Source organism: Ranitomeya variabilis, chromosome 3 (assembly GCF_051348905.1).
Source record: "Ranitomeya variabilis isolate aRanVar5 chromosome 3, aRanVar5.hap1, whole genome shotgun sequence".
In the NCBI taxonomy this organism is placed as follows: Eukaryota; Metazoa; Chordata; class Amphibia; order Anura; family Dendrobatidae; genus Ranitomeya; species Ranitomeya variabilis.
In genome coordinates this window covers 481,334,552-482,487,984 of record NC_135234.1, presented here as the reverse complement: position 1 = coordinate 482,487,984, position 1,153,433 = coordinate 481,334,552, and the positions used below count along the sequence as shown (strand labels likewise).

At 43.0% G+C, this 1,153,433-nt stretch overlaps 4 protein-coding genes across 8 annotated transcripts; 1 reads left to right on the top strand and 3 right to left on the bottom strand.

Moving 5' to 3' along the window:
- Positions 1–11,235: 11,235 nt before the first annotated feature.
- Positions 11,236–106,352, bottom strand: PRPS2 (phosphoribosyl pyrophosphate synthetase 2). 2 transcript variants are annotated; one of them, XM_077296714.1, is made up of 7 exons: positions 105,558–106,352; positions 59,107–59,290; positions 17,386–17,484; positions 15,447–15,571; positions 14,366–14,539; positions 12,811–12,970; positions 11,236–11,583 (listed from the first exon to the last, which is right to left on the bottom strand). In XM_077296714.1, the coding sequence occupies exons 1-7, from the start codon at positions 105,677–105,679 to the stop codon at positions 11,491–11,493; spliced, it is 957 nt and encodes a 318-aa protein (XP_077152829.1). In that variant the 5' UTR covers positions 105,680–106,352; the 3' UTR covers positions 11,236–11,490. The 2 variants fall into 2 exon arrangements, with proteins under 2 accessions (XP_077152829.1, XP_077152830.1); XM_077296715.1 differs by having other exon boundaries at positions 106,103–106,231.
- LOC143817555 (uncharacterized) lies at positions 65,762–83,164 on the bottom strand. The gene is made up of 3 exons (XM_077299049.1): positions 82,943–83,164; positions 81,788–82,868; positions 65,762–65,847 (listed from the first exon to the last, which is right to left on the bottom strand). Exons 1-3 carry the CDS (start codon positions 83,162–83,164, stop codon positions 65,762–65,764), a joined length of 1,389 nt encoding a protein of 462 aa, XP_077155164.1.
- Positions 106,353–154,663: 48,311 nt separating the features above from the next.
- On the top strand, positions 154,664–159,296 carry LOC143817554 (uncharacterized). Its single transcript, XM_077299048.1, has 4 exons — positions 154,664–154,714; positions 158,036–158,171; positions 158,256–158,400; positions 158,481–159,296. The coding sequence occupies exons 1-4, from the start codon at positions 154,664–154,666 to the stop codon at positions 159,028–159,030; spliced, it is 882 nt and encodes a 293-aa protein (XP_077155163.1). The 3' UTR covers positions 159,031–159,296.
- A 122,289-nt stretch (positions 159,297–281,585) lies between these two features.
- Positions 281,586–1,020,678, bottom strand: FRMPD4 (FERM and PDZ domain containing 4). Of its 4 annotated transcripts, none has more exons than XM_077296709.1 (18): positions 1,020,279–1,020,678; positions 925,866–925,994; positions 686,222–686,338; positions 555,128–555,288; positions 437,903–438,005; positions 375,663–375,708; positions 372,923–373,027; positions 334,948–335,055; positions 323,788–323,919; positions 304,635–304,754; positions 304,022–304,158; positions 303,164–303,290; positions 294,380–294,469; positions 293,815–293,997; positions 291,228–291,363; positions 288,918–289,958; positions 287,383–288,633; positions 281,586–283,077 (listed from the first exon to the last, which is right to left on the bottom strand). In XM_077296709.1, the coding sequence occupies exons 1-18, from the start codon at positions 1,020,317–1,020,319 to the stop codon at positions 281,726–281,728; spliced, it is 5,379 nt and encodes a 1,792-aa protein (XP_077152824.1). In that variant the 5' UTR covers positions 1,020,320–1,020,678; the 3' UTR covers positions 281,586–281,725. The 4 variants fall into 4 exon arrangements, with proteins under 4 accessions (XP_077152824.1, XP_077152825.1, XP_077152826.1 ...); XM_077296712.1 differs by having other exon boundaries at positions 282,946–283,082; XM_077296710.1 differs by lacking the exon at positions 925,866–925,994 and having other exon boundaries at positions 1,020,279–1,020,628.
- Positions 1,020,679–1,153,433: the final 132,755 nt, after the last annotated feature.

Below are 1,153,433 nucleotides of genomic sequence, written 5' to 3'. Positions count from 1 at the left end.
ATTTTTAGCCCCCAAGTTTTTATTTTCACAAGGGTAACAGGAGAAATTGGACCCCAAAAGTTGTTGTCCAATTTATCCCGAGTACGCTGATGCCCCATATGTGGGGGTAAACCACTGTTTGGGCGCACGGCAGAGCTCAGAAGGGAAGGAGCACCATTTGACTTTTTTAGCGCAAAATTGTCTGTCGTGTTTGGAGACCCCCTGATGTACCTAAACAGTGGAAACCCCCCAATTCTAACTCCAACCCTAACTCCAACACACCCCTAACCCTAATCTCAACCCGATCCATAATCCTAATCACAACCCTAACGATAATCACAACCCTAACCCCAAAACAGCCCTAATCTCAACTCTAACCATAACCCTAATCAAAACCCTAAATCCAACACACCCCTAACCCTAATCTCAACCATAACCTCAAACCTAACCCTAATCCCAATACACCCCTAACCCTAACCCTAATCCCAACCCTAACCCTAATCCCAACCCTAATCCCAAACGTAACCCTAAACCCAACCGTAACCCTAATACCAACCCTAATCCAAACCCTAATCCCAACTCTATCCCTAACTTTAGCCCCAACCCTAACCCTTATTTTAGCCCCAACCTTAGCCCTAACCCTAACTTTAGCCCCAATCCTAACCCTAAATTTAAACCTAACCCTAGCCCTAACTTTAGCCCCAACCCTAACCCTAAGGCTACTTTCACACTAGAGTCGTACTCGGCCCATCGCAGTGTGTCGGGCCGACGTATCGACGCTAGCGTTGTAAGCGCCGCACAACGGGTGCAGCGGATGCTGTTTTTTCAACGCATCCGCTGCCCCATTGTGAGGTGCGGGGAGGCGGAGTTCCAAAAAAAGTTACATGAATCGTTTTTTTGTGCCGACGGTCCGCCAAAGCACGACTCATCAGTCGCACGACGGATGCGACGTGTGGCAATCCGTCGCAATGTGTCGCTAATGCAAGTCAATGGAGAAAAAAACCGCATCCTGCAAGCACTTTTGCAGGATGCGTTTTTTCTCCAACGACGCATTGCGACGGAAGCCAAAAAACGCTAGTGTGAAAGTAGCCTAACCCTAAATTTAGCCCCAACCCTAGCCCTAACCCTAAATTTAGCCCCAACCCTAGCCCTAACCCTAATTTTAGCCCCAACTCGTCTCTCCTGCCGGCCGGCAGATGGCGGGCGCACTGCGCATGCGCCCGCCATTTTCTTTGCAGAGGAAGAAGCCGGCCGGCAAGAGGAGACGCAGGAGGACCCGGGGACACCGGGTGAGTATGATAGGGTCCCCGAATCCCCCTATTTCTCTGTCCTCTGATGTGCGATCACATCAGAGGACAGAGAATTACAGATCGCTCTTTTTTTTTTTGCGGTCGCCGGTAAAGTTAATTACCGGCGATCGCAAAACAGGGGTCGGTAAAAACCGACCCCGATCATGTTCTTTGGGGTCTCGGCTACCATCGGCAACCGAGACACCAGAGAAAATCCGACTCTGGGGGGCACTATTCACTTTTTCCACAGCGCCGTTAATTAACGGCGCTGTGGTTTAAGTACCCTTAGCGGCCGCCGTTAAAAGGCGTATCGGCGGTCGTTAAGGGGTTAACATATTGGCTTTTTCCTCATCCTCATCCACCATTTCACCCAGACTATTTTTAAGGGGGCCAACACTATCATTTTTTAGTTTCTTACTATTTATGTAGTTAAAGAGTATTTTGGGATTATTTTTAATCTCTCTGGCAATGAGTCTGTCTTAATTTTTGCTGCCTTGATTTGCTTTTTACAGAATTTATTTAATTTTCTGTATTGAATGCTAAATGCTTTCTTTTTGCCACTTATTGCGCCCCTTACAGCTCTATTTAGCCATATTGGTTTCCTCCTATTTCTAGTATGTTTATTCCCATACGGTATATACTGTGCACAGGTCCTATCCAGGATGCTAATAAATGTCTCCCATTTTCTTTGTGTACTTTTATGTCTCAGGATATCGTCCCAGTTAATTGCACCAAGATCATCTCTCACCCGTTGGAAATTTGCCCTCCTGAAGTTTAGTGTCCTTGTAACCCCTCTACTACACATCTTATTAAAGGATACATGAAAACTTATTTTGTGATCACTATTCCCCAAGTGACCCCCAACCCTTATATTTGCTATGCGGTCTGGCCTGTTGGTTAATATTAGGTCTAGCACTGCCCCCCTTCTTGTTGGGTCCTGAACCAATTGTGAAAGGTAATCGTCTCTCATAGTTGTCAAAAACCGATTACCTTTACTGGAACTGCAGTTTTCTGTTCCCCAATCTATTTCAGGGTAGTTGAAGTCCCCCATAATAATGACTTCTCCTTGAGTCGCAGCTTCATCCATTTGTTTTACGATGATATTCTCCATTGCTTCCATTATTTTTAGAGATTTATAACAAACCCCTATCAGTAATTTATTATTTTTCCCCCTCCCCTTATCTCCACCCACAAGGACTCTACATTTTCAATAGATTCACCTATATTATCACACCGGATGGGTTTTAAGGACGATTTTACATACAGACACACCCCTCACCCTCGCTTATCTGTACGGTCATTTCTGAAAAGGCTATAGCCCTGCAAGTTAACAGCCCAGTCATGGCTCTCATCCAGCCATGTTTCAGATATCCCCAACATGTCATAATTATGCTCCAACAACATTAATTCTAATTCGTCCATTTTGTTGGCGAGGCTTCTGGCATTACTGTACATGCACTTGATGTTCCTCTCTGTACCTCTATTCTTTCTTAAATGATTAACTGTTCTAACCCCTCCCCCCATGCCACCGCCAGCTTCCTTATTTGTGCCCAGGTCTCTATCTGCACTATCTTTCCCTCCTATAAAATAAATACCCTCCCCCCAATCCCTAGTTTAAACACTCCTCCAACCTTCTAGCAATTTTATCCCGAAGCACAGCTGCACCTTCCCCATTGAGGTGCAACCCATCCCTAGCGTAGAGCCTGTAGCCCACTGAGAAGTCGGCCCAGTTCTGTAGGAACCCAAACCCCTCCTACACCAATTCTTCACCCACTTATTAACCTCCCTAATCTCCCGTTGCCTCTCTGGCGTGGCACGTGGTACAGGCAGTATTTTGGAAAATACCACGTTGGAGGTCCTTGCTTTCAGCTTGCAGCCTAATTCCCTGAAATCATCTTTAATCACCTACCTCTAACCTTGTCATTTGTGCCAATGTGCACCATGACCGCTGGGTCACCAGCCCCTCCCAGTAATCTGTCTACCAGATCAGCGATGTGTCGGACTCGGGCGCCAGGTAGGCAGCACACCGTTCGACGATCCCTGTCTTTGTGACAGATTGCCCTATCTGTTCCCCTAATAATTGAGTCCCCCACTACCAGCACCTGTCTGGCCTGCCCTGCTCTCCAATTTCCCTCCTTACTGGAGCAGTCACTCCTCCGGCTTTCAGAGAACATGCCTGGCTGCAGCAGTGCTACCCCTGTACTGGCACCCCTCATCTGCCAACTTAGCAAACTTATTGGGGTGTGCTAGATCAGGACTAGCTTCCCTGGCACACTTCCCTCTACCCGGCCTTCTAACTGTCATCCAGCTTGCTACTTCACTGTCCTGAAGCTCCGTCCTACCATCCCCCCCTCATCTATCCCACTGAGCATCTGCTCAGTGAGCAGAAAACTCCTCTCCATATTGTCTATGGATCTCAGTGTTGCCAGCGGCACATTTAGATCCAGAATCTGGGCTTCCAAATGCCCAACGTGCTCACATCTCGCACAGCAGTATGCACCCTCGACCGGCTAATCAAGGACTGCATACATGTGGCAAGATGTGCAATGGATGGCATTAACAATAGTGGAGCACATTTAATAATGGGGATTGCACCAGACAGAAGCGTTAAATAAAAATAAATACAAAGTATTAATAAAATACAGACAGCAATTCCTCCCTTGGAAACTCCCTGAATCCAAAGTCACTGAATCACAAGTCACACTTACCGCCTTTCACACTTACGCTCACGTCACACTCAGCTTGTTCACACTCGCTAAGCTGAAGATTTAAAGATTTTTTCTTTCCTCTTTTCCCTCAGCAGCAATCCACCTTGCTGTTCAATGCACTTCCAAAATGGATTTTCTATCCATTGGATCAGACAGAGAACCTGCGTCTTCTACAGGCAAAGAGGAGCGATGAGAAGTGGATACAACTGCTGCATCTACTTTAGGCACCTTAGCCCAGGTGGCCAAATCCTCATCGTCAAAGGGGTAACGCCTTTTACAAGCTACTGGTACAAACCCCTTCCGTCCCTGTTTATTCCATTCCCTTTTAACAAGGTCCTTAATGGTCTGAATTACCAGAAACACATGACCCTTTCCCTAGGAGAGACCTGCAAACATAACCTCTTGCGGCATTTGAGGTTCCTTGGATTCTGATAACCCCATTGTGTTTCTTACGGATTTTACCAAATTATTTATACCGTCAGTAGGAAAATACACATAGTCCTCCTCCTCTGAGGAACCCGAAGCCTGAGAGATGTCAGAATCAATTTCCCCACTTTCTGCAGACGTGTCTGCTCTAGGTGAGGGTGCTCTCTTGTTTCTCCTCTCAATATTTATAGAAGGGCCACCACTCAAGGACTGAAGCTCCTCATGGATCATAAGACGAATGTCATCCATCTTGACCGATCCCTCCTGTTGTAAGATGTTATTTATACAACTCTGACAATCTCTTTACATAGGAGTCAGGCAGGGGTTCGGTACATATCGCACACTGCCTATCTTTAGTTTTCCCAGTCTTTTTTGCCTATAAGAAGTAAAAGCAGAAGAAAGCACTAAGCTTCAATGAAGCGGTCTTTAAACTCACCCGGAGTTATAATCATATACCGGCTGTAAGGTTGTTTGGCTGGCCTGGGGTGTGGAAAGGGTTGATCCTCTTTTCTTTCCTGATTTCTCAGTGGAATCACTCACTTTCGAGTGTCCACTACCTTTCCTCCTGGCATCACCAATAGGTAATATTAACTCCTCCAGTGGGTGCTCAGCCATATCCTCCTGAGACGACATGATCGCGCACACTCCAGCCTGCCGACAAGCGTAATATAGTGTAAGCCACCTTCATCAAACACCCTTTCCTGTGTCTCTTTTTTTTTTTTTTTTTACCTCTCCATCAGGAAGAAGGCCTTGCCGCCAAAATGGACCAGATCACCGCAGAGAACGAAACATGGCTTCTCCACAGGAAATGGCACTCTAACCCCGCGACCCCGGAAGTTTATTCAACAACTACCGGGACGCCAACTACTGCGTGTGCATCTCTGCGGTCGGCCGAAGATACCGCTACTAATGTGTAAGCGCTGAACATGCAGCCACATTGCATCCACCGCACACATCCCGGCTCCTTCTCTTATGCGTGGCTGGAAGGTAATGTTACAGAGGGGGTAAGCCCTGCTGCAGCCATACTTGCGACTTCTCACATGCATACACTTACTGTTGCCACTCAGGGCCGGCTGAGGCAGGTACTGCTTTGTACACCTCCTTTAGTGGTGGACCTTGTAACAGTGTCCCAGCAGGGAGACTGTTGAAAACACCTTCCAGACATCGCTGTAGTGTAACCAGATGAGGGGGGAGCCAATAGGATTATTCCCCCGACTCTGTTACCCGCTCTGGAGCCCCTGCCGCTCAGAGTCGTAACAGGCGGCAGTCCAGGCAGATATTCCTCTTCATCCAGCTTCAGAGAATCTTCTCTGTGGGTTCCCATCTAGGAACAGGAAACCAACTGAGGAGCCGCCCTTTTATCTCTTTGTAGGTTTCCTGTTCCTAGGGGCAGATCCCCTCTCTCTAGTGGGTGAAGTCGTGGTGAATAGAAAATTAGATCCCCTTTGGTTTAGTGCCTAGGTCTGCAACTGCTATAGATATGCTTATGTACCCACGAGAAATCACGTGGTTGGGTACATGTCCAATAGGTGACTCAGATTCAAAAAAGTTTGGAGCCTCCATCGCTATTTCCAGAGGTTGGGCGCTCCGTACCATGTGCCACCTTATGGGAGCAGTGTGCATGAACGGAAGTAGGTCATGCGTTCCACACCGGTATGTTATTGCACATGAGCGGAAGAGAAATGGGACGATGCGTGTCAGCACTCATTGTGACATAACACTTGTGCGTTCCAGCTTAGAAAGAAGATTAGATCGTCTCAGTATGATGGACAAAATCAAAAGTAATTAGGATGTATCAAATATATAACAGTGTAGAGGGTTCATCCTTATTCTCATTTGAACATGAACATGAGAATCAATGGAATGAAAATTTAAGTGAGAAGATCTAGATTAAATATTAGAAAAATTATTTTTGAGGGTGAGGATGATCAATGAAAGGAATAGGCTGCCCCCGAGAGGTGGTGACTTCTTCAATGGAAGTCTTCAGAGGCTGGACAGTCATCTGTCTGAGATGCTTTAGTGAATCCTGTGCATCATTGAGCAGGGGGGGTGGACACGACCCTTCAGATCCCTTCCAACTCTAACATTCTATGATCCAGACTCTAGGGTGGCGAGACTGGTGGAGTGGGTGATGCTGGCAAGCATGCTGGAAGAATTATCTGCCATCCAACCAAAACCTGTTTGCACTGGTGTGGATTCATAAGTGATGTCTCATGCCTCCCTGCCAAAAAGGGACAAGAAACTGTGTAATGGATGGGCGTTTTGCTTGTGCTCCAGCAACAGGCGCAGTCATATCTGCCCCATGTCCCCATGTGCACCATCATCAGCACTTCCACTTCCTGGTCCCTCGCCCTACACATTTTCTAATTGCCAAATTAATTCTAATTCCCAAAATTGCAGTCACCTGTAGCAGGCCAAGAGGTTTTTTAAGTGTTCAAGCCACCGTAATTTCACAGACAGCATGTTAAGCTATATAAAAGACAATACAGTAAATTTTTTTCACACAAAAAAAAAAAAATAAAATATGTGGTCACCTGTAGCAGCTATATATTTAGCAACGGACTTTCTAGGCCCTGCTTAGAGGCTGTATTCAGTCACACTCTGCTCCAGCTGCCCGCTAGGTTAAAGGGAACCTGTCACCCCAAAATGGAAGGTGAGCCAAGCCCACTGGCATCAGGGGCTTATCTACAGCATTCTGGAATGCTGTAGATAAGCCCCCCGATGTACCCTGAAAGATGAGAAAGAGAGGTTAGATTATACTCACCCAGGGGTGGTCAAGCTGCAGTGGGCGTCACGGTCCGGGGCCTCCCATCTTCTTACGATCACGTCCTCCTCTTGTCTTCACGCGCAGCTCCGGCGCAAGCGTACTTTGTCTGCCCTGTTGAGGGCAGAGCAAAGTACTGCAGTGCGCAAGCGCCAGGAAAGGTCAGAGAGGCCCGGCGCCTGCACACTGCAGTACTTTGCTCTGCACTCAACAAGGCAGACAGAGTACTTCTGCGCCAGAGCCGCAGCGTGAAGACATCCTATGAAGATGGGAGGCCCAGAACCGCAACACCCATCGGACCGGACCGCAGCGGGACTGCCCCTGGGTGAGTATAATCTAATCTCTTTTTCTCATCTTTCAGGATACATCGGGGGCTTATCTACAGCATTCCAGAATGCCAGGATACATCGGGGGCTTATCTACAGCATTCCAGAATGCTGTAGATAAGCCCCTGATGCCGGTGGGCTTAGCTCACCTTCCATTTTGGGGGTGACAGGTTCCCTTTAAATGCAGAATGTATGACATAGAGCAAACCTTGTGCTTTGCTGTTTCGAAGGACTTTTAGTATGATGGTTCAGCAAAGTGTCACCACTAGAGGAGTCTGATTCCTAAAATTGTGCTCACTGGCATGGACAACTACACACTCCCAATAAGAACTGACCCTGAGCTATACAATGGCGTCAGTGTGCTGATTGTGGCAGGGGCGCCGGGTCCCTTTATAACCTCGGATGAGGTAATACGGTCAGCCAATCACAGTAATGCCACTACCAAGATTGCTACAGCCTTACAGTGACTCGCAGGCAATCCCCGCATGTTTATTGGTTGTGTAACAGGCGCCAAACATGCAGGGCGGAGCTTCAAGCATTCAAAATGTGCACCAGTCAATGCTTGACGAGTGCGGAGCACATCAGAGCACCCAGATACTCGAGTAACATCAGATTATCACCGAGCACGTTCGTTCATCACTATTGCTGACATGTATATATCAAAGTGTACCCAAACATACAACTTTTCTAAGCCTGCAATTAACACAGTACTCCCCCAAAAAAGGCATTCATCTGTGGATTCATGTGTATAGAAAATATGAGTACATTTTGCATGTGTGCACTTACATGTATGTAGTAAATGTGCGTGTGTACTTTGGGCACTGGTGACATTTGGCTATGCCAATGTATTATTCATACTTTGAGGCAGGGGCATACATTGCAATCATGAGGTCCCATAGCAGCAAATTAATTGGAGCTCCAAAATCAGCGCTGGTCGACCACTCTCCAAGTTTCCATAACCCCACATCCGTGGCATTACAGTCTCTGGCATGAACAACAGATTAAATCTCTTGCAAACTTTTGAACACTATATAAGCCATTAACCAAACCGAGATGGATGCAAAAGTAAAATCACAATGTAAAAAAAAAACAAAAAAAGAAAAAAACGCAACGATAAAATTGCTTGACATAAAACCTACAATTTATTGATGTTTAAGCAAAAATATTATTCTGAAATGAACTGAAAAGACTAGGATAATAAAAAAAAAAAAAGAAAAACAGGATTACAAACACAAGAAACGGAGGTAATGCATTGTGCAGCTCTGACTTGATACCGCTTTGGTACAATACATATTTTAATAAACTGAATGAGCAATGAAAGGATTACAGCTCATCTCCAGAAGAATACACGGAAATATCATCAAATTGTCACTTTAGAGGAAAAATGCATCTTAATTAAGGAAAATATTGCTGTTCAGAAATGAGCAAAATTCAGCAGCAGAAGACGCAATAAGGAAAACATTTTATTGTATGTCATTGTTTCAAAAACACATGGTAGCCAAGTGGTTGACAGCAGTTATATATACTGGAGCAAAGGCAGCACAGAACAATTATTTGTTGCCTGCCTGCAATATTACATACCAAACCTAAACCATGTCTAATTTTGTGCAGGCAGTTTAGAGATAATTATTTCTGCTTTTTTGTCATTGCGGTAATTTTCAGTGACCCTTGTGGGTAGTTGTGCTACCATTATCTAATAATTGGTTAGTGAACACAGGAATATATTGCATCTAAAAGCTGGACATTCCATCTTTAATAGTTCGGGAATGACTATCGACCATAAAAATCACAACGGCATGGAGAAAGTAAGATTGTTTAGTGGGTATGTACCGTATTTATCGGACTAGAATTATAATTTAGGAGGGGGGGATGGGGTTGGGTCTTATAGCCCAAATGTAGCCTACCGGGGGTGACAGCAGGAGTCAGACCATAATGAGGGACCTGGGCTGGGAGTGTTTGGAGGTGCGAGGCGGTGCAGGGGCTCCGCAGTCAACATTTTGCTAAGGCCCAGAGCCCCTACACATCCATGGTTTCAATGTGGTGGACTCTGGGGAAAATAGCCGCTTGGGGCAGCAATGCGCAGATTGAGATCTCGGCACAGAGCTCGAGGTCTGCGCATGTTCCGCCTCCGGCAGCCTATTTCCCGGAGTCCAGCACATTGAAATAATGAAAGTGCGAGGGTTCCTGGCTTTCACAAAATGTTGGCGGAGCACCTGAAGTAGCTAATGCAGCCGAACAGCCCCTTCTACCAGCCTGGGATGGGACCCCGCAGCATCGCACCTCCGAACACTTCCTGTGACCCAGGCTTCCCTGCCTATAAGCTACATTTGGAATGTACCATGTACCCACTCATTTGATGCATTAAATTCCCACCACCATAGTTTTCCTCCTTATCTGAAGGATACGGTATGTAGAAACCCACATGTCAGTTTTGACTTGAAGGCAAATAACAAAAAAATAAGAACAACAAAAGGGAAATATAAATTTGAGCGGGATTAAAAGGTTTACCACTTTCAGAGAAGTGAACCCCAACACTGTAGAACACCTTCAGAGGTAAAGTATCAACAGCGTGCAACGCCACTGTAGCTACTAATGAAGCTCAGCGGCTGTGCTGCCGTAGATGGAGCAATCCTCTGGAGCGTAGTGATTGTCTACAGTGGCGATGTGCATTGTTGCTCTAACGTCACTACTGAAGCAACGACATCAAGACCCAAGCGGCATCGGGCAGAGAGTTTTCCTTCATGTGGAAAACGCCTTTAACTTCTCACCTCAACCGCCACTCTGCTTTATTGCAATAGTTCTTTCTCGCTCTGTAAAATGTACTTTAGATGGATGACCGGAAACTTTTCTGTTCCTTCCCTTGTCGTGTAGGTTAAAGTGAAAGAACACCACAGTACTCAGATGAATGGAAGCACACAGGTCCACCAATTGGGATCTTCGGCTCAGATCCCCACAGACAACTTGTCAGGATATTTTTAATAAGCTGCCATTTGCTAAATAGGGAAGCTTTACATTAGTGGAACAAACCCATTTTTGGGTCCGAGTGCCAGCATTGTAAGATTATCCCAGGGTCAGAAGGGCCATCTCATCACTTTCTCTCTGCACTGTTAAACAGAGAGGGGTCATTAAATATGTGCCAAAGGGGGCTAGCGTCCACACAAGATGGCACCATGGGCCACAGGTTGGGTACACCGTTGTATGTCGTCAGATTAGGCTCCACTATAATTTTTGTGGTGATTTTTATTTCATTATGGTTAGATTTCCTGTGATGTTTTAAGGTTTACTCTTTTTATTTTTATTACAATTACTTTCTGCATAAGGAAACATTAAAATCTTTGCAGTGGATCCATGGGTTTAAAAGGCCTACCCAAACTGTCTTCCTATGGAAAGCAACATTTTGGGCATAAGTAATATGCTAAGAAATCGCTCCTATTTCCCTAACTTTTTTTTTTTTTTTTTTTTTTTTAAATTAGCATGAAATGGACTTAGCACTTAAAAGTTTTACATGAACACTATAAAAAGCCCCAGTCGTGTAGAGGCAATCTAGGAACTAGATATCTGCTAATATTAACAACGGAATAATGTACAAAATAGGATTTATTGCCCTATAATATTTTCCCTACTGTTTCCAAACAACCCCAAAGCTGTTCACTGGAAAAGTCAACATTCAAAGTGTCAAAACTAGTCGGCAATAATCACCGAAAATCCTGCAAGAGTACACTGCCATAAACGTATCCAAAACATCCACAAAAAGGTTTTATTAAATAGAAAACAAAAAAAGGGATAACCAGTTAGAACCCGGAGGGGCTGCTTTCAGCACACATGGAGAAAGCGGTCAAAATACTATATGTTTGCTAAGCTGCACGCTTCCCAGTATGGGGGGTGGGGGAGGGTACAGTTTCCTTAAAATGCCAAGAGGCATTTTATTATCTGGCTTTTGGTTAAATTTGCTTAAAAAAAATTTAGAGGAGGATTGTTGCATGCAAGGAACAAATCTTTTATAATGGGACATGGCTGAAGAGATATGACACAGATTCACCATTATGAGTCCTTCTAATCGCCTCTGCTAAAATCATGGCTATGTCGATGACCTAAGGATTGAAAGGAAAAAAATAAAGTTAGTAAACTTCCTTGTAACATCAAGACTTTTACTGGCATTTCGGTCGTGTCACTTGGGAAGTGGTCATTATGTCATATAATCCCTTTCCTTCTTAGTGTAGCTCTCCAACATCGGGCTGTTTAGACTACAGGACAGAAATGACTAGAAATTACATTGCCCACTTCTATGTAAATCTACTAAAAAAAAATGTTTAAAAAGTGACCGTCAGCAGGATTGTGCTGAGTAACCTACACCGAGTGTCAGGTCGGCGTCATTATAGTGATCAAAATGACACCTTGGTTGATGAAATCTGTCTAGTGGTTTCTTAATCTTTATTTTCAGTTTTGAGTGAATGATCTGCTCATGCTCCGGGGCGGCCTATGGGGGGAGTCTTCATGTTGTGCTCTGATTAGGTATTCATCAGAATGGATTCTGACAGGTCACTGATCCCTTATAATAATCACCTTCTGCAGGCAGGCGCCTGCGCTGCAGCATGATTGCTTCTATAATGTATTAAATTATTTTCTTTGACAGTATGCATACATTCATTAAAAAAAAAAAAAAGTTTGAAAATGGTGCCGCTACGCCTGCACATTAGAGGTGACACTATAGCGGCTACTGCAAAGGCGGTGTCATCTTGCTAGAGAAAAAAGAAAAAAAATATCCTTTAAGATGGCGCCGTTTTCAAACTTTTTTCTTTCTTTTTTTTTTTTTTTTAAGAATTTATGCATAGCATCAAAGAAAATAAATACACATTATAGAAGCGATCATGCGGCAGTGTAGGTGCCTGCCTGCAGAAGGTGATAAAAATAAATATATATAATATTCATTATGTAAACTAGGGGGCAGGTCAGTGAGGGATCAGTTACCTGTCAGAAGCCATACTGATGAATAGCTAATCAGAGCACCACATGAAGACCCCCACCCCCCCAACAGACCACCATGAGCATATCATTAACTCAAAATACAGATTAAACAACAACAACCACAAGACGGATTTCATCAACCAAGATATCATTTTAATCAGTATAATGGTGCCGACCTGGCACTGTCTGTATGTTACTATGTTACTGCGCACAACCCTGCTGACAGGCTCCACTTAACATATAAAAGGGTGTATATAGGGTGGTGTGACCCACTGTACCAGATGGTATAATGAAAAAAAAAAAAATGCCTCCGTTCAACCTTTTAAATTAAAGGATAAGGATGGTTTCATTACCTGGATCTTTGAGCAGTGCTTCATTTTATCTTCTTGTGGGATGGTGTTGGTTACGACAACAGCTTCAAACGCTGCGTTATTGATCCGAGAAATTGCAGGTCCAGAGAATATGCCATGTGTTAAAATCGCATAAACTTTTGTGGCACCAGCAGAAAGTAACCTTTGAAAAGGGAAAGAACACAGCTAAGTTACCAAATATATTACACATGTTCTCATGTAAAGAGAGGTGGCTGAAATATTCATTACGGCTTGGAAGCGGATAGGTTTTCAAAAAATATATTGTACAGTAAAATGTATAAAATTAAAAAAAACCCTTTAAGTTTAAAGTTTATTTAGTTTCTTGGTCAATTACATTTGAGGTGATAAACCGTTAAGTTTGAAGTTGTGGAATAAGAGGTAGCCAAGAATCACCGCCGATCTGGCACAACCCCAGTGTCCCTGCCATCAGTCACAACAGGGTACAGCACTTAAGTGCTACTGTATGTGAAATTCATTTACAAGGTTTTAAAAGGAGCTGTCTGGCCACAATATATCCATGACTTAACCGATATTGGACTGGAGGTGCTCTGACACCTGGCACATCCACTTATCAGCTGTTACAGGCCATATCACATGGATGTGACATTTATATTGGATTTATTCCGACTAGCAAAACTAGAGGCTCAAATTCCATAAGACTATATATAAAAACAGTTTAAATCGATCTGCAAAGCCTGGCTCCAATCACTATGTAATGCCCAGGTACTGCAGTCCAGCTTCCATTTGTTTCAATACTGGTTGCAGCAGCCCCTACACACTGGATGAAGCTGCGCTAAGGAGAATGACGTAGGAGGAAAAAATATTACGCATATAAATGGTTTGTTTTTTGGCCAGAAATGGATATCCCCTTTTAATGTACTTGCGTTAAAAGTTGTTTCCTACCTTTTTGATCAGAAATATAGGGTATTTCATAACAAATATTAACCATATGGTGGCAACATCCATTGCGTTAAGATGAAATAGTTTAATTTTTATTTTTTTAGTCAATTTCGTTCACTTCTTGAACGGTTCTTGATAAACTCCAGGTTAACCATACACTTGTTACATCTAAATGGCTGGCGCCAAGAGTAATATCAATCCCATAAGTTGGAAGCGCTTCTCTTACATTTTGAACATAAATATAGAGATATTGGCCTGCACTCTGTATTAGGTCGGGGTGCTGGTGTGACAGACCATGGGGTCCAATGTCAGTGCTATACTAGATCCACCGCACTCCCTAAGTGGAATATCTTGAGCAGAAATATGAATTTTGGAAAATGCCAATTTATTCAAGTGAAAAAAGAACAAACAATTGCGTCAGATCAAGTACAAGGCAATTATAACAAAGTGTATATGCGACCATTTTGAGTCGCATATACACTTTGTTATAATTGCCTTGTACTTGATCTGACGCACTTGTTTGTTCTTTTTTCACTTGAATAAATTGGCATTTTCCAAAATTCATATTTCTGCTCAAGATATTTCACTTACATTTTGGATTAAAAGCAATTTGCTTTATAAATGTACCAAGACTCACTTGTCAGCAGCATGGCATATCGTGCCACATGTGTCAGCCATATCATCCACTAGAATAGCAATCCGGTCTTTTACATCTCCAACCAACACCATCCTGTCTACCTCATTGGCTTTCTTCCGCTCTTTGTGGATTAGTGCAAATTCAACATTAAGTCGGTCAGCAATTGAAGTTACCCTGCACAGCAATAAAGACATAATCTGTGTAAAATCTTACGAAACCAAAGATCTTGCATTACGGTTACTAGATCTACTCCCTCACTGGACAGGAACAGAAGATAAAGCAGGAAAGACAGAAACTGGCGACCTCTGGTGGACAGAAAAAGGGGCTACAGCAGAAAGTGGTCACGAAATGGTAAATTGTTCTTTGGAGGTTTTCAAAGTACAGATTTGTCCATAATTGACATTTTTTACTTTTTATTGACTCCAATTTCTCATTAATTAAAAAAAAAAAAAAAAACAAGTGAATTTTTTATTTTTTTTATTTCTGAGTAGTAGCAATGATGAGTATGTATAATGTTTGTGGTAATCACTGGTGGATTTCTTCTGTCTATTTCAATGGCTCTCCAGCACCATGTGACTGCTTTCGTGGGGGATCACACAGTCTTTGCTGTGCTGAGCGGCAATTATTTTCTCAGTACAAATCTCTGAGACACAGAACGAGGCTCTATGGCCTCTGAATCGCTTACACGTGCATTGAGATAAGTAACCTCTGGTCTACGTAAGGCACTGATTCGGCAGGTCAAATGCGATCATGTGATGCCGGAAAACCGCTGAAAACAGCCACTAGTGAGCATGTATTCATTATACAGACACCTCTTACTACTGAAGGGCAGGAAAAAAACAACAACAAAAAAAACAATAAAGTGACAACATACAAGCAAAAGCCCTGACAGGTGGCACGTCACATTACACCCACTCAGTGGCCACTCCGTTAGAAAAAATGGCAATCTTGAAACACACTTGAGAGTACGTTGACCCCACAGAATAGGTAAGGAAGGCAAGATCTGTACTAGATTTAAGGTTCATCAACCTCGTCATGCGTTTTACCTTACACCATATTAGTAAATGCTTTATCACAGTACCTCTTGGCACCCCCAGCATCAGGAGACACGATGATACTATTCTTCCATTCAGGGATATTCTCTCTAACCCACTGCAGTACTGCAGGTTCAGCATACAGGTTATCTACAGGAATGTCAAAGAAACCCTAAAAAATAAATACCAAATTAGTAGAGCATATATTGGAAAGAAAACATTTCTTCACGACTCCTTCCAAGGCTATTATCACCATAGATCTCCATCTGGGCATTTCTTTTCAAATCTGATGAAACTGGATGACGTTACTACAATAGAGAAACTATTGAGTTTACACGCTGTCAGTAAAAAAAAAAAAAAAACAAGACAAAAAAAAGAACCCCCCCCCCCCCCACACACAATCCTCCATCAACAGACAGAAGAGAACCTGTTTTCAAATACATACCTAGAGTAAGAGCGAACACCTGACAGTTCATTATGATGCCCAATTCCACCTGCTTAGGAGGGAGGAGCGAGCCTCTATCTCCTGGCCCATTTGTGGCTGGACTGTATTACTCCATACCTCCAATGTGAGGGTAGCAGCATCTTAAAACACCAAGGCCCAGATTCATCAAAACAAATATGCCAGAAATCTGGGCTATAAAGCTTTGAAAAGTCACAATATTCCGCCAGGGCGCCTTTTAATGAATCAGGGGCTTCTAGCCTAAAGGCTGGTCTTGATGAATTGGGGTTGAAATGGCATAAAGTTATCAGTGTTTTTCATATTTTGCAAAAAAAAAAAAAAGGTTCTAAGGTTCTTTTGCTCCAATTAAAAAAAAAAATCATACAAAAACCTTGCAAATATAACCCCCTTGGAATTTTGTTCCTTTTGCAAACAATGTCCAGAGTCAGCATTGTAAAATTAATGATATATGACTTGCGTTTTCAGGTTCACGTGGGCCATTCTGACTTTGCCTACACTCATCTGCTCGGGTAAAGGACGCATGTTGTAAACCATGATGTGCTGGTCCCAAGTTACAGCATGACAAAAATACTCTACATCAGGGTTCGGGGCCAAGGCAGAAGAATGGACCTCACCATCTGTAGTGGGAGTCCAGACTAACATTAAACACAGCTCTTTAAGTGTCCTGACCTCTAGCAACATAACTGACTCATGTTGTACTTGCTGGGATGTTATAATCTATATATTACTATACCCAATGAGAAGACCATATGATCACTTCTATCAAAACTGGATTTAGGAACTAAATCTTCACAAATTCACGTGAAATCTGATGTATGAACATACCCTTTGCTAGGTTGGTATAAGGAGAGTTATGCAATGCTTTACACAGTAATGCAAGCTATTTTTTTCCTGTGGATAATATGGATGTCATCTTGTTCAAAGCAAAAGATCTAATAGACCTAAAACTCTGAAGAATTTTTCTCCACCTTAATGGAAATTGGAGAATTTTTTTTCACCAACTTATACTGGGAGATGTGAGCTGCAAAGCCAAGGAACTAGTGATGTCCAGGCAGCCTCCATTCATTATGAGGGAATTCTCATTTGTGAGTTTATTTCAATTGAAGACACAATGTAAAAGTTAGCTTTAGAATGAATGAAACGTGAAGGCTCTACATTTAGGCATTACTACATAGTGTGACATATGCAGGCATAAGGGGGCTAGAAAGAGGGCTGGTCTTACATAAGCGAGTATCCAACTATGACTGGTCACATGTCCCTGTCACTTCTGCTCGCTCTAATGGGCACCCGCAGGAAGTGTCTTCTTTCAGATACACATCACACCATCTGCTATCTCTGGGAGCCACACAAGGTGGGGACTGAAAAGGATTTCGGTTTCCAGTAGTTTCCCAACTGCTGTAATATATTCTTTTAGTTTCAAGTAATCAATGTAGCTGCAAGTCAAACTTTCAGGCACATATTATGTTCACGTAAACCTGCAGCAAGAAGAAGCGGAACTGCAACATTTATTCTATATTATATACCTGTATCTGAGAGGCATGGAGATCCATGGTGATGATGTGATCCGCTCCAGCAACAGAAAGCATGTTTGCCACCAGCTTGGCAGATATAGGGGCACGGCTCTGTTGGAATAAAGATACAGGTGATGAACAATGTGACAAAATAACTAAATACTTACATCAGGGTGACCATGCCATCGTGGCTTTAGATACCCATTCTAAACTACATAGATACAGTACTATGTCTGTACTAAAAAGGAGGTAAGAAAACCTTCATATGGTAAACTGACACAGTGCTACATACCGAAACAGACTCCTGACTTAATCAGGACCCATCACTTGCCATAAATGTGTCTGCTCTATTGAATATGAAGATTTATTTTTTGTTCATGCGCCACTCCATTCCAGAGATATGGCCACCACTTTTCTGTATGTAAAATTTACTCTTATCCAACTGTACATAACTTGTTCTCCACAAAAGTAATCTGAATGGTTATCGATGCCCACTTGGCTAAGAAGTCTATGTATATTCAGAGGAGAGGGGGACACGTTTTCATGAATAGAGTGTTTTCACGAAGAGACACGCATGAACTGAAGAAAAAAAAAGTTACACTACATAATTTATGGCATGTGTCAGGTTCTTTTCAATTGAGGGAAAACTACATTTACACAATCTTTTTCCTTTAAAAAAAAAAACTGTCAGAAATGAGCACATGACACCGCAAAAAGTAAATACTTACAAATCCCATTCACTACAGCCGTCTGCTGCTGTAAGTTAGAAATTACTAGTCTGCTGCGGTAAGAAGCAATTACTTACTGGTAATGGGATTTTCCAGAGCCCAGGACGGCACCACACGAGAAGTGAGCTGCCCATCAAGGACAGAAACCTACTGAACTAAAAGGGTGGAACATCTCTTCCCCCCTCCCCCATCAGTTGAGTTAGGGTATGTTTCCACGTTCAGTTTTGCTTCAGGCTTTGGTCAGGATTTTATGCAGGTAAAATCCTGACCAAAACTGCACCTGAGGTCACTGGCAGGTCACCTGCGGTGTGCCTGCGTGTTTTGCTCATAGTAGCTACATGCTGCGTTTCGAAAAAACGCACAACGCATGCGTTTTCGCGGCAAAAACGCATGCGTTTAACGCATAGTGGAGTCTGGATTTCATGAAATCCCCTCCACTATGCTGTAACATCTGGACGCTGCGTTTTTGACGCTGCGGAAAAACGCAGCGTTTCCTGAACGTGGAAACATACCCTTACAGAGCATGAGGAGGAGCTCCTCACACTTATATGCACGTACCTTCATCAGACCATAAGCAACACCCACCATCTGAACTGTACACCTAGAATCCGATTAGTGCATACCCATACCAGTGCTGGGGGGGGGGGGGGGGGGTGAATAGAATATAAGGGTGCAATTGATTTTTATCTTTTCCTGTTCCCCCATGACAGCACCACCCAAGAGATTTACAGAGAAAAATTCACCTATGGGAAGGACCACTGCTTACAGAACCCTTCTCCCAAAAGACAGAACAGCAGAAGAGGTCAGATCAGCCAGTAGTGTTTATAGAAAGTTGAAGGAGAGGACCATGTTGCCACCTTACATATCTGGTCGATCGCACACTTCCGCCTGCTCTGCCAAGGAAGTCGCGACAGCTAGAATAGAATGAGCTCTTAAAGTGCTCTAGGTCTGAACTACCACTAGAGGAGTAGGCCAACTTAAAGGGAAGGTGCCATCAAAAAAATTTTTTTTACAGAAATTGTAAAAATGTAAAGAATTAATGTTTACATTTTCTTAAAAATTATTATCATTTGTTTATAATTTAGTAAAATATGAAAAATAATTTGAAAAGTTTTGGAATTTCCACTTTTAAACACTAGGGGGAGCAGCTGCTGAAATTTCAGAAAAACCTCGTGTACAACAAGCTCACATTACAGCACTGCAGTAATTATGGGCGGAGTCTGCTGACGTGTGTGATGTCACTCCTCTCCTTCCCTTCTGGGTGTCTGCTAAGGGATAAGAGGATGATATTCAGGAACCCAGTGAGCAGCCATTTTGTTGGTGACTGCAGAGTAAGGCTGCCGTCACACTATCAGTATTTGGTCAGTATTTTACCTCAGTATTTGTAGCCAAAACCAGGAGTGGAACAATTAGAGGAGAAGTATAACAGACACATCTGCACCACTTCAGCATTTATCAGCCACTCCTGGTCTTGGCTTACAAATACTGAGGTAAAATACTGACCAAATACTGAATGTGTGACGGCAGCCTTAGGCTACTTGCACACTAGCGTTGTTGGCTGTACGTCGCAATGCGTCGTTCAGGAGATAAAACACATCCTGCAAAACACATCCTGCAAAGTTGTCTGCAGGATGTGTTTTTTCCCCATAGACTAACATTACCGACGCATTGCGACGTATTGCCACACGTCGCAACCACCGTGCGACGGTTGAGTCGTGTTTTGGCGGACCACCGCCACAAAAAAAATTACATGTAACGGTTTTTTTGTGCGTCGAGTCCGCCATTTTCGACCGTGCATGCGCAGCCGAAACTCCGCCCCCTCCTCCCCGGACCTTACAATGGGGCAGCGGAAGCGTCGTAAGACTGCATCCGCTACCACGTCGGGCATTTCTTTCATAGCATGCGTCGGTACGTCGGCCCGACACACTGCGACGGGCCCGTACTGACGCTAGTGTGAAAGCAGCCTTACACTGACAAGTAGACAGTCACCGAGGATGGCAGCCAGCAAGGATTCTGGGAGATATGTGGTGGAGGGAGCAGGGTGACCGCAGCGCAGAGTATTTCAGGAGAGCAGTGTGCTGGTCTATGGGGGCCCCCTGTTTGGTGCGCGGAGCAGCCAGGGATTGTACATAGAGCACTGTCTTTTATACACATGGATGGACCGTCTGCTCCACAGAAATCCAGGAAACATTTCTGCGGATTGATGGCCTGTTCTGATCCAGACTTTGCATGCTAAGACCCCATTCCCCTCCTCAGATCCTGTCTTCTCCATCCTGTCCTGGTGATGTGTGAAAGTGAGACGACAGGCGAAGTACGGGGTGACGCTGGGAAGGAAATTTAGCCATATAGTAACAATAAAAATGAGACCCCTCTCTTCAGCAGCCTGACCAGCCCTGACTGCACCTAACTGGAGGTCATGCTGCCCCCTCTATTACCCCAGACCCGCGAGCAGGTGCTCAGCCAGAACCACCATAGAATGGGTCCGCTTTCTGAAGATAATACTGCCATAGTGTTCTCACATAATACTGCCATATAGCTCACACATAATACCGCCATATAGATCACACACAATACCATCAAATAGATCACACACAATACTGTCATACAGTTCTCACATACCACCATATAGAGCACACATAATACAGCCATATGGATCACACACAATACCATCATACAGTTCTCACATACCACCATATAGATCACACATAATACTGCCAGTGTTCTCACATAATACCACCATATAGATCACACATAATACCGCCAGTATTCTCACATACCGCCATATAGATCACACATAATACTGCCAGTGTTCTCACATAATACCACCATATAGATCACACATAATACCGCCAGTGTTCTCACATACCGCCATATAGATCACACATAATACTGCCAGTGTTCTCACATAATACCACCATATAGATCACACATAATACCGCCAGTGTTCTCACATACCGCCATATAGATCACACATAATACTGCCAGTGTTCTCACATAATACCACCATATAGATCACACATAATACCGCCAGTGTTCTCACATACCGCCATATAGATCACACATAATACTGCCAGTGTTCTCACATAATACCACCATATAGATCACACATAATACCGCCAGTGTTCTCACATACCACCATATAGATCACACATAATACCGCCAGTGTTCTCACATACCACCATATAGATCACACATAATACCGCCAGTGTTCTCACATACCGCCATATAGATCACACATAATACTGCCAGTGTTCTCACATAATACCACCATATAGATCACACATAATACCGCCAGTGTTCTCACATACCGCCATATAGATCACACATAATACTGCCAGTGTTCTCACATAATACCACCATATAGATCACACACAATACCACCGTATAATTCTCACAATACTGATCAAGCATAATCACCACCATACAGATCACATAATACCGTCATATAGATCTCACATAATGCCATAATACAGCATGACCCCTGCAGCTCCTGTTATCGCATGCATTGAGTTGTGTGTGTAATGGGGAAAGATATGCAGGGGGGAGAGGAGTGCCTGAGAGGATGAGATACACGGTTCACCAGACAGTATCACACAGGATAGGATTAGATACACGGCTCAGCAGTCAGTATCACACAGGAGAGGATTAGATACGCGGCTCAGCAGTCAGTATCACACAGGAGAGGATTAGATACACGGCTCAGCAGTCAGTATCACACAGGAGAGGATTAGATACACGGCTCAGCAGTCAGTATCACACAGGAGAGGATTAGATACACGGCTCAGCAGACAGTATCACACAGGAGAGGATTAGATACACGGCTCAGCAGTCAGTATCACACAGGAGAGGATTAGATGCACGGCTCAGTAGTCAGTATCACACAGGAGAGGATTAGATACACGGCTCAGCAGTCAGTATCACACAGGATAGGATTAGATACACGGCTCAGCAGACAGTATCACAGGATAGGATTAGATACACGGCTCAGCAGTCAGTATCACACAGGATAAGATTAGATACACAGCTCAGCAGACAGTATCACAGGATAGGATTAGATACACGGCTCAGTAGTCAGTATCACACAGGATAAGATTAGATACACAGCTCAGAAGACAGTATCACACAGGAGAGGATTAGATACACGGCTCAGCAGTCAGTATCACACAGGAGAGGATTAGATACACGGCTCAGCAGTCAGTATCACACAGGATAGAATTAGATGCATGGCTCAGCATAGTATCACAGTATAGGATTAGATGCATGGCTCAGCAGACAGTATCACACAGTATAGGATTAGATACACGGCTCAGCATAGTATCACACAGGAGATTAGATACACGGCTCAGCAGTCAGTATCACACAGGATAGAATTAGATGCATGGCTCAGCATAGTATCACAGTATAAAATTAGATGCATGGCTCAGCAGACAGTATCACAGTATAGGATTAGATACATGGCTCAGCATAGTATCACAGTATAGGATTAGATGCATGGCTCAGCAGACAGTATCACACAGTATAGGATGAGATACACGGCTCAGCATAGTATCACACAGGAGAGGATTAGGTACAGGGCACAGCAGACAGTATCATACAGGAGAGGATTAGGTACATGGCACAGCAGACTATCATACAGGAGAGGATTAGATACATGGCTCAGCACAGTGTAGTGATAGATACACGGTCTGATGTCCTTGATCAGTGGCTGCAGTGAGAGGCAGGGTCGGGTCGGAGCAGCACAGAGATTCTCCCCCTCCCCCCCCCTGTTACCTCTCTGCAGCTCCTGATAGAGGACATCAGACCCCAGCACTTCACCCTCTCTAGCGATTCTAGAGATTGAGCCAGGGCACCAGGCAGCAGAGGACAGGGAACGGCCGACTGCTGACAGTGTGAAAGGAGAGGCAGCTGGAGCTGCCCCTCCAACAGCACAGCTCTCAGTCACAGTGGAGCTCACACACTGTGGGCTGAAGAAACATGGCGCCGACCTCCTGCCTCTGCTGTGATGTGGAGACAGCCCAGGGGGCGTGGCCAGATCAGAGCAGGAGATAACGCGGTCGGCTCCCGACTGCTGAGTCCTATGCACAGGGCTGCCGTAAATGCAGAGTGGAAATGTCGTGCTGGGACTCTTACACTCCTGCAAAGCAAAATGGCGGCGCCCAGTGGCTGCAAAAATTATTAATAATAAAAAAGATATTAAGGTTAAAAAAAATAATTTTGTATTAAAGATAATTGTTTATATAAACAATCATTTTTAATACAAAAACAAAATTGCGGCACCTTTCCTTTAATGGCTTCCCTAATCCATATAGCTAGGGAACCTCTAGAGACTTGTAGGCCTTTCCTAGGGCCCTGAAAGGAAACAAAACTCCTTCAGGTTCCTAGGAACAGTGCAAAAGAAGGGAAGAATAATCTCCTGACTCCTATGGAATGGCTACTTCTGGAAAGTAGGCTGGATCTGGTCTCCGAATAACTATCTTCCGAAATCTGTGTAAAGGGGGTACTAACTGATAAGACCTGGATATCACCAACTACGGGAGCTTAAGAAAGCGCTACCAAAATCTGTCTTCTACAGGGAAGCACATTCTACCCCCTGTACGACCAACAGAGGTTGAAGAAGAAGAATTAGATCCACATTCACAGTCTGAAATTAACTGATTAATGCTAATCAGATGATAACTGCCTGGTTTTTCTTTTTGCCAGTTTATCAACTTCTTGATGTGTCAGGGTTTTAAGGAATCTTTAACTTGTGCCCTAATGAACAAGTCCATGGCAAAATTTAGGGATTCCTCACTAGTCTTTTGGATACAACCTGAGCAGAGTGAGTTTCTTCTGCCATGAGCTGGGTAACATATACCTGCAAAGCACACACATTTTTAAAGCAGTTGTCCACTTCTAGGACCACTCCTCGATAAAATAAAATAAGCCTATACTCTCCAGCCATGCCAATGCCATGGCAACACAAGATCTATTACTTAAAATAAAAAAGCAACACAAATTTATTAGTGGAAGAAAAATGGCCGTGATGTTTATTTAGGGTTAAACCAATTCATACATAGCTTTAAATAATAAACTCCAATAAATAACCAGTTTCCAATATACCAAAACCAATCCGCCCATACAAATGGGCGATTTTCCAGCCAATAAAACATCACGACAAGGACTTAAAAAGAGGGAGGGAGGGTGGGATCTTCTCTTCTTCACAGCGCCAGCGGAATGACAGCTGTCAGTACAGGTGGGCTTTATATATATTATCCATAATTTGCCCAACAACCACAAATCACCAATGAAAAACAGTTAAAAAGGGGCACCGATGATACCAGATAAAACTGGTTTTACTAAAAATAGCTGACCAGAGGCATTTAAATTGACCTTTATTTGAACCCATCAAATATTCCATAGCTATGGAGAAGATGCTGGATCTCTAAAGATCTGTCTCGCCATGGGACCCCCCCTGTATTTCTTTTATTTGCGGGGGGGGGGCTAACATTCTAGTGGTGCAGTCACTCAAAACCCCATTTATATGAGGGACCTGCGAAACAGCTTCTCCCTCAACGTGGAAGCATCCTCCTGGCCACCTGAAAGTGAAGTTACTACTTCTGGGTCAGAAGTCACCAACACACTAGTCATCAGGGCTTTTTTCTTCAAGCATGCTCTGCACATCCACAGACCTGGGACAACGATGCGGCATGGCAGGCAGACACATAGAACGTCTCTGCCACTCGCTTCCGCACACAAGCTCAAGCCACCACTGGACCTGCAGCAGCGCCTCCAGGACCTGACAAAGCTGTTTTTCCAGGCGACCGGGCGAGTTATGGGTAAGCTTTTCTTCCATCTTCCACACTGAATCTTCATATATAGATTCCCCTTAAAGACAAAGCCAACCAATGCTGGAGAGAGGTTCTACCCTTTTAATTCTTGTGTGGTGATGGGAATGTTGGGGGGGGGGGTGTTAACTTAGCCTAAAGCCCAACGTTAAAGGACATTCTTGCTGGTTACACCGGGCCACATAGGACAAAAGCAGAGCTCACAACTATAGAGCACTGTAAAAGGAGTACAGGAAAAATTTGTGCGTGCAACATTATCTGTGCTTGAGAAACGATAGCATAAGTAGTGCAACAGGTCCTGTAACATGGCCATACATACACACACACACATACACACGCACGCATCATGGAGAAGGCTGGAATTAAGTTACGGTGAAAACTATTAAAGGATTTGTCTAAGCAAAAGAAAAATTGGACCAGTGGCGTGGTATATTGAAAAATAATTATCCAGTGCAAGCTGCTACATGGTCTGGGTTTACATCGGAAGGGAAAAAACACTGCTAAAGCAGCAGGACCACTGGCTTGTGATTGGCAGCCACTGTCCGGTTACTATATCAGCATGTCACACCAATCACAACCAATCGCAGGCTACAGCTGTCCTGCCATCATATGACACAGCTGCCTGTGCTAAAAACAGATAAGTGCAGATAGGGAAGTACCGTATCTTTTTTTTTTTTTTTTTTTTTTAAAGTATACCAAGCTAGTGGTAAAATTTTAATTTTGCCCTTGCTACACCTTTAAGTGTGTGAACTCTAAGGCTACTTTTACACTAGTCCGTCGGTACGGGCCGTCACAAACAGTCGGCCCGACGTACCGATGGACAGTGTGTTAAGTAGCACAATGGGGGCAGCGGATGCAGTTTTTCAACGCATCCGCTGCCCCATTGTAATGTCCGGGGAGGAGGGGGCGGAGATCCAGCCGTGCATGCACGGTCGGAAATGTCAGACACGACGCACAAAAAAACGTTACATGTAACTTTTTTTGTGCCGACGATCCACCAAAACACGAAGCATCCGTCGCGACGTGTGGCACTCCGGTGCTATGTATAAGAATATGGAGAAAAAACGCATCCTGCGGGCAACTTTGCAGGATGCGCTTTTTCTACATAACGACGCATTGCGACGTGCGTCGAAGAACGACGCTAGTGTGAAAGTAGCCTAACAATCATACATGAAATAAGCAGTTTTGTTGTCATACATTGCCATCTGCTGGGCAAACTGTGCACAATGTGGCAAGTAAATCCCAATATTGGCCATTTATTCTTCCTACAATAGGTGTACAGAAAATTCTGATGAAATGTTAAGTTCTTACATGTGCAAATGGAAAAATATAGGGAAGTGACATTTTTTGGGATACTGTGGCTTGGTTGAAAAATTAACTGTTTTAACAATTTATTGCTTTTAGCCCAAGACAGGAAATATACCTTTGAAAGAGAATGTCCATCCTTGAATACATTTAAAAAAACAAAACAAACTAAAAAGATATTTAGGTACTTAGAGCCTACAGAGCTTAGTTTTCCGGATACAGATCCTCAGAGGTTTGCACAACAAAATGCAATAACCACCTTGTGGCAGTCTGCAGCCACAGCCAGAGGGCACTTAGAGAATACAGCTATACATGTATTATAGTAGAATCGCCAGAATTCCCCTTCTTGAAGAAGCATCTACGTGAAACGCACGTCACGGGGACTCAGCAGGAGGTCCTACACTTTATGCCAGCTACTATGGGTGAGAGTTAAACAACCTCTGGGGGAAGTGTGATTTTGGGGGCTTCTTCTATGGGGCATAGTTTACGGTACTTACTAGTAGCCCCTTGGTTTTGTAACTACTATGGTCGTGATGGTTTCACATGCATCCACTTGATTGAGGTATTGTTTCTCCCACCTCTGGCGATTCTACGGCCCGTACTGTTTGGTCCGCCTGCTGTGCCAGCCTGTCTCTTGTACTCATTCCCCTCTTTTCTTTGATGCCTAAATTATTTCGCTAGCCTTATCTGTATGTATTTTTGACTCAATAAATGATTCTTTGGTTTTATTTTACCTTTTGGTGTTCTTTGCACTCTATGGTGCTCTGTGTTAAACCTAAGGAGTATCACACTAGCTGATGTATTTCTTTGCATCTATGCATTTATTTAGGGAGCAAGGCTCTAGCCTTCCTCGGCCTTGGTATTATTCTGTTCTTACTTTGACTTTAGTTTTAATCACAGAGAGCTGTGGAGTCTGTGTCCATTTTGATGGTCGGTATAAAATGGACAATACATAATAAATTGGGCACAGTAGTACAATACAAGATGCGTTGTACATTTTTCACAAAAATTTGGGAACGTTATGAAATGGATAGCCTGTTCTGTTCCTGATCTAAGGATCTCTGCTTTTAGTGGAGATGAATCTGTGCTGCACTTTATGCACATGCTCCGTAGTGAGGCGGTGTAGTGGGGTCAGAGCCCTGCAATCACATGGCAAACCATATTGTTAAAGCTTGATTCTCTTTAAAATGTGATATTTTTGTTAAAGCATCAACAGATTACCAAACACATTAGAAGCCACAATAATTACATGTCAATATTTAGATTTTTCGATCAAATTCAGCTTCTGAAAGCATTTCCCGAATGAGGTTTATCACATACAAACATTCTTGCCATTGGAGGAAGTCAATGACAATACACAACTAGTCTGTGACATGCATGGGAAAGTTTACACATTTAATCTTTATCACATTAAACGTAAACCAAAGTATTCTCTACAAACACCTGGGAAAATGGCCATGGTTTGAGGAGCATGCGAGTTTTCCGGAAATTATACAGCTGCAGACGGCTATAAAACAATCCCACAGCCTGAGAAGTGACCTGTAGACAGTTTTCTCGCTGCTTAGGGTTCTTTAAACATTTCTGGAATAAGAGTATAGAAACAATATTTACCTTTGTTAAAAAAAACAAAAAAAAACGCAGACCTTGAAAATGACTACCTGGCTTCTTTAACCAGCAGTAATAGACTTGGACAAATACTACTAATACTAGTAAACATCCCATAACCAAAAAATGCTGACATTAAAAAGATCTTAAAATATATATATATATATATATATATATATATATATATATATATATATATATATATATATATATATATGTTTGAGTAGTGTTTAGAATCAAAGTAGAGTCAAAATGTGGCATTCATGAGTAGCATGTACAGCATCATTTTTACCCATTCACGGCATGCATTGTGCATGTTCAGTACAAATCAGAAGCGGTTAGATGGAGCCAGGCCCGGACTGGCCCACCGGAGAACCGGAGGATTCTCCGGTGGGCCCAGGCACTGACACCTGCTGGCATACTGGCCAGCAGCTGCCTAGGGCCCCCCAGCCAGTGGCTATGGGGCCCCTGAGTCAAGGGGGCCCGCCCTGTGCCAGTAGGAGCAGCTGGAGACAGGATCCTGTCCCCGCTGCTAAAGCAAAATGAATATTCCCGCTTCCCCGCACCCCTATGGGCGTGGAGAGGCATGAATACCATTTCTCTTTAATAGCGGGCAGCGTTAGCCGCAGGCTGCAGCAAACACTGCCCGTATGTAAAGCCCCACCACAGCACCACACACACGAACAAAGCACCGCACGCATACACACACACACGCAGGCACAGACTCACAGAGCAGCTCACCTCCCGGCGTCCTGCTTCCTGTTGAGACAACCCAGCTGGATGACATCATCCAGCATGCCGTCTCAGACAGGAAGCTTCCAGCGAGGAAGAGGCTGCTGGGATGAGCTGCTGCGAGGTGGTGAGCTGTGCTGTGTGCGTGCGTGTGTGAGTGATAAGCTGCTGCTGCGGTGAGCTGTGGTGTGTGTGTGTGTGTGTGTGTGTGTGTGTGTGTGTGTGTGTGTGTGTGTGTGTGTGTGTGGTGTTGGCGAAGGACAATGATATTGGTGGGCAATGACGGTGGTGGGGGGAGGCAATGATGGAGGTGAGGGGAGACAATGATGGAAGTGATGGGCAATGATGGTGGGGGAGACAATGATGGAAGTGATGGGCAATGATGGTGAGGGAGGGAATGATGGAGGTGATGGGCAATGAGGGTGAGGGGAGGCAATGATGGTAGGGGAGACAATGATGGAGGTGATGGGCAATGAGGGTGAGGGGAGGCAATGATGTGATAGGAGGCAATGATGGAAGTGATGGGCAATGATGGTGGGGGAGGCAATGATGGAGGTGACGGACAATGATGGTGGTGATGGACAATGATGGTGGTGGGGGGAGGCAGTGATGGAGGTGATGGGCAATGATGGTGGTGGTGGAGGCAATGACAGAGGTGATGATGGAGGTGATGAAAGGGACAATGATGGTGGGGGAGGAGGCAATGATACAGGTGGTGGAATGGGCAGTGGGGGAGAAGGCAATGATGGAGTTGGGGATGAGGACAATGATGGGGGTGGAGAGGGACTGCATTATGCTTTATGAGGGGCTACATTATATTCTGTGGGGGGACTGCATTATATTTCTGTGGTGAGGCTGCATTCTCTCAGGGGATTACATTATATTCTGGGGGGCTACATCATACTATCTGAGGGGGACAGCATTATGCCCTGTGAGGGGGCTACAGTATACTCTATGGGGGGGCTGCATTATACCCTATGAGGGTTCTACATTATATTCTATGGTGGGGACTGTGTTATACCTGAGGGGGTTGCATTATATTTTGTGGGGTGCTGCATTATATTCTATGAGAGGGGACTGCATTATATTTTATGAGGGGGCTACCTCAACCCTTGCTACATAATTAAGATGTGAACTACCTTATATTATACCCTGATATTAGCGCTTTTTACCACACAATTGGTGGTCTTGTATCTATTTCTATGTAGCTACATAAAAAACACCTAGTTATATCCCTGTGGGGCCATAAAAAGAAAAATATCAAAACCAAAAAGAACAACCCTTCACATAAGGCCAAATTATGTTAAAAGGATGTTAACACAATTCAGCCTTATGTGAAGGGTTGTTCTTTTTGGTTTTGATTTATTTAGCTACATAGTGGGCCCCAAGAATGATTTTCTCTGGTGGGCCCAAGGTGCTCCAGTCCGACGCTGGATGGAGCGGCCTCACAGAGTGAGCCCAACTAATTACCAGCCGGTAATAGTTTCGTGTTACAGCCAGGAGCTGCCTCGCCTCCACTCCACTTACTCTCCTCTTCCTCTCGCTGTTGGGGTCCCTCCAGGCTCAGTCCTTGGCCCTCTTCTCTTCGCTCTCTACACGGCCCCAACTGGACAGACCATCAGCAAATTTGGATTTCAGTACCATCTTTATGCTGATGACAACTATACACATCATCCACTGCTGTAATACACCAGTGACTGTCCGCAGTTTCCAACATCATGTCTGCTCTCTATCTGACTATAAACATGAGTATGAATGACTTCGGGGAGATCAAAACATCCAACACAGCGGAGACACCATCACGTGTTTCTCAACGCAGTGATCCAGAACACTGCCCCCATCCCTTATGGGAAATATGCAAATGCATGTGGAAAAGCTGCGGAGACACCATCACGTGTTTCTCAACGCAAGCAATGAATAGCCAGGTCTTTCACCGGGAAGGAACAACCACGGGAAGGGCAGCATCCAATAAAGGAAAACCACCTATGCCAAAACATGGTATCCATCCACAGACAGCTGTTTTGGGGTATTTGCCCCTCATCAGTGTGGAGTAGGAAACTGGCTATTAGGAGCAGTGCCTAGTGAAAAGACGGGCGGCACGGTGGCACAGTGGGGGCGGCACAGTGGTTAGCACAGCAGCCTTGCAGCGCTGGAGTCCTGGGTTCAAACCCCACTAAGGACAACATCTGCAAAGAGTTTGTATGTTCTCTCCGTGTTTGCGTGGGTTTCCTCCGGGTACTCCGGTTTCCTCCCACATTCCAAAGACATACTGATAGGGAATTTAGATTGTGAGCCCCATCAGGGACAGTGATGATAACGTGTACAAAACTGTAAAGCGCTGTGGAATATGTTAGCGCTATATAAAAATAAAGATTATTATTATTATAAACATGAGGATAAATGACTTCGGGGAGATCAAAACATCCAACACCGCGGAGACACCATCACGTGTTTCTCAACGCAGTGATCCAGAACACTGCCCCCATCCCTTATGGGAAATATGCAAATGCATGTAGAAAAGCTGAGGAGACACCATCACGTGTTTCTCAACGCAAGCAAAGAATAGCCAGGTCTTTCAACGGGAAGGAACAACCACGGGAAGGGCAGCATCCAATAAAGGAAAACCACCTATGCCAAAACATGGTATCCATCCACAGACAGCTGTTTCGGGGTATTTGCCCCTCATCAGTGTGGAGTAGGAATCTGGCTATTAGGAGCAGTGCCTAGTTTCTCTATCTGAAACTCAACCTTTCCAAAATTTAACTACTTCTGCTCCCGCCGTCTACTGACCTCCCTAAATCGGACATCTCCCACTCCATCATAACGCCCAGGCAGCAAGCGCTCGTTCCCTTCCGCATGAGACTTTCGACTAACCTTTGCACTAATCCGTACCCTCCCAAGACTTCTCCCGAGTTGCGCCAATACTCTAGAATGTTCTACACCAAGAAATTAGGACTAACCACAACTTATAGTTAGGTTGTGTGCACACGTCGCTTTTTTTTTCGCTATAAAAATGCTATAAAACAGTGAAAAAAAACCGCTCACATTAAGCATCCTATTTAATAGAATGCAATCCGCATTTTTTGTGCACATGCTGCGTTGTTTTCCTGAGCAGAAACGCTTTCCAGAAAAAAACGCAACATGTTCATTAAATTTGCGGAATCGCGGGGATTCCGCACACCTAGGAATGCATTGATCCGCTTACTTCCCACATGGGGCTATGCCCACCATGCGGGAAGTAAGCAAATCATGTGCTGTTGGTACCCAGGGTGGAGGAGAGGAGACTTTCTTCCAAGGACTGGGCACCACATAATTGGTAAAAAAGAATTAAAATAAAAAATAGTGATATACTCACCTTCTGATGGCCCCCGGAGTCATCCCGCCGCTCAGCAGTGCACGCGGCCGCTTCCGTTCCCATGGATACTTTGTGTGAAGGACCTGCGATGACGTCACGGTCACGTGACTGTGACATCGCAGGTCCTGCACACAAAGCATCTATTGGAACGGAAGCCGCCACGTGCACCGCTGAGGAGATCGGGGGGCCATCAGAAGGTGAGTATAACCATTTTTTTAATTATTTTTAACATTATATCTTTTTACTATTGATGCTGCATAGGCAGCATCAATAGTAAAAAGTTGGTCACACTTGTCAAACACTGTTTGACAAGCGTGACCAACCTGTCAGTTTTCCAAGCGATGCTACAGATTGCTTGGAAAACGCTAGCATTCTGCAAGCTAGTTATGCTTGCAAAATGCTAGGAATATGCATGCCAATTCCGCATGCGATATACCCACGCCAGGAGTTGCAGAATTGCCGCAGAAATTTTCCGCGGCAATTCTGCGACGTGCGCACTTAGCCTTATAGGCGCTCAATAAAAAACACATCCGTTTAGAGCGGCCTATCACATTCCCTAATCGAACTCCTTTTATATATAGCCCATTCACTATTTATCTGAAAATAACCCCCCCATCAAAGACCACCGCACTCAAAAGTGCCACAAATATTGGCTGGTGACTACCTCATGCAGCCTTTAGGAATGTGCACACGTTGCGGATTTTCCTGCGGATCCGCAGCGGTTTTGACGCGGTGGATTCGCAGCTGCTTTCCATGAGTTTACAGTACCATGTAAACCTATGGAAAACAAAATCCGCAGTGCATATGCTGCCGGAAAAAAAGCGCGGAAACATAGCATTGTTTATCCGCAGCATGTCAATTCTTTGTGCATTTTACACCTGCTCCATAATAGGAATCCGCAGGTGTAAAACTGCAGGTGGAATCCGCACAAAACCACATAAAATCCGCAATAAGTCCACAGGTAAAAAGAAGTGCTTTTTACCTGTGGATTTCTCAAAACAGGTGCGGAAAAATCTGCAGAGGTTCCATCTACGTGTGCAAATACCCTTTATCTATCCCCCATTCCCTCAAGATGGCTGGACCATCATTGTAAATACACACCTGTACTTTGTATCTCCCCCACCTCATTGTAGACTGTAAGCTCTCACGAGCAGGGTCGTCCTATTTTGCTTTAATTATTGTATTATCTTTAATGTTGTTACATGTGACTTATATGAACTGTTGAATTGTAAAGCGCTGCAGAATAGGTTGGCGCTATATAAAGATTATTATCTTATGATCACAGGTGGCATGAAGCATCGTCAGAAGCTTTTAACCTGTTAAATGCCACTGTCAAACTGAACGCGCCACTGACAATGCACTGGCGCGGGGGCGAGTCTTTCCCTGCACCCATCGGTGTGCCAGTGACGTGATCGCGGGTCACTGATGGGTTGCTATGACAGATGGGGGTCTGTTGAAGACCTCAGTGCTTGCGCTTCATCTGCCATTTTGTTTATGATTGAAAAAGGTCTTGCTGGCTGAAACGTTGCTTTTATTATGCATTTTGGATGAATAGGATCAACTCTCAGGTTCCTTGGAATGGATTTAACTTGGTGTTTTTTTAATACAGAGCTCCTTTGAAACCGTAACTGTGGCCGTGCATCAAAAGAGACTGATTTTTACAAAATGCAGCAATATTATGACATTGCAGTATATAGCACAAGCGATCAGTCGTATGTTAATATATCTTTTTACTTTTATCAAAGCAAATGTTTAAATCACACTTCCTTTTACCACATTAAATAATAAATGTAAAAATAAAAATTGCCGCATTCAGAAAAGTCCGATCAAAACAAAAATAACTCAATCAGTAAACATTGTAAACAGAAAAATTCAAGAAAGCCAAAATTATGTTTATTTGGTCGCCGCAATCAGTGATCAAAATGTGAGATATCTATTATAAATAAAAAACAATATCTTGTCCTGCAAGAAGAAGCCCTCACACAGCTCCATTTACTGAAAAAGTTAAACGTTACGGGTCTTGAAAAATAGCAATATAAAAAAAAAAATAAAAAAAAAATTATTTGGGTTAACTTCTGATTTTTTTCCCCCCACCACTAAAATAAAAAAGTGGATGTGTTTGGTAGAGTCAATCATACTGATGAGCAAAATCACATTGTCAGGTCATTATTGCAAAAAAATGTACGTCGTAAAAACAATTCACATTAAATGTCAGAACTGCGTTTCTTTCACAAATTTCTCCTTACTTGGAATTTTTTTCCCCTTGTCCAGTAATCTGTGTCGTAATATGAATGGTGTCATTCAAAAGTACAACTCGTCCCGCAGAAAAACAAGCCCTCATGTCTAGACGTGGACAGAAAAAAAAACAAAAAAAGCTATGGCTTTGGGAAGATGAGGATTTAAAAAAAAAAAAAAAAAGAAATTGGCCATATTGTGATGGGGTTAAACAAAATATTGATTTAAAATGTGCTAGTCATAAGGATGACAAAAGGAAGGAGAAACTAAGGGTACCGTCACACAGTGCCATTTTGATCGCTACGACGGCACGATCCGTGACGTCGCAGCGATCGTATGATTATCGCTCCAGCGTCGTAGACTGCGGTCACACGTTGCAATCACGGTGCTGGAGCGATGCCGAAGTCCCCGGGTAACCATCGGGTTACTAAGCGCAGGGCCGCGCTTAGTAACCCGATGTTTACCCTGGTTACCAGCGTAAACGTAAAAAAAACAAACAGTACATACTTACATTCCGGTGTGTGTCCTCCGGCGTCTCAGCTTCTCTGCACTGTGTAAGCACAGCTGCCGGAACCGCTGTGCTCGCTTTCCGGCTGGCCGGCGCTCACAGTGCAGAGAAGCTGAGACGCCGGAGGACAGACACCGGAATGTAAGTATGTACTGTTTGTTTTTTTTACGTTTACGCTGGTAACCACGGTAAACATCGGGTTACTAAGCGCGGCCCTGCGCTTAGTTACCCGATGTTTACCCTGGTTACAAGCGAACACATCGCTGGATCGCTGTCACACACAACGATCCAGCGATGTCAGCGGGTGATCAAGCGACGAAAGAAAGTTCCATACGATCTGCTACGACGTACGATTCTCAGCAGGGTCCCTGATCGCTGCTGCGTGTCAGACACTGCGATATCGTAACGATATCGCTAGAACGTCACGAATCGTACCGTCGTAGCGATCAAAATGGCACTGTGTGACGGTACCCTTACATGTGTAGCTAATTGCCCCACATTTATCACTCTGCATACGCCACTATGGTGCATTTAGTGCACTTTTTTCCCATATTATGAAATCACAATTGCTAAAGTATATATATATATATATATATATATATATATATATATATATATATATATATATATATATATATATATATATATATATATATATATATATATATAAAGGCATAAGAAGACTAAAGATTTACTAGAGGGTAAATTTATAGTTTCCATTGTCATTTACTAAAATTCTGTGTTAAAGGGGAATCTACCACCAGAATTTTGCCACTTCATCAGATAGAGTAATAAAGTGGCATGTCTTGTTGATTAAACTGATTTTATCACTAAGGGACTAGCAACCCTGCTGCCATTTAATCCTCTGTATTTATGAACTCTGTATAACCCCACTCCCAACAACAATTAGCGGTTTTCTGCCTATGCAAAGTGTACACACAAGGCTGCCAATCAGTGGTGTGGGTAGGGCTATACAGAGCTCAGCATTCCGGAAACAGGTAGATCTGAAGCAGATAAAACAAGAATTTCATCATAACGCCAGCAAGAAGACCAGTAAATGATACATCACTGAGTATTATGCTGATCTCTGATGGGGTAGCAAAATCTTTCGACCTCAAAAAAAAAACAAAAAAAAAACCCTCAACAAAAACTGCAGCGTTGGTCCTAATGTCAACCCAGGAGATAACAGACTAGGCACACAAGTAGTAAATTTAGAAAATGTTCATACATCCCAGTGGAAATCAGTGTGAGGTATGGGAATAAGCAAACCTTAACGACAGGTAGTGTCATGGAAAGCTTGTCGAATCCATTTCTAAAGAGCTCGCTTCAAAGCACTCACTAATCTACTATATAATTGTCTAAGGGTCACTTCCGTCTGTCTGTCTGTCACGGATATTCATTGGTCGCGGCCTCTGTCTGTCATAGAAATCCAAGTCGCTGATTGGGCGTGGCAAAACGGCCAAGACCAATCAGTGACGGGCACAGTCCGGCGGCAAAATGGCCGCTCCTTGTTCCCCGCAGTCAATGCCCGCTCCATAATCCCTCCAGTCAGCGCTCACAAAGGGTTAATGGCAGCGGTAACGGACCGCGTTATGCCGTGGGTAACGCACTTCGTTACCGCTATTAACCCTGTGTGACCAACTTTTTACTATTGATGCTGCCTATGCGGCATCAATAGTTAAAAGATCTAATGTTAAAAATAATGAAAAAAAAAATAAAACATCGTTATATACTCACCGTCCGTCGGCCCCTCGGATCCAAGCCGGCCTTTCCCGCTCCTCGCGGCGCTCCGGTGACCGCTCCATGCATTGCGGTCTCGCGAGACCGCTACGTCATCATCTCGCGAGACCGCAATGCACTCTTGGGACCGGAGCGCGCGAGGAGCGTCGGTAACCGCTTCGCCTGGATCCGGGGCCAACGGAAGGAGAGTATATAACTTTTTTATTTACATTTTTTTTTTTTTTTTTTTTTTTTTAACAGGGATATGATGCCCACATTGCTATACACTCTGTGGGCTGCGCTATACACTCCGTGGGCTGCGCTATACACTCCGTGGGCTGCGCTATACACTCCGTATAGGACTGCCAGAAAAGCAGACCATGGATCTCAACAATTCGACAGATGCCTATCCTGTGGTTAGATAAGTTCTTTTACTGAAATACCCCTTTCACAGTGGCCTTTATATGACTGGTCTGTCACAATTCACTATATTCCCCTCTGCGGGTACCATATTTACTTAGAGTCTTTCCTGAGGTCAGTTCTAGAGAGGACGAAGACTGGCTGCTGTCATGTCTACAATACACATCACATAAGGATGGAATCCTGGAGTGGAGACCACTCAAGTGTCAGCCTCTATCTCATAGGAGAGCAAATAGTGTAAAATAGCTTCTTATCCAACAATTAAATTAAAAACAGGAAATGCTAATGCCTGATGTAGTTGAATACACAACATTTTATTGTTAGTCAGCTGCAGCAGATCCAAGGGTCACTAGAACAGTTAGCAATAACAAGGAAAAATGTGTGAATTGTTCCGCGCTGCTGAAGGACTGAAGAGAATATGGGACCAAGAAGCTTTTATCAACCTGTCCATATGTAACTGTTTCCTGAGGAAGACGTGTGTTCTACTTCGAAATGCGTCGAATAAAAACCGAATTAGTACACCTCTTGGTACCGGATTCTCTTCATTCCTTCAGTAGCGCAGAACAATTCACAAATTTTCCCTTCTTTTACATCTTATCTAGCTGCTCCCTTCTCAAACTACTTAGTCTGTGACATGAATGGTGACTAAAGTTTATAACCACTCCATCATACCTCAACAAAAACGGATTTCACTCTTGAATTTAAAATAAGTGATCATTGCAAGAGGATGTGGGGGGGGGGTGAAGGGGAGAGGATTTTTGCACCAAGGTTACTCACTGGTAGCCATTTTCTCCAGAACCCATGATAGCACACCTTAGAGAGGGATCTGTCAACTAATGACAGGAAACCTATTGAAATAAAAGGGTGGTACCTCTCACCTGCATCAGTTGCCTTACAGAGCATGAAAGGACCTACAAATAATTGTGCACAACCTGCACCAAATCATTATTTCACCCAACTCTAGTGAACACCAATACAGTTAAATATAAAAAGGGTGGGGTAAGAAAATACAGGTGCTGTCATGGGGGGTCTGGAAAATGCGGCTACCTGTAAGTAACCTTGGTGTTTTCCCTTAACCCATGACGGCACACCCAAGAGATTTACAGAGAAACAAGTCATCTTAGGGAGGGACCACCGCCTGCAGCACCCTTCTATCAAAGGTTAGGTCAGCAGTGGAAGATGGATCTAGTCTGTAGTGCTTAAAGAATGTAGGATGTGAGGACCATGTTGCGGCCTTACAAATGTGCTCAATAGATACCTCCGACTTTTCTTGCCAGGAGGATGCGATGACTGTTGGAATGCGCTTTGATGCCCCCTGGAACCGGCACCTACTAGCGGAGTAGGCTAAACTAATAGCCTCCCTGATCCACCTTGCTATGGTATTTTGTGATACCTTGCACCTTTTCCTGCTGCCCTGAAAGGCTACAAATGAGGATTGTGTGTTTCTTCACTGACTGGTTACAGAATGTATTCTATTAACCCCAGGAGCTTTTTTCGGCTTTGCGTTTTTGTTTTTTCCCCAGAGCCATAACCTTTTTATTTTTCCGTCAATATGGCCATGTGAGGGCTTAATTTTTGCAGGACAAGTTGTACTTTTGAACAGCACCATTGGTTTTACCATATCGTGTACAAGAAAACGGAAAAAAATTTCAAGTGCAGTGAAATTACAAAAAAAGTGCAATCCCACACTAGTTTTTTGTTTGGCTTTTTTGCTAGGTTCACTAAATGCTAAAACTGACTGGCTCTTATGATTCCCCAGGTCATTACGAGTTCATAGACACCAAACATGTCTAGGTTCTTTTTTATCTAAGTGGTGAAAAAAAATTCCAAACTTTGCTTAAAAAAAAAAAAATTGCACAATTTTCCGATACCCGTAGCGTCTCAATTTTTCGTGATCTGGGGTTGGGTGAGGGCTTATTTTTTGCGTGCCAAGCTGACGTTTTTAATGATACCATTTTGGTGCAGATACGATCTTTTAATCACCCGTTGCATTTTAATGCAATGTCGCGGCGACCAAAATATAAAAAAACAACACATAATTCTGGCGTTTTGACTTTTTATTTTTTTAAATCGCTATGCCATTTAGCGATCAGGTTAATCCTTTTTTTTTCATTGATAGATCAGGCGGTTCTGAACGCGGCGACAATAAATATGTAGGTTTGATTTTTTTATTTTGAATGGGGCGAAAGGGGGTGATTTGAACTTCTATTTTTTTATATTTTTAAAACCTTTTATTTATTACACTTTTGGCATGCTTCAATAGAAGCTGCCACAACTTGATCGGCTGTTACATAGAGGCGATGCTCAGATCGCCGCTATGTAGCAGAATTACAGCCTTGCTATGAGCGCCGACCACAGGGTGGCGCTCTTAGCAATCCAGCATTCACAACCATAGAGGTCTCAAGGAGACCTCTGGTTGTCATGCCGATGCACCGATGACCCCTGATCATGTGACAGAGGCCACCGATGCGCGAATTTCCAGCCGGATGCGCTTGTTAAATGCCTCTGTCAGAGTTTGACAGCGGCATTTAACTAGTTAATAGGCATGCCTAATGCGGGCACATGTCAGCTGTTCAAAACAGCTGACATGTCCCAAGCTTTGAGGTGGGATCACCGCCGGAGCCCACATCAAAGCAGGGGATACTGCCATCGGCGTAATATTATGTCCGATGGCAGTAAGGGGTTAACAATCTTTTGACAGAGACCATGACATTTTTCTTCTCCTGGGTTCTTAGGATTAGTACCAAAGGAAGGTAGGATGATCTGACTTCGATGGAACCTCATTGCTACCTTGGGGAGATAGAATTGTGTTGACTCCTGATACGGCCTATCATCGTACATCTGAGGATAAGGAGGGTGTACGGAAAGGGCTTGAACATCACTAACCCCCCCCTACATGTTAAGGGCGCTAAATTTAGGTCCCATGGGTGAACATTTGGAATTCAGACTGGTTTAGATCTGTCACAGGATTTTATAAATCTCGATATCCACCTGTTAGCTGCCAGACAAATCATAGAATGCTCCCAAGGCTGAAATTTGAACCTTAAGGCAATTAGTAGTAACTCTAAACCCCTTTGGAGACATTTTACAGTGGGTTTAATTGGAACCTTACCTCCTAATGTCTCACCTGAAAAATCCCAAAACTTTCCTCAAGTTCTTCCATAAATTGTTTGCTATCGGTTTCCAAACCCTTCAGTAAGGTGGAAAAAAAAAAACCTGGAGAAAACCTTTTTGACTCCGTAGTGCCCTCTCAAATTCCATGCTTTTAAGATGGAAGCCTTTTATTTGAGAGTGAAACTGGACCCCGAGTGAAAAGGTCTGGGATCTCCGGCAGGATCCATGGGATCGGACACAGAAATTAACCTCATGAAAGGAAAATCATGGTCTTGGTGGCCCGCAAAAAATAGTTTTAAAAAAAGTTTTAAACATTAAAGAAAAGGTGCCATCAAAAAAAATTTTCTTCAAAGATTACAAAAAAAGAAAACACTAATACTTTACACTTTTTCAAATTGTCATTTCTTTTTAATGAAGTAAAATATGAAACAATTTAAAAAGGTTTGGCATTTCCACTTTTTAACACTAAGGGGAGCAGCTGTGGAAATTTTCCTTGAAAATCTAGTGTACAACTGGCTCACATTATGCCTGCAGTAAATGTGGCCTTAAGGTGCTCACGTGTGTGATGTCACACCTCTTCTCCCCTTTTTGGGTGATTGCACTACTGCTCATATAGAAGTGGATGGAGCAGTATCACACATTACACCACTAGTCCCTTAGAAATGTGACCCTGCTCTGCCCACTTCTATGGGAGCTGTAGCAAAATACGACACCGCTCCATCCACTTCTAAGGGAGTAGTGGTGTAATGTGTGACCCTGCTCCGTCCATTTCTTTGGGAGCAGTAATGTAATGTGACCTAGCTCTGTCCCCTATATTACTACTCCCATAGAAGTGGACGGAGCCGGTTCACAGATTACACCGCTGCTCCCTTAGAAATGGTCTGCTCTGTCCACTTCTAAGGGAGCAGTGGTGTAATAGAAGTAACATCCTGTAGATATATAATTTAACAAGCCCCCTACATAATAAACTTGCAGTCTATAGTGCCTTTCCTGTGGCACTAAAGGGTGTTTAATAAATGAAAAAAAACACCTAATGTGTAGTCCCTCCTATTCTTGGTATCCAGTCAAGGTAAAGCTGACAGCTGGGGGCTAAATGTAATCAGGCTGGAATGGTCCCTGGTTATAGGGCTCCTCCTAGACTAAAATAGCAAGCCCGCAGCTGCCCCAAAATTGGCGCATCACATTAGATGCGCCAACTCTGGCCCTTTGGCCGGCTCTTCCTAATTGACCTGGTGCAGTGGGAATCGGGGTTACTAACCCACTAATGGGAGGGGGGACACTCGCTGAAACTTTTCTTGGTTCATCAATATATTTAAAAAAAAAAAAAACATGCAGGACCGCCATAGTAAAAAGAATCTGCCGCAGTCCACAAATTGAAACCTGAAAAACAAAGGGAAATAAAGACAAGACACTGTCCCTCGTCCTCCAATTTATTAGGAAAAAAAAAAGTTCCCATACAGGTGTGACGTAGTCCATGGCATTCCCATGACGATCCCCAAAACAGAAGTCCAAAGAACACGGAGCTTTGTTCAGAGAATGAAGCTCCATACGCTTGTACTCACCTTCTCTTTGCTCCCATGCAGCGCTGCATCCCATTTGTGTTCAGAGCACAGCTGGGAGATAATCACTGTTTTGCTCTGAACAGGTCGACAGTGTGCGCAGCCTGTACTGTAATACCGATGACAGGCTGCAATCACCACTCCCCGCCGCAGATAACCTCGGCAACTGCTGTCATCGCACTGATCAGTGTGCGCGATGACAGGCGGAAAGTGAAACCCAGAGCAAATGCTGCAAGCTTCAACAAAATGGCTGCAATCTCCTCCCACAGCAGTGACTTGGACAGCCCAGAGTGAGAGCCCAGGTCACAGCTAGAGGCAGGAGAAGCAGTCAGTTGGCGACCGCAGGCTCTTATGCCCAGGGGTTGCTGTATTTGAGGTAAGTGTTGTGCTCAGACACTTACACACCCCCAAATGCAAATGGCAGCCCCCAGTGGCTGAAGTAAAAGTTAATAAACAAAAAATTATTAAAGTAGTACATTTAATTTTATATTAAAAACAATTGATTTATACAATCAATATTTACTAATACAAAAATAAAGTAATTTTCTGATGGTATTCCCTTTAATTGATCCAGGAATTTATTTACTTTTATTCATTGTCCCCTCCATAGCAATACTGGTAAAAAAAAAATCTGTAGTTTTGCTTGGTCATCAATGCTACAGACTGAACAGCTGGGGTTAAAATAAAAGAAATGGATTATAATCATGCATTGACTTATGACCAAAACACTGTGTACCCAGACACAGCAGGGCATGCCAATTTATGCAGTGAAAGGCGGTTATAGCTCTTAATTTGAGCATTTACTGTCAAGGTCCCCTACACAAGCTCTCTTCATTTGGCAGGAAACAAAATTAATCGTTAACTCGCTGAAGCTTATTCGACAATCAGCTGTTCACTTCACGCATTTTTTAATGCAAAATTACAAAGTGAGAAAGATTACATAAACTGTGTCAGCATTGCATGAAGACCATATAGAATGATAAAAGACTTGACATTAAAACGAATAAGGATTAAGCTTGGGTTGTCTCACACTGCGATTTATTTCTCTTATTCGCTTATGTGGCTAAATTAATTTCCACAGCGCTTTATAGTCATCTTCATAACTGCCCCCCCATTGGGGCTCAGAATCTAAATTTTCCTATAAGTAGGTCTTTGGAGGGTTGGAGGAAACCCACGCAAACAAGGGAAAACATACAAACTCATTGCAGATGCTGTCCTTGATAGGAAATAACAGTAATAAATCATTTTATTTATATACAGCCAGTAAATGCCTCAGCACTTTACAATTTAGGGGCAACATGTACAGGCAAACATAACGCTACAGGAGGAATGAGGGCCCTGCTAGCAAGGTTTCAAGTGTCCATCATGTATGGTCCAGCCATCATTATAATAAATGGGGCATTTCCGCCAGTATCTGTCCATGTTCTCTTAAGTGTTATTGGGTGCATGGAGGATGTGGAAAAAGACGAGTAGGCAGGGCCAAAGAGTTTGAGGAAAATTTAGAAAAAGAAAATGGCAAAAAGTGTGATTAGTGAAATGAGATAAGCCTGTCTAGAGATGTGGGTTTTAAAGCATGCTTAAAAACGTGGGAGTTAGGCATTAGTCATATCGTCTGGGGCAATGCATTCCAGAAAACTGACAGCATGGGAGAAGTCTTGAGAGACAGAGCCTTCGATCAGTTGCAGAACAGAGAGCACGGGAAGAGTGATAAACAGAGAAGAGGTAGGAGATGGAAAGCAATGGAGAACTGTGGAGAGCTTTGCAGATGAGAGAAGTTTGTATTGTATTCTGTAGCGAATGTGAAACCAGTGCAATGACTGGCACAGGGTATAGCCTCCTGGTGTAGCATGCTAATCCAGCCTCTTCTCTACTGGGAATTTCTTTTAGGGGGCAAAACATGAGGAGAGCCTTAAATATGGAATATGGTTGTGGTGCTGGTAGTGGTGGTGGTGATGATGATGATGATGATGTAGCTAATGCAGGGAGAGGTCCAAGTGCAACATCTTCAGATACACGCAGGCGATAGGACGTACGTCATTTCATAACTCTGTATACCGCTTGCCGAAAGGGAAGGCGGTGTTAGGTTGCATGGCTGAGAGTGCCTCCAGTTCATTTGCATTGCCTTCCACCAAGTCCCCTGCAGAAAGCACAGAGTTGGTACCAGTTGACCATGGTCATCAGACTTCCACCTCACCCCTCTGTGCCGTTGAAGCCTGAAGCATGGCATAAATGCTCTGAAACGGAGCACCACCTGCATGACAAGTCATCTGAATTTCAAGCACAAGGTATAGTTGGAGTAGACGCCTTAAAAAGCATGATAAGAGTAAAAGCAGAGGACAGCGCCACATCAGGGAGTGTTAGGCAATAACACACTTTATTCTGCCTCCTGTGGCAACGTTTCGGTCCGAGGACCTTTATCAAGCTTGATAAAGGTCCTCGGACCGAAACGTTGCCACAGGAGGCAGAATAAAGTGTGTTATTGCCTAACACTCCCTGATGTGGCGCTGTCCTCTGCTTTTACTCTTATCGTGGACTTTGACCGGGAGGACCCCCTGGTGTGGACGTGCGCCCTGATGTCCATGGAGACAATGTTGGTATTGGGTGCGGTCTGACCTATTCCTTTGGTTGGATTTTTGCCTTAAAAAGCATGACAGATCCAAGCCTTCTAGTGCTTCCTCTTCTGCTGCAGTCTCTGCCTCTTCCTCGCCCTCACGATCAACAGGGCCATCTGCCTCCCTACAAAAAGAATGTGACAGCACCAACAGAAGTGTCATCAAGCATCTCCACACCGTCACACTGAAGTGTTCAGCTCTGCATCCCTCAAAAGAAAGCGGAAATACCTCCATATCCACCCACAAGCCATGGTCCTGAATTACATCATATCCAAATTCCTGGTCTTTGAAATGCTGCCATTCCAGCTAGTGGAGATGGACAGTTTTAAAAAACTCATCTTGGTGCCTGTCCCACAGTACGTTGTTAGTTTTCCAGGTTTGCCATCCCTGCCCTTCACACTCATTGAGGAACAAATCAGCACTGCACAACATCAAGGACAAAGTACAAATAACCATCAATACATGGACCAGTAAGCATGGCCGAGTATGATACATTTCCCCAACTGCCCATTGGGTTAATGTAGTGGCGGAAGGAACAAAGGCGGAAGGAGTTCTTGCCCATGTCCTACCACCCAGGATTACTAAACGTTTCTTTGTCCAGGTTGCCTCTTCTTCCGCCGCCTCCTTATCTGGTCACAGTAAGACCTGTACCAAAAACTTCAGCACAGACAGGAGGAAATGACAGCAGGCTGTTTTCAAAGTCCTCTGTTTGGTGGACAAATCCCACACCATGCTGGAGCTGTGGACATTGATCAAATAGACAAAATGAGTGGTTGGTGCCAGTGAACCTCAATCAGCAGCAGGCAATAGTGGGAGTTTCAGCTGTAGCATGTACGGGTGAGTCACTCTGGGGCACACCACTTAACCACCAATGAGTGTGCCTTCATGTGGGACTTGTGTGCAATGTTGGGCGGTTTCGAATACTCCACCAACATGGCCAGCACTGTTAACGCCATCATGAGTTAATATACCACTTCTATGCCTGCTGGAAAAAAAAAAGATTTCAAGTGCTTATGAATGAGGTGGTGGCAAAGGAGCAGGAGGAACAGGGACCGATCACACCGTCATCAGGCCTGTTGTCCACACATGGCTTGAAGGGTGGGTTATTTACCAACAGTGGCCAGATATACAACTGTGCAGTCAGAGGACAGTTTTGGAAGATTAGAAGGAGGAACCATGTTCACAGCACACAGGTGGCACTCAAAGAAGTTCACTGGCATCACTGGAGTGTGGCTGGGGGGGGGATACAGAGGACAGCTTGTTGTTGCCTCAGGGCAGCCTGGCACATGAGCCAATACATTCTGCTGTGCTTGCACAACGACTGGTGAATTGCCCGGATTGTTACCACTACTGATTACTGGGTGCCTACCCAGCTAGATCCCCGGCTACAAGGACAACGTACCATTACTACTACTGTCACTGGAGCGGGATCGCAAAATGCGTGAATACAAGCGCATACTGGTAGAGGCTCTACAGACTGTGTTCTCACGTGTCAGTGAAAGAACAAGGCAGAGAAGGAGGAAATAGCCAGCGCAGATGGGGCACCTCCTCCACCACCTCAGAAGGCAGGGTTAGCATGGCCGCAACGTGGCAAAACTTTCGCAGCATGCCACAGAAAAAAAAGTAACGACTCAGATGTACCCACCCTCTCCACCGGCGATTGTCCGCCACTGCTCCCGGTGTCAATGAGCTCAGTGGCTCTGAAAGTGGCATCCCGTTTAGACAAGTAAAGCCACTGAACTCAGTGATTAGCTGTCATTGTGATGGCAGCCAATTCCAGACACCGGGCAAAGTGGCAGAGACTTGTCGGTAGACCAACAGAATGCAAGCGCTGCATAGTTTAATTACTTTTAATAAAGTGCAGCAGCTGCAGAACATTGTCTGAAAGTGTAAGTCGAGAAGTAAGAAGTGTCACATTGTTGGTTACAGAAGTGAACAATCAACGTAGTCTACAGGGATATAGCATCTCTCTCTCAATAATCTGCAGAAAAAAATCACCAACAATTGGGGTTTGTTGCAGATTTTGGACTTTCCTTTTCAACATTAAGTGGAAAGGGCACAGTAATTTAGCCATAGATTAGCAGAAAATCACTAAGCGCAACTGCTCGTTAGTTGTTACTCGAGTTTGCCTACGATGCTTGGGTATGCACAGAGTATCGCAGGGGCTCCAGTGACATGTTTGCGTCCTCGCGCCCGCATGTTTTGCAGCTGTTAGACTAGGTTCACATTAGCGTTTGAGTCAGCAGCATATCATCTGCAAACGCATGTTTACGCAGCGTTTATCCGCATCAGCCTACGCATGACGGCAAAAAAAATGCTGCGTGTGCAGGCGTTTGTAAGAGCATTTTGCCTGCGTTTACGTTTTTTTATGCGCATGCGCTCGATATTTCCAGGAAGGCGTGTCTCAATGAGTATGTCTCAATCAGTTCCTGGACATGCGCAGTCTGAAGTACGCAAGCGAATCAAACGCATGCGTACACAAGGACATGCGTATGCATGCATTCCCATAGAAAGTAATGCGTTTTGTTTACTCATCCGCATGCCTGCGCATATTTGTCAGATTTTTGATGCTTCCAAAAATGCAACATGTTGCGTTTGCCAGACCCTTCCACACACCGAGAAACAACGCATGCACACAACATGTTAAAGATATGTACGCAGGACGCATGCAGATGAAACGCTGCGTACACAGATGCAAATGTGAAACCAGCCTTAGACAGTCAAAAAACATGAGGGGATTACCTGACATACACATATGTTGCCCGACATGCTACAAATTTAAACTGGCTGTCCCCTTTCAATAGGACTGTACCACTGCAACCAATTAACAGAGACCAGGATAACCGCGGAGATGTGGTACTGGTTCCAAGCGGGGAGAGCAAGACCAGAGAGAGAAAAAAATTATATATACACATACATATATGCACCTCACTCCTCATTTACCCCCTCACTCCTCATTTTCCGATCACTCCCCTATTTTGCACCTCTCATTCACCTCACACCTCTCATTCACCTCACACACACACCTCACACACGCCTCACACACGCCTCACACCTCTCATTCACCTCACACACACACCTCACACCTCATTCACCTCACACACACACACCTCATTTTCCCTTCAGTATATACATGTTTGATATATATAGATATATATATATATACACACACCTGTATGTGACATCTCCTGTATATATAGTATACCTGTATATCGTCTCCCCTGTATATAGTATATACCTGTATGTAATCTCCCCTGTAAATAGTCTATACCTGCTGTATGTCATCTCCTCCTGTATATTGTATATACCTATGTGTCGTCTCCTCTTGTATATAGTATATACCTGTATGTCATCTCTTCTGTAGGTCATCTCCTCCTATATATAGTATATGCCTGTATGTCATCTCCTGTATATAGTATATACCTGTATGTCATCTCCCCTGTATATAGTATATACCTGCTGTGTCATCTCCTCTATATACCTATGTGTCATCTCCTCTTTTATATAGTATATACCTGTATGTCATCTCCTCCTGTATATAGTATATACGCGCGTCATCTCCTCCTGTATATAGCATATACCTGTGTCATCTCCTCCTGTATATAGTATATACCTGTATGTCATCTAAATACTGTATAGAATATACCGTGTGTCATCTGCTCCTGCATATAGTATATACCACTGTGTCATCTCCCCTGTATATAGTATGTACCTGTATGTCATCTCCTCCTGTATCAGACCTCATTCACACGATATTTGCTCAGTATTTTTACCTCAGTATTTGTAAGCTAAATTGGCAGCCTGATAAATCCCCAGCCAACAGGAAGCCCTCCCCCCTGGCAGTATATATTAGCTCACACATACACATAATAGACAGGTCATGTGACTGACAGCTGCCGTATTTCCAATTATGGTACATTTGTTGCTCTTGTAGTTTGTCTGCTTATTAATCCGATTTTTTATTTTTGAAGGATAATACCAGACTTGTGTGTGTTTTAGGGCGAGTTTCATGTGTCAAGTTGTGTGTGTTGAGTTGCGTGTGGCGACATGCATGTAGCGACCTTTGTGAGACGAGTGTTGCCTCCAACACTTTTCCTTTCACTTTTTCCCCATTATGTAGATAGGGACAAAATTGTTTGCTGAATTGGAAAGCGCTGGGTTAAATTTTCGCCTCACAACATAGCCTTTGACGCTCTCGGGGTCCAGACGTGTGACTGTGCAATATTTTGTGGCTGTAGCTGCGACGGTGCAGATGCTAATCCAAGACATACACAGCTTTATATATTATTCCATAGGGCAGATATGGGATTTGAACCCCAGTCTCCCATTACATTATACCAGCTACTAATAAGTGTGTGTGTGATTATATATATATATATATATCTAATATATAAAGCTGAATGTGTGTGTGTGTGTATGTATGTATGTATGTATGTATGTCCGGGATTGGCATCTGAACCGTAGCAGCTACAGCCACAAAATTTTGCACAGTCACACGTCTGGACCCCGAGAGCGTCATAGGCTATGTTGTGAGGTGAAATTTTAACCCCGCGCTTTCCAATTCACCAAACAATTTTGCCCCTATCTACATAATGGGGAAAAAGTGAAAGGAAAAGTGTTGGAGGCGTCGCAGCTACAGGCACAAAATTTTGCACAGTCACACGTCTGGACCCTGAGAGCGTCAAAGCTATATTGTGAGGTGAAATTTTAACCCCGCGCTTTCCAAGTCACCAAACAATTTTGCCCCTATCTACATAATGGGGAAAAAATGAAAGGAAAAGTGTTGGAGGCAAATTAACAGCTGCCAGATGTGAACAAGGGGGACTTAAAGAATGACAGCGATGGCACCAAAGAGTATATACTGTACAGTTGCTAAGGTGGGGCCCCAACATGGGATAATCACACCACCACGGGGATATGAACACACACACAAAATGCGCCACACACTACCACGTGCTCGAACACATATACCACCCTCAGTGCACATTTCACCACACATACACCAACCTCGCCACATAAAAGTAGAAACACAAAAGTCGCCGCTCAAAACTCGCCACGCGCAAAACTCTCCACATGCAAAACTCGCCACACGTGCAAAACTCGCCACACGCAAAACTTGCACACGCAGAAAAATTGCCACACGCAGAAAAATTGCCACATGCACAAAAGTTGCAACACATGCAAAAGTTGCCTCACACAAAACTTGCACATACTCAAAAGGCACCACACATAAAACTCGCCACGCGCAAAACTCGCCATGCGCAAAACTTGCTGCACACAACTTGCTACACTAACCTGTCACATGCAACTCGACACACAAAAAGTTGCTACACGCATGTCGCCACACAAAACTCATCTCACAAAAGTCCCTACATGCATGTCGCCACACGCAACTCAACACACACAACTTGACACACGAAACTCGCCCTAAAACACACACAAGTCTGGTATCCTTCAAAAATAAAAATCTGATTAATAAGCAGACAAACTACAAGAGCAACAAATGTACCATATAGGAATCCGGCAGCTGTCAGTCACATGACCAGTCTATTATGTGTATGTGTGAGCTAATATATACTGCCAGGGGGTGGGCTTACTGTTGGCTGGGGATTTATCAGGCTGCCATTTTAGCTTACAAATACTGAGGTAAAAATACTGACCAAATAACGTGTGAACGAGGGCTAATACAGGAGGAGATGGCATACAGCTATATACTATATACAGGAGATGACACACAGGTATATACTATTTACAGGGGAGATGACACACAGGTATATACTATATACAGGAGGAGATGACACACAGATATATACTATATACAGGAGAGATGACACACAGGTATATACTATATAGAGGAGGAGATGACATACAGGTACATACTACATACAGGAGGAGATGACATACAGGTATATACTATATACAGGAGGAGATGACACACAGGTATATACTATATACAGGAGCAGATTACCTACAGGTATATAGTATATACAGGAGGAGATGACACAGGTATATGCTATGTATAGGAGGAGATGACATACAGGTATATACTATATACAGGAGATGACACACAGATATATACTATATATAGGTGAGATGACACACAGGTATATACTATATACAGGAGATTACATACAGGTATATCTAATATATAAAGCTGAATGTGTGTATGTATGTATGTGTGTATGTCCGGGATTGGCATCTGTACCGTCGCAGCTACAGCCACAAAATTTTGCACAGTCACACGTCTGGACCCCGAGAGCGTCATAGGCTATGTTGTGAGGTGAAATTTTAACCCCGCGCGTTCCAATTCACCAAACAATTTTGCTCCTATCTACATAATGGGGAAAAAGTGAAGGGAAAAGTGTTGGAGGAAAATTGACAGCTGCCAGATGTGAACAATGAGGACTTAAAGAATGAGAGCGATGGCGACAAAGAGTATATACCGTACAGTTGCTAAGGTGGGGCCCCGACATGGGATACTCACCACACACGGGGATATGAACACAAACACAAAATGCGCCACACACTACCACGTGCTTGAACACATATACCACCCTCAGCACACATTTCACCACACACACACACCAACCTCGCCACATAAAAGTCGAAACACAAAAGTCACCACTCAAAACTCGCTACATGCAAAACTCGCCATATGCAAAACTAGGCTCACGCAAAACTCGCCACACGTGCAAAACTCACCTCATGGAAAACTCACCTCATGCAAAACTTGCACACACAGAAAAATTGCCACATGTACAAAAGTTGCACCACATGCAAAAGTTGCCTCACACAAAACTTGCACATACTCAAAATGCACCACACATAAAACTCGCCACGCGCAAAACTCGCCATGCACAAATCTTGCTGCACACAACTTGCTACACTAACCTGTCACATGCAACTCAACACACAAAATGTTGCTACACGCATGTCGCCACACAAAACTCATCTCACAAAAGTCGCTACATGCATGTCGCCACACGCAACTCAACACACACAACTTGACACATAAAACTCGCCCTAAAACACACACAAGTCTGGTATTGTCCTTCAAAAATAAAAATCTGATTAATAAGCAAACTACAAGAGCAACAAATGTACCATATAGGAAATACGGCAGCTGTCAGTCACATGACCTGTCTATTATGTGTATGTGTGAGCTAATATATACTGCCAGGGGGGAGGGCTTCCTGTTGGCTGGGGATTTATCAGGCTGCCAATAGCAACCAATCACAGCTCAGCTTCTATTTTGCTACAGTTAATTAACCTGAGCTCTGATTGGTTAATATAGGCAACAAAGACATTCTCAGTATAACAAAGCTAATATATGTTGTGAAATGCTTCTATTTGCTTAGTTTTTGCCTTTTAATAATTACATTTCTATCTATTTGTTTTGTGGTTTTTGTGTGCAGAATAAATTTTTGTTAACACATTCTATTTTGCTAACAGCAGTCATTAACCCGGGCGAAGCCGGGTAGTACAGCTAGTATATATATATATATATATATATATATATATATATATATATATATATATATATATATATATATATATATATATATATATATACACACATACACATACACACACATACATACATACATATACACATACACATTTATTAGTAGCTGGTATAATGAGACTGGGGTTCAAATCCCATATCTGCCCTATGGAAAAAATAAAAAAAATAAATGCCAAGGCTACCAACACTATAATACCTACCTTTGGAGGCTGTTATAGCATAGTGGTTAAAATGCACAACCACCAACGTGGGAGACTGGAATTCAAATCACGGCTCTGCCCTGTTGGAAATAATATACCAGTAGTGGTCCTTGAGCAAGACTACTAACACTATAGTGCCTACCTCAATAAACATGACAGTGTCAAAAACAAAGTCATGCTGACTCGGATGTAGCCAGGATTAACAAGGTCCGCGTCAGATGTTGAGGAACCAGGACAATCTGATAAATGGGTTACTGGAACAAACCATACAAGGACAAGGCAAAAGAACCTGGATCTGATGAAATGCTACTATAACAGCAGACTAAAAAGAGGATGAGGAAACTCTGGATGGATACAAGACCTGCATGTCCACTGACTGAGAAACTGGTCACCCAACGTTTCAATGTGATAAAGAGAAAGCCATTATCACAACTTGAGATGGATCAACACTGCAGATGCACCCCACATGAAGACTTGGAAGAACATGTGCAACTCCCTGAAAATCCTGATCCAATCCTGCAACTACAGAGCACTGCAGCTGATCTGAAACAGAAGATCTTAGATGTTAGGCTAGTTTCACACTAGCGTTAACTGCATAACCTAAATATCATCAATACCAGAGAACGACTGCCAAGGCTCAGCAAAGAAATACCACCAGACCGTATACTAGAAGATGCCAATACAGCACTTGAATCAATACCTACCACCACCATAACTCCAACTAATAAACTGATCTATGCTACTACCTCAGCAATAGTGGAAATGCTTGGCTATACAACCAGCAAGAACAACAGAAGTACAGACCCCCTTGGAAAAGAAGACTGGAGACAAAGGTGACACGAAGGGAAGTCAGCCAACCAACAGAAATACAAAAGGGTATAAAGATCAAGAATAAGACCAAGCTGGACAAGTGCAAGTGCCTTACCCCAACTGAAGCCCTAGAGACCGCTAAACAAAGGCTAGCAGCACTCGCTGCAAGACTAGGGAGATACACTAGAGAAGCTGATGCCAAGAAGCTAAATGCTCTGTTCTCCAAAGAACCATCCAAGGTGTACTCCCAACTACAGAGTAACAGCACAAAGACAGCAACTCCACCAATAGCAAAGACTGAATACAGTACTGGAGGAACATATGTGATTAGTAAAAAACACACAACACCAGTGCAATGTGGCTGCAAAATCTGAGAAAGAATCACAGCAACCACCTAGAGAAAGAACAAGTCATCGAACATCGGGTCAAGAACATGGAGAAATTAAAGAAATTAACAGCGACACATGAACGCATGGCAAAACAGATGAACCAACTGCTAGAAGCAGGACACCACACAGCTTGGCTAACACAAGGAAGAACAGTGCTGATCATGAAGGATCCTCACAAAAAAACAGTTTAATCCACCTACCGCCCAATAACCTGCCTTACAACAACATGGAAACTTCTGTCAGGCATCATAGCCACCAAGCTACAGAAACATATGTACAAGTACATGAATCCAGCTCAGAAAGGCATTGGGACCAAGACCAGAGATTCTAAGCACCATCTCCTATTAGATCAAGATGTTGCTCAAGACTCAAGATCCAGGCAAACCAATCTCAGCACAGCCTGGATTGACTACAGGAAAGCCTATGACTCAATGCCACACACGTGAATCTCTGAATGCTTGGCTCTCTAAAATGTCAACAGGAAATTAAGACCCTTCCTCAGAAACTCAATGGGGCTATGGAAAACAATATTGGAAGTCAACTCAAGATAACTAGCACAAGTGACTATCAAATGTGGCGTACACAAAGGTGATGCACTGTCCCCATAGCTGTTCTGCTTAGCCAGCCTGTAATTATCGAACGGAGGGGATTCAAGCCTATGGAGACAAGTTCAAGAGTGGAAGCACCATCAGCCACCTCCTCTACATGGATGACATCCAGATGTTTGCTAAAAACAAACGAGACATCAATTCACTGATCAACCTGACAAGGATCTACAGCTTTTTACTTTGTTACAGAACGAGGGTCTTCAGCAGGATTAAGAGAATAATAAAATATTACAACAACCTGTGTCTTTATTTCATTAAAGGACTTTGTAATAATGTGTGTGTGTTTTATTAACCATTTCGTACTATTGGATTAATAATGGATAAGTGTCATAATTGACGCCTCTCCATTATTAATCTGGCTTAATGTCACCTTACAATAGCAAGGTGACATTAACCCTTCATTACCCCATATCCCACTGCTACACGGGAGTGGGAAGAGAGTGGCCAAGTGCCAGAATAGGCGCATCTTCCAGATGTGCCTTTTCTGGGGTGGCTGGGGGCAGATGTTTGTAGCCAGGGGGGGCCAATAACCATGGACCCTCTCTAGGCTATTAATATCTGCCCTCAGTCACTGGCTTTACCACTCTGGAGGAGAAAGTTGCGCGGGAGCCCACGCCAATTTTTTCTGCCATTTAACCCTTTATTTTAGCAGCTACAGCGCCAAAATTTTGCACATACACACTACTAACATTAGTAGTGTGGAATATGCAAAAAAATAAGGGATATGAGATGGTTTACTGTATGTAAACCATGTCTCATATCCTGTCGGGTTTGGGAAGGAGAAATGAAAAGCCGGCAATTGAATTACCGGCTTTTCTCTCTAACACAGGTGCGTATTTCTCGCAGGTCACACTGCTGGTCCGTGTGTAATCCGTATTTTTCTCGCCCCCATAGATTTTCATTGGCGATTTTTTTTGCGCAATAAGGTGACAAACACAGCATGCTGCGATTTTGTACGGCCGTACAAGACCGTATAATACGGATCAGTAAAATACGGCTGATAGGAGCTGGGACATAGAGAATCATTGGGCCGTGTGTTATGCGTATTTTACGGACGTCGTTTATGCGCTCATACGTCCGTAAAACTCGCTAGTGTGAGGCCGGCCTAACACCCAAAGATTGTATACCAACAGAAAGGAGGGTGGACGAGGCTTGATAAGCATCCAAGCCACCATCATGGATGAAACAAGGAGTATTAAAGATACATCAGAAAAATACCACCAAAAGATGAGATGCTAAGAGAAAGCCTAAGGCAGCAACAACAACAGATCTGGAAGGAAGAACAGGAACATGAAGCGCCATGGCAAGACAAGCCACTGCATGGGATGTACCATCAACAGATAATGGAGGTGGCTGACATGGAGAAATCCTATCAATGGCTGGAGAAAGCTGGACTCAGACAGCAGAGGCACTAATAGTGGCATAAGAGCAAGCACCAAGTACCAGATACATAGAAGCAGCAATCTACCACACAAGACTCAAGATGCAGACTATGCGAAGAAACCTCAGAAACAGTCCAACACACCGTGGCAGGATGCAAAATGCAAGCAGGAACAGCATATACCGAATGCCACAACCAAGTAGCGGGAATTGTATACAGAAACACCTGCACAGCATATGGGCTAAGTCCCTCTAAGTCCAGGTGGGAGACCCCAGAAAAAGTGGTGGAGAATGAAAGGGCTAAAATCCTGTGGGACTTCAAGATCCAGACAGATAAGCAGGTGTTGGCTAACCAACCAGACTTTGTGATAGTAGACAAGGATCAGAAGACAGCAATGTATAGATGTGGCAGTGACAAGTGACATCAACATCAGAAAGAAGGAATATGAGAAGCTAGAAAAATACCAGGGCCTCAAAGGAGAACTGGAGAAGATGTGGAAGGTGAAGGCAACAGATTCCAGTGGTGATAGGAGCACGGAGCAGTGACCCCTAAGTTGAGAAAATGGCTACTACAGATCCCAGGAGCAACATCTGAACTCTCCGTTTAGAAAAGCTCAATGCTGGGAACAACTAAGATCCTGCGCAGAACCCTCAGGCTATGTGTACACGTTCAGAATTTCTTGCAGAAATTTTCTGAGCAAAACAGGACATTTTCTGCAAGAAATCCGCATGCATTTTTCTCGTGTTTTTGATGCGTTTTGTTTTGCAGATTTTTCCTGAGGTTCCCAATGCAATAATATAGTGGGAAATCCGCAAAATTAATGAACATGCTGCGTTTTTTTACTACGATGCGTGTTTTTCCGCGGAAAAAAACGCATCATGTGCACAAAAATTGCAGAATGCATTCTAAATGATGGGATGAATAATGTATGCTTTTTTTCGCGTTTTTATAGCGAAAAAAACGCAAAAAATCTGCAACATGTGCACACAGCCTCAAACTCTCAGGCCTCTGGTGGAGGACCCGAGATTAAGTATAAAAAAAAAAAAAAAAAGACCACCCCCATTGGAAGATGAGTAAGAAGTTTTGTTCTTTGGTTTTTTTTAAGCAGTGTTGAGGTGGCTGAAAATTCTGGCATTTAGATTTTTTTCTTCATTATGCAGTTTACTGATCAGATTGATTAATTTTATAGATTGATAGAGAGAACGCTTATGGTTATAGTGATGCCACATGTGTATTTTTTATGGAAAAGGGGGGTGACATGAACTTTTATTTTTTTATATTTTGAAAAACCTCTTTTTCCACCTTTTCCCTGTATATATGTTAGTGCCCTTAGAGAATTGAACCTGCGATCATCAGAACATTTGTGCTGAACACAGGGCAGCACAGTGGCTCAGTAGTTAGCACTGTTGCTTTGCAGCCTGAGTTCTTGGTTCAAATCCCCACAAGGACATCTGCAAGGAGTTTGTATGCTCCTTCCACATTCCAAAGATTCACTGGATATGGGAATCTAGATGGAGAGCCCCATTGGAGACAGTGCCGACATCTGTAAAGCATTGTGGAATTATTAGTGCTAAGTGAGTAAAATACATAAAAAATATACAACAATAATAGTACTATAGCAAAAAAAAAAAAATACTCTTAAATGCCAGCCAGAAGCTGGCATTCAAAGAAGTACCATCATGACAGGTACAGAGGTTTTCATTGTAGGGGTGCCGATGGGTGCATCCCACGTGCAGGTGTCAGAAGCAGATGACTGCCGAATATCATAGCCATCAGCTGCCAGCAAATTCCTGATCCTGCATCAAAATTAAGGTGTCAGCATATGCCATCCAGTGTGTCATATGTTGGCAAGTGCTTGATGAGAATCTGTCAGTAGGATCAATCCTATGCCGTCTATATGGGCATACAGGAAGCTGAATAAAATGATGATACCTTGATATCTGCGATCCATTGTCTTATAAAAAAAAAAAAAAAAAAAAAGTGGTTTTCTCTGGAATATGCAAAAGAGCTGTTTAGGACTAACGGAGAGCCAGAATAAGTGGATTGACCGTGGTTTATTTGTCAACGTGTTTCAGAGTCAAATCGGGCTCATTCCTCAGGATAACCACATGTGAAAAGTCAGTGGTTGACCTGAGGAAGGATTCTAATTTAAGGGGAACCTGTCACCCTGTTTTTTGAAGATGAGCTAAAAATAGCGTTAAATAAGGGCAGAGCTGGGCATTACATTAGTTTCTTTGTGTGCCTTTATTACCCACCTATGCTGCCGAAATACCTTTGTAAAGTCGCCGTTTTCCGCTGTCACTCACGCTGGTCTGGTCCTATGGGCGTGGTGACAGCGCTGTTTCTCCCCCAGAATCCTGCTCTTTCCTGTGGCCGCGCGTGCGCAGATGGAGCGCTCTGCTGCCCGGGGCTTCAGGAAAATGGCCGCCGCGATCTCCATCTGCGCACGCGCGGAATCCCGCGGCTATTTTCCTGAAGCCCCGGGCAGCAGAGCGCTCCATCTGCGCACGCGCGGCCACAGGAAAGATGGCCGTGCCCACCGGTAAAAGGCTGAATAGCGCAGATCGCGCTGTTTTTCATCACCTGGGCAGTGGATTCCCCTTTTGGACATGCGCACACCACTACGCCACCAACGTAATGATGAGCAGGATTCTGGGGGAGAAACAGCGCTGTCACCACGCCCATAGGACCAGACTAGTGTGAGTGACAGCAGAAAACGGCGACTTTACAAAGGTATTTCGGCAGCATAGGTGGGTAATAAAGGCACACAAAAGACACTAATGTAACGCCCAGCTCTGCCCCTATTTAACGCTATTTTTAGCTCATCTTCAAAAAACGGGGTTACAGGTTCCCCTTAAATTAGAATCCTTCCTCAGGTCAACCACTGACTTTTCACATGTGGTTATCCTGAGGAATGAGCCCGATTTGACTCTGAAACACGTTGACAAATAAACCACCTTCAATCAAATTGTTTATGATTTGTTCCTGATTCAGCAGCGCAGTCGAAGTCCACTTATTCTGGCTCTCAATTATATACAAACCTGTGGACATTGCAGAGGCTGACAACTAGGCTATGATCGTGGTTGTGTAGCACACAACCCTAGGAGGTGAGCAGCTTTCAATTAAATATCTACCCATAAAACCCAGATAAGACACAGCTGAGGTTTTTATCCTTTTACAATGCAGGACTATGGGCCAGATGTAGCTCTCCCTGAAAATCTGTCTCCAGAGCTTATCGTAAGTGAAATGGAGCACTACCAGTGTGAGACATGTAACTAACACAGAACTGAACTTTGTCTTATTACAAACATGTTAACAGCTGCAGCTGAGCTGTATTGTATCACTGGCTGCCTGTGAGATGGAGGCTAACTCACCGAGAGGAACCTGTACATGTGTTAGATATAATCACAGACAGCTCTGCAGTGAGATTAGGCGTGCAGCCGTTACACATCACACCGGTAATTTCCCCTTTCATGTACAATACTCTCTGGAGGCAGATACTCAGAGAGATCCATGTCCGACCCATAGTCCCGAACAACTCATTTGCATATAAGAAAATGTGGATCTCTCTGGAATAAGACATCAGATCAAAAGATACAAGGCATTTTATTCAGCTTCCTAGGCTAGTTGATGCTTCTGACAGATTCCGTCTGAGGTCAACCCTGGGTTAGTGAAAACTGGTGATCTATCCATAAACTCGCAAACATACAGCACTCCTGGCATACTGATTAATAAGAAATACATAACGCTACACAATCCAATGTTTCAATGACTGATGGTTTAGTGTAGCATGTTGGACTGGACCACTAATAAGCAGTCATATAGAAGTTTTCTCTAAAAGATCGTAAAAGAATATGCAGGAGAAAAAGAAACAAACATCATAATCTTCCCTTTTTTCTGCAATGCATTTGCTGAGTAAGGTCCAACCTACCAGAGGGCCCCCACACATTCGATAACTCCGCTGGCAACTGCTTATCTTCAAAAGTACAAAAAGAGCCTTCTCTCCTGAGATATGTCGGGGGACAGTTGAGAGGCCTCCGCACACAGACTGACTTTAGTCTAATATGTATGGAGTAATGACTATGGGGAGAAAAAGTAAAATACCTTGTCTTTTTTGTCCTGTCGAGCATATGGAAAACATGGAATGACAGCTGTAACTCGCGATGAAGATGCAATCTTGCAGGCATTAATCATGATGAGCAGTTCCATAAGGTTGTCATTGATCTCACCGCAGCCACTCTGTATGATATAGACATCTTCTCCTCGCACGCTCTCGCCAATCTCTACACTACAAGAATAAAAAAACATTAGAAACACAGATTTACAGATGTTAAAGTGACAAATCTCCAAGCACAGTGGGGAATATAAGTATTGGCTACACTGCCAGATTTGCAAGTTTTCCCACCTACAAAGAATGGAGAGGTCAATTTTGCCCAGAAACCTGAGAGATCTTGAGAAGATCTTTATGGAGGAGTGGGACAAAATCCCTGCTGCAGTGTGCGCAAACTTTGTCAAAGAACTACAGGAAACGTCTGACCTCTAATTGCAAACAAAGATTTCTGTACCAAATATTAAGCTGTTTTTCTATTGTACAAAATACTTTTTTCATGCAATTAAATGTAAAATTAATTATGTGATTTTCAGTTTTTTTATTTTTATATTCTGTCTCAGTTGAAGCGTACCTGCAATAAAAATTACAGACCTCTCCACTCTGTGTAGGAGGGAAAACTTGCAAAATCGGCATTGCATCAAATACTTATTTTCCCCCACTGTATGTAAGCGACTAAATTCCTTTTCTCTCCCAAATGCTGCTAACAAAACGTAGATCTGAGCATAATTACATATGGTCAAACTGCACTAAGACTCAGGAAGGCAAGGTTTTTTTTTTCTTTAAAATATATATGTACACATACATACACACTTTTAATTTATACATGGATATTGAAGCAGATTATGCTTCAAAATCATCCTTCGAAAACACATTAAGAAGTATTTCAATTAGCTTTTTATTGGTTGTAAGGTAAAATGATAAAAATACTGAATTATCTGCACTAAAAGTGTGTTTTCATTGACAATTGAGCTCCTCCAGTCCCCTCTACCCAGTCCCTAAGAACCTAACATATATAACCTTTCTTTCCCTCCTCCCTCAAACAGGCTGTCATAAACCCATTCCTCCACCAGAACCTCACTGCCAACTACAGAGCCATCTCTAAACCTATAGAACTCTGATTTCTGCTCCACTATCTCTCGTTGACCCTTTACAATCCAGTTTCCGCTCCTTACAATGCATTGATGATCTAAGCTAAATCTGATGGTTACTACTCCCTGGCGATTCTCCTGGATCTCGCCAGCTCCTCCTCAGTATTCTGAACTTTAATTGACCTTAAGGTTTCCGAACTCGCGATTCTCCTCCTACATCTTTGACAGCTCCTTCACTGTATCATTTGTCGGCTCTTCTACCCCTGTGGGGGTTCTTTAGGATTCAGCCCCAGGACCCTTCAAAAACTCTCTATACACTACCCCTACTGGACAAACCATTGGTAGATTTGGTATTCAGTATGTCAATGCTGATGACCCTCAATTATACGCTTCTCCTGACATCACTCCCGCATTACTACAAAAAAAAAAAAAGTAATTGCTTGTCCACTGTCTCCAACATGTCCTTCCTCTATCAAAAAGAATCTGTCAAAGATGGTCACCTCCATGTGTGGTTCTACCATAACTCCCAAGAAGAATGCTTGGCGTCTTGGTGTTCTAACTCGTATTTGACTCCAGTCATTCCTGCACTCCCTACATCTGATTATTTGCTCCCTCATGTCACCTCACTCTCTAGAATTTCTTAGCTTTGACTCTGCAAAAACACATACCGTTGCTCAGATTCATTCTTGCCTGGACTACTGAAGCTCAGACTGCAGGCTTGGAACCAGGGCCATCACTCTCCCCTTGGCATATGCTAAATTATGTGTTACTCTGTTAGGTCTTTATTGTCTGCATATATCCCCGCTGAATTGTAAATTGCTGGGGAATATGTTCCCAATATAGAAATCAAAATTATAATAGGAAGCTTGGTCAAAGAATATTTGAACCGACTATGTGACTTTTTGAGAAAAATCTGTTTAACCCCTTAGCGACCAATACATCTTTTTACTGACCTGCGTTATAAGAGACTAGCATCCCCCGACAGGTGACAATCCTGTAGCTGTACAATATAGCCGACAACTTGCTGCATCTGCCATGATTTGTGCAGGTACCGACTATAGTTGTTTAACCCCTTTAAATGCTGCAACCAATAATGAATACAGCATCTAGATGGTTAACAGATTGTGGGGGCTTCCTCTTCAACCCCTTCAGCACCCTGAGATTTTGATCTTGTGGTCCTGATGCTTGCCATAGCAATTCATGGCCAAATAATGGCCTGAAAATCTGCCGGCTATTGTGGCATGTTCAGAGGTTAGCGACAATTATGAGATAAAAATCAATTTCTTCCTTCCTGTTATGTCACTTTGCATTAACCCCTTTCCTAACCCTCTACAATTATACATCTTAGTCATGATCAAGCTTATTATAGGTTAGACAAATGCCTCTACTTAAATGAGACAGCGGAAGATGTGCAGAAAACAAGCTGTTGTATACAGTAAATAATCTGGCCTCAATGATTAATTGTCCAATAACTGCACACATCCTACTGGAAATGTCTTACGCCAGCTGTCTAACATTTAGAGATGTATTGTTAAGAAAATATTGACGCGTGTGTGTACATGTGCGTGTGTGATGGATACAACTGAAATGTTTATTAGGATAGAAAATATATATTTTTTTTTTAATCCAAAATGTAAAATTGAATTGGCCTTATATTAAGTCAAGACTGTAGGAAACGCTAGGCGAGTACGGTTTGTTTTACCTGCAATATTTACATTTTTCTGTTTTGATGGGATGGACATCATTGCAGGTGTGAATCTATGGCTGTCACTAGCCACTGTATGGCACACACCTGATACATCCAGACCCAACAGGTTTAAAACATGAAAAACTGATTGCTCAATTATAAACTTCTGGTACATACTGGCTGGTTCCTTCATAAGACGATCTTCTACCATACATCTCCAAAATACTTGACAACTTGTGGAAGAGTAAATAAATAATGCAGTGCCTCATTTCAAATTCTTGGCATGTGATCTCCCATTCCCCCGCTGATTTTTTTTTTTCTGAAGCAACAATTTGGTGCATTAAACAGAATTTTTTTATATGTACTTTTTTTTCCTTTTTAGATCTCATCCCGTTAACGTAAAGAAACAACCCACGTATACTGGATGGGACAAAGCCTTACAATTCGCTCCAGTTTATTTTAGCTACTTTATTGTTAAGTGTATGGTGTATGGTATACCACAAAAGCAAAGTCACAAAACCCGAAATAGAAAATTACCAAATAACTGCAAGGTATAATATACACAGGCCATACAAAAGTACAAATGCAGGAGCAGGGAATACAAACAGCAGGTAGCATCTTTCGGATAGTAATAGATGGAAAGCAATGTTACGGGAAAGGAATGCATGGATTCTGCTGGTCAGAAATACTTCCCATTTACACTTGCATTACTTTCCAGTGGCATGCTTTGCCAGGCACACAGCCCATTCTGGGGTTGGCACAGCAAATGTTACTCATGTATGAGCCGCAGCCAGCATTCCATCAACCCATTCAGTGCATCCGTGATGTTCTAATTCCCTTTTCAAAAGGAAATGCTTATGTGCAAAAAAACATTCTAAAACTGTTCACTGGCCCAAGTGGATTAGTCTTTAGTTTATACTAGGGAAAGAGCCATGATCCAACGGGATTAAAGCACCAGTGTAATATACACAGTGGGTAACTCAACACTACCAATGCTCGCTGTCAGAACACGGACAACCGGAAAAATTAAGAGTAAATATTGGACTGCAATAGTGTTTGGTAATAATTATGATATATAATACCCCCAAATAAAGTACCGTATACTGCAACTTCTATACAAATATGTAAATATTACAAGTATTTACATTTATCACCTACCTAATGCCTTATTCAGAGGTCAGGGTTTTTTTCAGGGCTGTGGAGTCGGAGTCCATTTTGGTGGAGTCGGTGTCATGGAAATTGAGGAGTCGGAGGTTTGGCTTACCGACTCCACAGTCCGGGTTTTTTTTTTTTTTCGTTTTTTGTACATGAAAAAACAGACCAACTTCCATCAGTTTGGACAAAATTTCATCAATCAGAAAAAAGGAAAAAAAAGTTGCACCACTTTCTATCAGAGCAAAACAGACAGTACATGGATGGCATCAGATTGCGGCAATTTGAGTCCCTGAAAACAATTTTGATCCATCTCTAGGATGGAGATCAAAAAAGTCTCTGATTCTGCACCAACCACTCAGTTCAGACCCATAGACTGTTGTAGGTAGGAGTACTAAAATCAGATAGCACTCATACGTAGAAACAGATGATGAAAACTCATTTATCGGATACTGTATGTAGCAGTAAAGGATACTGCCGCACTATGCAAGCCAAGTAAAAGTTAAGGAATAGCTTAGCATAACATACGTGATTGCCGATCGACAAACTCTTGACCCCCTGGTACTAGTGATCATGGGTGAGAGGTACAGAAGAAAAGCCGCAGGTTACAGAGTATAGCCAAATGAGACTTGTTTGTATCCCCATCAATTCTTAAATATATTTCAAATTTTACATTGCTGGTGAGAAAAATACACAGCAAATGTTAATGTCCATGGCAACATGCATTTTCTGCAGGTCCAGGTAGTCAAAGTAATTTCATAGCTGAAGTTTTTTTTTTAATGGAACAAATTTAACTACACAAAAAAAAAAAAAAGCGCAATTAGAATTAATTAAAGAAAAAAAAAAAGAAAAAAAAAAAAAAAGAAATGTAAGTGTAAGGGTTTGTTTAGATTGTGTCTTTGCAAAAGTAAATGCAGCGTATGACCGTAGCAGCAAACTGAACGGGATTTCTGAAATCGCATGCATATGCTGCCTTTTTCTTCCTTATGGATTTGAACCAAAAGCTTTTTTATTCTTAAATCTGCAGCATGTTAATTTTTTTCAGAGTTTTTTCAGTGTCGTTCACCGATTCAAATGAATGGGATAAAAACGCATCAAACATGTAAAAACGAGCAAATTCTATGCGGCATTTTCCCGGCCAACTCTGGGCTTTTAGTGCAGAAAAATTTGCTGCAAATACTCAGCACGTATACGTATTCTAAAGTTATATTTTTGCTAACTGAAGGAAATATAACCGTTTTCCCTGCGAAAAAAAAAAAGTACAAGCAATCAATTGTGAAAGCCAATATAATAACCCGAATGAAAATGTTGCATTGCGGTCCTGCATGACGTCCTTGCGTGATCCCACGCACTCAGATCCACTTCATTTTCATCCTCGAATATGGAGAATACACAGGTAATATAACAAAGAACTATTATGAGAAATGTTAGGGATCTATTTTATTAGCTTGGGATTTTATTTCCCGTTTCATAAACAGTAGAATAACTGCAGATGTACTATTTTGTCAAAGAAAAACCTTCTGATACTATAGAATAGGCCCTGGCACAAAAGCTCTTAATTGCATCAGTACAGTATGTTCCAGGTCTGATCTTATGGACTCCCTATGTTACAGTAATATGCCTGAACAAATACGTGCAGAGAACATTGCAAGATAACAATAATTACCCTCATCCACGCAGTAATGCACTTTAACCATTACATCTTACTAATAGAGCATTACATACAGCCCATTGTAGATAAGCTGCTGTAAATATGGCCGAACAGGTTCTACAAAAAGACCCCAAAACCTGTTCACACACAGATCTAACCAAGTGGAGCAACAAAACAGGCAATACAAGTCAGAGGAGCACGGAGCCTACTTATAATGGCTACACGCAAATTTGACAGGACATACGGTACATACAGCGGGGAAAAGTAGAATTTCATAGTGTGACAATTTTGCAAGTTTTCCCACCTACAAAGAATGGAGAGGTCTGTAATTTTTATAGTAGGTACACTTCAACTGTTCAACTGTGAGGGACAGAATCCATAAAAAAAAAAAATAAATTGATTTTTAAATAAATTGCATTTTATTGCATAAAATAAGTACCGTATTTGATCACCTACCAACAAGCATGAATTCTGGCTCTCAGACCTGTTAGTTTACCTTTAAAGGGAACCAGACAGCATATTAACGATATTAACCTGCACATTAACCGCATATATTATTTCCTGTGACAGGTTCCCTTTAAGAAGCCCTCCTACTCTGCACTCATTACATGTATCAATTGCATCTGTTTGAAGTAGTGTATAATAATTCTATAAGTACTGTATAATCCAGCAAAATGGATTGTTAAAAAAATAGTATATATGGACAAGCCACACAAAATCTAATCCAACACCTAGTAAAAACCACAGAGTCGTTTCAGACACCATCTTTACACATTGCAAAATACAATTGTAGTCCCTTCAGTGTGGTGATTTCATAGGAAATACAAGTTTTCACTAAACAAACAATCATGTGAGAAGACAGCTCCTAACGAAAGCAGAACACTTAAAATACTACAAATGTAACGTTGCTTTTTGTATTTTTATATACAGTACATAATCAGCAAGTACACCGATCGGAGCAAGTAAACCATAAACGTGAAGATAACACATGAAATACAGTGTTTACAAAGCATAGGAAAGTCAAGCATACACTTTCCATGAAGTCTACATAACACAGTACTATTGTAAACTCACAACGCAATAAAGTCACAGGTCGCTTTGTTGTAAAACGAGTCTAGACTTTCTGCAGCAACGTTCCGGATGCAGTTGGTATGACCTTGATATACAGTCATCAGTTAAGAGCTTGCACATTGCACAAACATACCAGTTGTGATGAAGAAGCATTAAATCTTACCTAAAATACATGAGTAGAAGAGGTTGTCCACTATATCATTGATGAACTGTCCTTCGGGTAGGCCATCATTGTGTGATTTGTCAGGGTCAGACACCCAGCACCCCCACCGATCAGCTGTGTCGGCGGGCGCAAATACTTTAATGAGGAGCTGCTCCATATTATGATAGTGACCACGGTTCGGTACTGCACATCCGTCTCCTATTGATTTGAATAGGAGGCGGATGTGTAATACCCTGCCACGGCCACTATCAGAAGACGGAGCAACTTTGGAATTGAGCACTTCCAGCCGCCACCGGCACAGAACAGCTGATCATCAGGGGTGCCAGGAATCGGACCACTACTGATCAGACATTGATGGCCTATCCCAAGGAAGGGTCATCAAAAATCAAGTAGTGGGAAAGCTCTTTAAAGGGAATCTGTCTTAGGCCGGGATCACACATACGCGAGATACGGCCAAGTCTCGCAGGTGAAATCCCTCCTCTGGCGCCGCCACTTGGGAGCGGAGCGTGCAGCTGCATGCGTTGCTGTGCGGCTGCACGCTCCGCTCCGGAGTTGCGGCGCCAGAGGAGGGATTTCACCTGCGAGACTCGGCCGTATATCGCGTATGTGTGATCCCGGCCTTACAGCAAGGCAGAAAGTCTGATTTCAGAGTTGTGCCACTGTGTAGAGGTTAAATCAGCAGACTTAAAAATGTAAAAAAATGTACAAATGAGGTTTTCAGAGCATGCTCGGATGCTAACAGAGTGTCTTCGGTGCGCTCGAAATTTATTTGAGTCCCCACAGCAGCATGTCTTGCGGCTGTTAGACAGCAGCAACACATGCAGGGATTGCCTAACAAACAGAGGAGTTGAACACATGCTTCGAGCATGCCCAATACACTCGGATAGCACACAAGCATACTTGCATAACACCTTATCTGAGCACATACAATCATCATTAAAGGCCAGCATTTTTATATATCAGAAACACAGTCTGCATCAAGTGCCAAACATTCTTAGGGTAGATTGCAGCGGTACACGATCACCTTGATGAATACAATTTCACTTTCAAATTACGACAGCAAACACAAATAATGCCAAACTTAGCAATCCAACATTTGCATTCAGTTACTAAGGAAAGAACAGCTAGTAATCCAATACAAACATGAAAAAGATCACTTTCTAGCTGTATGGTAGACACCGTACTTACCTCATTCACTAAGCATTAGGGCGAAGGCAGACGGTGGTACAAATCCGACTACAATGCATGGACTGGCCGTGGGTTTCCTCACCCGAGGGCGTCAGCTTTATATATTTCTATGCAGCTGCCACGCTCAAGTGGGAATAGCCATCAGCCAGTCCATGCACTGCAGTCAGATTTAATCGGCCGTACCCTTGAAGATGCTGCAAGACAAAGCTTTTCAGAAAGATGCTCGAGTTCCATGGGTCAAGACCCCCACAACTCAACATTAAAAGTGGCAGTAGATCCGCTTTTCTTCCAGCATTGTGGAGTTATATTTCCACACTGACTCCTTCAGAAATGGCTAGTAATTAGTAATAACTAATGTTACTTACAGATATTTTCATCTAAGGAGCTTAGAGTAGATACCCAATATATAAGGGATTTCTGTCAATTGCTTTGTAATTAATGTTGCTATATAAGTGAATAAAGTAAATACATAAATACGGATTTTGTGTCACCATTCGATTATTTCCATATTTGTGTTCGTTTTGTTTTTTTTAAAACAATTAGGGACCCAGAATAAAAAAAGATAAGAAATGCATTCATATTTGAAGCTTTTTAAAATTCCTATGAACATTGTTAAATTATACAATATTACTCGTTGTATGACTAAGGAATTTCTCACTTTATGCCTCGCCTTCTTCCAAGGCACAGTTGTTGCTTTATTCTTCCATAAGCAAAGATGTTCGAGGGAATGTTTTTCTGTTGGACAAGTTGTACTTCTGAATCACACCATGGGGAAACAGATCAAAGTGCGTGAAAAAAAAATAAAAAAAAAATACAACTCTCCAATTGTTTGGGGTTTTGCTGTTAAGGCCTTCATTGTGCAGTAAAAGTTACCTGGAAACGGGATTCTCCAGGTGCGTACAAATGTGGCTATATCAAAAAGTATTTTTGCCATTTAAATGATTACAAAAAAATGGGATAAAAATATATTTTTTTGTTTTGTGTTGCCATTTTCAAAGACCCACAGCACTTGTATTATTCCATTTATGGAATGAAAGCTTGTGTTTTTTCATGGTAAACTAAAGTTTACCTTGACACCAGCCTGGAGTATATGCAATGTTTTTATTGCTTTTAATTGCATTTTATTTTAGAAGGGTGGGGGTGGGGGAAAAACTACTGTTCATTTTTTTCCCTTTTACAGCCACAGCCGGAGCGCATGTCAGGCAAAGGCTTATGAAGACAAATACTATCCATTTTTATTTTACTCGCTTATATAGCTACATTATTTCCACTGCATTTTACAGACATCATCATTGTCCCCATTGGAGCTTACACTCAAATTCCCCATCAGTCTGTCTTCGAAAAGAAAAAAAAAATAAGTGGAGGGGGGAACCAGAGTATCCAGAGAAAAAAAATAAAAATGGTGCAAACATGGGGAGACCATACAAACTCTTTGCAGATGTGAGATTTGTTGAGCTTTCTACCCATGTCCCTAGCGCTGCAAGGCTACATACCTGTATATAATGTCTTGGTCAGGAGTTTACATGTCCAAATACGAGAAGGTATAAGTAACATCATATATTACATAAATTCATTTTTTAAAGCTGGGGTGGGCATATTTCTTCCGACTCCACCAATCCCACAGCAGTTTAATGCTATAACCCCTTCACGTTTTTTTTTTACCTGCACTGTAGCATGGGGAACTACTGTGCAAAATAACCTTTAAGTAATGAAGCCCTTTTATTTGCAAGCTCAGTAGGGTACTACCTAGCAGCTGGACCCACAACAATCAGGGATTGCACATTCCTTCACTTTTTGTGATGCAAATCATTCTTTCGCATTTTCATTACCAATGCATTTAAATGTAAGCACTCATTTTGGTTTCTTTTACTTTGGAGGAGCAGGAGTGGACTTGCCCAGAACTGCAGTTTCTAACCGTTTTAGGACCTAAAAATAACAACCAGTGAAGGAGAAGAATGAAGATTTTAAACCCAAGTTAGCCAAAATCATTATTTGGAGAGTAGTTGTAGCCAAAATACGTAATAAGTGATCAGTGTGCCGACTCCAAACTGAAGAGGGGTGTACTTCAATTATTTTACAGGCTGAAATACTAGGAAAGTATTCAGCATCATCATCTATTGTAGACGAGCTGAGTGCATGACGCCGGTACTGAGGCACACGCTCCCCTGCAGCTCCTCACTACAGAGCTGTGGGCCTCCACATAGTGCTCAGTGGTGTTACTGTGGTGTTACAAGAATTGTCTCCTCACTCGGGACACCCCCACTTACCACACTTATCAGAATATACGTTCCATTAATACCCAGCAGCTTATGGACAATCTCCACACATCTTTAGCCCCCATCTCCTCCCTCTCCTGCCCAGACTTAGCATTGTCACACTTCAATAATACACTGAAGAATGCCCTAGATGAAGCAGCACCTTCTACACGCAGAAAGACCCGACAGAGACAAGGACAGCCCTGGCACACTAAGCAAACACGCTTTCTTCAGCGTTGTTCAAGGTGTGCAGAGCGGCAGTGGAGAAAGTCTCTCTTAGCAGAAGACTTCATCCACTATAAGTTCATGCTCAAAACCTATAACTCTGCCCTTTATGTGGCCAAACAATCCTACTTCACCACCCTCATCACCTCACTATCCAACAACCCAAAACGACTTTTTGAAACCTTAAACTCCCTCCTGAAACCTAAAGTACAGGCCCCCATCACCAATCTCAGTGGTGAGGATCTGGCCACTTACTTCCTAGAAAAAAATCAACCACATCCATCTGGATATCTCAGCACAATCTCCTCAGTGCCTGGATCCCCTTCCCTGCCGCACCTCAAGCTCACTAGACATCTTTGAGCCTGTCTCAGAAGAAGAAGTTTCCAAGCTCCTCGCTTCTGCTCGGCCTACAACCTGCAACAGTGACCCCATTCCTTCACCTCTCCTGCAGTCTCTCTCACCAGTTGTCACCACTCACCTGACTAAAATATTTAACCTCTCTCTTTCTTCAGGTATCTTTCCCTCCTCATTTAAACATGCCATCATAACCCCTTTACTTAAAAAGCCATCCCTGGACCAGAACTGCACTGCTAACTACAGACCTGTATCTAACCTTTCCTTCATCTCTAAACTCCTGGAACGCTTAGTCCACTCCCGTCTAATCCACTATCTCTCGGAAAACTCTCTTCTTGACCCCTTAATCTGGTTTCCGCTCTTTACATTCCACTGAAACTGCCCTCACTAAAGTCTCTAATGACCTACTAACAGTTAAATCCAAAGGTCATTGCTCTCTGCTGATTCTCCTGGATCTCTCTGCCGCATTTGACACTGTGGATCACCAGCACCTTCTCACTATGCTCCGCGCCATAGGCCTCAAGGACACAGCCCTCTCCTGGTTCTCCTCCTACCTCTCTGACCGCTCCTTCACTGTATCTTTCGCCAGCTCCTCTTCCTCTCCTCGTCCCCTTACTATCGGGGTTCCGCAGGGCTCAGTCCTAGGCCCCCTCCTCTTCTCTCTATACACGGCCCCTATTGGACAAACAATCAGTAGATTTGGGTTCCAGTATCATCTCTATACTGATGACACCCAATTATACACTTCTTCCCCTGTCATCACCCCTACCCTAATTCAAAATACCAAGGATTGTCTGTCTGCTGTCTCTAACATCATGTCCTCCCTCTATCTGAAACTAAATCTCTCCAAAACGGAACTTCATGTGTTTCTCCCTTCTACTAACCTCTCTCTACCCAACATCGAAATTACCCTGGAGGGTTCAACCATAACTCCCAAGCAGCATGCCCGCTGTCTTGGGGTCATATTCGACACTGAACTTTCCTTTACTCCCTATATCCGATCACTCGCTCTTGTCACCTGCATCTTAAAAACATCTCCAGAATCCGACCTTTTCTCACCTTTGAAACTGCTAAGACTCTTACTGTCGCTCTTATTCATTCTCGTCTGGACTACTGCAACTCTCTTCTGATCGGTCTCCCTCTTACCAAACTTTCTCCTCGCCAATCCATCTTGAATGCGGCAGCCAGGGTCATATTTCTGTCTAACCGCTTCACCGATGCCTCCATCTTGTGCCAGTCATTACACTGGCTACCCATTCGCTACAGGGTCCAGTATAAACTCATCTCGCTCACCCACAAAGCTCTCCACAGTTCTGCACCGCCTTATATCTCCTCTCTCATCTCTGTCTATCGCCGTACACGTGCCCTCCGTTCTACAAACGACCTAAGGCTAACATCCCCCGTAATCCGAACCTCGCACCTCCGTCTACAAGACTTCTCTCGTGCTGCGCCAGCTCTCTGGAATGCACTTCCCCAGACGATCAGACTGATACCTAGCCCCGACCTATTCAAGCGCGCTCTAAAAACCCATCTCTTCAAACAAGCCTACCACATCAACTACTCAGTAAACTAACTTTGCCCTGTTCCCTCCTTCCAAATATCATTCTGAATCTGCACCCTACTATTCATCTGTCTCCACACCCTCCATGCACACGATAACTGCACTTGATACTTGACTATTGCACTTAAACACACGGGCTGATGACCGGATCATGCAGCTTTGTATGAAAATCCCTATGTATTATAATTGCCAGACCTGAAATAACAAGCACTTTGCACCTATTGTGTCCCCCCATTTCCTTGTAGATTGTAAGCTTGCGAGCAGGGACCTCACTCCTAATGTCACTGTTTAAATTGTCTTAACTTGTATTGAATTTGTCTGTATAAGTCCCCGCTTAATTGTAAAGTGCTGCGGAATATGTTGGCACTATATAAATAAAGATTATTATTATTACTCTACAAAGGTGGAAAGTCAGGCGCCATCTTGCTAGAGAAAAAAAAAAAAAGTATCCACAAAGATCGTCGATAAATGCTACTGCACTGTCGCCTCCGGCGTCATTTTGAGAGAGATTTTGTTTTATTTTCCTGAATAAATGTAGATCAGCAAATAAAATAATTAAATGCATATTATATATGCAATAATACTGCAGCGCAGAATCCGCTGCCTGCTGAATGTGATTTTTTTTTTTTTTTTTAAATACATATTATATTCAGTATGTAAAATAGGAGGCGGGTCACTGGGGGATCAGTGACCTGTCAGTCTGCAATATGAATACCTAATCAGAGCACCACATGAAGACCCCCACAGGCCGCCCTGGGGCACGAGCATATCATTAACTGAAAACTACAAATACAGATTAAACAACAACCACAAGACGGATGATACCAAAATACCATTTTAATAAGTATAATGGCGCTGACCTGACACTGTTAGGTTACTGAGCGCAATCCTGCTGACAGGTTCCCTTTAAGGGTATGTGCCCACGATCGGTAAACGCTGCATACTTGTGCCCATCCAACTGTTGCAGCATAGTGGATGGGGTTTAAGAAATCACATGCCCACTATGCGTCCAGACGCCTGCAGATCACCCGTGGAGACGGACATGCGGCGTGGCACTCCAGACTGCAGTATGTCAGTTTCTCTTGAAGAGAAATGTCACCCATAGAATGTATTGGACACAGTGAATCTGCATGGGTCAGTGAACACATGTGGATTCATCTGAAATCAAATAGATGGCAGCGCTTTGGATGCAGTAAATATGTGCTGGGTCCAAAGCGCTGCCAATTCCAGATTGCCTGCACATATCCCAACATACGGTAATCAAAATATATCGGATTTGCTTCAGAGTATTTCTTGCATCATAATAAATTTTTTTTGGTAGAAGCTGCAGAGATGTATTTCCGCACAGTGTAACATGCATGTTACCATTAATTTGCTTCAAAGAAAGGCACTAATATAGCTTATCACTGTATTACTGCACGGCCCATTTTAGTATTTGGGTATGGGTGGCTTTGACAATCTTTAGGGTATGTGTCCACGTTCAGGATTGCATCAGGATTTGGTCAGGATTTTCCATCAGTATTTGTAAGCCAAAAACAGGAGTGGAACAATTAGAGGAAAAGTTTAAAAGAAACATATGCACCACTTCTGTATTTATCACCCACTCCTGGTTTTGGCTTACAAATACTGATGGAAAATCCTGACCAAATCCTGATGCAATCCTGAACGTGGACACATACCCTTAGGAAGCACATGAGCATGTATTATGTTATTACCATAGAGCTGACACTTTTAGAAAATGTGCATCATGTTCATTGGTTATGACAACAATACAAAGTGAAGATTGCAAACAGTATACTAGACAAGCAGAGTAAAGTTGGGTTCACTTTGGTTTCGAAGTCCATACCACAAAGCATGGACTGGCCCCGCTTCTCCCGACGCCAAACTCTACAGCCTCATAGGCATACACTCCTCAACATGGAGATTGCACAGAATGGAAAAACAATTGAATTATGGAAACCACAGGATGGACATGTTCGTGATATGCAAACTATAAAAAAAAAAATTAGAAAATGGCAACAAGGTTTTCAAAAGCTATCAATTCATTATCAAGTGTGAGCAACATTCACAGAAATAATTTGCATCTCATTACCATGTCTATTGATCCTGCGATGTCCATAATTCCATGACTTCTCGGCTTTGCGACCTCACCCTTGAGGAGGGTATGACACTGCTGAGTGCATATCAAGAGTCTTGCGGCCAATTTGAGCACTGCAGTCCAAGCGCACACTACCAACACAGATTTGTGAAACTAACTTAATACACAAACTGTGATGGTATGATGGAAAGCACAGGGGTTTTTAGTTTTCTGCTTTTGTTTTCATCTTCCCGCCTTCCAGGAACCATAACACAGCTGTTACAGCAATGAACGGCATGTCTCTGCTGTATCAGAGGGCCCTGATGACAGTTTAAAGGAAACATGCCAAGTAAAAGAACACTATTAACCTGCAGATATGCGGTCAATCTGCAAGCTAATAGCCCTAAGACACCGCTCTCATGATGAGCCGGATATCAGTCAGCGCCGGAGGTACGGTTATAGCCACCGCTGCTAAAAGTTTTCACTAGAAAACTAGTTTGTTTTGAAATCATCAGTTCATTAGAATAGATTGCATCAAAATCTTGCTGGGCGCTCCAGGGATTCGCTGGATTCTGACCTGGGACTGGAGGGTATGTATGAGTTATGCCTACTAAGGCCAGTGGGCACAGCCTTGCTTCCATACTCTTGCATGGAGGCCACATCCTGTCTAATGACGCAGCTCACCAGTGGACGTGACTGACTAGAGGGCACGGCCTCGCACCATATAAGTGTATCGGAGCGAGGCCGCGCCCACTTGCCACGAGTATGCATAACACATACATAACCTCCTGCAGGCTTATCGATTTGGACAGGACAACCCCTTAAATATTTGCTCTGTTTTACAATTACACAAGTCTATTGGAGACTGGTACCATTATACCAAATTTGTTAACTCCTATTATTAAAAGCTGGCATAATAACACTTACAGAGTCTTAAGTATACTCCTGGAAACTACATAATACAGTCTCATTACTTCATGCTCCATTGGATGTTTTATGTACAGAGCAAAGCTTCTTAAGGGGGTAGAGTGCTGTACATATGTCTGTTCCCCAGAGGCGGAGCTACTATTGGGGTGAGTGGAAGCCCCAGCAAGGTGTTGAGGTTTTCAATGTGGTTGATGAACAGAGGGACATAAAAGAGCAGTTACTGCTAGCAGAAGAGCCAACATAACTATCAGTTTAGAATAGTGCTGAGTACTCCGTTCGCCTCTGGGGCAATCCTGTGCAGAATTCTGCTTTGTCATGTCTACGGTCACTCTACTGGGGATCAATGTGCGGTGTAGCAGCAGATTGGGCTAAGCTTTGCAAGTTTATCAGCTTAAAGGGGTTCTCATCTGTTAAAAATGTCAGGTCGCGTGTGAGATATTATATATATATATATATATATATATATATATATATATATATATATATATATATATATATATATATATATATATATATATATATATATATATATATATATCTATCTATTCTCTATCATATTAAAATATATACCCTTTGAATTTATGACAGCATTCAGTCTTTTTGGGTAGCAGTAGGACATCTAAAAGATGCCTCATCTCCTGTGTATAGCCATCTTCAGGCCAACCCACAGAACTTCAATTACGGTAGATTAAAATCTGGCTGATTTCAAAACATTGATCTTGCGAAGCCATTGTTGTATGCTTAAAGTTGTTGTCATGCTAAAATTATTCTTACGCCTTTTAGCACACAGGCCCTGTTGCAAAAGTGGCTGATATTTGGAATGGATTATAAATTCCTTCCATCTTGACTAAAGCCACTGTTTCAGTGGCCAACTAGTAGCCCCAAAGCATAATGCTGTCTCCATCAAGCTTAACTGTGGGTATGGTGTTCTTTTCACAATATGCAGTGTTGGCTTTAACCAAACATACCTTTAGAGATTATGTCCAAAAATTTCAACCTTTAGTCTCAGCCCATAATACATTTTCTAACATGCTTTTATTTTAGCATGTAGCATGACATCCAGTAGGTAATGTCAATGTTGTACCAAATTTAAGCCACTTCCTGATGACCATCATCACAGGGTTCCCTGTTATAACTAATGACTTGGAATTTTTTTTGTCTGAGAACTTTCAAAAATTAGATCCCGTTGCTGTGTTGCAAGCCGTTTGTGGACCATGCTGTAAAAAGCAATTAAAAAGTCAGGAAAATCCACTTAGAATAGTTAAACATTATAGTGTTGGTCAAAATCACTTTAAATGATGGCATCTGTGTACTGACAACTATTTAACATAAGTTTAAATTGGCTAATTGTGAACAAAACCACACCAATTAGGCTGCCGTCACACTAGCAGTATTTGGTCAGCATTTTATATCAGTATTTGTAAGCCAAAACCAGGTGTGGGTGATAAATGCAGAAGTGGTGCATATGTTTCTATTATACTTTTCCTCTGATTGTTCCACTCCTGGTTTTGGCTTACACATACTGATGTAAAATACTGACCAAATACTGCTAGTGTGACGGCAGCCTTAACCCCTTAAGCCCGTATGACGTACTATCCCGTCGAGGTGGGGTGGGCCTTAATTCCCGGTGACGGGATAGTACGTCATACGCGATCGGCCGCGCTCACGGGGGGAGCGCGGCCGATCGCGGCCGGGTGTCGGCTGCATATCGCAGCTGACATCCAGCACTATGTGCCAGGAGCGGTCACGGACCGCCCCCGGCACATTAACCCCCGGCACACCGCGATCAAACATGATCGCGGTGTACCGGCGGTACAGGGAAGCATCGCGCAGGGAGGGGGCTCCCTGCGGGCTTCCCTGAGACGATCGGTACAAGGTGATGTACTCACCTCGTACCGAACGTCTTCTCCCTGCAGGCCCCGGATCCAAAATGGCCGAGGGGCTGTATCCGGGTCCTGCAGGGAGCACTTCCGGGTCGGAGCAGGCTGCAGATGAAAGCTGCAGCCTGCTCCGATGAAAGTATGATCGCGGATCTGATAGAGTGCTGTGCACACTATCAGATCTGCGATCTGTGATGTCCCCCCCTGGGACAAAGTAAAAAAGTAAAAAAAAAAATTTCCACATGTGTAAAAAAAAAAAAAAAAAAATTCCTAAATAAATAATAATAAAAAAAAAAATATTATTCCCATAAATACATTTCTTTATCTAAAAAAAACAAACAAAAACAATAAAAGTACACATTTAGTATCGCCGCGTCCGTAACGACCCAACCTATAAAACTGGCCCACTAGTTAACCCCTTCAGTAAACACCGTAAGAAAAAAAAAAAAAAAAACGAGGCAAAAAACAACGCTTTATTACCATACCGCCGAACAAAAAGTGGAATAACACGCGATCAAAAAGACGGATATAAATAACCATGGTACCACTGAAAACGTCATCTTGTCCCGCAAAAAACGAGCCGCCATACAGCATCATCAGCAAAAAAATTAAAAAGTTATAGTCCTCAGAATAAAGCGATGCCAAAATAATTATTTTTTCTATAAAATAGTTTTTATCGTATAAAAGCGTCAAAACATAAAAAAATGATATAAATGAGATATCGCTGTAATCGTACTGACCCGAAGAATAAAACTGCTTTATCAATTTTACCAAACGCGGAACGGTATAAACGCCTCCCCCAAAAGAAATTCATGAATAGCTGGTTTTTGGTCTTTCTGCCTCACAAAAATCGGAATAAAAAGCGATCAAAAACTGTCACGTGTCCGAAAATGTTACCAATAAAAACGTCAACTCGTCCCGCAAAAAACAAGACCTCACATGACTCTGTGGACCAAAATGTGGAAAAATTATAGGTCTCAAAATGTGGAGACGCAAAAACTTTTTTGCTATAAAAAGCGTCTTTTAGTCTGGTTTCACACTTGCGTTTTTATCTGCATGCGTTTTTTAAAAAAACCGCATGTGTGAAAAAATGCATGTAAACGCGGTAAAACGCATGCGTTTTTATAGAAAAACACAAGAAAACAAGAAAAAAACAAAAAACCCTAACCCTACCCCTAACCTGAAATACGTGGCACTGAAATACGTGGCACTGAAATATACGTTTATATACGTATATAAGTGCCACGATATTTCAGTGGCCACGTATATAAGTGCCACGTATTTCAGTGCCACGTATTTCAGTGCCACGTATTTCAGTGCCACGTATTTCAGTGCCACGTATTTCAGTGCCACGTATTTCCGTGCCACGTATTTCCGTGCCACGTATTTCCGTGCCACGTATTTCCGTGCCACGTATTTACGTGCCACGTATTTACGTGCCACGTATTTACGTGCCACGTATTTACGTGCCACGTATTTACGTGCCACGTATTTTTCAGTGCCTGAAATACGTGGCACTGAAATTCGTGGCACTGAAATTCGTGGCACTGAAATATCGTGGCACTGAAATATCGTGGCACTGAAGTATTTACGTGCCACGTATTTTTCAGTGCCTGAAATACGTGGCACTGAAATACGTGGCACTGAAATACGTGGCACTGAAATACGTGGCACTGAAATACGTGGCACTGAAATATCGTGGCACTGAAATACGTGGCACTGAAATACGTGGCACTGAAATACGTGGCACTGAAATACGTGGCTCTTAAATACGTGGCACTTATATACGTGGCACTTATGACTGTCAGAAAATGTTCAGTAAACGGTTAGGGGTGAGGTTAGGGGTAGGGTTTCAGGTAGAATTGGGGAGCTTCCACTGTTCAGGCACATCAGGGGCTCTCCAAACGCGACATGGCGTCCAATCTCAATTCCAGCCAATTCTGCGTTGAAAAAATCGTAGTTACTTACCGATAACGGTATTTCTCTGATCCCATGATGGCACCACGGAGAGAGGGGTCCGCCCCCAGGGACAGGAAACCTACAGGTGAAAAAGGGCGTACCTCTCTCCCACATCAGTTGGTTAACAGAGCCTTATACAGAACTTCAGCTGCAATTTGATATTTACACAAATTAAACTTAACAATTTTTTACTTAACAGAGGCACCGTGACTAAAGGTAACTAACTATACATTATAGTGTGCACACCTGTGTGTGAAAAGGGAGGGAATATACGGGTGCCATCATGGGATCAGAGAAATACCGTTATCGGTAAGTAACTACGATTTTCTCTATCCCCATGATGGCACCACGGAGAGATTTACATAGATTGTAATTTTTTAGGGAGGGACCACTGCCTCTAGAACCCTTCGACCAAAGGTGAGATCAGAGGAGGTCAAGTCTAAGCGGTAGTGTCTGAAAAATGTAGACTGGGAAGACCAAGTGGCCGCTCTACATATCTGTTGTATTGAAGCGCCCGCTCTTTCCGCCCAGGATGATGCCACTGCTCTGGTCGAGTGCGCTTTTATATTCTCCGGGATGGCCGTCCCGCTGGAAGAGTAGGATAGGGCGATGGCATCTCTTATCCACCTCGCTAGCGTAGCTTTTGACGCTTTCTGTCCCTTCCGTGGACCCTGGAAGCAGACAAACAGAGCCCTATCCTTCCTGCACTCTCTAGTGGCTGACAAGTATTGGAGTAGGCACCTCCTAACATCAAGGGTATGTAGTGTTTTTTCTCCCTCATTCTTGGGGTTGGGACAGAATGAGGGCAGGGAGACCTCTTGTGTCCTGTGAAATTGAGACGCGACTTTTGGGAGGTAAGCCGGGTCCGTTTTTAGAATGACTCTGTCCTCAAGAATTTGAGTGAAGGGAGGGCCCGCGGACAATGCTTGTATGTCACTAACGCGACGGGCTGAGGTTAGGGCCACTAAGAGTGTTGTTTTTAAAGATAGAATCTTTAGGGGTGCGTCTGCCAAGGGCTCAAAAGGAGATTTGGTTAGTGCATTTAGAACAAGGTTTAGATCCCATGGAGGGGCATTATGCAAAGGAACCGGTTTTAATCTACCCGAGGCTTTGATGAATCTCACGATCCATCGGTTTCTGGCTAGATCATAATTATATAGTGCTCCCAAGGCTGCTACCTGAACTTTTAGAGTACTCGTAGCTAGCCCTTTTTCCAAACCCTTTTGCAGGAATTCGAGAATCTTATCTATTGGGATTTCCCCCCCTGGGTCAACCCCTGATACAGACATGAATTTTTTCCACACTTTGCCGTATATTTTGGTGGTTACGGGTTTCCTACTCTGTAGTAATGTGGACACCAGGTTGGATGAAAACCCTTTGCTGCTTAATAGCTTCCTTTCAAAAGCCAGGCTGTCATATGTAGGCTTTTCACATTGGGGTGACACACTGGGCCCTGGGATAACAGATTTTGCGTGTCTGGTAGAACCCACGGACTGTCTAAGGACATCTTTCTCAGCCAAGAAAACCATATCCTGCGAGGCCAGAATGGAGCTATGATTATCACTGTTGCTCCCTCCTCCCGAATTTTCCTCAAGACTAGGGGAATGAGGGATATTGGAGGGAACGCGTAGGAGAGGCGATAGTTCCAGGGGACTGTGAGAGCGTCCAGAGCTACTGGCCCTCCCCGGGGGTCGATTGAGCAGAACTTCCTCACTTTCCGATTCTGAAAGTCCGCAAATAGGTCTATTTCTGGCTCTCCCCAACGTTTCACTATTTGGTTGAATACCGACTGTTTCAGCTCCCACTCCCCCTGTCTCAAGCGTGTTCTGCTGAGGAAGTCTGCGGTCTGGTTTTCTGAACCCTTTATGTAAAGGGCTGTTAGGGACTTCAGATTGTGTTCTGCAATGTAGAAGATAGACCGGGTTTCTTCCATCAGTGTTTGTGACCTGGTGCCCCCTTGGTGGTTTAGGTATGCTACCACTACCTGATTGTCCGAAAAGACTTTTACGTGGTGGGAGCGGATGATGTTTTGGAAGTGTATTAGGGCGAGTTTTACCGCTAGCAGTTCTTTCATATTTGATGAGGTTAGCTCCTGATTTTTGTTCCAGTTCCCTTGTGTCACCTGACCGTCTATATGAGCACCCCACCCCCAGGGGCTTGCATCGGTCGTTAGGATTTTCTCTGTTGGTAGTGACCAGGGGACCCCCTTGGTAAGATTTATCGGATCTGCCCACCACTGTAGGGAGTGTATCGTAGTTGGTGATATGCTTAACCGCCCGTCTAAATTTCCTCCCAGACACAGGCTTGAACTTAAAGTCTCCCATTGTAAGTCTCGGGAATGGCATTGTGCCCACTGCACTGCCGGGATACAGGATGTCATGGAGCCCAGCAGGGACATGGCTTTCCTGAGTGTGGTGACTGGGGATGATGACAACTGTACCGCTGCCTGTGTCATCTTTTGAATCTTCCCCTGAGGAAGATAACACGTTTGTGTGGTCGAGTCGAGGACTATCCCCAAGTACTCCTGTACCTGTGATGGGACTACTTTGGATTTGGTAAGGTTCAACAGCCAACCTAGGCTTGACAGAGAAGTCATAACCAAATCCAACTGCTGTTTGCAGTGATGGAATGATGTCCCTGCCACAAGGAGGTCGTCCAGGTATGGGACTATCAGGATATTCTGCTCTCGTATATGAGCCATCACTTCCGACATTAGTTTCGTGAATACCCGGGGTGCGATAGCTAACCCAAAAGGGAGGGCCCGAAACTGATAATGTTTCACCTCCCCCTGGATATTCACTGCCAGCCGGAGGTACTTTTGATGATCCTTGTGGATCGGTACATGATAGTATGCATCTCGTAGGTCTAGAACAGTCATGAAACACCTGGGAAAGAGTATTTTTACGCAAGATTTTATTGTCTCCATTTTGAAGTGTGGGATCTCGAGAAAACTGTTTAACTTTTTGAGATTTATTATTGTCCTGTATGATCCATCTGGCTTCTTTCGGAGGAAGAGGGGAGAGTAGAAGCCCATGCCTCTTTCCTGGTGAGGGACTTCCTGTAGGACTTCCTTCTGGACTAGGCCTAGAATCTCTTCCTGAAGAGCCGACTGTTCTTGAGACTGTCTCTGTGGTGTCACCATGAAGAGGTTGTTGGGGGGAATGCGGAACTTTAGCTTGAGCCCTTCTCGTACTATGCCTAGTATCCAGGGGCTGCTTGAAATTTTTTCCCAGGCTGGGAGGAACTCTGTTAGTCTCCCGCCAACCTGGGGGACACCTTCATTGAGTTTTCTTGTTGTCGGGAGTGGGTTTGTTGAATAGGAACCCTCTGGTTTTATTTCTTTTTTCCTCCCATGTTTCTTTGTTCCCTTTCGGAGGTTTTCTCCGCATAAATTTTTTATTCCGAAAGGAACGTCTGTATGATTGGTTGGGGAAACCAGGGAAAGACTTTTTCTTGTCCTCGGCTTTCTCGAGGATGTCATCTAGCGTTGTGCCGAACAAGAATTCCCCCTCACAGGGTATTGAACATAGTTTTGTCTTTGTCTGAAGGTCCCCTGGCCAACATTTTAGCCACAGGGCACGTCTTGCGGCGTTCGAAAAGGCGGCAGCCCTGGCTGCTAGTCTGGCTGAGTCTACAGATGCATCCGCCAAAAAGGCTGCTGCACCTTTCATTACGGACACTGATTTTTGAATCGTGTCTCTAGAGACTTTTCCTTTTAATTGGGAATCCAAGTGCTCAAGCCACACCATTAGCGCGCGAGCTGTGCAGGTGGCCGCGACCGCTGGTTTAAGTCCGCCTCCTGCCGCTTCCCAAGAGTTTTTTAGAAAAACCTCGGCTTTTTTGTCCATCGGATCTTTTAAGGTACCCATGTCCTCAAAAGGTAGGGCAAACTTTTTTGAGGCCTTTGCTATGGCCACATCTAATTTTGGTGCCTTACTCCAGGATGAGCAGGCTGGGTCATCAAACGGGTATTTTCTTTTGGGGGTGAGGAGAGCTTTTTTGTCTGGTTTTTTCCACTCTCTTTTAATTAGAGAGTGAATTTTCTCATTTACTGGAAATGCTCTTTTTCTTTTTTGTTCCAGACCGCTGAACATTATGTCCTGCGCTGTTTTTTTAGGTCGCTCCTCCACTAGACCCATTGTTGCTCTGACCGCTTTCACTAAAGCGTCTGTTTCCTCGATAGGGAAGCAACTGCGCCCCCCCTCAGAGGATACTGAAGAGGTGTCAGAATCTGACGAATTATTCGAGTCAGATAGTTCACTCTCTGACTCGTCCGCACTGGATACGGGGGACTCAGGTGTTTTCTTATGTTTTTTCTTTGTGGCTTTAATGCCTTTAATGGCACTTTCCACCTGGCTTTTTATTAGTGACTTTAATTCGGATGCAAATGATGGGGTTTCCTCCTGAATCGTCTTTTTTATACAGACGCTGCATAGTCTCTTCTCCCAGGAGGAAGGCAGCTCGTCTGAACATATGGCACATTCTCTGTGCTTAGTTTTGGCTGTACTTTTCCTCCCCTAGAACAGAAAGAGCCCTACATTAAAGTCAGCACTTTCACGTAGATCACTCACCCCCTGTGGATCAGAGATACCGTCTCAGGCCTGGTGACTGTATCCGCTGGAATCGTCGCCGGCCGTGTGGTTTTTGCAGACCCCCGACTGCGTTGAGACTCTGATCGTCCGCTGCTGCTGCGCTGTACAGAGGACGAGTTTCCTTTGCGCTGCTGCTGTGGGTGCAGACGCCGCTGCACTTGTGCCTGCTCAGGAGATCGCTGGACGGCTTCCTGCATAACCTGCTGCTCGCTTTCGCTCATGGTGGCCTCCGCACTGTAAGGTGCACTTGGAGTTTGAATTTGCCACCATTTTCCCTGTGCTGGCGTTGCTTTTATGCATTAGTGCCGGCGAAACCGGAAGTGACTGTTTGCGCATGCGCCCGCCCAACTTCCGGTTCTCTGCCAGCTTCACATGAGGGAATGAATGTACTGGGACGCCGGCGCGCGCGCAGTAGCGCTGCGTTTTCGCGATGATGGCGCCGGTGAGCGCACCAGCGCTCCATTACCGACGCCCACACCGATTTACCGGTAATTACGCCGGTGTCCTCTGGCCCGTCTTACTTGGCCTTTTATGGAAAGATAGCCGCCGCTACCTCCATATTATCATTAAGAGTCCTCCGGTGACCGCCGTCACCTGCTCCTTACCCCCCCTCTCTTTTTTTTTTTTTTTTTTTTTCATGGAAGGCAGACTGGATCCTTTCACTGCCTTCCTCCACTCACCCATGAGGCCCGCCGACCCCTGTGGTGGTGCTTCAGGAAAGGGAGAAAAAAGAGGAAAAAAACCGCTTGATCCAGCCGTAACAGGGCGCCCCCTGTTAGAAAGTCGACTGCATCAGCCCCTGGAACTCCACGAAGAATCCTTCAGGTACGTGCTGTAGGTTCCCCGTCAGGGACAGGAAACCAACTGATGTGGGAGAGAGGTACGCCCTTTTTCACCTGTAGGTTTCCTGTCCCTGGGGGCGGACCCCTCTCTCCGTGGTGCCATCATGGGGATAGAGAAAGTAAAACAGTGCTCCTTCCCTTCCGAGCTCTCCCGTGCGTCCAAAAAGGGGTTTACCCCAACATATGGGGTATCAGCGTACTAGGGACAAATTGAACAACAACTTCTGGGGTCCAAGTTCTCTTGTTATCCTTGGGAAAATAAAAATTTGGGGGGCTAAAAATCATTTTTGTGGGAAAAAACATATGTTTTATTTTCACGGCTCTGCGTTGTAAACTGTAGTGAAACACTTGGGGGTTCAAAGTTCTCACAACACATCTAGATAAGTTCCTTGGGAGGTCTACTTTCCAATATGGGGTCACTTGTGGGGGGTTTGTACTGTTTGGGTACATCAGGGGCTCTGCAAATGCAACGTGACGCCTGCAGACCAATCCATTTAAGTCTGCATTCCAAATGGCGCTCCTTCCCTTCCGAGCTCTGTCATGCGCCCAAACAGTGGTTCCCCCCCACATAGGGGGTATCAGCGTACTCAGGACAAATTGGACAACAACTTTTAGGGTCCAATTTATCCTGATACCCTTGTGAAAATACAAAACTGGGGGCTAAATTTCATTTTTGTGAAAAAAAAAAAATATTATTTTCACGGCTCTGCGTTATAAACTGTAGTGAAACACTTGGGGGTTCAAAGTTCTCACAACACATCTAGATAAGTTCCTTGGGGGGTCTAGTTTCCAATATGGGGTCACTTGTGGGGGGTTTGTACTGTTTGGGTACATCAGGGGCTCTGCAAATGCAACGTGACGCCTGCAGACCAATCCATTTAAGTCTGCATTCCAAATGGCGCTCCTTCACTTCCGAGCTCTGTCATGCGCCCAAACAGTGGTCCCCCCCCACAAATGGGGTATCAGCGTACTCCAGACAAATTGGACAACAACTTTTGGGGTCCAATTTATCCTGATACCCTTGTGAAAATACAAAACTTGGGGGCTAAAAAATCATTTTTGTGAAAAAAAAAAATATTTTTATTTTCACGGCTCTGCGTTATAAACTGTAGTGAAACACTTGGGGGTTCAAAGCTCTCAAAACACATCTAGATAAGTTCCTTAGGGGGTCTACTTTCCAAAATGGTGTCACTTGTGGGGGGGTTTAATGTTTAGGCACATCAGGGGCTCTCCAAACGCAACATGGCATCCCATCTTAATTCCAGTCAATTTTGCATTGAAAAGTCAAATGGCGCTCCTTCCCTTCTGAGCTCTGCCCTGCGCCCAAACAATGGTTTACACCCACATATGGGGTATCAGTGTACTCAGGACAAATTGCACAACAATTTTTGGGGTCCAATTTCTTCTCTTACCCTTGGGAAAATAAAAAATTGGGGGTGAAAAGATCATTTTTGTGAAAAAATATGATTTTTTATTTTTACGGCTCTGCATTATAAACTTCTGTAAAGCACTTGTTGGGTCAAAGTGCTCACCACACATCTAGATAAGTTCCTTAGGGGGTCTACTTTCCAAAATGGTGTCACTTGTTAGGGGTTTCAATGTTTAGGCACATCAAGGGCTCTCTAAATGCAACATGGCGTCCCATCTCAATTCCAGTCAATTTTGCATTGAAAAGTCAAATGGCGCTCCTTCCCTTCCGAGCTCTGCCCTGCGCCCAAACAATGGTTTACACCCACATATGGGGTATCAGCGTACTCAGGACAAATTGCACAACAATTTTTGGGGTCCAATTTCTTCTCTCACCCTTGGGAAAATAAAAAATTGGGGGTGAAAAGATCATTTTTGTGAAAAAATATGATTTTTTATTTTTACGGCTTTGCATTATAAACTTCTGTAAAGCACTTGTTGGGTCAAAGTGCTCACCACACATCTAGATAAGTTCCTTAGGGGGTCTACTTTCCAAAATGGTGTCACTTGTTAGGGGTTTCAATGTTTAGGCACATCAGGGGCTCTCCAAATGCAACATGGCGTCCCATCTCAATTCCAGTCAATTTTGCATTGAAAAGTCAAATGGCGCTCCTTTGCTTCCAAGCTCTGCCATGCGCCCAAACTGTGGTTTACCCCCACATATGGGGTATCAGCGTACTCAGGACAAATTGTACAACAACTTTTGGGGTCTATTTTCTCCTGTTACCCTTGGTAAAATAAAACAAATTGGAGCTGAAATAAATTTTGTGTGAAAAAAAGTTAAATGTTCATTTTTATTTAAACATTCCAAAAATTCCTGTGAAACACCTGAAGGGTTAATAAACTTCTTGAAAGTGGTTTTGAGTACCTTGAGGGGTGCAGTTTTTAGAATGGTGTCACACTTGGGTATTTTCTATCATATAGACCCGTCAAAATGACTTCAAATGAGATGTGGTCCCTAAAAAAAAATGGTGTTGTAAAAATGAGAAATTGCTGGTCAACTTTTAACCCTTATAACTCCGTCACAAAAAAAAATTTTGGTTCCAAAATTGTGCTGATGTAAAGTAGACATGTGGAAAATGTTATTTATTAAGTATTTTGTGTGACATATGTCTGTGATTTAAGGGCATAAAAATTCAAAGTTGGAAAATTGCGAAATTTTCCAAATTTTCGCCAAATATTCGTTTTTTTCACAAATAAACGCAAGTTATATCGAACAAATTTTACCACTAACATGAAGTACAATATGTCACGAGAAAACAATGTCAGAATCGCCAAGATCCGTTGAAGCGTTCCAGAGTTATAACCTCATAAAGGGACAGTGGTCAGAATTGTAAAAATTGGCCTGGTCATTAACGTGCAAACCACCCTCGGGGCTTAAGGGGTTAAAGTGATTGTAGTTGGTTTCTCAACTGAGTTGTACAGATTATGGTTAGCATTAAAAAAGGTAGAAAAAGTTCAGAATTTTTTTTTTTTTACAAGACAATACATTCAGCCCTAGTGCACAGGTGCAGAAGATGTGGTCAATTATAACTAGAAAATAACTGGAATAAAAAAAAGTTGTCTGATTTAAAACAAGTCACTGTGTGACTGCAGACTTTTGAGCCCCCCAGCGCACGCACTGAGGATTCGCCGATTTCTAAGCTGGCAATGGCGGGGATGTACAGTATGTGATATGAATCGTCTGGGGTTGAAGCTGTCTAGTGGGCGTGGCCTCGATCCATACATCACCGCTGTTCCCGAGGCAAAGAACGGTGAATCCTCACAGCGCCCAGTGCATGCGCTAGGAGGATTCACAAGTCTCCAGTCTAAGAGCGACTGCAGACTTTTCCTGTTAGACCATACAACTCCTGGAAGACTGAATCCCCAAACAAGCTACTTTTCAATCTTGGGTGAGAATACTTTAACCCCTTCATGACCTTGGGATTTTTCGTTTTTCCGTTTTCGTTTTTCACTCCCCTCCTTCCCAGAGCCATAACTTTATTTTTCCGTCAATTTGGCCATGTGAGGGCTTATTTTTTGCGGGACGAGTTGTACTTTTGAACGACATCATTGGTTTTAGCATGTCGTGTACTAGAAAACGGGAAAAAAATTCCAAGTGCGGTGAAATTGCAAAAAAAGTGCAATCCCACACTTGTTTTTTGCTTGGCTATTTTGCTAGGTTCACTAAATGCTAAAACTGACCTGCTATTATGATTCTCTATGTCAGTACGAGTTCATAGACACCTAACATGACTAGGTTTTTTTTTACCTATGTGGTGAAAAAAAATTCCAAACTTTGCTAAAAAAAAAAAAAAAAAAAAAAAAAATTGCGCCATTTTCCGATACTCGTAGCGTCTCCATTTTTCATGATCTGGGGTCGGTTGAGGGCTTATTTTTTGCGAGCCGAGCTGGCATTTTTAATGATACCATTTCAGTGCAGATACGTTCTTTTGATCGCCCGTTATTGCATTTTAATGCAATGTCGCGGCGACCAAAAAAACTTAATTCTGGCGTTTCGATTTTTTTTCTCGTTACGCCATTTAGCGATCAGGTTAATGTTTTTTTTTTTTTGATAGATCGGGCGATTCTGAACGCGGCGATACCAAATATGTGTAGGTTTGTTTTTTTTTTAATTGATTTATTTTGATTGGGGCGAAAGGGGGGTGATTTAAACTTTTATGTTTTTTTTATTTTTTTCACATTTTTTTTTATTTTTTTTTTCACTTTTGCCATGCTTCTATAGCCTCCATGGGAGGCTAGAAGCAGGCACAACGCGATCGGCTCTGCTATGCAGCAGCGATCATAAGATCGCTGCTACACAGCAGAATTGCAGGTGTGCTGTGAGCGCCGACCACAGGGTGGCGCTCACAGCCACCGGCGATTAGTAACCATAGAGGTCTCAAGGACCTCTATGGTTACCTTCCTGATGCATCGCCGACCCCCGATCATGTGACGGGGGTCGGCGATGACATCATATCCGGCCGGGCGGCCGGATGCGGTAGTTAAATGCCGCTGTCTGCGTTTGACAGCGGCATTTAACTAGTTAATAGGCGCGGGCAGATCGCGATTCTGCCCGCGCCTATTGCGGGCACATGTCAGCTGTTCAAAACAGCTGACATGTCCCGGCTTTGATGCGGGCTCACCGCGGAGCCCTGCATCAAAGCAGGGGAGCTGACCTCGGACGGTATAGTACGTCCGAGGTCAGTAAGGGGTTAATGTAGATTTTTTGGTGTTGTTGTTACATTGGGTATGCATATGCAGGATAAGCAGGAGTTAGGCTATGTGCACACGTAGGAAATGTGGTGCAGAATTTTCTGCACTAAATTTGCATCTCCTGGCAGAATCCGCAGGTGCGGTTTTGATGCGTTTCTTATGCGGTTTTAGTGCGTTTTTTGTGCGGAATTAATGTGGATTTTGTGCAGTTTTTACCACTGCGGAATTCTATTAATGGAGGGCTGCAGAAACGCTGCAGAAACGCACGAAAGAAAGTGACATGCACTTCTTTGAAATCTGCAGAGTTTCTGCGTGGATTTTTCTGCACCATGTGCACAGCTTTTCTTTATTCACATTGATTTACATTGTACTGTAAATCACAGTGCAGATCTGCAGCGTTTCTGCAGCAGAAAAATCCGCTGCAGATCTACACTAAATCTGCATCGTGTGCACACAGCCTTATACATAATCCTGATTGGCTAAAAACACAAAGATGCCAAGGGGAGTATTTTTACCCCACTGTAAAATATGTACTCTGACTTAAATGTCTTCTTGTTGATATAAAGAGCATACCCAAAGGTAAGTTTGCACAGCTTTCCAGATCTATTACATAGCACATTCTGTAGATTTGCAGGGACAAAACAGTTCCCAGATTCCTTTTTAAGCAGGAGTGCAGCTTTAAAAATTCTGTATGGTGTAATTAGGAATCCAGTATGGTTACAGAAAATATATCAGATCCTGCCTTCCCCACCAATAATAGACGGTCAGACTGCCTTCAAAAGAAACAAAATCTGTGGGTTCAGTCAACAAGATGAAATTGTTTTAATTAATGTATACAGCTTTGTGATGCGAGTACACCACTAAGGGCTGCCGTCACACTAGCAGTATTTGGTCAGTATTTTACCTCAGTATCTGTAAGCCAAAACCAGGAGTGGAACAATTAGAGGAAAAGTATAATAGAAACATATGCACCACTTCTGCATTTATCACCCACTCCTGGTTTTGGCTTACAAATACTGATGTAAAATCCTGACCAAATACTGATAGTGTGACAGCAGCCTAAAGGTCAGTAGTTCTGAAACCATGCTACTAAAGTAGATACCTGTATAACTCTCTGGAACAGCTGTGGTTTGCAATTTCAAAAGTGAATATATGACAGGGAAAAGTATTGCCGGAAAAATGATTAGAAACTAGCCCCATAATGGGACAACTGATGAGAAATAAGCACCACTCCTCCCATCAAAGTTTTTATCCTTCTAATATATTGCAATAATCATATTTCTAATGCTGTGTACTTACAATTGCTCATTTTGCCTCTCTACCCAGTTAATATTTCTCTTTTCCATTAGGAAGTCTCTTCCTTCAGAAGTCATTCCCCTGTTCAACTCCTGACCCAGCTGCCCCCTCCTCCCCCCTGCCAGGGACTTTTGCAGGGACTTATGACTCACTAGATGGTGGCCCGATTCTAACGCATCCGGTATTCTAGAATATGCATGTCCACGTAGTATATTGCCCAGCCACGCAGTATATTGCCCAGCCCATGTAGTATATAGCACAGCCCACGTAGTATATTGCCCAGCCCACGCAGTATATAGCAATGTGGGCATCATATCCCTGTTAACCCCTTCACCCCCAAGGGTGGTTTGCACGTTAATGACCGGGCCAATTTTTACAATTCTGACCACTGTCACTTTATGAGGTTATAACTCTGGAACGCTTCAACAGATCCTGGTGATTCTGACACTGTTTTCTCGTGACATATTGTACTATGATAGTGGTAAAATTTATTTGATATTACCTGCGTTTATTTGTGAAAAAAACGGAAGTTTGGAGAAAATTTTGAAAATTTCGCAATTTTCCAACTTTGAATTTTTATGCAATTAAATCACAGATATGTCACACAAAATACTTAATAAGTAACATTTCCCACATGTCTACTTTACATCAGCACAATTTTGGAACCAAAATTTTTTTTTGTAAAGGTACCTTCACACAAAGCGACGCTGCAGCGATAGCGACAACGATGCCGATCGCTGCAGCGTCGCTGTTTGATCGCTGGGGAGCTGTCACACAGACCGCTCTCCAGCGACCAACGATGCCGAGGTCCCCGGGTAACCAGGGTAAACATCGGGTTGCTAAGCGCAGGGCCGTGCTTAGTAACCCGATGTTTACCCTGGTTACCAGCGTAAAATGTAAAAAAACAAACAGTACATACTTACATTCGCGTCCCCCGGCGTCCGCTTCCTGCACTGACTGACTGACTGAGCGCCGGCAGTAGCAGGGCACAGCGGTGACATCACCGCTGTGCTGTGCTTTCACTTTCACTTTGCGGCAGTCAGTGTGGGAAGCAGACGGCGGGGGACGCGAATGTAAGTATGTACTGTTTGTTTTTTTTACATTTTACACTGGTAACCAGGGTAAACATCGGGTTACTAAGCGCGGCCCTGCGCTTAGTAACCCGATGTTTACCCTGGTTACCAGAGTAAAATATCGCTGGTATCGTTGCTTTTGCTGTCAAACACAACGATACACGACGATCGGACGACCAAATAGAGTGCTGAACTTTATTCAGCGACATCACAGCAGGATCCTGATCGCTGCTGCGTGTCAAACTAAACGATATCGCTAGCCAGGACGCTGCAACGTCACGGATCGCTAGCGATATCGTTACAAAGTCGTTTCGTGTGAAGGTTGTTTTTTTTACTTTTACGCTGGTAACCAGGGTAAACATCGGGTTACTAAGCGCGGCCCTGCGCTTGGTAACCCGATGTTTACCCAGGTTACCAGTGTAAAACATCGCTGGTATAGTTGCTTTTGCTTTCAAACACAACGATACACGGCGATCGGACGACCAAATAAAGTTCTGGACTTTATTCAGCGACCAGCGACACCACAGCAGGATCCTGATCGCTGCTGCGTGTCACACTAAACGATATCGCTAGCGAGGACGCTGCAACGTCACGGATCGCTAGCGATATCGTTACAAAGTCGTTTCGTGTGAAGGTACCTTTAGGGAGTTATAAGTGTTAAAAGTTGACCAGCAATTTCTCATTTATTCAACACAATTTTTTTTTAGGGACCACATCTCATTTGAAGTCATTTTGAGGGGTCTATATGATAGAAAATACCCAAGTGTGACACCATTCTAAAAACTGCACCCCTCAAGGTGCTCAAAACCACATTCAAGAAGTTTATTAACCCTTCAGGTGTTTCACAGGAATTTTTGGAATGTTTAAATAAAAATGAACATTTAACTTTTATTCACACAAAATTTACTTCAGCTACAATTTGTTTTATTTTACCAAGGGTAACAGGAGAAAATGGACCACAAAAGATGTTGTACAATTTGTCCTGAGTACGCCGATACCCCATATGTGGGGGTAAACCACTGTTTGGGCGCATGACAGAGCTCGGAAGCAAAGGAGCACCATTTGACTTTTCAATGCAAAATTGACTGGAATTGAGATGGGACGCCATGTTGCGTTTGGAGAGCCCCTGATGTGCCTAAACATTGAAACCCCCCCCAAGTGACACTATTTTGGAAAGCAGACCCCCTAAGGAACTTATCTAGAGGTGTGGTGAGCACTTTGACCCACCAAGTGCTTCACAGAAGTTTATAATCCAGAGCCGTAAAAATTAAAAATCATATTTTTTCACAAAAATTATCTTTTCACCCCCAATTTTTTATTTTCCCAAGGGTAAGAGAAGAAATTGGACCCCAAAAGTTGTTGTCCAATTTGTCCTGAGTACGCTGATACCCCATATGTGGGGGGGGACCACTGTTTGGGCGCATGGGAGGGCTCGGAAGGGATGGAGCGCCATTTGCAATGCAGACTTAGATGGAATGGTCTTCAGGCGTCACATTGCGTTTGCAGAGCCCCTAATGTACCTAAACAGTAAAAAAAAAACACAAGTGACACCATTTTGGAAAGTAGACCCCCTAAGGAACTCATCTAGATGTGTTGTGAGAGCTTTGAACCCCCAAGTGTTTCACTACAGTTTATAACGCAGAGCCGTGAAAATAAAAAATATTTTTTTTCCCACAAAAATTATTTTTTAGTCCCCAGTTTTGTATTTTCCCAAGGGTAACAGGAGAAATTGGACCCCAAAAGTTGTTCTCCAATGTGTTCCGAGTACTCTGACACCCCATATGTTGGGGTAAACCACTGTTTGGGTGCACGGGAGAGCTCGGAAGGGAAGGAGCACTGTTTTACTTTTTCAACGCAGAATTGGCTGGAATTGAGATCGGACGCCATGTCGCGTTTGGAGAGCCCCTGATGTGCCTAAACAGTGGAAACCCCCCAATTATAACTAAAACCCTAATCCAAACACACCCCTAACCCTAATCCCAACCCTATTCCCAACCGTAAATGTAATCAAAACCCTAACCCTAACTTTAGCCCCAACCCTAACTGTAGCCTTAACCCTAGCCCCAACCCTAAACCCAACCCTAACCCTAGCCCTAACCCCAACCCCAACCCTAGCCCTAACCCTAATGGGAAAATGGAAATAAATACATCTTTTAAATTGTTTAATTTTTCCCTAACTAAGCGAGTGATGAAGGGGGGTTTGATTTACTTTCATAGCGGGTTTTTTAGCGGATTTTTATGATTGGCAGCCGTCACACACTGAAAGACGCTTTTTATTGCAAAAAATATTTTTGCGTTACCACATTTTGAGAGCTATAATTTTTCCATATTTGAGTCCACAGAGTCATGTGAGGTCTTGTTTTTTGTGGGACGAGTTGACGTTTTTATTGGTAACATGTTCGGGCAAGGCAGATTTTTTGATCGCTTTTTATTCCGATTTTTGTGAGGCAGAATGACCAAAAACCAGCTATTCATGAATTTCTTTTGGGGAAAGCGTTTATACCGTTCCGCGTTTGGTAAAATTGATAAAGCAGTTTTATTCTTCGGGTCAGTACGATTACAGCGATACCTCATTTATATCATTTTTTTTATGTTTTGGCGCTTTTATACGATAAAAACTATTTTATAGAAAAAATAATTATTTTGGCATCGCTTTATTCTGAGGACTATAACTTTTTTATTTTTTCGCTGATCATGCTGTATGGTGGCTAGTTTTTTGCGGGACAAGATGACGTTTTCAGCGATACCATGGTTATTTATATCCGTCTTTTTGATCGCGTGTTATTCAACTTTTTGTTTGGCGGTATGAGAATAAAGCGTTGTTTTTTGCCTCGTTTTTTTTTTTTTTTTTTTACGGTGTTCACTGAAGGGGTTAACTAGTGATATAGTTTTATAGGTGGGGTCGTTACGGACGCGGCGATACTAACTATGTGTACTTTTATTGTTTGATTTTTTTTTTAGTTAGATAAAGAAATGTATTTATGGGAATAATATATATATATATATATTTTTTTTTTTTAACTTTTTTTTTTACTTTGTCCCGGGGGGGACATCACAGATCGCTGATCTGACAGTTTGCACAGCACTTTGTCAGATCACCGATCTGAGTTCCAGTGCTGCAGGCTCACCAGAGCCTGGTCTGCACCCGGAAGTAATCCTTGCAGGACCCGGATGCAGCCCCGCAGCCATTTTGGATCCGGGCCTGCTGCAGGGGTGAGAAGTAAGAGACCCTCGCAGCAACGCGATCACATCGCGTTGCCCCGGGGGTCTCAGGGAAGCCCGCAGGGAGCCCCCTCCCTGCGCGATGCTTCCCAGTACCGCCAGCACACCGCGATCATGTTTGATCGCGGTGTGCCAGGGGCGGTCCGTGACCGCTCCTGGCACATAGTGCCGGATGTCAGCTGCGTTAGTCAGCTGACACCCGGCCGCGATCGGCCGCGCTCCCCCCTGTGAGCGCTGCCGATCGCACTGGACGTACTATTCCATCCTTGGGAATTAGGGCCCACCCCACATGGACGGAATAGTACGTACAATGGCAGAAAGGGGGTTAAAAAAAAAAAAAAAAAATTAAAATAAAAAATCGTTATATACTCGCCGTCCGTTGGCGCCTCGGATCCACAACAGGCCTTTCCCGCTCGCGACGCTCCGGTAACCGGTCCATGCTGTGGTCTCGTGAGATGATGACGCTGCGGTCTCATCTCGCGAGTTCGCAGCATGGACCGGTTACCGAAGCAGGCCTTTCCCGCTCGCGACGCTCCGATAACCGGGCCATGCTGCGGTCTCGCGAGACCGCTACGTCATCATCTCGCGAGATTGCAGCATGGACTGGTTACCGGAGCGTCGCGAGCGGGAAAGGCCTGTTGTGGCTCCGAGGGGCCGACGGACGGTGAGTATGTAACAACTGTATTTTTTATTTTTTTAATTATTTTTAACATTAGATTTTTTACTATTCATGCTGCATAGGCAGCATGAATAGTAAAAAATTGGTCACACAGGGTTAATAGCAGCGTTAACCGAGTGTGTTACACCGCGGCTGCCATTAACCCTGTGTGAGCGCTGACCGGAGGGGAGTATGCGTGCGCAGGGCACTGACTGCCACGACCAATCAGCGACTTGGATTTCCATGACAGACAGAGGCCGCGACCAACGAATATCCATGACAGACAGAAAGAAGGACAGAAGGACAGACAGAAAGACGGAAGTGACCCTTAGACAATTAAATAGTAGATACAGGGAAAATTGACTTCCTATTTCTACACACAGAGCTTAGGTTTCAGCTACTCAGTTTTTAACCGTGTGATGACAGACCTAATGGAAGAGAGAAGCATTAGCTTGGTAGAAAGGTAAAATGAGCAACTGTAAGTACAGTGCTATATCATGATTACTATGTATTAGGATAAAAAGTTTTCTGGGAGTAGTGCTTCTATAACCTTACAGATAAATTGTATGAATGTGTTCTCAATGGGAAGAAGAGAATAAGCCACTGCCAGATACCCTTGGTAGAGGTCCATGTCCTTGTGAACAAAGGATTGAGTCTAGAGCTCCCCACACACAGGACGGTTGGTCTCATCATAATCAGCAGGTATGGCCAACACTTCAATATGTATGGGTTATTTACGTATTACGACCGTCACAGGTGCAAATGCAGTTGTAGGGTTCAAGCTACGATATTTCCTCCAGCATTATCACAGTGATAGCCTTATTTTTTTTTTTACAGTATAGACTAGTTATGTTGAGATTTGGTAAAGTTGTAGATGATGTGCAGATTTCACGACATGCAGTAGATTTTCAAATCCACGGTAAGGCTATGTGCACACGTTTAGTTTTTTTCGCATTTTTTTGCAATAAAAATGCATAAAAAACGCATACATACGCATCCTATCATTTAGAATGCATTCTGCATTTTTTGTGCACATGATGCGTTTTTTTCCACGAAAAAAATGCATTGCTGTAAAAAAAAAAAAGCAGCATGTTCATTAATTTTGCGGATTTTTCGCGTTTTTTCCCGCTATTTAATGCATTGGGAAAAAGCGCAAAAAAAACGCATGCGGATTTCTGGCAGAAATGTCCGGTTTTTGTCAGGAAATTTCTGCAAGAAATCCTGAACGTGTGCACATACCCTAAAAGCGTGATGAGACTCCGTCAGCTAGCGGATATCACTGTGAAATCAGGCTACAGACAGACATCTACTCACACATCTACCATTCATAGTTACTGTAGCTCATGAGAACCAATTAGGAAAGATTAGATCGCTCCAGTCACATGGCTTACTATGGCATTAGCAATGCTTGTGCTGCTGTGCTTAGATTCTGGACATCATGTACAAAACTGACCTCAGACATTCAGAGGGATAAAAATCCATTTCCTAGGAACAGACATACAGTGGTGTTTTGGGTGTGTTTTCATCCACTTCAACTGCAATAACCGCAGAGATTTGGGGCCTATGGCTATGGTTGAAAAAGGACAAACCCAAGGAAGTACTTATTGACTTGCTACTGGAAAAAAATATATAAAAGTAATCATCTCATTTAAAAGGCTATTCTGAGAAGAGGCGAACCCTGGCTGCTGCATCCAGGCGGAGAATATAAATGGGGTGGTACACGTGTTCCATTCCCAGGGACAGCTGAGCACTCTTCTTCAGCCCTCTCCCATTGAGGGTATGTGCACACATTGCGGTTTTGAGGCTGCGGATTCGCAGCTGTTTTCCATGAGTTTACAGTACTATGTAAACCTACGGAAAACTAAATCCGCAGTGCACATGCTGCGGAAAAAAACACGCGGAAACGCTGCGTTGCTCATTCCGCAGCATGTCAATTTTTTGTGCGGATTCCGCTGCGGGTTACACCTGCTCCATAATAGGAATCTGCAGGTGTAAAACCGCAGGTGGAATCCGCACAAAACCCGCGGTAAATCCACAGGTAATACGCAGTGCTTTTTACCTGCGGATTTCTCAAAACAGGTGCAGAAAAATCCACAGAGGTTCCATCTACGTGTGCACTTACCCTGATTCTTCTCCTGGATGCAAAAGCCACCCACCATCTCAATGCCCATGACAGAAGTCAGGAACTATGCACCCACATCTACCAGACACATTTATGGCGTATACTATGGGATGCCAAACGTCGAAAGATCAGAATAACTTTTAGAAGTGGATTGTCTCCTAAAGACAACAACCCTTATGGACACATGGAACTAAAGGTACCTTCACACGAAACGACTTTGTAACGATATCGCTAGCGATCCGTGACGTTGCAGCGTCCTGGATAGCGATATCGTTTAGTTTGACACGCAGCAGCGATCAGGATCCTGCTGTGATGTCGCTGAATAAAGTTCAGAACTCTATTTGGTCGTCCGATCGTCGTGTATCGTTGTGTTTGACAGCAAAAGCAACGATACCAGCGATATTTTACACTGGTAACCAGGGTAAACATCGGGTTACTAAGCGCAGGGCCGCGATTAGTAACCCGATGTTTACCCTGGTTACCAGTGTAAAATGTAAAAAAAACAAACAGTACATACTTACATTCGCGTCCCCCGCCGTCTGCTTCCCACACTGACTGAGCGCCGCAAAGTGAAAGTGAAAGCACAGCACAGCGGTGACGTCACCGCTGTGCCCTGCTACTGCCGGCGCTCAGTCAGTCAGTCAGTGCAGGAAGCGGACGCCGGGGGACGCGAATGTAAGTATGTACTGTTTGTTTTATTACATTTTACGCTGGTAACCAGGGTAAACATCGGGTTACTAAGCACGGCCCTGCGCTTAGCAACCCGATGTTTACCCTGGTTACCCGGGGACCTCGGCATCGTTGGTCGCTGGAGAGCGGTCTGTGTGACAGCTCTCCAGCGATCAAACAGCGACGCTGCAGCGATCGGCATCGTTGTCGCTATCGCTGCAGCGTCGTTTCGTGTGACGGTACCTTAAGTCAGGACCCCACAGACCAGAGCTGTTCTGTAAAACGAGACCATAATCGAGTAGCTTTGAGTCATCCATGTACATGGCAACAATCCGGTGAATTGGTAGAATAATATGTATCGCCTGCAAAATAATCTGTATGAAGAGTAATGTTCAATCACCGCACACTCTCAATAGATGCTTGTGAAGACATTATATAGATGTAGATGCAGCGATAACAATTCATGAATAAGGAATTGGTGCAGGGATAGAGAAAATGGGGAGGCGACAAGAGTATAACGTTTCGACCCTCATAGGGTCATTCATATAGTCACTGTTGGCAAAGTGCACTGAGCGGTGTAAGGTATGTGCACATGTTTCAGATTTCCTGCAGATCCACAGTGTTTTTTTCCGTGCAGAAATGCAAGCGATTTACAGTATAATGTAAATCAATGGCAAAAAAAAAATAAAAAAAAATGCTGTGCTAATGGTGCGGAAAATCCCAGATGGAATCCGCAGCGGATTAAAAGAAGGAGCATGACAATTCATTGTGCCGATCTGCAGCGTTTCTGCACCCATTCCATAATAGAAATCCGCAGGGGTAACAACGCATGAAATCTGCACCAAAAAACGCACAAAACCCGCAAAAAAAAAAAAAAAAAAAAAGATTTTAACCTGCGTTTTCTGCGAAGAGATGCAGAATCCACACGGAAAATTCCACAGCCAAATCTGCAACGTGTGCACATAGCCTAAAGGATATCCTGATTGCAAAAAGACATTGAAGCCTACAATCCAAGGCGCAGGTGTGCCGGACCTGCCCATTACCCAGGTGTCCTTGTGCAAGCAGGATATCCTTTACACCATTCAGTGAACTCTGCCAACAGCACCTCGGATCTCAGCAAGAGTGCTCGCCACACTACCCGTCTAATCTGTATGAAGGAGATTTTACCACTTTGTAGAGATCATCTGGAGCACTGCGCTCAATTCTGGAACCCTCCACTCCTCCAGTAAGATAGTACACATCTAGAGAAATTATAATGCTAGAAGCTGGTAAGCACAAAACTTAGTAGGAAAGCTAACCCCTTTATAATCAAAGTAAAGGACTTTAACAGCAACTGTTCTAGGGACTTCTTCCAATTGCTGCCTTTTTTACGATTGCACTTCAGAAAACTGTACTGTACAGTCGTAATGGGCATCTGTCACTGACTGATTAAAGCTTTGATGAATCAGCGCCAAAGATTAAGCCAGAAAACTGGCTTAAAAAACATGGAAAAGTTGTAAAATTTGGTTTTGCCAAAAATCAGTGGTATAGTGGCTGAGGGTAATGGGGGCTTGAAAACACAGCTCATCTATTATGTCCAGGAACAGTCAATTCTCATGCTTCAAAACATGGGATCCATTCTTTTTAAGTTGGATGGTCCCCAACTGCACTCTTTCAGCATTATAGGTGTTGGAACATCCCTTTTCTCATTCCCAGTATGCATGGCACCTACATCAAATTAAAGGTCCTCCTGTATGCGGTTTGATAGACTTAAAGGCAACCTGTCGGCAGGATTGTGCACAGTAACCTACAGACAGTGTCAGGTCAGCGCCGTTATACTGATTAAAATTATACCTTGGTTGATAAAATCCATCTTGTGGTTGTTTGATCTTTATTGGCAGTTAATCTTTATTCTTTATAGAGCGCTAACATTCCGCAGTTTTCAGATAATGAGATTCTCATGCTTCGGGGCGGCTTCATGTGGTGCTCTGCTTAGATATTAATCCTTATGGCAGATCAGTGATCCCTCAGTGACCTGCCCCCTATGTTACATACCGCTTTGAATATTTTTTAAAGGGAATCTGTCACCTCATTTTGGCCCTATAAACTGCGGCCACCGCCATCAGGGGCTTATCTACAGTATTCTGTAATGCTGTAGATAAGCCGCCACCATCCCCGATACACCCCCCCCCACCAATGTAACCTGAAAGATAAGAAAAACAAGTTAAGGTACCTTCACACGAAACGACTTTGTAACGATATTGCTAGCAATCCGTGACGTTGCAGCGTCCTCGCTAGCGATATCGTTTCGTTTGACACACAGCAGCGATCAGGATCCTGCTGTGATGTCGCTGAATAAAGTCCAGAACTTTATTTGGTCGTCCGATCGCCGTGTTTGAAAGCAAAAGCAACGATACCAGCGATAAATTACACTGGTAACCAGGGTAAACATCGGGTTACCAAGCGCAGGGCCGCGCTTAGTAACCCGATGTTTACCCTGGTTACCAGCGTAAAAGTAAAAAAAAAAACAAACAGTACATACTCACCTGCGCGTCCCCCAGCGTCTGCTTCCTGACACTTACTGAGCGCCGGCCCTAAAGTGAAAGTGAAAGCACAGCGGTGACGTCACCGCTCTGCTGTTAGGGCCGGAGCTCAGTCAGTGTCAGGAAGCAGACGCTGGGGGACGCGCAGGTGAGTATGTACTGTTTGTTTTTTTTACTTTTACGCTGGTAACCAGGGTAAACATCGGGTTACTAAGCGCGGCCCTGCGCTTGGTAACCCGATGTTTACCCTGGTTACCAGTGTAATTTATCGCTGGTATCGTTGCTTTTGCTTTCAAACACGGCGATCGGACGACCAAATAAAGTTCTGGACTTTATTCAGCGACATCACAGCAGGGTTACCCGGGGACCTCGGCATCGTTGGTCGCTGGAGAGCAGTCTGTGTGACAGCTCCCCAGCGATCAAACAGCAACGCTGCAGCGATCGGCATCGTTGTCGCTATCGCTGCAGCGTCGCTTCGTGTGAAGGTACCTTTAGATTATACTCACCCAGGGGCGGTCCCGCTGTGGTCCGGTCCGATAGGGGGCGTTGCGGTCCGGCGCCTCCTATCTTCATACGCTGTCGTCCTCTTTGCTTCTGTCACGGCTCCTGCGCAGGCGTACTTTATCTGCCCAGAGAGGCCCAGCACCTGCGCACTGCAGTACTTTGCGCTGCCCTCAACAGAGCAGACAAAGTACGCCTGCGAAGGAGCCATGACAGAATCAAAGAAGAGGACGTCATAGTATGAAGATAGGAGGCGCTGGACCGGTACGCCCATCGGACCGGACCACACTGGGACTGCCCCTGGGTGAGTGTAATCTAACTTGTTTCTCTTATCTTTCAGGATACATCGGGGCTTATCTACAGCATTATAGAATGATGAACATAAGCCCCTAATGGCGGTGGCCGCAGCTTACCGTATATACTCGAGTATAAGCCGAGATTTTCAGCCCATTTTTTGGGGCTGAAAGTCCCCCTCTCGGCTTATACTCGAGTCATACCAAGGGTCGGCAGGGGAGGGGGAGTGGGGGCTGTGTAATTATACTTACCTGCTCCCGGAGCGGTCCCTGCACATCCCTGCTTCCAACGCTGCATCTTCTTCCTGTACTGAGCGGTCACATGGTACTGCACATTACAGTAATGAATATGCGGCTCCACCTCCCATAGGGGTGGAGCTGCATGTTCATTACTGTAATGTGCGGTACCATATGACCGCTCAGTACAGGAAGAAGATGCAGCGCTGGAAGCAGGGACGTGCAGGGACCTCGCCGGAAGCAGGTAAGTATACGGGGAGGGGGAGCGCTGCGCGATAGTCACCTCTCCTCCGTTCCAGTGTGGCTCCGTCTTCGGCGTCCTCTGGCTGTGACGCTCAGGTCAGAGGGCACGATGACGTGATCAGTGCGCTCCGTCTGCCTGAACGTCAGTGCGGAGAACGCTGAAGACAGAGCCACACAGGAAAGAGCAGGTAAATATTAAAAGTGCGGGGGCCTGAGCGACGGAGAGGTGAGTACGTGATTTTTTTTTTTTTATCGCAGCCACAGCATATGGGGCAAGTGCCTGTATGGATCATCTATGGGGCCATAATGTTTGTGCAGCACTATATGGGGCAAGTGCCTGTATGGAGCATCTATGGAGCCATGTTTGTGCAGCACTATATGGGGCAAGTGCCTGCATGGAGCATCTATGGGGCCATAATGTTTGTGCAGCACTAGAAGGAGCAAGTGCCTGTATGGAGCATCTATGGGGCCATAATGTTTGTGCAGCACTACAAGGTGCAAGTGTCTGTATGGAGCATCTATGGGGCCATAATGTTTGTGCAGCACTACAAGGTGCAAGTGTCTGTATGGAGCATCTATGGGGCCATTATTAACCTTTATGCAGGATTATATGGGGCATATTTTAATATGGAACATCTAATCGGGCCCATCAAACTTTATGGAGCATTATATGGGGCTCCTGATTCAATATGGATATTCAAAAACATTTAACCTACTGATGTCTCAATTAATTTTACTTTTATTGGTATCTATTTTTACTTTTGAAATTTACCGGTAGCTGCTGCATTTTCCACCCTAGGCTTATACTCGAGTTAAGTTTTCCCAGTTGTTTATGGCAAAAATAGGGGGGGGGGGGGGGGGTCGGCTTATACTCGGGTCGGCTTATACTCGAGTATATACGAAAAATTAGGTGACAGATTCCCTTTTAAAAAAATAAAAAAACACATTCATCAGGCAGGCACCAGCATCTCCACCGTAGCATGACAATGTACAATATGCAAATATTCATTGTATATAGACATACAGTATATAGTTTTGTTGGAGATTTTTTTTCTTCATCTTAATTACAATGGTGATGGAAGCGGCGCCTGTGCAGTAGCATCCATCGCGTTCCAATAGATGCTATGTGCATCTTGATGGAGCCTAATTTTTTTTTTGCAAAGATGGCAATGGCGCCTGAGCAGTAGCATCTACTGGAATGTGATAGATGCTACTGCGCAGGCGAGATTTTGATTAAGATGGGGAAAAAGAAAAAAATAAATAAAATTACAACAAAACTATATGTCTAAAAAAAAAAAAAAAGAATACTTGCATACTATACATTGTATCATGCATGCACCTGCCTGATGAATGATTTTTTTTATTTAAACAAAGCAGTATGTAAAATTTTGGGCAGGACGATGAGGGATCAGTGACCTTTCAGAAGCCATACTGATGAATGTGTAATCAGAGCACCACATGAAGACCCCCCATAGGCCGCCCCGAAACACGAGCATATCATTAGCTGAAAACTACAAACAACCACAAGAGAGTTCGTCAACCATGTATCATTTTAATCAGTCTAAGGGCACCAACTTGACAGGGTAGGTGCACCCGATCAGAAAACTCTGCGGGTTGGACGCTGAGCAAGTACGCAGCGTCCAACTGTTACACCATAGGGGATGGGATTTCAAGAAGTCCCATGCCCACTTTGTGTGCACCAACGTCTGCGGCTCACCTGCGGAGATGGACATGAGGCGCGTCTTTTCAGATCCCAGCATGTCTATTTATCTTGTGGAGACCCGAGTCCCTGCAAGATAAATTTCACCCGTACGATGTATTGGGATGCCGTGATTCTGCACGGTTCAGTGAACACATGTGGAATCACCTAAGTTCAATAGACGGCAGCGAACATGTGCTGCATCCACAGCGCTGCAAATTCCTGACCGCGGAACATACCCACACTGTCTAATTTATGGAGCAAAATCCAGCTGGAAGGTTCCCTTTAAGTGAACCTGCCAGCTCTCTCACTATGCACTGATATAGGGATGGAGAGCTGCCAATCAGCAGCTGTAGAAAGAGGGAAGCCCATGGGTCAGGAATACACCTGTCTTCACTGCAGTCTCCAGTGATAGTCACACTCTGCAAATATTTAGGGCTTGCTAAAGACTCCTACTGAATCTGGGGGCCAGATGTAAGTGGTGTACAGAGCTGAACACCGCAGATCTGTACACTGTATATTGACTAGTCTCACAGAAGTGAATGGGCATTAAGTTGCAATACCCAGGAATGGACACTGAGCAAAGAACAACTGATCGGAGGGGGTACCACTGCTAGAAACACATTTTGATGAATTAACCACTGGATAGGTCACAAATGTTATTCTTGGACAACCCCCTTAAAACTAAAAAAAAAAAAAAAGTATTGTCTCAAACTACAGACTTTGAAAATCTCTAAAATCATGGTGTGCGTCACTACTCCATGCTGGGCTCAGACAGGACAACATAACCAAGATGACAAGTACAGTATATAGCCTGCCAGAGGGTTAGCAACATTGTGTAGCACTAGGGTCGCTATGTTTTAATCCAACTCAAGACTACATCAGCCGCGAGTCTGTATGTTCTCCTGTGTTTACACTGGTTTCTTTCATGGCCTCTAGTTACTATTATTCCCCCACCCCCTAAAAAAAAAAAAAGTAGGACAAGGCCGTGAAATATAATATTTTTATCAGGATGGTGCTTTCTTGAATGTAAAGGTGCTATGTACTTAGCATAGCTGAAGAATTCCTATTTTTTAATCACCTGAAGTGCAGCAGTGTTTTTTGGCATATCAGTAAAGGATATGGCATTGGTAACCTTAAGGCTTATATATATCTATATACACACACATGCTTTAAGACGCAGATACAGTTTAATATAGTGGTAGAACATTCGCTCTACTCCAATATTCACCTGTGCCGTCTGAGACTCCGCGCTGATGGGACTACATTGCACCTGCTGCAGCGGGTACAGGGCACCATGCCACCATCACACTATGTTCGCATCATACTGGATGGAGGCCAATAATGAATGAGAAATTACACTGAGAAAACACAGACGGCTTCACTATGGATGTGGGAGACAAATTATTTTACAGTGCAGGCGACAAGTGTCCCTCTTCATAGGTAAGTGTAAGGAATTTCGGCCCATCTATCTGTTGATTTACTCAGTTTTCAGTAGATTTATATACATTCAATATTTTTGATGGAACAGTTTTTGTTGATAAGAACTTTATGTAAATATTTTCACAATTGGACCTAGGTTTCTATTTAAACCTTCTGCTGATGCCATTTTCATTAGCCTATGACTAAGGGCGGATTAGTGGTTATTGCTAGTTTGTTTTGTATTTTAAATGGACCACTAAAAGTAAAAGATTCTTTATCAACAGGTGGATGTGCGAAATTCCTCCTACTTACCTACTTGTGCCGATTCTGCATACAGAACAGATTGTATTATCTCACAGCATTGGCTGGGTTTTTCCTTTTTACCCTTTTCCCATAATAGAAATATACACACACAGTATGTATGTGTGTGACTTGCGTTGCCCAGCAGTAACCCTATAATAGTGCAGCCGCTCTCCCTCTGTATCCCCTTGGGGGGAGGTGACCAGATTCCGACATTAGCCAGCTCTAATCAGGGGCCAAACATTGGACGCATGGTGTGATCAACACATGGTGCACCTCACCACCCTGGAGGCACCTCACCACCCTGGAGGCACCTCACCACCCTGGAGGCACCTCACCACCCTGGAGGCACCTCACCACCCTGGAGGCACCTCACCACCCTGGAGGCACCTCACCACCCTGGAGGCACCTCACCACCCTGGAGGCACCTCACCACCATGCAGGCACCTCACCACCCTGGAGGCACCTCACCACCCTGGAGGCACCTCACCACCCTGGAGGCACCTCACCACCATGCAGGCACCTCACCACCCTGGAGGCACCTCACCACCCTGGAGGCACCTCACCACCCTGGAGGCACCTCACCACCATGCAGGCACCTCACCACCCTGGAGGCACCTCACCACCCTGGAGGCACCTCACCACCCTGGAGGCACCTCACCATCAGCACTCAGATGGCCGATGCTAATGATTAGATCGGTGACCGATCGGCAGGTCTCCATGGAGGGCAGGAGAGTGTGGTGTGCAGCAGCACAGCAGTAATGAATGACCCTGGGCCGGACACTGGGACTCCGGGGTTCAGCACGCCCATGCTCACATCATCCATGCTATCACGGCTCCCGGTCCCGCTCACCTGGTCTCCTGGTTGCTGAACTTCTTGGTGACCACCTTGCCCAGCTCCAGCCCCAGCCGGTCTGCTACTTTCTGGGAGAGATCCTGGTGAGAGCTGCCGCTGAACAGCACGATGTTCGGCATGGTACTTGTGCGCAGAGACACTGCAAGATGAATGCCGAGCCCAGAGCAGAAGGGACGAGGCTGCGGCTGAACGCGGGGCTCGCACGGAGGTGTCCGCTCTTCCCCTCTGCTACCAGGGTGCAGGGCTCGGTGTCATGTGGCTACTGTGGAAGCAGGGGGAGGGGAGCCGGAGAGGAAGTGATGGCGGTGCGTCCTCCCGTGCAGGGCCGGCCTCCTCTCGCTCTTCTCCCGCCTATTCCCTTGCAGAGCCCTCCTTCTCCCGTCTGTTCCCTTGCAGAGCCCTCCTTCTCTCGCCTGTTCCCTTGCAGAGCCCTCCTTCTCCCGCCTGTTCCCTTGCAGGGCCGGCCTCCTCCTGCTCATCTCCCGCCTTCTCCAATGCAGGGCCGGCCTCCTCCTCTGGTAACTTCATCTCCCGCCTATTACCGTACAGGGTCGGCCTCCACGTGCTCTGTTCCTGCCTGCTCCGGTATAGTGCCGGTCTCCTCAGTGCTCAGTCCGGCTCTTTCTGGTTATCTGACTCACTCGGCTCCGCTTTTTTGGGCTTGTTTCCATTTGCGAGAAACACGTCCGTGTCTCGCATGCGGAAACCAAGCTCTGGTGCCGGCACTCCAGAGCGGAGCGTGCAGCTCCATGTGTTGCTGTGCGGCTGCACGCTCCGCTCCTAAGTGCCGGCACCAGAGCTTGGTTTCCGCATGCGAGACACGGACGTGTTTCTCGCAAATGGAAACAAGCCCTTTTCAAAAACGGCTCTTCCAGCACATAGTGCTACTTTTTCTACCTTTATCACCTCAGTCCCTTAGCTATAAAGCCTGCGCTTCATTTTACAGCTGTGCAGGAGTCTAGTGAAGGCTTTTTAGCATTGCCATGTTCTCAGCCTGTAGCTCCTGGGACCAGGACCTCACTCCTATTCTGTAGTGCTGACTTGTGTTATTTTCTAAAAATCCATATACTCGCCTGTTCTAATTGCCCCCCCCTGTAATGCTCTCGACCGCTCATGCAGCGGAGCCGGGGAGAATGCGCTCATGCAGCGCGGGGAGAATGATACCTGCAGCAGAGCCGGGGAGAATGCGCTCATGCAGCAGAGCTGGGTATTAGGGTTTGGCGGAACGCACCAAATATTTATAAAGTAATAGGTGTGTTCGCAACCCGGGGTCCACCATGCAGGAGTAAAACCCGCTGCTAGTAACTGATAGTACTATATGGCGGTATCAGTGAACTTTGTTACTTCACAGCGTCACTTAAGACGAGAACGCTGTACCCTGTTAACCTCACAGAGGAAAACAGCTACCAAATTGAGCGAACAGTGTTCATGCAGTCAGAATAGCACACGCAAAACTTCTCACCGGAGGTGCCGGTATTCTAGGGGCTTATTTCACCCGGGCCCTGAATCACTCACACAAAACTCCTCACCGGAAGTGCCGGTATTCTAGGGGCTTATTTCAGCCGGGCCCTGAATCACTCACACAAAACTACTCACTGGAGGTGCTGATATTCTAGGGGCTTATTTCAGCCGGGCCCTGAATCACACAAAATCCCTCACCGGAGGTGCCAGTATTCTAGGGGCTTATTTCGTCCGAACCCTGAAACCACATAAGACCACACTGGCACTGAACACACAACTTAGTTGATGCTAGCGCATGGCCATGCGAACGTTTATAGCTGCAGCAAGACCTTCCTAGAGGACCAATGGGAGCTGCTACAGTATCTGAGCAACTTCAGGACCTTCCTAGAGGACCAATAGGAGCTGCTGCAGTACCTGAGCATGTGACCCCCGACCTCCAATGAGAGGTCTTACCCTGGGCATGCTCAGAAGGGAAAAGCAGGACTTAGTCCCAGAGATGTCTGCTCGACGCTGACCAGTACTGGCTACAATGGCTGAGCCTGGAAAGGGAGCAGTAACCATCCGCACCGTGTCAGGCCAAGCCAGATGCTGGGACCGAAGTCTCCGCCGAGCAGGCTCCACTGCGGCTGGAGAAAAATGGGAGACCGCAGCGGAGATGGCTCGAGATTCCCCCTGCGCAGAGGCGGGAACTCGACCCCTAGCATTACCCCCTCCTAGGGCCCCACCCCCTTGGACCTCGCTACGCTCGAAGGCCACAATGAGCTGCGGAGCTCGAATGTGCTCAGCAGGCTCCCAAGACCTGTCCTCTAGGCCATAACCCTTCCAGTCCACCAAATAAAATTTCTTGTCACATACCACCTTGTACCCCAAAAAAGCATTCACCTCGTAATCGTCCGTAGACAAACCCGATGTCCCGGCAGATGACTCGGAAAACCGGGACATGTGTACGGGCTTCAAGAGAGACACATGAAAGGTGTCGGTGATACCTAGGCGTGGAGGAAGGGCGAGACAGTGGACCACAGGGTTAACCTGTTCGAGGACCTTGAAGGGACCCAAGTAGCGAGGTGCAAACTTAGTGGATTCAACAAGTAGCCTGATGTTACGGGTGGAGAGCCACACTAAGTCGCCAGGAGCAAAGGTTGGGGCGCCGATGAGCATCGGCGGAGGACCTCATTCTCTCCTTAGAGGCCCAAATGTCATCCTGAGTGCGGTCCCAAATGTCCCGTGCCTCCACAGCCCAGTCTGCCACCCTGGTGTTCGCAGACGGCATGGGCACAGGGACACGCGGATGCTGGCCGTAATTAAGGAGAAATGGAGTCTGGTGGAGTCGGCTACGGCGTTGTTAAGCGCAAACTCCGCCCACGGTAGCAAGGATGCCCAGTCATCCTGCCTGGCAGAAACAAAATGACGAAGATATGTGACCAGAGTCTGGTTGGCCTTCCCAACTGTTCTGTCCATTTTAATAGGACAGTGTAGCTCGTTTCATGCATTAAAGGTTCACTACTATTAGTGTTTTGGGTTTGCTGTGTTATAGCACCACCCCAGTGGTGGTTAAATTTATAACCTGTGTTTTTTAGTAATAGAGTGTTGCATTGTGGGTTGCACCAAGGTATCATGGGATGAAGAACCTCCATTTTCCCTCTGTGTTCTTCCTGGACACACGTGTTTGTCTGCTGTGCTGGAAATACCCTACTTAGTTGCCATCCTGGTAATTTTTATCCGGTAAGATCATTATTCCTGTTCTTGCAATGTAGTGTTGCACAGAGTGTGATTAACTGTATAGCAGCCAGTACACAGGAAATGTGATTACCAGGGACTTTATGTAGTTATGTACATAGGTTGCATTATACTGTATACTTTCTTTGTCAGTTGTAAAGTATCAGCTATGTTATTATTTGCCCAATACTTACCCATATCGTTTGTATTCTTATAGTTTTACCGCGCTCATGTTTACCAATAAACAAGTTAGACTACAGAGAACAGTCTGCTTATTTGGGAGACAGAAGTAGTTTATGCCGTATGTCGGATCACACACCGCATCAACGTGTATGAAGACAGAACAGTAAAACGGAAGCTAGACGCCAGCGATAGCAGTAAAACGGAGGCTAGACGCCAGCGAGAACAGTAAAACTGATGCTAGACGCCGGCGATGACAGTAAAAGGAGGCTAGACGCCAGCGATAGCAAATACCACTTAAGCAGCCGCTTGTACCACACCGCACTTCCCGTGGATACCGCAGCGGCCGCCATAGTCACAAGTACCGAGAGTGCAGCCCACCAAGCGCGACACGTCTCAGTCCACGCTGAAGTTCATTTCTACCCGCTCTGAGAAGTCCTACAGTCTGCATACAGACACGAAATGTCTGCAAGTCGAGCGTCTTCACTCGGGACAAGGTCCCAAACAAGCCGCTCTAGCAAGTCTTCTTCGAAAAGGTCTGTCACCCTCGCCCATGCAGCAGCTGATGCGGCGAAAGTAAGATCCTCCTTCGCTGCACAAGAGATGCAGTTAAAGCTAAGACAAGCAGATAGAGAAGCAGAAAGCCTGCCAAGAAGCAGAAAGAGCCCGCCTGCAGGCAGAGCAAGAAGCAGAAAGAGCCCGCCTGCAAGCGGATAGAGACACAGATACAGCACACCTGCAAGCGACCTTAGAAAGGCTTTCCGCTGAAAAAGAAGCAGCAGCCTCAATAGCCAAAGCTGAGTTCTTAGAAGCCGTGGAGTTTCCTGAATCTGAGCGAGACAGCGACGTACGTGGACCAGACCTTGATCGTCAGGACCCAGCTCAACGCGTCTGAGTATGTCCACCAACATCCTAAAATCGACGATAACTCTGATCCGTTACACCAACCAGCCTATACAGATTATCAGAGATCCTTCTTCCAAATGCCGTACTGGAAGCAGGAAGGTACACCGCAAAACGACGTTGACCACCACTACCGTCCTACAGAACAGAAGGTACGGCCTCCTCCCAGACTGACAGGGACACCCTTCGCCTCGGAACGGTTTTATACAGACTTTCCTAAACCAGAAGCCCGTACCAGGTATGAGGACGCACCATACACACCGCATGACAACAGCACACCAGCTCATGTCGGAACTGACTTAGCCACTATGAACTTTGCAAGGTTCTTTACCCGCCGGGAGCTGGTGACCAAGGGACTTGTAAAGTTCACTGATCGAGCTGAAAGCTATAGAGCATGGCGAGCCTCCTTCCAGAACATCATCAGAGACTTGGATCTTTCCAGTAGTGAAGAGTTAGATCTACTGGTAAAGTGGCTTAGGAACGAGTCAGCTGAACACGCCAAAAGAATCAGGAACATTAACATAAAGTACCCACACACAGGACTTCTTATGGTGTGGGAGAGACTCGAAGAATGTTATGGGTCAATAGAAGCTATAGAAAACGCTTTGTATAAAAGAATTGATGATTTCCCCAAGATAGCAAATAAGGGTTATCAAAAGCTCAGGGAACTGAGCGACTTGTTAATGGAGGTACATGCTGCTCAGGTAGAAGGTGACCTACCAGGGTTGGCATTCCTGGACACTGCCAGAGGTGTCAACCCGATTGTCCAAAAGCTCCCTTACAACTTACAAGAAAAGTGGGTCAGTCACGGGTCCCGTTACAAACAGGCTCATAAGGTACCATTTCCTCCCTTCAGGGTGTTTGTAGACTTTGTTGCTCAGCAGGCTAAAGTTAGAAATGACCCCAGTTTCGATTTCACTATGTCATGTACCAATACCTCTGGTGTATAACCCAGTAAAACACCAGTGGCAGTACACAAAACTAATGTTACCTCCACAGGGTTTTCTTACAGGGCAAGTAAGTCCTCTCCAGAAGAGGACAATCCTCAGTATCTCAGCAAACACTGCCCCCTACACAAGAAGCCTCATCCTCTACTAAAATGTAGAGCCTTCAGGGAGAAGTCTCTAGAAGACCGTAAGAGTTTCCTAAAGGAAAACAAGATATGCTTCAGATGCTGCTCGACGACCTCACACTTCGCCAAAAACTGTGAAACCAGCGTGAAATGCGCAGAATGTAGTAGTGTGGAGCATAACACGGCTTTACACCCTGGACCACCCTCGGGGGTATCGTCGCGAGTAGAAGAGTCTGCCGAAAAACAGATGGGCACTGACATAGACACCCAAGTGGTCACTTCTCAGTGTACAGAGATCTGCAAGGAACTCATAGCAGGAAGATCCTGCTCGAAGATCTGTCTTATCAGAGTATTCCCAGTGAGCCAATGGGATAAGGCAATCAAGGTATATGCAATCTTGGACGATCAAAGCTACAGGTCTCTAGCTAAGTCCTTTCTCTTTGACACCTTCAACATTGCTGGTCCCGGCTCTCCGTACTCCTTGACGAGGTGCAGGTACTGTCGAGACGGCGGAGAGAAAAGCGACCGGATTCAAAGTAGAGTCTATAGATGGTCAAACCTGCTTATCCTTGCCATCAATACTGGAGTGCAACCAGATTCCCGACAACAGGTCTGAGATACCTACACCAGAGGTAGCAGCTCACCCACTTGAAACGTATAGCTCACCTGATACTGGAGCTTGACCAAGGAGCTCCTATCGTCTTACTCCTCGGAAGAGACATACTAGGGTCCACAAGGCTAGAGGACAGATTAACGGCCCACAAAACGCCCCGTATGCTCAGAGACTTGACCTACGATGGGTCATCGTGGGAGACGTCTGTTTGGGTGGATCACACAGGCCAACATCAGTCAACAACATGCTCACCAATACTCTCGAAAATGGACATCCGTCTCTCTTCCAGCCATGCGAGAGCAGTTTCCTGATTAAAGAATTGCCACACAACGCCCCTCCACCTTGTCCTTTAGCTGATCCTTCCTGTGAAGACCATGCATGCGACGGAGAGGAAGATCATATAGGATGCACAGTTTTCCACAGGACAAGAGAAGGCAACCAGGTAGCAACGTCCATAGAGGACAGACTGTTCTTGGGCATCATGGAGCGAGAGATAGTAAGAGATGAATCAAAGAGTTGGGTCACACCTTTACCATTCAAACCACAGAGGCAACGCTTACCCAACAACAGAACTTGTCTACAGTCGATTTGCCTCCCTTACACACAAACTGCAGAAGGCATCAGAAACAAGAGAACACTTCTTTACCTTCATGGAGAGAATATTCCAGAGTGGCCACGCGGAAATTGCACCTGTACTTCAAGATTCCGAGGAATGTTGGTAGTTACCTATTTTCGGCATGTATCATCCAAAGAAACCAGGCCAGATAAGAGCGGTATTTGACTCAAGTGCCAGATACAAAGGTGTTTCTCTAAACGACGTCTTTCTGTCTTGTCCAGACCTCAACAACAGACTTCTGGGAGTACTTCTTCATTTCCGCAAAGATGCAGTAGCATTTATGGCCGACATACAACAGATGTTTCACTGCTTCCTTGTTAAAGAAGAACACAGAAACTACTTGAGGTTTTTCTGGTACCGCGATAATGACCCCTACAAGGACATCGTGGAATATCGTATGAAGGCACACATCTTGGGGAACAGCCCTTCCCCTGCTGTCGCTATCTATGGCCTTATATGTAAAACAAGAGGGGATTATAGGGAGAAAAATGGGAAGCGCAGACTTCTGAGTGTAGTAGTTAGTTTCCAAAGGTGTGTACTCAGTGTGAATCCACTCACCTTTTTAGTGTCTTGATATACTGTGTATAGATCCAATCCATGGATCACTCCATTCCTCTTTCCACTCAGTTTGCTGCAAAGATCTGGGAACTGATGAGCGCACTGAACAGTGCTTTCATAGGCGATAACTCTTTGTGAATGTTTTTCCCAGCAATATGCGCTCCTGAAGGATGATGATGGAACTCGATATTCTGATTCAAAGATGATTTTTATTTCAAACTAAAATACAACCGGTTTCGACTTCTTAGAGTCTTCCTCAGGTATGACATTATACCTGAGGAAGACTCTAAGAAGTCGAAACCGGTTGTATTTTAGTTTGAAATAAAAATCATCTTTGAATCAGAATATCGAGTTCCATCATCATCCTTCAGGAGCGCATATTGCTGGGAAAAACATTCACAAAGAGTCATCTATGGCCTTAGACATTCAGCCAGAGAGGGTGAAGCAAAGTATGGATCGGATGTAAGATTATTTGTGGAAAAGGATTTCTACGTAGATGACTGCCTGAAATCCACACCCACAGATGAGTCGGCAGTCAGTCTCCTGAAAAGAGCACAAGAAATGCTCGCTTCATCCAATTTGAGGTTGCACAAAATTGCTTCCAACAGCCAAAAACTAATGGCAGCCTTTCCCTCTCAAGATTACTCAACCGATTTAAAAGACTTGGATTTAAGCACGGACTCCCTTCCCATACAGTGTAGCCTGGGTTTTCTCTGGGATTTGAAAAAGGATGCATTCACCTTCCAGATCAGCGAAGAAGAGAAACACTTCACGCGTAGAGGCGTCCTGTCCGTTGTAAACAGCTTGTACGATCCTCTGGGATTTGTAACCCCTGTAACTATCCAAGGTAAAATGATGTTGAGAGACTTCACCCAAGAGACGTCCGATTGGGATGATCCACTTCCCAGCAAGAAAAGAGACTTGTGGGTAAGATGGAAGAACTCTTTAGAAGCCCTGTCAAGTCTCTACGTGGCATGACCATATGCTTCTGTTCCATCAACAGAAATCAAGATGCAAAGGCTTTGTATCTTCTGCAATGCCTCAACCAAAGCAATTGCAGCAGTGGCGTATTTGAAAACAACCGACATCAACGAACAATGCCACATAATGCTTGTTATGAGCCGGACAAAACTGGCCCCACTCCGTGAACACACAGTACCCAGACTGGAACTCTGCAGCTGTGCTAGCAGTAGAGTTGGCTGAACTTATCTCGACAGAAATGGACCTGGAAGTCAAAGAAGTCGAGTTCTACACGGACATCAAGGTAGTGCTGGGGTACATTTGCAATGAAACTCGTCGCTTTTATGTCTATGTCAGCAACCGGGTGCTAAGGATCAGGAGATCCACCGACCCTAAACAGTGGCACTATGTGTCCACGCACCACAATCCGGCGGACCACGCAACCAGATCCGTTGAAGCAAGACACCTTAAGGACACAACCTGGTTTACTGGTCCTACATTCTTATACCGTTCGACGCCATATATTGACGAGTCAAACACCTTTGAACTGGTGGATCCAGAGGCAGATGAGGAAATCTGCCCTCAGGTATCCGTTCTACGTACGGTGACTAAAAACAATCACCTCAAATCCCACCGTTTCACCAGGTTCTCAACTTGGAATTTGCTTGTTCGTGCCCTCATTCGTTTAATTTCTCAGACCAGTTGCGGAACTTGTCTTACTGTTTTCACCAAAAGAGCTGTGTGTGGCATCGGTTGATGCCAAGCGGGGAGTGTTCTGTCCATTGTAATAGGACAGTGTAGCTCGTTTCATGCATTAAAGGTTCACTACTATTAGTGTTTTGGGTTTGCTGTGTTATAGCACCACCCAGTGGTGGTTAAATTTATAACCTGTGTTTTTTTAGTAATTAGAGTGTTGCATTGTGGGTTGCACCAAGGTATCATGGGATGAAGAACCTCCATTTTCCCTCTGTGTTCTCCCTGGACACGTGTTCTTATGCTGTGCTGGAAATACCTTACTTAGTTGCCATCCTGGTAAAGTTTATCCAGTAAGATCATTATCCCTGTTCTTGCAATGTAGTGTTGTACAGTGTAACTGTATAGCAGCCAGTACACAGAAAATGTTATTACCAGGGACTTACTGTATGTAGTTATGTACATAGGTTGCATTATACTGTATACTTTCTTTGTCAGTTGTAAAGTATCAGCTATGTTATTATTTGCCCAATACTTACCATATCATTTGTATTCTTATAGTTTTACCGCGCTCATGTTTACCAATAAACAAGTTAGACTACAGAGAACAGTCTGCTTATTTGAGAGACAGAAGTGGTTTATGCCTTATGTCGGATCACACACCGTATCAACGTGTATGAAGACAGAACACCAACCAACCCATTTGTCTCGGGATGATATGCCGAGAGATTCAACTCAATGCTGAGTAGACGACAAAGCTCTCTCCAGAATCGAGACGCAAACAGGGGACCACGGTCACTGACAATTTTGTCTGGCATACCGTGTAGGCGAAAGATATGTTTGATAAACAACGCTGCCAGCGCCCATGCAGAAGGTAGCCGTAGAAGAGACACCAAGTGCACCATTTTGGAAAAATGGTCGGTGATCACCCAAATAATGGTGCAGCTACGACTCTTTGGTAAGCCCACCACAAAATCCATCCCGACCATCTCCCAGGGCATGTCCGCCACCGGCAGGGGGTAAAGTAACCCAGCTGGCCATTGACGAGGAGCCTTGTTCTTGGTGCAGGAGACACACGCCCGAACATAGTCTGCGACGTCACGGCCATTTGTGGCCACCAGTATGTCCTCTCCAGTAGCTCAGATGTCCTTTTGGACCCAAAATGTCCACCCACCCTGGACGAGTGAGCCCAAGAGAGAACCTCCGGACGTAGACTGGGTGGTACAAAAGTCTTGCCCGGAGGCACAGACTAGTGAAACCGGGGCCACAGTTCTCAGACTCTCGGTAGGGACAATACGCCGAGGCTCCTCTTCCTCCTCCTCAGATGATACAACAGAGCGAGAGAGAGCATCGGCACAAATGTTCTCCCCGGAAAGGAAATGGAGGGTGAAATAGAACCTGGAGAAGAACAAGGACCATCTGGCCTGGCGAGAATTTAACCGCTGGGCTGTCTGTAGGTAAACCAAATTCTTGTGGCCTGTGAATACTTGGAAAGAAAAGTGAGCCCTCTCCAAAAGATGTCTCCACTCACAGACGGCCAACTTCATTGCTAGCAACTCCCTGTCCCCGATAGAATAATTTCTCTCCGCTGGTGTGAAGGTCTTGGAAAACAAGAAGCAACGATGCTTCCGATCTAGAGCATCCTTTTGAAAGAGGAGTGCTCCAGCACCAACAGAAGAGGCATCCACCTCTATGATAAACGGCTTATCTACATCGGGAAGATGTAGGATGGGAGCGCTAGCAAAATGGGACTTAATAGAAGTGAAGGCCTTGGAGACCTCCTCAGACCACAATTTGGGATTTGCTCCCTTCTTGGCGAGGGCTACCAAGGGAGCTACCAGAGTTGAGAAATGAGGAATGAACTGGCGATAGATATCAGGGTCAGGGGATATTTATTCTTATAGGTGATGGCGTTAAGACCCCTGTAGTCTATACATGGACGTAGTTCCCCGTTCTTCTTCTGCACGAAGAAGAACCCGGCCCCTGCTGGTGACACTGACTTCCTAATGAATCCCCTTGCCAGATTTTCCTGGATATATTGTGACATTGCCTCCGTCTCCGGGAGAGATAACGGATAGACTCGACCCCGGGGAGGCTCAGCACCAGGCAAGAGGTCTATAGGACAGTCATAGGGGCGGTGAGGCGGAAGGGTCTCCGCAGCCCTTTTGGAGAACACGTCCACATAGGGCTAATATTGCTTGGGGAAAGAGGATAGATCTGCGGGTACCTCAGTAGTAGCAACCTGAATGCATTCCCTCTGACATCTACCCCCACAAGATTCACCCCATCCCAAAATTCTGCCTGTGGACCACTCAATATGAGGAGAGTGGTACCGTAGCCAAGGTTTCTCTAACAGGACCTCATCAATTCCCTCAGGAATGACGGACCAGAGATATAATCTGATCAGAGGGAGACATGGACAGAGTGAAAGGGATGGTCTGGTGTGTAATCTGTGAGGGCAGTGTCGATCCATTTACCACTCGTACGGTAACTGGTTGAGCTAGCATTACCAGGGGAATTGCGTGACGTTGGGCGAAGGCAGAAGACATAAAATTGCCCTCAGCCCCAGAATCTACGCAGAGCTTAACCAAGTGGGAGAATGAGCCTATGGTAATTGTCCCCTTAAAGACAATTTGGAGGCAAACGTCGCCGTGTCTAGTGTACCTCCACCTACTACCACTAGACGCTGACGTTTCCTCGACCGCTGGGGACATCTGGTGGCAAGATGTCTTGACTGCTGGCAAACATGACAGACCTTGAGTGTACGAGCGGTCCGGGACTTAGATCCCGCTCGTGACACTTCCATGGCCTCCTTTGACTCAGGGACCAGGACCGGAGATTCCAAAGGTTTGGCGAAGGTGGGAGCCAGCCGAATCCTCTGCCTACACTGGGCTTGTTCTAACCTCCGCTCGGGAAAACGGAGGTCAATACGAGTGGACACAGCTATTAACTCCTCCAGTGTGGCGGGAATCTCCCTAGTGGCCAGAGCGTCCTTCACGTGGTTAGCCAGTCCCCTCCAAAATATTGGGATAAGGGCTTTATACGACCACTCCAACTCAGATGCTAGGGTACGGAAGTGGACGGCAAAATGTCTGACCAAGGACGAGCCCTGAGTCAATGCCTGAGTCAGTTGGAGCGCCGTATCATGGGTGACTCGAGATCTTAAAAAGACCTGTTTCAGAGTGCTCAAGAACAGCGGAGCACTCTACACCACATGATCGCCATGCTCCCACAGCGGCGTAGCCCACTCCTACGTCCTGTCCGACAGGAGAGAGACTATGAATCCCACCTTTGCCCGATCTGTGGGGAAACGTGCAGCCAGAAGCTCGAGATGTATAGAGCACTGGCTCACGAACCCCCTACAAGATTTACTATCTCCAGAAAATCACTAGCCAGACCCTGGCACTAGTAATACGTTAGGGTTTGGCGGAATGCACCAAATATTTATTTCTAAAGTAATAGGTGCGTTCGCAACCCGGGGTCCACCGTGCAGGAGTAAAACCTGATGCTAGTAACTGACAGTACTATATAGCGGTATAAGTGAACTCTGTTACTTCACAGAGTCACTTAAGACAAGAGAAAGCTGTGCCCTGTTAACCTCACAAAGGAACACAGCTGCCAAATACTGTAGAGCAAACAGTGGTCATGCAGTCAGAATAGAACACACAAAGCTCCTCACCGGACGTTCCGGTATTCTGGGGGCTTATTTCAGCCGGGCCTTGAATCACTCACACAAAACTCACCGGAGGAGCCAGTGTTTTAGGGGCTTATTTCAGTCGAACCCTGAAACCACATACATAAGACCACACTGGCGCTGAACACACAACTTAGTTGATACTAGTGCATGGCCATGCGAACCTTTTATAGCTGCAGCAACTTCAGGACCTTCCTAGAGGACCAATGGGAGCTGCTACAGTATCTGAGCAACTTCAGGACCTTCCAAGAGGACCAATGAGAGCTGCTGTAGTACCTGAGCATGTGTCCCCCGACCTCCAATGAGAGGTCTTACCCTGGGCATGCTCAGAAGGGGAAAAGCAGGACTTAGTCCCAGAGACGTCTGCTCGCCGCTGACCAGTACTGGCTACAATGGCTGAGCCTGGAAAGGCAGCAGTAACCATCCGCACCGTATCAGGCTGAGCCAGACGCTGGGACCGAAGTCTCCGCAGAGCAGGCTCCACTGCGGCTGGAATGGGAGACCGCAGCGGAGATGGCTCGAGATTCCCCCTGTGAAGAGGCCGGAACACGACCCCTAACACTGGCGAGAATGCGCTCATGCAGTGGAGCCGGGGAGAATGTGCTCATGCTGCGGAACCGGGCAGAATGCGCTCATGCAGCAGGAGCCAGGGAGAATGCGCTCATGCAGTGGAGCTGGGGAGAATGTGCTCATGCAGCGGAGCCGGGGAGAATGCGCTCATGCAGCAGAGCTGGGGAGAATGCGCTCATGCAGCGGAGCCGGGGAGAATGCGCTCTTGCCGGGGAGAATGCGCTAATGCAGCGGAGCTGGGGAGATTGCGCTCATGCAGTGCGGGGAGAATGTTGCCTGTAGCAGAGCCGGGGAGAATGCACTCATGCAGCAGAGTCGGGGAGAATGCGCTCTTGCATCGGAGCCGGGGAGAATGCGTTCATGTAGCGGAACCGGGCAGAATGCGCTCATGCAGCAGGAGCCAGGGAGAATGCGCTCATGCAGTGGAGCTGGGGAGAATGTGCTCATGCAGCGGAGCCGGGGAGAATGCGCTCATGCAGCAGAGCTGGGGAGAATGCGCTCATGCAGCGGAGCTGGGGAGAATGCACTCTGGCAGCGCAGGGAGAATGATGCCTGCAGGAGATCCGGGGAGAATGCGCTCATGCAGCGGAGCCGGGGAGAATGCGCTCTTGCCGGGGAGAATGCGCTAATGCAGCGGAGCTGGGGAGATTGCGCTCATGCAGTGCGGGGAGAATGTTGCCTGTAGCAGAGCCGGGGAGAATGCGCTCATGCAGCAGAGTCGGGGAGAATGCGCTCTTGCATCGGAGCCGGGGAGAATGCGTTCATGTAGCGGAGCCGGGGAGAATGAGCTCATGCAGCGGAGCTGGGGAGAATGCGCTCATGCAGCGGAGCTGGGGAGAATGTGCTCATGCAGCGGAGCCGGGGAGAATGCGCTCATGCAGCGGAGCCGGGGAGAATGCGCTCATGCAGCGGAGCCAGGGAGAATGATGCCTGCAGCACAGCTGGGGAGAATGCGCTCATGCAGCAGAACTGGGGAGAATGCGCTCATGCAGTGGAGTGGGGAGAATGACACCTGTAGCAAAGCCGGGGAGAATGCGCTTATGCAGAGGAGCCAAGAAGAATGCGTTCATGCAGCGGAGCCAGGGAGAATGCGCTCATGCAGCAGAGCCGGAGAGAATGTGCTCATGCAGCGGAGCCGGGGAGAATGATGCCTGCAGCGAGCGGCCCTGGACCTCAGGGAGTGACAGGACACTGCTCTCCAAGCTCAGCAGAGGTTCGGGGCCCGCTTGCTGCAGGTGTCATTCTCCCCTGGTCCGCTGCATGATCGGTTGCATGGATTACAGTGGAGGGCATTTAAAACAGGCGAGTATAAGGATTTTTTGTATTTTATCCTTATTTTTACAGGTAGAGACAGTGGGAGCAGACTACTAGTCTCGTCATTATCCCCTGCTGGTGCTGGGAACCATGATGATTGCAGCGTTCAGCACTCGGTGCTTGGGAACAGAGCAAACTGTGAACTGATTCCCAGGCTCCGATACATGTTGCACAGATGGCATCCATGTTGGGTACGTGTCACATGGACTCATTGACTTGAATGGGTCCGTGTGATCCGTGCTGTCGTCCACGACACATGGTCTGTGGAAAGACAATGATGTGCGCAGACTCATTTATTTCATTGGGTCTGTGTGTGTGTGTCACTGTCTCCGGTATGGAAACTGTCACCAAATGTACCGGAGATACTGACCTGTTAACCCCTTTCTGCCAGCTGATGGAATAGTACGTCAGCTGGCAGATCCCCTGCTTTAAGGTGGGCTCCGGCAGTGAACCCACCTTAAAGCCGCGACATGTCAGCTGTTTTGTACAGCTGACATGTGCGCGCAATGAGCGCGAGCGGAATCGCGATCCGCCCGCGCCCATTAACTAGTTAAATGCCGCCGTCAAGCGCTGACAGCGGCATTTAACTAGCGCGCGCGGCCGGAAGTGCTCGCACTGCTGACCCCCGTCACATGATCGGGGGTCAGCGGTGCATTGCCATAACAACCAGAGGTCTCCTTGAGACCTCTATGGTTGTTGATGGCCGATTGCTTTGAGCGCCACCCTGTGGTCGGCGCTCAAAGTACACTTGCCTTTCTGCTACACAGAGGTGATCTGTATTTCACCTTTATGTAGCAGAGCCGATCGTGTAGTGCATGCTTCTAGCCTCCTATGGAAGCTATTGAAGCATGCCAAAATAAAAAAAAAAAGTTTAAAAATATAAAAAAAATTAAAAATATATAAAAGTTCAAATCACCCCCCTTTCGCCCCAATCAAAATAAAACAAAAAAAATTAAACATACACATATTTGGTATCGCCGCGTTCAGAATTGCCCGATCTATCAATAAAAACAAAGGATTAACCTGACCGCTAAATGGCGTAGCGAGAAAAAAAATCAAAACGCCAAAATTACGTTTTTTTTGTCGCCGCGACATTGCATTAAAATGCAATAACGGGCGATCAAAAGAATGTATCTACACCAAAATGGTATAATTAAAAACATCAGCTAGGCACGCAAAAAATAAGCTCTCACCCGACCCCAGATCATGAAAATTGGAGACGCTATGGGTATCGGAAAATCGCGCAATATATATATATATTTTTTTTTAGCAAACTTTGGAATTTTTTTTCACCACTTAGATAAAAAATAACCTAGACATGTTAGGTGTCTATGAACTCGTAATGACCTGGAGACTCATAATGGCAGGTTAGTTTTAGCATTTGGTGAACCTAGCAAAAAAGCCAAACAAAAAACAAGTGTGAGATTGCACTTTTTTTGCAATTTCATCACACTTGGAATTTTTTCCCTGTTTTCTGTTACACGGCATGGTAAAACCAATAGTATCGTTCAAAAGTACATCTCGTCCCGCAAAAAATAAGCCCTCACTTGGCCATATTGACGGAAAAATAAAAAAGTTATGGCTCTGGGAAGGAGGGGAGCAAAAAACGAAAACGAAAAAACGGAAAAAGCTTCGGGGGTGAAGGGGTTAAAGAGCCCTAATAAAGAAGTGCGTTTCTTTTTAATTATAAACATGTCCACAAAAGGACAATCTATTTAAATCTAAACTTAACATGATAAAAACTATAAAAGAAAAAAAATTGTGTTTAATGCCAGAATTTGGGGGTTTTGGTCACAATGTCACAAAAAAATGCATTAAGAAGCAATCAAAGCATCATATGCACCCCAACATTTCATATACAGAAGTCTCAGATGTTTTGGAAAATTGCAACTCAAGTATTTTTTTTGTTATGAATTTCTCAATTTTTTTACCCCAATAAAATAAAATAAAAAAATAACACACAAGCCTAAGAAACATTTTTTGTATTTTACCACTGACAATGTCAAATTTACAGCTCTTAGGCCTCTTTCACACATCAGTGTCTCCAGTTCGTGTGGTGACAGTTTTCACACTTACCGGAGACACTGACACATGTAGACACATTCAAGTGAATGGGTCTGTGCACATGTGTCCATGTTCCTCACACATAGACAAATCCATTTTTTCCCGTCAGCACGGACAGCAAAACGTCCCGCATACGTGCACACGGAGAACACACATGGATGTCATCCGTGTGACACTCATCGGCATCGGGGAAGAAGCGCTACAGTAAGTTGTATGGTAAATAAAGACACAGCCACAATAAAGTCCTTTATTAGAAATATAAACGTAAAACCGTGTTTTGTTTTATTTAAAAATAACAAACACAATTATACTCACCTAATGCCAAATTCCACCGAAAACTAAGTAAAAAGCCCCCTCCTGCTGTCATTGTTCTGACTTGAATATAAGGCCGGGGTCACACTCGCGAGTGCAATACGAGAAACTTGCACATCAAGTCCCTGCACTTCTGCTGGCACTCGGGACCCGGAGCATTCAGCTGCATAGAAATACATACAGCCACACACTGCGGTCTCGAGTGCCGGGTATTGAGTTTCTCCCATTGAAATTGCAAGTGTGATCCCGGCCTAACTCTCATCATTCTACCCTGCTCACACTGATCGCTGGCAGAGGAGAATGATGAGAGCCGTGTTCTGAACCTGGCACCGGGGAACAGTGCTTACTGTAACGCTTCTTCCCTGCTGGCCGTCTGTGTAGTACTGATGCGGCACATGGGCGGCACAGGGTTGCCACACGTGTCCCGCAAGTATTACACACATGGACACGGATATCTCTGGTACTGTTTTTCTGGTACCAAAAATAAGCGGATGTGTGAAACCGGCCTTAGAAGAAGATGAGGGAAAAATGAAAGAGCAGGGAAAAAAAACAGTAGCATTCCATGAATGCACACTTAGGCCGGTTTCACACTTGCGTTTCAGTCCGCAGCGTACATTTTTTCCTTACGATCCGCATGTGTCTTGTGTACCTATCTTTAACATTGTGTACGCAGGTGTACACAGGGACATGAATTGTGTTCGGATGTGTAACACCCTAGGGTCCTGGTTGTTACAGTGGCATTGCTTTCCTCACGGGGAGAGTGATGTCATGCTTGGAAGTGAGGAATGATCCCTTTAACAGGTATTCAGCACATACAACACCGTTCGCACTCCAGGAGAGCTGTTCTCTCTGGTCGGGAGGAGGAGTCAGTTACTAGGCAGTTACTAGGCAGTTAGAGTTAGACAGTTGGTTAGAGGAGAGTGAGGGTGAGGAAGGAAAGCTCGGGCCGTGCAGTTGAGGGATTCTGCAGCTCCTGGGAAGGAAAAAGAAAGCAGAGCAACTTGTAAAGAGACTGGAAGGAGCAAAGGAGAGTGAAGAGCTGGAGAGAGAAGCTGGGACAGAGCTTCCTCCACGCTGAGCGCATATACCGGCAGCTGGAAGACCGAGGTTGTGGGAGTAACTTCATGCCCCATGGCAGAAACCAGAGGACAGCTAGATTTCAAGTTACCTGTCCACCATTAACACCCGAGTACACAGTAACAGATAGAGCCTGGGCCGTGATAGAGATCCTGTAAAAAGGCTTGAGTTACCTGTTGCACGGGTTAGTGTCCTACCTAAAGGGGGACAGAGAGAGAACATGACGACCTTGTTTGAGGCCTAAGGCAGCAAGGGACTACAACACCACAGCACTAGAAGGAAGACTTCCAACCCCACCTGGTTAGAGGGATTCCTGAGACACTTCCAAGCCAGCTGGACCACACCAGCATCCGTGATCCGGTATCCTGGACTGTGGCTGCCTTGAACCAAGTAAAGAGGTAAAGAGACTGCATCCCTGTGTCCTCCGTTTATTTCTGGCACTACACCACCCTTGCCAAATACACTGGGACATCTGGGGACCCAGCTTCACCTGTGGGAAGTTATACCATCCCTGCTGCCATAACATCACCCCAGTGGACCCCTTTAAGCAGCGTCAGTCACCCCTGACCAAATACCACAGGTGGCGTCACAATCTTTTATTATTCAACTAACCCCTTTAAAGACGTCCCTTTAACATGGGCGCCCAGGGCCACGGACCAGGTTTCCACCACCATGACACTTCCCTATAAGTACATGACCCGGTACAAAGTACCGTATGGCCCTGGTGGGCGTTCCAGAAGCGTCCCGTGCTTTGGTTTTGACATGCCTGCCGAACGCATCAAAACGACGCATGGGGATGCATCCACCTACAGTGCATGTCCCTGTGTACACAATGTTAAACATACAGTACAGACCAAAAGTTTGGACACACCTTCTCATTTAAAGATTTTTCTGTATTTTCATGACTATGAAAATGGTACATTCACACTGAAGGCATCAAAACTATGAATTAACACATGTGGAATTATATACTTAACAAAAAAGTGTGAAACAGCTGAAATTGTGTATTACATTCTAGGTTCTTCAAAGTAGCCACCTTTTGCTTTGATGACTGCTTTGCACACTCTTGGCATTCTCTTAATGAGCTTCAAGAGGTAGTCACCAGGAATGGTCTTCCAACAATCTTGAAGGAATTCCCAGAGCTGCTTAGCACTTGTTGGCCCTTTTGCCTTTACTCTGCGGTCCAGCTCACCCCAAACCATCTCAATTGGGTTCAGGTCTGGTGACTGTGGAGGCCAGGTCATTTGGCGTAGCACCCCATCACTCTCCTTCTTGGTCAAATGGCCCTTACACAGCCTGGAGGTGTGTTTGGGGTCATTGTCCTGTTGAAAAATAAATGATGGTCCAACTAAACGCAAACCGGATGGAATAGCATGCCGCTGCAAGATGCTGTGGTAGCCATGCTGGTTTAGTATGCCTTCAATTTTGAATAAATCCCCAACAGTGTCACCAGCAAAGCACCCCACACCATCACAACTCCTCCTCCATGCTTCACGGTGGGAACCAGGCATGTAGAGTCCATCCGTTCACCTTTTCTGTGTCGCACAAAGACACGGTGGTTGGAACCAAAGATCTCAAATTTGAACTCATCAGACCAAAGCACAGCTTTCCACTGGTCTAATGTCCATTCCTTGTGTTCTTTAGCCCAAACAAGTCTCTTCTGCTTGTTGCCTGTCCTTAGCAGTGGTTTCCTAGCAGCTATTTTACCATGAAGGCCTGCTGCACAATGTCTCCTCTTAACAGTTGTTTTAGAGATGTGTATGCTGCTAGAACTCTGTGTGTCTAATCTGAGCTGCTGTTGTAACCTGCGATTTCTGAGGCTGGTGCCCTGGATAAACATCCTCAGAAGCAGAGGTGACTCTTGGTCTTCCTTTCCTGGGGCGATCCTCATGTGAGCCAGTTTCTTTGTAGCGCTTGATGGTTTTTGCCACTACACTTGGGGACACTTTCAAAGTTTTCCCAATTTTTCAGACTGACTGACCTTTATTTCTTAACCCCTTCATGACCCAGCCTATTTTGACCTTAATGACCTTACCGTTTTTTGCAATTCTGACCAGTGTCCCTTTAAGGGAGGTAATAACTCAGGAACCCTTCAACGAATCCTAGTTCTGAGATTGTTTTTTCGTGACATATTGGGATTCATGATAGTGGTAAATTTAGGTCGATAATTTTTGCATTTATTTGTGAAAAAAATGGAAATTTGGCAAAAATATTGAAAATTTTGCCATTTTTCAAATTTTGAATTTTTATTCTGTTAAACGAGAGAGTTATGTGACACAAAATAGTTAATAAATAACATTACCCACATATCTACTTTACATCAGCACAATTTTGGAAACAACATTTTTTTTGCTAGGAAGTTATAAGTGTTAAAATTTGACCAGCGATTTCTCATTTTTACAACGCAATTTACAAAACCATTTTTTTAGGCACCACCTCACATTTGAAGTCAGTTTGAGGGGTCTGTATGGCTGAAAATACCCAAAAATGACACCATTCTAAAAACTGCACCCCTCAAGGTGCTTAAAACCACATTCAAAAATGTATTAACCCTTCAGGTGCTTCACAGCAGCAGAAGCAACATGGAAGGAAAAAATGAACATTTAACTTTTTAGTCACAAAAATGATCTTTTAGCAACAATTTTTTTATTTTCCCAAAGGGTAAAAAGAGAAACTGGACCCCAAAAGTTATTGTACGATTTGTCCTGAGTTCGCCGATACCCCATATGTGGGGGGAACCACTGTTTGGGAGCACGACAGGTCTCGGAAGGGAAGGAGCGCCATTTGACTTTTTCAATGAAAAATTGGCTCCAATCTTTAGCGGACACCATGTCGTGTTTGGAGAGCCCCTGTGTGCCTAAACATTGAAGCTCCCCCACAAGTGACCCAATTTTGGAAACTAGACCCCCCAAGGAGCTTATCTAGATGCATAGTGAGCACTTTGAACCCCCAGGTGCTTCACATATTGATCTGTAAAAATGAAAAAGTACTTTTCTTCACAAAAAAATTTTTTTAGCCTCAATTTTTTCATTTTCACATGGGCAACAGGATAAAATGGATCCTAAAATGTGTTGGGCAATTTCTCCTGAGTACACCGATACCTCATATGTGGTCAAAAAACACTGTTTGTGCACATGGCAAGGCTCGGAAGGGAAGGAGCGCCATTTGACTTTTGAATGAAAAATTAGCTCCAATCCTTAGCGGACACCATGTCGTGTTTGGAGAGCCCCTGTGTACCTAAAGATTGGAGCTCCCCCACAAGTGACCCCATTTTAGAAACTAGACCCCCCAAGGAACTTATCTAGATGCATAGTGAGCACTTTATATCCCCAGGTGCTTCACAAAGTGATCCATAAAAATGAAAAAGTACTTTTTTTTCACAAAAAATTTCTTTTAGCCTCAATTTGTTGATTTCCACATGGGCAGCAGGATAAAATGGATCCTAAAATATATCGGGTAATTTCTCCTGAGTACACTGATGCCTCACATGTGGGGGTAAACCACTGTTTGGGCACACGGCAGGGCTCGGAAGGGAAGGAGTGCCATTTGACTTTTTGAATGAAAAATTAGCTCCAATCATTAGCGGACACCATGTCGCGTTTGGAGAGCCCCTGTGTGCCTAAACATTGGAGCTCCCCCACATGTGACCCCATTTTGGAAACTAGACCTCCCATGGAACTAATCTAGATGTGCGGTGACCACTTTAAACCCCCAAGTGCTTCACAGAAGTTTATAACGCAGAGCCGAGAAAATAAAAAATCATTTTTCTTTCCTCAAAAATTATTTTTTAGCCCGCAATTTTTTATTTTCACAAGAGTAACAGGAGAAATTGGACCCCAAAAATTGTTGTCCAGTTTGTCCTGAGTATGCCGATACCCCATATGTGGGGGGAACCACTGTTTAGGCACACGTCGGGGCTCGGAAGGGAAGTAGTGACGTTTTGGAATGCATACTTTGATGGAATGGTCTGCAGGCATCATGTTACGTTTCCGTTTGCAGAGCCCCTGATGTGCCTAAACAGTAGAAACCCCCCACAAGTGACCACATTTTGGAAACTAGACCCCCCAAGAAACTTATCTAGATGTGTGGTGAGCACTTTGAACCCCCAAGTGCTTCACAGAAGTTTATAACGCAGAGCCGTGAAAATAAAAAATCATTTTTCTTTCCTCAAAAATTGTTTTAGCAAGCAATTTTTTATTTTCGCAAGGGTAACAGGAGAAATTGGACCCCAATTGTTGTTGCCCAGTTTGTCCTGAGTATGCTGGTACCCCATATGTGGGGGTAAATTATTGTTTGAGCGCACATCAGGGCTCGGAAGGGAGGTAGCACCATTTTACTTTTTGAACTCAAGATTGGCTGGAATCAATGGTGGCGCCAGGTTGCATTTGGAGACCCCTGATGTGCCTAAACAGTGGAAACCCCTCAATTCTAACTCCAATACTAACCCCAACACACCCCTAATCCTAATCCCAACTCTAGCCATAACCCTAATCATAACCCTAACCCCAGCACACCCCTAACCACAACCCTAATCCCATCACACCCCTAACCACAACCCTAACCCCAACACACCCCCAACCCTAATACCAACCCTACCCTAATCCCAACCCTAACCACAACCTTCACCTCAACACACCCCTAACCCTAACCACAAGCCTAATCCTAACCCTATTAACAACCCTAGCCCTAATTCCATCCCTAACTCTAATTCTAATCCTAACCCTAAGGTTATGTGCCCACGTTGCGGATTCATGTGAGATTTTTCCGCACCATTTTTGAAAAATCTGCAGGTAAAAGGCACTGCATTTTACCTGCAGATTTACTGCAGATTTCCAGTGTTTTTTTGATCGGATTTCACCTGTGGATTCCTATTGAGGAACAGGTGTAAAACGCTGCGGAATCCGCACAAAGAATTGACATGCTGCGGAAAATACAACGCAGCGTTTCCGCGCAGTATTTTCCGCACCATGGGCACAGCGGATTTGGTTTTCCATAGGTTTACATGGTACTCCTGGATCTGTCCACATGTTTTGTCTGTATCAGATTTATGTTATTACTGCTCCAGTACAGGGCCGACCTCCTTATACTCTGCTCCGGTACAGTGCCGGCCTCCTCATACTCTGCTTTGGTGCAGGGCCGGCCTCCTTATACTTTGCTTTGGTGCAGGGCCGGCCACATACTCTGCTCCGGTGCAGGGCCGCCTCCTCATACTTTGCTTTGGTGCAGGGTCAACCTCCTCATACTCCTGCTCCGGTACAGGGCCGGCCTCTTCATGCTCTGCTCCGGTACAGGGCCAGCCTCTTCATGCTCTACTTTGGTGCAGGGCCGGCCTCCTCATACTCTGCTCTGGTACAGGGCCGGCCTCCTCATACTTTGCTTCGTTGCAGGACTGGCCTCATACTGGGCTTCGTTGCAGGGCCGGCCTCCTCATACTTTGCTTTGGTGCAGGGCCGGCCTCCTAATACTCTGCTCCTGTGCAGGGCCGGCTTCCTCATACTCTGCTCCGGTGCTGGGCCGTCCTCCTCATGCTCTGCTCCAGTGCAGGACCGGCCTCCTCATACTCTGCTCCAGTATAGGGCCAGCCTCCTCATACTCTGCTCCGGTACAGGGCCGGCCTCCTCATACTTTGCCTCGTTGCAGGGCCGGCTTCCTCATACTGTGCTTCGTTGCAGGGCCGGCCTCCTCATACTTTGCTTCGGTGCAGGGCCGGTCTCCTCAAACTCTGCTCCGGTACAGGGCCAGCCTCCTCATACTTTGCTTTGTTGCAGGGCCGGCTTCCTCATACTGTGCTTCATTGCAGGGCCGGCCTCCTCACACTTTGCTCCGGTGCAGGGCCGGCCTCCTCAAACTTTGCTTTGATTCAGGGCCGACCTCCTCATACTCTGCTCCTGTACAGGGCCGGCCTTCTCATACCTTGCTTCATTTCAGGGCCGGCATCCTCATACTGTGCTTCATTGCAGGGCCAGCCTCCACATACTTTGCTTCGGTGCAGGGCCGGCCTCCTCATACTCTGCTCCTGTGCAGGGCCGGCCTTCTCATACTCTGCTCCGGTGCAGGGCCGGCCTCCTCATACTCTGCTCCTGTGCAGGACCAGCCTCCTCATACTCTGCTCCAGTATAGGGCCAGCCTCCTCACACTCTGCTCCGGTACAGGGCTGGCCTCTTCATGCTCTGCTCCGATACAGGGCCGGCCTCCTCATACTTTGCTTCGGTGCAGGGCCGGCCTCATGCTCTGCTCCGGTGCAGGGCCGGCCTCCTCATACTCTGCTCTAGTGCAGGGCCGGCCTCCTCATTCTCTGCTCTGGTGCAGGGCTGGCCTCATACTCTGCTCCGATGCAGGGCCGGCCTCCTCATACTCTGCTCTGGTGCAGGGCCAGCCTCCTCATACTCTGCTCCAGTGCAGAGCTGGCCTCCTTATACTCTGCTCCGGTGCAGGGCCAGCCTCCTCATACTTTGCTTTGATCCATTTCCCGCTAAAGAATCAATGTCCAAGAGCCCAAAGCAGCAAAGGCTGATGAAGGCTACGTTCAGGACTGCCACCAGGAATTTCGGAGGCCCCAAACTGACAACATTTTCTTCCCCGTTTGAGGCTCCACTCCAGCTCTGCCTCCAACCCTTGAGCCTTCCTCAGTCCCACTGCCCACTCATAAAAAAAACTCCACATCTGCACCACGTCCTCACATTTCACACATTTTGAATGCAGGTGATTCCGCATGTGTTCATTGAACCGTGCGGAATCATTGAACCGTGCGGAATCACCGCACCCAATACATTATACGGGTGACATTTATCTTGACATGCTGCAGTCTGGAAAGATGCGCTGCACGTCCATCTCTGCATGGAAGCCGCAGGCGTCTCTGGATACATAGTTGACATGGGATTTCTTGCTATCCCATCCACTATGCTGTAACAACTGGATGCTGCGGATGTACTCAGCGTCCAACCTGCAGCGTTTACTGACCATGGGAACATACCCTAACAGTTCCTATCTAACACCAAATGACATACATAGCCAGCAGCTTTTGTTTTCGTTAAAATATTTTTTTAAGCCGCCACCATGACAAGGTAAACTCTTTTGGCCGTGCCGTACTCTACTGTAACCTATTAAATATTTTTTTAAATATCCAATACTCTTTAGGTATATTTTTATTTATGTTTCTTTAAGGGAATGTGTCATATACATTTTGTAAAATGAACAATAATCCCACATACAAGGGAGAAATACTGTCACACCATGACCAGACCACCAATTGCCACCACATAGCGACCTATAATACCACATACAAGAGACAAATAGCGCAACACTCTGACCAGACCACATACACCTCTGGCAAAAATTAAGAGACCTTGCACAGTTTTATAAAAATCAGCTTCTCTACATGTCTGACAGCCATTCCATTCCAGTGTCAGTTGAATTCCAACCAGAGTACACCTCATTCTACTTAATGTGCTTCTGATTAGGTGATCACCTGAACCAAATCTTATTTAACTAAGCAAAGTATAAAAAACAATGCTGTGGTGTTCACAATCCTCTCGCAATAGGACAAGCTGGATGGCAAAACAAGTGGTTGTAATATCCCAAAAGTAATAGAAATGAAAAAATAACTTTTAGCCATGCCAAATGAGTTGAAAAGAAAAGTCTTGAGTGAGCAAAAGAAGGGCTCAATTCTGGCTTTACTAGCAGATCGACACAGCGTCACGTTGCCTCCATTCTTAAAATTTCTAAGATGGCAGTCCATTACAACAAGGTCAAGCAGCAGACTTTGGGACAACAAAGCTACAAGACCGGTAGAGGGAGGAAACGACTCTCCACTGACCCGGATGACCATCATCTTATATGAATGTCACTCAGCAACAGCAGGATGACATCGAGTGACCTACAAAAGGAATGGCAAATGGCAGCTGGTGTGAAGTGCACGGCAAGAACAGTTCGTAACAGGCTCCTAGAGGCAGGGCTCAAGTCATGTAAAGCTAGAAAAAAGCCTTTCATCAACGAGAAGCAAAGAAGAGCCAGGCTGAAGTTTCCCAAAGACCATAAGGATTGGACCATAGAGGACTGGAGTGAGGCAATCTCTGATGAGTCTAATTTTCAGCTTTTCCCAACACCTGGTCATCTAATGTTTAGACGGAGACCTGGAGAGGCATACAAGCCACAGTGTCTTGCACCCACTGTGAAATTTGGTGGCGGATTGGTGATGATCTGGGGATGCTTCAGCAAGGCTGGAATTGTGCAGGTTAATCTTTGCGAAGGACGTATGAATCAAGCCACATACAAGGTTATCCTGGAAAAACAGTTGATTCCTTCTGCTCAGGCAATGTTCCCCAACTATGAAGACTGTTTTTTCCAGCTGGACAATGCGATATGCCACACAGCTAGGTCAATCAAGGTGTTTTTATGAAGGACCACCACATCAAATCCCTGTCATGGCCAGCCCAATTTCCAGACCTGAACCCCATTGAAAACCTCTGGAATGTAATCAAGAGGAAGATGGATAGTCACAAGCCATGAAACAAAGAAGAACTGCTTATATTTTTATACCAGGAGGGGCATAAGGTCACCCAAAAGCAGTGTAAAAGACTGGTGGAATGCATGCCAAGACGTATAAAAGCTGTGATTAAAAATCATGGTTATTCCACAAAATATTGATTTATGAACTTTCCCTGAGTTAAAACATTAGCATTGTTTTTTTTAAATGATTATGAACATGTTTGGGTTTTTTTTGCATTATTTGAGGTCTGCAAGCAATGCATTTTTTTTTTATTATTTTGACCATTTCTCATTTTCAGAAAATAAATACAAAATGTATTACTTGGAACTTCGGAGACACGTTAGTAGTTTATAGAATAAAAGAACAATTTACATTTTACTCAAAAATATACCAATTGTGATGCAGTGACCCCTGTTGCAGCTAGGGGGCGCTGTGTGTGCTCCTCGGGATATGCATGGAGGCGTAACTGTGGTTATAATGATGAGTGTGCTGCATGCTCTAACGTGATCAAGTCCGATAACGTGACCCACCCAAGGACTGGGAAATCTTATCCCATCTGAGGCTTCTATACCTGCGAAACAAATTTCGTAATATATGTCATCAAATGCCCGTGCGGCCTTCTCTACGTGGGTGAGACTACACAGCACGTAAGAGACAGGATCGCTAGCCATAAATCAACCATCAGATGTAACAAAACCTGGCTCCCTCTCCCTGATCATTTTTCTAAGGCTAGACACTCCGTGGCACAATTGAAGTTCCAGATTATTGAGCAGGTACCCCGACCTAGGCGAGGTGGTAACCATGTCAAACAGTTGAAGTCCAGGGAAACTTACTGGATTTATACATTAGACACCCTCTCCCCAAGAGGCCTCAATAGGGAAATCGATTGGCTACTCTAATAATAAATGTACTAATTTATCTACCCTTCCCTTGCAGATACGCTGACAGCATTGGTGAGTTCCCTTCTTTAGTTTACTAATATAACTCCCAACAGATCCTGTCCTAGTTCACATGGACACAGTCCCTTCCATAATTTTCATATATCCTAAATACTGTTGTCCCAAAGGTTTATGGCCTTTTTATTCATATAGGACCACACATTACGGCGCCTACATAACACATTATACCATCTTCTATGCGAGCGCACGACAGGCTTACTACTTATCCTGTTTCAGGCTTTTAACGGCTGCTCCCAGCAGCGCTTAACACTGTTGTCCCCTAAGGTATATGGCCCTAAGGTATATGGCCCTTTTATTCAATTAGGACCATACATTACGGCGCCATCATCTTGCCACATTACACCATCTCACATGCCAGCGCATGACAGGCTCCTGTTTCAGGCTCTTAACGGCTGCTTACTGCAGCGCCTGGGTTCCCTAGCAACTGGATACACACCAGTTCGCCGGCCACGCATGCGCAGTTGCATCTTTTCATTACGCTGGCGTCACTTCCGGTATCGCAGGTCCTACTTCCGGTTCTCACGAGCGCTCATTTAAGCCCCACTACCGCCGGTCACACTACATTCCAGCAGCAGGGCGCGGGAGCGCCGCTCACAGACCAGCAATTACAGGTACTTTAGCGGCGCTCTTACTGGGTCCGGACTTGGCCGCATATATAGCGCAGATATACTATATATATGTATTCCATATTCACCCATGTCCTTACTCACTTACAGACCCCAGGTCAGGGCACTTCATTAAGGCTAAGTAATCCACAGCAGGAATACGCTGAAAGGTACACTATATGCCATTCCTTCACAATTTCCATATCCTCTATGTACCTGCTTCTCCTCATGTATATTCACCATCTTTTTTACAGTGTATAACTCGAATCTCCAAGGATCTCTATCCTCTAGTCTTTAGCTTAATAAAGGTAATAAGAACCTTCTTTACTTTTCTTTATGTTATGGTCACATGGTTTAGCTACCTTCGCCTTCCACCCCTTTGACTTTGAAACTGCTTCCAGCCTTCTTTGCTGTTGTATGTGGTGTTTTCACATAATATGTACCATGGTCTCTCGCAGTTACTCTGTGTTACTCTCTTTTGTTTTCTTTTAATTTTTATTTATTTTTCTTTTTGCTCTATCCAACGATGGGAACTATATTATTTTTGCTTGCTTTGTTTAACATTTACTGACAGATTGAATATTGTATATACTGTTTATTTATGTATTTTGTTTCTGTTTTTTCCTAGCGATTATATGATTAAGGCTCTGGTAGAGCCGAAACGTTATTGCCTCTGGTCGCTTTCAATACACATGGTTGTTCATGCTACGTAAAAAAATTTTCACTGTTTGCATCATATACATTTAAAGAGTGCGGTGTACTGTATATCTCTCGTTATAATGATGGGGAATCAGTGAATGGCAGAGTTGTAATTGGCCAATATTTGTCACAGAGGGAGTCTGCGCAGTAAGCCTGAAGTAATGTTGTTGTTTTGGGACCTGTTGTCCCACAAGTGTTTGTATAGTTATGAAGGGAGGCTTACAGGGCTAGTTATGAGAGCTGGGTGGGTCGATCTAGCCACGCACACACACCTCCCATCTATGGGAGTGGTTACAACTACATAATGTGACCATGATGTGGTCACATGGTCTATAGTGGGCTCTGCAATGGAGTCTGTAGTGGTTCCTGTGTATGGATCTGAGTGGTCTTTGTAATGGAGACTGCGTAGATCCTCGATGGCTTGTGTGTTGGGAGGTCCTGAGTGTGGACTGGATCCCTAAATAGCCCACTGTGAGGCCGTGGATCTGAAGACCTGTGTGTTGGGAGATCCTGGGAGTAGGATCGGATACCTGTTAAAGGGACTCTGTCACCTGAATTTGGAGGGAACAAATTTCAGCCATAGGGGCGGGGTTTTCGGGTGTTTGATTCACCCTTTCCTTACCCGCTGGCTGCATGCTGGCTGCAGTATTGGATTGAAGTTCATTCTCTGTCCTCCGTAGTACATGCCTGCACAAGGCAATCTTGCCTTAAGCAGGCGTGTACTATGGAGGACAGAGAATGAACTTCAATCCAATATTGCAGCCAGCATGCAGCCAGCGGGTAAGGAAAGGGTGAATCAAACACCCGAAAACCCCGCCCCTATGGCTGAAAATTGTTCCCTCCAAATTCAGGTGACAGAGTCCCTTTAAGTGCACTGAGAGACTTGTGTGTTGGATGGTCCAAGATGTGGATGGATGTCCTGAATAGCGCAGTGAGTAACCTGTGTTGGAAGTCCTGAGAGTAGCATTCCTGAAGAGCAAATGGGAAGGAGTGGATGCAGAGTCTGCAACGGCACTGCACTTGGGGGAGCTACAGCCTGTCTGAGGATCTGGACTGTTAAGTGGCCTAGTGAGCAAGGCATTGTCTGGGATGGTGATCCCTGGTCGGCAGCTTTCCTGCGAGAGAGAGGACTGACAGGAGGTCAGTGTGTGGAACAGGAGCTCCTGAAAGGTAACACCCGGGAAGAGGGCTATCATAATGGCAGAGAAGTATCTGCCAGTAGAACAAACTGTTGGTGCTTGTTGTGTTCCATGGACACTGATGAACTTTTCGGCGTACAGTCACCCATGGTAACTGGACGAAGTGAGAGGTCCAGCATGTTTAGTGTCAGTGAGTTAAAAGCCATATATGAAATATCAAGTTAAAGCCGCAACTTAATGTCACCTGTTGGCCTATTGTGTTCCATGAAGTGTAATGGACTGGGCATTACCCGGTTTATGATGCCATAATAAACTGCATGGACTGTTTTGTGAGAAAAACGTGCCTGTGTGACTGAGTCCCGTTGCTAAGAGAGTGTTCCCTGTCATGGTTCTCAACACACAGAGAACATAGTTGAGCATACAAAAAGTACTAGCTCTTGGAAGATGGGAACTCGAGCTGACCGTGAGCTAAACCTATCACAACAACTGAAAGTGGCCGGGTAGCGTGCCTACGTTTTATCCCTAGACGCCCAGCGCCAGCCGGAGAACTGACTGACCCTAGCAGAGGAAAATACAGACCTGGCTCACCTCTAGAGAAATTTACCCCAAAGGGCGGACAGTAGCCCCCACAAATATTGTCGGTGATTTTAGAGGAAATTGACATACGAAGTATGAAAATAGGTTTAGCAAAATTGAGGTCCGCTTACTAGATAGAAGGAAGACAGAAAAGGGGACTTCACGGCCAGCTGAAAACCCTATTCAAAATTCCATCCTGAAATTACTTTAGAACTCTAATATCAACTCATGACACCAGAGTGGCAATTTCAGTTCACAAGAGCTTTCCAGTCTCAGAAATATTCAAACACAGAGAACTGGAACAAAAATGCAAACAAACTTAGGACAAAAATCCAACTTAGCTGAAAGTAGTCTAGGAGCAGGAACATGCAACAGAAATGCTTCTGGTAACATTGTTGGCCGGCATAGAAATGACTGAGGAGCAAAGCTAAATAGCAACTCCCACATCCTGATGGAAACAGGTGAACAGAGGAGATGACAAACCCACGTTCAGTACCACCAGTGACCACCGGGGGAGCCCAGAAACCAAATTCACAACAGTACCCCCCCCTCAAGGAGGGGGCACCGAACCCTCACCAGAACCACCAGGGCGATCAGGATGAGCCCTATGAAAGGCACGGACCAAATCGGAGGCATGAACATCAGAGGCTGTCACCCAAGAATTATCCTCCTGACCGTAGCCCTTCCACTTGACCAAATACTGAAGTCTCCGTCTGGAAACACGGGAGTCCAAGATCTTCTCCACAACGTACTCCAACTCACCCTCAACCAACACCGGAGCAGGAGGCTCAACGGAAGGCACAACAGGTACCTCATACCTGCGCAACAATGACCGATGGAAGACATTATGAATAGAAAAAGATGCAGGGAGGTCCAAACGAAAGGACACAGGGTTAAGAATCTCCAATATCTTGTACGGACCGATGAACCGAGGCTTAAACTTAGGAGAAGAAACCTTCATAGGGACAAACCGAGAAGATAACCACACCAAATCCCCAACACAAAGACGAGGACCAACATGACGACGGCGGTTGGCAAAATGCTGAGTCTTCTCCTGGGACAACTTCAAATTGTCCACCACCTGCCCCCAAATCTGATGCAACCTCTCCACCACAGCATCCACTCCAGGACAATCCGAAGGCTCCACCTGACCAGAAGAGAAACGAGGATGAAACCCCGAATTACAGAAGAAAGGAGAAACCAAAGTGGCAGAACTAGCCCGATTATTGAGGGCAAACTCCGCCAAGGGCAAGAAGGCAACCCAATCATCCTGATCCGCAGAGACAAAACACCTCAAATAAGTCTCCAAGGTCTGATTAGTTCGCTCGGTCTGGCCATTAGTCTGAGGATGGAAAGCAGACGAAAAAGACAAATCAATGCCCATCCTAGCGCAGAACGCTCGCCAAAATCTAGACACGAACTGGGTCCCCCTGTCAGAAACGATATTCTCCGGAATACCATGCAAGCGAACCACATTTTGAAAAAACAGAGGAACCAACTCGGATGAGGAAGGCAACTTAGGCAAGGGAACCAAATGGACCATCTTAGAGAAACGGTCACACACCACCCAGATGACAGACATCTTCTGAGAAACAGGGAGATCAGAAATAAAATCCATCGAGATGTGAGTCCACGGCCTCTTCGGAATAGGCAAGGGCAACAACAATCCACTAGCCCGAGAACAACAAGGCTTGGCCCGAGCACAAACATCACAAGACTGCACAAAACCTCGCACATCTCGTGACAGGGAAGGCCACCAGAAAGACCTAGCCACCAACTCCCTGGTACCAAAGATTCCAGGATGCCCTGCCAACGCAGAAGAATGGACCTCCGAGATGACTCTACTGGACCAATCATCAGGAACAAACATTCTACCAGGCGGGCAACGATCAGGTCTATCCGCCTGAAACTCCTGCAAGGCCCGTCGCAGGTCTGGGGAAACAGCAGATAAAATCACTCCCTCCTTAAGGATACCCGTAGGTTCAGAATTACCAGGAGAATCAGGCTCAAAACTCCTAGAAAGGGCATCCGCCTTCACATTTTTAGAACCTGGTAGGTATGAAACCACAAAATTAAACCGAGAGAAAAATAACGACCAGCGCGCCTGTCTAGGATTCAGGCGTCTGGCAGACTCAAGATAAATCAAATTCTTGTGGTCGGTCAATACCACCACCTGATGTCTAGCCCCCTCAAGCCAATGACGCCATTCCTCAAAAGCCCACTTCATAGCTAAGAGTTCACGATTACCAATATCATAATTTCGCTCCGCGGGCGAAAATTTACGAGAAAAGAACGCGCAAGGTCTCATCACGGAGCAGTCGGAACTTTTCTGCGACAAAACCGCCCCAGCTCCAATTTCTGAAGCGTCGACCTCAACCTGAAAAGGAAGAGTAACATCAGGCTGACGCAATACAGGGGCGGAAGAAAAACGGCGCTTAAGCTCCCGAAAGGCCTCCACAGCAGCAGGGGACCAATCAGCAACATCAGCACCCTTCTTAGTCAAATCAGTCAGTGGTTTAGCAACATCAGAAAACCCAGTTATAAATCGACGGTAGAAATTAGCAAAGCCCAAGAATTTCTGAAGGCTCTTAAGAGAAGAGGGTTGCGTCCAATCACAAATAGCCTGAACCTTGACAGGATCCATCTCAATGGAAGAGGGGGAAAAAATATACCCCAAAAAAGAAATCTTTTGAACCCCAAAAATGCACTTAGAACCCTTTACACACAAGGAATTAGAGCGCAAAACCTGAAAAACCTTCCTGACCTGCTGGACTTGAGAGTCCCAGTCATCCGAAAAAATCAAAATATCATCCAAATACACAATCATAAATTTATCCAAATATTCACGGAAAATGTCATGCATAAAGGACTGAAAGACTGAAGGGGCATTTGAAAGACCAAAAGGCATTACTAAGTACTCAAAATGACCCTCAGGCGTATTAAATGCGGTTTTCCACTCGTCCCCCTGCTTAATTCGCACTAAATTATACGCCCCACGAAGATCAATCTTAGAGAACCACTTGGCCCCCTTTATGCGAGCAAACAAATCAGTAAGCAATGGCAAAGGGTACTGATATTTATTCGTGATTTTATTCAAAAGCCGATAATCAATACACGGCCTCTAAGAGCCATCCTTTTTAGATACAAAGAAAAAGCCGGCTCCTAAAGGAGATGACGAAGGACGAATATGTCCCTTTTCCAGGGACTCCTTAATATATTCACGCATAGCAGCATGTTCAGGCACAGACAGATTAAATAAACGACCTTTTGGAAACTTACTGCCCGGAATCAGATCTATTGTACAATCGCAATCTCTGTGCGGAGGCAGTGAACCAAGTTTAGGTTCCTCAAAAACGTCACGATAATCAGATAAGAATTCCGGAATCTCAGAGGGAACAGATGACGAAATGGCAACCAAAGGTACGTCCCCATGAGTCCCCTGACATCCCCAGCTTAATACAGACATTGCTTTCCAGTCGAGGACTGGGTTATGAGATTGCAGCCATGGCAATCCAAGCACCAAAACATCATGTAGATTATACAATACAAGAAAGCGAATAATCTCCTGGTGATCCGGATTAATACGCATAGTCACTTGTGTCCAGTATTGTGGTTTATTACTAGCCAATGGCGTGGAGTCAATACCCTTCAGAGGTATAGGAACTTCCAAAGGCTCTAAATCATAACCACAGCATTTGGCAAAGGACCAATCCATAAGACTCAAAGCGGCGCCAGAGTCGACATAAGCGTCCGCGGTAATTGACGATAAAGAGCAAATCAGGGTCACAGATAGAATAAACTTAGACTGTAAAGTGCTGATTGAAACAGACTTATCAACCTTCTTTGTACGTTTAGAGCATGCTGATATAACATGAGTTGCATCACCACAATAGAAGCATAACCCATTTTTTCGCCTAAAGTTCTGCCGTTCGCTTCTAGACAGAATTCTATCACATTGCATATTCTCTGGCGCCTTCTCAGTAGACACCGCCAAATGGTGCACAGGTTTGCGCTCCCGCAAACGCCGATCAATCTGAATAGCCATTGTCATGGACTCATTCAGACCTGCAGGCACAGGGAACCCCACCATAACATCCTTAATGGCATCAGAGAGACCCTCTCTGAAAATCGCCGCCAGGGCGCACTCATTCCACTGAGTAAGCACAGACCACTTACGAAATTTTTGGCAGTATATTTCCGCCTCATCTGTACCCTGGGACAGGGCCATCAAGGCTTTTTCAGCCTGAGTCTCTAAATGGGGTTCCTCATAAAGCAACCCCAAAGCTAGAAAAAACGCAACCACATTGAGCAACGCAGGATCCCCTGGTGCCAAAGCAAATGCCCAATCCTGAGGGTCACCCCGGAGTAAGGAAATTACAATCCTGACCTGCTGTGCAGGATCTCCAGCGGAGCGAGATCTCAGAGACAAAAACAATTTACAATTATGTTTGAAATTCTGAAAGCGAGATCTATCCCCGGAGAAAAATTCAGGTAAAGGGATTCTAGGTTCAGATATTGGAGCATGAATAACAAAATCCTGTAAACTTTGAACTTTATTAGCGAGATTACTCAAACCAGTAGCTAAACTCTGAGGATCCATTTTAATCAGGTGAGATCAGAGCCATTCAAGGATTAGAAGGAGAGAGAGACGAAGGCTGCAGTATAAGCAGAAAAGCAAACTCAGAGAAAAAAAAAAAAAAAATTCTCTGCAGACTTCTAATTCTCTCCTTTCTTCAGCCAATTATTTTAACCCTCGGCCGGCCAAACTGTCATGGTTCTCAACACACAGAGAACATAGTTGAGCATACAAAAAGTACTAGCTCTTGGAAGATGGGAACTCGAGCTGACCGTGAGCTAAACCTATCACAACAACTGAAAGTGGCCGGGTAGCGTGCCTACGTTTTATCCCTAGACGCCCAGCGCCAGCCGGAGAACTGACTGACCCTAGCAGAGGAAAATACAGACCTGGCTCACCTCTAGAGAAATTTACCCCAAAGGGCGGACAGTAGCCCCCACAAATATTGTCGGTGATTTTAGAGGAAATTGACATACGAAGTATGAAAATAGGTTTAGCAAAATTGAGGTCCGCTTACTAGATAGAAGGAAGACAGAAAAGGGGACTTCACGGCCAGCTGAAAACCCTATTCAAAATTCCATCCTGAAATTACTTTAGAACTCTAATATCAACTCATGACACCAGAGTGGCAATTTCAGTTCACAAGAGCTTTCCAGTCTCAGAAATATTCAAACACAGAGAACTGGAACAAAAATGCAAACAAACTTAGGACAAAAATCCAACTTAGCTGAAAGTAGTCTAGGAGCAGGAACATGCAACAGAAATGCTTCTGGTAACATTGTTGGCCGGCATAGAAATGACTGAGGAGCAAAGCTAAATAGCAACTCCCACATCCTGATGGAAACAGGTGAACAGAGGAGATGACAAACCCACGTTCAGTACCACCAGTGACCACCGGGGGAGCCCAGAAACCAAATTCACAACAGTTCCCCAACACATGCAGTAAGCGCTATCTCACAAATTAAAGAGAAAAATCAAACTGAAAATTTTGCAGTGGTCTCTTAATTTTGGCAGAGCTGTATTACCACCGCATAGTGACCGAATAATACCACATGAAAGGGACAATTACCACCACACCGTGACTACTGGTGACATTATACACAGGAGCTCTGTATACAGTGTCTGTACAGGTAATATAGTGATCACCAGTGACATACATAGGAGCTCTGTATACAGTGTCACTGCACAGATAATTGTTATGATTCTTAGTGGCTGAGGATCACAGAATGGACTAGCTAAGTTACTGAACATAGAACAAGCTCTAGGGAGGTGGTAACTGGACTGACCGCAACCTGATCCTAACAAACACACTAAAGGTAGCCGGTGAACGTGCCTAAATTCCTGGACGTCTCGACACAGCCTGAGAAACTTGCTACCCCTATAGAGAAAATAAGACCTCACTTGCCTCAGAGAAATGACCCCAAAGATATAGGAAGCCCCCAACAAATAATAACGGTGAGGTAAGGGGAAAATACAAAACGTAGAAATGAAAACAGATTCAGCAAATAAGGCCCACTAATACTAGATAGCAGAAGACAGGCAGGGAACTGTGCGGTCAGTAAAAAACCCTATACAAAATATCCACGCTGAGAATTCAAGAACCCCCACACCAACTAACGGTATGAGGGGAGAAACTCAGCCCCCTAGAGCTACCAGCAAGCAAGGAAATCACATATTAGCAAGCTGGACAAGGACAAGTAAATAACCAAAAAACATATTGAACACTGATGAGCAAAAAATAACCAAACAGAAAACTTAGCTTCTCTTGGAGAGACTGATAGCAAAGGAATTCAGGAGAGATCAAAATAGCACTGAATACATCGACAGCAGGCAAACACTGAAAGTCCAGGTGAGCTAAATAGGAAACCAGCTAACAGATAACGAGACAGCTGATCCAGCCTCAGACCTGCAGAATGACACAAAGAGCCACCAGAGGGAGCCCAAAGACAGCACTCACACAGTACCACTTGTGACCACAAGAGGGAGCCCAAAAACAGAGTTCACAACAGTACCCCCCCCTTGAGGAGGGGTCACCGAACCCTCATCAAAACCCCCAGGGCGATCAGGATGAGCCACATGGAAGGCATGAACCAAATCGGCCGCATTAAAATCAGAGGCGACAACCCAGGAATTATCCTCCTGACCATAGCCCTTCCACTTAACCAAATACTGAAGCCTCCGTCTAGAAATACGAGAATCCAAGATCTTCTCCACCACGTACTCCAATTCGCCCTCAACCGGGGCAGGGGGCTCAACAGAAGGAACCACAGGCACCACATACCTCCGCAACAAAGACCTATGGAACACGTTATGAATGGCAAACGACGCTGGGAGGTCCAAACGAAATGACACCGGGTTAAGGATTTCCAAAATCTTATAAGGACCGATGAAGCGAGGCTTGAATTTAGGAGAGGAGACCTTCATAGAAACATACCGAGAAGACAGCCATACCAAATCCCCAACACGAAGTCGGGGACCCACACCGTGACGGCGGTTGGCAAAGCGCTGAGCCTTCTCCTGTGACAACTTCAAATTGTCCACCACATGGTTCCAAATCTGCTGCAACCTATCCACCACAGAATCCACCCCAGGACAGTCAGAAGGCTCAACCTGACCCGAGGAAAACCAGAATTGCAGAAAAACGGCGAAACCAAAGTAGCAGAACTAGCCCGATTATTAAGGGCAAACTCGGCCAATGGCAAAAAAGTCACCCAATCATCCTGATCAGCAGAAACAAAACATCTTAAATAAGTTTCCAAGGTCTGATTAGTTCGCTCGGTTTGGCCATTCGTCTGAGGATGGAAGGCCGACGAAAAAGACAAATCAATGCCCATCTTAGCACAAAAGATCCGCCAAAATCTGGACACAAACTGGGATCCTCTGTCAGACACAATATTTTCAGGGATGCCGTGCAAGCAAACCACATTCTGAAAAAATAGAGGAACCAAATCGGAGGAGGAAGGCAACTTAGGCAAGGGCACCAAATGGACCATTTTGGAAAAACGATCACACACCACCCAGATGACAGACATTCTCTGAGAGACTGGAAGATCCGAAATAAAATCCATGGTAATGTGCGTCCAAGGCCTCTTCGGGACAGGCAAAGGCAAAAGCAAACCGCTGGCACGAGAACAGCAAGGCTTAGCCCGAGCACAAATCCCACAGGACTGCACAAAGGAACGCACATCCCGCGACAAGGAAGGCCACCAGAAGGACCTAGCCACCAAATCTCTGGTACCAAAAATCCCAGGATGGCCTGCCAACACCGAAGAATGAACCTCGGAAATAACTCTGCTGGTCCATCTATCTGGGACAAACAGTCTCTCTGGTGGGCAACGGTCAGGTCTATCCGCCTGAAATTTCTGCAGCACTCGTCGCAAATCTGGGGAAATGGCAGACAAAATCACTCCCTTTCTGAGGATACCCGCCGGCTCTGACACTCCCGGAGAGTCAGGCACAAAACTCCTAGAAAGAGCATCAGCCTTCACGTTCTTCGAACCAGGCAGGTACGAGACCACGAAATCGAAACGGGAGAAAAACAACGACCAACGAGCCTGTCTAGGATTCAGCCGCTTGGCAGACTCGAGATAAATCAGATTTTTGTGATCAGTCAAGACCACCACACGATGCTTAGCTCCCTCGAGCCAATGTCGCCACTCCTCAAATGCCCACTTCATAGCCAACAACTCCCAATTACCAACATCATAATTCCGCTCGGCAGACGAGAACTTTCTTGAAAAGAAAGCACAAGGTTTCATCACAGAGCAATCAGAGCTTCTCTGCGACAAAACAGCCCCTGCTCCAATCTCAGAAGCATCAACCTCGACCTGAAAAGGAAGAGAGACATCAGGCTGACACAAAACTGGAGCCGAAGAAAACCGGCGCTTCAGCTCCCGAAAGGCTTCCACGGCCGCAGGAGACCAATTAGTCACATCAGAACCCTTCTTGGTCAAATCCGTCAAGGGTTTAACCTCGCCAGAAAAATTAGCAATGAAGCGACGGTAAAAATTAGCAAAACCCAAGAACTTCTGAAGACTCTTAACAGATGTAGGCTGAGTCCAGTCATGAATAGCCTGGACCTTGACTGGGTCCATCTCAATAGTAGAAGGAGAGAAAATAAAACCCAAAAAGGAAACCTTCTGTACTCTGAAGAGACATTTTGAGCCCTTCACAAATAAGGCATTAGCACGCAGGACCTGAAATACCATCCTGACCTGCTTTACATGGGACTCCCAGTCCTCAGAAAAGACCAAAATGTCATCCAGATACACAATCATAAATTTATCCAGATATTCTCGGAAGATGTCATGCATGAAGGACTGGAACACAGAAGGAGCATTAGAGAGTCCAAAAGGCATCACCAAGTACTCAAAATGGCCTTCGGGCGTATTAAATGCTGTTTTCCTTTCATCCCCCTGCTCAATACGCACAATGTTATACGCACCACGAAGATCTATCTTGGTGAACCAACTGGACCCCTTAATCCGAGAAAACAGATCAGTTAATAATGGCAAAGGATACTGAAATTTGACCGTGATTTTATTTAGAAGAAGATAATCTATACAAGGTCTCAGAGAACCATCCTTTTTGGCCACAAAAAAGAATCCTGCACCAAGAGGGGAGGAGGACGGGTGAATATGTCCCTTCTCTAAAGACTCCTTTATATAACTCCGCATCGCGGCATGTTCTGGTACAGACAAATTAAAAAGTCGTCCCTTAGGGAACTTACTACCAGGAATCAAATTTATAGCACAATCACAATCCCTGTGATGAGGCAGGGCACCGGATCTGGGCTCATCAAATACATCCTGGTAGTCCGACAAAAACTCAGGGACCTCAGAAGGAGTGGAAGAAGCAATTGACACCAAAGGAGCATCGCAATGAATCCCCTGGCAACCCCAACTTGAAACAGACATAGCTTTCCAATCCAGAACTGGATTATGGGCTTGCAGCCATGGCAGACCAAAACGACAACATCATGCAAATTATGCAGCACAAGAAAGCAAATCACCTCCTGATGTACAGGAGTCATGCACATGGTCACTTGAGTCCATCATGAGGCTTATTCTCAGCCAATGGTGTAGCATCAATTCCCCTCAGTGGAATAGGGAATTCCAAAGGCTCCAGAACAAAACCACAGCGCCTGGCAAACGACAAATCCATCAGGTTCAGGGCAGCACCTGAATCCACAAAAGCCATAACCGAGTAGGATGACAAAGAACAAATTAAAGTAACAGACAAAATGAATTTTGGCTGTATAGTACCAACGGTGACAGATTTAGCGATTTTTTTTACGCGCTTAGAGCATGCTGAGATAACATGAGTTGAATCACCACAGTAAAAGCACAACCCATTTTGACGTCTATGATTTTGCCGCTCAATTCTGGTCAGAATTCGGTCACATTGCATAGACTCAGGTCTCTGTTCAGAAAACACCGCCAGATGGTGCGCAGATTTGCGCTCCTGCAAATGCCGATCAATCTGAATGGCCAAAGCCATTGACTCATTCAGACTTGCAGGCGTGGGGAACCCCACCATAACATTCTTAATGGCTTCAGAAAGACCTTCTCTGAAATTTGCAGCCAGGGCACACTCATTCCATTGAGTAAGCACCAACCATTTCCGAAATTTTTGACAATACACCTCAGCTTCATCCTGGCCCTGAGAGAGAGCCAGCAAGGCCTTTTCTGCCTGGTTCTCAAGATTAGGTTCCTCATAAAGCAATCCAAGCACCAGAAAAAACGCATCCACATTCAGCAATGCAGGATCTCCTGGCGCCAGGGAGAAAGCCCAATCTTGAGGGTCGCCATGTAACAGGGAGATAACAATTCTAACTTGCTGAGTGGAATCACCAGAGGAACGAGGTCTCAAAGAAAGAAATAATTTACAATTATTCTTAAAATTCAGAAACCTAGATCTATCTCCAGAAAACAACTCAGGAATAGGTACTTTTGGCTCAGACATAGGACTGTGAACAACAAAATCCTGAATGCTTTGCACCCTTGCAGCAAGATGATCCACACTAGAAGTCAGACTCTGAATATCCATGTCTGCAGCTGAACTCAAAGCCACCCAGAGATTAAGGGGATGAGAGAAGCTGGACAGACTGCAGCAAAGGGAGAGGAAAAAAAAAAAAATTGTACTCAGGACTTCTCTTATCCCACTTCTGCGATGCATTAAACACTTTTTGGCCTGCAGTACTGTTATGATCCTTAGTGGCTGAGGATCACAGAATGGACTAGCTAAGTTACTGAACATAGAACAAGCTCTAGGGAGGCGGTAACTGGACTGACCGCAACCTGATCCTAACAAACACACTAAAGGTAGCCAGTGAACGTGCCTAAATTCCTGGACGTCTCGACACAGCCTGAGAAACTTGCTACCCCTATAGAGAAAATAAGACCTCACTTGCCTCAGAGAAATGACCCCAAAGATATAGGAAGCCCCCAACAAATAATAATGGTGAGGTAAGGGGAAAATACAAAACGTAGAAATGAAAACAGATTCAGCAAATGAGGCCCACTAATACTAGATAGCAGAAGACAGGCAGGGAACTGTGCGGTCAGTAAAAAACCCTATACAAAATATCCACGCTGAGAATTCAAGAACCCCCACACCAACTAACGGTGTGAGGGGAGAAACTCAGCCCCCTAGAGCTACCAGCAAGCAGGGAAATCACATATTAGCAAGCTGGACAAGGACAAGTAAATAACCAAAAAACATATTGAACACTGATGAGTAGTGTTGAGCGATACCGTCTGATACTTGAAAGTATCGGTATCGGAAAGTATCGGCCGATACCGGCAAAGTATCGGATCTAATCCGATACCGATACCCGATACCAATACAAGTCAATGGGACTCAAGTATCGGACGGTATTCCTGATGGTTCCCAGGGTCTGAAGGAGAGGAAACTCTCCTTCAGGCCCTGGGATCCATATTAATGTGTAAAATAAAGAATAAAAATAAAAAATATTGCTATACTCACCTCTCCGACGCAGCATGGACCTCACCGAGGGAACCGGGAGCGTTCTTTGCTTAAAATGCGCGCTTTTACTTCCTTCCGTGACTTCACGGCTTGTGATTGGTCACGTGCCGCCCATGTGGCCGCGACGCGACCAATCACAGCAAGCCGTGACGTAATTTTCAGGTCCTCAATGCCTAATTCTAGGCATTCAGGAATTTAAAATTACGTTCCGGCTTGTGATTGGTCGCGTCGCGGTCACATGGGCGACGCGACCAATCACAAGTCGTGACGTCATGGGAGGCAGGAGACGCGCGCATTTTTAAAATTACGTCACGGCTTGTGATTGGTTGCGTGCCGCCCATGTGACCGCGACGCGACCAATCACAGCAAGCCGTGACGTAATTTCAGGTCCTGATGCCTATTTCTGCATTGACACAATCACAAGCCGGAACGTAATTTTAAATTCCTGAATGCCTAGAATTAGGCATTGAGGACCTGAAAATTACGTCATGGCTTGCTGTGATTGGTCGCGTCGCGGCCACATGGGCGGCACGCGACCAATCACAAGCCGTGACGTCATGGAAGGAAGTAAAAGCGCGCATTTTAAGCAAAGAACGCTCCCGGTTCCCTCGGTGAGGTCCAGGCTGCGTCGGAGAGGTGAGTATAGCAATATTTTTTATTTTAATTCTTAATTTTACACATTAATGTTGTTTCGATACCGATACCCGATACCACAAAAGTATCGGATCTCGGTATCGGAATTCCGATACCTGCAAGTATCGGCCGATACCCGATACTTGCGGTATCGGAATGCTCAACACTACTGATGAGCAAAAAATAACCAAACAGAAAACGTAGCTTCTCTTGGAGAGACTGATAGCGAAGGAATTCAGGAGAGATCAAAATAGCACTGAATACATCGACAGCAGGCAAACACTGAAAGTCCAGGTGAGCTAAATAGGAAACCAGCTAACAGATAACGAGACAGCTGATCCTGCCTCAGACCTGCAGAATGACACAAAGAGCCACCAGAGGGAGCCCAAAGACAGCACTCACACAGTACCACTTGTGACCACAAGAGGGAGCCCAAAAACAGAGTTCACAACAGATAATACAGTGATCACCAGTGACATTATACACTGGAGCGCTGTATATATTGTCAGTGTACAGGTAATACGGTGATCTCCAGTGACATACACAAGAGCTCTGTATATAGTGTCAGTATACAGATAATACAGTGATCACTGGTGATCACAGGAGCTCTGTATATAGTGTCAGTGTACTGGTAACACACTGACTCGCCAGTGACGTCTCTAGTTGAAGTCCTTCATCTCCTCTTTTCTTCATTCAGTTCAAACCGCCATCACTTCTTCCAGCCAGTACTTGTCTCTACAGAAAATAACACAGTTATCTAGAGCACATTCCCCAATTTTTCCCCAACCTCTACACTATGCCAGATGAAGAAAAAAAGCGACCGTGTTGCCCTGCGCAATAACAGGACCTCTCCTCCCCTATACTGAAAACAGTATCCTCAAAAATAATATCATTTAATTAGCACCTACAGTAATAATATCCTACATTCTGAACCCCACATGTTCTTCCTTTCTGCCTCATGTCGCTCCATACTTCCCCCATGTCTCACCATATTGCCCCCATGGTCACTCATGAGTATAATGCATCCCATAGTCATATATAGTAGTATAATGCAGCCCCATAGTAGTATAATGCACCCCCATAGTGGTATAATACACTGTAGTATAATGCAGCCCCATAGTATAATGCACCTCATAGTATAATGCAGCCCCATAGTGGTATAATGCACTTCATAGTAGAAAAATGCAGCCCCATAGTAGTATAATGCACTCCATAGTAGTGTAATGCAGCCCCATAGTAGCATAATGCACCCTATAGTAGTGTAATGCAGCCCCATAGTGGTATAATGCACTCCATAGCAGTATAAGGCACCTCATAGTATAATGCACTCCCATAGTAGTATAATGCTCTCCCATAGTGATATAATGCACCTCATAGTATAATGCACCCCCATAGGAGTATAATGCACCCCCATAGTAGGATAATGCAGTCCCATACTGTGGTTTCACAAAAAAAAATTCTTCCCTGGCTGAGGTCCAGCGGTGACGTCATACACAGGCAACATGCCACTGACGTCAGCTGCTGGCCTGTGATTCACTTCTTCCAGCCAGGACTCATATCTGCAGAAAATAACAGTTACCTAGAACACATTCCCTAATTTTTCCCCAACCTCTACACTGCGCCAGATGAAGAAAAAAAAGACTGTGTTGCACTGCACAATAACAGTATACTCAAAAATAATATCCTTTAATTAGCACCTACAGTAATAAAATCCTACATTTTCAACTCCACGTGTTCTCCCATTCTGCCTCATGTCTCTCCATATTGCCCCCATTGTCACCCATAATAGTATAATGCATCCCATAGTCATATATAGTATTATAATGCAGCCTCATAGCAGTATAATGCAGCCCCATAGTAGTATAATGCACCCCCATAGTAGTATAATGCACCCCCATAGTGGTATAATGCACTCCAAAGTAGTATAATGCACCTCATAGTATAATGCAGCCCCATAGTGGTATAATGCACTCCATAGTATTATAATGCAGTCCCATAGTAGCATAATGTACTCTATAGTATAAGGCAGCCCCATAGTATAATGTGCCTCGTAGTATAATGCAGCCCCATAGTATAATGCACCCCCATAGTGGTATAATGCAGCCCCGTAGTATAATGCGCCGTGTACTATAATGAAGCCCCATAGGATAATGCTCCTCCATAGTGGTATAATGCACTCCATAGTAGTATAATGCAGCTCCATAACAGTATAAAGCAGCTCCATTTTGATATAATGCATCCCCATAGTGGTATAATGCATAGTATATCCTACAGAGACAACAGGGTTATAGTCCAAAATATATATATATATATATATATATATATATATATATATATATATATATATATATTTATTTATTTAAAAAAAAGTTTATTTAAGTAATTAGGCATAAAAAAGATAACAAAACAATAAATATACACATTACAAGTCAAACAGAAAAAGAGAAAAGAGGCTCAGGTGTGATTATACTATACTATACTATACTGTATAGTATAGTATAATACTATACTATACTATACTATACTGTCATTATGCTACGAGGCTCAGGTGTGAGGACCAAAACACATCACAGTAAATAAACAGGGCCAGGTAACACTTTTCTACGAAAATGACAGCATAAAGTGCTTGGTGCAAATGAAATCTAGCAGCCAAAATCAAGTATGTCAGTATAGGGTTAATTGACATGATCTAACCTTCGTAATCTATTGCACATATGCCCCTAGCAAACAAGTTTCATGCACAACCCTGCCACATGACATTACTGACCAAGTAAAGCACCAAGCAAAAATGTATGGAGAGTAATCTCATGGAAGGGCAGCTTACCCATAAGTGTGCCTGCGTGATGTGCGGTCCAATGCAGCCCTGATGCGCGTTTCGCGTGGGTTTCTTCGGGGGGCTGTCATAGTAGTATAATGCACCTCATAGTATAATGCAGCCCCGTAGTATAATGCACCTCATAGTATAATGCATCCCCATAGTAGCATAGTGCACCATATAGTAGTATAATGCAGCCTCAGAGTGGTGTAATGCTCTCCATAGTAGTATAACGCACCTCATAGTATAATGCACTCCCAAGGTAGTATAATGCACCCCCATAATAGTATAATGCACCTTATAGTATAATGTAACCTAATAGTATAATGCAGCCCCATGGTATAGTGCACTCCCATAGTGGTATAATGCGCTCCATAGTAGTATAATGCAGCCTCATAGTAGTATAATGCACCTCATAGTATAATGCACCTCATAGTATAATGCAGCCCCATAATGGCATAATGCACCCTGTAGCAGTATAATGCAGTAGAAGGCAGACCCATAGTGGTATAATGCATTTCATAGTAGAATAATGCACCTCATACTATAATGCACCTCATAGTATAATACACTCCGTAGTAGTATAATGCACCTCATAGTATAATGCAGCCCCATAGTATAGGGCACCTCATAATATAATGCAGCCCCATAGTAGCAGAATGCACCCTACAGTAGTATAATGCAGCCCGATAGTGGTATAATGCACTCCATAGTAGTATAATGCACCTCATAGTATAATGCACTCCCATAGTAGTATAATGCACCCCCATAGTAGTGTAATAGTATAATGCAGCCCAAAAGTATAATGCAGCCTCATATACAGTGGATTATAAAGTCCATTCCCATAGTAGTATAATGCACTCCCATAGTGGTATACCGCACTCCTTAGTAGTATAATATACCTCATAGCATAATCAGTTTTTCTTTTTTTAATACAGTTATATGAAAAAGTTTGGGCACCCCTATTAATCTTAAACTTAATGTTTTATAAAAAAAAAAATTTTTGCAACAGCTATTTCAGTTTTATATATCTAATAACTGTTGGACACAGTAATGTTTCTGCCTTGAAATGAGGTTTATTGTACTAACAGAAAATGTGCAATCTGCATTCAAACAAAATTTGACAGGTGCATAAGTATGGGCACCTCACCAGAAAAGTGACATTAATATTTAGTAGATCCTCCTTTTGCAAAAATAACAGCCTCTAGTCGCTTCCTGTAGCTTTTAATGAGTTCCTGGATCCTGGATGAAGGTATTTTTGACCATTCCTCTTTACAAAACAATTCTAGTTCAGTTAAGTTTGATGGTCGCCAAGCATGGACAGCCCTCTTCAAATGATCCCATAGATGTTCAATGATATTCAGGTCTGGGGACTGGGATGGCCATTCCAGAACAGTGTAATTGTTCCTCTGCATGAATGCCTGAGTAGATTTGGAGCAGTGTTTTGGATCATTGTCTTGCTGAAAGATCCATCCCCTGCCTAACTTCAACTTTGTCACTGATTCATGAACATTATTGTCAAGAATCTGATACTGAGAGGAATCCATGCGTCCCTCAACTTTAACAAGATTCCCAGTGCCGGCATTGGCCACACAGCCCCAAAGCATGATGGAACCTCCACCAAATTTTAATGTGGGTAGCAAGTGTTTTTCTTGGAATGCTGTGTTTTTTTGCCGCCATGCATAATGCCTTTTTGTATGACCAAACAACTCAATCTTAGTATCATCAGTCCACAGGACCTTCTTCCAAAAAGAAATTGGCTTCTCCAAATGTGCTTTTGCATACCTCAGCCAACTCTGTTTGTGGCGTGCTTGCAGAAACGGCTTGTTTCACATCACTCTCCCATACAGCTTCTCCTTGTGCAAAGTGCGTTGTATAGTTGACCGATGCACAGTGACACCATCTGCAGCAAGTTGATGCTGCAGCTCTCTGGAGGTGGTCTGAGGATTGTCCTTGACTGATCTCACCATTCTTTTTCTCTGCCTTTCTGATGTTTTTCTTGGCCTGCCACTTCTGGCCTTAACAAGAACTGTACCTGTGTTCTTCCATTTCCTTACTATGTTCCTCACAGTGGAAATTGACAGGTTAAATCTCTTAGACAGCTTTTTGTATCCTTCCCCTGAACAACTATGTTGAATAATCTTTGTTTTCAGATCATTTGGAAAAAAAAAAAAGCAAATGTTCCAGCTTCATACGAATAAAATCCAGACTTTAATGAAATTTTTTTTTTAAAAAAGTGCATACTCTGCGGATCTCACAATGTCCCCGGGAGGAGAGCGACGCGTTTCGACTGCAAACGCAGTCTTTATCCAAGCTTCCATGGATTCATTACCTCTCAAGACGTAGTTCCGTGCTTCTGAGAACCGGTGAGCAGGCTTTTTTTCTTTTCATATCATTTGACAGTTGTTTTGAGGAGCCCATGATGCCACTCTTCAGAGGAGATTCAAACAGGAGAACAACTTGCAAGTGGCCACTTTAGGCCGGTTTCACACGTCAGTGGCTCCGGTACGTGAGGTGACAGTTTCCTCATGTACCGGAGACACTGACACACGTAGACCCATTAAAATCAATGCATCTGTGCAGATGAGCACACGTATTAAAGTCAATGGGTCCGTGTAAAACACGGACCGCACACGGACGGTCTCCATTTGCAGTCCGTGTGCCGTGCAGGGGACAGCGCTACAGTAAGCGCTGTCCCCCCCCCACTGGTGCTGAATCTGCGATTCATATGTTCCCTGCAGCAGCGTTTGCTGCATAGAAGATATGAATAATAGTGTTTAAAATACAGATCTATGTGTCCGCCGCCCTCCCACCCCCTGTGCGCCCCCCCCCCGCTGTTCTGAAAATACTCACCCGCTCCCTCGTTGGCTGTCACTGCTTCCTGGTCTGGCCCCATCTTCTCCTGTATGCGGTCACGTGGGGCCACCGATTACAGTCATGAATAGGCGGCTCCACCTCCCATAGGGGTGGGGCCTCCTATTCATGACTGTAAATGAGCGGCCCCACGTGACCGCATACAGTAGAATGTGCGCGGCCAGGACAGGAAGCAGCAACAGCCAGCGAGGGAGCGGGTGAGTATTTTCAGAACAGCGGGGGGGGGGGGGGCGCACAGGGGGTGGGAGGGCGGCGGACACATAGATCTGTATTTTAAACACTATTATTCATATTTTCTCTGCAGCAAACGCTGCTGCAGGGAACATATGAATCGCGGCTTCAGCACCAGATGCTTGTACGTGTGGTACCCAGCACGGAGCGTGTGGTACCCAGTGGGCACACGGGCGGCACAAGTGTGCCGCCCGTGTGCCACACTGATGTTCACCAGAAACGCAGGGGCACACGGACACGGATAATTCCGGTACCGATTGTTTCCGGTACCGGAATTATCTGGACGTGTGAGACTGCCCTTAGGGTATGTGCACACGTCAGGTTTTTTTGCGTTTTTTTCGCGTTTTTTCCGCTATAAAACCACGATAAAAACGTGAAAAAAACGCTAACATATGGTTCCCAATCGTTTGTATGGATTACGCAAAAATTGTGCAAATGTAGCGTTTTTTTCCGTGAAAAAAATGAATCGCGGAAAAAGAAGCAACATGTTCATTATTTTTGCGTAATCGCTAATTTCCCGCATCCATAGACTTGCATTGAAACGCTAGAAATCCGCTAATCATATAAAAATTTGCGGATTTCTAGCGTTTTTTCCGGAAAAACTACAGGAAGTGACATCCCATAATGGCTATCCCATCATGCCATTCATGCGCATCCCATAATCCAGGAAGAGGAAACTCCCACACCATTCCCGTCTTCCTGTTTTATGGCTGCCGACATGGAGAGGTATTATCGGATGAGCCTGGATGTGCTGCAGATGATAAGTGTGGTAAATGTGTGTGTGTGTATGTATATACACTCACCGGCCACTTTATTAGGTACACCTGTCCAACTTCTTGTTAACACTTAATTTCTAATCAGCCAATCACATGGCGGCAACTCAGTGCATTTAGGCATGTAGACATGGTCAAGACAATCTCCTGCAGTTCAAACCGAGCATTAGTATGGGGAAGAAAGGTGATTTGAGTGCCTTTGAACGTGGCATGGTTGTTGGTGCCAGAAGGGCTGGTCTGAGTATTTCAGAAACTGCTGATCTACTGGGATTTTCACGCACAACCATCTCTAGGGTTTACAGAGAATGGTCCGAAAAAGAAAAAAAATCCAGTGAGCGGCAGTTCTGTGGGCGGAAATGCCTTGTTGATGCCAGAGGTCAGAGGAGAATGGGCAGACTGGTTCGAGCTGATAAAAAGGCAACAGTGACTCAAATCGCCACCCGTTACAACCAAGGTAGGCCTAAGAGCATCTCTGAACACACAGTGCGTCGAACTTTGAGACAGATGGGCTACAGCAGCAGAAGACCACACCGGGTACCACTCCTTTCAGCTAAGAACAGGAAACTGAGGCTACAATTTGTACAAGCTCATCGAAATTGGACAGTAGAAGATTGGAAAAACGTTGCTTGGTCTGATGAGTCTCGATTTCTGCTGCGACATTCGGATGGTAGGGCCAGAATTTGGCGTAAACAACATGAAAGCATGGATCCATCCTGCCTTGTATGGAGCATCTTTGGGATGTGCAGCCGACAAATCTGCGGCAACTGTGTGATGCCATCATGTCAATATGGACCAAAATCTCTGAGGAATGCTTCCAGCACCTTGTTGAATCTATGCCACAAAGAATTGAGGCAGTTCGAAGGCAAAAGGGGGTCCAACCCGTTACTAGCATGGTGTACCTAATAAAGTGGCCGGTGAGTGTATATGTGTATATATGTGTGTGTCTGTGTATATATGTGTGTGCATGTGTTCGGACATCGGCCGATGAGACTAGTCTCATCGGCCTATGTCTGTTCCCTCCAAGTCGTTGCAGCAGGCTCAGCTCGATGGGAGCAGTATTTCCCATCGAACTGTCCCTGCTGTTATGTACTTTATTTAATTTTATTGTAGCCCCCTCCCCCTAAATCAAATAAAATGTCCCAATAATTTCCCCCACCAAATGTCCCCTATAAAACGGTCATTGGTGACCAGTGGTTACGGGCCCATTCCCCCTAAACAATACAATTATTCACCCCTATTCACCCCTAAACTAAATTATCTTTGGTGGCCAGTGTATAATAATTAACATTGGTGGCCAGTGTTAATTTACTTAAATATATCCTATAGTCCCTTTTATTAATTTACATTGGTGGTCAGTGGAAATGATATATAAATTATTATTCATTTTCATTGGTGGCCAGTGGAAAAAAAAATAATAAAATGTACTACTTTTAATAATTTTTCCTTTTCATTGGTGGCCAGTGGTTACCTGTGTTTAAAAAAATTATAAATACCTGTCCCCGGCGATCGCCACCTAAAATAAGAAATAAAAAAACAAACCCATACTCACCCAAACGCCCAATTCCACGACTCCCTCGTCAGAAAAAAGTAAAAAAACAAACCACAACGTATATCTACCCTCCGCAGCATCCAATTAAACGATTGTCCCACGATGATCTTGAGTTTAGAGCAGCCACATAACATGCGGCTGCTCTAAACCGCGGCCGCCGATACAATGAACGGGATCGTAAAGCGATCCCGTTCACTGTATACCGAGTTCTCCCGAACGCAGCTCGCGCTGTTCGGGGGAGCTCATTCGGTAGTCACTGCAGCTGCGCGGACTCCCCGGCTGACCGGAGGTGAACTCTGGAGCGTGGGAAAATTTTCCCATGCTATCAGTTCATCTCCGTTCAGCCGGTGAGGCTGCGCAGAGATGATATATGTCATCTGCAGTAATGTTTACAATGGGACAGGTGCACTTGCATCAGTTCCATTGTAAGCCAATTTTTTTTTTTTATAACCCTTGTATTACCAGATCAATAAAATGTGGTCTAAAACTAGGTGTCTTTATTTCATTAATATAGTACGTGACTGGGCAATATACTACGTGGCTGGGCAATATACTACGTGGCTGGGGAATATACTACGTGGCTGGGCAATATATTACGTGGCTGGGCAATATACTACATGGCTGGGCAATATACTACGTGACTGGGCAATATACTACGTGGCTGGGGAATATACTACGTGGCTCGGCAATATATTACATGGCTGGGCAATATACTACGTGGCTGGGCAATATACTACGTGACTGGGCAATATACTACGTGGCTCGGCAATATATTACGTGGCTGGGCAATATACTACGTGACTGGGCAATATACTACGTGACTGGGCAATATACTATGTGGCTGGGGAATATACTACGTGGCTGGGCAATATATTACGTGGCTGGGCAATATACTACATGGCTGGGCAATATACTACGTGACTGGGCAATATACTACGTGGCTGGGCAATATATTACGTGACTGGGCAATATACTACGTGGCTGGGGAATATACTACGTGGCTGGGCAATATATTACGTGGCTGGGCAATATACTACGTGACTGGGCAATATACTACGTGGCTGGGGAATATACTACGTGGCTCGGCAATATATTACGTGGCTGGGCAATATACTACGTGGCTGGGCAATATATTACGTGACTGGGCAATATACTACGTGGCTGGGGAATATACTACGTGGCTGGGCAATATATTACGTGGCTGGGCAATATACTATGTGACTGGGCAATATACTACGTGGCTGGGGAATATACTACGTGGCTCGGCAATATATTACGTGGCTGGGCAATATACTACGTGACTGGGCAATATACTACGTGGCTGGGCAATATACTACGTGGCTGGGCAATATATTCCGTGACTGGGCAATATACTATGTGGCTGGGGAATATACTACGTGGCTGGGCAATATACTATGTGGCTGGGCAATATATTACGTGACTGGGCAATATACTATGTGGCTGGGGAATATACTACGTGGCTGGGCAATATACTACGTGACTGGGCAATATACTACATGGCTGGGCAATATATTACGTGGTTGGGGAATATACTACGTGGCTGGGCAATATACTACGTGGCTGGGCAATATACTACGTGACTGGGCAATATACTACGTGACTGGGCAATATATTACGTGGTTGGGGAATATACTATGTGGCTGGGGAATATACTACTGTATATACAATATGCTAATGTAGATAACCGTGTATTTATTTTAGCCCACAATTAATTGTAGTTTTTCCCTTGTTATCTGTTATTTTTTAGATTGACCAACACCCAGAGGTCTGGGACCGGTCAAGTGAAAAGTACAAGGGGGCAAAACGTGATGCCTGGCCCAAAATAGTAACCGCTCTCTTTCCAGAGTGGCCGAATCTCCCAACACAGCAGCAAACACAGATTTGTAAGTATCGATTTTTTTACATTTTTTTTAAAATGTAAGAAAAATGGATTTGGAATGTTTTATTTTAAAATTCTTAAATTTCAGTGGGCGATGTGAAGACGAGATGGCGGTCTGTCACAGACAGATTTCTGAAATCGCTCAAGAGTCCTAGTGGCAGCTTGCCGCCAAGGAAGAGGTTGCCATATGGAGACCAGCTGCAGTTCATATTGGGAAGCCGGGGTTTGAGGAGGTAGATAATATTTAAAAATTGTGTTGCTTGACATCATGATTTTTATTTTTGTAACCTTTGGTTTTTCTTTTGGTCTGCAGAACAGAAAGCAACATCTGTGCCCAAACACCTCCGGACCTTAACGAAGGTGACACCACGGCGGACAGTATTGGAGAGGAAGTACAAGACAGCATAATGGACAGCCAAGAATCTCCGGGGAACATGTCTTTGTCCGGAAGGTCACCAGAAATAACGGATTCCCTTGGAGAACGTGACATTGCAGCACATACAGGAGAATTGTTGAACTCTAATAACACTACTTCAACTTCCTCGGACGCTGATGCAAACTCTGGTGGTGGTGTGTCGAGGCACATGGGGATGGGGGCTGCTTCTGCCCATCCCGTGGCTTTGAAAAGGGCGGTAACAAAGAAGACCAAACAAGTTCAAATTATAGAACAGTTAACTAGCAAAACGCTCAATCTACTTGATAATTCATCAAAGCAAGATGAGCATGACAAATTTGGGTCACTTTTGGCAGACCGCGTTAGAACACTGCCACGGGACAAGCAGCAAATGTTTGTGACAGCTGTCAATTGTCTGTTTATGGCAGTTGATGACACATCCACTCTACCCCTGCTCCACAAGTTATGACCGGTATTTTCAACCTTTTCAGCAACCCCATTATGCCTCCACCACCACCACCACCACCAGCTGCTGCATCGCAGCGTTATGGACAGGCGGCAACATACAGGGCCGACCATGTAGATGCGTACAGTTATGGCCATACATCTGTACCTAGTGCAACTGGCCATCGTTCCAGTACGCCCAATAGCAGTGTCTAGTCCCAACCAGACTTATTTACGGATTTGGGCTATCAACCGGAATATCATCAATTTTGAGATTTGATTTCTCATCCTTTTTCAGTAGAGAATGTTAAACCGTTGAGTTCATGACAAAATCTTATAAAGTTATTTAAAGGGAACCTGTCACCCCGAAAATCGCGGGTGAGGTAAGCCCACCGGCATCAGGGGCTTATCTACAGCATTCTGTAATGCTGTAGATAAGCCCCCAATGTTACCTGAAAAAGGAGAAAAAGACGTTATATTATACTCACCCAGGGGCGGTCCCGCTGCTGGTCAGGTCAGATGGGCGTCTCCGGTCCGCTGCGGCGCCTCCTATCTTCTTTCCATGACGTCCTCTTCTGATCTTCAGCCACGGCTCCGGCGCAGGCGTACTTTGCTCTGCCCTCTTGAGGGAAGAGGATAGTACTGCAGTGCACAGGCGCCGGAAAGGTCAGAGGCCCGGCGCCTGCGCACTGCAGTACTTTGTCTGCCCTCACAGGGCAGAGCAAAGTACGCCTGCGCCGAAGCCGTGGCTGAAGATCAGAAGAGGACGTCATGGAAAGAAGATAGGAGGTGCCGCAGCGGACCGGAGACGCCCATCTGACCTGACCAGCAGCGGGACCGCCCCTGGGTGAGTATAATATAACGTCTTTTTCTCCTTTTTCATGTAACATCAGGGGCTTATCTACAGCATTACAGAATGCTGTAGATAAGCCCCTGATGCCGGTGGGCTTACCTCACCCACGATTTTCGGGGTGACAGGTTCCCTTTAAGTTTTGTTATAAAATGTCAGTTCATATATATTAAAAACAGTTTCTTTAATGTAATAAAATTTTATTTTACTTTATTAAAAAAAAATTATTTTAACTACTCAGATTTCTTATCATAAAAATATGAAGATCGGAAATGGGATCTGATTTAAGCAACATTAAACGATAACAACATGGAAACGATTATTGTTTAAATAATATTTTGTATTTATTAACAATTATTTTCTTACAATTTGATTATTTAAAAAGGGGCCTTGGTAGATAGGGATTTGGCGACGGTAGATAGGGATTACGCCTCGCATTTTCACATGTGTTAGCATCTGTGCCGTACAGACTGGTTCGTTAGTGGATAGGGTTCAGCCGTCATATGTTCTCTGCTGTTATATCTCACGTCTTGGGCCTTGATTCTTTTTAGGCATCCGATCTTCTCTGCAGTTCAGGCTGCTCAACACCGGCACAAGAGTATTGCCAGTGCACGGCACCTTCAGGACTCATGAAGTAGTCTGCGAAAGTTTCTCTCACACGCACACCCGTGTTACATTGCCTTCCTTGACCAAAGTTGTCCACTGCATCTAATTCTGACACCTGTGGCTCCTCAACTACCTCTGTGCTGTATTCCCGAGCATAGTTGTGGAGCACACAGCATGCCTTTATCACAGTGTCCACGGTCTCCGGATCTAACTGGATGGCAGTGTGAAAGATCCTCCACCGACTACACATGATCCCGAAGGTACATTCCACATATCTTCGTGCACGGCTCAGCCTATAATTAAAAATCCTACGCCGATCATCCAGTGCTCTTCGTGGGTATGGGCGCAGCAGGTGGGGCTTCAAGGGAAATGCCTCATCCGATACCATCACAAAGGGTACTGGATGTGTGGAACCCGGCAAAGGTCTTGGGGCTGGGAGCGTGCCGCCATCTCGAAGAATTTGAAGTCCAATCTGTGATGATTGCAGAACCCGAGAGTCCCCAGAACTGCCATAAGCACCGACGTCGATGGCAACAAACTTGTAATGTGCATCAGCCACCGCCATCAAGACCACCGAAAAATACTTCTTATAATTAAAGAAGCGTTATCCTGATCGTGGTGGCTTCAGCACTCTAACATATTTGCCATCAACAGCACCTACGCAGTTGGGGAAATTGGCCACAGTTTGAAAGCCTGCTGCAACCTGCAGCCAAGTCTCCTCGGTTGGGCAAGGCATCACGATGGGCTGCAACTTCTGCCAGATGACGTTACATGTGCACCGTACAATTTGCGAGATGGTGGATTTGCCAACCCTAAATTGGAGGTGCAGGGATGTGTAGCTCTCTCCTGTGGCTAAAAACCTGAAGAAAGGAAAAAAATAATTTAGAAAACCTCCGAACACAAATTGTGTTGCAAGATAAAACATACACATCATGGCCACTAGCGTTATGGGGACACAGGCAGCATTGCGGCAGCATTATGAGGGAAACAGGGTGCACTCGCAGCATTGGGGCAGCATTATGAGGGAAACAGGGTGCACTCGCAGCATTGTGGTAGCATTATTAGGGAAACGGTGCACTCGCAGCATTGCGGTAGCATTATGAGGGAAACGGTGCACTCGCAGCATTATGGCAGCATTATTAGGGAAACAGGGTGCACTCGCAGCATTGCGGTAGCATTATGAGGGAAACTGGCAGCATTATGGGGGCACTCGCAGCATAGCGGCAGCATTATGGGTTAAACTGGCAGCATTTGTGGCAGCATTTAGGGGGGCACTAGCAGCAAGGCCTTACCACAAGGTGATGAGCAGCCTTTCTTCTGCAGAGATCGCTCTTCGCATGACCGTATCTTCGTAAGCGAGGTGTGGACCAAGAAGAATTAGAAGATGATCAAATGCCTCAATGGAAAGACGGCAAAACTGAGAAAATTTATCTGGAAAGCTGAACATAAAAAGGAAAATAAAACTTTAAATAATTTTAAACACACACATAATGTATATTGTATATATAAAAAAAAATTACAAAGAAACACAGCTGTCAATATACCATTTCTCACTATATCTTACCTCCTTAATTCCCGATAAAGAACATGGAAGTGTCCCTTTTCCTCCCGTTCCTGAATAATGGGATGAACCCACATCCTTTTTTGGCGTCTGCTATCCCTTCTTCTCCGAGATTGCTCCTATGGGAGAATAAAGTATGGGTTATTACATGGAACTGTACAACACATGGAATACAGCTGGCAATCCGCAACGTCATAAACTCGGCATCTCCACAACCTAAGGCTGGGTTCACATTGCGTTCCCCCAGTCCGTTTTGACGGACTTCGCAACACCGCTGCATAACGCGGTGAAACGTAGTCCGCTAGCGCCGCCATTGACTCCTATGTCTGCTATCACTAGCCATGTGCCGTCATTTGAGTGACAGTCGGACCCCGAGACTCGGACTGCAGCGTTTCTGGGTCTGTCACTGCTAGCGCAGATAGAGCTAGCAGATGCTCCATCTGCGCAAGCGATGTGCCAAAGTCAGCACTTGCGTTACAGCAGACCGTGAACGTATGTGTTGAACGGGCTGCTGTACACATTGTGAACCCAGCCTAATACGCAAAGTGTTCACATCTAATGACATTTTCTTACCAGCTCGCTGTGGTGGTGCAGCAAAAGCAGTGCCGTATGCAGCAGTAGGCAGTTCTGTTGTGGAGTTAGACGATGGTGCATGTTATGATCCTCAGTGGCTTAGGATCACAAATCTAACCAGCAAGTAGAAGATAATAGGACGAGCTCTGGGGATGTGGTAACTGGACTGACCGCAAAACCTGATCCTAACCGCACACACTAAAGGTAGCCGTGGAACGTTTCCTGAAATCCTAGACGTCTCTTCACGGCCTGAGAAACTGACTACCCCTAAAGAGAAAGTAAAGACCTCACTTGCCTCAGAGAAATAACTCCAGAGATATAGAAGCCCCCCACAAATAATAACGGTGAGTTAAGAGGAAAAGACAAACGCAGAGATGAAACAGGTTAAGCAAATGAGGCCCGCTAACGCTAGATAGCAGAAAATAGCAAGGGATCTGTGCGGTCAGTAAAAAACCCTATGCAAAAATATCCACACAGAGAATGCGAGAACCCCCACACCAACTAACGATGTGGGGGGAGCAACTCAGCACCCCAGAGCACCAGCAAGCAGGGAAATCACATATTAGCAAGCTGGACAGAACCCATCATATACTAAGAAACATCTTGAACACAGATGAGCAAAAATAAGCAAACAAAACTTAGCTTCTCTTGGAGAGACTGATAACGGATGTAGACAGGAGCAATCAGAATAGCACTGAATACAACGACAACAGGCAAGGAATGAAGGACCAGGTGGATTAAATAGGAAACCTAACTAGCAGATGACGAGACAGCTTATCCCAGCCAGAACCTGCAAAATAACAAAAAGAGCCACCAGGGGGAGCCCAAAGAGAGAACTCACACAGTACCACTCACGACCACAGGAGGGAGCCCGGAAACAGAGTTCACAACAGTACCCCCCCCTTGAGGAGGGGTCACCGAACCCTCACCAGAACCCCCAGGTCGATCAGGGTGAGCCACATGGAAGGCACGAACCAAATCGGCCGCATGAACATCAGAGGCGACAACCCAGGAATTATCCTCCTGACCATAGCCCTTCCACTTAACCAAATACTGAAGCCTCCATCTTGAAATACGAGAATCCAAGATCTTCTCCACCACGTGTTCCAATTCTCCCTCAACCAGCACCGGAGCAGGAGGCTCAACAGAAGGAACCACAGGCACCACATACCTCCGCAACAAAGACCTATGGAACACATTATGGATGGTAAACGATGCCGGGAGGTCCAAACAAAATGACACAGGGCTGAGGATTTCCAAAATTTTATAAGGACCGATAAAACGAGGTTTAAACTTAGGAGAAGAAACCCTCATAGGAACATAACGAGAAGACAACCACACCAAATCCTACACACGAAGTCGGGGACCCACACAGCGACGATGGTTAGCAAAGCGCTGAGCCTTCTCTTGTGACAACGTCAAATTGTCCACCACATGGTTCCAAATCTGCTGCAACCTATCCACCATAGAATCCACCCCAGGACAGTCAGAAGACTCAACCTGACCCGAGGAAAAACGAGGATGAAAACCAGAATTACAAAAAAAAGGCGAAACCAAAGTAGCCGAACTAGCCCGATTATTAAGGGCAAACTCGGCCAATGGCAAAAAAGTCACCCAATCATCCTGGTCAGCAGAAACAAAACATCTCAAATAAGTTTCCAAGGTCTGGTTAGTTCGCTCGGTTTGGCCATTCGTCTGAGGATGGAAGGCCGACGAAAAAGACAAATCAATGCCCATCTTAGCACAAAAAGACCGCCAAAATCTGGACACAAACTGGGATCCTCTGTCAGACACAATGTTTTCAGGGATGTAGTGCAGACGAACCACATTCTGAAAAAATAACGGAACCAAATCGGAGGAAGAAGGCAACTTAGGCAAGGGCACCAAATGGACCATTTTAGAAAAACGATCACTAACCACCCAGATGACAGACATTCTCTGAGAGACCGGAAGATCCGAAATAAAATCCATGGAAATATGCGTCCAAGGCCTCTTAGGAACCGGCAAAGGCAAAAGCAAACCACTGGCACGAGAACAGCAAGGCTTAGCCCGAGCACAAATCCCACAGGACTGCACAAAGGAACGCACATCCCGCGACAAGGAAGGCCACCAGAAGGATCTAGCCACCAAATCTCTGGTACCAAAAATCCCAGGATGACCCGCCAACACTGAAGAATGGACCTCGGAAATAACTCTGCTGGTCCATCTATCTGGGACAAACAGTCTCTCTGATGGACAACGGTCAGGTCTATTCACCTGAAATTCCTGTAACACCCGTCGCAAATCTGGGGAAATGGCAGACAAAATTACCCCCTCTTTGAGGATACCAACCGGCTCAGAAACTCCAGGGGAGTCAGGCACAAAACTCCTAGAAAGAGCATCAGCCTTCACAATCTTTGAACCAGGAAGGTACGAGACCACGAAATCGAAACGGGAGAAAAACAACGACCAACGAGCCTGTCTAGGATTCAACCGCTTGGCCGACTCAAGGTAAATCAAATTTTTATGATCAGTCAAGACCACCACACGATGCTTAGCTCCCTCTAGCCAGTGTCGCCACTCCTCAAATGCCCACTTCATTGCCAACAACTCCCGATTACCAACATCATAATTTCGCTCAGCCGGCGAAAATTTTCTTGAAAAGAAGGCACATGGCTTCATCACAGAGCAATCAGAGCTTCTCTGTGACAAAACAGCCCCTGCTCCAATTTCAGAAGCATCAACCTCGACCTGGAAGGGAAGAGAGACATCTGGCTGACATAAAACTGAAGCCGAAGAAAACCGGCGCTTCAGCTCCTGAAAGGCCTCAACGGCCGCAGGAGACCAGTTAGTCACATCAGAACCCTTCTTGGTCAAATCCGTCAAAGGTTTAACCACACCAGAAAAATTGGCGATGAAGCGACGGTAAAAATTAGCAAAACCCAAGAACTTCTGAAGACTCTTAACAGATGTAGGCTGAGTACAGTCATGAATAGCCTTGACCTTATCTGGGTCCATCTCAATAGCAGAAGGAGAAAAAATGAAACCCAAAAAAGAAACCTTCTGGACTCCAAAAAGACATTTTGAGCCCTTCACAAATAAGGCATTAGCCCGCAGGACCTGAAATACCATCCTGACATGTTTCACATGGGACTCCCAATCATCAGAAAAAACCAAAATATCATCCAGATACACAATCATAAATTTATCCAGATATTCTCGGAAGATATCGTGCATGAAGGACTGAAACACAGAAGGGGCATTAGAAAGTCCAAAAGGCATCACCAAGTACTCAAAATGGCCTTCGGGCGTATTAAATGCTGTTTTCCATTCATCGCCCTGTTTTATACGCACAAGATTATACGCACCACGAAGATCTATATTGGTGAACCAACTAGACCCCGTAATCCGAGCAAACAGATCAGACAACAATGGTAAGGGATACTGGAATTTGACCGTGATTTTATTTAGAAGGCGATAATCTATACAGGGTCTCAATGAACCATCCTTCTTGGCCACAAAAAAGAATCCCGCACCAAGAGGGGACGAGGAGGGGCGAATATGTCCCTTCTCCAAAGACTGTTTTACATAGCTCCGCATAGCGGCATGCTCTGGTACAGACAAATTAAACAGTCGTCCCTTAGGGAACTTACTACCAGGAATCAAATTTATAGCACAATCACAATCCCTATGAGGAGGTAGGGCACTGGATTTGGGCTCATCAAATACATCCTGGTAGTCCGACAAAAACTCAGGGACTTCAGAAGGAGTAGAGGAAGCAATTGATACCAAGGGAGCATCGCCATGAATTCCCTGGCAACCCCAACTCAACACAGACATTGCTTTCCAATCCAGGACTGGATTATGAGCCTGCAACCATGGCAGACCCAACACGACAACGTCATGCAAATTATATAACACAAGAAAGCGAATCACCTCCTGATGTGCAGGAGTCATACACATGGTCACTTGAGTCCAGTATTGAGGTTTATTCTTGGCCAATGGTGTAGCATCAATTCCCTTCAATGGAATAGGGAACTGTAATGGCTCAAGGATAAAACCACAGCGCTTGGCAAATGACAAATCCATCAGATTCAGGGCGGCACCTGAATCTACAAAAGCCATAACTGAGTAGGATGACAGAGAGCAAATCAAAGTAACAGACAAAATGAATTTAGGCTGTACAGTACCAATGGTGGCAGATCTAGCGAAGTTTTTTGTGCGCTTAGAGCATGCTGAGATAACATGAGCAGAATCACCACAGTAAAAGCACAACCCATTCTGACGTCTATGATTTTGCCGTTCAATTCTGGTCAGAATCCTATCACATTGCATAGACTCAGGTTTCTGTTCAGAAAACACCGCCAGATGGTGTGCAGGTTTGCGCTCCCGCAAACGCCGATCAATCTGAATGGCCAAAGCCATTGACTCATTCAGACTCGCAGGCGTGGGGAACCCCACCATAACATTCTTAATGGCTTCAGAAAGACCTTCTCTGAAATTTGCAGCCAGGGCACACTCATTCCATTGAGTAAGCACCGACCATTTCCGAAATTTTTGACAATACACCTCAGCTTCATCCTGACCCTGAGAGAGAGCCAGCAAGGCCTTTTCTGCCTGGTTCTCAAGATTAGGTTCCTCATAAAGCAATCCAAGCGCCAGAAAAAACGCATCCACATTCAGCAATGCAGGATCTCCTGGCGCCAGGGAGAAAGCCCAATCTTGAGGGTCGCCACGTAACAGGGAGATAACAATTCTAACTTGCTGAGCGGAATCACCAGAGGAACGAGGTCTCAAAGAAAGAAATAATTTACAATTATTCTTAAAATTCAGAAACCTAGATCTATCTCCAGAAAAAAACTCAGGAATAGGTACTTTTGGCTCAGACATAGGACTGTGAACAGCAAAATCCTGAATGCTTTGCACCCTTGCAGCAAGATGATCCACACTAGAAGTCAGACTCTGAATATCCATGTCTGCAGCTGAACTCAAAGCCACCCAGAGATTAAGGGGAGGAGAGAAGCAGGACACACTGCAGAGCAGAAGAAAAAAAAAATTGAACTCGGGATTTCTCTTATCCCACTTTTGCGATGCATTTAACACTTTGGGCCTGTTGTACTGTTATGATCCTCAGTGGCTTAGGATCACAAATCTAACCAGCAAGTAGAAGATAATAGGACGAGCTCTGGGGATGTGGTAACTGGACTGACCGCAAAACCTGATCCTAACCGCACACACTAAAGGTAGCCGTGGAACGTTTCCTGAAATCCTAGACGTCTCTTCACGGCCTGAGAAACTGACTACCCCTAAAGAGAAAGTAAAGACCTCACTTGCCTCAGAGAAATAACCCCAGAGATATAGAAGCCCCCCACAAATAATAACGGTGAGTTAAGAGGAAAAGACAAACGCAGAGATGAAACAGGTTAAGCAAATGAGGCCCGCTAACGCTTGATAGCAGAAAATAGCAAGGGATCTGTGCGGCCAGTAAAAAACCCTATGCAAAAATATCCACGCAGAGAATGCGAGAACCCCCACACCAACTAACGATGTGGGGGGAGCAACTCAGCACCCCAGAGCACCAGCAAGCAGGGAAATCACATATTAGCAAGCTGGACAAAACCCATCATATACTAAGAAAAATCTTGAACACAGATGAGCAAAAATAAGCAAACAAAACTTAGCTTCTCTTGGAGAGACTGATAACGGATGTAGACAGGAGCAATCAGAATAGCACTGAATACAACGACAACAGGCAAGGAATGAAGGACCAGGTGGATTAAATAGGAAACCTAACTAGCAGATGACGAGACAGCTGATCCCAGCCAGAACCTGCAAAATAACAAAAAGAGCCACCAGGGGGAGCCAAAAGAGAGAACTCACACAGTACCACTCCCGACCACAGGAGGGAGCCCGGAAACAGAGTTCACAACAGGTGCAGCATCTTGAATTCAACAAGGAAGCAAAATGGTGAAGAGGGGTTGGACCAGGAAATGACCTCATGGGATGTTTTTTTTTTCAACCAACTTTATCTGTTGTAAAAAACGCCAAAAAAACGCAAAAAAAAACGCATGTAAAAAACGCATAAAAAACGCATAAAAAACGCATAAAAAACGCATAAAAACGCATAAAAAACGCATGCGGATTTCCTGGGAGTGGTGCCAGATTCTCCTCAGGAAAATCTCAGGAAAATTATGCACAAAATCCTGACGTGTGCACATACCCTAATAGAGGTGCCCAAACTTTTTCATATAACTGTAAATATGCAAAAATTTCTACATTTCTGTTGTTTTTTTCAGTCAGGATGGTTTGCAGAGTGTACAATAACAAGAAAAAAATTACCTTTTTTGAATTTACCAAATATCTGCAATTAAACAAAGAGTGAAAAATTTATAGGGGTCTGAATACTTTTCGTACCCACTGTAGCTCCCAAAAAATAATTGTTTTATATATGCTGTTACTACCTAATATTTATTTCCCTCTGCAAATAGCTGATTTGTATATCATGGTAGTGGATGAAACCCTCACTATTTCATGCTAATCCCACAGTCTGTTCCTAATAATAACTACTATACAACACAGTGGAAAATAGCAGAGTGCAGTGCATCCGTGTGCAGTAGGATGATTTCAACACATATACAGGTCCTTCTCAAAAAATTAGCATATAGTGTTAAATTTCATTATTTACCATAATGTAATGATTACAATTAAACTTTCATATATTATAGATTCATTATCCACCAACTGAAATTTGTCAGGTCTTTTATTGTTTTAATACTGATGATTTTGGCATACAACTCCTGAAAACCCAAAAAACCTGTCTCAATAAATTAGCATATTTCACCCGTCCAATCAAATAAAAGTGTTTTTTAATAACAAACAAAAAAACCATCAAATAATAATGTTCAGTTATGCACTCAATACTTGGTCGGGAATCCTTTGGCAGAAATGACTGCTTCAATGCGGCGTGGCATGGAGGCAATCAGCCTGTGACACTGCTGAGATGTTATGGAGGCCCAGGATGCTTCAATAGCGGCCTTAAGCTCATCCAGAGTGTTGGGTCTTGCGTCTCTCAACTTTCTCTTCACAATATCCCACAGATTCTCTATGGGGTTCAGGTCAGGAGAGTTGGCAGGCCAATTGAGCACAGTGATACCATGGTCAGTAAACAATTTACCAGTGGTTTTGGCACTGTGAGCAGGTGCCAGGTCGTGCTGAAAAATGAAATCTTCATCTCCATAAAGCATTTCAGCCGATGGAAGCATGAAGTGCTCCAAAATCTCCTGATAGCTAGCTGCATTGACCCTGCCCTTGATGAAACACAGTGGACCAACACCAGCAGCTGACATGGCACCCCACACCATCACTGACTGTGGGTACTTGACACTGGACTTCAGGCATTTTGGCATTTCCTTCTCCCCAGTCTTCCTCCAGACTCTGGCACCTTGATTTCCGAATGACATGCAAAATTTGCTTTCATCAGAAAAAAGTACTTGGGACCACTTAGCAACAGTCCAGTGCTGCTTCTCTGTAGCCCAGGTCAGGCGCTTCTGCCGCTGTTTATGGTTCAAAAGTGGCTTTACCTGGGGAATGCGGCACCTGTAGCCCATTTCCTGCACACGCCTGTGCACGGTGGCTCTGGATGTTTCCACACCAGACTCAGTCCACTGCTTCCTCAGGTTCCCCAAGGTCTGGAATCGGTCCTTCTCCACAATCTTCCTCAGGGTCCGGTCACCTCTTCTCGTTGTACAGCTTTTTCTGCCACATTGTTTCCTTCCAACAGACTTACCATTGAGGTGCCTTGATACAGCACTCTGGGAACAGCCTATTTGTTGAGAAATTTCTTTCTGGGTCTTACCCTCTTGCTTGAGGGTGTCAATGATGGCCTTCTTGACATCTGTCAGGTCGCTAGTCTTACCCATGATGGGGGTTTTGAGTAATGAACCAGGCAGGGAGTTTTTAAAAGCCTCAGGTATCTTTTGCATGTGTTTAGAGTTAATTAGTTGATTCAGAAGATTAGGGTAATAGGTCGTTTAGAGAACCTTTTCTTGATATGCTAATTTATTGAGACAGGTTTTTTGGGTTTTCAGGAGTTGTAGGCCAAAATCATCAGTATTAAAACAATAAAAGACCTGACAAATTTCAGTTGGTGGATAATGAATCTATAATTATGAAAGTTTAATTGTAATCATTACATTATGGTAAATAATGAAATTTAACACTATATGCTAATTTTTTGAGAAGGACCTGTACAGCTCTGGAAAAAATTAAGAGACCACCACATCAAAACCCTGACATGGGCAGCCCAATATCCAGACCTGAACCCCATTGAAAACCTCTGGAATGTAATCAAGAGGATGATGGATAGTCACAAGCCGTCAAACAAGGAAGAACTGCTTAATTTTTTTGCACCAGAAGCAGTGTGAAAGACTGGTGGAAAGCATGCCAAGATGCATGAAAGCTGTGATTAAAAATCATGGTTATTCCACAAAATATTGATTTCTGAACTCTTCCTGAATTAAAACATTAGTATTGTTGTTTTAAAATGATTATGAACTTGTTTTCTTTGCATTATTTGAAGTCTGAAAGCACTGGTTTTTTTTTGTTAATTTTGACAATTTCTCTTTTTCAGAAAAAAAATACAAATTTTATTGCTTGGAAATTCAGAGACATGTTGTCAGAAGTTTATAGAATAAATTAATAATTTACATTTTGCTCAAAAATATACCTATAAAGAGAAAAATCAGACACACTGAACATTTTGCAGTGGTCTCTAAATTTTTGCCAGAGCTGTAAGCTTGACTGAGTGTGTGCTATCTGATTTCAGAGTGAAATCACAGCACTGCAATATTTTTGACTGACAGATTCAGTCAGTGAGAAAATTGGTCAACAGCACTGCCCTATTAAATAACATTGGTCCAATTGCTATCTGATAAAAAAAATCAGATTTCCCCGAGGTATACGGCAGTGTGAGCGAGCCCTCACAGATCAGGGATCTTCAAGAATTAAAAAAAACTCCAAGATCTTACACTTTAATAAAAAAAATAGTTCAAGTATTTCTTAAAATTAAATAATGTTTTAGAATCAACAAACTAGATCGTTCCAACTTTTTTATTATATTTGATTATGTTGCAGCTCATGATGGATATGTGCAGGTTTCACGAATAATAGCATTTAGTTTATATTCTTGTGTGCTTCTGTTTCTATTATTTCGGTAAGTAAGAAAGCATGCGTTGTTTCATGTGCTTTTATTAATACTCCAAGCATTGTTATGTCCTTGGACTTGATTGTTCTCACACAAACGATGTAAATATTTAACTAACTTCTCGTCCTTGGTGGCGACTAGATGTAAACGGCAATGCTTTTATTATTGTGAGCGAGAGACAAGACAGATGATAGACGCTATACAACAAATGTTATCTACTCGGAGAATAATAATACTATCTCTGACTGATATTCTTGGGATGACATTCCCTTGGTGTAAAACAATGCATACTTTAAATAGTTTTCTGCTTTGTTTCTTGAATATGAACATTTCTCTGATTTTACCATGAGCTGTGCTTTGAAGATGATCAGTGTTTCAATCCCTGCTCTATTCAGCAAAGTGGAACCATGCCTTTGAAAATATGGCTAATGTTAGCGAACAATTGAGAGAAAATACTAAGCAGCAGACAGATCAATAAATAGTGTTCCATGCTTATTTTAGAAAGCTTTTTGAAGGGGTGCCAATTCCACATAATACAGTCTGGTGCAATAATAGGAGAGAAATACGAAGAAGTCAAACATGTGAAAATGAGGTAATGTGCCAGGTAGGGATAAGGTCACATACACAGTCAGGTTACTGAGCTGTCAATCCAGCTACGAACAGTTTAAACCAGAAGAGTACAAACACTATATCAAAATACACAGATGCTTATTTTTCTCAATATCTGACATGCAATCAGAACAAACCTTTCCCTTTTTAGGTCAATTAGGACTACTATAATTATTAATATTTGCCAAATGCCAGAATAATGAGAGAGAGAAAATATTTTAAGGCATTTTTATTGTTTGCTCTAAAGTCAAAAGTTTACATACCCTAAGATTACTATGCCTTTAAACAATTCTGGACTGCTCATATGATGATGTCATGTGTTTGGAAGCTTCTGAGTTACATCTTAGTTAATTAGCCGTACCTGTGGATGTATTTTAATGCACACCGAAAGCACATCATGGGAAAGTCTCAAGAAATCAGCCAAGATATCAGGAAGGGAATTGTGGACTTGCACAAGTCTGGCTCATCCTTGGGTACATTTTCAAGATACCTGAAGGTACCTCGTTCATCTGTACAAGCAATTATAGGCAAATACAAACAAGATGGGAATGTCCAGCCATCATACCGCTCAGGAAGGAGATGGGATCTGTGTCCCAGAGATGAACATACTTTGGTCCGACATGTGCATATCAACCCAAGGACAAAAGCAAAAGGCCTTGTGAAGATGATGGTGGAAGCTGGTAAGATTGTGTAAATATCCACAGTGAAACCAGTACTGTATCAACATGGGCTGAAATTCCACTCTCCAGGAAGAAGCCATTACTCCTAAAGAAACATAAAAAAGCCAGATAAATGTTTGCAAATGCAAACAGGAACAAATACCTTAATTTTTGGAGACTGTTGTGAATTTACTTTTTGCTCCCTCTAGTGGTTACTAGTTTTTTGACTCTGGTTTTTCTGTCATTCCTTTTATCCGCACCTGGGTCGTTAGTTAAGGGTGTTGCTATTTAAGCTCCCTGGACCTTCAGTTCTATGCCTGGCAACGTAGTTATCAGAGCTAGTCTGCTGTGCTCTTGTCTACTGATCCTGGTTCCAGTTATATCAGCTAAGTCCGCTTTTTGCTTTTTGCTATTTTGTTTTGGTTTTGTATTTTTGTCCAGCTTGTTCCAAATATATATCCTGACCTTTGCTGGAAGCTCTAGGGGGCTGGTGTTCTCCCCCCGGACCGTTAGACGGTTCGGGGGTTCTTGAATTTCCAGTGTGGATTTTGATAGGGTTTTTGTTGACCATATAAGTTACCTTTCTTTATTCTGCTATCAGTAAGCGGGCCTCTCTGTGCTAAACCTGGTTCATTTCTGTGTTTGTCATTTCCTCTTACCTCACCGTTATTATTTGTGGGGGGCTTCTATCCAGCTTTGGGGTCCCCTTCTCTGGAGGCAAGAAAGGTCTTTTGTTTTCCTCTACTAGGGGTAGCTAGATTCTCCGGCTGGAGCGTGTCATCTAGAATCAACGTAGGAATGATCCCGGCTACTTCTAGTGTTGGCGTTAGGAGTAGATATATGGTCAACCCAGCTACCACTGCCCTATGAGCTGGATTTTTGTATTCTGCAGACTTCCACGTTCCTCTGAGACCCTCGCCATTGGGGTCATAACAGTTTGCCAGGCCCGTATTAAATGTTTAATGCATTGCAGAAGAGGGATTATAAGAAAGAAGATTCTGAGTTTTTTTTTTTTTTTCTTCTTCCCCTTTACCTCAGAGTGGCTATGCTTGCTGCAGACATGAATGTCCAGACCTTGATTACAAGTGTGGACCAGCTGGCTACTCGTGTGCAGGGCATACAAGACTATGTTATCAGTAATCCTAGGTCAGAACCTAAAATACCGATTCCTGAACTGTTTTCCGGAGACAGGTTTAAGTTTAGGAATTTTGTGAATAATTGTAAATTGTTTTTGTCCCTGAGACCCTGTTCATCTGGAGACTCTGCTCAGCAAGTAAAAATTGTTATTTCGTTCTTACGGGGCGACCCTCAGGATTGGGCTTTTTCGCTGGCGCCAGGAGATCCGGCATTGGCTGATATTAATGCGTTTTTTCTGGCGCTCGGTTTACTCTATGAGGAACCCAATCTTGAGATTCAGGCAGAAAAGGCCTTGCTGGCTATGTCTCAGGGGCAGGACGAGGCTGAAGTGTACTGCCAAAAATTTCGGAAATGGTCCGTGCTGACACATTGGAACGAGTGTGCACTGGCCACTAATTTTAGAAATGGCCTTTCTGAAGCCATTAAGAATGTTATGGTGGGTTTTCCCATTCCCACAGGTCTGAATGATACTATGGCACTGGCTATTCAAATTGACCGGCGGTTGCGGGAGCGCAAAACCGCAAATTCCCTCATGGTGTTGTCTGAACAGACACCTAATTCGGTGCAATGTGATAGAAAAATCGCAAATTCCCTCATGGTGTTGTCTGAACAGACACCTGATTTAATGCAATGTGATAGAATCCTGACTAGAAATGAGCGGAAAATTCATAGACGCCGGAATGGCTTGTGCTACTACTGTGGTGATTCTACACATATTATCTCAGCATGCTCTAAACGTATAGCTAAGGTTGTTAGTCCTGTCACCGTTGGTAATTTGCAACCTAAATTTATTCTGTCTGTAACTTTGATTTGCTCACTGTCGTCTTTTCCTGTCATGGCGTTTGTAGATTCAGGTGCTGCCCTGAGTCTTATGGATCTGTCATTTGCTAAGCACTGTGGTTTTACTCTTGAACCATTAGAAAATCCTATTCCTCTTAGGGGTATTGATGCTACGCCATTGGCAGCAAATAAACCGCAGTATTGGACACAGGTTACCATGTGCATGACTCCTGAACACCGCGAGGTGATACGTTTCCTGGTTTTACATAAAATGCATGATTTGGTTGTTTTAGGGCTGCCATGGTTACAGACCCATAATCCAGTCCTGGACTGGAAGGCTATGTCAGTCTCAAGTTGGGGCTGTCGTGGTATTCATGGGGATTCCCTGCCTGTGTCTATTGCTTCTTCTACGCCTTCGGAAGTTCCGGAGTATTTGTCTGATTACACAGGCCAACAAAAAACAACTTTTTTTATGTTTCTTTGATGAAAATAGGCAAATATTACTAATTTTGGGTCGAGAAACTCAAATATACCCACCGAATTGTTTAATTAGCTCTCGTTTTTTAGATACACGCCATGGAAGTATGTGCTGTAGGTAGCGAGAAGAATTCATTACAAGAGTATAAATTGCACAGTACAGTACACATATTTAGTATCGCCGCGTCCGTAACGACCCAACCTATAAAACTGTCCCACTAGTTAACCCCTTCAGTAAACACCGTAAGAAAAAAAAAAAAAAAACGAGGCAAAAAACAACGCTTTATTACCATACCGCCGAACAAAAAGTGGAATAACACGCGATCAAAAAGATGGATATAAATAACCATGGTACCGCTGAAAACGTCATCTTGTCCCGCAAAAAACAAGCCACCATACAGCATCATCAGCAAAAAAATAAAAAAGTTATAGTCCTCAGAATAAAGCGATGCCAAAATAATTATTTTTTCTATAAAATAGTTTTTATCGTATAAAAGCGCCAAAACATTAAAAAATGATATAAATGAGGTATCGCTGTAATCGTACTGACCCGACGAATAAAACTGCTTTATCAATTTTACCAAACGCAGAACGGTATAAAGAAATTCATGAATAGCTGGTTTTTGGTTATTCTGCCTCACAAAAAACGGAATAAAAAGTGATAAAAAATGGTCACGTGTCCGAAAATGTTACCAATAAAAACGTCAACTCGTCCCGCAAAAAACAAGACCTCACATGACTCTGTGGACCAAAATGTGGAAAAATTATAGGTCTCAAAATGCCACGTATATAAGTGCCACGTATTTAAGTGCCACGTATAAGTGCCACGTATTTAAGTGCCACGTATAAGCAAAGTAATGATGGTAAGCAGTCTTCACAAGTGGAGTAATTGGTCTTCTTTGGTTGGCAAATGTCACATAACCACACACGTAACAAAAATTGTTAACAATATTTGCACATTTACGAGGCATTTTCAAAGTGTAAATTCTCTCCACAAAATTACTGCAACAAGAGAAAGAGACTTCAATTAGTACAAACTATGCAGACACAATTTATAAAATGGCTGACATTGGTTCAACAGGTCTGTAATCAGGTTTACCAATACACATTTGTTGAAAATTCAAAATTTCCCTATTTTCCTGCATAATAATCTTAAATGACCTGTATCTCAGCAACAAGAGCTAATAATGATTTTTAAGTAACATATTCGTTTTTAGGATGCTAAAATTATTACAAACCAGCTATTTTCATTTCAGAAACATTTTCACTGTTGGCCAGTGTTATCAGGATGTCTTCAGTGAGTCTGAGTCCAGTGCACTGCCTCCTCATAGGGACTGTGACTGTGCTATAGATTTGATCCCAGGCAGTAAATTTCCTAAGGGAAGACTGTTTAATCTGTCGGTACCTGAACATACCGCTATGCGTTCATATATCAAGGAGTCTCTAGAGAAAGGACATATTCGTCCGTCTTCTTCCCCTCTTGGTGCGGGATTCTTTTTTGTGGCAAAAAAGGACGGATCTTTGAGACCTTGTATTGATTATCGGCTTTTAAATAAGATCACTGTCAAATTTCAGTATCCTTTACCGCTGTTGTCTGACTTGTTTGCCCGGATTAAAGGTGCCAAGTGGTTCACCAAGATAGATCTTCGTGGTGCGTACAACCTTGTGCGCATTAAGCAAGGTGATGAATGGAAAACCGCATTCAATACGCCCGAAGGTCATTTTGAGTACTTGGTGATGCCTTTTGGGCTCTCCAATGCGCCTTCAGTTTTTCAGTCCTTTATGCATGACATTTTCCAGAAGTATCTGGATAAATTTTTGATTGTTTATCTGGATGATATTTTGGTTTTTTCTGATAATTGGGATTCGCATGTGGAGCAGGTCAGGTTGGTCTTTAAAATTTTGCGTGAAAATTCTTTGTTTGTCAAGGGCTCAAAGTGTCTCTTTGGTGTACAGAAGGTTCCCTTTTTGGGGTTCATTTTTTCCCCTTCTGCTGTGGAGATGGACCCAGTCAAGGTCCGAGCTATTCTTGATTGGACTCAGCCCTCGTCAGTTAAGAGTCTACAGAAGTTCTTGGGTTTCGCTAACTTCTACCGTCGTTTTATCGCTAATTTTTCTAGCATTGTGAAACCTTTGACGGATATGACCAAGAAGGGCTCCGATGTAGCTAACTGGGCTCCTGCTGCCGTGGAGGCTTTCCAGGAGTTGAAACGCCGGTTTACTTCGGCGCCTGTTTTGTGCCAGCCCGATGTCTCACTTCCCTTTCAGGTTGAGGTGGATGCTTCAGAGATTGGAGCAGGGGCCGTTTTGTCGCAGAGAGGCCCTGGTTGCTCTGTTATGAAACCTTGTGCCTTTTTCTCTAGGAAGTTTTCGCCTGCCGAGCGAAATTATGATGTGGGCAATCGGGAGTTGTTGGCCATGAAATGGGCATTTGAGGAGTGGCGTCATTGGCTCGAGGGTGCTAAGCATCGTGTGGTGGTCTTGACTGATCACAAAAATCTGATGTATCTCGAGTCTGCTAAACGCCTTAATCCGAGACAGGCCCGCTGGTCATTGTTTTTCTCCCGCTTTGATTTTGTTGTCTCGTATTTACCAGGTTCAAAGAATGTGAAGGCCGATGCTCTTTCTAGGAGCTTTGTGCCTGATGCTCCTGGAGTCGCTGATCCTGTTGGTATTCTTAAAGATGGAGTTATCTTGTCAGCTATTTCTCCGGATCTGCGACGTGTGTTGCAGAGATTTCAGGCTGATAGGCCTGAGTCTTGTCCACCTGACAGACTGTTTGTCCCGGATAAGTGGACCAGCAGAGTCATTTCCGAGGTTCATTCCTCGGTGTTGGCAGGTCACCCGGGAATTTTTGGCACCAGAGATCTGGTGGCCAGGTCCTTTTGGTGGCCTTCCTTGTCAAGGGATGTGCGGTCATTTGTGCAGTCCTGTGGGACTTGTGCTCGAGCTATGCCTTGCTGTTCTCGTGCCAGCGGTTTGCTCTTGCCCTTGCCTGTCCCGAAGAGACCTTGGACACATATCTCCATGGATTTCATTTCTGATCTTCCGCTATCCCAGGGCATGTCCGTTATCTGGGTGATATGTGATCGCTTCTCAAAGATGGTCCATTTGGTTCCTTTGCCTAAGCTGCCTTCCTCTTCCGATCTGGTTCCTGTGTTTTTCCAGAACGTGGTTCGTTTGCACGGCATCCCTGAGAATATTGTGTCAGACAGAGGATCCCAGTTCGTTTCCAGATTCTGGCGATCCTTTTGTAGTAGGATGGGCATTGATTTGTCGTTTTCGTCTGCTTTCCATCCTCAGACTAATGGACAGACGGAGCGAACCAATCAGACTTTGGAGGCTTATTTGAGGTGTTTTGTCTCTGCTGATCAGGACGATTGGGTGACATTCTTGCCGTTGGCTGAGTTTGCCCTTAATAATCGGGCTAGTTCCGCCACCTTGGTTTCGCCTTTTTTCTGCAACTCTGGTTTCCATCCTCGCTTTTCTTCGGGTCATGTGGAGCCTTCTGACTGTCCTGGGGTGGATTCTGTGGTGGATAGGTTGCAGCGGATCTGGAATCATGTGGTGGACAACTTGAAGTTGTCACAGGAGAGGGCTCAGCGCTTTGCCAACCGCCGCCGCGGTGTGGGTCCCCGACTACGCGTTGGGGATTTGGTATGGCTTTCTTCCCGCTTTGTTCCTATGAAGGTCTCCTCTCCCAAATTTAAACCTCGTTTTATTGGGCCTTACAAGATATTGGAAATCCTTAATCCTGTATCTTTTCGTCTGGATCTTCCTGTGTCGTTTGCTATTCACAATGTATTTCATAGGTCCTTGTTGCGGCGGTACATTGTGCCTATAGTTCCTTCTGCTGAGCCTCCTGCTCCGGTGTTGGTTGAGGGCGAGTTGGAGTACGTGGTGGAGAAGATCTTGGATTCTCGCCTCTCCAGGCGGAGGCTTCAGTACCTGGTCAAGTGGAAGGGCTATGGTCAGGAGGATAATTCCTGGGTGGTCGCCTCTGATGTTCATGCGGCCGATTTAGTTCGTGCCTTTCATGCCGCTCATCCTGATCGCCCTGGTGGTCGTGGTGAGGGTTCGGTGACCCCTCACTAAGGGGGGGGTACTGTTGTGAATTTACTTTTTGCTCCCTCTAGTGGTTACTAGTTTTTTGACTCTGGTTTTTCTGTCATTCCTTTTATCCGCACCTGGGTCGTTAGTTAAGGGTGTTGCTATTTAAGCTCCCTGGACCTTCAGTTCTATGCCTGGCAACGTAGTTATCAGAGCTAGTCTGCTGTGCTCTTGTCTACTGATCCTGGTTCCAGTTATATCAGCTAAGTCCGCTTTTTGCTTTTTGCTATTTTGTTTTGGTTTTGTATTTTTGTCCAGCTTGTTCCAAATATATATCCTGACCTTTGCTGGAAGCTCTAGGGGGCTGGTGTTCTCCCCCCGGACCGTTAGACGGTTCGGGGGTTCTTGAATTTCCAGTGTGGATTTTGATAGGGTTTTTGTTGACCATATAAGTTACCTTTCTTTATTCTGCTATCAGTAAGCAGGCCTCTCTGTGCTAAACCTGGTTCATTTCTGTGTTTGTCATTTCCTCTTACCTCACCGTTATTATTTGTGGGGGGCTTCTATCCAGCTTTGGGGTCCCCTTCTCTGGAGGCAAGAAAGGTCTTTTGTTTTCCTCTACTAGGGGTAGCTAGATTCTCCGGCTGGAGCGTGTCATCTAGAATCAACGTAGGAATGATCCCCGGCTACTTCTAGTGTTGGCGTTAGGAGTAGATATATGGTCAACCCAGCTACCACTGCCCTATGAGCTGGATTTTTGTATTCTGCAGACTTCCACGTTCCTCTGAGACCCTCGCCATTGGGGTCATAACAGGAGACATGTCCTGTGGTCTGATGAAACTAAAATTGAACTTTTTGGGCATAATGAACATCGTTACATTTGGATGAAAAAGGCAGAAACTTGGAAGGCTAAGAACACCATCCCAATTGTGAAATGGGGTGGCAGCATCATGCTGTGGGGTTGTTTTTGCTACTGATGCACTTCACAAAATAGATGGCATCATGAGAAAAGAAGATTATGTGGCAATGCTGAAGCAACATCTCAAGACATCATCCAAGAAGTTAAAGCTTGGGTGGAAATAGGTCTTCCAAATAGACAATGACTCAAAGCATACTGCCAAAATGGTAACAAAGTGGCTAAGGATAACAAAGTCAATGTTTTGGAGTGGCCATCACAAAGCCCTGATCTCAATCCTATTGAAAATTTATGGGCAAAGCTGAAAAGGCACGTGAGCGCAAGGCAACCTACAAACCTGGATCAGTTTTACCAGTTTTGTAGGGAGGAATGGGCCCAAATTCTGACCATCTATTGTGAGAAGCTTGTGGAAGGATATCCCAAATGTTTGACCCAAGTCATTCAGTTTATGGGGAATGGTACAAAATACTAATGAAATGTGTGTAGACTTTTGATTTTGCAGTAAGTAATAAAAATGCCTTAAAACATTCTCTCTCATTATTCTGGCATTTGGCAAATATTAATAATTCTGGTAATCCTAATTGACCTAAAACAGGAAAGGTTTATTCTTGTTTCATGTCAGATATTGAGAAAAACATGCACATGTGTCTTTTTATATAGTGTATGTAAACTTCTGGTTTCAACTGTATTACCTACATAGAGAGATATTAACCATCATGTTTGATGTGCAGATAAATATACATTTCCACAAGCTATTTTATGTTTGGGATAAGATGATTTAAGTGTTTATCAAACATAATGCCTCAAGTAAAATCAGTCCCTGTTCCTCAAATTCAGATGGGGAAGCATACAAACTCTGCTGATGTTGATCCCAGAACCCCGATGCTGCAAGGTAATAGTATTTTAGTAACCAATGAGCCACTCTACTACCACTATACAGGGAAAATAAAACTGCTTTTGATATGAGTCGACTGGCGAGAGACCTGGGACCAGGGGCATCTTTCCTGGCCCTAAAAATAGGGGCGCCCTAGCTCGCCCTGTTTCCCGTGATACTTCAGATGGCAAAGATGCTGGGGCCTCCGCTCTTGCCCTATCTCCTAGATTAGCCCTTCGTCTGTCTCCTTCCCCCACCCAGGGAAGAGGGGGCACTACTCTGCATGGCAGTACACCAACCCCACCGACAGGGTAACAAAGACAAGGTTAAACAGAAAACTCCATACACACAAAATATACAATCACAAATAACAGAGGTATTCACCAGGGTGTGTAGGGAGGGGGAAGAAAGCCAAACAGGGAAGGATAATGAATTACCAAGCGTACAAATGAGGCAACAGTCGCTAATAAATTCCTTCACCACTCCTATACAAAACCAACTCCTCCCACTCCTATGTCTTGCAGCAATTGCTACCTCAGACAAGGACTTGTTAATCATGCCCAGATTTTATAGGGGAAAGAAGTAGCTAACTGAGCACAGCTGAATGCAGGAATTTACAACATGGCCGATTAACCTCGGTTTTGCTGAAAGAAATAAACATGTTTAATACACTGGAGAAGAGCTTCTCAGAGGTGGAGTAGGAGCCACCAGATGTTGTGGTCTTCTGGCTCTCTTCTGACAGCTTTGTTTTAGATATTTCCTGCTATTTATCTTTAAGAAAATTTTCTTGATAACGTCCTGTGTTGTTTACATGGGTTTTTACTGTGTTTCTGTTGCAACTTTCAACATTTCAGATTTTCCTCATCTCATTCAAGTCTATGGGAAGAATAAGCAAATAAAACTAATATTTACCGTAAAAAATTTTTTGTGTTGGGCAAACTGCACCACAGGTCAATTTCCGCAGCATAAAAAGCACAGTGGCCATGAGATTTATGTAAATAAATCCCAAACACTTTCCTTGAATATAATATACTGTGTTTTTGCACATGAAAATATACAGATGAAAAAAATTATCAAACACTCATGGGAACTTAGCGTAAGGGCTCAGTCAGATGTCCAATTTTTTGGCGTGCTAGAAAATGTGAACAATTATTCTGCTCAGATTCTGATCAGAGTTTGACAGAGTGGGGTATGAGTGTCATCTGATTTTCTCATTCGTGGAGAGATTTAAAAATAATTCCACCTTCTCCACTATACAGTACATGAAAATCGGATTGCACTCAGATGTCGTCCAAATGCGGACCAATTTTTTTATGGACCCATTGACTTGTATTGCTGATGTTGTTCTGACTATTGGATCAAAATAGTTCAGATTTTCCGCTGACTGCTGAATAGGATATGTAAATTGCTCCATAGACTATTACAAGTGCGAGAACTTTCTGCAAAAAAACGGATAGCCCTCAAACGCGAAAATCCCACGTTTCGATGAGCCCTAAAGCATCGCAAAAGCGCATTCTTTCCTCATATACAGGGTGGTCCATAAGTAGGTGGACAGTATGTGTAATAGGGTCATGAAGGGGGAGATTTATCAAACATGGTGTAAAGTGAAACTGACTCAGTTGCCCTTACCAACCAATCAGATTCATCTTTTCATTCTTCACAGACTCTTTGGAAAATGAAAGGTGGAATCTGATTGGTTGCTAAGGGCAACTGAGTCCAGTTTTCACAACTAAATCTCCCCCAAATCTGTTTTCTTTTCAGATAATTCAGATAACCCTTAATGGCAAATAATTTAAATACAGATAAATGAAAATGGATTTTAAAAGAGTATTGGAAATCAAAATGCTGAAACAGTTAGAGCAAATTTGATTGAAACATTTGGTACTCAAGCACCAAAGAGACAAACCATTTACCGCATTCGAAACAAATTCAATGCCACTGGCTCAATCCTTAATGCTCCAAAAACTGGTTGACCCAAAACAGCCTGTAAAGAAAATAATAAACAACTTGTTACTGAAACATTTGCTCAGAGTCCAAAAAAGTCCACCAGAAGAGTATCTTTAGAATAGGGAATTTCACGAGCTTCCATCATGCGAATCCTGAAATCTATTGGGTGGAAAGCTTATCGTCCACGTCTAATTCATGGTTTATTGGAGGATGATCCAGACAGGCGGCTGCAATTTAGTGAGATTATGCTTAACGAAATTGAAGAAAATCCAGTAATTTTAGATAACATTACGTGGAGTGATGAAGCTTCTTTCAAATTATCTGGCCATATTAACAGACACAATTGTATTTACAGGTATAATGAGAACATGCATTTAGCATTAGAGCAACAACTAAATGAGCCTGGTGTCAATGTTTGAGTTGGTATTTCAAGTTTTGGTGTTTTTGGACCATTTTTTTATGGAACAGTCACAGGAGATAAGTATCTCGAAATTCTAATGAATCAAATTGTTCCCCAGTTACTGCAACAGCCTAATTCAAATGACCTTTATTTCCAACAAGATGGGGCCCCTCCACATTATTCAAGAGTAGTCTGCGAGTATCTTGATGAATCATTTCCTAATAAATGGATTGGCCAAAGAGGCCCACTTGATTGGCCGGCACGTTCACCTGACTTGACCCCATTGGATTTTTTCTTTTGGGGAGTACTCAAGAACAAAGTTTATAGTCGAAAACCAAAAAGTGTCAGAAAGAGTGATTTGAAAAATTACATGAGATATACATTTCAAGAAATTAATACCTAAAGAGACTTGTGCAAAAATGTTTGTCGAGGCGTAAGAGGCAGACTTCAAAGCTGTGCAAATTGTGATGAAAAACAGTTTGAGCACCTGCGATGATAAAATTTAAGGGCTTTTGTATTATTTTTCAGAATAAAATTTAATTGTCAATGCTATGCTTGTGTTAATAATATAATTTTATATATAAATCAAAATAAATGTTATTATTTTCTGTCCACCTACTTTTGGTTCACCCTGTATAATAGAGGACAAGGAGCTTCTGACAATGATTCTTCTTAGATTTGGGGGCTGCTTAAAACACAGTAGTGGGGGGTCTGGAAAAAAGGATTGTAAACGGGCATCTTTTTGTAGTAAAGGTTGTAATTTCCGTGCAGCTCCCCTTAGCACCTCCAGATTTGGATTGTAGGTGACTACTAGAGGCACCCGGTTATTTTCTTCTTTAGCTTTGTAATGTAGCAAGTGATTCCTTGATATTCTGGTGGCTCTTGTAATTTGGTTTTGAATTGTTCTTGGATGAGAACAAGGAAAAATTCTCACCGCCACACAATAAGGCCGGCGTCACACATGCGAGTTTTACGGACGTAAGAGCGCAGAATCTACGTCCGTAAAACTCGCATTACATACGGCACAATTATTCTCAATGGGGCTGCTCCTATTAGCCGTATATTACGGTTCAGTATTATACGGCTTTCTACGGCCGTACAAAATCGCAGCATGCTGCGTTTGTCAGCGTATTGCGCAAAAAAATCACTAATGAAAGTCTATGGGGGCGAGAAAAATACGGATTCCACATGGACCTGCAGTGTGACTTGCGAGAAATACGCAGCGGTGTTAGTGAAAAGTCGGTAATTCAATTGCCGGCTTTTCATTTCTCCTGCACAAACCCGACATGATATGAGACATGGTTTACATACAGTAAACCATCTCATATCCCCTTTTTTTTTGCATATTCCACACTACTAATGTTAGTAGTGTGTATGTGCAAAATTTCAGCGCTGTAGCTGCTAAAATAAAGGGTTAAATGGCGGAAAAAATTGGTGTGGGCTCCCGCGCAATTTTCTCCGCCAGAAGGGTAAAGCCAGTGACTGAGGGCAGATATTAATAGCCTAGAGAGGGTCCATGGTTATTGCCCCCCCCCGTGGCTAAAAACATCTGCCCCCCGCCACCCCAGAAAAGGCACATCCCACGATGTAATCCATCTGAAGGGGTTAACTAATATTACAGGCAGGAGCCCTGCTAAATGCAGCGGTGCTCGTGCTTGTAATTCCCCGGCGAATGAATGAAATGTAGGTCATTGATGCGCCCCCTGGCGGATGTCCTCATATGACCTGGAGCGTGGGAAAAAGTTCCCAGGCTGCAGTTCATGAGAACATCCAGCAGGGGCGCATCACCGCGACTCAATGTAAGTATAGATCACTGCTTTCCTTTCAGCACCCGGGGATTACAGGCACGAGCGAGTGGTTTATCGCAGCTCGTGCCTGTAATATTAGTTAACCCCTTCAGATGGATTACTTCGTGGGGCGTGATCTGACATCAGAAGGTATGTATCTTGTGCGTTTATTATTTTGCCAAGCGAGGGTGTTCCTGATGGATTGAGAGAACAATAAAAATTATTAAAACAACCGCTGTGTTTATTTCATTAAACTACTTTTAAATCATGTGTGTGTGTGTGTGTGTTTTTTAACCCTTTCCAACAATTGGATTAATAATGGATAGGTGACATAATTGACGCCTCTCCATTATTAATCTGGCTTAATGTCACCTTACAATAGCAAGGTGGCATTAACCCTTCATTACCCCATATCCCACCGCTACAGGGAGTGGGAAGAGAGTGGCCAAGTGCCAGAATAGGCGCATCTTACAGATGTGCCTTTTCTGGGGTGGCTGGGGGCAGATGTTTTTAGCCACGGGGGGGCCAATAACCATGGACCCTCTCCTGGCTATTAATATCTGCCCTCAGTCACTGGCTTTACCACTCTGGCGGAGAAAATTGCGCGGGAGCCCACGCCAATTTTTTCCGCCATTTAACCCTTTATTTCAGCAGCTACAGAGCTGAAATTTTGCACATACACACTACTAACATTAGTAGTGTGGAATATGCAAAAAAAAGGGGGATATGAGATGGTTTACTATATGTAAACCATGTCTCATATCCTGTCGGGTTTGTGCAGGAGAAATGAAAAGCCGGCAATTGAATTACCGACTTTTCACAGATATCGTGCTGAATGAAATCTAAATACAGAATATATATATATGTGTCTCAATGACATATATATATATATATATATATATATATATATATATATATATATATATATATACTGTATATATGTTTTCCCTAACATTTGAGCACATAAATCCATTAGATGTCGGTTTTGCAAGCCTGCGCGAAAATCTCGCAGTACGGATGCCATACGGATTACATACGGAGGATGCCATGCGCAAAATACGCTGACACACCCTGACTACGGATCAATATTTTGGGAACATTTCTCCGTATTACGGCCGTAGTACGGACGTATAATACGTGGCGTATTGTCTTACGCCAAGTGTGACCCCAGCCTAAGAGAAAAAAGAATGGATCTACCTGTGGCCAAACATTTTTGTATGCCTGATCATAGCACCATGGACCTGAAATTGCTTGTCTTGAAAGGTAACTTCAAATCTCAGAGAGACAGGAGAATTTGGAAGTATAAATTTATGACAACCTTTGACACACTTAGTGCAGGAATGAATGTGTTGCATGGATTTATGTCTTTTTACATCAATTAAGGAATTTGCACTTCAGACCATGTGGGGTCATCATAACAGAACCAGACCCCAATCAGAGGACAACAAAACATTCACTCCTAATCTTGGAACTGTTCCAATATTTATGGACACAACTGTTTATCACTTTTCACTCTCCCATAATGACAGTTCTGTGCTGTGTTGTGTATAAATATGTGATTTTTCAGATGTGGTATTATGCTACGCCTGATGAAGAGTAGTCTCGAAAGCTTGCAATTTGTTACCATCTTTCAGTTAGCCATTAAAAGGTATCAACCACTGAGGACTCTCAATTCTAAATATTTTTCTATCTACTGGCTAGCACGGTACCAAGATATATATATCTTTCCTGTATCGACATGTTCAGAAAACTGAAATCCAAAGTTTGCGACAAACAAAGGACACAGAGCTCTGCACACTGTGAAGACCAGAAGAAAATGGTACTGGAGAAAGGGCGGATCCTTCCTTTGAAGTTTTTTTTTATTGTTCCTTGACAATTTCCTGTTTTGTTTTTTTCAATTTTATTTACAATTTCCTTTTTTTCCGTACTTTTCAAAAGCTATTCCAAACCAGAAAAGCAGCGATCCGAGAAGATTTTTGCGGCCCACAATTGTTTTGTTTGTTTTTTCTAGCATGTTCAATAAATGCAAAAACTGACCTGCCATTATGATTCTCCATGTCATTCAGGGTATGTGCACACGTCGTGGATTTGCCTGCGGATCCGCAGTGGATTGGCCGCTGCAGATTTGCAGCAGTTTTCCATCAGGTTTAGGCCGGTGTCACACTCAGCGTATGAAAATACGGTTCGTTTTTTACGGCCGTAATACGCAAAAATGTTCCCAAAATAGTGGTCGTATGTCATCCGTAGGCAGGGTGTGGCAGCGTATTTTGCGCATGTCATCCTCCGTATGTAATCCATATGGCATCCGTACTGCGATATTTTCTCGCAGGCTTGCAAAACCGACATCTAATGGATTTATGTGCTCAAATGTTCGTTAAAACATATATACAGTATCTATATATATACTGTATATATGTCAGTGAGACACACATATATATATATATATATTTATATTTAATTCAGCGCTAGATATCAGAGAAACCGGTAATTCAATTGCCGGCTTTTTCTTTCTCCTTCACAAACCCGACATGATATGAGACATGGTTTACATACAGTAAACCATCTCATATCCTTTTTTTTTTGCATATTCCACACTACTAATGTTAGTAGTGTGTATGTGCAAAATTTGGGCGCTGTAGCTGCTAAAATAAAGGGTTAAATCGTGGAAAAAATTGGCGTGGGCTCCCGCCCAATTTTCTCCGCGAGAGTGGTAAAGCCCCCCCCTGGCTAAAAACATATGCCCCCCAGCCACCCCAGAAAAGGCACATCTGGAAGATGCGCCTATTCTGGCACTTGGCCACTCTCTTCCCACTCCCGTGTAGCGGTGGGATATGGGGTAATGAAGGGTTAATGTCACCTTACTATTGTAAGGTGACATTAAGCCAGATTAATAATGGAGAGGCGTCAATTATGACACCTATCCATTATTAATCCAATCGTACGAAATGGTTAATAAAACACACACATTATTTGAAAGTATTTTAATGAAATAAAGACACTGGGTGTTTTAATATTTTATTATACTGGAGTTGTGAATGAATGGAGTGCAGGGGGATGTCCTGTAGTTACCTTGAGTCACGGTGATGCGCCCTCTGCTGGATGTCCTCATATGAACTCGAGCCTGGGAAAAGTTCCCACGCTCGAGTTCATATGAGGACATCCAACAGGGGGCGCATCACCGTGACTCAAGGTAACTACAGGACATTCCCCTGCACTCCATTCATTCACAACATTTTACAGACAGGAGCGACTGCATTAGTAGAGCTCCTGGCTGTAAATTGATTTAACCCCTTCAGATGGATTTACATCGTGGGACTGACGGAACGGCGGAAGGTATGGGATATTGTTTTGTGTTTTTTTTTACTTTATTTCAGGTGACAAGGGTCTTCAGGTGGATTACCAGTATAATGTGCCTTTTCTGGGGTGGCTGGGGGGCATGTTTTTAGCCAGGGGGGCCAATAACCATGGACTCTCTCTAGGCTATTAACATCTGCCCTCAGTCACTGGCTTTACCACTCTGGCGGAGAAAATTGCGTGGGAGCCCACACCAATTTTTTCCATGATTTAACCCTTTATTTTAACAGCTACAGCGCCCAAATTTTGCACATACACACTACTAACATTAGTAGTGTGGAATATGCAAAAAAAAAGGGATATGAGATGGTTTACTGTATGTAAACCATGTCTCATATCCTGTCGGGTTTGTGAAGGAGATGGCAAAAGCCGGCAATTGAATTACCGGCTTTTATGATATCTAGCGCTGTATGAAATATAAATATATATATATATATATATGTGTCTTACTGACATATATATATATATATATATATATATATGTATATATATATATATATATATATATATATATATATATATATATATCCCTATTCTATGTGTAGACATTTATTCTACCTATTCTATTCTGTCAGTTTGATTTTACTGTACACCGCACTAAATTGCCGGCTTTTCTAGAGAACACCGCTGTGTATTTCTCACAAGTCCCACGCATGGTCCGTGTGCAATCCGTATTTTTCTCGCCCCCATAGACTTTCATTGGCGATTTTTTTGCGCAATACGGTGACAAACGCAGCATGCTGCGATTTTCTACAGCCGTACAAGACCGTATAATACGGATCAGTAAAATACGGCAGATAGGAACTGGGCCATAGAGAATCATTGTAACATATGCAATCCGTATTTTCTGCACCTCTAATACGTCCGTAAAACTCGCTAGTGTGACGCCGGCCTTACAGTACCATGTAAACCTATGGAAAGCCAAATCTGCAGTGCCCATGCTGTGGAAAATACCACGCAGAAACGCAGCATGTCAATTCTTTGCACGGATTCCACAGCGTTTTACACCTGCTCCTCAATAGGAATCCGCAGGTGTAAAATCGGAGATGAAATCCGCACAAAAAATGCTGCAAATCCGCGGTAAATCCATGGGTAATCCACAGGTAAAACGCAGTGCGTTTTACCTGCAGATTTTTCAAAAACTGAGATGAAAAATCCACACAGAAATCCGCAAAGTGGGCACATACCCTAAGAGTTCATAGACACCTAACATGTCTAGGTTCTTTTTTATTTAAGTGGTGAAAAAAAATTTCAGTTTGCTAAAAAAAAAAAGAATTGCGTTATTTTCCGATATCCATAGCGTCTCCATTTTTCGAGATCTCAGGTTGAGTGAGGGCTTATTTTTGGCATGCAGAGCTAATGTTTTAACCCCTTCATGACCGGAGGTATTTTCGCTTTTGGTTTTTGTTTTTTGCTCCCATTGTCTCAGAGCCATAACTTTTTTATTTTTCCTTGAATATGGCCATGTGAGGGCTTGTTTTTTGTGGAACGAGTTGTACTTTTGAATGACATCATTAGTTGTACCATATCATGTACTGGATAAGTGGAAAAAAAATGCCAAGTGCGGTAAAATTGCAAAAAAGTGCAATCCCACAATTTTTTTTTGTTTTGCTTTTTTACTTTGTTCACTAAATGCTAAAACTGACCGGCCATTATGATTCTCCAAGTCATTATGAGTTCATAGACACCAAATGTGTATAGGTTCTTTTTAACTAAGTGGTGAAAAAAAATCCAAACTTTGTTAAAAAAAAAAATTGTGCCATTTTCCGATACCTGTAGTGTCTCCATTTTTCATGATCTTGGGTTGGGTGAGGACTTATTTTTTGGGTGCCGAGCTAACATTTTTAATGATACGATTTTGGTGCAGATACAATCTTTTGATCGCCCGTTATTGCATTTTGATGCAATGTTGCGGCGACCAAAAAAACTTAATTCTGGTTGTTTTGACTTTTTCTATTGCTACACCGTTTAATGATCAGGTTAATCCTTTCTTTTATTGATAAATCGGGTGATTCTGAATGCGGTGGTACCAAATATGTGCATGTTTAATTTTTTTTATTGTTTTATTTTGAATGGAGCAAAATGGGGGTGGTTTGAACTTTTATATATTTTTTTTATATATATTTTTAAAACTTTTTTTAACTTTTGGCATGCTTCAATAGTCTCCATGCAAGACTAAAAGCTGCCATTACCCGATCGGCTCTGCAGCATACAGGTGATGATCAGATCATCTGTATGTAGCAGAATTACTCACTTGCTAGCAAACCGGCAGTAACAACCATAGAGTTCTGCAGGAGACCTCTGGTTGTCATTCCAACTCATCGGTAATCCGCGATCACATGACGGGGGTCACCGATGGATGGATTTCTAGCACGATTGCCTGAAGCGCATGTTAAATGCTGCTGGCAGCGTTTGACAGTGGCATTTAAGGCTTCTTTCACACATCAGTTTTTTTGCAGCATCAGGCACAATCTGGCAAATTTTCTAAAAAACGGATACGCTTTTTTCCACCGGATTCGTTTTTTTTCTCGTAGATTTGTATTAGCGCTGGATTGTGCCTGATGTCCCAAAGTTTCATCCATTTTTTGCCGGATCCAGCAAAATTTGCCAGTCCAGCGGCCAGAGAAAACATCCAGAGGAACGTTTTTTGTTGCGGCGTAAAACCTGATGGCGCTGGAATCAGCGCCGTCCGGCTTTTCTAACAATGGACGCCTACGGGAGCCAGATGTGCCACATGACGATATCCAGCGCCTGAGTCCGGTCTCCAATCTGTGCATGCCCTGTTCTCTCTCTCTCTTTTTACTATTGATGCTGCCTATTCAGCATCAATAGTAAAAAGATATACTGTATTTTCTGGCGTATAAGACTACTTTTTAACCCCTGAAAATCTTCTTAAAAGTCGGGGGTCGTCTTATACGCCGGGTGCCGTCTTGTACGCCGAGTGCAGACACCAATGTGTATATGGTGGGTGGGGGGGAGTGGTCCCGATGACGAAGAGGGGGCATCTCACAGGAAAGTGTGAGTGGAGTATCCCCCATTACCTCATTGTAGCTGCAGCATGGGGTCTCTGTGCTGGGGAGAGGCGGCAGCTGCTGCTCCTCTTTGTGCCGCATGGGTGCTGTGCTGTGGGGCGGTGGCCGCCGCCGCTCCCCAGCACCCCACACTGCAGCTACAATGAGGTAATGGGGGATACTCCACTCACACTTTCCTGTGAGATGCCCCCTCTTCGTCATCAGGACCACTCCCCCCCAAAAGGCACATTAGTCACCGGCCCTATAAGACGACATACGGCATATAAGAAGACCCCCGACTTTTAAGAAGATTTTATATTTTAACTGGAAAAGTTGGGGGTTCGTCTTATACGCCCAGTCGTCTTATATGCCGGAAAATACGGGTAATGTAAAAAATAAACAAAAATAAAAAATTGTGATATTCTCACCTTCCGGCGTACCCCGCAGCCTTCCCGCTCTTCACAATGCTCGCGATGCTCCCGATCACAGTAATGCATAGTGGCAATGACCCCAGATGACGTGCGGTCTTGCGACACCTTCTACGTCATCACAGGTCATTGCCGCGATGCATTACTGGGACCGGGAACATCGCGACCATCGCGAACAGCGGGAAGGCTGAGAATATCACGATTTTTTATTTTTGTTTATTATTATTTTACATTCTATCTTTACCCCGGATCCAGAAGAAAAGCTGATCCAGCGCAATCAGTTTTTACACTAATTGCGCCGGATCCAGCAATCCGTCCCGCCGCCGGATTATGCGTGACGACGTGGTACGGATGTGTGAAAGTAGCCTTATGGGTTCAAAACAGCTGACATGTGCCTGGAAAATTGTGGGCTCACTGCTGGAGCCCACATCAAAGAGAGGGTGTTTGACATTGATGTACTATTACGCCCGATATCAGAAAAGGGTTCATGATACCATTTTGGTGAGAATCTTTTGGTCTGACTGGCGTATGGGCCCAGTGGGCAGAGGGAGCCTGCATCGGGCCCCGTCTCATCTGCTCACCGGGCCCCTACCGGCGCTGCAGCAGTTAAACGCTATTGATGTGCGGGCGCACGCCCGCACGTTAATAGTTAACAGCCGCCAGCCAATCGGATGTCATTGTCAGTCGCCGGCAAGTGCGCGCTTCAGCTGCGAGGAGAGAGCTTCGCCGAAGGAGCGGGGACAGGTGAGCAGAACTCTTTTTTATTTTTTTTTATTGTGAACGGCAATCCAGGGAACCCGGACCAGAGTGCTGGACACTGGGAGCAGATTGCTGGACACACTGGGGGCAATATGCTGGACACACTGGGGGCAATATGCTGGACAAACTGGGGGCAATATGCTGGACACACTGGGGGCAGAATGCTGGACACACTGGGGGCAATATGCTGGAGACACTAAGGCAGAATGCAGGAAAACTGGGGGCAATATGCTGGACACACTGGGGACAATATGCTGAAGACACTGGGGCAGATTGCTGTACACACTGGGGGCAATATGCTGGAGACACTGGGGCAAAATGCTGGACAAACTGGGGTCAATATGCTGGACACACTGGGGGCAATATGCTGGACACACTGGGGGCAATATGCTGGACACACTGGGGGCAATATGCTGGACACACTGGGGGCAATATGCTGGACACACTGGAGGCAGAATGCTGGATATAATGGGGGCAATATGCTGGAGACACTGGTGCAGAATGCTGGACAAACTGTTAGCAATATGCTGGACACAATTGGGGCAATATGCTGGAGACACTGGGGCAGATTGCTGGACACACTGTGGGCAATATGCTGGAGACACTGGGGCAGATTGCTGGACACACTGGGGGCAATATGCTGGACACACTTGGGGCAATATACTGGACACACTAGGGGCAATATTCTAGACACACTGGGGGCAATATGCTGGACACACTGGGGGCAATATGCTGGACACACTGGCGCAGGATGCTGGACACAATGGGGGCAGGATGCTGGACACACTGGGGGCAGGATGCTGGACACACTGGGGGCAATATGCTGGACACACTGGCGCAGGATGCTGGACACAATGGGGGCAGGATGCTGGACACACTGGGGGCAGGATGCTGGACACATTGGGGGAAGGATGCTGGACACATTGCGGGCAGGATGCTGGACACATTGGGGGCAGAGATGCTGAACATTTGGGGCAGAGATGCTCTACACTGGGGGCAGAGATGCTGGACACTTGAGGCAGTGATGCTGGTCACACTGGGGGCAGGACTGGAGACAGATGGGGCAGGATTGGAGACATGGGCAGAATGTAGATACGGGGCATGATTGGAGACACGGGGCAGAATGAAAGACATGGAGCAGGATTGGAGACAGATCGTGCAGGATCATGGGGCAGGATGGATACTATGGGGAGATCATATGGGGCAGCATGGGGAGATCATATGGGGCAGAATGGATACTCATGAGGGCAGGATGGGAGAACATATGGCTGAAGCCAGGAATGAGATATACGGGGCCAGGATGGGGGATATTATAATTACCATACAATTAAGGGATATTATTACTGCAGTGATGTATTTATTTTATTTTTTGAGGACACTGTTTTAAATGGGGGCGGTCCTGTTACTGTGCATAGAGTGACACTATGTCACCTCTTTTTCTTCATGTGGTGTAATGCAGAAGTTGGGAAAAATTAAGTAATGTGTTCTGCAAGCGGAGCTCGAGATAACTGTTATTTCCTGCAGAGGCAAGTCCTGACTGGATGATGGCAGTCTGTGCTGGATGAAAGATGAAGGACTTCACCTAGAGACATCACTGGTGAGTCAGTGTGTTACCTATACACTGACACTATACACTGTATACTATATACAGAGGTCCTGTGTATAATGTCACCGGTGATCACTGTATTACCTCTACACAGACACTGCATACTAAGTACAGATCTCCTGTGAATACTGGCACTTATGGTGATAGTACTGTTTTTTTTTTCTTCCTAACTGAAGGGTAAATTGACTAGATCAATGGATGTTTGACAGGTTATAGTTTCACACAGCAACTATTTTTCTGGAATAATCTGGTTCAGGTATATGATGACCCCGTCTCGTGACCCCGCCACATGACCGGGGGTCCCACAGTGTCTGAGCAGCCCGGGGCCCTGGTTACCCTTAATCCACCCCTGGTGCCAACCACTGGGCAGTGATTATAGCAATCCAGCAGTGACAAACATAAAGGTCTGCAGGAGACCTCTGGTTGTCATGCCAACCCATCAGTGACCCACGATCACGTGATGGGTCACTGATGGGCAGGATTTCCTGGTGCATGACGCATACTATTGACATGGAAACAAGGTCAAATGACAACTAGCCATGAAAAATAGCATCAGGTGGTCTAGATTAATGTGTCAAATACATATTTGGCTGTAACAAAAGGCAGATTGTTTGCCAAAGGGCTGTAGAGTGGTACAATAAATAATGTCTGCAGGCAACAGTGAAACATGGTGGAAGTTGCTTTCAGCTAATAGAGTGGGGGATTTGGTCAAAGTCAGTGGTGTCCTTCATAGAAAACCTATGAAGAAGGGAAGTTATATGCTCAATTGAATTAATAGCAAATATTCTTTATTCGTACAAAACACATACATGATAAATCAAAGTAAATAATAGGGGAAAACATATACCTAAACTACTACAAATATCAGTACCATAACAAATGGGCATTCAGAGATAGGCTTGACCAGTGTTGGAAAAGTGCCTGTAATGCTAGTACAACTGTCTAGACAGAAACGAGGAAATAAGTCCTAACTACCTAAATTAGATCACACATACTGAACAATAATCACAGTGATCAAGCGTTAACAGGTACAATAGAAGGACATATGATGGATTAAGTCTTATATGCCATTCGACAGAAATCCTATTTTTACAAACCCCTCCTGTATGCAGAGTATATATAGAGGTAATAATTTTAAAGGTATTCAAAGTAAAACATAATGTGCTATAGTGCAAAAATCATTATGGGGTGCTGTGCAAAAGATATCACTGAAATAGTGTGCACAAGAAGCTCATTAAGGCAAAATACGTAGAAAATCCATTAAGAAAAAATTGTGTAGATACAGGACATGAGGATAATGTATAATAGATTAGCATAGGCTATTTGGTGCAACCTGAGTAGTAGTAGTAGCACTGGTCCCAACGTGCGTTTCGCATTTAGCTTCTTCCTTGGGAGATAGTGTCCTTTATAGAGATGGGCAAACCCGAACAGTAAGTACGTACTGAACACCTACTGTTTGGGCACGAGCATGGACTTCACCAAGAAGTCCGTGTTACTGTTCATGCGCGGCCCCCTGAGCAGCGAGTATTTGTTGCGCTGTCATGTGCATAACAGGGCGGCAAACACTGCTTTTGATTGGCAGTAAAAGCATCACCGCCGGTCAGACAGCCTGCAGCTGTGATTGGATGTATAAAGTTTATCTTCGGTCACTGGTGTCGGCTGACGGGATTACTGCTCCCATCAGCCAACACCTGCTGTCGCTAATGACAGCGAGAGCACGAGTGGCTGATGGGAGTGTTCATCAGCCATCGCCCGCGCTGTAAATAAATATTTAAAAAACAATGGCATGGGTTCACCTGCATTTTTGATAACCAGCCAGGCAAAACTCACATCTGGGGGCTGCAACCCTCAGCTATCAGCTTCAGCGAGGCTGGTTATCATGAATAGAGGGATCCCACTCTAACTTTTGTAATTATTTAAATAAATAACTAAAAAAAAACGACATGATGTCTCCCCATTTTTGATAACCAGCCAATCTAAATCAAGGAGCTGGGGGCTGGTATTCTCAGACTGGTAAGGGGCCATAGATATTTCCCCCCTCAGCCTAAAAATAGCAGCCAACCAGAAAAGGCGCATCTATTAGATGCGGCAATTCTGGCGCTTTGCCCACCACTTCCCACTTGCCCTGTAGTGGTGGCAGGTGGGGTTGATGTCACCTTTGTATTGTACGGTGACCTCAAGCCCACGGGTTAGTAATGAAGAGGCGTCTATTAGATGCCTAGGTATTGCTAATCCTGTAATTGTATGGTAAATAAAGACACAGCCAGAATAAAGTCCTTTAAGTGAAATAAAACAAAACTCAGTTTTTCATTTTTATTTAAAAATAACAAACACAGTTATACTCACCTAACACCCTTTCCACCAAAGCCCTCATGTTCTGTATTAAAACTAAAATAAAAACAGCCATATCCCTCACCTGTCTGTCGTTCTGTCCCATGCCGTAATCCATGACTGGGGGATAAATAATATTACAATGCCAAGATGTGACCCTCCTAGCTGAGAACCACTGGGGAATGAGTTGCTGCAAGCTCAGCCTCAGTGACCAGCGGTGACGTTATTGAGGTTACCACAGATCACTGAGGCTACATTCCCAGACATGCAAATAAACTGTGGTGACCTCGGTGAGATCCCCGCTAGCACAGTGATAAAAAGTCTCACGGTGGAGAGGCGAATTCACCGCAATTCAAATTTACTGCATTGAAATTCTCCCGGTGAACTTCAGTGAACTCATCTCTGCACCATGAGACTTTTTAACTGTGCTAGTGGTGATCTCACTGGAGAGAGGTCACTGCGGTTTATTGGCCCAGCTGGTAATGCAGCCTTAGTGAACAGCAGTAACCTTGATGACGTCACCGCTAGTCACTGAGGCTGAGCGGATGGCTGCGTGCTGTTATTTTAAGGCTCAGGGGTCCAATGTCCATGGCCCCTTACCAGCCTGAGACTATTAGCCATCTCCTGTCTGATTTAGCAAGGCTGGTTGTCAAAAATGGGGGGGGACCCCCATGCCGTTTTATTTAAGTATTTATTTAAATAATGAAAGAAAATAAAAGTGGGGACCCCTCAGTTCTTCACAACCAACCTTGCTGAAGCTGACAGCTGAAGTTTACAGTCCACAGCTGTGATTTTTGCCTGGCTGGTTATCAAAAATACAGTGGAACCCACACTGTTTTTCTTTTTTAATTTATTTACAGCGCGGGTGCCAGTTGATAAACACTCCCATCAGCCGTCGCCTGCTCTCACTGTTGTTAGTGGCAGTAGGAGTCAGTTACTGGGAGCAGTAGTTCTATCAGTGACAACAGTGACCAGAGGTAAACTATGTACCTCCTATCACAGCTGCGTGCTCAGGCGGTTTTTCGACAGTGTGGGAACTGCGGCTGTCTGACCGGCGGGGATGATTTTACCACCAATCAGAAGAAGTTTCTGCCGTGCTGTCATGCACATGACAGCGTGGCAAACACTGGATGTTCGTGCCCTCCATTCAAGAGAATGTGGTCCGGGTTCGGGACCGGTTACTGTTCTGGTACCCGAACCCAAACTTTTTTTAACTGTTCGGCCAAACCCGCTGGACCCGAACATCCAGGTGTCCGCCCATCTCTAGTCCTTAATGCTAAGAAATACAAGAAGATTTTTTGCATCATGCAATAATAACAGAAAGGTTTGTGATTGGCTCCAAATTTATTCTGCAACAAGACAACCACTATAAATATACAGCCAATATAATTTAAAACTATCTTCAGCGTAAAGAAGAGTAAGGGATTGTAGAAGTGATGATATGACCCCCCCACAGAACCTTGATTTCAACACTATTAAGTCTGTCTGGAACACATGAAGAGATAGCAGGATTTGCGCAAGCCTGTATCTGCAGATTTGTGGTTAGTTCTCCAAGAAGTTTGTAACAAGCAACCTGTCAAGTTCCTTTAAAAACTGTGCGCAACTGTCCTGAAGAATTGATGTTTTGACCCTCTTTTTTTTTTCATTCACTTTGCAATTTGTAAATTAATATTAACTTTTAACACCTCCATTTTCCAAAAGCATTCCTTGCAACGTTTTTTCCACTCCAGCCGGACACTTTTCTACAGTAGGGTATAATATACAGGCAAAGAGCACAGCCAGTCACACTAAACCACTTCGCTGTTACCTGTTTGTCACAAGCAGCCCTTTGCTGCCCCCTATCATCAGGACAGTTACACAATTGGCCGGCTAACAGTAAGTGTATGGTATATACACCTCCAATTCCGATGCATGGATGATGTACAGGTGCTTCTCATAAAATTAGAATATCATCAAAAAGTTAATTTATTTCAGTTCTTCAATACAAAAAGTGAAACTCATATATTATGAGGAGTCATTACAAACAGATTGATCCATTTCAAGTATTTATTTCTGTTAATGTTGATGATTATGGCTTAAAGCCAATGAAAACCCAAAAGTCATTATCTCAATAAATTAGAATAACTAACAAAAACACCTGCAAAGACTTTCTAAGTGTTTAAAAGGTCCCTTAGTCTGTTTCAGTAGGCTCCACAATCGTGGGGAAGACTGCTGACTTGACAGATGTCAGAAGGCAGTCATTGACACACAAGGAGGGTAAGGCTGCTTTCACACATCAGTTTTTTGCCATCAGGCTCAAACCGGCGAATTTTGAAAAAAAAATGGATACGGCGAATGATGCCGTCGGATCCGTTTTTTTCTCATAGACTTGTATTAAATTCTCCAAAGAAAAACAGATAGCACTCACCGGTCTTTTGTAGAAATTCCGCTCTTTATTAGTAGTAAAAAAGCATGTTGGCCGGGGGAGTGAGGACAGGAGTGGGCAGAAGCTTGACGACTGCTGTTTCGCACCTGATAGCGCTTCCACCTCTTCTGCCTCCCAAATCCTCCACTCCACCCCTCAAACCTTCCAAATTCCCATCCCTACTCTTGGTTTTATGTCCACCCGTTCTCTATCTTTCTCCACCCCTTCACCCTCTGTTTTACATTATGATCCGTCACCACCACAATCCTCTCTCCACACTCCCACTGTCGAAGTGGTCCAATCCGACAGCCCCTCCAGTATTATCTCCACCCCACACTACTTAAACTTATAATTTTTTATATAAAATTTGTAAATAAAAAAATAATTATTTGGTTTAAAAAAATGTGTCTTTCAATTATTTAATTATAAGGTTAAATGCTTTGGGTAAAACCCAACCAGGTACAATACTTTGGGTAAAACAGGTACAATACTTTGGGTAAAACTCAACCAGGTACAATACTTTAGGTAAAACCCAACCAGGTACAATACTTTGGGTAAAACAGGTACAATACTTTGGGTAAAACCCAACCAGGTACAATACTTTGGGTAAAACAGGTACAATACATTTGGATGTTAGAATCCCAAAAGCGCACTCCACCATTCTTCGGGCTCGTGTTAGGCGGTAATTAAAAACTCTTTTAGTTGATGTCAATCACTTCACTTCATCTCCAACACATACAAATGGCATTGGTGGTCCAGAGGTTTCAGGCAGCGGTCTGCGGCATGGAAATTGGAAGGTGTTTCCATAGAGATGATGCTCTATTGCAGACACTTTAAAAACTTGCAAATCATTTGAGCGGCCATAAGCCCCAATATCGACCGCTATAAACTTGTATCCTGCGTCTGCAATAGCCATGAGCACAATGGAGAAATATATCTTGTAGTTGAAATATTCTGAGCCAGATGCAACAGGTTTGACGATGCGGATGTGTTTCCCGTCCACTGCACCCAAGCAATTGGGAAACTGACAAATTTGTTGGAATTTTTCTGCAATATCCAGCCAACTCTCCATTGTGGGATGTGGGATAAATTCTTCATGCAAACAGTCCCACAATGCACGGCAGGTGTGCTTAACAATCCTCGATATGGTGGAAATTCTGAGTCTAAATTGAAAATGGAATGACAAAAGTGATTCTCCAGTTGCAAGGAATCTGTGAAAAAAGGCAAGGCAATAATTAGTGCAAAATTCCAGCAACAATATTACAATAATAAGTGTGCTTTAACAGTAGGAGATACAATAAAAATGCCTTACCAAAGAGTCACCATCAGACACTCTGCTAGTGAAATGGAGAAGCAGTAATATGTGTCACTTCGGATGAGGTGTCCAATCCGTTCCACCCAAAAAAAAATCGAAGTTCTCCGTTTGCATACGCACGTAGCTGAAAAACTTCTCACGGTTCCTCTTTACTCCATGTATAGTGTTGAATACACCCCACGTGTCATTCTCTGTGCTGTGATTGGGTGGATCCAAAAACATCGTCGGCACAGACGCTTGATGTGCTGTCTTTCTCAGTCCTTCTCCATAACAATCGCTTTCAAACGATTCGCCTCGAAAGTAAAATCCACATAAATCTTCAGAATGTTTGCCATCACGCCTTCCATCTTCGTCACTTGCTCTACAACCTGTCAAAGATGAGTGATATAAACAATGTATATATAGGTTTTCAGTTGCCAAAAACGTTTGGAGCCAACCATGGGCATTTTTAAAAAACGGATCCATCGTAATCCGTCATAAAACGGATAAAAACCGGAAGAAATGGATGAAAAACTGATGTGAGAGATCCGTTTTTTTGCCAGATCCGCTAGTCAGAACTAGCGGAAAAATGGATCCGTCGCATAAGTTTTTCACAATTCGAGCAAACGGATTGAGCCAGACGGCAAACAACTGATGTGTGAAAGCAGCCTAAGACACAAAAGGTTATTGGTAAAGAAGCTGGCTGTTTATCCAAGCATATTAAAGGAAAGTTGAGTGGAAGGAAAAATTGTGGTAGAAAAAGGTGCACAATCAACTGGGATAACCGCAGCCTTGAAAGGATGGTTAAGAAAAGGCCATTCAAAAATTTGGGGGAGATTCACAAGGAGTGGACTGCTGCTGGAGTCATTGCTTCAAGAGCCACCACACACAGACATATCCAGGACATGGACTACAAGTGTAGCATTCCTTGGGTCAAGCCACTCATGACCAATAGATAACGCCAGAGGCGTCTTACCTGGGCCAAGGAGAAAAAGAACTGGACTGTTGCTCAGTGGTCCAAGTGTTGTTTTCAGTTGAAAGTAAATTTTGCATTTCATTTGGAAATCAAGGTCCCAGAGTCTGGAGGAAGAGTGGAGAGGCACACAATCCAAGCCGCTTGATGTCTAGTGTGAAGTTTCCACAATCCGTGATGGTTTGGGGAGTCATGTCATCTGCTGGTGTAGGTCCACTGTGTTTTATCAAGACCATAGTCAGCACAGCCGTCTATCAGGATATTGTAGAGCACTTCATGCTTCCCTCTGCCGACAAGCTTTTTGGAGATTGAAATTTCATTCTCCAGCAGGACTTGGCACCTGTCCACAAAAGTACCAATACCTGTTTTAAAAACAACAGAGACACTGTGCTTGATTGGCCAGCAAACTCTCCTGACCTTAACCACAAAGAGAATCCATGGGGTATTGTCAAGAGGAAGATGAGACACCAAACCCAACAATGCAGACGAGCTGAAGGCTGATATCAAATCAACCTGGGCTTCCATAACACCTCAGCAGTGCCACAGGCTGATCACCGCCATGCTATGCTGTATTGATGCAGTAATTGATGCCAAAGGAGCCCGACCAAATATTGAGTGCATTTACTGAACATACATTGCAGTAGGCCAACATTTTGGATTTTAAAATAATTTTTCAAGCTGGTGTTATAAAGTATTCTAATTTACTGAGACAATGACTCTTGTCTCATGGCTATAAGCCATAATCATCAACATTAACAGAAATAAACATTTGAAATAGATCACTCTGCTTGTAATGACTGTATATAATATACAGTATGAGTTTCACTTTTTGTATTGAAGAACTGAAATAAATTAACTTTTTGAATTATGCTATTCTAGTTTAGCTCTTGTATCTATCCTGTTATTGCTAACACTTTGCTGCCACCTATTGGCAACAATAAAAAGTGCGACCACTGAAAAATAAAAATTGGATTTATTCCTTTTTTCTATTCAATCCATCATATTTCAATCATAAGATTTGTGCAACATGGCAACTTTGACTGTGACAGCTATCACATAACCAAAGTTTACTCTGTGCTGCTGCTACATTGCAGCAATACCAGTGAATGGGGTAGCAACAACAAAAAAAATTACTCTTGGATTTTTTGCAACTTACTTGTAAGGATGCTGTAATAATAATTTTATTTTTTATAGCACTAACATATTCCACAACGCTTTACAGTTTGCACATATTATCATCATCACTGTCCCCAATGGGGCTCACAATCTAAATTCCCTATCAGTATGTCTTTGGAATGTGGGAGGAAACCCACTATTATGTTACACGGAAGTGAGACAGAGGGAAGAAGAACCCGAAAGTGGACCCAGAGCCCCCAAGGGCGAGCAAACCTGATGGATGCACCCCCTATACAGGGAGTGTCAGGAGCAGGCCCAAGGAGGATGGAACTGCAACTGCTGGAGGAAAGGGACGACTGGGTCAAAGCGGGAGAAGGCGAAAGTGCAGGACTATAAGGCAGACACAGACTCCGAAGATGACCGAAGGCAGAGAGCTGAAAAAGAAACAAAACAATAAGTGGAGGCAATACTGAAGACAACGGGAACAGTGGAGGACAATAGGACAGGGAACGGAGGAGACAAGAGAAAGACGGATAGCAGACAATCCAAAATAGGACTGGTAACCGGCTAGCAGAGAAGGGAAAGACTCTGGACTAGCGAGTAGGCAGGCAGGAATGGGACCTGGGGACGACGAGGGACACCTAAGCAAAGTGGGTGTCACAACGATGACGATACACAGGCGCCTTACCTGGGAAAGCACCGAACAGAAATACCCGGTGGGCATCGCCATATTGGGACGGAGCTACCGGGTCACGATGTCCCAGAATCCCTGGTGGCGGAAGAGGCGCTATAGTGCATGCGCGAATGGCTGAAGCTCCGTGAGTCGGAGAAGCCGGGAAGAACGCAGCGAGGAGGGATGTCGGGAGCGTGCCGGCCGGACAGGTAAGTACCCACGGGCGTGACAGTACCCCCTCTCTTACTCCCCCTCTTTTTAAAGCTGGAGAGGAACCTCTTCAAAATATGGGGAGCATTGATGTTCTCTCGGCGTTCCCACGATCTTTCCTCAAGAACAAATCCCTTCCAGTCAATTAAAAATAAAGTTCGCCCCCTAACTGTCTTCTGGCAAGAATATCCTTAACCTCGAATATATCATCAGAAGTTGAGAATAAAGGGGAAAGAGATTGGGATGAATGAAAACGATTAAAGACTGCGGGTTTAAGAAGCGACACATGAAAAGCATTAGGAATTCACAATGAAGAAGGCAACTTGAACTTGTAAGCTACATCATTGATTCGACTAGAAACTACAAAGGGGCCAATGTAATGTGGACCTAGTTTCTGAGAGGGAATCTTAAGTCTAATGTAACGAGAGGAGAGCCAGACCTTATCTCCTGGTTGATATGGAGGAGCGTCTAAACGTCTTTTGTCTGCATACCTTTTCATTCGAATACCCGCCTTTATAAGAGCCTCTTTAGACTCTTGCCAAACTTTGGAGAATTCCAAGGACAGAGAATCCGCCGCCGGTACGCCTGAGGTGGAGGAAATGGGAAGAGGAATGCCGGGGTGTTGCCCAAAGACCACAAAAATAGGAGACTTGGAAGAAGATTCACTAGGGTGATTGTTGTAGGCGAATTCTGCCCATGGAAGCAGGGAAACCCAATCATTCTGATGAGCATTGGAGAAATGCTGAAGATAAGATGTGAGAACTTGGTTAACACGCTCAACCTGGCCATTAGACTGAGGATAATAGGTGGAGGAGAAATCCAGAGTCACTTTCATTAGACCGCACAGGTAAGGTAATGAAGTGGGCCATCTTGGAAAATTGATCCACAAGTAACAAGATAATGATGCAATTCGAGGAACAAGGAAGATCAGTAATAAAGTCCATAGCGATATGGCTCCATGGGACTGAAGGCACAGGAAGCAGATGCAAGAGTCCAGAAGGTAATTGCCAAGGAACTTTGTTCTTGGCACAAGAGGAGCAAGAAGTGATGAAATCCAGGACATCTTGGTGAAGAGACGGCCACCAATAATGGCGTGAAATAAGAGAGAGAGTCTTCTTGCTTCCTACGTGTCCGGCAAACTTGGAGAAGTGACCCCACTGCAAAACTCTCACCCTGTCACAACTTGCCATGAAGGTCTTCCCAGGAGGAGAAGAAAATACATCCAAAGGAGCCACAGAAATGATTCTAGCTGGATCAATAATATGAGCTGAACTCTCCACTTCATCCAGAGGCTGAAAGGATCTTGAAAGAGCATCAGCTCTGATGTTCTTATCACCAGGACAAAAGTGGAGTTCGAAGTCAAACCGTCCAAAAAACAATGACCATCTGGCTTGCCGAGGGTTTAACCTTTGAGCAGACTGAACATAAGCCAGATTCTTATGATCAGTAAAAATGATGAAGGGATGAATAGCCCTCTCGAGAAGATAACGCCACTCCTCTAAAGCCAACCTAATGGCTAGCAGCTCCTTGTCTCCAATGGAAAAATTACATTCGGAGGAGAAGAAAGACTTGGAGAAGAAGCCACAGGTGACTATTCGACCAGAGACAGATTTCTGTAGAAGGACTGCTCCAGCTCCTTCGGAAGATGCATCAACCTCAAGAATAAAAGGTTTATTGGCGTCCGGACGATGAAGCACTGGGGTAGCAGCAAATTCCTGTTTCAGAGTTAGAAAAGCATCTTCCACTTCTGAGGACCAGTGATTGGGATCGACTCCCTTGCGGATTAGAGCAGAGATGAGTCTGGTTAAAGAAGAGAAATAAGGAATAAATAGCCTATAATAATTAGGCAAAGCCAAAAAAAGTTGAATGGCTTTAACCCCAATAAGCTGTGGCCAGTCGAGAACAGCAGACATCTTTGCTGGATCCATCTTCAGACCAGAGTTAGAGACAATAAACCCAAGAAAGGGTACACTGGACTGTTCAATGACACACTTCTCAATCTTGGCGAAAAGATGATTCTCCCTTAGACGTTGTAGAACTAGACGAACGTCACGTCGATGAGTGGAGAGATCCGGAGAGAAGACGAGGATGTCGTCAAGGTAGACTACAACACTAGAATAGAGATGATCTCTGAAGACATTGTTTATGAACTCTTGAAATATGGCAGGAGCATTACAGAGGCCAAAAGGCATGACTAGATACTCGTAGTGACCGTCACGGGTGTTGAATGCAGTCTTCCACTCATCCCCTGCACGGATACGAACCAGGTTGTAGGCTCCTCGAAGATCAAGCTTAGTGAATATTCGTGCTCCTCTAAGACGATCAAAGAGCTCGGGGATTAGTAGCAATGGGTATTTGTTCTTCACTGTAATGTTGTTTAAGCCTCTATAATCAATGCACGGACGAAGGGAGCCATCCTTCTTCTTAACGAAAAAGAAACCAGCTCCGGCAGGAAAAGAGGAGTTCCGAATAAAGCCTCTAGCGAGATTTTCTTGAACATACTCCGACATGGCTTGAGTCTGTGGGAGAGAGGGTAGATTCTTCCTCTAGGAGGCATGGTGCCAGGGACGAGGTCAATAGGGCAGTCATAGGGTCGATGCAGAGGAAAATTCTCTCCTTCCTTTTTATCGAAGACGTCTGAGAATTAACTGTAAACTGAGGGCAAGCCAGGAGGAAAGGGAGAAGAACGGGAAACACCAACAGGACACACCGGCAGCAGAAGCCAAGCCCGACAGGAATCCCCCCAATGAAGAATATTGCCATTATGTCAATCCAATGCGGGCTCGTGGGTCCGCAACCAAGGCCAAGATGAACTGGATATGAAATATTGGCTAAAATATAAAACACAATTTTTTCATTATGCAGAACCCCAACCTGAAGCTCTACTATTTGCGTGACTTGAGTTATAGTCCCTGTAGGGGCTTGCCATCAACGGAGGTGAGGAAGAGGGGATTTTCTAAAGTCCTAACAGGGACAGAGAATTTAATAACCTCCTCTCACCTAATAAAATTCCCCGCAGCACACAAGTCAATATAGGCTAGTAAGGAGAAGCGTTTACCAGAAATGTTAAATAAGACTGAAAGAGTCAGAGGTAGAGAGGTATCACGTGCACCTAGGGAGGCTTCTCTTACCTGGCCTAGGTGGAGGAGTTTTCCGGGTGATCCGGACAAGCACGAAGGAGATGAGAGGCACTCCCGTAGTAGAAACAAAGACCTTGGGTGCATCTCTCTTGGCAACGTTGCTCAGACATTTTGAGCCAATCAACTTGCATCGGCTCCGGCGCTGGTACAGAGGAGGGTGCCCTGAGACGAGAACTAGGTGGTCTACGTGAAGACAGGGAATGCCGAGGAATCCTTCTCTCAAAGGCTCTCTCCTGAAAACGAAGGTCAATATGAGTAGCCAAAGAAATCAGATCCTCCAAAATGGTTGGAGTATCACAACCTGCTAACTCATCCTTAATACGCCCGGATAAGCCTCGCCAGAATGCTCCCACCCTAGCTTCATTATTCCAACCTAAATCGAAAGACAGAGTACAGAACTGAATAGCGTACTGTCCTACAGTTAGAGACCCCTGATGCAAATTAAATAAAGACTCAGTGGTAGAGGCCAGGTGACCTGGCTCATTGAATACTCGACGAAAAGTCTCAAGAAAAATAGCTAGTTGTGAAACCACAGGGTTGTCACGCTCCCAGAGAGGATTTACCCAGGCCAACGCATCTCCCTCCAGGTGAGAAATTATGAAGGCTACCTTGGCCCGATCTGTAGGGTATTGTAGAGGCAAAAGCTTAAAATGGAGGTGGCATTAATTTAAGAATCCCCAACATAATTTGGGATCACCATTATAGCGTGGTGGTTTAGCCAGACGGGGAGGAGGTTGAGGAGCCGAGACAGGAGCTGGAGCTGACGCGGCAGACTGCAGGGAGAGAAGCCGAGTGTCAAGAGAGGCCATGTAACTTAAGATATGGGCTTGGCTGTCTCACTGTTGAGCCAGTTCTTGTTGCAGACTGGCCAACTGAGAAGCATTTCCGGGATCAGCGGTCTGAAAAACAGAGAGACGAGAGTCCATGGACTTCATAAAAGACATCATACAAGACTGGTTATCACATAAAAAGACTAGCTCTTTCTGAGCGGCTGAGGCTCCAGCGGGATCCATGGCCTGTGTATACTATTATGTTACAGGGAAGTGAGACAGAGGGAAGAAGAACCCAAAAGTGAACCCTCTGGGTCGTGGCTCTAGAGCCCCCTAGGGCGAGCAAACCTGATGGATGCACTCCCTATACAGGGAATGTCAGGAGCAGGCCCAAGGAGGATGGAGCCGCAACTGCCGGAGCCAAAGGGATGACTGGGTCAAAGCGGGAATAGGCGAAAGTGCGGGATGATAAGGCAGACACAGGCTCTGAAGATGACTGAAGACAGAGAGCTGAAAAAGACACAAAACAATAATTGGAGGTAATACTGAAGACAACGGGAACAGTGGAGGACAATAGGACAGGGAACAGAGGAGACAAGAGAAAGACAGACAGCAGACAATCAAAAATAGGACTGGTAACCGGCTATTAGAGATTGGAAAGACTCTGGACTAGCGAGTAGGCATGCAGGATTGGGACCTGGGGATGACGAGGGACACCTAAGCAAAGCGGGCATCACAACAACGACGATATACAGGTGCCTTACCTGGTAAAGCGCTGAAGTACCCGGTGGGCGCCGCCATATTGGGGTGGAGCTGCCGGGTCACGACGTCCCAGAATCCCTGGCGGCGGAAGAGGCGCTACGGCGCAGGCGCGAACTGCCGAAGCGCCGTGAGCAAGAGAAGCCGGGAAGAACACAGCGAAGAGGGACGTCGGGAGCGTGCCGGCCAGACAAGTAAGTATCTACGGGCATGACAGTACCCCCTCTCTTACTCCCCCTCTTTTTAAAGCTGGAGAGGAACCTCTTCAAAATATGGGGAGCATTGATGTTCTCCCGGCGTTCCCACGATCTTTCCTCAAGACCAAATCCCTTCCAGTCGATTAAAAATAAAGTCCGCCCCCTAACTGTCTTCTGGCAAGAATATCCTTAACCTCGAATATATCATCAGAAGTAGAGAATAAAGGGGAAAGAGATTGGGATGAATGAAAACGATTACAGACTGCGGGTTTAAGAAGCGACACATGAAAAGCATTAGGAATTTGAAACGAAGCAGGCAATTTTAACTTGTAAGCTACATCATTGATTCAACTAGAAACTACAATGGGGCCAATGTAATGTGGACCTAGTTTCTGAGAGGGAATCTTAAGTCTAATGTAACGAGAGGAGAGCCAGACCTTATCTCCTGGTTGATATGGAGGAGCGTCTAAACGTCTTTTGTCTGCATACCTTTTCATTCGACTACCCGCCTTTATAAGAGCCTCTTTAGTCTCTTGCCAAACTTTGGAGAATTCCAAGGACAGAGAATCCACCACCGGTACGCCTGAGGTGGAGGAAATGGGAAGAGGAATGCCGGGGTGTTGCCCAAAGACCACAAAAAAGGAGACTTGGAAGAAGATTCACTAGGGTAATTGTTGTAGGCGAATTCTGCCCATGGAAGCAGGGAAACTCAATCATTCTGATGAGCATTGGAGAAATGTTGAAGATAAGACAGGAGAACTTGGTTAACACGCTCAACCTGGCCATTAGACTGAGGATGATAGGTGTTGTGAATTCTGCTCTTGGGCTCCCTCCGGTGGTTGTTGGTGGTAGTGCAGTTGTCTTGGGGTTGTAATCCGGGCAGGTGTTTCTGCTGATTGCAGCTCTATTAGGTATTTAGGTGTGCAGGATCCATGAGTCAGTGCCAGTTGTCCATTGTACTTGGAGGGATTGCATCTCTCTCTGGCTCCTCATGCCCTGCTGTCAATTCAGCTAAGATAAGTGTCTGTTTTTTTGTCTCTGTGCACACATGCAGTGTGCTTTGCAATTCAGTGCAATTTATTGTGTTTTTGTCCAGCTTAGACTTTGTTTGGATTTTTCAGTCATGCTGGATTCTCAGGAGATGCAGATATACTTTCTATGTCTTTAGTTAGATGTGGAATATTTGTATTATCTGCTGTGGATGTTTTTAGGATTTTAATACTGACCGCTTAGTATTCTGTCCTATCCTTTTCTATTTAGCTAGAAGTGCCTCTTTTGCTAAATCCTGTTTTTCTGCCTGCGTGTGTCTTTCCTCTTATACTCACAGTCAATGTTTGTGGGGGGCTGCCTATCCTTTGGGGTTCTGCTCTGAGGCAAGATAGAATTCCCATTTCCATCTATAGGGGTATTTAGTCCTCCGGCTGTGTCGAGATGTCTAGTGTTATGACCCCAATGGCAGAGGGTCTCAGGAATAATGCTAAGTCAGTAAATACAGAAAACCAGTTCATAGGGCAGTGGTAACTGGGCTGACCATATAACTAATCCTAGCACCACAAATACCAGCAGCCGGGGAACGTTCCTACGTTGATCCTAGACATCTCGCACCAGCCGGAGAGCTAACTACCCCTAGAAGGGAAAAGAAAGACCTTTCTTGCCTCCAGAGGAAATACCCCAAAAAGTTGGATAGAAGCCCCCCACAAATAATAACGGTGAGGTAAGAGGAAAAGACAAACATAAGAATGAGCTAGGAATTTAGCAAAGAGAGGCCCACTAGCTAATAGCAGAATATAGAAAGATAACTTATATGGTCAGCAAAAAATCCTATCAAAAATATCCACACTGGAAATTCAAGAACCCCCGAACCGTCTAACGGCCCGGGGGGAGAACACCAGCCTCCTAGAGCTACCAGCAAGGTCAAGAATCACATTTAGTACAGTCTGGACAAAAAAGATAGCAAACAAATAACCCAAAAAACAAAGAAGCAAGACTTAGCTTAATTTAGCACGAACCAGGACCAGCAAACAGGAGCAAACAGAATGTGTCTGATAACACCGATGCCAGGCACTGGACTAAGGTTCCAGGAGGTTTATATAGCAACACCCCTGAAGTAACGACCCAGCTGGGTGCAAACAGAGGGAAGGAAATCCCAGAGTCATATCACTAGTAACCACTAGAGGGAGCCAAAAAAGTCCAATTCACAACAGTACCCCCCCCTTAAGGAGGGGTCACCGAACTCTCACCAAGACCACCAGGGCGATCAGGATGAGCAGCGTGAAAGGCACAAACCAAATCGGCCGCATGCACATCAGAGGCAACCACCCAGGAATTATCCTCCTGACCATAACCCTTCCACTTGACCAAATACTGAAGCCTCCGCCTGGAGAGACGAGAATCCAAGATCTTCTCCACCACGTACTCCAACTCGCCCTCAACCAACACCGGAGCAGGAGGCTCAGCAGAAGGAACCACAGGCACAACGTAGCGTCGTAACAAAGACCTATGGAACACGTTGTGAATGGCAAACGAAACCGGAAGATCCAAGCGAAAGGACACAGGATTAAGGATTTCCAATATCTTGTAAGGACTGATGAAGCGAGGCTTAAATTTAGGAGAGGAGACCTTCATAGGAACAAATCAAGAAGACAGCCACACCAAATCCCCAACACGAAGTCGGGGACCCACACCGCGGCGGCGGTTGGCAAAACGCTGAGCCTTCTCCTGTGACAACTTCAAGTTGTCCACCACATGATTCCAGATCTGCTGCAACCTATCCACCACAGAATCTACTCCAGGACAGTCAGAAGGCTCCACATGTCCCGAGGAAAAACGAGGATGGAAACCAGAGTTGCAGAAAAATGGCGAAACCAAAGTAGCGGAACTAGCCCGATTATTTAGGGCAAACTCAGCCAACGGCAAGAAGGTCACCCAATCATCCTGATCTGCCGAAACAAAACACCTCAAGTAAGCTTCCAGAGTCTGATTAGTTCGCTCAGTTTGTCCATTAGTCTGAGGATGAAAGGCAGATGAGAACGATAAATCAATGCCCATCCTAGCACAAAAGGATCGCCAGAACCTGGAAACAAACTGGGATCCTCTGTCAGACACAATATTCTCAGGAATGCCGTGTAAACGAACCACATTCTGAAGGAACACAGGAACCAGATCGGAAGAGGAAGGCAGCTTAGGCAAAGGCACCAAATGGACCATTTTTGAAAAGCGATCACATACCACCCAGATGACAGACATACCCCGAGACACCGGGAGATCAGAAATGAAATCCATGGAAATATGTGTCCAAGGCCTCTTCGGGACAGGCAAGGGCAAGAGCAACCCGCTGGCACGGGAACAGCAAGGCTTAGCTCGAGCACAAGTCCCACAGGACTGCACAAATGACCGTACATCCCGTGACAAGGAAGGCCACCAAAATGACCTAGCCACCAGATCTCTGGTGCCAAAAATTCCCGGATGACCTGCCAACACCGAGGAATGAACCTCGGAAATGACTCTGCTGGTCCACTTATCAGGAACAAACAGTCTGTCAGGTGGACAAGAGTCAGGTCTACCAGCTTGAAATCTCTGCAACACATGTCGCAAATCAGGAGAAATGGCTGACAAAATAACTCCTTCTTTAAGAATACCAACAGGTTCTGTGACTCCAGGAGAGTCAGGCACAAAGCTCCTTGAAAGAGCATCAGCTTTCACATTCTTTGAACCTGGTAAATACGAGACCACAAAGTCAAAACGGGAGAAAAACAATGACCAGCGGGCCTGTCTAGGATTCAAGCGTTTAGCAGACTCGAGATACATCAAATTTTTGTGATCAGTCAAGACCACCACACGATGCTTAGCACCCTCGAGCCAATGACGCCACTCCTCAAATGCCCACTTCATGGCCAGTAATTCCCGATTGCCCACATCATAATTCCGCTCAGCAGGCGAAAACTTCCTAGAGAAGAAAGCACATGGTCTCATTACCGAGCAACCAGGGCCTCTCTGTGACAAAACGGCCCCTGCCTCAATCTCAGAAGCATCCACCTCGACCTGAAAGGGAAGTGAGACATCAGGCTGGCACAAAACAGGCGCCGAAGTAAACCGGCGCTTCAACTCCTGGAACGCCTCCACGGCTGCAGGAGCCCAGTTAGCAACATCAGAACCTTTCTTGGTCATATCCGTCAAAGGTTTAACAACGCTAGAAAAATTAGCGATAAAACGACGGTAGAAGTTAGCAAAACCCAAGAACTTCTGAAGACTCTTAACTGACGTGGGTTGAGTCCACTCATGAATAGCTCGGACCTTGACTGGGTCCATCTCCACAGCAGAAGGGGAAAAAATAAACCCCAAAAAGGGAACTTTCTGTACTCCAAAGAGACACTTTGAGCCTTTAACAAACAAGGCATTCTCACGCAAAACCTGAAACACCATCCTGACCTGCTCCACATGTGAGTCCCAATCTTCAGAGAAAACCAGAATATCGTCCAGATAAACAATCATAAATTTATCCAGATACTTCCGGAAAATATCATGCATAAAGGACTGAAATACTGAGGGAGCATTAGAAAGACCAAAAGGCATCACCAAGTACTCAAAATGACCTTCGGGCGTATTAAATGCAGTCTTCCATTCATCACCTTGCTTAATGCGCACAAGGTTGTATGCACCACGAAGATCTATCTTGGTGAACCACTTGGCACCCTTAATCCGGGCAAACAAGTCCGACAAGAGAGGCAAAGGATACTGAAATTTTACAGTGATTTTATTCAGTAGCCGATAGTCAATACAAGGTCTCAAAGATCCGTCCTTCTTAGCCACAAAAAAGAATCCCGCACCAAGAGGGGAAGAGGATGGATGGATATGCCCCTTCTCCAGAGACTCCTTGATATATGAACGCATTGCAGCATGCTCAGGTACTGACAGATTAAATAATCTTCCCTTAGGAAATTTACTACCTGGAATCAAATCTATGGCGCAGTCACAGTCCCTATGAGGAGGCAGAGCACTGGATCTGGACTCACTGAATACGTCCTGATAATCAGACAAATACTCAGGAACTTCCGAAGGAGTAGAGGAAGCAATAGACACCGGCGGGGAATCAGCATGAATTCCCTGACAGCCCCAACTTGACACAGACATTGCCTTCCAATCCAGGACTGGATTGTGGGTCTGTAACCATGGCAGACCCAAAACGACCAAATCATGCATTTTATGCAGAACAAGAAAACGAATCACCTCCCGATGTTCAGGAGTCATGCACATGGTCACCTGCGTCCAAAACTGCGGTTTATTTTCCGCCAATGGCGTAGCATCAATACCTCTAAGAGGAATAGGATTTACTAACGGTTCAAGAACAAAACCACAGCGCTTGGCAAATGACAGATCCATAAGACTCAGGGCAGCACCTGAATCCACAAACGCCATAACAGGGTAAGAAGACAAAGAGCAAATTAAAGTCACAGACAAAATAAATTTAGGTTGCAAATTACCAATGGCGACAGGACTAACAACCCTTGTTAGGCGTTTAGAGCATGCTGATATAACATGTGTAGAATCACCACAGTAAAAACACAACCCATTCTGACGTCTATGATTTTTCCGTTCATTTCTAGTCTGAATTCTATCACATTGCATTAAATCAGGTGTTTGTTCAGACAACACCACCAGGGGATTAGCGGTTTTGCGCTCCCGCAAACGCCGGTCAATTTGAATAGCAAGCGCCATAGAATCATTCAGACTTGTAGGAATGGGGAAACCCACCATCACATTCTTAATGGCTTCAGAAAGGCCATTTCTGAAATTTGCGGCCAGAGCACACTCATTCCACTGAGTAAGCACGGACCATTTCCGAAATTTTTGGCAATACACTTCAGCTTCATCCTGACCCTGAGAAATAGCCAGCAAGGCTTTTTCTGCCTGAATTTCAAGATTGGGTTCCTCGTAAAGCAATCCGAGCGCCAGAAAAAACGCATCAATATTCGCCAATGCCGGATCTCCTGGCGCTAGCGAGAAAGCCCAATCCTGAGGGTCGCCCCGCAAAAAAGAAATAACAATTTTAACTTGCTGAGCAGAATCTCCAGATGAACGGGGTCTCAGAGAAAGAAACAATTTACAATTATTCTTGAAATTCCTAAACCTAAATCGATCTCCAGAAAACAATTCCGGAATAGGTATTTTAGGTTCAGACATAGGACTACTGGTAACAAAATCTTGTATACCCTGCACACGAGCTGCCAGCTGGTCAACACTTGTAATCAAGGTCTGCACATTCATGTCTGCAGCAAGCACACGCCACTCAAAGGTAAAGGGGAGGAAGAGAAGGAAGGAAAAAAAAAAAAAAACTCAGAATTTCCTTTCTTATTATCCCACTTCTGCAATGCTTTAAACATTCAATATTGGCCTGGCATACTGATATGACCCCAATGGCAGAGGGTCTCAGGAATAATGCTAAGTCAGTAAATACAGAAAACCAGTTCATAGGGCAGTGGTAACTGGGCTGACCATATAACTAATCCTAGCACCACAAATACCAGCAGCCGGAGAACGTTCCTACGTTGATCCTAGATGTCTCGCGCCAGCCGGAGAGCTAACTACCCCTAGAAGGGAAAAGAAAGACCTTTCTTGCCTCCAGAGGAAATACCCCAAAAAGTTGGATAGAAGCCCCCCACAAATAATAACGGTGAGGTAAGAGGAAAAGACAAACATAAGAATGAGCTAGGAATTTAGCAAAGAGAGGCCCACTAGCTAATAGCAGAATATAGAAAGATAACTTATATGGTCAGCAAAAAATCCTATCAAAAATATCCACACTGGAAATTCAAGAACCCCCGAACCGTCTAACAGCCCGGGGGGAGAACACCAGCCTCCTAGAGCTTCCAGCAAGGTCAGGAATCACATTTAGTACAGGCTGGACAAAAAAGATAGCAAACAAATAACCCAAAAAACAAAGAAGCAAGACTTAGCTTAATTTAGCACGAACCAGGACCAGCAAACAGGAGCAAACAGAATGTGTCTGATAACACCGATGCCAGGCACTGGACTAAGGTTCCAGGAGGTTTATATAGCAACACCCCTGAAGTAACGACCCAGCTGGGTGCAAACAGAGGGAAGGAAATCCCAGAGTCATATCACTAGTAACCACTAGAGGGAGCCAAAAAAGTCCAATTCACAACAGTCTAGGACGTGTTAGGTACATCCCACGGCTACTTCTAGTTGCGGTGTTAGTTTAGGGTTTGCGGTCAGTACAGGTACCACCTACTCCTGAGAAAGTCTCTCATGCGGCTCCAAGGTCACCAGATCATAACAGTACAACTGGCCAACAATGAGTTATATGCATCTCAGAAGAAGGGAAGAAAGAGCCATTTTTTTTTTGTAGCCTGCTTTGTCTTTTCTTCCCTCTTTTCCTCTGGGTGACTGAGGAGTCTTGTGCTAGCATGGATGTTCAGGGATTAGTTTCTCGTGTAGACCAGCTTGCTGCTAGAGTACAGGGTAATTCTGATTATATTGCTCAGACTCCGCTTTTAGAGCCTAGGATTCCTACTCCTGATTTGTTTTTTGGGGACAGGTCCAAATTTTTGAGTTTTAAAAATAACTGTAAACTGTTTTTTGCTCTGAAGCCTCGTTCCTCTGGTGATCCCATTCAGCAGATTAAAATTGTCATCTCCCTGCTGCGTGGCGACCCTCAGGATTGGGCATTTTCCCTGGAATCTGGGAATCCGGCCTTGCTTAATGTAGATGCCTTTTTTCAGGCTATAGGATTATTATATGATGAACCAAATTCTGTGGATCAAGCTGAGAAGACCTTGTTGGCCCTGTCTCAGGGTCAAGAAGCGGCAGAATTGTATTATCAGAAATTTAGAAAATTGTCTGTGCTGACTAAATGGAATGAGGATGCTTTGGCGGCAATTTTCAGAAAGGGTCTTTCTGAATCTGTTAAAGATGTTATGGTGGGGTTTCCCACGCCTGTTGGTCTGAGTGATTCTATGTCTCTGGCCATTCAGATCGATCGGCGCTTGCGGGAGCGCAGGGCTGTGCGCGCTGTGGCGTTGTCCTCGGAGCAGATGCCTGAGCCTATGCAGTGTGATGGGATTCTGTCTAGAACGGAACAACAAGGATTCAGACGTCAGAATAGGTTGTGTTTTTATTGTGGTGATGCTTGTCATGTCATTTCAGTCTGCCCAAAGCGTACAAAGAGAATCGCTAGTTCAGTTACCATCGGAACTGTACAACCTAAATTTCTGTTATCTGTGACCTTTATCTGCTCATTGTCGTCATTTTCTGTCATGGCGTTTGTGGATTCAGGCGCCGCTTTGAACTTAATGGACTTTGAATTTGCCAGGCATTGTGGCTTCCCCTCGCAGTCTCTGCAGAACCCTATTCCTTTAATGCTACACCTTTGGCTAAAAATAAACCCCAGTTCTGGACACAGGTGACCATGTGCATGGTGCCAGCCCATCAGGAAGATTGTCGATTTCTGGTGTTGCATAATTTACATGATGCTATCGTGCTGGGTTTTCCGTGGTTGCAGGCACATAATCCTGTGTTGGATTGGAAGTCTATGTCTGTGAGTAGTTGGGGATGTCAGGGGGTTCATAATGATGTTCCTTTGATGTCAATGTCCTCTTCTTCCACTTCTGAAATTCCAGAGATTTTGTCTGATTTTCAGGATGTATTCGATGAGCCCAAGTCCAGTTCCCTTCCACCGCATAGGAACTGTGATTGTGCGGTTGACTTGATTCCAGGCTGTAAGTTTCCTAAGGGCCGAGTTTTTAACCTGTCTGTGCCTGAACATACCGCCATGTGGAGTTATGTTAAGGAGTCTTTGGAGAAAGGACATATTCGGCCATCTTCTTCACCGTTGGGAGCAGGTTTTTTTTTTGTTGCTAAGAAGGATGGCTCCTTGAGACCCTGTATTGATTATCGCCTCTTGAATAAGATCACAGTCAAGTTTCAATACCCGTTACTAGGGTTGAGCGAAACGGATCGTTCATTTTCATAAGTCGCCGACTTTTGGCAAAGTCGGCGTCTCATGAAACCGAGCCGATCCCTTTGTGGGGTCTGCCATGCGGTACGCGACTTTCGTGCCAAAGTCGCGTTTCAATGACGCTAAAAGCGCCATTTCTCAGCCAATGAAGGTGGACGCAGAGTGTGGGCAGCGTGATGACATAGATCTCAGTCCCCACCATCTTAGAGAAGGGCATTGCAGTGATTGGCTTGCTTTCTGCGGCGTCACAGGGGCTATAAAGGGGCGTTCCCGCCGACCGCCATCTTACTGCTGCTGATCTGAGCGTAGGGAGAGGTTGCTGCAGCTTCTTCGGAAGCAGGGATAGTGATAGGCAGGGTACATAAAGCAACAAACCGCTTGTGCTGTAGCGATTTCCACTGTCCAACACCACCTTTTGATTGCAGGGACAGTGGAAGCTACATTTTTTTTTCCTCAGCGCTGTAGCTCATTGGGCTGCACTAGAAGGCTCCCTGACCCTGATAGCTGCGTTGCTGTGCCTGTGTGTACGCCGCTGTGCAAACCAACTGCTTTTTTCAAAGCACAAATCCTGTTTTTCCTTCCTTTCTGCACAGCTATCTTGTGTGTTTGTCCACACTTTTGTGTGCAGCAGTCCTTTTTATAGCTGCCTGCCATACTTTTCTGAGATAACTGCAGGGAGATAAATATTGGCAAGTCTGCCTCCGTGCCATTGCTGTGTGTGACATCTGTTTCTCATTGTGTGGCACCGAAAACACTGTGTAATACTTGGCCATTTTTTTTTTTGGGGGGTACATTCTCCCTTTTCAAAAAAACAAATTAGTGGGAGATAAATATTGGCAAGTCTGCCTCCGTGCCATTGCTGTGTGTGGCATCTGTCTCTCATTGTGTGGCACCGAAAACACTGTGTAATACTTGGCCCTTTTTTTTTTTTGTTGGGGTACATTCTCCCTTTTCAAAAAAAAAAAAATTAGTGGGAGATAAATATTGGCAAGTCTGCCTCCGTGCCATTGCTGTGTGTGGTATCTGTCTCTCATTGTGTGGCACCGAAAACACTGTGTAATACTTGGCCATTTTTTTTTTTTAGGGTAAATTCTCCCAGAAAAAAAAAAAAAATTGTGGGAGATTAAGATTGGGATTTCTGCTTGAGTGCTGGTCCTGTGTGTGCCATCTGTCTCAAATTATTGGGGCACAGAAAACCTAGTGTGTAACATTGGGCCTGATTTTCCTTTCAGTGTCAGGCACCTATAAAGGTATATATAAATCCTACAGAAGTTTGAGTTCACCTTATAAGTTGTTTTACAGTAACAAATAGCGTTACTTTGGTTACGTTTTGCAAACAATGAGGAAGTCTAGTGGAAGAGGTCGTGGCCGTGGGCGGTCATTGTCAGCTGGTAATGATGGTAGTGGTGGTGGAGCATCAGGTGGTCATGGTAAAAGCAGTACAGCACCTAAGTCTCGAGTTGTTGAGCCAGGTTCGTTGTCTGGCTACACAAGGCCTCGAACGCTCTCTTTTCTGGGAGTAGGAAAACCACTTTTGAAGCCGGAGCAGGAGGAACAAGTATTGGCTTTCATTGCTGACTCTGCCTCTAACTCTTTCGCCTCCTCCTCGGAAAGTGCCAAATGTCAGAGCAGTGCATTGTCAGTGGATGCTCCCGGTCAGGAACAAGTCGCTTCCTTGTGTCCTTCACTAAAAACAACAGTGAAGGATGCGTCAGTCGACACAACAGGTTACTCCATGGAGCTCTTTACACATACCGTTCCTGGGTTACACAGTGAAACAGTTAACAGGCTATGCCCATTAGAAGTTGAATCGGACATGGAGTGCACAGATGCACAGCCACAGCCAGATTACTATGCTGTTCCTTTGACTCAGACCAGAACATTGCCCTCGCAGTGTACTGAGGCAGAATCAAAACCAGCGGAGACTATGGTGCTCCGTCAGGAACGCAATACTACCGGCTTACACGGTGACACAGACGAAGTTGCACACAACATAGAAGAGGAGGTCATAGATGACCCAGTTGTGGACCCCGATTGGCAGCCATTGGGGGAACAGGGTGCAGGCGGCAGTAGTTCTGAAGCGGAGGAGGAGGAGCCGCAGCAGGCATCAACATCACAACAGGTTCCATCTACCGGGCCCGTTTCTGGCCAAAAACGCGTGGCAAAACCAAAACCAGTTGGAGGACAGCGTGGCCATCCGGTTAAAGAAGCTCAGTCTGCAATGCCTGAAAAGGTATCCGATAGTAGAAAGAGTGCAGTCTGGCATTTTTTTAAACAACATCCAAATGATCAGCGCAAAGTCATCTGTCAAAAATGTTCAACTACCTTAAGCAGAGGTCAGAATCTTAAAAGTCTAAATACAAGTGGCATGCATAGACATTTATCCACCATGCATTTGCAAGCCTGGACTAACTACCAAACGTCCCTAAAGGTTGCAGCACCCTCGGCCAATGAAGCTAGTCAGCAATGCTACATCCCTTCCCTCCCTGTAAGCCCACCATTTCCCGCGCCACCTGCAGTATCTGTGCAGCTTTCGTCGCCAGGCCAAAGCAGTCAGGGAATCACCAGGTTAGTAGTAGGAAACACTGCATGTAGGGCACCGGCAAGAATACCATCTCCAACCCTCTCTCACTCACCCATGTCCAACGGCACCACCGCTAGTTCCACGATCTCCAGCTCTCCAGTCCAGCTCACCCTACATGAGACTCTTGTTAGGAAAAGGAAGTACTCATCCTCGCATCCGCGTACACAGGGTTTGAACGCCCACATTGCTAGACTAATCTCATTAGAGATGATGCCCTACCGGTTAGTTGAAAGCGAAGCTTTCAAAGCGCTGATGGACTACGCTGTACCACGCTACGAGCTACCCAGTCGGCACTTCTTTTCTAGAAAAGCCATCCCAGCCCTCCAACAGCATGTTAAAGACCGCATCGTCCATGCACTCAGGCAGTCTGTGACTACAAAGGTGCACCTGACAACAGATGCATGGACCAGTAGGCATGGCCAGGGACGTTACGTGTCCATCACGGCACACTGGGTGAATGTGGTAGATGCAGGGTCCACAGGGGACAGCAATATTGGGACAGTTCTGCCTAGCCCACGGTCAAGGAAAGAGTTGGCTGTAGGCGTTCACCCCCCTTCCTCCTCTTCCTCCTCCTTCTCCTGCAGAAGCGAGAGCTCGTCCACAGACCGCAGTCGCACATCCACTCCATCCGCAGCTGCCACTGTTGCACACCAGGTGTGCCATTATGGGACAGCTAGTGGCAAGCGTCAGCAGGCTGTATTGGCAATGAAGTGTTTGGGCGACAACAGACACACCGCGGAAGTTCTGTCCGAGTTCTTGCAGAAAGAAACTCAGTCATGGCTGGGCACTGTACATCTTGAGGCAGGCAAGGTAGTGAGTGATAATGGAAGGAATTTAATTGCTGCCATTGCCCTTTCCCAACTGAAACACATTCCTTGCCTGGCTCACACCTTAAACCTGGTGGTGCAGTGCTTCCTGAAAAGTTATCCGGGGTTACCCGACCTGCTCCTCAAAGTGCGCAGACTTTGCTCGCATATCCGCCGTTCGCCTGTACACTCCAGCCGTATGCAGAACTATCAGCGTTCTTTGAACCTTCCTCAGCATCGCCTAATCATCGACGTTGCAACAAGGTGGAACTCCACACTGCACATGCTTCAGAGAGTGTGCGAACAGAGGCGTGCTGTTATGTATTTGTGGGAGGATACACGGGCAGGCAGTTGGATGGCAGACATGGAGTTGTCAGGTGTGCAGTGGTCGAAGCTACAAGACCTGTGTCAAGTCCTTCAGTGTTTTGAGGAATGCACACGGCTGGTTAGTGCAGACAATGCAATAATAAGCATAAGCATCCCCCTAATGCGTCTGCTGATGCAAAGTTTGACGCACATAAAGGAGCAGGCGTCTGCAGCCGAGGAAGAGGAAAGCCTTGATGACAGTCAGCCATTGTCTGGTCAGGGCCGTGTAGAGGACGCGGTAGCGGGCGAAGAGGAGGAGGAGGACGAGGAGAATGATGGGGATGAGTACTTTTTTAATGAGGAAGCTTCTCCTTGGCCAACAGAAATTAGTGGCGTTGCAAGGCCGGGTTCTGTTTTTGTAAGGGAGACAAGTGACGTAGATTTGCCTGTAACTGCCCCTCAAACCAGCACAACCGCAGATTTGCCAACTAGAACTTTGGCCCACATGGCGGATTATGCCTTACGTATCCTCAAAAAGGACCCACGCATTATTAAAATGATGAGCGATGACGATTACTGGTTGGCCTGCATCCTTGACCCTCGCTATAAAGGCAAATTGCAAAATATTATGCCACATGAGAACCTCGAACAAATATTAGCAACCAAACAAGCTACTCTTGTAGACCGTTTGATTCAGGCATTCCCAGCACACAGCGCCGGTGATGGTTCTCACACGAGCTGCAGGGGGCTACAGGGCAGATGTGTTAGAGGTGCACAGATCAGAAGTGGCGTTGGACAGAGGGGTTTTCTGACCAGGTTGTGGAGTGATTTCGCAATGACCGCAGACAGGACAGGTACTGCAGCATCTATTCAAAGTGACAGGAGACAACATTTGTCCAGTATGGTTACTAACTATTTTTCAGCCCTTATTGATGTTCTCCCTCAACCGTCATTCCCATTTGATTACTGGGCATCCAAATTAGACACCTGGCCTGAATTGGCAGAATATGCGTTGCAGGAGCTTGCTTGCCCAGCAGCTAGTGTGCTATCAGAAAGAGTATTCAGTGCTGCTGGTTCAATATTAACCGAAAAAAGGACTCGTCTGGCTATTCAAAATGTGGATGATCTCACCTTCATTAAAATGAACCACTCCTGGATTTCAAATTATTTTGCCCCACCTTTCCCGGCTGACACCTAGCTTTCCTATAAAAAGGTCTTGCTTGTGGACTGGTCTTACTGAGTATTCAAATCTCTTAATTTGCAGCAGCTGTTTGACCAGCATACGACATGTTTACACATCCCCCAATGGGAAAACTCCCCCCACGGGGCCGTTGTCTCACTCTCGACACTTGGCGCAAGCACCCGTTAGTTACAGTGCTGTTTGTCAGAAGAGGTGGGTGTGCTCGCTTTTGGTCGACGGCACTGCCACTGGGTCCCTCATAGTACAATGTAGTGTCTCTGGCGGTGGTGGTGCGCACCCAACGTCAGACACACCGTTGTAACATGAGGGGCCCTGGGGCGGTACCGCCGGCCACAAGAGAGTTCCCCCCCCAGCTCAAACTGTGCTCTACCACGTGCCAAATTATCTCGCACAGCTCCACCAATGTTTAGTCTATGCGCTGACATCATTCAATGCCTGGCACTGACAATCAATACCAATTTGTTGACATCTATGATGATAGTTACAGTAGTCTGGGTCAGTGTCCTATATTGACACGAGTAAATACTAATTTACTGCCAAATTACTTTGTCATAAACTCTGCAGATGAGCCCACCCCTGTACCTAAGCATGCCACCCTTTTTTTTATTTATAGTTGTTTTGCGAGACATTAACATCTATTTATTTTTTGGGAGTACTAACTGTGTCAGACACTTCTTGCTCCTCCACTGACCACAATGCTGCCTGCCTGTGTATCCATGTAACCGATTTTAAACTGCCATGCCTGCCTATTGTTTGTTATTTTAGGCCTTTGATAGCCTGTCTGCGGCCCCTACCTGCAATACTCCTCCACTGACCACAATGCTGCCTGCCTGTGTATCCATGTAACCGATTTAAAACTGCCATGCCTGCCTATTGTTTGTTATTTTAGGCCTTTGATAGCCTGTCTGCGGCCCCTACTTGCAATACTCCTCCACTGACCACAATGCTGCCTGGAGTGCCTGCCTGTGTATCCATGTAACCGATTTAAAACTGCCATGCCTGCCTATTGTTTGTTATTTTAGGCCTTTGATAGCCTGTCTGCGGCCCCTACTTGCAATACTCCTCCACTGACCACAAGGCTGCCTGGAGTGCCTGCCTGTGTATCCATGTAACCGATTTAAAACTGCCATGCCTGCCTATTGTTTGTTATTTTAGGCCTTTGATAGCCTGTCTGCGGCCCCTACTTGCACTACTCCTCCACTGACCACAATGCTGCCTGCCTGTGTATCCATGTAACCGATTTTAAACTGCCATGCCTGCCTATTGTTTGTTATTTTAGGCCTTTGATAGCCTGTCTGCGGCCCCTACTTGCAATACTCCTCCACTGACCACAATGCTGCCTGGAGTGCCTGCCTGTGTATCCATGTAACCGATTTAAAACTGCCATGCCTGCCTATTGTTTGTTATTTTAGGCCTTTGATAGCCTGTCTGCGGCCCCTACTTGCAATACTCCTCCACTGACCACAAGGCTGCCTGGAGTGCCTGCCTGTGTATCCATGTAACCGATTTTAAACTGCCATGCCTGCCTATTGTTTGTTATTTTAGGCCTTTGATAGCCTGTCTGCGGCCCCTACTTGCAATACTCCTCCACTGACCACAATGCTGCCTGGAGTGCCTGCCTGTGTATCCATGTAACCGATTTAAAACTGCCATGCCTGCCTATTGTTTGTTATTTTAGGCCTTTGATAGCCTGTCTGCGGCCCCTACTTGCAATACTCCTCCACTGACCACAAGGCTGCCTGGAGTGCCTGCCTGTGTATCCATGTAACCGATTTTAAACTGCCATGCCTGCCTATTGTTTGTTATTTTAGGCCTTTGATAGCCTGTCTGCGGCCCCTACTTGCGATACTCCTCCACTGACCACAATGCTGCCTGGAGTGCCTGCCTGGGTATCCATGTAACCGATTTTAAACTGCCATGCCTGCCTATTGTTTGTTATTTTAGGCCTTTGATAGCCTGTCTGCGGCCCCTACTTGCAATACTCCTCCACTGACCACAATGCTGCCTGCCTGTGTATCCATGTAACCGATTTAAAACTGCCATGCCTGCCTATTGTTTGTTATTTTAGGCCTTTGATAGCCTGTCTGCGGCCCCTACTTGCAATACTCCTCCACTGACCACAATGCTGCCTGGAGTGCCTGCCTGTGTATCCATGTAACCGATTTAAAACTGCCATGCCTGCCTATTGTTTGTTATTTTAGGCCTTTGACAGCCTGTCTGCGGCCCCTACTTGCAATACTCCTCCACTGACCACAATGCTGCCTGCCTGTGTATCCATGTAACCGATTTAAAACTGCCATGCCTGCCTATTGTTTGTTATTTTAGGCCTTTGTTAGCCTGTCTGCGGCCCCTACTTGAAATACTCCTCCACTGACCACACCAATGCTGCCCGTGTACCCCTGGAACCTATTTAAAAGTTCATAGAGCCTAGTTATATATTTTATTTACTATTAATAAGGCCATGATGGACTACGCTGTACCACGCTACAAGCTAACCAGTCGACACTTCTTTTGCGAGAAAAGCCATCCCAACCCTCCACCAGCATGTAAAAGACCGCATTGTCCATGCATTCTGGCAATCTGTGAGTACAAAGGTGCACCTGACAACAGACGCATGGACCTGTAGGCATGGCCACGGAAGATTACGTGTCCATTAAGGCGCAATGGGTTAATGTGGTGGATGCATGGTCCACAGGGGACAGCCTACTAAGTCTGTCTGCAGTCCCTAATTCAAATTGTCCTCCACTGTCTAAATCGGAGCTTCCACCTTCTGGCTTTCGGCCTATAGTATCAGATATTAAACTGCATTTGGCCTTCAACTTTGGTTAGGACCTACTAACGGTGTCTGCCCCTCCCTGGTGTTTGTCCTCAACTGAATAAAGCTGAGCTTCAACCTTCTGGCTCTCATTAAGTGCTGTGTTTTTAAAAATTGGTGGTGGTTAGGGCCTACTAACGGTGTCTGCCCCTCCCTGGTGTTTGCCCTCAACTGAATAAAGCTGAGCTTCCACCTTCTGGCTTTCGGCCTATAGTATCAGATATTAAACTGCATTTGGCCTTCAACTTTGGTTACGGCCTACTAACGGTGTCTGCCCCTCCCTGGTGTTTGTCCTCAACTGAATAAAGCTGAGCTTCCACCTTCTGGCTTTCGGCCTATAGTATCAGATATTAAACTGCATTTGGCCTTCAACTTTGCTTACGGCCTACTAACGGTGTCTGCCCCTCCCTGGTGTTTTTCCTCAACTGAATAAAGCTGAGCTTCAACCTTCTGGCTCTCATTAAGTGCTGTGTTTTTAAAAATTGGTGGTGGTTAGGGCCTACTAACGGTGTCTGCCCCTCCCTGGTGTTTGCCCTCAAGTGAATAAAGCTGAGCTTCCACCTTCTGGCTTTCGGCCTATAGTATCAAATATTAAACTGCATTTGGCCTTCAACTTTGGTTACGGCCTACTAACGGTGTCTGCCCCTCCCTGGTGTTTGTCCTCAACTGAATAAAGCTGAGCTTCAACCTTCTGGCTCTCATTAAGTGCTGTGTTTTTAAAAATTGGTGGTGGCTAGGGCCTACTAACGGTGTCTGCCCCTCCCTGGTGTTTGTCCTCAACTGAATAAAGCTGAGCTTCAACCTTCTGGCTCTCATTAAGTGCTGTGTTTTTAAAAATTGGTGGTGGTTAGGGCCTACTAACGGTGTCTGCCCCTCCCTGGTGTTTGCCCTCAACTGAATAAAGCTGAGCTTCAGTCTTAGGCTTTTGGCCTAAAGTATCAGATATTAAACTGCATTTGGCCTATTAGTGTGTTTGGGCCCTTAAAACAGTGTCTGCTGCTCCTGGGTTTGCTACTCCACTGAACAAAGCAATGCCGCCTGTTTAGTCCTGTTACCAATTTTGAACTGCATTTAGCCTACTTTATTCTTTGGCCCTATATCTGTTTCCTCCTCATCCTGCCCATTGCCCAGCCACTGCTAGATGAGTCTGCTGGTACATTGACCTAGACCACTACATTCCCCTTGCACTCTACACAGCCAGAATCTGACCCTGCTGAAAGTAAGGTTCCCCTTCCCGCATGTTATACCACCTTACACAGGAACAAAGAGGAAGGTGCAGATGAAAGTGCAGGTTCCTTCATCAGGTGGGGGGGGGGCATACTCGTTGGCGACGTCACTGGCACAGGGCCCCTCAGAGTACGCAAAAGTGTCGCTGCTGGTGGGAGGCGCCCCCGCCGTGCAAACACACCGCTGTACTTTGAGGGGCCCTGTGCCAGTGCCAATGCGAACAAGTGTGCCCCCCTGCTTGCTCAGGATCACAACACTTGCAACGTTGAAATACTTACCTCTCCCTGCTCCACCGCCGTGACGTAGTCCACGATTCCTGGGCCCATTAAAACCTTGAACCAGCCCTACCCCCCACAACTTTTGCCAAATGACCCCCAAGTTCCATTGAACAACTATTATTATAAAGTTAATTAAGATTGACAAGCTTCAGAAACAAGAATGGATGTTTTTGGCATTAAAATGGGCACTGTAGGTGTTTTCCTGGCCTCCATTCACTGCCGACTATGCTTCCCCATTGACTTGCATTGGGTTTCGTGTTTCGGTCGATCCCCGACTTTTAGCGATAATCGGCCGACTGCACTCGACTCGACTCTGGACAAAGTCGGGTTTCACAAAACCTGACTCGATCTTTAAAAAATGAAAGTCGCTCAACCCTACCCGTTACCTCTGCTTTCCGATTTGTTTGCTAGGATTAAGGGGGCTAGTTGGTTTACTAAGATTGACCTTCGGGGGGAATATAATCTTGTTCGTATTAAGCAGGGTGATGAATGGAAAACTGCGTTTAATATGCCTGAAGGCCATTTTGAATACCCTGTGATGCCATTCGGGCTCTCTAATGCTCCGTCTGTTTTTCAGTCCTTCATGCACGACATCTTCCGGACTTATCTTGATAAATTCATGATTGTATATTTGGACGACATTTTAATTTTTTCCGATGATTGGGAGTCTCATGTGAAACAGGTCAGGATGGTATTTCAGATCCTTCGTGATAATGCTTTGTTTGTGAAGGGGTCTAAGTGTCTCTTTGGAGTGCAGAAGGTTTCTTTTTTGGGCTTTATTTTTTCTCCCTCATCTATAGAGATGGATCCGGTTAAGGTTCAGGCCATTCATGATTGGATTCAACCCACATCTGTGAAGAGCCTTCAGAAATTTTTGGGCTTTGCTAATTTTTATCGCCGTTTCATTGCTAACTTCTCCAGTGTGGTTAAACCCTTGACCGATTTGACGAAGAAAGGCGCTGATGTGACGAATTGGTCCTCTGCGGCTGTCTCTGCCTTTCAGGAGCTTAAACGCCGATTTACTTCTGCCCCGGTGTTGCGTCAACCAGATGTTTCTCTTCCGTTTCAGGTTGAGGTTGACGCTTCTGAGATTGGGACAGGGGCCGTTTTGTCTCAGAGGGATCCTGTTGGTTCCTTGATGAAACCGTGTGCCTTCTTTTCCCGTACGTTTTCGCCTGCTGAACGCAATTATGATGTCGGCAATCGTGAGTTGTTGGCTATGAAGTGGGCATTTGAGGAGTGGCGACATTGGCTCGAGGGAGCTAAGCATCGTATTGTGGTCTTGACCGATCATAAAAATCTGATTTACCTCGAGTCTGCCAAGCGGCTGAATCCTAGATAGGCTCGATGGTCCTTGTTTTTTTCCCGTTTTGATTTTGTGGTCTCGTATCTTCCGGGTTCTAAGAATATTAAGGCTGATGCCCTCTCTAGGAGTTTTTTGCCTGATTCTCCTGAGGCCCTTGAACCGGTCGGCATTCTGAAAGAAGGGGTGGTCCTTTCTGCCATTTCCCCTGATTTACGACGGGTTCTTCAGGAATTTCAGGCTGACAAACCTGACCGCTGTCCAGTGGGGAAACTGTTTGTTCCTGATAGATGGACTAGTAGAGTGATTTCTGAGGTTCATTGTTCTGTGTTGGCTGGCCATCCTGGTATTTTTGGTACCAGAGATTTGGTTGGTAGGTCCTTTTGGTGGCCTTCTTTGTCGCGTGATGTGCGTTCTTTTGTGCAATCCTGTGGGACTTGTGCGCGGGCCAAGCCTTGTTGTTCTCATGCTAGTGGGTTGCTTTTGCCTTTGCCGATCCCTGAGAGGCCTTGGATGCATATTTCTATGGATTTTATTTCTTATCTTCCGGTTTCCCAGAAGATGTCTGTCATCTGGGTTGTTTGTGACCGGTTCTCTAAGATGGTCCATTTGGTGCCTTTGCCTAAATTGCCTTCCTCTTCTGATTTGGTTCCGTTGTTTTTTCAGCATGTGGTTCGTTTGCATGGTATTCCAGAGAATATTGTGTCCCACAGAGGGTCCCAGTTTGTTTCTCGGTTTTGGCGGGCCTTTAGTGCTAAGCTGGGCATTGATTTGTCTTTTTCTACCGCATTTCATCCTCAGACAAATGGCCAGACCGAGCGAACTAATCAGACTTTAGAAACTTATCTGAGATGCTTTGTGTCTGCTGATCAGGATGATTGGGTGGCTTTCTTGCCATTGGGCGAGTTTGCCCTTAATAATCGGGCTAGTTCGGCTACCTTGTTTTCGCCCTTCTTTTGTAATTTTGGTTTTCATCTTTTTTTTTCTTCGGGGCAGGTTGAGCCTTCTGACTGTCCTGGTATGGATTCTGTGGTTGACAGGTTGCAGCAGATTTGGGCTCATGTGGTGGACAATTTGGTATTGTCTCAGGAGGAGGCTCAACGTTTTGCTAACCGTCTTCGGTGTGTTGGTTCCCGGCTTCGGGTTGGGGATCTGGTCTGGTTGTCTTCCCGTCATGTTCCTATGAAGGTTTCTTCCCCTAAGTTTATGCCTCGCTTTATTGGTCCTTATAGGATTTTTGAGATTATTAATCCGGTGTCTTTTCGATTGGCCCTTCCGGCTTCTTTTGCTATCCATAATGTCTTCCATAGATCTTTATTGCGGAAATATGTGGTTCCCTCTGTTGATCCTCCGGCCCCTGTGTTGGTTGATGGGGAGTTGGAGTATGTGGTTGAGAAGATTTTGGATTCTCACTTTTCGAGGCGGAGGCTTCAGTACCTTGTTAAATGGAAGGGTTATGGCCAGGAGGATAATTCTTGAGTTTTTGCCTCTGATGTCCATGCTGCTGATTTGGTCCGTGCCTTTCATCTGGCTCGTCCTGATCGGCCTGGGGGCTCTGGTGAGGGTTCGGTGACCCCTCTTCAAGGAGGGGTACTGTTGTGAATTCTGCTCTTGGGTACCCTCCGGTGGTTGTTGGTAGTAATGCAGTTGACCCTGGGTTGCAATCCTGGGCAGGTGTCCCTGCTCATTGCAGCTCTGACTGAGATATTTAGGTGTGCAGGATTCATTAGCCCTTGCCAGTTGTCCATTGTTCTTGGAGGTTTTGCATCTCTGTCTGGTTCCTCCTGCCCTGCTGCCAAATCAGGAAAGATAAGTGTCTGGTTTTGTTTCTACAGCACACATGCTGTGTGCTTTACAATTCAGTACTATTCAATGTTTTTTCTTGTCCAGTTTAGACTTTGTTTGGATTTTTCAGTCATGCTGGATTCTCAGGAGATGCAGATATACTTTCTATGTCTTTAGTTAGATGTGGAATATTTGTATTATCTGCTGTGGATGTTTTTAGGATTTTAATACTGACCGCTTAGTATTCTGTCCTATCCTTTTCTATTTAGCTAGAAGTGCCTCTTTTGCTAAATCCTGTTTTTCTGCCTGCGTGTGTCTTTCCTCTTATACTCACAGTCAATGTTTGTGGGGGGCTGCCTATCCTTTGGGGTTCTGCTCTGAGGCAAGATAGAATTCCCATTTCCATCTATAGGGGTATTTAGTCCTCCGGCTGTGTCGAGGTGTCTAGGATGTGTTAGGTACACCCCACGGCTACTTCTAGTTGCGGTTACAGTTTAGGGTTTGCGGTCAGTACAGGTTCCACCTACTCCTGAGGAAGTCTCATGCAGCTCCAAGGTCACCGGATCATAACAGTCAGGTTAAATGAACTTTCAAACTTCAACAATTATAACAGTAATTTTAAACTCTCAGCAGCAGTTATTTAACTCTTTGCTTTCTCTAAAGCTTGCCTGGCCAGGGATGGTTGCCTTACCTGCTTCTCCCCACATCTACAGTGCTCCTGCCAGGTTACCATGGGGATTTCCCCTTGCAGCGCAATCATGTCCTCCTCCTCAGGTCCCTCTACGAATATCATGGGTTCCGGGGAGCTAATCTGGGGCCCACAGTGTCATGATTCCCAATGGCAGGGACTTAGGCAAAAAACGGACAAGCTCTAGGAAGGATGGTATCTTAGGTAACCGCGATACTGAACCTAACACGCAACTAAAAGTAGCCAGGGGGTGTGCCTACGTTGTCTCTAGACACCTCGCGCCAGCCGGAGATCTAACTACCCCTAATAGAGGAATACACAGACCTGACTTGCCTTCAGGGAAACCCCAAAGGTTATAGTAGCCCCCACATGTAATAACGGTTAGGTAAGAGGAAAACACAAACGCAGTATGAATATAGATTCAGCAAAGCGAGGCCCTCTGACTAGATAGCGGAATATACAAAAGAGGACTTCGCGGTCACCTCAAAACCCTGAACAGCCATCCTGGAATTACCTTAACTCCGTTGTCAACTCATGACACTGGAGTAGCAATTCCAGATCACTAGAGCTTCCAGCCGCACGAGATATGTAAATGCATGCTGGACAAAACAAACACAAAAAGCCAAAGATTCAACTTAGCTGACTTGCAGACTTGGAGCAGGAAGCAAGCAACAAGGTGCTCTGATAACATTGATTGCCGGCACTACAATGACTGGGAAGCCAGACTAAATAGGAGACTCCCAATTTCCTAATGGAAACAGGTGCACTGGAAAAAACAAGACACCAGTCAACCAGTACCACCAGTAACCACCAGAGGGAGCCCAAAAACAGAATTCACAACAGTACCCCCCCCTTAAGGAGGGGGCACCGAACCCTCATGAGAACCACCAGGGCGATCTGGATGCGCCCTATGAAAGGCGCGAACCAAATCAGAAGCATGAACATCAGAGGCAGTCACCCAAGAATTATCCTCCTGACCGTATCCCTTCCATTTAACCAAATACTGAAGTCTCCGTCTGGAAATGCGAGAGTCCAAAATCTTCTCCACAACATACTCCAATTCACCCTCCACCAGCACAGGAGCAGGAGGCTCAACAGAAGGAACAACTGGTAACTCATACCTCCGCAACAACGACCGATGGAAGACATTATGAATGGTGAAAGATGCTGGTAGATCCAAACGAAAAGATACAGGATTAAGAATCTCCAAAATCTTATAAGGACCTATAAACCGAGGCTTAAACTTAGGAGAGGAGACCTTCATAGGGACAAAACGAGAAGACAACCACACCAAGTCCCCAACACGGAGATGATGACCCACACGACGATGACGATTAGCAAACTGCTGAGTCCTCTCCTGAGACAGCTTCAAATTGTCCACCACATGACTCCAAATCTGGTGCAGTCTATCCACCACAGTGTCCACTCCAGGACAATCCGAAGATTCCACCTGGCCAGATGAAAAACGAGGGTGAAACCCTGAATTGCAAAAGAAAGGAGAAACCAGAGTGGCAGAACTGGCCCGATTATTGAGGGCAAACACTGCCAATGGCAAAAAGGCGACCCAATCATCCTGATCAGCAGACACAAAACACCTCAAATAAGTCTCCAAGGTCTGATTAGTTCGCTCCGTCTGGCCATTAGTCTGGGGATGGAACGCAGACGAAAAAGACAAATCAATGCCCATCCTGGCACAGAACGCTCGCCAGAACCTGGACACAAATTGAGATCCCCTGTCAGAAACGATGTTTTCCGGGATACCATGTAAACGAACCACATTCTGAAAAAACAAAGGAACCAACTCCGATGAAGAAGGCAATTTGGGCAAGGGTACCAAATGAACCATCTTAGAAAAACGGTCACACACCACCCAAATAACAGACATTTTCTGAGAAACCGGGAGATCCGAGATAAAGTCCATAGAGATGTGCGTCCACGGCCTCTTCGGAATAGGCAAGGACAACAACAATCCACTAGCCCGAGAACAGCAAGGCTTGGCCCGAGCACAAACATCACAAGACTGCACAAAAGTACGCACATCCCGAGACAAGGAAGGCCACCAGAAGGATCTGGCCACCAAATCTCTGGTACCAAAAATTCCAGGGTGGCCTGCCAACACAGAAGAATGAACCTCTGAGATGACTCTACTGGTCCACTCATCTGGAACGAACAATCTCCCAGGCGGACAACGATCAGGCCTATCAGTCTGAAACTCCTGCAAAGCACGCCGCAAGTCTGGGGAGACAGCAGACAAAATCACTCCATCCTTAAGGATACCCGTAGGCTCAGAATCACCAGAGGAGTCAGGCTCAAAACTCCTAGAAAGAGCATCTGTCTTCACATTTTTCGAGCCCGGCAAGTATGAAACCACAAAATTAAACCGGGAGAAAAACAAAGACCAGCGCGCCTGTCTAGGATTCAGACGCCTGGCAGACTCAAGGTAAATCAGATTCTTGTGATCAGTCAAGACCACCACCTGATGTCTAGCACCCTCAAGCCAATGACGCCACTCCTCAAATGCCCACTTCATAGCCAAGAGCTCCCGATTACCGACATCATAATTTCGCTCGGCGGGCGAAAACTTTCGAGAGAAGAATGCACATGGTCTCATCACTGAGCAATCGGGACCTTTCTGCGACAAAACCGCCCCTGCTCCAATCTCGGAAGCATCAACCTCAACCTGAAAAGGGAGCGAAACATCAGGCTGACGCAACACAGGGGCAGAAGAAAAGCGGCGCTTAAGCTCCCGAAAGGCCTCCACAGCCGCAGAGGACCAATTGGCAACATCAGCACCCTTCTTAGTCAAATCAGTCAGAGGTCTAACCACACTTGAAAACCCAGTTATAAATCGACGATAGAAATTAGCAAAGCCCAAGAACTTCTGAAGACTCTTCAGGGAAGTAGGCTGCGTCCAATCACAAATAGCCCGAACCTTGACAGGATCCATCTCAACAGAAGAAGGGGAAAAAATATACCCCAAAAAGGAGATCTTCTGAACCCCAAAAATGCACTTTGAACCCTTTACAAAAAAAGAATTGGACCGCAAAACCTGAAAAACCTTCCTAACCTGTTGAACATGCGACTCCCAGTCATCCGAAAAAATCAAAATATCATCCAAATACACAATCATAAATTTATCCAGGTATTTACGGAAAATATCGTGCATAAAGGACTGAAAGACTGAAGGAGCATTAGAAAGACCAAAAGGCATTACCAAATACTCAAAATGGCCCTCGGGCGTATTAAATGCAGTTTTCCACTCATCTCCCTGCTTAATCCGCACCAAATTATACGCACCCCGAAGATCAACCTTAGAGAACCACTTTGCCCCTTTAATACAAGCAAATAAATCAGTCAATAGTGGCAAAGGATACTGATATTTGACTGTAATCTTATTCAACAAGCGATAATCAATACAGGGCCTCAGGGAGCCATCTTTTTTACCCACGAAAAAAACCCTGCTCCTAAAGGGGATGAGGATGGATGGATATGTCCCTTTTCCAAGGACTCCTTAATATACTCTCACATAGCAGCATGCTCAGGCACAGACAGATTGAACAAACGACCCTTGGGAAACTTGCTGCCAGGAATCAATTCTATAGCGCAATCACAATCCCGGTGAGGGGGAAGAGAACCAAGTTTAGGCTCCTCAAAAACATCACAAAAATCAGACAAAAATGCTGGAATTTCAGAGGGAGTAGATGAAGCAATGGAAACCAAAGGTACTTCCCCATGAGCCCCCCGACATCCCCAGCTTAACACAGACATTGTTTTCCAGTCGAGGACTGGATTATGAGTTTGCAACCATGGCAATCCAAGCACTAAGACATCATGCAAGTTATGCAACACAAGGAAGCGAATCACCTCCCGATGGTCAGGAGTCATACACATAGTCACTTGTGTCCAGAATTGTGGTTTATTCCTAGCCAAAGGGGTGGAGTCGATACCCTTCAGAGGGATAGGAACTTCCAAAGGCTCTAGGCTAAACCCACAGCGTCTGGCAAAGGACCAATCCATAAGACTCAAGGAAGCGCCAGAATCCACATATGCATCCACAGTGATAGATGACAATGAACAAATCAAAGTTACAGACAAAATAAACTTAGATTGTAAGGTGCCAATTGAAAAAGACTTATCAACCTTTTTTGTGCGTTTAGAGCATGCTGATATAACATGAGCAGAATCACCACAGTAGAAGCACAACCCATTTTTGCGCCTATAATTCTGCCGTTCACCTCTGGACAGAATTCTATCACATTGCATAATCTCTGGTGCCTGCTCAGAAGACACCGCCAAATGGTGCACAGGTTTGCGCTCCCGTAAACGCCGATCAATCTGAATAGCCATAGTCATGGATTCATTCAGACCTGTGGGCGTAGGAAACCCCACCATGACATCTTTAATGGCGTCAGAGAGACCTTCTCTGAAATTCGCCGCCAGGGCGCACTCATTCCACTGAGTAAGCACAGACCATTTTCGAAATTTTTGACAATATATTTCAGCTTCATCATGCCCTTGAGAGAGGGCTATCAAGGCCTTTTCAGCCTGAATCTCCAAATTAGGCTCCTCATAGAGCAACCCCAGTGCCAGAAAAAACGCATCCACACTGAGCAGCGCAGGATCCCCTGGTGCCAATGCAAATGCCCAATTCTGGGGGTCACCCCGCAACAAGGAAATAACAATTTTAACCTGCTGAGCGGAATCTCCAGCGGAGCGAGATCTCAGAGAAAGATACAATTTACAATTGTGCTTAAAATTCAAAAAACGAGATCTATCTCCAGAAAAGAACTCGGGTATAGGAATCTTGGGTTCAGACACAGGAGCATGCATAACATAGTCTTGGATATTTTGAACCTTAGAAGCGAGAGCATTTAGGTTTGAAGCTAAACTCTGGATATCCATTTTTCAACAGCAGAGATCTGAGCCATTCAGGGGTTAAGAGGAGAGAAAAAAAAAAAAAAACAGCAGACTGCAATTATGGCTAGACAGAACTTCTGAGTAAAAAAAAAAAAAAAAAAAAAAGTGTCAGAAACTTCTCTTTTTTTTTTCCCTCTTTCTTCAGCCAATACTCTCAATACATTAGGCCGGCAATACTGTCATGATTCCCAATGGCAGGGACTTAGGCAAAAAACGGACAAGCTCTAGGAAGGATGGTATCTTAGGTAACCGCGATACTGAACCTAACACGCAACTAAAAGTAGCCAGGGGGTGTGCCTACGTTGTCTCTAGACACCTCGCGCCAGCCGGAGATCTAACTACCCCTAATAGAGGAATACACAGACCTGACTTGCCTCCAGGGAAACCCCAAAGGTTATAGTAGCCCCCCACATGTAATAACAGTTAGGTAAGAGGAAAACACAAACGCAGTATGAATATAGATTCAGCAAAGCGAGGCCCTCTGACTAGATAGCGGAATATACAAAAGAGGACTTCGCGGTCACCTCAAAACCCTGAACAGCCATCCTGGAATTACCTTAACTCCGTTGTCAACTCATGACACTGGAGTAGCAATTCCAGATCACTAGAGCTTCCAGCCGCACGAGATATGTAAATGCATGCTGGACAAAACAAACACAAAAAGCCAAAGATTCAACTTAGCTGACTTGCAGACTTGGAGCAGGAAGCAAGCAACAAGGTGCTCTGATAACATTGATTGCCGGCACTACAATGACTGGGAAGCCAGACTAAATAGGAGACTCCCAATTTCCTAATGGAAACAGGTGCACTGGAAAAAACAAGACACCAGTCAACCAGTACCACCAGTAACCACCAGAGGGAGCCCAAAAACAGAATTCACAACACCACAGGTTGAGATAAGTGGGGCTGCCATCTCACCCAGGCTGCTGTCCTCCCGGTCCCAGTACAGTTGCCGGTCTGCTCCTCTGGGCCTCAGCGTCGGTGGGGTCGGTAAGGGGCCCAGCAGGGTGTCATCGAGCTCTGGGATTGCTGTGGGGCTGGCGGCCTAATCGGGGATGTACAGCTGTGGTGGTGATTCGGGCCTAGCTGTCGGGCCTTCCGCTCTCGGGGTTAGGGTCATGCCCCTTACCTTCTCTTCCAGAGCGTCAGATCTTTTTTCCCATTCTGGACCAGACGAGGCTGCCAACAGGTGTCCAGTAAGGCTCACGATGAAGGACTCCTTCCACCCAGTCACAGTGCTCAGCTGCGTCCACAGGAGTTGGTCGCTGAGCTCTTCCACCTCTGACTTCAGGAACTCCAGAACCTCTGGTGATGGCTTGCCGCGGCTTCTATCCTGGTAGCTGGGGGAGTACTCAGCTTCCACCCCATGCTCTGGGTCCCGGCAGCTCGCAATCATACTCTCAGTGTCTCGGTCTGGTTCCTGCTCTCTCCTTCGGGGGCGGAGCTTCTTCTTCCTCCTTTTCCCGCCATTCAGGATCAGGAGGCGGATCTTGCTGGCTGATGGACATGTCCTCAGGGTGCAAAAGTATTTGCAGTGGGTGGCCATTATTTTTGCGCCGCACAGCTAGTCCCCGCCCACGATGGCACACCCTTCTTCCCCGGTGCTCCTTGTGGCACTGTAATGGCAGCAGTTTTGGTGCAATTTACAGTCCAATAGTCACACAGCTAAGCACAGTCTCAAAGGCGCACATGACCACTTTACTGGGTCGGTCCATCCTGTTTGTGATGCCAAGCTGAGTTGCCCGCCAGGGCCGTGGGGTACCCGGTAATGGGTCCGGTGTTCACAGAGGGATGCCACGGTGGTGACCCGGTCCGTGCCCCTGGGCGCCCATGTAAAAGGGGTATTGATTACAGTTTGTGTTCGTGATGCCACCTGTGGTATTCGGTCAGAAGGGACCAACGCTGCTTTAAAGGGGTCCTCTGGGATGATATTATGGCAGCTAGATGGTATAAATTCCCACAGGTGAAGTATATCCCCAGAGCTCCTGGTGTGTAGATGGAAGATGTGAATAGTACAGTAAACAACGAGGACACAGGTTTGCAGTCTCTTTAGCTGGTTTACTGAAGACTTCAGGCAGCCACAGTCCAGGGCACCAGATCACAAGACAGGCAGGGTCTGGCCGGCTTGGAAGCGAATCTAAAGTCTCCTTTACCAGGTGGAGTTAAATCTTTCCTCATAGCGCGGTGGTATTATTGTCCTTTACTGCCTATGGCTTCTGATAAGGTCCTCACAGTTCTCTCTGTCCTCCATAAAGGTGGGACACAAACCCATATGGCAAGTGACTCAAGCCTTTTTACAGGGTCTCTATCATGACCCGGGCTCTATGTGTCACTGTGCCTCCTGGGTATTGGGACAGAGAGGTGATGCGTAATCCAGCTGTCCTGCCGGTTTCTGCTGTCAGTCTTAGAGTCCCTCATATCCTCGGTGTCCGGCTACTGGTAATCTGCACCAGCCAGGGAGGTAGCTAATTCACTGCTCTGCTCCACTGGTATCACTCTCCTGTGCTTCGCACTCCTGCACGCTTTCCACAAGCTGTCCTTTCCTTCTTAATTCTCTTTCTTTAGGAGCTGTAGCAACTCTGGCTACACGGCTCCTTCAGTCCTTCCGACACTCAATGTCTGACTGCTCTCTTCCCTGTCCTCTGACAGACTGACTAGTTCCTAACTCTCCCTTTCCCTCCTGACCATGATGTAATTATAGGGCAGTTCACCCTTAGTCAGGTTTAGAGCGCCCCCTTCTGGCCTGGAGTGTGAACATGTTGTGCAAATTGTGGTTACCTGATAAAAGAGATCCTTTATCACTTCCACGCGTGACATCACTCTCCCCGCGAGGAAAGCAATGCCACTGTGATGACCAGGAACCTGGGACGTCACATTTGCCTTTTTAGCTGGTGCATCACACTGTTTACTCATGTGCAGTCTATGATATATTAGTATACCCAGGTCTTTTTCACATGTTTGCTGTTGCTTAGTTCTATTGCTCCCATTCTGTAGATGTAATTTTCCTTTTTCTTGTCCTTTTTCTTGCCCAGATGTAGAATCTTGCATTTCACCCTGTTAAATACCATTCTATTAGTCGCTGCTCATTATTCAAGCTTATCTAGATCCTTCTGAATCCTTTCTCTGTCTTTTCTAGTGTTAGCTATCCTAGATTTGAACCATCTGCAAATTTGATTAGTTTACCTTTAGTTCCCTTATTGAGATCATTTATAAATCTTGAACAACACTGGGAAGGACAGAGCCTTGTAGTACCCCACTTGAAACCCTCTTCCAATTGGATATGCAACCATTTCAAATGAAATGTTCCTTTTTTTCTGATGTATTTCCATGCACCCTTTCTCACTCCAAAAATAGTGTATGGTGCATGGTTTATTATTTTTCTTGTCTTCCTTCTACATATTAACAGGGTTATCATGTAGCCCTCTCCAATTTTTTGAGGGCCATCAGGTGGCCCGCATCCCCAAATTTAATTTCAGGACTACACATTTTATTAAAAAAAACACCATTCAGTTTAAAGGTGGAAGCATGACAAACACGGTCATCCATATGACCTAGCTTCCTGTCCCACTTTGCAGGGAGGCACGGGACAACAATCTTGAAGCCAGAACAGTGCAAACAGGTGGTCGGTTAGATGGCAGATATTTCCAGTATGTTTCCCAGCACCACCCTGTCTTCCACATGGTTCAGTCTCACTAGCCAAGAGTCTGGACCACATAATCCTCAAGCTAATTCTCCTTCTTCCCACCAGGGTGAGCACAGAAGACAAGTGATCCCACACTCGGACATTCCGAGGAATGAGTTTTTACATTTCCGTTTATTGATTTCAGCCTCTTGCCCTGCATGTTTCAAGAGGGGCATGAGGAGATCATGTGTAGTGATGCACACATATTTGAGCAGCCACAGTCAGAAGAAGACTACGGTGTGCAATGGTATCTAGTGTCTCAAACGCTCGATGATGATGATTGGCGCTCTAAAAAGCACCATAATTAAAAGGAGGAGACCCGAGCTCCTGCCAAATAAGCCCAGAAATACTCAGTGCTCACTGAGTACACCGAGCATAATGATACTCGGGCGAGTACCGAGTAGTGGTGAACACGTTCGCTCATCACTAGTTATTATTACTAGTAGATTGAAGATGGTGAAATTCAAGATGTTTACTTTGCTATGTGTGGGAGTAAAGAATCTTTTAGGTGAGCACAACTGCACAAACGAGGGTTTGCTGCTGTGCCGACACAGGGTGGAGTAGAGTGAACATAACAAGCTGCTGGACTATAAGAGAGGTGCAGGTAGGGATGTTATGTTGGATTGAGAAAGATGGGATGTGCTTGGTATGTAAGATCAGTCAAAACAGCAGGCATGTCCAATTCTGTATCAGCTAACAGGCTCTGAATCACCCCAACTGTAGGGGGCAAACAAAATGGAGGTTCTTCGGCCTGTGTGACAACACTTGCCATGGTGAGGGAGGAGGAAGAATCAGAAGATGCGGTTGATGGGGTGGAGGGTGGTTGGTGAGACCCGTTAGTCTGCATTTTAGCACAATGACATTCCCAGATTAACGCATGTTGATCGAGCATGTGCCAGTTCATGCATGTAGTACTGAAATTATTTAACTTTTTTTACTCTACTAGGTCTTTTTTAAATTTTACATCTAATATCTTTTATTTTTGACGGTCTGAAAAAAAGACCCAAGATAGCCAACTGCAGAACCTCGAACGCTGCTGTCCAATGCCAGAGTTAGGCCTCAGGATGCATTGGTTGTCGTGGTTGAATAACTGAGTCTACGTAACCTCCTTGTCTTCCTCCTCTAGTGAGCTACTTAGCTGCATGCCTCTGGGTTTAAACCAAGTGTGACCTACTACCTCATCATCATCCTCTCTGTTCTCCCAATCCTCCCCCTGAGAGTCACCCTCCTCCTCTTCCTGCCTTGACAGCACAGTACAGTCTGCGGGCAACTCAAATATGTGAGTCTCATCACAAATGGATCACCTTCACCCAACGGGGTTAACATCTGTTGAAAAGGGTTTGGTTTATGCTCAGACAAAACTTCGTCTGGCCATGGATGAAAGTGAGGAAAAAATGAAGCCATCGGTGCAGATGATTTCCTCCTCTTGCATCTTTAGAGTACACTTCCTATGCCCATGGCATACAATGTATGGAGAGATCTGCAGACATCTTTGGTTCCCAACAGTCTGTTGGGCACTTGGAGAGTTGTGATGTGGGGAAAAAAAGGTTAATTGGGGTGCCAACACTGAGGACTGTATTGTGTGTGATGTTCAGGTGGAGGAAGAGGAGCAGAGGCCATTTGATGCAGCGCTTGCCATCTACTGGAGCACATGTTCTTTCTGGCCCTCATCTACAAAGTGTACCTTTGTACAGCTGCCAAAGAAAGGGAGCAGAGTTGCCCATCCAGTAACTGAAGTTGTAAAAACACTTTGCAAATTATGACTGCAGCAAAACAAATTGACTTCTCATCCCTCATATCATACCAGTATCACAACCCTAAACAGCTATTCAGTACTTTCAATTCTTTCCTGCGTCCACCAGTTCCCTCTCCCTCTCCTCTCATCTCAGCTGAATACCTTCCTCACCACCTGTGAACTTGACACAATAACATCCCACCTCATTCCAAACTTTACTACAGTCTTCATCAGAAGCATAACCCACCTCTTCAACCTGTCACTAACAACTGGTGTCTTCCATCCTGATTGAAACATACCTTGATCACACCCATCCTCAAAAATCCCACCCTTCACTCATCCTCTGTGTCTACCTACCGCCCCATATCATTTCTCCCTTATGCCACCAAACTACTGGAGCAACATGTTCATTTTGAACTGTCCTCCCACCTCTCCTCTTGCTCCCTCTTTGACCACGTACAATCTGACTTCTGACCACACCATTCCAGTGAAACTACCCTGACTAATGTCACCAATGACCTACTAACCGCCAAACGAAAATGATGTGAGTTTGTCTTCTTCCTTCTCCTGGACCTGGCATCTGTCTTTGACACAGTGGACCATTCCCTCTTACTACAGACTTTCTGGTCTGTTGACATTACAAACTTGGCCCTCTGTTGGATCTCCTCGTACCTAACAGACAGGACATTCAGTGTCTCCCACTCACACACCACCTCCTCATCTTGCCCCCTATGTGTCAGTGTCCACCAAGGTTCAGTTGTAGGACCGGGAAATATGCTTAGAGGGTGCACTTGCGCTCTCACTCCCTCTTAAATGGGCTGCCCGCATCAGCCTAAGGTATTCCCAACCTATAGCTGGGTGACACCTTCTATTTAAGATTTCTCCTCCAATATGGAGGTGCCTGAGCTACGTTGTTAGTTTGCATGCGTGCTGGTTGTCAGGTTCCCCAGGTCCGCCTGTCTGCTTGTCTACCCTGTACCTGTCTGCTCTTACCTGTCTGTGCCCATCTGCTTGTACCTGTCTGTACTCTGTCCATCAGCCGGTCCAAATTGCATCTGCCAGCGCCCATCTGTCTAACATCAGGTCCAACCCGCACCTGTCAGTGCTTTTCTGTTCTGCCGCTGGTCCCATCTGCACCTGTGGTTCCAGAGTCCCTACAGTGCCTGCCTGCATTTTTCAGCCCTTCTTTGGGCCATAGCAGCTTAGCCACTGTAGGGGGTCAGCTGCCACATTCTGTAGGTCAGCCATGGAGTAGCACCTGGTGCCACCTCTTTGTACCTCCTTGGGTCGCAGTTTTCGCCTGCTGCCACTTGTCTGAGTAGGGATTTTGGTAGGCCACCTTTCTACACCCCTTCCATGCTTTCAGAAGGATATGGAACAGTGATTCTACCACCTTGCCCATTACAGTCTCCATCTGCTGGGTTGGCTGTAGAGGAAGAGGTGTCGGTCCCTGCTATACTAATTCTACTTTATTGCAATTGATTCCACTTTGTTGGTGTCTGCCACTAATTTTTACAAATGTGTAGACTCCTGGTTGGGTCTCCTTCATGTGTGTTTCCTGTAGCAGTAGGCCTCCATGACCATCAGGCCTCCACTTCCTTGGACTCAACTACCCATGGTACTATTCTTAAATTTTTCTGAAAATGGTGGTCAACAAAAATGATATTTGTGCCACCTGAGTGTGGATCAGCATGAAAGCAGGTAAAAGTGTTGCATATGTGTTAGGATCTGGTGGCCTAGGAGCAGCATAGACAAGCTCTGGAGTAGGTGGCCTCTATACTGACCGCAGACCCTGAACTTAACACCGCAACTATAAGTAGCCGTGGGATGTTCCTGTCACTCCCTCGACACCTCGTCACAGCCGGAGGACTAATTACCCCTAATGAAAGAAACAGGAAAACTATCTTGCCTAAGAGAAAATCCCCAAAGGAAAAACAGCCCCCCACAAATATTGACTGTGAGAGGAGAGGGAAATTACAAACGCAGACTGAAAACAGAATTTAGCAAAGGAGGCCACGCTACCTAGAAAGAAAAGACAGGACAGAGTACTGTGCGGTCAGTATTAAAATACTACAAAAATCCACCACAGAGAATACAAAAATCTCCATGTCCAACGGCACCACCGCTAGTTCCACGATCTCCAGCTCTCCAGTCCAGCTCACCCTACATGAGACTCTTGTTAGGAAAAGGAAGTACTCATCCTCACATCCGCGTACACAGGGTTTGAACGCCCACATTGCTAGACTAATCTCATTAGAGATGATGCCCTACCGGTTAGTTGAAAGCGAAGCTTTCAAAGCGCTGATGGACTACGCTGTACCACGCTACGAGCTACCCAGTCGGCACTTCTTTTCTAGAAAAGCCATCCCAGCCCTCCAACAGCATGTTAAAGACCGCATCGTCCATGCACTCAGGCAGTCTGTGACTACAAAGGTGCACCTGACAACAGATGCATGGACCAGTAGGCATGGCCAGGGACGTTACGTGTCCATCACGGCACACTGGGTGAATGTGGTAGATGCAGGGTCCACAGGGGACAGCAATATTGGGACAGTTCTGCCTAGCCCACGGTCAAGGAAAGAGTTGGCTTTAGGCGTTCGCCCCCCTTCCTCCTCTTCCTCCTCCTTCTCCTGCAGAAGCGAGAGCTCGTCCACAGACCGCAGTCGCACATCCACTCCATCCGCAGCTGCCACTGTTGCACACCAGGTGTGCCATTATGGGACAGCTAGTGGCAAGCGTCAGCAGGCTGTATTGGCAATGAAGTGTTTGGGCGACAACAGACACACCGCGGAAGTTCTGTCCGAGCTCTTGCAGAAAGAAACTCAGTCATGGCTGGGCACTGTACATCTTGAGGCAGGCAAGGTAGTGAGTGATAACGGAAGGAATTTAATTGCTGCCATTGCCCTTTCCCAAATGAAACACATTCCTTGCCTGGCTCACACCTTAAACCTGGTGGTGCAGTGCTTCCTGAAAAGTTATCCGGGGTTACCCGACCTGCTCCTCAAAGTGCGCAGACTTTGCTCGCATATCCGCCGTTCGCCTGTACACTCCAGCCGTATGCAGAACTATCAGCGTTCTTTGAACCTTCCTCAGCATTGCCTAATCATCGACGTTGCAACAAGGTGGAACTCCACACTGCACATGCTTCAGAGAGTGTGCGAACAGAGGCGTGCTGTTATGTATTTGTGGGAGGATACACGGGCAGGCAGTTGGATGGCAGACATGGAGTTGTCAGGTGTGCAGTGGTCGAAGCTACAAGACCTGTGTCAAGTCCTTCAGTGTTTTGAGGAATGCACACGGCTGGTTAGTGCAGACAATGCAATAATAAGCATAAGCATCCCCCTAATGCGTCTGCTGATGCAAAGTTTGACGCACATAAAGGAGCAGGCGTCTGCAGCCGAGGAAGAGGAAAGCCTTGATGACAGTCAGCCATTGTCTGGTCAGGGCCGTGTAGAGGACGCGGTAGCGGGCGAAGAGGAGGAGGAGGACGAGGAGAATGATGGGGATGAGTACTTTTTTAATGAGGAAGCTTCTCCTGGGCCAACAGAAATTAGTGGCATTGCAAGGCCGGGTTCTGTTTTTGTAAGGGAGACAAGTGACGTAGATTTGCCTGTAACTGCCCCTCAAACCAGCACAACCGCAGATTTGCCAACTGGAACTTTGGCCCACATGGCGGATTATGCCTTACGTATCCTCAAAAAGGACCCACGCATTATTAAAATGATGAGCGATGACGATTACTGGTTGGCCTGCATCCTTGACCCTCGCTATAAAGGCAAATTGCAAAATATTATGCCACATGAGAACCTCGAACAAATATTAGCAACCAAACAAGCTACTCTTGTAGACCGTTTGATTCAGGCATTCCCAGCACACAGCGTCGGTGATGGTTCTCACACGAGCTGCAGGGGGCTACAGGGCAGATGTGTTAGAGGTGCACAGATCAGAAGTGGCGTTGGACAGAGGGGTTTTCTGACCAGGTTGTGGAGTGATTTCGCAATGACCGCAGACAGGACAGGTACTGCAGCATCTATTCAAAGTGACAGGAGACAACATTTGTCCAGTATGGTTACTAACTATTTTTCAGCCCTTATTGATGTTCTCCCTCAACCGTCATTCCCATTTGATCACTGAGCATCCAAATTAGACACCTGGCCTGAATTGGCAGAATATGCGTTGCAGGAGCTTGCTTGCCCAGCAGCTAGTGTGCTATCAGAAAGAGTATTCAGTGCTGCTGGTTCAATATTAACCGAAAAAAGGACTCGTCTGGCTATTCAAAATGTGGATGATCTCACCTTCATTAAAATGAACCACTCCTGGATTTCAAATTATTTTGCCCCACCTTTCCCGGCTGACACCTAGCTTTCCTATAAAAAGGTCTTGCTTGTGGACTGGTCTTACTGAGTATTTAAATCTCTTAATTTGCAGCAGCTGTTTGACCAGCATACGACATGTTTACACATCCCCCAATGGGAAAACTCCCCCCACGGGGCCGTTGTCTCACTCTCGACACTTGGCGCAAGCACCCGTTAGTTACAGTGCTGTTTGTCAGAAGAGGTGGGTGTGCTCGCTTTTGGTCGACGGCACTGCCACTGGGTCCCTCATAGTACAATGTAGTGTCTCTGGCGGTGGTGGTGCGCACCCAACGTCAGACACACCGTTGTAACATGAGGGGCCCTGGGGCGGTACCGCCGGCCACAAGAGAGTTCCCCCCCCAGCTCAAACTGTGCTCTACCACGTGCCAAATTATCTCGCACAGCTCCACCAATGTTTAGTCTATGCGCTGACATCATTCAATGCCTGGCACTGACAATCAATACCAATTTGTTGACATCTATGATGATAGTTACAGTAGTCTGGGTCAGTGTCCTATATTGACACCAGTAAATACTAATTTACTGCCAAATTACTTTGTCATAAACTCTGCAGATGAGCCCACCCCTGTACCTAAGCATGCCACCCTTTTTTTTATTTATAGTTGTTTTGCGAGACATTAACATCTATTTATTTTTTGGGAGCACTAACTGTGTCAGACACTTCTTGCTCCTCCACTGACCACAATGCTGCCTGTCATGAATCCCCAATGGCTAGGGATAGCACAGGACAAGCAAAGTACAAAGAGATAACAGACGAGCTCTAGGGTGATGGAACCTGGGCTGACCGCTGCCCTACGCCTGACAAACGCAACTAGAGATAGCCAGGGAGCGTGCCTACGTTGGTTCTAGACGCCACACACCAGCCTAAGAGCTAACTAGTACTGCAGAGAAAATAAAGACCTCACTTGCCTCCAGAGGAATGAACCCCAAAAGATATAGTTGCCCCCTCACATGTATTGACGGTGAAATGAGAGGAAGGCACACACATAGAGATGATATATATAGTTTTAGCAAATTGAGGCCCGCTGTAAACTAGAAAGCAGAACGATACAAAAGGGGACTGAGCGGTCAGCAAAAAACCCTAATCAAAAAAACCATCCTGAGATTACAAGAACCCATGTGCCAACTCATGGCACATGGGGAGAACCTCAGTCCACTAGAGCTACCAGCTAGCATAGAGACATAATAAGCAAGCTGGACAAAAAACCAAACAACTGAAAATCAGCACTTAGCTTATCCTGAAAGATCTGGGAGCAGGTAGGCAGGAACCAAACAGAGCACATCTGAATACATTGATAGCCGGCAAGGGAATGACAGAAAGGCCAGGTAAAATAGGAAACACCCAGCCTCTGATGGACAGGTGGAAACCAAAGGCCGCAACCCACCAAAGTCACCCAGTACCAGCAGTAACCACCAGAGGGAGCCCACAAACAGAATCCACAACAGTACCCCCCCCTTGAGGAGGGGTCACCGAACCCTCACGAGAACCCCCAGGGCGATCAGGGTGAGCTCTATGGAAGGCGCGGACCAAATCAGTCGCATGAACATCGGAGGCGACCACCCAGGAATTATCCTCCTGACCATAACCCTTCCACTTAACCAAATACTGGAGTTTGCGTCTGGATACACGAGAATCCAAGATCTTCTCAACAACATACTCCAACTCTCCCTCCACCAGCACCGGAGCAGGAGGCTCAACCGAAGGAACAACGGGCACCTCATACCTCCGCAACAATGACCGATGGAACACATTATGAATAGCAAACGATGCTGGGAGATCCAAACGAAAAGATACAGGGTTAAGAATCTCCGAGATCCTATAAGGACCGATGAACCGAGGCTTGAACTTAGGAGAAGAGACCTTCATAGGGACAAAACGAGAAGACAACCACACCAAATCCCCAACAAGAAGTCGGGGACCCACGCGGCGACGGCGATTAGCAAACCGCTGAGTCCTCTCCTGAGATAACTTCAAATTGTCCACCACCTGATTCCAAATCTGATGTAGCCTGTCCACCACCACGTCCACTCCAGGACAATCCGAAGACTCCACCTGACCAGAGGAAAAACGAGGATGAAACCCCGAATTACAAAAAAAAGGAGAGACCAACGTGGCAGAACTAGCCCGATTATTAAGAGCAAATTCGGCCAGTGGCAAAAAAGCAACCCAGTCATCTTGATCAGCAGAAACAAAACACCTCAAATAAGTTTCCAAGGTCTGATTAGTTCGCTCCGTCTGGCCATTCGTCTGAGGATGGAATGCAGACGAGAAAGACAAATCAATGCCCATCTTGGCACAAAACGTCCGCCAAAATCTAGACACAAACTGGGATCCCCTGTCAGAAACGATATTCTCCGGAATCCCATGCAAACGGACCACGTTCTGAAAAAACAAAGGGACCAACTCAGAGGAGGAGGGCAACTTAGGCAAAGGCACCAAATGAACCATCTTAGAAAAGCGGTCACACACAACCCAGATAACGGACATTTTCTGTGAAACCGGAAGATCAGAAATAAAATCCATGGAAATGTGCGTCCAAGGCCTCTTCGGGATGGGCAAGGATAACAACAACCCACTGGCCCGAGAACAGCAAGGCTTAGCTCGAGCACGCACTTCACAAGACTGCACAAAGGTACGCACATCCCTTGACAAGGAAGGCCACCAAAAAGACCTGGCCACCAAGTCTCTAGTACCAAATATTCCAGGATGACCAGCCAACACAGAAGAATGGACCTCGGAGATGACTCTACTGGTCCAATCATCCGGAACAAACAGTCTTTCTGGTGGACAACGATCCGGTTTATCCACCTGAAACTCCTGCAATGCACGTCGCAAGTCTGGGGATACGGCAGACAATATTACCCCATCCCTAAGGATACCAGTAGGCCCAGAGTCTCCAGGAGAGTCAGGCACAAAACTCCTGGAAAGAGCATCTGCCTTCACATTCTTTGAACCTGGCAGGTATGAAACCACGAAATTGAAACGAGAAAAAAACAACGACCAACGAGCCTGTCTAGGATTCAAACGCCTGGCAGACTCAAGGTAAATGAGATTCTTGTGATCAGTCAAGACCACCACACGATGTTTAGCACCCTCAAGCCAATGACGCCACTCCTCAAATGCCCACTTCATGGCCAAAAGCTCCCGATTACCCACATCATAATTGCGCTCGGCGGGCGAGAATTTTCTAGAGAAGAATGCACATGGCTTCATCACCGAGCCATTAGAACTTCTCTGTGACAAAACCGCCCCCGCTCCAATCTCGGAAGCATCAACCTCAACCTGAAAAGGAAGTGAAACATCTGGTTGACACAACACAGGAGCAGAAGAAAACCGGCGCTTAAGTTCCTGAAAGGCCTCCACGGCCGCAGGAGACCAATCAGCAACATCAGCACCCTTTTTAGTCAAATCAGTCAAAGGTTTGACAATACTGGAAAAATTAGCAATGAACCGACGATAAAAATTAGCAAACCCCAAGAACTTCTGAAGGCTCTTAACAGATGTAGGTTGTGTCCAGTCACAAATAGCCTGAACCTTGACGGGATCCATCTCAATAGTAGAAGGAGAAAAAATGTACCCCAAAAAAGAAATCTTCTGGACTCCGAAGAGACACTTTGAACCCTTCACAAACAAAGAATTGGCCCGCAGAACCTGAAACACCTTCCTGACCTGTAGAACATGAGACTCCCAGTCATCAGAAAACACCAAAATATCATCCAAATACACAATCATAAACTTATCCAGATATTCACGGAAAATATTGTGCATAAAGGACTGAAAAACTGACGGAGCATTGGAGAGTCCAAAAGGCATTACCAAATACTCAAAATGGCCCTCAGGCGTATTAAATGCGGTTTTCCACTCATCACCCTGTTTTATCCGTACCAGATTATACGCACCGCGAAGATCTATCTTAGTGAACCACCTAGCCCCCTTAATGCGAGCAAACAAATCAGTTAATAATGGCAATGGATACTGGTATTTGACTGTAATCTTATTCAGAAGGCGATAATCTATACAAGGCCTCAGGGAACCATCTTTTTTTGCCATGAAAAAGAAACCTGCTCCCAGAGGGGACGAAGATGGACGAATATGTCCCTTTTCCAAGGACTCCTTAATATAATTCCGCATAGCAGTATGCTCTGGCAGTGACAGATTAAATAAACGACTCTTAGGGAACTTACTGCCAGGAATCAATTCTATAGCACAGTCACACTCTCTATGAGGAGGGAGCGAATTGAGCTTAGGCTCCTCAAAAACATCCCTATAGTCAGACAAAAACGCAGGGATCTCAGAAGGAGTAGATGAAGCGATTGAAATCGAAGGTGCATCATCATGAACCCCCTGACATCCCCAGCTTAACACAGACATTGTTTTCCAGTCCAGGACAGGATTATGAGTTTGTAACCATGGCAGACCAAGCACTAGTACATCATGTAAATTATACAATACAAGGAAGCGAATCACCTCCTGATGAACGGGAGTCATGCGCATGGTCACTTGTGTCCAATACTGCGGTTTATTCATAGCCAATGGTGTAGAGTCAATTCCCTTCAGAGGAATAGGAACTTCCAGAGGCTCCAGACTAAAACCGCAGCGTTTAGCAAATGACCAATCCATAAGACTCAGGGCAGCGCCCGAATCCACATAGGCATCGACGGAAATGGAAGACAGTGAAAAAATCAGAGTCACAGACAAAATGAACTTAGGCTGCAGAGTACCAATGGCAAAAGATTTATCAACCCTTTTTGTGCGTTTAGAGCATGCTGATATAACATGAGCTGAATCCCCACAATAAAAACACAATCCATTTTTCCGCCTATAATTTTGCCGTTCACTTCTGGACTGAATTCTATCACATTGCATAGTCTCAGGTGCCTGTTCAGAAGACACCGCCAACTGGTGCACGGGTTTGCGCTCCCGTAAACGCCGATCAATCTGAATGGCCATAGCCATAGACTCATTCAGACCTGTAGGCATAGGGAACCCGACCATAATATCCTTAATGGCCTCAGAAAGACCATTTCTGAAGTTTGCAGCCAGGGCGCACTCATTCCACTGAGTAAGCACCGACCATTTCCGAAATTTTTGACAATATATTTCCGCTTCATCATGCCCCTGAGAGAGGGCTAATAAAGCCTTTTCAGCCTGAATCTCTAGGTTAGGTTCCTCATAGAGCAATCCCAATGCCAGAAAAAACGCATCCACACTGAGCAACGCAGGATCCCCTGGTGCCAATGCAAATGCCCAATTCTGAGGGTCGCCCCGCAGGAAAGATATTACAATCTTGACCTGTTGAGCAGGGTCTCCAGAGGAGCGAGATTTTAAAGAAAGAAACAATTTACAATTGTTCCTGAAATTCAGGAAGGTAGATCTATCTCCAGAAAAGAACTCTGGAATAGGAATTCTAGGTTCAGACATGGGAGTGTGAACAACAAAATCCTGTATGTTTTGAACTTTTGCCGCGAGATTACTCAGGCTGGAAGCCAAACTCTGGACATCCATGTTAAACAGCAAAGATCAGAGCCATTCAAGGGTTAAGAGGAGGTAAGAAGCAGCTAGACAGCAATTAAGGGCTAGGCAGCAAAACTCTGAAGGGAAAAAAAAAAAATTTCCCTTAAACACTTCTATTTCTCCTGCTTCAGCCCAAACAATTAACACTTTGTGGGCCGGCTATACTGTCATGAATCCCCAATGGCTAGGGATAGCACAGGACAAGCAAAGTACAAAGAGATAACGGACGAGCTCTAGGGTGATGGAACCTGGGCTGACCGCTGCCCTACGCCTGACAAACGCAACTAGAGATAGCCAGGGAGCGTGCCTACGTTGGTTCTAGACGCCACGCACCAGCCTAAGAGCTAACTAGTACTGCAGAGAAAATAAAGACCTCACTTGCCTCCAGAGGAATGAACCCCAAAAGATATAGTTGCCCCCTCACATGTATTGACGGTGAAATGAGAGGAAGGCACACACATAGAGATGATATATATAGTTTTAGCAAATTGAGGCCCGCTGTAAACTAGAAAGCAGAACGATACAAAAGGGGACTGAGCGGTCAGCAAAAAACCCTAATCAAAAAAACCATCCTGAGATTACAAGAACCCATGTGCCAACTCATGGCACATGGGGAGAACCTCAGTCCACTAGAGCTACCAGCTAGCATAGAGACATAATAAGCAAGCTGGACAAAAAACCAAACAACTGAAAATCAGCACTTAGCTTATCCTGAAAGATCTGGGAGCAGGTAGGCAGGAACCAAACAGAGCACATCTGAATACATTGATAGCCGGCAAGGGAATGACAGAAAGGCCAGGTAAAATAGGAAACACCCAGCCTCTGATGGACAGGTGGAAACCAAAGGCCGCAACCCACCAAAGTCACCCAGTACCAGCAGTAACCACCAGAGGGAGCCCACAAACAGAATCCACAACAGCTGCCTGCCTGTGTATCCATGTAACCGATTTTAAACTGCCATGCCTGCCTATTGTTTGTTATTTTAGGCCTTTGATAGCCTGTCTGCGGCCCCTACCTGCAATACTCCTCCACTGACCACAATGCTGCCTGCCTGTGTATCCATGTAACCGATTTAAAACTGCCATGCCTGCCTATTGTTTGTTATTTTAGGCCTTTGATAGCCTGTCTGCGGCCCCTACTTGCAATACTCCTCCACTGACCACAATGCTGCCTGGAGTGCCTGCCTGTGTATCCATGTAACCGATTTTAAACTGCCATGCCTGCCTATTGTTTGTTATTTTAGGCCTTTGATAGCCTGTCTGCGGCCCCTACTTGCAATACTCCTCCACTGACCACAATGCTGCCTGGAGTGCCTGCCTGTGTATCCATGTAACCGATTTAAAACTGCCATGCCTGCCTATTGTTTGTTATTTTAGGCCTTTGATAGCCTGTCTGCGGCCCCTACTTGCAATACTCCTCCACTGACCACAAGGCTGCCTGGAGTGCCTGCCTGTGTATCCATGTAACCGATTTTAAACTGCCATGCCTGCCTATTGTTTGTTATTTTAGGCCTTTGATAGCCTGTCTGCGGCCCCTACTTGCAATACTCCTCCACTGACCACAATGCTGCCTGGAGTGCCTGCCTGTGTATCCATGTAACCGATTTAAAACTGCCATGCCTGCCTATTGTTTGTTATTTTAGGCCTTTGATAGCCTGTCTGCGGCCCCTACTTGCAATACTCCTCCACTGACCACAAGGCTGCCTGGAGTGCCTGCCTGTGTATCCATGTAACCGATTTTAAACTGCCATGCCTGCCTATTGTTTGTTATTTTAGGCCTTTGATAGCCTGTCTGCGGCCCCTACTTGCGATACTCCTCCACTGACCACAATGCTGCCTGGAGTGCCTGCCTGGGTATCCATGTAACCGATTTAAAACTGCCATGCCTGCCTATTGTTTGTTATTTTAGGCCTTTGATAGCCTGTCTGTGGCCCCTACTTGCAATACTCCTCCACTGACCACAATGCTGCCTGGAGTGCCTGCCTGTGTATCCATGTAACCGATTTAAAACTGCCATGCCTGCCTATTGTTTGTTATTTTAGGCCTTTGACAGCCTGTCTGCGGCCCCTACTTGCAATACTCCTCCACTGACCACAATGCTGCCTGCCTGTGTATCCATGTAACCGATTTAAAACTGCCATGCCTGCCTATTGTTTGTTATTTTAGGCCTTTGTTAGCCTGTCTGCGGCCCCTACTTGCAATACTCCTCCACTGACCACACCAATGCTGCCCGTGTACCCCTGGAACCTATTTAAAAGTTCATAGAGCCTAGTTATATATTTTATTTACCTATTAATAAGGCCATGATGGACTACGCTGTACCACGCTACAAGCTAACCAGTCGACACTTCTTTTGCGAGAAAAGCCATCCCAACCCTCCACCAGCATGTAAAAGACCGCATTGTCCATGCATTCTGGCAATCTGTGAGTACAAAGGTGCACCTGACAACAGACGCATGGACCTGTAGGCATGGCCACGGAAGATTACGTGTCCATTAAGGCGCAATGGGTTAATGTGGTGGATGCATGGTCCACAGGGGACAGCCTACTAAGTCTGTCTGCAGTCCCTAATTCAAATTGTCCTCCACTGTCTAAATCGGAGCTTCCACCTTCTGGCTTTCGGCCTATAGTATCAGATATTAAACTGCATTTGGCCTTCAACATTGGTTACGGCCTACTAACGGTGTCTGCCCCTCCCTGGTGTTTGTCCTCAACTGAATAAAGCTGAGCTTCAACCTTCTGGCTCTCATTAAGTGCTGTGTTTTTAAAAAATTTTGGTGGTTAGGACCTACTAACGGTGTCTGCCCCTCCCTGGTGTTTGTCCTCAACTGAATAAAGCTGAGCTTCAACCTTCTGGCTCTCATTAAGTGCTGTGTTTTTAAAAATTGGTGGTGGTTAGGGCCTACTAACGGTGTCTGCCCCTCCCTGGTGTTTGCCCTCAACTGAATAAAGCTGAGCTTCCACCTTCTGGCTTTCGGCCTATAGTATCAGATATTAAACTGCATTTGGCCTTCAACTTTGGTTACGGCCTACTAACGGTGTCTGCCCCTCCCTGGTGTTTGTCCTCAACTGAATAAAGCTGAGCTTCCACCTTCTGGTTTTCGGCCTATAGTATCAGATATTAAACTGCATTTGGCCTTCAACTTTGCTTACGGCCTACTAATGGTGTCTGCCCCTCCCTGGTGTTTGTCCTCAACTGAATAAAGCTGAGCTTCAACCTTCTGGCTCTCATTAAGTGCTGTGTTTTTAAAAATTGGTGGTGGTTAGGGCCTACTAACGGTGTCTGCCCCTCCCTGGTGTTTGTCCTCAGCTGAATAAAGCTGAGCTTCAACCTTCTGGCTCTCATTAAGTGCTGTGTTTTTAAAAATTGGTGGTGGTTAGGGCCTACTAACGGTGTCTGCCCCTCCCTGGTGTTTGCCCTCAACTGAATAAAGCTGAGCTTCCACCTTCTGGCTTTCGGCCTAAAGTATCAAATATTAAACTGCATTTGGCCTTCAACTTTGGTTACGGCCTACTAACGGTGTCTGCCCCTCCCTGGTGTTTGTCCTCAACTGAATAAAGCTGAGCTTCAACCTTCTGGCTCTCATTAAGTGCTGTGTTTTTAAAAATTGGTGGTGGCTAGGGCCTACTAACGGTGTCTGCCCCTCACTGGTGTTTGTCCTCAACTGAATAAAGCTGAGCTTCAACCTTCTGGCTCTCATTAAGTGCTGTGTTTTTAAAAATTGGTGGTGGTTAGGGCCTACTAACGGTGTCTGCCCCTCCCTGGTGTTTGCCCTCAACTGAATAAAGCTGAGCTTCAGTCTTAGGCTTTTGGCCTAAAGTATCAGATATTAAACTGCATTTGGCCTATTAGTGTGTTTGGGCCCTTAAAACAGTGTCTGCTGCTCCTGGGTTTGCTACTCCACTGAACAAAGCAATGCCGCCTGTTTAGTCCTGTTACCAATTTTGAACTGCATTTAGCCTACTTTATTCTTTGGCCCTATATCTGTTTCCTCCTCATCCTGCCCATTGCCCAGCCACTGCTAGATGAGTCTGCTGGTACATTGACCTAGACCACTACATTCCCCTTGCACTCTACACAGCCAGAATCTGACCCTGCTGAAAGTAAGGTTCCCCTTCCCGCATGTTATACCACCTTACACAGGGACAAAGAGGAAGGTGCAGATGAAAGTGCAGGTTCCTTCATCAGGTGGGGGGGCATACTCGTTGGCGACGTCACTGGCACAGGGCCCCTCAGAGTACGCAAAAGTGTCGCTGCTGGTGGGAGGCGCCCCCGCCGTGCAAACACACCGCTGTACTTTGAGGGGCCCTGTGCCAGTGCCAATGCGAACAAGTGTGCCCCCCTGCTTGCTCAGGATCACAACACTTGCAACGTTGAAATACTTACCTCTCCCTGCTCCACCGCCGTGACGTAGTCCACGATTCCTGGGCCCATTAAAACCTTGAACCAGCCCTACCCCCCACAACTTTTGCCAAATGACCCCCAAGTTCCATTGAACAACTATTATTATAAAGTTAATTAAGATTGACAAGCTTCAGAAACAAGAATGGATGTTTTTGGCATTAAAATGGGCACTGTAGGTGTTTTCCTGGCCTCCATTCACTGCCGACTATGCTTCCCCATTGACTTGCATTGGGTTTCGTGTTTCGGTCGATCCCCGACTTTTAGCGATAATCGGCCGACTGCACTCGACTCGACTCTGGACAAAGTCGGGTTTCACAAAACCCGACTCGATCTTTAAAAAATGAAAGTCGCTCAACCCTACCCGTTACCTCTGCTTTCCGATTTGTTTGCTAGGATTAAGGGGGCTAGTTGGTTTACTAAGATTGACCTTCGGGGGGAATATAATCTTGTTCGTATTAAGCAGGGTCATGAATGGAAAACTGCGTTTAATATGCCCGAAGGCCATTTTGAATACCCTGTGATGCCATTCGGGCTCTCTAATGCTCCGTCTGTTTTTCAGTCCTTCATGCACGACATCTTCCGGACTTATCTTGATAAATTCATGATTGTATATTTGGACGACATTTTAATTTTTTCCGATGATTGGGAGTCTCATGTGAAACAGGTCAGGATGGTATTTCAGATCCTTCGTGATAATGCTTTGTTTGTGAAGGGGTCTAAGTGTCTCTTTGGAGTGCAGAAGGTTTCTTTTTTGGGCTTTATTTTTTCTCCCTCATCTATAGAGATGGATCCGGTTAAGGTTCAGGCCATTCATGATTGAATTCAACCCACATCTGTGAAGAGCCTTCAGAAATTTTTGGGCTTTGCTAATTTTTATCGCCGTTTCATTGCTAACTTCTCCAGTGTGGTTAAACCCTTGACCGATTTGACGAAGAAAGGCGCTGATGTGACGAATTGGTCCTCTGTGGCTGTCTCTGTCTTTCAGGAGCTTAAACGCCGATTTACTTCTGCCCCGGTGTTGCGTCAACCAGATGTTTCTCTTCCGTTTCAGGTTGAGGTTGACGCTTCTGAGATTGGGGCAGGGGCCGTTTTGTCTCAGAGGGATCCTGTTGGTTCCTTGATGAAACCGTGTGCCTTCTTTTCCCGTACGTTTTCGCCTGCTGAACGCAATTATGATGTCGGCAATCATGAGTTGTTGGCTATGAAGTGGGCATTTGAGGAGTGGCGACATTGGCTCGAGGGAGCTAAGCATCGTATTGTGGTCTTGACCGATCATAAAAATCTGATTTACCTCGAGTCTGCCAGGCGGCTGAATCCTAGACAGGCTCGATGGTCCTTGTTTTTTTCCCGTTTTGATTTTGTGGTCTCGTATCTTCCGGGTTCTAAGAATATTAAGGCTGATGCCCTCTCTAGGAGTTTTTTGCCTGATTCTCCTGAGGCCCTTGAACCTGTCGGCATTCTGAAAGAAGGGGTGGTCCTTTCTGCCATTTCCCCTGATTTACGACGGGTTCTTCAGGAATTTCAGGCTGACAACCCCGACCGCTGTCCAGTGGGGAAACTGTTTGTTCCTGATAGATGGACTAGTAGAGTGATTTCTGAGGTTCATTGTTCTGTGTTGGCTGGCCATCCTGGTATTTTTGGTACCAGAGATTTGGTTGGTAGGTCCTTTTGGTGGCCTTCTTTGTCGCGTGATGTGCGTTCTTTTGTGCAATCCTGTGGGACTTGTGCGTGGGCCAAGCCTTGTTGTTCTCATGCTAGTGGGTTGCTTTTGCCTTTGCCGATCCCTGAGAGGCCTTGGATGCATATTTCTATGGATTTTATTTCTTATCTTCCGGTTTCCCAGAAGATGTCTGTCATCTGGGTTGTTTGTGACCGGTTCTCTAAGATGGTCCATTTGGTGCCTTTGCCTAAATTGCCTTCCTCTTCTGATTTGGTTCCGTTGTTTTTTCAGCATGTGGTTTGTTTGCATGGTATTCCAGAGAATATTGTGTCCCACAGAGGGTCCCAGTTTGTTTCTCGGTTTTGGCGGGCCTTTAGTGCTAAGCTGGGCATTGATTTGTCTTTTTCTACCGCATTTCATCCTCAGACAAATGGCCAGACCGAGCGAACTAATCAGACTTTAGAAACTTATCTGAGATGCTTTGTGTCTGCTGATCAGGATGATTGGGTGGCTTTCTTGCCATTGGGCGAGTTTGCCCTTAATAATCGGGCTAGTTTGGCTACCTTGGTTTCGCCCTTCTTTTGTAATTTTGGTTTTCATCTTTTTTTTTCTTCGGGGCAGGTTGAGCCTTCTGACTGTCCTGGTATGGATTCTGTGGTTGACAGGTTGCAGCAGATTTGGGCTCATGTGGTGTTGGTTCCCGGCTTCGGGTTGGGGATCTGGTCTGGTTGTCTTCCCGTCATGTTCCTATGAAGGTTTCTTCCCCTAAGTTTATGCCTCGCTTTATTGGTCCTTATAGGATTTCTGAGATTATTAATCCGGTGTCTTTTCAATTGGCCCTTCCGGCTTCTTTTGCTATCCATAATGTCTTCCATAGATCTTTATTGCGGAAATATGTGGTTCCCTCTGTTGATCCTCCGGCCCCTGTGTTGGTTGATGGGGAGTTGGAGTATGTGGTTGAGAAGATTTTGGATTCTCGCTTTTCGAGGCGGAGGCTTCAGTACCTTGTTAAATGGAAGGGTTATGGCCAGGAGGATAATTCTTGAGTTTTTGCCTCTGATGTCCATGCTGCTGATTTGGTCCGTGCCAGTCATCTGGCTCGTCCTGATCGGCCTGGGGGCTCTGGTGAGGGTTCGGTGACCCCTCTTCAAGGAGGGGTACTGTTGTGAATTCTGCTCTTGGGTACCCTCCGGTGGTTGTTGGTAGTAATGCAGTTGACCCTGGGTTGCAATCCTGGGCAGGTGTCCCTGCTCATTGCAGCTCTGACTGGGATATTTAGGTGTGCAGGATTCATTAGCCCTTGCCAGTTGTCCATTGTTCTTGGAGGTTTTGCATCTCTGTCTGGTTCCTCCTGCCCTGCTGCCAAATCAGGAAAGATAAGTGTCTGGTTTTGTTTCTACAGCACACATGCTGTGTGCTTTACAATTCAGTACTATTCAATGTTTTTTCTTGTCCAGTTTAGACTTTGTTTGGATTTTTCAGTCATGCTGGATTCTCAGGAGATGCAGATATACTTTCTATGTCTTTAGTTAGATGTGGAATATTTGTATTATCTGCTGTGGATGTTTTTAGGATTTTAATACTGACCGCTTAGTATTCTGTCCTATCCTTTTCTATTTAGCTAGAAGTGCCTCTTTTGCTAAATCCTGTTTTTCTGCCTGCGTGTGTCTTTCCTCTTATACTCACAGTCAATGTTTGTGGGGGGCTGCCTATCCTTTGGGGTTCTGCTCTGAGGCAAGATAGAATTCCCATTTCCATCTATAGGGGTATTTAGTCCTCCGGCTGTGTCGAGGTGTCTAGGATGTGTTAGGTACACCCCACGGCTACTTCTAGTTGCGGTTACAGTTTAGGGTTTGCGGTCAGTACAGGTTCCACCTTCTCCTGAGGAAGTCTCATGCGGCTCCAAGGTCACCGGATCATAACAGTCAGGTTAAATGAACTTTCAAACTTCAACAATTATAACAGTAATTTTAAACTCTCAGCAGCAGTTATTTAACTCTTTGCTTTCTCTAAAGCTTGCCTGGCCAGGGATGGTTGCCTTACCTGCTCCTCCCCACATCTACAGTGCTCCTGCCAGGTTACCATGGGGATTTCCCCTTGCAGCGCAATCATGTCCTCCTCCTCAGGTCCCTCTACGAATATCATGGGTTCCGGGGAGCTAATCTGGGGCCCACAGGTTGAGATAAGTGGGGCTGCCATCTCACCCAGGCTGCTGTCCTCCCGGTCCCAGTACAGTTGCCGGTCTGCTCCTCTGGGCCTCAGCGTCGGTGGGGTCGGTAAGGGGCCCAGCAGGGTGTCATCGAGCTCTGGGATTGCTGCGGGGCTGGCTGCCTAATCGGGGATGTACAGCTGTGGTGGTGATTCGGGCCTAGCTGTCGGGCCTTCCGCTCTCGGGGTTAGGGTCATGCCCCTTACCTTCTCTTCCAGAGCGTCAGATCTTTTTTCCCATTCTGGACCAGACGAGGCTGCCAACAGGTGTCCAGTAAGGCTCACGATGAAGGACTCCTTCCACCCAGTCACAGTGCTCAGCTGCGTCCACAGGAGTTGGTCGCTGAGCTCTTCCACCTCTGACTTCAGGAACTCCAGAACCTCTGGTGATGGCTTGCCGCGGCTTCTATCCTGGTAGCTGGGGGAGTACTCAGCTTCCACCCCATGCTCTGGGTCCCGGCAGCTCGCAATCATACTCTCAGTGTCTCGGTCTGGTTCCTGCTCTCTCCTTCGGGGGAGGAGCTTCTTCTTCCTCCTTTTCCTGCCATTCAGGATCAGGAGGCGGATCTTGCTGGCTGATGGACATGTCCTCAGGGTGCAAAAGTATTTGCAGTGGGTGGCCATTATTTTTGCGCCGCACAGCTAGTCCCCGCCCACGATGGCACACCCTTCTTCCCCGGCGCTCCTTGTGGCACTGTAATGGCAGCAGTTTTGGTGCAATTTACAGTCCAATAGTCACACAGCTAAGCACAGTCTCAAAGGCGCACATGACCACTTTACTGGGTCGGTCCATCCTGTTTGTGATGCCAAGCTGAGTTGCCCGCCAGGGCCGTGGGGTACCAGGTAATGGGTCCGGTGTTCACAGAGGGATGCCACGGTGGTGACCCGGTCCGTGCCCCTGGGCGCCCATGTAAAAGGGGTATTGATTACAGTTTGTGTTCGTGATGCCACCTGTGGTATTCAGTCAGAAGGGACCAACGCTGCTTTAAAGGGGTCCTCTGGGATGATATTATGGCAGCTAGATGGTATAAATTCCCACAGGTGAAGTATATCCCCAGAGCTCCTGGTGTGTAGATGGAAGATGTGAATAGTACAGTAAACAACGAGGACACAGGTTTGCAGTCTCTTTAGCTGGTTTACTGAAGACTTCAGGCAGCCACAGTCCAGGGCACCAGGTCACAAGACAGGCAGGGTCTGGCCGGCTTGGAAGCGAATCTAAAGTCTCCTTTACCAGGTGGAGTTAAATCTTTCCTCATAGCGCGGTGGTATTATTGTCCTTTACTGCCTATGGCTTCTGATAAGGTCCTCACAGTTCTCTCTGTCCTCCATAAAGGTGGGACACAAACCCATATGGCAAGTGACTCAAGCCTTTTTACAGGGTCTCTATCATGACCCGGGCTCTATGTGTCACTGTGCCTCCTGGGTATTGGGACAGAGAGGTGATGCGTAATCCAGCTGTCCTGCCGGTTTCTGCTGTCAGTCTTAGAGTCCCTCATAACCTCGGTGTCCGGCTACCGGTAATCTGCACCAGCCAGGGAGGTAGCTAATTCACTGCTCTGCTCCACTGGTATCACTCTCCTGTGCTTCGCACTCCTGCACGCTTTCCACAAGCTGTCCTTTCCTTCTTAATTCTCTTTCTTTAGGAGCTGTAGCAACTCTGGCTACACGGCTCCTTCAGTCCTTCCGACACTCAATGTCTGACTGCTCTCTTCCCTGTCCTCTGACAGACTGACTAGTTCCTAACTCTCCCTTTCCCTCCTGACCAGGATGTAATTATAGGGCAGTTCACCCTTAGTCAGGTTTAGAGCGCCCCCTTCTGGCCTGGAGTGTGAACATGTTGTGCAAATTGTGGTTACCTGATAAAAGAGATCCTTTATCACTTCCACGCGTGACATCACTCTCCCCGCGAGGAAAGCAATGCCACTGTGATGACCAGGAACCTGGGACGTCGCATTTGCCTTTTTAGCTGGTGCATCACACTGTTTACTCATGTGCAGTCTATGATATATTAGTATACCCAGGTCTTTTTCACATGTTTGCTGTTGCTTAGTTCTATTGCTCCCATTCTGTAGATGTAATTTTCCTTTTTCTTGTCCTTTTTCTTGCCCAGATGTAGAATCTTGCATTTCACCCTGTTAAATACCATTCTATTAGTCGCTGCTCATTATTCAAGCTTATCTAGATCCTTCTGAATCCTTTCTCTGTCTTTTCTAGTGTTAGCTATCCTAGATTTGAACCATCTGCAAATTTGATTAGTTTACCTTTAGTTCCCTTATTGAGATCATTTATAAAAAATCTTGAACAACACTGGGAAGGACAGAGCCTTGTAGTACCCCACTTGAAACCCTCTTCCAATTGGATATGCAACCATTTCAAATGAAATGTTCCTTTTTTTCTGATGTATTTCCATGCACCCTTTCTCACTCCAAAAATAGTGTATGGTGCATGGTTTATTATTTTTCTTGTCTTCCTTCTACATATTAACAGGGTTATCATGTAGCCCTCTCCAATTTTTTGAGGGCCATCAGGTGGCCCGCATCCCCAAATTTAATTTCAGGACTACACATTTTATTAAAAAAAACACCATTCAGTTTAAAGGTGGAAGCATGACAAACACGGTCATCCATATGACCTAGCTTCCTGTCCCACTTTGCAGGGAGGCACGGGACAACAATCTTGAAGCCAGAACAGTGCAAACAGGTGGTCGGTTAGATGGCAGATATTTCCAGTATGTTTCCCAGCACCACCCTGTCTTCCACATGGTTCAGTCTCACTAGCCAAGAGTCTGGACCACATAATCCTCAAGCTAATTCTCCTTCTTCCCACCAGGGTGAGCACAGAAGACAAGTGATCCCACACTCGGACATTCCGAGGAATGAGTTTTTACATTTCCGTTTATTGATTTCAGCCTCTTGCCCTGCATGTTTCAAGAGGGGCATGAGGAGATCATGTGTAGTGATGCACACATATTTGAGCAGCCACAGTCAGAAGAAGACTACGGTGTGCAATGGTATCTAGTGTCTCAAACGCTCGATGATGATGATTGGCGCTCTAAAAAGCACCATAATTAAAAGGAGGAGACCCGAGCTCCTGCCAAATAAGCCCAGAAATACTCAGTGCTCACTGAGTACACCGAGCATAATGATACTCGGGCGAGTACCGAGTAGTGGTGAACACGTTCGCTCATCACTAGTTATTATTACTAGTAGATTGAAGATGGTGAAATTCAAGATGTTTACTTTGCTATGTGTGGGAGTAAAGAATCTTTTAGGTGAGCACAACTGCACAAACGAGGGTTTGCTGCTGTGCCGACACAGGGTGGAGTAGAGTGAACATAACAAGCTGCTGGACTATAAGAGAGGTGCAGGTAGGGATGTTATGTTGGATTGAGAAAGATGGGATGTGCTTGGTATGTAAGATCAGTCAAAACAGCAGGCATGTCCAATTCTGTATCAGCTAACAGGCTCTGAATCACCCCAACTGTAGGGGGCAAACAAAATGGAGGTTCTTCGGCCTGTGTGACAACACTTGCCATGGTGAGGGAGGAGGAAGAATCAGAAGATGCGGTTGATGGGGTGGAGGGTGGTTGGTGAGACCCGTTAGTCTGCATTTTAGCACAATGACATTCCCAGATTAACGCATGTTGATCGAGCATGTGCCAGTTCATGCATGTAGTACTGAAATTATTTAACTTTTTTTACTCTACTAGGTCTTTTTTAAATTTTACATCTAATATCTTTTATTTTTGACGGTCTGAAAAAAAGACCCAAGATAGCCAACTGCAGAACCTCGAACGCTGCTGTCCAATGCCAGAGTTAGGCCTCAGGATGCATTGGTTGTCGTGGTTGAATAACTGAGTCTACGTAACCTCCTTGTCTTCCTCCTCTAGTGAGCTACTTAGCTGCATGCCTCTGGGTTTAAACCAAGTGTGACCTACTACCTCATCATCATCCTCTCTGTTCTCCCAATCCTCCCCCTGAGAGTCACCCTCCTCCTCTTCCTGCCTTGACAGCACAGTACAGTCTGCGGGCAACTCAAATATGTGAGTCTCATCACAAATGGATCACCTTCACCCAACGGGGTTAACATCTGTTGAAAAGGGTTTGGTTTATGCTCAGACAAAACTTCGTCTGGCCATGGATGAAAGTGAGGAAAAAATGAAGCCATCGGTGCAGATGATTTCCTCCTCTTGCATCTTTAGAGTACACTTCCTATGCCCATGGCATACAATGTATGGAGAGATCTGCAGACATCTTTGGTTCCCAACAGTCTGTTGGGCACTTGGAGAGTTGTGATGTGGGGAAAAAAAGGTTAATTGGGGTGCCAACACTGAGGACTGTATTGTGTGTGATGTTCAGGTGGAGGAAGAGGAGCAGAGGCCATTTGATGCAGCGCTTGCCATCTACTGGAGCACATGTTCTTTCTGGCCCTCATCTACAAAGTGTACCTTTGTACAGCTGCCAAAGAAAGGGAGCAGAGTTGCCCATCCAGTAACTGAAGTTGTAAAAACACTTTGCAAATTATGACTGCAGCAAAACAAATTGACTTCTCATCCCTCATATCATACCAGTATCACAACCCTAAACAGCTATTCAGTACTTTCAATTCTTTCCTGCGTCCACCAGTTCCCTCTCCCTCTCCTCTCATCTCAGCTGAATACCTTCCTCACCACCTGTGAACTTGACACAATAACATCCCACCTCATTCCAAACTTTACTACAGTCTTCATCAGAAGCATAACCCACCTCTTCAACCTGTCACTAACAACTGGTGTCTTCCATCCTGATTGAAACATACCTTGATCACACCCATCCTCAAAAATCCCACCCTTCACTCATCCTCTGTGTCTACCTACCGCCCCATATCATTTCTCCCTTATGCCACCAAACTACTGGAGCAACATGTTCATTTTGAACTGTCCTCCCACCTCTCCTCTTGCTCCCTCTTTGACCACGTACAATCTGACTTCTGACCACACCATTCCAGTGAAACTACCCTGACTAATGTCACCAATGACCTACTAACCGCCAAACGAAAATGATGTGAGTTTGTCTTCTTCCTTCTCCTGGACCTGGCATCTGTCTTTGACACAGTGGACCATTCCCTCTTACTACAGACTTTCTGGTCTGTTGACATTACAAACTTGGCCCTCTGTTGGATCTCCTCGTACCTAACAGACAGGACATTCAGTGTCTCCCACTCACACACCACCTCCTCATCTTGCCCCCTATGTGTCAGTGTCCACCAAGGTTCAGTTGTAGGACCGGGAAATATGCTTAGAGGGTGCACTTGCGCTCTCCCTCCCTCTTAAATGGGCTGCCCGCATCAGCCTAAGGTATTCCCAACCTATAGCTGGGTGACACCTTCTATTTAAGATTTCTCCTCCAATATGGAGGTGCCTGAGCTACGTTGTTAGTTTGCATGCGTGCTGGTTGTCAGGTTCCCCAGGTCCGCCTGTCTGCTTGTCTACCCTGTACCTGTCTGCTCTTACCTGTCTGTGCCCATCTGCTTGTACCTGTCTGTACTCTGTCCATCAGCCGGTCCAAATTGCATCTGCCAGCGCCCATCTGTCTAACATCAGGTCCAACCCGCACCTGTCAGTGCTTTTCTGTTCTGCCGCTGGTCCCATCTGCACCTGTGGTTCCAGAGTCCCTACAGTGCCTGCCTGCATTTTTCAGCCCTTCTTTGGGCCATAGCAGCTTAGCCACTGTAGGGGGTCAGCTGCCACATTCTGTAGGTCAGCCATGGAGTAGCACCTGGTGCCACCTCTTTGTACCTCCTTGGGTCGCAGTTTTCGCCTGCTGCCACTTGTCTGAGTAGGGATTTTGGTAGGCCACCTTTCTACACCCCTTCCAGGCTTTCAGAAGGATATGGAACAGTGATTCTACCACCTTGCCCATTACAGTCTCCATCTGCTGGGTTGGCTGTAGAGGAAGAGGTGTCGGTCCCTGCTATACTAATTCTACTTTATTGCAATTGATTCCACTTTGTTGGTGTCTGCCACTAATTTTTACAAATGTGTAGACTCCTGGTTGGGTCTCCTTCATGTGTGTTTCCTGTAGCAGTAGGCCTCCATGACCATCAGGCCTCCACTTCCTTGGACTCAACTACCCATGGTACTATTCTTAAATTTTTCTGAAAATGGTGGTCAACAAAAATGATATTTGTGCCACCTGAGTGTGGATCAGCATGAAAGCAGGTAAAAGTGTTGCATATGTGTTAGGATCTGGTGGCCTAGGAGCAGCATGGACAAGCTCTGGAGTAGGTGGCCTCTATACTGACCGCAGACCCTGAACTTAACACCGCAACTATAAGTAGCCGTGGGATGTTCCTGTCACTCCCTCGACACCTCGTCACAGCCGGAGGACTAATTACCCCTAAAGAAAGAAACAGGAAAACTATCTTGCCTAAGAGAAAATCCCCAAAGGAAAAACAGCCCCCCACAAATATTGACTGTGAGAGGAGAGGGAAATTACAAACACAGACTGAAAACAGAATTTAGCAAAGGAGGCCACGCTACCTAGAAAGAAAAGACAGGACAGAGTACTGTGCGGTCAGTATTAAAATACTACAAAAATCCACCACAGAGAATACAAAAATCTCCACACCTAACTAAAGGCATGGAGGGTAACTCTGCGACTCCAGAGCTTACAGCTTGGCTGAATAAATCCTTACACAGACAAAGCTGGACAAGAAAAAAACATAGCAATTCACTGAACTATAAAGTCCACCGCATGTGGACTGCAAAAACAAAGCCAGGACTTATCTTTGATGATTTGGACAATCCAGTAGGAGAAACCAAGCAGAGATGAGTATCCTCCAGAAAACAATGGACAACTGGCACTCACTAAAGGGTGAAGCCAGACTAAATAGCCCCGTCCAAAGTGGAAGCACCTGATGACTGCTGTGAAGGACCAACGGCAGCACTACCACTTATAACCACCTGAGGGAGCCCAAGAGCAGAACCCACAACAGAATTCACAACAGTACCCCCCCCTTGAGGAGGGGTCACCGAACCCTCACCAGAGCCCCCAGGCCAATCCGGATGAGCCAAATGGAAGGCACAAACCAAATCGTCAGCATGAACATCAAAGGCAACAACCCAAGAATTATCCTCCTGGCCATAACCCTTCCACTTGACAAGACACTGAAGCCTCCGTCTTGAAAAACAAGAATCCAAGATCTTCTCAACAACATACTCCAACTCCCCATCAATCAACACCGGGGAAGGAGGATCAACAGAGGGAACCACGGGCACCACATATTTCCGCAACAAAGATCTATGAAAAACATTATGGATGGAAAAAGAGGCTGGAAGGGCCAAACGAAAAGATACCGGATTGATAATCTCAGAAATCCTATAAGGACCAATAAACCGAGGCTTGAACTTCGGGGAAGAAACCTTCATAGGAATATGACGAGAAGACAACCAGACCAAATCCCCAACCCGAAGCCGGGAACCCACATGCCGACGACGGTTGGCAAAACGCTGAGCCTCCTCCTGAGACAACACCAAATTGTCCACAACATGAGCCCAAATCTGCTGCAACCTGTCAACCACAGAGTCCACCCCAGGACAATCAGAAGACTCAACCTGCCCGGAAGAAAAACGAGGATGAAACCCAGAATTACAAAAGAATGGTGAAACCAAGGTAGCAGAACTAGCCCGATTATTAAGGGCAAACTCGGCCAATGGCAAGAAAGCCACCCAATCATCCTGATCGGCAGACACAAAGCATCTCAAATAAGTTTCCAAAGTCTGGTTAGTTCGCTCGGTTTGGCCGTTTGTCTGAGGATGAAATGCGGAAGAAAAAGACAAATCAATGCCCAGCTTAGCACAAAAGGACCGCCAAAACCTAGAAACAAACTGGGAACCTCTATCGGACACAATATTCTCCGGAATGCCATGCAAACGAACCACGTGCTGAAAAAACAACGGAACCAACTCAGAAGAGGAAGGCAATTTAGGCAAAGGTACCAAATGAACCATCTTAGAAAACCGGTCACAGACCACCCAGATAACAGACATCCTCTGGGAAACAGGAAGATCCGAAATAAAATCCATAGAAATATGCATCCAAGGCCTCTCAGGGATCGGCAAAGGCAAAAGCAACCCACTGGCGTGGGAGCAGCAAGGTTTGGCCCGCGCACAAGTCCCACAGGACTGCACAAAAGAACGCACATCCCGTGACAAAGAAGGCCACCAAAAGGACCCACTAACCAAATCTCTGGTACCAAAAATCCCAGGATGGCCAGCCAACACAGAACAGGGAACCTCAGAAATAACTTTACTAGTCCATCTGTCAGGAACAAACAGTTTCCCCGCTGGACAGCGATCAGGTTTATCAGCCTGAAACTCCTGAAGAACCCGTCGCAAATCAGGGGAGATGGCAGAAAGAATCACCACCTCCTTCAGAATACCAACCGGCTCAAGAATCCCAGGGGAATCAGGCAAAAAACTCCTAGAGAGGGCATCAGCCTTAACATTCTTAGAACCCGGAAGATACGAGACAACAAAATCAAAACGGGAGAAAAACAGGGACCATCGGGCCTGTCTAGGATTCAGCCGTTTGGCAGACTCGAGGTAAATCAGATTCTTATGAACGGTCAAGACCACAATACGTTGCTTGGCCCCCTCAAGCCAATATCGCCACTCCTCAAATGCCCACTTCATAGCCAACAACTCACGATTGCCGACATCATAATTGCGTTCCGCAGGCGAAAACTTTCGAGAAAAGAAGGCACACAGTTTCATCAAGGAACCATCAGAATTCCTCTGAGACAAAACGGCCCCTGCCCCAATCTCAGAAGCGTCAACCTCAACCTGAAAAGGAAGAGAAACATCCGGCTGACGCAACACAGGGGCAGAAGTAAATCGGCGCTTAAGCTCCTGAAAGGCAGAAACAGCCTCAGAGGACCAATTCGCTACATCAGCGCCCTTCCTCGTCAAATCGGTCAGGGGTTTAACCACACTGGAGAAGTTGGCAATGAAACGGCGATAAAAATTAGCAAAGCCCAAAAATTTCTGAAGGCTCTTCACGGATGTGGGCTGGATCCAATCATGAATGGCCTGAACCTTAACAGGATCCATTTCTATAGATGATGGAGAAAAAATGAAGCCCAAAAAAGAAACCTTCTGTACTCCAAAGAGGCACTTAGACCCCTTCACAAACAAGGCATTATCACGAAGGACCTGAAATACCATCCTGACTTGTTTCACATGAGACTCCCAATCATCTGAAAAAATCAAAATATCATCCAAATATACAATCATGAATTTATCAAGATAATTCCGAAAAATATCATGCATGAAGGACTGAAACACAGATGGGGCATTAGAGAGCCTGAATGGCATCACAAGATATTCAAAATGGCCCTCGGGCGTATTAAACGCAGTTTTCCATTCGTCACCCTGCTTAATATGAACAAGATTATATGCCCCTCGAAGGTCAATCTTAGTAAACCAACTAGCCCCCTTAATCCTGGCAAACAAATCAGAAAGCGAAGGCAAAGGGTATTGGAATTTGACCGTGATCTTATTCAAGAGGCGATAATCAATACAGGGTCTCAAGGAGCCATCCTTCTTGGCAACAAAAAAAAAACCTGCTCCCAATGGAGAAGAAGATGGCCGAATATGCCCCTTCTCCAAAGACTCCTTTACATAGCTCCGCATGGCGGCATGTTCAGGCACAGACAGGTTGAAAAGTCGGCCCTTAGGAAACTTACAGCCTGGAATCAAGTCAATAGCACAATCACAGTCCCTATGCAGTGGAAGGGAACTGGACTTGGGCTCATCGAAAACATCCTGGAAATCTGACAGAAACTCAGGAATTTCGGAAGAGGGGGAGGAGGAAATTGACATCAGAGGAACGTCATCATGAACCCCCTGACAACCGCAACTAGTCACAGACATAGATTTCCAATCCAACACCGGATTATGTACCTGTAACCATGGAAACCCCAGCACAATAGCATCATGCAAATTATGCAACACCAGGAAACGACAATCTTCCTGATGGGCTGGCGCCATGCACATGGTTAACTGTGTCCAAAACTGAGGTATATTTTTAGCCAATGGTGTAGCATCAATACCCCTCAAAGGGATAGGACTCCGCAAAGGCTGTAAGGGAAAACCACAACGTCTGGCAAATTCTAAGTCCATCAAATTTAAAGCGGCGCCTGAATCCACAAATGCCATGACAGAGAATGACGATAATGAGCAGATCAGGGTCACAGATAACAGAAATTTAGGTTGTACAGTACTGATGGTAACAGAATTAGCGATTCTCTTGGCACGCTTAGGGCAATCAGAAATAACATGAGCAGAATCGCCGCAGTAAAAGCACAACCTATTCTGACATCTGAATCCTTGGCGTTCAGCTCTAGACACAATCCTATCACACTGCATTGGCTCAGGACTCCGCTCGGAAGGCAATGCCATAGTGTGCACAACTCTGCGCTCACGCAAGCGCCGATCAATTTGAATGGCCAGAGACATAGAATCACTCAGACCTGCAGGCGTGGGGAAGCCACCATAACATCTTTAACAGATTCAGAAAGACCCTTTCTGAAAATTGCCGCCAAAGCATCCTCATTCCACTTAGTAAGCACAGACCATTTTCTAAATTTCTGGCAATATGATTCTGCCATTTCTTGACCCTGACACAGGGCCAACAAGGTTTGCTCAGCATGATCCACAGAATTAGGTTCATCATACAATAACCCAAGCGCCTGAAAAAAGGTGTCTACATTAAGCAAGGCCGGATTCCCAGATTCCAGGGAAAATGCCCAATCCTGCGGGTCGCCACGCAACAGAGAAATGACAATTTTTACCTGCTGGATGGAATCACCAGAGGAACGGGGCTTCAGAGCAAAAAACAGTTTACAGTTATTTTTAAAGCTCAAAAATTTGGACCTGTCCCCAAAAAACATATCGGGGGTAGGAATTCTAGGCTCTAAAACAGGAGTCTGCACGATATAATCAGAAATACCCTGTACTCTAGCAGCAAGTTGATCCACCCGAGAAGCAAGTCCCTGAACATCCATGTCAGCGCCTAACTCCTGAGCCACCCAGAGGTGAAGAGGGAAAAAAACCACAACAGAGTACAGAAAAAAAAATGGCTCAGCACTTTCTTTCCCTTCTTTTGAGGTGCGGTTAACTCATTGTTGGCCAGTTGTACTGTTAGGATCTGGTGGCCTAGGAGCAGCATGGACGAGCTCTGGAGTAGGTGGCCTCTATACTGACCGCAGACCCTGAACTTAACACCGCAACTATAAGTAGCCGTGGGATGTTCCTGTCACTCCCTCGACACCTCGTCACAGCCGGAGGACTAATTACCCCTAAAGAAAGAAACAGGAAAACTATCTTGCCTAAGAGAAAATCCCCAAAGGAAAGACAGCCCCCCACAAATATTGACTGTGAGAGGAGAGGGAAATTACAAACACAGACTGAAAACAGAATTTAGCAAAGGAGGCCACGCTACCTAGAAAGAAAAGACAGGACAGAGTACTGTGTGGTCAGTATTAAAATACTACAAAAATCCACCACAGAGAATACAAAAATCTCCACACCTAACTAAAGGCATGGAGGGTAACTCTGCGACTCCAGAGCTTACAGCTTGGCTGAATAAATCCTTACACAGACAAAGCTGGACAAGAAAAAAACATAGCAATTCACTGAACTATAAAGTCCACCGCATGTGGACTGCAAAAACAAAGCCAGGACTTATCTTTGATGATTTGGACAATCCAGTAGGAGAAACCAAGCAGAGATGAGTATCCTCCAGAAAACAATGGACAACTGGCACTCACTAAAGGGTGAAGCCAGACTAAATAGCCCCGTCCAAAGTGGAAGCACCTGATGACTGCAGTGAAGGACCAACGGCACCACTACCACTTATAACCACTGGAGGGAGCCCAAGATCAGAACCCACAACAGAATTCACAACACATATGGTATCAGGGCTCCCAGCACAGGAGGCCTACACCCATCCTTCACCTACCTCTTCTTACTGTGATGCTAAATTGAAAGCTGCAAATGTTGTCCCAGACCCCGATATCTCATGCCTGGCTGATTGCTGCAGTGCCATGCTAAAATTTGTACTGTAGGTGAATTGAGGTCACTTTCCTTGTGTCTCTGCCTAATTTGATATGTTTTGGCAGCATCAGCATTTGGGGCCGTTATAAGGTGCTGTGCATGCATTTGTTTTTGCCTCCCATTGACGTGAATGGCGTTTGGAAATGTTTGGTGAATAGTTGACTAATTAATTGGAGAATATTGCAAATTAGGCAAACGTAATCTGAACTGAACATTGAAATATTCTCTCATCTCTACTACTCATCATCATCCTCTATGTTATTACATTCCTCGCCCTTGGAGGCACCCTCCTCCTCTTCCTGCCCTGACAGCACAGTACAGTCCGTGTGAGCCTCAGATATCTGAGTCTCATCAGGCTCTTCTCCTCCAGGGGTTAATGTCAGGATGCTGCTCAGACCCTACTTCGTCTTACCCCGGATCCAAGCTAAAGAAAAATTTGGTCATCGGTGCAGATTTCCTCCTCGTGGACGTCGGGGGTAGCAAGGGGAATTTGGGTGCCACCTCTGTGGACTGTTGTGCTGGGTATGATGTTGAGGTGGAGGAAGAGGAGGAGAGGCCACTTGTAACTGCGCTTGCCATCCACTCGAGCACATGCTCTTTCTGGGCCTCATCAACGAGACATACCGCTGTGTGTCTGCCAAAGAAAGGTAGTGGAGTAGCCCATCCAGTAACAGAAGATGTCAGATGTCTTTGCATAAGACGTGACGTTGTGGGTTCACTAGTGCTTTCACTAATCTGTTCACCTACTCCATGTACACCTTGAACACCAAGCCTAATTACCCTTCCACTACAGCCTCGCTTTTTCCCAGGCATCTTGCTCAGATAGTGTGGTAGGAGCACAGTATTAGCAACAAAAAATTAGATTTTAAACTTTGCAGCACCTCTACAAACAGCTGAACTTCAGCGGCAGTAAATTCCAAGGTGAAATATGACATCCTGTATCGCGTTAGTCACAGAAGAAAGAATTGCTTGAGTGTGGATGAGGCCTGTATGAGAAAAAAAGATATGCTAAAAACAATTTGAAAGACAGATGTCCCCTACTGTATGACATTAGGAACACAAGAATTTTTTGTGGCCTCTGAATCAGGCCTCTATAGCACACTAGATGCTACAAGCTATTTGAATGTGAGATGTCCCCTACTGTATGACACTAGGAACAGAAGAATTTTTTTGTGGCCTCTGAATCAGGCCTCTAACACACTGGATGCTACAAACTATTTGAAAGTCAGGTCCCCTACTGTATGACACTAAGAACAAAATAATTTTTTTTGGTGTCCTCTGTATCAGGCCTCTAGAACACACTAGATGCTACAAACTATTTGAATGTGAGAGTCCCCTACTGTATAACACTAGGATCAGAAGAATTTTTTGGTGGCTCCTGGATCAGACCTCTTTAACACAATAGATGCTACAAACTATGTAAAAGTCAGGTCCCCTACTGTATGTCATTTAGCAACAGAAATCATTTTTGGTTATGTGTGTGAGATCTGTAGACCCAACCCAACAAAATGACAAAGTGTGATACGGTGGGCTGTCTAACTTTTTGCAACTGAAAAACTAGAATTTTTTTTTGTGCGCTAGGTCTCCAGACAGTTTCATATCACCACAGGTGAGGATATAGCAGGCTGTTTCACATTTAGCTAGTGAAAAAATATTATTTAGAATGCTATACTCGTGCATGTAGCACAATAGAAACAGTGCACAACACACTTGTAGGACATGTGACCTGCTGGATTTGTTTGTGGACAAAAAACCCCCCAACAATTCTGGAAGGTAAATTTAACCGCCACACCGGATACTAGCTAGTTACACTATCTGACTGATATACAACCGCCTAGCTAACTCTCTAAAATCTTGATGCTAACAGTGCCAGCATCAGCAGCAGCCTCTTTGTGCTGTCACAGTGTCAAAATGGCGCTAAAACAAGATGTCCGCTCTTTATATGGAAAGGGCAGGTGATTTCAGCAGCCAATGACACAAGCTGTTGTGTCAGGACACTGTGGATGTTTCCTGCTCCCTGATTGGCTAGCTGCAATGTGGACAAATACAGTTAGGAAAATAAAAAAATTAGTTTGGTAGAGGATCATTGATGATCTGGGGATGCTTCAGTAAGGTTGAAATTGGGCAGGTTTTTCTTTATGAAGAAAGTATGAATGAAGCCACATACAAGGTTATCCTGGAAAAAACGTTGATTCCTTCTGCTCATGCAATGTTCCCCCAACTCTGAGGACTGGTTTTTCCAGCAGAACAATGTGCCATGCCACACAGCGAGGTAAATCAAGGTGTGGATGAAGGACCACCACATCAAATCCCTATCATGGCCAGCCCAATTTCCAGACCTGAGCCTGTTATGATCTGGTGACCACGGAGCCGCTTGAAAACTTTCTCTGGAGTTGGTGGAACCTGTACTGACCGCAAATCCTGAACTAACACCGCAACTAGAAGTAGCCGTGGGGTGTGCCTAACAAACCCTAGACACCTCGACACAGCCGGAGGACTAAATACCCCTATAGATGGAAATAGGAATGCTATCTTGCCTCAGAACAGACCCCCAAAGGATAGGCAGCCCCCCACGAATAATGGCTGTGAGTAGGAGAAGAATAGACACACGCAGGTAGAAAACAGGATTTAGCAAAAGAGGCCACTCTAGCTAAATAGGAAAGGATAGGACAGATTACTAGGCGGTCAGTATTAAAACCCTTCCAAAAATATCCACAACAGATAATACAAAAAGTTCCACACTCTAACTAAAGACATGGAATGTATATCTGCCACTCCAGAGAATCCAACAAGACTGAGAAAATACTGACACAATCTAAGCTGGACAAGAAAACACAAAGAATAGCACTGAATTGTGAAGCACACAGCATGTGTGCCACAGGAAAAAAACAGACACTTATCTTTGCTGATTTGGCAGAAAGGCAGGAGGAACCAGGCAGAGGTCCTACACCTCCCAACAACAATTGACAACTGGCAAGGACTAATGAATCCTGCACACCTAAATACCCCAGTCAGAACTGCAATCAGCAGACACACCTGACCAGGACTGCAACCCAGGGACTACGCATTACCACCTACTACCACCGGAGGGAACCCAAAAGCAGAATTCACAACATGAACCCCATTGAAAACCTCTGGAATGTAATCAAGAGGAAGATGGATAGTCACAAGCCATCAAACAAAGAACAACTGCTTACATTTGTTTTCCAGGAGTGGCATAAGGTCACCCAAAAGCAGTGTGAAAGACTGGTAGAAAGCATGCCAAGACGCATGAAAGTTGTGATTACAAATCATGGTTATTCCACAAAATATTGATTTCTGAACTCTTCCTGAGTTAAAACATTAGTATTGTTGTTTCTAAATGATTATGAAATTGCTTTCTTTGCTTTATTTGAGGTCTGAAAGCACTGTTTTGCTTTTTACTTATTTTGACCATTTCTCCTTTTTGGAAAAAAATAAAAAATTTATTGCTTGGAAATTCGGAGACATGTTGTCAGAAGTTTATAGAATAAAAGAACAATTTACATTTTACTCAAAAATATACCTATGAAGAGAAAAATCAGACAAACTGAACATTTTGCAGTGGTCTTTTAATTTTTGCCATAGCTGTATGTCAACTGTTTTGTCTAAAATGGCAAAATTCACAAAATGTAGATACTTCTGAGTGTCACAAACATTTTGTGACTTATTAACCCCTTCTCGACCTATGACTTGTAAGTACATCATAGGTCGTTTTTCCCCATTTTATGCAGGCTCCGACACTGAGCCCACAGCTTTCCCAGCACATGACAGCTGATTTGATCAGCTGTCATGTGCACCTAACAGTGAAATCAATATCCACCCGTGGCTTTAACATGTTAAATGCTGCTGTCAATGTCTGACAGTGGCATTTAACATGATTACACTGGAAGTGCATCACAAACCCCCTCCCATCAGTGCCTTTGTCACGTGATTACGAAGCGCAGATGGATTGGCATGGCATCCGTGGATCTGTAGAAGAGCCCCGTACTTGTCATAGCACATGATCATTTTTGGTACACATAGCTGTGCTGAAGCTCTCTTATGTGTATCACAAGTCATCAGATGAGCACAGCTTCAAGTCTACTAAGGAGATTATTGAAGCAAGTAAAAAGTAGAAAAAAAAGTTTTTCAAAACATTTCTAAAATTTAGAAAAATATAAAAGTTCAAATCACTCTCCTTTTGCCCCAATTAAAATAAAACAAAGAAAAAAATACTCATATTTGGTATCGCTGCATCCAGAAACACCTGATCTATCAAAATATAAAAAGACTTAATCTGATTGGTAAATGGAGTAACGAGAACAAAGTTAAACACGCCAGAATATTTTTTTTGCAATAACAGGCAATCAAAACATTGTACAGTGTTAGGCGTCAAGTTCCTGCTGCTGTTCAGGGGAATCTTGAGCCATGTCCCCGGCAGTCTCCCATTCTTCTCCAGCCGCAGTGGAGCCTGCTCAGCGGAGACATCGGTCCCAGCACCTGGCCAGGACAGATACTGCATGTTTGGTTACTGCTGCTCTTCCAGGTTCAGCCATTATAACTAGTGCTGTTCGGCGGCAAGCAGGCACTCCGGAGACTAAGTCCTGCTTTTCCCCTCCTGAGAATGCCCAGGGGAAGACCTCTCACTGGAGGTCTGGGTCACATGCTCAGGTCCTGTAGCAGCTCCTATTGGTCCACTAGGAAGGTCCTGAACTGCTACAGCTATAAAAGGTTTGCATGGCCGCACGGCCATGCGCTAGTATCATTTGTGTTTGGCAGTTGCCAGTGGATACTCTGCCACACTGTATATAAGTGGTGTGAGTCTGTTTAGCCTTGGGGCTGTACACTCAGGCAGACAGCTAGCGTCAGTGGGGGCAAATAGTCACTTGGCATAGCATCTGGTTCCTTCATGTGTGCGGTTAGCACAGAAGAGTTCCAGAGCAAGTACAACTTTTAGTTAGGGTTTTAGTCCCTGTGTACAGCACGACTCTGTAAGGCAGCAGAGCTCACTTTCATTTCGCACGGGGTGAAGTTTAACACACGTGTGAGCTCAGTGTCCATCCACCATTACTTGCAGCAGGTATCTCTGCACAGTGGACCCCGGGTTGCGAACGCACCTCGTATCTATCACCCTATTACTTGGTGCGTTCCGCTAGCCCTAACATACAGTATCTACCCCAAAATGATATCAATAAAAATGTCAGCTCGGGGTGCAGAAAATAAGCCCTCACCCAGCCCCAAATCCATAAAAATGGAGATGCTGTAGGGAGATGGACCATTTGCAGTGTTCCCCCTAAAAACATCAATGCTACTGAGGTGTAGAATGTGAATAATGTTTTGTTCCTGATATGTTTCTTTGTCACAACAATTGTAATTTCCTTGTGGACTGCAGTGAATTGTCGAAAATACCCTTCTGTGCCATTCTGGCTAATGGCCTGTGGGAACTTCGAGATTGATGTCGGGGCCTTGGGCACATTCAGCCTGTAAAGCTATAGGGAAAGATGGACTCATGGGGGGAAAGTATTGCAGTCTGAATATAATGCTACAAGTAGAGAAGAATATCTTGTACTAGAAAAGATTGCAAGAAGGATACTGTATTCATACCGAGAACCAGGGCTAAAGTTGTGTCTGATATCTGTGGGAAAGATGACAACCTGTTGGGCTTTATACTCTATGCCTGTTTGTAAAGACTGTGATTTGTAAAGTAAAAGTTTGATTGTTTTTATGGAATCTGTGTCCCATGGCGTTATTACTGCTGAGGTTCCAGAATTGGAAAATCTGGTGCCAACGGAGGCCCATGGGCTGAAGTAAGTGTGATGTACTTAATACACAGCAGTACACCAGGACAGGAACACATGTTGTCTGTAGCATACCAGAGTGAGTTGGAACAGAAGCTCGTCCACGTCTACTTCGCTTGCGCATCTTACAACGCAATGGATCTTTTTTTATTTTTCAAAACTTTGGCTTTTTTACCACTATATGGTAAAATCAAAGGTGTCTTTCAAAAGTACAACTCGTCCTGCAAAAAACAACCCCTCACATGGCCATATTGATGGAAAAGTGAAAGTTATGACTCTGGCAAGAAGGGGAGCAAAAAACGAAAAAGCAAAAATGGAAAATCCCAAAGTTGTGAAGGGGTTAAGGTGTATGACACCAGAGGAAGAAAAAAAATAACCACTCTTTAATAAGAACCCAAATTCAGCACTGAATATGAAACTGAATAAAAAAAGCAAATAATGTTGCTCTAATGTAATTTGTGCCAAATTCATCACTAAGGAGCAACAATTTATAAATATGGAGTCATGGGGTTTCGAGCCTTTTTAACACCACTATGACCTGCTTAGAATTTTTTATGACTATATAGAAAAGCATTCATAAATATGTTGTACTTCACAACAAAAGATTAGTCATGCTCTGTTTTTTTGTCACTTCAAAACATTTATAAATTTGGTGTAGTTATTTACAAGAAGGATATATTTAAAATTGCTGAAAATTCCAGGTAAAAATGCAACATAAATAAACCTCAGTGACATGTAATTTATCGGACTTTTCACAACTTCATGTGTTATTTGCCGTGTCAAAGAAAAATTCATTGAGACATGTCCATTTTTTACCACAATCATAATAGAAAATAATTTATACAAGCAAGGCCATACTTTACATTACGGTGCCTAGGGTGGCGGGCTGCAGGGGGCGGCACTGGCTTGTTGTGAAAAAAATCTTAAAAATTCCCCCTCCTGTGCATTATACTACATAGAGTCTGCCTAGGGGGAATATGTTATACTATATAGAGTCTGCCTATGGGGCGTGCATTATACTATATAGAGACTGCTTATAGGGAGTGCATTATACTATATAAAGTCTTTTAATGGTGAGTGCATTATGCTGTATAGAGTTTGCCTATGGTGAATGCATTATACTATATAGAGTCTGCCTATGGAAAGTGCATTATACTATATAGTGTCTGCCTATGGGGAGTGCATTATACAATATAGAGTCTGCCTATGGGGAGTGCTTTATAGTACATAGAATCTGCTTATGGGGAGTACATTATGGTATATAAACTCTGCCTATGGGGAGTGCAATATAATATAGAGTTTGCCAATGGAGCGTGCATTATACTATATAGTCTGCTTATAGGGAGTGCATTATACTATATAGAGTCTGCCTATGGGGAGTGCATTTTAATACTATGGGGATTGCACTATACTATGCAGAGTATGCCTATGGTGAGTGCATTATACAATATAGAGTCTTCCTTTGGGGAGTGCATTATATTATATAGAGTCTGACTATGGGGAGTGCATCAAAGTTAAATGGTGAATTTATGAATGAAAAGTGCAAGAAGAGAATGCCTCACTTAAGAAGTAAATGTTACAATAAAGTAAAGTGTTACAATAAAGTAAGTTCACCATTTAACTTTGGTGCATTTTAGTGTTATTAACATCTATGTACAAGATGGCTTATTTTACATAGTCCAGGTCTTCGAGGGGTTGAAATAATATTTATTATTTGTTGGCCTCTATTGAAAATATATTTACCCTTAGATCTCCCGGTTTATTTATTTAATTACCTACTCATCAATTTGTATATAACCTATATTTACAAATTCCATCAATAGGTCAATAGATTTACCTTACTATCATTTTTTGCATTGATACTTGTCATTCTGTGTTTGCAGTTTTTTGCCTGTATCCCCCTTTTTAGTATGTGATGTACTTATTTTTTGTCTAATAAAAATTACATATTTATTTTTAATACTTTGGCATTTACTTCCATATGTTTGTAGGATGTAAGAACCTATACATGTTTGGTGTCTATGAACTCGTAAAGACCTGGAGAATCATAATGCCAGGTCAGTTTTAGCATTTAGTGAACCTAGTAGAAAAGCAAAACAAAAAACAATTTCACTGCACTTGGAATTTTTTTCACGTTTTCCAGTGCACGATAAGTTAAAACCAATGGTGTCGTTCAAAAGTAGAACTCGTCCCACAAAAAGCAAGCCTCACATGGCCATATTGACGGAAAAATAAAAACGATATGGCTGTGGGAAGAAGGGTAGCAAAAAATTAAAATGCAAAGCCGAAAATACCTTCCGTCATGAAGGGGTTAAAGGGGTTGATCCTACTGACAGATTCCTTTTAAGTCAGATGTTCGTAAGTTGGAGACTAAATCATGAAGGGGTTAAAGGGGTTGATCCTACTGACAGATTCCTTTTAATAATTATAATAATCTTTATTTATATAGCGCCAACGTATTCCGCAGCGCTTTACAGTTTAACAGTTTCAAACACAACATTCATAGGTAACAATGTTAACAATACAGTAATAAAGCAAAATAAGACAAAATAAGTCTTTTAAGTCAGATATTCATAAGTTGGGGACTAAATCATGCTGTTTGATAAATTTGGTGCATCTTTAAACAGCTTAGGCCTCATTCAGACTTCTGTGATTTTTCACTTATGCCAAAAATAGTATAAGTGACATCAGGGCTTTGGATCTGAGCTTCATCAGTGCTTTTTTCAATGTGTCAGTTTTTACCATCAGTAATTTTCATGTATGAATAAGTGAATTAAAAAGCTTGTCCTATCATTTGCATTGTTAATCACGGACTGCATTTGGACTGCACAATGAGTCACTGATGTGCAGAATTCCAGCGCGATTGCCGAAAGTGCATGTTAAATGCCGCTGTCAGCTGACATATGCCGGGAAAGATGTGGGCTCCCCGCCGGAGCCCACATCAAAGGGAGGGTGTCTGACATCAGCATACTATTATGCCCGATGTTGGAAAGAGGTTAAGCAGTCTATGTGTGAATGTAGGTCATAAGAAGCTAACTAATGTGATATGTTGATATCTTCAATATGATATCATATTCCAGTGAAATCCATGTTTTTCTTACATATAAATGAGCTCTTCAGGGCTATGGGTTGGACACTGATCTGCATGAGAGTTTGCCTCCAGAGTTATTTTTAATAAAAGAGAGAGTTACCAGTGTGAGACAAGTAAGTAACACAATCGAGTAAAACAGAACTTTCTTTTTCTTGCAAGCACAATTGCTGTAGCTTTCACACCTCTGTTGTATTGCAACAATATTGCAACTCTGTCTGCCTGTGAGATGGAAGTTGAAGCTAAAGCTCACAGGAACCTCAAGATGTGTCAGATATAATCACACACAACTATGCAGTGAGATCTGGACAACAGAGAGTGGCCATTACACATCATATGTGTAACTCGCCTTTTCTTTAAAATAATTGCTGAAGTCGGATTCTCATAAAGATCAGTGTTCCACCCATAAATCTTAACAGATCATATACATATAAGAAAAATATGGATTTCACTGAAATAAGATATTGGATTACAGACATTAATCTATCATTTTATTCACCTTTCTATGACATGCATGCCAATATTCATGGCTTAGGAGGGTTGATCCTACTCATAGATGCCCTTTAACTATGACCCATAGATAGAAATGTCCCATGTAAAAAAAAAGGAAAAAACTATTACCTCATCGCTCACTTCTTCGGCTCACCTGCTGCCCTTCACCTGCTGTCTTGTCTTTTTTTCCTGCCCTCTTACCAACAAGCCAGGACTTTTGACTGTGTCCAGGCCAAAGCTCACTGCGCATTAAGGTCCCAACGTCAGCTTATGATGCAATGTGACCTCTGAGGCCTGGATGCAGCCAGAAGCTATGGCATATTGTGAAAAGGCCAACGATGTGGGGTGCGGCAGTCGAAAGAAGACGATCAGATCTGGGGCAGCTGTAGATGTGAGTATTGATAAAAAAAACCCCTAATACCTGTCTGGCTGCCTCTCTGCTCAGCATCCATTCCCTTTCTTTCCACTGGCAGTGAGCAGTGACGCAGCTGGAAAGGTCAGCAGTGAAGTTAGTATTATTTTTCTTCCCCATCCCTCTTCCAACTTACAAATAAATTTGGGTTATGAGACTACTTAAACTATTTAGTTCGTAACCCGGGGGCTGAGTTTATTGAAAATTATAATGGTTGTCCAGGCTTACAAGGTTCTGCTTTTCTCTAGAAACAGGGTCAACGTTGTTCAGTGGCCATCTGCTTTTACAGTTGAGCTTTATTCACTTGACAATTCCAGACACAAGCAGAGAACAAGTGTGGAGTTTTTCTTAGAATAAAAAACCTGCCTATTTCACAGATTCTATACCATTTTAAAGCATTTATAAGTATTTTATTCATTTGTTTTAAGTTTAACGTAAATGATTGTACACAGACAGCATGAACTAAAAAAAAATCAATTTATTATATATATATATATTTATATTCTCTAGTAAATCATAATACCTTCATAGATGTGAAACATATTTCATCATTTTCAGAGCTTAAAAATTATAATTTAAAATATTAAATACTGTTTATTTACATTATGCTATCGCTAATGTGATTGAGCAGGAAGGAAAAGAGGAAGATGCAGCAAGGGTTAACTGCTAACGTAGTAAGCCTGCAGATAATGCAAGATAAGTAATTGAGGTTCATTAGGCTCTTAGATGCTAAATTTTTACAAGCGACTGCATCACATCAGCATTTTTGCTAATGAATAATGCCATTCTCTCATATGGTGTCTGGAGGAGGGACAGATGTGTTGCGTTGGATAGGAGATACAAGGGAGTAATGCAATTTACATTGGTCTATACATATATAAAGAAAAAAGGTTATGTATGGCTTTATTAAGGTAGTTTATGAAGTGACTATCTTAGCTTATTTGTTCAAAAGCATTTTAAGAGAACGGGTTAGTGTGCTTACAACGGCAGCCATAGTACTAGAGTGTCGAGCCATAAGTTTAACACTGGGATCACTGAACATCTTTGCAGATGTAGACTCTGCAGCCCTCAACAAACAAATGTAGTTCAATACCACCTCATCTATTTTTGCTACAATTTCTTGTTGTTGTGATTCAGAATTCACCGCTTTTACTAATCTCATGCATGCTTCTGTTAAACAACAGAGAATTTGAAAACTTGAGGTCATGGCTGATAACATTTCTTCTTGGCCCTTGTCTGCGGTGGCCATCTTCCTGCAGGCACTTCCTAGCTGTCTAGATTCAACAGACAGTTGTTGTTTATATTGAGATAGTTCCTGGTCATAGGTATCTAAGCTTACATCTCCCCCCTTTCCAGCGTGGTTTGATCTTATTAGGCTGAGTAACTCATTCGCATCTCTTTGAGCAGCATGAAACCCATCAGGTATTGCATAAACTTTTTCTTTTAGTGCATTAATTCTGGTAATCTTTTCATCAAAATCCATGTTTTCAACACTCAACTCAGTTTGCCCAGGAACATGTTCCTCCTCAGTATGTTTTGTAGCCATTACTATACTGGCTCTGGGAGATTCTATATCTCTGTTTCCACTTGGTGTGAATGAAGGCTCTACTTTTTGAGCTTCCACTGATAATTTTGGTAGATACACACATGATACGTCTTTATTTTCATTATTGTTACCATGGTTTACTTCTTCAAACTCATCTTCTTCATCTTCAGCATTCTTTCCCCTGTTTTGGAAGCAGTAACTAAAGGGGCCCCGACATCTCCAGTTGCTTGCATCTATTTTCAACAAAGGCAGTGACCTAGACTGTTTTTGTACCTTTTGCATAGATCCAGTTAAAGCTGACCTTTTATTATCTTTGCCGTCACTGAGTGAATTCACAGAACTATGGGAGCAACTTTTGGATATTTTTTTCCCTAAAGGAAGCTCAAGTCTCTTTTCAGACCTGGACGTTCCTGTGTCCACCCCATCCAAGCACAAGCTGATTGAGGAGATTTTCTTGTCTGTTACCTCCGTGCCTGAGGATCTCGTTATGACACTGCTGCTTCTTCTTAGTACCTTTCTATTATGTGGCATTTTCAAACTTCCTCCCAATATGTCATACTGGTATGAACTGATTTCTGCTGCACAGGCCTGGTTCCTTTGGTGAAGATGGAGAGAATCTTGGTTCTGAGTTGGCACATTTGATTCTGAGCAAATGCTGGAGGATGCAAAAGGGTCACCTTTTGGGTGTTTAATAGTAGCTGTAGGCATGCCATCTCTTCTTCCTTTTGCAGGCTCTGTCAAAGCTACACTAGGGGTAGTAGAAAAACAGAGATATTTGTTAAGCATTTCTGAAAAAAGACATACGATACAAGAACAATAAATACAGGATATAAAATATCTCTATCTATCTATCTATCTATCTATCTATCTATCTATCTATCTATCTATCTATCTATCTATCTATCTATACAGTGGGTACGGAAAGTATTCAGACCCCTTTAAATTTCTCACTCTTTATATCATTGCAGCCATTTGGTAAATTCAAAAAGTTCATTTTTTTATCATTAATGTACACTCTGTATCCCATCTTGACTGGAAGATGACAGGTATTTTTTTTCACAAAGTCTGATTGAAATTTTGTAAGTTGAAATGATACTGTGTGAAGTGTGCAACTTGCATATAATATGGAGTTCTACTTCTTCCTAGCCAGCGTCATTTGGAAAAATATGGTAACCATCAGCAGTAAATGACAAAACACAAGTCACTGTTTTCACTCTTAATATTGCTGAAACACAAATTGTAAGTACAGTATGTAAAGTTTCGAAATTTAAATAACTATAACCTTCTTATACATTATGCTTTCATTTAATATTTTTACAGATGGCTCAATAGTAGAAGAAAAGGGAAAGGGCAGTTTATGATGTTTAGATACATTTCTATAGAGGAATTTCAAAAAAGGACCTGACTGCTTGGATCTCCACCAGGAGTGGACATATCATTGGTGGAAACTGTGCAGCTGCACAAGAGCCCAATAGGTAAGGAGCCCACTTCTACCTCCAAAGCAGGTAGAATATGCCTTTGGGTGAGCTATTGGACAGCTAAGGTCTCATATACTGTACAGGGGTCCTCTTCTGTCTGTGTCCACCAGTGACCCCCCACAGTGGCCAGAGAGAAAACTTACTTAGTGCTATCTTTTTTCCAGCACAGCAATGTTACCAACTATTCAATGTGCTGGAAATTACAGCCCAGTTCCATTTCCTGGAAGGCAATTTCCTGTACAGCAAGTGGCCAGGAAAAATTCAGAATGGACCATGATCATTATGATTCCTACAACACTGTCTCATCACCTCATTATAATGATGTTATGGCATTTCCTAGATGTTATTGCATATGATAAGAGAGATTGGTGTTTATTTGGATAGAAGTGCTCTAATAAATGCATGATTTTGATTTTGGACATCCACCAATCAGTATACAGAGATTCCATCAAATAGCTTGAATTTAATTAAATAAGTGGTCTATGAAGGATCCATTCACGTCTTTTAAGGATCCAGTGTTTATTTAGGATCAGCAATGGCCTACAAAATCTCCTGTATTTCATGTAGCTATATTTTAAGATATTACTACCCATGTAGTTGTTGTTGCACTAAGTGAGATGTTACAATTTGCAAATGTCATCCAATGTCAATGCAAGCAGTCCTTTAGGGAAAAAAATGAATTTCTGACATTACTATGTAACACCAGGATCAATCAGATGTCAATAAACCAAAAAATTGTCCAGTAGTGGACAAATAAGGGTCCTTTTGTACGGAGAGATAAACTGCCCATAACAAGTGCAAAAACTGATCAGCACTTGTTTGCTTTTATTTTTATGTAATAATGGTCATGAATTGTTCACTCGATTGTTTACTAGCTTTCACTATTATCTCCAGCACATCCCCTGTGTATGCCAGGAAATGTGCTGCCAACCAATAATATTTGTCATGCCTATATAAAAGATTATGATCAACAGCGAATAAGTGTTTTGCTCAGGAGCATGTTGACACTGGGCTATAATGGGCATTGAAGGCTTGTACTGGGGATCATGCCCCATGTAAAATGTTTTTAATTTAAGCTAAAAGTAAGAATAGTCAACTTGTTAAAGAGGTTTAACCCCATGGAATACTTTAAAAATAGCTTGTGATGGTGCAAAATAACTAAAGGAGAGATACTCACCTTAGCAATCCAATGCCGCTGTTGTGACAGCACCTCCATGGTCCTTTGATGGTTCACCCATCTCTGATGATGGCTACAGCAGTGATCTCAGTGTCATAATGTCAACACTACAGCCACATCATCATTGAAACCAGGTAAGCGGAGTATGATAGAGGGCCAGGGCAAAATTCAGCTGGTGATGTCACACCATTGTGAGGGTTTTTTTAAAAACACATTATGGGGTTGGACATTTAGCTAACACAAATTAAAATGGATACTGGGTTTCATTACAATTCAGAAAAAAATAATGTAAAAAAGTAGCTTTTTTCAATAGTAACCACTGGTGTCTGCCTCTCATGACTTAACCCATGGTCTTTAATCTGAGCACAAAATGGAGATGCAGACACCATTTCAAGTAAAAAAAAACCCAGCCTTTTCTTTATTCACCTCACAATGATTTAACCTCCTTGAGCCTTCTGTGATCCTAGAGAAAAGTACAGGAGCTGAAACTTTGCAAAAGTGAATAAACAAAAATATATATTTTTTCACTTGAAGTGCCGTCTCTATCTACCGGATTTCAGAGCTAAATATTCCAACCAAAAAAATCAGGTTACCATATAATGGCAAATTCTCTATATAAGCATCATACAAGGTTCTGTCATATGATAAACATAACGCACCAGCCCATTTCCTTTAGACTGAGGATGGGCAACACTCCAAACTTGATTTTAACATACTGACTGTAAAGTTATTAAACCATACTTAGTCACGAAATGTTCATAAATTTAACATATAAACAATCCACACAATTAAAATCAGTGTCTCAGAACCAGACCAAGAATTCATAATAGAAATAAGCGAAGGAAACAGCAGATATCCAAACAAGATCAAACACTTTCACTGCTGCGCATATGTCCGTGGACATTCATGAAAATTCCTTTAGTCATTAGAAACAATTTTCTATTTTTTACAACATGTACCCCGAATTTTAAAGTGACAGTGCAGAATAATTGCTATTAGGCCATACTATATCAAGGTGCAAATACACAATATTTATAAATAATCATTACTTTAGTAATACAAGGATTCATTCTCAGAGAAAAAGTACATTTCTCCACCATATAGGGCAATTGCCCACCATTAAATATTCCACGTGGGACCGCCAGGAATTATACACCTATCTGCCTTATAAGTGCCCTGTGTATTAGTATGCTGACAACATCTCCAGAGCACAGGGCAAAGACACCACCATCAAATTGTAACCCGTGGGGTCACGCAGCCTCATAAACATCACATACAAAGAGTAACCCAAAGCTGCACACACTCTACTCGGTACATATTACCTGGATACACCTGCTGTTCAACTGCCTCGTGGCGCGCTAAACCTCAGCTACCCCTTCGCTTACCTCTATTATCAATTCTTGGTCTGGTTCTGAGACACTGATTTTAATTGTGTGGATTGTTTATGTGTTAATAAAGGTTTTGTCTTAAATTTATGAACACTTCATGACTAAGTATGGTTTAATAACTTTACAGTCAGTAAGGTTCTGTCATAGAGGGCTTCACAGTAACCAAATATTCTCAACGCAAAGATATTGTGTATGACAACATTAACTTTTTTTTTTATCCCTAAAAGTGTATATGTGTATTTGCTATGATGTGAATGTAGTAATATATTCAGCTACTTGCTTTCTGCAGAATCCAGCACCATTCTGCTCCTCTTCTAAATGACGTCACCACTCTTCAGACTATGCGGCTCACTCTGTTCTCTATGAGTGAGCTGAAAGCCTCTTTTACAATGTAAACCTATAGAGTCTCGTTCTGATGCTCCATAGACTTACATTGTAAAAGCCACATCCAAGTTACCCAGAACGTGTGATTCGGAGAGTCTGAAGAGCAGTAACATCACTCAAAAGAGGCCCGAAATGGTGCTGGATACCAAAGAAGACATTGATTGGTATTGTAACACATACACATTACAGTACATAAACATATGCACATGTTAAAGGGAAAACGTTTTAATGGGAGGGCTTTTTTAAATATGCTATTAGCTTTGATCTGTAGTTACTAATGCTTTCATCAATGCTTATTTTTTTTGTACCCTAATAGTTTTTATTGATAGCTGACCCCCTCCTTGAGCATGTTGATGCCATAGAGCTCTTACTGTGACTTTACACCAATACAGTAAAAGTCTAATACAATAGCTAAAGCTGTCTGAGTGTCGATGACCTCCAAATGATATGTTATCCCAGTTACCAATAGAAATGCGTAAAATATGTTATTATAAGGTGTTTGAGGTTATAGCAATTAAGTATGCAATTATTTAATCCTGGACACATGGCTACATAGAGTACAGCATATTGATTCCCATTAATATGTGGAATGTAACCAGTGGAAAACAAAAAGTGATGTACCTGTGGTTTCTTTAATTTTAGATATCCGATGACATCCCTCTCTTAAGGTTCCAAACAATGGGTCTGCATTCACTGTTGTATGTGCAACTGGCACATTCAGCCTGTGACAAGCGGCATCACCTTGTTGGTGCAGTTCAGGATATGTTGCACTATGATTTGGGAGTATTGATTGTCTTTCGTCAGGGGTCATGTAATTTCCACTCTTTACTGATGCATCACCGACAATATGTTTAGCATCTGAAGTACACAGAGGAGACTCTACAGGAGTTGCACATGAACTGCTACCAGTACTACAACCTGCATCCACAGAAGAACACTGGGAACCTTGGAGAGAAAAATGTCCCTCATTTTGAAATGAGGACATGTTCTTGGTGATGTGGTACTCACAGATCCGATTAATGTTCTGATCCGTATCTGCTATCTTAGAAATGTGCTCAGTAGACATACCATCAGCTTCAGAGTCGACAAGTTCTTTGGAAGAAGAAATAAAAGTTGCATTGGAAAGAAATATATCCTCTTGTTCTGAAAGAGAGGTTTCCACATTTGGGTCATCCTTAGTATCGGTTTCATTTTTTCCAACCCCAGAAAGCCTTGGCAATGTCTTTACATATGCTGAACCTGCTGGCAATTTCTCTATTGCTCCCTTCTCAGTGGTATTATACCATCGTTGATTGTCTTTCCGAAATGCAGTTCTTTCCAAGTTAAAATTACTCAAGAGCTGACATTCTTTAGAATGGAGCGTTTCAAACTTTTTTAGATCACCGTCATTTTCTGTTCTTTTACCTATTTGCTTTTTGACTGTAACATTTACATCAAAATGTGTTTTTAATTCCGCATCTGGTTTATTTTTTCTTTTACAAGCATACACCAAAGAACCCATTTGCATCTTGCTAAAGTATTCAGTAACAGATTTTGTCTCCATGGTTTCTGGCTCCATTTCTATGTTATCAGAATGAAGTATCTGCTTTGAAGGCACAGCTTTTGACTGGAGTTCCACAGCCTGCCGATTCGCTATGGAAGAAGTAGACTTCAGAGACATAGATCCAGATTGATTCTTTGCTACAGAAATATCCATCTGCTCTGGCATCAGAATTTGGTACCCATCGTTGTTCTGCAATATTGCACGTGCAGGATTTTCTATTTGCTTCAGTGCTGATGCTAATTCAGAACTCTCAGTCATTTCTGAGGAATTGGTTTCATTTCCAGAATCTGAAGATGATTCAGGACTATATGCTCTTAAAATTGTTACGCCTGAGAAACAGAGAAAAGAAAGTTAGTAAAAAAAATGAATGAACCAAATATTTTTGTTATCCGCTCTGTATCACACCATAACCATACCTTTATAAACTAACATGAGTGTTTCATATAAAATGTTTAAAAAAAGTAAAAAATAACAGCAGGTCCAATGGGTAAAAGGAAAAGATGGTTTGATTATGAGGAACTGTAATACAAATATAAAAATAATGTGATGGTTTAAGGGGATGATATGATGGATTTTGTACACTAATGAATGAATGTCACAATGGTGAAAGAACCTGAGGTGTCATCTGCTTGGCTGTCTTCTGACACAGCCAATTCTTGCATTGCTTGAAGATTTGAAACCATAGTTTCTTCTAGGATTGTCTCACATTTTTCATCTGCACTTGTTGGTACGGCATCAATAAGTGACACTGGGATGTCATCATTAGACGCACTAATAGCTGAAGCAGACTGATTCGGACAGTCTTCTTCATCAGAGCTGTCTCTAAATCCAGGAGGAGGAGCAGCAATTGCCATGTTTAAGGAATGCAACAAGAAGTCATCTTCATTGTCGTCTCCTTCGGGTGGGGGAAGTGAGGTCAAGTCTATGATGTCATCGCTGGAACCTGACATGCTAAGAATATTTGTTCTGGTGTCCTCTGGCACCATTATATCTTCTTCACAACTGGCCTCATCTTCATCTTCGACATCATCAGTGTTTTCAGAATAACATATATCATGTAAAAGCGGTTCTTCAATTCCTTCTGCAGCGCCGAACATTTTACTTTCAGATATATTTGCATAAACAGCATTAGCAGCGAAATGGATGCTTTCAACATCTGATGTCAAGTCTAGGTCTTTAATGTCATTGGCATTATTTAAGTAAATTACATTTTGTTTATCCAACATTTCAGGACTTTCATCCAACAATCTTTCATAGCCAAGTGTCTGTGGGTTTATGGTGTCAAGGTTATGATCACCAAATATGAAAGACACTTTTGCGCTCCTTGGAGAATCTTGTGCTGTATTAGAGTGTTCCAGTCCTGACAGAGACAGTAATGTCGTCTGGTTTACACTGAGGCTATTTTCTAAATCTATATGGTCACATTGTTTGGTTAGTTGCTGATCAAGTTCTCCTGAATTAAATGTAGTCTCTATATATAAACTCCGGTGGTCTTTTTGACACAGTTGACTTTCTGAAACGTCAATGTTTCGTTGTTTCAAGTCTGTGAATATTTGTTGAGCTTCCTGATTTTCTTCGTAAGTAATGATAGTTGATTTTGGTAAATAGTTCCAATCACAATCATGATAATTAATTTTACTGCGAATTTCATTTCCTAAAGAAAAAAAAAAGAAAAATTTTAATGATGATACTTTACTTAACAAAACACACATGAGTATTTAATATTAAGTTACCTGTCAGGTCCTGAAGCCTCAGAAATGGCCTCCAGTACAATTTAAAACAAATTCAGCTTTCCATTAATGTCTCTGACACATGAGACAGTAGTCGCGCAAGGCCTTTCTTCACTAACAGCAGTCTGGCTTTACAAGATATAGTCATGCAACAAACTTATGGCTTGCTGCATCTTCTCTTCTAAGCCTAAGAGGAAGGATATTGCATTTATGTGTGGGACTTCATGCACTGAAGACAAGATACAAAGAGCAGAGAATGTCTATCATGCCCACCTGGGTATGAGCACAGAATGTAGAGCAGGTCTGCTGTAAGTGAAGTTGTGCCACTGAGTCACTTCTCAAGAACAAACCGTAAGACGGGGAAGTCAAAGAGTTCGAAGTCAATTGACAGAAGAGTACGTCAAAGATAAAAGGGTTTAGTCAAAGGAATAGTCAAAGACAAAGTTCAGGGTCAGGCTACTAAGGTCAGAGTACGTCAAAGGAAAAAGGGTAATACAAGCGAGTGATCAAAAAGGCAAATCCGAGGTCTGGCAAATAAAGGTCAGAATATACACAGAGTACAGAGCAACACACCACTAAGCAAGGATACGACTGGCAATGGTCTGACCATTGCCAGCTAGCAGCTAACTACCTGAATACTTGAATACGTGACCCCAGGAGGAAACCCCATAGGCCCGGACAGATTGGCGAGTCCAGCATGCCCCTGATATAGGGCGGATGAGCTGTCATTCAAAGCATCATTTGGACACCATGAGTGGTGTAATTGTGACAGAAGTGATGGAATTCTGGATTGGTCACTTACATTTTCAAATGCTGAGGAGGGCATTCAAACTTTATTTTTCTGATGAAATATACTATTGTCTGAAAGACTGACTGAACTTTGAACATGTTTTTTTCACATTTGGCAAGCACTTTATTTACCTGCAGATCAGTGCAGTTCTGGGTCCTGAGACCCCATCATTCCATCACTTATTCAATAAACCTCTGAATAGTGCGGAGCTCAACAGATAAGAGCACAATTTTTCAGAAAACAAGATCAAAGTTTACTTACTTTTTAAGTATCAGATACATAATTGGGAAGCTATATGGTATAAGTGCTTCTAGGGGCGGTTTCTGAGGTTTCAGGGACCAGACAGTTTCCATTTAAAATAGCAAGTAATATACACTATGTGAATCCATATTCACTTTCTTACCTGATTCTCGATTGGCTGTGTTTTTATTTGCAACATTAAAAATTGATCGTCTTGAATCAACTAATAGTCTGTAATAACCTGCTGTTAAGCAGGCAAGATTCATGGCATCAGATGATTCCATAAGTAGTGTGATAGGCTGCAAAAATTAGAAATTTATTAAGACAAAGAAGATAGATAATGAAATAATAAACTACATTAATGCCTTAGATCTAATACTGTGAAAGCAAAACAATCTAAATGTATGTGGAATGTAGTCTAATATAGTCCAAATGTATTAACTCAGGCTCAGACTTTCCTCTAATAGCCTTTAGGTATGTGCACATGACATCTTTTAGATGTGTGCAAACCCACCATGTTTTTTGAGAGGAAGAGCTTAAAGACACAGCGGCGTTTTTTGTCGTGAGGCTCCTTTTTTTGGTGTCTGTTTGGTCATTTCATTGTGACATCTTTGGCATTTTTTTAAACTTAGGTATATTAAACAAACTAGTGAGCGGCTTCTAAGCAGAAGAAGCTCGAAGAATGGTTAGGTCACTTCTTGTAACCACTTTATGTTTTTGGAATCTTGAAGCAGTTAAAAGAAACTGAAAGGATAGAACATTTGCACACAAGTAATTTTTACATTGCAGTGCATGTTCATTATTTTTATCATCTAATGCTTTTCTATGTGGGTAATGAAACATATCCATGATATATCATATTTAAGTCCTTAATGCATCCATTATATACCGTAATAGATTTTACTGGTACCTTGTTCCTAATAACATTTTTTTCATCAAATTTATTTTCTTTTTTTTTTTTCTTTTTTGCATTTCGAAAAACTAACATATCAGTTTAAAGAAATAGCGCTTAGGCAAAGGGAACTTCTGTTTATAAAACGAAGATGCTGTGATACACCTACAAACCTTTACAATATATGGATAAAAGTATTAGCCCACCTACACCTTACACCCATTGGAGCTTTTCTGACATCACATTCTAGCTTCATAGGCATGAATTTAGAGTTGATGACTCAGTCATGTTTAAAAAGAAAAGGGGCTTCCCAAAAATGTTCCACAGAGTTTGAAACAGGATTGTCCAGAATATCTTGGTATACTGAAGCATGAAAGGGTTATCCGGGACTTTTTTTTCCAATGGATTTAAGCACTTGCTAACTACCTGCCTGTTCTTCTGTGCGACAATCTTTTCTAGCTCAGTCATAACTGAGTGGAAGAGAAGGAGTTTCTCTGTCAATAAGACATCACAGGAAGCAGGAGAATTGTCAGCAGGAGAGGTCTGTGACCACATTTAGCCAGGAGAGATCGTTACATGGTAGAATGGGCAGGTAGTTAACAGCTATCAGGTGATAAGTTGTTAGATCTATAGGAAAAGAAAATCCTGGATAACCCCTTTAAGATTTCTGCTTAGTGGAACAAAGGGGCCTGAAAAAATGACCCCATAGCTTTATGCCTCCTCCATCAATCTTTACATATGGCACAATGAGGTCAGGCAAGTACTGTTATTTCGGCATTTGACAAACCCAGAATAATCTTGGAAACCCTTGCCAGGGATCTCCTTATGCACAATTTTATGCTGATGTTAATTCCAAAGTAGATTTAGAACTCTGAAGTTATTGAGTGAGCGCAGCAAATTTTATAAATTATGCGCCTCAGCACTTGATGACCCCACTCTTTAATTTTACTTGACCTGACATGCTGTGATTCCTAAAAGCTTCCACTTTTCAAGTCCCAAATGGTAGAAGTAGGGATGACAACACTCACCACATTGAGAAAAACAATCTTCTTTATTATCTCACAGCAAACAATAATAATCAGGTGGGGCACGTACAGGCAAACAACAGCAGGCTACGGCAGTTTTGAGTCTACTGACATTCCCAAAGGCCTGTAACCACCCCACCTGATTTTTATTGCTTACTATGAGATAATAAAGATTTTTTTTTCTCAAAGTAGTGAGTCTTGTCATCGCCACTTCTACTATTTGGGACTCTCAGAGACTTTTGCATTATGACAAAGCACCATTGATTACAGCATAGCTACAGGTGCTTCTCACAAACATTAGCAGAAATAAACACTTGAAATAGGTCACTCTGTTTGTAATGACTCTACATAATATGTGAGTGTCACTTTTTGTATTGAAGTACTGAAATAAATTAACTTTTTGAAGGTATTCTAATTTTGTGAAAAGCACCTGTATGTGTATAGACTACATATGATTATATCAGTGTGCATTTATGGGAGGAAGATGGTAGTGCAAAGCAGTTTCCTTGGTGCTTGTTCAGTCTGCTTTCGCTTTCCAATAATACCATTCACCGTTATTCATGGAATATTTAAAAAGAAAGAAATTTCTCTTGTTACAATGGTGGCAACACAATACAGTACCTTTCAATGAGCACTTTAGATGACCCATTCTTTCACAAATGTTAGTACAGGCAAACTACATGGCTAGGGGCTGGATTTAATACAACTTTGGTAATAGGACTGAATGAAAAGCCTAAATTTGATGCTTGATTAAGGTTTGTCCTAATACTTTTGTCCATCTAGTATACAAGTTTTGCGTCAAAATAAAAAAAAATGAAATAAATTGCACTTACCTTCACATCAAGAACATGAAGCTCTACTCTAACGGTTACATCGTCCTCTGTATACATTTCAATCCTATTGACATGGCTGAAGTCTGCAAGCAGGGCAACTAGGTTTGTTTTTGTGTTGATTACATGACTGATGCCATATCGTGGGCCAACTAACAAGGTCACATCTGAATGTTTTTCTCCCTGCTGTAGGTACAAGGACATGAAAGAGTTATGTTTTTCTAGGTCTTCGCGGGCCAATCTTTCAAGGAAAAGCTAAAAATAAATGACATAATGTTGTAAGCATTATAAATGCATTTGTTGATTAAATGAATATGGATAGGAAAATGTATTTAAATTTAAAGCAAGGAGGCAACATCTATATTTGTGCAGCTGGCAAAATGAATTTCATAATTTGTTCTGAAAGATAAAGTAATATTGCCCTGGAAATATAGATGACCCTTTTACTAGCTTTTAAAATTATTTCATACTGAATGATGACATGAGACTTTTATTGAAGTCATAATTAATGACAGAAAATCCAGAAATCTGAATATATTTAGCTAATTGTTGCTTAAAAAGCACTTACAATCAATTTTGCTTTAAATACACGTCCACCATATAAGCGTAAATCACTAAGAAACTTCAGATAGTGCACTTTGGCTTGGAGAGCAGACAGCTGTGAAGAGAAGAGATAAAATACATTTCTGCTTAAATCCACATTATTTAAATAAAAAAGGTTGTTAAAATAGGAAAAAAAAGTACCCACCAGCATAAGTATTTAGGTTAGCCACTTTGGCTGTATTGTAAAAAATATGAAATTGGGTGACAACCTAAATGTCCTCTACAGTATTCTATATGATACAACCGTTGTTGAAGAGTTATTACAAAAAAAACAACAAGTTATTTTCTGTTCTATGGATCCCAAGAATAGCGCTCTGGAACCCTGAGAACAGGGCTCTGCAGCCATGTCTTGAATACAGTGGAAAAGCACATATACCTCCTCTAATTCATTCATAGTCTATGGGACTTACGGGACAAAGCAGAACATTGTACTTGGTTGTTTCATAGACAATTGATAGAGTGGAGGTTAAGTATGTGCACCGCCACTCCATTCAGGGCAGGATCTGCAACCCCATCCTTGAGGTTTAATAGCTCCTATCTCAGAACCCCAACCAACCAGCAGGATATATTTTTTGTTAACCCTTTAATGACTTTTTCTAATATCCACATATGCAGTGATACAAGAAAGAAGAAGGGAATGTATCACTAGATAATTAGGTTTAGTTTTCAACCCAATCAGTGTTAAGGATATGTATACTGATTGAAGATATCCAAACTGAACACTTGCAGACAAAATGGACACTTTGCTGATTATACAGTGTGTCTGTAAAGTCATGGTGCACTTTTGACCAGTCACTGAAAAGCAACATAAAACGATAGAAATGTGAAATCTGCTCCAAATAAAAGATACAGGAAAGAAATATATCTTGGTTTCCGTGTTAGCCAGTAGATAGAAAAATATTTAGAATTGAGAGTCCTCAGTGGTTGATACCTTTTAATGGCTAACTGAAAAGATGGTAACAAACTGCAAGCTTTCGAGACTACATACATACAGAGAAAAAAGAATGGATATACCTGTGGCAATACATTTCTGTCTCCCAAATCATAACATTATGGACATGAAATTACTTGTACTAAAAGGTAACTTCAAATCGCAGAAAGACAGGAGAGTCTGGGAATATAAACTGATGACGACCTTTGACACTCTAACTGCAGGAATGAATGTGTTACACGGATTTATGTCTTTTTACATCAACTAAGGAACTTGCCCATCAGACCATGTGGGGTCATCACAACAGAGACCCTAATCACAGGACAATAAAACAATCCTTATCTAAGAATTGGCCCAATATTTATGGACATAACTGTTTATCACCCATGGTAATTCTGCTTCATGTCACCTGGCTTATCCATGGTTTTTTTCCCCTTTTTTTTTTTTCTATACTATGTTGTGCATAAATATGTGATTCTTCAGAATTTGTTTTAAGGTACCGTCACATTAAGCGACGCTGCAGCGATAGCGACAACGATGCCGATCGCTGCAGCGTCGCTGTTTGATCGCTGGAGAGCTGTCACACAGACCGCTCTCCAGCGACCAACGATGCCGAGGTCCCCGGGTAACCAGGGTAAACATCGGGTTGCTAAGCGCAGGGCCGTGCTTAGTAACCCGATGTTTACCCTGGTTACCAGCGTAAAAGTAAAAAAAACAAACAGTACATACTCACCTTCGCGTCCCCCAGCATCTGCTTCCTGACACTGACTGAGCTCCGGCCCTAACAGCACAGCGGTGACGTCACCGCTGTGCTTTCACTTTCACTTTAGGGCCGGATCTCAGTCAGAGCAGGAAGCAGACGCTGGGGGACGCGCAGGTCAGTATGTACTGTTTGTTTTTTTTACTTTTACGCTGGTAACCAGGGTAAACATCGGGTTACTAAGCGCGGCCCTGCGCTTAGTAACCCGATGTTTACCCTGGTTACCAGAGTAAAACATCGCTGGTATCGTTGCTTTTGGTGTCAAACACAACGATACACGGCGATCGGACGACCAAATAAAGTTCTGGACTTTATTCAGCGACCAGCGACATCACAGCAGGATCCTGATCGCTGCTGCGTGTCAAACTAAACGATATCGCTAGCGAGGACGCTGCAACGTCACGGATCGCTAGCGATATCGTTTAGTGTGATGGTACCTTTAGTCTTTGCCTGATGAAGAGACGTATCCAGAAACTCACAAACAATGGTGGCGTAGTGTGATGGACCGCCGTCCTGTTGAAAGATGACACCTTCTGGAAATTGTGGCACTGCATACAATTCCAACATGTCAAGAAACGTGCTTGCCGTCACAGACCGCTCCGCGAAAAAAAAGTAGGCCTATCATTTTATCATGCATCAGGCCACACCACATGTTCACTTTAGGGGTGTTATGTTCATACTCAACATAGGCATGAGGATGTCCAGCAGCCCATATTCAGAAGTTATGGCGATGAACATGTCCACAGATATGGAAGGTTGCCTCATCGCTAAACACAATCTTCTGTAAAAATCTTGCATCATTGTCGATCTCATCAATTTGTACCCCGTAAAACAAAGATGTTTCTTTAGCACCTTATGAACTGTAGTCTTACTTAGGTGTAATTGACGAGCACACACACGCACAGATTTTTTAGGGCTCCTTAGGTAGCTATCCCATATAGCCTCTACAGACTCATCACTGACTGATGGCCTACCAGAACGGGGTTTCTCCACCAAACTGCCAGTTTCCTTCAACTGCTTATCCCTATGTGGTGGCGCTTTGTTATAAACGCGCCGATATTCACGTAGCACTTTGGTCACGGATCTGAATTTAGCGAGCCACAGAACACACTGAACTTTCCTCTGTATCATCCACATCTCGACTGGCATGGAAAACCACATAACTGTCATAAGCTTGTGGTTGCATGATGTCACAGACCTGGCAGTATATTAATCAGAGTTCAGTTTATCAGGGGCTAATCTGATTGGGTGCTCAGCAACAGCTGAAATTAGTTTTCGTTGTTTCATTGGTTCTTGTTATCTCTTCTCATGAACAGATCTGATATGACTGGGTCAGAGAAAGGGCGCCAAAATGTAAACTATAAATAGATCCTGTGACTGTTCAAAAGTGCACCATGACTTTAAGGACACACTGTATATAAGAATCACAGATACTGATTAATGTGTGTACGTGCTATAAGTCACACCTGTCAGCAGGTTTTAGAACACTTAGGTGGACTTTGGTATGACAACCTGTCCACTGAGATAATCAAGAATGAGATAATACTTAGGAGAAAAACAGAATCATAAAACTAATGAAAATTGATTAAAGTCCTGCTATTGGAGGAGAACTTATGGGTTTAATTACAGATTACATTGATAAGTGATAAGCTATAAAAGGATGTACCCTCTGATCGATGAAACAGATTTGCTACTAGTGACTGAGTGTGTTTAACCCCTTTATCCCTAAGGGTGGTTTGCATGTTAATGACCAGGCCAATTTTTACAATCTTGACCACTGTCACTTTATGAGGTTATAACTCTGGAACGCTTCAATGAATCCCGGTAATTCTGACAATGTTTTCTTGTGACATATTGTACTTCATGATAGTGGTAAAATTTATTTGATATGACTTTCGTTTATTTGTGAAAAAAATGGAAATTTGTCGAAAAGTTTGAAAATTTAGCAATTTTCCAACTTTGAATTTTCATGCCCTTAAATCACACAGATATGTCACACAAAATACTTAATTAGTAACATTTCTCACATGTCTACTTAAATCAGCATAATTTTTTGAACCCACATTTTTTTTGTTAGGAGTTATAAGGGTTAAAATTGACCAGCAATTTCTCATTTTTACAACACCATTTTTTTAAGGGACCACATCACATTTGAAGTCATTTTGAGGGGTCTATATGATAGAAAATGAACAAAAGTGACACCATTCTAAAAACTGCACCCCTCAAGGTGCGTAAGACCACATTCAAGAAGTTAACCCTTCTGGTGCTTCACAGGATTTTTTGGAATGTTTAAAAAAAAAATGAACATTTAACTTTTTTTCACAAAAAAATTACTTCAGATCCAATTTTTTTTATTTTCCCAAGGGTAGCAGGAGACATTGGACCCCAAAAGTTATTGTGCAATTTGTCCTGAGTACACTGATACCCCATATGTGGCAGTGGGCACATGGCAGAGCTTGGTAAGGAAGGAGTTCCGTTTGACTTTTTCAATGCAAAATTGTCTGGAATTCACATCGGACGCCATGTCGCATTTAGAGAGCCCCTGATGTGCCTAAACAGTAGAAACCCCCCACAAGTGACACCATTTTGGAAACTAGACCCCCCAAAGAACTTATCTAGATGTGTGGTGAGAGCTTTGAACACCCAAGTGTTTCACTACAGTTTATAACGAAGAGCCGTGAAAATAAAAATTATTTTTTTTCCACAAAAATTATATTTTAGCCCCCAGTTTTGTATTTTTCCAAGGGTAAAAGGAGAAATTGGACCCTAAAAGTTGTTGTCCAATTTGTTCTGAGTACGCCGATACCCCATATGTGGGGGTAAACCACTGTTTGGGCACATGTCAGTGCTCAGAAGGGAAGGAGCGCCAGATTTTACTGTTATGGTTTGCAGGTGCCATGACACACTGGGAGAACCCATGAGGTGCCAAAACAGCAGAAACCCCCAAAAGTGACCCCATTTTATGAATTACACCTCTCAGTGAATTCATCTAGGGTTGCAGTGATCATATTGACACCATGGGTGTGTCACAGAATTTTATACCATTGGGCAGCCATGTGGAGAGACTTGGGAGGAACGTAGCGCTATTTGCCTATTCAAGTGAATAGGTCTGTCCACGGACCATGAGTCCATGGGCCTAACACGCTGACATGTCCATTTTCTATGTCAGAACGGACCACAAAACATCCAGCACACATGCATACACATAACACACATTGATGTCATGCATGTGACACGCATTGGCGCTGGGGAAGAAGCGTTACAGTAAGCGCTGTTCCCAGGCATTGGGTGCTGAACACGGCTCTCATCATTCTCCCCTGCTCTGCCAGTGATCGGAACAAGCATGGGAGAATGGAATAAAATGCAAATAAATTATGTAAAAATCATACAATGGGATTTTTTTTTAGATTCAGACTCTCACAGTTGAAGTGTACCTATGATAAAAATTGCAGACCTCTCCATTCTTGTAGATGGTAAAAATTGCAAATTCGGCAGAGTATCAAATACTTATTTTCACCACTGTATATAAAAATTGACTGAACATTCATTGTGAAACTTTATTGGAAATTAGTTCTTGAATCTTTTCTTATCGTTTCCTCTTCAAAGCTGATCTTGATATCTTTTCTCTTATAGAAGGCCTGTGGATCTTCTCTCTGAAGCATCCAGCAGTAGTCCCCCCATCAGGTTCATGTTCCATCTACCGTGGTATCATCATTCCATCTCCTTAATATGCTGATGAAATCTTTCTCATTTCTCTACTCTAACAGCACCAAGATTTTTAGAAATAGTCCAAGTGGGAATGTAAAAAATGTAACTCCAAATTCATCAGACAACCCAAGGTTCCTTCAGTTTTGCTTCGGACAGTCCCTGAAGCTTGGTACACAAGTATTTTTTAAGTCTCTCATTCTTTCGGTAGAGCATTCACAAACTGCTTTAGTCCAAGATTATGTTCTTGAGTCCAGGTTGCAAAGATGTACTTGTTGGCCAATGTTTTTTGGCTCCAGTGATGAGTCCTGTCCTGGCTGTCCCATTTACACAAAAAGAATTGGTACTTCATGTATCCTACTTGCTGCACAAGGAGCAAAGAAAGAACTTTAAGGCTACTTTCACACTAGCGTTTTTTGCGATACGTCGCAATGCGTCATTTTGGCGAAAAAACGCATCCTGCAAAAGTGCTTGCAGGATGCGTTTTTTCACCATTGACTAACATTAGCGACGCATTTGCGACACATTGCGCGACGGTTGCGCCGTGTTGTGGCGGACCGACGGATGCAAAAAACATGTAACGTTTTTTGCTGCCGATGGACCGCCATTTCCGACCACGCATGCGCGGCCGGAACTCCGCCCCCACCTCCTCGCACCTCACAATGGGGCGGCGGATGCGCTGGAAAAATGCATCCGCTGCCCCCGTTGTGCGGCGTATACAACGCTAGCGTCGGTAACCTCGGCCTGACGCACTGCGACGGGCCGAGCCCGACGCTAGTGTGAAAGAAGCCTAAGATGACCACATATCGACCATCCTCAATCTTCGTAGTTAAGTTTCTTGAGAATAAAGTCTAAAGTGTCATAGTTTTCCTTCAAGTGCACAGAATGCCCTACAGGTACTGAAGCATACTTGCTGCCGTGTGCAGTAACACAGCTTTCAGGATTTCTTTGTATACCACCACACTCTCATGAACAATATCTAAAAAACAATGTCTTTACTGCCCATAACAACCAATCACAGCACAATGCAGCTTTCACTTCTTATACTGCTGAGGTAAAATGAAATATATTCTATGATTGGATGCTAAGGACATCACCACACCACACTCTTTGGAAGATGGGGTAAGAAAATCTCTGCCCACGGCAGCCAATCGCAGAACAGTGTCCATGAATTTCTAACCAATCTAATGACACCATAATCATTCACTAAAAGTCACACAAAGGGGTTAAAGTATGGTGCAAGAAAAAGTGGAGTCAGTGCTTGTGAAAAAACTGAATGTTATGGAATTTTTTCTATATTTTTACTGATTTCAGCTATCAAAAGCACATAAAAATCACCTCTTACTTTTCAAACAAATTTACCTTGCACATCTATGTTATTATAGTATTATGGACATTTCACAATATAGATTTAGTGGAGCTTTGGAGAATTTACATATTAATAGCATATCCTTAGGATATGCATCAAGATTCATACTGAGCATCCCAAATGATTGGTTTCAGTGCTACTGTGAGCCTGACAATCACATAGGTATAGCAGATCATCTGTATACATGATGCCCAATAGCCTTTTGTCTGCAAGATAATGTTTGTGATAGTTCCCTGGTGGTTACCAAAGACCTTTAGGCCATGTGCACACGTTAAGTATTTTTCGCGTTTTTTTCGCGTTTTTTCGCTATAAAAACGTGATAAAAACGCGAAAAAAATGCTTACATATGCCTCCCATTATTTTAAGTGTATTCCGCATTTTTTGTGCAAATGTAGCCTTTTTTTCCGCGAAAAAATCGCATCGCGGAAAAAAAAGCAACATGTTCATTAAAATGCGGAATTGCAGGGGATTCCGCACACCTAGGGGTCCATTGATCTGCTTACTTCCCGCACGGGGCTGTGCCCACGATGCGGGAAGTAAGCAGATTATGTGCGGTTGGTACCCAGGGTGGAGGAGAGGAGACTCTCCTCCACGCACTGGGCACCATATAAGTGGTCAAAAAATAAGAATTAAAATAAAAAATAGTCCTATACTCACCCTCGATGTCTTCCCGCCTCCACTGCACGCTGTCGCTTCGGTTCCTGTAGCTGATGTGCGGCGAAGGACCTTGCCGATGACGTCACTGTCCTGTGATTGGTCGTGAGCGGTCATGTGACCGCTCACGTGACCGTGACGTCACGGAAGGTCCTGTGCGCACAGACCAGCTATAGTAAGAGGAACGGACGCCGCTGAGGAGATGTCTGGGTGAGTATAAGCATTTTTTTTATTTTTTTAATTATTTTTAAACATTCTATCTTTTACTATAGATGCGGCATAAGCTGTATCTATAGTAAAAAGTTGGTCACACTTGTCAAACGCTATGTTTGACAAGTGTGACCAACTTGTCAGTCAGTTTTCCAAGCGATGCTACAGATCGCTTGGAAAACTTTAGCATTCTGCAAGCTAATTACGCTTGCAGAATGCTAAAAAAACGCGAAAAAAACGGAAAAAAAACGCAAAAAAAAATGCGGATTTCTTGCAGAAAATTTCCGGTTTTCTTCAGGAAATTTCTGCAAGAAATCCGCAACGTGTGCACATACCCTTAGTAGTGTTTCACTTGGAATCACTACAAAACAAATTTAACTGATAACCTTATGAAATGGCTATAATTGGGTGACACTGTGATTTCAGCTTTATCTCTGATGCCACATAGGTTTTATTTAACATATAGGGGCATTTGTGGGGCGACAGTGGGCTATTAGGGTTCTGGTTTCAGGTGCAGTAAGGGTAGAAGTGGAGATGTGGATTGGGTATGTGTATGTATTGTTTGTGAAAATATGTGTTTCTATGCATAATTAGTAAGTTTGTGTGCATTTATGTGTTTGTAATGTGTATACATGTGTGTGAATTGTGTGTGTGTTATACAGCAGATATGAGTTTGATATAGTGATACAGTTTGTGGTACAGTGATGTATGTTGTGTTACATTTTATGGACGGGGAGGATTTAATTGTGTATATGCCTGGCACCAGGTGACAAAATACCAAACTACAGCTCTACAAATAGTCAACATTCAGCAATCAAGAAAGTATTATCTCAATCAGGAGAAATGTAGTGTGTCATGGGAAATGTAGTTTAGCAATAGCTAAAATATCAGAGACGGTCTCTATCTATTTCTATCTATTTCTATCTATTTCCAGGCAAAGCAAGATGTTTCAATTGGTTTAATAATATAGACATGCCCAAAGCTAAAGCATAAAAAAATAATTAATCCCTTCACATATTTCTGGACTGAAAGAGAAAGGTGAATTGTCCACTTTGCAAATACTGTAATACACAGTTTTGCACACTCACAGGTTCATTTGCCTTATATGTAAATTCTTTACCTTTTTGCCTGGAGGGACAAGGTTTTGATTAGCTTTGACAAGGTGTGACAGAGCCTTCTTTATGTTCTTTTCCTTCATGCTTTGCAGAACGGCAGACGGAAGGAAAGTCTCAAGTCCCCATTCCTTTCTGGAGGGAAAAATACTTTATTTTTATTCTTATTAATTTATATCTAAATTAATGAAGCAAAGCTATTGTAATATAAGCTACACATTTTTAACCTTTACCCACAGGTGGTCCATAAAGTGACCACATATGGCCATTTAGTTGTGCTCTATCTTGAACGTGCTCGGATATGGTGTTATCTGAGCATGCTTGGGTGCTAACCGAGTGTATTTGGCGCGTTCGAAAAATATGTTTGAGTCCCCGCGGCTGCATGTCTCATGGCTGCTCAACAGCCACAACACATGCAGGGATTGTCTGACAAACAGGCAACCCCTGCTTGTGTTACGGCTGTCTAACTGCCACGAAAAAGGCAGGCACAGGCACTCGAACATATTTTTTGAGCATGCCGAATACACTCGGGTAGCACCTGAGTATGCTCAGGTAACACCTTATCAGAGCACATTCATTCATCACTACTCATCACTAGTTATCAACCTAACCTCCTATAAGATGCCCATATCTATTGATAGGGCACGTAGTAGAATTGTCAAAGTGAAGAAACCCATTTATTAAATATCAGTGTCAATAAATAATGTTTATCCATTAGAAAGGCAAAATCAATTAATATAGACAAGACTTCCTACCGCCTATACATACTGACATACAGATATGTTGAATATGTGGCTTCTTCCATAATATAAAGTACAATATAAAAATTACTTTGGACTCTCGAGTTAAATTTTAAGGATACTTACTCAATGTATTTCAATGAGATTTTCTGTGTTTGCTTCGTGGTAACAGTTGCAATATACATCTGCAATGCTGCCAATCTCAACGCAATGTCATATTTCAGCTCTGGTCCAAATCTTTCTTGAACAACATCATTGCAGCTCTGCAATTGACCAACAGATGGGGCATTAGGCTCAGAATTCCAGACAATATCATGCGGTATTTTAAAATGGACGTTTTTAAACTGAGATAAAATGCATAATAAGTATAATCACTGTCAAAAGTCTTAATAAAGTACACCATGGGCTTGAAGAGAAGTGTGATTGAAACATCAATGTCGTACAGCAGTGCCTATGATGGCTGAGCAATGGATAGGAACAATATCTACTAAGATCGCATCCAGTTTCTATGATAGCTTATTCATTTTTAATGATTTACATTAGAAACTTGACATTTCGAAAAGGTCCACTACTCTATTTTATGTTATGTAGAACATCCGAAAAGAAAATATTGCTGTTTTACCTAGTCGCTAGTAAATGGTAGTCAGCATCAACTATACAATATCGACACTTAGGTTCTTCTGACTAAATCCATACAGGATCTTGAACATGTGCTAGTGTGAAGAAGATGATCTCTTACCTGCACATATAAATATTCAAAGGCAACAGGATCCCTCCGAAGTAAGTCTATCGGATCCTTTGGAACAAAGCTAATTCTGAACAGGCATCTCATCATATGCGAGCTGGGTCTTTGAGTCACCTAGGTATATACACCAGTGTTAGTTGATTTGTGTGTAATTGAGGCCTAAAGGTGATGTACATAATTACAACCATTAATCTATTGCTCTAAATAATAGTAACAATATTTTTGATGTATTCAACTCTTATTCAGACCTTTGTGCACCAAGGATGCTTTTCTACGAGACGACGAAAAGCTATGTGCAATCCACATTCAATGCATATGAATGGCATTTCCGTTACTATTTACTTGTATATGCAACTGACATTTTCTGCACAGATTATTGCCTGAACAGCAGAAAAAGTCTGCACCGGAAATACGTCATACACTACTTATTTGATGCCGAATTACCCCCATTAAATGACAATGGGGCTGAATTCTGAGCAGAGCCTCTGCACGCGGCAGAACACCTCCAGCAAGTACCAGGAAATACACGTTCAATTTCAAGCTGTCTTGTGCTGTCTCTGTGGCAGGTTTTTGGGCCTGATGTAACTCATCAGATCACATATACTGGTAATTTCAAAACTTATGAAAACATTAATCAGTTGCCTTCTCATCTTCTCATTATCTCCCCAGAGGTGCTGATCGATGGTTGGATCATAAGATTACATGATTTGTTAGAATTTGGTCCTTGGGATCTGTGTGGTGCAACAATTGATGGACTGGACATCATGGTTCCTCCATCAATATCTATGCAGCATTTTAATTAAGTACCGGAGAAAAACTGCAACACGACTCCGGATATAGGTTCACTCACTTCCACATGTAGACATGTAAATGTGTTATTAGCTGACATCTTTTTTTGATAAGAAACAACAATAAATCTCATTTTGTGTCTTATTTTCATTATGTTAATGATTTTGTAATATATATACAGTGGGGAAAATACATATTTGATACACTGATGATTTTGCAAGTTTTTCCACCTACAAAGAATGGAGAAGTCTGTAATTATTATCATAGGTGGACTTCAACTATGAGACAGAATCTTCTTAAACAAAAACTAACAGTTCATGTGTGGTAATGTGGTGTGGGGATGGGATCGTGTGTGGTAATATGGTGGGCGGGATTATGTGTGGTAATGTGGTGGGGTGGGATTATGTGTGGTAATGTGGTGGGGTGAGATTAAGTGTGGTAATGTGGTGGGGCAGGATTATGTGTGGTAATGTGATGGGGGGCGGGATTATGTGTGGTAATGTGGTGGGGCGGGATTATGTGTGGTAATGTGGTGGGGGGATTATGTGTGGTAATGTGGTGGGGCGGGATTATGTGTGGTAATGTGATGGGGGCGGGATTATGTGTGGTAATGTGATGGGGGGCGGGATTATGTGTGGTAATGTGGTGAGGGGTGAGATTATGTGTGGTAATGTGGTGGGGGGATTATGTGGTAATGTGGTGGGAGGGCGGGATTATGTGTGGTGATGTAGTGGGGGGGCGGGATTATGTGTGGTGATGTGGTGGGGGTGGGATTATGTGTGGTGATGTGGTGGGGGGCGGGATTGTGTGTGGTAATGTGGTGGGGGGGCGGGATTGTGTGTGGTGATGTGTTGGGGTCGGAATTATGTGTGGTAATGTGGTGGGGGTGGGATTGTGTGGTAATGTTGTGGGGGGGCGGGATTATCTGTGGTGATGTGGTGGGGGGCAGGATTATGCATGGTGATGTGGTGGGGGAGCGGGATTATGCGTGGTGATGTGGTGGGGGGCGGGATTATGCGTGGTAATGTGGTGGGGAGGCGGAATTTTGTGGTAATGTGGTGGGGACGGGATTATGCATGGTGATGGGGTGGGGGTGGGATTGTGTGTGGTGATGTGTTGGGGGGCGGGATTATGTGGTGATGTGGTGGGGGTGGGATTATGTGTGGTGATGTGGTGGGGCGGAGCTACTGTGCAGGGGCGGTATTAGCGAGTGTGATGTGGGGGGCAGGATTAAGTGTGGTAATGTTGTGGAAGGGCGGGATTATGTGTGGTAATGTTGTGGGGGTGCGGGATTATGCATGGTAATGTGGTGGGGGGCGGGATTATGAGTGGGTGGTGATGGGGTGGGGGGTGGGATTATGGGTGGTGATGGGGTGGGGGGGCGGTATTATGGGTGGTGATGTTTTATGGGTGGTGATGGGGTGGGAGGGTGGGATTATGGGTGGTGATGGGGTGGGAGGGCGGGATTATGGGTGGTGATGGGGTGGGGGGCGGGATTATGGGTGGTGATGGGGTGGGGGGTGGGATTATGGGTGGTGATGGGGTGGGGGGGTGGGATTATGGGTGGTGATGGGGTGGGGGGGTGGGATTATGGGTGGTGATGGGGTGGAGGGCGGGATTATGGGTGGTGATGGGGTGGGGGGCAGGATTATGGGTGGTGATGGGGTTGGGGGGCGGGATTATGGGTGATGATGGGGTGGGGGGTGGGATTATGGGTGGTGATGGGGTAGGGGGCGGGATTATGGGTGATGATGGGGTGGGGGGGCAGGATTATGGGTGGTGATGGGGTTGGGGGGCGGGATTATGGGTGATGATGGGGTGGGGGGTGGGATTATGGGTGGTGATGGGGTCGGGGGGTGGGATTATGGGTGGTGATGGGTTGGGGGGGTGGGATTATGGGTGATGATGTTTATGGGTGGTGATGGGGTGGGGGGTGGGATTATGGGTGGTGATGGGGTGGGGGGTGGGATTATGGGTGGTGATGGGGTGGGATGTGTCTGCTGCTGGAACTCTGTGTGGCATTGACCTGGTCTCTAATCTGAGCTGCTGTTAACCTGTGATTTCTGTGGCTGGTGACTTGGATAAACTTATCCTCAGAAGCAGAGGTGACTCTTGGTCTTCTTTTCCTTGGGTGGTCCTCATGTGAGCCAGTTTCTTTGTAGCGCTTGATGGTTTTTGCAACTGCACTTGGGGACACTTTCAAAGTTTTCCCAATTTTTCTCAAAGTAATGATGGCCACTCATTTTTCTTTACTTAGCTGCTTTATTCTTGCCATAATGCAAATTCTAAGTCTATTCAGTAGGACTATGAGCTGTGTATCCACCAGACTTCTGCTCAACACAACTGATGGTCTCAACCCCATTTATAAGGCAATAAATCCCACGTATTAAACCTGACAGGGCACACCTGTGAAGTGAAAACCATTTTCGGTGACTACCTCTTGAAGCTCATCAAGAGAATGCCAAGAGTGTGCAAAGCAGTCATTAAAGCAAAAGGTGGCTACTTTGAAGAACCAAGAATATAAGACATATTTTCAGTTGTTTCACACTTTTTTGTTAAGTATATAATGCCACATGTGTTAATTCATAGTTTTGATGCCTTCAGTGTGAATTTACAATCTTCATAGTCATGAAAATACAGAAAAATCTTTAAATGAGAAGGTGTGTCCAAGCTTTTGGTCTGTACTGCATATATATATATATATATATATATATATATATATATGTACACTGTGTTCCAAATTATTATGCAAATTACATTTTTCTCTGATTTTCCTAAATGGTTGGTGCAAATGACAGTCAGTCTAATAAAAGTCATCACCCGTTAGAGTATACATCGAATTTTATTGAATAAACCTCCCAATGATAACAGTATAATCTCCAAAATGAATAAAAACTTAAAACGCACTGTTCCAAATTATTAGGCACAGTAGAATTTCTAAACATTTGATATGTTTTAAAGAACTGAAAATGCTCATTTGTGGAATTTGCAGCATTAGGAGGTTACATTCACTGAACAAAAAGCTATTTAATGCCAAAACATCCTAACAGGCCAAGTTACATGTTACCATAGGAACCCTTCTTTGATATCACCTTCACAATTCCTGCATCCATTGAGTTTCTGCTTGTATTTCTTTGCATGAAGTCAGAATAGCCTCCAAGAGCTGCTGTTTTGATGTGAACTGCCTCCCACCCTCATAGACCTTTTTCTTGATGATACTAAAAAGGTTCTCTATAGGGTTGAGGTCAGGGGAAGATGGTGGCCACACCATGAGTTTATCTCCTTTTATGCCCATAGCAGCCAATGACTCAGAGGTATTCTTTGCAGCATGAGATGGGGCATTGTCAGCATGAAGATGATTTTGCTCCTGAAGGCACATTTCTGCTTTTTATACCATGGAGGAAAGTTGTCAGTCAGAAACTCTATATACTTTGCAGAGGTCATTTTCACACCTTCAGGAACCTACCAGCTGTTTCTCCATGATTCCGGCCTAAAACATGACTCCTCCACCTCCTTGCTGTTGTTGCAGCCTTGTTGGGACATGGTGGCCATACACCAACCATCCATTACTCCAGTTGGACCATCCAGGGTTGCTCAACACTTATCAGTAAACAAGAAAGTTTGGAAATTAGTCTTCATGTATGTGTGAGCCCACTGCAACAATTTCTGCTTGTGAACACTGTTTAAGGGTGGCCGAATAGTAGGTTTATGCACCACAGCAAGCCTTTGAAGGAGCCTACACCTTGAGGTTCAAGGGACTCCAGAGGCACCAGCAGTTTCAAATATCTGTTTGCTGCTTTGTAATGGCTTTTTAGCAGCTGCTCTCTTAATCCAATGAACTTGTCTGGCAGAAATCTTCCTCATTATGCCTTTATCAGCATAAACACATCTGTGCTCAGATACAGCCACAAATCTCTTAACAGTACGATGATCATGCTTAAGTTCTCGGGAAATATCTAATGTTTTCATCCCTTCACCAAGGCATTGCACTATTTGATGCTTTTCAGCAGCAGAGAGATCCTTTTTCTTTCCCATGTTACTTGTAAACTGTGACCTGCTTAATAATGTGGAACATCATTTTTAAGTAGTTTTCCTTTAATTAGAATCACCTAGAAAACTAATTATCCCATGTGTTTAAGATGGATTTCAGTGATCCATTGAGCCCTGAGACACAATACCATCCACGAGTTTATTTGAAAAACAAAACAATTAAATCTTTATAACACTTAAATCCAATTTGCATAATAATTTGGAACACAGTGTATATATATATATATATATATGGTGGGCTATTTATATAGATGCACCTAAATAAAATGGGAATGGTTGGTGATATCAACTTTCTGTTTGTGGCACATTAGTATATGGGAGGGGGAAAACTTTTCAAGATGGGTGGTGACCGTGGTGGCCATTTTAAAGTCAGCCTTTTTGGATCCAGCTTTATTTTTTTCAATGGGAAGAGGATCATGTGACACATCAAACGTATTGAGAATTTCACAAGAAAACAATGGTGTGCTTGGTTTAAACGGAACTTTATTCTTTCACGAGTTATTTACTAGTTTATGACCACTTATAAAATGTGTTCAAAGTGCTGCCCAATGTGTTGTGTGATGTGTTGGGGGTGGGATTATGTGGTGATGTGGTGGGGGCGGAGCTACTGTGCAGGGGACAGGATTATGGGTGGTAATGGGGTGGGAGGGTGGGATTATGGGTGGTAAAGGGGTGGGGGGCGGGATTATGGGTGGTGAAGGGGTCGGGGGTGTGATTATGGGTGGTGATGGGGTGGGGGGGGCGGGATTATGGGTGGTGATTTTATGGGTGGTGATGGGGTGGGAGGGTGGGAATATGGGTGGTGATGGGGTGGGAGGGTGGGATTATGGGTGGTGATGGGGTGGGGGGGCGGGATTATGGGTGGTGATGTTTTATGGGTGGTGATGGGGTGGGAGGGTGGGATTATGGGTGGTGATGGGGTGGAGGGGCGGGATTATGGGTGGTGATGGGGTGGGGGGGCGGGATTATGGGTGGTGATGGGGTGGAGGGCGGGATTATGGGTGGTGATGGGGTGGGGGGCAGGATTATGGGTGGTGATGGGGTGGAGGGCGGGATTATGGGTGGGGTGGAGGGCGGGATTATGGGTGGGGTGGGGGGGCAGGATTATGGGTGGTGATGGGGTGGGGGGGCGGGATTATGGGTGATGATGGGGTGGGGGTGGGATTATGGGTGGTGATGGGGTGTGGGGCAGGATTATGGGTGGTGATGGGGTGGGGGGTGGGATTATGGGTGGTGATGGGGTGGGGGGTGCTATTATGGGTGGTGATGGGGTGGGGGGTGGGATTATGGGTGGTGATGGGGTGGGGGGGTGGGATTATGGGTGGTGATGGGGTGGGGGGGTGGGATTATGGGTGGTGATGGGGTGGGGAGGTGGGATTATCGGTGGTGATGGGGTGAGGGGTGGGATTATGGGTGGTGATGGGGTGGGGGGTGGGAATATGGGTGGTGATGGGGTGGGCGGTGGGATTATGGGTGGTGATGGGGTGGGGGGTGGGATTATGGGTGATGATGGGGTGGGGGGTGAGATTATGGGTTGTGATGGGGTGGGATTATGGGTGGTGATGGGGTGGGGGGGTGGGATTATGGGTGGTGATGGGGTGGGGGGGTGGGATTATGGGTAATGATGGGGTGGGGGGTGGGATTATGGGTGGTGATGGGGTGGGGGGTGGGATTATGGGTGGTGATCGGGTGGGGGGTGGGATGGGGGGGTGGTATTATGGGTGGTGATGGGGTGGGGGGGTGGGATTATGGGTGGTGATGGAGTGGGAGGGTGGGTTTATGGGTGCTGATGGGGTGGGGGGCGAGATTGCATGCGGTAATGTGTTGGGGGGCGGGATTGTGTGCGGTGATGGGGTGGGGGGCGGGATTGTGTGCGGTGATGGGTTGGAGGGCGTGATTGTGTGCGGTGATGGGTTGGGGGGCGAGATTGTGTGCGTTGATGTGTTGGGGGGCGGGATTGTGTGGTGATGTGGTGGGGAGTGGGATTTTGTGCGGTAATGAGGTGGGGGCGGGTGTTGTGAACTCTGTTTTCAGGCTCCCTCTTGTGGTCACTGGTGGTATGGTGTGACTTTTGCTTTTGGCTCCCCCTGGTGGCTTTGTTTGTTATCCTGCTGGTCTCTGGCTATCAGCTGGTTCGTTATCCTCTGGGAGGTTCCTATATAGCTCTGTTTTGCTTCCACTTGTTGCCGGCTGTCGATGTAATCAGTGCTACTCAGATTCCTTCTGACTACCTTGCTCCCAGTCCATCCAGGACAAGCTAAGTTTTCTTTGCTCATTTTTTGATCAGCAGTGTTTATCATGTTTTCTTGTCCAGCTTGCTAAAATGTGATTCCCTCGCTTGCTGGATGCTCTAGTGGACTGAGTTTCTCCCCACATACCAATAGTTGGTGCGTGGGTTCTTGAAATCTCAGGATGGATATTTTGTAAGGGTTTTTTATTGATCGCATAGACCCCTGCTCTATTTTCTGCTTTCTAGTACTAGTGGGCCTCTTTTGCTGAATCTGATTTCATCCCTACGTATGTGCCTTCTTCTTACTTCACCGTTAATATTTGTTGGGGGCTTCTATATCTTTGGGGATTATTTCTCTGGAGGCAAGCGAGGTCTTTCTTTCTCTTTAGGGGTAGCTAGTTCCTCAGGCTGGCTCGAGATGTCCAGGAATTTTTTAGGCACGTTCACCGGCTACCTCTAGTTGTGTTGGATAGGTTCAGATTTGCGATCAGTCCAGTTACCATCTCCCTAGAGCTTGTCCTTAGTTTATTCACTTGCTGGTCTATTCGTGATCCTCAGCCACTAAGGATCATAACAGTACAGCCGGCCATAAAGTGTTAATTGCATGGCAGAAGCAGGAGAAAAGAAGCCTTGAGAATTTTTTTTTTTTTTTTTTTGCCGTGTGTCTAGCTGCTGTGGCTAGCTTCTCTCCTCCTCTTAATCTTGGTGTGGCTCTGAGTTCAGCTGCTGACATGGATGTCCAGAGCTTGGCTTCCAGTCTGGATCATCTTGCTGCTAAGGTTCAAAGTATTCAGGATTTTGTTGTGCACAGTCCTATGTCAGAGCCTAGAATACCTATTCCGGAGTTGTTTTCTGGAGATAGATCTAGGTTCCTGAATTTTAGGAACAATTGCAAGTTGTTTCTTTCTTTGAAACCTCGTTCCTCTGGTGATGCCGTTCAGCAAGTTAAGATTATCATTTCCTTTTTGCGCAGTGACCCTCAAGATTGGGCCTTCGCATTGGCGCCAGGGGATCCTGCATTGCTTAGTGTAGATGCGTTTTTTCTAGCCCTTGGATTGCTCTATGAGGAACCTAATCTGGAGAACCAGGCTGAAAAAATGTTATTGGCCCTCTCGCAGGGGCAAGATGAAGCAGAGGTGTACTGCCAGAAATTTCGGAAATGGTCGGTGCTTACTCAGTGGAATGAGTGTGCCCTGGCTGCAAATTTCAGAGAAGGTCTTTCTGAAGTCATTAAGAATGTCATGGTGGGGTTCCCTACGCCTGCAGGTCTGAATGAGTCAATGACTCTGGCCATTCAGATTGATCGGCGTTTGCGGGAGCGCAAACCTGTGCACCATTTGGCGGTGTCTTCTGAACAGACACCTGAATCTATGCAATGTGACAGAATTCTGACCAGAAGTGAACGGCAAAATTATAGACGGCAAAATGGGTTGTGCTTTTACTGTGGTAACTCAGCTCATGTTATCTCAGCATGCTCTAAGCGCAAAAAAAAGGTTGATAAATCTGTCACCATTGGTACTTTACAGCCTAAGTTCATTTTGTCTGTTACCCTGATTTGTTCCCTGTCATCTTACCCGGTTAATGCTTTTGTAGATTCAGGAGCCGCCCTGAGTCTGATGGATTGGTCATTTGCCAGGCGCTGTGGTTTTGATTTGGAGCCTTTAAAATTCCCTATTCCACTAAGGGGAATTGATTCTACACCATTGGCTACGAATAGACCTCAGTATTGGACACAAGTGACCATGTGCATGACTCCTGTTCATCAGGAGGTGATTCGCTTTCTTGTACTGAATAATTTGCATGATGTCGTCGTGTTGGGTCTACCATGGTTGCAGACTCATAATCCAGTCCTGGATTGGAAAGCTATGTCGGTGTCAAGTTGGGGTTGTCAGGGAATTCATGGTGACGCTCCTGTGGTGTCAATTGCTTTGTCCACTCCTTCTGAAGTCCCTACGTTTTTGTCAGACTACCAGGATGTATTTGAGGAGCCCAAACTCAATTCTCTACCTCCTCATAGGGACTGTGATTGTGCTATAAATTTGATTCCTGGTAGTAAGTTTCCTAAGGGACGACTATTAAATTTATCTGTGCCGGAGCATGCTGCCATGCGGAGTTATATAAAGGAGTCTTTAGAGAAGGGACATATTCGCCCGTCCTCATCCCCTCTTGGTGCAGGATTCTTTTTTGTGGCTAAAAAGGATGGTTCCCTGAGACCCTGTATTGATTATCGCCTTTTGAATAAAATCACGGTCAAATTTCAGTATCCTTTGCCATTGTTAACTGATTTGTTTGCTCGCATTAGGGGGTCTAGTTGGTTCACCAAGATAGATCTTCGTGGTGCGTATAACCTTGTGCATATAAAACAGGGTGATGAATGGAAAACTGCATTTAATACGCCTGAAGGCCATTTTGAGTACTTGGTGATGCCTTTTGGACTTTCTAATGCTCCTTCAGTCTTTCAGTCCTTTATGCATGACATCTTCCGTGAATATCTGGATAAGTTTATGATTGTGTATCTGGATGATATTCTGTTTTTTTCGGATGATTGGGAGTCTCATGTTAAGCAGGTCAGGATGGTCTTTCAGGTCCTGCGTGACAATGCTTTATTTGTGAAGGGCTCAAAATGTCTTTTTGAAGTCCAGAAGATTTCTTTTTTGGGTTTCATTTTTTCTCCTTCTACTATTGAGATGGACCCAGTCAAGGTTCAGGCTATTCATGACTGGATGCAGCCTACATCTGTTAAGAGTCTTCAGAAGTTCTTGGGTTTTGCTAATTTTTACCGTCGCTTCATAGCTAATTTTTCTGGCGTTGTTAAGCCTTTGATGGATTTGACCAAGAAGGGTTCTGATGTGACTAATTGGTCTTCTGCGGCTGTGGAGGCCTTTCGGGAGCTGAAGCGTCGGTTTTCTTCGGCTCCGGTCTTATGTCAGCCAGATGTCTCACTTCCCTTCCAGGTGGAGGTTGATGCTTCCGAGATTGGAGCGGGGGCTGTTTTGTCGCAGAGAAGCCCCGATGGCTCTGTGATGAAGCCATGTGCTTTCTTTTCAAGAAAGTTTTCGCCTGCCGAGCGGAATTATGATGTCGGTAATCGGGAGCTGTTGGCTATGAAGTGGGCATTTGAGGAGTGGCGACATTGGCTCGAGGGAGCTAAACATCGTGTGGTGGTCTTGACTGATCACAAGAATTTGATTTATCTCGAGTCAGCCAAGCGGCTGAATCCCAGACAGGCTCGTTGGTCGTTGTTTTTCTCTCGTTTTGATTTCATGGTCTCGTACCTGCCGGGTTCGAAGAATGTGAAGGCTGATGCTCTTTCTAGGAGTTTTGTGCCTGACTCTCCTGGAGATTCAGAGCCGGCTGGTATCCTTAGAGAAGGGGTGATTTTGTCTGCCATCTCCCCAGATTTGCGACGTGTGCTGCAAGAGTTTCAGGCAGATAGACCTGACCGCTGTCCACCGGAGAGACTGTTTGTCCCGGATAGATGGACCCACAGAGTCATCTCCGAGGTTCATTCTTTGGTGTTGGCGGGCCATCCTGGAATATTTGGTACCAGAGACTTGGTGGCCAGGTCTTTTTGGTGGCCTTCCTTGTCGCGGGATGTGCGTTCCTTTGTGCAGTCTTGTGGAATTTGTGCTCAGGCGAAGCCTTGCTGTTCTCGTGCCAGTGGTTTGCTGTTACCTTTGCCTGTCCCGAAGAGGCCTTGGACGCACATTTCCATGGATTTTATTTCAGATCTCCCTGTCTCTCAGAGAATGTCTGTCATCTGGGTGGTGTGTGATCGTTTTTCTAAGATGGTCCATTTGGTGCCCTTGCCTAAGTTGCCTTCCTCCTCCGAGTTGGTTCCACTGTTTTTTCAAAATGTGGTTCGTTTGCACGGGATTCCTGAGAACATTGTTTCTGACAGAGGATCCCAGTTTGTGTCTAGATTTTGGCGGACCTTTTGTGCTAAGTTGGGCATTGAGTTGTCTTTTTCATCGGCCTTCCATCCTCAGACGAATGGCCAAACCGAGCGAACTAATCAGACCTTGGAGACTTATTTAAGATGTTTTGTTTCTGCTGACCAGGATGACTGGGTTACTTTTTTGCCGTTGGCCGAGTTTGCCCTTAATAATCGGGCTAGTTCTGCTACTTTGGTTTCTCCTTTTTTTTGTAATTCGGGGTTTCATCCTCGTTTTTCCTCGGGTCAGGTGGAGCCTTCTGACTGTCCTGGAGTGGATGTTGTGGTGGATAGGTTGCATCAGATTTGGAATCATGTGGTGGACAATTTGAAGTTGTCACAAGAGAAGGCTCAGCTCTTTGCCAACCGCCGTCGCTGTGTGGGTCCCCGACTTCGCGTTGGGGACTTGGTGTGGTTGTCTTCTCGCTTCGTTCCTATGAAGGTCTCCTCTCCTAAGTTCAAGCCTTGGTTTATCGGTCCTTATAAGATTCTGGAAGTCCTTGGCCCTGTGTCATTCCGTCTGGACCTCCCGGCATCATTTGCTATTCATAATGTGTTCCATCGCTCGTTGTTGTGGAGGTATGTGGTACCTGTGGTTCCTCCGGTTGAGCCTCCTGCCCCGGTGCTGGTTGAGGGAGAATTGGAATACGTGGTGGAGAAGATCTTGGATTCTCGTGTTTCTAGACGGAGGCTTCAGTATTTGGTTAAGTGGAAGGGCTATGGTCAGGAGGATAATTCTTGGGTTGTCGCCTCTGATGTTCATGCGGCCGATTTGGTTCGTGCCTTCCATGTGGCTCATCCTGATCGCCCTGGGGGTTTTCATGAGGGTTCGGTGACCCCTCCTTAAGGGGGGTACTGTTGTGAACTCTGTTTTCAGGCTCCCTCTTGTGGTCACTGGTGGTATGGTGTGACTTTTGCTTTTGGCTCCCCCTGGTGGCTTTGTTTGTTATCCTGCTGGTCTCTGGCTATCAGCTGGTTCGTTATTTTCTGGGAGGTTCCTATATAGCTCTGTTTTGCTTCCACTTGTTGCCGGCTGTCGATGTAATCAGTGCTACTCAGATTCCTTCTGACTACCTTGCTCCCAGTCCATCCAGGACAAGCTAAGTTTTCTTTGCTCATTTTTTGATCAGCAGTGTTTATCATGTTTTCTTGTCCAGCTTGCTAAAATGTGATTCCCTCGCTTGCTGGATGCTCTAGTGGACTGAGTTTCTCCCCACACACCATTAGTTGGTGCGTGGGTTCTTGAAATCTCAGGATGGATATTTTGTAAGGGTTTTTTATTGATCGCATAGACCCCTGCTCTATTTTCTGCTTTCTAGTACTAGTGGGCCTCTTTTGCTGAATCTGATTTCATCCCTACGTATGTGCCTTCTTCTTACTTCACCGTTAATATTTGTTGGGGGCTTCTATATCTTTGGGGATTATTTCTCTGGAGGCAAGCGAGGTCTTTCTTTCTCTTTAGGGGTAGCTAGTTCCTCAGGCTGGCTCGAGACGTCCAGGAATTTTTTAGGCACGTTCACCGGCTACCTCTAGTTGTGTTGGATAGGTTCAGATTTGCGATCAGTCCAGTTACCATCTCCCTAGAGCTTGTCCTTAGTTTATTCACTTGCTGGTCTATTCGTGATCCTCAGCCACTAAGGATCATAACAGGCGGGAAAGTGTGTGGTGATGTGGTGGGAGGCGGTGTTACTGTGCAGGGGGTGGGATTAGCGAGTAATCACGATGCCTCTTATATATATAGATACATATATGTATCTATATATATATATATACAGTACAGACCAAAAGTTTGGACACACCTCATTTAAAGATTTTTTTGTATTTTCATGACTATGAAAATTGTAAATTCACACTGAAGGCATCAAAACTATAAATTAACACATGTGGAATTATGTACTTAACAAAAAAGTGTGAAACAACTGAAATTATGTCTTATATTCTAGGTTCTTCAAAGTAGCCACCTTTTGCTTTGATGACTGCTTTGCACACTCTTGACATTCTCTTGATGAGCTTCAAGAGGTAGTCATCGTAAATGGTCTTCCAACAATCTTGAAGGAGTTCCCAGAGATGCTTAGCACTTGTTGGCCCTTTTGCCTTCACTCTGCGGTCCAGCTTACTTCAAACCATCTCGATTGGGTTCAGGTCTGGTGATCATCTGGCGTAGCACCCCATCACTCTCCTTCTTGGTCAAATAGCCCTTACACAGCCTGAAGATGTGTTTGGGGTCATTGTCCTGTTGAAAAATAAATGATGGTCCAACTAAACGCAAACCGGATGGTATAGCATGCCGCTGCAAGATGCTGTGGTAGCCATGCTGGTTCAGTATGCCTTCAATTTTTAATAAATCCCCAAGTGTTACCAGCAAAGCACCCCCACACCATCACACCTCCTCCTCCATGCTTCATAGTGGGAACCAGGCATGTAGAGTCCATCCGTTCACCTTTTCTGCGTTGCACAAAGACACGGTGGTTGGAGCCAAAGATCTCAAATTTGGACTCATCAGACCAAAGCATAGATTTCCACTGGTCTAATGTCCATTCCTTGTGTTCTTTAGCACAAACAAGTCTCTTCTGCTTGTTGCCTGTCCTTAGCAGTTGTTTCCTAGCAGCTATTTTACCATGAAGGCCTGCTGCACAAAGTCTCCTCTTAACAATTGTTGTAGAGATGTGTCTGCTGCTGGAACTCTGTGTGGCATTGACCTGGTCTCTAATCTGAGATGCTGTTAACCTGTGATTTCTGTGGCTGGTGACTTGGATAAACTTATCCTCAGAAGCAGAGGTGACTCTTGGTCTTCTTTTCCTTGGGTGGTCCTCATGTGAGCCAGTTTCTTTGTAGCGCTTGATGGTTTTTGCAACTGCACTTGGGGACACTTTCAAAGTTTTCCCAATTTTTCTTAAAGTAATGATGGCCACTCATTTTTCTTTACTTAGCTGCTTTATTCTTGCCATAATGCAAATTCTAAGTCTATTCAGTAGGACTATGAGCTGTGTATCCACCAGACTTCTGCTCAACACAACTGATGGTCTCAACCCCATTTATAAGGCAATAAATCCCATGTATTAAACCTGACAGGGCACACCTGTGAAGTGAAAACCATTTTCGGTGACTACCTCTTGAAGCTCATCAAGAGAATGCCAAGAGTGTGCAAAGCAGTCATTAAAGCAAAAGGTGGCTACTTTGAAGAACCTAGAATATAAGACATATTTTCAGTTGTTTCACACTTTTTTGTTAAGTATATAATGCCACATGTGTTAATTCATAGTTTTGATGCCTTCAGTGTGAATTTACAATCTTCATAGTCATGAAAGTACAGAAAAATCTTTAAATGAGAAGGTGTGTCCAAGCTTTTGGTCTGTACTGCATATATATATATATATATATATATATATATATATATATATATATATATAGTGGGCTATGTATATGTAGTATATGGGAGGGGGAAAACTTTTCAAGATGGGTGGTGACCGTGGCGGCCATTTTAAAGTCGGCCTTTTTGGATCCAGCTTTATTTTTTTCAATGGGAAGAGGATCATGTGAAGCATCAAATGTATTGAGAATTTCACAAGAAAACAATGGTGTGCTTGGTTTAAACGGAACTTTATTCTTTCACGAGTTATTTACTAGTTTATGACCACTTATAAAATGTGTTCAAAGTGCTGCCCAATGTGTTGGATTGTCAATGCAACCCTTTTCTCCCACTCTTGACACACTGATAGCAACAGCGCAGAAGAAATGCTAGCACAGGCTTCCAGTATCCGTTGTTTCAGATGCTGCACATCTCGTTTCTTCACAGCATCTACCATTACCTTCATATGACCCCAAAGATAAAAGTCTAAGGGGGTCAGATCGGGAGACCTTGGTGGCCATTCAACTGGCCCCCGATGACCTACCCACTTTCCAGGAAACTGTTCATGTAGGAATGCTCAGACCTGACACCCATAATGTGGAGGTGCACCATCTTGGGTGTCAGATCTGAGCATTCCTACATGAACAGTTTCCTGGAAAGTGGATTGGTCATCGTGGGCCAGTTGAATGGCCACCAATGTCACCCATCTTTCTCTTCCTTGTGAAATTCTCAATAAGTTTTACGTGTCACATGACCTTCCTCCCATTGAAAAAAATATAGTTGGATCCAAAATGGCCAACTTCAAAATGGCTGCCATGGTCACCTCCCATCTTGAAAAGCTTTCCACCTCCCATATACTAATGTGCCACAAACAGGAAGTTGATATCACCAACCATTCCCATTTTATTTAGGTGTATCCATATAAATGGCCCACCCTGTATATATACTATATATATATATATATATATATATATACACTCACCGGCCACTTTATTAGGTACACCTGTCCAACTTCTTGTTAACACTTAATTTCTAATCAGCCAATCACATGGCGGCAACTCAGTGCATTTAGGCATGTAGACATGGTCAAGACAATCTCCTGCAGTTCAAACCGAGCATCAGTATGGGGAAGAAAGGTGATTTGAGTGCCTTTGAACGTGGCATGGTTGTTGGTGCCAGAAGGGCTGGTCTGAGTATTTCAGAAACTGCTGATCTACTGGGATTTTCACGCACAACCATCTCTAGGGTTTACAGAGAATGGTCCGAAAAAGAAAAAAAATCCAGTGAGCGGCAGTTCTGTGGGCGGAAATGCCTTGTTGATGCCAGAGGTCAGAGGAGAATGGGCAGACTGGTTCGAGCTGATAGAAAGGCAACAGTGACTCAAATCGCCACCCGTTACAACCAAGGTAGGCCTAAGAGCATCTCTGAACGCACAGTGCGTCGAACTTTGAGGCAGATGGGCTACAGCAGCAGAAGACCACACCGGGTACCACTCCTTTCAGCTAAGAACAGGAAACTGAGGCTACAATTTGTACAAGCTCATCGAAATTGGACAGTAGAAGATTGGAAAAACGTTGCTTGGTCTGATGAGTCTCGATTTCTGCTGCGACATTCGGATGGTAGGGTCAGAATTTGGCGTAAACAACATGAAAGCATGGATCCATCCTGCCTTGTATGGAGCATCTTTGGGATGTGCAGCCGACAAATCTGCGGCAACTGTGTGATGCCATCATGTCAATATGGACCAAAATCTCTGAGGAATGCTTCCAGCACCTTGTTGAATCTATGCCACGAAGAATTGAGGCAGTTCTGAAGGCAAAAGGGGGTCCAACCCGTTACTAGCATGGTGTACCTAATAAAGTGGCCGGTGAGTGTATATATACTGTATATTAAAAATACTACCATAATCTCTGAAACCCTTTCCTTTGACCCCCATTCCGCTGCTCCCTTTTTCTTGAGCACTTTGAAAAACCGTCTTCAATAAGCTCCTCATCTTCCATGACCTCTTTTCCTTTTGTAAACTATCCTTCCTGGACCTCACCAAAACATGGCTGATGCCCTCCGACACGGCCTCACCTGGTGCACTATGTTACAGTGCCCATCAATTCAACTACACTCCTTAATCCTAACAGTAGACACGGTGGTGGTACTCTCCCTCATCCTGCCTTCTTTTGAACTGCATTCTGTCTGTATCTACTCTCCATGTAACTGGGCCTGGCCACTGCCTTTATTGGCCACTTTTCCACCTGACTTTTACTCTTTCTTATTGCTGATAATCTCACCATCATCATAAGTGACTTCAACATTCTCATTGACATCCACCAGTTATTCTTTGGTGTTACTCAGTGGTCCTCCACAGTCACCCACACAGACAGACATACATTAGACCTTAACTTCGCCGGCCTCTGCCCCCTATCTAATTTCACAACCTCACCTCTCGCCCTATCTGACCACTATCTACTCCTTTCTCATCCCCGTCCTCATCACCTGCCATCCAATCCAGCAACTAGCGCACCCCCACAGAAACCTTACACACCTAGACATTCACACACTCTTTGACTCTATCATACTGCTGTCCTCCATATTTTCACTCCATAAAACAGACAGTGCCAATGTTTTCTACAATGCCACACTCGCATGATCTATTGACTCTGTTGCCCCTCTCATGCATGGCAGAGTGCGATGAATCAATAGACAACCCTGACACAACAACCTCGCAAAAATGCTTTGGCAAGTGTTGAGAGTTGTGGAGCAGCACTGAAAGAAAACACACTCGCAAGAAGACTTCACCGAATTAAGAAAAGCATCTCTTACATTCAAGCTAGCCCTCACCTTTGCAAAACAGCTCTACTTCACAACCCTCATATCTTCTTTTTATCCAACAGCCCTAAACAGTTATTCAAAACTTTTAACTTCCTCCTCTGCCACCACTGCCCTCTTCGACCTTCCTCATCTCTGCAGAAGACTTTCACATATTTAAAAAATAAGATCAACCAAAGAAGACAAGCCTTTACTGCAAACTACCTCAACCCCTATGTATAACAAACCACTGCCCCTCACTATAACCTTCCTCCCCACCATTACTGAAGAAGAGATTTCTCATCTCCTCTCCAAATTCCACTTCACCACTTGTGCACTTGACCCCGTCCCTTTCCACCTCTTACCCAACCTCATCATCACGCTTATCCCGGCCTTAACCCACCCCTTTTGCTTTCAACTATGCCATAATCATACCTATGCTGAAGAGACCATCCCTCAACCCGACCTCTACATCCAGCTATCATCCCATATCACTGCTCTGCTTTGCCTCAAAACTAATCTAACAGCATGTCCATGCTGAGCCTTCCTCCCACCTCTCATCCATCTCACTCTTTGGCAACCTACATTCCGGCTTTCATCCCCAACACTCCACCAAGACTGCCATGACCAAAATTACTATTCTCTTCACTCTCCCTTCTAGATCTGTCCTCTGCCTTCCATACAACTGTTAACTTCGTCCTCCTACAAATAATCTTTTCCCTTGGCATCAAAGACCTCGCCCTCTCCTGGATCTCCACATACCATTCTAAACTGACATTTAGTGTCTCCCATTCCCACGCTACCTTCTCATCTCGACCTCCCTCTTCTGGTGTCCTTCAAAGCTCTGTTCCTACTGTTCTCAATCTATAACTTTGGCTTGGGACAACTCATAAAGTCTCATGACTTCCATTACCACCTAAACGCTGGTGACACTCAGATCTACCTCTCTGGCCAAGACGTCACCTCTCTGCTGTCCAGAATCCCAGAGTGTCTATCAGTCATATCCTCTTTCTTCTCCTCTCGCTTCCTAAAATGCAATGTGGACAAAAGTAAACTCATCATCTTTCCTCCATCTCACTTAACCCCTCTACTCAATCTATGAATCAAAATTAATTACATCACGCTCTCCGCAGTAGAGAAAGTCCACTGCCTCAGAGTGCCTCAGAGTTCCTCAGAGGACTCTGCCCTGTCCTTCAAACTGCACATTCAATCTCTTGCCACCTGTCACCTCCAACTCAAAAATATTTTCAGAATCTGTTATTTTTTTAACCCTAAAACTACGAAAATGTTGCATGTCCTCATCATCTCTTGCCTTGACTACTGCAATATCTTCCTCTGTGGCCTCCCTGTTAACACTCTCGCAACTCTCCAGTCCATCCTTAACTCTGCTGCTTGTCTAATCCACTTCTCCCCACACCACTCTTATGCTTTTCCCCTCTGTAAATCCCTTCATTGGCCCTCAGTTCCCCAATGTATCCAGTTCAAACTGCTAACACAGACTTACAAAGCTATCCATAACCTGTCTCCCTCACATATGTCCAAACTAATCTCCTGATATCTTCCAGCAGGCAACCTCCGGTCTTCCCAAGACTTCCTTCTGTCCTCCATACTCATATGTTCCTCATGCCTCCAAGACTTCTCCTGAGCATTCGTCATCCTCTGGACTTCTGTGCTGCACCTCATCGGATTATCTACCACACTTGGAACTTTCATACGGAACTTGAAAACCCATCTCTTCAGGAAAGCTTACTGCATGCAATGATCCCCTGCCACCTCAACACTACTAAAGCTGCCGCAATCCCCTACCCTACTGTTTACTTTCCCATTGCCCTGTAGAATATAAGTCTGCATGGGCAGGGCCCGCTCCTTTCTGTATCGGTCTGTCATTGTTAGTTTGGTCACTGTAATTTCTATTTGTGTTTTCCATCTAACCCCTTCTCGTGTACAGCACCATGTAATCAATACGGCTATAAAAATAAATCATAATAATATATACCTGAGTTAGTGTCTCCTGTTCATGTAACAAAAGGAGTTTAGTTCCAGCTCCCTCAGTAGTTTGCTCCAGCATCAAGGAAAAGTGTTCAATGCACTTTATTGAAAGCTTTTCTTGGAGTGTTAATATAACATCCTAAAAGAGAATCATTATATTTCAATGCAAAACCCTTCACATATTCAGACATCCAGCTAGCGCTTGTAGCTGGCTAAAATCTGTATTTGAATGGCAAGAAAATTGAGGCAAAAAAAATCATGTTCATCAGTTACATTTTTTCATAGTTTATACAGATGACTTTTGAGGTCAGAATATTAATTAATTAATTAATTAATTCATCCCAGTGTGAAAACATATACAGCTAATGACAGTTAAACCAAAAAACAAAAATAGCTCTAAATATACACTATAACACAGTATAACAAATAAAGCAGACTATTTAGATCACAATATTTTACCATAATTTACTAAGGCTACTTTCACACATCAGGTTTTTTGTTTCAGGCACAATCCGGCAATTTTTGAAAAAAACGGATCCAGTTTTTTTACACACCAGAGCCGTTTTTTTTCCCATAGAGTTGTATTAGCGCCGGATTGTGCCTGAAGGACATGCGTTTCATCCGTTTTGTGCCGGATCTGTCCCTTCAGGCTTTTTTGCCGGACACAAAAAACGTCCCCTGCAACGTTTTTTCTGTGCAGCGAAAAAGCCTGAAGGGACATTTGCGGCAATAAACGCATGGAACGGATGTGTGAATGAACAGTTCCGGCTACCGAATCCGTATTTTGTACACTGAGCATGCCCAGAAGCTAGCTCTTTCTCTTTCTCTCTCTCTTTCTCTTTCTCTTTCTCTCTCTCTCTCCCCCACCCCCCCCCCCGGAATCAGGAAGTCAAAATTACATGTGCAAAGCCGGATCCAGCTAAAAAACGGATCCGGTGCATCAGTTTTTCACGATTTCCGCCTTATCCGTTTTTTTTGCAAATTTGCCGGATTTAGCCTGAAACCAAAACCTGATGTGTGAAAATAGCCTAACATAACGATGATCATTTTTAGTAAAGATATACTATTCAAAACTATTTAATGACATTGACTAAGAAATCTACCAAAGCTGATAAATGGAGATATACAGTAGCATCTATATTTTGATAAATTCATATTTTTCCCATATTTCAGCATCAGTTGAATGGTGGGTTATGTTACTGGACAACAGACCATGCAGAACTTCATGTTTTATGGTTTAGTGAGAGCAGGCTGGGATCAAGGTCTGTGGAGGTTCCTGAGCCATGACTTTATTTATAGCTCATGCTGCCCTAGGCACTGACACCAAGTACATAATTTAGACAATAGAGGTAATTTATCAATCCAATTGCCTAAGCTTTTGCAAATACAAAAAAAAATTACATTTGTCACTTGAAGACACATAATTTTTGGAATCTTGAGATGTGTCACATGCAGACTTACTAAAAATTATCAATTTTTCACCTTAAAAGAAAAGCAATAAACAAGACCAGTTAAGCTCGGCTAAAGGTCTGTTTTCCTCCAAACTCATGTTGATGAATCTGTATCCATAAATGCTAAATAATTGTCTCATTATAAATATAAATTTGTATTTACTAGTGTAAGAGTATGTCAGGGACAATCATTCTGTTTTTCCTCTCTAATAAAAACGTGTGCGTTTTTGTGTATTCAAAATGTATCTCAAGTGAATAAAATATCATGGGCACTAATGTGAACAAATTTATGATGGTTTTGTGAGTGAATATGTAATATGAACAATTTTATAGAATGTTTTAAATACCAATGTTGTGGAACTCATAATGTGTTAATGTACTAAGAATTGGGAATGCATTAGGGTAAGAAATTAGGACAATGGTATAGGAATAGGACAAAGCTATATATATATACAGTGGGGCAAAAAAGTATTTAGTCAGTCAGCAATAGTGCAAGTTCCACCACTTAAAAAGATGAGAGGCGACTGTAATTTACATCATAGGTAGACCTCAACTATGGGAGACAAACTGAGAAATAAAAATCCAGAAAATCACATTGTCTGTTTTTTTATCATTTTATTTGCATATTATGGTGGAAAATAAGTATTTGGTCAGAAACAAACAATCAAGATTTCTGGCTCTCACAGACCTGTAACTTCTTCTTTAAGAGTCTCCTCTTTCCTCCACTCATTACCTGTAGTAATGGCACCTGTTTAAACTTGTTATCAGTATAAAAAGACACCTGTGCACACCCTGAAACAGTCTGACGCCAAACTCCACTATGGTGAAGACCAAAGAGCTGTCAAAGGACACCAGAAACAAAATTGTAGCCCTGCACCAGGCTGGGAAGACTGAATCTGCAATAGCCAACCAGCTTGGAGTGAAGAAATCAACAGTGGGAGCAATAATTAGAAAATGGAAGACATTCAAGACCACTGATAATCTTCCTCGATCTGGGGCTCCACGCAAAATCCCACCCCGTGGGGTCAGAATGATCACAAGAACGGTGAGCAAAAATCCCAGAACCGCGCGGGGGGACCTAGTGAATGAACTGCAGAGAGCTGGAACCAATGTAACAAGGCCTACCATAAGTAACACACTACGCCACCATGGACTCAGATCCTGCAGTGCCAGACGTGTCCCACTGCTTAAGCCAGTACATGTCCGGGCCCGTCTGAAGTTTGCTAGAGAGCATTTGGATGATCCAGAGGAGTTTTGGGAGAATGTCCTATGGTCTGATGAAACCAAACTGGAACTGTTTGGTAGAAACACAACTTGTCGAGTTTGGAGGAAAAAGAATACTGAGTTGCATCCATCAAACACCATACCTACTGTAAAGCATGGTGGTGGAAACATCATGCTTTGGGGCTGTTTCTCTGCAAAGGGGCCAGGACGACTGATCCGGGTACATGAAAGAATGAATGGGGCCATGTATCGTGAGATTTTGAGTGCAAACCTCCTTCCATCAGCAAGGGCATTGAATATGAAACGTGGCTGGGTCTTTCAACATGACAATGATCCAAAGCACACCGCCAGGGCAACGAAGGAGTGGCTTCGTAAGAAGCATTTCAAGGTCCTGGAGTGGCCTAGCCAGTCTCCAGATCTCAACCCTATAGAAAACCTTTGGAGGGAGCTGAAAGTCCGTGTTGCCAAGCGTAAAGCCAAAAACATCACTGCTCTAGAGGAGATCTGCATGGAGGAATGGGCCAACATACCAACAACAGTGTGTGGCAACCTTGTGAAGACTTACAGAAAACGTTTGACCTCTGTCATTGCCAACAAAGGATATATTACAAAGTATTGAGATGAAATTTTGTTTCTGACCAAATACTTATTTTCCACCATAATATGCAAATAAAATGATAAAAAAACAGACAATGTGATTTTCTGGATTTTTTTTTCTCAGTTTGTCTCCCATAGTTGAGGTCTACCTATGATGTAAATTACAGACGCCTCTCATCTTTTTAAGTGGTGGAACTTGCACTATTGCTGAATGACTAAATACTTTTTTGCCCCACTGTATATATATATATATATATATATATATATATATATATAGGGATTGGGAAAGTGCAGTGGAAGTAGATAGTTACAGTACAGGAACAGATAAAGTGTTTGAGAACAGCCCGATATAGGAGGGGCAGGGTTAGTTGAAAAAGGGAAACATTTCCTGCTTTAGATTAGATGATCAGATTAGATAGAAAGTGTAATAACTGTAGTTCAACTTCAAGACCTGATGGCTGAAAAAAAGAGAGTATGAACTTTGGCCAGCATTCAGACAGCCGCCACTAACTTTAGCAGACCTTCACAGGACATCTTGTGCCTACAGCCCGAATTAGGTACAGAGGAGCATGCTTTTATCACTTTCCAGAAGGGAAAGCCGGATGGGAAACTGTATCAGAAGGGCGAGTCAAAACCTATGAGAGCTGCAGAGCCGGAGAGAGTATCTCAGGGGCCAGGGGTGACAGTATCTGCAGTTACTAGAAGCTAATGTTAGATGGCATTCATAAGTGACAGCCATTGATTTTATTGAGTCCTTTCTGGCACATTGTTGAGAGCAATAGTGGATGCACCATTGTGTTTACAACTCACAGAAAGTTGATCCAAGGACCTAGGAATGGATTGTCTATAGAAAAGAATGTTTTTACACTTTTGGACACGAGTAAAAGATATCAAAAACTTTGAAAATCTTACCATCTATAGAATTTTATATCATCAAAAGATTCATAGCTTCTGGAAAAAAATAGATGGGTACATTTGGTGTATTATGATTACATTTTGTGTCAGATATGGCATGTTTCTAAACATTTTGGGGTAGATATAGCATTTTGATCACTTCTTATTACAGTAAATTTTTTGCACTATTTTGCATGATCAAAAAATACAATTTTGGTTTTCTAATAATTTTTTTCTATTTTCAGCATTAACTGATTACCGTAATTCATTTTATATTTTGATAGATCGGATTTTTATTTTTTTCTATATCTTTAAAAAAAATGTTTTAAATATTGACCTAACAGAACAGCTGATGTCAGTGTGCCTGTCACATGCTGCGCATGAAAGTGACCTCAATGGACACACAGACGTCAGCCACCGTCCTCAGTTAGGTCAGTGACCATTTTAACACGACCATGGCGGATCTGAAGGGAGAGGAAGCGTGCAGCGAAGGAAGTGCAGGCAGGTAAAAAGAATCTTGTTTTTTTCTTTTGTGTAAGCAGCATGATGCGAGGCCAGGCCCAAGGACATGGTACCATGGGCATGGGGCCAGGACCAGGGACATGGGACCAACACAATGGACATAGGGGCCAACACCAGGGACATAGGGGCCAGCACCAGGGACATAGGGGCCAGCACAATTAGACACAGGGGCCAGCACCAGGGACTTAGGGGCAAGCATCAGGTACATAGGGACCCAAGATGGGGGAACATAGCGGCCTAAGATGGGGACACTATTAATTAACAGGGCCAGGTTGAGGGACTTTATTACTGCATGGAGGCCAAAATGAGGAACCTTCTGTTAGAGGTCGAGTTCCCGTCTCTGCACAGGGGGAATCTCGGGCCATCTCCGCTGCGGTCTCCCATTCTTCTCCTGCCGCAGTGGAGCCTGCTCAGAGGAGACGTCGGTCCCAGCGTCTCGCTCAGTCTGACTCTGTACAGAGAGTTACTGCTACTTTTCCTGCTTCTGCCATTGAAGTCAGTGCTGGGCAGCGGCGAGCAGATACTTCTGGGACTAAGTCCTGCTTTTCTCATTCTGAGCATGCCCAGAGTAAGATCTCTCAGTGGAGATCAAGGGTCACATGATCAGACACTGCAGCTAAGGTCCTGTAGGTGCTCACGCTCTGTGGCAGCCTCTCATTGGTCCTTCCAGGAAGGTCCTGTATGTGCTGCAGCTATTTAAGGCTCGCATGGCTGCACGGCCATGCGCTAGTATTGCTCTTTATTTATGTACTTTGTGCCAGTGTGGTCTTTTATGAGTGTGTTCAGGGACCCGGCTGAAATAAGCCCCTAGAATGCTGGCACCTCCGGCGAGGAGTTTCGTGTGCATGCATGACCACTGACTGCTCTTGTTTAGGCAGTTAGCCTGTGCCTCTGTGGAGTCTAACAGGGCGCAGTGCTTTGAGTTCACGGCTGCTCTGTGAAGTAACAGAGTTAGCTAACACCGCCATTTAGTTCTGCTATTTGCTAGCACCAGGTTCTCCTGCACGGTGGACGCCGGGCTGCGAACGCATCTATCATAATAAAATCTATATATTCATTTGGTGCGTTCCGCTAGCCCTAACACCTTCATTATTAGTTTAAAGTGGCAAGTGGAAGGACATAATTACTGTAGGGGCCAATTAAGGAACAATACCGCTGTAATGAAATTTACTTTTTAGCATACTGTTTTCCATGGTGGTAACAAAATTGCGCTAATGTTCAGGGCGGCACTATGTCGCCTTTTTTTTTCATCTGGAGTAGAATATAAGTCATGGAATAAGGGGGACTGTGCTCTAGAAATGATCAGCTATTGATACCAGTGTGTTATTTTCTGGAGAGACGAATCCTGGCTGGAAGAAGTGATAGCGGTCTGACCTTGATGAAGAAGAAAAGCAAAGGACTTTAAATAGAGATGTCGATGTGTTACCTGTACACTTACACTATAAACTATATACAGAGCTCCTGTGTATAATGTATCTGGTGATTCCTGTATTACTGGTACACTTTGTACAGACTTCCTGTGTATATTGTAACTGGTGATCACTGTATTACCTGTACACTATATACAGAGCTATTCTACATATTATCATTGGTGAGTCACTGTATTACCTGTACACCTACAGAGCTCCTGTGTATAATGTAATTGGTGGTAATAACATGGTTATTAGCATTGTGGATTTTAGTAATGATCAGTATTGTAATATTCGGTCACTCTATCATAACATGTGGTCAGGTCATGGTGTGGCGGTATTTATTCCTGTATGTGGTATTATTTTACCCCTGTATGTGGAATTATTTGGTCGTTGTATGTTGATAATATGTGGTCTGGTCATGGTGTGGCTGTGTTACCCTTGTACAGTATATGGTATTATTCTGTCACTATATGGTGGTAATATATAGCCCAGTCAACATGTGCCGGTATTTCTCCTTTGTATGTGGAATTATTTGGTCACTACATGCTGGTAATATGTGGTCTGGTCACGGTGTGAAGGTAGTTCTCCTTTGTATGTGGAATTATTTGATCGCTTTATGCCAGCAATATGTGGTCTGGTCATGGTGTGGTAGTATTTCTTCCTTGTACATGATACTATTGGTCTTGGAATAGTGGATTGTGTTGTGTGCAGTGGTAAAATGTTCTCTCTGATATTAATTAGGAGAAGATTCTTTATTTCCATTAGTGATTAAGTACTTGGAACATGATGCACAGGGGTTCTCCGGTGAAAGCAAGTAGTCACCACAGGATATGTGATAACTTATTGATTGATGGGTGTCTGACTGATGTGACCAGCACCGATTCTCAGAATGTGGAACTTTTATCCCCATTAGACTCAAGCGTCATGTGCGCCTTGACCACTGATCCATTCTTTCCCTCAGTGGCTGTGAGTGCTATGCTTTTTTTTTCTGGAAGCCCCAAAGAGAATGAATGGAACTGTGGTCATAAATCCACCTGCTCTTCCATTTTAAAATGGGAATAAAAGTGTCTTGTAAGGGATAAAACTTCCCAATTGCGGTTTCCAATGGTCGGATCCAAACGATCAATAAGTTATCCCCTATCCTATCGAGTCCATGGATTGGTGTTTTTTTTACAGAAGAACCTCCTTCATACAAACCTCCATAACTGTTCATCCCAGTTATGGTGGCACACAGTAGATGTGCAGGAGCCGCCTGAGTTTTTGTCGATTCTCCACTATAAGGGGATACCGGTTAGCAGTATTTACATATAGCTGTAGGGTGGGCCCCAGACACCCCAGTTCGACGCTGGACATAATAATATGTCACATGTTGGGAATTGGTTAATGTATCATCCATAAATTTCTAAAAACACAAATACCTATGTAACTAAATTGCCAAGTTTTTAATCAGTTCTGCTGAGATTTGCTTCCACATGTTGCACAGACAGATGGCATGGATTGCTGAACAGGAAATGTTAAGTACAATGACAGAAGTGATGGGAAAGCAGATAGACATATTTTGGATTAGGTAGATTACGGCACCAATTAAACATTGCTGCTGCAATATCACAGCTTAGAGACTCATTGGTTTTCTTAATGAGACCAAGGGAAATGCAGAGGACTGAACGAATGTCAACAACAAATCCAAGTGATGAAATTTGATCAGAAATGTGATTCCCTCTGATAGGAGGATATTAACAAATAATCTACTTATAATGGCAATTCTAATTACTGCCTTACACAAAAGAGGCAAGAGTTGCTGCTGGTGAGCCTGGTGCATGTTTTGTTGTGTATTGTGCAGCCTGCCATTATGATTACATTCACATTACATAACTGCCACGCTATTCTGAGATTAAGCTGTGCTTCATCTTACAGAATAAGCACAAAAGTAAAAGTGGAAAAGAATTCACACATTTCACTGCAGGTAATATTGTTCTCGCTCAAACCAGCTATATAGCACTATTGTATAGCTATTGTTTTATATGAAAAGCCTGGAAATCTTTGTCTCCACCTACATACAATATATATTCACAAATCTAGAGGAAGTTGTTTTTAGTTTTTTTTCACATTCTAGAAATGATGGCCTGGCAGTATTATGTGTTTGCCCCTCGTCAGTGCAACATCCATGAACATGAAGAATAAAATATTTCAGCAATAATTGCTGTACCGACATTGAGATGGAGTTACCTTTTTCTTCTTCTCATCACCTCCAATAATTCCATCTTCAGTAATATTGCCTTGCGCAGGCGTGTACTCCAGAGGACAGAGAATGAACTTCAATCCAATATTGCAGCCAGCATGCAACCAGCGGGTAAGGAAAGGATGAATCAAACACCCGAAAACCCCGCCCATATGACCCAAAACTGGTCCCGCCAAATTCAGGTGACAGGTTCCCTTTAAGTGGATAAGTGCTATCCGCGGTTTTGATGGATAGCATTTGTATCCTAGTTATTCTATGGGGTTGTGCAACATGTCCAATTTTTTTCTTGGCATAAGTGGCCAGAGGAAAAACATTGCAGTGATTTGCCTCCGAGAATTAGATGGCAGTTACCCATTTATGTCTATGAGTCCATGAAAACAATCAGACCACACTCTGATGACATCCGAGTGCTGTCCAATTTTCATAATGGAAAAGGTGGAGAAACTTTTTTCTCTCTTTCCAGCAAGAAAATAGAATCCCGCTCTAATCAAACTCTATGATTAGCATAATCGGACCGATTTTCTTGGATGCAGAAAAACGGTTGCCTGCACCTGCCCTTACAATTTCCTGTGGACATGCTGTGTAATATTTAATGCCAGTAATTTGGATGAAAAGCCATTGGCGAACTGTGTAATAAAGGGAGGATCTTACATGGATGGCCCTGACAAAATTTAATAAGCTCTTTGTGGGGGGATATAATGTATGTATGTCATAAGGAAAGAGTTTGTATGAAAATATCCCTTTAATCAATTTATGTTCATTATTTATGCTGCTTGGAGAGTCTAACAATTTGAGATGTTGTGCTTTGATCTACATGCCCTGTTTTGGTGACACCTACATAATAAAGATTGTTTGCTAGTATATGAACTAATAGCATATGACTAGACTACAGTATATCATCAGTATGTCATCATATCCTAATTGTAAATTTCCAATTTTTTTGGGGACCACCACTTATAATCAACATGAAAGGGCGTACAGTGCCAGGTGTTGCATTTCTTGCAGATTTTCACTGCATAGTAGTTCTGTCAGCCATATCCATTCGCGGGAGCTACAAAAAACCACTATTACCTTGCAAAGAGCTGTGTTTCAACTCTCTACACCGTGGGTGTGCGAGAACCGAAAAAAGGAACATTTGACAAAATTTGTGCTTTATGGGATACTTACAGGTTGGACACATGACCAAGCGATATGCCATATGACATGGCAATTCTACATGGACACAGTCCTGTAAAGAATACCTCTCATCTGCTTTTTTACAGAATAATATATAAATATATGTGTGTATATGTAGGATGTTTTGGTCTCCCCGAGGTCAATCATCCGTGCCTTTACAGCCTTTTTACTAGGCACTGCTCCTAATAGCCAGTTTCCTACTCCACACTGATGAGGGGCAAAAACCCCAAAACAGCTGTCTGTGGATGGATACCATGCTTGGCATAGGTGGTTTTCCTTTATTGGATGTTTTCCTTTACTGGATGCTGCCCTTCCCGTGGTTGTTCCTTCCTGGGGAAAGGCCTGGCTGTTCACTGCTTGCATTGAGAAACACGTGATGGTGTCTCCGCAGCTCCTCTACATGTATTTGCATATTTCCCATAAGGGATGGGGCAGTGTTCTGGATCACTGCGTTGAGAAACACGTGATGGTGTCTCCGCGGTGTAGGATGTTTTGGTCTCCCCGAGGTCATTCATCCGTGCCTTTACAGCCTTTTTACTAGGCACTGCTCCTAATAGCCAGTTTCCTACTCCACACAGATGAGGGGCAAAAGCCCCGAAACAGCTGTCTGTGGATGGATACCATGCTTGGCATAGGTGGTTTTCCTTTATTGGATGTTTTCCTTTATTGGATGCTGCCCTTCCCGTGGTTGTTCCTTCCCGGGGAAAGGCCTTGCTATTCACTGCTTGCGTTAAGAAACACGTGATGGTGTCTCCGCAGCTCCTCAACATGAATTAATATATAAATAAGATATGAAGGAACATACTGTAACCGATGAGACATCTGGTGCAAGCAATTTGCAATTTCACTTTTTCTTTTAATGAATAGATCTCTCAGTATATGATTAGAGTAGCTCATTGTCAATTTGCGACATTTAGGTTAAGAAATGTTTCATATAAGAGAAAAACATATGGACAGACTCTCTTCATCATTAGTACAAGGTCAGGCTTTGGCAGGTTAAAAGCCATGTCTTTAGTGAAGAGCAGCTATAACCCCCTGTTATTACAATGCTTTATTGAAGCGTTGAAACCATTAAAACAATGAATGTAGTCGAGTACAAAAGGTTACCAAGTGGGTCAGAGAGAAAATTAGAGAGGCGCAGAAGTCTGCGTAAAAGCTGTTGTCTGGATATACTTGACTATGAAACTTCTGGAATAATTCTCTTCCACTAAAATAGTCACAGTACAAATGTTTACTTTAATATTATAGCAATCGCTTATTCCACTGCATGGACGTTAGATAATATATGCTAATTTATGTATGAACTGCTCAAGATATAAACAGACCTGAAGCAATTTTCAAGGGTATATCGTTCAACAGAGATGAAAAAATAAGAAATCATTGCACGTCAATCGAAAACTGTATTGTAAGTGGTTGCTCTCCTTCAGTTATGCAATGATATAGTTGCTGGTATTAGAATCTTTATAATAAATGGATTTTATTATTTGCTTATGGATTATAATTTCATGAACAAAACCTGACATAATTCCATATAAAACACACCAGAGGTGCATCCTTTCTCATGGTCCTCAGTAGAACATTTTTTTTAGTAAGAATCCTCTCTAGAGACAGTCATCTAAAAGGACATTCCTAATCGTGGTCTTTGAGCTTACCTTTATAGATGTACCACTGTCAAAGCGAAAGGATTTGGTTTGACCATTTTCTAAATAGACTTTTAGGACATTTGGCATGAATAGAAGTGAATTGTCTTTGACGGTTTCCTATGGAAATGTAAGGGAGAAGTAGGTCAATTTAACGTTTTTTCTTTTCTGTTCATTTTTAATGGTGTGGTGTCAACAAACAAAGTAATAATAACGAGATATAAGATGAGTAGAATTTTGAGGACAGTGAAGCATTATTGAACTAATAAATACGACATAAAGTAAAACCAATCAGAAAGGTAAAAAAATAAACATAGCCTCGAATAATAAAAAGTTGACTTATGAGATCGAGGCTATGCTCGCAATTAGTTAATCAGTTGAAATAATGGAATGACTGTAGGAACCTAGACTCTGCACATAAAATCTGTCAGTATAGCACAATGCATGTGATTTCTTAGGATCTGTGTATAAAGTGCGTTGTGTTTTTGTAGCTTTTTTTCTGAGCAGTTTAGTCACAAAACCAGAAGGATTTCATAGTCCCTGCAAAGTGTATGAGATTTCTGTAGCTTCATGCAAAGTTGCTTAATTTTTAACTTCAGATTTGCCGCAGATTTAAATCTGCGGCAGGTCAATTCTTTCAGCGTTTTGTTCTACAGATTTCACCTAATCTAATGAATGGGGGAAATCTGCAAGAAAATACATGTAAAAAAATGTGACAAAAACGTGCATATTTTACACTGCGTTTTTCCTGCCAAGAGATGCAGAAATGGTGCGGAAGTGTCTACACCAAATACTTAACGTAACCCCTTTCTCATGTACAGCACCATGGAATTAATGGTGCTATATAAATAAATAATAATAATAATAATAATAATAACGTGTGGACATATCCTTGATTGTAGAAATATATTTTCTGGATCTGAGGGGAAGCAGTGGTTTTTCAAATCCACTGTTAAACTCCTTTAAACACCCACTTGTATAACATATAGATTTAAGTACGGTACTTATAAAAAGTAATTTCTGCAGTTAAAATATTGAACAATAGAAAGATTTCTCATGTCAAGTAAATAGATTCAACTTCTATATAATTATAAAAGTATGTGTACAATTATAATCAAAGGTGACTATTATGCCAGTGATACAATGACCTGCATACTATTTTATACAGCCGTTTATGACCTGAATGGGAGCCATAGGGTTTGCAAAAGAGAGGGAGAAACATGTGGCTAATAGAGATATTCAACCAATTCGATACAAATCAAATTTATGCTGAATTGTATGAAATTTGCAGGTTCTATTGAACTAAAAAAAAATTATGATTTGATTTGTTCTAATTGTCAAAAAGTGTCCCCATCCATTTTACAAATTGCAGAAGATTGCTTCAGCAATAAAAGTCTCAAATGGCATTAGACATAGTTACATGGGCTTCCCTATAATGCCTTGCAACTATTACATCAAAAGGTAAAGCACGGCCAATAAGGAGGGACTATAAGGCTTCGTTCCCATGATAAGCTTTTGGTGTGTTTTTGATGTTGCAGAATTTCTGCACCAATTCTGAACCTATTTAAATTACGTGGAAGAAACAGAAGAAGTCAGCTCGCCAACAATGAAAACACCCGTGTTGAGAGGAGGAACAGCCCATGGAGGAGCCCAGGCCAGGGCTGCAGCAGCAAGTAGAAAAAAAAGTAGTAGATTCTCCAGAGAAACATCCTCAGGTAAGTAAAACTTGAAGCTTATTTCACAAAAACATTAAAATCAGGAATGATATCACATAGCAGACCAGAGTGACTGTAGAGAAATGAAGCTTAGACCATGATTAAGGCAGTATGCGGAAACTAGTCGGTCTTAGCTTCATTTCTCTGTAGTCTGGTCTGCTATGTGCTATCATTCCTGATTTTAATGTTTTTGTTAAATAAACTTCAAGTTTTTCTTACCTGGTGTAAGTAAATCTATTAACTATTTAAATTAGGTTACTTGCATTTTTTCATTGCGTTTTTTGACTCTGTTTGGTGTGTCATGCATTAAATAAAGCTGTCTTGTTTTTGACACTTCCTGTTTTTTTGCTTTCACAAAACTTTATTGACATACTTATGTGCAGATTACATGCATTTTTTATGTGTTTGCACTGCGGAAATGCACTAAAAATGAGTGTGCGTTTTTTACCTGGGAAAATTCAGCGCCTAATGCAAGTGTATAAGGAAATTCCACACAGAAAACTCAGTGTAGCACAAGAGAAACTGACATGCTGCGAAGTTGAAAAACGCTCCGCAGGTCAGTTTACGCAGCTTTAAAAAGAAGCACAGTGGGCTTGAGATTTCTATAAATCCTATCACCTTTGCTACAGCTGTAAGACGCTGCGTTTATGACAGAGCAAAAACACACAGCGCCAAAAATGCACCAAAAGGTCATCATGGTAATGTAGCCTAGGACACATATAAAAGGCTAGGTAGGGAATGCAGTGGCAATTTTAGAATGATTCATGATATAGAAAAAGGATGTCAGAGCTCACGGGTCAGCAATAGGGATAGAAGGAGAAAGCCATAAAATGATGATCAGACATTCAAGTCAGTTATGTGTTGTACAACTACAGCAATGAAGATGAGTGCAGCAGTCGTCTGCAAATATTACAGAGGTGCAGCTGATAAAGGAGAGAGATAGGAGAACTGTCACAAGCAGTGCCAGACTGAGTCTGATTAATTAGTGATATGGTAAAGCTGTCTTTTGTACTGTTGCATTTGAATTACAATTCCACATTTTTTCATTCTTAATATTATAAAGGAGTGTCTGCACATTATTTTTTAACAGAAAAAAATCTGAAATCAGTGTCATTCATAGATGTTGTGCTTGCTTGTCATAAGCGACTTTATTGAGAGTTTGTATTTCTTGTGCAATCCTGTTTCTGAAGGGAGAAGAAATTGATTTTTGAAAATACAAAAAGAATATCCCCCAATCAAATAAATGTGAATGTCTATCTTACATATGAGTGTTGAAACTATTCTGTTTTCACATCTGTGTTACTTTTCAAATTTTACACTCATACAGTACCTGCCACGTCAATACAATGGCTTCTTGCATTTTTGGGAAAGGTAGTTGAATTTGTCAACTGTACACATCACACCCATACTGTGGCCTTCTGCCCCATTTTGCTGTTTCTATGTGCACCTACCTATTACTTATAGATCTTTATATCTTATTTTTAGGAACGTGTAATTGAATTTTGTAAAGAAAAAGAAAAATAGAAAACAACCCAAGATATTTAACTGTGTATATCATTTTTTTAAATTCGTTTTTATTGAAAAAATATTATAATACATTAGCACAAAGGTGCAACACAGGTCAAAGTTACATAAATGATTAATTATACAGCCATTGCAGTGTAAACAAAGAGCTCCGACCTCAACCCTCTCCTCCCCAGTGCTCGCCCCAACCTTTATTTGACTGGTCAGCTGTGACTCACTGACTGTATGGCTTCCAAAGCCTGCCAATCCTTGGTGAACTTCTGTTAGGCCTCTTTCACACTAGCGTCGTGCACTGCACGTCGCTATGCGTCGTTTTGTAGAAAAAACGCATCCTGCAAAAGTGCTTGCAGGATGAGTTTTTTCTCCATAGACTTGCATTAGCGACGCAGTGCGACGCATTACCACACGTCGCAACCGTCGTGCGACGGTTGCGTCGTGTTGCGTTGGTCCGTCGCCACCAAAAAACGTTGCATGTAACGTTTTTTGGTGCGTCGTTACCGTCTTTTCCGACCGCGCATGATATAAGGACCCCACCTGATTACAGTTTAGCCAACAAAGGTGTGAGGTGTTGGGAAACATGGATTGAAGCTTCACGGAAGTAAAATACCAGCGGAGTGTCAGCTTCAAGTGTGATTCAAAGTGGGAGGCACAACCAAACATCCGCCCTGCCAATTTAATTGCTCTTAACCAGTCCTTGGCATTACCAAGGTCTTTTTTCGATCATAAAGGGGTCTCAAACCCATATCTAGGGATGAGTAAGATGAGAGGGTCTTAATAATATCACTATTAACCCTATATGGGAAGTTTAGAAATTTTTTAAAAATGTATTGTACCTGGAGATATGAGAAATGGTCTTTATAAGTCAAGCCAAACCAATTTTGCAATTGGGCAAAGAGTAAAAGAGTGCGATCTTCAACTATACAATTTAATACAGTGATCCCACCTATCTTCCAATGGTAGAGGTCAAGGTCCTCTGATAATACCGCCAGAAGTTCTAAAGGTGCTTTCAGAGGCAACGCAGGGATGTGTGTCTGGATGGAGGAGTGAACCTGAAGCCAATTTGACAGGGAGTGCCTAGTCAGTGGGAGGAGGGCCCCCAGGGTCCGTGGGTTAACTGTTATGATCCGGTGGTAGGATCTCAAAACTGACCTGATACATATAACCAGAATGTTAGGACAAGTTCTGGGGATGTGGAAGCTATACTGACCGCAATCCTGATCCTATCCAACACACTAAAGGCAGCCGTGGAGCGTTACCTAAAAACCTAGACGCCTCTTCACAGCCTGAGAAACTGACTGCCCCGAGAGAGAAAGTAAAGACCTCACTTGCCTCAGAGAAATAACCCCAAAGTTATAGACAGCCCCCCACAAATAATAACGGTGAGGGTGAGTTAAGGGGGAAATACAAACGTAGAAATGAAACAGGTTTAGCAAATGAGGCCCGCTAACACTAGATAGACAGAAAATAGATAGGAATCTGTGCGGTCAGTACAAAAACTATCAAAAATAAACCACGCAGAGAGTACAAGAACCCCCACACCGACTCACGATGTGAGGGGCGCACTCTGCACCCCAGAACTAACCAGCAAGCAAAAAATCACATAAAAGCAAGCTGGACTGAACTCATCATATACTGAGAAACGTTTTCAAGGAAATAATGAGCAAAATGAACAAGCAAACTTAGCTTCTCCAGCAGGAGACTGGTCACAAGGAATATTCAGGAGAGCTCAGAATCAGGACTGAATACACCGACAGCAGGCAACAAATGAAGGTCCAGGTGAGTTAAATAGGCCCAGCATAGAAGGAAATGAAGCAGCTGAGCCCAGCCATATCGCTAAAGGCCACCAGAGGGAGCCCAAGAACACACTCACACAGTACCACTCATGACCACAGGAGGGAGCCCGAAAACAGAATTCACAACAGTTAACCAGAGCTGCCCATAGCACCCCCCGAGATCGTCTGAGGGTGCAGAATGTGACTATTTGGGACCAACCACTTGGCAGGGTCACGATTCCACTAATTCTAAAACCAGCTGAGTTGAGTTGCTATATAGTAGTCATTCACATTAGGGAGTCCCACCCCCCACTTGCTTCACGCATTTCTACAAATGTCTCAACAATCGAGATCGCTTTCCCCCCAAATGAAGGCGTTTAGGAGCTTATGAGCATTGAAAAAACACCTTCGGAGGTGATATCGGCACCGTGCAAAATAAATATAACATTTTGGGCAGTAATAACATCTTAAACAGTGCAATACGACCCGCCCAGGAGACTTCAAATTTCTGGAGTCTGCACTTCTGATTCTTAATATCTGCTAATACGGGGAGGTAGTTGGCTTTGTACAAATTAGTGGAAGATGATGTTACCAACGTTCCCAGGTATGAAATTTGCTCCATCTGCCAGTCCATCTTCATAGTGGCCTTAAGGCGTTTCAACTGTGGTAATGGTATGTTAAGGGGTAAAATTTGAGATTTATTCTCACTAATTTTGTAGTAAGACAGGAGGCCAAATTTTTCAATAATCTCTGGAGCTGCTGGCAAAGACTCCAGGGGGCGTGCTAACGTCAATATCACATCATCAGCATACAATGTGATGCAATGAGATTGTTTCCCCACCTCTATGCCCCAGATATTTGGGCTTTGTCTGATTGCTTGGGCAAGTGGTTCTAAAGCTATAATGAGCACTAGGGGGAAAGAGGACATCCCTGCCTAGTGCCATTTGTGGGGAATGCCTCTGATATGGTATCATTCACTTAAATCCTGGACGACGGAGCAGAATACAGAGCTTTAATAGCAGTCAGCACCCAACCCCCAAACCCCATACGCTCCAGAACTGAGAAGACAAACAACCATCTCACTCAGTTGAATGCCTTCTAGGCATCCAAGGCCACTACCACCACCTGCATCCCTCTTCTATTTATTACATCTATCAAATCAATTACCTTCCTGGTGTTGTCAGCTGCAGTCCGCCCTTGCAGAAAACCAGCCTGGACTGGGTTAATAAGGGAAGGAATGATAGTTGCCAATCTCAGAGCAATACACTTAGCATAAATTTTGACATCAGTGTTTAACAATGAAATTGGGTGGAAGTTTTGGGGCACCTCCGGTGGCTTTCCCTGTTTTGGAAGTGTGATCACAAAGTGTCATCACAGTAGCTGTCAGCATTTCTTTTGGAATGCTCCCTTCATTTGCAGCTAGTAGTAAGGTTTTGCATAAGTGTGGGACTAAGGTTTTCTGGAAAGCTTTGTAATACAAATTTCTAAGACAGTCCGGGCCTGGGGCCATAGCCTCTGGGAGAGAGTTGATCACTTTGGTCAATTCAGTCTCCGTCAAAGATGCGTTTAAGATTTCTAACTGGTCTTGTGCACGAGTTGGGAGATTAATGCTTGAAAGAAACAGATTCTTATCAGGGGCTAACTGGCTGTGGAGGTCTGCTCTTGGATCTAAGCTATACAAGGAAGCATAGTAATCCTTAAATTTATTGGCGATTTCCCGAGGAGTGTATACCTTAGAATTGGGGCATAAGTTCCTCAAAAATGGGATCTTAGTTTTAGAAATTTTAATTTTCACTCTGGATGCTAGCAGTTTACCCGCTTTATTATTTTGGAAGTAATAATGGGCTCTGGTCATCATAAGATTTTTTTCATAGTTGTGTAAGAGTAATTCCCACAATTGAAGTCAAAGATCACGTAGTTTATACATTTGGGCAGAGGATGGGGCTCTTTTATTCATGCATTCCAGTGAACTGATCGACACTGTAAGGTCTGATAAGCGTTTTTCTCTTTGCTTTTTAAGGATATGGCCTATTTTAATAAAGTGGCCCCTGATCGACACTGTAAGGTCTGGTAAGCATTTTTCTCTTTGTTTTTAAGGATATGGCCTATTTTAATAAAGTGGCCCCTGATTAACGCTTTATGAGAATTCCATAGGTGGAAGTAATTAGTGATCGAGTCTGCATTGAGCTCAAAGTGGGGGGCGTGGTCCGACCAAGTTATTAAACCTATTTCTGATGAGTTGATGATATTAAGGAGAGACCTGCTAACCAAGAATAGGTCTATCAGAGAGTAGGAGTGATGTACCTGTTAAAAGTAAGCATTGTCCTTCTCATATGCATGAAGAACCCTCCATATGTCATATAGGTCCTCCCGAAAGGCTAAGGGGGGAGAACAGGTTGCCCCCTGGAGGTTGGGGCAGAAGGGTCCAGAGAATTATCAAAAACACAATTAAAATCCCCAAATAGGATTACGTGGTCCTGTTTAACCTTATTGATTCTAGTTAATCATTTTTTTATAAATCTAGTTTGCGCTAGGTTTGGAGCATAAATGACAGCTATAGTATATAAAACATTATTTATGATGCCCACTTGTATAAGGTAACGGCCTGCAGGGTCAAGTTCTAGATAAGCTGAGGAGAAAGTGACAGACCCCTTGATAGCTAACATTACCCCTCTCTTTTCTTTCAAGAAATTAGATTGGAACACATAGGGAAAGAGCCGATGAGATAGTCTGTGGGAGTCTTACTCCTATAAGTGCGTCTCCTGGGCGCAAAACACCTCACATTTAGCTGCAGCCGCCTCTTTCCACATATATGATCTTTTATGAGGGCTGTTTAGGCCTCTAACATTAAGTGAGCATATTGTAATAACCATATTATAAACATACTGATGCTTGTGTGACTAATGGGTTGCCCATTACACCTGTCATAATTCCCTGCAAAGCGGGAAAATGCCAGACCCGAATAATCCACAGGAATGCAAATAGATAGAAAAAAACAAAAACAATGCAAACTGATAGAATCAGAACTAAAGTCATGAAACAAACCAAGGACTGCACTTCAGTCCACAGAACGCGGGAGTAGAAAATCCACGGGGGGGTATATCACTGTCCATACCAAACAGTCAGGATGCCACCCTTGTGTAAAAGATAATAAAAAAATATATATAATGATTATAACTTCAGCGCCTGTTTCTTTTTGGGAGAGCTTTCTTCCATGTATCCTCTGCCCTTACAGGCGGCTCTCTTTGTTACTGAGGTTGTTCCTGCACTTGCATATCCCAGGTACAATGCAAATTTCTTCCCCGTTCATATGAAGAGACAATATGCCACGATCCTTTGTTGTTAATGAACAATTTCTTGGGGTACCCCCACCGTTACGCCACCTGAGATTCTCTCAGGGCCGCAGTGATGGGATTCATTAGTCTGCGGAAGCGCAGTGTCTCTGCGGAGAGATCAGCATAAATTTTGATTTGGTGGAAAGGTGAAGGTAAAGATCCTTTCTTTCTGGAATAAGACAGAAGTTCCTCTTTAATCAGATAGCAATTAATGCATGCAACAATATCCCTAGGACAGTGTCTAGCAAGTGGCTTGGGCGAGATATTCTGTGCGCTTGATCAATAATTAGCTCATATGGTGAGCAGGAGGGGACAACCTCTTGAATTAAATCTTGCACATAACCCCTCAGCTCAAAGGATGTGATGGTTTCTGGTACCCCCCTTAATTTCAGATTGTTCCTGCGATTACGATCCTCCAAGTCCACAAGTTTATTATGTATGGCTTCTATGTCTTCTGCTATGTCATTGTGGGAGTCAATAAGGTTGTTATGAGAAGATGCAAATTCTCCCATTTTGTCCTCCACATGGGACACTCTCTCCTCCACCTCCTGAATGTGAGATGTAACAGGTTTTAACCCTAAAGAAAAGTCCTTTAGCTTTGCGGTGCTAAAATCCATCAGCATATCTTTAATTCAAGTTCCTGAAGCAGGGAGATCTGTTGTAAGAAGTTGCTGTAATACTGCAAGTGCACTAGAGGACGCAAGAGATTTACAATTGTCCTCTCCAGAATCCCCTCTCTCTGCATCATCTCCCTCGTTATGCTGGGAGTGCAGGGGAGGTGTGCCTTGCTGCATATCCATCCGCCAGCTGGCTGGAACTACATTTCGTGTCCCTCCACAAGTGGGGAAAATCTAGATCCCGGTGATGGACTTGGACCCCGGAGATAAAGTGAGGTGGGTGCTGCCTCATCCCGCACCGCAGCGGTGGTCTTTGCTGGGCTCAGAGGCGATGGAGAGGGAGACTTTCCCAAGGAGCAGGAGACCCAGCTTACTGAGGGGCCATCTTGCCTGATATCCCTGTTGAAGAAAATCTCCAATTTGCCTTGGTTTTTGAGATTTCTCTTACCCGTCATCATCTTGCCAGTGATCAGTGAGGATTCGGGCAGCTGGATGGGTTGATTAGTATGCAGGAAAGGCACTGAAATTGGCGCTTTGCAAGATCTCAGGGAAGGAGCACTCAGCTCATGCAACTGGCATCCGGGGTATATCATGTATATCATTTTTTGAACACTTGTTTTACTAGTCCAATTTGACAACCATGCAAGCCACAGCTAATATACAACCTGCTGCCACATTTTGCTTTCTTTATATGTACCTACCAATTATTTCTGGCAACATCATTTTAGATAAGGGTGGTTAAATTTTGTAAAAGAAAAAAATATATACAGTACAGACCAAATGTTTGGGAACACCTTCTCATTTAAAGATTTTTCTGTATTTTCATGACTAAGAAAATTGCACATTCACACTGAAGGCATCAAAACTATGAATTAACACATGTGGAATTATATACTTAACAAAAAAGTGTGAAACAACTGAAGTTATGTCTTATATTCTAAGTTCTTCAAAGTAGCCACCTTTTGCTGTGATGACTGCTTTGCACACTCTTGGCATCCTCTTGATGACCTTCAAGAGGTAGTCACCGGGAATGGTTTTCACTTCACAGGTGTGCCCTGTCAGGTTTAATAAGTGGCATTTCTTGCCTTATAAATGGGGTTGGGACAATCAGTTGTGTTGTGCAGAAGTCGTCTGGTGGATACACAGCTGATAGTCCTACTGAATAGACTGTTAGAATTTGTATTATGGCAAGAAAAAAGCAGCTAAATAAAGAAAAACGAGTGGCAATCATTACTTTAAGAAATGAAGGTCAATATTGGGAAAACTTTGAAAGTGTCCCCAAGTGCAGTGGCAAAAACCATCAAGCGCTATAAAGAAACTGGCTCACATGAGGACCACCCCAGGAAAGGAAGACCAAGAGTCACCTCTGCTTCTGAGGATAAGTTTATCCGAGTCACCAGCCTCAGAAATCGCAGGTTAACAGCAGCTCAGATTAGAGACCAGGTCAATGCCACACAGAGTTCTAGCAGCAGTGACATCCCTACAACAACGGTTAAGAGGAGACTTTGTGCAGAAGGTCTTCATGGTAAAATAGCTGCTAGGAAACCACTGCTAAGGACAGGCAACAAGCAAAAGAGACTCTTTTGGGCTAATGAACACAAGGAATGGACATTAGACCAGAGGAAATCTGTGCTTTGGTCTCATTAGTCCAAATTTGAGCTCTTTGGTTCCAACCACCGTGTCTTTGTGCGAAAAGGTGAATGGATGGACTCTACATGCCTTGTTCCTACCGTGAAGCATGGAGGAGGAGGTGTGATGGTGTCGGGGTGCTTTGATGGTAACACTGTTGGGGATTTATTAAAAATTGAAGGCATACTGAACCAGCATGGCTACCACAGCATCTTGCAGCGGCATGCTATTCCATCTGGTTTGCGTTTAGTTGGACCATCATTTATTTTTCAACAGGACAATGACCCCAAACACACCTCCAGGCTGTGTAAGGGCTATCTTACCAAGAAGGAGAGTGATGGGGTGCTACGTCAGATGACCTGGCCTCCACAGTCACCAGACCTGAACCCAATCAAGATGGTTTGGGGTGAGCTGGACCGAAGAGTGAAGGCAAAAGGGCCAACAAGTGCTAAGCATCTCTGGGAACTCCTTCAAGATTGTTGGAAGACCATTCCTGGTGACTACCTCTTGAAGCTCATCAAGAGAATGCCAAGAGTGTGCAAAGCAGTCATCAAAGCAAAAGGTGGCTATTTTGAAGAACCTAGAATATAAGACATAATTTCAGTTGTTTCACACTTTTTTGTTAAGTATATAATTCCACATGTGTTAATTCATAGTTTTGATGCCTTCAGTGTGAATGTACAATTTTCATAGTCATGAAAATACAGAAACATCTTTAAATGAGGTGTGTCCAAACTTTTGGTCTGTACTGTATAAAAGACCCATGTCTGTTTTTGCACATCTGTTTTACTAGTCCAATTTGACAACTGTGCATGCTACATGTATACTGAGTCCTATTGACAGATAATGTTTTCTGTATGCGCAACTACCTAATATCTCATATATAGTCTTTTTTGGTGAGGTTTGAATAATTATGGTTAAAAATCTTGCCAAAGACACTTACAGTGTTGTTTAAGATATATTGTAATAGAAAATTGGCAATGGCAATGGATGAGGTAGTGTAACAGACAAAAAACCATACCATGACTAAGCTTGAGGGATCAGCCAGCAGCCTCAGCAACACTACCATCACTACTTGCACCAGCAGTCAGGGGAGCAGTACTACCAAGCGCAGGCCACAATTGGCCTTCTTTGCCTCCTGCCAAGCATATTAGTGGGGAGAAAGGGTGCTAAGGAATATATGGCATATTACTCACCTCAGTCAGAGCCTGATGATATTACCTTAGGCTAAGTTCACATTAGCGTTTGAGTCCGCAGTGTAGTGCTGCGGATTTCTTTCCTTAAGCTCCGCCTACTTCCGCATGCATCCTGCGTACCTATCTTTAAAATTGGGTACGCAGGGACATGCGTTGTATGCACATGTGTCTGCATGCATCGTTTTGATGTGCCCGCGGAATGTAAGAAAAGGCAACATGTTGCGTTCGGTAGGCACGTCAAAACGATGCACGCAGATGTATCCGCATACAATGCATTTCCCTGCGTACCCAATGTTAATAATAGGTATGCAGGACGCATGTGGAAGTAGGCGGAGCTAAGGAAAAAAGTACGCAACGCCATGACGTGGACTCAAACGCTACTGTGAAACCAGCCTTAGAGAGCAACCTCCTCCTCTGCCGTAACAGTTAATTTTCAAAATTCTATATGACTTTCAGTATATATGACACAAAACAAACGCTTTATCTGCCGATCGCTGTACCAATCAGACGCACTTTAGCAATGCCCTTCTGTAAGATCTTAGCCCCCCCCCAGCCAAAAAATAAGCAATGTTCTGGATAACCCTTTTAAATGTTTTTGCTTGTTTTGGACAGACTTTTGTTTTTTGCTTTACAATAAAGATTCATATTGCTAAAATGTAAGAAGTTCAAATGATCTTTTTTATGTGTCCTTTTTCTTTTTTTCTAGTTCCACTAACAGCTGCAATGGTTCTTTGTAAGTGGTTATCAGGCAGCACATCAATAGCAACCTGGACATCTCTAATTACTAGATAATATTGGGGAAGAACGTTTTCTAGTTTACCAGTTAATACGGCTAAATGTTCATCTAATTGCAAGCGCTATTTCAGTCCAATGCATTGCATGCTGGAGGGAGTCTGTGGGTGTCTTTTCTTATTTTAAAAATCAGTGTGATGAAGTTTATTAGCATTTCTTGGCTCCTTATCACAACATGGAGAATTGTATTAAAGTTGGTGATTCACTAATTAATAACAGATTTCATTGTGGCTGTGACTCAGATAAGCCAAGAAAAGCTTCTACCAGACAAGTTCCCGTTCTTGTTTTTTTTCCTTTTATTAAAGCACTAAAAAAGCTTTCTATTCTTGTCAACTGTCAACAAATCATCACAGGTGATTGTGCTAAAAAAGTTCCGAAAATATTTGTGCAAGCTGATGTAAGAGGAAAAAGAATCAAATCGTGTTCTTATTAAATGTCCTTTTCTCTTAGCTTCCACAACTCTTAATATTTGTTCTTTCAGTACGTTATTTCCCATCATACTACATAGAGGTAATTGACACTATAAACATTGCTGACCTTCAGAATGCACAATGAAGCCTTAATGGGTCATCTCTTTCCAAATATAGGATAGAATAGATAGGATTTTAGAAAATGGAATAATGCAGTTTGTAATGGAAGTGGCAGCTTTTCTACTCTCTTGATGACATTACGACTATGCCATTATTTTTTATTCCAGAAGAGCTAGCCAAAGACAAAGCAATAGATCAGACGAATGACACAAAGTATTAAAAATAATTTAAAATAAAAATAACATGTTGTCCTTATAGAAACGATCATTGGGTGTTAATTAAATGTTTGTTACATTTTGGACACCTTTTCTTGATGCTAATGATGATAATGATGTTGAAATAATGACAACTATATTTTATGTAATAATCATCACTTGTGAGATAAGTCTTTAATATTTTTATTAAGTGAAGCAAAATTTAATGGCAAACTTTTATTAAAGGTTGACTGTATGTAAAAGAAATGCAGATAAAAATATTATATGTGTTACCATAAGCAGCAGTTTGCGACATGAATTACGAGACACATATTTAAAAATTAGACAGGAAAATGGGGAAAAATTCCAGCACAACATTCAAGGAAAAAAAGTGAATTCTTTACTGAAGCGTGGTTAAAACGGTAAAAGGCGAGGGCTCGTAACTGACGCGTTTCAGTCATAGGCTTTGAGGCTTTGAGTTATGTAATGTAATAGTGTATGTTTACTATATATATATATATATATATATATATATATATATATATATATATATATATACATATACCGGTACATATATACACATATTTATATGTATAATCATAAAGCACCAATATATCCTATAGCTGTGAGTACAGAACTCTCCCTGGACACCTCAAGGGCATCCAATCAAATAGACAACTCCAGATGCATGAAACCAATAGAGAATGGAGTATAAATGTCCCAAACACCATAATTAAAAGATCAAATAAAAAGTTTATTTAACAAAACAATGAACAACTATATATGTATACCTGCTGTATGCAGTGTATACCAACAAGGAGGTATAGCAGAAGAAACATGACGATACCCCAGTTGAAAAAGCTATAGCGTGAAATGCGCGTCAGGGGCCGCCGGGTGAAGTGGGATCTACTCCCCTGTTTTCTAATATGGGTAAGCGTGCTTTATTGATCTGTCTTTAGCGGATTATGGGCTATTAAATATGGGGACACTGTGATCTATACAGTATATAGCCTTACAGCCCAGTTCTCTGCTAATTTGAACTCTCATATAGAGATTTATATATACCGTCTGTACCCTACAGAGGGTCCCTGTCAGGGGTGGGATCCTGACAGAGGCCAAGCGGGATAGAAAGCTACGGAGCTGCGCCTGCCCCATGTGCGGCAGCATCCTAAGAAAGGACACGAAGAGAACTGTATTGTAGAGAGTGAGAAACGAAGTCACAGCACAAGGAGATAACACCGGGAGGAGTTCTGCCCTGCAAAGGCTGCCTCCTTCTGAGGCGCGTAGCCAGTGGCCGGAACACCGAGGGAGTAATTGACTCTACGCATTACTTCAGAGACCGGCAGGACAGTCAATTCCAAGTTGGCTGCCCGACCTTAATACCTAAGAAGACACAGTGGCAAATTGTGGGGGTCGGGGCATCTCTAGGGGTCCTATAAACAAGCCTCAGGCCATCAGTCATACGGGTTTGCCCTATCCACACCATCTGGGGGACAGAGAGAAAGACATCTAGAACATCTATGAAAGTTGTGAGGACCTTACCGAGTTGCTCACCAGGGAGGGACTACAACACACAGGCGCTAGTAGGAAGGCTACTGATTTCCACCTGGATAAGGGGACTCTGGATTTGCCTTCAGACCGGCCGGACTCTACCTACCCTGTGGTCTGTACCCTGGACTGTGGATGCTGAAGCTTCCAGTAAAAGGTAAAGAGACTGCAACCTCGTGTCCTCGTTATTCACTGCGCCTTACACCTCCACCATCACCATCACCACTTCTAGGAAGCCCTGGGGATACACTTCACCTGTGGGAAGGTATACCATCTTGCTGCTATAACATCACCCAAGCGGACCCCTAAGCAGCGTCGGTCACGAACATTATACAAACTACACCTTTAATTGGACGCCCCTCAAAGGGCCACGGACCGGGTCAGGCCACCGTGACATCCCCCGAACCGAAGGACCTGGTACCGAGTACCTCATTGCCCTTACGCTTGGGGGCGATCCAACTTTGGCATCACGAACAGGATCTACTTAAGCCTGAAAATAGGGTCATGTGTGCCTAAGAATTGTGTCAGAACTGTATTTGAACTGTGATTTGCTTAAAGACTGTGTATTGCCATTTGCCGCCAAAATTCCTGCCAAAACCGCAGCCATTACAATGCTATGAGGAGTGCAGGAGAAGAAGAAGGGCGTGGAGTTGCGGGCGTGAATGAACTGAGAAGCGCGAAAAATAATGGCCGCCCAGTTGTGTCCGTCAGCAGCCGAAATCCGCCTTCGGATCCTTAATGGCGGGCGGAGACAACTAAAACGAAACCACCCACGAAGGAGAGAGCAGGAAAAAGACTAGGAAGAGGCAAGCCACGTGGAGAATGCCATGGCCAGCCGCCTGGGACCAGAGCATGGGGTCAGAGCAGAGGACTCCCCCAGCCACCTGGAGAGACACCGTGGCCAGGCATCACCCGTCGGCCCTGACTTCCTGCCGGCCGGCATGGAAGAGCTCAACGACCAACTCCTGTGGACACAGCTGAGCACTGAGGCCGAATGGAAGAAGACCTTCATCGGAAGCCTCACCAGGCATCTGTCGGCAGCCTCGTCTGGTCCGGAGCAAGAAAGAAGTTCCAGCGCTCCGAAGCCAAAAAGCAAGGCCCTGCCGGAAAGCGAGATGCTGCAAACAGAGATGACAACGCCGCAGCACAAGGCCCTGCAACCAGCGTTCCAGTCCCCAGCGGAGACAGAGCAGACCGGCACCGGAGGGACCGCATCTGAAGCAGGTATGAAGAACAACCCTGCCCTGATGACCGACCCAATCCAGCGACTGCTTGTGCCACCACTACTGACCCGTTCCAGTGACTGATCTTGCAGCAGCCGCTACCTTTGCTGCAGCAAATGCCCATACTCAAGCTACGCAGACCTCCATCGCTGCGCATGATATGACAATCCACGAAAGACAGTATACAAACTACACCTTTAATTGGACGCCCCTCAAAGGGCCACGGACCGGGTCAGGCCACCGTGAAATCCCCCGAACCGAAGGACCCGGTACCGAGTACCTCATTGCCCTTATGCGTGGGGGCGATCCATATATATATATATATATATATATATATATATATATATATATATATATATATATATATATATATATATACATACAGTGGGGAAAAAATTATTTAGTCAGCCACTAATTGTGCAAGTTCTCCCACTTAAAAAGATGAGAGAGGCCTGTAATTGACATCATAGGCGTTAGGGCTGGTGGAACGCACCGTGTACATTTAGATATTATTATTGGTGCATTCGCAGCCCGGGGTCCACCGTGCAGGGGACCAACCTGCTGCTAGCAAATGGTGGCACAATATGGCGGTAGAAGCGAACTCTGTTACTTCACAGAGTCGAACAGAAGGGAAAATGCTGTGCCTTGTTAGCGTCACAGCTGCCTAACAGAGCAAAAGCAATCAGTGGTCAGTAGTAGGAGGAGTAGCAAGCACACAAACACCTCCTCTTCGGTGGAGCCGGAATTCTAATGGCTTTACGCCAGCACTGAATTCACCATACAAACTCCTCACCGGAGGTGCCGGTATTCTAGTGGCTTATTTCAGCTGGACCCTGACCACAAGCAGACAAGACCACTGAATAGCAAAAGCTCATGACATAAGCTGATTCTAGCACATGGCCGTGCGGCCATGCAAACCTTTTATATCTGCAGCAACTTCAGGACTTTCCTAAAGGACCAATGGGAGCTGCTACAGTACCTAAGCAACTTCAGGACCTTCCTAGAGGACCAATGGGAGCTGCCACAGTACCTGAGCATGTGACCCCCGATCTCCAAAGAGAGGTCTTACCCCCAGCATGCTCAGAAGCGGAAAAGCAGGACTTAGACCCAGAGATGTCTGCTCGCCGCTGACCAGTACTGGCTACAATGGCTGAGCCTGGAAAGGCAGCAGTAACCATCCGCACAGTATCAGGCTGAGTCAGACGCTGGGATGGTTTGAGATTCCCCCTGTGCAGAGGAGGGAACTTGACACCTAACATTACCCTACTTCAAGAGGGACACATGAAAGGTGTTGGTGATACCTAGGCATGGAGGAAGGGCCAGATGGCAGAACACAGGGTTAAACTGTTCGAGGACCTTGAAGGGACCCAAGTAGTGAGGTGCAAAATCCTGAGTGCGGTCCCAAATATCCCATGCCTCCACAGCCCAGTCTACCACCCTGGAGTCGGCGGAAGACACGGGCATGGGCACAGGGACACGCGGATGCTGGACGTAATTTAGGAGGAATGGAGTCTGACCGGTGGAATCGGCTATGGCGTTGTTAAGTGCAAACTCCACCCACGGTAGCAAGGATGCCCAGTCATCCTGCCTGGCAGAAACAAAATGTTGTAAATATGTGACCAGGGTCTGGTTGGCCCTCTCAACCAACCCATTCGTCTCAGGATGATATGCCGAGGAGAGATTCAACTCAATACTGAGCAGACGACAAAGCTCTCTTCAGAATCGAGATGCAAACTGGGGACCCCGGTCACTGACAATTTTGTCCGGCATACCATGTAGGCGAAAAATATGCTTGATGAACAACGCTGCCAGAGCCCGTGCAGAAGGTAGCCTTGGAAGAAGCACCAAGTGTACCATTTTGGAAAAATGGTCGGTGATCACCCAGATAATGGTGCAGCTACGAGACTTGGGTAAGCCCACCACAAAATCCATCCCGACCATCTCCCAGGGCCTGTCCACCACCGGCAGCGGGTAAAGCAACCCAGCTGGCCGTTGCTGAGGAGACTTGTTCTTGGTGCAAGAGAAACACGCCCGAACATAGTCTGCGACGTCTCGAGCCATATGTGGCCACCAGTATGTCCTCGCCAGTAGCTCAGATGTCCTTTTGGACCCAAAATGTCCACCCACCCTGGACGAGTGAGCCCAAGAGAGAACCTCTGGACACAGACTGGATGGTACAAAAGTCTTACCCGGAGGCACAGACTCTAGCGAAACCAGGGCCACAGTTCTCATGCTCTCGGTGGGGACAATAAGCCGAGGCTCCTCTTCCTCCTCAGATGATAAAATGGAAAGAGAGAGAGCATTGGCACGAATGTTCTTCTCCCCAGAAAGAAAAAGGAGGGTGAAATGAAACCGGGAGAAGAGCAAGGACCATCTGGCCTGGCGAGAATTTAACTGCTGGGCTGTCTGCAAGTACACCAAATTCTTGTGGTCTGTGAAGACTTGGAAGGGAAAACGAGCCCCCTCCAAGAGATGTCTCCACTCTGAGAAGGCCAACTTCATGGCTAGCAACTCCCTGTCCCCAATGGAATAATTCCTCTCCGCTGGTGAGAAGGTCTTGGAAAAGAAGAAGCAAGGATACTTCCGACCTTGAACATCATTTTGGAAAATGAATGCTTCAGCACCAATGGATGAGGCATCCACCTCCATTATAAATGGCTTATCTACATCGGGGTGATAAAGGATGGGAGCGCTAGCGAAGTGTGACCTAATGGCGTGAAAGGCCTGGAGACCTCCTCAGATCACAATTTGGGATTTGCTCCCTTCTTGGTGAGGGCAACCAAGGGAGCTACCAAAGTTGAGAAGTGTGGAATGAACTGGTGATAGTATTTAATGAACCCCATAGAGCGCTGCACCGCTTTAAGAGAATGGGGTTCCTGCCAGTCCATCAGAGCCTGTAGTTTGGTAGGATCCATAGCCAATCCCTGGGCGGAGATGATATAGCTCAGGAAAGGTAAGGGCTCCTGCTCAAACACACATTTCTCCAACTTTGCATAGAGGGAATTTGCCCGTAAGAGGTTGAAGACTCCGCAAACATCTCTCCGGTGGGAGTCAATATCTGGAGAGTAGATGAGAATATCATCCAGATAGACTATGACCAAGGTAGAGAGCATATCCTGGAAGATGTCGTTCACAAAGTCTTGGAAAATGGCTGGGGCATTACAGAGCCCGAAGGGCATCACCAGATATTCATAGTGCCCATCCCTGGTGTTAAAAGCCATTTTCCATTCGTCCCCCTCACGGATGCAAATCAGGTTGTAAGCACCCCGCAGATCTAATTTTGTAAATATACTTGCTCCCCGAAGCCTATCAAAGAGCTCAGATATCAGGGGCAGAGGATACTTATTCTTAACGGTGATGGCGTTAAGACCCCTGTAATCTATGCATTGACGTAGTTCCCCGTTCTTGTTCTGCACGAAGAAGAACCCAGCCCCTGCAGGTGACACTGACTTCCTAATGAATCCTCTTGCCAGATTTTCCTGGATGTACTGTGACATTGCCTCCATCTCTGGGAGAGATAATGGATAGACTCGACCCCGGGGAGGCTCAGCACCAGGCAAGAGGTCAATAGGATAGTCATAGGGGCGGTGAGGCGGAAGGGTCTCCGCAGCTCTTTTGGAGAACACGTCCGCATAGGGCCAATATTGCTTGGGGAGAGAGGATAGATCTGCGGGTACCTCAGTAGTAGCAACCTGAACACATTCCCTCTGACATCTACCCCCACAAGATTCACCCCATCCCAAAATTCTGCCTGTGGACCACTCAATATGAGGAGAGTGGTACCGTAGCCAAGGTATCCCTAACAGGAATGATGAGCAGAGATATAATTTCCTGATGAGATGGCGACATGGACAGAGAAAATGGGATGGTCTGGTGTGTTATCTTTGAGGGCAGTGTTGACCCATTTACCACTCATACGCTTACTGGTTGAGCTAACATTACCAGGGGAATTGCATGACGTTGGGTGAAGACTAGGGTTGAGCGAAACGGATCGTTCATTTTCATAAGTCGCCGACTTTTGGTAAAGTCGGCGTCTCATGAAACCCGACCCGATCCCTGTGTGGGGTCGGCCATGCGGTACGCGATCTTGGCGCCAAAGTCGCGTTTCGTATGACGCGTTTAGCGCCATTTTTACAGGCAATGAAGGAGCGTGGGCAGAGTGATGACATAGGGGTTAGGGCGTGCACGCCTATCATCATTTTATCGCTTGTGCGCAGTAGCGATTTGGAATGTGTAAAACGAAATTTTCTGTGCTGGGACGGAGGGGGAGAGAGAGAGAGAGAGAGAGAGAAAAAAAAAAAATATTATCCCCATTGACGTGCATAGGGTTTCGTGTTCCGGCCGATCCTCGACTTTGCGCAGTAATCGGCCGATTTCGCCCGACTCGACTTTTCCAACAGTCGGATTTCGTGAAACATGACTCGACCCTAAAAAAGTCAAGGTCGCTCAACCCTAGTGAAGACAGAAGACATAAAATTGCCCTCCGCCCCAGAATCCACGCAGAGCTCTACCAAGTGGGTAAATGAGCCTATAGTAATTGTCCCCTTAAAGGACAATTTGGAGGCAAACGTCACCGTGTCTAGTGTACCTCCACCTACTACCACTAGACACTGACGTTTCCTCGACCGCTGGGGACATCTGGTGGCAAGATGTCCTGACTGCTGGCAAACATGACAAACCTGTAGTGCACGAGCGGTCTGGGACTTAGATCCCGCTCGTGACACTACCATGGCCTCATGTGACTGGACTGGAGATTCCAAAGGTTTGATGAAGGTGGGAGCCAGCTGAAACCTCTGCCTACACTGGGCTTGCTCTAACCTCCGCTCATGAAAACGGGGGTCAATACGAGTGGACACAGCTATTAACTCCTCCAGTGTGGCAGGAATCTCCCTAGTGGCCAGAGTGTCCTTCAAGTGGTCAGCCAGCCCCCTCCAAAATATTGGAATAAGGGCTTTATCCGACCACTCCAGCTCAGATGCTAGGGTGCGAAAGTGGTCGGCAAAATGGCTGACCAAGGACGAGCCCTGAGTCAATGCCAACAGTTGGAGCGTTATTTCATGGGCGACACGAGGTCCTAAAAAGAACTGATTCAGAGTGCTGAGGAACAACGGAGCACTCTGCACCACATGATTGCCATGCTCCCACAGCGGCAAAGCCGACTCCAATGCCCTGTCTGACAGGAGAGACACAATAAATCCTACCTTAGCCTACTCTGTGGGGAAACATGCGGCCAGAAGCTTGAGATGTATAGAGCACTGGCTCACGAAACCCCTACAAGATTTTCTACCACCAGAAACTTTTTCTGGCAGCAGGAGGCGAGATAGAGTCGGAACAGGGGTGGCAGTGGACAAGGTTGCTGCAGTCACGCTAGCAGCCTGAACAGCAACTGCGGTTACATCCACAGCTGAGGTTGTGCGCTCGAGAGCCGACAACCTACCCTCCAGCTGCTGGATGTTCCGCATGGATTGCTGTGTGTCCGCCATTGCTAGCCAGACCCTGGTGCTAGTATTATGTTAGGGCTGTGGAACGCACTGAGTATATTTAGATGTTATTATTGGTGTGTTCGCAGCCCGGGGTCCACCGTGCAGGAGACCAACCTGCTGCTAGCAAATGGTGGCACAATATGGAGGTAGAAGCGAACTCTGTTACTTCACAGAGTCGAACAGAAGGGAAAATGCTGTGCCCGGTTAGCGTCACAGGGGAACACAGCTGCCTAACAGAGCAAAAGCAATCAGTGGTCAGGGAGTAGCAAGCACACAAACACCTCCTCTCCAGTGGAGCCGGAATTCTAATGGCTTTACTCCAGCCCTGCATTCACCATACAAACTCCTCACCGGAGGTGCTGGTATTCTACTGGCTGATTTCAGCTGGACCCTGACCACAAGCAGACAAGACCACTGAGTAGCTATAGCTCATAACATAAGCTGATACTAGCGCATGCGGCCATGCAAATCTTTTATAGGTGCAGCAACTTCAGGACCTTCCTAGAGCACCAATGGGAGCTGCAACTGTACCTGAGCATGTGACCCCTGACCTCCAATGAGAGGTCTTACCCCGGGCATGCTCAGAAAAGCAGGACTTAGTCCCAGAGACGTCTGCTCGCTGCTCAGCAGTATTGGCTACAATGGCTGAGCCTGGAAAGACAAGCAGTAACTATCTTCACAGTATCAGGCTGAGCCAGATGCTGGGACCGACATCTCCACTGAGCAGACTCCACTGCGGCTGGAGAAGAATGGGAGACCGCAGCGGAGATGGTCCAAGATTCCCCCTGTTCGGAGGCGGGAACTCGACCCCTAACAATAGGTAGACCACAACTGTGAGAGTCAAAATGAGAAAACAAATCCAGCAAATCACCTTGTCTGATTTGGCAAGATTTATTTAGCAAATTATGGTGCAAAATAAGTATTTGGTCATTAACAAAAGTTCATCTCAATATTTTTATATATATCCTTTGTTGGCAATGACAGAGGTCAAACATTTTCTGTAAGTCTTCACAAGGTTGGCACACACTGTTGGTTGTATGTTGGCCCATTCCTCCATGCAGATCTCCTCTAGAGCAGTGATGTTTTGGGCCTGTTGCTGGGCAACACGGACTTTCAACTCCCTCCAAAGGTTTTCTATGGGGTTGAGATCTGGAGACTGGCTAGGCCACTCCAGGACCTTCATATGCTTCTTATGAAGTCACTCCTTTGTTGTCCTGGCGGTGTGCTGGGGATCATTATCATGCTGAAATACCCATCCACGTTTCATCTTCAATGCCCTTGCTGATGGAAGAAGGTTTGCACTCAAAATCTCATGATACATGGCCCCATTCATTCTTTCATGTACATGGATCAGTCATCCTGGTCCCTTTGCAGTGAAACAGCCCCAAAGCATGATGTTGATACCCCCATGCTTTACAGTAGGTATGGTGTTCTTTGGATGTAACTCAGCATTCTGTCTCCTCCAAACACAGCGAGTTTTGTTTCTAACAGTTCTGCTTTAGTTTCATCAGAACATATGACATTCTCCCAATACTCTTCTGGATAATCAAAAGGCTCTCTAGCAAACTTCAGACAGGCCTGGACATGTACTGGCTTAAGTAGGGGGCCATGTCTGGCACTACAGGGTCTGAGTCCCTGGTGGCATAGTGTGTTACTGATAGTAGCCTTTGTTACGGTGGTCCCAGATCTATACAGGTCATTCACTAGGGCCCCCCATGTGGTTTGGATTTTTGCTCACCGTTCTTGTGATCATTTTGACCCCAAGGGGTGAGATCTTGCGTGGAGCCCCAGATTGAGGGAGGTTATCAGTGGTCTTGTATATCTTCCATTTACTTGTTATTGCTCCCACAGTTGATTTCATCACACCAAGCTGCTTGCCTATTGCAGATTCAGGCTTCCTAGCCTGGTGCAGGGCTACAATTTTGTTTCTGGTGTCCTTCAACAGCTCTTTGGTCTTCACCATAATGGAGTTTGGAATGTGACTGTTTGAGGTTGTGGACAGGTGTCTTTTATACAGATAACAAGTTCAAACAGGTGCCATTACTACAGGTAATGAGTGAAGGACAGAGGAGTCTCTTAAAGAAGAAGTTACAGGTCTCTGAGAGCCAGAAATCTTGCATGTTTTTAGGTGACCAAATACTTATTTTCCACCATAATTTGCGAAATAAATCTTGCCAAATCAGACAAGGTCATTTGCTGGATTTGTTTTCTCATTTTGACTCTCATAGTTGTGGTCTACGTATGATGTCAACTACAGGCCTCTCTAATCTTTTTAAGTGGGAGAACGCGCACAATTGGTGGATGACTAAATACTTTTTTCCAGACTGTATATATATATATATATATATATATATATATATATATATATATATGTATATACAGTGTATATATATATATATATATATATATATATATATATATATATATATATATATATATATATACACAGTTGTGCTCAAAAGTTTACATACCCAGGCAGAATTTTTGCTTTCTTGGCCGTTTTTTTAAGAAAATTATAACACCAAAACTTTTTCTTTTATTGTCAAACTGCTGTGTTTTCTCTTTTTAAATCATAATGATAATCCAAAACATCCAAATACCCCCTCTAACATCAATGACAGCTTGAAGTCTTGTATGGTAGTTGTGGATGAGGTTCTTTATTTTCTCAGATAGTAAAACTGTCCACTCTTCTTGGCAAAAAAGATTCCAATTCCTGTAAATTCCTGGGCTGTCAAGCATGAACTGTGCGCTTGAGATCTCCCCAGAGTGGCTGGGTCAGGAGACTGAGATGGCCACTCCAGAACCTTCACTTTGTTCTGCTGTGGACAATGGCAGGTCGACTTGGCCTTGTGTTTTGGTTCGTTGTCATGTTGGAATGTCCAAGTATGTCCCATGCGCAGCTTACAGGCTGAAGATTGCAAATTTGCCTCCAGTGTTTGCTGATAACATGCTGCATTCATTTTTACTCCAAATTTGACCAAGTTTCCTGTGCCTTTGTAGCTCACACATCCCCAAAACATCAGTGATCCACCTCCGTGCTTTACAGTAAGAATGGTGTTCCCTTCATTATAGGCCTTGTTGACCTCTCTCCAAATGTAACGTTTATTGTTGCCGCCAAAAAGTTCAATTTTGGTCTCAGCAATCTAAAGTACCTTGTTCCAGAAGTTTTGAGGCTTGTTTCTGTGCTATTTTGCGTATTGCAGGTGAGATACTTTGTTGTATTTCTGCAGTAATGGCTTTACAGCCACACCGCAAGTTTTCAGGGAGTCATGTATTTCAGCTGATGTTATTTGTGGGTTTTTCTTAGCATCCTGAACAATTTTCATGGCAGTTGTGGACAAAATTTTTGTTGGTCTACCTGAGCGTGGTTATGTTTTTACAGAGCCCCCGATTTTCCATTTGTTAATCACAGTTGGATCGCTGCTGACTGGCATTATCAATTCCTTGGATATGTTTTTGTATCTCTTTCCTCCTTTATACAGTTCAGTTCGGCTACCTTTTCCCATAGCTCAGTTGACAATTCTTTTGCTTTCCCCATGACTCACAATCCAGAAACGTCAGTGGCTGGATGAAACATGCATGCGTCTGTCTGGATCCCAGAAACTCACTCAGCTTTTATACATAATCACTTATTACTAAAAACTGGTCACAAGTGAGGATTGTCATGATTCCCCAATGGCATGGGAACATCAGAAACACAAAAATTACAGACTAGCTCTCGGGTGATGGAAACTCAAGCTGACCGTGACCTAAATCTACCACACAACTAACAGTAGCCAGGGAGCATTCCTACGGCTGCCTAAATGCCACGCGCCAGCCGGAGAACTAACTACGCCTGGAAGAGGAAGGAACAGACCTGGCTTACCTCTAGTGAAATTCCCCAAAGATGATAGTAGCCCCCACATATATTAACGGTGAGTTCAGAGGAAAAGACATACACAGTATGAAGGTAGATTTAGCAAAGCGAGGTCCACTTACTAGATAGAGGAAGGATACAAAAGAGGACTTCACGGTCAGCTGAAAAACCATTTCAAAAACCCATCCTGAAATTACTTTAAAACTCCTGTGTCAACTCATCACACAGGAGTGGCAATTTCAGTCCACAAGAGCTTCCAGTAACAGGAAATGACAAAACTGTAAACTGGACAAAAATACAAAACAATAAGGACAAGAGTCCACTTAGCTGATCAGCAGACTAGTAGCAGGAACATGCAACTGAATGACTCAGGTTACAATGATGACCGGCAAGGAAGTGACTGGAGAGCAAGGCTAAATAGGGAACTCCCAAAACTGATGGAAGCAGGTGAGCGAGGCAGAAAAGAACACACAAGTCTCCAGTACCACCAGCCACCACTAGGGGAGCCCAAAAAGCGATCACAACAGTACCCCCCCCCTTAAGGAGGGGGCACCGAACCCTCACAAGAACCGCCAGGGCGACCTGGATGAGCCCTATGAAAGGCACGAACCAAATCCGAGGCATGAACATCAGAGGCAGTTACCCAAGAATTATCTTCCTGACCATAGGCCTTCCATTTAACCAGATACTGGAGTCTCCGCCTGGAAATACGGGAGTCCAAGATTTTCTCTATAACGTACTCCAATTCACCCTCAACCAGCACAGGAGCAGGAGGCTCAGCAGAAGGAACCACCGGCACCTCGTATCTCCGCAACAACGACCGATGGAACACATTATGGATAGCGAAAGATGCCGGGAGGTCCAAACGAAAGGAAACAGGGTTAATAATCTCCAAAATCCTATAGGGACCGATAAACCGAGGCTTAAATTTAGGAGAAGAAACCCTCATTGGGACAAAACGGGAAGACAACCACACCAAGTCCCCAACACGAAGGCGAGGACCAACCCGACGCTGGCGGTTAGCAAACCGCTGAGTCCTCTCCTGGGACAAATTCAAATTGTCCACCACTTGTTCCCAAATCCGATACAACCGATCCACCACAGCATCCACTCCAGGACAATCCGAAGACTCCACCTGACCAGAAGAAAAACGGGGATGAAACCCCGAATTGCAAAAGAAAGGGGAAACCAAAGTGGCCGAACTAGCCCGATTATTAAGAGCAAACTCCGCCAACGGCAAAAAGGCAACCCAATCATCCTGATCCGCAGACACAAAACACCTCAAATACGTCTCCAAAGTCTGATTAGTTCGCTCCGTCTGGCCATTAGTCTGAGGATGGAAGGCAGACGAAAAAGACAAATCAATGCCCAACCTGGCACAGAATGCCCGCCAAAATCTAGAAACGAACTGGGTACCCCTATCAGAAACGATATTTTCAGGAATACCATGCAAGCGAACCACATTTTGAAAAAACAAAGGAACCAACTCAGACGAGGAAGGCAACTTCGGCAATGGCACCAAATGAACCATCTTAGAAAAACGGTCACACACCACCCAGATAACAGACATCCTCTGAGAGACAGGAAGATCAGAAATAAAGTCCATCGAGATGTGCGTCCAAGGCCTCTTCGGAATAGGCAAGGGCAACAACAACCCGCTAGCCCTAGAACAACAAGGCTTGGCCCGAGCACACACATCACAAGACTGCACAAAAACACGCACATCTCGAGACAGAGATGGCCACCAGAAGGATCTAGCCACCAAATCCCTGGTACCAAAAATTCCAGGATGACCCGCCAGCGTAGAAGAATGAACCTCCGAGATGACTCTACTGGTCCAATCATCAGGAACAAACAGTCTACCAGGTGGACAGCGATCAGGTCTATCCGCCTGAAACTCTTGCAAAGCACGTCGCAGATCTGGGGAAATAGCGGATAATATCACCCCATCCTTAAGGATACCTGTAGGTTCCGAATCACCAGGGGAATCAGGCTCAAAACTCCTAGAAAGGGCATCCGCCTTCACATTCTTAGAACCTGGTAGATATGAGACCACAAAATTAAACCGAGAGAAAAACAACGACCAGCGCGCCTGTCTAGGATTCAGGCGCCTGGCAGACTCAAGATAAATCAGATTCTTGTGATCAGTCAAAACCACCACCTGATGTCTAGCACCCTCAAGCCAATGACGCCACTCCTCAAATGCCAACTTCATGGCCAAAAGCTCCCGATTACCGACATCATAATTTCTTTCGGTGGCAGAAAATTTTCGAGAAAAGAACGCACAAGGTCTCATCACTGAGCAATCGGAACTTTTCTGCGACAAAACCGCCCCCGCTCCGATCTCGGAAGCATCGACCTCAACCTGAAAGGGGAGAGAGACATCGGGCTGGCGCAACACAGGGGCAGACGAAAAGCGGCGCTTAAGTTCCCGAAAGGCCTCCACAGCGGCAGAGGACCAATTGGCCACATCAGCACCCTTCTTAGTCAAATCCGTAAGAGGCTTAGCAACACCAGAAAAACCAGTTATAAATCGACGATAAAAATTAGCAAAGCCCAAGAACTTCTGAAGACCCTTTAGAGAAGTAGGCTGCGTCCAGTCACAAATAGCCCGAACCTTGACAGGGTCCATCTCAACAGAAGAAGGGGAAAAAATGTACCCCAAAAAGGAAATCTTTTGAACCCCAAAAACACACTTAGAACCCTTTACACACAGAGAATTCTCCCGCAAGACCTGAAAAACCCTCCTGACCTGCTGAACATGAGACTCCCAGTCCTCAGAAAAAATCAAAATATCGTCCAAATACACAATCATAAATTTATCCAGATATTCACGGAAAATATCATGCATAAAGGACTGAAAAACTGAAGGTGCATTAGAAAGGCCGAAAGGCATTACCAAATACTCAAAGTGGCCCTCAGGCGTATTAAATGCGGTTTTCCACTCATCCCCTTGCTTAATTCGCACCAAATTATACGCCCCACGGAGATCAATCTTGGAGAACCACTTAGCCCCCCTTATGCGAGCAAACAAATCAGTAAGCAGCGGCAACAGATACTGATATTTGACAGTAATTTTATTCAGGAGTCGATAATCAATACAAGGCCTCAGCGAGCCATCCTTTTTAGAGACAAAGAAAAACCCAGCTCCTAAAGGTGATGAAGAAGGACGAATATGTCCCTTTTCCAGGGACTCCTTAACATACTCTCGCATGGCAGCATGCTCAGGTACAGATAGGTTAAACAAACGACCCTTTGGAAATTTACTGCCTGGAATCAGATCTATGGCGCAATCACACTCTCTGTGGGGAGGGAGAGAACCAATTTTAGGCTCTTCAAAAATATCCCCAAAATCCGACAAAAATGCCGGAATCTCAGAGGGAATAGATGACGAGATAGAACCCAAAGGTATGTCCCCATGAGCCCCCCGACATCCCCAGCTTAACACAGACATAGTTTTCCAGTCCAGTACTGGGTTATGAGATTGTAACCATGGTAATCCAAGCACTAACACATCATGTAAATTATGCAACACGAGGAAGCGAATCATCTCCTGATGGTCTGGAGTCATACGCATAGTCACTTGCGTCCAGAACTGTGGTCTATTACAAGCCAGAGGTGTAGAATCAATACCCTTCAGAGGTATAGGAACTTCCAGAGGCTCCAAATCAAACCCACAGCGCCTGGCGAAGGACCAATCCATGAGACTCAGAGCGGCGCCAGAGTCCACATAGGCATCCACGGTAATAACTGATAATGAACAAATCAGAGTTACAGACAGAAGAAATTTAGACTGTAAAGTGCCAATAGAAACAGACTTGTCAACCTTCCTAGTACGTTTAGAGCATGCTGATATAACATGCGCGGAATCACCACAGTAGAAGCACAAGCCATTTTTGCGCCTATAATTCTGCCGCTCGCTTCTTGACAGAATTCTGTCACATTGCATTTTCTCTGGCGTCCCTTCAGAAGATACCGCCAAATGGTGCACGGGTTTGCGCTCCCGCAAACGCCGATCAATCTGAATCGCCATTGTCATGGACTCATTCAGACCTGTGGGCGTAGGAAACCCCACCATGACATCCTTAACGGCATCAGAAAGGCCCTCTCTGAAAATTGCCACTAGGGCACACTCATTCCACTGAGTAAGCACAGACCATTTACGAAATTTTTGGCAGTATATCTCGGCTTCATCTTGCCCTTGAGACAGGGCTATTAAAGCTTTTTCAGCTTGAATCTCCAAATTAGGTTCCTCATACAGCAACCCTAAAGCCAGAAAAAACGCATCCACATTGAGCAACGCAGGATCCCCTGGTGTCAATGAAAATGCCCAATTTTGAGGGTCACCTTGCAGCAAAGAAATCACAATCTTAACCTGCTGAACAGGATCTCCAGAGGAGTGAGGTCTGAGAGAAAGGAATAATTTACAATTACATTTGAAATTCAGAAACCGAGATCTATCTCCGGAAAATACCTCTGGTGTAGGAATCTTAGGTTCAGAAATAGGAGTACGTATAACATAATCTTGTAAATTCTGAACCTTCGTAGAAAGATTACTTAAACCTGCAGCCAAACTCTGAGAGTCCATCCTTAAACCGGAGAGATCAGAGCCATTCAAGGATTAGAAGGAGAGAAAGGCAAGGCTGTAAATAGAGCAGAAATACAACTGAGCCAACTAAGTAGCAAACATGAGAGGGAAAAAAAAAAAAAAAAAAATCTACAGACTTCTTTTACTCTCCTTTCTTCTGCCAATTACTTTAACAGTGGCCGGTCATACTGTCATGATTCCCCAATGGCATGGGAACATCAGAAACACAAAAATTACAGACTAGCTCTCGGGTGATGGAAACTCAAGCTGACCGTGACCTAAATCTACCACACAACTAACAGTAGCCAGGGAGCATTCCTACGGCTGCCTAAATGCCACGCGCCAGCCGGAGAACTAACTACGCCTGGAAGAGGAAGGAACAGACCTGGCTTACCTCTAGTGAAATTCCCCAAAGATGATAGTAGCCCCCACATATATTAACGGTGAGTTCAGAGGAAAAGACATACACAGTATGAAGGTAGATTTAGCAAAGCGAGGTCCACTTACTAGATAGAGGAAGGATACAAAAGAGGACTTCACGGTCAGCTGAAAAACCCTTTCAAAAACCCATCCTGAAATTACTTTAAAACTCCTGTGTCAACTCATCACACAGGAGTGGCAATTTCAGTCCACAAGAGCTTCCAGTAACAGGAAATGACAAAACTGTAAACTGGACAAAAATACAAAACAATAAGGACAAGAGTCCACTTAGCTGATCAGCAGACTAGTAGCAGGAACATGCAACTGAATGACTCAGGTTACAATGATGACCGGCAAGGAAGTGACTGGAGAGCAAGGCTAAATAGGGAACTCCCAAAACTGATGGAAGCAGGTGAGCGAGGCAGAAAAGAACACACAAGTCTCCAGTACCACCAGCCACCACTAGGGGAGCCCAAAAAGTGATCACAACAGAGGATGTTACCTTAAGTAGCTATTCAAACCCATTTGTGCCAACTTCTGTGCATGTTATCAGGCCAAAATCACCAGGGTATGTGAACTTTTGATCATTTGGATGTTTTTGGTTGCCATTATGATTTAAAAAGAGAAAACACAGCAGTTCGACAATAAATGGCTTTCACCCAACCACTAACCGTGAGTGGAGAAAAAGTTTTGGTGTTATTATTATTATTCTCTCTGAAAAAGGGCCAAGAAAGCAAAAATTCTGCCTGGGTATGTAAACCATTGAGCACAACTATATATTTATTTATATATATATATATATATATATATATATATATATATATATATAATATACTAGCTGAAGAGCCCAGCGTTGCCCGAGCATAGTAACTAACTGTGGTTAGTTATGGCAAATTATAATGATTGTCCTCCATCCCATAGTCCCGTACCCATATACCCATCATGCACATCCTCCATCCCATAGTCCCATGCCGATATACACATCATACACATCCTCCATCCCATAGTCCCATGCCCATATACCCATCATACATATCCTCCATCCCATAGTCCTGTGTCCATATACCCATCACACATCCTCCATCCCATAGTCCCATGCCCATATACCAATCATACATATCCTCCATCCCATAGTACCGTGCCCATATACCCATCACACATTCTCCATCCCATAGTCCCGTGCCCATATACTCATTATGACATCATCTTCGCCATGGCAGCCATTCTGACATCATCGTCGCCATGGCAACTTATTATGCCATCATTGTCACCATGGCAACCATTATGACATAACGTCACCATTACAACCTAGTATGACATCATCATCACCATAGCAACCATTATGACATCACCGTCACCATTGCAACCTATTATGACATCATTGTCGCCATGGCAACTATTATGACATCATCTTTGCCATGGCAACCTTTATGATATAATCGTCACCATGGCAACCATTATGACATCATCGTTGATACACACACATACACACATACACTCGTTTTTATATATACAGTATATATATATATATATATATATAGAGAGAGAGAGAGAGAGAGATACTGTATATACATATTTAGAGTGAAGGAAATAATTATTCGATGCCTTGATGATTTTGTGAGTTTGCCCAGTGGCAAAGACATGAACAGTCTATAATTTTAAGGGTAGATTAATTTTAACATTTGATTCTGTCTTTCGCAGTTGAAGTGTACCTACAATAAAAATTATAGACCTCTACATTTTGTGTAGGTGGGAAAACTTGCAAAATTTGCAGTGTATCAAATACTTACATTCCCCACTGTGTATATGCATATAAACACAAACACACACACACACACGTATGGATCCTGAGAAATTCGCATTATATGTGACAATTAGTGTTGAGCGATACCTTCCGATATTTTAAAGTATCGGTATCGGATTGGATCGGCCGATATCCAAAAAATATCGGATATCACCGATACCGATACCCGATACCAATCCAAGTCAATGGGACACAAATATCGGAAGTGATCCTGGATGGTTCCCAGGGTCTGAAGGAGAGGAGACTCTCCTTCAGGCCCTGGGATCCATATTCATGTAAAAAATAAAGAATAAAAATAAAAAATATGGATATACTCACCCTCGGACGAGCCCTGGCTGTCACCGCTGCAACCGGCAGCCTCCGTTCCTAAGAATGCAGAGTGAAGGACCTTCGATGACGTCGTGGCTTGTGATTGGTCACGTGACCGCTCATGTGACTGCTCATGCGACCAATCACAAGCCGCGACGTCATCGCAGGTCCTACACTCACTGCATTCTTAGGAACGGAGGCTGCCCTTTGCACCGCTGAGGTCCAGGGTCTGACGGAGGGGTGAGTATATCCATATTTTTTATTTTTATTCTTTATTTTTTAGTCTCCTCTCCTCCAGACCCTAGGAACCATACGCACCGCACACGCCTTGGAACTTATAGGAACTTGCGATTCCGATTTCCGATATCACAAAAATATCGGAACTCGGTATCGGAATTCCGATACAGCGAATATCGGCCGATACCCGATATTTGCAGTATCGGAATGCTCAACACTAGTGACAACACTTATGGGGTCTTCATGCCTAAATGAAATTATCCTTATGAGCCATCTTAGCTCTGGTCATTATGCATCAACATATCTGAATCATTATTATTACTACATTATTTTGTATTGCTTTACTCACTTTCAGTGTCTTATGTTTTCATTCATTGAATATTGTATTTATTGGTTTATACATTTATCAGGTTTCTAATAATATTGGGCTCTATGGGCTAACATGCCATTTATGAGAATTTTGTCTCTTGGATCCACATTCTGGGTTCCAGGCCTGAATTCTGGTGCACTGTGCACATATTTTTAGTGTTTAAATTATTTGTCTAGGTTTTTGTGTGACTGCAGGAGTCTTTATTTTCTCATATAGTGGATTTGAAATGATTTTTGTGCCTGTGCCTTTTTAACTGTTTTTAGCCCTGTAACTATATAGGATCTTGAATGCTATACCACGTGTTACAAGAATATTAAAAAATGTCCCTGTCATAGAAAATATAAAAAATCTTTGAGGTCCCTTGTCACGGATTCACACCGTGACCGTCACCCCTACGTCATGGATCAGGGCGACTGTAGGCCAACAGACGGCTATCACATGTGCAGGGGGGCTTATCTTAGTTATCCCTCCACTGTAATGTGATGAAAACATACACAAGGTTATTGACCTATTAGCTTACAGCTAGGGCTTATTTTAGTTATCCCACTGCTCTTCTATATACTATACCACGAACTGCAGGGATTTATGTATATCCCGCTTTACAGTTCCACTTGAGAACGTGCAGCTCTCTGGTGCCCCCCTTACCCTCAGGTCAGACTAGGTAATGCACCTAGAGTAAATAGTCACCAGAAAGGCTGCCTGCTTTGTACTGGCTATTGGGCACGCTGCAGCAAGGCGATATAACTACTCCCACTCAGGCAGGAACAATAATTATCAACGCCGCCGTTGCTACAACGACTCCCAAAGGCACAGAACACGGTATGCTGCCACCAGCTTCGATTAAATGGGTCTGAAGCTAACCCAAAACAGTAGCGTAAATCCTTTCAGAAGACTTAGGGTACGTGTTAAAGCAGGAAGAACGAACTAGTAATTTATATATTTTACTCTGAAAGGTTAAGGCAGTGTTTATAAAAAGGCATATAAAGATGTTACAAAAGAGACAATTGAAAATATGTACAATGGTAATTATAAAAATAACAGGGATTAAATAAGAAAGGCAAAACTCACATGTTCTAAGTTCATGTCAGGCAAAACCATGCTGGCAGGCAGAGCCCAGATGTCCCAATGCATAGTACAGCTCCTCAGGTAAGACTCACTGCTGGGTGCCTCGCATGAGACTTATAGCTCAGCCTGGTGACATCACTAAAAGGGTTGGTTTACCCAGATCCTCCCCTCTCATCAGATTTACCAAATTTAACACAAAGTTTTATAATGCTCGTATCTCCGCTCCAGAATGTGCCAGAATCACAGCACACCCCTCATTCATCTTCTTTTACCATTGGCTTTCTATTGGTACTAAATTCGGGCTAGTTGAGACACACAGTTCCGGAGAAATCCGTACTTTTTTACCTGTTGGAATTAGAGGCTCACGCTTACAGTGGCTGATTGATCCGCCGATGGAGATTCGCAATATATACTTATTATTTTTCTAGCCCAAATCGGTGGCCCAGTATCTTACTATAACAGAACAAAGAACCGCATGTCTTGAGAGGGATATCAGACCAGTTTCAGCTGTAGGGAGATTTGTGCCGCTACAAGCGCAATAAACCTTCCTGGCTTGGGGCAGGGCAGAGAATTGAGAAGAATAGCTTCACACACACATAGAAGCAAAGAGAGAAGGGGGGGTTTTAGCCCACAGCAAAGCTACAAAATCATATTACATTTCATACAAGATTGGGACATCCCTCATACTCCCCCTTTCTTCTTTCATGTACAATTTGTTAAAAGGAGTCAGTAGCTTGCTCCATGCTGTCATTATGTAAAATGCAATGTACAGCTATGTGAAGCAGATTAATTAAAATGCAAGGATTCCTCTTTATGTCCTGGTGACTCAAGAGGATGTGTATTGTCCATAAAGAGAGAGAGAGACAGGAAAAGGTAATAAGGATCTAAGTGGATCAAAGAAGATCTGACACCCTTTCCAAATAGCCGTGGTCACTGCAGTTACAGTATGGATCTGGGAGAAAATATAGAATATTGGAATTTCTATCCATCCAATATAAATGAGACATACATTTTCAGAACCGGGATGACTAGGTAAAATACACATATTTTCTCTTAATTATAAATTTTGCCAAAGTGCCCCAAATCCATAAGGGCCATATAACCACCAGCCGTTAGGCCACATTTGGTCTCTAAGTGTAGATAAAATCCTGATACAAAAGATGACATCAATTTCAAACTTCTGCGGTCATCTTATGAGGAGTTATTGCATAAGTTGGGATTTCCTGAAATCAGCAAGAGCTGAATCCAAGCCACAACCGGGCCTTTGTTAGGTCATCACAGAGGGGTGTGTGGGTGGGACTAATGGTCTGATAAAAGATCGATCCCAATTATCATCAGCTAAATATCGTGTGTATGCAGTGGGCCCATTTATCGACCGCCAAATCGAAGCTCTCTCCTTTGGCTAAACTGAATCATCTCTTCAATCGTTGAAGTAAGCTCTCCTGTTAATACTTTTTATTTTCTGTACAATATCTATTTTTATAATCATAATTTGTCATAACTATTGTGGGTTTTAAGACCGTGTACCTCTTTTCCTCTCTTTTGATATTTTACAAGAATATCAGAAGTCATTGAAGAGTTCCATGATGATGTCAAAGGGCACATGCTTATTTGCCACCATTTAGACCTTTGACAGTTACTGTCTTTTCTAGTGTATGTATAGACATGTACTGCTGCCTATATGGATACTAATGTTCGTAAAGGCTATTGGATAGTTGTTCTCTTTAAATATGTAACGCTAATGAAACCAGATTGCGTTGTATTTATATTATACTAGAATTATAATATGCTCAAACCTCAGTTATTATAGCAACATATAAAAGTAGATTTCATATTAACCTTTAGAACACCTTCCCTTCATTCACTTCATGAGAGTTGTGTTTTTGTTACTCTGTAATGTCTATTGTCTGTACAAATCTCTATAATTTGTAAAGCGCTGCGGAATATGTTGGCGCTATATAATTAAAATTAGTATTATTATTATAGTTGACACAATTATCATTACATACTATCTTGTGAATGGGTGTAAATAGAAATTTTTGGGGGCCCATAGCAAACACAGAATATGAGGGGTCCCACACAGTATGAGAGCACTGACACAGTATGATGACCCTAATTGTCATCTTCAAGTAGTAAAAAAAATAAATAAAACAAATCACTTAGCCTAATTTTGCCAATGCACTAATCTGATCTGTGCAGCTTGAGGACTGAGGCTTCGTGCAGCAGGCATGATCTGGAGACATCATTGCTGCCATGCTGAAATTCGAACTGTGCGGTGGAACAGAGAGCAGACAGGTCTCTGTTCCATCATTGTGCTCATGGGATTGGTATCCTGAGGACTGTTGAAATTGTGACGTCAGACTGGAAGGGGTGGCCTGGTGACTGCATTGTTCCCCCTGACTTATGGGCCCTATAGTGGCCAGGTGGTCTGCTGCCATTAGCAATACATCACTGATCATGTTCTATATAATCTAAAGCTCCCCACTGTACTGAAGATCATGTGCCCTAATATATGACAACTATGTTATGTATTTTTCTCAGTATTGTAGTCTGCACTTACTTTCTGTAAAGCATGAAGAAGATGTAAAAGAACTACTTTAGATGCTGGTGGTGTGTATCAAACTGTCTTAGATTTTCTTTGAGCCTCAAATTCCCAATAATTTCATACTCACATAGCTGTAGCCAAAATTGTTTTTTCAGCTGTTACAGGTACACTAAGTGTTGGCATATCATTTGTTCATCAGTGGAAATTTGACTGCTTTAAACCTCTCGATCCTCAGAATAAATGGGCTATATATCGCTAACTTAGAATATTTGCAAGTTTCAAAAAATTTTTTGAAAATTGGTGCTCCCTTCAGAAAACAGCAGTGGAAGAAGTTGCCTTGAGTTCGACCATGTAATTGTCAAGATCAGTGACCATTCTAGAGCTTGAACCCCTGCAGATTATAATGTTTTATCATAACATAGTGGAATCTCATGAAATGATGCGATAAGAATTCCTCTTTACCAGATCAATACTAAACAGGACAATGGGTAAGAAGAACTATGGGGCAGTGGTGAGAGTATAATTTTTGCCATCAGCAGTATCTGTCATATATTGGACATGACATAAACTAGAGGTAGAAAGTATTACTTGATTTCATCTGACCACATGTTCTAGATTGATCTAATAATGTAAAGTGAGGCTATGGCAAAATCCAGCTTTATCCCTTAAAAAAATATGAAGCTGGTGTTATATATCATCAGGTATGCTATAAATATCATCTGGAATGAGAAAGAACATAACTGGATCAGGCTTATAATTAAAGATTGTGAATAGAAAAGTAAATGTGCATAGTTCTGGCATTCATAATATTAAATTAAGTAGTAAGGAAATTCATTACACCATTGTGTCTATATTATGTTATATTATAGGGTGTTAAGCCAACCGTCCATTACTCATTACACAGTATAAGGCTAAGCTGTTGTATGCGGGAGCTTTAAAGAGCTTATCTGTGTGCAGCTTTAATTCTGCACATCCATCCCCCCTCATAAAGGTTAGCTGTGTGAGTGGCGGCTACTCATCAGTGTTTTGCCCCTGTGCAATCTCTCTCTTATACTCTAGTAATGTGACATCCTGCTGTGATGAGAACAGCCCTTTAATTTCTACCATGTGCATGAGGCTAAACATAGGGAGAATAGATTGTAAAAGATACATTTTAATAACATAGTCAATAATGGTGCCAATAATTAATAGTTACCCTGAAACCCCATAATTAATATTAGCTTCACAACACTTACGGAAACCTGTCCATTGATGATCACTTCCTCAGAAAATCGAACTTTAACTGGATTGGACTTCAATCTTGCCTTTTTTGCTGCACTAATAAACGCTGATTTGGGTGACTTAAGCAAAAAAAAACACAACATAAAACATCAAATGTGTAATCAATTAAATAGTTAATAAAACAAATTAAAATAATTTGTAAATGATATATACAGAACAAATTGTAAAATAATAATTGTAATATAATATAAAGACATACAGTATATATATATATATATATATATATATATATATATATATATATAATCTCACAGAAAACACTTTTAACATCTTTGACAGCTGGCTTTGCCAGGAAGAAATCTAATTATATGCTCTTTTCATCTGTAGCTCTCCTACATGGAATATCTACAGTAATAATCAAATTAATGGCCATATGTGTGATATAAAGTATGGATGTACGGGATCTACCAAAGCAACAGCTGCTTCTTGTTAGCAACTCTTCAACTTTACAGAGCATGGGTGGGCAATTAAATTTCTAAAGGGGCATCATGTGCAGGGCAGAACCAAGCAGCTGAACTTAAAGAGGTGGTCTGAAGCCAAAGCAGAATTTCATACTAAATATATATCTATTTAACTTAATAATATATTTCTCTAATAAAATTAAAAATTCTCTGTTACCTCTCTTCAGACTTCCAGTCCACTTTTTTTTTAACTTCCAATGACATTTTGATTGAGATTCACAAGTACATGCTGGGATACTCAAATGGAATGTCTTTAGGGGGCAAAGAGCTGTGGTTACTGCCATAGCTGCTGTCCCCACCCTGAAACAAATTATCAGCTGTGACAGCCATTTCATCTGTTTCAGATGGCTTGGATAGTCCTTTCTCTAGAGAAAATCTGATACATGCTCAGTATGAGCTCCCTGCGCAATATTCCTTTGAATGCACAGTGACAGTGCACTCCCTTGCCAGCTCTAAAGAGAAGTGTTGAGACAGCAAGAGAGTGCACTGTCACTGCCAATTGTAAGGAGACAACGTGTCAAGCATCCACTGCCCTAGCCCCCTGATGATGTCCCATGTGAATATCCCAGAATGCACTGGGGATTCTCAAACAAAGCATCATCGGAAGAAAAAAAATGAAAAAAAAAGCAGACAGGAAGTTAGAGTAGAGAGGGAACAGTGCGGAATTTTTAATTGAAGTATGTTAGAAAAGTGACTAGATTATTGAATTAAATAGACATTTAGGGTTCGCTCACACGAGCATATAACACAGGCGAATTTTATGAAAGGTTTTATCTCATAGCATTCGGACCAGTGTTATTCAATGGGGTAGCTCAGATGTGAGATTTTTTTCTCATACATATTTGGAATGAGAGAACAATCTCAACATGATGTGAGTGCATCCAATATTTCGATTGCACTCACCCATTCAAGTCAGTGAGTGTGTGTTAAACATCGGATTGCATTCGGATATCATCTGAACTGGCAATGGAGAAGATGGAGAAATTAATTTCTCCATCTTGCCTGCAGTTGTGCTGCGATTCTCTCATGCAAGAGAATCACAGGGAATTGGATCACACTAGGATGACACTCGGTTCATCTAAGTATCATTAGCATAATTGGACCAATTCTCTCGCATGAGAGGACATATGCACGTGTGACCTCAGCCTTAGTATTAAATTCACCTTTGGTTTCTTTAATTCTGCACAATATTAATTTTATTGCTTTACAAAAAGCTGTTGATTACATGGTTTTGATTAGCTGTTACCGAGAAGGTCAAATTTACATAAGCGTGTAAAGCAATCATATGATTTTTAGTCAGAAAAGCTGACAATTTTTATCTGTATGGTCATTTGACAGTCCAGTCATTTTTATACATCAGAAGTGAATAAAATTTCAAGACCAAATGCAGTTTACGATCTTAGTAATGGAAACGTATCCATATAAATCGGATGCTATATGGATGATTACATTTTTTTTTCACACACCCATAGACTTCAGAAGTCGAGAATGGTACGTGTGATCTTTTTCACGCAGATATTTGGTCTGTAGTAAACTGTAATGTGAATAGCTCATAACATTGGCCCTAGTGCTGTCCGTGTGAGGTCAAATTTTTGTTTCCATGGACAGCACTTAGACCAAAAATACAGTTGAGTGAACGTAAACTGATTCAATAAGCTTTATTGTAACAATTATTAACAAATGATCAAGCAATAAATTAATTGGGAAAACAATTGTATGCCCAACCCTGTCCCTCATGCAAAGAACCACATCACAAATAGGAGGTGACAGACAAGGGGTGAGAAATCTTTATTGCAGTCGATGGAGTAGATGAGATAAGCCACAAATCATAGAAGGGAGCACCCTGAGGGCTCAACCCTTACCTCTCCTGCATAGGACATACAACACAGCACAAAAACACACAAGCTCAGTGCAAATGGGGTGGTAAGGAATAACCATCACGAACAAAGGTGAAAGGGCAGCTGAGGTGGGGGGGTGGTAAGTGGTATGACAGTAGAAGAGAACTGATGACCAGGGCTGCTATAGAGGAATACAGAATAGGGGATCCCCTTCTATGACATCCATATACCTTTAGAAGGACGTAGATCTGGGGATTTATTCTGACGGAATATAGGCTGAACTGGATGGACAAATATCTTTTTTCGGCCTGGCTAACTATGTTACTATGTTACATATTAGCAAATATTATTGCAAAGAACCTTAAAGGAAAAACATTATTTCTTCTTATACTTACAGGGTATGGTTGCACAACTGTAAGAAGTATTGATTCTTTGCAGCTTCTGTAAGAAAACAAGCAAGCACACAAAATGTTATATATCAATTGTGAATATAAAATACAATTTGAAAAGATTAAAAATGAAGCCTGTAAATACATTGTGTAATTTTGTACAGCAACAGTATTGAAAGATACAATATCCAATAACAATTTGTTGATACTAGACCTCAACAAGAGAGGGTGGGAATAATAAATGGACAGCATAATGGAAAAAGAAGGAACAGCCCTTAAAACAAATAAAGTTGAGGCAGGGAAGCATTCAGCGCTAGATAGCTCAGTATGGCCATCAGACTAATGTCTCAGGATTCTGAGCCGTAAGTCTGGTTGCCAGTCATTGGTAGCCTTTATGTGGGGTCCATATTTTCCATGCCGACAGTAAAGGATGAACAATATGAGAGCTCTTGCTGACACTGCTCAATGTTCCCAAAGCACCGAAAAGTATCCAAGTGATTGTTGTAATCCTTTTACTTAAAAGGGGACTTGATATGTCCAATAATACTATTAACTTGCAGATATAGTCATAATCTACAGGATAAATCTATTACATCCGACACCAAGGAGAAAACTAACTTTATTCGACCTGGGTGCTGCCCTTTCAGTCCTGCTACCAGGCACCTTCATATACACTTGACATCATGTAGATTTGACAAGTTCTCTTTAAACACTGTATAATAAATTTGGGCAATGGATAGGGACATTCATCAAATAAAAACAGGCAGAAACAGGTCTCAAATTAAACCATTTATATTTCAACAATCCCTTGAGAACTTGGCTACTTTTTAGATTTGGGAATATAGGGCAACGCCAACAAGAGTTGCCAATTTGTTGATATTTGCTAATATCTCTAGTAACAATATACAATGTAATTTTCTATCCTTTTTCCCCCAACTAAGCTTACTGTTTTTCAGTATAGCTTTGAATGTCTTTCGTTCTTTGAAAATTGCAAATCATAGGGTCATTTGAAATTGAGTAATATTGTGCAGGTATCTTTTATTTATTATTATTATTATTATTATTATTATTATTATTATTATTATTATTTATTTATATAGCACCATTAATGCCATGGTGCTGTACATATTTAAAGAATATTTTATCAGTCGATTCCTGTTGAATAGAATTAGCCAACAAGAAGCATAAACATCACATTATTGGGATTGCAGTATCTATAGGGCAAGATTAATATTTTGTCTGAGACCATGGGTTACTACATCTGCAAAATGGGGGCAATTTAGTCAAAAGATCGGCAAACATTTTTGCAAATTAGGCTTATTCACAATTTACTTTTCTTTGGGCTTAACTTTTTAACCTCTTTCTGACCTCGGATGGGATAGTACGTCTGAGGTCAGAACCCCCACTTTGATGCGGGCTCCGGCAGTGAGCCCGCATCAAAGCCGGGACATATCAGCTGTATTGAACAGCTGACATGTGCCTGCAATAGCGGCGGATGGAATCGTGATTCACCCGCCACTATTAACTAGTTAAATGCCGCTGTCAAACGCTGACAGCAGCATTTAACAAGCACTTCTTGCCATTCAGCTGGAAATGCGGGCATCGCTGACCCCCGTCATGTGATCGGGGGTTAGCAATGCATCAGCATAACAACCAGAGGTCTCCTTGAGACCTCTATGGATGTTGATACTGGATTGCTATGAGTGCCACCCTGCGCTTATAGCAAGTCTGTAATTCTACTACACAGGAGCGATCTGATCTTCGCTCCTATGTAGCAGAGCCGATCAGGCTATGCCAGCTTCTAGCCTCCCATGGAGGCTATTGAAGCATGGCAAAAGTAAATTTTTTTAAAAAAAATATGAAAAAATAAATAAATAAATAAAAGTTTAAATCACCCCCCTTTAGCCCCATTCCAAAAAAAAAGAATAAGAAAGAAATCAAACATACACATATTTGGTATCGCTGCATTCTGCTTCGCCCAATCCATCAATAAAAAAAGGATTAAACTGATCGCTAAACGGCGTAGCAAGAAAAAAATTCGAAAGCCATAATTAGGTTTTTTGGTCCCTGTGAAATTGCATTAAAATTCAATAATGGGCGATCAAAAGAACGTATCTGCACCAACATGGTATCATTAAAAACGTCAGCTCTGCATGCAAAAAATAAGCCCTCACCTGACCCCAGATCACGAAAAATGGAGACGCTACGGGTATCGAAAAATGGCGCAATTTTTTTTAATTTTTTAATTTTTTAGCAAAGTTTGGTATTTTTTTCACCGCTTAGATAAAAAATAACCTAGACATATTTGGTGTCTATGAACTCGTAATGACCTAGAGAATAATAATGTCAGGTCAGTTTTAGCATTTAGTGAACCTAGCAAAAATGCCAAGCAAAAAACCAGTGTGGGATTGCACTTTTTTTGCAATTTCACCGCACTTGGAATTTTTTTTCCTGTTTTTCCAGTACATGACATGCTAAAACCAATGATGTTGTTCAAAAGTACAACTCGTCCAGCAAAGAATAAGCCAAGCCCTCACATGGCCATATTGACGGAAAAATAAAAAAAGTTATGGCTTTGGGAAGAAGGGGAGCAAAAAACGAAAAAATAAAAATACCCCGGGTCATGAAGGGGTTAAAAACCTGTGTTTTCTGTTGAATCTGTAGAAAAGGGTCCAACTGCATGATCAATGGGTGTCTCAGGATCCAGACCCCCACCGATCTGCAGGAAATTCGTGTGTCTGCTAAATATTAAATATCAAGAATAAAAGGAAATTAGTGGTTACTCTCGTATAGTCTGGACAGCAAACAAGAAACCATTTTTTGTTAAGTAAGGTCATCTGTAACAATTGAATTTTGGAAAGGAAAAGTAAAAAAAAAACATACACTTGTTATTATAATTATCCTTTAACACATATTTTACATTTAGAGAAATCTTTCAGTTATATTGCTCCCCAATTTAGTGACATATTGTACGTGTCTTTTGAACCAAATAATCAGCAAGACACATTCATGAGTTACTTTAATTTTGAGAAAAGTATTAGATTTGAATATGCCATGGGCTTAAATTGTCTAAGCTAAGTAAATCTTCTTTCTTTCTTTAATGTCTTTCATTAATGTGAAAATTTTGGAACACAGGCATTTAAGCAATGAGTTGTGTTGCTAATGTAGCCTGAAATACAAAGGCAAAAGAATTCTGTTATAAAAGAACTTCTTGTGACGCACCTACAGACACATACTAAAAATATTAATGGCAATTGAATGTGTTTTAAAAAAGAGAATATATAGCGTAGAACTTAGAACTTCAAACTATATATATATATATATATATATATATATATATATATATATATATATATATATATACACAGTATATATATATATATATATATATATATATATATATATGTATATATATATACACTCACCGGCCACTTTATTAGGTACACCTGTCCAACTTCTTGTTAACACTTAATTTCTAATCAGCCAATCACATGGTGGCAACTCAGTGCATTTAGGCATGTAGACATGGTCAAGACAATCTCCTGCAGTTCAAACCGAGCATCAGTATGGGGAAGAAAGGTGATTTGAGTGCCTTTGAACGTGGCATGGTTGTTGGTGCCAGAAGGGCTGGTCTGAGTATTTCAGAAACTGCTGATCTACTGGGATTTTCACGCACAACCATCTCTAGGGTTTACAGAGAATGGTCCGAAAAAGAAAAAAAATCCAGTGAGCGGCAGTTCTGTGGGCGGAAATGCCTTGTTGATGCCAGAGGTCAGAGGAGAATGGGCAGACTGGTTCGAGCTGATAGAAAGGCAACAGTGACTCAAATCGCCACCCGTTACAACCAAGGTAGGCCTAAGAGCATCTCTGAACGCACAGTGCGTCGAACTTTGAGGCAGATGGGCTACAGCAGCAGAAGACCACACCGGGTACCACTCCTTTCAGCTAAGAACAGGAAACTGAGGCTACAATTTGTACAAGCTCATCGAAATTGGACAGTAGAAGATTGGAAAAACGTTGCTTGGTCTGATGAGTCTCGATTTCTGCTGCGACATTCGGATGGTAGGGTCAGAATTTGGCGTAAACAACATGAAAGCATGAATCCATCCTGCCTTGTATGGAGCATCTTTGGGATGTGCAGCCGACAAATCTGCGGCAACTGTGTGATGCCATCATGTCAATATGGACCAAAATCTCTGAGGAATGCTTCCAGCACCTTGTTGAATCTATGCCACGAAGAATTGAGGCAGTTCTGAAGGCAAAAGGGGGTCCAACCCGTTACTAGCATGGTGTACCTAATAAAGTGGCCGGTGAGTGTATATATACATAATAAATCTGGCATTACATTAACATTAGCAAAAAAACATACATTGGTTTATGTGTCCCCTGTGCTATACTAAAACTTTCATGTCCACAGGTTTCTAAAGATGTTGTTACCACATTGTTAGTATGCTATATTACTAGCAGGTTTGAAATTGGTCCATTAATACAATTTTTAAATACTATAAGAGGATTTTAGGCTATTGCCATATACTTATATAAACTGATTATCTACATTGTGGGCACAATTATTAGGCAAGTGAATGTTATCCACATTTCATTTTGATGCATATTTTCCAACTCTAAGCTGTGTAAACTTGAATGCTTATTGGTTTGAAGAATATCAGGTGATGTGGATTTGTGTAATGAGAAAGGATATGGCCTAAGAATATCAACACCACTTATCAAGATGTGCTGAAATATTAAGAACTTGTTTTCCTTAAGAAAAATTGGGCAAAGAAAGATATTTTACTGATTCTGAAACATCAGAAATTGTTACAAGTCCTACACAGGGATGCACAACTCTTGATGTGGCTAAGATTTTGGGGTGTGATGACAGAACCATCAAAAGTTTTGCTGCAATTAGTCAATGAGGTCATAAAAAACATGTTAACATGTTGAGAAAAAAGATGCATGTTAATTGCAAAAGATTTTATAAGAATCAAACGTGAAGCGACCAGGAACCCATTATCATTGAGTGCTGTCATATTCCAGAACTGCAACCTCCCTGGAGTGCCCAAATGTAGCGTGCTCAGTGCTCAGATCGATGGCCATGGTAAGGAAGGCTATATTTGATCAACACTAAACAATAGACATAAGTTGAAATGTAAAGACTGGGCCAAGAAATATCTGAAAACAGATTTTTCAAAGGTTTTATGGACCGATGAGAGTGACTCTTGATGGACCAGATGTATGTGACTGTGGCTGGGTCAGTAACAGGCAACAGATATCCACTTCGACTCAGACACCAGCTAGGTGAACGTGAGGTATGGCTATGTGCTAGTATTATTACAAATGACCTTTTCAGGTTGCAGATGGACTCAAAATCAACTCTCAAACCTACTGCCAGTTTTTAAAACACACTTTTTACAAGCAGTGGTACAGGAAAAAGTCTGCTTCTTTCAAGAAAACAATGATTTATTTAATAGGACAGTGCACCATTACAGTCATCAAAGTACTCCACAGTTTGGCTATTCAGTAAAGACCTTAAAGATGAAAGAATAATGATATGGCTCTGTGGGAAACCAGGATCCATTTTGTCTTCTCAGTCTCCATTTTATGCTCTAAAACTATCACGCAGCACTTTTAGACAGAAGCCCCCCCCCCCCCCCCCCCCCCACACACACACACACATTCCAAGTCCCTGGGATTCTGGATTAAACCAGCCATTTAGACACAAAAAGGCATGAAGTCCTTTTCTGTTCAGGGGATTAAATAAACCCCACCTGCATTATGTTAAAGTGGAATTGTATGCTGGACACTACATGTGTGCATGTACTGTATTGATTCCCTGAGCTAGTTCATCACATCACCTTTAATCTGGCCTTGCACATCAACTCTGAGCTCATTGCACGCACAGCTTTTTCCTCCCCTGACCTATACCCTATTGAGAACTTTTGGACCCTTCGTAAATGGGAGATTTACATTGAAAGAAAGCAGTACATCTCTCTGAACATTGAATAGGAGGCTAGGGTAGGGTTGGTGCTGCCCAAAATGATGATCATCACCACATTAAAAAAAACTGACATACTCCGTGGATGGAAGGCTGATGACTGTTTTGAAAACAAGGGTGGATATACTGATCACTGATATTGTTATTTTGAAATGGTAGACATGTATTTCTCTCTGATGGCACCACAGAGAGAGGGAATCCGCCCCGTCAGGACTGGAACCCTACAGATAAAAAGGCGGTACCTCTCTTCCGCATCAGTTGGTTTCCTGTCACGAGAGAGCTAAACAGCTCCAGTGTACCTCTGTCTCCACAGATTCCAGGGCCAGTCAGTTTGGTGCAGGCAGGGGGGTTCCCTGCCTCGACTGGTGTGGTTACCAAAGTGGTTGTTTCTTCCCGGTGAAAGACCTGGCTATTCATTGCTTGCGTTGAGAAACACGTGATGGTGTCTCTGCGGCTTTTCTACATGCGTGGTTCCCAAAGTGCCATCGCTGGGGTCAGTGGGCCCTTAAGGGTGTGCGGGGAGAGGTGGCAGAAGATGGAACAGAAGACCACCTCTCCCGGCGCGTGTGTGGCATCCTTCATGGCTGCGTGTTCCAGAGCTCCAGAACTAGAGGGCGCATGCGCGAGATGTCGGCCGCAATGCATTTCTGGGAATCCAGTACTGCGTATGTGCGGGATCCCGATGCTGTCAGGCGCACAATGCATTACTGGGAACGCTGTAATGGTAGGCAAGCAGCATTCCCTTAAAGCAACTGTTCAGGCTCTCAGCGTAGTAAGAGTCCTAGCACGGTTGTCAGCGGGAAAGAAAATCCATATAAAGAGCCATCGCATCCGGTACCCTTCCGTTCTCTGCTGGGTGGTAAATGGACTTCTTGAAAGTCACTTTATAATTAGGGCCTATTCCTCCTGTTTTTTTAGGGGAAGAAATGTGTCAGCAAGACTAAACACAGTATATGTGCACTATGCGCAGAGGATCTACCCACTACTTGGGTGAAGAGACTGTGTAAATCTTGTATCCAGCAAACAGTTTCAGAAGAAGTGCCAAACTTCGCTGAAAGTCTTAGGTCCCTAATTAAAAATCAGGTGGAGGATTCCCTTAAATCCTTAAAAAAGACGGGGAAAAAGCATTGCAAAACTAAGTATATTTCCCCTGTTTCTGAGTCCAGTAGTTCAGAGAGCAGGAGCGAGTCAGATTCTGATAATTCTCATTCTTCTGCTTCATCATCTTCTTCTGAGGATGGTTGGTGCTGTTTTCCAATAGCAGAAACAGTTAACTTAATTAAATTAGTTAGATCCACTATGGGCCTCGTAGATTCCCGACCAAATAAAACTAAAACTATTCAAGACATAGTGTTTAGTGGGCTTGAACAAAAATCCAGAAGATCTTTCCCATTGAACGATAAAGTTGAAGACTTAATTAAAAAAGAATGGAAAAAGCCAGAGAAAAAGGGCCTTCTCACCCCCAAAAGAAAATACCCCTTTGAGGATCCTATGTACTCCTTCTGGGGGAAAGCCCCAAAATTAGATGTGGCTATCGCTAAATCCTATAAAAAATTTGCACTCCCATTTGAAGACATGGGAAGGTTAAAAGACCTCATGGACAAAAAAGCAGACTTTAGTTTAAAAGGTGCCTGGGAAGCGGCAAGGGGTGGACTGAAGCCTGCAGTCACGGCCACTTGTACGGCTAGGGCTTTAATGATATGGCTGGATCAGCTGGAAACACAATTGAAGGAAAAGATCCCTAGAGACACAATTTTAAACACAATCCCTATAATGAGGGGGGCGGTGGCCTTTTTGGCAGACGCCTCCGCGGATTCAGTCAGACTGGCCACTAGGGCAGGTTCTTTTTCAAATACAGCCAGACGGGCCTTATGGCTTAAAACTTGGTTGGGGATCTCCAAACTAAATCAAAATTGTGTTATATCCCCTGTGAAGGCAAATTCCTGTTCGGGCCCACCCTGGATGACATATTAGATAAAGCAGGAGATAAAGATAAATTGTTTCCTAATTTATTCGGGTACTGCTACAAATGGAAATTTGGGAACAGGAAGCCTTCCAAAAAATGGGGGGAAAGTTCCCAGGAAGGATGGGGGGATAAAAGGAAGAAAACCAAGGGATTCATGTTTAATAAACCCAGCACCCCCAAAAGTCAATCCCAATCAGGGTGTTCCCCAGGTGGGGGGAAGGTTAGTTTTCTTTCTTCCAGCCTGGGAAAAGATATCCAACAGCACATGAATTATAAATATAATAAGATCTGGACTAAAACTAAAATTCCTTTACTATCCTCTACCATCTCTCATAGTGACCTGTTGTGAATTAGACTTTTTGGCTCCCTCTTGTGGTTACTAGTGATATTACTCTGGGAGTTTCTTCCCTCAGTTTGCACCCACCTGGGCCGTTAGTCCAGGGGTGTTGCTATATAAACTTCCTGGATCCTTAGTCCAGTGCCTGGCATCGTTGTAATCAGATCCTTTCTGTTTGCTCCTATCTGCTGGTCCCGGTTCGTTCTAAATTAAGCTAAGTCCTGCTTCTTTGTTTTTTGGGTTATTTGCTTGCTCTCATTTTTGTCCAGCTTGTACTAAATGTGATTCCTGACCTTGCTGGAAGCTCTAGGGGGCTGGTGTTCTCCCCCCGGGCCGTTAGACGGTTCGGGGGTTCTTGAATTTCCAGCGTGGATATTTTTGATAGGGTTTTTGCTGACCATATAAGTTATCTTACTATATTCTGCTATTAGCTAGTGGGCCTCTCTTTGCTAAATACCTAGCTCATTCTTACGTTTGTCTTTTCCTCTTACCTCACCGTTATTATTTGTTGGGGGCTTGTATCCAACTTTTGGGGTCTTTTCTCTGGAGGCAAGAAAGGTCTTTCTTTTCCCTTCTAGGGTTAGTTAGTTCTCCGGCTGGCGCGAGACGTCTAGAATCAACGTAGGCACGTTCCCCGGCTGCTGTTATTTGTGGTGCTAGGATTAGATATATGGTCAGCCCAGTTACCACTGCCCTATGAGCTGGTTTTTGTGTTTGCAGACTTAGTAAATATTTCTGAGACCCTCTGCCATTGGGGTCATAACAGTATGCCAGGCCAACATTGAATGTTTATGCATTGCAGAAGTGGGATAATAAGAAAGGAAATTCTGATTTTTATTTTTTTATTTTTTCCTCTCTTTCTCCCCTTTACCTTTGAGTGGCTTGTGGTTGCTGCAGACATGAATGTCCAGACCTTGATTACAAGTGTAGACCAGCTTGCTGCTCGTGTGCAGGGCATACAAGATTTTGTTACCAGTAGTCCTATGTCTGAACCTAAAATACCTATTCCTGAACTGTTTTCTGGAGACCGATTTAGGTTTAGGAATTTCAAGAATAATTGTAAATTGTTTCTTTCTCTGAGACCCCGTTCATCTGGAGATTCAGCTCAGCAAGTTAAAATTGTTATTTCTTTTTTACGGGGCGACCCTCAGGATTGGGCTTTCTCGCTAGCGCCAGGAGATCCGGCATTGGCAAATATTGATGCGTTTTTTCTGGCGCTCGGATTGCTTTACGAGGAACCCAATCTTGAAGATCAGGCAGAAAAAGCCTTGCTGGCTATTTCTCAGGGCCAGGATGAAGCTGTAGTGTATTGCCAAAAATTTCGGAAATGGTCCGTGCTTACTCAGTGGAATGAGTGTGCTCTGGCCGCAAATTTCAGAAATGGCCTTTCTGAAGCCATTAAGAATGTGATGGTGGGTTTCCCCATTCCTACAAGTCTGAATGATTCCATGGCGCTGGCTATTCAAATTGACCGGCGTTTGCGGGAGCGCAAAACCGCTAATCCTCTGGTGGTGTTGTCTGAACAAACACCTGATTTAATGCAATGTGATAGAATTCAGACTAGAAATGAGCGGAAAAATCATAGACGTCAGAATGGGTTGTGTTTTTACTGTGGTGATTCTACACATGTTATATCAGCATGCTCTAAACGCCTAACAAGGGTTGTTAGTCCTGTCGCCATTGGTAATTTGCAACCTAAATTTATTTTGTCTGTGACTTTAATTTGCTCATTGTCTTCTTACCCTGTTATGGCGTTTGTGGATTCAGGTGCTGCCCTGAGTCTTATGGATCTGTCATTTGCCAAGCGCTGTGGTTTTGTTCTTGAACCGTTGGTAAATCCTATTCCTCTTAGAGGTATTGATGCTACGCCATTGGCGGAAAATAAACCGCAGTTTTGGACGCAGGTAACCATGTGCATGACTCCTGAACATCGGGAGGTGATTCGTTTTCTTGTTCTGCATAAAATGCATGATTTGGTCGTTTTGGGGCTGCCATGGTTACAGACCCACAATCCAGTCTTGGATTGGAAGGCAATGTCTGTGTCAAGTTGGGGCTGTCAGGGAATTCATGCTGATTCCCCGCCGGTGTCTATTGCTTCCTCTACTCCTTCGGAAGTTCCTGAGTATTTGTCTGATTATCAGGATGTGTTCAGCGAGTCCAGATCCGGTGCTCTGCCTCCTCATAGGGACTGTGACTGCGCCATAGATTTGATTCCAGGTAGTAAATTTCCTAAGGGAAGATTATTTAATCTGTCTGTACCTGAGCATGCCGCAATGCGTTCGTATATCAAGGAGTCTCTGGAGAAGGGGCATATCCGTCCATCCTCTTCCCCTCTTGGTGCGGGATTCTTTTTTGTGGCCAAGAAGGACGGATCTTTGAGACCTTGTATTGACTATCGGCTTCTGAATAAAATCACTGTTAAATTTCAGTATCCTTTGCCTCTGTTGTCGGACTTGTTTGCCCGGATTAAAGGTGCCAAGTGGTTCACCAAGATAGATCTTCGTGGTGCGTACAACCTTGTGCGCATTAAGCAAGGAGATGAATGGAAGACTGCATTTAATACGCCCGCAGGTCATTTTGAGTACTTGGTGATGCCTTTTGGGATCTCTAATGCTCCCTCAGTGTTTCAGTCCTTTATGCATGATATTTTCCGGAAGTATCTGGATAAATTTATGATTGTTTATCTGGATGATATTCTGGTTTTCTCTGAAGATTGGGACACATGTGGAGCAGGTCAGGATGGTGTTTCAGGTTTTGCTTGAGAATGCTTTGTTTGTTAAGGGCTCAAAGTGTCTCTTTGGAGTACAGAAGGTTCCCTTTTTGGGGTTTATTTTTTCCCCTTCTGCTGTGGAGATGGACCCAGTCAAGGTCCGAGCTATTCATGAGTGGACTCAACCCACGTCAGTTAAGAGTCTTCAGAAGTTCTTGGGTTTTGCTAACTTCTACCGTCGTTTTATCGCTAATTTTTCTAGCGTTGTTAAACCTTTGACGGATATGACCAAGAAAGGTTCTGATGTTGCTAACTGGGCTCCTGCAGCCGTGGAGGCGTTCCAGGAGTTGAAACGCCGGTTTACTTCGGCGCCTGTTTTGTGCCAGCCTGATGTCTCACTTCCCTTTCAGGTCGAAGTGGATGCTTCTGAGATTGGGGCAGGGGCCGTTTTGTCACAGAGAGGCCCTGGTTGCTCGGTAATGAGACCATGTGCTTTCTTCTCTAGGAAGTTTTCGCCTGCTGAGCGGAATTATGATGTTGGCAATCGGGAGTTGCTGGCCATGAAGTGGGCATTTGAGGAGTGGCGTCATTGGCTCGAGGGTGCTAAGCATCGTGTGGTGGTCTTGACTGATCACAAAAATTTGATGTATCTCGAGTCTGCTAAACGCCTGAATCCTAGACAGGCCCGCTGGTCATTGTTTTTCTCCCGTTTTGACTTTGTGGTCTCGTATTTACCAGGTTCAAAGAATGTGAAGGCTGATGCTCTTTCAAGGAGCTTTGTGCCTGACTCTCCTGGAGTTGCAGAACCAGTTGGTATTCTTAAAGAGGGAGTTATTTTGTCAGCCATTTCTCCTGATTTGCGACGCGTGTTGCAGAGATTTCAGGCTGGTAGACCTGACTCTTGTCCACCTGACAGACTGTTTGTTCCTGATAAGTGGACCAGCAGAGCCATTTCCGAGGTTCATTCCTCGGTGTTGGCAGGTCATCCGGGAATTTCTAGGTCCTTTTGGTGGCCTTCCTTGTCACGGGATGTGCGGTCATTTGTGCAGTCCTGTGGGACTTGTGCTCGAGCTAAGCCTTGCTGTTCTCGTGCCAGCGGGTTGCTCTTGCCCTTGCCTGTCCCGAAGAGGCCTTGGACACACATTTCCATGGATTTCATTTCTGATCTCCCGGTGTCTCAGGGTATGTCTGTCATCTGGTTGGTATGTGACCGCTTTTCGAAAATGGTCCATTTGGTGCCTTTGCCTAAGCTGCCTTCCTCTTCCGATCTGGTTCCTGTGTTCTTTCAGAATGTGGTTCGCTTACACGGCATTCCTGAGAATATTGTGTCTGACAGAGGATCCCAGTTTGTTTCCAGGTTCTGGCGATCCTTTTGTGCTAGGATGGGCATTGATTTGTCGATCTCGTCTGCCTTTCATCCTCAGACTAATGGACAAACGGAGCGAACTAATCAGACTCTGGAGGCTTATTTGAGGTGTTTTGTTTCGGCAGATCAGGATGATTGGGTGACCTTCTTGCCGTTGGCTGAGTTTGCCCTTAATAATCGGGCTAGTTCCGCTACTTTGGTTTCGCCATTTTTCTGCAACTCTGGTTTCCATCCTCGTTTTTCCTCGGGACATGTGGAGCCTTCTGACTGTCCTGGGGTAGATTCTGTGGTGGATAGGTTGCAGCAGATCTGGAATCATGTGGTGGACAACTTAAAATTGTCACAGGAGAAGGCTCAGCGTTTTGCCAACCGCCGCCGCGGTGTGGGTCCCCGACTTCGTGTTGGGGATTTGGTGTGGCTGTCTTCTCGATTTGTTCCTATGAAGGTCTCCTCTCCTAAATTTAAGCCTCGCTTCATCGGTCCTTACAAGATATTGGAAATCCGTAATCCAATGTCCTTTCGCTTGGATCTTCCGGTGTCGTTTGCCATTCACAACGTGTTCCATAGGTCCTTGTTGCGACGCTACGTTGTGCCTGTGGTTCCTTCTGCTGAGCCTCCTGCTCCGGTGTTGGTTGAGGGCGAGTTGGAGTACGTGGTTGAGAAGATCTTGGATTCTCGTCTCTCCAGACGGAGACTTCAGTATCTGGTCAAGTGGAAGGGCTATGGTCAGGAGGATAATTCCTGGGTTGTTGCCTCTGACGTGCATGCGGCCGATTTAGTTCGTGCCTTTCACGCTGCTCATCCTGATCGCCCTGGTGGTCTTGGTGAGGGTTCGGTGACCCCTCCTTAAGGGGGGGGGTACTGTTGTGAATTAGACTTTTTGGCTCCCTCTTGTGGTTACTAGTGATATTACTCTGGGAGTTTCTTCCCTCAGTTTGCACCCACCTGGGCCGTTAGTCCAGGGGTGTTGCTATATAAACTTCCTGGATCCTTAGTCCAGTGCCTGGCATCGTTGTAATCAGATCCTTTCTGTTTGCTCCTATCTGCTGGTCCCGGTTCGTGCTAAATTAAGCTAAGTCCTGCTTCTTTGTTTTTTGGGTTATTTGCTTGCTCTCATTTTTGTCCAACTTGTACTAAATGTGATTCCTGACCTTGCTGGAAGCTCTAGGGGGCTGGTGTTCTCCCCCCGGGCCGTTAGACGGTTCGGGGGTTCTTGAATTTCCAGCGTGGATATTTTGCTGTTATTTGTGGTGCTAGGATTAGATATATGGTCAGCCCAGTTACCACTGCCCTATGAGCTGGTTTTTGTGTTTGCAGACTTAGTAAATATTTCTGAGACCCTCTGCCATTGGGGTCATAACAGTGACCCCCCAAAGACCCATAAGAGAAGAACAGCTGGCCCTTCAGCAGGAAATTCTAGGTCTAGTAGGAAAGAATGTTCTCCAGGAGGTTCTTCAGCAAGAAGAAGGCGAGGGATTTTACTCTCCGATTTTTCTAAGGAAAAAGCCAGACGGGACTTTCAGAACGATTAAAAACCTGAAAAAATTAAACAAATGTTTACATATAGAGTCCTTCAAGATGGAGACAATAAAATCTGCAGTAAAAATGCTGTTTCCCTCCAGTTGTATGACAGTATTAGACCTAAAGGATGCATATTATTATGTCCCCATCCACGAGGATTACAGAAAATTCCTCAGGGTAACAGTCATGATTCAGGGGGAGATAAGGCACTTTCAATTTGCGGCCTTTCCATTCGGGTTAGCTATCGCCCCAAGAGTCTGCACCAAAATAATGGCAGAGGTGATGGCTCACCTAAGGGAACAAAATATTTTGATAGTCCGGTACCTGGACGACTTTCTCATAATAGGCAATTCCCCCACGCCACTGCAAAGACCAACTAAATAAGGTTATGACGGGTCTGACAAGCGTAGGTTGGATGCTAAACTTGCCAAAATCCAAGACCATACCAAGCCAAGTACAGGAGTATTTGAGCATACTGCTGGACTCAAACAGTCAGGAATGCTGTCTCCTGGATCGCAAAGTCTGAAATATGGCGGAACTGGCATCTAGAGCGATAGCCTTTCCCTCCACTATCCTGCGGAAGGCTATGTCGCTCCTAGGTACTATGACTTCTTGTATCCCGGCTGTCAAGTGGGCTCAGGTCCCTTCCAGGAAACTACAGTGGAAAATATTGGCAGCAGAAGATTCCCTAAAAGGGAATTTAGAAGAGCGGTTAGACATTTCACCAGAAACAGCCCTCTCACTACAATGGTGGACAAATACAGACAATCTAATTCAGGGTGTTCCCTGGACTCTACCAATTTCCAAAATTTTAACGACAGATGCGAGTCCCAGAGGGTGGGGGGGCTCACCTATCCAGACAGTTAGTCCAAGGGGTTTGGGAAGGAGAAGTTGGCGTCCTCAAATATGATGGAGCTCCTAGCTGTAAAATTCGCCGATTTATTTCCTGAGTTCTCTCCAATCCCTCCATGTGAGAATATTCTTGGACAATCAAGCAGTGGTGGCCTATTTAAACCACCAGGGGGGCACCAGATCCCACTCTCTGATGGAGGTAACGGGTAAATTTTTCAAATTGCTGAAAACAGCTTGAGTTCCCTGTCAGCATTACACATAAAGGGGTAAATCAAACAGCAGATTACCTGAGTCAAACCCAGCTAAGACAGGGCGAATGGGAATTGAAACAGTCAGTGTTTGACCAAATCGTGAGGGCATGGGGTTATCAAGCCATAGACCTGTTCGCAAACAGCAAGAACTGGAAAGTCAACACCTTCTGCTCCATAGATCCCCAGGGGAACCCGGTTGCTCTAGACGCCCTCATAATACCTTAGGATTACCACCTAGCCAAGCCTTTCTGCCCATAGTCCTGATACCGGCAGTCCTGAGGAAGATTCGGGAGGAAAGGGTGAGGGTAATCTTAATAGCCCCCTTCTGGCTGGGGAGGCCATGGTTGTCATGGATAAGCATGCTGTCCATCTCAGACCCTTGGGTCCTTCCGGGTCTTCTAGACCTCCCTTCCCAAGGGCCTGTGATCCATCCGCAAGTAAAAAAAAATTACACTTGACAGCATGGAACTTGAAAGGTCACTTTTAAGCAATAAAGGATTTTCCCCAAATTTAATTGCCACCCTCCAAAAAAGCAGAAAACCGATAACTACCAAATCATATGGTAGAATCTGGAAAAAATTCTTCTCAGTGTCAGGTGCTTCCTGGGATGGGGAGGTTCCACTCATGCCTATATTAGAATTTTTACAGAAGGGCCTTAAAATTTCAGGTTGCAGCACTAGGTGCCCTATATAATTATAACTTGGCAGGGAACCAGTGGGCAGCTAGATTTATCAAAGCTGCAAGTAGATCCAAACCCATTTTATCTCGAGGGGTTCCCCCTGGGATCTAAATTTGGTCCTCTCAGCTTTAACGAAGCACCCTTTTGAACCCCTATCAGAAGCCTCGCTGAAACTATTGTCCCTTAAAACCTCCTTACTAGTGGCGTTAACTTCGTCCCACAGGGTCAGAGATATTCAGGCTCTAGCAGCATATCCACCATTCACCCAAGTTTTAGAGGATAGAGTGGTCCTTAAGATAGACCTAGCTTACATTCCAAAAGTGGCATCTCGTTTTCACAGGGCCCAGGAGATTACTCTCCCTGCTTTCTGTCCTAACCCCAAAAATAACAGGGAGGAATCTTTACACACCCTAGATGTGAGGAGATGCATAGTCCAGTATCTAGCAGCAACACAGGAGTGTAGGAAGGACAGTTCTCTTTTTGTCTGCTTTCAGGGACCACGGAAAGGGCGGAAAGCATCCAAGAGCACACTCTCAAGGTGGATAAAGGATGCTATTACACTGTCATGCTCTTCTTATGGAGCTGCCATTCCAGAGAAAATAAAGGCTCACTCAACAAGATCAGTGGCAACTTCCTGGGCGGAAAGAGCCGGAGCCTCGATAGAACAGAGCCGCTACTTGGTCCTCTCCCTCTACATTTTTCAATCACTCTCAGCTGGATCTAGCCTCCTCTTCAGATCTTACTTTTTAAAAAATGGTTCTGGAGGCAGTGGTTCCACCCTAGTCTGCAGGTCTCCGCAATTCTCTCCGTGGTGCCATCATGGGGAGAGAGAAAAATATAGTTACTTACCGATAACGGTATTTCTCTGACCCCATGATGACACCCTTCATTCCCTCCCTTCACGTGTGGGTGTGCACATCATACGTAATTGTTTAGTTAACCAGTTAGTAAAATTATCACGCGGTGCTTCCGTTCAGTAATAATTGGAGTATTTAATGTAATTGGTGATGTCTTTAACCTGATAGTTCCTTTAGTGCTCTGTAAACAACTGATGCGGAAGAGGGGTACCGCCTTTTTATTTGTAGGTTTCCTGTCCCAACGGGGCGGATCCCCTCTCTCCGTGGTGCCGTCATGGGGTCAGAGAAATACCGTTATCGGTAAGTAACTATTTTTTGTACCATATACCAACTGAGATCAAACTACCCAAATAGTTGATAATAAAAATACTTCATCTTTATTAGGTAAGTAAAAAAATAGACAATTAAAAAAGCAAAATTCCAGGGGAATATTTCAACAGAGACAAAAGCGGTAATCAATCATATACACCTAAGATGATAACATGCTTTCACAACTCATAATTAAAGAAATGAGGTGAAAAAGTGTAAATTACCCTTGTAACAATAAACAATTTAAAAAAAGTTCTGGCAAAAATCAGATGCTGCAGTTCCCTCTAGTGGTTATTAGTAATAATGTAATCACATAGTAATTTATATAGAAATTTCTAATTTGGTTCAATAACCATATGACCAGTAGTGGTGCACCATATTTACTGAAAAATAGATAATAAAGGGGTAAACTATAGATATTCTGTTTAATATCAGACCAGTATAATTAATGAATATTGTGCACCAGTCAGTCAATGACCTATATGATGAAGAGACAAAGAGCACACAAAAAATAATATAAATATAAGATATGAATAAATAAATGTGGGCCTTGCCTCCTTATATGATATTGTACCAATATATATTAGTCAGTGCAATACATTCATGAAATAATAAAACAATATATAATATATAATGTAAAGTGCAAGACAGTGCTATAAAAAATATTCCATGTGTATGGAGCAGATATAATTCAGATGGATGAACAGCCTAAAATGCAAACAAGTGCTTGCTCTGCAAGAACTAACTAATCATAGTTCACTTTATACCTAATATAACAGACTCTTTGACATGAGTAGATAAAGTGATAAATACAAGTAAAAATAAATGTAGGTGACTTTTTTTAAAGGGTTTTCCTACAAACAAAGTACATTTTTATCAATAGATCTTAGAATAATAAAAAGTTCCACAATTGGTTAAAAAATGTTCTTGCACTCAGATAATATTATAAATGTGCCCTGCTACATACTGTTAATTGATGTGTATGACCATGCAGAGCTGCTTCAGTTCATCATTGGCACATACCACAGGTCCTGGACAGGAGGAGGTGAGGGTTGGGAAGAAAAAGTCAATTATGAACAGTGACTATACAGACGAAGCAGCAGGGAATTACAGCTGACACTTTCTGAGGTAACACATTTCTCTGCCTGTAGTAACACATTTACCTGCCTGAGATAATACAGATGCATTTCTGTGATGTCTCAACCCTCTGAGCTCATCATAAATCAAGTCAGTCAAGTAGGAGCTCCAGAGGTCGCTGAGCTTAAAGTGAACCTGTCACCCCTCCTGGCGTTTTTAACTAACAGAGCCACTTTGTGCAGCACTAATGCTGCATTCTGTCAAGGTGGCTCTTTTATTTGGGGTCCCTTCCAACGCTGAAATATTTGTTTTTATAATTTGCCCGCCATACCTGTAGTCTGTCCAGGGGGCATGCCTTTTCCCTCCGGACACAAACGCCTCCCAGCCATCACTCATTTCCTCCGCGCGCCGCCTCCTGTGCCTTCATTATTGTCCTTGGCGCCTGCACTGTAAGTCCCCATGATGTGATGGGAGTCGAACGGCAGCGCAAACTGCGCATGCCCAGAAAAAAAACTTAAAGCGCAGGCGCCGGGGACATAAATGAATTCAGAGGAGGCAGCACCCGGAAAATGAGGAAATGAGTGATGGCTGGGAGGCGTTTGTGTCCGGGGGGAAAAGACATGCCCCCGGACAGACTACAGGTATGGCGAGCAAATTATAAAAATGAATATTTCAGCGTTGGAAGGGACCCCAAATAAAAGAGCCACCTTGACAGAATGCAGCATTACTGATGCACAAGGTGGCTCTTCCATTTATATGTGACAGGTTCACTTTAAATGTCACTGATTTGATTTTATGATGACCTCACTGGATTGGTGACGTGGCAGAAACACTTACTCTTGTGATAAATCAGAAACGGAATGTGTTAAAAAAGAAAACAGCAGCTATAAACCCCTACTGTTTTGTCTGTCATAAGTGACTTTTGCTTCCCATCCCTGGCCAGGAGCTGTAGTATGTCCCAACCATGAACTGGAGCAGCTATACATGGTCGGACACAGCTATTGCATAGCACATATGAAGACTACATTTATAAAATTTTCTCAACACAGGAACATTTTTAATACATCCAATTGTGGAACTTAGTATTATTATTATTATTATTAGAAGATCTATTAATTAAAACTTACTTTGCACATGACACAACCCTATTAACCCCTTAACGTCCGCCGATACGCCTTTTAACGGCGGCAGTTAAGGGTACTTAAACCACAGTGCCGTTAAAAAGTGTGGAAAAAGTGAATAGAGCCCCCCAGAGTCGGATTTTCTCTGGGGTCTCGGTTGCCGAGGGTAGCCGAGACCCCAGAGAACATGATTCGAGGGGGTTTTATCGACCCCCGAGTTGCGATCGCCAGTAATTAACCGTTTACCGGCGGTCGCAATGAAAAAAAAACGCGATTTGCCATTTAATTTCTCTGTCCTCCAATGTGATCGCACATCGGAGGACAGAGAAATGGGGTCCCCGATCGCCCCCGATAGCCCCCCAATACTCACCTATCTCCCCCGATGCTCCTCGTGGCTCCGGATGGGCGCTGCCATCTTTTTCCGGGGAAAAAATGGCGGGCGTATGCGCAGTGCGCCCGCCGCCCGGCACCCGGAAGATCTTTGGGGTCTCGGCTGCAGGGGGTAGCCTAGACCCCAAAGAACATGATCGGGGTCGGTTTTTACCGACCCCTGTTTTGCGATCGCCGGTAATTAACTGTTTACTGGTGACCGCAAAAAAAACAAAACAATGTCATTCTCTGTCCTCTGATGTGATCGCACATCAGAGGACAGAGAAATAGGGGGATTCGGGGACCCTCTTATACTTACCGGTGTCCCTGGGTCCTCCTGCTTCTTCTGCTGGCCGCCGGCTTCTTGCTCCGGTAAGAAAATGGCGGGCGCATGCGCAGTGCGCCCGCCATGATCTGCCGGCCGGCAGAGGAAGATTCTTCCACTTGTTTTATTTTGGTCACTGTGAGATCCTATCACAGTGATCAAAATGAAAAAATAGTAAATAACCCCCCCTTTATCACCCCCTTAGTAAGAAAAAAATAATAAAATTAAAAAAATGTATGAATTTCTATTTTCCAATTAGGGTTAGGGGTAGGGTTAGAGGTAGGGTTAGGGTTAGGGCTAGGGTTAGGGGTAGGGGTAGGGTTAGGGGTAGGGTTAGGATATGTGCACACGTAGAATGGTTCTCTGCGGATTTTTCCGCAGTGGATTTGATAAATCCGCAGGGCCAAAACACTGCGTTTTTCCTGCGGATTTATCGTGGATGTACCGCGGAATGTAAACCGCTGCGTTTTTGTGTGTTTTTTTCCGCAGCATGGGCACAGCGTTTTATGTTTCCCATAGGTTTACATTGTACTGTAAACTCATGGGAAACTGCTGCGGACCCGCAGCTGCGGAAACACTGCGGATCCGCAGCAAAATCCGCAACGTGTGCACATAGCCTTAGGGTTAGGGCTAGGGATAGGGCTTGGGTTAGGGCTAGGGTTAGGGTTAGAGCTAGGATTAGGATTAGAGCTAGGGTTAGGGCTAGGGTTAGGGTTGGGGCTAAAGTTAGGGTTAGGGTTGGGGCTAGGTTTAGGGCTAAAGTTAGGGTTTGGGCTAAAGTTAGGGTTAGGGCTAGGGTTGGGGCTAAAGTTAGGGTTAGAGTTGGGATTAGGGTTTGGATTAGGGTTGGAATTAGGATTACATTTGGGATTAGGGTTAGGTTTGGGATTAAGGTTAAGACTAGGGTTGGGATTAGGGATAGGGGTGTATTGGGATTAGGGTTAGGTTTTGAGGTTAGGGTTGAGATTAGGATTAGGGGTGTGTTGGGTTTAGGGTTTTGATTAGGGTTATGGTTAGCTTTGGGATTAGGGTTAGGGGTATTTTTGGGGTTAGGGTTGTGATTAGGATTATGGATCGGGTTGGGATTAGGGTTACGGGTGTGTTGGGGTTAGGGTTGGAGTTAGAATTGGGGGGTTTCCACTGTTTAGGTACATCAGTGGGTCTCTAAACGCCACAGCCAATTTTGCGCTCAAAAAGTCAAATGGTGCTCCCTCCCTTCTGAGCTCTGCCGTGCACCCAAACAGTGGTTTACCCCCACATATGGGGCATCAGCATACTCGGGAAAAATTGGACAACAACTTTTGGGGTCCAATTTCTCCTGTTACCCTTGTGAAAATAAAAACTTGGGGGCTAAAAAATCTTTTTTGTGGAAAAAAAAATATTTTTTATTTTCACGACTCTGAATTATAAACTTCTGTGAAGCACTTGGGCATTCAAAGTTCTCACCACCAATCTAGATAAGTTCCTTGGGGGGTCTAGTTTCCAAAATGGAGTCACTTGTGGGGGATTTCTACTGTCTAGGTACATCAGGGGCTCTGCAAATGCAACATAATGCCCGCAGACCATTCTATCAAAGTCTGCATTCCAAAACGGTGCTCCTTCCCTTCCGAGCTCAGCCATGCACCCAAACAGTGGTCCCCCCCACATATGGGGTATCAGTGTACTCAGGACAAATTGGAAAACAACTTTTTGAGTCCAATTTCTCTTGTTACCCTTGTGAAAATAAAAATTTGGGGGCTAAAAAAATCTTTGTTGTGGAAAAAATATATTTTTTTTATTTTCACGACTCTGCATTATAAACTTCTGTGAAGCACTTGGGCATTCAAAGTTCTCACAACACATCTAGATAAGTTCCTTGGGGGGTCTAGTTTCCAAAATGAGGTCACTTGTGGGGGGTTTCTACAGTTTAGGTACATCGGGGGCTCTGCAAACGCAACATAACGCCCGCAGACCATTCTATCAAAGTCTGCATTCAAAAACGGCGCTCCTTCCCTTCCGAGCTCTGCCATGCGCCCAAACAGTGGTTTATCCCCCACATATGGGGTATCAGCCTACTCAGCATAAACTGCACAATAAATTTTGGGGTCCAATTTCTCCTGTTACCCTTGTGAAAGTAAAAATTTGGGGGTGAAAAGATCATTTTTGTGGGAAAAATATGATTTTTTTTATTTTCATGGCTCTACATTATAAACTTTGTGAAGCAGTTGGGGGTTCATAGTGCTCACCACACATCTAGATAAGCTCTTTGGGGGGTCTAGTTTCCAAAATGGGGTTACTTGTGGGGGGTTTCTACTGTTTAGGTACATCAGGAGCTCTGCAAATGCAACATGACACCCGCAGACCATCCCATCAAAGTCTGCATTCCAAGGGGCGCTCCTTCCCTTCCGAGCCCTGATGGGTACCCAAACAGTGCCCCCCCACATATGGGGTATCAGCGTACTCAGGACAAACTGGTCAACAGATTTTGGGGTCCAATGTCTCCTGTTACCCTTGAGAAAATAAAAAATTGCAGGCTAAAAAATCATTTTTGAGGGAAAAATAGGATTTTTTATTTTCACGGCTCTACGTTATAAATTTCTGTGAAGCACTTGGGGGTTTAAAGTGCTCACCACACATCTAGATAAGTTCCTTAAGGGGTCTAGTTTCCAAAATGGTGTCATTTGTGGGGGGTTTCCACTGTTTAGGCACATCAGGGGCTCTCCAAACGCGACATGGCGTCCGATCTCAATTCCAGCCAATTCTACATTGAAAAAGTAAAACGGCACTCCTTCTCTTCCAAGCTCTGCAGTGCGCCCAAACAGTGGTTTACCCCCACATATGGGGTATCGACGTACTCAAGAAAAATTGCACAACAACTTTTGTGGTCTAATTTCTCCTGTTACCCTTGTGAAAATAAGAATTTGTGGGCGAAAATATCATTTTTGTGTAAACAAATGAGATTTTTTATTTTCACGGCTCTAGTTTATAAACTTCTGTGAAGCATTTGGGGGCTCAAAGTGCTCACCAGACATCTAGTTAAGTTCCTTAAGGGGGCCAGTTTCCAAAATGGTGTCACTTGTGGAGCTTTTCCACTGTTTAGGTACATCAGGGGCTCTCTAAACATGACATGGCATCCGATCTCAATTCCAGCCAATTCTGCATTGAAAAAGTCAAACGGCGCTCCTTCTCTTCCAAGCTCTGCAGTGCGCCCAAACAGTGGTTTACCCCCACATATGGGGTATTGGCGTATTCAGGAGAAATTGCACAACAAAATGAATGGTTAAATTTCTGTTTTTGCACTTGTGAAAATAAAAAAATATGGTTCTGAATTAAAATGTTTGCAAAAAAAGTTAAATGTTCATTTTTTCCTTCCACATTGTTTCAGTTCCTGTGAAGCACGTGAAGGGTTAATAAACTTCTTGAATGTGGTTTTGAGCACCTTGAGGGGTGCAGTTTTTAGAATGGTGTCACACTTGTTTTTTTTCTATCATATAGACCCCTCAAAATGACTTCAAATGTGATGTGGTCCCTAAAAAAAATGGTGTTGTAAAAATGAGAAATTGCTGGTCAACTTTTAACCCTTATAACTCCCTAACAAAAAAAATAGTTTCCAAAATTGTGCTTATATAAAGTAGACATGTGGGAAATGTTATTTATTAACTATTTTGTGTGACATATCTCTCTGATTTAAGGGCATAAAAATACAAAGTTTGAAAATTGCAAAATTTTAAAAATTTTCGCCATATTTCCATTTTTTTCATAAATAATCGCAAGTAAAATCGAAGAAATGTTACCACTAATATGAAATACAAGATGTCACGAAAAAACAGTCTCAGAATCAGCAGGATCCGTTAAAGCTTTCCAGAGTTTTAACCTCATAAAGTGACAGTGGTCAGAATTGTAAAAATTGGCTCGGTCATTAAGTACCAAATTGGCTCTGTCACTAAGGGGTTAAACAATAGGTAACATTTATAGTAGATGATATTTTCCATTCTCTATGTATATTAATTCCTTATATTTGAGAGTCATGTACAGCTAGTGAAGTCAATAATCCAAACCAGACCAAACCATGTATGAGATTTACAAGTAGCCTGTTCTGTCATATTTGTTGCAATATGATCAACTGCTGAGCCCCAAGACATTATTATAACTTGTGCACATTGTGTACTTTTTGTTAAATTAGCAAATAATCAATAAAACTGAATTCTTAAGCAAGGCCCTGGGAAATAAGCAAGAACTTTTGAAAGGCAAAACACAAGTGATATCTAAGACACAATGATTGATTTTTGCTGTAATGAGAAATACAGAATTTGTGAAGCAGGGGCAGAAGAAATGCATTGATAGCTGTAGAGAGCAAGCTTGTGCTTTGCATAGCTGAAAGGATGCCTAATGTTGCCCACTGTGCAATGTGAACAGATGGCAAATATTCCCCTCCTTCCTTTCAGCTTGTTTTAAACTGTGCATGGTACATAAATTGAGTGAATTCATTGAGATCATCATTGTTTTACCAGGCTTTTGCATAGGCAGGTTCTATGTTATGCATTTTACCATTACAATTATTACAAATAACAAAAATATTTGGTATAAAGTTATTGGGTTATTTGAGATCACTCAATGAATGGATCAGAGAAATAATTATAAATATATTTGGAAAAGTCACATTTCTCATGATGTTCAATGAAATGAACACAATGTTACAGTTCATTAGTAGGGTTGAGCGAAACGGATCGGACATTTTCAAAAATCGCCGACTTTCGGCAAAGTCGGGTTTTGTGAAACGAGACCCGATCCCAGCGTGGGATCAGCCATGCGGTCGGTGGATCTTCGTGCCAAAGTCGCGTTTCATATGACGCTTTAAGCGCCATTTCTCAGCCAATGAAGGTGGACGCAGAGTGTGGGCAGCGTGATGACATAGGTCTCGGTCCCCACCATCTTAGAGAAGGGCATGACAGTGATTGGCTTGCTTTCTGCGGCGTCACAGGGGCTATAAAGGGGCGTGCACGCCGACCGCCATCTTACTTCTGCCGATCTGAGCATAGGGAGAGGTTGCTGCAGCTTCGTCAGAAGCAGGGATATTGTTAGGGAGGAAATATTAACCCCCAAACTGCTTGTGCTGTAGAGATTTCCACTGTCCAACACCACCTTTTCTTTGCAGGGACAGTGGAGCCTAGATTTCTGTGCATCAGCTCTGTAGGTTATAAGGCTCCCTACAGCCTTATAACTGCTAATAGCTGCATTGCTGTTTGTACGCCGCTGTGCAAACCAACTGCTTTTTTAAAAGCAAAAGTCCTGTTGCTCCTTTCTGCACAGTTCTATTGTTTATTTGTCCACACTTTTGTGTGCAGTCCTTTTTATTGCTGGCTGCCATACTTGTCCTGAGATCATTGTAGGGAGATTGTTATTGTAGTACAGTCCCTTTTTTTAATATATATATTTCCAGCCACATTCTGCCACTTATACCGTGTAGTGTAATACAGTGGGCCTGGTTTTTGCAGCAGTCTCCCACATAATAAAGGGAGATTTATATTTTCACTAAGTGCATCTGCGTCCGTTCTGTTTGGCGTATATCTGCCAGCCACTTTCTGCCACTTATACTGTGTAGTGTAATAGAGTGGGCCTGGTTTTTTCCAGCAGTGTCCCACACATAAAAAGGGAGATTTATATTGCCACTAAGTGCATCTGCGTCAGTTCTGTTTGGCGTATATCTGCCAGCCACTTTCTGCCACTTATACCGTGTAGTGTAAGGGTATGTGCACACGTTGCGGATTTTGCTGAGGATTTTTCCGCAGCGGATTTTGAAAATCCGCAGTGCCAAACCACTGCGGTTTTCACTGCGTATTTTCACGTGTTTTCTTCTGCGGATTCCTCTGCGGGTTTTCAACTGCACTTTCCTATTGGTGCAGGTTGAAAACCGCTGCGGAATCCGCAGAAAGAAGTGACATGCTACTTCTTTTTTTCTGCAGCGTTTCCGTGCGGAATTTCCCGCAGCATGTGCACTGCGGTTTTTGTTTTCAATAGGTTAACATTGTACTGTACACCGCATGGAAAACTGCTGCGGATCCGCAGCGTCAAATCCGCTGCGGATCCGCAGCAAAAACCGCAACGTGTGCACATAGCCTTATACAGCGGGCCTGTTTTGTTTTCTGCTGCAGTGTCCCACACATAAAAAGGGAGATTTATATTGCCACTTAGTGGATCTACGTGAGTTCTGGTTGGCGTATATCTGCCAGCCACGTTCTGCCTTGTACATTGTGTGGTGTAATACACAGGGCTTGTTTTTCCCTGCAGTCTCCCCCCACAAAAAAAGGGAGCTTTAAATTGCCACTTAGTGGATCTACGTGAGTTCTGTTTGGCGTATATCTGCCAACCACGTTCTGCCTTGTAAATTGTGTGGTGTAATACACAGGGCCTGTTTTTCCCTGCAGTCTCCCCCCTTCAAAAAAAAGGGAGCTTTAAATTGCCGCTTAGTGGATCTACGTGAGTTCTGTTTGGCGTATATCTGCCTGCCACGTTCTGCCTTGTACCTTGTGTGGTGTACTACACAGGGCCTGTTTTCCCCTGCAGTCTCCCCCCACAAAAAAAAAGGGAGCTTTAAATTGCCACTTAGTGGATCTACATGAGTTCTGTTTGGCGTATATCTGCCAGCCACGTTCTGCCTTGTACATTGTGTGGTGTAATACACAGGGCCTGTTTTTTCCTGCAGTCTTCCCGCCAAAAAAAGGGAGATATAAATTCTCCAAAAGTTAATATACATATTCTACCTTGTTTAACAGTAGCATATAACAGTTTTTATATTGGTAACATTTCCGCAAAAATGAGGAAGTCTGGTGGAAGAGGCCGTGGGCGGTCGTTGCCAGCTGGTACTGATGGTGGTGGTGGTAGTGGAGCATCTGGTGGTACTGGGAAAAGCAAGATAGCATAGCTCCCAACCGTCCCTCATTGTGCGGGACTGTCCCGGTTTTGAGCCTTTGCCCCGCACTCCCGCACGGGACGCTCTGATCCCGAGACAGCAGGAGTGAGAAGCAGCCGATACGCCCCCTTGTGTTAAGCCATGCCCCGGGCCCTTACCCTTCCATATGGCTGCCTGCCTTCTGCGCACAGGACCTGTGATGAGGTCACAGGAGGGGAGGAGTCAGGGGTCACATGATCGGGACCTCCAAGGATTGCAGGACTCGGCTGTGCTGGTTGCCACATGGTGCTGCACGATGATGAGGACCGTAAGTAATGCCTTATGTGGGGTCAGGAGGTGTACAGTGTGGATGTAGCAGAGCCATGTGTGTGTGAGGTGTATGGAGCGGAGCCATGTGTGTACGAGGTGTATGAGCGGAGCCGTGTGTGTAGGAGGTGTATGGAGCGGAGCCATGTGTGTGCAAGGTGTATGGAGCGGAGCCGTGTGTGTACAAGGTGTATGGAGCAGAGCCGTGTGTGTGCGAGGTGTATGGAGTGGAGCCGTGTGTATATGAGGTGTATGGAGCAGAGCCGTGTGTGTATGAGGTGTATGGAGCGGAGCCGTGTGTGTATGAGGTGTATGGAGCAGACCCGTGTGTGTATGAGGTGTATGGAGCGGAGCCGTGTGTGTATGAGGTGTATGGAGCGGAGCAGTGTGTGTATGAGGTGTATGGAGTGGAGCCATGTGTATGAGGTGTATGGAGCGGAGCTGAATGTGTACGAGGTGTACGGAGCAGAGCCATGTGTGTACGAGATGTATGGAGCAGAGCTGAATGTGTACGAGGTGTATGGAGCGGAGCTGAATGTGTACGAGGTGTACGGAGCGGAGCCGCGTGTGTGCGACGTGTATGGAGCGGAGTGCATGTTTACGGAGCAGAGCCATGTGTGCAAAGTGTACGGAGAGCAGCCGCGTGTGTAGGAGTAGCTATGTGTGGCCATTATATGGTACAAAGTATTATGTGCGGCCATTATACAGTATGGAGCATCATGTGCAGCCAATATACAGTATGGAGCATCATGTGCAGTCATTATACAGCATGGAGCATCATGTGCGGTCATTATACAGTATGGAGCATCATGTGCAGCCAGTATACAGTATGCAGCATCATGTGCAGTCATTATACAGTATGGAGCATCATGTGCAGTCATTTTACAGTATGGAGCATCATGTGCGGTCATTATACAGTATGGAGCATCATGTGCGGTCATTATACAGTATTGAGTATCATGTGTGGCCATTATACAGTATGGAGCATCATGTGCAGCCAATATACAGTATGGAGCATCATGTGCAGTCATTATACAGTATGGAGCATCATGTGTGGCCATTATACAGTATGGAGCACTGTGTGGCCATATTTTTTTGTTTAGAAATATTGTATATGAAACAGTGTGATCAGCAGTGCTAAATGGGTGTGGTTGGGACGTGGATATGGGTGTGACTAATTATGAATGGGTGTGGTCAGAGGTGTGGCCTAAAATTTGCCGTGGCGCGCGTTGCGCGCTGCAAACTTTGTCCCTCTCTCCCATTTTCAACAGTTGGGAGGTATGAGATAGCACCAAAGGCTCGAGGTGTAGAGGCAGCATCATCGTCTGGCTACACAAGGCCTCGAAGGCTCCCTTATCTAGGAGTTGGAAAACAGCTTTTAAAACCGGAGCAGCAGGAACAAGTTTTGGCTTTCCTTGCTGACTCAGCCTCTAGCTCTTTCACCTCCTCTTCAGAAGCTTCAAAATTAGTGTTGAGCATTCCGATACCGCAAGTATCGGGTATCGGCCGATATTTGCTGTATCGGAATTCCGATACCGAGATCCGATACTTTTGTGATATCGGGAATCGGTATCGGGATCGATATTAATGTGTAAAATAAAGAATAAAAATAAAAAATATTGATATACTCACCTCTCCGACGCAGCCTGGACCTTACCGATGTAACCGGCAGCTTTCGTTCCTAAGAATGAGCGCTTGAAAGACCTTAGATGACGTCGCGGCCTGTGATTGGTCGCGTGAGCGGTCACGTGACCGCCACGCGACCAATCACAAGCCGCGACGTCATCTAAGGTCTTTCAAGCGCTTGAAAGACCTTAGATGACGTCGCGGCTTGTGATTGGTCGCGTGGCGGTCACGTGACCGCTCACGCGACCAATCACAGGCCGCGACGTCATCTAAGGTCTTTCAAGCGCTCATTCTTAGGAACGGAAGCTGCCGGTTACATCGGTAAGGTCCAGGCTGCGTTGGAGAGGTGAGTATGTCAATATTTTTTATTCTTATTCTTTATTTTACACATTAATATCGATCCCAGGGCCTGAAGGAGAGTTTCCTCTCCTTCAGACCCTGGGAACCATACAGGATACCTTCCGATACTTGGTGTCCCATTGACTTGTATTGGTATCGGGTATCGGTATCGGCGATATCCGATACTTTTCGGGTATCGGCCGATACTATCCGATACCGATACTTTCAAGTATCGGACGGTATCGCTCAACACTATTCAAAATCTAAAACCAGCGAGTCGTCAGTGGCTGCTCCAGGTCCGGAAAAAGTTGCTTCCTTGTGTCCTTCACCCAAAACAAAAGTGAAGGATGCGGCAGGCAACACTACACTTTACTCCATGGAGCTCTTTACACATACCGTGCCTGGGTTAGAGAGGGAAATTGTTAAAAGCCCATTACAGGATGAATCGGACATGGAGTGCACAGATGCACAGCCACAGCTTGATTATTATGCTGTTCCATTGACTCGGATCACTACTTTGCTCTCGCAGTGTACTGAGCCCGAATCTGACCCTGATGAGACTATGGTGCCCAGTCCCGAACGCTATAGCACCTTACACGTTGACACAGAGGACGGTGCACATGACATTGAAGAGGAGGTGGTAGATGACCCAGTTGTTGACCCTGATTGGCAGCCATTGGGGGAAGAGAATGCTGCTGCCTGTAGCTCAGAAGCGGAGGAGGATGATCTGCTGCATCCATCTACATCGCAAAAGCTGTCATCTGGCAGGCCCGCATCAGGCCCAAAATGTGTTTCAAAAAACACAACAGGTGTAGGGCAGCGTTGCAATCCGGTGACAGTAGCACGGCGTGCAAAGCCTGAAAAGGTATTCCATAGTAGGATGAGTGCAGTGTGGCAATTTTTTAACCAAGATCCGAATGATCAGTCCAAAGTTTTATGTAAGAAATGCTCCAAGACCTTTAGCAGAGGGAAGAATCTACAAAGTTTAAATACAACGTGCATGCGTAGACATCTAACCAGCAGGCACTTGGAAGCATGGACTAACTACCAAACTTCCCGTACCGTTGATGCACCTGCTCATATTGAAGTTAGTCAGCAACGCAACTTTGCTTCCCTCACTGGAAGCCCATCAGTTATGGCACCACCAGTAACAAATGTGGAGGTATTGTCGCAAGGCCAAAGCAGTCAGGGAATCACAAGGTTCTTGGTTGGAAACACTGTAGGTAGGCCCACATCAAGAATACCATCACCAAGCCTCTCTCAATCTGCCATGTCCACCACCACCCCTGCTAGTTCCACCATATGCAGCTCTCCAGTCCAGCTCAGCCTACAAGAGACTCTAGATAGGAAAAGAAAGTACTCATCCTCTCATCCGCGTACACAGGGTTTGAACGGCTACATTGCTCGACTAATCTCGTTAGAGATGATGCCCTACCGGTTGGTTGAAAGTGAAGCTTTCAAAGCCCTGATGGCCTACGCAGTACCATGCTATGACCTACCCAGTCAACACTTCTTTGCGAGAAAAGCCATCCCAGCACTCCACCAACATGTCAAAGAACACATTGTCCATGCACTGAGGCAATCGGTCAGTAGAAAGGCGCACCTAACAACTGATGAATGGACCAGTAGGCATGGCCAGGGACGTTACGTGTTCATCACGGCACACTGGGTTAATGTGGTGGATGCAGGGTCCACAGGGGACAGCCATAGTGGCACAGTTCTGCCTAGCCCACGGTCTAGGAAACAGTTGGCTGTAGGCGTTTGCACCTCCTCCTCCTCTTCCACAAGCGAAAGCTCGTCCACAGAGCTCAGTCGCACGAACACTCCATCCGCAGCTGCCAGTGTTGCACCCGTGGTGTCCCATTATGGAACAGCTAGTGGTAAGCGTCAGCAGGCTGTGCTGCAAATGAAGTGTTTGGGCGACAACAGACACACCGCAGAAGTACTGGCCGAGTACTTGCAGCAAGAAACTCAGTCATGGCTGGGCAGTGTACGTCTTGAGGCAGGCAAGGTAGTCAGTGATAATGGAAGGAATTTTATGGCTGCCATAGCCCTTTCCGAAATGAAACACATACCTTGCCTGGCTCACACCTTGAACCTTGTGGTGCAGTGCTTCCTCAAGAATTACCCTGATTTACCAGCCCTGCTCCTGAAGGTGCGCAGACTTTGCTCGCACATCCGCCGGTCGCCCGTACACTCCAGCCTTATGCTTAACCCCTTCACCCCCGGAGCTTTTTCCGTTTTTCCATTTTCGTTTTTCGCTACCCTCCTTCCCAGAGCCATAACTTTTTTATTTTTCCGTCAATTTGGCCATGTGAGGGCTTATTTTTTGCGGGACGAGTTGTACTTTTGAACAACATCATTGGTTTTAGCATGTCGTGTACTAGAAAACAGGAAAAAAATTCCAAGTGCAGTGAAATTGCAAAAAAAGTGCAATCCCACACTTGTTTTTTGCTTGCCTATTTTGCTAGGTTCACTAAATGCTAAAACTGACCTGCCATTATGATTCTCCAGGTCACTACGAGTTTATAGACACCTAACATGACTAGGTTATTTTTCACCTAAGTGGTGAAAAAAAATTCCAAACTTTGCAAAAAACAAAACAAAACAAAATTGCGCCATTTTCCGATACTCGTAGCGTCTCCATTTTTCGTGATCTGGGGTCAGGTGAGGGCTTATTTTTTGCGTGCCGAGCTGGCGTTTTTAATGATAGAATTTTGGTGTAGATACGTTCTTTTGATCGCCCGTTATTGCATTTTAATGCAATGTCGTGGCGACCAAAAAAACGTAAATCTGGCGTTTCGAATTTTTTTCTCATTACGCCATTTAGCGATCAGGTTAATGCTTTTTTTTTATTGATAGATCGGGCGATTCTGAACGCGGCGATACCAAATATGTGTAGGTTGGGTTTTTTTTTTATTGATTTATTTTGATTGGGGCGAAAGGGGGGTGATTTAAACTTTTATATTTTTTTTATTTTTTTCACATTTTTAAAAACTTTTTTTTTTTACTTTTGCCATGCTTCTATAGCCTCCATGGGAGGCTAGAAGCAGGCACAGCCCGATCGGCTCTGCTATGCAGCAGTGATCATAAGATCGCTGCTACACAGCAGATTTGCAGGTGTGCTGTGAGCGCCGACCACAGGGGGGCGCTCACAGCCACCGGCAATCAGTAACCATAGAGGTCTCAAGGACCTCTATGGTTACAATGGAGGAGCATCGCTGACCCCCGATCATGTGACGGGGGTCGGCGATGCGCTCATATCTGGCCGCACGGCCGGATGCGGTAGTTAAATGCCGCTGTCTGCGTTTGACAGCGGCATTTAACTAGTTAATAGCGGCGGGTGATCGCGATTTCACCCGCCGCTATTGCGCGCACATGTCAGCTGTAAAAAACAGCTGACATGTCGCGACTTTGATGTGCGCTCACCGCCGGAGCGCACATCAAAGCGGGGGTCCCGACATGTGACGTACTATACCGTCACATGTCGGGAAGGGGTTAACCATCAGCGATTGCTGAATCTTCCCCAGGACCGCCTAATAATAGACATTGCAACAAGGTGGAACTCTACACTGCACATGCTTCAGAGGCTGTGCGAACAGAGGCGTGCTGTCATGTATTTGTGGGAGGATACACATACACGGGCAGGCAGTTGGATGGCAGACATGGAGTTGTCTGGTGTGCAGTGGTCGAAGCTCCAAGACCTCTGTCAAGTCCTTCAGTGTTTTGAGGAATGCACACGGCTGGTCAGTGCGGATGACGCCATCATAAGCATGAGCATCCCACTAATGCGTCTGCTGATGCAAAGTTTGACGCACATCAAGGAGCAGGCATCTGAGGCTGAGGAGGAGGGAAGCCTTGATGACAGTTAGCCATTGTCTGGTCAGGGAAGTCTCCGGGACGAGGTGGTGGATGAAGAGGAGGAGGAGGATGATGGGGCTGAATATTTATGGGAGGAGGATGCTTCTCAGGGGGCAATAGAAACTGGTGGCATTGCAAGGTCAGGTACAGGGTTTTTGCGGGCCACAAGTGATTTAGATTTTCAAGAAAGTGCTCCTCAACCCAGTACAAGCAGTGAATTGACACCTGGAACTTTGGCCCACATGGCAGAGTATGCCTTGCGTATCCTAAAATGGGACCCCCGCATTATCAAAATGATGAACGATGACGATTACTGGTTGGCCTTCCTCCTGGGTCAATGATACAAAGGCAAATTACAAAATATCATGCCACATGAGAACCTTGAGCAAATATTGGCTACCAAACAAGCAACTCTTGTAGGCCATTTGGTTCAGGCATTCCCAGCACACAGCGGCGCTGATAGTTCTCACACGAGCTGTAGGGGGCAACATGGCAGAGGTGCTAGAGGTGCACAAAGCCGAAGTGGCATTGGACAGAGGGGATTTCTCACCAGGTTGTGGAGTGATTTTGCAATGACCGCAGACACGACAGGTACTGCTGCATCGATTCAAAGTGATAGGAGACAGCATTTGTCCAGTATGGTTACCAACTATTTTTCCGCCATTATCGATGTTCTCCCTCACGGGTCATTCCCCTTTGATTACTAGGCATCTAAACTAGACACCTGGCCCGAATTGGCAGAATATGCATTACAGGAGCTCGCTTGCCCAGCTGCTAGTGTGCTCTCAGAAAGAGTATTCAGTGCTGCTGGTTCAATACTGACCGAAAAAAGGACACGTCTGGCTCCCCGAAATGTTGATGATCTTACCTTCATTAAAATGAACCAGTTATGGATTTCGAATATTTTGCCCCACCTTCCCCTGCTGACACGTAGCTTGCCAGAAAATGTTCTTGTTTTTGGCCTCCTCTTACTGACTGCTCCAATTCTGCCATTTGCAGGTGCTGAATGTCCACCATAGGCCATTTGTATACCTCCCTAAATGGGCTGACTCCCCCCACAGGGCCGTGGTCACAACGTGGCGCAAGCACCCGTACGAGTGCCGTTTGCCTGGACAGGTGGGTGTGCCCATTCTTGGGCCACGGCACTGGCACAGGGTCCCTCATAGTACAATGAAGTGTCTCTGACGGTGGTGGTGCACAACCAACGTCAGACACACCGTCGTAATATGAGGGGCCCTGGGCCAGTACCGCCGCCCATGAGAGAGTGTTCCCCCCCAGCTCGAACTGTGCTCTACCACTTGCAAAACTTACCTCTCCCTGCCCCACCACTGTGTAGTCTGTGCTGTTAAATCCCTAAATGGCACTGCCATAACAAATTTGTTGCAATGATAGATGATAGTAAAAATATTCAGGGACCCTGGCCTCCATTTAGACCCCTTAATACTTTGCGCCAACTACCTCTGTCTGCAACTCTGCAGAGGAGCCCGCCCCTGTACCTCGCTAAGCCACCAGTTTATTTATGACCAATTCCTTGGCTGACATTTAGCCCACTTTAGTATTTTGGCCTACTAACTGTGTCAGCCACTTCTAACAGTTGACCTCCGCAGAACAAAGCTATGCCACCTCTGTACTCCTGTTACCAATTGTGAACTGCATGTAGCCTACTTACTTATTTGTGTCTAGTAACTGCGTCAGCCTCTCATAACAGTTGTCCTCCCACACTGAAACAAGCTAGGCTGCCTGGCTAGTCCTGCTAGCAGTTTAGAACTGCATGAAGCCACCGTTTTTTATTTTAGGCCTCTGTCTGTCTGTCTGTCTGTCTGTCGGCGCCACACATTACAACTGTCTCCCCCCTGAAACAAGCTAGGCCACCTGGTTAGTCCTGCTAGCAGTGTTGAACTGCATTTAGACACCTTTTTTATGCTAGGCCTCTGTCTGTCTGTCTGTCGGCGCCACACATTACAACTGTCCCCCCCCCCCGAAACAAGCTAGGCCACCTGGTTAGTCCTGCTAGCAGTTTTGAACTGCATTTAGCCACCTTTCTTTATTTTAGGCCTCTGTCTGTCTGTCTGTCGGCGCCACACATTACAACTGTCCCCCCCCCTGACCCCCTGAAACAAGCTAGGCCGGCTGGTTAGTCCTGCTAGCAGTTTTGAACTGCATTTAGACACCTTTTTTTAGGTTAGGCCTCTGTCTGTCTGTCTGTCTGCTCCACACATTACAACTGTCCCCCCAGAAACAAGCTAGGCCGCCTGGTTAGTCCTGCTAGCAGTTTAGAACTGCATGAAGCCACCGTTTTTTATTTTAGGCCTCTGTCTGTCTGTCTGTCTGTCTGTCGGCGCCACACATTACAACTGTCCCCCCCTGAAACAAGCTAGGCCGCCTGGTTAGTCCTGCTAGCAGTTTTGAACTGCATTTAGCCACCTTTTTTTATGTTAGGCCTCTGTCTGTCTGTCTGCTCCACACATTACAACTGTCCCCCCCGAAACAAGCTAGGCCACCTGGTTAGTCCTGCTAGCAGTTTAGAACTGCATGAAGCCACCGTTTTTTATTTTAGGCCTCTGTCTGTCTGTCTGTCAGCACCACACATTACAACTGTCCCCCCCTGAAACAAGCTAGGCCACCTGGTTAGTCCTGCTAGCAGTTTTGAACTGCATTTAGACACCTTTTTTTAGGTTAGGCCTCTGTCTGTCTGTCTGTGCCACACATTACAACTGTCCCCCCCCGAAACAAGCTAGGCCGCCTGGTTAGTCCTGCTAGCAGTTTTAAACTGCATTTAACCACCTTTTTTTATGTTAGGCCTCTGTCTGTCTGTCTGTCATTCCCCTTTGATTACTGGGCATCTAAACTAGACACCTGGCCCGAATTGGCAGAATATGCATTACAGGAGCTCGCTTGCCCAGCTGCTAGTGTGCTCTCAGAAAGAGTATTCAGTGCTGCTGGTTCAATACTGACTGAAAAAAGGACACGTCTGGCTCCCCGAAATGTTGATGATCTAACCTTCATTAAAATGAACCAGTTATGGATTTCGAATTATTTTGCCCCACCTTCCCCTGCTGACACGTAGCTTGCCAGAAAATGTTCTTGTTTTTGGCCACCTCTTACTGACTGCTCCAATTCTGCCATTTGCAGGTGCTGAATGTCCACCATAGGCCATTTGTATACCTCCCTAAATGGGCTGACTCCCCCCACAGGGCCGTGGTCACAACATGGCGCAAGCACCCGTACGAGTGCCGTTTGCCTGGACAGGTGGGTGTGCCCATTCTTGGGCAACGGCACTGGCACAGGGTCCCTCATAGTACAATGAAGTGTCTCTGACGGTGGTGGTGCACAACCAACATCAGACACACCGTCGTAATATGAGGGGCCCTGGGCCAGTACCGCCGCCCATGAGAGAGTGTTCCCCCCTAGCTCGAACTGTGCTCTACCACTTGCAAAACTTACCTCTCCCTGCCCCACCACTGTGTAGTCTGTGCTGTTAAATCCCTAAATGGCACTGCCATAACAAATTTGTTGCAATGATAGATGATAGTAAAAATATTCAGGGGCCCTGGCCTCCATTTAGACCCCTTAATACTTTGCGCCAACTACCCCTGTCTGCAACTCTGCAGAGGAGCCCACCCCTGTACCTCGCTAAGCCACCAGTTTATTTATGACCAATTCCTTGGCTGACATTTAGCCCACTTTAGTATTTTGGCCTACTAACTGTGACATTAAAATGGGCACTGTTGGTGTTTTCCTGTCCTCCACTCACTGCCGACTTTGATTCCCCATTGACTTACATTGGGTTTCGTGTTTCGGTCGATCCCCGACTTTTCGCGATAATCGGCCGATTTCACTCGACCCGACTTTTGACAAAGTCGGGTTTCGTGAAACCCGACTCGATCCTAAAAAAGTAAAAGTCGCTCAACCCTATTCATTAGTAGTTGCAGCCAAATAAAGAAAAGTTTATCCAAATTTTTCCAAAACCTAACACTGATATCTTGTCAAGTGATCATCATGTGATTGAGGCAGCTTTCTATTCCACAGAAATAAAGAAGGCTCTTATCTAGTTCAATAGTTTCCATCAATGATATTGATGTAGAAATTACATTGTAAAATTATACAATTTTTCATTGAACAATAAAAAAGCTGTGAGTGACAAAATTGTAAAATAGATTTCGTTCTCTGAATACTATTTTCTCTTTAAATGTTTAACTTTTTCATATCCTAACTTTAAAAAAATTCCCCCTTTTGGTTCCAGAGTTAATACAAATTTAAGTTTTAGATTTGGCTATCCCTTGGGTAATTAGTCCACCATGGGTAAGTACATAAATAGTGTTCATCGTTTAAATTGTACACCATAGCAATAAAAAAAAATATAACCACTAATCTTCTTCACAATTAACAGGTGTCATGAGTAGTGTTGAGCGATACCTTCCGATATTTGAAAGTATCGGTATCGGATTGGATCGGCCGATATCCAAAAAATATCGGATATCGCCAATACCGATACCCGATACCAATACTTGAAAGTATCGGTATCGGATAGTATCGGCCGATACCTGAAAAGTATCGGATATCGCCGATACCGATACCCGATACCAATACAAGTCAATGGGACACAAATATCGGAAGTGATCCTGGATGGTTCCCAGAGTCTGAAGGAGAGGAAACTCTCCTTCAGGCCCTGGGATCCATATTCATGTAAAAAATAAAGAATAAAAATAAAAAATATGGCTATACTCACCCTCGGACGAGCCCTGGCTGTCACCGCTGCAAGCGTCTGCCTCCGTTCCTAAGAATGCAGAGAGTGAAGGACCTTCGATGACGTCACGGTCACGTGAGCGGTCACATGAGCGGTCACGCGACCAATCACAAGACCGCGATGTCATCGCAGGTCTTACACTCACTGCATTCTTAGGAACGGAGGCTGCCGGTTGCACCGCTGCGAGCCAGGGGCCGTCGGTGGGTGAGTATATCCATATTTTTTATTTTTATTCTTTATTTTTTACATGAATATGGATCCCGATTCCCGATATCACAAAAATATCGGAACTCGGTATCGGAGTTCCGATACAACGAATATCGGCCGATACCCAATATTTGCAGTATCGGAATGCTCAACACTAGTCATGACTCATGAGTCATACAAACTGCAAAGCGTAACTGTAGGGAATTGTTGGCTTTGGTAGCCGTAGCCTATACACGAGCAATAAAGTTGGTTCCAAGTAGGTGAAGTTTATTGCTTTCACAGGACTCAAAGAAAAAAAAACAACCTTTTCTTGGTACAACGGTAAAAAAATTAAAACAGTTCATATGGCAGACACGTGCTCACCCACTCAGATACAAGTCCAACTCTTCACAGGTCTTACAGAGACAAACCAATCTCAAAGTTTTCCTCTCCTTCCACACACAGACCACTCTGAGTATGTTCAGTTGACTTAAATAGGCATTTCAAATCTGGAAGAGGAAATATGTTTATGGCCAGTCCCACCCAGCTCTTTTGGCCGTTCTTAAAACTCGGATCCAAAAATCTGATGCCACTGAAAACCTCTCAGCAACCTATTCTTGCTAGAATGATCACTTCAAGGACTTACATCACCGAGGCTAGCCACCTTGTGACCCATATCTCTCTTCCAGGACTTTACCAAACAGCTCCATACACAACTAAGATTTATTTACTTTTGTGACAATTCCAAAATGACAATTAACATTTATGCAGTTATTTTCCTATATGGGTTTCTTTTTTTAGCTTCAAATTACTTCTTCATGTCAGGACATAACATCACATCCATCCTTAGTATATTTGAGAGTCTACTCTCTTAACAGATCTATCTATATTGGTCACGTATGTGAAATAGGTGTCTGAGAGAGGTTGGGCACTTCACCCATGAAGTCAGAAGCAGTCTTGTTTAACTTTGAACTAGGATAAGGAGAAAAAGGTCATGAGATATTACATAGGTTTCTATAAGATTAGATAAGATTTTTTTTTGTAAAGTCAACCAGTCTTTAAAGGTTATGTTCACCTTCACGGACTGTTGTAAATTAGCTTAACTATCTATCTTTATTTTTTATTACTCATTTTTTATTTTTATTACAAACCTTCTACAGTCAGATTATGCAGTTTTATGCTTTTCTTTCTATTCCCAACTTTATGCTAATGGTTCTTTTATAAGAAGTGATAGACAGATGAAAGAGTTTATGATTGCTGATTGCAGACTGAAGGCTTTTTATGTTGTCTGTTGCCATTTTGACACACAGGTTTGCATTGGCGCCATATTAGCAAAGCAAAAGGAAATTTCTACTGCAACCTTTTATTATATTACTTAATTTTCCCTAAATGCAGTATTATGCAACAAAATTCGCTGAAAGTTTGACTTTGGCCCCGATTCATCAAAGTTGTGTAAAAAAAAGTGGTGTAAAAACTTTGAAAAGTTTGGAGCAACTTGGAGCCTAATTAATGATTAGAGAAGGGTCAAACCACAGTACACTGAAATTTCTCACAGTGAACTGCTGTGAACTCTCAGAGCTGCACCGTGAGACATTTTCACTGTGCTAGCGGTGATCTCATTGAGGTCACTGCAGTTCATTTGCCTGGCTGGAAATGCAGCATCAGTGACCGGCGGTAACCTCGTTGACATCACCGTTAGTCACTGATGATAAACTCTCAGTAGCACATTCCCCAGGGGTTGTCAGCCTGGACAGCCACATCTTGGCACCATCCAGGTTGAAAGCTGTTAATCCCCAGACATGGATTACGGCGTGGGGCAGAACGATGGACAGGTAAGTGATATTGTTTTGCATTTTTGTTTTATTACAGGAGACTAGGGATTCAATGGAATGGGTGTTAGGCAAGTATAACTGTGCTTGTTAATTTTAAGCAAAAGAAGCAGGGCAAAGAACCAGATTTGGCGCATCTAATAGACGCGCACTTTCTGGATGGCTGCAGGCTGCTATTTTTAGGTTGGCCCCTTACCAGCCTGAGAATACCAGCCACCAGCTGTCTGTTATAGCTTGTCTGGTTATCGAAAATGGGGGGGAAGAGCACACCATTTTTTTATTATTTAAATAATTTAAAAAAATCGTCAAAAATGGGCGGGGCCCCATGCAATTTTTTATTATTTATTTAACTAATTAAAAAAATTGGAATTGGGACTCCTCTATTCTTGATAACCAGCCTTGGTGGAGCTGACAGCTGAGAGTTGCAGCCCCAGCTGTGAGTTTTGCCTGGCTGGTTATCAAAAATACAGGGGAACCCACACCATTTTATTTTAAATTATTTAGATACAGCGCAGGTGTCACCTGATGAATACTCCCATCAGCCGCCGCCTGCTTTCGCTGTTATTAGCGGCAGTAGTCTCATCAGCCGATGCCAGTGACCAGAGGTAAGCTTTTTACATCCGATCACAGCTGCTGGCTGACGCTGTCATTTGACAGCTGTCTGACTGGTGGTAATGATTTTACAGCCAATCACAAGTGTATGGCAGCATGGCAAACATTGGATGTTCAGTCCCCCAATGAATGGGAACTGGGTTCAGATCCAGGTATTGTTCTGGTACCCGAACCCGAACTTTTTGTAACTGCTCTGCTGAACCTGCCGGACCTGAACATCCAGGGTCCACCCATCTCTATTCATGATCTGTATGCTAGAAAACACTCCAGTGCTCCCTTATTGGAGTAAGATTTCTGGCATAGCATACGGAGACGCACACGCCAGATGCTCCAAATCCATGAAGAGGCGTGCTCATCCCCGTGAATCAGGAACTTATGAGTCCTCCATGACCCCTCATCAAGACCGGAGAGAAAACCATTGTAAAAAATATAGTAGAGAAATTATATTGGAAATTCATTCATGCCTGTTAATAAAATTATTCCATTCCAATATTAGAGTTCGTACATAGGCCTTATTCAGACGTTCGTAATTTTTCACACACACGTCGTTATTCATCAAGTCAGTCATCATGTCAGTTTTTTATCATCAGTGTTTCATCAGCAATCGTCACTGATGAAAAATGAAATAAATGACAACGTTTCTCCCATCCATTGCAATGCTATTGATAGACAGCAACTGTGTGCTGTCCATAGTTTCACGGACCCATGGACTTGTATGGATAAATTTAATCCATGACACAGATTAAAGACATGTCTCCATGATTTTTTGGTGGTAACATGGACTGCAAAAATACACGGACATGTGTTCAACCCTATAGACTATAATGGGAATGTGTTGAATCCGTGAACTCAAGGACATCTAAATGAGGCCTTGTACGCATTTGTACATGTGCATTACTTATCAGATGCACTCACACTGTTGTTTAGATATCAGAATAAAACTTGCATATAGAAGTTTGAGAGCCATCAACGTTGTAGGTTTTTACGTGAAAGCATTAAAATGAACAAGAGAGTATAGCAAACCAAATAATACCGCTGCACAGCATGAGCTCTACTATAAGCACTTTTTGTGAAGAGATGTTCAGGTCACTGATTATTTTCCTTTGCAGATACACTAAATATACATCCTTTTCACTGTGTTCGCACACATCCATGACTAAGTATCCACTTAGATTTGAATATAATAATTTGTATGAGAGGGAGGCAAATCGAATCAATTGAAACAAACATGATTTATGAGCTGTAGGCTTTATAAGAATAATTTAGAGTATTTTTCAAGCTAGTTCTTTAGACTTTCTTTTCTGCAGTATTATGGCAAATCCCATAGAGGGAGTATTGTCCTTGGGTGACTTCATACACTAGACTCACACTTTTTTTCTTCAAAAGAAAACCTTAAGGATTCTCAATGTTTATAGCCACAGTTTGTTTTAAATCTGTATTTTCCTCTTGAATAAGAGTAACATAGTAACATAGTTATTAAGGTTGAAGGAAGACTTTAAGCCCATCTAGTTCAACCCATAGCCTAACCTAACATGCCCTAACATGTTGATCCAGAGGAAGGCTAAAAAAACCCATGTTGCAAAGAGTAAGCTCCACATTGGGAAAAAAAATATTTCCCGACTCCTCATACGGCAATCAGACTAGTTCCCTGGATCAACACCCTAACAAGGAATCTAATATATATAACCTGTAACATTATACTTTTCAAGAAAGGCATCCAGTCCCCTCTTAAATTTAAGTAATGAATCACTCATTACAACATCATACGCTCCTGTTTTCTTGCTATGTACAGTTGGGTAGCTGAATTATTATGACTTGGTTACCGAAACAAGAGTTTTATCACCATCCTTTCAGGTCAATATACAGTAGTTTGATTTGTTCTTTGTACTTGTTCTTGTTCCATTTTTATCATTTATTCAACTTGTCAATTGTTTATTGTTATTTTTTTATTTCTCCTAAAATTCTTCCACAAAAATCATGGTGTATAGTGAAATGATCTCCATGCTTGAGTGGTGTGAGAAAGATTGCAGCCCTTTTGCTTGTAGTATTTTGTTATTTCTGTCTCTGAAAATTGAGACAGTGATTAAAAAATGTTATGTACACAAAAATGGTACCAATAAAAGCTTTAACTCATCCTACAAAAAAGATATCCTTACATGACTATCAGCAGAAAAATTGAAAAATTTTAGCTCTCAAAATATGGCAATGCCAAAAAAAAATTGGGGGTAAAAAAGCATTTTACTGCGTAAAAGTAGCAAAACATAAAACAAATATAAAGCTCTGGCAAAAATTAAGAGACCACTACAAAATTTTCAGTTTGTCTGATTTTTATCTTTATAGTTATATTTTCAAGTAAAATGTAAATTGCTCTTTTAGTCCATAAACTTCTGACAACATGTCTCCGAATTTCCAAGCAATACATTTTGTTTGTTTTTTTCTGAAAAGGGGAAATGGTCCAAATAAAAAAAAATCCAGAGCTTTCAGACCTCAACTAATTCAAAGAAAACAAGTTCATAATCATTTAGAAACATCAATACTAATGCTTTAACTCAGGAAGAGTTCAGAAATCAATATTTTGTGGAATAACCATGATTTTTAATCACAGCTTTCATGCCTCTTGGCATGCTTTCCACCAGTCTTTCACTCTGCTTTTGGCGCGAAAATGTAAGCAGTTCTTCTTTGTTTGATGGCTTGTGACTATCCATCATCCTCTTGATTACATTCCAGAGGTTTTCAATGGGGTTCTGGTCTGGAGATTGGGCTGCCCATGACAGGGTTTTGATGTGGTGGCCTCTTAATTTTTGCCAGAGCTGTAAATAAAACTGGCATATCTGTAATCATACGGATTTGTAGAAGGCCATTTTAAAACTTATAGTGCATGAAGAATGATGTAAAAAAATAAAAAATAACACTAATTCTTAACATGCTGTTGATTTGTTCATTCTGCCTCTCAATGATCGCACTAAGGCTCTGCCCACATTTATCTTGTGTGCTATGGTGAGCTCTTATACCCGGGTCTCTCTGAAAAATGTGATTCGGAGAACCCCCTCAAAGGAACCTTCATTATATTGAGGCGGATTAAGTAAATTTTCACTCTGTCTGGCCTATAATCCAGCAGTGCACAATTATATAAAAATCTGTGAAAAACACTATATCATTGGTGTCAATATGCTCATTGACATCATCCCTGATTACTATAAAATTCCAGTGTTTGCATTTCCGCTGACTCTAACATTACGTCCTCCCTCTAAAACTGAGACTGTCAAAACTGAACTCCTTGAGATCTTGGCTCCTGACAGTTTGTGAAAGCCCAAGGCCCGCAACACAGCATTGCACTGCCAAGCAACCCCTCCTCACAACCTGGGGCCCGCAGCATTTTCCCACTCCTGCCATCGCCGCCAGCACAGTGCAGCAGCAACCTTGCTCTACCACAGCCACCCCTTGGTAAGCTACTGTAAAAGCAGAACATGAGATGCACCACCGTTTTATTAAAAAAAAATCTTATTTTCCTCCCTAAAATTGGAGTGTGTCTAATGGCGCAGTGTCTTATAGTCTGCAAACTATGGTAAATAGATATCTGCCTGCTGTTACTAAGAAATTGCAAATGAGTAGAACGTACAGGAAGACCTTTTTTCTCTGCATGAAAAATAGAATAAAATACTTGAACAATATGGTTTTACTTTAATTTTATAGATTATTTCCGCATCTAATAGTGTTCTAGTATAAGAATACAGGTTAACATTACAGTGACTAGAACATCTTATGCCTTATTTTAGATGTATTATTCTTTCACATGTTCCTGTTTTACACCAGTTTCAGATATTCTACATCAAAGGCTAGTTTCACATTTGCGTTTAAAAACGCAGCGTTTAAAACGCAAACGCAGGTGGTGAAAAAACGCATGTAAACGCATGCAAACGCTGCATTTTTTAGACGCATGCGTTTTCTCATGCGGTAAAAAAAACGCAGCGTTTTGCCGCGTTTACATGCATTTTTTCCTGCTTTTGCATTTTTGAAACGCATGCTGAGAAGTGTGTGACAGCTGCCAATCATCAAAATCATCTAGAAAACCCACTATAAATAGAAATAGCTAGGGTTGGGGTTAGGGTTAGGGGTAGGGTTAGGGTTAGGATCCCTTTATCACCTTGATGGTGGGGGGTGGCTTATCAGGGTTAGGGTTAGGGGTAGGGTTAGGGTTTGGGTCCCTTTATCACCTTGATGGTGGGGGGTGGCTTATCAGGGTTAGGGTTAGGGTTAGGGGTAGGGTTAGGGTTTGGATCCCTTTATCACCTTGATGATGGGGGGTGGCTTATCAGGGTTAGGGTTAGGGTTAGGGTTTGGATCCCTTTATCACCTTGATGGTGGGGGGTGGCTTATCAGTGTGTATTATTGTTTTTTTCTATTAAAATGCAACCAAACGCATGTGCTAAAAAACGCATGCGTTTACATAGACAGCAATACATTTTTTTGCCGCAAAAAAAGCATGCTTTTTTGCGGCAAAAAAACGCCTCTAGAAATTACTACATGTTGCATTTCTGCAACCAAATGCAAGCATAGAAAAGATGCATGCGTCGTCAAACGCGGCAAAACGCATACAAAAAAACGCATGCGTTTTTAATGTTATATATATAGAAAAAAAACGCATGCTTTTTTTGCGCTAAAACGCAGCGGCAAAAAACGCAAATGTGAAACCAGCCTAAGGCATATCTTTTCTACATTTTCTTCATAAATACAGTAAATGTCATTTGCAATTCACTGTAAACAGTCATTATAGGCTGGGAAATGGGAATATTGATGGGAATTCTGGAACAAATATCTGACCTTTGATCAACTACTTCAAACCACATATTAATTCCATAATGTGCTCTGTGTTATGTAATTTATAATGTATTAATATGAATATTTATTTACCGTTTCAGATCTGCTCTAAGACTGTTTAGAGACTTTTAATGCTGAACCTTTCTCATTTTTACTAAGAGAATGGCTCTTTATTACTTTTAGAGTCTATGTTAGGAGACAGATGATTAATTATCTGCATTATTATTATTAATAATATGAAGCACTGTCTATGTGGAAGCAGGATTCAGGAAGGGCAGGTTCTTGAACAGACACTTAAATAATAGATTGTGATTGTCTATTACAACATGAATAAAAGGAAAGTGTTTGCAGTCATAGGGAAGGAAATAATGTCATGAACACTTCTTGAAATGAATAGAGGATGACCTATGCAAAAAATTAATATAAATAGTAGTAGACATGAATGGGGTGGCAGCATTTAATTGCTTTGCTTTGTTTTTCTTGGACTATACCTTTAAGCTTAGCATTGGTCTTTGTAATTGGTTATTAAGTGGGAATAATGATACTAGCTTTAATGAGAACCTGTAAGGCTATGGTCAGATGGTCGAAGATTCTCTCATCCAAAAGAATCTTGTTGATTATGCTAATGACACACCAATCAAATTCTGATCAGAGTTTGATCAGAGTGTCAGCTTAATGTGACCTGGTTCTCTTGGATGAGAGAATCGTAGCACACTGTGAGAAGAAGATGGAGAAAGAAATGTCTCCATCTTCTCCATTCTGTGAATCAGCAGAAATAAGACTGCACTTTGATGTTAGTGCTAGCTGATAAAAAATCGGATAACACTCACCTGATGTATATGCTCGTGTCAGTAAGCCCTTAGGCAATTCATGCTGCCCAAATTGGAGTGAGCATGAATTGCAGCCTGGCTGCAAGATTGTATTCAGATAAATTATTTTCTGAAATGCTCCAGGAGCCATAGATGGAGACAAGACTGCCCTTGGCTGATCATGGCTAGATCTTCAAAGTATATTCTCTTTTAATCGTCCTGGTTCTGTTTATATCATGGTGCCAGGCTGCCATTCATGGTGCCCCCAGTTTAAATAAGGTTTTGATTCATCTGTGCAAAAACAGTTATTGACCAGACTTGTATTTATACTGACATTGAGAATTAATATTGAAGTCAAGGTATTCTATGTCAGGACAATTCAGCAGAAAATAACATCGACATTCTTGGCCAGCGTTATGGTGATAAACACTTGTACTATTATTTTTACTTGATCTTTTTTGTAATACACATACTGTACGTGCATATGGAATGTGACCACTACTGTGCCATTCCATTTAACATAACAGTTGCATTTACGCTCCAGTTTTCTAATCCCTAGGTAAGCTTATTTAGAAATTTACACAAGAGATTTCAAGCCCTGTAATTAGGTCTGCAAATTGGTCTCAGAGAGAGACCTTTGCCGCGTCATTTAGTAGACAAATAAAAAGAACATTCACAAACAAACAAAAATTAGGATCCAAAAATAGAAGAAAAAGATGCAACAAACAGCAAATATTTCATGCTGAGGGATTTTGCTGAAGTATAAATGCAAAACTGCAAAAGTGGAAATTGCCTATTTGTATACTTGTGATCTTTTCTTTCAGAAGCAGCAGTGTTAGCTATATTAAATATAATAGCATTTCCTGCTGATAATTTGTATTTCATTAAAAAAAAACAGCAATTTTCTTCTGAGTAAAATAACTATGATTTTTAGGAATAAAAAAATCTAGAAAACATTTAGACATTATTAAGTTGAAGGAGTGGTTTTCTTATAGTGTGCATGATAACATTGTCATTCTTTTGCTCTTCCTATATAAAACTACTCCACTAGAAACTAGGAAAACATTATTTTTAGTTTATAGGATTGCAGAGGAGGAAGATGACATAAAGTAGTTCTTTCTACTATTAGTGCTGAATATCTTCCAATTTTAGGACTCAATTGAAGTAATCATTTAACGTAAGAAAACTCAAGTCAGGGATTTGCTTTTGAGTGGTTAAAAAATAAAGAAAATATCCTTAACTAGGACAATGGCTGACCTAAAGACACTGTATGCTGCATTTCATAATGACATAATGATATTAAGTTATCTAAGTATTCTCACACTTTCCTCTTTCTATCAAAATTCACTATCATTACTATGCTTGGCTATATTGTGCTAACATGCATTGCTTTATACAGAAATTATTGGCAATGTCCCCATTGGAGCTCACAATCTAAATTCCCAATTACTACATCTTTGGAGTGTAAGAGGAAACTGAAGTACCCAGAGAAAACCCCACAGAAACACGGGAAGAACAGACAAACTTCTTGCAAATGTTATCCTATGTGGCAATTTTAACCCAGTATCTCACTGAGCCAGCACAGTATATACTGTAAATATAACACTATGCAAAAGATTTATGTAGGTGTGGAATAAATACTGCAAAGTAAGAATCTTTTGAAAAATGGAAGTGTTATTTTTCTCCAACAACAAAATCAAAAATGAATGTACAAAAGAATAATCTAAATCAAAACAATGTTTGATATAACCACCCTTTGCCTTCAATACAGCATCAAAGCAGGATGGTTCTGCGCAAGTGGATAAAAGGTCTCAATGTCATTACGTCATGACATGTGCCATGTCCTTGGACGAACATGTGTAGAACCGCATCATGCCTCATCAGAGCCAGAAGTTACTACTGATTGGTAGAGGAATGGACATGGTGAATCCGCACGGTTCAGTGAACATATGTGGATTCACCTGCATTCAATAGCCGGCAGTGCTTTGGACGCAGCAGACATGTGCCACGTCTAATGCACTGCATTATAGAATGCTGTATATCAGCCATAAAAGGCAGTGGCCTTATTTTATATCGGCCAAAACTGGTGACATGTTCACTTTAAACAACACAATGTAACTCTAAGTCAATCACACTTCTGTGAAATCAACCTGTCTAATTGGGAAGCAGCACTGATTGTGAATCAGTCTCTACTGCTGTAGTGCAAATGGAACAGACAACAGGAAGAAATAGTAGGCTATTAGCAAAACAACTCCTATAAAGGAGTGTTTCTGCAGGTGGTGACCACAGACCATTTCTCTGTTCTCATCCTTTTTGACTGTTGTCTTGGTCACTTTTGAACTTTGTCATTGCTCTCCCCCTAGAGGTACAGTAGCATGAGGTGGTGTCTACAACCTATAGAAGTTGCTCAGGTAGTGGAGCTTATCCAGGATGGCACATCAATGCGAGACGTGGAGGAGGCTGTATGAGGGCAACAACCTAGCAGCAGGACTGCTATCTCCTCCTTTATGCAAGGAGGAACAGGAGAAGCAGTGACAGCTGCCCTGCAAAATGATGTTCAGAATGCCACTAACAAACATGTGTCTGCTCAAACTGTCAGAAATATACTCCATGAGGGTGGAATGAGAGTCCAATGGCCATAAGTGGGTGTTTAGCTTACAGCCCAACTAGATCTGGAGGCTTTTTGTCAAGAAGCTTTTCCATCTGAGAAAATAAAGAATCTTATCCACAACTACCACAAAAGACTTCAAGCTGTAATTGATGTTAGAGGGGGCAATATACGGTATTAAGAAATGGGGTATGTGAACTTTAGAACAGGGTCATCTAGATGTTTTGGGTTGTCATTAAGATTTAAAAAGAGAAAACACAGCAGTTTGACAATAAATGGCTTCACCCAACCACTAACCATGAGTGGAGAAAAAGTTTTGGTGTTTTCATTCATATTCTCTGAAAAAAAGGCCTAGAAAGGAAAAATTCTGCTGGGGTATGTAAACTTTTGAGCACAACTGTATATTGTAAGATGGACACCAGGCAGGTCCTTGAGGGGATCATCATCGAGTTTGGTAGCATTGGTGATGTAAAGCCTGGAAAGCGGGCTCCAGCACCTATAGTACTGAGAGAGTTAATAGGGAGTATCAGGGCCTGGTTCATGAGCATTCAAAGACACAGGTGGGACTGGCTGCTCATAAATCCCCACCCCGGGGGTGTGGTATGGCAGATAAAAAGAAGAATAGTTGTCTCATTCAGTGTCTGTGTCTGGAAGTGTGTAGACCTCCTGTTTTGCTTGTGTTTACTAAAGGACTCAAGAGCTGGACACTAACCTGAGCGGGCGAACCTGCACTACTGTATGGACTATTTACATTCTGTTTTCACTCTTTGCTGAAAAGATCTACCTTTTTGTTTGGCTATGCTGAGCAGTTTATGAAGTTTTAATAAACCAGCCTGGACATTTTACTTAAACTGTTTCCTGTGCCTACCTCAACCGCAGCTGAGTGAGTAGAAACCCTACCCTACAATATATATATATATATATATATATATATATATATATATATATATATATACAGAATGCATTGTGTTAATTGGCTAGCGTGATTCTTGTAACCTCAGTTAAGAATATTTTTATACATGTATTTTAACAACTTATTGAGGAAAGTTTATCAACTTACTGGTTTTCGTGATGACAGCCAAATTTCTATGACATAGAGAAAAAGTGAGCAAGATTTCAAAGTAGCCATTAGCTCAAGTGTTTTTAACATTTTCTGCCACTTTTCTTTGACTTTTGTAATAGAAGAAAATACAAGCCAGTCCAAATAATTGTTGTTTTTAGCCTATGGCAGATTTTGTCTAGCCCTATGTGCCAGCATTGATAAATATAACCCCATTGTGCTGTCTTTTCTTATTTGAATTTGTATTTTAGAATGCTATATATCATACATAGATATTTTATATCATATATTTTTTTTATTTTACCAATATAGTTATTACGTCAAAATTGTTACATCTTAAATCCACAATAATATAGATGTTACAATGAGTAATTGAGACAGCTAATGTTTCTTAACCTCAGTCTAAGTATCCTCTTTACAGTGCTCTATTTTAAGAAAAAAAAGAAATGTTCTTTTCATGTTTGAACCTATTAAAAATGCATGGACAGGAGCAGCTCTAAGGGCTCAGTAAATCAGATTTTTTTTAATAATAGCCAGAACACCTTTTTTTATTCATTACAGAACACTGAACAGGAAAGGTCTACAAGCTACTCTGATTGTTTTCTGAGTTTTCCTGGGAAAACAACTTTCTGATATACTGGGTAACAAAACAGCAAAGGAAAAAGTCATTTCTTACATTTTTCACCCCAGGCCATTTGGCAGAAATAAACAAGAATGCCTTATTGTAATTCAATATTTCAAAGAAAGATCTGCATTTTTATAGAGATGCTTGCATACATATTTACTTCACTGTAGAATTATTTCTAAATAATATAATGTGGTTCTGTCATAGGATCTCAGGAAATAATGGTTTTATGTTGTATGCTCCATCAAGCATTACCTTTATATCTTTATGTACAGTAGTAACTCTATTTCATATGCACATTTCTATTTCAAGTTAAAACATATTCAACATAAGGTGAGTTCTCTGTCTATATTTTGTGATGCTTTAATTTAAATGCAACCTAGGGGTGTAGCTATAAGGAGTGCAAAGGTAATGGTTGTACCTGGCCTTTGCTACCCTTGGGGAGCTCAAAATTAGAATTGCCCATGGTAGATGGACCTGTTACAGAGTTTCATTGGGACATAAAGGCTTAAAGTTACAGCAACCAAAACATGAATCTTCCTAAATATATTACACAACAAAATGGCAATTATAATATAAATAAGAAACAAAACAACTACTAACACACTACCCGACCTCCGCCGTACTATTACAGTGGAGGTCGGTACCCCCGCTTTGATGCAGGCTCCGGTGGTGAGCCCACATCAAAGCCGGGACATGTCAGCTGTTTTGAACAGCTGACATGTGCCCGCAATAGTGGCGGGTGGAATCACGGTTCACCCGCCGCTATTAACTAGTTAAATGCCGCTGTCAAATGCTAACAGCTGCATTTAAGTTATGATCTGGTGACCTTGGAGCCGCATGAAAACTTTCTCTGGAGTCGGTGGAACCTGTACTGACTGCAAATCCTGAACTAACATCGCAACTAGAAGTAGCCGTGGGGTGTGCCTAACAAACCCTAGACACCTCGACACAGCCGGAGGACTAAATACCCCTATAGATGGAAATAGGAATGCTATCTTGCCTCAGAGCAGACCCCCAAAGGATAGGCAGCCCCCCATGAATAATGACTGTGAGTAGGAGAAGAATAGACACACGCAGGTAGAAAACAGGATTTAGCAAAAGAGGCCACTCTAGCTAAACAGGAAAGGATAGGACAGATTAATAGGCGGTCAGTATTAAACCCTTCCAAAAATATCCACAACAGATAATACAAAAAGTTCCACAATCTAACTAAAGACATGGAATGTATATCTGCCACTCCAGAGAATCCAACAAGACTGAGAAAATACTGACACAATCTAAGCTGGACAAGAAAACACAAAGAATAGCACTGAATTGTGAAGCACACAGCATGTGTGCCACAGGAAGAAAAAAACAGACACTTATCTTTGCTGATTTGGCAGAAAGGCAGGAGGAACCAGGCAGAGGTCCTACACCTCCCAACAACAATTGACAACTGGCAAGGACTAATGAATCCTGCACACCTAAATACCCCAGTCAGAACTGCAATCAGCAGACACACCTGACCAGGACTGCAACCCAGGGACAACTGCATTACCACCTACTACCACCGGAGGGAACCCAAAGGCAGAATTCACAACAGTACCCTCCCCTTGAGGAGGGGTCACCGAACCCTCACCAGCGCCCCAGGCCGATCAGGACTAGCCAGATGAAAGGCATGGACCAGATCAGCAGCATGGACATCAGAAGCAAAAACCCAAGAATTATCTTCCTGGCCATAACCCTTCCATTTGACAAGGTACTGAAGCCTCCGCCTCGAAAAACGAGAATCCAAAATCTTCTCAAACACATACTCCAACTCCTCATCAACCAAAACAGGGGCCGGAGGATCAACAGAGGGAACAACAGGCACCACATATTTCCGCAATAAAGATCTATGGAAGACATTATGGATAGCAAAAGAGGCCGGAAGCGCCAATCGAAAAGACACCGGAATAATAATCTCAGAAATCCTATAAGGACCAATAAACCGAGGCTTAAACTTAGGGGAAGAGACCTTCATAGGAACATGACGGGAAGACAACCAAACCATTCCCCAACCCGAAGCCGGGAACCAACACACCGACGACGGTTAGCAAAACGTTGAGCCTCCTCCTGAGACAACAACAAATTGTCCACCACATGAGCCCAAATCTGCTGCAACCTGTCAACCACAGAATCCACACCAGGACAGTCAGAAGGCTCAACCTGCCCAGAAGAAAAACGAGGATGAAAACCAAAATTACAAAAAAAAGGCGAAACCAAAGTAGCCGAACTAGCCCGATTATTAAGGGCAAACTCGGCCAATGGCAAAAAGGCCACCCAATCATCCTGATCGGCAGACACAAAGCATCTCAAATAAGTCTCCAAAGTCTGATTAGTTCGCTCGGTCTGGCCATTTGTCTGAGGATGAAATGCAGAAGAAAAAGACAAATCAATGCCCAGCCTAGCACAAAAGGCCCGCCAAAACCTAGAAACAAACTGGGAACCTCTGTCGGACACAATATTCTCCGGAATACCATGCAAACGAACCACATGCTGAAAAAACAACGGAACCAACTCTGAAGAGGAAGGCAATTTAGGCAAAGGCACCAAATGAACCATCTTAGAAAACCGGTCACAAACAACCCAGATAACCGACATCCTCTGGGAAACCGGAAGATCAGAAATAAAATCCATAGAAATATGCGTCCAGGGCCTCTCAGGGACCGGCAATGGCAAAAGTAACCCACTAGCAGGGGAACAACAAGGCTTGGCCCGCGCACAAGTCCCACAGGACTGCACAAAAGAACGCACATCACGTGACAACGAAGGCCACCAAAAGGACCTACCAACCAAATCTCTGGTACCAAAAATACCAGGATGACCAGCCAACACAGAACAGTGAACCTCAGAAATCACTCTACTAGTCATCTGTCAGGAACAAACAATTTCCCCACAGGACAGCGGTCAGGTCTATCAGCCTGAAATTCCTGAAGAACCCACCGTAAATCAGGGGAAATGGCAGAAAGGACCACCCCTTCTTTCAGAATGCCGCAAGGACCTCAGGAGAATCAGGCAAAAACCTCCTAGAAAGGGCATCAGCCTTAATATTCTTAGAACCCGGAAGATACGAAACCACGAAATCAAAACGGAAAAAAACAAGGACCATCGAGCCTGTCTAGGACTCAGCCATTTGGCAGACTCGAGGTAAATCAAATTCTTATGATCGGTCAGGACCACAATACGGTGCTTAGCTCCCTCAAGCCAATGTCGCCACTCCTCAAACACCCACTTCATAGCCAACAACTCCCGATTGCCGACATCATAATTGCGTTCAGCAGGCGAAAACTTGCAGGAGAAGAAGGCACACGGTTTCATCAAAGAACCAACAGAATCCCTCTGAGACAAAACGGCTGCTGCCCCAATCTCAGAAGCATCAATCTCAACCTGAAATGGAAGAGAAACATCTGGTTGTCGCAACACCGGAGCAGAAGTAAATCGGCGTTTAAGCTCCTGAAAGGCAGAGACAGCCGCAGAGGACCAATTCGCCACATCAGCGCCTTTTTTCCTCAAATCAGTCAAGGGTTTAACCACGCTGGAGAAGTTAGCAATGAACCGGCGATAAAAATTTGCAAAACCCAAAAATTTCTGAAGGCTCTTCACGGATGTGGGTTGAATCCAATCATGAATGGCCTGAACCTTAACCGGATCCATCTCCATAGATGAGGGAGAAAAAATAAAGCCCAAAAAAGAAACCTTCTGCACCCCAAAGAGACACTTAGACCCCTTCACAAACAAAGCATTGTCACGAAGGATCTGAAATACCATCCTGACCTGTTCCACATGAGACTTCCAATCATCGGAAAAAAATCAAAATATCGTCCAAATATACAATCAAAAATTTATCAATATAAGTCCGGAAGATATCATGCATGAAGGATTGAAAAACAGATGGAGCGTTAGTGAGCCCGAATGGCATCATCATTCCATTTAGTCAACACAGACCATTTTCTGAATTTCTGACAATACAATTCTGCCGCCTCTTGACCCTGAGATAGGGCCAACAAGGTTTTCTCCGCTTGATCCACAGAATTAGGTTCATCATATAATAATCCTAAAGCCTGAAAAAAGGAATCTACATTAAGCAAGGCCGGATTCCCAGATTCCAGGGAAAATGCCCAATCCTGTGGATCGCCACGCAGCAGGGAGATGACAATTTTAACCTGCTGAATGGAATCACCGGAGGATCGCGGTCTCAGAGCAAAAAACAGTTTACAATTGTTTTTAAAACCCAAAAATTTGGACCTATCACCAAAAAACAAATCAGGGGTAGGAATCTTCGGCTCTAAAGCAGGAGTCTGAACAATATAATCAGAAATACCTTGTACCCTAGCAGCAAGCTGGTCTACACGAGAAGCTAATTCATGAACATCCATGCTGGCACAAGACTCCTCAGCCACCCATAAATAAAGAGGGAAGAAAAGACAGAACAGACTGCAGGAAAAAAAATGTCTCAACACCTTTCTTCCCTTCTTCTGAGATGCATTTAACTCATTTTGGGCCAGTTGTACTGTTATGATCTGGTGACCTTGGAGCCGCATGAAAACTTTCTCTGGAGTCGGTGGAACCTGTACTGACCACAAATCCTGAACTAACACCGCAACTAGAAGTAGCCGTGGGGTATGCCTAACAAACCCTAGACACCCCGACACAGCCGGAGGACTAAATACCCCTATAGATGGAAATAGGAATGCTATCTTGCCTCAGAGCAGACCCCCAAAGGATAGGCAGCCCCCCACGAATAATGACTGTGAGTAGGAGAAGAATAGACACACGCAGGTAGAAAACAGGATTTAGCAAAAGAGGCCACTCTAGCTAAATAGGAAATGATAGGACAGATTACTAGGCGGTCAGTATTAAAACCCTTCCAAAAATATCCACAACAGATAATACAAAAAGTTCCACAATCTAACTAAAGACATGGAATGTATATCTGCCACTCCAGAGAATCCAACAAGACTGAGAAAATACTGACACAATCTAAGCTGGACAAGAAAACACAAAGAATAGCACTGAATTGTGAAGCACACAGCATGTGTGCCACAGGAAGAAAAAAACAGACACTTATCTTTGCTGATTTGGCAGAAAGGCAGGAGGAACCAGGCAGAGGTCCTACACCTCCCAACAACAATTGACAACTGGCAAGGACTAATGAATCCTGCACACCTAAATACCCCAGTCAGAACTGCAATCAGCAGACACACCTGACCAGAACTGCAACCCAGGGACAACTGCATTACCACCTACTACCACCGGAGGGAACCCAAAAGCAGAATTCACAACAATTTAACTAATGCTTCCGGCCATCGGCCCGCAAATGAGAGCATCGCCGACCCCGTCACATGATCGGGAGTCAGCGATGCGTCGGCATGACAACCTGAGGTCTCCTTGAGACTTCTATGGTTGTTGATGCCAGATTGCTATGAGCACCACCCTGTGGTTGGCTCTCATAGCAATGCAGTAAATCTACTACATAGGGGCGATCTGACGATCGCTCCTATGTAGCAGAGCCGATCAGTCTATGCCAGCTTCTAGCCTCCCATGGAGACTACTGAAGCATGGCAAATGTAAAAAAAAAAAGGTTTTAAAAAAATATGAAAAAAATAAAAAAAAATAAAATAAATTTAAATCACCTCCCTTTCGCCCCATTCAAAATAAAACAATAAAAAAACAAACCTACACATATTTGATATCACCGCGTTCAGAATTGCCTTATATATCAATAAAAAAAGGATTAACCTGATCGCTAAATGGCGTAGCAAGAAAGAAATTAGAAAAGCCAGAATTACGTTTTTTTGGTCGCCATGACATTGCATTAAAATGTAATAACGGGCGATCAAAAAACGTATCTGCACCAAAATGGTAGCATTAAAAACGTCCGCTCGGCACACAAAAAATAAGCCCTCACCTGACTCCAGATCACGAAAAATGGAGACACTACGGGTATTGGAAAATTGCGGAATTTTTTTTTTCTTTAGCAAAGTTTGGAATTTTTTTTTACCACTTAGACACCAAACATGTCTAGGTTACGTTTTATCTATGACCTGGAGAATCAAAATGGCAGGTCAGTTTTAGCATTTAGTGAACCTAGCAAAAAGCCAAACAAAAAAACAAGTGTGGGATTGCACTTTTTTTGCAATTTCACCGCACTTGGAATTTTTTTCCCATTTTCTAGTACATGACATGCTAAAACATACATATTTACCAATGATGTCGTTCAAAAGTGCAACTTGTCCCGCAAAAAACAAGCCCTCACATGGCCATATTGACTGAAAAATATAAAAGTTATGGCTCTGGGAAGGAAGGGAGCGAAAAACGAGAACGCAAAAATGGAAAAGGGCAAGGGCTTGAAGGGGTTAAAGCTTTAAAGAATAGGGAAAGTCTTCCATTTTTCCATGGTCACTGTTAGAATTTGTCAACAATCTAACAAATGAGACACCAACTGCATTGGAAAGCTGCATGGAACATTAAAAGCTTTTCTTGACTACTCTTTTTGCCGTCACTTCAATTGTGATAAACCATATTCTAAATGCATGTTGAAATAAGTGGAACTTGTGCATAGTTTTTGAAAGGGACATAAATAAATTATTTATTTGTTTACCCACTCTCCTTAAAAAAAAAAATTAAGCCTCACACATACCCATATACTTCACCGTATTTCTGTAATGATATGACATCTTATGAAAAGTTGTATGATTTGTTCTGTTGCATTTTGTATGGCTCCAATAGAAAAAAAAATATCCATCTGGATTCACATATTATAATTAGATTTGAGCGGATCGTTTAAAATTTGAATTCACCAGCTTCACCTAATTTTCTCCCAAAATTTGATTTGCAGCAAATAAATTCAATACATATCACAATACAAAAAAAAGCCTCTCTGACCAGAAAATATGAGTACAACATTCTGGATTGAATTGTGTATTGAACTAATTTTAAGCTCTATAGTTCAAGTACAGTCTTAATAATGTCCCAATGACCTCAATCTCTTTGCTAGTGGAAAACAGATGGTAACCAGTGGTATCAGGAATGGTATTTGGGTGACATTTATGGGTCTAATACTGGACAATTCCAGAAGGAAATGTGCAACGCGCACACTTTTCACAACAAGCACACTTTGTGAAGTAGACAGTTTTTTTCATTTCTAGAATGTGAAGATTTCTCTATTTCCTTAAAAAATAATGCATGGCAGGCAGGATTTTAATGCATGATGGCGTAGAGTGTTACTACCAGTAATGTTAGTGGTCCTAGCTCTCTTCAGGTCATTGACCAGGTCCTCCTGTGTAGATCTGGGCTGATTTCTTACCTTTCTCACAAATGCAGTAATCACATTTTCTGTTCTAAACAAGCCTTAATATCGGGATTTTGGTTTGCTATCAAAATTAGCACCAACGGGTTTAATATTGCCCTCACAGATTGGAGTGCATGAATGATGAATAAAAGATTGTTATTAAGGTACTCTTATTGAATATATCGCAGATCAATCAATTCCCAGTCACACTTTGTGACTACATAGCTACAGCACTTCCCTTTATTACTTGAATCTTTGCATTATTATTCACATACTTTAGACTCAGACTATCACTTCCATTTTCTATGTGATTCAGAACTGAAGTAGTACACCACAATCAGATTAACACTTTTTCTATCCCTATGTAGAACAAGTTGTTTGCGCTGACATCCTATCGCAAAGCTGAAAACGTCTAAAATGCTGCTGATTTGCCGGCCCTCATCTTTTATTCTGGCTGTAATAAACATTATTAAGGAAGCTCATGCGGCCATGCCTGATGTCATTAGCCTGCTCTCTGAGTCTTCAGCTGTGTTAAATGGCTTTTTTTATGGCGATGCTTGCAAACCAAAAAGAGTGTTTGATTTTGTGGAGATCTGCGAATCTTAGGAAATTCAGCTTGAAATTGATCTTCAACACTTCGATTTGCTCATCTCTCCAATTATAATATAATAATATAATAAACCTCTATACAACTATACGGTATGTCCACTTGCCTAAAGGCATTCATCCCTTATTTTTTTATATAGTGATGAAAGTGACCTATGCACATAGTTTTTTTTATAAGAATTCTTGATGTTTTTAGTTAACTTCCAGAATTAATATGCTTAAATAGTATGTGCACTTTAGCTATAGTTAGGTGTAGAAATATTTTGACAGTGACACAAGTTTTGACTTTTTAGCTGTTTACCAAACATATTCAAAATACAGTTATATAATCAATATGAGCTTAAAGTGAAGTTTCTCAGTTTTATTTGAGGGTATTCACATCCTATTTGGAGTAAGAGTTTAGAGATGATAGCTCTTTAATATGTAGCTGTCTCTTTTTAAAGGGACCAAAAGTAATTGGGCAAAAAAAGAAGACATCCATCAGAGAGATAGCAGAAATGTTACGAGTGGCCAAGTCAACAGTTTGGTACATTCTGTAAAAAAAGAACGCACTGATGGTGAGTCTGGGAACTCAAAAAGGTCTGGACGTCCACAAAAGAAAACAGTGGTGGATGATCGCGAAATCTTTTCCATGGTGAAGAAAAAACCCTTTCCAAGTGAAGAACACTCTCCAGGAAGAAGGTGTTTCAGTATCTAAGTCTAACATAAAGAGAAGACATCATGTGAGCAAATACAGAGGTTTCACCACAAGGTGCAAACCATTAATCAGCCTTAAAAAAAAGAATGACCAGTTTAGACTTTGCCAAAAAACATCTAAAGAAGCCAACCCAGTTCAGGAAAATCATTTAATGGAGAGATGAAAATAAGATCAACCTGTACCAGAGTGATTGGATTAAGAAAGTATAGAGAAGGCTTGAAACGGCTCATGATCCAGAGCACACCATATCCTCTTTAAAACATGGTGGAGGCAGTTTGTTGGCATGGGCATTCATGGCTTCCAATGGCACTGGGTCACTATGATGTGACTGAAGACAAAAGCAGGTGGATAAATTATGAAGTGTACAGGGCTATACTTTCTGCTCAGATTCAACTATATGCAGCATGGTTGATTGGATGGCACTTCATAGTACAGATCAGATGGACAGTAAGCCAAAACATATTGTGAAAGCAACTCAGGAGTTTTTTAAGGTAAAGAAATGGAATATAATGCAATGGCTAAGTCAATCACCAGATCTCAACCCCCTCAGGCATGGATTTTTTATTCTTAAGACAAAACTTAAGTCAAGAATGACCTACAAGCATGCAAAAACTGAAGGCAGTTGCAGTAAAGGCCTGGCAAAGCATCACAGAGGAGGAAACCCAGCGTTTGGTGATGTCAATGGCTTCCAGACTTCAGGCAGTCATTGTCTGCAAAGAATTCTCTACAAAGTATTACAAATTATCATTTTATATATGGTAAAGTTTATTTGTCCAATTACTAATAAGCCCCTGAAAGGAGGAGGCTTTGTGGAAAAGTGGTTTCAGTGCCTAGACATTTCACTCACAGGATATTTTTGTTCAACCCCTTCAATTAAACCTTAAACTCTGCACTTCAATTGCATCAAAGTTGTTTAATTTTAAATAAAAAATAGTGGCATGCAGGGCCCAAATCACAAAGATTGGTTCCAGTCTAAATATTTCTGGACCTAACTGTATATTTATCATTGAAACTCTTATCAGAGCTTACATAATAAATTAATCTATAGGAAAAAATTTGAATGACCCAGTTCTGTAATTAGATGTTTACAGTCTTCAGAGCTGAAACTCCATTTTCCTTGGTGGCTCAGTGTCTGCCACAGTAGGCTTAGATGATTTACCCAGAAATGTTGTTTATCTGATATAAAGTCTAGGATTGCAAGAAAAAATGCAGCAGGGTTAACCAAATACTCAAATCTGTTAAATATTTTGTTTTCTATTTGTCACCACCAGTGATAATTATGCTTTTTCTTCATTAAACTTGATACCGAGATCACAAAAACAAGCTTTGTTCTAAAGAACCTAGTGTTAGAATGATGATGGACCACATCATATTTAATATACAAGCTTTTATATATTTAACTAAAGAATGAGGTGGAAGTGTGCTAGCTCCTATTATATATTTTCATTTTTGAGAATTGAGGTAAACAGAAATTAGTCTATAATAGTTGGTTGACAGGTGTCAATTAGCAATTCATAGCTGTATGCAATTTAATTCATAAAATAAGTTGATATCAACAGCTAGAGTTCTTTAAATATTTTTTCATTGTTGCCTGTTTTAATTATTTTGGTTTAGTAGTTTTGCTAATAGGAACATTGCAAATACAAGAAATATTAAACTGGAAAAACTATACAGCAATATAGGAAAAGGCTACATTTTCATGATTAAGATTTGAAATCAAGAGTTAAGGCTCGAAGATGTCTACAACTCTCTATATTAAATTTGAGAACATACATGTAGGACATCTGCTACAGGTTGAGAGAATCAAACCATGGTTCTTTATTCATCTGGTTCACTCAATCCCATTTTATAGAGGCTTATAAAGGTGCAAGAGAAAATGAAACAGAATTTTTCACTGCAACGCTACCTATGTCTGATGTTTATGTTCCTAGCCTCTTTGAAAGGAATAAACCAAGTGGACAAAATGGTTTACTTTGTTGGGTGCCGAGACTTTGCACTCAAGGCAATTTTTATTTTATTGTAAATATTCTCTAGGGAGTGACAACAATGATCTTCCTGCCCAGACCTAAGATCTATCCTGACAAGAAGTTGTTACAATATAATTTTTGTTCAGATATCTTGCAGCTACATCACATTTAAAGTTGTTTACAAAAAAATCTTAATAAAATAAACACTTTTTTCCGAAGTCCTGTATTGTGGCAAGAAAATGAAAAGAAAAAAAATAGAATAAAATTAACATTTTCATATTAAATAAAAAGATAGAATTTTAAAATAGTTTTTTGCTCAACCCTCAATCTAAAAAAAAATCATAAAAATTAGTCAATAAATTGTATGTACAGTAGGAAAATAATGAAATCCCCCCCCCCCCCCCAAAAAAAAAACAACAGACTCTCAGAGTTGAGCAAAACAATTTGCAGGACCATGACAGTACTCCATAGCAGCTTGACAAAAGCATTGCAAATCACTGGCCCCGTGAAATCATGACGTAATGGTGCAAAACACTTCATGATGTAGTTATGATATCTGCGGAGTCTACAAATTAAGAGAAGAGCACAGGGAATAAGAAGTGCACGGTGCTTTGGTTTGACTGCCCTTCATCAAAATGGCCACTGTATCAGTTTGCTCAACTGTATTCTAAATAAGCTCTAATAAAGGCATATGAATAAAAAATGGCTTCACTATGTAAAAGCAGTAAAGCAAAAAATCTTCATAGATTTGTAATTGCAGCAACCCACAGGGCTAAAAAAAAATAGTTTCGATTTTATGGCGCTCAAATTAAATAGAATTTATGCTAGAATTTCTTTTTTTTTTCCTTTTAAATTCACACTCCCAACAAATTGACTACAAACAATTTAAAACATTTATGTACTCCAAAATGGTGCCCTTAAAAAAATTCATTATGCAAAAATATGCTTTAATATACATATAGCAAATAAAAAGTAACAAAGCTTTCACTTTCTAACTATAGTATACATTGTGACAATTCATTTTTAAAGGTAAAGAAGATAAAAAAGAAATAGGGGAAATGCTCATTTGAAAAATTATTTAAAAAAGAACTAAAAATAACATTGGATTTACCTGCTGTAAATAAATGTCATCAGTGTGAGGCTAGAATTTTATTCCATAGCATTATGATTCATGTTCACAGATTCTGAGATTGATAAATGACAGCTTGAAGTAGTTGTGTTTCAGAGATCACATCGCTATTGGCCTATATCTTGTCCCCCTTAATAACTAATAAATGGCAAATATTACAGATATCTGGAATCGTAGGCAGTATATTTTCTTACCAGTATGGAAAAATCACTGTTATACAAGCAAAGAATTCTATTGCTAGGAACCTTTTTAGCTTCTTAATCTACAACTTTTGACAGTTCCAGAAATGTTATATAATTGTTATATAAATGACTGAAAGCCTCATCTCTCCTGCATTCCAATTTGAATTCATGGCTGTTCAGTATTCCAAGAGGATATGCACGAAAAAATATTTCCTGTTGTGTATTAATGTTTTATTACTGATGGCAACGCACTCAAGGCTATTGCTGGGTATGGCAAATTAAAAGAGGAAACATATCACTTACCTGACAAGGTCGATCACTCGCTCCCTTGGGGCACTGCTGACTGGCTCCTCATTTATCATAATGATCTGGTCTCCTGGGACTAATTTCCCTTCAGAGGGTCCACCTGCACCAGAAACATGGGAAGACAAATTAAAAACATTTAAGAATTTAAACATTAGAATAATTCACCTCCTGCAAGAAAAAAGGATTTAATTAATTCATTAATTAGTTCATATTGACAGTGAATTATTTGCTGTTCATATTTCTAGAAGTAATGTCAAGATTGCATAGAAAAGGTCAAAAGTCACAATAATAATGCAAATAAATATTTTCATGTCATATTTTATTCAATTTTGGTTCATTATTCATAATTTGTAAAAATGACTGCTCCATTAACAATTAAGTTAACTTACGCAAAAGAGACGAACAAGAAAAATCTTTATTGTAGGAAAAAATATACACTTTATATATAAAGGGTAAAATTTACTGAAATTTGTTCTGCAACTTTATTGGAGATTCATTTTTGTGCCTTTTTCCTTTTCTCTTCAAAGCTTCTCTTGATACTTTTTCTCTTATAGAAGGCCTGCAGATCGTCTGTGTGAAGCATCCAGCAGTAATCCCCATCATGTTCATGTTCCATCTGCCTTAGTATCGTCATTCCATCTCCTTAAATCCTGATGAACTCTTTCTCCTTGTCTTCACTAACTGTACCAAGGTTTTCAGGAAAGTAGTCCAAATGGGAATGTAAAAAATGTAAATTCAAATTCATCAGACAACCCAAGGTTTTGAAATGTTTCAGGATGTTCTCCAAGATGGACTTTAATTTTGGATCTTTGTTGTTACCTAGAAATTTCTTTATGACTCATTTAAAAGAATCCCAAGCACTTTTCTTAGCTTTAATTTTTGTTTTGAACATGTCGTCCTTAATGAGTTTCCAAATATCTGGCCCCACAAAAATGCCATCTTTCAGTTTTGCTTAGGACAGTGCCTGAAACTTGGTACACAAGCACTTCTAAGTTTCTCCTTCTTTCGTTCTATTCCAGCTGTCCAGTTCACACAAAAAGCATGGGCACTTTGTGTATCCTCCTTGCTGCCCAGGGAGCAAAAGAGAAGTTTCATATCACCACATATTGACCATCTTTTATCCTCATAGTTAAGTTTCTTGAGAAACAAGTCTAAATAATTATTACTTTCCTTTAAGTGGACAGAATTCCCTACAGGCACTGAAGCATACTTGCTGCCATTGTGCAGTAGCACAATTTTCAACCTTTTTTGGATTAATCAATAGAGAATTTCCACTAGCTCACATTATACTCAATGTAAAATGTTTCCATCAGCCCAGGAACATCACTGCAATACACTAGAGCACTGTCTTGAGAAATGTATGGAAGGAATTCCTTATTTCTGCTTCTGTACCATGAAAAAAGGGTACCAGGAGCTAGCAGGTTCTTTCCCTTTAATTTAGAGTGTAAAAGTTCTGCAGACTGTTTAGGAGGGTCCAAGTCCATGACTAAATCATTTAATTTGAGTTGAAAAAAAAGCTGTGGCTCCTTCATTCATGTCCTGAATCAGGTGCATCTTCAAGTTTCTCCTGACGTGAAGAGACAGGTATTCCCGGACCGTGAGGCACAGGATGAATTGCTGATGAGATTTCCGGGTATATAATTTTCTTCTAATTTTTAAGGTTGGATCCCTATGATTTTATCCAGAGGCTCCAGTTCCAAATCCTAACTATGACATACAAAGTTATCCACAACCTGTCTCCTCCACACATCTGTGACATGGTCACCCGGTACTTAACTGCATGCAACCTTCGATCCTCTCAAGATCTCCTTCTCAACTCCCCTCTTCTCACAACCACACACAAAACTTCTCCCGTGCTTACCCCATACTCTGGAACTCTAGCCCAACACATCAGACTCTCACATACCACGGAAACCTTCAAAAAGAACATGAAGACCCACCTCTTCCGACAAGCCTACAACCTGCAGTGATCCTCAGTCTACTGAACCGCTGCATGATCAGCTCCACCCTCTCCTAGTGTATCCTCACCGAACCCTTATCGACTGTGAGCTGTGAGCCCTAATGGGCAGGGTCCTCTCTTCTTCTGTACTTGTGTGTGCCTTGTTTTTGCTCATTGTTTATTGTACTTGTCTATATTTGCCCCTTTTACATGTAAAGCGCCATGGAATAAATGGTGCTATAAAAAGGTATAATAATAATAATCACTCGCATTGTGCGCTGTGAGTATTCTCCAGAGCCATTTCCGGAAGCGTCAGGCACATGACTGCACATATGTGATATACATACAAGCAGTCACATGCCGACTAGATGGGTGCGGCCTCACTCAATGCAAGTGTATTGAGCAAGGCCGGACACAGTCTAGTCGGAATGTGGTCCGGAAGTATGCATATTGCATACCTGCAGTCACATGATTGCCCATTCCGGCGCAGGTACCCGACAATTTTCACAGTGCGCAGTACTCGTGATGTGAGGATTCACCAGTGTGCAGTCATTTTGTTATATAGAGTGACGGTAGACTTGTAGCCTAAGGCTGGACAACCACTTTAACAACAATGTGATGTTTTACGTAGAAAGGAAGACAACAAATTTTGGGATAGCAACCTAGCCTGCTCTATATGTAATTTGCAATCCACTGGGAGCTAGGGATGAAAACAAGTTGCAGTGATCCCTCCCATAGACAGCACAGCGAGGGGAATGTTTTGGTCAGTCTGTATATTGCAGGAGCATTCTATTAGAGAAGGTATAAAGAATAGACAGTGAGAAGGGGGCATAAGAAGTAGTTTGTTGAGGGATTAATGGGCATTTCTTTGTGAGAAAGGGAGTCATCGGGAGTAATCTTTAAGAGTGGGGAGCATGGAAAACAGGCTGTGTGAGGATGCCTGTATGTGTGAAAGAGGGAGGATAGTAAGCAGTTAACCCTCTAGGTTGCTCCTCATATTGGCATGTTTTACATGTTTTGTAATTGTAGCATCATTCTTAAAGGGAATCTGTCACCTCATATTTCGTATATAAACTGCGGCCACCGCCATCAGGGACTTATCTACAGCATTCTGTAATGCTGTAGATAAGCCCCCAAGGTAACCTGAAAGATTAGAAAAACAAGTTAGATTATACTCATCTAGGGGCGGTCCCGGTTTGGTCCGGTCTGATGGGCGTCCCGGTCCGGCGCCTCCCATCTTCATACGATGACATCCTCTTCTTTGCTTCCTGCCATAGCTCCTGTGCAAGTGTACTTTATCTGCCCTGTTGAGGGCAGAGCAAAGTCCTGCAGTTGTGGAGGTGCCGGGAAAGGTCAGAGAGGCCCGGCGCCTGCACACTGCAGTACTTTACGCTGCTCTCAACAGGGCAGATAATGGATGCCTGCGTAGGAGCCGTGGCAGGAAGCAAAGAAGAGGATGTCATCATATGAAGATGGGAGACGCCGAACCCGGACTGCGACCCCCATCAGACCAGACCGCACTAGGACTGCCCCTGGGTGAGTATAATCTAACTTGTTTTTCTTATCTTTCAGGTTACATCGGGGGCTTATCTACAGCAATACAGAATGCTGTAGATAAGCCCCTGATGGCGGTGGCCACAGTTTATATACGAAATATTAGGTGACAGATTCCCTTTAATAGACAAAAATTGAATCAATAGATATCTGCAAGGAATGCTCTCTTTCGAGTACGTACCAGCTTGAATGCATTCTTTTTACAGTTGCACATGCCATGGAAACACAGTCTACCCTCCACCTCCCTGCTTTCTTGAAGTCTGCTACATTGGTGTACCATTACTTTCGGTTGAGTCTCTAGCTTTAAAATGGTTGTCTCATGATCATTAATGGTTACAATTGCAAAGTGCTTGTAAAAAGAAACAATTTTTATTAAATTGCAATTTTTATTAAAGCAGCACTCCAGCATTCTTTTTTATTTCTGCCCTGAAGTGGTTCTACTAATCTAAGTTCCCTTGCCTTAGTCTTATATTTACCTGCCACTGTCTTCAGCTTTTCCTGGTGCTGCTCCTGTCCTGCACTGCCATCTTGTAACCACATCTTACGGTCAGACGTAATGGTCACACACTCTCAATGTAAGTCGATAATAGTCTTGTTTGGGCTCTCACAGACTTACATTGAGTAGTGTCTTCCAAACAGGAGTGATCTGGCAGGTCACACACTGCCAGAGACCAACAGAACAGATGAAGATGGCGGCTGGTAAGTATAAGGCCAATGGCAAGGAACTTACAGGAAACAGTGCTGCCATAAAAAAACACTGGAGTGGTGTTTTAAAAGTGCTTTCTGTTCTAAAAATCAAGAAATTTGTATTATAAAAGTTTATTATGCGTTACCTAATCTAATGGCTACCTAACAAGCACGTGATTGCAAGTGTCCCTGCACTCCTTCCAGGTTGCAGAGGCAAAGACACCTATGTGAGTGGCATGGTTGCAGCTCTTTTCTGAACTGTGGTTCTACAGGCGTGTTCTGCTTGCAACTATGAAGCTGGGTGGCAGGGAGTAGTGCACTCATGCCTCCAAAAGATTGCAGTAAGGCCTGGCTTACATTAATCCTGTGCTGTACGCTTACATGAGGTTTCCATGTAAATCTCTAAAATACGTGATTCAAACGAGCTCCCAATGGAATATTCCCAATAATGAAACACATGGGGAGACTTTGAACTATGTCTGACCTGTGATCCAGTTGTGCCAGTCTTTTAGGCGTGTATCAAAACACGGTCAACCAAAGTTTTGTGCACTTCTTTAAAGCCGGATGCCGCAAGACAGAAGCCATACGGAGACCAAAGTATCCTTGCTGACTCATTAGTGAATGGATCCATTGGGGTTTTCCTCCTAATCCCGTATTTTGTAGATTTAGATGGAAAATCCAATGTACCGTATATACTCGAGTATAAGCAGCCCCGAGTATAAGCCGAGGCACCTACTTTTGCCACAGAAAACTGGGTAAGCTTATTGACTCAAGTATAAGCTGGGTGGTATGCATTGTCCCCTCATCCCTGTTCTGCTATGCATGGCTCCCCCTTCCCTGTCCTGGTATGAATGCCTCCCCATTCCTGCCCCTGTCTGCATTCCTCCCCCTTCCTTCCCTGTGTGCATGCCTCCCCGGTTCAGTCCCTGTATGCATGGCTCCCCTTTCAGTCCCTGTATGCATGCCTGCCCCATTCAGTCCCTGTATGCATGCCTCCCCCATTTGGTCCCTGTATGCATGCCTCCTCCTTCCCTGTCTTGGTATGAATGCCTCCCCCGTTCTGTCCCTGTATGCATGCCTCCCAGTTCCGTCCCTGTATGCATGCCTCCCCCGTTCCTTCCCTGTGTGCATGAATCCTTATTCCCTATCGCTGTGTACATGTTTACTATTGAAAAAAGAAAATCATACTCACCTACCTGTGCGCCCTGAGTGCTGGCACTGCATCTCGTTCCGGCTGCCGGCGCCTGCCTGCAGCTCTTCCTGTGCTCAGCGGTCATGTTGTACCGCTCTTTAAGGTGATGAATATGCGCTCCACCCCTATGGGAGTGGAGATGTGTCCATATTCATCACTTTAATGAGCGGTACCACGTGACCGCTGAGAACAGGAAGAGCTGCAGGCAGGCGCGGGCGGCCGGAACGAGATGCAGTGCCAGCACCGAGGGCGCGCAGGTAGGTGAGTATGATGTGTTTGTCGGCTCCTGGCACCTGCTGCTCCGCCGCCCCCTCCACCATCGGCTTTCTGTACCGTGACTCGTGTATAAGCCGAGGGGGGCATTTTCAGCACAAAAAAATGTGCTGAAAAACTCGGCTTATACACGAGTATATACGGTAAGTGCTCAGTGTAGAACACAGGGTAAATGTAAACTGATGCAAAATGTTCTATACCCCAAAATGCCACCAATAATAGCATCTACTCATCAACACCAATGGAGTGAAAATCATCACTACTACTGTAGATGAATTCCCAGAGGGGTGTAATTTCAGGGTCAATTGATGGACATTTCGGTTTTCTGGCACTTAGGAGATCTGCAAGTGGAGTCTGCAAAATATTCTAAGAAAATCTGGGCTCCAGTCTCACTGAGTGGCCAAACAGTACAGCACAGCCACATATGGGATATTCTCATGATCACAAAAAATTGTGTAACAAATTATGTGGTAATTTTTACATATTTTCACTTATGAAAATATAAAATTTGGGGATAAAACAACACTTTAGTGTTAAAAATAATTATGTTTTCCTCTCTTCCCAATGGTAACAAATTTTGTGAAACACCTGGGGTGTCAATATGCTCACTGCCCTGTTAGATGATTTCATTAAGAGTAGTGTTGAGCATTCCGATACCGCAAGTATCGGGTATCGGCCGATATTTGCTGTATCGGAATTCCGATACCGAGATCCGATACTTTTGTGGTATCGGGAATCGGTATCGGGATCGATATTAATGTGTAAAATAAAGAATAAAAATAAAAAATATTGATATACTTACCCTCTGATGCACCCTGGTTGTAACCGCCAGCCTCCGTTCATAAGAATGAGCGCTTGAAAGTCCTTAGATGATGTCGCGGCCTGTGATTGGTCGTGGAGCGGTCACGTGACCGCAACGCGACCAATCACAGGCCGCGACGTCATCTAAGGACTTTCAAGCGCTCATTCTTATGAACGGAGGCTGGCGGTTACAACCAGGGTGCGCCAGAGGGTGAGTATATCAATATTTTTTATTTTTATTCTTTATTTTACACATTAATATGGATCCCAGGGCCTGAAGGGGAGTTTCCTCTCCTTCAGACCCTGGGAACCATCAGGATACCTTCCGATACTTGGTGTCCCATTGACTTGTATTGGTATCGGGTATCGGCGATATCCGATACTTTTCGGGTATCGACCGATACTATCCGATACCGATACTTTCAAGTATCGGACGGTATCACTTAACACTAATTAAGAGGTGTAGTTTATTAATGGGTTCACTTATGGTAGGGTACAGCTGTCCTGAAACCTCAGGGGCTGGCTCTGCCAATGTGACATGGCATCCGCAAACCATAGCAGCAAAATCTGCACTGTAATATGGCACCCCTTCCCTTCTGAGTTTTGCAATGTGCCTGAAAAGTAGTTTTTGACCACATATGGAGTACTGCTGCTATCAGGAGATGTTCTGTAGCAAATATTGTGGTCCATTTACTCTTATTAGGCCTTTAGAAAATTAAAAACCTGGAACTTAAACATTTTAGGCTACTTTCACACTAGCGTCGTGCACTGCACGTCGCTATGCGTCGTTTTGTAGAAAAAACGCATCCTGCAAAAGTGCTTGCAGGATGCGTTTTTTCTCCATAGACTTGCATTAGCGACGCAGTGCCACAAGTCGCAACCGTCGTGCAACGGTTGCGTCGTGTTGCGTCGGTCCGTCGCCACCAAAAAACGTTGCATGTAACGTTTTTTGGTGCGTCGAGACCGTCTTTTCCGACCGCGCATGCGTGGCCGGAACTCCACCCCAGCCTCCCCGCACATCACAATGGGGCAGCGGATGCGTTGAAAAGCAGCATCCGCTGCCCCCGTTGTGCGGCGCTATCACTGCTTGCGTCGGTACGTCGCAACGACGCAATTCGTCGTGCGTCGTACGACGCTAGTGTGAAAGTAGCCTTACTGGAAAAAAAATGTAATTTTTCACTTTCACAGTCCAATGTTATACTATTCTGTGAAATACCTCTGGGTTTAACCCTTTTAATCCCTGAGGGTGGTTTTGCACGTTAACGACTGGGCCAATTTTTACAATTCTGACCACTGTCCCATTATGAGATAATAACTCTGGAACGCTTTAACGGATCCTAATGATTTTGAGATTGTTTTTTCATGACATACTGGACTTCATGATAGTGGTCAAATTTATAACTTGCGTTTATTTGTGTAAAAAACGGAAATTTGGTGAAAATTTAGCAATTTTCAAACTTTAAATTTTTATACCCTTAAGTCAGAGAAATATGTCACACAAAATAGTTCATAAATAACATTTTCCACATGTCTGCTTTACATCAGCACAATTTTTTAAACTAAATTTTTTTTCAGTAGGAAGTTATAAGAGTTAAAAGTTGACCAGCGATTTCTCACTTTTACATACAGTTACCTTCTGCCGCAGAGCAGGGAAAATCGATCTCCCTGCTCTGCCACTATGGGGCCCCTGAGAAGGTGGGGGGGCCCGATGCCAGCAGTGGGCCCCCTGCCTGTCATCGTAGGGTCAGCTGTACCGGCTCAGTCAGGTACGGACTGGGGCTGAAATTCAGCCCTGGCATTTGAAATCACACAGGCCCATGGTGTCCCCGTCACCAAGCACCAGATGGGATATATTACTAAGATTACCGTGGATAGAGGGAAAACAAGATTTACTACAAGACCAATATGTCTCATGATACCCGTGGCCTGCTGGGGTAAGTAAAGGAGTCAGCGACTTTGTGCTCCGTCACTACTCTTAACAGTATGGGTGTCCTGATTACACAGATTTTGTTAACAATGCAGCAGCAAGGCAGCCCACAACCAGACAGGCCCTTCTGGCATTTGCCAGAATTTCCAAATGGCCAGTCCGGCCCTGGGCTCAGTATTGGGGTATCAGGGGCAGTAATAGGGACACATGTGGCAGCAGCGGCTCAGTATTGGGATATCAGATGCAGTAATAGGGACACATACGGCAGCAGCGGCTCAGTATTGAATATCAGGTGCAGTAATAGGGACACATACGTCAGAAGTGGCTCAGTATTGGGGTATCAGGGGCAGTAATAGGGACACATATGTCAGAAGTGGCTCAGTATTGGGGTATCAGGTGCAGTAATAGGGACACATACGGCAGCAGTGGCTCAGTATTGGGGTATCAGGTGCAGTAATAGGGACACATATGCCAGCAGTGGCTCAGTATTGGGGTATCAGGGGCAGTAATATGGACACATACGGCAGCAGCGGCTCAGTATTGGGGTATCAGGTGCAGTAATACTGTAGGGTCACATACGGCAGCAGCGGCTCACTATTGGGGTATCAGCAGGATGAGGAGGCTGTGCAGGTTGGGAATAGATGGTGATGGCTGGAATATGAGAAGTGAAATGTATCTTTGTTGTATTCTCTGCAGATGAGTTGTAGCTGGAAGAAGTTGTCATGTCCGTCTGGGCCAGATGGAAAGGACGGGAAAAGTGACAACTCCATCATAAAGAACGTCAGCGGTAAGACATTATCTCTAACTGTGCTGTGATCTCTTATATGTTCTGTAGGACTGGTATCTACCACTGACCATATCCGTAATATCCATGTTGGTCGCTATATAGAGATTATCTTCAGTAACATCGCGGTCATCTGCTGAGGTTCTCCTCCAATATTAGGGCGCATCACCGAGTTGTAATCAAGGTTACCTGGTTAGAGGCCCATTCAGAAGCTTCGCCCCCCCCTGAGCCAAAACCCTAGCTACGCCTCTGAGGGGTCTATATAGCATAAAATACCCAAAAGTGACACCAATCTAAAAACTGCACCCCTCAAGCTGATCAAAACCACATGCAAGAAGTTTATAAACCCTTCAGGTGCTTCACAGGAATTAATGGAATGTGAAAGGAAAAAATGAACATTTAACTTTTTTTCACTAAAATGTAACTTTAGACTATTTTTTTTATTTTCACAAGGGTAACAGGAAAAAACGAACCACAAAATTTGCAAAAAAATTTCTCCCGAACATGGTGATACCCAACATTTCAGATAAAACCACTGTTTAGGCGCATGGCAGAGCTCAGCAGAGAAGGAGTGCTGTTTTACTTTTTCAACGCAAAATTGACTGGAATTGAGATAGGACGCCATGTTGCGTTTGGAGAGCCCCTGATGTGCCTAAACAGTGGAAACCCCCATAAGTGACCCCGTTTTGGAAACTAGACCCCCCAAGGAACTTATCTAGATGTATGGTGAGCATGTTGAACCCCCAAGTGTTTCACTACAGTTTATAACGTAGAGCCGTGAAAATAAAAAATCATATTTTTTCCACAAAAAATTATCTTTTAGTCCCCAATTTTTTATTTTACCAAGGGTAACCGAGAAATTGGACCCCAAAAGTTGTTGTGCAATTTGTCCTGAGTATGCTGAGACCCTATATGTGGGGGGAACATTTTTTTATGTTTTAACACTTTTATACAATAAAAACTATTTTATATAAAAAATTATTATTTTTGCATCTCTTTATTCTGAGAGCTGTAACTTTTTTATTTTTCTGGTGATGGAGCTATAAGGTGGCTTGTTTTTTGCGGGACAAAATGACGTTTTCAGCGTTACCACGTTTATTTATATATGTCTTTTTGTTCGCGTGTTATTCCACTTTTTGTTCGGCGGTATGATGATAAAGCATTTTTTCTTGCCTTTTTTTTAATGGTGTTCACTAAAGGGGTTAACTAGTGGGACAGCTTTATAGGTTGGTTCGCTATGGACACGGCGATACTAATTATGTGTACTTTTATTGTTTAGATTTTTTAAATTCAAATATTTATTTATTGATGGAATAAATATTGATTTTTTTTATTATTATTTTTTTAAAATCTTTTTTTGTCCCACTATGGGACACTCATGTTGTGGAGGCTGATCGCTTATATGGCATGCACATCTGCATGCCATATAATCTGTCAGCACTGCACTCTGTGCACACTGACCTCAGAGACTTCCTGACATGACAGGAAGTCTCTCAGCTCTGTAACCTGGATGTCATCATAATGATATCGGGTTACCATGGGAGCGATCGGGACCCCGCTGTCAGCAATTCTGCCAGCTTCAGAATGCTGCGATCATGTTTGATTGCATTTTTTTCGGGGGTTAAAGTGCCGGGAGCGGTCCGTGATGATTATGGCGTCCGTCCTCTAAGACCTCACCCTTCTCAGGAATGAAGGGATAAAAGCAAGTTTGTCTTGCAGCATATCTCATACATATAAAATGTGCCAGGTAACATGTATGTAATATTAGTTCAGCAGAGTGATGATACTTCTCACTGTACAATACATGCATGTATAAGTAAGCTCATTGTTTGCATAGATAGTAACATAAATACACATTCTTAGACACAATAAGTTATTTTAGATACAAAAATCAATATAATATAGCATAGTGCCAATCACAGTATTTTTCAGTAGGAAATTCATTTTATTTTAACCTGTAAAGGAATTTCCATACGTAAGATATGTCAAGAGAGTTTCTATAAATATCTGGATGACTCAAGTCTAAGCACAAGAGCCTTTCCATATTAATGAAACATCAATCGTGCCTATACACAACTTTCAAATTCATTCTGAAAACACCAGGTTAGCCCATCACATCTAATCAGATTTGCCAAATCCTGTTTATATTTGGTTGTTTTGGTTGGTAAAACTCTTTTAGCAGAATTTTTTTATAGCTTCACTTTGTTTACTGTAGTAAATGCAAGAGACGGTTTTGGTCGCCACAGCCAACATAATTCTTCTTTTGATCTGCTATCTTTATGCATAATTCCAGTATATTCAATTTAGTGGTAAGAAACATTTCTAGTGCTGCCATCAAGTCGAAGTAAAATAATCTAATCGAAAATAAACAGTATGCCAAGATGGTGTGGAAAATTTTCCTTTGCTGCTAATTTCAACTCGCAATTCAGGGCTAATTCAACTGCATAGAAATCGAAGTCTTGTAGAAGGAATAAAGTTACTTTAATGATGGTTTAATGACCAGGAAACATCTCAAAAGAACTGTTGGGAAACAAAAACAAGGCTTGAAACTTGTGAATTATTAAAATGATTATCTGCCTGTTAATGAATCTTTTATTAGCTAAGCTCACTTTCCTTTAGTTCAATGTCACCCATTTATCGGCTACAGTATTTAACCACTTCTTCACAAAGAAGAAAAATGACAATCATGGATAAATATTTAAAGTGTATTGTTAAATGCAATGATTTCATCTGTTAGTTAACCCTGTAACGACCAGAGGCCTGATGACTGAGTAAGATGATATATTTGAGCATCCAGGCTGTCTGGGATTTTTACTGACTTGACATATAAGAGAATAGCATTTCCCGATGGGTGAAAATGCTGCAGCTGTCAGCTATACATTATAGCTGCATCAGCCATAATCGTTGTTGGCACCTACCATGGCCGTTTAACCCCGTAGATAAAGCTGTCAATAGTGACTACAGCATCTGGATGGTTAACACAGTTTGTGGGCTCCCTTTTTAATTCCATTGGCACCCTGAGATCATGATTGTGTGGTCCTGATGGTTACCATTACAATTCACGGCCAAATAATGACGGTAGACAAGTCTGCCGGCTATAGTGGCCTGGTCAGAAGTTAGCAACATTTAGGTGGTAAAAATAAAACGTTCATGCCTGTTATGCCACTTTGCATTAATTCATAAAAAGTATCTGAAGGGTTAACAAACTACCTGAGAGCAGTTTGAACATGTTGAAGGGTGCGGTTTTTAAAACGGTATCACTCGTTTTCCAGTATTAGGGTCCCCCAAATTCACTTAATAACTGATAAGGTCCCTAAGAAATAAGTTTGTAAATTTCCTTGAAGAAATGAAAAATTGCTGCTACATTTTTAAACTTTCTATCACCTTAACAAAATAAAATAATACTTTACAAATGGTGATGATACAAGGTAGACAAAAGGTAAATGTTATATATTAACATATTTTTGAGGTATGACTATATATATTAAAGGGATTATTCAAAGATTAAAAATTGCCATTTTTTTTAAATGTCAAATTTCTAATCTTTTTATAAATAAATACAAATCATATCAATCTAAATTTATTATTAATACAAAGTATAATGTGTTGTGAGAAAACTGTCTCAAAATCACTAGGGATATGTTGAAACATTCCAGATTTGCTGCCACATAAAGTGACACATTTCAGATTTGAAAAATTTTGCGCCTGGTCACTGAGGAGTAATTTCACAGATTAAGGGTACTGTCACACAGTACCATTTTGATCGCTACGACGGTACGATTCGTGACGTTCTAGCGATATCGTTACGATATCGCAGTGTCTGACACGCAGCAGCGATCAGGGATCCTGCTGAGAATCGTACGTCGTAGCAGATCGTGTGGAACTTTCTTTCGTCGCTTGATCACCCGCTGACATCGCTGGATCGTTGTGTGTGACAGCGATCCAGCGATGTGTTCGCTTGTAACCAGGGTAAACATCGGGTAACTAAGCGCAGGGCCGCGCTTAGTAACCCGATGTTTACCGTGGTTACCAGCGTAAACGTAAAAAAACAAACAGTACATACTTACATTCCGGTGTCTGTCCTCCAGCGTCTCAGCTTCTCTCCACTGTGTGAGCGTCTGCCAGCCGGAAAGCGAGCACAGCGGTGACGTCTGACGTCACCGCTGTGCTTGCCGGCTATGGCGCTTACACAGTGGAGAGAAGGAGAACGCCGGGGACAGACACCGGAATGTAAGTATGTACTGTTTGGTTTTTTTACGTTTACGCTGGTAACCACGGTAAACATCGGGTTACTAAGCGCGGCCCTGCGCTTAGTTACCCGATGTTTACCCTGGTTACCGGGGACTTCGGCATCGCTCCAGCGCCGTGATTGCAACGTGTGACCACAGTCTACGACGCTGGAGCGATAATCATACGATCGCTGCGACGTCACGGATCGTGCCGTCGTAGCGATCAAAATGGTACTGTGTGACAGTACCCTAAGCAATGATAGTGTTTGCACTCACCCCGAGTAATTGAAGGAGCAATCTACAGTAATACCTTATCAGTTTTCATGACTGCTGAAAATGGCCCAAATTCTACAATTGCTGACTATATCTTTGTACGATCAGAGCAGCATACAAAGGATATGAATCAGAGGCACATTACATCAAACTGCGATTTGGCATCGTGAAGATTTGTGAAGTTCATGAAATTTGTAACTATAAGCTATTCAAGGCTGCCATTGACACATCTACTGTATATGCATACCTGCCTATTAATGTAAGCAGCTGCAGGAGAAACAGTGGTGTCTTATGAAAGTGTTAAGAGCGTACGCTTCACTTTTTTGGTAGTGAGTTAACAGGAACCCAACAAGTAATGAAGAGCTTCATCTAGTTAGAAAAGGAGACTATTTACAATCAAGACAAACCTTATACATTCAGTAGTTTATTATACCGGTAATAAAGATCAATTTTTTTATGAGATAGTTCTGGCTAAGCTTGTGTATTTTGCATTTTATTGCCACCCCATTTCTTACCACCTTAAAGTAGTTATAACCAATCAACTTTTCCACATTTTTCCCGTTACACCCACACACTTAAATGGTTTTTTTTTTATTGAGATTTTGTGTGATATACCAACACAAAGTAGCAAGTATTTGTGAAGCGTAAAGGAAAGGATAAATGATTTTCTAATTATTTTAAAAATATTGATAGAAAATAGTGACGTACCATACACAAGAGAAAAAAAGAGAGCACAAAAAGTCCTCATAAAATCATAATCATAATTTATTTAAAGATCACATTGCAAGACAAAATAACCATAAAAAGTAAATACAGACAAAAGTAGAATAAATGATCTCACAGGTGTGACATCAAGGTCCCCCACACTGTTAGGGTATGTTTCCACGTTCAGGAAACGCTGCGTTTTTGACGCTGCGTTTTTCCGCAGCGTCAAAAACGCAGCGTCCAGATGTTACAGCATAGTGGAGGGGATTTCATGAAATCCCGACTCCACTATGCGTTAAAAAACGCATGCGTTTTTGCCGCGAAAACGCACATGCGGTGCGTTTTTTCAAAACGCAGCATGTTGCTACAATGAGCAAAACACGCAGGCACACCACAGGTGACCTGCCAGTGACCTCAGGTGCAGTTTTGGTCAGGATTTTACCTGCATAAAATCCTGAACAAAGCCTGAAGCAAGCCTGAACGTGGACACATACCCTTAAGTGGATGGAAAGGCACCAATGGACACATGAACAGCAGTGCAATTAAATGGAAAATGTCCCGTATACTGGCAGATAGGATCATATTGCTCATAAATATATATCCATTGCAGTAATAAAGTATAACATGCAATCCAAATTTGAAAAAAATGTAAAAAACCGCAATGAAAAAAGGAAAGGTATAAAGAAGAGAGCAGTATGACAATCTAACCAGGTAAAATCACGCAGATATAAATATTAGGTGTATATCGCTTTAAGAAGCGCTACCCATTGCTGACAGTGCCAACTAGAGCTCTTACCCATAATCTCCACTGTGGTGACCTCAACGTGCAGCCCCAATGCACGTTTCGCGTGGGCTTCCTCAGGGTACAGCCCCCCGAGGAAGCCCACGCGAAACGCGCATTGGGGCTGCACGTCAAGGTCACCACAGTGGAGATTATGGGTAAGAGCTCTAGTTGGCACTGTCAGCAATGGGTAGCGCTTCTTAAAGCGATATACATCTAATATTTATATCTGCGTGATTTTACCTGGTTAGATTGTCATACTGCTCTCTTCTTTATACCTTTTCTTTTTTCATTGCGGTTTTTTACATTTTTTTCAAATTTGGATTGCATGTTATACTTTATTACTGGAATGGATATATATTTGTGAGCAATATGATCCTATCTGCCAGTATACGGGACATTTTCCATTTAATTGCACTGCTGTTCATGTGTCCATTGGTGCCTTTCCATATACTTAACAGTGTGGGGGACCTTGATGTCACACCTGTGAGATCATTTAATCTACTTTTGTTTGTATTTGCTTTTCATGGTTATTTTGTTTTGCTTAATGTGATCTTTAAATAAATTATGATTATGATTTTATGAGGACTTTTTGTGCTCTCTTTTTTTCTCTTGTGTATGGAATTAGGGATGAGCGACTTTCATTTTTTTAAGATCGAGTCGGGTTTTGCGAAACCTGACTTTGTCCAAAGTCGAGTCGAGTGCAGTCGGCCGATTATCGCTAAAAGTTGGGGATCGGCCAAAACACGAAACCCAATGCAAGTCAATGGGGAAGCATAGTCGGCAGTGAGTGGAGGCCAGGAAAACACCTACAGTGCCCATTTTAATGCCAAAAACATCCATTCTTGTTTCTGAAGCTTGTCAATCTTAATTAAATTTATAATAATAGTTGGGCATTGGAAATTGGGGGTCATTTGGCAAAAGTTGTGGGGGGTAGGGCTGGTTCAAGGTTTTAGTGGGCCCAGGAAACATGGACTACGTCACGGTGGTGGAGCAGTGAGAGGTAAGTATGTCAAGTTTGCAAGTGCTGTGATCCTAAGCAAGCAGGGGGGGCCCACTCGTTGGCATTGGCACTGGCACAGGGCCCCTCAAAGTACAGCGGTGTGTTTGCACGGTGGGGGCGCCTCCCACCAGCAGCGACACTTTTGCGTACTCTGAGGGGCCCTGTGCCAGTGACGTCGCCAACGAGTATGCCCCCCCACCTGATGAAGGAACCTGCACTTTCACCTGCACCTTCCTCTTTGTCCCTGTGTAATGTGGTATAACATGCGGGAAGGGGAACCTGACTTTCAGCAGGGTCAGATTCTGGCTGTGTAGAGTGCAAGGGGAATGTAGTGGTCTAGGTCAATGTACCAGCAGACTCATCTAGCAGTGGCTGGGCAATGGGCAGGATGAGGAGGAAACACAGATATAGGGCCAAAGAATAAAGTAGGCTAAATGCAGTTCAAAATTGGTAACAGGACTAAACAGGCGGCATTGCTTTGTTCAGTGGAGTAGCAAACCCAGGAGCAGCAGACACTGTTTTAAGGGCCCAAACACACTAGTAGGCCAAATGCAGTTTAATATCTGCTACTATAGGCCAAAAGCCTAAAGACTGAAGCTCAGCTTTATACAGTGGAGGACAACACCATGGAGCAGCAGACACTGTTAGTAGGCCGTAACCACCAATTTTTTGTTAAAAAAGCACTTAATGAGAGCCAGAAGGTTGAAGCTCAGCTTTATACAGTTGAGGACAACACCAGGGAGCGGCAGACACCGTTAGTAGGCCGTAACCAAAGTTGAAGGCCAAATGCAGTTTAATATCTGATACTATAGGCCGAAAGCCTAAAGACTGAAGCTCAGCTTTATTCAATTGAGGACAACACCAGGGAGCGGCAAACAGAGGTATTAGGCCCCAACCACCAATTTTTGTTAAAAAAGCACTTAATGAGAGACAGAAGGTTGAAGCTCAGCTTTATTCAGTTGAGGACAACACCAGGGAGCAGCAAACAGAGGTATTAGGCCCCAACCACCAATTTTTTTTAAAAAAGCACTTAATGAGAGCCAGAAGGTTGAAGCTCAGATTTATTCAGTTGAGGACAACACCAGGGAGCCGCAAACAGAGGTATTAGGCCCCAACCACCAATTTTTTTTAAAAAAGCACTTAATGAGAGCCAGAAGGTTGAAGCTCAGATTTATTCAGTTGAGGACAACACCAGGGAGCGGCAAACAGAGGTATTAGGCCCCAACCACCAATTTTTTTAAAAAAAGCACTTAATGAGAGCCAGAAGGTTGAAGCTCAGATTTATTCAGTTGAGGACAACAGCAGGGAGCGGCAAACAGAGGTATTAGGCCCCAACCACCAATTTTTTTTAAAAAAGCACTTAATGAGAGCCTGAAGGTTGAAGCTCAGCTTTATACAGTTGAGGAAAACACCAGGGAGCGGCAAACAGAGGTATTAGGCCCCAACCACCATTTTTTTTTTAAAAAAGCACTTAATGAGAGCCAGAAGGTTGAAGCTCAGATTTATTCAGTTGAGGACAACAGCAGGGAGCGGCAAACAGAGGTATTAGGCCCCAACCACCAATTTTTTTTAAAAAAGCACTTAATGAGAGCCTGAAGGTTGAAGCTCAGCTTTATACAGTTGAGGACAACACCAGGGTGCGGCAGACACCGTTAGTAGGCCGTAACCAAAGTTGAAGGCGAAATGCAGTTTAATATCTGATACTATAGGCCGAAAGCCTAAAGACTGAAGGTCAGCTTTATTCAGTTGAGGACAACACCAGAGAGCGGCAAACAGAGGTATTAGGCCCCAACCACCAATATTTTTTAAAAAAGCACTTAATGAGAGCCAGAAGGTTGAAGCTCAGCTTTATTCAGTTGAGGACAACACCAGGGAGCGGCAAACAGAGGTATTAGGCCCCAACCACCAAATTTTAAAAAATAAACACTTAATGAGAGCCAGAAGGTTGAAGCTCAGATTTATTCAGTTGAGGACAACACCAGGAAGCGTCAAACAGAGGTATTAGGCCCCAACCACCAAATTGTAAAAAATAAACACTTAATGAGAGCCAGAAGGTTGAAGCTCAGCTTTATTCAGTTGAGGACAACACCAGGGAGCGGCAAACAGAGGTATTAGGCCCCAACCACCAATTTTTTTTAAAAAAGCACTTAATGAGAGCCAGAAGGTTGAAGCTCAGATTTATTCAGTTGAGGACAACACCAGGGAGCGGCAAACAGAGGTATTAGGCCCCAACCACCAAATTGTAAAAAATAAACACTTAATGAGAGCCAGAAGGTTGAAGCTCAGATTTATTCAGTTGAGGACAACACCAGGGAGCGTCAAACAGAGGTATTAGGCCCCAACCACCAAATTGTAAAAAATAAACACTTAATGAGAGCCAGAAGGTTGAAGCTCTGCTTTATTCAGTTGAGGACAACACCAGGGAGCGGCAAACAGAGGTATTAGGCCCCAACCACCAATTTTTTTTTAAAAAACACTTAATGAGAGCCAGAAGGTTGAAGCTCAGATTTATTCAGTTGAGGACAACACCAGGGAGTGGCAAACAGAGGTATTAGGCCCCAACCACCAAATTGTAAAAAATAAACACTTAATGAGAGCCAGAAGGTTGAAGCTCAGATTTATTCAGTTGAGGACAACACCAGGGAGCGTCAAACAGAGGTATTAGGCCCCAACCACCAAATTGTAAAAAATAAACACTTAATGAGAGCCAGAAGGTTGAAGCTCAGCTTTATACAGTTGAGTACAACACCAGGGAGCGGCAGACACCGTTAGTAGGCCGTAACCAAAGTTGAAGGCCAAATGCAGTTTAATATCTGATACTACAGGCCGAAAGCCTAAAGACTGAAGCTCAGCTTTATTCAGTTGAGGACAACACCAGGGAGCGGCAAACAGGTATTAGGCCCCAACCACGAATTTTTTAAAAACAAGCACTTAATGAGAGCCAGAAGGTTGAAGCTCAGCTTTATACAGTTGAGGACAACACTAGGGAGCAGCAGACACCGTTAGTAGGCCGTAACCAAAGTTGAAGGCCAAAAGCAGTTTAATTTCTGATACTATAGGCCGAAAGCCTAAAGACTGAAGCTCAGCTTTATTCAGTTGAGGACAACACCAGGGAGTGGGAAAAAGAGGTATCAGGCCCCAACCACCAATTTTTTTAAAAAAAAGCACTTAATGAGAGCCAGAAGGTTGAAGCTCAGCTTTAGTCAGTTGAGGACAACACCAGGGAGCGGCAAACAGAGGTATTAGGCCCCAACCACCAATTTTTTAAAAAAAGCACTTAATGAGAGCCAGAAGGTTGAAGCTCAGCTTTATTCAGTTGAGGACAACACCAGGGAGCGGCAAACAGAGGCATTAGGCCCCAACCACCAATTTTTTTTAAAAAAGCACTTAATGAGAGCCAGAAGGTTGAAGCTCAGTTTTATTCAGTTGAGGACAACACCAGGGAGCGGCAAACAGAGGTATTAGGCCCCAACCACCAAATTGTAAAAAATAAACACTTAATGAGAGCCAGAAGGTTGAAGCTCAGATTTATTCAGTTGAGGACAACACCAGGGAGCGTAAAACAGAGGTATTAGGCCCCAACCACCAAATTGTAAAAAATAAACACTTAATGTGAGCCAGATGGTTGAAGCTCAGCTTTATTCAGTTGAGGACAACACCAGGGAGCAGCAAACAGAGGTATTAGGCCCCAAATACCAATTTTTTTAAAAAAAGCACTTAATGAGAGCCAGAAGGTTGAAGCTCAGCTTTATACAGTTGAGGACAACACCAGGGAGCGGCAGACACCGTTAGTAGGCCGTAACCAAAGTTGAAGGCCAAATGCAGTTTAATATCTGATACTATAGGCCGAAAGCCTAAAGACTGAAGCTCAGATTTATTCAGTTGAGGACAACACCAGGGAGCGGCAAACAGAGGTATTAGGCCCCAACCACCAATTTTTTTTAAAAAAGCACTTAATGAGAGCCAGAAGGTTGAAGCTCAGCTTTATACAGTTGAGGACAACAACAGGGTGCGGCAGACACCGTTAGTAGGCCGTAACCAAAGTTGAAGGCGAAATGCAGTTTAATATCTGATACTATAGGCCGAAAGCCTAAAGACTGAAGCTCAGCTTTATTCAGTTGAGGACAACACCAGGAAGCGGCAAACAGAGGTATTAGGCCCCAACCACCAAATTGTAAAAAATAAACACTTAATGAGAGCCAGAAGGTTGAAGCTCAGCTTTATTCAGTTGAGGACAACACCAGGGAGCGGCAAACAGAGGTATTAGGCCCCAACCACCAATTTTTTTAAAAAAGCACTTAATGAGAGCCAGAAGGTTGAAGCTCAGATTTATTCAGTTGAGGACAACACCAGGGAGCGGCAAACAGAGGTATTAGGCCCCAACCACCAAATTGTAAAAAATAAACACTTAATGAGAGCCAGAAGGTTGAAGCTCAGATTTATTCAGTTGAGGACAACACCAGGGAGCGGCAAACAGAGGTATTAGGCCCCAACCACCAAATTGTAAAAAATAAACACTTAATGAGAGCCAGAAGGTTGAAGCTCAGCTTTATTCAGTTGAGGACAACACCAGGGAGCGTCAAACAGAGGTATTAGGCCCCAAATACCAATTTTTTTTTAAAAAAGCACTTAATGAGAGCCAGAAGGTTGAAGCTCAGATTTATTCAGTTGATGACAACACCAGGGAGCGGCAAACAGAGGTATTAGGCCCCAACCACCAAATTGTAAAAAATAAACACTTAATGAGAGCCAGAAGGTTGAAGCTCAGATTTATTCAGTTGAGGACAACACCAGGGAGCGTAAAACAGAGGTATTAGGCCCCAACCACCAAATTGTAAAAAATAAACACTTAATGAGAGCCAGATGGTTGAAGCTCAGCTTTATTCAGTTGAGGACAACACCAGGGAGCGGCAAACAGAGGTATTAGGCCCCAAATACCAATTTTTTTTAAAAAAGCACTTAATGAGAGCCAGAAGGTTGAAGCTCAGCTTTATACAGTTGAGTACAACACCAGGGAGCGGCAGACACCGTTAGTAGGCCGTAACCAAAGTTAAAGGCCAAATGCAGTTTAATATCTGATACTATAGGCCGAAAGCCTAAAGACTGATGCTCAGCTTTATTCAGTTGAGGACAACACCAGGGAGCGGCAAACAGAGGTATTAGGCCCCAACCACCAATTTTTTTTAAAAAAGCACTTAATGAGAGCCAGAAGGTTGAAGCTCAGATTTATTCAGTTGAGGACAACACCAGGGAGCGGCAAACAGAGGTATTAGGCCCCAACCACCAATTTTTTTAAAAAAAGCGCTTAATGAGAGCCAGAAGGTTGAAGCTCAGCTTTATACAGTTGAGGACAACACCAGGGAGCGGCAAACAGAGGTATTAGGCCCCAACCACCAATTTTTTTTAAAAAAGCGCTTAATGAGAGCCAGAAGGTTGAAGCTCAGCTTTATACAGTTGAGGACAACACCAGGGAGCAGCAGACAGTTATTAGGCCCCAACCACACAATTGTAAAAAATAAACACTTAATGAGAGCCAGAAGGTTGAAGCTCAGCTTTATTCAGTTGAGGACAACACCAGGGAGCGGCAGACAGAGGTATTAGGCCCCAACCACCAATTTTTTTTAAAAAAGCACTTAACGAGAGCCAGAAGGTTGAAGCTCAGCTTTATTCAGTTGAGGACAACACCAGGGAGCGGCAAACAGAGGTATTAGGCCCCAACCACCAATTTTTTTTAAAAAACCACTTAACGAGAGCCAGAAGGTTGAAGCTCAGCTTTATTCAGTTGAGGACAACACCAGGGAGCGGCAAACAGAGGTATTAGGCCCCAACCACCAATTTTTTTAAAAAAAGCGCTTAATGAGAGCCAGAAGGTTGAAGCTCAGCTTTATACAGTTGAGGACAACACCAGGGAGCGGCAGACACCGTTAGTAGGCCGTAACCAAAGTTGAAGGCGAAATGCAGTTTAATATCTGATACTATAGGCCGAAAGCCTAAAGACTGAAGCTCAGCTTTATTCAGTTGAGGACAACACCAGGAAGCGGCAAACAGAGGTATTAGGCCCCAACCACCAAATTGTAAAAAATAAACACTTAATGAGAGCCAGAAGGTTGAAGCTCAGCTTTATTCAGTTGAGGACAACACCAGGGAGCGGCAAACAAAGGTATTAGGCCCCAACCACCAATTTTTTTTAAAAAAAGCACTTAATGAGAGCCAGAAGTTTGAAGCTCAGATTTATTCAGTTGAGGACAACACCAGGGAGCGGCAAACAGAGGTATTAGGCCCCAACCACCAAATTGTAAAAAATAAACACTTAATGAGAGCCAGAAGGTTGAAGCTCAGATTTATTCAGCTGAGGACAACACCAGGGAGCGTCAAACAGAGGTATTAGGCCCCAACCACCAAATTGTAAAAAATAAACACTTAGTGAGAGCCAGAAGGTTGAAGCTCAGCTTTATTCAGTTGAGGACAACACCAGGGAGCGGCAAACAGAGGTATTAGGCCCCAAATACCAATTTTTTTAAAAAAAGCACTTAATGAGAGCCAGAAGGTTGAAGCTCAGATTTATTCAGTTGAGGACAACACCAGGGAGCGGCAAACAGAGGTATTAGGCCCCAACCACCAAATTGTAAAAAATAAACACTTAATGAGAGCCAGAAGGTTGAAGCTCAGCTTTATTCAGTTGAGGACAACACCAGGGAGTGGCAAACAGAGGTATCAGGCCCCAACCACCAATTTTTTTTTAAAAAAGCACTTAATGAGAGCCAGAAGGTTGAAGCTCAGCTTTATTCAGTTGAGGACAACACCAGGGAGCGGCAAACAGAGGTATTAGGCCCCAACCACGAATTTTTTTTAAAAAAAGCACTTAATGAGAGCCAGAAGGTTGAAGCTCAGATTTATTCAGTTGAGGACAACACCAGGGAGCGGCAAACAGAGGTATTAGGCCCCAACCACCAATTTTTTTTAAAAAAGCACTTAATGAGAGCCTGAAGGTTAAAGCTCAGCTTTATACAGTTGAGGAAAACACCAGGGAGCGGCAAACAGAGGTATTAGGCCCCAACCACCAATTTTTTTAAAAAAAGCACTTAATGAGAGCCAGAAGGTTGAAGCTCAGCTTTATACAGTTGAGGACAACACCAGGGAGCGGCAGACACCGTTAGTAGGCCGTAACCAAAGTTGAAGGCCAAATGCAGTTTAATATCTGATACTATAGGCCGAAAGCCTAAAGACTGAAGCTCAGCTTTATTCAGTTGAGGACAACACCAGGGAGTGGCAAACAGAGGTATCAGGCCCCAACCACCAATTTTATTTAAAAAATCACTTAATCAGAGCCAGAAGTTTGAAGCTCAGCTTTATACAGTTGAGTACAACACCAGGGAGCGGCAGACACCGTTAGTAGGCCATAACCAAAGTTGAAGGCCAAATGCAGTTTAATATCTGATACTATAGGCCGAAAGCCTAAAGACTGAAGCTCAGCTTTATTCAGTTGAGGACAACACCAGGGAGCGGCAAACAGAGGTATTAGGCCCCAACCTCCAATTTTTTTAAAAAAAGCACTTAATGAGAGCCAGAAGGTTGAAGCTTAGCTTTATTCAGTTGAGGACAACTCCAGGGAGCGGCAAACAGAGGTATTAGGCCCCAACCACCAAATTGTAAAAAATAAACACTTAATGAGAGCCAGAAGGTTGAAGCTCAGATTTATTTAGTTGAGGACAACACCAGGGAGCAGCAAACAGTTATTAGGCCCCAACCACACAATTGTAAAAAATAAACACTTAATGAGAGCCAGAAGGTTGAAGCTCAGCTTTATTCAGTTGAGGACAACACCAGGGAGCGGCAGACAGAGGTATTAGGCCCCAACCACCAATTTTTTTAAAAAAAGCACTTAATGAGAGCCAGAAGGTTGAAGCTCAGATTTATTCAGTTGAGGACAACACCAGGGAGCGGCAAACAGAGGTATTAGGCCCCAACCACCAATTTTTTTAAAAAAAGCGCTTAATGAGAGCCAGAAGGTTGAAGCTCAGCTTTATACAGTTGAGGACAACACCAGGGAGCGGCAGACACCGTTAGTAGGCGGTAACCAAAGTTGAAGGCCAAATGCAGTTTAATATCTGATACTATAGGCCGAAAGCCTAAAGACTGAAGCTCAGCTTTATTCAGTTGAGGACAACACCAGGGAGCGGCAAACAGAGGTATTAGGCCCCAACCACCAATTTTTTTTAAAAAAGCACTTAACGAGAGCCAGAAGGTTGAAGCTCAGCTTTATTCAGTTGAGGACAACACCAGGGAGCGGCAAACAGAGGTATTAGGCCCCAACCACCAATTTTTTTTAAAAAAGCACTTAACAAGAGCCAGAAGGTTGAAGCTCAGCTTTATTCAGTTGAGGACAACACCAGGGAGCGGCAAACAGAGGTATTAGGCCCCAACCACCAATTTTTTTAAAAAAAGCGCTTAATGAGAGCCAGAAGGTTGAAGCTCAGCTTTATACAGTTGAGGACAACACCAGGGAGCGGCAGACACCGTTAGTAGGCCGTAACCAAAGTTGAAGGCCAAATGCAGTTTAATATCTGATACTATAGGCCGAAAGCCTAAAGACTGAAGCTCAGCTTTATTCAGTTGAGGACAACACCAGGAAGCGGCAAACAGAGGTATTAGGCCCCAACCACCAAATTGTAAAAAATAAACACTTAATGAGAGCCAGAAGGTTGAAGCTCAGCTTTATTCAGTTGAGGACAACACCAGGGAGCGGCAAACAAAGGTATTAGGCCCCAACCACCAATTTTTTTAAAAAAAAGCACTTAATGAGAGCCAGAAGTTTGAAGCTCAGATTTATTCAGTTGAGGACAACACCAGGGAGCGGCAAACAGAGGTATTAGGCCCCAACCACCAAATTGTAAAAAATAAACACTTAATGAGAGCCAGAAGGTTGAAGCTCAGATTTATTCAGCTGAGGACAACACCAGGGAGCGTCAAACAGAGGTATTAGGCCCCAACCACCAAATTGTAAAAAATAAACACTTAATGAGAGCCAGAAGGTTGAAGCTCAGCTTTATTCAGTTGAGGACAACACCAGGGAGCGGCAAACAGAGGTATTAGGCCCCAAATACCAATTTTTTTTAAAAAAGCACTTAATGAGAGCCAGAAGGTTGAAGCTCAGATTTATTCAGTTGAGGACAACACCAGGGAGCGGCAAACAGAGGTATTAGGCCCCAACCACCAAATTGTAAAAAATAAACACTTAATGAGAGCCAGAAGGTTGAAGCTCTGCTTTATTCAGTTGAGGACAACACCAGGGAGTGGCAAACAGAGGTATCAGGCCCCAACCACCAATTTTTTTAAAAAAAAGCACTTAATGAGAGCCAGAAGGTTGAAGCTCAGCTTTATTCAGTTGAGGACAACACCAGGGAGCGGCAAACAGAGGTATTAGGCCCCAACCACGAATTTTTTTAAAAAAAGCACTTAATGAGAGCCAGAAGGTTGAAGCTCAGATTTATTCAGTTGAGGACAACACCAGGGAGCGGCAAACAGAGGTATTAGGCCCCAACCACCAATTTTTTTAAAAAAAGCACTTAATGAGAGCCTGAAGGTTGAAGCTCAGCTTTATACAGTTGAGGAAAACACCAGGGAGCGGCAAACAGAGGTATTAGGCCCCAACCACCAATTTTTTTTAAAAAAGCACTTAATGAGAGCCAGAAGGTTGAAGCTCAGCTTTATACAGTTGAGGACAACACCAGGGAGCGGCAGACACCGTTAGTAGGCCGTAACCAAAGTTGAAGGCCAAATGCAGTTTAATATCTGATACTATAGGCCGAAAGCCTAAAGACTGAAGCTCAGCTTTATTCAGTTGAGGACAACACCAGGGAGTGGCAAACAGAGGTATCAGGCCCCAACCACCAATTTTTTAAAAAAAAAGCACTTAATGAGAGCCAGAAGGTTGAAGCTCAGCTTTATTCAGTTGAGGACAACACCAGGGAGCGGCAAACAGAGGTATTAGGCCCCAAATACCAATTTTATTTAAAAAAGCACTTAATGAGAGCCAGAAGCTTGAAGCTCAGCTTTATACAGTTGAGTACAACACCAGGGAGCGGCAGACACCGTTAGTAGGCCGTAACCAAAGTTGAAAACCAAATGCAGTTTCATATCTGATACTATAGGCCGAAAGCCTAAAGACTGAAGCTCAGCTTTATTCAGTTGAGGACAACACCAGGGAGTGGCAAACAGAGGTATCAGGCCCCAACCACCAATATTTTTTAAAAAAGCACTTAATGAGAGCCAGAAGGTTGAAGCTCAGCTTTATTCAGTTGAGGACAACACCAGGGAGCGGCAAACAGAGGTATTAGGCCCCAACCACCAATTTTTTTTAAAAAAGCACTTAATGAGAGCCAGAAGGTTGAAGCTCAGATTTATTCAGTTGAGGACAACACCAGGGAGCGGCAAACAGAGGTATTAGGCCCCAACCACCAAATTGTAAAAAATAAACACTTAATGAGAGCCAGAAGGTTGAAGCTCAGCTTTATTCAGTTGAGGACAACACCAGGGAGCGGCAAACAGAGGTATTAGGCCCCAACCACCAATTTTTTTAAAAAAAGCACTTAATGAGAGCCAGAAAGTTGAAGCTCAGATTTATTCAGTTGAGGACAACACCAGGGAGCGGCAAACAGAGGTATTAGGCCTCAACCACCAAATTGTAAAAAATAAACACTTAATGAGAGCCAGAAGGTTGAAGCTCAGATTTATTCAGTTGAGGACAACACCAGGGAGCGTCAAACAGAGGTATTAGGCCCCAACCACCAAATTGTAAAAAATAAACACTTAATGAGAGCCAGAAGGTTGAAGCTCTGCTTTATTCAGTTGAGGACAACACCAGGGAGTGGCAAACAGAGGTATCAGGCCCCAACCACCAATTTTTTTAAAAAAAAGCACTTAATGAGAGCCAGAAGGTTGAAGCTCAGCTTTATTCAGTTGAGGACAACACCAGGGAGCGGCAAACAGAGGTATTAGGCCCCAACCACCAATTTTTTTTAAAAAAGCACTTAATGAGAGCCTGAAGGTTGAAGCTCAGCTTTATACAGTTGAGGAAAACACCAGGGAGCGGCAAACAGAGGTATTAGGCCCCAACCACCAATTTTTTTAAAAAAAGCACTTAATGAGAGCCAGAAGGTTGAAGCTCAGCTTTATACAGTTGAGGACAACACCAGGGAGCGGCAGACACCGTTAGTAGGCCGTAACCAAAGTTGAAGGCCAAATGCAGTTTAATATCTGATACTATAGGCCGAAAGCCTAAAGACTGAATCTCAGCTTTATTCAGTTGAGGACAACACCAGGGAGTGGCAAACAGAGGTATCAGGCCCCAACCACCAATTTTTTTTAAAAAAAGCACTTAATGAGAGCCAGAAGGTTGAAGCTCAGCTTTATTCAGTTGAGGACAACACCAGGGAGCGGCAAACAGAGGTATTAGGCCCCAAATACCAATTTTATTTAAAAAAGCACTTAATGAGAGCCAGAAGCTTGAAGCTCAGCTTTATACAGTTGAGTACAACACCAGGGAGCGGCAGACACCGTTAGTAGGCCGTAACCAAAGTTGAAGGCCAAATGCAGTTTAATATCTGATACTATAGGCCGAAAGCCTAAAGACTGAAGCTCAGCTTTATTCAGTTGAGGACAACACCAGGGAGTGGCAAACAGAGGTATCAGGCCCCAACTACCAATATTTTTTAAAAAAGCACTTAATGAGAGCCAGAAGGTTGAAGCTCAGCTTTATTCAGTTGAGGACAACACCAGGGAGCGGCAAACAGAGGTATTAGGCCCCAACCACCAATTTTTTTTAAAAAAGCACTTAATGAGAGCCAGAAGGTTGAAGCTCAGATTTATTCAGTTGAGGACAACACCAGGGAGCGGCAAACAGAGGTATTAGGCCGCAACCACCAAATTGTAAAAAATAAACACTTAATGAGAGCCAGAAGGTTGAAGCTCAGCTTTATTCAGTTGAGGACAACACCAGGGAGCGGCAAACAGAGGTATTAGGCCCCAACCACCAATTTTTTTAAAAAAAGCACTTAATGAGAGCCAGAAAGTTGAAGCTCAGATTTATTCAGTTGAGGACAACACCAGGGAGCGGCAAACAGAGGTATTAGGCCTCAACCACCAAATTGTAAAAAATAAACACTTAATGAGAGCCAGAAGGTTGAAGCTCAGATTTATTCAGTTGAGGACAACACCAGGGAGCGTCAAACAGAGGTATTAGGCCCCAACCACCAAATTGTAAAAAATAAACACTTAATGAGAGCCAGAAGGTTGAAGCTCAGCTTTATTCAGTTGAGGACAACACCAGGGAGCGGCAAACAGAGGTATTAGGCCCCAAATACCAATTTTTTTTAAAAAAGCACTTAATGAGAGCCAGAAGGTTGAAGCTCAGATTTATTCAGTTGAGGACAACACCAGGGAGCGGCTAACAGAGGTATTAGGCCCCAACCACCAAATTGTAAAAAATAAACACTTAATGAGAGCCAGAAGGTTGAAGCTCAGATTTATTCAGTTGAGGACAACACCAGGGAGCGTCAAACAGAGGTATTAGGCCCCAACCACCAAATTGTAAAAAATAAACACTTAATGAGAGCCAGAAGGTTGAAGCTCAGCTTTATTCAGTTGAGGACAACACCAGGGAGCGGCAAACAGAGGTATTAGGCCCCAAATACCAATTTTTTTTAAAAAAGCACTCAATGAGAGCCAGAAGGTTGAAGCTCAGCTTTATACAGTTGAGTACAACACCAGGGAGCGGCAGACACCGTTAGTAGGCCGTAACCAAAGTTGAAGGCCAAATGCAGTTTAATATCTGATACTATAGGCCGAAAGCCTAAAGACTGAAGCTCAGCTTTATTCAGTTGAGGACAACACCAGGGAGTGGCAAACAGAGGTATCAGGCCCCAACCACCAAATTGTAAAAAATAAACACTTAATGAGAGCCAGAAGGTTGAAGCTCAGATTTATTCAGTTGAGGACAACACCAGGGAGCGTCAAACAGAGGTATTAGGCCCCAACCACCAAATTGTAAAAAATAAACACTTAATGAGAGCCAGAAGGTTGAAGCTCAGCTTTATTAATTTGAGGACAACACCAGGGAGCGGCAAACAGAGGTATTAGGCCCCAAATACCAATTTTTTTAAAAAAAGCACTTAATGAGAGCCAGAAGGTTGAAGCTCAGATTTATTCAGTTGAGGACAACACCAGGGAGCGGCAAACAGAGGTATTAGGCCCCAACCACCAAATTGTAAAAAATAAACACTTAATGAGAGCCAGAAGGTTGAAGATCAGCTTTATTCAGTTGAGGACAACACCAGAGAGCGGCAAACAGAGGTATTAGGCCCCCACCACCAATTTTTTTTAAAAAAGCACTTAATGAGAGCCAGAAGGTTGAAGCTCAGATTTATTCAGTTGAGGACAACACCAGGGAGCGGCAAACAGAGGTATTAGGCCCCAACCACCAAATTGTAAAAAATAAACACTTAATGAGAGCCAGAAGGTTGAAGCTCAGATTTATTCAGTTGAGGACAACACCAGGGAGCGTCAAACAGAGGTATTAGGCCCCAACCACCAAATTGTAAAAAATAAACACTTAATGAGAGCCAGAAGGTTGAAGCTCAGCTTTATTCAGTTGAGGACAACACCAGGGAGCGGCAGACACCGTTAGTAGGCCGTAACCAAAGTTGAAGGCCAAATGCAGTTTAATATCTGATACTATAGGCCGAAAGCCTAAAGACTGAAGCTCAGCTTTATTCAGTTGAGGACAACACCAGGGAGCGGCAAACAGAGTTATTAGGCCCCAACCACCAATTTTTTTTAAAAAAGCACTTAATGAGAGCCAGAAGGTTGAAGCTCAGCTTTATTCAGTTGAGGACAACACCAGGGAGCGGCAAACAGAGGTATTATTCCCCAACCACCAATTTTTTTAAAAAAAGCACTTAATGAGAGCCAGAAGGTTGAAGCTCAGCTTTATTCAGTTGAGGACAACACCAGGGATCGGCAAACAGAGGTATTAGGCCCCAACCACCAAATTGTAAAAAATAAACACTTAATGAGAGCCAGAAGGTTGAAGCTCAGATTTATTCAGTTGAGGACAACACCAGGGAGTGTCAAACAGAGGTATTAGGCCCCAACCACCAAATTGTAAAAAATAAACACTTAATGAGAGCCAGAAGGTTGAAGCTCAGCTTTATTCAGTTGAGGACAACACCAGGGAGCGGCAAACAGAGGTATTAGGCCCCAAATACCAATTTTTTTTTAAAAAGCATTTAATGAGAGCCAGAAGGTTGAAGCTCAGCTTTATTCAGTTGAGGACAACACCAGGGAGCGGCAAACAGAGGTATTAGGCCCCAACCACCAATTTTTTTTAAAAAAGCACTTAACGAGAGCCAGAAGGTTGAAGCTCAGCTTTATTCAGTTGAGGACAACACCAGGGAGCGGCAAACAGAGGTATTAGGCCCCAACCACCAATTTTTTTTAAAAAAAGCACTTAATGAGAGACAGAAGGTTGAAGCTCAGATTTATTCAGTTGAGGACAACACCAGGGAGCGTCAAACAGAGGTATTAGGCCCCAACCACCAAATTGTAAAAAATAAACACTTAATGAGAGCCAGAAGGTTGAAGATCAGCTTTATTCAGTTGAGGACAACACCAGAGAGTGGCAAACAGAGGTATTAGGCCCCCACCACCAATTTTTTTAAAAAAAGCACTTAATGAGAGCCAGAAGGTTGAAGCTCAGATTTATTCAGTTGAGGACAACACCAGGGAGCGGCAAACAGAGGTATTAGGCCCCAACCACCAAATTGTAAAAAATAAACACTTAATGAGAGCCAGAAGGTTGAAGCTCAGATTTATTCAGTTGAGGACAACACCAGGGAGCGTCAAACAGAGGTATTAGGCCCCAACCACCAAATTGTAAAAATTAAACACTTAATGAGAGCCAGAAGGTTGAAGCTCAGATTTATTCAGTTGAGGACAACACCAGGGAGCGGCAAACAGAGGTATTAGGCCCCAACCACCAATTTCTAAAAAATAAACACTTAATGAGAGCCAGAAGGTTGAAGCTCAGCTTTATTCAGTTGAGGACAACACCAGGGAGCGGCAAACAGAGGTATTAGGCCCCAACCACCAATTTTTTTTAAAAAAGCACTTAATGAGAGCCAGAAGGTTGAAGCTCAGATTTATTCAGTTGAGGACAACACCAGGGAGCGTCAAACAGAGGTATTAGGCCCCAACCACCAAATTGTAAAAAATAAACACTTAATGAGAGCCAGAAGGTTGAAGATCAGCTTTATTCAGTTGAGGACAACACCAGAGAGTGGCAAACAGAGGTATTAGGCCCCCACCACCAATTTTTTTTAAAAAAGCACTTAATGAGAGCCAGAAGGTTGAAGCTCAGATTTATTCAGTTGAGGACAACACCAGGGAGCGGCAAACAGAGGTATTAGGCCCCAACCACCAAATTGTAAAAAATAAACACTTAATGAGAGCCAGAAGGTTGAAGCTCAGATTTATTCAGTTGAGGACAACACCAGGGAGCGTCAAACAGAGGTATTAGGCCCCAACCACCAAATTGTAAAAAATAAACACTTAATGAGAGCCAGAAGGTTGAAGCTCAGCTTTATTCAGTGGAGGACAACACCAGGGAGCGGCAAACAGAGGTATTAGGCCCCAACCACGAATTTTTTTAAAAAAAGCACTTAATGAGAGCCAGAAGGTTGAAGCTCAGCTTTATACAGTTGAGGACAACACCAGGGAGCGGCAGACACCGTTAGTAGGCCGTAACCAAAGTTGAAGGCCAAATGCAGTTTAATATCTGATACTATAGGCCGAAAGCCTAAAGACTGAAGCTCAGCTTTATTCAGTTGAGGACAACACCAGGGAGCGGCAAACAGAGTTATTAGGCCCCAACCACCAATTCTTTTTAAAAAAGCACTTAATGAGAGCCAGAAGGTTGAAGCTCAGCTTTATTCAGTTGAGGACAACACCAGGGAGCGGCAAACAGAGGTATTATTCCCCAACCACCAAATTGTAAAAAATAAACACTTAATGAGAGCCAGAAGGTTGAAGCTCAGATTTATTCAGTTGAGGACAACACCAGGGAGTGTCAAACAGAGGTATTAGGCCCCAACCACCAAATTGTAAAAAATAAACACTTAATGAGAGCCAGAGGGTTGAAGCTCAGCTTTATTCAGTTGAGGACAACACCAGGGAGCGGCAAACAGAGGTATTAGGCCCCAAATACCAATTTTTTTAAAAAAGCACTTAATGAGAGCCAGAAGGTTGAAGCTCAGCTTTATTCAGTTGAGGACAACACCAGAGAGCGGCAAACAGAGGTATTAGGCCCTAACCACCAATTTTTTTAAAAAAAGCACTTAATGAGAGCCAGAAGGTTGAAGCTCAGATTTATTCAGTTGAGGACAACACCAGGGAGCGGCAAACAGAGGTATTAGGCCCCAACCACCAAATTGTAAAAAATAAACACTTAATGAGAGCCAGAAGGTTGAAGCTCAGCTTCATACAGTTGAGGACAACATCAGGGAGCGGCAGACACCGTTAGTAGGCCGTAACCAAAGTTGAAGGCCAAATGCAGTTTAATATCTGATACTATAGGCCGAAAGCCTAAAGACTGAAGCTCAGCTTTATTCAGTTGAGGACAACACCAGGGAGCGGCAAACAGAGGTATTAGGCCCCAACCACCAATTTTTTTTAAAAAAGCACTTAATGAGAGCCAGAAGGTTGAAGCTCAGATTTATTCAGTTGAGGACAACACCAGGGAGCGGAAAACAGAGGTATTAGGCCCCAACCACCAATTTTTTTAAAAAAAAGCGCTTAATGAGAGCCAGAAGGTTGAAGCTTAGCTTTATTCAGTTGAGGACAACTCCAGGGAGCGGCAAACAGAGGTATTAGGCCCCAACCACCAAATTGTAAAAAATAAACACTTAATGAGAGCCAGAAGGTTGAAGCTCAGATTTATTCAGTTGAGGACAACACCAGGGAGCAGCAAACAGTTATTAGGCCCCAACCACACAATTGTAAAAAATAAACACTTAATGAGAGCCAGAAGGTTGAAGCTCAGCTTTATTAAGTTGAGGACAACACCAGGGAGCGGCAGACAGAGGTATTAGGCCCCAACCACCAATTTTTTTAAAAAAAGCACTTAATGAGAGCCAGAAGGTTGAAGCTCAGATTTATTCAGTTGAGGACAACACCAGGGAGCGGCAAACAGAGGTATTAGGCTCCAACCACCAATTTTTTTAAAAAAAGCGCTTAATGAGAGCCAGAAGGTTGAAGCTCAGCTTTATACAGTTGAGGACAACACCAGGGAGCGGCAGACACCGTTAGTAGGCCGTAACCAAAGTTGAAGGCCAAATGCAGTTTAATATCTGATACTATAGGCCGAAAGCCTAAAGACTGAAGCTCAGCTTTATTCAGTTGAGGACAACACCAGGGAGCGGCAAACAGAGGTATTAGGCCCCAACCACCAATTTTTTTAAAAAAAGCACTTAACGAGAGCCAGAAGGTTGAAGGTCAGCTTTATTCAGTTGAGGACAACACCAGGGAGCGGCAAACAGAGGTATTAGGCCCCAACCACCAAATTTAAAAAAAAAAGCACTTAATGAGAGCCAGAAGGTTGAAGCTCAGATTTAGACAGTGGAGGAAAATTTGAATTAGGGACTGCAGACAGACTTAGTAGACTGTCCCCTGTGGACCATGCATCCACCACATTAACCCATTGCGCCGTAATGGACACGTAACCTTCCGTGGCCATGCCTACAGGTCCATGCGTCTGTTGTCAGGTGCACCTTTGTACTCACAGATTGCCAGAGTGCATGGACAATGGAGGTGGTGGTGGTGGAGGGCTGGGATGGCTTTTCTTGCAAAAGAAGTGTCGACTGGGTAGCTCGTAGCGTGGGACAGCGTAGTCCATCATGGCTTTTTAATATTACATAAAATAAAGAAATAGGCTCTATGCACTTTAAAATAGGTTCCAGGGGTACACGGGCAGCATTGGTGTGGTCAGCGGAGGAGGAGGATTGCAAGGAGAGACCGCAGACAGGCGTAGTACGCCTACAATTTCAAAAAGCGGCTGTATGCACTTTAAAATAGGTTCCAGGGGTACACGGGCAGCATTGGTGTGGTCAGCGGAGGAGGAGGATTGCAAGGAGGGACCGCAGACAGGCTTACTAGGCCTAAAATAAATAAAAATAGTCTCAAGGCAGTTTTACATCGGTTACATGGATACACAGGCAGCATTGTGGTCAGGGGAGGAGGAGGATTGCAAGGAGGGACCGCAGACAGGCTTACTAGGCCTAAAATAAATAAAAATAGGCTCAAGGCAGTTTTACATCGGTTACATGGATACACAGGCAGCATTGTGGTCAGCGGAAGAGGAGGATTGCAAGGAGGGACCGCAGACAGGCTTAATAGGCCTAAAATAAATAAAAATAGGGTCAAGGCAGTTTTACATCGGTTACATGGATACACAGGCAGCATTGTGGTCAGCGGAGGAGGAGGATTGCAAGGAGGGACCACAGACAGGCTTACTAGGCCTAAAATAAATAAAAATAGGCTCAAGGCAGTTTTACATCGGTTACATGGATACACAGGCAGCATTGTGGTCAGCGGAGGAGGAGGATTGCAAGGAGGGACCGCAGACAGGCTTACTAGGCCTAAAATAAATAAAAATAGGCTCAAGGCACTTAGAGTTATCTCGCAGGGGCACACAGGCAGCATTGGTGTGGTCAGCGGAGGAGGAGGATTGCAAGGAGGGACCACAGACAGGCGTAGTACGCCTACAATTTCAAAAAGTGGCTCTATGCACTTTAAAATAGGTTCCAGAGGTACACGGGCAGCATTGGTGTGGTCAGCGGAGGAGGAGGATTGCAAGGAGGGACCGCAGACAGGCTTACTAGGCCTAAAATAAATAAAAATAGGCTCAAGGCAGTTTTACATCGGTTACATGGATACACAGGCAGCATTGTGGTCAGCAGAGGAGGAGGATTGCAAGGAGGGACCGCAGACAGGCTTACTAGGCCTAAAATAAATAAAAATAGGCTCAAGGCACTTAGAGTTATCTCGCAGGGGTACACAGGCAGCATTGGTGTGGTCAGCGGAGGACGATTGCAAGGAGTGTCTGACACAGTTAGTACTCACAAAAAATAAATAGATGTTAATGTCTCGCCAAAAAACAAATATACAAAAAAAAAAAGTGTGGCATACTTAGGTACAGGGGTGGGCTCATCTGCTGAGTTTCTGACATAGTAATTTGGCAGTAAGTATTTACTGGTGTCAATATAGGACACTGACCCAGACTACTTTAACTAGCATCATAGATGTCAACAAATTGGTATTGTCAGTGCCAGGCATTGAATGATGTCAGCGCATAGACTAAACATTGGTGGAGCTGTGAGAGATAAGTTTGCACGTGGTAGAGCACAGTTTGAGCTGGGGGGGTGAACTCTCTTGTGGCCGGCGGTACCGTTCCAGGGCCCCTCATGTTACAACGGTGTGTCTGACGTTGGGTGCGCGCCACCACCGCCAGAGACACTTTATTGTACAGTGGCAGTGCCGTCGACCAAAAGCAGGCACACCCACCTCTTCAGACAAACGGCACTCTAACGGGTGCTTGCGCCAAGTGGCGAGACCACGGCCCCGTGGGGGGAGTTTTCCCATTGAGGGAGGTGTAAACATGTCGTATGCTGGACAAACAGCTGCTGCAAATTAAGAGATTGGAACACTCAGTAAGACCAGTCCACAAGCAAGACCTTTTTATAGGAAAGCTAGTGTCAGCTGGGAAAGGTGGGGCAAAATAATTTGAAATCCAGGAGTGGTTCATTTTAATTAAGGTTAGATCATCCACATTTTGGGTAGCCAGACGAGTCCTTTTTTCGGTTAATATTGAACCAGCAGCACTGAATACTCTTTCTGATAGCACACTAGCTGCTGGGCAAGCAAGCTCCTGCAATGCATATTCTGCCAATTCAGGCCAGGTGTCTAATTTGGATGCCCAGTAATCAAATGGGAATGACGGTTGAGGGAGAACATCGATAAGGAATGAAAAATAGTAACCATACTGGACAAATGTTGTCTCCTGTCACTTTGAATAGATGCTGCAGTACCTGTCCTGTCTGCGGTCATTGCAAAATCGCTCCACAACCTGGTCAGAAAACCCCTCTGTCCAACGCCACTTCTGATTTGTGCACCTCTAACACATCTGCCCTGTACCCCCCTGCAGCTCGTGTGAGAACCATCACGGGTGCTGTGTGCTGGGAATGCCTGAATCAAACGGTCTACAAGAGTAGCTTGTTTGGTTGCTAATATTTGTTCGAGGTTCTCATGTGGCATAATATTTTGCAATTTGCCTTTATAGCGAGGGTCAAGGATGCAGGCCAACCAGTAATCATCATCGCTCATCATTTTAATAATGCGTGGGTCCCTTTTGAGGATACGTAAGGCATAATCCGCCATGTGGGCCAAAGTTCCAGTTGTCAAATCTGCGGTTGTGCTGGTTTGAGGGGCAGTTACAGGCAAATCTACGTCACTTATATCCCTTAAAAAAACAGAACCCGGCCTTGCAACGCCACTAATTTCTGTTGGCCCAGGAGAAGCTTCCTCATTAAAAAAGTACTCATCCCCATCATCCTCCTCGTCCTCCTCCTCCTCTTCGCCCGCTACCGCGTCCTCTACACGGCCCTGACCAGACAATGGCTGACTGTCATCAAGGCTTTCCTCTTCCTCGGCTGCAGATGCCTGCTCCTTTATGTGCGTCAAACTTTGCATCAGCAGACGCATTAGGGGGATGCTCATGCTTATTATGGCGTTGTCTGCACTAACCAGCCGTGTGCATTCCTCAAAACACTGAAGGACTTGACACAGGTCTTGTAGCTTCGACCACTGCACACCTGACAACTCCATGTCTGCCATCCAACTGCCTGCCCGTGTATGTGTATTCTCCCACAAAAACATAACAGCACGCCTCTGTTCGCACAGTCTCTGAAGCATGTGCAGTGTGGAGTTCCACCTTGTTGCAACGTCGATGATTAGGCGATGCTGGGGAAGGTTCAAAGACCGCTGATAGTTCTGCATATGGCTGGAGTGTACGGGCGAACGGCGGATATGCGAGCAAAGTCTGCGCACTTTGAGGAGCAGGTCGGGTAACCCCTGATAACTTTTCAGGAAGCACTGCACCACCAGGTTTAAGGTGTGAGCCAGGCAAGGAATGTTTTTCAGTTGGGAAAGGGCTATGGCAGCCATGAAATTCCTTCCGTTATCACTCACTACCTTGCCTGCCTCAACATGTACAGTGCCCAGCCATGACTGAGTTTCTTTCTGCAAGAACTCGGACAGAACTTCCGCGGTGTGTCTGTTGTCGCCCAAACACTTCATTGCCAATACAGCCTGCTGACGCTTGCCACTAGCTGTCCCATAATGGCACACCTGGTGTGCAACAGTGGCAGCTGCGGATGGAGTGGATGTGCGACTGTGGTCTGTGGACGAGCTCTTGCTTCTGCAGGAGGAGGAGGAAGAGGAGGAGGGGGGAGAACGCCTACAGCCAACTCTTTCCTTGACCGTGGGCTAGGCAGAACTGTCCCAATATTGCTGTCCCCTGTGGACCCTGCATCCACCACGTTCACCCAGTGTGCCGTGATGGACACGTAACGTCCCTGGCCATGTCTACTGGTCCATGCATCTGTTGTCAGGTGCACCTTTGTAGTCACAGACTGCCTGAGTGCATGGACGATGCGGTCTTTAACATGCTGTTGGAGGGCTGGGATGGCTTTTCTAGAAAAGAAGTATCGACTGGGTAGCTCGTAGCGTGGTACAGCGTAGTCCATCAGCGCTTTGAAAGCTTCGCTTTCAACTAACCGGTAGGGCATCATCTCTAATGAGATTAGTCTAGCAATGTGGGCATTCAAACCCTGTGTACGCGGATGCGAGGATGAGTACTTCCTTTTCCTAACAAGAGTCTCATGTAGGGTGAGCTGGACTGGAGAGCTGGAGATCGTGGAACTAGCGGTGGTGCCGGTGGACATGGGTGACTGAGAGAGGGTTGGAGATGGTATTCTTGCCGGTGCCCTACATGCAGTGTTTCCTACTGCGAACCTGGTGATTCCCTGACTGCTTTGGCCTGGCGACGAAAGCTGCACAGATACTGCAGTGTTGTGAATTTGGTTTTTGGGCTCCCCCGGTGGTCACTGGTGGTACTGGACTTGTGTGCTTCACTTTCTCTGTTCACCTGTTTCCATCAGGATATGGGAGTATCCTATTTAGCCTTGCTGCTCAGTTATTCTAGTGCCGGCCATCAATGTAACCAGAGCCTTTCTGTTGCATGTTCCTGCTTCTAGACTACTATCAGCTAAGTTGGACTCTTAGTCCTAAGTTTGTTTCGCATTTTTGTGCCAGTTCACAGTTATGTTATTTTTCTGTAGCTGGAAGCTCTTGTGGGCCGAAATTGCCACTCCGGTGTCATGAGTTGACACATGAGTCTTAAAGTAATTTCGGGATGGTATTTAAATAGGGTTTTCAGCTGACCGTGAAGTTCCCTATTGTATCTTCTTGCTATCTAGTAAGCGGACCTCGCTTTGCTGTACCTACCTTCATACTGCGTATGTCTTTTCCTCTGAACTCACCGTCAATATATGTGGGGGGCTTCTGTCTCCTTTTTGGGGGAATTTCCCTAGAGGTAAGCCAGGTCTGTCTTTTCCTCTATTAGGGTTAGTTAGTCCTCCGGCTGGCGCTAGGCGTCTAGGGATAAAACGTAGGTACGCCACCCGGCCACTGTTAGTTGTGTGGTAGTTTTAGCTCATGGTCAGCTCGAGATTCCATCACCCAAGAGTTGTTCTGTTATTTATGTTCTCTGACGTTCCCTTGCCATTGGGAACCATGACAGTATGGCCGGCCCAGTGTTAAAACCGTTGGCAGAAGAAAGGAGAGAAAAAGAAGTCTGCAGATTTTTTTTTTTTTTTTTCCTCTGAGCTTGCTCTATAGTTGACTCAGTTGCATTTCTGCTCTAATTGCAGCCTTTGTCTCTCTCTCTCCTTCTAATCCTTGAATGGCTCTGATCTCACCTGATTAAAATGGATCCTCAGAGTTTGGCTACAGGTTTGAATAATCTTGCTACGAAGGTTCAAAATTTACAGGATTTTGTTATTCATGCTCCTATATCTGAACCTAGAATTCCTATACCAGAATTTTTCTCCGGGGATAGATCTCGTTTCCTGAATTTCAAAAATAATTGTAAATTATTTCTTTCCCTGAGATCTCGCTCCGCTGGAGATCCCGCACAGCAGGTTAGGATAGTAATTTCCTTGCTGCGGGGTGACCCTCAAGACTGGGCATTTGCATTGGCACCCGGGGATCCTGCGTTGCTCAATGTGGATGCGTTTTTTCTGGCTTTGGGGTTGCTTTATGAGGAACCTAACTTAGAGATTCAGGCTGAAAAAGCCTTGATGGCCCTATCTCAAGGGCAAGATGACGCTGAAATATACTGCCAAAAATTTCGTAAATGGTCTGTGCTTACTCAGTGGAATGAGTGCGCCCTGGCGGCGAATTTCAGAGAGGGTCTCTCTGATGCCATTAAAGATGTTATGGTGGGGTTCCCTGCACCTACAGGTCTGAATGAGTCCATGACAATGGCTATTCAGATTGATCGGCGTTTGCGGGAGCGCAAACCTGTGCACCATTTGGCGGTGTCTTCTGAGAAGGCTCCAGAAAATATGCAATGTGATAGAATTCTGTCCAGAAGCGAACGGCAGAATTTTAGGCGAAAAAATGGGTTGTGCTTCTATTGTGGTGATTCAACTCATGTTATATCAGCATGCTCTAAACGTACTAAAAAGGTTGATAAGTCTATTTCAATTGGCACTTTACAGTCTAAGTTTATTCTGTCTGTGACCTTGATTTGTTCATTATCGTCAATTACCGCGGATGCCTATGTCGACTCTGGCGCCGCTTTGAGTCTAATGGATTGGTCCTTTGCCAGGCGCTGTGGGTTTGATCTAGAGCCTCTGGAAGTTCCTATACCTCTGAAGGGTATTGACTCTACACCATTGGCTAGTAATAAACCACAATACTGGACACAAGTGACTATGCGTATGAACCCAGACCATCAGGAGATGATTCGCTTCCTTGTGTTGTACAATCTACATGACGTTTTGGTGCTCGGATTACCATGGTTACAATCTCATAACCCAGTCCTTGACTGGAAAGCAATGTCTGTGTTAAGCTGGGGATGTCAGGGGGCTCATGGGGGCGTACCTTTGGTTTCCATTTCGTCATCTATTCCCTCTGAGATTCCGGAATTTTTATCTGATTATCGTGATGTTTTTGAGGAGCCTAAGCTTGGTTCACTACCTCCTCACAGAGATTGCGATTGTGCCATAGATCTGATTCCGGGCAGTAAATTTCCAAAGGGTCGTTTATTTAATCTATCTGTACCTGAACATGCTGCTATGCGAGAATATATTAAGGAGTCCCTGGAAAAGGGACATATTCGTCCTTCTTCATCTCCCTTAGGAGCCGTTTTTTTCTTTGTATCTAAAAAAGATGGCTCTTTGAGGCCGTGTATTGATTATCGACTCTTGAATAAAATTACAGTCAAATATCAGTATCCTCTGCCACTGCTTACTGATTTGTTTGCTCGAATAAAAGGGGCTAAGTGGTTCTCTAAGATTGATCTCCGTGGGGCGTATAATTTGGTGCAAATTAAGCAGGGGGATGAGTGGAAAACCGCATTTAATACGCCCGAGGGCCATTTTGAGTATTTAGTAATGCCTTTTGGTCTTTCAAATGCCCCTTCAGTCTTTCAGTCCTTTATGCATGACATTTTCCGTGAATATTTGGATAAATTTATGATCGTGTATCTGGATGATATTTTGATTTTTTCGGATGACTGGGATTCTCATGTCCAACAGGTCAGGAGGGTTTTTCAGGTTTTGCGGGCTAATTCCTTGTGTGTGAAGGGTTCTAAGTGTTTTTTTGGGGTTCAAAAGATTTCTTTTTTGGGGTACATTTTTTCCCCCTCTTCCATTGAGATGGATCCTGTCAAGGTTCGGGCTATTTGTGATTGGACGCAACCTTCTTCTCTTAAGAGCCTTCAGAAATTTTTGGGCTTTGCTAATTTTTATCGTCGATTTATAACTGGTTTTTCTGATGTTGCTAAACCTTTGACTGATTTGACCAAAAAGGGTGCTGATGTTGCTGATTGGTCCCCTGCTGCTGTGGAGGCCTTTCGGGAGCTTAAGCGCCGCTTTTCTTCCGCCCCTGTGTTGCGTCAGCCTGATGTTACTCTTCCTTTTCAGGTTGAGGTCGATGCTTCCGAGATCGGAGCTGGGGCGGTCTTGTCGCAGAAAAGTTCCGACTGCTCCGTGATGAGACCTTGTGCGTTCTTTTCTCGAAAATTTTCGCCCACCGAGCGAAATCATGATATTGGTAATCGGGAGCTTTTGGCTATGAAGTGGGCTTTTGAGGAGTGGCGTCATTGGCTTGAGGGGGCTAGACATCAGGTGGTGGTATTGACCGATCACAAGAATTTGATTTATCTTGAGTCTGCCAGGCGCCTGAATCCTAGACAGGCGCGCTGGTCGTTGTTTTTCTCTCGGTTTAATTTTGTGGTCTCATACTTACCAGGTTCTAAAAATGTGAAGGCGGATGCCCTTTCTAGGAGTTTTGAGCCTGATTCCCCTGGTGATTCTGAACCTACAGGTATCCTTAAGGATGGGGTGATATTATCTGCTGTTTCCCCAGACCTGCGACGGGCTTTGCAGGAGTTTCAGGCGGATAGACCTGATCGTTGCCCGCCTGGTAGACTGTTTGTTCCTGATGATTGGACCAGTAGAGTCATCTCGGAGGTTCATTCTTCTGTGTTGGCAGGTCATCCCGGGATCTTTGGTACCAGGGATTTGGTGGCTAGGTCCTTCTGGTGGCCTTCCCTGTCTCGAGATGTACGAGTTTTTGTGCAGTCTTGTGATGTTTGTGCTCGGGCCAAACCTTGTTGTTCTCGGGCTAGCGGATTGTTATCTTTGCCTATTCCAAAGAGGCCTTGGACTCACATCTCTATGGATTTTATTTCTGATCTCCCTGTTTCTCAGAAAATGTCTGTCATCTGGGTGGTGTGTGACCGTTTTTCAAAGATGGTTCATTTGGTGCCCTTGCCTAAGTTGCCTTCCTCATCCGAGTTGGTTCCTCTGTTTTTTCAAAATGTGGTTCGCTTGCATGGTATTCCGGAGAATATCATTTCTGACAGGGGGACCCAGTTCCTGTCTAGATTTTGGCGGGCGTTCTGTGCTAGGATGGGCATTGATTTGTCTTTTTCGTCTGCGTTCCATCCTCAGACTAATGGCCAGACTGAGCGAACTAATCAGACCTTGGAGACTTATTTGAGGTGTTTTGTGTCTGCAGATCAGGATGACTGGGTTGCCTTTTTGCCGTTGGCGGAGTTTGCCCTCAATAATCGGGCTAGTTCTGCCACTTTGGTTTCTCCTTTCTTTTGCAATTCGGGGTTTCATCCTCGTTTTTCTTCCGGTCAGGTGGAGTCTTCGGATTGTCCTGGAGTGGATACTGTGGTGGATAGGTTGCATCGGATTTGGGGACAGGTGGTGGACAATTTGGAGTTGTCCCAGGAAAAGACTCGGCATTTTGCTAACCGCCGTCGTCGTGTTGGTCCTCGTCTTCGTGTTGGGGACTTGGTGTGGTTGTCTTCTCGTTTTGTCCCTATGAGGGTTTCTTCTCCTAAGTTTAAGCCTTGGTTCATCGGCCCGTATAAGATTTTGGAGATTCTTAACCCCGTGTCCTTTCGATTGGACCTCCCAGCATCTTTTTCTATCCATAATGTCTTCCATCGGTCATTATTGCGCAGGTATGAGGTACCGGTTGTGCCTTCCGTTGAGCCTCCCGCTCCGCTGTTGGTTGAGGGTGAATTGGAGTACGTTGTGGAGAAGATCTTGGACTCCCGTGTTTCCAGACGGAAACTTCAGTATCTGGTCAAGTGGAAGGGCTACTGTCAGGAGGATAATTCTTGGGTGACAGCCTCTGATGTTCATGCCTCTGATTTGGTCCGTGCCTTTCATAGGGCTCATCCTGATCGCCCTGGTGGTTCTTGTGAGGGTTCGGTGCCCCCTCCTTGAGGGGGGGGTACTGTTGTGAATTTGGTTTTTGGGCTCCCCCGGTGGTCACTGGTGGTACTGGACTTGTGTGCTTCACTTTCTCTGTTCACCTGTTTCCATCAGGATATGGGAGTATCCTATTTAGCCTTGCTGCTCAGTTATTCTAGTGCCGGCCATCAATGTAACCAGAGCCTTTCTGTTGCATGTTCCTGCTTCTAGACTACTATCAGCTAAGTTGGACTCTTAGTCCTAAGTTTGTTTTGCATTTTTGTTCCAGTTCACAGTTATGTTATTTTTCTGTAGCTGGAAGCTCTTGTGGGCCGAAATTGCCACTCCGGTGTCATGAGTTGACACATGAGTCTTAAAGTAATTTCAGGATGGTATTTAAATAGGGTTTTCAGCTGACCGTGAAGTTCCCTATTGTATCTTCTTGCTATCTAGTAAGCGGACCTCGCTTTGCTGTACCTACCTTCATACTGCGTATGTCTTTTCCTCTGAACTCACCGTCAATATATGTGGGGGGCTTCTGTCTCCTTTTTGGGGGAATTTCCCTAGAGGTAAGCCAGGTCTGTCTTTTCCTCTATTAGGGTTAGTTAGTCCTCCGGCTGGCGCTAGGCGTCTAGGGATAAAACGTAGGTACGCCACCCGGCCACTGTTAGTTGTGTGGTAGTTTTAGCTCACGGTCAGCTCGAGATTCCATCACCCAAGAGTTGTTCTGTTATTTATGTTCTCTGACGTTCCCTTGCCATTGGGAACCATGACACTGCAGGTGGTGCGGGAAATGGTGAGTTTACAGTGAGGGAAGGGATGTAGCGTTGCTGACTAGCTTCATTGGCCGAGGGTGCTGCAACCTTTAGGGACGTTTGGTAGTTAGTCCAGGCTTGCAAATGCATGGTGGATAAATGTCTATGCATGCAACTTGTATTTAGACTTTTAAGATTCTGACCTCTGCTTAAGGTAGTTGAACATTTTTGACAGATGACTTTGCGCTGATCATTTGGATGTTGTTTAAAAAAATGCCAGACTGCACTCTTTCTACTATCGGATACCTTTTCAGGCATTGCAGACTGAGCTTCTTTAACCGGATGGCCACGCTGTCCTCCAACTGGTTTTGGTTTTGCCAAGCGTTTTTGTCCAGATACGAGCCCGGCAGATGGAACCTGTTGTGATGTTGATGCCTGCTGTGGCTCCTCCTCCTCCGCTTCAGAACTACTGCCACCTGCACCCTGTTCCCCCAATGGCTGCCAATCGGGGTCAACAACTGGGTCATCTATGACCTCCTCTTCTATGTCGTGTGCAACTTCGTCTGTGTCACCGTGTAAGCCGGTGGTATAGTGTTCGTGACGGGGCACCATAGTCTCCGCTGGGTTTGATTCTGCCTCACTACACTGCGAGGGCAATGTTCTGGTCTGAGTCAAAGGAACAGCATAGTAATCTGGCTGTGGCTGTGCATCTGTGCACTCCATGTCCGATTCAACTTCTAATGGGCATGGCCTGTTAACTGTTTCACAGGAACGGTATGTGTAAAGAGCTCCATGGAGTAACCTGTTGTGTCGACTGACGCATCCTTCACTGTTGTTCTGGGTGAAGGACACAAGGAAGCGACTTGTTCCTGACCGGGAGCATCCACTGACGATGCACTGCTCTGACATTTGGCACTTTCCGAGGAGGAGGCGAAAGAGCTAGAGGCAGAGTCAGCAATGAAAGCCAATACTTGTTCCTCCTGCTCCGGCTTCAAAAGTTGTTTTCCTACTCCCAGAAAAGAGAGCGTTCGAGGCCTTGTGTAGCCAAACAACGAACCTGGCTCAACAACTCAAGACTTAGGTGCTGTACTGCTTTTACCACGACCACCTGATGCTCCACCACCACTACCATCATTACCAGCTGACAATGACTGCTCACGGCCACGACCTCTTCCACTAGACTTCCTCATTGTTTGCAAAACGTAACCAAAGTAACGGTATTTGTTACTGTAAAACAACTTATAAGGTGAACTCAAACTTCTGTAGGATTTATATATACCTTTATAGGTGCCTGACACTGAAAGGAAAATCAGGCCCAATGTTACACACTAGGTTTTCTGTGCCCTAATAATTTGAGACAGATGGCACACACAGGACCGGCACTCAAGCAGAAATGCCAATCTTAATCTCCCACTATTTTTTTTTTTTCAGGGAGAATTTAAAAAAAAATAAAAATATGTGCCAATATTACACACTGGTTTTCGGTGGCACACAAGGAGAGACAGATGCCACACACAGGACTGGCACAGAGGCAGACTTGCCAATCTTTATCTCCCACTATTTTTTTTTTTTTTTCAGGGAGAATTAAAAAAAAAAAAAAAAAAAAAACAATATTACACACTAGGTTTTCTGTGGCACACAATGAGAGACAGATGCCACACACAGCACAGAGGCAGACTTGCCAATCTTTATCTCCCTGCAGTAATCTCAGAAAAGTATGGCAGGCAGCTATAAAAAGGACTGCTGCACACAAAAGTGTGGACAAACAAACAAGATAGCTGTGCAGAAAGGAAGGAACAACAGGATTTGTGCTTTGAAAAAAGCAGTTGGTTTGCACAGCGGCGTACACACACAGCAACGCAGCTATCAGGGAGCCTTCTAGGGCAGCCCAATGAGCTACAGCGCTGAGGAAAAGAAAATGTAGCTTCCACTGTCCTGCAAACAAAAGGTGGTGTTGGACAGTGGAAATCACTACAGCACAAGCGGTTTGGGGGTGAATGTACCCTGCCTAACGCTCTCCCTGCTTCTGACAAAGCGGCAGCAACCTCTCCCTACGCTCAGATCAGCAGCAGTAAGATGGCGGTCGGCGGGAACGCCCCTTTATAGCCCCTGTGACGCCGCAGAAAGCAAGCCAATCACTGCAATGCCCTTCTGTAAGATGGTGGGGACTGAGATCTATGTCATCACGCTGCCCACACTCTGCGTCCACCTTCATTGGCTGAGAAATGGCGATTTTAGCGTCATTGAAACGCAACTTTGGCGCGAAAGTTGCGTACCGCATGGCCGACCCCACACAGGGATCGGGTCGGGTTTCATGAGACGCCGACTTTGCCAAAAGTCGGCGACTTATGAAAATGAACGATCCGTTTCGCTCAACCCTATATGGAATGTCTTTTTGAGAGTGTTCTATGCTATGTTAGCACCTCTAATACTAAGGCTAAGAGGGATACTGAATATGGAGATGTGTATTGTTCTGAAGGTGTTGTTTCTGAAAATAGTGATGTACATTTGTATTCTGATCCCCCTTAGTTTGATGACCCTAAATAAAATCTTGAGTGACCAATTGCATATACAGCTCTGGCAAAAATTAAGAGACCACTGCAACATTGTCATTTTTCTCAGATTTTTCTCTTTATAGGTATAGTAAAATGTAAATTGTTCTTTTATTCTATAAACTTCTGACAACATGTCTCTGAATTTCCAAGCAATAAATTTGACATTTTTTTCTGAAAAGGAGAAATGGTCCAAATTTAAAAAAAATACCAGTGCTTTCAGAGTTTATATAATGCAAAGAAAACAAGTTCATAATCATATAGAAACAACAATACTAATGTTTTAACTCAAGAATAGTTCAGAAATCAATATTTTGTGGAATAACCATGATTGTTAATCACAGCTTTCATGCGTCTTGGCATGCTTTCCACCAGTCATTCACACAGCTTTAGCGCAAAAATGTAAGCCGTTCTTCTTTGTTTGATGGCTTGTGACTATCCATCACCGTTTTGATTACATTCCAGAGGTTTTCAATGAGGTTCACATCTGGAGATTGGGCTGTTCACAACAGGGTTTTGATGTGATGGTCTCTTAATTTTTGCCAGAGCTGTAGAAGTCACAATTAGTAAATTGAGTCCACTTGTCTGTAATTTATTCTCAGTATAATTGCAACCATTATGTGAAGGCTTCATTGTTTTTTTTTTAAGAACATTAGGGATCAAATAGCATTTTTAAAGCCAAGAAACACACCAGACAGATCAGGGATAAAGTTATGGAGAAAAGTAAAGCAAGGTTAGGTTATAAAAAATATCTCAAACTCTGAACATCTATCGGAGCTCTATCCATTATCCAAATATGGAAGAATTATGGCACAACTGCAAACTAACCAAGACATGGCCGTCCATCTAAACTACTATCCAAAGCAAGGAGAGCACTAATTAGGGAAGCATCCAAGATGCCTATGATCACATTGGAAGAGCTGTAGACATCTACAGCTCAGGTGGAAGAATTGTACACATGACAACTATAAGTCATGCACTTCACGAATTTGGCCTTTATGGAAGAATGTCAAGAAAAAAGTCTTTTTTGAAAGCAAGCCATAAGTCCAGTTTACAAAAAGTCATGTAGGGGACACAGCTTGCATGTGGAAGAAGGGGTTCTGGTCAGATAAGACCAAAGCAGAACTTTTGGGGCAAATGCAAAATGCTATGTGTGGCAGAAAGCAAACACTGCACATCACCCTGAAAACAGCATCCCCACCATCAAACATGCTGATGAAAGCATCATGCTGCGGTGATGCTTTTCTTCAGTAGGGACAAGGAAGTGGGTGAGTGTTAATGGGAAGTTGGATTGAGTAAAATACAGGGCAATCTTGGAGGAAAATCTGTTAGAGGTTGCAAAAGACTTGAGACTAAGATGTAGGTTTACCTTTGAGTAGGACAGTGACCCTAAACATACTGTAAGAGCTAAAATGGAATGGTTTAAATCAAAGCATATTCATTAAATATAAATGGCCCAGTCAGAGTCCAAACCTAAATTCCATTCAGTGGAAAGACTTGGAAACTACTGTTCACATCCAATCTATCTGAGATAGAGCTGGCTTCCAAAGAAGAATGGACAAAAATTTAAATCTCTAGATGTGCAAAGCAGGAAGAGACATACCCCAAAATACTTGCAGCAGTAATTGCAGCAAAAGGTGGTCCTACACCGTAGAAGCACAAGCACAGCGCAAAACGGCCGTCGTCTGTTCCTGCTCACAACAGATCAGTTCCTCACTCTTCCAGCCATGAATTTTTAATGAAGATGTAATAAAAAGTTGGGAATTTCAGATCGGTGAGTGCCTTCTTCCTTTTCTCATGAATAGAAGTGGATTAATATGTTTTTTCTTGAAGAGCACCCGTGATCATGAAGTACGGCTGACAATAATAAGACTATTAAAAAACACCGGTGATAATAATCTTGAAAATCTCAGCATTTCAGGCAGTGCCTTCTATTTTTGTCTCTTTGGGCATCTACAAAGTATTAACTCAGGGGGCTGAATACAAATAGTTTCATAATTTCATAGTTTTTAAGGTTGACCAGCCCATTGAGGTCAACCTACGGCCTAGTGTGTTGATCCAGAGGAAGGCAAAAACTCTATAGGACAGACATTAATAGCTCCATAATAGGGGAAAATGTATTCCCAAATCCACATATGACAATCAGACTATCTCATTGGATCAACGCCCAATCACAGAATCTAGTGCCCATCACCTGTAATATTATATTTGTCAAGTAAGGAATACAGACCTTTCTTGAATTTTAGTAGTGAATCAACCATTTCAACATCATGTGGTAGAATGTTTCATAGTCTCACTGCTCTTACAGTAAATAATCTGCATTTGTGATAATGATTAAACCTTATTTCCTCTAGACATAAAGCATACTACCTTATCCCTGTTGCAGGTCCAAGTGTAAAAAGATCATTAGAAAGATCTAATGATATTGTCCCCTCATATATTTGTACATTGTAATAAGATCACCCCTAAGCCTTTGTTTTTCCAAACTGAATTACTAAGTTTAATAGCCTGTCTTGTTATTGTAGTTCACCGATTCCGTTAATAACTTTTGTTGCTCTTGTCTGCACCTTCTTTCATTCCTCACTGTCGTATTACTGTTATAGGTCAGCATTGGGTTATCTACTATACACACAAATTGCCATAGGCAAATTAAAGATACCTTAGTAACGACCCTAATAAAACATAACTTTATTGTAATCATTAAATGGAAACCATATACTTTAACTCCTTAATGTCCAATGACGGATCTGTCCGTCATTGGGTGCCTCCCCTTGTTTAGTTCGGGCTTCAGCTATGAGCTTGCACCTTTTCCAGCACATGACAGCTGATTTGATCAGCTGTCATGTACCCCTAACAGCTGCGGGAGGATCGTGATTCCTCTGTTTTGATTGCCAACAAAGTTTAGTATCATCTGCAAATATTGTAATTCTAATCTGTATGCCCCTTACAAGGTCATTAAAGGGCTTGTCCAGTCCAAATTGATACGTCTGCAGTCACTCTGTGACTGCAAATGCATGTAGAAAAGCCGCGGAGACACCATCACGTGTTTCTCAACGCAAGCAATGAATAGCCAGGTCTTTCACCGGGAAGGAACAACCATGGGAAGGGCAGCATCCAATAAAGGAAAACCACCTATGCCAAAACATGGTATCCATCCACAGACAGCTGTTTCGGGGTATTTGCCCCTCATCAGTGTGGAGTAGGAAACTGGCTATTAGGAGCAGTGCCTAGTGAAAAGGCTATAAATGTAAGGATGAATGACCTCGTGGAGATCAAAACATCCAACACCGCGGAGACACCAGCACGTGTTTCTCAACGCAGTGATCCAGAACACTGCCCCCATCCCTTATGGGAAATATGCAAATGCATGTAGAAAAGCCGCGGAGACACCATCACGTGTTTCAGTTAGGAAACCCCAAGAATTTTACCCACAGTAGAGAGGAACTTACCAGCCTATTATTTCCAGGCTCAGATTGTGGCCCCTTTTTGAATATTGGCATCACATTTGCTATGTGCTAGTCTCGTGGCACAGACCCTGTTATTTGGAATCTGTGAATATTAAAATTAATGGTCTGTCCATCATGGTACTTAATTACTGCAGTACTTTGAGGTATATCCAGGGCCGTATTTAGAGTTTATGCTGCCCTAGGCACTTTTAGTGCTGCCTCCCGCATTGGTGAGTATGATCAATGCAGACACTGTCGGCAGTGACTTAGGCTACTTTCACATGAGTGATTTTTGCCATTTGTGGCAGATCTGGCAGTTTTTCTGTATCTGCATAAAAAAAACCTTGCTTAGGTGCCGCCCTCCCGCATCTTGGTGTACTAGGCACGTGCCCTCAAGTGCCTAGTGGCAAATACAACCCTGCTGCCAGGTTACACTCAGCAGGCCTGTGGAGCTTAGAGGGCCACAGACACCTGGTAGGCATGGGTTGCCTGACCATTGGGGCAGGGGCAAGTAACATTCGACCCTCAAGCCATTGCCAAACTACAGCTCCTCAGAAGCCCCAACATGCAACAGCTGGAGTGCTGCAGGTTGTTGATCCCTGCATTAGAGTATGTTCACACAGTGCGGATATTGGCGACAGCATATTATGGTGCCATCATGGATAGGACTTTCTTAAACTGAAGTGTGCTTTCTCACTGTGGAATTCACTATTTGCCATGCATAGAGTAAAATCTACAACAAATCTGAATGTAAATAACGCGGATTTTGCTGCAGATTCATTGTGGATTTTGAAGTTTAAGTACATCACAATCCATACTTGGTTTTATCTGCTGAAAGTTTGCCAAGCTGTCCACAGACACCGCACTATCAGTGATGGCCAAGCTCAACGGGATCTGCCAATGAAGAGAGGTGTCCTGAGGCTGCTTATTTCACACCACAGTGGCAGCAATCATATAGTCCAAGACCTGTCCACACAGATGTATGACACCGGTGACCCGCCCCCCATGTGTATGACATATGACTCTATTGATAAATTATTTGATGTCCCACAGATGAAACTAGGGATTTCCTGCCTTAGCAAGTAATGATTTGGAATCAGTGCTGATGACATGTAGCAGAGCTCACAGTGACAAGTGACTTCCTTCAATGGAAGTCTTCAAACAGAGCCTGGACAGACATCTGTCTGGAATGATTTAGTGACTCCTGCATTGAGCAGGGGATTGGACCAGATGACCCAGGAGGCCCCTTGCAACTCTACCATTCTATGATTCTAAGTGGGTACATGGAGCAGAGGAGCAATGGAATAGTGAGAAGAGCAGTAATAATATAATTTATTATACATCGCTTCAGCTATAGTGAGGATCCTGGGACAAGCGCACAGGGCACTGCAGTGCAGGAGGCACAGGGCACCACAATACATTGGGCACAGCAGTGCAAGAGGCACAGGGCACCACTATACACGGGGTACAGCAGTGCATGAGGCACAGGGCACCACACATGGGATACAGCAATGCAGGAGGGACAGGGCACCACAATGCATTGGGCACAGCAGTGCAGGAGGCACAGGGCACCACCACACATTGGGCACGACAGTGCAGGAGGCACAGGGCACCACAATACACAGGGCTCAGTAGTGCAGGAGGCACAGGGCACCACCACACATGGGCCACAGCAGTGCAGGAGGCACAGGGCACCATAATACACGGAGCACAGCAGTGCAGGAGGTAAAGGGCACCACAACACATGGGGCACAGCAGTGCAGGAGGCACAGAGCACCACAATACATGGGGCACAGCAATGCAGGAGGCACAGGTCACCACAATACACGGGGCACAGCAGTGCAGGAGGAAGTGTCAGGACTCTGAACATTTTTATTACCTTTTGTGCATTACTGCCCTTTTCCAAGATGGCGTCTTTGGTCTCATGTTGACTGTGTCTTCCTGCTATAAAACTCCACCCCAGCCTTCAGTCTGTGCTAGAGTATTCTGCCTTGTATCCAGCTCCTGACTCTGGTGACTCCCTGGCTATATACCTGCTCCTGTGAACCTGTGGGGTTATCCTGCTACTCTGCTCTGAGTTCCTGCTGCATACACCAGTTTCCAGTAATCCTCCTTCATCTGCTGCTCTTGTTTACTTCCATCTGCATTTGCTGGACATGTAAGCTGTTGCTGCTTAAACTTGAGATTATCACCCAGGCCTTCCTGGTTGAGATAAGACATTGCTTGAACTGCCTTATAATCATATCTATCTGTGTTTGGACTAAAACAAGGACTTATTCGTGTCAAGTATCCTCAAGAATAACTGTGCTTCATAGACTTTCTGCGTGATTGCATTTTCCTCTGAAGTTCCCTATAGACTGCCAAGCTGCGTTTAATATTTACACCAAGTGTTGTGGACTTGAGTTTCTTTCTGCACCTGTTTGAATCACCGTGTGATAATATAGGCTTTACCACTTATAAAACTGTGTTCTGTAGTTGTCTTGTTCCACGCAAAGAGTCTCCTGAGTTATCCCCTATAATTATTACAGGATACTCTAGCCTGAAAAGAGGAGACTGCTGGAACAATGACTGCAGAAAGCAGATTAAAGCAGGTGTTTTCCATAATTAGATCACTGCAGAAAGATGTGGAAGGTCTGCAAAAGAAGTTTGGAAGCTTTGAACACAATCAACAAGTGTTTGGACAAACTTTGCAGGACTTAAGCACCTGCATGGCAACCCAGGAAAACAAACTTGCTGGCATAGAGTCCAAGTGTGGACGGGCTTTTCAGGATATAAGAACGCAAATAGCTGCACAAGCGACTTTACCCTCTGGGCAACCGCCACCAGCTAGCCCACCTAAGTTGCCCCCATTCAGATTTAATGGTGATCGCGACAAATTTCGTGGCTGTCACGCCGTTACCAGCAATAAAGGGGCATGACGGCGTACTGGGACCCGCACCTATCCCTGCCACTAATATGGGGCCCTGGTTTTTCCTTATCTCAGGGGTACCTATGATGGTTAGGAGGCCTGAGCTGCCAGCGTATCCCTGTCTCCTGTGCAGGCCCTATCAGTGGCCCCCTTTCCCCCCAAGGGAGGTGGACTGCACCAGTGTATTAATACAACAGTTAACAGGGTATACAGAAAAGGTAAAGGAAAACCAAACTTAGCTTAATGCTGCAGGACACAGCACAACAGGAAGAAACACCAGATTCACTGGACACAGCAGTAGAACAACAGTTCCCAGCAAGCTCCTACTCCCAGCTTGGCTGATGAACCAGGTGACCTCTTAAAGGATGGAGGGAGTGGTCACCACAAACATCAGCTGACCCAGCAGCAATCCAATAACACCAGCGGCCACCAGAGGGGGAAAAACTATATTAACCCCAGATGACCAGAAAGGAAAACAGGTCTTAAACTGAGGCAAACCAGATCTGCCACAAATCCAAAATTGGATCGTGACAGTACCCCCCTTTCAATGAGGGGCCTCTGGACCCTCAACACTGGACCTCACCAGTAAACAACCTACAGTGAGAATGTCTCAATTCACCAGAGTTCACCTCCTCAGTCACCTGACCCTCAGGGTTATGGTGGACACAGCACGATGGAGATGACAACGTAGGTGGCACAAATCTCCAGAGCGCCGACCTGAGGAATGAGTTGTGTATGGGCATTACAGAGGATAACTCCAACTGGTAAGTCTTTGGACCGACAATGGCTGACACCCGATATGGCCCGATTACCCTCTGTAACAGAGAAACGGGGTCAGTGGGTGCTCTCGTCCGCTGGCCCGGCTGTCTTTAGCAAGACTGCATGGACCACGGCTCATACCACTGAACGCCCGCTCTGTCTCCCCGTGGGCAATACACTACACAGACAACACAGGGTTAAGGTAAAACAGTGTGGCAATACTTTATTGAACTACAACACACAATAGCAAACAGAACAATCCCACCATGGCTGGAATTGTTTGGTTACATGGGCGCATATAAAATATCACTGTGTCTCCACGTATTTCTAGTATGACACGATGTCAGAGCTCCCAGGGTCACATGGGCGCATATAAAATATCACTGTGTCTCCATGTATTTCCAGTATGACATGATGTCAGAGCTCCCAGGATCGCTACTTAATCTGTGGATGAACGCACAGAGAAGGGGTAACGACAAGCATAGAGAGATGACCAAGAACTGTCCATATAGTCCATACAAGGTCCAAAGCCAGTTGACATGATGTCAGAGCTCCCAGGGTCGCTACTCCATCTGTGGATGAACGCACAGAGAAGGGGTAACGACAAGCATAGGATGATGACCAAGAACTGTCAATAGAGTCCATACAAGTTCCAAAGCCAGTTGACACAAGAGTCACCACCTGGCTTATCTGACCATCTCCATGGAACCAGGCGACCAGCGGGTCCCAACCCTGGCTTTCTCCAAACATATCCATGGTGCAGAATTGGTCACTGGATCAGATCTGTGTGCTTCCAACCGGAGCCGAAAACCCCTAGGTTGTATCCTATAGAATCCTATATCAGTGTCCCTCGTGATGGGGCCATGATGAATTGGCTGCAGTCCTTTCTCTTGTCTGTTGGGTGGTTTGCAGAATGTCCGGCTGGTAGCTCTGTATTACCTCAGACTCCCAGGATGTGAACTCTGAGTCATTTTATACCCAAGGCATGTAAGCTATTTTTAGAATTACCCAGGGTCTTTCAGTCCAACATCAGATAAGGTAAACAATGGTGATGGGATTAAGTAGCACTATTAGCATATAAGCACACATCAATAAACAAAGCTTAACACACTCAATGTACAGTCACTATTAGAGACTTAAGGTACCGTCACATTAAGCGACGCTGCAGCGATATAGACAACGATGCCGATCGCTGCAGCGTCGCTGTTTCGTCGTTGTGTGGTCGCTGGAGAGCTGTCACACAGACAGCTCTCCAGCGACCAACGATGCCGAAGTCCCCGGGTAACCAGGGTAAACATCGGGTTACTAAGCGCAGGGCCGCACTTAGTAACCTGATGTTTACCCTGGTTACCAGCGTAAGTGTAAAAAAAAAAAACACTACATACTTACATTCCGGTGTCTGTCGGGTCCCCCGGCGTCCGCTTCCCTGCACTGTGTAAGCGCCGGCCCTAAAGCAGAGCGGTGACGTCACCGCTGTGCTTTGCTTTATGGCCGGTACTGACACATTCAGTGCAGGAAAGCTCTGAGCAGCAGCGCGGACGCCGGGAGACGTGACAGACATCAGAAGGTGAGTATGTAGTGTTTTTTTTTTTACTTTTACAATGGTAACCAGGGTAAATATCGGGTTACTAAGCGCGGCCCTGCGCTTAGTAACCCGATATTTACCCTGGTTACCATTGTAAAACATTGCTGGCATCGTTGCTTTTGCTGTCAAACACAACGATACACGCCGATCTGACGACCAAATAAAGTTCTGGACTTCTAGCTTTGACCAACGATATCACAGCAGGATCCTGATCGCTGCTGTGTGTCAAACACAACGATATCGCTATCCAGGACACTGCAACGTCACGGATCGCTATCGTTATCGTTGTTAAGTTGTTCAGTGTGAAGGTACCTTTACACAGTATGTTAGATAGTATATCAGTGGGCAAGTCTGTCTTCTTGACCCACCAGACATAAACACTTAAATTCACAAGCCAATATACAGATAAAAAGCCAGTTCTTTTGTTTTTGCAAAACATGGTTGTCTGTTGTGAATTCCGCTCTTGGGCTCCCTCCGGTGGTTGTAAGTAGCACTTTTGTGAATTCTGCTCTTGGGCTCCCTCCTGTGGTTTTGAGTGGTATAGCTGCTTCTTGGATTTAGCATCAGCAGCTGCTTCCACTGATCGTCTTTCTGCTCGGCTATTTTAGTCTGGCTTTATCCCTCAATCAATGCCAGTTGTCAATTGTTCCTGCTTGGAGGCACGGCTCTTTGGATTTCCCTGACACTCTGACCCGTTCAGCAAAGATAAGTCCTTGCTTGTCCTTTTGCAGTCCACTTGTTGTGGACTTATTGTTCAGCACATTTTATGTTTTGTTCATTTGTCCAGCTTATCAGTATGGATCTATTCAGCTAAGCTGGAAGCTCTGGGCTGCAGATTTTGCCCTCCACACCTTTAGTCAGGTGTGGAGATTTTTGCATATCTCTGCGGTGGACTTTTTCTAGTTTTTATTACTGACCGCACAGTGTTTCTTTCCTTACTGTCTATCTAGCTAGAATTGGCCTCCTTTGCTAAATCTTGTTTCATACTACGTATGTCATTTCCTTCTCCTCTCACAGCCAATATTTGTGGGGGGCTGTCCTATCCTTTGGGGATTTTCTCTGAGGCAAGATAGCTTTCCTGTTTCTACCTTTAGGGGTAGCTAGTTCTCCGGCTGTGACGAGATGTCCAGGGAGTGACAGGAACATTCCACGGCTACTGCTAGTGTTGTGTTAAGATCAGGAACTGCGGTCTGTATAGTTACCACCTGCCCAGAGATAGTCGCATGTCGCTCCTAAATTACCAGTCCATAACAGTTGTCTGGAAAATTAAGATACAATCTGGTTTCTTCACACCCTCGAACTCCACATTCCAGATCCACACTTCCACCTGATCTTTTTGGTGGACACCCATATGTAATCACTCACACACAGGTCTGGACCTGAACGTTTATTTTCATGCATGCGTCTGCCACAAGATGATGAACTCTTTACAGAAGTGACAACAGAGGCGTCCCCCTGTGTCTCCAAACTCACACCCCCACAATGCACCGAGGGAACCCCCACCCTCCTCTGACCCCTCCTCCTAAGAGGTCTCTGAAATATCGGGTTAGAATGTAGTGAGGGTAGAGTCCTGCCCCTACTCCCTTCAAGCACCTCTACTGCCCCCACTGGAGAAGAAGGGGTAGGTTGTAGAAGGACGGCAGAGATCGTAGCTCCCGGGCAGTAGTCCTTACATGACTGACCCCAGCTGACTACTTCTCTGGACCGCCAGTCTATGACCGGGTTGTGTTTTCTCAACCAAGGGAGACCTAAGACAATGGGAGTTGGTATGCTCTCCAAGACGTAGCATGACAGGGACTCTTCATGACAAGCCCCTATATGCAGATGTATATTGTCTACGACTTGGGTAATGCTCCCCTGGCTGAGCGGGACAGAGTCAATGGCCTGAACGCTTAGGGGTCTAGCTAGTGTCCTACTCATCAGGCCATGGGTCTGGACAAAATGAGCATCCACGAAATTGACTTCTGCTCCACTGTCCACAAGCACCGGAATATTCTCTGTTACCCCACCTACAACCACCTCAGCAGGTAAGGTACACTGAGACGAGAAAATGGAGGAAATATACACTCCCTGGTCGCTTCCTTCCACACAACCAGGGGGACGCGGCTTTTTAGATGGAACAGGTTTCTTGGCGGCAGACATTGATAAAATGACCAGTCTGCCCACAGTAAAAACATGCCCCCACACCATGGCGAACCCCAGACAACCCTGTTTGGGAAGCAACTCTCCCCACCTGCATGGGTTCGTCCACCTGGTCAGGTGTGTCCTCCTCCCTAGCAAGGACTACCGGGGGCACATTTGGTGTATGCCTCTCCCTCAAACGTCTATCCACCCGGATGCAAGGGACATGGCGTCCTCCAACGACTTGGGGGCGGCGTACTGTACCAGAGTATCTTGCAACCTAGGGGACAGACCCTGCACAAAATGACTCCTAAGGGCCGGGTCATTCCACTGTGTGTCAGTGGCCCACCTCCTGAACTCTGAACAGTAGTCCTCCGCCGGCCGACCCCCTGCTTGATCTTGCGGAGTTGGGATTCCACCAAGGAGATGCCATCCGGGTCACCATATACCAACGCCAGAACTGCAAAATACTCGTCCACTGACCATAGAGATGGAGAACCGGTCGGCAGGGAGAAGGCCCAGGATTGGGGATCACCCTTAAGAAGGGAAAATATGATGCCCACCCGTTGTTCCTCACTCCCTGATGATCGAGGGCGGATCCTGAAGTCTAACTTGCAGGCGTCCTTAAAAACCAAAAATGTATCTCTCCCTCCAGAGAACCTATCCGGGAGAGATATCTTGGGTTCTGGTTGAGCCTGTACCTGAGCCGAGGCCCAAAACCCCAACAATTGCTGCAGCTGCTGCACCACCTCACCATGCAGCACCTTACACTCATCGGTGAGAGTCTGCAGTAATTGGGCAAAGGCCTGCATTTGGGCCATGGCTCACCAGAAAAAATGTGCCGGTCGGTGTTAATGTCACGCCGTTACCGGCAATAAAGGGGCAGGACGGCATACTGGGACCCACACCTATCCCTGCCACTAATATGGGGCCCTGGCTTTCCCTTATCTCAGGGGTACCTATGATGGTTAGGAGGCCTGAGTCACCAGCGTATCCCTGTCTCCTGTGCAGGCCCTATCAGTGGCCCCTGTTACAGAACCCCCCAGCACCCAGAATATGTTATGCAGTTGTTTGTATATATAATAGGTTCCATGTGAGATATAAGTCCCTAATGTATCAGCCCACAGGCTGTGCCCCTGGGCAGAGGAGACAAGATATTCCCCTTCTGACGTCCCCCACCTTTGTAATTCCCACAGTAAATATCAGCAGGCTCCGGCCACCTGCGGCTATTGTAATGTATGTCTGGCTTGCCGCTTTTGAATGGGCCTGCCCTCTGTATCTGTTGTGATATATTCTGTGTTCTGTGAGTAAAGAGTGTCACACTGGAAATACGTGGAGAAGAAGTGATATTTTATATGCGCCCATGTAATAAAGGAATTCCAGTCAGAGTCCTTCATTCAGAATCCAGCCAAAGCAGAGTGGACCTTCTGAACCACGGGGTGGTACTGAAAGAGGTACCCCAGCACGGTAGACCCCGTTACACTGGTGGCAGACAGCGGAATGTGATACCCCATCTACAGGAGGAAAGGAATGAATGGAAAACAACTACCAGAAGTTAAAGTGGACTACATTAAAAGACCTGGTGGAAGCTCGAGGGTTAATCGCCAGCAACAAAACAAAAGCAGATTTGATAGCAGCCATCATGGAACACGACAGTGCAGCGTGTTGTGGATTCTGTTTGTGGGCTCCCTCTGGTGGTTACTGCTGGTACTGGGTGACTTTGGTGGGTTGCGGCCTTTGGTTTCCACCTGTCCATCAGAGGCTGGGTGTTTCCTATTTTACCTGGCCTTTCTGTCATTCCCTTGCCGGCTAGCAATGTATTCAGATGTGCTCTGTTTGGTTCCTGTCTACCTGCTCCCAGATCTTTCAGGATAAGCTAAGTGCTGATTTTCAGTTGTTGGTTTTTTTGTCCAGCTTGCTTATTATGTCTCTATGCTAGCTGGTAGTTCTAGTGGACTGAGGTTCTCCCCATGTGCCATGAGTTGGCACATGGGTTCTTGTAATCTCAGGATGGTTTTTTGATTAGGGTTTTTTGCTGACCGCTCAGACCCCTTTTGTATCGTTCTGCTTTCTAGTTTACAGCGGGCCTCAATTTGCTGAACCTATATATATCATCTCTATGTGTGTGCCTTCCTCTCATTTCACCGTCAATACATGTGGGGGGCAACTATACCTTTTGGGGTTCATTCCTCTGGAGGCAAGTGAGGTCTTTATTTTCTCTGCAGTACTAGTTAGCTCTTAGGCTGGTGCGTGGCGTCTAGAACCAACGTAGGCACGCTCCCTGGCTATCTCTAGTTGCGTTTGTCAGGCGTAGGGCAGCGGTCAGCCCAGGTTCCATCACCCTAGAGCTCGTCCGATATTTTGTATTACCTTGCTTGTCCCTTGCTATCCCTAGCCATTGGGATTCATGACAGTATAGCCGGCCCACAAAGTGTTAATTGTTTGGGCTGAAGCAGGAGAAAAAGAAGTGTTTAAGGGAAATTTTTTTTTTTTTTTTCCTTCAGAGTTTTGCTGCCTAGCCCTTAATTGCTGTCTAGCTGCTTCTTACCTCCTCTTAACCCTTGAATGGCTCTGATATTAGCTGTTTTACATGGATGTCCAGAGTTTGGCTTCCAGCCTGAGTAATCTCGCGGCAAAAGTTCAAAACATACAGGATTTTGTTGTTCACACTCCCATGTCTGAACCTAGAATTCCTATTCCAGAGTTCTTTTCTGGAGATAGATCTACCTTCCTGAATTTCAGGAACAATTGTAAATTGTTTCTTTCTTTAAAATCTCGCTCCTCTGGAGACCCTGCTCAACAGGTCAAGATTGTAATATCTTTCCTGCGAGGCGACCCTCAGAATTGGGCATTTGCATTGGCACCAGGGGATCCTGCATTGCTCAATGTGGATGCGTTTTTTCTGGCATTGGGATTGCTCTATGAGGAACCCAACCTGGAGATTCAGGCTGAAAAGGCTTTATTAGCCCTCTCTCAGGGGTATGATGAAGCGGAAATATATTGTCAAAAATTTCGGAAATGGTCGGTGCTTACTCAGTGGAATGAGTGCGCCCTGGCTGCAAACTTCAGAAATGGTCTTTCCGAGGCCATTAAGGATATTATGGTGGGGCTCCCTACGCCTACAGGTCTGAATGAGTCTGCCAGGCGTTTGAATCCTAGACAGGCTCGTTGGTCGTTGTTTTTTCTCGTTTCAATTTCGTGGTTTCATACCTGCCAGGTTCAAAGAATGTGAAGGCAGATGCTCTTTCCAGGAGTTTTGTGCCTGACTCTCCTGGAGACTCTGGGCCTACTGGTATCCTTAGGGATGGGGTAATATTGTCCGCCGTATCCCCAGACTTGCGACGTGCATTGCAGGAGTTTCAGGTGGATAAACCGGATCGTTGTCCACCAGAAAGACTGTTTGTTCCGGATGATTGGACCAGTAGAGTCATCTCCGAGGTCCATTCTTCTGTGTTGGCTGGTCATCCTGGAATATTTGGTACTAGAGACTTGGTGGCCAGGTCTTTTTGGTGGCCTTCCTTGTCTAGGGATGTGCGTACCTTTGTGCAGTCTTGTGAAGTGTGTGCTCGAGCTAAGCCTTGCTGTTCTCGGGCCAGTGGGTTGTTGTTATCCTTGCCCATCCCGAAGAGGCCTTGGACGCACATTTCCATGGATTTTATTTCTGATCTCCCGGTTTCACAGAAAATGTCAGTTATCTGGGTTGTGTGTGACCGCTTTTCTAAGATGGTTCATTTGGTGCCCTTGCCTAAGTTGCCTTCCTCCTCTGAGTTGGTCCCTTTATTTTTTCAGAACGTGGTTCGTTTGCATGGGATTCCGGAGAATATCGTTTCTGACAGGGGATCCCAGTTTGTGTCTAGATTTTGGCGGACGTTTTGTGCCAAGATGGGCATTGATTTGTCTTTCTCGTCTGCATTCCATCCTCAGACGAATGGCCAGATGGAGCGAACTAATCAGACCGTGGAAACTTATTTGAGGTGTTTTGTTTCTGCTGATCAAGATGACTGGGTTGCTTTTTTGCCACTGGCCGAATTTGCTCTTAATAATCGGGCTAGTTCTGCCACGTTGGTCTCTCCTTTTTTTTGTAATTCGGGGTTTCATCCTCGTTTTTCCTCTGGTCAGGTGGAGTCTTCGGATTGTCCTGGAGTGGACGTGGTGGTGGACAGGCTGCATCAGATTTGGAACCAGGTGGTGGACAATTTGAAGTTATCTCAGGAGAAAACTCAGCAGTTTGCTAATCGCCGTCGCCGCGTGGGTCCCCGACTTCTTGTTGGGGATTTGGTGTGGTTGTCTTCTCGTTTTGTCCCTATGAAGGTCTCTTCTCCTAAGTTCAAGCCTCGGTTCATCGGTCCTTATAGGATCTCGGAGATTCTTAACCCTGTATCTTTTCGTTTGGATCTCCCAGCATCGTTTGCTATTCATAATGTGTTCCATCGGTCGTTGTTGCGGAGGTATGAGGTGCCCGTTGTTCCTTCAGTTGAGCCTCCTGCTCCGGTGCTGGTGGAGGGAGAATTGGAGTATGTTGTTGAGAAGATCTTGGATTCTCGTGTTTCCAGATGCAAACTCCAGTATTTGGTTAAGTGGAAGGGTTATGGTCAGGAGGATAATTCCTGGGTGGTCGCCTCCGATGTTCATGCGACTGATTTGGTCCGCGCCTTCCATAGAGCTCACCCTGATCGCCCTGGGGGTTCTCGTGAGGGTTCGGTGACCCCTCCTCAAGGGGGGGTACTGTTGTGGATTCTGTTTGTGGGCTCCCTCTGGTGGTTACTGCTGGTACTGGGTGACTTTGGTGGGTTGCGGCCTTTGGTTTCCACCTGTCCATCAGAGGCTGGTTGTTTCCTATTTTACCTGGCCTTTCTGTCATTCCCTTGCCGGCTAGCAATGTATTCAGATGTGCTCTGTTTGGTTCCTGCCTACCTGCTCCCAGATCTTTCAGGATAAGCTAAGTGCTGATTTTCAGTTGTTGGTTTTTTTGTCCAGCTTGCTTATTATGTCTCTATGCTAGCTGGTAGTTCTAGTGGACTGAGGTTCTCCCCATGTGCCATGAGTTGGCACATGGGTTCTTGTAATCTCAGGATGGTTTTTTGATTAGGGTTTTTTGCTGACCGCTCAGACCCCTTTTGTATCGTTCTGCTTTCTAGTTTACAGCGGGCCTCAATTTGCTGAACCTATATATATCATCTCTATGTGTGTGCCTTCCTCTCATTTCACCGTCAATACATGTGGGGGGCAACTATACCTTTTGGGGTTCATTCCTCTGGAGGCAAGTGAGGTCTTTATTTTCTCTGCAGTACTAGTTAGCTCTTAGGCTGGTGCGTGGCGTCTAGAACCAACGTAGGCACGCTCCCTGGCTATCTCTAGTTGCGTTTGTCAGGCGTAGGGCAGCGGTCAGCCCAGGTTCCATCACCCTAGAGCTCGTCCGATAATTTGTATTACCTTGCTTGTCCCTTGCTATCCCTAGCCATTGGGATTCATGACAGTATAGCCGGCCCACAAAGTGTTAATTGTTTGGGCTGAAGCAGGAGAAAAAGAAGTGTTTAAGGGAAATTTTTTTTTTTTTTTCCTTCAGAGTTTTGCTGCCTAGCCCTTAATTGCTGTCTAGCTGCTTCTTACCTCCTCTTAACCCTTGAATGGCTCTGATATTAGCTGTTTTACATGGATGTCCAGAGTTTGGCTTCCAGCCTGAGTAATCTCGCGGCAAAAGTTCAAAACATACAGGATTTTGTTGTTCACACTCCCATGTCTGAACCTAGAATTCCTATTCCAGAGTTCTTTTCTGGAGATAGATCTACCTTCCTGAATTTCAGGAACAATTGTAAATTGTTTCTTTCTTTAAAATCTCGCTCCTCTGGAGACCCTGCTCAACAGGTCAAGATTGTAATATCTTTCCTGCGAGGCGACCCTCAGAATTGGGCATTTGCATTGGCACCAGGGGATCCTGCATTGCTCAATGTGGATGCGTTTTTTCTGGCATTGGGATTGCTCTATGAGGAACCCAACCTGGAGATTCAGGCTGAAAAGGCTTTATTAGCCCTCTCTCAGGGGTATGATGAAGCGGAAATATATTGTCAAAAATTTCGGAAATGGTCGGTGCTTACTCAGTGGAATGAGTGCGCCCTGGCTGCAAACTTCAGAAATGGTCTTTCCGAGGCCATTAAGGATATTATGGTGGGGCTCCCTACGCCTACAGGTCTGAATGAGTCTGCCAGGCGTTTGAATCCTAGACAGGCTCGTTGGTCGTTGTTTTTTCTCGTTTCAATTTCGTGGTTTCATACCTGCCAGGTTCAAAGAATGTGAAGGCAGATGCTCTTTCCAGGAGTTTTGTGCCTGACTCTCCTGGAGACTCTGGGCCTACTGGTATCCTTAGGGATGGGGTAATATTGTCCGCCGTATCCCCAGACTTGCGACGTGCATTGCAGGAGTTTCAGGTGGATAAACCGGATCGTTGTCCACCAGAAAGACTGTTTGTTCCGGATGATTGGACCAGTAGAGTCATCTCCGAGGTCCATTCTTCTGTGTTGGCTGGTCATCCTGGAATATTTGGTACTAGAGACTTGGTGGCCAGGTCTTTTTGGTGGCCTTCCTTGTCTAGGGATGTGCGTACCTTTGTGCAGTCTTGTGAAGTGTGTGCTCGAGCTAAGCCTTGCTGTTCTCGGGCCAGTGGGTTGTTGTTATCCTTGCCCATCCCGAAGAGGCCTTGGACGCACATTTCCATGGATTTTATTTCTGATCTCCCGGTTTCACAGAAAATGTCAGTTATCTGGGTTGTGTGTGACCGCTTTTCTAAGATGGTTCATTTGGTGCCCTTGCCTAAGTTGCCTTCCTCCTCTGAGTTGGTCCCTTTATTTTTTCAGAACGTGGTTCGTTTGCATGGGATTCCGGAGAATATCGTTTCTGACAGGGGATCCCAGTTTGTGTCTAGATTTTGGCGGACGTTTTGTGCCAAGATGGGCATTGATTTGTCTTTCTCATCTGCATTCCATCCTCAGACGAATGGCCAGATGGAGCGAACTAATCAGACCGTGGAAACTTATTTGAGGTGTTTTGTTTCTGCTGATCAAGATGACTGGGTTGCTTTTTTGCCACTGGCCGAATTTGCTCTTAATAATCGGGCTAGTTCTGCCACGTTGGTCTCTCCTTTTTTTTGTAATTCGGGGTTTCATCCTCGTTTTTCCTCTGGTCAGGTGGAGTCTTCGGATTGTCCTGGAGTGGACGTGGTGGTGGACAGGCTGCATCAGATTTGGAACCAGGTGGTGGACAATTTGAAGTTATCTCAGGAGAAAACTCAGCAGTTTGCTAATCACCGTCGCCGCGTGGGTCCCCGACTTCTTGTTGGGGATTTGGTGTGGTTGTCTTCTCGTTTTGTCCCTATGAAGGTCTCTTCTCCTAAGTTCAAGCCTCGGTTCATCGGTCCTTATAGGATCTCGGAGATTCTTAACCCTGTATCTTTTCGTTTGGATCTCCCAGCATCGTTTGCTATTCATAATGTGTTCCATTGGTCGTTGTTGCGGAGGTATGAGGTGCCCGTTGTTCCTTCGGTTGAGCCTCCTGCTCCGGTGCTGGTGGAGGGAGAATTGGAGTATGTTGTTGAGAAGATCTTGGATTCTCGTGTTTCCAGATGCAAACTCCAGTATTTGGTTAAGTGGAAGGGTTATGGTCAGGAGGATAATTCCTGGGTGGTCGCCTCCGATGTTCATGCGACTGATTTGGTCCGCGCCTTCCATAGAGCTCACCCTGATCGCCCTGGGGGTTCTCGTGAGGGTTCGGTGACCCCTCCTCAAGGGGGGGGTACTGTTGTGGATTCTGTTTGTGGGCTCCCTCTGGTGGTTACTGCTGGTACTGGGTGACTTTGGTGGGTTGCGGCCTTTGGTTTCCACCTGTCCATCAGAGGCTGGTTGTTTCCTATTTTACCTGGCCTTTCTGTCATTCCCTTGCCAGCTAGCAATGTATTCAGATGTGCTCTGTTTGGTTCCTGCCTACCTGCTCCCAGATCTTTCAGGATAAGCTAAGTGCTGATTTTCAGTTGTTGGTTTTTTTGTCCAGCTTGCTTATTATGTCTCTATGCTAGCTGGTAGTTCTAGTGGACTGAGGTTCTCCCCATGTGCCATGAGTTGGCACATGGGTTCTTGTAATCTCAGGATGGTTTTTTGATTAGGGTTTTTTGCTGACCGCTCAGACCCCTTTTGTATCGTTCTGCTTTCTAGTTTACAGCGGGCCTCAATTTGCTGAACCTATATATATCATCTCTATGTGTGTGCCTTCCTCTCATTTCACCGTCAATACATGTGGGGGGCAACTATACCTTTTGGGGTTCATTCCTCTGGAGGCAAGTGAGGTCTTTATTTTCTCTGCAGTACTAGTTAGCTCTTAGGCTGGTGCGTGGCGTCTAGAACCAACGTAGGCACGCTCCCTGGCTATCTCTAGTTGCGTTTGTCAGGCGTAGGGCAGCGGTCAGCCCAGGTTCCATCACCCTAGAGCTCGTCCGATATTTTGTATTACCTTGCTTGTCCCTTGCTATCCCTAGCCATTGGGATTCATGACAGCAGCGCCCCCAAATGTGAACGTGGAGGAGACTGAATTCCAGAGAGAGGTAAAGAACAGACTGGCGTTCTATGGCCCAAACCCTGCAGTAGAGATCATATGAGAGGTGATGGCTGATGTGCGTACTGATCTGAAGGAAAAGATGGCCGAGCGGACCAGGATAGAGCTAGCCAAGATGGAGATGGCAGAGCGGAGAGAGGAGAGTCAGTGAGCTGGGGGAGCTCTGGCCTCCGCCCAGGTACCTTCAACAGTAAGCCACAAAAAGATCCAGTATGATGCCTTCCAACAGTTGGGGGAGGCAGAGGAAGACATTGATGGCTTTCTGCAGGACTGTGAGCGGCAGTGTGCCCTTCATCAAGTGAAGCCGGAGGAACGGGTTCAGATTCTGGCCAGCAAGCTGACAGGCCGGGCAGCGGACACCTATCGCATGGTACCTGATGAGGACTGTATGGACTATGAGCAGATCAAAGAAGTGATCTTGGCCCGGTATGCGCTGACACCAGAGGCATACCGCCAAAAGTTCCACGGACTTATAAAACAGGTAACCGATACCCATGCTGAATGGGCCTGTAAATTACGGCGGTCACTGCTACAGTGGGTACAAGGGAGCCAAGCAACCACTAAGGAGGACATCCTCCAGCTCTTCTTTTTAGAGCGATTCTTTAATGGACTAACCCCCAAGACACAGGAATGACTTTGGGACAGACGACCAACGACTCTTGAGGAGGCCGCTCGTCTGGCCGATGAACACCATGATGCCAGGAGGTCTCAGTCGGCCGGATCAAAGATGGTCACTAGGGGTCCTCCCATGGGTCTGGAAGCCCCCAAACCACAGAAGATTGACGGGGGACCAGCTCATAACCCGACCTACCACAGTCCCCCTGGGGCACTGTTGTGAATTCCGTTCTTGAACTCCCTCCTGTGGTCATGAATGATACTTCGGCGAGTTCTGTCCGTGGACTTCCTCTGGTGGCTGTGAGTGGAACTGCTGGTTCTGAGGTTGCTTCCTCAGCTGCCCTCGTTTGCGGCTAGGCTGGCTTCTCTATTTAACTCCACTCAGATCATTACTGCATGCCAGCTGTCATCTTTCTGATGACCTGTCTACTCCAGCAGAAGCTAAGTCCCTGCTAGTTCATTTGTTGTTCATTGTGTACTGAATATATTTCTTAGTACTTGCTAAGTTCTAGTCCAGCTTCCTAACATGATATTGCCTTGCTAGCTGGAAGCTCTGGGTTGCAGAGTGGCACCTCCGCACCGTGAGTCGGTGCAGGGGTCTTTTTGCACACTCTGCGTGGCTTTTTGTAGTTTTTTGTGCTGACCGCATAGATCCCTTTCCTATCCTCAGTCTATCTAGTAAGTCTGGCCTCCTTTGCTGAAACCTGTTTCATCCCTGTGTTTGTGCCTTTCCTCTTAACTCACAGTTAATATATGTGGGGGGCTGCCTTTACCTTTGGGGAATTTCTCTGAGGCAAGGTAAGGCTTATTTTCCTATCTTTAGGGGTAGTTACCTCTTAGGCTGTGAAGAGGCGTCTAGGGAGAGTTAGGTACGCTCCACAGCTATTTCTACTGTGTGTGTTATAGGATTAGGATTTGCGGTCAGCAGAGTTCCCACTTCCCAGAACTTGTCCTGTCTTCTAGTTTAACCATCAGGTCATTCCAGGTGCACCTAACCACCAGGTCCATAACAGTACAGCTGGCCAACAAAGTGTTAATGCATCTCAATAGAGGGATAAGAGAAGTTCTGAGACCATTTTTTTTTCTCTGCAGTGTGTTTTGTCTTTCTTTTCCCCTTAACCTCTGGGTGGTTCAGGACTCAGGTGTAGATATGGACATTCAAGGTCTGTCCTCTTGTGTTGATCACCTCACTGCGAGGGTACAAAGCATTCAAGATTATGTAGTTCAGAATCCTATGTTAGAGCCTAGAATTCCAATTCCTGATTTGTTTTTTGGAGATAGATCTAAATTTCTGAATTTCAAAAATAATTGTAAACTGTTTCTTGCTTTGAAACCCCGCTCCTCTGGTGACCCCATTCAGCAAGTAAAAATCATTATTTCTTTGTTACGTGGCGACCCACAAGACTGGGCATTCTCACTTGCGCCAGGAGATCCTGCATTGCTCAATGTAGATGCGTTTTTTCTGGCGCTTGGATTGCTTTATGACGAACCTAACTCTGTGGATCAGGCAGAGAAAATCTTGCTAGTTTTGTGTCAAGGTCAGGATGAAGCGGAGGTATATTGCCAGAAGTTTAGAAAGTGGTCTGTGCTTACTCAATGGAATGAGTGTGCCCTTGCAGCAATTTTCAGAAAAGGTCTTTCTGAAGCCCTTAAGGATGTTATGGTGGGGTTTCCCACGCCTGCTGGTCTGAATGAATCAATGTCCTTGGCCATTCAGATCGATCGGCGCTTGCGTGAACGCAAGGTTGTGCGCCATTTGGCGGTGTCCTCTGAGCAGAGGCCTGAGCCTATACAATGTGATAGGACTTTGACCAGAGCTGAACGGCAAGAACACAGACGTCAGAATGGGCTGTGTTTTTACTGTGGTGACCCCACTCATGCTATCTCTGATTGTCCTAAGCGCACTAAGCGGTTCGCTTGGTCCGTCACCATTGGTACTGTACAGCCTAAATTTCTTTTGTCCGTTACTCTGATTTGCTCTTTGTCGTCCTACTCTGTTATGGCATTTGTGGACTCAGGCGCTGCCCTGAATTTGATGGACTTGGAGTTTGCCAGGCGCTGTGGTTTTTTCTTGGAGCCCTTGCAGTATCCTATTCCATTAAGGGGAATTGATGCTACGCCTTTGGCCAAGAATAAGCCTCAGTACTGGACTCAGTTGACCATGTGCATGGCTCCTGCACATCAGGAAGATGTTTGCTTTTTGGTGTTGCATAATTTGCATGATGTGGTCGTGTTGGGTTTGCCATGGCTACAGGTCCATAATCCAGTATTGGATTGGAAATCAATGTCTGTGTCCAGTTGGGGTTGTCAAGGGGTACATGGTGACGTTCCGTTGTTGTCAATTTCTCCTTCTACTCCTTCTGAAGTCCCTGAGTTTTTGTCGGATTACCGAGATGTATTCGATGAGCTTAAATCCAGTGCCCTACCTCCTCATAGGGATTGTGATTGTGCTATTAATTTGATTCCTGGTAGTAAATTTCCTAAGGGACGACTTTTCAATTTATCTGTGCCGGAACACGCCGCTATGCGGAGTTATATGAAGGAGTCCTTGGAGAAAGGGCATATTCGCCCGTCGTCGTCACCGTTGGGAGCAGGGTTCTTTTTTGTGGCCAAGAAGGATGGTTCTCTGAGACCTTGTATAGATTACCGCCTTCTCAATAAAATCACGGTCAAATTTCAGTACCCTTTGCCTCTACTGTCTGATTTGTTTGCTTGGATTAAGGGGGCTAGTTGGTTCACCAAGATAGATCTTCGAGGGGCGTATAATCTTATGCGTATTAAACAGGGTGATGAATGGAAAACAGCATTTAATACGCCCGAGGGCCATTTTGAGTACCTGGTGATGCCATTCGGGCTTTCTAATGCTCCATCTGTGTTTCAGTCCTTTATGCATGACATCTTCTGAAAGTATTTGGATAGATTCATTATTGTATATTTGGATGATATTTTGGTCTTTTCGGATGATTGGGAGTCTCATGTGAAGCAGGTCAGAATGGTGTTCCAGGTTCTTCGTGCTAATTCCTTGTTTGTGAAGGGGTCTAAATGTCTCTTCGGAGTTCAGAAGGTTTCCTTTTTGGGTTTCATTCTTTCCCCTTCTACTATCGAGATGGATCCTGTTAAAGTTCAGGCCATTTATGATTGGACTCAGCCTACATCTGTGAAGAGCCTTCAGAAATTCTTGGGCTTTGCTAATTTTTACCGTCGCTTCATCGCTAATTTTTCTAGTGTTGTTAAACCGTTGACTGATTTGACCAAGAAAGGTGCTGATGTGGTGAATTGGTCCTCTGCGGCCTTTGAGGCTTTTCGGGAGTTGAAATGTAATTTCTCTTCGGCCCCTGTGTTGTGTCAGCCAGATGTTTCACTCCCTTTTCAGGTCGAGGTTGATGCTTCTGAGATTGGAGCAGGGGCTGTTTTGTCTCAAAGATCTTCTGATGGCTCTGTGATGAAGCCATGTGCTTTCTTTTCTAGAAAGTTTTCGCCTGCTGAGCGTAATTATGATGTTGGCAATCGGGAGTTGTTGGCTATGAAGTGGGCATTCGAGGAGTGGCAACATTGGCTTGAGGGAGCCAAGCATCGCGTAGTGTGACCGATAGGATACCAAAGCTCTTCAGCTCCAAGGACGCCCACCCATTTCTGCTGATACATGTTGGCAACAATGACACGGCAAGGAAGGACCTACCGACAATCTGCAAGGACTTTGAAGAGTTGGGGAAGAAAGTAAAGGAACTGGATGCACAGGTAGTTTTTTCTTCTATCCTTCCAGTAGACGGGCATTGTCATGAATCCCAATGGCTAGGAATAGCACAGGACAAGCAAAGTACAAATATATTACGGACGAGCTCTAGGGTGATGGAACCTGGGCTGACCGCTGCCCTACGCCTGACAAACGCAACTAGAGATAGCCAGGGAGCGTGCCTACGTTGGTTCTAGACGCCACGCACCAGCCTAAGAGCTAACTAGCACTGCAGAGAAAATAAAGACCTCACTTGCCTCCAGAGGAATGAACCCCTAAAGATATAGTTGCCCCCCACATGTATTGATGGTGAAATGAGAGGAAGGCACACACATAGAGATGATATATATAGTTTTAGCAAATTGAGGCCCGCTGTAAACTAGAAAGCAGAACGATACAAAAGGGGACTGAGCGGTCAGCAAAAAACCCTAATCAAAAAAACCATCCTGAGATTACAAGAACCCATGTGCCAACTCATGGCACATGGGGAGAACCTCAGTCCACTAGAGCTACCAGCTAGCATAGAGACATAATAAGCAAGCTGGACAAAAAACCAAACAACTGAAAATCAGCACTTAGCTTATCCTGAAAGATCTGGGAGCAGGTAGGCAGGAACCAAACAGAGCACATCTGAATACATTGATAGCCGGCAAGGGAATGACAGAAAGGCCAGGTAAAATAGGAAACACCCAGCCACTGATGGACAGGTGGAAACCAAAGGCCGCAACCCACCAAAGTCACCCAGTACCAGCAGTAACCACCAGAGGGAGCCCACAAACAGAATCCACAACAGTACCCCCCCCTTGAGGAGGGGTCACCGAACCCTCACGAGAACCCCCAGGGCGATCAGGGTGAGCTCTATGGAAGGCGCGGACCAAATCAGTCGCATGAACATCGGAGGCGACCACCCAGGAATTATCCTCCTGACCATAACCCTTCCACTTAACCAAATACTGGAGTTTGCGTCTGGAAACACGAGAATCCAAGATCTTCTCAACAACATACTCCAATTCTCCCTCCACCAGCACCAGAGCAGGAGGCTCAACCGAAGGAACAACGGGCACCTCATACCTCCGCAACAACGACCGATGGAACACATTATGAATAGCAAACGATGCTGGGAGATCCAAACGAAAAGATACAGGGTTAAGAATCTCCAAGATCCTATAAGGACCGATGAACCGAGGCTTGAATTTAGGAGAAGAGACCTTCATAGGGACAAAACGAGAAGACAACCACACCAAATCCCCAACAAGAAGTCGGGGACCCACGCGGCGACGGCGATTAGCAAACTGCTGAGTCTTCTCCTGAGATAACTTCAAATTGTCCACCACCTGATTCCAAATCTGATGTAGCCTGTCCACCACCACGTCCACTCCAGGACAATCCGAAGGCTCCACCTGACCAGAGGAAAAACGAGGATGAAACCCCGAATTACAAAAAAAAGGAGAGACCAACGTGGCAGAACTAGCCCGATTATTAAGAGCAAATTCGGCCAGTGGCAAAAAAGCAACCCAGTCATCTTGATCAGCAGAAACAAAACACCTCAAATAAGTTTCCAAGGTCTGATTAGTTCGCTCCGTCTGGCCATTCGTCTGAGGATGGAATGCAGACGAGAAAGGCAAATCAATGCCCATCTTGGCACAAAACGTCCGCCAAAATCTAGACACAAACTGGGATCCCCTGTCAGAAACGATATTCTCCGGAATCCCATGCAAACGAACCACGTTCTGAAAAATAAAGGGACCAACTCAGAGGAGGAAGGCAACTTAGGCAAGGGCACCAAATGAACCATCTTAGAAAAGCGGTCACACACAACCCAGATAACTGACATTTTCTGTGAAACCGGGAGATCAGAAATAAAATCCATGGAAATGTGCGTCCAAGGCCTCTTCGGGATGGGCAAGGATAACAACAACCCACTGGCCCGAGAATAGCAAGGCTTAGCTCGAGCACACACTTCACAAGACTGCACAAAGGTACGCACATCCCTAGACAAGGAAGGCCACCAAAAAGACCTGGCCACCAAGTCTCTAGTACCAAATATTCCAGGATGACCAGCCAACACAGAAGAATGGACCTCGGAGATGACTCTACTGGTCCAATCATCCGGAACAAACAGTCTTTCTGGTGGACAACGATCTGGTTTATCCACCTGAAACTCCTGCAATGCACGTCGCAAGTCTGGGGATATGGCGGACAATATTACCCCATCCCTAAGGATACCAGTAGGCCCAGAGTCTCCAGGAGAGTCAGGCACAAAACTCCTGGAAAGAGCATCTGCCTTCACATTCTTTGAACCTGGCAGGTATGAAACCACGAAATTGAAACGAGAAAAAAACAACGACCAACGAGCCTGTCTAGGATTCAAATGCCTGGCAGACTCAAGGTAAATGAGATTCTTGTGATCAGTCAAGACCACCACACGATGTTTAGCACCCTCAAGCCAATGACGCCACTCCTCAAATGCCCACTTCATGGCCAAAAGCTCCCGATTACCCACATCATAATTGCGCTCGGCGGGCGAGAATTTTCTAGAGAAGAATGCACATGGCTTCATCACCGAGCCATTAGAACTTCTCTGTGACAAAACCGCCCCCGCTCCAATCTCGGAAGCATCAACCTCAACCTGAAAAGGAAGTGAAACATCTGGTTGACACAACACAGGAGCAGAAGAAAACCGGCGCTTACATTCCTGAAAGGCCTCCACGGCCGCAGGAGACCAATCAGCAACATCAGCACCCTTTTTAGTCAAATCAGTCAAAGGTTTAACAATACTGGAAAAATTAGCAATGAACCGACGATAAAAATTAGCAAACCCCAAGAACTTCTGAAGGCTCTTAACAGATATAGGTTGTGTCCAGTCACAAATCGCCTGAACCTTGACGGGATCCATCTCAATAGTAGAAGGAGAAAAAATGTACCCCAAAAAAGAAATCTTCTGGACTCCGAAGAGACACTTTGAGCCCTTCACAAACAGAGAATTGGTCCGCAGAACCTGAAACACCTTCCTGTCCTGTAGAACATGAGACTCCCAGTCATCAGAAAACACCAAAATATCATCCAAATACACAATCATAAACTTATCCAGATATTCACGGAAAATATTGTGCATAAAGGACTGAAAGACTGACGGAGCATTGGAGAGTCCAAAAGGCATTACCAAATACTCAAAATGGCCCTCAGGCGTATTAAATGCGGTTTTCCACTCATCACCCTGTTTTATCCGCACCAGATTATACGCACCGCGAAGATCTATCTTAGTGAACCACCTAGCCCCCTTAATGCGAGCAAACAAATCAGTCAATAATGGCAATGGATACTGATACTTGACTGTAATCTTATTCAGAAGGCGATAATCTATACAAGGCCTCAGGGAACCATCTTTTTTAGCCACAAAAAAAAAACCTGCTCCCAGAGGGGACGAAGATGGACGAATATGTCCCTTTTCCAAGGACTCCTTAATATAATTCCGCATAGCAGTATGCTCTGGCAGTGACAGATTAAATAAACGACCCTTAGGGAACTTACTGCCAGGAATCAATTCTATAGCACAGTCACAATCTCTATGCGGAGGGAGCGAATTGAGCTTAGGCTCCTCAAAAACATCCCTATAGTCAGACAAAAATGCAGGGACCTCAGAAGGAGTAGATGAAGCGATTGAAATCGGAGGTGCATCATCATGAACCCCCTGACATCCCCAGCTTAACACAGACATTGTTTTCCAGTCCAGGACAGGATTATGAGTTTGTAACCATGGCAGACCAAGCACTAGTACATCATGTAAATTATAAAGTACAAGGAAGCGAATCACCTCCTGATGAACGGGAGTCATGCGCATGGTCACTTGTGTCCAATACTGCGGTTTATTCATAGCCAATGGTGTAGAGTCAATTCCCTTCAGAGGAATAGGAACTTCCAGAGGTTCCAGACTAAAACCGCAGCGTTTAGCAAATGACCAATCCATAAGACTCAGGGCAGCGCCCGAATCCACATAGGCATCGACGGAAATGGAAGACAGTGAAAAAATCAGAGTCACAGACAAAATGAACTTAGGCTGCAGAGTACCAATGGCAAAAGATTTATCAACCCTTTTTGTGCGTTTAGAGCATGCTGATATAACATGAGCTGAATCACCACAATAGAAACACAATCCATTTTTCCGCCTATAATTTTGCCGTTCACTTCTGGACTGAATTCTATCACATTGCATAGTCTCAGGTGCCTGTTCAGAAGACACCGCCAACTGGTGCACGGGTTTGCGCTCCCGTAAACGCCGATCAATCTGAATGGCCATAGCCATAGACTCATTCAGACCTGTAGGCGTAGGGAACCCCACCATAATATCCTTAATGGCCTCAGAAAGACCATTTCTGAAGTTTGCAGCCAGGGCGCACTCATTCCACTGAGTAAGCACCGACCATTTCCGAAACTTCTGACAATATATTTCCGCTTCATCATGCCCCTGAGAGAGGGCTAATAAAGCCTTTTCAGCCTGAATCTCCAGGTTAGATTCCTCATAGAGCAATCCCAATGCCAGAAAAAACGCATCCACACTGAGCAATGCAGGATCCCCTGGTGCCAATGCAAATGCCCAATTCTGAGGGTCGCCCCGCAGGAAAGATATTACAATCTTGACCTGTTGAGCAGGGTCTCCAGAGGAGCGAGATTTTAAAGAAAGATACAATTTACAATTGTTCCTGAAATTCAGGAAGGTAGATCTATCTCCAGAAAAGAACTCTGGAATAGGAATTCTAGGTTCAGACATGGGAGTGTGAACAACAAAATCCTGTATGTTTTGAACTTTTGCCGCGAGATTACTCAGGCTGGAAGCCAAACTCTGGACATCCATGTTAAACAGCTAAGATCAGAGCCATTCAAGGGTTAAGAGGAGGTAAGAAGCAGCTAGACAGCAATTAAGGGCTAGGCAGCAAAACTCTGAAGGGAAAAAAAAAAAAAATTTCCCTTAAACACTTCTCTTTCTCCTGCTTCAGCCCAAACAATTAACACTTTGTGGGCCAGCTATACTGTCATGAATCCCAATGGCTAGGGATAGCACAGGACAAGCAAAGTACAAATATATTACGGACGAGCTCTAGGGTGATGGAACCTGGGCTGACCGCTGCCCTACGCCTGACAAACGCAACTAGAGATAGCCAGGGAGCGTGCCTACGTTGGTTCTAGACGCCACGCACCAGCCTAAGAGCTAACTAGCACTGCAGAGAAAATAAAGACCTCACTTGCCTCCAGAGGAATGAACCCCAAAAGATATAGTTGCCCCCCACATGTATTGACGGTGAAATGAGAGGAAGGCACACACATAGAGATGATATATATAGTTTTAGCAAATTGAGGCCCGCTGTAAACTAGAAAGCAGAACGATACAAAAGGGGACTGAGCGGTCAGCAAAAAACCCTAATCAAAAAAACCATCCTGAGATTACAAGAACCCATGTGCCAACTCATGGCACATGGGGAGAACCTCAGTCCACTAGAGCTACCAGCTAGCATAGAGACATAATAAGCAAGCTGGACAAAAAACCAAACAACTGAAAATCAGCACTTAGCTTATCCTGAAAGATCTGGGAGCAGGTAGGCAGGAACCAAACAGAGCACATCTGAATACATTGATAGCCGGCAAGGGAATGACAGAAAGGCCAGGTAAAATAGGAAACACCCAGCCACTGATGGACAGGTGGAAACCAAAGGCCGCAACCCACCAAAGTCACCCAGTACCAGCAGTAACCACCAGAGGGAGCCCACAAACAGAATCCACAACAGGGCATGGCACCAGGAGATGGAACAGGATCCTTGATGCGAACAACTGGCTAAGACGATGGTGCAGACAACAAGGATTCGGATTCCTGGACCACGGTGTAAATTACTTGTACGATGGACTCCTCGCCAGAGACGGACTACACCTCAACAAACCTGGGAAACACACATTCGCCAGAAGACTCGCTACACTCATCAGGAGGGCGTTAAACTAGAAGTAGAGGGGACGGGAAGAAAAACATTAGACTCGAACAAAGAAGACCCAGGAAAACATACTCAGAAGGGAGGTAAGAACATTTCTAAAACAATCCACAGTGAGGAGATTGGAACAAAACAAAATCCTCTAAACTGCATGCTCGCAAACGCCAGAAGCCTGACAAACAAGATGGAAGAACTAGAAGCAGAAATATCTACAGGTAACTTTGACATAGTGGGAATAACCGAGACATGGTTAGATGAAAGCTATGACTGGGCAGTTAACTTACAGGGTTACAGTCTGTTTAGAAAGGATCGTAAAAATCGGAGAGGAGGAGGGGTTTGTCTCTATGTAAAGTCTTGTCTAAAGTCCACTTTAAGGGAGGATATTAGCGAAGGGAATGAGGATGTCGAGTCCATATGGGTCGAAATTCATGGAGGGAAAAATGGTAACAAAATTCTCATTGGGGTCTGTTACAAACCCCCAAATATAACAGAAATCATGGAAAGTCTACTTCTAAAGCAGATAGATGAAGCTGCAACCCATAATGAGGTCCTGGTTATGGGGGACTTTAACTACCCGGATATTAACTGGGAAACAGAAACCTGTGAAACCCATAAAGGCAACAGGTTTCTGCTAATAACCAAGAAAAATTACCTTTCACAATTGGTGCAGAATCCAACCAGAGGAGCAGCACTTTTAGACCTAATACTATCTAATAGACCTGACAGAATAACAAATCTGCAGGTGGTCGGGCATCTAGGAAATAGCGACCACAATATTGTACAGTTTCACCTGTCTTGTCAGGGAGTCACAAAAACACTGAACTTTAGGAAGGCAAAGTTTGACCAGCTTAGAGATGCCCTTAATCTGGTAGACTGGGACAATATCCTCAGAAATAAGAATACAGATAAAAAATGGAAAATGTTTAAGAACATCCTAAATAGGCACTGTAAGCGGTTTATACCTTGTGGGAATAAAAGGACTAGAAATAGGAAAAACCCAATGTGGCTAAACAAAGAAGTAAGACAGGCAAATAACAGTAAAAATAAAGCATTTGCACTACTAAAGCAGGATGGCACCATTGAAGCTCTAAAAAACTATAGGGAGAAAAATACTTTATCTAAAAAACTAACTAAAACTGCCAAAAAGGAAACAGAGAAGCACATTGCTAAGGAGAGTAAAACTAATCCCAAACTGTTCTTCAACTATATCAATAGTAAAAGAATAAAAACTGAAAATGTAGGCCCCTTAAAAAATAGTGAGGAAAGAATGGTTGTAGATGACGAGGAAAAAGCTAACATATTAAACACCTTCTTCTCCACGGTATTCACGGTGGAAAATGAAATGCTAGGTGAAATCCCAAGAAACAATGAAAACCCTATATTAAGGGTCACCAATCTAACCCAAGAAGAGGTGCGAAACCGGCTAAATAAGATTAAAATAGATAAATCTCCGGGTCCGGATGGCATACACCCACGAGTACTAAGAGAACTAAGTAATGTAATAGATAAACCATTATTTCTTATTTTTAGGGACTCTATAGCGACGGGGTCTGTTCCGCAGGACTGGCTCATAGCAAATGTGGTGCCAATATTCAAAAAGGACTCTAAAAGTGAACCTGGAAATTATAGGCCAGTAAGTCTAACCTCTACTGTTGGTAAAATATTTGAAGGGTTTCTGAAGGATGTTATTCTGGATTATCTCAATGAGAATAACTGTTTAACTCCATATCAGCATGGGTTTATGAGAAATCGCTCCTGTCAAACCAATCTAATCAGTTTTTATGAAGAGGTAAGCTATAGGCTGGACCACGGTGAGTCATTGGACGTGGTATATCTCGATTTTTCCAAAGCATTTGATACCGTGCCACACAAGAGGTTGGTACACAAAATGAGAATGCTTGGTCTGGGGGAAAATGTGTGTAAATGGGTTAGTAACTGGCTTAGTGATAGAAAGCAGAGGGTGGTTATAAATGGTATAGTCTCTAACTGGGTCGCTGTGACCAGTGGGGTACCGCAGGGGTCGGTATTGGGACCTGTTCTCTTCAACATATTCATTAATGATCTGGTAGAAGGTTTACACAGTAAAATATTGATATTTGCAGATGATACAAAACTATGTAAAGCAGTTAATACAAGAGAAGATAGTATTCTGCTACAGATGGATCTGGATAAGTTGGAAACTTGGGCTGAAAGGTGGCAGATGAGGTTTAACAATGATAAATGTAAGGTTATACACATGGGAAGAAGGAATCAATGTCACCATTACACACTGAATGGGAAACCACTGGGTAAATCTGACATGGAGAAGGACTTGGGGATCCTAGTTAATGATAAACTTACCTGGAGCAGCCAGTGCCAGGCAGCAGCTGCCAAGGCAAACAGGATCATGGGGTGCATTAAAAGAGGTCTGGATACACATGATGAGAGCATTATACTGCCTCTGTACAAATCCCTAGTTAGACCGCACATGGAGTACTGTGTCCAGTTTTGGGCACCGGTGCTCAAGAAGGATATAATGGAACTAGAGAGAGTACAAAGGAGGGCAACAAAATTAATAAAGGGGATGGGAGAACTACAATACCCAGATAGATTAGCGAAATTAGGATTATTTAGTCTAGAAAAAAGACGACTGAGGGGCGATCTAATAACCATGTATAAGTATATAAGGAGACAATACAAATATCTCGCTGAGGATCTGTTTATACCAAGGAAGGTGACGGGCACAAGGGGGCATTCTTTGCGTCTGGAGGAGAGAAGGTTTTTCCACCAAAATAGAAGAGGATTCTTTACTGTTAGGGCAGTGAGAATCTGGAATTGCTTGCCTGAGGAGGTGGTGATGGCAAACTCAGTTGAGGGGTTCAAGAGAGGCCTGGATGTCTTCCTGGAGCAGAACAATATTATATCATACAATTATTAGGTTCTGTAGAAGGACGTAGATCTGGGGATTTATTATGATGGAATATAGGCTGAACTGGATGGACAAATGTCTTTTTTCGGCCTTACTAACTATGTAACTATGTAACTATGTGGTCTTAACGAATCACAAAAATCTGACTTATCTCGAGTCTGCTAAGCGGTTGAATCCTAGACAGGCTCGATGGTCGCTGTTTTTCTCCCGTTTCAATTTTGTGGTTTCATACCTTCCGGGTTCTAAGAATGTGAAGGCCGATGCCCTTTCAAGGAGTTTTGTGCCTGATTCCCCGGGAGTTCCTGAGCCGGCTGGTATTCTCAAAGAGGGGGTAATTCTGTCTGCCATCTCACCTGATTTGTGGCGGGCGCTGCAGGAGTTTCAGGCTGATAGACCTGACCATTGTCCAGCAGAAAAACTGTTTGTCCCTGATAGATGGACTAGTAGAGTTACCTCTGAGGTTCATTGTTCGGTGTTGGCTGGTCATCCTGGGATTTTTGGTACCAGAGATTTGGTGGCTAGGTCCTTTTGGTGGCCTTCCTTGTCACGGGATGTGCGTTCTTTTGTGCAGTCTTGTGGGACTTGTGCTCGGGCCAAGCCCTGCTGTTCTCGTGCCAGTGGGTTACTTTTGCCTTTGCCAGTCCCGAAAAGGCCTTGGATGCATGTTTCCATGGATTTTATTTCAGATCTCCCTGTCTCTCAAAGGATGTCGGTCATCTGGGTGGTTTGTGATCGCTTCTCTAAGATGGTCCATTTGGTACCCTTGCCTAAATTACCTTCCTCCTCTGATTTGGTTCCACTATTTTTCCAGCATGTGGTTCGTTTGCATGGCATTCCGGAGAACATCGTGTCGGACAGAGGTTCCCAGTTTGTTTCAAGGTTTTGGCGGTCCTTTTGTGCTAAGATGGGCATTGATTTGTCTTTCTCTTCGGCTTTCCATCCTCAGACAAATGGCCAAACTGAACGAACTAATCAGACTTTGGAGACCTATCTGAGATGCTTTGTTTCTGCTGATCAGGATGATTGGGTGACCTTCTTGCCATTGGCTGAGTTCGCCCTTAATAATCGGGCCAGTTCGGCTACTTTGGTTTCGCCTTTTTTTTGTAATTCTGGTTTTCATCCTCGTTTTTCTTCAGGGCAGGTTGAGCCTTCGGACTGTCCTGGTGTGGATTCTGTGGTGGACAGGTTGCAGCAAATTTGGACTCATGTAGTGGACAATTTGACATTGTCCCAGGAGAAGGCTCACCGTTTCGCCAACCGCCGTCGCTGTGTTGGTCCCCGACTTTGTATTGGGGATTTTGTTTGGTTGTCGTCTCGCCATGTCCCTATGAAGGTTTCTTCTCCTAAGTTTAAGCCTCGTTTCATTGGTCCTTATAAGATTTCTGAAATTCTCAATCCTGTGTTGTTTCGTTTGGCCCTTCCAGCTTCTTTTGCCATCCATAATGTCTTCCATAGGTCGTTGTTGCGGAGATATGTGGCGCCTATGGTTCCCTCCATTGACCCTCCTGCTCCGGTGTTGGTCGAGGGGGAGTTGGAGTATGTGGTGGAGAAGATTTTAGATTCTCGTATTTCGAGACGGAAACTTCAGTACCTGGTCAAATGGAAGGGCTATGGTCAGGAGGATAATTCCTGGGTGGTTGCCTCTGATGTTCATGCTGCCGATCTTGTTCGTGCCTTTCATTTGGCTCATCCGGATCGGCCTGGGGGCTCTGGTGAGGATTCGGTGACCCCTCCTCAAGGGGGGGGGTACTGTTGTGAATTCTGTTCTCGAGCTCCCTCCTGTGGTTATGAATGGTACTTCGGCGAGTTCTGTTCATGGACTCCCTCTGGTGGCTGTGAGTGGAGCTGCTGGTTCTGAGGTTCCTTCTCCAGCTGATCTCGTTTAGGCCTTGGCTGGCTGCTCTATTTAACTCCACTCAGATCGTTACTTGATGCCAGCTGTCAATGTCCTAGTACTGGTTCAGTTCTCTTGGATCTTTCAGATGACCTGTCTACTTTAGCAAAAGCTAAGTCCCTGCTAGCTTATTTGTTACCATTGTGTTTTTGTCCAGCTTACTATTATGCTTTTATCTTGTTAGCTGGAAGCTCTGGGATGCAGAGTGGCACCACCGCCCCGTGAGTCGGTGCGGTGGTTTCTTTTGCACACTCTGCGTGGTTTTTTGTTAGTTTTTTATGCTGACCGCAAAGATACCTTTTCTATCTTCAGTCTGTTTAGTTAAGTCTGGCCTCCTATGCTGAGACCTATTTCATTCCTGTGTTTGTGACTTCCATCTTAACTCACAGTCAATATATGTGGGGGCTGCCTATTTCTTTGGGGAATTTCTCTGAGGCAAGGTAGGCTGTATTTTCTATCTTTAGGGGTAGTTAGCTCTTAGGCTGTGAAGAGGCATCTAGGCAGAGTCAGGAACGCTCCACGGCTATTTCTAGATGTTGTGATAGGATTAGGGGTTGCGGTCAGCAGAGCTCCCACTTCCCAGAGCTCGTCCTGTATTGCTAGTTTGTTCATCTGGTCATTTCTAGTGCTCCTAACCACCAGCTCAACATAACAGCCACCTAATGGAAGTAGCAATCTTAAAAGTCAATACCCTTTAACAGTCCAATAAGATGCTTCATATATGATTGGCCCCATATACTGTTCCATATGTAATTGGCCCCATATACTGCTCCATATGTATTGGCTCCATATACTGCTCCATATTGAATTGGCCCCATAAGATGCTCCATATAGAATTGGCCCCATAAGATGCTCCATATAGAATTGGCCCCATAAGAAGTTCCATATAGAATTGTCCCCATTAAGAAGCTCCATATAGAATTGGCACCATAAGATGCTCCATATTAAATTGGCCCCATTAAGAAGCTCCATATAGAATTGGCCCCATTAAGAAGCTCCATATAGAATTGGCCCCATTAAGAAGCTCCATATAGAATTGGCCCCATTAAGTAGCTCCATATAGAATTGGCCCCATAAGATGCTCCATACAGAATTGGCCCCATTAAGAAGCTCCATATAGAATTGGCCCCATTATGAAGCTCCATATAGAATTGGCCCCATAACATGCTTCATATAGAATTGGTCCCATTAAGAAGCTCAATATAGAATAGGCCCCATAAGATGCTCCATATAGAATGGGCCCCATAAGATGCTCCATATAGAATTGGCCCCATTAAGAAGCTCCATATAGAATTGGCCCCATAAGATGCTCCATAATAAATTGGCCCCATAAGATGCTCCCTATAGAATTGGCCCCATATATTGCTCCATATATGGGCCCCTTATGATGGTCCCCATATATTGCTCCAAATATTTAAAAAAAAAATGAAATACTCACCTCTTGTTGCTTTTCGCTGCTCTGCTCTGGACTCCTCAGCATCTTCCTGCTCTCTGCTGTGACTGCTCAGGCAGAGGGCGCACACTGGTGACACCATCACGCCCTCTGACCTGAACGTTACAGTCAGAGGATGGAAGACGCTGTAGCGCTGGAACCGGGAGAGGTAAGTATCGCAAGTGCCGGGGCCCGGAGCAGGCTGGGGGTCCACTCGCAGGGGCTGGTGTTGTGATCTGCTTTTTGGGCTCCCCTGGTGGTGGCTGGTGGTACTGGAGACTTGTGTGTGCTTTTCTGCCTCAGCTCACCTGCTTCCATCAGTTTTGGGAGTTCCCTATTTAGCCTTGTTCTCCAGTCACTTCCTTGCCGGTCATCATTGTAACCTGAGTCATTCAGTTGCATGTTCCTGCTACTAGTCTCCTGATCAGCTAAGTGGACTCTTGTCCTTATTGTTTTGTATTTCTTGTCCAGTTTACAGTTTTGTCATTTCCTGTTACTGGAAGCTCTTGTGGACTGAAATTGCCACTCCTGTGTCATGAGTTGACACAGGAGTTTTAAAGTAATTTCAGGATGGGTTTTTGAAAGGGTTTTTCAGCTGACCGTGAAGTCCTCTTTTGTATCCTTCCTCTATCTAGTAAGTGGACCTCGCTTTGCTAAATCTACCTTCATGCTGTGTATGTCTTTTCCTCTGAACTCACCGTTAATATTTGTGGGGGCTACTATCATCTTTGGGGAATTTCTCTAGAGGTAAGCCAGGTCTGTTCCTTCCTCTTCCAGGCGTAGTTAGTTCTCCGGCTGGCGCGTGGCATTTAGGCAGCCGTAGGAATGCTCCCTGGCTACTGTTAGTTGTGTGGTAGATTTAGGTCACGGTCAGCTTGAGTTTCCATCACCCGAGAGCTAGTCTGTTATTTTTGTGTTTCTGATGTTCCCATGCCATTGGGGAATCATGACAGTATGACCGGCCGCTGTTAAAGTAATTGGCAGAAGAAAGGAGAGTAAAAGAAGTCTGTAGATTTTTTTTTTTTTTTTTCCCTTTCATGTTTGCCACTTAGTTGGCTCAGTTGTATTTCTGCTCTATTTACAGCCTTGCTTTTCTCTCCTTCTAATCCTTGAATGGCTCTGATCTCTCCGGTTTAAGGATGGACCCTCAGAGTTTGGCTGCAGGTTTAAATAATCTTGCTACGAAGGTTCAGAATTTACACGATTATGTTATACGTACTCCTATTTCTGAACCTAAGATTCCTACACCAGAGGTATTTTCCGGAGATAGATCTCGGTTTCTGAATTTCAAATGTAATTGTAAATTATTCCTTTCACTCAGACCTCACTCCTCTGGAGATCCTGTTCAGCAGGTTAAGATTGTGATTTCTTTGCTGCGAGGTGACCCTCAAAATTGGGCATTTTCATTGACACCAGGGGATCCTGCGTTGCTCAATGTGGATGCGTTTTTTCTGGCTTTAGGGTTGCTGTATGAGGAACCTAATTTGGAGATTCAAGCTGAAAAAGCTTTAATAGCCCTGTCTCAAGGGCAAGATGAAGCTGAGATATACTGCCAAAAATTTCGTAAATGGTCTGTGCTTACTCAGTGGAATGAGTGTGCCCTAGCGGCAAATTTCAGAGAGGGCCTTTCTGATGCCGTTAAGGATGTCATGGTGGGGTTTCCTACGCCCACAGGTCTGAATGAGTCCATGACAATGGCGATTCAGATTGATCGGCGTTTGCGGGAGCGCAAACCCGTGCACCATTTGGCGGTATCTTCTGAAGGGACGCCAGAGAAAATGCAATGTGACAGAATTCTGTCAAGAAGCGAGCGGCAGAATTTTAGGCGCAAAAATGGCTTGTGCTTCTACTGTGGTGATTCCGCGCATGTTATATCAGCATGCTCTAAACGTACTAGGAAGGTTGACAAGTCTGTTTCTATTGGCACTTTACAGTCTAAATTTCTTCTGTCTGTAACTCTGATTTGTTCATTATCAGTTATTACCGTGGATGCCTATGTGGACTCTGGCGCCGCTCTGAGTCTCATGGATTGGTCCTTCGCCAGGCGCTGTGGGTTTGATTTGGAGCCTCTGGAAGTTCCTATACCTCTGAAGGGTATTGATTCTACACCTCTGGCTTGTAATAGACCACAGTTCTGGACGCAAGTGACTATGCGTATGACTCCAGACCATCAGGAGATGATTCGCTTCCTCGTGCTGCATAATTTACATGATGTTTTAGTGCTTGGATTACCATGGTTACAATCTCATAACCCAGTACTGGACTGGAAAACTATGTCTGTGTTAAGCTGGGGATGTCGGGGGGCTCATGGGGACATACCTTTGGTTCCTATCTCGTCATCTATTCCCTCTGAGATTCCGGCATTTTTGTCGGATTTTGGGGATATTTTTGAAGAGCCTAAAATTGGTTCTCTCCCTCCCCACAGAGAGTGTGATTGCGCCATAGATCTGATTCCAGGCAGTAAATTTCCAAAGGGTCGTTTGTTTAACCTATCTGTACCTGAGCATGCTGCCATGCGAGAGTATGTTAAGGAGTCCCTGGAAAAGGGACATATTCGTCCTTCTTCATCACCTTTAGGAGCTGGGTTTTTCTTTGTCTCTAAAAAGGATGGCTCGCTGAGGCCTTGTATTGATTATCGACTCCTGAATAAAATTACTGTCAAATATCAGTATCCGTTGCCGCTGCTTACTGATTTGTTTGCTCGCATAAGGGGGGCTAAGTGGTTCTCCAAGATTGATCTCCGTGGGGCGTATAATTTGGTGCGAATTAAGCAAGGGGATGAGTGGAAAACCGCATTTAATACGCCTGAGGGCCACTTTGAGTATTTAGTAATGCCTTTCGGCCTTTCTAATGCTCCTTCAGTTTTTCAGTCCTTTATGCATGATATTTTCCGTGAATATCTGGATAAATTTATGATTGTGTATTTGGACGATATTTTGATTTTTTCTGAGGACTGGGAGTCTCATGTTCAGCAGGTCAGGAGGGTTTTTCAGGTCTTGCGGGAGAATTCTCTGTGTGTAAAGGGTTCTAAGTGTGTTTTTGGGGTTCAGAAAATTTCCTTTTTGGGGTACATTTTTTCCCCTTCTTCTGTTGAGATGGACCCTGTCAAGGTTCGGGCTATTTGTGACTGGACGCAGCCTACTTCTCTAAAGGGTCTTCAGAAGTTCTTGGGCTTTGCTAATTTTTATCGTCGATTTATAACTGGTTTTTCTGGTGTTGCTAAGCCTCTTACGGATTTGACTAAGAAGGGTGCTGATGTTGCCAATTGGTCCTCTGCCGCTGTGGAGGCCTTTCGGGAACTTAAGCGCCGCTTTTCGTCTGCCCCTGTGTTGCGCCAGCCCGATGTCTCTCTCCCCTTTCAGGTTGAGGTCGATGCTTCCGAGATCGGAGCGGGGGCAGTTTTGTCGCAGAAAAGTTCCGATTGCTCAGTGATGAGACCTTGTGCGTTCTTTTCTCGAAAATTTTCTGCCGCCGAAAGAAATTATGATGTCAGTAATCGGGAGCTTTTGGCCATGAAGTGGGCATTTGAGGAGTGGCGTCATTGGCTTGAGGGTGCTAGACATCAGGTGGTGGTTTTGACTGATCACAAGAATCTGATTTATCTTGAGTCTGCCAGGCGCCTGAATCCTAGACAGGCGCGCTGGTCGTTGTTTTTCTCTCGGTTTAATTTTGTGGTCTCATATCTACCAGGTTCTAAGAATGTGAAGGCGGATGCCCTTTCTAGGAGTTTTGAGCCTGATTCCCCTGGTGATTCAGAACCTACAGGTATCCTTAAGGATGGGGTGATATTATCCGCTATTTCCCCAGATCTGCGACGTGCTTTGCAAGAGTTTCAGGCGGATAGACCTGATCGCTGTCCACCTGGTAGACTGTTTGTTCCTGATGATTGGACCAGTAGAGTCATCTCGGAGGTTCATTCTTCTACACTGGCGGGTCATCCTGGAATTTTTGGTACCAGGGATTTGGTGGCTAGATCCTTCTGGTGGCCATCTCTGTCTCGAGATGTGCGTGTTTTTGTGCAGTCTTGTGATGTGTGTGCTCGGGCCAAGCCTTGTTGTTCTAGGGCTAGCGGGTTGTTGTTGCCCTTGCCTATTCCGAAGAGGCCTTGGACGCACATCTCGATGGACTTTATTTCTGATCTTCCTGTCTCTCAGAGGATGTCTGTTATCTGGGTGGTGTGTGACCGTTTTTCTAAGATGGTTCATTTGGTGCCATTGCCGAAGTTGCCTTCCTCGTCTGAGTTGGTTCCTTTGTTTTTTCAAAATGTGGTTCGCTTGCATGGTATTCCTGAAAATATCGTTTCTGATAGGGGTACCCAGTTCGTTTCTAGATTTTGGCGGGCATTCTGTGCCAGGTTGGGCATTGATTTGTCTTTTTCGTCTGCCTTCCATCCTCAGACTAATGGCCAGACGGAGCGAACTAATCAAACTTTGGAGACGTATTTGAGGTGTTTTGTGTCTGCGGATCAGGATGATTGGGTTGCCTTTTTGCCGTTGGCGGAGTTTGCTCTTAATAATCGGGCTAGTTCGGCCACTTTGGTTTCCCCTTTCTTTTGCAATTCGGGGTTTCATCCCCGTTTTTCTTCTGGTCAGGTGGAGTCTTCGGATTGTCCTGGAGTAGATGCTGTGGTGGATCGGTTGTATCGGATTTGGGAACAAGTGGTGGACAATTTGAATTTGTCCCAGGAGAGGACTCAGCGGTTTGCTAACCGCCAGCGTCGGGGTGGTCCTCGCCTTCGTGTTGGGGACTTGGTGTGGTTGTCTTCCCGTTTTGTCCCAATGAGGGTTTCTTCTCCTAAATTTAAGCCTCGGTTCATCAGTCCCTATAGGATTTTGGAGATTATTAACCCTGTTTCCTTTCGTTTGGACCTTCCGGCATCTTTCGCTATCCATAATGTGTTCCATCGGTCGTTGTTGCGGAGATACGAGGTGCCGGTGGTTCCTTCTGCTGAGCCTCCTGCTCCTGTGCTGGTTGAGGGTGAATTGGAGTACGTTATAGAGAAGATCTTGGACTCCCGTATTTCCAGGCGGAGACTCCAGTATCTGGTTAAATGGAAGGGCTATGGTCAGGAAGATAATTCTTGGGTAACTGCCTCTGATGTTCATGCCTCGGATTTGGTTCGTGCCTTTCATAGGGCTCATCCAGGTCGCCCTGGCGGTTCTTGTGAGGGTTCGGTGCCCCCTCCTTAAGGGGGGGGTACTGTTGTGATCCGCTTTTTGGGCTCCCCTGGTGGTGGCTGGTGGTACTGGAGACTTGTGTGTGCTTTTCTGCCTCAGCTCACCTGCTTCCATCAGTTTTGGGAGTTCCCTATTTAGCCTTGTTCTCCAGTCACTTCCTTGCCGGTCATCATTGTAACCTGAGTCATTCAGTTGCATGTTCCTGCTACTAGTCTCCTGATCAGCTAAGTGGACTCTTGTCCTTATTGTTTTGTATTTCTTGTCCAGTTTACAGTTTTGTCATTTCCTGTTACTGGAAGCTCTTGTGGACTGAAATTGCCACTCCTGTGTCATGAGTTGACACAGGAGTTTTAAAGTAATTTCAGGATGGGTTTTTGAAAGGGTTTTTCAGCTGACCGTGAAGTCCTCTTTTGTATCCTTCCTCTATCTAGTAAGTGGACCTCGCTTTGCTAAATCTACCTTCATGCTGTGTATGTCTTTTCCTCTGAACTCACCGTTAATATTTGTGGGGGCTACTATCATCTTTGGGGAATTTCTCTAGAGGTAAGCCAGGTCTGTTCCTTCCTCTTCCAGGCGTAGTTAGTTCTCCGGCTGGCGCGTGGCATTTAGGCAGCCGTAGGAATGCTCCCTGGCTACTGTTAGTTGTGTGGTAGATTTAGGTCACGGTCAGCTTGAGTTTCCATCACCCGAGAGCTAGTCTGTTATTTTTGTGTTTCTGATGTTCCCATGCCATTGGGGAATCATGACAGGCTGGCACCATAGCACGCCAGTGTCCCCGACGGTGAGTGGGCCCCCTGCCTGCTCAGGGCCCCGGCACTTACCCGGGTGCTAACGCTAGCCCAGGGCGGGTATTACAGGCAGCGGGGCGGCTCCCTGGGGACTTCTTTACTGTGACCATCGGCGAGCCACATGTCAGGAGCAGGTGAGCCACATGTGGCTCGAGAGCTACGGGTTGGGGACCCCTGCTCTAAACGCTTCTGTTTTATCATTTATTGTGCCTCTTACAGCTCTATTTAGCCATTGTGGTTTCCTCCTATTTTTAGCTTGTCTATTCCCATGGAGTATACGGTATATTGTGCACAGGTCCGATTCAGGATACTTATAAAAGTGTTCTATTTGCTTTGTTCAATTTTATTTCTCAGGACTTAGTCTCAGTTTACGGCAGTAAGATCATGCCTCAGGTGTTGGAAATTTGCCTTTTTAAAGCTTAGGACAGACCTGAGACTCTTGAGTTTGGGTCAGGAAATCCATAGCTGTTCTGGACATCATGATCCATACTCAAATTGTGTTAAAAAAAATTTCAGCATTTGGCATAGGCAGCCATCTTTTATTTTATACAAATGTTTAAAGTAAAGTACTTCATTACAGATAGTTATAAATAGAATACAACATATATTAATGTACTTTTTTCAAGGTTACAAGTTTTCCATTATGATTTATTCACTTTTACGATGCTGATGTAGTGCTAGTAATGAAGGGCTGACACCAGGTTGGAGCCTGTTTTGATTTTGGTGTGGTACTTGTTTGACTAAATACATTAATGATTAAAAACATTTCAACTCTATCATCTCAGGTCTAGAAATACACTTAAAAATGAATTTACTAGCAAAATCTCCGTAAATTGTAATTATACACTGTGTTCCAAATTATTATGCAAATAATATTTCCTCATATTTTCTCTAAATTACCTATCTGAATTGCAGTCATTGTTATTTTCCAGTCATCTACTATTCTAGTATAATTGCAATGTTTTGGAACAAACTGCCTATGAAAACAGTATCTTTTTAAAAAAAATAAACACTCAAAATGCATGTTCCAAATTATTATGCACAGCAGAGTTTTCAACCTTTTTTATTTTATTTGGAACAAAAAAATGGTCAATTGTGAAGTTATAAGCATTATCAGCTTATTACAAAATGAAATCAAACAGTTTTCTAGTGAAAACTTTAATCTAGGTGATGTTACATTAGCACATAGGACCCCTTGTTCGAAAGAAGCTTCTGAACTCTCTAGTCCATTGAATTTGTCAGTTTTTGGATGGTTTCTGCTTCAATTGTTTTGCATGTGGACAGAATATCCTCCCAGAGCTGTTGCTTAGATATGAACTGCCTCCCGCCATCATAGACACTCCTTTTGATGATGCTCCAGAGGTTCTCAATGGGGTTGAGGCCAGGGGAAGATGGTGGCCACACCATAAGTTTGTCCTCTTTTATGCCCATAGCAGCCAGAGATGCAGATGTGTTTTTTGCAGCATGAGATGGTGCATTATTATGCATGAAAATGATCTTGCTGCGGAAAGCACGGTTCTTCCTCTTGAACCATGGCAGGAAGTGTTTTTAGAAACTCCACATAGATTATGGAGTTCATCTTTACCCCTTCAGGGATCATAAAGGGGCTGACAATCTCTCTCCCCATGATTCAAGCCCAAAACATTACTCCACCTTCTTCTTGTTGGTGCCTTAGCCGTGTTTTCATGGGGTGTCCATCAACCAACCATCCTCCACTCCATCCATCTGGACCATCGAGCGTTGCATGGCACTAATTGGTGAACAAAACAGTTTGGAAGTCAGTCTTCATGTATCGTTTGGCCCACTGGAGCTGTTTCTGCTGTGTGCAGTGGATAGAGGTGGTCGACAGGATGGCTTACGCACCTCTGAAGGACCCTGCATCTTGTTGTTCTGGGGACGTTGGAGGCACCAGCAGTGTCAAAAACTTGTCTGCTGCTATGACCAGGCATTTTTGCAGCTGCTCTTTTAACCTTACGCAATTGCCTGTTGGAAAGGGTCCTCAATTTTTCCTTATCAGCACGCACACGTGTGTGCTGGGAATCAGCTACATACTTCTTGATTGTGCGATGATCACGATGAAGTGTCTTGGCAATGTTGATTGTAGTCATGCCTTGACCTAAATACTCCACAATTTGTTGCTTCTCAGCAGCCGACACATCCTTTTTCTTTCCCATTTTGGCCAAAAATGTAGGCTGCTTAATAATGTGGAACAGCCTTCTTAAGTAGTCTTGCCTTTATTTGGACACACCTGCCAAACTAATTTGCACAGGTATCTGCAATTGCTTTCAGTGATATAAAGAGCCCTGACACACATCACCATCAATGAGTTTAAATGACAAACAAAAAAATTCTAACCTTATCACTCCTAAACTCTTTGTGCGTAATAATTTGGAACACAGTGTAAAACTGCATGTGAAGCCCGCAGCTTAGAGGACACATTGAGCAGGCTTGATGCAATTACAGTACAGTTATCATCCGATTGTGTGTTTGTATCAAATGACTGCGACTGAAGGTTGCTGTGTAAGCAAGCAGAGGTCTTGAAGACTATGATGGATTGATACAAAAAGAATAGTGGACAAAGAATAACAATTATGCTTCTTTAAAATGCAGTGTTGGCTGTCAGTCCAAGTCCCTGGGTGTATTTACAGCCAATGTCCACATAGCGGTGACTGTACCTGTGCCGACACACCTTTATAACTGAAAGTCAGTGGCTACCAGGAGGAAAAAAGTTCATTTTCTCCCAGGAGCCGCGTTAGTATGGTATCTGGGCACTTTCTAATACTATTTACTTGCATATTAACCCTATATCTGCAGGTAAAATTATTTATCTGATTTTACAGGTTCCCTTTAAGTGACAGAGGAGGGATACTTTGAAAAATAAATCTTCTTTGTATGAAAATTCTAATCACCATTCAAACTTTGATGATGAAACAATATGGGTTCCAACACTGATTAGCATGACGCCTCTGTCATTAACTAAGTGATTATTAGGCACTGAGTTCATCATATCCCTGCTGTGCTAGTGTTCAAGATGTTCTTGCTGTTCTCCAGCAATCTTCCAAAGAGTTCAAATTTATGTTACAAAAGAAAATAATGTTGGAATGTATAAATCTAAAATCTAGACCAAAGTTTAGATTGCTCTAAACATGATACATGGTGCGTTAAATATTACAAATGGAAATCCTGTTCTTGTCATATAGATATATGACTGCTGCAGGCATTTGTGGCCCATCCGTCAGTGTTGTGGTTGCAGCACACATGTCATCCCCACCGGTAGAGGAAGCGAGGAGATGTGTGGGAAACTCAGCCATTGCTAGAGAGAAGCATCAGGGGATTAGTAGATGAGTATTGTAAATTTTATTCTTAATTTTTAGACCACGCTTAGCCGTAAAATTTAAAAAAGGAGGACAACCATTTGAAGGCCTCACTGAGATGTCTGAGTCACATACATGTTCTGTTGTGTTTTTCATAGATAGAACATGTACCCATTATTTTCCACAGGGCTGTTCAGTGGTCTATAAAAAACAAAAGTATCCATATATATACTGTATATACCGTATATATATATATATATATATATATATATATATATATATATATACAGTATGCATGTGTATACAGTTTACAAATAGAAAGATGGGGGCTCATCACACTAACAGAGGGGTACAGGAGCAAAAATTTGAAAGAAATCAGTAGAAGAGGAGTCATTTAGATCACGTGAAAAAGAAATTACATATTTATAGCAGGTGAGAGGTCCTCTTTAAAGAAAAATATAATTGGTAAATTGAAATCCATCCTATCAAATGCATAGACATAATTCCTGATTGAGTTTAATATTGGACACTATAAGGGCATTTGACTATTACCTTAAAACAATGATAAGCAATATTTACTGTATATGTATTGTAGAATAAGATGAGCTTTCACAGTCTGAGTTTTGCAATAGCCTTTCCTGTTTGTTGAGTTTCATATGAGAGTACAGCTTGGCTTTATTGGGGATACATCGGGCATATTCTGTAGATGAATGCCGGTAATCCTTATTGTAATTGCCACTCTATTAAAAAATAACATAGATTTAAAGTAAAAATACAAGCTATTGCTAAACCCAATGGGCACAGCTGACATTTATGTCACAGGACATGACGTCTCCATGGTCTCCAATAACCTTGTCCGTGCCTGGCTTTATAGATGGCCAGCTGCATAGCTTTACCACAGGTACCTTCTAAATGATTCTATTAGCTATAAAGCAGGATTATTATGTTCCCCATTATGGTTTTCTTACATCTCTGCTATATATATATACATGACCCTCTGGTAGAGTACGTGCTCGCTTATTTGTATTCTCTGATTGCAGTACTTTATGTCAGCTGTGTCCCAAAATGTGACGTCTATCCTCCTGGAACAGTCTGTAACAAGCTAGATGCTGCATACGAATGAGGCCGGCTTCAAGAATCAAGTAGAGTGAAATCAAACGTCTGATTGTATAGGTTCATTTATCAGCCGTTTCATTTCCATTAGTATTGAAGTATACCTGCTAGGACGTAAAGAAAACATTTCATTTAAATTTTGCTTGTTGTGAATTTTATTTCAAGAAATGTGTGTTTTAATAATGTTCGACAGCATTCCCTTCCCTTTCTAAGCAATGATTTAGATGCTCAGTGCCCCTCGACACTAGCAGGATGGTTGTTCTGTAAGGCGCCTTTCACACATCAGTTTTTTGCCGTCAGTCACAATCCGTTGGCTTGATGGATCGGTCGCAGATTGTGAAAAACTGATGCGATGGATTCGTTTTTTCAGCAGATCCTAAATAAATCTGAGCATGCTCAGTTAAAAAAAATGGAATCCATTGCCGGATTCCATCATTTTACTGATCCGGCGCCATAGGCTTCCATTCTAGCAAATGACTGATGTGACGGATCCGTCGCTGTCTGATTTTTCGACGTACACAAAAAACTTTACTTTGTCGTCTCCGGCTGCCGGACAAACAATTTTCGACGGATCCAGCAAATGACTGATGAAACGTGAGGCCATCCATCGCAATCAATCGCTAATACATGTCTATGAGAAAAAAACGGATCCGGCGGCATCAGTCCCCGGATTAGTTTTTTTCAAAATTCGATGGATTGCGACTGATAGCAAAAAACTGATGGGTGAAAGGGGCCTAAGCATGATAGATGCCACCTAAAGACAACTAATTACCGGTTACTGTTATGTGCTGGCGTCTGCTAAGTATTTGATTCAATTAATAATTGGCTGTAGTCCTTCCCCAATTTTAAGTCAAAGGATACATTTTCATCATGCCAAACATAATAAAAGGTGAGTTGTAGGAATACCCTGAAGGAAAAGGGCAATTATTATATAAAGATTATAGGTGAGGTTGTATCTGTGGAAACTGCTCAATGACTCCTTTAAACATGGCTTTATTCTCAAACTAAATGGGAATTTTTTTTATTCAAGATTTTCATGTTAAAAGGGGTTAACTGAAGTATAAAATCCTTTTTAAACAAACTGTTAAAGGAAATATGTTATTGGGTTTTGACACTTAATCTGAGAGCAACACGATGTACAGTAGGGGTAGAGACCCTGATTCTAAAAATGTGTCACTTACTGGACTGCTTGCTGTCGTTTTGTTAAAATCACACATTGATAAGTATTAAATTATCACTGGGGACTAGTAAACCTGCTGCCAGGTAGTCCTCCATATTCATGAGCTCTGTATAACTCCGTTCCCACCACTGATTAGGAGATTTATGCCTACGCACAGTGTACACTGAAAGCTGCCAATCAGTGGTGGGGGTTATACAGAGTTCAGCATTCAGAAGGCTGGTAGATCTGCAGCAGATAAAACAGTGATTTTATAAAAAAAAATACAAGAAGCCGCCCAGTAAGAGGCACATTGCTGTCCTTACATCATGCTGCTTTTAGATAACATATGCAAAAACATGGTGACAGGTTCCCTTTAAAAACTGTGATTCCAAATTATCACAGCTGACACTATGTGCCAGGAGCTATCACATACTGCTCCCGACACATTAACCCCTGGAACACTGCAATCAAACATGATCACAGCGTTCCGGCAGCACAGGGAAGCATTGTGCAGGGAGGGGGCTCCCTGAGTGCTTCCCTGATACCTTCGGAACAACGTGATGTGATCGCGTTGTTCCGAGCATCTCCTCCGTCCTCCTCCCTGCAGGCCCTGGATCCAAGACGGCCGCGGGGGGCCTTCCGGGTCCTGCAGGGAGGTGGCTTGCAAGCGCCTGCTGAGAGTAGGCGCCGGCAAGCCTGCAGTATTACCTGTCAGATCACTGATCTGACACAGTGCTGTGCAAAGTGTCAGATCAGTGATCTGACACTATAGCATGATGTCCCATCCTGGGACAAAGTGAAAAAGTAAAAAATAAATAAATAAATACAAAAAAATATTGCTCCAATAAATAAATATTTTATCTAATAAAAAAATAAAAAAAAGTACACATATTTAGTATCGCCGCGTCTGTAACGACCTGACCTATAAAATTGTCCCACTAGTTAACCCCTTCATTGAACACCGTAAAAATAAAAAATAAAAAACAAGGCAAAAAACAATACTTTATCATCATACCGCCGAACAAAAAGTGGAATAACACGCGATCAAAAAGAAGTATATAAATAAACATGGTACCGCCGAAAACGTCATCTTGTCCTGCAAAAAACGAGCCACCATACAGCGTCATCAGCAAAAAAAAAAGTTATAGCCCTCAGAATAAAGCGATGCAAAAATAACTATTTTTTCTATAAAATAGTTTTTATTGTATAAAAGCGCCAAAACATGAAAAAAGATATAAATGAGGTATCGCTGTAATCATACTGACCCGAACAATAAAACTGCTTTATCAATTTTACCAAACGCGGAATGGTATTAACGCCTCCCAAAAAAGAAATTAAAGAATTGCTGGTTTTTGTTAATTCTGCCTAACAAAAATCGGAATAAAAAGAGATAAAAAAATGTAATGAGCCCAAAAATAGTACCAATAAAAATGTCAACTAGTCCCGCAAAAAAACAAGACCTCACATGACTCTGTGAACCAAAATATGGAAAAATTATAGCTCTCAGAATGTGGTAACGCAAAAAATATTTTTTGCAATGAAAAGCGTCTTTTAGTGTGTGACAGCTGCCAAACATAACACCTGCTATAAAAAACCCGCTATAAATAGTATATCAAACCCACCTTTATCACCGCCTTAGTTAGGGAAAAATAATAAAATAAAAAAAAATATTTATTTCCATTTTCCCATTAGGGTTAGGGTTGGGGCTAAAGTAAGGGTTGGGGCTAAAGTTAGGGTTAGGGTTGGGGTTAAAGTTAGGGTTGGGGCTAAAGTTAGGGTTAGGGTTGGGGCTAAAGTTAGTGTTGGGGCTAAAGTTAGAGTTGAGGCTAGAGTTGGGGTTAGGGTTTGGATTACGTTTACGGTTGGGTTAGGGGTATGGTTAGGGTTGGGATTAGGGTTAGGGGTGTGTTGGGGTTAGGGGGGTGTTGGGGTTAGGATTAGGGTTAGGGGTGTGTTCGAGGTAGGGGTGTGGTTAGGGTTGGGATTAGGGTTAGGGGTGTGTTGAGGTTAGGGTTGGAGTTAGAATTGGGAGATTTCCAGTGTTTAGGCACACCAGGGACTCTGCAAACGCAACATGATGTCCGAACTCAATCCATACAATTCTGCGTTGGAAAAGTAAAACGGTTCTCCTTCCCTTCCGTGCTCTGCTGTGCGCCCAAACAGTGGTTTACCCCCACATACGGAGTATCAGCGTACTCAGGACAAATTGTACCACAACTTTTGGGTCCAATTTCTCCTGTTACCCTTGGAAAAATACAAAACTGGGGGTTAAAAAATCATTTTTGTGGAAAAAAAAGATTTTTTATTTTCACGGCTCTGTGTTATAAACTTTAGTGAAACACTTGGGGTTCAAAGTTCTCACAGCACATCTAGATAAGTTCCTTGGAAGATCTAGTTTCCAATATGCAGTCACTTGTGGGGGGTTTCTACTGTTTAGGTACATCAGGGGCTCTGCAAACGCAACGTGATGCCCGCAGACCATTCCATCAAAGTCTGCATTCCAAAATGCCAATTCTTCCCTTCTGAGCTCTGCCATGCCCCCAAACAGTGGTTTTCTCACACATATGGGGTATCAGCGTACTCAGGACAAATTGGACAACAACATTTGGGGTCCAATTTCTCCTGTTACCCTTGAGAAAATATAGAATTGGAGGCTAAAAGATCATGTTTGTGGAAAAAAAAAAGGATTTTTTAATTTTCACGGCTCTACATTATAAACTTCCGTGAAGCACTTGGGGGTTCAAAGTGCTCACCACACACCTAGATAAGTTCCTTAGGGGTCTACTTTCCAAAATGGTGTCACTTGTGGGAGGTTTCAATGTTTAGGCACATCAAGGGCTCTCCAAACGCGACATGCTGTCCTGTCTCAATTCCAGTCAATTTTTCATTCAAGTCATTCAAGTCAAACGGCGCTCCTTCCCTTCTGAGCTCTGCCATGCGCCCAAAACAGTGGTTTACTCCAACATATGGGGTATCAGCATACTCAGACAAATTGCACAACATCTTTTGAGGTCCACTTTCTCCTGTTACCCTTGGGAAAATAAAAAATTGGGGGCAAAAAAATCATTTTTGTGAAAAAAATATGATTTTTTATTTTTACGGCTCTACATTATAAACTTCTGTGAAGCACTTGGTGGGTCAAAGTGCTCACCACACATGTAGATAAGTTTCTAGGGGGTCTACTTTCCAAAATGGTGTCACTTTTGGGGAGTTTCCACTGTTTAGGCACATCAGGGGCTCTCCAAACGAGACATGGTGTCCTATCAATTCCAGCCAATTTGGCATGGAAAAGTTAAATGGCACTCCTTCCCTTCTGAAATGCCATGCACCAAAACAGTGGTGTACCCCCACATATGGGGTATCAGGGTACTCATGACAAATTGCACAACAACATTTGAGGTCCAATTTCTCCTGTTCCCTCGGGAAAAAAAAAATTGGGTGCAAAAATCATTTTTGTGAAAAAAATAATATTTTTTATTTTTACAGCTCTACATTATAAACTTCCGTGAAGCACTTGGGGGTTCAAAGTGCTCACACATCTAGATAAGTTCCTTAGAGGGTCTACTTTCCAAAATGGTTTCACTTGTGGAAGGTTTCAATGTTTAGGCACATCAGGGGCTCTCCAAACGCAACATGGTGTCCTGTCTCAATTCCAGCCAATTTTGCATTGAAAAGTCAAACGGCGCTCCTTTCCTTCTGAGCTCTGCCATGTGCCCAAACAGTGGTTTACCCCTACATATGTGGTATTAGCGTACTCAGGACAAATTGCACAACAACTTTCGGGTCCACATTCTCCTGTTACCCTTGGGAAAACAAAAAATTGGGGGCAAAAAGATCATTTTTGTGAAAAAAATATGATTTTTTATTTTTACGGCTCTACATTATACACTTCTGTGAACCACTTGATGGGTCAAAGTGCTCACCACACATCTAGATAAGTTCCTTAGGGGGTCTACTTTCCAAAATGGTGTCATTTTTTGGGGGGTTTCCACTGTTTAGGCACATCAGGGGCTCTCCAAACAAGATATGGCTTCCTATCAATTCCAGCCAATTTTGCATTGAAAAGTCAAATGGCGCACCTTCTCTTCTGAGCTCTGCCATGCACCCAAACAGTAGTTTTCTCCCACATATGGGGTATAAGCATACTCACGACTAATTGCACAACACCTTTTGCAGTCAAATTTCTCCAGATACCCTTGAGAAAATACAAAATTGGGAGCTAAAAGATCATGTTTGTGGAAAAAAATATATTTTTTAATTTTCATGGCTCTACATTATAAACTTCCGTGAGCACTTGGGGGTTCAAAGTGCTCACCACACATCTAGATAACTTCCTTAGGGGGTCTAATTTCCAAAATGTTGTCACTTTTTGGAGGTTTCCACTGTTTAGGCACATAAGGGGCTCTCCAAACGAGACATGGCATCCTATCTCAATTCCAGCCAATTTTGCATTTAAAAGTCAAATGGTGCTCCTTCCCTTCTAAGCTCTGCCATGCGCCCAAACAGTGGTTTACCCCCACATATGGGGTATCAGCGTACTCATAACAAATTGATCAACAACTTTTGAGGTCCAAATTCTCCTGGTACCCTTGGTAAAATAAAACAAATTGGAGCTCAATTAAATTTTTTGTGAAAAAAATTTAAATGTTCATTTATTTTTAAACATTCCAAAAATTTTTGTGAAACACCTGAAGGGTTAATAAACTTCCTGAATGTGGTTTTCAGCACCTTGAGGGGTGCAATTTTTAGAATGGTGTCACACTTGGGTATTTTCCATCATATAGACCCCTAAAAGTGACTTCAAATGTGATGTGGTCCCTAAAAAAATGATGTTGTAAAAATGAGAAATTGCTGGTCAAATTTTAACCCTTATAACTCCCTAACAAGAAAAAATTTGGATTCCAAATTTGTGCTGATGTATAGTAGACACGTGGAAAATGTTACTTATTAAGTATTTTTTTTACATATCTCTGTGATTTAAGGGCATAAAAATTCAAAGTTGGAAAATTGCTAAATTTTCAAAATTTTTGCCAAATTTCCATTTTTTCACAAATAAACGCAAGTAATATCAAAGAAATGTTACTGCTATCATGAAGTACAATATGTCTCGAGAAAACAATGTCAGAATCATCAGGATCCGTTCAAGCATTCCAGAGTTATAACCTCATAAAGGGACAGTGGTCAGAATTGTAAAAATTGGCCCGGTCATTAACATGCAAACCACCCTTGGGGGTAAAGGGGTTAAAAGTATGAAAAAAAAAAAAAAACACAAAAGTTCAAATCACCCACTGTTTGCCCCATTGAAAATAAAATAATTAAAAAACAAACATAAATTTGGTATCGCTGTGTTTAGAAATGTCTGATCATTCAAAATATAAAATAAATTAATCCAATCCGTAAACGGCGTAATGAAAAAACGTAAAAACAATTGCATTTTTTTGACTGCCACAACAGTGCAATAAGATGCGATCAAAACATCGTATCTACCCCGAAATGGTTTCAATAAAAACACAAAACAATAAGCCATCACACAGCCCCATATCCCAAAATATGCAAATTTTACGAGTCTCAGAAAATGGTGACAAAAGCAAAACATTTTTTTCCTTACACATTTCCGATTTTTTTTTCACCACTTAATAAAAAAAAACTTGTTTGCTATCTGCGCACTCGTACTGACCTTGAGAATAATAATGCCTGATCAGTTTTACCAAACAGTGAACATGGTAAATAAAATGTCCAAAATACAGTGTGGAATTGCACTTTTCATCCAATTTCACCACCCAGATTTTTTCCCCATTTTTCAGTACACTATGTGGTAGAATGAATGGTATTATTCAAAACTACAACTTGTCCTGCAAAAAAATCCAAGCCCTCATACGGCTATATTGATGGAAAAATAAAAAAGTTAGGGCTCTTGGGATAAGGGCAGGAAAAAACTGAAATTAAAAAATTGAAAATTACCTGAGGGTGAAGGGGTTAAATATAAATGCTTATGTCATTCTTTTTAACGTTTATTTAGTGATTTTCAGGCAGGTTATAGAATGTACCTGTCTGAAAAAGATTTTATATGCACAAACTATAGGTCTCTAACACTGTTTATTGGCAGAAATAATCCCAGCACCAATAATACCTTTTATCACTTGACATGCAGGAGGAACAGCGCTGTCATAAATCTCTTGGGGATTTTGATTATAAATAAAATAGTGAAATTGTACATGTAATAAATATTTAACACGTTAATCAATGTTATATTTTACCTCGATGACAACATTGCCTTTATCCAATTTCACCTTTTATTACCTTATCTTTAAATTTTGTTTCTATATTTTATCAACAAAAGTCAATAGAGACTAAAAATAAATAGCCAAATCTTTCATTTGCTAGCCACTAACAAACAATACTTACAGTGGCACTTTTAGCATGACAGTGAGTGTACCCACAAGTGTCTGCAAGTTCACCCACTTGTCAAGTCTCCCACAGAATATGTAATGCACATACTATCAAGAGTACATGCAGTCTGATTAAAAAGAAATGGCAATTATCTTCCCATGAGAAGAGAATGAAACAATGTTGAGTCTCATAAGTTTAGTGAAGAACAGAACAAGCATATCAACCAGTCTTAATACAGTCTAAGGGCACAGTCAGATGGCTGTATAAATCGTAACAAGATCGGAAAGCAGTGCACGGACTGGCTAGTGGCTCTCCGATCGGGGCATGATGGCTTCATGAAGCTGTCATGCTCGGGTCGGGAGAGCCGCCAGCCAGTCCGTTCACTGTCTTCTGATCTCATTCTGTTTTATACAGCTGTCTGACTGGACCCAAATAAAAACTCATTAGTAGTTTTCAATATAGTTTATAACTGTGCTCTATAAAAACTAATATTGAATTTTAACCTGAAGACCCAAAAATTTAACTGGTGTTTTGATATGTAATTTATATCATATTTGTTTCTTACCAAAAGGAAAGATTTTGGTAGTCTAGTTTTCTTTTTTGCTCACCTCAAAAGTTGAAACATATAATCACGAATGAGTGAATGCTATGGTAACTACTTATTCATTGAATAAGAAATTGCGCCAATAGTGCACATCAGTTTTTTCCATGCTTAATTAATGCATGTAAAAAATTATATGTACATTTTTGGAGAGTTTTCCGCTCATACACTCGTGGTCAAAATTGTTGGTACCCCTCGGTTAATGCAAAACCCACAATGGTCACAGAAATAACTTGAATCTGGCAAAAGTAATAATAAATAAAAGATTTATGAAAATTAACAAATGAAAGTCAGACATTGCTTTTCAACCATTCTTCCACAGAATTTAAAAAAAAATAAAACTGATGAAATAGGCCTGAACTGAAATGATGGTACCCCTGAAAATAATGTGACAAAAGGGACAAGTTAAATCAAGGTGATTCCACTAACTAGCATCACAGGTGTCTAGAATCTTGGAATCAGTGAGTGGGCTTGTATATAGGGCTACAGATACTCACTGTGCTGTTTGGTGACATGGTGTGTACCACACTCAACATGGACCAGAGGAATTGAAGGAAAGAGTTGTCTCAGGAGATTAGAAAGAAAAATATAGACAAACATGCTTAACATAAAAGTTATAAGACCATCTCCAAGCAGCTTGATGTTCCTGTAACTACAGTTGCACATATTATTCAGAAATTTAAGATCAATGGGACTATAGCAAACCTCCCTGGACGTGGCCGCAGGAGGAAAATTGATGACAAATCAAAGAGACGGATAAAACGAATGGTAACAAAAGAGCCCAGAAAAACAGTGTCAGATCGTACCATCCGTCGTTGTATGAGCCAGAGTGAACTTCATGGAAGACGACCAAGGAGGACACCATTGTTGAAAATAAATCATAAAAAAGCCAGACTGGATTTTGCCAAACTACATGTTGACAAGCCACAAAGATTCTGGGAGAATGTCCTATGGACAGATGAGACAAAAATGGAACTTTCTGGCAAGGCATATCAGCTCTATGTTCACAGACGGAAAAATGAAGAATATCAAGAAAATAGAATGGCTAAGAGGAAAACATTGTCTATTCTGAAGTGGCCTCCTATGAGCCCTGACCTAAATCCTATTGCGAATCTTTGGAAAGAGCGGAAACATGCCATCTGGAAAAGGCAATCTTCAAACACGAGACAACTGGAGGGGTTTGCTCTTGAGGAGTGGGCCAAAATACCTGTTGAGAGGTTCAGAAGTCTCATTGACAGTTACAGGAAGTTAAGGGTACCATCATTCCTGTCCAGGCCTATTTCATGCGTTTTATTTTTTAATTCTGTTGAAGCATCGTTGAAAAGCAATGTCTGACTTTCACTTGTTAATTTTCATAGATTTTTTTTATTTATTATTACTTTTGTCAGATTCAGGTTATTTATTTGACCATTGTGGGGTTTTTTTGTCATTAAACAAGAGGTACCAACAATTTTGACCACGTGTGTATATCATGACAAAATGCAAGATTTCAGGTCTCTTTTTATGTGGTTTTAGGAGATCTCCTTTGTTGTGAATTCCGTTCTCGGGCTCCCCCCTGTGGTCATGAGTGGTACTGTGTGAGTTTGGTCTTGGGCTCCCTCTGGTGGCCTTTTGCGATATGGCTGGTCTTGGCTGGGCTCAGCTGTTTCATCTCCTGCTAGGCTGGGCCTATTTAACTCACCTGGACCTTTACTTGTCGCCTGCTGTCGGTGTATTCAGTCCTGATCCTGTGCTCTCCTGAATATTCCTTGTGACCAGTCTCCTGCTATGAGAAGCTAAGTTTGCTTGTTCAGTTTCTCATTATTTCCTTGAAAACGTTTCTCATTATATTATGAGTTCAGCCCAGCTTGCTTTTATGTGATTTTTTGCTTGCTGGTTAGTTCTGGGGTGCAGAGTGCGCACCTCACATCGTGAGTCGGTGTGGGGGTTCTAGTATTCTCTGCGTGGTTTACTTTTGATAGTTTTTGTACTGACCGCACAGACACCTATCTATTTTCTGCCTATCTAGTATTAGCGGGCCTCATTTGCTAAATCTTTCATCTCTACGTTTGTGTTTTCCCCTTGACTCACCGTTATTATTTGTGGGGGGCTATCTAACACTTTGGGGTATATTTCTCTGAGGCAAGTGAGGTCTTTGCTTTCTTTCTAGGGGTAGTCAGTTTCTCAGGCTGTGACGAGACGTCTAGGTTTTCAGGTAACGTTCCACAGCTGCCTTTAGTGTGTTTGGATAGGATCAGGATTGCGGTCAGTATAGCTTCCACATCCCCAGAACTTGTCCTATATACTCAGGGTATATTTGTCAGGTCAGTTTGAGATCCTTCCACCAGGATCATAACAGTACAGCAGGCCCGAAAGTGTTAATGCAGCTAAAGAGGGAGAAGAGAAATCTTAAGGTCATTTTTTTTTTCCTCTGCACTGTGTTTTGCCTCTCTCCTCCCCTTAATCTCTGGGTGGTTCTGTATGCAGCTACTAATATGGACATTCAGAGTCTGTCTTCTAGTGTGGATCATCTCACTGCAAGGGTACAGGGCATTCAGGATTATGTAGTCCGCAGTCCTATGTCAGAGCCTAAAATACCTATTCCTGAGCTGTTCTCCGGAGATAGATCTAGGTTTTTGAACTTTAAGAATAATTGTAAGTTATTTCTTTCTCTGAGACCTCGCTCATCTGGCGACTCTGTTCAGCAAGTCAAAATTGTTATTTCTTTGTTGCGGGGTGACCCTCAAGATTGGGCATTCTCTTTGGCGCCAGGAGATCCGGCACTGCTAAATGTTGATGCGTTTTTTCTGGCGCTTGGAGTGCTTTATGAGGAACCAAATCTGGTAGACCAAGCAGAGAAGGTTTTGCTGGCTCTCTCTCAGGGTCGGGATGAAGCAGAGGTTTATTGTCAAAAGTTTAGGAAGTGGTCAGTGCTCACTGGAATGAGTGCGCCCTGGCGGCGATTTTCAGAAAGGGTCTTTCTGAAGCCCTTAATGATGTTATGGTGGGGTTCCCCACGCCGGCGGGTCTGAATGAGTCAATGTCTTTGGCCATTCAGATTGATCGGCGTTTGCAGGAGCGCAAACCTGTGCACCCTCTGGCGGTATTTTCTGAGCAGAAACCTGAGCCTATGCAATGTGACAGGATTCTGACCAGAGTTGAACGGCAAAACCACAGACGTCAGAATGGGTTGTGCTTTTACTGTGGTGATTCTGCTCATGTTATCTCAGCATGCTCTAAGCGCACAAAAAGGGTTGCCAAGTTTGTCACCATTGGTAGTGTACAACCTAAATTCATTTTGTCTGTTACTTTGATTTGCTCTCTGTCATCCTACCCAGTTATGGCATTTGTGGATTCAGGTGCTGCCCTGAATTTGATGGATTTGTCATTTGCCAGGCGCTGTGGTTTTATCTTGGAGCCTTTACAATTCCCTATTCCGCTAAAGGGAATTGATGCTACACCATTGGCCAAGAATAAACCTCAGTACTGGACTCAATTGACCATGTGCATGGCTCCTGTACATCAGGAGGTAATTCGCTTTCTGGTGCTACATAATTTGCATGATGTTGTCGTGTTGGGTCTGCCATGGCTGCAGGCTCATAATCCAGTCCTGGATTGGAAAGCAATGTCTGTGTCAAGTTGGGGGTGCCAGGGGATTCATGGCGATGCTCCTTTGGTGTCAATTGCTTCTTCTACTCCTTCTGAAGTCCCTGAATTTTTGTCAGACTACCAGGATGTATTTGATGAGCCCAAATCCAGTGCCCTACCTCCTCATAGGGATTGTGATTGTGCCATAAATCTGATTCCTGGTAGTAAGTTCCCTAAGGGACGACTTTTTAATTTGTCTGTACCAGAACATACCGCTATGCGGAGTTATATAAAGGAGTCCTTGGAGAAGGGACATATTCGCCCGTCCTCGTCCCCTTTGGGTGCGGGGTTCTTTTTTGTGGCCAAGAAGGATGGTTCTCTGAGACCCTGTATAGATTATCGCCTTCTAAATAACATCACGGTCAAATTTCAGTATCTCTTGCCACTGTTTTCCGATCTGTTTGCCCGGATTAGGGGGGCCAGTTGGTTCACCAAGATAGATCTTCGTGGAGCGTATAATCTTGTGCGCATAAAGCAGGGCGATGAATGGAAAACAGCATTTGATACGCCCGAAGGCCATTTTGAGTACTTGGTGATGCCTTTTGGGCTTTCTGTGTTTCAGTCCTTCATGCACGATATCTTCCGAGAGTACCTGGATAGATTTATGATTGTGTACCTGGATGATATTTTGGTCTTTTCTGATGATTGGGAGTCTCATGTGAAGCAGGTCAGGATGGTATTTCAGGTCCTGCGTGCCAATGCCTTGTTTGTGAAGGGCTCTAAATGTCTCTTCGGAGTCCAGAAGGTTTCCTTTTTGGGCTTTATTTTTTCTCCTTCTACTATCGAGATGGATCCAGTCAAGGTCCAGTCTATTCATGACTGGACTCAACCTACATCTGTGAAGAGTCTTCAGAAGTTCTTGGGTTTTGCTAATTTTTACCGTCGCTTCATCACTAATTTTTCTAGTGTGGTGAAGCCTTTGACGGATTTGACCAAGAAGGGTTCTGATGTGACGAATTGGTCTCCTGCGGCCGTGGAGGCCTTTCAGCAGTTGAAACGTCGGTTTTCTTCGGCTCCTGTCTTGCGCCAGCCCGATGTCTCTCTTCCCTTTCAGGTCAAGGTTGATGCTTCAGAGATTGGAGCAGGGGCTGTTTTGTCGCAGAGAAGCTCTGATGGCCCTGTGATGAGACCATGTGCTTTCTTTTCAAGAAAGTTTTCGCCTGCCGAGCGGAATTATGATGTTGGTAATCGAGAGTTGTTGGCAATGAAGTGGGCATTTGAGGAGTGGCGACATTGGCTTGAGGGAGCCAAGCATCGTGTGGTGATCTTGACGGATCACAAGAATTTGACTTATCTCGAGTCTGCCAAACGGTTGAATCCGAGACAGGCTCGATGGTCGCTGTTTTTCTCTCGTTTCAATTTCGTGGTTTCATATCTTCCGGGTTCGAAAAACGTGAAGGCTGATGCCCTTTCTAGGAGTTTTGTACCTGACTCCCCAGAAGTTTCTGAACCGACTGGTGTTCTCAAAGAGGGGGTGATTTTGTCTGCTATCTCTCCTGATCTGCGACGGGTGTTGCAGGAGTTTCAGGCCAATAGACCTGACCGTTGTCCACCGGAGAGACTGTTTGTCCCAGACAGATGGACCAGTAGAGTTATTTCCGAGGTTCATTCTTCGGTGTTGGCGGGTCATCCTGGGATTTTTGGTACCAGGGATTTGGTGGCGAGATCCTTTTGGTGGCCTTCTTTGTCGCGGGATGTGCGTTCCTTTGTGCAGTCCTGTGGGATTTGTGCTCGGGCCAAACCTTCATGTTCTCGTGCCAGTGGATTGCTTTTGCCTTTGCCTGTCCCGAAGAGGCCTTGGACGCATATTTCCATGGATTTTATTTCGGATCTTCCTGTCTCTCAGAAGATGTCTGTCATCTGGGTGGTTTGTGATCGTTTTTCCAAAATGGTCCATTTGGTACCCTTGCCTAAGTTGCCTTCCTCCTCTGATTTGGTGCCATTGTTTTTTCAGAATGTGGTTCGTTTACATGGTATTCCGGAGAACATTGTGTCCGACAGAGGATCCCAGTTTGTGTCCAGATTTTTGCGATCCTTTTGTGCTAAGATGGGCATTGAATTGTCTTTTTCGTCAGCCTTCCATCCTCAGACGAATGGTCAAACCGAACGAACTAATCAGACCTTGGAAACTTATTTGAGATGTTTTGTTTCTGCTAACCAGGATGATTGGGTGACCTTTTTGCCATTGGCTGAGTTCGCCCTCAATAATCGGGCTAGTTCTGCTACTTTGGTTTCACCTTTCTTTTGCAATTCTGGTTTTCATCCTCGTTTCTCCTCGGGTCAGGTTGAGTCATCTGACTGTCCTGGGGTGGATTCTGTGGTGGATAGGTTGCAGCAGATTTGGAACCATGTGGTGGACAATTTGACCTTGTCCCAAGAGAAGGCTCAGCGCTTTGCTAACCGCCGTCGCTGTGTGGGTCCCCGACTTCGTGTGGGGGATTTGGTATGGTTGTCTTCCCGTTATGTCCCGATGAAGGTTTCCTCTCCTAAGTTCAAGCCTCGTTTCATCGGTCCTTATAAGATTTTGGAAATCCTCAACCCTGTGTCTTTTCGTTTGGACCTCCCAACATCGTTTGCCATTCATAATGTGTTCCATAGGTCATTGTTGCGGAGATATGTGGTGCCTGTGGTCCCTTCTGTTGATCCTCCTGCTCCGGTCTTGGTCGAGGGGGAGTTGGAATATGTGGTGGAGAAGATCTTGGATTCTCATATTTCGAGACGGAGGCTTCAGTACTTAGTGAAATGGAAGGGTTATGGTCAGGAGGATAATTCCTGGGTTGTCGCCTCCGATGTCCATGCGGCCGATTTGGTTCGTGCCTTTCATTTGGCTCGTCCTGATCGGCCTGGGAGCTCTGTTGAGGGTTCGGTGACCCCTCCTCAAGGGGGGGGTACTGTTGTGAATTCCGTTCTCGGGCTCCCCCCTGTGGTCATGAGTGGTACTGTGTGAGTTTGGTCTTGGGCTCCCTCTGGTGGCCTTTTGCGATATGGCTGGTCTTGGCTGGGCTCAGCTGTTTCATCTCCTGCTAGGCTGGGCCTATTTAACTCACCTGGACCTTTACTTGTCGCCTGCTGTCGGTGTATTCAGTCCTGATCCTGTGCTCTCCTGAATATTCCTTGTGACCTGTCTCCTGCTATGAGAAGCTAAGTTTGCTTGTTCAGTTTCTCATTATTTCCTTGAAAACATTTCTCATTATATTATGAGTTCAGCCCAGCTTGCTTTTATGTGATTTTTTGCTTGATGGTTAGTTCTGGGGTGCAGAGTGCACCCCTCACATCGTGAGTCGGTGTGGGGGTTCTTGTATTCTCTGCGTGGTTTACTTTTGATAGTTTTTGTACTGACCGCACAGACACCTATCTATTTTCTGCCTATCTAGTATTAGCGGGCCTCATTTGCTAAATCTGTTTCATCTCTACGTTTGTGTTTTCCCCTTGACTCACCGTTATTATTTGTGGGGGGCTATCTAAAACTTTGGGGTATATTTCTCTGAGGCAAGTGAGGTCTTTGCTTTCTTTCTAGGGGTAGTCAGTTTCTCAGGCTGTGACGAGACGTCTAGGTTTTCAGGTAACGTTCCACAGCTGCCTTTAGTGTGTTTGGATAGGATCAGGATTGCGGTCAGTATAGCTTCCACATCCCCAGAACTTGTCCTATATACTCAGGGTATATTTGTCAGGTCAGTTTGAGATCCTTCCACCAGGATCATAACACTCCCTGCAGTGAAAATGTGCCAAAATCACACCCCATTTTAAAATTAAAAACTCATGAAAAACCACATGGTCAAAAGTCCAAACAAAAAACACATCAAGACAGCATAAACAAATTGTGTCTTTTGTTGTGAATTCTGCTCTTGGGCTCCCTCCGGTGGTTGTTAGTGGTAGTGCAGTGGTCTCTGGATTATAGGCCAGGGCAGGTGTTTCTGCTTATTGCAGCTCTATTAGGTATTTAGGTTTGTAGGATCCATCAATCCCTGCCAGTTGTCCATTGTATCTTGGAGGGATTGCATCTCTGTCTGGCTCCACTGCCCTGCTGTCATTTCAGCTAAGATAAGTGCCTTGTTTTGGTTCTCTGTAGCACGCATGCAGTGTGCTTTTATGTGCAGTGCAATCTATTGTGTTTTTGTCCAGCTTGACTTGTTTGGATTTTTCTGTCATGCTGGTTTCTCTGGAGATGCAGATATACATCCTATGTCTTTAGTTAGATGTAGTATATAGTATTTTCTGCTGTGGAATTTTCTAGTGTTTTAATACTGACCGCTTAGAACTCTGTCCTATCCTTTCTATCTAGCTAGAAGGGCCTCTTTTGCTAAACTCTGTTTTTTCTGCCTGTGTACGTATTTCCTCTTAAACTCACAGTCAATATTTGTGGGGGGCTGCCTATCCTTTGGGGCTCTGCTCTGAGGCAAGATAGGATTTCCCATTTCCATCTTTATGGGTATTTAGTCCTCCGGCTGTGTTGAGGTGTCTAGGCCTGGTTAGGTACATCCCACGGCTACTTCTAGTTGCGGTGTCAGTATTAGGATTGCGGTCAGTACAGGTACCACCTACTCCAGAGATAGTCTCATGCGGCTCCAGGGTCACCGGATCATAACAGTCTTTACAAAAGCCCTTGAAAATCCTCATGTTTTTCAGAAACGGCATGATCAAACATTTTTTTTTCTGACTGAATACATATCATAAAACACCATATGCACACACCCTTAAAGAGAATCACCTTTAAAGTGATATTTACCTGCAGATATGGAGTTAGTCTGCAGGTAAATTACATCACAATGCCACCCATCCACCATACTGAAAGTGCGGCTATTAGAAAATGAACTTACTTGTTCCTGATAGCCACCAACTTTCAGTTATTGGGGCATCTGTGCAGAGCAAGCTGTCAATCAAAGTGCTGGGATATGCCTATAGCCAACACTCACAGTAATATAAGTGGTGACCATATTCTCTCCATACACACCCCCATGACTGGCAGCTGCAGGCAAGAAATAAGTTAATTTTCTTATTATAGCTGCATTTTCTGCAATGTAGGCAAGAATTATTGTCATGCTATTTACCTGCATATAACCCTATAGCTGTAAGTAAGTAGCATTTTCTAAGTAATTGTCTATAAGACAACATCTTTAGTCATATTCCCTATAAAGGCATATCACACTCTGGAAGGGGGTGTAGGGTTAAAGTGCTGTCAGGTCTAAGTGGTTCTAGCTCTGATGCACTGGAACTATCTGTGTAATATGTTCACCACCTGGTAGGAAAATGTCTTGCTGCCGCGGCTTCCCTTTTTGTTAAATCACATGACTAGCAAGATGGAAGCAAAGCCTAATGTTTTTTTTTCATTCTGTGAATGTATTGTCAGCTAAAAAGATTACATAATTGTTCATACTGAACTGTTAGGCTGCATTAATACATTGTTGCTATGTTGTTGCAATTATGCAATATTTTTTGCCATCATTTTGCAACCTGCAACATATGAACACAGTCTTACAGCAATAATAATTAAAGTAAAACCTGTTACTTAATCCATGCTGCCCAAACCAAAGGCACCATAAATTAGAGCCTGGCTATGCGATTGCAGCTAGGTATGTTTTTCTCCCTGAAATGCTCAAGTTGACCTAGAGAAGCTGGGAGAAGTTGGCTGGGGAAAGTGCTGGACTAGTCATGTCTGCCTATGGTCCCTGTTATGGCTGGACCTAGTGGTCAGGAGCACCGGGAATGACCTGATAGTCAAAACTGCAAAATAGAGCGAGCTCTGGGAAGTGGGAGCTATGCTGACCGCAGCCCTAATCTATTATCACACACACTAGAATTAGCCGTGGATCGTACCTGACTCTGCCTAGACGACTCTTCACAGCCTGAGAGGTAACTACCCCTAAAGAGAAATATAGCCTCACCTTGCCTCAGAGAAATTCCCCAAAAGAAAAGAGCAGCCCCCCACATATATTGACAGTGAGTTAAGAGGAAGGCACAAACATAGGAATGAGACAGGTTTCAGCAAAGGAGGCCCGACTTACTAAATAGACAGAAGATAGATAAAGGGATCTTTGCGGTCAGCACAAAAAACTACAAAAAGCCACGCAGAGTGAGCAAGAAACCCCCCGCGCCGACTCACGGCGCGGTAGGTGCCACTCTGCAACCCAGAGCTTCCAGCTAGCGAGACAATATCATGATAGCCAGCTGGACAAAACTTAGCAGGTACTCAGAAATATATTCAGCACACAAATGAACAACAAATGAGCTTAACAGGGACTTAGCTTCTGCTGAAGTAGACAGGTCATCAGGAGATCCAAGTGAGATCTAAACCAGTACAGATACATTGACAACTGGCATCAGGTAACAATCTGAGCAGAGTTAAATAGAGGAACCAGCCCAGTCTTAAACGATGCAGCTGAGGAAGCCACCTCCAGACCAGCAGCTCCACTTTCAGCCACCAGAGGGAACCCACGGACAAAACTCACAGAAATACCATTCCTGACCACAGGAGGGAGTTCGAGAACAGAGTTCACAACAGTACCCCCCCCTTGAGGAGGGGTCACCGAACCCTCACCAGAACCCCCCGGCCGATTAGGACGAGCCAAATGAAAGGCACGAACCAAATCGGCAGCATGGACATCGGAGGCAAGAACCCAGGAATTATATTCCTGACCATACCCCTTCCATTTGACCAGATACTGAAGTTTCCGTCTCGAGATACGAGAATCTAAAATCTTCTCCACCACATACTCCAATTCTCCCTCGACCAACACCGGAGCAGGAGGGTCAACGGAAGGAACCATAGGCGCCACATATCTCTGCAACAACGAGCTATGGAACACATTATGGATGGCAAAAGAAGCTGGAAGGTCCAAACGAAATGACACAGGATTGAGGATTTCAGAAATCTTATAAGGCCCAATAAAACGAGGCTTAAACTTAGGAGAAGAAACCTTCATAGGAACATAACGAGATGACAGCCAAACCAGATCCCCAACACGAAGTCGAGGACCAACACGGCGACGGCGGTTAGCGAAACGTTGAGCCTTCTCCTGTGACAATGTCAAATTGTCTACTACATGAGTCCAAATTTGCTGCAACCTGTCCACCACAGAATCCACACCAGGACAGTCCGAAGGCTCAACCTGCCCTGAAGAGAAACGAGGATGGAAACCAGAATTACAATAAAAAGGTGAAACCAAAGTAGCCGAACTGGCCCGATTATTAAGGGCGAACTCAGCCAATGGCAAGAAGGTCACCCAATCATCCTGATCAGCAGAAACAAAGCATCTCAGATATGTCTCCAAAGTCTGATTGGTTCGCTCAGTTTGGCCATTTGTCTGAGGATGGAAAGCAGAAGAAAAAGACAAATCAATGCCCATCTTAGCACAAAAGGACCGCCAAAACCTCGAAACAAACTGGGAACCTCTGTCCGACACAATGTTCTCCGGAATGCCATGCAAACGAACCACATGCTGGAAAAACAACGGAACCAAATCAGAGGATGAAGGCAAATTAGGCAAGGGTACCAAATGGACCATCTTAGAGAAGCGATCACAAACCACCCAGATGACCGACATCCTTTGACAGGGAGATCTGAAATAAAATCCATGGAAACATGCGTCCAGGGCCTCTTCGGGACCGGCAAGGGCAAAAGTAACCCACTGGCACGAGAACAGCAGGGCTTCGCCCGAGCACAAGTCCCACAGGACTGCACAAAAGCACGCACATCCCGGGACAAGGAAGGCCACCAAAAGGACCTAGCCACCAAATCTCTGGTACCAAAAATTCCAGGATGACCAGCCAACGACGAACAATGAACCTCCGAGATAACCCTACTAGTCCATCTATCAGGGACAAACAGTCTCTCTGCAGGACAGCGGTCAGGTCTATCCGCCTGAAACTCCTGCAGAACCTGCCGCAAATCAGGGGAGATGGCAGACAAAATCACCCCCTCTTTGAGAATACCAGCCGGCTCAGAAACTCCCGGAGAATCAGGCACAAAACTCCTTGAAAGGGCATCAGCCTTCACATTCTTAGAACCCGGAAGGTATGAAACCACAAAATCGAAACGGGAGAAAAACAGTGACCATCGAGCCTGTCTAGGGTTCAACCGCTTGGCAGACTCAAGATAAGTCAAATTCTTGTGATCCGTCAAGACCACCACGCGATGCTTGGCGCCCTCAAGCCAATGTCGCCACTGCTCGAATGCCCACTTCATGGCCAACAACTCCCGATTGCCAACATCATAATTACGCTCAGCAGGTGAAAACTTTCTAGAAAAGAAAGCACATGGCTTCATCACAGAGCCATCAGAACTTCTCTGAGACAAAACAGCCCCTGCTCCAATCTCAGAAGCATCAACCTCGACCTGAAAAGGGAGCGAAACATCTGGCTGACACAACACAGGAGCCGAAGAAAAACAACGTTTCAGCTCCTGAAACGCCTCAACGGCCGCAGAGGACCAATTCACCACATCCGCACCTTTCTTGGTCAAATCAGTCAGTGGTTTGACAACACTAGAAAAATTAGCGATAAAGCGACGGTAAAAATTCGCAAAGCCCAGGAATTTCTGAAGGCTCTTTACAGATGTAGGCTGAGTCCAATCATAAATGGCCTGGACTTTAACTGGATCCATCTCGATAGTAGAAGGGGAAAAAATGAAGCCCAAAATGGAAACCTTCTGAACTCCGAAGAGACACTTAGACCCCTTCACAAACAAGGAATTAGCACGAAGGACTTGGAACACCATTCTGACCTGCTTCACATGAGACTCCTAATCATCCGAAAAGACCAAAATATCATCCAAATATACTATCATGAATCTATCCAGATACTTTCGGAAGATGTCATGCATAAAGGACTGGAATACCGATGGCGCATTAGAAAGCCCGAATGGCATCACCAGATACTCAAAATGGCCCTCGGGCGTATTAAATACGGTCTTCCATTCATCGCCCCGCTTAATACGCACAAGATTATACGCTCCACGAAGATCTATCTTGGTAAACCAACTAGCCCCCTTAATCCGAGCAAACAAATCAGACAATAGAGACAAAGGGTACTGAAATTTGACCGTGATTTTATTAAGAAGGCGGTAATCGATACAAGGTCTTAGAGAACCATCCTTCTTGGCTACAAAAAAGAACCCTGCTCCCAACGGTGACGACGGGCGAATATGCCCTTTCTCCAAGGACTCCTTTATATAGCTCCGCATAGCGGCGTGTTCTGGCACAGATAAATTGAAAAGTCGGCCTTTAGGAAACTTACTACCAGGAATCAAATTAATAGCACAATCACAATCCCTATGAGGAGGCAGAGCACTGGGCTTGGGCTCATCAAATACATCCTGGTAATCCGACAAAAACTCAGATACTTCAGAAGGAGTGGAAGAAGAAATTGACAACGCTGGAACATCACCATGGGCCCCTTGACAACCCCAACTGGACACAGACATAGATTTCCAGTCCAATACTGGATTATGGACCTGTAGCCATGGCAAACCCAACACGACCACATCATGCAAATTATGCAACACCAAAAAGCAAATATCTTCCCGATGTGCAGGAGCCATGCACATGGTCAACTGGGTCCAGTACTGAGGCTTATTCTTGGCCAAAGGCGTAGCATCAATTCCCCTTAATGGAATAGGATGCTGCAAGGGCTCCAAGAAAAACCCACAGCGCCTGGCATACTCTAAGTCCATCAAATTCAGGGCTGCGCCTGAATCCACAAACGCCATAACAGAGTAGGATGACAAAGAGCAAATCAAAGTAACGGACAAAAGAAATTTAGGCTGTATAGTACCAATGGTGACAGACCTAGCGGACCGCTTAGTGCGCTTAGGACAATCAGAGATAGCATGAGTGGAGTCACCACAGTAAAAACACAGCCCATTCTGACATCTGTGCTCTTGCCGTTCAGTTCTGGTTAAAGTCCTATCACATTGCATAGGCTCAGGACTCAGCTCAGAGGACACCGCCATATGGTGCACAACTTTCCACTCCCGCAAACGCCGATCGATCTGAATAGCCAAGGACATTGATTCATTCAGACCAGCAGGCGTGGGGAACCCCACCATAACATCCTTAAGGCCCTCAGAAAGACCCTTTCTGAAAATCGCTGCCAGAGCACACTCATTCCATTGAGTAAGCACAGACCACTTTCTAAACTTCTGACAATACATTTCAGCATCATCCTAACCCTGACATAGAGCCAGCAAGATTTTCTCTGCCTGATCCACAGAATTTGGTTCGTCATAGAGCAATCCAAGCGCCAGAAAAAACGCATCTACATTAAGCAATGCAGGATCTCCTGGCACAAGGGAGAATGACCAGTCTTGAGGGTCACCACGCAACAAGGAAATAATGATTTTTACTTGCTGACTAGGGTCACCAGAGGAGCGAGGTTTCAGGGCAAGAAACAGTTTACAATTATTCTTGAAATTCAGAAACTTTGATCTATCCCCAGAAAACAAATCAGGAATTGGGATTCTAGGCTCTAACATAGGATTCTGAACTATATAATCCTGAATGCCATGTACCCTTGCAGTGAGATTATCCACACAAGAGGACAGACCTTGAATGTCCATATCTACACCTGAGTCCTGAACCACCCAGAGGTTTAGGGGAAAAAAAAGACTAAACAGACTGCAGAGAAAAAAAATGGTCTCAGAACTTCTCTTATCCCTCTATTGAGATGCATTAACACTTTCTGGCCAGTTGTGCTGTTATGGCTGGACCTAGTGGTCAGGAGCACCGGGAATGACCTGATAGTCAAAACTGCAAAATAGAGCGAGCTCTGGGAAGTGGGAGCTCTGCTCACCGCAGCCCTAATCTATTATCACACACACTAGAATTAGCCGTGGATCGTACCGACTCTGCCTAGACGACTCTTCACAGCCTGAGAGGTAACTACCCCTAAAGAGAAATATAGCCTCACCTTGCCTCAGAGAAATTCCCCAAAGGAAAAGAGTAGCCCCCCACATATATTGACTGTGAGTTAAGAGGAAGGCACAAACATAGGAATGAGACAGGTTTCAGCAAAGGAGGCCCGACTTACTAAATAGACAGAAGATAGATAAAGGGATCTTTGCGGTCAGCACAAAAAACTACAAAAAGCCACGCAGAGTGAGCAAGAAACCCCCCGCGCCGACTCACGGCGCGGTAGGTGCCACTCTGCAACCCAGAGCTTCCAGCTAGCGAGACAATATCATGATAGCCAGCTGGACAAAACTTAGCAGGTACTCAGAAATATATTCAGCACACAAATGAACAACAAATGAGCTTAACAGGGACTTAGCTTCTGCTGAAGTAGACAGGTCATCAGGAGATCCAAGTGAGATCTGAACCAGTACAGATACATTGACAACTGGCATCAGGTAACGATCTGAGCAGAGTTAAATAGAGGAACCAGCCCAGTCTTAAACGATGCAGCTGAGGAAGACACCTCCAGACCAGCAGCTCCACTTTCAGCCACCAGAGGGAACCCACGGACAAAACTCACAGAAATACCATTCCTGACCACAGGAGGGAGTTCGAGAACAGAGTTCACAACAGGTCCCCGACCAGCTATTCAAACTACAGTGGAATGTAAAATTTTGGGCACCCCTGTTATTAGAATAAATTTCTGTTATTGTGAACAGTTAAAGGGAATCTGTCACCCCCAAAATCGAGGGTGAGGTAAGCCCACTGGCATCAGGGGCTTATCTACAGCATTCTGGAATGCTGTAGATAAGCTCCCGATGTATCCTGAAAGATGAGAAAAAGAGGTTAGATTATACTCACCCAGGGGCAGTCCCGCTGCTGGTCCGGTCCGGGGCCTCCCATCTTCTTATGATGACGTCCTCTTCTGGTCTTGATGCTGCGGCTCCGGCGCAGGTGTACTTTGTCTGCCCTGTTGAGGGTAGAGCAAAGTACTGCAGTGCGCAGGTGCCGGGAAAGGTCAGAGAGTCCCAGTGCCTGCGCACTGCAGTACTTTGCTCTGCCCTCAACAGAGAAGACAATGTATGCCTGCGCCAGAGCCGCAGCCGCAGCATGAGGACCAGAAGGGGACGTCATCTGATGAAGATAGGAGGCGCCGGACCGCAGCGGGAACGCCCCTGGGTGAGTATAATCTAACCTCTTTTTCTCATCTTTTAGGATACATCGGGGGCTTATCTACAGCATTACAGAATGCTGTAGATAAGCCCCTGATGCCGGTGGGCTTACCTCACCCTTGATTTTGGGGGTGACAGATTCCTTTTAAGCAATTTGAAGATGAAATTATCTCAAAAAGGCCTAAAATTAAAGAGGACACTTCTTCTGACTTATTTTTTTTATCATCCAGGTATCACCTGTGTTTGTTACCATAGAAAAGACCAAACTATGTACAACGCATGTCTCCGTCGCCAGTGAAATACCCAACTCCCTCTAAAGTGAGGGCTTATACCTTATGCCTACCTATTGCCTACTTATTTTAAGAAAGCTCTTTGGTATTATAATCTGAAAAATATTCTTATATGTTTATATAGAATTAATCGCATGTAGAATATATTTAAAATGCAGTAGCTCACCTGGTGTTACTGAACGAACGACAACTGGTTTTTCACTCCCTGCAACAAATCCAAAACCAAGAACTGGATCTCTCCTCATTTCCACATTTCTAGGTGTAGGAGGGTTGATTTGGCAACCTTCAATTCGGGGGTCTTCATATGTCGGTGTTTGTGTCAAGTGACTGTGGAGAAAATATAACATTCTGTTCAGCTCTTTTGTTTGTAGACTTATGGTACACAGATCACTCAGAGCTCTAAGGAACATTGTAAAGTACAGCTTTATTCTCATTATTCCCATTAGTAGCTCGCTCGTTAGTTGTGTTCTGCAATTACACATTTAGCACCAAGGACATAACAAAAAGTGTTAATTATCTGAATAAATCTAGCCCAGAGAAACTGTGTGTTATACTTAAGTTAAGAGATTCTGATGGTGTGGAAAATGTTATAGAATTAGCAATTAAGATTAGAAACTTCTATTATGTCTTTAAAATATGCAAAATGCAGGAATACAAATTCTCTACAGCTTATATACAGTAACTGGGTGTAATGCAATATGACAAAATGAGCAAACAACAGTCGTATCTATATTCATTTGTCTTCTATACGATGTTTAATGCCGCTATACAGATTGATGACATGGAAATAGAACTCACCTTATTTTTTATCATGAGGCTGTTTCTCATTAGAAAGAGCTGGAACTTGTTTTTCAACTGCTTCGTGACCGCCAACGGTAGATAAACGTTGGCGCTAGCAGGGCTTTGTGCAGCATCGACATTTGTCTATGGTCACCGGTTTTGTGCTGATCGTGACCCCCACGTACCTTATAACACGGGGATTCCAGCACACAATGCTGTCTATGACCCCTGAACTCATCGAGACATGATTAGTTCAGGTTCTGATGACATCAGCCTCACACCAGCCAATGAGACAAATCACTGGGAAAGTTTTTTGTAGCAACAAACTTTCCCAGGTGATCTGCCTCATAAAAATTCTGTTTCTCCTCTGATCTCCTGTCAGAGAGAGATTAGAGGAGAAACATTGTGACTAATGCTGCTGGCAACAGCTGTGCCAGTCAGCGATCTTGTTATAAAGTAAAAATAACAGATAAGGCAGGTTGGGGTTAGTTCTAAAGTTAGGGTTAGGCCGGGGTCAGACTAGCCTATGTGATATGCTAATGATCCTCGGCTACTGCTCTGCTGTGTGCGGGAGCCAAGTGTCATGCATCTGTGCTCTGAGCCTCTTGCACAGAGAGGATTGGAGCACAGCTGCAGAGGAGGCAGAGAAATGAATTTCTCCATCTCCTCCATTGCTGGGGTCAGCGTATATCGCACATCACTCGGATGATATCCGAGTGATGTGCATTGTCTCAGTGGATTTCACTTGCACGTTGAAAATGGCCGAGAAAAAAAACGCTGATGTGTGCTGCCCCATAGATGAATACTAGTCCGAGTGCTATGCGGTGTTTTATTGCATAGCACTCATCCGTATTCATCGCTAGTGTGACCCCGGCCTTAGTGTTAGGATAAAGTTAGGGTTAGGGTTTATTCTAAAGTTAGGATTAGGCTAAAGTTAGGGTTAAGCCAAAGTTAAAATAAGGCTTTTCTCAATTGTTTCACTAATTTCACGTCAGTCACGTCAGTCAGTCACATCAGTCAGTCAATCACGTCAGTCTGTCAGCCAGTCACGTCCATCACGTCAGTCACATCAGTCAGTTTGTTAATTATATAGTATATGTAATTGCACATAATTTGATAGGAAACTAGTTTGTAATAATATATAACAAATACTGTTGAGTTTTCTATTTACGAAAAAAAAAAAAAAAATAATAATTAGATGGCCCGTCAGTATTATAGTGCAGAGGATGCTTATACACTTTATGTTCTGACAGCGAAGAAAGTGCAGTGTCAGATGGCGATGTGGATTTCGAGGGCTTTAGTAGTGGCAACAGTGATAGCTCAGAAATGAGCAGTGATTGTGGTCCATCCTCACACACAAGGACCAGTACAGCAAGAAGGGCAAATAGCGCTTCTGGAGAACTGTCTCCAACTCAAGGAACAATGCCCAGTACTAACGCTGTCCCTAGTGCTCGTGAATTGGCTCACACCAATGTCCATGGGGCTCTGCCTCTTGATGTAGCATTTCCCAGATGGGAGGCTTCGGATTCAGCTTCTCCATTCATCCTTAATTTTAATGCAATTCCTGGTATAAATGTGCAGGTGGAAAATTTTGGACCAATTAATTTTTTTAATTTGTTTGTGACAGATAGCTTGCTAGAGCATATTGTCCTACAAACAAATTTATATGTGTCCCAATTCATTAGCCAGAATCCACGATCCTGGAGTGAAACATTTTTCAGGACTTACATTCGCTATGGGGCTTGTTAAAAAACGAATATTGGGTCCTATTGGTCCAACCGCCATGTTCAAGCCACGCCTATGTTTTCTGCCTTTCTTCCTGGGACCCATTATGAAATGCTCATGAGATTTTGGCATTTTAATGACAATAGTCAATGCCTGCCCAGAAAAGCCGCAGAACATGACAGACTATTCAAAATCAGACCCATCATCAAAGACTTGACAGAAAACTTGTTAAAGCTCTACACCCCAACAGAAAACATTTCCATTGATGAGTCCCTTGTAAAATTCAAAGGAAGACTGCACCTCAAGCAATTTATTCCTTCTATGAGGGCAAGGTTCGGAATAAAGCTGTATAAATGTGCGAGAGTTCAACCGGATACACATCAGCTTTCCCATTTATGAGGGGAAAATAGCCAAATAAACCCACCATGATGCCCTACTTATCTGGGGACATCTGGAAAAATCATTTGGGAGCTGATAACTCAATGTTTACAAAAAAGGCTACAATCTGTATGTTGACAACTACTACACCAGCATACCCCTATTTAAAAGTCTGGTTGAGCTTAACATAGGGGTTTGATTATCAGGAAAGGTCATTGAAAATCTTGTTTATGAAAATCCCTGTCCCTGCCCATCCTTCAGAATGTGAAGATGTCAGAAGACTCACTGAGCCACATTTAATTGCACTCATCCCAGTAACAGGAATAAAAAAGAACCCCCTGAGAAGATGCTGTGTATGTTCCAAGAGAGGAATGAGGCATGATACCCACTATTATTGCCCACAATGCTCATCATTGCCAGCCTTATGACTAATGACTGCTTTAAAATCTTCCACACAGAACCACGTTTTTAAACTGTATACATTTATGCCATTTTGACATTCAAGCATTTGGTTTATTTAGTGACAGACACATTTGAGTAGAGCTGACTTAACAATTTTCGGGGGTAGGTGGGGGATGTCTCCAGAGACACAATCTGGGCACAATATATTGGGCACTACAATGACATTTTTGCAATTTTTGCTCTAAAACGTCCACTAAGTGTATCTGAAAATCATCCATGTAGTGAAAATGGTCACTATATCCATAGATGAATTCTAAATTCCCAGAGGGGTGTCATTTTCAAAATGGGGTCACTTCAGGGGGGGATTTTTTTATTTTCTTTATCATGTTCACATAATGTATTAATTAACTTAATATTTTTATAGATTGCACTTGTAATACCAAACATACTCATTCCTTTATTTTTTATTTACTTATTCTTGAAATAAGAGGAGGGAGATATTTCAAAATTTTGTATATTTTTTATATATATTTTAGTAATATTTACTATATTTTTATTGGCTTTAGGGATCTAAGCCTGTAATCATTTGATTGTACTATATAATGTATAGCATTATATAGGTGAAAGAACAGTCTTTTTTGAAGCCCAGCTACAGGCTACTGTCAGATTGCCCCAGTTAAATGCTAGTATAAACAATTGATAGTCGTTTAATTGGCTAAACAGTAATTGGAGCTAGCTCTTTTTGCTGCTGTTAAAGGAATATCCTTGGCACCCACCACATATGGCGCAGGCTCAGCTACTATGTACTGCCCTTGTGCCCACATGATATATAATTATATTGTTGTATAATTGCGAAGGGGTTAACACATTGACTTTTTTATGAACAGATCTGGAAAACCATTTCTTAACTATCCAGTATTCCATTATACCTAAAAAGATGAATTATGCTACCATTCACCTTGTTTATGGGGCACGTTCTTACAATGTCTGACACTGTCCAATCAATGCAGTATCACAGTGTATAGTAATGCACGCTCCATGCAAAGAGAATTGCTACGTCCACTATCAATTTATTCATTCAATTCCAGGAGGAAGAAGAAGGGATTCTCACAATTCAGATTTCCCCAAAAATGTGTTCAAAAATTGTAATTTCATGATAAATACAATGCATACAAAAGCAGAAAACTGAAAGGATAAGTCCTTCTTAAATCCTTAACCCCTTCATGACCTTGGGATTTTCTGTTTTTGCGTGTTCGTTTTTCACTCCCCTCCTTCCCAAAGCCATAACTTTTTTATTTTTCCGTCAATTTGGCCATGTGAGAGCTTATTTTTTGCGGGATGAGTTGTACTTTTTAATGACATCATTGGTTTTAGCATGTCATGTACTAGAAAATGGGAAAAAAATTCCAAGTGCAGTGAAATTGCAAAAAAAGTGCAATCCCACACTTGTTTTTTGATTGGCTTTTTTGCTAGGTTCACTAAATGCTAAAACTGCCATTATGATTCTCCAGGTCACTACGAGTTCATAGACACCTAACATGACTAGGTTATTTTTTATCTAAGTGGTGAAAAAAAAATTGCGCCATTTCCCGATACCCGTAGCGTCTCCATTTTTCATGATCTGGGGTCGGTTGAGGGCTTATTTTTTGCGTGCCGAGCTGGCATTTTTAATGATACCATTTTGGTGCAGATACAGTAAGTTCTTTTGATCGCCCGTTATTGCATTTTAATGCAATGTCGCGGCGACCAAAAAAACGTAATTCTGGCATTTCGAATTTTTTTCTCGATACGCCGTTTAGCGATCAGGTTAATGCTTTTTTTATTGATAGACCGGGTGATTCTGAACGCGGCGATACCAAATATGTGTAGTTTTGATATTTTTTTATTTTTTTCACATTTTTCTTAACTTTTTTTTTACTTTTGCCATGCTTCTATAGCCTCCATGGGAGGCTAGAAGCAGGCACAGCACGATCGGCTCTGCTACATAGAAGCGATCTGATGTTCGCTGCTATGTAGCAGAATTGCAGGTGTGCTGTGAGCGCCGACCACAGGGTGGAGCTCACAGCTGCCAGGGATCAGTAACCATAGAGGTCTCAAGGACCTCTATGGCTACTATTCTGAAGCATCGCCAACCACCGATCATGTGACGGGGGTCGGCGATGCGATCATTTCCGGCCGCCCGGCCGGAAGCGGTAGTTAAATGCCGCTGTCTGCGTTTGACAGCGGCATTTAACTAGTTAATAGGCGTGGGCAGATCGCGATTCTGCCTGCGCCTATTACGGGCACATGTCAGCTGTTCAAAACAGCTGACATGTCCCGGCTTTGATGCAGCCTCACTGCATCAAAGAGGGGCTTTTGACCTCGGACATACTATCCCGTCCGAGGTCAGAAAGGGGTTAAAGATATAACCTGGCTCCACACACATCTGCATCTGGAGCTGAGCGGGGCCGGTGATAACACATCTACATATATCTACCCCGTGTGTGCGATACCAGCTGCTCACGCACAGAGGCCGGCAGATATCACTGTTTTACAAAAGCCGTCAATTTTTATTTCTTCTGTCATTCTAGCAATATGAAAGCTAGTAGTTTGCAGGATGAGTTTAATAAATTCAAATCAATCTACTTTTGCCCATATATTTCCTCTTAAAATACGCAAATGCTTTTTACTTGTTTGGCTTTATTTTCAGAATTTGCCTTTTTGTTAATTACTTAACAGTGGATGAATACATTCACATGCCATAGCTTTGATTAATCACTCTAAGATAAAAGGGGTAATTGATGTACAGTACAAAAGGTAAGGATTAGATTATGTGAGAATGGAAACGCTGATCTCACTACAGGGCGACATGAAGATTTAGATAAAATAAATCATTTGAATCTTCTTGAAGAAAGAACTGTAAATAATCTGAGTATTTTGATATTTTAGTACAATGAGTGCTGTTTCAGATAATGAGCAGAGATTGAAGAAAGCATCAGATATGTCCCCGTTTATCATTGTGGAAAGCAAACTGGATCAGATAGATATTTACAGTACAAAAGAATTTGGAGAAAGCACTTCAATTACAGAAAATGCTGTATTGTTCAGCTACAGCGACTTAATCATACATTATAAAATCCAAGTGAAGCATTAAAAATCAAAACACACTGTGTCTTTACTTTCAAAGTGAATAGCATTTTTGCCTTCTTATTTTTATTTACTCAGTCTTTCACCAGTAATTATTTAATTATTGTCACCAATTCAACAAAGTAAAGGAACATTTAAAAAAAATCTGAAAGAAAAACTAAAGTTCAAATCACTTTTTACACCATTGAAAATAACACAAAAGAAAATATGCTCCTTTTGTAAGAGTCCGAGCTATCCAACTCTAAAATGAATCCGATTGGTAAATGCTGTGATGATAAAAAAATTAAAACGCTAGAATTATAACCTGCAGTAACCACCGATCATCCAAACCGCTGCACGACCAGCTCTACCCTCACCTACTATATCCTCACCCATCCCTTGTAGAATGTGAGCCATCGCGGGCAGGGTCCTCTCTCCTACTGAACCAGTCGTGAGACTCGTGACTTGAATTGTTTAAGATTATTGTACTTGTTTTTATTATGTGTACCCCGCTATAATAATAAATAATAATAATAATTAAGCTTTTTTTGTCGCCATAACATTGCAATACAAAGTAGTAAAATACAATCTACTCTAAAATGTTATCAGAAAAAACATCTGCTCAGAGCACAAAAAAAGCCATCACACAGGCCCGTATCCTTTCATTTGAAAACGTCACAGTTCTCGGAAAATGGCAATAAAAGCAAATATATATACACGGTATATTTTTTAATTTACAATTTTTTTTCACCATCTAAATAAAATACAAGCTATGCATGTTAGGTATCTGCATAATCATACTGACCATATAGTGAACATGGTAATTAAAAAACAAAAACATTTGTGCAGTTGCTTTTTTTTTTGCAATTTTAACGCACTTGGAATTTTATCCCAATTCCCAGTGCATCACTTGATAAAATAAATGAAATCTTTCAGAAGTATAACTTGTCTCACAAAGCAAGCCTTCATACGACTACGTGGGCAGAAAAATAAATAAGTTATGGCTGGGGATGTAGCCTCATCAGGAAGGCAAGAACACTCAAAAAGATGTCTAGTCATCTTCCAAGAATCCTTTTAGACTTCATATTACTTAGACTGCAAAGTATTAGGAGTCTTCCAAGGGGAAAATGTCAGAAGATAGTACAAGTTGCTTCTTGGGCCCACATTCAACAAGACCAACAATTTTCTCGCTGCTCCTGATAAGGGGCCTGGAGGAATCAGATGCTCCTGATTGATAAAGAAGTGCATGCCTTTTCATCAATCTGGAGTACATGACAGGTGATGTGCCCTTCTTTGTGCCACACCAGATTTCTGGCATAAGTAATGCCAAAGCTCATCATGGACTAGATGAGGCATGATGGACTAGATGAGGCATGATGTCATGGCCCCAAATGCACGCCCCATCTTTGCCCAGTTTGGCATAGCTGGGATAAACTGGCATGATGTTAGGGGTTGAGTTCCTGCCTCTGCACAGGGGGAATCTCAAACCATGTCTGCTGTGGTCTCCCATTCTGCCTCAGCCGCAGTGGAGTCTAATTAGCAGAGACGTCGGTCTCAGTGTCTTGCTCAGCCTGATACTGTGCAAAGGGAAACTACTGCCTTTCCAGGCTCTGCTATTGTACCCTGCACTGGTCTGCGGTGAGCAGGCTTTACTGGGACTAAGTCCTGCTTTGCACACACTGAGCATGCCCACAGGAGGACCTCTCATTGGAGGTGGGGATCACACACTCAGTCCCTGTAGCAGCTCCCATTGGTTCTCCAGGAAGGTCCTGTAGAGCTGCAACTATAAAACCTTTGCATGGCAACTTTTGCGTGTCAATTTATGTGTGAACTCAGCACCAGTGTGGTCATGTTTGCATGCCATCAGGGTTTGGCTGAAATAAGCCCCTAGAATGCTGGCACCTCCGGAGAGGAGTTTTGTGAGTGTGGATTCAGGGCTGTCCTATAGCCATTAGAATTCCGGCTCCACCGGAGAGGAGCTGCGCATTTGCTATTGATTGCATGACCACTATGGGCTCTACTAAGTAGCTGCTTTCCTCTGTGAGCTTAACAGGGCACAGCGTTCTCTTTGCTAACGGACTCTGTGAAGTAACAGAGTTCGTTTATACTGCCATATTGTACCGCCTTTACTAGCAGCAGGTTGCTTCCTGCACGGTGGACCCCAGTTTGCGAACGTACCTACTACTTCTGATATATATATATATTTGTGCGTTCCGCCAACCCTAACACATGAAAACACCAAAAGTCACAACATTTTTGCGCAACTCGAAAATGTGTAAAAATGTTGCACTATTTCAAAAATCAATTTAAGCCAGAATTTTGGTGAAATTACTTTGATGGATTGGAGCCTTAGTGTCTTTGAAAACCTGAATTGTTTAAAATACGTTCAAAAGTCTAAACACATGACCAACAAATTGTTTTCCTATACAAGTTACTAGGACCTTTCTTTTGATTGTTAGAGCTTTTTTTGTCATTTTTTATGAGCACCCACTGAAAAAAGGGCAGAGAAAGGCACAGTGGGAACGTACCCTAACAGAGCATGACTGATTTTGCTCCTCTGTTTTGTTAGTCCAATCTGACAACCGTACACGCTTCACCTATATTGCATCCTACTTTTACATTTTCCTTTCTGTACATGTACCTACCAACTTAGCATTTCTTATTATGTCCTTTTTGGCATGGGATAAATAATTGAAATTTAAACAATTAATTAAAAGAAAACATGAAAAGTGCATTATTTTATTCACTTGACTGTTACAATGGCATTACTAGACGTTTTAATGGTGAGGTCACTTTGACATTCCTATGGCTGTGTTTGTGTTAAAAAGATTGAAAGTGTTTGGATGCAGTGCTTGGAGACCTCAGAGTGTTAAACATATTTTCAGAACAATTGCAGTTATTGAAATTGACATTTTTGAAAAAATCTGAGCTGCTTTTTTGGTGACACACTCTCTGGTTAAGAATCTCCTGGCTTTCTGTGTAGTAATGTCAGATTCTGGTTTCTATGAAGGCTGCCAGTTCTTCCTTGCATTTGCATGTATACAACAGGGTGTATTTATATGTAGACACACTTCTGTATACCCTGTGTGATGTATATACACCCTGCTGTATTTTCTTTATAATATGAATACATTCAGATATGTCCCCATCCTTCCATCCATTGATCCATCCCATCTATCCATCCCATCATTCATGGGGGAGGGGGATAATCTTTATTATAAGGGCTGGTGTAATAGTGCTATGTGCATTACTTCTTTCCTGCAGTGTCATGTACAGTAGGTTGTGCTGATGCTGTGTGTGTGACATGAGGAATGAGAAGGGTTCAGGCAGAGTTACAGGTCTGTTCCCACTGCAGGCTTGCCGCCGAGCACAAAGAATGATGGGAAAAGCAGTAAGAAGGGAGCAGAAGATTCTGAAGAGAAAGTGATTGCTATGACAGCGGAGCTGGTAATAGGACACAGGAAACAAAGCAGAAAGGCATAAAACACCATGAAAGTTAGCAGAAAAGTTATATGAGCAGGCCTGTCCCACAGGAAAACAGGAGAATCCTCTGGCGGGTGTCTGTGTAATGAGCCACCACCATCTTATATGAGCAGTTCTTGGCACTACATACTTGAATCACTATGTATAGGCAAGGGTCTAAGGGGTAGCGTTTCTCCTTATAGAGAGTGACATACCAGCTGGCTTGTCAAGGTAAGGAGGGTTATTCGCCGTACAATGCTCATCTGGGAAATTAAATATGCAAATTGCCTCTTCTGAGAAAAAGAGGACTTAACTCTATAGCCCCACCTGTTGGTAGTAGCGATCCTACAAGTCACAATCAACCCTTTAACGAGTCGTGCAATATGACTTAGGATAAAAGCCAAATCAGTATCTCAATTCGCAGACACGGTGTTTCGGGCTGTTGGCCCTCGTCAGTGCGAAGCATGAGAAATGATTTGGCTAGTCCAGAGCCTCTCACCTAGCCAAATCAGTTCTCATGCTTTGCACTGACGAGGGCCAACAGCCTGAAACACCGTGTCTGCGAATTGAGATATCGATTTGGCTTTTATCCTAAGTCATATTGCACGACTCGCTAAAGGGTTGATTGTGACTTGTAGGATCGCTACTTCCAACAGGTGGCGCTATAGAGTTAAGTCCTCTTTTTCTCAGAAGAGGCAATTTGCATATGTATAGGCAAAGGTGGCATTCTTATTCATTTAACAATCTACCCAGTTCATTGTCATATAAATTTGTGATTGAGGATAATGTTACACTTGCATGCAGCTGAAAAAGGGGGTCCTGGAGTTGGCTTCTGGTGGGCGATTAGCAATCCAGTCTAACACTGTATACGAGGGTTATTTAATGGTATTATCCTTAATCATGTCTGGCAATACCCACAGCTGAGTCAGGGTAGTGGACAACCTCTTTAAGAACAATATCTAAAAAAAATAAGAATATAAATATATTTTGCATTATCTTTTTTATATAAAACCAAGGTAGAGTTAAATCACTTTGTATTTCACCGTTATATTATAATTATTTCTAAACCACCATTATATTTTTTATAGTTCATTTAGTTAGGCAGCTAATAATAGTCATTTTTTCAGCATCCTGAGAGAATTTGGTTGACACCATATGGAAGAGCATATGTTAGACAAAAATGACTATTTGGTTTTGAAAAATACTTAGGAGTTCAAAGTAACATCAGTGTACGTATTTATACATGATTTACACCAATTCTAGATTTAAGACATTTTTTGGAATGACATTTCAGAAGTGAACATAGCTTAGTCTGTGTTCATTCTACTAATCGCCATGCTGAGCACAAACTCATTTTCTTTTAGCTTCATTTTTAATTATCTAATGTGAGAAGTAAGCCACATGGAACCAAAATATGCAAATATATCATTTTGCATAAAGGAGAAGGAAAACAGATGTACAGATAACAGATACCAGAAAATATGTATTTTTTCTCTACAGCAAACATCTTTTGTAAAGATTTTTCAGAACGGTTAATTTTACCCTCTTAGGGTTAGATACATTTACATTATATGAACCCTTATCCTTTACTAACAGATTTGCTTTTTACCATGAAGCATTTATAAGGCGACATTCCAAGCTATACTCCAGTGTACCCATTTTTCATGTTTTTTCAGGTAGTTTTACATCCTCGCTCATGATTGCCAGTGGTTTTATACCTCAGTCTTTTTCACTAGTGACCTACTCTCTCTACTTGGCTTCCTCAAGATTATTGTCTAATTCGGTCTCAGTTTCACCAATTTGTTCCTGATTTCTAGAGTCCTAGTCTAATCTCCTAAATTTCCCTTTATTTCTGTTTTCACCACCTTGCATTGAAATCATATTGGAGTACATCTTCTTTATTTTGCTTGTCATTGAGCCTAATGAAAGATCCATAATGCATCTTACATACAGTACATCAATGTTCTATTTTAATAGGCATTATAACATGCTATACATACAGGTCCTGCAATAATAATCTGTTCACAGATATAGTTATGTAGACTGAAAAATCTTTTATCAGAAAAATGTTTGAAAATTGTTTTTCCAGATTCCAAACTTAGCATGAGTAGCCCCTATATAAATGACAAGTGTCATTCAACTCTTCATTCTCAGTACTTTGTAATATTTACATCTATCTAAATTCAATTGTAAAATAGTGAGATTCTTTTTTTAATATAACATGTTATAATTTTATGAATCATGTATAATCTTTATTATTTTTACATTTCTAATGATAACCTTTAGCCTAATTATTCATTTCAAAAGAAAGTAAGAATTTGCAATACCTTCAGTTCTAATATGCGGTAAGTGCACTGGATATGCTAACTTATTTGTTAAGATAATCAATATACTGGAGTGGAGAAGCACTCAATGATTAATTACACTGTCTTCTTCTATATTTGCTGGAACTGTTAATTTTGAAGATTTTAAGATTGGAGCAATTCCGTAGATCTTTGTTAGGAAAACAAATCTATTGAGATATAGAGTAAAGACCAAGGTCATAAATACATTTCAACCACCATAATTTACATTCAGATAGTTTTGGATACTTATGAGATCTATTAGAAGTACCTATTTTGTACGCACCATGAGGAGGCAAATAATTTGGCATCTCATAACTCACCAACAGTATATTTCCACAGATTATAGTAAATAATTAATGTTTAGAATCAAATAGATAATGCCCATCTTTCACAAAGCATTTGTCTCATTTTAGAATTGATTAGCGATTTATTATTTCTCAGATATTAAGACCAGCTAGGGCTGCAAAGTGACTTTGGGTTGCCCACTGGATGATTACAGCCATTACAAAATATTAAGCTGTATTTACACAATGGTTACAAACTCAATCAAGATTTTTTTCTCACAGAAAGAGTTATCACTACCCTAATTGTGTTGTGATTTGTGTTTGTGCAGTCCTTGCCATAAGTTCCTATGACAAGTAAATGTCAGGTCATTTTTAGTGATGAGTGAATATACTCGTTACTCGAGATTTCCCGAGCACGCTCGGGTGACCTCCGAGTATTTTTTAGTGCTCGGAGATTTAGTTTTCTTCACCGCAGCTGGATGATTTACAGCTATTTGCCTGCTTAATTACATGTGGGGATTCCCTAGCAACCAGGCAACCCCCACATGTACTTAGCCTGGATAACAGATGTAAATCATTCAGATGCAGCGATGAAAACTAAATCTCCGAGCACTAAAAAATACTCGGAGGTCACCCGAGAGTTCTCGGGAAATCTCGAGTAACGAGTATATTCGCCCATCACTAGTCATTTTATTTGTATCCTACTAATAGTACCCTGAAGTAGGGCTTAGCCCTTTAAGGATATGTCACTTATTGATGTTTGTTACCCCGTTGTCTTGCTGTAAGCCCCAGAAAATGTAATAGTCACATGCTGGCTAGTCAATTGTACAACATGTTAATGTCAATTGAATATTCACCCAGTCCCCCACCCACCGCTGTGTGCCGGAGTCAGTGATTCAGTCAGACTGTTGTATGCCTAGGGATCGCATTGCAATACTCTGACTGGCTGTCTGCTCTCTTCACTTGTGAGTGACAGCTGTAAATCTAGCCAAATCAGAAAAGGTGATTGTTAGGTGTTGAGTTCCCGCCGCTGCACAGGGGGAATCTTGAACCATGTCTGCTGTGGTGTCCCATTCTTCTTCAGCCACAGTGGAACCTGCTCAGCGGAGATGTCGGTTCCAGAGTCTGGCTCAGCCTGATACTCTGCGAATGGTTACTGCTGCCTCTCCAGACTCTGCCTTTGTAGCCAGCACTGGTCAGCGGCGAGCAAGCTTTTCTGGGACTAAGTCCTGCTTTTCACGCACTGAGCATACCCACGGGAAGACCTCTCATTGGAGGTCAGGGGTCATACGTTAAGGTCCTGTAGCAGCTCATATTTTCCACCAGGAAGGTCCTGAAGAGCTGCAACTATAAATGGTTCACATGGCCACACGGCCATGCGCTAGTATCAAATGTGTTTGGCTTATGCCAGTGGATACTATACCACTCTATACATATGTGGTGTGAGGCTGTAGCTTTTGGACTGTACACTCAGGCAGGCAGCAAGCGTCAGTGGGGACAATTAGCCTTGGCTTAGCATCTGGTTCCTTCATGTGTGCGGTTAGCACAGAAGAGTTCCAGAGCAAGCACAACCCGAGTTAGGGTAATAGTTTTGTGTACAGTGCGGCTCTGTGAGTCAACAGAGATCGCTTCCAGTTCACACGGGGTGAAGCTTAACCCACGTGTGAGCTCAGAGGTTATCCGCCGTTACTTTGCAGCAGATATCTCTGCACGGTGGACCCCGGGCTGCGAACGCACCTTGTAGCTACCTATCTATACTCGGTGCGTTCGGCTAGCCCTAACAGTGATTTTCTGGATTTGTTTTCTCATTTTGACTCTCATAGTTGTGGTCTACCTATGATGTCAATTAAAGGCCTCTCTCATCTTTTTAAGTGGGAGAACTTGCACAATTGGTGGCTGACTAAATACCTTTTTTTTCCCACTGTATGCTACTAGCACCTTGCTTTGCAATTTCCCTACTCACTGGACACTGTATGATTTACAGCCCAATATGTTAGTCATGTCCCCTTGACATGAACTACTGTCATGATTCCCAATGGCAGGGACACGGGCAAAAAACGGACTAGCTCTAGGAAGATGGTATCTCAGGTAACCGCGATGCTGAACCTAACACGCAAATAAAAGTAGCCAGGGGGTGTGCCTGCGTTTTATCCCTAGACACCTCGCGCCAGCCGGAGATCTAACTACCCCTAGAAGAGGAATACACAGACCTGGCTTGCCTCCAGGGAAACCCCAAAAGTTATAGTAGCCCCCCACATGTAATAACGGTTAGGTAAGAGGAAAACACAAACGCAGTATGAATATAGATTCAGCAAAGAGAGGCCCTCTGACTAGATAGCTGAAAATACAAAAGAGGACTTCGCGGTTACCTCAAAACCCTAAGCAGCCATCCTGAAACTACCTTAACTCCGTTATCAACTCATGACACCGGAGTAGTAATTTCAGATCACTAGAGCTTCCAGCAGCACGAGGAATATAAATGCATGCTGGACAAAACAAACACAAAAAATGCCAAAGATTCAACTTAGCTGAATTGCAGACTTGGAGCAGGTAGCAAGCAACAAAGGTGCTCTGATAACATTGATTGCCGGCGCTAGAGTGACTGAGAAGCCAGACTAAATAGGAAACTCCCAATTTCCTGATGAAAACAGGTGCACTGAAAACACAAGACAAAAGTCAACAGTACCACCAGTAGCCACCAGAGGGAGCCCAAAAACAGAATTCACAACAGTACCCCCCCCTTAAGGAGGGGGCACCGAACCCTCATGAGAACCACCAGGGCGATCTGGATGCGCCCTATGAAAGGCGCGAACCAAATCAGAGGCATGAACATCAGAGGCAGTCACCCAAGAATTATCCTCCTGACCGTATCCCTTCCATTTAACCAGATATTGAAGTCTCCGTCTTGAAATGCGAGAGTCCAAAATCTTCTCCACAACATACTCCAAATCACCCTCCACCAGCACAGGAGCAGGAGGCTCAACAGAAGGAACAACCGGTACCTCGTACCTCCGCAACAACGACCTATGGAAGACATTATGAATGGTGAAAGATGCTGGAAGGTCCAAACGAAAAGATACAGGATTAAGAATCTCCAAAATCTTATAAGGACCTATGAACCGAGGTTTGAACTTAGGAGAAGAGACCTTCATAGGGACAAAACGAGAAGACAACCACACCAAATCTCCAACACGACGATGACGATTAGCAAACTGCTGAGTCTTCTCCTGAGACAACTTCAAATTGTCCACCACATGACTCCAAATCCAGTGCAGTCTATCCACCACAGAATCCACTCCAGGACAATCCGAAGATTCCACTTGCCAGATGAAAAACAAGGGTGAAACCCAGAATTGCAAAAGAAAGGAGAAACCAGAGTCGCAGAACTGGCCCGATTATTGAGGGCAAACTCTGCCAACGGCAAAAAGGCGACCCAATCATCCTGATCAGCAGACACAAAACACCTCAAATAAGTCTCCAAAGTCTGATTAGTTCGCTCCGTCTGGCCATTAGTCTGAGGATGGAACGCAGATGAAAAAGACAAATCAATGCCCATTCTGGCACAGAACGCTCGCCAGAACCTAGACACAAATTGAGATCCTCTGTCAGACACGATGTTTTCCGGGATACCATGTAAGCGAACCACATTCTGAAAAAACAAAGGAACCAACTCCGATGAAGAAGGCAATTTGGGCAAGGGTACCAAATGAACCATCTTAGAAAAACGGTCACACACCACCCAAATGACGGACATTTTCTGAGAAACCGGGAGATCCGAGATAAAGTCCATAGAAATGTGCGTCCACGGCCTCTTCGGAATAGGCAAGGACAACAACAATCCACTAGCCCGAGAACAGCAAGGCTTGGCCCGAGCGCAAACATCACAAGACTGTACAAAGGTACGCACATCCCGAGACAGGGAAGGCCACCAGAAGGACCTGGCCACCAAATCTCTGGTACCAAAAATTCCAGGGTGGCCCGCCAACACAGAAGAATGAACCTCTGAGATGACTCTACTGGTCCACTCATCTGGAACAAACAATCTCCCAGACGGACAACGATCAGGCCTATCAGTCTGAAACTCCTGCAAAGCACGTCGCAAATCTGGGGAGACAGCAGACAAAATCACTCCATCCTTAAGGATACCCGTAGGCTCAGAATCACCAGAGGAGTCAGGCTCAAAACTCCTAGAAAGAGCATCTGCCTTCACATTTTTCGAGCCCGGCAAGTATGAAACCACAAAATTAAACCGAGAGAAAAACAATGACCAGCGCGCCTGTCGAGGATTCAGACGCCTGGCAGACTCAAGGTAAATCAGATTCTTGTGATCAGTCAAGACCACCACCTGATGTCTAGCACCCTCAAGCCAATGACGCCACTCCTCAAATGCCCACTTCATAGCCAAGAGCTCCCGATTACCGACATCATAATTTCGCTCGGCGGGCGAAAACTTTCGAGAGAAGAATGCACATGGTCTCATCACTGAGCAATCGGGACTTTTCTGCGACAAAACCGCCCCCGCTCCAATCTCGGAAGCATCAACCTCAACCTGAAAAGGGAGCAAAACATCAGGCTGACGCAACACAGGGGCAGAATAAAAGCGGCGCTTAAGCTCCCGAAAGGCCTCCACAGCCGCAGAGGACCAATTGGCAACATCAGCACCCTTCTTAGTCAAATCAGTCAGAGGTTTAGCAACACTTGAAAACCCAGTTATAAATCAACGATAGAAATTAGCAAAGCCCAAGAACTTCTGAAGACTCTTCAGGGAAGTAGGCTGCGTCCAATCACAAATAGCCCGAACCTTAACAGGATCCATCTCAACAGAAGAAGGGGAAAAAATATACCCCAAAAAGAAGATCTTCTGAACCCCAAAGATACACTTTGAACCCTTTACAAACAGAGAATTGGACCGCAAAACCTGAAAAACCTTCCTAACCTGTTGAACATGCGACTCCCAGTCATCCGAAAAAAATCAAAATATCATCCAAATACACAATCATAAATTTATCCAGGTATTTACGGAAAATATCGTGCATAAAGGACTGAAAGACTGAAGGAGCATTAGAAAGACCAAAAGGCATTACCAAATACTCAAAATGGCCCTCGGGCGTATTAAATGCAGTTTTCCACTCATCTCCCTGCTTAATCCGCACCAAATTATACGCACCCCGAAGATCAACCTTAGAGAACCACTTTGCCCCTTTAATACGAGCAAATAAATCAGTCAATAGTGGCAAAGGATACTGGTATTTGACTGTAATCTTATTCAACAGGCGATAATCAATACAGGGCCTCAGGGAGCCATCTTTTTTACCCACGAAAAAAAAACCTGCTCCTAAAGGGGATGAGGATGGACGGATATGTCCCTTTTCCAAGGACTCCTTAATATACTCTCGCATAGCAGCATGCTCAGGCACAGATAGATTGAACAAACGACCCTTGGGAAACTTGCTGCCCGGAATCAAGTCTATAGCACAATTGCAATCCCTGTGAGGGGGAAGAGAACTAAGTTTAGGCTCCTCAAAAACATCACAATAATCAGACAAAAATGCCGGAATTTCAGAGGGAGTAGATGAAGCAATGGAAACCAAAGGTACTTCCCCATGAGCCCCCTGACATCCCCAACTTAACACAGACATTGTTTTCCAGTCAAGGACTGGATTATGAGTTTGCAACCATGGCAATCCAAGCACTAAGACATCATGCAAGTTATGCAACACAAGGAAGCGAATCACCTCCCGATGGTCAGGAGTCATACACATAGTCACTTGTGTCCAGAATTGTGGTTTATTCCTAGCCACAGGTGTGGAGTCGATACCCTTGAGAGGGATAGGAACTTCCAAAGGCTCTAGGCTAAACCCACAACGTCTGGCAAATGACCAAAGACTCAAGGAAGCGCCAGAATCCACATAGGCATCCACAGTAATAGTTGATAATGAACAGATCAAAGTTACAGACAAAATAAACTTAGACTGTAAGGTGCCAATTGCAAAAGACTTATCAACCTTTTTTGTGCGTTTAGAGCATGCTGATATAACATGAGCAGAATCACCACAGTAGAAGCACAACCCATTTTTACGCCTATAATTCTGCCGTTCACTTCTGGACAGAATTCTATCACATTGCATAATCTCCGGTGCCTGCTCAGAAGACACCGCCAAATGGTGCACAGGTTTGCGCTCCCGTAAACGCCGATCAATCTGAATAGCCATAGTCATGGATTCATTCAGACCTGTGGGCGTAGGAAACCCCACCATGACATCTTTAACGGCGTCAGAGAGACCTTCTCTGAAATTCGCCGCCAGGGCGCACTCATTCCACTGAGTAAGCACCGACCATTTTCGAAATTTTTGACAATATATTTCAGCTTCATCATGCCCTTGAGAGAGGGCTATCAAGGCCTTTTCAGCCTGAATCTCCAAATTAGGTTCCTCATAGAGCAACCCCAGTGCCAGAAAAAACGCATCCACATTGAGCAGCGCAGGATCCCCTGGTGCCAATGCAAATGCCCAATTCTGGGGGTCACCCCGCAACAAGGAAATAACAATTTTAACCTGCTGAGCGGGGTCTCCAGCGGAGCGAGATCTATCTCCAGAAAAGAACTCAGGTATAGGGATCTTGGGTTCAGACATAGGAGCATGTATAACATAGTCTTGGATATTTTGAACCTTAGAGGCAAGAGTATTAAGATTTGAAGCTAAACTCTGGATATCCATTTCTCAACAGCAGAGATCTGAGCCATTCAGGGGTTAAGAGGAGAGAAAAAAAAAAAAAAAAAACAGCAGATGGCAATTATGGCTAGACAGAACTTCTGAGTAAAAAAAAAAAAAAAAAAAGTGTCAGAAACTTCTTCTTTTCTCTCCTTCTTTAGCCAATACCTTTAATACATTATGGCCGGCAATACTGTCATGATTCCCAATGGCAGGGACACGGGCAAAAAACGGACTAGCTCTAGGAAGATGGTATCTCAGGTAACCGCGATGCTGAACCTAACACGCAAATAAAAGTAGCCAGGGGGTGTGTCTGCGTTTTATCCCTAGACACCTCGCGCCAGCCGGAGATCTAACTACCCCTAGAAGAGGAATACACAGACCTGGCTTGCCTCCAGGGAAACCCCAAAAGTTATAGTAGCCCCCCACATGTAATAACGGTTAGGTAAGAGGAAAACACAACTGACTAGATAGCTGAAAATACAAAAGAGGACTTCGCGGTTACCTCAAAACCCTAAGCAGCCATCCTGAAACTACCTTCACTCCGTTATCAACTCATGACACCGGAGTAGTAATTTCAGATCACTAGAGCTTCCAGCAGCACGAGGAATATAAATGCATGCTGGACAAAACAAACACAAAAAATGCCAAAGATTCAACTTAGCTGAATTGCAGACTTGGAGCAGGTAGCAAGCAACAGAGGTGCTCTGATAACATTGATTGCCGGCGCTAGAGTGACTGAGAAGCCAGACTAAATAGGAAACTCCCAATTTCCTGATGAAAACAGGTGCACTGAAAACACAAGACAAAAGTCAACAGTACCACCAGTAGCCACCAGAGGGAGCCCAAAAACAGAATTCACAACAAACTACACACTTTTCTTACTCCAGGGCTGGGGTCTATTCTTTTCTGCTATGGCCTTTGCCCTTTGCTGTCCTCCACGTTGGGTTTCACAAGTTACCTGGCAAACATCAATAACAAGAACACTCAAGGACTTTTAAAGAAGCACTCCTTCTATCATAGTTTTTATCTTCCTAATATATTGCAGTCATCATATTATATAGCGCTGTGTACTTACAATTGCTCATTTTGCCTTTCTACCCAGCTAATTCATCTGTTTGACATCACGTGACTAAAAACTGATTAGCTGATTCATTCTAATATCTATGTAGCAATAGGAGGTCATTTTTGTCTGTATGACTCAGTCATAATCTGAATAATGAACTAAACTTTTTATAGAATACAGGGAGTGCTGCCTTCTACATGGATCTACCTATGTTACTACAAAGGGCTTTTTGCCATGCACCAGACAGGTGATCTGATTGCCCCTTTTTGAACTATTATGTGTGTTTATGGTATTAATACTTACACTCTATCACACTTTTACTGATTTTTTCCCACAAAGCTAATAGCTCCCACAGCATAAAATGCTGAATGCAGACAAGTCAGTATGTTTTATGATCGTGGTTTGTTCTAATGAAGAAGTTATATACTCCGAAACACGTTGACAAATAAAACCACCTGAAATTGGATTTGCACCCTTTATTTTTCTCCATGGCAGTGCAGAATAACCCATTTGTTTCTCCAATTCAATGTATTAAGTCCTTTGTGCTGGCACCTAATTAGTTTACTAATTTCTTTCCCTTTGTCAATTTTTTAATTTCCATTTTCTACAAAGTAGAAAAAATATTAATACAAAATACTCTCCTAAAGATTAAATAAATCATATGCAATCAGTCCTGATAGCTTGCTATTTCCACTTATATAAAAATGTATGTGTTGACATTTTAAAAATCATTATTCCTGAAAGCACCGATGAAGTTTCTGGACAGTGCTAGCACCTACAGTGTAACACCTAGTTATTTCATGTAATGTTCAAAGATTTCATATTAAGAAATGTTAAGCCTATAGTTAAAGCTACAGGTAGACATTATGAAAACCTGTACTTTCACTCTAGACTAAAGGTGCATAATATAAAATGTATAAAATGTGCACACCTCCATCCTTTGGTTATTAGTTATCCTTGCTAAGGCATTAAAATGGTGAGACCTGTGATTGATAAAGCTGAAATGTAGAACATTTGTCTCTATTATTCTGTGATGGAAACATAGTCAGTAAATGGGTTAAACCATGGAAAGTGTCAGTCAAATGTCTCAGTAGTGCAACCTTCATTTAACTTCTAAATAAAACTGTGGTCCTAAAGTCAACTGTGATAATTACACTAGAAATGGCTACAATTAGCTTTTTCTAAAATGGAAACATACAATGTCACCATGCACCTAAATAAAGTCTTCTTACCTTATTACTTGCTACAGAAGACTTGTGCCAGGTTTCTAGCCTCTTTAGCAGTCATTCGCAGATCCTCTATCAACATTGTAATTTATATGTCCATAGAGATGTCCAAGATCGAACCAGGAAACAGACGCAATTCCCACTTCACTGCACCAGTTATATGGAAAATCGTGTGTTTCAAATGTCGTTCTTATTATTGTGTTTTAAGCAACTAACTCACTTTCTTTGAATTTCAATAGCACAAAACAGTCAGCTGTAGTTGTTGCTTACAGCAAAGACTTATGTGTTAGAGCCCATAGTATTAAGCAGCATCATGTGATATGAAGTGACGGGATCTCATAAGCATGAAAGGAGCACTATGGTTTTACTTGTCTAATAGCTTTGCCACGTATTATAGTTAACAAACTGAAATATGGATATCAAATTCTTTTACATTTATTACAAACTAATTATTCATAGAAAGAAGTAATATATATCCAATTCTGTAATACCATAAATAAAGTGCAGCAGATTTTATACAGTTAAAAAGTTTGTTCAGTGAAAAAAAGTTATTATCTGTCCAAGGTGATAACTTATTGATTTCTATGGATCCGACCACTGGAACGCACACTGGCAGAATGAGGAATATTTACGTCATATGTTTAGGTCCCCGTATTTGATGCGGGGTCCAACGCTGAGCCTGTATCTTTCTCCGCACATGTCAGCTGATTTTATCAGCTATCATGTGCTTTTAATGGCCGTGGGTGGATCAGAGCTCCACCCATAGCTGTTAACCAGTAAAATACCACCGTCAGTCTCTGACAGCAGGAAGTAACATTTTCCAGCTAGAAGCAAGTCATTGCGGCCTCCCATCAGGGCCCTGTGATGTGATCTGAGGGCATAAGGGGTTGTCATGACAGTCAGGAGTATGCAAAAGACCCCTTTCTTTATCATTAAGATATTTCAGTGAATGCCAGCTCTTGGCCAGCATTCATAGGAGATAGTGATTTCTGCTATCCATGCTGCTGCACTAATATGTATAGCACAGTCGATAGGATGATCGCAACTTCAAGTCTCCTAAAGGCACCATTGAAGTCAGTAAAAGGTTAAAAAAAAGTTTTAAAAATTATGAAAAAGATAAAAATACATAAAGGTTGAAATCACACCCTTTCGCCCCGTTAATCTGATAGATGCTACTGCGCAGGCACCGATGGCACCATCTTGGAGGAGGCATCTTTTTTCCCTCTAGCAAGATGACATGGCAGACAGCTGGTACTTCATAGGCACGGCAGGCACAATTTTCAAGCTGATTTTTTTTTTAATTTATGGATACCATCAAAGAAAAGAATTAAATACCCATCATAGATGTGATCATGCTGCACCACCAGCACCTGCCTGTAGAAGGGATTTTTTTTTCAATATATATAATATGCATTGTGTAAAATAGGAGGCAGATCAATGAGGGATCAGTGACCTGTCAGCAGTCTTCATTATGAATACCTAATCAGAGCACCACATGAAGACCCCCCCCACAGCCCTGCCCCAGGGCACAAGCATATAATTGACTCAAAATTGAAAATAAGGATTACACAACAACCACAATACGGATTTCATCAACCAGGGTATCATTTCAATCAGTATGACAAGCACAATCCTGCTGACAAGTTCCCTTTAACTGCAGGTCAGACTTCACGTAAGTTTGCTTGAAGTCTTCATTAAAAAGGTTGGCCATTACTTATGTTATTGATGGCCTATTGTTAAGCCACTATAGGCTGGAAGTTGTCGGATGCTGCTGGAACACAGCAGCTTTTTCAAAACTACAATGGCCATAGCTGGGTACTACAGACCCACCCACTATTCAATATGAATAGTGGGTGGGTCTGCAGTACCCTGCAATGGCCACTTTAGAAATGACAAAATGTTTGTGTTTTGGCAGCATTTGAGAATTTCTGGCCTCCACCAGTGCTGGTTGAGGTTGCCGATTATAGCACCGCCAATGATTAGATATCGATGGCTTATTCTAGGGAAAGGCCATCAATAAATAAAGTAATCTCCAACCCCTTTAAGACACTGCAGATCTGCATAAGAGGTGTAGACACAAAACCATCAGGCAAAATTCTTTTAGAGTAATTCAATAGTTGCTTTATTTGCCATTTTAGAAGCACTGGGGCAATGCCAGCAAAGTTATTGCAAAGTAGATGAACCATTTAACTGATTTGCTGGTATATTTTCAAAAATTCATAAAAGGTTCACAAACTCATACTATGATTAGTACGACTATTAGTACGAGTATGACTATGATTTTATTGAAGCGAAAGAGAGATTCAAAATATTGTATGAAATTAACCAAACAACCAAAACCATGGGATTTGCCAAGAAATTCCAGACAGGAAATAGAATAATAATTATTTTTATTGAATAATAATGGCAGAAAAATTACATAAACAAATTTGTTAAAAGGACAATGCTCATGTTCTGGACAAAAATATATATAAAAAAAGCCATATTGGAGAGGCAGACCCTACATAAAAAGCATATAATAGACCTCAAGTACAAAAGAAAATTGTGTAAAATTTGTAAAAAACAAAAAAAACAAATACGGTACATGCAATTGAACAGGATTTTACAAAAAAAATAAAAACACTGAAATAAATCATACAAAAAATGCATGTGCCATATGCACTGCTCAAAAAATAAAGGGAACACTTAAACAACAGAATATAACTTCAAGTAAATCAAAATTCTGTGAAATCAAACTGTCCACTTAGGAAACCACACTGTTTGACAATCAATTTCACATGCTGGTGTGCAAATGGAATAGACAACAGATGTAAATTATTGGCAATTATCAAGACACACTCAATAAAGGAGTGGTTCTGCAGGTGGGGGACCACAGATCACATCTCAGTACCAATGCGTTCTGGCTGATGTTTTGGTCACTTTTGAATGTTGGTTGTACTTTTACACTTGTGGTAGCATGAGACGACCTCTACAAACCCACACAAGTTGCTCAGGTAGTGCAACTCATACAGCATGGCACACCAATGCGAGCTGTGGCAAGAAGGTTTGCTGTGTCTGTCAGCATAGAGTCCAGAGGCTGGAGGCGCTACCAGGAGACAGGCCAGTACACTAGGAGATGTGAAGGGGGCCATAAGAGGGCAACAACCCAGCAGCAGGATCACTACCTCAGCCTTTGTGCAAGGAGGAGCAGGAGGAGCACTGCCAGAGCCCTGCAAAATTACCTCCAGCTGGCCACAAATGTGCATGTATCTGGACAAACGGTTAGAAACCGACTCCATGAGGATGGTCTGAGTGCCCGATGTCCACAGATGGGGGTTGTGCTCACAGCCCAACACCGTGCAGGATGCTTGGCATTAGCCACAGAACACCAGGATTGGCAAATTAGCCACTGGCGCCCTGTGCTCTTCACAGATGAAAGCAAGTTCACACTGAGCACATGTGACAGATGTGACAGAGTCTGGAGATGCCGTGGAGAGCGATCTGCTGCCTGCAACATCCTTTAGCATGACAGGTTTGGCAGTGGGTCAATAATGGTGTGGGGTGGCATGTCTTTGGAGGGCTGCACAGCCCTCTATGTACTCGCCAGAGGTAGCTTGACTGCTATTAGGCACCGAGATGAGATCCTCAGACCCCTTGTGAGACCGTATATGTTGTGAATTTGCTTTTTGCTCCCTCTAGTGGTTACTAGTTTTTTGACTCTGGTTTTTCTGTCATTCCTTTTATCCGCACCTGGGTCGTTAGTTAGGGGTGTTGCTATATAAGCTCCCTGGACCTTCAGTTCAATGCCTGGCAACGTAGTTATCAGAGCTAGTCTGCTGTGCTCTTGTCTACTGATCCTGGTTCCAGTTATATCAGCTAAGTCTGCCTTTTGCTTTTTGCTATTTGTTTTGGTTTTGTATTTTTGTCCAGCTTGTTCCAAATCTATATCCTGACATTTGCTGGAAGCTCTAGGGGGCTGGTGTTCTCCCCCCAGACCGTTAGACGGTTCGGGGGTTCTTGAATTTCCAGTGTGGATTTTGATAGGGTTTTTGTTGACCATATAAGTTACCTTTCTTTATTCTGCTATCAGTAAGCGGGCCTCTCTGTGCTAAACCTGGTTCATTTCTGTGTTTGTCATTTCCTCTAACCTCACCGTCATTATTTGTGGGGGGCTTCTATCCAGCTTTGGGGTCCCCTTCTCTGGAGGCAAGTAAGGTCTTTGTTTTCCTCTACTAGGGGTAGCTAGATTCTCCGGCTGGCGCGTGTCATCTAGAATCAACGTAGGAATGATCCCCGGCTACTTCTAGTGTTGGCGTTAGGAGTAGATATATGGTCAACCCAGTTACCACTGCCCTATGAGCTGGATTTTTGTATTCTGCAGACTTCCACGTTCCTCTGAGACCCTCGCCATTGGGGTCATAACAGTTTGCCAGGCCAGTATTAAATGTTTAATGCATTGCAGAAGAGGGATTATAAGAAAGAAGATTCTGAGTTTTTTTTTTTTTTTTCTCCTTCCCCTTTACCTCAGAGTGGCTATGCTTGCTGCAGACATGAATGTCCAGACCTTGATTACAAGTGTGGACCAGCTGGCTACTCGTGTGCAGGGCATACAAGACTATGTTATCAGAAATCCTAGGTCAGAACCTAAAATACCGATTCCTGAACTGTTTTCCGGAGACAGGTTTAAGTTTAGGAATTTCGTGAATAATTGTAAATTGTTTTTGTCCCTGAGACCCTGTTCATCAGGAGATTCTGCTCAGCAAGTAAAAATTGTTATTTCGTTCTTACGGGGCGACCCTCAGGATTGGGCTTTTTCGCTGGCGCCAGGAGATCCGGCATTGGCTGATCTTGATGCGTTTTTTCTGGCGCTCGGTTTACTTTATGAGGAACCCAATCTTGAGATTCAGGCAGAAAAGGCCTTGCTGTCTATGTCTCAGGGGCAGGACGAGGCTGAAGTGTATTGCCAAAAGTTTCGGAAATGGTCCGTGCTGACACATTGGAACGAGTGTGCACTGGCCGCTAATTTTAGAAATGGCCTTTCTGAAGCCATTAAGAATGTTATGGTGGGTTTTCCCATTCCCACAGGTCTGAATGATACTATGGCACTGGCTATTCAAATTGACCGGCGGTTGCGGGAGCGCAAAACCGCAAATTCCCTCATGGTGTTGTCTGAACAGACACCTAATTCGGTGCAATGTGATAGAAAAACCGCAAATTCCCTCATGGTGTTGTCTGAACAGACACCTGATTTAATGCAATGTGATAGAATCCTGACTAGAAATGAGCGGAAAATTCATAGACGCCGGAATGGCTTGTGCTACTACTGTGGTGATTCTACACATGTTATCTCAGCATGCTCTAAACGTATAGCTAAGGTTGTTAGTCCTGTCACCGTTGGTAATTTGCAACCTAAATTTATTCTGTCTGTAACTTTGATTTGCTCACTGTCATCTTATCCTGTCATGGCGTTTGTAGATTCAGGTGCTGCCCTGAGTCTCATGGATCTCTCATTTGCTAAGCGCTGTGGATTTACTCTTGAACCATTAGAAAATCCTATTCCTCTTAGGGGTATTGATGCTACACCATTGGCAGCAAATAAACCGCAGTATTGGACTCAGGTTACCATGTGCATGACTCCTGAACACCGCGAGGTGATACGTTTCCTGGTTTTACATAAAATGCATGATTTGGTCGTTTTAGGGCTGCCATGGTTACAGACCCATAATCCAGTCCTGGACTGGAAGGCTATGTCAGTCTCAAGTTGGGGCTGTCGTGGTATTCATGAGGATTCCCTGCCTGTGTCTATTGCTTCTTCTACGCCTTCGGAAGTTCCGGAGTATTTGTCTGATTATCAGGATGTCTTCAGTGAGTCTGAGTCCAGTGCACTGCCTCCTCATAGGGACTGTGACTGTGCTATAGATTTGATCCCAGGCAGTAAATTTCCTAAGGGAAGACTGTTTAATCTGTCGGTACCTGAACATACCGCTATGCGTTCATATATCAAGGAGTCTCTGGAAAAAGGACATATTCGTCCGTCTTCTTCTCCTCTTGGTGCGGGATTCTTTTTTGTGGCAAAAAAGGACGGATCTTTGAGACCTTGTATTGATTATCGGCTTTTAAATAAGATCACTGTCAAATTTCAGTATCCTTTACCGCTGTTGTCTGACTTGTTTGCCCGGATTAAGGGTGCCAAGTGGTTCACCAAGATAGACCTTCGTGGTGCGTACAACCTTGTGCGCATTAAGCAAGGTGATGAATGGAAAACCGCATTCAATACGCCCGAAGGTCATTTTGAGTACTTGGTGATGCCTTTTGGGCTCTCCAATGCGCCTTCAGTTTTTCAGTCCTTTATGCATGACATTTTCCGGAAGTATCTGGATAAATTTTTGATTGTTTATCTGGATGATATTTTGGTTTTTTCTGATAATTGGGATTCGCATGTGGAGCAGGTCAGGTTGGTCTTTAAAATTTTGCGTGAAAATTCTTTGTTTGTCAAGGGCTCAAAGTGTCTCTTTGGTGTACAGAAGGTTCCCTTTTTGGGGTTCATTTTTTCCCCTTCTGCTGTGGAGATGGACCCAGTCAAGGTCCGAGCTATTCTTGATTGGACTCAGCCCTCGTCAGTTAAGAGTCTTCAGAAGTTCTTGGGCTTCGCTAACTTCTACCGTCGTTTTATCGCTAATTTTTCTAGCATTGTGAAACCTTTGACGGATATGACCAAGAAGGGCTCCGATGTAGCTAACTGGGCTCCTGCTGCCGTGGAGGCTTTCCAGGAGTTGAAACGCCGGTTTACTTCGGCGCCTGTTTTGTGCCAGCCTGACGTCTCACTTCCCTTTCAGGTTGAGGTGGATGCTTCGGAGATTGGGGCAGGGGCCGTTTTGTCGCAGAGAGGCCCTGGTTGCTCTGTTATGAAACCTTGTGCCTTTTTCTCTAGGAAGTTTTCGCCTGCCGAGCGAAATTATGATGTGGGCAATCGGGAGTTGTTGGCCATGAAATGGGCATTTGAGGAGTGGCGTCATTGGCTCGAGGGTGCTAAGCATCGTGTGGTGGTCTTGACTGATCACAAAAATCTGATGTATCTCGAGTCTGCTAAACGCCTTAATCCGAGACAGGCCCGCTGGTCATTGTTTTTCTCCCGCTTTGATTTTGTTGTCTCGTATTTACCAGGTTCAAAGAATGTGAAGGCCGATGCTCTTTCTAGGAGCTTTGTGCCTGATGCTCCTGGAGTCGCTGATCCTGTTGGTATTCTTAAAGATGGAGTTATCTTGTCAGCTATTTCTCCGGATCTGCGACGTGTGTTGCAGAGATTTCAGGCTGATAGGCCTGAGTCTTGTCCACCTGACAGACTGTTTGTCCCGGATAAGTGGACCAGCAGAGTCATTTCCGAGGTTCATTCCTCGGTGTTGGCAGGTCACCCAGGAATTTTTGGCACCAGAGATCTGGTGGCCAGGTCCTTTTGGTGGCCTTCCTTGTCAAGGGATGTGCGGTCATTTGTGCAGTCCTGTGGGACTTGTGCTCGAGCTAAGCCTTGCTGTTCTCGTGCCAGCGGTTTGCTCTTGCCCTTGCCTGTCCCGAAGAGACCTTGGACACATATCTCCATGGATTTCATTTCTGATCTTCCGCTATCTCAGGGCATGTCCGTTATCTGGGTGATATGTGATCGCTTCTCCAAGATGGTCCATTTGGTTCCTTTGCCTAAGCTGCCTTCCTCTTCCGATCTGGTTCCTGTGTTTTTCCAGAACGTGGTTCGTTTGCACGGCATCCCTGAGAATATTGTGTCTGACAGAGGATCCCAGTTCGTTTCTAGGTTCTGGCGATCCTTTTGTAGTAGGATGGGCATTGATTTGTCGTTTTCGTCTGCTTTCCATCCTCAGACTAATGGACAGACGGAGCGAACCAATCAGACTTTGGAGGCTTATTTGAGGTGTTTTGTCTCTGCAGATCAGGATGATTGGGTGACATTCTTGCCGTTGGCTGAGTTTGCCCTTAATAATCGGGCTAGTTCCGCCACCTTGGTTTCGCCTTTTTTCTGCAACTCTGGTTTCCATCCTCGCTTTTCTTCGGGTCATGTGGAGCCTTCTGACTGTCCTGGGGTGGATTCTGTGGTGGATAGGTTGCAGCAGATCTGGAATCATGTGGTGGACAACTTGAAGTTGTCACAGGAGAAGGCTCAGCGCTTTGCCAACCGCCGCCGCGGTGTGGGTCCCCGACTACGCGTTGGGGATTTGGTGTGGCTTTCTTCCCGCTTTGTTCCTATGAAGGTCTCCTCTCCCAAATTTAAACCTCATTTTATTGGGCCTTACAAGATATTGGAAATCCTTAATCCTGTATCTTTTCGTCTGGATCTTCCTGTGTCGTTTGCTATTCACAATGTATTTCATAGGTCCTTGTTGCGGCGGTACATTGTGCCTGTAGTTCCTTCTGCTGAGCCTCCTGCTCCAGTGTTGGTTGAGGGCGAGTTGGAGTACGTGGTGGAGAAGATCTTGGATTCTCGCCTCTCCAGGCGGAGGCTTCAGTACCTGGTCAATGGAAGGGCTATGGTCAGGAGGATAATTCCTGGGTGGTCGCCTCTGATGTTCATGCGGCCGATTTAGTTCGTGCCTTTCATGCCGCTCATCCTGATCGCCCTGGTGGTCGTGGTGAGGGTTCGGTGACCCCTCACTAAGGGGGGGGTACTGTTGTGAATTTGCTTTTTGCTCCCTCTAGTGGTTACTAGTTTTTTGACTCTGGTTTTTCTGTCATTCCTTTTATCCGCACCTGGGTCGTTAATTAGGGGTGTTGCTATATAAGCTCCCTGGACCTTCAGTTCAATGCCTGGCAACGTAGTTATCAGAGCTAGTCTGCTGTGCTCTTGTCTACTGATCCTGGTTCCAGTTATATCAGCTAAGTCTGCCTTTTGCTTTTTGCTATTTGTTTTGGTTTTGTATTTTTGTCCAGCTTGTTCCAAATCTATATCCTGACATTTGCTGGAAGCTCTAGGGGGCTGGTGTTCTCCCCCCGGACCGTTAGACGGTTCGGGGGTTCTTGAATTTCCAGTGTGGATTTTGATAGGGTTTTTGTTGACCATATAAGTTACCTTTCTTTATTCTGCTATCAGTAAGCGGGCCTCTCTGTGCTAAACCTGGTTCATTTCTGTGTTTGTCATTTCCTCTAACCTCACCGTCATTATTTGTGGGGGGCTTCTATCCAGCTTTGGGGTCCCCTTCTCTGGAGGCAAGTAAGGTCTTTGTTTTCCTCTACTAGGGGTAGCTAGATTCTCCGGCTGGCGCGTGTCATCTAGAATCAACGTAGGAATGATCCCCGGCTACTTCTAGTGTTGGCGTTAGGAGTAGATATATGGTCAACCCAGTTACCACTGCCCTATGAGCTGGATTTTTGTATTCTGCAGACTTCCACGTTCCTCTGAGACCCTCGCCATTGGGGTCATAACACGTATACTGGTGCGGTTGGCCCTGGATTCCTCCTAATGCAGGGCAATGCCAGACCCCATGTGGCTGGAGTGTGTCAGCAGTTCCTGCAAGATGTAGGCATTGAAGCTATGGACTGGCCTGCCCATTCCCCAGATCTGACTCCGATTGAACACATCTAGGACATCATGTCTCACACCATCCACCAACGTCACGTTGCACCACAGACTGTCCAAGAGTTGGCAGAGTAGTTGGCGGATGCTTTAGTCCAGGTCTGGGAGGAGATCCCTCAGGAGACCATGCACCGCCTCATCAGGAGCATGCCCAGGTGTTGTAGGGAGGTCATACAGGCACGTGGAGGCCACACACACTACGGAGCATCATTTCCTTGTTTTGAGGCATTTCCACTGAAGTTGGATCAGCCTGTAACTTCATTTTTCACTTTGATTTTGAGCATCATTCCAACTCCAGACCTCCGTGGGATATTAGTTGTGATTTATGTTGATCATTTTTAGGTTTTATTGTTCTCAACACATTCCCATATGTCATGAATAAAGATTTACAATTGGAATATTTCATTCAGTGATATCTAGGATGTGGGATTTTAGTGTTCATTTATTTTTTTGAGCAGTGTATGTGCAAAAACCACCAAGTGTCCAAGATGAATAAGAAGGCTAAATCATGTAACCATGTATAAAGTGCCAAAGTGCAATAAGGAGTACTGAGAGGAACAATAAGGGTAATATATCTTTAAGAGTAGCGTGCCTTTAAGGTTTGCCAGGTCTTGTAGCCATGCACACCCCATATAAACAATGTAAACAGTAAAATTATATAGGGTCTTGTCTAATGCTCCAGTAATAGTGACTCAATTAAGTTATTGCTCCTTTGTGTAGTAGTTAATGAACACAAAAGCTAATTATTTACATGCAGCCACGGTGCTAACCTTTAGGTAATATCTCTTTTAGGCCGGCCTCACACTCAGCGTATAAAAATACGGTCCGTTTTGTATGGCCGTAATACGCAGAAAAGTCCCCAAAATAGTGGTCCGTATGTCCTCCGTAGGCAGGGTGTGTCAGCGTATTTTGCGCATGGCATCCTCCGTATGTAATCCGTATGGCATCCGTACTGCGAGATTTTCTCGCAGGCTTGCAAAACCGACATCTAATGGATTTATGTGCTCCAATGTTCGGTAAAACATATATACAGTATATATATATATATACAGTATGTCATTGAGACACATATATATATATTCTGTATGTATATTTAATTCAGCGCGATATCTGTGAAAAGCCGGTAATTCAATTGCCGGCTTTTCATTTCTCCTTCACAAACCCGACATGATATGAGACATGGTTTACATACAGTAAACCATCTCATATCCCCTTTTTTTTGCATATTCCACACTACTAATGTTAGTAGTGTGTATGTGCAAAATTTGGGCACTGTAGCTGCTAAAATAAAGGGTTAAATCGCGGAAAAAATTGGCGTGGGCTCCCGTGCAATTTTCTCCGCCAGAGTGGTAAAGCCAGTGACTGAGGGCAGATATTAATAGCCTAGAGAGGGTCCATGGTTATTGGCCCCCCTGGCTACAAACATCTGCTCCCAGCCACCCCAGAAAAGGCACATCTGGAAGATGCACCAATTCTGGCACTTGGCCTCTCTCTTCCCACTCCCGCGTAGCGGTGGGATATGGGGTAATGAAGGGTTAATGCCACCTTGCTATTGTGCCAAATTTTGCACATACACACTACTAACATTAGTAGTGTGGAATATGCAAAAAAAAGGGGGATATGAGATGGTTTACTGTATGTAAACCATGTCTCATATCATGTCGGGTTTGGGAAGGAGAAATGAAAAGCCGGCAATTGAATTACCGGCTTTACACTAACACCGCTGCGTATTTCTCGCAAGTCACACTGCTGGTCCGTGTGGAATCCGTATTTTTCTCGCCCCTATACTTTCATTGGCGATTTTTTTGCGCAATACGGTTTCAAACGCTGCATGCTGCGATTTTCTACGGCCGTACAAGACCGTATATTACGGATGCGTAATATACGGCTGATAGGAGCAGCCCCATAGAGAATAATTGTGCCGTTTGTTTGGCGAGTTTTACGGACGTATTTTCTGCGCTCATACGTCCGTAAAACTCGCTAGTGTGAGGCCGGCCTTAATATATGATCTGCAATTAAGATTTATTCCAATGCAATCCACAATTCATGACGTTTCGGTCATTAACTTAGACCTTCCTCAGACGGATTGCTGTGAAGGAAGGCAAATCAGCTGTGTGCAGCGCGTTGTGAAGGATAAGCTCCTGTTTAGTAATGGCGCCATTACTAAACAGGAGCTTATCCTTCACAACGCGCTGCACACAGCTGATTCGTCTTCCTTCACAGCAATCCGTCTGAGGAAGGTCTAAGTTATTGACTGAAACTTCATGAATTGTGGATTGCATTGGAATAAATCTTAATTGCAGATGAGAGTGCCGGATTTTTTTGATTTATACGTGAAAAGGGAGTGGTATCCCTCTCCGAGCACCATTTGGTTACAGAGTGACGTGCACTATATTGTAATATATGATCTAACTGGAAGCTTGGTTGCAGGAAGAAAATTAACTTATATTTTCCCTGCAGTTAATTGCTTCCAGACAAATGGAGTGTGCTGGGGGCTGTGAGCATTCAGCACTCTCTACAAATTGCGCACTCTAATCTCTCCCCTTCCTCCATAACTGACATCTTGTTGAACCCACACGCTGGGGATCAGGATGTCAGTCAATAATCAGTAAGTAATTACAGTGCACTCATTGTGTAAAGATCATAATGCTAATTTCCACAAGAGCTAAATTACTGACTTGAAATGAATGCAGGGAGAATATAACTTCATTTTATCCCAGTAGCTAAACTTCTATTTAGGTTGCTACATATATTTAAAATGGTATTTGCCTACTATTTCTGTAGGTAAATACCATTTATTTTTATGACAGTTTTTATAATATACTGTATTTTGCACTCAACAACCGATCAAACCTGTAAATATTGTTTTATATGTATGTAACGCCAGTCAGTGTGACTATAACAGCCAGACCTAGAACTCGCAAAATGTTGAAGACAAACCTCATCACAGTACCCTCATAAAAACTGCTCCAAAACAGTGACTGCCAAAGTGTCCTTACCATGTCTGCATGTGTAAGTTTCTCTATTATCTAATGTATATTTTCTTCCTTCTCTGTGATCTTATGCTATTCTTTCTTACATTTCTGTGCATGTCCATTCACAGGAACTTTTTCTTCTTAGGTCAACATGCATAAATATCTGATAGCACAGCACTAAAGGCTGGGGTGTGTCTGTTTGTAAAATCAATCTTAAAACCCATCCTGCGTGATAATATAGGTGAATCTAATGAAAATGTAGAGTCCCTGTGGGTGGAGATAAGGGGAGGGGGAAAAAAATAATAAATTACTGATAGGGGTTTGTTATAAATCTCCAAAAATAATGGAAGCAATGGAGAATATCCTTGTAAAGCAAATAGATGAAGCTGCGACTCAAGGAGAAGTCATTATTATGGGGGACTTCAACTACCCTTAAATAGATTGGGGAACAGAAACCTGCAGTTCCAGTAAAGGTAATCGTTTTTTGACAACTATGAGAGACAATTACCTTTCACAACTGGTTCAGGACCCAACAAGAAGGGGGGCACTGCTAGACCTAATATTAACCAACAGGCCAGACCGCATATCAAATATAAGGGTTGGGGGTCACTTGGGGAATAGTGATCACAAAATAATAAGTTTTCATGTCTCCTTTAATAAGATGTGTAGTAGAGGGGTGACAAGGACACTAAACTTCAGGAGGGCAAATTTCCAACGGATGAGAGAGGATCTTGGTGCAATTAACTGGGATGATATCCTGAGACATAAAAGTACACAAAGGAAATGGGAGACGTTTATTAGCATCCTGGATAGGACCTGTGCACAGTATGGGAATAAACATACTAGAAATAGGAGGAAACCAATATAGCTAAATAGAGCTGTAAGGGGCGCAATAAGTGACAAAAAGAAAGCATTTAGAGAATTAAAGGAAGTAGGTAGTGAGGAGGCATTAAATAAATACAAAAAATTAAATAAATTATGTAAAAAGCAAATCAAGGCAGCAAAGATTGAGACAGAGAGACTCATTGCTAGAGAGAGCAAAAATAACCCCAAATATTCTTTAACTACATAAATAGTAAGAAACTAAAAAATGATAGTGTTGGCCCCCTTAAAAATAGTCTGGGTGAAATGGTAGATGAGGATGAGGAAAAAGCCAATATGCTAAATGACTTTTTTTCATCAGTATTTACAAAAGAAAATCCCATGGCAGCCAATATGACTAGTGATAATAATTCCCAATTTAATGTTACCTGCTTAACCCAGCAGGAAGTACGGCGGCGTCTAAAAATCACAAAAATTGACAAATCTCCGGGCCCGGATGGGATACACCCCTGAGTACTGCAGGAATTAAGTACAGTCATTGATAGACCATTATTTTTAATCTTTAAAGAGTCCATAATAACAGGGTCTGTAGCACAGGACTGGCGTATAGCAAATGTGGTGCCAATATTCAAAAAGGGGACAAAAACTGAACTCGGAAATTATAGGCCAGTAAGTTTAACCTCTACTGTGGGTAAAATCCTGGAGGGCATTCTAAGGGATGCTATACTGGAGTATCTGAAGAGGAATAACCTCATGACCCAGTATCAGCACGGGTTTACTAGGGACCGATCATGTCAGACTAATTTGATCAGCTTCTATGAAGAGGTAAGTTCCGGTCTGGACCAAGGGAACCCAGTAGATGTAGTGTATATGGACTTTTCAAAAGCTTTTGATACGGTGCCACACAAAAGGTTGATACATAAAATGAGAATAATGGGGATAGGGGAAAATATGTGCAAGTGGGTTGAGAGTTGGCTCAGGGATAGGAAACAAAGGGTGGTTATTAATGGAGCACACTCGGACTGGGTCATGGTTAGTAGTGAGGTACCACAGGGGTCAGTATTGGGCCCTCTTCTTTTTAACATATTTATTAATGACCTTGTAGGGGGCATTCAGAGTAGAATTTCAATATTTGCAGATGACACTAAACTCTGCAGGGTAATCGATACAGGGGAGGACAATTTTATATTACAGGCTGATTTATGTAAACTAGAAGCTTGGGCTGATAAATGGCAAATGAGCTTTAATGGGGATAAATGTAAGGTCATGCACTTGGGTAGAAGTAATAAGATGTATAACTATGTGCTTAATTCTAAAACTCTGGGCAAAACCGTCAATGAAAAAGACCTGGGTGTATGGGTGGATGACAAACTCATATTCAGTGGCCAGTGTCAGGCAGCTGCTACAAAGGCAAATAAAATAATGGGATGCATTAAAAGAGGCATAGATGCTCATGAGGAGAACATAATTTTACCTCTATACAAGTCACTAGTGCGACCACACTTAGAATGCTGTGCACAGTTCTGGTCTCCGGTGTATAAGAAAGACATAGCTGAACTGGAGCGGGTGCAGAGAAGAGCAACCAAGGTTATTAGAGGACTGGGGGTCTGCCATACCAAGATAGGTTATTACACTTGGGGCTATTTAGTTTGGAAAAACGAAGACTAAGGGGTGATCTTATGTTAATGTATAAATATATGAGGGGACAGTACAAAGACCTTTCTGCTGATCTTTTTAATCATAGACCGGTGACAGGGACAAGGGGGCATCCTCTACGTCTGGAGGAAAAAAGGTTTAAGCATAATAACAGACGCGGATTCTTTACTGTAAGAGCAGTGAGACTATGGAACTCTCTGCCGTATGATGTTGTAATGAGTGACTCATTGCTTCAATTTAAGAGGGGACTGGATACCTTTCTGGAAAAGTATAATATTACAGGGTATATACACTCACTGGCCACTTTATTAGGTACACCTGTCCAACTTCTTGTTAACACTTAATTTCTAATCAGCCAATCACATGGCGGCAACTCAGTGCATTTAGGCATGTAGACATGGTCAAGACAATCTCCTGCAGTTCAAACCGAGCATCAGTATGGGGAAGAAAGGAGATTTGAGTGCCTTTGAACGTGGCATGGTTGTTGGTGCCAGAAGGGCTGGTCTGAGTATTTCAGAAACTGCTGATCTACTGGGATTTTCACGCACAACCATCTCTAGGGTTTACAGAGAATGGTCCGAAAAAGAAAAAAAATCCAGTGAGCGGCAGTTCTGTGGGCGGAAATGCCTTGTTGATGCCAGAGGTCAGAGGAGAATGGGCAGACTGGTTCGAGCTGATAGAAAGTCAACAGTGACTCAAATCGCCACCCGTTACAACCAAGGTAGGCCTAAGAGCATCTCTGAACGCACAGTGCGTCGAACTTTGAGGCAGATGGGCTACAGCAGCAGAAGACCACACCGGGTACCACTCCTTTCAGCTAAGAACAGGAAACTGAGGCTACAATTTGTACAAGCTCATCGAAATTGGACAGTAGAAGATTGGAAAAACGTTGCTTGGTCTGATGAGTCTCGATTTCTGCTGCGACATTCGGATGGTAGGGTCAGAATTTGGCGTAAACAACATGAAAGCATGGATCCATCCTGCCTTGTATGGAGCATCTTTGGGATGTGCAGCCGACAAATCTGCGGCAACTGTGTGATGCCATCATGTCAATATGGACCAAAATCTCTGAGGAATGCTTCCAGCACCTTGTTGAATCTATGCCACGAAGAATTGAGGCAGTTCTGAAGGCAAAAGGGGGTCCAACCCGTTACTAGCATGGTGTACCTAATAAAGTGGCCGGTGAGTGTATATTAGATTCCTTGATAATGGCGTTGATCCAGGGAACTAGTCTAATTGCCGTATGTGGGGTCGGGAAGGAATTTTTTTCCTCATCATGGAGCTTACTCTTACCACATGGTTTTTTTTTGCCTTCCCCTGGATCAACATGTTAGGGCATGCTAGGCTATGGGTTGAACTAGATGGACTTAAAGTATTCCTTCAACCTTAATAACTATGTAACTATGTAACTATGTAACACATAACGATATCGTTAATGATATCGTTGCAACGTCACGCTTTTGGTGACGTAGCAACGATCCCGCTAACGATCTCGTTATGTGTGACAGCGACCAACGATCAGGCCCCTGCTGGGAGATCATTGGTCGTTGGGGAATGATGAGGACCATTTTTTGGTCGCTGATCACCCGCTGTCATCGCTGGATCGGCGTGTGTGACGCCGATCCAGCGATGTGTTCACTTGTAACCAGGGTAAATATCGGGTTACTAAGCGCAGGGCAGCACTTAGTAACCTGATATTTACCCTGGTTACCATTGTAAAAGTAAAAAAAAAAACAGTACATACTCATATTCTGATGTCTGTCACATCCCCCGGCGTCCACAGGGTTAAAACTGCTTTCGGCAGGAGCGCTGCTAATGCACGCCCTCCGGACGAGAGCTTCCCTGCACTGACTGTGTCAGCGCCGGCCGTAAAGCAGAGCACAGCGGTGACGTCACCGCTGTTACTGCCGGCGCTGACACATTCAGTGCAGGGAAGCTCTCGGCAGCAGCGCGTGCATTAGCAGTTTTAACCCTGTGGATGCCGGCAGGGGACGTGATAGACATCAGAATGTGAGTATGTAGTGGTTTTTTTTTTACTTTTACAATGGTAACCAGGGTAAATATCGGGTTACTAAGCGCGGCCCTGCACTTAGTAACCCGATGTTTACCCTGGTTACCCGGGTGCTGCAGGGGGACTTCGGCATCGTTGAAGACAGTTGCAACGATGCCGAAGTCATTCCCCTGATCGTTGGTCGCTGGAGAGAGCTGTCTGTGTGACAGCTCCCCAGAGACCACACAACGACTTACCAACGATCACGGCAAGGATCGTTGGTAAGTCGTTTAGTGTGACTTAGGCTTAACTATCTGGGTAATATAGCTTTAACTTGGGGGGTGAAACTAAGGCCACGTGGAAGACACTATAGACTATAGGCATGTAAAGAGGAGACTCAGCATGTAAGTTTGTTCAACTGAAAGCAAAGATAATCCTCAAAGGGGTTTTAAACGCTCAGCCAATTCGACCCCAAATGCTGATAGCATTTAAAATAACAAGGCCATGTGGTACTCACCTGTTAAGTGTCAAGTTCCCACCGCTGCTCAGGGGGAATCTTGAGCCATGTCTGCTGAGGTCACCCATTCTCCTCCAGCCACAGTGGAACCTGCTCAGCGGAGAAGTCGGTCCCAGCGTCTGGCTCAGCCTGATACTGTGCGAATAGTTACTGCTGCCTTTCCAGGTTCTGCCAGTGTAGCCAGCACTGGTCAACGGCAAGCAGGCTTTTCTGGGACAAAATCCTGCTTTTCACGCACTGAGCATGACCACGGGAAGACCTCTCATTGGAGGTCGGGGGTCACACGCTCAGGTCCTGTAGCATCTCCTATTGGTCCACCAGGAAGAGCTGCAACTATAAAAGTTTCTATATATCAAATGTGTTTGGCTTATGCCAGTGTATACTATACCACTCTATACTTATGTGGTGTGAGGCTGTAGCATTGGGACTGTACACTCAGGCAGGCAGCTAAAGTCAGTGGGGGCAATTAGCCTTGGCTTAGCATCTGGTTCCTTCATGTGTGCGGTTAGCACAGAAGAGTTCCAGAGCAAGCACAACCCTTAGTTAGGGTAATAGTTTTGTGTACAGCGCGACTCTGTGAGTCAACAGAGATCGCTTCCAGTTCACACAGGATGAAGCTTAACCCACGTGTGAGCTCAGAGGTTATCCGCTGTTACTTTGCAGCAGATATCTCTGCACGGTGGACCCTGGGCTGTGAACGCACCTTGTAGTTACCTATCTATACTCGGTGTGTTCCGCTAGCCCTAACAGTATGCTAGCGCCAGGGTCTGGCTAAGTAATGGTGGACAAAGAGCGATTGCAGGGGTACATCCAACAGCTGGAGGGCAGGTGGGCGGCTCTCGAGTGTGCAACCTCAGGTGTGGATGTTACCGCAATAGCTGTTGAGGCTGCTAGCGTGGCTGCAGCAACTTTAACCACTGCCACCCCTGTTCCGACCTTATCCCACCTCCCGCTGCCAGAGAAATACTCTTGTGACAGTAAATCAGTAGGGGTTTCATGAGCCAGTGCGGTATACACCTCAAGCTCCTGGCTGCACATTTTCCCACAGAGCGGGCAAAGGTGGGATTCATTATTTCTCTTCTGTCGGACAGGGAGTTGGAGTGGGCTACGCCGCTGTGGGAGCGTGACGAACATGTGGTGCAGAGTGCTCCTCGGTTTTTGAGCACTCTGAAACAGGTCTTTTTAGGACCTCGAGTCAATCATGATACGGCGCTCCAACTGCTGGCATTGACTCAGGGTTCGTCCATGGTCAGCCATTTTGCCTTCCACTTTTGTAGCATCATCCCGGTATTTTGGAGAAGGCTGGCTGACCATGTGAAGGACGTTTTGTCCACTAGGGAGATTCATGCCACACTGGAGGAGCTCATAGCAGTATCAACTCGCATCCACCTTCATTTTAATGAGCGAAGGTTGGAGCGAGCCCAGTGTAGACAGAGGTTTCGGCTGGCTCCCACATTCGCCGAACCTCTGTAATCTCCGGTCCAGACATCCGAGTCACATGAGGCCATGGAGGTGTCATGAGTGGGATCTAAGTCCCGGGCCACTCGTACACTTAAGGTCTGTCATGTTTGCCAGCAGTCAGGACACCTTGCTTCCAGGTGTTCTCAGCGGTTGGGAAAACATCAGCATCTAGTGGTAGTCGGAGGAGGTACACTTGACATGGCGACTTTTTCCTCTAAATTGTCCTTTAAGGGGACAATTACCATAGGCCCATCCACTCTTATGGTAGAGCTTTGCGTGGACTCCTGGGCGGAGGGCAATTTTATGTCATCTGCTTTTGCCCAACGACACGCAATAACCCTGGTGATGCTCGCCAAACCTGTGACCGTTCAAGTGGTAAATGGTTCGACACTACCCTCACAGATTACACACCAAACCATTCCTTTCATTCTTTCCATGTCTCCATCTCATCAGGAGATTACTTCCTTACTAGTCATTCCCGAGGGTATTGATGAGATCCTGTTGGGGATACCATGGCTACGCTACCACTCTCCTCATATAGAGTGGTCCTCAGGGAGAATTCTGGGAAGGAGTAAATCCCTTGAGGGTAGATGTCAGAGGGAGTGCGTTCAGGTTGCTACAACTGAGGTACCCTCAGATTTTTCCTCTCTCCCCAAGCACTATTGGCCCTATGAGGATGTGTTCTCCAAAAGGGCTGCGGAGACCCTTCCGTCTCATCTCTCCTATGACTGTCCTATTGACCTCTTGACTGGTGCAGAGCCTCCCCGGGGTCGAGTCTATCCGTTATCTCTTCCGGTGATGGAGGCAATGTCCTAGTACATCCGAGAGAATCTGGCAAGAGGATTCATTAGGAAGTCAGTGTCACCTGCAGGGGCTGGGTTCTTCTTCATGCAGTAGAAGAGTGGAGAACTATGTCCATACATAGACTACAGGGGTCTTATCGCCATCATCGTTAAGAATAAGTACCCACTACCCCTGATTTCTGAGCTCTTTGAGAGGCTACGGGGAGCAAGGGTATTTACTAAATTAGATCGGCGGGGTGCTTACAAACTGATTCGCATCCGTTAAGGGGATGAATGGAAGACATCTTTTAACACCAGGGATGGGCACTATGAATATCTGGTGATGCCCTTCGGGCTTTGTAATGCCCCAGCTGTTTTCCAAGACTTTGTGAGCAACATCTTCCGGGATATGCTCACCACCTTGGTCATAGTCTATCTGGATGATATTGTCATCTACTCTCCAGATATTGACTCCCACCGGAGAGATATTTGCAAAGTCTTCAACTTCTTACGGGCAAACTCCCTCTACTCCAAGTTGGAGAAGTGTGTGTTTGAGCAGGAGTCCTTGCCTTTTCTTGGCTATATCATCTCTGCCCAGGGATTGGCTATGGATCCTGCCAAACTACAGGCTGTGATGGACTGGCAGGAACCCATTATCTTAAAGTGGTGCAGCGCTTTATGGGGTTCATTAATTACTATCGCCAGTTCATTCCACACTTCTCAACTTTGGTAGCTCCCTTGGTTGCCCTCACCAAGAAGGGAGCAAATCCCAAATTGTGGTTGGAGGAGGTCTCCAAGGCCTTTCTCGCTATTAAGTCACACTTTGCTAGCACTCTCATCCTACATCGCCCCGATATAGATAAGCCATTTATAATGGAGGTGGGTGCCTCATCCGTTGGTGCTGGAGCAGTCCTCTTCCAAAAAGATGCTCAAGGTCGGAAGCATCCTTGCTTCTTCTTCTCCAAGATCTTTTCACCAGCAGAGAGGAATTATTTCATCGGGGACAGAGAGTTGCTAGCCATGAAGTTGGCTTTCTCAGAGTGGAGAAACCTCCTGGAGGGGGTTTGCTTTCCCTTCCAAGTTTTTACAGACCACAAAAATTTGGTGTACTTACAGACAGCCCAGCGACTAAATTCTCACCAGGCCAGATGGTCCCTGTTCTTCTCCCAGTTCCATTTCACCCTCCATTTTCTCTCCAGGGAGAAGAACATTCGTGCCGACGCTCTCTCCCACTCCGTACTGTCATCAGAGGAGGAGGAGGAGCCTCGGCTTATTGTCCCTTCTGAGAGCCTGAGAACCATGGCTCCGGTTTCGCTAGAGTCTGTGCCCCTCGGGCAAGACTTTTGTACCATCAAATTTGTGACTGGAGGTTCTCTCTTGGGTTCATTCATCCAGGATGGGTGGACATTTTGGGACCAAGAGGACATTTGAGCTTCTGGCGAGAACATACTGGTGGCCGCATATGGCTCGTAACGTCGGGGATTACATTTGGGTGTGTGTCTCCTAAGCCAAGAATTGATCTCCTCAGCAATGGCCTGCTGGGCTACTTTGCCCCCTGCCGATGGCAGAAAGGCCCTGGGAAATGGTCGGGATGGACTTCATGGAGGGCTTACCTAAGTCTCATAGCTGCACCGTTATCTGGGTAGTCACCGTTCATTTTTCTAAAATGGTGCACTTGGTGCCACTTCCACGGTTACTTTCTGCACGGGCCTTGGCGGCGTTGTTCATAAAACATATTTTCAGTCTACATGGCATGCCTGATAAAATTGTCAGTGACTGGGGTCCCCAGTTCGTGTTACGGTTTTGGAGAGAGCTCTGTTGTTTACTCTGCATTGAGCTGAATCTCTCTTTTGCATACCATCCCGAGAAGACAAATGGGTTGGTAGAGAGGGCCAACCAGACTCTGGTGACATACCAGCGACATTTTGTCTCTGCTAGGCAAGATGACTGGGCATCTTTGCTACCTTGGGCGGAATTTGCTTTGAACAATGCCGTAGCCGACTCCACTGGGCAGACTCCATTTCTCCTTAATTACCGCCAGCATCCGCGTTTCCCTGTGCCCATGCCCATGTCATCCACTGATTCCAGGGTGGAAGACTGGGCAGTGGAGGCACGTGACATTTGGGACCACACACAGGATGCCATTCGGGCCTCCAAGGAGAGAATGAGGGTTTCTGCCAATGCACACTGGCGCCCTGCTCCGACCTTCACTCCTGGCGAGTTAGTGTGGCTCTCCGCCCGTAACATCAGGCTGCGAGTTGAGTCCACTAAGTTTGCTCCTCATTACATTGGTCCTTTTAAGGTTCTGGAACAGGTTAACCCTGTGATCTACCGTTTGGCTATTCCTCCGCAGCCTTGGTATCACCGACACCTTTCATGTTTCCCTCTTAAAGCCCGTCTATATGTCCCGGTTTTCCGAGTCATCTGCCGGGACATCGGGGCCATCCATGGATGAGTACAAGGTGAACTCTATCTTGGGGTGCAAGGTGGTACGTGGCAAGAAATACTATCTGGTGGACTGGAAGTGTCACGGCCCAGAGGACAGAACCTGGGAACCTGTGGAGCACATTCGGGCTCCACTGCTCATTGCAGCCTTTGAGCGTAGCAAGGATCAAGGAGGAGGGGGCCCTAGGAGGGGGGTAATGTTAGGTGTCGAGTTTCCGCCGCTGCACAGGGGGAATCTCGAGCCATGTCTGCTGAGGTCTCCCATTCTCCTCCAGCCGCAGTGGAACCTGCTCAGCGGAGACATCGGTCCCAGCATCTGGCTCAGCCTGATACTGTGCGAATGGTTACTGCTGCCTTTCCAGGCTCTGCCTTTGTAGCCAGCACTGGTCAGCGGCGAGCAGGCTTTTCTGGGACTAAGTCCTGCTTTTCACATACTGAGCATGCCCACGGGAAGACCTCTCATTGGAGGTCAGGGTCACATGCCCAGGACCTGTAGCAGCTCCTATTGGTCTACAAGAAAGGTCCTGAAGAGCTGCAACTTTAAAAGGTTTGAATGGCCACCCGGCCATGTTCTAGTATCAAATGTGTTTGGCTTATACCAGAGGATACTATACCACTCTATACTTATGTGGTATGAGGCTGTAGCTTTGGGACTGTACACTCAGGCAGGCAGCTAGCGTCAGTGGGGGCAATTAGCCTTGGCTTAGCATCTGGTTCCTTCATGTGTGCGGTTAGCACAGAAGAGTTCCAAAGCAAGCACAACCCTTAGTTAGGGTAATAGTTTTGTGTACAGCGCGACTCTGTGAGTCAACAGAGATTGCTTCCAGTTCACACGGGGTGAAGCTTAACCCACGTGTGAACTCAGAGGTTATCCGCCGTTACTTTGCAGCAGATATCTCTGCACGGCGGACCCCGGCCTGTGAATGCACCTTGTAGTTACCTATCTATACTTGGTGCATTCCGCTAGCCCCAACACTCACCTACCCCAGCTTCAGCATCAGATATCACATCGACAGTGTGTATCACGGCTGCAGCCAATCACTAAAATCAGCGTGTCATGCGATTGATATTAGCACATTCGCTAAGCTCAGTCACTGGCTACAGTAATCGAAGTGATGTTACTGTGGCAACCACAACACAAAGACCAGAGGAGCAGCATATACTCGGAGCAGGATATGGCAAAAGTGAATATCAGTTTGCTTAGTCTTTTGAAATATCTGTCAGAATTTGCCATCCACGTTGCTGAATGAGAACAGGAGTGCCACCCCACAAATGTGATGATTAAGGGAGCTTAGTCTCCAGAAACGCATTGAGATTCTTACCCATATTGCTTGTGCTGAAGTCTGTATCCTCTATGCTTAACCCCTTCACCCCCAAGGGTGGTTTGCACGTTAATGACCGGGCCAATTTTTACAATTCTGACCACTGTCCCTTTATGAGGCTATAACTCTGGAACGCTTTGACGGATCTTGGCGATTCTGACATTGTTTTCTCGTGACATATTGTACTTCATGTTAAAGGTAAAATTTATTCGATATAACTTGCGTTTATTTGTGAAAAAAATGGAAATTTGGCGAAAATTTTGAAAATTTTGCAATTTTCCAACTTTGAATTTTTGTGCCCTTAAATCACAGACATATGTCACGCAAAATACTTAATAAGTAACATTTCCCACATGTCTACTTTACATCAGTACAATTTTGGAACCAAAATTTTTTTTTGTGACGGAGTTATAAGGGTTAAAAGTTGACCAGCAATTTCTCATTTTTACAACACCATTTTTTTTTAGGGACCACATCTCATTTGAAGTCATTTTGAGGGGTCTATATGATAGAAAATACTCAAGTGTGACACCATTCTAAAAACTGCACCCCTCAAGGTGCTCAAAACCACATTCAAGAAGTTTATTAACCCTTCAGGTGTTTCACAGGAATTTTTGGAATGTTTAAATAAAAATGAACATTTAACTTTTTTTCACACAAAATTTATTTCAGCTCCAATTTGTTTTATTTTACCAAGGGTAACAGGAGAAAATGGACCCCCAAAGTTGTTGTACAATTTGTCCTGAGTACGATGATACCCCATATGTGGGTGTAAACCATTGTTTAGGCGCATGGCAGAGCTTGGAAGGGAAGGAGCGCCATTTGACTTTTCAATGCAAAATTGACTGGAATTGAGATGGGACGCCATGTTGCGTTTGGAGAGCCCCTGATGTGCCTAAACATTGAAACTCCCTACAAGTGACACCATTTTGGAAAGTAGACCCCCTAAGGAACTTATCTAGATGTGTGGTGAGCACTTTGACCCACCAAGTGCTTCACAGAAGTTTATAATGCAGAGCCGTAAAAATAAAAAATCATATTTTTTCACAAAAATGATCTTTTCGCCCCCAATTTTTTATTTTCCCAAGGGTAAGAGAAGAAATTGGACCCCAAAAAATGTTGTGCAATTTGTCCTGAGTACGCTGATACCCCATATGTGGGTGTAAACCATTGTTTGGGCGCATGGCAGAGCTTGGAAGGGAAGGAGCGCCATTTGACTTTTCAATGCAAAATTGACTGGAATTGAGATGGGACGCCATGTTGCGTTTGGAGAGCCCCTGATGTGCCTAAACATTGAAACTCCCTACAAGTGACACCATTTTGGAAAGTAGACCCCCTAAGGAACTTATCTAGATGTGTGGTGAGCACTTTGACCCACCAAGTGCTTCACAGAAGTTTATAATGCAGAGCCGTAAAAATAAAAAATCATATTTTTTCACAAAAATGATCTTTTCGCCCCCAATTTTTTATTTTCCCAAGGGTAAGAGAAGAAATTGGACCCCAAAAAATGTTGTGCAATTTGTCCTGAGTACGCTGATACCCCATATGTGGGTGTAAACCATTGTTTGGGCGCATGGCAGAGCTTGGAAGGGAAGGAGCGCCATTTGACTTTTCAATGCAAAATTGACTGGAATTGAGATGGGACGCCATGTTGCGTTTGGAGAGCCCCTGATGTGCCTAAACATTGAAACTCCCTACAAATGACACCATTTTGGAAAGTAGACCCCCCTAAGGAACTTATCTAGATGTGTGGTGAGCACTTTGACCCACCAAGTGCTTCACAGAAGTTTATAATGCAGAGCCGTAAAAATAAAAAATCATATTTTTTCACAAAAATGATCTTTTTGCCCCCAATTTTTTATTTTCCCAAGGGTAAGAGAAGAAATTGGACCCCAAAAAATGTTGTGCAATTTGTCCTGAGTACGCTGATACCCCATATGTGGGTGTAAACCATTGTTTGGGCGCATGGCAGAGCTTGGAAGGGAAGGAGCGCCATTTGACTTTTCAATGCAAAATTGACTGGAATTGAGATGGGACGCCATGTTGCGTTTGGAGAGCCCCTGATGTGCCTAAACATTGAAACTCCCTACAAGTGACACCATTTTGGAAAGTAGACCCCCTAAGGAACTTATCTAGATGTGTGGTGAGCACTTTGACCCACCAAGTGCTTCACAGAAGTTTATAATGCAGAGCCGTAAAAATAAAAAATCATATTTTTTCACAAAAATGATCTTTTCGCCCCCAATTTTTTATTTTCCCAAGGGTAAGAGAAGAAATTGGACCCCAAAAAATGTTGTGCAATTTGTCCTGAGTACGCTGATACCCCATATGTGGGTGTAAACCATTGTTTGGGCGCATGGCAGAGCTTGGAAGGGAAGGAGCGCCATTTGACTTTTCAATGCAAAATTGACTGGAATTGAGATGGGACGCCATGTTGCGTTTGGAGAGCCCCTGATGTGCCTAAACATTGAAACTCCCTACAAATGACACCATTTTGGAAAGTAGACCCCCCTAAGGAACTTATCTAGATGTGTGGTGAGCACTTTGACCCACCAAGTGCTTCACAGAAGTTTATAATGCAGAGCCGTAAAAATAAAAAATCATATTTTTTCACAAAAATGATCTTTTTGCCCCCAATTTTTTATTTTCCCAAGGGTAAGAGAAGAAATTGGACCCCAAAAAATGTTGTGCAATTTGTCCTGAGTACGCTGATACCCCATATGTGGGTGTAAACCATTGTTTGGGCGCATGGCAGAGCTTGGAAGGGAAGGAGCGCCATTTGACTTTTCAATGCAAAATTGACTGGAATTGAGATGGGACGCCATGTTGCGTTTGGAGAGCCCCTGATGTGCCTAAACATTGAAACTCCCTACAAGTGACACCATTTTGGAAAGTAGACCCCCTAAGGAACTTATCTAGATGTGTGGTGAGCACTTTGACCCACCAAGTGCTTCACAGAAGTTTATAATGCAGAGCCGTAAAAATAAAAAATCATATTTTTTCACAAAAATGATCTTTTCGCCCCCAATTTTTTATTTTCCCAAGGGTAAGAGAAGAAATTGGACCCCAAAAAATGTTGGCCAATTTGTCCTGAGTACGCTGATACCCCATATGTGGGTGTAAACCATTGTTTGGGCGCATGGCAGAGCTTGGAAGGGAAGGAGCGCCATTTGACTTTTCAATGCAAAATTGACTGGAATTGAGATGGGACGCCATGTTGCGTTTGGAGAGCCCCTGATGTGCCTAAACATTGAAACTCCCTACAAGTGACACCATTTTGGAAAGTAGACCCCCCTAAGGAACTTATCTAGATGTGTTTTGAGAGCTTTGAACCCCCAAGTGTTTCACTACAGATTATAACGCAGAGCCGTGAAAATATATATATTTTTTTTTCTCAAAAATGATTTTTTAGCCCCCAGCTTTGTATTTTTACAAGGGTAACAGAATAAATTGGACCCCAAAATTTGTTTTCCAATTTGTCCTGAGTACGCTGATACCCCATATGTGGGGGGGAACCACTGTTTGGGCGCATGACAGAGCTCGGAAGGGAAGGAGCGCCATTTGGAATGCAGACTTAAATGGATTGGTCAGCAGCCGTCACGTTGCATTTGCAGAGCCCCTGATGTACCCAAACAGTACAAACCCCCCACAAGTGACCCCATATTGGAAACTAGACCTCCCAAGGAACTTATCTAGATGTGTTTTGAGAACTTTGAACCCCCAAGTGTTTCACTAAAGTTTATAGCGCAAAGCTGTGAAAATAAAAATTCTTTTTTTTTTTTCACAAAAATGATTTTTTAGCCCCCAGTTTTGTATTTTCACAAGGGTAACAGGATAAATTAGACCCCAAAAGTTGTTGTCCAATTTGTCCTGAGTACGCTGATACCCCATATGTCGGGGGGAACCACTGTTTGGGCGCATGGCAGAGCTCGGAAGGGAAGGAGCGCCATTTGGAATGCAGACTTAAATGGATTGGTCAGCAGCCGTCACGTTGCATTTGCAGAGCCCCTGATGTACCCAAACAGTACAAACCCCCCACAAGTGACCCCATATTGGAAACTAGACCTCCCAAGGAACTTATCTAGATGTGTTGTGAGAACTTTGAACCCCCAAGTGTTTCACTACAGTTTATAATGCAGAGCCGTGAAAATAAAACATCTTTTTTTTCCCACAAAAATGATTTTTAGCCCCCCAAATTTTTATTTTCCTAAGCATAACAAGAGAACTTGGACCCCAGAAGTTGTTGTTCAATTTGTCCCGAGTACGCTGATAACACATATGTTGGGGTAAACCCCTTTTTGGGCGCACGGGAGAGCTCGGAAGGGAAGGAGCACTGTTTTACTTTTTCAACGCAGAATTGGCTGGAATTGAGATTGGACGCCATGTCGCGCTTGGAGAGCCCCTGATGTGCCTGGACAGTGGAAACCCCCCAATTCTACCTGAAACCCTAACCCAAACACACCCCTAACCCTAATCCCAACGGTAACCCTAACCACACCCCTAGCCCTGACACACCCATAATTCTAATCCCAACCCTAATCCAAACGTAAATGTAATCCAAACCCTAACCCTAACTTTAGCCCCAACCCTACCTTTAGCCCCAACCCTAACTTTACCTCCAACCCTAGCCCTAACCCTAACCCTACCCCTAACCCTAACCCTAAACGTGACTGAAATACGTGGCACTGAAATACGTGGCACTGAAATACGTGGCACTGAAATACGTGGCACTGAAATACGTGGCACTGAAATACGTGGCACTGAAATACGTGATACGTGGCACTTAAATACGTGGCACTGAAACACGTGGCACTGAAATACGTGGCACTGAAATACGTGGCACTGAAATACGTGGCACTGAAATAAGTGTCACTGAAATATGTGATATGTGGCACTTAAATACGTGGCACTGAAATACGTGGCACTGAAATACGTGGCACTGAAATACGTGATACGTGGCACTTAAATACGTGGCACTGAAACACGTGGCACTGAAATACGTGGCACTGAAATACGTGGCACTGAAATACGTGGCACTGAAATACGTGGCACTGAAATACGTGGCACTTAAATAAGTGGCACTGAAATATGTGATATGTGGCACTTAAATACGTGGCACTGAAATACGTGGCACTGAAATACGTGGCACTGAAATACGTGGCACTGAAATACGTGGCACTGAAATATGTGATACGTGGCACTTAAATACGTGGCACTGAAACACGTGGCACTGAAATACGTGATACGTGGCACTGAAATACGTGGCACTGAAATACGTGGCACTGAAATACGTGCAACTGAAATACGTGGTACTAAAATATGTGGCACTGAAATACGTGATACGTGGCACTGAAATACGTGGCACTGAAACAAGTGGCACTGAAATACGTGATACGTGGCACTGAAATACATGGCACTGAAATACGTGGCACTGAAATACGTGGCACTGAAATACGTGGCACTGAAATACGTGGCACTGAAATACGTGGCACTATGACTGTCAGAAAATGTTCATTAAACGGTTAGGGGTGAGGTTAGGGGTAGAGTTAGGGTTAGGGTTTGGATCCCTTTATCACCTTGATGGTGGTGGGTGGCTTTTCAGTGTGTTTTCTGTTTTTTTCGATAAAAATGCATGCGTTTTTAACGCAAACAAACGCATGTGCTTAAAAACGCAAGAAAATACTGCAGGTTGTATTTCTGAAAATGAACGCATGCAGAAAAAAAACGCATGCGTTTGAAAACGCGACCAAACGCGTACAAAAAAACCGCATGCGTTTTCAATGTTAAATATAGGGAAAAAACGCATGCGTTTTTTTGTGCAAAAAACGCTGCAGACAAAAACGCAACTGTGAAACCAGCGACGCTTTTTATAGCAAAAAAGTTTTTGCGTCTCCACATTTTGAGACCTATAATTTTTCCACATTTGCTCCACAGAGTCATGTGAGGTCTTGTTTTTTGCGGGACGAGTTGACGTTTTTATTGGTAACATTTTCGGACACGTGACCGTTTTTGATCGCTTTTTATTCCGATTTTTGTGAGGCAGAATGACCAAAAACCTGCTATTCATGAATTTCTTTTGGGAGAGGCGTTTATACCGTTCCGCGTTTGGTAAAATTGATAAAGCAGTTTTATTCGTCGGGTCAGTACGATTACAGCGATACCTCATTTATATCATTTTTTTATGTTTTGGCGCTTTTATACGATAAAAACTATTTTATAGAAAAAATAATTATTTTGGTATCGCTTTATTCTCAGGACTATAACTTTTTTATTTTTTTGCTGATGATGCTGTATGGCGGCTTGTTTTTTGCGGGACAAGATGACGTTTTCAGCGGTACCATGGATATTTATATCAGTCTTTTTGATCGCGTGTTATTCCACTTTTTGTTCGGCGGTATGGTAATAAAGCGTTGTTTTTTGCCTCGTTTTTTTTTTTTTTTTCTTACGGTGTTTACTGAAGGGGTTAACTAGTGTGGCAGTTTTATAGGTTGGGTCGTTACGGACGTGGCGATACTAAATATGTGTACTTTTATTGTTTTTTTTTTTTAATTTAGATAAAGAAATGTATTTATGGGAATAATATTTTTTTTTTTTTTCATTATTTTGGAATATTTTTTTTAATTTTTTTTTACACATTTGGAAATTTTTTTTTTTACTTTTTTACTTTGCCCCAGGGGGGGACAATACAGATCGGTGATCTGTCAGTTTGCATAGCACTCTGACAGATCACCGATCTGAGGAAAGTGCAGGCTGCTTCACAGTGCCTGCTCTGAGCAGGCGTCTGTGAAGCCACCTCCCTCCCTGCAGGACCCGGATCCGCGGCCATCTTGGATCCGGGTCTGGAGCAGGCAGGGAGGGAGGTAAGACCCTCGCAGCAACGCGATCACATCGCGTTGCTGCGGGGGGCTCAGGGAAGCCCGCAGGGAGCCCTCTCCCTGCGCGATGCTTCCCTGCACCGCCGGCACATCGCGATCATGTTTGATCGCGGTGTGCCGGGGGTTAATGTGCCGGGGGCGGTCCGTGACCGCTCCTGGCACATAGTGCCGGATGTCAGCTGCGATATGCAGCCGACACCCGGCCGCGATCGGCCGCGCTCCCCCCGTGAGCGCGGCCGATCGGCTATGACGTACTATCCCGTCGGCGGTCATACGGGCCCACCCCACCTCGACGGGATAGTACGTCAAATGTCGGGAAGGGGTTAAAGTTTGTGAATAAAGAAAACTTTTTTTTACGGATTCGGTGAAGCTGGACATTCTCTTCTTTTTTTGTTTCCACCCCAGAAATGACAAGGAGACTGGTGCCTGTGTAGGAGGAACTGTGAAATGGTAACTGTCAAGACTAATGTGTAAATTTGTGCAAAGTGCCAGACAAGCTACTGCAATATGTTGTTAAAACAGAGAGGTAGTCGTGAGAGTGGTTTTGACCAGAGCTATGAGAGTGTGTGATGCACAGTTGAGAGAGACTCAGAGACCGTTGTGGGGAGTCATAAATAAGCGCCAGTAGAGTGGCAAAATTTCTATCAGGTCAGTGAAGTTTTACGCGCAAATGTACCATCAATAGCGGAAAGTATTATATGTCACCCTCTGCTTCAGTCAACTTGTTGCCTCATTTAAGACTGTTAAAACTACCAAGCTAGTTGACTCATGCAAGACTAATTAGCACCAACCAATGTCTCCTTGTGAGAATAATTGTGCACATGCCATTTCTAAATCAGGAACTACCACTGCACACAACATGAAACAACTAATACCAAATCCCTTTTACAATGTACGAGTTATAACACTGAATCCCGAGAAAATACATCATCTTCCCCAAAGTTAAGCATTTATTATTTTGTGACGACGTTATGAACCCTCTGATTGCGTTTCTTATCTCAGTCTATTGAAATATTTTTCATAACACTGAATATAATTTCTTGTGTCAAGGATTTATGCTTTCTGTTCTTTCCTTCCTTATTCAGATGTATATGTATTTTTTATTACTATTTTCCCCCAAAATATGTGCAATTTCTATTTTAAAATACTATAATAGAAACTAGCAAATAGACACTAAAAATTAGTGATTACAAGTCTGTAGGCTATGTAACATTTGAGGGCAAACTACTATACCATAAGCAGAAAGTATGTCTATGGGCAATATTCTTAGTCAAACAATTCATATCCTTTAGGGTCTGGTATATTTTTAATCAGTAGATAAATAAAATAAAATGTAAAAGCAGTTTTTGCCCCAGGAGTGGAACCCGTTACATGCCAGAAAGAAAAACAATTAAATAACCAAAGCAAGAACATCCATGTAGTATGATTTACCCACTTCTGCTCTCATTGTGCGTAGTGTTCACTAGGTGGATATGGATGAATAACCAGTGCTCATTGATGCAAGATCAACCATTGACTGATACATTTATTATGTATGATGCAGTCTGTATTGTGCTAGGATGTCTTAGTAGAAAGCATAAAACATTAAACTTATAAAACACAAGTATTCTATGAGAGTCAAAATTCTTATCAATATTTTATATTTTACAGGTAGTATTTCTATATGAAAACATTTTTAACACCTGAAGGATTTTTCTTAAAATCTAATGAAGGGCAAATGAAATAATTGTAACTAGGTAATTCTGCAGCAAATTACCATTTATTATATGGTAAATAAAACTATTTGTATTATTTGCTGATAAACCATGCAGATAATAGAACTTTTGTGTTGAAATAAAAAATTTCTTCATGCACCTTTACATAAACAATCCACATCACCCATGTTCTAACAGTCAATCTGAATGAATTGAACTGGCTGTTACAGGATATGCAGGTACATCCTATCACTGCAGGTAGTGGTTTCTTTCATATGATTAGAGATCATTTTCACCTCAAATATCATGTCAAATGGTGAGAATAGAAAAAATTGATCTGCAAATGAAAAGATTCTGTTTTTATTATTTTGCACCTTCTACCGCTCAAAAGAAGAATGGACAAATAAGCTGACCATCCTATGAGCTGAGAAAAGCAGCTTAAACATAAAAGTTTCCGAAAAATGCTACAGAGATTGATAAATGCAGTAGTTTAAATATATTTGTTGATTACAACCCTAACTGAGCAGATAGATAAAATATTTTAATCTGACTTATTACAAGATGATATTCCCATAATTCAGAAATAATGTTTTATTTTAATTGTGTACAGCTCTGTATAAGACTTGACTAACACATTCATGTGACGTCGTCCTAGTGTTGTCCACTTGTTTTTCGAACTGATCTCTGACCTACAGTTTCAATGAGTCATACACACATCTGCTTTTAAGATGGGTCCTAGTCTTCCAGTCCTGGAGACTCAGATAATTTCTTATTCTCATCTGATTTGCTGATCAGACTCAATCATTAAAGCCTATGGGGATCCATGATACATGGACGAAACTAGAAAGACATACTTTGTACTTCAGAGTTCCATCTTAACAGATACATTGTTAAGTGTCAATGGATAAAAAGTTCTGAGTCTACCTGCTTACGTGAAAGCAGGGAAGCAGGTGATGAGCTGGGGAGCAGTGGAGATGAGAGGCATGTGGTGTGTAAGATCCTGGACTAAAGGAAGGGGAAGAGGGGGTAAAGGATATACCACAACCTTCTGTGGGATAGCTTCTCACTTGGGTGCGTCCTGAGGCAACACAGGAAGCATTTCCATTTAAATGTCCATGCTGATTTATTGATGCTTTATAAAACAGCCACAAGCAAAAGAAAAACAAAAGCGTTTTCAGTCCAGGCAAAAAAAAATAAACAGTTCTTGACAAAGTCTCTTTGGAGCCAGGCCTGGTCACACAGGCTGGATAGCAGCCAGTATACCTGCTCAGTCTGGAGATAACACATAGGAGGCCTTTTTCCTTCACAAACAGGCCATGTGTCAAACAACAGACTCCATTTTAACACCTGAACCAAACCCAGAGGTGGGGTATGAGGGCAACATGGCCCGCCCATCTCTGAGGCTACTCATAAAACCAAGCCCAGATGCACGAAACAAGCCTCTTAGTACTATGTGCACTAGGGAAATACTCCAAGTTTACATCACAGATGACAACCATCTCTAGGATACATGCCTCGCAACAGCTTTGTGTCCGGTAGCCACCTAACATTACCTTAAAGAGGTATTTCAGCAACAGTAAACTAATATATAGTTAATTCAGAGCTGTAAAAAAAAAACAACTTTCACAACAGAATTAATTTCTACAATTCACATGCATGCTTTTTTACAGTTACCATAATTAAAATAATAATATTACAACAGTTATAGCTTTAGTCCCTTCACTAACTGCTATGGTTAGGTTACAAGCACCAAATTCAACACTGAAATAAAATATTGCATTGCACTTGAAATCTGAAAAAAATATAAGTATAATAATATGTGCTTAATTACCAAAGCCAAAAAAAAGGCAAAAAAAGAAAGTGAGGTTTTAAGTGGGAACTTTATTTTGACAGCCCTGAACAGCTACATTCTGAACCCTTAAAAAATAATTCTTTGTAAGTATACATTTACATCAGTTTTACATGTTGTCAAGTCACCAGCTGTCCCTCACGTCACATCTTGCAGTAATTTTCCTTGGAAATATCCATGTTTTTAGCACAAAATTATCCCTTTTGGGGATGTATATATTCACTTGTGGCAGTAAAATTACAGAGATCCCTATCATATAATTTATCTAAATAGTATTATGCATGAGCTAAAAGACTGTTTTACAAGTTAAGCCTAAACAGCCTTGTTTTGACACTCCGTAGACTTACATTCTAAAAGCAACTTCCGGGTGGCAGTAGGTGGCAGTAGGTGAGTATATTGACATGCACTATGTTACATATACACAGATTAATAGAAAAAAATCTTCGTGAGAGAACTTCTTTAACCCCTTTACTCCTGATGGCCAATTTTTACAATTCTGATCACTGTCACGTTATGAGGTAATAACTCTGGAATGCTTAAATGGATCCTGGTGATTCTGAGACTCTTTTTTCATGACATATTGTACTTCGTGATAATGGTAAAATTTATTTGATATGACTTGCGTTTATTTGTGAAAAATAACAGAAATTTGGCAAAAATTTGGAAAATTTTGCAATTTTACAACTTTGTTTTTTCATGCCCTTAAATCACAGAGATATTTCACACAAAGAAGGCAATAAATAACATTTCTCACATGTCTACTTTACATCAGCACAATTTTGAAACCAAATTATTTTTTTGGTTAGGAAGTTATAAGGGTTAAAAGTTGACCAGAGATTTTTCATTTTTCCAGCAAAATTTACAAAACCTTTTTTTAGGGACCACATCACATTTGAAGTGACTTTGAGAGGTGTATATGATAGAATATAGTAAAAAATGACACCATTCTAAAAACTGCACCCCTCAAGGTGCTTAAAACCACATTGAAGAAGTTTATTAACCCTTTAGGTGCTTCACAGGGATTTTTTTTTCACAAAAAATTTACTTCAGATCCAAATATTTTTTTTGACAAGAGCATCAGGAAAAACTGGACCCCAAAATTTGTTGTGTAGTTTCTCCTGAGCATGCTGATACATCTTATGAGGGAGAAAACCACTGTTTGGGCGCATGGTAGAGCTCGGAAGGGAAGGAGCGCCATTTGACTTTAATTTGCTGGAATAATTGGAGGATGCCATGTCGCCTTTGTAGAGCCCTTGATGTGCCTAAACAGTGAAAATCCCTCACATGTGACCACATTTTGGAAACTAGAAGCCCCAAGGAACTTATCTAGATGTGTCGTGAGCACATTGAACCCACAGATGCTTCACAGAGGTTTATAACATTGAACCGTAGAAATAAAAAAAATAAAATTTTCCCCACATATATTTTAGCACAAAATATTGCATTTTCGTAACAGGAAAAATTGCACCATACAATTTGTTGTGAAATTTCTTCTGAGTATGCAGATTCCCAATATGAGGGAAAAAACTACTGTTTGGGTGCGCGGCAGGGCTCTAAAAGGATGAAGCGCCATTTGACTTTTTGAATGTAAAATTTCCTGGAATCATTAGCGGATGTCATATCCCATTTGAAGAGCCCCAGATGTGCGATCTTTGGGGGGCAGAATGAAAAAATCAACAGCAGGTGAAGGATTGGCATTTTTTATGCTGTTCTTCGTGTGGTATAAGTGATTAGGCGACTATATTGTTTGGGTCAGTGCGATTACAGCGATACCAGATTTATATCAGGTTTTTATGTTTGGCTGCTGTCACACACTAAAAGACGCTTTTTATTGCAAAAAATATTTTTTGCATCACCATATTTTGAGAGCTATAATATTTCCATATTTTGACCCACAGAGTCATGTTATGGCTTGTTTTTTGCAGGACGAGCTGATGTTTTATTAGTACCATTTTTGGGCAGATGACATTTGTTGACTGAACAAAAACTAGCAATTTAGGATTTTTTTGGGGGGTGGATTTATGCCGTTCCATGTGGTAAAATTAACAAGGAAGTTTTATTCTTTTGATCACATTACAGTGATACCCCACTTATATCTTTTTTTATGCTTTGACGCTTCTACACAATAAAAACTATTTTATAGGCAAAATATTTATTTTTGGATCTCTTTACTAAGAGAGCTATAACTTTTTTATTTTTCCGCTGATGTAGCTGTATCGTGGCTTACTTTTTTGTGGGACAAGATGACATTTTCAGTGTTGCCATGTTTATTTTTATCTGTCTTTTTGATCGCATTTTATTCCAATTTTTGTTTGGTGGTATGATGATAAAGGGTTATTTTTTGCCTTGCTTTTTATTTATTTTTTATGGTGTTCACTAAAGGAGTTAACTTGTGGGACAGTTCTATAGGTCAGGTCGTTGCGGACGCGGCTATACTAAATATGCGTACTTTTATTATTTTGCTTTTTTTCATTCAAAAATTTATTTATAGATACAGTATCTTTTGAATAATTTTTTTTAACCCCTTCATGACTGGAGGTATTTCCGTGTTTTCGTTTTTTTGCTCCCCATATTCCCAGAGCCATAACTTTTTATTTTTTTTCTGTCAATATGGACATGTGAGGGATTGTTTTTTTGCAGGACAAGTTGTACTTTTGACCAACACCACTGATTTTAACATATTATGTACTGGAAAATGGGAAAAAAAAAATTCAAAGTACAGTGAAATTGCAAAAAAGTGCAATACCACAGTTTTTTTTGTTTTGCTTTTCACTAGGTTCACTAATTGCTAAAACTGATCTGCAAATATGATCCTCCAGGTCATTACGAGTCATATACACCAAACATATCTAAGTTCTATAAATTATCTAAATGGTGAAAAAAAATTCCAAACTTGGTTAAAAAAAAAAAAATTGCACCATTTTCCAATACTCATAGAGTCTCCATTTCTTGTGATCTCTGGTTGGATGAGGGCTTATCTTTTGTGCGCTGAGCTGACATTTTTAATGATACCCTTTTGGTGCAGATATGATCTTTTGATCGCCTGTTATTGCATTTTAATGCAATGTCATGGTGACTGAAAAAACGTAATTCTGGCGTTTTGACTTTTTTCTCGCTATGCCGTTTAGCGATCAGGTTAATCCTTTTTTTATTCATAGGTCAGGCAATTTTGAACGCGGCATTACCAAATATGTGTATGTTTGATTTTTTTATTGTTTTATTTTGAATGGGGTGAAAGGGGGTGATTTGAACTTTTATATTTTTTTACATTTTTTAAATATTTTTTTAAAAAGAAATTTTGAACTTTTGGCATGCTTCAATAGTTTCCATGGGAGACAAGAAGCTGCCATAACCCGATCACCTCTGCTACATACAGGTGATGATCAGATCGCCTGTATGTAGCAGAATTACTCACTTGCACTCTTTACAATCAGGCAGTGACAAACATGGAGGTTTGCAAGAGACCTCTGGTTGTCATGCCAACCCATCAGTGACCCGCGATCACATGACGTGATTGCTGGAAGTGCGTGTTAAATGCAGCTGTCAGTGCTTGACAGCAGCTTTTAATGGGTTAACAGCCACGGTTGGATCGCGATTCCTCCCGTGGCTGTTAGCGGCATATGTCAGCTGTTCAAAACAGCTGACATGTGTTGGAAAAGATGTCGGTTCACCGCCGGAGCCCACATGAAAGGGAGGGTGTCCGATATCAGCGTATTATTACCCCCGATGTAGGAAAGGGGTTAAAAATATTTTTAAAATTATTTAAAATAAAATATACTTTGCAAGAGAATGCCAAGAGTGTGCAAAGCAGTCATCAAAGCAGAAGGTGGCTACTTTGAAGAACCTAGACTATAAGACATAATTTCAGTTGTTTCACACTTTTTTGTTAAGTATATAATTCCACATGTGTTAATTCATAGTTTTGATGCCTTCAGTGTGAATGTACAATTTTCATAGTCATGAAAATACAGAAAAATCTTTAAATGAGAAGGTGTGTCCAAACTTTTGGTCTGTACTGTACATCAATCTAAATTCTTTTTAAGCTAATTGGATTATATATTTGGTCATTCAGTAAGGTGTATTATGGCTGGTAATGGCTACCAAAGCAGGTTATAAACTGGACTACATAATGTCCATATACCCTATCATGGCAGGGAAGTGACTGGTCACAAAATATCAGTTGCAAAACACAAACTAAAACTGTTTCATGGTGGGCTTCATGCTTCATAGCAGTGGAGTTAACCGCCTTACTCTTCTCAATTTGTCTTATTTTTGTGCTATACTCACACTGCCTTCTACAATCCTGTTCATCAGCCTCTAATGCTGTGAACTCCAGTTTACATTCATGGACCGCAGTATTCTTATTTTTATTTCTGAATCTTGTTTGATGGGTATCGACCAATTTATGAATTTCATTATCTTTTGATGTTTTTTATTCTCTAGCAGGTTGGTGGAATATTATCCATAGCATTGTATATTAAAGTCACTTCATAGTGTACGTTGTGAAATAACTGCTTGTTATTTTTTCTTTTTCTTGGTTGAGATATAGAAGTTTGTTCAATAAAAATAGATTTGATAAAAAACATTTTATACTCAAGTTCAGTAACCATTTCATGATGTCTGTGTAGTGCAATATCACGCATCATAGGCTTCAATGCAGTAGCTCAGCAGCAAAATGTCCCTGGAAATTACTTACTTAAATTATTACAATACAAGCTATTTTTTTTAGCTTCTGTATCTATTCTACTTCATTTTTGCCATTACATACTTCTGCTATTTTGTAATAGACAACATTTTCTCTTTTTTCTCTTGTTATCTGTGTTCATGAAGAATTAGTAGCGAATTATATCCTAATGAACAATTTATCTCATCACTCCTTTGTGATTTTTCTTTGGTACTTTTTTTCTCAGTTTGTTACTTTTCTGAAGTTCAGAAATCTAATATTACAGATACATCTGATACAGCCAGCTAAACCATTGCAAATACAGGAGGTAAATCAGCCAGGTACCTCTCCAGAGTCAAATTGCTGCATGCCAGTCGGTAAGGTTCAGTCAGTAAGGTTCAGATTGTTATGTTTTAATATGTTGTTTAATATCTGAAGGCATTTTTTGCTATTGATTATAGTTTATACAGGTTTTATCTCTAACTTTTCAATATGGTTCCTCAGAAAAGTACAACATAAAAAAATGGCGGGTGTTCTCTTTAGGGCTCATTCACGAGTTAGTTTTTCACATTCGAATGCTATCCGTGTTTCTCATGGATAGCGCTCAAACCTGTGATAGTCTATGGCAGGGATGGGGAATCTTTTTTCTGCCAAGGGCCATTTGAATATTTATACCATGTTTTGGGGGCCGTACAAAACTCTGCCCACAAAGTACATCCTGACTCTGGCACTGGTTTCAGGATGCAATCTTTCATTGTATGCCCTTCAGTGGTCAGTAGTGAACACTGTGTGTGTGTGTGTGCTAACAGAGCATGAAGAAATCAATGAGCTTGTGGCAATCAAAATACAGCTCCCTGCCCAAGAATGCGGTCACTGAGAATCTGCCACGGGGCCTGATAAAAGGTAATTGAGGGGCTTAAATGGCCCTGGGGCCTGAGTTTCCCCACCCCTGGTCAATGGGGTGGTTCACATGTCTTTGATTTTTTGCGGATCAGATTTCCCATGCAAAATCATGGAGATATGTCCGATATTGATCCGAGTGCTAGATGAAACTTGGTAATGATAGCCTAGGAGTGTGAAAAAAACTAACAGCTTTGATGCACAACACAACACTTACATCTCCTTTTCTGTTAGGTTGCAGAACTAAAAATGATGGAGACTATACTCCACCTCTTCCGACAAGCCTACAACCTGCAATAACCACCGATCAACCAACCGCTGCATGATCAGCTCTATCCTCACCTACTGTATTCTCACCCATCCCTTGTAGATTGTGATCCTTCGCGGGCAGGGTCCTCACTCCTCCTGTACCAGTTATGACTTGTATTGTTTAAGATTATTGTACTTGTTTTTATTATGTATACCCCTCCTCACTTGTAAAGCGCCATGGAATAAATGGCGCTATAACAATAAATAATAATAATAATACTTAAGAGCCTTATGCACTCTATTTGGAGCTGCATAGTGTTTTGTACAGTTCTGTATAAGTGAGATGTTCTTCTCTACCTCTTTATTATGGGATCCAATGGAGCATGCTGCATTATTTTTGCAGAATACAATCTGATTCCCAAGTAAAAAACTTCTATTTGACTATGTATGAAATCTTAGGTATATTGAGGTACAACAAAGACCCAGAGATGCAGACAAATCTATAAGAATTGTATATGGCACCCTACAGCTTGGACTTGACATGGACCTATAATACCTATGTGTACATAAAGGTTAATTTCTAATACTTGATTACTAAGAAGTTAAAACAAGAATTCTGCCAATCAACATCACATAGATCATTTGGCAGTTAGCAAATTGTTGTAGCCTCTATGTATTTGCCATCAAGAGAATAGAACCTTCCAATAAGTGCTGTCTGTAGTTTGCTTGCAGTCAAAGTTTTGCTTTTTAAAGGGATTTGCTCTTAGTGGCATCCCATAGAGTGGTTAAATAGCTAAAATTTAGCTAAAGTTTCACTTAAATATTATTACAGGCTTTAAGAAGAAGCACTTTTCAGCTCAATATTTAATAACAGTATGAATAGATAATTATCATTGTTGGTAAGTATGAGAACTTTAGGCACAAAGATAACAAACTTTTAAACCTTTGATAAAAAAAAATACGACAAATGAAAAGAAAACATATTTTGTAAATTGACTGAAAGATAATATGATTTATAGAGCATCAATGTATTAAGTGTCACAGCCAGGTAAAAATTAAAGCATGATTTATTAACATATGTCCTGCATAAGATGAAACCTCATTCATTATTTTCCACAATAAAGGACAAATCATTTCTAGCATGCAAAGAATGAAAACAACATTCCCTCCACTTCTGGTGTTTACTATGAGTCATATAGATAAATTGGCTGAACGTAGCATGTGGAATGAACTTTATGATCTCATCTTGGTTATTCTAAAATACATGCTACGAAAGACTTCACAATAGTTAAGGTTTTAAATAAGCTGTCATATATGGTGAGTGGGTAGTAACTAATGGAAAAGAAGGCATCTGCATAGAATCCTAGTAAATTGCAATGAGCAGAATAATGCACTGGTAGAGATAAGTGGATATTTTGAAAATCAAATTCACTTACTTTGCCAAATCTTCCCCAAAAATTCGATATGTGATAAATAAGTTTGGGTTAATCTCAATAAAGGAAAGCTTGTAATTGCTCGGCAAAAACATATGTGGGAGAGGAGAGAAAGAAAACCTTGCAGACTATAAGAGCCTACACTCTGTAGAAGAGAGAGAGGGGGGAGCTCGCTGACCATAAGAGCTAGCAATCTACAGGAGAGAAGCTTATCCTGTGACTCTGGAGATGGAAAATGGACTCTACTGTACAAACTTTGTTCCACTGGGAACTGCTGATCTGTGATAGCCCAGGTACTGACCACCACTGTACAACGTATGATAGTCCGCTAGATGTCATAGCTGAAAGGAATTATGGAAAAGCCAAGCAAAATTACATTAGCCTGCTCTCTGATGCTTCACCAGTGTGTAAAACACAAATTTAATCTCAAAATGTTTGAAATTGCACAATCGCAAATTTCAGGAAATTCAACTCAAACATTATCCTATGCAGATCGATCCGCTAATCTCTATTCACTGGTAATATACACATTGATTTCATACAAACTGCATGTATGCATGCAAGACATGAATCAAAAGAAATATTCTCTTCTTTTTTCAAAAAGTAGTTTCTCAGCTCATTTGTCTGAAATTAATTTGCTCATCTTTCTTTCCGGACATTTAAAGAAGTGCTGTCTTTATATTTTTTTATTCTCTTTACCTGTGTAGTGTAGTGTAGTATAAGTGTGTTAGTATACTCACCAATCGCCATCTTCCCCAGTATACAGGGCCATTCATGTCCTAATCTGAGTCACATGATGGCGATTCAGACCCTCCACATCGTAGTGTGTTCAGTGTGACCAAGATATGGCTTTTACAGTTTAAGCCTGTGAATTGACTGAACAAGTCTCCATAGACTTACATTGCAAGATCAACTTTTAGCTCACACTCGGAATTGACATCATGTGACTCAGATGAGGATCGGATTGACACTGGATACCGGAGATGACAGTGATCAGTGAGTATATTAACACACTGACACATGTTTACACAGGTTCAGAGAATAAAAAAAGTAATGGGAGTGTTCTGTCATCACTAAATGAGGCAGGCTCATGTAGCTATACAGGCAGCTAAACCGTTATACCGGAGTCCAATAAGAAGACTGTGGTTGAGTCTGTGCTTGTATTGAACGTGATAGTATATGGCGCGGTGAAACTGGGAACAATTAGAAAACATACAATCAGTGCATGATACAGCAGAAACATATATTACACATGTTATACATTGTGCATGAACATGTGCAAGGCTAGTAACTGAACTAGGGGTACAACTGACTAAGCTAGGCTAATATTAGAGCAGAAATTACCTACAGAAACCATAAATACATACCGAAAATGCAATCGCAAGGGGGCAGCAATGGGTGAGCTCCTTCCTGGATATAGGAACATGGAGGGAGATGGAGGTTGAGCTACCATAATGCATTGCAAAAATGGGAGGAGATTCAGACATAAGAGATAGAAAACGGAAAATAGGACCACAAACATAACTGTGGCCGCTAGAGGGAGCCAAAACACTACAGACAAATAAAGATTGTGAATATATGCGAGTTTCTCTATACTCATACTAATGAATAACTGCAAAATTATGCAAACAGATAATCGGAGGTAACAAATTAGATATCGGAGACAGAACAGGGAGTGCTTCTGTAAGGGAACTGGCCAGGAAGAGTGATAATGGAGAAGAGATAACATTAATATAAGAAATTATCTTCTTTTACAGTACAAGTATTCTTGAATTTTGACTTTTATTTTTACCATACTAAATGCATACTCATGTTTTTCCAGATTAAAGAAACCTAACTCTCTTTTTCAGCCACATACAGTTGTGCTCAAAAGTTTACATACCCCGGCAGAATTATAACACCAAAACTTTTTCTCCACTCATGGTTAGTGGTTGGGTAAAGCCATTTATTGACAAACTACTGTGTTTTCTCTTTTTAAATCATAATGACAAACCAAAGTATCCAACTTAAAGTACCTTCACACTAAGCGACGCTGCAGCGATACAGACAACGATGCCGATCGCTGCAGCGTCGCTGTTTAGTCGTGTGGTTGCTGGAGAGCTGTCACACAGACGGCTCTCCAGCGACCAACGATGCCGAAGTCCCCTGGTAACCAGGGTAAACATCGGGTTACTAAGCGCAGGGCCGCGCTTAGTAACCCGATGTTTACCCTGGTTACCATTGTAAAAGTAAAAAAAAAAACACATACTCACATTCCGGTGCCCGGCGTCCGCTTCCCTGCACTCCTCCTGCATCCTGTGTCAGCGCCGAACATCTCCGGCATCTCCCACAGAGCAGAGCGGTGACATCACCGCTCTGCTTTACGGCCGGCACTTACACAGGATGCAGGAGGAGTGCAGGGAAGCAGACGCCGGGCACCGGAATGTGAGTATGTGTTTTTTTTTTTTACTTTTACAATGGTAACCAGGGTAAACATCGGGTTACTAAGCGCGGCCCTGCGCTTAGTAACCCGATGTTTACCCTGGTTACCAGTGAAGACATCGCTGGATCGGTGTCACACACACCGATTCAGCGATGTCAGCGGGAGATCCAGTGACGAAATAAAGTTCTGGACTTTCAGCAACGACCAGCGATCTCACAGCGGGATCCTGATCACTGCTGCGTGTCAAACACAACGATATCGCTATCCAGGATGCTGCAACGTCACGGATCGCTATCGTTATCGTTGTAAAGTCGCTTAGTGTGAAGGTACCTTTACCCTGATCAAAAGTTCACATACCCTGGTGATTTTGGCCTGATAACATGCACAGAAGTTAACACAAATGGATTTGAATGGCTACTAAAGATAGCATCCTCAGCTGTGACCTGTTTGCTTGTAATCAGTGTGTGTGTGTATAAAAGCTGAGTGAGTTTCTGGGATCCAGACAGACTCTTGCATTTTTCATCCTGCCACTGACATTTCTGTATTGTGAGTCATAGAGAATGCAAAGGAATTGTCAATGGACCTATGAGAAAAGGTAGTTGAACTGTATAAAACAGGAAAGGGATACAAAAAGATATCCAAGGAATTAATTATGCCAGTCAGCAGCGTTCAAACTGTGATTAACAAATGGAAAATCATGAGGTCTGTAAAAACAAAACCACGGTTAGGTAGACCAACAAAAATATCATCCATGACTGCCAGGAAAATTGTTTGGGATGCAAAGAAAAACCCACAAATAACATCAGCAGAAATACAGGAAATGCAGTGAAAAAAACTGGTAAAACTCTGACCAAACTCTGAAGACAATCTGATGAAAATCTAATGAAATGCTAATGAAAATCACTGATGAAACTCGGTCCGTTTTTCTTGTATGTCAAAAAACTGATGCCTGAATGACTCCCTAAACAGACTGAGGGCTCAATCAAATGTGAGTGATTTTTCTTGAAAGTGAAAAGAAACAGTCCAAGTGTCATTAGTGTTTCCATCAGAGTTTCCTGAAAACTGTGTTAGTTTTTACCGTGAGAGTTTATTCAGCGTTTCATCAGTTTTTTGGATGAAAAAATGAACTGATGGAAGTTTCTCTAACTTCTGCTATCAATCAATCCAATAAAAATGGACAGTAGACAGATGGCATCCTATTTCAGTCCAATTTTTCCACAGAGACATAGACTTACCATGGCAAGTTTGATCTGATACCTTGATGAAAATCATACATGTCTTAATGATTTGCACACCACTCGGTGTTCGAAAATACACGGACGAGTAAACTATCTCATAGCTCATAATAGGTAAGAATTCTTTTGGTGAAAATCACTGATAGCTAGTGTTGAGCAATACCGTCCGATACTTGAAAGTATCGGTATCGGAAAGTATCGGCCGATACCGGCAAAGTATCGGATCTAATCCGATACCGATACCCGATACCAATACAAGTCAATGGGACTCAAGTATCGGACGGTATCCCTGATGGTTCTCCTTCAGGCCCTGGGATCCATATCAATGTGTAAAAGAAAGAATTAAAATAAAAAATAGGGATATACTCCCCTCTCTGACGCGCCTTGGACTTTACCGCCGTAACCGGGAGCCGTTGTACCTAAGAATGCGCGCTTGAAGGGCCTTAGATGAGGTCACTGCGCTCTGATTGGTCCGTAGCGGTCGCGTGACCGCTACGCGACCAATCACAAAGCCGTGACGTCACCTAAGGTCTTTCAAGCACTTGAAATACCTTAGAAGACGTCCGCAGCTTCTGATTGGTCGCGTAGCGGTCGTGTGACCGCTACGCGACCAATCACAAAGCCGTGACGTCATCTTAAGGTCCTTCACGCGCTGATTCTTAGGAAGGAAGGCTGCCGGAAAGAAGCAGGGCGCGTCCGAGGGTGAGTATATTCCTATTAGGTATATACTCACCCTCGGCTTCTTTCCGGCAGCCTTCCTTCCTAAGAATCAGCGCGTAAAGGACCTTAAGATGACGTCACGACTTTGTGATTGGTCGCGATGGCCCATGTGACCGCTATGGACCAATCAGAGCGCAGTGACCTCATCTAAGGCCCTTCAAGCGCGCATTCTTAGGTACAACGGCTCCCGGTTACGGCAGTAAAGTCCAGGCTGCACCGGAGAGGTGAGTATATCCCTATTTTTTATTTTAATTCTTTCTTTTACACATTGATATTAATCCCGATACTGATTCCCGATACAACAAAAGTATCGGATCTCGGTATCGGAATTCCGATACCGGCAAGTATCGGCCGATACCCGATACTTACGGTATCGGAATGCTCAACACTACTGATAGCACTAATTTCAAAGAGCTCTTAATGTTGGTTTCAAAAACTGTATTTTTTTCCAGAACGCAAACCTGTTTGTTTTTGTTCTTAAAGAGAAATTGGAAAGTTGCACAATGTGCACTTTGAACATAAATGTGCTCAATGCACTGTCTTCTGGAAGCAGTGAATTGGAAGATCAAATCCTAGCCTGTCAGAAACTTCAACTCCCCTAAATCATTTACATGCCTGTAACCCTTCAGCAGTGAGAAATAATGTTTTGAAGTTCTGCATATACAGCTCTGGCAAAAATTAAGAGACCACCACATCAAAAACCTGTCATGGCCAGCCCAATCTCCAGACCTGAACCCCATTGAAAACCTCTGGAATGTAATCAAGAGGATGATGGATAGTCACAAGACATCAAACAAAGAAGAACTGCTTACATTTTTGTGCCAGGAGCAGTGTGAAAGACTGGTGGAAAGCATGGCAAGACGCATGAAAGCTATGATTAAAAATCATGGTTATTCCACAAAGCATTGATTTCTGAACTATTCCTGAGTTAAAACATTAGTATTGTTGTTTCTAAATGATTATGAACTTGTTTTCTTTGCATTATTTGAGGTCTGAAAGCACTTTTTTTTTATTTTGACCATTTTTCTTTTTCAGAAAAAAATACAAAATTTATTGCTTGGAAATTCAGAGATGTTGTTGTCAGAAGTTTATAGAATAAAAGAACAATTTACTTTTTACTCAAAAATATACCTATAAAGAGAAAAATCAAACAAACTAAACATTTTGCAGTGGTCTCTTAATTTTTGCCAGAGCTGTATGTGACAGGTAGTACATTGGGGTGTGACTATGCACTTAGAGCTCCTCAGCCTCGTGTTGTATTTCCTGCTTAGCGCTACTTACCTCTAATTGTTCGACAGGTCATTGGCTCTGATACATGGCAGGGAATATAGAATGAGGCTGAGGAGCTGTTTGTGCATCATCATGCCCAAATACACTTTCCAACACATAAACTGTATACAGAACTTTAAAACACAATTATTCATAGCTGGAGCATCTCTGTGGGGGTCATAAATGGATCCTCTTACTTATCTTCTTATCTTTTAAAGGGCTACACAGACATAGAAATTACTTGGGGGAGTAAATGTTTCTGAGTTTCTGACAAGTTCTAGATTGCTTTATTTATTCATTTTTAAAAAATCCCTGTACAATACCTGCAGTCCTAATGCAGTATGCAATACGGTATGTCAATTATTTGAAGTATCTCAATGAAATGTTCATTAACCAACAAGGATGGAGCTGTAATGGAGTAGAGATTTTTCAAGGACTCATTTGCCACATGTGAAGATGTCTATTGAATTAAAAGCACAAGATACTATATGTCTTTGTTAAATTCAGAATATTTAGCATCAGTCCAGTGTTCCATACAGATTGGGAAAAATCTAGTATTTGGAATGATACTTTAATCTGGTAGGCCAGAACACTTTAGAATAATGTATTAAAAACTTACTGTAAATTGGTAAATGCAGCATTACCAGAGGGCCACTAATCCATTTCCCACTAATGCATTGCTGACCTCTTGACCAGAATTAAATTTTTAGATGTCTCTGTGGAATTAACATAACCTTCTCTCTGCCACTATATATGCATATTTATATAGCTAAAGCTTTTAATGGACCAAGGTCTAGTCATGGTTATATGCTGTACCTATTAAAGAACAATTTATTTAGCTTTAATAAACTGCATTCAATAGTCTGCTAAATGGGACTCTGGAGCAGTAGGCTTTAATTCTGAGATCTGCCATGTCCTAGCTCAAACGGTAATTCCAAGATGATGTGAAGCAATAGTATTATGATTTTAATAAGTACCAGCTATAGATGTGGTAATTTAATGTTGTGCAGACAAAAGCATTGCATTTAACCTCCAATCTAATATTCTTAGTCTTGTTTCACAAAGCTTGAATATGTTCTGCAGCACTTTAACATTAAATAAAGTAACGGGCTTATGATTTAAAAAAAGGAAAAGAAGAAAGGACATTTCCCACAACCTTTAGGATACGTGCCCACAATCAGGAATTGCTACGGTTTCGACGCTGCGTAGATATGCAGCGTCAAAGCTGCAGCGGCCAGAAGTTACAGCATAGTGGATGGGATGTCTAGAAATCCCAAGTTCACTAAGCGTGCATAGTCGCCTGCGGATCACCCACGGAAACTGACATGCAGCGCATCTTTCAGGACAGTAGCATGTCAATTTCTCTTTTCATCAATAGAAATGTATTGAGTCAGGTAAATTTGCATGATTCAGTGAACACATGCAGTGTTTTGGATGCAGCAAAAATAAACTACTTCCAAAGCGCTGCTAGTTCTGGATCGTGGGAACGTAGCCTAATAGCTTGCAAAACTATCAGGTGTTAAGCCACATCATAACCACTGATTGGGCACATGACATGCATAGGGGAGGGGGAAGCAGAGAGTCATTGGGAGCAGGAACTCTGAAGGATTTGTAACACTCAGCTAGATAAAAACCAACTTAAGAGTCTGCAGCAGCAAAATGGTAAAACATTTTTAACCCCTTCGTGACAAGGTCATGTCCCTGCATTTGATGCGGGCTCCGCATCTTTCCCTGCTCATGACAGCTAATCTGATCAACTGTCAGCTAAAAGCAGGGTACGGAATCCACCCGCAGCAGTTAACATGTTAAATGCTGCTGTCAATCTCTGACGGCAGTATTTAACTCGCGTAACCAATATGCAAGTCATAAGATACGCCCATCTGCACCCCTGTCACGTGATCATGGGGCGCCGATGGGTTGCCATGACAGCTGAGGGTCTGCAGAAGACCCCCGTATCGGTCATTGTGCGCCTGCTATGTGTAGCACAGGCGATTGGATTATCACAAATACAAGTCTATTAAGTAGGCTATTGAAACAAGTAAAAAGTTTAAAAAATTTTTAAAAATATATAAAAGTTCAAATCATGCAACTTTTGCCTCATTCAAAATAAAACAATTAAAAATGAAAAAATACACATTTGGTATCTCTGCATTCAGAAAAGTCTAATCTATTAAAATATAAAGTAAATTAATCCGATTAATAAACGGCGTTAAGAGAAAAAATTCTAAATGCAAGAATTGCGTGCGCAGTAGGAACTAAACAAGTTCCGATGCCATATTAGTTAAAGGCAAACAAAGAAAAAGGAAATGTGCATTTGCGCATAATATTTGTTTGCGCACACGTGCTGACTATTGTAAAAAAGTAGTGCTGAATAAATCACAAAAATGTAAAAATGCGCTACTGTAAGAGACATATAACTTGAGATATGGGATAAACAATGTCCACAATGTGTTATACAATTTTGTTGTCCCACTTCACCAATGGGAACAATGGTAGAAGATTCCCCATTTTAATAGATGAGATAAAGGCTACGGGTATATCCCAAAAGGTCAAGAACACCACCCATTAGCTGGAGTTGGCTGTCTGGCAGCCGCAAATCATGCAGCTGCATCAACATAAACTAAATCACCGAGCATGCAGAAATACTCGGAGACCACCCGATCATGCTTGGAGAAACTCGAGTAACGAGCATACTCGCTCATCACTAGATGCTACGGATCTCGGAAAATGGCAGCATTTTTTTTTCTTACAAACAAGGTCATAAAGGGGTTAATGAAGACTGTTTAGAAAGATGCTTAATTTTGCAAATGAACCATAAAAATAAATATGTGTGAAGATATACATAGCCTTTAAGAGCTTAATAAGAGCTGAACAAGTCACCAATTTTCTATTGCTTTTGACATTAAAATCTCACCAGATGTCAATTATAACCCATCCAATCCACACAGGCAAAGCAATCAAACCATAGATGTCCATAAGTTAAGTTATGTGTAATTATGAGAAATGACACAGACAAAAAGTATTGAACACATGAAGAACGACAAGTGCAAAAAGCCAAGGAAAGACATGACACCATCTGTATTCAATCAGTAATTAGAAATCAATCCTGCCACTTATTGAAAAATAATATCTACTGGTTCAACTGATGGCCTATAAAAAGGTGTCTCATTACTAAGGTGCCAAGATACCACACAAGAAACATACAATGGGTAAAACCAGTGAGCTGTCTTAAGACCTTCTCAACCTTATTGTTGCAAAACATACTGAAGAGATTGGTTAGAGAAGAATTTCTAAACTAATGAAGGCTCCAGTGAGCACTGTTGCAGCCATAATCTGTAAGTGGAGAGAACAAGAATTCACCATAAACCAACCAGGAACTAGTCACACAATTTCAGACAGAGGAGTGAAAATAATTATCAGAAGCGTTGTCCAAGAGCAAAGGACCACCTGCGGAGAGTTATAGGAAGACCTGTAATCAACAGGAACAATTGTTTCAAAGAAAACTATAGTAATGCACTCAACCGCCATGGCCTGTATGCAACTCATCAGGTAAGAATCCATTGCTGGACAAAAAGCATGTTCAAGTGCATTTAAAGTTTGCTCAACAATATTTATAAAAACCTAAGAAATAGTGGGAGATTTTAATCAGGTCATATGAGACCAAAATTGAACTCTGGATACCATAATACACACCATGTTTGGAGGCCAAAAAGAACTGCATATTATTACCCCCAAAACACACCAACAGATAAGATTAGAGGTGGGAACATTATGGAATGGGGCTGTTTTTCAGCATACGGCATTGTCAAACTTCAAATAGTTAAAGGAAGTATGAATGGACAAATGTACCAGGACATTCTGATGAAGATGAAACGAGGATGGACAGTTCAGACAGAAAATCACACAGCCAAGGAAACTTCGTTTCAGGGAAAGAAAATAAATCTGTTTGAATTGCAAAGCCAATCAGCTGACCTGCATCCCATAGAAAGTTTATGGAAGGAACTAAAGATCATAGTTCATAGAAGGAGCCCACAGAACGTTCAGGATTTGAAGAATGTTTCTGTGGAAGAATGGGCCAAAATAACACCTGAGCAATACATGTGACTAGTTTCTTCATACAGGAAGTGAAAAACCAGGAGTGGGTGAAAAATACAGAAGTGGTGGTGACATGTTTCTATTATACTTTTCCTCTGATTGTTCCACTCTTGATTTTGGTTTACAGATACAACCGCTGATCAGTAAATTTTTACCAACTGGTTGTCGATAGACTACTTGTTTACACAGGCAAACCAAAGGAAATGATGGCCACTGAGCGATCTATCCTATATTGCTTATTGGACAGAGGCTGCTAGCAGTGTGAGTCCTGTTTACATTGGATGAGGCACCGCCAAGAACAATGATCTCCTGTGCTGCACAAAAGATCATTTCAGCCAATGAAGGTATGTTTCACTAGTCCATAAGGTGATTGGAAGCCTTTTATACAGTACTTCAAGATAATCGTGAAATGATCATTTTTAGCAATGCTCATTCATGAATATCTTGCACTGTACATGCCCCTTTAGAAAGGTGTCCTAAGAATTTGGAAAAAAAATAGGAAGGTTGTTAATATAATAACAGCTGGCAACACAGGCCAGATTAAGAGATATTAAAGGGGATATCTACCACTTTCAAAAAATAAGGCATGTAGTTGCTAACAGAGGCAACTACCTGCTGCAGTACTCGGCGCCGGTCATTGACTGCTCCTAACAGAGATTCAGCTACTCCCTGTCAACAAAATAGCAATTTCTCTTCTTGTTGACAGGGCGAGACTACTGGTGTCATGCTGATTGACAACTGGTTTCCACCAAATAGGCAGCTGGAATTGGCTGTCAATCAGCATGATACTAATAATCCCACCTTGTCAACAGGAAGAGAAACTGCTGCTCTGTTGACAGGGAGTAGCTGAATCTCTGGCAGGAGCAGTCAATGACTGTTACTGGTTACAATACACAGGTAGTTGCCTGGATATTCTCTTTAAGGACAAATTCAAAGTATTCCTAAAAGGGGAAGAAAATATTCCAAATGAAGGTGAAATGTTAAGATGCTCATATAATGGAAAAGGAAAACAAATTAGAAAGATGTTTGGATAGGTAGATGAGTAAAATTGTAAGCAAACAATGGCACGAACCACATGATGCTCCCAGGTATATTCTCTGAGATAAGACTAGTCTGTCAACTCTTCAATCGAATTTTGCCATTGCCATTCTAGGTAATTGACACATCTCTTTTTAAGGAAAAAACAGTCAATCACCTGCAGAAGTGCTGGGAAAAGCTGGTTGGGGAGATCGACCGGACTAGACTAGTCTTTACAGTTGGGTCTTTAAATTATATTTTCTCTGAAACGCTTGAGCTTTTCAGAGAGAATTATACCTGAATGTAATCATGCAGCTAGGTTCTGGTTCATACTGCTCACAATTTGGGCATAGGTTTACTTTGAGGCATAATTTGAAGTTTTCTGACATGTCTTTGTTGTGGTGTACTTTACTTATTCTTCCACATTTAGCTATGGTACAAAGTACTTCTCGTATATCATATCCAGCATGTCTTTGTAAGCCAATGGGTTAAAAATAATACATTTTTAAAAGTCTATAGCTTATCTGACAAATTCTTGGATGGATTAAGTGCAGAGGCTTCATTTGCTGAGTTAATTGCTGCTGGGATGAGAATCAATTTGTCTTTTGTGAACAAGCAAGCAAGAGCTAGGAACTATGGCAACATACGTATGGTAGAGAATAATATTTAATTACTGTTGTTTTAAATATAGTTTTCTTAGCACTTGTTAAAATGACCCTTATGGTCATCCAAGTTGTTTGTGCATATCCACGGAAACTATGAAGCATCTTGAATCATCACACAGTAAATATATTTTATCTACATTCAAACTCATTAGGTTAAAATAACATTTGCTCTCATCTGATATTAAAATGATCTGACAGAAGTTGTTTAAAAGTGAATTTGTTCTGTAAATGTATGTTCAATAGGCTTTTGCTATGGAAATCTCATATTAAGAGTAAGGCTTTTCAGATGTGAATATTATACAAATGTGTGCTGTCCAAGTAAAAATCGGACTGGACACTGACCAATTTAATTCCATATAGCTTTTCAGATGACAGCTTTTCCATATGGACCAAGCGTCCTTGTGAAAAATATCCCAGCATATTCGGATTAGACTTGCCCATTCAAGTCTAAAAAAAAATCAGATCACATAGATATCATTCTTAGATCCTCCATTTTACAGATACATTGCCATTATTAACCTTGGAAACTGTATTAGATCATGTACATTTTAAAATGTTGATGTATAGGAAAGGATGCCACAAGGATGTCACACACATGACACACAGTTGTAAAAAAAAGAGACACACGTATGGCTAACCAATGACAATATGAATGAAAATTGTCTGAATTTTCCGGATGAAAATTGGACAATGTTTCTTAAGCTTGTCTGACACTGACCTAAAGCAAACACAAAAGGCAATGTTTTAGGACCCTCCATCACATGTCAAAGGTATTTAAAGCTACAATTGCTCTGTGATGTAAATCCATTAGATTTCTAGAAGGTCTCTTCTCATCAAAGTTTTTATCCTCTTAATACATTGCAGTCATTATATTATACAGTATATCACTGTGTTCTTACAATTGCTCATTTTGCCTTTCTACCCAGTTAATTCTTCAGTTTTCTATTAGGTTTATAACATCACGTGATTAAATACTGATTTGCTGAATTTTTTAAGCTCTATGTAGAAACAGGAGGTTAATTCTGTTTGCATAAGTCATGAATCACTGCAAAAGGTTAAGGCAGGGGGGAAGAGCGGAGCAGTTGGTTCAGGAGTTGAAGAAGGGAATGATCATACAGAGACAAGAAATCTCCTGTTTCGAAATAGAGTAGAGAAAAGATAAGAATTAGATAAATAGAAAGGCAGATGAGCAATTGTAGGTACACAATGCTGTATAATATGATAATTGCAATATACTAAGAGGATAAAAACTTTGTTGGAAGTGCTTCTTTAAGTTTTCATTTTAGCTTACAGAGATAGAATTTTAGCAATGGTTAAGTAGTCTTTCCTTCTAAAGTAGACAAAGTGTTTGTCTACCGCCCTCCGAGGAAGCCAAGTAAGCGAAACACGTGTCGGGTCTTCTTTCCCCCCTTATTTTAATACTCGTCTTGTTTATTGCAATTGGGCTATATGCCTGTCTAATGTATGTGAGTTTTGACTAATAAAGATTTTTTGTACTTCACTTTAACTGATTGCCCCATCTCACTTTACATATTTCTTTTTGCTCAGAGAGCTATTGCTCCTTCGTTCTTTGCAGGATCACAAAGTGTTTGTAAAAGTATGAAGGGAGTTTAATTCCATATTTAAAAGTTAATTGTGAAGGATACCTGTAGTGTGGAGGGGGGCAGCAGCAGCGGGCGAAGCACTTTTCTCCTTATATGCCTTGACACTCTACAGAAAAGTGTGGGTCCTGGCTGGGTATGTGAACTTGTGGGTGCTGTCCTTGAAGGTTGCAGAAAGCTGGTGGTGTGGGCTGGCCAGGACCACAGTTTGCACGTTCATTAAAAGGATCTTGCTATTCCTAGCTTTAAGTCTCCTCTTCCTATGGATCACCCCTTTGGCAGCATTGCTCACTTATTACTCCAAACCTAAACTCACTAATTACAGGTAGCAGTCACTTGCCCTTACACTATGGTCTAGTTCTAAACATTAACCCTCTTACCCTAATGACACTACATAAACTACAGTCAACTATATATCCCTATACTACCCATCCTATACACTATGCCTTACACTACTAACATTACCTCTAGCACATTATACTATGGTTATCACACTCTATATCACAATATAAGCAAAAGATGCAAGACACTTTCACATTACATAATACACATGACGCGATTGGTGTCTTCAGGGGTAGGAACGCTGCAGCACAGTTCACCACCCTCACTTACCAGACACTGCTGCAGTCTATCCGCAGTTGCTGGTCTCCTAGGCAAGGCGTGCATCACATATAAACTCTTTGACATTAACTTTGTAAGCGCTGCTCTGTAGCCATCTGAATAGCTGGATTCAGTCAGTTATAGTACCCTATAGTCAGTTTGTATCATTGAAGGGTGCAAGTTTTAGGGTAGTTAAACATCCGAGCAACTGGTTCAACCTTGCAATAATTAACAGCATACCGTTCTCCTGACCCCGGCAAGCAAGTCATCTGACAGGTGACCAGTGTGCTCCTAGAGAGAGAACATGGGGAAAAAAAATCCATAATGTAAAAAATTAACCATCCAATTAATTCCATATCTGCATTTTGAAGCTGCCCAAAACATACACTGAGAGCCCTGTTGCCTGGTGGAAATTAACCTTAGTCCTCCTGGCAGCCTCTGGCTTTTAGTCATATGGGTGGACCGACGCAGCTTCAGTCACTGCACAGTGCATAGTGAGCAGGGACTGAAACCGCGCCCCTGGCTCTGGCTTACAGCCAGCTCAGAATTAGATGGGGCATTCAATGCGGTTGTCGGACAGCTTCAAAACGCTATTATCCTACAGATTAACCCAATATCTTCAGGTTAATAGCATTTGTTTACATGATGGGTTCCTGTTAATATATTATCTAAAACTAGAAATATATCTATAAGTAACTCTGTTTCATTGCATTTAAAAGAAATAAGCCATATAGCATATGAAACAAAATATAATTTCCTGCAAAATTCCTTTTAAAGCATTTTTTTCAAGACTGATGTAAGCTTCTAAAAGTAAAGGGTCAGGGAATCTACCCTGATAAAAGGAAGATAGTTATATGACTCTTAAGGACATTTAAGGGTAACATCACTATCTAATGTTAAAGTGTAGAAAACGGCTCAGAGAGTTTGATGGAGAAAGAATATTCAAGTATATTTTATCAATGCATCTTAGACTAAAAGAAGTACTGGATGGGCTGGATGCCAATTTTTTCCTTTAACAGAGATAAGATTTATGCAGAAATGTATGTCATAATCCATCAGCATAAAGATTAGCACAGGTCAGAGCCTAGCATATTCTTAGTAATTCTGGACAAATCCTACTTTTGACAAATGTATAATTTGTGGAAATGTTTGTGGTGAACTGTTATGCGTCACTCCATGGCAGTAATTTGCTTTATACTTGAATAAATCATTAATGAGATCTTCTAATTAGTCTTCAAACTAAACGTCATTGCTGTTCCTAATGTATTAATAATCCCAATATACAACATGACCAATAATGTTTTTGGATTGTTATCGGATATTTCAAAAGACAGGAATGACAGCTAAGACTTCTCATTTGCACCCTATTTTTTAGATAATTTTTGTCTTTATAGCATTAACATAGATAAGCCAATGCAGAGTAACACATAGCTCAACGCCTACGAAGAGGCATGAGGGCCCTGCTCACCTCACAAGCTTATGAGGTAACAGGGGTGACACATAAGGTAAAGCTAAAGTACTTGTCTTATATGGTCCAGTCATCAATGTAATAAACAAATGGGTGCATTCAAATAACACTGCATGAACCGGTCACCAAAGTGCTATTGAGAAGGGAGAATAGGGAATAGTTAGATTAGTGAAGTGAGACGATGAGGCAGACTAAAGAAATGAACTTGCAACAAGAAAGGGAAAAAATCCATCTTTTATTCGAAAATCATAAAAATATTGAACAAAAACATAATGTTGGGTGCTGGCGCACCAATCATGACTAAGACTTAGGTTGAAACGTGTCGATCTTTCCTATCAGTGTGCTAGTGCCCGATATTTTGTTTTGTTATTGTTCAATATTTTTATGATTTTCTATTAAAGGTTATTTTTTAGCTACCTCCGCACACAGCTGGATTTTTTTCCTTTCTTGTTGCAAGTTCATTGTGGCGGCTCACTACGATCTATGCTAGGCGTTGGTCGGCATAGGGGAGTTATAAACACACCGGTAAGCTGACTCTTTTTCTATCATTTTTAGGGTATGTATAAAACTGTGAATACTGGGAATTAAACAGATTTTCTAAGGTAGCGAATTCCAGGAAAGTGGTGTAGTACGAGAGAAGTACTGGATACAGGAGTGGGAAGTTCAGATCGGATTATAGAGGATGTAATCAGATCTTTAGGAAACATTTTGTTTGACTATAATAGAATTTCATAGTGGCAAGTTTTAGTAAAAACATAGAAATAAAGGTATTTTATTCAAAATTCTTGTGCAAACACAGGTAAGGCTACTTTCACACCAGCGTCGTGCACTGCACGTCGCTATGCGACATTGCGGCGCACCGACGCTAGCTGTGAATGTGCCGCACAACGGGGGCAGCGGATGCAGTTTTCCAACGCATCCGCTGCCCCATTGTGAGGTGCGGAGTTCCGGCCGCGCATGCGCGGTCGGAAATGCTGCAGACGACGCACCAAAAAACGTTACAAGCAAAGTTTTTTGGTGGCGACGGTCCGACGCAACACGACGCAACCGTCGCACGACGGTTGCGACGTGTGGCAATGTGTCGCACTGCGTCGCTAATAAAAGTCTATGGAGAAAAAACGCATCCTGCAAGCACTTTTGCAGGATGTGTTTTTTCTGCAAAACGACGCATAGCGATGTGCAGTGCACGACGCTAGTGTGAAAGTAGCCTTAGCAAGAATTTTGTACTGAGAAATGTTGAAGAGTTTCATGAGTAGAGGTTGGCTAGGATCATGGAGGAATCTGTGCTATTTGAATGTCAGAAATCTATCCTGTTTTTTAAATTGTGTGGAATCATGATCTACATGGTTGTCTTGAGTAAAGGTCCTTTTACAAAGACTGACTGGCAGCTCTAAGCAACGGCTTATTGGTAAACTTTTAGCAATCGGCACTTGTTTAATAGCCTGTTTGCACTGAGCAATCTGTAATAAATAATTCAATGTGCATTGGCTACCATTCATTCAGCAATTCGAGTCCTGCTTGCATAGGATGACGCTCTTCCAAGAATAAATATCTTTTGCCCTGCACAAAATATTGAATAAGCATTTTATCAGGTGATTATCAGTATGTTCACACTGAAATATTATTGGGAATGATAATTTTTCAGTGCAGGAAAGATATATATCTTTGTACCGTGTTAGCCAGTAGATAGAAAAATATTTAGATTTGAGAGTCCTCAGTGGTTGATACTTTTCAATGGCTATCTGAAAAGATGGTAACAAATTGCAAGCTTTTGAAACTACTCAGGTCCCTTCATCAGGCATAGACTAATACAACATCTGAAGAATCACATATTTATACACAACACAGCACAGAACTGTCATTATGGGAGCGTGATAAACAGATGTGTCCATAAATATTGGAACGGTTCCTAGATAAGGAGTGAATGTTTTGTTGTCCTCTGATTGGGGTCTGTTTCTGTGTTATGATGCCCCATAAGGTCTGAGGTCGCCTCAGAAAAGCCTTTTTGAATCAGGGCTACCATCCAAGAACAATTGAAAACCAGATCACAAGAGCCACCAGAATATCAAAGAATCACCTGCTATATTACAAAGCTAAAGAAGAAAATAACCGGGTACCTCTAGTAGTCACCTACAATCCAAATCTGGAGATTCTAAGGGGAGCTGCATGGAAATTATAACCTGTTTATCACTCTCACATAATGACAGTTCTGTGCTGTGTTGTGTATAAATATGTGATTCTTCAGATGTTGTATTAGTCTATGCCTGATGAAGAGGCCTGAGTAGTCTTGAAAGTTTGCAATTTGTTACCATCTTTTCAGTTAGCCATTAAAAGGTATCAACCACTGAGGACTCTGAATTCTAAAAAAATTTCAGTGTAAATTCATGTTAAGACTAACATTTTCCATGAGACACTGAGCTGAGCCTGAAAACTCAGCTTCAGTGCCCAGCACTGACGTCAAAATGTGACCGGAGTTCAGCGGCTATAAATTCCAGTCACCTTTTGACGTCAGCGCTTGGCACTGAAGCTGTGTAAACTGCAAAATTATAATTTCTCGTTAATCCTGGAGGCTAAGTAGGCTTAAGTTTACTCATCAAACAAGCCATATGCTCATTCATTGGGTGAAATGATCTTTTGGCTTGCACAACAGGACAGGACCTGCATTGCTGAGAACATTGGACTCTATACCTACTAAATGATCTATTACAGTTTGTTAGCTCCTGGATTCACGACTGAGCAATCACATCATGCCATTGCTTAGCCATGCAATCCTGATGTAGCAGAGTGGGAGCATGCCTTGCCAAATATGGATTATCATCAGACAGGTGAGAAATATAGTGTTTTATTATTTTTAAGTTTGCATTAATAAATAGATGAAAGAGGGTGTTTTTATTTCAATTAATGGACTTTAGTCTGTGTCTGTTTTTATTTCATTTGACTATGGGGTTAGTAATGGAGGAGTCATATAGAGGCCTCGTCATTACAAACCTGACAATAACCCAACAAATATTAGCCACTGCACAAAGGAAAGAGAGAAGAGCCAGGCAAAGCACCAGAATTGAGAATACCAGCCACCAGCTGTTGGGTTTAGCTTATCTAGTTAAAAATTGGGGGGACTCCATGCAGTCTTTTCTAAAAAGAAGTGGCACCCCTCTAGTTTTGATAACCAACCAAGATAAAGCTCTCAGCTTTACCTGCTCTGGTTATCAAGAATAGGGGAGATCCACACTTCTTTTTTTTCATTTATTTTTTTTTTTTTACATCCAAAGCTTACTGTATATATACAGTAGTGTGAAAAAGTGGACAGTAGAAGCTTGACTGCAGTTGTTGCTGCTAAGGGTGACCAAAACAGTTATTAGGTTTAGGGGGCAACCACTTTATCACACAGGGCCCTGTAGGTTTGAATGTCTTTTTCCCTTAATTGAAAAACTGCATTTAGTGTTTACTTGTGTTATCTCTTTATAATATTTAAATTTGTTTGGTGATCTGAAACATTTAAGTGTGACAAACATAAAAAAAAGGAAATCAGGAAGGGGCTAAATCTTTTTCATACCACTGTATTTATTGAATAAATAAATGAATAACTGAAAAAAAAATGGCTTTGGGTCCATTTTTATTTTTCCATCCAGCTCAGGGAAAGCCAAAAGTTGGGTGCTGGTGTTGTTATTCTGGGAAGGGGTCAATATCGATGAAGCTTCCAAGGCTATTAATATCATCTCGCAGCTGTCTGAGTAGCTTTTAAAGAATGACCCTTCCTCCAAAAAATGACATGAGCCCCCCAATATTACTAACCAGCAAAGGCTAAACAGACACTTGCAGGCTGATATTAATAGGCTGTGAATATGAATATTGGTCTCTCCCAGACTAAAAACACCAGTTCTCAGCCACCCCAGATATGACACATCCATTAGATGCATCAAATCTGGTGTTTACCCTTGGCTTTTCCCACTTACCCTGGTGCGGTGACAAGTGGGGTAATAGTTTTGGGGTTGATGTCAGCTGTTTATGTCCGCTGACATCAAGCTCAGGAGTTAGTAATGGAGAGGAGTCTATAAGATACACCTATTACTAACCCCGTTGTGAAAATTAAATAAAGACACGCACATGAAAAAGTCCTTTAATGGAACAAAATACCCATAAAAAAATCCTTTATTTGAACTAAACACTCCCCACCCTCTTTTAATAGGCTTAGATTTACTCATCAAGCAAGCTAAATGCTCGTTCATAGCGTGAAATGATCTTTTGGCTTGCACAACAGGACAGGATCTGCATTGCTGGGAACAATGGAAGCCTCTACCTACTAAGGCCATGTGCACACATTGCGGTTTTTACTGTGGATCCGCAGCATTTCTGACACTGCGGATCCGCAGCAGTTTTCCATGCGGTGTACAGTACCATGTTAACCCATGGAAAATAAAAACCGCTGTGCACATGCTGCAGAAAATACCGCATGGAGACGCAGTGGTTTATTTTCCGCAGCATGTCAATTCTTTGTGCGGATTCCACAGCGGTTTTACAGCTGCTCCATATTAGAAAACCGCAGGTGTAAAACCGCAGTAGAATCCGCACAAAAACTGCGGTAAATCCGCAGTAAATCCGCGATAAATCCGCAGAAAAAACGCAGTGTTTTTGCCCTGCAGATTTATCAAAATCAGTGCGGAAAAATCCGCACACCAGTCCGCAGCATGTGCACATACCCTCAATGTACCACTACAGATTGTTCAGTGCACATCTGCTTGTGTAAACAGGCTGTTAACCCCTTCCCGACATGCGCCGTACTAGTACTGCGCTGCCGGCACTGCATTACTGACAGCCGCAGTACTAGTACGGCGCCCCGATCACCGCGGTCTCACGCTGAGCGCCGCGGTGATCGGGTGCGGGTGTCAGCTGTATATGACAGCTGACACCCCGCAGCAATGCCCACGATCGGCGCTGTCGCCGATCGCGGGCATTTAACCCCTCTGATGCTGCTGTCAATAGTGACAGCGGCATAGAGGGGGATCGCGCAGGGACGGGGGCTCCCTGCGCTCTCCCACCGGAGCAGCGCGATGAGATCGCGCTGCTCCGGTGACCTGGAAGGAGTCCCCGGATCCAAGATGGCCGCGGGACTCCTTCCGGGTCATAAGATGACCCTGCTTGCCGGCGTCTGCTGAGAATCCTCATAGCAGGCGCCGGCAAGCCTGTGGAACGTGCCTGTCACATCGGTGATCAGACCGAGTGCTATGCACACGGTCTGATCACCGATCTGTGATGTCCCCCCCTGGGACAAAGTAAAAAAGTAAAAAAAAATTTTTTCCACATGTGCAAAAAAAAATAAAAAAAAAATTCCTAAATAAAGAAAAAAAAAAAATATATATTCCCATAAATACATTTCTTTATCTAAATAAAAAAAACACCACACAATAAAAGTACACATATTTAGTATCGCCGCGTCCGTAACAACCCCACCTATAAAACTATATCACTAGTTAACCCCTTCAGTGAACACCGTAAAAAAAAAAAAAAAACCGAGGCAAAAAACAACGCTTTATTCTCATACCGCCAAACAAAAAGTGGAATAACACGCGATCAAAAAGACAGATATAAATAACCATGGTACCGCTGAAAACGTCATCTTGTCCCGCAAAAAAAAAGCCGCCATACAGCATCATCAGCAGAAAAATAAAAAAGTTATAGCTCTCAGAATAAAGCGATGCAAAAACAATTATTTTTTATATAAAATAGTTTTTATTGTGTAAAAGCGCCAAAACATAAAAAAATTATATAAATGAGTTATCGCTGTAATCATACTGACCCAAAGAATAAAACTGCTTTATCCTTTTTACCAAACGCGGACCGGTATAAACGCATCCCCTAAAAGAATTTCAGGAATTGCTGGTTTTTGTTCATTCCACCTCCCAAAAATCGGAATAAAAAGCGATCAAAAAATGTCATGTACCCAAAAATGGTACCAGCAAAAACGTCAACTCGTCCCGCAAAAAACAACATCTCACATGACTCTGTGGACCAAAATATGGAAAAATTATAGCTCTCAAAATGTGGTGATGCAAAAACTATTGTTTGCAATAAAAAGCGTCTTTTAGTGTGTGACGGCTGCCAACCATAAAAATCCGCCCAAAAAACGCTATATAAGTAAATCAAATCCCCCTTCATCACCCCCTTAGTTAGGAAAAATAATAAAATTTTAAAAAATATATTTATTTCCATTTTCCCGTTAGGCTACTTTCACACTAGCGTCGGTACGGGGCCGTCGCGCTGCGTCGGCCCGACATACCGACGCATACTGTGCAAGCGCCGCACAACGGGGGCAGCGGATGCTGTTTTTCCACGCATCCGCTGCCCCATTGTGAGGTGCGGGGAGGTGGGGGCGGAGTTCCAGCCGCGCATGCGCGGTCGGAAATGGTGGACCGTCAGCACAAAAAAAGTTACATGTAACGTTTTTTGCTGCCGGCGGTCCGCCACAACACGACGCAACCGTCGCACGACGCTTGCGACGTGTGTCAATACGTCGCTAATGTTAGTCTATGGGGAAAAAACGCATCCTGCAGATGACTTTGCAGGATGCGTTTTTTCGCCAAAACGACGCATTGCGACGTATGCAAAAAAACGCTAGTGTGAAAGTAGCGCTAGGGTTAGGACTAGGGTTAGGGTTGGGGTTAGGGTTTCAGTTAGAATTGGGGAGTTTTCACTGTTTAGGCACATCAGGGGCTCTCCAAACGCGACATGGCGTCCGATCTCAACGCGTTTGTTTGCGTTAAAAACGCATGCGTTTTTATAGAAAAAAAACAGAACACACACTGAAAAGTCACCCACCACCATCAAGGTGATAAAGGGATCCAAACCCTAACCCTAACCCTACCCCTAAACTCATCCCTAACCGTTTAATGAACATTTTCTGACAGTCATAGTGCCACGTATTTCAGTGCCACGTATTTCAGTGCCACGTATTTCAGTGCCACGTATTTCAGTGCCACGATATTTCAGTGCCACGATATTTCAGTGCCACGTATTTAAGTGCCACGGTATTTCAGTGAAATACGTGGCACTGAAATATCATGGCATTTACGTGAAATACGTGGCACTTAAATACGTGGCACTTAAATACGTGGCACTTAAATACGTGGCACTTAAATACGTGGCACTTAAATATCGTGGCATGTACATGAAATACGTGGCACTTATATACGTGGCACTTATATACGTGGCACTTATATACGTGGCACTTATATACGTGGCCACTGAAATATCGTGGCACTTATATACGTATATACGTATATAAACGTATTTCAGTGCCACGTATTTCAGTGCCACGTATTTCAGGTTAGGGGTAGGGGTAGGGTTAAGGTTAGGGTTTTTTTGTTTTTTCTTGTTTTCTTGTGTTTTTCTATAAAAACGCATGCGTCTAAAAAAACGCATGCGTTTTACCGCGATTACATGCGTTTTTTCACACATGCATTTTTAAAAAACACGCAAGTGTGAAACCAGCCTTACCCTTGGGAAAATAAAAACATGGGGGCTAAAATATAATTTTCGTGGAAAAAAATATATTTTTTATTTTCGCGGCTCTGCGTTATAAACTGTAGTGAAGCACTTGGGGGTTCAAAGTTCTCACAACACATCTAGATAAGTTCCGTGGGGGGTCTAGTTTCCAATATGGGGTCACTTGTGGGGGGTTTCTACTGTTTAGGTACATCAGGGGCTCTGCAAATGCAACATGACACCTGCAGACCAATCCATCTAAGTCTGCATTTCAAACGGCGCTCCTTCCCTTCCGAGCTCTGCCGTGCGCCCAAACAGTGGTTTATCCCCATATATGAAGTATCAGCGTACTCAGGACAAATTGGACAACAACTTTTGTTGTCCAATTTCTCCTGTTACCCTTGGGAAAATAAAAATGTGGGGGCTAAAATATAATTTTCGTGGAAAAAAAAATATTTTTTATTTTCATGGCTCTGCGTGATAAACTGTAGTGAAACACTTGTTGGTTCAAAGTTCTCACAACACATCTAGATAAGTTCCGTGGGGGGTCTAGTTTCCAATATGGGGTCACTTGTGGGGGGTTTCTACTGTTTAGGTACATCAGGGGCTCTGCAAATGCAACATGACACCTGCAGACCAATCCATCTAAGTCTGCATTTCAAACGGCGCTCCTTCCCTTCCGAGCTCTGCCGTGCACCCAAACAGTGGTTCCCCCCCATATATGGGGTATCAGCGTACTCAGGACAAATTGCACAACAACTTTTGTTGTCCAATTTCTCCTGTTACCCTTGGGAAAATAAAAATGTGGGGGCTAAAATATAATTTTTGTGGAAAAAAAATATTTTTTATTTTCACGGCTCTGCGTGATAAACTGTAGTGAAACACTTGTTGGTTCAAAGTTCTCACAACACATCTAGATAAGTTCCGTGGGGGGTCTAGTTTCCAATATGGGGTCACTTGTGGGGGGTTTCTACTGTTTAGGTACATCAGGGGCTCTGCAAATGCAACATGACACCTGCAGACCAATCCATCTAAGTCTGCATTTCAAACGGTGCTCCTTCCTTTCCGAGCTCTGCCGTGCGCCCAAACAGTGGTTCCCCCCAATGTATGGGGTATCAGCGTACTCAGGACAAATTGGACAATAACTTTTGTGGTCCAATTTCTCCTGTTACCCTTGGGGGGAAAAAAATTGCGGGCTAAAACATCATTTTGTGGAAAGAAAAAATGATTTTTTGATTTTCACAGCGCTACATTCTAAACTTTAGTGAAACAACTGGGGGTTAAAAGTGCTCACCACACATCTAAATAAGTTCCTTAGGGGGTCTTCTTTCCAAAATGGTGTCACTTGTGGGGGTTTCCACTGTTTAGGCACGTCAGGGGCTCTCCAAACACGACATGGGTTCCAATCTCAATTCCAGCCAATTTTGCATTGAAAAGTCAAATGGCGCTCCTTCCCTTCCGAGCTCTGCCATGCGCCCAAACAGTGGTTTATCCCCATATATGAAGTATCAGCGTACTCAGGACAAATTGCACAACAACTTTTGGGGTCCAATTTATCCTGCTACCCTTGGGAAAATAAAAAATTTGGGGCAAAAAGATCATTTTTTGTGAAAATTAATATTAATTTTTTTTACGGCTCCACATTATAAACTTCTGTGAAGCACTTGGAGGTTCAAAGTGCTCACCACACATCTAGATTAGTACCTTAGAGGGTCTACTTTCCAAAATGGTGTCACTTGTGGGGGTTTCCACTGTTTAGGCACGTCAGGGGCTCTCCAAACACGACATGGGTTCCGATCTCAATTCCAGCCAATTTTGCATTGAAAAGTCAAATGGCGCTCCTTCCCTTCCGAGCTCTGCCATGCGCCCAAACAGTGGTTTATCCCCATATATGAAGTATCAGCGTACTCAGGACAAATTGCACAACAACTTTTGGGGTCCAATTTATCCTGCTACCCTTGGGAAAATAAAAAATTTGGGGCAAAAATATCATTTTTTGTGAAAATTATTATTAATTTTTTTTACGGCTCCACATTATAAACTTCTGTGAAGCACTTGGAGGTTCAAAGTGCTCACCACACATCTAGATTAGTTCCTTAGAGGGTCTACTTTCCAAAATGGTGTCACTTGTGGGGGTTTCCACTGTTTAGGCACGTCAGGGGCTCTCCAAACACGACATGGGTTCCGATCTCAATTCCAGCCAATTTTGCATTGAAAAGTCAAATGGCGCTCCTTCCCTTCCGAGCTCTGCCATGCGCCAAAACAGTGGTTTATCCCCATATATGAAGTATCAGCGTACTCAGGACAAATTGCACAACACCTTTTGGGGTCCAATTTATCCTGCTACCCTTGGGAAAATAAAAAATTTGGGGCAAAAAGATCATTTTTTGTGAAAATTAATATTAATTTTTTTTATGGCTCCACATTATAAACTTCTGTGAAGCACTTGGAGGTTCAAAGTGCTTACCACACATCTAGATTAGTTCCTTAGAGGGTCTACTTTCCAAAATGGTGTCACTTGTGGGGGTTTCCACTGTTTAGGCACGTCAGGGGCTCTCCAAACACGACATGGGTTCCGATCTCAATTCCAGCCAATTTTGCATTGAAAAGTCAAATGGCGCTCCTTCCCTTCCGAGCTCTGCCATGTGCCCAATCAATGGTTTACCCCAACATGTGGGGTATCGGCGTACTCAGGACAAATTGTACAACAACTTTTTTGGTCCAATTTCTCCTGTTACCCTTGGTAAAATAAAACAAATTGGATCTGAAGTAAAAATTTTGTGAAAAAAAAGTTAAATGTTCAATTTTTTTTAAACATTCCAAAAATTCCTGTGAAGCACCTGAAGGGTTAATAAACTTTTTGAATGTGGTTTAGAGTACCTTGAGGGGTGCAGTTTTTAGAATGGTGTCACTTTTGGACATTTTCTGTCATATAGACCCCTCAAAGTCACTTCAAGTGTGAGGTGGTCCGTAAAAAAAATGGTTTTGCAAATTTTGTTGCAAAAATGAGAAATCGCTGGTCAACTTTTAACCCTTATAACTCCCTAACAAAAAAAAAATATGTTTCCAAACTGTGCTGATGTAAAGCAGACATGTGGGAAATGTTGTTTATTAACTATATTATGTGATATAACTCTCTAATTTAAGGGCATAAAAACGAAAAATTTGAAAATTGCTAAATTTTCATAATTTTCAACAAATTTCTGTTTTTTTTACAAATAAATGCAAGTCATATCGAAGAAGTTTTACCACTATCATAAAGTACAATATGTCACGAGAAAACAATCTCAGAATCACCAGGATCCGTTGAAGCGTTTCAGAGTTATGACCTCATAAAGTGACAGTGGTCAGAATTGTAAAAATTGGCCGTGTCACTTAGGTGAAAACAGGCTTTGGGGTGAAGGGGTTAAGTGACTGCTGATGTGCTGATGTGTAGGCAAAATTGTCTAATGTTAATGAATCTTTAAAAACTTAATAGTTTTAGCTTTCCTAAAGCTGTTTAACTATGTACTTTATATGTAATTTAATGTTACTGACAATTGGGACTAAAAAATATTATATATCAGGTAATAATCTCACTGCTGGTAGTCAGGCAATGTTAAATTATCACATTTATTTTCAATAATTTGACTTTATATGCAAAGAAAATTGTGACAAAATGACAGAATGAAGATAGAATAATACAAAATCTGTCTTTGGTGTTGTTAGGGTTTATGTGTGGGTGGTAAAGTAATTTCTAACAAAACAACATATTGGGCTGGTGTAATGGCCCAGCCATTCTACCATGTGAAATTAGACTTCTTTGTGATAATATTTAAAATAACAGCAAAAACATTTCTTCTAAGTTTGAAGCATATTATACCTTTGTTAACTGTTTTCTTATGCTGTGCTAAAAATAGAAGCAGTAATAAAGGGCATATAAAAGAAGAAGGAAAAAACATTCACCATATATACTCGAGTATAAGCCGACTCGGGTATAAGCGGAGGCACCTAATTTTTTTTTTTTTTTTTTGGAGGCACCTAATTTTAACACGGAAAACTGGGTGAGCTTATTGACCGGAGTATAAGCCAGGTATGCATTGTCCCCTCATCCCTGTCCTGCTATGTGTGGCTCCCCCTGGTCTCCTAGTTGTATGCATGCCTCCCTGTCCTTCCCTTCTATGCATGGCTCAGCATCCTACCCCTTCTATGTATGGCTCAGCGTCCTCCCCGTCCTCCCCATTCCATGCATGGCTCAGTGTCCTCCCCCTTCTATGTATGGCTCAATGTCCTCCCCCTTCTATGCATGGCTCAGCATCCTCTCCGTACTCCCCCTTTTTTCCATGGCTCAGCATCCTCCATGTCCTCCCTCTTCCATGCATGGCTCAGTGTTCTCCCCGTCCTCCCCCTTCTATGCATGGCTCAGTGTCCTTCCCCTTCTATGCATGGCTCTGCATCCTCCCCATTCTCACCCATCATACTCACCCTCCCCACGCAGTCCTGCATGTACCTGCATCTCTGTTGTCCAGCGTCGGAAGCTCTCCTCTGCTCAGCGGTCACATGGTACCGCTCATTAAGGTAATGAATATGGGATCCACGCCTATGGGAGTGGAGACGCTTACATATTCATTACCTTAATGAGCGACGCCACGTGACCCCTGAACAGAGGAGAGGAGAACTGCTGGCGCTGGACAACGAAGATGCAGGAATGTACAGGACTGCGCTGAGGGTGAGTATGATGTCACAGCAGCCGCCTCCTGTCACTGCTCCCCCTCCCCTGCCGGCTTTCTGGGACAGTGACTCGTTTATAAGACGAGGGGGGCATTTTCAGCACAAAAAAATGTGCTGAAAATCTCGGCTTATACACTAGTATGTACAATATTTCTATAAATGTATAAGGCCACGTTCACACGCTGCGGGTTCCTCTGCGGGTTAATCCCGCAGCGGAATTGAAAATCTGCAGGGCAAAACCGCTGCGGTTATCCCTGCAGATTTATCACGGTTTGTTCCGCGGTTTCCGCTGCGGGATTACTGCTGTACTATTGATGCTGCATATGCAGCAATATGCAGCATCAATAGTAATGTAAAAAATAATAAAAATTGGCTATACTCACCCACTGACGTCGCAATCTCCCCGGCGCTGCAAGCGGCTGTGCCGACAAGGACCTTCGTGACGTCACGGTCATGTGACCGCGGCGTCATCACGGTCATGTGACCGCGACGTCACCACAGGTCCTGTTCGGCACAGCAACTGAGACCGGACGCCGCGGGCAGCGCTGAGAGGTGAGTATAGCATCATTTTTTATTTTAATTCTTTTTTTTACACCCAAATATGGTTCCCAGGGCCTGGAGGAGAGTCTCCTCTCCTCCACCCCGGGTACCACCCGCACATTATCCGCTTAACTTCCCGCAATGTGGGCACAGCCCCATGCGGGAAGTTAGCGGTTCAATGCATTTCTGTGGGTGCAGAATCGCTGCGATTCTGCACCAAGAAGTGACATGGTCCTTCTTTTTTTCTGCAGAAAATCCGCGCGGATTTTCCACAGAAAAAATGGATCGTCGGCACAGCGGGTTTTGTTTTCCATTAGGTTACATTGTACTGTAACCTACATGGAAAAAGGATGCGGACCCGCAGCTGCAAAACGATGCGGACCCGCAGCGTGTGAACATAGCCTTAAATATATTCAAATTTTAAGTCTACTAAATAAACATCTTATTTATAATTTAATATCTAAATCTTATCTATAAAAATGTTTTCCTTATTAAAACAGATGTCTGCTAAAACATATTCACTAGCAGCATGATAAAACATGATACATATATATAGATATATACAGTGGAGAAAATACCATATTTTTTGGATTAGTGGATGCACTTTTTCCCCCAAATTTGGGGAAAAATGAAGGATGCATATTATAATTCGAATTTACCATACTGGCTGTGGTTGAGTGGGGTTCCAGAGTCACTCCTGGAGGAGGCAGGAGTGGGGCAATTCTGTGGGCCTTTGGCTGGGAGGAGGGGGTATTCAGAAGTGCGATGCTGCAGGTATTCGGGTGTTCTATGGTGCTTTTTCTTAAAGCCTGGAGCCCCTACACTTTACATTACAGTGGACTCCATGAAAATGAGCGCCAGGGCAGAGCATGGAGATCTCGGCACTGAGATTTCAGGAGACAAGATCTCGGTGTCGAGATCTCTATCTGAGCATGTGCCGCCCACGGCAGCCATTTTCCCGGAGTCCACCACAAGGTAAACCATGGAAATGTGGGGGCTCCAGCCTTTAACAAAATGTCGACAGAGCTCCTGCACCACCGAACCCCTGTACGATTGCACCTCCGAATACTCCTTCATTCCAGCCTGGGGTCCTCAGCTTCGCCTCTCTCCAGCCTCCTGAGACCCTGCTCCACTGCTGCCACCACCCACGGTAAGCAATAAGACGCACAGATTATAAGAAGACCCACCCTTTTATTAAAGTTTTTTCATATTTTTCTCCCCAAAATTTGGGGCGCATCTTATAGGCTGCAAAATATGGTAAGTATTTGATACACTGCCGATTTTGCAAGTTTTCCCACCTACAAAGAATGAGAGATCTGTAATTTTTATCGTAGGGACACTTCAACTGTGAGACAGAAACTGGAAAAAAATCCAGAAAATCAGATTGTGATTTTTATATGATTAATTAGCCTTTTGCTGCATGAAATAAGTATTTGATACAATAAAATAACAGTTCTTAATATTTGGTACAGAAACCTCTCTGTGCAATTACAAAGGTCAGATGTTTCCTGTAGTTCTTGACCAAATTTTCACACACTGCAGCAGGCATTTTGGCCCACTCTTCCATACAGTTCTTCTCCAGATCTTTCAAGTTTTGGGGCTGTCGCTGGGTAACATTGAGTTTCAGTACACTCCAAAGATTTTTTATTGGGTTCAGGTCGGGAGACTGGCTAGGCCACTCCAGGACCTTGAAATGCTTCTTATGGAGCCACTCCTTAGTTGCCCTGGCTATGTGTTTCGAGTCATTGTCATGCTGGAAGACCCAACCACAACCCATCCTCAATGCTCTGACAGAGTGAATGAGTTTGTTTGCCAAAATCTCGTGATACATGACCCTATTCATTCTCCCTTCAATGCGGTGCAGTCATCCTGTCCCCTTTGCAGAAAAGCACCCCCAACGTATGATGTTTCCCCTACCATGCTTCATGGTTGGAACGGTGTTCTCATCCTTCATAATCCTTCTTCTTCCTTCAAACACAGCAAATAGAGTTGATACCAAAAAGTTCTATGCTGGTCTCATCTGACCACATAACCTTCCCCCATGCCTCCTCTGGATCATCCAGATGGTCACTGGTGAACTTCAAACATGTGCTGGAATGAAAAGGAGAACCTTGCGTGCCCTGCAGGATTTTAATTCATGATGGTGTAATGTGTTATTAACAGTAATGTTTGAGACTGTGGTCCCAGCTCTCTTTAGGTCATTGACCAGGTCCTCCCATATAGTTCTGGGCTTATTACTGACCTTTCTCAGAATCATCCTTACACCAGGAGATGAGATCTTGCATAAACCCCAGACCAAGGAAGATTGACAGTCATCTTGTGCTTCTTTTATTTTCTAATAATTATGCCAACAGTTGTTGCTTTCTCACCAAACTGCTTGCCTATTGTCCTTTAACCCATCCCAGCCTTGTGCAGGTCTACAATTTTGTACCTGGTGTCCAAAGACGGCTCTTTGGTCTTAGCCATGGTAGAGAGGTTGGAGAGTGATTGATTGAGTGTGTGGACAGATGTCTTTTATACAGGTAATGAGTTCAAACAGAAGGCAGAGCCCTGAAATGTGTGTTGAGGCAGGCACCACCACCCACAGGATGTAATACATTGTATCTGATGTGCTGTGTTACAGTATTTCTCTCTACCCTGAGTTTCACGTTTTTTGACTCAAGACATTGTCTCTAGCTAGAATATAGAATGGTTATGTACTAGGCTTGCAGCCTCTTTTTTAGTTACAATTATGGGTGTGGTGCCACCTTGTATTCTCCCACTTTTTATTAATCTTTTATGTATTTTTTTCAGTATAAATTAAATATATATACTGTATATACAGCTCTGGCAAAAATTAAGAGACCACCACATCAAAACCCTGTCATGGGCAGCCCAATCTCTAGACCTGAACACCATTGAAAGCCTCTGGAATGTAATCAATAGGATGATGGATAGTCACAAGCCATCAAACAAAGAACTGCTTTAATTTTTGCGCCAAAAGCAGTGTGAAAGACTGGTGGAAAACATGCCAAGACGCATGAAAGCTGTGATTAAAAATCATGGTTATTCCACAAAATATTGATTTCTGAACTCTTCCTGAGTTAAAACATTAGCATTCTTGATTCTAAATGATAATGAATTTGTTTTCTTTGCATTATTTGAGGTGTGAAAGCACTGTTTTATTATTTTTACCATTTTTATTTTTCTGAAAAAAATACAAAATGTATTGCTTGGAAATTCAGAGATGTTGTCAGAAGTTTATAGAATAAATGAACAATTTACATTTTACTCAAAAATATACCTACACAGTGAAAAATCAGACAAACTGAACATTTTGCAGTGGTCCCTTATATATATACTGTATATATATACAGTACAGACCAAAAGTTTGGACACACCTTCTCATTTAAAGATGTTTCTGTATTTTCATGACTATGAAAATTGTACATTCAAAACTATGAATTAACACATGTGGAATTATATACTTAACAAAAAAAGTGTGAAACAACTGAAATTATGTCTTATATTCTAAGTTCTTCAAAGTAGCCACCTTTTGCTTTGATGACTGCTTTGCACCTATAGTGCTGAGGGGATTGTTTTGGGCTTCTCCTGGGCTGGGTTTTATGAGTGGTCATAAGAGATGGGTGGGAATGACCCACCCCAGGGGTGTGTTTTGGTGAATAAATTGGAAGCCAATTATCTCATTCAGTGTCTGTGGCTGGAGGTGTGGAGTCCTCCATTGTGTGTTGTAAAAGACACTGACCTGTGAGGGCAGACCCGCTGTACTACAAGGACAAGGGGTCATAAGAGATGGGTGGGAATGACCCACCCCAGGGGCGTGTTTTGGTAAATAAATTGGAGGCCAATTGCCTCATTCAGTGTCTGTGGCTGGAGGTGTGGAGACCTCCATTGTGTGTGTTGTAAAATACACTGACCTGTGAGGGCGAACCCGTTGTACTACAAGGACTGTGCACCTTTTTTTCCTTTGTTGCTTTGTGCCAGAAAAGGCTATTCATTTGTTTTTTTCTAACCAGAGCAGTTTATGCCTTTTGAATAAACTTACTTGGACTTGTCAGTGATTCCGCTTCAAGTGCCTACCTCTACAACAGCTCTACAACAACAGAGTGAGTACAGATCCCTACAATATATACAGTGGGGCAAAAAAGTATTTAGTCACTCAGCAATAGTGCAAGTTCCACCACTTAAAAAGATGAGAGGCGTCTGTAATTTACATCATAGGTAGACCTCAACTATGGGAGACAAACTGAGAAAAAAAAATCCAGAAAATCACATTGTCTGTTTTTTTATCATTTTATTTGCATATTCTGGTGGAAAATAAGTATTTGGTCAGAAACAAAATTTCATCTAAGTACTTTGTAATATATCCTTTGTTGGCAATGACAGAGGTCAAACGTTTTCTGTAAGTCTTCACAAGGTTGCCACACACTGTTGTTGGTATGTTGGCCCATTCCTCCATGCAGATCTCCTCTAGAGCAGTGATGTTTTTGGCTTTTCGCTTGGCAACACGGACTTTCAACTCCCTCCAAAGGTTTTCTATAGGGTTGAGATCTGGAGACTGGCTAGGCCACTCCAGGACCTTTCAAATGCTTCTTACGAAGCCATTCCTTCGTTGCCCTGGCGGTGTGCTTTGGATCATTGTCATGTTGAAAGACCCAGCCACGTTTCATCTTCAATGCCCTTGCTGATGGAAGGAGGTTTGCACTCAAAATCTCACGATACATGGCCCCATTCATTCTTTCATGTACCCGGATCAGTCGTCCTGGCCCCTTTGCAGAGAAACAGCCCCAAGGCATGATGTTTCCACCACCATGCTTTACAGTAGGTATGGTGTTTGATGGATGCAACTCAGTATTCTTTTTCCTCCAACACGACAAGTTGTGTTTCTACCAAACAGTTCCAGTTTGGTTTCATCAGACCATAGGACATTCTCCCAAAACTCCTCTGGATCATCCAAATGCTCTCTAGCAAACTTCAGACGGGCCCGGACATGTACTGGCTTAAGCAGTGGGACACGTCTGGCACTGCAGGATCTGAGTCCATGGTGGCGTAGTGTGTTACTTATGGTAGGCCTTGTTACATTGGTCCCAGCTCTCTGCAGTTCATTCACTAGGTCCCCCCGCGTGGTTCTGGGATTTTTGCTCACCGTTCTTGTGATCATTCTGACCCCACGGGGTGGGATTTTGCGTGGAGCCCCAGATCGAGGGAGATTATCAGTGGTCTTGAATGTCTTCCATTTTCTAATTATTGCTCCCACTGTTGATTTCTTCACTCCAAGCTGGTTGGCTATTGCAGATTCAGTCTTCCCAGCCTGGTGCAGGGCTACAATTTTGTTTCTGGTGTCCTTTGACAGCTCTTTGGTCTTCACCATAGTGGAGTTTGGAGTCAGACTGTTTGAGGGTGTGCACAGGTGTCTTTTTATACTGATAACAAGTTTAAACAGGTGCCATTACTACAGGTAATGAGTGGAGGAAAGAGGAGACTCTTAAAGAAGAAGTTACACGTCTGTGAGAGCCAGAAATCTTGATTGTTTGTTTCTGACCAAATACTTATTTTCCACCAGAATATGCAAATAAAATGATAAAAAAACAGACAATGTGATTTTCTGGATTTTTTTTTCTCAGTTTGTCTCCCATAGTTGAGGTCTACCTATGATGTAAATTACAGACGCCTCTCATCTTTTTAAGTGGTGGAACTTGCACTATTGCTGACTGACTAAATACTTTTTTGCCCCACTGTATATATATATATATATATATATATATATATATATATATATATATACTGCTCAAAAAAATAAAGGGAACACTAAAATACCACATCCTAGATATCACTGAATGAAATATTCCAGTTGCAAATCTTTATTCATTATATAATGGTATGTGTTGAGAACAATAAAACATAAAAATAGTCAATGTAAATCAAAATTAATATCCCATGGAGGTCTGGATTTCGAATGATACTCAAAATCAAAGTGTAAAATCAAATTACTGGCAAATCCAACTTCAGGGGAAATGCCTCAAGAAAATGATGCTCAGTACTAGTAGTGTTTGTGGCCTTCATGTGACTGTATGACCTACAACACCTGGGCAAGCTCCTGATGAGGTGGCAGGTAATCTTTTGCTAGATCTCCTCCCAGACCTGGATTAAAACATCAATCTGGACAGTCTGTGATGCAATGCGGCATTGGTGGATGGAAAGATGTTGCAAGCAGCAGAACGTTCTCAACGGTGTCTCCAGACCCTGTCATGTCTGTCACATTCAGTGTGAACCTGCTTTTATCCGTGAAGAGCACAGGGCACCAATGTCAAATCTGCCAAGCTTAGTGTTCTCTGGCAAATGCCAATTGGCCTGCACGGTGTTGGGCTGTAAGCACAACACCCACTTGTGGACTTTGGGCCCTCAAAGGTCATTTTGAAGGTTTCTGGCATTGCTCCTCCTGTTCCTCCTTGAACAGAGGAGGAGCTAGCAGTCCTGCTGCAGGGTTGTTTCCCTCCTAAGGCAATCTCCAGGAATGGCCTGTTTCCTGGTATTTTCTCCATGCTAAGGACACTGTGCTGACAGACACATCTACCTTTCTTGCAACAGCTGATATGGCTTCCTGAATGAGCTGCACTACCTGAGCAACCTCTGTGGGTTGTAGACACTGCCTCATGTTACTGTACAGTATATGTAGGAGTGAGAAAAATGACAAAATGCCAAAGTGACCAAAACAACAGCCAAAAAGCTTGAGAACAGAGAAATGGTCTGTGGCCACCACCTGCAGAATCACTCCTTTATAGGGGTTGTCTTGCTAATTTCCTATAATTTCTACCTATTGTCTGTTCCATTTGCACAACAGCAGAAGAAATTGAAGCACAAGCGGTGCTGCTTCATAACTGGACAGCTTGATTTCACAGAAGTATGATTGATTTGGAGTTACATTGTGTTGTTTAAGTGTATTATCTTTATATACTGAAATGAACAGCACAAAACAAGTTGCACTGTGTCATTGCTAAACATAAACTAGGCTAAAGTGCAAAAGCAGTGTGTGAAAAATTAGGTACACCCCTAATGCCTGCATAGGAATTAAGAGGGGAAGTATTGCTTATCTGCTAATCAAATGCCCTTGATTACTTCTTCATGAGCAAGTGTGACGACCTTTGTAAAAGCAGACGTTTGCTTGTCTGTAGCATTAAGGCACAAGTTAACACAATGCCGAGAAGGAAAGATATCAGCAATCCTTATATATTATTTCTAAACATTCTTTTTGGTGATTACTTTGTATCTCCGTTCATACTGCACCCACATACAAATGATACACCATTTTAAAGGTAAACTTGCCCCTTTCAGCAAGAAAATAGCCAAACAAACCACACACCCATGATGTGATCAGAAAATACAGTTTAAACATTAATTTTCATAAACCTGCAGTAAGGAAAAATGACCTGTAGGTGGCATCACATTACCCCAAAGCACATTACCACAAAGCTGCTTACAGACATCACAAACAAATCCTAACATTTGCCTTGGGGGCTTTCCATCTTGCGGAACTCCTTGCCCAGCCGATTTCAGGCACATTGGAGGATTGCACACTTCACTGCAGGTGAGTCATATATGCAAACACATTTGTAAACATGCACCGCCTATTCAATTGCACATTTGCTCCATTTATACTCAACCGACAGACACAAATGATAGACCATTTCAAAGGTCAAATTACCTGCAGGTGGCATTTGCCTTGTGGTCTTTCCAGATTGCCGAAGTACTTGCCCAGCCTATTTCAGGCAAATTTGAGGATTGCACACATCACTGCAGGTGAGTGACAGATGCAAACACATTTGTAAACATCCACTGTTTTTTCGGTGATTACTTTGCCCCACATACACAAATAATACACCATTTGAAAGGTAAACTTGCCCCCTTCAGCAAGAAAAGACACAAACAAACCACACATTCACAATTTGATCAATAAATACAGTTTAAACATTCATTTTCAGAAACCTGCAGAAAAAAACAACCTGCAGGTGGCACCACAACCTCAAGACATATTTTTGGCCTCTACTTGTCAAACCAATTTATTGTATTACCAATCTACATATATTAATACCTCTCTGTGCTCATCATCTCATTAAATACATTAACACTTGACCAACTTGATTTTCCTGAAATTGCCTGCGCCCCCGACAACCAATGTGGAAAATTTTGCACGGGCCAACTAGTAATCCTAAAAAAGCAATTGATACTGTCCATCAATCTGGACAGGGTTATAAAGTAATTTAGAAACTATTTGGAGTCCTTTATTTTACAGTGACAAAAAAAGAAGCAGGGACGTTCCTATGTGTGAGACCACTCAGACTGACATAGCAGAGTCAAATGAGTCAAATGATGGACAGGCTCACCTGGATAATTTGCGTAATCACAGGCAAAACTCTGGTAAAAGCAGACTGCAGCACTCATCATCAATCCCAGCAGGGATAAAAAAAAACCCAAAAGAACAAGAAGGAAAAAAATTATAATCTGAAGGCACTTTCTCACTGAATATATAAAATTATGTTTTTATTAATAAAACAACGCATTTCTAGAGTGGACTGCGCTCTTCCTCAGACACAAATAAAAATAAAAACATTCATACAGAGTGAATTATATTCTCGTAAGCACATACGCCAGATGTAATTATTTGGATGTAATAATTATTTAACCTTTACCATGTAATTACATATCAATATAAACATATACCCTCAGATACTAAACAGAGCAATTAGCAATAACAAACAGATATCATTGTATCCCTATTCAGCCTATATGGTCTACACATTCATTCAATCTGTCAGAAACTAATGTGGACAATTTAAAAATCTAGAAACTTTCCCTAATCACCAATCTTTGATATCGACGGGTATTTGCGCTATTATAAGTTCTGGATTGGCGGGATTTTGTTCATGCACATGAAAAAAATGCCTTGACATACTATGGTTCATAATCCTATTTTTTATATTAGACCCGTTTTTATTCATCCTGACATGTATTAGCATAGTGATCCATTCCACATTTTGCACTGCAATACATAAATGACATACAAACTGTTGCAATTTATAACATGTTTTGCCAAAACACTTTTCCTTGTAGCAACAGATACAAATTGCTTTCTACCTCAATGTATCCATTTACAGCTCTTACATTTCTGATTACCACATTTGTAAGTTCCACTAGTTTCCAGAATAGTGCCTTCATGTTTATAACCCCCTGCTACATAATTGTTTTCTTGTTAATTTGACGGGGTGCCATCGTGTTTTTCAAATTTTTATTATGACCATATACTACAACATGATCATCAGTCAAATTTTTTTTTATAAACTTGGGTCTCCACTCAGAATAAAACAATAATTCTTCAGAATTTCTTTCACCTTTTTATATGATTTATTAAAAGTTGTTACAAAACTATACTGAAAATCTATTTCCCCCCGAATGGGCTGTCTTCTCAGATTTTGTATCAATCTTAGCTAAAGAATCTTTTTGTTTCAGCCATCTAGTTTTTTCCAAAGCATCTTTTGTAAGTTGTTTGGGGTATCCCTTTTCCAAAAAATCTCCTCCCCAGAGTCCTGGATTCATTATAAAAGTCAATATCAGACGTACGATTTTTTTTGAAACTGCCAGAACAGGCCATGTGGCATGTTTTTCATCCAACAAGTTAGTTGTCCTCTTGAAAAATCAAGATAGCTGTTGGCATCTACCTGTTTAAAATCTGAAATGAAAGAGCTGTAAATGGATACATTCAGATAGAAAGCAATTTGTATCAGTTGCTAAAGGGGAAAGTTTTTTGGTAAAATGACAGTCTTCATTTTAATACTTTAACATTTTAAAATGCACATTATCAAATACAATTTTCAATGTTAATAATGGCTACGTGTCTGTAAGAAGTAGATGTCATCTGAATATTCCTTATGGGATCCAATTTTTTTATGCACCCATTGACTTTAATGGGTGAGTCTCATCTAATATATAGAAGAGACAAGTGCAGGCTGTGATTTTTTTTTCACACGGACATCTGGTCCATATGAGGAAACAGTCATCTGAACAGCACTATTGAACATTGGTCAATGTGTTGTTTGATTTTTACTAGGACAACACATCGGTATAATGCGCTTATCTGAATAAGACCTTACACAGGAATAGTACCATTCTCGTTTGGGGATGCATTGCATTACCGAACACAGCCAATGGATAGTTTATGAAAAAAACAACCTTCTTTTTTTAAATTTTGAAAGGCCATTTATTAATTTCTATATTTTAAGGTACCATATGAGGTGATGGTGTACTATCTTTTAGACTTATTTTTGAAGTTCCATTTGGACCACATTTTTATTTGTACTTGGTAAATATCTATTATAATTTTGCTACGTTTACTATTTTAGTGGCATCATTTTTAAAGCATATTTACTTCTGGCATTGAAATCAGAACACCAATTGATTGAACAAATGCGAGATTTACTCATGTTTAATGTCACTATTAATATAACATTTTGACATTTGCTTATAACAGTTATTCATAAAAATGAAAAAGTGTCCTTGTACAATTTGGTAAGATCTGTTTTTGACATAAACACAAAGTAATTTATTCTAATAATTACACTTATACTTGAAGTTTATTATATAGCAGCTGTTGTCCTAATTTGGGTAAGTAATATTATCTCAAAACAGTAGTTCAAATAGTTTAAACTGGGGGGTGGACACAGGCAGATGAAGGGCCCCTGTTCTAGAACAATATATGGGCCCTTTGCAGTCTACCAACTCATCATTATGCACAATTCCATGTGCTTTGGAGGTGGTAGTGGCTCTGTTACTTCTTGGGACCTTGCGCATTGCACCAATGATATGTCTGCCCATTGTGTGTGTAAAATAAATAAAACATAAAACAAAAATTTATAGATAGTCTAGGAAGAAAGCATCATCTCCCAAACACTTTGGTTTTCAGACTTAATGATAAGTTCCAAAGTTACTTTGTAAAACCTCTTTGTGCAGAAATGTCCATTGAGTGTTCAATTTAACTTTGTATTTAATATTTCAAAGCAAAGTTGTGTTTTGATAAATAGTACTATAGATATTTCAAAGTACTTTGTGATAAAAGATATAAAGCAACTCAACAAACAAAAGTTTATCTATCACAACATGTTGTTTAATTCTATAATGATACAGAAAATGCCATGTAGCTACAGAAAATAAAGGTCTGCCTCACTAACCAATACCAGCAGTCTAAAGCTCTGTTCAGATTGGCACTGTATTCCATTCTACCGAGGTTCTGTTTTTATGGCAACAATAAGCTAGTCTGCCGTAACTTAAATAAATTACATCTTGATTTTTTTGCATATACACACATGGTCAAAATTGTTGGTGCCCCTAGTTTAATGACAGAAAAAAACACAATGGTCACAGAAATAACTTGAATCTGGCAAAAAGTGATAATAAATAAAAGATCTATGAAAATGAAGAAATGAAAATCAGACATTGCTTTTCGACCATGCTTCCACAGAATTAAAAAAACCTCATGACATAGGCCTGGACAGAAATGATGGTACCCCTGAAAATAATGTGACAAAAGGGACATGGTAAATCAAGGTGTGTCCACTAACTAGCATCACAGGTGTCTACAATCTTGGAATCAGTGAGTGGCCTGTATATAGGGCTACAGATACTCACTGTGCTGTTTGGTGACATGGTGTGTATCATACTCAACATGGACCAAAGGAAGAGAAGGAAGAGTTGTCTCCGGAGATTAGAAAGAAAATGATAGACAAACATGTTAAATGTAAAAGTTATAATACCATCTCCAAGCAGCTTGATGTTCCTGTGACTACAGATGCACATATTATTCAGAAATTTAAGATCCATAGGATTGTAGCCAACCTCCCTGGACTTGGCAGCAGGAGGAAAATTGATGACAAATCAAAGAGATGGATAATACGAATAGTAACAAAAGAGCCCAGAAAAACTTCTAAAAAGATTAAAGCTGAACTTCAAGCTCAAAGAACATCAGTGTCAGATCGCACCATTCATCATTGTATGAGCCAAAGTGGACTTCATGGGAGACGACTAAGGAGGACACCATTGTTGGAAAAAAAGCATAAAAAAGCCAGACTGGAATTTGCCAAACTACATGTTGACAAGCCACAAAGCATCTGGGAGAATGTCCTATGGACAGAAGGGACAAAATGGAACTTTATGGCAAGGCACATCAGCTTTATGTTAACAGACGGAAAAATGAAGCATATCAAGAAAAGAACACTGTCCCTACTGTGAAACATGGAGGAGGCTCTGTTATGTGCTGGGGCTGCTTTGCTGAAGACCATCAAGGGATTCTAGAGAGAAATGTGCTGCCCAGTGTCAGAAAGCTTGGTCTCAGTTGCAGGTCATGGGTCTTGCAACAGGATAATGACCCAAAACACCCAGCTGAAAACACCCAAGAATGGCTAAGAGGAAAACATCTGACTGTTCTGAAGTGGCCTTCTATGAGCCCTGACCTAAATCCTATTGAGCATCTTTGGAAAGAGCTGAAACATGCCATCTGGAAAAGGCAATCTTCAAATACGAGACAACTGGAGCACTATGCTCTTGAGGAGTAGGCCAAAACACCTGTCGAGATGTTCAGAAGCCTCATTGACAGTTACAGGAATCGATTGATTGCAATGATTGCCTCAAAAGGTTGTGCAACAAAATATTAAGTTAAAGGTATCATCATTTCTGTCCAGGCCTATTACATGAGTTTTATTTTTTTTTAAATTCTGGGCAAGCATGGTTGAAAAGCAATGTCTGACTTTCATTTGTTCATTTTCATAGATTTTTTATTCATTATTACTTCTGTCAAATTTAAGTTATTTCTGGGACCATTGTGAGTTTTTCTGTCATTAAACGAGGGGTACCAACAATTTTGACCACGTGTGTATATGTATGTCAAAACATTGGATCCAACTGGATCATTAAGACAAGTGTTCCCGCCAGTCTTTATGATAGGGTGTAGTGAAGCAAGAGGTGCCTTTTTCATTAAGTCACTTCTTAATGAATCAGGCGCATCTTAAAAGTGCAGTGAATGTAAATATTTATGAGAGAATCCTGACATAAATCTAGATACTGTTATCCTTCTGTGAATTGACTATTTGTGGCTGCTATTATTTACATAGATTGTGCTGCATAATATTTCCACTCCTTTTTGCTCCTTCAGTGGAGTAACACCGTTAAACACCCTTCCCTCAAATTTATGTGCAAACCTTGGTAGAAAATCCACCACTCCAGCACCAATTCCAACACTCTGAATTGTCTTCGCAGTCCTCAATCCCTGAAGGTGTACTATAGATAACCCCACCGAAGAGTCATCCAGTCAGGATGAATTTAAGAATTTGTAAAAACTGTAGTTAGCCAACTGTTTACCAATTTAGTGAAGACAACTGTCACGATGCAGCACTGCAGGTAAATGCAAACTCCACTAGATGGCAACAGAGTGGAGAAAGTGCTGAAATCCTGCTCAGAGCAGACCAGCAGAACTGCAGTGAGGCTACCACCAGGTGGCAGCAGAATAGTCAAACAAGCCTGGTCGAAACCAGAGAGTGGCGTACTACCAAGCGGGATTCCAAACATAGAGTCAGAGGAGCGCCAAAAGGTCAGTACCGGTCCATAACAGAAGTACCAGAAGGAAGAAACGGAATCCAGGTCAGAGCCAAAGCAGAGTCAACTACTGGGGAATTCAAACACACAGGGACACACAGAGTCAGAGCGGGAAGAGAGGAATGAGCAGACATGGGCAAAGACAGCTAAACGCAGCAGGAAAAATCAGGGTCTCACCAGAGCCAGCCACACACCATAGGAAAGAAATATAACTGGCACTGCCTGCAGGATGCAGCGCAGAAAAATATTTTTTTTTTCGTACAAACGTGGACGTAATCTTAAGGACAGGTTATTTCATTCTGATATAGGCCCCGGTAAGGTCTCTGTGCAAAGAACCCTGGGCCCTCCGAGACAGGGGAATTTCCCCTGTCTTGGATGTGCCTGTTGTAGCAACATGATAAAAGGGGACGTTTTTTATCACCCCCATACAGGAAAGAGAATAGCCATTAGAGACAGATATACATGTACGTCTAATTTTGTCATTTATATGATAGTGTGCCCTTGTGGGCTAATATATGTTGGTGAGACAACAATGGAGGTTAAGGCACGCATTGGCAAACACAAAAGTACGATTAGAAACAAAATGTTGGAGTTACCTGTTCCTAAACATTTTTGTGAGAATAAACATACCGTTAGTCAACTGAGGTTTAGGGTGATCGATGGGGTACCACCACTCCGGAGAGGTGGAGATCGAATTAAATTGTTGAAGCAAAAAGAACTGAGATGGATCTCCAGGTTAGGTTCTTTACAACCTGGGGGTCTTAATATTGAGTATAATCTTCAAATTTGTGTATCATGATTATTTTTGAGATTATTCTGTGGACTCTCTTAAGTATAAGAATGTTTTTAAATTGGTTTTAAACATAAATTTTGTTTTCTTTTTTTCTTCTTTTGTTTTTTTAGGTTTGTATACATAGATGGTCATGATGATATAAGAAGATGTAAAGTCCGGTGGTTTCTGTGGGTGTAATATTCTTGTTTATACACTGTATAGTATGTACATTATTTTCTTACCCCTCTTTGTTCTCATTATGAAACCTTATGTCAATATGTGATTGAGCATCCATATGAGTCCACCAGCTCCTTTAGGGTTGAGGGCCCAGTGTTATGAACACCTATACTAATATGGTCTTGTGAATCAATGATCGATAGCCTTTTTTATGGATTTGAGTATCAGGCCATCATTGCCAAATTAATATGGATGGATATGCCGACTTCTCTTATATATAATATGATTACTATGATGGATGAATGTGTTATCGTTCAGTGGATATCTCTGCACATAGGGGGATATTTATATATTGGGTTTTCTGCCGGGTTGATTAGGGGACGTTCCCCCTTAGAGGAGGTGTCACTTTATAGCGTCACATACGTGGTGTGGTGCTGGACATCTATGCGCTTGCGTGGTGAGAATATATGCTCCACGCTGTGTTCCCCTGGAGAGTGAGTCCATGACTCTGTGTTGGTAGAGTGACAAGAGGCCGGTGCGCATGCGTGGTGGTGCGGCTGTGGGTGTACATTGTTTCCCTCACTGGGTCGCGTCATCGGTGATGACGTTGCGGTGGGCAGAGCTTTGTGAGCCCGCATGCCTGCACACAAACATGGAGCATCGGACGCCGGACCATGAGGTAGTTGTATCGATCCAGCCCATTGGAGGCGGCATATATGTTGTTGACCAGTGCCCATGTGAACTAGCTCATCCATTGGTTTAGCGATCTATTTTGTAAACATTACTGAGTCATATGGAGTGATTGGTGGGTCTGAGACACGAGGCATTCTGAGTGCAGAGGGTGATTGGTGTGCGCATATGAGATGCGTATTGGTGGAATACATACATGTGGGGTAATGGGATACTAAACTTAATATGATTGGCAGGGCAATAGTGTGTTGGATGTAACATATCCAGCGATTGGTGCCTTGTTGCTATGGACACCTGGACATGATTGCAGGTAGTTTGCTTGGGGAACTATTTGCATTATAATTTCATTTGTGAAGGGATTTTTTTGATTTTGCCCTGATAGTTGATATGTATATAAAATGTATTATGTTTATATGTATTGATGTGTTGTTTTAAAAGATATTTACTATGTAGGTGGTTACTTTATGGGGATTGGTGGATGGCAATCCACTTCCTATAAAAATCCACCATTACCTATGTATTTTATGCTTGAAAAAGACCCTTGTGGGTTGAAACGTTGCACTTTTGGCAAATAAAGAAATCTTTTTTTTGAACCTTTCACCTGGATTGGATGCTGTCCTTCATTGTTTATTTGGTAAGACCCAACACCTGGTCTGGATCATGACAACAACGTTATTTTCACATTTTGTTTAAATAATAAAACACCTATTAATTTCAATGTTGACTTGTTTTTTTCAATGTTTGAAGCAAAACAATATGATGACTCTGGTGGCTTATGTTGCTCATAATGAACATAGAGTTTTCCGCTAGCATGCAGCATGTGATCCAATTAATTATATTAAATAGACCCTAACAATTAATGTGATCAATATAGGGAACACAGAAACGTGTTAACAAATATCACCAAATATCACAACAAACACACACACCAAAGGGGTGACATATATTAAGCAAACATTAATATTATTTGTGAAACCATACTTTATTAACAACGTAAAGCTCCAAAAAATAACATTACGTGGTAACCTGATTCTAATGAGGTTTTTGTTTTGTATGCCGCCAAACTCCGAAGCAACGTAACAGAATTCAAGCCAACCACAGCAATGACATATTTTGCCAACCAAAGGACCACTAACCACAGAAACTTAAGGCACAATTGGCTAGATCAGTGTTTTTAGCATGATTTTAAATGGTAGTTAATAAATTAGGGCACCTTTTTCACATCTAACCTTTTAGTTACAGGCCAAACCCTTTAATTCCTGCACAAAAAATATGCTTCGGGAAGTATCCACACAGAAATCATACGGATGACACACAAGGATACACACGGATACAAGGATGCCACAAAAGGACACATTGACGCACGGACAAGGATAGCAGTGGTAATGGTTTTCCAGTACCGGTAATACCAGGACATGTGAAAGAGGCCCTGGATCCGGTACATACGGACAAACATGTTAAACAGGTTTTTTTTTAGCCATATTTTAGTTGGTTTACTTAACTTCACCAATATATTGCAAAAAATAAAAAACCCCTGCTCTTCATTAATAATTTAAATGCATTAAGAATTTGACTGAATTGTGACATTTTTCTAGGTACTTTCAAAAACTGTCCAATAAGGTATAAAAGTGTCTAAAATTTGACAAATCTGTTGTATATCATACAAGTCTTTGTTGGCACACTTTGAACATTTATTATAGTACATTTACTCCACTGGGTATAAAAATAATATTCATGTTTTCATTGGCTGGCTCTATTTGTCTCTATCCAAACTAGGTGTCAACATAAAAATAAAAGTATTTCTATAAGTATATATAAAATAAAAGTATTTGTTATAGAAAAACGAGTTCAATCTAAGATGTACACTGCTCAAAAAAATAAAGGGAACACTAAAATCCCACATTCTAGATATCACTGAATGAAATATTGCAGTTGTAAATCTTTATTCATTACATAGTGGAATGTGTTGAGAACAATAAAGCCTAAAAATGATCAACGTAAATCACAACTAATATTCCACGGAGGTCTGGCGTTGGAATGATACTCAAAATCAAAGTGGAAAATGAAGTTACAGGCTGATCCAACTGCAGTGGAAATGCCTCAAAACAAGGAAATGATGCTCAATAGTGTGTGTGGACTCCATGTGCTTGTATGACCTCCCTAGAATGCCTGGGCATGCTCCTGATGAGGCGGCGGATGGTCTCCTGGGGGATCTCCTCCCAGACCTGAACTAAAGCATCTGCCAACTCTTGGACAGTCTGTGGTGCAACATGACATTGGTGGATGGTGTGAGACATGATGTCCCAGATGTGCTCAATCGGATTCAGGTCTGGGGAATAGGCGGGCAAGTCCATGGATTCAATGCCTTCATCTTTCAGGAACTGCTGACACACTCCAGCCACATGAGGTCTGGCATTGTCCTGCATTAGGAGGACCCCAAGGCCAATCGCACCAGCATATGGTCTCACAAGGGGTCTGAGGATCTCATCTCAGTACCTAATGGCAGTCAGGCTACCTCTGGCAAGCACATGGAGGGCTGTGCAGCCCTCCAAAGAAATGCCACCCCACACCATTACTGACCCACTGCCAAACTGGTCATGCTGAAGGATGTTGCAGGCAGATCACTCTCCACGGTGTCTCCAGTCTCTGTCATGTCTGTCACATGTGCTCAGTGTGAACCTGCTTTCATCTGTGAAGAGCACAGGGCACCAGTGGCGAATTTGCCAATCCTGGTGTTCTGTGGCAAATGCCAAGTGTCCTCCATGGTGTTGGGCTGTGAGCACAACCCTATCTGTGGATGTCGGGCACTCGGACCATCCTCATGGAGTCGGTTTCTAACCATTTGTGCAGACACATGCACATTTGTGGCCTGCTGGAGGTCATTTTGCAGGGCTCTGGCAGTGCTCCTCCTGTTCCTCCTTGCATAAAGGCTGAGGTAGCAGTCCTGCTGCTGGGTTGTTGACCTCCTACAGCCCCCTCTATGTCTCCTGGTGTGCTAACCTGTCTCCTGGTAGCTCCTCCAGCCTCTAGACACTGACAGACACAGCAAACCTTCTTGCCACAGCTTGCATTGATGTGCCATCCTGGATGAGCTGCACTACCTGAGCCACTTGTGTTTGTTATAGAGTCCGTCTCATGCTACCCTAAGTGTGAAAGCACAACCAACATTCAAAAGTGACCAAAACATCAGCCAGAAAGCATTGGTACTGAGATGTGGTCTGTGGTACCCACCTGCAGAACCACTCCTTTATTGAATGTGTCTTGATAATTGCCAATAATTTCCATCTGTTGTCTATTCCATTTGCACAACAGCATGTGAAATTGATTGTCAAACAGAGTTGCTTTCACAGAAGTTTGATTTACTTGGAGCTATATTCTGTTGTTTAAGTGTTCCCTTTATTTTTTTGAGCAGTGTATTTTGGTGGTCCTTTTTGGCAAAAAAATTTAATAAAAGCCTTAGCAAAAATAGTCATATAAAATTATGGCCCAGGTATCACAAAAAACAGGCAATCATTTTTTGAATGATAGAACGAGAATTTTTGGGGCAGTTCTTATATCTGCATATGCAAAAAAAAAAATAAATAGAAAAACGGTGGTTGGTCATAAATGGGGCAAAACAGGCCAATCTTGAACTGACTAAATTACAATTCCGTGTAGTGTGCCTATTGGTGTATTACATGCTGTTTTAGATATTTTAAATGTCCACCTTTAAAAAGCTTTATATAAAAAGATATCTATCTGTTTATATGTATGTATAAACATTTGTAGATCTTGTCTGTTTTAGAGCCTAGAGCTCCGTTTACTGACATACTGTCATCGGTCATATACCTAATAGTTTAGCTGAGCTCTGATAATGCACCATGACAGCTAGTTTTCCTATATTGGATTACTGTACAACGCCTGGTGTAAGTATGACACTTCCCAGAATTCAGATAATCAGAGAAAGCTTTATAGTGACATTGAGTCAGTAACAAATGCTAGAAGAGTTTGTCTCTGCAGCCAAATAAATTGTGGATGCAGCTCTGGACTGAAATAACAATTGTAAGTAATGTAATTATTTAAAAGTAACTTCATAAATGCTGCACATTAAAGGGGGTGTCCACTACTGGAAAATCACCACATAATCACTTCAGTGCCTAGTATAAAATATAAATAATCGACCCTCACCACCTGCAGCAGTGCTGTTCATTTGATGACCACACTGTTATTCTTGGCGGGTCACATGACTTTTCTTGTGTCACGTGACAACTGCGGACAATAGTGTGTGCAAACTGTAAAGAGCTGCAAAATATGTTAGCGCTATAAAAAAACAAAGATTATTATTATTATTAGCCGTTGTAATAATAATCATTTGTATTTCTATAGCGCCAATACATTCTGCAGCAGTTTACGTTTGTACAGACAATAAAGACATTACGGTACAACACATAACTCAGCATATACCAAAAGGAGTGAGGGCCCTGCTCGCAAGCTTACAATCTATGAGTCAAAAGGGTAGGCACGAAGGGTAAATAGTAAAATGTGCTTGTTTTGTGTATTGCTTATCAATATAATAAATAGAGTATTCACATAACACTGCATGAACTGGTCACAACCCAGTGTCTGTATAGTACAGATGCAGAGTGCTATAAAGTGCATGGACATTGTTTAAACAGAAGCTACGAGGGTTCTGCTTTGGAAAAAAAAATTGCAATGATTTGTAAGGTTTTGAACAGCTGACATGTGCCCGCAATAGGCAAAGGTGAAATCATGATCCACCTGAGCCTATTAACTAGTTAAATGCCGCTGTCAAACTCTGACAGCGGCATTTAACAAGCGCTTCCTGCCATCCGGCCAGAAATACGCAAATCGGTGACCCCATCACATGATTGGGGGTCATCGGTGCATTGGCATAACAACCAGAGGTCTCCTGCATACCTCTATGGTTGTTGATGCCGGATTGCTATGAGCGCCACCCTGTGGTTGGCACTCATAGCAATGCTGTAATTCTACAATATGGGAGCAATCTGAGCATCAATTCTATGTAGCAGAGGCAATCGAGTTATGGCAGCTTCCAGCCTTCCATGGAGGATATTGAAGCATGCCAAAGTAAAAAAAAAATAAAATTAAATCACCCCCTTTCACCCCATTCAAAATAAAAGAATAAAAAAAATCTAACCTGCACATATTTGGTATTGTCGCATTCAAATCTCCTGATCTATCAATTAAAAAAAGGATTAACCTGATCGCTAAATGGTGTAGCGAGAAAAAAATTAAAAACTCCAGAATTACGTTTTTTTGGTCGCAGCGACATTGCATTAAAATGCAATAACAAGCGATTAAAAGATACCAAAATGGTATTATTAAAAACCTCAGCTCAGCACACAAAAAATAAGCCCTCACCCAACCCCAGATCATGAAAAATGGAGACGCTATGGGTAACGGAAAATTGCGCTTTTTTTTTTTTTTTTTAGCAAAGTTTGAATTTTTTTTTCACCACTTAGATAAAAAAAAGAGCCTAGACATCTTTGGTGTCTATGAACTTGTAATGAAATGGAGAATTATAATGGCAGGTCAGTTGTAGCATTTAGTGAACCGAGCAAAATGCCAAATAAAAAACAAGTTTGGGATTGCACGCTTTTTTACAATTTCACCGCACTTGGAATTTTTTCCCATTTTCTAGTACACAACATGGTAAAACCAATGGTGTTGTTCAAAAATACATTTTTTTTGCACAAAAAATAAGCCCCAAATGGCCATATTGACAGAAAAATAAAAAAGTTATGGCTCTGAGAAGGAGGGGAGCCAAAAAACGAAAACGCAAAACCAGATGAGAGAGATTAAATATTTTAGCTAGGTGAGTGGTGACAGCCAAGGAAAAGGACAGAAAGAGATACGAGGGAATACAGTCACTGGAGCAGGCAGTAGGGAAAGACTATGCGAGGAACCTGGTAACTTCTTCGGTGACTGGTTCAAAAACATAAAGTGAGCTAAATGAAGAGCAGGAGGGAAGATAACTGATGATACTTGTAAATGGGGAGTAAATTTCCAGTTGGATTTGATCAATTTTTTCTTTGAAATAATTGGCTTGCTCATCGGCTCTGAGGTAGCGTCACAGGTGTGTCAGATGCAACTGACTGTCGCTCTGCATCTAACTGCAGAAGGTCTCTGCTTTTGGTATTACAGATCCCTCCTTAATCTTTCTGACTTTTGCACCCAGCAGTGACCTCCCTCTGGCTCTAGTTGACACACCTGGACCTGGGAGTTTAAATATCCCCAGTCTGCTGCAGAGTGTTGCTGGTGATATTCACATTTTTCCCTTGTAAAGGCTTGGAGCTAAAGCGGTCGGCTAACTTCCTCTCTGAAGCAGTTTGCGAACATTTGGTGTTACCTCTCTGATTCTGCTCAAGCTAAGTTCATTCCCCTTGTCTGTCAACCTATTTGTCTTTAGTTGGGGGATTGACCAGTGTTTATCCCCTCCCCCTCCCTATCTAGGGCCTAGCTCTAGGGAGATACAGGGCTTAGATTCCTGCTTGGCGATTGGTGAGGACCAATTTAGGGATGATACCGCATGTAGTGTGTTATCAGATCTGCCTAGGGGTCTCCACTTACCCTTTCCCTAGTGTCTGTGCTTCCTTCTCCTCATCCATTCGTGTTGCACTTAGTCTTCCCACACTGTGCATGACAGGCAGGTGGTGAGGACCTGAACTCTTGGACTGAGGAGGGAATGAAATGTTTCAAAGAGTTGTTTAGGATTTTTGGATTGCGAAATGGTGAGTGTGGTGAACTTAGTTTGCATAGACAGGTAAAGGGCAGAGTTGTATGATTTAAGCATAAACTTATAATAGATGAAATCTTCTAGATTGGATTTTTTGCACAGACATTCGGCACACCTGTAACACCGCTGCAGAAGATGTTTTTGCACCATGTGCCAGGGTTACTGTCAACTGTGCCGAGTTGTTCTATATGGAGAAGGAGGAATTTCAATAAGGGCACTGTGCAGTGTTTCATTATATTGTTTCAAAGCAGAAATTGGGTATTAATGGCACTTAAATTTCTATTCATGTGGTAAGTGGAGGTGTCCTGACAATTCTCGATGGAGAACGTGAGAAGGTTGTGGTCAGAGAGTTCGAAGAGGACAGTTAGTAAATTCATACACTGAACAGAGCCAAGAGAAGATCAGGTCCATCGTATTCTTGTCTTCATATGTAGGAGAGTTAGTAAGTTGTGAAAGGCCAAGAGAAGAAGTTAGAGATAAAATGTGACCAGGCTATGGGGAGAGGGGATCCCCAATGGGTATGCTAAAGTCCCCTATAACGATGAAAGTTGGGATGTCACAGGATAAAAAGTGTACAAGCCAGGCGCCAAATTAATCCAGAAACTTATGGGAGGGGCCGAAAGGGTGATACACAACCACTACTCACATACAGAAGGGCCGATAAAGTCTGATAGTGTGGCCTTCAAAGAACAAAAGAATGGATAACTAAAAGGATCATTTTATTGAAAGGTGCAGACCAACAGCTTCACTTGGTATGTTCTAAGGTCTGGGGTATGTGAAAAATCTAGGCCAGCAGAGGCAGTGGTGTCTGACTGCTGGATCCAGGTTTCAGTGAGAGCTAGAAGGTTAAGGAAGTTTAAAAGGAAAAAGTAATGAATGTAGGAGAGTTGGTTATACATTGGCCTAGGGTTCCAGAGGGCACAGATAAAAGAGACAGAAGGCATGCAAAGAGTATTAATGAAATTTTCAGGGTTTCTGAGTGTAGCAGGGAAGGAGTTAAACTTACAATTACAAAAAGGGCTAGGGTTAGGAAAGATATCTCCAGCCACAAAGAGAATGAGAATAGAGAGAGTGAGCAGATGGTTAAGAGATTTGTGAGAGCGTCTTTTGTGTTGTATGGTGGGAGTGACGGATCTTTGCGGTTTAAGAATGTGGAAAGAGCATGATTTTGTGAAAGGGGGGTAGATATGAGTGACTGCAGAAGAATACAAATTATACAAATACATAGGGCGAATACATTTTGCAGTACAAATGAACTGGGTACAAGATCGTTTGAATGTCTTACCTGTCTCCTGCCTTGTCCAACTGCCATGTATAACTGACCTGGCACTTTGAAAAATATGGCAGTTGGATAAAATCTGCACAAATACTCACCTGCACAGATGCCTTCCCCTTAGCGATGTGTAAATATATAGGAGGGATTGTTCTTAGAACTATTATACAGTCAGAGTAGAATTTAATATTAAACATGTCATCAGAAGAACCAAATGTTGAGATTCCCAAATGTTAACAGGACTTTTTTCATTATTGAGCCTAATGGTAAATGTCACACCCTCCAGAATAATTTTGTATTCTGTAGTAATACTAGTTTTATGCTTCACAATAATCATATGGAGTATTGTAGTATTGCAATATCATAGCATGTAAAATCATCCTGACATACAATATAATAGATAAATCCTCAAGATCAAATTTCAATTGTTTCGTTGGTAGATCTTTTGTTGGTTGATCTAATAGTATGGATGCCACTAAAATAGGCTGTGAATTGGCATAGTGCACTACACATAAATGTGTGACTAACACTAGAGCTTATCCTCTGCATATCGACAGACACAAAATTTCTGAAAGTAGTGGGTCCAAACAAATTTAAACAATTTGTGATTTGATTCATGAGGATTTAAAAGAAAAATGCCAGTGCCGTATCACATACTGCTGAACATTGCATTATTTAGACAATGGACTCATCATGCTAGGGGCAGCAGAGTGGGTTTCCGCATAATGGCCTAAATCTGATTGTGGTGTACTACTGCAGTGCTGAAAAGCAATGAACATTGGAATGGTAGTCTCAGTCTATGAATAATAGAAGAAAGATTCAATCAATAGGGAGGTGCTGGACCTGCAGAATCAGTGTGACTATGAATTGATTAATCTATACTAATGCAGTGCAGCACCTTAAACATTTTTTTCTTATTTTTAATGCACTGCAAACAAGGAGAATCTTAATTTTTTATTGGTGTCTTCTGTCTTAATTTTTTGTTAAAGAGCTTAAAAGGGGTCCAGTACACTATTAGGAGACCTGAGAGTGTTACACACAACTTTTCTGGGTAATTTGAGGCATTGCAGTATTCAGATTGAAAATAGGAAATTAATCTGTAACTCATCTTTAAGTCTTTACAGGTGAAAAACATTTTACGAATATGTTTCACCTGTGAAAATGATGTGTTACCAAGATCGGCATTGCAAAATTGTGGTGTTTAATGAGACTTAATTCCTTTTTCAGGGATTTGATAGATAAACAGATTAATTATATATGTGCACTAATGGCAAATTCCTTGGTTTCCTTGCACAGAATATATTTTGCAGAAAATCAGTTTCTGTGATCTCTGTACATATATTTATTTGTAATAATTGTTCAAGGTTCTAATGAGCCATCTGTATATTTACTGGCAAAACAGACAAGCAACAACGTAACATAAATACTTAACCTATGGGTGTCAACTATTGTTTAACCCATTTATTTTTTGGGAATTGGATGGACAGATATACAAAAAGTTAAGCGGATTTATTATTTTTAGGGGCTAATACATTCTTTGGATTCCTCCCACAGAATATATTTTGCAGTTAATTATCAGTTTCTGAGCTCTATGTATGTACATTTTTGTGTGCTAATTGTTCTAAATTATAATAAGCCATCTGTATACTTGCTGACAGAACAGGCAAGTGACAACATATTACAAATACTTAACCTACATCTGTCATTTATTATTTAACCCCTTCCTGACACGAGACATGTATTTACATCACATGCCGGGTGCAGTAGTAAGGAAGGGACTCATAAGCTGAGCCCACAGAATACCTGGCAAACACTATGTGTTACAAAGCCAGAATATGCCTATAAGAGTATCAATGCTTTTAGCCACTTAAATTCCACTGTTAATCTCTGATGACATTTAAATCCTTCTCACCACAGCCAATTTAATTTTTGTTTGTTTTTTTTACTTTTTACTCTCCTACAGATTTTTGATATGCTGTAATCGTACTGACCAGAAAGTTCATGTCGCTGGGTCATTTTTACAACAAAATAGAGAAATTGCAGGTATTTTTGTGATTTCACTGCACTTGTAATTTTTTTTTCCTTTTTTCCAGCTCATTGTGCAGTAAAATTAATGATGTCATTCAAAAATACAGCTCATATCAGAAAACAATCCCTCATATGGCTATTTCCATGGAGAAAATTGAAGCACAAACATTGGCAGTATAAGGTGCTAAGAAAACCGAGCCTCCAAGACATTTCTGGATCATCATATCTTAGAATTCTGTGTTGTGCCAATCCTATATTATTCCTCCTAAAAATAAGTAACAAACTGACAACTATTACCATTTGGGGGGTTTACCTACACAATGTAATTCTATCCAATCAGTGTCATCCTGCATAGGGACATAGCTCTTTGACAGTAAATAGTTGGAGTTGAGTTGTTAATTTTATAATACTCAGAAGGAATAACAGATTAACAGCACAAGGCAGAAATATGGTTAAAGTTGTTTCAGAAATGATATTTCATGTAGAGTACAAATACTTACTTAGGCCTCTGATGATCACGTACGTGTTCTGTCTGTGATTTTCACAGATAGAACACAAACCCATTATAGGCGATGGGGCTATTCACATGTCAGTGTTTTTTTGCGGGTCATGCGTTCATGCAAAAATCATTGAGACATGTCCATTTTTTTATTAGCACCATCAATGATAAGCACCAATACAAGTCTATGGGTCTGTAAAATTTACAGACAGCAAACAGATGACATCATCTGTTTAATTGTTTTCAGCACATTGGGGACAATGTTAAGGGTTTGTCCTGTAGTATGTAACACCTATTAATTGTCTAGGGGTCACTTCCGTCTGTCTATCTGTCTGTCTGTCATGGAAATCCAAGTCTCTGATTGGTCGTGGCAAAACACCGACCATTGCCACGACCAATCAGCGACGGGCACAGTCCGGTAGCAAAATGGCTGCTCTTTCCTCCCTGCAGTCAATGCCCACTCCATACTCCCCTCCAGTCAACCCTCACACAGGGTTAATGCCAGCGTTACCGGAACGCAGTAGAACGCACTCCGGTTACGCAGCTATTAACCCTGTGTGACCAACTTTTTACTATTGATGCTGCATATGCAGCATCAATAGTAAAAAGATCTAATGTTACAAATAAGAATAATAAAAAAAAAGGTTATTCTCACCCTCCGACGTCGCCCGCTGTCCTCGGCAGTGCAAGCGGCAGGTTCCGGTGCCAAGGATGCTATGCGAGAAGGACCTTCCATGACGTCACGGTCATGTGACCACAATGTCATCACAGGTCCTGCGCTCATACCAACCCTGGGACCGGAAGATGCCGCGTGCACCGCACACAGGTGCCAGGACTTCAAGGGGCCTTTGGAGGGTGAGTATATGTTTATTTTTTATTTTAAGTCTTTTTTAACCACGCATATAGTGCCCACATTGCTATATACTACGTGAGCTGTGTTACATACTGCGTGGGCTCTGTTATATACTACATCTCTGTGCTATATACTAACGTGGCTATGTTATATACTGCGTGGCTGCTATATACTGCATGGGCTGTGTTATATATTACGTGGCCAGTGTTATATACTGTGGGGGCTGTGTTATATACTGCGTGGCTGCTATGTACTGCGTGGGCTGTGTGTGGGCTGTGTTATATATTACATAGGCCAGTGTTATATACTGCGGGGGCTGTGCTATATACTGCGTGGCTGCTATGTACTGCGTGGGCTGTGTTATATATTACGTGGCCAGGGATATATACTGCGGGGGCTGTGCTATGTACTGTGTGGCTGCTATATACTGCGTGGGCTGTGCTATATATTGCGTGGCCAGTGTTATATACTACGTTGCCTGTGTTATATACTGCGTGGCTGCTATATACTGCGTGGACTGTGTTATATAGTATGTGGCCTGTGTTATATACTGCATGGCTACTGTTATATAATGCGTGGCCTGTATTAACGCAGCGGGTATTCTACAATATGTATGTATGTATGTATATAGCAGCCACATAGTATATAGCACAGGCCACGTAGTATTTGTCTGCTATATACTACATGGCTCCTATATACTACGTGGCCTGTGCTATATACTATGTGGCTGATATATACATACATACATATTCTAGAATACCCAATGCGTTAGAATCGGGCCACCATCTAGTTATAAATAAACAGTTATAGAATTTTGTTTCAAAGTCGCACCTTAATCAGAATTTATGTTGTAAGTGGTTGAAAACATCCCTGTTTACATCCAGAAGCCAAAGACATTCAAATCTAGGCTTGATCACAGCATAGACATGGATAAAATTATTTCCAAACTAGACAAACCTTAGTAGCATACTTTGCTACAATGTTTCCATTTGGAGTCTAGGCTATTTACCTTGCAGTTAGTAAATACAGAAATCCCAGTTGCATTCTAGATGCCAGGGTGGTGACACAAGTTGTGACCAACCCTACAAGGAAAAAACATGCCGCATGCGCGGTCAGAAAAGACGGTCTCGATGCTGCAAAAAACGTTACAATGTTTTTTGCTGGCGACGGACCGACGTGACACGATGCAACCATCGCACGACGGTTGCGACGTGTGGCAATGCGTCGCACTGCATCGCTAATGTAAGTCTATGGCAAAAAAACGCATCCTGCAAGCACTTTTGCAGGATGCGTTTTTTCTCCAAAACTACGCATTGCGACGGAGGAAAAAAAACGCTAGTGTGAAAGTACCCTTAATGCACCCTGGTCAGCCCTGTCTAAGTCCATAATAGGTGCATAGTGGACAATCAGTGTAATCATATAATGGCCATTAGGTATAGGAGAGGGGCAGAGCTTACCAAGGATGGATGACCAAGAGCTGGATGGCAGGACCCCAACACGCATTTCGCGTGTTCCAGACACCGCTTCCTCAAAGGGATGCCTTGCAGTTAGTGCAACCCCTTTATCAGGACCATATAAAGTCCATAGGAACGAGCCTATCCCTTCACCTGATTACCTATTTTTTGCATGTCTTGTCAGAAAAAAGACCAATATAAACTTCACACTAGTTCACTTCTATTTTACTTAATAAATAAATAATAATCTTTATTTTTGCACAGATTAACATCGCTGTCCCTAATGGGGCTCACAATCTAACCTATCAGCATCTCTTTGGAATGTGGGAGGAAACAGAGGAAACTCACACAAACACGGGGAGAACATACAAACTCTTGGTGGGGTTTGAACCCTGGACTCCAGCGCTGCAAGGCCGCAGTGCTAACCATTGAGCCACCTTGCTGCCCTTGTTGACAGCATGCTGCTTACGGTGTGCAGTGGTTCTTGGACAAGTCAAAGCAGCCTAAATCTCCTTTAGCGCGTTACCTTGCTTGGTGCGACCTCCCAGAAAAGCAGAGAGTCACAGGCAGTGGAGTACAGTGAAGTGATTCCCATATTAAAGTTAATGCTGTAGAAAAAGACATGAACCACACATCCAAAAACCATACATTGATCTAATGCCACCAGGCAAAAATTTACAAAACTGAACCTGAGGTTCTTACTTTAACATTCTGATCAGCCTGTATGAAGGCCACTACCATGTCACGGTGATCCTCTAAGTGGGTCTCTAACTTATTTAGCATTAATGATGCCTCACCATGTGTTAATCACCACCGTGGTGACAGTGCACCAGCAGGGCAGATTACCTGGTACCTCACAACACCCATGCTGCAAGTCTCCATGACTCCAGGCCACACTGCTCCATAGGCACAAAATCACAGCAACAATGGCCACCACACAGCACTAACACCAAGTTAAAGGAACTAGAAAACTCACTTTTGACAAGCTCTCAGACTTCATGTTCATTTTTGTAACTTATTGCCTCACAGCATTAGCTCAACATATAGTTTTTAGATGTGAGGTCCATGTCATTTTCTACAGCATTGTTATATTAAAGTTAGTGCAACTAATTTCAGACTGACTCCATCAATGCGCTGGAACCACTGCTTTGTATTTTAAAGACCCTAAATATCCTTTAAGATCACATAGCAACTGCATGGCCTGCTCCTCTAAGTACACATATAGTAATGCCATAGATAGTTTTAGCCTAAAATGAAACCTATCATCCACAAGCAGTTCTGTAAATAGCAAATTATCATTATAACTAGCTGTTTCCAGCCAGCTGACGCTCGGCATACTCATTGCTATCTAATTAACGCTGCTAGTGATTAAACTAAAGTAAATAATGACAACATTCAATAGCGCTTACGCAGGTGGTAAATTAACTTAAAATGAAGTTAATAACAATAATAATTAAAAATCAGAATAATACTAATACATTTTATTCACAGTGTAAAATCAAAAGCAAACTGGATTTGTGTGGTAATGTGTGAGGACGGAGCCTCGTATGGTAATGTGTGGGGACGCAGCCTCGTGTGGTAATGTGTGAAGACGGAGTCTCGTGTGGTAATGTGTGGGGATGGAGTCTCATGTGGTAATGTGTGGGGACGGAGCCTCGTGTGGTAATATGGTGGGGGGTGGGATTATGTGTGGTAATGTGGTGGGGGGCGGGATTATGTGTGGTAATGTGGCGGGGGTGGGATTATGTGTGGTAATGTGGTGGGGGCGGTACTATGTGTGATAATGTGGTGGGGGGCGGGATTATGTGTGGTAATGTGGTGGGGGGTGGGATTATGTGTGGTAATGTGGTTGGGGGGTGGGATTATGTGTGGAAAAAAGTGTTCAACCAAAATAGCAGAAAAAATGCGGCAGCACTCACCTGTCCTAGAGTGGTATGAATCCTTTATTCAAGCATAAAAAACATCATCTTCACGGCTTGTTTGGGATCTGGGGCGTGGGGTGGGAGGGGTTTGTTCGCACTTACCTATTTCTGCCAGCGTCACTTCCCAGCAACATTGACCCGTGGAAGAGCTACTGTCAGCGCGAAAAGGCCGTCGTCTTTCCCTGAACACCCTTGTTCTACCTACACACCCCCGAGCCGTGAAGATGATGTTTTTTATGCTTGAATAAAGGATTCATACCACTCTAGGACAGGTGAGTGCTGCCGCATTTTTTCTGCTATTTTGGTCGAACACTTTTTTCCATGCGAGCACCCCTGATCCGCTGTCAGGCTCTCCCTTGCACCGCAGATGGACTTTGGTCGGCTCTGTGCTTTGTAGCTGTGCTGCTCAAGCATTTTCTCTCTGATAGATTTCATGCACATGTTTTTTGAGCCAGGGTGCTTTAATTTGCGGTATATTGTATTGAATCTTTTTCCGCAATATGTATCCTGACGTTTCTTCAGTACGAGTGGGCTTACAAGCCGGCCGGGAGGATGTGGCTAATTATTTCAAGGAGTGTGAACAGGTGGACGAGGTACATACGTTGAGTACGAAGTCCTTGGAATACAAACTCATGAACCTGTCCGAAAGGGAAATCAGGTTATTTTGGACTAATAATTCTCTCCAATCTTATGTGGAGAATGGTCGGGTCCCTAAGGGACTATGAGTTTGGAAAGAGATATCCCATTTCATTAGTGACTTGACTTTTAAATCAGAATGGGAGAGTATCATGTTGATGTGTTCCCAAGATTTACTTGCGCTGGTGTTGAAGTCCAATATACAGAATTATGAAGCAGTTAATACGGAAATTTTGAAAACGCAGTCTGAACTTAAAAGTAGACTTACTGAGAATCAATGGATGATGCTGAATAAAAAAAATGGATAACAAATTAATCCCTATTCAGGCTGAAATCAAACAGAGAAAGCGGGACAAGTTCATGCGGGACAAAAATGATTATCATTTAGGACACATTTTTACATGGAATAAATCTAATAAAGACATTCACCCTCTGCATACTAGTGGGGGTAAACACAATAAGAAATGCAAGTTCAAGAGACGCAATCAATACTGCAGAAGAGACTATGTAACCACAGAGTCGGACTCCAGTCTTAGTGAGGGGGCGGTTACCAGCATGGATTCTATGGAGAGACTAACACCTGAGGCTCCAGCCACTGCCAGACTCCCTTTAGGAGGAGACCCCGAAGGGGAAGGCGGAGGCCACGCTCCAGACTGGAGACGCAAGAGAAAAAATGTCTCTTGGAGACATGGGCGGTAGAGGAATCGCGCCCTGAGGACTATATGATTAATTTGACAGACCGTACTCTAGATTTGGCACACTTAGCTATTTTGTCGAAAGGTTTGAATTACTGTATACCTGACAATTTTGACTTTTCTGAATTTCAGATAGATTTGTTTAAAGCTGTCAGGAAGATTCATCTTTATAAATCTTTCCTTTCCAGTCCCACGAATACCAGTACCTTGGAGGGGGAACGACCCTGCAGTATAGGGCCTTTGGGCTTTCTGGCAAGTACTGCTCGGGAGGTGTTAGCTGACATCCGGGAGGATGCTACCCTCCTGTTGAGTTTGAGTTTGAGTTTCTGCTAGCGATCTGGTTTCCAGTATTCCAGCTCCTTTCACTGGTGGAGTTCCTTCCACTTACATGCCCCCGGTCTCCCCTGGCAATATGGTTGACCTCTTTGAGACCTTGGTCCTGAAGGATATTGAGGCCTTGGTGTACAAACGGGCACCTCACAGTTTGACTGATTTGGAAAGGAGAGCATGGAAAGATATAGCCAGTTGGACAGACGTGATTGTACGTCCGGCAGACAAGGGGGGTAAGACAGTGCTTATACCTCGGGCTAGTTATCTGCTGGAGGCGGACCGACAATTATCTGATACGACCATCTATCATAGGTTACTTAAAGACCCCACACATAAATTTAAGATTGAATTACGTTCTTTCTTGAGGAGATCGGTGGAGCTTCAGGTGATCACACAGAAACGGGCAGAGAAGCTCTTGCCCAAATTTTCTACAAAAGCACATTGGTACTATCTCCCAAAGGTACACAAATCTGTCACACACCCCCCGGGCAGGCCTATTGTGTCTGGGATAGGGTCACTCACTGAGCCCCTATCCCAGTACATAGACTGGCTTCTGCGTCCTCTACTCCAGCATGTTCCATCGTATGTTAAAGACATAAATTTGTTCCTGGGTCACGTTCAAAACTTTACATGGCAGCCGGGGTTCTCCATGGCATCCATTGATGTGGTCAATCTGTACACTAGAATTCCCCAACAAATGGGTGTAGATGCCATTAGGCGTATTATGGAGACCACTGGCAGAGGTCATGTTTTCACTAACTTTGTCTGTGAGGGTCTTAAGTTCATACTCACCCATAATGCCTTCACCATCATGGACACCTGGTATGTACAGACCACCGGGACTGCCATGGGGACCCCAGCTGCATGCACATTCGCTAATCTCTATTTAGCAGTTTTTGAAGAGGATTATATCTATTCCACCAGGAACATCTTTCTTAAACATATCAAGCTTTTCCTCAGGTGCATGGATGATGTGTTCCTGATATGGGATGGTACTAAAGAAGAGTTTGTACTTTTTTTGGAATATTTGAATGGTTCTAACACTATGGGCATGTCTTTTACATCTGTCTTTGGGGGTCTTAGTTTGGAGTTCCTGGATGTATCAGTATCAGTCCAGGAGGGGGAAATTTGTACAGCTATTTACCGTGAGCTGACTGCTACTAATTAGTTTTTACACTTTAATAGTTTTCACCCCGCTCACACCAAGCGCTCCCTACCATACAGCCAATTGTTGAGAACACGGAGGGTGAATAATACACAGAGAGGTTTTGAGCAGCAATCTGGGGAATTGTACCAGAGACTTCGAAACAGGGGTTATCCGGATGCGTTATTACGGGCAGCGGTCGATCATGTTAATGAAAATCCCCAAGGTAATGTGGGTCAAGTAGGTGAAATAACGGGACAGTGGTTTGCATTCTGTTTCCAGTATAGCCCTATGGATCAGGAGATAAGAGCTTCTATTAGAAAACATTGGCACGTATTAGAGAGGGACAAGGACCTAGCGGGTAGGGTGGCCGGAGGGCCACTGATCTCCAATAGACGCAGCACATGGGTAAGGGACATTTTAGTCTGTAATTGTATTTCTAAGCCAAAAACGACTTGGTCAGAGCAAGCAACACCGAAGGGCAATTACCGTTGTGGGCACTGTCATTATTGTAAATATCATGTCCTCGGGCGGGCGTTGAATATAGGTCCTATTAAACACACTGCCCAACAGTTTATTTCCTGTAAAACTGATTATGTCGTGTATGTAGTCTTCTGCCCTTGCAGAAGGTTTTACATAGGTAAGACTATACGCCACCTGTACGTACGTTTTAGGGAACATTTTAAGTCCATTCAGTCAGGTAAGGGTGTGCCGAGACTCATTAGTCACATTAGGGACATGCATGAAGGGAATCCGGAGGTTCTAACATTCGCAGGAATAGAAAGGGTTGTCTTACCAGCGCAGAGGGGAGACCTGCATAAGCTGCTGTTGAGGCGGGAGGCCAGGTGGATCATGCGGACACAGGCCACAGGTCCGGCTGGTCTGAATGACAGAAATGATATGTCCGTTTTTTTATGACCCCCTAGCGCGGTCATGTTATGAGCATTTCTTACCCCCTAATCTACAGATAGGCACCTCTTCCTCCTTCTCTTTTATGACTGTTTGGCTTCTTTTTCCTTTTTTCCTCCCTTCTGATGTCTAAGTAAGTGTATGGTATATGTATTGGGAGCCATAGGGTTAATATCGCTTATACCCATATAGTCACTCATTTAGACGAATTTTGATGTTTAAATTGTCTGGGAATGAGAGGTACATTAGTACTCAACCCAGTTTATAATGCCGTTCTTGTTTTTAAAGTTTTTTAACAGATGCACATGTTGTACTTCGGCGTTGGTTGTTTGGGATCTGGGGCGTGGGGTGGGAGGGGTTTGTTCGCACTTACCTATTTCTGCCAGAGTCACTTCCCAGCAACATTGACCCATGGAAGCGCTACTGTCAGCGCGAAAAGGCCGTCGTCTATCCCTGCACACCCTTGTTCTACCTACACCCCCCCCCCCCCGAGCTGTGAAGATGATGTTCTTTATGCTTGAATAAAGGATTCATACCACTCTAGGACTGGTGAGTACTGCCGCATTTTTTCTGCTATTTTGGTCGAACACTTTTTTCCATGCGAGCACCCCTGATCCGCTGTCAGGCTCTCCCTTGCACCGCAGATGGACTTTGGTCGGCTCTGTGCTTTGTAGCTGTGCTGCTCAAGCATTTCCTCTCTGATTGATTATATATATATATATATATATATATATATATATATATATATATATAATTTCCAATGAGGTTCAAGCACATATTGGCATTGGATAGTTGCATTCACCATTATTACCATTATTGCTATTTTCTACCATAAGAGTAAACGCCTCAGTGTCAAGACTTTGGATTCTTGATTCATTGATAATTATGTTTTTTTCCATCTGTGCTGGGTCATGGTGTGAAGAGTTTTTGGCCTTGAAGTAATGAAGTAAAAGAAAAGTAGACATACTACTGCCCTTTCTGATATATTTAAAAGAAATACCGTCTAGAATTTCTACTGCTGATAATACATGCCTTATAGAAAACATATAATTGGTGTATTACGGCCATAATGTATTAAATCTTAATGGTTACTGTACGATTGATACTGGCATAAGTCATATCTCCTTACACAGAGCTTTCACAAACAAAGGCTTATAGTGTAGTAGTGCACACATATACTGTAAGTGTACAGACACACGCATGGTACTGTAGAAGAAATGGAATTTCATTCACTATAGTGAAGTGAAATGACAACATGGCTACTTTCTAACATAATTTCCAAATGCCTGTTTGCATGCATGGATTATTTCTAATACCTACTAATGGTCCTCATGGATGTAAAGGGATATTAAGTGTCAACGTTCACGACAAGGCCAGAGACAGGGAGTCTAGAGAAGGGGCAGACTTCAAGGTTACACAATGTCGCACAAGAAGCTGTCACAGTTGTGATGTCTACTCTCCTCCACAAACCTTCTACTTAAACCCCAGCATTAAAAGAACATTAAATCTCTTTTTATTTTGTCTTAAGATAATTATGTACTCCACTAGTCCACATATTGTATTGTGAATGGCACTGGCAGGTAGCACCTCCACTATTGAATAACATGAAAATCAAGAAATCACAATAATATTCACAAATGGAAACTCTCTACTGGTTGAATTTGAAGGATATATGTATTTTTTTCAATCATACTAACTATATAACTAAGGTGGACAGATTAAAAGTATTTTTGGTGAAACTAAAATTTGAACTGACAGCAAAAAAACCTCAAATTAAAATTGGCAATTTACTTCTTGGAAAAATTATATTTTTTTTAAATCAGTTTCTGCCCTATTAGCGAAATTAGTTTCTTTCTTCCTTCCCATGACACTTCCTTCCTTGTCATGACCCTGCTAACAGCAAAATAATATTAATGTGGGGTGTACTGACTGCCCATCTTGAAGAGTGACAGCTAGGAAGAATGGAAACTTATGGCATTTGGGACATATGTTTCTGTGACTTCTTGAAACAACTCTTGCTCCTGTGTTGAGACTGAATAGAGATCTTTTGGTCCTTAGCTACAGTAATTCAACATTTAATACAGGCAAGTTGCCAATAAATGTTTTTTATAAACAATTTTTAATTCTCTGAACACCCTCTTAAGTTAATATGCCCAGCATAGTAATATAATATGGCTTAGAAAAGTACATGTTCATCAAGTTCAACAAGGAGTTAGCTCCAAGTTGTATCTTCTGTTTCCAAAACACATGCAGCCTGTTGGCTATCAAATAGTAAAGCTATTAAAGAATGAAGATGTATTTCATGGAATTTGCCTTTAAGAAACAATAAATGTATCCTGAACGACAGTGAATTTAATTTTATCTATTTTAATTCAGATCACCTGACCAGTTTCTAATTCTGCCTCAATGGGTTGACAGCACATGTGGGTTGTGGACATAGAAGACATTACATAAAAGTCAGTGGGATACGAATGGTTATAGTATCTGGGAAAACTGCTTTTGGAAATTATATAAAAACATTTCTAGAGTCGAGAAATTGCTGCTTGAAGTCAAACATATCCAATGTGGCCTAAACACTATGTTATTCATTAGGGTTGATAGCTGGATGCAGCAATCATTACAGATGTAATCAGGGAGATGTTTCAGGCTGTGATGCTTGTCTACTTTCCATAGATTTTCAACATTATAAATTCCGAGCAAACCTCTTGCAGAAAATAAGGATCACTGTTGCAAAGTAGACAATTTAGAAGGTAATAAGTATTACTTTTTTATTATTTAAGGATGTTTCTAATAGGACAGTGACAGAAACAAGATTAGCCACACAACGGCAGAGTTGAGGCAAAGAAGATATCCTGACTAAAATGATTACAGACAGAGTAATTCTTACTACAGCAAAAGAGATCCTTTGGAAATCGGTATACACTATCAAACTCTTATACAAGTGGAATTGAATTTACTCAAATTTTACAAAAAATTGTATTTTCAAAAATATGGATTTCCTGCGTCTGCCATTTTGCTGGATTTTAGTGGGCCAGCATAAGTTTAAAAAACAACAATAAAAAACGCAATATCACTGTCCTCACAAACTGTGCTGCCTCTAATTTGTGCTGCCATCCGGTCCACCGGGCATTTTCCACTTGTGCTTTCACTTTTAAATAGGACTCCAAGATTAAAAAAGACCTTGGAGGTCACAACTGGAAGTCTTGTTCTAGAGTGAAGACAGCTGCATGTGTCTGTAGAAAGAAGAGGCCCTAAGGATAGCAGGCACTGGAGGCAGCAGGGTTAGCAGCACTGGTGAGAGGTGAGGAATTTTTTTTTTTTTTATTTACATGTTAGCTTCATGATGTTCTGTAAAATTTCCAAGAGATCTGGGGCACCAGAAATGATTAGTATATGAAATAACATTGCTTTTATTCCAGCCTTAAAAATCACATAGCAACAATAGAAAAGTGAGGTAGACAGAACAACGTTTTGGCCATAATTTTCCTTTATCAAGTCAGAAATACAATACTAAAAATACTGCTTAGTGGAGCAAGTGGGAAATCATACCAAGTTAGCACAGAGTTACCAATGATGCTTGAAAATTGTTCACTGGATCAAGTTTATTATGTTCTGTGGCTGAGTTAGACCTGAGAGCCTAACATGGAGCATTCATTTTACAGAGAACAACTTCAATGGAAATCGAATTTCCCATCAGAATCTACACGAATTGGCAAATTAAAATTTTGTCAGACCTACTCATCTCTATCTAGAGCTACCAAAGATCCATGTTACATCTATTCTATCTTTCTCATTGCTTTGACACCCAAAGGGATCAAATCAGACACATTCCTACTTGGAATGTGATCTGCAGATCCCCATGGTTCCTTCTCCCAACACTTCTGTAAACAGCTGAGAAATTTAGTATTAGATGGCAGTCACCCAGAGTATTGGCTGTCTATGTAATACAAGGATAACTTTAGTCCGCCAGAAAAGGATTTGTTCATGTAGAGCTGCTCTCCATTTTAAGTCAAATTGAAGAATCCCAAGTAGTCCTATTGAGGTTAATGGGTTATACATGTAATGTCTGGACATGCTGGATCCTACATAGCAAGAGTTGATGTTTATAAATGCTTTCTGCTCTACAATCCAGTGCTGCTCCCAATTTTTTTATTTCCATGTGCTTGGCCAGTGACCACTACAGTCAATTAGTGGCTAAAGATGTCACATGTCGTAGTACAGCCATTATCATCATTTTGCAGTGGAAGTTTTGGATTAGTTATGTGCATGCCACATGTAAAACACTGGGAAAACCAGCAGGATATTGATTTTTTTTTTATAACATTCACAGATGTTTCAATACAGTGTATAAGATGAATAAACCCTTAAAAGGTAAACACTATTAATATGCCATAATATATTGGGGAGATATAAAAAGCCAAAGCTCCAGAAATCTGGTGCAATTTGTACCATAAAACTATATTTTATGTCTTGCATCATAATTATTATTTATTGTAGACACCTTTTGTGTCTTATTCAGCAAAGGGGAAATTGCTATGGAGGAAAAGAAAGTGGTCTATCACAAAAGGGCATAGTCTTACTGCAACTTCATTCATCAAAAAAGTGCAAAAATTTGGGCACAAATTTCTAGAACAGTTAGACCATTGGCATTGTAAACTTAAACCTGACAGTCTAAAGATATGCCAGATTTGTCAAACAACATTAGCCACCATGATGGCGCATGTTAAGAATGTCTGATCTAACTCTATAGGTGTAAGAATAAAGCAGTGTTAGAGTATGATGACACACCATTTTTTTCAGGCAGATTCTGCCCGTAATCTGCTTAAAAAAATCAGCTAAAGTGCTTCATAAAATGACTATAATGCACATCAATGTCAATATGGCATTGCTGTGCACGTATTCCATCCATGTTTCTAAACCCTGAAGTGCTTAGAAAAAGTGACACATCCATTCTTTGGGTGGCTTATGCCACATTTGACAGTACGTAGCAAAAGACGCAGCAAGAATGGCAACAAAGTCGCTGCAGGAAAACAACCACCGGTGTTTTCCTGAAGTGGTTTTGCATGGGAAAACTCAGCAGCTGTAGAAAAACAGACCCTTATGAAATTACTTAGCACAGATATTTGGAAAGGTAGTGGTGCTCTTCCTCAACTAACAGGCCCATGTAAAGCTGCACTTCCAGTATGTAGTAAATATTCCCACATAACCTTACATCTCACATTACTGTGTTTTACAACTATGAGGGCTATATATCTCCATAAAAGTTATGGCACATCGGTGGTGCGTCGCTGGGACATGAACTCGCTGTGCTTGCTTCTTCAAGCTGTCTATCAAGGCAAAGGTTTTATCCTCATATAACACTGAATCTATAGGCTCTAGCTAGGAGTAAATTCATTACAGAGTGCACCCAGTGACAATAATGCTTTTTACTCAGAGGCCTGCTCTTCTGTAACAGATTGTTCCTTTTCCCTATGATTCACATTATTTACTCTATCTTCATAAGACCAGCAAATAGCAACACTGATAACTACATACAGATAATAAACAACACAGAGGTAAAATATTGAAATCCTGTCCAAGAAATGATGTTCCAGTAATACATGTGATATAACATTTACACCAATATCTCATTTACATACAAATATATAGGCTTAGATTAACATAGTTATATGTAAGACATTATTTGTGTATACCATGCTGCTTTCAGCCGTACATAATTCATCTTTTGGTTCCTATAATTGTGCCCAAATGATACATAAACTGTACGTTAAAATGTCATTAAAGGGGTTTACACATACACTGTGTCAGCATACTGCCATTAATGAATACATGAACTTTGATATTGTTATATGTGCAAATAACATTAGGTACTTGGTTAACATTTTTTGATCAAGAAATTAAAAAGCCATCCAACCACATCAAGGTGAACCTTAATTTTGGATGGCCCCTGACTCTAATAACTCTGCTCTCAATGTGCGGATCTTGTGTGCAGTGGGGAAGAGATGGGATCCAGGTTTAGATCTTAATTAAAAAGTTTCTGGGAAAGATAGATAGATAAGGATGCTGAGCCCATACCTCTCCCCCCAAAGCATACTACAAAAAATCTTCATTATTAAATACGCTGCGACCAATATACTACTATATACAAACACTGTGTGTCTGCACACTACAATTAATGAATACATGAACAACACTATTGCTATACATGTATAAAAAACTTTAAATCCTTAGTTAACAATTTTTTGATCAAGAAATAAAATTTGAAGAAATGGTTGGATGGCTTTTTCATTTCTTGGTCAAAACATGTTAATTGTTTATGTGTATAGCAATATGGAATTGATTTATTCATTAGATGCAGTATGCTGATGTACAATGTATGTATATGTTTGGATATTGTCCACCGAGACTTGTACACCTGTATATTAATTATATACTAAGACTGTGTGAACTCTTTTTTAATTTTTCTTTATTTTGAATGGGTTGTTAAACAAAGAAAATGTTCAGGCATAGATTCACTTAAAATGCAAAATGGAGGCCAACTCACCTACCTACAGCCCTGTGGACACAGCGCCGTTCACTCCGAAGGACTGTGCCACCTCTGGAAACAATGCTTTGGAATTCATTGAAAGATTATTTAGGTGACTAGAAAAGTATGTATTAAGAGAAACATCCGATGACATACTCTTCTAGTCAACTATATGCTGCAGCAGTCCTGTAACTTCTGGACGGAGCTGGCATTGTTTTCAGGGGGCGGCGTAGACATCTGGCACGGCTGTTCTGGATTCACTATTAGATGAGTTTGTCTCCCTTTTTATTTTATAACCATCTGCGCTTTTTTTCTTTTCTTTGTCAGACAACCTCATTAATGATTAGAGCTTTTCAAGCACTATATTATTATATAGAATACTCGTTATCTTCATTAAGAAAAATAGTGATGGAAAGAGCTACATAATACCTATACAGAAGTACAGATACAAGAACAAAGTTTTTTACCTGATGAAGAAGTCTCTCCCGTCTCTGTTTGTCGCCATCTCCCATCCATAAGGTGATCCCTGAGGCAAGTTCCAGGTCCCAGTAGGTGGAGGCCACCCTGAAGACTTTGTTCTGTGGCTGTAGAAAAAAACACATAATTTCAACTCTTCTAGTTATGTGCATTCACTGAAAAACAAAATACCCATCCCATTCTTGCTTATTTATAGGGGTTGTCTAGGATTTTCACATTGATGACCTGTCCTTAAGATCGGTAGGGGTGCGACACCTGGCACTCCGACCGATCAGCTTCTCCCAGTGTTGGTCATTATTGGAGCAGCTTTCTTACGGAGCTGCACAGTACAGCACTGTCAACGAAATAGTAGAGGCGGATGGTTACTGTACATCCACCCTCGATTGATTTTAATAAGGGCAAATGTGCAGTACCTGGCTGTTGCCACTATACAGTCAACATTGCTGTGCTTTGCACCTCCATATCTGAGTAGTTCTGACCGTCATTGACATCAGGAACAGTTGATGGGGGTGCCATATCTCCACCAATCAGACATTGATTATCCATCCTGAGGTCCTGGACAAGCCCTTTAATAAAAACTGTATACTGTTAGCCTGTATAATAACAGCTTTGTGACATTAGTAATGAAGTAAATTAAGCTGACAGTTGATTTTGGAAAACTATAAATGTAAAGATTGGTAAAATATCTGTTTCAATAAGATTATTTTACATTTTTAATATAATTTGTATAAGGTAAATAAAACACTGTAAAAATGAATATGACTGGATATAAAAGAAAAACTAAAAGCAAGACATATCTAATAAATGGCAAAAACATAAATCGTAATATGATACCCTCATGTGCATTGCCCTTAAATAAAGTACAATTAGCAGCTATCTCAGCATACACATAAGCCACATACAAAGCATTTATAGACAGGGACTTGAGTAGGTCACCATAAATGTATGTATCGGGGAGCTAGCTTTGGAAAAGAAGGTAAGTGCTATAGAGCTCTTTTCTTCTATATACACTCTTTCCGTAATTGGCCACAAAAGCATTTGGTTTAAGAGCCAATACACAGAATAAGTCAAATCGTTATCCTGCATTGACATAAGACTAGAATAGAGTTCTAGTTTATTACGCACGGATTTTTACTTGTCTGATTTACTATTACTACAATGCAATTTAAATATCTATTATTATGGATAGAAACATCTAGTTTCTTTGCAATTTTTATAGAACCAGTTTATTATGCATTTATAGGCTACATCCACCATTGCAATCAATATTTATTTATTCATCTAAAATAATTAAGCAACGTTTAAAATCTTCTGTAAAACTATTGTTCCTTTTGAGGTCTATACATCTTCACAGTAACAGACCTTTGAATATACCCTATTTGTTATAATAGCAATAAGTTGGGAACCAGATGAAACGGGGTATGTCTGTAAAATCAGACTATGTACTGTTTGTTTCTAGTTTGTTACCCTGAAGATGCATAGCTATGCATAGGAGCTCTGGACGCAAAACAATAGTAATTTTTTAAAACGATGACTTGTAAATGACTTACTATAAATGCATCGGGGAAATAAATATTGATTGCACAGCTGAACCTAACAGGTAATTCTAGCAAAAACAGAAATAATGAGAGATCAAAAAGTTGAAATTTGATGAAAGGTGATGTCTTTCTGGGAAAGGCTTTGACAAAAGTTGTCATGCTTTTTAGATGTTTATCATGGTCCATCCTTACAAAGTTTTATTACAACTATTAGGGTATGTGTACACATTGCAGATTTACCTGTGGATGCAGATTCTGCATCACTTAACGCAGGTAAAAATCCACACGGATTTTATGCGTTTTTGATGCGGATTTTCATGTGTTTTTTTTTCATGCAGATTTGTATGCGTTTTTGTAGGCTAAATAAAGATCTATTATTTACCAAAAAAAAAGAATTGTGATGTAATTTCTTGTCCAACCTCTTCATTTACATACTCCATTGAAGAATAATTTTACACACTGATAGATAGATAGATAATAGATAAATAGATGATAGATAGATAGATGATAGATCTATAGATAATAGATAGATCTATAGATCTATCTATGTATCGATATATCTATCGATATATCTATCTATCAATGTATCGATAGATAGATGGATAGATATATCAATAGATAGATAATACCAAGCCCGATGTTTAGTAATAAACATAATAAAATGGTACAAAGAGAGTTAAATAAAGACACATACACACACACACAAAATCTGCATTAGGCTGGGGTCACACTTGCGAGAAACTCGCACGAGTCTTGCACCTCAGTACCTGGCACTGCCGCCGGCACTTGGACCGTAGAGTTCAGCTACATAGAAATGCATGCAGCTGCACACTCCGGTCCTGAGTGCCAGCGGCAGTGACCGATATTGAGGTGCAAGACTCGAGCGAGTTTCTCGCAAGTGTGACCCCGGCCTTAAATGCAATATCTGTTTAATTGAAAAAAAAATTGAAAAAAAATGGCATGGGCTCCAGCGCAATTTTCTGTGTCAGAGATGGAAAGCCAGTGACTAAGGGCTGATGTTTATAGCCTAGTATGGGGTTAAGAGCCATGGATCTTCCCATGCTATGAATATCATCCCGCAGGTGTATATTTAGCCTTAACTGGCTATTAAAATAGGGGGACCCCCCTCAAAAAACGACGTGGGGTTCCCCTATAATTAATAGCCAGAAAAGGCTAACCAGACAGCTGCAGGCTGATATTCATAGCCTAGGAAGGGGCCATGGTTATTGCCCCCCAGCTACAAACACCAGCTCACAGCCACCCCAGAAATGGCACATTCCGGCACTTAGCCTCTCTCTTCCCACTGCCCTGTAGCTGTAGCATATGGGGTAATATTTGGGGAGTAGATGTCACCTTTGTATTGTAAGGTGACATTAAGGTGGCTTAGTAATGGAGAGGCATCAATACAATACCTATACATTTCTAATCCTATAGTTATTAAGGGGTTAAATAAAGACACATCCAGGATAAAGTATTTTAATGAAATAAAACACTAAACACAGTTTGCCATCTTTATTATTCTGCTAATCCATGTGATGCCCTCGATCACCTGTAAAAAAATAAAATAATAAACCAACAGCATACTACCTGTTCCAACGTAGTCCATTTAATAACAACTGTCCCATGACGATCTCCGCTATAGAGCAGTCACATCAGGAGATGTGACTGCTATACACGGCCTCCAGTGACGCACTGACAGGAGACAATGGCTCCTGCAGTGTTATCACTGAGGGTTCAGTGAGTTCATACTCTCACTTTATGGCACTGCTGGGTGAGAATTTTCCCACGCAGTGGTGCCTCAAGCGACAGCTTGAACTTAATTGACCTCTGACGGCGGAGTGATACCTTCCGTCACTGTATCACTGGAGCCCCTGGAGAGTGGTCACATCTGCTGATATGACAGCTCTCCACGGGAGATCGTCGTGGGACATTCATTATTAAATGGATTAGTTCGGAGCAGAGAGTATACTGTTGGTTTATTATTTTAGTTTTTTTTACAGGTGATCGAGGGCTTCAGGGACTAGGTAATTGGTGAGTATGTACTGTATATGTATGTATGTGATTTTTTTTCACTTGAACACAGTAGCTGGATGATGGAACTACTGTCCCATCATTGTCTAGCTGTCACTGTAGCAGGCATAGCCGGATGGGACTAGTAGTCCCATCGGACAATGCCTGCCTACATACAGACGCACACAGCCCCGTACACACCCGCAGACCCCTGCAGACACACACACAGATACACACAGACACCCGCACACAGACACACACATCTTCTTCGCCCACACACATAGTCTCCGCCCACACACTATTCCTCCTCGATTTGCAGCATCTCTCGCATGCAACTCCGCAGCAAAACCGCAGATCTTATTTAACCTGCGGCTTTGCTGCGGATTTGCCTGGCTCAATGTAAGTCAATGGGTGCAGAAATGCTGCAGATCCGCAAAAAGAATTGACATGCTGCAGAAAATAAAACGCTGCAAATCCGCGCATATTTTTCCAAAAATGAGCACACCAATTTTCAATTTCCCATTGAATAACATTGGTTGGGTACTACACTGCGGTTTTTATGCAATTCCGCCTGTCCAAAAACACTGCGGAAAAACATCAAAATCTGCAACATGTGTACATAGCATTCAAGTTAATTGATTTTGATTCAACATGACAACGTGATGCTCGATCCAGAAAATGTTGGGCATCTCTGTGTTAGATAATTTATCTTATAACATATATGCTTAAATACATTGACTTGATTATTTGCAGTACATATTAAGATACATGATATATTCTCATGCCATTTCAAATACTCTCCAAAAGGTCATTCTTTTCACATTTTAAGTAATGCAATCTATGTGGTAAAGTAGATTTAATAATAATAAAGCATAATTTGGTCATGCAAATTACTGCATGGGCTCAGGAATACGTCTAGAAATTATTGACTAAATAAAGTTCGCCATGCAACTCACAAATACAAGTTAAATCTCTTTCATTCAATGAAGAAACCATATGTCAACACAATCCAGAAATGCTGTTATCTTCTCAGGGCCAAAGCTCATTTAAAATGGACAGAGGCAAAATGGAAAACTCTTCTGTCAGGAATGCAAATTTTAAACTCTTTAAGGAAACCATTGAAGTCGTGTCCTGTGGACCTATGAGGAGAGAGGCTATCCAGCTTGTTATCAGCACACGGATCAAATGCCTTCATCTCTGATTGTATTGGGCTGCATTACTGCCTATGGCAGAAGCAGCTTACACATTTTGAAAGCCACTATTAATTGAGATAAAAATTTATCTCCATGAGGACGGGTGTATTTCAGGGAAGGCCTTGAATATTTCAGCAAGACAATGCTAAACCACATACTGAATCATTCACAACAGCATGGCTCAGCAGAAGAATAGTTTGGGTGATCAACTGGCTGCCTGCAGTGAATCCAGATCTTTCACCAATAAAAAAAATTGGCGCATTATAAAAAATTTGGAAAACAGGTATCGTGACTGTTGAGCAGCTAGAACCATACAGCAGACAAAAATGGGACATTATTCCTCCCCAAAGCTCCAGGAATTAGTCTCCCTACTTCTCAAATCTTTACAGATAGTTGTAAAAATAGAAGGTGCGTTACACAATTGTAGACATGGCTCTGTCCCAACATTTTTTAAATCTGTTGCTGCCATAACTAGTGTTGAGCGATACCGTCCGATACTTGAAAGTATCGGTATCGGAAAGTATCGGCCGATACCGGCAAAGTATCGGATCTAATCCGATACCGATACCCGATACCAATACAAGTCAATGGGACACCAAGTATCGGACGGTATCCTGTATGGTTCCCAGGGTCTGAAGGAGAGGAAACTCTCCTTCAGGCCCTGGGATCCATATCAATGTGTAAAAGAAAGAATTAAAATAAAAAATAGGGATATACTCACCTCTCCGGCTCAGCCTGGACTTTACCGCCGTAACCGGGAGCCGTTGTACCTAAGAATGCACGCTTGAAGGGCCTTAGATGAGGTCACTGCGCTCTGATTGGTCCGTAGCGGTCGCGCGACCGCTACGCGACCAATCAGAAGCTGCGGACGTCTTCTAAGGTATTTCAAAGACCTTAGGTGACGTCACGGCTTTGTGATTGGTCGCGTAGCGGTCACGCGACCGCTACGGACCAATCAGAGAGCAGTGACCTCATCTAAGGCCCTTCAAGCGCGCATTCTTAGGTACAACGGCTCCCGGTTACGGCGGTAAAGTCCAGGCTGCGCCGGAGAGGTGAGTATATCCCTATTTTTTATTTTAATTCTTTCTTTTACACATTGATATTAATCCCGATACCGATTCCCGATACAACAAAAGTATCGGATCTCGGTATCGGAATTCCGATACCGGCAAGTATCGGCCGATACCCGATACTTGCGGTATCGGAATGCTCAACACTAGCCATAACTAATTTCAATTTTTTTTTTTAAATGAAATGGAAACAAATCTAGTGTTCACCTTTTGATCGGTGTTCTATGTTCTATTGTGCATAACATATGGCTAAATTAGATTTCCAAATCATTGCATTATTGTTGGATTCATTCAATACAACATCCCAGGTTTTTGCAATTTGGGTTGTACCTGAAATACATGGTACACAAAAGAACTGATGCTTGCTTGTATATCTTACTACTTGAACACTATTGATGCTTTTTGCAGAAATTAGCGATGATCATCTCACTCATATATACTCTACCTAGATAAGTAAATACACTCTATTCAGAGCATAATATTACACTAAACAACATATCCCTAATGTTCCCTTGAGGTTTAAGAAGATTTGTGCTAACACATTATAAAGTGGCATGTAAAAGTTTGGGCACCCTTGGTTAAAATTAATGTTATTGTGAACAGTTAAGCAAATTGAAAATGAAATGAACTCTTAAAATGCCTAAATTTAAAGAAGACACATTTCCTTTGCTTTTTAGGCAAATATATATATATATATATATTGTCATTTAAAAAAAAATACAATTCCAAATATGAAAAAGGGCTGATGCATAAGTTTGGGCTCACTTGGAGATTTGTGTGGTCAGATAACTTTGACCAATTTTTCAGACCTTGATTAGCCTGTTAGGGTTATGGCTTGTTCACTATCGTTGTTAGGAAGGGACAGGTGATGCAAATTTCCCAGCTATATAAAAACCCAGCCTTCTTTAAGCTTATGCCAAAATACAGCAGCCATGAGTTTTTCTAAGCAGTTGCCTAGCACTTGGAAAATAAAAACTGTGGAGACTCACAAACCAGGAGAAGGCTATAAAACGATAGAAAAATGTTTTCAAGTTTTCCTTTCCACAGTTTGAAATGTAATTAAGAAATGGCAGTTAAGAGGAACAGTGGAGGTCAATAAAAGGTCTGGAAGACCAAGCAAAATTTAATTGAGAGCCGCTCCTAGGATGGCCAGAGAGGCAAATCAAAACCCCCTGCTTGACTGCAGAAGACCTTTATACAGATTTAGCAGACTCTGGGGTTGTGGTAAATTGATCTATTGATTGACTCTGGAATTGTGGTACAATAACCCTGGATGTGTATTTAGGATCATTGACAATTATCCTAAACATACCCGTATTTTTCGGACTATAAGATGCACCGGACTATAAGGCGCACCCAGGTTTTAGAGGTGGAAAATAGGGAAAAAAATATTTGAAGCAAAAAAATGTGGTAAAATATTTAATAACATACTATTATATGTGGTGCTATTATATATAATAGTATGTTATTATGTTGGAAGCTGCGGGACCAGTGTGGTGTGAAGTACTATATGAAGATACTGGAGGGTGAGTATAAGAATGGGGGCACAGGGCTTATATTGAAAGCACCACTCCAGCACTGCAAAATAACACTGGAGTGCTGCTTTAAAATCCCATGGGAGAACTGTAACTCCCAGCATGTCCTGCAGATCCTATGACATGCTGGGAGTTATAGTTCACTAAAGGAGTGGCAGAGTGTTTTATTGTGTTTTGGAAAGACTAACCTCTTAATTGTGGCAGCCAGCCACACTGTGGTGAGGTAAAAGTATCCCATGACTGCACACACCGAGCCCTCCCTCTTGTTGCCTTTCCACAGCACAGGTAATGGAAGCGAGCAGATTCTAGTGTTGGAGTCTGAAGGACCTGTGATGATGTCAAAAAGAGGGAGGGCTCTGTGCTGCCATGTGATGCTCCAGCCCGCCCACTTCTGACATCATCACAGGTCCTCCTTGTGGACACTGCACAGCACTCAGCTCCAGCCAAGGAAGGTAGGCAGCGATCTCCTCTCCCCCGGACCCTGCTGCTGCTGCAGCCTCCTCCCCCGGACACACGGATCTCCCCAGCTGCTCCAGGAATCCAGCGCTGGGGAATCCATGTGTGTCCCTGCTTAAGTGCAGTATTCATTTGCTGCTCCCGGCTCACCGCTCAGCTGATAGGTGGGCGGGGAGTAGCTAATGAATATTCACTGCACTTAATCATCGGGACCACATGGTTTCCCCAGCACTGATTCCCGGCAGTGGGGACATTTTTCTGCCTCCTGAAGAGGGATAACAGTGCCCACTCGCTGCTGCCCCCCTCCCCACATGCTACATCCCTACCATAAGACGCACCCACACTTTCCTCCCAAATTTGGAGGAAAAAAAGTGCGTCTTATGGTCAGAAAAATACGGTAAGTCAAAATCAACAATAGACTACCTCAAAAGGTGCAAGCTGAAGGTTTTTTCAATAGCCCTCACAGTCCTCTGATCTGAACATCATTGAAAATCTGTGGCTAGACCTCAAAATAGAAGTGCATGCAAGACGACCCAGGAATCTGACAGAACTGGAAGAATTTTCCAAGGAAGAATGTATGAAAATACCTCAAAGGACTGAACGGCTCTTGGGGGGCTACAAAATGTGTTTACAAGCTGTGATATTTTTAAAAGGGGGAGCTACTAGCAACTAACCATGCAGAGTGCCCAAAGTTTTGCACCGGCCCATTTTCCTTTTTTCATTTTTAAAATGTAAAAAAACTATTGAAACTAATGAAACTTTATATATTTAAATATATATATATATATATATTTTTTTGCTTAATATACAATGGAAATGTGTAATCTTTAACTTTAGGCCTTTTACAGATTATTTTATCTTCAAACTGTTCACAATAACTGTAATTTTGATTAGGAGTGCCCAAACTTTTACATGCCACTGTCCGACTGAATACTATAAAGCTGACCTGTGTAAATGAGGTTCCAGATAAATGTAAGTTTAACCCATTCAAGCTCACATACATTTTTGTATCTATTTGGTAAAAATAATGCTAGCAAAATGTTTTGCAATGAACCATGTATGCCTTCTTTAGGTTGACTATACAAAATCACAGAGAATATCTTATATGTTGCTATGGCGTACATTATCACATTATTCCAGTGTACAAATTCCTCTCACTTTCCAAGATGGGTCCTCTTCATTCTGTTATTATTGAAATATGTACAAATGGCTAGCAGTTAAGTGCATTAATACCTCAAGTGACTTCCTGGAATGGCAACATGAAGTGAACAATTTGCTAGTAGGGCTTATTGTCCAAAAGTGGGTCACCTCTTTATTTTTCTCCACTAGCAATTTATTATGTATTGATGTCTAGATGCAGCATATGGCATGTTATACTCCACCGGGTAGCAAATTCTTTCTTCTGGCTGGTGTTCAGTAAGAGTTTTATATCCACAGCTTATGATGTACTTTAAAGCCTTTGGCATATTGGCTGAAATGTCCACAGATTTTATGAAATAGGACCAAGAAGATTTGCACAGTGAACAATGATTATACTGTTCTCCCAGATGCCTTCTTTATTACTGCTGTTGGCAGCTATGTTAGTTAATTTATTGTACATATCAACCAATTAAGCAAGGTGATTACTATGTGCAACAGACAGAATAAGTTTACTGTGCTATGGATGCGAAATATGTGCAGTACGCGAAATTCGGAGCATTTGGATTTTCTCACTGCGCTAAAAGTTTCTTAATTACTTAAATTCAAGACCAGGAAAATGGGCAAAATGTGCTTGTTAAGCAAAATCTGTGCAGAAAAAAACAACTTCTGCGGGACTCGCTTTTTTGAATAGTATAGAATAAATTCCATAGCTTTTATACATGGTTTTAGAAATTTTAGGCCATGTGCACACATTGAGTATTTGGTCATTATTTTACCTCAGCATTTGTAAGGCAAAACCAGGAGTGGGCGATAAATGCAGAAGTGGTGCATATGTTTCTATTATACTTTTCCTCTGATTGTTCCTCTCCTGGTTTTGGCTACAGATACTGAGGTAAATAGCTCACCAAATACTGAGGTAAATAACTCACCAAATACTCATCATGCGCACATGGCCTTAAAGGGAACCTGACAGCTGATACATTCTACTTGATTTAATTGTAAAGTGCTGTGGAAAATGTTGGCGCTATTTTAAAATAAGATTATTATTGATTCACAGACAGCATGTACTGGGCACTGGCTGTATGAACACTGCTGCGTTTCAGAGAAAACATACTTTAAAAGTCACCAGGGACCAGGCTGCATGGGAGAGTAGTCAGATAGGCCAGTACCTGGCGGCTTCTCCCCGCAGGCTCCTTCGAGTGACAAGTCTCTGCCTATACATACAGTCAGGGAAAAACCTGTCAATCTAGGGCAGCGGGAGGTTAGAAGCTGCCGAAAACTCTCCTGTCTGACTAGACTCCCTGGCTAGGACACTGACAGCTTGTAAAGTATGTTATTCTCTGAAACATCGCAACATTTCAAAGACAAACGTACTTGGCTGAGATCATATGGCCAGTATCTGATCCATGCTGCTTGTTGTTCTGGCAGCATATGCCAGCTGTCACGTTCGTTTTAAAACTTCTAAAACTCATGTATAGAAGCTACATAACTCTACAAACTTTGATACTCTTTATTCCAGTGAAAAATAGTATCTCATGATATATATATATATATATATATATATATATATATATATATACAGTATATATACTGTGTGTGTATACATATATCATGCTAAATAAATATCGATGTGAATACTTTTCTGCCCGTTGATGACAAAAGTATTCCCGGAGTGATGCCTTTATTGGCTAACCAGAAAAATAATGTTTGCAAGATTTCAGAGCACAAAGGCTCCTACTTCAGGCAAGATTACAAATAGATAAATTGCCTGAAGAAGGAGCCTTTGTGCTCTGAAAGCTTGCAAACATTTTTTCTTCTGGTTAGTCAATAAAGGTATCACTCCGGGAATACTTTTGTCATCATTGGGCAGAAAAGTATTCACATCGATTTTTCTGGCTAACACGGTACCACAATACAATTTGTTATTGTACATCATGCTAAATAAATATGAATTTCTAATATATTTTCAATAGCATTTGAGTTAGATTTATGAACTCAGTCAAATAATCAAAGTTTAAATAAAAAATAAGTTTGGCTGGTAAATATGGACTAAATTCTGATTGCTTTCAAACATCTATAAAGTGGAAGTCAAGATTAAAAACCCAGACTTCTGTGCAATACATGACTGATTTCTTTAATAGGAGATGAGTTTTCAGGGGGGGGGGGAAGAAAAAGTGAAGGTATACTGCACATACAGCATGTTTATTGTAAACCTAAGATTGCACTGCTCCAAAAACATTGAGGGGATTGTCCAACATGTAAAATAGTTTGTAAAGGCAATTAATGCTTTAACATAGAGTTGGTGCAAATCTGTTAACAAGTCCCATTCCATTGGCAATAACAGTGGTCTGTGGCTTTTGCACTGTAGTGGGAGTAACGTTTTTCATCTGATGGCATCCGTGGCTCTTCTTCTGATTAGCAAGCCTGGCATCAGATCATCTTGCAGAATGATGCACATGTAATGTCAGACCAGGACAGCTAATTAAAATAAAAGTAGTGGTTGCTATCAAGTAAGAGGAGGTACTCGTGCTCCCATAACCCATGAATTACAGCTTGTTCAGCATTAGGGTTGGCTTTCAGTCAGTCCGGGTGGCAAGGTTACAGCTTCTGCTGTCCATGTACAGAGTGGTAACTGAAGCCGCGCAGTTGGCGCCCCCGTGACTAACAGCAAACGCAACTGGAAGGAGTAAAGTTCGTTTCCTCCCGCAGCAGGGCTTTATGTGCAGGCAGGTTTAGAATACTATTAACCTATGGATTCATCCAATATCTGAAGGTTAATAGCATTTTTTCACGTGGCAGGTTCCTGAGTATGAAAATATCACGGTAAGTGTGTTCTACTATCTGTTTACACGTGAAAGTAAAATAAAACATGCAGCACTCTTGATTAACCCCTTAGTGACGGAGCCAATTTTTTTTAAATCTGACCAGTGTCATTTTATGTGGTAATAACTCTGCAATGCTTCAACAAATCCCAGTGATTTTGAGAATGTTTTTTCGTGACACATTATACTTTATGATAACGGTAAATTTAGATCAATATGTTTTGTGTTTATTTATAAAAAATATAAAAAATGTGAGAACATTTTTTAAAAATTAGCAATTTTCTAAATTTGAATGATTATCCCTTTAATCCAGATGGTCATACCACCGCAAACCATTAATAATTAACATTTCCCTCATATTGGCTTTACATCAGCACCATTTTTAAAATGTTATTTTATTTTGTTATCATTTTAGGAGGTTTGAAAATGTAGCAGCAATTTTTCATTTTTTCAAGGAAATTTACAAAATTTATTTTTTTAGGGACCTATCCATGTTTGAAGTGACTTTAGGGGTCCCATATATTGGGAAACCCCCAAACGTGATACCATTTTAAAAACAGCACCCCTGACATATTGAAAACTGCTGTCAGGTAGTTTATTAACCCTTCAGATGCTTTACAGGAATTAATGCAAAGTGGTATGACACAAATGAAAATGTGTATTTTTACCACCTAAATGCCTCTAACTTCTGAACAGATTACTAGAGCTGTCAGACTGTAAGGCCGCTTTTTGGACGTGAATTGACATCGCAAACATCAGGACCACAAAATAATGATCTGAGGGCACAATTTTGGATAAAGAGGAAACCCCCACACTCTGTTAACCATTTATATGATGTAGTCAATATTGACAGCAGCATCTAAGGGGTTAAACAGATATGGACGGTGCAAACACTGATTGTGGCTGATGCAGCAAGTTGTCAGCTATAGTGTACAGCCGACAGCTGCTGGATTGTTACCTGTATGGGGAGACTATTCTCTTATATCTCAGGTCAGTTAAAAGACGTATTGGTGGTCATTAAGGGGTTAATACATAAATCATTTATCAAAATGCCCTATTAATAATTCAGTGAACGCACATTGTATGAAATGGAGCAGGTAATGTTAGCAAAATATAAAAAAAATAAGCATTTCAAATAAAAATTTTAATTCCTTTAAGAATTCTGAACCATTTTTTTCTTATTTTGTTTTTCTTAAATTCATTAATGCTATGAAAATAGAGATCCTAACACAAGGTTGACAAGTCAACCCCTTCAGTCCAAATCTGTTTCAGGTATTTTTTTAACATTAGCAAATTAAAATGCTTTGTTTAACACACATTTATTTTAGACTAGTCAGATAATTGCAATTGTGCTGTGCTATCATTTTAGTAACGTTACAATCAATATCTAGTTAAGATATTTAATTTCTTAGAAGGAGGCCAAGGAAATAACACTCTGAAACAAATTGTTACCTGGCTATTGATTTTTTTAATTTATTTTCTTCCCTTCTTATACATACTAGGGCCCCATGTGACTCTATATGTTCCTTTACAGAGTTATGTGTTGTTGTTTTTTTTAACCATAATCTGATGAAGTAATATTACCAAAACAGGTTAAGGGGCTACCACTGATGGTACAGTTGGTGGCAGGGATAGTACCACGGCTTGCCATAGGTTTTTAATTGACGGTCTGCTAAAAAATAATTTTTGTTCCTTAAGAGAATAACCCTTAAGATCTGGTTAGGATACTTGGATTTTCTGTTATTTTTAGGTCTTTTTTACACAATGTATACAGTATCATTTAACCTGTATTAAAAATAGAATTTTCACATTGGTTACTGGTGTTTTGCAATCTAATTCCCTGTTGTTTCAGGAAATCAACATATTCATTAGCCACATTGAACAGACTCTAATGCTATCTTTAAAATGAAAGCATCTAGTGGGCTGATGCAAGAATCATTGTGAAGGGAGGATGAGTATTGTGAGTAGTGATCGGTGGATCCTGTGTAATCAGCTATGTATGGCGATACTTCCTGACACTGTAAGCCAGCCTCTTATGATAACAAGTCTGCTAAATTCTCTTCTTGAAAGGACAGAATGTATGAGCATAAAAAAGCCAGTGTGAAAATTGCAAGTTTAATAATTATTTTTTTTAAACAACATCATGATCTAAAAACAAGGATTGGAATTTTTGTAAAAAATATATTTAACACAAAAACTTAGTTTAAAAAAATAGGTCATTTTCTGATGATAACTTCCCTTTAAGTCACGATGATTGTGAGGTCCTGGAGATCACGCAACCACTCATCACGGATAGATTATGTATCCAAGCTATGTGCCTTCAATTGTTATGGGAAAAAACTTCCAATTTTAAATAAAATAACAAAATATTTGAATACAGTAATACAATTGGCTTACTTGAAGAGGTCTTGTTAAGTTTGAAAGTTATCCATGGGATAGGGGATAATGCCTGATTGCTAGGAGTCCGACTTTTGTGTCACCAACCGATACTGAGAACATGAACTCTGAATGGAGCAGCGGTCGATCATACGCATTGCTCATTGATTCTAATGGGACTGCCAAAAATCAGCCAAGCACAGTGAACGACAATGTTCAACTCTCCCATTAACAAGGAATAAAGCACTAGCGCACATGTTTCAACCTCCACTCAATTCAGCTAGGGAGGAGCCCTGAATCTTAGGATCAGTGGTGGCTCTAGCAATCGGACCCCAGTGAACAAAAAGTTATCCCTTTTTCCATGGATAGGGAAAAACTTGCAAACTTGAGAATACCCCTTTAAGTCCAGGCACCATAATTCATAATTTGTTCAGTATGTATCAGATTTATTCTTGAAGACTACATACAGAAGCATGTTTTTCCATTGTATTGGCATTTTTGTTTTGTTCTTCAATTACAGTATGAATCATGTTCATCATAAAATCTGTCATATTTAACATAAAGAACATGCTGATTATTTTTAGAAGACTAATGAAACTGAAGAAATGTTTCCATTTCCTGTGAACATAACATTAGCTTGATACTCATTGTCAATAATTATTCATGTTATACTTTATAGCGCATTTGATAGGATCTCAGCTAGGTTTTTTCTGGAAGCATTACACTTTTCAACAAATTTTTCATTTAGGTTTGTGTGTGAATGTCAATATGAGGTAAGCCTCCCAATCTCCCAGCACCATTTTACTTAATTATACAAATTTCTTGGATAATTTATAGGTGTCAATGGAAAATCCATAATTTATTCTGTTATGTGATAAAATATGTAAATTGTCTATGCTACGCACTCAAATGTCCATGAAATTCTGAAATGGAGTCCTCCTGGTTCTTGCATATTTTCTTTGTTTTTATCTTTGTCTTTATGCAGGCAAGTTTTCATTTATTTCTTTTGTATATTTATGCTGACAGTTTACTTCGGAACATTTACTAAATCTCTTTTCTGTGAAATAGTCTGTTGTACAGAAAGTTGTTCAATGATGTGTCTTCATTCTTTAGACACAAGCCACGATAGACAACTGCCGCCCTAGGAGAAAGTCTATTCTGGAAATGTCCATATGTCAAACACTACGCAATCTGATTAGTAAAAAAGAGGCTTCCTTCTAACTGGCTTTTAGACAAAACTTTTGTTATCAAGCTAAATGATTTCTTTTTCTTCCATACCAATTTAAAGGAGCTCTATATTTATTTATACTTAGGCTCAATGAGATCATTAAGGAGACTAACCATTCCGACTACCGTTACAATGAATAAACACTTGAAATAAATTTCAGCATTTTCGTATGTCTGCATTTGGGAAATTCAGTCATTTATACATATTAAGAGATTCAAAACAATAATACTTCCTCATTTTAAAGCTTAGTTGCGGAAAATATAAATGCAAACCCCTGCAGGACCTTTACCAACAAGAATTTCTATGAGCAACATTTTGTCAGTTTGTCACTCTAGCCCCCAGGTTTAATATTCCTTGGAGACTTGTAACGTAGAAAATAAACACGCTAAGGCTAGGTTTACCTCATGTTCTGGCTTCAACAAATAAATATGCTGAATAAATGTATTTGACTCTATCTATATATAATGTACCTATTGTTGACTTGCACTGTAATTAACTGGATAATATGAGGTAAATTATTTCTTATGGTCACCAGTTATATTGAAGGGGTTGTCAGGCCTTGGGGTACAAGTTATTATTATTATTATTTATTATTATAGCGCCATTTATTCCATGGCGCTTTACATGTGAGGAGGGGTATACATAATAAAAACAAGTACAATAATCTTGAACAATACAAGTCACAACTGGTACAGGAGGAGAGAGGACCCTGACCGCGATGGCTCACAATCTACAAGGGATGGGTGAGGATACAGTAGGTGAGGGTAGAGCTGGTCGTGCAGTTTGCAGTCACTCTATTTGACGTCAGACTAGTGAATCCTTACATAGCTCACACGGAGCACTGCGAAAATTTTCTGGTACCAGCACCAAGTGTGGATGGTCATGTGACCACAAGTATGCAATTTTGTATACTTCCATCCACATTCCGACTAGTTGAACAGTTGCTTGCAAGGTTACAATCTGTAAGGAAATAGGGGGGCACCATAAGTGAAAAGTGCTTGTCATGTATGGTCCAGCCATCATTATAATAAATAGGGCATTTTAAATAAGCTGCATGATCAGGACACCAGCCAGAATCTGTCCAAGTACAGTTACCAATTGATATCTTGCTGCCACCTCAGTAGTACCTGGGCTGCTCCAACCCCTTAACCTGCTCTCTTTCTCCAATACAATAGGAAGTAATACAAATGGTCAGAAACCCACATAAACCCACATACTTTGGCCATGTGGTGTACTGAAAGTCTTGATCAATGTGTTGAATAATAATTTGTGATTTAGCTAAATAGCCAATTTGAAAAAAAAAAAACAGCTAAGGAATCAGTTAATGAGGGGAAGAGAAATTTCAAAATTAAATACTTAAGGTTTTTTTTATAAACTGTTAAATAGTAAAGGAAACAATCTTATATAATAATTATATAAATATTAATAAACACACGAGTAAAAAAAAAAAAAAAAAAATCATCTGTGTGGTATAACCTGTATAATGGTCGTTCATAACCCAAACACACACATTGAATATTTGGGTGATGAATAGTTTTGCATGGCGTTTTTATTTTGCTTCTCAATTTCAGCAAAAACAATGAAAATGGATGTCAGTTTAAGTGTATATTCCAATTTTACCTCTGTTTTAAAAAGTAGTGACATTTCCTATAGTAAACAGCACACATATGAATGGCTGTTTCAACTTCATAAGTGTTACTTTATGTAAACTGCAAGTCATTTCAATAACGTGCAGTGAAAAGACTTTTGTGTGATTTACAGTCATTGAAGTGGCATCAACACCTGCTAAGAACACTTATTTTATTTCTATTTTGATTACCAGTTTCTTTTTGATTTGTATTTTGTTAGTTTATCTTTAGACTTTGGGCAATTGGAAATACTTATTAGCGCACAATTCCAAACTCCATGGTAACAGCTTGAGGCTTCCGTTATTTGCTTGTTTAGAAATGTTCACTTCAATCAATGAAAAAGAAAACATTAATACTTAACATCAGGTGCTATTTCCCATAAACATTATGTGAATTGCTAGACTGTAATAAAATTAACTGTATACTGGCGGCTTCACTTTCACTTAAAATCACTATACTCAAATTGATTTTAGTTATTGATACAGACAATGGGAGGCCAGATTACTGGCATCTTGGAGTGATTAAAGAGGTATAAAGATTTAAAAGAGAGACATGTGCCCATACTAAATAAAGGGAACTGATTGAAGAGGATACTTGTATGGATACAAGTTATTTTTTATGAAACTTCAACGCATTTCAAGACTGTACCAGTCTCTTCTTCAAGAAGTTACAGATCTGAAAAACAGATTGGACAAAACATATGTGGCTTTAGATGTATGCTCAGCACAATACAAAACAATCAGGGGAGCAGAACTAAAATGGGGGGGACATTATCTACTACCGGTAGGAGTTCTGTGTAAAGGAAACCAGCACTAAGAAGAGCTTCATTACCCCTCTGCAGCCAATTTTTATTTTTCTATAGAACTCTACCCCCTCTTCCAAAAACCTGCATCAAAGAAGGGGAGGCGACCTATAACCTATCTATAAGTTACAGTCCGTAAAGAAGTTTAAATAAAGTTAAAAATACTTTAAAATATAAAAAAATAACTACCGTATTTTCCGGCGTATAAGACGACTTTTTAACCCCTCAAAATATTCTTAACAGTTAGGGGTCGTCTTATACGCTGGGTACAGATAAAATGTGCATATGGTGGGTGGGGGGGAGTGGTCCCGATGACTAAGACAGGGGGCGTCTCACAGTAAAGTGTGAGTGGAGTATATCCCCCTATTACCTCATTGCGGCAGCGTGGGGGTCTCTGTGCTGGGAGCGGCAGCTCCTCTTCGTGCCGTGGGTGCTCTGTGCTGTGGTGCGGCAGCGCATCTTCGCGCCGTGGGTGCTGTGGGGTGGCGGCGGCGACACATCTTCTTGCAGCGTCGGGGCTTCTCCGGCATCTCCTCCAGGCCCGGAGGCACCGCCAGCCCCATTGCTTTGATGCGGTGGCCTCCAGGAAAATGGCCGATGCTCAGATTCAGATCTCATCTCCCGAGGTCTCGGGAGACGAAATCTGAATCTGAGCATGCGCCGCCCCCAGCGGCCATTTTCCCGGAGGCCACCGCATCGCAGCGTCCGGGAAAATGGCCGCTGCTCAGATTCAGATCTCGTCTCCCGGGGCTGCCGGACTGCCTCCGAGCCTGGAGGAGATGCCGGAGAAGCCCCGACGCTGCAAGAAGATGCGCCACCGCCGCCCCACAGCACCCATGGCACAGAGCACCCACAGCACAGAGCACCCACGGCACAGAGCACCCACGGCACGAAGAGGAGCTGCCGCTCCCAGCACAGAGACCCCCACGCTGCCGCATTGAGGTAATAGGGGGATATACTCCACTCACACTTTACTGTGAGACGCCCCCTGTCTTAGTCATCGGGACCACTCCCCACGCCAAAAGGCACATATTCACCGGCCCTATAAGATAACATACGGTGTATAAGAAGACCCCCGACTTTTAAGAAGATTTTATATTTTAAATGGAAAAGTTGGGGGGTCGTCTTATACGCCCAGTCGTCTTATATGCCAGAAAATACGGTATTCGAATCATCCCTGTTTTACATCACTACAGATAAAAAATAAAAGAACCAACATATTGGTATCATGGTATCACCACATTTGCAAAAGTCCAGGCTATCAAAATATAAAATAAATTATTCTTTACAAAATTGCAACAAAAATGAAATCAAAAATATTATATGGACCCAAGATTGGTATTAATGAAATTGTCAACTTGCCATACAAAAAAAGAAGCCCACATACAGCTTATAGATGACTAATTAAAAAGTTACAGGTTGAAGAATATAGAAACATAAGCTAACCATTTTTTTTTACACAAACCTTGAATTCTTTTTACAATTTAAATAAAAAAAATATTTTCCATTTTTTTATCAATTCAGTGGGGGAAATAATTTGATCCCTTTCTGATTTTGTAAGTTTGCCCACTGACAAAGACATGAACAATCTATGCTTTTAAGAGTAAGTTAATTTTAACATTGAGAGATAGAATATCAAAAATAAAATCCAGAAAATCACATTGTATAAATTATATAAATTTATTTGCATTTTGCAGTGATCCCCTAAAAACCAATACGAGTTCTGGCTCCTACAGACCAGTTAGACGCTCCTAATCAACTTGTTACCTGCATTAAAGACAGCTGTCTTAGGCCGGTTTCACACGTCAGTGGCTCCGGTACGTGAGGTGACAGTTTCCTCACGTACCGGAGACACTGACACAAGTAGACCCATAAAAATCAATGCATCTGTTCAGATGTCATTGATTTTTTGCGGACCGTGTCTCCGTGTGCCAAACACGGAGACATGTCAGTGTTCGTGGGAGCGCACGTATTACATGGACCCAATAGAGTCAATGGGTCCGTGTAAAACACGGACCTCACATGGACGTTCTCCGTCTGGGGTCCGTGTGCGTGCAGGAGACAGTGCTACAGTAAGCGCTGTCCCCCCCACATGGTGCTGAAGCCGCGATTCATATGTTCCCTGCAGCAGCGTTTGCTGCAGAGAAAATATGAATAATAGTGTTTAAAATAAAGATCTATGTGTCCACCGCCCCCCCACCCCTTGTGCGCCCCCCTGCTGTCCTGAAAATACTCACCCACTCCCACGTTGGCTGTCACTCCTTCCTCTCTGCCCCGCGCCTCCTACTGTATGCGGTCACGTGGGGCCGCTCATTTACAATCATGAATAGTCGGCTCCGCCCCTATGGGAGGTGGAGCCACATATTCATGACTGTAAATGATCGGCCCCACGTGACCGCATACACTAGAAGCCGCGGCTAGACCAGGAAGCAGCGAGGGAGGTGGGTAAGTATTTTCAGAACAGCGGGGGGGCGCACAGGGGGTGGGAGGGCGGCGGACACATAGATCTTTATTTTAAACACTATTATTCATATTTTCTCTGCAGCAAATGCTGCTGCAGGGAACATATGAATCGCGGCTTCAGCACGATGCAGGGTACCACACGCTCCGTGTGGTACCCACTCGCCATACGGGCGGCACACGTGTGCCGCATGTATGGCCTACGTGAGTTCCCAGGCACACGGACACGGATAACTCCGGTACCGATTTATTCTGGTACGGGAATTATCTGGACGTGTGGGACAGCCCTTACATAGTCACCTTTATAAAAGACTCCTGTCCACAGACTCAATTAATCAGTCAGGCTCTAGACTGTTCATGTCTTTGTCAGTGTGCAAACTTACAAAATGAGCAAGGGATCAAACACCTATTTCCTCCACTGTATATTCATAATGACTTAATGAGTTTTTCAGCATTTTTTATGGTAAACTTAATGGTATAATTCAAAACAGCAACTCATTCTGTAATAAAATAAGCCATCATAAGACTTTGTTTATGAAGAAATAAAAAGTTATGGCTCTTGGAAAAAAGAGGAGGAAAAGGTGAAGCACAAAAATGAAATATTGGTCCTAAAGGGGTTAAAGAATAACGCAGATCAGCTTCCAGTAAACTGAACTGATATGTAGTGCTCACTCTGCTGGAGCTGGTAAAAGCTGATCAATGGTAATGTCTGGTGCTGACCCCCCACAGATCTTACATGCATGACCTGTTTCAAGTATAGGTCATCAATATTTTTTGCCAAGACAATCCTTTAAGTCTGTTTTCTATTTTTATTGAGTTTATCTCTTTTAATGTTGAAGGACAAAGAAAAGTCAACAGAAAGGTCAAATGTTGTCAAAATTTTCCTATTTTTTTCACATGATAAGTGATAGGTGTAAGATCAGTTGGAATCTGACATTTGTGATTCCTACTGATCACTGAAATGAGAGATCCTCATCTGTATATCTCAATGTACAGATGCTTACAGTGTCATGACATTTTTGGCCTCTAGAAAGTGCACCTTACAGCAAAGACTAAGGAAGAGACCAAGGCCATAACCTTACTGATTTAACATGTATTATCTACCCTAGGGAGTCTGAAAAATATTGATAGCTGTTTGATAAAATTCTGAATTCCTCCAGCTTCCACTTGGATGAATGTAGGAGCTTACTGCAGACAGATTTATACAGTGCCCATTGCCATTATACAAATTGGGCCATGTATAAAAACCTTGCTTCCTTTGGTTTGCACAGGACAATTCTTATCGGGCCTCATTTATCAACACGGTTTTACTGTAAAATTGACTACTTTGCCCATTGCAACCAATCATAGTTGAGCTTTCATTTAGTAGTATAATAAATAAATGAGGTCCATTGAATCCTTCCTAGTCTATCAATCAAGTTATACTTTTTGTGGAAGGCTATAGTGTTGTGTGTGTGTGTGTTCTGACATACCTTATTCAGTTCAACAAAGAGTAGTGGTACTGATGGCCTATATACACACAGACTCATTCAAAGAAACCCAGGATGCTGTGTTGATCAATTTATGATTCTTCAAGTTCAAGAAAAAAACAGAGTAGATAGTTTGGTGGCAACAAAAAAATAGACAATATGTTCTGACACCGGTTTTTTTTTTTTTTAGACATCCAGGAGAGGACTTTAACCCCTTCATGACTGTGGGATTTTCCGTTTTTCCGTTTTCGTTTTTCACTCCCCTCCTTCCCAGAGCCATAACTTTTTTATTTTTCCATCAATTTGGCCATGTGATGGCTTATTTTTTGCGGGACGAGTTGTACTTTTGAACGACATCATTGGTTTTACCATGTCGTGTACTGGAAAACGGGAAAAAAATTCCAAGTGCGGTGAAATTGCAAAAAAAGTGCAATCCCACGCTTGTTTTTTGCTTGGCTTTTTTGCTAGGTTCACTAAATGCTAAAACTGACCTGCCGATATGGTTCTCCATGTCAGTACGAGTTCATAGACACCAAACATGTCTAGGTTATTTTTTACCTAAGTGGTGAAAAAAATTCCAAACTTTGCTAAAAAAAAAAAAAATAAATAAAAATTGCGCCATTTTCCGATACTCGTAGCGTCTCCATTTTTCATGATCTGGGGTCGGTTGAGGGCTTATTTTTGGCGTGCCGAGCTGGCGTTTTTAATGATAGCATTTTGGTGCAGATACGTTCTTTTGATCGCCCGTTATTGCATTTTAATGCAATGTCGCGGCGACCAAAAAAACGTAATTCTGGTGTTTAGATTTTTTTTCTCGTTACGCCGTTTAGCGATCAGGTTAATGCTTTTATTTTATTGATAGATCAGGCGATTCTGAATGCGGCAATACCAAATATGTGTAGGTTTAATTTTTTTTTATTGATTTATTTTGATTGGGGCGAAAGGGGGGTGATTTAAACTTTTATGTTTTTTTTATTTTTTTCACATTTTTTTTAACTTTTTTTTTCACTTTTGCCATGCTTCAATAGCCTCCATGGGAGGCTAGAAGCAGGCACAGCGCGATCGGCTCTGCTATGTAGCAGCGATCATAAGATCGCTGCTACACAGCAGAAATGCCGGTGTGCTGTGAGCGCTGACCACAGGGTGGCGCTCACAGCTGCCGAGGATCAGTAACCATAGAGGTCTCAAGGACCTCTATGGTTACCATTCAGAAGCATTGCCGACCTCCGATCATGTGACGGGGGTCGGCGATGACGTCATATCCGGCCGCCCGGCCGGATGCGGTAGTTAAGTGCCGCTGTCCGCGTTTGACAGCGGCATTTAACTAGTTAATAGGCGCGGGCAGATTGCGATTCTGCCCCCGCCTATTGCGGGCACATGTCAGCTGTTCAAAACAAAACTTTGATGCGGGCTCACCGCGGAGCCCTGCATCAAAGCAGGGGACCTGACGTCGGACGTACTATCCCGTCCGACGTCAGGAAGGGGTTAAAGAACCTGAGGAAATCAGGAGGAAAATGATCCCAGCAGGTAAGCATTAGCAGAATATGTCCACTTTTACTAAACCTGCTTCACCTTTCATTGTACCCTGCACAGTAGGGACAGTGTTCTTTTCTTGATATGCTTCATTTTTCCATCTGTGAACATAAAGCTGATGTGCCTTGCCAAGAAGTTCCATTTTTGTCTCATCTGTCCATAGCATGTTCTCCCAGAAGCTTTGTGGCTTGTCAACATGTAGTTTGGCAAATTCCAGTCTGGCTTTTTTATGATTTTTTTTCAACAATCGTGTCCACCTTGGTCATCTCCCACGAAGTCCACTTTGGCTCGTAGAACAACAGATGGTACGATATGACACTGATGTTTCTTGAGCTTGAAGTTCACATTTAATCTGTTTAGAAGTTTTTCTGGGCTCTTTTGTTACTATTCATATTATCCATCTTATTGATTTGTCATCAATTTCCATCCTGCAGCCACATCCAGGGAGGTTGGTTACAGTCCCATGGATCTTAAATTTCTGAATAATATGTGCAACTGTAGTCACAGGAACATCAAGCTGATTGGAGATGGTCTTATAACTTGTACCTTTAACATGTTTGTCTATAATGTTATTTCTAATCTCCTGAGATAACTCTTTCCTTTGCTTCCTCTGGTCCATGTTGAGTGTGATACACACCATGTCACCAAACAGCACAGTGAGTATCTGTAGCCCTATATACAGGCCACTCACTGATTCCAAGATTGTAGACACCTGTGATGCTAGTTAGTGGACACTCCTTTATTTAACATGTCCCTTTTGTCATATTATTTTCAGCGGTACCATCATTTCTGTCCAGGCCTATTTCATGATTTTTTTTTTTTCATTTGGTTTTAGTTTCATTTGTTCATTTTCATAGATCTTTTATTTATCATTACTTTTGTCAAATTCCAGTTATTTCTGTGACCATTGTGGGTTTTTCTGTCATTAAATGAGGGGTATCAACAATTTTGATCACGTGTGTAGCTATTAGATATTATCATAGATGGCCATTTGGAACTCCATCATTTCCACCGAGTAAGTACAACATTCATCCATCATGCATTATCCAGTATAAACTACAGAAAGGAAACATTGTTTAGTTTTTTTCAGCCCACAGTGTATACATAAAATAGTACATATTTTTCGATATAGAACTGCAGTACTGTGCAAAAGATTTAGGTAGGTGAGACATAAATGCTGAAAAGTAAAAATGCTTATGAGTAATAATTGTTTATTTTTATTACTTAACAAAATGCAATGTGAATGAAGAAAATAGAAATTTAAATCAACTCAATATTTGGTGTGACCACCTTTTGCCTTTAAAACAGCATCAATTCTTCTCGATAAACTTACACAAAGTAACTTGACAGGAAGGCTGCTCCAAACACCATGGAGAACTAACCACAGATCTTCTGTGGATCTAGGCTAGTGCAAAGCTTTCTGCATCTTTATGTAGTCCCAAACAGACTGGATGATGCTGAGATCAGAGCTCTGTGAGGGGCCATATGATCACTTCCATTTCTCCTTGTTCTTCTTCACGCTGAACATAGATCTTAGGCAAATGGTGGTCAGGTCACAGCAAATATTGATTTGATTTAGATTTCTCTTTTGTTCATTCACTTGTCATTTGGTTAACTGATACAAATAAACTATTTACACTTCTATATATTAAAGCCTTCTTACCTTGCTACATTTTTTCTCACCTGCCTAAAACTTTTGACCAATATAGTATATCTTACATCATAATAACTGTAAGTGGAAAACTATTTTACCCACTAATAACTTCAAGAATACAAGAAATTAATGTAGAATACAACCAATACTTGAAATATATTTTCTAGTTCTTATTTTTGATACATAAAGAAACAATTGTTTCATTACGCATTGTTTATGAAGGAAACAATTTAAAAATATTAAAAGTGGGATAATTAAGAGATACAAGTAAGTTAGGTTTATTAACAGGGGCAATGAGGCAATTGCTCTGAAATTTATAATAAATATTATATTTTCATAGGACAATTCATGTAATTACCAAAATATCTGCATTTATTATTATCTGAGAATGGATATTTTCATGCAGGAAATAAGCTGCAGATAAAAGGTTCTCTTGAAGCCTAGGTCGACAGTTCTCTTATTTTTGATGCTAAGAATAGTGCAGCTTGCAGAGCTATTCTTGTTGTTAAAATGATTGAAACCTCCACAGAACCCCTGCGGACACATTATAAGTCACAAAGGTCCATTTGGTGCTGCTTGGATCCATTGGCTCTAATTATAAATAGAAACCATAATGAAGGTATAAACAATGCCATAAATATACTCCACATTTTAGCATACAAAATAAAGTAAGGCATAACAAAAAAAAATTATATGGCAAATTCTGTTTTTCTTTTTGGGATACTGCCATATACTGAAATCTTAGAGATGGAGTTTTGCTGCCCTGCTGCTGAGGATTGATGTGTTTGCCTTCATTGAAAGCACGCTGTGATTTCTTTAATGCATGCACAGCATATATAAAATGCTCAGTATAGTGCTGTTTTTTTCTATACAATACCCCAGCTGAAATCCAATACTATACTCAGACCAAAACTGCCCAAAAAATGTAACAATTTGTAGCTTATCTACAGAATAAAGGGGAATAGATAGTGGGAGTGTTTGTAAAATGAAACAGTCTCATGTGATCACATTTCATTATTCAACTAAAGCTCAAGGTCAGATGTAGAAATAGGATCCTCGAAGGTAGAAACTGGGATAAAAAGTTATAAGTATGGAACCACCGGTGTGAGTTCCTGTACAAACTAAAACAAAAAATGAGGGTGTCCCAAAAAAATGAATGGGAGATTAATTATCAGAGAAAGATAATTATATCTGCTCAAAGTTCATGTATATCTTCCTAGAGTAGTAAAACCAAGGTGCAGCATGAGAGAAGTCTTGACCTGTTCAAAGATATTTTATGTTTGTTTATTGGATCTCACAAAGTTAATTAGGGTTTGCTTTTAATCTATAATTACTAATGGACCCCAAGCTCAGGATTGCCTCTAAGTAGAATATGTAATGCTAATGAATTAGCATTATCTCCTTACCACATGCTTACAGTTCCATCTACTGATATGAAGCTGAAGCAATTAATCTCTCCCCTCCCAAAAAGCAGGGCAAAAAACATATATAAATGATACTCTGATCAATAATATTTTAAAAATATTAACTACAGTGTGTTAGGGTTGGCGGATTGCACCAAATAAAATATAAAATAAAGTGCAAACACAACCCAGGGTCCACTGTACAGAGATGCAACCTGCTGCAAGTGTGAACAGTGATGGGACCAAGCAGCTAGCGTCTTCCTTAAACATGCTGAGTTAATGACACACAGCGTGATAGGAATACTGAGTACCAACCTCTGTTAACACACAGAGAGGTACTGCAAGTATACAAGTACTTCAAACTGTTAATGTCACAGGGAAGTTAGCACATGAGTTGAGCTCACTCTGTGACTAAACTGTCCTAACTTGCACACACGAATGAAGCAGATGCACAGCAAAAGAAAGAACTCTTATGACGCTAGGTACCATACCCTGTTGCCTTAGAAGAGAAGTAAAACATAAGAGTTGAGCTTGCTCTGTAACTTAACTGTGCTAACCGCACACAGGAACAAAACAGATGCTAAGCCAAGCGGCTAGTTACCCCAGTCCTAAATGCAACTGAACTAGTGCCTCATTGGCACCTTAAGCATGTAGCAAACTAGAGACTCTGGCGATAAGCCACGGGAACGACACTGCAAGAGTGTGCAACCTGCCTGGCAGAGTGTACTGTCTCAGAGCATAAACAGACGCACGCAAACGTACTAGCAGAGTGGTAGCATATCCACACATACACACAAACATAAATGACACTAGCGTGCCCGCATGCACCGCTGAGAGCCTTTTAAATGCTAGGCTCCACCCCAAATACTCATGCCCAGTCGGTCGAGGTATCGCCCGCGGGCCAATCTGAGGCTGCCACATCACTAGAGCAGCTGGTATACCATGAGCCTGAGCAAGACGCTGGGACCAACGCCTAAGCTGAGCAGCCATCGCAGCTGCCAGACCTGAATGGGAGACCACAGCACCAGATAAGGTTTGGGATCTGTCTCGCACAGCGGGAGAATCCTGATGCTTAACACAGTGTATAGATCATTTTAAATAATTGTATAATTGGTGGAGAAAGATTGAACTTGATGTACCTAAGTCTTTTTTCATCATATGTAACTATGTAACAACTAAAAAGGTGGCAAGGGTATAGCAAAGCATACATTGTAAACTTAAATGGAACCAATATGTCATGTAAAGTAAGCCTATTACCTTCAGATATGGGGTTAATCTACATGTTAATAGCCTCCTGACACAGTGTGGCCACCGCACTTACTGCCCCTCGGCCAGGAGGAAATTAACTTTATTTCTACTGTAAGCATTGGTCCTTCAGTCACAGGGGTAGCGCTGGCACAGGTTCAGTCACTGCTCTGTGCATAGAGAACAGCATCTGTTATCGAGCCCCCGATGCTGATTGAAAGCCGGCCTTAATGCTGATCTTGCTGTCAGTCAGTGCTAGGGGGGCCTGTTACAGCTGCCGCTCTCTATGCACAAAGCAGTGACTGAATCCGTGTTGGTGCCATTCCTGTGACTGAAAGCTCCAGCATGCAGGGGAAGATTAAAGTTCAGGAAGGCTCTCAGTGCAATGTTCAGTATATTATTAACCTACAGATTAACCCCACATCTGCAGGTTAATACTGTTTTTTTTTTATAACAGGTTCCCCTTACATTTTTAGGTGCTCAATTATGCTCAAATTCACTAGAATATGCATGAGATACAGTACTGGAATACTGAACAGAAATGGCAGTCACATAACAGATTCTAATAAATGTACAAGCCATTGTAAATGACTGCATAATCTGGTCAAGCTGTAAAAACAAAGATTAATTAGATTATTATCATTAATTATATTCCCTAATTTTAATGTCTCGTTTTATAATTATTGAAGGTTTTTTCCTTTGAGACTTTGGCCTTTAATGAACTAATTACACATTAAGAACTAACCATTTTGTTCAAATGATCACTGAAATAATCAAAAATATAATTATCATGCAGGCAGGAAATAAAAGAGACCTTTTAACATACATCAGCACTTAGACTCATAAAGGATTACACTTTACTAGAAGCGATCTAGAATTCTCTGGGTACTCTGAGTGCTGCAAGTGAAATACCTAGAGACTGAAAGAATTAACTTTTTAATTGAAACTGTGAAATAAAGTGCTAAATATGACTAAACACTATTCATGATAAATATCACTGCATCCCTGTGTAAAAAATATAAATAACTATAGTGTTAAATCAAGGTGTAGTTATTTCCCTATGTCAGCCATGATAAGGAAGAAAACGGTAATGTTTACTTAACATTTGCATTGATTTATCTTTATCAATTATATATGTTTTATTATATGAACAGAAAAACTGATATATGCTGAAGACAATTTGTCTTAAAAAATGAACTATTGTTTAAATCAAGTTTTTAAGTTACTTTTTTAAATTGTGATTTTTATTTTTTTATTTTAGTATTAAATAATATTCCCAAATGTTGTAATTTTCAGACTGGATACTAATAATAACTGAGTGGTAATAATAACCAATATTAGGATGATACTTTTTGTTCTGTAGAGATTACTTTTCAATAATCATCTCATCATTACAGGCAGGATTACTTTAAAATGTAACACATCTACAGCTAACATAGGATCCACCATTCAAAATAGACATTGGACACAATTCAACTCCACTGGCAGACAAAGTCATAAGAGGGCCCCTGTTCAATAACAATATATGGGCTCTTTGCAGTACAAAAACTCATCATAATGCACAGTTCCACCTGCTTTGGAGGTAGAAGTGAGTCCCCTGAACTCTTGGGCTCCACTGCGGCTGCACAAATTGCACCAATGATATGTCCACCCCTGGTCACTTTCTCCTTCTCCATGCAGCGCCCTCCATGCACATCACAGAGTTTGCCTGGAAAACCTTAAAACTCTTTTATAATCAACATCAAACTCTGACTATTGCTGTCTATGCTTCATGTAGCTGCTGTGAAGCCAGATGCTGTCAACAATTGGTTGCTTTTCAAATTCTAAGACCAATACGTTTTACAATTTTCTCTCAATGTACCGAATTTTTTAGACTGCAATATGCACTTTTTTCCTCCACAATGTGGAGGAAAATGGGGGGTGCGTCTTATAGTCTGGATGTACTGCCTCTGGCTGTGGAGGGGAGGTGGGAGAGGGGAGCAGGAGAGCAGCGGGTCACAGGAGGCAGGAACTGGCGGCTGCAGCTAAAGCCTCTGCCCGCTGCTAAAGAGAAATTAATATTCACTGCATTCCGTGCCCATGGGTGTGAAGGGAAATGAATAGAGTTGAGCGACTTTTACTTTTTTCGGATCGAGCCGGGTTTCGCGAAACCCGACTTTGTCAAAAATCGGGTCGGGTGAAATCGGCCGATTATTGTGAAAAGTCGGGGTCCGACTGAAACACGAAACCCAATGCAAGTCAATGGGGAATCAAAGTCGGCAGTGAGTGGAGGACAGGAAAACACCTACAGTGCCCATTTTAATGCCAAAAACATCAATTCTTATTACTTAAGCTTGTCAATCTTAATTTACTTTATAGTAATAGTTAGGCATTGAAAACTGGGGGTCATTTGGCTAAAGTTGTGGCGGGGTAGGGCTGGCTCAAGATTTTTGTGGGCCCAGGAAACGCTGAATACGTCACGGCGGTGGAGCAGGGAGAGGTAAGCATTTCAACTTTGCAAGTGCTGTGATCCTGAGCAAGCAGGGGGGCCCACTCGTTGGCACTGGCACAGGGCCCCTCATAGTACGGCGATGTGTTTGACGGTGGGTGGCGCCTTCCACTGGCAAAGACACTTTTGCATACTATGAGGGGCCCTGTGCCAGTGATGTCACCAACCAGTATGCCCCCCCACCTGATGAAGGAACCTGCACTTTCATCTGCACCTTCCTCTTTGTCCCCATGTAAGGTGGTATAGCATGCGGGAAGTGGAACCTGACTTTCAGCAGGGTCAGATTCTGGCTGTGTAGAGTGCAAGGGGAATGTAGTGGTCTGGTTCAATGTACCAGCAGACTCATCTAGCAGTGGCTGGGCAATGGGCAGGATGAGGAGGAAGCACAGATATAGGCCCAAATAATAAAGTAGGCTAAATGCAGTTCAAAATTGGTAACAGGACTAAATAGGCGGCATTGCTTTGTTCAGAGGAGGAAAACTGTAATGAGTGGTTGACACAGTTAGTAGGCCCAAATAACAAAGTAGGCTAAATGCAGTTCAAATGTGGTAACAGGACTAAACAGGCGGCATTGCTTTGTTCAGTGGAGGAAAACTGTAATGAGTGGCAGACACAGTTAGTAGGCCCAAATAATAAAGTAGGCTAAATGCAGTTCAAAAGTGGTAACAGGACTAAACAGGCGGCATTGCTTTGTTCAGTGGAGAAAACCTGTAATGAGTGGCAGACACAGTTAGTAGGCCCAAATAACAAAGTAGGCTAAATGCAGTTCAAATGTGGTAACAGGACTAAACAGGCGGCATTGCTTTTTTCAGTGGAGGAAAACTGTAATGAGTGGCAGACTGTTATGATCCTAGTGGCTTAGGATCACAAATCTAACCAGCTAAGTAGAAGAAAATAGGACGAGCTCTGGGGATGTGGTAACTGGACTAACCGCAAACCTGATCCTAACCACACACACTATAGGCAGCCGTGGAACGTTTCCTGAAATCCTAGACGTCTCTTCACGGCCTGAGAAACTGACTACCCCTAAAGAGAAAGTAAAGACCTCACTTGCCTCAGAGAAATAACCCCAGAGATATAGAAGCCCTCCACAAATAATAACGGTGAGTTAAGAGGAAAAGACAAACGCAGAGATGAAACAGGTTAAGCAAATGAGGCCCGCTAACGCTAGATAGCAGAAAATAGCAAGGGATCTGTGCGGTCAGTAAAAAACCCTATGCAAAAATATCCACGCAGAGAATGCGAGAACCCCCACACCAACTAACGATGTGGGGGGAGCAACTCAGCATCCCAGAGCACCAGCAAGCAGGAAAATCACATATTAGCAAGCTGGACAAAACTCATCATATACTAGAAAACATCTTGAACACAGATGAGCAAAAATAAGCAAACCAAACTTAGCTTCTCTTGGAAAGACTGATAACGGATGTAGACAGGAGCAATCAGAATAGCACTGAATACAACGACAACAGGCAAGGAATGAAGGACCAGGTGGATTAAATAGGAAACCTAACTAGCAGATGACAGCTGATCCTGCCAGAAACCTGCAAAATAACAAAAAGAGCCACCAGGGGAGCCCAAAGAGAGAACTCACACAGTACCACTCACGACCACAGGAGGGAGCCCGGAAACAGAGTTCACAACAGTACCCCCCCCTTGAGGAGGGGTCACCGAACCCTCACCAGAACCCCCAGGGCGATCAGGGTGAGCCACATGGAAGGCACGAACCAAATCGGCCACATGAACATCAGAGGCGACAACCCAGGAATTATCCTCCTGACCATAGCCCTTCCACTTAACCAAATACTGAAGCCTCCGTCTTGAAATACGAGAATCCAAGATCTTCTCCACCACGTATTCCAATTCTCCCTCAACCAGCACCGGAGCAGGAGGCTCAACAGAAGGAACCACAGGCACCACATACCTCCGCAACAAAGACCTATGGAACACATTATGGATGGTAAACGATGCCGGGAGGTCCAAACGAAATGACACAGGGTTGAGGATTTCCAAAATGTTATAAGGACCGATAAAACGAGGTTTAAACTTAGGAGAAGAAACCTTCATAGGAACATAACGAGAAGACAACCACACCAAATCCCCCACACGAAGTCGGGGACCCACACAGCGACGACGGTTATCAAAGCGCTGAGCCTTCTCTTGTGACAACATCAAATTGTCCACCACATGGTTCCAAATCTGCTGCAACCTATCCACCACAGAATCCACCCCAGGACAGTCAGAAGACTCAACCTGACCCAAGGAAAAACGAGGATGAAAACCAGAATTACAAAAAAAAGGCGAAACCAAAGTAGCCGAACTAGCCCGATTATTAAGGGCAAACTCGGCCAATGGCAAAAAAGTCACCCAATCATCCTGGTCAGCAGAAACAAAACATCTCAAATAAGTTTCCAAGGTCTGGTTAGTTCGCTCGGTTTGGCCATTCGTCTGAGGATGGAAGGCCGACGAAAAAGACAAATCAATGCCCATCTTAGCACAAAAGGACCGCCAAAATCTGGACACAAACTGGGATCCTCTGTCAGACACAATGTTTTCAGGGATGCCGTGCAGACGAACCACATTCTGAAAAAATAACGGAACCAAATCAGAGGAAGAAGGCAACTTAGGCAAGGGCACCAAATGGACCATTTTAGAAAAACGATCACAAACCACCCAGATGACAGACATTCTCTGAGAGATCGGAAGATCCGAAATAAAATCCATGGAAATATGCGTCCAAGGCCTCTTAGGAACCGGCAAAGGCAAAAGCAAACCACTGGCACGAGAACAGCAAGGCTTAGCCCGAGCACAAATCCCACAGGACTGCACAAAGGAACGCACATCCCGCGACAAGGAAGGCCACCAGAAGGATCTAGCCACCAAATCTCTGGTACCAAAAATCCCAGGATGACCCGCCAACACTGAAGAATGGACCTCGGAAATAACTCTGCTGGTCCATCTATCTGGGACAAACAGTCTCTCTGATGGACAACGGTCAGGTCTATCCGCCTGAAATTCCTGTAACACCCGTCGCAAATCTGGTGAAATGGCAGACAAAATTACCCCCTCTTTGAGGATACCAACCGGCTCAGATACTCCAGGGGAGTCAGGCACAAAACTCCTAGAAAGAGCATCAGCCTTCACGTTCTTTGAACCAGGAAGGTACGAGACCACGAAATCGAAACGTGAGAAAAACAACGACCAACGAGCCTGTCTAGGATTCAACCGCTTGGCCGACTCAAGATAAATCAAATTTTTATGATCAGTCAAGACCACCACACGATGCTTAGCTCCCTCTAGCCAGTGTCGCCACTCCTCAAATGCCCACTTCATTGCCAACAACTCCCGATTACCAACATCATAATTTCGTTCAGCCGGCGAAAATTTTCTTGAAAAGAAGGCACATGGCTTCATCACAGAGCAATCAGAGCTTCTCTGTGACAAAACAGCCCCTGCTCCAATTTCAGAAGCATCAACCTCGACCTGGAAGGGAAGAGAGACATCTGGCTGACATAAAACTGGAGCCGAAGAAAACCGGCGCTTCAGCTCCTGAAAGGCCTCAACGGCCGCAGGAGACCAGTTAGTCACATCAGAACCCTTCTTGGTCAAATCCGTCAAAGGTTTAACCACACCAGAAAAATTAGCAATGAAGCGACGGTAAAAATTAGCAAAACCCAAGAACTTCTGAAGACTCTTAAGCGATGTAGGTTGAGTCCAATCATGAATAGCCTGGACCTTGAGTGGGTCCATCTCAATAGAAGAAGGAGAAAAAATAAAGCCCAAAAAGGAAACTTTCTGGACTCCGAAGAGACATTTGGAACCCTTCACAAACAAGGCATTGGCACGCAGGACCTGAAATACCATCCTGACCTGCTTCACATGGGATTCCCAATCATCTGAAAAGACCAAAATATCATCCAGATACACAATCATAAATTTATCCAGATATTCTCGGAAGATATCGTGCATGAAGGACTGAAACACAGAAGGGGCATTAGAAAGTCCAAAAGGCATCACCAAGTACTCAAAATGGCCTTCGGGCGTATTAAATGCTGTTTTCCATTCATCGCCCTGTTTTATACGCACAAGATTATACGCACCGCGAAGATCTATCTTGGTGAACCAACTAGACCCCCTAAGCCGAGCAAACAGATCAGACAACAATGGCAAGGGATACTGGAATTTGACCGTGATTTTATTTAGAAGGCGACAATCTATACAGGGTCTCAACGAACCATCCTTCTTGGCCACAAAAAAGAATCTCGCACCAAGAGGGAACGAGGAGGGGCGAATATGTCCCTTCTCCAAAGACTCCTTTACATAGCTCCGCATAGCGGCATGCTCTGGTACAGACAAATTAAACAGTCGTCCCTTAGGGAACTTACTACCAGGAATCAAATTTATAGCACAATCACAATCCCTATGAGGAGGTAGGGCACTGGATTTGGGCTCATCAAATACATCCTGGTAGTCCGACAAAAACTCAGGGACTTCAGAAGGAGTAGAGGAAGCAATTGATACCAAGGGAGCATCGCCATGAATTCCCTGGCAACCCCAACTCAACACAGACATAGCTTTCCAATCCAGGACTGGATTATGAGCCTGCAACCATGGCAGACCCAACACGACAACGTCATGCAAATTATATAACACAAGAAAGCGAATCACCTCCTGATGTGCAGGAGTCATACACATGGTCACTTGAGTCCAGTATTGAGGTTTATTCTTGGCCAATGGTGTAGCATCAATTCCCTTCAATGGAATAGGGAACTGTAATGGCTCAAGGATAAAACCACAGCGCTTGGCAAATGACAAATCCATCAGATTCAGGGCGGCACCTGAATCTACAAAAGCCATAACTGAGTAGGATGACAGAGAGCAAATCAAAGTAACAGACAAAATGAATTTAGGCTGTACAGTACCAATGGTGACAGATCTAGCAAAGTTTTTTGTGCGCTTAGAGCATGCTGAGATAACATGAGCTGAATCACCACAGTAAAAGCACAACCCATTCTGACGTCTATGATTTTGCCGTTCAATTCTGGTCAGAATCACATTGCATAGACTCAGGTTTCTGTTCAGAAAACACCGCCAGATGGTGCGCAGGTTTGCGCTCCCGCAAACGCCGATCAATCTGAATGGCCAAAGCCATTGACTCATTCAGACTCGCAGGCGTGGGGAACCCCACCATAACATTCTTAATGGCTTCAGAAAGACCTTCTCTGAAATTTGCAGCCAGGGCACACTCATTCCATTGAGTAAGCACCGACCATTTCCGAAATTTTTCACAATACACCTCAGCTTCATCCTGACCCTGAGAGAGAGCCAGCAAGGCCTTTTCTGCCTGGTTCTCCAGATTAGGTTCCTCATAAAGCAATCCAAGTGCCAGAAAAAATGCATCCACATTCAGCAATGCAGGATCTCCTGGCGCCAGGGAGAAAGCCCAATCTTGAGGGTCGCCACGTAACAGAGAGATAACAATTCTAACTTGCTGAGCGGAATCACCAGAGGAACGAGGTCTCAAAGAAAGAAATAATTTACAATTATTCTTAAAATTCAGAAACCTAGATCTATCTCCAGAAAAAAATTCAGGAATAGGTACTTTTGGCTCAGACATAGGACTGTAAACAACAAAATCCTGAATGCTTTGCACCCTTGCAGCAAGATGATCCACACTAGAAGCCAGACTCTGAATATCCATGTCTGCAGCTGAACTCAAAGCCACCCAGAGATTAAGGGGAGGAGAGAAGCAGGACACACTGCAGAGCAGAAAAAAAAAATTGAACTCAGGATTTCTCTTATCCCACTTTTGCGATGCATTTAACACTTTTGGCCTGTTGTACTGTTATGATCCTAGTGGCTTAGGATCACAAATCTAACCAGCTAAGTAGAAGAAAATAGGACGAGCTCTGGGGATGTGGTAACTGGACTAACCGCAAACCTGATCCTAACCGCACACACTATAGGCAGCCGTGGAACGTTTCCTGAAATCCTAGACGTCTCTTCACGGCCTGAGAAACTGACTACCCCTAAAGAGAAAGTAAAGACCTCACTTGCCTCAGAGAAATAACCCCAGAGATATAGAAGCCCTCCACAAATAATAACGGTGAGTTAAGAGGAAAAGACAAACGCAGAGATGAAACAGGTTAAGCAAATGAGGCCCGCTAACGCTAGATAGCAGAAAATAGCAAGGGATCTGTGCGGTCAGTAAAAAACCCTATGCAAAAATATCCACGCAGAGAATGCGAGAACCCCCACACCAACTAACGATGTGGGGGGAGCAACTCAGCATCTCAGAGCACCAGCAAGCAGGAAAATCACATATTAGCAAGCTGGACAAAACTCATCATATACTAGGAAACATATTGAACACAGATGAGCAAAAATAAGCAAACCAAACTTAGCTTCTCTTGGAAAGACTGATAACGGATGTAGACAGGAGCAATCAGAATAGCACTGAATACAACGACAACAGGCAAGGAATGAAGGACCAGGTGGATTAAATAGGAAACCTAACTAGCAGATGACGAGACAGCTGATCCTGCCAGAAACCTGCAAAATAACAAAAAGAGCCACCAGGGGAGCCCAAAGAGAGAACTCACACAGTACCACTCACGACCACAGGAGGGAGCCTGGAAACAGAGTTCACAACAGCAGACACAGTTAGTAGGCCCAAGTAATAAAGTAGGCTAAATGCAGTTCAAATGTGGTAACAGGACTACACAGGCGGCATTGCTTTCTTCAGTGGAGGAAAACTGTAATGAGTGGCAGACACAGTTAGTAGGCCCAAATAATGAAGTAGAGAAATGAGCCCAAAATGGAGGGTACATTCCTAAACTTCACCACCATGCTCTAATCCACCATGGGAGGAGCATGCAGAGGAAAAAATTAGGTAACAGTACGATATGTATTAGGACACTCCTAACAACTAGATGCATACAAAAACAATGGAGTACATGTCCATGGATAGTTAAATATAAATTTATTAAATCACCAAATCACAAAACAACAGTAAGTACATGTCAAATAGACATACAATACACATCATTCAGCTAGAGAGAGCCGGGTAGCACAGACCAAAAAACCATGTGGATCAGTCCAGATGTCTTTTTCTACCATAAAGTGCCTAGTGCAAAAATATATGGGTATATTACCCCAGGGTATAGTAAGAAAGCGTATAAGATACGTTTTTAGTGAGCCCTGTACACAGGCTCAGAAGCGTAATAACATCGTGAATCACCCCAGGTTCTTACCCAAATGCTGGCGTCAGGTAATGATCCACACCGTTGCCCCAACGCGCGTTTCGCGTCGGCTTCGTCAGGGGGCGGTGCTGCTGGATATCTGAGGGCTTTATTTATAGGTCCCGCTCTGATGGCTAGTGCTTCCACCTGTTGCGGCACATGTTGTCCACTCGCCTCGCCAGGTACTGCATCACAAACGGCGACCAAGATGGCGCTGCGGTCCACAGCTCCGTCGCGATGTCGTCACTGCACCGCACGCGTCATCACACGGCGCCGCCCATAATGCCCCGGGACACAGACGGCCGAGGACATGCGCACTGTGGAGCAGGAAGGTAAAAAGTGCCAAGTGCGTGAATAAGGGATGGGGAATGTCTTAACCCATTACTGGGAAAAGTACCGCAATCCGAAAAATATAATAAGAGATGCAGGGAAGGAAAGGTAAAAGGTGCCAAGTGCGTGAATAAAGGGTGGGGAATATATTAACCCAATACTGGGAATGATTCTACCATCCTGAACATATAATAAAAAACACAGGAAAGGAAAGGGAAGGAGAAAATCGGACGTGATACAAAGTGAAATTAGTGCAGCTGAAGACCACTATTTCTTTAAATATATCCTAACTAGTATCCTCCCCCAAAATATATGACATCAGATACTCAGTTTAAAATAGGGAGATTGAAAGACAATCAACGTGATAATAATGCATCATAATACATATACCAAGTGTCAAGAACGAATACACGGCATATCGTAATTACCATTACATGTAAATAGCATATACATTGCATATATTAATAAAAAATACATAGTCAATGTGAATGAATAAATGACACTTATTACACATCACAAAAGATGATGTTTCGAGCAGCTTCTTCCTCCACAGAGGTTGTAGTTACACCAGAAGCCCATGTCTGGAAGATGTTTAAGGCAAAAGGCGACCCGCAGTTCATCTATTTGGTAACAGTTCATACATGCCTTCTCCGATAGAGGGACCACATCAATAAAGCCATGAATGATACAAAGAAAACACTAAATACAAATAAATAAGAAAGTTATTATTAAAAACAGAAAAAAAGACACACAGCAACACAGAATAATAAAATTATCCGGAAACACCAGAATTGGTATTATAAAAAAGAACTGAAACTCAATTGTTCATTAAGGCCTGCAGGGGTCATGGTATTCAGTGTCGAAATCCAACAGCATTCTCTCTGTGCCAACCTCTTTTTAGCATCACCTCCCCTAATGCCTAACCGAATCCTGTCAATGCCCCAGGCCTTAAGATCTTTGGGATTACCTTTATGATATCGACGAAAATGTTTTGGAATGGGTTTAAGATCATTCTCATCCTCCACATCACGTGCTGCTATTATATCTCTAACGTGTTCGCGTATGCGAACACGCAGTTCTCTTGACGTCAGTCCAATATGCACTAGCTTACATGTACAGATGGCATAATATACAACATGAGTTGTATTACATGTAATGTGTTCTTTAATTTGGAATTCACGTTTCCCATCTGATGAAGCAAATGATACAGCTCTAACAAGATTTCTGCACGCGAGACAGTCACCACATGGGAAGAAACCATTTTTTTGTCTCCCAGCCTTAAATGGGTCTGGTATTCTAGCCACGTAGTGACTGTGTACGAGCATATCTCTCATATTACTGCTCCTACGTGCTGTCATTAGAGGTTGATCAGACAAGCATCTCCCGAGCAATGGATCAGTGGTTAGGACGGGCCAATGTTTTTTCAGGATTTGTCTCATTTCATCCCAATTATGATTAAATGTGGACACAAACCTAGGTTGGTTGTCCCACGAGTTTGAAATAGTCTTCTTCCTCTCGGCCAGGAGGTCATTCCTAGGTGTCCTTTTTGCCCTCATATAAACTTTTTTGACAGCACGACCACTGTAGCCGCGCTGTCTAAAGCGCTCCCCAAGGTCCACAGCCTGCCTCTCAAAAAGTGAATTAGAGGCACAGATCCTTCGAGCCCGAAGGAACTGTCCTATAGGGATGGCTCTTATCGTGGAGGGTGGATGGGATGAGGTTGAATGCAAAAGTGCGTTCACTGCGGTCTCCTTCCTATACATATCCGTGTAAATAAAGCCATTGTCTTGGACCCTCAACGTGATATCGAGGAAGGAGATCTCGCTAGGATGATACAAATATGTGAGTCTGATGTTGGAGCCATTGTCGTTCAACCCTACCATGAATTGTTGTAGCTCCAGGACAGGGCCCCGCCATATGAACAAAACATCATCAATATATCTATACCACCCAAGAACTTGGGGGGCAGCCTGTGCGCCACGCTGGAAAATCTCACATTCCCAAAAAACAGGTGGAAGCACTAGCCATCAGAGCGGGACCTATAAATAAAGCCCTCAGATATCCAGCAGCACCGCCCCCTGACGAAGCCGAAGCGAAACGCGCGTTGGGGCAACGGTGTGGATCATTAACTGACGCCAGCATTTGGGTAAGAACCTGGGGTGATTTACGATGTTATTACGCTTCTGAGCCTGTGTACAGGGCCCACTAAAAACGTATCTTATACGCTTTCTTACTATACCCTGGGGTAATATACCCGTATATTTTTGCACTAGGCACTTTATGGTAGAAAAAGACGTCTGGACTGATCCACATGGTTTTTTGGTCTGTGCTACCCGGCTCTCTCTAGCTGAATGATGTGTATTGTATGTCTATTTGACTTGTACTTACTGTTGTTTTGTGATTTGGTGATTTAATAAATTTATATTTAACTATATTTAATAAAGTAGGCTAAATGCAGTTCAAAAGTTGTAACAGGACTAAACAGGCGGCATTGCTTTGTTCAGTGGAGGAAACCTGTAATGAGTGGCAGACACAGTTAGTAGGCCCAAATAACAAAGTAGGCTAAATGCAGTTCAAATGTGGTAACAGGACTAAACAGGCGGCATTGCTTTGTTCAGTGGAGAAAAACTGTAATGAGTGGCAGACACAGTTAGTAGGCCCAAATAAAAAATTAGGATAAATGCAGTTCAGATATGGTAACAGGACTAAACAGGCGGCATTGCTTTGTTCAGTGGAGGAAAACTGTAATGAGTGGCAGACAGTTAGTAGGCCCAAATAAGAAAGTGGGCTAAATGCAGTTCAAAAGTGTTAACAGGACTAAACAGGTGGCATTGCTTTGTTCAGTGGAGGAAAACTGTAATGAGTGGCAGACACAGTTAGTAGGCCCAAATAAATAAAGTGGGCTAAATGCAGTACAAAAGTGGTAACAGGACTAAACAGGCAGCATTGCTTTGTTCAGTGGAGGAAAACTGTAATGAGTGGCAGACACAGTTAGTAGGCCCAAATAACAAAGTAGGCTAAATGCAGTTGAAATGTGGTAACGGGACTAAACAGGCAGCATTGCTTTGTTCAGTGGAGGAAAACTGTAATGAGTGGCAGACACACTTAGTAGGCCCAAATAATAAAGTAGGTTAAATGCAGTTCAAATGTGGTAATTGGACTACACAGACGGCATTGCTTTGTTCAGTGGAGGAAAACTGTAATGAGCGGCAGACACAGTTAGTAGGCCCAAATAACAAAGTAGGCTAAATTTCTGCCAAAAAATTGTTCATAAATAAACAGGTGACATTGCTTTGCTCAGTGTCGGAAAATTGTAATGAGTAGCAGACTAAGTTAGTAGGCCCAAATAATAAAGTGGGCTAAATGTCTGCCAAAAAATTGTTCATAAATATACAGGTGGCATAGCTAGGTACAGGGATGGGCTCCTCTGCTGAGTAGCAGACAGTGGTAGTAAGCGCAAAGTATTAACTGGTCTAAATGGAGGCCAGAGTCCCTGTATATACTCTCGTGGGCGGCGGTACTGGCACAGGGCCCCTCATATTACGACGGTGTGTCTGACGTTGGTTGTGCACCACCACCGTCATAGACACATCATTGTACTATGAGGGACCCTGTGCCAGTGCCGTCACCCAAGAGTGGGCCCACCTATCTGTCCAGGCAAATGGCACTCGCACGGGTGCTTGCGCCAAGTGGTGACCACGGCCCTGTGGGGGGAGTCAGCCCATTTAGGGAGGTATAAAATGGCCTATGGTGGACATTCAGCAGCTGCAAATGGAGGAATTGGAGAAGTCAGTAAGAGGAGGCCAAAAGCAAGACATTTTTCAGGCAAGCTATGTGTCAGCAGGGGAAGGTGGGGCAAAATAATTTGAAATCCATGATTGGTTCATTTTAATGAAGGTTAGATCATCTACATTTTGGGTAGCCAGACGTGTCCTTTTTTCGGTCAGTATTGAACCAGCAGCACTGAAGACTCTTTCTGATAGCACACTAGCAGCTGGGCAAGCAAGCTCCTGTAATGCATATTTTAGATGCCCAGTAATCAAAGGGTAATGACCTATGAGGGAGAACATCGATAAGGGAGGAAAAGTAGTTCGTAAACATACTGGACAAATGCTGTCTCCTGTCACTTTGAATCGATGCAGCAGTACCTGTCGTGTCAGCGGTCATTGCGAAATCACTCCACAACCTGGTCATAAAACCCCTCTGTCCAACGCCACTTCGGACTTGTGCATCTCTAACACCTCTGCCATGTTGCCCCCTACGGCTCGTGTGAGAACCATCACTGCTGCTGTGTGCTGAGAATGCCTGAACCAAACGGTCTAAAAGAGTTGCTTGTTTGGTAGCCAATATTTGCTCAAGGTTCTCATGTGGCATGATATTTTGTAATTTTCCTTTATATCGTGGATCCAGGAGGCAGGCCAACCAGTAATCGTCATCGGTCATCATTTTAATAATGCGGGGGTCCCTTTTTAGGATACGCAAGGCATTCTCAGCCATGTGGGCCAATATTCCAGGTGTCAATTCACTGCTTGTGCTGGGTTGAGGAGCACTTTCTTGCAAATCAACATCACTTGTGTCCCGCAAAAACCCTGTACCTGACCTTGCAACGCCACCAGTTTCTATTGCCCCTTGAGAAGCATCCTCGTCCCATAAATATTCATTCCCATGAGCCTCCTCCTCCTCTTCGTCCGCCACCTCATCCAGGAGAGTTCCCTGAGCAGACAATGGCTGACTGTCATCAAGGCTTCTCTCCTCCTTGGCTGCAGACGCCTGCTCCTTAATGTGGGTCAAACTTTGCATCAGCAGACACATTAGTGGGATGCTCATGCTTATGATGGTGTTGTCTGCACTTACCAGCCGTGTGTATTCCTCAAAACACTGAAGGACTTGACAGAGGTCTTGTAGCTTCGACCACTAGACACCAGACAACTCCATGTCTGCCATCCAAGTGCCTGCCCGTGTATGTGTATCCTCCCACAAATTAATTACAGCACGCCTCAGCTCGCACAGCCTCTGAACCATGTGCAGTGTGGAGTTCCACCTTGTTGCAACGTCGATTATTAGGCAGTGCTGGGGAAGATTCAGCGATCGCTGATGGTTCAGCATATGGCTGGAGTGTACGGGTGACCGGCGGATGTGCGAGCAAAGTCTTCTTACTTTCAGGAGCAGGGCTGGTAACTCCGGATATTTTTTGAAGAAGCACTGCACCACCAGGTTCAAGGTGTGAGCCAGGCAAGGTATGTTTTTCAGTTCTGAAAGGGCTATGGCAGCCACAAAATTCCTTCCGTTATCACTGACTACCTTGCCTGCCTCAAGATGTACACTGCCCAGCCATGACTGAGTTTGTTGCTGCAGGTACTCGGCCAGTACTTCCGCGGTGTGTCTGTTGTCGCCCAAACAATTCATTTGTAACACAGCCTGCTGACGCTTACCACTAGCTGTTCGATAATAGGACACCTCGTTTGCAACACTGGCAGCTGCGGATGGAGTGGTTGTGCGACTGCGCTCTGTGGATGAGCTTTTGCTTCTGGAGGAGGAAGAGGAGGAGGCGTGGCGAACGCCTACAGCCAACTGTTTCCTAGACCGTGGGCCAGGCAGAACTGTCCCACTATGGCTGTCCCCTGTGGACCCTGCATCCACCACATTAACCCAGTGCGCCGTGATGGACACGTAATGTCCCTGGCCATGCTTACTGGTCCATGCATCTGTTGTGAGGTGCACCTTTGCACTGACTGATTGCCTCAGTGCATGGACAATGCGGTCTTTGACATGCTGGTGGAGGGCTGGGATGGCTTTTCTCGCAAAGAAGTGCCGACTGGGTAGGTCATAGCGTGGTACTGCGCAGGCCATCAGGTCTTTGAAAGCTTCACTTTCAACCAACCGGTAGGGCATCATCTCTAACGAGATTAGTATAGCAATGTGGGCGTTCAAACCCTCTGTACGTGGATGAGAGGATGAGTACTTTCTTTTCCTAACGAGAGTCTCTTGTAGGGTGAGCTGGACTGGAGAGCTGCATATTGTGGCACTAGCGGTGGTGGTGGTAGTCATGGCGGATTGAGAGAGGGTTGGTGATGGTATTCTTGATGTTGGCCTTCATACAGTGTTTCTTACCAATAACCTTGTTATTCCCTGACTGCTTTGGCCTTGCGAAGATACCTCCACATTTGCTGCTGGTGGTGTCCTAACCGGTGGGCTTACAGTGAGGGAAGCAATGTAGCATTGCTGACTACCTTCATTCTGAGCAGGTGCACCAACGGTACGGGATGTTTGGTAGTTAGTCCAGGCTTGCAAGTACATGCTGGTTAAATGTCTAAGCATGCACGTTGTATTTAAATTTTGAATGTTCTTCCCTCTGCTAATGGTCTTTGAGCATTTCTTACAGATAACTTTTGACTGATCGTTCGGATCTTGGTTAAAAAATTGCCACACTGCACTCTTTCTACTATCGAATATCTTTTCAGGCATTGCACGCTGTGCTACTTTCACCGGTTGGCCACGCTGTCCTAAAACTGTTTTTGTTTTTGACAAAAGTTTTTGGTCTGATACGGGCCTGCCAGATGACAGCTGTTGTGATGTAGATGGCTGCTGCGGATCATCCTCCTCCGCTTCTGAGCTACTGGCAGTGGCACCCTCTTCCCCCAATGGCTGCCAATCTGGGTCAACAACTGGGTCATCTATCACCTCCTCTTCAATGTCATGTGCACCTTCCTCTGTGTCACCATGTAAGGTGCTATAGCGTTCGGGATGGGGGCACTATAGTCTCATTAGGGTCAGATTCAGGTTCAGTACACTGCGAGGGCAATGTAGTGATCTGAGTCAATGGAACAGCATAATAATCTAGCTGTGGCTGTGCATCAGTGCACTCCATGTCCGATTCATCTTGTAATGGGCAGTTAACAATTTCCCTTTCTAACCCGGTATGTGTAAAGAGCTCCATGGAGTAACCTGTAGTGTCGCCTGACGCATCCTTCACTTTTGGTTTGGGTGAAGGACACAAAGAAACGTCTTGTTCCTGACCAGGAGCATCCACTGACGACTCGCTGCTTTTATATTTGGAACTTTCTGAGGAGGCGAAAGAGCTAGAGGCTGAGTCAGCAAGGAAATCCAAAACTTTTTCCTGCTGCTCCGGCTTTAAAAGCTGTTTTCCTACTCCCAGATAAGGGAGCCTTCGAGGCCTTGTGTAGCCAGATGATGACGCTGGCTCAACACCTCCAGCCTTAGGTGCTATTTTGCTTTTGCCACTACCACCAGATGTACCACCACCACCATCAGTACCAGCTGGCAACCACCGCCCTTGGGCTCTTCCATCAGATTTCCTCATTTTTTGGAAAATCTAACCAAAATAACAACCGTTATATGGTACTGTAAAGCAAGGTAGAAGGTATATATAAACTTGTTGAGAATTTAAATCTCCTTTTTTGGGGGGAGACTGAACCAAAACTCAGGCCCAGTGTATAAAACAACACAATGTAAGTGGCAGAAAGTGGCTGGCTGATATACGACAAACTAACAGGACTGAAGTATATCCACTTTGAGAGAATTTGAATCTCACTTTTTTTAGGGGGAGACTGAACCAACACTCAGGCCCAGTGTATATAACAACGCAATCTAAGCGGAAGAAAGTGGCTGGCTGACATAAGACAAACTAACAGGACTGAAGTATATCCACTTTGTGAGAATTTGAATCTCACTTTTTTGGGGGGGAGACTAAACCAAACCACAGGCCCAGTGTATAAAACAACACAATGTAAGTGGCAGAAAGTGGCTGGCTGATATACGACAAACTAACAGGACTGAAGTATATCCATTTTGTGAGAATTTGAATCTCACTTTTTTTTGGGAGACTGAACCAAAACTCAGGCCCAGTGTATATGACAACGCAATGTAAGTGGCAGAAAGTGGCTGGAAGATATATGAAAAAATACAAGGACTGTAGTACAATTTCAATCTCCCTACAATGATCTCAGGACAAGTATGGCAGCAATAAAAACGACTGCTGCACACAAAAGTGTGGACAAATAAACAAAATAACTGTGCAGAAAGGAGCAACAGGATTTTTGCTTTTAAAAAAGCAGTTGGTTTGCACAGCAGCGTGCAAACAGCAATGCAGCTATCAGGGAGCCTTATAAGGCAGCCTAATAAGCTACAGAGCTGAAGCACAAAAATATAGCCTCCACTGTCCCAGCAAAAAAAGGTGGTGTTGGACAGTGAAAATCACTACAGCACAAGCAGTTTGGGGGTTAATCTTCCCTCCCTAACTATATCCCTTCTTCTGATGAAGCTGCAGCAACCTCTCCCTATGCTAAGACTGGCAAAATTAAGATGGCGGTCGGCGAGCACGCCCCTTTATAGCCCCTGTGACGCCGCCGAAAGCAAGCCAATCACTGTCATGCCCTTCTCTAAGATGGTGGGGACCGAGATATATGTCATCACGCTGCCCACACTCTGTGTCTTCCATTGGCTGAAAAATGGCGCCAAAAGTGTCATACGAAACGCGACTTTTGCGAGCAGATCGCCGACCGCATGGCCGATCCCACACTAGGATCGGGTCAGGTTTCATGAAACCCGACTTTGTCGAAAGTCGGCGATTTTTGAATTTGTCCAATCCATTTTGCTCAACCCTAGCAATGAATATTCATTTCTCTTTAATGCTTTAATGACATCCTGGCATGCATGTCCCTATCCTTATCCTGGTATGGATAGCCCTATTCTTATCCTGGGATGATCTGCCCCATCCCCATCCTTGTACGCATGACCCCATCAGAAAAACATTATACTTACGTTTCTGCGCTCCCACGCAGCTTGTTCCTGGGCCAGCAGCTGGTTTATGCTTGTAAGGCAGGAGCGTCATGAGCTGCCTACAAGCCTAAGGACAGCTGTTTGAATACTCAATGCTCTGCATGCCAGGACCAAGTGCATGGAGGGCAATGAGTATTCATTGCTCTGCAGAAGCAAGCACAGTGTCAGCCGTCGGCTGCCGGCTGTCACGTGTGTTCACTAATTGAGAGAACTGAATATTCACCTCTCTCCACTCTCATAGGCGTGGAATGCGTTAAATAGTAATTTCTCTTAAGTAGCGGGGACACGTGACAGCAGGAAGCTGGCAGCTGACACTGTGCATGCTACTAAAGATTGAACAATGAATCCTCACTTACCTCCATGCAAATAGTCCCTGCGTGGAGAGCAGTGAGTATTACGGCAGCTTTGCTCTGCTTGTAGGCAGTGCATGACATCCATGCCTTACAAGCATAAAGCAGCTGTTGGTACTGGAACAAGATGCTGCTAGGGAGTTCAGGAGGGAAGCATGTATGCCAGGATAGGGATGAGGGAGCCATGCATTCCAGGATGGGGATGAGAGGGGCCATACATTCCAGGATAAGGATGAAGGGGCCCATGCACACCAGGATGGGGATGAGGGGGCCATGTATACCAGGATGGGGATGAGGGGACCATATATACCAGGATAGGGGATATTAAGTACAGAATTGACTACATCTTTTGCTATAATTTTTTTTTCTATTTTCCTCCTTTAAAACCTAGAGGCATCTTATGGTCCGATGCATCTTATAGTCTGAAAAATATGGTAGCTTTTTTTTTTTATGACAAGATGTAGTTTCCAGTGGTGCAATTCTATTCTACATATAAGTTTTTGATTACTTTTTATTGCATTTTTTTTATGGTGGAACATATAAAAGAAGCAAACACTGTTCACTATTCAGTTTAAATTACAACTTTATTCTTTATTAGGTCGATACAATAATAACAATCCTCAATTTATACATAATACGCCACTTTTTTTAGCTACGTTTAGTTTTTTTACAGAAACAAACATTACTTTATTGGGAAAAATGAGATTTTAGGGAGTGTGTTTTTATTTTAACACTTTTTTATGTGTTTATTAGTCCTCCAAAGGAACTATAACATGTAATCTCATGACTGTATTATTACTGCACAGCACTCCATTAGCAGTATTACACTAAACCTTCAGTTCTTCACTGACAGTTGACCTGTCAAGCCTCGACCCAGGCTGGATCTGATTATGTGTGGTGTATAACAAACCCAGAGCCCTGTGTAAGGCATCTAGCTGCAAGATCAAACTATCAGCACCCACAAACGTGCTCTGGGGTGTAGATGGGCTGACAGGGATTGTTTTCCCTCTGTTAAACACCTAATATGCTGCTGTAACTCTTGACAGCAGTATATGAAGAATCAAACTGCTAGGATTGGGGAGACTGCTGATTCTAGCAGTTACAGCAGGAGACAAGCTTTATAAAAGGCTGTGTGCCCACAATGAGATTTTAGTGAGATTTTGATGCTGCGTATTTTTGTTGCATCAGAAATGCTGTCTTACATTTTCAGCCCATTTAAGGTTTGTAACGCAGTAGAGGCATGTTAGCCCATTCACACTGTAGGCTTAAAACCCAAGATTGGCATGTTTTAGATGATAAGACCCATCAGAGAAGTGTCACCTTGTCGCAGTTGATGGACTTACATGAACTGGCCAATTTATGCGCTAAGAACCTTCAGTTTTGTAAGTACTTTTTTAATTTATTTTATTTTTCAGTACAGTTTATTCTGAAAATTATGTTAGATTTTGTGTTTGAATATATATTGGTCTCTGTAGGCCTAAAGCCCAAGTGAGGCATGTTTTAGATGATAGGACCCATCAGAGAAGTGTCATCTCGTCACGGTTGATGGGCTCACATGAATTGGCCAATTTATGCACAAAGAACCATCATTTTTGTAAGTACTTTACTTAAAAAAAAATATATATATTTTGGTACAGTTTATTCAGCAATTATGTTAGATTTTGTGTTTGCATATATATTGGTCTCTACAGAGTGCTGTTGCATCCCTCTTTTTTGGCAGTCTTACATTTTCTGCAAAGTGCATGGGATTTATAGAAATCTTATACCCACTGTTCTTCTTTTTACTCATCTGCAGTGACCTGAAGTGGGTATTTCATATTGTCAGCATGTCAATTTTTCCTGCAGTACACTGAGTTTTATGTGTAGACTTTTCCCTTAGACTTGCATTAAATGCAGAAAACCTGCAGGTAAAAAAGCATGTGCGCTTTTAGTGCATTTCTGTGGTGGAAACACATCAAAAACTCATCTAAGCCATGTATGATTATATCTATAAGGTTTTGTCATATACTAATACCAGGAAGTATGAACATAAAAGCGCCTTTATATGGGGCATATTTGTATATGGAGCATCTTATTGGGCCATAATGAACTGCAAGGAGCATTAAATGGGCCATATTTGTATATGGAGCATCTATGGGGCCATGATGAACTGTATGGAGCATTATATGGGGCATATTTGTATATGGAACATCTTATGGGGCCATAATGAACTGCATGGAGCATTATATGTGGCACATTTGTATATGGAGCATCTTATGGGGCCATAATGAACTGCATGGAGCATTATGTGTGGCATATTTGTATATGGAGCATTATATGGGGCGTATTTTAATATGGAGCATCTTATGGGGCCCATCATGAACTGTATGGAGCATTATATGGGGCTCCTGATTCAATATGGATATTCAAAAACACTTAACCTACTGATGTCTCAATTAATTTTACTTTTATTGGTATCTATTTTTATTTTTGAAATTTACCAGTAGCTGCTCAATTTCCCACCCTAGGCTTATACTCGAGTCATTAAGTTTTCCCAGTTTTTTTGTGGCAAAATTAGGGGGTCGGCTTATACTCGGGTCAGCTTATACTCGAGTATATATGGTAAATCTCCTGGTCCAGACTAATTACATCCTAGGGTACTGAAATATGTAGCAGAGGAAACTGCAGAACCCCTATCAAGAATCTTTGAAAAATCCTGGAAAACAGGAGAAGTCCTAGAAGATTGGAGAAGGGTAAATGTCCCTGTCTTCAAAAAGGAAAGAAGACGGAGCCAGGAAATAACAGGCCAGTGAGTCATACTTCTGTACCAGGAAAGATCTCTGAAGAAATTATTAAACACCATGTATGTAAGTACTTAGATAAGGATTCAGTAATTAACCAGAGCCAGCATGAGTTTGTAGCAAACAAGTAATGCCAGACTAATCTAATTTCCTTCTATGATGGAATCACTGGCTGGCTGGATCAGGGAAATGCGGTAGATACAGTATATCTCAACTTCAACAAAGCATTTGATAAAGTAACTCATACTATCTTTATTGAAAAATTGACCAAGTATGGGATTGACAAGGCTACGGCTAGGTGGATTCATAACTGGCTCAGTGATCATACTCAAAGAGTGGTAATAAATGGTTATACATCCAATTGGAAAAGTATTTCAAGTGGGGTACCACAAGGCTCTGTCTTGACCCCAGTGTTGTTCAACATTTTTATAAATGATCTAGATAAGGGAAATAAAGGTAAACTAAGCAAATTTGCAGATGATGCAAGCTAGGAGGGATAGCTAAAACTAGAGAAGACAGAGAAAGGATACAGGAGTATCTAGATAAGCTTGAAAAAAGGGCAGCGACAAATAAAATGATATATAACTGGGAGAAATGTAAGATTATTCATCTGAGCAAGAAAAATGAAAATATCATCTATAGAATGGGTGGAATAGAACTAAGCAATAGCACATGTGAAAAAGACTTGGGTATGCTAATAGATCACAGACTTCAGATGAGTCAACAGTGTGATGCAGCAGCAAAAAAGGCAAACACAGTTCTAGGATGTATTAACCACTTCATGACCTTGGGATTTTCCGTTTTTACGTGTTCGTTTTTCACTCCCCTCCTTCCCAGAGCCATAACTTTTTTATTTTTCTGTCAATTTGGCCATGTGAGGGCTTATTTTTTGCAGGACGAGTTGAACTTTTGAACAACATCATTGGTTTTAGCATGTCATTTTCTAGAAAACGGGAAAAAAATTCCAAGTGCGGTGAAATAGCAAACAAAGTGCAGTCCCACACTTGTTTTTTGTTTGGATTTTATGCTAGGTTCACTAAATGCTAAAACTGACCTGCCGTTATGATTTTCCAGGTCATTACGAGTTCATAGACACCTAACATGTCTAGGTTTTTTTTATCTAAGTGGTGAAAAAAAATTCCAAACTTTGCTAAAAAAAAAATAAAAAAATGCGCCATTTTCCGATACTCGTAGCATCTCCATCTTTCATGATCTGGGGTCGATTGAGGGCTTATGCCTTATTGCATTTTAATGCAATGTTGCGGCAACCAAAAAAACGTAATTTTTTCGAAAAACGTTTTCAAATTTTTTTCTCGCTACGCCGTTTAGCGATCAGGTTAATGCTTTTTTTTATTGATAGATTGGGCGATTCTGAACGCGGCGATACTAAGTATGTGTAGGTTTGATTTTTTTTATTGATTTATTTTGAATGGGGCGAAAGGGGGGTGATTTAAACTTTTATATTTTTTTTATTTTTTTCAAATTTTTTAAAACTTTTTTTTTTTTTACTTTTGCCATGCTTCAATAGCCTCCATGGGAGGCTAGAAGCTGGCACAACACGATCGCCTCTGCTACATAGCAGCGATCTGCTGTTCGCTGCTATGTAGCAGAAAATCAGGTGTGCTGTGAGCGCCGACCACAGGGTGGCGCTCACAGCTGCCGAGGATAAGTAACCATAGAGGTCCCAAGGACCTCTATGGTTACTATTCTGCAGCATCACCGACCTCCAATCATGTGACGGGGGTCGCAGATGCCATCATATCCGGCGGCCCAGCCGGATGCGGTAGTTAAATGCCGCTGTCTGCGTTTGACAGCGGCATTTAACTAGTTAATAGGCGCGGGCAGATCGCGATTCTGCCCGCGCCTATTATGGGCACATGTCAGCTGTTCAAAACAGCTGACATGTCCCAGCTTTGATGCGGGCTCACCGCCAGAGCCCGCATCAAAGCGGGGCTTCTGACCTCGGAGGTACTATCCCGTCCAAGGTCAGAAAGGGGTTAAAACCCCTTTGCAACATGCACTGTACTAGTACAGCACATGTCACATCTCCCCCTTTGAAGTGGACTCCGGCGGTGAGCCCACCTAAAAGCCGGGACATGTCAGCTGTTTTGAACAGCTGACATGTGCCTGCAGTAGGTGCAAGCGGAATCGCGATCCGCTCGTGCCTATTAAGTAATTAAATGCCACTGTCAAACTCTGACAGCGGCATTTAACAAGTGCTCCCGCCTGCGTGGCCAGAAGTATACACACCGCTGACTCCCGTCACGTGATTGGTGGTCAGCAGTGCATCGGCATGACAACCAGAGGTCTTCTGAAGACCTCTATGGTTGTTGATGTCGGATTGCTATGAGCGCCACCCTGTGGTCGGCGGTCATAGCAATGCTGTAATTATGCTACATAGAGGTGATCTGAGCATCACCTCTATGTAGCAGAGGCGATCGAGTTATGGCAGCTTCTAGCCTCCCATGGAGGCTATTAAAGCATGCCAAAATAAAAGAAATGTTTTTAAAAAATGAAAAAAAAAAAAAAATTATAAAAGTTTAAATCACCCCCCTTTCGCCCAATTTAAAATAAAACAATAAAAAAATCAAACCTACATATATTTGGTATCGCTGCATTCAGAATCTATCAATAAAAAAAGGATTAAACTTATTGCTAAACGGCATAGCGAGAAAAAAGTAAAAATGCCAGAATTACATTATTTTTGGTTGCCGCGACATTGCATTAACCCCTTCACCCCCAAGGGTGGTTTGCACGTTAATGACCGGGCCAATTTTTACAATTCTGACCACTGTCCCTTTATGAGGCTATAACTCTGGAACGCTTTGACGGATCTTGGCGATTCTGACATTGTTTTCTCGTGACATATTGTACTTCATGTTAAAGGTAAAATTTATTCGATATAACTTGCGTTTATTTGTGAAAAAAATGGAAATTTGGCGAAAATTTTGAAAATTTTGCAATTTTCCAACTTTGAATTTTTGTGCCCTTAAATCACAGACATATGTCACGCAAAATACTTAATAAGTAACATTTCCCACATGTCTACTTTACATCAGTACAATTTTGGAACCAAAATTTTTTTTTGTGACGGAGTTATAAGGGTTAAAAGTTGACCAGCAATTTCTCATTTTTACAACACCATTTTTTTTTAGGGACCACATCTCATTTGAAGTCATTTTGAGGGGTCTATATGATAGAAAATACTCAAGTGTGACACCATTCTAAAAACTGCACCCCTCAAGGTGCTCAAAACCACATTCAAGAAGTTTATTAACCCTTCAGGTGTTTCACAGGAATTTTTGGAATGTTTAAATAAAAATGAACATTTAACTTTTTTTCACACAAAATTTATTTCAGCTCCAATTTGTTTTATTTTACCAAGGGTAACAGGAGAAAATGGACCCCCAAAGTTGTTGTACAATTTGTCCTGAGTACGATGATACCCCATATGTGGGTGTAAACCATTGTTTAGGCGCATGGCAGAGCTTGGAAGGGAAGGAGCGCCATTTGACTTTTCAATGCAAAATTGACTGGAATTGAGATGGGACGCCATGTTGCGTTTGGAGAGCCCCTGATGTGCCTAAACATTGAAACTCCCTACAAGTGACACCATTTTGGAAAGTAGACCCCCTAAGGAACTTATCTAGATGTGTGGTGAGCACTTTGACCCACCAAGTGCTTCACAGAAGTTTATAATGCAGAGCCGTAAAAATAAAAAATCATATTTTTTCACAAAAATGATCTTTTCGCCCCCAATTTTTTATTTTCCCAAGGGTAAGAGAAGAAATTGGACCCCAAAAAATGTTGTGCAATTTGTCCTGAGTACGCTGATACCCCATATGTGGGTGTAAACCATTGTTTGGGCGCATGGCAGAGCTTGGAAGGGAAGGAGCGCCATTTGACTTTTCAATGCAAAATTGACTGGAATTGAGATGGGACGCCATGTTGCGTTTAGAGAGCCCCTGATGTGCCTAAACATTGAAACTTCCTACAAGTGACACCATTTTGGAAAGTAGACCCCCTAAGGAACTTATCTAGATGTGTGGTGAGCACTTTGACCCACCAAGTGCTTCACAGAAGTTTATAATGCAGAGCCGTAAAAATAAAAAATCATATTTTTTCACAAAAATGATCTTTTCGCCCCCAATTTTTTATTTTCCCAAGGGTAAGAGAAGAAATTGGACCCCAAAAAATGTTGTGCAATTTGTCCTGAGTACGCTGATACCCCATATGTGGGTGTAAACCATTGTTTGGGCGCACGGCAGAGCTTGGAAGGGAAGGAGCGCCATTTGACTTTTCAATGCAAAATTGACTGGAATTGAGATGGGACGCCATGTTGCGTTTGGAGAGCCCCTGATGTGCCTAAACATTGAAACTCCCTACAAGTGACACCATTTTGGAAAGTAGACCCCCTAAGGAACTTATCTAGATGTGTGGTGAGCACTTTGACCCACCAAGTGCTTCACAGAAGTTTATAATGCAGAGCCGTAAAAATAAAAAATCATATTTTTTCACAAAAATGATCTTTTTGCCCCCAATTTTTTATTTTCCCAAGGGTAAGAGAAGAAATTGGACCCCAAAAAATGTTGTGCAATTTGTCCTGAGTACGCTGATACCCCATATGTGGGTGTAAACCATTGTTTGGGCGCATGGCAGAGCTTGGAAGGGAAGGAGCGCCATTTGACTTTTCAATGCAAAATTGACTGGAATTGAGATGGGACGCCATGTTGCGTTTGGAGAGCCCCTGATGTGCCTAAACATTGAAACTCCCTACAAGTGACACCATTTTGGAAAGTAGACCCCCTAAGGAACTTATCTAGATGTGTGGTGAGCACTTTGACCCACCAAGTGCTTCACAGAAGTTTATAATGCAGAGCCGTAAAAATAAAAAATCATATTTTTTCACAAAAATGATCTTTTTGCCCCCAATTTTTTATTTTCCCAAGGGTAAGAGAAGAAATTGGACCCCAAAAAATGTTGTGCAATTTGTCCTGAGTACGCTGATACCCCATATGTGGGTGTAAACCATTGTTTGGGCGCATGGCAGAGCTTGGAAGGGAAGGAGCGCCATTTGACTTTTCAATGCAAAATTGACTGGAATTGAGATGGGACGCCATGTTGCGTTTGGAGAGCCCCTGATGTGCCTAAACATTGAAACTCCCTACAAGTGACACCATTTTGGAAAGTAGACCCCCTAAGGAACTTATCTAGATGTGTGGTGAGCACTTTGACCCACCAAGTGCTTCACAGAAGTTTATAATGCAGAGCCGTAAAAATAAAAAATCATATTTTTTCACAAAAATGATCTTTTTGCCCCCAATTTTTTATTTTCCCAAGGGTAAGAGAAGAAATTGGACCCCAAAAAATGTTGTGCAATTTGTCCTGAGTACGCTGATACCCCATATGTGGGTGTAAACCATTGTTTGGGCGCATGGCAGAGCTTGGAAGGGAAGGAGCGCCATTTGACTTTTCAATGCAAAATTGACTGGAATTGAGATGGGACGCCATGTTGCGTTTGGAGAGCCCCTGATGTGCCTAAACATTGAAACTCCCTACAAGTGACACCATTTAGTAGAGGAAAGTAGACCCCCTAAGGAACTTACCTAGATGTGTTTTGAGAGCTTTGAACCCCCAAGTGTTTCACTACAGATTATAACGCAGAGCCGTGAAAATAATTTTTTTTTTTTTTCTCAAAAATGATTTTTTAGCCCCCAGCTTTGTATTTTTACAAGGGTAACAGAATAAATTGGACCCCAAAATTTGTTTTCCAATTTGTCCTGAGTACGCTGATACCCCATATGTGGGGGGGAACCACTGTTTGGGCGCATGACAGAGCTCGGAAGGGAAGGAGCGCCATTTGGAATGCAGACTTAAATGGATTGGTCAGCAGCCGTCACGTTGCATTTGCAGAGCCCCTGATGTACCCAAACAGTACAAACCCCCCACAAGTGACCCCATATTGGAAACTAGACCTCCCAAGGAACTTATCTAGATGTGTTTTGAGAACTTTGAACCCCCAAGTGTTTCACTAAAGTTTATAGCGCAAAGCCGTGAAAATAAAAATTCTTTTTTTTTTTTCACAAAAATGATTTTTAGCCCCCAGTTTTGTATTTTCACAAGGGTAACAGGATAAATTAGACCCCAAAAGTTGTTGTCCAATTTGTCCTGAGTACGCTGATACCCCATATGTCGGGGGGAACCACTGTTTGGGCGCATGACAGAGCTCGGAAGGGAAGGAGCGCCATTTGGAATGCAGCCTTAAATGGATTGGTCTGCAGGCGTCACGTTGCATTTGCAGAGCCCCTGATGTACCCAAACAGTACAAACCCCCCACAAGTGACCCCATATTGGAAACTAGACCTCCCAAGGAACTTATCTAGATGTGTTGTGAGAACTTTGAACCCCCAAGTGTTTCACTACAGTTTATAATGCAGAGCCGTGAAAATAAAACATCTTTTTTTTCCCACAAAAATGATTTTTAGCCCCCCAAATTTTTATTTTCCTAAGGATAACAAGAGAACTTGGACCCCAGAAGTTGTTGTTCAATTTGTCCCGAGTACACTGATAACACATATGTTGGGGTAAACCCCTTTTTGGGCGCACGGGAGAGCTCGGAAGGGAAGGAGCACTGTTTTACTTTTTCAACGCAGAATTGGCTGGAATTGAGATTGGACGCCATGTCGCGCTTGGAGAGCCCCTGATGTGCCTGGACAGTGGAAACCCCCCAATTCTACCTGAAACCCTAACCCAAACACACCCCTAACCCTAATCCCAACGGTAACCCTAACCACACCCCTAGCCCTGACACACCCATAATTCTAATCCCAACCCTAATCCAAACGTAAATGTAATCCAAACCCTAACCCTAACTTTAGCCCCAACCCTAACTTTAGCCCCAACCCTAACTTTACCTCCAACCCTAGCCCTAACCCTAACCCTACCCCTAACCCTAACCCTAAACGTGACTGAAATACGTGGCACTGAAATACGTGGCACTGAAATACGTGGCACTGAAATACGTGGCACTGAAATACGTGGCACTGAAATACGTGGCACTGAAATACGTGATACGTGGCACTTAAATACGTGGCACTGAAACACGTGGCACTGAAACACGTGGCACTGAAATACGTGGCACTGAAATACGTGGCACTGAAATACGTGGCACTGAAATACGTGGCACTTAAATAAGTGGCACTGAAATATGTGATATGTGGCACTTAAATACGTGGCACTGAAATACGTGGCACTGAAATACGTGGCACTGAAATACGTGGCACTGAAATACGTGGCACTGAAATACGTGATACGTGGCACTTAAATACGTGGCACTGAAACACGTGGCACTGAAACACGTGGCACTGAAATACGTGGCACTGAAACACGTGGCACTGAAATACGTGGCACTGAAATACGTGGCACTTAAATAAGTGGCACTGAAATATGTGATATGTGGCACTGAAATACGTGGCACTGAAATACGTGGCACTGAAATACGTGGCACTGAAATACGTGGCACTGAAATACGTGGCACTGAAATATGTGATACGTGGCACTGAAACACGTGGCACTGAAATACGTGATACGTGGCACTGAAATACGTGGCACTGAAATACGTGGCACTGAAATACGTGCAACTGAAATACGTGGTACTAAAATATGTGGCACTGAAATACGTGATACGTGGCACTGAAATACGTGGCACTGAAACACGTGGCACTGAAATACGTGATACGTGGCACTGAAATACATGGCACTGAAATACGTGGCACTGAAATACGTGGCACTGAAATACGTGGCACTATGACTGTCAGAAAATGTTCATTAAACGGTTAGGGGTGAGGTTAGGGGTAGAGTTAGGGTTAGGGTTTGGATCCCTTTATCACCTTGATGGTGGTGGGTGGCTTTTCAGTGTGTTTTCTGTTTTTTTCGATAAAAATGCATGCGTTTTTAACGCAAACAAACGCATGTGCTTAAAAACGCAAGAAAATACTGCAGGTTGTATTTCTGAAAATGAACGCATGCAGAAAAAAACCGCATGCGTTTGAAAACGCGACCAAACGTGTACAAAAAAACCGCATGCGTTTTCAATGTTAAATATAGGGAAAAAACGCATGCGTTTTTTTGTGCAAAAAACGCTGCAGACAAAAACGGAAGTGTGAAACCAGCGACGCTTTTTATAGCAAAAAAGTTTTTGCGTCTCCACATTTTGAGACCTATAATTTTTCCACATTTGCTCCACAGAGTCATGTGAGGTCTTTTTTTTTGCGGGACGAGTTGACGTTTTTATTGGTAACATTTTCGGACACGTGACCGTTTTTGATCGCTTTTTATTCCGATTTTTGTGAGGCAGAATGACCAAAAACCTGCTATTCATGAATTTCTTTTGGGAGAGGCGTTTATACCGTTCCGCGTTTGGTAAAATTGATAAAGCAGTTTTATTCGTCGGGTCAGTACGATTACAGCGATATCTCATTTATATCATTTTTTTTATGTTTTGGCGCTTTTATACGATAAAAACTATTTTATAGAAAAAATAATTATTTTGGTATCGCTTTATTCTCAGGACTATAACTTTTTTATTTTTTTGCTGATGATGCTGTATGGCGGCTTGTTTTTTGCGGGACAAGATGACGTTTTCAGCGGTACCATGGATATTTATATCAGTCTTTTTGATCGCGTGTTATTCCACTTTTTGTTCGGCGGTATGGTAATAAAGCGTTGTTTTTTGCCTCGTTTTTTTTTTTTTTTTCTTACGGTGTTTACTGAAGGGGTTAACTAGTGTGGCAGTTTTATAGGTTGGGTCGTTACGGACGCGGCGATACTAAATATGTGTACTTTTATTGTTTTTTTTTTTTTATTTAGATAAAGAAATGTATTTATGGGAATAATATTTTTTTTTTTTTTTCATTATTTTGGAATATTTTTTTTTATTTTTTTTTACACATTTGGAAATTTTTTTTTTTACTTTTTTACTTTGCCCCAGGGGGGGACAATACAGATCGGTGATCTGTCAGTTTGCATAGCACTCTGACAGATCACCGATCTGCGAGAAGTGCAGGCTGCTTCACAGTGCCTGCTCTGAGCAGGCGTCTGTGAAGCCACCTCCCTCCCTGCAGGACCCGGATCCGCGGCCATCTTGGATCCGGGTCTGGAGCAGGCAGGGAGGGAGGTAAGACCCTCGCAGCAACGCGATCACATCGCGTTGCTGCGGGGGGCTCAGGGAAGCCCGCAGGGAGCCCTCTCCCTGCGCGATGCTTCCCTGCATCGCCGGCACATCGCGATCATGTTTGATCGTGGTGTGCCGGGGGTTAATGTGCCGGGGGCGGTCCGTGACCGCTCCTGGCACATAGTGCCGGATGTCAGCTGCGATATGCAGCCGACACCCGGCCGCGATCGGCCGCGCTCCCCCCGTGAGCGCGGCCGATCGGCTATGACGTACTATCCCGTCGGCGGTCATACGGGCCCACCCCACCTCGACGGGATAGTACGTCAAATGTCGGGAAGGGGTTAAAATGAAATAACGGGTGACCAAAAGATAATTTCTGCACCAAAATTGTATCATTAAAAATGTCACCTTGCCACGCAAAAAACAAAAGCCTCACCCAACCCCAGATCATGAAAAATGGAGACACTATGGGTAACGGAAAATGGAGCAATTTTTTTTTTTTTTTAGCAAAGTTTGGAATTTTTTTTCACCACTTAGACAAAAATGAACCTAGACATGTTTGGTGTCTATGTACTCATAATGACCTGGAGAATCATAATGGCAGGTCAGTTTTAGCATTTAGTGAACCTAGCAAAAAAGCGAAACAAAAAACAAGTGTGGGATTGCACTTTTTTTGAAATTTCAACGCTCTTCGAATTTTTTTCCCGTTTTCTAGTACACAACATGGTAAAACCAATGGTTCAAAAGTACAAGTCGTCCTGTAAAAAACAAACCCTAACATGGCCATATAGACAGAAAAAAAGTTATGGCTCTGGGAAGAAGGGAAGCGAAAAACAGAAATACAAAAACGAACAAGGGCTCTGTCTCAAAGGGGTTAAGAGAAGCATGGAGTCTAGATTACGTGAAGTAATTATCCCCCTCTACTCCACCTTGGTCAGGCCTCATCTGAAATACTGTGTTCAGTTTTGGGCACCACATTTAAAAAAAAGACAAAAAACTGGAGCAAGTTGAGAGAAAAGCTACCAGGATGGTAATCGGACTGAAGAGTATGTCCTACGAGGAATGGTTAAAGGATCTGGGAATGTTTAGCTTGCAAAAAAAGAAGGCTAAAAGGAGACTTAATAGCTGCCTAAAAATATCTGAAGGCATCTCACAATGTAGAGAGATCATCATTATTTTCATTTGCACACGAGAAGCAATGCAATTAAACTGAAAGGGTGAAGATACAGATTAGATTTTAGAAAAAACTTTTTCACGGTGAGGGTAATCAATGAGTGGAACAGGCTGCCATGAGTGGTGGCGAGTTCTCCTTCAATAGAAGTCTTCAAACAGAGGCTGGACAGACATCTGTCTGAGGTGGTTTAGTGAATACTGCAGTAGACACAATGTCCCTTGTGGTCCCTTCCAACTAACCTTCTATGATTCTTTGATTCCATGATTCTATCATGTGAGCTATGTGACAAAATGAGAGCTTTGTGACATCATGTGAGCTATATGACATCATAAGAGCTATTCCACATAAGGCAAGTGTTTTTGATTGGATTTAAGATCTGAGAGTGAAATTGTTCTCAAAAAACTATGTAAAGGCCTGAATGATTCATCAACTTTAACTCAAAGTAAATACATGTCGGAAACATGTTTTTTAGGTCCTATTAATCAAATCTCCAAAATCTTAAATTCAAAAAGTCTTATGTACCTTATCAGAATAAAATCTTTTGTGCTATGGTATTTTACGATAACATTCAAATAAACATTTAAGAGACATTTGTGTAAAATAAAGTGCATTTCACAAATTGTGGTCACCAAATGACTCTTTCTGGACTATTTATATCCTGGGTATGCTATTCTGCATTAAAATTTTATGGTATGACTATGTAATGAATGACTGTATAGAATTTATTGCCAACCACATTCTTCAAACAGATGAATCTACACAAGAAAAGTATAAATTGACACAAATTAAGCTGACATCCGAGGCTGTAAAATATACCTGCTGTGCTGGCTTTCCATGTTTCATCAAATTACTACCTATAATCAACGTCAAAACTGGCACTAGGTGCCCTGTCAGCTGTTGAATGCTGCTGAGTATATCATTCATGGTAATCTCAATTGTTTCACATCATCTAACGGAATGTCGTAAATCTAAGCCATTACCAAAAAATGCTGTAACATAAACAGCATGTTCATATTTAAGCTTTATTTGACTGTCGGTGACAAGATTTTAATATTGTGCCAACTTTAGCAAATAATTCCTGTAATCTCAGTTACAGAAAGTTAAGACAAGGGGCAATCAAACTTTATAAGAGATTGGAATGGCTTTTTGGTTTAGTAAGTCTCTTTAACCCCTTCACTCCCCAGCCTGTTTTCACCTTCCTGACCAGACCAATATGTTCAATTCTGACCAGTCTCACTTTATGAGATTATAATTCTGGAACACTTCAACATATCCCAAAGATTCTGAGAATGTTTTTCAGTGACACATTGTACTTCATTCTAGTGGTAAATTGGTCAATATGATTTGTGTTTATTTATGAAAATATCTAAAATTTGACATAAAATTTGAAAATTTAGCAAGTTCTAAACTTTTAATTTTAATGCCCTTAAACCACAGTTATATCACACAAAATGGTTAATAAATAAAACTTAGCAAATGTCTACTTCGTATCAATATCTTTTTTTAAACATAACTTTTTTTGATAGGAGGTAAGAAGGGTTAACATTTAACAGCTGTCATGCTGGTGGGTGTGGACCCAGTGCGCCACGAGTCCTGCTTACCAAGGAGGGGTATGACTAATACCTAATTTTCGTGAGAGCCTCTGGTGGTGAGGTTAAGCTTGGGTGCAGATAGTTTATAGGCATCACTCCAGGGCAGTACCCGGGACTGCAGCAGATGACCTGAGGATCAGAGGCACAGGTTTGCAGAACAAGAGGGCAACAACAAAAGTGTGGAGAGATGGTGAAAGGTCAGACAAAGCAGGTAAACAAGCTCGATCAGTAACAGTAAACAGAAGTAAGTGGAACATATGAACAGGTGGTAAAAACAAAGGAATCAATATTCAGGCAGGAAGTGGAAGGTGGAGTTGCATAATAAAGGTCAGAGAACCTAATCCCTTCAGGACCAAGCAGGGTTAAATTCCTGCAGAGAATGGCCACACTCCCATGAGGCTAAGTAAATGCCACAAGTAATACAGCAGTGCTTGCATGAAACAGACCAGCTGACTCTTGAAGAAACCGAACGGTGAGTAGAGGGGTGCTGGGGAGGCATGAGAGTTACCGCCGTGACAGAAACTAGCCTACAGTTACACCATATTGTTTTAGCCCCAAATTTTGCATTTTCAAAAGGGTAATAGGAGGAATTTGTTGTGCAGTTTCCCATTAGTACATCAATACCCTATATGTCACGGAAAATTACTGTTTGGGTGCATGGCAGGGCTTTGAAGGAAAGGAAGCACCTTTTGACTTTTGGAGCACAAATTTGGCTAGACTGGAGAGTGGAAGGCATGTCAAGTTTGTAGAGCAAATTATGTGCCTAAACAGTGGAAATCCCCCAGATGTGACCCATTTTGGAAACTATAGCCCACAAGGCACTTATCTAGTGATATGGTGAGTACCTTGAGCCCACAGGTGCTTAACAGAATTTTAAAACGTTGACAGTGAAAATGAAAAAAAACACTTTTTTTCCCACAAAAATGTTGCTTCAGTGCCAAATTTTTCATTTCAACAATGTAAGCAGAAAAAATGGCTCCCAATATCGGTTGTATAATTTTTTCTTGAGTACGCTGATGCCCCATATGTGGTAGAAAATGACTGTTTTGGCCCACAGCAGAGCTCGGAAGGGAAGGAGTGCTAATTAAATTCTGGAGCACAATTTTGGCTGGAATAGATTGCAGATGTATTGTCACATTTGAACAGCCCTTGACATGCCAAATATCAGATACCCCCACAAATGACCACATTTTGGATAATACAATTCTTAAAATTTCATCTAGGGGTGCAGTGAGCATGTCTAACCCTCAGGACATTCACAGAATTATATAATATTGGGCTGAAACAATGGAAAATTACCATTTTTCCATTAACATGTTGCTTTGGCACACATTTTCAATTTTAAAAAGGGATAATTGGAGAAAATAGACTATATAATTTGTTACTCAACTAATCCCACACAATCAAAGTGGGAAGAACGAAGAGATCCCATAATTAAAACCACATGTTTATTGATATTTGTTTAAAATTAACAGAATAAAAAAGCATAAATACCATAGGGGACACCAAGAGACAAGGCAAATAATAAACAGACCATACTCATGAAAATAAGGATAACAACAGTGGCTGAACAAAACCCCAAATAGTTAGCTCAGTGGCTTAGTATATCCAATGTAAATAACGGTATCAAATAATTTCATCTACCTCCCAAAAGACAACCTCAATAATAATGCACACAGTGGTTACTGTTGTGAGTTTGGTTTTTGGGCTCCCCCGGTGGTCACTGGTGGTACTGGACTTGTGTGCTTCACTTTCTCTGTTCACCTGTTTCCATCAGGATATGGGAGTATCCTATTTAGCCTTGCTGCTCAGTTATTCTAGTGCCGGCCATCAATGTAACCAGAGCCTTTCTGTTGCATGTTCCTGCTTCTAGACTACTATCAGCTAAGTTGGACTCTTAGTCCTAAGTTTGTTTGCATTTTTGTTCCAGTTCACAGTTATGTTATGTTTCTGTAGCTGGAAGCTCTTGTGGGCCGAAATTACCACTCCGGTGTCATGAGTTGACACATGAGTCTTAAAGTAATTTCTGGATGGTATTTTAATAGGGTTTTCAGCTGACCGTGAAGTTCCCTATTGTATCTTCTTACTATCTAGTAAGCGGACCTCGCTTTGCTGAACCTACCTTCATACTGCGTATGTCTTTTCCTCTGAACTCACCGTCAATATATGTGGGGGGCTTCTGTCTCCTTTTTGGGGGAATTTCCCTAGAGGTAAGCCAGGTCTGTTTTTTCCTCTATTAGGGTTAGTTAGTTCTCCGGCTGGCGCTGGGCGTCTAGGGATAAAACGTAGGTACGTCACCCGGCCACTGTTAGTTGTGTGGTAGGTTTAGCTCACGGTCAGCTCGAGATTCCATCACCCAAGGGCTAGTCTGTTATTTAAGTTCTCTGACGTTCCCTTGCCATTGGGAACCATGACAGGTTACATTATCTGATACAAACATAAGATGCACATATGGGGGCAAACTAACAGACCGCTGAATCCATAAGATAGTAAAGAGATGGTGTTACCTCGTGCTGATGGCGTCCCCTCACCCCGACGCGCGTTTCGCCTCCTGCTTCTTCCGGGGGCATCCATTTTTCCATTAAAATGTTGCTTTGGCACACATTTTCAATTTTAAAAAGGGATAATAGGAGAAAATAGACTATATAATTTGTTACGCAATTTATCCTGAGCATGTCAAAAGCCCATTTGTGGTCAAAGACCATTTTTGAAGCACAATACTGGAAGTTCAGGTTTTTCTGGAATGGCTTGAGAGACCATGTCACATTCACAAGGCTCTTGAGGTGCCAGAACAGCAGAACTTCTCCATAAGTGACCCCATTTTACAAACTATATCACTTATTGAATTCACCTAAAGGGTACAGTGATCATATTGACAAGGTAGGTGTCTTACAGAATGCTACACCATTGGACAGTGAAGAAAAATAATTCTTTACATTTTTACCACAAAAAAAAATTGTTTTTGCATCACTATATTCAGAGAGTTAAAACTTTTTTATTTCTACACTGAAGGAGCTGTATGGCAGCTTATTTTTTGCAGGACAAGATGACATTTTCAGTTATACCATTTATATTTCCACTCGACTATTAGATTGCATTTTATTCTACCTTTTGTTCGGCAGAGTGATGAACAAGCATAGTTTTTTACCATGTTTCTTATCTATTTTTTTTTCCAGTGTTCACTGAAGGGAGTAACTAGTGTGACAGTTTTATAGCTCAGGTCCTTCCAGACATGGCGATACTAATTATGTGTACTTTTTTTTTCTTGCTTCTTTTTTTTTACATAAATAAACCTATTTATTGGCATAAAACTATTTTCTTGCTTGTTTTTTTGTGATTTTTTTTAATTACTTTTACAATTTTTTACCTTTTTTTTTCCTTAGTCCCTCTATGGAACTTTAACTTTTATTAGCATGATTTCTGATATAATGTATTGCAATGGACCAGCACTGCAATTCATTACACCTGTCAGTATTGCACTGACAGAAGCCCCTTAGATCATGCTCCTGGCATGGTTTAACAGACCTGCTATAGCTGGTTGACCTGGAATTCTTCATGATGACCTCGGGTTGCCATGACAACAATTGGGCCTTTGAGATTATATCATGGGGTGCCTATCAGATGAGAGAGAGTCCCCTCCCTCTCTTAGCCTTCCAAATGCTCCTGGCAGTGAAAGCCAGGTCTCGGCTGTCATGAAAGCTGAGCTCCCACCACGGGCACAACTCCTTTGCCATGCACGATCACAATGATAAACCCATACGTCAAAGGTCCAGAACCCCTATCCAATCATGACGTATGGGTATGTCACAGTTTGTGAATTGGTTAACACTTACCATCCCTGAATCTAGGAAAACTATGAAAAAAATAATGTTTGAGATTGTTTCTCATGTTTCTTTAACATATTTCTGACGACGAAAAAAAAAATGAAGGAGAGTTTCTTTAAATTCATCCTACTCAAGTGGATTATTCATCAAGGATGGCATCTAAACTTCCAGTCTTAATGAATTGGCCCCACAAATTTTTACTTCTCCCCATAGTGCTCCCTTAAGACCGGAGTCAGACTACCGTAGAATATGGCCAAGTGCTATGTGAGAAAACATAGCATAGCACTCAGCCCAGTGATTATCTATGGGACAGCTCTCATCACCGTTTTTTTTTCACAGGCATATTCGACGTGCGTGTAAAATCACAGCATTGTCACCGAGACTCGTCCAAGACTCGCCAATGCAAGCCTATTGGTACGAGAAAAAATAGCACAGTACTCGGCCTATGTGAGTGCTGTCCAATTTTTACACACCAATGTCCTTTGAAAAGCTGGCAATTCATGTGCCGAATACAGTAAAATCACAGCGTGGCAGGTTAGAATAGAATAGATTGAATAGATATATACACATAGAATAGATAGATATATAGATGTCAGTGACACACACATATACAGCTCTGGCAAAAATTAAGAGACCACCACATCAAAACCCTGTCATGGGCAGCCCAATCTCCAGACCTGAACCCCATTGAAAACCTCTGGAATATATTCAAGAGAAAGATGAATAGTCACAAGCCATCAAACAAAGAACTGCTTAAATTTTTGCGCCAGAAGCAGTGTGAAAGACATGAATGCTGTGATTAAAAATCATGGTTATTCCACAAAATATTGATTTCTGAACTCTTCGTGAGTAGTATTGTTGTTTCTAAATGATTATGAACTTGTTTTCTTTGCATTATTTGAGGACTGAAAGCACTGTTTTTTTTATTTTGACCATTTTTCCTTTACAGAAAAAAATTACAAAATTTATTGCTTGGAAATTCAAAGACATGTTGTCAGAAGTTTATAGAATAAATGAACAATTTACATTTTACTCAAAAGTATACCTATAAAGAGAAAAATCAGACAAACTGAACATTTTGCAGTGGTCTCTTAATTTTTGCCAGAGCTGTATATGTAATAGATAGATAATAGATACACAGATAGATAAAAAGCTGGCAATTCAGCAGCCGCATAGAGCAATATCACAGCAGGACCAGACAGGATAGAAGATATGGATTACATACAGTAAATACACATAGAATAGATAGATATACAGATGTTTGTGACATATATACAATTAGTAGTGTGTGCAGCTTACTGTACATGTATTTAGTTAATAAAAGATAATTCTCCTGAAAAAAATGGCGTGGGCTCCTGCATAATTTTCATAACCAGCAGAGGGAAATCCAATGCCTGGGGCTGATGTTCATAGCCTGGGAAGCGGGTAATACCCATGGAGCTTCAAATATAAGCTCAAAACTGTATACTTTACCTTTACTGGCTATTAAAATGGGGACACAAAAAATGATGCAGGGACCCCCTATAATTAACAACCAGCAAAGGCTATGGAGACAGCTGCGGGCTGATATTGATAGCCTAGGAAGAGGCCATGGATACTGGCCCCCCAGGCTAAAAACATCAGCTCTCAGCTGCCCCAGAAAATGCGCATCTCTAAGATAAGCCAATTCTTGCATGTAGCCTCGCTCCTCCCACTTGCCCTGTAGCAGTGGCTAGTGAGGTGATAGTTGGGGGGTTGATGTCACCTTTTTATTTTCAGGTGACATCAAGCCCCGAGGTTAGTAATGGAGAGGCATAAATAAGATGCCCCCATTACTAACCCCATAGTCACATTGTATGAAGACACAGACACCCATAAAAAGTCCTTTAATTGAAAGAATGACACAGACTCTTTTAATAAATCTCAATTAAACCATGCTTATGACCTCGCCCATTCCACCTACGCCATTGTCATCTGCAAAAGAGTTAGAAATAAAAAACAACAATATTCCTCACCTTTCTGCAGAGATGCTGCTAATCCATTTGTCCCAGGATGGTTCTAGCTCTGCTACATCGAGATGGCAAGCTGCATGGTTGCATGATGCGACCATACAGCCTGTCATCCAGCAGAAACACTGAGCAGCGTGTGCTCAGTGTCTCCCTGTGAAATGCTATTCCCTGTCTGAGGGCACTGCAAGCATGAAAGAGTTCTTCTGCTCGTGGTGCCATTAGACAGGTCCTGCGAGTTCACAGCCAGTGAACTCACTTGACCTTTCTGATGTCAATGCGAGAGTGGTGGGAAATTTTCCCAATGCGCTCGCATTGACATCAGAAAGGTAAAGTGAGTTCATTGGCTGTGAACTCGCTGGACCTGTCTAACAGCACCGCGAGCAGGAGAACTTTCTCATGCTTGTGGTGCCCTCAGTGTTTCTGCTGGATGACAGGCTGTATTGTCGCATCATGTCCCGTCATGGGACAAATGGATTAGCAGCATCTCTGCGGAAAGTTGAGGAATATTGTTGTGTTTTATTTTTAACTATTTTGCAGATGACAAGGGCGTCGGTTGGAATGAGCAAGGTCATAAGCATGGTTTAATTAAGATTTATTAAAGGAGTCTGTGTCATTTTTTCATTTAGAGGACTTTATTCTGGGTGTCTTTTCATACAATGTGACTATGAGGTTAGTAATGGGTGCTGTCATGATCTCCATGGCCAGAGAACTAGCATAAGCCTCTATAGGAACAAGCTCTTGGAAGATGTAACTGTACTGACCATGAACTAAACCTACCGCATCATCTAGAAGTAGCCAGGTAGCATGTCCTACTTTTTATCCCTATATGCCCAGCGCCGGCCGGAGAACTAAATAATGCTAGCAGAGGGAAATATAAGACCTGACTCACCTCTAGAGAAATGCCCAAAAGGAGACAGAAGCCCCCCACATATATTGGCGGTGATATGAGATGAAACAACAAACGCAGCAGGAAAATAGTTTTAGCAAATTTGAGGTCCGCTTTCTAGATAGCAGAAGACAGGAAGCATACTTTCATGGTCAGTAGAAAACCCTAACAAAACACATCCAGAAATTACTTTAGGACTCTGGCATTAACTCATAATACCAGAGTGGCAATTCCTGATCAACAAGAGCTTTCCAGACACAGTAACGAAACTGCAGCTGTGAACTGGAACCAAAATACAAAAACAAAACATGGACGAATGTCCAACTTATCTAGTAGATGTCTGGGAGCAGGAACAAGCACAGAGAGGCTTCTGATAACATTGTTGACCGGCAAGCATCTAACAGAGAAGCCAGGTTATATAGCGACACCCAGATCTAATCAGAACAGGTGAACAGGGAAGATGATGTCACAAGTTCAATTCCACCAGTAGCCACCGGGGGAGCCCAGAATCCAAATTCACAACAGTACCCCCCCCTCAAGGAGGGGGCACCGAACCCTCACCAGAACCACCAGGGCGATCAGGATGGGCCCTATGAAAGGCACGAACCAGATCAGAGGCATGAACATCAGATGCAGTGACCCAAGAATTATCCTCCTGGCCGTATCCCTTCCACTTGACCAGATACTGGAGTCTCCGTCTGGAAACACGGGAGTCTAGGATTTTTTCCACAACGTACTCCAACTCACCCTCAACCAACACCGGAGCAGGAGGCTCAACGGAAGGCACAACCGGTGCCTCATACCTGCGCAATAACGACCGATGAAAAACGTTATGAATAGAAAAGGATGCAGGGAGGTCCAAACGGAAGGAAACAGGGTTAAGAATCTCCAATATTTTATACGGACCGATGAACCGAGGCTTAAACTTAGGAGATGAGACCCTCATAGGGACAAAACGAGAAGACAACCACACCAAATCTCCAACACAAAGCCGAGGACCAACACGACGGTGACGGTTGGCAAAAAGCTGAGTCTTCTCCTGGGACAACTTTAAATTGTCCATCACCTGCCCCCAGATATGATGCAATCTCTCCACCACCGCATCCACTCCAGGACAATCCGAGGATTCCATCTGACCGGAGGAAAATCGAGGATGGAACCCCGAATTACAGAAAAACGGGGAAACCAAGGTGGCAGAGCTGGCCCGATTATTGAGGGCGAACTCCGCCAATGGCAAAAAAGCAACCCAATCATCCTGGTCAGCAGACGCAAAACACCTCAGATATGTCTCCAGGGTCTGATTAGTCCGCTCGGTCTGGCCATTAGTCTGAGGGTGAAAAGCAGACGAAAAAGACAAATCTATGCCCATCCTAGCACAAAATGCCCGCCAAAATCTAGACACAAATTGGGTTCCTCTGTCAGAAACGATATTCTCAGGAATACCATGCAAACGAACAACATTTTGAAAAAACAGGGGCACCAACTCGGAAGAAGAAGGCAATTTGGGCAGGGGAACCAAATGAACCATCTTAGAAAAACGGTCACACACCACCCAGATGACAGACATCTTCTGAGAAACAGGCAGATCTGAAATAAAATCCATCGAGATGTGTGTCCAAGGCCTCTTAGGAATAGGCAAGGGCAACAATAATCCACTAGCCCGAGAACAACAAGGCTTGGCCCGAGCACAAACGTCACAAGACTGCACAAAGCCTCGCACATCTCGTGACAGGGAAGGCCACCAGAAGGATCTTGCCACCAAATCCCTGGTACCAAAAATTCCAGGATGACCTGCCAACGCAGAAGAATGCACCTCAGAGATGACTTTACTGGTCCAATCATCAGGAACAAACAGCCTATCAGGCGGACAACGATCCGGTCTATCCGCCTGAAACTCCTGCAAGGCCCGCCGCAGGTCTGGAGAAACAGCTGACAAGATAACTCCCTCCTTAAGAATACCTGTGGGGTCAGAGTTGCCAGGTGAATCAGGCTCAAAACTCCTAGAAAGGGCATCCGCCTTAACATTCTTAGAACCTGGTAGGTACGATACCACAAAATTAAACCGAGAAAAAAATAATGACCAGCGCGCCTGTCTAGGATTCAGGCGCCTGGCGGTCTCAAGATAAATCAAATTTTTGTGGTCAGTCAATACCACCACCTGATGTCTGGCCCCCTCGAGCCAATGGCGCCACTCCTCAAACGCCCACTTCATGGCCAAAAGCTCCCGATTCCCAACATCATAATTCCGCTCAGCGGGCGAAAATTTACGGGAAAAGAAGGCACAAGGCCTCATCACGGCGCAGTCAGAACTTTTCTGCGACAACACTGCCCCAGCTCCGATCTCAGAAGCGTCGACCTCAACCTGAAAAGGAAGAGTCACATCAGGCTGACGCAACACAGGGGCAGAAGAAAAACGGCGCTTAAGCTCCTGAAAGGCCTCCACAGCATCAGGGGACCAATTAGCAACATCAGCACCCTGTCTAGTCAAATCGGTCAATGGCTTAACGACATCCGAAAAACCAGAAATAAATCGACGATAAAAGTTGGCAAAGCCCAAAAATTTCTGAAGACTTTTAAGAGAAGAGGGCTGCGTCCAATCACAAATAGCTTGAACCTTGACAGGATCCATCTCAATGGAAGAGGGAGAAAAAATATATCCCAAAAAGGAAATTCTCTGAACCCCAAAAACGCACTTAGAACCCTTGACACACAGAGAATTAGACCGCAAAACCTGAAAAACCCTCTTAACTTGCCGGACATGAGAGTCCCAGTCATCCGAAAAAATCAGAATATCATCCAGATACACTATCATAAATTTATCCAAAAAATCGCGGAAAATATCATGCATAAAGGACTGGAAGACTGAAGGGGCATTAGAAAGACCAAAAGGCATCACCAAATACTCAAAGTGGCCCTCGGGCGTATTAAATGCGGTTTTCCACTCATCCCCCTGCCTGATCCGCACCAAATTATACGCCCCACGGAGATCAATCTTAGAGAACCACTTGGCCCCCTTTATGCGAGCAAACAAATCAGTCAGCAACGGCAATGGGTATTGATATTTAACCGTGATTTTATTCAAAAGCCGATAATCAATACATGGTCTCAAAGAGCCGTCTTTTTTTGACACAAAGAAAAAACCGGCTCCTAAGGGAGATGACGATGGACGAATATGTCCCTTTTCCAAGGACTCCTTTATATATTCTCGCATAGCAGCATGTTCAGGCACAGACAGATTGGCAAGTGATCCAATTAAGAGCACAGAGGAAAAAAAAAAAAAAAAAAAAAAAAAAAACTCTCAGCAGACTTCTTATTTCTCTCCTTTCTCAGCCAAGGATTTTAACCCTTTAGTGGGCCGGTCAAACTGTCATGATCTCCATGGCCAGAGAACTAGCATAAGCCTCTATAGGAACAAGCTCTTGGAAGATGTAACTGTACTGACCATGAACTAAACCTACCGCATCATCTAGAAGTAGCCAGGTAGCATGTCCTACTTTTTATCCCTATATGCCCAGCGCCGGCCGGAGAACTAAATAATGCTAGCAGAGGGAAATATAAGACCTGACTCACCTCTAGAGAAATGCCCAAAAGGAGACAGAAGCCCCCCACATATATTGGCGGTGATATGAGATGAAACAACAAACGCAGCAGGAAAATAGTTTTAGCAAATTTGAGGTCCGCTTTCTAGATAGCAGAAGACAGGAAGCATACTTTCATGGTCAGTAGAAAACCCTAACAAAACACATCCAGAAATTACTTTAGGACTCTGGCATTAACTCATAATACCAGAGTGGCAATTCCTGATCAACAAGAGCTTTCCAGACACAGTAACGAAACTGCAGCTGTGAACTGGAACCAAAATACAAAAACAAAACATGGACGAATGTCCAACTTATCTAGTAGATGTCTGGGAGCAGGAACAAGCACAGAGAGGCTTCTGATAACATTGTTGACCGGCAAGCATCTAACAGAGAAGCCAGGTTATATAGCGACACCCAGATCTAATCAGAACAGGTGAACAGGGAAGATGATGTCACAAGTTCAATTCCACCAGTAGCCACCGGGGGAGCCCAGAATCCAAATTCACAACAGGGTGCATCTTATTGATGCCTCTCCATTACTAACCTCGGAGATTGATGTTACCTGACAATGCAAAGGTGACATCAACTCCCCCAACTATCTGTTAGGGCTAGCGGAACGCACCGAATAAATATAGACGTTATTATTGGTGCGTTCGCAGCCCGGGGTCCACTGTGCAGGAGGAACCTGCTGTTAGCAAATGACAGCACTATATGGCGGTCTAAGTGAACTCTGTTACTTCACAGAGTCACTCAGAAAGAAGACGCTGTGTCCTGTTAACATCACAGGGGAACACAGGTAACTGCTGAGCTGATGGCAGTCAGTGGTCATGCACTCAGAGAAGCACACAAAACACTCCTCTCCGGTGGAACCAGAATTCTAGAGGCTATGAGCCAGCCATGAATACATTCATACAAAACTCCTCACCGAGGTGCTGGTATTCTAGGGGCTTATTTCAGCCAAACCCTGTCCACATACAGCCATGACACAATAGCAAAGCTCATACACATGTTGATACTAGCGCATGGCCATGCGGCCATGCAAACCTTTTATACCTGCAGCAACTTCAGGACCTTCCTACAGGAGCAATGGGAGCTGCCACAGTACCTGAGCAACTTCAGGACCTTCCTAGAGGACCAATGGGAGCTGCTGCAGTACCTGAGCAAGTGACCCCTGACCTCCAATGAGAGGTCTTACCTTGGGCATGCTCAGAAGAAAAATGAAAAGCAGGACAGACCCAGAGACGTCTGCTCGCTGCTGACCAGTACTGGCTATAATGGCAGAACCTGGAAGAGTAGCAGTAACCAGGTGCAGAGTATCTGCCTGAGCAAGACGCTAGGACTGACATCTCCGCTGAGCAGGCTCCACTGCGGCTGGAGAAGGATGGGAGACAGCAGCGGAGATGGCTCCAGATTCCCCCTGTGCAGAGGCGGGAACTCGACACCTAACACTATCATTTCACTTTCCACCGCTACAGATCTTTAGGTGTACTTCACAGGCAGATCCTATTGATTTCTTGATTGAGAACAGGTGCAGTAATCAGGTCTGGGTGTGGCTAGGGAATTCAAATGTATCTTGCCAAAGATGTGACCACAGTTAATTGATGTTTTAAGAGAGAGGGCACTCACTTTTTCACACAGGGCCTTTAGGTGTCTTTTGTTTCTCCCAAAATAATAAATTTTTCCATTTAAAAACTGCATTTTGTTATCTTTGTCTAACATTTATATTTATTTGCTAATCTGAAACTTTTAAGAGTGAAAAACATTCAAAAGAATAGGAAATCAGGAAGAGGCAAACACTTCTTCACACAACTGTATATCTTTGGTAACTGTGGCCAATAAGTTCTATTTTAACCTTATCAGTCTATAGGACTTGTTTTGAAAATGCATTAAGCTTGTTTAGATGATCTTTTGCATCCTTCTGATCCTTAATTTTATGGTGAGGATGCAGGAGAGGTTTTTCTTCTGATGATCCTTCCTTGAAGCCCATATACAGCTCTGGCAAAAATTAAGAGACCACCACATGAAAACCCTGTCATGGGCAGCCCAATCTCCAAACCTGAACCACATTGGAAACCTCTCGAATGTAATCAAGAGGATGATGGATAGCCACAAGCCATCACACAAAGAAGAACTGCTTAAATTTTTGTGCCAGGAGCAGTGTGAAAGACTGGTAGAAAGCTTGCCAAGACGCATGAAAGCTGTCATTAAAAATCATGGTTATTCCACAAAATATTGATTTCTGAACTCTTCGTGAGTTAAAACAGTAGTATTGTTGTTTCTAAATGATTATGAAGTTGTTTTCTTTGCATTATTTGAGGTCTGAAAGCACTGGGGTTTTTTAATTTCGACCATTTCTAGTTTTCAGAAAAAAAATTACAAAATGTATTGCTTGGAAATTCGGAGACATGTTGTCAGAAGTTTATAAAATAAAAGAACAATTTACATTTTACTCAAAAATATACCTATAAAGAGAAAAATCAGACAAACTGAACATTTTGCAGTCATCTCTTAATTTTTGCCAGAGCTGTATGTGCAGGTGTCTTTGAACATGTGGAACAATGTACCACAATTCCAGAAGCTGCTAAATCTTTCTGAAAGGTCTTTTGCAGTCAAGCAGTGGTTTTAATTTGCCTCTCGAGCAATCTTATGAGCAGCTCTCCCTGAAATATTGCTTGATCTTCCAGACCTTATCTTTACCTCCACTGTTCTTGTTAACTGCCATTTTTTAATTACATTTGAACTGAGGAAAGGAAGACTTGAAAACGCTTTGCTATCTTTTTTTAGCCTTCTCCTGCTTTGTGGGCCTCCACCATTTTCATCTTTAGAGTGCTATGAAGCTGCTTAGAAGAGCCCATGGCTGCTGTTTTTTTGCTCAAACTTAGAAGAGGCTGGGTTTTTATGAAGCTGGGAAATTGGCATCACCTGGCCTTTCCTAACGATGATAGTGAACAAGCCATAACCCTAACAAAATAATTAGGCGTGAAACCTTGGTCAAAGCTATCTGAGCACAAAAATCTCTAAGGGTGACCAAACTTTGGAAATTTGATTTGGCCTATTCACCTTTTTCTCATTTTTAAAATGAAATGACAATCTATATATAGTGTATAGGATACCAAAATGTATATATAAATATATATTTGCCTAAAATACAAAAAATACAAATGAAATGTGCCATCTTTAACTTTAGCTTTTTTACAGATCATTTCCTCTTCAACTTGCTTAGCTGTTCACAATAATAGTAATTTTGATCAGGAGTGTCCAAACTTTTACATGCCAGTGTAAGTTTTTTTTATTTTTACTGTATATTACATATTGTAAAGATTGATTTTAGAAGACACTTTTTTGGAAATCCAATTGGTATAGTGCATGAGAAATGTGTTCAGAAACAAATAAATACATAAAAGAAATCCTTCTCAGTATTTCTCAATCAGAAGTGAGATGTCAGGCTTTGTACAGAAGTGTGGTAATCTGTGTCATTTAACGCTGGAAAAACAGCTTGTTAGGCAGCTGTCTGAAAGCCTCTCTAATGAATTATTACAATAGGAAACGAAATACTACTGAAGTTCAGGAGAGTATATTATTACATTAATGTGAATGTCATTTCACCTTGCAGAAAGGGTGAGTAACCACCCTGACACACTTTGGGGTAATTCATCATACAATACATCAACAGTTTTCTATTATATAAAAATAATTAATTTTTTGAACGATGCACATTACGCAAAAGCGTGTGAATTTTGGTGTTTCTATACTCTATACTATCTGTACAAAAAATGTGTAAGGTTTAGCAAGGAAGGGGCCAAGCCAAACACAGCCTTATAGATTTTCTTTATTTATGCCAGGAAGTTGACATAATCCAACTCCGAACACAGCAGCAAAATTAATTATGGGAAATGTACCTCTTAATGAATGTGGTGCGTCTTACTTCAAGAAGCTTTTCTTTTATGTTGGTGTAAGAAACACGAGTCTTAATGAATCGGCCCTTTAAACTGGATGGAAGTAAAGAATTCTGCATTCCCTGGTTGGACTAACCTTACATACTGCGTTGCGTGTTCAGCAAAAACAAATTTATTATCCTCCCACCTGCTGTTGTACGAATAATAAATATATAATGACCCCAGGGTTATCTGCAGTCAACTTTCTTATGTTTTTCTTATGTTCTGTGAAATATTTATTTTTTTAATTATCCTTGTCCCATAAAGTGACTCAATTTTTTGTCTCTCTTTTATAAGAATAATTATATATAAATATCTGTATAGTTTGCTGCATAAATATTTTTTGTACATTACATGTAATTGGGGAAAGTTATTGAAGCAGTATATATCACATCCATTTGTTTGATGTTCCGCACTTCAGAAAACAGCTTTTTTTAAGTCAAGAAATGAGTACATGGGTGCTGTCAGCATTTACATTTCTAAAGATCAAAGATTTCCACTGTCTCCTACTGTGCACCAATTTCACTACTAAAGTAATCATTGTAGATGGCAACTAGGCTTTTTAATTATTAAGTATCAATGAGCTGGAGGTCATAGTTCAAGGCAAGAGAATTTCTAACTAACATTCACTGAGTTATTCTTTCCTTATTTCCTTCAGGCAAGATAAACGATTATATAGCCCTTATAAAATCTGTTGCTTATTCAAGATGATAGTGGTGTCACATAGTATAAACCATACATATTCACAAATCATTGTAAAATACATATTTTATCATTTTTTATTATAATTTAGCTAATTAATTGAAGGTGTCTTCAAACTAAGCTAAAACACATTGGAAATGTTTTGGTATTGCCACAAAAAGCCTGGTATGAAACTTAATTAATATAAGTAATACTAAATTATAACATATTTATAATAAAGCATTGTGAATAGTTAACCCCACGTGAATGTGCTACTGAAAATAGTGATATCTCTATGAAAGTGTCAACTGCTAGAGAAGAAGACCTGGTTTACCGAAAGGTCAAACTAGAGTAGGAGCTGTTCATATGATAGAGAATGGCACCAGGGTTTTTGTAGGTTGTAGACTTGACTAAACAGTTTGGTTTTTAAAGTGAGGGAGAGTCTGACCATTTGGGATAGTGAATTCTAAAGAATGGTACATGCATCATGTGAGACATGAGGTCTCGGGAATGTTTGTATGAGAAGCAGATGAGAGGAGCAAAGATGAAAGACATGATGATTACGTGTGGGGAGGTATACTGAGAATAGATCAGAGATAAATGAATAGGATAGGTTATAGACATTCTAGTATATCATTGCTGCTACTATGAACTGAATTCACTTAGCAATGTGTATCCTGGAAGATGGTAGAGGAAGATAAACCGGAGAGTAGAGTTCAACTTGGATTGAAAGAGAGCAAAAGTGTTAGATGGTAGGCCACAGAGAAGGCTATCGTAGATTACAATGACTCTGTCAGCATAGAATTACTATTCAAACCAAGTACAGATGCCCTGTGCATCATGGTGTGGCCAAGCAATTAAGTGCATCTTTCCATCTTTTTGGTTTCCATCTATACATTTATGTCTGTCCTTCCCTGTTCCTATGAATCTACAGATGTTAATCAAAGAGGGAGTGTGGAGATAGAGGTAAAACAAGCAGGTGAGAAGGTTCACTTATATGTTTGGCCCCGCTTTAATGCATCAAGCACCTGTATTTGGTTTGAACAGTCAATCTGTGCTGACAGAAACCCTTTAATTTTTAGATGATGAAGGTATCCACTAGCATTTTGTTTACCTCAAGTTCAGGAAGAGGTTATTGGAAACCAGTTTTGCAGTAGAAGCAGCACGAGGTGGTTAGATTTGCAATTTGAACGATGGGTCAGAATCAAAAGTTGTCCAGAAGCAGTGGACATGTCAAACTAGGGAAAGTGTGGAGCCTTTGATAGCTTTCATGAGGAGGTTGACTGAGATTGGAGAAAGTGGAAGAAATAGAAGGCTTTAGAAGTTAAGTTGCATTTATGCTAGATAGGTAACATCTAACCAGAGAAATAAATTTGAACACATGAGCATAAAAAGTAAAAGAGGTACAGAAAGTCATGAGATTCCATAAACTGTCCCAGGCCAAAGGTAATGCTGAGGAAGAGTAGGGGTCTCAGAATAGTCTTTAGGGACAGCAACAGACAGAGGAGGAGGAATGAACCCAACTGAGTTGAATCAATATATTACAACAGTTGAATTCCTTACAGTTACTTAGAAAAAGTGCTTTCATTTATCACTTTCTAACATGAGAACGTGTTCAAAATTGTTTTTCTATTTGGCAACTTTGTACTGTACCTTTGGTTACTTTGATTTATTGAAGATGACAGGATTTAATGTTTTCTTAACATTGCGCGTCTAGAAACTGCTTACTGTAGGTTTTACCAACAATGTATCCCATCAATTATTTATACACTTTATAATCTTATACCCTTTGGAAACAAATGAGCGTACAAAATGAGCAAGCATGGCCTTAAACTGTGACTGCATGATCTGTAATTGTAAATCTAATAACCAGAAATCAAACGAAAAGGAATAGCGGAAAATGTAACTGAGATGATAAGATGTCAGAATCCTAATGTAAACACATTAATGCGTCGGGATAAATCAACAAGTTGTAAATGTAATTACACAGATCACATTTTACACATTTTATTTATATATTGTTGTAATTTCTTAAACTGATAATATGCAGGAGAACATCTGGCCAGCTTTCATTGATAACAGAATTTTTCTCTATCTTTAAACAACGCTATCGTTTTGTTAGAAGAAAAGGGAAATATCAGGGAGTTCGCTATTCTCGCCTTCTTCAGGTAGCTTATTTCATTTTGTTGTAATAGTTTGGTAGAATGTGTTACCAAAGTTCTGAAGTGAGAAGAAACGGTATTTGATTGGAATTTGTATTCATTTTTAATGTTAATTCAATTTATTGTATAATTGAAGAGTTGTTCTGATGTTTCAAATACAAGTTTTAATTATTTGCCTCCCTAGGGATTGGTGTAGGTTTCCTCCTGCTGCACATTAATTTTGCAAGATAATTTTATACTCAAACTCATTCTGACACTCCCCCATCATACCGCCTCCTGAAGCCAATCACTGACCTCAGCAGTTCCGCCGTTGTAGATGGCGTGAGGTTTTGAGCACAGAGATTGTCTGCAGCAGTCATGTAAGCTATAGTCATCATGCCACTGCTGCAGCTTGACAACAAGCATCAGGGCAGATAAATAGGGAAGATGATTAACACTTGAATTTTAAATTTTAGCATTGTGGAAGCCTGGGGAGGGAAAAGTAATTCCCAGAAATATCATATACAAAATCAGAATCAAAGACAATCCCATTATATATAAGCCTGGCTTCCTTAGACATTCCTCCCTTCAACTGTGTGACAGATTTCAAAGGTTTTACTGCATTTTTGCTCAGAGAATGAATAAAAACAATGTTTTGTGTGTCAAAAGTTGTGCTTTATTCCCAAGGAGCAGAAACTAGTGTTACTGTAAGGAGATGGGCATATTGCCCAAGTTCCCCCTTGATGATGTAGGTTGTTTGACAATAGGGAAAGTAAGAGTTAATGGTTGGGACTAGTCCAGAGTGGGAGGGGCTAAGCTGAAGAAACAGAGGTAGTTTTCCGTCAGAATGTTAGAGCCCTCACATGGCTATGTCAATGGAAAAATAAAAAAGTATGGTTCTTGGAATAAGGAGAGGAAAAAATGAAAGAGCAAAAATGAAAGAATTGCCCATTCCTTATGCTACTACACTGTCCATACATGCTAGATTAATGTTGACATATTCCATGGACAATGTGTGTGAGGGTCATCTGTCTATCCTCCAATCCAACTCCCCATTCTGTTCTTTAGGCATAACAAAACCTCTTGTCAGGAGGTAAGGCAGAAAAAGGAGAAGATTGGCTCAAACTCTGCTCTGCCGTGATATGGTGTCAGTGCTCTGTGCTCCGATCCTCTCGTATGAGAGAATAGTATCACAGCTGCGGAGGAGATGGTGACAGTAGTTTCTTCAGCTCCTCCATTGCCGGCGTCCAGGGGAATCGGACTGCAATCAGATGATCCGAGTGCCACCTGGTGTTTTGCACACCCCCATAGACTTGTATGGGTCCACGCCATCCGATTCGGCATGAGAAAATAAATGCTAGTCGACCCTTCTCCTTAGTATAATATTGGAGCAAGTGCTAGCTGATAAAACATCACTCGTACAGGTTATACGCTGGCTACCTACCAGTATGAGCGAGCCTTTAAACTGAGCAAACTTATGTATTTAAAGTGGCTTTCTGGTTTCAGAAAACCCCTCTCCCCTGGTTGCAGTTTTTTTTTTTAACGGTGCTTTAAGCACCCTCCACAGGTCCATAACTGAGTCTCTTCTGCTGCGCCCAGTTTCCGTTATTGTCTGCAGCCCAAACATCATTGTGATAACACTTCAGCCAAAAACTGAGCTCATCAACTCTGCCTGAGTACATGGCACAAGTTTTCTGAAATCAGAAAACCCCTTTTAGGTAATAAGCCAAAATGTAAAACTTCACAAGTCTCTGTTACTTAAAAAGATATGCAAATATCTTCTTCAGAAAGGAAGAGGACTGGAACATTAGCGCCACCTATTGGATGTGGCAATATGAAAATTAAAGCGACACTCACTTAATTTATATAACTTTCTTAGCAATGTAGCAACCTTTGACAGATCTGTTATTTTTTTTCTTTCAGGCAGTGCTCCTGTGTAACTAGTGAAAAGGCCAAGAAACACAGCCCTCATCCTGCAGATAGAGGAAATGAATAATTAATATAGAATGCTTTATTAGAAGTGTCATATTTTTAAATTCAGAGGTTAGAAATGGAACAACAATCTTTCACCGCTTGCCATCATATTTGCATTTGCTTTACAATACTTTTTGCATTATACATCTCCTCCTGCAAATATTGTCATGCACAAGGCATACTCCATATTACCAAACCAATTGGACAGCTTCTTCCTACAAAGTCAAAATAATTAATTCTGCTTGTAGCAGAAGGACAGATAATGAAATGCCTGATCTTAAGTCTTGCAGCTTAAAGCAGCTATCTTCTGCTGACCATGCAAGCGACAGCAGTTGAATGCTTTATGTGATTATTTGCAGTCACATCACCACACACAGTACCTACTTGCCATATAAATTCACAAGTGAAGAGGGGAGAGCACAGTCTGTGCCCCGAGGGAACCCATTTCTGAGTTATTACGATGTCTTTATATGTCACAAAGTGAAATTTTAAATGTAACGGAATAAAGTAAAAGACATAAATTGGGAAATAAATATGTAGGCAATATTACAGATTAATAGCTGTGGGACTGTTAACTAGGAAAAGGAAAGTTTCTAGGTAGTTAATAAGTTAGAAGCAATGAAAAAGCCAAATTAAAATGTTGCAGTAGTATTGACTAAACCGAAGACGTTTTGGAATATTGCATATCTGTCTTCTAAATCTGCCTAGGTGATTAAAAATCGGAACGTACAACTCTTGACATGTTTACTCAATGGTAGGAAAGAAGACAACATAAGAAAAACAAATCTTTGAAGAGGTTTTTAATATGTCCTTTTAACCCCTTCACGACATGCACCATACATGTACTGCGCATGTCATTTCTCCCCCTTTGATATGGGCTCCGGTGGTGAGACCACATCTTTCACGTCACAAGGCCCGGAACAGCCACGCATGTGCCCGGATAGCGGCATATAATGCGCGCGTTCGGTCATCGGGCCGGAAATCTGCCCATCGGTGACCCCCGTCATGTGATCGCAGGTCAAAGATGGGTTGGCATGACAACCAGAGGTCTCCTGGAAATCTCTATGGTTGTCACTGGCAGCTTGCTGTGAGCGCTGCCCGGTGGTCAGCGCTCATAGCAAGTGACATATTTGTACCAGAGTCGATTAGGTTATGGCAGCTTCTATTCTCCCATGAAAACTATTGAAGCATGCCAAAAGTTAAAAAAATGTTTTTAAAAAGAATAAAAAATATATAAAAGTTTAAATCAACCCCCTTTCGCCCCATTCAAAATAAAACAATAAAAAAATCAAACATACACATATTTGGTATTGCCACATTCAGAATCGCCCGATCTATCAATAAAAAAAATTAACCTGATTGCTAAATGGAGCAGCAGGAAAAAGGTCAAAATGCCAGAATTACGTTTTTTTGGTCGCCGCAACTTTGCATTAAAATGCAATAACAAGTGATCAAAAAAACGTCTCTGCACCAAAATGGTATCAATAAAAAGACAGCTCGGCACACAAAAAATAAGCCCTCACCTAATCCAAGATTATGAAAAATGGAGACTGTTGTGAAATTGGGTTTTGGGCTCCCCCGGTGGCCACTGGTGGGATTGGGCTTGTGTGCATCGTCCCCTCTGTTCACCTGTTCCCATCAGGATGTGGGAGTCGCTATTTAACCTTGCTCCTCTGTCACTTCCATGCCGGTCAACATTGTAATCAGAAGCCTTTCTGTGCATGTTCCTGCTACCAGACAACTTCCAGCTAAGTCGGACTTTTGTCCTTGTTTGTTTTTTGCATTTTGTTCCAGTTCACAGCTGCAGTTTCGTTTCTGTGTCTGGAAAGCTCTTGTGATCTGAAATTGCCACTCTGATGTTATGAGTTAATACTAGAGTCTTAAAGTAATTTCAGGATGGTGTATTGATAGGGTTTTCAGCTGACCATGAAAGTACCCTTTCTGTCTTCCTGCTATCTAGTAAGCGGACCTCGATTTTGCTAAACCTATTTTCATACTACGTTTGTCATTTTCATCTTAAATCACCGCCAATATATGTGGGGGCCTCTGTCTGCCTTTCGGGGAAATTTCTCTAGAGGTGAGCCAGGACTATATTTTCCTCTGCCAGGATTAGTTAGTCCTCCGGCCGGCGCTGGGCGTCTAGGGATAAAACGCAGGCTACGCTACCCGGCTACTGTTAGTTGTGCGGCAGGTTTAGTTCATGGTCAGTTTAAGTTTCCATCCTTCCAAGAGCTAGTTCCTATGTATGCTGGGCTATGTTCTCTTGCCATTGAGAACCATAACAGTTTGACCGGCCAACAAAGGGTTAAATTAATTGGCAGAGAAAGGAGAGAAAAAAGAAGTCTGCTGAAAATTTTTTTTTTTTTTTCCCTTCAGTTCTGAGTGTGCTTTCAATTGAATCACTTGCAAGTCTGCCTATATTGCAGCCTTCCTCTCTCTCTCTCCTTCTAATCCTGGAATGGCTCTGTGTTCACCTGTTTAAAATGGATATTCAGAGTTTAGCTGCAGGTTTGAATAATCTCACCACGAAAGTTCAAAATTTACAAGATTTTGTTGTTCATGTTCCTATATCTGAACCTAGAATTCCTTTGCCTGAATTTTTCTCGGGGAATAGATCTTGCTTTCAAAATTTCAAAAATAATTGCAAGTTGTTTTTGTCCCTGAAATCTCGCTCTGCTGGAGATCCTGCTCAGCAGGTCAGGATTGTGATTTCCTTGCTCCGGGGCGACCCTCAAGATTGGGCTTTTGCATTGGCTCCAGGGGATCCTGCGTTGCTCAATGTGGATGCGTTTTTTCTGGCCTTGGGGTTGCTTTATGAGGAACCTCATTTAGAGCTTCAGGCGGAAAAAGCCTTGATGTCCCTATCTCAGGGGCAAGATGAAGTTGAAATATACTGCCAAAAATTCCGTAAATGGTCTGTGCTTACTCAGTGGAATGAGTGCGCCCTGGCGGCAAATTTCAGAGAGGGTCTCTCTGATGCCGTTAAGGATGTTATGGTGGGGTTCCCTGTGCCTGCGGGTCTGAATGAGTCCATGACAATGGCTATCCAGATCGATAGACGTCTGCGGGAGCGCAAACCTGTGCACCATTTGGCGGTGTCTACTGAGAAGACGCCAGAGAATATGCAATGTGATAGAATTCTGTCCAGAAGCGAACGGCAGAATTTTAGACGAAAAAATGGGTTGTGCTTTTATTGTGGTGATTCAACTCATGTTATATCAGCATGCTCTAAGCGTACTAAGAAGCTTGATAAGTCAGTTTCAATTGGCACTTTTCAGTCTAAGTTTATTCTATCTGTGACCCTGATTTGTTCTTTATCATCTATTACCGCGGATGCCTATGTCGACTCTGGCGCCGCTTTGAGTCTTATGGATTGGTCCTTTGCCAAACGCTGTGGGTATGATTTAGAGCCTCTTGAAACTCCTATACCTCTGAAGGGGATTGACTCCACCCCATTGGCTAGTAATAAACCACAATACTGGACACAAGTAACTATGCGAATTAATCCGGATCATCAGGAGATTATTCGCTTTCTTGTGCTGTATAATCTACATGATGTGTTGGTGCTTGGATTGCCATGGCTGCCATCTCATAACCCAGTCCTCGACTGGAACGCTATGTCTGTGTTAAGCTGGGGATGTAAGGGGATGCATGGGGACGTACCTTTGGTTTCCATTTCGTCATCTATTCCCTCTGAGATTCCTGAATTCTTGTCTGACTATCGTGACGTTTTTGAAGAACCTAAGCTTGGTTCATTACCTCCGCACCGGGAGTGCGATTGTGCCATAGATTTGATTCCGGGTAGTAAATACCCTAAGGGTCGTTTATTTAATCTGTCTGTGCCTGAACATGCTGCTATGCGAGAATATATAAAGGAGTCCTTGGAAAAGGGACATATTCGTCCTTCGTCATCTCCCTTAGGAGCCGGTTTTTTCTTTGTGTCTAAGAAAGATGGCTCTTTGAGGCCGTGTATTGATTATCGGCTTTTGAATAAAATCACGGTTAAATATCAATATCCGTTGCCACTGCTGACTGATTTGTTTGCTCGCATAAAGGGGGCCAAGTGGTTCTCTAAGATAGATCTCCGTGGGGCGTATAATTTGGTGCGAATTAAGCAGGGGGATGAGTGGAAAACCGCATTTAATACGCCCGAGGGCCACTTTGAGTATTTGGTGATGCCTTTTGGCCTTTCAAATGCCCCTTCAGTCTTTCAGTCCTTTATGCATGACATTTTCCGTGATTATTTGGATAAATTTATGATCGTGTATCTGGATGATATTCTGATTTTTTCGGATGACTGGGACTCTCATGTCCAGCAGGTCAGGAGGGTTTTTCAGGTTTTGCGGTCTAATTCCTTGTGTGTGAAGGGTTCTAAGTGCGTTTTTGGGGTTCAAAAGATTTCCTTCTTGGGATACATTTTTTCCCCCTCTTCCATCGAGATGGATCCTGTCAAGGTTCGGGCTATTTGTGATTGGACGCAACCCTCTTCTCTTAAGAGTCTTCAGAAATTTTTGGGCTTTGCTAACTTTTATCGTCGATTTATTGCTGGTTTTTCTGATGTTGTTAAACCATTGACTGATTTGACTAAGAAGGGTGCTGATGTTGCTGATTGGTCCCTTGCTGCTGTGGAGGCCTTTCGGGAGCTTAAGCGCCGCTTTTCTTCCGCCCCTGTGTTGCGTCAGCCTGATGTTGCTCTTCCTTTTCAGGTTGAGGTCGACGCTTCTGAAATCGGAGCTGGGGCGGTTTTGTCGCAAAGAAGTTCCGACTGCTCCGTGATGAAACCTTGTGCTTTTTTTTCTCGTAAATTTTCGCCCGCCGAGCGGAATTATGATATTGGGAATCGGGAGCTTTTGGCCATGAAGTGGGCTTTTGAGGAGTGGCGTCATTGGCTTGAGGGGGCTAGACATCAGGTGGTGGTATTGACCGACCACAAAAATTTAATTTATCTTGAGTCCGCCAGACGCCTGAATCCTAGACAGGCGCGCTGGTCGTTGTTTTTCTCTCGGTTTAATTTTGTGGTGTCATACCTACCGGGTTCTAAGAATGTTAAGGCGGATGCCCTTTCTAGGAGTTTTGAGCCTGACTCCCCTGGTAATTCTGAACCTACAGGTATCCTTAAGGATGGAGTGATATTGTCTGCCGTTTCTCCAGACCTGCGGCGGGCCTTGCAGGATTTTCAGGCGGATAGACCTGATCGTTGCCCACCTGGTAGACTGTTTGTTCCTGATGATTGGACCAGTAAAGTCATTTCTGAGGTTCATTCTTCGGCGTTGGCAGGTCATCCTGGAATCTTTGGTACCAGGGATTTGGTGGCAAGGTCCTTCTGGTGGCCTTCCCTGTCACGAGATGTACGAGGCTTTGTGCAGTCTTGTGACGTTTGTGCTCGGGCCAAGCCTTGTTGTTCTCGGGCTAGTGGATTGTTGTTGCCCTTGCCTATCCCGAAGAGGCCTTGGACGCACATCTCGATGGATTTTATTTCGGATCTTCCTGTTTCTCAGAAGATGTCTGTCATCTGGGTGGTGTGTGACCGTTTCTCTAAGATGGTCCATTTGGTTCCCCTGCCTAAGTTGCCTTCTTCTTCCGAGTTGGTTCCTCTGTTTTTTCAAAATGTGGTTCGTTTGCATGGTATTCCGGAGAATATTGTTTCTGACAGAGGAACCCAATTCGTGTCTAGATTTTGGCGGGCATTCTGTGCTAGGATGGGCATAGATTTGTCTTTCTCGTCTGCTTTCCATCCTCAGACTAATGGCCAGACCGAGCGGACGAATCAGACTTTGGAGACATATTTGAGGTGTTTTGTGTCTGCAGATCAGGATGATTGGGTTGCTTTTTTGCCTTTAGCGGAGTTTGCCCTCAATAATCGGGCCAGCTCTGCCACCTTGGTGTCTCCTTTTTTCTGTAATTCGGGGTTTCATCCTCGATTTTCCTCCGGTCAGGTGGAATCTTCGGATTGTCCTGGAGTGGATGCTGTGGTGGAGAGGTTGCATCAGATTTGGGGGCAGGTGGTGGACAATTTGAAGTTGTCCCAGGAGAAGACTCAGCTTTTTGCCAACCGCCGGCGTCGGGTTGGTCCTCGGCTTTGTGTCGGGGACTTGGTGTGGTTGTCTTCTCGTTTTGTCCCTATGAGGGTTTCTTCTCCTAAGTTTAAGCCTCGGTTCATCGGCCCGTACAAGATATTGGAGATTCTTAACCCTGTGTCCTTCCGTTTGGACCTCCCTGCATCTTTTTCTATTCATAATGTTTTTCATCGGTCATTGTTGCACAGGTATGAGGTACCGGTTGTGCCTTCCGTTGAGCCTCCTGCTCCGGTGTTGGTTGAGGGCGAGTTGGAGTACGTTGTGGAAAAAATCTTGGACTCCCGTGTTTCCAGACGGAAACTCCAGTATCTGGTCAAATGGAAGGGATACGGTCAGGAGGATAATTCTTGGGTGACTGCCTCTGATGTTCATGCCTCCGATCTGGTCCGTGCCTTTCATAGGGCTCATCCTGATCGCCCTGGTGGTTCTGGTGAGGGTTCGGTGCCCCCTCCTTGAGGGGGGGGTACTGTTGTGAAATTGGGTTTTGGGCTCCCCCGGTGGCCACTGGTGGGATTGGGCTTGTGTGCATCGTCCCCTCTGTTCACCTGTTCCCATCAGGATGTGGGAGTCGCTATTTAACCTTGCTCCTCTGTCACTTCCATGCCGGTCAACATTGTAATCAGAAGCCTTTCTGTGCATGTTCCTGCTACCAGACAACTTCCAGCTAAGTCGGACTTTTGTCCTTGTTTGTTTTTTGCATTTTGTTCCAGTTCACAGCTGCAGTTTCGTTTCTGTGTCTGGAAAGCTCTTGTGATCTGAAATTGCCACTCTGATGTTATGAGTTAATACTAGAGTCTTAAAGTAATTTCAGGATGGTGTATTGATAGGGTTTTCAGCTGACCATGAAAGTACCCTTTCTGTCTTCCTGCTATCTAGTAAGCGGACCTCGATTTTGCTAAACCTATTTTCATACTACGTTTGTCATTTTCATCTTAAATCACCGCCAATATATGTGGGGGCCTCTGTCTGCCTTTCGGGGAAATTTCTCTAGAGGTGAGCCAGGACTATATTTTCCTCTGCCAGGATTAGTTAGTCCTCCGGCCGGCGCTGGGCGTCTAGGGATAAAACGCAGGCTACGCTACCCGGCTACTGTTAGTTGTGCGGCAGGTTTAGTTCATGGTCAGTTTAAGTTTCCATCCTTCCAAGAGCTAGTTCCTATGTATGCTGGGCTATGTTCTCTTGCCATTGAGAACCATAACAGGAGACGCTACGGATCTCGGAAAATGACGCAATTTTTTTTTAAACAAACTTTGAGGTTTTTTTTTTTCACAACATGGTAAAACCAATGGTGTTATTTAACCCCTTTCTGCCATTGGACGTATTATTCTGTCCATGTGGGGTGGGCCCTAATTCCCAAGGACGGAATAGTACGTCCAGCACGATCGGCCGTGCTCACGGGGGAAGAGCGGCCGATCGCGGCCGGGTATCAGCTGCCTATCGCAGCTGACATCCGGCACTATGTGCCAGGAGCGGTCACGGACTGACCCCGGCACATTAACCCCTAGCACACCGTGATCAAACATGATCGTGGTGTGCCGGCGGTATAGGGAAGCATCGCGCAGGGAGGGGCCTCCCTGCGTGCTTCCCTGAGACCCCCGGAGCAACGCGATGTGATCGCGTTGCTGCGAGGGTCTCTTACCTCCTATCCCTGCATCCCCCAGATCCAAAATGGCCGCGGGGCTGCATCCGGGTCCTGCAGGGATTACTTCCGGGTGCAGACCAGGCTCTGGTAAGCCTGCAGCACTGGAACTCAGATCGGTGATCTGACAGAGTGCTGTGCAAACTGTCAGATCACCGATATGTGATGTCCCCCCCTGGGACAAAGGAAAAAAGTTAAAAAAAAATTCCCACATGTGTAAAAAAAAAAAGAAACAAAAATCCTAAATAAAGAAAAAAAATATATATATTATTCCCATAAACACATTTCTATATCTAAATAAAAAAAAGCAAACAATAAAAGTACACATATTTAGTATCGCCGCATCCGTAATGACCCCACCTATAAAACTATATCACTAGTTAACCCTTTCAGTGAACACCGTAAAAAAAAAAAACGCAAAAAACAACGCTTTATTCTCATACCGCCAAACAAAAAGTGGAATAACACGCGATCAAAAAGACAGATATAAATAACCATGGTACCTCTGCAAACGTCAGCTTGTCCCGCAAAAAGCGAGCTGCCATACAGCATCATCAGTGAAAAAATAAAAAAGTTATAGTCCTCAGAATAAAGCGATGCCAAAATAATTATTTTTTCTATAAAATAGTTTTTATCGTATAAAAGCGCCAAAACATAAAAAAAGATATAAATGAGGTATCGCTGTAATCGTACTGACCCGACGAATAAAACTGCTTTATCAATTTTACCAAACGCGGTACGGTATAAACGCCTCCCCCAAAAGAAATTCATGAATAGCTGGTTTTTGGTCATTCTGCCTCACAAAAATCGGAATAAAAAGCGATCAAAAAATCTCCCGTGCCCGAACATGTTACGAAAAAAAACATCAACTCGTCCCGCAAAAAACAAGACCTCACATGACTCTGTGATCTCAAATATGGAAAAATTATAGCTCTCAAAATGTGGTAACGCAAAAAATATTTTTTGCAATAAAAAGCGTCTTTCAGTGTGTGACGGCTGCCAATCATAAAAATCCGCTAAAAAAACCGCTATAAAAGTAAATGAAACCCCCCTTCATCACCCGCTTAATTAGGGAAAAAATAAAAAATTTAAAAAATGTATTTATTTCCATTTTCCCACTAGGGTTAGGGCTAATGTTAGGGTTAGGGCTAGGGTTAGGGCTAGGGTTAGGGTTAGGGCTAGGGTTAGGGCTAGGGTTAGGGTTAGGGCTAGGGTTAGGGCTAGGGTTAGGATTAGGGCTAGGGCTAGGGTTAAGGCTAGGGTTAGGTTTAGAGCTAGGGTTAGGGCTAGGGTTAGGGTTGGGGCTAGGGTTAAGGCTACAGTTAGGGTTGGGGCTAAAGTTAGGGTTAGGGTTGGGGCTAAAATTAGGGTTATGGTTTGGATTACATTTACGGTTGGGAAAAGGGTTGGGATTAGGGTTAGGGGTGTGTCTGGGTTAGAGGTGTGGTTAGGGTTACCGTTGGGATTAGGGTTAGGGGTGTGTTTGGATTAGGGTTTCAGTTATAATTGGGGGGTTTCCACTGTTTAGGCACATCAGGGGCTCTCCAAACGCGACATGGCATCCGATCTCAATTTCAGCCAATTCTGCGTTGAAAAACTAAAACAGTGCTCCTTCCCTTCCGAGCTCTCCCGTGTGCCCAAACAGGGGTTTTCCCCAACATATGGGGTACCAGCGTACTCGGAAAACATTGGAGAACAACTTTTGCGGTCCAATTTCTCCTGTTACCCTTGTGAAAATACAAAACTGGGGGCTAAAAAATAATTTTTGTGGAAAAAAAATATTTTTTATTTGCACGGCTCTGCGTTATAAACTGTAGTGAAACACTTGGGGGTTCAAAGCTCTCACAACACATCTAGATGAGTTCCTTAGGGGGTCTACTTTCCAAAATGGTGTCACTTGTGTTTTTTTTTTACTGTTTAGGTACATTAGGGGCTCTGCAAACGCAATGTGACGCCTGCAGACCATCCCATCTAAGTCTGCATTCCAAATGGCGCTCCATCCCTTTCGAGCCCTCCCATGCGCCCAAACAGTGGTTCCCCCCACATATGGGGTATCAGCGTACTCAGGACAAATTGGACAACAACTTTTGGGGTCCAATTTCTTCTCTTACCCTTGGGAAAATAAAAAATTGGGGGTGAAAAGATAATTTTTGTGAAATAATATGATTTTTTATTTTTACGGTTCTGCATTATAAACTTCTGTGAAGCACTTGGTGGGTCAAAGTGCTCACCACACCTCTAGATAAGTTCCTTAGGGGGCCTACTTTCCAAAATGGTGTCACTTGTGGGGGGGTTTCAATGTTTAGGCACATCAGTGGCTCTCCAAACGAAACATGGCATCCCATCTCAATTCCTGTCAATTTTGCAGTGAAAAGTCAAACGGCGCTCCTTCCCTTCCAAGCTCTCCCATGCGCCCAAACAGTGGTTTACCCCCACACATGGGGTATCAGCGTACTCAGGACAAACTGTACAACAGCTTTTGGGGTCCAATTTCTTCTCTTACCCTTGGGAAAATAAAAAATTGGGGGCGAAAAGATAATTCTTGTGAAAAAATATGATTTTTTATTTTTACGGTTCTGCATTATAAACTTCTGTGAAGCACTTGGTGGCTCAAAGTGCTCACAACACCTCTAGATAAGTTCCTTAGGGGGTCTACTTTCCAAAATGGTGTCACTTGTGGGGGGTTTCAATGTTTAGGCAAATCAGGGGCTCTCCAAATGCAACATGGCGTCCCATCTCAATTCCAGTCAATTTTGCATTGAAAAGTCAAATGGCGCTTCTTCGCTTCCGAGCTCTGTCATGCGCCCAAACAGTGGTTTACCCCCACATATGGGGTATCGGCGTACTCAGGACAAATTGTAAAACATCTTTTGGGGTCCATTTTCTCCTGTTACCCTTGGTAAAATAAAACAAATTGGAGCTAAAGAAAATTTTGTGTGAAAAAAGTAAAATTTTTATTTAAACATTCCAAAAATTCCTGTGAAACACCTGAAGGGTTAATAAACTTCTTGAATGTGGTTTTGAGCACCTTGAGGGGTGCAGTTTTTAGAATGGTGTCACACTTGGGTATTTTCTATCATATAGACCCCTCAAAATGACTTCAAATGAGATGTGGTCCCTAAAAAAAATGGTGTTGTAAAAATGAGAAATTGCTGGTCAACTCTTAACCCTTATAACTCCCTAACAAAAAAAAATGTTGGTTCCAAAATTGTGCTGATGTAAAGTAGACATGTGGGAAATGTTACTAATTAAGTATTTTGTGTGACATATCACTGTGATTTAATTGCATAAAAATTCAAATTTGGAAAATTGCTAAATTTTCAAAATTTTCGCCAAAGTTCCGTTTTTTTCACAAATAAACGCAGGTAATATCAAAGAAATTTTACCACTATCATGAAGTACAATATGTCACGAGAAAACATTGTCAGAATCACCAGGATCCGTTGAAGCGTTCCAGGGTTATTATAACCTCATAAAGGGACAGTGGTCAGAATTGTAAAAATTGGCCTGGTCATTAACGTGCAAACCACCCTTGGGGGTGAAGGGGTTAATAGTACAACTTATCCCTCAATAAACAAGCCTTCACAGCCATATTGACAGAAAAATAAAAAAATATTGCTCTGGGAAGAAGGAGAGCGAAAAACAGAAGCGCAAAAATGAAAATGAGCTGCGGCACCACAGTACATGAGTTTCATAGAGTAGATAGGTGGACGGTTATAGAGTAAATAAGGTGTGGAACCCTAAACTGTGTCTTGAGAACCACATGTTGGTCGCTGGTCTATGTTGGTGCATTAGCAAAAGGTAGACAAAGTCTCTAGATGGTGACTTTTGTGAGCAACCCTGGACAGAAAAGCAGTTTTGGATTCATATATAATGGCAGGATGGGGGACTGTTTTAACAATATGGAGATAGGAAAGTACTATTGTTTAGAGGGGAGTTAAAGCACGATGCGATAGTGTGGTAAGAGTGCTTCATGCAAGAATTCTTCATGGGGTAAAGTGGAAGCAGCTGGGTGTAAGTATACTGCTTAAAAGGGAAAGCAGCCCAAGGTGCTTTCTGTTGGGAAGCTTGGGCTCTCATGACAGTAATGGGGAAGTGGCTATATATACATATATATTCCGTAAATCTGTATTAGACTATTTTTTCTTTATACTGTACATCTTAGTGCGCAGAAAATTTACTCTTAAAGGCTATGCATATCTTCACAGAGATATATTTTTATTGTTCATTAAAATTGTTCTACTATTTTGCTGCAGCAGACGTCTGTAAGATTTTTATTTAACGTAATAATACAAATCCTACAAAGTTCCTGCTTCCTATGACTCACAGCTTTCCCCTATCTTGTCTCGGTGTTAGAGATAGCAGGAGAGAGGGATGGGTGCGTGAACATTTCTGCAGTAGTTTATTATTATTTTATTTATCAGCCCTCGGCTAGTTCTTGAGACATGGTGACTTGATTGATGAACAATCTGTAGGATGATCAATCTTGTGCAAGCCTAGATAGGTTCACTGGGGTCTTCTCAACTGGTATCTTGACTGTATCAAGCCATTGAGTTGCTTGTTCCTTCAATTCTTCTGACCATGATATCCTTTTTCAGTGATTGCAGAAGCTTTTCACTAATTTATGCCATTTACATGTAGAAGAACCTTGTTTTTTACAGAAATGTTTGGAAGTTTTTCAGACTTAATACAATGATTAAGAAATGGTGTTACCTGTCCAGGCTCCAGCTCTGGGCTTTGCTCCCTCCTTGTCTGGTGGCTGGCAGCTTTTGTGCTAGTATATGTAAGTTACTCTGGTACCTCAGAGCACACCTCTGATGTCATCATCCAAATCCTTTTAAGGCCTGCTAGGTAGCTGCACACTTCCAGAGTAGTCAGATAGCAAGGGCACACTGCAAGCATAGGTTTTCCAGGAATTTAGCCTCACTTCTAATATTTCTCTGCTACAGTAAGATGCCTAATTGTCTACTCAGCTGCACCTGGGTGCTACCTGCACATCCAACTGTTCAACAGCAGGGTGCCTGATTTTCTACTCAGCTTTATAGTTTGTCAGTGCTATCCACACATCCAGTTCTTATACTACAAGGTGCCCGATTGCTTATTCCTCACTGCTGAATCAAGTTTCTGTACACCATTTTAACTCTGTTTCATCAAATCACCTGCTTGCCAACTCTTCTCTACTCAAACGTAGTGATGTCAGTGTACTTGGCTCTACTGCATCTAGAACTTTCTCAGGTCATCCGGCTTATAGAGCTCTACTTGGTCTAACTGTTGCAATGCCATTTAGCTGGTCCAGCTCTTCTGCATCAACACTTTCGATCTATGTTGCTCACCTTGATTAATGGTTTAATGAATCAACCGCACCAGGTGAATCCCTAACACATAATATTAAATAAAGCTATTGTTAAGAAATTTAGTCCCCAAGTGCTAAATTAAATAGAGAATTATGGGTTGAAGTAAAAGGTGACTTTCATCATTCATAGATTGGTATTATTCATATATTGACGTAACTTACCAATATTGATGAGATGCAAGAAACCAATCATTCAACTTACATCAACTGTGGTCACAAAGATCAGAACTTTGGAACCTTATTATATGAAATGCTAATAGAAATGATATTGGGAAATTAGAGAATGTGCTTATTCCACAGTGAACTATTCAAAGTTTTTCGCTGCAGGGGAATTAAATATAACTGATGCTGTTACAGCTCAAAATAAAATCATACAATAGTCCTAGAAGACTTTTAAAATCTTTGCTCTTCAAATATTTGAAATACACTGTAGGTCACTTCCCAAAGTTGTCTGCTTTTCAGAGCAGACCTTTTATGTGTTCTTTGCAAAAGCATGAAAGCTTAGATGTATAAGGAGGAATGTGTCTAATCTAGAAAGAAAGCTGTAACTACTACAGTTCACATTTTACCAGTAACCCAAAAAGAGTCTTACTTTCTTCTTGCTTGACCTCTATAACAGTCAAGACTTACTTCCTTAAATTTTGAATTATTAGTTATTATTTAAGTCGTAAAAATGTGTGTTTCCTTTGACTGGATGTGAAAAGATGAAATAGAATAAAGCTAATTTAAAGCTAATAAAAAAATGATAATGGAAAATCTCTGGTTTATCTTCTGGATTGCCAGAGATTCAAAACAGTGGTCAAATTCATATTGTTATTTGGAGTCATCCACAAATTTTTCTAAATCTCTTCTAGATTGACAGAGTCAGCTAAAATGGCAGAATATTTGTAATAGGATTGGCATGATGTAGAAAAAACGTCTGAGGTATAGTAGTAGGCTTGTAAGGCAGGAGAACATTAGTTTTGTGGATTATGGGAAGGCTTATGCACACTGCCACTCTGCTGTAGACTTTTATGGATTGTGTTGGACTATCTGAGATTCAGTATGCCTTGACTAAGTATTTTGCTTCTGTTCCTGTCCAATAAGATATTGACTGAGTCTAAAAATACTATATCACATTCTGAGAGCCGTCTATGACAGGAATGCATTTGATAACTTTATAACTGTACTATGTCTACTCTAACTTTGCTTCACTAAAAAACAAAGAACGACATAATATTCTGCCTTGCTCAGCTAAAAAAAGAGTAACATTTTTATTACTATTATTGTTAATGGTGTTATAGTTTTATTTATAAATTTATGTATAGTGTGCAGTGTATATGAACATTTACTTTATCACAAAGTACAAGGTTTAAAGGGATTGTCTCCAAAACACCTTTCCTTTTAAACAATATACACTCACTGGCCACTTTATTAGGTACACCTGTCCAACTTCTTGTTACCACTTAATTTCTAATCAGCCAATCACATGGCGGCAACTCAGTGCATTTAGGCATGTAGACATGGTCAAGACAATCTCCTGCAGTTCAAACCGAGCATCAGTATGGGGAAGAAAGGTGATTTGAGTGCCTTTGAACGTGCCATGGTTGTTGGTGCCAGAAGGGCTGGTCTGAGTAGTTCAGAAACTGCTGATCTACTGGGATTTTCACGCACAACCATCTCTAGGGTTTACAGAGAATGGTCCGAAAAAGAAAAAAAATCCAGTGAGCGGCAGTTCTGTGGGCGGAAATGCCTTGTTGATGCCAGAGGTCAGAGGAGAATGGGCAGACTGGTTCGAGCTGATAGAAAGGCAACAGTGACTCAAATCGCCACCCGTTACAACCAAGGTAGGCCTAAGAGCATCTCTGAACGCACAGTGCGTCGAACTTTGAGGCAGATGGGCTACAGCAGCAGAAGACCACACCGGGTACCACTCCTTTCAGCTAAGAACAGGAAACTGAGGCTACAATTTGTACAAGCTCATCGAAATTGGACAGTAGAAGATTGGAAAAACGTTGCTTGGTCTGATGAGTCTCGATTTCTGCTGCGACATTCGGATGGTAGGGTCAGAATTTGGCGTAAACAACATGAAAGCATGGATCCATCCTGCCTTGTATGGAGCATCTTTGGGATGTGCAGCCGACACATCTGCGGCAACTGTGTGATGCCATCATGTCAATATGGACCAAAATCTCTGAGGAATGCTTCCAGCACCTTGTTGAATCTATGCCACGAAGAATTGAGGCAGTTCTGAAGGCAAAAGGGGTCCAACCCGTTACTAGCATGGTGTACCTAATAAAGTGGCCGGTGAGTGTACATTGGAATAATAATACACTATTACATACATAATCAACTTTAATAATAAAGTGTTAAACAATTTTCCTATACATTTTGCTATATAAATTCCCCCTGATTCTCAAGGTCTCTGCTTGCTATGATTTAATAGGAACACATTATATACCTCTTCTCCTGTTATCACGCCGACCTTTTTAGAAAACACCAGTGATTGTCTTACCGCTGTCTCTAACATCATGTCCTCCCTCTATCTGAAACTGAACCTGTCAAAAACTGAACTCCTCGTGTTCTCTCCCTCTACAAACCTACCTTTGCCCGACATTGCCATCTCTGTGTGCGGTTCCACCATTACTCCAAAGCAACATGCCCGCTGCCTTGGAGTCATCCTTGATTCCGAGCTTTCATTCACCCCCCACATCCGATCACTGGCTCGCTCTTCTTATCTGCATCTCAAAAACATTTCCAGAATTCGCCCTTTTCTTACTTTCGACTCTGCAAAAACTCTTACTGTCTCACTTATTCATTCTCGTCTGGACTATTGTAACTCTCTACTAATTGGCCTACCTTTTACCAGACTCTCCCCGCTCCAATCTGTCCTGAATGCTGCTGCCAGGATCATATTCCTCGCCAACCGTTACACCGATGCCTCTACCTTGTGCCAGTCATTACACTGGCTACCCATCCAATCCAGAATCCAGTACAAAACTACTACCCTCATCCACAAAGCACTCCATGGCTCAGCACCACCCTACATCTCCTCTCTGGTCTCAGTCTACCAACCTACCCGTGCCCTCCGCTCTGCTAATGACCTCAGGTTAGCATCCTCAATAATCAGAACCTCCCACTCCCGTCTCCAAGACTTTACACGTGCGGCGCCGATTCTTTGGAATGCACTACCTAGGTTAATACAATTAATCCCCAATCCCCACAGTTTTAAGCGTGCACTAAAAACTCATTTGTTCAGATTGGCCTACCGCCTCAACGCATTAACCTAACTATCCCTGTGTGGCCTATTAATAAAAAACTACAACATAATCACGTTCCTCCATCATGTTCTCATACACTTTATGCAGTTAATAGCCTCTGTGTCTGTACTGTTACATACTTAGGCAGTTAACTGGTCCATGCAGCTTTACATGAACACCCGAGCCTTACACTATGGCTGGTCCAAATAACTAAAGCAATTGTTACCATCCACCTCTCGTGTCTCCCCTTTTCCTCATAGATTGTAAGCTTGCGAGCAGCAGGGCCCTCATTCCTCCTGGTATCTGTTTTGAACTGTGATTTCTGTTATGCTGTAATGTCTGTTGTCTGTATAAGTCCCCTCTATAAGTTGTAAAGCGCTGCGGAATATGTTGGCGCTATATAAATAAAATTATTATTATATTATTACTCCTTAGAAGTCACGGTTCTTTAGCACATCTGTAGTCAACCATGCACCTGTGTGCTGGTGACTTATCTACAGGTAAAAAGTAGGTCCATTGAATAGAAATAAGCAGAAATGCCATGAGACAGTATGAGCAGAAGATGTAATACAATTAAATAAGACATTCATGAGCTGGAAATCTCATAAAGAACAACATGGACTTAAGAATACTGGTACTCAGTAAACTGAGCAGCAGCACCCAATGTCATGAGGTAGCTGAAAAGCAAGAATTGAAACTGCAAAACTGCCCCCTCAACTTGACTATGGGATGTAGTATTGGGTTGCAAATTGTGAAATGATATAGCGCAGATGGGTTTGAGAATGTGAAATCAGAGTAAGGACTTGGCACACGAATCAGACAAGTGCTATCCATGGCTTTGCCTGATAGCACTCATACCCATGTTATTCGAAGGGGCTGTTTACATGTCCGATTTGTTTTCCACCAACCAAGTGGTCAGAAGAAAATGGCAGCATGTATGATTTGCCTCTGAGAATCAGATGGCAGTTGCCCATTCATGTCTATGTGTCCGATTTCCATGGAATGACGTGGTGCAGAACCTTTTTTTTTCTTTCCACCTCCAAGAAAATTGGATCTCACTCAGATCAAAGTCTGATCACAGTCTGATTAGCATAATTGGACCGATTTTCTCAGATGGAGAGAAAACAGTCCTCTGCACCTGCCTTAAAGAATAAGATAGATGATCTCTCACAATGAGTTGGAAATATTGAGCTTATGTAGCTTAAAAATCTTAACATGGATAAATATATAGAAGTACAAAGAACAAAGGGGTGGACATACCACTGGTGTAGCTGGACAGGGGCCCCGGAGGGGAGAGGGCCTGATCATCAGCTGGTACTTCATGATCTATCCTAGAGCAGGCAGCAGTATCAAAACGAAGTGGAGAGTAAGGGGCTGTATCTGAGTCACTTCCAACCAGAGAGGGGCGAGCTGCTCTGCTGAAAGACGCTGTATGGAGCCTCCTTCCTCTTCTATTTTTGATGCTGCTGCTGGATCTGTGATGCTGGAGATTCCCAGCAGGGATAGAGTCACATAGTGTATGGGACACTCTCTCTTCTCATCTGTCCGACTAAGAGGGGAAGGGGTGCTCTTGGTGCAATAGTGATGGGTCATTTGTGAAATAATCCGGTACAAAAAGATGGCTCCCTGCTGTGAGCGATGAGAGCCAGCATCCCAGTGAGAGCCACAAAATTCTCTGAATAGCTCACACTGGGCATAACAGTTTGTTGGACATAACTCTGTCAAACTAAACCAAACTCCACCCACTCATCAATTTAATTAATTAACAGCACGTAGGTGGAGTTTCTACCATGGGTTTGTGGCATTTTGGATGCATTAATGCCAGCTTAAGTATGTGTTCACCTATTGTGAACACATTTAGTATCCATTTAGGATCCAAAAGAGCCATCTCTTTTTGGTGAGGGGAGCCAGGAGAGCCAGATCAACAAAAAAAGCCGGACTGCCCATGAGTAGAGTGCAGCAGATGCCAGACGTCACAGCATGCAGACTCCTCTCATGTGGATCTCCACAAGGCGAGAGGGAAGAGGAAAGGGGTTGATTGGGAGGGAGAGATACTAGTGTTTGGTGGTTCAGTGTAATTACTACCCATAGCCACTACACGGATTCTGTAGAGGGCCCCTTATAGTTACAGGCATTGTACACAGTGACACAGGGGTCTCATTCTCTGTCAATCACACATTCTGCCAAATGAGCACTACATTAGTGGGGAGGAGGAAGAACAAGTGTCTTATGTGACCTGAAGTTACATCTCAGAACAGGAAGCTGCAGACCAAGACCACAGACTTCTGCTTTACAAAATAAAAATGTTTGTTAATAGACATGTTGCACTTGTCAGCAGTGGTTCCCTAACAGAAGATCAGCCATGTCAGCAAACCTCAGATGTGACTGGCTCGGTGTGAATAGTAAACGTGCACAACTGCTGCCTACTGCTCACATACACTAGCCTGCTCTATACACAGACCAGACTGGTACATGCTGCGATTGTTTTCACACATCGATCCGTATAACAAATGGTACACGTGCACTGGCTGACTCAGATGACTGAATATATGCACGGTCATTGTGCTGCCGTGGTCAAAGAACAACACACGGACCGAATATACAATAAAGTCATCTGAATGAGCCACAACTGTTAAAACTCTTCAAATAAATATAAGCCATTTGCATCCTAAGGCTATGTGCACACTTTCAGGATTTTTCGAATTTTTTTCGTGTTTTTAACTATAAAAACACGATAAAAATGCTTAAAAAATGCAGACATATGCATCCCATCATTTAGACGGCATTCCGCAATTTTTATGCATATGTTGCGTTTTTTCCGTGAAAAAAACGCAGCGCGGTAAAAAACACAGCATGTTCATTAATTTTGCAGATTTTTTGCGGATTTCCCACTATATTATTGCATTGGGAACCTCCAGAAAAAAACGTAAAAAATCCGCAAAAAAATGTGCAAAAAAAGCGAGAAAAACGCGAAAGAAACGCATGCGGATTTCTTGCAGAAAATGCTGGTTTTGTTCAGGAAATTTCTGCAAGAAATCCTGACCTGTGCACATAGCCTAAGACATAATAGTATGTGCTAGGAGCTGAACCCACATCATACCCAGCAGAAGCTGCCATCATTACACAGCCAGTACCTGCCCGAAACAGCAGCAACTGTACCTTGCCCTGTTACTGCTGTCTTATCATTTAAATATTGCTGTCAGTCACTGAGAGAAGCATTTCAAAGAGGTGATTGCCAATTCAAACAAGCACAAGCTTCCATTACCCTCTCCTGTCAGGTCCCCCATGCCCTCCAACCCAGCAGCATTCACATATGTATGATGAGACTCCCTGCCTAACCAGCCGCCTTGTACGAGTATAATGTAATTCAGTAGATAAATGTTTTAAAGAAGCATTTACAATGTCCCGGTTTCCTATGCTAATAAAGGCTTTGACTAGACGATGAGGCATTAGTTGCCCCAGACTAATCAGCCCTCTTTACATATTATCACGCCCACAGGCGTGTGATAACAAAATTTGAATGAGCGGTGTCATCGCCAGCTCATACAAATCTAGCGCATGCGTGCTGCTCATTTCGGCAGCATGAATGCATCTCTGAAGCAGGTGTACACTTCCTGGCTTCAGAGACGCACTGCGTATGACCGGAACTTCTGAAGATGGCTTCTGGTCATGTAGAATCAAGACGTTGGAGAGAGGTGAGTAATAGAAGTGGGGATAAAGTCCTGATGTGGTGGGACTGATCCCTCAATTCGGGACAGTCCCACTGAATCCAGGATGATTGGGAGCTATGGTTGTATGATTATTAATAATCAGAAAAAAAACTGTGACATTATTCTCCATAAAACTAAAGTTCTTGGCCCTTTACTCCTTACAAATATGAACTTAACTATTGCATACCAATGTGTGAGTTACTGAGGAACAGTCTATGATAAAAAGGTATCAATTTCATACCATGAATCAACGTTCTGAAAAGCTGACCCACCAAAACAGCATTGAAATATATACAAATACACATTTTGTGATGTTATTTCACAAGCAGCTAACAATTCTTGCAATATTTTCACAAGTCTGAGAGATGAAATAGTTAAATACTGTACACTGCCACAAGTCCCATCAACAATGAGGCTTATGATTCAGCACATTCTAGAGCCATTCACATCGGTACACAACTAACACGCTTGTAGTTTGAGCTTTAAAAAGCCAATAAAACCCATGATATTCAGTATAAACTGTTGATTACAGAGAAGGAGAGGGCTGTGACTCGTGGTAAGAGTTATGGACGTTCTCCATACACTACAGACACATTTTAGGTTGAGATACAACACCTATGCTACACACTAACAGTTCTAGAGACTTTTATCACACATACATTCTCAGAACACGTAGACCAAGCTGACAATGATATGAAGGATAGCACAACATTAGCCATTAGCGCTTTGCCAGAATTTTATCATGATGAACATTAGATTTCCGCTAAAATGCATTTCATAATGTCATGGGGAAGAAATAACTACTATTTTGATAAACTGCTCTCATCAACTTATATGTCAAGAAACTCATATTCTGCTAGTAAGGAAATGTTCAGCGCTGCATAAGCAGCCAGTAAAAAGCGATTGGAATAATTCATCACTGTATTCTGAGATCTATAACCCAGGACTATTTGTCTTGTGCCTGTTCTGCGCCTTTCATTTTCCAGAATAGAGGCTTAGACCATATACATTATAAAAGGGATATACTTAAAGTGAGAGCAGCAACACCCGGCTATTTAACTATGTTTTAGCACTCCATATTTCTGTATCATTATACAGTGGAGATAATCAAAAGACCACCCACTTATCTAGTCCAGATTTACTGCAACCCATGTCAGTCCCATCATACACAGTATATACTGCTCGTCTCCTTTGAGAAGACCACCTGCTTATCTAGTCCAGATTTACTGTATCCCATGTCCGACCCATCATATACAGTATACGCTGCTCACCTCCTTTGAGAAGACCACCTGCTTATCTAGTCCAGATTTACTGTATCCCATGTCCGACCCATCATATACAGTATACGCTGCTCACCTCCTTTGAGAAGACCACCTGCTTATCTAGTCCAGATTTACTGTATCCCATGTCAGACCCATCATACACAGTATATACTGCTCATCTCCTTTGAGAAGACCACCTGCTTATCTAGTCTAGATTTACTGTATCCCATGTCAGACCCATCATATACAGTATATGCTGCTCACCTCCTTTGAGAAAACCACCCACTTATCTAGTCCAGACTTACTGCAACCCATGTCAGTACCATCATACACAGTATATACTGCTCATCTCCATTGAGAAGACCACCTGCTTATCTAGTCCAGATTTACTGTAACCCATGCCAGTCCCATCATACACAGTATATACTGCTCGTCTCCTTTGAGAAGACCACCTGCTTATCTAGTCCAGATTTACTGCAACCCATGTCAGTACCATCACATACAGTATATATTGCTCATCTCCTTTGAGAAGACTGCCTGCTTATCTAGTCCAGATTTACTGTATCCCATGTCAGACCCATCATATACAGTATATGCCGCTCACCTCCTTTGAGAAAACAACCCACTTATGTAGTCCAGCTTTACTGAAATCATGGTAGATACCATAACAACCACTGTATGCTGCTCATCGCCTTTAAAAAGACCACCTGCTTATCTAGTCCAGATTTGCTGCAACCCATGTCAGTACCATCATACACAGTATATACTGCTCATCTCCATTGAGAAGACAACTCACTAATGTAGTCAAGATTTACTGTAACTCATATCAGTATCATCATAACGAATATATATTGCTCATCATCTTTGAGAAGACCTCCCACTTATCTTGTCCAGATTTTCTGTAACTCATTTCAGTACTATCAGACACAGGGTATACTACTCATATCCTTTGAGAAGACCACCCACTTATCTAGTCGAGATTTACTCTAACCCATATCAGTCTCATCATACACAGTATATATTGCTCATCTCCTTTGAGAAGACCATCATTCTACAAAAAACATTTTAGTACAATTTTGAGTGACTGTCTCAGAGCTTACACCGTATCTCTTTGAGATAAGATCATACAAAAGATTTATACCTGTAGAAAAGCACACAATATTTTACAGAGTGCCAACTATAACATTATGCCTATCTTCTGCATCTTACTAACTCACCATGACATATTGAAAACCAGCATGCAAACAAGCGGCACAGATATCTGATTGACGAAGAAGCGTAATACTTTTTAACGGTGCAAGGTTTCATCATGGAGACAATATTAACATTGTTTATTTACCTGTAGGAGCAAATGCCATTACTGTCACATTGACAAATTGCCTCTTCCTTCCCTTTTAAATGTGCACTGTCACACTCTCTGACTACAAAAAAATGAAAGCGCTGGAGAATAATTGTAAATCTTACCTTTCTCTTGCTTTTTGTAGCGTGTCCCCCCAGAGGATAATGGTAAAGTGATGCCTGCAGCTCACAGAGAGAGGGGTAGCTGTGTCTGAACTCGGCAGCTCTCTTTGAATACATTGTGGATAAACATGTCAAGTTCACATTCAAGGATCTTCTCTGGCTCCTCTCTCTGGTGCTGCTTCTGCTTCTGCTTCCCCTTCCCATTCATTCTAAATACAAAGGTTCATGGACTGTGACAAAGTCACAGCTTCAGTTTTCAGACTGATTTTGGAAATACAATGGTCCAAATTAAGAGCTACTGCTGAGCGATAGAAGGTGTCAAAGTCGAATTGTGAAAATATCAGCTAGCAACAAAAATAGTCTTCCCATCTTCAGTGCCTACACACAGGCAAGGCAGCAGACAACAGGTGGAGAAGATCCTAAATCCAGAGATGTAAGCTCCATCTCCGGGTGGTATCCTGTGCTGCTGCCTTCCATCAGGTAACTCATCGAATCCTGCAGTCAAGAAGTCGAGCAAAGGAAAAAAACTCTCCCGATATATTTAGATTACTTTCAATAAAGGAGAAAAGATCCAAAAGATCTTTTCTTGGAGCGGTTAAGACTGCTCCGTATGTGCTATATTTCCTTTCTTTCGCTATCATTCACTTTGAACGAGGAAGGCAAACGCACTGCCCATCCTCTCATGAGGACAGGATGCATTTATGTGAAACATGAGGAGAATGCCTAATGCCGAACCAGCCTAGGACTGCATTCCCAATGAGCTCTCATTACAGGCACGCTGTAGAGTTACACTGCCTGGTATAACCTTCCCCGATTATTCTGTCTCACATTCTTCACAATACACAAAGCTGCTTGATGATTAAAAAGCAGAGGCGAACATTAAGGTGTTGCATACTCTTTTCCAGTTCTTAACACTTTTCAGAAACATGGACATCGGAATATGCATCAATTAAATATTCCGAATATTGATTCTTATATTGATACCTTATACATATACATTTTCTTTTTAATTAACCACGAATCATTGTCTGCTGTTAGTAGGCAAAACAAGTTCTCACTTTAGAACTATTTTATAGAATATAATAGAGGATTTTAAAAATAGCAATCGTTTTTCTTCAGTCTCAAAACCTAATAATAAGAAACTCCATGGTATACAAATTCTCTGTGGCCTTTTTAATCAATCAACATCATACAGTTTATCTATATCCCATTGTCCAGAACCCATTGCTGGAAAATTGCTGGTCTAGATTCTGCTGAGTAAGCAAAGCACTGGCGGACGCTACAATATTCCATGCAACCCTGCATATTATTAACAGAATGCTCACCAAAGGGTGTATAATAAGGATATACTAAGCAATAAACTCTAATCCTAAAATATTAGACATAGGATGCTTAAAGAATGTATTCACTTTAAAGGGAAATAGTCATCAGATTCCTCCTGCACGGCAAAAAAACCTTTGAAAGGTTGTATTTTTTTGATCAAACATGAGGTTGGGGAAAAAAAAAAGACTTTTGGCATGTTCACACCAATCGTACCACAGCTCCAACAAAATAGGCGTAGCTGTTGCTGGAAGGAGGTGGGGCTAGGCGTGGCTAACCCCGCTTGTTAAATTCATGATGATCGTCGGTATTTGCTACTAGTGATGAGCGAGTGTACTCTTTGCTCGGGTATTTCCAAGCACGCTCAGGTGACCTCTGAGTAATTATGACTGCTCTGAGATTTAGTTTTCATCGCGGCAGCTGAATGATTTTCAGCTACCAGCCAGGCTGAGGACATGTGGGGGTTGCCTGATTGCTAGGGAATCCCCACTTGTAATCAAGCAGGCTAGTAGCTGTAAATCATTCAGCTGCCGGGATGAAAACTAAATCTCCAAGAAGTCATAAATATTCGGAGGTCACCCGAGAGTGCTCAGGAAAACCCAAGCAAAGAGTACACTCGCTCATCACTATTCGCTACACCACAAATCTTATTCCAACAGGCACTGGAGTAAGATTTGATTCAAGGCATACATAGAGGCCCATGCTACTATGGCTTGACCCCCCTAATGAATCAGGATAGTCAACTACAAAATGACTCCTCATCAAACCTGGCGAGAGGATTGCTGATCTTGATGAGTCACCCCCTATATGTTCTGGATGACTATTCTGAGACAGGTGCTCAGTCATATTCTAACCACATTAATCCCTTAGACTAACAAGTCTCTCGGTATGTACTCACGTAGAAAGAGACTTAATTAACAGCAGCATGGCACCAACCTACTATTCAAGACATGTTTAAATGCAGCAGTGTTTCAGAGTAAAACATTGCTGGCTGAAACCATACAGCCGGTGTATGTTTCATGATGATCGTGATTCAGGTCAGTGGAGAGAGAAATTAAAAGGGAAATCCGTCTTTTTTTGCTGTCCATTAATATCAGCGATCTCAACACTGGAGTCAGTAAAAACCAACCCGAATTATGTTCTCTGGGGTCTCGGCTGCCCCCGGTAGCTGAGACCCGGGAGAAATTCCAATGCTGCGGGGCGCTATACTTATTTCTAAGCATCGTTAAAATGTGGCGCTGAGGCATAAATACCCTTAACTGCCCCCGTTAAAAGGCGTATCGGCAGTCGATAAAGGGTTAAAACTAACCAGGCAATATGATTCTCTAGGTCAATACAAGTATACAGATACCAAACATGTATAGTTTTTTTTTAATCTAAGCGGTGAAACATTTTTTGGAAATTTGTAAGAAAAAAAACATTTTGCATATGTTCCATTTCCGAGATCAATAATGTTTTTATTTTTCAGGACATGGGGTTGTGTAAAGACTTATTTTTTGTGCCTTGATCTGATGTTTTTACTGATACCATCTTAAGAGTAGATACAATGTTTTGATTACCTCTTATTGCAATGTTGCTGTGACCAAAAAAGGTAATTCTCGGGTTTAGAATTTTTTTCTTGTTACACCACTTACCAATCAGATTAATTTATTATATATTTTGGTAGATCTGACTTTTACAAATGGAGTGATACTAAATATGTTTTTTTTGTATGTTTTTAATTATTTTATGTTTAATTGGGCAAAAGGGGGTGATTTGAACTTTTGTGTCTTTTTTTCATATTTTTGAAAACATTTTTTTTAGCCTACCTCAAAGGCAGGGACATGACCTTTCATGTAAATATAGGTCAAAGGTCGTTAATGGGTAAAATTTCTGCAAACAGAGAGCATTATTTAATGGGAATATCATCAGGAAATTCTACTGTTTAAATAATGGCTTTATGTTAATTTTATTTAATTTAGATTTCCATATCATATCAACAGCATAATAAAAGAAAAAAATCTTGCACTTTGCACATCGGCCACTAAGCCTAATACCAGGGACATAACTACAATAGGTGTAGGGGCTGCAATCGCATGTGGGCCCTGGAGCCTAAGAAGCCCAAAAGTCGTCTTTGGCTTTTATGAAAAGTTTAATACTAGTAAAGATTTTCAATAATTGGGGGCTCCATTGGAGGATTTGCATTGGGGCCAATGAGTTTCAAGTTATACCACTGCCTAATTCTATACTCATGTCCTGTACGGGTATCTTTTTGTCAGTCATCATACATACAGTAGGCTTACAATGAAAGATAACAAGGTCACCTCTATATACATTAAATAACACAAGATCAATCATTCACAATAGGTGATGGCTAAAGGTCCCATCCCTGCACAATCACTTTTGCCAAGACTAAGGTATAACTAGAAGAAGCCTCTCCTATAGTAGTCAATAAGCCGATCTGTTGCTGCCTATGTACAAATATCTACTAGTGATGAGCGAATGTGCTTGTGTGATGCCCCAGGGTCCTGGTTGTAACAGTGGCTTTGCTTTCCTCACGGGGAGAGTGATGTCATGCTTGTAAGCGATGGAAGATTCCTGTTAACAGGTAATTAGCACATACAACACCATTCTGACTTCAGGCCAGAAGGGGGAGCTCTACACCTGACTTCAGGGGAGCTGCTCTCTCTTTGGTCGGGAGGAGGAGTTAGTTGCTAGACAGTTGCTAGGCAGTTGGGAAGATTTAGTCAGTTGGTGCCAGACAGCAGACTGTCTGAGGCAGGACGGGTGAGGGGCCGTACAGCCTAAGGTACTGTACCTCCTAGATATTAAGGTACAGAAGGAAGAACAGCCTTTAGCTAATGTGCCGGAAAGCGAAGCACAGGAGAGTGACAACAAGGGAGAATAGCTGGGACTGGGCTACATTCCTGATAGAGCGCAGACACCGGTAGCCGGAAGACCGAGGCTTTTGTGGGACTCTAAGACACATGGCAGAAACTGGCAGAACAGCTGGATTATACATCACCTGTTCGCCCTAACACCCAGGAGCCACAGTGACACATAGAGCCTGGGTCGTGATAGAGACCCTGTAAAAAGGCTCGAGTCACCTGTCATACGGGTTTGTGTCCCACTTACACAAAGGACAGAGATAACTGAGAGGACCTTGCTACAAAGCTATAGTCAGTAAGGGACTATAACAACACAGCACTAGAAGGAAGGCTTTTAACTCCACTTGATAAAGCTGGACTCTGAACTCGCTTCAAGGCCGGCCGGACACGGCGTGTACCTGTGATCTGGTGCACTGGACTGTAACTACCTGCTACCATCAGTAAACCAGGTAGAAAGACTGCACAACTGTGTCCTTCGTTCTTTACTGCACCACTCACCATCCTCCATCTATTCACCGAGAGCCCTGGGGACCTACTTCACCTGTGGGAAGTTATACCATCTAACTGCCAGAACATCACCCCAGAGGACCCCCTTAAACAGCGTTGGTCATCCCTGACCGAATACCACAAGAGGGGTCATGAACTGTTAGGACTGGCGGAATGCACCAAATAATATTTAGAGAGGATATGAGGTGCATTCGCAGTCTGGGGTCCACCATGCAGAAAGGACACCTGCTGCTTGGTAATGGCGGACTAGATGGCGGTATAATGTGAATACACACATGGGTTAGCTTCACCCAATATGAAGAAAGCGAACCCTGTTGCGTAACAGGGCCGCGATACCGCACAGAGAGCGCAAGTAAAGGGTCACAGAACTCTGTCCCAAGACACGGGGAAAGAGTTCCTATAGACCTCTTATGCTTGACACCTTTACTATGGTGTCTGGGGTAGAATTGAACTAATAATAATAATAATTTATCACAGAAGAGTGCATACAACGCCGCTCTGGCGGATGCCACTAGCCACCCTAACCAGGGCCCAGAAAGCGCACTAAGTGTACGGCGCTGCACTGGCGGTCGCTGCTGAGAGACGCTGAATTGTGTGCTGGATGTGCAAAGTAGCACTGTCTGGCACTAGGTATCTTCCACCATTTGCGAGCAGGCAACAACACTAGGGATGGGAATGATTCGGAGCTTTCATCCATCAACAGGCATTCATCTACACATACACAAGTAAATCAGTTTACACTAGTGCATGGCTGAGCGGCCATGCGAACCTTTCATAGCAGTAGTGCTCCAGGACTCTCCTGATGGTCCAAAAGGAGCCACAACAGGACCTGAGCATGTGACTCCCGACCTCCAATGGGAGGTCGTCCCGAGGGAATGCTCAGTATGGGAAAAGCAGGACTTAGTCCCAGAAAGGCCTGCTTGCTGCTGATCAGTGCTGGCTACAAAGGCAGAGCCTGGAAAGGCAGCAGTAACCATTTGCACAGTATCAGCTTGAGCCAGATGCTGGGACCGACATCTCCGCTGAGCAGCTTCCATTGCTGGAGGACAATGGGAGACCGCAGCGGACATGGTTCGAGATTCCACCTGTGCAGTGGTGGGAACTCAACACCTAACATTACCCCCCTCCTCCTTGGGCCCCGCTACATTGAAAGGCTGCAATGAGCAGCGGAGCCCGAATGTGCTCCACAGGTTCCCAGGTTCTGTCCTCTGGGCCGTGACTCTTCCAGTCCACCGGATAATATTTTTTGCCATGTACCACCTTGCAGCCCAAGATAGAGTTCACCTCGTCCTTGTCCGTAGACAAACCCGATGTCATGGGCACAGGGACACGTGGATGCTGGCCATAATTAAGGAGGAATGGGGTCTGCCCGGTGGAGTCGGCTACGGCGTTGTTCAAAGCAAATTACGCCCATGATAGCAAAGATGCCTAGTCATCCTGCCTGGCGGAAACAAAATGTCACAAGTATATGACCAGAGTCTGGTTGGCCCTCTCTACCAACCCATTCATCTCGGGATAGTACGCAGAAGAGAGATTCAGCTCAGTGCTAAGTAAACAACAGAGCTCAAATGTCCTCATGGTCCCAAAATGTCCACCCACCCTGGATGAGTGAGCCCAAGAGAGAACCTCCGGTTGCAAATTAGATAGAACGAAAGTCTTGCCTGGGGGCACAGACTCTAGAGAAACCAAAGCCACAGTTCTCAGGCTCTCTGAAGGGACAATAAGCCGAGGCACCTCCTCCTCCTCTGATGACACTGAGGAACGGGAGAGAGTGTCGGCACGAGTATTCTTCTCCCCGGAGAGAAATGGGGGTAAAGTGAGACTGGGAAAAAAACAGGGACCATCTGGCCAGGCGAGAGTTTAGCCGCTGGGCGGTTTGCAAATACACCAAATTTTTGTGGTCGGTGAAAACTTGGAAGGGAAAGCGAGCCCCCTCCAGGGGGTGTCTCCACTCAGAAAAGGCCAACTTTATGGCTAACAACTCCCTATCCCCGATGGAATAATTCCTCTCTGCTGGTGTGAAGGTCTTGGAGAAGAAGCAAGGATGCTTCCGACCTTGAGCATCCTTCTGGAAGAGGACTGCTCCAGCACCAACGGAAGAGGCATCCACCTCCATGATAAATGGTTTATCAACATCGGGGCGATGTAAAATGGGAGCACCAGCAAAGTGTGACTTGATAGAGAGGAAGGCCTTGAAGACCTCCTCCGACCACAATTTGGAATTAGCTTCCTTCTTGGTGAGGGCAACCAGGGGAGCTACCAAAGTTGAGAACTGGAGAATGAACTGGCGATAATAGTTGATGAACCCCATAAAGTGCTGCACCGCTTTGAGAGAATGAGGTTCCTGCCAATCCATCACAGCCTGTAGCTTGGCGGGATCCATAGCCAATCCTTGGGCCAAGATGATATAGCCCAGGAAAGGCAAAGACTCCTTCTCAAACACACACTTCTCCAACTTGGCATAATAGGAGTTTGCCCCTAGGAGGCAAAGACTTTGCAAACATCTCTCTGGTGGGAGTCTATACCTGGAGAGTAGATGAGAATATCATCCAGTTAGACTACAACCGAGGTGGAGAGCATATCCCAGATGATATTGTTCACAAAGTCTTGGAAAACGGCTGGGGCATTACAGAGCCCGAAGGGCATCACCAGGTATTCATAGTGCCCATCCCTGGTGTTAAAAGAGGTCTTCAATTCATCCCCCTCAATGATGCGAATCAGGTTGTAAGCACCCCACAGATCTAGTTTAGTAAATACCCTTGCTCCCCGAAGCCTATTAAAGAGCTCAGATATCAGGGGCAGTGGGTACTTATTCTTAACGGTGATGGTGTTAAGATCCCTGTAGTCTATGTATGGACCTAGTTCTCCATTCTTCTGCACGAAGAAGAACCCAGCCCCTGCGGGTGACACTGACTTCCCAATGAATCCTCTTGCCAGATTCTCCTGGATGTACTGAGACATTGCCTCCATCTCCGGGAGAGATAACGGATAGATTCGACCCCAAGGAGGCTCAGCACCAGGCAAGAGGTTAATAGGACAGTCATAGGGGCAGTGAGGTGGAAGGGTCTCAGTATCCCTCTTGAAGAACACGCCCGCATAGGGCCAATAGTGCTTGGGGAGAGAGGAAAGATCTGCAGTTACCTTAGTAGTAGCAACCTGAGCGCACTCCCTCTGACATCTACCCTCACAAGATTCACTCCATCCCAAAATTCTGCCTCTTTATGAGGGGAGTGGTACCGTAGCCAAGGTATCCCTAACAGGACCTCATCAATTCCCTCAGGAATGACGAGTAAAGAGATAATCTGATGGGATGGTGACATAGAAAGAGTAAATGGGATAGTCTGGTGTGTTATCTGTGAGGGCAGTGTCGCCCCATTCACCACTTGTACGGTCACTGGTTTGGCGAGCATCACCAGAGGTATTGTGTGCTGTTGGGTGAAGGCAGAAGACATGAAGATACCCTATGCCCCGGAATCCACGCAAAGCTCTACCGTATGAGTGGATGGGCCTAAGGTAATTGACCCCATTGAAGGACAATTTGGAGGAAAACGTCGCCGTGTCTAGTGTACCTCCTCCTACTACCACTAGACGCTGACGTTTTCCCGACCGCTGGGGACATTTCCTGGCATAATGTCCCAACTGCTGGCAGACTGGACAGACCTTGAGTGCACGAGCAGTCCGAGACTTAGACCCCGTTCATGATACCTCCACGGCCTCGTATGGTTCAGATGCCTGGACCGGAGATCCCAGAGGTTTGGCGAATGTGGGAGCCAGCCAAAACCTCTGCCTACACTGGGATCGCTCCAACCTTCTCTCGATAAAACAAAGGTCAATGCGGGTAGATATAGTTATTAGCTCATCCAGTGTGGCAGGAATCTTCCTAGTGACCAAGGCGTCCTTCACATGGTCAGCCAGCCCCCTCCAAAATACAGGGATGAGGTCTTTATCCGTCCATTCCAGCTCAGATGCTAAAGTCTGGAAGTGGACGATAAAAATGACTGACCATGGATGAACCCTGTGTCAATGCCAGCAGTTGGAGCGCCGCATCATGTGTGACTTGGGGTTCCAAAAAGATCTGTTTCAGAGTGCTCAGAAACCTCAGAGCAATCTGCACCACATGATCGTCGTGCAGCGTAGCCCACTCCAATGCCCTGTCCGACAAAAGAGAAATAATGAATCCCACTCTAGCCCGCTCTGAGGGAAAACGTGCAGCCAGGAGCTCAAGGTGAATCGCACACTGGTTCACAAATCCCCTACAAGACTTCCTATCACCAGAGAATTTATCTGGCAGCAGGAGGAGGAATAAGGTTGTTACAGGGGTGGCAGCCACACTAGAAGCCTGAACAGCTACTGTGGTAACATCCACAGCTGAGGTTCTGCGCTCGAGAGCTGCCAACCTGCCCTCCAACTGCTGGATGTAATGGATGTACTGCTGCAGTCACTGTTCATCCGCCATTCCTAGCCAGACCCTGGCGCTAGTGTAATGTTAGGACTGGCGGAACGCACCAAATAATATTTAGAGTGGATATGAGGTGCGTTCGCAATCCGGGGTCCACCGTGCAGAAAGGACACCTGCTGCTCGGTAATGGTGGACTAGATGGCGGTATAATGTGAATACACACATGGGTTAGCTTCACCCAGTATGAAGGAAGCACGGAGAGCACAAGTAAAGGGTCACAGAACTCTGTCCCAAGACACGGGGAAAGAGTTCCTTTAGACCTCTTACGCTTGACACCGTTATTGTGGTGTCAGGGGTAGAACTGAACTAATAATAATAATTTAATAATAATAATTTATCGCACAAGAGTGCATATAACGCCGCTCTGGTGGATGCCACTAACCACCCTAACCAGGGCCCGGAAAGCGTACTAAGTGCACAGTGCCGCACTGGTGGTCGCTGCTGAGAGACGCTGAGCTGTGTGCTAGATGTGCAGAGTAGCACTGTCTGGCGCTAGGTAGCTTCAACCATTCATGAGCAGGCAACAACACTAGGGATGGGAATGATTCAAAGCTTTCATCCATCAACAGGCATTCATCTACACATACTCAAGTAAATCAGTTTTCACTAGCACATGGCCCAGCGGCCATGCGAACCCTTTATAGCAGTAGCACTCCAGGACCTTCCTGATTGTCCAATAGGAGCTGCAACAGGACCTGAGCATGTGACCCCCGACCTCCAATGGGAGGTCGTCCCATGGGAATGCTCAGTATGGGAAAATCAGGACTTAGTCCCAGAAAGGCCTGCTTGCTGCTGATCAGTGCTGGCTACAAAGGCAGAGCCTGGAAAGGCAGCAGTAACCATTCACACAGTATCAGCTTGAGCCAGATGCTGGGACCGACATCTCCGCTGAGCAGGTTCCACTGCAGCTGGAGGAGAATGGGAGACCACAGCGGACATGGTTCGAGATTCCCCCTGTGCAGCGGCAGGAACTCGACACCTAATATGAACTTTCCTATATTTCAAAAAACCCTTTTAAGACATTCCCTTTAACATGGGTGCCCAGAGCCACCACTGTGACACGTCCCTTTAAGCAATTAAAGTAATTAAGTAACAGACCTGTTACCGAGTACCCAACGGCCCATAGTGGTGACTCATTTGTTAATCGAGATTTCCGAGCATGCTCAAGTGTTCTCTGAGTATCTTGGGCGTGCTCGTTGATTATGTTTGTGTCACTGCAGCTGCATGATTTGCTGCTATTAGACAACCTGAACACATGCTGGGATTGTGGCCAAAGAGTTCTATTTTCTATTTTCATTAATGCAAAGGACTTGTTTCAAAAATGCATCAGGCCTGTTTAGATGTTCTTTTGCATACGTTTGAAACTTCTGAATTTTATGGTGAGGAAACAGGAACGTTTTTCTTCTGATGACTCTTCCATGAAGGCCACATTTGGGCTTGTGTCTCTGAACAGAAGAAAAATGTACCACAACTCCAGAAGCTGCTAAATCTTTCTGAGGGTCTTTGAAGGTCTGGTTTGCCTCTCTAGCAATCCTAGGAGCAGCTCTCACTGAAATTCTGCTTGGTTTTCCAGACCTTATCTTGACATCCACTGTTCCTGTTAACTGTCATTCCTTAATTACATTTCAAACTGAGGAAAGAGCAACTTGAAAATGCTTTGCTATCTACTTGTTGCCTTCTCCTGCTTTGTGGGTATCCACCATTTTAATTTTCAGAGTGCTAGGCAGCTTAGAAGAGCCCATGGCTGCTGTTTTTTGGCACAAGGTTAGAGGAGGATAGATTTTTATAAAGCTGGGAAATTTGCATCACCTGGCCTTTCCTAATGATGATAGTGAACAAGCCATAACCCAAACAGGCTAATTAAGGTCTGTAACCTTGGTCAAAGTTATCTGAGCACACAAAACTCCAAAGGGTACCCACATTTTTCATTGGCCCAATTTCCTTTTTGTAATTTTAAAAAGTGAAAAATTAAATTTTTTTTTGCCTAAAATACAAAGGAAATGTCATCTTTAACTTTAGCCCTGTTAGAAATTACTTTACCTTCAACTTGCATAACTGTTCACAATAAAAGTAATTTTAATCAGCGTTACCCAAACTTTTACATGCCACCATATCTATATCACCTACTTGCGGTCACATGACTACCCGCTCCGGGTGCTGCCACCATAGAATCTGGATAGCGCATGTTGTACAAATTCACTAGTCTGCAGTCACATACAGTGTGTACAGACTTTCGTGCCAAGCCTGAACAACCCCTACAGTATGAACAGCACTCCAAGCCTTGACTTGTAAAGAATTAATCAGGATGTACTCCTTGTGTTGAATAATCCCAGACAGACGACTATACAAGACCACAAATAATGTGAGAAGGAGGCAGCACTTCACGTTGTTGCAAAAAGGTGTAGTAGTTCCACATGAGAGAGAGAAGCTGATTTTGAAGCTGAAATAACAAATGTGGGGATGATACATCTTTCTGCAACAAACTTGGAACTTGGAGTGCGGCTTCCTTCTCCCAATATTTCTACTGCTATATAGTAGTGTGAGCTTGGTGAGTCATATTTAAGTTGAGTCATTCTTGAGGCTAGTCGTTTCTATTTCAAAGAGAAGTTAAAGTAATAGCAGTTCTTTCAGGAAAAATTATGTCCTTAAAATGTTGAGTCATCCTTATTATCAAGTATGTTTTGCTACAGTCTTATTCAAGATTGTTGAATGAGAAATTTGACAAAAACACATAATGAAATTCTATGAGATAGTGTATCTAGGTAGATTTTTTTTATTTAGGGCACTAAAAAAGTGTGGTGACTAGTGTTGAGCGATACCGTCCGATACTTGAAAGTATCGGTATCGGAAAGTATCGGCCGATACCGGCAAAGTATCGGATCTAATCCGATACCGATACCCGATACCAATACAAGTCAATGGGACTCATGTATCGGACGGTATTCCTGATGGTTCCCAGGGTCTGAAGGAGAGGAAACTCTCCTTCAGGCCCTGGGAACCATATTAATGTGTAAAATAAAGAATTAAAATAAAAAATATTGCTATACTCACCTCTCCGACGCAGCCTGTACCTCCGCGAGGGAACCGGCAGCGTTGTTTGCTTAAAATTCGCGCGTTTACTTCCTTACTTGAAGTCCCGGCTTGTGATTGGTCGCGTGCCGCCCATGTGGCCGCGACGCGACCAATCACAGCAAGCCGTGATGTAATTTTAGGTCCTTCAGGATTTTAAAATTACGTTCTGGCTTGTGATTGGTCGCGTCGCGGTCACATGGGCGACACGACCAATCACAAGCCGTGACGTCACGGGAGGCTGGACACGCGCGCATTTTAAAATGCGCGCTTGTCCTGCCTCCCGTGACGTCACGGCTTGTGATTGGTCGCATCGCGTCGCGACCAATCACAAGCCAGAACGTAATTTTAAAATCCTGAAGGACCTAAAATTACGTCACGGCTTGCTGTGATTGGTCGCGTCGCGGCCACATGGGCGACGCGACCAATCATAAGCCGGGACGTCACGGGAGGCAGGACAAGCGCGCATTTTAAAATGTGCGCGTGTCCAGCCTCCCGTGACGTCACGGAATGTGATTGGTCGCGTCGCCCATGTGACCGCGACGCGACCAATCACAAGCCAGAACGTAATTTTAAAATCCTGAAGGACCTAAAATTACGTCACGGCTTGCTGTGATTGGTCGCGTCGCGGCCACATGGGCGGCACGCGACCAATCACAAGCCGGGACTTCAAGTAAGGAAGTAAACGCGCAAATTTTAAGCAAACAACGCTGCCGGTTCCCTCGCGGAGGTCTAGGCTGCGTCGGAGAGGTGAGTATAGCAATATTTTTTATTTTAATTCTTAATTTTACACATTAATGTTGTTTCGATACCGATACCCGATACCACAAAAGTATCGGATCTCGGTATCGGAATTCCGATACCCGCAAGTATCGGCCGATACCCGATACTTGCGGTATCGGAATGCTCAACACTAGTGGTGACAACTGTTTCCAAATACAGTGGTGATTGAAAGTTTGTGAACTCTTCAGTTATTACATAATTCTGAATAAATGTGACCTGAACTACATCAGAGTTTCACATATGTCCCAAAAGTCGATAAAGAATACCAAATCAAATAAATGAGTAAATATACTAGACTTTGTCATTTTCTATTAAGTAAAATGACCCAATATCATTTGTTTGTGACTGTCAAAGTAGGTGAACCTTTAGAACTGGCAGATAATTTGAAAGTTAAAGGGGTACTCTAGGGAGCTAAAAGATTATTCTAATGGCCCAGCCTTTATAAACAGCTGATAGTCACTGCTCCCCCTCCCTTATGGGACATTATGTCACAGATCAGAAGGTGTGGCCTGCTCCTGGCTTCTAGCAGCAGCCAGTCCCCTGATAATGTTTTTTTATTTGAGTCCAAGGTGTGATTTACATACTTCAGGCCAAATTTGAATACGACTTGTCCAGCCTAAATCAATTCACTAGTAATGATTGAGGCCTCACTTGTCTAGTTGGCATGTGACTGCATATATGCAAATCACATATTTGCAGTCACGTGATCACTCATGCGCAGTGAAAGCATCAGAGAATCCTGACAGTGAATACTGAGCACACTGTGAAGATTCACAGGTTTGTAGTGATGATTTGGTCAAGCCCAGATCTAAATCCAAGAGAGAATTTGTTTCTGGGGTTGTGAAAATGTGTCATCCAAATGACCTATTGTTCAAATCAGTTTATTATCTTGAACATCTACTATATAATTGTCTAAGGGTCACTTCCTTCTGTCTGTCCTTCTGTCTGTCTGTCACGGATATTCATTGGTCACGGCCTCTGTCTGTCATGGAATCCAAGTTGCTGATTGGTCTCGCCAGCTGCCTGTCATGGCTGCTGCGACCAATCAGCGATGGCCACAGTCCGATTAGTCCCTCCCTACTCCCCTGCAGTCAGTGCCCGCTCCATACTCCCCGCAGTCAGCACTCACACAGGGTTAATGCCAGCAGTAACGGACCACGTTATGCCGCAGGTAACTCACTCTGTTGCTGCCGCTATTAAACCTGTGTGACCAAGTTTTTACTATTGATGCTCCCTATGCAGCGTCAATAGTAAAAAAATCTAATGTTAAAAATAATTTAAAAAATAAAAAATCATTATACACTCACCTTCCGCCGGCAGGTTTCGGTGGCAAGGATGGTTTGCGCGAAGGACCTGCCATAACGTCACGGTCATGTGACCGCGATGTCATCACAGGCCCTGCGCGAGAAGGACCTGCCATGACGTCACGTGACTGTCACGTCATGGCAGGTCAATCTCGCGCAGGCGCGAAGAAGCTGCGGTACCATGGGACAGGCAGGGACAGCGTCAGGAGCAGGTGAGTATTTCATATTCACCTGTCCGCGTTCCATTCCATGGGCGCCGCTCCGTCTTCCAATCTTCTTGCAGTGACTGTGCAGGTCAGAGGGCGCGATGATGTATTAGTGTGCGTGCCGCCCTCTGCCTGAACAGTCAGTGTGGAGAGACGGGACGCTGAGGAGCAGCGACGAGAGGTGAGTATGTGATTTTATTTTTATTGCAGCAGCAGCATTACATGTGGCACAATGCTGTATGGAGCGTCTATGGGGCCATAATGAACTGCACGGTGCATTATATGGGACATCTATGGGGCCATAACTGCATGGAGCATTATATGGAGCATCTATGGGGCCATAATGAACTGCATGGAGCATTATATGGGACATCTATGGGGCCATAACTGCATGGAGCATTATATGGAGCATCTATGGGGCCATAAGTGCATGGAGCATTATATGGGGCATCTATGGGGCCATAAAGAACTGCATGGAGCATTATATGGGGCATCTATGGGGCCATAAAGAACTGCATGGAGCATTATATGGGGCATCTATGGGGCCATAATGAACTGCATGGAGCATTATATGGGACATCTATGGGGCCATAACTGCATGGAGCATTATATGGAACATCTATGGGGCCATAAGTGCATAGAGCATTATATGGAGCATCTATGGGGCCATAATGAACTGCACGGTGCATTATATGGGACATCTATGGGGCCATAACTGCATGGAGCATTATATGGAGCATCTATGGGGCCATAAGTGCATGGAGCATTATATGGGGCATCTATGGGGCCATAACTGCATGGAGCATTATATGGGGTATCTATGGGGCCATAAAGAACTGCATGGAGCATTATATGGGGCATCTAAGTTCTGACTAAAGAACTGAGGCGAGCTTCCAGGGCTGCTGAGCGCAGATGGAAAAGATCCCACTCCAACGACCACTTAATCGCATTCAAACAGTCCCTCACTACTTTCAAGACCGCACTCGCCACAGCTAAACAAACCTACTTCTCATCTCTCATATCCTCCCTGTCTCACAACCCTAAACAGTTATTCAACACCTTCAATTCTCTCCTCCGTCCCCCAGCACCTCCTCCCTCCTCACTTATCTCTGCTGAAGACTTTGCCTCATTCTTCAAGCAGAAGATTGATAACATCAGAGACAGTTTTGGTCAACAAGCCCCAGAGCCCTTCCTCCCAGCTTCCCTACCCTCCACCTCCAAAACCAACTACTCCTCCATTACAGAAGATCAACTCGCCACTCTACTCTCAAGATCGCATCTCACCACCTGTGCACTTGACCCGCTCCCATCCCACCTCATCCCAAACCTCACCACAATCTTCATCCCAACCCTAACCCATCTCTTCAACCTATCACTAACAACTGGTGTTTTCCCCTCAAGCTTTAAACATGCCTCCATCACACCTATCCTCAAAAAGCCCTCTCTTGACCCATCCTCTGTATCTAGCTATCGCCCTATATCACTTCTCCCCTATGCCTCCAAACTACTGGAACAACACGTCTACCTTGAACTGTCCTCCCATCTCTCTTCTTGCTCCCTCTTTGACCGCTTACAATCTGGCTTCCGGTCACACCATTCCACTGAAACTGCGCTAACTAAGGTCACCAACGACCTCTTAACCGCCAAGAGCAAGCGACACTACTCTGTTCTCCTCCTCCTCGACCTGTCGGCTGCCTTTGACACAGTGGACCATTCCCTATTATTACAGACCCTCTCATCCCTTGGCATCACAGACTTGGCCCTATCCTGGATCTCCTCATACCTAACAGACCGGACATTCAGCGTCTCCCACTCACACACCACCTCCTCATCTCGCCCCCTCTCTGTCGGAGTCCCACAAAGTTCAGTCCTTGGGCCCCTGCTCTTCTCCATTTACACCTTTGGCCTGGGACAGCTCATAGAATCTCATGGCTTTCAGTATCACCTCTATGCTGATGACACACAGATCTACATCTCTGGACCAGATATCACCTCCCTACTAACCAGAATCCCTCAATGTCTGTCCACTATTTCATCCTTCTTCTCTGCTAAATTTCTGAAACTTAACATGGACAAAACAGAATTCATCATCTTTCCCCCATCTCACGTGACCCCCCCAACGAACCTATCCATTACAGTAAATGGCTGCCCACTCTCCCCAGTCCCACAAGCTCGCTGCCTCGGGGTTATCCTTGACGCTGATCTCTCCTTCAAACCACATATCCAAGCCCTTTCCACTTCCTGCCGACTTCAACTCAAAAATATTGCACAAATCCGTTCATTCCTCAACCAAGAATCTGCAAAAACCCTAGTCCATGCCCTCATCATCTCTCGCCTTGACTACTGCAACCTCCTGCTCTGTGGCCTCCCCTCAAACACTCTCGCACCCCTCCAATCTATTCTAAACTCTGCTGTCCGACTAATCCACCTGTCCCCCCGCTATTCTCCGGCCCCTCCCCTCTGTCAATCCCTTTACTGGCTCCCCATTGCCCAGAGACTCCAGTACAAAACCCTAACCATGACGTACAAAGCCATCCACAACCTGTCTCCTCCTTACATCTGTGACCTTATCTCCCGGTACTTTCCTACACGCAACTTCCAATCCTCACAAGATCTCCTTCTCTACTCCCCTCTTATCTCCTCTTCCCACAATCGTATACAAGATTTCTCTCGCGTATCACCCCTACTCTGGAACCCTCTACCACAACACATCAGACTCTCGCCCACCATCGAAACCTTCAAAAAGAATCTGAAGACCCACCTCTTCCGACAAGCCTACAACCTGCAGTAACCACCGATCGACCAAACCGCTGCATGACCAGCTCTACCCTCACCTACTGTATCCTCACCCATCCCTTGTAGATTGTGAGCCTTCGCGGGCAGGGTCCTCTCTCCTACTGTACCTATTATGACTTGTATTGTTCAAGATTATTGTACTTGTTTTTATTATGTATACCCCTCCTCACTTGTAAAGCGCCATGGAATAAATGGTGCTATAACAATAAATAATAATAATAATAATCTATGGGGCCATAAAGAACTGCATGGAGCATTATATGGGGCATCTATGGGGCCATAATGAACTGCATGGAGCATTATATGGGACATCTATGGGGCCATAACTGCATGGAGCATTATATGGAACATCTATGGGGCCATAAGTGCATAGAGCATTATATGGGGCATCTATAGGGCCATAACTGCATGGAGCATTATACTACGTGACTGGGCAAAATACTGCGTGGCTGGGCAATATACTACGTGACTGGGCAAAATACTGCGTGGCTGGGCAATATACTACGTGACTGGGCAAAATACTGCGTGGCTGGGCAATATACTACGTGACTGGGCAATATACTACGTGGACATGCATATTCTAGAATACCCGATACATTAGAATCGGGCCACCATCTAGTATTTTATAATTTTTTTGAGTATATATATTTTTTAGTTGGCCATAGCGCTATTTATGTAAAAAGAAATCCTGAAATATTGCAATTTTCACACTAGCCACAAAGTCTAATATTAGACTCAGACTTCCTTCTATTCATTATAGGTGAATACAAACACAAAATACTGAGCAGACAAGGAAGAAACATTAAAAAGACACACTCTAAAACTAATCTAACCAACCAATGTATGAAAAAGACTGCACACAAAGGTCTCATAACAGCTAACAACTTATTGAATATACTTAAAAAAGATTTTACTGAATACAAAAGACATACATGTACACAAACAGAATGTTCCTAGAAGTGGCACCAGTAACATGTACTAAGTAAGAAATGTAAAATTACATGAAAATACCAAATAGGTCAAAGGACCTCATGAACGTAATAAGCCAAGTCAACTAACAAGTGTAATGACTGGTACTAAATATTTTAGTGAAAAAATGTATAAGATCAGTGCTTAGAAAACAGTGAAAGGGGGTCTAGTACATGCGTCCTGGTCCACCTGCCCCAATGCACGTTTCACCCAAAGGCTTCGTCAGGGGCCCCTATTGTCCTATTTGGTATTTTCATGTAACCTTACGTTTCTTGCTTAGTACGTTTCTAGTGCCACTTCTAGGAACATTCTGTTTGTGTAAATGTATGTCCTTTGTATTCAGTTAAATCTTTTTTAAGTATATTGAATAAATTGTTAGCTTTTATGAGACCTTTGTGTGTATTCATAATAGGTGATGGTCACAATTCTTCTCCTGCACACTGTTTTTTGCCCAGATCAGACCATGCCCAAGAAACACCGTAGAGAAGTCATTGAGCCAGTCTTTTGCTGTATCATGCCCATGCGACTGCTGCAAATCATATCTCAAAATGCTATTAATGAAACTTTGGTAAGATTGCCATCCCCATAATTGTGTAAAGCAAAAAGGAATTTTAAAATTTCACAATCAAAAAATTATGACAAATTAGAATGAAAGAATTTCTATCATTATTTGGTTTTAAAACAGCCCAAATGTTATAGGTGATACATTCCCTAAAAATCTGTTTATTCATATTAAATGTAACCTGAAGAGACTGTTTTGAAAAATTTAAGAAAAAAAATGAAGTATCCACATGTGTCATCTGCACAGACTCAAGACTATTTTTGCTACTAGAAGATTAAATATTGACATTAAAGCCAATATTTAATTAATTCATGAATATGTGTAGTATAGTATGGATAAAGAAAAAACATGAAGATACCAAATGTAAATTTTTGGTGAAGAATCAACAACAAGTGGAGCACAATTGTGAAGTTGAACAAAATTTATTGGTTATTTTAAATTTTTGTGGAAATTCAAAAAACTGAAAAGTGGGGCGTGCAATATTATTCGGCCCCTTTACTTTCAGTGCAGCAAACTCACTCCAGAAGTTCATTGTGGATCTCTGAATGATCCAATGTTGTCCTAAATGCCTAATGATGATAAATATAATCCACCTGTGTGTAATCCAGTCTCCGTATAAATGCACCTGCTCTGTGATAGTCTCAGGGTTCTGTTTGAAGCACAGAGAGCATCATGAAGACCAAGGAACATAACAGGCAGGTCCGTGAAACTGTTGTGAAGAAGTTTAAAGCCAGATTTGGATACAAAATGATTTCCAAAACTTTAAACATCCCAAGGAGCACTGGGCAAGCGATCATATTGAAATGGAAGGAATATCATACCACTGCAAATCTACCAAGATCCGGCCGTCCCTCTAAACTTTCATCTCAAACAAGGAGAAGACTGATCAGAGATGCAGCCAAGAGGCCCATGATCACTCTGGATGAACTGCAGAGATCTACAGCCGAGGCGTGGCAGTCTGACCTTTATGAAAGAGCGGCAAGAAGAAAAGCCATTTCTCAAAGATATTAATGAAAAGTGTAATTTAAAGTTTGCAACAAGCCACCTGGGAGACACACCAAACATGTGGAAGGAGGTGCTCTGGTCAGATGAAACCAAAATCAAACTTTTTGGCAACAATGCCAAATGATATGCTTGGCGTAAGGGCTACACAGCTTATCACCCTGAACACAACATCCGCACTGTCAAACATTGTGGTGGCAGCATCATAGTTTGGGCCTGCTTTTCTTCAACAGGGACAGGGAAGATGGTTAAAATTGATGGGAAGATGGATGGAGCAAAATACAGGACCATTCTTGAAGAAAACCTGTTGGAGTCTGCAAAAGACCTGAGACTGGGACAGAGATTTGTCTTCCAACAAGACAATGATCCCAAACATAAAGCAAAATCTACAATGGAATGGTTCACAAATAAACGTATACAGGTGTTAGAATGGCCAAGTCAAAGTCCAGACCTCAATCCAATTGAGAATCTGTGGAAAGAGATGAAAACTGCTGTCCACAAATGATCTCCATCAAACCTCACTGAGCTCGAGCTGTTTGCCAAGGAAGAATGGGCAAGAATTTCAGTCTCTCGAAGTACAAAACTGATAGAGACATACCCCGAGCGACTTGCAGCTGTAATCGCAGCAAAAGGTGGCGTAACAAAGTATTAAGTTAAAGGGGCAGAATAATATTGCACGCCCCACTTTTCAGTTTTTGAATTTCCACAAAAATTTAAAATAAACAATAAATTTCATTCAACTTCACAATTGTGTTCCACTTGTTGTTGATTCTTCACCAAAAATGTACATTTGGTATCTTTATGTTTGAAGCATGATATGTGGGAAAAGGTTGAAAAGTTCCAGGGGGCCAAATACTTTTGCAAGGCACTGTATATGACAAATTTACAAATTATACTGTAGATTAATAAAAATGTCACTTACTAAACTTTCTTCCAACCTGCTATTGTATTCTTCTACAAAGTTACTTCAAAACAATAAGTCTAAAACTACAGTATGTTAATACTTCAGTGCTCAGCGTAAGGACACACATATTTTTAAACTTCAGCAGAAAATAGCTTTAGCACTCTGCTACAATATATCACTTTACAAAGTCTCCAATTTGTCACATGTCAAAAAGTCTTCTAAAATATGCACCACACCACTTTACATTTAACTGATTTATTATGAGAAACTCTGTCAAAAAGCAATCTTTTTCCATCATTCTACAACAACTTCACTTGCTAAGTAGTCTATCACTATTTAAAAGGTAAATGCAAACTTGAGACATTCCACCGATAAGGAACAAGCAATGGAAATTCTGCCAATGGCTTTCAAAATATGTAAGTTTAATTTAAATACTTAATCTCAGCTATATGGATTTAATTAGAAAAGTAGCCCTTACTTGACAATTTTTTCTCATAAAGCCTGTATTGCTAAATTACTAATATAGACTTTTGACCACTCATCACTAAATAAAGGAGTAAGATAAGATAAGATAAGATGTAGGGCAATTTATTTCATCTGCCAGGGTCAGATATGACTTTTGACCATTAAAAATCTCATGTTACTCTATCTAACTCCAAGGAACAAAAGGGGTTTTAAGCATCATGAAGCTTAATACGTGATTAATTATATATTTGTATATTTATTTTATTGTCACATGATATGGTTTTGATAATGTACAGTAATTCCTTTTGCTATTTATACAGCCCATCTTTTGCATTTGTATGTTATAGTACAGTAAAAAAACCTGCACATAGTCACATAGAGAAGCCCCAGCAGATGTGAACTCATACCTACCACCCACTTGCCACATGTCTCCTTCTATACACTCCCAATTCCAGCTGTAAAATGTATTATAGAAAGAAAAGTCAAGCTTCTGCCAGAAATTTTGATTATACACATAATGCAATATCTTTGTTAACTACATGACCCATGATGCTTTGCTCAGGTATCACATCAGTTGGGTTGACCATGCTAAAAATATCAAAAGGTAAAATTGGCTAGAACATGTGAAATTACGGAGGGTCACAGATGAAAGTTTAAAGAAGTTGCCCAAATGTTTTAAAACCCTGCATGAAAAATTAGCGTACTCCAGTGAAACCAGTGATTGGATGCCCATTGGGTTATATGGCTGTGATGACTGCAGCCATAATAAACAGGCCATAATAAACAGTACACAGGGAGCAATGGAGAGGCAGCACCGAAACAGAAGGTGAGTACAGTATGTATTAAACAATTGTCTTAAACGTGGAGCAGAATTTTTGCTGGGATCAATGGACCAGCTCCACCAACATCATTAGGTGCCCACTGAGCATGCACCACCCCTTCTGATTACACTATGCAATTACACTGCCAACACAGTAAGATAGGTCACTGAGAGAAGAGTGAACTGTCAATTAAAGACCAGAGGTGTGTGATGGGCAGAGAAATGGGAAAGAGCACAACAGAGCAGGAAGTGCAATGCCTGCCCTCCTTAACATGCAACTAAAAGTTCAAGAATGTATTTCTCAGGAATGCAACAGTCGAAATATTACAAACAAGATTTGCTAACTGGTCCTCTTCAAGAAATACATTTTTCGTGTGATCCTTTTTTTTATTTGCAGTAACAAAACAATTTTCAAGACAAGGTTTCAAGAAATGCGCCTATATCGATGGTTATCATTAGGAAATGCATTTGCTTATCTCTAGGATATTTATTAGAGGAATGCTGTTGGAGAGATCAGCACAAATAGCATCTTATCCAACGAAAAGTGAATTGATATAATCAAATTCTACTCACCAGATGGAGCTTTTGATAAAGCATATAAAGCTATCTGCTGCAGCAGATCCACGGGTCAGCAAGTGACCATGCTATAGATGAATGAACGGGTTAATGTGGATATATTCTGTGCTGCTGAATAGTTGTAGGTCCAGATGTATATCACATGAAGTATTCGTGTGGTATTTCCTGATGAAGAAGTCACTTAGACTTTGAAACGTGTTGAATAAATCACCATTCTTTATGTGATATACGTCTGGACCTACAATTATTCAGCAGCGCAGATTATATCCACATTAACCCATTCATTCATCTAGGATATTTATTAAACATTTTAAAGGAGTTGACAGTTGGAACTATTCATCATCACCTATATAAGTAAAGCTGGCAACTTCTAAATCAGTATGATCCAACCTTCGGTACTCACACTAATGAATGGAACACTTTTATCCCTGTTAGAAGGGAGAATCAGTACGCAGACTGGACTGCAGCTCTATTCAGTTTCTATGGGAGTGCTCATGTTCTGTATTTGGCTTTTTCTGGCACTGGCATAGGAGTGCCCAGTTCTGGAGATTAGAGGGGGTCCCTGCAGATAAGTGATTACTTCTTCCAACCAAACAACCCTTTAAAGTTCAGGAAATGTTTTGGGCAATCAATTTTGAAAGAGTATTTAAAGAAAGATCTTCTTGTGGGCACAACCATTTGTAAGTTGTGGACAAGAGATTTCTAAAAAATATAATTATTAGTATTGTCAGATTACAAAAAATTGTAAAGCTTATATCCTGTGTTTATAAGAAATTCATCAATTCATAGTCATTTATATGACAGTTTCATATCGTCTTCTGGAGAATATAGAAGAAGTCACTGTTAAAATTCTAGTACATTTGGCTGCTTAACAAATTAATAATATATTACTTTAGGCTGGTTTTCACACTTGCGTTTGGCTGGTCTGCATATGGCTTTGTACATCCTCCCTTAAGCTCCACCTGTGCTCCACCTACTTCCTCATGCATCCTGCGTACCTATCTTTAACATTGGGTTCGCAGGGACATGCGTTGTATGCGGATGCGTCCACATTAGGTGTTTTAACGTGCCCGCCGACCACATGGGAATGCAAAAAGTTACCAAAAGCAAGTGTGAAACCAGCCTTAAAGGGAACCTGTCATCCCCAAAAATCGTAGATGAGCTAAGCCCACCGGCATCAGGGGCTTATCTACTGTTAGGGCTGGCAGAACGCACCGAGTAAATAGAGATGTTATTTGGTGCGTTTGTAGCCCGGGGTCCACCGTGCAGGAGAGAACCCGCTGCTGGCAAATGGCGGCACTATATGGCGGTAGAAGCGAACTCTGTTGCTTCACAGAGTCGCTATAAAGAAAGGACTGTGTCCTGTTAAACTTCACAGGAATACACAGTAACTGCTGAGCAGATAGCAGCTTGTGGTCACACAACCAAGGAGGTAATCATACAATCTCCTCACCGGAGGTGCCGGTATTCTAAGTGGCTTATTTCAGCCGGGTCGCTGAATACACACAAGTGACCACATTGGCGCAAAACTCATGACATGAATTGATCCTAACTCATGGCCGTGCGGCCATGCGAACCTTTTATAGCTGCAGCAAGTACAGGGCCTTCCTAGAAGGACCAATGAGAGGCTGCCACAGAGCCTGAGCACCTTCAGGACCTTCCTGGAGAACCAATGGGCTTTGCTGCAGTATCCAAGCATGTGACCCTCGATCTCCAATGAGAGATCTTACCCTGGGCATGCTCAGCAGGACTTAGTCCCAAAAGCATCTGCTTGCCCCTGCCCAGCACTGGCTTCAATGGCAGAAGCTAGAAAAGCAGCAGTAATCCTCCTCACAGAGGCAGACTGAGCGAGACCCTGGGACCGATGTCTCTGCTGAGCAGGCTCCACTGCGGCAGGAGAAGAATGGGAGACCGCAGCGGAGATGGCCCGAGATTCCCCCTGTGCAGAGGCAGGAACTCAACCCCTAACATCTACAGCATTCTGTAATGCTGTAGATAAGCCCCCGATGTATCCTGAAAGATGAGAAAAAGAGGTTAGATTATACTCACGCAGGGGTGGTCCCGCTGCGGTGGGTGTCGCAGTCCGGTACGGGGGCCTCCCATCTTCTTACGATGACATCCTCTTCTTGTCTTCATGCCGCAGCTCGGCGCAGGCATACCTTGTCTGCCCTGTTGAGGGCAGAGAAAAGTACTGCAATGCGCAGGTGCCGGGCCTCTTTGACCTTTCCCGGCACCTGCGCACGGCAGTACTTTGCTCTGCCCTCAACAGGGTAGACAAAGTACGCCTGTGCTGGAGCCGCAGCATGAAGACAAGAAGAGGACGTCATCGTAAGAAGATGGGAGGCCCCGGACTGGACCGCAGCGGGACCACCCCTGGCTGAGTATACTCTAATCTCTTTTCTCATCTTTCAGGATACATCAGGGGCTTATGTACAGCATTCCCCTGATGCCAGTGGGCTTAGCTCATCTACAATTTTTGGGGTGGCAGGTTCCCTTTAAAGAGATGGATTAGGTGTGAAAAAATACAATTGGATTTATTCACTGTGCCACACCCAACCTCCCCCCCGTTTAAGTGGTTGATGAGATGGTAATATAAGTTGGTAGGTGGGTTCTAGACATCTGAAAATCAGCATCGGTGAATAGAGAAAATATGTTTGTTAATTTAAATTTCAAGACATTTTAATGTATTCTTACCACTATATTTATGCAGTTGTTATGAGAAACAAAGGCAATGGGCTCTTCGGTACTCTGCCATGTAGTACTTGTATTTGCATCGTAACTTGCTCTGTGTAAACAATATTGAAATGTTTCCACAACATTATGTATTATGTCTCCCATATCTCCTTGTTAAGAATGCGAGACATTTATATTGTATCTAAATATTAATGTGTTTTGGTGCTAATGGATATGGACTTATTCTCCAATAGTTTCTGATGACAGCTGTGCGCGCATCCATAGTAATCTATTAGAAATGAAAGCAGCTGTACAGTAACATTAAATCAATTAAAACTGTCTAAAAAATGTAATATAATTGTAAATAATACATATTTTAAGGCATATTTAATTAGTTTTTTTTGTTTTTAAGTTTTATAACTATATTTTCCGTTACGTCCCTTAGAGTAGCACAACAAATAGGGAAATTCTTGCCCTACTAGCCAAAGGAAAGATGAAAAGTTTAATTGACACATGATCACAATATGAGGTGCTCTAAACCTTTTCCCATCTCTGTTCATACACACAATAAATAAATATATATATATATATATATATATATATATATATATATATATATATACAGCTCTGGCAAAAATTAAGAGACCACCACATCAAAACCCTGTCATGGGCAGCCCAATCTTCAGACCTGAACCCGATTGAAAACCTCTGGAGTATATTCAAGAGAAAGATGAATAGTCACAAGCCATCAATCAAAGAACTGCTTCCATTTTTGCACCAGAAGCAGTGTGAAAGACGCATGAAAGTGTGAAAGCATGCCAAGACGCATGAAAGCTGCAATTAAAAATCATGGTTATTCCACAAAATATTGATTTCTGAACTCTTCCTGAGTTAAAACATTAGTATTGTTGTTTCTAAATTATTATGAACTTGTTTTCTTTGCATTATTTGAGGTCTGAAAGCACTGTTCTTTTTTAAATTTTGACCATTTTGACCATTTCTCCTTTTCAGAAAAAAATGCAAAATTTATTGCTTGGAAATTCGGAGACATGTTGTCAGAAGTTTATAGAATAAATGAACAGTTTACATTTTACTCAAATTATACCTATAAAGAGAAAAATCAGAAAAACTGAACATTTTGCAGTGGTCTCTTAATTTTTGCCAGAGCTATCTATCTATCTATCTATCTATCTATCTATCTATCTATCTATCTATCTATCTATAGATAGATATATAGAGATATATACCTATATCTATATATATATTGATATTTTCCTAAAATAAAAAGAAGGTGTGTCATCTTTAATGATAGACCTTTTAAAGATCATTTCATCTTCAACTTGCTTTACTGTTCTGTTCACAATAGCAGTCATTTTAACTAGGGGTGCCCAAACTTTTACATGTCACTGTATGTATACAGTGCACAGTATATACACATGCACACATATACTGAGAAAGAGACTTTTTTAAATTTTTCATATTATGGCTACATGCATGAGATGTTAATTTAGTGCCATGGATGCAATAGGATTTCATCCTGCAAAGGTTAGGGAAGACTTTTGCAAAGACAGTATTTGGAAAAGACCCTTCCCATTCTTCAGGACAGGATCCAGTCCTTTATTGACACTAAATTACAGAGCAAGAATAAAGCCATTTGCCTGTGCAGTAAAACCAATGGATCATCAGCAAGGGACATTCAATTTCATGTGCAATAGATGAGATATGCATTTAACCTACTTATTAATCGTTTCAGCTACCTGATTGTGCTTCATGGTTTTGTGTAGGAGCTGTGAATCACCATTTGACACTGCTGCCTAATGTTAATGAGCATTTTGCTTTCCATACAACAGAACAAGTGGGTGTGTTTAGTTCTTTGCTATTAACTCGAACACTTGTCAAAGTAGGATTTTTAATTGTGAGTAAATATTTCATGAAATACAAACAAAAATGTTTAAGCACTAGCAATATTATTCACAGAATTCAGAAATGCACATATTTCTTACTATTGAAGCCAACTATGATGTAAATATCAATGATAAACTATGCAGAAATAAGAAACGACAGAAATCAAAATGAGAAATAATTTATTAGAATTGAAGCCTTAGGCTTTGAGTTTGCTGCTTCTGCCAATCATATGTCAGCAGTAGTGTTGAGCGATACCTTCCGATACTTGAAAGTATCGGTATCGGATAGTATCAGCCGATACCCGAAAAATATCGGATATCGCCGATACCGATACCCGATACCAATACAAGTCAATGGGACTCAAGTATCGGAAGGTATCCTGGATGGTTCCCAGGGTCTGAAGGAGAGGAAACTCTCCTTCAGGTCCTGGGATCCATATTCATGTAAAAAATAAAGAATTAAAATAAAAAATATGGATATAATCACCCGTCCGGCGGCCCCTGGACCTTACCGCTCTTAACCGGCAGCCTCCGTTCCTAAGAATGAGGAGTTTAGGACCTTAGATGACGTCGCGGCTGACGTCGCGGCTTGTGATTGGTCGCGTGACCACTCATGTGACCGCTCACGCGACCAATCACAAGCCGCGACGTCATTGCAGGTCCTAAACTCCTCATTCTTAGGAACGGAGGCTGCCGGTTAACAGCGGTAAGGTCCAGGGGTCACCGGACGGGTGAGTATATCCATATTTTTTATTTTAATTCTTTATTTTTTACATGAATATGGATCCCAGGGCCTGAAGGAGAGTCTCCTCTCCTCCAGACCCTGGGAACCATACACTGGGAACTTCCGATTCCGATTTCTGATATCACAAAAATATCAGAACTCGGTATCGGAATTCCGATACTGCAAGTATTGGCCGATACCCGATACTTGCGGTATCGGAATGCTCAACACTAGTCAGCAGCAAAAAATATATAGAAAAGTGATCATTGTGCACTTAGGGACTTGTAGTTTACAAATATTTTTTTTCTAGGCCCTATTTACAGTGTTTTCATACTGTATGTAATCATACATAAGGGGAATGGTTTGCTACCTAGTTGCTTTTATGGCTGCATCCAGACTGCAGAAAAATATTAAGAACAGATATAAGGTTAATATGCAGATAAATACCATTTAAACCCTATGTAGACAGTTTACTAAAGCTGCGGCTGTAGAGAGAAAATGAAGTTGTTATGCACGTACTACCCTCACACATGGGTAAAAGGAGTAGGGAAGATTTACTATAGAAAGAAGCCGCACCTACACCCAACTGGTCTATGTACAAACTAGTCAACACCTAAAACACCACTTTGGGCTTGACTCCGTAAAAGGCCATTGAGGATTTTCTCATATGTCCTGAGGAACCAGAGGGTAGGCCACAATATGATGCCAACAAGGGGAGAGGAAGGTGTGCAGGTGGACACGAAGACCCAGGGTGAGAAACTTAAAGATCATTCATATTAAGAGACAGAGGGAATAGTAAGGAGAACCAAAAAATAAATTAAACTAGAATAACCTCCCCGAAACCTAAAATTCTTAAAAGGAAAAGGTTCTGAGAAGGCCTATATATTGCTGGCCATGCATATTTGAATTATAGCCCTTAAATGTTTTCTACAGCCAAAGATATGGTCTTCATACTTACCTAAGGCATTTTGAGCACCATATTTACATAAGGCACTCTTTTCACCTTATACGCTATCCCACCAAACATACATGTTATATTGAGGTGCTTCTTGCATCTTGCTCACCTAAGGCACTCTCTGCACATTATATTCTGTCTACTAAACATTTATGGATTTATTGCTATATTGACAACCTCAACCATGCTCTAGTTCCTTTGGATCTGGTGTTTGTCCTGCAGCAATATTTATTTTGTTTAACTCCTTCTTTGGATATTTTGCTATTTTTATTGTAACTTTGTGTGTGGGCTCTCTTTGCATTGCCACCATTTATCCATTTGTATTTATATAAAGGTATTTTTATTATATATATATGTTCAGAACACTCCTTCAGGTTTACTATATTGATTTGGTTTAGTTCCGATTGGTCTATCCGATTTATCCAAGCAGACATCATCCACTATTAGAAGGGTGATTCCACCAAGGAATTATTTGTATAGATACAGATGTATGTTGTCTGCTCATCCTTTACAACATTTGTTTACTGTATAGGATCTAGAAATATACAGGAGCCTGTACATCTGACCAATATGCTGATTCTGGTGCTGGCACAGGTCCATAGTTTGCACTGGGGGCACGTAGGACTCTAGTTACGCCACTGATAATAACCTACAAGAGTCAAAATTGTAGAAAAACTTCATAAAGCTTCACATTTGCTAAAAATAGTGTACATTTTTTTAAAGACATAAGCAAGCAATGTTTATTACATTTATCGATAATTGCACAAGACCTGTCAGCTAATGGGACTGCATACTGTACATTATATTAATGAGACCTTAGCATATAAGGTATATCTGATTCTTTGTAACTTTCAAACTGCAATAAGAATTTTAACCTTGTTACATTTTATACTGCTGGGAAGTTAATATTACCCTTATTTTTCCCTTGACAGCCCTCAAAGAGAGTTAACGGCCACTTCTGTTCCATCTGTGCAGTCTCACAGCAGATCTTAGTTTGTGAAAAGAAGCTGTACAAGGGCACTGAAAGTGGTTTAGACAATCAATGCATATAAAAGATGGCACTAATTTCAAATGTGCAAGCAGATCAACATACAGCCATGGGCTATAGGAGAACTTATAGGATACACTGTACATGAAGTATACCAATTCTATATACAGGATTGCAGTTTTGCTATTATTCTGTAAACAATGAAAGGCAATTTATACTGCAAAGTAGTAAAGCTGTCAAAATTGCTTATTTTGTAGGTAGAGGGGGCAACTGTCATTAGAGTAGTTCTGGTGGTACTGCCAATAGGGGCCCAAACAGAAATATATATAGCTCTGGCGAAAATTAAGAGACCAACACATCAAAACCCTGTCATGGGCAGCCCAATCTTCAGACCTGAACCCCATTGAAAACCTCTGGAATGTAATCAAGAGGATGATGAATAGTCACAAGCCATCAAACAAAGAACTGCTTAAATGTTTGTGCCAGGAGCAGTGTCAAAGACTGGTGGAAAGCATGTCAAGACGCACGAAAGCTATGATTAAAAATCATGGTTATTCCACAAAATATTGATTTCTGAACTCTTCCTGAGTTAAAACATTAGTATTGTTGTTTCTTAATGATTATGAACTTGTTTTCTTTGCATTATTTGAGTTCTGAAAGCACTGTTTTTTTTATTTTGACCATTTTTCTTTGTCAGGAAAAAATACAAAATTTATTGCTTGAAAATTCTTAGACATGTTGTCAGAAGTTTATAGAATAAATTCTATTGTTCATAGAATAAATGAACAATTTACATTTTACTTAAAAATATTCCTATAAAGAGAAAAATCAGACAAACTAAACATTTTGCAGTGGCCTCTCAATTTTTGTCAGAACTGTATATATAAAAAGGGGCCCAGCTGGCTTCTTGAATGTGCAGTTTAACAGCATTAGGGAGTAGGACTTAGTCTAAGAGTAGGTGAGATTTCAGTGCGCAGTGGTTCTGCCACCCCAGAATCTATGCAGGTAATTATGTGATTAAGTGTATTTATTATGTATTCAGCTGGTATGCAAAATATATCGTATACTGCGTGTGTCTGATATGTAAGCTGTATATCTATGCGTCCACCATGAGCGTTATACTGTATGTGTTGAATGCATCTAAGATAACTTGTTGTTTTGGGAGCTCTGTTTGTTTTATCTTAAGAGCAAATGGAATTGATGTTTAGTACGAATTAAATGCATAACTGAAGCAAACAAAGGCAGAATGAATACATTTTGGGGTCTGTCTGATTACTATTATGTGTCAGTTTTTAGAATGGAAAAAAGTACACCCTACTTTGCTCCAGAAGTTCCGGGAGTGAAACGGAATCTGCTTCTAAACCAGAGCAGTTTTCAGCCACTGACAACTCCTTTTCCTCCATGGAATGGATCCAACAGACTAATAGTAGTGAAGTCAGTCGTCACTGCTGAAGTGTCAGAGGCAGTGCCAGGTTCTGCAGACCCCTCTTCACTGCGTTATCCCAACAATTCCTTTTCCCAACAAATTCCCCCTTTTTAACTAATTTTACCCCCTTTGATTTTTTTCAAAAATTTTGTCAACCCAAAAGTCCTGCAATTGATTGCCAACTAAACAAATTTATATGCCTGTCAATACATTTCCCAAAAACCCACGGCCTTTCATTACTGTTCAAGAATCCCCACAATGTATCTGAAAAAAAAAATGTAGGTATTACCCTGAACATGGGTTTAGTATGAAAAAACCCACTCTGCTCTCCTTCTGGTCATTTTAATAACAATTCCCAAGCACCCCCACAAAATGACCCCAATTAAAATCACCTTGATTGAGACCATTAATTTCCTTCCTAAAAGATTTATTTTTAAATTCATATGCCCCAGAGCAAAATGTCGCAGTTGACAAGTTCTTGATGAGTCCTTGATTTTGCCAATTTATCCTCTCAAAGGACGCCAAATACAGCATCAAATTATACAAAATGTGTGAGAGCACATCAGGTTACATCTCCACCTTTCTAATTTATGATGGTAGGTGCCAGCAAATTAACCGCCAGGCCTTCAAACAAATGCACTATCAGGATGCAGTGGACCCATGTAGTTAAGATGGTGGCAACACAGGTGCAAAAATACCGATGAGACAACCACTCACAGCCTACCAATCATATGGAGGGGATGGTTGCTTGGTATGTTATTGCACAATAAAGAATTGTATGCGGCACTGTTCACACAATGGTAATGCACAGCATCCAGGTTAACAGCCTATTGACACCCACACTATTAGATCATGCGAGATGCCCAGTGCTATCTAAATGCAGTCCTAACACACCATAGGGACCCTTGATGAGAGTTGCGACATTGTGTATTTTGGCCAAAATATTAACTCCTTTACCCCCAAGGGTGGTGATTAATGACTTGGCCATTTGTTTTTCAATTCTGACCACTGTCCCTTTATGAGATTATAACTCTGGAACGCTTCAACGGATCCCAGTGATTCTGACAATGTTTTCTCATGACATATTGTACTTCATGACATTGGTAAAATTTATTTGATATTACTTGCATTTATTTGTGAAAAAAATGGAAATTTGGCAAAAATTTTGAAAATTTCGCAATTTTCCAAATTTGAATTTTCATGCCCTTAAATCACAGAGATATGTTACACAAAAAACTTAATAAGTAACATTTCCCACATGTCTACTTTACATCAGCACAATTTTGGACCCAATATTTTTTTGTTAGGGAGATAAAAGGGTTAAATTTGATCAGCTATTTCTCATTTTTACAACACCATTTTTTTTAGGAACCACATCACATTTGAAGTCATTTTGAGGGGTCTAGATGATAGAAAATACCCAAGTGTGACACCATTCTAAAAACTGCACCCCTCAAGGTGCTCAAAACCACATTTAAGAAGTTTATTAACCCTTCAGGTGCATCACAGGAATTTTTGGAATGTTTAAAAAAAAATGAACATTTAACTTTTTTTCACAAAAAAAAATAATTCAGATCCAACTTGTTTTATTTTACCAAGGGTAATAGGAGAAATTGGACCCCAAAAGTTGTTGTACAGTTTGTCCTGAGTACGCCGATACCCCATATGTGGGGGTAAACCACTGTGTGGATGCATGGCAGAGCTCGGAAGGGAAGGAGCACCATTTGACTTTTCAATGCAAAATTGGCTGGAATTGAGATAGGACGCCATGTCGCGTTTGGAGAGCCCCTGATGTGCCTAAGCAGTGGAAACCCCCCACGGTTGACCCAATTTTGGAAACTAGACCACGTAAGGAACTTATCTAGATGTGTGGTGAGCACTTTGAACCCCCGAGTGCTTCACAGAAGTTTATAATGAAGAGCCGTAAAAATTAAAAAATCATAATTTTTTCACAAAAATGATATTTTCGCCCCAAATTTTTTATTTTTCCAAGGGTAACAGGAAAATTGGACCTTAAAAATTGTTGTACAATTTGTCCTGAGTGCGCTGATACCCCATATGTGGGGGTAAACCACTGTTTGGGCACATGGCAGAGCTCGGAACGTAGAATTGGCTGGAATTGAGATCAGTCACCATGTTGTGTTTGGAGAGCCCCTGATGTGCCTAAACAGTGGTAACTCCCCACAAGTGACCCCATTTTGGAAACTAGACCACCTAAGGAACTTATGAACTTATCTAGATGTGTGGTGTGCACTTTGAGCAAAAATTGTTTCACTAAAGTTTATAATATAGAGCCATGAAAATTAAAACATCATTTTTTTCCCCACAAAAATGATGTTTTCACTTCCAATGTAATATTTTCCCAAGGGTATCCAGAGAAATTGGACCCCAAAAGTTGTTGTGCAATTTGTCCTGAGTACAATGATACCCCATATGTGGGGGGAACTGTTGTGAATTCTGCTCTTGGGCTCCCTCCGTTGGTTGTAAGTGGTAGCGCTGCTGTCTCTGAATTGCAGCATTTATCAGGTGTGTTCACTTTTTGCAATTTTGAATGGGCTATTTAGTCTTGCTTCACCCTTTAGTCAGTGCAAGTTGTCCATTGTTCCTGGAGGATTCACATCCCTGCCTGGTCTCTTCTGCTTTGCAGTTCATTTCAACAAAGATAAGTTCTGGCCTTGATTTTTGCTGTCCACATGCTGTGGCCTTATTGTTCAGTTCTTTTCCATGTTTTTGTCTTGTCCAGCTTGGTCCGTATAAGGATTTGTTTAGCCAAGCTGGTATCTCTGGAGATGCAGATATACTCTCCATATCTTTAGTTAGCTGTAGAGATTTTGTATTTTCTGTGGTGGATATTTTCTAGTGTTTTAATACTGACCGCATAGTACTCTGTCCTATCCTTTCTATTTAGCTAGAAGTGGCCTCCTTTGCTAAATTCTGATTTCAGTCTGTGTATGTTTTTTCCCTCTCCTCTCACAGTCAATATTTGTGGGGGGCTGTCTATCCTTTGGGGATTTTCTCTGAGGCAAGATAGTTTTCCCTTTTCTATCTCTAGGGGTAATTAGTCCTCCGGCTGTGTCGAGATGTCTAGGGAGCGCTAGGTACATTCCACGGCTACTTATAGTTGCGGTGTTAAGTTCAGGGTCTGCGGTCAGTACAGGTACCACCTTCTCCAGAGTACGTCTCATGCTGCTCTTAGGCCACCAGATCATAACAGTACAACTGGCCAACAATGAGTTAACCGCATCTCAGAAGAAGGGAAGGAAAGTGATGAGCCATTTTTTTTTCTGTAGTCTGTTGTGTTTTGTTTTTTTTTCTTCCCTCTTTACCTCTGGGTGGCTCAGGAGTTCGGCGCTGGTATGGATGTTCAGGGATTGGCTTCGCGTGTGGATCAACTTGCTGCTAGAGTACAGGGTATTTCCGATTATATCGTTCAGACTCCGGTTTTAGAGCCTAGAATTCCAACTCCTGATTTGTTTTTTGGGGATACGTCCAAATTTCTGAGCTTTAAAAATAACTGTAAACTGTTTTTTGCTCTGAAACCCCATTCCTCTGGTGATCCCATCCAGCAGGTTAAAATTGCTATATCTCTGCTGCGTGGTGACCCCCAGGATTGGGCATTTGCCCTGGAACCTGGGAATCCAGCGTTGCTTAATGTAGACACCTTTTTTCAGGCGCTTGGGTTATTGTATTACGAACCTAATTCAGTGGATCATGCTGAGAAGACCTTGTTGGCCCTGTCTCAGGGTCAAGAAGCGGCAGAATCATATTGCCAGAAGTTTAGAAAATGGTCTGTACTGACTAAATGAAATGAGGATGCCTTGGCGGCAATCTTCAGAAAGGGTCTTTCTGAATCCGTTAAAGATGTTATGGTGGGGTTCCCCATGCCTGCTGGTCTGAGTGATTCTATGTCTCTGGCCATTCAGATTGATCGGCGCTTGCGCGAGCGCAGAGTTGTGCACACTATGGCATTGTCTTCCGAGCGGAGTCCTGAGCCTATGCAGTGTGATAGGATTGTGTCTAGAGCTGAACGACAAGGATTCAGACGTCAGAATAGGTTGTGTTTTTACTGCGGCGATTCTGCTCATGTTATTTCTGATTGCCCTAAGCGTACCAAGAGAATCGCTAGTTCTGTTACCATCAGTACTGTACAACCTAAATTTCTGTTATCTGTGACCATGATCTGCTCATTATCGTCATTTTCTGTCATGGCATTTGTGGATTCAGTCGCCGCTCTAAACTTAATGGACTTAGAATTTGCCAGACGTTGTGGTTTCCCCTTGCAGCCTTTGCAGAGTCCTATTCCTTTGAAGGGCATTGATGCTACACCGTTGGCTAAAAATAAACCTCAGTTTTGGACACAGCTGACCATGTGCATGGCGCCAGCCCATCAGGAAGATTGTCGTTTTCTGGTGTTGCATAATTTGCATGATGCTATTGTGCTGGGTTTCCCATGTTTAAAGGTGCATAACCCGGTATTAGATTGAAAATCTATGTCTGTGACTAGTTGGGGTTGTCAGGGGGTTCATGGTGACGTTCCTTTGATGTCAATTGCCTCCTCCCCCTCTTCTGAAATTCCTGAGTTTTTGTCAGATTTTCAGGATGTATTCAATGAGCCCAAGTCCAGTTCCCTTCCACCGCATAGGGACTGTGATTGTGCTATTGACTTGATTCCAGGCTGTAAGTTCCCTAAGGGCCGACTTTTCAACCTGTCTGTGCCAGAACATACCGCCATGCGGAGCTATGTTAAGGAGTCCTTGGAGAAGGGGCATATTCGGCCATCTTCTTCACCATTGGGAGCAGGTTTTTTTTTTGTTGCCAAAAAAGATGGCTCCTTGAGACCCTGTATTGATTATCGCCTCTTGAATAAGATCACGGTCAAATTCCAATACCCTTTGCCTTTGCTTTCTGATCTGTTTGCTAGAATTAAGGGGGCTAGTTGGTTTACTAAGATTGACCTTCGAGGGGCATTTAATCTTGTTCGTATTAAGCAGGGTGATGAATGGAAAACTGCGTTTAATACGCCCGAAGGCCATTTTGAATACCTTGTAATGCCATTCGGACTCTCTAATGCTCCATCTGTGTTTCAGTCCTTCATGCACGATATATTTCGGAATTATCTTGATAAATTCATGATTGTATATTTGGATGATATTTTGATTTTTTCAGATGATTGGGAGTCTCATGTGAAACAAGTCAGGATGGTATTTCAGATCCTTCATGATAATGCCTTGTTTTGTGAAGGGGTCTAAGTGCCTCTTTGGAGTACAGAAGATTTCTTTTTTGGGCTTCATTTTTTCTCCCTCATCTATAGAAATGGATCCGGTTAAGGTTCAGGCCATTCATGATTGGATCCAGCCCACATCCGTGAAGAGCCTTCAGAAATGTTTGGGCTTTGCTAATTTTTATCGCCGTTTCATTGTCAACTTCTCCAGTGTGGTTAAACCCCTAACCGATTTGACGAAGAAAGGCGCTGATGTGACGAATTGGTCCTCTGCGGCTGTTTCTGCCTTTCAGGAGCTTAAACACCGATTTACTTCTGCCCCTGTGTTGTGTCAGCCGGATGTTTCTCTTACTTTTCAGGTTGAGGTTGACGCTTCTGAGATTGGGGCAGGGGCCGTTTTGTCTCAGAGGAATTCTGATGGTTCCTTGATGAAACTGTGTGCCTTCTTTTCTCGAACGTTTTCGCCTGCGGAACGCAATTATGATGTCGGCAATCATGAGTTGTTGGCTATGAAGTGGGCATTTGAGGAGTGGTGACATTGGCTTGAGGGGGCCAAGCACCGTATTGTGGTCTTGACCGATCATAAGAATCTGATTTATCTCGAGTCTGCCAAACGGCTGAATCCTAGACAGGCCCGATGGTCCCTGTTTTTCTCCCGTTTTGATTTTGTGGTCTCGTATTTTACGGGTTCTAAGAATGTTAAGGCTGATGCCCTCTCTAGGAGCTTTTTGCCTGATTCTCCTGGGGTCCTTGAGCCGGTCGGTATTCTGAAGGAAGGGGTGATTCTTTCTGCCATCTCCCCTGATTTACGACGGGTTCTTCAGGAATTTCAGGCTGATAAACCTGACCGCTGTCCAGTGGGGAAATTGTTTGTTCCTGACAGATGGACTAGTAAAGTGATTTCGGAGGTTCATTGTTCTGTGTTAGCTGGTCATCCTGGGATTTTTGGTACAAGAGATTTGGTTGGTAGGTCCTTTTGGTGGCCTTCTTTGTCACGGGATGTGCGTTCTTTTGTGCAGTCCTGTGGGACTTGTGCGTGGGCAAAGCCTTGCTGTTCCCGCGCTAGTGGGTTGCTTTTGCCTTTGCCGGTCCCTGAGAGGCCTTGGACGCATATTTCTATGGATTTTATTTCAGATCTTCCGTTTTCCCAGAGGATGTCTGTTATCTGGGTGGTTTGTGACCGGTTCTCTAAGATGGTTCATTTGGTACCTTTGCCTAAGTTGCCTTCCTCTTCTGATTTGGTTCCGTTGTTTTTTCAGCATGTGGTTCGTTTGCATGGTATTCTGGAGAATATTGTGTCTGACAGAGGCTCACAGTTTGTTTCTAGATTTTGGCGAGCCTTTTGTGCTAGGTTGGGCATTGATTTGTCTTTTTCCTCCGCATTTCATCCTCAGACAAATGGCCAGACCGAGCGAACTAATCAGACTTTGGAAACTTATTTGAGATGCTTTGTGTCTGCTGATCAGGATGATTGGCTGGCTTTCTTGCCATTGGCCGAGTTTGCCCTTAATAATCGGGCTAGTTCGGCTACCTTGGTTTCACCCTTCTTTTGTAATTTTGGTTTTCATCCTCATTTTTCTTTGGGGCAGGTTGAGCCTTCTGATTGTCCTGGGGTGGATTCTGTGGTTGACAGGTTGCAGCAGATTTCGGCTCATGTGGTGGACAATTTGGTGTTGTCTCAGGAGGAGGCTCAGCGTTTTGCTAACCGTCATCGGCGTGTTGGTTCCCGGCTTCGGGTTGGGGATTTGGTCTGGTTGTCTTCCCGTCATGTTCCTATGAAGGTTTCTTCCCCTAAGTTTAAGCCTCGGTTTATTGGTCCTTATAGGATTTCTGAGATTATCAATCCGGTCTCTTTTCGTTTGGCCCTTCCGGCCCCTTTTGCCATCCATAATGTTTTCTATAGATCTTTATTGCGGAAATATGTGGTGCCCGTTGTTATTCAAAATAGCCTTCGGGCGTATTAAATGCAGTTTTCTATTCATCCCCCTGCTTAATATGAACAAGATTATATGCCCCCCGAAGGTCAATCTTAGTAAACCAACTCGCCCCCTTAATCCTAGCAAACAAATCAGAAAGCAAAGGTAAAAGGTATTGAAATTTGACCGTGATCTTATTCAAGAGGCGATAATCAATACAGGGTCTTAAGGAGCCATCCTTCTTAGCAACAAAAAAGAATCCCGCTCCCAACGGTGAAGAAGATGGCCGAATATGCCCTTTCTCCAAACACTCCTTAACATAACTCCGCATGGCGGTATGTTCAGGCACAGACAGGTTGAAAAGTCGGCCCTTAGGAAACTTACAGCCTGGAATCAAGTCAATAGCACAATCACATTCCCTATGCGGTGGAAGGGAACTGGACTTGGGCTCATCGAATACATCCTGAAAATCAGACAAAAACTCAGGAATTTCAGAAGAGGAGGGAGAGGAGATTGACATCAAAGGAACATCATTATGAACCTCCTGACAATCCCAACTAGTCACAGACATAGACTTCCAATCCAACACAGGATTATGTACCTGCAACCATGGAAAACCCAGCACAATAGCATCATGCAAATTATGCAACACCAGAAAACGACAATCTTCCTGATGGGCTGGCGCCATACACATGGTCACCTGTGTCCAAAACTGGGGTTTATTTTTTGCCAAAAGTGTAGCATCAATGCCCCTTAAAGGAATAGGATTCTGCAAAGACTGCAAGGGGAAACCACAACGTCATGACAGAAAATGATGACAATGAGCAGATCAGGGACACATATAACAGAAATTTAGGTTGTACAGTACTGATGGTAACTGAACTGGCGATTCTCTTTCTACGCTTAGGACAGACTGAAATAACATGAGAAGCATCGCCACAATAAAAACACAACCTATTCTGACGTCTGAATCCTTGTTTTTCTGTTCTAGACAGAATCCTATCACACTGCATAGGCTCAGGCATCTGCTCTGAGGACAACGCCACAGCGTGCACAGCTCTTGAGGTTCGAGGAACTCCAGAGGCACCAGCAGCTTCAAATAACTGTTTGCTGGTTTGTAATGGCTTTTTACCAGCTGCTCTCTTAATCTGATGAACTTGCCTGGCAGAAACCTTCCTCATTCTGCCTTTATCAGCACGAACACGTCTGTGCTCAGAATCAGCCACAAATCTCTTAATATAATATTAGAACACAGAAGTACCACAGGTTATCAAAAAATGTATTATATATCTCTATAAATCAAAATTAAATTTTATACCATTTCGGGTACTCTGTGCAGTATGTATGATTATCATCACCACGTGGAGTAGGACAACCCAAGCACCCTGATCATGAACACACCAGAGATTAGTACCACACCAGGGAATAAGGTTAAAAATAAACTTTTATTCCATAATTATGATAGCAACAATTAATTCATAAAAACATGTATCATATAAAATATAATATATTAGTGTGCACCACAGGACATATAAAGGTAGATAAATTAAAACACACACAATATTTCATTAATAGATCCCACTACTACCATAGAAAATAATAAAACTGTGTATGTCACAAATATATAAACTACTTAATATAAAGTGCACTCACACATGCGTTTTCTCCTATACTGCGCTCTTGGGTGGAGCGCATGTGCGGTCTGCGATCCTGGGGTCTGTGGTCGTGTCCTAGTGTCCTTGGCAACGTCGGGTACTCGGCCCCGTACATCCGGTCACGTGGGGCGTGGCCGCGGGTTCCCGGATCCTCCTGACTACGCATGCGCCGGTAACACTGGGGACGCCAGTGATAGGAGAATGACGATATATAAACTCTTCTCGGACCTTCATTTAACACCCCCTGACGAAGGAAATTGTCCGAAACGCGCGTCGGGGTGCGCTACCACAGGACCCAGCCATTATAGGTATTGACCAATATATTATTTCTTTTAGGTCCCCTCTGTGCACGGTTGTCACACTATATTTTTTTTTTTCACGCTCATGTTTGTGTGAGTGTGTAAGCACTTTTTGGAGTGTATTTATTATTTGGCACATAGCACTTTTCTTCAGCTTGATTTATGATTGCTGGTCATCTTAATTATCTTCTTTAAGCTCATGGTTGTGCGAGCTTGCAAGCACCTTTGTAGCTTACATAAATTATTTGGCACAGCACTTTTTTCAGCTGGGCTACTGATTGCTGTTCATATGCATAGCATATGTGCAATCTCATAACAAAAAATTATTTCTTTTTCTTTTCCAACACGTTGCACTTTATATTAAGTAGTTTATATATTTGTGACATACACAGTTTTATTATTTTCTATGGTAGTAGTGGGATCTATTAATGAAATATTGGGTGTGTTTTAATTTATCTACCTTTATATGTCCTGTGGTGCGCACTAATATATTATATTTTATATGATACATGTTTTTATGAATTAATTGTTGCTATCATAATTATAGAATAAAAGTTTATTTTTAACCTTATTCCCTGGTGTGGTACTAATCTCTGGTGTGTTCATGATCAGGGTGCTTGGGTTGTCCAAATCTCTTAATAGTATGATGATCACACTTAAGTTTTCGGGAAATATCTAATATTTTCATCCGTTGACCAAGGCATTGCACTATTTGATGCTTTTTGGCAGCAGAGAGATCCTTTTTCTTTCCCATGTTACTTGAAACCTGTGGCCTGCTTAATAATGTGGAATATCATTTTTAAGTAGTTTTCCTTTAATTCGAATCACCTGGAAAATTATTTATCACATGTATTTAAGATTGATTTCAGTGATCCATTGAGCCCTGAGACACAATATCATCCATGAGTTTATTTGGAAAACAAAACAATTAAATCTTTATGACACTTAAATCCAATTTGCATAAAAATTTGGAACACGGTGTATGTGTCTTATATAAAAGCATCGTGTGTACTATATGTGTCTAATCCTTCCGCGGTATGTACCTATGTGTCTGATATAAAAGCGCCGCGTGTACTATATGTGTCTAATCATTCGGCGGTATGTACCTATGTGTAAGACCGAGCACTGATTGAGGGCATTACTGAAGGGCGTCAGCTATGCTGTATAGCAAACACCTGCTGATGATTGCACTGGCTCTGCTATAGTGTTGGCACAATCACCGTGCCATATTCCTTTGGCAGTTTGGGAGAATGCACTTTCCGCAGCATCGTACATGTGTGGTGCATGTCATCAAAGGATTAACATCTTGCTTTGCTCACCTTGCAGATTTCAACCTAAGTCAATTTCTGTCACGATTATTTGACAGCACAGGTAGAAAATGCAAGCTAAGGGTTGCCCTCTTAAAATCTGAAACACACAGACAGCACAAGGACCAATGTTATAAAATAAAAACACCCATCCTCAACTCCCTTGCCAGCGACGTTCCACTAGTGACGTCACTCTTGTTTCCAGGGATCATGTGTGGTTGTTCTGATACGTGAGCCCAGTGCCCAATCAGCCTTGGCGCCAATGTCTGCTCCTTAGAACTTCCCCATGATTACTAATACATCCGAAGGTGGGGACAGTGATGCCATCACTGATTGGGCCCCAGGCTCACATGTCATAGCAACCACACTAGAGACCTGGGAACGCGAGTGGTGCTACCGCTGGAACTGCGTCGGTACGGGAGGTGAATATAAGCTTTTTTATTTTATCGGGGCAAAATATGGGGAATGAGAAGGAGTTATCCTACTAGTGGATGACTTTTTTTTAACATAGGAAGCTCTACTTGGTCTTGTAAATTTTACTGATATAAAATGGATGCCATACAAATGTCATACAGATGTAAAATATGAACATATGGTTAACACAAGGATGGCTGAAGGATGCAATATAGATGACAATTATGGCTTAAATTCGACCTCTGTTTTTTCTGGATGCAAATTTGACAATTTGTCCTATGCTCATCTCAACCTGGTCTAAAGTATATTCGTTTAGTAGTCAAACCAATCCTTCATGTATGGAGGAGACTATTACTAAATGAAAACCTATTTACCACATCTATATAAAATTGAATGTTGTACATTAACCACTATATGGGTTTACTGTGTTTTTTCTAGGGTTAGGGTCCCTTTATGATAAAGGTTTCACACCTTGTATTTCTAAGTTTATGTTTTGCTATCCCCTTTCTCCAGTAAATGTATGCAGGACCTGCCATGTGGCCCAGACCTAAAACTATAATAAATACAGCGCTATTTGTTTTATACTAAGAGGTAAATATACTGCATATTCCATTGCATTTGACTTCTAAAAGTCATTTCATTATTAGATAATACATGGTAAGTAATACTTATAATAAATGGGATCTATAAATGTCTTTTTCATTACTTTTTTTAAAGAAGTACCTGCTCTGGACCAAGTGAATATCTAAATTCTCTTATACAGAGGGACGTTTGCTTGCCCATTTACCTGTCAAGGGTGTTTTATGTCAATGTGTTCAAATATTAGCAGTGAAAGGTTCATGGAATGACTAGAGGAGATTTATTCGCTTTAATCTGTAGGCTGACTGCTTTGCTTATTTCTATGTTACAAGACAAGAACACATTTTTAACACGTCCACATTTTGCAATCTGTTCCCAAAAAAAAATGTATGCAAGGCTTTCTTACAGTTACATAAGTTACATGAATTCTTTCAAATAAACAATATTCGCTGTGCATGTACCAACTGAAACCTATGAGCAGACCTGTAAACCTACCACACTGTATATAAAGAAAGATTTATTTTAACGGGAACTTGACAGCTGATACATGCTGCCGATCCACGAGGAGTATGTATCAGACACTGTCTGCATGATTTCTATCACATATGCTCGACTCTGAAATGCTGCGGTGTTTGAGAGAAATATACATTTTAATAGCTGCCAGTAGGGTTGAGCGACTTTGACTTTTTTAGGGTCGAGTCGGGTTTCGCGGAACTCGACTATCTCAAAAGTCGGGTCGAGTGAAATCGGCCGAATATCTCGTAAAGTCGGGATCGGCCGAAACACGAAACCCAATGCAAGTCAATGGGGCAGCATAGTCGGTAGTGAGTGGGGGCCAGGAAAACACCTAGAGTGCCCATTTTAATGGCAAAAACATCCATTCTTGTTAATGAAGCTTGTCAATCTTAATTTCCCTTATAATAATAGTTAGGCATTGGAAATTGGGGGTCATTTGGCTAAAGTTGTTGGGGGTAGGGCTGGTTCAAGTGTTTTGTGGGCCCAGGAAATCTGGACCACGTCACGGCAGTGGCGCAGGGAGAGGTAAGTATTTCAACTTTGCAAGTGCTGTGATCCTGAGCAAGCAGGGGGGCCCACTCTTTGGCATTGGCACTGGCACAGGGCCCCTCACAGTACGGCGGTGTGTTTGCACGGCGGGGGCACCTCCCACCGGCAGCGACACTTTTGCATACTATGAGGGGCCCTGTGCCAGTGTCGTCGCCAACGAGTATTCCCCCCCACCTGATGAAGGAACCAGCACTTTAATCTGCACCTTCCTCTTTGTCCCCGTGTAAGGTGGTATAGTATGCGGGAAGGGGAACCTGACTTTCAGCAGGGACACATTCTGGCTGTGTAGCATGCAAGGGGAATGTAGTGGTCTGGGACCTGGGTCAATGTACCAGCAGACTTATGTAGCACTGGCTGGGCAATGGGCATGATGAAGAGGAAACACAGATATAGGCCCAAACAATAAAGTTGGCTAAATGCAGTTCAAAAGTTTTAACAGGACTAACCAGGCGGCATTGCTTTGTTCAGTGGAGGACAACTGTAATGAGAGGCTGACACAGTGAGTAGGCCCAAATATGTAAGTAGGCTAAATGCAGTTCAAAATTGGTAACAGTAGTAAACAGGCGGCACTGCTATGTTCAGTGGAGGCGAACAGCAAGGAGCGGCAGACACCGTTAGTAGGCCCCAACCAAACTAGTAGGCCTAATGCAGTGTTATCTAAACAACTACTTAATGAGAGCCTGAAGGTTGAAGCTCAGACAAGGAAACCTGGAGGAGAACACCCAGGAGGAGGAGAACACCCAGGAGGAGGAGAACACCCAGGAGGAGGAGAACACCCAGGAGCGGCAGACACCGTTAGTAGGCCCCAACCAAGCTAGTAGGCCTAATGCAGTGTTATCTAAACAACTACTTAATGAGAGCCTGAAGGTTAAAGCTCAGACAAGGATACCTGGAGGAGAACACCCAGGAGGAGGAGAACACCAAGGAGGAGGAGAACACCCAGGAGGAGGAGAACACCCAGGAGCGGCAGACACCGTTAGTAGGCCCCAACCAAGCTAGTAGGCCTAATGCAGTGTTATCTAAACAACTACTTAATGAGAGCCTGAAGGTTGAAGCTCAGACAAGGAAACCTGGAGGAGAACACCCAGGAGGAGGAGAACACCCAGGAAGAGGAGAACACCCAGGAGCGGCAGACACCGTTAGTAGGCCCCAACCAAACTAGTAGGCCTTATGCAGTGTTATCTAAACAAATACTTAATGAGAGCCTGAAGGTTGAAGCTCAGACAAGGAAACCTGGAGGAGAACACCCAGGAGGAGGAGAACACCCAGGAGGAGGAGAACACCCAGGAGCGGCAGACACCGTTAGTAGGCCCCAACCAAACTAGTAGGCCTAATGCAGTGTTATCTAAACAACTACTTAATGAGAGCCTGAAGGTTGAAGCTCAGACAAGGAAACCTGGAGGAGAACACCCAGGAGGAGGAGAACACCCAGGAGGAGGAGAACACGCAGGAGCGGCAGACACCGTTAGTAGGCCCCAACCAAACTAGTAGCCCAAATGCAGTTTCCTATTTTTTTAAAAATCCCGAAAACCTGAATTGAGGACAATTTGAATTAGGGACTGCAGACAGACTTAGTAGGCTGTCCCCTGTGGACCATGCATCCAACACATTAACCCATTGCGCCTTAATGGACACGTAACCTTACGTGGCCATGCCTACAGGTCCATGCGTCTGTTGTCAGGTGCACCTTTGTACTCACAGATTGCCAGAGTGCATGGACAATGCGGTCTTTTACATGCTGGTGGAGGGCTGGGATGGCTTTTCTCGCAAAAGAAGTGTCGACTGGGTAGCTCGTAGCGTGGTACAGCGTAGTCCATCATGGCTTTATTAATATTAAATAAAATTTAAAAATAGGCTCTTTGAACTTTAAAATAGGTTCCAGGGGTACATGGGCAGCATTGGTGTGGTCAGTGGAGGACTATTGGAAGTAGGGACCGCAGACAGACTTAGTACGCCTACAATTAAAAAAAGTGGCTATATGCAGTTTTAAATAGGTTACATGGGTACACAGGCAGCATTGGTGTGGTCAGTGGAGGACTATTGGAAGGAGGGACTGCAGACAGACTTAGTACGCCTACAATTAAAAAAAGTGGCTATATGCACTTTAAAATAGGTTCAAGGGGTACACAGGCAGCACTGGTGTGGTCAGCGGAGGACGATTGCAAGGAGGGACCGCAGACAGACTTACTAGGCCTAAAATAAAAAAGCAGGCTCTATGCAGTTTTAAATAGGTTACATGGGTAAACAGGCAGCATTGGTGTGGTCAGGGGAGGTCGATTGCAAGGAGGGACCACAGACAGACTTACTAGACCTAAAATAAATAAAAATAGGCTCAAGGCATTTAGAGTTATCTCGCAGGGGTACACAGGCAGCATTGGTGTGGTCAGCGGAGGACGATTGCAAGGAGGGACCGCAGACAGACTTTCTAGGCCTAAAATAAAAAAGCAGGCTCTATGCAGTTTTAAATAGGTTACATGGGTACACAGGCAGCATTGGTGTGGTCAGCGGAGGACGATTGCAAGGAGGGACCGCAGACAGACTTACTAGGCCTAAAATAAATAAAAATAGGCTCAAGGCACTTAGAGTTATCTCGCAGGGGTACACAGGCAGCATTGGTGTGGTCAGCGGAGGACGATTGCAAGGAGTGTCTGACACAGTTAGTACTCCCAAAAAATAAATAGATGTTAATTAGTGTTGAGCGATACTGTCCGATGCTTGAAAGTATCGGTATCGGAAAGTATCGGCCGATACCGGCAAAGTATCGGATCTAATCCGATACCGATACCCGATACCAATACAAGTCAATGGGACACCAAGTATCGGACGGTATCCTGTATGGTTCCCAGGGTCTGAAGGAGAGGAAACTCTCCTTCAGGCCCTGGGATCCATATCAATGTGTAAAAGAAAGAATTAAAATAAAAAATAGGGATATACTCACCCTCTGACGCGCCCTGGACTTTACCGCCGTAACCGGGAGCCGTTGTACCTAAGAATGCGTGCTTGAAGGGCCTTAGATGACGTCACGGCGCTCTGATTGGTTCGTAGCGGTCCCGTGACCACTACGCGACCAATCACAAAGCCGTGACGTCACCTAAGGTCTTTCAAGCGCTTGAAATACCTTAGAAGACGTCCGCAGCTTCTGATTGGTCGCGTAGCGGTCACGTGACCGCTACGCGACCAATCACAAAGCAGTGACGTCACCTAAGGTCTTTCAAGCGCTTGAAAGACCTTAGGTGACGTCACTGCTTTGTGATTGGTCGCGTAGCGGTCATGCGACCGCTACGGACCAATCAGAGCGCCGTGACGTCATCTAAGGCCCTTCAAGCGCGCATTTTTAGGTACAATGGCTCCCGGTTACGGCGGTAAAGTCCAGGCTGCGTCGGAGAGGTGAGTATATCCCTATTTTTTATTTTAATTATTTCTTTTACACATTGATATTAATCCCGATACCGATTCCCGATACCACAAAAGTATCGGATCTCGGTATCGGAATTCCGATACCCGCAAGTATCGGCCGATACCCGATACTTGCGGTATCGGAATGCTCAACACTAATGTTAATGTCTCGCAAAACAACAAAACAAAAAACAAAAGTGTGGCATACTTAGGTACAGTGGTGGGCTCCTCTGCTGAGTTTCAGACATAGTAATTTGGCACTAAGTATTTACTGGTGTCAATATAGGACACTGACCCTGACTATTTTAACTAGCATCATACATGTCAACAAATTGGTATTGTCAGTGCCAGGCATTGAAGGATGTCAGCGCATAGACTAAAATATGTTGGAGCTGTGAGAGATAATTTTGCACGTGGTAGAGCACAGTTTGAGCTGGGGGGGAACTCTCTTGTGGCCGGTGGTACAGGCCCAGGGCCCCTTATGTTACAATGGTGTGTCTGACGTTGGGTGCGCACAACCACCGCCAGAGACACTTTATTGTACTATGAGGGACCCAGTGGCAGTGCCGTCGACCAAAAGCGGGCACACCCACCTCTTCAGACAAACGGCACTCCAACGGGTGCTTGCGCCAAGTGGCGAGACCACGGCCCCGTGGGGGGAGTTTTTCCATTAAGGGAGGTGTAAACATGTCGTATGCTGGACAAACAGCTGCTGCAAATTAAGAGATTGGAACACTCAGTAAGACCAGTCCACAAGGAAGACCTTTTTATAGGAAAGCTAGGTGTCAGCCGGGAAAGGTGGGGCAAAATAATTTGAAATCCAGGAGTGGTTCATTTTAATGAAGGTTAGATCATCAACATTTTGGGTAGCCAGATGAGTCCTTTTTTCGGTTAATATTGAACCAGCAGCACTGAATACTCTTTCTGATAGCACACTAGCTGCTGGGCAAGCAAGCTCCTGCAATGTATATTCTGCCAATTCAGACCAGGTGTCTAATTTGGATGCCCAGTAATCAAATGGGAATGACGGTTGAGGGAGAACATCGATAAGGGATGAAAAATAGTTAGTAACCATACTGGACAAATGTTGTCTCCTGTCACTTTGAATAGATGCTGCAGTACCTGTCCTGTCTGCGGTCATTGCGAAATCACTCCACAACCTGGTCAGAAAACCCCTCTGTCCAACGCCACTTCTGATTTGTGCACCTCTAACACCTCTGCCCTGTAGCCCCCTGCAGCTCGTGTGAGAACCATCACCGGCGCTGTGTGCTGGGAATGCCTGAATCAAACGGTCTACAAGAGTTGCTTGTTTGGTTGCTAATATTTGTTCGAGGTTCTCATGTGGCATAATATTTTGCAATTTGCCTTTATAGCGAGGCTCAAGGAGGCAGGCCAACCAGTAATCGTCATCGGTCATCATTTTAATAATGCGTGGGTCCCTTTTGAGGATACGTAAGGCATAATCCGCCATGTGGGCCAAAGTTCCAGTTGTCAAATCTGCGGTTGTGCTGGGTTGAGGGGCAGTTACAGGCAAATCTACGCCACTTGTCTCCCTCAAAAAACCTGAACCCGGCCTTGCCACGCCACCAATTTCCATTGGCCCCGGAGAAGCTTCCTCATTTAAAAAATACTCATCCCCATCATCCTCCTCATCCTCCTCCTCTTCGCTCGCTACCTCGTCCTGTAGACTGCCCTGACCAGACAATGGCTGACTGTCATCAAGGCTTTCCTCTTCCTCGGCTGCAGACGCCTGCTCCTTTATGTGCGTCAAACTTTGCATCAGCAGACGCATTAGGGGGATGCTCATGCTTATTATGGCGTTGTCTGCACTAACCAGCCGTGTGCATTCCTCAAAACACTGAAGGACTTGACACAGGTCTTCACCAAAAGAGAACGCCTCATATACCAATCTGAGAGGCAAAAGAAAAGGAGGGATATATATACCTCCACATAACCATATGCACCAATAGAAGAACACAATTGGAGGAGCAATATCCAATATAAACCATTTATTAGTTAAAATATCCACAATACAACATATATTAAATAGAAAGATTATAATACCAGAGAGTACAGCTAGATGGAACAGTCCATCTGTGGATGGGTATCAGCAGAAATAGAAAATAACGGGAACAAGACCTCAGGTCCAAGAGACCAACTTGAAAACATCCATAGGGCAATATGATAATCAGCCCTAAGTGATAGTGCAAAGAGCAGTCTGATAATATAATACACTCGATAGAAAAACAATCTGCAATGCCATGTGCTGCTGTCTCTTATATTGCACCAACCCTATAGCCTAAGATACCAGTTAGACCTAATCTAACCATTTACATGAAGGCATAAGGGAAAAAGAAAAAGGTATGTATAGTACCTGTGGTCATGTTGTGGCCTGAACGTCTGTCCAGCACTATTGTACCTCAAACAGACACAGGTCACAGGTCTTGTAGCTTCGACCACTGCACACCTGACAACTCCATGTCTGCCATCCAACTGCCTGCCCGTGTATGTGTATCCTCCCACAAAAACATAACAGCACGCCTCTGTTCGCACAGTCTCTGAAGCATGTGCAGTGTTGAGTTCCACCTTGTTGCAACATCGATGATTAAGCGATGCTGGGAAAGGTTCAAAGACCGCTGATAGTTCTGCATACGGCTGGAGTGTACGGGTGAATGGCGGATATGCGAGCAAAGTCTGCGCACTTTGAGGAGCAGGTCGGGTAACCCCGGATAACTCTTCAGGAAGCACTGCACCACCAGGTTTAAGGTGTGAGCCAGGCAAGGAATGTGTTTCAGTTGGGAAAGGGCTATGGCAGCCATGAAATTCCTTCCGTTATCACTCACTACCTTGCCTGCCTCAAGATGTACAGTGCCCAGCCATGACTGAGTATCTTTCTGCAAGAACTCGGACAGAATTTCCGCGGTGTGTCTGTTGTCGCCCAAACACTTCATTGCCAATACAGCCTGCTGACACTTGCCACTAGCTGTCCCATAATGGGACACCTGGTGTGCAACAGTGGCAGCTGCAGATGGAGTGGATGTGCGACTGCGGTCTGTGGACGAGCTCTCGCTTCTGCAGGAGGACGAGGAGGAGGAGGAGGGGGGGCGAACGCCTACAGCCAACTGTTTCCTAGACCGTGGGCTAGGCAGAACTGTCCCAATATTGCTGTCCCCTGTGGACCCTGCATCCACCACATTCACCCAGTGTGCCGTGATGGACACGTAACGTCCCTGGCCATGCCTACTGGTCCATGCATCTGTTGTCAGGTGCACCTTTGTAGTCACAGATTGCCTGAGTGCATGGACGATGCGCTCTTTAACATGGTGGTGGAGGGCTGGGATGGCTTTTCTCGAAAAGAAGTGTTGACTGGGTAGCTCATAGCGTGGTACAGCGTAGTCCATCAAGGCTTTGAAAGCTTCGCTTTCAACTAACCGGTAGGGCATCATCTCTAACGAGATTAGTCTAGCAATGTGGGCGTTCAAACCCTGTGTACGCGGATGCGAGGATGAGTACTTCCTTTTTCTAATGAGAGTCTCATGTAGGGTGAGCTGGACTGGAGAGCTGGAGATCGTGGAACTAGCGGGGGTGCCGGTGGACATGGCAGACTGAGAGAGGGTTGGAGACGGTATTCTTGCCAGTGCCCTACATGCAGTGTTTCCTACTACGAACCTGGTGATTCCCTGACTGCTTTGGCCTAGCGACGAAACCTGCACAGATACTGCAGGTGGTGCGGGAAATGGTGGGCTTACAGTGAGGGAAGGGATGTAGCGTTGCTGACTAGCTTCATTTGCCCAGGGTGCTACAACCTTAAGGGACGTTTGGTAGTTAGTCCAGGCTTGCAAATGCATGGTGGTTAAATGTCTATGCATGCAACTTGTATTTAGACTTTTTAGATTATGACTAGTGATGAGCGAACGTGTTCACTCGAACCTGGTGTTCGATCGGACATTAGGGCGTTCGAAGGTGTTCGGTATTCGGCCGAACATCTCGCGGTACTCGAGTGAAATCTCGTTTTTGTTTTTCTCATTTTTGGCGGTTTTTCAAGGAGCCAATCATGTTAGGTGAGCCTTCTAAGCTACTAGCATGACGTAGGGACATGTACAAGACGAGAGCAGTGAGTGGCTGGCCAGATCAGGTGACCTGACCAGCCAATAGACTGCTTTCATTATGTTCGGCGCTTTCAGCCATTTGCAGTGTGAAAGAGCATAGGGACAGACGTGCTGGGGGGACTGGGAATTGATAGGGACTAGAGCAGGGACAAAGACCAGAATTAATCAGGCAGGCAGGGTGCAGAAATCAACAGCCCTTGTCAGGGCTAATCTACGTTTACTACTACTAGTCCTCTCTTGTATTTGCTGGCTAGCTGTGTGGCAGCTGGGACCAGGAGTGCAGCGGCCGCCATCTTAGCTGCGCACTCACTGTCTCAGTGCCAAGTCTCAATCTCAGTCTCCAAGTCAATCTTTATAGGCATTAGGCATTAGGCAGGGATCGTGTGTGCATTAGGCTGGGCTTTATAGTGCGGCGTCCGCCATTTTGGGCGAACGCCGCACTATTAGAATATCGGCTGCTGGATGTTCCTCAGACTCCATTTAGCCTCCAGCACACGCTGTCTGTAACCTCATTTGTGCTGCTGTCAGGGACTTGTAGTGCCTCAGACTCCAGCACACGCTGTAACCTCATTTGTGCTGCTGTCTGGGACTTGTAGTGCCTCAGACTCCGTAGAGTGGTACAGCACACGCTGTCACCTCATTTAATAATAATAATATTAATTAATAACAATAATTAATAAATTAAAAAAGGAAATATTTGCGGCCTAAAAATAAAACCGCATAAGATATAAAAATGCATTTTTGAGTGATACAGATATACCACACCTGGCCCAAAAATATTTGTTTAGCGTACACATAAGCGCAGTGTACAGAATACGCAATTCTGCCACATATATAGTATATATATATATAGTATAGAATACCCTACATTCTAATCCAAGGTTTTGTGTGTCCAAAAAACCGCATTAGATAAAAATTGCATTTTTATAGCACGCCATATCTAATAGTTAAAGAAATAAAGGGTATTTTCTTGTGAAGAAATACCACAAATATAAACACAGTTTTATATCTGTTACTGGTACCCAAGTTTTGTGGTTCAAAAATACGCTCTGTATTTAGTGACTAGGCCTGTGGCCAGTTTTGTGCACGCCATATCTAATAGTTACATAAAGAAGGGGTATTTGATCTGAAGAAATACCACAAATATAAAACACAGTTTTATATCTGTTACTGATACACATCAGTTTGCTGTAAACCAAGGTTTGGTTGCATAAAATACGCTCTTTACCGAATAGTCCTTTTTGCAACACGCAATATATCCTCTGTTTGGACAAATAGAGTGTATTTCACCTTCATAACTAGCTTTTCTAGCATAACCTTTACAATGGTGAACCCCAGGGGTAAGGGACGAGGACGAGGACGTGGTCGTGGGCGTCAAAGTGAGGTTGCAGGCAGAGGCCGTAGTCCTGGGCAGGGTGACACAGTACCTGCTTCTGATGGAGCACTGGAACGCCGCAGAGTACCCTTTTCTAGCTTCCTGTCCCAATTTACAGTGTCACGTGGCACACCCCTATTGGATCCCCAGCAGTGCGAACAGGTGATCAACTGGATAGCGGATAATGCATCCAGTAGTTTATCCACCGCCCAGTCTTCCACGCAGTCCACCAACGCTAGCCAAGGGAGTGGACCTCAGGATCTTTCAGCTCAACCTCCTCCCGCCCAGCCTGGCCCCTCCTTGGAAATTAGTGATTCAAATCCTGCATACTCCCAGGAACTGTTTTCCCAACCCTTCCTAGATTCACAAAGCACTGCTGAGCAGCAACCTGACCAGTGGGTCTGTCCCGATGCCCAAAATAGAGAGCTTTCCCAGTCTGTGGGTGATGAAAGTGGGGATTTACAAATAGTCTGTGGAGAGGTGTCTGAGGATGAGACACGGGTGTCAGACAGTGAGGTGTTTGTCAGTGCAGTAATTCCCAGGGGGGAGCAGGCTGATGAATGGGAGGAGGAGGAGCCGGTGGATGATGAGGTGACTGACCCCAGCTGGGTTGTTAGGCCTAGTCAAGAGAGTGCTTCGGAGGGGGAGGCAAGTGTAACATCAGAAAACGTTGCAAGAGGTAGACGTGCGACCAGAGGGAGAGGCAGGGCCAGAGTAATTTCATCAGACAGAGGTTCAACAAGTGAACCAGTTTGGTCGAGGCCTCGGTGTTCTAAAGTCTGGAGCTTCTTTAAAGAAAGTGAGGAGGACCGACGGACTGTGTTGTGCAACCTGTGCCACACCAAGCTCAGTAGGGGAGCCACCACTAGCAACCTAAGCACTACCAGCATGCGCAGGCATATGAGTGCTAAACACCCAACTCATTGGAATCAAGGCCGTTCACCTCCTTCTGGTCGCACCGCTGCTCCTTCCCCTGTGTCACATGCTGGCTCTGCCAGTAACTCCCCAGCCCAGGAGCCCGGCACCAGCGACTCCCGCCATGCAACCACCCCTGCACCTTCACCATCCCCCCCACAATCCACCAATGTGTCCCAGCGCAGTGTTCAGCTGTCTTTGCATGAAACATTTGAGCGCAAGCGCAAATATGCCTCCACCCACCCACATGCACAGGCCTTAAATGTCCACGTCTCCAAACTCCTGAGTTTGGAGATGCTGCCCTACAGGCTGGTGGAGACGGAGGCATTCCGCAACCTGATGGCGGTGGCTGCCCCTCGCTACTCCGTCCCAAGCCGCCACTATTTTTCTCGATGTGCCGTCCCAGCACTACACCAGCACGTGTCTCAGAACATCAACCGTGCCCTGACCAACGCGGTTACAGAAAAGGTCCACTTAACCACGGACACGTGGACCAGTGCTGGGGGGCAGGGACACTATATCTCCCTGACGGCACATTGGATTAATTTGGTTGAGGCTGGGACAGAGTCTGAACCGGGGTCAGCTCATGTGTTGCCCACACCCAGGATTGCGGGGCCTACCTCGGTGACTGTTTCCCAGGATTACTATACTTCTCCCCCTCCTCCTCCTCCTCCTCCTCCTCCACAAACACCACTTGTAAATTTCCATCCGTGGACACGCCACCTTCAGTCGGCAGCTGCAGTCGCAGCAGGACCGCAGTGGGCAAGCGCCAGCAGGCGGTGCTAAAACTGCTGAGCTTAGGTGACAAGAGGCACACTGCCCAGGAGCTGTTACAGGGCATGACGGCTCAGACGGATCTTTGGCTGGCGCCGCTGAACCTGAAAGCAGGCATGGTCATGTGTGACAACGGGCGTAATCTGGTGGCGGCTCTGCAACTGGGCAGACTCACACACGTTCCATGCCTTGCCCACGTGTTCAATCTGGTGGTTCAGCGGTTCCTCAAGACCTACCCCAATCTGTCAGATTTGCTCACCAAGGTGAGACGCATCTGTGCCCATTTCCGCAAATCCACCACTGATGCTGCCACCCTGAGGGCAGTGCAACGGCGCTTACAACTGCCAGCTCACCGACTGTTGTGCGACGTGCCAACGAGATGGAATTCCACCCTACACATGTTAAACAGGGTTTACCAGCAGCGCAGAGCCATTGTAGACTGTCAGATGACCACTTCCACCAGAACCGGTAGTCAAGTTAGTCAGCTTCCTCAAATCTACAATGAGGAGTGGACGTGGATGTCTGATATATGTAAGGTGTTAAGCCACTTTGACGAGTCAACACTGATGGTCAGCGGGGATGACGCCATAATCAGCGTCACCATCCCGCTGCTTTGTCTGCTGAAAAAATCATTGCTCAGCATGAAGTCTGAGGCGCATCGATTGTCACAGGAGATGGGGGAAGAAGAGTTGACTGAGAGCCAGAACACCAGCCAGTCTGTTTCTCAGAGTGTAACTGAGGAGGGGGAGGAGGAAGATGAGGATGAAGAGGAGGAGACTGTGGGCGAGACTGAAGACGGTACCCATTCCCTCTTCTCAGTTCAGCGTGTTTGGGCTGAGGAGGAGGAGTTGGAGGAGGAGGAGGAGGAGGAAATGGAGAGTCGGCCTGTTGCGGAGGGGGAATTCTTACGTGTTGGGACTCTGGCGCACATGGCTGACTTCATGTTAGGCTGCCTTTCCCGTGACCCTCGCGTGAGAAAAATATTTTCCACCAGCGATTACTGGGTGTTCACCCTCTTGGACCCCCGGTACAAGCACAACTTTTCCACTCTAATTCCTATAGAGGAAAGGAGTATGAGACTGCATCAATACCAACTGGCCCTGGTGCACAAGCTGAAAATAGCCTTCCCATCTGACACCGCTAGCGGCAGAGGACGTGGTTCTGAGGGCCAACAAGCGAGGGAGAGGAGGGGAGCAGGCAGCTTGTCAAGCGCTGGCAGAGGATCAATCTCCAAGGCCTTTGCCAGTTTTATGTCACCCATGCAAGAGTATGCCACCAATCCACAGTCTAGACAGAGTAGAGGCGAGATTTACAGAAAGATGGTGAAGGACTACCTAGGTGACCATACCAACGTCCTGCATGATCACTCTGCTCCATACAACTACTGGGTTTCAAAGCTGGACACGTGGCCAGAACTGGCACTGTACGCCTTGGAGGTGCTGGCTTGCCCTGCCGCTAGCGTGTTGTCAGAGCGGGTCTTCAGTGCAGCTGGTGGCATCATCACCGATAAGCGTACACGCCTGTCAACTGACAGCGCTGACAGGCTGACGCTTATCAAGATGAATAAAGCATGGATTTCTACAGATTTCCACTCGCCACCGTGTTAAAGCAGCTCAAACTGAAGTCTGTCATGTCACCGTGCCACTCTCCGTGCTGACGCTGCTGACGCCTCCACATGCTGGGTCTTCGCTACCTCCAAACTATGTAATTGTGCCACTCTGTGGCCTCAATGTGTAAGGAATGATGCTGCTGCCGCCTCCTCAAGGGTCCGTCACCGTGCCACTCTCCGTGCTGACGCCTCCACATGCTGGGTCTTCGCTACCTCCAAACTATGTAAATGTGCCACTCTGTGGCCTCAATGTGAAAGGAATGATGCTGCTGCCGCCTCCTCAAGGGTCCGTCACCGTGCCACTCTCCGTGCTGACGCCTCCACATGCTGGGTCTTCGCTACCTCCAAACTATGTAATTGTGCCACTCTGTGGCCTCAATGTGTAAGGATTAAGGAATGATGCTGCTGCCGCCTCCTCAAGGGTCCGTCACCGTGCCACTCTCCGTGCTGACGCCTCCACATGCTGGGTCTTCGCTACCTCCAAACTATGTAATTGTGCCACTCTGTGGCCTCAATGTGTAAGGAATGATGCTGCTGCCGCCTCCTCAAGGGTCCGTCACTGTGCCGCTCTCCGGCCTGATGCTGCCTCCGCATGCCGTGCCCATAGCTGCCATGCTGTGTCAGGCTCAATTTCGGTGTGTTTCACCTGCTACCTCATCAAAGTGGGTCACTCTGTCACCACAAAGCTGTTGGCCATAATTTGGCGTAATGGTGCATTTGGGCAGCCTCAGAGGCAACTATGCATGCTGCCCCTGCTGTTTCCTGTCCATTCCAGTGTTGTTTCCATCATTTTCTGAGCTTCCCAGGTTTTTAGGCGACCTTCCCTGTGCAGAGCTTTGGTCCCGCTGAAAAATGTTCGAGTCTCCCATTGACTACAATGGGGTTCGTTATTCGAAACGAACACTCGAACATCGGGAGATGTTCGACTCGAACAACGAGCACCCGAACATTTTAGTGTTCGCTCATCACTAATTATGACCTCTGCTTAAGGTAGTTGAACATTTTTGACAGATTACTTTGCGCTGATCTTTTGGATGTTGTTTAAAAAAATGCCAGACTGCACTCTTTCTACTATGGGATACCTTTTCAGGCATTGCAGACTGAGCTTCTTTAACCGGATGGCCATGCTGTCCTACAACTGGTTTTGCCTTTGCCAGGCGTTTTTGGCCAGATACGGGCCCGGCAGATGGAACCTGTTGCGATGTTGATGCCTGCTGCGTCTCCTCCTCCTCCGCTTCAGAACTACTGCCGCCTGCACCCTGTTCCCCAATGGCTGCCAATCGGGGTCAACAACTGGGTCATCTATGACCTCCTCTTCTATCTCGTGTGCAACTTCGTCTGTGTCACCATGTAAGCCGGTAGTATACCTTCGTGACGGGGCACCATAGTCTCAGCTGGGTTTTATTCTGGCTCAGTACACTGCGAGGGCAATGTTCTGGTCTGAGTCAAAGGAACAGCATAGTAATCTGGCTGTGGCTGTGCATCTGTGCACTCCATGTCCGATTCAACTTCTAATGGGCATGGCCTGTTAACTGTTTCACTTTCTAACCCAGGAACGGTATGTGTAAAGAGCTCCATGGAGTAACCCGTTGTGTCGCCAGACGCATCCTTCTCTGTTGTTCTTGCTGAAGAAGACAAGGAAGCGACTTCTCCCTGACCGTGAACATCCACTAAGGACGCGCTGCTTTTACATTTACCAGTTCCAGAAGAGGAGGCAAAAGAGCTAGAGGCTGAGTCAGCAAGGAAAGCCAAAACTTTTTCTTACTGCTCCGGCTTTAAAAGCGGTTTTCCTACTCCCAGAAAAGGGAGCGTTCGAGGCCTTGTGTAGCCAGACGACGAACCTGGCTCAACAACTCGATACTTAGGTGCTGTATTGCTTTTACCACGACCACCTGATGCTCCACCACCACTACCATCATTACCAGACAATGACCGCCCACAGCCACGACCTCTTCCACCAGACTTCCTCATTGTTTGCAAAACGTAACCAAAGTAACGGTATTTGTTACTGTAAAACAACTTATAAGGTGAACTCAAACTTCTGTAGGATTTATATATACCTTTATAGGTGGCTGACACTGAAAGGAAAATCAGGCCCAATGTTACACACTAAGTTTTCTGTGCCCCAATAATTTGAGACAGATGGCACACACAGGACCGGCACTCAAGCAGAAATGCCAATCTTAATCTCCCACTATTTTTTTTTTCAGGGAGAATTTAAAAAAAATAAAAAATTCCCAGTATGACACACTAGGTTTTATGTGCCCCAATAATTTGAGTCAGATGGCACACACAGGACCGGCACTCAAGCTGAAATGCCAATCTTAATCTCCCACTATTTTTTTTGTTTTCAGGGAGAATTAAAAAAAAAAAAAAATTCCCAGTATGACACACTAGGTTTTATGTGCCCCAATAATTTGAGACAGATGGCACACACAGGACCGGCACTCAAGCTGAAATGCCAATCTTAATCTCCCACTATTTTTTTTGTTTTCAGGGAGAATTAAAAAAAAAAAATTCCCAGTATGACACACTAGGTTTTATGTGCCCCAATAATTTGAGACAGATGGCACACACAGGACCGGCACTCAAGCAGAAATGCCAATCTTAATCTCCCACAATTTTTTTTTTTTTTTCAGGGAGAATTAAAAAAAAAGGGACTGTCCTACAATTACTCCCTGCAGTAATCTCAGCAAGGTATGGCAGGCAGAAATAACAAGACGTGGACAGCTGCACAAAAAAAAACAAAAGTGTGGACAAACAAACAAGATAGCTGTGCAGAAAGGAAGGAACAACAGGATTTGTGCTTTGAAAAAAGCAGTTGGTTTGCACAGCGGCGTACAAAGAGCAATGCAGCTATCAGGGAGCCTTCTAGGGCAGCCCAATGAGCTACAGCGCTGAGGAAAAAAAAATGTAGCTTCCACTGTCCCTGCAAACAAAAGGTGGTGTTGGACAGTGGAAATCGCTACAGCACAAGCGGTTTGGGGTGAATGTACCCTGCCTAACGCTATCCCTGCTTCTGACGAAGTGGCAGCAACCTCTCCCTATGCTCAGATCAGCAGCAGTAAGATGGTGGTCGGCGGGAATGCCCCTTTATAGCCCCTGTGACGCCGCAGAAAGCAAGCCAATCACTGCAATGCCCTTCTCTAAGATGGTGGGGACTGAGATCTATGTCATCACGCTGCCCACACTCTGCGTCCACCTTCATTGGCTGAGAAATGGCGCTTTTAGCGTCATTGAAACGCGACTTTGGCGCGAAAGTCGCGTACCGCGTGGCCGACCCCACACAGGGATCGGGTCGGGTTTCATGAAACCCGACTTTTCAAAAAGTCGGCGACTTATGAAAATGACCGATCCGTTTCGCTCAACCCTAGCTGCCCGGAATCGAGCCACATAAGAGTCTAGTCAGGTAGGTGAGTCCCTGGCAAATATTCAGAATAAATCCATTTAGCGACAATCATCAGTAATCTAGTACATAACTTGTAATATTATGTAATTTAAGAAATGCTTTCAAACACAATAACTTCATTGACCATTGTAAACAGAGTTTCACCAGCCTTACAGAATCCCCTTCTATGTTGTTATTGAAACTTTCTTTACATTACATTAGAAATAGCAAATGCTCCCTTGATATATTTACTGTCCACGGTATAAAAATTTAATTACAGAGGTCTTTGTAACGGCCGTTAATATACAATATTTATACAGCCTTACCAAACAGAATAACCTACTTTTTATTTTTCTGGGAACTGTAGTCTACCTGTTCTATCACTTTTGTTATTACATGGAAGTAGCTGTTAAGCGTCATGATTCTCCCACTGCACGGGATAGATCCCAAGCATTATCTGCTACTGTGGTCTTCCATTCTGGCCCGGCCGCTGTGATTGCTGCTCAGCATAGATGTCAGTCCCAGCTTCTTGCTCAGGCTCGTGGTATACGTTTGGTTACTGCTGGCTCCTCAGCCAAGTCTATGGTAATCAGTGATATGCAAGTGCAGCCTTGTGCTCTGGAGTCTAAGTCCAGAGATCATCTTACTGAGCATGTCCATGATGTGGTGTCTTCTTATTGGCGGTTAGACGTTAGCTGCTCCGGTGATGTGGCAGCACTGGATTGGCCCACAGGCAATGTCTCGACCAACTGGGCATAATTGTTTGGGGTGAAGCCTAGCATAAAAAAGGCTCTCAGTGACGCTTGAGGGTGCGGTAGTGTCATTTATGTTTTGGTGTGAGTGAGTGGTTACACTACCACTCTGTCTGCATGTTTGTGTGGGTCTGTCTATGCTCAAAGACTGTGCACGTTGGCAGGCAGGTAGTACACTTATACTGTTTCGTATTTATGGCTCAATGACTGAATCTCTAGTCTGCTACATGCTTAAGGTGGCGGTCAGGCACAAGTTCAGTAGCGTCAGGACTGGGGTAACTAGTCTCTTGGATTAGCATCTGTTTCGTTCATGTGTGCGATTAGCACAGTTCATTTACAGAGCAAGCTCAATCCATATCCTTCCTCCCAGTGAAGGTGACAGGGTATTGTACCTAGCGTCATAAGAGTCCCTTCTCTTGGCACAGCATCTGCTTCATTTATATGTGCGTTTAGCACAGTTTAGTACAGAGCAAGTTCAATTCATGTACTAGCATCCCTGTGACATTAACAGGGTATAGTACTTAGCATTCTTTGTGCAGTACCTCTCTGTGAAGTAACTGAGCTTGGTACTCAGTGTTCCGTTCACACTGTGTGGCATTAACACAGTGTGTTTAGCCCCTTTCTGGCATTGGAAATACTATTCCATCCATGTGACCTGGGACTTAATTCCCATGGACGGAATAGTACGTCATAAGCGTTCACGGGGAAAGCACGGTTGATCGCGACCAGGTATTATATGATTCTCACAGTTGACACCCGACACTAAGTGCCAGGAGCGGTCATGGACCGCTCCCGACACTTTAACCCCTGGAACACTGTGATCAAACATGATCACAGCGTTCCAGAGTTGGCAGAGGGGCTGACAGCCCCTCGGCTTTTAGAACGGAGACCCCGTGGCATGACGCAGGGTCCCGATCGCTGCCATGGAGACCTGATGTCATTTTGATGAGATCCGAGTCTCCAGACCTGAGAGACTTCTTGTTGTGCGCAGTGATGACCAGAAAGTCTCTCAGGTCAGTGTAATAGAAACAGCAGATCTGCATACTATAGAAGCGATCAGCTTGCACAAAATGAGTGTCCCATAGTGGGACAAAGTGTAAAAGTAAGAATGAAATTAAAAAAAATGTAATAATTGTAAAAATATTTTAAAAAATAATAATACAAAATAAATATTTATTCCATCAATAATTAAATATTTGAATTTAAAAAATCTAAACAATGAAAGTAAACGTATTTAGTATCTCCACGTCCGTAACGACCCGACCTATAAAAATGTGACACTAGATAACCCCTTTAGTGAACACCACTAAAAAAAAAACAAGGCAAAAAAACACAGCTTTATCGTCATACAGCCGAACAAAAAGTGGAATAGCACACGATCAAAAAGATGGATATAAATAACGTGGTACTGCTGAAAATGTCATCTCGTCCCGCAAAAAACAACCCACCATATAGCTCCATCACCAGAAAAATAAAAAGTTATAACTCTCAGAATAAAGGGATGCAAAAATAATTATTTTTATACAAAATAATTTAAATTGTATAAAAGCGCCAAAGCATAAAAAAATATATAAATGAGGTATCGCTGTCATCGTACTGTCCCAAAGAATAAAACTGCTTTATCAATTTTACCACACGCGGAACGGTATAAACGCCCCCAAAAGAAATTCATGAATTTCTGTTTTTTGTTCATTCTGCCTCACAAAAATCGGAATAAAAAGCAATCAAAAAATATGTGCCCAAAAATGGTACCAATAAAAACGTCAACTCGTCCCGCAAAAAACAAAACTTTACTTGACTTAGTGGGCCAAAATATGGAAACATTATAACTCTCAAAATGTGGTGATGCAAAAATTATTTTTAGCAATAAATAGCGTCTTTTAGTGTGTGACAGCTGCCAAACATAAAAGCCCACTACAAATAGTAAATCAAACCCCCCTTTATCACCCTTTAGTTAGGGAAAAATAATAAAGGTTTAGGGCTGGGGATAAAGTTAGGATTACGGTTACGGTTGGGATTAGGGTTAAGGTTGGGATTATGGTTAGGGTTGGGCTAGGGTTAGGGGTGTGTTAGGGTTAGGTTTGTGGTTAAGGTTGTGGTTAGGGTTGGGAATAGGTTTAGCGGTGTGTTGAGGTTTGGGTTGGAGTTAGAATTGGGGGGTTTCCCTTGATTAGGCACATCAGGAGCTCTCCAAATGCGACGTGGCGTCTGATCTCAACTCCAACCAATTCTGCATTGAAAAAGTCAAACGGTGCTCCTTCCCTTCTGAGCTCTGCCATGCACCCCAAACAGTGGTTTACCCCCACATAAGGGGTATCAGCGTATTCAGGACAAATTGCACAACAACCTTTGGGGTCTAATTTCTTCTTTTACTCTTCACAAAATAAAAAAATTGGGGACTAAAAGATCATGTTTGTGGAAAAATATGATTTTTTTATTTTCACACCCGGGTGCTATAAACTTTAGTGAAACACCTGGGGGTTCAAAGATCTCACCACACATCAAGATAAGTTCCTTGGGGGGTATAGTTTCCAAAATGGGGTCACTTGTGGGGTTTCCACTGTTTAGGCACATCAGGGTCTCTCCAAATATGACATGACGCTTGCAGACCATTCCATCAAAGTCTGCATTCCAAAGTGTCACTATTTCCTTTCCGAGCCCCGACATGTGCCCATACAGTAGGTTTCTCCCACATATGGGGTATCAGCGTACTCGGAACAAATTGGACAACAACTTTTGGGGTCCAATTTCTCCTGTTACCCTTGGGAAAGTAAAAAATTGGGAACTAAAATATCATGCTTGTGGAAAAAATATGATTTTTTTATTTTCACGCCCAGGCGTTATAAACTTTAGTGAAACACCTTGGGATTCAAAGTTCTCAACACACATCACCATAAGTTCCTTGGGGGGTCTAGTTTCCAAAATGGCATCACGTGTGGGGGTTTCCACTGTTTAGGCACATCGGGGGCTCTCCAAATGTGACATGGCGTCCGATCTCAATTCCAAACATTTTGCATTGAATACGTCAAACGGCGCTGCTTTCCTTTTGAGCTCTGCCATGCACTCAAACAGTAGTTTACCCACATATATGGGGTATCAGCATACTCAGGACAAACTGCGCAATAACTTGGTCCTCTTTCCCTTGGGAAAATTAAAATTGGGGGTGAAAAGATAATTTTTTTGGAAAAATATGATTTTTTAATTTTACAGCTCTACGTTATAAACTTCTGTGAAACCCTTGGTGGTTCAAAGTTCTCACCACACATCTAGATAAGTTCCTTGGGGGGTCTATTTTCCATAACGGTGTCACTTTTCGGTGGTTTCCACTGTTTAGGCACATCAGGGGCTCTCCAAATGTGACATGGCATCCGATCTCAATTCCAGCCTATTTTGCACTGAAAAACTCAAACAGCGCTCCTTCCCTTACAAGCTCTGCCATGTGCCCAAACAGTGGTTGCCCCCTACATATGGGGTATGAGCGTGCTCAGGACAAATTGCACAATAACTTTTGGGGTCCAATTTTTCCTGTTACCCTTGGGAAAATAAAAAAAAATTGGATCTGAAAATTTTTTTGTGAAAAAAGTTAAATGTTCATTTTTATTAAACTTTCCAAAAATTTCTGTGAAGCAACAGAAAGGTTAACATCATGAATGTGGTTTTGCACACCTTGAGAGGTGCAGTTTTTAGAATTGGTATTTTTTTTTGGTATTTTCTATCATATAGACCCCTTAAAGTGACTTCAAATGTGATGTGGTTCCTAAAAAAAAAATGGTGTTGTAAAAATGAGAAATCGCTGGTCAATTTTTAACCCTTTTAACTCCCTAACGAAAAAAAATTGTTGGTTCCAAAATTGTGCTGATGTAAAGTAGACATGTGGGAAATGTTACTTATTAAGTATTTTGTGTGACATATCTGTGTGATTTAAGGGCATTAAAATTCAAAGTTGGAAAATTGCAAAATTTTCTACATTTTCGCCAAATTTTCGTTTTTTTCACAAATAAACGCAAGTCATATCAAAGAAATTTTACCACTATCATGAAGTATAATTTGTTATGAGAAAACTGTGCCAGAACCACTGGGATTTGTTAAAGCATTCCAGAGTCATAATTTCATAAACTGACAGTGGTTAGAATTGTAAAAAATGGCCTGGTCATTAACATGCAAACCACCCTTGGGGGTAAAGGGGTTAAGGTAATGCTCACTGTTTTGTTCCATCATTGTTCACACTAGCAGCAGGTTCAATTCTGGATGGTGGACCCCGGGTTGCGATTGCACTTTATTTTATAAAAAAGTCCTTGCTAAAAGTGAGCACTGGTGCCCATCAGATGATCAGTAGCTAAGTGGCTTTAGGATGCACACTTGAACGTGGTGCAAAGGGGGAGGGAGGAAATAGACAGGGAAAAAAATGTCATGGAAAAAAGGGAGCATGGGTGTTTATCAGGGATTTGTGTTACTAATCAGCGCTCTGCAGCTGCAGCATGCATGCATGGAGGTAGTGCAAAGGGGAGGAATAGACAAGGACAAAAAAGTACTGGAAAACACTAGCAAGGATGCTGATCAGTGATTTGTGTCACTGATCAATGCTCAGCGGCTACAGGATGCACAAGGAAAAAAATAGCTGCCAAAAATTGATTGATTAAGCACTGATCAGTGCTCAGATGCAGAAGGCTGCATGGGGAAGGGGTTCTCGAGAGGATGAAAATGGGGGCAGTGTGGAATTGAGGTGGATTTGGAAAGACAAGGGATCAGGAACATCTTTCTACTACAGCAGCAGCACCAGCAGAAGTGATGGTTAAAAAAGTCTGTGGCACCACAAGTCCCAGTACAGCATGACAGAACGACAGTATGACCAATCTGCACACGTCAGAAGGTATAATGAAAAAGTACAGGGCGGTCATTCTGAGGTCAGATCACCTTTGTTCATTCTGATTGGTGCAATCGGCATCATCGTCCGGTCTCACCAATCAGAGCTGGCCCCAGTAATGTAATGTAATGTAATGGCCCCTGTCATTGCTAGGCTCCAGTCTGTGGTTGGTGCTGTTACAGCACCGATCATAGGTTGTACGTCAGTGTTTCAAGCAATTGTATTGCTTAAAACACTGAAAATGCTGTGAATGACTGTTCAGAATTGAACAGCCAATCACAGTGATGATCATAGTTGCAGGGGGGCAGCACCAACCCCACCCCCGGGACAACGATTCCCAATGCCCTGCTGCAAAATTCAGCAGGCACCTAATGTGATCATCCAGACTGCGGTCGTGGTGCTGCATTAAAAGATATGACGTATCCATACGTCCAAGGTCCATAAGTACCTACCAACCTGGATGTATGGATGTGCCCAAGGTCGTGAAGAAGTTAAATGATTTTTATATTAGAAAATGCATATCGTGATTATCTGCTGTAAAAGGGACAGGAAAAAATGTAGCTGAAATCACCATAATGGTGTCGTTTTGTTGAGTTTTCAGAACAGTAACTGAGTAAAAATTCCATGTTTCTGAGGAGTTTTGAATTTTTTTAAGAGGATTTGTAGGGTTTCTACTCAGCTTCTGCTTCTCAAAAACTTAGTGTTCACACTTCGTTTTTTGAGGATCTTGAGCAGAAATTCTACAAATCTTCCTCAAAAGCTCAAAATCCCTCAAAAACTTTGAGTTTCTGTTTTTTTTGCTGGCCACTCATATGCCTTATAAATGCCGCCCTACTCTCTGTATGTTTCGCTCTGCTCCATCCAGTAGCCTTGTATCACTTTGTTTATGCAAACCTCTATATTCTGCATCCACAATTTGTTAGACAACTATCCTAGTGGTTTAAGTAGAAAATTTAATACATACAAGGATTTCAAGCTAGTTTTGTATCAAACGTTTTCCATTATATTATATGTGAATATATCCTTAAAGGGGTTATACCAAGTATGGAAATTGTCCCTTATCTTTATGTTTATGATTAACTTCCTTATCACTGTGGGGACCAACTAATGGTCTATTATGTGCACCCCTGCTCCATGCTTTCTCTATAGGATCACAGGAGATAATTGGGTTCAGCATTCGGCTAGACTATCACTCCTACAGTATTAAGAATGAATAGAGTGGAGGTGCATATGATCGACCACTGTTCCACTCATGCAAAGTTCGTCAGAGCCTTGGTTTTTGGGATCATAGGGGGTCCTAGCGGTTAGATGCCTGGCAATCAGAAAGTTATTCTCCCTATTCTGTGGTACTTGGTACAACCCCTTTAATGTGAAGTACCTTAAATAATATACTAAAATTTCAGCTTAGTAGCTCCATTTGAAACTTAATCATCATTTAGTAGAGATGAATGACTTGGGAGAGATTAGAATTCAATAGAATGCTCAAATATGGCAGGGAATCTTAGCATAAAAATTATTTGATGCAAACATAATGTTCCTTATTGTACTCTGGGATCTAAACATGTGGTGAAATAAATACATGAAAAAATGTTCATCTCACTGTCTGTTCCTCAGCTAAGGCCCACTGTCCAGAGCTCTGCTTCTTCTCTCACATATTTTTTCAGAATCTACACTCAGCACTGGTGCCATATGAAGATTGGATGAGAGGATTATTGGAACAGTGGACAACGGCAGCAGGAAAGGTAATTGTTAAGGTGAGCATTTTTTTCATCGTTTTGCCGCTAGATTTCAACAAAATGACAGGCACCATTTGCCTGGAGCGAATCATGTATACAATTTCCTTAAATTCAAAGCAAATTCAATTTGCTTGAAAAAGATTCACTTATCTCTACCATTTAGTATATCTATCTATACATTAACATTTACTGGAAAATTGCACTTTATTCTTATTTAACATATTGCAATTAGTACACAGCTAATGACATTTAATTTGCATCCCCCAAAGGCAGCAAAATTTCTATTGAACTATCTTGCATACTTCAATATGTTTTAAAAATCAGTACAAACATGATATATTATTGCATCAGCAAACTATATTTATAGCAGCTCTCATAACATAAGAATACTATAAATTAGATTACAATCCTACTGCCTCCATTAGTAAAATGATAGTGTCGTCTAAAAGGGACACTTCACAAAGGCTAACCACTAAAATGAGTATTCTGTCCCTACCTCAGTAGCCTGTCACCTACACTTTCAGGTGAAACAAACCATTATATACTCATGTGTTTCAATAAGTTCTTATACAGAACCTTAAGGCTTATGTGACCAAAGAGCTCAGAACAACTTCCGTAGAGATTAGAGGTGAACTCCACAGTCAAGGTACATCAGTATCAAATAGCACCATCTATTGCTGTCTTGGCCAAAGTGGACATCATGGAAAATAACCAAGGAGGAAACTACTGTTGATAGAAAATCATGAAAGCACAAGACTAGAATTTGACAGGCTACAAATCTTCTGGCAGATTGGCCTTTGGACAAAAAAGAACAATGTACCTGCTGTGAAACATGAAGGAGGTTCAGTTTTGTTTTGGTGCTGCTTTGCTGCATCTGGCATAGCATATCTTGAATCTGTGCAAGGTTCAATGAAATCTCAGGGTCCTCTAGCAGGATTATGACTCAAAACACAGCTAAAAACATCCAAGAATGGCTAAGAGCTAAGCATTGGACTATTCTGAAGTGGCCTTCTATGATCCTTGAACTATATCCTATTGAATATCTGTGGAAGGAACTGAAACATGTAATCTGGAGAAGGCACCCTTCAAACCTGAGACAGCTGGAACAGTTTATTCACGACTTCATACTTGAGGACAGGTTGACAGTTACAATTGTTTGTTTTCAGTGATTGCCTCAAAAGGTTGCGCAAAAAAATAGTAAGTCAAGGGTACTATCACTAAGTTTTATGGCTGCACCCAGCCTGATAAACCTGAGGGAGGCTGAACGCAGACCTAACACGTAGTGTTTTTCATAGAAAGTATTTCTACATAATACTCATACTTATTGGATTCATTTGCTTTTTTCATCTTGATGAGAACATCCTTTATCTGATCTATCAAAATATCAAGTAAATTAATCCTATCTGTAAACAGCACAATGAGAAAAAATTGAAACACCAGAATTAATTTTTTTTTGGCACCATAACATTGCAATAATAGATCAAAACATCTTATCTACCATAATATTGTATCAATAGAAATGTCAGCTCAGGGAGCAAAAAATAAATCCTCACACATCTCCAAATCCTGAAAATTCAAAGCTTTACGGGTTTTCGGAAAATGGTGATACAAGCAAAAACTTTTTTTTTCATCATTTAAATAAAAATAAAAAAACTATGTAGGTGTGCTATCTTTGCAATTGTACTGACCTGGATAATCATTTTAACAAGTCAGTTTTACCATATGGGGAACACAGTAAATTAAAACAAAAATCACGAAATTGCCCTTTTTTGGCAATTTCGTTGCACTGGGAATTTCTGTCCTGCTTTCCAGTACATTACATAATAAATGAAGGATGTCATTCAAAAGTAAAACTTGTCACAAAAAAAACAAGCCTGAATATGACTATATGGACAGAAAAATAAAAAAGTTATGGCTCTTGGAAGAAGGGGAGCAAAAAATGGAAAATCACCCAGGAGTAAAGGGATTAATGTGACAGGCCCTACCTGACAGACCAAAATTATGCCTTACCTACAGAAGTCCTTCTTACAAAGCTCTATATTTATTTTTTTTGTCTCCTGAACCCATTGTAACATTACAATATGGAGAAAATGAGTCAATGATGTTGCTAATGAAATATTGCTGCATCCAAAGAATTTACTGAGCAGCAAATGATGACTTCTAAGAAAACTGACTCCTCTGCAGCATCTCACTAACAATCAAGATCACATAAATACGTTGACCCAAGATCACATTGCTGCCATGGGCATGCCCTCTTCCCACAGGAAGGATATGCCACCAGGATGCGCTAAGTGACCACACACAACCAACTATTCACATGATGTGATTCCCTCTGCACTAGTTTGTGTCGGGTTAATTTAGTGATCAAGCAAGTAGCTCTGATTTCATCACCCAAAGCTTTTTAAGGATAGCTCAGGCAGAGGCCAGCTGAGCATTCAAAAAACATAGTTCTCCATTACCACAAATTTTTCAGGAATTAACTTCACCTTCCAATTGGTTCAGCTAGTCAAGATCCCCTTCTCTGGAACATCTCCTCCAGTCCATGGTGCTCACCCTGATCTATGGCTTAGAAAATCCACCTTATCAGGTGAACGCCTAACAAAATTACTTCTGGTGGCTTGTTTCAAAAGTCCTACTAATTGGCTGCAGTGGTTATATGCTCTAAGATCATGATGCACCCATGCACCATTTCAATAAAACTGAGAGCAGTGACATTGAGGTAGCGCTGGAGTAATTTTAATAACTACAGTATCTTTCAACAGCACAAGCCTAATGACAGAAAACCCCTTCAAATACATCTATTCCATAATGTATCTATCTAAAAAGGATAACAAAAATAGGGTCATGCTTAGAGAGTCCGTGCAAATCCCAGGACCCCTGAGGGTTCTTTCACATGGCAGGTACAAAATTATCAGCAGCACAATTTGAAAAAGTTGTATTCTTTATTCACCTTCATCAAATGAGTTTCACGTTATGGGTTAAGAAAGTAAAATAAAATCAAAGTGCATTGTATACAGGTGAAGAATAGACCCCACATTTTTCACACTGTAAATGCTGCCATTTTTTTTTGCACCAATTAGGTAATTACATTCTAATTTGGAGTACGGTGGAACTTGAACCCTCTCATTGCACAGGTTAAATAATTGTCTTGGTGAAAGCATGGACAGTGGACACTAATCTATCTCTCCCAGCATTTTTGTGTCACCTGCTGTGGTGCTATATATCAGCTCCGCAGACATGTTGCATATGCTCTCACAACACTTTGCAAGGCAAATTCTATATTTCAGTGACACTGTGTCAGATCTCTTCACTTGTTAAAATGGATGCCTGATAGAAAACCTTCTGGCTTTGGTTTCTTTTGTCGCTTTTGCTATGAACAAGCCACCATCAATAATTTGTTTCTATGGGGAAACTGGGAATCTAAAGTATTTCTAGTTTTAGCTACAATGAAAACATTGAAATAATAATTTCACAAATGACTGCACAGTGACAAATACTGTAGAAGATGGAGAGCTCTGACTCAGCAAACTGTGCATCGGAGGTGTAAGGTATTTTTGCTGCTGAAAATAAACTTTGCAGATTGTTACCAAACTCTGTTCAATAACTATAGGACAATACATGAACCATTAAAGGGCTTGTCCACTATTGGACTACCCCGTCTTAATAGCTAATGTCCCACGCATAAAATAAACCATACATATACTCATCTCCTAGACCGGATCCGTTCCATTGATACAGGCGGTGTGTCTGCCTGCGGCCATGGGACAAAGTTATATTATGTGACTTCTGCAGCCAATCAGCATGCACAAAAATTAGAAAAAGCATCTCATTTATTATCACCAAACAGTAATAATTCATGGAAGTACTGTATGGTATATTTAATGTAAGATAAATCAATGACAATATTATTAAAACATCTTCATATAATATTCCATGTTATGTTTGGAAAATATTACCGTAAGTTTCCTAAGAAAATAACTGAAGAGAGATCACAGTACAAAATAATGGGTTAAAAATGGGAAATTGATGTGTAATGGGTTGCTTGTTTTATGTGTATTAGTATGGTATATATCACAGTATAATCACTTAGTGATGAAAAATGTTTACTTTATGGATTTTTTATTTTTACTTTTTTGATTTTTTTATTTGTTTCATTTTTACTCAATTGTTTAGCAATAATTGTTGCTGTTTTTTACCAGAAGCATATATGTTGCTTTAGGTCATAAGTATTTCTCACAGATCCAATTCTTTTATAATGGGTCATCGTCTATCATATTTTTTTTTCTATAAATTCTATGAATTACACTACAGTGTCCTGTGTGAACATAGACTTATCCATTACAAAATGGACACATGAAACATTATTACACAGACAATTAGAAGTCTAGCTCAAGAAGGGAGAGGGAAATCTGTGTTAGGTGTCTGGAGAACTATGCAATGATATAGGGTACTAAGTAGAAGAATAATATAGCACTATGAAAAAAATAAACTTTGGTTCCAGATTGTAAAGAATTTTCTAAGTGTTGGAAAAACATGATGTAAAAATTATTTGCACAAATGTTGATTGTTAAGTGATACTGTAACTAACATAGCAAGTCAGTGTTCTCCAGACATTAGACAGAGATCTGTCTACGTTCTTTGGCACCCTGGGCAAAAATTCAGCATAAGCACTTATGCGTTTTGCACACTTTCATTTACGTGCCAACAAGCTGCTCTACCTAATTCTCTCAGTGTTCAGTTAACTGAGAGAAGTGGGAAGAAAAGCTTGCTGTCATGTGACCGTAAGTATGAAAATTGCATATGAGTGAAGTGGCCATGTGATGACTGCTGGAACCTGCAACAGAGCTGAATCCTGACAGTGAGTATATTGCATGCTGTTAGGATTGCTATGCTACTGGGCTTCATTTTATAATTAAAAGGAATGTCCAGGTTTGAGATAAAAGTCTGCAGTTATTCAAGGTGACTGTAGCCTTCTGAATTCTTACAGCGCATGCACTGCACACTTTAAGGGTATGTGCACACATTGCGGATTTGGCTGCGGATCCGCAGCGGATTGGCCGCTGCGGATTCGCAGCTGTTTTCCATGCAGTTTACAGCACCATGTAAACCTATGGAAAACCAAATCCGCTGTGCCCATGGTGTGGAAAATACCATGCGGAAATGCTGCGTTGTATTTTCCGCAGCATGTCAATTCTTTGTGCGGATTCCGCAGTGTTTTACACCTGCTCCTCAATAGGAATATTCCTCAGGTGTAAAACCGCAGGTGAAATCCGCACAAAAAAAGCAGGAAATCCGCGGTAAATCCGCAGGTAAAATGCAGTGCGTTTTACCTGCAGATTTTGCAAAAATGGTGCTGAAAAATCCGCACACGAATCCGCAACGTGTGCACATAGCCTTAGGATTCTCCGTTGCAGGTGACAAGAGTGACAGTCATGTGAGCGCAAGTATGCAATTTGTGTACTGCTGGTCACATTCCGACAAGAAGAGTCTGGCCTTTCTCAATTCATTTTAATTGAGTGAGGCTATGCTTGTCTAGTCGACACATGACCACATGTATGCAAATTGCTGGCACCAGAGAATCCTGAAATTGTGCAGTGCACACTGTGAGAATTCAGAAAGTCTGCAGTCACATAGAATGACTGACGACTCATCACAAAAAATAAAAATATGAGAATTAGTCAGTATCACAAATAAATTACATCCAGGTGCCTGATAGATGACATTGTCTCAGGAGTTGTTCTCTTCTTTTCTTCATCTTGTCCAGACTCCATGGTGACCTTTCACAGCCACAGCTCATCTCTGCAGACTTCCTTCTTCTCCAGTCTTTTGCAGTACATATCCACACAATGCCTTTAAAAATAGCAGTGTCATTATAATGCTCCTGAATAAAAATATCTGCCCTATGCTGTGTTTCTGAATAAATAATTGCCCCATATTATATTCCCTTCACAAAATATGACCCACACAATGTCCCTCTTATGGTACATGCCTTCCACATTGCTCTCTCTTTTCCATACTAGGACCCCTCTTCACACTGTCCTCTCACACTGTGCTCCCTTCTATAGTCCTCAGTCTTTATACTGTGCTCCCTGTTTACTCTTTCCCTCATTGGCATACTGTCTCCTCCTCACTGTGCCCTTACACTTTCCCCCCACCCTACTAAGTTTTATTCTGGGCCCACTCACACTTTTCTCGCTATACGGTCTTCTCACACTATTGCCCTCAATTGTCATGTCACACATTTCCTCCTCCCTCCTCATACTGTCTCCTCTCATATCTCCCCTGCTAACCATACTGTCTCCTCATATATTTACACCCTTGCTCTCCATACTGCCTTCTCACACATTACCAGACTCCCCAAACTATTTCTGTACCCATCCCATCACCCTTGCTGCCCATACTTTGTCCGCACCCATCCCCCACTCACCATACTGTGTCTGCAACCATGCCACCCCTCAAGTTTCTCTCGCTCCCCCGCCTCATATTGTGTCCGCATCCATCCCTTCCTTGTTCTCCAAACTGTGTCCTTAAATCCTATTTCTTCTGCCCTCCCAAACTGTGTCCTCAAATCCTATTTCATCTGCCCCCACCCCCCAAACTGTGTCCTTAAATCCTATTTCTTCTGCCTCAAAATTGTGTCCTTAAATCTTATTTCTTCTGCCCACAAACTGTTTTTAAATCCTATTTCTTCTGCCCCCAAACTGTGTCTTGACATCCTATTTCATCTACCCCACCCCAAAACTGTGTCCTTAAATAATATTTCTTTTTCCCCCAAAACTGTGTCTTCACATCCTATTTCATGTGCCTCCACCCCTCAATCTGGGTCCTCAAATCCTATTTCATCTGCATCCCCAAACTGTGTTCTTAAATCTTATTTCTTCTGCCAACCAACTACCAAACTGCATCCTAAAATACTATTTATTCTGCATCCCAAAAACAACAAGTCTTCTGTGTTTTCAGCTACACTGGAGCACTTACCACCATTCGCACCTCTGCAGCACCATAGAGTGATGTCAGCAGCATGATCACATGATCTAATCATGCTGCTCATGTCGCCCTGACCCAGCGGTCAGAGTTTCGATTGTACTCACAGCTGAAAGATACAAGTATAATTGAACACTGGGAGCCGGCGAGCTGCACCTTCTCAGAGCCAGCTGTCAGCTTGACAGCCAGCACAGAGAACGGCTGACTCCCAATTGTGAAGGCAACAAAATGTCGCAGCCAGGGAGACACCTCGGAACGCCATGTCAGATAGCCTGACAGCGACCCATTGCCGGCTGCACCTGGGGAAAATGCCTGGCCTGCCTTTCCCTGGATACAATGCCTCTGCAGAAGCGCATACGTTACATGTTTTATTTGGCAAACTGATGTTCACAATTAGTGTCATAATGAATCATTGGGAGCAGAACAGAATGTATCATCTTTCATTGACGTATAAAATGAATGTATTATTTAATTTCTCGTATATACTCATAAATTAAAATATAGCATTGTGTAACCCTTTTGTAGAAGGAAAAAATATTCAGACAAAAATATGGTTAGATCCATTTTAGATTATGTATAAAAGTATAAAAATTAGGTCATCAAGACAATCGATACAAAAATGTAAACAATGAATAAGGTTTGATTGAAGAGAATGTAAGGCCCATAGGAATGGTGGGTAAGGTCAGAAGGTAAAAATATAATGCTCAAAGGAATGGTGGATAAGGTCAGAAAGGAAAAATATAAGGCCCAAAGGAATAGCAGATAATGTTAGAAAGAAAGAATGTAAAGTCCAACGGAAAATGTAATGTACAATAAGATTAAGATGAATAACACATGCATAGGCACTCAGCTGTGGACACTGAACATGTATTGTCTGTAAGCACACGGTCATGTCATCAAGAGCTTTTCTAGTTTTCCCTTTTTTCCTTTTTTTTTAATAAAGATTCATCACAAAATGCACATTTAGTATGATTTAGGCTGCTTTCACACTAGCGTCGGTACGGGGCCGTCGCGCTGTGTCGGCCCGACGTACCGATGCATACTGTGAAAAAAATGCCCGACGTGGGCAGCGGAAGCAGTCTTAGGACGCTTCCGCTGCCCCATTGCAAAGTCCGGGGAGGAGGGGGAGGAGTTTCGGTAGCGCATGCGTGGTCGAAAATGGCGGTCTCGATGCACAAAAAAAGTTACATGTAATTTTTTTTGTGGCGGCGGTCCGCCAAAACACGATGCAACCATTGCACGACGGTTGCGACATGTGGCACTGTGTCGCAATGAGTCACTAATAAAAGTCTATGGAGAAAAAACGCATCCTGCGGACAACTTTGCAGAATGCGTTTTTTCTCCACAACGACGCATTGCGACGTGCAGTGCTCGACGCTAGTGTGAAAGTAGCCTAAGCCAAAATGCATAAATAGACAGAATTTAAAACCAGAACTGTCCGCATCCTATAAGCATAGCATGAACCTTATAAGGGATGTCAATTACTGGATAAATACTTCCTAACAGCTGAAGTGCCCCATATAAAATAAAAAACATATGGACTTTTTGCTGTACCTCCCATGTGGTCACTCCGGAGGATATCCATTCAGAAGTAATGGTGAAGGCTGCAGCTGATCAGTGGCCGCTGATTGGCTGCAATTCTCACATGACAAATGAAAGTCACATGACAAATGAAAATCACATGACCACTGGAAGAGACCCGCCGACATAGGAGGAACACAATCAGTCCGGGAAGTAATTGTTTTTCTATTTTATTTACATTTTGCCTTCCACCATTCCTTTGGGCCTTGCTTTCTCTTTATTCTGACCTTATCCACTATTTACATTTTTTGCATACATAGTCTTGGACACATCATTTTTTTTTACAATTATGCAGACTATAAACTGCATTTAAACTGGTATAATGTGAATGAACATATAGCTGAATAAGCCCAATATACACACATCTATGTATGAATACATTTTTAAAAGGGATACACAGATGCTGTATTTTAGTTTATGAGGACATATGAGAAATAAAATAATACTTTCATGTTATATCTCAATAAAAGATTCCCAATTCCCAATAAATCATTATGACACCAGTTGCGAAGGGTTTGCCAAGTAAAAGAAGTAATGTATGCTCTTAAGCCTGGCAAATACTGATTTGCTATATATGTTAAAGTAGCAAATTACAATCAACAGTGATGCTTATAACTTTGATACCATGCTCTTCCAGCCTCTAGAAAGTTTTATACAGCCAGGAACAAAGGTATCTTTTTCTTTTTTCACAATGTTTCACTACTCTTCCATTTAGGACCTTATATTATTGCATAGTCTCCTAGACATCTAACAAGGGATCCTATCCCTCCTCTTGAACTAGACATTGAAATGTGTGAAGCTCACAGTTTTATGGTGTAATCAATAAAAAGTTAAAAAGAAGGAAATAAATCTGATAGACCCATTATATAACAATAGGATCTGACATAATTGATTGCGAGCTTTTTACAAAATGCAAACAGTAGAGGAATGGTGTCAAACATTTGAATAAAAATGAAATAAGTAAACAGAATAAAATCTAAAAAGTAAAATTTTTTTCTCCAAAAAGTATCACAAAAAAATGAGTATACTTTGATGATCTGCCATGCTAAAAAACATGAAACCAGTAAACCATTAAACAGGCATTTCTCAAATTCAATCCATTATCCTGTGCCGTGTGATCTCTCTTTCATTTTTTCTTTGAAAACTGGACAGTTTCCAAACATAATTGAAGATGTTTTAATAATATTGTAATTGATTTATCTCAAAATAGATACACTTCCATGAATTATTACTGTGCCATGGTAATAAATGTGTTTTAATTACACCAGAGCGCACACATGCATTTTCGTATTTTCCTCACTGTTCAAGCTTTTGATTTAATAATTTATGAATCGAAACTAACTAAAAACATTATTTGGTAAAATGCAGCTGCTTTATAAAATTTTAAGCGGTGGCTAGCATGAAGTGAATTATTTAATGCTGATGTATGATGCAGATGTAAATAATCTTTCTACGGCCTAGTTGTAATTGTTATAAGCATTCTAACAGATGCATGTGAATAGGTATTGCAGAGAAAAAAAATCATAGGTAAAGGGAAAGCAGCATAAACTGCTACATTATAAATACTAATTAAATTAATTATAGTGTCATGTAACCATGGGCCACATGACAGTATGGGCCACATATCAGAAGACCTTAGTGCCTCCCTCCCACAAAAAAATAATATTTGGTGGGATTACAGAAGAGTATACCTCACAACTTTTCAGCCCTTACTAAGTAATTTTCCTCATATTGAAGCCCCTAAGTATTCCCATGCATAAAGATAAACCTTTCCTGGCCTCCATAAAGTATGATGCCAACAAAAGTGCCCCTCATCTGCAAAATATGATACTCCAACACAGTACGATGGCCCCGATACAGCCTTCCATACAGTATAATGGGCCCTACACAACCCTCCATACAGTATAATGGGCCCTACACAACCCTCCATATTGTGTAATGGCCCTCACATAGTATAATGGCCCCCCCTTGCCCACAAACAGTATAATGGATCTCACATAGCCTTCCAAACTGTATAATGGCTCCACATAGCCCTCCATACAGTATAATGGCCCCCACATAGCCCTTCCTACAGTATAATGGTCCCCATTGTTTAAAAAAATTCACCTCTCCTCATCCCCTATCTATGCAGCGCATGTTCTGAAGCTTTGCACAGAGCGGATGTGATGTAGTGACATCATCGTGCCCACTGTGGTGAGACATCAGAGCTCAGACGTGCAGGGAAAATGGTGAAAAAGGGAGCTGTTGGCTCCCTGATCCATCATTGCATCCATGATGCCGATACAACATAAGAAGACCCGTGGTTTGCCTCTACACTACATGTAACACTATAGGGGATAATTCTTTCACCACATATCTGCATGTCAGTGAAACAACATCCCCATCTCTGACATCATGATTGGCTGAGGTTTTCCCTCTCAGCCTTCCTGCTCCCTCCATCATTAACTCTGTGCATACATGCACATCTGTGCTGCGATTTAGCTGCTTCTTCCTGCATCCGAACCAGAAAACTGAGGAATTATTTCAATATGGGTTTACATTATATGAAAGTTTTTGCAAATGCTTTCAAATCTGTCACTGGATTTTGGTACACCATCAGACAGCAGCATGATGAAGATGCAGAGACCCTGATTCCAACAATGTGTCACTTACTGGGCTGCTTATTTTCCTTTTGATATAGTCACTATTTTATTTGATGAATGTCTACCAGTTATCTGCACTTTGAGCTCTGTATAGTCCCGCTAACAACACTGATTGACAGAGTTCCACAATATACAAAAAATCTTTGGTGGGGGAGGTGTTATAAAGAGCTCATTTTGTCCTCATACAGTATCATGTTGTCCCCATAAAGTAGCATGTTAACCCCACATAGTATTATGCTGTCAACATACAGTATCATGTTGTCCCCATACAGTATCATGTTGTCCACACATTATCATGTTGTCCACATACAGTATCACAATGTCCTTATGCAGCATCATGTTGTCCCCACACAGTATCATGTTGTCCACATACAGTAGGATGTTGTCACCACACAGTATCATGTTGTCCACATACAGTATCATATTGTCCTCATACAGTATCATGTTGTCCACATACAGTATCATGTTGTCCTCATACAGTATCATGTTGTTCTCATACAGTATCATGTTGTCCACATACAGTATCACGATGTCCTCATGCAGCATCATGTTGTCACCACACAGTATCATGTTGTCCACATACAGTATCATATTGTCCTCATACAGTATCATGTTGTCCACATACAGTATCATGTTGTCCTCATACAGTATCATGTTGTTCTCATACAGTATCATGTTGTCCACATACAGTATCACGATGTCCTCATACAGTATCATGTTGTCCCCATATAGTATCATGTTGTCCTCATACAGTATCATGTTACCCCCATACAGTATCATGTTGTCCCCATACAGTATCATGTTGTCCACATACAGTAGGATGTTGTCACCACACAGTATCATGTTGTCCACATACAGTATCATGTTGTCACCATACAGTATCATGTTGTCCACATACAGTAGCATGTTGTCACCATACAGTATCATGTTGTCCTCATACAGTAGCATGTTGTCACCATACAGTATCATGTTGTCCTCATACAGTAGCATGTTGTCACCATACAGTATCATGTTGTCCTCATACAGTAGCATGTTGTCACCATACAGTATCATGTTGTCCTCATACAGTAGCATGTTGTCACCATACAGTATCATGTTGTCCACATACAGTAGCATGTTGTCATCATACAGTATCATGTTGTCCTCATACAGTAGCATGTTGTCACCATACAGTATCATGTTGTCCTCAAACAGTATCATGTTGTCCACATACAGTAGCATGTTGTCACCATACAGTATCATGTTGTCCTCATACAGTAGCATGTTGTCACCATACAGTATCATGTTGTCCTCATACAGTAGCATGTTGTCACCATACAGTATCATGTTGTCCCCATACAGTAGCATGTTGTCACCATACAGTATCATGTTGTCCTCAAACAGTATCATGTTGTCACCATACAGTATCATGTTGTCCTCAAACAGTATCATGTTGTCCTCATACAGTAGCATGTTGTCACCATACAGTATCATGTTGTCCACATACAGTAGCATGTTGTCCCCATACAGTATCATGTTGTTCTCAAACAGTATCATGTTGTCCACATACAGTAGCATGTTGTCACCATACAGTATCATGTTGTCGGCAGAACATTCCCTGTTATCATTGGATAATCTGCTTGTAACCAAGATTTTTATGCCAGTATAAATAATTATATTTAATACTTTTTAAACATTTTTAGCTTCTAATATTTTAAAATTGATTTTCAAATTAAGTGATCCACCAAGTCTAAGAGATCTATTTAATAAAGTATACAGATAGCATTGTGGAATCTGAAGATAGCATATTCCCCTATCCTTAGAGCATATCTATCAGACTTAAAGGAATGGGAAATGTCAGGTAAAAAGAAGCAGAATGTGAAATAGCTATAAGAGATAAGTAACTAGTGACTGCACTGACTTAGTCAGAACTGTACAGTGTTAAAAAATCTAGAAAGACACATTAATTAATAGTACCTATGCTGGTAAGAAAACTCAACTAAAGACAGTGCTTAGGCTCTGATAGCTGACGTTTGTGCCAATGAAGTGAAACATTGCTTTGATATAAGATAACGGCTTTTTAATGGTTCTTAACAACCTACCAGAAGAAAACGTGAATTCAGTCCACCAACTGAAGGCCTTGTAAGCAATGTTTGACAGGTAGTTGACAAACTTTCTATTCAAACAGAAAAGCTGCTAGAGCTCCATACTGAGGTCAGCTCTAGTAATACAGATTACAGTGTATATCCATGTAAATGCACCAGATTAGCCTGAATTACTTTTTCTCATTAAGTACAAAAACACAAAAGACCTAAGCTTAAGGAATTTCAATTTATAGAAAAACTGCCTGCACAACTGAAACACTGTATTACGGCTAATGGAAGGTTTGAATGAACACTGCATGGCATGGAGAATCAAAGAGTTATTGTAATGATACCTACAGTGGGGAAAATAAGTATTTGATGCACTGCCAATTTTGCAAGTTTTCCCATCTACAAAGAATGGAGAGGTCTGTAATTTTAATCGTTGGTACACTACAACTGTGAGAGAGAGAACCTAAAAATCAAATACAGAAAATCACATCATATGATTTTTACGTAATTAAATTACATTTTATTGCATGAAATAAGTATTTGATCACCTACCAACCAGCAAGAATTCTGGCTCTCACAGACTTGTTAGTTTTCTTTAAGAAACCCTCCTAATCTGTACTCATTACCTGTATTAATTGAATCTGTTTGAACTCGTTAACTTTATAAAAGTCATCCTGTCCACACAATGAACCAGAGAGCTGTCTAAGGACACCAAGACAAAATTGTAGAGCTCCACACGGCTGGGATGGGCTACAAGATAATAGACAAGCAGTATGGTGAGAAGGCAACACAACTGTTGGTGCAATTATTAGAAAATTGGTGAAACACAGGATGACTGACAATCTTGTCCAGTCTGGGGCTCAATGCAATATCTCGCCTTGTGGGGTAAGTATGATTCTGAGAAAGGTCAGGAATCAGCTCAGAGCTAAACATGAGGATCTGGTCAATGACATTAAGAGATATGGGACCACAGTCACAAACATTACCATTAGTAACACACTATGCCTTCATAGATTAAAATCCTGCAGGGCACGCAAGGTCCCACTTATTCATGCCAACACATGCCCAGGCCAGTTTGAAGTTCACCAATGACCATCTGAATGATGCAGAGGAGGCATAAGAGAGGGTCATGTGGTCAGATGAGACCAAAATAGTACTTTTTGGTATCAACTTCACTTTGTTGAGTTTGGGGAAAAGTTATATGCGCACAGGTACGGACTGGGACTGAAATTCAGCCCTGGCATTTGAAATCTTACAGGCCCTTGCTGTCACTATCCCCAAGCACCAGATGGGAAATATCACTAATATTACCCTGGATGGAGGAAAGCAAGATTTACTACAAGACCAATATTTCTAATGATACCCGTGGCCTGCTGGGGTAAGTGATGGAGTCAGCGACTTTGTGCTTCGTCACAGCTCTTAACAGTATGGATGTCTTGAGAACACAGATTTTACACCGATTCTGTTAACAACATAGCAAACAAGGCGGCCCACGACCAGACAGGCCCTTCTGGCATTTGCCAGAATTGCCAGATGGCCCTGTACCCACCTTTCCTTTTGAGACTTATTTGGATCTTGTTCCCACTAACTCTGAACATAGTGGATATCGTTATTCTACTTATTGATATATATTTAAATGTATTCTGTCTATGGTAATCCATATTTAACATATGCAGTGTATATTGATTGGATGATTTGTAATATTAATCCTTAATTAATATTAATTTTAATTTATTTTTCATGTTAGGGATTATATGTGAACAAGGCTCGGGAATGGTCTAAAACATTATGAAATGATCACAGTTGGTATACCACAGTTAATTCACAGTTAATTATACATGACTCATTGGAGATTTAGAGTGGAATGTTCGTATAAATTCACTATCTGCATGGTGATATAAAAAAATGTGCTTTGAAATTTTTTTCTGTATTCTTTTTTCATCACATTTGACATTTTCTGGATATTTCTGGTATTCAATTAAAACATTATACGCATGAGAGTGCTGTATTTTTGAAATTTTATGATATTGCTTACAAGCATTTCCTATAATACCATGTGCCAACCCTCTTCATTCCATTTTTCAAACCCAGACTGGTTTCACACACTTTCTTTTGCAACTCATACATTCAAATGTGCCTCCTATTTCGAACCCTATACAAAAACATTCTTGCTATACTCCCGCAAGACTCAGTTACATGTTTCCATACAGATCTCACTTTTGTTGGTTAAATTGAGGCTCACTTTTTCACATCTTATGCGATTTGCATTTTTCAATTAATATCCATTAAAAAAATAAATCCTGCTCCTTCCCTACCATTAGATATACACACTATCCCTGCCACAGGCAGTGCGGTCACTGCACACATCCTGCTAGCCACAAAAATGGCAATCACTAGGTAATAGAAATCTACATGAAAATATGATTGCACATAAGAAAAATAGACTGAAAGGCTTCCTGAGTGACTGGCAAGTTTGACTTAAATACCTAAACAACACGGTTCACCTTTAACTCTATCTTGTTTAAATGATCAGAGATACTGTATTTGTTGCTTCTTTATTTTACATGAATTGCGGTTAGTCAATAAGTACATATTTTTGTATATGTTGTTTAGTGATTAATAGTCATTGTGTTGTAACTTAAAACAAAATGTAATAAAAAGTTATTGCTTTAAAAATAGGAGAGCTGCAGCTGCAGATGTGTTTGTAATGACACAAAGCTTAGCTCTGCTGCACTTCGCCTCCCCACACACTGACTGACATACTGTAAGATGAAAAGTGTTAGTAATCTCTGTTCTACACCTGCTACATATAATGAAGCATGACTCTGCAGTGACTCTTTTAAGCTATTGTGAGAATGTGTTCTTCCTTTGCCTGCATGACGTCTCCAGCACATCATTGATTAACATCATACAGGGGAAGAAGTACTCAACCCCAGTGAAAAATCTCTAATATTTCCACCTTTGACTTAACATACATCCTATCCTAAACTTTGCAAGCTAATATCTCCTCAATAGTGATGAGCGAACCTGCTCAGTTAACATCTTATTCGAGCATGCTCAGGTGTTATTTGAGCATCTGGGCGTGCGCGTATGTTATGTTCGAGTCCCCGTGGCTGCATGATTTGCGGCTGTTAGACAGCCTCAATACATGTGGGGATTGCATATTAGTTACACAATCCCCAAATGTATTGAGGCTGTCTAACAGCCGCAAATCATGCAGCTGCAAAGACTCGAACATAATATAAAAGCACTCCCAGAAGCTTGGCTAACACCCTAGCGTGCTCGGATAACACGTTATTCGAGCACGTTCACTCATCACCAATCCTCCACAGAGATGAGAAATCCAAAAATAAAAAATGTTCTACTCGGCTTTGTTACCACTATTCCAAGAAGTAGCCAATTTAACATGCTAGAAACTGATGAAAGGTCTTCATGAGGATCATTGCGGATGATTGCATAAAAAAAGCATTACTGTCTATAGGGAACACATTGGTACGCAAGGACATGCATACGCATGCGTTCGATGCGCAATGTGTACTTCACACTAATTATGTCCAGGAAATGATGTCAACACCTACAAAATCACTGATTTTTTCACTATAAAAGGGGGTCTGGAGACAGGTAGTCCATTACCCTCAAGACTCTGGATGGAAGCACAAGACTCAGGACAAGACTCTGGATGTATACAGGTCCTTCTCAAAAAATTAGCATATAGTGTTAAATTTCATTATTTACCATAATGTAATGATTACAATTAAACTTTCATATATTATAGATTCATTATCCACCAACTGAAATTTGTCAGGTCTTTTATTGTTTTAATACTGATGATTTTGGCCTACAACTCCTGATAACCCAAAAAACCTGTCTCAATAAATTAGCATATCAAGAAAAGGTTCTCTAAACGACCTATTACCCTAATCTTCTGAATCAACTAATTAACTCTAAACACATGCAAAAGATACCTGAGGCTTTTAAAAACTCCCTGCCTGGTTCATTACTCAAAACCCCCATCATGGGTAAGACTAGCGACCTGACAGATGTCAAGAAGGCCATCATTGACACCCTCAAGCAAGAGGGTAAGACCCAGAAAGAAATTTCTCAACAAATAGGCTGTTCCCAGAGTGCTGTATCAAGGCACCTCAATGGTAAGTCTGTTGGAAGGAAACAATGTGGCAGAAAACGCTGTACAACAAGAAGAGGTGACCGGACCCTGAGGAAGATTGTGGAGAAGGACCGATTCCAGACCTTGGGGAACCTGAGGAAGCAGTGGACTGAGTCTGGTGTGGAAACATCCAGAGCCACCGTGCACAGGCGTGTGCAGGAAATGGGCTACAGGTGCCGCATTCCCCAGGTAAAGCCACTTTTGAACCATAAACAGCGGCAGAAGCGCCTGACCTGGGCTACAGAGAAGCAGCACTGGACTGTTGCTAAGTGGTCCCAAGTACTTTTTTCTGATGAAAGCAAATTTTGCATGTCATTCGGAAATCAAGGTGCCAGAGTCTGGAGGAAGACTGGGGAGACGGAAATGCCAAAATGCCTGAAGTCCAGTGTCAAGTACCCACAGTCATTGATGGTGTGGGGTGCCATGTCAGCTGCTGGTGTTGGTCCACTGTGTTTCATCAAGGGCAGGGTCAATGCAGCTAGCTATCAGGAGATTTTGGAGCACTTCATGCTTCCATCGGCTGAAATGCTTTATGGAGATGAAGATTTCATTTTTCAGCATGACCTGGCACCTGCTCACAGTGCCAAAACCACTGGTAAATGTTTTACTGACCATGGTATTACTGTGCTCAATTGGCCTGCCAACTCTCCTGACCTGAACCCCATAGAGAATCTGTGGGATATTGTGAAGAGAAAGTTGAGAGACGCAAGACCCAACACTCTGGATGAGCTTAAGGCCGCTATTGAAGCATCCTGGGCCTCCATAACATCTCAGCAGTGTCACAGGCTGATTGCCTCCATGCCACGCCGCATTGAAGCAGTCATTTCTGCCAAAGGATTCCCGACCAAGTATTGAGTGCATAACTGAACATTATTATTTGATGGTTTTTTTGTTTGTTATTAAAAAACACTTTTATTTGATTGGACGGGTGAAATATGCTAATTTATTGAGACAGGTTTTTTGGGTTATCAGGAGTTGTAGGCCAAAATCATCAGTATTAAAACAATAAAAGACCTGACAAATTTCAGTTGGTGGATAATGAATCTATAATATATGAAAGTTTAATTGTAATCATTACATTATGGTAAATAATGAAATTTAACACTGTATGCAAATTTTTTGAGAAGGACCTGTATATAGAAGCTTTGAAAATGTCTGTTTGTCTCTGCAGTCTGTACTCTGTACTAATTTTTTTCTATTCCTTGTAAACTGTTTGCTGCTCCAGTCCTGTTGCTGTGTTCCTGTGTACTCTGTACTAATTTTTTTCTTTTCCTTGTAGACTGTTTGCTACTCCACTCCTGGTGCTGCTGCCGTCTTCCTGGTGCTGCTGCCTTCCTGTTCCTGCTGTCTTTCTGGTTCTGCCATCCTGGTGCTGCTGGATGTAAGTATAGAAGCTTTGAAAGTGTCTGTTTCTCTTTGCAGTCTGTACTCTGTACTAATTTTTTTCTGTTCCTTGTAGATTGTTTGCTGCTCCGGTCCTGCTACTGCCATCCTCTGTACTCTGTGCTAAGTTTTTTCTGTTCCTTGTAGACTGTTTGCTGCTGCTGTAACCAAAAAATATAGGAGCAAAGATAACCTATTATTAATATAATTAAATCAAATTCAAGTAGACAACAAAATCTTATACCAAAAAACCACTTGAACAACTAAAACCATAATAACCACATAATCAACCATATTGTCTTCATAATGTAAACAATTGTATTAAAGACACCAATCCAAATTTACACAAAAACATGATTAAAAAACATATATAACAAATCTAAAAACAAGGAGAGCAGATCACCATACATAATCCAATTTGATTTATAATAATCAATAAGGTACTATATAAATCCAGCTAGTCATGGTAAGTAGGGAAACACATATATCATGCTAACAATTTCATTATCTATCGAGACTGAATAGTCAATAAGGTGCTATACATATATATTAAATCTTGGTAGTACCAAGAAATAAACAAAGTGCATATATAATAAGGTACATATAACTCCAAAACATATCATAAAGTGCGGAGGTTCAAGTCATATACAATGATTTCTAGCAAAGGAGTTTCAGAGATATAATATATATGTCCATATACTACCCGGGATTCATTTCCCACGTGGTGCCACTGCTACCCCTCACTCCAACGCTTCGTCTTTTTTTAAACATGTGTGTATTGTTGAATGTATTGTTGAGTGAAGTATTTATCTCTTTATTTAAACATGTGTGCATTGTTGAGTGTATTGTTGAGTGACATATAAACGGGTGTTACAGTTAAGGTGCTATTAAAGTTACATTCAAGGTGTCAATATTACAGTCAGAAAAAAGTACAGATACATAACATTTCAGGTACCTTTGACTGAACCATTTCTTCTTGCCATGATGCACGTCCATTATCAGAGACAAAGTAGGCAGCCAATTTATCTCTCATTTGGGCAACTTCCACTATAGTCCTCAGAAGGTAAGCACGATAATCCGGCAATGTGGTATTAACAGGTTCCTCAAGTTCAAAGTGGGGTTGCTCTTTTGTCAGGATGTAATTATGCAGAACAACACACACTTTCACATCCTCATCAATTGTCTCTACTTTAAGATTGATTGGAGTTCCCAATATGCACCATTTAGCTGCCAGCAAACCAAAGGCACACTCCACAGTTCTTCGTGCCCTTGTCAGTCTGTAGTTGAAAATCCTTTTGGTGTGATTCAAGTCCTGACTTGAGTATGGTTTTATGAGGTTGGCACACATTTGAAATTCCTCATCCCCAACAACGACAAATGGCATTGGTGGTCCTTCAGTGTTCGGAAGAGGTTGTGGCAGTGGAAAATTAAAATTATTAGCAAACAAACGTCAGAGTTTTTGAAAGTGTGTGAGTCATTCCCTCATGCAAATGAGCCAACGTCAACGGTGACAAATCGACATTCAGCATCCCAATCGCCATGGGAACAATGGAAAAGTATTTTTTATAATTGAAGTACTCAGATCCACTTCCATCAGGTTTTAGAATCCAAATCTGTTTGCCGTCCACAGCCTCCACACAGTTTGGAAAATTACAAATTGCCTTGAATTTTTCAGCAATTTCAACCAGAGTTCAGTTGTGGGTTGGGGAGGAATTCTGCACACAGAACATCACACAATGCACGGCAGGTGTCTCCAACAATCCCAGAAAGGGTGAACACTCCTATCCGACATTGAAAATGTAAAGATCTTAAGGTCTCTCCTGTAGCCAGGAGTCTGTGGAAAAGAAAATGGGAAAAAAAATCAGTACATGGATTTTATAACAAGAATATTAATGGCAGGTGTTTCTTTTTCAAAATTACGTACCTTAGGGTCACCAACAGATGTTCCTCAGCAGGAATTGCTCTACGTAGCTGTGTGTCCTGCCTGGTGATGGATCCTTGGACACATAGCAGCAATTCTTCGAAGCTCTGTTCTGACATTCTTGTGTACTCAAAAAACTTTTGTGGTTTTTCACAAAGCTCGGTGTACAATGAGTGGTACGCTCCACGGCTCTCTCGGAGTTCAATAATAGGGTGTTGCTAATAGCGACGACGACATCTTCTCTGTCTTTCTCTTCTCCTTTCTTCCTCACAAGCCACAGCAAAAGCAAAAGCAAAAGCCAATTTCAACAATAAATCCAGAATCAGATTGAAGCTCTCCACGCTAAGATCCATCTTGCAGCAGGATACAGCATCAAAAAAAGAGGATTTCATCTGTGCAAGGTCTATATATAGAAATCCCATAAGCCACACCCATTGGGAAAGACTGTATGCATGCGCATAAACAACATAAACGCATGCAAAAACGCATACAAATGCTTGCACATGAAGCGTTTTTTGGCCGTCATGCATAAGATCATGCGAATAAGAACGTTGCGTTTGCATGCGTTTGCATGTGTTTTGACATGCGTTTGCGCATGCATTTGATACACTGTGCACAGAAACGCTAATGTGAACCTAGACTAAGTGATAAATCACTGAACTCAAAGCTCCCATGCCAGAATTTTAGCATAAAAGCTTTAACATGCCATGTCTTGACACAAGTTTCTCCTAGCTCCACTGAAATGGGCAGAACTGAGGAGCGATAAGGGTGTGGTGGGATCATGATGCTCATCTAATTCATGACAAGAAACTCATCAAAAATAAGCATTAATGAATCAATCCCAAAGTCTGTACCTTTACATCATGCTGCTCCCAGATGGGGTAGACAAAAAACCTTGTGAGTGACCGATTCCCAGATAAGCTAAACTTTAAAAAATTATTTTAAGATACATTTTGTTTTTTAAATTTAAATTAAGAAATTAAACTATTAACTAATTAATTAATTAAAATCTATGTATTTTAATCAAGGTCTTCAATTTTTTTTTAATGCTTACAGATTTTTCTATTTACCAAATAGGTAATTAACCGATGAGAGCACATCAATAGTAAAAACACATCAATATTCCAAATTGGTGTTTCTAAATAGGGAGCAATCAATACAGTAAATTCTTAATTAATTGTATGATGTCAGTACTTAAGCGAGTTTTTACTGGTGGCCTGTACTTCTCCTTTTATTATGCTGATTATACATAAGCAAGCAACAACACTCAAAGGAATGAAAACATAATCATCACAGCCTAGAGCAAGTTTTTTAGACCAGATTATGGCTGTATCAACACATCACACACTGTTAGGGCTAGTGGAATGCACCAAGTAATAGATTGATACGAGGTGCGTTCACAGCCCGGGGTCCACCGTGCAGAGATACCTGCTGCAAGTAATGGCGGATGGACATTGAGCTCACACGTGGGTTAAACTTCACCCCGTGTGAAATGAAAGCAAGCTCTGTTACCTCACAGAGTTGCGCTGTACACAGAGAATAATACCCTAACTAGGGTTGTGCTTGCTATGGAACTCTTCTATGCTTACCGCATACATGAAGGAACCAGATGCTAAGCTAAGGCTAATTGCCCACACTAACGCTAGCTGCCTGCCTGAGTGTACAGCCCCAAAGCTAAACAGACTCACACCACATATAAACTGAGTGGTAGAGTATCCACTGGCAACAGCCAAACACAAATGATACTGGCGCATGGCCGTACGGCCATGCAAACCTTTTATAGTTGTAGCTCTCCAGGACCTTCCTAGTGGACCAATAGGAGCTGCTACAGGACCTGAGCGTGTGACCCCCGACCTCCAATGAGAGGTCTTCCCTTGGGCATGCTCAGAAGGAGAAAAGCAGGACTTAGTCCCAGGAGCGCCAGCTCACCACCGAACAGTACTGGTTATAATGGCTGAACCTGGAAGGGCAGCAGTAACCAAACGTGCAGTATCTGCCTAAGCCAGACGCTGGGACCGACGTCTCCGCTGAGCAGGTTCCACTGCAGCTGGGGAAGAATGGGAGACTGCAGCAGACATGGTTCGAGATTCCCCCTGTGCAGTCCCAGGAACTCGACACCTAACACACACTCTAACTACATGAGTCAGTGTGGGGGGAGAAGCAATTTCACTGAGTTTAGCTGTGCCACATTACAAACCCTTCCATGAGCTCGCCTGACAACAGTCAGTAACTCACTTATCTCTGCTGTTCTCTTGCAACTTGTATTCACTCTAACTTGAGATCAGTGGTATAATTGCATATCACACAAGGGTAACCTGCCTATACTGGACTGTTCCTGAGTGAAATATGACACCTTGCTCTGCTTTTACTGCAGATCAATTACAGTTTTGGCACAACAGAGATAAGTATGATGTCAAGGGGCAGTACAGCAGAAGTACTGACATTTCAATTAAAGGAAGAGAAATGATTAAAGGGTTTGTAATTAGGGATTCAGGAACCCGAACGGTAAAGTTTGGGGTCCGTACCAAACACATAATGTCTGTGCACGGACCCTGAACATGGACTTCTCCAGGAAGTCTGTGCTACTGTTCAGGTTTGGCAGCCTGAACAAAGTTTGATGAAAAGCGACAGCACAGACAATCAATAAGCTTTAACAGTGTGGGCATTTTGGGCTCGATCTCAGCCATGACAAGTATTAGCATTGCTGTGACTGGCAGGGGCAAACTATGCAAAAACAAAAAAAAATTACATGTGGTCCCATCTTTTTTTGTTAACCTACAGCCGTCACCAGTCCGCTTTATATTGGCTGGTTAATAAAAAATAGAGGGGTCTCATGGCATTTTTTTTATTATTTAAATAAATAATTTAAAAAATGTGGTATCCCCCCTATTTTGACAACCAGCCAAGCTAAAGCAGACAACTGGGCACTGGTATTCTCAGACTAGGAAGGGGCCATGCATATTGCCCCTCCCCAATCTAAAAATAGCAGACTGCAGCCACCCCAGAAAAGGTGCATCCATTAGATGTGCCAATTCTGGTGCTTTGACCAGCTTTTCCCACTTGCTCTAGTGCAATGGCAAGTGTGTTAATATTTGTGGGGCTGATTTCAGCTTTGTAATGTCAGCTGACATCAAGCCCAGGAGTTAGTAATGGGATTTCTTTTTTAATAAATTTGCAAACATTTCTACATTTCTAGGGCTTTTTCCGGCAAGATGGGGTGCAGAGTGTACATTATAATGAGAAAAAAATGAACTTTTTTGAATTTACCAAATGGCTGCAATGAAACAAAGACTGAAAAATGTAAAGGGGTCTGAATACTTTCCACACCCACTGTATAAGACACCCCCAATACTAATGCTGTAGTGAAAATTAAATGAAGACACACACAGAAAAAAGACAGCTAATTGAAATAAACACACTATATCCATGGCCCCTTCCCAGTCTGAAAATACCAGCCCCCAGCTGTCCACATTAACTTGGCTGGTTGGCAAAAATTGAGGTTGACTCTCTGTTTTTGATAACCAGCCAAAATAAAGCTGACAGCTTTGGGCTGAAGTCCACAGGTGTTAGCTTTACTTGCGCTGGTTAGCAAATATATAGGGGATCGCAGCCCAGTTTTTAATTGTATTTATTTATTGCACAGGTGCTGTCTTGTGAATACTCTCATCATTGCATGTTTGCTCTCCCTGCTATCAGCGAGATCAGGAGTATGATGATAAGAGTAGTACTCTCATCAGCTGATGCCTGTAACCAGTGGTAACCTTTTTACCACCGGTCAGAGCTGCTGACTCCCAAGCTGTCATCTATGTGGCAGTGTGGGAACAGCTGTGCTCTGACTGGCAGTACCGCAAATCAAAGCTGGTGTTTCCCACACTGTCACACAGATGACAGCGTAGGAAACACTGGATGTTCGGGACCTTATTCATTGTAATGGGGTCCAGGTTTGGGATTGTGTTTGGGTACCATTCTGGTACATGAACCAAACTTTTTTTAAATGTTCGACTGACATCCATGGGTCCGCCCATCACTATTTATAATGTGACACAGCTACACTTAGTTTTTCTGCCCTTCCCCCAAAAGGTACCTTATTTTAACGGTGTTAGTCATCTGTACTTTCTAAATATGCAGGATATTAAGACTGTTTGTCATATATCTCATTCAGTGAGAAAATTGCTTTAAGGTATGATGGAGGCATGTTCTTTCCTTTGAATGTTGCTGCCTGCTTATGAAAGGGGAAGAAATTTACACACCAGTGAAAACTGTCTGATGTCACCTAATTTGACTTTAAAAAGTTAACTTATTAGATGGCAAATACTCCAATCTACTATATAATTGTCTAAGGGTCACTTCCGTCTGTCCTTCTGTCTGTCTGTCACGGATATTCATTGGTCGCAGCCTCTGTCATGGAAATCCAAGTCGCTGATTGGTCGCGGCAAAACAGCCATGACCAATCAGCGATGGGCACAGTCCGGTGGCAAAATGGCCGCTCCTTCCTCCCCACAGTCAGTGCTCGCTCCATACTCCCCTCCAGTCAGCGCTCACACAGGGTTAATGGCAGCATTAACGAACTGCGTTATGCCGCGGTGTAATGCACTCCGTTAATGCAGCTATTAACCCTGTGTGACCAACTTTTTACTATTGATGCTGCCTATGCAGCATCGATAGTAAAAAGATCTAATGTTACAAATAATAATAATAATATATTAAAAAGGTTATTCTCACCTTCCGACGTCATGTGCTGTCCTCGCCAGTGCAAGCGGTAGGTTCCGGTGCCAAGGATGCTATGCGAGAAGGACCTGCCATGACGTCACGGTCATGTGACCGCGACGTCATCACAGGTCCTGCGCTCATACCAACCCTGGGACCGGAAGCTGCCACGTGCACCATACACAGGCGCCAGGTCTTCAAGGGGCCTTCGGAAGGTGAGTATATGTTTATTTTTTATTTTAAGTCATTTTTAACCACGCATATAGTGCCCACATTGCTATATACTACGTGAGCTGTGTTACATACTGCGTGGGCTCTGTTATATACTACATCTCTGTGCTATATACTATGTAGCTGGGCAATATGCAACGTGACTGTACAATATGCTATGTGGCTGTGCCGGTTCTGTTATATATTACGTCGACTGTGCAATATACTGCGTATCTATGCAATATGCTACGTGCCTCTACAATATACTACGTAGCTATGTTATATACTACGTTGCTCTGCTATATACTACGTCGCTGACCAATATACTACATAGCTGTGCAATACACTACGTAGCTGTGCAATACACTATGTGACTGTGTTATATACTACGTGGCTGTGCAATATACTACATGCCTACGGGTGCAATATACTACGTGGCTCTACAATATACTACGTGGCTATGTTATATACTACGTGGCTCTTCTATATACTACGTGGCTGACCAATATACTACATACCTGTGCAATACACTACATGGCTGTGTTATATACTACGTAACTCTGCTATATACTACGTACGCTGTGTTACATACTACGTAGCTCTGTTATATACTATGTAGCTCTGTTATATACTATGTCAGTTGTGTTATATACTACATCACTGTGCAATATAGTACGTAGCCTGTGCTATATACTACCTACATATTCTAGAATACCCGATACGTTAGAATCGGGCCACCATCTAGTTTCTAATATATCCACAAAGAAGAAGCAAAATGAAAAAATATATCTCTAAAAGTTTATTCCACTCTGCAGCCACTATTAAATCGTATGTCCAATTCAACATGAAAGATTTGGTGAAGCATCCTCTTTAAAATCTTAACAAAAAGGATAAAATGCCCAAGATAATGTATGTTAGATCTGTTTGATGCATGTTATTTTTTTTATTTTGTGAAGACAATGAACATATCTGTTTAACATTTTATTTTGTATTTTTGTAACCTTTCAAATGACTTAAAAATGATTACAAACAGAATTTTAGATGTAAAGAAACTTTACTTCCATTAATTTACAGATTATAGCCAAAGTTCTTCCAAACGGTCCACCTGCACCCAATTCCTGGCAATTACAGGCAATGATATGGCAAGAGCATTAATTACTTGGAGCAATAATGTTAATCTTTCTCTGGCAACTAATATCGGAAATGTGTTCTGTATAATACATTTATCCCTGCTATTAGCATATATTTAGTTTTGGTATTCCTTCCCAAAATCAGCATTTTCCTGTTAATTATAGAAAATACCACAAATTCTTGAAAATATAAATTTATAGAAGTCAAATGTTCTACGGTGAAAACAAATCAGCCTTTGGGGTCTATTCATTTTTGTTCTTTTCTTTGTCTCATGGCAATACTTTTGCATTTTCAAACATTCTAAGGAAATCTATAGAGACTTGTCTTAGGTCATAGTTACATAATAGGTTTGAAATGAAACTGAATGAAAAAAACATTTATTTTAATTTTTTAACAACACAACTTGCAAAAATATAACTATTGTTTTTCCTCCTTAAAATTACTTTCAGAATTTACTAACCACAACTTCTGCTAAAGTTAGTGATCAGCAAAGTAAGATGCATCAGACAGTCCTATCCAGTTGTCCAGGCAAGTGGGCAATGGCCATAACTGGTCCTGTGGAGCTCTAAGCAAATGGACCTCTTGGTCTGATGCCTCACCTTAGGCTGGAGTCACACTACCATATAACACGACAGAGTTGTATGCGATAAAACATCTGATATGATTCAGCATGGTGTCATTCTATGGTGCAGCTCAGATCTGCTTTTTTTACCACAGTCTTTAGAAACTAGAGAACTAGGTTAAAAATTACTACTGGAAATACCAGCTCACATCGACAGTAAGAAGGCACAAGGAAGACTGGACAAAGTGTGGTGAGGAGCAAAAGGGTTGGAGAGGTTAGCAGTAAGGTAGCAGAACTATTTTTTGATCCTTTATGGGTCAGCAACTTTCTGACTAGCCAGGCACCATTTTGCTAAATCTGTGCTGAAGCGAATTACGAAAAAATCTGCATTTTGATGAAGCAGAATTAAATTCCACTCAAATAAATTCTCTCATCTCTAATCTCCAGTTACTAGACTCAGCTCCAGAAGATGAAAGTAGAGTCTTCACATCATCATTGGTGAATACATATCGAAGAATAAACTTGTTTACCTAGAAATCAACTATTGCAGATCTTCACTATGAGCATGGAAAGGTCTCTCTCTTTTTTCATTAATTTAAGATTTGTATATATTACTTTCATGTACAAGGTTAAAGTTCTTTAAAAATATTCCTCCATTATTTTTTTTGGCGTGAGTCAGTTTAGGGCTAGAATGCACTGGTACTATGGCCACTGTCAGGGCAATATTCTAGGGAGGCATGTGCACAACAGTAGCTACAGTAGAGATGGATGACCACTTGGCCAGGCATTTATGATCCACCTTAGAGGCCCCTTTGTAAAAAAAAATTCTTACACCTTTTATTTTTTTTTGCACTTGCCCGCCTTTAAAACAAGAAAAGAACAGTGAAAAATAAGTCATGTTAAAGTCATTTCTAATGCAAAAAGAGTGAAAGGAAAAACGAAAGAAAATTAAAATTTGGTATCAGTGCATTCATAACAACCCATATTAACCCATTACTGACATAAAATACTTACTACTTACTTTCAGTTATATGGTTTTATATACTTTGTTTTCAATAAAGCTTTATATTTTATTATTACTTGCTTCTTTTTGGTGCTTTTTCTTGTATGATTCCACAGAACAATAATATAGATTCATTTCAATTAAAAAAACATTATTCATATTAAAATCAATAAGAACATTATGCACATTGTTATTTATACAATATGCAGTACATGGAAACAATAGGAGAAAGAAGGAGCAAATTGATTATATGTAGTAAAATCAATCATTTCATTTTATTATTTATATAGTAGAAAAATATGTAAAATGTCACAGCAATACATAAAGTGCCACAAACAATGCAGATAGCTAAATCCCCTACTCCCACCTTTCCCCACACCACAAATGTATGTCAACCCCTTATATAACCATAAAGGTCCAGTGACTGTAAAAGGGATTCCTTTGAGAAAGCGGCCTCGTGTCGCCGCGAAACGCGTGTTGGGATTCTCTAGCCGACCCCTCTCGTCCCCACCTATTTGTTGGTAAGCATCGCATATTTTGTTACCTATTACCACACTTTAAATGAATATTCTATTGGGAGCTTTCTTTTCCCAGCTATCTGACTTATGTATGTTGATCTTTAGATGCCTATCTGGAATGTATTGTTTTCCCCCCTTTTACGGTCACTGGACCTTTAAGCCATGTGCACACGGTCAGTATTTTTCGCGTTTTTTTCGCGTTTTTTCGCTATAAAAATGTGATAAAAACGCAAAAAAAAACCCACTTACATATGCCTCCCATTATTTTCAGTGTATTCCGCATTTTTTGTGCAAATCTAGCCTTTTTTTCCGCGAAAAAATCGCATCGCGGAAAAAAAAGCAACATGTTCATTAAAATGCGGAATTGCAGGGGATTCCGCACACCTAGGAGTCCATTGATCTGCTTACTTCCCGCACGGGGCTGTGCCCACCATGCGGGAAGTAAGCAGATTATGTGCGGTTGGTACCCAGGGTGGAGGAGAGGAGATTCTCCTCCACGGACTGGGCACCATATAATTGGTCAAAAAAAAATAATTAAAATAAAAAATAGTCCTATACTCATCTTCGATGTCTTCCCGCCTCTCCGCTGCATGCTGCCGCTTCGGTTCCTGTAGCTGGTGTGCGGTGAAGGACCTGCCGATGACGTCGCCGTCTTGTGATTGGTCGAGACCGGTCATGTGACCGCTCACGTGACCGCGACGTCATGGAAGGTCCTGCGCGCACACACCATCTATACGGAACGGACGCCGGTGAGGAGATCAGCTGTCTGCGGGTGAGTATAAGCATTTTTTTAATTTTTTTTATTATTTTTAAACATTCTATCTTTTACTATAGATGCTGCAAAAGCAGCATCTATAGTAAAAAGTTGGTCACACTTGTCAAACGCTATGTTTGACAAGTGTGACCAACCTGTCAGTCAGTTTTCCAAGCGATGCTACAGATCGCTTGGAAAACTTTAGCATTCTGCAAGCTAATTACGCTTGCAGAATGCTAAAAAAAACGCAAAAAAAATGCAAAAAAAAAATGCGGATTTCTTGCAGAAAATTTCCGGTTTTCTTCAGGAAATTTCTGCAAGAAATCCGGACGTGTGCACATACCCTTATGGTTATATAAGGGGTTGACATACATTTGTACTTATACTTTGCTCCTTCTTTCTCCTATTGTTTCCTGATATTGATTGGAGCTGATATAATTTGATCGGGGGTTGTGGACAATTTGTGGACTCCGGTCTATAAGTATGCATATGGGGTTTCTGTTGTTATTAATATACAGTACATACAGTAATTTGCTATTGCAGAAAATAAAATATAGTTTTTCATTTTTCTCTTCTGTTTCTTCTAGTCTGTGCAATTATTATTTTCAGCAGGAAGACAATAATCACGTTTATTGTTAAAAATATGTGCGGTCAGAAATGCAACCAGAAATCAGATACAAATATGAAAGGTACAACAATGTCAACTGTATATTCTATTATGTGTACCGATAATTGTATGAGCTATAGGAAAAAGCCCGAGGAATCTCTTCAATATGGCCATTTCTTCTCTGAAAACACCAGATTGACTGAGATTCACTTTAAATCCTTTGAGAGACATATTGAGAAACAAATATTAGGAAACGTTCCTCTTGAAATTATTTTTAGCAACAAACAACAGATGTTTCACTTGCCCAGATGCAAACCAATTATCAGAATTTCAAAATTAGCAAAGTATTAACCTGCCAGGTCTACACTAATTAAAATAATATTGCAAAACTCCTCTTAATGATTTTTATTTTTTTCTCACTTATCTTAAATGTGAACAAACTTTACATAAATCAGTAGTAGAAAACATAGATTTGTCCTGCACTTAATTTCCAGATAAAATGTGAAATTTTTATTAGTCTATTAAAAAATAATCAGTAAAGAAGTAAATTAAAATCAGGACATCCTGAGAAAAAGTTCTTGGAATTATGAACTGTTCTAAAATCTTAAGAACTGTTCATATTTTAGGCTTGAAATGCATATGACCTTTTTCTTAAGTTGTTCTGATTTTAACTTATGTTTCACTTTACTGATTACTTTTTAATGGACTAATAAAATTTTCAAGTTTTCTCTGGATATTAAAGTGGTTGTTCACTACTTTAACATTAGTGACCTATCTTTAGGATAGATCATGAATGTCTGATTAATAGAGGTGGGACACCTGGCACCCCCACCGATCAGCTGTTCTAGGTGCCCGCGGTGGCTATAATTGCTTAATTATTGAGCTGGTGTCCATCTATTCATCGCAACCATGGCCCAATACTGCACATCTGCCCCCTGTTGATTTGAATAGAGGGTGGATGTGCAGTATCCAGCAGCAGCGACTACCACTAGATGGAGCAGCTCCGTAACTGAGCAGTTTCGGCCACCACCAGCATCTAGAACAGCTGATCGTCAGGGTACTGGGTGTCACACCCTCATAATCAGACATTAGACATCAGTGTTAAAGTAGTAGATAACCTCTTTAAGTGTTGAACAAATCAATATTTTTGTACATTTCATATTGTGATCCTTGCAAACCAGGATTCATTGTCCGTGCACATCGAGCGAGTTTGTCTTTTTTCCTTTCATGAAGTGAGATGAAGAATCTTTAGACAATCAAGAGGCAAACATAAAAAACGTTGTACTATATTGTATCAGAGGTAAAAAGAGATTTTTTTTTACTTAATAGCCACTTATCCCCCACCCTGCCGCCTGAACTCAGCATCCACTAGAGAAATATATTCGGTGGGTAGGCATTAAAAGGACAATTTGTGCTGGTCCAAACACTGGGTCCTCTTACATATTTACCATGTACCACAACCATCCACAAGACACCAACTAAAAGGAGTTTGAATAGAACAACAGTTCAGCATATGTCTTCCTACTTCACTGTGGGAAATAGAAGAGCCTTGTGAGGTTAGATCAGACAGTTCTCTAACCATGGTCCATGGGCTGACTACAAAACTCTATACAGAGATCCATTCTATGCACCAGGTTGTATCCAAGGGATAGCTGCTGAGTGACAGAGCAAGAGAGGGAAAATGCCAAACAAGACAGGTCAGAATGAAAGAGCCAGGAGAAAGGGCATCCAGAAGTTCATTAGAAGAATGGTAAGGAAGATAGCTGAGTCAAAATACAGAAATAACATAGTATCCAAAAGTACAAAATAGCTGGCACAGGCCAAGAGATAAAACAAAGAGCAGAGAGCACAATTAGACACGCAACCTATCCATTGAAGGGTCTGATCCACCCCTCTAGCCAGTCAATCAGATCACCTAATTGGCCAGTAGAATTTTCTTAAAAATTCTGGCTAGGAGGCTACCTGGCTTCTCTGCCTGGAATGGGATTTGAAGAATACTCCTAAAGCAAAATGACTTTCCTGATCTATTTTGTTACAAAGATAAATCTCATAGTAAATACTACATCATAGCATTAACAATTTTATAGCTAGATACACATTGTTAAAAGTAATGACTACATGTATAGCCAGCTTGGACAATCAAGAAGTACACAATACAATTTATTTCATTAGTAACAAGCAATCAAACATTATCGATTACTCCATTAGGAACCATTAGGAATTTTGTTAATATACTAAAATATTTCTCAAGCTGTCCAGCTCTCCATTCATTAATTAATACTGCTATCTTAAACAGCGACGTAATGGAAAATTACCAACCTTCCCATATAGTCTGGTTTCCAAAACCAATACAGTGTCAGTAATAAGTACAGTGCTGCAATATTGCATTTACTTGACAACCTGAGTTCTTTTTTTATTGTATCATCATATCTTGGTAGTTATAGATTCAAGTCAGATCTGATATATTTATATAACTATAGACCATCATTAAAGCACATAAAAGATGTAAGTGGAGAATGTTCTTATCGGCTACAGTACTATTATCTCAACATATCTTGACAGCTGATCTGACCCCTTTACCCCCAAGGAACTTGTCATTTTACAAATCCAGTTCAGTGACATCGCAAATTGTTAGCTGGAAATTCTTAACACTGTAAATATTTGCTGCATTATAAACCTGACGGGTGGGTGACAGAATTTAACCCCTTTACCCCCAAGGGTGGTTTGCACGTTATGGACCGGGCCAATTTTTACAATTCTGACCACTGTCCCTTTATGAGGTTATAACTCTGGAACGCTTCAACAGATCCTGGTGATTCTGACATTGTTTTCTCGTGACATATTGTACTTCATGATAGTGGTAAAATTTCTTTGATATTACCTGCGTTTATTTGTGAAAAAAATGGAAATTTGGTGAAAATTTTGAAAATTTCGCAATTTTCCAAATTTGAAATTTTATGCAATTAAATCACAGTGATATGTCACACAAAATACTTAATAAGTAACATTTCACACATGTCTACTTTACATCAGCATCATTTTGGAACCAAAATTTTTTTTTTTAGGGAGTTATAAGGGTTAAAAGTTGACCAGCAATTTCTCATTTTTACAACACCATTTTTTTTTAGGGACCACATCTCATTTGAAGTCATTTTGAGGGGTCTATATGATAGAAAATACCCAAGTGTGACACCATTCTAAAAACTGCACCCCTCAAGGTGCTCAAAACCACATTCAAAAAGTTTATTAACCCTTCAGGTGTTTCACAGGAATTTTTGGAATGTTTAAATAAAAATGAACATTTAACTTTTTTTCACACAAAATTTAATTCAGCTCCAATTTGTTTTATTTTACCAAGGGTAACAGGAGAAAATGGACCCCAAAAGATGTTATACAATTTGTCCTGAGTACGCCGATACCCCATATGTGGGGGTAAACCACTGTTTGGGGGCATGACAGAGCTCGGAAGTGAAGGAGCGCCATTTGACTTTTCAATGCAAAATTGACTGGAATTGAGATGGGACGCCATGTTGCGTTTGGAGAGCCACTGATGTGCCTAAACATTGAAACCCCCCACAAGTGACACCATTTTGGAAAGTAGACCCCCTAAGGAACTTATCTAGAGGTGTGGTGAGCACTTTGACCCAACAAGTGCTTCACAGAAGTTTATAATGCAGAACCGTAAAAATAAAACATCATATTTTTTCACAAAAATGATCTTTTCGCCCCCAATTTTTTATTTTCCCAAGGGTAAGAGAAGAAATTGGACCACAAAAGTTGTTGTGCAATTTGTCCCGAGTACGCTGATACTGCATATGTTGGGGTAAACCCCTGTTTGGGCGCACGGGAGAGCTTGGAAGGGAAGGAGCACTGTTTTACTTTTTCAACGCAGAATTGGCTGGAATTGAAATGGGACGCCATGTCACATTTGGAGAGCCCCTGATGTGCCTAAACAGTGGAAACCCCCCAATTATAACTGAAACCCTAATCCACACACACCCCTAACCCTAATCCCAACGGTAACCCTAACCACACCTCTAACCCAGACACACCCCTAACCCTAATCCCAACCCTATTCCCAACCGTAAATGTAATCCAAACCCTAACCCTAACTTTAGCCCCAACCCTAACCCTAACTTTAGCCCCAACCCTAAATGTAGCCCTAACCCTAGCCCTAACCCTAGTCCTAACCCTAACCCTAACCCTAGCCCTAACCCTAATGGGAAAATGGAAATAAATACATTTTTTAAATTTTTTTAATTTTTCCCTAACTAAGGCTACGTTCACATTAGCGTTCAGCGCCGCAGCGTTGGGCGCCGCAGCGTCGCCGCATGCATCATGCGCCCCTATATTTAACATGGGGGCGCATGGACATGCGTTGCACTTGCGTTTTGTGACGCATGCGTCACTGCGGCGCACGCGTCATGGCACAGAGGACGCAGCAAGTTGCATTTTTTGTGCGTACAAAATCAAGCAAAAAAAGGACGCATGCGTCGCAAAACGCAGCGTGCATTTTGAGAGGTATAATTTTTCCATATTTGAGTCCACAGAGTCATGTTAGGTCTTGTTTTTTGCGGGACGAGTTGACGTTTTTATTGGTAACATGTTAGGGCACGGGAGATTTTTTGATCGCTTTTTATTCCGATTTTTGTGAGGCAGAATGACCAAAAACCAGCTATTCATTAATTTCTTTTGGGGGAGGCGTTTATACCGTTCCGCGTTTGGTAAAATTGATAAAGCAGTTTTATTCTTCGGGTCAGTACGATTACAGCGATATCTCATTTATATCATTTTTTTATGTTTTGGCGCTTTTATACGATAAAAGCTATTTTATAGAAAAAATAATTATTTTGGCATCGCTTTATTCTGAGGACTATAACTTTTTTATTTTTTCGCTGATGATGGTGTATGGTGCCTCATTTTTTGTGGGACAAGATCATGTTTTCAGCGGTACCATGGTTATTTATATCCGTCTTTTTGATCGCGTGTTATTCCACTTTTTGATTGGCGGTATGAGAATAAAGCGTTGTTTTTTGCCTCGTTTTTTTTTTTTTTTTTTTTTTTTACGGTGTTCACTGAAGGGGTTAACTAGTTATGTAGTTTTATAGGTGGGGTCGTTATGGACGTGGCGATACTAAATATGTGTACTTTTATTGTTTGATTTTTTTTTATTTAGATAAAGAAATGTATTTATGGGAATATTTTTTTTTTATTATTTATTTATTTAGGAATTTTTTTTTAATTTTTTTTTTTACACATGTGGACATTTTATTTTAAGTTTTTTACTTTGTCCCAGGGGGGGACATCACAGATCGGTGATTTGACAGTGTGCACAGCACTCTGTCATATCACCGATCTCACTGACAGGGCTGCAGGCTTACCAGCGTCTGCACTGAGCAGACACTCGGTAAGCCACCTCCTTCCCTGCAGGACCCGGATGCCGCGGCCATCTTGGATCCGGGACCTGCAGGGAGGAAGGAGGTAGGAGACCCTCGGAGCAACGCGATCACATCGCGTTGCTCCGGGGGTCTCAGGGAAGCCTGCAGGGAGCCCCCTCCCTGCGCGATGCTTCCCTATACCGCCGGTACACCGCGATCATGTTTGATCGCGGTGTGCCGGGGGTTAATGTGCCGGGGGCGGTCTGTGACCGCTCCTGGCACATAGTGCCGGATGTCAGCTGCGATAGTCAGCTGACACCCGGCCGCGATCGGCCGCGCTCCCCCTGTGAGCGCGGCCGATCGTGCTGGACGTACTATTCCGTCCTTGGGAAGTAGGGCCCACCCAACATGGATGGAATAGTACGTCCAATGACAGAAAGGGGTTAAACAAGGAACAATCTAGGCAGAAAAACAGGTAGGTAGATGGACAGACGGACGGACTAATGACCAATGACTAATGACATTCACAAATATGTCTGACAATGGTGGATATTGATTTCTTTTGAGTCAACCAAACTGTTATATTTTGCTGCCCAAAATATAGATGGAAGGCTTTTTTTAAAAATTTTCTAAAGGACGTGTTCCCTTTCAGAAAACATTTACATATAAGCTTTATAAGTTATAAAAAAAATAGACTGAGTATTAATTATAATTACCCTGCCTGCCTGCCCCAGCCTCCCTTGTTTGTTTGAAACACCGAAATCACATCAACAGCACTGCAGCCAATCTGTGAGTTCAGCAGCTATGTGCCATCTACAAGGGCAGAGCCATTGAGTTCTGTGCTTAGGGCCTTTCACATAGCATTTTCTCCAATGTTCATTGGCCCCGTTGGGGCTGATTCTGAACACTCTGTAAAATGAATATATGCGCCGACAAGCCAATGACTATAATGGTGCAGACAGAGTCAAAGCGTGCTGTGTCATGCATCATATTTAGCCATATATGCCTAGTTGAGGAAGACAGTTGGCCGTAATCTACTGTGTCTTACTGTCCACCTCCAATAGGTAAAAAACCATCTATAGCCGACAATGATGTTCAATAGAGCACACGGTGACTCAGTCTGTACGGCTGCACTCCGTAACCCTCTCGGCAGATATGCCTGAATCCCATTTTGTGGGGTGTTTGGGCATAAGTCCTGACTGGGCCACTGAACATAGTAGAATGCATAGTGTGAAAAGACCCTTAGCTGCAGCACTGTTGGCGTGATGTCAGGGCTGCAGACAAACTGTAAAGAATAGAACAGCATAGAAGAGCCAGTGCATCTGGGGATGGCAAGTAATATTCAGTGTGTGGAATTTTTTTTCCAGCTACCGGAGCTTATACTCAAATATTTCTGAAAGGAGAAAGCCATTTAGCTATTACCTGGTTGTATGACGAATGGAGGAAGTGATGACTGCAAACAGGCATAACATTACTTTTCTTAGTCCCTAATGTAAATTCTGAAACAGCACCTCTGAACTATAATTGGTTACTTATAATACAGATCTTCATATGGGGCTTAGTCAAGTGTCAATGTCAGAGTCAAGCCACATTCACACATTCAGTATTTTGTCACTTTTTTACAGTAGTGCAACAATCAGAGGCATAGCATAAAGAAACACATGCACCACTTCTACATTGTTATGCACCTTATAATCTGTAATTGGGGAGGACTATCTGAGACTACATAGTAACATAGTAACATAGTTATTAAGGTTGAAGGAAGACTTTTAAGTCCATCTAGTTCAACCCATAGCCTAACCTAACATGCCCTAACATGTTGATCCAGAGGAAGGCAAAAAAACCCATGTGGAAAAGAGTAAGCTCCACATTGGGGAAGAAAATTCCTTCCTGACTCCACATACGGCAATCAGACTAGTTCCCTGGATCAACTCCCTATCAAGGAATCTAGTGTTTATACCCTGTAACATTATACTTTTCAAGAAAGGCATCCAGTCCCCTCTTAAATTTAAGTAATGAATCACTCATTACAACATCATATGGCAGAGAGTTCCATAGTCTCACTGCTCTTACAGTAAAGAATCCGCGTCTGTTATTATGCTTAAACCTTCTTTCCTCCAGACGTAGAGGATGCCCCCTTGCCTCTGTCTCAGGTCTATGATTAAAAAGATCATCAGAAAGGTCTTTGTACTGTCCCCTCATATATTTATACATTAAAATAAGATCAACCCTTAGTCTTCATTTTTCCAAACTAAATAGCCCCAAGTGTAATAACCTATCATGGTATTGCAGACCCCCCAGTCCTCTAATAACCTTGGTCGCTCTTCTCTGCACCCGTTCTAGTTCAGCTATGTCTTTCTTATACACCGGAAACCAGAACTGTGCACAGTATTCTAAGTGTGGTCGAACTAGTGACTTGTATAGAGGTAAAAATATGTTCTCCTCATGAGCATCTATGCCTCTTTTAATACATCCCATTATTTTATTTGCCTTTGTAGCAGCTGCCTGACACTGGCCACTGAATATGAGTTTGTCATCCACCCATACACCCAGGTCTTTTCATTGACGGTTTTGCCCAGAGTTTTAGAATTAAGCACATAGTTATACATCTTATTACTTCTACCCAAGTGCATGACCTTACATTTATCCCCATTAAAGCTCATTTGCCATTTATCAGCCCAAGCTTCTAGTTTACATAAATCATCCTGTAATATAAAATTGTCCTCCCCTGCAAATATTGAAATTCTACTCTGAATGCCCCCTACAAGGTCATTAATAAATATGTTACAAAGAAGAGGGCCCAATACTGAGCCCTGTGGTACCCCACTGCTAACCGCGACCCAGTCCGAGTGTGCTCCATTAATAACCACCCTTTGTTTCCTATCCCTGAGCCAGCTCTCAATCCACTTACACATATTTTCCCCTATCCCCATTATTCTCATTTTATGTAACAACCTTTTGTGTGGCACCGTATCAAAAGCTTTTGAAAAGTCCATATACACTATATCTACTGGGTTCCATTGGTCCAGTCCCGAACTTACCTCTTCATAGAAGCTGATCAAATTAGTCTGACATGAATGGTCCCTAGTAAACCCGTGCTGATACTGGGTCATGAGGTTATTCCTCTTCAGATATTCCAGTATAGCATCTCTTAGAAAACCCTCCAGGATTTTACCCACAGTAGAGGTTAAGCTTACTGGCCTATAATTTCTGAGTTCAGTTTTTGTCCCCTTTTTGAATATTGGCACCACATTTGCTATATGCCAGTCCTGTGGTACAGACCCTGTTATTATGGAGTCTTTAAAGATTAAAAATAATGGTCTATCAATGACTGTACTTAATTCCTGCAGTACTCGGGGGTGCATCCCATCCGGGCCCGGAGATTTGTCAATTTTAGTGATTTTCAGACGCCGCTTTACTTCCTGCTGGGTTAAGCAGGCGACACTTAATGGGGAATTTTTGTTATCACTGATCATATTGTCTGCCATGGAATTTTCTTGTGTAAATACTGATGAAAAAAAGTCATTTAGCATATTGGCTTTTTCCTCATCCTCATCCACCATTTCACCCAGACAATTTTTAAGGGGGCCAACACTATCATTTTTTAGTTTCTTACTATTTATGTAGTTAAAGGGACTCTGTCACCTGAATTTGGAGGGAACAATTTTCAGTCATATGGGCGGGGTTTTTGGGTGTTTGATTCACCCTTTCCTTACCCGCTGGCTGCATGCTGGCTGCAATATTGGATTGAAGCTCATTTTCTGGCAATTCTTACGCAGGCATGTACTATGGAGGACAGAGAATGAACTTCAATCCAATATTGCAGCCAGTATGCAGTCAGCGGGTAAGGAAAGGGTGAATCAAACACCCGAAAACCCCGTCCATATGACTGAAAATTGTTCCCTCCAAATTCAGGTGACAGAGTCCCTTTAAAGAATATTTTGGGATTATTTTTACTCTCTCTGGCAATGAGTCTCTCTGTATCAGTTTTTGCTGCCTTGACTTGCTTTTTACAGAATTTATTTAATTTTCGGTATTTATTTAATGCCTCCTCACTACCTACTTCCTTTAATTCTCTAAATGCTTTCTTTTTGTCCCTTATTGCGCCCCTTACAGCTCTATTTAGCCATATTGGTTTCCTCCTATTTCTAGTATGTTTATTCCCATACGGTATATACTGTGCACAGGTCATATCCAGGATGCTAATAAACGTCTCCCATTTTCTTTGTGTATTTTTATGTCTCAGGATATCGTCCCAGTTAATTGCACCAAGATCATCTCTCATCCATTGGAAATTTGCCCTCCTGAAGTTTAGTGTCCTTGTAACCCCCCTACTACCCATCTTATTAAAGGATACATGAAAACTTATTATTTTGTGATCACTATTCCCCAAGTGACCCCCAACCCTTATATTTGATATGCGGTCTGGCCTCATATCTTTTCATATAAATAATTTATCTTCTTCTTGGAAAATGGAGAATTAATTCTGGATTTGATGCAGACCATGACGTTACACAAAAGGTACACATGAGATATTTATTGTCTCAATAATGCCTCTTTACATCATGTTTTCATCTAGTTTTATACATGTTTGTGGAAAAACCGTGATTTGTTTATTAGCCTAGATGTGGATTCATTTTGCAACATATCAGCCTGCTTTATTGGTTTTTTAACTAATACATTATTTGTACAGCATTAAGCAACTGAATCAACCAGGAAGAGGACACACAAACTCAATGCTGATGTCACACAAGTAAGTTAAAGAGTAACTGTCATATAATTTTTTATTTCATAAATCAATAGTACACATGAAAATAAGCAACTTTGAAATATATCTCATCAGAGAAAACTGCTTTTTTTTGTCACATTTATTTTCATGTAAACTATTGTTTTATTAAATAAAAATGTAAATTATAGTTACTCTGTAAATAAGACTTTAACCCCTTGCACGTTAATGACCGGGCCAATTTTTACAATTTTGACGACTGTCCCTTTATGAGGTTATCACTCTGGAATGCTTCAACGGATCCTGGTGATTCTGACAAAGTTTTCTCGTGACATATTGTACTTCATAACAGTGGTAAAATTTCTTTGATATGACTTGCGTTTATTTATGAAAAAAACAAATTTTGCGAAAATTTTAGCAATTCTCGAACTTTGAATTTTTATGCCCTTAAATCACAGAGATATGTCACACAAAATACTTAACAAGTAATACTTCCCACATGTCTACTTTACATCAGCACAATTTTGGAGCCACAATTTTTTTTGTTAGGGAGTTATAAAGTTGACCAACAATTTCTCATTTTTACAACACCATTTTTTTTAGGGACCACATCACATTTGAAGTCATTTTGAGGGGTCTATATGATAGAAAATAACCAAGTATGACACCGTTCTAAAAACTGCACCCCTCAAGGTGCTCAAAACCACATTCAAGAAGTTTATTAACCCTTCAGGTGTTTCACAGGAATTTTTGGAATGTTTAAAAAAAATGAAAATTTAACTTTTTTTTCTGAAAAAACTTACTTCAGCTCCAATTTGTTTTATTTTACAAAGGGTAACAGGAGAAATTGTACACCAAAAGTTGTTGTACAGTTTGTCCTGAGTACGCCTATACCCCATATGTGGAGGTAAACCACTGTTTGGGCGCATGGCAGAGCTCGGAAGGGAAGGAGCAATTTTCAATGCAAAATTGACTGGAATTGAGATGGGACGCCATGTTGCATTTGGAGAGCCCCTGATGTTCCTAAACATTGAAACCCCCCACAAGTGACACCATATTTTAGAAAGTAGACCCCCTGAGGAACTTATCTAGATGTGTGGTGAGCACTTTGACCCACCAAGTGCTTCACAGAAGTTTATAATGCAGAGCGGTAAAATTAAAAAATCATATTTTTTCACAAAAATGATCTTTTCACCCACAATTTTTTATTTTCCCAAGGGTAAGAGAAGAAATTGGACCCCAAAAGTTGTTGTGCAATTTACCCGGAGTACGCCGATACCCCATATGTGGGAGTAAACCACTGTTTGAGTGCATGGCAGAGCTCGGAAGGGAAGGAGCGCCGTTTGACTTTTCAATGCAAAATTGACTGGACTTGAGATGGGACACCATGTTGCAATTGGAGAGCCCCTGATGTGCATAAACAGTGGAAACCCCCAATCTAACTGAAACGTTAACAAAAAAAACCCTAACCCTAATCCCAAACACAACCCTAACCCCAACCACACCCCTAACCCCAACACACCCCTAACCTTAATCCCAACCCTAACCACACCCCTAACCCTAATCCCAACCATAACCCTAACTACACCCCTAATATTGACACACCCCTAACCATAATCCCAACCGTAAATGTAATCCAAACCCTAACCCTAGCCCCAACCCTAACCCTAGCCCCAACCCTAAACCTAACCCCAGCCCTAGCCCTAACCCTAGCCCTAACCCTGGCCCTAACCCTAGCCCTAACCCTAATGGGAAAATGGAAATAAATACTTTTTTAAAATTTTTTAATTTTACCCTAACTAAGGGGGTGATGAAGGGGGGGTTTGATTTACTATTTACAGTGGGTTTTCTAGCGGATTTTTGTGATTGGTAGCTGTCACACACTGAAAGACGCTTTTTATTGCAAAAAATATTTTTTGCGTTACCACATTTTGAGAGCTATAATTTTTCCATATTTTGGTCCACAGATTCATATGAGGTCTTATTTTTTGCAGGACGAGTTGACGTTTTTATTGGTAACATTTTCAGGCAAGTGACACTTCTTGATCGCTTTTTATTCCGATTTTTGTGAAGCAGAATGACCAAAAACCAGCTATTAATGAATTTCTTTTGGGGGGGGCGTTTATACCATTACGTGTTTCTTTAAATGGATAAAGCAGTTTTATTCTTCGGGTCAGTACGATTACAGCGATACCTCATTTATATATTTTTTTATATTTTGGCGCTTTTATTAGATAAAAACTATTTTATAGAAAAAATAATTATTTTTGCATCGCTTTATACTGAGGACTATAACTTTCTTATTTTTTCGCTGATGATGCTGTATGGCAGCTCGTGTTTTTTGCGGGACAAGATGATGTTTCCAGCAGTACCGTGGTTATTTATATCCGTCTTTTTGATCACGTGTTATTCCACTTTTTGTTCGGCGGTATGATAATAAAGTGTTTTGTTTTTTTTACAGTGTTCACTGAAGGGGTTAACTAGTGGACAGTTTTATAGGTCGGGTCATTATGGACGCAGCGATACTAAATAATGTATTTTTATTGTTTTTTTTTATTTAGATAAAGAAATGTATTTATGGGAACAATATATATATATTTTTTTTTTTTTTAATTTAGGAATTTTTTTTATTTTTTTTACACATCTGAATATTTTTTTTTACACTATAACATTGCCCCAGGGGGACATCAAGTTATAGTGTAAGATCGCTGATCTGACACTTTGCTGTGCACTGTGTCAGATCAGCGATCTGACGTGCAGAGAGACTTCCCGGCTCCAGCTCTGAGCAGGTTCTGGTAAGCTACCTTCCTGCCGGACCCTGATGCAACGGCCATTTTGGATCTGTGGCCTGCAGGGAGGAGACGCTCAGTACAATGCAAGCACATCGTGTTGTACCGAGGGTCTCAGAGAAGCCCGCAGGGAGCCCCCTCCCTGCACGATGCTTCCCTATGCCCCCGGAACACTACGATTTTGTTTGATCGCAGTGTTTTGGGGGTTAATGTGCCGGAGGATATCAGCTGCGATAGTCAGCTGACACCCAGCTGCGATCGGCCGCGCTCCCCCCATGAGCGCGGCCGATCACTATGACGTACTATCCCATCAGTGGGCATACGGGCCCACCCCACCTTGACGGGATAGTACGTCTAATGTCAGAAAGGAGTTAAATAAACTGTATTATCCAGTGAGCCCATTAGTGAAAACTGTGCAGCCACATAGTGGCCGAAGAAGTAAGGGGGTTCACTTCCATCTTTAAAGCAGCAAGAAGATTTTGTTAAACACATAATCTAGTACATTATGATCACTTTTTGGACTGCAAAGTCCCATATAATGTTCTTATATGGGACCTCTTCTATATGTTCGTCCCTGAGTTAGCCACTATAGTTGTACATATTTTCACAATCACTTGATAAAAAGAACTAATGGATTAACACTTCTAATAATTGAACTATCGTGGCCAAATAGCGTCGTGAGAGAGTACGTACACCTGGAAGACCTAGCATTAGAAGGTCACATTGGGTAATGAATCGCAGTCTTCTTCAGAGATGGTGTGGTTCATGTCCTTTTTAAATGGATTTCCTTTCCATCAGTACTGAGAGGGTTAAGGACTCTTTCCATGCTGGCCGAGACAATACAGCCTGGTTGTTCTAAGCGGCAACTGCTTATCATTTGCTCCCTCTATATATACTGGCTCTGGGCATTTAGTCCTTGCTGGTGAAAGATTTGTCTTCCTGTGCTGAGTGCTAAAGCTGAGTAGTTGGAGGGGAGTTGTAGTAGTGGTGAGTTGTTGTTTGCTGTTGTACATGAAATCTCCTGGTCCCTATTTCTAATAGGTTATTCCTTCCTGTCCCTATCCTCCTCCCTAATGTTGGTGAGTGCTTTTGTGTGATAGTGGTTTTCTGTTATCCCTGTTTTGCCTCTGTGTCTTGTTTATCTTATATTTCTGTCCAATGTCTCATGGGGGTGGAGGAGGGGACAGATGAGGGTTTAACAGGAGCATGCTAAGTTCGGAGACCAAGGCCCATCTACCTTCAAGAACATCCCCAGGATAGAGATAGTTATGTTCCCAGTTCCCATTATTAAAGACATTCACAGCGTGACAAATAGTTAATGAGTATTCTAAATCCATGGTTGGCTTAATTGTTGTGAATTCTGCTTTTGGGCTCCCTCTGGTGGTTGTAGGTGGTAATGCAGTTGCCTCTGAGTTGCAGCCCTGGTCAGGTGTATCTGCTGATTGCAGTTCTGACTGGGGTATTTAGGCGTGCAGGATTCATTAGTCCTTGCCAGTTGTCAATTGTTCTTGGGAGGTGTAGGACCTCTGCCTGGTTCCTCCTGCCTTTCTGCCAAATCAGCAAAGATAAGTGTCTGGTTCTTTTTTCACTGTGGCACACATGTTGTGTGCTTCACAATTCAGTGCTATTCTTTGTGTTTTCTTGTCCAGCTTAGATTGTGTCAGTATTTTCTCAGTCTTGCTGGATTCTCTGGAGTGGCAGATATACATTCCATGTCTTTAGTTAGATTGTGGAACTTTTTGTATTATCTGCTGTTGATATTTTTGGAAGGGTTTTAATACTGACCGCCTAGTAATCTGTCCTATCCTTTCCTATTTAGCTAGAGTGGCCTCTTTTGCTAAATCCTGTTTTCTACCTGCGTGTGTCTATTCTTCTCCTACTCACAGTCATTATTCGTGGGGGGCTGCCTATCCTTTGGGGGTCTGCTCTGAGGCAAGGTAGCATTCCTATTTCCATCTATAGGGGTATTTAGTCCTCCGGCTGTGTCGAGGTGTCTAGGGTATGTTAGGCACACCCCACGGCTACTTCTAGTTGCGGTGTTAGTTCAGGATTTGCGGTCAGTACAGGTACCACCGACTCCAGAGAAAGTTTCATGCGGCTCCAAGGTCACCAGATCATAACACTTAATAGCATTTTAATAAAATGTGCAGGGTTGATTATTTCACTGTGGTGAGCAACATTTGTGTGTAAAATAAATGCTAGGTACCGTACAAGTTGGCTGGAGGGTATATCCAGCTATAAATGCCTGTCTATTCCCTGTCTAATTTTTATTGATTAGCCTTACATTCGCTATCAGCAACGGTCATTGATAACAAAAGAGCTAAAATTATTGTTTGCATTATTAGGAATGAACTGCATTTATAAATCTAGCCACGTAACATATAAAGGAAACCTGTAAGCCATTTCATGCTGTTCAAACCACGTGCAGCATGAAACACAGCCACTACAGAAAGCAATGTTTTACTCCGAATTCCTGCAGTATTTCAGAGAAAGCCTAGAACTGAACAGGGCACAGAGAAAAGTGTCTTCTCTCCCTAGTAAACCATGGCTTTATGTAATCACGAAGCCTGACTAGATTCCATACTACCAGGCAGCATGAAATAGCAGACAGTATTGCTTTAAGGAGGTCAATTGCTTAGGAAGAAAAAGTTTACTTTAGTACATTTGAGTCCCCTGAATAATGTCTAAAGGGAATTCGATATGTGAGGGACACTGCTATATGCACGGACAACATGTATCAGTCCGTGGCTATATGATTTCAACCAGGTATGTTTGACCAATAAACGCTGTGGCATTTAAGAGAGAAATATTCTTTAAAAGCCACCTGGAGACCAAGCAGCACAGGAGACTAGTAAAAAAGACCAGCTTCAAAGGTTTCTCCTTCCTGCTTTCAATGACTGACAGGTCTCTACCTATAAATGCACACAATGACAGACCCATAACTCAAAGGAAGCTGGAGGGGAGAAGCCACCAGGGACCTGGTTTTTCGACTAATGACCCATGTGGCTTAATTCCCAACTGACTTTTAAAGTGTCTATAGTAAGTGTTCTATAGCCATGTCACAATCTCCCTGTGTTTTTAGGACAACTTCCCTCCAAGTTCTCCCAATAGCATCAATGACCATTGGGAAGGAGGTTTTATAATTTATGAATATATCCTGATTGATGCCTTAATAGTGGGTGTGCTTCTTAACCTGAACTATTAGTTCAGAACAATATATGTGTGGGATATGATTGTGAATGCAATCACATGATCAAATTGCACTCCATATCACAGTTGCTCTCCTTACTTTACTGTAATATAAAATGTAAACTGTTTTTATATTTTTTTTAGCAATTTTAACATTATGTCTTTTTGATTGTGTACAGTCTTTATGACTATGTGGGAGGAACTAGTGGGAGGATTCAGAAGCTGTGGTCCAATGGTTCCATAATATAAATGGCTCTGTATCCTGCTTGTATGTTTATATTGTTATTTTGTTACTGTCTTGAGAAAGGCTATTTGCTGGCCTAAAGATTGCACTTTAGTTTGATGATGTACTTTGGATAGTAAATGAACAAAGCAACTATTCTGGTTCCTTGGAAATACTTCACTTTTGGTTATTAAACTATGTTTTTCGGCGTTTCAGAGTCAAACATAAATTGCTGAAATCATGAAGCCAGTGTCTAACACATGCTGCCCGTGGATAAGCTGTCAAGTTTCTTTTCAAAATTAATTGGTTTATTTTTTTCTAAAAAAAACATATCCATTAAAATTTAGACATGATGTCATAGATGTTGCAACCCCTTGGAAACCCCACTTTACCATCCAAAGAGCCACTAAAAATGAGTTGACAGACCTTATCCATCCTTATATTCCATGGACCAAAATGTAATTGAATGATGGAACAGGAATGATGGCAAGTGGCTGGCTGCAGTTTCAACAAGGAATATAGGCTGATCACTATTGGATTGTAAGACTGGATAGGTAGTGATCAACTGATCCATGTGTTGTGTTTAATAAAGTGCTTGTTCTGATGAGTCAATCTCTTTGAAAATATAGATATATTCTAATAGGTTAGAGATGGATCGCCCCCCAGAGTAGGGCAATGGGGTACTCGGTACCGGGTCCTGCGATTCGGGGGGTATCACGGTGGCTGACCCGGTCCGTGGCCCTCAGGGGCGTCCAGTAAAAGAGTTTATGTATGGGCAAGGTGCAGTAAAGAACGAGGAGACAGGTTTTCAGTCTTTTACCTTGTTTACTGAAGACTTCAGATGGTATCCTCAGCCCGGAGCGCCAGATGACAGGGCAGGCAGAGTCTGGTCGGTCTGAAGGCAATTCCAGAGTCCCCCTATCCAGGTGGAAATCAGTAGCCTTCCTACTAGCACCTGGGTGTTGTAGTACCTCCCTGCTGAGCTTCCCGGTAAGGTCCTCACAACTCTTGTAGATGTTCTTGGTGGTATGTCTTCCTCTCTCTGTCCTCCAGATGGTGTGGAAAGGACAAACCCATATGACTGATGGCCTGAGGCTTTTTGTAGGTACTCTAGAGATGCCCCGGCCCCCACAGTTGCCACTGAGTCTTCTTAGGTATTAAAGTCAGACAGCCAACTTGGAATTGACTGTCCTGCTGGTCTCTGGAGCAAGGCTTAGAGACAGTTGCTCCCTCGGTGTTCCTGGCTACCGGCTTCTGCACCTCAGAAAGGAGCAGCTTGTTCCTGGCTGATCTCCCTCTGATATTCCTCTCCTGTGCTCTGCTTTCCTGCACACTCTCCGCTGTATGTCCACCTTTTCGTGTCTTTTCCCAGGAGTTGCAGCACGCCCTGCCAACAGAGCTCCTCTCCTTCTCCCTGCCTGACAGGAACTGAACTCCTTTTCCTCCAGATCAGGATGTAAATAGGGGAGCTCACCCTAAACAGGCTTAGAGCTCTCCCTTCTGGTCTGGAGTGTGAACATGTTGCATGTGTGTGATACCTGAATGTGGTTGTCTTTCATTGCCTTCAGACATGACATCACTTCTCCCCTGAAAGGATAATGACATCACTGCAATGACCAGGACACTGGAGCGCCGCAGCGACATCTCAGCAAAATTACTGTAAAAATTGTGCAAAATTTCAGTTTGAATGAACCAGAAAACTGGCCTTGAAGACAAGAAATTTTCATTTGAGATTTTACTATACTTACAGTTAATATATTTTTATATATTTACTGTATTTCTATATCTAATACTTGACTTTCTATTTTATATTGTTACCTGGTACTTGACTTTATGTCATTATTCTTTTTGTATTTCATGTATATATTTGAACCTCTAATATAAGGTTCACATCTTGTGGCTTCTATTTAAAGTATAGTTGCATAAAAAGAATGATTGTTACTTACTTGTGCATGAAAATAAACCTCAGGCAAATGTCGACATAATTTAATGTTTTCTTATAGTGTATTTTTTTCTCTTAGAACTTCTGCTACGCATGTCCCCCTGGCAAGATCCATATTCTATCTCTTTCTCAATTTTCCTATTTCTTTTGCTTTTTTTTTGTATCACAACAATAGGGCACATGAACTAAGATATTTTGCAGAGATAGAAATACTATAAGAACATTTGTAAAGAAAAGGAAGGATTCCAAGGTTAACTGAACAGGAATTGTGATTCAGAAAAAAACAAGTACTGTAAAATCAGAATCATAGAGTTATAAACTGTATGTATGGTAGTTTTATTATAAAAGTATTTAATAGATTTATGCATTGGACAAAAGTGGGGAAGGTTGTTTCACATGTAGTCAGAACTGAAGACTTCCAGGTTGTTTGTAAGCTACAGGAACGGTTGTGTTTATAGCATGAAGGCCTGTCACTTTTGCTCTGTCCACTTTCCCTAGGAGAGATGTACAACTACCAACCCATAAATACTCCATTTGAGAATGTCACTGACTATAATAAACAGATCATGGATGTCACTGTGCTGGTGAATGTGACTACAGCTCCTTGTAGAAGTCAATGACCTTCTGAAGGTCTCTATCCAATTGATTTCCTTCGTTTGGTTATAAGAAAGAGCAAAAGAGTCAATTCTTGTCATACACTAAGCACAGACTTTCTAGTCCACAGCATTATAGGAAATAATAATAATAATAATAATAATAATAATAGTAAAATACTGTATTTACTTTATTGAACAATTACACATGGATGCACTATGCTTCAATTTAATTGCTTCATAGTAAAGGTATTGGAACCATTATTTGCATTCCAATAGTTCATCGATCATTAGAATGCTCAAAAACCACTTAAATAACAAATTCTGCTCTATCACAGCATGTCGTTTCTAACTAGCTGCCAATATTTCAATGATGTATAGCTACATGGAAGTATATATATATATATATATATATATATATATATATATATATACACTCACCGGCCACTTTATTAGGTACACCTGTCCAACTTCTTGTTAACACTTAATTTCTAATCAGCCAATCACATGGCGGCAACTCAGTGCATTTAGGCATGTAGACATGGTCAAGACAATCTCCTGCAGTTCAAACCGAGCATCAGTATGGGGAAGAAAGGTGATTTGAGTGCCTTTGAACGTGGCATGGTTGTTGGTGCCAGAAGGGCTGGTCTGAGTATTTCAGAAACTGCTGATCTACTGGGATTTTCATGCACAACCATCTCTAGGGTTTACAGAGAATGGTCCGAAAAAGAAAAAAAATCCAGTGAGCGGCAGTTCTGTGGGCGGAAATGCCTTGTTGATGCCAGAGGAGAATGGGCAGACTGGTTCGAGCTGATAGAAAGGCAACAGTGACTCAAATCGCCACCCGTTACCACCAAGGTAGGCCTAAGAGCATCTCTGAACGCACAGTCGAACTTTGAGGCAGATGGGCTACAGCAGCAGAAGACCACACCGGGTACCACTCCTTTCAGCTAAGAACAGGAAACTGAGGCTACAATTTGTACAAGCTCATCGAAATTGGACAGTAGAAGATTGGAAAAACGTTGCTTGGTCTGATGAGTCTCGATTTCTGCTGCGACATTCGGATGGTAGGGTCAGAATTTGGCGTAAACAACATGAAAGAATGGATCCATCCTGCCTTGTATGGAGCATCTTTGGGATGTGCAGCCGATAAATCTGCGGCAACTGTGTGATGCCATCATGTCAATATGGACCAAAATCTCTGAGGAATGCTTCCAGCACCTTGTTGAATCTATGCCACGAAGAATTGAGGCAGTTCTGAAGGCAAAAGGGGGTCCAACCCGTTACTAGCATGGTGTACCAAATAAAGTGGCCGGTGAGTGTATATATATATATATATATATATATATATATATATATATATATATTCAATAAGCCAAAGCTTTTTTATTTTTTTTTTACATGGAATTCACAATTTAAAAATTAAATATAATTTCAGTTATACTTTTTGGGAATCCCACTATCTCATTAGCCCCTTCACCTCGAAGTCTGTTTTCACCTTCCTGACCAGGCCATTTTTTTCAATTCTGGCCACTGTCAATTTATGAGGACATAACTCTGGAACGCTTCAAGGGATCTCATTGATTCTGAGAATGTTTTTTTCATGACATATTGTACTTCATGATAGTGGTAAAATTTATTTGATATGACATGTTTATTTGTGAAAAAATCAGAAATTGGCAAACATTTTTCAATTTTCAACCTTTAAATTTTTATGCACTTAAATCAGAAAGTCACAAAATAGTTAAAAAATAATACTTCACAGATGTCTACTTTACATCAGCACTATTTTTGAAACATAATTGATTTGTTATGAAGTAATAAGGGTTAAAAGTTGGCCAGCGATTTCTCATTTTTACAAAACCATTTTTTAGGGACCACCTCAAATTTGAGATGACTTTGAGGGGCCTATATGACAGAAAATACCCATAAGTAACAACATTCTAAAACCTGAACCCCTCAAGGTAGTCAAAACCACATTCAAGAAGTTTATTAACTCTTCAGGTGCTTCACAGGAATTAATGGAATGTAGAAGGAAAACATAAAGATTTAACTTTTTTCACAAAAAATTTTCTTTATATCCAAACTTTTTTTATTTTCATAAGGGTAACTGGAGAAATTGCTCATACAATTTAAAGTGCAATTTCTTCGGAGCACACAGATACCCCAAAACACTGTTTGGGTGCATGGCAGTGCTCAGAAGGAAAGGAGTGCCATTTGACATTTTGAGTGTAAAATTTGCTGGAATAATTAGCGGACGCTAACGTTTAGAGAGTTCCTGAAACAGTGGAAACACAATTTTGGAAACTATACCCCTCAGGGAACTTATCTAGATGTGAACTGAACACCTTGAACCCCAGGTGCTTCACAGAAGTTTATAACATTGAGCCGTGAAAATAAAATAATCAAATTTTTCCCACAAAACGATTTTTAGCCCAAAATGTTGCATTTTCACAAGTGTAAAAGGACAAAATGGACCCCAAAATTTGTTGTGCAATTACTCCTGAGTTCACCGACACCCCATATGTGGTTGAAAACTACTTTTGACGCATAGTGCAAAGCTCAGAAGGGATCCTGGATGGCAGATTTTCCTAGAATAGTTTGCGGACTCCATATACAGAGCCCATAAGTGCTAGAAAAGCAGAATCCCCCCAAGTGACTCCATTTTGGAAATTATACCCCATTGGGAATTTATCTACAGGTGTAGTAATGATTTTAACTCCATGTGTGTTTTCCAGAAACAAGTAGCAGTGGATGTTTCTGAGTGAAAATTGCAAACTGCCATTTTAGTGCCCATTATGTTGTATTGACCAGCTCATGCTTCTGGAGTCATGTGCGCCATGCAAACCAAAGGGTAATACCTTATACTGAAACAGCCCTTCAGGCGTTACAAAGGCCGTTTTTTCCTTAGCTGCCTTTGTTAGGGGCACCTGCCAATACCCTTTTGTAAGGTCAAGGGTTGAAAAATACCATACCTGCCCAAACCGCTCTATCAATTCATCCACCAGGGGCATGGGGTGAGCATCAAATTTTGAAACTTCATTAAGTTTTCTGAAGTCATTACAGAATCTTAGCGTCCCATCAGGCTTAGGTATCAGGACTATTGGACTGGCCCAGTCACTTTGCGGCTCTTGTATAACCCCTAATTGTAACATATGTTCCACCTCCCGTGATATGGCTTGTCGCCGGGCCTCAGGCACCTGATATGGCTTTAATCGGATTTTGGCCTGTGGCTCCGTAACAATGTCATGTTGGAGGTACATCCAGGGAGCTCGCATTCGAACACCAAAATGTAGGGATTGGCTCTGGTAGGCAGTGGCAGGGCCACAGTAATGAGGCAACACACAGGCTTCCAGTCCAAACTTCAGTGGTTTATTGACACTTTAAACAGTTCGTGACAGAAAGTAAGAGAAAAAACCCAAATATACTCCAGCTTGGAGAACCACTGGTCTCAGACTCACCGTTACACGGGACGGGCTTAACTAAGTGGCTGCCAGGTCAGCGGCATCTGCCAGGTGCCATTCCCAGGGTTGCTAACAGTCATGTCAACAACCTTTGCTCCAAACCCAGAATAACATGTGCCAAACAAAAGAAACTCCATTACATAGTCTAAAGCCACACCCACAGGTGAGGTACCCATCACATGGGCTGATCATGTGATCGTGACATCACTGCAGGTCCTCAACCTTAGGAAAATAACAGGCCAAAACTTATCCTGCTGGGAGAAATATATCTTCTGTCCAGCACTACACCTTTTACTGCACCACACTGGAGAAATAACAGTTAAACTGTCCCTATGCAAAAGGTCAAATGAATAATACATAGCACATGCACAGACCTGAAAATGCCGCAGTAATAGCCACAAGTGAGTCAGGGGAACCCTGGAAATGATGTAAAGATATGCCCAATCAGGCTGGAGCTGGAAAAACGCAAGGAGAGACAACGCCAGTAATGACAGGCACATGGATGCCAAAGCATTAAGGGGCCATGGAGCTAGTGGGGGAAGGGAGGCAGTACCCATCATTTCCAGGGTATCTCCATATCATGCTTGTGTGGGAAGTGTGTTTGTTTTAGTTATGTTTTAATCTTCATTGTTAATAATAAAGTCTTGCCTTTTATTTATACAATTGTGGTGTGCATTCTCTTTGGTGGTACTTTTCCTTGCTGCTATATGTAGTTTAGACACATTGGGGCTCACAAGGGAAGGGCGCATTTGAATTTGTGAATTTGCTGAATTTTTTTTCATGGCCAAGGAGCCATTTTGCTTTTTCAGAGCCTTTGTTCTATCAGTAACGTGGAAGCCCCCTATATTTCTGTTAATAGATGATGGACCTGAGTGGGGACTTGCTTTTTTGTGGATTGAATTGAAGCTTTTATTGGGTACATTTTACATAGTGTTTGGGATCACATGTATCCGGCAATCTACACTGAGCACTTACTTTGGGGTTTCCATCTAAATCTCTGAGTGACGTGATTCAGATAAAACCACTGAGGATCCAGTCACCATAATGAGGCAGCAGAATTACTCTGAATTTAGTCTAGCCCCTGTTCAGCGGTGTCCTTCTTTTCATAATTGCACAAAACTGTGGTTGACCGCAATTTTATGCTTGCTTAAAAAGACGGACACGCCAGATCACAGGTAAGACGGCGTCCACACTGCCTCCATTTGCTTTATTATAGGGAATCTTCTGCCAGAGGTTCCAACTGAATCATGTATTTCAGATATTTTCATGGAAACCCCAGTGTAAATGCTCAGTGCAGAGTGCAGAATAAATGTGCACCGAGCCTTAAAAACCCTAGAACGCATACCTGGGGCCTCGCAGGCCTGCCAGGTTACTTGTTTTCTATTTTCTGTAAAAGTACTTTAGTTAGAATTTTGAAAATCTAGGTAATCCTCAGGTATATAGTTGTTTTTAATAGTAGTTTTAATAGTAGTTATAATTTCCAGTTTTTCATATATTTTTATGTTACAGACATTTCGGTATAACAACCTTTTTTTGGGACTACCCCATATTCACGCACCTGGGGCCTTTTAGGCCTGTACTATGTTTACATGTGATACACAGATTAGCTTATCAAGGCAAATTACGAAGGCAATGATCTGATGTGGAATACGCTTTCTGGAACATCCAGAGCAAAGAGAAAAAAAAAGAAAGCGCTGCTATATTTGTCCAGCAAAGAAGGAAAGGAAATTGGAGCGTTTCTGTTCTACTTGTGGACAAAATGTATGCAAGGAACATTCAGCCGAAAAAATAATATGCGAGAATTGTTGGGGGAATATGTAAAGTTACAAATAAATATTCTTGCACCAAGTTTGCTACAACCAAAAAATTTTTTCATTAAAAAATTGCATATAGAATGCCTATATTTGGCGTGCCCGTTTACTTACTTTTTTGTTGTTTTATGCACATAATTATGTTTTGAAATATACACATCTTAGGCTGGTTTCACACTTGCGTTTTGATCTGCAGCGTTTTTACTGAAAAAAACGCATGCGTTTTTTTTCCTATGTTTAACATTAAAAACGCATGCGTTTTTTTGTACGCGTTTGGCCGCGTTTTACGACTTTTTTTGCTGCATGCGTTCTTTTGCAGACATGCAACATGTAGTAATTTTCAGAGGCGTTTTTTTGGCCGCAAAAAAACGCATGCGTTCATTTGAGTTTGATTTGCGTCAAAAAATACATTGATGTCTATGGAAACGCATGCGTTTTTGCGTACATGCATTTGCTTGCGTTTTAAACGCATGCGTTTTTATAGAAAAAAACAAGAATACACCCTGATAAGCCACCCCCCACCATCAGGGTGATAAAGGGATCCTAACCCTAACCCTAACCCTAGGGATCCAAACCCTAACCCTAACCTTAACCCTACCCCTAACCCTAACCCTACCCCTAACCCTACCCCTAACCCTAACCCTAACAATATGACAGTGAATACTCTCCGAGTTTATATTTTTAGTACTCAATAGCAATACCGTATATCTTGAGGTGTCCACATTGAACAAAGCTTTTTATTAGAAGAATGTCCTGGTCTCCAGGTCAACATAATAGCCAATCCCTATGGATCCCTAGGATCCCTTGGGTTAGGGTTAGGGTTAGGGTTTGGATCCCTAGGGTTAGGGTTAGGGGTAGGGTTAGGGGTAGGGTTAGGGGTAGGATTTGGATCCCTAGGGTTAGGGTTAGGGTTTGGATCCCTAGGGTTATGGTTAGGGTTAGGGGTAGGGGTAGGGTTAGGGTTTGGATCTCTTTATCACCTTGATGGTGGGGGGTGGCTTATCAGTGACCTGGTGGCCAGGACATTCTTCTAATAAAAAGGTACCCCTAACCCTAACCCTAACCCTAGGGATCCTAACCCTAACCCCAACCCTAACCCTAAGCCTAGCTAATTCTATTAATAGTGGGTTTTCTAGTTGATTTTGATGATTGGCAGCTGTCACACACTTCTCAGCATGCGTTTCAAAAACGCAAACGCAGGAAAAAACGCATGTAAACGCGTCAAAACGCCGCGTTTTTTTCTGCATGCAAAAACGCATGCGTCTAAAGAACGCAGCATTTGCACGCGTTTACATGCATTTTTTCACCACCTGCGTTTTTTTTACAAACGCTGCAGATCAAAACTCAAGTGTGAAACCAGCCTTAGGCTGTGTTCCCAGTAGCGCTGGGGTTCGCCAGAAGGGGATTCATAATGGATCTGACCTCCTGGTAACTCCAGGATTCTGCCAGCCTTAGCTGGGGTCACCAGGAGGTCAGATCCATTACGGATCCCCTCCTGGCGGACCCCAGCGCTAGTTGGAATGCATCCTTACCTTGCAATCGTAAAATAAATTTTGAAAAGTATTTTTATTTGAGTTATTCCATGATAATTGTAAACAGGCCTACAAGGCCCCAGGTGCGTGAATGTGTAGATTTCTATGGGTATGTGTTCTAGGGTTAATGCGATCATTGGGAGGCAGAATGGAAAAATCAACAGTAGGTGAAGAATTGATTTTATTTATTTTTATGCCATTCCTCGTGTGGTATAAATGATTAGGCGACTTTGTTGTTCTGGTCTGTGCGATTACAGCAATACCAGATTTAACCTGCCTTTTTAATGTTTGGCTGCTTTCACACAATAAAAGAAAAATTTTAATTTCATATTTTGAGAGCTATAATTTTTCTATATTTCGTCCGACAGAGTCATGTTATGGCTTTTTTGCAGGACAAGTTGACATTTTTATTGGTACCATTTTCAGTCAAATTACATTTTTTGATTGCTTTTTTTTCTGTTTTTTGTGAGGTAGAATGAACAAAAAGAAGCAATTCGGGAGGGCAGCGGCATCAGAGGGGTTAAATGCTCTCACATAGCGCTGACACCTGTACCTGATTGCCACGGTGCTCAGCGTGAGGCCACACCATATACATACTTCTCTTTGCGGGAACGCAGCTCTCACAGAGCAGTATATATGGCACATGTCAGGAAGGGGTTAAAATGAGATTTACTACAGCGGGAAGAAAGTCTATGCATCATTTTTCTAGTCTGCCATTACCTGCAATTAGGAATCACTTTAAGGGCTCGCTCATACAAGCGTATAACATGGCTGAGTGTTAGCTGATGTTTTATCGGATAGACTTGGCCCAATGTTATACTATGGGTCAGTGCAGATTTATGGAGTTTTTTCATACTAATTTGGCATGTGAAAGAAATCGAGTGGCTACAGAAATAAGACCATGCGCACCCAATTCAAGTCTATGGGTGCGTGAAAAACATCAGACTACACTCAGATGTCATGCAGTCCAATTTACGCGGACACAGAAAGGAAGAAATAACATGCTCCCTCTTCACCACATCTGTGATACGATTCTCTCAGCCAAGAGAATCGGATCACAGTAAAATGATACTCAGCTCATACTCTGATCAGAGTTTGAGTCAAGTGTCATTGCCATAATCAATCTGAGTTTTTACGAAGATGGAATCATTGCTTGTGTGAGTGAGCTCTAATGGAGAGTCTTGCTTTACAGTTATAGAAGCACTTCTGTAAGTCACACATTATAATACAGGGGTCTAAGGGGTAAGGTTTCTCCTTATGGAGAGTGACATACCAGCTTTGGCTTGTCAAGGTAAGGAGGCTTATTCGCCATGCAATGCTCCCCTGGAAAATTTAATATGCAAATTGCCTCTTCAGAGAAAAGAGGACTGAAACTCTATAGCGCCACCTGTTGGAAGTAGCGATCCTACAAGTCACAATCAACCCTTCAACGAGTCGTGCAATATGACTTAGGATAAAAGCCAAATCAGTATCTCAATTCGCTGACACGATGTCTGCGAATTGAGATACTGATTTGGCTTTTATCCAAAGTCACATTGCACGACTCATTAAAGGGTTGATTGTGACTTGTAGGATCGCTACTTCCAACAGGTGGCGCTATAGAGTTTAAGACCTGTTTTTCTCTGAAGAGGCAATTTGCATACATTATAATACATACATGACTTTCAGCAGTTCTTTTCTAACTGTAATGCAAGACTTCTTACAAATACACAGTACTCAATTACCACCATCTAAAGCGATTAGCAAACTACCCAAAACCTAGGAATTACCATGGCTTTGATTCTCTCTGTTTGAGGTGTTGCTTTGTTGAGTTCAAAACTTGTCACAATGGACATTAGTGAAGATTGAGGTCATTACTGTAGTTGTCAACAAGCTGGCAACAAGCTGTTTTTATGATTATGATGCCAGTAATTTTGCATATTTGACATATCCATCCCGCTTATTAAGTAAAGGGTAAATGTGTCCATGTCTTCTTTGGTGGACAGCAATGTTCCCTGCAATCTGATGAGGACACTAAAATCTATTACTGTATGTATGTTTGTAGTAATGTCAGTCACTGGCAATCTAAATGTTCTTGCACTTAGTGACAATAGCTATAGTCCAACCCTTCTAGTGTTCATGTTTATTTTTTAATATTTACACAGGTGAAATCTACTGCACTTCACACTTAATTATCATGCAGATCTTAAACAGAATCTATAAATATTAATCTTTGAATGTTCTTCAAATATGACATTTATCCGTTCCCACACTAGTGTTTGGTTTTGTCTAACCAACATATACATTTACCAGGAGATATGGAACAAGAATGAAACCTCCATTAGGCTAATTTTGTTTTAAAGCAACCCCCACTAAATAGCTTCATCATTTCTATTTACAGAACTGACACCAGTGTGGATAAGTTTCTACAATGAAAGAAGAGGGACATGATTAAAAATAAACCAAAACTGACAAAAGTGCAAGGGAGCCTATTCTGAGAGATGTAAGAAATATTTCTAAACCAAGAGATAGGGAAAGATTATCAATAACTAAAAAAATTTTTGTTTCTTAGGCCGGGGTCACACTTGCAAGTGCAATGCGAGAAACTTGCACAAGTCTCTCTCATCAATACCCGGCACTGCCGTCGGCACTTGGGACTGGAGTGTGTGGCTGCATGTATTTCTATGCAGCTGAACGCTCTGGCCACGAGTTTCTCGCATTGCACTCGCAAGTGTGACCCCGGCCTTAGAGAGTAGTTTGTACCCTTATCATGGACCAGTTAGGTCATGAAGGTGCCTATAATACATTGACTTATATTATACAAAAAACATTATTCAACTAAATATGTTCTTTAGCAAGAACAAAGGCCTGCATTATTTTTTGTACAGTTGTTACCTGTTTTAACCATAGATTTGACAAAAAAAATCAGTACCTTCCAACAAAAAAATATACTTTAAAAGATCTAGTCTGATGACATCTTTTCTCAGCGCTGCTCTAAGTGATTGACAGGTCTATGGGAGAACTTGCCAACGACCCGCAGCAGTATTTGGAGAAGCCGGCTAAGGATGGAGCTGGACTAGTCTCTTCTTCTGCTATGGTACCCTGCCAGATCTTTACATTACATTTTCTCTGAAATGCCAGAATGCTTCAGACAAAGTATACCTGCCAGCAGTAGTGTAACCAAGCTCTGATTCATGCTGCTTGTAGGTTAGGCAGCATGAAACAGGTGATAGTTTCATTGTAAAAAGATTCAAAATAAAATATTAGAAAAACAAAAGAGTAATACAAAAGAAAGAATATAACTGAGTACTAGCTGGATAGATCTCTTAGGCTGGGGTCACATTTATCAGTTACATCAGGCACAGTTTTTTGAGCCTGATGCTATTGAATGGATCACAACTGTTGGCAAAACTAACACAAAAATGTATCAGTTGTTGTCCAACTTTTTCATCATTTTCTCCCAGGTGGTGGTTCAGAACTGGCCCCTGGATCTGCTCTTACTCCTGTCCAACTGAGTAACTGGACAGATAAGAAAGGTCCCATTATAAACAATGGGATAAGCTATTCCATTAATTTCTATCTGACATTTTACTTAAACGCTAAATAAAAACAACGCAATGTCGAATGCATGTACAAACCTTTGGGTCAATTTATATGGACCAACCGGTGACCAGATTAACAGTCTATTTACATAGGCAGACTCATCTACAATAGAGCGTTAAGTGTGCATAGGCCGCCATTGTCCTCGGCAGTGTAGGTCCTGTTTTCTCAGTACAACGTGATGCCGAGAGCGATGATCTTTTGTGCTGCATAAAAGATCATTTCGCCAAATGAACAAACATTTTTCTCATTCATTGGCTGACTGGCAGGTTGTTTACACTGTAAGATTATTGTGCATCGAGAGCTCGTTCATGAAAATTTTTCAGTGTAAATGCAGCTTTAGTCTTCTTTTGCTATAAAGGTTCTATGTAAAGATAGGCCCATTATCCATAATTTTCCCTCTGATATTATATCCTACTTATCTTTAGGCAGGTAATAATCTTGAACTTTGAATTTTATTCTCTAATAAGCAACAAGCATTCAAAAGATAATAACACCTTCATTTATAACCCGATCTGTTTTACCCAATAATTGGGTCTTTGGGCACAGAAATCCCTGCCCTACAAGTGATATAGGACTTTTTGCTGATTTCATTTTCTAAGTGGCCTTAAAATAGGCAATACATGAAAAAGTAAATTGAAAATAACACTATCTAAAGACATGCTATCATTATTCACTTTGCAATTATCATCATTAGTGTTGAGCGATACCGTCCGATACTTGAAAGTATCGGTATCGGAAAGTATCGGCCGATACCGGCAAAATATCGGATCCAATCCGATACCGATACCCGATACCAATACAAGTCAATGGGACTCAGGTATCGGACGGTATTCCTGATGGTTCCCAGGGTCTGAAGGAGAGGAAACTCTCCTTCAGGCCCTGGGAACCATATAAATGTGTAAAAGAAAGAATTAAAATAAAAAAAATCGCTATACTCACCTGTCCGACGCAGCCGGGACCTCGGCGATTGTAAGCGGCAGCGTTGTTTCTTTAAAATTCGCGCTTTTACTTGCTTACGTGAATTCCCGGCTTCTGATTGGTCAGGGCGGCCATGTTGCCGGGACTCGGACCAATCACAGCAAGCCGTGACGAAATTACGTCACGGCTTGCTGTGATTGGTCCGCGTCCCGGCAATATGGCGCCGTGACCAATCACAAGCCGTGACGTCACGGGAGGCTGGACACGCGCGCTTTTCAAAATAAGCGCGTGTCCAGCCTCCCGTGACGTCACGGCTTGTGATTGGTTAATGGCGGCCATGTTCCTGGGACGCGGACCAATCACAGCAAGCCGTGACGTAATTTCGTCACGGCTTGCTGTGATTGGTCCGCATCCCGGCAATATGGCGCCGTGACCAATCACAAGCCGTGACGTCACGGGAGGCTGGACACGCGCGCTTTTCAAAATAAGCGCGTGTCCAGCCTCCCGTGACGTCACGGCTTGTGATTGGTTAATGGCGGCCATGTTGCCGGGACGCGGACCAATCACAGCAAGCCGTGACGTAATTTCGTCACGGCTTGCTGTGATTGGTCCGAGTCCCGGCAACATGGCCGCCCTGACCAATCAGAAGCCGGGAATTCACGTAAGCAAGTAAAAGCGCGAATTTTAAAGAAACAACGCTGCCGCTTACAATCGCCGAGGTCCCGGCTGCGTCGGACAGGTGAGTATAGCGATTTTTTTTATTTTAATTCTTTCTTTTACACCTTTTTACATTAATGTTGTTTCGATACCGATATCCGATATTACAAAAATATCGGATCTCGGTATCGGAAATTCCGATACAGCAAGTATCGGCCGATACCCGATACTTGCAGCATCGGAATGCTCAACACTAATCATCATATGAATGTGGTTTCTCTCTACACACATTTACATTGAATTCTATAATGCAGTAATATTTTCCATGGAAACTAGTTTGATGCTTTTTCTCTGCTTTTTTTGTGTTGCATTGCAGCACAGAACATCAATTGACTTCCTCACTAAAAGGCCTTATTGGCGGCTACAGTCAATAGAGGAACATATCATTGTCTTAATCAGCAAACTGTAGATTGACCTGTGTTGTAGTTCAAACTGTTCTACAGAGTAGAAATGAAAGCTAAACCTATATCATCAAACAACCATATTCCACCTTACTTTGCAGAGAGATGATGTGTTCTAAATAAAACACAAATATAGGCACAGTAGATTTTTTTTTTTAGCTGGTTAATTATCGTTTTTTTTCCGCAACAATTTGAAGGCAGCAAACTGTTCAATTTCAGTTTACCATTACATATAGCTTACCTTCCAGGGGTGGTAGCTGCTACAGCTTAATAATCTTAACAGTTTGCCACATTGATTTATGTTAATGTACCATATCATTTAATTATGGAAACTAGCCTATCATGCATTGGGCCTTTAGGGACTATTCATACTCGGGTTGACATTCCTTGTGAACTATGAGTGCAAAGTATGTATAATTTATTGCAACACACGGTGCATTGATGAAAAATATAATACATTTGATGATTTTTATCTTCCGGTTTTGTCATGTATGAAAAAATTATATTTAGTTTATTTATAGAATGTAGTTATGGTTCTACTGTATGTATGTTACTAGTAACATTTTGATGTTAAAGATATGTTCACACATCACATTTTTGCAATGAAATATGTAGTATTTTACTGTCCGAGCAAAGGCATTGAGATTTCTGAAATATCTATAAAATAGTACGGTATTTTTCGGACTATAAGACGCACCGGACTATAAGACGCACCCAGGTTTTAGAGGTGGAAAATAGGGAAAAATATATTTGAAGCAAAAAATGTGGTAAAATATTTAATCACATAAATAACATACTATTATATGTGGTGTTATTATATATAATAGTATGTTATTATGCTGGAAGCTACGGGTAGAAGATGGTGCTGCGGGACCAGTGTGGTGTCTGTAAAGTACTATATGAAGACGCTGGAGGGTGAGTATAAGAATGGGGGCACAGGGCTTATATTTAAAGCACCACTCCAGCACTGAAAAATAACACTGGTGTGATGCTTTAAGATCCCATGGGAGAACTATAACTCCCAGCACGTCCTGCAGATTCTATGGCATGCTGGGAGTAATAGTTCACCACAGAAGTGGCAAAGTGCTTTTTTATGTGCTGTAATTACTAACCTTTTAATTAATCCTTTCTTGTACAGGCTGTGCTCAGTGCCGGTCCTGCAGCCAGCCATGACCACACAGTGCCATCCCTTTAATTACCTCACCAGAGATCATGTAAGACGAAGTTGCACTGTTTGTAGTGAGGTGTCTGCAGGACCTGTGATGACATCATGAAGAGGCAGTGCTTTGTGTGGTCATGTGATGCTCCAGCCCGCTGTCTTCATGACCTCAGCACAAGTCCTCCACAGAGCATTCAGCATCGCATCAGCGCTGTCAGGTATGCGGCCTCCCTTTCTCCTGTGGCACCCTACTCCTGCCCCCTCCTCCGCTGGACACAGATCTCCCCAGCTGCTGCAGGATTACGGTGCTAAGGTAACCATGTGGGTCCGCTGTTTAAGTGAAGGAATATTCATTTGCTGCTCCCCGCTCACTGCTCAGCTATGAAAGGTAGGTGGGGAAGTGGCTAATGAATATTCACTTCACTTTAAGTATCAGGACCACATGGTTTCTCCAGTGCTGGATTCCTAAAGTGGAAATATTTTCCTGCCTCCTGTGATCCCACTCCACCGCTGCCCCCTCCTCACATGCTACATTCCGACCATAAGATGCACCCACACTTTCCTCCCAAATTTGGAGGAAAAATAGTGCGTCTTATGGTCCGAAAAATACTGTAGTTATTGTGTAAAAGTGCCAATACATAAAAAAATACATAAATGTGATATCGCTGTAATTATAAAGATGTCTTATCACTCTTACCACATGGTGAATGGCATAAACAAAACAAACAAAAAATATTCTTGAATTGCTGGTTTTTGTTCATTCTGCTTCCCAAAAATAAGAAAAGAAAGCAATCAAAGGAGGTTATGTGACTGAAAATGGTAACAATAAAAACGTCAACTTGTCCTGCAAAAAACATGCCCTCACATGACTCTGTTGGCAAAAATATTGAAAAATTACAGCTCCCAAAATATGGCGATGCAAAAACTTTGTTTTACACAAAAAAATGTCATTTACTGTGCAATAGCAGCCAAACATAAAAACAATATAAATCTAGTATGGCTGAAATTGCACTGACCCAAAGAATAAAGTCATCTAACCACATATATGTGCGAAGAACAACATAAAAAATAATTAAAACCAATTCTTCATCTGCTGTTGATTTCTTCACTGTGCCTCCAAAAGATCGCAGTAAGGATCGGCTCACATTTATCCTGTGATCTGTGCTGAGCACTTACACTGAGGTTTAAAGGTTTCCATGTTAATTTCTGAAATGTGTGATTCAGACTGAACCCCTGGTAGAAGATTCCCCATAATGTGGCAGATTGAGACACTGTGGATGCTGTATAGCCTTTGATCTCGTGGAATCAGTCTTTTAGGCATGAATAAAAGCGAGGTTGACCACAATTTTATGCACCTCTGAAAAGTAGGATACCGCTGAACAGAGGCCATGCAAAGTCCAGAGTAACTCTGCTGCCACATAATAATGAATGGACTTGTCGTGGTTTCATCTGAATCACGTCATTCAGAGATTTGGATGGAAAGCCCTATGCAAGTGCTCAGCATTGAGCACAGGATAAATGTGATCCAAAATGTTATGCAAAATGCTCCCAATAAAAGCTTCAACTCAATCCATAAAAAAGCAAGACCCCACTTAAGTCCGTCATCTGTCACTGGAGGCTTCCAATGTATGGCGCGGTGGGATCTGCGTTCCTGCAAACATTATGCCCCTATATAGTGCTGCAGAAAGGTTATGGCCCCATATAGTGCTGCAGAAACGTTATGGCCCCATATAGTGCTGCAGAAACATTATGGCCCCATATAGTGCTGCAGGAATGTTGTGGCCCCATATAGTGCTGCAGGAATGTTATGGCCCCATATAGTGCTGCACAAACATTATGCCCCTATATAGTGCTGCAGAAACGTTATGGCCCCATATAGTGCTGCAGAAACGTTATGGCCCCATATAGTGCTGCAGAAACGTTATGGCCCCATATAGTGCTGCAGGAATGTTATGGCCCCATATAGTGCTGCAGGAACGTTATGGCCCCATATAGTGCTGCAGGAATGTTATGGCCCCATATAGTGCTGCAGGAATGTTATGGCCCCATATAGTGCTGCAGGAATGTTATGGCCCCATATAGTGCTGCAGGAACGTTATGGCCCCGTATAGTGCTGCAGGAATGTTATGGCCCCATATAGTGCTGCAGGAATGTTATGGCCCCATATAGTGCTGCAGGAATATTATGGCCCCATATAGTGCTGCAGAAATGTTATGGCCCCATATAGTGCTGCAGAAACGTTATGGCCCCATATAGTGCTGCAGAAATGTTATGGCCCCATATAGTGCTGCAGAAACATTATGGCCCCATATAGTGCTGCAGGAATGTTATGGCCCCATATAGTGCTGCAGGAATGTTATGGCCCCATATAGTGCTGCAGGAATGTTATGGCCCCATATAGTGCCGCAGGAATGTTATGGCCCCCATATAGTGCCGCAGGAACGTTATGGCCCCCATATAGTGCTGCAGGAATGTTATGGCCCCATATAGTGCTGCAGGAATGTTATGGCCCCATATAGTGCTGCAGGAACGTTATGGCCCCGTATAGTGCTGCAGGAATGTTATGGCCCCATATAGTGCTGCAGGAACGTTATGGCCCCATATAGTGCTGCAGGAATATTATGGCCCCATATAGTGCTGCAGGAATGTTATGGCCCCATATAGTGCTGCAGGAACGTTATGGCCCCCATATAGTGCTGCAGGAATGTTATGGCCCCATATAGTGCTGCAGGAACGTTATGGCCCCATATAGTGCTGCAGGAATGTTATGGCCCCATATAGTGCTGCAGAAATGTTATGGCCCCATATAGTGCTGCAGAAACGTTATGGCCCCATATAGTGCTGCAGAAATGTTATGGCCCCATATAGTGCTGCAGAAACATTATGGCCCCATATAGTGCTGCAGGAATGTTATGGCCCCATATAGTGCTGCAGGAATGTTATGGCCCCATATAGTGCTGCAGGAATGTTATGGCCCCATATAGTGCCGCAGGAATGTTATGGCCCCCATATAGTGCCGCAGGAACGTTATGGCCCCCATATAGTGCTGCAGGAATGTTATGGCCCCATATAGTGCTGCAGGAATGTTATGGCCCCATATAGTGCTGCAGGAACGTTATGGCCCCGTATAGTGCTGCAGGAATGTTATGGCCCCATATAGTGCTGCAGGAACGTTATGGCCCCATATAGTGCTGCAGGAATATTATGGCTCCATATAGTGCTGCAGGAATGTTATGGCCCCATATAGTGCTGCAGGAACGTTATGGCCCCCATATAGTGCTGCAGGAATGTTATGGCCCCATATAGTGCTGCAGGAACGTTATGGCCCCCATATAGTGCTGCAGGAACGTTATGGCCCCATATAGTGCTGCAGGAACGTTATGGCCCCCATATAGTGCTGCAGGAATGTTATGGCCCCATATAGTGCTGCAGGAATGTTATGGCCCCATATAGTGCTGCAGGAACGTTATGGCCCCATATAGTGCTGCAGGAACGTTATGGCCCCATATAGTGCTGCAGGAATGTTATGGCCCCATATAGTACTGCAGGAATGTTATGGCCCCATATAGCGCTGCAGGAACGTTATGGCCCCATATAGTGCTCCAGGAACGTTATGGCCCCATATAGTGCTGCAGGAACGTTATGGCCCCATATAGTGCTGCAGGAATGTTATGGCCCCATATAGTGCTGCAGGAATGTTATGGCCCCATATAGTGCTGCAGGAATGTTATGGCCCCCATATAGTGCTGCAGGAATGTTATGGCCCCATATAGTGCTGCAGGAATGTTATGGCCCCATATAGTGCTGCAGGAATGTTATGGCCCCATATAGTGCTGCAGGAATGTTATGGCCCCATATAGTGCTCCAGGAATGTTATGGCCCCATATAGTGCTGCGGGAACGTTATGGCCCCATAGATGCTCCATACAGACACTTGCTTCATTTGCTGCGATAAAAAAAAAAAATCACATACTCACCTCTCCGTCGCTCAGGCCCCCGCACTTTCAATAGTCACCTCTCCTCGTTCCGGCGCCGATCTGTCTCCAGCACTGACGTTCAGCAGAGGGCGCGCACTGACCACGTCACCGCGCCCTCTGACCTCAGCGTCACTGCTGGAGACAGATCGGCGCCCGGAACGAGGAAAGGTGACTATCGCGCAGCGCTCCCCTCCCCGTATACTCACCTGGTCCTGGCACTGTGCAGTCCCTGCTTCCTCGACACCCCAGCGCTTCATCCTGTACTCAGCGGTCACATGGTACCGCTGATTACAGTAATGACTATGCGGCTCCACCCCTATGGGAGGTGGAGCCGATTATTCATTTACTGTAATCAGCGGGACCATGTGACCGCTGAGTACAGGAAGAAGCTGAAGTTGCTGCTGCCGGCGCCGAGGAAGACAGGGACCTACAGGGACGGCGCCTGGACTAGGTGAGTATTTTTAGACAGCCCCCGCTCCCCCCCCTGCCGACCCCGGGTATGACTCGAGTATAAGCCGAGAGGGGCAATTTCAGCCCAAAAAAGTGGGCTGAAAATCTCGGCTTATACTCGAGTATATACGGTATGTCTCCAGAAGCACGGGCTAAGCACTATATACGGGCACTGCAATTTACTGGGGACTACAATGCACAGGCACTACAATGACAGATTTTCAATTTTCACTAAACAGCATTCACTGCTGCTTGTTTCTTGAAAATACCCATGGGATCAAAACCTGTAGATAAATTCTCAGAGGAATGTCATTTCCAAAATGGGGTCTCTTGAGGGGATTCTTCTCTTCTTGCACTTAGGGGCTCTGTATATGGAGCCAGCAAACTATTCTAAGATAATTTGTTCTCTAAGAGTTAAATAACTCTCCTTAACACCCGTCTCTTACTGTGTGGCTAAGCAGTACAGTACACTCACATATGGAGTATTGCCACGTTTAGCAGAAATTGTGTGATAAATTTTGGAGCTATTTTTACCCATTTCCCATGTGACAATGTAAAATCTAGGACAAAAACAACAACATTTTTGTGGTAAAAATGTAATTATTTCTTCTTCACTGCCCAATTTTGTAAGGTTGTATGACACACCCGTGGTGTCAATATGATCACTGAATCCCTAGTTGAATTAATTGAGAGGTTTAGTTTGTAAAATTAGGTCCTTATAATATTCTGGCACCTCAGTGGATCTGCTAATATGACATGGCATCCTGAAATCATTCGAGCAAAATGCGCACTACAATATGGTGCTTCTTCCCTTCTGAGCTTCGCACTGTGCCACAAAAGTAGTTTTTGACCACATATGAGGTATTGTCATACTCAAGATAAATAATATATTTTTGGTAAATTTTCTACTATTATCATTTTGGAAAATTGATAAATTTAGGTCATAGTAACATTTTAGTGAAAAATGTTAATTTTCCATTGACAACCAATGTTATGCAATTCTGTGAATCGCTTGAGGGTTATAAATGCTTAATACACAGCTTAATGAATTCCTCAAGATGTGTAGTTTTCAAAATGGGGTCACTTGTGGGGTTTATGCTGTTTGGGCATGGCAGAAGAATTTGCAGTCTTTTCCAGTAAAAATTGCACTCCAGAATTTAAATGGCGCTCCTTCCTTCTGAGCCCTGCCATGAGCCCAAACAGTAGTTTTTCACCACATATGGGGTATCTTTGTACTCAGGACAAAGTGCACAACAAATTGCATAGTCCATTTTCTCCTGTTTACCTTGTGAAAATGAACAATTTGGGGCTAAAGCAACATTTTTGTGGGAAAAATGTATTTTTTTATTTTCACTGCTCAACAATATAAAATTCTGTGAAGCACCTGTAGGTTCAAGGTGCCCACCCCATATCTAGATAAGTTCCTTGAGGGCTGTTGTTTCCAAAATTGAGTTACTTGTGAGGGGTTTCTACTGTTTAGGCAAATCAGGGGCTCTGCAAATGCAATGTGGCATCTGTTAACGATTCCAGGCAATTTTTCATTTAAAAAGTCAACTGGCACTCCTTCCCTTCCAAGCCCTGATTTTGTAAATTTTGTTGGAAAAATTAGAAATTGTGGATCAACTTTTAACCCCTCTAACTTATTAACAGAAAAAATATGTATTAAAAATTGTGTTGATGTAAAGTAGACATGCGGGAAATGTTATTTATTAATCATGTTGTGTGACATAACTCTCCGATTTAAAGGCATAATAATAAAAAAAAATGAAAATTGTAAAGTTTTCAAAATTTTGGCCAAATTTCCGATATTTTCACAAATAAACGCAAGTTGTATCGAATAAGTTTTACCACTAATATGAAGTACAATATGCCACGATAAAATATCACTAGGATCCATTAAAGCATTCCGGAGTTTTTACCTCATAAAGTGACAATGGTCAGAATTGAAAAATTTCGCCTGGTCAGAAATGTGAAAACAGGCTTCTGGGTGAAGACAGATGTTAAAAAATCCATAAAATGCACTTTTTTATTATCCGTTTTTCCTTCCAAGAGACACATTTTTATGCAGAAATGTCTACAGAAAATACTTAACATCTGCACATACCCTAAGGGCTCAATCAGATGGCTGTATAAATTGGACCAAGATACAGTGCATGGACTGACCGCCGACTCTCTGGACCCGACCAAGATAGCCTTATATAATTGTATGCTGCTGTCTCACTTGGGTCAGCAGAGCCTCCGGACAGTCCGTGCACTGCGTTGCGATCTCGGTCTGATTTATACGGCCGTCCGACTGAGCTCTAAGGACGATGACAATTATTTCTATGCAAATAACACTATTATAACAACACCACATGATGTATTTATAAAACAGAAGTAAAAGAATGCATTCTTAGCTCAAGATAAAACTTGCTGAAAGATGTATTCATCAGTATTCCGGAAAGTTTGTTTCAGCTCATTTGTTTTTATTATACTTGACTGGTCAACAGACCGATTTGGACTGTTCATTGTACAAAAAAAAGCATGTAAAGCAATAAGAATCTAACACAAACACAACATTCCAGAGCTTAGAAGAAATGTAACACAGTCAGAACAAGTTTTACTGAATATCATGAGAAAAGCTGCCAGCAATAGTTGAACAAAACTTGGTACCTGGATCTTTGAAGTGTAGAGAGATCAAGGCTTTCTTCGTCACACTGTTGCCAGCCAGGGAAGTGAGAATGGAGATCACGCTGATATTTCTGCGTTTTGGTGATTGCAGCGTCTTGTACAACTCCTGAGCTGTGAAATATGCATTTCACTTTATTTACCTTATTATAAGTCATACACTTCTAGCAAAAAAACCCAGTTCAACATTCATATTTCATGATGAAAGTCATACTAGTAACTCGTAGTGTGTGTTAGCATTTTGTTATATACTCTGCATACATTACATGGCCATTATCCAGAGATCAGCAGTGCAACTTCTGTAAAATACGATCCACATTCTAAAAATTTCTTTGCTCTTGACTTGAAACCCTTCAAAACCCAGATCGATAACTAGCAGGGTAACAAAGGATACCCTTGGGTGCAGAAGCACTGACACAACAAATCCTAATAGTCCAGTAGAGAACAATTTAATTTTGGAGCTGATTTGAAGCCAATGATTTGCTATTTGTTATAGATTGAATTACACATGGCATGGCCTACTTGACCTTATTGATAATGAGACCTGTGTGCAATAATTAGAACAATATTTATGATGCAGTTAAAAGTTAATTTACACCCAGTTCTAGTAATCATTATTTTTATGTTATTATAAAGTTTGTATTTATTTTTAATTTGCATTCTTTTATAATAAAATGACAAAAGATTATTCATGTTTTTACCCTTTAGCAGTGTAAATCACAGTCTTTCATGAAGGTCATCCTGGCCTGAGCTTCACCAAAGTACCAAGATGGCAGACATAGGTGACTTCAACACTCCCACCATCTGACATGAAAACACAGTTCCTTGCAATCACTTTGAGGGGGGAAACTGGTGCACATGTGCACCAGCGACACCTTCATTTAAATGCCAATGTCTACATGTTAACAGTTGTGACCAGAGCTTAGGCTATTGCTGTTAGAGGCAGATACTAGCTATGTAACACTGGCAGTATTAGCCACATGTAGAGCAGGCTCAGGTGCTGAGCCCAATCCACACACCCTGATTGGCTCCATGATAGATATATCCATAATGAGACGTTAAGGGATTAAAGAGAGTTTGTCATAGACAAAATGTGTATTAAACTAGCTATACAATGATATGAGTCTTAGCCCCTTTAAAAACCATACTAGCAATGTAGATTATAGTGCAACAATGTCTCAAAAATAATTTTAATTCAAATACAAAAGAGGAGGTTTCGTGGAAACATTTTATGGCCAAGGGCTCTGTGCACTTTTACAACTCTGTAATTTGCAATTGGTGGACTTCTGCTTCTGTCAAACATATCTTGCTTCTTCAGAGCGAATAGTGCTTGAACTTAGCTCTCATGTCTATGTGTGTTTGCACTGAAACTGTGTGCATACCCGCACATACTCTTTGTGTTCATGGCCAGGCTCAGGCAGTGTGGGCGGGTGAGTTCACCTACCTAGTTCCACTCTGAAGCCTCTTGCTACACTTATGGGTAAAGCAGTGTAGTGAGCAGTGCCCACAGAAAGGAACATAGGAGGTAAAAAAACTCACAAAGTCACACACACAGTGTGCACACCTCCTGCACTGACACTGTGTGAGGGTGGCTGAACTCAGACAGTGTTAGTGCACATGTGCAGACATGCAGACTGAGTTAAGGCAGCACTGTCAATCATAAGCGGAGGAAGTCCACAAAATGCAAATTGAGGTGTACAACTCACTAGGGAAAATAGGTAACACACTAAATAGTGCAACTGACCCTTCCACTTCTTGAACAGACTAGAGATCCTGCCCTAACCACAGACTAGACAACGGCAACTCGAATCTATGCCGCCTGAAAGGCCGTCGAGTGCTTCACGTTCCTCCTAAAGAACCAGAGGGCAGAGCAGAGTACAAATTATGTACAGAAGGGAAAGTGTGCTGAAATAGAAGAGAACCCAGAGTGAGTAAAACAAACCACGAAATGCAAAATAAATGATTAAATACGTATTGTTAGAGCATATGCAGCCTACTTCTTTAAAGCAAACAGAAAATAGGTGCAGGGTAAAGAACATAAACAGCAGAGAGATCAACCCTAGCTGGTCTTTAACTGACTGGCTTAAAATACAGCAGCATGGCTGGACATCCAAATGAGACTATCATCAGCAGGAAATACCAGCAAGTAGAAGGTATATAAAGCAGAACCCAAAAGTTGTAGACAAAAGGGTAGACAAATGAGTAAATGAAAATACTTGTTACACTAAAAAGACTGAAGGAAAGATAGCAGAAACTAAACACCCGGAGAAAAACTGTATCTGCTGTGGCTCGGCAGACAGAGAAGTCAACCACAAAAAACAGGCTCTAGAGTGCGAACCTAGAAACATGACAAGAGGCTGTAAAACTGTGCACTGAGCCCTCTCAGGAAATCTACCACTAAAGTGTACAGTGCTAGTGTGATTTTTATAAGTGCTAAGTCCCCTATGTCACTGCACAGCTAGCTAACATGCATTTTGTGTATGGTAGGCTCCCTTTAATATCATAATAGACCGTGTAAAAATGTATAAGTTGTGTTCTATTGTAGTGATGCAACAGTTTCTGTTTTACCTTGATATATGGCACAAAAACTGTGACTTTACTTATAGGTTTTGTTAAGTTTTATTCTAAAATTTGGTGTTGAACGGAGAGTGTTTATACAACCCCTGGCAAAAATTATTGAATCACCGGCCTTGGAGGATGTTCATTGAGTTGTTTAATTTTGTAGAAAAAAAGCAGATCACAGACATCGCACAAAACTAAAGTTATTTCAAATGGCAACTTTCTGGCTTTAAGAAACACTAAACACATATTTTTTATCCTATGCTTGGTTAAAAAAAAGTAACCATTATTGACTACCTCATTTTTTGTTCTTGATTTCTTTTAGTGTTTCTTAAAGCCAGAAAGTTGCCATTTGAAATTACTTTAGTTTTGTTTCATGTCTATGATCTGCTTTTATTCTAATAAATTAAACAACTGAATGAACATCCTCCAAGGCCAGTGATTTTTGCCAGGGGTTGTACTTTCCTTGTTTTTATTTCTACATGATATCACCCTAGTGTGTGTTTGCACTTCATGGCTATGTTCTCTTGCAATGTAGTCACAACAATACAATAGTAATATTGTTGGAGATTCTTTAGAATCACTTCAATATACTTGTCCTGAGTTGACTCACAAATAACCTACTTAACCTAATTGATCATCTGCCCTCTGCTTGCAAAGATGACAAAGTTTATGACTGAATTAAATGTTGACATGTACAGTATATACTCTGTATAGGTGTTAGTTGGAAACTCTGAATAAGTTCCTCTTATGAGCCCAAGGAAGTTGTGTCCGACATTGCTTCTAGATTCTAGTTAAGATTATGTTCTATACGTCAGTTCTTCATAAGTTGTTAATAATTACAAAAGAACATTACACATAGAGCAGCACGTAAATCTCTAAGAGGGCTAAAGCTAGAGATGACAGATTTCCTTTGTATTTTAGGCAAAATATATACAGTATATATTTTCATCTTTCACATTTTAAAAATTACACAAAGGAAAATAGGCAATCTAATCAGTTTTTATGAAGAGGTAAGCTATAGGCTAGACCACGGTGAGTCATTGGACGTGGTATATCTCGATTTTTCCAAAGCGTTTGATACCATGCCGCACAAGAGGTTGGTACACAAAATGAGAATGCTTGGTCTGGGGGAAAATGTGTGTAAATGGGTTAGTAACTGGCTTAGTGATAGAAAGCAGAGGGTGGTTATAAATGGTATAGTCTCTAACTGGGTCACTGTGACCAGTGGGGTACCGCAGGGGTCGGTATTGGGACCTGTTCTCTTCAACATATTCATTAATGATCTGGTAGAAGGTTTACACAGTAAAATATTGATATTTGCAGATGATACAAAACTATGTAAAGCAGTTAATACAAGAGAAGATAGTATTCTGCTACAGATGGATCTGGATAAGTTGGAAACTTGGGCTGAAAGGTGGCAGATGAGGTTTAACAATAATAAATGTAAGGTTATACACATGGGAAGAAGGAATCAATATCACCATTACACACTGAACGGGAAACCACTGGGTAAATCTGACAGGGAGAAGGACTTGGGGATCCTAGTTAATGATAAACTTACCTGGAGCAGCCAGTGCCAGGCAGCAGCTGCCAAGGCAAACAGGATCATGGGGTGCATTAAAAGAGGTCTGGATACACATGATGAGAGCATTATACTGCCTCTGTACAAATCCCTAGTTAGACCGCACATGGAGTACTGTGTCCAGTTTTGGGCACCGGTGCTCAGGAAGGATATAATGGAACTAGAGAGAGTACAAAGGAGGGCAACAAAGTTAATAAAGGGGATGGGAGAACTACAATACCCAGATAGATTAGCGAAATTAGGATTATTTAGTCTAGAAAAAAGACGACTGAGGGGCGATCTAATAACCATGTATAAGTATATAAGGGGACAATACAAATATCTCGCTGAGGATCTGTTTATACCAAGGAAGGTGACGGGCACAAGGGGGCATTCTTTGCGTCTGGAGGAGAGAAGGTTTTTCCACCAACATAGAAGAGGATTCTTTACTGTTAGGGCAGTGAGAATCTGGAATTGCTTGCCTGAGGAGGTGGTGATGGCGAACTCAGTCGAGGGGTTCAAGAGAGGCCTGGATGTCTTCCTGGAGCAGAACAATATTGTATCATACAATTATTAGGTTCTGTAGAAGGATATAGATCTGGGGATTTATTATGATGGAATATAGGAATATAGGCTGAACTGGATGGACAAATGTCTTTTTTCGGCCTTACTAACTATGTTACTATGTTACTATGTTACAGATGTTTGTGTGCTCAGATAACTTTGACCAAGGTTTCAGACCTTAATTAGCCTGTTAGGGTTATGGGTTGCTCACAATCATTGTTAGGAAAGGCTAGGTGATGCAAATTTCCCAGCTTTATAAAAATCCAGCCTCCTCTAACCTTGTGCCAAAAAAGTGCAGCCATGGGTTCTTCTAAGCAGCTGCCTCACCCCCTGAAAATGGTGGAGGCCCACAAAGCAGGAGAAGGCTATTAGAAGATAGCAAAGTGTTTTCAAGTTGCCCTTTCCTCAGTTTGAAATGTAATTAAGAAATGGCAGTTAACAGGAACAGTGGACATCAAGATAAGTTATGTAAGACCAAACAAAATTTTAATGAGAGCTGCTTGTGAGATTGCTAGAGAGGCAAATCAGAACCCCTGCTAGACTGCAAAAGACCTTCAAAAAGATTTAGCAGACTCTGTAATTGTGGTACATGGTTCTACTGTCATGCTGCAGCAATGCAGGTATGTGCAGACTCCATGAAGGAGAGTGGGTGACAGAAAAAGAGGTCACACTTACCACTCCGCAGCCCAGTGCACGCTGCACTGCGCCACAAGGTGGCGACAGAGAGTGGTCAAAACAAGCCAAGTCCATAACAGTCGGTAAGCGTATAGTTTAAAGGGAAAAACAGAACTTGTGGTCAATTAACAAGCCGAGTGTCTGAACCAGCCAGGAGCAAAGGTACCAGAGACGTGAGACAGAGAACGGAGTCAGAGTAAGCCAAAAGGTCAAAAAGTCAGACAGACGTGTGGTAACAGAAACCGGAAGCAGGAGACAAAGTCAGAGTCTTAGCCGGGTCAAAAACGGAGGGGATACACACCAGAGTCAACCTAGGTCGGGAACAGGAGACAGGTCAGGTACAGGGAAGGGAGGTCAGAGGCAAAAGGAACACAGGGGTTTCACAGGTAGCAGTCTCAGCAAGCCAAAAACTATCACTGACACAAGCTGCCAGCAAGAGAACCAATAAATAGCCACTCCCAAATCAAAGAGAGGCAGGAATAGTTAACCCCACAATGACCAGGCCGGAGCAGGGGAAAAATAGCAAACTCCGACCCGGATCATGACATCTACACTTCAAAAACACCTGCACAAATATGGCTTTCATGGAAGAGCCATGAGAAGAAAACCTCTCCAGCGTCCTCACCATAAAAATTCAGAAGAGTCAGAAGTATCCTAAAACACATCTAAACAAGCCTGATGCATTTTAGAAACAAGTCTTGTGGACCAATGAGGTTACAATGACCCCAATGATCAAAGGTATGTGTAGAGAAAAGTGCAAAGAATTTCAGGAAAAGAACATTTTGCTAAACATTAAGCATAGTGGTGGATTAATCATGATTTGGGGTCGTGTTGCAACCAATGGCATGGGAAATATTACATGGGTAGAGAGAAGAATGGTTTCAATGAAATTTCAACAAATTCTTGATGCAAGCATAACACATCTATAAAAAAGCTAAAGTTGAAAAGGGGATGGCTTCTACAAATGGACATTGATCCTAAACATGTCAAAATCCACAATATACTACCTCAAAAGGTGCAAGATGAAGGTTTTACAATGGCCCTCACTGTCCCCTGATCTGAACATCATTGAAAATCTGTGGCTAGATCTCAAAAATGCAGTGCATGCAAGATGACCCAGGAATTGCACAGAACTGAAAGAATTTTCCAAGGAAGAATGGATAAAATCCCTCAAAAAATAATTGAAAGACTTGTCTGGCTACAAAAAGTGTTTACAACCTGTGATACTTGCAAAAGGAGGTTCTACTAGGTAATAACCATGCAGAAAGCCCAAATGTTTGTATCTGCCCATTTTCCTTTTTGTAATTTTTAAAATGTAAATGATGTATATATAATGTATGATGTATATATAATCTAAAATATAAAGCAAATGTGTTATCTTTAACTTTAGGCCTTTTAGAGATCATTTCATCTTCAACTTGCTTAACTGTTCACAATAAGAGTAATTTTGACCATGGGTGCCCAAACTTTTACTTGCCACTGTATATCACAAGACTTTTTCTTGATCTACCTCTGTTTTAATTTGTCAATATTAATTCCTTTAATAATTCCTTCTGACAAACAGCACTGTAACTAACGGGTGCTTGCGCCAAGTGGCGAGACCACGGCCCCGTGGGGGGAGTTTTCCCATTGGGGGAGGTGTAAACATGTCGTATGCTGGACAAACAGCTGCTGCAAATTTAGAGATTGGAACACTCAGTAAAACCAGTCCACAAGAAAGACCTTTTTATAGGAAAGCTAGGTGTCAGCTGGGAAAGGTGGGGCAAAATAATTTGAAATCCAGGAGTGGTTCATTTTAATGAAGGTGAGATCATCCACATTTTGGGTAGCCAGATGAGTCCTTTTTTTCGGTTAATATTGAACCAGCAGCACTGAATACTCTTTCTGATAGCACACTAGCTGCTGGGCAAGCAAGCTCCTGCAACGCATATTCTGCCAATTCAGGCCAGGTGTCTAATTTTGATGCCCAGTAATCAAATGGGAATGACGGTTGAGGGAGAACATCGATAAGGGATGAAAAATAGTTAGTAACCATACTGGACAAATGTTGTCTCCTATCACTTTGAATAGATGCTGCAGTACCTGTCCTGTCTGCGGTCATTGCAAAATCACTCCACAACCTGGTCAGAAAACCCCTCTGTCCAACGCCACTTCTGATCTGTGCACCTCTAACACCTCTGCCATGTAGCCCCCTGCAGCTTGTGTGAGAACCGTCACCGGCGCTGTGTGCTGGGAATGCCTGAATCAAACAGTCTACCAGAGTAGCTTGTTTGGTTGCTAAGATTTGTTCGAGGTTCTCATGTGGCATAATATTTTGCAATTTGCCTTTATAGCGAGGGTCAAGGATGCAGGCCAACCAGTAATCATCATCGCTCATCATTTTACTAATGCGTGTGTCCCTTTGGAGGATACGTAAGGCATAATCCGCCATGTGGGCCAAAGTTCCAGTTGTCAAATCTGTGTTTGTGCTGGTTGGAGGGGCAGTTACAGTCAAATCTACGTCACTTGTCTCCCTTAAAAAAACAGAACCCAGCCTTGCAACTCCACTAATTTCTGTTGGCCCAGGAGAAGCTTCCTCATTGAAAAAGTACTCATCCCCATCATCCTCCTCGTCCTCCTCCTCCTCTTCGCCCGCTACCGCGTCCTCTACACGGCCCTGACCAGACAATGGCTGACTGTCATCAAGGTTTTCCTCTTCCTCAGCTGCAGATGCCTGCTCCTTTATATGCGTCAAACTTTGCATCAGCAGACGCATTAGGGGGATGCTCATGCTTATTATGGCGTTGTCTGCACTAACCAGCCGTGTGCATTCCTCAAAACACTGAAGGACTTGACACAGGTCTTGTAGCTTCGACCACTGCACACCTTACAACTCCATGTCTGCCATCCAACTGCCTGCCCGTGTATGTGTATCCTCCCACAAAAACATAACAGCACGCCTCTGTTCGCACAGTCTCTGAAGCATGTGCAGCGTGGAGTTCCACCTTGTTGCAACGTCGATGATTAGGCGATGCTGGGGAAGGTTCAAAGACCGCTGATAGTTCTGCATACGGCTGGAGTGTACGGGCGAACGGCGGATATGCGAGCAAAGTCTGCGCACTTTGAGGAGCAGGTCGGGTAACCCCGGGTAACTTTTCAGGAAGCACTGCACCACCAGGTTTAAGGTGTGAGCCAGGCAAGGAATGTGTTTCAGTTGGGAAAGGGCTATGGCAGCCATGAAATTCCTTCCATTATCACTCACAACCTTGCCTGCCTCAAGATGTACAGTGCCCAGCCATGACTGAGTTTCATTCTGCAAGAACTCGGACAGCACTTCCGCGGTGTGTCTGTTGTCGCCCAAACACTTCATTGCCAATACAGCCTGCTGACGCTTGCCACTAGCTGTCCCATAATGGCACGCCTGGTGTGCAACAGTGGCAGCCGCAGATGGAGTGGATGTGCGACTGCGGTCTGTGGACGAGCTCTCGCTTCTGCATGAGGAGGAGGAAGAGGAGGAGGGGGGGCAAACGCCTACAGCCAACTCTTTCCTTGACCGTGGGCTAGGCAAAACTGTCCCAATATTGCTGTCCCCTGTGGACCCTGCATCCACCACATTCACCCAGTGTGCCGTGATGGACACGTAACGTCCCTGACCATGCCTACTGGTCCATGCATCTGTTGTCAGGTGCACCTTTGTAGTCACAGACTGCCTGAGTGCATGGACGATGCGGTCTTTAATATGCTGTTGGAGGGCTGGGATGGCATTTCTAGAAAAGAAGTGCCGACTGTGTAGCTCGTAGCGTGGTACAGTGTAGTCCATCAGCGCTTTGAAAGCTTCGCTTTCAACTAACCGGTAGGGCATCATCTCTAATGAGATTAGTCTTGCAATGTGGGCGTTCAAACCCTGTGTACGCGAATGCGAGGATGAGTACTTCCTTTTCCTAACAAGAGTCTCATGTAGGGTGAGCTGGACTGGAGAGCTGGAGATCGTGGAACTAGCGGTGGTGCCGGTGGACATGGGTGAGTGAGAGAGGGTTGGAGATGTTATTCTTGCCGGTGCCCTACATGCAGTGTTTTCTACTGCAAACCTGGTGATTCCCTGACTGCTTTGGCCTGGCGACGAAAGCTGCACAGATACTGCAGGTGGTGCGGGAAATGGGGGGTGGACAGTGAGAGAAGGGATGTAGCATTGCTGACTAGCTTCATTGGCCGAGGGTGCTGCAACCTTTAGGGACGTTTGGTAGTTAGTCCAGGCTTGCAAATGCATGGTGGATAAGTGTCTATGCATGCAACTTGTATTTAGACTTTTAAGATTCTGACCTCTGCTTAAGGTAGTTGAACATTTTTGACAGATGACTTTGCGCTGATCATTTGGATGTTGTTTAAAAAAATGCCAGACTGCACTCTTTCTACTATCGGATACCTTTTCAGGCATTGCAGACTGAGCTTCTTTAACCGGATGGCCACGCTGTCCTCCAACTGGTTTTGGTTTTGCCACGCGTTTGTGGCCAGATACGGACCCGGTAGATGGAACCTGTTGTGATGTTGATGCCTGCTGCGGCTCCTCCTCCTCTGCTTCAGAACTACTGCCGCCTGCACCCTGTTCCCCCAATGGCTGCCAATCGGGGTCAACAACTGGGTCATCTATGACCTCCTCTTCTATGTCATGTGCAACTTCGTCTGTGTCACCGTGTAAGCCGGTGGTATAGCGTTTGTGACGGGGCACCATAGTCTCCGCTGGGTTTGATTCTGGCTCAGTACACTGCGAGGGCAATGTTCTGGTCTTAGTCAAAGGAACAGCATAGTAATCTGGCTGTGGCTGTGCATCTGTGCACTCCATGTCCGATTCAACTTCTAATGGGCATGGCCTGTTAACTGTTTCACTGTCTAACCCAGGAACGGTATGTGTAAAGAGCTCCATGGAGTAACCTGTTGTGTCGACTGACGCATCCTTCACTGTTGTTCTGGGTGAAGGACACAAGGAAGCGACTTGTTCCTGACCGGGAGCATCCACTGACGATGCACTGCTCTGACATTTGGCACTTTCCGAGGAGGAGGCGAAAGAGCTAGAGGCAGAGTCAGCAATGAAAGCCAATACTTGTTCCTCCTGCTCCGGCTTCAAAAGTGGTTTTCCTACTCCCAGAAAAGAGAGCGTTCGAGGCCTTGTGTAGCCCGACAACGAACCTGGCTCAACAACTCGAGACTTAGGTGCTGTACTGCTTTTACCACGACAACCTGATGCTCCACCACCACCATCATTACCAGCTGACAATGACCGCCCACGGCCACGACCTCTTCCACTAGACTTCCTCATTGTTTGCAAAACGTAACCAAAGTAACGCTATTTGTTACTGTAAAACAACTTATAAGGTGAACTCAAACTTCTGTAGGAATTATATATACCTTTATAGGTGCCTGACACTGAAAGGAAAATCAGGCCCAATGTTACACACTAGGTTTTCTGTGCCCCAATAATTTGAGACAGATGGCACCCACAGGACTGGCACGGAGGCAGACTTGCCAATATTTATCTCCCACCAACTTTTTTTTTTGAAAAGGGAGAATTTAGCCAAAAAAAAAAAAAAAGGCCAAGTATCACACAGTGCTTTTCGGTGGCACACAATGAGAGACAGATGGCACACACAGGACTGGCACGGAGGCAAACTTGCCAATATTTATCTCCCACTAACTATTTTTTTTGAAAAGGGTGAATTTACCCGCACCAAAAAAAAGGCCCAGTATTACACAGTGCTTTTCGGTGGCACACAATGAGAGACAAATGGCACACACAGGACTGGCACGGAGGCAAACTTGCCAATATTTATCTCCCACTAACTATTTTTTTTTGAAAAGGGAGAATTTACCCCCCCCCCAAAAAAAAGGCCCAGTATTACACAGTGGTTTTCGGTGGCACACAATGAGAGAGAGATGCCACCCACAGCAATGGCACGGAGGCAGACTTGCCTATATTTATCTCCCACTAATTTTTATTTTTTTTAAAAGGGAGAATTTACCCAAAAAAAAAAAAGGCCCAGTATTACACAGTGCTTTTCGGTGGCACACAATGAGAGACAGATGGCACACACAGGACTGGCATGGAGGCAAACTTGCCAATATCTATCTCCCACTAACTATTTTTTTTGAAAAGGGAGAATATACCCAAAAAAAAAAAAAAAGGCCAAGTATCACACAGTGGTTTTTTTGGTGCCACACAATGAGAGAGATGCCACCCACAGCAATGGCACGGAGGCAGACTTGCCTATATTTATCTCCCACTAATTTTTATTTTTTTTGAAAAGGGAGAATTTAGCCAAAAAAAAAAAAGGCCAAGTATCACACAGTGGTTTATTTCGGTGCCACACAATGAGAGAGATGCCACCCACAGCAATGGCACGGAGGCAGACTTGCCTATATTTATCTCCCACTAATTTTTATTTTTTTTGAAAAGGGAGAATTTAGCCAAAAAAAAAAAGGCCAAGTATCACACAGTGGTTCTTTCGGTGGCACACAATGAGAGAGAGATGCCACCCACAGCAATGGCACGGAGGCAGATTTGCCTATATTTATCTCCCACTAATTTTTATTTTTTTTGAAAAGGGAGAATTTAGCCCAAAAAAAAAAGGCCAAGTATCACACAGTGGTTTTTTCGGTGGCACACAATGAGAGAGAGATGCCACCCACAGCAATGGCACGGAGGCAGACTTGCCTACATTTATCTCCCACTAATTTGTATTTTTTTTGAAAAGGGAGAATTTAGCCAAAAACAAAAAAAAGGCCAAGTATCACACAGTGGTTTTCGGTGGCACACGATGAGAGAGAGATGCCACCCACAGCAATGGCACGGAGGCAGACTTGCCTATATTTATCTCCCACTAATATTCTTTTTTTTTTAAAAGGGAGAATTTAGCCAAAAAAAAAAAAAAAGGCCAAGTATCACACAGTGGTTTTTTTGGTGCCACACAATGAGAGAGATGCCACCCACAGCAATGGCACGGAGGCAGACTTGCCTACGTTTATCTCCCACTAATTTGTATTTTTTTTGAAAAGGGAGAATTTAGCCAAAAACAAAAAAAGGCCAAGTATCACACAGTGGTTTTCGGTGGCACACAATGAGAGAGAGATGCCACCCACAGCAATGGCACGGAGGCAGACTTGCCTATATTTATCTCCCACTAATTTTTATTTTTTTTAAAAGGGAGAATTTAGCCAAAAAAAAAAAAAAAAGGCCAAGTATCACACAGTGGTTTTTTCGGTGGCACACAATGAGAGAGATGCCACCCACAGCAATGGCACGGAGGCAGACTTGCCTACATTTATCTCCCACTAATTGTTATTTTTTTAAAAAAGGGAGAATTTAGCCAAAAAAAAAAAAGGCCAAGTATCACACAGTGGTTTTTTCGGTGCCACACAATGAGAGAGATGCCACCCACAGCAATGGCACGGAGGCAGACTTGCCTATATTTATCTCCCACTAATTTGTATTTTTTTTGAAAAGGGAGAATTTAGCCAAAAACAAAAAAAAGGCCAAGTATCACACAGTGGTTTTCGGTGGCACACAATGAGAGAGAGATGCCACCCACAGCAATGGCATGGAGGCAGACTTGCCTATATTTATCTCCCACTAATTTCTATTTTTTTTTAAAGGGAGAATTTAGCCCAAAAAAAAAAAGGCCAAGTATCACACAGTGGTTTTTTCGGTGCCACACAATGAGAGAGATGCCACCCACAGCAATGGCACGGAGGCAGACTTGCCTACATTTATCTCCCACTAATTTTTTTTTTTTTTAAAGGGAGAATTTAGCCAAAAAAAAAAAAGGCCAAGTATCACAGTGGTTTTTTCGGTGGCACACAATGAGAGAGATGCCACCCACAGCAATGGCACGGAGGCAGACTTGCCTATATTTATCTCCCACTAATTTTTATTTTTTTTGAAAAGGGAGAATTTAGCCAAAAAAAAAGGCCAAGTATCACACAGTAGTTTTTTCGGTGCCACACAATGAGAGAGATGCCACCCACAGCAATGGCACGGAGGCAGACTTGCCTATATTTATCTCCCACTAATTTTTATTTTTTTTGAAAAGGGAGAATTTAGCCAAAAAAAAAAGGCCAAGTATTACACAATGGTTTTTTCGGTGGCACACAATGAGAGAGAGATGCCACCCACAGCAATGGCACGGAGGCAGACTTGCCTATATTTATCTCCCACTAATTTTTATTTTTTTTGAAAAGGGAGAATTTAGCCAAAAAAAAAGGCCAAGTATTACACAATGGTTTTTTCGGTGGCACACAATGAGAGAGAGATGCCACCCACAGCAATGGCACGGAGGCAGACTTGCCTATATTTATCTCCCACTAATTTTTATTTTTTTTTGAAAAGGGAGAATTTAGCCAAAAAAAAAAAGGCCAAGTATCACACAGTGGTTTTTTCGGTGGCACACAATGAGAGAGAGATGCCACCCACAGCAATGGCACGGAGGCAGACTTGCCTATATTTATCTCCCACTAATTTGTATTTTTTTTGAAAAGGGAGAATTTAGCCAAAAACAAAAAAAAGGCCAAGTATCACACAGTGGTTTTCGGTGGCACACAATGAGAGAGAGATGCCACCCACAGCAATGGCACGGAGGCAGACTTGCCTATATTTATCTCCCACTAATTTTTATTTTTTTTTTAAAGGGAGAATTTAGCCAAAAAAAAAAAAGGCCAAGTATCACACAGTGGTTTTTTCGGTGGCACACAATGAGAGAGATGCCACCCACAGCAATGGCACGGAGGCAGACTTGCCTATATTTATCTCCCACTAATTTTTATTTTTTTTGAAAAGGGAGAATTTAGCCAAAAAAAAAAAAAGGCCAAGTATCACACAGTGGTTTTTTCGGTGCCACACAATGAGAGAGATGCCACCCACAGCAATGGCACGGAGGCAGACTTGCCTATATTTATCTCCCACTAATTTTTTTTTTTTTTTTTTTAAAGGGAGAATTTAGCCAAAAAAAAAAAAAAGGCCAAGTATCACACAGTGGTTTATTTCGGTGCCACACAATGAGAGAGATGCCACCCACAGCAATGGCACGGAGGCAGACTTGCCAATATTTGTCTCCCTGCAGTTATCTCAGAAAAGTATGGCAGGCAGCTATAAAAAGGACTGCTGCACACAAAAGTGTGGACAAACACACAAGATAGCTGTGCAGAAAGGAAGGAAATACAGGATTTGCAGTTGGTTTGCACAGCGGCGTACACACAGGCACAGCAACGCAGCTATCAGGGTCAGGGAGCCTTCTAGTGCAGCCCAATGAGATACAGCGCTGAGGAAAAAAAATGTAGCTTCCTCTGTCCTGCAATCAAAATGTGGTGTTGGACAGTGGAAACTGCTACAGCACAAGCGGTTTGTGGCTTTATGTACCCTGCCTATCACTATCCCTGCTTCCGAAGAAGCTGCAGCAACCTCTCCCTACGCTCACATCAGCAGCAGTAAGATGGCGGTCGGCGGGAACGCCCCTTTATAGCCCCTGTGACGCGGCAGAAAGCAAGCCAATCACTGCAATGCCCTTCTCTAAGATGGTGGGGACTGAGATCTATGTCATCACGCTGCCCACACTCTGCGTCCACCTTAATTGGCTGAGAAATGGCGCTTTTAGCGTCATCGAAACGCGACTTTGGCGCGAAAGTCGCGTACCGCATGGCCGATGCAACGCTGGGATCGGCTCGGTTTCATGAGATGCCGACTTTGCCAAAAGTCGGCGACTTATGGAAATGAACGATCCGTTTCGCTCAACCATAGCCACAGGCTGATTGCCTATATGAGTTTCAATTTTTGTTTTGAAGAGCTGAAATAATTAAATTTTTTGATGATATTCTAATTTTGTGAGAAGCACCTGTAAATAATTGAAATAATCTTTTACTAAACAGCAAATTATTAGTTCATTTACACTGGGAAAAATAAATGGACTTTTCCAAGATATGTAAATAAATTGAAAGAATAAAGCACCACTGATTTGTGATGTTACCGCTCGGGTATGCAAAGTCCATCTATCTGTATAGCAATCCAAATAGCACAAGTCAGCACACTAACTAAATGAAGTCTCAATTTCTTTTATAGCAACAAGCAGCATTTTGGAGTTCATGCTGATTTGCTATCTGATCATGCAGACAACCTGGACTGCTGACGCACCAGAAGGAACGAGTGATGAGGTTTGGAACATCTCACGCTCATAAAATCAAATAAAGGCCATCAATGGATTTTTCATTATCGTCAGTGAAGTGCTATATGTTTAAGTTAAAACATTTACTTAGCTTTATTGCTTTTAATTCTTATTGATTGTTTTCACATCAAAATCTTCTATAAATTATTTTGTTTTTCTTTTATTACACAAGGTTGCCTATAAAAAGCACTCCGTTCTCATTGTTACATACAAATACAATTGTGCTTGAAAGCGTCTTAACTATTTAGAATTTTCCATATTTCTACTTTAATTGACCTAAAACTATATTAGAATTTCATAAAAGTCCTAAAAGTAGATAAAGAGATACAAATCAAGCAGACGAGTTAAAATATTAATATTAGACTGCTATTGATTCAATATCACATGCTTCTGAGTAGCAAAAGTATTTGAACCTTCAAGATTAGCAGATAATTTGAAGGAGACATTAGAGTTTTGTGTTTTCAACCAATGGAATAACAATAGGCAACCTGTTTTATTCAAAGTATAGGGATTTATCACGGCCTGATCTTCATAACATATGTTTGTAGACTTTTATCATAGCATGAGCAAAGGAGGTTTCTGAGGACCACAGAAGAGGAGTTGATGCTCATCAGCAGCATACGCACCAATTCCCAAAAGGGTTAATCCTGCTTACCCATCATCAAAGGCAGTGACCTCTGGTCTCCATGCTGGCCCCTTTTAGGAACTTGGTGTGTATTGCGCACTGATACTTTCTTGATTAGTCACTAGTTTCTATTTATTATGAATGTTACGAGTAGTATTTTCATTGATTTACACTCTTGATCCTGCTCACCACCGGGAATATGTGACCCAGTCTTCTCTGCTGTATCAGTATGTCTCCTTGATCACCTACCTTTCTGTAATACTATATTGATTGTCTTTTTATTTGTATTAATATTGGTAATAAAATTTTCTATTTTTTATTTTTTGGTGGTTTATTTGTACTCTGCTTTCTCTTGTGTTTATACTTTTTGGAGTAATCCACTAACTCACTATCCTTGATTATGGTGGATTTATTTAGAGAGCGAGGTGTTTTCCTCTCTTGGCCACAGTGTTACATATTGCTTATTTTTGCCTATTGTTCTAAACTGTAAGATGCTGTGGTTTTTTTGAAGCAGCAAAAATACACAGCGTCAAAAACTCACCGAAAACTCATGATGGACACACAGCCCAATTCTATAGGAATGTTGTCGAGAGACCTGAAATAAAGAATTCATGGGGGTAAACCAGCCAACAGTTCAAGCTATTCCATATGGAGAAATGGGCTAAAATTTCTCCTAGCCAATGTGCCGGACTAATCAACAATTAACGGAAATGTTTAGATGCAGTTATTGCCGCAAACAGCAGTCACAAATACTGAAAGCAGAGGTTCACATATTTTTATTTTTAACACTCAAGATGTGATATTGGATGATTCTCTATAATAAAAAAGTGACAAAGGGTAATAGTTTTATTTCATTTGTTTTATTCTTTTAGAACTCGTGTCAGAAACAGATGTAATTTTAGGTCACATTGATGCAGAACTATATAAAATTCTGAAAAGTTCAAAAACTTTCGAGCACCACAATTTAACACTATCTGCAAACGTTTAGTTGTGAGGAACATTAGATTAGTCCCTCTGCTAGATAAGTAAGGCTCGAATTATAACACTATCTACATCTATTTTTCTGTATTTGTCATGAGAACTGAGATGTTTTGTACAATCACCCAAGTCATTACACTCATCTAGATGAAACCTTATTTTGTGAGTATTGGTTATTATATTCTGAAATTTTGCAGCTCAAAGAAGATTGAATGTTAAACACATTATTGGCAGTGGTATTTAATTAATTGATCTATCCAGAGGCCATTAATTAAAAGCCCACTATACTATATGATACTCAGAAATGCCATCTGCTCATTATCTTGGCAGACTCTTCTCTGTAATGCTTTGGCAAACACTCTGAATACTTCATGATCTTATACAGCAGAGCACACATGAAAAGATAAGATACCATAATCACATGACTAAAATATTTGTAGCTTCTAATCTAATGGTACCGTCACACATTGAAATTTTCATCGCTGCGACGGCACGATCCGTGACGTCGCAGCGATCGTATGAATATCGCTCCAGCGTCGTAGACTGCGGTCACACGTTGCAATCACGGCGCTGGAGCGATGCCGAAGTCCCCGGGTAACCAGGGTAAACATCGGGTAACTAAGCGCAGGGCCGCGCTTAGTAACCCGATGTTTACCCTGGTTACCAGCGTAAACGTAAAAAAACAAACAGTACATACTCACCCGTCGGTGTCCTTCAGGTCCCTTGCCGTCTGCTTCCTGCTCTGAGTGCAGCCGTACAGTGAGAGCAGATCGCAGCACCGCTGCGCTCTGCTCTCACTTTCCGGCCGGCACTCAGAGCAGGAGGCAGACGGCAAGGGACCTGAAGGACACCGACGGGTGAGCATGTACGGTTTGTTTTTTTACGTTTACGCTTGTAACCAGGGTAAACATCGGGTTACTAAGCGCGGCCCTGCGCTTAGTTACCCGATGTTTACCCTGGTTACAAGCGAAGACATCGCTGGATCGCTGTCACACACAACGATCCAGCGATGTCAGCGGGTGATCAAGCGACGAAAGAAAGTTCCATACGATCTGCTACGACGTACGATTCTCAGCAGGATCCCTGATCGCTGCTGCGTGTCAGACACTGCGATATCGTAACGATATCGCTAGAACGTCACGGATCGTAACGTCGTAGAGATGGAAATTTCAATGTGTGACGGTACCCTAAGATTCAAGCGTTGGCCACAGCAAGATTAAATGATTTGTCTAATGCACAGGACGTTGACACTTGGATTTAAATTGTGACCTCTATGACAATCTCATAGCATTCGAGGACTTTATCTATTAGTACTCTAGGTACATTTATTAGAACATGAACCTAGATCATGAGGTCCTCGTTTCCCTACAACGTCACCCTTTTGTTTTTGAGGATATCGTAATGGGGCAACATGTACCAATTCTGGTGGACCTGCCCTAATGTCTGTTGACTATGGATCCAAGACTATAACCCTAATCTATATAGTTACAGGTTACAATTTAGCTACAAATCCTGGAGAAGCATTGCTTGCTTTAAGAATTAAGCCTCCTTCAGATGTTTGTGTTTCACATATGTTTTCTATTCATCTATTTCATAGATATAACATGTACCTATTATAATCTATGGGACTGTTTGCAAAGAGAGTGTCCACTAGAAAAACCAGGACATTTGTTTTTCACCTAATAAAGACACCAGTATGGCAATGAAATACGTTGTATATTAAAAAAAAAACTTATTCTCATCATCATTTCTTAAGAATTGATTTACTCCAGCAGCGAAGCCCACCTACGTGTTCCTCCAACTAGATCCACTAAAACACCCAGACATGTTTTAGATCCAACTCACGAATCAAACTTGCCCATTCAAATGGATGAATCAATGGATAACACAAGAGTACCATCCATGTGTTATCAAAGTTCTGTCCATTTTTAATGGTTTATTGGAAAGGAAAAAATATTTTGTATGCAAGAAAAAAAGCTGCCACACAGATGGTAAAAAGGGACACAGACTAAAAAGGGATGCAAGTCAGATGCAGCACACTAATGAAAATCATTTCTTTATCTTACAAGCAAAAACATCAAAAACTCAACACCTGAGTGAGGTTTTTGGGGAGTTCACTAGGCAAAGGGAAAACTTTTTTTCTATTTAGGAAAAAATTAATATCATTACCAAGAATTAAGTCTTGTTTGCCAGAGAGATCAAATACTTATTTCTCACTGCAAAATGCTAATAAATTTATATAATTTATACAATGTGATTTTCTGGATTTTATTTTTGATATTCTATCTCTCAGTGTTAAAATTAACCTACCCTTAAAACTATAGACTGTTCATGTCTTTGTCAGTGGACAAACGAACACAAATCAGCAAGGGATCAAATACTTATTTTCCCCACTGTATATAGGTAAGGATAAAAAAGCAATATAGTATAATTTTATTGTTTTTCTGAAAAGGAGAAATGGTCGAAATAAAAAAACCCAGTGCTTTCAGACCTCAGATAATGCAAAGAAAACAAGTTCATAATCATTTAGAAACAACAATACTAATGTTTTAAAGGGAACCTGTCACCCCGTTTTTTCAGTATGAGATAAAAATACCGTTAAATAGGGCCTATGCTGCCGAAATACCTTACCAAAGTCGCCGTTTTAGCCTGTCAATCCAGGTGGTCTGGTCAAATGGGCGTGGTGACATCGCTGTTTCTTCCCCCAGATCTTGCTTATTTTTCCGTTGGTGGCGTAGTGGTTTGCGCATGCCCAACTGCCGAATCCACAGCACAGGTGAAGAAAAAGAGCGCGATCTGCGCTATTCCCCTGGTGATCGGTGGGGCGGCCATCTTCCTGACGCCGCGCGTGCGCAGATGGAGCGCTCTGCTGCCCGGGGCTTCAGGAAAATGGCCGTGGGATGCCGCACGTGCGCAGATGGAGATCACGGCGGCCATTTTCCTGAAGCCGAGATGTCACCTGGAGCACCGCTGGGAAAAGTCAGAGCGTTTTGGAGAAAAATCTACTTGGTTGCAATCATGTGGTCAGGTCTCATTTATGCTACCAAGGGTTTAGGCAACATCAATCAGGTAACAGTTTCCCTTTAAATCTATTTATTTGCGAGGGATTTAGAGCTCTGTATCACAAAAAAATGAATTTTGACTACTATAACGATTCATTAAGAGATTAATCGTTACAGAATGTTGACAAACTAAATGGTATTCATGGGTAGACAGTCACTTTAAGGTGACTTATGCAGCTGGCTGCCCAGACATAATCATTAGTGAAGGGCTGAATCGTTGCCCTATATTTCCTTATTAATGCATTAATGAATGCAGTCAGTGAGTAGGGCTTTGTGGATCTTTATAGACAGGCTTAATATTTCATTATAACAACATAACAATATAATACATTGGTAACTTAAATCAGCAATAATAAACACTTTCAAGTCACATGTCAATATCCTATAGATCATGGAAATATGCCCTTTCCCTAATACTTTTATCCTATATATCCTGGCTAAATATGACATTATTCACTCATGCTTAATGCATTTGATTTTTTTGTGGCCTTCTAAATACTATTCATAGGAAACTAGGTAATGATTAAACCAAGCCAGAGTAGTTTTATTGCCTAAGGCACCTTAATACTTTACTCTACAGAGTCAGTGGAAGCATCCATTTCCTGAAGTAATTAAAAGCATATACACAATGCAGGAGAACAGAGACGAATGCTGCTAAATGTGATTTAGCAGATCAAATGTTGATACAAATGGATGAGTTATTTTGGTGAATATGCCATTAGCTGACAGTATTCATTTCGTTTGTTATTGTTCAATAGTATTTAAAAGCACTTTAGCCGTGCAAAGCTTATGTAACTATCAAATGTAAACCGCTCACCTTGTTATTAAATGAAAAATGGTTAATTTACTTCAAAATAATTGTCAACTTTAGTATATGCATATCAATAACCCTACCACAGTCTGGTCTGATCCTGTAATAAGATTTATCTCATATCTATCTATCTATTTATCTCTCTATCTATCTATCTATCTATCTATCTATCTATCTATCTATCTATCTATCTACCTATTATCTATGTATAATCTATCTATTATCTATCTATCTCACATCTATCTATCTATCTATCTATCTATCTATCTATTCTATCTATTTTATATCTATCTACCTCACATCTATCTATCTATCTATTGAAGACAAAAAAATGAAATAAATGGACTTAATTGAGCCGAAATGGCCATGCTTCGAATCATAAAGGAAGGATCTATGAACTGAAACATTGCCTTTTGGGCTCAATAAAGTCTATTAAAAAAAAAAATGTCTTGCTTGGAGTGCTGCCTTCAATTGGACGATTACTATGTAACATATTGGATGTTTGCTTGGAGGCCTGGCACCCATTTGTAAGTAATTATTAAAGAGAACCTGTCAGCAGGATTGTGCACAGTAACCTACAGACAGTGTCAGGTCGGCGCCGTTATGCTGCTTAAAATGGTACCTTGGTTGATGAAATCCGTCTTGTGGCTGTTTTTTAATCTTTATTTTCGGTTTTGAGTTCATGAGATTTTCGTGCTTGAGTATAACGGTGCCGACCTGACACTGTGTGTAGGTTACTGTGCGCAATCCTGCTGACAGGTTCCCTTTAAATGGTGCTGTTCCTAATCCCCTTTTTTTTCTTTATTTACAGTGGGCACAGAAAGTATTCAGACCCATTTAAAATTTTCACTCTTTGTTTCATTGCAGCCATTTGGTAAATTCAAAAAAGTTCATTTTTTTCACATTAATGTACATTCTACTCCCCATCTTGACTGAAAGAAAAACAGAAATGTAGACATTTTTGCAAATTTAATAAAAAAGAAAAACTGAAATATCACATGATCATAAGTATTCAGACCCTTTGCTCAGACACTCAAATTTAAGTCACATGCTGTCCATTTCCTTGTGATCCTCCTTGAGATTTTTCTACTCCTTCAATGGAGTCCAGCTGTGTTTAATTAAACTGATAGGGCTTGCTTTGGAAAGGCACACATCTGTCTATGTAAGACCTCACAGCTCACAGTGCTTGTCAGACCAAATGAGAATCATGAGGTCAAAGGAACTGGCCAAGAAGCTCAGAGACAGAATGGTGGCAAGGTACAGATCTGGCCAAGGTTGAAACAGAATTTATGCAGTACGCAAGGTTCCTAAGAGCACAGTGGCCTCCATAATCCTTAAATGGAAAAAGTTTGGGACCACCAGAAGTCTTCCTAGACCTGGTCGTCCAGCCAAGCTGAGCAATCATGGGAGAAGAGCCTTGGTGAGAGAGGTAAAGAAGAACCCCAAGATCACTGTGGCTGAGCTCCACAAATGCACTAGGGAGATGGGAGAACGTTCCACAAAGTCAACTATCATTGCAGCCCTCCACCAGTCGGGCCTTCATGGCAGAGTGGCCTGATGGAAGCCTTTCCTCAGTGCAAGACATATGAAGCTCCACATAGAGGTTGCTAAAAAACACATGGAGGACTCCAAGACTATGAGAAATAAGATTCTCTGGTCTGATGAGATGAAAATAGACCTTTTTGGTGATAATTCTAAATGGCATATGTGGAGAAAACCAGGCACTGCTCATCACCTGCCCAATACAATCCCAACAGTGAAGCATAGTGGTGGCAGCATCATGCTATGGGGGAGTTTTTCTAGTCTCCAGGTTTCAACTCCATAGAAAACCTTTGGAGGGAGTTGAAAGTCCGTGTTGCACAGCGACAGGCCCAAAACATCACTGCTCTAGAGGAGATCTGCATGGAAAAATGGGCCAAATGTCACCTGCTTAACCCAGCAGGAAGTACGGCGGCATCTAAAAATCACTAAAATTGACAAATCTCCGGGCTCGGTTGGGATACTCCCCCGAGTACTGCAGGAATTAAGTACAGTCATTGATAGACCATTATTTTTAATCTTTAAAGAGTCCATAATAACAGGGTCTGTACCACAGGACTGGCGTATAGCAAATGTGGTGCCAATATTCAAAAAGGGGACAAAAACTGAACTCGGAAATCATAGGCCAGTAAGCTGAACCTCTACTGTGGGTAAAATCCTGGAGGGCATTCTAAGGGATGCTGTACTGGAGTATCTGAAGAGGAATAACCTCATGACCCAATATCAGCACGGGTTTACTAGGGACCGTTCATGTCAGACTAATTTGATCAGCTTCTATGAAGAGGTAAGTTCCGGACTGGACCAAGGGAACCCAGTAGATGTAGTGTATATGGACTTTTCAAAAGCTTTTGATACAGTGCCACACAAAAGGTTGATATATAAAATGAGAACAATGGGGATAGGGGAAAATATGTGTAAGTGGGTTGAGAGCTGGCTCAGGGATAGGAAACAAAGGGTGATCATTAATGGAGCACACTCGGACTGGGTCGTGGTTAGCAGTGGGGTACCACCGGGGTCAGTATTGGGCCCTCTTCTTTTTAACATATTTATTAATGACCTTATAGGGGGTGTTCAGAGTAGAATTTCAATATTTGCAGATGAAACTAAACTCTGCAGGGTAATCAATACAGAGGAGGACAATTTTATATTACAGGATGATTTATGTAAACTAGAAGCTTGGGCTGATAAATGGAAAATGAGCTTTAATGGGGATAAATGTAAGGTCATGCACTTGGGTAGAAGTAATAAGATGTATAACTATGTGCTTAATTCTAGAACTCTGGGCAAAACCATCAATGAAAAAGACCTGGGTGTATGGGTGGATGACAAACTCATATTCAGTGGCAAGTGTCAGGCAGCTGCTACTAAGGCAAATAAAATAATGGGATGCATTAAAAGAGGCATAGATGCTCATGAGAACATAATTTTACCTCTATACAAGTCACTAGTTCGACCACACTTAGAATACTGTGCACAGTTCTGGTCTCCAGTGTATAAGAAAGACATAGCTGAACTAGAGCGGGAGCAGAGAAGAGCGACCAAGGTTATTAGAGGACTGGGGGGTCTGCAATACCAATATAGGTTATTACACTTGGGGCTGTTTAGTTTGGAAAAATGAAGACTAAGGGGTGATCTTATTTTAATGTATAAATATATGAGGGGACAGTACAAAGACCTTTCTGATGATCTTTTTAATCATAGACCTGAGACAGGGACAAGGGGGCATCCTCTACGTCTGGAGGAAAGAAGGTTTAAGCATAATAACAGACGCGGATTCTTTACTGTAAGAGCAGTGAGACTATGGAACTCTCTGCCGTATGATGTTGTAATGAGTGATTCATTACTTAAATTTAAGAGGGGACTGGATGCCTTTCTTGAAAAGTATAGTGTTACAGGGTATATACACTAGATTCCTTGATAGAGCGTTGATCCAGGGAACTAGTCTGACTGCCGTATGTGGAGTCAGGAAGGAATTTTTTTCCCCAATTTGGAGCTTACTCTTTGCCACATGGGTTTTTTTTGCCTTCCTCTGGATCAACATGTTAGGGCATGTTAGGTTAGGCTATGGTTTGAACTAGATGGACTTAAAGTCTTCCTTCAACCTTAATAACTTTGTAACTATGTAACATACCACCAACAGTGTGTGCCAACCTTGTGAAGACTTAAGGTACTGTCACACTCAGCAACTTTGAAAAGAGAACGACAACAATCCGTGACGTTGCAGCGTCCTTGATATCGATCTCGTTGTGTTTGACACGCAGCAGCGATCTGGATCCCGCTGTGCCATCGCTGGTCAGAGTTAGAAGTCCAGGACTTTATTTTGTCGCCAGGTTGGCGTGTATCGTCATGTTTGACATCAAAAGCAACGACGCCAGCAATGCCAGACATGGAGCTATCAACCAGCGAGAACGAGAAGTGAGTCGCTGTTACATCACTGGATCGCTCCTACATCATTCTGGAGTTGCTGTGTTTCATGTCTCTGCAGCAACCTAAACAGCGACGCTCCAGCGATCTAGTTTAGGTCGGTTCGTTGTCTATATCGCTGCAGCGTCGCTGAGTGTGACGGTACCTTTACAGAAAATGTTTGACCTCTGTCATTGCCAACAAAGGATATATAATAAAATATTGCGATGAACTTTTGTTAATTACCAAATGCGTCCGTACAAAACTTGAAATTTACTCTACTACATTAGGTCAACCATTTAATTAAAGGGAACCTGTCACCAGAAATAGCGCTGTTAACTTGCAGGTATGCGGTTAATCTGCAGGTTCACAGTGTTATTATGCTGCCGAGCTCCGACACGAAGCTGAATGCAGCAGGGAGAAAACAATCTCTATTCTCCTCGCCAGTATTCGGTATTCAGTCCTAGGGCCGGGGGCGGCGCCGGTTTAGTCACACTTTGAGTATACAGATTGCCTGCCGCTGGCCATGACTGACACCCAGGCCTAACGCAGAGCCAGTGTCAGTCAGAGCTGGGGGCACAGTTAAAGCCACCTTTCAGAGTGGTGACTGAATTGGCACCGCCCCGCCTCATGACTGAATACCAAATGCTGGTGGAGAGAATAATGATCATTTTCTCCCGCTGCATTCGGCTGCGAGCAGGCTCTGGACAGCAGCATAATGCTGTTAACCTGCACATTAACAGCATATTTTCAGGTTAACAGTGTTACTCCTGGTGATGGGTTCCCTTTATCTCCACCCCTAATGTGATGCTATAACTGCTTCTCTTTGGTTAGGATGTGATGGTAGGTGGTATTGATGATGTTGCTACTCGTAACTACTTTTCCAGATTTACATTGGTCTGGAGACCAGTTGACTCTTTGTGATGATACGTTTTGTAAAGAACTCACAGCAGTAAGTCACACAGATGTATATTACACTACATGTCTCCTCATAATGGGAAATTCATCACTGCTCACATTTATAGAACTCAAGCAGTGAGAGTTATGCTGTACATATATCATATAGGAGACATTGAGACTGCTGTTACATCATATAAGAGACATCGAGACTGCAATAAACATAATAAACATTACGTAGTAGACACTGAGACTGACATATAGATGACATAGAAGACACCTGCTGTATATACAGTATATCACAGGAGACATGGAGATGCAGTATATACATCACAGGAGACATGGGGCTAGGGCATATACATCACAGGAGATATGGGGCTGTGGTACAGACATCACAGGAGATATGGGGCTGTGTTATATACATCAAAGTAGACATGGGGCTGTGGCATACACATCACAGGAAACATGGGGATGTGGCTGTGGTATAGATATTTACAGGAGACATGGTGCTGCGGCATAGATATCACAGGAGATATTGAGGCTGCAGAATAAACATCACAAGAGACATGGGGATGCAGTATTGACAACACAGGGGATTCTGTGTCTACAGTCTAGACAACACAGGAGATATGAGGCTGCAATATAGTAATAAAAGGAGACATGGGGTTGTGGTATAGTCATCACAGGATATATGGGGCTGTGGTATATACATCACAGGAGACATAGGGCTGCGACATAGATATTCACAGATGACAGTGCTGTGGCATAGACATCACAGGAGATGTGAGGCTGTGGTATATATCAGGTGGAAAGGTCAAGAAAGCAGTATTCCAACACTTTTTTCAGACTTTTTTTTATCTATTTTATTTTTGTAAAGGAACTGACTGAAAACAACCTACAATTTACAAAACAAAACTAGCTATCTTCAACAGGAGGCATAAGTCCAAGTGGAGGAAGAGGGTGACATGTCAGTAGGGGTGGAAGAGGTAAGGGAGAAGTAATACACTTTTAAAAAAATGTATGTTTCTTTAGTTTTTTTTAATGTAACTCACTTAAAACAACCTAGAATTTACAAAATTTCAACTAGCTATCTAGAACTGTAGGTCCAAGTCGAGGAAGACGTGGATGTGGTAGTATGGGTAATCCAACACTGTTTTGTGTTTTTAGGTAACTGACTTCAAAGAATATAGAATGAACCCAAAATAAATTATGAATCTACAACCAATAGCAGAGGTCCAACTGGAGGAGGAGGTAGAGATGATGGATGTGGCGTGTAGGTGGAAGGGGTGGAGGAGTTGGCCAATACAGTCTATTAGGCTTTTATTTGGGGAGGAGGCACCCAAATGAACCAAATAACAAATAGAGTTACAGACTGGCTGGATGCAGATGTTCTAGTTGTCTTAGTCATCTAAAGGTATGGACAAGTCCTTACCTTTGGCATGACCCATCAGTTAATAAGTGAAGACTTGTGGACTGTATCAGATTGTAGTGCCCAATGTTGCGGCATGCACATAACGTTTTGACACATTTTGGCCATGCTAACCCTGCTTTCTGAGGTTCTGGCGGTGATCCAGTTGCGTTGGTGACTTCCTCCTCTGTGTCTGCCTTGTTGTTCCGCTGAGCCCCCGCTGTCAGGTGGGAAAGCCATTAGAAGTTTTTTTTTACCATCATCTTCTATTCACACATTTTGCAATCTCTCCTCAGTGATGGAAGTAATGATGGTATGTTGTCCTTATAACAGGGATCCAGCAGGCTGGCCACCCAGTAATCTGCACTGGTAACAATACGGGCAACTCGGCGGTCATTGCGCAGGCACTGCAGCATGTATTGACTCATGTGTTTAAGGCTGCCCAGAGACAATGACAAGCTGTCATTGGTGGGAGATAAATTGGTTGCGTACTCTGTATCCCACCAGCCACGCTCCAGTGATGCCGATGAGCTGATCTGAGTTCCATGTTTGGACGACAGGCCTGATAACGGTGTGTATTAGCTCTGCTTCTCAACCTGCTCCTCTTTGTCCTGTGCCGCCACCTCAACTGAATTGTTTTTTCCAGCAGGCATATAAGTGGTATAGCATCATCAGCGTTGGCATATTTGTGGAATATTCAAAGCAGCACAACATGGTGCACACCTTCTTCATGTAGGCCCAGCCATTGGTGGTGAAGTGGTATTTTTCTCAGTGATTCAGCTGAAACTCCACTAATGCCTGCTGCTGCTGCTGCTCGCACCGTCTCTCCAGCATATGCAAGGTGGAGTTCCACCTTGTTGGTACGTCGCATATCAATTGGTGAATGGGAAGTCAGAAGTGATGCTGCAGTGCAGACAGGCAAGCAGCAGCAGGGTGAGAACAACGAAAGTGCGCACATACTGCCTGCACTTTCAGCAGCTACAACATGTGTGGGTAATTTTTCAGGGAGCTCTGCACGACCATGTTTAGCACATACGCCAGACAAGGGATGTGCATCAAACCTGCTAGGCCCAGAGCTGCTGCAAGATTTCTCCCATTATCGCACACCACCAGGCTCTCGGCTGTTTGATCCCAGCCCACAGCTCCTGCTCAATGTGGGATTTGTCCTCCAAATAGAGGAGTTTAAGAACAGCCTGCTGTTATTACCCCCTGGCTGTGGTCAAGTTGGTGGTGCTGGTTTTCCTGTGACCAAATGAGGAGGCGGTCGAGGAAGTAGAGCTGAAGGAGGAGACATCCTGGACAGATAAACGTCCAGCAATACTAGGTGGTGGTAGAACATAAGCTAGAACACTTTCCGCCTCTGTTCCAGCCACCACTACATTTACCCAGTGGGCAGTTAAGGAGATGTAATGTCCCTGGCAGTGCTTACGAGCCCATATATCAGTGGTTATGTGGACCTTGCCTAATGGCGTTGAACAGTGAGCACCTGATTTGGTCCGTAGCATGTTTGTGCAGGGCAGGGATGGCCCGCCTTGAAAAGTAGTGGCAGCTAAGAACAACATACTGCAGGACAACCCCTGCCATCAGTTTTTTAAACTGTCCATCTCCACCAGCCGGAATGGCAGTATTTCAGAAGAACAGTAATTTGGAAATGTTGTCATTCAGCACCAAGGCTCGTGGATGGCTACGAGGTATCTCCTATTTCTCTTGAAGATTCGGAGGATGGAAAGCTGAACTCTTCCATGGAATAGTGTGCGGATGCTTGATGACACTGGTGATGGTGATGTTGTCACATCCTCTCTTTGCAGGGAGGCAGGTGGCCATATTGATCGTGAGTAGTGTTGAGCATTCCGATACCGCAAGTATCGGGTATCGGCCGATACTTGCGGTATCGGAATTCTGATACCGAGTTCCGATACTTTTGTGATATCGGGAATCGGTATTGGAACCATATTCATGTGTAAAATAAAGAATTAAAATAAAAAATATGGATATACTCACCTCTCCGGCGGCCCCTGGATCTTACCGCTGTAACCGGCAGCCTCCGTTCCTAAGAATGAGCACGTGAAGGGCCTTCGATGATGTCGCGGCTTCTGATTGGTCACGTGAGTGCTCATGTGACCGCTCACGCGACCAATCAGAAGCCGCGACGTCATCGCAGGTCCTTCACGCGCTCATTCTTAGGAACGGAGGCTCCCAGTTACGGCGGTAAGGTCCAGGGGCCGCCGGAGAGGTGAGTATATGGATATATATATATATATATATATATATATATGGATATACTCACCTCTCCGGCGGCCCCTGGACCTTACCGCTGTAACCGGGAGCCTCCGTTCCTAAGAATGAGCGCGTGAAGGACCTGCGATGACGTCGCGGCTTGTGATTGGTCGCATGAGTGGTCACATGAGCGCTCACGCGACCAATCAGAAGCCGCGACGTCATCGAAGGCAATTCACGCGCTCATTCTTAGGAACGGAGGCTCCCGGTTACATCGGTAAAGTCCAGGGGCCGCCGGAGAGGTGAGTATATCCATATTTTTTATTTTAATTCTTTATTTTACACATGAATATGGATCCCAGGGCCTGAAGGAGAGTTTCCGATACTTTGCGTCCCATTGAAATGCATTGGTATCGGGTATCGGTATCGGCGAGATCCGATATTTTGCCGGTATTGGCCGATACTATCCGATACCGATACCAATGCATATCGGAAGGTATCGCTCAACACTAATCGTGAGTGGAAGGAAGAAACTGAAACCGGAGCAGAAGAGGGAGCAGGATGAGGCTCTGATCCGTCATGCTTTTTAATGTGTGTACCCCACTGCACCTCGTGCTTTGAATTCAAATGCCTTGTCATAGAGGTGGTACTCAGATTCAGAATATTTATGATTCACTTCACGGTCTGACGGCTAGGTATGGACTGAGACTGAAATTGAGCCCTGGCATTTGAATTCACACAGGCCCATGCTGTCCCTGTCCCCAAGCCTCAGATGGGGATATATTCCTAATATTACCCTGGATGGAAGAAATGAAGGTTTACTGCAAGGCCAATGTTTCTAATGATGCCACCTATTACTTGTAGACATCACATTCCCTAAAGAAATGTCACTCCAGGGAGCTCACTTTGATGCACTTATTTCAGTGTCTCGGTGGCAGTAGCAACCGATGTACTGGCTACAGGTTACCTGCTGTGCCTTTGCACCTTACTCCCTCTTTGCTGTGCTGCTGTAGCAGTGTGGCCACCTCCTTATCTTCTGAACTGCGCATGCCACTGGGATGCCCTTTGCTCTATGTGGGGTGTAGGATCTCATCATCCCCCGCATCATCTTCCTCTGACTCCTCAACCCTGCCCTCCTTGCCATTTTGTAGACTGCAGAAAGACACTGCAGTTGGCAACTGAGTTTTGACATCTGACATGTCCTGTGGTGGTCCACTTACCGTGTGCACTAGCCCTCTCATGTACTCATACTCCAACCTAACAAGTGGTTGGGTAACAGTGCGCCAAGTGGAAGGAATGCAACGGAACTGGAGCCACTTCCAGCCATCCAATCTAACACCTTTTCAACATCTTTTGGCCTCAGCATCCATGCAGCAGTATTCGCGTCTAAAAAAGGATGCATAGCATCCTGTCACCTGCGTGCACCAGAGGAAGGTGTTGTATTTGTGCACATAGCAGGTACAGAATGACCACGTCCTCACCCTGCATCAACTACACCACCACTACCATCAGCAGCTACATCAGCACCACCACATCCATGTCCCTTATTTGATGTTTTCCTCATTTTTGGAACTGGTTTTTATGAACACTCTTCACAAAGAGATAGCGGAAGAGTAGATTTATTTATTTTCAACAATTCTATAAAACACACAGCAGTCCAGAAAAAATAATTTTAGGCCTATAGATGGCAACTAGATGGCTGATGCCAATTATTTATTTCACAGACTACTAAAAACACACACTTGCCTATAAAAATTTGTTTTTGCGCCATGATGAGTCTGAGAAAGGTCAGGAATCAGTCCAGAACTACATGGAAGGACCTGGTCAAGGACCGGAAGAGAGCTGTGACCACAGTCTCAAAGATTACTGTTTGTAACACACTACAACTTCATGGATTAAAATCCTGCAGGGCACGCAAGGTCCCCCTGCTCATACCAGCACATGTCCAGACCCTTTTGATGTTCGCCAATGACCATCTGGATGATCCAGAGGAATTATGGGAGAAGGTCATGTGGTCAGATGAAACCAAAATAGTACTTTTTTGTATCAACTCCACTCTCCATGCTTGGAGGAAGAAGAAGGATAAGTACAACACAAAGAACACTTTCCCAACTGTGAAGCATGGTAGGGGAAACTTCATACTTTGAGAGTGCTTTTCTGCAAAGGTGACATGATCACTGCACTGTATTGAAGGGGGGATGGATGGGGTCATGTATCGTGAGATTTTGGAAAACAACTTATTTCCCTCAATAAGAGCATTGAAGATTGTGGCTGGGTCTTCCAACATGATAATGACTCAAAACACATAGCCAGGGCAACTAAGGAGTGGCTACATAACAAACCTTTCAAAGTCCTTGAGTGACATAGCCAGTCTCCAGACCTAAAGCCAATGGAAAATCTTTGGAGGGATCTGAAACTTGTTGCAAAGCAACAGCACCGATACCTGAAATATCTGGAGAAGATATGTATAGAGGAGTGGGCCAAAATCCCTGCTGCTGTGTATGCAAACTTGGTCAAGAACTACAGGAAACATCTGACCTCTGTAATTGCAAACAATGGTTTCTGTACCAAATATTAATTTGTGTTTTTCTATTGTATCAAATACTTATTTCATGCAATAAAATGAATAAATTAATTATGTAAAAATCATACAATGTGATTTTCTTGATTTTTTTTCCGATTCTGTTTCTCACAATACCTACAATAAAAATGGCAGACCTCTCCATTCTTTGTAGATGGAAAAGCTTGCAAAATTGGCAGTCAATCAAATATTTCCCCCACCCCACTGTATCACATGCCTGTCTATCTTATCTATTTATCTATCATCTATCTACCTCATTCATAAATATCCATCTATGTTATATATATGTATCTAATATATAAAGCTGAATGTGTGTGTATGTATGTGTGTATGTCCGGGATTGGCATCTGCACTGTTGCAGCTACAGCCACAAAATTTTGCACAGTCACACGTCTGGACCCCGAGAGTGTCATAGGCTATGTTGTGAGGCAAAATTTTTACCCCGCGCTTTCCAATTCACCAAACAATTTTGCCCCTATCTAAATAATGGGGAAAAAGTGAAAGGAAAAGTGTTGGAGGCAAATTGACAGCTGCCAGATGTGAACAAGGGGGGCTTAAAGAATGAGAGCGTTGGCACCAAAGAGTAGATATCATACAGTTGCTAAGGTGGGGCCCCGACATGGGATACTCACCACACATGGGGATATGAACACACACACACCAAATGCGCCACACACTACCACGTGCTTGAACACATATACCACCCTCAACACACATTTCACCACACATACACCAACCTCGCCACATAATAGTCGAAACACAAAAGTCGCCACTGAAAACTCGCCACGCGCAAAATTCGCCACATGCAAAACTCGCCACATGCAAAACTAGGCTCACGCAAAACTAGCCACACGTGCAAAACTCACCTCATGAAAAACTCGCCACACGCAAAACTTGCACGAAAACTTGCGGAAAAATTGCCACATGCACAAAAGTTGCAACACATGCAAAAGTTGCCACACAGAAAACTTGCACATACTCAAAACGCACCACACATAAACTCACCATGCGCAAAACTTGCTGCACACAACTTGCTACACTAACCTGTCGCATGCAACTAGACACACAAAAAGTTGCTACATGCATGTCGCCACACAAAACTCATCTCACAAACGTCGCTACATGCATGTCGCCACACGCAACTCAACACACACAACTTGACACATGAAACTCGCCCTAAAACACACCCAAGTCTGGTATTATCCTTCAAAAAAAAAAAATTTGATTAATATGCAGACAAACTACAAGAGCAACAAATGTACCATATAGGAAATACGGCAGCTGTCAGTCATGTGACCTGTCTATTATGTGTATGTGTGAGCTAATATATATTGCCAGGGGGGAGGGCTTCTTGTTGGCTGGGGATTTATCAGGTTGCCAATTTAGCTTACAAATACTGAGGTAAAAATACTGACAAAATAACATGTGAACGAGGTCTAATACAGGAGGAGATGACATACAGGTACATACTATACACAGGAGAGATGACACACAGGTATATACTATATACAGGAGCAGATGACACACAGATATATACTATATACAGGAGGAGATGACTTACAGGTATATACTATATACAGGAGGAGATGACATGCAGGTATATACTATATATAGGAGGAGATGACATACAGGTATATACTATATACAGGAGGAGATGACACACGTATATACTATATACAGGAGAAGATGACATACAGGTATATACTATATAAAAGAGTAGATGACACATAGGTATAAAGAGGAGGAGATGACATACAGCAGGTATATACTATATACAGGGGAGATGACATACAGGTATATACTATATACAGGAGATGACATACAGGTGTATACTATATATAAGGGAGATGACAAACATGTATATACTGAGGGGAAATGAGAGGTGTGAGGTGAAAATGAGAGGTGTGAGGTGAAAATGAAAAGGTGTGAGTGCAAAATGAGAGTAGTGAGGGAAAATAGTGGAGTGATGGAAAAATGACAGATGTGAGGTCGAAATGACAAGTATTAGGGGGGAATGAGAGGAGTGAGGGGGGAATGAGAGGAGTGAGGGGGAAAATAATAGGAGTGAGGGGGAAAATGAGAGGTGTGAGGGAGAAAATGAGAGATTTGAGGGAGAAAATGAAAGATGTGAGAGGGGAAAATGAGAGGCTTGATGGGAAAATAAGAGAAGTGAGGTGCTATTACTAACCAAAGATATTTACTATGCCCAGGCAACAATGCCAGGCTCTTCCGCTAGTATATATATATATATATATATATATATATATATATATATATATATACACAGTACAGACCAAAAGTTTGGACACACCTCATTTAAAGATTTTTCTGTATTTTCGTGACTATGAAAATTGTACATTCACACTGAAGGCATCAAAACTATAAATTAACACATGTGGAATTATATACTTAAAGGGAACCTGTCACCCCCCCTTCCCAGGCGTTTGAAACTAAAAGAGCCACCTTGTGCAGCAGTAATGCTGCATTCTGACAAGGTGGCTCTTTTAGTTCTGGGTGCTGTAACTGCAGAAATAATCCGTTTTGGAATTTGTCAGAAAATACCTTTCTTCAGTCCTGGAGGCAGGCCTTTCCCCCCTGCTGCAGATGCCACACAGCTGTCACTCAAGTCTTCTTGGCGCCGGGCACTGCCTCTTCAGTGCTGTTTTGAAATGAGCCGGCGCCTGTGCTCTTTTCTCCTGCCTTGGGCAGGCGCAGTGAGTGCTGCCCGTCTGTCCTCATATGCAGTCTAGCTGACTGCACCTGTGCGGCCGCCCTGCCTGTGAATCCCAGCCCCACAATGTGAATAAATCAGAAGACCCTGCTGGGCTGGGATTCACAGGCAGGGTGGCCGCACAGGCGTAGTCAGCTAGACTGCATATGAGGACAGAGGATGGGCAGCGCTCACTGCACTTGCCCAAGGCAGGAGAAAAGAGCACAGGCGCCGGCTCATTTCAAAACAGCGACCGGCACCAAGAAGACTTGAGTGACGGCCATGTGGCGTCTGCAGCAGGGGGGGAAAGGCCTGCCTCCAGGACTGAAGAAAGGTATTTTCTGACAAGTTACAAAATGGATTATTTCTGCAGTTACAGCACCCAGAACTAAAAGAGCCACCATGTCAGAATGCAGCATCACTGCTGCACAAGGTGGCTCTTTTAGTTTCAAACTCCTGGGGGGGTGACAGGTTCCCTTTAACAAACAAGTGTGAAAAAACTGGCATTGTGTCTTAAATTCTAGGTTCTTCAAAGTATCCACCTTTTGCTTTGATGACTGCTTTGCACACTCTTGGCATTCTCTTGATGAGCTTCAAGAGGTAGTCACCGGGAATGGTCTTCCAAAAATCTTGAAGGAGTTCCCAGAGATGCTTAGCACTTGTTGGCCCTTTTGCCTTCACTCTGTGGTCCAGCGAACCCAAAACCATCTCGATTGGGTTCAGGTCTGGTGACTGTGGAGGCCAGTTCATTTGGTGTAGCACCCCATCACTCTCCTTCTTGGTCAAATAGCCCTTACATAGCCTGAAGGTGTGTTTGGGGTCATTGTCCTGTTGAAAAATAAATGATGGTCCAACTAAACGCAAACCGGATGGAATAGCATGCCGCTGCAAGATGCTGCGGTAGCCATGCTGGTTCAGTATGCCTTCAATTTTGAATAAATCCCCAACAGTGTCACCAGCAAAGCACCCCCACACCATCACACCTCCTCCTCCATGCTTCACGGTGGGAACCAGGCATGTAGAGTCCATCCGTTCACCTTTTCTGCATCACACAAAGACACGGTGGTTGGAACCAAAGATCTCAAATTTGGACTCATCAGACCAAAGCACAGATTTCCACTAGTCTAATGTCCATTCCTTGTGTTCTTTAGCCCAAACAAGTCTCTTCTGCCTCCTTAGCAGTGGTTTCCTAGCAGCTATTTTACCATGAAGGTCTGCTGCACAAAGTGTCGTCTTAATAATTGTTGTAGCGATGTGTCTGCTTCTAGAACTCTGTGTGGCATTGACCTGGTCTCTAATCTGAGCTGCTGCTAACCTGCGATTTCTGAGGCTGGTGACTCGGATAAACTTATCCTCAGAAGCATAGGTGACTCTTGGTCTTCCTTTCCTGGGGCGGTCCTTATGTGAGCCAGTTTCTTTGTAGCGCTTGATGGTTTTTGCCACTGCATTTGGGGACACTTATTATTATTATTTATTGTTATAGCACCATTTATTCCATGGCGCTTTACATGTAAGGAGGGGTATACATAATAAAAACAAGTACAATAATCTTAAACAATACAAGTCATAACTGGAACAGGAGGAGAGAGGACCCTGCCCGCGAAGGATCACAATAACTTACAAAGTTTTCCCAATTTTTCGGACTGACTGACCTTTATTTCTTAAAGTAATGATGGCCACTTGTTTTTCTTTACTTAGCTGCTTTTTTCTTGATAATACAAATTCTAACAGGCTATTCAGTAGGACTATCAGCTGTGTATCCACCAGACTACTGCACAACACAACTGATGGTCCCAACCCCATTTATTAGGCAAGAAATCCCATTTATTAAACCTGACAGGGCACACCTGTGAAGTGAAAAAGATTCCCAGTGACTACCTTTGGAAGCTCATCAAGAGAATGCCAAATCAGTCATCAAAGCAAAAGGTGGCTACTTTGAAGAACCTAGAATATAAGACATAATTTCAGTTGTTTCACCCTTTTTTTAAGTATATAATTCCACATGTGTTAATTCATAGTTTTGATGCCTTCAGTGTGAATTTACAATTTTCATAGTCATGAAAATACAGAAAAATCTTTAAATGAGAAGGTGTGTCCAAACTGTTATACTGTACTGTATACATAAATATATATATACTAGATGGTGGCCCGATTCTAATGCATCGGGTATTCTAGAATATGTATGCGTAGAGTATAGCACAGCCCACGTAGTATATTGCACAGCCATGCAGTACATTGCGCAGCCCTCGCAGTACATTGTGCAGCCCACGCAGTACATTGCGCAGCCCACGCAGTACATTGTGCAGCCCATGCAGTACATTTCGCAGCCAACGCTGTCATGATCTCTGCAGGCAGAGATCATAGCAAGCCTATAGAGGGACAAGCTCTCGGAAGATGGAACTATACTGACCATGAACTAAGCCTGCCGCGCAACTAGAAATAGCCAGGTAGCATTTCCTATTTATCGCTAGATGCCCAGCTCTGGCCTAAGACCTAAATAGCTAGCAGAGGGAAATATAAGACCTGGCTCACCTCTAGAGAAATATTCCAAAGAAGACAGTAGCCCCCCACATATAATGACGGTGAGTTCAGATGAAACAACAAACGCAGCAGGAAAATAGTCTTAGCAAATTTGAGGTCCGCTTACTAGATAGCAGAAGACAGATAGTGTACTTTCATGGTCAGCAGAAAAACACTAACAAAACACCATCCAGAGATTACCTTAAACTCTGGCATTAACTCATAACGCCAGAGTAGCAATCCCTGATCAACGAGAGCTTTCCAGACACAGTAACAAAACTTCAGCTGTGAACTGGAACAAATAGGCAAAACAAAACATGGACAAAAGTCCAACTTATCTAGTAGTAGTCTAGAAGCAGGAACAAGCACTGAGAGGCATCAGATAACATTGTTGACCGGCAAGAAACCACCAGAGAAATGAGCTTAAATAGCGACACCCACTACTGATGGAACCAGGTGAAACAGGAAAGAGGATGACAAGTCCAATTCCACAAGCGGCCACCGGGGGAGCCCAGAATCCAAATTCACAACACAACGCAGTACATTGTGCAGCCCATGCAGTACATTGCGCAGCCCACATAGTACATTGCGCAGCCTACGTAGTATATTGCGCAGCCTACGTAGTATATTGCGCAGCCCACATTGTATATTGCGCAGCCCACATAGTACATTGCGCAGCCTATGTAGTATATTGTGCAGCCCACGTAGTATATTGCGCAGCCCATGTTGTATATTGCGCAGCCCACGTTGTATATTGCGCAGTCCACGTAGTATATTGCACAGCCCACGTTGTATATTGCGCAGCCCACGTAGTATATTGCGCAGTCCACGTAGTATATTGCACAGCCCAAGTTGTATATTGCGCAGCCCACATTGTATATTGCGCAGCCCACATAGTACATTGCGCAGCCTATGTAGTATATTGTGCAGCCCACGTAGTATATTGCGCAGCCCATGTTGTATATTGCGCAGCCCACGTTGTATATTGCGCAGTCCACGTAGTATATTGCACAGCCCACGTTGTATATTGCGCAGCCCACGTAGTATATTGCGCAGTCCACGTAGTATATTGCACAGCCCAAGTTGTATATTGCGCAGCCCACATTGTATATTGCGCAGTCCACGTAGTATATTGCGCAGCCCATGTTGTATATTGCGCAGCCCACGTTGTATATTGCGCAGCCCACATTGTATATTGCGCAGCCTACGTAGTATATTGCGCAGCCCACGTTGTATATTGTGCAACCCACGCAGTATATTGCGCAACCCACGTAGTATATTGCGCAGCCCATGTAGTATATTGCGCAGCCCATGTGGTATATTGTGCAGCCCATGTAGTACATTTCACAGCCCACATAGTATATTGCACAGCCCATGTTGTATAATGCGCAGCCCACGTTGTATATTGCGCAGCCCGCATTGTATATTGTGCAGCCCACGTAGGATATTGCACAGCCCATGTTGTACATTGCGCAGCCCACATTGTATATTGCGCAGCCCATGTAGTATATTGCGCAGCCCATGTAGTATATTGCGCAGCCCATGTGGTATATTGCTCAGCCCATGTAGTATATTTCACAGGCCACGTAGTATATTGCGCAACCCACGTTGTATAATGCCCAGCCCACGTTGTATATTGCGCAGCCCACATTGTATATTGCGCAGCCCACGTATATAGCAATGTGGGCATGATATCCCTGTTAAAAAAAGAATTAAAATAAAAAATAGTTATATACTCACCTTCCATTGGCGCCTGGATCCAGGAAGCGGTTACCGACGCTTGGGATCCAGCGAGCTCCGCCAAGCCGCTCGCGCCAGCCGCCATCTTCCATTCCCAGGATGCATTGCGAAATTACCCAGAAGACTTAGCGGTCTCGCGAGACCGTGTGAGAAATCTCTGGAAAAATAGGTGGACCCTCTGAGACCATGACGACGATCCCCTCACGGACGAGCTGACCAGGTAGACCACCCCCTATACAGGGAGTGTAAGGGGCAGGAGCATGAGGGACTATCGCCACGGAAGCTGGAGGACCAAGGAGGAAGAGAGAAATGGAAAATGAGAAAAAAGACAGGGAGACGGGGAACTAGAAGGAACACGATACCGCTAGAGACACAAGAAGAGCTGGAAACACAGGAACAGCGACGAGACTGGAACTTTAGGAGCCGAGGCCAAGGACTGACCCAGGAACTGCGGGAAAAAACAAATAACAGAGCACAAGATCAGAGCACAAAAAGATGCACAGAGAGTACGTGCGACCAGGAGCACTTGCAAAGCACAAGTGATCATCAGGCACGGAGGCAAGGAGCAGACAGGAAGAAATAGTAGCACTTGAGCTTACTTCTGGGTGGAGAGGGTCCTCCAAGATCATAGAGTGGACAGGGCAGACAGCGTTAGAAAGAGGCTAGAGGTGCGCACGCGCAGAACGGAAGTCGGCGTGCACGCGCACCCGACGATCAGCTGACGCCGGGAGCGAGCGCTAGAGGAGGGACGCCGCAGCAGCAGAGCCGCGCCGGGACGCTGAAGACAGGTAAGTATAGCAGGAGGAAGCGGGTGGCAGCGTCGGTGTAACAGACCGCTAAGTCTTCTGGTTAATTTCGCAATGAATTGCCGGGAACGGAAGATGGCTGCCGGCGCGAGCGGCTTGGCAGACTACGGAGTGTGAGTATAGCAGGTTTTTTATTTTTTAATTATTTTTAACATTACATTTTTTTACTATTGATGCCGCATAGGCAGCCTCAATAGTAAAAAATTGGGGACACACAGGGTTAATAGCAGCGGTTACAGAGTGCGCTACCCGCGGCATAATGCAGTCCATTACCGCCAGCATTAACCCTGTGTGAGCGGTGACCGGAGGGGAGTATGCGGGCGCCGAGCAGTGAGTGCGGGGAGTAAGGAAGTGACCCTTAGACAATTATATAGTAGATACAGTATATATATATACTGTATATATGTATATATATATATATATATATATATATATATATATATACATACACAGTAGGTGAAATGAGTCGTGAAGACACCACCAATTTATGTATATCCCTCTGTATCTATATATCCCTCTGCCATTTCCTGTGTCTTGTTAACAGCAAACTAGGTTTGAACTTATGCCACATTCATGTACATTGGATAACATTTAGGGCATTTAAAAAAAATAATATGTGCATGACTGCATTACAACCTAATGGAAGAGTTATGATATTTCTAGTCATTATTTTCACTATTTTCCAGTTTTGTTCTCATTCCTAGTCTTACCTATTAACATTGCTATTTTTTTCGTGTTACCTGTTAATATCATTATATAGGTATGGCAGTGATAGCAATTTTGATACGTAATTCTTATCATTGGAGTAACTGTCCTCGCGATCCCCTTATTGTACCTTCAACATATTTAGGGAGAAGTAAGATCTATGGCCGGAAGAGTAAGTAAAGTCGGGATAGAATCGTCAATAATTTAATAGGTTTACCATGTACGACAACATTATGTTTCTCCATATTGTTCTAAACTTCCTACCGCTAATTGTGTAACAAATAGAATCTGCTTGGATGAATGGAGTTAATCTAGCAGAATCTTGGAGACCACTATATTCCAGTGATGGTCTTACGTATTCTGATTGAGTCCAAATTGACAGACTTATTTAACATTCTGTTTGGCAGATTTAGAGTTCATTATCTGGACTGATTTTCCGCTGACAGGATAAGCAGTGTTGATGCTTTTTTTCCCTTTCAAATGACATTGCTTATGAGTAGAAATGAAAGAATGCTCTTAATACACCACCCACATAACTCACTCTATAGAATAATAGTCCAATGATTTCTGACTAAATAACTTCCTTTTACCCCAACCCTAATTACTGTCAAATTCTAAATAAAACTCAAAAATCACATCTGGGCTCTAATAGCAAATGAAACATTATTCTCTAAAATTGGAATATAATTTTGTGAACCAAACTTTGCTGACCTATCTGAAAAATACCATAACATAAAATAATTACAATCTTTCAACAGAAGCGATTACCCAACAGATGGCATCTTTCCATGGCACTTCTTTCAAGTACGACATCAAAACAAATCTGGAAAAAAAAGGCTCTTGCATTCTGCAAACTTTAATTAAAAATTTTAACTTGTTTATTTGGAGTATACTGTAACCCTTCAATATCAAGGATGTATGAAATACATCTTCTCGGTCCCTTTGCATTGACAAGAATGGAAAGGGAAATTGTAATATATTGGAGATTGGAAAGGAAAAAATAGTGAAATTGCGATTTATACTAAAGCCCATAAATGATAAGGTTATATGTGGTAGGTGAAATATTTAGGGACCCACTTTTTGAAGGCAAAGAGCAACACAAAAAAGTTTTATTTCCTGGCTTTATCCTTACATAAAGGAGAAATGGAAGGCAGAGCTGATTGGTATAATACACCAACTTTTCTTCTTGTTAGCACACCTATAACTAATCAGAGTTTGTATGAGCTCTATGATATCATGTTTTGGAGGGGACTTGAAGAATGTTTTTTTTCACTATACCCTCCTAATTATGTATGTGATGTATTGCAAGGGTAATACAATACTTACCGAACGTCAATGCCCCTGGTTTCTAACGCTGTCCTCTTTTAGCCAGAGTCACCTAAAAACAGATTAGCCCACTTATAAAGGGGTTTATCTGTGAAGTTCCTTTTTAAGGCCGGGGTCAGCTGAGTATAGATTCTCTCATGCACGAGAATAGGGCCGATTATGTAAATGATACTCGGATTCAACTATCACCAGAGTTTGATCTGAGTGTTAGTGTAGTGTGATTTGATTCTCTCACATGAGAAAATCGAAGCACAGGTGAGGAGAAGATGGAGAAGAAAATATTTCCATCAGTCTGCGGAAATTGGACTGCACTCAGATGTTTTCCATGCACACATAGACTTGAATGGGTGACTGAGATCCAATTTGTGCAGCAACTCGCAGCATGCTGCAATCTTTTTCTCATGCCGAATTGGCAGTTTCAAAGTAAATACACCAGTATGGTCAAGTCTATGAAAAATGACTGATAATATATGCAGTTTGTATTGTGAAATTTGGTGACAGATCCTCTTTAATACTCGACTTGCATCTAGCAGAAAAGGGCAACAATAGAGTTCTGAACAATGTGTTTTTCTTTCTAAAACCAGGCATGAATATAAAAATAACTAGATTTTGGCCTGATTCTAATGCATCAGGTATTCTAGAATATGTATGTAGTTTATCTATGAAGATTTCAGAATAATGCACGTAGTATATAGCACAGCGACGTAGTATATTGCACAGCCAAGTAGTATAAAGCACAGCCCACATAGTATATTGCACAGTCACGTAGTATATAGCACAGCCCACCCAGTATATTGCACAGCCATGTAGTATATAGCACAGCCCACGTAGTATATAGCACAGCGATGTAGTATATAACACAGCCCACGCAGTATATAACATAGGCCACGCAGTATATAACACAGCCCACATAGTATATAACCCAGCCACGTAATATATAGCACAGCCACGTAGTATATTACACAGCCCACATAGTATATTGCACAGCCACATAGTATATAGCACAGCCCACATAGTTTATAGCACAGTGACATAGTATATAACACAGCACACGCAGTATATAACACAGCCCACGCAGTATATAACACAGCCCACGTAATATATAACACAGCCCACGTAGTATACAGCAATGTGAGCACCATCTCCCTGTTAAAAAAAGAAGTAAAATAAAAAATAGTTATATACTCACCTTCCGGCGGCCCCCGGATCCAGCCCAGGCCTTTAGCGATGCTCCTCATGATGCTCTGTTCCCAGTAATGCCTTGCGGCAATAACCCATGATGATGTAGCAGTCATTGCCACAATGCATTCTTGGGACCGGAGCGTCGCGAGGAGCGGGAAAGGCTGACGTGGACGCCGGAAGGTGAGAATATAATGATTTTTTTTCTATTATTTTTAACATTATATGTTTTTACTATTGATGCTGCATAGGCAGCGTCAATAGTAAAAAGTTGGTCACACTTACAGGGTTAATGGCAGCGTTAATGGACTGCGTTACACCGCGTTATGCCACGGTGTAATGCAGTCCGTTTAGACTCGCTAAAACACTATGTGGGTGCTCACTAGAGGGGAGTATGTAGGGGGCGCTGACTGGAGGGGAGTATGGAGGGGGCACTGACTGGAGGGGAGTAGGGAGGGGCCCATTCACGGCCGGACTGTAGCGCCCAGCCGTCCGCGACCAATCAGCGACGGGGGATTTCTGTGAGAGAAAGACAAACAGATGGAAGTGGACCTCAGACAATTATATATATATATATATATATATATATATATATATAGATGTTTTGATCTTACTCTAATATGAACATGTATTGATATTGAACAATATTTCATAACAATTTTTCCCATATAAGATGAGTAAGGGGACAATTGTCTTTAATTTTATTTCTTTTAAATATCCATTCTTGTAGCTCCTGCACACATTAAATGAAAATAGGCTGAACCTATTACTATTTTAGGAGGACCATCCATCCATCGGAGAAACAAAAACTGCTTGTATTCCCATTTTTAAAGATCCACAACTTCTCTATTTTTCTGTTGTAGCTGTGTAAGGTTTTATTTTTTTCTACCTAGATGTTTTTATTGATTCAATTTTGGAGAACATATGGATTTTAATTGCTTTTTATTGCTTTTTCTGAGGGGATGGGGGAGGTTGATGACCCTAAAAATTGTTATTATAGCTTTACGATTGTTTTTTTCTTTTCTGCGTTTAATGTACTGTTTTACAATGCATGGTCAATAGTTGGCTCAAAAATGTATTCAGTTGGTGGTTGGACTAAACTGGCCGTTAACTATGTAGTGATCCATTATTTTTGTCTCTATCTGAGCAACAGAATAGTGAAAAATAGAAATCCCTGAAAATTATCAAGACTTTATATAGTCTTCATCATTAATATCGATCTATCAGTAAACAAGAATTCAGTCTAACAACTACTTGTAGCAATGAGTGATGTAGTTGATTTTTTTTTTACTTTTTTTAAGATATATTTTTCGTAGTACCTGTATTACTTAAATTAAAGAACGTCTCAGCAAAGCTTGAGTAATATATGTTGTAGTGACGATCCATAATTCAACATATTATTTTATTTTTCAAAACACTGTGAATATCTGTTTATTAACTTCTTATGTCTACAGTATTTAGAGCTATAGTGCCCATTCCATCAAAGCTTTAGTCAGAATTTTGGTGTAAAAAGCTTTGAAATTTCACAAACTTTTGTCGCAATGGGAGACTAGTATTTTGCAACTTATGGCATGGACGGGGTATGCCTACCCCAGCTCATTAAATTAATGATAAGTGCCAGCAATCCTTATGCCACAAATCTTACGCCAAGAGTTGTATAGAGGTGCACTCCACTTGTTCGGTGGCCCTGATTCATTAACAGGTACAAGCCTCTTAATGAATCGGGAGTGTTGGAGTCATCAAGACCAGGTTGAACAACACCGGTCTTAGAACTGAGGAAAAGTTGATGCCGTATGAAAGTTGGGAAATAAAATGCGTGGCAATATTTTTATTTGGTTCATTTTTCTCTGCACTTTATCAAAATTGACATGAAATAATAATTAGGAGAAATAGAGAACATCTATCTTGTCTTTTCTCACTGGTCTCTTTGAGAAGCAGCATATTTTATACTTTGAGACACTGATAATTCATTAACTGGACATTTACTACGGCCACCTCTAGTGTGTCTAAACAGCTGGCATTGGCCAAAAAATAAATTAAAACATTGGAATAATATTCTAATAACCTCTATTCCCCTATAATTTTTCTTCCCGCCAACTGCTTCAGAATAGAATGGGCAGGTGAGTGACATCACCAGCTGCGCCAACCTCTTACATTCCGTCAGAGTCTGCTGACAAACTAGCTCTCCACTCATATTGGCAGCAGTATTCTTGAAAGCTACAGCAACAACCTTCACACTACGACAACAGGGATCATAGAAAATTAGAATCATTGCTTTAAGCAATCTAAAATCAAATTAAAGAGCATACAAATGTTTCACATTCTTTTAATATAACCACCATCTGCTATTCTTGCTTCTAGTTGAACTTGATGGACATGTGTATTTCAATGTACTAGTCATGTAGCTATGCTTATTGTTCCGCTTTACATTTATAGAATGATCATTTATAGAAATAAGACAAAAATAAAAGTGAAATGAAATGCAAATGTTATAATGTTGAAGCATATTACAATAGTGCAACACACATAAAAATGTATTTTGTTTCGTAGGCATGCAATTTACAAAATAGGTAAGTAAGTAAAAAAGTAGAATCTACATAGAAATATAATATAGTATATTAATCCAATAAAAGGTCATCATTTTACTAATTTTTCATGATTAAAGAGGTTGTCTACTTTCAGGAAAGTGGACCCCATATGCTGAAAATTGCCAAAAATGACAAACACAGTAAGTACTCACCCTCCCAAGGTCCAGCGCTTGCTCTCCGACACTGCTCCTGTGTCAGTGGTTGGGTCAGGGCAGTGACATCATATTGACAGTGCATCATCTCTAAGCTTAGTGGCTGTGCCAAGGTAGACAGCATGAGCTGTTGAGATCAACCATTTACTATAGCAGTGATGCGTGCTGTCCAAGTGGCATCAAAACTGCAGCCAATGAATCCAGAGCAGTTGGGAGGGTGAGTGCCTGCTGTGTTTCTTATATTCAGTATTTTACAGCATTTGTAACATTTCAGAAAGTGGACAACCCCTTAAAATAAGTAGATGCTGCACAATTTAACATGCAAGGTGTGAGAACACAATTACGTTCCTCTGCAACCATAAAACTGATTGATAAGCAAACTATAAAACATAACCTTAATCTCAAAACATTACTCCTCGCAGAATGATACAGTATAAATTTGTTAATATATTCATGTTCTAAGCCAAGCATTACACCTTTTTTAATACGCATCGAAGACATAAAATTTGATTTAATTAAGCAATAAATCAGTTTGCAGCAATAGCTTACTTTATGGAAAAGTCCTTTACTTTCTCAACCCAAAAAGCACCTTGTGACAAAGAGCAAAGAAATTCATATTAGTGCTGTAAATTATTTTATTACCTTTTGCTCTCAACAAGAAAACCTGTGAAGTAGAACTTGAAAATGTCTTTCAGCTTAGGATAACAAAAAAAGGATCAGTGTAAGGCTAGGGTCACACGACAGTATAAAAAAAAATCGGTCCGAAATTCATCCAGAAAAGTAGGAAGATTTTTTTCTCACTTGTTATTCGAGTGCAGCATCTATTAATCATTTACAAGAACCATTTACAGTTTCCTATGTTATAGAATTGCAACGTATCAGTAAAAATTGGATGCTGTACTCTGGCATCCAATTTTTTTCTCGCACCCGTAGACTTGAATGGGAGAGTCTCATCCAATTTCAGAGTCAAATCATAGCATGCCGCGATTTTTTCACATACAGATTCTGTCAGTAAAAAAAAAAATCTCTTATCGACACTACCCCATTGAAAAAAACAGATCAGTGTGCTATTCAATAAAAAATAGGATACCACTCGTCCAATTTATACGCCCATGTGCACGAGCCCTAATGCCTAGAAAATGGTTCCCATCTATACCTTTTTAAGCAATAAAATATGATGACACAAAGACCATGTTCACATGTTCAATATTTGACCAGTATTTTGCATCAGTATTTATAAGAAAAAACCAGGAATGGAACAGTCAAAAGCAATGTATAATAGAAACACGTCACAACTTGTGTATTTTTAGTTTTGGCTAACAGATACTGATGTAAAATACTGACCAAATACTGATAGTGTGAACATGGCCAAAAATGAATTATAGGGGACATATTGAAATATAAGCATCTGATTTTTTAGGTTAAAGTTTTGCAAAAAAAAATCACATTTATTTTTTTTCTTAATTACTCATCTAGAAACTGCCTACTTTTCATTCTCCCCTTTTCCTCATAGGTTGTAAGCTTGCGAGCAGGGCCCTCATTCCTACTGGTATCTGTTTTGAACTGTGATTTCTGTTATGCTGTAATGTCTATTGTCTGTACAAGTCCCCTCTATAAGTTGTAAAGCGCTGCGGAATATGTTGGCGCTATATAAATAAAAATTATTATTATTATTATTATTATTATTCTGAAATCTGAACAAAACATGACTATAGCATGCATATTCACATTTTTTTACCTGTTTTATTTCCTTCCCATATGGCCTCATGTAGTTAAGGCACCTTGACATTCTATTAGTGCGTATGCAAACACTGGTGATACTTGTACAGCAACTGATATAATCCAAACCCCATAATTGTCAGAATCAGGTCTAATTGCTAATTTCTGCAAGAAAGCGCTGGGTAGGTGGGATTGGTAGCTGTTATTCCATAATGCAGTAAGTGCATATGCATATTTTTATTCACAATTTATTGGGAAACATACTTTAGTTAAGTATAAGTATAAAAATCCCTTTATGGGAACAAAAAATAATACAAAATTACACAAAATATAGCAGTAACATATCCCTCACATATTTGAAATTCCTATAAATATTACAACTAAGGATGGATACTGACAGTCAAGGGCCCCTGGGCAGAACGCGTGTCTGGGTCCACCCATTATGCCTTTCATGCTTACACACACGCATATATAAAATACTGTATATACTTGAGTATAAGCCGACCCAAGTATAAGTCGAGACCCCTAATTTTGCCACAAAAAAGTGGGAAAACTTACTGACTCAAGTATAAGCCTAGGGTGGAAAATGCAGCAGCTACTGGTAAATTTCAAAAATAAAAATATATACCAATAAAAGTAAAATTAATTGAGACATCAGTAGGTTGTGTTTTTGAATATCCATATTGAATCATGAGCCCCATACAATGCTCCATAGAAAATGTGCCCCATAAGATGCTCCATACAAAATATGTCCCATATAGTGCTCCATAAAGTTCATGATGGGCCCCATAAGATGCTCCATACAAAATTTTTTCCCCAATATAATGCTGCACAAAGGTTAATAATGGCCCCATAAAGTGCTCCATATTAAAATATGCCCCATATAATGCTGCATAAAAGGTTAATAACGGCCCCATAAGATGCTCCATATTAAAATATACCCCATATAATGCTGCATAAAAGGTTAATGATGGCCCCATAAGATGCTCCATATTAAAATCTGCCCCATATAATGCTGCATAAAAGGTTAATGATGGCCCCATAAGATGCTCCATAGAATAATATGCCCCATATAATGCTCCATATAAGTTAATGGCCCCATATGATGCTCCATAGAATAATATGCCTCATATGCTCTTATCTCCTCTTCCCACAATCGTATACAAGATTTCTCGCGCATCACCCCTACTCTGGAACCCTCTACCACAACACATCAGACTCTTGCCTACCATCGAAACCTTCAAAAAGAGCCTGAAGACTCACCTCTTCTGACAAGCCTACAACCTGCAGTAACCACCGATCGACCAAACCGCTGCATGACCAGCTCTATCCTCACCTACTGTATTCTCACCCATCCCTTTTAGATTGTGAGCCTTCACAGGCAGGGTCCTCTCTCCTCCTGTACCAGTTATGACTTGTATTGTTTAAGATTATTGTACTTGTTTTTATTATACCCCTCCTTACATGTAAAGTGCCATGGAATAAATGGTGCTATAACAATAAATAATAATAATAATAATATGCTGCTCTATAAAGGTTGATGGCCCCATAAGATGCTCCATAGAATAATATGCCCCATATGCTGCTCCATAAAGGTTAATGGCCCCATAAGATGCTCCATAGAATAATATGCCCCATATGCTGCTGCTGCGATTAAAAAAATAAATAAAAAAATGACATACTCACTTATCATTGCTGGGGGCCATGTTGTGAATTTGGATTCTGGGCTCCCCCGGTGGCTACTGGTGGAATTGAACTTGTGACATCATCTTCCCTGTTCACCTGTTCTGATTAGATCTGGGTGTCGCTATATAACCTGGCTTCTCTGTTAGATGCTTGCCGGTCAACAATGTTATCAGAAGCCTCTCTGTGCTTGTTCCTGCTCCCAGACATCTACTAGATAAGTTGGACATTCGTCCATGTTTTGTTTTTGTATTTTGGTTCCAGTTCACAGCTGCAGTTTCGTTACTGTGTCTGGAAAGCTCTTGTTGATCAGGAATTGCCACTCTGGTATTATGAGTTAATGCCAGAGTCCTAAAGTAATTTCTGGATGTGTTTTGTTAGGGTTTTCTACTGACCATGAAAGTATGCTTTCTGTCTTCTGCTATCTAGAAAGCGGACCTCAAATTTGCTAAAACTATTTTCCTGCTGCGTTTGTTGTTTCATCTCATATCACCGCCAATATATGTGGGGGGCCTCTGTCTCCTTTTGGGCATTTCTCTAGAGGTGAGTCAGGTCTTATATTTCCCTCTGCTAGCATTATTTAGTTCTCCGGCCGGCGCTGGGCATATAGGGATAAAAGTAGGACATGCTACCTGGCTACTTCTAGATGATGCGGTAGGTTTAGTTCATGGTCAGTACAGTTACATCTTCCAAGAGCTTGTTCCTATAGAGGCTTATGCTAGTTCTCTGGCCATGGAGATCATGACAGTTTGACCGGCCAACTAAAGGGTTAAAATCCTTGGCTGAGAAAGGAGAGAAATAAGAAGTCTGCTGAGAGTTTTTTTTTTTTTTTTTTTTTTTTTTTTCCTCTGTGCTCTTAATTGGATCACTTGCCAGTCTGTCTATGCTGCAGTCTTTCTTTTTTTTCTCTCTCCTTATAATCTTTGAATGGCTTTGTGTTCACCTGTTAATAATGGATCTTCAGAGTGTAACTGCAGGTTTGAATAATCTCACCACGAAAGTACAAAATTTGCAAGATTTTATTATTCATGCTCCGGTATCTGAGCCGAGAATTCCTTTGCCGGAATTCTTCTCAGGGAATAGATCTAGCTTTCAGAATTTTAGAAATAATTGTAAGCTATTTTTGTCCCTGAAATCTCGTTCTGCTGGAGACTCTGCACAGCAGGTTGGGATTGTGATTTCCTTGCTCCGCGGCGACCCTCAAGACTGGGCTTTTGCATTGGCACCAGGGGATCCTGCGTTGCGCAATGTGGATGCGTTTTTTTTGGCCTTGGGCTTGCTGTATGAGGAACCTCATTTGGAACTTCAGGCAGAAAAAACTTTGATGTCCCTATCGCAGGGGCAAGATGAAGCTGAAATTTACTGCCAAAGATTCCGTAAATGGTCTGTGCTTACTCAGTGGAATGAGTGTGCCTTGGCGGCTACTTTCAGAGAGGGTCTCTCTGATGCCATTAAGGATGTTATGGTGGGGTTCCCTGTGCCTGCGGGTCTGAATGAGTCCATGACAATGGCCATTCAGATCGATAGGCGTCTGCGGGAGCGCAAACCTGTGCACCATCTGGCGGTGTCCACTGAGAAGACGCCAGAAAGCATGCAGTGTGATAGAATTCTGTCCAGAAGCGAGCGGCAGAATTTTAGACGGAAAAATGGGTTGTGTTTCTATTGTGGGGATTCTACTCATGTTATATCAGCATGCTCTAAGCGCACTAAAAAGCTTGATAAATCCGTTTCCATTGGCACTTTACAGTCTAAATTTATTTTGTCTGTGACCCTGATTTGCTCTTTGTCATCTATTACTACTGACGCCTATATCGACTCTGGCGCCGCTTTGAGTCTTATGGATTGGTCCTTTGCCAATCGTTGTGGGTATGATTTAGAGCCTTTGGAAACTCTTATTCCTCTGAAGGGGATTGACTCCACCCCATTGGCTAATAATAAACCACAATACTGGACACAAGTGACTATGTGTATTAATCCGGATCACCAGGAGACTATTCGTTTTCTAGTGCTGTATAATCTACATGAGGATTTGGTGCTGGGATTGCCATGGCTGCAGTCTCACAACCCAGTCCTTGACTGGAGAGCTATGTCTGTGTTGAGCTGGGGATGTAAGGGGACTCATGGGGACGTACCTTTGGTGTCCATTTCATCATCTATTCCTTCTGAAATCCCTGAGTTCCTGTCTGATTATCGTGACGTCTTTGAAGAACCCAAGCTGGGTTCACTACCTCCGCACCGTGAGTGCGATTGTGCTATAGATTTAATTCCGGGTAGTAAATACCCAAAGGGTCGTTTATTTAATCTGTCTGTGCCTGAACATACTGCTATGCGAGAATATATAAAGGAGTCCTTGGAAAAGGGACATATTCGTCCATCGTCATCTCCCTTAGGAGCCGGTTTTTTCTTTGTGTCAAAAAAAGACGGCTCTTTGAGACCATGTATTGATTATCGGCTTTTGAATAAAATCACGGTTAAATATCAATACCCATTGCCGTTGCTGACTGATTTGTTTGCTCGCATAAAGGGGGCCAAGTGGTTCTCTAAGATTGATCTCCGTGGGGCGTATAATTTGGTGCGGATCAGGCAGGGGGATGAGTGGAAAACCGCATTTAATACGCCCGAGGGCCACTTTGAGTATTTGGTGATGCCTTTTGGTCTTTCTAATGCCCCTTCAGTCTTCCAGTCCTTTATGCATGATATTTTCCGCGATTTTTTGGATAAATTTATGATAGTGTATCTGGATGATATTCTGATTTTTTCGGATGACTGGGACTCTCATGTCCGGCAAGTTAAGAGGGTTTTTCAGGTTTTGCGGTCTAATTCTCTGTGTGTCAAGGGTTCTAAGTGCGTTTTTGGGGTTCAGAGAATTTCCTTTTTGGGATATATTTTTTCTCCCTCTTCCATTGAGATGGATCCTGTCAAGGTTCAAGCTATTTGTGATTGGACGCAGCCCTCTTCTCTTAAAAGTCTTCAGAAATTTTTGGGCTTTGCCAACTTTTATCGTCGATTTATTTCTGGTTTTTCGGATGTCGTTAAGCCATTGACCGATTTGACTAGACAGGGTGCTGATGTTGCTAATTGGTCCCCTGATGCTGTGGAGGCCTTTCAGGAGCTTAAGCGCCGTTTTTCTTCTGCCCCTGTGTTGCGTCAGCCTGATGTGACTCTTCCTTTTCAGGTTGAGGTCGACGCTTCTGAGATCGGAGCTGGGGCAGTGTTGTCGCAGAAAAGTTCTGACTGCGCCGTGATGAGGCCTTGTGCCTTCTTTTCCCGTAAATTTTCGCCCGCTGAGCGGAATTATGATGTTGGGAATCGGGAGCTTTTGGCCATGAAGTGGGCGTTTGAGGAGTGGCGCCATTGGCTCGAGGGGGCCAGACATCAGGTGGTGGTATTGACTGACCACAAAAATTTGATTTATCTTGAGACCGCCAGGCGCCTGAATCCTAGACAGGCGCGCTGGTCATTATTTTTTTCTCGGTTTAATTTTGTGGTATCGTACCTACCAGGTTCTAAGAATGTTAAGGCGGATGCCCTTTCTAGGAGTTTTGAGCCTGATTCACCTGGCAACTCTGACCCCACAGGTATTCTTAAGGAGGGAGTTATCTTGTCAGCTGTTTCTCCAGACCTGCGGCGGGCCTTGCAGGAGTTTCAGGCGGATAGACCGGATCGTTGTCCGCCTGATAGGCTGTTTGTTCCTGATGATTGGACCAGTAAAGTCATCTCTGAGGTGCATTCTTCTGCGTTGGCAGGTCATCCTGGAATTTTTGGTACCAGGGATTTGGTGGCAAGATCCTTCTGGTGGCCTTCCCTGTCACGAGATGTGCGAGGCTTTGTGCAGTCTTGTGACGTTTGTGCTCGGGCCAAGCCTTGTTGTTCTCGGGCTAGTGGATTATTGTTGCCCTTGCCTATTCCTAAGAGGCCTTGGACACACATCTCGATGGATTTTATTTCAGATCTGCCTGTTTCTCAGAAGATGTCTGTCATCTGGGTGGTGTGTGACCGTTTTTCTAAGATGGTTCATTTGGTTCCCCTGCCCAAATTGCCTTCTTCTTCCGAGTTGGTGCCCCTGTTTTTTCAAAATGTTGTTCGTTTGCATGGTATTCCTGAGAATATCGTTTCTGACAGAGGAACCCAATTTGTGTCTAGATTTTGGCGGGCATTTTGTGCTAGGATGGGCATAGATTTGTCTTTTTCGTCTGCTTTTCACCCTCAGACTAATGGCCAGACCGAGCGGACTAATCAGACCCTGGAGACATATCTGAGGTGTTTTGTGTCTGCTGACCAGGATGATTGGGTTGCTTTTTTGCCATTGGCGGAGTTCGCCCTCAATAATCGGGCCAGCTCTGCCACCTTGGTTTCCCCGTTTTTCTGTAATTCGGGGTTCCATCCTCGATTTTCCTCCGGTCAGATGGAATCCTCGGATTGTCCTGGAGTGGATGCGGTGGTGGAGAGATTGCATCATATCTGGGGGCAGGTGATGGACAATTTAAAGTTGTCCCAGGAGAAGACTCAGCTTTTTGCCAACCGTCACCGTCGTGTTGGTCCTCGGCTTTGTGTTGGAGATTTGGTGTGGTTGTCTTCTCGTTTTGTCCCTATGAGGGTCTCATCTCCTAAGTTTAAGCCTCGGTTCATCGGTCCGTATAAAATATTGGAGATTCTTAACCCTGTTTCCTTCCGTTTGGACCTCCCTGCATCCTTTTCTATTCATAACGTTTTTCATCGGTCGTTATTGCGCAGGTATGAGGCACCGGTTGTGCCTTCCGTTGAGCCTCCTGCTCCGGTGTTGGTTGAGGGTGAGTTGGAGTACGTTGTGGAAAAAATCCTAGACTCCCGTGTTTCCAGACGGAGACTCCAGTATCTGGTCAAGTGGAAGGGATACGGCCAGGAGGATAATTCTTGGGTCACTGCATCTGATGTTCATGCCTCTGATCTGGTTCGTGCCTTTCATAGGGCCCATCCTGATCGCCCTGGTGGTTCTGGTGAGGGTTCGGTGCCCCCTCCTTGAGGGGGGGGTACTGTTGTGAATTTGGATTCTGGGCTCCCCCGGTGGCTACTGGTGGAATTGAACTTGTGACATCATCTTCCCTGTTCACCTGTTCTGATTAGATCTGGGTGTCGCTATATAACCTGGCTTCTCTGTTAGATGCTTGCCGGTCAACAATGTTATCAGAAGCCTCTCTGTGCTTGTTCCTGCTCCCAGACATCTACTAGATAAGTTGGACATTCGTCCATGTTTTGTTTTTGTATTTTGGTTCCAGTTCACAGCTGCAGTTTCGTTACTGTGTCTGGAAAGCTCTTGTTGATCAGGAATTGCCACTCTGGTATTATGAGTTAATGCCAGAGTCCTAAAGTAATTTCTGGATGTGTTTTGTTAGGGTTTTCTACTGACCATGAAAGTATGCTTTCTGTCTTCTGCTATCTAGAAAGCGGACCTCAAATTTGCTAAAACTATTTTCCTGCTGCGTTTGTTGTTTCATCTCATATCACCGCCAATATATGTGGGGGGCCTCTGTCTCCTTTTGGGCATTTCTCTAGAGGTGAGTCAGGTCTTATATTTCCCTCTGCTAGCATTATTTAGTTCTCCGGCCGGCGCTGGGCATATAGGGATAAAAGTAGGACATGCTACCTGGCTACTTCTAGATGATGCGGTAGGTTTAGTTCATGGTCAGTACAGTTACATCTTCCAAGAGCTTGTTCCTATAGAGGCTTATGCTAGTTCTCTGGCCATGGAGATCATGACAGGGCCAGGTGCCTGTGTCCTGAGCAGGTTGGGACACCAGCGTGCTATGGGGGCCAGGTGCCGGTGTCGCCACTGGCTCAGGCCCCTGGCACTTGCGATATTCACCGGTTCCCATAACACCGGCAAGTGCTGCTGTGTCTTCTGGGTCCTCTGACTATGACTGTTCAGGCAGAGGGTGCGCACTAACCACATCATCACGCCCTCTGACCTGAACATCACAGCGAGAGGACACGGAAGACAGAGCCTGGCAGTGGAACGGGGACAGGTGAATATCACATGACTCACCCTCCCCGTCATACTCACCCCCTCCTGGTGCTGGCAGCTTGTTCCTGTGTTCAGCGGTCACATGGCACTGCTCATTAAAGTAATGAATATGCACTCCATGCCTATGGGAGTGGAGTTGTGTGCATATTCATTACTTTAGTGAGCGGCACCACGTGACCGCTGAACACAGGAAGAGCTGCCGGCGTCGGAGACCATCTGAGAAGCAGGGACATGCAGAGACCGTGCCAGGTGGGGTGAGTATGATGTGACAGCCGCCACTCCTGCCGCTCCACCTCCCCCGCCGACCTCCTGGGACAATGACTCGAGTATAAGCCGAGAGGGGCACTTTCAGCCTAAAAAATGGGCTGAAAATCTCAGCTTATACTCGAGTATATACAGTATATACAAATATACACTAAATGTATTATTTACAAAAAACAAAAAGTCAACTCTGAAAATAACTTAAAATGGAGAAAGGCAGCTGTATTCTGCGAAGTTTGAAATTTAACCCGTCCACTGATAGTAAGTTAGGTGATTGGCCTGTTTATAAAGCCTGTAGAATTCTCCTATTCAGAGCCATAAAAGTTTTTTTTGTTTTTCTGTAAGCATCGAAATGTGAGGCCTAATGTTTTGTGAGACGACATGAATTTTTGTAGGCATTATTTTGCCATACACATACAGTATGTAAGTGCTACATTAATGTTCACTTTTACTATGGGTTGAATGCATAAAAAAATTGCACAATTTAACCCATTTTCTGATATAATTTAGTGAACACTTATTTAAAAACATTTATTAAAAAATGCACCATTGCTGCACCTTTTTTGCATTCTTATATGGATCACTATATTTTTCTCATGAATGTGCTGCACCCTGCAGGGACCTTTGGTGCATCTGGGATTAGAAGATCACAGCGGTTAGCTGATCACAGGTCTTCTTTGATATCTGCATCGTCATTCATGAATTTAAAAGATTTATGGTTTCTTGTGGTATGGAAGGGGTTAAGAATTCCTTGTTTAAACTCTGCTGAGTTTTCCATTGGCTCCTGTGTCACATGCAGCTTATTAGGGCTACTCCTTTTTCATTATTTAAACCGTCTCCTACCTTCCTCCCATGCCAGCTATAGAGTTTATATCCTGTGTCTTACTTCTCTGGAGAAGGTGTTTCTGGAGAAGCTGTTGTATTCCTTTTGATACCTGTGGAATTCCATTTGTTTGTGTGTTTTCACCTGTCTGTCTCATTCCCTGTGTTGTCTTATCGTAGTAGTAAGACTAGTGTCTTGCTGTCCTTCACACTATCCAGAGTTAGGCTCAGCGTCAGCCAGGACTAAAGCACATGGCGGGACATGGGGGGAATGATCCGTTTAGGGTGATATGCAGTGTTCAGCATGAGTATTTAGGGGTCACCATTTTCTCCCCATCCCTATCATCATGGCTCTCATTTACCTATTTCCGCACCTATCCCTTTGCGTCGCACACCAGGCATCTCTCTTCCTTGGTGTGACAATTTTAAGAGCTTTATGAGCAAAAAAAAATCAAATTTTCATCTATTTTACCTATAATGTACTGGGCTCTTTTGACATATTTGTATATTAACCCTGCAAAAAGGATGCTATTGATATCTTTATATAGAGAAAATTCTCTCATAAAAAGCAGTGAAGACTGTGGCTTAGCAGAGAATTATTAAAATATACGAGAGCATCCACTGCGCTAACTACTGGGAGGATCTACTTGGAAAATGAGAATATACAGCATTTTGTATAATAAACTACACAAGGCAGTGATTAAGCAAAGAACAGCCCTGCCAGTAAACGCTATTCATATTATCATGATGCTTTTGGACTGGCAACGTGTGCCGCTAATCCGACACCAGGGACTGCAACCAGTCACGGTTTCCCATCTCTTAAAACTGTTTATTTTTGGCCACTTAGGGATCTGCAAGCAAAAAAGTTGGCCATGTTGAGTGATGATGTGATATTGGTGATCTATCCTAAGAATACAGATTATGAAGCTCTAAGTTTTTCACAATCACTTTACGGGCTGCACCCAACTGTGGTGTCACAAGAATATCATAATTATGATCAGGGAGCATCATAAATAATAAAAGGGATTGGAGTTTGTGATCTATTGTGATACCACAACAGAATGCACAATATATAAAAAAAACACATAAAGCAATTATGAATTTGGAGGCGGCTCAGTGCTGCACTGTATAGTGACGTCACAATATTAGGGAATAGAACTTGAGGCAGTGTGTAACGTCTGTGAACTGCCACTGCCAGATCTCACTGCCGCTCACTGCCAGATCTCACTGAAATGTTATCAGACAGGATAGTCACAAGTCTATTACATGATAATCTTCTTTGGCTTTACTTATAGTAATTTTACTTTACAATCATTCTGTCCTTGCTGTAATAGCTCTACAAGCACTGACTTCCTGATCAACTTGTAAAAGACTTGTGTTTATACAGTGCATCCAATCAGAGGAGGCAGAACTGCAAGGAGAGGGAAGGAGCAGCAGCCTGGACCAATGAATAGCCACTACCAGGAGGTGTATTTTAGTCTCCCTCGTGTGCCTGTGCATCTGAAAAGTTGTCACAGATCATAGCTCTGCCCAGATGGAGCTGAACTAATAATCTAGCCAAGCATCCAGATCTGCCGGAAAAAAAAATATTTAGTACTACCCATAGGATCAGCCAATAATCTAATAACAAAAAATATCAATAATTAAAACTATGTATTTTTATAGAAAACCAGAGAAAAATATAAATAACATACAGATCCCTAACTCAGACAAAAGACATGAGAGGGGTAATAAATTATATAGCCTATATATAACAAGGTCAAAGCCAACTATTTCACATGATTATATCAGGTGCCAGCACCGAGTCTGCAACTATTCATTAACCAATGCTAATTCATTATGTTAGTAATAAATATAGTAAGCAATCATTATATAAGATATTAGGTTTTATTCTGAACAAATGCTTCTTAAAAATATAGATGAAATTTCAACCAAGGATGAGTTGCCAGATAATGACCCTGCTGGCGTCTCTCCACTAGAATGGCAGCTTCCTGCCTATGTGTGACTAGGGAGAGACCTGTCAGTCTTGCTGAGTGGGAGGGGAGAAGCCATGAGAGACATGCCTCTTGGACTTTTCGTCTCATCCCCGGCCAAATCTTCAATTGCGTTTTTCAATGATAGGCTGCAGCGTGGTTTAGGCAGCATGAATCTGCAGACGGGTTCCTTTTAAGCTGTTCTGACACCATCAATCTTTTTCATTTTCCTTTGGTTAATTGTGACAATTTAATAGCATAATAAAATATAATGATGTCTTGTATAGATCTATCCATCAAAAATTAAATAATTGTAGCAGACAGCTAAACAAAAGTGATTTTACCACGGACACTCTGGAGTCTTGTGCTGCCCAGAATTATGGAAGGACCTTTCATTTTATCTATTGAAAATGGACTTTCTTAAATGACAGAGATGGTTTTACACAGCATATAAATATGTATATTTTCTGCAATATAATGAAACAATTTTATAGCTAATTCTGTGGGCCAGCATTATTCAAGACAATCAGTTTCTGCTGAATCAAATGAAAAAGGAGGTGAGACTGCACTCCATGAATAGTCCCACTACCCAAACCCTCTATTAGGCTACTTTCACACTAGCATCGTTTGACGCACGTCGCAATGCGCCATTTTGGAGAAAAAACGCATCCTGCAAAGTTGCCCGCAGGATGCGTTTTTTCTCCATACACTTGCATTAGCGACGCATTGCGACGGATTGCCACACATCGCATCCGTCATGCGACGGATGCGTTGTGTTTTGGCGGACCATCGGCACAAAAAAAGTTCCATGTAACGTTTTTTTGTGCGTCGTGTCTGCCGTTCTCGACTGAAACTCCGCCCCCTCCTCCCCGGAACTCACAATGGGGCAGCGGATGCGTTGTAAAACTGCATCCGCTGCCCCCATTGTGCTACACTAACACACTGTCCGTCGGTACGTCGGGCCGACGGTTTGTGATGGCCCGTACCGACGGACTAGTGTGAAAGTAGCCTTAGCTGCCTCATCACTTATTGCCCAACTTTGTCCTTATGTGGCACTTACAATTTTTTTTATTCCCCATGCAGTACGTATATGCTGATTATGAACCTTATTAAGAAAAACCTTCCTTATTATAGGCAAGCTTTCCTTAGCATCTTTAAAGACCTGTCCCTAGGCAAAAAGTGAACAGTTTTTGCTCTTATTTTATTTCCACTGCTCTACTGAGTATTACAGGTAATTTTTTTCTTATAAATCCACCAAATAGTTCCAGAGAAATGGACCCTTTATTTAGTGGTAATTTTTATTTTCTTTACCAGCGACATGTTGTTCACAGTGTAATAATGTAGAGCAGCCTATGACATGCTCCTAGAGAATATTGCAACCAACCCCCTTAGTAAATATAAAAATTAGCACTAAATAAAAAGGCCCATATTTTTTGGAACTGTATGATAGTTTTCAGAATAGCAAAAAAAATGCAATAATCAGGGGAGCAATTGCAAACTAGAGCAAAAACTGGTTACTTTTTACCTGTTGACAAGTCTTTTTTAAAGAGATTGTCCACCTTTAATGATATTTTTTTACTTGTAAATGCATGTATTTTGGGCCCTTTATCATTTTTATAATTGAGTGTCATTATAAATATAGCACTATTTTTGTTCTGTAGCCTTTGTATTGTATTGTCTATTGCTTGCTGCAGAATGGGTAAAATTGAGTATCTGTAAGTGAGCTCATTATCATAGTCCAATGAGAAAGTTACTAACTCTTTCATCTATCTTTTTTACCTCATATTAGCTAATATATTATGCAGACAAGCATCTAGCAGAATCTTGGATACGAGGTGCTGACAAGGTTAATAGGACCAATGTATCGGTTCAGGTTTGTTACAAATGCTTAGATAAGATGGCAGAACTAACCCTTCCCACCCTCCAATCCAGGAGGTGCAGCTGGTTTGAAAAGTCAGCTGAGCTGTTCATTCCTGGTCTAGGAGTAAAGGTGCAAACACCTCTGGTAGTTGGTCCTGTGTATATAAGGTGGAGGACCTGTGTATGTTGCTTAGACTCTGCAATAGGACGAGTATTGGACTTTGAATATTGAGCTGAACCGCCCTGTTTCTCATACTCCTTGACAGACTCTTTGGTTATTACTTTCTGCCGGAATTATATAGAGTTACTAAACCTTTCCGTTTGGACAAGAAACTGTGTGCCTGTGTGAACTCTGCCAACTACCAATGAGCTAAAACCCTACAATGACCACAAACCACATCAAATGTTGAATATGCAGGAATACATCTTGTAAAAGCAAAAGTAAAATGGTAAAAAAAAAATGTTAATGAAACCAGAAAGAAAAAAAAAACAGCCCCAAACACAAAGGCGGACAATTACACATCAGGATCAGGATCCTTTGGAAAGTGAAAATCAGGATAGTCAAACAAAACCATTTTTTTGCATTACTTAACACTTAAAATTATATTGATACAATATAATAATGCTCTAGTATTTGGACTATAAATCTTCCAGTTTATTTTTATATCTGTTTCATGGCTTCCGTTTTTGCAAAAACCATAATGGATAAGGTGTTTTTTAGATTTAAATTTTTTACTTTTGGCAGTTGCTAACATATTAAATCCACAGGTACTCGGCAGTGAAGGAATTTTCTATTTAGAGACTATCCACAACAGCAGATTGCTAAGGATTACTATAACAAGTGGTTCGGCAATGCGGAGCTTATGTACAGTGACATCCATCACAATGGTGAAGGCACATTCACCATTTCGACATCCATCACTGAACCGAGATTTCTTAACCACTGTCCTGGTAATCCTCAGCTATTTGAATCAAGAATGGTTAAAATAACTGATTGAAACATGAAATATGATTTTGTTGACTGTAAACAATAAATTCACATCACAAATTGTTAGAATGCCAAGTGTTTCTCTTTTTTTTTTAAGTTCGAAGAGTGATATATCTGTACATAAGGATTTAACAATGTGTATTGTCACCATGTATAAATTTCTTAAAGCGAACTTGTCAGCAGGATTTTTCTAAGTAAACTACAAACATTGTCTGGTTCACAGCATTAAACTAACTTAAATGATACCTGGGGTGAAGAAATCTGCCTTGTGGTTCTTGTGTAATCAGTGTTAGAAGTTTTCAGTCAATGATATGCCCGTCACAGCCCAGTATCCAGCTCGCGTTTTCCCTCTTCCCTCTGCTTTTCATTGGCCACAAGCACGTGAAACTCTGCAAGTAGCCCAGTCACTCAGGGGGGAAGGTGTCACTAGGTAACGCCTCTGTATTCCCGGAATTTAATGTGACATCAGTGGATGTCAGTGATGGCTGCAGCCGGGGTCACATTATGCCCAGTGAGCGGTCAGCGATAGCGCCATTCACAAGCAAGAATGGCAACAAGAAGTATTTACAAAAATACTTCCTGCCACTGTTTAAATCAATGTGGGCATTATTTATTGCAATGGACAATCTCTTTAACCAGTTCAATGCTAGGCCATTTACTCCAGGTCCAGATCAGCCCATTTTCAGGCTTTTTCGCACATATCATTTAGAGAAATGTATATTCTTTTCTTGTTTGGATTTAATATTCAAATATTTGTGCCACTTTTTCATGATATATAGGGCAAAATGTTTATGTCACTGTCACATTCTGGTTTTTTTTATCTGAATTGGTCAAAATCTTGGCATGAGAAAATAAGGAAAATAAGTGTCTGTTTTTCCCATTTTTTTCATGACCCCCTAGGACAGATAAAATATATTTCAAAATGTGGTCCCCATTCTGTCATAATCATTTTTATATATTGTTGTGTTTGTTTTTTTTACGGGGAGTGGCGCTAGTAATAGCAATTTGGATTGACAATGATATTTTTATAAATTTTGTAATTGATTTATTGAATTATTTGTTTTTTATTTTACACATTGCCCCGCGTAAGGTCATAAAAAACGTTTGGGTGGTTGATATTAAAAAAAATTAACTACATACAGTTGAAACCAGAAGGTCACATACACTTTATAAAAAGACACATTGTTAGGTGTTGAGTTCCCACCGCTGCACAGGGGGAATCTCGAACCATGTCCGTTGCGGTCTCTCATTTTTCTCCAGCTGCAGTGGAACCTGCTTAGTGGAGACGTCAGTCCCAGCGCCTGGCTCAAGCTAATACTGTGCTAATAGTTACTGCTGCCTTTCCAGGCTCTGACTTTGTAGCCAGCACTGATCAGCAGCAAGCAGACCTTTCTGGGACTAAGTCCTGCTTTTCCCATTCTGAGCATGCCCACGGGACGACCTCCCATTGGAGGTCGGGGGTCACATGCTCAGGTCCTGTTGCGGCTCCTTTTGGACCATCAGGATGGTCCCGGAGCGCTACTGCTATAAAAGGTTTGCATGGCCGCTTGGCCATGCGCTAGTGTAAACTTATTTACTTGTGTGTGTATAGATCAATGCCTGTCGATGGATGAAAGCTCCAAATCATTCCCATCCCTAGTGTTGTTGCCTGCTCGCGAATGGCAGAAGCTACCTAGCGCCAGACAGTGCTACTCTGCACATCCAGCACACGATAGCGTCTCTCAGCAGCAACCGCCAGTGCGGCGCCGTGCGCTTAGTGCGTATTCCTGGCCCTGGTTAGGGTGGTTAGTGGCACTTGCCAGGGTGGCATTGTACTCACTCTTGTGCGATAAATTATTATTATTAGTTCAGTTCTATCCCTGACACCACAGTAATGGTGTCGAGCGTAAGAAGTCTAGAGGAACTCTTTCCCCGTGTCTTGGGACAGAGTTCTGTGACACTTTACTTGCGCTCTCTGTGCGGTATCGCGGCCCTGTGACGCAACAGTGTTCGCTTCCTTCATACCGGGTGAAGCGAACCAGTGTGTGTATTCACATTATACTGCCATCTAGTCCGCCATTACCAAGCAGCAGGTGTCCATTCTGCACGGTGGACCCCGGACTGCGGATGCACCTCATATCCTCTCTAATTATTATTTGGTGCGTTCAGCCAGTCCTAACACACATATGCATGTTTTTCTCAATATCTGACATGAAATAAGAAAAAAACTTTCCTGTTTTAGATCAATTAGGATTACCATAATTATTAATATTTGCCAAATGCCATAAAAATGAGAGAGGTATTGTCATTTTTTATCACTTACTGCAAAGTCAAAAGTTTACATGCATTTCATTAGTATTTGGTTGCATTGCCCTTAAACTGAATGACTTGAGTCAAACATTTGGGATATGCTTCCACAAGCTTCTCACAATAGTTGATTGGAATTTGGGACCATTCCTCCTGACAAAACTGGTGTAACTGATCCAGATTTGTATGTCACCTTGCTCGAAATTGCCTTTTTAGCTTTGACCATACATTTCCAATAGGATTAAGATCAGGGCTTTGTGATGGCCACTCCAAAACATTGACTTTGCTATCCTTAAGCCACTTTGTTACCATTTTGACAGTATGCTTCGGATCATTGTCCATTTGGAAGACCCATTTCCTCTCAAACTTTAATTTTCTTGATGATGTCTTGAGATGTTGCTTTAGTATTGCCACATAATCTTGTTTTTTCATGATGCCATCTATTTTGTGAAGTGCACCAGTCTCTTCTGCAGCAAAACAACCCTACAACATGATGCTGCCACCCCCGTGTTTCACAGTTAGGCTTCCAAGCTTCTCCCTTTTTCCTTCTAACGTAACTATAGTCAGTATGCCCAAAAAGTTACATTTTAGTTTCATCAGACCACAGAATATGTTTCCAAAAATTAAGGTCTTTGTTCCTCTGTGCATTTTCAAACATTAATCTGGCTTTTTTATGTTTCTTCTGGAGTAATGAATTGTTCCTGGCAGTGTGGCCTTTCAGACCATGTTGATGCAGTACTCGTTTCACTGTAGATACAGATACAATTTTACCAGCTTCCACCATCATCTTTGCTAGGTCCTTTGCTTTTTGTCCTTGGGTTGGTATGCCCAAGTCACATGAAAGCATGTTCATCTCTGGGACACAGAACCCGTCTCCTTCCTGAGTGGTATGATGACTGGACATTCACATTTTGTTTGTACTTGCATATAATTGTTTGTACAGATGAACAAGACACCTTCAGGTATCTTGAAATTGCACCGAAGGACAAGCCATACTTGTGCAAGTGACAATTCTCTTCCTGATATCTTGGCTGATTTCTTGAGACTTTCCCGTGAAGCTACACAAAGAAGCAGTGTGTTTCAGGTGTGCATTAAAATACATGTTTCTAATACTCAGATGAAACTCAGAAGCTTCAAAACACACGGCATCACCTTATGGGCAGTCCAGAATTTTTTAAATGTATAGTAATCTTAGTGTATGTAAACTTTTGATTTTTCAGGAACTAATAAAAATGCCTTAAAACATTCTCTCTCTCTTATTATTGTTATGACATTTGGAAAATATTAATAATTATGGTAATCCTAATTGACTTAAAATGGGAAAGGTTTATTCTGATTTCATCATATCAGATATTGTGAAAAACATGCATGTGTGTCTTTTTATATAGTAAATGCAAACTTCTGGTTTCAACTGTAGACATACAAAAGATAATTAATTTTGGATATATATGGGGTTAATGTTTTTAATTTGATTGTGACTAAAGTATAAATATCTTAATATATAAGTGTTTTTCCTATAACCACTTTGATAACACCCTATTAATTGATAGTCTGTAACCCACAACCCCCACTATTTTAAGAAGGCTTTGCAGATATCCATCTGAGTGCAGCAGAGGTGAATATGTGCAGCTCTGCTCCATTTATTCTCTACGGAAATGCCAGTGATAGCCTCTACTATATTCATATGGTTTCATCAGAGCTACGTTCTTGGGGTTGTGGGGATCCAAGAGGTCAAAATCCCCAGTGATCAGTAAGTTATCACCTATTCTATGGATATGGCATAAGCTACTTGGTACACTCTTTAACCCCTTTCTGACATCTGACGTACTATCCCGTCGAGGTGGGGTGGGCCCGTATGACCACCGACGGGATAGTACGTCATATGCAATCGGCCGCGCTCACGGGGGGAGCGCGGCCGATAGCGGCCGGGTGTCAGCTGCCTATCGCAGCTGACATCCGGCACTATGTGCCAGGAGCAGTCACGGACCGCCCCCAGCACATTAACCCCGGCACACCGTGATCAAACATGATCGCGGTGTACCGGCGGTACAGGGAAGCATCACGCAGGGAGGGGGCTCCCTGCGTGCTTCCCTGAGACGATCGGTACAAGGTGATGTACTCACCTTGTACCGAGCGTCTTCTCCCTGCAGGCCCCGGATCCAAAATGGCCGCGGGGCTGCATCCGGGTCCTGCAGGGAGTACTTCCGGGTCAGGGTCCGGAGCCGGCTGCAGAGCAGCCAGCTCAGATGAAAGTAAGATCGCCCATCTGACAGAGTGCTGTGCAAACTGTCAGATGGGCGATCTGTGATGTCCCCCCGGGACAAAGTAAAAAAGTTAAAAAAAAAAATTCCACAAGTGTAAAAAAAAAAAAAAAAAATTCCTAAATAAAGAAAAAAAAATAACTATATTATTCCCATAAATACATTTCTTTATCTAAAAAAACAAAAAAAAACAATAAAAGTACACATATTTAGTATCGCCGCGTCCGTAATGACCCAACCTATAAAACTGTCCCACTAGTTAACCCCTTCAGTGAAAACCGTAAGAAAAAAAAAAAAAAACGAGCCAAAAAACAACGCTTTATTATCATACCGCCGAACAAAAAGTGGAATAACACGCGATCAAAAAGACGGATATGAATAACCATGGTACCGCTGAAAACGTCATCTTGTCCCGCAAAAAACGAGCTGCCAAACAGCATCATAAGCAAAAAAAAAAAAAGTTATAGTCCTCAGAATAAAGCGATGCCAAAATAATTATTTTTTCTATAAAATAGCTTTTATCGTATAAAAGCGCCAAAACATAAAAAAATGATATAAATGAGATATCGCTGTAATCGTACTGACCCGAAGAATTAAACTGCTTTATTAATTTTACCAAATGTGGAACGGTATAAACGCCTCCCCCAAAAGAAATTCAAGAATAGCTGGTTTTTGGTCATTCTGCCTCACAAAAAATCAAAACAAAAAGTGATCAAAAACTGTCACGTGTCCGAAAATGTTACCAATAAAAACGTTAACTCGTCCCGCAAAAAACAAGACCTCACATTACTCTGTGGACCAAAATATGGAAAAATTATAGGTCTCAAAATGTGGTAACGCAAAAAATATTTTTTGCAATAAAAAGCGTCTTTCAGTGTGTGACGGCTGCCAATCATAAAAATCCGCTAAAAAACTCACTATAAAAGTAAATCAAACCCCCCTTCATCACCCCCTTAGTTAGCGAAAAATAAAAAAATTTAAAAAATGTATTTATTTCCATTTTCCCATTAGGGCTAGGGTTAGGGCTAGGGTTAGGGTTAGGGCTAGGGTTAGGGTTAGGGCTAGGGTTAGGGTTAGAGCTAGGGTTAGGGTTAGGGTTAGAGCTAGGGTTAGGGTTAGGGCTAGGGTTAGGGTTAGGGCTAGGGTTGGGGCTAGGGTTGGGGCTAAAGTTAGGGTTAGGGTTGTGGCTAAAGTTAGGGTTAGGGTTGGGGCTAAAGTTAGGGTTAGGGTTTGGATTACATTTACGGTTGGGATTCGGGTTGGGATTAGAGTTAGGGGTGTGTCAGGGTTAGGGGTGTGATTAGGGTTACCGTTGTGATTAGGGTTAGGGGTGTCTTTGGATTAGGGTTTCAGGTAGAATTGGGGGGTTTCCACTGTTTAGGCACATCAGGGGCTCTCCAAACGCGACATGGCGTCCGATCTCAATTCCAGCCAATTCTGCGTTGAAAAAGTAAAACAGTGCTCCTTCCCTTCCGAGCTCTCCCGTGCGCCCAAACAGGGGTTTACCCCAACATATGGGGTATCAGAGTACTCGAGACAAATTGCACAACAACTTTTGGGGTCGAAGTTCTCTTGTTATCCTTGGGAAAATAAAAATTTGGGGGGCTAAAAATCATTTTTGTGGGAAAAAAAAGATTTTTTATTTTCACGGCTCTGCGTTGTAAACTGTAGTGAAACACTTGGGGGTTCAAAGTTCTCACACCACATCTAGATAAGTTCCTTCGGAGGTCTAGTTTACAATATGGGGTCACTTGTGGGGGGTTTCTACTGTTTGGGTACATCAGGGGCTCTGCAAATGCAAAGTGACGCCTGCAGACCAATCCATCTAAGTCTGCATTCCAAATGGCGCTCCTTCCCTTCCGAGCTCTGCCAGGTGCCCAAACAGTGGTTCCCCCCCACATATGGGGTATCAGCGTACTCAGGACAAATTGGACAACAACTTTTAGGGTCCAATTTATCCTGTTACCCTTGGGAAAATACAAAACTGGGGGCTAAAAAATAATTTTAGTGAAAAAAAAAAGAATTTTTATTTTCACGGCTCTGCGTTATAAACTGTAGTGAAACACTTGGGGGTTCAAAGCTCTCAAAACACATCTAGATAAATTCCTTAGGGGGTCTACTTTCCAAAATGGTGTCACTTGTGGGGAGTTTCAATGTTTAGGCACATCAGGGGCTCTCCAAACGCAACATGGCGTCCCATCTTAATTCCAGTCAATTTTGCATTGAAAAGTAAAATGGCGCTCCTTCCCTTCCGAGCTCTGCTATGCGCCCAAACAGTGGTTTACCCCCACATATGGGATATCGTCGTACTCAGGACAAATTGCACAACAACTTTTGTGGTCTAATTTCTTCTCTTACCTTTGGGAAAATAAAAAATTGGGGGCAAAAAGATCACTTTTGTGAAAAAATATGATTTTTTATTTTTACGGCTCTGCATTATAAACTTCTGTGAAGCACTTGTTGGGTCAAAGTACTCACCAAACATCTAGATAAGTTCCTTAAGGGGTCTACTTTCCAAAATGGTGTCACTTGTGGGGGGTTTCAATGTTTAGGCACATCAGGGGCTCTCCAAACGCAACATGGCGTCCCATCTCAATTCCAGTCAATTTTGCATTGAAAAGTAAAATGGCGCTCCTTTCCTTCCGAGCTCTGCCATGCGCCCAAACAGTGGTTTACCCCCACATATTGGGTATCAGCATACTCAGGACAAATTGTACAACAACTTTTGGGGTCCATTTTATCCTGTTACCCTTGGTAAAATAAAACAAATTGGAGCAGAAATAAATTTTGTGTGAAAAAAAGTTAAATGTTCATTTTTATTTAAACATTTCAAAAATTCCTGTGAAACACCTGAAGGGTTAATAAACTTATTGAATGTGGTTTTGAGCACCTTGAGGGGTGCAGTTTTTAGAATGGTGTCACAGTTGGGTATTTTCTATCATATAGACCCCTCAAAATGACTTAAAATGAGATGTGGTCCCTAAAAAAAAATGGTGTTGTAAAAATGAGAAATTTCTGGTCAACTTTTAACCCTTATAACTCCCTAACAAAAAAAATGTTGGTTCCAAAATTGTGCTGATGTAAAGTAGACATGTGGGGAATGTTCCTTATTAAGTATTTTGCGTGACATATCTCTGTGATTTAAGGGCATAAAAATTCAAAGTTGGAAAATTGCTAAATTTTCTAAATTTTCGCCAAATTTCCATTTTTTTCACAAATAAACGCAAGTTATATCGAATAAATTTTACCACTAACATGAAGTACAATATGTCTCGAGAAAACAATGTCTGAATCGCCAAGATCTGTTGAAGAGTTCCAGAGTTATAACCTCATAAAGGGATAGTGGTCAGAATTGTAAAAATTGGCCTGGTCATTAACCTGCAAACCACCCTTGGGGGTGAAGGTGTTAATATATTCCTTGCACATGTTATATCTGTATATTTCACAAAGTACTCAACACATCTATAATGTTCTGGTGTTTAGTATTTTATTTTCCATTTATATGTTCTTTTGGTTTCCTAACTTTATTTTTTTCCGCACTAGAATATTTTGCAAGTGTCATGCATGCTATAAACCTCCACACTTAATGGAAATCTGCCAGTAAAATCAACCACCTGAAGCTGCATATTTGGGAATGCAAGTACTTGAAAGCTAAACCCTTCAACATATTTATATCTACTCTTGTTACTACGTCCCTGAGAAATCAGCATTTTAATTCATATGCATTTGAGGTGTTAAGTGCTCTTGGCAATGCGATAGCACTTCCCGTCACTGAGCCTTCTGAGCTCCCTGTCTAGCACCAGCCACTTTAGCTTAATTGATAGTTTACTGTTTAAATTCCCTGTCTGGTGCCTGACATAACACAGATAGTAAGCTATCAATAAACCTAAAGAGGCTATGCTGGAAAACATCTTCGGGAGGCAAAGGCTCAGGAAGTGCTCTGCCTCACCCAGAGCACTTATCATCTTATTTGTATGCAAATTTGAACACTATTTTCTCAGGAATGCAGCAACACATTCATTTCAACTTGCAATTATTGCGCTGGGTATTATAGAAATATCTATACTTTATCAAATTATATGAGAGAGCAGACTGATGGTCTTGTATACAAAACTACATATTCTACTTAGAAAGTTTTTTTGAAACAATGTGAAAACTTTTGATTTTTTAATATTTGCTTTATTTTTTTTATCATTTCTCAAATTATTCATACTTGATAACATGCATATAGCAACTATTTATGAATTACGTAAAAATTAGCATCTCAACCTGTAATTAAATACTTGGCTATTGTGTGCCTAGAAGGCCAAAGTAAATAGAAATTGATATGATGATACAGTGAAGTTAATTGAAATTTAGTCAATCTGAAGTGGAAATGGTCCATGTAAACTTCAATAATAATTTTCATAGAATTAAACATATTTGATGAAATGGATGTGAGTGTTCAGTACCAGAGGGAGTCTCTTTATCAAGGGTATTGTAGAATAAACCGATTTTCATCTGTGTACTTATAGATCAAAGCTTTGTAACTTGTAGTCTGTAGTGTTTTACTATAATTGCAGACTAGTACTGTATTATAATTGCTCTTTTAGATTTATGTTCCTAGCCTGTGTATATGACCATTTCAGGCATGATGACCATGCAGCACTTGCGGTGGTCCTGAAAACTACTGCAAGAAAATACTGTAATTTAAGATCAGATTTAAAAGTGGAAACGTTGAAGTACTATTAAGTTGCATGACAATTAGTGCTTTGCTCACACTACAAATGTCTGTGAATTACTATAGTAAGTACAAAATACAGGAAATTTAAAAGCAGCATGGAATGTCTAACAATCATGTCGATTTCATGAAGCTGTACATTAGCTGATATAAAATGTCCAGCACAAATATCTTTTACACTGCCAGTTTTTCAAGGTGGGGTAGTATGAGAGGCCCATCATCCAGAAACTATTTCATTTTAAGTGCAATGCACAAAGACGCACAAGGACTGCCTGACATTATCCAAGGAACATGAAGCCTTAATCGCTGCCATTTGCTTTTTGTTAATATTCTGAATTCATACTTGTTGGGCAGGCAGCCTTATTCTAGAAGTCATTAGGTTTATTCATTAGTTTTTTTTTCCAGTAGATTGATCATTATAGATGAAAAACATGATACACAATCACATCAGTAGAATCCTACCTGCCGGATTCCTGGTGTCTCATATGGTTTACAGGCCTGAAGTGACATCATCATTGTGGTGTGACGTATAGAGGAAGAAGAGCATGGCCTTGCAAAATGGAAAGAAATTCCGGCACTCACATGTAGAATAATTACTTTTGCACAAAAAAATAAAAAACATTGATAAAAGCCTGGAATGGGCTGAAAAATCTGATTGGTTGGATTTCATTGGATTAAATAAGCAATTTTTTTCTACAAGTGAGGGCCGGAATTTCTTTCCGATTTGCTGTTTCTTTCCACGTGCATCAAGATCACAGGGAGTTCAGACCAGCTTCTTGTTATACTAATCAGAGAAGTCATTGAGAATGCCGGCAGGTAGGAGACAGTTCACAGGGTTCCTGTCCGGCGGCTGTAGAAAGCTGACATGGCCATTGAATCAACATCCTGAAAATTGATTCAATCATCTCTAATGACAGTTCTAAACCTTAACTTTTAGTAATACTAAATACAATCTTTTGGCTAATTCTCTAAAAGTTCATCTCTCCAAAATGAGGATATCAATTAGGTTTTTATTATGTATTTATGACTTTTATGATATTTTTGTTTAAGAATACAAACCAATAGCCGTAAAAACTTTGCCTAAAATTTTACATAATGAGAATGTACAGATCATATATTACTACAGTAGCCAGTTTTTCATTTCCACTGTGGCAGTCTCTGATAAGTTCTTGAACTAGTAGCTTAACCCCTTCATGACCTTGGGATTTTCCGTTTTTCTGAGTTCGTTTTTCGCTCCCCTCATTCCCAGAGCCATAGCTTTTTTGTTTTTCCGTCAATATGGACATTTGAGGGCTTATTTTTTGAGGAACGAGTTTTACTTTTGAGCGACATAATTGGTTTTACCATGTTGTGTACTATAAAGTGGAAACAAAATTCCAAGTGCGGTGAAATTGCAAAAAAAGTGCAATCCCACACATGGTTTTTGTTTGGCTTTTTGCTAGGTTCATTTTGATTCTCCAGGTCATTACGAGGTCATAGACACCAAACATGTCTAGGTTCTTTTTTTAACTAAAAAAAAATCCAAAACTTTGCTAAAAAAAAAAAAGAAATTGTGCCATTTTCCAATACCCGTAGTGTCTCCATTTTTCATGATCTGGGGTAGGGTGAGGGCTTATTTTTTGGCATGGGGAGCTGACATTTTTAATTATACCATTTTGGTGCAGATACATTCTTTTGATCGCCCATTATTGCATTTAATGCAATGTCGAAAAAAAAGTAATTCGGAATTTTCGAATTTTATTGCAGACAGAAGGAGGTTTACACTCAAAATCTCACGATACATGGCCCCATTCATTCTTTCATGTACACAGATCAGTTGTCGTGGTCCCTTTGCAGAGAAACAGCCCCAAAGCATGATGTTGCCACTCCCATGCTTCACAGTAGGTATTGTGTTCTTTGGATGCAACTCAGCATTCTGTCTCCTCCAAACACGACCAGTTTTGTTTCTACCAAACAGTTCTACTTTGGTTTCATCAGATCATATGACATTCTCCCAATACTCTTCTGGATAATCCAAATGCTCTATAGCAAACTTCAGACGGGTCCAGACCTGTACTGGCTTAATCAGGGGGACACGTCTGGCACTGCAGGATCTGAGTCCCTGGTGTGTAGTGTGTTACTGATGGTAGTCTTTGTTATGGTGGTCCCAGCTCTATGCAGGTCATACACTAGGTCCCCCGTGTGGTTCTGGGATTTTTGCTCACTGTTCTTGTGCTCATTTTGACCCCACAGGTGAGATATTGCATGGAGCCCCAGATCGAGGGAGATTATCAGTGGTCTTGTATGTCTTCCATTTTCTTATTATTGCTCTCACAGTTGATTTCATCATACCAAGCTGCTTGCCTATTGCAGATTCAGTCTTCCAAGCCTGGTGCAGGGCTACAATTTTGCTTTTGGTGTCCTTCGACAGCTCTTTGGTCTTCACCATAGTGGAGTTTGGAGTGTGACTGTTTGAGGTTGTGGAAAAAGAAGAAGGCTAGCACTCAACTTCTGTGGAGGTGACGGTGCTAGTGAACGGAGCCAGTAGTCCCATCGATAATAAAATATATAATCACTGCACTCGTATAGGAGAAAGTTTGCTTCAAGTGGATAATTTATTGGTGACAAGTGAGGCGACAGGAAAAAATTTAACGTTTCGGCCAATCAGTGGCCTTGTTCACAATGTCGCCTTTCGTAAGTTCTTTTCTAGAATTTGAACATGTAGTATTGTTAAGGTAGATAAATACGAGGGTGTACACATACAATTATTGGTATTTGGTTTTGAAAAAAGGACACGTCCTTGTTTAAATGGAGTTACTGTGCTGGTCGACGTTAGTGATTGTTAAGTGTCGAGTTCCCGCCTCTGCACAGGGGAATCTCGAATCATCTCCTCTGCAGTCTCCCATTCCACTCCAGCTGCAGTGGAGCCTGCTCAGTGGAGATGTCAGTCCCAGCATCTGACTCAGGCTGATACTGGGCGACTGGTTACTACAGATCTTCCAGGCACTGCCTTTGTAACGAAGTAAGGAAGGCGTTCCAGCTCCATAAAATTCAAATGCTTTATTTCTCCATTAAAAATAGGTGTAGTACAAACAGTCCTTGCCTTAGCGCAAAAGTCCAAGTACAGAGTACATGCGACGCGTTTCTATCGTACCCGATCTTAGTCAATGCATGATTTTCTGAGATTTGCAATGATTGTTATCTAGTGTTCATGGACCAATCCAGTGATCAATGCTGGTCACATGATTATTACCACAGGTCCTGAACACATGAACTTCGCCGCAGCTGCGGAAATTGCACACAAGTGTGGTTAAAATACTGAATGACATATCATAAATATACATACAAAACAATCAACAGTGCAAAGATTAATACAAAGATAAATTCACTGCCTTTGTAGCTAGCGCTGATCAGCAGCGAACAGATCTTTCTGGGACTAAAGGCCCCGTCTCACATAGCGAGATCGCTAGCGAGATCGCTGCTGAGTCACAAGTTTTGTGACGCAACAGCGACCTCAGTAGCGATCTCGCTATGTGTGACACGTACCAGCGACCAGGCCCCTGCTGTGAGATCGCTGGTCGTGTCGGAATGGCCTGGACCTTTTTTTGGTCGTTGAGGTCCCGCTGACATCGCTGAATTGGTGTGTGTGACACCGATCCAGCGATGTCTTCACTGGTAACCAGGGTAAACATCGGGTTACTAAGCGCAGGGCCGCGCTTAGTAACCCGATGTTTACCCTGGTTACCAAAAAAAACAAACAGTACATACTCGCCTTTCGGTGTCCAGGTCCCTCGCCGTCTGCTTCCTGCTCTGACTGAGTGCGGCCGTACAGTGAGAGCAGAGCACAGCACCGCTGACGTCACCGCTGCGCTCTGCTCTCACTGTACGGCGGCACTCAGTCAGAGCAGGAAGCAGACGGCAAGGGACCTGACGGACATCAGATGGTGAGTATGTACTGTTTGTTTTTTTTGGTAACCAGGGTAAACATCGGGTTACTAAGCGCGGCCCTGCGCTTAGTAACCCGATGTTTACCCTGGTTACCCGGGTGCTGCAGGGGGACTTCGGCATCGTTGAAGACAGTTTCAACGATGCCGAAGTCGTTCCCCTGATCGTTGGTCACTGGGGAGAGCGGTCTGTGTGACAGCTCCCCAGCGACCACACAACGACTTACCAACGATCACGGCCAGGTCGTATCGCTGGTCGTGATCGTTGGTAAATCGCTATGTGAGACGGGGCCATTAGTCCTGCTTTTCCCATACTGGGCATGCCCCCGGGACGACCTCCCATTGGAGGTTGGGGTCACATGCGCAGGTCCTGAAGCGGTTCCTGTTGGATCACTAGGAAGGTCCTTGAGTGCTAAAACTATAAAAGGTTCGCATGGCTATGCGCTAGTATCAAACCTATGTTATGAGCTCAGCACCAGTGTGGTCATGGTTGTATGTGGTCAGGGTTTGGCTGAAAAAAGCCCCTAGAATACCGGCACCTCCGGTGAGGGGGTTTTGTGTATGTGAATTCAGGGCTGGCGTATAGCCATTAGAATTCCGGCTCCACCGGAGAGGAGTTGCTTGTGTGCTATTCTGACTGCATGACCACTGTTGGCTCTATTAGACAGCTCTGATCTCCTGTGAGGATAACAGGGCACGGTGTTCTCTCTTCTTTGTGAATCTGTGAAGTAACAGAGCTCGCTTCTACCGTCATATAGTATTGCCTGTTACTAGCAGCAGGTTTCTCTCCTGCACGGTGGACCCCGGGTTGCGAACCCACCTACTGTCTTATATGTATATATTCGGTGCGTTCTGCCAACCCTAACAGTGATACAGTGGAAATGCTGATATATATATATATATATATATATATATATATATATATATATATCCAGGCAAGGAGGATTTATAGCTAAAAGAGGGTTTGGAAAAAAGTCCCATGGTGGCACAGCTGTGCCTGCAGATCAGGCAGTTTCCCTGGAGTTGCTTTCTTTGAGCCAGCCTTGGTGGCTAAATGGGAGATGCTGACACAGATGTGTCTGAGCAGAGGGAGCAGCTGCCATGCAATCCCACAGTTATTTGTTTTTTTACCATGTTCACTAAATGCTAAAACTGAAATTCCATTATGATTCTCTAGGTCATTACGAGTTCATAGACACCAAACATCTATCATTTCTTCCAAAGTTTGTTAAAAAAGGTGCATTTTCCCGATACTCGCAGCATCTCCATTTTTCGTGATCTCACTTTGGGTGAGGGCTTATATTTTGCGTGCCGATCAGATGTTTTTAATGCTACCATTTTGATGCGGATACAATCTCTTGACCGCCCATTATTGCATTTTAACGCAATGTAACGGTGACCAAAAAAACTTAATTCTAGCCTTTTGACTTTTTTCCCATTACACCATTTAGCGATCTGGTTAATTCTTTTTTTTATCTTGATAGATCGGGTGATTTTGAATGCGGCATTACCAAATATTGGCGTGTTTGTTTTTATTGTGTTATTTTGAATGAGGCGAAAGGGGGGGTAATTTGAACTTTTATTTTTTTAATATATTTTGAAAAACTTTTTTTTTACTTTTGGCATGCTTTAAAGGTCTCCATGGGAGACTAGAAGCTGTCATAATCCGATCGGCCCTGCTACATACAGGCGATGATCAGATCACTTGTATGTAGATGTTGCTCACTTGCTATGAGCACCGACCACCAGATGGCGCTCATAGCAATCCGGCAGTGACAACCAAAAAGGTCTGATGGAGACCTCTGGTTGTCATGTCAACCCATCGGTGACCTGCGATCAAGTGACAGGGTCATCGATGGACGAGATTTTCATTAGCTGGAAGCGAGTGTTAAATGCCGCTGTCAGAGATTGACAGCAGAATTGAAATAGTTAACAGCCATGGGTGGATCACAATTCCACCCGCACCAGTTAGATCATGTGACGGGGTCACCGATGGGTGGGATTTCCAGCATGCTTGACAGAAGCACGTGTTAAATGCCGCTGTCAGAGATTGACAGCGGTATTGAACTAATTAATAGCAGCAAGTGCTAGAGGCACATGTCAGCTGTTCAAAACAGCTGAAATGTGCCGGAAAAGATGTGGGCTCATAGCTGGAGCCCACATCAAAGGGAGGGAGTCCGACATCAGTGTACTATTACGCCCGATGTCGGAAAGAGGTTAAATGGTATATCCAGGACTTTATAAGAAACAAAAATGTGCCTAAGCACTAACAGTTAGGCAATGAGGATCCAGCTGTCAATCAGAATGACGTCGGATGTCCCACCAGGTTGACAGGGCAGTGCGAAAATAATGCCTCTGCTCTGTAGACAAGACATCAGCAGAGGCTTCTGAATCCCCAGCAGGAGCGGTCTGTGACCGCTTTGTGTTGTAAAATAATGACGCCAGACACAACAAGCAGGTAAGTTGCAATTATCTGCCTGTTAGTGCTTAAGTACATTTTTTGTTTTTTATAAAGTCCCGGATATTCCCTTTAACTAAAGAATACTTATGATATATACCTTAGTTTTAGTAATGGTAGGCTTAGTCTTTTCATATACTTATGGATAGATTACAATTTATATCTGTTCCACGTTTTAACTGCCTGGAAATTAGGCTTAGCTATTCCCAAAAGAGCAACAATAATAAAAAAGGAAGCTTCTTCACATGCTCTGAATTTTCCGGTTAATTTACCACAAATAACAATATTATTTTTTTTTAAAGAGTTCTCTCAATTAGAATAAAAAAACAAACAAACAAACAAGCAAAAATAAACCCTTAACTGAACACATGGTAGATACCCATAAAAGTGGCAGCCAAGAGGGATATACAGCTATCCCAAGTTTAATAAATCCCTGAAGGCAGCATCTGTCATCATAACCTAGTTTACCATGTATCACAGACAATTGGAAAAGAAGAGTCTTTTTTGTCAATTGCAACTGAACTGCATATTTATTATACAATCTTTATGTGGAGGTGAAAAAAAATCTCACATCTCCAATTAGAAAATGAAGAATCAGTAGGATCCACATGGCAAAGATTACTTTATTAAAATAGAATTCTCCCATGAATTTGTATTATTAGCAATAGTAGATAGAAGGATATTACATGTAAACTCAGCAGAGGGAAGCTTGAGGCAATGTTTCCCTTGTGAATAATAGTATGGATAATATTTTAGTTTGTAAGCAGCTACCTCTATTGTCGTAGTGGTTTTCTACATACTTCATTAGATGTAGGTGCTCAAAATCGGTGTTGTGTGCATATTTCTAGTGAAGGACAAAAATTTATGGTTGTTCTGCAGAGATTGAATATACATAGTTAATTTGCTTGTTGTCAACCCAGTGGTACTGGCAACACGTCAAGAACATCTTTCACTGTAAACATATATCTTCATATACATATATCTTAGAAGTGTTAGAATAAACAGATTTTACCCCTCCTCCAAACAATTTGAGGACAAAATTGTTGGTACCATTCTGTTAAGAAAAACATGTAATGGTTACTGAAAACATTTGAAAATGACAAACAGTAATTTTCTACTTAAATTTACTGAACATAAATGAAAATTGGACATTGCTTTTGAATTGTGGTTCAACAGAAAAAAAATCTAAATAATGAAAATGACTTGGACAAAAATTATAGTACCCTTAGAAAATATTGAAAATAATTTGACCATAGGGACATATTAAACTAAGGTGTGTCCTGTGATTAGCATCACATATGTCTACAAACTTGTAATCAGTCTGCCAATTTGAAGAGGGAAAAGTAGGTACTGTGCTGTTTGGTATCATGGTGTGTACCCCACTAAGTATGGACCAAAATATATATGGAGAGAGTTGTCTTAGAATATTAGAAAGAAAATTATAAACAAACATGTTAAAGTTAAAGGTTTTAAGACCAATTCTAAACAGGTTGATGTTCTTGTTACTACACTTGGACATATTATTAAGATATTTAAGGTTTATGGGGTGTAACCAAACTCCCTGGATGTGACCACAAGAAGAAAATTGGTGACAAATTGAAGAGACGAATAATACAAATAGTAACCAAAAATCCCAGAACAACTTCCAAAGAGATTAGGGGTGAACTCCAAGATCAAGGGATACCAGTGTCAGATAGCACCATCCATCACTGTCTTGACCAAATGGATTTCATGGGAGATAACAAAGGAGGAAACCACCATTAAAAGCAAATATTAAAAAGCAAGGCTTCAATTTGACAACATGCATAATGACAAGCCATAAAACTTTTGAAAGAATGTCCTTTGGAAGGATGAGACAAAACTGGAGATTTTTGGCAAGTCATATCAGCTCTATGTCCATAGACAAAAAAAATGAAGCACGCAAAGAAAATAACATTGTCCCTACGGTTAAAGAAGGAGGTGACTAGGTTATGTTTTGGGCTGCTTTGCTGCACCTTGCACAGAGTTTCTTGAATATGTGCTGGGTAAGACGAAATCTCAAAACTACCAAAAACAATTCTAGAGCAAAATGTGTTGCACAGTGTCAGAAAGCTTGGTTTGATCATCTGTAGAAGGACCTGAAACATGTATTTCAGAAAAGTCAACCTTCAAACCTGAGACAGAGGGAGCAGTTTGCTCATGAGGAGTGATTCAAAATAACTGTTGGCAGGTGCAGAAGTCTTATTGAGAGTTAAAGAAATCATTTGTTTAAAGTGATTTCCTCAAAAGAATGTGCAACAAATAATAAGTTGAAGATACCAACATTTGTTTCCACATTTGTATATGTGCATGTAACTTTCAAATACAAGTCCGTTTCACCATTACAGATAAATAAGCACTTGAATTAATATGCAACTGAGGCCTGAAGATCCAAAGCCTCTGTCACTCTAGCTCTATTCCACACCCAACGTCACCTCCGCCTACTTGACTGACGTCTCCTTTGCCAGCAGTCACAAAGAATAGAGGCTGTCAGTAAAGCAGGAGGAAGTGGTGTTGAGTGGAGAATAGAGATTGAGTGACAGAGTCTTAATATCTACAAGCTCATTAGCATATAGCTACAAATGCTGATTTCTCGGGAATAGAGAAACAAACTGGCCATGTAAAGGTATTGCTGGATGTGTCTTTGAAAGCGCTACATGAGCATATAAAAAGTGAGGGGGTGAAATTCTGCTGATTGATTCCCTGTAAATCAACATTCAGTATTGAGTAATTTCTTATAGCATATGTAGTATGGTTTGAGCACTATTTTTCCAAATCCCTTGAATGATAAATTCTAAAAACCTGCCTGAAGCCACTACTGGAATTTAGTGGTTTACTACAAACTGGGGCAAATTTACTAAGCTGCTTAAAATGCGTAAACCTAGATACAACAGTCTGAAGAGGTTCTAAATTTATTCCAGGGGCACACACTGTCCAATAAAAGTTAGTTCTCTTTCTTACACCCGCTGAAGGTTGTCTGTTTGCACAAACAATTTGTGCCTGAAGATTGGCCAAATGTAAATCTGGAGTAATTTACAAATTTGAAGACTGAAAGAAGGATCCATGATGTTCTAGGCAAGTATTCATAAAAATGATCATACATGTTTAAAGCACATAAAAAACAAGAAACATTTTTGAAGCTTCCATGCATTTAGTACAGTGGTAAAGTATTTTTTTTTATCATTTGTAGAACCTTCTAGTAGTACAGATCTCTAAAACTAAATGTGTGTTTGAGACTACTCATCTGTTATTAATAGAACAAGTATAGGGAACTATATAAATCCAGCAGTTGACAAAATAAATATTTGCAAATATTGTTCACAAAGTACAGTTTTAAAATTCTTCTACTACAAGACCATCATAGTATTATTAATGAAGGCTAAGGCTGTGTGCACACTTTGCTGATTTTTCGCGTTTTTTTTGCGTTTTTTCACAATAAAAATGCTATAAAATCGCAAAAAAGCATACAATATGCATCCCATCATTGAGAATTAATTCTGCAATTTTTGTGCACATGATGCGTTTTTTTCCGCAAAAAAAATGCATTGCGGTAGAAAACGCAGCATATTCATTAATTTTGCAGGTTTTTTTGTGGATTTCCCACTATAAAATGCATTGGGAAAAAAACGCACCAAAAACGCGGCAAAAATGCATGCAGATTTCTTGCAGAAAATTTCAGGTTTTTCTCAGGAATTTTCTGCAAGAAATCCTGAACGTGTGCACATAGCCTAAGAGTTAAACAACATGGTGCTAGTAGTTCCCAACATCAAGGTAATCCACATAGTTTTCCCAACTTATATGCCACTCACTGGACTGCACAGTTCAAGTTAGAGGAACATGCTCTGTCTTCTTGGCACCTTCAAAGTCACTACACCACTATCTTTAAAGGACCTCAACTTTTCCATTGCCAAAAATGTACAACATACCTAATGTCTGTTTACAGTAGCCAAGACGGTGTCAGGTCCAGTGGGGGCAAATATAGTCATAATCCAAGTACACATAGATTACTCTCACTCATCTGACTTGCAATGCAGTTGCAGTTCATTTAACAGGGATTCATAGAAATTGGAAGTTCAATGTTGCAACACCAATCCTTTCACATAATCTGGTCTTGAACTCTGAGGAAAAGTAATTTTCCTAGACCTAGTGTTAGGGCTAGCGGAACGCACCGAGTAAAAATAGATGTTTATTATAAATGGTGCGTTCACAGCCCGGGGTCCACCGAGAGGAAACTCTCCTTCAGACCCTGGGATCCATATTCATGTAAAAAATAAAGAATTAAAATAAAGAATATGGATATACTCACCCGTCCGGCGGCCCCTGGACCTTACCGATGTAACCGGCAGCCTCCGTTCCTAAGAATGAGGAGTTTAGGACCTGCGATGACGTCGCGGCTTGTGATTGGTCATGTGGCCGGACGGGTGAGCATATCCATATTTTTTATTTTAATTCTTTATTTTTTACATGAATATGGATCCCAGGGCCTGAAGGAGAGTCTCCTCTCCTCCAGACCCTGGGAACCATACACTGGGAACTTCCGATTCCGATTTCCGATATCACAAAAATATCGGAACTCGGCATCGGAATTCCGATACCGCAAATATCGGCCGATACCCGATACTTGCGGTATCGGAATACTCAACACTACTGAGCACCTTCAAGACCTTCCAGGAGAACCAATGGCCTTTGCTGCAGTATCTAAGCATGTGACCCTCGATCTCCAATGAGAGATCTTACCCTGGGCATGCTCAGAAGGAGAAAAACGGGACTTAGTCCCAAAAGCGTCTGCTCGCCGCTGCCCAGCACTGGCTTTAATGGCAGAAGCTGGAAAAGCAGCAGTAACCCTTTGCACAGAGTCAGACTGAGCGAGATGCTGGGACGGACGTCTCCGCTGAGCAGACTCCACTGCGGCAGGAGAAGAATGGGAGACCACAGTGGAGATGGACCGAGATTCCCCCTGTGCAGAGGCGGGAACTCGACCCCTAACATTACCCCCCCTCCTAGGGCCCCCCCCCCCTGGACCTCGCTACGCTCGAAGGCAGCAATAAGCTGCGGAGCCCAAATGTGCTCAGCAGGCTCCCAGGACCTGTCCTCAGGACCATAACCCTTCCAGTCCACCAAATAAAATTTTTTGCCACGTACCACCTTGTAGCCCAAAATAGCGTTCACCTCGTAATCGTCCGTAGATGAACCCGATGTGCCGGCAGATGACTCAGAAAACCGAGACATGTATACGGGTTTCAAGAGGGACACATGAAAGGTGTCGGTGATACCCAAGCATGGTGGAAGGGCTAAACGGTAGACCACAGGGTTAACCTGTTCGAGGACCTTGAAGTGGCCCAAGTAGCGAGGTGCAAACTTAGTGGACTCAACTCGTAGCCTGATGTTATGGGCGGAGAGCCACACCAAGTCGCCAGGAGCAAAGGTCGGAGCGGGGCGCCGATGTGCATCGGCGGAGGACCTCATTCTCTCCTTGGAGGCTCGAATGGCATCCTGAGTGTGGTCCCAAATATCCCTTGCCTCCACAGCCCAGTCTGCCACCCTGGAGTCAGCGGAAGACACGGGCATAGGCACAGGTACCCGCGGATGCTGACCGTAGTTAAGGAGGAATGGGGTTTGTCCAGTGGAATCGGCTACGGCATTGTTCAGTGCAAACTCCGCCCACAGTAGCAAGGATGCCCAGTCATCCTGCCTGGCTGAGAAAATGTCGCAGATATGTGACCAAGGTCTGGTTGGCCCTCTCTACCAACCCATTCTTCTCGGGATGATATGCTGAAGAGAGATTCAACTCAATGCTGAGAAGACGACAGAGCTCTCTCCAGAACCGAAACGCAAACTGGGGACCCCGGTCACTGACAATTTTGTCCGGCATACCGTGTAGGCAGAAAATGTGTTTAATAAACAATGCTGCCAAGGCCCGTGCAGAAGGTAGCCGTGGAAGAGGCACCAAATGCACCATCTTAGAAAAATGATTGGTGATAACCCAAATGATGGTACAGCCACGAGACTTGGGCAAACCCACCACAAAGTCCATCCCGACTGTTATGACCCCAATGGCAGAGGGTCTCAGAATTTATAACCAAGTCTGCAAACACAAAAAACCAGCTCATAGGGCAGTGGTAACTAGGCTGACCGTATACCTGAACCTAGCACCACAAATAGCAGCAGCCGGGGAACGTACCTACGTTGGTTCTAGACGTCTCGCGCCAGCCGGAGAACTAACTAACCCTAGAAGGGAAAAGATAGACCTTTCTTGCCTCCAGAGAAAAGACCCCAAAAGTTGGATACAAGCCCCCAACAAATAATAACGGTGAGGTAAGAAGAAAAGACAAACGCAAGGATGAACTAGGTTTTTTAGCAAAGAGAGGCCCACTGACTAATAGCAGAATATAGGAAGATGACTTATACGGTCATCAAAAACCCTATCAAAATTCCACGCTGAATATTCAAGAACCCCCGAACCGTCTAACGGCACGGGGGGAGAATATCAGCCCCCTAGAGCTTCCAGCTATAACAGGAATCACATTTGGTACAAGCTGGACAGAAATAAGAGCAAATGCAAATAACCAAAAAATAAGGAAGCAGGACTTAGCTTATTTTGCGAGAACCAGGACCAGCAGACAGGAGCAAACAGAAAGGAACTGATTACAACGATGCCAGGCACCAGACTGAAAATCCAAGAAGCTTAAATAGCAACACCCCTGGACTAACGAGCCAGGTGGGTACCAAGCTAGAAAAAGAAGCTCAAAGTGTCATGTCGCTAGTGACCACAAGCGGGAGCCAAAAAGTCCAATTCACAACACCCGACCATCTCCCAGGGCCTGTCTGCCACCGGCAAGGGATAGAGTAACCCAGCTGACCGTTGTCGAGGAGACTTATTTTTGGCGCAGGAGACACATGCGCGAACATAATCTCCAACGTCACGGACCATATGTGGCCACCAGTACGTCCTAGCCAGCAGTTCAGATGTCCTCTTTGTCCCAAAGTGTCTACCCACTCTGGACAAATGATCCCAAGAGAGAACCTCCGGTCGCAAATTGATGGGAACAAAAGTCTTGCCCGGAGGCACAGACTCTAGCGAAACCGGAGCTACGGTTCTCAGACTCTCTGAAGAAACAATAAGCCGAGGCTCCTCTTCCTCCTCCTCAGTTGACACAACGGAGCGAGAGAGAGCGTCAGCACGAATGTTCTTCTCCCCGGCGAGATAATTGAGAGTGAAGTGGAACCGGGAGAAGAACAAGGACCATCTGGCCTGACGAGAATTCAGCCGCTGAGCTGTACGCAAATAAACCAAATTTTTGTGGTCCGTGAAGACTTGGAAGGGAAACTGAGCTCCCTCCAAGAGATGTCTCCACTCTGAAAAGGCCAACTTCATTGCTAGCAAATCCCTATCCCCGATGGAGTAATTTCTCTCCGCTGGTGTGAAGGTCTTTGAGAAGAAGAAGCATGGATGCTTCCAACCTTGAGCATCCTTTTGATAGAGGACTGCTCCGGCACCAACGGATGAGGCATCCACCTCCATTAAGAATGGCTTATCCACTTATCCACTCTTATTAAGAGTTTGAAGACTCTGCCAACATCTCTCCGGTGGGAGTCAATATCTGGAGAGAAGACGAGAATATCATCCAGATAGACTACGACCGAGGTGGAAAGCATATCCCGGAAGATATGGTTGACAAAGTCCTGAAAAACAGCCGGGGCATTACAGAGCCCGAAGGGCATCACCAGATATTCATAGTTCCCATCCCTGGTATTAAAAGCCATTTTCCATTCGTCCCCCTCACGGATGCGAATCAGGTTGTAGGCACCCAGCAGATCTAGTTTGGTGAATACCCTTGCTCCCCGTAACCTGACAAAGAGCTCAGAAATCAGGGGCAACCGGTACTTATTTTTAATGGTGATGGCATTAAGACCCCTGTAATCGATGCAAGGACGTAATTCCCCATTCTTCTTCTGTACGAAGAAGAATCCCGCCCCTGCAGGAGACACTGACTTCCTAATGAACCCTCTTGCCAAATTCTCCTGGATGTATTGAGATATAGCCTCCATCTCAGGGAGAAAGAGGGGATATACCCTTCCCCGAGGAGGTTCAGCTCCAGGCAAGAGATCAATAGGACAGTCATAGGGGCAATGAGGTGGAAACCTGAACGCACTCTTTCACACATCTGCCCTTACATTATTCACTCCAACCCAATATCCTCCCAGAGGTCCACTCAATATGTGGGGAGTGGAAACGGAGCCAGGGTATTCCCAGCGGAATTTCGTCCATTCCCTCGGGAAGGACAAGAAGGGAAATAACCTCCTGGTGGGAAGGGGACATGGATAACGTGAAAGGGACAGTCTGGTGTGTGATTTGTGTGGGAAGTGTTGACCCATTCACTACTCTAACAGTCACCGGTTTGGCGAGCATCACCTGAGGTATTGCATGGCGCAGAGCAAAAGCAGAGGACATGAAATTCCCCTCCGCTCCAGAGTCCACACAAAGCTCAACTGTTAGAGAAGATGAGCCTAATGTGATTGTCCCTTTAAAGGACAACTTGGAGGAAAATGCTGCTGTATCTAGTGAACCTCCTCCAATGGTTACTAGACGCGATCGTTCTCCTGACCGCCGTGGACATTTATTGGCATAATGTCCTATTTGTTGGCAATTTTTACAAACCACGGGTACCCGAGCGGCCCGGGACTTAGGTCCCGCTCGAGAAACCTCCATGGCCTCATGGGAGTCGGACACCTGAACGGAAGTTTCTAGAGGTCTGGCGAAGGTGGGAGCCAGCCGAAACCTCTGCCTACACTGGGTCCGCTCTAACCTCCGCTCGTTAAAACGGAGATCGATGCGGGTCGATATAGTAATGAGCTCCTCCAGTGTGGCGGGAATCTCCCTGGTGGCCAAGGTGTCCATCACATGGTCTGCCAGTCCTTTCCAAAATACTGGAATAAGGACTTCATCCGGCCACTCTAGCTCTAAGACCAGAGTCCGGAATTGGACGGCGAACTGACTGACCATGGACGCACCCTGTGTTATTGCCAACAATTGGAGCGTGGTATCGTGGGTGACACGAGGTCCCAAAAAGACCTATTTCAGAGCATCCAGGAAGAGAGGAGCACTCTGCATCACACGATCATTACGCTCCCATAGCGGCATTGCCCACTCCAACTCCCTGCCCGACAAAAGGGATAAAATAAATCCCACTTTCGCCCGTTCCATAGGAAAGCGTGCAGCCAGAAGCTCAAGATGTATGGAGCACTGACTCACGAATCCCCGACATAGTTTACTGTCACCAGCAAACTTGTCTGGAAGTGGGAGACGGGATAAAGTAGGAGCAGGGGTGGCCGAGGACAAACTGGCTGCAGCTACACTTGCAGCCTGAGCAGCGACTGCGGTAACATCCACAGCTGAGGTTGTGCGCTCAAGAGCCACCAACCTACCCTCCAGCTGCTGGATGTACCACTGTAAACGCTGATCATCCGCCATTTACTAGCCAGACCCTGGCGCTAGTATTATGCTAGGGCTAGCAGAACGCACCGAGTAAAAATAGATGTTTATTATAAATGGTGCGTTCGCAGCCCGGGGTCCACCGTGCAGGAGAACCTACTGCTAGTGAATGGTGGCACTGTTTGGCGGTATAGACTAGCTCTGAAACCTCACAGAGCAGCCGTGAGAGGAAAGCACTGTGCCCTGTTAGCCTCACAGGAGCGCAAGCTTGCTGCCGAACTGATAGCAGTCAGTGGTTATGCACACACACAATCTCCTCACCGGAGAAGCCAGTATTCTAGGGGCTTATTTCAGCCGGGTCCCTGAATACAAACACACAATCTCCTCACCGGAGAAGCCGGTATTCTAGGGGCTTATTTCAGCTGGGTCCCTGAACACATTCATGCATAACCATACTGGCGCTAAGCACATATTTGAATTGATACTAGCGCATGGCCGTGCGGCCATGCGAGCCTTTTATAGCTGAAGCAAGAACAAAACCTTCCTAGAAGGACCAATGAGAAGCTGCCACAAAGCCTGAGCACCTTCAGGACCTTCCAGGAGAACCAATGGCCTTTGCTGCAGTATCTAAGCATGTGACCCTCGATCTCCAATGAGAGATCTTACCCTGGGCATGCTCAGAAGGAGAAAAGTGGGACTTAGTCCCAAAAGCGTCTGCTCGCCGCTGCCCAGCACTGGCTTCAATGGCAGAAGCTGGAAAAGCAGCAGTAGCCCTTTGCACAGAGTCAGACTGAGCGAGACGCTGGGACCGACGTCTCCACTGAGCAGACTCCACTGCAGCAGGAGAAGAATGGGAGACCGCAGCGGAGATGGACCGAGATTCCCCCTGTGCAGAGGCGGGAACTCGGCCCCTAACACCTAGACACTCTAAGTGGTCACAAAAGAAGTGCAACCTTCTGTCTTATTCCAGGGCCTCTTTGTCCCATCTAGCAAAGTGCTGGGGACTTTTCTCAGCCACTGTCCTCACATCCGGTGCATTTTGCAGGGCTGAATGGGGCCTGATAGCACTTCAGCACTTGTAACAGATCCTTCTGCGCATGAGATCTAAGCCACATTGTTCATCCCTTTTCCCTGACACCAATTTCTTATAACCCCCTCATCCCAGTTCCTCCTCATGGCCGTGATTCACTGTACAATGATGCTGATCCTTTATTAGCATCAGATTCTTTCTTCGGCTATGCTGTTGTTGGTTTCCTCCTCCTACTGACTAGAAGCCAGGAAATTCCATTTTCTGACCAAGGATTTTGTAGTGTTGGTCATGATCGCCATAGCTCACTGAACATACATCAGAACAGAAATATTAACAAACACAAAAGTGGAAGGGGCAATATTAACAGTCATACAACAGTAAAGTTAAGAAGAGTTAGCCCTTACAAGCTAAAAATAAGATTTATAAGGAGTAGAGAAAATTGCTATCTGCTTTCTGGAAACCAGCAGCGCCTAATGGACCCAGCTGACTATAACATGGCTTTTCAGTATCACTTTATCAGAAAAAAATAAGACAATCTGCCATCTGTTGTCCTGCATTTTGGACGGAGACTCCAACACACATATGAACAAAGCCTAACTGAAAGATAACTTTGTTTTAGAACTCATGCTTTCCTTCATACAGCCATAGAAAAAGCAATATATCTCTGGCTGGCTGCAGCCACCGCTAGGTGGAGCTTTTAAACTTACACATTAGTTATAAAATAATCCTGAAAAATTTACTTTAGAATGTACCTGTTTGGCCTGGTGGAGGATTCAGGTGAATTGGTGTTTTGAAACAATTTCATCAGTAGCCATTATTAGAAGAGGCTAATTAATCATCTAATTTCTTTTGTAATAATTATGTTATTTACAAACAAAATGGATAAATGTGCCTAGTGTTTAATGGAGAGTAGATGTAGCTAAAACATCCATGGCAAACTATCTGACCCATTGTTAATTTTATTTTAAAATTGAAAATAGAAGTTAATTTCTGCACAATGGCTCAATATTTCTTACTATGCTCATCATTTAGAAAAAAACATGAATGTGCTGAGAATGAAAAGACACACTTAGCATAAGCATCATATTTGGAAGAGAAAGTCCATGACTATATATATATATATATATATATATATATATATATATATATATATATATATATACTGTATATACTGTATATATATATATATATTTATTTTTTTTTATTATTTTTTTTTACTACGTGTTCTATAAAAAGTAAGAAGATAGCTTTTGAAAAATTTTCTGGTTTAATTCATAGATATTTTTTCATACTACATTTTAACCCTGCACCTCATCCATATACAGTGTATCATCATTTTGAGATTGATCTATCTATCTCGTAGAGCACAGGAGAGATACCTGATAGAAGTACTTGTTGCATGCTGATGGTCTGCCTGGATCCAAGTGACCAGCTGGTATATACAAATAGTTAAAGATCTTTGCATTTTTCAAATTTCATTTTTTCATCTTGCATTCATAAAATTTAGATTTATATATAGGAATTGGACTACTTGCTATTTAATATATTTTATACTAGCACTCAGTAATATAGTTTTCTTTACGGCCAAGGTCCGTTAGACTTTGTTCATAAAATTCCCACGTTATTAGTGTTGACAAATAGAGAAACACTCTTGATGGACTCCACACCTTTCTATCCTTGCTATACAGTATCTTCCAAAAATGCAAAATGTATACAGGAATTTGAGATCAAATCAAGCAGAGTTGATGTGGAGAGAATCTTGACTAATATAAACAAGATAGCAAAATATTATGTCAATCTAAATATAATTAGGGACCAATTCTTCACTTACTCGGGATTGAGCAATACAGTTTATATTGTACTCAGATAGAATAATAAAGGAATACAATTATTTATCTGGCTGTTTTGCTTTGTAGTGCTTAGATGCAGTCAGAGTTCCACTGGTTGTCATTCAAAACAGTCAACAAGTTTGAAATCTTTCCCATCCCTAACAGGTAAGATAAGCTTCCAAAATACATTGCCCTGCCAGAAATGTAAACCATTACATTTACACTTAACAAGCAGAGAATACCGGAAATTTCCAGCCGAGTTGTGAATGCAACTCTAAACTATAATTCATGTTGTAATGTTGGATCTATAAAAGAAACGTAATGCAACATATTTATAAAATTACTCAACTTTTTATGTATTTGCTTTAAACCTTAATCATGTGGTTTTTGATCATTAAATTATAGAATTACTTATAAAATAAATACATTGGGGCTTAAAAAGGCATTGAAATAAGGCTCTTACTGTCTTACTGTAAATCCCATTGTTTAGTTATATACCTGTCAAAATTTCATTAGTACACAGTTCTTAGCGGTGTCTTTGACCCAAAACCATTCATGAATCTCATCTTTTGACAAAGAAAAGTTGTTTTTTATACATTATACAAAGCTCTATTATTCTATATGTTTAGGTCAATATATTGGAAATGTAGATAACCTTGGATGAGGATCCTCAGGTTGTTTCAGTGCTTAGCATCACTTAAAAAAGTTTCAATTAATATCAGAAATAATCAGTCTATATTCATTTTTAAACAGATTTGATGAGCACTGATGTTGTTCTAGTGTCTAAGTCCTCATGAAATCTGTGAATATTCCGCATCTAGGGATGTGAATGGGATATTTGTAGCCCCCTTTACATGTTAATGGTAGCAAAAAAGGGAACTTAAAACATAACATTTATTAATAATTTTAAAATGTAGACACAACAAACATAGAACTAAGGACTCTACAGTAGCATCAAAACATAAAAAACTGCACAATTAGGGGTCCAAATGTCTATACTAAACTACCAATACCAGCACTACTGGCAATGTAGTGACACAGACATAATGGGGCATCCAAGGCATAACAACATGTCAGTACCACTGACCCATAGACACTTGTGCCCTAAACAAATAAATAGAGATCCAAATAATAAGAATTGGAACAATCTCACCCAAGTCTGGTAGATGATGGGACCTCAGGCATCTGTTGAAAAATCTCATATGGAGCTATGTACACTGAACTTTTGAATCAACGCATCCATATCAGGGATAAAAAACATGCCATTCCAAATAGGGACCACCTCCCAGTGCATATAATCCTTCCAGGACTCATCAGGGGATATGGCAGTCAAGATGAGGAAACTTCACCATGACAGATATAACTAAACAGCCTCCCATAGGGAAGTTTGCCTAACTATGTCCATTTATATACACAATTGCCAGTCAATTAATTTGCCAAATACTGATCACCTTTAGTGTGACAAACAGAACTCCCCCACAACCAATCACCAAAGGTATCACAGTGTGGCTACTAGTTCACATGACCTTGGGAACTCACCACATTGATTGCTTAGATGGAACGCAAATGTGGTGGCACGTATGCCAAAGATCAAATATGAGGACTCGTTCTATGTACTATAATGCTCCCAGAGGTCGAGCGCCTGCGTGAACCAAATGCGTGGTCAAATTCATGCTCTCCTTCTGGTGCACTCAATGATGAGTGCATGTGTATATCGCAAAGTGGTGGAACGCATATACAACATTGGGAATTATATGAAGAACTTCCAGTGCACTCACAGCAAGGTACACGCATGAACCACACAGCTGTGGACTGCATTTAGTGAGCAATATCTAGAAAGTAAAAGCGCAATGCGTGACACACTTAACAAATGAAATGCCCACAAAATTATCGGAAGTTTAAACACTCTAGGCAACACTTTATAATAGCTTCCACAATTGGCCATAGCTTATATTACAAAGGTGGGGACAGGTCATAATAACACATTGAATATCTGGAAATTTGCCCAAACAACACCTAATAGTTATCATGGTAATGAATGGTAGAGGATAGACAAAATTGTGTCAATATTATCCCATTCACATCTTGACCAATTTTATACGATGGGGCAGGTGTAGCTCTGCAATTCTTTTCTACAGATGGCCTGTGGAAAAAATTACAGCATGCTGCGAGTGGCTTCAGAATTCACATAATGTGCAGCCATACAAGTTTAAGGTGTATGTGAAACATTGGACTTCACTTGGATAGCATCCGATTGCAGTCCAATTACCATTAACACAGAATTTAGAAATTAAGTTCTCCATTTTATCCACACCTGTGCTCTGATTTTCGCATGCAAGAGAATTGGATCACACCAAGATGACACTTGAACTCTAACAGAGTTTGAGCACAGTGTCATTAGCATAATCAAGGCAATTGTCTTGCATGAGAGAATCATCACCCGTGTTATCCTGGCCTTAGGTTGGCCATACACAATAGATGGCTGTTGACCAAACCATGCTTCAGCCAATTATTCAGCCAACAGCCATCTCAGTCGACACTCTCATGCACCGGAGCTCTCATTTGGCTGACTGCTAGTGTTCTCTATGAGAAAGTTTGATGTGTTAGCCGTAGTGATGAGCGAGTATACTCGTTACTCAGGTTTCCCTGAGCATGCTCGGTTGGTCTCCGAGTATTTTGGCATGCTCAGAGATTTAGATTTTATTGCTGCAGCTGCATGATTTGAAACTGCTAGGCAGCCTGAATACATGTGGGAATTCCCTAACAAACAGGCAACCCCCACATGTATTCAGGCTGTCAAGCAGTCGCAAATAATGCAGCTGCAGTGATGAAAACTAAACCTCCAAGCACGCCAAAATACTCGGACCCCACCTGAGCATGCTCGGGGAAATCCAAGTAACAAGTATACTCACTCATCATGTCAGATAGAACAATGTAATCGGCAGTCCAAAATCAGACATGCATGATCGACATTTCTCCTGACTGACCATCGGTCAGCCAGCGACCTCAGACACTTTAGATTATCAGCCAAATCTGTCTAAACTGGTGGCTTCAGAAGACATTAGTCTAGTGTGTATAGGTGACTTTATTACTGTTAGCAGGACTGCTATGGAAAGTCTGAAAGTAAAATTATTTTACTTTGAAAATATGAAATATGTTTTCGGATCTTGGCTTTTTCAACAGTTAATCATAGATTGGACAAAATGCTAAGATTTAACACACGTGCCACTGGTATATGCTACAAAATTTGGTTCATGTAATTTCCACAAAAAAATGATGATTTTTATTCTAGAAAAACATAAGGACAATTACAATGTTAGCATTGTAAATATGAATTTCACAAAGAAAAATCCTGCTGAAATGATTATTCCAACATTCTGTCTGAAATAAATAATTTCCTTGGCCTAACTTCTAAAAGTTATGGAGACGCATTCTGCAAAGACTTGTTTGGCAAATCTTTGGTCATGGACAACATTTGTCAATGTACAGAGTGTTTGCTGATGATCAGATGTGGAGGACTGAAGGCAAGCACTATCTGCACCACTGGAATTGGAAGCCCTTCTTCATAAATGTTGTGATCAGAGCTAAATCCTTTAGGAAGATTATCCATGTAGAAATCAGGAAATCCTGCAACTAAAGCACTTTCATTCCCCACATGTCAGAACAACATCAACATAAAGGCAGTTTTCTTGACAGCAAATCTTAAGTTTTATTCTGGAGTTGTACATAGCCTCAGATGATGACTTTAATTAGTGTCCTTTTAATAACTGCAACACTGTCAAAATCATATCTGGCTAGACACTGAAGAGTGAACTACACAGACCTACAATCTTTGCATACAAGTAATTAAATGCATTTCCCATGGAGAGTGATTATGTTCTTATTTTATCCTGTAAGGTTCTTTATAAGACTGTCATGCTGTTGACTAAATGTGGCCAAGGGGATTGAAAAATAATATAATCTTGGCTTTTAATACAACATATTTTCTAGTTCAATAACTATTGCAAATTGCCAAAATTGTAGTAAAGGAAACAATTTAATCGAATTACAACTAACAGATCTAAAATTCCGAGTACATAAAATAACTAAAAGTTCATATCATGTGACTCGTATCGTGTATCATTGCTTTATTAGCATATCCAAACAAAATATTTTTACAAAATATTTCAATATTTTCAAAATTTCCACTAAATAACTCTACATTGTGCCAATATTACAGTTATAAGATACTTAGTAGCATTATGCTAAATGAACACAGACCCTACTGATACAATGGTATCCTAAAAGGTTCATTGTCAATAGCACTAAAGTTGATGGTGTGTTGAGTTAATATTACCTGGGTGCCATTATGAATAATGGGCAGTTTTGGAAAAGTGTGGGCAATATATAAAAACTACTCTAATTTATTATTCAATGACGAAAACCTCAATGATTCCAGCAAGATTTCCCAATATTAATGAGAGCCATGAGCAAAAGTTATGTTAGAGCATTAGTTACAAGTACCGTGGTCATAAAGAAGGAAGTTTATAACTGTATGCTAGCACACGTAATACCACTATAAAAAACAAGTAGGCCGGTAAGGTTTATTCTTGAATTGCCTTGTAGCAACTGTTGCAAAAGAAGACTTTAAGAAATGGAGGCAGAGAAACAAACAAGAAGAATTCTCTGCTAGATTAATCCTAAGAAATTGATATGAAGACTGTGCTTTTCCAATGAGCTAATCTTAACTACACAGACATTTGCCATATTGATCAAGGCCTGAACAAGTATCGAGTAAAGTAATTTCTCTACATTACATCAGCTGGAATGTATCAATCTAGCTGTATATTGTACGTCTATTTTCTATCTGATTATCAATATATTACGTATCAATCATATCAATCATCTATCACAGTATTTCAGAATATTCTATAGGTTATATGTAATTACGTAACATATTTTATATTCATAGCAGTTAGCAACCAGTGGTGTTGCACAGCTTGATCTCTGGACATGTCCATTGTTAAAGCATTGTAAAGAAATACCCCCGCACCCCCACCACCCAGAGAGAAGATGTTAGACATAATGTGGCTGGCTTCCATATAATCTCATATAGTGATTGTTTTCACAGTAACGCGGGTCACAGAAAAGCAACCATTAAATGCACAGGAAATAGGTTACGTAAATGAGATGACAACTTTGATCTGTTGTAAATCTAAGAGCTGGATGGCTCCAATGGTAGTCCTGTGACTGCAGATTGCATGCCTTAGCTTGCACCCCCTCCCCCTCTCGCTCTTTAAGGAGGTACAGTAGCACTGGTCACACATGCTCCCCATCCATACAATGTGACAGAGGTAAACTTACCTGGATAGCTTAGCAATCTTTGCAAAGCCAAACACATCCATGCATGCAGCTGTGCTCTTTTCTCCCCTTCCTTCAGGCAAGCAACATCCTGCTGTTATCACAGATTTGACAAATACTGGATGTCTTCTACATCAGAATGCAGCGCAGTATCATCCTAGGTCTGCAGTTTGGGAATGAATCACTCAGAAAGAGCATTGATTCTATTTTTGCATCCAGCCAATATGACTGTTCAGAAATGTCAGTATGACAGTATCTGGTCTTCAGGCTCCTGGCTGCATGGCTAATGGACAGAGTGCTATTCTACATGGCTCAGCCTGGGTCCATGTAGCTCTTTTAAGCATCTTTGCTGTGCTTTCTTCACTGAAGACTGCTGATCCCAGGCAGTGTAAGAGAAACAAAAGGGGAGGAGGTAGGAGCAGCCAGTGTGCATGCAGTGAAGCTGCACAGAGAGGAAGGAGAGCTTCAGAGATGCAGTAAATCACCCCTGCCTCTGCACAATGCTCACACTATTACCTTCTGCTCTACAAGCCCCCTGACATCACTCAGCAGCCTTACCCTTCGCTGGTACCAAACCTTCCCCTACTTGTAGAAGGCCAGTGTGTGGTTCACCCAATGCACTGTAAATCAGAACAGTCTTCCTTAAAAGTCAGCAATGCCAGATACATGGACTTGTCTAGAAATAAAAAGGTCAAAAGTAAAAGGCAACAATACAGTATCAAGCATGGTGTCAAGAGAGTAGATAGAACATGAAGAAGGCTTTTGCAGGTCCTAGAAACCCACAATGAAAAAGTGTACTTAGATTTGTACAAATAAGTGAGTGGAGGACTACCTGTCTGCAGCAAATCTACTTTACAAAATATATTTGCGATTCTGGAATTAGTCAGGTCTGAATGTGAGTACGGCTGATTCACAGATTGGAGAAGAGATGTGTGAGCTTTCTGCTCCTATTTTAGCAAAACATCATTCAGACATCTAAAGATGAGGAAGCCTAAACCTGTATGATAACATGGACAGATATAACCATTAAAAGTCTTAGAGAGGCGATCTCATGATTTAGCTTCAGGAGCACACTGCACTCGGATCCTGAATTCCTTCTTTGGCCAGCAGAGGTCCAGAATATGGACAGTGCAAACCACTGGCATGGTCACACCACTGATCTGAGCTATGCTCTCTCCCAAGTTAGTGGCACCAACAGATTTGCCGATGTACCATGGGAGTAGCACAGAGGGACATAACGTATTTATGGAAGTCACGTTGACAATATTAAGACTATGTTTGTGTTAAAGAGCTTGAAATCTGTTTAATATTATCCTAGGACATCTCAGAGTATTACACACATGTTTTCAGAAGATAGATGAAGGGGTTAATGTGGATATGGTCAGTGCTGCAGATATATAGTAAATCCAAAAGATATTTCATATAAAGAAGGGTGGTTTATTCCATGCGACTTTGAAATGCGTTGAATAAACCATCATTCTTTATATGAAATATCTTTTGGATTTACTATGTATCTGCAGCATGAACCATATCCACATTAGCCCCTTCATTTATCTTCAGTATGGTCAATAGCTGACCCGTGGATCTGCTGCAGCGGATATTTGTATACGCTACAACAATAGCTTCATCTGGTGAGTATAATCCATTTGTTATCTCACTGTACATCAGATAAGACCCTATTTGCGCTGATCTCTCCAAACACATTTTTTCAGGGCAGTTGGATGCTTAGCTGATTTTACCAATGGATTCATGCTAATCAAATTTCTTGGGAAAAATTTGACAAAATTGGAAAATTTGAATTATAATTATTTGCTCATTTTTATCAAATAGCCTCCGTTCCACCCTTGCCCCACCTCAGCTCAGGTCATTTTGATGAAACCAGAGTTAATATGCCAAAATTTGCAAATATTTGCGCAACTGCACATTGCGCATTAATTTAGCAAATTTACGCCAAAAATCTGGTGTAATTGCTTTGATGAATCAGGACCAAATTCTATATTAGACACCAAGAACTCTCAAAGAGATAAGTACAATTAAACTCCGAAGTACATATCACACCAATACCCCAATTTTCTAAAAACAAAATGAGGTGAGGAGTTTTTTTAACCAAAATCCCAAATTTTATTACATATACCAAAGAATTATTTGGAGGCCTCCTGAAGAAGATCGGCGAAACGCGCATAGGGGCGGCAGGCTGGTGTCCAAGTTTCCACCTTAATGTAAGTTAAAATCCAACACGTGTTACCCAAGTCATTTGATTATATTCTCTTTGTCTAAAAATTGCACATAGCACTAATTGCACTTTGTGGCTTGGATTGCATTTTATAGCAAGGTTACATACCTCTGCATTTTTGCAGATTATACCTGGATTGCTCTACTTAGAGTTCAGGTGAGTTGCTTTTAGCACACGTGTTGTTCTTTTACATTTCCTTTTACAACTATCTGACACGTTGGTTTATCATACACAGCACTATTATATGTTATAATAATATAATTTTATCTAACCATCTGTGGCTTTTTATAACGGTCTAAAAATAATATAAAATGAAATTTTTACAATACTGATAATACTTAATGATGTAGACCATTTAATTATGTAGACTGTTATTGATTTATACCTGGTTCTTACCCCACTTATTCCTGCTTAGTTTGTACTCCATTATTTTTGTAAATAATTCTTTGGTATATGTAATAAAATTTTGGATTTTGGTTAAAAAAAACTCCTCACATCATTTTGTTTTTAGAAAATTGGGGATTTGGTGTGCCAAATTCTATATTGTAGCCTTGAAAGAAGATTTAAACTACATTAGCTAGAGGTAAATTAGTGGTTGTTCGCACCTAGGTGGCATCTGGAAAGGTGAAGATGTCCTTTGGGTGTTCAGGGAGCAAGCAGGGCATGTGGCACTGCTCTTTTACAATAATACTTTAGTGCACTACTCAAAGTCTTCGCACAGTGTGTTTTCCAACCATAAAGACATCTACGCAGCTGGTAAATGACAGCTCTGTGATTAATTCAGTACATTAAAAAAAGTAGAAGATGTTCTGGCTGAGAGATGACATTGGGATAGCCTAAAGAATTGGACACAAGCATCCCCACCCTCATCATGGGAGACTTTAACATCCCCATCAATGATCCCCTCTCCCAATCTGCCTCTCATCTTCTTTCTCTAACTTCTTCATTCGGCCTCTCACAGTTTACTAATTCTCCTACGCATGAGGACGGGAATACTCTGGACCTGGTTTTCTCCCATCCTGGCTCACTGCACGACTTTACTAACTCCCCTCTCCCCCTTTCAGACCACAACCTTCTTTCCTTCTCTGTCAAGAATTGTCTCCTCACCCGGGACACCCCCACTTACCACACTTATCGGAATACACATACCATTAATACCCAGAAGCTTATGGACAATCTCCACACATCTTTAGCCCCCATCTCCTCCCTCTCCTGTCCAGACTTAGCACTGTCACACCTCAATAATACACTGAAGAATGCCCTAGATGAAGCAGCACCTTCTACACGCAGAAAGACCCGACATAGACAACGGCAGCCCTGGCACACAATGTAAACACACTTTCTTCAGTGCTGCTCAAGGTGATGCAGAGCAGCAGTGGAGAAAATCTCTCTTAGCAGAAGACTTCATCCACTATAAGTTCATGCTCAAAACCTTTAACTCTGCCCTTCATCTGGCCAAACAGTCGTACTTCACCACCCTCATCACCTCACTATCCAACAACCCAAAACGACTTTTTGAAACCTTAAACTCCCTCCTGAAACCTAAAGTACAGGCCCCCATCACCAACCTTAGCGGTGAGGATCTGGCCACTAATTTCCTAGAAAAAATCAACCACATCCATCAGGATATCTCAGCCCAATCTCCACAGTGCCTGGATCCCCTTCCCTGCCGCACCTCAAGCTCATTAGACATCTTTGAGCCTGTTTAAGAAGAAGAAGTCTCCAAGCTCCTCGCTTCTGCTCAGCCTACAACCTGCAAAAGTGACCCATTCCTTCACATCCCCTGCAGTCTCTCTCACCAGTGGTCACCGCTCACCTGACTAAAATATTTAACCTCTTTCTTCAGGTATCTTTCCCTCCTCATGTAAACATGCCATCATAACCCCTTTACTTAAAAAGCCATCTCTGGACCAGAACTGCACTGCTAACTACAGACCTGTCTCTAACCTTTCCTTCATCTCTAAACTCCTGGAACGCTTGGTCGACTCCCGTCTAATCTGCTATCTCTCAGATAACTCTCTTCTCGACCTCTTACAATCTGGTTTCCGCTCTTTACACTCCACTGAAACTGCCCTCACTAAAGTCTCTAATGATCTAATAACAGCTAAATCCAAAGGTCATTGGTCCCTGCTGATTCTCCTGGATCTCTCTGCCACATTTGACACTGTGGATCACCAGCTCCTCCTCACTATGCTCCGCTCTGTAGGCCTCAAGGACACAGTCCTCTCCTGGTTCTCCTCCTACCTCTCTGACCACTCCTTCACTGTATCTTTTGCCGGCTCCTCTTCCTCGCCTCTTCCCCATACTATCGGGGTTCCGCAGGGCTCAGTCCTAGGCTCCCTCCTCTTCTCTCTATACACTGCTCCTATTGGACAAACAATCAGCAGATTTGGGTTCCAGTATCATCTCTATGCTGATGACACCCAATTATACACTTCTTCCCCTGACATCACCCCTACCCTAATTCAAAATACCAAGGATTGTCTGTCTGCTGTCTCTAACATCATGTCCTCCCTCTATCTGAAACTAAATCTCTCCAAAACTGAACTTCTTGTGTTTCTCCCCTCCACTAACCTCACTCTACCTAACATCGAAATAACCCTGGAGGGTTCAACCATAACTCCCAAGCAGCATGCCCGCTGTCTTGGGGTCATATTCAACATCAAACTTTTCTTTACTCCCTATATCCGATCACTCACTCACTCTTGTCACCTGCATCTTAAAAACATCTCCAGAATCCGACCTTTTCTCACCTTTGAAACTGTTAAGACTCTTACTGTCGCTCTTATTCATTCTCGTCTGGACTACTACAACTCTCTTCTGATCAGTCTCCCTCTTACCAAACTTTCTCCTCTCCAATCCATCTTGAATGCGACAGCCAGGGTCATATTTCTGTCCAGCCGCTTCACCGATGCCTCCATCTTGTGCCAGTCATTACACTGGCTACCCATTCGCTACAGGGTACAGTATCAACTCATCTCTCTCACTCACAAAACTCTCCACAGTTCTGTACCGCCTTATATCTCCTCTCTCATCTCTCTCATCTCTGTCTATCGCCCTACACGTGCCCTCCGTTCTACAAATGACCTAAGACTAACATCCCCCGTAATTCGAACCTCGCACCTCCGTCTCCAAGACTTATTTCGTGCTGTGCCAGCTCTCTGGAATGCACTTCCCCAGATGATCAGGCTGATACCTAGCCCTGATCTATTCAAGCGCGCTTTGAAAACACATCTCTTCAAACAAGCCTACCACATCAACTACTCAGTAAACTAACTTTGCCCTGTTCCCTCCTTCCAAATATTATTCTAAATCTGCACCCTACTATTCATCTGTCTCCACACCCTCCATGCACACGATAACTGCACTTGATACTTGACTATTGCACTTAAACACATGGGCTAATGACCGGATCATGCAGTTTTGTATGAAAATCCCTATTTACTATAATTGCCAGACCTGAAATAACAAGCAATTTTCACCTATTGTGTCCCCCCCCATTTCCTTGTAGATTGTAAGCTTGCGAGCAGGGACCTCACTCCTAATGTCACTGTTTAAATTGTCTTAACGTGTATTGAATTTATTGTCTGTACATGTCCCCGCTTAATTGTAATGTGCTGCAGAATATGTTGGCGCTACAAATTATTATTATTTATTTAATTTAATTTATTAAATTATTATTATTGAAACAGTAACTTCCTATCAACCCTAGACAGCCAGGGGATATTTCTATTAACTCTTTCCATTTCCATTAACTCTTGAACTAGATATATATATATATATATATATATATATATATATACTGTATATATATATATATATATATATCCATATCTATCAATGATATATTCTATCTATCTATCTATCTAGAAAAAGAAAACAAAAAGCAGCACCAAAAGAAAACAAAGGGTGCAAAAAATCCTTCCAGGTATGTACCAAACCTCATGCTATAGTCCAAAAAAATGAAGGCAGCACTCCAATAGAAAAAATAAATGTGATTTATTGGCCCATGTGCGATATTTCGGTCCAAGATGTGGACCTTTCTCAAGCTTGAGAAAGGTCCACATCTTGGACTGAAACGTTGCACATGGGCCAATAAATCACATTTATTTTTTCTATTGGAGTGCTGCCTTCATTTTTTTGGACTATATCTATCTATCTAATCTATCTATCTATCTATCTATCTATCTATCTATCTATCTAGTAATAAAAAGATGGAACAGCACAAAACTTTTACTTATCTTCGGGTCATTTTTTTGGACTCTATCTATCTATCTATCTATCTATCTATCTATCTATCTATTAATAAAAAGATGGAACAGCACAAAACTTTTACTTATCTTCGGGTGCAGAGCCCCCAGACAACCTGTCCACTGGTTGCTGACAGTCCATATACTTCACAAAAAAAGGCAGCACTCCATTTTCTTTTTAAAGAAAATGGAGTGCTGCCTTTTTTTGTGAAGTCTATCTATCATCTATCTATCTATCTATCTATCTATCTATCGATGACATAGTATATATACACACATACATACACATATTAATAATCAATCACAGACTACCACCAAAATGACTCAAAGGGGTTGTTCAGGCTAAATGCAATCCTGTAAGAGGCTTGGATTGTATGAAATAAAATCTTGAACAACATTTTTTTCTACCCTAGAAAAAAGTGGATATTAAAAGAACCTGTTGCCTAAACCACGGGCTGCATAAATCAGAGCCTGACTGCACAATTGCAGCTAGATATGTTTTCGGCCAGGGACTATAGGAATAGGCATGACTAGTTCAGAAAACTTTTTGGCCAGCTTTTCCCTGCATTGCTCCAGTTGATTGACAGGTCTCTTCCTATGGACACACATCCAAAGACCTGTGAATCATCTAGAGTAATGCGAGGAGAAGTCGGGGGATCTTTAAAATACATTTTTTTTCTGAAACACCAGAGCAACCTTTAAATATACCCCTATATCACCCTAAGGCACCAATAATTACATGTCTTAAATTATAAACAATAAGTTCAGCTCACAAATGTATTCGGCATAGTGGATCTGTGAATGTAGAGTCCCATCTTTAGGACCAAATCACTGTATAATATGTACATTTCATTTGTCTTTTTCTGCACATATTACAGTGACAATAAAGCTATGAGTCATGGTCCAGGAACATAGTCTGGTTGTTAGGGATATAATGACAACCAACCACTGTCTTTTATATAATGACAACCAACCACTGTCTTTTTAGTAGTTGCTAGCACAATGTTATCAACCCTTCTTTTTCAGGTTACGCAAATTTTCTAGCTACTAAAATGGGAGTAAATTAGGAGAAAAAATTGACAAATCAGCATTATCTCTTGTATATATACACTTTATGTGACTGTCCAAGGGATTCTGTTACTGAGGACTACTAGTCTCCAATTAGTGCTACTAGTGCGAATTAAGACGCATCCTTTAATATTTCATTTCAAGTAGGTTGGCAGTAAGCACACCTATGTAGTGATAGAAAGATAGATAGATAGATAGATAGATAGATAGATAGATAGATAGATAGATAGATTTCAATAAAGATATAGATCCACAAGGTGAGCTTATGCAGCTTCATCCTATGCAACCATCAGATGAAATATCACAAGTATCTAACATATCAGTATTGAGCACAACATATCCAGTCATGAATATGAATATATTGTAAAGGTAAAAACACAGTAGCAAGACTTTGAGTTTGATGAAACAGAAAGTGTTAATTAACCCCTTAACGACCGCCGATACGCCTTTTAACGGCGGCCGCTAAGGGTACTTAAACCACAGCGCCGTTAATTAACGGCGCTGTGGAAAAAGTGAATAGCGCCCCCCAGAGTCGGATTTTCTCTGGGGTCTCGGTTGCCGAGGGTAGCCGAGACCCCAGAGAACATGATTCGGGGGGTTTTTACCGACCCCCGAGTTGCGATCGCCGGTAATTAACCGTTTACCGGCGGTCGCAACAAAAAAAAAAAAAAACGCGATTTGCCGTTTAATTTCTCTGTCCTCCGATGTGATCGCACATCGGAGGACAGAGAAATGTGGTCCCCGATGGCCCCCAATAGCCCCCCAATACTTACCTACCTCCCCCGGTGCTCCTCGTGTCTCCCCATGGGCGCCGCCATCTTTTTTCCGGGAAAAAATGGCGGGCGCACGCGCAGTGCGCCCGCCGCCCGGCACCCGGATGTTCTTTGGGGTCTCGGCTGCCGGGGGTAGCCGAGACCCCAAAGAACATGATCGGGGTCGATTTGCACCGACCCCTGCTTTGCGATCGCCGGTAATTAACAGTTTACCGGCGACCGCAAAAAAAAAAAAAAAAAAAAAAAAAAGCGATCAGTTATTTCTCTGTCCTCTGATGTGATCGCACATCAGAGGACAGAGAAATAGGGGGATTCGGGGACCCTATCATACTCACCCGGGGTCCCTGGGTCCTCTTCTGTCTTCTCCTGCCAGCCGGCTTTTTCATCATGGCGGGCGCATGCGCAGTGCGCCCGCCATCTGCTGCCATCTGCCGGCCGGCAGGAGAAGACAAGTTGGGGCTAAAATTAGGGTTAGGGTTAGGGTTAGGGTTAGAGTTAGGGTTAGGGTTAGGGTTGGGGCTAAATTTAGGGTTAGGGCTAGGGTTAGGGTTAGGCTACTTTCACACTAGCGTTTTTTGGCTTCCGTCGCAATGCGTCGTTGGAGAAAAAACGCATCCTGCAAAAGTGCTTGCAGGATGCGTTTTTTCTCCATTGGCTTGCATTAGCAACGCATTGCGACGGATTGCCACATGTCGCATCCGTCGTGCGACGGATGCGTCGTGCTTCGGCGGACCGTCGACACAAAAAAAACTACATGTAACTTTTTTGTGCGACGTGTCCCACATATTTCAGTGCCACGTGCCACGTATTTAAGTGACACGTGCCACGTATCAAAGTGCCACGTGCCACATATTTCAGTGCCACGTATCAAAGTGCCACGTGCCACGTATCAAAGTGCCACGTGCCACGTATCAAAGTGCCACGTGCCACGTATCAAAGTGCCACGTGCCACATATTTCAGTGCCACGTGCCACGTATCAAAGTGCCACGTGCCACATCTTTCAGTGCCACGTGCCACGTATTTAAGAGACACGTGCCACGTATCAAAGTGCCACGTGCCACATATTTCAGTGCCACGTGCCACGTATTTAAGTGACACGTGCCACGTATCAAAGTGCCACGTGCCACATATTTCAGTGCCACGTATCAAAGTGCCACGTGCCACGTATCAAAGTGCCACGTGCCACGTATCAAAGTGCCACGTGCCACGTATTTCAGTGCCACATATTTAAGTGACACGTATCACGTATAAGTGCCACGTGTCACGTATTTAATTGCCACATATTTAAGTGCCACGTATCAAGATTTTCCATGGAGAACAGACACATCCAGAGATATGTCTGCTCTCCACGGCTGCAGCAACACACTGACAGGAGCCATAGTTCCTGTCGGTGTGTCACTGCGCATGCGCGAGCGAGTTTACCGGCGGTCATTGACCCCGGCACTCTCGCTTAACGGCAGTGCTGCGTGGGAAAGTTCAACGCAGCTGTACTGCTGTTAACCAAGACGCCGGAGTCATTGAACTCCGGAACAGTACGCGATACACTGCTAGGAGCTTCGCTCCTGGCAGTGTATCGCCGGAGAGCAGCCGATCGGCGTGGGACACTCGTTTTATGGATTCTGCGGACAGGGAGTATGAATTTGGTTTATTATTTTTGGATTTTTTCCTGGAGGATCGAGGGCTTCGCCTACAAGTGTGCTGTTGGTGAGTATATACTCTGTGTTATATGTTGTATGTACTGTGTGTCATGTATGTGTATTGTGTGTAGGTGTTTTGTGTAACTTTACAATTGTGCTAAGTCGCCGGACACAGGGACAACTCTCCCATCCTAATACCGGATGGGAGTAGTAGTCCCATACGGCGACTTAGCACAATGGTGGCACTAGCGTCGCATGGGGACACACACACGCACACACACGCACACACACGCACACACACACACACAGAAGGACTCCATGCTGCTTCACTGGGGGGCGGGGGCTTCCCTCTTCCTGTCCGACGTCACGTCCGGTCCTGGGTGTCAACCCCTCCGTACAAAGACGCCGACACCCAGGACAAAGGCGCTGTGTGTGGAAGGTAATATGGGGCCCTAGGGGGATACGCAGACACGCCGCTGCGTAAAGAATTGACATGTCAATTCTTTTTACGCCGGCGTGTTTGCAGACAAAAGCGCCGCGTTTTTTTGCGGTGTGTCTGAACGGCAAAGTGAATTTCTCATTCACTTTGCCGGCAGACGAAAATGACATTGCGCATTTTTGAAAAGCGCCCGCAAAATAGCGCTCAAAAATGCGCTATGTCTGAAAGTAGCCTAAGGCTTCTTTCACACTTGCGTCGGTACGGGGCGGTCGCAATGCGTCGGCCCGATGTACCGACGCACGTTGTGAAAATTGTGCACAACGTGGGCAGCGGATGCAGTTTTTCAACGCATCCGCTGCCCAGTCTATGTCCTGGGGAGGAGGGGGCAGAGTTACGGCCACGCATCCGCGGAAATGGCGGACGCGACGTACAAAAAAAAGGTTACATTGAACTTTTTTTGTGACGACGGGGGCTAAAGTTATGGTTAGGGTTGGGGCTAAAGTTAGGGTTGGGGCTAAAGTTAGGGTTAGAGTTGGGATTAGGGTTAGGGTTTGGATTAGGGTTGGGATTAGTGTTACGTTTGGGATTAGGGTTGGGATTAGGGTTAGGATTAGGGTTAGGGGTGTGTTGGATTTAGGGTTTTGATTAGGGTTATGGTTAGGGTTGAGATTAGGGCTGTTTTGGGGTTAGGGTTGTGATTATCGTTAGGGTTGTGATTAGGATTATGGATCGGGTTGAGATTAGGGTTAGGGCTGTGTTGGGGTTAGGGTTGGAGTTAGAATTGGGGGGTTTCCACTGTTTAGGTACATCAGGGGGTCTCCAAACACGACAGCCAATTTTGCGCTAAAAAAGTCAAATGGTACTCCCTCCCTTCTGAGCTCTGCCGTGCGCCCAAACAGTGGTTTACCCCCACATATGGGGCATCAGCGTACTCGGGATAAATTGGACAACAACTTTTGGGGTCCAATTTCTCCTGTTACCCTTGTGAAAATAAAAACTTGGGGGCTAAAAATCTTTTTTGTTGGAAAAAAATATATTTTTTTATTTTCACTACTCTGCATTATAAATTTCTGTGAAGCACTTGAGCTTTCAAAGTTCTCACCACATATCTAGATAAGTTCCTTAGGGGGTCTAGTTTCCAAAATTTGGTCACTTGTGGGGGTTTCTACTGTTTAGGTACATTAGGGGTCTGCAAACGCAACATAACGCCCGCAGACAATTCTATCAAAGTCTGCATTGCAAAATGGCGCTCCTTCCCTTCCGAGCTCTGCCGTGCGCCCAAACAGTGGTTTACCCCCACATATGGGGTACCAGCATACTCAGGACAAATTGGACAACAACTTTTGGGGTCCAATTTCTCTTGTTACCCTTGTGAAAATAAAAATTTGGGGGCTAAAAAAATCTTTTTTGTGGGAAAAAAAATATTTTTTATTTTCACTACTCTGCATTATAAACTTCTGTGAAGCACTTGGGCATTCAAAGTTCTCACCACATATCTAGATAAGTTCCTTGGGGGGTCTATTTTCCAAAATGGGGTCACTTGTTGGGGGTTTCTACTGTTTAGGTACATTAGGGGTCTGCAAAGGCAACATAACGCCCGCAGACAATTCTATCAAAGTCTGCATTCCAAAATGGCACTCCTTCCCTTCCGAGCTCTGCCATGCGCCCAAACAGTGGTTTACCCCCACATATGGGGTACCAGCATACTCAGGACAAATTGGACAACAACTTTTGGGGTCCAATTTCTCTTGTTACCCTTGTGAAAATAAAAACTTGGGGGCTAAAAAATCTTTATTGTTAAAAAATATATATTTTTTATTTTCACGACTCTGCATTATAAACTTCTGTGATGCACTTGGGCATTCAAAGTTCTCACTACACATCTAGATAAGTTCCATGGGGGGTCTAGTTTCCAAAATGGGGTCACTTTTGGGGGGTTTCTGCTGTTTAGGCACATCAGGGGCTCTCCAAACGCGACATGGCGTCCGATCTCAATTCCAGTCAATTTTGCATTGAAAAGTCAAATGGCGCTCCTTTGCTTCCGAGCTCAGCCATGCGCCCAAACAGTGGTTTACCCCCACATATGGGGTGTCGGCGTACTCAAGACAAATTGTACAACAGCTTCTGGGGTCCATTTTCTCCTGTTACCCTTGGTAAAATAAAAATTTGGAGGCAAAAAGATCATTTTTGTAGAAAAAATGCGATTTTTTTATTTTCACGGCTCTACGTTATAAACTTCTGTGAAGCACCTGGGGGTTTAAAGTGCTCACCACACATCTAGATAAGTTCCTTAAGGGGTCTAGTTTCCAAAATGGTGTCATATGTGGGGGGTCTCTACTGTTTAGGCACATCAGCGGCTCTCCAAACGTGACATGGCGTCCGATCTCAATTCCAGCCAATTCTACATTGAAAAAGTAAAACGACACTCCTTCTCTTCCAAGCTCTGCGGTGCGCCCAAACAGTGGTTTACCCCCATATATGGGGTATCGACGTACTCAGGAGAAATTGCACAACAACTTTTGTGGTCTAATTTCTCCTGTTACCCTTGTGAAAATAAAAATTTGGGGGCAAAAAGATCATTTTTGTAGAAAAAATGAGATTTTTTATTTTCACGGCTCTACGTTATAAACTTCTGTGAAGCACTTGGGGGTTCAAAGTGCTCACCACACATCTAGATAAGTTCCTTGGGGGGTCTAGTTTCCAAAATGGTATCACTTGTGGGGGGTTTCCACTGTTTAGGCACATCAGGGACTCTCCAAACGCGACATGGCATCCGATCTCAATTCCAGCCAATTCTGCATTGAAAAAGTCAAACGGTGCTCCTTCACTTCCAAGCTCTGCGGTGCGCCCAAACAGTGGTTTACCTCCACATATGGGGTATCGACGTACTCAGGAGAAATTGCACAACAACTTTTGTGGTCTAATTTCTCCTGTTACCCTTGTGAAAATAAAAATTTTGGGGCAAAAAGATCATTTTTGTAGAAAAAATGAGATTTTTTATTTTCACGGCTCTACGTTATAAACTTCTGTGAAGCACTTGGGGGTTCAAAGTGCTCACCACACATCTAGATAAGTTCCTTGGGGGGTCTAGTTTCCAAAATGGTATCACTTGTGGGGGGTTTCCACTGTTTAGGCACATCAGGGACTCTCCAAACGCGACATGGCATCCGATCTCAATTCCAGCCAATTCTGCATTGAAAAAGTCAAACGGTGCTCCTTCACTTCCAAGCTCTGCGGTGCGCCCAAACAGTGGTTTACCTCCACATATGGGGTATCGACGTACTCAGGAGAAATTGCACAACAACTTTTGTGGTCTAATTTCTCCTGTTACCCTTGTGAAAATAAGAATTTGTGGGCGAAAAAATCATTTTTGTGAAAACAAATGCGATTTTTTATTTTCACGGCTCTACGTTATAAACTTCTGTGAAGCACTTGGGGGTTCAAAGTGCTCACCACACATCTAGATAAGTTCCTTGGGGGGTCTAGTTTCCAAAATGGTGTCACTTGTGGGGGGTTTCCACTGTTTAGGCACATTAGGGGCTCTCCAAACGCGACATGGCGTCCGATCTCAATTCCAGCCAATTCTGCATTGAAACAGTCAAACGGTGCTCCTTCACTTCCAAGCTCTGCGGTGCGCCCAAACAGTGGTTTACCTCCACATATGGGGTATCGGCGTACTCAGGAAAAATTGCACAACAAAATTTGTGGTTAAATTTCTGTTTTTACACTTGTGAAAATTAAAAAAAATGGTTCTGAAGTAAAATGTTTGCAAAAAAAAGTAAAATGTTAATTTTTTTCTTCCACATTGGTTTAGTTCCTGTGAAGTACGTAAAGGGTTAATAAACTTCTTGAATGTGGTTTTGAGCAGCTTGAGGGGTGCAGTTTTTAGAATGGTGTCACACTTGGTTATTTTCTATCATATAGACCCCTCAAAATCACTTCAAAGGTGATGTGGTCCCTAAAAAAAACATGGTGTTGTAAAAATGAGAAATTGCTGGTCAACTTTTAACCCTTATAACTCCCTAACAAAAAAAAAAATTGTTTCCAAAATTGTGCTGATGTAAAGTAGACATGTGAGAAATGTTATTTATTAACTATTTTTTGTGACATATCTCTCTGATTTAAGGGCATAAAAATACAAAGTTTGAAAATTGCAAAATTTTAAAAATTTTCGCCATATTTCCATTTTTTTCATAAATAATCGCAAGTAATATCGAAGAAATGTTACCACTAACTTGAAGTACAACATGTCACGAAAAAACAATCTCAGAATCAGCGGGATCCGATAAAGCGTTCCAGAGTTATAACCTCATAAAGTGACACTGGTCAGAATTGTAAAAATTGGCTCGGTCATTAAGTACCAAATTGGCTCTGTCACTAAGGGGTTAATTCACTGGCTACAAAAATGTCATTCTCGTCTTTAACATCTGAGTGGAAGCAGAAAGCTTGAATTATATATGAGACTATATTTAGACTGCAACAGTAGATAATCATTGTACATATGATTCAATGTGTTATTAGTTGCGGCTTATATATGGGACGTTCTAATCTACACACTTTCTGGATTCGATAGATACCTAAGGAGGCCTAATACACAGGGATAAAATATCTGGTATTTTAGGAGGATGACCAGAATAGCAATTTGAAACAAAGTGGATGTGATGGGGTTGTTTATGACTTGGATAAATTATTCTGAAAAGATTGTTGTCTCATAAAAATGATATATTTTTGCACACAAGATTCAATGTGGCCAGCTAGTACAGCCGCTGTGTTGGATATTGTTGTAAATACGGGATGAATAAAGTAGATCGAAAGGAAATTGTGCTGTAACTAAGCTACACATGAAGATAAAACTAAGTGAAGTATTATTTATACAGTATAAATATACAGTGCTGTGTAAAACTTTAAGCCAAGTGTGAACAAAAAGCTACAAAGTGAAAATGCTTTTGTAACACCCCAGGTAACCGGTTATTACAGTGATTTTGCCTTCTTTCGGGGAGGGTGATGTCATGCTTGGAGGCAAGGAGGATTCACTTTACCAGGTAAGCACCTACATGCAACACATTCTGAATCTAGGCCCGAAGGGGGAGCTCTGAACCCAAATTCAGGGGAGCTTCCCCCACACATATGTATTCTGGTCTGGAGGAGGAGTTAGTGAGTTCAGTGGAGGAGACTGAAGAGATCCGAGTGAGGCCATGCAGCCACATGTGAGCTGCAGCTCCAGGAATGGAAGATAACCTGAAGGGTTGGAATGTTAGTGAGCATCTGAGGAAAGGAACAAAGGAGAAGGAAAGGGCTTAGAGGGGAACTGTGACTGGGCACCCTCTGAGCCGAAGCGCAGAAACTGGGCACTGGGAGCCCGAGGTTGTGTTGAACTCTAGGTTTCACAGCAGAACAGGAGGGCAAAGGACGTTATGTAATTTTCCCGCACCCACACCTGAAGGTGCAGCAATATACGAAGAGCCCGGGTCGTGATAGAGACCCTATAAAAGGCTTGCACTGCCCACCATATGGGTAACTGTCCCAGGACAGGAGAGAGAGGAGTTTGTCAGGGAGCCACAGGCAGGACCTCGCATACAAGCGCCAGCAGGAAGACTTACAGACCTCACCTGGGAGAGGGATCCACCATTGCCTCCAGGCTGGCTGGACCACATCACCACCTGTTGCTGGTACCCTGGACTGTGGCCTGATTCAACCAGGAAACCAGGTAAAGACGTTACAACCTTATGTCCTCCATTTATTGGCCAGCATCAACCACACCATCCCTGCCCAGTTGTCATGTCGGACACTGTCCAGACCAGGTCGTCTGACAGACAGCGGTAATTCCGCGTTTGACCACTGTTTGCTCATTGGCGTCGGCTAGTTTTCATCTGGCTGCTCCGGGGTTAATTTATCTGATCCTCGGATTGGAAGCTGGGCCATGCCCATTTCCTTTAAATGCTTCTGTCTTATCCGTAGTTATCTCGGTCCGGAGTGGAGAGCTGGTTGTTGGAGAATCGTTGCTGGTGGTGTATTTTCCTTTGTCTTATTTACTCCTTCCTATATTTGTATTTATTTTGCCCTGCACCTTTATAGTGTATTCCTGATTGACTGCGGTGTGGTGTATATTTTCCTTTATCCTTGTTTCTTATAACTGTGGGTATTGGTCTATTGCATTCACTGGGTGGTGGGCGGTGGTGTTCAGTCTAGGGCTGAATCAGGAGTCAGGGTGAGGGTGGTGCCTGAACATGCACACCTTCAGTGTAAACTTCAGGTAGAGGGTCAGACAGGGTTTCCCTAGTCTGAGGGAAATTGCAGGGGCCCGGGTTATTAGCGCTCGCCCTCCTTGTATCCCCGTGACACCAGTACACCAGGAGCCCTGGGGGACCCAGCTTCACATGTGGGAAGAATTACCATCTTGCTGCTGTACCATCACCCCCAGAGGACCCCTTTCAGAAGCGTCGGTCACACCTGACCAAGTACCATGGGTGGCGTCACAAACTTTTATTGCTTTACAACTCCCTTTAAAAACTATCCTTTATATTTGGGCACCCAGGGCCACGGACCGGGTCACCGCCACCGTGACCACCCCTTTAACGACGACCAGACCCGGTACCGAGTACCCCTAGGTTCTGGCGGGCATCTCACTTTCTGTCATAGAAAATATTAAGATCCATAACACATCCATCCATAACACCCTCCTCCGCTCTCACACAGAATTTCCAGTAGGAAAAAGAGCTGACATTCTAAACTTCTTTTAGTAGTAAAATTACACAGCTTAACTATTGGGAAGAGAGGAAATTACATTTGGTTGAGAAGTGGCAGAACTAAATAAAATTTCTTTTGAAGCCCAGACTCCTGATAGCAACAGATTATGAAGACAGGATACCTATTGTGGGGAAGGACAAGAAGTTTGGTGTTTCTTTGATTAGCAGAAGGGCAGGAGACTGCTCTCCAAGATGAGCTGCTATGATGAAGCAACTTCTCCAAGCTTTGTGTCTCCGATGCAGAGTTACTAACATTGGGGTTTGAATGCACCCGATATTTATGAGATATAGATTTTCGGCAGCCACATCCCATAACCAGCCCTGTTATAAGTCATAATGGGGAAGTATGTGAGTGTAACTTAGGTGCTGATAAAAGGACATAGTGAATTATGATCGGTGTTCCTGCAGAGAGATACATATCAGTGTATGCATGATTCCCGCTTACTGGACGTTTCCAATCAAAGTGCTCTCTTGCGCTGGCTGAGTCATCTCTGTGGCCAGTGTAGTAAGTTTCTTTTGTTTTATCCTTTTATTTTATGTAACTGTATATGCTGTATTGTTTTATCCCCTCTGTAAAATCATTTGTAAATTTTTCATAAACACTGCCCATCGTTCTCAATTAAACATAAAATTTAACAGTTGTGCTCTGTAAGCCACACCCCTGAAAGCCATATATTACCAGAAAGCAGGCATCCAGTTGGCCTGTATAAACAACTGGTGATGGCAACTAATAATAGTTCTCCGGTTATTGTGGAGTTAGCACTGACCATACCGGGATGTGTATATATACATATATATATATATATATATATATTGCTACACCCAGAAACCCCTCTAACCTTATTAATATTCCATGCATGCCTTCTGTCTCTTTCAATTGTGCTCTTTGGAATTCTCGCTCTGTGTGTAATAAACTCTCCTTCATTCATGACTTCTTCCTTTCTAACTCTCTTAATCTCCTGGCTCTTACTGAAACCTGGATCCAGCAGTCAGACACCACCGCTGCTGCTGCTCTCTCATTTGGTGGACTACACTTTTCTCATACCCCAAGATCAGACAACAGAGCAGGTGGAGGCGTTGGTCTGCTCCTTTCACCCAAATGTACCTTCCAAGTTATCCCCCAAGTACCCTCACTTGTATTCCCTTCCTTTGAGGTCCATGCTGTCAGATTCTACGTCCCCTTCTCCATGCGAGTGGCGGTGGTGTATCGTCCTCCTGGCCCCTCTCACCAGTTCCTGGATCATTTTGCCACCTGGCTTCCACACTTTCTCTCTTATGACACCCCCACCCTCATCATGGGTGATTTCAATATCCCAATTGCTTCTCCCCTCTCCCCATCTGCTTCTCACCTTTTATCTCTAACCTCCTCTTTCGGCCTCTCGCAGCATACTAACTCTCCAACACATGATGATGGAAACTCCCTTGATTTGGTCTTCTCCCGGCTTTGCTCACTGGATGATTTCACAAACTCCCCTCTCCCGCTCTCTGACCACAACCTTCTTTCATTCTCTATCAAGAACTGCCATCCCGCTCAGGTCATCCCCACTTTCCACACTTATAGAAACATACAGGCCATTAACACCCAGAAACTTATGAAGAACTTGCAGTCTTCATTGGCCCCAATCTCCTCCATCTCTTGTCCTGATTCTGCTCTGAAGCATTACAATGAAACCCTGCAAAGTGCCCTGGAAGAAGCTGCACCTCCTATACATAGAACAACTCGGCACAGACGGCGACAACCGTGGCACACGCTGCAAACACGTTTCCTGCAGCGGTGCTCCAGGTGCGCCGAACGTCTGTGGAGAAAATCTAATCTGCCCGAAGATTTCATCCATTATAAGTTCATGTTAAAAACATACAACTCTGCCCTTCACCTCTCCAAACAAACCTATTTCAACACCCTCATCACCTCGCTGTCCAATAACCCTAAACGTCTCTTTGACACTTTCCGGTCCCTACTCAACCCAAGAGAGCAGGCCCCAACCACAGATCTCCACGCTGACGATCTGGCCAATTACTTCAAAGAAAAAATTGACCACATTCGACAGGAAATCATTTCCCAATCTCTTCATACCAAGCACTGTCCTCCCTCCCCCACTGCATCTAGTTCACTCTCTGACTTTGAACCAGTTACAGAAGAAGAAGTAAGCAGGCTCCTTGCATCTTCTCGCCCGACCACTTGCACCAGCGACCCCATTCCGTCGCATCTCCTCCAGTCCCTTTCCCCGGCTGTCACCTCTCACCTAACAAAAATATTCAACCTTTCCCTCACTTCCGGTATTTTTCCCTCCTCATTTAAGCATGCCATCATACATCCACTACTTAAAAAGCCCTCCCTCGATCAAAATTGTGCCGCTAATTATAGACCTGTCTCTAATCTTCCCTTCATCTCTAAACTCCTGGAACGCCTGGTCCACTCCCGTCTTACCCGCTATCTCTCAGATAATTCTCTTCTCGACCCTCTTCAATCTGGTTTCCGCTCTTTACACTCTACTGAAACTGCCCTCACTAAAGTCTCTAATGACCTACTAACAGCTAAATCTAATGGTCACTATTCCATGCTAATTCTCTTGGATCTCTCCGCAGCATTCGACACTGTGGATCATCAGCTCCTCCTCACTATGCTCCGCTCCATCGGCCTCAAGGACACCGTTCTCTCTTGGTTCTCCTCCTATCTCTCTGGCCGATCCTTCACTGTTTGTTTTGCTGGTTCCTCCTCCTCTCACCTTCCCCTTACTGTTGGGGTTCCTCAAGGATCAGTCCTAGGCCCCCTCCTCTTCTCTTTGTATACTGCCCCTATTGGACAAACAATCAGTAGATTTGGTTTCCAGTACCATCTCTATGCTGACGAGTGACGACACCCAATTATATACCTCTTCTCCTGTTATCACGCCGACCTTTTTAGAAAACACCAGTGATTGTCTTACCGCTGTCTCTAACATCATGTCCTCCCTCTATCTGAAACTGAACCTGTCAAAAACTGAACTCCTCGTGTTCTCTCCCTCTACAAACCTACCTTTGCCCGACATTGCCATCTCTGTGTGCGGTTCCACCATTACTCCAAAGCAACATGCCCGCTGCCTTGGAGTCATCCTTGATTCCGAGCTTTCATTCACCCCCCACATCCGATCACTGGCTCGCTCTTCTTATCTGCATCTCAAAAACATTTCCAGAATTCGCCCTTTTCTTACTTTCGACTCTGCAAAAACTCTTACTGTCTCACTTATTCATTCTCGTCTGGACTATTGTAACTCTCTACTAATCGGCCTCCCTCTTACCAGACTCTCCCCGCTCCAATCTGTCCTGAATGCTGCTGCCAGGATCATATTCCTCGCCAACCGTTACACCGATGCCTCTACCTTGTGCCAGTCATTACACTGGCTACCCATCCAATCCAGAATCCAGTATAAAACTACTACCCTCATCCACAAAGCACTCCATGGCTCAGCACCACCCTACATCTCCTCTCTGGTCTCAGTCTACCAACCTACCCGTGCCCTCCGCTCCGCTAATGACGTCAGGTTAGCATCCTCAATAATCAGAACCTCCTACTCCCGTCTCCAAGACTTTACACGTGCGGCGCCGATTCTTTGGAATGCACTACCTAGGTTAATACAATTAATCCCCAATCCCCACAGTTTTAAGCGTGCACTAAAAACTCATTTGTTCAGATTGGCCTACCGCCTCAACGCATTAACCTAATTATCCCTGTGTGGCCTATTAATAAAAAACAACAACATAATCACGTTCCTCCATCATGTTCTCATACACTTTATGCAGTTAATAGCCTCTGTGTCTGTACTGTTACATACTTAGGCAGTTAACTGGTTCATGCAGCTTTACATGAACACCCGAGCCTTACACTATGGCTGGTCCAAATAACTAAAGCAATTGTTACCATCCACCTCTTGTGTCTCCCCTTTTCCTCATAGATTGTAAGCTTGCGAGCAGGGCCCTCATTCCTCCTGGTATCTGTTTTGAACTGTGATTTCTGTTATGCTGTAATGTCTGTTGTCTGTATAAGTCCCCTCTATAAGTTGTAAAGCGCTGCGGAATATGTTGGCGCTATATAAATAAAATTATTATTATTATTATTATTATTATTATTATTATTATTATATATATATATATATATATATATATATATATATATATATATATATATATATATATATATATATACACACACACATGTACAGGGTGGGCCATTTATGTGAATACACCTAACTAAAATGGGAATGGTTGGTAATATCAACTTCCTGTTTGTGGCACATTAGTAAGCTTTTCAAGATGGGTGGTGACCATGGTGGCCATTTTGAAGTCAGCCATATTGGATCCAACTTTATTTTTTTCAATGGGAAGAGGGTCATGTGACACATCAAACTGACTGAGAATTTCACAAGAAAAACAGTGATGTGCTTGGCTGTAACATAACTTTATTCTTTCATGAGTTATTTACAAGTTTATGACCACTTATAAAATGTGTTCAAAGTGCTGCCCATTGTGTTGGATTGTTGATGCAACTGTCTTCTCCCACTCTTGACACACTGATAGCAACACCGCAGAAGAAATGCTAGCACAGCCTTCAAGTATCTGTTGTTTCAGATGCTGCACATCTCGTATCTTCACAGCATCGACAATTGCCTTCAGATGACCACAAAGATAAAAGTCTAAGGGGGTCAGATCAGGAGACCTTGGTGGCCATTCAACTGACCCATGACAACCAATCCACTTTCCTGGAAACTGTTCACTTAGGAATGCTCGGACCTGACACCCATAATTAATGGTAAGGTGTGGTATACTGGGTACAAAGATAGCGACCATTCTTCATCAATGGAAACCTCAATGCAACTGAATATCTGAAATTGCTACATGATGATGTGTTGCCCTCTTTATGCACTGAAGAAGGCACGTTCCTGAGATTTTCCAGCAAGATGGTTCACCACCACATTATGGGTTTCAGTTCTGAGCATTCCTTCAAGGAATCTGACCCCCTTAGACTAGCATTTCTTCTGTGGTGTTGCTATCAGTGTGTCAAGAATGGGAGAAGAGCGTTGCATTGACAATCCAACACAATAGGCAGCATTTTGAAGACATTTTATAAGTGGTCATAAACTTGTAAATAACTCATGAAAGAATAAAGTTATGTTAAAACCAAGCACACCATTGTTTTTCTTGTGAAATTCTCGATGAGTGATGTGTCACATGACCCTCTTCCCATTGGAAAAAATAAAGTTGGATCCAAAATGGCTGACTTCAAAATGGCTGACTTCAAAATGGCCACCATGGTCACCACCCATCTTGAAAAGTTTCCCCCATCCCATATACTAATGTGCCACAAATAGGAAGTTGATATCACCAACCATTCCTATTTTATTTAGGTGTGTCCTTATAAATGGTCCACCCCGTTTGTATACACTGCTCAAAAAAATAAAGGGAACACTTGAACAACAGAGTATAACTCCAAGTAAATCAAACTTCTGTGAAATTGAACTGTCCACTTAGGAAGAAACACTGTTTGACAATCAATTTCACATGCTCTTGTGCAAATGGAATACTGTAGACAACAGATGGAAATTATTGGCAACTATCAAGATACACTCAATAAAGGAGTGGTTCTGCAGGTGGGGACCACAGATCACATCTCAGTACCAATGCTTTCTGGCTGATGTTTTGGTCACTTTTGAATATTGGTTGTGCTTTCATACTTGTGGTAGCATGTGATGGACTCTACAACCCACACAAGTGGCTCAGGTAGTGCAGCTCTTCCAGGATGACACATCAATACGAGCTGTGGCAGGAAGGTTTGCTGTGTCTGTCAGAGCAGTGTCCAGAGGCTGGAGGTGCTACCAGGAGCCAGGCCAGTACACCAGGAGACGTGGAGGGGGCCGTAGAAGGGCAACAACCCTGCAGCATGATCGCTACCTCAGCCTTTGTGCAAGGAGGAAAAGGAGGAGCAGTGCCAGAGCCCTGCAAAATGACCTCCAGCAGGCCACAAATGTGCATGTGTCTGCACAAATGGTTAGAAACCGACTCCATGAGGATGGTCTGAGTGCCCGACGTCCACACACAGATAGGGGTTGTGCTCACAGCCCAACACCGTGCAGGACGCTTGGCATTTGTCACAGAACACCAGGATTGGCAATTCACCACTGGTGACCTGTGTTCTTCACAGATGAAAACAGGTTCACACTGAGCACATGTGACAGATGTGACAGAGTATGGAGACTCCGTGGAGAGCGATCTGCTGCCTGCAACATTTTTCAGCATGATCGGTTTGGCAGTGGGTCAGTAATGGTGTGGGGTGGCATTTCTTTGGAAGGCCGCACAGCCCTCCATGTGTTCGCCAGAGGTAGCCTGACTGCCATTAGGTACCGAGATGAGATCCTCAGACCCCTTGTGAGACCATATGCTGGTGTGGTTGGCCCTGGGTTCCTCCTAATGCAGGACAATGCCAGACCTCATGTGGCTGGAGTGTGTCAGCAGTTCAGGAGACCATCTGCCGCCCCATCAGGAGAATGCCCAGGCATTGTAGGGAGGTCATATAAGAACAGTGAGGTCACACACACTACTGAGCATCATTTCCTTGACTTGAGGCATTTCCACTGAAGTTGGATCAGCCTGTAACTTCATTTTCCACTTTGATTTTGAGCATCATTCCAACTCCAGACCTCCGTGGGATATTAGTTGGGATTTACGTTGATAATTTTTAGGTTTTATTGTTCTCAACACATTCCACTATGTAATGAATAAAGATTTACAACTGCAATATTTCATTCAGTGATATCTAGGATGTGGGATTTTAGGGTTCCCTTTATTTTTTTGAGCAGTGTTTATATTCCATGCTTTGGAATCAGAGGTATATATACCACTGGTAGTTCTCCAATAACTGGCCAATTAGTGGTAACAGCCACAGCCTCATCCATTAATTGTCGGAAAATCGTGTTATTATCCTAAAAATAGGAGGCACCAGAGGGCTGTTTGTGAGAAAAAGTTAAAAAGGTAACAGCTGGGTGGCTCAGTGTGACTTCCCTGGCTGTGATCTTTGACAATTGGTGGCCGCTGTTGGATCTGTGTGATCTCTCTTGTGTCATTCCTTTCAAAAATAGTAAGATTGATAGTTTATTTTTATCAATTAACAAAATGCAAAGTGAATGAACAAAAGAGGAAACCAAATCAAATCAAGATTTGGTGTGACTACCCCTTAGCTTCAAAACAACAAATCCTGGATTTATGTAATCACACAGACTATGTGCAGGTCATATTGTCACTTCTAGGACTCTCTGTTCTATTTTTATGCTGAAAATAGTTCTTAATGATGTTGGCTGTATGTTTGCGATTGTTTCCCTGCAGAAGAATAAATTTGGAGTCAATCAGATGTCTCTCTGACAGTATTACATGATAGATAATTATTTTTCAGCAATGAGGACACCATCAAAGGAAACCTGCCAAGTTGGAAAATGATATTTATCTGCAAATATAGTGTTTATCTGTAGGTAAATAATGCTACGATACCGCATGGCCAACTTACTGAAAATGCTGTTACCAGGAGAAAATAAACTTGTTTCCTCCCAGGAGCTGCCGGCTTTCAGTCATGGAAGTGGAGCGCCCCAGAGTCCTGGTCGTTGCAGTAATGTCGCTCTTCCACCAGGGGGAGTGATGTTACGTCTGATTGTACTAAAGGAGTTCACCTGACCAGGTATCACAGTCACACACTACACTTCACACTCTAGTCCACCAGGGGGAGCAAAGGTTCTATGTACTAGGCCACTCCTCACAGATGGGTAAAACTGGTGGGTTGGATAGGAAGTTAGTCAGAAGCTGCCTGGGTTAGACCCAGAGAGGACCTGTCAGGCAGACAGGGGGAGAAGGAGGAACATCTGAGCTGCAGACAGAGGGTACCTGTCAGGGGTGGGATCCTGACAGATGCCAAGCACGAGATAGAACATTACGGAGCTGCGCCTGCACTTCATTGTGGCAGCATCCTAAGAAAGGAGACGAAGCGAAGTATATTGTGAGGAGTGAGAAACGAGATCACAGCACAAGGAGAAAATACCAGGAGGAGTCTTGCCTTAAGACCGGCAACATCCTTCTGAGGCGCGTAGCCGGTGGCCGGAACACCAAGGGAGTAATGAGCTCTACGCATTACTTCAGAGACTGGCAGGACAGTTAATTCCAAGTTGGCTGCCCGACCTTAATACCTATGAAGACAATGGAGGCAAATTGTGGGAGAGGGGTGTCTCTAGGGTCCCTATAAAATAGTTCCAGGCCTACCCCGTCATATGGGTTGTCCTAATAATAATAATAATAATCATCTTTATTTTTATATAGCGCTAACATATTCCGCAGCGCTTTACAGGTTGCACACATTATCGTCGCTGTCCCCATTGGGGCTCACAATCTAAATTCCCTATCCATATCATCTGGGGGACAGAGAGAGAGAACATCAGAAACATCCACGAAAGTTGTGAGGACTATCCCGTGGTGCTCAGCAGGGAGGTACTACAACACACAGGCGCTAGTAGGAAGGCTACTGATTTCCACCTGCAAAGGGAACTCTGGATGTGCCTTCGGACCGGCCGGATTCAGCCAGCCCTGTGAACAGTATTCTGGACTGTGGACGCTGAAGTCTTCAGTAAAAGGTAAAGAGACTGCAACCTTTGTGTCCTCGTTATTCATTGAGCCTTACGACGTCCACCATCACCACCTACACATCTGGGAAGCCCTGGGGACATACTTCACCTGTGGGAAGGTACACCATCTAGCTGCCTAACAGCGTCGGTCACCCTGACCGAATACCACAGGTGGTGTCACGAACACCGTACAAACAACTACACTTTTAATTGGGAGCCCCTCAGCAGGGCCACGGACCAGGTCGGGCCACCATGACATCCCCAGAACTGAGAGAGACAGACCCGGTACCGAGTACCCCATTGCCCTTACACGTGGGGGCGCTCCAGAAGCGTACACAGATCGGTTACCGTCACTATGCACAGCACTGTGAGCGGCGGTCATAAGCACGCCCTGATACTTTGATTGACAGTGTGCTTTGCTGCACTTTCAATAAGGTGGCCAGAGTGCATTGTAACTCTACTTGCAGATTAAGCCTATATATTCAGATAATGTTTACCAAGTTGACAGGTTCCCTTTAATGGTGTCCTTAATGATGAGGAGACAAGTTTTCTTTAATCATATCCAAATCTCCAACCCCATTTGCTAAAATGCAGATTCAAACTTGCAAGTAGCCTCCACTATGTTTCATTGTTGCCTGCAGACACTCATTATTGTTCAGATCTCCAGCGAATACCGGTAATTCTTCAGATCTCAATGAACAAACTGCCTTCTGTTCTGTTGATGAACCAGTCCAGAGCACTTGTTAACTCTTTTTGTTTCAAAGTTCCCATGTTTTTGTCTACAGTTGAGTAATTTTGTATTGTTCCCCTATCAAATATATGAAGATTTGTCAGCAATTCTTTAATGAAAACTACTTCTGAACAGACTTCTACAAATAGTAGATTGGTGTAGCTGAGTTTCAATGGTTGCTGTCAGTTCTGAGCTGAGAGCACTGCTGGACTTCTCTGATTTAGAAAGGAACTAATCTTGACTTTCATCTGCTGCACTGTTTCCTTGGCACACCACTGTTTCTACAATCATCAATATTGCCCGTTTCGTCATGTGTCTTGTTATGCTCAGTCTTGCCATGGTGTATAAATAGAATGAATTTGGCACTCAACAGATGATAAGAAGGTAATTTAATGCAGTCCACACATATTGCAAAATACAGATGTTTCAGTTGTTAGGACCTTCCTCAGTGTACCGACTGCTTGGTGGAACAGTTGTAGGAAATATTATTAGGACTCAGTGTCCTTAAAGGAAATAACCTGTGAGAAAAGTGATGTTGTAACAGATAGTATAGATCCGGGAACCACAGTTGGTTGGGGGTTCCCGCTGTGCCCGTATGCAGGGCCGCTTTTCAACGTGGTGTCCACCTACATGAGCTCAACTAATTCTTACCTGTCCGTGGTGTCCACCTACATGGGATCAACTAATTCATACCTGTCCGTGGTGTCCACCTACATGTGATCAACTAATTCATACCTGTGCCTATACCTCACCCTATACCTCAGTTTATGGATGTGTATATGTAGAATGTACTTAGTTAAGAACAACTGAACAAATATTATCATACAATTAGTGATTTCACTTAAAAGCACATCTGTAACAGACTCAGACTTATAGACTAAAGAGCATACCTAAACCATGCCACCATAGAATACCAATGCCATCTAATGTGTATCGCAGGCCTCCCAACACTCCCCTGATAGTATATTTTGGGGAGATAATGATTAAAGAGGGCCTATCAGCAGGATTTTTGACTCCTAACTTAAAGGTTTTTGCTGCCTCATCTAAGAACAGCATAATGTAGACAAGAAAAAAAAGACCATGAATCCAATGATGTATCACGTAGTTTACTGGGTGCAGCTATTCTGACAGTTTTTAGATTTAGCAATGCAGCAGAGCTGAGAAAGCTAACCCTGCCTACACCAGGGTCTGTATATACAATGTCCATAGACAGTGAGATGGTTATCACAGAAGGGGGAAGAGTCGGACTATTAGGCATGTGCTGTGTCCTATGAATGATAAGCTACGGGTGCTAAAACAATCATTGCAAGTAAACAACAGCACAGGGCTTGATAAGCGAGGCATTGCTGAAATTTGTGTTTTGACCCCTACATCATGCTGTCTTCAGATTACATAGCAACAACCAGCTGACAGATTCCCTTTAGAGTGTAAAGACGCATAATGGCTATTAAATTCATATTTTGCTTGTAGTATTTCTTTGGAACATTGTTGATAAAATCCATTCTTGGAGTTTTAACACCAAGTGCTGCAGGTTCTCTCCCTTTTCCCAACCTACCACATTTATAGGTTACTTATCTCTCAGTAACCAGTCTCTGTGCAGGTGCCCTAATTTCCAAGGTTAGCTTCATCTGAAGGGGCGGTACATGTACAGTAAGCGCCCAATGGGATTGCAAGATCAATGGACCAGCTCTCGTCATCAGGAGCATACTGAGCATGTGCCAACTCATCTGATGAGGCAAACCCGAGCAATCATGGCGCCAGCACAGAATCAGGGTCACTGAGAGAAGAGTGGCCACTCTATAAATGTTTGGCTCACAGCTAACATATATGGCCAGTCTTAGGCTTGTGTCTCAATCTTAGTCCATTTTAACTGATCAAGTTCTCACTTGGGTTTGTTGACCATGCTTAAAAACTTGATTATACTGAAATATTAAACTTGACTACTCCAGCGTATTCTTATCTCACTTCTCTTCCCATCTGTTCTATTTTTAATCTAACACTAATAGAAAGCAGTCTCCTTGAGAATAAATTTATGTAAGCAAGTGTTTGAAACCCTGTCAAAATCAACAAACCTTTTGGAATCCAACTGTACATTGTGCCCCAACTCCCCTCACTTATCAGCATCCGCTAAATTGTTAAGAATTTAGAAATGTGAGAAATCCTCTAGAGATTCTCCATTCAGTGGACAGTACATTTCAGGCAGCAGAATTCGACATCAACATAAAAAAGATATTAACCTTTCAGTAATGTATGTTTAACCCACGCATATACTAAAGCTACATTGAAGGAGTAAGTATTTACTTCTTAGGAAGAATAACCATATTTACATTCTCCATCAGGTTGGCTTTATGTTACAGCTTAGGCTTAAATAACAAAAGATGCAAAATTGGTATTGTGGCATCTTCCCTATTTACTGAGAATTGAGCATCAGGAATAAATCAATGACTGCAGGCAATGTGGGTCATTTATGAATTGAGGAATATTATAGCACAGTTTATGTAAATGCATTTTTTGTCTTTTAGATATGTATTCAGAACTGGAGCTTAACCCCTTCAGGACCCCAGCTTTTTTCGGTTTTGCGGTTTTGCATTTTCGTTTTTCGCTCCCCTCCTTCCCAGAGCCATAACTTTTTTATTTTTCCATTAATATGGCCATGTGAGGGCTTATTTTTTGTGGGACAAGTTGTACTTTTGAAAGACATCATTGGTTTTTTCATGTCATGTACTAGAAAATGGGAAAAATATTCTAAGTGCGGTGAAATTGCAAAAAAAGTGCAATCCCACACTTTTTTTGTTTGGCTTTTTTGCTAGGTTCACTACCGTATTTTTCGGACTACAAGACACAATTTTTCCTCCCCAAAAATGTGAGGAAAATAGGGGGTACATCTTATAGTTGGAATGCAGGCTTACTGGCAGAGGTGCGGCGGCGGCAGCAGAGGTGCAGGGATGATGAGGCGCAGTGAGCGGTATGGCGTGAGCGGGGTCCCTTCCACAGGTGAGGTGACGCAGCGGCCCGGTATCCAAGGTAAGCAGCAGAGCCGGGTGAATTATGGCTTTAACGGTGGCGGCGGCCATCTTCCTGAGGCCGTGCGTGCGCAGATGGAGTGCTCTGCTTCCCAGGGCTTCAGGAAAATGGCCACGGGAGGCTGCGCGTGCGCAGATGGAAATCGCGGTGGCCATTTTCCTGAAGCCGATATCTAAATCTGCAAACTCGGCTTTTTCCTGAAGACCCGGGAAGCAGAGCGCTTTGTCTGCGCACACGCGGCCTCAGGAAGATGGCCGCCGCCACCGATTTAGCCATGATTCACCTGGTTCTGCTGCTCACCTTGGATACCGGGCCGCTGCGTCACCTCACCTTTGGATGGGACCCTGCTCACGCCATACTGCTCACTGCGCCTCATCATCCCTGCACCTCTGCCGCCGCCACAGCACTGCTGCAACCCCCCATGGATACCAGGCCGTGGCATCGCCCACCTAAACAGGAAGGGACCCTGCTCAGGTGCACGCCATATCGGCCACGCATCACCGCACCTCTGCCGACACCATGCCTCCTGTGACTCTGCTCTGCCACCGCAAGCCCTCAGGTAAGATACTGTAAATTCAGACAATAAGATGGACCCCCATCTTATAAAAAATCTTTTTTTCTGCAATTTTCACCCCAAATTTGGGGTGTGTCTTATGGTCCGGTGCGTCTTATAGTCCGAAAAATACGGTAAATGTTAAAACGGACCTGCTATTATGATTCTCAAGGTCATTATGAGTTCATAGACACCAAACATATCTAGGTATTTTTTTTATCTAAGTGGTAAAAAAATTCCAACCCTTGCTTAAAAAAAAATTGTACAATTTTCCGATACCATAGCGTCTCCATTTTTCATGATCTGGAATTGATTGACAGCTTATTTTTTGCGTGCCGAGCTGATGTTTTTAATGATACCATATTGGTGCAGATATGTCCTTTTGATGGCCCGTTATTGCATTTTAATGCAATGTCATGGCAACCAAAAAAACGTATTTCTGGCGTTTCAAATTTTGTTATTGCTATGCCGTTTAGCGATCAGGTTAATCCTTTCTTTTATTGATAGATCGGGTGATTCTGAACGCGGCGATACCAAATATGTGTATATTTGATTTTTTTATTATTGTTTTATTTTGAATGGGGCGAAAGGGGGGTGATTTAAACTTTTATATTTTTTTATTTTTTTCATATTTTTTTAAAACATTTTTTTACTTTTGCCATGCTTCAATAGCCTCCATGGGAGGCTAGAAGCTGGCACAACTTAATTGGCTCAGCTACATATGAGTGATGCTCAGATCGCTCCTATGTAGTAGAATTGCTGCATTGCTATGAGCGTTGACCACAGGGTGGCGCTCACAGAAATCCGGCAACAACAACCATAGAGGTCTTCAGTAGACCTCTAATTGTCATGTCGACGCATCGCTGACCCCCGATCATGTGACGGGGGTCAGCGATGCGCTCATTTCCGGCCCGATGTTCCGAAGCGCTAGTTAAATGCCGCTGTCAGCGTTTGACAGCAGCAGTTAACTAGTAAATAGCGGTGAGTGGATCCCAATTCCACCTGCCACTATTACGGGCACATGTCAGCTGTACAAAATAGGCTTTGATGCGGGCTCACCGCCAGAGCTCACATCAAAGCAGGGGATCTGACCTCGGACGTACTATCCCATCTGAAGTCAGAAAGGGGTTAATTTTCTGACCTTAGACGTATCCAGGGCCGGCTCCAGGGTTTTTGGGCCCCGGGCAAGAGAGTCTCAGTGGGCCCACATACCACGATTCATGATGCACTGATACGGAGGAGAAATAAAGATGTACTACACAGGGCCTAGCCTTCCCCCTCATCCTTCACATAGGCAGATCTGCACACACAAAATACGCAGACATGCACACACACAATACGCAGACATGTACACATACACACAGTACGCAGACTTGTACACATACAATATGTAAACATGCACACGCAAACAGTACTCAGACATGCATACACATACAGTACTCAGACATGCGCACACACAAAGTACGCAGACATACACACATACAGTACTCAGACATACACACACTTACAGTACGTAGACATGCACACACACACACAGTACGCAGACATGCACACACACACAGTACGCAGACATGCACACACATACAGTACGCAGACATGCACACACACACACACACACACACACACAGTACGCAGACATGCACACACATACAGTACTCAGACATGCGCACACACAAAGTATGCAGACATACACACATACAGTACTCAGACATACACACACTTACAGTACGTAGACATGCACACACACACACACAGTACGCAGACATGCACACACACACAGTACGCAGACATGCACACACATACAGTACGCAGACATGCACACACACACACACACAGTACGCAGACATGCACACACAGTACGCAGACATGCACACACATACAGTACGCAGACATGCACACACATACAGTACGCAGACATACACACATACAGTACTCAGACATACACTTGCAGTACATAGACATGCACACACAGTACGCAGACATGCACACACACAGTACGCAGACATGCACACACACAGTACGTAGACATGCACACACAGTACGCAGACATGCACACACACACAGTACGCAGACATGCATACACAGTACGCAGACATGCACACACACACAATGCGGAGACATGCACAGCACACACATACAGTTAAATACGCAGATATAGAGATACAATACGCAGACATGTACATACATACACTATGGTCCAAATTATTATGCAAATTACACTTTTCTCAGATTTTCCTAAAAGGTTGGGGCAAATGACAGTCAGTTGAATAAAAGTCATCATCCGTTAGAATATACATTGAATTTTATTGAGAAACCTCCCAATGATAACAGTATAATCTCCAAAATGAATAAAAACTCAAAATGCACTGTTCCAAATTATTAGGCACAGTAGAATTTCTCAACATTTGATATGTTTTAAAGAACTGAAAATGCTCATTTGTGGAATTAGGAGGTCACATTCACTGAACATAAAAGCTATTTAACTCCAAAACATCCTAACAGGCCAAGTTACATGTTAACATAGGACCCCTTCTTTAATATCACCTTCACAATTCTTGCATCCATTGAACTTGTGAGTTTTTGGAGAGTTTCTGCTTGTATTTATTTGCGTGAAGTCAGAATTGCCTCCCAGAGCTGCTGTTTTGGTGTGAACTGCCTCCCACCCTCATAGATCTTTTGCTTGATGATACTCCAAAGGTTCTCTATAGGGTTGAGGTCAGGGAAAGATGGTGGCCACACCATGAGTTTATCTCCTTTTATGCCCATAGCAGCCAATGACCCAGAGGTATTCTTTGCAACATCAGATGGTGCGTTGTCATGCATGAAGAAGATTTTGCTCCTGAAGGCACGTTTCTCCTTTTTATACCATGGAAGAAAGTTGTCAGTCAGAAACTTTATGTACTTTGCAGAGGTCATTTTCACACCTTTAAGAACCTTAAAGGGCCCTACCAGCTGTTTCCCCATGATTCCGGCCCAAAACATGACTCCTCCACTCCTTGCTGACGTCACAGCCTTGTTGGGACATGGTGGCCATCCACCACTCCATCCATCTGGACCATCCACAGTTGCTCGACACTCATCAGTAAACAAGACTGTTGGAAAATTAGTCTTCATGTATGTCTGGGCCCACTGCAACTGTTTCTGCTTGTGAACACTGTTTAGGGGTGGCCGAATAGTAGGTTTATGCACCACAGCCAGCCTTTGAAGGATCCTACACCTTGAAGTTCGAGGGACTCCAGAGGCACCAGCAGCTTCAAATATCTGTTTGCTGGTTTGTAATGGCTTTTTAACAGCTGCTCTCTTAATCCGATGAACTTGACTGGCAAAAACCTTCCTCATTCTGCCTTTATCAGCACGAACACGTCTGTGCTCAGATTCAGCCACAAATCTCTTCACAGTATGATGATCACGCTTAAGTTTTCGGGAAATATCTATTGTTTTCATCCCTTGACCAAGGCATTGCACTATTTGATGATTTTCAGCAACAGAGAGATCCTTTTTATTTCCCATATTGCTTGAAACCTGTGACCTGCTTAATAATGTGGAACATCATTTTTAAGTAGTTTTCCTTTAATTAGAATCACCTGGAAAACTAATTATCACATGTGTTTCAGGTTGATTTCAGTGATCCATTGAGCCCTGAGACACAATACCATCCACGAGTTTATTTGAAAAACAAAACAATTAAATCTTTACGACACTTAAATCCAATTTGCATAATAATTTGGAACACAGTGTATATTTGAAGACAAATACACAAAAATACATAAATATATACAGTCATACACACTGATATACACACAGATTTGCACATCATACATGCATACACAGACAGACACAAGCCTCACTCACCTCCCCCTGGCTTGTCGCTCATCAGGCTGCTCTGGTATGTGGCTATGGAGGGCGGGCGTGCTGCTTGATGGCTGTCAGACATGGCCACACACAGTGCACTCTGCAGCTGTGTCTGCTACTAAATGATGCGGTCGGGCTGGCACTGTGCCTTTAACTTTGCTTGTGTGTCTGCCCGGCCGCCTCATTACTACAGCTGCAGAGTGCACTGTGCGTGGCCATGTTTGTTTAAGTGACGGCTGAGCTCAAGTAGTGCCGAAGCTGCTGGGGGAGCAACCAGGGCTCCCTGGTGTCCCGGCCACCAGTGGGCCCCCCATTTGTTCAGGGCCCCGGCAGTTGCCCAGGTACGCCGGGTGCTGACGCCAGCCCTGAACGTATCCATAGGTTTAGATGGCCTTGTAATTACCGACCTGGGACGTACAGATACATCAGGCGATTTTGAGTGATCGCCGTTGTGTGTCATCTGATTCTGACAGCCACCACTCAATGCCATGAGCAGTTCCACGCCGCTTCAGGCACTTTAACCTCTTGCGCCTGAGTTCGGGAGCAGGCAGATAAAAGAAAGCCCCTCTGCCCTTGGAACTGAGACCCTGCAACATCATCACGGGGTCCTGGTTGTTGCCATTTTTACCTGATGTTGTCATGATGACATCCGGGACACCAGAGCTAGCAAAGTTTGCTTGATCATGCTCAGAGCATGATAAAGCAAGTTTGCCTGTCAGTGCAGCGCTGCCTGCATCCCTATGCTATACAAGCGATCAGCCTGCAAAAAATTAAAGTCCCATAGTGGGACAAAATAAAATGTCAAAAAGTGAAAACAAATTGTAAAAATTAAAAAAAAATAATATATTGTACCAATAAATATTTTTCTTAAGAAAAATCTAAAGATAAACAATAAAAGTGCACATATTTGGTATCGCCGCATCTAGAACAAACCGGCCTATAAAACTGTCCCACTAGTTACCCTCTTTAGTGAACTAAACACCGTGAAAAATAAAAACAAAGCAAAAACATTACATTATCATCATATCGCTGAACAAAAAGTGAAATAAAACGCAATCAAAAAGACCAATATAAATAAACATGGCACTGCTAAAAATGTCAACTTATCCCAAAAAAACAAGCTCTCATATAGCTCCATCAGCAGAAAAATAAAAAAGTTATAAGTCTCAGAAAAAAGCGATGCAAAATAATTATTTTTTCTGTTAAATAGTTTTTATTGTGTAAAAGCTCCAAAACATAAAAACCTGTAGAAATGTGGTATCTCTGTAATCATCAAATCCAAATGCCCCTCTCCCTTCTGAGCTCCAGTGTGCCTAAATCACATATAGCGTCCACGTTTGGCATTTCTATAGCGATGAGAACCCACCTAATTTACGGGTGCGTGCTTTCAAAAGCATGAGCTGGGCATAAAGTACTGGTCACTACAGCATACTGGACACTTCAACAGCAGTTTGCAATTTTCTCTCAGCAACATCCACTGCTGCTTGTTTCTGGAAAGCACCCACACTAGTAGATACAGTTCCAAAGGGGTATCATTTCCAAAATGGGGTCACTTGAGGAAGGGATTCTGCTCTTCTAGCACATAGGCGCTCTCTATATGGAGTCCGCAAACTATTCTAGGAAAATCTGCATTCCATGAGGTAAATAGCGCTCTGTCTGTCTCGAGTCTCACCATGTGGCTAAACAGTACTGTACACCCACATATGGGTTATTGCCATGTTCAGTACAAATTGTGGGACAAATTTTGGAGCCATTTTTTACCCACTTCTTGTGTGAAAATGTAAAATCTGGGGCTAAAACAAAATGTTTTAAAGATGTAATTCTTTTTTATCAACTGCATAATGGTATAAAATTCTGTGACACACCCATGTTGTTAGTATGATCACTGCACCCTTAGATGAATTTGTTGGGAGGTGTAATTTGTAAAATGGGGTTACTTTTGGGAGGTTCTGCTGTGTTGGCATCTCAGGGGCTCTCCAAGTGGGTCATAGCACCCACAAACCATAAGAGCAAAATGTGCATTGTAATATGGCGCTGAGGTTTGCACTGTGTCTGAAAACTATTTCCCAATTACACGCAGGTTATTGGCACATGCAGTAAAAAATGGACCTCAGTTTGGTGTAAAAATTTCTCCTATTAACCCTTAGAAAAATTAAAAACTTGGGGCGAAAAACAACATTTTAGTGGTAAAAATTAGGGTTGAGCGACTTTTATTTTTATAGGATCGGGTCGGGTTTCACGAAACCCGACTTTCTCAAAAGTCGGGTCTAGTGAAATCGGCCGATCCTATAAAAAAGTCGGGGTCGGCCGAAACACGAAACCCAATGCAGTGCAATGGGATACTATGGTTCCCAGGGTCTGAAGGAGAGGAAACTCTCCTTTAGGCCCTGGGATCCATATTAATGTGTAAAATAAAGAATCAAAATAAAAAATATTGATATACTCACCCTCGGACGCGCCCTGGTACTAACCGGCAGGCTTCCTTCCTAAGAATGAGCGCGTGAATGACCTGTGGTGACATCGCGGCTTGTGATTGGTCGCGAGCAGTCACATGGACAAGCCACGACGTCATCTAAGGTCCTTCACGCGCTCATTCTTAGGAAGGAAGGCTGCCGGAAAGAAGCAGGGCGCGTCCGAGGGTGAGTATATTCCTATTAGGTATATACTCACCCTCAGACGCGCCCTGCTTCTTTCCGGCAGCCTTCCTTCCTAAGAATGAGCGCGTGAAGGACCTTAGATGACGTCGCGGCTTGTCTATGTGACCGCTCGCGACCAATCACAAGCCGCGACGTCACCGCAGGTCATTCACGCGCTCATTCTTAGGAAGGAAGCCTGCCGGTTAGTACCAGGGCGCGTCCGAGGGTGAGTATATCAATATTTTTTATTTTGATTCTTTATTTAACACTTAAATATGGATTCCGATACCGATTCCCGATATCGCAAACATATCGGAACTCGGTATCGGAATTCCGATACCAGATTCAGAAGATCGCCGACCTCATGGCCGACCCCACACAGGGGTCGGGTCGGGTTTCATGAAACCCGACTTTGCCAAAAGTCGGCGACTTCTGAAAATGGCCGACCCGTTTCGCTCAACCCTAGTAAAAATATAATTATTCTTCACCCCTAAATAGTATAAAAATCTGTGAGGCACAGGTGGTGTCAATATGATCACTGCACCCCTAGATTAATTCATTTGGGAGTGTAGTTTGTAAAATGAGGTAATACATGTGGGGTTTCTTCTGTTCTGGCACCTCAGGGGCTCTGGCGATGTAACATGGCACCCTCAAACCATTCCAGCAAAATCTGAACTCCAATATGGTGCTTCTTCCCTTCTGAACTTCTGCACTGTACCTCAAAAGTAGTGTTTGACCACATATGGGATATCATTGTACAACATATTTTGGGGTCCATTTTCTCCTGCTATCCTTGTTAAAATGAAGACTTTGGGGCTAAAATAACATTTTTGCATGGAAAATGTGATTTTTTTTTTTATGTTTTAACAATAAAAACGTCTGTGAAGCGCCTGGGGATTCAAGATGCTCACCACACATCTAAATACATTCCTTGAGGGGTCTATTTTCCAAAATGGGGATCTTTATGGGGTAGTAGCACTGCTTATATCACATCAGGGGCTCTCCAAATGGGACATGATGTATGCTAATGATTCCAGCAAATTTTGCATTGAAAAAGTCAAATGACACTCCTTCCCTTCCGAGCCCCTTCCGAGCCCTGCCATGAGACCAAACAGTATTTTTCTCCCTCATATGCCGGGGTCACACTACAGCGTAATACGGACGAGTGCTAAGCGATAAAAAATTGCATAGCACTTGGACCAATGTTAATCTATGGGGCAGCTCCCATCATCCATCTGTTTTTTTCTCATCTGTATCATACTTGCGAGTGAAATCTCAAGCTGAGAAACGCCAATGCAAGTCTATGGGTGCGAGAAAAAATTGCACAGCACAACGGACCATGCGTGTGACTTGCGAGAAATTTTCAGGCATTGGGCAAGTGACAAGAAATTGGCTCAGCCATTATTTGCTCATTTTGCAAGTGTGTGAGAAAATCTCACCATATGGATTACATACCGATGACACACGGATACTTTTTTGAGAAAAAATGCATCCTGGCATTGCACACGGATGAGATACGAATCACCATACGGAGAACATTTGTGTGATTCTGGGCAGACAAAATCGGACAGATTTTTTATACATTGTGTGTGACTCCAGCCATATGGGGTATCAATATTCTCAGGAGAAATTGAACAGCAGATTGTATGGTGCAATTTCTCCTGTTTCCTTTATGAAAAAAATGCAACACTTGGGGCTAAAAAATATTTTTTATGGGGAAAAAGTGATTTTTTTATTTTCACAGCTCAACGTTATAAATTTCTTTAACGTACCTGGGGATTCAATGTGCTCACCATACACCTAGATAAGTTCCCTGATGGGTCTAGTTTCCAAAATGTTGTCACTTGTGAGACATTTTCACTTTTTAGGCACATCAGAGGGTCTCCAAACACGACATAGTGTTCGCTAATTGTTCCAGCAAATTTTGCATTCAAAAAGTCATCACGGGGTCCTGATCGTTGTCATGGTTACCTGATGTTGTCATGATGACATCCGGGTCACCAGAGCTAGCAAAGTTTGCTTGATCATGTTCCAAGCATGATGAAGCAAGTTTGCCTGTCAGAGCAGCGCTGCCTGCATCCCTAAGCTATACAAGTGATCAGTCTGCAAAAATCAAAGATCCATAGTGGGACAAAGTAAAGAGTAAAATAAAGTGAGAAAAAAATTGTAAAAATAAAACAAATAATATATTGTACCTATAAATATTTTTCTTATGAAAAATCAAAAGATAAACAATAAAAGTGCACATATTTGGTATCGCCACATCTAGAACAAACCGGCCTATAAAACTGTCCCACTAGTTACCCTCTTTAGTGAACTAAAGACAGTGAAAAATAAAATGAAAAATAAGGCAAAAAACAATACATTATCATCATATCGCTGAACAAAAAGTGAAATAAAATGCTATCAAAAAGACGAATATAAATAAATATGGTACCGCTAAAACTTCAACTTATCCCAAAAAACCAAGCTATCATATAGCTCCATCAGCAGAAAAATTAAAAAGTTATAGCTCTCAGAATAAAGCGAAACAAAAATAATTATTTTTTCTGTTAAATAGTTTTTATTGTGTAAAAGCGCCAAAACATAAAACAAATGTATAAATGTGGTATCGCACGCAACTTCCCTTCCAAGCCCTGCACAGTGTCCAAACAGTGGTTTTCCCCCACATAAATTGACAACAAATTTTGGGGTCTATTTTCCCAAAAATTGGCTCTAAAGTAAAATTTTTGTGAGAAAAGTGAAATGCTCATTTTTTTCACATTCCAAAAATTCTTTTGAAGTACCTTCTTGAATGGGGTTTTGAGCACCTTGAGGGGTGCAGTTTTTATAATGATTTAACTTTGGGGTATGTTCTGTCATATAGGCCCCCTCAAAGTCACTTCAAATGTAATGTAGTCCCTAAGAAATGGTTTGGAAATTTTGTTGGAAAAATGAGAAATGAGAAACTTTTGTTTAAAAAATTGTGCTGATGTAAAGTTGACATGTGTGAAATGTTATTTATTAACTATTTTGAATGAAATACTGTATCTCTCTGATTTAAGGGCATAAGAAGTCAAAATTTGCAAATTGCAAAATATAAAAAATTTGCAAATTGCGAAATATTCAAAATTTTGCCAAATTTCCTTTTTTTTTTTTCAAAAAATAAAAGCAAGTAATATTGAAGAAATGTTACCATCATCATGAGATACAATATGTCACAAAAAACATTCTCAGAATCAGTGGGATCGGTTGAAGAATTGCAGAGTTATTACCTCATAAAGTGACACTGGTCAGAATTGGCCTGGTCATTAACATGCAAACCAACTTGGGGATAAAGGGGTTAAAATTTAAAAGTAATACAGTCATGTATGTATCTTGTATTTTGGCATGTACTGACATGCACTGATACTGTGAACCTTGTGGAACTAGATTACTTAACCCTAGAATGCGTGATGTCAAAAATCTACACTTTTACGTAACGGGGGGGCCTTTTTGCAGAAAACACCAAAAAACATCAAAAACACACAAAGATATATAAATTTAGACTAAACTAGCTGCAGCTACATTTCTTTTCTAACTTTTTCTTTTCAATTTTATTCATCTTCCAAACAATTTTCACATGTTATCTTTTCTGAGGAATGTTCTTTGCAGACATATTCCCCACAAGTGGTACAATATTGCTCAGTTTTCCTATCTAAATTTCTTGGACAAATGAAACAATGCTTTTGTTTTCTTTCTCCTGGCCTGGGAGCAGCTCTTAGCTTTTATACTTTCTTTCAGGTGGTGTACAATTCTCTGGATTTTAGTGGCTCACAAGCTCTACCCTTTGCAAGCTTCTTATAGAAACAAAGAGACTGAAAATGAGTCAGACTTTCTCCCAACATCATATAATCATAGGTCCTTCAGCAATTAGCTCACAGTGTATACTGTCCTCCTTACTCTCTACACAGCTCATTACTATGTTCAGAAGAATCTGAGATGATATCATGGCCTTATCACTCCCTCCCAAAATCATGTGACATCCTCACATGGCATGATCCACCCCCCAGCCCTTTCACCAGCAACCCTGACTACAAATAAAGTAACTTGAGACACAAACACTGATGAGAACATGATAAAAATAGCAGGGGCCTAAAAGGCCCCCGTTCTGTACAAATGTGGTTTTCCCCAAAAAAGCATTGTTATACCAAAATGCCTATCAAAAAAAATTATATGAACAACTGGATATTACCAACAATGACAAACTCTGACTAAAGTAATTTTGCAGATAATAGCAAAAAAGTAAGCGCCGGGGCCCCGATCCACATTCTAGGGTTAAACTTGAGGGCGCCGTGTCCTGTCATGGTAGTTGAAAGCGAGATTGCTGGTTGTTCCTTATCAGTCAAAAATAGGAGGCGCTAGCATTACTGTGTGCCCAGGAAGTGCCTGACGAGAGAGGTGTGTGCATTGTGATTCTGGAATATGCTACTATGATAAAAGAAGTTATAGGGAGGAGCAGATAAAAGTAACGGGCTGACTGGTATGTATGTGGTGTCTCGCAGATCTTTGTTTAGTAAAAATGAGTGAATCTTTTGAAATGCAAATTGCCCAGCCTTGCTGAATTTTTCCAAAAACGTCAATTTGCGGTGTATTTATCTCAGCACTGTTCAGGGGGTAAGCCCCATGTTAAGAACTGAATTGCACTGTGAATTTAACCCTCTGTCAGGAGCAGCTGATCTGACATTCACCTGAAATTTACCTGAAAACATTGGCTAAGTAACTGGTCAATGGAGACATACACCGAAGAAGTCAATCAAGGCAAGTTCAATCCCCTCTGGCCTGCAAGTTCGACTGAAAAGATTTCATCCCAAAGATGATCAAGGAAAATCACCACCTCTCCCACCTACTAAAAGACATAGATGCACTGTTGAAACTGGAGACAGAAGGATGTCAAATGAATGCAAAAATGTCATGTGATCTGCCTGTCCCGTGCAAATATGATCTGCCAGCCTTGCTTCTTTAAGTGTAACTGTGTTTCTTCTGCTGAACATGTAACCTCTGAATCTGAGTGAATAGTAATCAAGTAGCATCTAACTGCATTACCAGTAAGTTTTTTTTCCATAAATTTAATGTTCAGTAATAGTTATGTCATGAAAACTGGAGGCTATTTGGCGGTAGTTGAGAAATTTGGTAGTTTTTGCTTTAATATATCTATGGTTATTACATTTTTAATACATTGTTATGAAGCTCACTGATTACTCTTAGAGTCCTGAAATTGAGATAATTAGGTTTTATAACCTGTGCCTTTTAAGCGCACTGTGCCTAAAATTTGGAGTACCACAGTCGCACCTAATGGAGGGTTAAGAAAGAAAGCTCCCCTCTGATTTGGTGCCTTGGATTAGTCCTTTCCCCCCTGCAGCTTAACCCCTTCCCGACATGCGCCGTACTAGTACTGCGCTGCCGGCACTGCATTACTGACAGCCGCAGTACTAGTACGGCGGCTCGATCACCGCGGTCTCGCGCTGAGCGCCGCGGTGATCGGGTGCGGGTGTCAGCTGTATATGACAGCTGACACCCCGCAGCAATGCCCACGATCGGCGCTATCGCCGATCGCGGGCATTTAACCCCTCTGATGCCGCTGTCAATAGTGACAGCGGCATAGAGGGGGATCGCGCAGGGACGGGGGCTCCCTGCGCTCTCCCACCGGAGCAGCGCGATGAGATCGCGCTGCTCCGGTGAACTGGAAGGAGTCCCCGGATCCAAGATGGCCGCGGGACTCCTTCCGGGTCATGAGATGACTCTGCTTGCCGGCGTCTGCTGAGAATCCTCATAGCAGGCGCCGGCAAGCCTGTGGAACGTGCCTGTCACATCGGTGATCAGACAGAGTGCTGTGCACACGGTCTGATCACCGATCTGTGATGTCCCCTCCTGGGACAAAGTAAAAAAGTAAAAAAAAAAATTTTCCACATGTGTAAAAAAAAAATAAAAAAAAATTCCTAAATAAATAAATTAAAAAAAAAAATTCCCATAAATACATTTCTTTATCTAAATTAAAAAAAATCACACAATAAAAGTACACATATTTGGTATCGCCGCGTCCGTAACGACCCCACCTATAAAACTATATCACTAGTTAACCCCTTCAGTGACCACCGTAAAAAAAAAAAAAAAAAAACGAGGCAAAAAACAACGCTTTATTCTCATACCGCCAAACAAAAAGTGGAATAACACGCGATCAAAAAGACGGATATAAATAAGCATGGTACCGCTGAAAACGTCATCTTGTCCTGCAAAAAAAAAGCCGCCAAACAGCATCATCAGCAGAAAAATAAAAAAGTTATAGCTCTCAGAATAAAGCGATGCAAAAACAATTATTTTTTTATATAAAATAGTTTTTATTGTGTAAAAGCGCCAAAACATAAAAAAATTACATAAATGAGGTATCGCTGTAATCATACTGACCCGAAGAATAAAACTTCTTTATCCTTTTTACCAAACGTGGAACGGTATAAACGCCCCCCCTAAAAGAATTTCAGGAATTGCTGATTTTTGTTCATTCCGCCTCGCAAAAATCGGAATAAAAAGCGATCAAAAAATGTCATGTACCCGAAAATGGTACCAATAAAAACGTCAACTAGTCCCGCAAAAAACAAGATCTCACATGACTCTGTGGACCAAAATCTGGAAAAATTATAGCTCTCAAAATGTGGTGATGCAAAAACTATTTTTTGCAATAAAAAGCGTCTTTTAGTGTGTGATGGCTGCCAACCATAAAAATCCGCTAAAAAACGCTATAAAAGTAAATCAAATCCCCCTTCATCACCCCCTTAGTTAGGGAAAAATAATACAATTTTAAAAAATATATTTATTTCCATTTTCCCGTTAGGCTACTTTCACACTAGCGTCAGTACGGGGCCGTCGCGCAGCGTCGGCCCGACATACCGACGCATACTGTGCAAGCGCCGCACAACGGGGGCAGCGGATGCTGTTTTTCCATGCATCCGCTGCCCCATTGTGAGGTGCGGGGAGGTGGGGGCGGAGTTCCAGCCGCGCATGCGCGGTCGGAAATGGTGGACCGTCGGCACAAAAAAAGTTACATGTAACGTTTGTTGCTGCAGGCGGTCCGCCACAACACGACGCAACCGTCGCACGACGCTTGCGACGTGTGTCAATATTTCGCTGTTAGTCTCTGGGGAAAAAACGCATCCTGCAGATGACTTTGCAGGATGCGTTTTTTCGCCAAAACGACGCATTGCGACGTATGCAAAAAAACGCTAGTGTGAAAGTAGCGCTAGGGTTAGGGTTGGGGTTAGGGTTAGGGCTAGGGTTAGGGCTGGGGTTAGGGTTGGGGTTTCAGTTAGAATTGTGGAGTTTTCACTGTTTAGGCACATCAGGGGCTCTCCAAACGCGACATGGCGTCCGATCTCAACGCGTTTGTTTGCGTTAAAAACGCATGCGTTTTTATAGAAAAAAAACAGAACACACACTGAAAAGTCACCCACCACCATCAAGGTGATAAAGGGATCCAAACCCTAACCCTAACCCTACCCCTAAACTCACCCCTAACCGTTTAATGAACATTTTCTGACAGTCATAGTGCCACGTATTTCAGTGCCACGTATTTCAGTGCCACGATATTTCAGTGCCACGATATTTCAGTGCCACGATATTTCAGTGCCACGTATTTCAGTGCCACGTCTTTCAGTGCCACGATATTTCAGTGCCACGTATTTCAGTGCCACGATAATTCAGTGCCACGTCTTTCAGTGCCACGATATTTCAGTGCCACGTATTTAAGTGCCACGATATTTCAGTGAAATACGTGGCACTGAAATATCGTGGCATTTACGTGAAATACGTGGCACTTATATACGTGGCACTTATATACGTGGCACTTATATACGTGGCACTTATATACGTGGCACTTATATACGTGGCCACTGAAATATCGTGGCACTTATATACGTATATACGTATATAAACGTATTTCAGTGCCACGTATTTCAGTGCCACGTATTTCAGGTTAGGGTTAGGGGTAGGGTTAGGGTTTTTTTGTTTTTTCTCGTTGTCTTGTGTTTTTCTAAAAAAACGCATGCGTCTAAAAAACGCATGCGTTTTACCGCGTTTACATGCGTTTTTTCACACATGCGTTTTTTAAAAAAACGCATTTAGATATCAACGCAAGTGTGAAACCAGCCTTACCCTTGGGAAAATAAAAACGTGGGGGCTAAAATAGAATTTTTGTGGAAAAAAATATATTTTTTATTTTCGCGGCTTTGCGTTATAAACTGTAGTGAAACACTTGGGGGTTCAAAGTTCTCACAACACATCTAGATAAGTTCCGTGGGGGGTCTAGTTTCCAATATGGGGTCACTTGTGGGGGGTTTCTACTGTTTAGGTACATCACGGGCTCTGCAAATGCAACAAGACACCTGCAGACCAATCCATCTAAGTCTGCATTTCAAACGGCGCTCCTTCCCTTCCGAGCTCTGCCGTGCGCACAAACAGTGGTTCCCCCCCACATATGGGGTATCAGCGTACTCAGGACAAATTGGACAACAACTTTTGTTGTCCAATTTCTCCTGTTACCCTTGGGAAAATAAAAACGTGGGGGCTAAAATATAATTTTCATGGAAAAACAAATATTTTTTATTTTCACGGCTCTGCGTGATAAACTGTAGTGAAACACTTGTTGGTTCAAAGTTCTCACAACACATCTAGATAAGTTCCGTGGGGGGTCTAGTTTCCAATATGGGGTCTTGTGGGGGGTTTCTACTGCTTAGGTACATCAGGGGCTCTGCAAATGCAACATGACACCTGCAGACCAATCCATCTAAGTCTGCATTTCAAACGGCGCTCCTTCCCTTCCGAGCTCTGCCGTGCGCCCAAACAGTGGTTCCCCCCAATGTATGGGGTATCAGCGTACTCAGGACAAATTGGACAATAACTTTTGTGGTCCAATTTCTCCTGTTACCCTTGGGGAAAAAAAATTGCGGGCTAAAACATCATTTAGTGGAAAGAAAAAATTATTTTTTAATTTTCATAGCGCTACATTCTAAACTTTAGTGAAACAATTGGGGGATAAAAGTGCTCACCACACATCTAGATAAGTTCCTTAGGGGGTCTTCTTTCCAAAATGGTGTCACTTGTGGGGGTTTCCACTGTTTAGGCACGTCAGGGGCTCTCCAAACACGACATGGGTTCCGATCTCAATTCCAGCCAATTTTGCATTGAAAAGTCAAATGGCGCTCCTTCCCTTCCGAGCTCTGCCATGCGCCCAAACAGTGGTTTATCCCCATATATGAAGTATCAGCGTACTCAGGACAAATTGCACAACAACCTTTGGGGTCCAATTTATCCTGCTGCCCTTGGGAAAATAAAAAATTTGGGGCAAAAAGATCATTTTTTGTGAAAATTAATATTAATTTTTTTTTACGGCTCTACATTATAAACTTCTGTGAAGCACTTGGAGGTTCAAAGTGCTCACCACACATCTAGATTAGTTCCTTAGAGGCTCTACTTTCCAAAATGGTGTCACTTGTGGGGGTTTCCACTGTTTAGGCACGTCAGGGGCTCTCCAAACACGACATGGGTTCCGATCTCAATTCCAGACAATTTTGCATTGAAAAGTCAAATGGCGCTCCTTCCCTTCCGAGCTCTGCCATGCGCCCAAACAGTGGTTTATCCCCATATATTAAGTATCAGCGTACTCAGGACAAATTGCACAACAACTTTTGGGGTCCAATTTATCCTGCTACCCTTTGGAAAATAAAAAATTGGGGGCAAAAATATCATTTTTGTGAAAATTAATATTAATTTTTTTTTACTGCTCTACATTATAAACTTCTGTGAAGCACTTGGAGGTTCAAAGTGCTCACCACACATCTAGATAAGTTCCTTAGGGGGTCTTCTTTCCAAAATGGTGTCACTTGTGGGGGTTTCCACTGTTTAGGCACGTCAGGGGCTCTCCAAACACGACATGGGTTCCGATCTCAATTCCAGACAATTTTGCATTGAAAAGTCAAATGGCGCTCCTTCCCTTCCGAGCTCTGCCATGCGCCCAAACAGTGGTTTATCCCCATATATGAAGTATCAGCGTACTCAGGACAAATTGCACAACAACTTTTGGGGTCCAATTTATCCTGCTACCCTTTGGAAAATAAAAAATTGGGGGCAAAAAGATCATTTTTGTGAAAATTAATATTAATTTTTTTTTACGGCTCTACATTATAAACTTCTGTGAAGCACTTGGAGGTTCAAAGTGCTCACCACACATCTAGATTAGTTCCTTAGAGGGTCTACTTTCCAAAATGGTGTCACTTGTGGGGGTTTCCACTGTTTAGGCACGTCAGGGGCTCTCCAAACACGACATGGGTTCCAATCTCAATTCCAGCCAATTTTGCATTGAAAAGTCAAATGGCGCTCCTTCCCTTCCGAGCTCTGCCATGTGCCCAATCAATGGTTTACCCCAACATGTGGGGTATCGGCGTACTCAGGACAAATTGTACAACGACTTTTTTGGTCCAATTTCTCCTGTTACCCTTGGTAAAATAAAACAAATTGGATCTGAAGTAAAAATTTTGTGAAAAAAAAGTTAAATGTTCAATTTTTTTTAAACATTCCAAAAATTCCTGTGAAGCACCTGAAGGGTTAATAAACTTTTTGAATGTGGTTTTGAGTACCTTGAGGGGTGCAGTTTTTAGAATGGTGTCACTTTTGGGCATTTTCTGTCATATAGACCCCTCAAAGTCACTTCAAGTGTGAGGTGGTCCGTAAAAAAAATGGTTTTGCAAATTTTGTTGCAAAAATGAGAAATCGCTTTTCAACTTTTAACCCTTATAACTCCCTAACAAAAAAAAATTATGTTTCCAAAATTGTGCTGATGTAAAGCAGACATGTGGGAAATGTTGTTTATTAACTATATTATGTGATATAACTCTCTAATTTAAGGGCATAAAAACGAAAAATTTGAAAATTGCGAAATTTTCATAATTTTCGACAAATTTCTGTTTTTTTCACAAATAAATGCAAGTCATATCGAAGAAGTTTTACCACTATCATAAAGTACAATATGTCACGAGAAAACAATGTCAGAATCACCAGGATCCGTTGAAGCGTTTCAGAGTTATGACCTCATAAAGTGACAGTGGTCAGAATTGTAAAAATTGGCCGTGTCAGTTAGGTGAAAACAGGCTTCGGGGTGAAGGGGTTAAAGAAGTTGTCCACTACTATAACCTTTTTTTTTTTTTCATAAATCTTGCTATTATGTGCCACTGAAAACATCTACTGTGTTTATTTTTGCAATATTACCTTTTATCATGCTGTAGCAGCACATCTTTAGTGCTGGATTCAGCTCTCATGGGGTTAATCGACAACTTCCTTTCTCCTGAGTTATTGTGCTCTAATACTACAAGTTCCATGATGCATTGCACTGCTACTAAGCACGAATCTACCACACCCACTCCAAAACACACCCCAACCCCTCCCTCCTCTCCCCCCTCTAGCTTCAAAAAGATTTGTGATGTCATTTCTGTCCAACCTCCTCTTTTACATTTGTCCAACCCACACTCCATTACACAGATAGATGGATAGATAGATAGATACATACAGATATATCTATGTCTATTTCCATAGATATGTCCATATCCATGTTTCTAAACCCCTTCACCCCTGGAGCTTTTTTGTTTTCGTTTATCGCTCCCCTTCTTTCCAGAGCCATAATTTTTCCGTCAATATGGCCATGTGGGGGCTTATCTTTTGCGGGACAAGTTCTACTTTTGAATGACATCATTGCTTTTACCATGTCGTGTAACAGAAAATGTGAAAAAAATTCAAAGTGCAATGAAATGGCAAAAGAAGTGCAATCCCACACTTGTTTTTTGCTTGGCTTTTTTGCTAGGTTCCCTAAATGCTAAGGCTGTGTGCACACGTTGCGGATCTGATTGCAGATCCGCAGCGTTTTTTGCCGCACTGAATTGCATCAAATCCGCAGTGTAGTGCACAACCAATGTAAGTCTATGGGAGCCGCAGACTTGTTGTGCACATGCTGCGGAAAAAGCCACACCAAAACCACACCAAGAACTGCATCAAAACCGCACCAAAAACTGCATCAAAACCGCACTAAAACTGCAAAACTCCAGGTTTTGATGCAGTTTTTGGTGCAGTTTTGATGCTTTTTTTGGTGCGGTTTATGCGCGGTTTTAATGCCGTTTTTGGAAATAAGTAAATAAATGGAAAATGTGCATGATTTGAAGGGAAACATGCCTGAAAAAACGGATTCCAAGCCCGGATTCATCATTTAACAGCTCAGTTTCATACGTTTTTTTGCCGGATCCGTCGCTGTGCGTTTTTTCGCCGGACAGAAAAAACGTTCCTCTGTATGTGTTTTCCATCCAGCGGAAACAGCTTTTTTGAGGGATCCGGCAAAAAACGAATGAAACGTGTGGCCATCAGGTGCAATCCGGCACTAATACAACTCTATGAGAAAAAAACGGATCTGGCGGAAAAAAATGGATCCGTTTTTTTCAAAACTCGCCGGATTGTGCCTCACGGCAAAAACCTGATGTGTGAAAGCAGCCAAATATATGGATAGATACATCTATGTATCTATAGATATATCTATCTATAAATATATCTATGGATAGATATATCCATAGATATATAATAGAAAGGCCGATGTTTCTAAGGCCTCTTTCACACTAGCGTCGTGCACTGCACGTCGCAATGCGTCGTTGTGGAGAAAAAACTCATCCTGCAAAGTTGTCTGCAGGATGCGTTTTTTCTCCATAGACTTTTATTAGCGACGCAGCGCGACGGACCCTTACCGATGCTAGTGTGAAAGCAGCCTAAGGCTACTTTCACACTTGCGTTTTTAGCAATCCGTCTTTTTGGGAAAAAAACGGATCCTGCAAATGTGCTCGCAGGATGCGTTTTTTACCCATAGACGTGTATTAGTGAAGGATCGTGACGGATGGCCACACGTCGCGTCCATCGTGCAACGGATGCGTTGTGTTTTGGCGGACCGTTGGCACGTCCGTCACGTCTGCCATTTTCTACCGCGCATGCGCGGCCAAAACTCCGCCCCCTCCTCCCCGGACTTCAGAATGGGCAGCGGATGCGTTGAAAAACTGCATCCGCTGCCCACGACGTGCACAAGTTTCACAACGTGCGTCGGTACGTCGGCCCGACGCATAGCGATGGACCCGTACCGACGCAAGGGTGAAAGAGGCCTTAATGAGCGTTTAATTTAATAAAAAAATGGAAAAAAACGGCGTGGGCTCCCGTGCAATTTTCTGCGCCAGAGGCCGGGGGCCAATATTTGTAGCCTGCTATGAATATCAGCCCGCAGCTGTCTGCGTAGCCTTTACTGGCTTTTAAAATAGGGGGACCCCCCCAAAAAAATGACGTGGGGTCCCCCTATATTTTATATCCAGAAAGGCTATGCAGACAGCTGCGGGCTGATATTCATAGCCTAGAGAGGGGCCATGGATATTGGTTCCCCCCCGGCTACAAATACCAGTCCGCAGCCGCCCCAGAAATGGCGCATCTGTAAGATGTGCCAATTCCGTCACTTAGCCCCTCTCTTCCCACTCCCGTGTAGCGGTGGGATATGGGGTAATAAGGGGTTAATGTCACCTTGCTATTGTAAGGTGACATTAAGCCGGGTTAATAACGGAGAGGCGTCAATAAGACGCCTATCCGTTATTAATCCAATACTAAAAAAGGGTTAATAAAACACGCACACATTAGGAAAAAGTATTTTAATATTCTTCATTTAACCATACTTACCATACTTCAGCGCCTGCAAAAAACGTAAAATAATAAACCGCATACTACCTGTCCGCCGTAGTCAAATTAATAACGAGGGTCCCACGACGATCCCCCCTATAGAACAGTGACATCGGGTGATGTCACTGCTCTATAGGACCCTCAGTGACACACTGACAGGAGACAATGGCTCCTGCAGTGCATCACTGAGGTTACTAAAGTTCACTGGTCTCACTTTATGGCAAAAAGCTGCGTGGGAACTTCCTCAAACAGCAATGCCATAAAGTGAGACTAGGGACTATTTTCTCACAGGGGCGTAGGAATACATTGTGGGGAATACATTGTGGAAGGATACCTTCCTCCCCTCATTGTGTTCCTGGAGGCCCCTGGAGAGTGGTTGCATCAGCAGATGCTCCACGGGAGATCGTCGAGGGACACTCGTTTTAATTGGATTTCTGCGGATCAGGGAGTATAGTGTTTGTTTATTATTTTAATATTTTTTACAGATGACAATGGCTTCGGGAATCAAAGTGACAAGTGATGGTGAGTATATATTCTATGTTATATGTACTGTATGTCTGTATGTATGTACTGTATGTATGTACTGTATGCGGCATGCCGCATGTCGTCGCATGCCGCATGTCGTCGCATGGCGAATGTCATCGCATGCCGCATGTCATCACATGCCGCATGTCATCGCATGTCGTCGCATGGCGCATGTCGTCGCATGCTGCATGTCGTCGCATGGCGCATGTCATCGCATGCTGCATGTCGACGCATGGCGCATGTCGTCGCATGGCGCATGTCGTCGCATGCCGCATGTCGTCGCATGCCGCATATCGTCGCATGTCGTCGCATGGCGCATGTCATTGCATGCTGCATGTCGTCGCATGGCGCATGTCATCGCATGCTGCATGTCGTCGCATGGCGCATGTCGTCGCATGCTGCATGTCGTCGCATGCCGTCTCATGCCGCATATTGTCGCATGTCGTCGCGTGGCGCATGTCGTCGCATGTCGCATGTCGTCGCATGGCGCATGTCGTCGCATGGCGCATGTCGTCGCATGGCGCATGTCGTTGCATGCTTCATCTTGTCGCATGGCGCATGTCGTCGCATGCTGCATGTCGTCGCATGGCGCATGTCATCACACGCTGCATGTCGACGCATGGCGCATGTCGTCGCATGGCGCATGTCATCGCATGGCACATGTCAACGCATGCTGCATGTCGTCGCATGGCGCATGTCGTCGCATGCCGCATGTCGTCGCATGCTGCATGTTGTCGCATGGTGCATGTCGGTGCATGGCGCATGTTGTCGCATGCCGCATGTCGTCGCATGGCGCATGTCGACGCATGGCGCATGTTGTCGCATGGTGCATGTCGGTGCATGGCGCATGTTGTCGCATGGCGCATGTCGACGCATGGCGCATGTTGTCGCATGCCGCATGTCGACGCATGGTGCATGTCCTGTATGTGTTCTATGTATATATGTACTGTATATGTGTTTTTTTTCTTTGTTTTTTTTTACATTCAACACATTAGCCGGATGATGGGACTACTACTGTCCCATCATTGGCTAATGTGTCACTCACTGTCACTGTAGCAGGCAGAGCCCGATGGGACTTGTAGTCCCATCGGACATGCCTGCACACAGAGACAACGCTGCCACCACCACCGCACAGCCACCTTCAGCACCACGCAGACCCCCGCCGTCGCACCGGCTGCCGCCGCCACGGCACCGGCCGCCGTGGGACCGGCCGCCCACGCACCGGCCGCCGCCGGTACAGTGCAGTACACCAGCCGCCACCACCGCGGCGGGACCGGCCGCCCACACACTGGCCCCCGCCGGTACAGTGCAGTACACCGGCCGCAGCCGCCCACGCACCGTCCGCCGCCGGTACAGTGCAGTACACCGGCCGCCGCCGCCAAGGAGCCAGCCGCCGCACATCTCGGCAAGCAGATCCCAGCACCAGACACCTGCAGTGCACAGCCCCGCCCGCCCCCAGCACAGCCCCGCCCGCCCCCAGCACAACACAGGCAGCCCACAGTCCCACCCACAGCCCAGTCACTCTTGAGTGACTGCTGACTGTGCGGCTGGGACACGCCTGTTACTGATGTCACATCAATTTCCAGAGTCTGGAAATTGACGTGATGTCGGCGGAAATTAGCGGTGGCTGCAGCCTCGGGGTCACGTGACCCGGACTCAGCCACCAGCATAGCGCCGCTCACAGGCAAAAAAGGCAACGCAAGGTATTTACAAAATTCATCAGGGGCCCCGGGGGGATACATTGGGGGGATAATTGAAAGTAGTGGACAACCCCTTTAATCTGTGTTGTTTGTACAAGAAGCAGGAAGTGCCTGATCCGGAAGTGGAGACAGTGAGAGACTCATGCCTTTGTCAGGAAGACAGACAAATAAGGGTGTCTGAACACAGAGACTGTTAAAAATGAATCAGCGGCTTTAAGGCAGAAGAAGGTTACAGCAGAATCGGCTAGCAAGACCTTGTCAGAAAGAAAGGGTCACATAGCACATCTAAAACAGTTTGCTCAAAGTGCTTGTAACCTGGAGAGAGGAAGCAACGTTGTGGTACCACTGACCCCTCAGCATTGAAAGTGGGACAAGACTTGCCCATACCCAGAAGAAGACTGAACCATTAACCTGAAGGAAGAGTGCAACCCAGCAAACTCGGCTCCACTATATCGGCACCAAGCAGAAGCTGTCTACTTTCTCCTTACCGCATCTCCTTAACAGTGTTCAATTGCGTTAGAGCAGGTTTCTCTAGTTAGGTCACTGTAGCAGCATGGCCTGGTTAGGGGAAGCCAGGTAGGAATTTAGAAGAGAGCAGTCAGTAGAAATTGCTCATACTGTTTGTATTGAACTTTGTATTACAATAGCTGTAGTGCAGCTTGTGTGACACGTTATCTCTCCTTGTATCTGTTATTGCTGTTATAATTATTTATAAGAACTGTTAATTTCATTTTCTGGCATAAAATACTCTGTCTTTCAATAGACTTGGTGTTTTGTTTCTACCTCCTCGCCTACTGTACCGTATTTGAACCCTGCCCAGCGTTGCCATTCTGGCATTATTACAAATGGTGCTGTGAGCATGGACCGTTCACAGAGATGAAGGTCGCCGACAGCAATGATAGTAATGCTAATGTGTGTACTGTAGGCAATGGTGAAACCCCTGAAAGGGTCCTCCCTATGAGCACGCTACCCAAATTTGATGGCCAGAATATGCCACTGTCCAACTGGGTGGCCAGATAGCAGAGCTTTGCTAAGATTTACAATGTAAGCCCAGAGCTACAAGTGGAAATCACTCTGACCGTCCTGGAGGGTGAGGCCAGCAAAAATGTTTTCCTTTAACCAGAAGCCAAACAAAACACCTTGAAAGAGATAGTGAAATTTCTGGAGGAGATATAAGGTGAAACAACTAGTGTAGGGCATTTCCAGACAAAGTTCTTCTGCCGGCTACAGCGGTAAGTGGTCTCCCAATATGTCACAGTGCTACAGGAAGTACTAGCAGAGGTGCAAAAGAAAGAGGCAGATGGAGTAGGTGGCATGAGATCTGTGGACCGGATACTAAGATAACAATTTATCTTGGAACTCTACAGTACTCCCCTGAATAAGGTCCTGCATTATCGAGCCAGAGTTGACCCTGCCTTAAACTTTTGGCAAGGATTCGCAGAGATGGTGGCCTGAAGCAAAAAAAAAAGCTATGCTTCGGGAGTGGTACGGACCCAAACTGTTGCAACCCTCGGAGGCACAAATAATGAAGAGGATCCAATCAGAGTTCCCTGAATATAATTCAAGACAAATTAACTCAAATGCAAAAGCAGATGTGGATCAGCTCTGCCCCTGAGGACTCCTAACCGGCTCTACAATATCCCTATCAGTCTTCCCCCTCAGGCTCCCATACCTGAGCCTCCCGACGCAAGTCTGGTGTACCCCTACGGCCCTCCCACTACTACACCTGTAATTTGACCATTATAGTAAGTTCCTCAATATCCTTCACCGATGCCATGTAGTCAGGTTATAAGGGTGCTCCCTGTATGCAGGCGAAGAGAAGACCGTCATGATGCGCAGTGTTGGTAGTGTGGAAGTAGCACTTTGCTAGAGGGAGTCGGAGTGATTTGCCAGGGCACCCAGAACTGCCATTAAACTTCCAGGCTCCGAAGTAGTGGGGGGCACTGCGGGGAATGCAGAAAGAAAAGTCACGCAGCACACCTGTGAACATCTGATCACAGTGTGTCATCCTGCAAGAGTTTAAAGGCATCTCAGTGGACTACTTAGTGGATACTGGTCACAGGTCACGACCATGCACAAATCTTACTTCAAGGAGACAAGAGAGTTGTGCAAGGGAGAGGATAGTGCCAAGCACCTGTAACCTGGAGAGAGGAGGAAAGCAGAAGCTAGCAGACTTTCTTCTCACTACTGAATATAGGTGAGTATGACACTGTTGTTTAGGGTATAGAGCAAGTTTCTCTAGTTAGGGCATTGTAGTGGCCCTGTTAGAGGAAGACAAGTAGGAATTTAGAAAAGAGTAGTCCGTAGAAATTGTTTATACTATTTGTATTGAACTTTGTATTGCAATAGCTGGATCACAGCTTGTGTGACACGCTCCAGCTTTCTCTCCTTGTATCTGTTATTGATGTTATCATTTTAAGAACTATTAGTTTCATTTTACAGCATTAATTCCTCTGTCTTTCATCTGATGCCCCTGTCAATAACAACAGCAACATTAATTGCATTTCAAAAGTAGGAAGCTTCCTCTCTGCTCCGATTGGCAAAACGCAATTGCAATTACATTGTGCCTATGGTCTCCATGGTGACCCCAGGGCTGCAAGATGGATGCTGAGTCACCTGTAAGTTCCTGCTCAGAGCAAGGTTGACACGCCTCACCCTTTTGTGCAATGCACAGATCTAATGCTCTGTGTTAGTTCAGCTATCAGGGCAGGAAAATTTGTTGCCCCATACCGAGACAAGGTAAAAAAGTTTTTAAAAAAAAGTTTGCAAAAAAAAGAAAAAAAAAATACAAAATAAAGAACAAAGACCGAAAAAATATTAATCCTATAAATACATACACTTATGTAAAACAAAAACATGCAAATAAAGTATACTTATTTGGTAATTGCTATGTCCGGAATTAACCAGCCTATAAAATTATCACACTAGTTAACCCCTTCAGTGAATACCGTTAAAAAATAAAATAAAAATGTGCCAAAAAACTTTTTCATCATACATTGAACATAAAGTGGAATATAAGGTGATCAAAAAGTCGAATATGTATCTCTGAAACAAAACAATTCCTTTTTCTATAAAATAGTTTTCATTGTGTAGAAGCGGTAAAACATAAAAAAGATATAAATATGGTATCGCTGTTATCATACTGACCAGAAGAATAAAACTGTTTTATCAAATTTATCACATAGTGAGCAGCAGAAAAAAAAATTCCAAAAAATGAATTCCTGAATTGCTGATTTTTGTTCATTCTGCCTCCCAAAAATCAGAATAGAAAGCAATCAAAAAATAGTACGTGACTGAAAATGGTACCAATAAAAGTGTCAACTCATCCTTCAAAAAATAAGCCCTCACATGACTCTATTGACAGAAATATTGAAAAATTATAGCTCTCAAAATATGGCAATTCAAAAACTTTTTTTGCATATGATAGCAGCTAAAACCGATATAAACCGGTATAAATCTGATATTGTTCTAATTGAACTTACCCAAAGAACAAAGCCGTCTTGACACTCATTCCGCACAAAGAATGGCATAAAAAAAGTAAATAAGACCAATTCTTCACCCTTCTGTTGACTTGTTCATTCTGCATCTCAAAGATTGCAATGAGGCTCGTCTCACATTTATCCTATGATGAACGCTTACACTGGGGTTTCCTTGTAAATCTCTGAAATACATGTTTCAGACGTAAACCTTGGGCGAAATTCCGTATAATGAGGCAGATGAAGGCACTTTGGACTCTGTCTGGCCTATGATCTTGCTGTCAGCCACAGTTTTGTGCAGCACTGAAAAGAAAGACACCGCTGAAATGAGGCCAGACGGAATACTGTGTAACTCTGGTGACTCATTATATTGAACGCATCCCTCGGGGGTTTCATCTAAATCACATCACTCAGAGTTTTAGATGGAAACCCCATTATAAATGCTCATCATAGAGCGCAGGATAAATGTGATTCAAAATATTATGTAAAATGTTCCCAATTAAAGCTTCAACGCAAAAAGCAAAATAAGCAAGTCACCGCTCAGGTCTGTCATCTGTCAATGGAAGTATAGGGGGCTTCTACGTACGTAAATGGTAACAAAAAAGCTCTGGAAAAGTGCAATTGCTCCTCACCCCCCAAATGAAAACCAGCAAATTCTGCACTCCCAAATCCAAATGCCCCCTCTCTTCTTAGCCCCACAGGGTGCTAAAACTCCATTGTGCATCCACATTTTGCATCTCTGTCGTGATGAGAGCTTGCTTAATTTACAGAGTCCATGTCAAAGAAGCAAGGGCACTACAATGTACTGTGCACCAAAACATATTGGGTACTACAATGGAAAATCCATTTTCTCCTGTTACCCTTGTGTGGGAGCAGGATTTATATTTTGTCTATCCTGAATTAATCTTTGTTTCATTATACATGTATTTCTTTCCTTCTAAGATGGAGTCCACGATCAGATAAGGGGGCTCGAGAACGTCTTTGTGTAAAGACACAAAAATCAGAGAAATTAAACTTAGAGGCTAGTACAACCCCTAAACCATAAGCTGGGTGACAATAGTGTTAGCCAATAAGATGTATATATGCTAATGTCAGCACATATTTAGGGTAAGATATATTGTTATAATGCATGTATACTAATAACCTATAAAACCCTGACCAAGGTGTGTAATAAAGAGAGATCTGATCTGATTCTTAATGTATCAGTGTGGCTCTTCCGTGCACGTATTTGAAATTTACAATTTAATTAGGAACAGGCACAACATCTCAGAATGTCCCACATCATGTAGCGCTGACACCTTGTGAAAATAAAAAATTTGGAGCTAACTGAACATTTTTGCTGGAAAAATTAAAAATGTTCATTTTTTCCTTCCACATTTCTTTAATTTCTGGATATTTCTGGAAAAATATTTAGAATTGAGAGTCCTCAGTGGTTGATACCTTTTAATGGCTAACTGAAAAGATGGTAACAAATTGCAAGCTTTCGAGACTACATACGTCTCTTCATCAGGCAAAGACTAAAACAAATTCTGAAGAATCACATATTTATGCACAACATAGTATAGAGAGAAAAAAAAAAAAAGGGGAAAAAAAAACCATGGATAAGCTACGTGACATGAAGCAGAATTACCATGGGTGATAAACAGTTACGTCCATAAATATTGGGCCAATTCTTAGATAAGGATTGTTTTATTGTCCTGTGATTAGGGTCTCGTTCTGTTGTGATGACCCCACATGGTCTGAGGGGCAAGTTCATTAGTTGATGTAAAAAGACATAAATCCGTGTGACACATTCATTCCTGCATTTAGAGTGTCAAAGGTCGTCATCAGTTTATACTCCCAGACTCTTCTGTCTCTCTGAGTTTTGAAGTTACTTTTCAATACAAGTAATTTCATGTCCATAATGCTATGATTTGGGAGACAGAAATGTATTGCCACAGGTATATCCATTCTTTTTTCTTTTATTGTATGGCGATGAGAGTTCATCCTTGTTCTCAGTTTCTGCCCTGTCTCCCCCACATACAGACCCCCAGTTGGACATTTAGTACAAATAATTAGGTACACCACATTAGAAGTGATGCAGCTGAATGTACCTGGTATCTTGTAGTCCTGGTGTGAATTGGGGATCTTTATCTTGTCCGTGGTCATTATAAATGGACAGGTTTTACATTTTTTCTGATTGCAGGGAAAGGTACCTGCAGCTGTTGGAGAGGACAGGGAACTTCTGACAATGATGCTTCTTAGATTTGGGGGCTGCCTAAAACACAGTAGTGGGGGGTCTGGAAAAATGGATTGTAAGCGGGCATCTTTTTGCAGTAAAGGTTGTAATTTCCGTGCAGCTCCTCTTAGCACCTCCAGATTTGGATTGTAGGTGACCACTAGAGGCACCCGGGTATTTTCTTCTTTAGTTTTGTAATGTAGCAGGTGATTCCTTGATATTCTGGTGGCTCTTGTGATCTGATTTTCAATTGTTCTTGGATGGTAGCCCTGATCCAAAAAGGTCTTGCCCCTCAGACCATGTGGGGTCATCACAACAGAACAAGACCCTAATCACAGGACAATAAAACAATCCTTATCTAAGAATTGGCCCAATATTTATGGACGTAACTGTTTATCACCCATGGTAATTCTGCTTCATGTCACCTAGCTTATCCATGGTTTTTTTTTCCCCTCTTTTTTTTTTTTTTTTTTCTCTCTATACTATGTTGTGCATAAATATGTGATTCTTCAGAATTTGTTTTAGTCTTTGCCTGATGAAGAGACGTATGTAGTCTCGAAAGCTTGCAATTTGTTACCATCTTTTCAGTTAGCCATTAAAAGGTATCAACCACTGAGGACTCTCAATTCTAAATATTTTTCTATCTACTGGCTAACACGGTACCAAGATATATTTCTTTCCTGTATCAAAATGGAGGATACCAGAATGTACCACATCTTTATGGAACTAAAACCACTTCTGAAGAAACGTGCACAAATGGACAGCGACATTTTTTTCCTATCTACATGCAAAAAGGAGAATCTAATTCCCAAAGGACTCTGGATTACAAACCCAATCCTTCATACCTACAACACCCATTATGCACAGAACCTGTGTCACAGGACGTCTGAGAGATTAAGGAATCATCTTTTGCATGTCTGCTACAGCATAAAGAGTAAAGTCCAAGGGCAGTTTGAAACCCTGAGGAAAACACTAACAGCAGACACAGAGCAAAAATTACAACAATACTACAACAAACTACGGACCCATCTAATTCATAACAAGGAAAAGAAACTGCACAGATTGCGCCTCAATTCAGGCCTCTATGCAAACAGATACAAAACAAAGCCTAAACCTGACAACTTGGACAACCACTCCATTCCAGGCACAAATAACTGTGTCATTAATCTCTCAGATTATAAACCCAACAAAGTGGAGCTGTCCGTGCTTTCCAGAGGACTCTCATTTTGTCCTACTAAGGCCCTGGATAAAACTGAACTCTGCAGTGATATGGAACATTTTTTCAGGAGACTGCGTCTGAGGGAATATTTCAATGATACAGAAGATTCAGAAAACACTCAGACTGAAGGAAAAGGGATTCTAACAACCAAAAAGAGGTCAGACTGGACACCTCCACCGGGACGCAACCCTCATTTGGATAACTATATAGACTCCTTCAGACATTTGATAAAATCCACCATCATAGATACTAACAGGACACAAGCATTCAACATCAGTGCCCAGGAGAGAAAGGCCATACAGTCTCTGAAAACCAACAAAGAAATCATCATCAAACCTGCTGACAAGGGAGGTGCAATAGTCATGATGAACACATCAGACTACATGAAGGAAGCAAACAGACAACTTATGGACACACGCTACTACAAAACATTGGAGTCGGATCCTACACAGGACTATTACAAGAAACTAAACAAGTTAGTATCTTGTCTGCCTGATGTATCCATAAGAGCCAATGACCTGATACCAGAAAGTCCAAGAACAGGGACATTCTACATGCTTCCCAAAATCCACAAATCTGGAAACCCAGGAAGACCAATTATTTCATGTGTGGGCACCCTTACTGAGCAGGTATCTGGATGGGTAGAGGGTATTCTTAAACCCCTAGTAAAAGATACACCCAGCTTCATTCAGGACACAACTGACCTATTGAATAAACTATCAGCAATTGGTCCTCTACCAGAAGGAACCATCCTGGTCACCATGGATGTGGAATCTTTGTACTGCAATATCCCACATCAGGATGGATTAAATGCCTGCAAATTCTTCCTGGAAAACACAGGGACTGATGCAAATTCTGTGGTGAAACTTATAAAATTTATCCTCACCCACAATTACTTTGAGTTTGACAAGAAAATCTATCTACAGGAGACTGGCACAGCAATGGGAAGTAAAATGGCCCCACAGTATGCAAATCTGTTCATGGCCAAGCTTGAAAGCGACTTTTTGTCCTCATGTCCCATCAGGCCTCTGGCGTACTACCGCTACATTGATGACATTTTAATCATCTGGACGGAGTCTGAGCCACAGCTAAAGTCGTTCCATGAACAGTTTAATCAATTTCATCCTACCATCAACTTGACACTCAACTACTCCTGCACTGAAATTAACTTTTTGGACACCATCATTAAGCTGCAGAACAATAAAATAGAAACATCCCTGTATCAGAAGCCAATCGACCGTCCAACATACCTTAAATGGGACAGTTTCCATCCAAAACACATAAAAAACTCCATTGTCTACAGCCAAGCCATCAGATACAATCGTATATGTTCCAACCCAATGGATAGAGATGAACACCTGGGTCGCCTCAGAAAGACCTTTTTGGATCAGGGCTACCATCCAAGAACAATTGAAAATCAGATCACAAGAGCCACCAGAATATCAAGGAATCACCTGCTACATTACAAAACTAAAGAAGAAAATAACCGGGTGCCTCTAGTGGTCACCTACAATCCAAATCTGGAGGTGCTAAGAGGAGCTGCACGGAAATTACAACCTTTATGCAAAAAGATGCCCGCTTACAATCCATTTTTCCAGACCCCCCACTACTGTGTTTTAGGCAGCCCCCAAATCTAAGAAGCATCATTGTCAGAAGCTCCCTGTCCTCTCCAACAGCTGCAGGTACCTTTCCCTGCAATCAGAAAAAATGTAAAACCTGTCCATTTATAATGACCACGGACAAGATAAAGATCCCCAATTCACACCAGGACTACAAGATACCAGGTACATTCAGCTGCATCACTTCTAATGTGGTGTACCTAATTATTTGTACTAAATGTCCAACTGGGGGTCTGTATGTGGGGGAGACAGGGCAGAAACTGAGAACAAGGATGAACTCTCATCGCCATACAATAAAAGAAAAAAAGAATGGATATACCTGTGGCAATACATTTCTGTCTCCCAAATCATAGCATTATGGACATGAAATTACTTGTATTGAAAAGTAACTTCAAAACTCAGAGAGACAGAAGAGTCTGGGAGTATAAACTGATGACGACCTTTGACACTCTAAATGCAGGAATGAATGTGTCACACGGATTTATGTCTTTTTACATCAACTAATGAACTTGCCCCTCAGACCATGTGGGGTCATCACAACAGAACGAGACCCTAATCACAGGACAATAAAACAATCCTTATCTAAGAATTGGCCCAATATTTATGGACGTAACTGTTTATCACCCATGGTAATTCTGCTTCATGTCACCTATCTTATCCATGGTTTTTTTTTCCCCTCTTTTTTTTTTTTTTTTTTTTTTCTCTCTATACTATGTTGTGCATAAATATGTGATTCTTCAGAATTTGTTTTAGTCTTTGCCTGATGAAGAGACGTATGTAGTCTCGAAAGCTTGCAATTTGTTACCATCTTTTCAGTTAGCCATTAAAAGGTATCAACCACTGAGGACTCTCAATTCTAAATATTTTTCTATCTACTGGCTAACACGGTACCAAGATATATTTCTTTCCTGTATGGATATTTCTGGATATTTCCTGTCACACATGTCCCTCAAAGTCACTTCAAACATTATGTGGTCACTAATAAATGGTTCTGTTAATTATTTTTTTTTTTAAATTTAGAAACTTTTAACCCTTCTAACTTCATACAGCATGTCTAACTGATTTAACCCCTTTCCGGCACATGACAGCTGATCTATACAGCTGACATGTGCCCGCAACAGCCACGGGATGTTAACTATTTAAATGCTGTTGTCAATCTCTGACAGTAACATTTAAATTTCACTTACCAGAAGCACGTAGTTAATACCGCCCATGGGTGACCCCATCACATGATCACTGGTCACCGATAGGTCGACATGACAACCAGAGGTCTACAGCAGACCTCTATGTTTGTCATAGCCAGATTGCTATGAGCACCACCCCGTGGTCAGTGCTCATAGCAAGTGAGCATTTCTGCTACACACAGGCGATCTGATCATCGCTCATGTGTAGAAGAGGCAATCAAAGTACTGCAGCTTCTTTTCTCCCATGGAGACTATTGAAGCATGCAAAAAAAATGTTTTGATACAAAAAAATAGTACAAATTTTACCAATTCAAAATAAAGCAATAAAAAAATCAAATATACACATATTTGATATCACCGAGTGCAAAATTGCCCGATCTATAAATATAAAAAAAATTAACCTGATCGCTAAACAGCGTAACGAGAAAAAAATTCAAAACACCAGAATTACATTTTTTTGGTGACAGCTATATTGCAACAAAATGCAATAACCGGCGATTAACCCCTTAATCCCATATGACGTACTATCCCGTCAAGGTGACCTGGGACTTAATTCCCAGTGACGGGATAGTACGTCATATGCGATCGGCCGCGCTCACAGGGGGAGCCTGGCCGATCGCGGCCAGGTGTCAGCTGCCTATTGCAGCTGACATCCGGCACTATGTGCCAGGAGTGGTCACGGACCGCCCCCGGCACATTAACCCCCGGCACACCGCGATCAAACATGATCGCGGTGTACCGGCAGTACAGGGAAGCATCGCGCAGGGAGGGGGCTCCCTGCGTGCTTCCCTGAGACGATCGGTACAAGGTGATGTACTCACCTTGTACCGAGCGTCTTCTCCCTGCAGTCCCCGGATCCAAAATGGCTACGGGGCTGCATCCGGGTCCTGCAGGGAGTACTTCCGGGTCCGGAGCAGGCTGCAGATGAAAGCTGCAGCCTGCTCCGATGAAAGTAAGATCGCCCATCTGACAGAGTGCTGTGCAAACTGTCAGATGGGCGATCTGTGATGTCCCCCCCCTGGGACAAAGTAAATAAAGTTAAAAAAAAATTTTCCACAAGTGAAAAAAAAAAAAATCCTAAATAAAGAAAAAAATATATATATATTATTCCCATAAATACATTTCTTTATCTAAAAAAAATAAAACAATAAAAGTACACATATTTAGTATCGCCGCGTCCGTAATGACCCGTCATATAAAACTGTCCCACTAGTTAACCCCTTCAGTGAACACCGTAAGAAAAAAAAAAAAAACGAGCCAAAAAACGACGCTTTAGGCTACTTTCACACTAGCGTTAACTGCAATACGTCGCAAATGCGTCGTTTTGCCGAAAATACGCATCCAGCAAAAGTTCTTGCTGGATACGTTTTTTCGTCATAGACTAACATTAGCGACGCATTAGCGACGCATTTGCGATGCATTGCCAAACGTCGCGTCCGTTTTGCGACGCTTGGGCGTGTGTTAGCGGACCGTCGGGAGAAAAAAAACCTTACATGTAACGTTTTTTGCTCCCGACGGTCCGCTTTTTCCGACCGCGCATGCGCGGCCGGAACTCCGCCCCCACCTCCCCGCACTTCCCCGCACCTCACAATGGGGCAGCGGATGCGTTGGAAAAATACATCCGCTGCCCCCGTTGTGCGGTGGAGACCACGCTAGCGTCGGGAACGTCGGCCCGACGCACAGCGACGGGTCTTTCCCGACGCTAGTGTGAAAGTAGCCTTACCGCCGAACAAAAAGTGGAATAACACGCTTTCAAAAATACGGATATAAATAACCATGGTACCGCTGAAAACGTCATCTTGTCCTGCAAAAAACGAGCCACCACACAACATCATAAGCAAAAAAATAAAAAAGTTATAGTCCTCTGAATAAAGCATGCCAAAATAATTATTTATTCTATAAAATAGCTTTTATAGTATAAAAGTGCCAAAACATGAAAAAATGATATAAATGAGGTATCGCTGTAATCGTACTGACCCGAAGAATAAAACTGCTTTATCAATTTTACCAAACGTGGAACGGTATAAACGCCTCCCCCAAAAGAAATTCATGAATAGCTGGTTTTTGGTCATTCTGCCTCACAAAAATTGGAATAAAAAGTGAGCAAAAACTGTCACATGTCCGAAAATGTTACCAATAAAAACGTTAACTCGTCCCGCAAAAAACAAGACCTCACATGACTCTGTGGACCAAAATATGGAAAAATTATAGGTCTCAAAATGTGGTAATGCAAAAAATATTTTTTGCAATAAAAAGCGTCTTTCAGTGTGTGACGGCTGCCAATCATAAAAATCTGCTAAAAAACCCGCTATAAAAGTAAATCAAACCCCCCTTCATCACCCCCTTAGTTAGCGAAAAATAAAAAAAATAAAAAAATGTATTTATTTCCATTTTCCCATTAGGGCTAGGGCTAGGGTTAGGGCTAGGGCTAGGGTTAGGGCAAGGGTTAGGGCTAGGGTTAGTGTTAGGGCTAGGGTTAGTGTTAGGGCTAGGGTTAGAGCTAGGGTTAGGGCTAGGGTTTGGGTTAGAGCTAGGGTTAGGGCTAGGGTTAGGGCTAGGGTTAGGGTTAGAGCTAGGGTTAGGGCTAGGGTTAGGGCTAAAGTTAGGGTTAGGGTTGGGGCTAAAGTTAGGGTTAGGGTTTGGATTACATTTACGGTTGGGATTAGGGTTGGGATTAGAGTTAGGGGTTGTGTCAGGGTTAGGGGTGTGGTTAGGGTTACCATTGGGATTAGGGTTAGGGGTGTGTTTGGATTAGGGTTTCAGGTAGAATTGGGGGGTTTCCACTGTTTAGGCACATCAGGGGCTCTCCAAACGCGACATGGCGTCCGATCTCAATTCCAGCCAATTCTGCGCTGAAAAAGTAAAACAGTGCTCCTTCCCTTCCAAGCTCTCCCGTGCCCCCAAACAGGGATTTACCCCAACATATGGGGTATCAGCGTACTCGGGACAAATTGGACAACAACTTTTTGGGTCGAAGTTTTCTTGTTATCCTTGGGAAAATAAAAATTTGGGGGGCTAAAAATCATTTTTGTGGGAAAAAAAGGATTTTTTATTTTCACGGCTCTGCGTTGTAAACTGTAGTGAAACACTTGGGGGTGCAAAGTTCTCACAACACATCTAGATAAGTTCCTTGGGAGGTCTAGTTTCCAATATGGGGTCACTTGTGGGGGGTTTGTACTGTTTGGGTACATCAGGGGCTCTGCAAATGCAACATGACGCCTGCAGACCAATCCATCTAAGTCTGCATTCCAAATGGCGCTCCTTCCCTTCCGAGCTCTGCCATGCGCCCAAACAGTGGTTCCCCCTCACATATCAGGTATCAGCGTACTCAGGACAAATTGGACAACAACTTTTGGTGTCCAATTTATCCTGTTACCCTTGTGAAAATACAAAACTGGGGGCAAAATAATCATTTTTCTGAAAAAAAAAAATGTTTTTATTTTCACGGCTCTGCGTTATAAACTGTAGTGAAACACTTGGGGGTTCAAAGTTCTCACAACACATCTAGATAAGTTCCTTGGGAGGTCTAGTTTCCAATATGGGGTCACTTGTGGGGGGTTTGTACTGTTTGGGTACATCAGGGGCTCTGCAAATGCAACATGACGCCTGCAGACCAATCCATCTAAGTCTGCATTCCAAATGGCGCTCCTTCCCTTCTGAGCTCTGCCAGGCGCCCAAACAGTGGTTCCCCCCACATATGGGGTATCAGCGTACTCAGGACAAATTGGACAACAACTTTTAAGGTCCAATTTATCCTGTTACCCTTGTGAAAATACAAAACTGGGGGCTAAAAAATAATTTTTGTGAAAAAAAAAAGAATTTTTATTTTCACGGCTCTGCGTTATAAACTGTAGTGAAACACTTGGGGGTTCAAAGCTCTCAAAACACATCTAGATAAGTTCCTTAGGGGGTCTACTTTCCAAAATGGTGTCACTTGTGGGGGGTTTCAATGTATAAGCACATCAGGGGCTCTCCAAATGCAACATTGCGTCCCATCTTAATTCCAGTCAATTTTGCATTGAAAAGTAAAATGGCGCTCCTTCCCTTCCGAGCTCTGCTATGTGCCCAAACAGTGGTTTACCCCCACATATCGTCGTACTCAGGACAAATTGCACAACAACTTTTGTGGTCTAATTTCTTCTCTTACCCTTGGGAAAATAAAAAATTGGGGGCAAAAAGATCACTTTTGAGAAAAAATATGATTTTTTATTTTTACGGCTCTGCATTATAAACTTCTGTGAAGCACTTGTTGGGTCAAAGTGCTCAACACACATCTAGATAAGTTCCTTAAGGGGTCTACTTTCCAAAATGGTGTCACTTGTGGGGGGTTTCAATGTTTAGGCACATGAGGGGCTCTCCAAACCAACATGGCGTCCCATCTCAATTCCAGTCAATTTTGCATTGAAAAGTCAAATGGCGCTCCTTCCCTTCCGAGCTCTGTCATGCGCCCAAACAATGGATTTACACCCACATATGGGGTATCAGCATACTCAGGACAAATTGGACAACAACTTTTAGGGTCCAATTTATCCTGTTACCCTTGAGAAAATAAAAAATTGGGGGCGAAAATATCATTTTTGTGAAAAAATATGATTTTTTATTTTCACGGCTCTGCATTATAAACTGTAGTGAAACACTTGGGGTTCAAAGTTCTCACAACACATCTAGATAAGTTCCTTGGGAGGTCTAGTTTCCAATATGGGGTCACTTGTGGGGGGTTTGTACTGTTTGGGTACATCAGGGGCTCTGCAAATGCAACGTGACGTGTTGTGAATTGGACTTTTTGGCTCCCTCTTGTGGTCACTAGCGACATGACACTTTGAGCTTCTTTCTCTAGCTGGTACCCACCTGGCTCATTAGTCCAGGGGTGTTGCTATTTAAGCTTCCTGGATTTTCAGTCTGGTGCCTGGCATCGTTGTAATCAGTTCCTTTCTGTTTGCTCCTGTCTGCTGGTCCTGGTTCTTGCAAAATAAGCTAAGTCCTGCTTCCTTATTTTTTGGTTATTTGCATTTGCTCTTATTTCTGTCCAGCTTGTACCAAATGTGATTCCTGATATAGCTGGAAGCTCTAGGGGGCTGATATTCTCCCCCCGTGCCGTTAGACGGTTCGGGGGTTCTTGAATATCCAGCGTGGAAATTTTGATAGGGTTTTTGCTGACCGTATAAGTCATCTTCCTATATTCTGCTATTAGTCAGTGGGCCTCTCTTTGCTAAAAACCTAGTTCATCCTTACGTTTGTCTTTTCTTCTTACCTCACCGTTATTATTTGTTGGGGGCTTGTATTCAACTTTTGGGGTCTTTTCTCTGGAGGCAAGAAAGGTCTATCTTTTCCCTTCTAGGGTTAGTTAGTTCTCCGGCTGGCGCGAGACGTCTAGAACCAACGTAGGTACGTTCCCCGGCTGCTGCTATTTGTGGTGCTAGGTTCAGGTATACGGTCAGCCTAGTTACCACTGCCCTATGAGCTGGTTTTTTGTGTTTGCAGACTTGGTAATAAATTCTGAGACCCTCTGCCATTGGGGTCATAACAGTATGCCAAAGGTGAATGTTTAATGCATTGCAGAAGTGGGATAATAAGAAAGGAAATTCTGAGTTTTTTTTTTCTTCCTCCCCTTTACCTCAGAGTGGCTTGAGCTTGCTGCAGACATGAATGTCCAGACCTTGATTACTAGTGTGGATCAGCTTGCTGCTCGTGTGCAGGGTATTCAAGATTTTGTTACCAGTAGTCCTATGTCAGAACCTAAAATACCTATTCCTGAACTGTTTTCTGGAGACCGATTTAAGTTTAGGAATTTCAGGAATAATTGTAAATTGTTTCTATCTCTGAGACCCCGTTCGTCTGGAGACTCAGCTCAGCAAGTTAAAATTGTTATCTCTTTCTTGCGGGGCGACCCTCAGGATTGGGCTTTCTCGTTTGCCAATGCCGGATCTCCTGGCGCTAATATTGATGCGTTTTTTCTGGCGCTCGGGTTGCTTTACGAGGAACCCAATCTTGAAATTCAGGCAGAAAAAGCCTTGCTGGCTGTCTCTCAGGGCCGGGATGAAGCTGAGGTGTATTGCCATAAATTTCGGAAATGGTCCGTGCTTACTCAGTGGAATGAGTGTGCTGTGGCCGCAAATTTCAGAAATGGCCTTTCTGAAGCCATTAAGAATGTGATGGTGGGTTTCTCCATTCCTACAAGTCTGAATGATTCCATGGCGCTGGCTATTCAGATTGACCAGCGTTTGCGGGAGCGCAAAGCCGCTAATCCTCTGGTGGTGTTGTCTGAACAAACACCTGATTTAATGCAATGTGGTAGAATTCAGACTAGAAATGAACGGAAAAATCATAGACGTCTGAATGGGTTGTGTTTTTACTGTGGTGATTCTACACATGTTATATCAGCATGCTCTAAACGCCTAACAAGGGTTGTTAGTCCTGTCGCCATTGGTAATCTGCAACCTAAATTTATTTTGTCTGTGACTTTAATTTGCTCATTGTCTTCCTACCCTGCTATGGCGTTTGTGGATTCAGGTGCTGCCCTGAGTCTTATGGATCTGTCGTTTGCCAAGCGCTGTGGTTTTGTACTTGAGCCGTTGGTAAATCCTATCCCTCTTAGAGGTATTGATGCTACGCCATTGGCGGAAAATAAGCCGCAGTTTTGGACACAGGTAACCATGTGCATGACTCCTGAACATCGGGAGGTGATTCGTTTTCTTGTTCTGCATAAAATGCATGATTTGGTCGTTTTGGGTCTGTCATGGTTACAGACCCATAATCCAGTTTTGGATTGGAAGGCAATGTCAGTGTCAAGTTGGGGCTGTCAGGGAATTCATGGTGATTTCCCGCCGGTGTCTATTGCTTCCTCTACTCCTTCGGAAGTTCCTGAGTATATGTCTGATTATCAGGATGTTTTCAGCGAGTACAGGTCCAGTGCTCTTCCTCCTCATAGGGATTGTGACTGCGCTATAGATTTGATTCCAGGTAGTAAATTTCCTAAGGGAAGATTATTTAATCTGTCTGTACCTGAGCATACCGCAATGCGTTCGTATATCAAGGAGTCTCTTGAGAAGGGGCATATCCATCCATCCCCTTCCCCTCTTGGTGCGGGATTCTTTTTTGTGGCCAAGAAGGACGGATCTTTGAGACCTTGTATAGACTATCGGCTTCTGAATAAAATCACTGTTAAATTTCAGTATCCTTTGCCTCTATTGTCAGACTTGTTTGCCCGGATTAAGGGTGCCAAGTGGTTCACCAAGATAGATCTTCGTGGTGCGTACAACCTTGTGCGCATTAAGCAAGGAGATGAATGGAAAACTGCATTTAATACGCCCGAAGGTCATTTTGAGTACTTGGTGATGCCTTTTGGGCTCTCTAATGCTCCTTCAGTTTTTCAGTCCTTTATGCATGATATCTTCCGGAAGTATCTGGATAAATTTATGATTGTTTATCTGGATGATATTCTGTTTTTTTCTGATGATTGGGACTCCCATGTTAAGCAGGTCAGGACGGTGTTTCAGGTTTTGCGTGAGAATGCTTTGTTCGTTAAGGGCTCAAAGTGTCTCTTTGGAGTACAGAAGGTTCCCTTTTTGGGTTTTATTTTTTCCCCTTCTGCGGTGGAGATGGACCCAGTCAAGGTCCGAGCTATTCATGATTGGACTCAACCCACGTCAGTTAAGAGTCTTCAGAAGTTCTTGGGTTTTGCTAACTTCTACCGTCGTTTTATCGCTAACTTTTCTAGCGTTGTTAAACCTTTGACGGATATGACCAAGAAAGGTTCTGATGTTGCTAACTGGGCTCCTGCAGCCGTGGAAGCTTTCCAAGAGCTGAAGCGCCGGTTTACTTCGGCGCCTGTTTTGTGCCAGCCTGATGTCTCACTTCCCTTTCAGGTTGAAGTGGATGCTTCTGAGATCAGGGCAGGGGCCGTTTTGTCGCAGAGAGGCCCTGGTTGCTCTGTAATGAGACCATGTGCTTTTTTTTCTAGGAAGTTTTCGCCTGCTGAGCGGAACTATGATGTTGGCAATCGGGAGTTGTTGGCCATGAAGTGGGCATTTGAGGAGTGGCGTCATTGGCTCGAGGGTGCTAAGCATCGTGTGGTGGTCTTGACTGATCACAAGAATCTGATGTATCTCGAGTCTGCTAAACGCCTGAATCCTAGACAGGCCCGTTGGTCATTGTTTTTCTCCCGTTTTGACTTTGTGGTCTCGTACCTACCAGGTTCAAAGAATGTGAAGGCTGATGCTCCTTCAAGGAGCTTTGTGCCTGACTCTCCTAGAGTTTCAGAGCCAGCTGGTATTCTTAAAGAGGGAGTAATCTTGTCAGCCATTTCTCCGGATTTGCGATGTGTGTTGCAGAGATTTCAGGCTGGTAGACCTGACTCTTGTCCACCTGACAGACTGTTTGTTCCTGATAAATGGACCAGCAGAGTCATTTCCGAGGTTCATTCCTCGGTGTTGTCAGGGCATCCGGGAATTTTTGGCACCAGAGATTTGGTGGCTAGGTCCTTTTGGTGGCCTTCCTTGTCACGGGATGTGCGGTCGTTTGTGCAGTCCTGTGGGACTTGTGCTCGAGCTAAGCCTTGCTGTTCTCGTGCCAGCGGGTTGCTCTTGCCTTTACCTATCCCGAAGAGGCCTTGGACACACATTTCCATGGATTTCATTTCAGATCTTCTGGTGTCTCAGGGCATGTCTGTCATCTGGGTGGTATGTGATCGCTTTTCCAAGATGGTCCATTTGGTGTCTTTGCCTAAGCTGCCTTCCTCTTCCGATCTGGTTCCTTTATTCTTTCAGAATGTGGTTCGCTTGCACGGCATTCCTGAGAATATCGTGTCTGACAGAGGATCCCAGTTTGTTTCCAGGTTCTGGCGATCCTTTTGTGCTAAGATGGGCATTGATTTGTCATTTTCGTCTGCCTTTCATCCTCAGACTAATGGCCAAACGGAGCGAACAAATCAGACTCTAGAGGCTTATTTGAGGTGTTTTGTATCTGCAGATCAGGATGATTGGGTGACCTTCTTGCCATTGGCTGAGTTTGCCCTTAATAATCGGGCTAGTTCCGATACTTTGGTTTCGCCATTTTTCTGCAACTCTGGTTTTCATCCTCGTTTTTCCTCGGGACATGTTGAGCCCTCTGACTGTCCTGGGGTAGATTCTGTGGTGGATAGGTTGCAGCGGATCTGGAATCATGTGGTGGACAACCTAAAGTTGTCACAGGAGAAGGCTCAGCGTTTTGCCAACCGCCGCCGCGGTGTGGGTCCCCGACTTCGTGTTGGGGATTTGGTGTGGCTGTCTTCTCGGTTTGTTCCTATGAAGGTCTCCTCTCCTAAATTTAAGCCTCGCTTCATCGGTCCTTATAAGATTTTGGAAATCCTTAATCCAGTGTCCTTTCGCTTGGATCTTCCGGTGTCGTTTGCCATTCACAACGTGTTCCATAGGTCTTTGTTGCGGCGCTACGTTGTGTCTGTGGTTCCTTCTGTTGAGCCTCCTGCTCCGGTGTTGGTTGAGGGCGACTTGGAGTACGTGGTGGAGAAGATCTTGGATTCTCGTCTCTCCAGACGGAGGCTTCAGTATCTGGTCAAGTGGAAGGGCTATGGTCAGGAGGATAATTCCTGGGTGGTCACCTCTGATGTTCATGCGGCCGATTTAGTTCGTGCCTTTCATGCTGCTCATCCTGATCGTCCTGGTGGTCTTGGTGAGGGTTCGGTGACCCCTCCTTAAGGGGGGGGGTACTGTTGTGAATTGGACTTTTTGGCTCCCTCTTGTGGTCACTAGCGACATGACACTTTGAGCTTCTTTCTCTAGCTGGTACCCACCTGGCTCGTTAGTCCAGGGGTGTTGCTATTTAAGCTTCCTGGATTTTCAGTCTGGTGCCTGGCATCGTTGTAATCAGTTCCTTTCTGTTTGCTCCTGTCTGCTGGTCCTGGTTCTTGCAAAATAAGCTAAGTCCTGCTTCCTTATTTTTTGGTTATTTGCATTTGCTCTTATTTCTGTCCAGCTTGTACCAAATGTGATTCCTGATATAGCTGGAAGCTCTAGGGGGCTGATATTCTCCCCCCGTGCCGTTAGACGGTTCGGGGGTTCTTGAATATTCAGCGTGGAATTTTGATAGGGTTTTTGATGACCGTATAAGTCATCTTACTATATTCTGCTATTAGTCAGTGGGCCTCTCTTTGCTAAAAACCTAGTTCATCCTTACGTTTGTCTTTTCTTCTTACCTCACCGTTATTATTTGTTGGGGGCTTGTATTCAACTTTTGGGGTCTTTTCTCTGGAGGCAAGAAAGGTCTATCTTTTCCCTTCTAGGGTTAGTTAGTTCTCCGGCTGGCGCGAGACGTCTAGAACCAACGTAGGTACGTTCCCCGGCTGCTGCTATTTGTGGTGCTAGGTTCAGGTATACGGTCAGCCTAGTTACCACTGCCCTATGAGCTGGTTTTTTGTGTTTGCAGACTTGGTAATAAATTCTGAGACCCTCTGCCATTGGGGTCATAACAGTGACGCCTGCAGACCAATCAATCTAAGTCTGCATTCCAAATGGCGCTCCTTCCCTTCCGAGCTCTGCCATGCGCCCAAACAGTGGTTCCCCCTCACATGTCGGGTATCAGCGTACTCAGGACAAATTGGACAACAACTTTTGGTGTCCAATTTATCCTGTTACCCTTGTGAAAATACAAAACTGGGGGCAAAATAATCATTTTTCTGAAAAAAAAAATGTTTTTATTTTCACGGCTCTGCGTTATAAACTGTAGTGAAACACTTGGGGGTTCAAAGTTCTCACAACACATCTAGATAAGTTCCTTGGGAGGTCTAGTTTCCAATATGGGGTCACTTGTGGGGGGTTTGTACTGTTTGGGTACATCAGGGGCTCTGCAAATGCAACGTGATGCCTGCAGACCAATCCATCTAAGTCTGCATTCCAAATGGCGCTCCTTCCCTTCTGAGCTCTGCCAGGCGCCCAAACAGTGGTTCCCCCCACATATGGGGTATCAGCGTACTCAGGACAAATTGGACAACAACTTTTAGGGTCCAATTTATCCTGTTACCCTTGTGAAAATACAAAACTGGGGGCTAAAAATAATTTTTGTGAAAAAAAAAAGAATTTTTATTTTCACGGCTCTGCGTTATAAACTGTAGTGAAACACTTGGGGGTTCAAAGCTCTCAAAACACATCTAGATAAGTTCCTTAGGGGGTCTACTTTCCAAAATGGTGTCACTTGTGGGGGGTTTCAATGTATAAGCACATCAGGGGCTCTCCAAATGCAACATGGCGTCCCATCTTAATTCCAGTCAATTTTGCATTGAAAAGTAAAATGGCGCTCCTTCCCTTCCGAGCTCTGCTATGTGTCCAAACAGTGGTTTACCCCCACATATCGTCGTACTCAGGACAAATTGTACAACAACTTTTGTGGTCTAATTTCTTCTCTTACCCTTGGGAAAATAAAAAATTGGGGGCAAAAAGATCACTTTTGAGAAAAAATATGATTTTTTATTTTTACGGCTCTGCATTATAAACTTCTGTGAAGCACTTGTTGGGTCAAAGTGCTCACCACACATCTAGATAAGTTCCTTAAGGGGTCTACTTTCCAAAATGGTGTCACTTGTGGGGGGTTTCAATGTTTAGGCACATGAGGGGCTCTCCAAACCCAACATGGCGTCCCATCTCAATTCCAGTCAATTTTGCATTGAAAAGTCAATGGCGCTCCTTCCCTTCCGAGCTCTGCCATGCGCCCAAACAATAGTTTACACCCACATATGGGGTATCAGCATACTCAGCACAAATTGGACAACAACTGTTAGGGTCCAATTTATCCTGTTACCCTTGGGAAAATAAAAAATTGGGGGCGAAAATATCATTTTTGTGAAAAAATATGATTTTTTATTTTTACGGCTCTGCATTATAAACTTCTGTGAAGCACTTGGTGGGTCAAAGTGCTCACCACACATCTAGATAAGTTCCTTAGGGGGTCTACTTTCCAAGATGGTGTCACTTGTGGGGGGTTTCAATGTTTAGGCACATCAGGGGCTCTCCAAACGCAACATGGCGTCCCATCTCAATTCCAGTCAATTTTGCATTGAAAAGTAAAATGGCGCTCCTTCCGAGCTGTGCCATGCGCCCAAACAGTGGTTTACCCCCACATATTGAGTATCAGCGTACTCAGGACAAATTGTACAACAACTTTTGGGGTCCATTTTCTCCTGTTACCCTTGGTAAAAGAAAACAAATTGGAGCTGAAATTAATTTTGTGTGAAAAAAAGTTAAATGTTCATTTTTATTTAAACATTCCAAAAATTCCTGTGAAACACCTGAAGGGTTAATAAACTTCTTGAATGTGGTTTTGAGCACCTTGAGGGGTGCAGTTTTTAGAATGGTGTCACACTTGGTTATTTTCTATCATATAGACCCCTCAAAATAACTTCAAATGAGATGTGGTCCCTAAAAAAAAATGGTGTTGTAAAAATGAGAAATTTCTGTTCAACTTTTAACCCTTGTAACTCCCTAACAAAAAAAAAATTTGGTTCCAAAATTGTGCTAATGTAAAGTAGACATGTGGGAAATGTTACTTATTAAGTATTTTGCGTGACATATCTCTGTGATTTAAGGGCATAAAAATTCAAAGTTGGAAAATTGCGAAATTTTCTAAATTTTCACCAAATTTCCATTTTTTTCACAAATAAACGCAAGTTATATCGAATAAATTTTACCACTATCATGAAGTACAATATGTCATGAGAAAACAATGTCAGAATCACCGGGATCCGTTAAAGCGTTCCAGAGTTATAACCTCATAAAGGGACAGTGGTCAGAATTGTAAAAATTGGCCCGGTCATTAACGTGCAAACCACCCTTGGGGCTTAAGGGGTTAAAAGATCACATCTCCACCAAAATGGTATCAATGGAAATGTTAGCTCGGCGCTTTTTTGTAACAAATTTTTGAATTTTTTTCCACCACTTAAATAAAAAAGAACCTATACATTTTTGGTGTCTGTGAATGTGCAATGACCTGGAGAATCATAATGGCAGGTCAGTTTTAGCAACTGTGGAATTGCACTTTTTTACATTTCACCGCTCTTGGAATTTTTTTCCTGTATTCTAGTACATGATATATTGGTGTCATTCAAAAGTACAACTTGTTCTGCAAAAAACAAACCCTCACATGGCCAAATTGACAGAAAAATAAAAAGTTATGGCTCTGGGAAGAATGGGAGCAAAAAAACAGAAATTCAAAAACTGAAACACCCCTGGGCGTTAAGGGGTTAAGGATATAAAAACTGAAAGTTTGAAAATTGCAAAATGTTCAACATTTTCTCCAAAATTGCGATATTTTTACAAATAAATGAAAGAAAAATTCTACCAAAATTTACCACTAAGGCTGGGTTCACATTGCGTTAATGTGTGCACGCTAACGGACAGCGTTGCACGGCGAAAATGACGCAATTAACGCCGTGCAACGGGTCCGTTAGCGTGCCCATTGACAGCAATGTAAATTTCTCCTGCAGCGCATCACTAGCGCGTGCCTTTTTCGGCTCGCGCTAGTGATGTGCCGTTCTTCTGTGACGCGCCTCGGACGCTGCTTGCAGCGTCTGCGGCGCGCCCGAGGTCCATTCCCCGCTCTCGCAGATCGGGGATCTGCGAGAGTGGGGACGTTAACGCGACCCCTAACACGGTCCCTAAATAAACATTGCGTTAGCGCAATCCGCTAGCGCTAAACGGATTGCCCTAACGCAATGTGAACCTAGCCTAAGGCTGGTTTCACACTTGCATTTTGATCTGCAGCGTTTTTAAAAAGAACGCATGTGGTGAAAAAACGCATGTAAACGCGTTTAAACGCTGCATTTTTTTGATGCATGCGTTTTTGCATTGGGTAAAGAAACGCAGCGTTTTGACGCGTTTACATGCGTTTTTTCATGCGTTTGTGTTTTTTAAATGCATGCTGAGAAGTGTGTGACAGCTGCCAATCATCAAAATCAACTAGAAAACCCACTATAAATAGAAATAGCTAGGGTTAGGGTTAGTGTTAGGGGTAGGGTTAGGGTTTGGATCCCTAGGGTTAGGGTTAGGGGTAGCTTTTTATTAGAAGAATGTCCTGGTCACCAGGTCACTGATAAGCCACCCCCCACCATCAAGGTGATAAAGGGATCCAAACCCTACCCCTAACCCTACCCCTAACCCTAACCCTACCCCTAACCCTGACAAGCCACCCCCCACCATCAAGGTGATAAAGGGATCCAAACCCTAACCCTAACCCTAACCCTACCCCTACCCCTAACCCTAACCCTGACAAGCCACCCCCCACCATCAAGGTGATAAAGGGATCAAACCCTAACCCTAACCCTAACACTATGACAGTCAATACTCTACGAGTTTATATTTTTAGTACTCTATAGCAATACCGTATATCTTGGGGTGTCCACATTGAACAAAGCTTTTTATTAGAAGAATGTCATGGTCACCAGGTCAACATAATAGCCAATTCCTATGGATCCCTTGGATCCCTAGGGTTAGGGTTAGGGGTAGGGTTAGGGGTTGGGTTAGGGGTAGGGGTAGGGTTAGGGTTTGTATCCCTTTATCACCTTGATGGTGGGGGGTGGCTTGTCAGGGTTAGGGTTAGGGTTAGGGGTAGGGTTAGGGTTAAGCAGTCTCAGATATTGCACTACATACTAGAAGGAACTGTAAAACACAGTAATCTATTGCTTTCAAAACCATTAAGGATCATCATGGAATGAACCCACATTGGTACAAGTACTTTAAATTTGATGTCTGGTCAAAATTAAGCCATTATCAGAGAGAGGAGGATAATCCCACAAATCAGAAAGGCATTTATTTTTTTTCTATATAGAAAATATATATTTTTTCTGTTGTTTCCTTTATCTGTACCTGTAGAAGTAAAATAACATTTGTATCTGTTTTTATTTTTAGTCAAAATAACGTGATAATTATCTTTACATACTAAACTAAAGTGAAATTTGGTGGGAGTCGCGGATTATATGAGGTCAGCACATACTTTTTTTAACTTTCTTTTAATGAGGCAAATTCAGCTACTTTTTCCTTTCTCTTCATTTCCTTCTCCTTTCAGGTCAACTGAGCTCATGTAATTTACGCATTACCTCCGTTGCTCTAATTAGTAACACTTTACAGACATTTTAGCTTTCAATGCTATGATTTTCCAGTGGACCAGTCCAAAGCTGAATATACTTTTCAACCCACATAAATGGGTTTCTTTCTTTAAAAAAAAGATGCACATTTAAATATAATGGTACCTTTACATTGTTACCTTATATATTGACTGAAAGAGGAACAGTACATACAAAATGCCTGTACCACCTTCTATTCAACCTACACTTAGTGGAGGAAAACAAACAGGTTTTGTTTATCCACCCACAAACACTAGCCATAGGGTACGTAATACAGATGAAGATGATTCATTACATGAATATATCTTTTTTTACCTGTTTATCTCCCTAAAGAAGTCAGAATTACAAGCCATGAAACACATTTAAAAGAAAAATTTTCACATTAGGTCTGACATTATTTTGGCAGTGTATGCCTTACAAGTGAATCCTGATTCCAAGCAGTGGGTGTAACCACCGACAAAGAACACCAATGTATCTTAACATTGTGTTTCACTGTCTATGAATTAAACATGACTGCTTCTTCCTCATATCCTGGTTGCTATAAGCATCATACAAATTTATTTTCATCAGAATAGGTCTAGTATACAGTATTAATGTGAACATGACCACACATTTCTTCATTATTTTTTACATGATGTAGTATGTAGGCCATTGATTCACTTATTTAACGGAAGGTGAGTAACATATATTTTTTTAATTTTTTACATATTACAATTATTGTGCTGTGGGAGAAACCCAATGCATAATAAGAGATATTACATTTGCAGAGAATAACTGTTAGGCATCTGGATTCTCCCGATGATCCCATGCATCATCTGGTGCTGTGGTCCCCCATTCTGGTCCAGCCACTGGGATTGCTGCTCAGCGCAAACTTCAGTCCCAGCGTCGTGCTGAGGCTTGTTTTATATGTTTGGTTACTGCTGGCTCTCCAGTCAAGTCTATGGTGACTAGTGATGTTCAGGTGCAGTCTTACTCTGGTGGAATTAATATCCATGTCCACTCGCATAGACCCGCATTGGAGCAAGCTCAGAGTGGATCTGGGATTCAGTTGGCTTTGAACTTTGCCAATCATATGAGTCCTCCAACTCAGGTTGATGACCCTGTAGAGCCCATGGATGTCTCTCGAGTGGAATCAATTACCCACTCTGTATATCCACAACCGACTTGCTTTGCTTGCAGACAAGTCAGCCATTGTGCCAATAAATGTCCCAAGTGTCAGCGTGAGTCACAGCGTCTAGTGGCTTTAGGGAGAGGCTCACTAGTTCCAGTTGATGTCTCTTCCAAATTGGCCTTTGGGGTTTCTTTGACGTTTGGGTCGACTACTCTCAATGCTGAGACCTGCGTGGACTCCAGGACGGAGGGCAATTTCATGTCTGCTACCTTTGCCCAATGGCACGCAATTCCATTAGTGATGCTTCCTAAGCCAATGTCCATTTGAGTAGCTAATGGGTCCGTTTTACCAACCCCGAATTCCCATCAGACTGTACCTCTTACTCTCACTATGTCTCCAAACATCAGGAGATAGTCTCTTTTCTTGTTATCTCTGAGGATGCCATGGCTGAGCCTTCACTCTCCCCCAGATTGATTGGGCAATAGGGAGCAAACAGAAATGGTATAGTTTCTGTGAGAGTTTGTGTCTTAAGGCCCAGGTACCCCCGGGCGAGATCTGCTGTATATATTACTATTATTATTATTATTTATTATTATAGCGCCATTTATTCCATGGCGCTTTACATGTGAGGAGGGGTATACATAATAAAAACAAGTACAATAATCTTGAACAATACAAGTCACAACTGGTACAGGAGGAGAAAGGACCCTGCCCGTGAGGGCTCACAATCTACCATCTAATCTTTAGTCGGAGGGTCACTCTGGGGCACATACCTCCAAACAGGGTGGTCACTCTAGTACTAAAGGGACCAATAAGAGGTTGGTGTGAAGGCAAGCTTCGGCCGAAGAGCAAGAGCACATCCATGTTCCCCAGCTTGTAGCAGCTATGAAGCGTGGCAAACATCACCGGGGGATGTTAGAGAGGGGGGTAATGTTAGGTGTTGGAATTCTCCCACTGCGCAGGATACATTCCTAGCATCATTTGGTGCTGTGGTCCCCATTCTGGTCTGGCTCCTGGCATTGCTGCTCAGTGCAGACGTCAGTCCCAGCGTCTTGCTCAGGCTCGTGGTATACGTTTGGATACTGTGGCTCTCCAGTCAAGTCTATGGTGACTATTGATGTTCAGGTGCAGTCTTGCACTATGGAGTCTAAGTCCAGAGATCACCTTACAGAGCATGTCCGTGATGTGGCGTCTTCTCATTGGTGGTCGGATGTTAGCTGCTATGGTGATGTGGCGGCTCCGGATTGGCTCGCGGGCGATGTAATGGCCAGCTGGGCATGAGTGTTTGGAGTGGAGCCTAGGTTTTAAAAGGCTCTCAGCGGGTGCGCTAGTATCATTTATGTTTGGTGTGTGTGTGTGTGGCTACTCTACCACTCTGTCTGCATTTTTGTGTGCACGTGTCTTTGCCCAGAGACTGTACACATTGGCAGGTAGCTTGCACACTTATGTGGTTTTGCTCAACACTTGAGTCTCTAGTCTGCTACATGCTTAGGTGCCGGTCAGGCACAGGTTCAGTAGTGTCAGGACTGGAGTAACTAGCAGCTTTGCTTAGCATCTGTTTCCTACATGTGCGTGATTGGCACAGTTCAGTAACAGAGCAAGCTCAACCCTTATGCTATACTTCTCAGTGAAAGCGACAGGGTGTTGTATCTGGTGTCAAAGAGTTTTCTTTCTTGGCTCAGCATCTGCTTCATTCGTGTGTGCGTTTAGCACAGTTTAGTTGCAGAGCTAGCCCAATTTCTTGCTATTATCCCTGTGACATTAACAGGGTATAGCACTTTGGATAATCGTGTCGCACCTCTCTGTGAAGTAACTGAGCTTGGTACTCAGTGTTCCGTTCACACTGAGTGGCGTTAACTCTGTGTGTTCAAGGTAATGTTTGCTGCTGTGTTCCATCATAATTTGCACTAAAAGCAGGGTTCTTCTCTGCACATTGGACCCCAGGTTGGGATTGCACTTTATTTTTATATTTTATTTAGTGCAATCTGCCAATCTTAACAATAACTTGTCTGCAATTCGAATTTCCCAAGAAAAACATTGTGAAGAATCAAATTTTAATTTTGCCTGATCTGTTCTTCTCTACTAAAAATGACCACTGACAATGAATCCAGTAATGGATGAAAAGAGGCACATGCCCACGACATACAACTGAGGGTGGAAGCAATACACCCTTGACTTTTGTAGGGCTTTTACATAAAACAGTTTTAGACAGCATTTTTTGTATTGACCATTTCTTTTCTTGTCAAAGTTAACCAATAACCATGTTCCACTTTACATGTCTTTTCTGAAAGAATAAATATAATTCAGGCAAAAGTTCTCTATCATTGCTAGGACAGGCCAGGTGATCCAAATTTCCAAGCATTATAAAAACCTAGCCTCCTCTAACCTTGTACCAAAAACAGCAGCCATGGGTTTTTATAATCAGCTGCCGCGCACTCTAAAAATGAAAAAGGTTGAGACTAGAGTTGAGCGACTCTAACTTTTTTCGGATCGAGACGGGTTTAATGAAACCCGACTTTGTCAAAAGTCGGGTTGGGTGAAATCGGCCGATTATTGCGAAAAAGTCGGGGGCCGACTGAAACACGAAACCCAATGCAAGTCAATGGGGAATGAAAGTCGGCAGTGAGTGGAGGACAGGAAAACACCTACAGTGCCCATTTTAATGCCAAAAACATCAATTCTTATTACTGAAGCTTGTCAATCTTAATTTACTTTATAATAATAGTTAGGCATTGAAAACTGGGGTCATTTGGCTAAAGTTGTGGGGGGGTTGGGCTGGTTCAAGATTTTCGTTGGCCCAGGAAACGCAGAATACGTCACGGCGGTGGAGCATGGAGAGGTAAGTATTTCAACTTTGCAACTGCTGTGATCCTGGGCAAGCAGGGGGGGCCCACTCATTGGCATTGGCACTGGCACAGGGCCCCTCATAGTACGGCGGTGTGTTTGACGACGGGTGGCGCCTCCCACTGGCAGAAGCACTTTTGCGTACTATGAGGGGCCCTGTGCCAGTGACATCGCCAATGAATATGCCCCCCCACTTGATGAAGGAACCTGCACTTTCATCTGCACCTTAATCTTTGTCCCCATGTAATGTGGTATAGTATGCGGGAAGGGGAACCTGACTTTCAGCAGGGTCAGATTCTGGCTGTGTAAAGTGCAAGGGGAATGTAGTGGTCTGGGTCAATGTACCAGCAGACTCATCTAGCAGTGGCTGGGTAATGGGCAGGATGAGGAGGAAACAAAGATATAGGCCCAAATAATAAAGTGGGCTAAATGCAGTTCAAATGTGGTAACAGGACTAAACAGGCGGCATTGCTTTGTTCAGTGGAGGACAACTGTAATGAGTGGCAGACACAGTTAGGAGGCCCAAATAATGAAGAAGGCTAAATGCAGTTCAAAATTGGTAACAGGACTAAACAGGCGGCATTGCTTTGTTCAGCGGAGGACAACTGTAATGAGTGGCAGACACAGTTAGTGGGCCCAAATAATAAAGTAGCCTAAATGCAGTTCAAAATTGGTAACAGGACTAAACAGGCGGCATTGCTTTGTTCAGCGGAGGACAACTGTAATGAGTGGGAGACACAGTTAGTAGGACCAAATAATAAAGTAGCCTAAATGCAGTTCAAAATTGGTAACAGGACTAAACAGGCGGCATTGCTTTGTTCAGCGGAGGACAACTGTAATAAGTGGCAGAAACAGTTAGTAGGCCCAAATAATAAAGTAGCCTAAATGCAATTCAAAATTGGTAACAGGACTAAACAGGCGGCATTGCTTTGTTCAGTGGAGGACAACTGTAATAAGTGGCAGAAACAGTTAGTAGGCCCAAATAATAAAGTAGCCTAAATGCAGTTCAAAATTGGTAACAGGACTAAACAGGTGGCATTGCTTTGTTCAGTGGAGGACAACTGTAATAAGTGGCAGAAACAGTTAGTAGGCCCAAATAATAAAGTAGCCTAAATGCAGTTCAAAATTGGTAACAGGACTAAACAGGCGGCATTGCTTTGTTCAGTGGAGGACAACTGTAATAAGTGGCAGAAATAGTTAGTAGGCCCAAATAATAAAGTAGCCTAAATGCAGTTCAAAATTGGTAACAGGACTAAACAGATGGCATTGCTTTGTTCAGTGGAGGACAACTGTAATGAGTGGCAGACACAGTTAGTAGGCCCAAATAATAAAGTAGCCTAAATACAGTTCAAAATTGGTAACAGGACTAAACAGGCGGCATTGCTTTGTTCAGCGGAGGACAACTGTAATGAGTGGCAGACACAGTTAGTAAGCCCAAATAATAAAGTAGGCTAAATGCAGTTAAAAATTGGTAACAGGCCTAAACAAGCGGCAATGCTTTGTTCAGCGGAGGACAACTGTAATGAGTGGCAGACACAGTTAGTAGGCCCTAATAATAAAGTAGCCTAAATGCAGTTCAAAACTGGTAACAGGATTAAACAGGCGGCATTGCTTTGTTCAGTGGAGGACAACTGTAATGAGTGGCAGACACAGTTAGTAGGCCCAAATAATAAAGTAGCCTAAATGCAGTTCAAAACGGATAACAGGACTAAACAGGTGGTGTTGCTTTGTTCAGCGGAGGACAACCGTAATGAGTGGCAGACACAGTTAGTAGGCCCAAATAATAAAGTAGCCTAAATGCAGTTCAAATTGGTAACAGGACTAAACAGGCGGCATTGCTTTGTTCAGTGGAGGACAACTGTAATGAGTGGCAGACACAGTTAGTAGGCCCAAATAATAAAGTAGCCTAAATGCAGTTCAAAATTGGTAACAGGACTAAACAGGCGACATTGCTTTGTTCAGCGGAGGACAACTGTAATGAGTGGCAGACACAGATAGTAAGTCAATATAATAAAGTAGGCTAAATGCTGTTCAAAATTGGTACAGGACTAAACAGGCGGCATTGCTTTGTTCAGCGGAGGACAACTGTAATGAGTGGCAGACACAGTTAGTAGGCCCAATAAATAAAGTAGCCTAAATGCAGTTCAAAATTGGTAACAGGACTAAACAGGCGGCATTGCTTTGTTCAGCGGAGGACAACTGTAATGAGTGGCAGACACAGTTAGTAGGCCCAAATAATAAAGTGGGCTAAATGTCTGCCAAAAAAATGTTCTTAAATAAACAGGTGGCATAGCTAGGTACAGGGGTGGGCTCCTCTGCTGAGTAGCAGACAGTGGTCATAGGCGCAAAGTATTAACTGGTCTAAATGGAGGCCAGGGCCCCTGTATATTTTAATTATCATCTATCATTTCAACAAATTTGTATCGGCAGTGCCATTGAAAGATTTAACAGCACAGACTACACAGTGGTGGAGCAGGGAGAGGTAAGTATTGCAAGTGGTAGAGTACTGTTCGAGTTGGGGGGGAACAATCTCTCATGGGCGGCGGTACTGGCACAGTGCCCCTCATATTACGATGGTGTGTCTGACGTTGGTTGTGCACCACCACCGTCAGAGACACTTCATTTTACTATGAGGGACCCTGTGCCAGTGCCGTCGCCCAAGAGTGGGCACACCCACCTGTCCAGGCAAACGGCACTCGCACAGGTGCTTGCACCAGGTGGTGACCACGGCCCTGTGGGGGGAGTCAGCCCATTTAGGGAGGTATAAAAATGGCCTATGGTGGACATTCAGCAACTGCAAATGGAGGAATTGGAGAAGTCAGTAAGAGGAGGCCAAAAGCAAGACATTTTTCAGGCAAGCTACGTGTCAGCAGGGGAAGGTGGGGCAAAATAATTTGAAATCCATGATTGGTTCATTTTAATGAAGGTTAGATCATCAACATTTTGGGTAGCCAGACGTGTCCTTTTTTTGGTCAGTATTGAACCAGCAGCACTGGAGACTCTCTCTGATAGCACACTAGCAGCAGGGCAAGCGAGCTTCTGTAATGGATATTCTGCCAATTCACGCCAGGTGTCTATTTTAGATGCCCAGTAATCAAAGGGGGATGACCTGTGAGGGAGAACATCGATAAGGGAGAAAAAGTAGTTCGTAACCATACAGGACAAATGCTGTCTCCTGTCACTTTGAATCGATGCAGCAGTACCTGTCGTGTCAGCGGTCATTGCGAAATCACTCCACAACCTGGTCATAAAACCCCTCTGTCCAACGCCACTTCGGATTTGTGCACCTCTAACACCTCTGCCATGTTGCCCCCTACGGCTCGTGTGAGAACCATCACCGCCTCTGTGTGCTGGGAATGCCTGTACCAAACGGTCTACAAGAGTTGCTTGTTTGGTAGCCAATATTTTCTCAAGGTTCTCATGTGGCATGATATTTTGTAATTTTCCTTTATATCGTGGATCCAGGAGGCAGGCCAACCAGTAATCGTCATCGGTCATCATTTTGATAATGCGGGGTCCCTTGTTAGGATACGCAAGGCATACTCAGCCATGTGGGCCAATGTTCCAGTTGTCAATTCACTGCTTGTGCTGGGTTGAGGAGCACTTTCTTGCAAATCAACATCACTTGTGTCCCGCAAAAACCCTATACCTGACCTTGCAACGCCACCAGTTTCTATTGCCCCCTGAGAAGCATCATCCTCCCATAAATATTCATCCCCATCATCCTTCTCCTCCTCCTCTTCGTCCGCCACCTCATCCAGGAGAGTTCCCTGAGCAGACAATGGCTGACTGTCATCAAGGCTTCCCTCCTCCTCGGCTGCAGATGCCTGCTCCTTAATGTGCATCAAACTTTGCATCAGCAGACGCATTAGTGGGATGCTCATGCTTATGATGGCATCGTCTGCACTTACCAGCCATGTGCATTCCTCAAAACACTGAAGGACTTGACAGAGGTCTTGTAGCTTCGACCACTGCACACCAGACAACTCCATGTCTGCCCTCCAAGTGCCTGCCCGTGTATATGTATCATCCCACAAATTAATTACAGCACGCCTTTGTTTGCACAGCCTCTGAACCATGTGCAGTGTGGAGTTCCAACTTGTTGCAATGTCGATTATTAGGCGGTGCTAGGGAAGATTCAGGGATCGCTGATGATTCTGCATACGGATGGAGTGTACGGGCGACCGGCGGATGTGCGAGCAAAGTATTCGCACCTTCAGGAGCAGGGCTGGTAACTCCGGATAATTTTTGAGGAAGCACTGCACCACCAGGTTCAAGGTGTGAGCCAGGCAAGGTATGTGTTTCAGTTCTGAAAGGGCAATGGCAGCCATAAAATTCCTTCCGTTATCACTGACTACCTTGCCTGCCTCAAGATGTACACTGCCCAGCCATGACTGCGTTTGTTGCTGCAAGTACTCGGCCAGTACTTCCGCGGTGTGTCTGTTGTCACCCAAACACTTCATTTGTAACACAGCCTGCTGACGCTTACCACTAGCTGTTCGATAATGGGACACCTCATGTGCAACACTGGCAGCTGCGGATGGAGTGGTTGTGCTACTGCACTCTGTGGACGAGCTTTCGCTTCTGTAGGAGGAGGAGGAGGAGGGGTGGCAAACGCCTACAGCCAATTGTTTCCTAGACCGTGGGCTAGGCATAACTGTCCCACTATGGCTGTCCCCTGTGGACCCTGCATCCAGCACATTAACCCAGTGCACCGTGATGGACACGTAACGTCCCTGGCCATGCCTACTGGTCCATGCATCTGTTGTGAGGTGCACCTTTCCACTGACTGATTGCCTCAGTGCATGGACAATGCGGTCTTTGACATGCTGGTGGAGGGCTGGGATGGCTTTTCTCGCAAAGAAGTGCCGACTGGGTAGGTCATAGTGTGGTACTGCGTAGGCCATCAGGTCTTTGAAAGCTTCGCTTTCAACGAACCAGTAGGGCATCATCTCTAATGAGATTAGTATAGCAATGTGGGCGTTCAAACCCTGTGTAAACGGATGAGAGGATGAGTACTTTCTTTTCCTAACGAGAGTCTCTTGTAGGGTGAGCTGGACTGGAGAGCTGCATACGGTGGAACTAGCGGTGGGGGTGGTGGACATGACGGATTGAGAGAGGGTTGGTGATGGTATTCTTGATGTTGGCCTACATACAGTGTTTCCTACCAATAAACTTGTGATTCCCTGACTGCTTTGGCCTTGCGATGATATCTCCACATTTGCTGCTGGTGGTGTCCTAACCGGTGGGCTTACAGTGAGGGAAGCAATGTAGCGTTGCTGACTACCTTCATTCTGAGCAGGTGCACCAACGGTATGGGACGTTTGGTAGTTAGTCCAGGCTTGCAAGTGCATGCTGGTTAAATGTGTAAGCATGCACGTTGTATTTAAATTTTGAAGATTCTTCCCTCTGCTAAAGGTCTTTGAGCATTTCTTACAGATAACTTTGCACTGATCATATGGATCTTGGTTAAAAAATTGCCACACTTCACTCTTCCTACTATGGAATACCTTTTCAGGCATTGCACGCGGTGCTACTTTCACCGGATGGCCACGCTGTCCTAAAACTGTTTTTGTTTTTGACAAATGTTTTTGGCCTGATACGGGCCTGCCAGATGACAGCTGTTGCGATGTAGATGGCTGCTGTGGATCACCCCCCTCCGCTTCTGAGCTACTGGCAGCGGCACCCTCTTCCCCCAATGGCTGCCAATCTGGGTCAACAACAGGGTCATCTATCACCTCCTCTTCAATGTCATGTGCACCTTCCTCTGTGTCACCGTGTAAGGTGCTATAGCATTCGGGACGGGGCACCATAGTCTCATCAGGGTCAGATTCTGGCTCAGTACACTGTGAGGGCAATGTAGTGATCTGAGTCAATGGAACAGCATAATAATGTAGCTGTGGCTGTGCATCAGTGCACTCCATGTCCGATTCATCGTGTAATGGGCAGTTAACAATTTCCCTTTCTAACCCAGGCACGGTATGTGTAAAGAGCTCCATGGAGTAACCTGTAGTGTTGCCTGACGCATCCTTCACTTTTGGTTTGGGTGAAGGACACAAGGAAATGTCTTGTTCCTGACCGGGAGCATCCACTGACGACTCGCTGCTTTTATATTTGGAACTTTCTGAAGAGGAGGCGAAAGAGCTAGAGGCTGAGTCAGCAAGGAAAGCCAAAACTTTTTCCTGCTGCTCCGGCTTTAAAAGCTGTTTTCCTACTCCCAGATAAGGGAGCCTTCAAGGCCTTGTGTAGCCAGACAATGACGCTGGTTCAACACCTACAGCCTTAGGTGCTATTGTGCTTTTGCCACTACCACCAGATGCACCACCACCACCACCACCATCAGTACCAGCTGGCAACCTACGCCCATGGGCTCTTTCACCTGACTTCCTCATTTTTTAGAAAATCTAACCAAAATAACAACCGTTATATGGTACTGTAAAACAAGGTAGAAGGTGTATATAAACTTGTTGAGAATTTAAATCTCCCTTTGTTGGGGGGGGAGACTGAACCAAAACTCAGGCCCAGTGTATAAAACAACGAAATGTAAGTGGCAGAAAGTGGCTGGCCGATATACGACAAACTAACAGGACTGAAATATATCCACTTTGTGAGAATTAGAATCTGCCTTTTTTTTGGGAGACCGAACCAAAACTCAGGCCTAGTGTATAAAACAATGCAATGTAAGTGGCAGAAAGTGGCTGGCCGATATACGACAAACTAACAGGACTGAAATATATCCAGTTTGTGAGAATTTGAATCTCACTTTTTTTTTGGGAGGCTGAATCAAAACTCAGGCCCAGTGTATAAAACAATGCAATGTCAGTGGCAGAAAGTGGCTGGATGATATAAGACAAACTAACAGGACTGAAATATATCCTTTGTGAGAATTAGAATCTCCCTTTTTTTTTGGAGACTGAACCAAAACTCAGGCCCAGTGTATAAAACAACACAATGTAAGTGGCAGAAAGTGGCTGGAAGATATATGAAAAAAATACAAGGACTGTAGTACAATTTCAATTTCCCTACAATGATCTCAGGACAAGTATGGCAGCAATAAAAAGGACTGCTGCACACAAAAGTGTGGACAAATAAACAAGATAACTGTGCAGAAAGGAGCAACAGGATTTCTGCTTTAAAAAAAGCAGTTGGTTTGCACAGCAGCGTGCAAACAGCAATGCAGCTATCAGGGAGCCTTATAAGGCAGCCTAATAAGCTACAGAGCTGATGCACAAAAATAAAGGCTCCACTGTCCCTGCAAAAAAAAGGTGTTGGACAGTGGAAATCGCTACAGCACAAGCAGTTTGGGGGCTAATCTTCCCTCCCTAACTATATCCCTTCTTCTGATGAAGCTGCAGCAATCTCTCCCTATGCTATGATCGGCAGAAGTAAGATGGCGGTCGGTGTGCACGCCCCTTTATAGCCCCTGTGACGCCACAGAAAGCAAGCCAATCACTGTCATGCCCTTCTCTAAGATGGTGGGGACCGAGACCTATGTCATCACGCTGCCCACACTCTGCGTCCTCCTTCACTGGCTGAAAAATGGCGCTGAAAGCGTCATACGAAACGCGACTTTGGCACGCTGATCGCCGACCACATGGCCGATCCCACACTAGGATCGGGTCTAGTTTCATGAAACCCGACTTTGCCGAGAGTCGGCGATTTTTGAATTTGTCCGATCCCTTTCGCTCAACCCTAGTTGAGACCCACAAATCAGAATAAGGTTATAAAAATATATCAAAGAGTTTTCAAGTCGTCCTTTCCTCGTTTCAAAATGTAATTAAGAAGTGTCAGTTAACAGGAACAGTGGAGGTCAAGATAAGGTCTGAAAGACCAAGCAAAATCTCACTGAGAGCTGCTCATAGGACTGCTAGAGAGGCAAATCAGAACCCCTACTTGACTACAAAAGGCATTCACAAAGATTTAGCAGACTCTGGAGTTGGGGTACATTGTTCTACTGTTCAGAGACAACTGCATAAATATGGCCTTCATGGAAGAGTCATCAGAAGAAAATCTCTGCTGCATACTCACCATAAAATTCAGTATCATAAGTATGCAAAAGAACAACTAAATAAGCCTGATGCATTTTGGAAACAAGTCCTGTGGACCAATGAAGTTAAAATAGAACTCTTTGGCCACAATGATCCAAGGTATGTGTGGAGGAAAAGGGCTCAGGATTTCAGGAATACCAACTATTAAGCATGGGGGTGGGGTCAATCATGCTTTAGGGTCGTGTTGCAGCCAATGGCACCGGAAACATTTAATTGGTAAAAGGAAGGATGGATTCAATGAAAATTTAAGCAAATACTTGATGTAAACATAACACCATCTGTAAAAATGCTGATATTGAAAATCGGATAGCTTATGCAAATGAATAATGATTAGTGATGAGCAAGTATGCTTGTTACCCGAGTTTTCCTGAGCAAGCTCGGGGAAATCCAAGTATCGAATATACTCACCCATCATTAATAATGATCCTAAAATCCACAATAGACTACGTCAAAAGGTGCAAGCTGAAGATTTTACAATGGTCCCCTGACCTGAACATCATTGAAAATCTGTGGCAAAACATCAAAATAGCAGGGGAATCTCACAGAACTGGAAGAATTTTCCAAGGAAGAATGAATGAAAATCCGTCAAACAATAATTGAAAGACTCTTGGCTGGCTACAAAAAGTGTTTGCAGGCTGTGATACTTGCAAAAATGGGTTCTACTAGGTACTGACCATGCAAGTGCCCACACTTTTGCATCAGCCCGTTTTCCTTTTTGTAAGTTTTAAAATGTAAAAGATGAAAATATGTTTATTTTTGCTGGCAAATGTGTAATCTTTAACTGCACTTATGAAAAAAAAAAAAACACCACTTAACAGAGGCCAGGCGGAGTCCAGAGTAACTTCGCTGCCACATTATAGTGAATGAATCCCTCAGGGATTTCATCTGAATTACATAATTTGTCAATTTAGATGGAAACTCAGCATAGAGCACAGGACAAATATGACTCAAAATGTTATGTAATATATTCCCAATAAAAGCTTCAGCTCAATCCAAAAATCAGATTTCTGTCACTATACAATGTACACCAAAAGCTATTCAGTGGTGTGGATGAGGTTATAAACAACTCAACATCTCAGCTTTCCTTGCACTGCAGCAGAGAAAATTGACAAACATAACTGCTGCAGCCAGTAAACTAAGTGATACATCGCTGAAAGCTGGGTCTCTGCCCTAAATCATTCTGCTGTCAAATTACATATCAAAAACCTGCTGACAAATATTTATTAGGGAAAATTGGGAAATGCTGCAGAATTCAGAGTTTAAAAGATAATATATATATATATATATATATATATATATATATACTGTATATATATACTGTATATATATATAATCTTTTAAAGTATATATATATATATATATATATATATACTTTAAAAGATTATATATATATATACAGTATATATATATATATATATATATATATATATATATATATATACTCACTGGCCACTTTATTAGGTACACCTGTCCAACTTCTTGTTAACACTTAATTTCTAATCAGCCAATCACATGGCGGCAACTCAGTGCATTTAGGCATGTAGACATGGTCAAGACAATCTCCTGCAGTTCAAACCGAGCATCAGTATGGGGAAGAAAGGTGATTTGAGTGCCTTTGAACGTGGCATGGTTGTTGGTGCCAGAAGGGCTGGTCTGAGTATTTCAGAAACTGCTGATCTACTGGGATTTTCACGCACAACCATCTCTAGGGTTTACAGAGAATGGTCCGAAAAAGAAAAAAAATTCAGTGAGCGGCAGTTCTGTGGGCGGAAATGCCTTGTTGATGCCGGAGGTCAGAGGAGAATGGGCAGACTGGTTCGAGCTGATAGAAAGGCAACAGTGACTCAAATCGCCACCCGTTACAACCAAGGTAGGCCTAAGAGCATCTCTGAACGCACAGTGCGCCGAACTTTGAGGCAGATGGGCTACAGCAGCAGAAGACCACACCGGGTACCACTCCTTTCAGCTAAGAACAGGAAACTGAGGCTACAATTTGTACAAGCTCATCGAAATTGGACAGTAGAAGATTGGAAAAACGTTGCTTGGTCTGATGAGTCTCGATTTCTGCTGCGACATTCGGATGGTAGGGTCAGAATTTGGCGTAAACAACATGAAAGCATGGATCCATCCTGCCTTGTATGGAGCATCTTTGGGATGTGCAGCCGACAAATCTGCGGCAACTGTGTGATGCCATCATGTCAATATGGACCAAAATCTCTGAGGAATGCTTCCAGCACCTTGTTGAATCTATGCCACGAAGAATTGAGGCAGTTCTGAAGGCAAAAGGGGGTCCAACCCGTTACTAGCATGGTGTACCTAATAAAGTGGCCGGTGAGTGTATATATATATATATATACACACAGTACAGACCAAAAGTTTGGCACACCTCATTTAAAGATTTTTCTGTATTTTCATGACTATGAAAATTGTAAAATCACACTGAAGGCATCAAAACTATGAATTAACACGTGGAATTATATACTTAACAAAAAAGTGTGAAACAACTGAAATTATGTCTTATATTCTAGGTTCTTCAAAGTAGCCACCTTTTGCTTTGATGACTGCTTTGCACACTCTAGGCATTCTCTTGAGGAACTTCAAGAGGTAGTCACCGGGAATGGTTTTCACTTCACATTTGTGCCCTGCAGGTTTAATAAGTGGGATTTCTTGCCTTATAAATGGTGTTGGGACCATCAGTTGTGTTGTGCAGAAGTCTGGTGGATGCACAGCTGATAGTCCTACTGAATAGACTGTTAGAATTTGTATTATGGCAAGAAAAAAGCAGCTAAGTAAAGAAAAATGAGTGGCCATCATTACTTTAAGAAATGAAGGTCAGTCAGTCCGAAAAATTGGGAAAACTTTGAAAGTGTCCCCAAGTGCAGTGGCAAAAACCATCAAGCGCTACAAAGAAACTGGCTCACATGAGGACCGCCCCAGGAAAGGAAGACCAAGAGTCACCTCTGCTTCTGAGGATAAGTTCATCCGAGTCACCAGCCTCAGAAATCGCAGGTTAACAGCAGCTCAGATTAGAGACCAGGTCAATGCCACACAGAGTTCTAGCAGCAGACACATCTCTGCAACAACTGTTAGGAGGAGACTTTGTGCAGCAGGCCTTCATGGTAAAATAGCTGCTAGGAAACCACTGCTAAGGACAGGCAACAAGCAGAAGAGACTTGTTTGGGCTAAAGAACACAAGGAATGGACATTAGAACAGTGGAAATCTGTGCTTTGGTCTGATGAGTCCAAATTTGAGATCTTTGGTTCCAACCACCGTGTCTTTGTGCGACGCACAAAAGGTGAATGGATGGACTCTACATGCCTGGCTCCCACTGTGAAGCATGGAGGAGGAGGTGTGATGTGTGGGGGTGCTTTGCTGGTGACACTGTTGGGGATTTATTCAAAATTGAAGGCATACTGAACCAGCATGGCTACCACAGCATCTTACAGCGGCATGCTATTCCATCCGGTTTGAGCTTAGTTGGACCATCATTTTTTCTTCAACAGGACAATGACCCCAAACACACCTCCAGGCTGTGTAAGGGCTATTTGACCAAGAAGGAGAGTGATGGGGTACTATGCCAGATGAAATATATGAAAAAAGTTTGTAGTTCCAGCTCCTTTTAAAATTTCCAATTCTTTATTTTTCCATTAAAAATGCAAGGTCCTTGTACAAAGTGGATGTAGTTACAGTGGATACAGAAGAACAAGCAACGCGTTTCGATCTGGTATGATCTTTTTCACAGCTTGAACTCACCTTCATCTGTGAGCCTTTATATATGGTATTACTTCTGTTCTTACATGGTTAATTAACCCACCTGGTGATGATTACCAAATCTGCCCCCATTTGATTTCATTGGGCATTTATCAAACATTTTTACTACACACTATTAAAAAATATATATATATACACAACTGTTAGGGGTCGAGTTCCCGCCTCTGCACAGGGGGAATTTCGGGCCATCTCTGCTGCAGTCTCCCATTCTTCTCCTGCCGCAGTGGAGCCTGCTCAGCGAAGACGTCGGTCCCAGCGTCTTGCTCAGTCTGACTCTGTTCAGAGAGTTACTGCTGCTTTTCCTGCTTCTGCCATTGAAGTCAGTGCTGGGCAGCGGCGAGCAGACGCTTCTGGGACTAAGTCCTGCTTTTCTCGTTCTGAGCATGCCCAGAGTAAGATCTCTCATTGGAGATCGAGGGTCACATGATCAGACACTGCAGCTAAAGCCATTGGTCCTTCAGGAAGGTCCTGTAGGTGCTCACGCTCTGTGGCAGCCTCTCATTGGTCCTTCTAGGAAGGTCCTGTACGTGCTGCAACTATTTAAGGCTCGTATGGCTGCACGACCATGCGCTAGTATTGTTCTATGTTGTACTTTGCGCCAGTGTGGTCACGTATGATTGTGTTCAGGGACCCGGCTGAAATAAGCCCCTAGAATGCTGGCACCTCTGGCGAGGAGTTTGTGTGTTTGAGTATTCAGGGACCTGGCTGAAATAAGGCCCTAGCATGCTGGCACCTCCGGCGAGGAGTTTTGTGTGCATGCATGACCACTGACTGCTCTCGTTTGGGTAGTTAGCCTGTGCCACTGTGAAGTTTAACAGGGTGCAGTGCTTTGAGTTCACGGCTACTCTGTGAAGTAACAGAGGTAGCTCATACCGCCATTTAGTTCCGCCATTTACTAGCAGCAGGTTATCCTGCACGGTGGACCCCGGGCTGCGAACGCATATATTATAATAAAGTCTCTATATCCATTTGGTGCATTCCGCTAGCCCTAACACACAACACAATACAAAAACACAGTGATAAAAATGTTATAAATAGTGATACAAAAGCTCATTTTTCCTATTCAAGCCTTTCGGATGTCTCGTATGTAAGTTGTAAATCCAACAGGCTTCTTTTGTCAGAAGACGTCTTTTTGTGTCTCCTCTGCGCAATGGTTTTTATACCTGTTCTATTCCTTGAACCTTCATTGCGGACAAATTTCCTGCATGAAATGTTATAAAATGTTTGGCTGCCATCGAGATATTTCTATTACTATTGCTTCCTTTCAAAGTATCTCTTATATGTTCAGATGTTCAGATATGCGCGTTTTCAATTTGCTGGTGGTACAGCCTATATAAGTCAAATTGCACAGTTCACAATCTATTTTATATACAACATTAGTAGTATGGCAATTTATAAATTGTCTTATGTCGTAAACTGTAGCATTTGAGTTATCCGAAAAGGTTTTACCTATATGTGTTTTACAGTGAATTCAGAGATTTAGAAAATAAATTAATAGCAATAAAATACCCCAAATGGACTCTGAAAAGGGCAGAAAGAATAGTGAGTGAAAAGGAAAGAGAAACAATGTTAGCACCGAAAAAACAAAATCTAAGAGAAAGACACAACAAGAAACCATTTATTTGTCTACAGTACAGCCCGCAGTTTAATGAAATAAAACAAATAATCAATAAACGTTTACCGATTTTATATGAAGACACCACGTTATTGAATATATTAGAGGAGGGTATAAATGTAGTTTCATGAGGGCTCCTACTGTGGGGAATTTAGTTTCCCCATCTCTGTTTCGTGCTGATACTAAATCCACTACATGGCTGGAAACAAAGGGCTTCTATAGGTGTGGCACAACATCGTGCAGCACATGTGAATATGCACATACAGGTAAAACCTTTTTGGATAACTCAAATGCTACAGTTTACGACATAAGACAATTTATAAATTGCCATACTACTAATGTTGTATATAAAATAAATTGTGAACTGTGCAATTTGACTTATATAGGCTGTACCACCAGAAAATTGAAAACGCGCATAACTGAACATATAAGAGATACTTTGAAAGGAAGCAATAGTAATAGAAATATCTCGATCGTAGCCAAACATTTTATAACATTTCATGCAGGAAATTTGTCTGCAATGAAGGTTCAAGGAATAGAACAGGTAAAAAAACCATTGCGCGGAGGAGACACAAAAAGACGTCTTCTCATGAAAGAAGCCTATTGGATTTACAACTTTCATACAAGACATCCGAAAGGCTTGAATAGGAAAAATGAGCTTTTGTATCACTATTTATAACATTTTTATCACTGTGTTTTTGTATTGTGTTGTGTATATATATATTTTTTAATAGTGTGTAGTAAAAATGTTTGATAAATGCCCAATGAAATCAAATGGGGGCAGATTTGGTAATCATCACCAGGTGGGTTAATTAACCATGTAAGAACAGAAGTAATACCATATATAAAGGCTCACAGATGAAGATGAGTTCAAGCTGTGAAAAAGATCATACCAGATCGAAACGCGTGGCTTGTTCTTCTGTATCCACTGTAACTACATCCACTTTGTACAAGGACTTTGCATTTTTTTTTTTGATTCAATATCAGCTCACAGCTGTATACTAAACCTTTAAACCTTTTCTGGCTATTAAAATGGGGGACCCCCCACAAAAAATTATGTAGGGTCCCCATATAATTAATAACAAGCAAGGCTAGGCAAACAGCTGCAGGCTGATATTGATAACCTAGGATTGGGCCATAGACATTGGCCCCATTCCAGACTAAAATCATCAGCTCTCAGCCACCCCACAAATGACGCATCCATAAGGTATGCCAAATCTGGCACTTAGCCTCGCTCTTTCCACTTGCGCTGGTGTTGTGACAAGTGGGGTGATAGTATTGGGGTTGATGTCACCTTTGTATTGTCAGGTGTAAGATCAGTTTGGCGCTCGCGCTGACATCATTGAGTGGAACTGAGTTCATTGGCTTCATTGAAGTGGTGACAGTTTTGTTCTTGGGGTCAGTAAGAAAACAACTATGCTAAATTTAGATATGTCTGTTATAATTTGCTACTCTTGCACATTGAAAACAATATTTTACTAGAGCTGGGAGAGCACTAAAATGCTCTGCTCTCATTACTCTAACCCAGCAATTCCTAATGGTTGGATGCTCATTTCGAGTAACGTCTATACTGGGAGGCAATGAGAAATTCGAGCATTTTTCCATCAGGGGGAGTCCGGCATTGGCGTACTGTTATGCCCAATGTCGGAAAAGAGTTCAAAAATCATAATGTAAGTAAACCAAAATAAAAAATGTTATTAAAACATTGGAAAGTTTAGTGTAGTTTATGAATGAAGCAAGAACTGACAAAAATATCATGGAAGAGAGACTCAGATACACCCTGTATTAGAGATAAAGGGGGGCCTCACACATTCTGCTTAAATTGTCATGTAGTGGTACTCCTAGACTCATAAAGGCTATGCACTGAGTGGAAAGCAAATAAAAAATTATAAGAAGGGGCATCCAGTCATCCATAGACCCTTGAAGGCAACAACTGAAGTGCCTCATAGAAAAATTAAGAAAGTGTAGTTGGGGCACTTCTACACTTATGAAAGGCTCTGCACACAGTGAAAAGCCAATATGGTGCTCCCTCCCTTCTGAGCCCTGCCATGCACCCAAACAGTGGCTTTCACCCACATATGGGGTATTGGCATACTCAAGAGAAATTGCACAACAAATTTTGTTGCCATTTTCTCTTGATACCCTTGTGAAAATAAAAAAAATAGTTCCAAAGTAATTTTTTTGTGAAAAAGTAAAATGTTCATTTTTTCCTTCAATATTGCTTTAGTTCTCATGAAGCACGTGAGGGGTTATTAAACTTCTTGAATGTAGTTTTGCGCACCTTGAGGGGTGCAGTTTTTAGAATGGTGTAACTTTTGAGTATTTTCTGTTATATTAACCCCCAAAGTCACTTCAAATGTGAGGTGGTCCCTAAAATAAATAGTTTTGTAAATTTTGTTGGAAAAATGAGAAATTGCTGATCAACTTTTAACCCTTATAACGGCCTAACAAAAAAAAATGTTGTTTCCAAAATTGTGCTGATGTAAAGTAGATATGTGGGAAATGCTTTTTATTAAGTATTTTGTGTGACACCACTCTCTTATTTAAGAGCATAAAAATTCAAAGTTTAAAAATTGCATATCGAAGAAATTTTACCACTAACATGAAGTACAATATGTCATGAAAAAACAGTATCAGAATCAGTGGGATCTGTTGAAGCATTCCAGAGTTATAACCACAAAGTGACAGTTGTCAGAATTGTAAAAATTGGCTTGGTCATTAAGTTGCAAATTGGCTCTGTCACCAAGGGGTTAATTCTTTTGTGAAGGGGCTGAACAGTTCTGCCTCATATAATTTGTGACAGGACCAGATGATAACATAAATGACAAAACTAGAATGCATGACATAAAACTTTTTAGAGGGAAGATTTCCCCTGTAGAATGCAGAGTAAACTCAGAAAGACCATGACAAATGGAAAAACAGCAAAGGCAATTCTTACTATTACATTTGGTAATTTTACTACTTTTATCATTTTTATGAAATGAGCTACTCATTCTGGAGGAACTAATGCAATCAATTTTCAACCTACTAGGTGCTAAAACAATTTTAATGGTGGGAGCCCTGCGAAAGGTTGGGGTGGGTTTCTGGGGAGTATATTCCCCAGTGAAGGGTCATTTAGCAATATATGTCAGTGATTTTGTAAGATCTTTCATTGGTCTCTGTGATGGGAGTAGTGATAAAATTCAATTCATATTTAGTATCAGCCTTTCTGCTAGTGTTTTTATTAAGGAGAGTTCTCTGGTCACAAATTTTTACTGTTGTAAGCCAGCATAACAAGATCTTTTGGATATTTCTGTTTGAGGAACCTTTGTTATAAAATGTGAGCTTGATCATTAAAATCTGAATTTAAAGAACAGTTTTTGTATATTCTTCATATTGTTTTCTGGAAATATTCTCAAGCCATTTAGACTAATGATGGCTATTAAAATGGATATAGCTGTTGAGAAGTATAATATCTGATAACCCAAAAATTAGTATTTCCCAAAAAGTATAACCAAAAACTAATATTCACAATATCTTTATTTAAATCAAAAAATAGGAATAAAAACTGACACAACACCCAAAACCCCTCTTGGTGGGGAGTGGGTCAATAAAAACCTGGCCCGATACTACAAGGGCAATAAATGGGAGCACAATGGTGGATTATAAACCCTAAGCGTCCCTAAGGTGCTCCCTGCCTGTCTGCGGAGGTTGGCACCCTTTTGGACGCAATGTGGCGCCCCCGCTCCTCAACGGCTTGCCCTGTAAGCCCTATGAGTCCCTCAAATAATATGGAGATGCTGTAATCTGTAGATATACTCAAATTGCCCACACCACAGGGCCCAAAGATAGTACACACAAATCGATGCCAGATGGAAATTCACCAAAGTGTACGATAGAGAAGGCTTGGTCTGATCGTACACGACCCCCAACCGTGTGTGCTAAACCTACTCTAATGGCTATTAAGCCCTCCAGAGTCCCTATTCGGACCACCCTGCCTAACAGCGGAGGTTGGCACCCTCTTGTACGCAAAATGGCGCCCCCGCTCCTCGGCGGCTATCCCTTTTTGGCCCTGGCCGAATCCCTGCAAACAAATGGGGATCCTGTAAATAGGGTGGTGCCTATGGGGCTACAATAGTGAACCCCAAAATTGGAAGATATACCACGGTCCAGCCAAAACTAGAGCCCAAACAAAACATTAACCAGGGTATTTAGACACAAATCACCAGGCTTGGTTGCAGCAATTTCACCAAAATAGGGGGGACGTATAATAGCTCCACTCCCCAAATATACACAGATGCAGATATATCTATATTAGCATTTTAGCCTAGATGAATATTGAATTCTAAGTCATATATTAGTTATTGCTGTATATACAATGCAACTTAGTGCAACTCCATACCCTGTTTATAGATCCACAAATGGTGAATAACCAACAACAGTTAAAACCACTGATACACTTATCTGTGTTCAGGTCTCGCCTCTACGCGTTTCCCCCCCATGATATGGTTCCTCAGGAGGCATATGGAAATAAGACATTCAGTGTGCTTCAATCACATCAGAGATACATGCTGTGCCTGATTGCAGGTGTAGGGTTTACACTGCCAAGGATGCCATTAAATAGCCCCCGCCCCAAGGGCAAAGTTCAGGGGAATGATTCATACCTGTACGTAGTCATTACTAATTCATCCAGAAGCCCGGGCTGGTATCCGGGTTCTAAAAACTCTGGCTGAGCGTTATGGCCGCCGCCATTATCCCTATGCACCGATCGGCGTCTCACCACTGCGCTTGCGCCATTTCCAGACCCTAGAGGTCTATCATCATCTTAGCAACAGCGCATGCGGGCTACAGAAGCTCTAGCTGAGCGTTATGGCCGCCGCCATTATTCCTGTGCACTTGCTGGCATCATTCCACTGCGCATGCGCCGTTTCAAGACCCTAGAGGTCTATCATTATCTTTACAGCAGCGTATGTGCTCCCAGACTCCATTTTGTTGTAGACTCTTCTACATATCAATCGGCCCCTACTAATGCGCTGGCGCCGTAATATTAGACACAGCCCGGACATCCTAATATTGCCTGTCAACAAAACAGGTATTACACACAGACCTTTATGTCCTATGCCTTATTTTCTGCAGTACCGTGTTGAAGCAACCAGACTGCCCACCTACTTAATATTCATGGGTTACACTCAGTCATTCATGGGTTCCAATACATACATGTTCTGCCATCATCAACATGCCATTCAGGTCTCTAATAAAGCCATATTACACAGATTTTAATATCAGAAGTCCTAGCCGTGTACTTAAAGATTATGAGTTAAACATAATACGTACAGTATCCCCCCTAGTGTAAGTTCATCGCAAATGTATTTATCTTGCACGTGGGCATAAATATGCCCACAAATGATGGTTTACCAATGATCCACTCTCATAGACAGCCCATCCCCCACCCACAATCATCTTATCCTAGAGCCTTTATACAATGGCTACTTGGAATTATGTTTTAATCAGGCTCCAAAGTACCTACAATGTGTACTGCAAACCCTCTAATAGGTCTGCACGGCCCTACTATTCATATCAGGGAAACAAGGGAGCAGAAACAAAAATGGCGAAAACAATTCACACGAAACAACTGTAGGTTAACCACTCGTTGAGTCCTCTAGGGACCACTGACTCCATTCTAAATATCCACTGGGTTTATTTTTGCAGGATAACCCTGTCCCAGTCTCCTCTTCTCCCATTTTGCTTCACCACCTCCAGAACACAGAAGGAGAGTACCGTATTGTCACCCTGGTGTGACTCCCAGACGTGACGTGCTATGGGGGTGTCTCTGCAATTCTTGATATCTCCCAAGTGTTCCCCGATCCTCCTCCTCAGCTCTCTCTTTGTCTTCCCTATGTAGTTTTTCGGGCATGTACACGTAGCCATATAAACCACACCAGTGGTCTTGCAGTTCAAAAAGTCCCTGCAGAAAAAATGTTTTCCATTGGATGCACTGCCAAAGCTCTTACAAGTTACTATAAAGCCACAGAATGAGCAGTTTCCACATCTGAACGTACCATTAACCCGCCTATCAAGCCAGGTTCCTTCATGTTTTTTTCTTTTATAATGACTGTGTACAAGACGATCTTTCAAAGAGCGTCCCCTCCGGAAGGTGATCTGGGGTCTACTTGGGATGATATCTAGCAGAGTTTCATCCATCTGTAGAATACTCCAATGTTTTTTAAGGACATTGAAAACCCAATTAGTCTGATTATCATACGTTCCAATAATCCTTGGAGTACTCTCCATTTCCGGATCTCTCTTGGTGTGTAAGAGGGTCCGTCTATCTCTACCCATAGCATTCCTAAAGGCAGGATCCAGAACCTCATCTGGATAGCCTCGATCTCGAAATCTCTCCCTTAGATCGTAGGCTTGTGCCCTGAAGGTGGCAGGACTAGAGCAGTTCCTCCGGACCCTCAGGTATTGACCCCGAGGAATGCCCTTCTTCAGGGGAGCTGGATGATGGCTCTCCCACCAAAGAAGGGCATTAGTGGCTGTTGGTTTACGGAACAGTCTTGTATCTAACATACCATTGTTATTAATAGTGATTTTTACATCCAGAAAGGCCAGTTCACGCGTATCACTCTCCGATGTGATTCTCAGGCCAAACTCGTTGTTATTTAACCCTTGTACAAAACTGTTAAACTCCGTTTGTGTACCACTCCATATGACCAGAACATCGTCTATATACCGGTACCATGCCGATATTTTGTTGTTCCACCATTCCTCAACTCCAGGAAACACTACGGTTTCATCCCACCAGCCCAGGAGGAGATTTGCATACGAGGGTGCACAAGAGCAACCCATCGCAGTCCCCCTGAGCTGGTGGAAGTACTTACCATCAAAAAGAAAATAGTTGTGGGTTAAAATAAACCCCATCAACTCCACTACAAATTTGTTGTGTCTCTCAAAATAGATGGCTCTAGTTCTTAGATAGTATTCTAAAGCTTTAAGACCCATAGTGTGGGGAATACTGCTATACAGGGCCTCAACATCGATTGAACCTAAGATGGTACCCTGTTCCACCACAACGCCATCTAACTTTTGGAGTAGGTCTGATGTGTCCCGCACATATGAGGGTAATGATGTTACAAACGGACGTAAGATGTTATCTATGTAAATACCAACATTCTGACTCAGTGAGCCAACGCCTGAAACTATGGGCCGTCCTCTTAGGGGAGAGAGACCCTTGTGGACTTTAGGAAGGGCATAGAAAGTGGGAATAGTCGGGGTACGAGGAGCCAGAAATTTATGCTCGTTACAAGAGATCAACTTTTCATTCAGGCCCGTGTCCAGAATGGTCATCAAAGACATGGTATATCTTTCTGTCGGGTCATTTACAAGTCTGCCATATGTCTCTTTATCATCAAGAATTAATTTGCACATTCCAACATATTTTAGATGGTCGAGGATGACCAAATTGCCCCCTTTATCAGATGGCTTAACAATAATTTGATCGTTTTTCTCAAGTTTCTCCAAAGCCTCCCATTCTTCACCACTCAAATTTGGCGGTGTATTACCATTTCTACGGTCAATGTTTTTGAGGTCATCCTCGACCACCTTTAAAAAAATGTCGATGTTGGCATAATCACCAGGGGGAGGCATTCTATTACTCTTTAATTTAAGGTCAGTATGCGGACCCAACCCTCTCCCTCTCTCATTGTCCTCCAGAAGGTCTGTCAGGATATTCACTCCTTCCAGGTCCTCTTCTGATATGCCAAGCTCTAGACACTGCTGTTTATTGTGTAAAGAGAAAAAATTTTTCCATCTTAATTTCCGGCAATACAAATTTATATCTTTGACCCATGAAAAGGAGTTAAACCAGGTTATAGGGACAAACGTCTGTCCCTTTTTTAACACATTGATCTCTCCAATTGACAGAACATGATTGCTAAGGTTAATAATCTGGTTATCATCATACCCAATTCTTACACTCGTTTCCTCAGGTCGTACCCCCCAAGGGGCCTCTGTTCTAAAAAAGAGGAGGAAGGTACACAGGGGGATGAGGACGAAGATGATGGAACCGGGGCAAAAGACCTTGAAGATGCCCCATAGCCACTGGCTCCATTCACTTGGCCAACGTAGCCTTGATCCTGATCCTTGCCACCTTGATATCTGCTCTTGTAGCCTCTTTGTTTTTACCATCTTCCCTTCCCCCTGTATGATGTAAAACCCCCTCTCCCTCTTTGTCTCCAATAACCACCTGATTTTTCCGTATCAGAGCCTTCCGCCTCAGAAGAGGAGATATCTGAAGCGGTGTCTACGCCTCCTGAAAAGTTATATGCCCTGTTAGTTCTAAACTCTTCGGAGTCCCGCATAAACTGTGTATGTTTAGGATTTTTTAATTGATTTTGGTAGCGTTCCACCGAGATCTGCAGGGTACTCTCCTTCTTGTTAAACTCAGAGTCAGGTTTAAACTGTAGAATTTTCTCTATTAGTTCATTTAGTTGTTTAGAATAGGGTTGAGCGACTTTCATTTTTTTAAGGTCGAGTCGGGTTTTGTGAAACCCGATTTTGTCCAGAGTCGAGTCGAGTGCAGTCGGCCGATTATCGCTGAAAGTCGGGGATCGACCGAAACACGAAACCCAATGCAAGTCAATGGGGAAGCATAGTCGGCAGTGAGTGGAGGCCAGGAAAACACCTACAGTGCCCATTTTAATGCCAAAAACATCCATTCTTGTTTCTGAAGCTTGTCAATCTTAATTAACTTTATAATAATAGTTGGGCATTGGAAATTGGGGGTCATTTGGCAAAAGTTGTGTGGGGTAGGGCTGGTTCAAGGTTTTAGTGGGCACAGGAAACGTGGACTACGTCACGGCGGTGGAGCAGTGAGAGGTAAGTATGTCAAGTTTGCAAGTGCTGTGATCCTAAGCAAGCAGGGGGGCCCACTCGTTGGCATTGGCACTGGCACAGGGCCCCTCAAAGTACAGCGGTGTGTTTGCACGGCGGGGGCGCCTCCCACCAGCAGCGACACTTTTGCGTACTCTGAGGGGCCCTGTGCCAGTGACGTCGCCAACGAGTATGCCCCCCCACCTGATGAAGGAACCTGCACTTTCATCTGCACCTTCCTCTTTGTCCCTGTGTAAGGTGGTATAACATGCGGGAAGGGGAACCTTACTTTCAGCAGGGTCAGATTCTGGCTATGTAGAGTGCAAGGGGAATGTAGTGGTCTGGGTCAATGTACCAGCAGACTCATCTAGCAGTGGCTGGGCAATGGGCAGGATGAGGAGGAAACAGATATAGGGCCAAAGAATTAAGTAGGCTAAATGCAGTTCAAAATTGGTAACAGGACTAAACAGGCGGCACTGCTTTGTTCAGTGGAGTTGCAAACCCAAGAGCAGCAGACACTGTTTTAAGGGCCCAACCACACTAGTAGGCCAAATGCAGTTTAATATCTGATACTATAGGCCGAAAGCCAGAAGGTAGAAGCTCAGCTGTATTCAGTTGAGGGCAACACCAGGGAGGGGCAGACACCATTAGTAGGCCCTAACCACCAATTTTTAAAAACACAGTACTTAAAGAGAGCCAGAAGGTAGAAGCTCAGCTTTATTCATTTGAGGACAACACCAGGCAGGGGCAGACACCGTTAGTAGGCCGGAACCACCAATCTTTTAAAAACCCAGCACTTAAAGAGAGCCAGAAGGTAGAAGCTCAGCTTTATTCAGTTGAGGACAACACCAGGCAGGGGCAGACACCGTTAGTAGGCCGGAACCACCAATTTTTAAAAACACAGCACTTAAAGAGAGCCAGAAGGTAGAAGCTCAGCTTTATTCATTTGAGGACAACACCAGGCAGGGGCAGACACCGTTAGTAGGCCGGAACCACCAATCTTTTAAAAACACAGCACTTAAAGAGAGCCAGAAGGTAGAAGCTCAGCTTTATTCAGTTGAGGACAAACACCAGGGAGCAGCAAACAGAGGTATTAGGCCCCATCCAGCAATTAAAAAAAAAAAAAAAAAAGCTTAATCAGAGCCAGAAGGTAGAAGCTCAGCTTTATTCATTTGAGGACAACACCAGGCAGGGGCAGACACCTTTAGTAGGCCGGAACCACCAATCTTTTAAAAACACAGCACTTAAAGAGAGCCAGAAGGTAGAAGCTCAGCTTTATTCAGTTGAGGACAAACACCAGCGAGCAGCAAACAGAGGTATTAGGCCCCATCCAGCAATTAAAAAAAAAAAAAAAAAAAAAAGCTTAATCAGAGCCAGAAGGTAGAAGCTCAGCTTTATTCATTTGAGGACAACACCAGGCAGGGGCAGACACCGTTAGTAGGCCGGAACCACCAATTTTTAAAAACACAGCACTTAATGACAGCCAGAAGGTTGAAGCTCAGATTTATTCATTTGAGGACAACTTGAATTAGGGACTGCAGACAGACTTACCAGGCTGTCCCCTGTGTGGACCATGCATCCAATACATTAATTGCGCCACAAAGGACACGTAACCTTCCGTGGCCATGCCTACCGCTCCATGCGTCTGTTGTCAGGTGTACCTTTGGACTCACAGATTGACAGAATGAAAGGACAATGTGGTCTTTAACATGCTGGTGGAGGGGTGAGATGGCTTTTCTCGCAAAAGAATTGTCAACTGGGTAGCTCATAGCGTGGTACAGCGTAGTACATCATGGCTTTATTAATATTAAATAAAATAAAAAAATAGGCTCTATGCACTGTAAAATTGGTTCCAGGGGTACACGGGCAGCAGTGGTCAGGTCAGTGGAGGCCTAGTGGAAGGAGGGACCGCAGACAGGCTTCGAAGGCCTAACATACTAAAATGGGCTGGCTGTAGGCACTTTAGAATTGGTTCCAGGGGTACACGGGCAGCAGTGGTCAGGTCAGTGGAGGCCTAGTGGAAGGAGGGACCGCAGACAGGCTTCTAAGGCCTAACATACTAAAATGGGCTGGCTGTAGGCACTTTAGAATTGGTTCCAGGGGTACACGGGCAGCAGTGGTCAGGTCAGTGGAGGCCTAGTGGAAGGAGGGACCGCAGACAGGCTTCGAAGGCCTAACATACTAAAATGGGCTGGCTGTAGGCACTTTAGAATTGGTTCCAGGGGTACACGGGCAGCAGTGGTCAGGTCAGTGGAGGCCTAGTGGAAGGAGGCACCGCAGACAGGCTTCGAAGGCCTAACATACTAAAATGGGCTGGCTGTAGGCACTTTAGAATTGGTTCCAGGGGTACACGGGCAGCAGTGGTCAGGTCAGTGGAGGCCTAGTGGAAGGAGGGACCGCAGACAGGCTTCGAAGGCCTAACATACTAAAATGGGCTGGCTGTAGGCACTTTAGAATTGGTTCCAGGGGTACACGGGCAGCAGTGGTAAGGTCAGTGGAGGCCTAGTGGAAGGAGGGACCGCAGACAGGCTTCGAAGGCCTAACATACTAAAATGGGCTGGCTGTAGGCACTTTAGAATTGGTTCCAGGGGTACACGGGCAGCAGTGGTCAGGTCAGTGGAGGCCTAGTGGAAGGAGGGACCGCAGACAGGCTTCGAAGGCCTAACATACTAAAATGGGCTGGCTGTAGGCACTTTAGAATTGGTTCCAGGGGTACACGGGCAGCAGTGGTCAGGTCAGTGGAGGCCTAGTGGAAGGAGGGACCGCAGACAGGCTTCGAAGGCCTAACATACTAAAATGGGCTGGCTGTAGGCACTTTAGAATTGGTTCCAGGGGTACACGGGCAGCAGTGGTCAGGTCAGTGGAGGCCTAGTGGAAGGAGGGACCGCAGACAGGCTTCGAAGGCCTAACATACTAAAATGGGCTGGCTGTAGGCACTTTAGAATTGGTTCCAGGGGTACACGGGCAGCAGTGGTCAGGTCAGTGGAGGCCTAGTGGAAGGAGGGACCGCAGACAGGCTTCGAAGGCCTAACATACTAAAATGGGCTGGCTGTAGGCACTTTAGAATTGGTTCCAGGGGTACACGGGCAGCAGTGGTCAGGTCAGTGGAGGCCTAGTGGAAGGAGGGACCGCAGACAGGCTTCGAAGGCCTAACATAATTAAATTGGGCTGGCTGTAGGCACTTTAGAATTGCTTCCAGGGGTACACGGGCAGCAGTGGTCAGGTCAGTGGAGGCCTAGTGGAAGGAGGGACCGCAGACAGGCTTCGAAGGCCTAACATACTAAAATGGGCTGGCTGTAGGCACTTTATAATTGGTTCCAGGGGTACATGGGCAGCAGTGGTCTGGTCAACGGAGGCCGATTGTAATGAGTGTCTGCCAGTTAGTAGTCCAAAACAACAAATAAATGTGAATGTCTCGCATTAAAACAAAACAAAAACACTAAAGGGTGCAATCATTAGGTTCAGGGGTGGGATCCTCTGCGTTGTTTCAGACCTACTAATTTAGCGCAAAGTATTTACTGTGGTAAATAGAGGACACTGCCCCTGACTATGTTAAGTACCATCATACATGTCAACACAATGGTATTGTCAGTGGCAGGTATGGAAGGATGTCAGCGCATAGACTAAACATTTGTGGAAGTGTGAGAGATAACTGTGGAAGTGGTAGACCAATGTTTGACCTGGGGGTGGGTGAACTCTCTTGTGGCCGGGGGAACAGGCCCAGGGCCCCTCATGTTACAACAGTGTGTCTGACGTTGGGTGCGCACAACCACCGCCAGAGACACTTTATTGTACTATGAGGGACCCAGTAGCAATGCCGTCGACCAAAAGCGAGCACACCCACCTCTTCAGACAAACAGCAGTCTCACGGGTGCTTGCGCCAAGTCGCAATACCACGGCTGTTGTGAATTAAACTTTTTGGCTCCCTCTTGTGGTCACTAGCGACATGACACTTTGATTTTCTTTCCCCAGCTTGGTACCCACCTGGTTCGTTAGTCCAGGGGTGTTGCTATTTAAACTCCCTGGATTCTCAGTCTGGTGCCTGGCATCGTTGTAATCAGTTCCTTTCTGTTTGCTCCTGTCTGCTGGTCCTGGTTCTTTGCAAAATAAGCTAAGTCCTGCTTCCTTATTTTTTGGTTTTTTGCATTGCTCTTATTTTTGTCCAGCTTGTACCAAATGTGATTCCTGATATTGCTGGAAGCTCTAGGGGGCTGATATTCCCCCCCCCCCCCGTGCCGTTAGACGGTTCGGGGGTTCTTGAATATTCAGCGTGGAAATTTTGATAGTGTTTTTGCTGACCGTATAAGTCATCTTCCTATATTCTGCTATTAGTCAGTGGGCCTCTCTTTGCTAAAACCTAGTTCATTCTTACGTTTGTCTTTTCTTCTTACTTCACCGTTATTATTTGTTGGGGGCTTGTATCCAACTTTTGGAGTCTTTTCTCTGGAGGCAAGAAAGGTCTATTGTTTCCCTTCTAGGGTTAGTTAGTTCTCCGGCTGGCGCGAGACGTCTAGAACCAACGTAGGTACGTTCCCCGGCTACTGCTATTTGTTGTGCTAGGATCAGGTATACGGTTAGCCTAGTTACCACTGCCCTATGAGCTGGTTTTTTGTGTGTGCAGACTTGGTAATAACCTCTGAGACCCTCTGCCATTGGGGTCATAACAGTATGCCAGGCCAAAAGTAATACTTAATGCATTGCAGAAGTGGGATTATAAGAAAGGAAATTCTGAGTTTTTTTTTTTTTTTTTTTCTTTCTTCCTCCCCTTTATCTCTGAGTGGCTTGAGCTTGCTGCAGACATGAATGTCCAGACTTTGATTACTAGTGTGGATCTGCTTGCTGCTCGTGTGCAGGGCATTCAAGATTTTGTTACTTGAAGTCCTATGTCAGAACCTAAAATACCTATTCCTGAACTGTTCTCTGGAGACCGATTTAAGTTTAGGAATTTCAGGAATAATTGTAAATTGTTTCTATCTCTGAGACCTCGTTCGTCTGGAGACTCAGCTCAGCTAGTAAAAATTGTTATCTCTCTCTTGCGGGGCGACCCTCAGGATTGGGCCTTCTCGTTAGCGCCAGGAGATCCGGCATTGGCAAATATTGATGCGTTTTTTCTGGCGCTCGGGTTGCTTTACGAGGAGCCCAATCTTGAAATTCAGGCAGAAAAAGCCTTGCTGGCTATCTCTCAGGGCCAGGATGAAGATGAAGTGTAGTGCCAAAAATTTCGGAAATGGTCCGTGCTTACTCAGTGGAATGAGTGTGCTCTGGCCGCAAATTTCAGAAATGGCCTTTCTGAAGCCATTAAGAATGTGATGGTGGGTTTCTCCATTCCTACAAGTCTGAATGATTCCATGGCGCTGGCTATTCAAATTGACCGGCGTTTGCGGGAGCGCAAAGCCGCTAATCCTCTGGTGGTGTTGTCTGAACAAACACCTGATTTAATGCAATGTGGTAGAATTCAGACTAGAAATGAACGGAAAAATCATAGACATCAGAATGGGTTGTGTTTTTACTGTGGTGATCCTACACATGTTATATCAGCATGCAATAAACGCCTAACAAGGGTTGTTAGTCCTGTCGCCATTGGTAATTTGCAACCTAAATTTATTTTGTCTGTGACTTTAATTTGCTCATTGTCTTCCTACCCTGTTATGGCGTTTGTGGATTCAGGAGCTGCCCTGAGTCTTATAGATTTTTCATTTGCCAAACGCTGTGGTTTTGTTCTTGAGCCATTGGTAAATCCTATCCCTCTTAGAGGTATTGATGCTACGCCATTGGCGGAAAATAAGCCGCAGTTTTGGACACAGGTAACCATGTGCATGACTCCTGAACATCGGGAGGTGATTCGTTTTCTGGTTCTGCATAAAATGCATGATTTTGTCGTTTTGGGTCTGCCATGGTTACAGACCCATAATCCAGTTTTGGATTGGAAGGCAATGTCTGTGTCAAGTTGGGGCTGTCAGGGAATTCATGGCGATTCCCCGCCGGTGTCTATTGCTTCCTCTACTCCTTCGGAAGTTCCTGAGTATTTGTCTGATTATCAGGATGTATTCAGCGAGTCCAGGTCCAGTGCTCTTCCTCCTCATAGGGACTGTGACTGCGCTATAGATATAGATATATTTGATTCCGGGTAGTAAATTTCCTAAGGGAAGATTATTTAATCTGTCTGTACCTGAGCATACCGCAATGCATTCGTATATCAAGGAGTCTCTGGAGAAGGGGCATATTCGTCCATCCTCTTCCCCTCTTGGTGCGGGATTCTTTTTTGTGGCCAAGAAGGACGGATCTTTGAGACCTTGTATAGACTATCGGCTTCTGAATAAAATCACTGTTAAATTTCAGTATCCTTTGCCTTTGTTGTCGGACTTGTTTGCCCGGATTAAGGGTGCCAAGTGGTTCACCAAGATAGATCTTCGTGGTGCGTACAACCTTGTGCGCATTAAGCAGGGAGATGAATGGAAAACTGCATTTAATACGCCCGAAGGTCATTTTGAGTACTTGGTGATGCCTTTTGGGCTCTCTAATGCCCCTTCAGTGTTTCAGTCCTTTATGCATGATATTTTCCGGAAGTACCTGGATAAATTTATGATCGTTTATCTGGATGATATTCTGTTTTTTTCTGATGATTGGGACTCCCATGTAAAGCAGGTCAGGATGGTGTTTCAGATTTTGCGTGAGAATGCTTTGTTTGTCAAGGGCTCAAAGTGTCTCTTTGGAGTGCAGAAGGTTCCCTTTTTGGGTTTTATTTTCTCCCCTTCTGTGGTGGAGATGGACCCAGTCAAGGTCCGAGCTATTCATGATTGGACTCAACCCACGTCAGTTAAGAGTCTTCAGAAGTTCTTGGGTTTTGCTAACTTCTACCGTCGTTTTATCGCTAACTTTTCTAGCGTTGTTAAACCTTTGACGGATATGACCAAGAAAGGTTCTGATGTTGCTAACTGGGCTCCTGCAGCCGTGGAAGCTTTCCAAGAGCTGAAGCGCCGGTTTACTTCGGCGCCTGTTTTGTGTCAGCCTGATGTCTCACTTCCCTTCCAGGTTGAAGTGGATGCTTCTGAGATCGGTGCAGGGGCCGTTTTGTCGCAGAGAGACCCTGGTTGCTCTATAATGAGACCATGTGCTTTTTTTTCTAGGAAGTTTTCGCCTGCTGAGCGGAACTATGATGTTGGCAATCGGGAGTTGTTGGCCATGAAGTGGGCATTTGAGGAGTGGCGTCATTGGCTCGAGGGTGCTAAGCATCGTGTGGTGGTCTTGACTGATCACAAAAATTTGATGTATCTCGAGTCTGCTAAACGCCTGAATCCTAGACAGGCCCGTTGGTCATTGTTTTTCTCCCGTTTTGACTTTGTGGTCTCGCACCTACCGGGTTCAAAGAATGTGAAGGCTGATGCTCTTTCTAGGAGCTTTGTGCCTGACTCTCCTGGAGTCTCAGAGCCAGTTGGTATTCTTAAAGAGGGAGTTATCTTGTCGGCCATTTCTCCGGATTTGCGACGTGTGTTGCAGAGATTTCAGGCTGGTAGACCTGACTCTTGTCCACCTGACAGACTGTTTGTTCCTGATAAATGGACCAGCAGAGTCATTTCCGAGGTTCATTCCTCGGTGTTGGCAGGGCATCCGGGGATTTTTGGCACCAGAGATTTGGTGGCTAGGTCCTTTTGGTGGCCTTCCTTGTCACGGGATGTGCGGTCGTTTGTGCAGTCCTGTGGGACTTGTGCTCGAGCTAAGCCTTGCTGTTCTCGTGCCAGCGGGTTGCTCTTGCCCTTGCCTGTCCCGAAGAGGCCTTGGACACACATTTCCATGGATTTCATTTCAGATCTTCCTGTGTCTCAGGGCATGTCTGTCATCTGGGTGGTATGTGATCGTTTTTCCAAGATGGTCCATTTGGTGTCCTTGCCTAAGCTGCCTTCCTCTTCCGATCTGGTTCCTTTATTCTTTCAGAATGTGGTTCCTTTGCACGGCATTCCTGAGAATATCGTGTCTGACAGAGGATCCCAGTTTGTTTCCAGGTTCTGGCGATCCTTTTGTGCTAAGATGGGCATTGATTTGTCGTTTTCATCTGCCTTTCATCCTCAGACTAATGGCCAAACTGAGCGAACAAATCAGACTCTAGAGGCTTATTTGAGGTGTTTTGTTTCTGCAGATTAGGATGATTGGGTGACCTTCTTGCCATTGGCTGAGTTTGCCCTTAATAATCGGGCTAGTTCCGCTACTTTGGTTTCGCCATTTTTCTGCAACTCTGGTTTTCATCCTCGTTTTTCCTCGGGACATGTTGAGCCCTCTGACTGTCCTGGGGTAGATTCTGTGGTGGATAGGTTGCAGCGGATTTGGAATCATGTGGTGGACAACTTAAAGTTGTCACAGGAGAAGGCTCAGCGTTTTGCCAACCGCCGCCGCGGTGTGGGTCCCCGACTTCGCGTTGGGGATTTGGTGTGGCTGTCTTCTCGGTTTGTTCCTATGAAGGTCTCCTCTCCTAAATTTAAGCCTCGCTTCATCGGTCCTTATAAGATTTTGGAAATCCTTAATCCAGTGTCCTTTCGCTTGGATCTTCCGGTGTCGTTTGCCATTCACAACGTGTTCCATAGGTCTTTGTTGCGGCGGTATGTTGTGCCGGTGGTTCCTTCTGTTGAGCCTCCTGCTCCGGTGTTGGTTGAGGGCGAGTTGGAGTACGTGGTGGAGAAGATCTTGGATTCTGGTCTCTCCAGACGGAGGCTTCAGTATCTCGTCAAGTGGAAGGGCTTTGGTCAGGAGGATAATTCCTGGGTGGTCGCCTCTGATGTTCATGCGGCCGATTTGGTTCGTGCCTTTCACGCTGCTCATCCTGATCGCCCTGGTGGTCTTGGTGAGGGTTCGGTGACCCCTCCTTAAGGGGGGGTACTGTTGTGAATTAAACTTTTTGGCTCCCTCTTGTGGTCACTAGCGACATGACACTTTGATTTTCTTTCCCCAGCTTGGTACCCACCTGGTTCGTTAGTCCAGGGGTGTTGCTATTTAAACTCCCTGGATTCTCAGTCTGGTGCCTGGCATCGTTGTAATCAGTTCCTTTCTGTTTGCTCCTGTCTGCTGGTCCTGGATCTTTGCAAAATAAGCTAAGTCCTGCTTCCTTATTTTTTGTTTTTTTTGCATTGCTCTTATTTTTGTCCAGCTTGTACTAAATGTGATTCCTGATATTGCTGGAAGCTCTAGGGGGCTGATATTCCCCCCCCCCGTGCCATTAGACGGTTCGGGGGTTCTTGAATATTCAGCGTGGAAATTTTGATAGTGTTTTTGCTGACCGTATAAGTCATCTTCCTATATTCTGCTATTAGTCAGTGGGCCTCTCTTTGCTAAAACCTAGTTCATTCTTACGTTTGCCTTTTCCTCTTACCTCACCGTTATTATTTGTTGGGGGCTTGTATCCAACTTTTGGGGTCTTTTCTCTGGAGGCAAGAAAGGTCTATTGTTTCCCTTCTAGGGTTAGTTAGTTCTCCGGCTGGCGCGAGACGTCTAGAACCAACGTAGGTACGTTCCCCGGCTACTGCTATTTGTTGTGCTAGGATCAGGTATACGGTTAGCCTAATTAGTAATTACCACTGCCCTATGAGCTGGTTTTTTGTGTGTGCAGACTTGGTAATAACCTCTGAGACCCTCTGCCATTGGGGTCATAACACACGGCCCCGTGTGTGGAGTTTGGCCATTTAGGGAGGTGTAAACATGTCATATGCTGGACAATCAGCTGCAGCAAATTAGACATTAGAAAAGTAATTCACAGTAGTCCACAGGCAAGAGCTTTTCATAGAAAGCTAGGTGTCGGCCGGGAAAGGTGGGGCAAAAGATTTCGAAATCCAGTTGTGGTTCATTTTAATGAATGTTAGATCATCAACATTTTGGTTAGCCAGACGAGTCCTTTTTTCGGTTAATATTGAACCTGCAGCACTGAATACCTTTCTGATAGGACACTTGCTGCCGGGCAAGCAAGCTCCTGCAATGCATATTCTGCCAATTCTGGCCAGGTGTCTAATTTTGATGCCCAGTAATCAAATGGGAATGACGGTTGAGGGAGAACATCGATAAGGGATGAAAAATAGTTAGTAACCATACTGGACAAATGTTTTCTCCTGTCACTTTCAATTGATGCAGCAGTACCTGTCCTCTCTGCGGTCATAGCAAAATCACTCCACAACCTGGTCAGAAAACCCCTCTGTCCAACACCACTTCTGATGTGTGCACCCCTAACACTCCTAGTCTGCTGCCCCCTGGAGCTCGTGTGAGAACGATCACGTGCGCTGTGTGCTGGGAATGCCTGAAGCAAACGGTCAACAAGAGTTGATTGTTTGGTTGCTAATATTAGTTCCAAGTTCTCATGTGGCATAATATTTTGCAATTTGCCTTTATAGCGTGGATCAAGGAGGCAGGCCAACCAGTAATCGTCATCGTTCATCATTTTCGTAATGCGTGTGTCCCTTTTTAGGATACGTAAGGCATAATCCGCCATGTGGGCCAAAGTTCCAGTTGTCAAATCTCCGGTTGTGAATGATTGGTTGAGGGGCAGTTTCAGGCAAATCTACGTCACTTGTGTCCCTCAAAAAACCAGAACCCGGCCTTGCCACGCAACCAATTTGCAGTGCCCCCGGGAAAGCTTCCGCATTAAAAATATACTCCTCCCCATCATCCTCCTCGTCCTCCACCTCCTCTTCGCCCGCTACCTCGTCCTGTACACTGCCCTGACCAGACAATGGCTGACTGTCATCAAGGCTTTCCTCTTCCTCTGGTGCAGATGCCTGATCCTTTATGTGCGTCAAACTTTGCATCAGCAGACATATTAGGGGGATGCTCATGCTTATTATGGCGTTGTCTGCACTAACCAGCCGTGTGCATTCCTCAAAACACTGAAGGACTTGACACATGTCTTGTATCTTCGACCACTGCACACCTGACAACTCCATGTCTGCCATCCTACTGCCTGCCCGTGTATGTGTATCCTCCCACAAAAACATAACAGCCCGCCTCTGTTGGCACAGTCTCTGAAGCATGTGCAGTGTTGAGTTCCACCTTGTTGCAACATCTATGATTAGGCGATGCTGGGGAAGGTTCAAAGACCGCTGATAGATCTGCATACGGCTGGAGAGTACATGCGAACGTCGGATATGTGAGCAAAGTCCACGCACTTTGAGGAGCAGGTCGGAGAACCCAGGATAAGTTTTCAATAAGCACTGCACCACCAGGTTTAAGGTGTGAGCCAGGCAAGGAATGTGCTTCAGTTGGGAAAGGGAGATGGCAGCCATGAAATTCCTTCCGTTATCACTCACTACCTTGCCTGCCTCAAGATCTACTGTGCCCAGCCACGACTGCGTTTCTTGTTGCAAGAACTCGGACAGAACTTCCGCGGTGTGTCTGTTGTCGCCCAAACACTTCATAGCCAATACAGCCTGCTGACGCTTGCCAGTAGCTGGCCCATAATGGGACAACTGGTGTGCAACAGTGTCATCTGCCGATGGAGTGGTTGGCCGACTGCGGTCTGTGGAAGAGCTGTAGCTTCTGCAGGAGGATGAGGAGGAGGAGGGGGTGCGAACGCCTACAGCCAACTGTTTCCTACACCGTGGGCTAGGCACAACTGTCCCGAAATTGATGTCCCCTGTGGACCCTGCATCCACCACATTCACCCAGTGTGCCGTGATGGACACATAACGTCCCTGGCCATGCCTACTGGTCCATGCATCTGTAGTCAGGTGCACCTTTGTACTCACAGATTGCCTGAGTGCATGGACGATGCGCTGTTTAACATGCTGGTGCAGGGCTGGGATGGCTTTTCTGGAAAAATAGTGTCGACTGGGTAGCTCGTATCGTGGTTCAGCGTACTCCATCAGGGCTTTGAAAGCTTCGCTTTCAACTAACCGGTAGGGCATCATCTCTAACGAGATTAGTCTAGCTATGTGGGCGTTAAAACCCTGTGTACGCGGATGCGAGGATAAGTACTTCCTTTTTCTAACCAGAGTCTCATGTAGTGTGAGCTGGACTGGAGAGCTGGAGATCGTGGAACTTTCGGGTGTGCCGGTGGACATGGCAGACTGAGAGACGGTTGGAGACGGTATTGTTTCCGCCGGTGCCCTAGATGCAATATTTCCTCCTACAAAACTGGTGATTCCCTGACCCTGACTTCTTTTGGCTGGCAAAGAAACCTGCACAGATACTGCCGGTGGTGCGGAAAATGGTGGCCTTACAGTGATGGAAGGGATGTTGCGTTGCTGACTAGCTTCATTGGCCGAGGGTGCTACAACCTTAAGGGACATTTGGTAGTTAGTCCAGGCTTGAAAATGCATGGTGGTTAAGTGTCTATGCATGCAACTAGTATTGAGACTTTTCAGATTCTGACCTCTGCTTAAGCTAGTTGAACATTTTTGACAGATGACTTTGCGCTGATCAATTGGATGTTGTTTAAAAAAATGCCAGACTGCACTCTTCCTAGCATCGGATCCCTTTTCAGGGATTGCAGACTGAGCTTTAATCGGATGGCCACTCTGTCCTCCAACAGGTTTTGGCTTTGACACGCGTTTTGGGCCAGATACGGGCCCGGCAGATGGAACCTGTTGCGATGTTGATGCCTGCTGCGGCCCCTCCTCCACCTCCGCTTCTGAACTACTGCCGCCTGCACCCTGTTCCCCCAATGGATGCCAATCGGGGTCAACAACTGGGTCATCTATTACCTCCTCTTCGAGCTCATGTGCAACTTCGTCTGTGTCACTGTGTCGGTCGGTGGTATAGCGTTCGTGGTGGGGCAACATAATCTCATCAGGGTCTGATTGTGGATCAGTACCCTGAGAGGGCAATGTTGTGGTCTGAGTCAAAGGAGCAGCATAGTACTCTGGCTGTGGCTGTGCATCAGTGCACTCCATGTCAGAATCTACTTGTAATGGGCATGGCCTGTTAAGTGTTTCACTTTCTAAGCCAGGGACGGTATGTGTAAAGAGCTCCATGGAGTAACCCGTTGTGTCGCCTGCTGCATCCTTCTCTCTTGTTGTAGTTTTTGCTGAAGAGGACAAGGAAGCGACTTGTCCCTGACCGTGAACATCCACAAGCGACGCGCTGCTTTTACATTTACCAGTTTCAGAAGAGGAGGCAAAAGAGCTAGAAGCTCAGTCTGCAATGTAAGCCAAAACTTGCTGTTGCTGCTCCGGCTTTAAAATCGGTTTTCCTACTCCCAGAAAAGAGAGCGTTCGAGGCCTTGTGTAGCCAGACGACGAAACTGGCTCCACAGCTAAAGACTTAGGTGGAATATTTTTATCCCCACGACCACCTGATGCTCCACTACCACTACCATCATTACCAGCTGACAATGAACGCCCACGGCCACGACCTCTTGCACCAGACTTCCTCATTGTTTTAAAAACTTAACCAAAGTAAGTTTATTTGTTGCTGTCAAGCAACTTACACGGTGAGCTATAACTTCAGAATGATTTCAATATCCCTTAACAGGTTGGTGAGACCCCAAGGAAAATCAGGCACAATGTTACACACTCTGTTTTCTGTGGCACAAAATCACAGAGATGCCACACACGCAGGACTGTCACTCAAGCACAAATGTCAATATTAATCTCCCACCTATTTTTTTTTTTTTCTCAGGGAGACTTTAGAAACCAAATAAGATAAAATGATTTTTTCAGGGACAATTTAGAAACCAAATAATAATAATAAAAAAAGGCTTTCTATGGCCCACTGAGTGAGAGATGGCACACACAGGAGTCAGGAGTGGCACACAAGCCCTGACTGAGGCCAATATTTTTCTCCCACTGATTGATGTAGTGATTTTTTTTCAGGTAGATTTTAGAACCCAAATCAAGCAAAAAAAGAAATAGGCTTTCTATGGCCCACTGAGTGAGAGATGGCACACACAGGAGTCAGGAGTGGCACACAAGCCCTGACTGAGGCCAATATTTTTCTCCCACTGATTGATGTAGTGATTTTTTTTCAGGTAGATTTTCGAACCCAAATCAAGCAAAAAAATTAATAGGCTTTCTATGGCCCACTGAGTGAGAGATGGCACACACAGGAGTCAGGAGTGGCACACAAGCCCTGACTGAGGCCAATATTTTTCTCCCACTGATTGATGTAGTGATTTTTTTTCAGGTAGATTTTAGAACCCAAATCAAGCAAAAAAATTAATAGGCTTTCTATGGCCCACTGAGTGAGAGATGGCACACACAGGAGTCAGGAGTGGCACACAAGCCCTGACTGAGGCCAATATTTTTCTCCCACTGATTGATGTAGTGATTTTTTTTCAGGTAGATTTTAGAACCCAAATCAAGCAAAAAAATTAATAGGCTTTCTATGGCCCACAATTTGAGAGAGAGAGATGGCACACCCAGGAGTCAAGACTGGCACACAAGCAGAAAGGGCAATATTAATCTCCCACTGTTTGAATTTTTTTTTTTGTTTTTCAGGGAGACTTTAGAAACCAAATAATTAAAAAAAGGCTTTCTATGGCCCACTGAGTGAGAGATGGCACACACAGGAGTCAGGAGTGGCACACAAGCCCTGACTGAGGCCAATATTTTTCTCCCACTGATTGATGTAGTGATTTTTTTTCAGGTAGATTTTAGAACCCAAATCAAGCAAAAAAATTAATAGGCTTTCTATGGCCCACTGAGTGAGAGATGGCACACACAGGAGTCAGGAGTGGCACACAAGCCCTGACTGAGGCCAATATTTTTCTCCCACTGATTGATGTAGTGATTTTTTTTCAGGTAGATTTTAGAACCCAAATCAAGCAAAAAAATAAATAGGCTTTCTATGGCCCACTGAGTGAGAGATGGCACACACAGGAGTCTGGAGTGGCACACAAGCCCTGACTGAGGCCAATATTTTTCTCCCACTGATTGATGTAGTGATTTTTTTTCAGGTAGATTTTAGAACCCAAATCAAGCAAAAAAATTAATAGGCTTTCTATGGCCCACTGAGTGAGAGATGTCACACACAGGGACGGCACTCTAGCAGAAATGCCAATCTTAATCTCCCACAAAAAAAAAAAAAAACAGGGACTGTCCTACAATTACTATCTCCCTGCAGTAATCTCAGCCAGGTATGGCAGGCAGCAATAAGGAGTGGACTGATGCACAAATTAAATAAAAAGTGTGGACAAACAAAAAAGATAGCTGTGCAGAAAGGAAGGAACAAGAGGATTTGTGCTTTGAAAAAAGCAGTTGGTTTGCACAGCGTCGTACACACACAGGCACAGCAACGCAGCTATCAGGGTCAGGGAGCCTTCTAGGGCAGCCCAATGAGCGACAGCGCTGAGGAAAAAAAAATGTAGCTTCCACTGTCCCTGCAAACAAAAGGTGGTGTTGGACAGTGGAAATCGCTACAGCACAAGCGGTTTGCAGCTTTATGTACCCTGCCTATCACTATCCCTGCTTCTGAAGAAGCGGCAGCAACCTCTCCCTACACTCAGATCAGCAGCAGTAAGATGGTGGTCGGCGGGAACGCCCCTTTATAGCCCCTGTGACGCTGCAGAAAGCAAGCCAATCACTGCAATGCCCTTCTCTAAGATGGTGGGGACCAGGACCTATGTCATCACGCTGCCCACACTCTGCGTTCACCTTCATTGGCTGAGAAATGGCGCTTTTTGCGTCATTGAAACGCGACTTTGGCGCTAAAGTCGCGTACCGCATGGCCGACCCCGCACAGGGGTCGGATCGGGTTTCATGAAACCCGACTTTGCCAAAAGTCGGCGACTTTTGAAAATGAACGACCCGTTTCGCTCAACCCTAGTTTAGAAGTAGTTTCTAGAATCTTTTTCTCCTCTTCCAACAACAATTTCATTAACCTGACAGACGAGGCTGTAGACTCCTCCTGCCAGGCTTTAAGCAGGCAAGGGTTACTAACTCGTGGTGATGGAGAAATATTTATTCGTAATCCCTTGGGTACGATGCTATTCTTAATATAGTTCTCTAATGCTTTCGTTTCCCATAGGGATTTTAGATACCTCTTATAACAGCCAGTTAATTCCTTAAACGTGGAATATATAGATGGACTAGAGTCGGTACCTGTATAGCCCGAGTCAACTGAAAACACCCGATCTGCTTCGCTCACCCAAGATTCAGAACAGATAGGCCCTGACAAGAAACCAGCCATAGTCTCAAAAAATTAATCAGAGAGAAGTATAATATCTGATAACCCAAAAATTAGTATTTGCCAAAAAGTATAACCAAAAACTAATATTCACAATATCTTTATTTAAATAAAAAAATAGGAATAAAAACTGACACAACACCCAAAACCCCTCTTGGTGGGGAGTGGGTCAATAAAAACCTGGCCCGATACTACAAGGGCAATAAACGGGAGCACAATGGTGGATTATAAACTCTACGTGTCCCTAAGGTGCTCCCTGCCTGTCTGCGGAGGTTGGCACCCTCTTGGACGCAATGTGGCACCCCCGCTCCTCGACGGCTAGCCCTGTAAGCCTTATGAGTCCCTCAAATAATATGGAGATGCTATAATCTGTAGATATACTCAAATTGCCCACACCACAGGGCCCAAAGATAGTACACACAAATCGATGCCAGATGGAAATTCACCAAAGTGTACGATAGAGAAGGCTTGGTCTGATCGTACACGACCCCCAACCGTGTGTGCTAAACCTACTCTAATGGCTATTAAGCCCTCCAGAGTCCCTATTCGGACCACCCTGCCTAACAGCGGAGGTTGGCACCCTCTTGTATGCAAAATGGCGCCCCCGCTCCTCAGCGGCTATCCCTTTTTGGCCCTGGCCAAATCCCTGCAAACAAATGGGGATCCTGTAAATAGGGTGGTGCCTATGGGGCTACAATAGTGAACCCCAAAATGGGAAGATATACCACGGTCCAGCCAACACTAGAGCCCAAACAAAACATTAACCAGGGTGGTGATTTGTGTGTATACATACAGTATACAAATATACTTACACATACTATATACTGTATGTACATGTGTGTGTATATATATATATATATATATATATATATATATATATATATATACTCATATGCACCACAGATGTACACAATCATACTATATACTGTATATATGTACACACATACTAAATACACATATACAGACACATACACTGTATACACACACAGATACACATATACATGTATACTTACCAGGTTTGGCAGCTTCACTTGTACAGATCCATTCCCAGGACAGTGCTAGGAGCAGCCATGATAAGGGGAGAGACACATACACACAGGGCTGCAGGCATCTTCCTCCTGGCCCGGCTCTGACCTCTGTCTGCTGTGCTGTATTCGGGCCCCTCCCACTCACTTGCAACTTCTAACCTGACTGCAGGCAGGGAGAAAGAGAGAGAGAGGGGGGATGGAAGGGGGTTTAGGAGAGATGCTCCGGGACTCACTGCTTAATCACTACTGTACACCCTCTGGGCACTTCAAAAAGGGGCTGCAGATGCAAGGGGCCCCCTTTGTGAGTGAGGACCCCAGGCGTCTGCCTGGTCTGCCTGCCCCAAATGCCGGCCCTGCCAACATGACAACAATCCAAAACACAAGGCCAAGTCAACCGATTATTGGTTACAGCAGAACAAAGTGAAAGTTCTGGAGTGGCCATCTCAGTCTCCTGACCTCAATGTCATTGGGCCACTCTGGGGAGATCTCAAGTGCGTAGTTCATGCTAGACAGCCAAGGAATATACGGGAACTGGAGGCTTTTTGCCAAGAAGAGTGGGCAGCTTTACTATCTGAGAAAATAAAGAACCTCATGCACAACTACCACAAAATACTTCAAGCTGTCATTGATGTTAGAGGGGGCAATACACAATATTAAGAAATGGGGTATGTGAACTTTTTATCAGGGTTATTTGATGTTTTGGGTAGCCATTATGATTTAAAAAAAGAAAACAGTAGTTTGACAATAAATGGCTTCACCCAACCACTATCTATGAGTGGAGAAAAAGTTTTGTTGTAATCATTCATATTCTCTGAAAAAAAGGACAAGAAAATAAAAATTCTGTGGGGGTATGTAAACTTTTGAGCACAACTGTAGTACAACTGAAAGACTAGTTTAACATACCCACAAATGCTGAAGTAGGATAAACCTGCAGATAAGAGGTCAGCACATGATGAACTAAAACAACATAAGAGATTGTAGTTGTAGTGCTACAGGCTTCCATGGTCCAAACTAATTATTCTTAATCTCCTTATCTATTTTGTGTGAGCATAAAGCATCCGTTTCTGAAAGTTGAGAGCTGAACGGAGAGAATCTTCATTGGATCACATATATTCCGTTTTAAGAAAATCTAAAATATGTTCATGCTTGTTTATAAACAAAATCAACCTTTTCATTTGTATTATCTCTTTATTTCAGGTGATACAACCAAACATTATGTTTAAATTCACTATGAGTAAAAAATCATTTTAATACTTTTAGTTCAAAATACAATGAAGTCTCCTTGTGATAGCCACCTAAGATTGTACACAAAGAAACCCAAATTGTACAATTTGTGTACGATTGTTCACAAAGCCTTCTAGAATCATGGGTATTTCAATGTAGAGGGCAGTATGAATAATTTATGATGGTACTGAAATCTGTTACAGAAAACCTGGGCTGAATAATGCGGAGACCTTCCCAAAGAGGTGATGTTTTGGAGAAGTTTTACAATATTTTAATATGAGTAAAATATATGGTTTGTGTCCATTTTAACCTGATACATAAAAACAATGATTACTTTGACCCATGAAACTTGATGATTTTAAGCATTTACAAAATGTGCTCTATTTGGTTTTTGTTAAAAAAAAAAGCTTACTCTATGTGATACAGTGCATGGAAATGTACTTTTTCTGGAACCGAAGAGGATTAACATTTTACAGCTTGCTCTAAATCTTCAGATGAAAAGACCATATTAGCCAAATCCAAGAATCCTCTGCAATAATTTCATTGAAATAATCTGCATGTGGAAAGGTTTAAATGCACAGAAAAATAACACTTCAGCATTGTTTAAATACGAAGACAAAAGTACAGATTTATCCTAATTATAAACACATTAACACATTGCTCAGTCTTATGTTATTACATTAAATGTGCTTAGTAACCAGGGATGTAACAATCAACGTCTCTGAGTTTGTTGAAATTTACTGTGATATCTGATTACTGACAGGTCACTCCACTATAATTAGGCAACATTCACACATTCAGTGTTTGGTCAGTATTTTACCTCAGTATCTGCGGCACCCAGGGTCCTGGTTGTCGCAGTAGGGCCGCTTTCCTCCCGGGGAGAGTGATGCTACGTTTGGAGGCAAGGAAGGATAACTGCATCCAGGCATCACAAACATGCAACACATTTCATACTCCAGGCCACCAGGGGGAGCTTCTGATCCTATTTACTAGGTGACTCCCTATATATATATATATATATATATATATATATATATATATATATATATATGTATGGTAGTCTGTAGGGAAAGTCAGTCAGTCCTTCAGGAAAGCTGTTCCTGGCAGGAGCAAATTCCTGTCAGTGGACAGAGGAGAGGGTTCACGGAGCTGTGCATGCCAACAGAGCTGCAGCTCCCAGGAAGAGACATTTGAAGGCTGAATTGTTTGCAGCGAGCATGCAGGAGGGGAAGCACGGGAGAGGATATCAGAAGGGGACAAGCCCCGCGCACGTTGCTTCCTTCTGAGGCGCAGAGATCTGTAGCCGGAACACCGAGGTTGTAAGGACCTTTATGGCTTGCATCAGAGACCGGCAGGACAGCTGAACTCTACGTTACCTGTCTGACCTAACACCCAGGAGGCACGGTGACAACCTTAGAGGCTGGGGCATGCTAGAGTCCCTATAAACCGCCTCAAGTCACCAGTCATACGGGTATGTCCTATCCAATCCAGGGACAGAGAGAGATAACATCTGTGAGGACCTTATGGGAAGCTTAGCAGTATGGGCTACACCACCACGGCGCTAGAAGAAAGGCTTTTATTCTCCACCTGGACAAGGGGACTCTGGACTTTTCTCCAAACTGGCCAGACTCTGCCTGCCCTGTGGTCTGGTGCTCTGGACTGTGGATGCTGAAGTCTTTAGTAAAGGTAAAGAGACTGCAACCCTGTGTCCTTGTTCTTCTCTGCGCCACTCACCATTCACCATCTATACACCGGGAAGCCCAGGGAATACATTTTACCTGTGGGAAGGTATACCATCTAGCTGCCATAACATCACCCCAGTGGACCCATTAAATCAGCATCGGTCACCCTGACCGAATACCACAGGTGGCGTCACAAACATAAACCTTATCCCTTTAAAGACCTTTCCCTTTTATATGAACGTCCCAGGGCCACAGACTGGGTCAGCCACCGTGACATCCCCCTTTGCAAACACTGGACCCGGTAACGAGTACCCAACAGCCCTGACGGGGCGCTCCAAACTTGGCGTCACGAACAGGATGGACTAAACCCCGTGAATTGGGTCATGTGCGTCTGAGAGACTGTGCCTAACTGTTTTGTGGTGAGAGACTGTGTATTGCAAAAAGACCGGCAAAATTTCCACCAAAACCACCGCCATTACAGCTCCATGTGGCGTGCAGGAGGAGTTGGGCTTGCCGTTGTGGGCGTAGCCTGGAAAAACAGCGCGAAAATAGAAGCCGTCCCTCACAAATACTACTATGTCAGAAAGATATGCCCATCAACAAAATGGATCCACCTCCTAGTCTGGGATGGTGGAGGGAGAAGAAGGAACCGCAGAACTAACAGGAAGATGCCGAGCAGAACCTGGCTGGCAAAATGGCGAGCAGAGGTCACCCGGAGTAGGGGGAGGAAGCCCGCAGCTATCCCGGCCAATCAGAGGAAGCAAAGGCACCGCCATTCTGCATGAACCCGGAGGTTCTTGGTGCGGAGGTCGAGGAGCTGTGTCATCAGCTCCAGAGCTTGTGGTACTGCGCAGCCGCCAGCGTCCAGGAACCGCAGCGCAGCCAGACTTCGGAGCCTCAGCCAGCAGTGGAGGAGACCGGCATCAGAGATGCCGTGACAACGGGTAAGCCTACTGACCCTGCCCCGGTAGCCGAGGACACCACCCTGCTAGTGGCCATAGACTCGCCCCCGCCACCAGCACCCGGCCGGGTGTGTAGCCGCCTAGAATTGGAAAGGCCCTGGGAGGCCCTGAAGACCTCCAACGCACCACTGCAGCCCACTAAAAAGACTGTGGACGTCCAGTGGGAGTGGGTGACCTTCAGGTGGACCCATACCACTACCAACCTGATCGGGTTCCCTGGGGAGGCCCAGTCAGAGGGGGAGCGAATCGAGGTCCTAAATCAGAAGGAATTCCAGCGACAGGAGGCATTCCAGCAGGAACAGAAAGAGCAAGAGGAGGAGCGCCGATGCCACGTTGCCCACGAAATAGACCTGCGAGCTAAAGCCCGGGTCAGGAAAGAGACCTTTGACAACAGAGGCTCACGGAGACAAGGGATTGTAGTCACCTTCTGTCTAAAATCTGGTTGGGGCTTCATTAAAGAGCAAGATTTATATCCTGAAATCTTTGTGACCAGATGGGATGTGGAGGCACACCTTATCGAGGGACACCCTGGCAGGGACCTCTACCCTGGTGACCGAGTTACTTACACACGACATTAGGGAGATATGGGGTGGTACGCCTTACATGTACACAGATGCATGCCTAAAACCGCCAATTCACCATCTTGTGACCTGGAGCCACCGCAACCAGTGGCTCTTCCTCATACGCTGTCGCCCCCACCTGAACAGGTGACCCCTGCACCGGTCACCATGTGCTCAAAATGCACACAGACTGTCGTGGAGCAAAAGACATTAAGCACTCAGACTCCCATCCGGAGTGCAGATGCACTTTATGTGGTGCCCGGTAGCCGCCCATATCCAAAGGGACTGCCTTGGCCGGTGCTACCCCAGTAGAACTAACAAATCTGAAAATGACTGTAAATAGTTACATGTTCATCTTCTGCTGCAAGTTTAAAATGACTGTTACCGTTTAAAAGTTCACAAACCCTACCAGGGTTTCTTCTTAAAGGGGTCCCACGTTTAAAGGGATCCTATGTTTGCACAAGTTGCCTTGTTGACTACAAAACTGTGAATCATGAACTGTGCATGATCAAGACTTTGCTTGTAGTTTGCACCTTCTTAAAGGTGCTTCCTACTGGTTTTACAAAAGAAGCTTTTAAAGACAAGAGACTACTTCTAACATTATTGTGAGAACTGCTTTGTTTTCCAGAGACCTGAAGAAAAACCCGTTTGGCGCGGCTGGATTCCAGGTCTAGATACACGCCTTGTAGCCCACCCAAGCCAACAATGAAGGTTAATGACAGGTCCCTCGCTTCGTTGCTGCTGTTTTAGAGTGAATGATTGACTTGAGTATTATTTGCACTACCTCATTGAAAGACTTGAATATTGTTTGAACCCTTAAATGGAATGTTTACTTGTTGCACCTTGCCAGTTAGAATTGTATGATGCCAGATAGAAAAGTTAATATATTACAGCGTTAATATAGTGAATAATAATAAAATTGAGATATAGAATTGTTAGATAGTGTGTAGCTGATATTCTGGGGTTGGGGGTTGAACAAAGACTTTGCACTTAAGAGATAGTATACCTGTGAGGGTCATAGCACTTCATAGATAGTTAGTTGTTGCACTGTTTTATTAAACTGATCTTAAATGTAGGCCTACAATGTAAATAATGTTTTGCAATGTCCAAGTGTCCTCACTTCCCATAAAGTGAAGCATCAGTTTATATTAACTTGTTTTATAGCATTTCAAAAATTGTATGTCTTTTTGCTAACATGTATTGTTGTTCTTCTTTCCCCAGTCTGGGAGTACAGGATTTAATGGGGGGGAGTGCGGCACCCCAGGGTCCTGGTCATCGCAGTAGTGTCGCTTTCCTCCCGGGGAGAGTGATGCTACATTTGGAGGCAAGGAAGGATAACTGCATCCAGGTATCACAAACATGCAACACATTTCATACTCCAGGCCACCAGGGGGAGCTTCTGATCCTATTTACTAGATGACTCCCTATATATATATCTGGTAGTCTGTAGGGAAAGTCAGTCCGTCAGGGAAGCTGTTCCTGGCAGGAGAGAATTCCTGTCAGATGACAGAGGAGAGGGTTCACGGAGCTGTGCATGCCCACAGAGCTGCAGCTCCCAGAAAGAGACATTTGAAGGCCGAATTGTTTGCAGCATGCAAGAGAGGAAGCACAGGAGAGGATATCAGAAGGGGAGCAGTCCCAAGCAGGTTGCCTCCTTCTGAGGTGCAGAGACCGTTAGCCGGAACACCGAGGTTGTAAGGACCTCTATGGCTTACATCAGAGACCGGCAGGACAGCTGAACTCTACGTTACCTGTCTGACCTAACACCCAGGAGGCACGGTGACAACCTTAGAGGCTGGGGCATGCTAGAGTCCCTATAAACCGCCTCAAGTCACCAGTCATACGGGTATGTCCTATCCAATCCAGGGACAGAGAGAGATAACATCTGTGAGGACCTTATGAGAAGCTTAGCAGTAAGGGACTATACCACCATGGCGCTAGAGGAAAGGCTTTTATTCTCCACCTGGACAAGGGGACTCTGGACTTGCCTCCAAACCGGCCGGACTCTGCCTGCCCTGTGGTCTGGTCTGGACTGTGGATGCAGAAGTCTTCAGTAAAGGTAAAGAGACTGCAACCCTGTGTCCTCGTTCTTCTCTGCGCCACTCACCATTCACCATCTATACACCGGGAAGCCCTGGGGATACACTTCACCTGTGGGAAGATATACCATCTAGCTGCCATAACATCACTCCAGTGGACCCCTTAAAGCAGCGCCAGTAACCCTGACCGAATACCACAGGTGGCATCACGAACATAAACTTTATCCCTTTAAAGACCTTTCCCTTTTATATGGACATCCCAGGGCCACGGACTGGGTCAGCCATGACATCCCCCTTTACAAACACCGGACCCAGTCCTGAGTACCTCACAGCCCTGACAGGGCCCCGACGCGACCGCGACGTCATTGAAGGTCCTTCGCTCAATGCATCCTTAGGAACGGAGGCCGCCGCTTGCACCACTGAGAGCCGCGGGCCGTCGGAAGGTAAGTATATCCCATATTTTTTATTTTTATTCTTTTTTTTACATGAATATGGATACCAGGGCCTGAAGGAGAGTCTCCTCTCCTCCAGACCCTGGGAACGAACCATCCACACCGCACACGCCGTATAAGATGACTGGGCATATAAGATGACCCCCGTCTTATATGGCGAGTATATCCCAAACTCCATATTTTATATGGAAAAGTTTGGAGTTGTCTTATATGCCCAGTCATCTTATACACCAGAAAATATGGTATATACAGTACATATATAATAAAAGTACTTACTGTACATTGGCTCCAGTAGGTCACAGAGTGCACACAGTGTTGCTTGTTTGCAGACTGCAGAGTGTAGGCTCGAAAATGGCTGAAATCACATTTCCTTTCACAAGAGGTGATGATATCATGGGTCACATGACAACAGCAAGACCTCATGAACACAATATAATGCAGGGCTAAAATTTGTACAAATTGGTTAGATTGCCTGCATTTACAATAGAGTTCTATTGCAGAATGAACGCTTCCGTTCACTGTGCATTCGCCGTACCGGACCTGAAAACATGGTAGTCCACATTGGAAGGTGCGTCAAACTAATGGACCATTGCAAACGCATGCCGATTTTCACATGCATTAGGATCCGTCACACTAATGGAAATCTGTGGCTGCGTTAACATGTCCGTTACATTGCGTTAGTGCTGCTTACAAACAGATCCGTTAAATGGATTGCCCTAACGCAATGTGAACCTACCCTAAGATACCTATTCAAATCCCCCTGTTTTGCAGACACACATAAGTCCAAGCATATGTTTATTTATTGAGGACGACAAGGCACAATTTTATTTTATTTGTTTCTTAGTAATTTCAGATTGCTGCAGATTAACCCTATATATGCAGGTTAATAGCGTTTTCAGACATGATAGGTTCTCTTTAAATGGTGGGCAACATCAGGACACACTTAAGCCCTCACACATAGTATACTAATTTTTCCCAGAATCAATCAGATGCGCCTTTGCAGTAATTGCACACCTGAACCCCTCACCCCATTGTAGTATAATAATTATAGTGCCCCCAGCATCCCCCTTCCTTCCAGAACATTGTAAAATACCCCTTAATAATTATACTCTGCCATGGGATCATAATAATCTCTCCCAATCATATACCCACTTGCAGCAATCACTTCCCCCAATTCAAATTTATAACAGAAACCCCACAAAGTATATTTGACCAAGATAAATGGCCCCATGATGTATCTAACAGATCCTGAGTGCTGCTTCTGCTGTGGTAGAACCAGATTCCCACTGACTGCAGCACTCAACAAGTGCACAGACTTTTACAAGTCACGGCCAGACTGCACCAATGGCCATGGATCAAACATATTCATGCCGACTGTCCCCAGACATGCGTTCTTCATAAGAGGGCTAGCGAGAAGTTTGTCACATACAGCATGCTACGCGAGCACACCCCAGGATTCTGATGTGGCGATTTAAAGGTACAACGCCCAGCCCTTATAGATTGTGATGTGGCAACCGTGGATTTAAAAGTGCAGTGTTGTTAGTTAACCCATCGGAGAGAGAGCGCCGTGCCCTGTTAACCTCACAGGGGAACAGCTACCTGATAGAGCCGACAGTGGTCATGCAGTCAGCATAGCACACACAAAACTCCTCACCGGAGGTGCCGATATTCTAGGGGCTTTCTTCAGCCAAACCCTGAATCCAAATATACAAACTCCTCACTGGAGGTGCCGGTGTTCTTGGGGCTTATTTCAGCCGAACCCTGACCACATGAAAGCATGACCACACTGGCACTGAGTGCTTAACTTAGGTTAATACTAGCGCATGACCGTGGGGCCATGCAAACCTTTTATAGCTGCAGCAACTTCAGGACCTTCCTAGAGGACCAATGGGAGCTGCTACAGTACCTGAGCAACTTCAGGACCTTCCTAGAGGACCAATGGGAGCTGCTGCAGTACCTGAGCATGTGACCCCGGACCTCCAATGAGAAGTCTTACCCTGGGCATGCTCAGAAGGGGAAAGCAGGACTTAGTCCCAGAGACGTCTGCTCGCCGCTGACCAGTACTGGCAACAATGGCTGAGCCTGGAAAGGCAGCAGTAATCATCTGCACTATTGCAGATTCAGTCTTCCCAGCCTGGTGAAGGGCTACAATTTTTTATCTGATGTCCTTTGACAGCTCTTTGGTCTTCCCATAGTAGAGTTTGGAGTGTGACTGTTTGAGGTTGTGGACAGGTGTCTTTTATACTGATAACAAGTTCAAACAGGTGCCCTTACTACAGGTAATGAGTGGAGGACAGAGGAGCCTCTTAAAGAAGAAGTTACAGGTCTGTGAGAGCCAGAAATCTTGCATATTTTTAGGTGACCAAATACTTATTTTCCACCATAGTTTGAAAAATAAATCATTCCAAATCAGGCAAGGTGATTTTCTGGATTTGTTTTCTCAATTTTGACTCTCATAGTTGTGGTCTACCTATGATGTCAATTACAGGCCTCTCTCATCTTTTTAAGTGGGAGATCTTGCACAATTGGTGGCTGACAAAATACTTTTTTCACCACTGTACAGTATCAGGGCAAGTTGCCACACTCACTACAACATGTGCACAGTGGAATTCCACCGTGTCAGCACATTGCTTATCAACCTGTTAACTGGCATGGACAAAGACCTTTGTATCGATGCAAGTCGATTACCTGAGGGGTGCGAACGGCAGAAATGAGCACACAGCTTCCGTGCTTTCTGCAGCAGCTCACCCAGGATAGTGGTGGAGAAAACGCTATACCACCAGCTTGAGAGCATGAGCCATGCAAGGTACGTGTGTGAGCTTGCTTCAGCGTAGGACTGCCACCAAGTTCACACCGTTATTGGACACGGCCTTCCTTGGATGCAGGTTCAGAGACAGCTATTGCTCAAACTCGGCCTTGAAAGCTATCCACAACTCTTCAGCTGTATGACTGCGATCTCCAAGACATATCAATTTTAAGAATGCCTGATTGCAGTGAGCCATGGCTGCGCAGTACAGAGGTGGTGGGGATTCGCTCTGCAATGTTGGAACGCATGTCTCATTAAGGCAGAGGTTGAGGGCACAAGTGGATGCCCCAGAGGAGGTGGAGGAGGCAGAAGCAGTGAAGGAAATGTGACATATAGAGGTTTGTCCTGCAAGCCTTGGGAATTCCAAGACTTGTGGAGCAGCACCTTCCCCGCCGGCCCCCACAGCCACCAGAGTCACTCAGTGCCCAGTAAGTGAAATGTAACGCCCTTGGCCATGAGAAAATAAAAAAATCATGCAAGGACTAAGAACTATTGTTCGAAACGCATCTGCCCGCACTACTATTCCCACATGGGGGTTGTGATTTTTTTTGATGTGTGAATATTTTTAATGGAAAAATTTTTCCTTCAAGAAAAATTTGAATGAAATAATTTTTTAAAATGGACCCATCTGAGCTGGATTTCTTCCTGGATGATTGCTTGTTCTGCTGCACCGCAGTTTTCATGCTCGGCTTTTGGGACCGATTGATGGGTGAGTTGATTTTTTGAGATACAAGGACTAAGAACTATTGTTCAAAACATGTCTGCCCATACTACTATTACCACATGGGGGTTGTGATTTTTCATGATGTGTGAATATTTTCAATGGAAAAATGTTTCCTTCAATAAAAATTTTAAAGAAATAATTTTTTAAAATGGACCCATTTGAGCTGAATTTCTTCCTAGATGAGCCCCTGGCCATGCTTACTCGTCCAAGTGTCTGTGGTGAAATGCACCCTGGCAGACATGGATTTAGTCAAGGAATGGGTTATGTTGTCTGCGACATGCTGGTGTAGTGCAGGCACAGATTTCTTAGAGAAGTGATGGCGACTGGGCAACTGGTACGGGGTGACTGCGCCAGCCATCAGCTTTCAGAAACCGTATGTATCTATCAGGCAGAAAAGCAGAATTTTCATGGCCAACAGATTGGAGATGGCAGAGTTCAACCTCTGAGCTTTATCATTCGTAGCAGGAAACAATCTTTTATGTAACCACAACTGAGGAACCATGGGCTAGCTGCAGTGCTGAGAGAGGGCAGAGTACGGTGAACTGGAAAAACTCCTAGACCATGAGGGAGGTGCAGGCGGAGATGTTACGGTGGATTGAGAAAGTTGTAGTGTGCTCGTTCTCTCAGATTGGTCAAAAACTGAAGGCATATCAGCTTCCGTTACAGCTGACACGCTCTCTCTCAGCCTGACCACAGTGGGTAAAGAAACCAAGGTTCTGCGGTCAGAGACCTGCATCACAATACCTGGCATGGTAACAGAGGAGGAGAAATAAGTAGCAGATGCAAATGATGGGGTGGTTGATAGTTGTTGAGGTCCACTGGTCTGCATTTTAGAGCAGTGGGATTCCCAGAGTAAAGCATGTCGACTGCGCATGTAAAGGTTCATGCATGTGAAGGTTCACTCTACTCATTTTTTTTGCAAAATTGGCAGATAATGTGAGTTGGCTCATCTTTTGCAGTGTCAAAAATGGCCCAGGCTAGGCAACCCTTGCTACCCCTGTAACCTGCAGAGTTGCAGACCTGCAAACGCTGCTCGGACCCTACTTCGTCCTGCCCCAAATCCAAGCTAAAAAATGTTGGGCATTGATGCAGATGATTTCCTCCTCTTGACTCTGTACAGCTTTTAAGTATACTTTTGATGCCCATGGCATAGAATGTGTGAACAGCTCTGCAGACCCACCCATCTGTAGTTCCCTACAGCCAGTTGGGCAGTTGGAGAGTTGCGTGGAGGAAGCAAGGGTAATTGTGGTGCCACTTCTGTGGACTGTGCTGGGTATGATGTTGAGGTGGAGGAAGAGAAGGAGAGGCCACATGATGTTCCACTTGCCATTCACTCGAGCACATACTCTTTATGGGCCTTATCAACAAGGTGTACCACTGTGCATCTGCCAAAGAAAGGTAATGGAGTAGCCCATCCAGTATCAGAAGTTGTCAGTTGTGTTTGTATAGGACGTGATGTTGGTTCACTAGTGCTTTCACTACCATTACCATCTACCCCATGTACACCTTTAACACCAAGCCTAATCTGTTATGACCCCAATGGCAGAGGGTCTCAGAAATAGTTTCTAAGTCTGCAAACACAGAAACCAGCTCATAGGGCAGTGGTAACTGATCTGACCATATATCTAATCCTAGCACCACAAATACCAGCAGCCGGGGAACGTGCCTACGTTGATTCTAGACGTCTCGCGCCAGCCGGAGAACTAACTAACCCTAGAAGGGAAAAGAAAGACCTTTCTTGCCTCCAGAGAAAAGACCCCAAAAGTTGGATACAAGCCCCCAACAAATAATAACGGTGAGGTAAGAGGAAAAGACAAACGTAAGGATGAGCTAGGTATTTAGCAAAGAGAGGCCCACTAGCTAATAGCAGAATATAGTAAGATAACTTATATGGTCAGCAAAAACCCTATCAAAAATATCCACGCTGGATATTCAAGAACCCCCCAACCGTCTAACGGCCCAGGGGGAGAACACCAGC

Excerpts from the sequence above, each read along its gene's own strand:
- LOC143817555 (XM_077299049.1), bottom strand. The coding sequence starts at position 83,164 with ATGAGCGAAAGCGAGCAGCAGGTTATGCAGGAAGCCGTCCAGCGATCT. Across the intron at positions 82,869-82,942 it reads CAGTCACCAGGCCTGAGACG|GGGAGGAAAAGTACAGCCAA; the intron begins GTATCTCTGATC and ends TTTCTGTTCTAG. Across the intron at positions 65,848-81,787 it reads CAAGAAAAAGTCTTTCCCTG|GTCATACCAACTGCATCCGG; the intron begins GTTTCCCCAACC and ends CTGTATATCAAG.
- PRPS2 (XM_077296714.1), bottom strand. The coding sequence starts at position 105,679 with ATGCCGAACATCGTGCTGTTCAGCGGCAGCTCTCACCAGGATCTCTCC. Across the intron at positions 59,291-105,557 it reads TTCAGCAACCAGGAGACCAG|TGTAGAGATTGGCGAGAGCG; the intron begins GTGAGCGGGACC and ends TTATTCTTGTAG. Across the intron at positions 11,584-12,810 it reads AGCACTGCTCAAAGATCCAG|GTCATCGACATAGCCATGAT; the intron begins GTAATGAAACCA and ends TTCAATCCTTAG.
- LOC143817554 (XM_077299048.1), top strand. The coding sequence starts at position 154,664 with ATGGAGAGGTATTATCGGATGAGCCTGGATGTGCTGCAGATGATAAGT. Across the intron at positions 154,715-158,035 it reads TGCTGCAGATGATAAGTGTG|ATTGACCAACACCCAGAGGT; the intron begins GTAAATGTGTGT and ends GTTATTTTTTAG. Across the intron at positions 158,172-158,255 it reads ACAGCAGCAAACACAGATTT|TGGGCGATGTGAAGACGAGA; the intron begins GTAAGTATCGAT and ends CTTAAATTTCAG.
- FRMPD4 (XM_077296709.1), bottom strand. The coding sequence starts at position 1,020,319 with ATGGATGTGTTTGGCTTTGCAAAGATTGCTAAGCTATCCAG. Across the intron at positions 303,291-304,021 it reads ATCTCATTGAAATACATTGA|AAAGGAATGGGGACTTGAGA; the intron begins GTAAGTATCCTT and ends TTTTCCCTCCAG. Across the intron at positions 289,959-291,227 it reads CACAGCCAATCGAGAATCAG|GAAATGAAATTCGCAGTAAA; the intron begins GTAAGAAAGTGA and ends TTTTTTCTTTAG.